The sequence below is a fragment of the Micromys minutus genome, assembly GCF_963924665.1.
Source record: "Micromys minutus genome assembly, chromosome: 3".
NCBI lineage: Eukaryota > Metazoa > Chordata > Mammalia > Rodentia > Muridae > Micromys > Micromys minutus.
The window spans coordinates 91120482-92273914 of NC_137972.1; the positions used below are offsets into that span (position 1 = coordinate 91120482).

Consider the following 1153433-nt stretch of genomic DNA (forward strand, 5'->3'; position numbering starts at 1 on the left):
TTTGGCAGTCTTCTCTGGAGCAGAGTCAGAGATGCAGAAGGACACTTACAGAACCCTCAGTGCACACAAATGTACCAGTGCACACATGTGTACACATACACATTTGAACTTTTGGGCAGGAAGGGAAGTAGAGAACCTCTTGAATTAGACACACCTTCTGAGCCACCTGAATTTTGTTGCTTCAGGAAATGTAACAATTAGCCACTGATTTTTTTTTCTTTCTAATTTTAATGCTTGATTCCAAGAGTGGCCTTGAGTCTGTTTCTCTGCCCCTCCTCTCTCACTTGGGTTCTGTGTTAAATTCATGAAGATGCTAGATTAGTTAATTCACAAGAAAATGCTCAACTTTAAATTTTATTTCCTACCTCATCCCTGACCCCATACTAGGTTTTGAGCCTAGGTTCCCACACTTTAAACAAGTGCTCTGCCGCGGACTGCATTTCCTTCTCCCTCCCTCTCCCTCTCTGTCTCCTTCCCTCTCTCCCTCTTTTTTCTTTCTCTCTTCTTCCTGCCTCCCTCCCTCTTCCTTCTTTCCTTCCTTCCTTCCTCTCTCTCTCTCTCTCTCTCTCTCTCTCTCTCTCTCTCTCTCTCTCTCTCTCTCTCTTTCTCTCTTGTGAGACCCATGCTAGCCATGAAACTCACTATTGTAGCCCAGAGAAGTCTTGGACTTGTGATCCTCCTGCCTCAACTTCCTGGTTATATGGGAGTAAATCATGGAATGAAGACTCAGATGAGCTGCAAGGTCTGATTCTTTCAAACACCTTTGGTCGGTTCTCCACCACTGTAACAGACAGCAGGTGAAGCCGGTTCTCCACCACTGTAACAGACAACAGGTGAAGCCGGTTCTCCACCGCTGAAATAGACAGCAGGTGAAGCCGGTCCCTTACCAGAGACAAGGTTTGATCGGCTCACAACTTCAGCGCTCCAGTCCACAGTCAGGTGGACCTATGGCTTTGAGGCCCCTGGGGAAGGCGCCGGAAGGTGACTTAGGGATGGCAGAACTAAACTGCACATGGGAGGGGACAGAAGAGGAAGAGAAGGTCAGAGTCCCTCCATTCTCCTTAAAGACATGCCTCCAATTATCAAAGACCTCCCATTAGGCTCCATCTTCAAAGTTCTACCATGTCCTGGCACCAAGCCTTTGTAGGACCTCAACACCCGGCAAGCACACACACGCCCTCTGCGGTCTAGAGGGACACCTTTGTAGCAAGGACCAGAGTGGCCATCCTCAGCAGGGGGCTTTTTATTTCCTGGAAGCTTTCACTGCATTTCAGGCCCCAGCCACAGTACAGAGACTTGTGGTAGCTAGTGGCCCCCTCACTCACTGATGTTTCTAATATTTTTTGAGTTTTGTTTCTTGTGTGTGTGTATGGTACTGGGAATTATACCAAGGGTTTTTGCACATGCTGGAGAAGACGGTGAGCCTCAGCCCAGCCTCCAACCACTTCAATTACCTTTTAAAAGATGCTGTTTATGTTATTTGTGTCTGTATTAGTGTGTGCACATACATATGTGGTCTGCACTCCTGTGAGCACCCTCGGAGGCCAGAAGAAGGCTCCGGGCATCCTCCTCTACCTATTGCTTTGAGTCAGTGTCTTTCCCTGAACTTGAAAGCTCCTGTTTATGTATAATACTATATTATATTATATTAATTATATTATATTATATTAATTATATTGTATTGTATCGTATCATATCATATCATATCATATCATATCATATCATTTGTGTGTGTTGGTTTGGAAGTGGACAAGCCCCAGTCATCCTCCTGCCTGAGCCCATTACTGAAGCTGGGTCTATGAGTATGTACAGAATGACTGACTTGTTACATGGGTGCAGGGATCCAAACACCAGTCTTCATGATTGTGTGAGTGCTTTTATCCAGCACTGGCTCACATTTAAGGAGAATAGCAAACATGGAAACATAGAAAGCCCGAATCTAGGGAGACACCACTCAAGGGGCAAGAGGTCTAAGGCAGTGTTCTAGAAAATGAACTCAAGACTAGCAGTTTCCTGTGTGGCCACAGGCCAGGCGAGGTGCTGAGCTGCCTGCCTTTGTTAGGTATTTGATAGAAACTTTTGGTTTCCCACAAGCTGAGCTCTGGAAGGCAGGGCTCCTCCATCCTTCCAGAGGGGATTATCCATCACAGTCTCTTGGAGATGGCTCTGGCTCAGCCAACAGGGAATCTGAGGCCCAGCGGCCACAGGCTAGCTGTGGAGCCCCTGAGCTCAAGGGTGCCTTTCTCACCCCATTCCTTTGTCATCTACAGTAAGCTGCTCCACTTAGCAAGTAAAATGACAGGGCATTCAGTACAAGCTGAGTTTCAGAGAAGTACTAAAAACCGCTCAGTAAAGGTAGAACCTCGCATTATTTAAGACATAACTATGGTTTAAAATTCATTAATTGGTTTACTTAAAGGTCGGCTTACCTGGAAATTCTCTATGCCCTTCCCCTCATATCTGGGATGTCTAACTTATAAGATTCTGGACAATTCTTTATTTCACTAAAATTGTTCACAAGAGAGAAAAACATGGTTGAAAATCACTTATTTCACTGAGTCCTGTTTATCTCATTTCCTTCCTACCATCTCTGTTTATTTATGAGACCAGATGAGAGAGACCGAGATAACCCAATGGAAGTTGATGTTAAATGTGAAATATTGACTCAAATATTTTATGCATTTCATGAATCTCTTGACTTCGACTTGAGTAGTTCTGTGACTCCATGATTACATTTATCTATTATTTTTTGAAACAGACTCTCACGTATTCTAGGCTGGTTTTGAACCTAAGATGTAACCAAGGACAACCTCAAACTTCTTATCCTCTTGTCTCAAACTCTTGAACACTAGGACTATGTTACTCACCTTCATGTTCAGCTTTATTAGGGGTTTTGTACACATTGGACAAACATTCTACCAACTGAGCAACAGCCTCAGCTGTTGTCTTTTTAATTAATATTTTTCATGTGCTAGGATTAAATCTAGACCTTTATGTATGCTAATTTCTCTGAGACGTAGATATATTCCCCATCCCATAATTGTTTAATTCCAGTGTATCAGCTAAATAATATTTATAAAACTAAAACAAAAGCTTTTAAGAGGAAATTTACAACTGCAATTGGTTTAAATGTAAAGCTGCATTAATACAGTGATGAGACTAATTATAAGATGTATGTGATTGTGGGCATACTGTTCAGATGTGTGAGCAGGTTTTGGACTGAGTACCAGCTCCTACTGGCAGTGGGGTAAAAGCTTACTCTGAGTCGGGCCTCCAGACTCTGGTCTTGAACCAGCATTTACACACCTTAGCTTCCAGCACCCAGTCTCAACCCTAGCCTCCAGCCTTGAGCTCCAGCTTTAGTCCTGAGATCACCAAACAGATTCTCACTTAAATGAAAAAAAAATAAAACCCTGTCCCCATCCCTAGTATCTAGCCTTTAGCCTCCAATTCCACCCTCTAACCTAAACTCTAGCTACCAGCTACAGCCCCTACCTCTTGTCCTTAACCTCCACCTCCAGTGTTAAGGTCTAGCCTTAGCCCTAGCCTCATAGTTAGCTCCTAACCCTTAGCCCACCCCAGCTCTGACCTCAGCCCCTTTGTGTGGTGTATACAGGGCCATGTCTGTTCTTCCCAGAAGGGTTAAGGCAGGGCATGCACATCTGACACCAGTGATCTTACTTTGTTTCTAGATAACAAAGAGAGCTCATCTTCAGTGCTGAGAGCAGACACCTCTCAAATTGCACTTAGAGGTGCAGACAGATCACAGGTAGTTGCTGATGCTGACAAGGCATAGGGTGACCACCGGCCTTGATTCCTCCTTTTTCTTGGCTCTTCTTCGTGTGTCCATAGATGACAGGAAGCCCTTCACAGGGGACCCAGGAGACTTCTCACGGCTGGCTACTAGTCGTGGCTACATTTTTTTATTTTAAAGAAAGAATCTTATGTAGTCCAGGCTTGTTTCAAATGTGCCATGTAGTCAGTGATGGCCATAAACTCCTTACTCTTCTATCAGCTGGGATTGCAAGCACGAGCCACTTAGAACCATCCTTACTCCATTTATGTATGGTGGTGGTGGCGGTGGTGTGTGTGTGCGTGGTTATGTGCATGGGTATATATGGAGGCTCATGCCATAGCACATGAGTGGGAGTCAGGAGACTACCTTAGATGTCAGTCACAGGGGCCCTTGCTTTCTTTCCCTTCTGCCTTTGCCTGACTAGCTATCCCCTGAGCTTCCGTCTCTGCCCCCCTCATCACTATGGGAGTGTTGGGATTACGGGTGAGCACTACTGCATCGGGTGTTATGTGGGTTCTGGAAATCTCACCACACTTGTGTGCTGAGCCTTTGACTCATTAGCAACCTCCTCACCTTCCACTGACTCCCGTCACTGAAAAAAAAATTTCGTGTGGATTTGCGATGATTTGAAACCAACGCTCAATAACTCCCTGGCCATGCTCATTGAGTGACATCTCTGTTTCTTTCAGTCATGAATGCGAACCAGGCAAAGTGACAATCAAATGCGTTAGAGCAGCCGATGATGGTATGATGTCAGACTTGGGTCAGAAGAGGCTGCCCAGCTGGTCCCCGTTCTTCTATGAGAATCACTCACCTGTAGAGTCTTGAGTCACCACGAGAAGTTTGATGACCCTAAACTGTCATCCTGTGAGGAAGCCCAACCAACACCACATGTAGGTCACTGGCTAACAGACCCAGAAGTCAGTTGACGCCAACACCAGCCACTAGATGACTCTGTCCTCCAGAAAGGGCCTCAGGTATCGCTCAGCAAAGTCAGAATGTAATGTCCTCACAGGGCTGTTGGGAGGAAGAAATAAAATGCACAAAGAAGCCCTTTGACAAGGTTGCATAAAGGTAGTTATTCTTTTTGTAGGTCTGTTTTTCAACCGTTGTGTTCGCTCACATATACATGTAAGGGAAACGTAAAACACAGGAAAAAGGAATGTCTCCAATTTTATTCTAGTTGACAGAAGAGAAGGTCAAGTAGAAAATATTTCTGACGGATTCTAAGAGGGATACTACAGATACAGTTCAAAGACAAGGGAGATTAATGGCTGAGGGTGTTTATTAGAGGAAGACACCACAAAGCATCAAGAAAGGCTTCTTGGAAGACACTGAAGGAGGGAGAGATTTAGGGTGTTGGAGGGGAGATGGGGAGGGGGTGGGGGTGGGGAAATGAACTGAGCAAAGGCATAGGACAGGTAGGTCTCTCAAAGAGGAGAAAGGACTGCGCCAAGGAAATCTGTCTATTAACTGGACCAGCCCATGAGCCTAGGTATCAATAAGGTTAAGCAAGAATTCAACATGATTTTTGAATTTCAATAAGGAGGAAGGTTCCATGGCCTCTGGGTAGGAGGTGGTGTTTCTCATAGGACTGCCAGTCTTCTCCAAGGCTGGAGCAGCTTCTATCTGGCTCACGGTGTCCTAATTCCCAGGGAACACCTGAGCTGTTCTTGGCACGCTGTGCCTGAGCTTGCCCCTGCTGGTCCAGGATGAGTATAGGGCTAGCCTGGACTAACTTGACCTGTGGTTATTTTCCAGGTTGTGGTAGTGTACCTAGGAGTTCTGTGCCACTGAGTCATTGAAGATGAAAGTCGGCACCAAGTCCCTTGGCCAGAGAGGTGGTCCACAAACCTTCCTACCCAGGCACCTCAGGCTCTGATGTCTTCCTGCTTTGAAGCAGCCTTCCCCTGGATTCTGCTGGGTCTTCTAGAATTTCTCCTAAACAGTAACCCCTATCCCCAGGCTGGGAGTTCTTTCTTGCTTCTTTAGTGTGTTACTGCCTATACTGTAAGGATAGTACAAGCAGCAGCAGCTACGGGAAAGAGCGGCTCAAGTGTGCCGAAGAAGCCAAGCTTGCATTCGAACCCATGTCACAGTCGCATGTTCTGTGACTTTGGGCAGGCCATTTATTTGCTCTGGGTCTCAATTTCTTTGTTAAAATAGGAAAATAAGACCAAATGCATAGAGCAATTATCTTGATTTTGTGAGATAATCTATGCTTGGGAGATTGCACTTTGGAAAAAGAATGGTTATTTTTATTATTATTATGTTTTGAATCTTTAAATTCCAATATAGCTAGAAGCAGGCTGCCAGAAACTACAAACTGCCATTTCCTATTGCTGGGCGGCTTGGTGGGGCACAGATAACAAACAGAAATGACACAGGAGGTCATTCTGATCATGAAGTGGCCTTTTGACATTTAATGGGAAGCACTTGACCCCTGACCGCAAGCTGATTTCTACTAGATTCCATTCAACTCTTTACACCACAAAGGGGAGTCCTGTGTGCTGGTGAGCAGTTGATTGGAGGAGGCATGCCTCTCAGTGATGGAGTTAGGATGTGATCACAGGCCTTAGAGGAATCATTTCTTAGGTCGCCAGCGGTTACCTTACTCAGTGGGGAAGTGCAGAAGGAACTCCAGTGTCCGGGGAGATGGAGTGGGTGGCTCTATACAGCCCACCTTCAGTGCTGGAGATGGTCCAGAGTGTCTGGTTCTAGTGGAGTGGGAGGTAGGGGCTGGCACACTGGAATGTAGGTTGTAGGATGTTTGGGAAACTGAGTCTTGGAAAGAGAGAAATGACTGGGATCCAGTGGTCCTTACACACTGGGGTGAGTCATCCTGTGGACTTCCTCCTTTGATGTCCATTCCCTGGCTGGTTTGCATAACCAGCTGCTCTTTTAATGACCTCTCCCAGTAGAACACAAAATGCTATTCAGTTCATCCATGACAATTGTAGCTTCTCTAAAGTCTTCAGGAAACTTTAAGAATAGTCCAGAAAAGGAAAAAAAATAAAAATAAAACAAACAAACAAACAAAAAACCCAATATACCTTCTACCCCTAAAACCCAAGGCTGATTTTGAAGGCAAGGATCTAAGCCCAATCTCATCCCGGGAGGGATCTAAGAAGGTATTTGTTTCCTAGTTTCCATCTAGAGTCCCTTGCTGAAGAGAGAACTGTTTGTCTACAGGGCAGCATCAGGACCCTCCTAAACAGTGTAGCCTTCAGTGCTACTAACTGGAACTCCTCAGGTTCCTCCGTTATCTGAAAGACCCCAGCTTTTCAGAGGACTGTGGAGAGTGGATAATATCTTGACTGAATGCATCTTGTTGATATGAGCGTGGCAGGGCCAATGACCAGTCTCAGACCAGTGACAGTGGCAAGGCCTTCCTCTGGTCTGCGGATGGACTTGATGACTTTGCCAGAGGCTGCTCCCCAGCAGAGCTTAGTTAAACCCACTGTACCAAAGAAGTACCATACTGAGTTTCTGGACTGCTGCTCCCGACACAGCTCCTTCCGAACACAAAGTCCATCTGAGCTCAGCTTTCCTACTGTGTGTCTACCATTTCTTCATTCAGTGTCTCCACAGGTCGATTAGTCCCAAAGCCGCGCTTGCAGGTCTCAGCAGAGAAGGTTCCATCCCCAGTAACCAGGGAGAAGCTCCAGTCCTTAGCAAGCCAACCACAGTGGCAACTGCTCTGCAAGCCACAGCTGCTAAAGTGGTGGTTCTCAGCCCTTAGAGGGTGGAGTGACCCTTTCCTGGTGGTCGCCTAAGACTGTTGGGAAACACAGATATTACATTATGATTCTTAACAGTAGTAAAATCACAGCTATGACGTAGCAATGAAAACTTTGTGCTTGATGGCCAGCACAACATGAGGGACTGTGTTAAAGGGTCCCAGCATTAGGAAGGCTGAGAACCGCTTCTCTAAGGTGTCCAGTTAGATGTTTTTTGCTCAAGGTGTCTTGGTACACGCTTATTCCATGGATGAAAAAAAATTCCAGGAAGTGCAATGTTTCTACAGGTCCCTGATGAATGTTAAAGTCAGGATGTAACTCATGGCCTGTACCCTGATAGTCCGCTGTTTCATGCCCTCCTTCCTGACTACTATCCTCTCCTATCCCAGAATGCACCGAGGCATAACCAGAGTCACCGAGGCTGCTCACTTTGATTTAGAGATGGAACAGATGTTGACAGAAAGTCACTGGGCACTCAGTAAGATTGAATTGCACTGACCAAGAAAACTGAATACGACCACAGTGGTAAGAATGTAATAAAATGACCTACTTTAGAGGACTGTTTTTCCTGAAAAGAAATAAACAGACACCAATAAATTAAACCTCAACAAATCTGCAGGTTCACAGATATTTTTTTCAGGAACTTTGCTGTGGCGTTTCCGTGAGCTTTGAGAAATTCAAGGGAGTGGAGACAGAAGGAGTAGGGTACACCTACGTTGCCAGAGAGAGGGATAGCAGGACAATTAATAGAAAGTATTTTCCTCATAAAGCTTTGCAGTCAAATAACTCAAAACAGTGAGGACTTGCTACAAGAAGCTGGGAAAAACGGCCTTAGAAATACCGTTCATCTCTAATTGGTTTAAGGGACAGCCTCAGATACAATGCGAATAAAGAAAAAAAAATCCACCCCACACATGTGGTGGGGTTTAGAGCATCTGGGACTGTTTAAATTGCTCTTGTTTTTAAGATCAAGGGTATTATTGATAAAAACAAAAATCTCTGTAATCACTAAATTTAATCCAACTAGTGCTGATGAGAAGAACGTTGTAAACATGAAACACGACTTGGGAACTCCGTCTCACATGTTTCCCTCATCCGCAAAGGCAGGTTTTCAGGCTCTTGTACTGGAGAACGATGCAGGACCAGGAGGCAGGGCTCAGCGGCTATGCAGCTGCCTGAGAGCCCCCGCTGAGCTGTGGGCGCAGCCTCGGCCTCCTGCAGCCCCGGAGATGGGGGAGAAGCCAGCGTGCCTGGGTGAGGACAAAAGTGAGAATCAGTGGAAAATAAACAAAAACCCCATCCTCTGAGCAGAAATCTCACTCAACAGTGAAAACACTCCTGTTTGTTCGGAGCCACCGATGCTCGATGCTCGCTCTAGTTTTAGATCTTGGTTTAAATCGGCGCATGCGAAGGAGCCTATACCACCGATACTCACAATGTAGGGAGAACTTGTTAATGTTAACCGACCTATGCTTGGGGAGAACTTGTTAATGTTAACCGACCTATGCACCACCACCTCTGAGCGCATTATACAGTGCTCCTGGGGACAGAGGCTTGGGAGGAGAGAGAGAGAGAGCTCATCAGGAAACTGTCTTGAGACATTTGCACTGGCATCAGAGCTGGTCCTGGAGGGCAGACCCGGCACCCGTACTTCCGATGGAGACCCCCAAGGTCAGAGGTCTGAGCAGAACTGATGTACGACAGTCCGTTAGAAAATAAAAGGAAACAGAGAAACAAACCCCCACTGACCAGATTGTTACTGAATGCCGGGCACCGTGGACAGCAGAACTGGGTCCTCCTTTGCCTCTTGGAAGAAACAGTGAGTATCAGACAGTGGCAGCAAATGTTGCCTGTCACCCCCACGCCTACCTCGCCTTCCAGCCTGTCCGCTTCCTAGTTCACACACCTACTTTTAAAAATCTTTTTATTGATTCTGTGTCGGACCCCAACCTCTCATTTCCCAACCCTTTGTGTCTGTCCCTCGCCTTTCCAACCTCTTCCCAGAAAAGAAAAAAAATAAAAACAAACAAATAAATAAATGAAACATTCAAAAAAAAATCTCGTGGGGCTGGAGAGATGGCTCAGCGGTTAAGAGCACTGACTGCTCTTCCAGGGATCATGAGTTCAATTCCCAGCACCCACATGGTGACTCACAACCATCTGTAATGGGATCCATTGCTTTCCTCTGGTGTGTCTGAAGACAGCAACAGTGTACTCATACATAAAATAAACAAATAAAAACAATCTCATCATGGAAACTGCAGTGTGTCCCACAGTATACCCCTTTGTCCACACATCTTTACGCGCAAATGTTCATCGCAATGAGTCCTTGGTCTGGTGCAGAGCCTCTGTCTTCTGTTACAGCATCAAGACTGGAATCTCACGGGGACTCCTCTCAGAGATCCTGTTGTTGCCCTGTGTCATGGAGATCCTGCAGGTTTGGATTAGCAGGATTTTCAAATATTCCCTCAGTTCCGAGATGGGGTAGATGTTGGATCTGGGCCTGGGTGGTTGGTTACTGAGCTGGTCAGCCCACAGCTCTCTGCATCCACACCCAGAGCAAACTCTCTGACCGGCCCTGGCCAGCTCACCCAGTGCTGCCGCCGGAAAGGGGCGGGGCCATCTCTCCAGCTCTCCTGCCCGGAGGGCCGCTAATCTGCACCACTCTCTGGGGCACTGCAGCCAGAGACAGGCGGGGCCAGCTTTTCTGTCCCTAGCCCATACTACTCCATGGCAGACTGGCGGTGGGCACCAGCTCCCGCACTCATACCCTGGGAGCCAGGGCAGGTGAGAGACAAGGCTCGCTTTTCAGAGTGCTCCAGCCTGAAATTAGGTCCAGCTCTACCAAATGCCGCAGTCAGTGATGGGCGGGGCTACACAGCCCCTGGACTTCAACATGGTCCCAGGGGGCAGCCCAGCCCAGGGAGGTCTGCATGGCATATGAGCCATGGATATTGACACAGAGCGCTGCTGCTGCTGCATGGCCTGGGACCTATGGCCCTCAGAGGCAGCTTGGGCTGGGACTTTACCAAGGACTCAGGTATTTGCATATTATAGTGGCTCCCTCTGTGGGTGGGGCTCTGGGGTGGCAGTCCTCTGGGTCTCTTCCTCCACCCATATTGCATGGTGGGCTGGCCTTTCCACATCCCTACTTTTGCTCCAGGTACCCAATAAAACATGAGGATTATTTTTTTGTGATTTTTTTTTTTTTTTTTTTTTGAGTAGGGATCTCACTGTATATCCCTGGTCGGCCTGACACTCCTTCCGTAGACCAGGCTGATCATGTACTCGTAGAGATCTGCCTGTTTCTGTCTTCTGAGTGCTAAGATCAAAGGTGTGCAACAGCCCCTGATTTACATTTTTTGAGATTTTTATAAGGACAACAAAGGGTTGAAAAAACCCACACTGACCCAACAGGAGAAGCAAGTACATAGTCCAGTAAACTGCTAACTTAGGAATGTCAGTAGAGAATTTTATTGTATTTATTCCCAACAGCTGTCTTCTTTAAAAACTTTTACAACTATTAGTACTTTTATTATTTGTGTGTGGCTGTCTGTGTGGCTGTCTGTGTGGCTGTCTGTGTGGCTGTCTGCAGGCATGCGTATGGAGGTCAGAACTTGCAAGAACCGGTTCTCTCCGTCCACCATACGGAGGCAACGGCCTCTACCAGCTGAGCCATCACGCCAGCCAATTACTGATATTTTAATAAGAAAAAAAATCAACTCATTAAAAATGGAAGAAACCATTTACACAGATCCACAGAAGATATAATAGGAAGCAAGTAAAAAAAAAATTAAAAAAAGGAAGCAAACAAGGGGTTAAACAAATGAAGGGGTGCTTAATCCTGCTAATGATAAATAAGGAAGATTGAAACAATGTCTGTATTCTAATTTGCCTAGTAGGTTAAGAAACACAAAACATAACGCTAGCAACCCAGTTTGGCAAAGATGTGGGCAAAAGGCATTGCTACCCGGAAGTGCAAGGATAAACCGGCATAATAGTTCCGGAGAACAATTTGGCATTGCTTATAAAACTTCGACTGTTCTATCACGTGGACAAAAATTTATGCATATGGAATTATATTGCATGGAAACACACAACTGTGGGAGAAACGATATACTCACTGCATTATTTACGTACTTATTTTCTGAGGCACAGTTTCCCTATGTAGTCCTGGCTGTCCATGAACTTGGAGAGATCCCCCTGCCTCTGCCTCCTGAGTGCTAGGGTTGAAGGTGCGCACCCCCACGCCCAGCCCTCATTACATTATTCATAACAGTGAAAAGTCAGCTCTCCACCGAGAGAGAAGGAAGCTTCAGGAACCTGACTGCAGTGTACAGAACGGAATCCCACGTGATCAATGAGAGACGCAACATGGATCTGTTACCTGTGGGGAAAGGCACATGATGCTCCAAATTAAAACGATATCAGCAACAACAGATTGCATCACTACACACGCTTTCTCTCTAGGATGCTGGGGGTGGTACCCGGCACCTTACATATGCTGCATATCACTTTACTATTGAGCTGTGTGCCTAGCATTCTCTCTGTATCTGCGTGCGATCCACCTAATCTGTCTACCTATCCCATCGATCTATCTATAGCTATGCATATTGACTTAAAAGTTCTCAAGAAAGAACAACCGTGTTTTCACATGCATATTCTGGAAATAGTTCTTTAGGGCTGAAATACTTACGTGACATTCTTTTATACTTCATAGATTCATGCACTATTCTAATCCTGTTTTCTCTTAAAGACAGCTTGTTTGTTCCTTACATTAGAAAACCCACAAATAATAGTAAAGTTTTAATTTTTATTACTTTTTTTTAGTTGTCTGTGTGTCTGTGTACATGAGTTCAGGTACCTGAATAGGCTGCAGGTGACAGACCCCCTGAGACTGGGCTACAGGGGGTTGTAAGCCACCTGATGTGAGTGCTGTAGGTGCTGGGAATTTAACTTAGGTCTTCTGGAAGAGCAGCACATGCTCTTAACCCCTGAACAAACCCTTCAGCACAATATTAATAATTTAGAAATAAGAGTCCATAAGACTTTAAACACTGATGAGCCACAGTAACTTTCAGAAAATTACCCATTGTATTTATCGTTTATGGATCGGAGTGACCAAGTTACTTAAGAGAATAAATTAAGGGGAGGAAAGATTTATTTTGCCCAATGATTTCATCGGTGTCAATTCATCATGGCCAGGAGGATTTAACCAGAGCAGGGTAGCTCACAAGATGGTAGACAGGAAGTAGAGGGCTCAAATTTATTATTCTAGCCTACATAATAAGAAGCTGGATAAGCTGGCAATGGTTGCTCGTATGCTGCAAAGGCCGAGAACCCAGGAGTTGATCAACCAACAGGCTGAAAGCCTCAGATCAGGAGCAACTGTCTTAATTAGGGTTCCAGTGCTATAAGCAGACACCGGGACCGTGGCAATCCTTATAAAGGAAAATATTTAGTTGGAGTTGGCTTACAGCTCAGAGATTTAGTCCATTATCATTATCATGGATGAGGGGGAGCATGGTGGCTGCAGGCAGATGTGATGCTGGAGAGGCAGCTGAGAGTTCTACATCTTGATCCTCAGACAGCAGACAGTGAATACCACATGGGCATGGCTTAAGCACCTGAGATCTCAAAGCCCACCCCCTAGTGACACACCTCCTCTGACAAAGCCCCACCCACTCCAAGAAGGTCACACCTCCCAAAATGCCACTCCCCATGGACCGTCTTCAGAGGACTAACAGGGACGAACGGTATAGTTTCAGTTGAGGTTAGAGGCTTGGAAGGTCTTTGCGGGATTGCTGATTGGAATCCACGTTTAAAAGTTCAGGGAGCTGGAGCCCGATGTTCACGCATTAGGTCATCAACTACAGATACTGTTCAGGAAGGAAGTAGCTGCCAGGGCTGGGGAGGCGTCTCAGCAGAGTCTCCGCTACTCTTCCAGACAACCTGCATTCGGTTCCCCACTTTCCTGTTAGATGCTCACTTGGCCTATAAATCTAGCTCCAGGGGATCTGATGCCCTCTTCTGGTTTCCACAGGACTGAAAATCAGGGACAATATTGGTAACAATGTAAGCAACCTTTGATGAATAGGTTTTCCTTAGAGAAGCCAGGCTGCTGGGGGCCAAGCCTGTCAGACCCTTTGATGACAGCTCTCAATCCCTTTCCTTCTCACTTGTCTTCAGTGCTGAGCTGGCAGCAAAACTGCTCCTCTTTTGGTGACCAGCCTGTCACAGCAACGTGGCTGCTTCATACCGTTCACGGATGCCCTGAGAATGATCCACTCCGGCTGCAAAGAACCCTGCACCCTGATTTCTGCTTTGGGAAACTTTGCTCCCCTCAGGACTTCTCCAGACAATGTACTTACTTTAGAAGATTTCCCTTCAGCTTAGCTATTCTTGGTGAACTCTGTATGATGTTGACAGATTGAGGGGGCAGAAGGACCTTCCCCCACTTCTCCTGTGACTATGCAGAAGGCATGTTATTATGACAATAAAAGGCCATAGTTGGTCTTTACCTACAGGCTCTGATCTCAGGGATATTGGAATGATGCTGTCAATCAGCAACTTACATTCACATGCCACACCCTCTCTGGCTAGGAAATCAAGCTACACCTGATTTGATTTTTTTTTTTTTTAGTCAGTTGAAACATTATGTCAAACAAATGTGGAGGCTTTGCTTTTGCTTCCTGTCTGTTTCACTAGAAGAATGGGCTGAGCTGCTCACCCGAAGAGAAAACAAACACAGTATGGCAGCAGCAATAACCACAGTGATTGCACCAGTGGGGTGCTGTTAATTTGACATAAGCTAGAGTCATCTGAGAGGAGGGAGCCTCCATTAAGAAAATGCCTCAGTAATTTTGGGCAAGCCTGTAGGGCATGTTCTTAAATTAGTGATTGATGAGGGAAGGGTTCAGGCCATCCCTGGACTGGTGCTCTTGGGCTTTATAAGAAAGCAGGCTGGGCAAACCATGGGGAGCAAGCCAGTAAGAAGCACCCTTCTATGGTCTCTGTGTTAGCTCCTATCTCTAAGTTCCTGCCTTGTTTGAGTTCTTGTCCTGACTTCCTTTAATGATGGACTATGATCTGGAAGTGTGAGCCAAATAAACCCTGCCCTCCCCAAGCTGTTTTTGGTCATGATGCTTTATCAAACCTTAACTAAGACAGGTGGTCATGGCAACAGTAGCAACAGCGCCATAGCAACATCATAGCTTTAAGAAAGCAGCTGAAGAGTTCTAGAGAGTACATGGGCAGAAATCACAGGAAGTAGGGGGAGGGAGCAGAAAGAAGGTAAGGTCAAGACTGCAGCAGGTAGAAGCATGCAGAGCCAAGGACATGTTCGAGAGAGCTGTCAATCCTTAAGGACCAAGGGCTGCAACATCCAAAGCCTGAGAGCTGCAACACTAGCCCTTGTTGGGGAGTGAGGGTCTTAGCATGAGTGATCTGAAGATACAGCATCAGGGGAAGCGAACTGTTGCTAGGACTAGCTGCTGCTGAGAATCAAGATTGTAAAGTATCCATCCAGTCACTGGGAATCAAGGCTTAGGGAAGTAAGTCTATCTAGGTAAGTCTGTGGTCTTTAAATCCAGTCATAAGCCTCTAATTCAGAGCTGGGGAGCACACAGCTCTGTATGCTAAATTCATAGTCTTTGGCACTCAGAGAGCCCAGGACTGCCAGCTTTCAAAGAGCTACTGCTTGTCTGGATGACTTCAATCCGAGTCGAGGAAAATAACTCCATCCAGCTGATTGGAAACACTTTGCAACAGAATACGTGCTCTAGAACCCAGAAATCTGGCCCATGATGCTCTCCCAAGGGTAGCCATGACGCTTTCCCACGGCTAGCCTGTCTCTCTGCATCACCGTGTGTCCCGTTCTTTCTCTGCGTTTTCCATTCTCCTCCTGATATTTCTGGCTACTGTTTACTTCTAATTCCCGTTCCCATGTAATTTTGGCTTCCATAGGCGTATCATGGCTTCTTTGGTTTTTATACTTACTGTACAGCGGGATTCTTATGGCTTGGAAACAGTAGAAACAAGAGCAAACCACATATTACAGACATGACTGGCACGCATTCTGTCTCGGGACAGCAACCCAGGCTGGCCGACTTGTATCAAACGCGGCCAGTGCTGACAAGCTACTTATAAGCAAAGTAGGCACTGGGTTCGTGTTGTTCTGTGGGTTTGATGATTGTCTCTTAGTCATGGGCACAGCTCTTTTTCTTATTTGCAGGCACATCAGCCTTGTGCTTCATGAGCTCTCAGACTGTGACTTAATCCAGGAACCGCCAAAAGCCTCCTTGGGATGAACTTATCATCTTGTTCAAGGATTCCCAATGCGACCAGTCAGGTGTTGCTCAGTCCACTGAGTCCTGTTGCTGGTGTCACTGTGCATAAATGTCCTGGCCTTGTGACAGACCTGAAACACTCACAACACTCACGTTGCTGAGGAAGCACAAGGATGGAGTAGGAGTAAGTATGTGTATAAGTATATGCGTGTAAGTATGTATATGTGTATCAGTGAGTATCTGTATGTGTGAGTTCATGTGTGTGTGTGAATGAGTTCACATGAGTATGCGTGTATGAGTGAGTGTGTGTGTGTGAGTGTGTGTATGCACACAAGTTGGTGCATGTGTGCCATGACTTGTGTTTAGAGGTCACAGGACAACTTAACTGTGGGAGTTTCTTTTGCGCCCCCCTTACGGATTCAACTCTTGAATGATTGTGTTATGTTCTCCAGCATAGCTGGCTTGAGCTTCTAGGAAATTCTATTTTCTCTGCCTCCCAGATTACTGTAGGAGTGCTGAGCCTGGCTTTTTATGCAGGTTATGGGAATCAGGCTTGGGTTAGCAAGCTTGCTCAGAGTTAACAGTTATTTTTGTTGCTGTGACAAACTAAACTGTGCTGGCTAATCTTAATGGTCAACCCGAGGCATCTGGAATCAACTAAAATCCAAGCAACTGGACGAGCCGACCAGGGATTTTCTCAGTTGGATCATTTGAAGCAGGAAGGTCTGCCCTAAATCTGGGCTACACCTTCTTCCGATGGCAGTCCACTTCAGAGCTTTTGCCTTTTGCCTGCTTCCCTTTACTCTTGCTGGCATGTTCATCTCTTCTGCTGTTGAGGTATTTCTTCACTGTTATTAGAACCCATTTCTTTGGGATTCTAGCGTAGACTCTAGGATATAGGAATTCCCTAGACTCCAGATTGGGACTGCAGAGACATCTAGTCTCATGGATTGAACCACTACCAGATAGCTAGTCTTTCTGTTGGGAGGCAGCCATTGTTGGACTACCTGGACCACAGTTAACACATACACACACAAACACACACACACACACACACACACACACACACACACACACTTATCCTATCAGCTCTGTTCCTTTAGAGGACTGATTAATACAGCAGATTATGAAAGAAACAGTTTATTTTGGTTTATAGTTCCAGTGGAAGAGTTTATAGTGGCAGAAAGACATGGGGCAGGAAGCTGAGAGGCCACAGCCACTATCAGCAGCATGCAGCGGGGGAGGGGTGGGGAGAAAACTGGAAGCCTGAGGCTTGAACTCTGAAAGCTCTACCCAAGTTCCAGCAAGGTCTCCACCTCCTCTTAAAGAACCAACCAATCAAGAGGCCAAATACCTGACGGGAGGGGGGGGGTGGTGGTGTGGGGAGTGTGGGGCTGGGGTGGGGAGTGTGGGGTGGGGTGGGGTGGGGATTGTGGTGTGGGGTGGGGTAGGGAGTGTGGAGTGGGGTGGGGTGGGGAGTGTGGAGTGGGGTGGGGTGGGGATTGTGGTGTGGGGTGGGGATTGTGGTGTGGGGTGGGGTGGGGAGTGTGGGGTGGTGTGGGGAGTGTGGAGTGGGGTGGGGTGGGGAGTGTGGAGTGGGGTGGGGTGGGGTGGGGAGTGTGGGGTGGTGTGGGGAGTGTGGAGTGGGGTGGTGTGGGGAGTGTGGAGTGGGGTGGTGTGGGGAGTGTGGAGTGGGGTGGGGTGGGGAGTGTGGAGTGGGGTGGTGTGGGGAGTGTGGAGTGGGGTGGTGTGGGGAGTGTGGAGTGGGGTGGGGTGGGGAGTGTGGAGTGGGGTGGGGATGGGTTTCTCATGCAAATCACCCTGCTTGGCCAATATTTTTATCTTCTGAACCATCCATCGTCCTAGGCCAAGAGTCAGTGTTTCTAGCAAAAATGAGCTTCACATTTCTGCAAAGTCTCCTATGCTACTGTCAAGGAAACTCGCCCATCAGAAACGTTACCTCATAATAAATAAAACTAGTGGGGTTGGGACGCTGCTCCGCCAGGTCTCCTGGGTCCGCATGGATACCAAGGGATTTCTAAAAACACTGCTTTCGTAAAGCCTTTCCTTGGCTTCATTTCCCTTTGTCCTTGTGTTTGATTTCGGCAATCATCTCAGATCTTCCTACTTTTAGCCCCGTCTGGTCACACGGGAATCCTTGTCTGTAAAGTCTAGCCCTGCAGCTAAATCTAGTGCCTTGTGACAAACATGGTTGTGACATATAAAGATGGTGGCAGAAGAAAACACACACGTGCTTTTAATGGCGGTGGGCTAAGGGCCCGGACCGCAGCCCTCTTTGTCAGCACGCGTCTGTCTCTGTCTCGGTTTGATGTCACCTCACAGGCCTTCTGACCTCGCCTGTTTGCTGGCGACATCCTTCATGGGAGATTTTGTGATTCAAATGCTTCGACAAGAAAATCTGCTGCATACATCCTTTCTCTTGAAGAAAACCCATTTCTCTGGAACATCTTCGTCTGGCCCAATCTGGCTTCTGGGGAGGTCCATGCAGTCCTTGCCCCTGTTTTGGGAACCAAATGTAGAAAGGGTTAAGAGAAAGCACCCCCTAGCTGGGACCCCAGACCTCTACTATACCTTTGTTTCCCCACTGGCACCCTCGCCCTAAAGCTCATCCTCCAGGGGCACATGCGGGTGGAGAAGTTGCAGGGAAGTGAGCAGATAAAGAAGGCTCCGCTCTCAGGTGAGGAAATGCTGTGATGTTTACAAGGGGAAGATGGAACCAGCAGAGAATTTGATGTCCAGCCAATTCAGAGGGTGAGAGGAGCCAGGCTCTCGGGATGCTGAAATGAGAACCCAATAAGACAGCAGTTGATGCAATTAGGAAGGCAGGGTACTGACTCTCCAGGGCTGACGCACAGTGGGCCCTATTCTTTCTGTTTGCAAATTCAAGTGAATTGCACGGTTTGCCAACAAATGATACTTTCTGCACTGTTGGACCTTTCTCTTGTTGCACATAAAGGATAATTTAAAGGACACTCATTTATTTAGGGTATGGGGAGGGCTGCACATGCCAGAGCATACATGTGAAGGTCAAAGGGCAACTTGTGGAAGTCAGTTCTTTTCTTCCATCCTGTGGGTCACAAGATCAAATTCAAGTCATGGGGTTGGTGACGAGGTAACCCGTCAGCCCCAAGGAAAGAAGAAAACTTAACTATACATTAATCTTTATTCTGTCTTTAGAAGATGTTGTAAAACACTTTATTTGTTCTGATCTTTCTTTTACTTTTTTCTTTCTTTAAAAATCTATCTATCGTCTATCATTTATCTTATGTGTATAGGTCTTTTGCTTGTGTGTGTGTCTGTGTACCACGTGCATGTGTGACTGGTGCCCGAGAAAGTCAGAGAGGGTGTCAGATCTCCTGGAGTTCCAGACGGTTATGAGCTGCCACCTAGGAGCTGGAAAATGAACCCAAGTTCTCTGGAAGAGCAGCCAGTGCTCTGCAGCGCTGAGTCACCTCTCCAGCCTCTGCTTTCTCCGTTCCTGTCACCAGGCCGTGGTAAGATAGTGCTAACCATCTCCGTTCTGGCCACCAGTAGTCAGGAACCCAGAGCTTTTCAATCTCTCAAAAGAGGATGATGTCAGAAAGTCCTCAGACAACAAAGCACGGTCAGGACCAAAGCTCCCAGATGCGGCCTCCATGTGTCCCGCAACACAAGGACAGCAGGACACACGGCTCTGAAAAACAACACACTGAACAAATAAGGAGGAGGTGGCAGAATTGGACAGATGTTTGGCCAAGAGCGTGAGTGAATTGCTAAGAGACGGAGTCTATTCTTGTGGAGAGCATCTATTCTAAGTCTGAACACAGTCAAAAATGGACTTAAAGAGCAAGGAGTGAATGACTGCATCTTTACAAATGGCTTTCTGTGTTTTCTGAGATTGTTTGAGAACTCAAGTGTCTTACACTATAAATTAAGACACACACACACACACACACAACTTTATGTGCTTTCTTTAAACCATCTTAATTTTTTCTTTATGCCTCCATTTTATAGAGCCTGGGAAATTCAGCTCTTACTGCTTCTGGTCCAAGGTGGCCACAGGCACCAGCAGGGGTTAGGAGGTTTATGTGGTACCCAAAGAACACCCAGTGTCACCAACTCAAGTGGGTCAAACTCCAGGTTCTGAATAGGATTCCTCTGTGAGGCAGGGACTCGGTTTCCTCTGATGAAGTTTCAGCCTTTCCACACAGAGTGCTCTCTGTTTAGCAGGGACTAGTGATGCTGTGAGATATAACTTAGCTGTTGTGTTCAGAAGTGGGGAATTCTGGGAGCTATTTGAGGGCACCTAAGAATGGCTGGTGATTGGAAGAAATATCTTAGGCTCCACAATTTAACCCGTTATTCGCCAAGGTAGAAATATGGAAACGTTTGTGTTCACAAAAGGTGATATTGTGATCTTTACTTATTGTCAATATCCTCAAACACTCGACCCTATGAGAAAACAATTCATCGTTTTATCTCACTTTGCCAAGAATTACTGAGTGTAAGAGTGTTCACTATGAAGTTACTCTTGGCCAGAAAACCAAAAATAAAAATAAACAGCCCTTAAGGTCAGCCTCGGAACAACCTCGAGTGACATTCACACTAGGCCAAGTCTCTCTCTCTCAAGTACGTTATCTTTATTAATTATTTGGTAATAATTGATACCAAACAATCACACTCACTTCCCAGTTCTCTAAAGTCTACCTCCCAACCCTTGGGACTTCCTTCCCTGAAAAAACACCAGTTTGTGTAGCCCATGTGCTCTCTGGAGCATGGTCAAACTTCCAGTGTCCAACCCCCTTGTACCCCTTCCTCGCTGTAAACCATCAGTTATGGAGAGCTACACTTCTGCATCCTTGTCATAGCACGTGAGAGTTCTTATTGGTGGTTTCCTGTCTAGGATGTTACTGCTGAGGGAGGGAGAGGTTGTCTCAGAATCCTTCTCTGTCTATTCCTCAGTTATGAGCCCGCAGCCTTCCATACAACTGCAAAACCATCCTCCTTGTCCTTACAGTCAATGGGAGCACGGGTCATGGACTTCCACATGGTTTCTGTAGACCGAGTTTCTCAGAGCAACACTTTTTAAATACTGCTGAGAGTCATCGGGACGTCTATGCTGACTTGGTGAGTTTCAGGTAAGGCTGCCCCAGTGTCTCACAGATCCAAGCTCATGAAACCAAGCTTTAAAAGATTGTTCTCTTTTTATTAAAAAAAAAAAATCCAGAACCTTTGGTTAATTTCAGTGTGAAGTCCACGGTCCTCCCACCCTACCCAATATTGACAGTTAGATATTGATCCCTCCTTCCTGCTGGTGCCTGGTGACCTGCTGTGACCAGGCCATTCTTATTGTAGCTCTCAGGCCTTTACTGGGAGTGTTGCTGACTGTATTCTCTGGAATCCATGACAAGCAAGATGCCAAGTTCCCTGTGGCATCCAGCTCCACCCCTGCCCTAAGAGAGCTGCCAAACTTGCCGGCCAGTGTTGGTTCCCGTCTCTCCCGAATCCAGCTCTTGAGACTGTGCATGGCACCTCATACCCTTTGCTCTCTGTAAGGGATCTTGTCTTGTTTCTCTAAGCTCCAAGTCCTGGCAGACTGTGTTAACATTTTCTGTGATTTCTGCAGTCTAGACTTGGCATTGCCATGAATTAGCTACATGATCTAAAAACAACAACAACAACAACAACAGCAACACTACTCTGGATCATGGGCTTTCTCATTTGTAAAGCGAGGAGTTGAACTAATCTAGGATTGCCTAAGGCCTGGCAACCTCTAACATTCCTTGGTTCCATATGGTTCTGACTCCCTATGTTGCTTAGGACATGGTTGACATCCAAGAACACACCTAGTGGATTTAATTAAGTTGAAATTTTAAGAAGGAAAGGCTATATGTCCCCAGAGAGGTCCTGGATGAATGGCCTGAGGCACAGGAACAAATCATGGTGTTGGAGAGGTTTCTTCTTTGGTGCCTCCCCCCACCCCTCTCTCCCAGACCTGCCCTCTCTGGCTGCATTTTATCAGCTCCTCTCGGGGCTAGGAGTTTCCCTCCCGCCATTCTCTTCTGAGAAAAACACAGGTCCAAGGGTGTGGGGGGGAAAGAAAGAAAAAGAAAATGAAAGAAAGACAGGTCTACCAAAGAGGACGGGAATCTAAAGGGAAAGGGGATGGGTGGGGGTGAGCATAATTTGAGGTTATAATCTGGAGGGATCAGACTCTTGAGAAATATCTGTCCCGGCAGCCCCACCACCAGAACATGTAAATCGATAGAGATGGTTATTCTGTCTCAGATCTGTGGTGCTGTGAACAGCCATTCTGAGCACAGCTCACATGATGGGCGTGTGATGTCCCTCACAGGCCTTGACAGAAGTAGAGCCCTGATTTGTTGATGGCTGGGGATATGTCGTTTTTCATACCACTGCCTTCATTTTCTAGGCTGCCTGAAGCAACTTAATCTGGCTGGACCCGCAGAGGATGTATAGCAACAGGCGTGCAGCAAGAGTGAGCCAGTTAGGGACAGGGATCCCATTTCTTGTTAGGAACTCCTCCAGGTGACCAGGGCCATGGAAGTCTGACCACAGATGGGGTGTTTATATTCTCAGGGACATCTTCCTCAAACAGCCTAGCCTCTTCCACATGGTCGTGACTTCAAGCCGTCTTGAAAACAAGTCTCAGAAAGAAAACCCTAGAAGGTCAAAGAATCTATGACTTCAAGGTGACTACAGGATTTTGTTCAAATTACTGGCACTATACATGGGGTGACTTTATGCATCAAATGGTGTGGCATTGTGTAACAGTTTGGAGTCCCAAGCCCCTAGTGCAAGTCCCATCTCTGGAACTTGTCTATGTTGTCTGGAGCACCCCTACTGTAGTGAGGTGGTCTGACGGCATCTAGGGGGTACTATCTGTAGTGTAGAGGGGTTCTTCTGTAGTAGTCTCTCTTGAACTTCAGAGGAAACTAAATCTAGAGACAGTGATGACGTCCTCTGCTAACGTTCCTCACGTCTCTACCCCTGATAAGGGACCATCACGGATACTATTCTGCGCTTGCTGAAGTACCCGAGCTATAGACTTCTCTGGGTTGCAGTGTCAGAGGCTTTGCATTCTGAGTGGGCCTGGAAATCTTCTCTACAGTCTTCTCTACCTCCTTCTGTAGAAGAATCACACAGGCTTTGTTCATTCCATGGGCTTGCACCTTGACTGGTCTTTCTTCTCTTCTTTGTGTGTATGAAGCGTATGTGATCATGAACATGTGTGTGCCACACAGTACTTGTGTGTGGTAGTAAGTAAATAACTTTGGGGGTCAGAGTTCACCTTCTACCTTTGAGGCAGGCTCATTTAAAAACTGTTAACTCTCATGTATGCCAGACAAGCTCGCCCTGAAGTTCAGGGTACTCCCCTTTCTCTGACTGCTGTCCTTCTATAGAAACACTGGGATTACAGATGTGTGCAGTTGTGCCTAGCTGGACTTGTGTCTGGGGATTTGAACCCAGGTCCTCACACTTATAATGGCAAGTGTTTTACCAACCGAACCATCATCAAGTGCATAGCAATACTGACTGTATTCTGTGACATGTTTCTTTTTAAAGGCCCAGGTTTCTAGAATGCTCTTTTTGAAGAAGTAAGGAAGTATACTGTTAAGAATTGTTGCAGTTTGGATTTTGGAATGCTGCCCTAAGTCCTGTATGTTAATGGTTTGGTACCTAATAGAATTTCTGTCGGAGTTAGTGGAACCGGAAGAGATGGGGCTGTCAGAGGTCTGTGGACCACTGAGGTATGCTGGGATGAGAGCCTACCCCTTACTCTTTTCTCCTTCCAGGATGAGGTGAGCAGGTAGTTTTTCTCCACCACATCCTGTCACATGAGTTTCTGCCTCACCAAGGTGAAAGCAAGGCCAATTGGTCATAGATTGAAACATCCAGGACCCTTTCTCTTTATAAAATGATTGCCTTAGAGATTTCGATCTCACTGGAAAACCAACTAGCAAGAATTCTATAACTCCCTACGTTCTAGCCCTATGGAGAAAGCTGTGAGTGCTTTCAAAAGAATAAAATGAAGTCAAGCATGCTGGACCTCAGCCGAAATCCCAGAGCTTGGGAAGGTGATATAGGCTTGCCGAGAATCCTGGAATCAGCTGCAGAGACTGCGTTTAACAACAACAACAACAACAACAACAACAACAACAACAACAACCGTCTCCATAGCAACAAGAATAACACCCCAAATTCAAGCTCTCACGCCTGTATACCTTAGTATACATTACTGTTTCTGCATTAACATGTGACATATGAGTTTGACTCTGTGACTCTGAGAGTCACAGGTAGTTAGTGATAGTCATTAGCACTACAGTTTATCCCACCATTGGCCAATGCATTATATGGGGTGAGCATTAGTAGCAGACATAATTAACTAACCACAGCACCACTGACATTTAAATAGTCCGTCCCCAAACCACGTGACCACAGGAGCTAGTGCCCATCTGCTGCCTGATGCACTCAATTACAAAATTTTGTTTGCTAGCCTTCATTTTTCTTTCGAATTTAGAAAAACATGTTTTCTACCTCCCTAACTTTCTTAGCTCCCATGGCAACCATTTCCAGAAGTTCTATGAGGAAGCTGGACAATGCAATGAATAGAAGGATTTTCCAGGTGGTGACCCAATAGGCACCAGTGGCAGAGGCGGCTCTCCCAGACCTGCACGTGCTGGGCAGTCTGTCTTCATTCCACCAATAGTAGCTGTGCCTTGAGAACCTGGGGCTCAGGGGGTCACATCACCTGCTCCATGTCACATGACACTGGAGTGGCAGAGGGTGTGTTCCAGTGTGAAATCCATGGTAGATTTTCTGAGGTGGAAATAGAGGGAGGAGAACAGAAGAGGCTCCAGGAAATTGAAATTAGATCACTGGTAAAATATCTTGCGATTACTAGGCACATGCCCAGAGTGTAAGGGTGTATGGGATGAGCAGCCAGGTATGTTAATGAAATATCAAAAAGCCCTCTCTGGCCTCTGAGAGCTAGCCTGGGTCAGAATTAAAAGACAACGAACCTTCTAGAAAACTTCTGCACAGTGAGTCTGAGCTGCAAACCCTATCGAGCTGCTGTAGAAGCAGAAAGCCTCTATGCTAAGTCTAGGGTCTGCGCCAAGAGAGCCCTCAGGACTGTAGGACCATGAACAGCAGACTGGTTCCCAGTTGAACTAAGGCTAGAAACCCTAGTGACCCTGAAGGGACTGTAGATTCTTCGCCTGATTCCCCCGGCACCAGGCATTTGTCACTAGCCACATCCCCCATAGATGTGTGGCCATCAAGCCCCTCCACATGTAGAGGATGTGACCTGTGGTCACAAAGGCTAAAGACACATCTCCCTTTTAATGAGGTACCTAAAGGTCTGGAGGCTTAGCCAATTAGTTTTCCTTCCCAGACACTCCTCCCTGAAAAAGGTATTGAATCTCAGGTCCACCCTGAGAACTAGGGTATGGTTCTACACATCCACTTTCGGCCTTGATAATAAATGCCTTAAAACCATGGACTGCCTTTTTTCTTCGGAATCCACTGTGAGGAGCCATGGAGAAGGCCTTTGCCTATAGAGCCGCCAACTAATCTCCCAGAAAAGGCCTCTCTGCTTCCCCTCATGGCTACCACCAAGTCAAACTCAAGCCTAAGGCCACAGTCAAGCTAAGAACTTCCCCCTCCCCACGGGACCAGCTGGAACTTCCGTTTGGTAGTGTTCTGGTGAATCGGGACCCTTCCAGCTCCCTCTGTACTTGGTAGGTTGGGAACCAAGGGGGGGGGTGTTTCCTTCATTGGCCCCTGTGAGGTTTAGATGACCAGAAAAGCCAGGGAAAGACAGGGAGCTCAGGGCAGGCTGTCAGGTAAGCAGTAGGAGCAGCGTCCTGAGGTACAGCTCCCTGAGAGACCTAGAGACACTGGCTGGACAGGGTGGCGGAGGTAAGTGGCAAGCGGAGACTCCAAATAAGGAATAGATTGGAGCAAACCTATAAAGTTCTCTTCCAAGGTGCGTGGGGTGCAGGAGACGGCACGAAGGACAGATCCGAGGATGAAGAGTCTTCTGGGTGGCTGAGCCGCCTGGAAAGGTTGTTTGAAGCTGTGGCTGGGCCTTTTCTGGAGAGGATGTTGATACACAAACTTCTGTTTCAATGGAAGGGATTTGAGGCACTCTGCATGTGGGAATCCTCACTCGACAGGGGTTCCTTAGCCCAGCCTGAGGTCCCGAGGTGGTGTGGGCACCTTGAGAAGGAATGCTGGGAGAGACCCCAGCCCGAAGTCCCACTTGATTTAGAAACAAGGCAGACATGGGTACATGCCTGTGCCCCACACATTTGCTCTTAGGATCCCTGTGTGCAGGCTTGTCCGTGCCTGGTCATCTGAGAGCATCTGTGTTGGACTCTGGTTCTTAGTGTTGCCTTTGCTGTTTGTGGAGTGTCAGGTTGTGTGCCTGCGGGAGGAACAGCCAGTGGCGTTGTTTTAAAGCCCAAGTCAGGTAAGCTCATTCTTAGCTTTTAAACTTGGGGCGGCTTCCCATCATGCTCAGAACAAAGCCTGCAACCCTTAATACACCCTACATCTCTGCACCCTCTAACGACCTCCCTTGACCTCTGCTCAGGCCTCTCTGACCACTGCAACTTTCCAGACACTCTCCTGCCTGGGGCATTGTGCACCCACAATTCTAGTCTGCACAAAGCTGCCTCACTCACCCCGAATCCCAGACGCATGCTGCCTGCTCACCATCTTTCTAGACGCCTTCCCAGCCATGGTCTCTAGAAGACCCCCAGTTGTCCTGTCTTGCCAACCCTCCTTCCCGACTGGGTTTTTCTCCTCAGCCTTTCTCAACCTGTGATATTCTTTATATTTTATTTATTTGTCGATTTTCTGCCTCATGTCACTTGATGAGAGCCACACACAGGGCTTTGACCTCTGCTCGAAGTTCCTAGTGCTTACCTGTTATCTGTTGAGCCGGGAGACCAGGTCTGGTGCTGAGAAAGGCGTTAGCCAACAGGTTGGTGCCGGCCAGTTATTTCTCATCTTTGGTCGTCAGTTTCTTTGTTCTGACGTGGATGTTGGAAGCCAGGAGTGGTGGCACATGTCTACAGTTCGAGTTTCTGGAAGGTTGAAACATGAAGGTCAGGAGGTCAAGGTCATCTTTGATGGCCTAATTAGGGAAAAGAAGAAGAAGAAGAAGAAGAAGAAGAAGAAGAAGAAGAAGAAGAAGAAGAAGAAGAAGAAGAAGAAGAAGAAGAAGAAGAAGAAGAAGAAGAAGAAGTAGAAGAAGAAGAAGAAGAAGAAGAAGAAGAAGAAGAAGAAGAAGTAGAAGAAGAAGAAGAAGAAGAAGAAGAAGAAGAAGAAGAAGAAGAAGAAGAAGAAGAAGAAGAAAACCTAACTACCTAAATAATTAGTTTAAAAAGTCAAGTAGGCACATGAATAGGTGATTTCTCTGTGTTGCTTCCTACTTGAAAACATACAGAGTCCTTGTCTTCAAGGGACTCAGAGTCTAAATACAGAGTCTCAAGAGGAACGGAACGGTGTGGAGCTGTGTGGCCCTCACAGAGACCCTGAGGAGGAGGAAGGCTTGCGCAGACAGGTCTGCTGTGGTTTCTAGAAGTCTGCACTGGGTTGTAAGCCTTAGCGGAAGGACCCGGGTCTGACTATGTGCTGAGTGCTTTCCAGGCCTTAGGCACTGCAGCCTCGCCGAGATGGGGGAGGGTCTGTGGACCCAGAGGCCCCGCATCTCATAAGAAGGAGCCACGGTCACAAACCTGCAGGCCCACATCTTGAACTCATTTGCCAGCACGAGGGAGTCTGGTTTTCTGTCACAGTCCAAGTCCCGTGTTTACTCAGCTTCTCCTCTCCCCGGCCCAGGGAAAGATAACCGAACTTGATGGATGACCACTAATTGGATCATTACCTTCATTTCGAAATGATTGCCCCTGGCCACTGGGGGCATTTGTTCTGTGCTGGGGCCCCTTCAGTCCTGTAGGTCCCCACCAGCTCAGCCCCCAGTAGGACTATGACCCCACAAGGGCTCACAGCTGTGCTCTTCCTAGCCCCTCCCCCGGCCTTCTCCTCCCACCCAGCTTCCGTCTAGCACGGTGCACCTTGCTCCTCGCAGGGGCACCATCTTGGCCTTTCTTCTTAGTGGCCCCTGGGAACACCCGCTCCAGTTGTCCCTTCCTGCCCTTCCTGAGTTCCACTTCCCAAATTCTCTGCTCATCTGATGAGTACAAAGCCTCTTCTCTGGAAGAGAAGCCAGTTCTTTTTATTATTATTTTTTCTTAAAGAGTAATTAAATAATTTATTTTTAACATGTATGCGCATGTGTGTGAGCCTGTGGGAGTTTATGGGCATCATACTTATACAGAAAACCCCAGAAGCCAGAGAAGGGTAGTTGTGGGTGCCCTGAGACTGGAGTAACAGGCACTTGTGAGCTGTCACGTAGGTGCTGGTAACAAAGCCCAGGTCCTCTGAAAGAAGAGCCATCTCTCTAGCTCCTAGAAGAGGCAGTTCTGAAGGCAAGGCGACATCTCTCTCGGGCACCTGCCGTTGTCTGGCACAGGAGTGGGCACACAGGGACGGCTGTCGGCTGACATGTTATGGGGCTGCAGGAAAGCTCAGGAGCGGAGGACACTTCATTCCAGCTGAAGATGGCGGGAGGTCTGCATAGGACGGGGTGGGATAGAGGGTGTGGTGGCTCCCAAGAGGCATCCAATTCAGTGCTCTGCCTTGTGGTTCTGCCCTGGGAGTGTGGGTCTAAGAAAATAGTTCATGAAATTAATCCCTCGGAGACTGCTTAAATAAATGACCAGAACTCCTGAGTCGAAACAGTGCACCCACAAAAGATGCTCCGAAGAACATTGAATGGTACAGGGAGATGTTCCCAGTGAGTAAGTGAATAAAAAGTTATAAAAGAGGGTATGCTATGTCATCTCCAGCACTGTGTAAGCATACCTTCTGTGTAATGAGTAGGCATTCATTGAGCACTTACTGAATGCCTGCCTTGTGCTGTGAGCTGTCTGACAGTTGTCCCACACACTCTCCATATGGGTCCTAGGAGTTGGGTACTTCCACTTTCATTTTCCGTTTGAAAGACTGAGGAACGAGAAGATGTAAATCTCCCAAGACCATGCTCTGTAACATTCTTAGAACTGTAAGTGGACAGGTTAATAACTAACGGGGTTGAAACCCCGTATGTCTCTCACTGCCTGGGGGAGGCTCTCATGGGGAGCAGGTTAAAAATAGGGCAGAGTTAGAGGCCTGCAGTGAGGAAGACAGATCGACCATGCATGGTTCCTGTTCAGAGGAGAATCAAGATGGTTGAGTGGACAGTGATACAGATTTCTAAAGAGCACTGAGCAGGGCAGAGCACGTATCATAGAAAGCCAACGAGACCGAGACAGCCACTATTTGAGCATTTGTTCCGAATGGGTGGAGGCCCTGGGTTCAAGTCCAAGCCTCACAAAAGGTTTTCATTTGTTTTCTTTTTAAGAGGAAGAAGATTTTTGGCACTATTAAAAATAAAAGATTGTAGGGGCTGGGGAGATGACTCAGACATCAAGAGCATTGGGTGCTCTTCCAGAGGGCTGGGGTTCGATTCCCAGCACCCACATGGCAGCTCACAACTGCCTGAAATTCCAGTTCTAGGAGATTAGACACCCTCATACATATCTCTCTTAAAGGAATTTTAAAAGTGCATGCATCTATTTGCCTAAACATTCCACATCTTTGTAATAGTAAACGTCTTCACTTTATGGCGAGAGTATTCTTATTAAGCATATACTTTATTTTAGAGTTTTGGGGGGTTGTCTAAAAACCAATTGTGAATTCAATTTTTGGTATATCTTTTATTAAACTGCAATATTTTACTGAGTCAAGGCAAATAAATACATACTTGGGTAACCTGGATACCCTACATGTGGTGGTAAGAATGAAAATGGCCTCTGTAGGCTCATAGGAAAGGGCACTATTTGAAAGGATTACAAGGTATAACCTTGTTGAAATAGGTGTGGCATGATTGAAGGAAATATGTCACTGGGGAGGGGCAAGCTTTAGGGTTTCAAATACTCAAGCCAGGCCCAGTGTCTCTCTCTTCCTGCAGCCTGTGGTTGCAGACTGTAGAAGTCTCAATTTCTCCAGCACCATATCTGCCTGTGCGTGAACATGTTTCTTGTCTTGGTGACAATGGACTAAACCTCTGGGACTCTAAGCCAGCTCCAATTAAGTGCTTTCCTTTATAAGGGTTATCTTGGTCACAGCATCGTTTCATAGCAGTAGAACACTTGACTAAGACACTGAAGGTTTCGGTAAGGGCATTGCAGTCTTGTTACATCAATTGAAGTACAAATAAAAATTTGTATTTATTAAGAAGAAAAAAAAGAGAAAGAGGAGGAGGAAGAGGAAGAAGGAGAAGAAGAACAGAAGGAGGAGGAGGAGAAGAAGGAGGAGGAGGAGAAGGAGGAGGAGGAGGAGGAAGGGGAGGAGGAGGAGGAGGAGGAGGAGGAAGGGGAGGAGGAGGAGGAGGAGGAAGGGGAGGAGGAGGAGGAGGAGGAGGAGGAGGAGGAGGAGGAGAAGGAGAAGGAGAAGGAGAAGAAGAAGAAGAAGAAGAAGAAGAAGAAGAAGAAGAAGAAGAAGAAGAAGAAGAAGAAGAAGAAGAAGAAGAAGAATGGGCTGGTGACCAGTTCATACCAGGATGGCCTCTGAGGGCTTCCCATTCTCACAACTTGTGAGCAAAGCCAGCCGGCTCCGCTTACCTCTGTGCTCTTTCATCTTCTGTCAGGCGAGTGCTCAGTTTGTCAGACTCCATCTTACAATCAAAACCACCAAACCTATTTTACCTTGATACTGGACCTCCCAGCTTGCAGAACCATAAACTAATAAATTTATGTTTTTTTAAATTACAGCTATCAAGCATTTTATTATAAGCCCAGTGACAGCTTTGGTCCGTATATACAGACCAAGGCCTGCACCCTTAGACATGTAAGGACTGATATGAAAACTCAATGTAGCATTCATCTCTGGGCAAATGGCCAGCTCCTCCAGCAAGCCCCTTCTTTCCTACCCCATCTCTCCACTTCACCCCTTTCTTTCACTGCCCTCTGTTTAAGCCAATGAGTGAAATACTGTGCCAAGTAATTCTTCTCTGTCTTTTGGAGAAGTTAGGGATAAGTGACAATGGGGGAGGGTGGCATTTAATCATACTAGGTTTATAGTATGGGCAGACCTTAGTGTGAATGCTGTCTGGAGTGCAGAGAGGCAGAAGGTCGGTACGACATTGTTCCTGTCTTTGTGGAGCTCATGAACGCTGACCCAGTGGAGCCCAGGCTACGGACCGCAGGCTTTGGTAGAGGCGCTCAGAGGAGGCAGTGCAGCCCAACCCAAGTGGCAAAGGCATACATGCTGTAAACAGGGATTTGCAGGATGAGGCTCAAGGATGCAAGATGATTTGGGAGAATATAGGTCAGGGGTTTCCCAGGCTGACTTTTGAGGCTGAACCAACACCATTCATTCAAACACAGCAGGATAGTCATGAAAATATCTATCTACACACCCAGAGAGTTGGACTTGCTCATGGGATTTTGCACAACCCTATACTGGCCCTGTCCTGCCCAGGCATCTGACCACTGGGAGGGGGCTGTGGGGAGGCACTTCCGACTCAGTCAGGAACTTGCCTGTCCAAATGCTAAAGGTCCTTGTCCCCAGTTGGCTTTTGATTGATTAATAAAGATGCCAAAGACCAATCAATGGTTGGACACAGGGAAGGACTCTTAGAGTTGTGTGGGCTAGAATGCAGAGGGGAAACACAGACTGGCCATGACTTGGGGGAAGAAGAATGGAATGCAGGAATGGCAGGAGAGAAGGTCAACCTTCCATGTAAGATTTCGGGTATGTGGTCACTGGCCACTTCCCTGATTGGGCCTGATGTAGCAGGGGAAGGTTTAGGGGTGCCCAGCCTTTGAGGTAGTCAAGGCTTTTAAAATATAGTCAAAGGATTCAAATGTAGCTTCTGGGTGGGTGCGTGGGTGCTATCTGCTGGGAGCACAAAGCGGTGTAGCAAAAACTCACCATTACAGCCATCTTCTTGGACAGTGCCCTCAGTCAATGGTTTCAAGGATGGCTTTCAGAAGCAGAACGGCACTGAAAACAGAGGGACACTCTGAAGGCATTGTCCTTCTCTCCCATCTCCCCTGGGAGTCCTAACCAGGTCTGGTTCTGAGGCATCTCAGCCCCATCTGACGAGGCCCAGCTGGGCAACACCAGTTTCTCCATTTCCCCTGACACAGCCTGTCTTTTTCAGATGGTTTAATATCTCCTCAGGCCCAGGAGAAGATATTAATTTTAGTGAAGACTTTATGGGCTGTAGGCATGGGATTTGTGTTGCTGCCTTTGCTCTGGCAGCTTGTTTTAGCCACAGAGAACCAGCAAGTTCTAGAACCCACTTCCTCTCAGTCTCCCTGTACATCAGTCTGTTGGGTGATTCAAATCTTTTGGCATGACTCTCACCTTACTGACTAAGACAATAGCTTTCATCCTGTCTTCTTTTCATCACAGAGCATGTGCCCTTCTCCCTCCCACCAGACAAAATGGATCATTCCTCTCAGATGTTGCTTTTGTGTCAGACATTTGATAGAAACAATAGAAAAAGTAACTAATAGACTAGTTAACTTGGTCTGAGTGAACCGTCAGACATACATGCTGTGGTACAAGGGTGGGACCCAGTCTCTGCCCTCAGGGGTCCAGGATGATAACTAACTCTGCTGCTTTCTCTTTTGGTGGACTTGAGGCAAGCCATTGTATCTCTACAAACCCCACTACATCATCTGATAAATGCCTCTTACAATGTGTACATGCATGTGTGTGTGTGTGTGTGTGTGTGTGTGTGTGTGTTGAGGGGGGAGGACACTTTCTGGAAGTTATGTATGTTAGATTTTGATGACTCACATTATGCATGGCACCCAATCACATGGACAGACCTGTTTTCTGGAGAATCTAGAAGGGTTTTGTTCTAAGGAATCATGTGACAAGCTAAAAATTAGATTTCTACTAGGGTTAGAAAAGAGTCAATAATAAAATTAGCACCTCTATATGTCCTGATTTGGGCATCCATTTTATTCTTTAAGGGCAGGTTAAATTTGGCTGTAAAGTAAGCAGTTTGTGGTAGACAAAGATAGTCAGTCTGTGGAACTCCTAATTCACATCGGGTAACAAGCTGTATGGGTTACTGGATGGGTAGGATTGATCCCATTAAACTCACACCACAACCCCACGGCTAAACACTCTCACTGTGTAAGTGTCCCAGGTGAGTTGTGCCCCAGACACAGGGGAGCTCAGTGCTGATGCTAACTGGGGAAGGAGCTCTGAATGGGCAGGATGTGTGTCTGAGGGAAAGAGGAGGATCCGTGCCTAGTCAAAGGATGAGATGGTAGAAAAGTGGGAAGAGAAAACATTGAGCTGGGATAAAATTTTAGGATTTGGTAGCTCCCTAGTGAACTCTGTAGTTAGGAGAACCTTGCTGGGTTACTCTGAGTTGGTCCTCAAGGCATTCCTTTGCTTGACACCCAGAGCCTATGGGCAGCCCAGGAAAAGCCTGACCTTTGACGAAATCATTCTCATTGGCTGAGGTAATTTCTGAAAGAGAGGAATTCCTGAAAATTTTTCCCTCCCAGGGGCTGCAAGTGAATCCTGAAGAGATCAGAGAGCTTCCTACATAAAGTTACCTTACTAAGCTTATATCAAGATATCAGAGACAGAACCAGTACCAGGCCATCTGGCTCCAGTAGTTAGGACGTTCTTTGCTTATGATGGTTAAACGGCTTATTCAAAGTTACAACTCACAAGTGAGGTCCCCAGATGAGGCTATTTTATCTCCACCCTAAACTATGACTTAAGCTGTGGATCATGACCTCACATGGGGTTCCAAAACTGAATGTGGGGGTTTGAAAACATTAGCAACAGCAAAAGGTTTCTGAATGAGCAAATTAATTCAAAATCAAATGTGTAATGTTTTCAAGGAATCTGTGGTGGTTTGAATATGTTTGGCCGCAGGAGTATTAGGAAGTGTTGCCTCATTGAAATAGTTGTAGACTTGTTGAAGGAAGTGTGTTCCTGTGGGGGTGGGCTTTGAGATCCTCCTTCTAGCTGCTTGGGAGACAGTCAGACTCTCCTGTCATCAGATGAAGACGTAGGAACTCTCAGCTCCTTCTCCAACATCACGTCTGCCTGGACACTGCCATACTTCCTACCATGATGATAATGAACTAAACCTCTGAATCTATAAGCCAGCAACAATTAAATGCTGTCCTTTATAAGAGTTGTCTTGGTCATGGTGTCTGTTCACATCAATGGAAACCCTAATGAAGACAGAGTCTGACAGCTCTTTCTGACACTGTAGCATGACTACATTGTAGTCTTGATTGTGAACATACAATGTGTGCCCTTTGCCTTGTGCATACTGTCATGCCACAAATGGCACCAAATCCTTCTAGAAACATCTTGGCTCAGGTTCTAGCCTGATGCACATCATACATCATGGTATTTCTTTCTTTCTTTCTTTCTTTCTTACGGTATATTCAGTTTTCTGTTCTTGTAGAAACACAGTAGTTTAGTTAAGAAACAACTTTTAATATTTCCCCTCATCTCTCCTCAACATGTAAATGTCAAATTAGACTATCTTTTGATTTTAAGGCTAAAATGTTGTATTTAAAATTATTGGGCTTCATAAGAACATGTCAGAAATATTTTAACTTAGGACAGAATTTCTGAAATAGCCCTGTACTGAAATATCCATTTCTCCCTGCTAGGAGAAATTACTGGATGAAACAAGTTAGGGAAGGAGGAGCTGATCGGACTCAGGGTCCGAGGAAGCAAGCAGTCCACCTCGGCCCTGAGCACACGTGAGGTGACCGCTCATACTCATCACATGGATGAATTCCAGCTCTCAGGACACTTTGTCTTCTTTTTGGTCTGGACTCCCAGCCCAAGGGAAGATGCTGTCCACACTCAGGGTGAGTCTTCCCTTTCAGTTAGGCCTTTCATAGACACATCTAGAGGTGTGGTTCCTAGGTGAGTCCGGTTCCATCATGACTAAGCATTACAAGTTCTGAATCAATGCCTGCCATCTTTACTATATATTTATGAGAATGGCTCATGAATAGGCTCAAGGTACCTATTAAGTCTGAAAAATGTTGAAGATTCTTTATGACCTATACTATCATATACTCAGACAAGATTTAATTCTTTATGTTAAACAAACACTTCTCACTAATTAGGTTTCATTTCAATAAATGGTAAAGTTGCTTGTTTATCAAAAATAAAATGCATTTCCTTATCATTTATTATCAACAAATGCTTGATTTATATACCCATTTTACAGAGTGACATGCCTGGGTTCTCAAAAAAGCTTCTTGGATGAAAGAGGGTCATGAATGGATAATAAGTTTAATAAGTTTGATCAGTTCTAGACCAGCCAGCCAAGCTATTTTCCTGGTCTCACCTACTGTTGGGAAATCTTCTTCCATATTTCCTATGTTTCACATCCATTCTCTAAACATTTTCTGGCAGCTCCTATTACTCTAGTCTGTTAGGCTCTCAGCCTTCCCCAGGCAGAATGGGATTCTAAAGGCCCAGGATGGCTACGGGCCCCTGGGGAATGAAACTGATGACCAGCTACGGTGGTGTTGGAGGAGGCTGTGTCTGCTGCAGCAGGCCACCTCTTAGCACTGTACAGTTAAGAAGAAGAGAAGAATGAAGGCTGACAATGGCTGGATCAGAATCTATTCGAGTCCCTTCTACCTACCTGCTACTGGCTCCTGGGGTTTAGGCTACAGTTTCTCCTCCTTGAGGGCCAATCAAGTGATTAGAAATGGGGAGTAACCGAAGAGTGTTACAACTAGAGAAAGTTGGTGAGATTTCTTGAAGGGAGAAAATAGAGACCCAAAAAGCACCCTGAAACAGCTCCCACCCCAGGTCAAACAGCCAGCTAGCAGTAGCACAGCTGGTTTGAGACTATCCCCAGGCCTTGGCTTGTCTTGATCCCTTAAGTCTTCTGAATATGGGGTGTTCAGACAGGCTGGCTGCAGACTCCAGGATGCTTGTTTCCTGGCTCTCCCAGAAGAGAACTCACAACCACCAGCATCTCAACAGAGACCGTCATGGAGCATTGCTCTAGGTCTAATGGGCCCATGGAGGTACCCCCAAAGGACTGTGTAATTGACCGTTTTTTGGCCAATCTGCTTTCTTAATAGCTGCCCCCACAAAAGAGGGGTCAGGGTAAGAGGATGCAAAAGTTTTGTCTGCTTGGAGGGGGACTTCGGATAATGCCAAGTAGGCTGAGAAGATTTGGGAATGATTCCATAGGAAGTGCGCTGGTAATGGTCTTTACATCAACGATTTAATATGCAGAAAGTTTCTGCCCACCACCCACATGAAGCTAACACACGGCAACCTGGGATCTTCCCCAGAAACATCTTAGCTCCATGAAGTAGTAAAAGAGTCTGGCCTAAGTTACAGAACTTCTTTGAAGTCCCAGAGAGGCCCATAAATAAGGCTGGGGCTTTGGAAAGGCTGGGGGTGCTCATTTTGAGGGATCCCTACACAGCTCTTTCAGAACCACAGTGATTTGTAGCTGCCTCTAAGTCAATTTCCTGGGGCTCATAAATCTTGGTTCAAGCAAAACTAAAGTGTCGTCAATATTTATTTAAGGTATTTCTTACCACTCCATAGGAAAGGAAGAAAACAAATGTCAACTTTCTCATCCGCCACCCTGGAGATGACAGGGACCACGGTATCCCTGGGCTCCTCCCAGACCACTTCGTTGTGAACCATAAACCCCTGGGTAACAAATGTACCATTTCATGGTCAGTAAGAGTGGTAACTGTCACTGGAGAAATAAAACTGAGTTATTGTTTCCAGTTTTAAAAGAACAGCAACAAGTATAAAAAAACAACAACAAAAAAAAACCTGTATGCGATTCCCTTCCTCCTGCCCTCAGACACCTGCAGCCAGCTAACGTTTCACCGAATCCTGCCACATAAATGCATAGCTTCACTCACTAATCCATATGGCTCCAGAGACCCCTGTCACATGAGAACTTAAACTGATGGGGCCAGGCAGCCCAGGGCAGCTTAATCTTTTTTAATTCAAATCGACTGAGTCCCATGTGGCCAGGAGATGATACATTATATGCTGCAATCAGACTGACCTAGACTTCTCGGGCTCTAAATGATTAATGAAACTGCCTCCAGTTTGTTTCTATGGTGATTGGAAACCCGACCCGGACAGAGGAATCTGCCATTCACGGGGAGCAGAATGGAAAGGGGGGCACAGGGGGACTCTGGCAGCTGGTGGCAAGGCAAAGGTGCCCACAGGCTGTGAGTACCTCCCCTGGGCCTGCCTCAGAAATCAGAGTTAGGGGAGAGAAAGGAAATGGACGCTCAATCTGACGCAGACTTATTTTGCTCCTCAGGGGATTCAAGTAACTTTGAGAAGAGTGGGGGTGGGGTGGAGGGGCGAATGACCATGGCACGTTGAGACCACACTTGGCTCCCCAAAGCAAACACAACAGAGCTATGGAGCTTTTGTTCTTTGTTTCCCTTAGAATGAACGGTTTTGCCTGTTATGGTGGGTCTCATTTCTACCTGGTTACTCTCCGGTCCTTTAAAAAAGAATCCATTTCTTTTTTCTCTTCTTCACCTAGAATAGATTAATTCTGTGTGTTGTATAGCAAATGGTGTTGTCAGAACAGAGGCTGAATGAATGAACGGGACTTAAGGGGAGCTTGACTTGAGCCTCTGAAACAGACCCATGTCCCCTGCTGTGAATTCCTGAGCCTGGAGTCTCTCCTTACCCAAGAACAAAGCAAGACATCCTTGTCATCTTAAAACCTGGTCACTCATCCTCTATGGCCCCTGAGAGGAAGGAACAACTCTGAGAACTGGTGGAAATAACACCCTTCTTTGTAATTATCCAGTTACTAATGTTCTATGTTCTTATCTCAGAGGCCCTCTGAGGTTTCTGCCCATTCCCACTCAACCCTTTGCCAACTGAAACATTCATCCCTTGTCTTTTCTCCATGTTCCCTGTCTTCTGCTATAACCTCTTTTCACCTTCTGAGAGATTCCTCTCATCCCCAGGCACAAGGCCTTTTTCTCACAGCCTCGTTTCCATAGGGTTCTGTCTTTGATAGTGAGGAGTTTGTCTGAAGTGCATGATGGGAAATCTCCTTCTCCATCAGAGTTCAAGAGACAGTGTTGGTGAAGTTGGGCTCCCTCACGTCTTACTTCTAGGTGGCTGTCACATCTCTTTTCCCTTTCAAACCTACTTGTGGTTACCAGTGATGGATCAGAAGCAAAGACCCAGGCAAGCTTCTGGAAAATCAAGTAACTGCTCCAGTTTAGCTTTCAGCCGCTCTTAACTTGGAGGTTCTCAATCTTTCTAATGCTGAGATCCTTTAATACAGCTCCTCATGTTGTGGTGACCCCCCAACCACAAAATGATTCTCACTGCTACTGTATTTTTGCAGCTATTATGAATTGTGATGTAAGTCTGTGTTTTCTGATGGCGGTAGGGGACCTATGTGAAAGCGTCATTAGACCCCAAAGTGGTTGTAACCTACAAGTTTAGAAAATGTTGTCTTAACGGATTGGGAGATTATGTGACCAAGTTTTCCCAGAAGTCTCTAAGTTTGAAATCTTTTCAGTTGTAGGTGGGGGGGGGGGAGAGCATCTCAACCAGGCAGAGTGCTGCCTGGAGGGTGAGTTGGAGCCCAGTTACCTACTCTGGTCCCTTTGCAGTGATCTCCTGTAGACTGTAGTTGCCTAGGCTATGCCTGTGAAGCAGGCTTCTCCTTTTGCTCTTGGCTCTGAAGAAGAGCCTAAGTAACAACAGGCCTCAGCTAGCCTCTTACCTGTGCGGTCAGACTGCCTCACACATCACTGCTCGAGAGGACTCCTGTGTTCTTATCTAACACCTTCACAGAGTGGTGTCATGTGTACCTATTTTGTTTCCTGAAGACAGAGGTGGTGGAACTTGGCTGTGTGTCTCTGGAAGGGAGGGAAACTTTCCAGGGACCCAAGAGCAGATATAACTGGGCGAGGTAAGAGAATGTCCTGGTGAGTTGAGTTTGAGTAAGTCATGTCTCCTGCACACCCCCTGTGTCCTTCTTTTCCAGAGTCCCTGCCTGCTGCTCAGAGCAGACCTCATAGAATTATATTTATATATTAATATTCTTCTCACTGTGGTCTCTCTGTTGCGCTTGCGTCAGGGGCAGGCTGAGGGCCCCCTCCTGTCAGGCTTGTGAGTGGGATGTCATTTTACCTGCTCTGCTTTGTCATCTATTCCCTTTCCATTCGAATGGCATTTACCATGGCTGTGCGGTTTTCAAATAACATTTTACTTTCATGCACTCAGACTCACTGCTTCTTTTTAGAAGGTTCTCTCCTGGATGTCTGAGGCCCCGAGTTTGGCAACTAGGGATGACAAGTCAGGCAGGGAGGACTTGAGGAAAGAGCCAGACACTAAGGTGAGGAATGTGAGACCTGGAGAGGACACCGGGAGAGGCAACCAGAGCCGTGAATATTTAGACAGTGAGAGTGGAATTCAATCTGATGCAGATGCACAGGAGATTGGATTGACAGCCATGGCCTAAAATTAGAAGCAGTCTAGTGTGTGTGTGTGTGTGTGTATGTGTGTGTGTGTGTGTGTGTGTGTGTATGTGTGTGTGTGTGTGTGTATGTGTGTGTGTGTGTGTGTGTGTGTGTGTGTGTGCATGCGCTAGAGCTCAGACTCGAGTCTGATTGGGTTAAAAAGTCAGAACTGGCCACTTCTCAGCCAAGTGATCTTCAGGCAAGGACACTGTATGTAGGTAGCTTCTCTGCTGTAAAATAGATATAATGTGCTTCTGGACTGACTGTTGCAAGTTTATGATTAATACATGGCTACTTGAGATTGGCTGTGGTTGAACAGAGATCCCTTGTTAGATCCATTGGGATCTTTCTTTCACCTAGAGGCCCTTCACTATTCCTGGAGGATCAAATAAACTGGAAGTTGGCACTGTCTCCAAATTCCTGTTGAAATTACAACCCTGATGTGATAATGCATAGAGGCAGGGCAGGAACCCATCCACGGGGATGGAACTCTTACTAATAGGATTTCTGCCCTTTGGAAAGGGACCCCAAAAGTTCTCCATCTCTCTCTGTCATGTGAAGACAATGGAAGAAGTCAGCTAGTTGTCTGTCACCTGAAACATCATCAGATGTCACCATGCCAGCATCCTGACCAGGAAATATTTCGGGTGACGGTCTAGACAAATGTCTCCCAGCAGCCAGAGGGGACAAAGCAAGGATGCTAAGGATGCTTCATACTGTCTGAGTCCTTCAGCCAAGCTCTGGATGGCTCAGCTGAGGCCCAAGGACAAATGACGGCACAGAGCCACAGGACAAAGGCAAAGGAGCCAAGGCCCAGCTCTGTAGATGCAAAAAAAAAAAAAAAAAAAAAAAAAAAAATGACAGCTGAGAACTCAGGGAAATGAAGACTTCTCAGAGTAGAGAGACAGCAAAGTATCAAGTGGATGTGATACACACACACTACATACTTCACACACACATACAAACATACACGCACACATACACACCAAAAAATACACACATGTGGCACATACAAGCAAATATGCCTACATACATGCACATGTGCACACCTACATATATATACATACATACTCACACTCATACATACATATACACACACATACAAGCATTCATACACATATATGCACACTCATACACACATATACATAGGTGCACCCACACATACAATGCACACATGCAGACACACACAAGTACTCACACATACACATGCCTGCACACATGCACATATACACAACACACACACACAGCCTTCTACTAGCATTGGTTATGAAGACATCCATATCAATGAATACTTCTTAATTGCTCACTGTAGAACAGTACAGTGAGAAATGTAACTGATTTACAAAGCAGCCTCTAGAGCATCAGATTCTTGGGTAACCAGAACTTGAAAGCTTGGGCACCTCCAATTCTCGCATCTCTGAATAAACAGTCTTTCCTTCCCACTGTCTTCTTTTGAGTCTTATTGGCTTTCATCCAACTCCTCTGGGGCTCTCTCCACAACTCTTCAGTCCTGTGCCTGCTTCCCACACCACAAAGACTTCCCTCCTCCTCCTCCCCCTCCCATAAGCATCTGCCTGTGCGCACTGCAGCTCAGCTCTACACCTAGGGCCATGCTGACTGAGGAGAGGGCCTGTTGTGCTTCGGATTGCCAGAAAACGACGTTGGCTTAAGTTAGAGGCTTGCTAGCTCATCAGCACATCATCAGAGATCCGAGCCAAATTTTGTTAAATCTAAAAGACAGAACTCCAGCTGGATTGTCAACAGTAAATGGCCAGATTAGATTAACACATTGAATGGGTAATTTCATCAAGCAGTTCAAAAGCTAGACACAGATAAAGACACACAGTGTGGCCCGCACCCTCCACGGAGCCCCTCCATTTAACAACAGCCAGAATGTGGCTGTGAGATTTCTGTGTTAATCAGTCTTTCATCCCTGTGATAACACCTGAGGGAAACAACTTAAACGCAGAAAGATTTATTTTGGCTTACAGTGCTTGGTGTTTCTGTTCCATGCTGGGCTGCCTTCAGTGCTTTTAGGCCTATGGTAAGGCAGAAACATCATTGCAGAAGGCCATAGTGGAGGAAATTTCATCATTTCATGGTAGCCAGGACACACACACACACACACACACACACACACAGAGAGAGAGAGAGAGAGAGAGAGAGAGAGAGAGAGAGAGAGAGAGAGAGAGAACACAGGGACAAGATGTTCCTTCCAAGGCTGTATCCTAAGTGACATGCTGCCTTCTACTTGGCTCCACATTCCCAAAGCTCGATCAGCTATAACTGGATTAATTCATCGATGAAATTCAAGCTCTCACAGTCCAATTGCCTCTCAAAAGTGACACCATCTAGGGACCAGGTTTCAGCACATGAGCCTCTGGGGGTGCTTTATCTCTAGCAACACCGGCCAAGTAAGAGGTTTTGTTTTTTTGTTTTTTATATTTGTTCCCCTCCCCCTATGTTTTGTTAGCTGTGTACTGCATGTGTTCCTGGTACACACAGACATCTGAAGAAGGTCTCAGATGCCCTAGAACTGGAGTTACAGATAAATGTGGTCAATCCTGTGGGTTCTCTGCAAACAGTAGCTGTGCTTTTAGCTACTGAGTCATCTCTGTACCTTACCCGTGTGCCCCACCCTCAGCCAAGTACATTATTAAACCTACAAGCTGTATTCTTCTACATACATCTGGCCATTCTGAGTTTTTTTCTTCCACCTAATATTGTAGCCTTAAAATCTTATCATATCATTACAAAACAAGAACTTCTTCATTCTCTTTTAAAGTGACATAGCATTCTAATTAGCATGCACACACACACACATACACATACATGTACATATACATATATAGGAAGGATTTCTTTCCCAGCATCCTAGTAAGGACATTTCAGTTGTTTCCAATCTTTTCTTTTGTAAGCATTGAAACCATGAGCTGTCTGATTTGTGGTCAGTACTTCATACACTCTAAGAATTGTTGATTTAGTGATAATATTTCACACACGGGTACACAAGCGTGCACACAGACACTTTTTCAACTTAAAAAGTGCTGATCATTTTGTTTTATTTTCAATTAAATGTTTAAGTTTAATGGTAATTATAGACTTGCATGCAGCTGTAAAAAATAGCAGTCTTCCCCCAAATTATGCTAATTGGATGTAAAACTGTGTATAGTGTTTCTACAGAACCAGGAAATTAATGTGATACAATCCATTAATTGTGTTGGTTGAGATTTGGCCAATTTTACAGGTGTGCATGCAGGTTCTGGCTTTATACAGTTTTGCTTAGCCTCTTGTACCTACCGTTGTCACCAACACACAGATAGTGTGCTGACTGAACCTCTGGCAACCTGGCAATTTCATAGTCAAAAACCTTAAGTGGAACCAGATACAGTATGTGGTACCTTTAGGACTTGCTTCTGTGACATCAGTATAATGCCTCGAGGGTCCTCAGGCTATTCCATACATTAACAGTCGGTTCCATTGGCATACTACAGTGTGTTCAGCCCTCCAGGTATTGGAGGATATCTGGATTTTTCCACTTGCTGGCCACTCTTTTAAGTCCCAAGGCTCTGTCTGAATAAAAAATGACTTTGGTGTCCATATGTGTCAGGGTCCTAGTCACCTGCCTAGAGACTCCTTCCGGCAAATGGAGTTCTAGATCATTCCTAGACCAAGAGCCAATATGAGGCCCTGGCCTCAGAGCAACATGGAAAAAAACTGATCCCATAGAATCTTAGGAGAATGGAGAGAAGCTATTCGCTACTTTTCTGCTTTGGGTAGATTGTACTAATTGATCAATAAGACAACCAATGTCATCGGACAAAAGTTCTAGTACCTTCTGTGTAAAACCTTTATATTTCTATCTCCACTTCTCTCTGTCTCTCTCACGGGGAGTCACTCTGGGGCTCAGGCTAGCCTACAGTCTCAAGTGTCCTATATTTCTCTCACCATAGTCTCTGTTTTCTTCATTTTATCAAGCTAACATCAACCTTTTTTAAATTTTATTTTTAATGTTTGCATGAGGAAAGTGAGCCTCAGAGGGCTTAAGGGGTTTCCAGTGTTCCCTGATTTAACAGTAAGGCCATGAGGGTTTCAAAAAAGTCAGCTTGCTCCCCATCGTATTGCAGTTGCAGGCCAGTGGAGGTGTAGCCTGGACTCTGCCAGTGGTTCGACAGGTGTCCGTAGACAAGTCCCCTGTGCTCCCAAACATTCCGTTTCTTTATTTACTAAGTGATGTAAATGAAAGTGGTCCCTATTTTCCCTTTTGTCTCTCACGTGATGCAGGGTGGCCCAGTTAAAGAAGACAGTACTTGTCAGTTGTCAACTGAGAGCAGCGTGTGACACACTGGAAGGGCAGCAGTGATAGAGTATCTAGAATGTGCCCATATCTGGAAAGCCTTCTCAGTTACGTGGCACAGGAAATGTCAGAGAGGGCTCTCTGGGGCATCTGTGCTGTGACAGTCCAGTTGAAATATACCGTGTTGCGTCAGAGTTAGAAACTCCCGCTCTGAACCCCTAGAAGAAAATCTCGGTCTCACTGGAGTTTGCCCATGCGGGTTTCCTCAGTTTCCTCACACAAACTCCTTGAGTTACTATTGAAGAACATCAGTGTATTACCCATGTTCAGGGTGAATCCTCCCTTCTCGTTAAACATCTTGGAAATATATATATATATATATATATATATATATATATATATATATATATATATATATATATATATATAATTTTCTGTGATCCATAATCAATCCTATTGTATTTTATGTTTAATGAGCTTTGCAAACTTGAATGGTACTACCTAGCATCTTTTGTAATATTCATCAATTTGGAATCAGATAAGAAAAAAAAACATATAATTATTTTTCAAAAATACATATTTTAGGGGTTGGAGAGATGGCTCAATAGATTAAAGCACTGACCAGCTCTTCCAGAGGACCCGGGTTCAATCCCTAGCACTGGATAGTATCTCACATCTGACTCTAAGCCCCTCTTCCAGGGATCCAGCACCCTCATGCAGACACAATGCAGGCAAACCACTGATGTACATAAAGTAAAAATAAATAATTAAAAGTAATATATATCTACATTATAGGAAAAAATACATAGTGAGTGAAGAAATTTATGGAGTGAAATCAACGATTATAGAGGGTACTTAGGAACAGAAATGGGAAAATTTTCAGTACCCGAAGCCATCCTACAGATGCCATTACAACAGATACAGAGACGCTGGGCACTGGAGGGTGGTGAGTGGGCTTAGAGGCTGCGGCATGAATTGTTCAGCTGAAGTAGAATGAGAAAAAAAGACATCCTAAAAATAAAGCCATCCCTAGTGACGTCCGGAATAACAGCAGGAGTACAACTTGTGTGTAACTGGAGTCCCAAAGAGGGAAGACAAGGACAGAAACAATTAAAGGGAGGGAGCCAAGCATTTTCAAACTTAATCCAAGGACCTGAACAAATTCTACATGGGATAAATATTGACAGTTAGATACATTATGGCCGAATTGCTCAGAGAGGCCTGGAGGGACCTGGGAATGTGGCTTGTTGCTAAGCACTTGCCTACCATGCATAAAGCCCCGAGTTAAGTCTCTAGCACAATGCACACGGCACAGGCCATTATCCCAGAATTTGGGAACCAGACGAATGAGGATCACATTTTCTGTGTCATCCTTGGCTACAGGACAAGTTTGAGGCCAGCCTAGGCTACATCAGAGCCTGTCTCAAATAAAAACAAAAGCAAAATCATAGAAAAAAAAAACCATTATATGTAAGGAAAAAGGAGAGAAATATGGTTGGTTTTTCAAGTTAGACATGACACAAAGCCAAAAATGATGAGACAATATCCTCTAGGTACTGAAAGAAAACAGCAGCCACAGCAACAGCAGCAACAACTACAACAATAGCACCAACAATAACAACAACTGCAGGAGCAGCAGCAACAAGAGCAGAGCAACAGCAGCAGCAACATCAACAGCACAACCACTAACAGCAGCAACAACAGCAGCAGCAGCAGGATCAGCAGCAGCAACAACAACAGCAACAGCAGCAGGAGCACCAACAACTACAACAATAGCAACAACTGCAGGAGCAGCAGGAATAAGAGCAGAGCAACAGCAACATCAACAGTACAACCACTAACAGCAGCAGCAGCAACAGCAGCAGCAGTAACAACAGCAGCAACAACAACAGCAGCAGCAGCAACAGCAGCAGCAGTAACAACAGCAGCAACAACAACAGCAGCAACAACAACAGCAGCAGCAGCAACAGCAGCAGCAGTAACAACAACAACAGCAGCAACAACAACAGCAGCAGCAGCAACAGCAGCAGCAGTAACAACAACAACAGCAGCAACAACAACAGCAGCAGCAGCAACAGCAGCAGCAGTAACAACAGCAGCAACAACAACAGCAGCAACAGCAACAACAGCAGCAGCAACAGCAACAATAACAACAGCAGCAACAACAACAGCAGCAACAGCAACAACAGCAGCAGCAACAACAACAACAGCAGCAACAACAGCAGCAACAACAACAGCAGCAGCAACAGCAACAACAATAACAGCAGCAGCAGCAACAACAGCAGCAACAACAGCAGCAACAACAGCAGCAGCAGCAGCAGCAGCAAATCTTCAGTCTTGAATTGAAGCCAGTGAAATGAAATATTCTTCAAAGATTTCAAGATTTTTTACCATAAAAGACATTTTGTTCAACCAGCACCGATTGAGAGGAAAAGTATAGCCTATACACACTTAAATGTAGTTAAAAAGAAGTCCTTCAAGTGGAAGGGGACAATACCAGATAGGAACACAGATAAGGATTGGTGAGCTGGCTCAGTGGGTAAAAGTGTTTGCGGTGTAAGCCAGAGCTTTATAAGTTCAAGACTAGCTCGGGCTAAAGAGTTTAAGGCCAGCCTGGGAAATTTAGAGAGGCCCTGTCTCTAAAATTAGGAGTAGAAAAGAGAGCTGGAAGCATAGGGCAGAGGAAGTGTGGCTTCTCATGTGCAGGGCTGAAGGTTCAGTGCCAAGTACTGAAAGGGATAAAGGGAACAGTTCCAGATACAACAAGCACATGGGAAAATAGAAAGGACTCTTCCCCTTCCTCTAACAAATGGAAAGTGTAAGTGACGGCTTAAAGCAAAGCGAATAAAATAATCATGGGGTTCATAACTGCACAGGTAAAATATACGGCCGTCACAGTGTAAAGCACAGGGGAGCTCGGTGGGGCTCTCCTGTTTCACAGGTTTTCATTACATGCGAAGGACTGTAATGTTAGAAAATTGCAGTCTGTAAAAAGCAAAAGTCGGATATTGCAATCCTTAAAGAACCAGAAATAAAACAAAAAGGTTTAACTAGAAATCCAAGGAGGGCAATAAAACGGAATTTGAAAAAATAACCCAGAAACAGGAAAGGGGGAGAGACAAGCAAACAGCCAAGTGGGAGGGTAACAGGAAAATTACCAGCCAACAATTGGTGCACCTCAGCAAAGACATTCCTGCCCTGATCATTGTCTGGCTCTAATACCATAAACCACGGGCTGGAGACAAGGCCGTGGGTGAAGCACTTGCTGCTCTAGCAGAGGACCAAGGGCTGATTCTCAGCACCCAGGCCTCCAACTCCCATTCCTACACTGTGTGGCCCTTGTACCCACATCTGTGTGAGTGAACTCACAAGTACAGAGAGACAGACAGGTGGGCAGGGGCACAACACACTGAAGTGTTCCTCTTGACTGATTTTTATAAATTTGGCCAAACATTGAATATTTTCAGTATCTGAAAGAAACTCCCTATGCTTCTCCTCTATCCATGCTAATGCTAAGGTTATATGTTACACACACACACGACTTATGGAATACCTATACTGAGTTATCTCCCAGCTCCTTGATATTTATATTCCTATCAATGAAGAATTACTTAGCCTGCTTTTCAATTTAATATAAATCAAATCATGCAATCTGCATTTTAATACCTGGATTATTTCACTTACTATATCTTGAGGTTTATCCATGTCACATATATATGTTCCATGTACTTTTGCTTTATGACATTCCATTTTCTTTGTGTGTGCATGTGTGTATGTATATATTGTGTGTGCATAAACACACTTGTATACATATTTAAATATTTGCATGTGAATGCCTACTATCTCTGTGTATTAATTTATGTATCCATTCTCCCACTGATGAGATTTTGCTTGCTTTTTCTTACTTTTAGCCATTAAAAGTAAAGCTACTATAAACTTTTTAAAAATGTCTTTTTATGTGTATATGTGTGGCTTTCTTTTGTCTTTGCAACTCTCTCTGGCTTTCTGGGTCATACAATGTGCATTTAATTGCTTTAATATGTCCAGGATGCTACTTCCATTTTAAAGCCCCACCATCTATGATGGAGAGGTCCTATTGTCTTTATGGTTTGGTCTGGTCTGTCTTTTTAACCTTGGTCTCTCTGCAGCTCTTTGCTTCTATCTGCATGTGAATGACAAGTAGCAGCCCAGAACACACTTTCCTGTGCTTTCTGACTTACCCTCAGACGGCTGTTCAAAAGTGTCTGTTCAAGGTTTTGCATCTTTCGGCAGTTGGATTATTTGACTTCTCTCTTTGGTTCATAAGTTCTCAACGCACTTCAGAGATGAGCCTTTTATCAGATTATGCCCAGATGCGGGTACAGGCACTTTTACTTATCATCATGATTTGTGCTGGAGGACACAAGTCTTCCATTTTAGTATAAAAATTTCATAACTCAAGAGCTAAGAAGATAGTCTTGTGGCAATTTTTGGTAGTTAAAAATCATTATGTTTAATCTTTACACACCAAGAAAACTTTGACTATTTCCATGTTACATTTTGTTTTACATATCCTTTATGATTTTTGTAAATAGTAAGATTTCAATGCATACTATCAAACCTTAAAAAAAATCAAGTACTGACAAAAATATATCCATATATATTTATGCTAAAATGCTTTTAATAATCTGTACATGTATCTCTGTTTTATTAAAATAAAGTTATAAGGAAAAAATAAAGTCATGGAAGAAAAACATTTTTCAATGTTGTTTTTAAGACTACTATCATTATTTTGGGGTATTAAATTTAGAGCCTGTTGAATTTCGTGCATGTTTGACGAATGGTCTAACATTTAGCTACATCCACAGCCATTGTAAAATGTTTTACTTTCAGATGGGCTCACACTGAATTTCAACCCATGATCTTCCTGCCTGGGTAACCCCAGGCACTTGGGATTGCTAGCTTATGCCATGACACAGCTATGACTTGTTTGTTTTAGCTCTTCTGAGTACTTTAAAATTTTTTATACAATTTAAATTCTACTAGTCAATTTCAGCAGTCAAACTTTGAGATTTTGATTGAGACTTCATTGAACTTATTGATTAATTAATATTATTAACCAATTAATTAATCAATTTATTAAATTATTAATTCAGGAAGTATTGAGTCACCTTGTCCCTGATCTTGTGTCTCATGCATTAAGCTTTTTTTTTTTTTATAATTTTGTCTGTTGTGTTTTCAGCACACAAGTTTTGTGTGCACACTTTGTTAACTTTATTGCCAGGTATTTATTTTGATTCTATATTAAAACCATGATACTTTTGAAAGTTTACTTTTCCAATTCTTTGTGGGTACTTTATAGAATTGCACATTTATGATCATTTATTGGTAACTGAGATCTTAGTTCTAATATTTTGTTTCAGTTCTTTCAGAACTTGGCACACCTGTTGGTACCTGTGAATAAAGACCACTTTACTACTTCTTCCCAAATTTTCATAACTACTATTTGCTTTTTTCTTTTGAAAGAATTTCAAAATTTTCTGCCAATGGACAGACTGTCCTAATTGAAGTTGTATGTAAAATGAGCCATAAAAAGCAGACAGAGAAGGCTTCTTAGGGAAAAATATTGGATAATTTAATTTGAGAAATGATTTGAATATGATTTCTTCCCAAATGCTTCCATTAATAGAAAATGTTTACCTGCACAGAAGTGTACACACACACACACACACACACACAAAACAGACACATCAGCAGGTGTATAATAAATCACCTTCACCACAAAGACAAAAACATTCTTGCCTGAAGATTTTTTTGTCAAGTTTTTACAAAATATTCATGAGCTTGGATGATATAATCTTGTTTATGTCAAACTTTACCTCTTAATGTCTCGGGATGTTTTTGAAAAGCAACCTTCTCTTGTGTTTATTTACATAAGCACTTCTGAGATAAGGGTAGGGTCTGTTCCTGAGCTGTGCTTTCCTGATACAGTGCTCACTGTCCTGATACAGTGTTCACTGTCCTGATACAGTGTTCACTGTCCTGATACAGTGCTCACTGTCCTGATACAGTGCTCACTGTCCTGATACTGTGTTCACTGTCCTGATACAGTGCTCACTGTCCTGATACAGTGCTCACTGTCCTGATACTGTGTTCACTGTCCTGATACAGTATTCACTGTCCTGATACAGTGCTCACTGTCCTGATACAGTGCTCACTGTCCTGATACAGTGTTCACTGTCCTGATACAGTGCTCACTGTCCTGATACTGTGTTCACTGTCCTGATACAGTGTTCGCTGTCCTGATACAGTGCTCACTGTCCTGATACTGTGTTCACTGTCCTGATACAGTGCTCACTGTCCTGATACAGTATTCACTGTCCTGATACAGTGCTCACTGTCCTGATACAGTGCTCACTGTCCTGATACAGTGCTCACTGTCCTGATACAGTGCTCACTGTCCTGATACAGTGCTCACTGTCCTGATACAGTGTTCGCTGTCCTAATACAGTGTTCACTGTCCTGATACAGTGTTCAATTTCCTGATACAATGTCCTCCCTCAGGAAATCACTGCTGTTAACAGCAGAGGTGGGGGGGTGGTGGGGGCGGATATCAATTGAGAGGGTTCAGCCCCAGTCTTCAGTTGTATTGGACAACTCTACATACTAACCTTGAAATCATTCATCATTTTTTTCCAATAGTCAGATAACCTAGTTTCCCATTTACCTCCTTGTTCCATAGCTCAGCTTGTAACGAACTATTTCCAAATATGGCTGCATCAGTCCCCCCCCATCTGAGCCTCACTGATCTGATTGGAGGGCGTCACAGCCAACAGCTGGACAGTGGAGGAGGAGGAGGAGGAGGAGGAGGAGGAGGGGTGTGAGGCAGGATTTGAATGAGGAAAACCTGAGTTTGGTTGTGTCACTATCTGTGCATACCTGTGTAGCCATGGAGATATGTCGTGAGCGTTGTGCAGTCTCAGTGGCTCTCCCTTGTCACCTGTCAGCTCTAGCCCCTCCTCGCTGTCCTTTCCTCTATCTTGAGACAGATCCTTCTGGTCTGTTCACACTAGACATCCCTGCACTGCCAGCTGTCCATCCTCGTTCAAAGGATGGATATATATATATATATATATATATATATATATATGTGTGTGTGTGTGTGTGTGTGTGTGTGTGTGTGTGTCTACCTCCACTTATAATTTCCCCAGATCCCGGTGTATCCAGCACATTAATTTACCAAAACTAGGACCATGGAGGAAATTTTGCTTGATACACAAAATAGGAGGGAGAATGAAAAGACAGGAATCACAGACTGGGTGCAACTAAGCAGACACACTGGTTGCTGCAGTCTGAAGGGACCCTGTCTCAGCATTGTATCACACTGATTACTTTTTAGACATTACAGCTCTGGGTTTATAATGTTTTACAAGAAAGCATTAGAAATCTCAACTGCAGTTAACCACAGGGTTTAGTTTCCTCCTGGAATGGACCTTATTTACTTCCACAGTATGAAAATTGTTTCATTCTGCAGTGTTCAATAAACAGAAAAAAAAAACTCCTAACATCTATATTAAATTGTTGCTAAGAAAGTAAACATTTCTCCCCCTGTTTCTCCAAGTTGATTAAGCACCAGTCCATTCAGAGATGTTTCCCAAGTCTGAGAAGTCTCCCTCTGTTCTTACAACCACTCAGTGTGGGCTGTTTTCCTACCGCTTGATTACAATTTGGCAGTAGTTTTTGAATAATTTACAAATTTTAAATTTCTGTGCCCAAAAGACATGTGTTTGCAGCTAAACAGACTTGAAAGAATATGCAAATTGTACTTTAATGTCAAGAATGAGCCAGTGCAGCTTCATGCTGGAAAGAGTAAATTGTCACCCTCATGTTTGTGTTTAGACTAAGCCATGTGTCATTGCCCTGCGTCAGGCAGCGTACAACATTTTCCCTGGGATAGTAGACGTAAATGTTTATGACTTGCAGGCAGACTGGGAGGGATTGGCACTTATTAAAAATGACCCTAGAGTATTTTCTCTGGCTTCCACAGAAATATCCCAGAGTAGTAGTCAATCGAACCAGATGGTGTGGCACAGGGGTGTGAGCATCACACAGGACACTCCTGGGTCCTGCCACGTGACAGTGGCCTCCAGGAATGTGATCAGGATTTTGAGTCCAGAGCACTGGTAAGAGCCAGTCCCCTCTGAGTCTGGGTGTGAGGCTGATGGTAAGAAGTGTCTCCTATAGTTAAGAATCTCCATCTCCTCCACTTCCTCCCCCAGATCCTCACATTCTAAAAGGATTATTTGCACTTACATACTTGCATGAAAGTGACCTTATGTAAACCAGTACATTTTATTAAAAGATTAGCAAGCATATGAGAATTTTATCCAATTCTCCACCACTGGGTCCAAGTTCTGGTGCTTTATCCAAATGGAATTTCTTCAAACATCATACTCAGCATTTTCTGTAGACCGAGTTAGGTCTTCACAGAGGAGGAGAATTGGTTCTCGACGTGGAGAATAAGATTCTAGCATCTTAACATTAAAGAGATTGTTCTTGCCTTCCACGCTTAAACCAAACTGCATCTAAAACCACAGTGACCCACTAAGTTACCCTGACACTAGCCACACCAGTTAAATGACCACTCGTCATTTTTATCCTCAGTGTCTGGAAACCCAGGCACCAGGCACCTTGTCACACTGCCAGGCTATTTCACAGACTCCCGTCACCCACAGCCCCTCTCTCTCTGAGCCACACACATCCTCTATGGTGTACAGCACCTTTCTCACCTCTGCACAGGCTGGATGCTTCGCCCATGCTTCTGTGCCAGGCCCTCTGTGTTCACTGGCTTCAATAATACTGTGTTCATGTGGCTTCTCTTGCAAGGCTACTCTGTCCTTCTGTTAGGTCGTCTTCATGTGTCGACTGTCAAATCCTACATGATAAGATCAGAAGAGGTAGAAATGGGGTGTGTGTCATGTTTGTGTCTCTGTGTGTATGTCTGTCTGTGTATGAGTATCTCTGTGTGTCTATGTGTGTCTATGTGTGTACATATGTATATATGTGTCTCTATATGTATGTATATGTGTCTATGTGTTTCTCTGTGTGTGTCTGTGTACATGTGGATAGGTGTCTCTCTGTACATGTATGTGCGTATGTGTTTGTGTATGTGTGCACATGGTGTACACATTTGTTCATGTACTCTGACTATGGCCATGCATGTTATATAGCATGTGTCAAGTTCAGAGGATGACCTTTTCTGACCTCCTCCCTCTCGAGTTCACAACAGGGTGTCTTGTCCACTGCTGTGCTCACTCACAAATGCTGCTGTGAGCATCTCACTGCAGGAGCATTGGCATCATAGACAAGCGTCACCATCGGTGGCTTCTCCTGTGTTCTAGGGATTCAAACTCTGCTCCTCTGCATGAGTTCTACCCACTGTACCATTGCTCTCTACTGACCAAAGCTAACAGCATTTTTATTAAGAACACTCATCCAGGGGTAGTAAGGATCTCCCAGGGCTTGACAAATGGAAGGAAATGGTCTCCCCGCTAGAGTCTCCATACCCCATCTTGTCCAAACATTGATTTAGCATAGTGAGGCCAATAGAAGCTGGCTTCTGATGTATGGATAGGACATCAACTTGAAAGTCAGCACATTTGTTACATTCATTGCAACAGCAATGGTAACAAGCTGTAGCACTTTCTCTGTAAGATCAGGAACAAGTCCAGGATGTCCATGGCCCTCAGCACGGGTACCAAGCTCTCTAGTCGCAGTAATTAGGCAAGGAAAAAAAAAAGCCATCCAAATTTGAATGGAAAAAACAAAATTTGCTTTGTTTTCACATGACCTCACTTTGCATGTAGTAAATTCTAAAGAATCCGTAAAAATTATTAGAACTAATTATAAATATGTTTAGCATGGTTGCAGGACACAGAACCAAGTTCTAAAAAAACCAACCAGACTTCTATTACACTGGCAAAAGTAATAATTAAGACAATGGCTCCACTTATGATAGCATTTAAAAAATAATTTTAATAAATTGAAAAGTAAATCTAAGGGATGTGCGTTGTCTTAACAGGTTGATACACTTGCTGCCAAGTCTGCGGCCCTGAGTTTGATCCCAGGGACCTACTGATAGTGAAAGAACTGGTTTCCACAGTTTGCCCTCTAATCTCCATATATGTGCCAGTGTGCACATGCTCATGTGTGTGTGTGTGTGTGTGTACATATATATGACTATGGGCATGCCATTGTACATATGTATGTATATGTCTATATACATATATATGCATATGTCTATTTATTAAATTTATTAAAATTATTTTTTAAATGCGCGTGCACACACACACACACACACACACATACACACACACACACACACACACTGTGTTGGTTTGAATAGATCTTGCCCCCATAGATACATGTGTTAAATGGTTGGCCATAGGAAGTGGCACTATTAGAAGCTGTGGACTTATTGGAGTAGGTGTGGCCTTGTTGAGGAAGTGCGTCACTGTATAGGTGGGGTTTGATGTTTCCTTGTGGGCTCAGACTCCACCCAGTGGGGAAGATAGTCTCCTCCAAACTGCCTTCAGACCAAGACATAGGACTCTCAGCTTCTCCAGCACCATGCCTCCCTGGATGCTGCCTTCTTCCCACCATGACAACAATGGACTGAATCTCTGAAAACTGTAAGCCAGTTGTCCTTTATAAGAGTTGTTTTGGCTACGATGTCTCTTCACAGCAATGGGAACTGTAACTAATCATGTACTTAGGTGATGTAAAATGTAACTGAAAAATAAACAAATATAAAGTTGTGTACAGTAAAACTCAAAAAAGTCATTGAAAAAAATGAGGAAGATCTAAATAAGCAGAAAAGCATCTCATATTTATGGACTGGAAAGGCTGACATGTCAGTATCTCCCAAGTTCATCCACAGAAACAATACCATTCTTGTTAAAGTCTCAGACAGCTTATCTGCAGATACCACTGTCTTGGTTTCTCTCTTTGCTTTCATGATAAAATAGCTTAACAAAGGCAGCTGTAAAGAGAACGGGTTGATTTTAGCTCACAGTTAAAGACTATAACCCATCATGTCAGGAAGACAAGGCAGAGAGGCCTGGAGGCAGCTGCCACATCAAATCCACAGTCAGGAAGCCTGTGTGCAGCTCACTTTGTCCTTAGAGTAGAGTCCAAGATCCCAGCCAGGGGATGTTCTCACCTCTGGTGGGCAGGTCTTCCCATATCAATCAATTTTAACCGACAGACTCTCCCTCAAGCGTGCCTTGAGATCTGTCTTCTACTTCTTACTAAGGCGACAACTGAGACTAGGAAGCACAGTAAGACTAGCTTAACCTTCTTGTGGAAATCTGAAGGATGCAGGAAAGCTAAATCAATCTTCAAACTCGGAAGGCTTGATCTTCCAAATTCAAAACCACACCATAGAGCTTCAGTAATCAAGGACAGAAAATCGTACCTGTAGATCACTGGGACACAGCTGAGGGTCTGGAAATCAGCCCTTTGACAGTCTGGGTTCTTGGTTTTGTTTTCACACGGGTGCCAAGACAGTTCAGTACAATAAATACCACCTTATAGCCAACGCTGCCAAGACCACTGATCTACAACACACAAAACAACTTCAGCTCATTTCATGCTTCAAGTGTCACTGAGGAAGCCGAGAACCTCACTGATCCCTTAGCTGTAGATCTCTCCTCTGAGTTCCTCTGCTTTTCTTGCTTGAAGGTTTCAAAAGTACCAGTATCTCAGCACAACCCACGAAGGGCCTCCCCCTGCAAGACTTATAGCCATGAGAAGCTGAAAAATGACTTATATTTCAACAGACAAAAACTCAGCGGAGGATTGTGGGTTAGAAGGACGAAAGAGAGTTTCCAGGGTGCTGAACAACAGTTCAGACATAGAAGTCGCTGATGGAGAATCAAGCGTAGCTGAACTTGGAGCCTGAACTTCAGAGAGCTTCCCTTTCAAGAGCCTCTGTGGTGGTTATCCCGTCGTGGCAGCTGACCTTCCTGGAAGAATTTGAGAACCCACACCGGCAAAGGGGAAAGCCATTTTGTGCCTCTTGAGTGTTTGGTGAGTGCCACTGAGTACTTGACAGTGGGGGAGGTCTAGACTCTCCTTTATAAAGATTTTATGGTGGTGTCGATGGAAGGAGAGAGTCCCTCAAGAAGCAGAGTGTCTCATGCCGCTCTCTCATTCTGCCAGCAGTTAGCCTCTGCCATGCTCTGCTCTGCCGTGCTCCACACAACCATCTTCTCCTAACCAGGACACCTCAGCGTCATTCTGAAGAAGAGACACCGCAACCATCTCACACCTACCTGTGTGTTCGTAAGCTAAAGACCTCCAGCTGTTTGTAGCTTTCTCTTCCGCTTGCCCGCTTGTGAAGGCTAGACTGCTGTTGGGTGACTCGAGCTGTCCTTGAAGAGCGTGCTGGGCTCCTACACGGCCCGTGCCTTCATCCCTATGCTCTGTATTGGGTGCCGATAAGAATTTGCACTTAGCCACCCTCAAGAGCCGCTGGCTCTTTCTGAGCCTCTGCCCGTTACCAGGATGTAACTCAATGGCTGTGGAAGCTGGGCTCTGTGTCTGCTGGAAAGCAGAGTCCACTGAGCGGTGTTCATGGTTTATCCTTCTTTCCCGGCTTTGGTTAAAGATGACCTCAACCAGAGTTAGAGGAGATGGAAATGGAGGACGTTTGGGAAGAATAATGTTCTCTTCTTTTCCTCTAATAAGGCTGAATAGGGGTCTGGTTGAGCACATTCCATTCTGTACATCCCAACTTTGCCCTTTCACCTTTCCTCATCTTCTAGTAGTTTCTATTATCTCCCATTAACTACCTGAACACTACCTAAGTCCATGCTCTTGGTGGCCAATGAAACAACCCTAGCAGGTGTCCTAGAGTTTTGTTACTATGAAGAGGCACCATCACCAAAGCAACTCTTACAAAGGACAGCATTTAACTGGGGTTAGTTTACAGTGTCAGAGGTTCAGACCATTATCATGGTTGGGATCATGGCAGTCTGCAGGAGGACATGACGCTGGAGGAGCCCAGAGTTATAAATCTTGATTCAAAGGCAGCAGAAGGAGACTGTGTGCCACATCGAGTGTAGCATAAGCATATATGGCCTTAAAGTCTGCGTCCACAGTGACACACTTCCTCCAATGGGGCCACACCTCCTAGTAGTGTCATTCACTATAGTCAAACATTCAAACATGAGTCTGTGGGGTCCATTGTTATCAAACCACCACATCTTATCCCCTGTTCCCATAGGCTTGTAGCTATAACATAATGCAGAAATGCATTCGGTCCAACTTCAAGTCCCCATGGTCTAAATGCCCAAAGGTCAATGTCGTTTCTGAGATTCATAGCAATCTCTTAGCTCTAATCCTTTAAAATAAAAGTCAGATTATATACTTCTAGCACATAACAGCACAGGATGTACATTATCATTCCAAAATGAAGAAAAGGGAGTACGGTGAGAAAATACTGGACCAACCCAAGACTGCAAACCAACTGAGCAAACTCTCCTCTGCACCTCCGTGTCTGCTATCAAAATGCTCTTTGAGTCATTTTGGTGACTGCAATACACTTTTTTTCTCTTGGGCTGGCTCCACATATTGCTAGCAGCTTTGGCTCTGGCACCCCTAATGTCTTGGGGGGTCTCCAAGGAAATTAAGACTTCACCTTACAGTTTACAGAAGCAAAGCAGGGCTATTGTGAGGATGAAACATTGGGGAGGGAGGGGGCATCCAATGAAAGATGCTGAACTGTCAGAGTGACCCAACCCCAAGGTAAAGTGACTGTGGCCAGCTTGGATTTCCAGTACCCCAAAGCAGACAGCCCTGGCTTTGTTTTGTTTTGTTTTCTAAGCAATTGGCTATCACGGCCTCAAATCTCCACTGAGACCCTGACCTTGGGCTAGTTGGTTTCTTGGTTTATTTCTTCATCCATAAAAGATGCAATTCCACTTGGGAGGGTTGCTAAGGATCTTTGAATCTGCAAGTTCCTATTTGCTTTCTGATGTGGAGGAGAGACCCTGTGGTGTAGTGAGTTGTCAAGTGTGACACCTGTACTTGTGTCTCCCTTGTGTACCGGTAGGGCTAGTCCCTCTGGCAGCTAGGTAACTTCTGGTGCTCTGTGGCCTCCTGTGGGGAGTGGGTGGTACTTCTCTTCAAAAGCTGTGCCCAGTCATGTTGTGTGCCAGACCCAGAGGTGAAGACTGCAGAAATATTAACCTCTCTACCCTGCTCCCAGGCCTTACACAGCATCTTCCTGACCAAGATATGAAGGAAGACATCAAGTTCGTGACCAAGTGTCTTCAGGAGATATGCAGTCCCAGGACCTCTGGCTCACAGACTGTCTCAGGTGTGGGCACTGGGAGGGGTTGGGGGGTTTTAGGGGGGATTATGTTTTCCATTACTCAAACATCTCCAATTTCAGCTTCCAATTTGGGGAAGCAAAATAATTTTGGCCCCCCACGCAGTATCTGTCTCTGGAATGGATTATCTGCTTTGTTAAGTTCAGAGGCGTTCTGATAAGAGTAATTGAATTAGCTTCTCAGGACTGCACCAGCAGGCTAGCTGCCTCAGTAGGGGGTCAGCTGGCCAGGCCCGCGGGTGTGCAGGCTCTCCCACCACTGTCTGCAGGTCACAACGCCTTGGGCTTGACCTTTGAAGATTGCAGAATTGTAGGGAAACTCTTTACTCTCTTAAGGTCCCCAATGCTTCCCTGGAGTCTGTTCCCAGCCCTTTGGAGAACCCTGGGGGTGGGGGTGGGGCTCTCTAGTGAGGAGCATAGCAGTGTTTCCCTGAGCCAGAGGAATTTCTGGAGGTCGAGGGAATGTCTGCCTGGGGACTAAGGAGCAGGAGGTCAAAGTGTGAACTATGTTGACCTAAGTTTTCCCCAGTTCCTGGGCTTTCCACAGGGAATCTCTGCACCCGGCTCACACTGTTGCCAAGACTCAACAACTCAAAGCACAGCAGTCTGGACAGGCAAAAAGTATTCTATAGCAGCCAATCGAGTGTTTTGGTTTTGGTTTTTTTTTTTAAATCATTGAGGTGAAATGAATTATTTCACTCCAGTAATTTCTCTTGTCTTGACTGTGGTCTCTGTACCCCATCTTCTTCTCTCTTGTGTCCAGCACCGTCTGTTTGCTACACAGCTCTTTAGGGTTTACTATTGTTTCTCTCTCTCATCAGACCAGGGGTTCACAGAGGTAGAAAAGAGCAGAGCTGTGCACTCAGTAAAGCACCCCCAGGGTTCACGATAACTTTTCTTAATTCCTTGAAACCATCTGGTCTTACCCAACATCTTCTGCCTACACCACCCATTATCTAAGTAGGACCCTGAACGCCATCATTACAATAAACAATACCGATCCTATTTTTATAATCTCTCTCTCTCTCTCTCTCTCTCTCTCTCTCTCTCTCTCCCTCCCTCCCTCCCTCCCTCCCTCCCTCCCTCCCTCTCTCTCTCTCTCTCTTTCTCTCTCTCTCTCTCTCTCTCTGTCTGTGTGTGTGTGTGTGTGTGCATGCTTATGAGTTTGAAGGGTAGGCATTTACTACAGCATTGTGGGAGTCAGAGGGGAACTTTGGGTGTTGGCCTTCCCCTTCTACCATATTTGACACAGGGTCTCTTAATGCCAGCCTAGCTGGTCCACAGGCGCCTGTCTCTAACCCCCATCTCACTATAAGAAGGCTGCAAGTAAAGATGTTCACAATCATAACTGGCTTTCTGTGGGTTATCAGGATCTGAACTCAGGCTCCCATAGTTGCTCGGCAAACTCTACCTACTGAACCGTCTCTCCAACCAAACTGATGTCATTTGAATAGACTGCGGTTAGAACCTACCTCAAGAATTTATCTACTATGTGATCTTTGCAAGTTAATAACCCCGGGGAAAATGCCAGTTACCCAAAGATGCCCACACTTTCTTGGTTCATCATGTTCTTGGCATCTCAATAGGTTTGGTTTGGTTTTGACATCTTCTCTAGGCTTAAAGAATCATTCATAGGTTCAAAAGATACATTTGAGGATATTTAGTAACAACTAAAAACTTGTATTAGAAACAAAAAGTTAGGTTTGGGGAGATGGTTCAGTGTGTAAAGAGTTCCCCAGGTTTTCAGAAGGAGCATGGTTTGAATCCCTAGAGCTCGTAAATGCTGGGTAGCCATGGTGTCCTGACTGTAATCCCATTACTTGGGAAACAGAATCAAGGGATCCCAGAGGAATCTAAACTAGCTGAATTTGTGAGCTCTGGGTTTAAGTGAGGGACCACTCCTCAATAAATAACATGGCTATGGAATATCAAGAACGACATTCAGTGCCAACTCCTGGCCAACTCGTGCCCGAATATAAGAGTACCCACACATATATGCAGCCACACATAACTCATGTACAAAGCAAGAAGTAAGGAGCCCTTGGCTTAATGAGAGCTTATGTGCTGACACAGCAAATACACATACATTGAAAGAAGAAACACACTTTTGTTTTCATTCTTCAGTAGCAAAGATAGAGTCACCAGGCAGCTCGTGGAGCTTAGAATCTGACTGGATGCTTGTTTACATCATCCCCCGCTCTCTGGTGACTCTCATATGTTTCTTATTTACTTATTAAGGTCGCCTCTGAAGACCTAGTTCTGCAAAGACATGACATCACCAGGAGGAATGTGGTGAGATCTAATATTAAAACTGTGAACTACCTTGAGCCAGCTGAGTCTAACAGATGTTAGGTCTCCTCTGTATGCTGGCCTCAAACATTGAAAATAACCCACAGTCCCCTTCTGAGTTTGCTTTGGCACCCAGAGTGGGAGCTGCAGCCATAATGTTGATGTTTAGAGGCTCACGGCGATTGTTACTCCTCTTCGAGCTTTAATGTCGTCACTGGTTGCCTAATGACTGAGCTTCTCTACTGCCAAACTTGGCCGTAGTCTGATTGGTGACTATCTTATCCAAGTAGCCGCCATGACTGGTAAATGTCAGGAAGATGTGTGTATTTTGGATAGATGGATGCCTTTGGAACACCCACCTTCTGGTTCGTCCACATTCTCATGCAGGCCTATCTTGACCCTTCTGTGTATTCATAGATTTATCTATGTATCCCATGAAACCACAGAACGTTGGCCTCTCCGTCTCTCCCTCATAAATGGTACAGACTCCCCTTGTGTTGTGTGTCAGTTTGATGAACCATCATAGTTTGATGGCTGCCCTAAGATCTTTCATATGGATAGTTTGTTTTCTCAATCCATCCAAATTCCTCCAGGACAGAAACAGACCCGATTTACCCATAATGCCCTTTATTTCCCTGCCACAGGATCCCCAGAGCTAGGTAGGCACATAGGAAATACTCACAAAGTGAATTACCTGTTGGACGCCCCAGTCCTAAGTCCAGTGGGTGCTAACAGTTTGATCAGCTTGTTCAATTAGCAGCTCATAACCAGTCAGGAGAGTGGCTCGGTGAAGGAGAGGGGTACAGGGGCAACTCGGTCAGTTTCTGGCCTTCATCCACAGAGGCTTCAGCAGGTACTAAATGAGAAGCCAATGGAAGCAGGCTGTCAGGCATGTCAGGAAAGTAGCTGGGAGGAAGAAAAGGGCTCAGCTCATGAGGACCTAGGGAAGCGAGGGCTCAGCTGGAAAGAGGAGGCCATGAAACCTTGGGAAATGATGTTAGCACTCAAATTTAGATGTTGTATGCTTCCAAAAATGTATATGTGTAAAGATCAGATCTCAAGCTGGTGCTACTGGGAAAGAGTGGAATCTTTTGGAGGCAGGGAGTAGTCGGACATCCTACACCACTGATGGTGAGCTCTTGATGAGGACTGGCAGGCTCTTCCTCTTGCTAGTTCCCCTGCCTGTGATGGAAGAGGCTTTGCCATGTGCCCTCATTATCGTGGTCTGTGCCACTGCAGGACCCTATGGTTCATGGACTGGAACCTCCAACCCCGAGAGTCACAATAAACCTCTTTCCTCTGCTGCTTTATTGTCGTGTCTGAAATTTATTGTAGTGGCCAATACAGCTGGGTCAGAAAGTTCCTAGATCTTGAACGTTAGAAAGAACATTAGAAAAATGTGAGCATTCTCAGTTCAATGAAAGCTATACCATGAGAGTTGGTGGTGTAAAGCTGGTGATAGCGTTGAATCACTTCATCTGAGAGAACAGAACAGAGGGCAGAAGGGAATTCAAAGGATCTGCTTTGTCACTGGAGAGGTCCAAGTGAAAGTATCGTGTGTGCGTATAGCTGGTCATAGGTCCAGTGGTTTCTATCTACCACACAAGTAAATGGCTCAAGGGCAGGCTGACCGCCAGCACAAACCTTCTGTGCATAATACTGTCAGTGTGGCCGTGGAAAATGTCCTCTCACTGGGCGTGATTGCACAGTGTGTGCAAACAAAGGCTGAAAGAGAACACTTTGCAAAGGCCTTCTTTCTCTCCCTGTCCTGATGCTGACAGAGCATAAACAAAATTCACAGGTGATTTTTTTCGTCTCTCAGTTGAAGTGTCGTTGCACACCTGGGCCGGAGGAGGGGTTAGTTAGACAGTCCTGATACTGAAAACTAGCATCATTAAAAAAACTGTTATTGTACATTATTTCTTCTTCTTCTTCTTCTTCTTCTTCTTCTTCTTCTTCTTCTTCTTCTTCTTTTTCTTCTTCTTCTTCTTCTTCTTCTTCTCCTTATTATTATTATTATTATTATTATTATTATTATTATTATTATTATTACTACATACTCATGTGCATGCGTATGTAGGCACACACATGTCACTGCCCTTACTTGACGGTTTTGAAAGTCTTCTCTTCCCACTTTGTTGAGCCAGTGTCTTTCTTGTCTCCACTGCCTTGAGTACTCTACTTCCGAGTGATTCTTCTGCCTCCGCTTTCCATCTTCTACAGGAGCGTTGGACACACAGACGCAGACACACATTGCCACATCTGGGGGTGTTAGGCTTGATTGGCAAGAGCTATTCTGAGCCACCTCACTGGCCCCAACCCGGAAACATGCACTTCTGTGCCTTTTAGTCCTGAGATGGCTTCAGGAGGCAGAGGTAGTTAAGGAGGTCACAGAAGCCACTGCCCTATGTAGCTCTAGCCATCCACAAGTGTTTGGTTTTATTCAAGCAAAGAGGAGATGTTGGACTCTAAAACATGAGCCTCACTGCTTCAGATTAACTTCAGTGGAGGACGCTCCTCTTATCTTCCAGCTTTCCCTGGGAGTCCCATCAGAGACAAACTGAGAAGAACCCAGAGCAAAACAGTGCATCCCAGAGAGCCAAGAAAGGCTATTGGGGTCCTTCAAGTCTGCAGCTGCCCCACCACAGAGTTGTCCTTTGGCCTTTTTCAGAATAAGTGTACCATGCTGAGGTAAAGAGTCAGTATTTGCCAGCCTGGTGGTGACACATGTATGAATGACACCATCAGTCTGAGCCTCAAAGAATAAAGACACAAAGGCTGCAGAGTTGCGTTGGCTCGCCTTCATGCATGGCTGGCTCTTGAGCAGTTGTGTGCTTATAATTCAGACACATGCACAATGGAGCTGGAAATGGATCTGGAGATAGAAAAGCAGAAGGAACCACGGAGGCCCTGGGGACTGTCCCTCTTTCCCATGTCTGTTGGCCTGTCTGTTCCCTTCTCCTCTCTGCTTAGTCATGGTTTCTTTTCTTCCTCTTGCACAAGGCTCATCAGAGCTGTTAAGGTTTTGGGCAGCTCTGTACAGCTTCCAGTCTCTGTCCCCAGTGGAAAGTGGCTGCCTTGGTTTAAGAGGAATAGAACTGACCTGGTTTGTCGCGATCATTTTGGAGAAGTAGATAGAGCATGATCTCCAGCGAGGGCAGCAGATGGGGGAGTGAGTGATTGCAGGCAGGGCTCAGAAGGATTGTGAGCCACACTGCGGACAAAGAAATCAACGTTGCCCCTGATAATGCAAAAGATATTCTAAACCGCGTGGGTAGGAAGGCTGTGTTCGGAACAACACATAGTTTTTAAATATATAAAAAAAACTTTTATGGGAAGGAAAATATTGAGCATGTATGCAGAATGATCATGAGTTGATTTAAGACATGCCAGTGTAGAACTGAATGGCATTCAGATAGTGTTAAAGATCGTAAACACCCACTTTATGATGTCACCTCGGGGATAACAAACATATCTTGTCAAAACCCAAAGGGAACATATTCAAACAGGTATTTGAATTCTTCAGTTATTTTTGAAATGTATTTTGATCTTTCTAAAGGAGATGAGAGGCTTTGTAAAGCTAGGTTATACTATGATTGGAATATTGAACATCCCTCAAAGCTTCCTGTGGTAAAGGATTAGTCCTCAGAGTACTGCTGGGATGTGGAAGTGGAGCCTTACAGGGGGTCTTAGGTCATTGGGAGCATACTCTTCAAAGCATGTCAGGATTTAGATCCCTCATTTTCTCCTTAGGTCCTGATGTCAGTGATTTTTGCCAAGTTACACATGCTCCCAACATGATGTCCTGACTCACCGCAGGCTCTGAGGAAAAGATTCGTGGGTTCATGGATTAGAGCTTCAAGCACACCTCTCCCCTTCATAAGCTGATTACTTCAGTTATTTCATTACAGTGAAGGAAAGATGATGAATGTAAACTACAATCCCCATTTCTTTAAATGCTTAATTTTGTGAGAAGATAGCCCTATGTCTTTGTTACTGTTCTATCCCTGTGAACAGACACCATGACCAAGACAACTCTTATAAGAGAAAGCATTTAATTGGGGGCTTGCTTACTGTTTCAGCAAGCAGCAGACCAGCAGGATTCTGGAGCAGTAGTTGAGGGCTTTGCATCCTGATTGGCAGGCCGCAGACAGAGAAGCAGATGGAGTGGCTGGTGCAGGCTTTTGAAACCTCAAAGCTAACCAGAATCCTCAAACCAATGTCTACTTCCTTCAACAAGGCCACGCCTCTTAATCCTTTTCTAACAGTTCCACTCCCTGGTGACCAAGCACTCAAATATAAGTGGGGGCCATTCCCATTTAAGCCACCACACCTACTTTGTCCTAACCCTTGGGATATACAACATCAACAATGACTCTGTGATCCCTACTATAGTGCAGATTTTATCCAGACACAGCAGAGGGACACAGAGAAGACTGACTCTATCATTTAGGATCAGAGTTGGCTATTGTAACAAATAGTTCAAACAGCAAACACGTTTGTTTCTTTTCCAAGTAAAAATTCAAGACATCCAAAGGCTTTGCCGTGTTTAGTTCCAGCTTTGAGCTCTTCAAGGACTCAGGTGTCTCTCCATCCAGGGCCCAGGGCACATCTGCTTCAAACCCCTGGAATGCAATGAGGAAGAGAAGCAGCAAAGGCCTGTAGCATCTGGAGCTCATGAGAGACCCCGGAACCGGCCAACGATCTTCTGCTTACATCTCGTTGGTTCCTCTTTAGCTATGCGTCACACACAGCTACAAGAGGTTTTGGGCAGGTGTTCTTCATTGAAGACAGCCATCTGCAGGCTAAAAATGCTCTCACTGTATGTAACAAGCATGGTTCTTCAGAGAAATGGAGTCTGAGACTTAATGTATGAAATGGGCCCAGTATGGCCGTAAGAACTAACCAACAGTCACAGAACAGGCTGGTACTTTGGTAAGTCCACGCTTTTCAGGAGGGGGTGATCTGTCCATCTGTCCAGCCTTCTGACTGGATGAGGTCCACACACACTATGGAAGGCCTGGTTTTGCTCAGAGTCTATCCATTTAAATATTAATTGACTGGGAAATACACTTACAGAAACTCCCAGAATAATGTTTGGTCGAATGTCTGGGGCAACTCATGGCTCAGACGAAATGAGCCATAATATTATGGAGGAAGTGGGGCCAGATGCCGGGGGAGAACAGTAGTCTCTCTCACAGCAGGGTCAGTGACTTCAGTTCAAAACAAGAACACGAGTCTGTGAGGGCGGTGACTGTCGCCGTGGGCTGTCTCCCTCAGCCCAGCATTTTCCCTCTTTGTACTGACAACAGATTTAGTGGAAATGAGGACCCTCTAGTCTCTCTCTGGCCCCCGATTGCTTCATATGTCAATCTATCTTCCTTCCTTTCTTTGGGAGGAATTGGTAGAAAAGCTGTAGCTGCCTTGGGTTGGGTATACACTAAAGAGAAAGATTTGGCACACAGTGAGTTTGAGCAACGTACTTCCCCTCACTGGGCTTTGGTTTTCCCCATAAAGTGACAGAACCCTTCCTTGCTCCCTCTCGGGGCTACTTTAACATTGAGAATTAGTATCTAAGGGAAATAAAAGTACACGTATAACAGTAAATAATTTGCGTACACAAAACGGAATAATCCTGCTCCTTGCACACATCTTTCCCTCTACTTGCACAGCGAACGTTGTGAGAAGAGCTGCACTGACCTTCATGTGGAGCACAGGAAGGCTTCCTAACCTGGTCTCGCTCTGACCCTCCCTGCTTGCGTGTCCTCCTTCTCTAAATGGCTCACCCCTCATCACCCATAACCACCTCTGGTTTGCAAACACAGGCTCGGGGCCAACAGTAGTTTATCCAATTTCATCTTCATCGTGAACCCCCTGCATGAAGCCTTGAGCAAGAAATCAGCTCGCACACTGTGTTTCAGGCCCGCCATTATCCTGGAGCGATGAAATGTACACAGAGACCCTCAAAATTGGTGTTAAAAGCACATAAACCTCTTGAGTTGTTGAGATTCTAGCCCATGCAGGGTGTGTGTGTAATATCACTAAAAGCAGGTATGATGGATAAAAATGAATGATGGCCCCTTCCAAACGTAAACCGAGCTGCTCATCCCTCAGGCTTGTTTATAAATAGAGGGGGGTCCATTTGCTCAGGATCCCCGGGACAGGCCGGCACTCCATTTAGATAACAACCACAGTTCTAGCCCAGCCGTCACTCTCCAGCCTGCAAGGGGGCGATTAATCAAACGGTGTTTTGGTTTCTCCCGATACACATCTAGTCCTTCCGGTGCAGAATGAGCTGAAGATGGCTTCCAGAGTTTACAGAACAGTTTGGGCCAGTACATTAGAAGGAGGCAGGCCAAAGAGCGTCCGCAGCCTATGGGATGTGCGCTCGATGGAATGTTCAGCGGGAGTGACTGAAGCTCACTGCGACATAGGCCTGGCCTTTGGGGCATCATCGGGTCGTTCTGCTCACTCAAAGAGGTTGAGTGACTCTGGTTGTCAAGACATCAAAGCCAGAGGAACTGGGAGCACCGAGCTGGCCTCCTCGTCTCCACTTAGGAAAGAGGGGTCACAGATTTTTGTGTGCTCCTACGAGGCACTGCCACCCCACACTTCTAGCATCATGGCCAAAGTCAATCTCACAGGCCACCAGGTTCTTCATTCTAGTTGTGAACCAACTGCCCAAGAAGCCCAGGGCTCCCACATCTTCCCTAAGTCCCCCTACAGAATTCTCCAGGAAGCTCCTGAACTTAGCCTTCTCCCAATCTCCCTGCTTCTCAAGCATCTCTGGATCTTACAGCCCATTATAAGTAAGATTTCATCCACCTCTGGCCCCCTCAATGCCCTCTTCATGTTTGTTCCAACGCATGCTGGCTTTCCACCAGGAACCAAGCATCCTACACAACGCTCTGGAGAGAGAAGTTCCCTGTCCTCCGTCCCTCTTGCCTCCGGATCCGAGGCAGTGCCGCATGGGGACCAATGTTCTTCACTCTCCTTTAAGTCCCTGCTTCAAAGCTTATGCCACCTTCCCGGTACTGCTGTGACAGGCTCTGGTGTGGTCACTGCCTGACCCCTGCACCACACTACACCCACCACTCTGTTGTTGGATTTCTTGGTAACTTTCCTACATACAATGATGACTCTTGCAACAGCCAGACTTTACAGTCCTTTGACCCCTTCTCCTCCAGTGACCTTGTCCTCTGACCTACTCTAGACATTCAGACCATACAACCCTCCTGTGACAAATGGCTGCTTTCCTCTCTCAATCTCAATTCCTTCTCCTCATTGTGAAATAATCCGGCTGGAACTCACAGTACCTGGGCTTCTTCATCCAGTTATGCACTGTATAAAAGTCCTTAGTCAAAAACAGAGTAGGATTCAAAGTTCGTGACTGACCCATGGCTCTGCCTGTGGAAGGGGAGCTATTGCTTTTTGTTTACACAGATGAGAAGTATCAGCTCAGTTGAGGTATTGTATGGACTAGACGAGTTCTGGATTGACCCACTGGAACCAACAACCAATTGCTCTTGTTGCCCATCTAACCGATGTCACCCTCTTACGTCCTCTGCTCTTCTCCCACCTTAGTGTGTTCTGTGTTTATAAATGTTATGTGCACATGAATTCTTTTTACCTTCCCAGTCCCCTTCTTTCCTCATTATATCAGCTGGCAAAAGCCTAATCCTTTTTAATATTTAATCTTCCTCTACTTCATGCCTCTACTCATAGTAGCCAGCAGGGATTGATACAAAGCAAAAGTATTTCATATTGATGTCTGTGACTGACACCCTCAGTTGGATTCATCCCTCTCTGATAACTCCCTCAAGATGCTGTGCCCCTAACACCTCTCAGGTGTGTAGTTCTGGGGCAAGCTGGCTTTCTCTAAGCAACCTACAAAGCAGTCCCCCCTGTTCCACTGTCTCCATCCTGTATCTGTATATGTGTTTCCCTATCTGCTGTTCCCTGGTTGCTATGGAGAATACAGTCTTGTTGCCATGCTGAAACAGCTCTTCAACTTGTACACTGGCTCTCACCCCTTCTGCCCATACAAGTTCTTTGCTATGATTTCTCTGTTGTTTTGAGTATGAAAGGTCTTTCTCATGGGCTCACTAACCGAGTACCTGGTCTCCAACTGGTGGTGATGTTTTAGAAGGTTATGGAAGTTTTAAAAGTTCCTACCTACAGGAAGTAGCTCATGACAACAATTCTTGGAGATTGCGCCCCGCTGACACCTTTTCTATTTTCCTTTCTCTGTGTTCCAGCTCTGCACATAGACATAGCTCTGGGCAGTCCTTGGACTTCTCTGATCATACTCCTTTGGACATCTGGTCTACTTCTTGTTTCCATTCTCCAGTATGTGCTGATGACCCTCAGTTTTCTGTCTCTAGTCCCTGAACTCCAGATTCCCATAGCCGGCTGCAGACACAAAATCTCCAGGTCTAAATTTAGCAGGTGTGAATGTGAGGCCCTGGTCCCACCAGCATCCGAAATTCTCTCTCAGTAGATAAACGCCTATTCTTCCCATCAGAGCTTCCAAGGCATTCATATCCATCCTCCCCTCTCCCTCTCTCAGACAATATTGAGGCTACATAGAAATGACTATGTGGGGGACAAAGGCTTGTGGGCTGCTGGGAACTGTACACACCCCAGTGAAGAGGTTAAAAGGGTGGTAACAGTTAACCAAGATGGGCGACTCAGACAGGACAGATCTAGATCTTCCTTCCTGTGCCCTTACTAGTAATGCTTGCAAAAGTTGTTGTTGTTTTTCTTACCAAATGAGAGTTGCTTTCTGACATGAAGAAATGACTATGGTGTGTGACTCTTAATAGACATCACTAAATGAACTATTTAAAGAGTTGTAGTAACTGAGGGCCAGTGAGATGGTTCATCAGGTAGAGGTGCTTGCCACCAAAACCGAAGACCTGACTTTTATTCCTGAGACCCCCATGGTGCAAGGAGCAGACTAATTGCTACAAGTTGTTCTGGACCTCCGAGTGGATGCTGAGGCATGCACCCGTGTATATGTGTGTGTGTGTGTGTGTGTGTGTGTGTGTGTGTGTGTGTGTACAAATAAATAAATGTAAAAGAAGCATTAATAAATTTAGCTGAGAAAATTTACCCAAGGTAGGTTTGGGGAAGCGTTTTCCTTCACCAGCGCTGTTCCAACAGATCTACATAATCTCCAGGATTTTAATCTAAGAAGTAAAAGTTTCCCTTATCCTTAAATCAAAGCTTCCTGCTTGGAGTTGTAGATGGCTCAGCTGTTAAAAGCAGGTAATGGTCTTGTAGAGGATTTGTAGGTAGAGCTATGAATACAGTTGCAAGGGATCTGGTGCCCTTGACCTCTCTGGGTACTCTGCCCTGGCACCAATATGCAGTCAGTGGGCACACACATGCACAAAATTGAAAATGGTCTTTGGAAAGGGACTGTATTTCTTGTTCCTCTCCTCTTATTCGGGTAGCTGGGACTACAGTTGTATCTTGAGAGCTCACCTTTATTCACAGTGTAGAGGTCCTTACAGCAGCAAAGTGTTAGATTCTGGAAACTGACCAGGGAATGTTATTCCACACAGCCAACTGCTGAATGAGATGTTTCAGTCATGTGACCTGTGGGGAGTCTAGAGAGCAGAAACGGGAACGAAGAGCTACTTTCCAATTGTACCCTGTTCAGGATAACATAAATGTTAACTCACCCCTAGACCCAGGCAGGTGGAATCAGAGGACTTAATCAAATGTTTTAAATATTTACGGGAAGGGAAGGTACTGGGTTAGGGAGACTGGAGCCAGGACTGTCCCCGTAGGCTGGTACAGTGATCTAAGAGCCCCAGTCTGTCCAGCACTGCTGAGGCAGATGGCTGGCCTTTCTACCACAGGCTCCTTTCAGCCTTTCCTTCCAGGACTGCAACTTTCTGGGGATGGGGGGAAAGCGCCAGCTAGCCCCATCAAAAGGCCTGCTTCACATGCTTTGAGGATTAGTGTCGGTCTTATTTAACAATCTAATTAATGTTTTGATAATTTAACAATTTTGTATGCTCTCAGAGGGCTTTCAGGGGGGACCAAAAGCCTTCAATCACAGAGATTTTTTTTTCTGATCCTATTAATGAGAAACACCCGTCCTGTGTGTGCTGAGCTGAGCCACGTGCGTGGGGACAGCTTTACTGATGTTGGAGGTGAATGGTCCTCAGCGGGAGGGCCGGTGGGGAGATAGGGGGCCAGGGTGAAGGCTGAGAAAATCGGGACATGGCTCTTGCCTTTGTCCCAAGTCTCCTTGTGAAGCCTTTACACTAGGGAACTCTGGGATAGATGCTCTGGATAGCTGGTGCCATGCTCACTGGTTAAGTTGCCTCTGGACGAACCCCTTCCTTCTCTGATACGCAATAGCTCCCATTTCAAATTGATACCAAAATCTCTTTTCCTATTTGCCTCGGTGATGGGTAAGGCAATCTCCACCCATCGGTGTAGCAGGGACCCCTGCAGTGCTGAGAATGGGAGAAGGGAGGTAGAGTCGATGGCCTTAGAACCCTCCTAGCAACAGGTAAGGACGGGGATGGAGTGCAGGCCCGGGGCAGGTGGTCCACAATGGGCACTAATAGCGTTGCCTCTATCTTTCGTAAAGTTATTGTGCGGGGTGAATGACGTAATGAACAGATAGTCCTTTCTTTGCATGGTTCCAAATGTATGCATTTTGGTTATCACCATTTCGTTGTCCCCAGCAGCAGGGCTCCAAGTGCAGCCCCCCATGAACACTACCTGAATGGAGGCATAGAACGCAAGGTGCCCTGCCAGCCCTTCAATCCTCAGGTGTCCATGTACAGCTCTAGGCAGAGCACATCCTGGTGAGGGACCAAGTCTACTTCTTTTCCACCCATCCGATGCTCAGCTTACACTCTGACTACAAAGGGTGAGGTCTTGCTCTCTCCCATGGCAAACACACAGGGAATTTTGCTAAAACCCCCAGGTATACAAAAGAGGCAAGAGCCAAGAAATACAAAGTCAGCACTTTGGGATGCTTGGGATTTAGTAGACTCTCTGGAATCTCACATTTCACTTAAAGAGACAGAAAGGTACAAGACTGAGTTACCTGCTCTCCAAAACTAGCCATCAGGAGAAAGTGTCTGCAGATGGTCACCACAGGCCCAGAGCACAGGACATTTCTAAAATTGCAGGTGTCTTCCATTTCTCTAGTGGGCCCACCAATGTAAGGCATGGATTTAATCTCAGCTCCTGGAACAAAGTAGAGTTAGGTGGCAAACGGGGCAGGACTTTCCAGTAATGTAGATCACAAGCTCTGGGCCAAACTGCCTTGTAGCTAATGCACGTCGGCTGAGTCATATCCCCTTTCCATGCCTTGGTCATTGCATTTGTAAACTGAAGATAACAGTATCTACCTCCGTGCCGCGAGGTCCACAGTGCTAATCTATCTAAGCCCTTCAAGAAGTGTCTGGCGTACAGTGACTGCTCTGCGAATAACAGGACCCAATTGGATTTAGGAGGAAGCATTTAATCAAGCAGAAAATTTCAGCACACCAGATTCTCACCAATGTCAAAGTAATAAACGCATCAAATCCAGAGCATGTGGCACAGTATCCATATTGCTGTTGTGGAGAAGTAAAGACCAGGCAGGGCTCTGCCCAGCAGACGGCCCAGACTACATACTTTATCTTCAGTCCCTCCTCAGAACATGCCAGCCCCTCCTCTGCACGAGGCACCACTGAGCACCTAAGAAAGAACTTGCACTGGGGATGTAGTTGAGCTTACAAGTATGACAGCTTAAAGCCCCCCCCCGTTGTGAGCCTCAGCAGCGCACACACCCATGCACGCATGCGCATACGCACACTCCCCTCTGTTTCCCTCACTGGGCTTAGAAGCCAGGGTGATGGAAGAACTCAGGCTCTTCCCTCCTAAACCACACCAAGGAAGGATAAAGACCTGAGGGATGGCTGTAGGATCAGTTTGCTGTGCCTACCGCAGTGACCCTGGAGACCCAGGAAGGGGAATATGAGACACAGAGGTGATGTCCTTGCCGCCTCATAGCAATGGAGCAGGACTGAGGCTGCACCTCTCCACCCGGTTGCTTAAGAAGAAGCAGGTCTCTGTGCTGGCGTCTGCATTGCCGCTGGGCGCTTTCCAGTCACAGCAACCTGTTCTAACCTCAACCCTTACCAGCAGTTTCTTTGCCCCATAGGGCTCTGGCTTGGTAAGGCTCAGGTCATCTAGGAGTGAAATTCAGAACTACCAGGGTCATTAGATTCTTACTGCGCCGAAGGACAGAAAGACAAAAACCGGGACATACCGTGTCCTCTGCTCCAGCGGTTTGTGTCCTGCGGGTTTTTGGCTTCTTCCGCAAGTTCTCTCCTTCACCCTTCATCTCTGCCCCTTCTTAACAGGGTTCGAAGAAGGTGTTCAGTTTGCAGAACCCTGGGAGGTGGGCGGGTCCCATAGAGGTGGGCGGAGTCTCCTGGAGGTGGGTGGGGTCTTCTCTGCAGGAGGCTCTTGCCCCAGGTGCTGAGGAATGGCGTCTGCACCTTCGAAAGCCACCCATCCTTCTATGCAAAGGCAGGCAGGAGGCCTGCTGGAATTCGGGTGTTGACTTTTTGCCAAATACTTTAAGAGGAGTGAACACTTAGCAGCTTTGTAAAGTTCCTCACGGAGGCACCGAGGTTTTCCTAAGGATTTACCCTGTCTCCAGCATGTAACACCTATGAAAACTCTGCTTTTGAGAGTTATATACCAGAAAAGCCAGATAATACAGAGGCGAGCCTCCTGTCTGGAGAAACCTAATAACACAACACAGCTCGTTTCTCATAGATACCTCTGAAGTCTATATTGGTTACAATGCATGTCTACAGCAGTGACTTCTTTTTTAAAATTTATTCTCTCTTACTTTGTATCCCCATCACAGTCTTCCCTCCCCAGCTTCTCCCATTCCCTCTCCACACCTCCCCTCTTCCCCAGATCTATTCTTTTTCTGTTTCCCTTCAGAAAAGAGCGGGGATCCCAGTGCTATCAACTGAACACAGCATAAACAGGATGCAATAAAACTAGGTACAAATCCTCCAGTCAAGACTGGACTAGGTAACTCAGTCGGAGGAAAAGGGTCCCAAGAGCAGGCAAGAGAGTCAGAACCCCCGCTCCCATGGTTAGGAACCCCACAGCATGTATGGAGACTATCCTGCTCAGACCCATGTAGGTTCTGTGGTTGCTGCCTCAGTCTTTGTGATACGTGCATCCACTGAACAAGAGGGGTTGCTTTTCAGCTGGTAGCTCCATCAGAGCACCAGCCGTTTGGTCCCTTTTAAATGCAGCCTAATGACACCCCAGCACATATCAACACAGTGCCATTTCTTCTCTAGCTCTACAAAGAGCAAACTGCCAGCCAATTCACTCATAAGCAAGCCCACCGCAGACAAGGTCATGTCTTTAGGGATCAGATGCCTAAGAGAAACCATTCAAGAATGTCTGTTTCTTTAATAGTAAAGTGAACTTATTACAGAACCAACAACCAACTCTGCAGCACTTTCTGTGGAGACTTTAGTAGACATTTCCAGGCTTGGGGGTTTTTGCTCTTTTCTGTTGTTGTTTGTTTTGGGTTTTTGTTTTGTTTTGTTTTTATTTGTTTTTAACTTGGCACTTGTTCTCTCCAAACACCCAACCTGTTATGCCCACCCCACAACTTCTAGAATGCATTTTTTACATCTTTGCTACTCATCTCACTTTGGAGACTTCCAAGCGCAGAAAGAGCTGCAGGCTTTGGTAGGCTCTCCTCTATCAACTTCCTTCATTAGAAGTTCAAAATGGCGGCTTAGGCTTGGCCATGTGACTCAGCGTTGGCCAATGGGACTCAAGTAAAAGAAGGCTTAGGCTTCTGGGAAAGGAGTACTGCACCAAAAGTTGGTTAAGCATGAGGCATGGGGATGTATGCCAGTAACCCCAGCCCTTGAGAGGCAGAGGCAGGGGCATGAACTATGTGGACTCCACATGTCATCATTGACTTTGCTCGGTCATTCTTGTTTCTACCTCACCTCCCAACCTCTTGCTGCGTGAGTTAACAGGTAAATGGCTTGTGTCTGAGACCCACTTCAGAGGCTCATGTGTTAGGAAGTCGTTTGTCTACATGTGGTCTTTAGGATGCTGTGGGATTCTAGAGGCTCTGATTTAATATATGGATTATGCCTGTTACAGATTTTTGTAATGTGATGGCGGTATTGGGATGAGAGGTCTGATGTCAAGCTGATCCTCCAGATGGATCCTGGAAACATATTGTAATCCCCTCACCTTTCCCTCTGCCCTCTCTCCCTCTACCCCTTCCTCTCCCCACCTCACCCCACCCCTTCCTTCCTCCACCCCTCCCTTTCCCCAGCCCTTCATCTAACTGTTCCCAGTCTTCTGCCTGCTCCATCTTGTCTATCAGAGTCTCCTGCTTAGAGAGAGAACTTTAGCATTCATTCCTCTGAGTGTCAAGTTCTCCCAAGTCAAAGTCACAGTGGGTGTAGGCTGTGGAAATCAGAGTCCACGCTGGTGAGGTGGCTCCTTTACTCTCCAAACACTGTTCCATTTATCCCCATCTGGTCCCCACCTACAGAGGGTCAGGCAACATTGCAACCCAAGGACTGTGATGAGAGGACCTCTTGGCAAACGAGGCTCAGATTGTCTTTTTAAGATTTATGGACTGAAGGCTGCATTTCACTCAGAATGAAATGTGTCTGTAGTCCCAGAACTTGGGAGCCATGAGCATCAAAATGCAGTTCAGAGCCAGGCTTGGCTACAAGGCCAAACACTAAATCAGTCAAGTAAATCAACCTAATAGAACAAGGATGGAGAGGCGTATCAGAAGACACTAGCAACTTCTGTCACTGTTCTCAGGTTCTAATGCTAGGCACCTCTCGACACAGGAGAAAGGCCCCATGGGACCTTACTCCTTACAAACATGGGCCAGATGTCCTTGGAGGTGTTCTGCCATGGCACACATACTCTGAAGGGCTTCATTGTGTCCTGCTCTTATCATGGTGAAGGTGGATTCTCTTCACTGCTGCAGAGGCATGGCTGAGAAAAAGCATAACCAAGAAAAGTTGTGAAGAATTTAAAATCAACACAGTATACTCTAATGTGGTAGGAAGATCATTTCCCATGCCTTGGCCCCACCTCTTTGGAAACAGTAGGCCTTATAAGTCATGCCAAAGAGCCATAAACTCTTTCCTACCCCACCTGGTTTCACTCTCTCATCGATACCTAAGAGGAATGGCACCAACTCCTCAATCCACTTTATCAAATCTCAAGAAACAAAGGGATAATAGTGATGGCAATGATGGTGATGGTGGTAATGAGGGTGATGGTGGTGATGATGGTGGTGATGGTGGTGATGGTGATGGTGGTGATGATGGTGGTGATGGTGATGGTGGTGATGGTGGTGATGGTGGTGGTGGTGGTGGTGGTGATGGTGGTGATGATGGTGGTGATGATGGTGGTGATGGTGATGGTGGTGATGGTGATGGTGGTAATGAGGGTGATGGTGGTGATGGTGGTGATGATGGTGGTGATGGTGATGGTGGTAATGATGGTGGTGGTGGTGATGGTGATGGTGGTGATGATGGTGATGGTGGTGATGGAGGTGATGGTGATGATGGTGGTGATGATAATGGTGGTAATGATGGTGGTAATGATGGTGGTGGTGGTAATGAGGGTGATGGTGGTGATGGTGGTGATGGTGATGGTGATGGTGGTGATGACGGTGATGATGGTGATGGTGGTGATGGAGGTGATGGTGGTGATGGTGGTGATGGAGGTGATGGTGGTGATGGTGGTGATGATGGTGATGCTGGTGATGGTGGTGAGGGGGGTAGTGATAAGAGTATACTCACCTGAGATTTCCTGAGCATCAAGTTCTCCCCTATGATTTACCTGGATTATGTCATATACCTCCTATAACCCTTTGAGGTCAGCAGTTCTCTTCAACCTCTGGATGAGAAAACAGAAACGTAAGAAAACAGTTATGTGCCTTGATCACAGAGTATCAAGTCCCCCCATTGAGATCCAGAATCTCATGGGTAATTTTGTTTTGTTGTTAACAGTTATTAAGAATTTTCCTACTGATCAATTTCTACTGCAGAACAAAGCTACTGTTCATTCCATTTCCACAATGACGGGCCCTACAGACACACTTCCTGCTTCCCTATACACCTTTGCCTCTGTCCGTGAGTCCCTATATTTATCCTAGGTTTTCTTTACTGCCTTGCCACTTGGATCTCCTCAGATCTGCAGCCTCCAGATTTAGGCACACTATGTTCACCCCACTTTTAACAGTCATCAAAAACTTCAGCCTTGGTTTGACCCTCCAAAATCAACCAAATTGGGAGTAACTCTGCAGCATGAGGGCCCCACACTGTAATAGTCACCCAGGGACATGTCTGAGGAAGTTTTCAAGGCAACGGCAGTACTGTTTGGATGTTTTTTGGATGTCATTTAACTCTCGAATAGTAACTCAAGTCCTCCCTTGCGACTGCAGCTTGAACTTCAGAGCTGCAGGGGAGACAGAACATATGGCTTTGGTCTCCATCTGAAGGGTCCAGCTATCAACAAAAGTCCCCTTAGAGGCAGGCCTGGGCTTTCTAAGACAAGAGCCAAGAAATTGAATCACATGATGACATTCGATAATTTTTAAAGGATGAAACACACACACAAGGATAAAGTCCTCAGGCTGCACATCAGCGGGTGGCAGGCACCCCTTGCTCTGCAGGCTGTGAGGACTTGCAACGGGGGGGGGGGGGATGCAGCTATTCTCTGAGACTAGTCTCCTCCAGGGATGCATGCTCCCTCTGCTTGGGTGTGTACTCGGACAGCATCCTCAGCTGGTCTCATTAGGGTCCACTAGGTTAGGTTAGACTTGGGGTTTTGTTTTGTTTGTTATCATTGATTGGTTGGTTTTTAAAGACAGGATTTCTCTGTGTAGCCCTAGGTCTCCTGGAACTCTGTAGATCAGGATGGCCTTAAACACACAGAAATCTGTCTGCCTCTGCCTCCCCAGTGCTGGGATTAAAGATCTGCACCACCCACCTACCAGGTCAAAATTTTGAAAACATTTTCCAAGATGTCAGAGAAATAAGGTGGGGGCATTTCCCAGTTCTTTTTTTTTTTTTTTTCCTGAGGCACCCCACCTCCTGTCATTTATCACCAACTCCTTTTTGGCTCTGAGTTATTCTCAACAGGTATTGGCTTTTAACAAACTATCCCTTGGCATGTTAGTCACCTTTGAGGATGTTGGTGGCTGGCCCTCAGCGCTCAGGGGTCTACAGTAACCCTAGCACCACCACCACTATTTATTGGGCACCCACAGAGCACTGGGTGCTCTAGAACACACAGAAAACATTGCCCTGCTCTTGAGCTGACACACTGTAAGGAGAAAAAAGTTCCTCTTTTAACAATGGCAGTTTTGAGTGTTTTCTATAGAGTACCGAGAAAATATGAGGTATGTGTGAGCGTTGGGTAGTAACCACATCACTAGTTGAGGAGAGGAAGATGAGGTTTTAAAGAGATAAAGCTCAGGATAAGGTTTTCAGGAGAGAAACAGTCTGGAGTCAAGTGAGCTGAAGAAAAGAGGGTGCCAGGAATATGTGCGGTCAAGCATAGGAAGTGGGCTCCAGATGGACCTGGAACAGTCATTCAGCTTTTCCCAAGCACAGGGTCACCAAGTAGGAATGATTGGAGACAAGACAGAGCATGAAAAGAAAGGTAGTTTTGGTGTACTGGCTGGTTTTGTGTCTACTTGACACAAGCTGGAGTTATCACAGAGAAAGGAGCCTCAGTTGAGGAAATGTCTCCATGAGATCCAGCTGTCAGGCATTTTCTCAACTAGTGATAACGGGAAAGGAGGGTCCAGCCCATGGTGGGTGGTGCCATCCCTGGGCTGGTAGACCTGGGTTCTATAAGAAAGGAAGATGAGAAAGCCAGGGGAAGCCAGCCAGTAAGTGACATCCCTCCATGGCCTCTGCATCAGCTCCTGCTTCCTGACCTGCTTGGGTTCCAGTCCTGACTTCCTCTGGTGATGAACAGCGATATCGAAGTGTAAGCTGAATAAACCCTTTCCTCCCCAACTTACTTCTTGGTCATGATGTTTGTGCAGGAATAGAAACCCTGACTAAGACAGTGGGTAACTGACAAATAAAAATTAAGGAGCAGAGGCAGGCTGTGAGAGCACCGAGAACTGCTCAAAACCCCGGAGCAACCTGGAACCACTGAACTTAACAGTTAATGCTACCCAATAGTACGATGGGTCAAGAAAATTTGGCTTCCTGGGCTAGAAAATATGGAAGCCTCACAGCCAAGCACAACGACTGCTCAATAAGTTTTCCATTTGTTCCCCGGCTAGCGGAAGAGGAAGTGGATCTGATCGCGGATATTCAAGACCGGCTTCCGTGTGTGACCTTTAAATCCCGCCGTTAGTCAGCCAGGCCTCACAATTCATTGTGTTCCGGGAGCACCCTTTACCAAGGAAGGAGCTGAGAAGTAAAGCTGTTTCACAATTCTCAGAAGCTAGTGGCGAAACCAGGGCCGGAAGTGCAGTTGTCTACCCTCAAATGTACGCCTACCTTGATGTGACCACTGTCCCCCGACCCCTCTATGCTGCAATCATCTACTGGGCTGTGACAAAACCGTAGGATGTGGGCACGGGCAGGAATGTCTGGGGGCTTCTGTGTCCGTGGTCTCAGGCACTGGGTCACTGTTCTGAGTCCAGATGGGCCCCATCCTGTGCGGTGTGGTAGCCTCCGGCTCTGTGTTTTTCTATTGAGAGTCTTTCATTCCTTTCTCCCTGCCCCCTCACCTCTACCAAATGCAGAACGGACCCCAGGAATAAAACACAAGCGCTCGACCAGCAGAAAGCAAAGGTTAGAAACGGAACGCCAGCCCTCCCGAAGCCAGGAAATTCCAGAGCCGTGGTTCTCATGGCAAGGGACTTCAAGTTACATATTTTGCAGTCTGCCTAACTGGTTGTACTTTTCAGTGTGAGGCTTAAGACAGGGTCTGCCTATGCCACGAGGGTGCCTCTGGGCTCTGAGACCCATATTGGGTTGCACACAGCCTGTACTGTGGATTAGATGTGAGATTTGCAAATGTATGGTTTACAATGTGGTAAGAGCCTCGAGGCCTGCGCGGGCAGCTCTGCCGTCCTGGGGCCTAGCTCCCTGTGCGGGGCAGGGGGAGGCCGCCCCTCTCTCCTCTAAGCCACATTAACAACAGCTGGGGCCCGTGGGGCTCTGCCGCTCCAGGAATCAGGCTACAGGGCACTTAGTGTGATTGTCAGCCGTCCTCCTCCTCCTCCCTGGCTGAGTAAGCTTCCCTGAGTAAAGCCTTCCATGGGTCACAAGTCCAGGCAGACAGACGCCCAAGGCTTTGGGTTCTGAAAACTGGACACAAGAGGTGGTTTATTAATCAGTTTCAGAACCCTAAGCGCCCTGATGCCCATTCCCATCCTTTGATTTCCAGTGAGGGGGCAAGACTGAGCGCCAACTGCCCACTGCGTGGCTTGTTCATGCAGACCTCAGAGCACCCTTGGGCCCGCAGTCAGGAACAAGGCACAGCCTAACCAGAGCCTCAGAAACAGCAATGAGGGACCTAAAAGTTTCTCCCAAAGTTGATTCAAACAAGGCATAGGAGAGGCCATGTTTCCCCACTCCGAACTCTTATCTGTCTCTGGCTCAACGCATCCTGCTCTGTGGACCATAAATGCTGCGTGTTTCAGCCATGGAAGCTGAGGGGATTCTTAGACAACTCACCTGGAAGTTCTACTTCAGATCTTTCTCATTTCTCTTCAGCACCTACTTCTCTCCTCAAGACATGACCACATCTCCCTGTGATGCAGGTACCTTACACTCATTCCCACCATATTCCTGGTGTAGCAGTCTCCTCTTTCTCTCTGTCCCTTACACACAGGCCTCTTGGTAAACTCCCTCCCTGCAAGCTGTTGCTGTCCATAACAAAAGTTAACCTAAGCAGTGTTCTAGAGCAAAGAAACATCCGTAGTAAATGCTTCTCTTACTCCACCTCGGCCCCATGCGAATCTCGTTTCATCAGCTAGAAAGGAAATAAATATCCATGACTCCATGTGGTGAAGTGGCCTGCCTTAGATCATGTGTTCAAGGAATGTTGGGACATGAATTCAAGCCTTCTGGTCCCAATGATGGGTACTCTTTGCTTTTCCTGCCTCTGTCCCGCTGGGGGCTAATGGATGCTTAGGACTGAATCTGTTCCTTGTCTCTGATGTTTATATCTTAGTACCAGGGCTTATAACCTGAAGAGTAAATCATCCTCAGAGAGAGCTCAGAAGGGCCTGACTGGCTCTCTTCTGTTCCCCTTTCATGCCTTGGAACAGATGGCTCTCTCTTGACCTGATTCAGAGAGAAATGAGTTGCACTCATTAAAAAAAGGAAGCCAATGTCAGGGAGAACAGACATGGCTCTGTCCTGAGTGGCAGGTGGACATAGAGGAGCCTGTGGGTGCTTATCCTTTATTATTGCTTCTTCTCCTTCTCCTTCTCCTTCTCCTTCTCCTTCTCCTTCTCCTTCTTCTTCTCCTTCTCCTTCTCCTTCTCCTTCTCCTTCTCCTTCTCCTTCTCCTTCTTCTTCTCCTTCTCCTTCTCCTTCTCCTCCTTCTCCTTCTCCTCCTCCTCCTCCTCCTCCTCCTACTCCTCCTCCTCCTCCTCCTACTCCTCCTCCTCCTCCTCCTCCTCCTTCTTCTTCTTCTTCTTCTCTCTCTCTCTCTCTCTCTCTCTCTCTCTCTCTCTCTCTCTCTCTCTCTCCCTCTTTCCCTTTCTCCCTCCCTCACACTCTTTACTGTGAGGTGGTCCTCTCTGACAGATTTTGGTTGTAGTTCCAAAGGATGCCCTGTGATACCCTCCTCACATTCCCCTGCAAAGCCTTCAGTTCTTTGCTAGTCACAGGATGAATGACCTGATTCGCATTGCTCTGTTCAGCTGTTCACGAAACCAGGCCTTACCCAGGCAGATTATTTTTGAGGACGAGGTTTTAGGAGCTGAGAGATTATGGTTTTCAGAAAAAGGTTAAAATTTTAAGTTTCTATAGCTCTTTGTTGGAGAAGATAAATGGAGGGCAAATGTTTTGTTTTGTTTTAAATTTGCACACAAACCCTTTGTGCAGATGAACATGGAAACAAACTCCATTCTATGTCACTAGGCTAGATGGGCTTCCTTCTGGTGTAACTGGAAAATTGGTCCTTTACTTTGAACATCCCTCAACACAAGTGCCCAAGGTTCTGTTATCTGAGACTCAGTGCTTCACAGTCTTAGAGATCTTTCAAATGGGCCTTATCAACATCTCGACGTGTAACTGGCATGACAGTCTTCACACATTCTCTGTCATCAGGGTTGTGTAACCATAGCATCGCCACACTAATAAAATCAGAGAAAATTGTCCCAAGATGAGACTCACATGCTTCTTGTTTTCCGAGACTAGAGCCACCCTTTCCCCTGCCCTCTTGTCCTCAACACTGGACTCCACTCAGGAGCACTTCCCATGGGTCTCCGGCAGAACCAAATCATGTCCATAGATTCCAGGTGCAAAGCCAAAGAAAGGAAGACAGTGTGACGAAATGGGCCCGAGGAGAACGGGGAGTAGGTCCAAGCAAAGAGAGAGAAAAACGACAACAGTGGTGTGGGCAGGAAGGAGAACTCGGGTCCCTCTCCCTAAGAGCAGTCACGGGGCTTCCTGTCCTTCCATTCAAATCTTTATACCCTGGATTCTCACCGTACTTCAGTTTCCCAGGGCCAGAAATTCCACCTCGGTGACCCGTGGACTTGACCTGTGAGTATTTAACCTGGGGCTGGAACCTTCCACTCCACAAATCGTAAGCGAGATGGTCAGACTGTGCTGTGCATCTCAGGCCGAACAAGTTGCTACCGTGTTCACTTCTTCACAGCCGCGGAGAAGAAAGTTTAGGAAGTAGTAAAGGTGTCACTTAGCCCAAGCAAGTTTTTCAAAAAGATTGTCTGACTCTAACTCTGGGACTGGAGTCCAAGGCACAAACTTTAGCATTCACAAGGCAATAACCTTCCTCACGGTTTACAAGCCTCTCCCCGGCTCTTAGGCACACACCTGGGCCAGGCTGAGGGTTAGCCACTCAGATACCAGACGGACGGGTAGATGGAGTTTTCTGTCTTCTTTCCTGGACCAAACTGATGTGTAGATCTTTGAATATCTGGAGAGCAGCCCTGACCCAATATCATACATCAGAGCGCGCAGACCTATGCAGGCAGTTTCCTAACATGGTGGCTGTCTAGTGCATGTGAATCTGGGCCTCTGGAGCAAGGGTAATTGCTGTGACCTTGAACAATGTGCACCTCAGCCTTTGACAGCCATCCATTTGGGACCACAAGACAGAGAAGATAAAGAGATTCAGGACGCTGTCCGACTTGTACATCCATTGTCTTTCCTCCAGGAACTGTACGAAATTTCCATTAGACCTTTCAAACCTCTGGACTCAGGAAAAGCCCAACATCGGCAGCTTCCAACTGTTTGCTTCCTACACACACGGAAGCAGCTACCATAAAATCTGCTGGGAAGCCTGGTGTTGCTCTTCACTAAAAATATATTCCAGGGCTGGAGAGATGGCTCGGTGGTTAAGAGCACTGACTGCTCCTCCAGAGAACCTGGTGGTTTTGATACATGGCAGCTCCTACTCTTCCATAATTCCAGCACACGGGGTCTGATGCTCTATTCTGGCTTCCAGGGGAACAAGGTACGTATGTGCCTGTACAGACATATGTCCAGGTAAAACATACATGCATGTAAAATAATAAAATATGGAAAATTTCAGTGTACTATCAGCTTCCTTTTCTTTCTTTTTTAAAAAAATATTTATTTTATATGAGTACACTGTTACTGTCTTCAGACACAGCAGAAGAGGGCATCGAATCCCATTACAGATGGTTGTGAGCCACCCTGTGGTTGCTGGGAATTGAACTCAGGACCTCTGGAAGAGCAGCCAGTGCTCTTAACTACTGAGCCATCTCTGCAGCCCACACAATCTCTTTAAAGCTTGATCGTGTTTGTTTATAATGGGAACGATAGTAAACTGTTGTCTGTAGACAGTATGGGAGGATCTGCAATGTAATGTGTGCAGAGACAGGTACGGTATCTAGTAGAGAAAGGATGGGTACTCCAAACATGGTAGATACAGCTGGTGTTATTAAAATGTCACTGTTGTTATTACCCAATAATAACGTGAGCTGCTTGGGTGTAGGGACATTCCTTTCTCTAAGACCAGACCCTTAGCCAGTGCGCAAAACATTCTATTTGTACAGATGCACCTTCTTTCAGAATCAATTAGCCTGATTTGGAGGACATTCAAGCACCGGAGAGAACAGGAAGCCCCAGTTCCTCAGAGCCTTTGCCCTAATGAGTCTGAGCATGTTAACAGTATTTGAGAAGAAGTAGTAGGGGGGAAACAGCACATGCGTGGTAAATGGTTACGTTCACAGAGCTGCCAGCCTCTGCCCATGGATGGGAAGCTTTAACATGCCGCATGAGACTCCGTGTTGCTTCAATGACAATTTGTCTGATTTTGTTTAAATCTTTCCAGAAATGTTCGTGCACAACTACATAGCTGTGGGAAGGTGAAGTAGACAATTCTCATAAGCAACAACAACATCAACAAATACAACAACAACAGGAGCCTCTTCTATGTTTCTCCTCCCAGAAAATTTGTTTTATCTGGGCTGTCTTTTTTTTTTTTAAGATTTATTTATTTTATAAATAAGTACACTGTAGCTGTCTTCAAACATACCAAAAGAAGGCATCAGATTTCATTACAGATGGTTGTGAGCCACCATGTGGTTGCTGGGATTTGAACTCAGGACCTCTGGAAGAGCAGTCAGTGCTTTTAACCACTGAGCCATCTCTCCAGCCCCTGGGCTGTCTTTTTTACTCACTTTGCTTGTTAGAGTTCTAGAAATTGGAAAATGATTTGCTTTCAAATTTTAAAAACTACTTTTTAAATTTTGTTTTTATTTTATGTGCATTGACATTTGGCACATTTGTCTGTGCGAGGGTGTCAGAGACACTGGAACTAGAGTTACAGACAGCTGTGAGGTGCCATCTGTATCCTGGGACTCAAACCTGAGTCCTCGGGAAGAGCAGCCAGTGCTCTTAACCTCTAAGCCATCATCCCAGCCCCAGGAAACAGTTTCTTAAGGGTCCTTCTACCTCTAGATTTTGGAAATCAGAAACCAGAGAAATCTGACTGCCCTAAAGCCACACGTAGGGAGAGAATCCAGCAAGAGGAAGGGCCATGTGCAAAAGCACTAAAGCCTTCCTTGACCTTCCAGCAGGACAACCTGGCCACATAGAAGCTACGAAAAGCCAATGGATGACCCTCTTGGTACTTACATGGAGCTGCAGAATCATAAGAGATTTTTCATAAGTCATTATGTATTAGGGACATTGTGCATCAACCAGAGCACAAACAGGAGGGCAGGAGCCAGGCTGGAAAAGGAGAAGGAGGCAGGGCTGCTGCACACGTTGTCCTCTGTATCTGGCAGGCAGACGCCTTCCCCTCCAGCCTCTGGTACAGAAACAGTACAGGAGGGGTCGGCACTTTGCTAAGCAGTATCTGGATTTGAACTTACACAGGAGAAACACGTCAGCGGTTGTCAAGAAGGAAACACGTTTAAGCAACAGAGAACAGAGTTCTAACAAAGGTGGCCATCCATAACCGCGAGGTCATGCCCGATCTAATTCCACTACTCTAACTGCTTGTGAAATTTTACCTTGTATTCCGCCTTCACTTGAACACACTCCTGCTGGGCTTTGTTCCTCTCTCTAGACTATCTCTCCTTTAGTCTAATCTCCCTCTGCCATTCTTTAAGACTTTACATGGTCCGGGACTCCACCGAAAGATTTTCCTAACTCCTGTTTGCTCTGGTCACATCCTCCACAGAAGAGTCACACCCCTCGTTTTTCTGTAGCATAGAGAAATTGGCACAGTTCAGGCAATTAGGACCAAGTGAAGCCCAGGAAAGGAGATGGGCCCGAGATCCTAGAGTGTGAGTGGGCTATCAATACCACACTTCTATAGCTCTCTTGATTGTGTCTTTATCTTGTTTTATTTTGACTCTGAAGCAGTATCTTTTTATATTGCCCAGGCTGGGCTTGAACTTGAGATTCTCCAGCCTCAGCCTCCCCAGCGGCATACAAGAGCAACTGCAAAATATACTTCTACCTACAGTGAAACTAATACCAGACACTCAGAGGATGCATTGACTTCCAAGGGGCTAGGGAATAGCCCAGTGGGAAGCAATTGTTTCAGACCTGAGATCAATTTCCAGTCTCATGCTCAAGGTATGTGTGTGCACGCATGAGCCCCCTCCCATCATCTTCTGTCAGACTAATGGTCAAGATGGCAACACGCTTAAAACAAGCCTCATTTGGGGGGAAACTTAAGACCAAACTCACAGTGGTTGACCTCATCATAGCTTATGCTTTGGACAGACAATTCCGCTGTAACAATCGGTTTCCATGTGTCAAAGTTCCTAATGAGCCATAAACTGCCTTTGAGTAGCCATCTTGGAAAGTATGCTTCCGTGGTTGGACTTCTATCTCCAGTCAAGGCCACCCACTTGAACTGCAAACATTTAACTTGGCTAAAATGTCACTTCTGACTTATTAGGGTAGCTGGTTAAAAATCATACCTTCTATGAAAATGAAGAACCTAGAAATGACCAAATAAGACTAAAGGGAAAAAAAGAGTCACATTTCAAGTGATGGGTGTTCTTTGTACCTTTTGAGTTGAGTCGCATAAATAAACTGATGGGTCTTGTGATTGTAAAATTCTTACCAATTGGTTTGTCAAGGCACTTAAGCAATTAGGAAAAAGATGTATTGAAATATAGAGACTTTAATTGCCTAAGTGTGCCAGAAGTATTTATCTACTGGAGGAATCTAATTAGTCGACATTTTCAAGCTATGGTTGTTCAGGAGTGTGTGAATATTTTCAAGATTTTAATTGCTTAGAAGTTAGAGAACTGAGAGCTCATTGTGACTCATTTTTCATCACTAGAACCTCTGAGAAACCACAAGCTTGAGTCCTCCCCAGGGAGTGCCTACTGCTGAGGGTCTCACATGTGTGCTTGTGCACTACATGTGTGCTTGTGCACTACACAGACGTTGCTGCCTCTTCCCTATTCCGTGCTTTGCCAGCAAACGGGCAAAAATCTATTCATTGTCCTTCAAGCTCAGAGCAACACCAAATTGTCCTTATATTTTACCAGGCTGTTAGCAGGATGGAGCGAGACTTTTAACCCAAGGGCAGGACCGGCCTTCTTGTTATTATTTCGATATAGGGTTTCTCTGTGTGGTCCTGGCTATCCTGGAACTCACTATATATCATAATAGCAGATTAGTGCAAGGAGAAAGACATCAGAGTGCCTAGCAACCACGGCTCCATTCTCCTGATCTCTGCCTCCCACAATCCCTTGCTCCTCATATGGAATGGCCGGGTCTCAGAAATGAGGAAGGGAGGCGGGACAAAGGTAGGGGACAAAGGGCAAAAAGCAAAGGGCAAAACTTGGGAGAGCTAGTGTTGGAAAGATGAGCTGAGGGTGTCTGGAATGTTGTTGAACACCCAGTTGAAACCAAGGTAATGAGGAGAATGGTCGGTAAGGCCGAGATGGTGGGTTACATGGAGAAGAGGGATTCGGGGTGATTGAGGAGGCATCAGAGTGATGGCGGAGGCTGAAGCACAAGAGAAGCCCAAAGGACAGGAAAGGCAAAAGTGTCCTAGGAGGGGCCTCCCTCAGTGGAAAGCAGGATGTGACGGGGAAAGCTGGGGCTCTCCAGAGATCTGGCAATACAGGATAACTCAAACTGTCTCACGAGGACTTGCCTGAGATGAGAAAGGCACTGGGCTCCTTTGCAGAGAGCAGTGGAAATGGAAAGTCGGGTTTCCTGTAATATGGAACCAGACATTGTCGAGGAGGGTCTCTACAGTCAATAAGGGCATTTAAGACCTAGTCTTTTCGCGGTGGAAGAAGTAATGCCTCTATTTGAACAGCCTGGTACTTTGCACAAAGTGTGTGGGGGCGACATGAGTTGCCCTGTGACCACCCGCCTGGTGGTAAATAGGCTGGGGCTTGGGAAACCTAGGAGCCTCCTCATCTGTGAGTATTTAAACAAACTAAACTTATTTTACCGAACAAGTTCATTTTCACCCAGAGGGATTCAGCATCTATTGACCACAGAACTGGCTGTTGTCAGAGATGTGGCCCCGGCAGTGCTGAACGCCAAGCGAACATGGCCCTAAGTACTTGGACTACATTGAGTTCTTCCCTCTCCTGACAATGTCTTGTGAGATAGCATTTTTAAAATTCATAGTTCCAACCATGTTAGGGTCCAAGTTCCTTCTGAGCCTAGCACATGGTCAATGATCTACAGTGGGTCCAGCAACAGCACTGAGACCTAAGGGACCAGAGACAGAGGCTCAACCTGTAGCCATGACACTTCTGTCCTCAAGGTGTGCCCAATACCAGGAAGGTGGGGACGTGGTGTCATGTGACTGACTCTCTTACTGGCTGAGACTGCTTCCTTTCTCTGCAACTTAGAGGTATTTGTTTCTTCTCTTGGCCACACCCACAGCTCCTGACGGTACAGAATACATTTCCCCATCTCTTACCTCCAGGTTGGTACCTAGGGGAGATTTTCAGTAAAAATGTAACCAATGTATTGGGTTGGTTTTGTTTTGATTTGATTTTTCGGCCCCTTTCTTTATCCTCTTTCTGGATGGAAGGCAGTAAGACTCCAACATTTTAAAATGTGGAAAACAAGTGTTATGAACATCTCCTAAACATTCTACCAGACGGATTTAAAGATGTCACAAGTTTTAACAAGACGTTTGTCACACTGAGTTAAGCTCTAATTTTTAATTATGTTTAATTAAACGATTATAGTGCAGCTTTGCCGACTTTCTTTTACGTTTCAATTATGTTTCTGTAGAGTTAATGAAAACACATTTTATGTCCATGAAATTCCCTCTCTGGCTAGCTAACTATCCTAAAAGTTGTTATTATCACTTTGCATTAGTTGAGAAAGAGAAGTGTCCTTCAGATTTACTGTTGAAAAGATACGTCAACGATATTATGTGGCTAATGTGACCAAGAGAAGAGAAACAGAGGAAAGACAAACAGGTTTCCACTGTTTCTCCTTTCTCTGAACTCTAAGGTGTAGAGAGCAAACAAAAGGTCTAGCTTTGGTCTTTTCCTATGGATGGAAACTCTTTCCAAAGTATGATACCAGCTAGGATACTGGGACTGCAAACGCCCTGGGCTCAGCAGAGCAGGAATTAGTGTAGGTATTAAATAGTTTCAGAGGGATTTCTATTTCTCCTGAGGGAGAAGTGGACAGTCTGCAGCTGATTCTAGGAAAGTCCAGCATTAGGAAGGCCGTGTTTTGTGCAAAATGATTAAATGCAGATGTTTCCCGGAGTTGACCTGATCAACTGAGACGTCGGTAGAGATGGCATAGCCTTCAGTCAGCTGTACCAGGGGGACGGTGTGTTTTGGCAGGAGAGAGTAAATGTATGTTTAAGGAGAGAATGTGACTGACACTTGACGAACATCCGTTTTATTGACAAATACATGTTTACTTACAAAATGTTTTCTACCATAAAAATGCAGTTAAAAAAAGATTTTTTTTGCAGGCTCTGATGGTGTAACAGGCATGTGTAAAATTCTGAAAAAGATGAAGAGCAGAAAGGTATTTTAAAAATGGCTTCAACCTTCTGTTCTCCTGAAATATCAGATTTCATATAAAACTCATCAGTTCAACTAAGTATTAGGCTTGATCAATGGCAGGAAACGAGAGGCTCAAATGCTAATAAATCAGAAACAGATACTCAGCTCCTGAGCAAAAAATAGATCACAAACCTGAAAATCGGAAAACCCTGTGCATCTATGGAAAGAAAATAAAGCGAGGTGACAGTCAACGCTAAGCAGTGACAAAGGGTGAGGAGTCTCAAGCACTTCACTCACACTTCAACTCCAAATCACACCGAAGAAGTGAGAAGCACCCAGATACTCGGGAAAGACTGGATGCGAGGTGTGAGCTGTAAGGACCTGTAGACATGTGAAGTTAAAATGGCCAAGTGGACTCCTTCAGCCCCTACAAATTCTACACTGTCTTTTTAAGCCTCTCCCCAGGCCTCTGCCCTAACTCCATCATCTGAAATATACACTGTCTGCTCTCCAGCCTCGCACTTTTCAGAATTAAAAAAAAAAAAAAAACAAAAAAAAAAACAAACTTTTTTTCGGCTGCAACTGTTTTGTTGAAGTAAAACATAAAAATCCAGGAGCGCACACAAATCCATAAGTTCAGTGAATTTTCAAAAGACACAAGCATGGTGGGTGGCCAGAATCTTGCTGCCGAGTGCCGTCTGTCCATCTCTACGGTTCTGCAGATTTTTTTCTGTAGCCTCACATAACTGGAGCCACTGGCCGTGTGTTCTTGCTTTTCCTCAGCTTCACAGCCTCCCTGCGGCTCACCCGTGATGAGCGTTATGTACTAAGTGATATTTACGCTGTATTGTTCTAACTAACATGCGTCCATTTCCCATCACAGCCCTGTAGGTACATCTCTGTTCCACATAGAACGAGTCTGGGCACCAAGAGTTTAAAAAAGTAACCTTCCGAGAGAAATCAGCAAGTGCTAAAATCCCCCAGCTGACGAATGAATGAGCACACAATCACAAACATCTCAGAAACATCATATTTGTTGTCATTTAATTTTTTTTAAAGGCGCTGTATGCACCATGCTCCTTTTCTTTCTTTTAGCCACCTTCAACAAGAGTCCAGGGAGTGTGGTCCTGCTCTCAGAACGGAAACTGTGAAAACAGACGGCTAAATTCAATTAGAAAATCCTGGTATTCGGCAGGACCAAATTTCCCTTCCTTCCTATTTTCCCATCCCACAATCTATCACCTGGAGTAATTAAGACCAGGGACGTATCATCTTCACTGGATTAACCTTAACTAAATCGTGTTCATTCAACATGTGCCCTTTTGATTAGTCCGAGCAGGGCCTGCTGTCTGGGATACACCCACCTTGTAATTCTACACAGTTAATTAATTTCAGATGAATAGTGAGAGGGCTAAGCTAAACTCTCCTATTAATAAACTATACATCCTTATGTGTGGCAGAGTAGCCTGAGCATCCCCCTTTATTTCCCTGCCTTGAAAGGCTAAGTTGAGATTAAGGGTGGGGGTGACCCCCCCACACAACCCATACACACAGCTGTGATTGTGCACGGTTGGAGAGAGTGGACCCTAAACTGCTTCATTATCGTAAAGAACAGACCTTAAGAACTGTTGGCAACATACTCTTTTTCTGCCAAGCATAATTTAGAGTGTCCTTCTCCACCTGGACCTTGACATTTAATTTTTATTGGCACATATTTCCGGTTCTATGTATAGATTATTGGTTATGAAAGTGCAATGTTAACATGACTATTTTTTTCTGTTCTCAAATGTACTCCTCAGAAGCAAAACATCATTAATGGTCTGAAAGCTTCTCTGATAAATGGTTTGAAGTTATTTGTTTAATCTTCAAATTTACCAGCTCTCAAAAATATAATAAAAAGTTGCCCTCATGGGCATTCCTGACAGCAAAGAAAATTATTATTTTCCTTAGAATAAAACAAATCTCAATAAGCTATAATTTATCTCCCATTAGAAAGTCATAGAAATAGATTTACAGCTTCTCCTTCAAGCCAGAAAATTTATGCATCTAGTTTCTAGTGACTTAAAAACTACTAGTGATCTGCATAATTGCACATAAAGTAGCTTTTACAGACTATGAGACAGCTCCACAAGGTCAGCTACATTCAGGGAGTTTCAGACACTGAATAAAACCAATATGGCTGTTAGCTTCGTGTGTTGGCTTAGAAGGAGTAACAGTTGCATAGAACTAAATGCCTGTCTTGACACAGTCTAAATTTACATCTTTTAACAGGGTTTAAAAATATCTCTGAATTTTTGTGTAGAAAATCATTTAAGAAACCATATAGACAACTCACCAGTATCTTCAGAGATTAAGACCAGGATATTCTTATTTTATTTCTTAGAGTTTGTTCCAAAATGACTTTGTAAGAAGTACTTTCGGGACTGTCAGAATCCTGCAAGAATTCTAAATATCGGAATATTTAACAGCGAGATGTGTGCGCTCTATTTTTCAACAGCCATGAACTTCCTAGCTATTGAATAGTCCTACGAGTTTAACAGGGAGAATAATCCTTAATAAGTCACTGTAAAATCAACAGAGGGTAGACTTTACGTATTGCTTTACTAATTGCTTATTTGTGAAGTTTCTCAAAATGGCGAAGGCGTTTGACGAATTGAGTGCAAATATCGGATAATTAGGACAGATGACATGGTGACAGACACATGGTTTTCCTGAACCGTTGGGGGATGCCTGGTCAGGGCTGCATTTATGTCCTCCGTGAGGCTGGGCTCACAGGCGGTTTCACTCAGGAACCTATTCCTGTCCTCTTCCCTAAAACCAGATCCTTCATCTGACCCTTTAGAAGAACACAAACCCAAGTAATTTGAATCAGCCCACACCTGCACCAGCTTCCAAAATATCCTAATATATACAGCACATCTCACTCCGGAGTACTCCACGGCAGCCCAAAAGGACAATTTATTTCCCGAAGGAACAAAATACTGACAACGTTGTTTGTTTTCTTTGGGGTTCCAGGAAAGCTGAGATAGTTTCCAAAAGGGAAGCTCTGCTTGACCCTTTGTGATTCAGATTTATTATGCAAATCAGTACCTATTTTCCCTGTTGACTGAATGAAGTATTCATTCAGTGGGGCTTAACCTTCCTTTAACTTGGTTCTGTTTGCAGGTTTTGTACCACAAGCACAAACCTTAGAGTGTTGTTTAAGCCATCAGCAAGAGTTTCCTCAGAGGGAAAGTCACCGTACACCCCTGGCTGCTGTCTGTAAGGAAATCTTTTAGCTTAATTTTAAACTTGGAACAAAAGAAAGAAAGGTCCGGAGACAATCCGTGCAGTGCCCGGCCGTGTCCAGCGGTCTCATCACCGGCGTTTAATTGCCTGTGTCTCTTACTCATGTTGACCTTTTAAAATGAGACTTACGCCAATAAATTCAAGTTCTTGCTCTTGCTTACGACCAGCTTCCGGGTCCTGCCAGGTCTGCAGAAAGGAATGGTTTGAACTGCCCTTCGCTATACTGTGAGGCTGTTCATCACTTGGGGTTAGCCTCGCTCTTTGGGCTGTCCCCTCTCCAGGCCAGGCAAATGGGTCTCTGTTCTAACGCGGCTCGCCTGGGGCCAGTTCGTTCTCCAGCGATCGAAATGTCCTATCCCCCCTCTACTGCTGGGAGCCCGTCTGAAACTGTCTGAAGCCAGTGGCATTTCCGCGCAGAAGGAAAGGCGAGCAGGCGAGGTGGGTGCAGGTGCGGGGGAGCGGCTCAGCCGGAGCCCCGGGCAGCGCGGCCCCCGCAGGGAGTGGAGCCCGCCTGGCGCACGCGGCTCCCGGGTCGGCTGCGGGAGAGAGCGGAGGCCGGGGATCTGCCGCTGTGGGTGCCTCCGGTCCGACTCCCGCTCCTAGCGCCGCGAGGGCTGGGCGGGAAGAGGGGACGCCCGGGCTCGGCGGGGGTTCGGGGAACTCTGGCCTGGCGGCTGCGGGAAGCGAAAAAGAACCTAGAAGCGCCGGCGGACGAAGTCGGTGAAACCGGTGCCGGAGGCAGTCACCGACTCCAGGGTCTGGCCGGGCCGCTGAGCGCTTCCCCGAAGGCAGAGAGGGGACCCCCGGCCCTGGAGCGGGGGTGGTGCAAGGTCTTGCGGCGGACGCGGGCTGTCCCCAATGTTTGTGCAGCTGGGATCTCGGCCACCCCCCTGGGTGACCCGAGTGGCACGGGCGGGGGAGGGCAAAGGGAGGGCGACAGAGAAGGGTAGGGCGACCAAGAAGTGGTGAGTGGCGCGGTCCAGGCTGGGGGGTGGGGGGTACGGATCTTTGAGCTCACTGGGAGTCGCCCTCGGGGCAGACCTAAGAGGGAAAACGCGCTTGGCTCCCTTCTCCCAGCTTTTCTGCAAGCCCTCCGGCTGCGGACCCGAGGGTGCCGGGGGTTCCCATGGTTTCTGGCCGCCGGGCAGTTTCCTTGCGCCCAGCCGCCGCCCGGGGCTCCACCTCTTGGTAGCCTGGGACTCACAAAGTTCAGGACACCGTCATTGTTTCTGCAGTCTTGGTGTCGACAGGGCTTCACGCTGTGGCGCCCAAGCTCCCGGCCCTGAGCTGGGCGAGCCAAGCCTCCAAACAGTCCCTGTCTGAGCAAGCTAGGTTTGTGACTTCCCCAGCCAGGCCTGACAGTGTACCCAGTGGCCGCCAGGCCAGGTCAGCCACAGCCTCTTTGAGGAAGAAGACACGAGGCTCACAGGGTGCTGGGCGGCCGCAATCATCCCAAACTGTTTTCTAACCTAGAGCCTCTCAACTCGTTGTCCATCCCATCCCCTGGCACGTTACCGCCGGTGGGCACACTCGCCCGTGCAGGGAAGGACCTGTAAGTGGAGAGGCTGCCTTCCTTGGGGTCTCCTCTGCCTGCCACATCTGCATTTATTTAAAGCTCAGCTGGTGGTCCTCGGCTTCAGGAATGCCAATTGTGGGCCTAGCCCACCACTACGTGAGATTTGTGTTGATTAGGGAGCTAGTCCTAAAGGCTGTGCTGTGGAAATTTCCCCCATCCTTCCTGCTAACCTAGGCCCCCAGAGATTCCCAGGACACCAGACTGCTGAATGTTTCAAACAGAGAACCTAACTTCGAGAACATTCTGTGTGTATGGGCAATGACCACTGCCCTCACGTTTATAAGTAACACAGACGCCAGATCTCCGGAGATCTCTCTGAGTCAGAGAAGGTGAACTGTACGGTTTAGTTTTGGGTAATGTGCCTTTCTCTGTGTGAAACTAAGAAATATTTATTGGCAGAGGTCTATAACAGGGAGATCTTGGCCTACCTTGCTCAAAATAGTACACACAGCATAAAAAACCGCATGAGCTACCTGCAGTGGAGAGCCAACCCCAGCAGAAAAAGCTAAGTGCAAGTTCATCAGTGAAAGGCAAGCCGAGTTCCAAATACTGAAACTCTTGGGGTGGCAGGGAAGACTGGAAATTTTTTTTTTATTATTCTATAAAGTTCAAAACATTTTGTCTGCTTTTTGCCTTTGGACTTGGTATAATTAAGGGAGAAATAAGGCCCTCTGTGTTTCTCTTGCTTATGGAGAAAAGTTGTTTTAGTAATCTGGGAAAGAGGAACCACGAGCTGAATCAGCAAAAATTCGGCACTGGGCCAGCTCAGCTCAATAATACTGGTATGTGTAATGTACACACTCTATATACCTTTGTGGAAATAATCAAAAATATATTGGAATTTTCATGGTATAAGAAAGACATGCCTGCAAAGCCCCTAGGCAGCTGAGACGCCAGAGTGAATGAGGGTTGTGTCTTTTGATGCACGGAAATGTGCTTTGAACACACAAGGGTTAGATCCCACAACTGCATTTAATGTGGGGACAAACGAGAAACACAATTCTCAACACACAAAAAAAACTTGTTGGTTTGTTTTCAAATGGTCGTGTTGCACACCGCTTAACACAGTCTCTGCCGGTCAGTGTTTGTGTGACAAGAGCTCCCGGTGGCTAGTGGATGGAACCTTTATCTTTGTAATTGTTGCATCTATAAGACTGTTTCTCCCAAATGTCTCCTTAAAGGTAGACGCCACCGGAACTCTGCCGACCTGCCGAGTACCAGCTCGAGCTTGCTTAGAGAAATGCGTGCATTTTCACATTGCTTGGGGAAGTAATGTGTTTGGAACAATTGCTTTTAGCTGTTCAAGTGTCAACCTGAATTTGAAAACTGAGAGCGTTTCCGCTTCGAAGAGAAAGTTTACACAGTGTCCTCAGGAACAGCTTCGCAGTATTTCTGGGTCTGGAAATCCTCTCCACGGTTCTAGTCCGGGCAGTAGACCTGCAATGGGTGTGATTTTTAACCCAGCATATTGCATAAAGAAGCTTCCTAAAGATGCTGCTTCCTTTGTCTCTTCGATCACTTCAGAACTTCTATTAGTCACCAAGCATGAGTTTGGGGCTTAAATCGTTTGGGATGTAGCTGATTTTAAGTTATTTCAGCATGATGAAAACTCAGTTGTCAGGATAGGAACTGAAAGATTTAGTCTGCCACCCAGCTTCCAGATGTTTGGTGCCATATAGACAAAACATCAGAATGACTGAATATTTTCTCTCTCTCCAGAATCCAGATGGTTTAGTGCCTGGCACTTCCATAAGGAAAATTAGTTTCCTTTCTCTGGGCACCACATCCTACCATGGGTCTCCCACATAGGGCACAGTTTACAGATTTTCAACTTCGGAAGGCCAGGCCTTTGGATTGCATCAGAGTGGTCGGTAGAGCTAAGGGAAGAACGGAATGGCATCGTGAAAGGAAAGGACTTTGTTTAGTGGGAGGATGTTGTGGCTAACAGGACACCGTTTTCTACCACTTCGTCTGTGCCATTCCATAATCTTAAATGGATAAAGCACAGCATCAGGCAGCCGTTTGTGAGGTTTTCATTTGCCTGGAATGCAGCTGTCCTCCCTCTTCCCTCCAGCATCCTTTGTGAACCGTCCTCAAGCAGGGACGTGATGCAGCATTAAAACCATACATGGACTTTATGTGGACAGAGCAGGTGTAATACGTATTACAGAGTGTGCAAGTGTGTGTGTGTGTGTGAGAGAGAGAGAGAAAGAGAGAGAGAGAGAGAGAGGGAGGGAGGGAGGGAAAGAGAGAGACAGAGAGAAAGACAGAGAGACAGAGAATAATCAAAGAAAAAGAGGCCATAAGTTTGAAAGATAACGAAGGGGTGTACATGGGAGGGGTTGCCGAGAGGAAAGGGCTGGGAGAGTGATGTAATTATATTTTAATTTCAAAGACGAAAAGCAAAAGCCCATTCAAAAGCTAAGGCTGCTGAGAACTGGAGCCCTGGGTGGGAGCAGGGTTTCTGTCTGAAAAGGCAGCAGTTTGGCGAATACCACTTCAAGTCCGGCCTGGAGAGGCAGACTTCACACAGCAAGTTCTCCAGAGCTGTTAAGCTTCAGCATGATGGCAGAACTGTCCCAAGTCTCTCCGCTGCTTGAGAGACACGGGTCTTGATGGAGGGGCCTTCCATAGCATCGGGCAGATGAAAGCAAAGAAGGGTGGATTCCAGGCTGTGTACTGGCCTCACTCTCTCTAAGACACTGTTTAGATAAAGAAGGCTAGGGCGTCATAAAACCCAGCCCTTGACAGTTGCTGAGAGAAGAGCATGCCTTGCACACGGCCATCTTACAGCTATGATTCTGAGCCTTGGATAGTGAGAGGCGACATTTTATACTGGCCCCAGCCAAGTTTTCAAAAATAGTTCACAGGAAACTAGAAGAATTTCATGGGTACACGTACTGAGCAGTTAAGAGACTGGACAGTCAAATAGGAATCTTTAGTACCATATAAATCAGAACCCCTTTTATTTTTTTCTGGATTGCTATAGTTGGATATTTTTATAGCTCCTCCCCTTTGTGTGTGTGTGTGTGTGTGTGTGTGTGTGTGTGTGTGTGTGTGTGATTCAAGTGCTTGTTGCCAAGCCTGACACCAAGTTAGATCCCAGAGTTCCACAGGTGAAAGGAGAGGGTTAGCCTCAGACCTCCAGATGCTACAGTGTCCCCTGCCCACACAATGTAACAAAAATTAAAATAAATAAATCGAACAACAGAACTGTTGCAGACCAGGAGAGTATCTGGGTCTCTTTTGCTCTTTTATGGATAAGTAAATCAGGGAGCCAAAATACGAACTTATCTCTGTTACTTAGGGGAAAGGTCACAGATGAACATGCTTCGTTCCAGTTGTGACTCAGTCCAGGGCAGCCTGTCCTCAGACTGCGCACTGCTCCGAGCCAGGCTTCCTGCAGCATCCGGGAATCCTGCAGCCGTCCCTATGGTTAGAAACTGCGTTGGTTACTTAGTTGGAACAATGAAACAAAGCCAGCTTGGAGCAGCCATTCCCCCTCTTTGCCTCTGGAGCAAGACAGACCGTTGCAAAACCAGTGCTAATAAAACGGCCTCTTCTTCACCCATTTGGACAGTGGTCCTGATAGTGGCAAAAGATGACTTAGCTTTTATAGGGAACGCACAGTGCTTGGAAGAGTGGCATGTGCAGAATTCACTTTTTTCTGAATGTAAGAAAACAAGTGACTTTAGTGGGGGAGGGGGAGGGGAGAGTTACAACCACCGAGGAAGACGTAGGTGTTTCACTGACACTGGGTATCATAATGACAGGATGCATAAGGAATAGGAGGATGAAGGACAGAGGTGGACAAGTCAGGGAGATACTCTGTGTGACAAAAACGTATTACAGCAATAGGACCAGTGCCCCCTGAGTTTGAGGACAGAGCATCTTTCTAATCCTTCATGGTGGGACCAGGGAATAGACTCACATAGTGTTACCATTCATATGTAATTTTATATTTTATTCAATATGCTTTTTACATTTGTCTGTTTGCTTGAGCTAAGGCTTTTACTATGTAGCCCCAGGTGACCTAGAACCTGCAATCTAGACCACGTTGGCTTCAAACTCTTAGAGATCTGCCTGAGTCTGTTCCCCGAGGGCTGGGATTTAAGCTGTGAACCACCGTGCTTGGCATGTTCAATGTGGGGGAGAACATAGGGACGTCACCGTTAGGGTAGCTGTTTTCCATGAGCCTTGGGCTCAAGCAATGCAAAGTAATTAGAAGAGATGAGGGTGAAATCAAGACCCAGTCCTTGGAGTGGAGACAAAAGAACAGTTACGTTTTGATTGGCTTGGAGGAAGGTGGTCCTGGCAAGGGTTTTCCTTCAAGCTAATTCCAGGTCAGTGCCCTCGAAGAAGCAGTATCCGGTCAGAATCTGGGGAGGAGGATGCTGGCCAAAGAGGTCTGTCAAACTGTATTCTTCTTCTGAGATGCTCAGGAGAGTGACCAGAGAAGCAGAAGTTAAATCAAACAAAACCCATGTGCCTACTTACCTCTTTAATTTACTCTCCCAAACAGATGATCATTCGGGCTGTTCCCCTGAAGTCAAGCATGAAATCTATTTAGCTGGATAGCTACCCATTTCCTCTGACCTGAGAGAGATGCCCTTTTCTTTTAGAATCTCCGGAATGCCAGGGAAAACTGAAGCCACATGCTCCGGCCCACAGAGTCCCCCCACCCTCACCCCTGGATGCCAAAGGCACGAGGCAGGAGACGGAGTGGACCTTCAGCAGCATCCGTCTCAGTCACGTGTCGGCTAGTCAGTGTGCGCCGCCCACTCATTTGAAATGACTGTGGGTTCTTCAAACCTCTCTGACAGTTTTACCCAGGGCCCTTTTCCAATTTAAAAAAAACAATATGGACTGTTCCTCAGAAGAAAATGTATGGCAGGACACATTATAGTAAAATAGGCTAACCGACGTAACTTTTTACATTATTTATATGTATTATAATTGCCTCTTTATTAGTACACTAAGTACAGAAATCTAGCAGTGCGTCTAACATCTGTAACATCGAAATAGTGATAACAATTTGAACTAACGATAACGTGCTACCAAGACGGTACCGGGCTCCGTTGCTGACCCAGTAGCAGGCCATTGCTTTGCTCCCGGGGGCTTGTTGCTCACATTCAGCTCAAAGAAATGTTAATTTTTTCAACAAGGTTTGCAGAAAGGAGGATGCACATTTTCCACAACAAACTTTTGGACTTCGACTGTGCCTTGATCATTAGAAAAAAAAAAAAAAAAAAAAACCCTCAGGATAAAAAATCACTGGGCCTTAGAGGTAGGCAATGCAATGGCATAGAATTTTGGCTGGATGACACTGGACCCCAAGCTTGGAGCGTAAATATTGCATCTGCGCTATGAGATCTTGTCACTGGGGTGGAAGTAACTCTATATTGTCACTGGATTGTTGAGAGCTCTGAAGCATGCTCACACATGGAAGACACTCTAGGGGGTGTCAGGGTCACCTGTCCCATGGGTGGAAACCAGAGCTGTAAGGGACCTGATAAGGATGCTTGAGCGTACTGAAAGAGCCCAGAGTGGACTCAGGCCGAAGTGAGCGCCGAAGAGAGGGAAGGAGACTGGGCCCACTACCCCACAGGCAGAGCTCCATCCTTCAAGTCCTGTTTGTCTAGGTACGAGTCAGCTCTCCTCCAGGGAAGAGCCTTAGCCTCTGCCGCCTCACCGGGATCCCAAGTGGAAGAGTGGGTCTCTGAGGAGAACAGCACTGCCAGAAGGGAGAAGAAGGCACAGACAAGCCAGAACAGATGCATCCTGGGAGCACAGACATGAAGATGACCTTGCAGGACTGTCTTTCTGGAGGACCGACTGCCCCGCAGGACTGAGGGTAGGTAAGGCCATAGCTGATGACCTTGTCTCTGATAGAAAACTTCCATCCTTCAACACAAATCATTGAGAAAATGAAAAGCAAGCCATGAACCAAAATTTTGTATAAGATACACACACACACACACATACACACACACACACACACACAATATATATATATATATATGACAGAAGATTCTTCCCCAGAATATGTAAAGAGCTCTTGTAAATAAATTAAAAAAACAAGAATAAAATAGATTTTTAAAATGTAGCCTAAAGTTTATTGGTAACCACAACACTCAGTAGAAGTTTCCAGTAGAAAAGAGCGTTAAAGGCCATCAAGCATTTAAAGGTGATAGTGGGTAAAGCAATCACGGGTGTATACGTCACAGAGAAGCTAAAATTAAGAAAGATCATCTCTAAGGGTTGGGAAGTACAGACAGACAAACACCCACAAAGTGTGTGGGTGGAAGTGTAACTAGACACTAGCATAAAATATAAATATACTTCTATTTATCGCATTTTCAGTATATCACCAATCTGGAAACAATCCCAACACAGTGTATTTATGCCATGAAGTATCATACAGCCCCTGAACCAGGTAAACTGTCACTGCCCAGAAAGTGCATGAACCTCAGGACCTGGGTTGGCCTCATAGACATATGGCCCAGCAAAAGGAGCCAGAGGCTGGAGTGCACACCGTCTGCTTCCTTCCAGATGTGCTAAGGACAAGAACACGCAGGAAGGACGTGTGGTGATGGAGGTGGGAACGGAACTCACCTTGGCAGGGCTGGGTATCGATTGGGAGGCGGTGCAAGGGCACCTTCTGCGGCGTGAACTGTAAACATTATTGACTTGGGAAAGCGATTTGCAAGCACAGCCCTGTGAAAGTGGCCTGTGGTACAATAGATTGTCTCCTGCCCACTGAGGTTTTATGTTACAAAGATTACACTCAGGCCATATGCATTAGGAGGGCACAGGGGAAGCTGCAGACACGCAGATTTCGTTAACGGATAGGCCAGAGATACTGCTTGTTAAAATTATACAAAGGGCTGGAGATGTAATTTGCAAAAGAGAACAGACACATGGACAGGAAGCACGGGGAAAGGAGTCACTTTCCTAGTCCCTCACCACTAGATTGTGGGAAATGTGAATTAAAGTAAGTCCATGATGCTAATACACCCCCGTGGAAGGGACTGCCAGGGAGCCAGCATTCTGGCCATCTCTTATGCTGCGACTGGGACCACAAAGTAGTTTAGTCAAATTGGAGTCTTGCTGTGTTCACTGAAGCTGTTAGGCTGGGCGCTTCTCCACTGGTTTAGGAACCAAATGAAATAAGAACAGGGAGATTGTCTCGTGGGGCTGTCCAGCTCAGAAAACTCTGTTGCAATGCTTGGGGGTCTCCTTCCTTGGGTTTCTATATAGTTCTTTATGCAAAGCCCTAGTGTTAGCATGGTTTCATTAAAGAGAAAGAGGGAGACCGAGGGGCGGGGAGAGACTGAGCACTAGGACACACTGTGATGACAGTATCAACAGCAAACTGTGTACTTGAAAATTCAAAGATAGTAGATTTTGGGTTTTTAATCACATCACACACACACACACACACACACACACACACACACACACACAAATGATGAGTTTATGAGGCAATGTGCTTTTTAAATAACTTAAGGTTTGGCCTTTCTATAATCAATATATTTACCAAAAGTGTGTGTGTGTGTGTGTGTGTGTGTGTGTGTGTGTGTGTGTGTTTACAATATTTGCCAATTAGGACACTTAAAAGTCTTTATTCTTTGAAAATTTTACACGTCTATACAATATATTGATGTATTTTTCTTTTTATTGGAAACAGATTATCCGTATTACGGTTTCTCCTCCCTCCGCTCCCCCCAGCTTTCCCCATCTCCCCTCCATCCTGCCCCCTTCCCTCTCTTCCCATTAGAAAGGAATAGGATTCCAGGCGGCAATAATAAACTATATAGTAAGAGAGCAAAAACTACCCTATGGAAATTGGACAAGACAAACAAACAGAAGGGTAAGAGGCCAAGAAAGGGCACAGGAACCAGAGACCTGCTCACTCACGTGCATGCTCAGGAGGCTCATAGAAGCTACACTGGAAACCATTTATGCACAGAGGTGCAGACCCGTGCAGACCTGGGCGTGCTGCCGAGTCTCTGCGGGTGAGCTTTGGTCACGATTTAAGGGTCTTGTTTCCTTGTGTCCTCCGTCCCCTCCCTCCTCCACTCTGCCTCCTCTTCCACGGGGTTTCCTGATCCTTGAAGGGAGGGCTTTGATGATGACATCCTGTTTAGGGCTCAGTGCTCCAGGGTCTCTCACTCTGCATAATGCCTGGCTGTGTCTGTGTTTGTTCCCAGCTGCTGCAGGAGGAAGCTTCTCTGATGACGGCCGGGCAAGTCACCGATCTATGAGCACAACAGTGTCGTTGGAAGTCATTCTATCACTGCAGTGTATTAGTCAGGGTTCTCTAGAGTCACAGAACCTATGGGTAGTCTCTATAAAGCAAGGAATTTGTTGGTGACTTACAGTCTGTAGTCCAACTTCCTAACAAGGGTTGGCAGCAGCTGTGAATGAAAGTCCAAGGATCTAGCAGATGCTCAGTCCCACAAGGCAAGCAGGTGAAGAGACAGCCTTCCTTCTTCCAATGTCCTTATGGAGGTCTCCAAGTGAAGGTGTGTCCCAGATTAAAGGTGTGTATCACCACACCTGGATCTGAGACTTGCCTTGTCCCAGATGACCTTGAGCTCAGTGATCTCCTTGCCTTAGTTTCCTAAGATTCATTGCCTCTGTGCCTCAAGATCAGGATCACAGGTGAACCTCCCAGTTCTGGATTGTGGTTCATTCCAGATAGAGTCAAGTTGACAACCAGAAATAGCCACTACAACAGGTTTTGTTTTTTTGTTGTTGTTGGGTGGCTTTCATTTGTTTGTTTGTTTTTCAGTAGTATTTGGTTTTACCCTAGGCTCCTGAGCTATCTAGTCTGTGGTTCTGGGCCACCCGAGCAGTGTTGTGGATGGGTTCCATCTCATAGAGTGGGCCTTGGGTTAAAACAGATACTCGTTGGTTCACTGCTATAAACTTTGGTCTCCATTGCCGTAGCATATTTTGCTGGGAGGACACTGTTGCCAGTCAAAAGCTTGTGGTTGGGTTGTGTTTCTGCTTCTCTTTTGAGAGTGTGCAGGTTCTTCCTGTAACAAAGATGCTAGAAGGAAAGGATGGAGGCTCTCTGTAGGCACCAGACATCTTCCCACTCAGTGAGACGTACAGGGGTTGTTTTTGGCAATGGGGTCTCGCTATCAATTTGCGGAGAGCAAACTGTTGCCTTGGCAACAGCATGGATTGCTTGTGGGTTCCCATGACCCTCCTCTGGCCAACAACTCAATTAGATGTAACCCAACCCCTGGTGTTGGAAGCTTCATTCAGTGACAAGAGATGTCCAGTTGGGGCTTGCTCTTCCTTTGGTCAGGCTACTTCAGTTAGATCTTCACACATGCATATATTTTAGGAAGCTTCTACTGTATTAGGATTTCATACCGCCCCTCAAAAGGCCCTTCATTTTAGCTTCTCTTCCCATATTTCCCCTCTCATTCCCTCTCCTCCCCCTTACCACTAGATTCTTCCATTCCAGCACACACCCCCCATCCATCTTTAATTCTGTTCCCTTTTCCTAAGGAGACCTGTCTGTTGCCTCTAGTCCCTAACGGTACCTACTCTCCATGGTTCCATGATTGTAGCTTGGTCAGCATCGACTGAGCAGCTAACACTCACATGTAAGTCAGTGGGCACCGTAATTCTCTTTCTGGGTTTCAGCTTACTCAGGATGATCTGTTCACTTCTGAACTGAATTCTTTTACCTAGACATTTCGTGTCATGACTTTTTCTTAAACAGCTGAGTAATACTTCACCGTGTAAATGTACCACATTTTCTTACTCCATTCTTCCATTGATGGACATCTATGTTGTTTCTGATTTCTGGCCATTATGATAGGACAGCAATGGACGTAGTTGAGCTAGTGTTTCTGTGGTAGGATTCCTGAGGAATCACCACACTGATTTCAGTAGTGGCTGTACATGATTGTACAGCAATGCAGGAGTGACCCACTTCTTCACATCCTTCCCAGCATGAGCTGTCCCTTGTGTTGTTGATCTTAGCCATTCTGATGGGTGGAAGACAAAACCCTAAAATGGTTTTGATTTACATTTCCCTGGTGGCTAAGGATGTTGAATACTTTTCAAAGTGTTTCTCAGCTATTTGAGTTTCCTCTATTGAGAATTCTTTATTTTGATCTGTACCCCATTTTTACATTGGATTGTTTGTTTTCTTACAATGGCCCTCTATTGGAAGTGTAGTTGGGAAAAAAGTGTTTTCCATTCTTTAACCTGCAGTCTTGTTGGCTAAGCATGGGGTCCCAGTTACTAACTGCTGATCTCAGTGCCTGCCCTATGGATGCTCTGCTCAGGAAGTTGTCTCCTGTACCAATGAGTTCAGGGTTACCTCCCACTTTTTCTTCTATCAAGTTCAGTGTATCTGGTTCTTTGCTGAGGTCTTTGTTCCATTTGGAGTTTTGTGCAGGGTCATCTGTTTGTATTCGCCTACATGCAGACAGTCCGTGTGTTGGGGATGTTTTATTTTGGCCTTGTCAGACAGTTGCTGCTGAACCCAGCCAGGCTGTGTCTGCTTCGTCATGCCAGGGCCCGTACTGATGTCTGTGGCCCACGTTACCACCAAGAGCATGTCTGTGGTCTGTGCTGTAGTCTGAGGCCATGTCTATGTCTGTGGACAGTGCTACCACGGGGTGGGACGGATACTCATCAGAGTGGCCTTCAGTGCCACTTGAGTCCATTGTGACGTCCAGGTTCCTGTTGCTGTTGAGGGCCACGTCTGGGTCCATGGTCCCAGCCAGGGTCTGTGTTAACGTCTGTGTCCCATGTTACTACCTAAGGTCATGTGTCCTGTGGTCTGTGTTGCTGCCAGCGGTGGCATGTTGATGTGGGACTGGCTGCCTCTGAGAGCCTTGACCAGGGCCTTGACAGCCGTGAGCTCTGTTCATGGTCTGTGCTGTCCCCAGAAGCCATCTGGAGGCCTGCGCTCCACACTCCTGCTGACTGTAAAGAACAAGGAGGCTGAGTTTGCTGTGGCGTTGATGATTGCAGGCGCACAGCTGAGATGGAGGGGCATGGAAGGCTCCAGCAGCAGTCTCCACCCTACTCCAGGCCCCAGACAGGCAGCCATTGAAGGAACTCCTTAACAGTATGGCAGGACGCTCTCCTCAGTTGACGGCTTCTGGACCAGGTGTGGGAGGGAAGGACTGATCTGTTTAAGGGGCATGCCACTCTCTTATGGCTTTTGTTCTTCAGTCTGTTTACACGATAGAAAGTGCTTGTCGGTTTACATATGTCCAACCATCCCAGCATCTCTGGGATGGAGCCTACTTGATCACAGTGGCTGACCTTTTTTAGATGTGTGGTATGTGTGCACATATTTTATTTAGGATGTTAACATCTATTTTCATCACAGTGTGTGCACATGTCAAGTGTGCGAGAGATTTGTGCTAGGACATTTTTTAACTTAAAATTGATTTTATATCTATGAATAGTTTGTCTGCATGTATATATGTGTACCACATGCAAGCTTGCTGACCTGGTAGGTTAGCAGAGAGCACAAGTTCCTCTGGAATTGGATTTACAAACAGTTATGATCTACCATGTGAATACCGAAAACTAAACCTAGGTCATCAGTGGGCGTTCTTCACTGCTGAGCCATCACTCCAGCCCCTAGAACCTTTTAAAGCCAAGAAGAAAGGCAGGCAGGAAGGAAGGAAGGAAGGAAGGAAGGAAATAAGGAAGGAAGGAACTGTGTCAATCCTAAGGTTGGGAGAAGAAAGATCACCCACCCAAATCTTCATGAGCAAATTTAAGCAATTAAAGCAAGCTTTTTAATTTGAATACACAGGCTGCTTTCCCCTAAGGTGGGGTTCTAGGGGTCAGCCTTAGATTTGAGGAAGACGAGGTTTGCATAACTCAGGAGTAGCAGGATTTGGTGGGCTAAAGAGGTGTGGTTACAGGAACAGAATGTAAAGGTAACAAATTAGTCCTTCCGAAACAGAGACATGGTTGAAAGGTGGGCAGAGCAAGGTAGTCCTCGGTAGTCATGGAAACTTTTTAAACAGAGGTAGGATTGCACAGTGGCACTTTGAGACAGGGACATGATTGCCATTCCCGGGACTGGCTGCTCAGAGCCATTTGTAGTTCAGGTTACAGGTGCTGCGTAGCCCAATCCTTGAGAAACAGAGGTTTTGTCACCAACAGGGATGAACCTCATTTGTCTTTTCTATAGGATGACTGCTAAGCCCAAGATGGAGGCAGGCTGGCTCTTCACTCCCCATGCCATTTGGAAAACCGGGACGGAAGACTGTAACCGATGCTGATGCGCGTGGGCGTCGCCAAGCACCAGCACAAAAATGTCTGTCTCCGTGTTCAGACCATAGAATTTTCTTTTGTTGTTTATATCAACCTCTGAAAAAATGTAAACATCATTCTTAGTTTGTGGATCATACAAAGCAGACGTTGAATGAGGCTGGCCCATAAGTAGTAGTTTGGTGGTCCCCAGTTCTAGAAGAACAAAGAGATCTCTCAGTCCTTCCTCCACACCTAGAGATTCTGGATACCTAGAATTTCTCTACACATAACTTTCCCCTTTGTGTTAAACATTACTTCCTAGTGTTTTAGGAGAGAGGCATTCTGGGAAGAGAAGCCTTCTAAGTTCCTAACACATCCATCTCGAAGTTGCTGAGTTCAAACTTAAACTCCCCAGGGAATTTTCATCAGCCCTGCTCACTGTCAAGTTCACTGCTGCTAGCCTGGCCGGCAAATGGGATTTTAGCAACACCCTGCAGATAGTACATGACCTTCCCTTCTGACCTGAAAGATTGAAGATGCTCACAGAGAGGCTGTGTTCAGGTCCCGAGGATGAGGAAGAACAGCCACAGAATGATGTGTCTTGGCCTCTAGACCAGGGTGGCACTGGAGTCCCCTAATGCCTTGGGGATCCGGTGAGCTTGGAACAGGAAGTATGTGGGGTGTACTAGTGTCCTTGGAAACCAGAAGTGACCCAAAAGCACGTACAACTGCACCTGGAGAGGCAGCATGGGGGCCAGTGGACGCTGCCGATCCGTTTCAGCAGAGTGCTTTAGTTCTTGCCAAGAAAAACATTAGTGATTGACAAGATCTGGCAGGTCCCCGAGACATGAGTTTGTGTAGCGTTAGAGGGCCTTTTGGAGGATGGGATGAATCTGTCCAGACAATGGGAACGTGTGCACGGGGTGACAAAAACCTTTCTCCCTGTACAGAACTACCAGGGATGGCTAAAAGAGGGCAGGAACTGAAGATTCTTTGCCTATTCCTCCTAAACTGGTACACATTTCCTAATCAGACACATCATAAAATGACATAGGACTCACTGGTGGGGTATGCATGACTAAATTAGTCAGAGTGTGTCTCTGTGACTGCAATGGAGGAGTCACCCTGAATGCTTACTGTGTGGGACAGTACCTGGAGATAACTAGCCCAACCAAGGAGCTAGTTATAGCTTCCTTTCTCGCCATGAGTTTTTCTGTGCAGAAAAAGATTAAAAACTAGCCTTTGATCCTCATTTCTTGCTTATGGACACTTATTTATTAGACTTTGGTGGTTCTCCCAAATTGCACATGGAGGTGCCAAATCGGCAAATTAATGTCTAGTTAGATAAATCAAGGTGGTGGTTCTGTGAGGTTTCCCTAATGATAACATGGGGTGAGGGTTCCTGCTGTTCTTTCCCCAGAAGCCTCAACATAAGAAGGAAGCTCAGAGACAGAGTTTCCGTTTCCACCAAGCTCAGCCCCTGCAGCAGCTTAGGATCACATTGGGACCACGAAGAATCATTTAGGAGGGTCTGAGAAGGATGGAGGTACAGGCTGTGTCTCTTTGAGATACTCTGAAGCTGGGCAGTGGTGGTGCACACCTTTAATCCCAGCAGTCAGAAGGCAGAGGCAGATCTCTGAGTTCCAGGACAGCTGGGTCTACACTGAAAAACCCTGTTCTGAAAATCCAGTATAGGAGCTCAGTATCAAATCCTAGGCCTTGGTCCTGTCTTTTTGAGTTCAGGAGGTTATTTTGTCTCATACAATTTGATTTCATCAACCATAAACCAGGAGACCTTATGGAATTCATGGGTTTGTGAGGGTTAAGTGGAATGTCCCCTGTGACACTGCAGTGATTAGTCGTTGGTGGTTGGGACTCACCATGTGCCAGAATCCTAAGGAGTGTTTCCCAACAGCCCATCATCCACTCCCCAAATTAATATGCTCAGGGGTATCCATGTGGGTGTGACCCAAAATGCCCTTCCATTTCATCAAATTGCCTTGAAGTCTCGGCTTTAACCATTCGGGGCAATTTCAAGTTGTATCCCATAAAATGTTTTCAAGCAGCCAGGCAGTGGTGGCCCTCACTTTTAATCCTAGCACATGGGACACAGAGGCAGGTAGATCTCTGAGTTTGAGGCTAGCCTGGTCGACAGAATGAGTTCCAGGTCAGCCAGGGCTACACAGGAGAAACTCTGTATCAAAAAAAAAAAAAAAAAAAAAAGAAAGAAAGAAAGAAAGAAAGAAAAAGAAAAAAAGTTTTCATGAGTGAGGTTTTTTCCCCACAAAATAGAAGATTTGTTTGTTTGTTTTATGAAACACTGATTTCAAATACACATCTCTATTGGATCCTAGACAAATAGGACTTCTTTTATGGAGAGTTGGTGGGGGTTGTTCACCTCAGGGATGGCTTCAGGAAGACAGTGGAGCCTGTGCTGGCCAATAAGGCTGTCAACATGCGGAGTGGGGGTGGGGGAGACAGGGGTGGGGCAAAAGAGAAAGTCTTGAGCAGAGAGGTCTGGAGATAGGACATACACACAAGGCGTTAACAACAGAACCTTGAAGGAACTCCAGTACAATCCTGATCCCCCCGAAGCCGGATTTACCGTACCAAGGCCATGCGGCTCGCTCAGCAGCCCCTAGTCTCTTCTCACCCTCCTGGCTCATTCCCTACACATTTTCCATCTGGACAGGAGTGCCTGCGCAAGCTCGCCTGGCGCCAGGCTTTGCTTACATGCGTCCCCCAGGAGCTATGGTCATTAAGACATTCTCATAACTAGCATGTTGGCTCCAAAGCACCCAGCCTCCCCTGCCTGCCTCAGCAGCTGGCTTCCAGGCTAAACCCTCTCATCTCAGACCAGGCACCTTCCTACTGTGGGAATTGCCTTGGCTTCCCTTTTTCTCCGCTTCCTTCCTCTGTGAGCCTTCCTTTCTGGAAGTCTAGAGAGGGCTCAAGGCCAAGAGGAAGATAAATTGTAACGCTCAGTGAGTTCTTCTACATAAAGTGTGAACTGCTCAGCATGCTGACTTAGCATGCTTCTTACCCCTGGGCCGTTTCTATTTTTCTTTTCTAATTTTAGCTTTCTCTTCCTTTAGGCTCAGGTAGTGACTGGCAGGCACTGGGTGGGGGACTCTGACTCCCCAGCTCTGCACTTTTGCTCACTACCACCACCACCACCACCACCACCACCACCACCACCACCTCCACCACCACCACCACCACCACCACCACCACCACCACCACCACCACCTCCACCACCACCACCACCACCACCACCACCACTACCATCCAAGAACTCTGACTCAGGACCCAAGGGTGCATTGCTGGTTTTGTAGTAAGGGGTCTTGTGAACTCACTGGGCACTTAAGTTATTACTTGAGGTTTGTTCTGCACAATCTCAGTGACAACCAGAGCTTCTGAGGCTTGGATGCTGAGAACACATGGCTCCTGGATGCTTTCCTGAGTATCCTAAAGCAGTAGCTAAGGAAAGATCTCTTTCCACATGAACTCCCCTCGGTGAAGGTCTCAGTAACGGTTGATGAGGAGGCTCAGCCAGCACGCTTAGATTGGGCCTTCTCACACACACCAACAGGGAACAGCAGGACAGAAGCACCACCTCTGCGCTTTAGAGACAGACGATGCTACAGGACCGTGCGCGGCAGTGCTATGGATTGGTAGTAGATGAACAAAGAACAGGCTTATGAAGTGGGAGTTTGTGGTTTGGTTGGAGACTCATGTGTTGTTTTTCTGGAAGCTGTGTGGTGACAGGGTATGTGATGATTTGCTGGAGGGGACGCTGGAGAGGGATATGGAAAGATACACGTGGACGGTGCGCTGGTATCGGTTCACCTTGTCAGTTCTTTGCTGGTCTTCACTGGGCTTTGCTGACACTGTCTCCACTGACCACACTCTGGCATTGGTTCGCCTTGCTTTCTCCACTGGCCTTCGCTTGTTCTGACTTCATAGACAAAAACACACTAAAGAACTTTTGATGGTGTTCCGGCTGCTCCTTGTCACTTTATTGGACTGATGCTGGTCAGCAGAGCCTCACGGTTTCTTCTGAATCTAGCTGCTGCTGACTTGTGTTTGACGTGTTGCTAGTGGACTCGACTGCTGACAACCAAGATTGGAATCATCCCAAAGAACGACTCCTAAATAGGTTCATGTCCCCTTGTCCTATTAGCAGCTTCCTCCCCTGCCTTTGGTCAGTGGGCTGTGAGAAAGGTTAAAGCATTTAAGAACTGTTATTAGAGCAGGTTCTGAATGAGGCTTTAATGCAATACTACCACTTGATTCTTTATCTGTAAAATGGGGCTGAAGCTACTTAAATAACAAGTACACTCCGAAACAATGTAGCCAAGGGTTTAAACTATCACAGGCTCTTTGACTGGTTATCATGTTCAAATGTGTTGTAAAAAAATTTAATCCCAATCTGGAGTTTCTACCCCACTTTGATCATTGAGTTGCTGGATAAAAGGCACACAACTTTTATTATTTACAATAAACAGTACTAGATCTGGGTATATATCTACTCTCTACACTATTAGAACCTTTCTTTTCCCACCGGTAACCCTGACTTATTACTACATTTTATCTGGACTGCTCTTAACTCCAATTGGCCAGGCCTTGGGGCCACATTTTCATGACTTACCTGACCCATGGTGGCCCCTCCTCCATTCCCCCTTACCCCCTCTGTCCTTTGGTTCTCCTCTGACCTCCCAAGCCCAGGAATCCTAACCCCTACCTATGTCTTTTCTTTCCCGTTATTGGCTGCCAGCATCTTTATTTACCATTCAGAAACAACTTGAGGACAAGGTCACATAGTGTTACTTGGGCCTACTCACCTCCTTGGCTGTTGCTATGGCATAGACATTCTCCCAGAGTCCCACAGTTCCCTTTATTGCTCCCTCTGCTTCTCCATAATTCTTTATGAAATTCAGTTAGAGCTTCTTCTGAGGAACCCTGAAGAGAAAGTGCTGGCTGGAGGTTCTCTCCCCATCACACTGACTGGCCACTCTCCGTGTTTGTGTCTGTCTCTGCCTTGCAGACCTCCTCCTTACAGACCAGAGTTTTCAACGGAGACCTTGGCCTACTTCCAGCCAATGGCATCTCTCCTTAGCTCCCCCTTGTTTATTTATCAAGGGTTAGTAATAAGTGCACGAGTCGATCAAGGTACCACTTCTCCACGATTCGTCCAATCCCATAGTTCTGCTGTCTTTAAACAGTGCCTGTGGTTTGTGAGGACCTTTGTAGCCTGCTGAGCAGATGTTCCCCACATTCAGTTATCTTACCACCCCCACCACAAACACCTTCCGACCATTTAAGACTACACATCATTCCCCTTTTGAAATTCCATTCAGCTTTTATAGCTCGCCCAGCACCTCCATGAAGCTTTCTCCTATCTCTCCAAACGCCGGTCACATTGACGTCCAAAGCCATGTTTACACATGCATCTCAGTACACGTTTCCTCAAGAAGCCAGTGTGCTCGTGTGATGTCATTACCTCCAAAGAGCCTCACATGCCTTGGTACAGGGAGAATCATTATCCAGTGGATGACTTACTCTGACAACAAGTATACTGTGGTAGGTGATTGCGTCCCTGCGTTTATGTATAGTCTCTTAGGATCCTAGCCCAGAAGCAGCCAGGTCCACAGGGCGGCCCTCTAACGTCTCTCCTCACTATATTCCTTCCTTCTGGGTATAGGCCTCTCAGCTCTTCCATAGACAAGCTTAATTCTTCACCTCTCTCATAAGTACTGGCTGTCATTCAATCAAGCAACTTTCCCTTCTACTATTCTGATACAAACTAATTCTTGTTTCCTTCTTCTCTATAAGGATGGGCAGGAACGCCCTTTTCCTTACATAAATAGTAATCTCATTTTTTCATGTATTTTTCCCTAAGCACTGTTGTATCCAAAGCCATGAAAGGGAACTTTGGAGTTTAGGAAACGGGCGGGACGGTCCTAAGGAGCCAATGAGCCTCCCTTACACTTTTGGAGTCCTAAGTCCTACCATCCTCTTCCAAGGCTGTAAATTCAGGGAGCAGGGACCCCAGGCCTTCCACCAAATCCAGAGTTGGGGACAGAAACAGCAAAGCAGGGCAGGCCACTTGAGTCTTGGCCTGCGGGGATAGTGAGTCAGCAGCCTGCGGTCAGCCCTCTGGCTCCTCTCAACACTAGGGAAACTGCTGAGTCGCACAGCTTGTAGGCAACCATGGAAGCAGATGCTCTGCCTCCACAGACCCCAGACGACCAGTTGGCCTTGAACCCGAGCCTAGCCTTTAATGAGAGGCCAGCACCCACCAGCCAACCACAGATGTCCCTTTAGAGCTCCCAGCTGACAGCCTTCCTGCTGTCAGAGTCTTGGAGGCTGGGGCTGGCGGTGGGGTGGGATGTCAAAGCTCATACCTGCGCAGGCGCACCGCCCACTTCCGGGCCGCTGATGGACATGGAATTCAGCATCCTCCCTTCCACCCATGCAGGCAGGAGCGTGAGAACTGTACCTTTTAGCCGGGGCTTGAATTGGCTTCCACAGAGCAAGTGAGGTGACATCAGAGCTAAGCTATTCTCGCTCATCTATATGAGAACTTTTATTCCAAGAGTTAGCTGAAGGAGAAAGTAAAGAAAACAAACCAACAACAACAACAACCTCAGAGACAGACTTTTTTTTCTTTTTATTTATTTTTTGTTCCCTGCCTGCCTGCCTGCCTGCCAGGGATGGAAGCCGTGAGGCAGCCAGTCCCCGCAGAGGAGAAAGACAGCAGCTGGGCTTCAGGTGAAGAGTCAGAATATTTCCACAGGCCTTGCTGCCAGAGACCACAAAAAGGTTTCAAACAACGACTCACTTCGTGCGTGCGTGCGTGTGTGCGCGCGCGTGGGAGGGTGGGCATAGCTGGAGTTGAAGTGTCCTCACACGGCCCCCAGAGCAGGCAGGGGCACACTTACTGCACAGATTAATGAAAACGTTTCTCTGGCAAGCAGCGGTTTGATTGCCCCACTGTAAAATTGCTTGCAGATTCGAAAACAGCATGTTTCATTTCAAACCCGTTCTCTTGCCATACATTAGCACTTGTCAATGTAACCATTAAGCCCAGGCAGTGGAGAAATTTAATTACAAAACCATTTATTTTATTGAAAGAAAAATAAACCCAAGCTACCTCAAATGCATTAGGTAGGTTCAAAACATGTTCAGCTGATAACACCCAAGGGTAAGGAGGCTGCTGCAGGAATAAATGCTTCTTTCATGTGCCCTGAAGACTCGATATTAGAAACAGCTGCCTATAGGTTGCTCTTTATTTATATTCAATTATGAATTAAGAAACAGCTGATTTAATGAAGGGACTTTTATATCTAAAGTCACTGGCCTGTGGTATCCTTGCCCACTGCAGTTTTGCCTCCCCTTTTAGTCACTGGAATTAAAAATGTTAATGAGGCGAGCCGAACGGTTTTTATTGAACGGGTTCCCCCTCCCTATGCACCTCCTCCCCCAGCTCAGACTTGTCTTTTGTTCCCCTAATCTAATGGTGGAAGAATGCAAGGGCTGTGGTATTAAAGGAAGTCACAAAAATGTGCTAAACACATCAAAAAGTCTCCAATCTGTATCTTATTTATGTCTCTTTCCAAACGCGTCTTCCCTGAATTTGGAGAGCCAGAGAGCAAAGCCCACCGGTGAAATGCTGGACTTGGGTCAAGCGGTGGGCTGATGTCACACTGCAAAGTGCCTGTCCTTAGCGCCAATGGGCTGCCAATAGAGAGTCTGTGCTACTATTCTGCCGGGGATGAGGGTTACAGCCTCAGTGGCTTGGACCGATCTGTCAATAAAAAGAAAAAACCCCAACCCCGCCTCTGTCTGAGATAGCTACCCACAATTTTGCAGACATCTGCCCATGCAATCCACTCAGAGGAAGAATCTGGAAAGAGAAATTCCTTTTATTTTAGTTTCCCCGGTGACAATATGAAGGTCTAAGGTTTCGAGAAGGTATCGTTTGTTCATATGCCTGGGGGCGGGGAGCTTCTACTGAGAAAAACGGTTTTAACTCTTGTAACTAAACCCAAGCAGGGTCCTTACCTCCTTGGAGGGCTTCCTGACCTATCTTAGAGAAAGCTCGGACCTCTGGAGCATCCTAGAGGAACTGCCCGTGTTCAGGGACGCCCACATCACAACGTTGTACTAAGATGCCTCTCTAGGAATAAAGTCTGAGCAGACATTGTCCAGGTGGTTCAGAGAGACACCACCTCTTTCCGGGACACATGGTGGCTTCAGGCCCAGCTGTTCTGTTTCTAACACATGTTCAGCCAGAGACCCTAGGAATCAGGGGTAGGAAAAACATATTCAGAAATAGAGCAACTCACTACTCTAGGCAGACAGACCTGAACCAGCAGATGAATGTTTATTTGGGGGAATGATAGAAGGGCCAACCAAACAATGGCTGACACATTGCTCTAGACATCCTGAGTACCGCACTGCACCTGAGAAAGTATAGACTAATACCATGTGGTTCTGCTGATGTCTCCTCCTGCCTTAGCTTCAAGCTGAAGGGTTTCTTCTGGGAGCCCAACTCTGTTACAAGTTCATTTTTTATTATGCAATGTTCCCAGGCCAGGCATTAAAATATATACATCATATATATCTATATATGATGTAACATTTAATATTTAACATCATATTATTAATTAATCATAACTATTAACCATAATTACCAATAATTTATTAATAATACCTATTAATTAACAACGAATAAAAAGACAGTTGTTGGTATTAAATATTGATATATTTTAAAAAATATTTAATTCACATAATCCTAACTTTAGAAATAGTAATATTAAAATAAAATTAAGCAATGCAACTGGTTATTAAATAATGACTCTTTTTTTCAAGACAGGGTTTCCCCTGTGTAAAAACTCACTCCATAGACCAGGCTGGTCTTGACCTCCCAAGTGCTGAAATCAAAGTTCTGCACCACCATGGCTCAGCAAGAATGGTCTTCTTTATAAGTAAGGAGTCAATTTCCAGGGAACAGAATACGTTTCTTCTCCCAGGGGTGTGATGACAAAGTGGAGGAAGCAGGCGAATTCTTCTGAACATCCTGTGGCCCAAAAGCAGGAGGAAGAGAAGATGGAGTGAGCCCGTATGTACAGGCTCTGCTGGGCAGTGAGAACAGGGGTCAGGGGAGGTAGATACTTTACCTAAACACTTGTCTTTCCATCAAAGACACTCTTTTCTGCTGGTAAAAGATGATGTCTGGGGTTTTTGGCACCAATGATAGGAAAAGGATGAAGAGAGTGGGGGGAGGTGTATGTCTCATGGAGGTGTGGTGAGGCCTGGGGGCAAGGGAGAGGGGGGTGGGCGTGTTGGGAATTGCTTCCCCTGAGGGACCGGCCACAATATAGTACATAATAGAGTTCATTTAGGTCTTGGGGAAGTTAAGAGGACATTAGAGAGAGAGAAGAGAGGAAGAGAGTAGAAGAGTAGAGGTTGGCCATGAGCACGTGGAGAGAGGGGGGAAGGGAAGGAGAAGAGGGCCAAGGGGGAGCAAGAGAGCAAGAGACAGAGCAAGAGAGAGAGGAGGGGGCAAGCAGCCCCTTTTATAGTGTCAGGTAACTGGGGAGAAGCATACCTGGCTATTGCCAGGTAACTGAGGGATGGGATATACATGGCTGTTGCTAGGTAACTGAGGGTTGGGATTTACAGAATCCCAACATTTTCCCTAAGGAGCTTTGGTACCCATAGCCAGATCATAAGAGTCCCCCAAGTCAGACAGAGTAGTGGCAACAGGGCTAACCTTTCAAATGGAGGTATCTCTGTCTCTCTGTCTTTGTCTCTGTCTCTCTCTCTCTCTTTCTCTTTCTCTCTCTCTCTCTCTCTCTCTCTCTCCTGATCTTTCATCCGGACTCATCTCTCTTCCTCTGTGATCTGTAGAGCTGAGCTGACATAATTTTAGCGTTTGATTATAACCATTGATTGACAACTTGGAAGAACAGTCAAGGTGAGGATAGAGTTTTAATCACACTATATTTGAAATCATGATATTGCATGGTTCATATTTACAATTTCATCCATATAGATGTCTTCTGCGCTTAGAACTAAAGTTGTAGCCTCAAGCTTGAGTGGAAGACGGAGTTAGTAGGACATAAGTACGTTCTTCTTTGAATGGCTGAGCTACTGAGCTGGAAGATTAATCAACAGAAATTATCCTGGCTAAAGACAAGAGTCAAAAAAAGATTAAAAAAAGAAGAAAAAAAAAAAAAGAACACGCTTCAGTAAAAGTGGAACAATGTCCAAAGTATGCAGTTAATTGCAGTTCCAGATGGAAAGGACAAAAATAATGAGGCAGAAATATATTAGAGAAAAATACTGGCTGAAAAGCCCCCATATTGAAAGATGTGAATTATACATCCCAAACCACAATGTACCCCAAACAGAAACAGCATGAATAAAACTTCAGTGTCATTTTTAAACCGTTGAAAACTAAAAACAAAGAGAAAACCTTGCAAGCAGCGAAAATAAAATGAAACGTGCACGGTAAAGACACTTCCTACGACTGTGAACTGACTGCAACGGGATAGCAAGTAGACCACACGGTCCCAGCTTCCTACGCCCTGTGCAATAAGGTATAACATTAACTATGTGCTCTGGGAAACCCAAGGATGTTCATTGTAATCACCTGCCTTATTGCAACCTGTTCTGTCCTGTTTGTCTGTCATCTTTTGGAGGCCTGCTTTTTTCTGAAGAGGAAACAAAGGGAAGACGGGAGGGGGCAGCTAAGAAAGGCGGGAGGGGAAACTGGTTTAGATGTATTGTATAAGAGAAGAATTTACATCCAATAAAAAATACTCAAATAGAAGGAAGAAATCACCAGAACAGATTTTTTAATGTATTGATGAAGGATATTAACTTAAAGAGTCAATTAGCACGAAAGTCATGAGAATTCTAAGTGCCTGTTTGCCTACGAATAGAGTTTCAAATTGGGCTCCGTGGTTCATGTTCAGATCTTAGCTAGTTGGGTAATTTAGTGAGATCTTTTCTCAAAATAAAAGTTAAAAGAGGATTTGGGACTTAGCTCTGTGGTAGAGGTCTTGGCCAACACATTCGCACTGCTAGGGCTTAGGGGATAGTGAGTCTTATAATGCATGAGATAAAAGTTGGCAGAATCAAAGGAGAAGATGAAGTCATCTCAAATCTAGTAGGGTGAATAATCTCTTTTTTTTGCGATTGATGTGACTCAGGATAAAAAATTACTAAAGTCATAGAGAATTTCAACAGCAACATCAGCACCTCATGCTAACTAGTCTTTAGAAAACAAATAACCCAACAGCTGACTAATATGTATTCTTTCCAATTGCACAAATTCATCAAGAGAGATACTGGTCTAGTGGAATCAAAGGATTGAAGTAATAGTTTTGTTTGTCTGTGATCATAATGTGCTTGGCACTATTCTAAGTGCTGGAACTTAGCAAAGAACAAGAAAGCAAGGTTCTTGCTAGTGGGATTTATATCCCACCAGGGACAGCAGACAAGAATCAAACACAAACAAAAGGCCACATACTCTTAGTGCTTTGAATGGAATCAATCGAATATTGTGACAGGCTTTAATAGAAAAGATTCTCAGGGTAAGGAGGGTTTGTCAGAATGAAAATAGGAACAGAAACCATTACAAGAATAGTAAAATATTTGAACATCCCCTTGTCTATAAGAAGCTATCTAAGGGAGGGAAAAACACAATATTAGCAAACAAAAAACACATTTATAAGCAGTGTATAGGCAAAAAATTAGATGTTATGAAGTGTTTAGAACTTAAGGCATAAATATACAAAAGTTGTGAGATGTAGCTAGAACTACTTCAAAAGATTTTTTATGTTAAGAAAAGAAAGACTTAAGACATAATTTCATCATAAATCTAGATTAAACCTAAGATGACAGATAAAACAACAGAGGTAAGAACAACAAAATCAATACACAGGCACACAACACAGAAAATTAACAAAATCTATTGTTTTTTCCCTAAAGAATTTTACCTCCTTCCTAAAATGATGAATTCTGTAACACTGCTCAAAAACAGAGAACAAAAGTTGGTAATATCAGAAACAAAGGGGAGTTATCACGATAGATTTTTATAGCTCTTAGGACAATAGAGAACTTAAGACTGTTATAAAGAACTTTATATCAATAACTTCTATGAAATGGAGACATTTATGTATGTATCGTAATACTAATTGTAGACTTAGATTTTTCAAACCCTACTTTAATAAGGGTTCTCAACTGTTTCGACCTCCCTTCTAGCCACTGCCCAAAGGTAGGGGAGAAAAGACGGTAAGTAGGACAAGTACCTGTGAACCTGTTTAGAATTAGTTCTTCGGGGTGATTCCAGTCATCGTTTATCGGAAACCAACAGTCCAGTTCAGTAATGTCAGGATACCAAGCAGCAGAAACAGCCAGGCCTCTGCCAATCCACGTGACCAGAGCCATCCAGCACACCAGAAGATGCTCTCTGCCATGCTCTCGAGGAAGCAAAGATGTGAGACCAGCAAAGCATTGCTAGGTTATCCATGCAAGCACCCAGTCACCGTCTGCCGAGTCTCTTCAAACGTCACATGAGTCTGGATCACATGACACAACCAGAAAGCTCCACTTCAACTAATACTTGTGCAAACTAAAACAGAAAACTTGAATTCTAGACTCTAGGTAATGTCATAAATTTTATCAACCATTCAAAAGAGAAATAATACCAAACTTATACAAACTTAAAAAAAAAGAGCCAAACAATATACTTTTGCAATGTAGTTTATGGTAACATCAGTACCCAAATATAACAGAAATTAATTTTTTAAAAGGGATATTACAAGATAACTTCTGTCATGAACACAGATACCAAACATTAACAGTGTAAGTAGATTAAATACAATAATATATTAAATATAATAATGCATCAATCACAATCTAAGAAGGATTTACCCAAGGAATACAAGAATAGATTAATATTCAAAAGATCAAACCAATGTGAATCAATGGACACTAACAGAAGAAGTGAAAACAACTGTGCAATCAGTTCAGTACCTCCATGAAATGAACATTTTGGGTTTTTTTTTTTGTTTGTTTTTGAGATTGGGTTGTGTCATGTGATGTTCTTTCTGAAAATTATCTTACAAAAGGATTTTTTGCCGATGCAAACGTGTGGCAAACATGTTCTGATGAGAACAGACATGTAGTGTTTATCCGGAAGCAGCCTAGGAAAAGGGCTGATATGATCATCCTTTTGGCTAGAGCTGACCCTTGAGAGAGCTCGTGGTGCTTGGGAAGGATATAAACACAACCCAACCAACAGGGACAGTGCTGTGTGGTGTTGGTTCACCTTGCCACTCTTTGCTGGTCATCGTTTATTATGACTTCATAGAGAAAAACACAACCCAAAACTTCTGGTGGTTCTTGCTGCTTCCAGAGACTTGAGCCAATTGACAAAGCCTCACAGTTTCTTCTGTTCTGGATCAAACTTGTTACTGGTCTATGAATGATGATTGCAAGTGGGCTGAGCTGCTGCTGATGATTTGTATAAATTGAACTGTTGATAACACAGATTAGATTCGCTTTAAAGAACTATTTCTAAACAGGTCCACATCTTCCTTTGCCCTATTAACCTCTTCCTTCCACTGCCTTTGGTAGAAGCTAGAAGGGAGGTTAAAGCATTTAAAATCTTTTGTTAAAATTAGGTTTTAAAAAATATAGGCCTACATCTACAGAAAAACCATTCGACAAAATTAAACATGCATTCAAGATTAAAAAAGAAAAAACTCTCAGAAACCTAGCAAAGAACTGTAATCAAATAAAACCATCTTAAGATATGTAACACTGAACACAGTTTTCCTTGCAGATTTGGGAAAAGAAAAGAAAGAAAGACCCTTATCCCATCTCTTCATCTGCTTACTGGTGTTCATGGTTACTGGAAATCACTGGTTCTTACCCTTCCTGATTCTGCGCCCTTTGATACAGTTCCGCATATTGTGGTGAGCCCCAACCATAAATTATTTTTTGCTATTTCATAATTGTGATTTTGCTGCTGTTATGAATCACAGTGTAAATATCTGGTATGGAACCCTAAGTGCTTGTGACCCACAGGTTCATAATCTCTACTCTAAAGTATGAAATAGGAAGATTTAAAAGTCCAGAATAAAAGAGGTGTCTTTATTTGTTGATATACTATTTCTTATAAATATACATCTAAAGATTCTATAAAATTACTCGGAGACCTAGTAAATGGTTTTATTAAGGTGCTAGGTTATAAGATTAACTGATAATTAATTTCATACTTTATAGATTCAGCAGTAAGCACGTAGAAAGTGAAATGTGATGTTTAGCTTGTAAGGGACAGAAATATCTGTAAATCTGAGAGAAGGAAGAAAAGATGCAACACACTCTACCATCGCTGTCTTTGTCACACACGCAAAACTGAGAATAGAGCCCAGATCTGAACATGAAGTCCTTCAAGTATACAGTCCGTAGAAGGAAACACAGGAGAAATGTTTTATGAACTTGGCAAAGACTTTGTTCAACAATGGCGCCCAAATCATAATCCATGAAAGACAAAGACAAACTGGGCTTCACCTAAATGAGGGAGAAAGGCAGCTCGGTGACATATTATTAATGGCCTTAAAATTTATGCTTACACAAGCCACACAGCCAGCGAGGGGCAGAGCCTAGAAGTTAACTCAGCGCAATCTGTCTCCAGAATCGACAGCTGCATTCACAATGTTCTAGAATGAATTATTTCCCAGTTGCAAGATGCCATGCATGGGGCAGACTTCGGCAGCATGGCTGTACCTCGGGACTAATCAGTCCTGGACGCCTTCAGCTACAGCCTCCTCCGGGATGGGGGCAGCAAGTGCTGGAGCTGCAGCTACGCTCAGCTTTCAACAGGACCAGCGATGCTTCATCACCAAAGAAAAATGTTATGACAGAGGTTAGGACGGCTGTCTCCCCCGAAGCCTGCTACCTCAGTCTTAATGACCCTTTACTGCTGGGGACGAGGACTGTCTGTGTGTCACCTCAGAGGCTATACCCAAGGGAATACAGTTAGGCAAGAGCCTGGCCCTTGGTCAGAGTAGTTCTTGGAGGGACCGGTGTGGTTTGGTTTGAACTCAGGAAGTGTGGGCCCCCATCAGATGGCTCTGCTTCTGATCCCTTCTTTCCTGCCAGTGTTAAACCGGGACAAAATATGCCGTAGGTTTCAGTTAAGAGTGTTTGATGTAGACACCATTTTCATACTTTAAGTTATCTGTTATTTCTGAACTGCAGACCTCAGATGGCCACAGTAGCGCCATTTTATAATACAGCACACACACAAATCTCTTCAAACTAAGGCTCCGCCTTAGTAGATGTGGTGCTAAGAGCTGGTACTCCATGCTTTCTGACCAGCTCCTAAGATCCGAGACTGCCCACGCATAGACCACATTGTGAGCCACAAGGCCAGAAGATGTAAGTTCCCAGGCACAGTGTCCTTCTTCCTTCCCACCGAGTCAGAACCAACAACAAGGCACTTCAGTCCTTTCCGTCCAGAGAAGGAAGGCTTGCCTGCTTCCTCTCAACTCTTGCATGTTCATTTGTTTTTGAAAACTTGAAAACAGCAAGAACACACTGTCTCAGTGGGAAGGCCACCAGGCCAGCCGGAGACCGGGGACTGCCACGGCCAAACTCATCACACGCTCCGTGCCATGGCCTGGGCAATGGCGTTCCCCACCCAGCCGGTTCATACATTGAAATATTTTCTCTTTTCATTTCCTGCCTTCCCCTCTCCTCCTCCTCTCCTCTTCACTGAGGTAGGCCAGACATGGAAGACAAAACCCTCATCCAAGGTGTTAGTGTTTCTACAGAACAGGCCCGAGAAAGATTCCTTCACCTCCTCTACCATGTGAGTCGCTTCGAGAAAGTGCGGTCTGTGAACCAGAAACAGCCCACCAGACACTACAATGTCTTCGTCATAGGCTTCGCAGCCTCCAGGATCATGAGAAATGGTCCTGCTGTTGACAGTCTACCTGGTTTGCAGCATTTACCACAGTAGCTTCCACTAGCTAAGAAAGGCTCTTAAAGAAATTGAGGCATGCACATTTAAAGCTGTGCCAAGCTTTGCCTGGGGAGGGTGAAATAGCCCAGGCTACCTTCTTCTGGCCAAACTATGACCCTCTAAAAAATACTGGAAGTGTCCGTTGACTGTCCTCTGGGCTCCACGTATGAGCAGTGTGCACCTAACTTGCTGTTATATTCTTCTCATGTTCTGGAAAAGAACCCAATAGATACAGGGCTTCCATCACGGTGTATGGCTCTAGCCCCCCCACCCCCCCGCCTCCCCTCAGGAAGGATTTTCCATCTACCGTTTACTCAGTGCAGTCTGATTCCATCAGCTGCCCTTCTCCTGAACCATGTGTCAGGAAGAGATGCCCTTTGCTTCCAGCAGCCATGTCACTTGCTCAGAGGCAGACAACCTGCAGCTAGGCTGTGGGACTGGGTAACTACCGTGTGACTAGGCTCAGGGCACTACAGCTGGGAGGAGGAGCCTCAGGGGAAGGGCTGGACCACACTGGACCGACAGAAACAGAAGGTGAAACCAGACGGGGTGAATCCAAAGCAAAGAAGAACGCACAAGGAGGCCTCCAGGAGGTCAGGGGACATCGCCTGGGTTTCAAAGCCTTTCTATCTGCATGTTTCTCTAATGGGTTTAACACTCCACACACATTTCCATCTCACTGTCAGGATGAGGCAGTTTATCCCACTACGGGGAAGAACCCCAGCGAACAAAATGGAGGCGGGAAGGAAGCAATGCTTGACATTTTCCTTCCGAACGAGGATACATCCATCAGTAACCTGGGCATTCAATAGGACAGCACCAGGAACTGGATAAGGTGACCTGTGACAAGTCATCTCCCACTGTTGCTGGGCCTGCCTGGAGGAGCTGATGTGAAGGCCAGGCTCCGACTCTCTGGCCCATGGAACCACAGCAACACTGCTTCCTGTGACTTCCTGCTGCTCTCCTGCCTCAACAAGCTCTGCCATATGTGTTAAAGTGTTTGTGAGATAAAACGCCTTAACCCAAGATGGAAGAAACCATGGAAACAGAGCAGCTGGAGCTCTCCTACCCGAGGGATGTTTTTGACAAGAACAGAGACCTAGACCTCCTTAGAGTCAGCCTCCACAGTGCCCAGAACCTCTTCCTGGTGGGAACACGTCCTAAGCATTGCAGCCGAGCTACGAGGAAGGCCGTGGAGGTTACAGGACGGTAGTCAGAGTCACAGCACAGGGAAGCTTCCACGGGGACAGCCAGGACCCAGCCTCACTGTCTGCAGCTTCTGCTAAGGATGGATGAAGGGCCTTCGGAACTAGGAAAAGCAATACGATGACAGGAACAGCAGTGAGGTCTCCTGACGTGGATGCTCAGGGTGTATGGGACATTTTACTAACCCTCGATGACCAAGAATTCAAGGTCTTTAAAATCTATCTGGCTGCCAACACCCGTCACTCCGTGTATAACACGCAACAGGTTTCTGCAAGACTGCTGTTGCCAGCTCCTCGGTTTCCCACCTGGGTACCTGCCTATCATCTTTGAAATGTGTCCCAGCTCTGAAGGCCCACAAGACACTCATCTTTCCCCAGTGCTGCGTTATCCAGACTGTCAACCCTGGCAGCTTCAACACATGTCCTGAGCAAGAATGCAAAAGGAAAATCCGCATTTCTTTCGTTTTATTTTATTGCTTGTGCTGCTGTGTTTTTTTGTTGTTTTGTTTTGTTTTTTTTGTTTTTGTTTTTGTTTTGCTTGCAGAACAAGAATGTTGTTTTTCGAGGTCTAAGTCTTCTAGATCTGCACCCAGCCTGCCGTCTCTCTCTGTTCATTTGCCCAGCGACACTCTGTCTCATACATAAGGGTTTCTAACCTTGCCACTCACCCCGTACTGACTCTCAATAGATTGGAATCTCCTTTAGAGCAGGCATGAGTCCTGGATGAAGGATACGATGTACAGTCAGGGTAGTGCCTAGAATGTAGTAATAGCTCAGCACATGTCAGATATTGTCATCATCATCACCATCATCACCATCATTATCACCATCATCACCATCATCACCATCACCATCATCATCACCATCATCATTATCACCATCATCATCATCACCATCATCACCATCATCACCATCATCACCATCACCATCATCATCATCACCATCACCATCACCATCATCATCACCATCATCATTATCACCATCATCATCACCATTATCACCATCATCACCATCATCACCATCACCATCATCATCACCATCACCATCACCATCCTTTGTACTTCACCAATGAGGAGATTTTAAGCTTTCTCAGGCAATGGATTAGGAGCTAAATAAGTACTAATTAGATTGGGTTGAAAAAATACAGTACCAAGTAAGCTGACTGGTGGGTTAGAAAGTGGCAGAACACAAAGATTAAAAACAGAATATTAGGGGGGCACATGCCTGTAATCCAAGCTACATGGAGGCTGAGACAGGAGGATCTCAAGTTCAAGGCTGCCTCCGACAGCTTAAAGAGACCCTGTCTCAAAATGAAAGGCCCTCTCTGTCCTCCCTCTCCCTTCCCTTCCCCTCTTTTCCCTCCCCTCCCCCTCTCCTTCCTCCCCTCCTCCTCTTCCTCCTCTCCCTTCCCCTCCCCCTCTCCTCCCCCTCCTATACCCCCTCCCCCTTTTCTCTCCCTTTCTCTCACTGTGTTTTAGGCTGGCCATAGTTGAAGTGTTTGAGTTCTTCAGTCCCCACTACTGAAAACACCAAAGTGACCAAGCAAATAAAACTCAGGGCCCGCAGACGCCATACCTGGGTGACGGCGCTGTTGGAACCGTCCGTCCTCCCTGACTAGTGCCTCACTCCTGACAGTCCCTCCAGCTGTCCCTCCAGCTGTCCCTCCAGCTGTGACTCCAGCTGTCCCTCCAGCTGTGACGCCAGCTGCGCCTGGACCCCAGCAAGTCTCTGGGAGGCAGAACTAGGTAGAAGCGCACTTCAAAGAAAAAGAAATTCCAACAATATCAAGAAGGTTGGCGCTCCGTTCTGATTTCAGAGACTTTGTTGCCTTTTCTCGGCTTCAGCTCTTTCCCCAAACAGATGGAGAAAGACTCGCTGCAAGGTTTGTATCTTTATAGATTACTTATTGGAGCAACCTTGTCCGTAGGGGAGGGGCTCGTGTGGTGCCTCCTTCATCTCTTTAGGACCAGAGAGAGCGCTACGGAGGTCAGCGTCATCTCAGCGTCGTCCCAGCTCTTCTGTCAGCCGTCCGGGGACAGCTGTGTCCAGAGGCGGTGGCTGTGGAGGTTCGAAGCCTGTGCTCTGTGGGTCACTTGTCTCCAGAGTGTCCGATGAGGTCGGCCATGGGTGAGAGTGTGGTGACCAGCAGCTCCCTCTGGGACCCCTCCGGCCCGTGGGACTGTCCGGGATGCTCCCTCCCTCATCAGGGTCCTGCACACTGACTTCCACCCCAGGGAGCTCGGCAAGCGATTCTAATGGGGGAATGAACTCATTTCTTCCTGTCCATGCTGATTGCACCTCTAACGCGCACTTTCCTGGATTCGGTCTGTTCCTAACCACAGTCTGGCTTTCCTGGAACATCCAATGCTTTAATTACCACATTATTTCATCGCACATAAGCAGTGCCTTTTGTTCCCAAAATATTCCCAGTTTGAACAATCAATGACACAGAACACCCTGGTGTCCCCAGGCCTCGTGGACATGAGGCAGACACGAGATCATGGTGACGGAACCTGAATTCCTGGAGTAGGTTTATCTATAAAAATACAAACCTTCCAGTGAGTCTGTCAGCTGTTTGGGGAAAGAGCTGTCCCGCTGGAATTCCCTTAAGCGTGTCCTTGGGGCCTCAGCATCCTCATAGGCTGCACGGACTGGCTTGACCTGGCTTCCTCCCCAGGACACCCGTGTGACCTCCTTTGAGCTGTTCCCCCTACTCCCGTGTCGATGGCCTCCCCAAGCCACCCCTCTTCAACTGCGCAGGCTTGCACACAGCTCCTGCATCAGACGGCCTCTAAGCACCTCACAACCACAAGGCCCACAGAGCTGGGGGGCACCTTGGATGCTCACGCAGGCTGGGATTTGCCTCTGTATTCACATGTTTCTTCAGATACACAGCTCATGGGATAGAGAAGCAGATTCTCCTCCTCCAGCGTCTTTCTGTGTGTGTGTGTGTGTGTGTGTGTGCGTGTAGTCTGCCTCTATTTACCTACAGAGCTCATTCCAAGAACTTCCGATTATATCAGAAACCTTTATTTAAACCAGTTATAGTGGCTCAATTTTTCCTTCCAGAAGTCACAGACGCATTGTATGGAGCCAATGTCTGTGCACAAGCAACCCCTGCTTGGCACACAATGTAGGAACCATAAAAGGTGAGTGTGTAACTGAAACCACATAAAGAGACCTTAATAATCAGGAAGGGAAATCATCATTGCCCTGTGGCCTTTAAAAGTTTGTAGCAAAAAAATGTTTAAAAAAATGAAATAAAATAATCCTTGCTGTTGGTTAGAAATGCAGAGGGAAATGAAAAATTAGTAAAGATGATGATGATTTTTATTAGCCTATAACTTAAAACACTAGAAACACTGATAGCAAAGTGTTTTATTCCTGTGCACAAGGCTCATCAGAAGTAGTGTGAACAGCCCTCCCTCCTCCCTCCTGGTCTATGACGCAGGAACGACAGCAGCTTCCTTACCCTGGGAACAGCCACACGGTTCTCAGTCTGGATCTGCCTCTGGGTTGTCGTTTTCTGCTCTTGTGATGCCATCAATCCCCCTCAAGGACTCTGAGCTGCAGTTCTCCGCTGGTTTCTTCAGTGTTCTGGGACCCGTGCTTGCCTATGTGTGACACCGTCCAGACATCACTCAGAACCCTGGTCCTCACCGTGTTTGACACGGTCCTTCCTCTGTCAACTTACAACCACCGTTTTCCTTCTACGAAGCGGCTGAGCCCCCTGGGCAAATTAACTAGTATTTTGAAATATCAGTTGCTGATCCAATGTAGAAGGTGCTCTATCTTGAACTCAGCTCTCTATGCCTACTGTGGTGTGAACTGGGGGCTGCAGAGGTGCCACACCCTCTCTGGTACCCTCTGGGCTCTCCCACTGTGGCTCGGAGCACACCTTCACACTGTCTGCTTCATCCTAACTTTGTTCTCATATCCCTCCCCCCAACCCCTCAGTTTCCTTTTGAGCGGCCGACACTTTGTTTCTTGGTTGCATTTCTGATTTTGGAGGTTCACCCTCTATTGCCCATTGTGTATGGAATTCAAACTTTTATCCGGCTTCTCAGCGGCAGACAAAGTACTGTGCCAGCCCACGTTTTGTTGTCTGTGTGTGACCTAACAGATGTGCAGCAACCAATCACAGACCGGCCCCGAAAGAGGTGACATGATTGGCCACGCCCTGGTACACTGACAGCCTTTGCCTCCTGGTTTGCACTCCGACGGTAGAGCAAACGGTTAACACTTACAACACACACTTGCTTGGAGAGATATGGACAGGTTTCAGATTAGTTAAAAACTGGTCCCTGACAACTAGGTTCAAATTGCAGTAGAGCTTGGACTCCGTGCAATTAGAGTTAACAAACCGCAGGGGCTGCAATCTGAGCAGCTTGTTGGGAGCAGTGTTAGTTGGCAAGACTGAAACTTATGCATATCAGTTCTGGTGAAACAAGAAGTGTTTTATTAATGTTATTTACCAAACATCTGTGAGTCCGTTTACAGCCCCAGTGCAGCCTCCTTGTAGCTGGGTGGGGCAGCCCTGCCGGATGGTGAACAGAAGTTACATATAGCAAGTCAGACTGTCTGACGAGGACAACCGTGTCTCTGAGCAACTCCAGGAGGAAACCCTCTGCCAGGCTAACTCAGGGTAGAAACCCTTCGTTCCGTGGCGTTGAGGCATTGGGGTTGTTTATTTCTATACCATAACATCCCATGGTTTGAATTGATAAAAAGTGATTTGGAGAAATCCTAGGGTAACAAAGGAGACCCTGACAGGAGTCAGAACCCACAAGTTGGCAGCCGAGAGGCTTCAAATGAGTGGGAGGAGCCTAGGTAAGAATTGCAGTCATATCATTAAAGCAAAAAAGCACACAAAAACGTTATATGTTAAAAATCAGGAAAAGGCTAATTGTTGAAAACAGGTGCGTAGTGAAAGTATCAAAGGGGAAATGCTGAGTCAAGAAATAAAGTTTAGCTATCTTGGAAACTCTAGGTTTGCCCTGTCCTTCCACAGCCCTCTTCTCTGTCTGCGAGTCACCCCTTCAGGACAATATTCCCCTTCCTCCCTTTCTAATGCCACCAGTTCCTTGCACATCCTTCAGCATCGTGGTTCAGTTTTATACTCTGGGCCCTGTGCGCATCATCGAGGGGTAGCACCAGCCGTCTCTTAGCAGTTTCTACTGACTCGCTGTTTCATGTGTACACGTGTTTTGTCTGTGTGTTTCACATGTGCCATGCCAACCTGCTGCCTTCAGGGGTCAAAAGAGGGGGTCGGGTCCCCTTGAACAAAACTTATGGATGATCTCAGCCATCACGTAGGCACTGGGAACTGATCTTTGGTCCTCTGCAAAGCCAGAGGTGATCTTAGCCTCTGAGCCATTCCTCCTGCTCACGTTAGCTCAGTTATGATTTTTGAGACCAGGGTCGTACAAACTTGCACAGACAGGCCTTGAACTTATGATCCTCCTGTGTCTTTGAGCATTGTATTTTCCTTCCACATAGCTGGGATTACAGTCTCCCTCCCCCTTTCCCTCCCTCTCTCTCTCTCTCTCTCTCTCTCTCTCTCTCTCTCTCTCTCTGTGTGTGTGTGTGTGTGTGTGTGTGTGTGTGAAGGTGTACACATGGAGCTCAAAAGGCAGCCACTTTACACCCCAGCCCTCCAAGACTTGTCTCTAAAACACATTTTAGGGCCCTGCTTATGGTACAGCCATGTCCCCCACCCCACTTTTCTCCGCTGTGTTTGTTATTTATGGGATCATCTGTAGAGCTTCCCACAATTAAGACCTCACGGCTCACATCTCAAGCTGCTATTGGTGTGTTTCCTTTTATGTCCTGTTTGCTCACTGGATCTACAAGTCCAGTTTAGATCTGGTTCTTTGGGTCAAGATGACCTCATGAAGGGTGAGATATATCCACAAAACACACCTACACACACGTGTATGTGTGCACATACATACATGCAAGCATGCACACACAAGTGTATGCATGTACACATACAGATACACACACACACTGTAATACCCATCAATCTTTAATTCTAAAATAGTGCCTAGATCCACTCATTTCTTGGGCTTACCAAATGGTGGATTCGGATTCAAAGCACGGTCTGTTCTATTTGATTCACTGCTACAGTTAGCCCAGAAAAACTAGGATGAATGTCTGGCTTTCTGGCCTTGCACGCCAAGCTCTGTCACAGACAGGTAGGTCTCTGAGGTCTGAATTTGGCAAAATAATTTAATCAAGGCCAAGATGTTTCCATTAGCCCAACCTTCTTTCTCTAAGTGCTCTCGCCTCTTAGAGGTTATGCCAGGCCCTGAGCACCTTCAAGCTTTTCCTACCCTGTCTTTACAGGACTCTGAAAACTGAGGCCCCTTTCTCAAACATTCCCTCACGCTATCCTTTTGGGTTGCGAACAAGTCGCCTCAAGTCCAAACCCACCCTGCAGGAATGTCTGGCTTGGGCCAGCACAGGGTGCTTTAGCTTGTTGGCTTGTTTTGTTTTTAAACTCAACAAGACTGGGATTAGGTAGGGGCCATATTCTCCAGAGGCAGCTCAGAGACCCCAACCGCCTTGCGCATCATGTCTGCCTGGTCTCCCCAGCCAGTGCTCCATAAACAGAAGGCCGTATTTCTTTTTCTTTTATTTAACGAGGACCACTCAAGGAAGTACGATAAAGTGAAGCCTAAGATAATATTTGGTTGTTGGGGGTTCTATTTTTTATGGTATGTATTCATTACATGTCAGGGAAAGAGATTAAAAAAAAAAAGATCCACATGGCAGGCAGGAGAAGCTAGAGTCTAATGCCAATAGCTGGAAATATAAGAGATTTCTGTCACATTTCCTTTTAGGGGAGCTTTCTTCTTTCCTTTATCTGAGGCACTCCAAGGAGGAGATACTGGTGGGAAGACACAGGGAAATCCAAAAGGTTACACAGGCCAGAGGGGGCTTAGCCATGAAACTTGCTTTTGCCACACCCAGAATGAAAACTCAGCTAGAAGGAAAGAGTTTGTGTCAGCTGACACTTCACGTAACAGTCCATCACTGGGGTAAGTCAGGACAGGAACTCAAACAGGGCAGGAACCTGGAGGCAGGAGCTGATGCGGAGGCCATGGAGGAGTGCTACTTATTAGCTTGCTCCTCCTGGCTTGCTCAGCCTGCCTTCTTATAGAACCCAAGACTACCAGCCTAGGGATGGCACTGCCCAGAATGGACTGGACCGTCTTCCATCAGTAACTATGAAAATGCTCTACGTGCTTGCCTGCAGCCTGACCTTGTAGAGACATTTTCTCAACTGAGTCTCCCTTCTTTCTGATGACTCTAGCCTGTGTCAAGTTGACATAAAAGTGGCCAGCATGTGTACTTTTATTTCACTGTGGGCACATACCACAACACTCACACAGAAGTCAGAGGGCAGTGTGGGAGAAGTTAATTCTTCCCTTCAAACATGGTTGCCAGGGTTCAAACTCAGGTCACCAGGCTTGGTGACAAGAACCTTTACCCACCAACCCTTCTCAACAGCCTTGGCTTGACTACTGCATGCTGTTCCCTTTCTCTCTCCTGCCACATAGACCCACAGTTAGCAGAGAACTCGCTGCCCATGAAGAAGTGGAAAGCTGAGAATGTGGGCTCCAGTCATGCACTCTGGGTTTTCAGGTTCCAACCCCAGCTCTGGCACTGACTGGGTTGGTTTGGGTTAATTCCTCATGCCTTGGTTTCCTCCCTTGTAAAACGGAGAAACAATAATCTCTTGTGGATCACTGGAAGGATCCAGTGGACGAAATGCTTAGGAAGCTGGGGTACACTACCAGCAAACACTTGCTAGTTCCAAATCTGGAGGTTTCTGACTTCATCCTTTGTTACATGCAGTGATCATCTGTGTTCGTCAAATAGACAAAATGAAAACACAGCCCTCTCCTGTGCACCGCACTGTGCACCACACTGCCCATCTCCTCTTCCACGTAGGTTCTGCACAGCTTCATAAAAAACCCGTCCTTCCTCTCACCAGCACACCCAGGTTGCCCGTTTTCTTCACCTGCATCGTCTCAGATCTAGTTCAAGGCCTACCTTGCAACAAGATGTTCTGTGTTTCAAGAGGACCAGCCCAAATTCTCATAAGAACAGATAAAATATATTGACTATATAGTTGAAAGAGTCCAAGGATAGACCTGGCTTTTGGCTTCATGTAGGGTCTCACTGGAAGTCGTGAGGACCTGACTTCATCTACTGGCCTAGCCTGGTCTCTTCTGGTCCCACTTTTAGAATCTCTCCCTTGTGGCAAGAGTTTTTCATGCAAAATGAACTAAAAGTGTGTGTGTGTGTGTGTGTGTGTGTGTGTGTGTGTGTGAATGAGAGAGAGAGAGAGAGAGAGAGAGAGAGAGAGAGAGAGAGAGAGAGAGCTTAACCCTTTCCTAGCTACCTCAGCAGGCAAGTGTGTGCTCCTTGCTGGTAAGTAGGTCACAAACTCATGCATGGGCCAATATTACAGTTTGAGATTTGGAGGAGAATTCAGTGTTCCTACCTACAATCCTGTATGTAGTCTATGGGCTAATGAGAGAGGGAGAGGTGAAGGGTACAATGCCCAGCCCATGCCCACAGTTCACACCTATTTCCATTGTCCACAGTTCACACCTGTTTCCATTGACCACAGTTCACACCTGTTTCCATTGCCCACAGTTCACACCTGTTTCCATTGCCCACAGTTCACACCTGTTTCCATTGTCCACAGTTCACACCTGTTTCCATTGCCCACAGTTCACACCTGTTTCCATTGTCCACAGTTCACACCTGTTTCCATTGCCCACAGTTCACACCTGTTTCCATTGACCACAGTTCACACCTGTTTCCATTGTCCACAGTTCACACCTGTTTCCATTGCCCACAGTTCACACCTGTTTCCGTTGTCCATTCCTAACTCTATCATCCAGTTTTCCTCCCGAGTCCCCCGATCTCTGTCTCTCTGCCCACCATTGGCCACTGGCAACTTTATTTAGCAGTCAAAACCAACTGGGGACAGGAATCCTCAACATCTTACATTAGGGTTCTCCTGTAATGTTGGGAACCCAATGAACATAATGGAAGTGTTAAACCAAATCCACAGCATTAGAACCTAAAGATGGCTTAGTGGTTAAGAGAGTCTATTGCTTGGCTCCCAAAAGGGCAGCTCACACATGCCTATGATTACAGGTTCAGGAAATCCCACAGGTCTTCATAGACAACTACCCTTATTACATAACTCATACACAGACACACATACATACATATAATTTAAAAATAAAAACAAATCTTTTAGAAAAACAAAAAGTGACCGAAAGCATCTAAATCAAAAAGAATGAAGTAAAACTATTTCTGTTCATAAATATATGATCCAACATGTAGAAAACAAACTGTTACACATAAAAAACCCAGCAGGCCCAAGTGTGTAATCCCAACGACATAAAGATGATAGGCACAAATGTGGAATCCTAACCCCGTGAGGGAAAGAAGAAGACCCCAAGGTTAGGGCTTACTTACTCCACAGAACAAAGTTCAAGGCCAGCCTTGGGGCTCTTTTTAAGATTTTTTTACGTGTGGTTGGACAGATGGTTCAGCAGTGAAATGTACTTACTGTTATCCCCAGAGGAACAAGCTTTGATTTTTAGAACCCATATGGTAGCTCACAACTGTCTGTAACTACAGCCTCAGTAACCTGACACCCCTACTTAGCCTCCACAGGGACTAGACACATATGTTGCATAGACATGTATGTAGACAAAACTCTCATACACATACAGTAAAAAGGAGAAAAACATTTTCTAAATAAGTTTAATGGTAAAAAAAAAATTACTGGGGATATATCTCAATGGAAGGGTACTTTGCCAAAGATATATGATTTAATCTGTCATACCAAAACCAACAACAACAAAGCAAGGTTGTAACATACAAGATCAGTAGTCAAAATTCAAAATTATGTTAACAGCAAATATCCAAATTCAACAAGCTATTCTATTTACTGTAGAATTAAAAAGAATATGATATTGAAGTATATGCCTGAAGACTGCTAAAGACTGGGAGGAGGGGAGGGAGGGGAAGCTATGGTCAGATGTAATGTAGGAGAGAAGACTATATATATATATATATATATATATATATATATATATATATATATACGTATGTACGTATGTACGTATGTATGTATGTATGTATGTATATGTATGTGTGTATATGTGTGTGTGTGTATATATATATATATATATATATCCATTGTGTGTATGCACACACTTGCAGAGACTAGAGGTAAACCTTCCGTGTCTTTTCTCAGGAGTTATCCACTTTGCTTTTGAGACAGGAGCTCTCTGATCAGGGTAGACTGGCTGGCCAGTGAGCCCCGGAGATCCCCCTGCTCCTGTCTCAATGCTGGGACTACAGATATGTGTCCCATACCTGGCTTTTTGTAATGTCAGCTCTGGGATTTAAACTCAGACCCTCATGTTTGCACAGCATGGCCCCTTTTTCTGGCAGCTACTTTACTGGCCCTTAACATGGTATTGTTTAAATCCCGATGGCATTTTTCCATAGTGAACAATCCTAAAATACACGCGGAACTAAAAAGGCCTCTGAATAGCAAACTTGAGACACTCTAAAACAGGAGACTGAAGCTGTATTTTCACACTTGACTTCAAAACGTATCTTAAAGCTACAGAAATCTAAAGTTCCTGGCACAGACACAGGGACATGCATAGCCTAACAAAACAGACAGAGAGCCCAGAGCGGAACTCAGGCCCTGACAGGTGACCTTCAATAATGACCCAGAAGGCTTCACTGTGACAAAAGTGACCATTTACAAGACAGTGTAGGGAAGGCTGGCTGCTTACCTACAAGAGTGAGACGTGAATTCTATGCTACACTGTACACAGAAAAAGCCAACCCAAAATGGTTTAAAGCCTTAAACATAGGACCCAATTCCAAGAATCTTCTAGAAGGAAACATAAACAGACAAAAATCACTTTATGACATTAGACACTGAGGCAATCTCTACAAGAGCAGAAAATATTCTCGAACTATATATCTAGTAAGGGGTTGATTAACCCAATATATGTAAGGAAGCCCTGCAATTCAACAGTAATAAGCTGGTTTTGCAAGGAATTTTACTCTATCTTTCTCAAAAAAAAAACCAAACCAAACCAAAACAAACAAACAAACAAAAAAACAAATAGCTACTGGTTCTAAGGTTAAAAGTCCTATAAGCATGAGTTATTGTGGAAATCAGAACCACACAAGATATCTTGTCATATCACCTGTTAAGATGGTGACTGTCTAAAATATACAATCACAAAACCAGAGAATAACAAGTATTGGTGAAAATGTGGAACAATTAAAGCCAATGTGTAGGAATAAGTGTAGCTGCTATAACAACAGGTACATTAGTTCCTCAAAAGAGTTAGACATAGGACTACTGTAAAGCCCAGCAACCCCCTTCCAGGTGTTTATCCAAAAGGAATCAGAACCTCAAAGAAATATCTTCATCCCCATGTTCACGGTAGCATTGTTCCCAGAAAAGAGGAGAGGTTAAAAATAACCCTGCGTCCACAGACAGAGGAATGGACAAGGAAGCTGGTATTTTCCTCTGGAATCTGCTCAGACTCCAGAAAGCAGGGAATCATGTCACATGTTACAGCAGGAATGAAGCTTCAAGGCGTGAAGGCATCATGCTAAGTGAAATAAGCCAGTCGCAGAGAGGTATCTGAGTTAATCAGGCATCCGGAAGTGGACAGTGATGATGAGAGCCTAGGAGGTGGTCGACCTAGGCACCTACTGTCCAGCAAGTGCAGAGTTCCAGGTATGCAAGAAGCAAGTGTTCTAACTTTGTACAGCAATGAGATCTGACTAGCTGTATCTGTGCTGGCTAGTTTTATGTCAACCTGACACAAGCTAAAGTCATCTGAGAGAGGGAGCTTCAAAACAAAAATACCTTCATAAAAAAGAAGGTAGTAGGCTAGGGCTAGAGAGATGTCTCAGTGGTTAGAGCCCTGACTACTCTTCCAAAGGTCCTGAGTAGTGCAATTCCCAGGAGCCACATGGTGGCTCACAACCATCTGTAATGAGATCTGATGCTCTCTTCTGGTGTGTCTGAAGACAGCTGTCACATACTCATATAAAATAAAAATAATAAAAAAAAGATTATAGGCAAGACTATAAGACATTTTCTTAACTCATGAATGATGTGGCAGACCCATCCCATTGTGGGCGGTGCCTTCCCTAGGCTGATGGTCCTTTGTTCTAGAAGAAAGCAGGCTGAACAAGCCATAGGATGAAAGCCAGTAGGCAGCACCCCTCTGTAGCCTCCACATTAGTTCCTGTCCTAACTTCCTTTGGTGATGAACTATATCTAAGCATACCTTCCCACCTTGTTTTTTGATCATGGTGTTTCACCGTAGCAATAGAAATTCTAACTAAGACAACACACTGAGTTTGTTTAGAATATAGATGTTTTATACATTTTACCACAAAAATGATTAATAAGAAAATGCTGAAGAAGGCATGCCCACCTGTGTCTTCTGTTCCACATAGGGTTCTTAGATATAGAGTGACACCTATTCTGGGTCAGAAATCATCCCAGACTTCTGTAATCACACATGGATGAAAATGTGGGTGGGCCTCCTACTCTAACAGCTAACATGTTCTTTCTTGGTCTAACCCAGTCTGGCAGTAGAGCTGATAAGCTATGAGCAGAAGGTAGCTTAGTTAGACCCAGTGAGGGGACAAGTTCAGTCTCTAAACCAACCAACCGATTGGCCTTCCATTTGTCAGAGATCAGAAGTTGGGCAGAGTAGCTCCTTAACAAGTAAATAATAGAAACTCCCAGAAAGAAGCCACAAATGATGTGACTTGATCTGGCCCCTTCCTACAGTCTCTTTCTGACTGAGTGCTTTCACTGGTAGGAAACCTGGCCAGATCCAGCTCTCCTCAAGGCATCCCTGCTGGGCATGTGGACCCACCCAACCCAAACTGTATTCCAGGTTAGACCAAAAGTGAGCCCTGCCTTAAAGCATCTCCAGACTGAAAGCTTCTTTAACCCTTAGCTCACGGAAGGCACAAGTTTCTCTAGCTGCCCTTGACCTTCTTTATCAGTTGAACAAATATCCAGGAGGCAAACCCAAGACACGGACTGGGGACCCAGTCAAGAGAGTCTTCTCTTTCACAGGAAAGCCCAAATAGGCAACATGTCACCCACTACCAGCACAAGCTGCCGTGGGAGCAAGGAGAAGTGTGGGCATAGCCATATTTTTCTAGAGGAAGAGAACAAAAATCACAAACCGTTTGAAAAGATTCTGTCAGGAGAACATAGACCACACTCCTGTCATATTCTTTTCCAACCGTGGATCTATGAATAATCTCTCCGGGTATCTATCACCCCATTAACCTTAGCTAGAGGGCTGTCAAGTCACTTCTGATGACCTGTGGTCACCTGCCCCGTGGAACCCTTACAAACCACATCTCTATCAAAGCACCATGATTCCCTCGGTGGACGATGTGGGTCAAATCCCTACCTGGGTTGGGGCTACAGAGAATAACAAAGTGTGTCAGAAATGAGGGGTGCCAGGCTTCTGTGCTTGCCTCATGGCTCTGCTCCCACTATGCCTCAGTTTCCCCCTCTGTGAGAAGCACAGCATCCCTGTCTTCAGATTCAATGAAGTGAGCTGGACACAGGCTCTCAGAACAGGGTCTGGTGCTCGCTAAGTACAGCCACCATTGGCTCTTGGTTCTGGCAACACTTAGGGGCCCGTAGAGCTCTCAAAGGCAATGTCTGAGTTAGAAGATGCACCTCTGGCCAACCTGGGACCAGGCAGAGGTGGACTCGGATGTTCTTGCCTTTGTCCTAGAAGGGGAGCAGTCCCTCCATGGTGGAGGTTGGACTCCTACTTCCTCTTCCAGTTCCAGGGGTTTGGAAACTGTGTTAGTCCTGAAGTGTCACAGCCCGCATTTCCCAGGTGTGTCCAGACAGGCAGGATGTGGCCTCGTTCTCCAGGGAGCTCCTGCCAGGCACAGCTCAATTCCGGTGGCTCTGTTACAGACCTTCTCAACATTATCAGCTTCTCGATTTCAGACGCCAGATGAAGCAGGAACCCTCCCTTCCTCCCTCATCCCCTCAATCTGGTGTTTGCTTTCAGGACAGCCTGATCAGTAGAGTTATCCATTTTCTCTCCTTTAGAAGGTCCTGCTCAGACACACCCAGACATCCACCCTTACCCCTCATTCCCAAATTTAGACTCCCTCCTCTCCCCATCGACGTGAGAATCAGCTGGTGGCTGAGGGAGGATCTGTCTGAGTCTTAACTGTCCAGCCCAGGCCACAACAGTTTAAGGCTCTAAAGAAAACCATTTTCCCCCCAGACTAATGCAACAGGAAAGGCAAAGGGACCTATAGACATAATAGAAACGTAAAAGGCAGGTTAGAGACATTAGAGTTAGCAGCTGGCCACCTTCCGCTCTGCTGTGGTGTGGTGTGGTCCCCTCTCATCTCTTCGGGTTCCCCTTAGCTGCTCCTTCCACCAGCCTCCCCAGATGCAGCCGCGAACCTATGTTCTCTCCCACCACTCCTAGATCAGAAAGACTCCCTTCTGCCAGATTAGTGTCTTAGAGCAGGCCCAGGGGAAACTTCATCTTTGAATAAACAAATTGTTCTTTCTGTCACTAAAGAACTTCAGGGAGGCCTTCCAGGGAGAGGTGACCTTTGGGGAGTTGACCTTTCCCCTCCCTTCATGACACTGCTCCTCTTTCTCCCTGCCACCAGACTTGTCTGTCTTTCTCTCCCGCCCACGTGTTGGCTGCACCCCTTGCTGTCCTCTTTAACAGGGGCCAGACAGGCTGGAATTCTCCAAAAATAACCTCAGAGAAAAACCAATGAAATGAACAAAGATACTATAAACAACAGACCTTTGGGATGCTTACCCAGCTTAGGTACCTAATCCTAAAACAACCAGAGTCGCGCCACCAGTGGGCTAGTTCTGGATCCCTCGTGCCCCTGCCAGAAAGAATGTCTATGTAGTAGTTTGTAAGGCTGTCCCGATCCTTAAGCAGTCACCAGTGGGTATAAGTGAGGTAGGGGGTATGCAGAGCTCAGCAAACAGCTGGCCAGATGCATGAGCGGAACGGTAGAGGGCCCTCTTCCCAGTTTGCTTTTTATTGCTGAGACCAAAGGCAACATGGAGGACGAAGGGTTTATTTCAGCTTACAGTTTCTAGGTCTCAGTCCATCTCACAAGAAAGTCGAAGTATGGACTCGAGGCAAAAACTGATGGAGAGGCCATAGAGAGGTGTCTACTAGCTTGCTCCTCATGGCTTGCTAAGTTTGCTTTCCTATAGACCCTAGGGCCACTTGCCTGGGGGTGGCACTGCCTACTGTGGGCTGAGTCCTTCAACATCAGAAAATGCCCCACAGACTTTGCCTGCAGGCCCATCTCATGGAGGAATTTTTCTCCATCAATAATCCCTGTCCCCAGATGACTCGACCTGTGTCAAGTTGACAAAATCCTGACCAGTGCAGGTCCCCAGATTGCCTAAAAGGAAAAGAAGGCAGGCGAGCGTGTGTGTAGTCTTTGGGAAGGAAGTGGAGGACAGTCCAGGCTTCAAGCTGAGGCCATTGGACATTTGGACACAGATGTTTGGCTACAGCTCTGCCTCTGTCATTCTGGTCTCTCTCCCTCGGGCCTCAGTTTCCCCACTTATAAAAAGCGTTTGAATGGTGGCCTCCAGGGACATTTCTACCCCTCCTGTTTCCTTTCTTTGCTCCATCTTCAGTCACGGGTTCCCAGGGGTTAGAAATTCCAGTCTCAGTGTTCATGGTGGGTCAGAGAGTCATAGGCAAGTTCCTAGCACAATGAGAAGGGTCTTCCTGAATGCTTGAGCAGGCACCGGAAACTTCTGGGTCTACCTCCAGCACACTGAGACATTTTCTTCTTGGAAACACCTAAAACCCGGTATTCCCATGTCACAGGTCAGAGGCAGAGTACACCTGGACGATGAGCTGAAAGGACAGGGCCTGAGGCAGTGTAGCTCCAGGAAGTGGGCTCTGACCTCCCGAATCTCAGACTAGGTTAGAGGGCAGTACACACTAGGGGACAGGGAGGAGATGCTGGGACAGCTGGTGTTTAGTAGCCACGGTGATTCTGTTTGGAATGATGAAAATGGTTCAGAAATGGATCATGGTGATAGCTATATGTTATAACTGCCACCGGGTTAATTAAGACTAGATGTAATCAAACGGCCAGAGACATAATTATTAAGCACCTAATTAGACACTGCTATATTGAGTGCTTTGTAGGTTAGTTTGTTTGACCTTCACTACAATCCCATTGTCACTGAGCCTACATTTTAGTCAAGGGGACAGAGGCTCAGGGAACCAAATCTCTAAGGGCTCACAAGCAGGGACTGTCAGAGCTGATACCTAAGCCCAGGTAACAAGGACAGTGAACCCTGAGGAGAGGGTGGGATGAAATCCGAGATCTGAGAAGACTCAGAACAGGCCGCCTACCCCCACCCCCACCCCTGCGAGCCTAGCACCCCCAATTCCACATCCGGCCCTTCTCACATTCCCTGCGTTTATGCCTTTGTCTTACAGCTAATCAACATCTTCCTGCCCCGTTCCTCCCTCACGTTATTCCCTGTGCCTCCAGACACAGGGGCACTCTGGCTGGAGAGAGGTGGAGGCTCATTCTGTGCTGACAGAGGGGGCTCATCTACAATGGGAGACTCAGGCCAAGCAGGCCCACCAAGGTCCTACAGGGATCTGGTGATTATTGATAATTCCCCATTATTCCATGGGGGCACCTTCACGGCCACAGTGGGTTCCTAGTCCAGTCCAGGATCAGCTCTCCATTCATGAAAGCAAATGGAGGCAGCAAGTTTCCCTGACCTGCTTAAGAGCTGAGGGGCGCTGGTTACCACTGAGACAGGACAAGAGAATCCACATCTAAGTTTGAATACAGCGCCTGTCAGAAGCGCCCTGTCCAGACTCTGGCCAGGATCTGAAGTCTTTAGAAACTCTTCCCATAGAACAGCACAGGTGAAATCACCAGAGGGATGCCACAATGTTTTTACCTGTGACTGACATGCTCTTCCTGGCCTTGCTTCCCTGGGCATTTTGATCCCCAGTACCTGAGCCCAGATGCTGCTTGTAAACCCCAGAAGATGCCCACTGACGAGCTGTGACATCTTTCCCAGGACACTGAGTAAGTGACACCAAGCCCCGAAATGAAGCCCACGGGGGCTGCAACCACAGGCATAGTGAAGGGGAGAGATTTTTAAGTGAACACCTCTTTAATCATGTCCAGGAAGCATGATCGCTACCAGATGGTGGGTTCAAAGCACAAGCCCCGTGCTCCAGGGAGTCACTCCTGCCTAACAGGGAGGACTCTGGTGTCTGATGCTGCTACTAGCTGACTGTGGCTGAGCTCCCTCGCTGAAACTGTAGATGACAATGACACCCACCTCCATGTCAACCACGGCTACATTTTTCTTAGCTTGGCATTTGATGCTCCCTCCCAAGCCGGGGCTCTGGACTTCTTGACTTCTGTACCTCATTCACTATGATGCTAACTGCACAGGAGATTCAGAACTGGCCCCTAATTTCCCCATGCATGATTTTAAACAGCTTTACTGGAATATGACTCTTTACTGCATAATTTACACCCATTGAAATGCATAGTTCAATGACATTTAACGTATTCAGAACCCACCATCCTCGTCAACTTTAGAAGAGCATTATCATAACCCTCCAAATCAAGACACCATTTTAGTCCTCTCTCTCATCACTGATTTCCCGTCCTCCACCCCTTCCCCATGTCCATATGCTTAATTCAAAAAGAGTCATACTGCATGTGGCCATGTGTGAATAGCTTCTTTCGCTTATAATGTGGGACACACACTATGTTTCAGTCTAACCTTGTCACACCTTGTGGCAGGACAGTTGTTTTACTGCTGAACAATATCTTACCATGCAAGCGTAGCATGTGATACCTATCAGTTCATCAGCTGATGGACCTTTGGGTTATGACAAAAATGTTACCCCCCCCCCTTTTTTTTTGCTTTTGGACAGTCTCTTACAGAATCCCATCTGGCCTTGCCATGTAACCTAGCCTGGCCTCAAACTCCGTGTTGTCTTGCCACAGCCTCCCAAGAGCCAGGATTACACATGTTCACCACCACACCCAGCACTATGCAGATTTATGTTCAAGGGTTCAGCTCAATGCAAGTTCTAATTTCTCTCAGGTAGGTACCTAGGGAATGTTGTCAAATGGGGTAACTCTTGTTTAGAACATTTGGGAGATGTCATAAGGGTTTCCAAACCAACAGTTCTATTTAAAACACTTCCAGCAGCATGTGAAAGTTTGATTTCTCTACATTTTGACATTGTTAACTACTTCCTGTGAGTTTTATTAGACAGGTAATGAAATAATGATATCTCATTGTGGTTTTGACTTGCTAAGGACACTGATATATGAATGTAAATGATCATCATAAGCCTCCTGGTCAGTTACATAGGCTCTGAAGAATACCATCTATTTGGATCTTGCGCTTAATCTTTCTTAATTTTCATTTTTTATTGAGTTAATAGCATTTTCATTCATTCTAGGTTCACATATCTAGATTAAACACAGGATTTTCAAATTTTCTCCTTTTCACCTTCAAATTAGTATGTTTAAAAACATTTAATTACCATGTGTGTCTTTGTCTATTCGAGCATGCATGTCTATGGGTGTTAACAACGGCCAGGAGATGACGACAGATTTCCTGGAGCGGTCGTGAGCCATCCGACCTGGGTGCTGGGAACCTAACTCTAGCCCAGCAGAGCGCTCTTAGCCACCGAACCATTTCCCTAACCTTCAAAATGTTTTAAACTTTGATGTCGTCGTGAGTAGCTTTTATATGTGACATAAGTGTCAGAGGTGCTGATGGGTTAAAAGTAGCATGACTTGAACTCAAGCGAACCTGCTAAAACCTGTTGTAACAAAGGTCAATAATGAAACTAGCCATAAGTAAATTTTGTAAACAGTGACCTTTATACACATATACAAATAAGGACATTAGAAGGCACAATAAAGCCCTTAGAATCAATGGCGACTAAAACATGAAATGGCAGATTATAGCCCTGATAACCTATAAAGGATGTATGAAGTAAACTTTAAAACACTCCCAGGCCAGAGGGGACTGGGGAAAAAAACAGAAAATTATATCATATTTCAGACATAAAGAGTCATCACCATGGAAACATCAATTCATATCTCACTGGAAAACCTATAGGACCCTTTCTTTATAACTAGAAGAGCTTCTTCTAAGGTTCATATAGCATCCAGATGTAGTAAGCAGATGTGATCCCAGGACTCAGGAGGCAGAGACAGAAGGACCATTGTGATTTCCAGTGAGCTGCGTCTACACAGCGAGCTCCAAGCCAGCCGGAGCTACATGGTAAGACTCTGTCTCAAATAACCAAAACACCCAATTAAACAATTTAAAGAAAGTTCACCCAAAACAAAAACAAACAAACAAACAAACAAGAAAGCAAGCAGTGGGCTGAGAATGTTCTGATTTCATCTGTTAGAAGACTCTTCTTTCAAATATTCTATCCTTAGTTGGTATCGATACTCTAAATAAGTCTAGGGCAGCCCAGTGTGACAAGGCTTCTAACATAGGGTTTGGGAACATAGGTGACTTTCTGGGGGATTTGGGGTGACTCTTTGCAACAACGTGGTTAGGTTAGTTTGTCTCTGCTCAGTATGGGGAAATAGCTGGAAAGAGCAACACAAAGAGTGCATCAGCTGCTTTTCTTATGGCTGTAAGCGACGCCTGAGACCACGCTACTTGTGGAATGAAGGACTTATTTGGCTCATGGTTAGAAGACATGCGGACCTTTATAGTGGGAAAGGTATGAGAGGGACATGAACACCGTGTCACTGGGTCACACTGGCTCTGTAGACAGGAAGAAAAGAAGACAGAAAATGGGGTGCAACTATAAAACCTCAAGGCCCACCCCACATCCTCCAGCAAGACTACAGCCTAAAGGTTCCATGGTCTACCAAAATTGTGCCACCACCTTGGGACCAAGTGTTTGAACGTGTGAAGCTTTGGGGACAGCTTACATTACAGAGGAAGGCTATGTTGGGTTTCACAGTGTCTGAGGTCTGGGTCCTGATGTCAGGGGGGATGTGGTAGAACAGAGACACTCAGGTTGGCACCTGGGGAGAAAGAGAATATTGCCTGACAGTAGAGGGGCTTTTTCATTGGTCCCCTTGTTCTGCCCAGACACTCAACTTGTGATGGAGAGTTGCCCAGGCCATGTCTTCACAGAAACCCCCAAGGGGTGTGTTACTATTCTCTTAGACACTTCTTAGTGCAATCAAGTTGACAATCAAGATTAATCATCACAGTGGTCCTGACTTCTCTCTCTATCACCTGCCTGTGGAGAAGGAATGATGTGTTTTATATTAGGAGATGGGAGAAGCCAGTGACCCAGAGATCCACAAAAAGGTGAGGTATGCAGGGCAAAGAAACGAGAAAACAGAGTCACACAGAAAACACTACAGGCCTCTTAGTGCTCAGCTCTGAGAGGCTCAACCTCATTTAACTAATAGAAAAAAGCATTTATGTAAGCAGAGAACCCAGAGGAAGATTCAAGACAACCCGACTGGCGTGGAGGTAAACGATCCAACAGTTCCATCAGCGGACGTAAGTGCATTAGAGCCCTGTGGACTGGATTTGTGTTTGGTCAGTTTTATAGGAGCAGAATCATTTGCACAAGTTGAAGGGGAGAGGGTACAGAGGGCTTGGTGGTTAAGAATGCGTTCTGCTCTTCAGGAGGATCTGAGTTCAGATCCCAGCACCTAAAGGCAGCTCATAAACACCTGCAATTCTGGTCCCAGAGAGACAGACACCCTCTCGGGCTTCTGCAGGCAGATACTTGTACACATATGCACACATGTATATATACATACAACACACTTACAAATAAAAATAAAAATTTAATCACAAAAAAAGAAGAAGAGGGAAAACCAACTTTGCTCTACCTAGTCAGGAAGGATTTTTCTGGAATGGCAAGATAAGAAAGAGCCCCTTGAAGAAAAAGGAAGGGGATGCTTGGCAAAAGCTGTTTAAATGTTTTGTTCCCCCAAACGCATCGAAGACACCGTTGGGAGAGAGGCAGGAGAAAGAGTTAGGAAATTAACCTCTGTGTAAAGGTAAGAAAGGATGGAAGATGAGGAAAAAATGCTGCCCCGGGATAGCCAAGCCTGGTGATGGTCCCAGCAGCACAGGGGACAGCCACCAACTTTTCTCAGAGTGAGTGGGACAGTTGATTGTTCAAGTACAAGCTTCTGTCTGAGAGTTTTGGAAGTAACAACTGGATGCTAGTATAATCCTCTATGATATGATACACTGGGTATCTGGAGGTGTCTTAACCTAACCACCCCCATTGTGTTTGACCTAACCTCAGAAATGAACATTTGGGGTTGGAATTGAGGGTTCAGTGGTTAGGAGCCAAGTCTGCTCTTCCTGAAGACCCGGGTTTGGTTCCCAGCATCGGTGTCAGATGGCTCGGCATCTCGTATAGCTCCAGTTTCAGCTGATCCAAAGCCTCTGACCACGGAGGGCATCTGCACTCAGTGCACAAACACTGACTATGGGTGGAGCAAGCTTAGGGGCAGGTCGACTCACACCTCACCAACATCTCTTCTGCTAACAGCAGCAGCGTACAGAAGACAAGTGTGGGGACCCTTGCTGCCAGGAAGTTTATATCTGGGAAAGAATTCCATATTGAAACTGTATGATTTATATCACTCACCCAAGTCTAGAATTAACCATAAACACATGGGAAGGAGTGAAGGAAACTGGAGTTTGGAGGGACAGGGAGGGTATCATGGGGCTTGGCCCCACTATCTACTTGTGGGCAAGAGCTCCCTCCCTCCCCCCCCCCCCCCCCCCCGTCCCAGGCACTGGACGGTGAACCTAGGACTTACAAAAGCTGTTGTCTACTAGAAGCTTCGAGGCAGGACCTTGACTGAGAGCTTCTCCAGTGCTTTTGTTTGGAAAGAGAATAGTTCGGGGTTTTTTTTTTTTTCTTCTTTTTTTCCTGTGATAACAGCCAAAAACCAGAAAATAAATCAAAAAAGGAGTGGTACGGATGTGCCTGGGAATGAAGTTAAAGCAGCATGGCTTGTTAAAGATGGCAGCGTGGCCCGCTTCTCTCCTTCCGCGGGCGGCTCAGCCTGGGGTGGGGATGGCAGGTCCCTGCAGTAGTGGGTTTGAGGGCTGATTCTTTGCCCTGACAAACCCATCCTTCCTTCTTCCCGCTGGCTCTCCAAAACCCTTCTGCAGATGGAGTACTTCAGTTCCCAGAACCCGTCTGGAGCAACGATTAAAAGACTAAAATTCCAAGAACCTTTTTCCCCCTTCGCTGCACTTTGGCAAACACACTACAGTGAGACCCAGTTAAACACTGAAGAGCAGCAAAGAAGAATTCTGCCGGGAAGGAGGCCAGTCCTCAGAAATGTGGTGGTTTGAGGGAGAAAGAGGATTCTGGAACATTCTCTTTGGGAACTTTTTATCCCTGTAGGTGTTCAGACTTCCCTCCTGCCTTACTATTCTCTCTTGTGTTCTTTACTTCTGAAGGCAGCAACCATTCCCATTTCCCACATAGTGCAGAGTTACAATGTCGAACAGAAAAATATGGAAGCTTCAGAACCATCTAGAGCCAGCAGACCCAATGAGTCTTCCCTACAACACATGCTGCCCCTCCAACAGAATGCTCTGGATCTTCTATTTCAGTTTTATGCTTTCTAAAATTTTGATTATTTTATGTGCATGTGTGTGCACATGAGTACATATATACATATACATATACATATACATATACATATACATATACATACACATACACATATACATCATATACATATACATATACACATACACATACACATATACATCATATACATATACATATACACATATACATATACATATACATATACATATACATATACATATACATATACATATGCATATGCATATACATATGCATATGCATATGCATATGCATATACATATATATATGCATATACATATATATACACACATATATATGCATATACATATATATATGCATATACATATACATACATATACACATACACATATACATATACATCATATACAAATACATATACATATACACATACACATACACATATACATATACATCATATACATATACCCATATACATAAACATATACACATACACATACACACATACACATACACATACACATACACATATACATACATATACATATACCCATATACATAAACATATACATATACATATACATATACATATACATATACATATACATATACATATACATATACATATACATATACATATACCCATACACATATATATATATACATATATACATATACATGCATCACATACATATAAATGCCCTCAGGAGCCAGAAGAGGGTGTTGGGCCTCCTGTAACTGAAGGGCCAAACCCAGGTCCACTGCAAGAGCAGCCAGTGCTCATAACTGTTGAGCCATGTCTCCAGCCCCTTGGTGTTCTGTTGTCTACTTGAGAGTCTCTCTCGGGATGTAAAGGGGAAGAAAAAGAGATGTACGATTAGAGAGACTATAAATTCATGAAAGAAAATAAGACAAGCCGATTTTGTTTTTCGAGACAGGGCTTTTCCTTGTAGCTCTGGCTGTCCTGGAACTCACTATGTAGATCAGGCTGACCTTGAACTCACAGAAATCTTCCTGTCTCTGCCTCCCTATGCTGGGATAAAAGGTGTGCGCCACATTGCTTAGCTGACATAATGCTTATTAATTGTATGTGATTTGAACAAGAACTTCAAACAACAGTCAAATAACTGACTCAGATGATGGTTAAGGATGAATATTTCTGCATCCTTCTCTTTCCTACAGATGCTGTGACAAAGGACCACACACAAGCAAGGGGGTGGAAACCAACAAAAAGTCTGGGTTTTTTTTTTTTTCACAGTTTTAGAGCCCAGAGAAATAAAGTCAACACATCCTCAGAGGAACAGTCAACCAGCAAGGCTGTGTTCCTCCACAGGCCCCGAGGAGGACGGCTTCCAGGCCTCCTCTAGTGGTCCCAGCCCTTGTCAGGTGGCAGGACAACCTGGTTCTGTCCCTGCTCTTTCCCCAGTCTCCCCTGGCCTTCCCTGCGTGTGTCTCCTCTGTTCCTCCCTCTCTCCTTATGAAGACACCAGACACTGGATTTTGAGCTCTCCCTAAGCAACTGTGATTTCAACTCAAGATCTCTTAGTTACAGCTTCAAACAACTTCCTTCTAAGGAAGGTCAGTCACATCACAAAGTGGCAAGTAGCCATACAATTGGAAGAGGCGACTTACTAGAGAAATGGAAATAGTTCTTGTCTATGAGAACGAAAGGCAGGAAAGCAAAGAACTGCGGAGGTAGGAGGGCGGTCTGAGGAGGAGATGCTTCCAAGACGGTGCTCCCAGAATCCTGCCCTCACCCTCCCAAGCACTTTTTTGAGGACGAGTCTCATGCCTAGTGGAATTCTTAAGCCTCAGAAGCTCACCATCCACCGGGGCAGGACTCATACACAGGAGTGTCTCAGTGGTGTGTACTCATGTGCGTAGAAACGGAACTCGGTGGCCAAGAGCACTTTCTCTTCCAGAGGTCCTGAGTTCAGATCCCAGAATCCAGGTCAGGTGGCTCACAACTGCTTATAACCCCAACCCCGGGGACTCTCGTACCCCACACATATGTTCCATTTGCTCACATAAACACATGCATGTCAATAAAATAAAAATAAGTTAATATTTTTTTAAAGCAGAATCTAATCTTTTCTGACTGAATATTGCTCTGTTTTTGGCCATCAACCTTGACAGTGGGTTTTGGATTGACTAAGTTAAATAAAAGGTAAGCAAAATTCCCAAGCAAAGTGTACTTAATTTACTCCAACAATATGTGTTTAAGTACACACACACACACACACACACACACACACACACACACACACACTTTTGTTAAAAGAATTTTGAGGGGTTGGAGAGATGGCTTAGTGGTTAAAAGCGCTGACTGCTCTTCCAGAGGTCCTGAGTTCAATTCTTAGCAACCACATGGTGGCTCACAACCATCTGTGATGGGATCCGATGCCCTCTTCTAGTGTGTCTGAAGACAGCTACAGTGTATTCATACATAAAATAAATAAATAAATCTCTAAAAATATAACCCTGATTCAATAAGACGACTCATTAATTAAAGGCACCGCTACCAGCCACTGTCTGGGTTTGATCCCCAGGATCCACGTGAGTGGGAAGAGAGAGAACCAGCCCTCTAAGGCACCCCTACAGCAACACACAAACACACACACCATGCCACACACAGCCACACAATGTAGACAAACAAGTGAGAAAAATGACTATTTAAACACCTCTGTATTCGCAAAGATACATTAACAATGTTTTGATCATTTTGAACTTTCTCAGAACACATTAGGTAAAAAAAAAAGGCACTTCTGCATGAGAAGAAAACGATCAGACATACTTAGGTTTCAGGCAAATCTTTCTTGGAACTTTCAAATATGAATGTGCAGTGACTACAGGTTAGTCTTCCCAGTCATCCATCCAGCTGATCTAACGTAATGGGCTCCGGGTCACCAGCAATAATGTCCTCAGTGATTTGTTACAGGGCTGGTTGAGCGGCACTGCTATAACAACCTTTACGCCTGCCTCGTATCTCACCAACAGCTTCTCAGTCTGTATGTTACTCAGGAGACGGCAGAACAGAGGTGTGACGCCGTCTCAGGCTGATGCGAGGTGACACTAGAATGTAGTCAGGCTGGCAAACTGGCAAAAGAAATCCCGCCCGTGTAAGGGCAAGTGTACCTCTAGCATCACTGTATTTTAATTATTTATTTAAATTTCTATCATAGTTACGGAATTTTGATCAGTTGCCAAAAAATTGTCCTATTTGATATTTGATAAACCGTTTAACCCGGAGAACTTTGGATCTCAACATGTTTGTCAAGTTAGCTTCACTAAATACATATTTCTATTACAACAACTATAACACTCACATACATGTTGCAGTGAACTTGCGGGTGGGAGTGGCTGCGCAGGTTTAGGGAGGATGGGAAACCGTGACATGAGAGTGAAAGGACCCGTCCCTGTTTAAAGAAGTCACGGCCGATTACTTCTCGGTCACTCTGCAGCCCATAGCTCACTGGTCACACTCAAAAGGAAATACTACAGTTTTAGTTCAGAATTAAATTTTCAATAAATCAAAAACTCCACTGCTTGCAACTACTGTTTTTGTTTGTGATAAACAAACAAACCCCAATTGAAGAACCCACGCAGCATCAGTGTCCCTGCATTGTGCTATGCTTAGCCCCTCCCCTTACTGACAGTATCATCCAGAGCGGCCCAGGGGCCCACTGCTGAGGTGACCCAGTGAGAACAGACCTTGTGAGCAATGTCAGAGGCTGAGAGACAAGTATCCCGGCGATGACACAGCTCCCATTCCAGTGTCGGCCAAGAACCAACTAGAGCAAGGACCCTCTCCTTCCCTCAGGATAGCAACAGGAAGCGTCCAAACACATGAAGGGCCACTGTAACTTTCAGGCACCAGGCCTGATTCTGGGATCTCTTAGAGAAGTATGCTGAACAGGGCTGGGCTAGATATAGGCACTGCATACCACACCCAACATCTACCCCACCATCCGTGTCCATCCGCCTGTTCCCTGCAGGACTCATTCACCTGCTCCGTCGGTGAGCACTGAATATGTGTTCTGAAGGGAAAGAGGCAAGACTGAAGCTCTCATGCTGCTGGAGGGGACTGTCCACTCCCAGAGCCTCGGAGGGGACAGTGGAGTGTACCGTCAGGCCTGTCAAACAGTAGAGCCCAGCTTCTGAGCTCTTCCCAATGCTCTGCAGGATCAGATACAACAGAACGGGGTACTCACACAAGCTGCAAGCCCATGCTAAAGCAGGCAGCATTTTAGGGAACAGCAACCCTGGAAGGCTGCCTGAAAGAACACATTCAACCTAGTTTTTAAAGAGGATCTGAGTCCCACAAGGTGTTGCTCAGTAATACTTCCAACGTGTACCATCTCTGAGGTGAGGACTTGGAACCTTGAAATATCGGGGGTCAGCTGGAAACAGAGGCTGAAGTTTGGGGAGAGGCGGCGAGAGGCAGGGGTCGGGGGAGGACGGGAAGAGAAGAGTACAAGTCCTGCTTCAGTTCATGAGGGAGAGCGGGGCTTATGAATGAAAGGTGATCCCCTGGGAACAGCGTATCAGCTGCCTCCGTAATTACAGACCCGCTTCCTGCCTGCCCTCAATGCCCATCTTTGTCAGCTGTGACCAGGCAACACCTTCCAGAGACCGACGGCATCTGGCTGAGAGAGGTATCAGGCTGCACAGCACTGGGCCCCATTTGGCAGCCCTGGCATGGGACCTCACCAGAGAAACAGTCCTTGGTTCCGCCGGAGCTCGGGAGCTCGGCAGGCAGAGGGAGGGAGCAAGGCCCACAGCTCACGCCTCTTTCCCTGGGTGAGCTGTTAGCTTCCACCAGCTCTTGGATGATTCGGCCTTTCCTGTCCTGGCACAGGACGCGAATGAAGCCTGACTCAGCTGCTCGCTCCAGCCCCATAGCTCCCTGCCCTACCCGGCCTGCTCCAGATGGCAGCAAGGGGCATATCTTTAGCAGAATCCGGGCCAGGAGTGAGTCACCATGTAGTCCAGCAAATGGCACTCGGTACTCAGTTCTGAACACAGGGAAAGGTGAGTTGTAGCCTGTATTTTATCTGTTTTCAGGCATGGGAGTTCCTCTGGAAGCCAAGATTCCTGGCGGCCCCAAAGGAACACACACACACACACACACACACACACACACACACACAAACACACAAAGATCTATTCACAAGCAACAGGTGGTTCTAAACTTTCTGAGAAGCCAATGAATGTTCTAGATGCTCTCTATAGCTCTCTATAGAAGTACACAAAGACACATGCAATGCAGTTCAGTTTTGGGAGGCCCTGTGGTCTCAGAAGACCATTGTGAAAACTGGACAGCAGTTTATCTAAGCAAAGGACCCTCCAGTGAGGCTGCTGGGGAAAATTCTAGAAAAGCAGCTCACTGAGTGTGTGTATATAATGAATGGTAGCCTTGAGTCTAAGCATGCCAATGTCCTACTGATGTTTAGTGACAGCTGCTTCTTCTGCTCTCTGACAGAGCCAACCTAGCGTTCATTACCCCTGCATAGTGGCCTCCTTTGGTTTCACTATGCCTGAAACTCTACAATGAACACAACCATCTCCAAAATGCTCCCCAGGGGTTAAGGATAAGCATGGAGGGAGGAGAAGGGGACAAGGATTGAAGTCACAGAAAGAATGGCAGAGAGACTTCCTCACTGGGCCTCGCCTCCCCAGAAGAGACATTTATACTCTGAAGCTACGCTAGGTCCTCAAGAATGATGTCAAGTTAGAAGTGGCTCCAGGACCACAGAGATACACAAAACATACTCTGAAAAATCTTCTGAGACATAATGAAAATCGACAAGATCCCTCGGCTCCAGGAACATCTTGATTTATCCAAACAGAAAGGAGGTTCCCGTAAGAGACATACAGGGACTGGGAGGGACATTTGTTGTGTTCCGTCTATGTATAGACAGTTCATTGAGTCCTCACGAGGCCTGGAAAAGAAGTGAAGAAACTTGTGGAAGATATGCTCAAAAATACAGTTGGTCACAGGCTCAATTTCTAGATTGTGAGGTCTCAGGCCCTGCACAGTGAGTAGAGGGTGTCCAGCTTTGCTTTATTCTAGGACATGGATCAGGCCCCAGTGGCTTCTGCTGGGCCTAAACTGTTCCGAATCCCAGATGACGCAGGACGAACGCCTGTAAGGATGCTACATCCGGGATGCCAAGAAGGAAGTCCAGCTGTTGAGACATCCAAGTGAATGAGACCGAGGACCCACTATCTATAGACTTTATGGTAAATATATATTATATATATATGTATGTGTATATATATATATATATATATATATATATATATATATATATATATATATATATATATACTGTCTTGGGAAAGTACTTGGTTGCCAACACATGTGTCATTTTAGTAATTTATGTTTTCTTTTTAGGAAGTACCAGTTGGCCACTCTAGTTTTCACGAAACAGGGGCGCTCCCATAAACATGCAAACTGCTCAGGACTTTTGCAGCCTAGAGATGGGCCACCGTCAAGGCCTACAAACCAATGCTGAGGAAACGATCGTTGTTTCTCAATAATAAACCATTTTAACATGTTTAGTACGCTTCATTCTTGGATCCTAGCCATCCTCTCTCATAAGTAAATGTATGCTTAACTAGATGTTTTTGAACCAATTCTTCTATTGACCCAATTAGACCAGGAAATTCGAACCAACCAGTGTATTTGATGCAGATGAATATTTTTGCACCCCAAGATGATAAATTTGAGGTCTACGTGGAAAGATTTCCCAGATAAAAGCCATTTGGATGAACTTAAAAACGAACAGCTCTTTTCTCGCTGAGTAGAAGGTTTTGCAGAAAACATTTTTGGCACCTCAAGTTGTCTCATTGCTAACGAGCTATTATACCAGGTCTCACCACAGTCTGTGCACTGACACCGCTTTGTCTCAGTTACATCAGCAGAACGGCATTTCAAAACCTCATTTTTAAAAGGCATTAGTCACCACTATAACAAAACACACTCTCTAAATCTATAAAATTTAATGTCAAATAAAAAATGCTTGTTTACATGCATTTAATTTGCCTTTCTATAAAAGAAACTGTGTTCTCCTAAGATGTTCTCCTAGATCACTGGGCGGTGTCCCCACTTCTCTGCTGAATGTGAAACCCATCCATGCCTCTGGCCCCTGGAGAGAAGGCTGGCTTGGGGAAGGGGGGGCAATGCAGACTCGGGACCGAAAACATTGCCACCTGAAGTTTAGCGTTAACGCTGATGACGTCAGTGAAGAAACGTTCTACACACAGGCTGCCAGAAGAATGTGATCTGCCCACGTGTGGATTCTCGAAGTCCACTGTGCAAGAGGGTCCACCCCTCCACAGCAGCTTTGAGACAATCACACAAGAACAGTAGCAAGGGGTTGAGACCCTCTACCATACCCCCACTCCAAGTACCCCCATCTCACTCCACTCCCACCCATCCTCACTCCACCCCCACCCCATCTCATCCCACCCCCACCTACTCACACTCTCCCCCCCACACCTCCACCTCACTGTGGTGGTTTGAATATGCTTGGCCCGTGGGAAATGACACTATTAGGAGGTGTGGCCTTGTTGGAGGAGGGGCAGCCTTGTTGCAGGAGGTGGGCCTTATTAGAGGAAGTGTGTCACTGTGCAGGTAGGCTATTTTTGGGAGGCTTCTTTGCTCAGGCTCTACGCAAAGTGGAAAAGATCCTCCTTCTGGCTACCAGCAGAAGACAGTCTTCTCTGGCTGCCTTCATATCAAAATGTAGGACTCTCAGCTCCTCCAACATCATGTCTGCCTGCCTGCATGCTGCCATGCTTCCTGCCATGATGATAATGGACTGAACCTCTGAAACTGTAAGCCAGCTCCAATTCAATGTTGTCTTGTAAAAAGAGTTGCTGTGGTCATGGTGTTTCTTCACAGCAGTAAAACCCTAACCAAGATGCCTACCCATCCCCAACTCCCACTGCATCCCATCCCTACCACACACCCTACCACCACCTCACTGCATCCCTACCCCCACCTTACCCTATCCCTCCTACAGTGCCCCCTAGATCCTTTCCACACACTCAACTCCATACCATCTCTCTCTCTTCAGAAAACAACCCTCCGACCCACCCAACTAGAATCAAACCAGGGTCTGACACTTTCCCCCCAAATTCCTTTTCTGATATCAAATCCAGAAGAACTCTCCACCAGAACAATCACTGTAAGGTCATGCCATTTAAAGTCTGCAGCAGGGACCAGCTAGGGAGCTATTATCAGCTAAGTGATGCCTGACAAAGAATCCCTTTTCTTTAGGAGTGTGGCCAGTGGTAGGTTCCTCGATCCCCCATACCCAGGCATACTGGACAGAGCCAATTGGCCTCATTGGTTAAATGAATAAATATGGAAGAGTACAGAGTTGAAAGGGAGATGGAAAGGGGTTCCTAGGGGAGGGGGAGGGGAGGAAGGGGGCGTGGCTATGATGGATGTGTGCCTTTTGTTATTTTGTTCTGTTCTGTTGTTGTTCTTTGTTTTCTGGAGAGAGAGAGAGAGAGAGAGAGAGAGAGAGAGAGAGAGAGACAGACAGACAGACAGACAGACAGACAGACAGACAGAGACAGACAGACAGACAGAGACAGAAAGACAGACAGACAGACAGACAGACAGAGGGAAATAGAAAGAGAGAGAGAAAGAGAATTGAATCCAATGGTTGTAGAAGTGAAGAGGCTGGAGGGGAAATTGTAATCAGAATATACTGTAAAAATTTTTCAATTAAAAAGAAACATTGTAAATATGTATAAAATTTTCAAAGAATAAATAAAAGTTCAAAAGAAAAAAGGGAAAACATTGCTTATTAAATTTAACTTTTTATTTTAATCCCAAGAATAATGAAATCCTTGGGGTAGAGCTGGTTCACTTTAAGACACAGTAGCTCTATCCAGGGTCTTCAGGGTCAACCCCCACCCCCTTCCATCTCATTTAACCTTCTTGCTGAGAGCAGTGGTCTAGCATTCTCAGATTCTCATCTGATACTGGGTTAGCCTTGTTGCTCACATGCTCACAACCTGATGCTGTAAACATAAAACCGGGTCACTCTCAGATCAATGTGTTCAACAACAGTTTCTTGTGGGTGGTATTTTTCTTCTGGGTACTATAAAAATGAGTAGGAGCTTAACATTTCACTTGATAGCAGTTTAAATAATTCATTAGGCTTATTAAGTATACACCAAAACCTTAAAAAAAATAAAGCAAATTAAGCTTCACAGTTAAAAAAAAAAAAACCTCCCTTTGTGGCCCAGACAAGTGTAGCTGCCACCAATTCTTCTTTGCTTCGCCTGGAAGCCTTGCAAGTTCTAGACAACCACCAACTTCTCTGTCAGGGTTCAAAAAGTGAGTGAAAAAATAAAACTAACCTGACACCATTTTTTGCCCATGATGTCATTTTCCGTCTCCCAAAGCCCGTGGGACTGATTTTGATGTCAGGGTGCGTAACTCTGCAGTGACAGCCCCAAACGTATTTGAAGAGGAAAATAACCTTTCAGCTCCTCTGTGCTCGTTTTTCCTCCGTGAAGACAAATATAGCTTGGGCTGAAATCACTTAGTGTCAGTCAAGGTAACCAGATCAGCTCGCGTTAATAATGAATTTGATCACGTGCCCCTCGGAGCGCTACGTGTGAGCTAGCCAAGCGCCGCTTCCATGTGACACCCACGGTCCTTCCAGCCCAGCTGGGAAGCAACAGGGTAATTTAATCTGCCACCCACTCTAATTGCTAAACTGAGAGAATTATCAGGGTTGCCAGGAAGGGGCCTTCAGAGCACAGGGTCCAGGCTTGGTAGCGAGCCCGCAAACTGAGCCAGAGTAAGGGGCACACCAGGGGTTTTTACAGTCTATGGCTTGTACAAATTGAAATTTCTCTTCAAGGAAAAAGATGGCAGAACAGAACACGAGAAGCAGGACCTTGAAGTGGCTCCATGCAAGGAGACACCCGCAAGCTCAAGCTCCTGAGCATCAGGGGAAGCCTCCTCTGGTTGTCATGGAAACCAAGAGATTGTTAGTCTCTTGCCTAAGTCCTGGATTCTGGATTGTCTGGTTCCACGGCAGCATATGCTCTCTGTTCTTGTGGAACTGGCTGCACTTTTCTACAATTTCTCAAGTATGGATGAATATGAATTATAGTATATTATATCATATCATATCATATCATATCATATCATATTATGTTTTCTTGGATCATAAGGCGGGCTATTGCCAATCGCTCCACCCATCTGACTTCAGACTGGTACCAATACCCCGTTAGTATGCTCCCGTTACCCCTCTAGGATACCAACTTTTAAAAGTTAAGGATACTTTCCAAATACCTTTATATTTTCCTATAACCTTCACAAACCTCTGAAGAGAATGACTGTGGAGCTTCCCACCAAAAGCCAAGTGAGCAGACAACAGGGTTAGTGAAGGCCAACAATGTACTTAGCCTTTAGGCAACGCAAATACTGCCTGTCCGATTTGGGATTTATAAGCAAACTAAAATCACTCTCAACACAAACGAGAAAAATCAAACAGAATGTGTTGCCTGGGCTGTCATATCGGTCCAACATTTCAAAACAGGGTTCAATTAACTAACCAAAAAGAGAGAGGAAAAAACAATGATCATCTGAACAGAAGCAGAAAAACCATTTCATGAAATGTAACACGCACAGCAAACCAACTCCTACAAGCTAGAAAAACGTCCCCCTCGAGACAGAATGTCAGCTAGAAACTTGAGTAAACGTCACCCTCAAACATGGGGGCTGCAGTGACTGCTTCTGGCGTTCACAACAAGAACGCACACCCATTGCAGTGACACCGTCCTGACCTGGATGGAGATCCTACACAAATTGAAGTGGGGCAAACGAAATAAAACCTGAAGACGTGAATCTAGACTGCGAGTGTTGGCGTGCAATACAATCATGTTCCTAGAAAGCTTGGGAGACGCATCTGGACTAGAGCAAGAGAGTGAGTTAGTTCAGTTAGCGGGACAGATGCAGAATTAGCATCCGAATGCTCCAGCCTGCTTCTGTTCTCCGACAACTGGTGCAAACCATCACAAAAGAAGGCCTGCTGTGAGAAGGGCGCAGCTGAGAAACATCTCAAGATGCTCAGGGTCCAACTGAGGAAAAACGATAAAAAGCTTTATCGAAAGATATTCAGGGAAAGCCCAAGTAGAGAAGGGAGTGTTTGTGGACCCTCTTTAAAAGATGCTCACTGTCAAGGTCAAGGTCAAGGTCAGCTCACAGCAGAACTTCTTAAAGGATGATAAACAGGGTCTGCTGGTCCTCTAGACAGGGTGGCACGTTTGGAAGGAGCTCTAACAGAGAACGCCTTGTTCCCCGTTTCTGAAACAGGCGTGGAGAAGCTGGCTCAGGGACGGGTGAGAAGGACACAGAGGACACACACCCCGTGACCTTAGATGGCATGGGGTACCACAAGGCACAGAAGCGTAGCTCTCTGGTTTTTCCTAACTCCACCAGGGGAACCGAGCTTGAGCCACAGTGCGCAGGCAGGGGAGCCTCCGGGACATAGAAAGTCCTGACAGGTTTTTTCCAGCATAGCCATCCCCAGCCACAACACTGCCAAATTCCAGGATGGCTTTACAAGCCACATTAGCCAGACCACGATCAAGTTCAATTTCTGCTGTGTTGCCATCACGACCCGGTGCTGCGCTAAACACAGACAATGACGATAAACAGGCACAACACGCCTGGCACTAAAACCACACAAACAGGCCATGTGGGATGCCTGGCCATCATCACAGACCATCCTCTCGGCCATCTCCTGCTGGACCGCTTGAGAAGAGGAGGAGAGCACGTTCTCTCCTTTTGAGTTCTGTGTTCAAAATGTCAGACACTTGGACCGACCCACTAAGAGGAGCTGAGCAGGACGAACCTCGACATTGTCTGCTACCCTATCAAAACAAGAACACATGAAACGGAACATCGCTGCTAAGGAGGCTACTCTTGGGATGCCCAGTGTGCGTGAGTCGATGGGACCTTGTACTTGAGTGACAACAAGCCCTCAGCCAGTCTCAGCCTGTGACTGTGGAGCAGACACAGTGATGTGTACGGCATGTGACAAAACAAAGCAAAACCCAAAACATCTTCAACTTCCCACTGCAACCGAACAGACAAGAGTCTTAGAAACGAAAAGGAAGAGGAAGAAGAGAGGCCTTTAGAGAATTCTTTTTCTGATCAAATAAACTCTTCAGACATCGCTGCCGCAGAGGCTGCGGAGGCTGCGGAGAAATTAGTTTTGGGAAGTCCGGTGTCTTCCACTGTCTGAAGCAGGCCTGTAAGACGGTCTTCTTGTTAAAACTTTTCTAACTACAGGGTCAAAACTCTAGCAAAGTTGGATGAGTGAGGTTTTCAACAAAAGTGTCTTTTAAACAGAGGCAGGTGGGGAGATCTGCAGGTGGGACTGTTTCCGCACTCTATGGGACTTAAATTACGGTAACAGTGTGACAATCCGCAACACCTTTCATGTGAAGTGATCAAAAGCCATTTTGCCACACTGCCGCTTTTATTTATATGAAGAAAATCTCTTCAGATTTCAGTGAAGAGGTGAGATTTATTACATATTTGCATCAAAGCTACCAACTCATATACCTGACAGCAAGTCATATTTTACCAAAAATGAAGCCTTAAAATTTTACTGTCACAGGCTCCTTATCCCCAGCTGTATTTTAACATTCCTGTCAGCCTTGCCAAGAGGGACGGCGCCTTGAACTTTCCTGACCCTATTGTGTCAAACGCATCTTCTGTGTGTTTCATTCCTTGCCTCTGTTCTTTTTGACAGTCGTGTCTGAAGTTTAAGAAATTCTCCACAGGAAAAAAATCCTCCCAATTTGGCACAAGCCCTCCACTCACATCTGGAGCCAGACACAGAAACTGACCTCCCAACTCGGCTGCCTTCTCCTGACTGAACGTCAGGGAATGTTCATCCCCTGACCTAAGAACTCTCTCTCATTCCTTCTTTCTTACTCTAATCCTTGTCTATCATTTAGGGGTCTCTCATCCCTTTTGAGGTTCAGAGTCCTTGAATATACTAGAGTTCCCCAGATATAGCAAGAACCCCGCAAATATTTTATCAACCAGAATAGTTTCCCAGCAGGGTCTGGGGGGGCAGGGAGAGCAGAGGGGGGAAAGTAAGCCTGGCCCCATGAGCACCTCCTGGGTGCTGCAACCTGTGGGTCATGACCCCTTTAGGGGACAAAGATCCTTTCACAGGGGTCACATATCACATATCCTGAATATCAGATATTTATATTACAAGTCATAACAGTAGCAAACTTACAGTTACACAATAACTCTGTGGTTGGAGGTCACCACAGCACGAACTGTGTTAAAGGGCTGCAGCGTTAGGAAGCGTGAGAATCACCGTGTTAGGGGTTTGCTCCCTTGTCCAAATCATTTGTACATAGGACGCCTTTTGGCTCCCATGACTTGGTTGGTGGGGAGGATTTCTTTTCTTGTTTTCCTCTTAAACAGACTTTCTCCAAAGAGAAGCCAGCCTACTCCCTGTTCTTGGACACACGGTGTCAACAGTGTGGCTGAGCCCTCAGCTCAGATGGAGATGTTCTCTGCCAGCTGAGCTCATGGATTGAGTGCTGCCGTGGTCACACGTACTGTCTTGCCCCAGTCCTCTCCGCCCACCGGCTCTTACTCTCTCCCTGCCTCCTCTCCCTCCACGTCCCTGTCTTCTGTGTGTGGATAACACGGACATTGCTCATCTGTGACTGAGCACCCCTCTGACACTCAGCGCGTTGCTCCGTTACAAGCTTCATGCTCGGGAGTAAATCAAACCCACGCTATCATTCTGTCTAGTGGAACCGTGCCAGACTGACCTCTAAATTCAGATCTCTACACCCACAGGGCTCGCAGCCCTCATCGGAGCGGTTTCTGTGTGCCGTGGATGGTGCTTCGTGAACAAACGCCTCTGTTTTTAAAACCACAAGACCATTCATGGGATGACCCCCAAGCCACAGTTAGCAGATTGCTCGTCACAAGCAATTTACTGAGGGAGGCAATAGAAATGACCTCACAGATACCACGTCACAGACTTGACTCTCCACAGGACACTGCCATTATTCCAGCACACGTGTATTGAGAACATATCATGTCCCTGACATGGTGACAATCACCGAGAAAGGGCCACAGTAGGACACAGCTCTGGCTCTGTAGAGCTGGGTAGGGAAGGCAGGTATAAAATCTCTTATACTGCATCCTCCCCAGTAAGTTCGAACACCTAGAATAATATTCATGTCACACTTACAAATAAGACATTGTCCCAAAGGTTCATCTTACACTAACTGCTCAGAATGACCGTACGACAGAATCTTTTATCATCTCTGCTTTGTCGACAAGGAAACTGAGGCACAGAGAAGCCAGATGACCAAAAAGCCTACAGGCTGGGATTGCCACTTTCCTGGTTTGGCTCTAGAGGTCATTTTAATACCTATCATATGGCAGAGAATGCAGCTTATTGGCATGGGGGGCTGAGGACATACCTAAGGATGCATTGTCAACGCTGCCGTCTGAAGGCTGGGGGTGGGAACTCTGGGGTCAGAGGGCACTGGGGCGGGGAGCCCTGTGTTCTTTGATGACACCCGTTAGGGACAGCCAGCATCCTCTGCTCATGGATCTCCCACCTAATTCAGATTGTGACCCCAAAGGTGACACAGACAGAATCTGGGAAAGTGGGATGGAAAATCACGGCCATAAAATCTCCATGTCGTCGCTCCCTGCACCCCCCTCACCTCAGTGTCCCCCATGACTTCCAATAGTCAGGACAGAGAGAGGGTCGCTGATGGGAGAGACGGATCACTCAAAAGAAAAAAACAAAAAAATGCTTGCTGCCAAAGCAGAAGAACCCGAGTTCGGATCTGCAGCACCCGCCCAGAAAGCTAGGAGTCTAGCAAGACAGAGGTAGCATGTCTGGAGCTCAGCTGACAGTCTTGTTTAACTGGTGAGATTCAGGTTCATTGGGAAATCGTCAAAAACTATAATGAAGAGCAACAGAGGAAGATGGCCAGCGGGATTATTGGTCTCCAGCGGGATTTTGGGCACAGGGGTATATAAACACATCTATATGCACATGTGCACCCACAAAAATGCACGTACCATAGAGAGAGAGGAAAGAGAAAGAGAGAGAGCGAGCGAGCCCAGTAAGTAAGCCTGTGGCCCACTGAATAGGAAGTCAAATCTCCTCATTGCTTCAAAGTCACCATTGGGCTTTGTTACCATCACCTATGGAAAAAAAAAGTCAAGATGTGTGCCAGGGGGTCTCTTCCAGCTGGGACACCCCCCACAGAGAGTGCACACAGGAGAGTATTCTAGTGGAGGGGGGGCAGAGGGCGAGCTGGCAGGACCTGCTGTCAGAGCTGGAAGCTGGGAATCTGGCACCCAGCTCAGACATGCTTGCCTGGAGCTTCTCTTTTCTGTTTAAGCATTTCCATGCCTCCCTGTAGGACCTGCTTTGTAGCCTGAAATAAGATACCTGTCTCCCTATTAATATCCTCACACCGTCTGAATGTGTTTTCAAAGCATACGGAGCTAGGCAACCTGTGGGTCTGGTTTTGTTATTGTTGGTTAAAGTCTTGCATTTTTGACTTAAAAATTAGCACCGAATGCGGACTTATCTCATCAGGAAAGCATGAAATAGAAGGAATGGGTAAATTTCCTTAGCAAAACAGACAACCTTGAATGTGTCTTTCAGGCTGGAGATTTGCATCAACCTGAATGAACAGCACCATAGTTCTCAGTTGGCAAAGTGAGTGGCAGTGAGGTCACAGGGAGGGCAGCATAGGAAGGAGCCTGGGGTGATAGCTACATCATGTGAGTTCCTGTCACCTCTCACCTCTGCAGACGCTTCAGCTTTTAGATCCCCTCAGTACCTATTTCATTCTATCGCCACAGCGCTGGGTAGACGAACATAGACAATTAGGTTTAATGTCAGGAAGCTGAAGATTTAGGAGGGCAGGGCTCTCCTACATCCACTCCCTCCTGTGTAAGCCCTTCCTCACAGCGTGAGCACCTCCCCCCTACGTGAGCACCTCCCTCTTGCGTGAGCCCCTCCTTCCTGCGTGAGCTCCTCCCCCCTGCGTGAGCCCCTCCCTCTTGCATGAGCCCCTCCCACCCGTGTGAGACCCCTCCCTCTTGCGTGAGCCCCTCCTTCCTGCGTGAGCTCCTCCCCCCTGCGTGAGCCCCTCCCTCTTGCATGAGCCCCTCCCACCCGTGTGAGACCCCTCCCTCTTGCGTGAGCCCCTCCTTCCTGCGTGAGCTCCTCCCCCCTGCGGGAGCCCCTCCCTCTTGCATGAGCCCACACCCCCCCCCCCCCCGGGTTAGACCCCTCCCTCTTGTGTGAGTCCCTCCCTCTTGCATGAGCCCCTCCCCCCTGTGTGAGACCCCTCCCTCTTGTGTGAGTCCCTTCCTCCTGCATGAGCCCCTCTCCCCTGCTGGAGCCCCTCCCTCCTGCCGGAGTCCCTCCTTCTGGCTGAAGCCCCTCCCTCCTGCTGACATCCATGCCAGTATTTAAGCATGAACTTACAAGGATAGGTTACTTTACTCATCCCTGTGGCCTCGGAGCTTGGCATAGAGATTCAAATAATGTGCTGAATTTCTTAAACTCTATCTTGACTTCTGAAAAAGACACTGACCTGGGCTAGCAAAGTGGCTCAGCGGTTAAGAGCACTGGCTGCTCTTCCAGAGGTCCTGAGTTCAAGTCCCAGTAACCACATGGTGGCTCACAACCATCTGTAATGAGATCTGATGCCCTCTGTGTCTGATGACAGCTGCAGTGTACTCATAAATAAAACAAATAAACCTTTTAAAAAATGTCTACAGCTTAAAAAAAAAAAAAGACGCTGACCTTTATTAATGTACTCAAGTAGGAACAACAAAACAAAAAGCCAAAATCCTCCCAGTCCCCAAGGGTCCCATATAGCTCATCTCCTGCTAGGCTTCAGCTCCATGCTCCGCTCTGGCCACTCTGACCTTCCTTCTATTCCGCCATATGCTACACGCACTCCTACCTCAGGACTGCTGATTTGGCTACTTTTCCCCCTAAGACAATCTTCCCTCGAGCATCCTGGGCTTAAGCCACTCCCTACCCCAGCATTTACAATCCTTACCTTCTCTGTTCTACACCGTGACATTTTGGCCTTCTGTACATACTTCTCGTGTTGTATTATTTATCGTGTGTTTCTACCTATGAGATGGTAAGTTCTGTGAAGGCATGTATTTTTTAATTCACTGATCTATTCTAAGGACTTAGCACAGTGCCTGACATAAACCAGACAGTACTAAATGTTACCGAGTGAACGAAAGAGTGGATGGATGGGTAGATTTTTCAAACCACAGCAAACTCCTATCTCATGGAGACTTCCCCCCCCCCCCCACCGGCCTATCCAATATATGTAAGGTAAGCTGAAATAGGACCACTTGGTGGTCCTGGGTCACTGAGGTCAGGGGTTGTCAGGGAGAAGGTGTGGTCACTGATACTGGGTTTTCCCACAATGGGCACCTGTGAGTCCAGATGTGGTTCTTAGAGACCAGAATGGAGGCAGAGGACAAAACAGAGAGACTAGTTTCCATGTAGTTTCAGAGGGTCTTCCTCCCTTCAGAGTCAGGGTGCTATATACAGCAATCTGAGGTGTCACGGAAGAGTCAGGCTGTTCCCTCACCCCAAAGCTGGTGAAGGACCGGCATTGGAACCAAATGGGGATACAGGAGTGGCAAGTGTAGCTTCTTCTGAACCCAAGTAAAGGAAGCGCTGAGCAGGAGACAGTGGGCAGGATAGGAGAAATTTCAACAAGTGTGGAATGTCATCGAGGATGCTGAGCCCAAACGCGCACTCAAGCTGTGGACATCTGCGTGGAGCCAGCCTTGGCTAATGGGACCTGCAGCCCTCAGGCTGGTCAGCCTGGCAGCATCTGTGAGAAAGCAGAGTCAGAGCCGAGAACCAGCATCTCCTACCTAGGCCTGTACTAAGAAGTAAGCACAGACTACACTGAATGATGGAGGTAGCCAGGTCCAGGTACTGCTGTGGAGAGAGGAGGGGCCATCTAAGATGGCCGAACCCAGCTCATCCTCATCTGGATCGGCATTGCAGAGCGCTTGACCACGGGATCTCGGAGCTGATACTTACAGCTGGGCAAGTCTCTACTGCATCAGTTTTGATGTCATTCCAGTATTTTCTCATGGAGTCCTGGAGAAACTCACAAGGCTGGGGGGAGGGGGCGGTGCTTCAGCTGGCGCATGCCCTGTGGAGATTGCAGCAGACAAGGCGCAGGGGCTGCATGTCCCTCCCGCCTGCCCCATGCCAGGTCACACTGGTTTGTTGAAAGTACGCTTCGATGAGAATGCAGCTCCTTCCATCGAGTTGGCCGGGGCCTGTGTCCACCCGTCAGCTGCAGCAAGAGCGCCCTGTGTACAGAGATCCTATCAGGCCCGAAGAAAGCAGAAATATTAGACGCAGCTAAATAAGAAAACACAGATTACCGCGGCAGACCCCTAAGGCCTACTTTGTCTGCGCAATGGTTTGTTTTACTTTTCACAGAATTTATTTTGGCTGCAGCCAGATTGATGGTGATTATATCTGAAATCCCTCCCACATATCTGTCACATAAACACTTCGTTTAATTCAGGTTTATAAAAATCTACAGGCCAACTGGGAGCCGGCTTTTGGATTAATTAGCAGACATTAATGCTGGGCATCTTGTCACTGGGGTCCGACCTGGTGACTTTCTCAGGGAGTTTTGGCCTGTGGCTGGAAAAAGCAAAGCGGGAATAGAAAGGGAGGGAAAAGCTACCCTCTGCCTGTCCTGACTAGGAAAACAAATTCCCACCTTCAGAGTGGATCCATCCTGGTCTGGCCAGAGCAGGGATCGCCATAGGAGTTTTGAAGTATCTAGAAATGAAATAAGCCCCTGTTTCTGCAAAGTTTCTGTTGATACCATCGCTAGATCCAACACCTTCCAGAGGGGCTTTAGGGGCCGGTGCTGGGGGCAGGGGACCCCTACTCCAGCGGCTGAAGGGAGTTAGGAAACCAGGAGCCCTAACAGCAGCCACTCTGAACACAGAACCCCAGAGCCCAGTCGCTCGCTCGCGGGTCTGCCAGCTATGGGCAGGGTTTCCTTCTGTCTGAAGGGAGCTTGCCTCTAACAGGCTGCATGTGCCTTCCAGCCGCTGCTTTCTTCCCCCAGTGCAGGCCAAGACAAGAAAAGCATTATTTCCTCCTGGCCTTCTAATCTGCAGGCCCCCTGACTCCACGGGCCTGCTCAGGGCACCGTAACTTCAGGCCTCTGGGGCTGAATTCCCCCTCTGCTTAGAAAGGGCTCCTTTCTTCTCCCCCATCCTATTTGCTTTCTATTTAGGGCGGTGCTCCTCCACCAAGGGGGCTGTGCTGAAAGCCTGTGGGACTTCCGCAGGGCTGTTTGGTTCTCAAAGGCTTCCCTGTATCCTCTCTGCTTTGGGAAGGTTGTACCCTCTGTGTTCATATTCACATGTTGTAGGTACACGTGCACATGTGTGCATTTGCGTGTTCAGTGGCCAATGCTGGGTTTGCTTTCCACTCTGGTTGTCTGAGACAGGTTCTTTCACCAAGCTCACCAACTGGCTTGGCTTGCTGGCCAGTGAACTCCAGGGATCTGCGTCTCTTGCCTCTCTCCAGCTCTGGGGTTACTTATGGATGTATGCTGCCAGGCCTACTTTCAAGCATGCTCTGGGGATTTGAACTCAAGTCCTCGCGCTTGTGCACAGGTTCTCAAGCAGCTCACCCAGCTGGACCCATCTCCTCAGCCGAGATCAAGAATCACCGAGTACTGAACCCTCTGCACTTTATGCGCAGTGTCTGAATCCCATATCTCAGCTATGGAGCTCTGTGTGGGCCCATTTCACAGAGGAGAGCTAATAATGGTGAGGTTAAATAATCTGTAGGTCCATTCTAGCCTAGAAGGATCCAAATCAGGAGGTGAACCCCACCATTGCTAGGACTGGCTTCTAAAGCCCAACCCTGCTTTCCAGAAAGGGCACGGGGGAGGGCACCCCTCCTGTCACTCACCCTTGTTTTTGCTGTGTCACTAGGACCATCTGACCAGAACGGGATCCCAACTTTCTCTCTGTGTGAAGGAGCGCACAGCATTTGCACTGGGCCCTGGCTCCCGGGCCGCTTGCCTCTCTTTCACCTTCAAACAACCACACAAAGTGGGCCATCTCCAAGCGCTCAACCTGCAGAGGGACCAGAGGCCAGAAACCCTCTCTAGCCCTATCCAGTTACTAACCAAACACTTGTCTTTCTTCCCGGCTGAAACTGAACGTGCCTGAAGCTTGCTTGGAGTTCTTGACTAAGAAAGCTAAATCTTAACCCTTTCCCAGAGGCATTGCTTTCCTTCCACAGAACACAAAACACAAGGTACCAATTTGTCTGGCTGACTCTGCTTAGAGCCCAGCTCCCCTTGCAGAGAGAGCTGCTTTCAGGAGCCCAAGCAGAACACACTGTGTTTTAGCTTAGCCTGGACTAATTTTTCACTTTTTTTTTTTTTTTTTTTTGTATATGTCGATTTGGATGTGAAATCATTTCACCCCCTTTTAAGACAAAGGGCGCCATTGTCTAGAGAGCAGGAAAGAAGCAGCTAGTTTGGAAGTAAGAGGAAGGTGAGACAGGAATCAGTGTCGGGGTCACCTTTGGAGCGAACATAAATATTCCCCAAGTGTATGGGTGCTCCCCTCTAAAACTTCCCTCCAGAGCGGTGTGACTGTTAAACTCTTCATCTCAGACTCCTGTCTAGGGAGGAGACTGGCTTATCATCTTGTTCTTCTGGCAAAAAAGATTTTCCAAAGCCATCACCACCACCCAAACCAAACCAAACAAAAAAAGCAACCTCAGAGAAACCATGGATACAGTGAGACCCTAGGACACGAGGGAAAACTTGGGCCTCTGACTCCAAGGCCCAGCTGCCCACCATGTTACCAGATGCAAGCTTTCTGTCCTCAGCACAGACTTTTTCTATAACAAACCTACTCTGGAGTCATCCATCAATATGTAAGTACACACCTGGGAGATGGGAAACACGTCCCCATTTCTGTCTTTGTAAATACGGAACTCATGTTTCTGCAATTGGTGTTTGCAGAGGAATGATCAATTAGAGCACCTTTCCTCCTGGGGCAGTTTCAAAAAACTGGCGCAGACTCCTGCACCCCATGCCCAAAACAAAGCACCAGGGCCTCCACAAGCATCAGAAAGCAAGAGTGGCTGAGACCAACTGCAGAAGGGACCACAGGCTCTGAGGGACCTCTGGATGCTGATTGAGGAGAAGACTGTTGGAATAGAAAGCACTGAGAGGGTCACTGACATCACTGCCTGGCCTGAAATACCAACTGCCCTACATCACAGACATGTTTCCGTGGCTTAACTTATACTCTTTTGAGTGAATGCACCCATCAAACACTTTCCACAGAGGACAAGAGGTGCTGGCAGACCACCCTTCACTTGCACCTTGAACAAACACGGCTTGTTGCTGCAGGCCGAGCATGATGCTAGATAGATTATCTATGAAAACAACACGAAGCTAAAGCAGACATGCTCCTGGATTTCATGAGTCTGTCTCCTAGAAAAGATGTTCACACAGTCACTTCCACTGTGACAGGACAGGGAGGCTCTTAGAGCCAGGGGCAAGGTCATGAGGTGCGCTGGCTATTTTTATGTCAGCTTGACACAAGCTAGACTTATCGAGAGAGTGGGAGCCTTAGTTGAGAAAATGCCTCTATAAGGTCCGGATATAAGGTGTTTTGTTAATTAGTGATTGATGGGAAGATCCAGCCTATTGTGGGTGGTGCCATCTCTGGGCTTGATGGTCCTGGGCTCTGTAAGAAAACAGGCTGAGCAAGCCATAAGGAGCAAGCCAATGAGCAGCATCCCTCCATGGCTTCAGAATCAGCCCTTGCCTCCAGGTTCCTGCCCTGAGTGAGTTCCTGCCCTCGATACTTTTTGTTGATGAACTGTTCTATAAAACTGTGAGTGAAATGAACCCTTTCTTCCTCAGGTTGCTTTTGGTCATGGAGTCTCATCACAGCAATAGTAACCCTGAGTAAGACAGAAGGGGAGATTCAGGCTGAGGGTACTCGTGGGAGAGAGCAACGTGGGTGAGCCTCCAATAAGCAGTGGCCAGTATTGGAGGAGCTGGGGCAGGGTTGGTGGATGGTCTGTGAACACCCAACCAGTGGAAAGTGAGAACTGTTGTGTCAGCCTCTCCTGTGGTCATGTGCACCCCTTCTAACCACACGGCCTCCACATCCAAGAGGCACGTGTAACAGTGACCTGTGGGTAACTGTGTAGAGTGGCCGAAACTACCTGGGTCCCATCAGGCTGAGCTTGGAGCAGATGGGACCAGCCCACCGGTGGCTCTGTTTGTTGGGCTGGTCCAGCAGCTGCCACCTTTACCTGAGGAAGCTCCTGGCTAGGTTCACTTGTGGCGGATAGAGAAGCGCATACCTGGAGTAGCCCTGCTGAGGCAGGCCTGACATCCACCCCCACTTCTGCTCACCCACCCAGCACCTCAGGCAAGCAGCACTCTTCCAGTGTGACAGGCGGTTACAGCCTCCCACTTAATTATATTGTCACACAAGCTCCCAGAGATTGCAAGAAGAGAGTTTTCTGAAAGAAACTTAATTCTCCTCTCAGACCATTCCTGGGCTGTCCTTGCCCTCCCCCTAACACCCACACTCTGAAAGCTCCCGAGAAAGTTTCTGGAGTCCAACTGCCTGCTTGGTGTTGAAAGAGGGTGACGCCCCATCCACAGTCGTCTCCCCCTCCCCCACCCCCTTGCTTTTCAGTCACTCAAGGCTCAAGTTTCTATTTTCTGGGTCTGTACAAATGACAGAGGTGGAGAAGCCGCCATCAGCAAAGTTCTGGAGAGAAGCAGTTTGGGAGAGGAGGTGTAAAGGGTGTCTGGGGCTCGGGTCACTTTTCTCCTATCCATTACTCATCAAGACCCCTCTTAATCTATATGACCCCCTGAGGTTTTGAGGGTCCCGTTGAATATGGTCTATTACATGACCTGACAAAGTCCACAGACCCTCCTCTCCCAATACTTCTGCCTGTCTCCGGAAAGTTTCCATTCTCTCACAAGTAATTCAACCCAAACTTGTTTTGGGGGAAAGGCTCCATTTATACTCAACCCTTCCTGACCCGCAGAGAGGAGCGGCTCTGTTGAAGGTGCCCGCTGGCCTCCCGCTTCAATCCCAGCATGCCTCCCGAGTCTGTTCCAGTTCCGCTGAACACCACCTTCTCCCACCTTCTCCCACCTTCTCATCCTCGGGCCCACGCCCTCCCAGCCTACCTAGGTCTCCACCACTCCCATCGCCTTCTCCTTCCCCGAGTTCACCTCCTACTCTGATTCACCTTTCCTGGACCATCACCCCGCAGCTGTGCAGGGCTCTAACCTTGATCCAGCCTTCATTTGCAAAGCACTGCGCAGTAGCTGTGGCGCCCCTTAAATAATTGTCTTTTACCATCGGCAACAGACACCAACTCACGTGTGTAGAGATAAATGTTAAGTGTGTTCTGGCTCCAAGTCATCCAAAGTAAAAATTACCACAACACAGCTTAGCTATGTAGACCTTTCTTTATTTCAATCAATATTGCCTCCAGCTAGCAAATGAGGAAGGAAATCACTGGGAAATGCATTATTCATGAGCTCACCAGCTCGCTGATGACTGGCAGCGATAACGGCCCCAGCGTGAGCTGAGCGCAGGCTGATAGCTCCCTATCAAGTCAATCTATCCAGCCTGCTTCCTGTTTTCTGAGCAGATCAGTTCCCATCACTTCTCTTCTCCTTCATTTGGGAGAGTGGGACGTGCACCTGTGGGAGCTGAACTTGTCTGCTGCCGGGGTCAGGACACGTGGGGGGAGGGAGGGAGGAGCAGCGGGGGCAGGATGGGGAAAGAGCCACCGATTTTCTTCAGGGGACAAGCTGGTAAGAGCTAATTAGAGTTCGGCCTCGCAGCTCGCAGTGTTTAACGCAAGCCTTTTTGTGAGCATGAGAGATTCCATCCCGCTCGGCTTCTGAGAAGTCCCACAAAGAGACAAGAAAAATCTCTGGGAGTCCATCAATATGAAAGAAGCCCTTCCCCCAGTAGAATTTTACGAAAGGACAACAGAAGCCTGCACACAGCAAAGTTTGGGGTGTTCTGTCCATCAGGCTCCAAACTCAGATACTGCCAGAGGAAAGAGAACAAAAAAGAGAACTGTGGGGCAGGGATGCCTGGGGTTACCCAAGATCCTCTGCTAGCTAGGTTCCCGGAGACAGGTGCTCTTCTACACCTTTCCCCCAGTCAGAAAGGCAGAGGCCACAAGAAAAGAGACCCGGGTTAGTTCTGAAGTGCCATATGCACTCCAGTGGAAAGGGGAAACTGAGGAATAAGAAAATGTGTTGGGTTCAAATTCAATTTCAGATCAGCCTCATGCATATACACCCAATAAATCTGCTATGTAAATGAGCCCAGTGGTTAACACCACTCGAGCACACACACACACACACACACACACACACACACACACACATATACACACACACACACATACGTACACACACACATACATACACATACACACAGTGGCACATGTGCCCCATCCTACCCCATATCATATACACAAATGATAATCATTTGGATAAGGACTCACTTGTCACTGTACAAAATACTCCACAGAAACAACTTAAGAGAGGAAGGTTTATTTTGATGCACAGTTCAGAGGGAACAGTCCCTATGGTGGCTGGGGTTCCATCTGTGGTGGCAAAGTCACGAAATGGCATATCTGGAAGTGTGGGAGGAGTTATAATCCCCAAGGCCTGCCTTTATAAACCTACACCCACCAGGTGAGCCCCTGGTGTTCCTCAACCTACCCCAAGAGCATCAATAACTAGGGACCAAGTATTGAAAGCCCGCGGGGGACTTGGCACATCTAAAGCGTACCGATAATGTCATTGTAAAATAGCATATAGTGGAGACATGTATCCAGGAGTCTCTGCTGTGATTGCTGAAGAGAGAACATAAGTAATACCTTTTTAAAAAACGGCAGCTCTCCAGTGACTAAAAGAAAAGTTTTGTTGCCTAAAGGGGGGGGGGGGAAGTTGTCTGAGAAATTTCATTTCTGAGGTGTGCCAAAGCCAGAAAGCTCAAATTTACCTACAGCCTCCAGAGAGCCAGCATGCAGGCCGGTCTTTCAAGGCTACAAGGGGTTCCCCTTGATGCCCCCACCCCAACCTAGTTCTTATTCCTGCTGCTGAAGGGTGTCAAGCGAGAGCCGCTGTCTGCCATCCTCAGCGCTGTGAGCTTACAGCCCCCTCGCAATCCTCCAGTGAAAACAGTAAGGTCCTGAAACAGCCTGGCCGAGCAGTCCTGAGGCGGCCACGCCCCCAAAGCGCCGCTCATACAGGAAGTCGTAGGGTCCTACAGCGGAAGTCCATTTCCAGTTATTACCACTAGACAAATGGCTTTTAAATTACACCCCAAAAGGCTAACAGGCCATTTGTCTTTGCAAGTAATGGCACAGAAATACAGTGCCACTGCTGTCCTCGCCTTGTGAAGGGAACGGGGGGGGGGGGGTCAGTGGGGGAGGCGTGCAGAAGGTGAAAACACTCCGGGGACTGCAGTGAAAAAACAAAACAAAACAAGCAAACAAATAAAAACCCCAAAACTTGGTAGCTTTTCTGGAGTTAGGCTGGGCGCGTTGGATAGGGGCTAAACCTCTGAGAAGGGGAAACTGAGAACTTTGGAGAACTGAACCCAAACCTTGGAATGGGCAAGAGAACTAGACTGTGCGGCATTGCAGTGTTGAAACACAGACCAGGAAAACACGAACGGTAACCAGGGCTGGCCCTCAAGCAGGTACACAGCCTGGACTGTAGCCTCAAAGATTCAGCCTTGAGGGCCAAGGACTTGCAAAGAAGTGGCCAGTTCCCTGGCCAGCAGAGGGAGCTGTTCGGATTCCCAGTTCAGCCTCTTTTTTTCAGGAGATACTAAAAGCTAGGAAGGGCTACCCTTGGTGAGAGCAGGCGTTAGCTCTGTGGCATGCTACGAATAGGGGAACATTAAAGAAGGAATTCTAGCACTCTTCCTCCAAACTCTAAAGCCTTTGTTTGCCTTCTTAGTTGAGGCCTGTCAGCTCCTTAAGAGCTGACAGGTCCAGAAGGTGAAGGGAGCTGTCACTACATGGTTTGCACGCTGACAGTCTGTCTCCATGCCATTTCAGCACACAGCAAGCATGGAGTCATGTTCCTTCTCTCAGGTCCTGGTCTCCCTGGGGCCCGGCAGGCCCAGAGCCCTCAGTCTGGAGCCCAGAGAGTCATATGGAGAGGGGCCTCTGAGCACAAAGGAACAAAGTCCTGCTTCATATTGCTGGCTTCACCTCCTTTCTTGGGGGGGGGGTAGGGAGGTGGGAGGGCCTGTGGAGCGTTGTCGCATAACCCCCCTCCCTCTTGCTTCTTCCTGGAAGGATCCCATAGGAGCCAGCTGTTCAAGACACTCCAATGTGCTAGCTTCAAGTTCCTCAAACCAGACTTCCACACTCATAGACATGTCTAGCATGCAATAGACAAGCTACTGTTAGGGAAGACACAGATACATTACAAAAACAAAAAATGGGTGCAAAGTTTCCATGCATTTGCCAAGGTAGTACACTGTTCTAGAAGAAGCCAAGTCCCTGGGTTCGTGAGGATCTGGCTCTACTTCTCTTGCTGTTGCAAACACCTCGGTCAAAATACAAGAAATACTTTACCAAAAAGACAAGTTGCTAACAGATTTTGGAAGTCTACAGAATAAGTCTCTCAAATCCTTTATGACAATAAAAAGGCAAAAACATGGCGTTGTACTTGAATTCATCCTAAGCCCTTCATTTGGGTTATCTCCTTCTGCATGACAACTAAAATGAAGAAAGACCATTATTACTGGCTATATCATAGGTGAAGAGATGTGCCCACAGTCACACAGCCTCAGAGTAGCTATGACGCTTGACCCTGCTTTTTAAACTGTTCATCTCTGCAGACAAATATGATCTCAGAGATCTCCGGCCACAAGCATACACAAGGCACAGAGAGAAATCATTTTAAGTAAAGATAAATCCAAGATGAGGCATCTTAGCTATTCAAATATGGTATTTTTATAGGCTGGAATTTTGAGCGGAGTTTCCTATGAGAATCTACTTAAGCACAGGGAGTCTGATAAAAGTTCTGGGAGGAAGCTCTTAGTGTAGCTTCAGAGGGCATGGATCTCATGGGCTTTGCCAAGGTAGCACAGCGCTGTGTCAGGCCCCACTTCTATAGGGGCGAGTGGCTTCTTGGTGGGTAGCAAATGAAAGAGATAACATCAAGTTATCAGGGTAACAAACATGTGATTTAGAACAAGGCACACAGTTGAAGAATGGACCTGAATGAAATCCTGGACCCCTAAGGGTCTCTGGATAAAGTATTCAATCTCACTTCCAAAAGCCATTTCCTAGTTCGTGTTAGCCTACCTGGGGACTGCTTTTTAGATGAAGCAAATAGAGGTTGATTTGATCCACAGGATCAAGGGGGAAGAAATATCCAGGCAGGAGGTATCAGAGAAAACAGTGGCAGGATCAAGGTGCAAGATCTTTGATGGAAAAATGTATGCATGTAGTGGGGAGACTCTATCTTGCCCATGGTCCATGCACAGCTGTGGACAGCAACAGGAATAATCAGAAGTCCCTATTTAGATCCCTGAGAACTTGGGGCTTTTTATTAGCATTGATCTGAGCTTTCTTTGCCCACCTGTGGCTGAATACTCATCATTTGTGATTTGAATATGTTTAGCCCATGGGAAGCAGCACTATTAGGAGGTGTGGCCTTGTTGGAATAGGTGTGGCCTTGTTGGAGGAAGTGTGTCATTGCATAGGCAGGCTTTGAGGGTTCCTAGTGTACAAGCTCTGCCTGCCTTTGGATCTGGATATAGAACTCTCAGCTCCTTCTCCAGCACCATGTCTTCCTGGATGCTGCCATGTTTTCTGCTGTGATAATAACGGACTGAACCTCTAACACTGAAAGCCAGCCCCAGTTAAATGTCATCCTTTATATGAGTTGCCTGGGTCATGGTGACTCTTCACAGCAATGGACCCTAACTAAGACCCCACCCCACCATCAGTCATGTCTTCTTTCTTCTCAAAATTCCCCAAAGTCCATAACTTAAAATGAGGGCCTGAAGTCCAGGGTACCACTTTGCCAAGAGTGTGGAGAAGGAAAGACTTTTAAACAATGTAAGCATTGCTATGACTTGGGTGCACCAACCAATCAGAGCAGGGCTTCATCACACCTAGTCATTTCAAGCTTTCATTTTAACCTTAAGCTTGTCCCCCCCCACCCTACCCCTGTGTTGAACAGAGTCATTCTCAAACATCTGCTAAGAAGGCAGCACCAGCCTTTTGTCCCTCAGCTCCTCCTCATAACTCATGTACTTTTCCCAATGCCTAGGTCTTCCAGAACAGGCCACCAAAGGACACAATAGGGGATCTAATTTTATCTTTTGTCCTGGAGTATGCCTCTCTTTTCTCCATCACTTGCCTCTTCTCTAAGCCAACTCCCACAATGCTTCTCTCTATCAATCAGTGTTTGTATCTCTCCTGGGATTCGCATTAATGTTATAAAGCTTAGCTCCTGTCTGCTCTTTGGTGACTACTTTAGCCATTAGCTCTACTTGACCATATCTCTGAGGCTGGGTGCTTATTAAAGGTAAGCTCTTTTTACAAGCAGGAAAGGTCTGAGCACTCTGTAGGCATTCAAACAAATCAACAGATGTTTGGTTTGGAGTTATGTCCCAACACTGGCTATCTCTTCTAAAGACAGGCCTCAGCTTCTTCATCTATATAATGAAAAACTGAACTACAGTCATCTGTCCACTAGAATCACCAGGAAATATAGTCTTCATCATTGAGGGGTGCTCCAGGGATTCTAATTGGATAGCCATTGAGTCAGACTCCACACTGATTTTCATCTATTGTTTAGTTGTTGTTGTCTTCTCTTATTATCTTAAGCATTCTAAGTGATTTCAATGTGCAGACGAGGCTTTGAACCCTCTGGGTTAGGTCATCAAAACAGTCTTGTGGAATCCTGTAGCAGAAATGAGTCTTCTTCTAAGGAAAGTCTAGTTCAGGGCCCTGGTGACACACAGGCATGCAAAGGCCACAGTGGACACTGTGTCTGTCAACACTCAGTCCTGGTTGTCACCAGTGTTAGTAGCAGGTCCTCCCTGGGCTCTGTTATAAAGCAAGGTCTCTCTGCAAAGGAGTCTTAGAACTAAGTGAAAGGGTTAAGACTTCCCACCAAACCAGTCCTTCCCCACACCTCACGACACATTACGTGTGCCTTAAAGTGTCACGGAAAGTTCAGGACCGCTCTTGGCAGGTTGTGCCAAGATTCTTGCCTGAACATATTGGATTATAAAATATGTGGGCATGACAAGCGTATCTGACAGATCAAATGCCTAACACCAAGATGATGTGTAAAGGCAAGACACGGGTTTTCACTGTTGTGGTTTAGCGTTTGGGTTGTTTCGTGTGTTTCCTGAGTGTTTTCATTCTTCGCTCCTTCTTAAAATACACTCCTGATTTTGAGTCGTGACATCAATTAAAAACTAAGCTAATAAAAACCCTAAGCCCACAGGAACACATTAAAGGCCACTTAAGGAAACTGGTTCCGGCTCCTTTTCAAAGGCAGATCTCAGACACCAGACCATGCAGAGATACAGGCCTGCTTGTATTATTCCCTGGGTCTAGAGGCTTTTTTTTTTTTTGTTCTTGTTGTTAACCCTCACTCATTGTGGGGTTCATAAATGGGGTAAATTCACATTCTCTCTCTTTTTCTTTCTCCCCTCTTGCCCTCTCCCCAACGTGTTGAAACAAGCTCAGTAATTGCATTACCAGATTTCCAGGGTTAACTTGGGGTTCAAGGGAAAGAGCTGGGTTTGAGCTCAGATCTGTAATTAGTGTGGGGCAGTAATCAGCGGTGCACAGCAAGCAAAGCCGCTGTCTACAAAGGGCTCAGAAGACACGTCTATTTGTTCTGTTTTATCAAACACAGTGCTTTGCTCAGAGGCTTCGCAAAACAAGTATTTGCTGACTGATTGAGTCATCAAACAACTGGTCAATTCAGTTAAACCAGCTCTTTGCTGTCCAGAGAGCCAAGGAAAGAAAAAGGCTTGAGGTAGGTTTCTACATTTCAGATGACTGCCTTACTGCAGAGAGGCTCCTGGGAAGGTGCTGGAACACCCTATTCTTTCCTCTTAGTGACTTTCCAAAGTAAATAACATTTAACAAACAACGGCTCACAAAATGAGCCCAGGAGACAGATCCACAAGGGACATCCATCTCTCGAATTGCACAAAGGCACACATCCTGAGCTATGTGTTCTCTGGGGTCTCCCTCATGAGAGGTCTGAAGACCGAGTGTCCTGTAGTGGAGCAGCCGCGGGCCGGGAGGCCAAGGCAAAGAAGCCGTGGACTCCCAGGTACGGACAGGACCCCAACAAGTGTCCAAGCAAGTCTAGGCTGTCTCTGCTGTCTTTGCCACAGTTAGCAAAGAGCCGGTGCCTGGCCAAGTCCCTGCTCTACCCACAGTGGAGCTGCCCAGTGGGGAGCAAAGTGATTGAACACACTTACTTTTCATTCTGCAGCCGCTGACCAAGAATGTTTTTGTCTGGGGGGACCGGAGGAAAGCAGCTTGGCCCCAGAGCAAAGCAGGGCCGCAGCTGAACTCAGAACACCTGCCTGGAGGCTCTCCACCCTGGCTGAGGACGCTCCTTAAAGTGACATGATGTCAAAGTTTAGGAGTCCAAGGAACAGCAAACAGCCCGGCACCTGTGAGCGTTCCCCTCAGCAGGCACATTGTTGAGAAATCCACCTCACAAACTGCTTAGTGTTTGACTTGAAGCCCACTTGTTCACTTGGTAAATACGGACATGATGCTAACAATTCTCCCTTAATCCGGCAGGAAGGAAGTATCCAGTGTCAGGCAACTCCAGGGCCTCTCCTCTCCCCCTTACCTGAGGGCTGGCTGGGGTGCACCTGGGGTGACTGGGAGGAGAGCCTCAGCTTAGACCGAGAAAAGAGCATGGATCGTACAGGGCTGCTGGGCTCTCTGTGTGCTGGCATTCTTGCCTGAAGGTACAGGGACAGCCCACAGAGTTCCTCCTTGTGGGAGAGAAGCTTTCAGAACATAGAGGACTTCTCTTATTTCTTGACTAATTAAATCTCCAAGCCTGCCCACTGGGACCAGCTGTGATGATTAATTTTATATGTCAACTTGGCTGAGTTGAGTGCTTAGCTATTTGTTCGAACATTCAGGATGTCAGATGACATTAAAATGTATACCAGTCGACAGAGTGGAGCAGGATACATCCCAGGACTGGGGTTAGCCTCATCTAATCAGCTGAGAGCCTCACAAGAGCAAAGACACATCCTGCAAGAGCAAGGAACTCAGCAAGAAGCCTGCTTTTAGACCAGCAAAAACTCTTCTCTGAGTCTTCTGCCTCCTGGTCTACTTTGCACACACACACACACACACACACACACACACACACACACACGTAAAACTAATCATTAAAAAAAGAGGCCATGAATTTGATTGAGAACAAAGGGAGGCTACATGGGATGTGCTCAAGGGAGAAAAGGGGAAGCTATGAATGATGTCACGTATTGTAAGTTTAAAAAATTATAAATAAATACATAAAAGTCTCTTAGTTCAGGTTTTACTGCTGTGAACAGACATCATGACCAAGGCAACTCTTATAAGGAACAACATTTAATAGGAGCTGGCTTACAGGTTCAGAGGTTCAGGCCATTATCATCAAGGTGGGAATATGGCAGCATCCAGACAGGTATAGTACAGGAGCTGAGAGTTCTACTTCTTCATCTGAAGGCTGCTTGGAGGTGAGTGGCTCCCATGTGGTTAGGAGGAGGGTCTCTTTGCCCATGCCCAGAGTGACACACTCCAACAAGGCCACACCTACTCTGATAAGGCCACACCTCCTAATAGTGCCACTCTCTGCACTAAGCATATTCAAATAATCAAAAAAAAGTTTTAAAAGATAAAAAAAGAAAGGCGAAAAGAAAAAGAGAAAAGCCTGGCTGTGAAGCTTCTGCTAGTGGCTTTCTGTGGATTGAATGACCATTTTTAAATGGCCCATAGCACAATGCTCTCCAACAAGAAATGAAGAAAAAAGCTAATTCACCCATTCAACCAGGTTCTCCCCATGTGACCTGGGATCTGTGAACTGCCAAACACTCCGCAGTGGTAAAACCTCACGCTCACACTCTCAACCCTGTTGCTTGGGTTGTGTGGCTGAGTGAAGCTGAAGGAACAGTGTGGTGGGCGTGAGAAGATCCAAGTCCAACAATGAGGCTGTCCCATGCTGACAAAGAGCATGGGTGTGGTGATGAGACCGAACACCCCAAATGTAAGAAAACAATGCCGATTGTTTCCCAAAGGCTCCTGCTCTGACAGCTGGGTCCCCAGTGTCGCCAGTAGTGACATCCACTCACTGGTGTTTTCCAGTTTTGATGGCATTTCTGAAAAGTGGTACAGTCTTTAGAGTGTGAGCCTTATTGGACGAAGTGCGTCCTTCAGGGGGACCCCTTAAAGCATTCCCTTAAGGCTATATGACGAGCCAGGTGGTGGTGGCACATGTCTGGGTTCAAGGCCAGCCTGGTCTACAGGGCGACAGCCAGGGCTACACAGAGAAGAAAAAAAGAAAGAAAGACAGACAGACAGACAGACAACCAAAGAGCTATGGACTGTCCACAGCTCCTCATTCTTCCCTCCTTCCCCCCAATCTCCTGGCTGCTGAAAACTAGGCAGTGTTGCTCCACCAGGCACTCGCTTCCGTGGTGTTCTGCCACCCCACACCTACAGCGAGGGCCAGAAGACAAACCACGACCCAAAGTAACCCTCAGCTCCTTTGACTGGTTGACTATTTTACTGTACATTCTTTAAATTGCACCCTTAAGATTTTCTTTTAATTTTTTTTTTAGTTTTGAAAAATGTGTGTATGTGTGTGTGTGTGTGTGTGTGTGTGTGTGTGTGTGTGTGTTCAGTTCCTGTGAGACTCACACTTCCATGGTTAACCTATCTTGAATTTGTTTCTGATTTCTTACAACCAAAACAGTCCTTACTTGAGAAGAGGAAATGACGTATTTACGATGAAAATTTGAGGTTAGAAGATGGCTCAGCCGGTAAAACTGCCTGATTCACAAGCTTGGTGTTGGTCAAGTTCATAAAACCATAGTGAAAAGAGAGCTGACTCCTGAAAGCTGTCCTGTGAGCTCCACATGTGTGTGTGTGTGTGTGTGTGTGTGTGTGTGTTTGTGTGTGTTTGTATGTGTGTGTGTGTATGTGTGTGTGTGTGTTTGTATGTGTGTGTGTTTGTGTGTATTTGTGTGTGTTTGTATGTGTGCGTGTGTTTGTGTGTGTGTGTTTGTGTGTGTGTTTGTGTGTGTGTGTGTTTGTTTGTGTGTGTGTGTGCACGCACGCACGCATGCGCATGTGCGTGTAGATTTTTATAGTAAATACATAATTTTATCTTCTCTGTTGAGAAGGATTATTTTGGTTGTGAGAAATCAGAAACAAATTCAAGGTAGGTGTCATGGTTTGAATATGCTTGGTCCAGGGAGTGGCATTATTTGTAAGTGTGACATTGTTGGAGTAAGTGTAGCCTTGTTGGAGTAGGTGTGTCACTGTGGGTGTTGGCTCTAAGACCCTCATCCTAGCTGCCTGGAAGTGAGCATTCTCCTAGCAGCCTTCAGATGAAGATGTGGAACTCTCAGCCCCTCCTGCACCATGCCTGCCTGGACGCTGCCATGTTCCCACCTCATGATAATGGACTGAATCTCTGAAACTGTAAGCCAGCCCCAGTTAAATGTCCTTTATAAGACTTACTTTGGTCATGGTGTCTGTTCACAGCAGTAAAACCCTAAGACAGCAGCAAGTGAAGCATGGAAGTTCCGGTCGCATACGAACTGAAGATAAGAGTTGTTGAATGTCGAGAAAAGACAAGACAATGGAGGCTGTTACAAAGGCAGGGAACAGCTTTTTTTTTTTTTCTCTCTCCAATGAATTTATTTTTGTCTCTTTGTTGACTCACTGCACACAGTGGACTAAAGTCTTCTCATTCAGACCTTCCTTTGTTCAAGACTCCAGCCAAAAACAAGGTTGCTAGGCTCTTTTAATGTTTTTTCCAAGACAGGGTTTCTCTTGTACCTCTGGCTGTCCTAGAACTTTCTCTGTCAGCTAGACTGGCTTCAAACTCAGAGATTCATCTCCCTGAGAGCTGGGACTGAAGGTGTGTGCTGCCACCACTACCACTACCACATGGAACTACATTTTCATTACAAACTTGAAAGCAAACAATTCTGATGGTGGGCATTTAATCCAAGTGACAACATTTCATTCAGTCACGGGATGGAGATGTCAATCATAGGATGGAGGTGTCAATTACCGGGTGGAGGTGGCATCGGTCTAATAACATGATGACAGGTACAGCCTACTCTTGTCGCCAGCGGCTGTAGGATAGAAGAAATGTTGATCACACATTGACAGAAACACCTCTGTTTCTCAAATCTCTGCTACAGTGATCACACAAAAGCCTCAGGAAATATACAAACTCCCTCCAAGGCCCTAGACCAGGAGCCTCATCTGTCTCTTCTCCCTGGAATGACCTAGGAACACAACTAGACAATCCATGCACTTGGCAATAACCCTCCCCGACTCTTCCACACTACCCCTCCCTTCTTTGTGCTCTGCAATTACTGACAAACCCTTTCTTATGAAATTAGTCATCGTGATCTGGACATGCAGTGTCCCCCAAATGATCTGTGAACTGGAAAGTTAGCTCTCAAATGGTGGGTCCAGTCCCTGAGAGAATCCAGAAGGCTTTGATCTAAGAAATGAATTCATTCATCGATGGACTGAAAAGTCTAACGGCAGACCCGGAAGGTGAGATCTTAGGAGAGGTAGGTGGGAGCATGCCTTTGGGGTTGTCCTGTTCTGCCGTCCTCTTTGTCTGTCTTGCTCTCTGTCTCCTGGCTGTCACACCGTGAGCAGCCCTGCTCTACTGTGTCTTCCCTGCTAAGATGCTCTGCCTCACAACGGGTCCACAGCAAGGGGCACAAGTGGCCATAGGCTAAACCTCCTAAGACTATTAGCCAACACAAATCCTATCTTCTTTTCTTGTAGCTTTTTTTGGGTGGGCAGGTACTCAGGGTTGGGTCAGGGCTCACACTTGCTAGGAGAATACTTTCCCTCCAAGCTCTTTTCCCAACCGCTTTCTTTTGTTTTGAGATGGGTTCTTACCAAGTTTTCCAGCGAGCCCTAAACCTATTCTTTATTTTAGGTAAGGCAGGTTTGCTTTAACTGATGCTCTTCCCACAGCTCCCCCAATTTCTGGGAATTACTAGCCTGCATTACATCAGGTTCTCCTTTATTTATGTCAGGAACATACAGCATTGAGAAATGTATTGTTAGTAGCAGCAACCAATGCACGTAGGAAACGAGGAATAGCAACCTAATGACCCCGTGTGACCCTTCCAGTACACAGCACATGCCTTCCTGTTTGCATCCTTACTACTAGCTGTCCACTGTGCTGACTGAGTCACCTCATTCCACCCTATACAAGATGGGGACAGTGAGGTCAGGGGTGTTACATGGCTTACTTTGACTTGCCTGACACCACAGTACTTGAGTGTCTCTCCTTTAGTTCCCCTTGGTCAGAGATAACAAGTACCAGCTTGTGCTCATCCCAGCATGAAGGGGGTGGCCCAGAAGTCTACACAGTGAATGTTACGTAGATGAGTACCAAGCTGGTGGTCTCCAGGTTAGACTTACCATATACGTCTGGATTTCTACCTAGGCAGCCCTGAATATCTTTGCAGGCCTGATGGGTCATAGGTGGATTATATAACATCATCCTCTCAGCCTCGGAAGCAGCCAAGACCCTGAACCAATAGCTTCCTCTGCTTTTCTTTCAGAGAAGATGTGGTCCCCTTTCCCTAGGATGGATGCCAAGCAATTAACATTACAGAGCAAAGATTCTTCCTGTTAATCAAAACCTCAGAAGGTAGGCTGTACCCTTACCATAAGTCACGTTGTTTATCCAAACCCCGTCTTTGATATTTGTAAAAGTGCTCCACGCCCTCTGTCTCTGGAGAATAATTACATGAGTCCTCACGAGCCAGAGTTTCTCCCTCTTCAGCTAGAGAAAAAGCCTGCTTCCTCCTTGTCCTGATTTCAGCTCAGGTTGGAGGATGGGGAGGTGAATGTTTTCTCTGGTGCTAACCAAGGAGAAGGCTGAGGCCAATGGCATCTGGCATTCCTCACATGAAACCCAGAGGCTCTACGCCTGGTGCCAGGACTTTGCAATGGCTTTCCTGCCAGGGGATTATGTTCATTTGCACAGGATCTGAAACAGAAATTCCAAAGAGATGATACTGGAAACCAAAGGCCTATAGCATATTAATAATACAGACAGGAAGGCTCCCTCGGCAGCTGGTAGCAAACTTATATTAAATAAAGAAAGGAACCTGGCTCTAGCCCAAGATCCAGCAATCCAGCCAGGTCCTTTTCGATTACAAAGTGAAACAATTAAACCTTATTTGGTTTATTATAGACGTTGTCTCTGGTTAGCTATTAGGTTTCTGCACTTACATGCTAATTCCTGAGTGAAGGAATCAGAAATCTCCCCAGATTAGGTATCTACCACAACTCAGCAGGCTGCACAAATCAAGTGGTATTTACACTTTCCTGAATGCTCCCCCTGCCCATGTGGGGTGCAGCACTGAGCGGAAGCCAGTCAAATGGGGGCCAGGTTACAAGCACAGAGGAGAAACCTCATGCTGGCTTCACAGGGGGCTGCAGCTGGGATACAGGAGAGACAGAATCTGCATCTGACCAGTTCTAATGGCAGTCTGCCTGAATACCTCAGCATTCACCTTCCCTAACTTTAAATCCTTTCTATTCCCACCCCTGCTCAGCCAGCACACAGCCCACTATGCTAAAGTCAAAAGCAATCACGTGGTTCAGTCACGTGGGCTCCGACAAGGACAAGCAGAACTTGAGGTGTTTCATCTGTAAACTAAGATCAGCCACGACCCTGCCTGTGCGCTGACCCATCTGCGTTCCTCTTCCAGCTCAGATCTCGAGTTGTGTTATTTTAGTCACTTAGCCTGGGGCTGCCTCGTCTGTGAAATGGGAACTTCCTTCTGAACAGATGTAATGAGATGGTCTGATGATCTCTCCCGGACACCGCTCACTATTGCCCTATGTCCACTTTAATTTGGGGACATTTATTTTTCACTCAGATGTAGAAAGAGAGTGCCGTCTGAAGATCTTACAGAACAATAGCACATTTACTTTATTCTCTTGCCTGGTCCTCAGAGCAGCCCTCACATGGGTCCAGGACAGGCATCTCTAGGTAATTTACATAAAGAGAAATGGAGGTGCTAATGTTTTGTTTTCTTAAAAAAAAAAAAAAAAAAAAAAAAAAAAAAAAAAAAAAAACTAGACAAGTTAGACATGGTGGCACATGCCTTTGATCCTAGTTCTAGGGAGTCAGAGGAAGGCAGATCTTTGTGAGTTTGAGGCCAGCTTGGTCTACATAGTGACTTCTAGGCCATCCAGGGACACAGAGTGAGACCCTATCTCAAAACAATACAAAGAAAACACCAGACAAAAACCAGGGCATGGATCTGGGCTCCTGATTCCTAATTTACCAATTATGTACTGAGGTCCACCTCACGCTGGGCCATTGGCTATGAATCTGTTCTATCCACAGTTCCAGGTGCTCTTGGGGTTCCTCCCCCCTTCATTTGCCCAGTAGACCCTGAAATTTCCGAAACTAGAGTCTCAAGCCAAAAGGACCATAGCCTCAGTGGCACCTCTTGAGGTTTTGAAAATATCCCTGTATCCTATGTCTAAGAAAACAGAGCACTGGTCTGTGGGCACTTGAGCCAAATAGTTGGCTACAACAGCTCCCCGGGAAGCCTCAGCTTCTAGGCCACGGAGAATCCTCAGTTCATTTGATAGCTTAAGGGGCTAGCTCGTCTACAAAATACCTTTGGTTTCACTGCCCCTGTTGTACATTTTAGCTCCTGCTAACTCAGCAAGACAAACATAGTTTGGGTTAGCCCAGGCAGAGAGGAAGATACTCAAGTCCTTAAATCCAGTTCACTGGCAGCCAAAGCTGGTGTGCTCTATCTATCCATCTATCATCCACTTACCCGTCTATCTATCTGTCTGTCTGTCTATCTCCATTCTTCCCCAAAGCTCCTTGCTCCACACACCTTTATCCACTCACACCCATTTGTACAAGCAGCTACCCCACTACAGGGACTGTTGAGCAGTCAGTGCAGTGGTGAGGCCACAGCAACATAAGACATAACGAAGGCCAGCAGCTGCTTGGAGCCCTACGCTCTGGGCCCCTCCGTCTACACGGGCGTCATTGCCTCAGGAACTCCTTTATGGCGCTCCTAATCACTGTCTCTGTAGTCACTGAGCTCAGACACTGGATCAGATGTCTGGAGGTCCCCACAGTAAACCGTAGGTCACGTAATTCATCACGATCCCTCACTCCAGCCTACACTTTATGTGCTTCAGGGGACACCCAGCTGATGGTGAGAGAGATAAGTCCCTGCAGGAGCGTGGGAGGTGAAGGGTTTCTCTAAAATGGAAAAAGTTACTCTGGTCCAAAGAGAAGCAGCTGGTTCAAAACCTCGTAGAGGAGAGGGAACAACTCTAAGCAGACACCACTCTAAGTCTCCATTTCTCTCCTTGGTCCCCTACTAGAAAGACACATTCGGCGTTTGTCCTTATTTCAGTCAGGCTCCTCAGAACACTGTTTGAGGGTCTTGACTCTGAGTTCTCATCTGTGACACAAGAGCCACTCTCAACTGAGGAATAAGACACAGAATCAGTGTGTACCCTTCCCTGGAAAGAATGACCCATGAAGGACTGAGAAGGTAATTGCTTTTTTTTTTTTTAATCCAACTGACTGGACCTTCGGAGAATACACCATTCTATACCCAGGTAGTGCCATCTACTTGAGAGAGATGGTGGCACAGAGGATTTAAACCAAAACAAAACAAAAACCAAAAGTTCCTAGTAGCTCTTTAAGAAGGTAGACCCCTGCACGGAGCTAGCTATTCAGAGAGGGGCTGAACCCTAGCTCCTAGTTTGAACAGGAATTCAAGACTTCTGACCTAAAAACTAAGATGCAAGCCCCCCATACCCAGCTGACTCTCCTTACTGACAACCTCAGGGCCTGGGACTCCACCAGGAGGTTCATCCTTATTTCTGTGTCCTTAGGCCTCAGGGTCATTTGTCCCAGGGGCACCATTCAGTCACCATGAGACCCTGCCCACAGGCACAGACAGACAAGCCAGTGGTAGAGGGTCACTGCACAGCAACATCGAGACACATCACTAACTGTTTCCAGCTGTCCCAAGGACCCTGTAGTATATGAGGTGAGACCCTGCAAGGTTTCACTGCGGAGGCGAGGACAGCCAAAGGGCATTCCCTAAGCTTTTTTCTATTGTCCCCCACTTGATGAAAGACTTGTGGTTAAACCTTTATCTTCTGTAAACATTGAAAATGTGGTTACCTTGATTTCCATGTCTCATTTTCATTTTATTAAAAAAATGGCTTCCTCGCAGTAAAACATCTGATACTCTGGATGTTCTGCTGAAAACAGATGTTTCTCCATGTAATAGACGTCGGCAGGCCTCTGTGTGCCCACCCGCCTCACACTCACACTCAGACACACACGCACACACGTGTGTCTCATGAAGAGCCAGGGCAGAGTTGGCCCCCCAAAGGGCAATATTATCTGAAAAGCCATAAAGTCTCAGGGCTGGATCCCCTACAGCCAGACACCTATGAGTCAAGAGGCCAGGAAAAAACAGAAAAACACCAACCAAAGCAGTCCAGGGGCCTGAAACAGCGGCAAGAGCTCATGGCTTCTAAGTACCTGCTCTAAATATGTCTCCTACAGCTTGGTGCCCTGCTGAATCCTGTCAGACCACAAGGGAAGATGGGGCTCATCTGAGCACTCTGCTCTTTGTGTTTCTGTGGGAGAAAGGATAAGGTTTAAAACCAGGCAGGCACAGTAAAACCCCATAAAACCCCCACAACTATTTCGCCAAAGCTTCAAACACATCTTTGTCCATCTTTCCCCCTTCCCTTTCACATCACAGTCTTAAGCTGAAAAGAGGCTTCCAGAGGCCCAGGGTCTTTGGAAAAGTCCTGCTCTCTTTCCCTCACACTGGATACATCACATCTACCAGCTTTGTACGTAGACTTTGTTCAGTCTTTCCTGGTTCCCCGTTCCTTCTGAAGGTTTTCAATAACCTTCCAAATCACCCAAAGCCTGCTTCCTCCCTGTCAATATATGAACTTTCAACAAGACTCTGAAAAATGAAGAATTACAAACACACCAATTGCCTTGGGTGTTATGAGAGTTGCTTTGGGCAGGGACTCTTCCACCTACACTGTGCGCCATTGGAGATGCCTGGTTTCTCCTCAGCCTGCATTTCTCTAGAACCTATCCTCTCTGCCTCTCAGTCTCACTTAGCATGCCGCTCATTGCTCCTTCTGAGCCATGTTGCCTACAGGCTGATGCCCCATGCAAGGGCTTTCCTGAAATAACCTTTGCTTGTGTCCATATAACCTCATTCTCAATATGTTTTGTGTAAGTTTCTGGGTGGGGGTGGGGCACAGCACGGAGAGGAGTATAAGATCAAGTATGAATCCTTGCTAAGAAGAACTATAAATTAAGACTCCAAGCTCCCAGATGTCCCAGCAAAGCAATAGTTCTAACAGCTATGAGACTCACTGCAAAGCTAGGGTAAAACACAAACCATGTTTCAGAAGAATCACAGCTATTCCAGGGGTTGACGGGGACGAGAGACTACAAAGTTTTCACATAGATTTGCAAAGGGAACCCCAAGGGTTGTGGTATGCCAGTGGTTTTCATCTCAAAAACCAAAACCAAAGGGCTCTCAACTAGCTAAGTCTCCAGACTACCTTCATTTTAGAATGTAGAGAAATGTACTAGACAAAACAAGGTTTCCTGGTTAAAGGGCTTCATACTGTGCCCTGGATGCCATCCAGACCCTCGGTTCCTCAAATGGCAGAACCGCTAGGCACTGCATGAGTCACTGTTTTACAATCTTTACAGAGGCTTGAGTCTCCAGAGGGCTGGTGATGTCAGGGATCCCACAGCCTGAAGCAAATAGACTCCCACAGAATCCTCAGGACAGAGCGGGAGTCTGGTGGGTGGCCCTAGATGATGTCATGCCCAGGCAAACTTTGGAAACCAGGCCACACACCAGCAACTCACTCACTTGGCTGAGTTGTGTAGTCAAATCTCATCCTGGATATATGACCGTCTTTAAAAGTGGGAGCCCCTGTGAATGGTTCTGACCGAAGAAACAGTTGGGGAACAAGAAATCCTGCTAAAATTTGGGGCTGGGGCAGAGAATTCCTCTGCCTCTGTTCCAGCAACCTGCCTTCTACCTCCACACAGGCTGTCCCAGCTCATTTTGTCCTCTCTGCCTTAGGGGAAGTGAGTCTTCTCCTTGAAAAAAGGCAGAGATCAGCAGCAACCCCGCTAGGGGGCAGAAGGAGAATCACAGCCAACTGGTCTACCACAGAGTATAGTCTCCTAGTCCAGTCCTCCCCTCACTTGTAGGCCAGCACAGATTCCCACAGACCCTGCTTTCAGCATATTACCTCCACTCTGCAAAGTGCTTGAAGGATCTCCCAGGGGTCCAGCTGCTCGTCAGACATCTCATGTGTAAGAGCTTGCAAGCCAGATCCTGATTCTGAGCCTGTCACTCCCACTTACAACCTGTGTATCCTTGGGAAGTTCTTGACTTAGTCAGGGGCCTGTTTTCTCCATTTGTAAAATGAGGTGAAACTCCTGTCAAGAGTTCTGCCATGCAACATGTGCTTCACCGCACTGCAATAATGAGAATCCCAAGTGTCAGAAAAGTAAAACAAAGCATTATTGTTTTTATCCAGGCAAAGTCAGATCCTGATCCAGAGACTTCCCCAGGACAATTGTCCTCTGAAGGAAACCTCCACTGCATAAGCTGTTTTAGGCATTTGTCTGTCACCCTGTCAACTGCTTGCTTCCCAGAGGCTGTTCAATGCATCAGCCCAGACACATCACTTCCACTCGTCAGTCGTTGGCTAAAACTAACCGCAGGGTCTTACCACCAACAAGGGTGTATCCAAAGACAATCATAGAAAAGACCCAGCTGTAAGGAAGCATTAAATATGATGATGTTGAATGAGGTACTAAGGATAAGAAAAAATAATAAGGTAGTAAATATTTTAATAAAAAACAATAATAAAAATAATAAAATAATACAAATTAATTTTAAAAGATAATAAAAATAAAATAATAAAAATGAAGGTAAAAAAAACGGTGAAGAGAATGAAGAAAACAGAATGTAAATCTGTAGTCTGGTTTTTGCCGGGAGTGGAGTGAATGTTCATCTCTTGCCTTTTCTTCTGTTCTTTCTGTTCTGTAGTTTTCTAAGCAAGACCCATTTAGCCCATGGCTTCTTTCACTTGCTAGGCTTAGGCTTGACATTTCTCCTTTCAGGGTATTTATTCTAGTACTCATCATGAGACACACACCAGCCTCTGCAAGAACTCTGGATGCTACAATGGTAAGAAGCTAAGTATGTGTCCTCACCTATTACATAATCACACACACACACACACACACACACACACACACACACATACATCACATGTACGCTTGTCAGAGGTTGTCTGTTTCTGTTTTAGCAACACCACCACCATTGACCAAGATGCAGGTGGGAACACTAAACACAAAGAACATTCTTCAGGGAATGAAGTGATGGATCTTGATCCAAAACTTCACTATCTTACATATGTGAAGTAGTACTGATGTTCCTGCCGAGCTCACTGGGCTCCGGATGGGCCCTTGAAGAGGGGCAGGATCCTGGCCCTCTGTGCTGTGACATCCTAAATGCAGTGTTTTAGGCTTTGGCTAAACATTGGCAGGTGCCAGATCCTTTGGTATGTGTCTCTAGGAAAACTCATCAGCAGATTCCTTTGAAGATCTCAAATGTTTCTCTCTATCCCTCAGGGTTTCTCTCTTCAGAGGTCTGTCTGTCTTCCACCCCCTAATTCTCATTACAAGGATAATGGACATACCAGCAGAGTACACAAGCCAATATCCTCCAGCTTCCAGCTCACTGGAAAGAAGCTGTCAGATGCATTTGGGGTGTGTACAGCTTCCCTGGCCGTTCCCACTGAAGCCAGAGCTCTGGGGGACTGCTCATGGCTGCACTAATCATAACAAGGATCCTTCCACCATTACTCCACTTTAATGCCAGCTTTTATGCGGGCATCTGGGGATGTGTGTGCTTACGAGCAATTTGTAATGAAAAAAGACTAGACCTGCAGTGGAGCTGGGAGGAGAGGGACCCAGAACACCAGGAAAGAGAGGCCCCTTCACAGAGGCCGCCCCAGGCTCTGGGGACAGGGCAGCTGCCCTGAGATGTTTAAGATACCATTTGATCTCTTGTTAAGTCCCACATGGCTTCAATTTCCATGTGCTCTGAGAGAGAATGGAATTAAGAATCAACAGATCCATTGTGTCTTTCATTAAAGATGGGTCCTTAATCTAAAAAAAGAAGAAAAGGGAATTCCACTCATATAAAGCCTACTATGTGGCAGGGCCATGCTGAGAATCATACTATCTCATACAAACTTCATGGTAACTCACAGAACGGGGCTATGTTATTAGCTACTATGGTAGATTACAAAACATAAATAAAAGTTTGAAAGAGCCAATGTTTTATGTCCCATTAAAAATTTGAGTCAGTTTCTCTATCCTTTGGATCAGGTTTGGTCATTTTTCTCTGGCTAATGGGGCAGTCACCAACGTCATGCTAGGGTAACAGGCATCTTAGACCACCAACACCCACAGAAAAATATCCCATGCCTAAAGCATTGCCTTCTCAAACTACAGAATCATGGGAAATACTCAGTGTTTATCGTCGTAGGCTACTGTGTTTGGGAGAGTTGATTGTTCATCAAATGCTACTTGATATAGCCCTGTGGTTCAAATACCGTGAGTCACTTCTCCTAACTCCCTCAGTTAGGAAAGCATCGGAATGAGGACTTGAACAAAGGTTTTAGTCCATGCACTGGCCGGTTTGTCTCCTCCCTAGATCAGAGGTTGGTTTTCAACCTTCCTGATGACATGACTCTCGTATAGTTCTTCATGCTGTGGTGATTCCCAACCGTAAAATTACTTCATTGCTACTTCATAACTGTATGTTCGTTATTGTTATGAATTATAATATAAATATCTGTGTTTTCCAGTGGTTTCAGACGATCCCTGTGAAAGAGTCATTTGACCCTCAAAGGGGCATGACCCACAGGTTGAGAACCACTGCCATAGAACATGCTAGCAATGAAAGGAATTCCTAAGAGAAATTTTCCCTGAAAAAAAAAGGGGGGGGGGTAACTTCTCAATAACATGGTGACCATTCCATACTGGGGAACACTGGGTCTCTCACACTCTGAGGTTTTCTGCCTGAGTGGACGTCCCTTCCTACACAGAGCACAGCACAGATCTACAAACTTTTCCAGGTAGAATTTTCATAATTAGCAACATCTTCTCCACTTCTCCTTTAAAAATTCTCTGTCCTCATTCTTCAAAGGGATGTGGCAACCCTGCTGGGGTCTCTAGTCCTCAGAGACCCACCTCTGGTCAGGTCTAAGCAGTCCAGTTAACCTTCAAATAAGTCTGGGACCCTACTTGCTTAAGTTATTTTGAGGGGCATCATTTTGGATCTATGCATTTACCTCCTGAGAAAACCATTTCCTAGCCTGACATCTTGTCCTAAGAAAAGTTAGTTGGAGTGTAGATTTGCCAGACTCTAGGACCTCGGTGGCAAGTTGACTGTGTTCCCACAGTAAGCTCATGGGCACAGATGCCCACGGAAAAGTCCTGTTACTCTTGCTGGCATGACCTCAAGCAGCAACACACCCTAATACATACTCCAGACATAGGGCCAGCATGGCCTTTATTCTGAAGTGAGGGTGATTTTAAGCAGAACTGAAAAGAATCGCTGTTCTGTGTCAGCCGGTCTGGGCTCCCTTTCAAGCTCCTGATGTCCCCATTCTTGACTGGGCTCTAGTTCCTCTCTCATGCCCAGTTGCACGCTGTCACCTTCTGTCTTCTGTGCCCCTCATTCACTATATGGAAAAGACCTCCATGTAGCTTCCCTTAGCTGCCCTCGTTTTGGGGGTTGGTGAGACAGGGTCTCACTGTAGCCCAGACTGACCCCAAATTTACAGAGCCTCCTATCTCCACCACCTGAGCGCTGGGATTACAGATGTAAGCCAGCACACCCTGGTTTGTTCTGTTTTAATTCTTTCTCATCCTCCGTTAGACTAGTCTAGGCACAGTGTTAAACTGGACTCTAATCACATCTGGATATTTTGGATATAAACTCTATCTGCAGAGAGGAGGGAGATTGTACATTAGTCTATTTCATTGCTTAAATGCTAAAGTCTGAACCTGATTTTAAATGCATAGGAGAAAGAAATCTTTTGATATGATTAATGGGATACATGTGGAGCCTGGGATTTATGCTTGAAAGCAATTGTGTGAAAAGAAATTAGCAGATACTAATTGCTTTCGGGAGAAAATTGCATCTTATTACAAACTATTGGATTTTTTAAAATGAGCTTCTTCCCAGCAGTGTGAACATCTGGAGTCCCAGGAGCCAGAGCCACTATCAGAGCCTCTTTCCAGCCCAAAGATGGCTTCTGCAGGTTGTTGATAAGCTTTGTGTAAGAGGCACTACAGATGGAGACCTGTCTAATGTTCAGTTTTGCATCACAGAGTAGATTCCACAAAAAGCCTGGGGAACAGGAAGTACTAGTCTGAACTCAGCATGGTGCTCCAACCCTCTAAAGCCTGGGTCTTAGAGTCTTTTTCCCCTGCTTTCTACCAGACCCCATCATTCTATCTGACCCGATCTTTCTATCTGACCCCATCATTCTGTCTGACCCCCATCATTCTGTCTGACCCCTATCTTTCTATCTGGCCCCCATCTTTCTATAGGATTTCTCCATTATACCTGCACCTAATTCCCAATGAAGTCCTCCACCATCAATTTCCTCCCCATTTTCTCAGATCTAATCCCTCAGCCTTTGAAAGCCCTACCCACAAAGTGATTTCTTCCCTGCTCCCTGAATCTCTCAATCCGTGGGGCATGGGCCCCTCCCCAGTGCCCCAGCACCATCATGGGAGACCTGGAATCTCCTAGGGTCTGCCTCCTGCTTACCCTAAGGAAGGAGAAAATGAAGCTAGAAAAGTCCTCAAAAGCTCAGACACCTTCACAGACAGAACCAACAGGCACTCTTCACCTCATTCTGAAGACTGGTGTGTCCGGTTGAGAACAGTAGGGTTTCTGGAACTTGCCGTGGGCTCTGCAGCACTGCACGGAGCCACAGGGCAGGAACCTTGCATGGTCTCTGCCATAACACTGAATGGTTTGTAACAAGGAAAGGTCTCTGAACTGTATGTGAGGGTCCAGCTAGCTCTGCAGCCTTGCTCTGAGTGCCAGAGAAGTGTGAACTGCAGCCAGGTAGAGCTAATCTCTCAAGCAGAGGAGAAGCTGAAGTTGTGATGGAGGGGCGTTCTGTGCCACAGAGCCCCACCTTTCCTCCAAATGAAAAGGAGCAGACACTGGTGTTATCAGCAGATGGGGTACCTACCTTCTAACGTGGGTGCTGTTGACACAAAAGTGGAACCTTTCCTCCCCAGCCCTGAAAAAAAGAGTGAGGATCTCTAGCCTCTCTCTTCTGCTCACAGAAAAAGCATAGGTTGTCCATACTCAAGAGCTCTGCCCTAAAGTACACACCTCACCAGAAAAGCAGTTACTTGGGTCATTACAGGCCTAATTCAGGCCGTGACTGAGTTTTCAATCACTACCGGTCACATTCTGTCTTGTGTCTGGAAGTTTATTAGGCCTAAGTCACAAATTTGGGAACCCAAGCACCAGTCTCATCCTGGACAGCTCTGGGTTACCTGGGAGATCCTGCAGAGGAAGATGGGCTGGACCTCCACCTCACCTGAGTCCTCTCTGAGGCACACGTGACTCTCGGTCAGTCACTGAGGAAATGTAGAGATTGAGTGGAGGTCCCTTTACCTTCCTGACTCACTCTTAAGAATAATTGAGTTCCCTAAGGAATATGGACTGTTAATAGTGAAACTGGAAGGCCTACTGGTCTTCTACTCCATGGTATATTGTCTGTGCCTCGTTCCCTACCTGCAAGCCTGGACCCCACAGAGAATGAGCCATAATCTGGACCCATTTTCCAAGAGCCCACCACACTCAACTAGAAGCAGCTTACTTTCCACATGATCCAACACCAATGCTCCCCTAAATGCCACTAGCCCCCTGCACCACAGTGGCCTCTGTTGTGGGCTTCACGCTCATGTCTTATTCTTATCAGCAAGGCCAGACTCCTAACAGTATTTTCCAATTAATGTCTATAATTTTTAAAAAGTTAGTTTCTTAAATATTAGCAAAGGTTAAAAAATTCTGTATATCACACATATGTGATATACTCACATATATGTAGACAAACATTCATTCACATAAATTATAAATAATAAATACTTAGAAAAATTCTGTTTATCAAAAGACAAAAAAAGTGGTAACCCCAGAATAGGAGATATATTTGTAAATCACAGATTTGATAACTGAATGATATTCAGGATGAATAAATAATTCAACTACAAGAAAACAATTTTTAAAATAAACAAAGGACCCGAAAGACTCTTCTGAATAAGAAAGTACAGAAATGACCGCAAGCACATACAAAAATGGCCAATGTCACTGAAAGATGCCACCTTACAACCATTCAGATAGATGCTACTGAAAGTAAGGCTTCCCACTTGGATCCGTTTAATTTCAGATAAAGGATGAGGACTTTTTAGTCTAATCATGTCCCCAGTATTGCACAGGACAGCACTAACTCTGAGACACCCATGAACTTGAGGATGTCATAGAATACCAACCGAGCCCTTTAGTGGACGTTGGGTTCAGGAGGGAGAACTGCTGCCTTCTAAGACACGTCTTTCAAGGATGCTCCGATTTCTTACCCACAAACGCACCAAGGAGGACACAGAACACAAGTCAGCTGTAGACCCGACCTCAGCTCCTGATTCATCTCCTACTCCCGAGCCCTGGCCTACTATGACCCAACTGTGGAATTGTCTACTTCTGCTCTAAAGCCTCAAGTCTTGACCTTGCTTCCCCCTCAACACTGCCTCCTAGCTGGGCATTTCCAATGTGGCCACCAGCTCTGGATACTCCTATCACGAGCTCTCAAGGGTGGGGTCCCATCCCTAGGATCCAGAGGCATCATGCATCCAAGGCTGTGCCAGGACTTCAGGCTTCCCTCGGAGCAGTACAGACCCACCTTGACTTGCAGCAACAAAGCCTCAGGCTCCCCCAAACCAGGATGTCTGCCTGTAGAGGGAGAAAGGGAACTGTAATCAAGGGGCTATGATCAGTTCAGAAAGTGAGACCCAGTAGACATAGCCTGGCAAGTACCTCCAGACTCTGAGATACAGACCATGGAGCTGGGCCAGAGACCCTCAGAGTTGGGGTATGAGGGAAGAAAGGAAATAGTGTGAATGTTCTCTAGGTCTGGGTGACAGAATTTGCTGAAGCAGAAATGCAGATAGAAAGACAAACACAAGCTCGTCTTACTCTGAAAGAGAAGAAAAAGAAAAGAAATGGAAACATGTTACATAATCCTCTCCACTCTGGCTTCTCCTCCTCTTACGGCAGAGGAGGGGACGCCTCATTAGCACCCAGTGCACAGCATCCACTCTGTTAATAACACACATTTGTGTGTAAAAGAACAAATGTAGAGGTGGCTGACTTACTAGAACGCCCTCTTCACTTGGAGCCAAAACAATGGCTCAAGTCCTAGTCCTGCTCTGATTTGTGATCTCGCCTTGATCAGGTGTTTGCTCTCCCTAAAACCTCAGTCTCCACTGTTCATAACTACCAGCCGTACCAAGCAAGAGACACCGAGTGGCATGGAAGAAGATACAGCTCGTAAACCAAAGCCACTGTCAGCCACTAAATGGCAGAAACGCAAGTCTTCCCTTCAAACAGCTTACTGCCCATTGAAGCAGCGACCGGCTACCCATGAGCACCGAGTGTCGGAATATTGCCGATATGAAAGATATCTGTGGTGAGTATAAAATACACACTGGGGTCCTGGGGAAAAGGCTCATTTGGTAAAGTTCTTGACGGAAGCATGAGAACCTGAGTCTGGATCCCTAGAGCCCTAGCCAGGCGCAGTGGCATATTCCTGTAAACTGAGTAGGCGGAGCCAATCAGATCAGAGGAGCTTGTTGGACAGCAAGTCTAGCCAATGAGCAAGTCCTGGGCTCAATGAGAGACCCTCTCATCTCAAAAAGTAAGGTGGATGGGTAATAGAGGCACGTACCTTTAATCCTAGCACTCAGGAGGCAGAGGCAGATGGATCTCCAGGTTCACACACACACACACACACACTAGGCATGTGGGTTTTGTTTTGTTTTGTTTTTTTAATAAAACCACAAAAGACATTTTGTTACTGTGTTTTAAAATAGTATGAAAATTGTGTTGGATATTACATTACTGCATTGTTAAAATGTCTCGTTATGTTTTTTGTCTCTTAGTGTGTCTAGTGGGACATTTTAAATTGCATACCATGTATGGTTTTGTACGGAGTCACTGTTGGTCTCAATGGACCACAAGACACAGGAAATCAGTAACAAACAATAAAGTGTCACAAAACACAAAGTCAGGAGCAGCTTCCGGCCCTTCATGGCCACTTGCCGAGAGGGATTCATTGGCACAAGCCTTGACTGCAAACTACCTACGGTCCCCGAGCCTCTTCTCATCAGAAGAGCCAACAAGCACTCAGAATTGTGCACGGCTCAAAGGAAGAATTTAAGGATCAGAGAGGGTTGGGACTCAGCAAAGATCACACAGCATGTCATACATTATCCGGTTTTTCCCATTGCTTTATAGACCCTGTCAAAGCTTTTTATAAAGATTCACAAATCAACTTCCGTAACATTTCTGGCTTAGACAGATGAGAAACGGAGGCCCTAACATGAAAAAAAAGACTGATGTATGGCAACTTTAGGGCAGTCATAACCCTGTCCTTTTGTCTCCTGCTTTACTCCCAGCCCAGGTCTTCGCCCAAGATTGGAAGCCCTGCCCTGCTTGTGTGTCCGCCCAGCCTCGCTGGGGAAGAACTTCCCACGGGCATTCTAATTAAATAATGGAACCACACCGATCCTTTCTTCCAGGTCCAGGGTCACTACTTCCTCTTTGCCCCAGATTTGCCTGGAAATGTTGATTTTGGAAAGTGGGATGAAAACACTTTGGCAGCAATTTTCAAATCAGAAACAACCTCCAAATCCTCACTTAGTGCAGAGGAAGAGGCCTTGGGAGGATCGGGAGAGCCCCGGGAGCCCCGGGAGAGCCCCCGGAGAGCCCCGGGAGAGCCCCGGGAGAGCCCCCGGAGAGCCCCGGGAGAGCCCCGGGAGAGCCCCGGGAGAGCCTCGGGAGAGCCCCGGAAGAGCCTCGGGAGAGTCTCGGGCCGCTCTTCCCTTGAAAAGCAGAGCTTAGAAAGAGAGATTATCAATCTAGTCAGTCTGTAATGGGCGTCAGCCGGGGGGGTCCCAGGATTCAGATGAATGAGGTCCAGCCTTCCTTCTCTGTCATTCCTTCTCCCATGGGAGCTGTGAGTGTCTGGGCTGCCAAGCAGGAGAGCACGGGTACCACTTGAGGGTCTCAGGGTAGAAAATCACAATCTAAGCAGGCTTCCTAGAGAGGAGGCCTGACTGAGGTCTCAGAAAATGGCTATTCCTGGCAGGAAAGTGAGATCATACCAACCTCTGCAGACATGAGACCTGGTTTGGACGCTCCTTCCTGGGGCTCTCCCAGGATCTCCTTGATCCCAGCTGTCTTAGCAGCCTTGGTAACTCCCTACCTCTTGTGAATTCTTCGACCTATAAGACAAGCACCCCAGGGGATAGGCCAGGCAAGCATCACCACATTTCCTCTGCTGGTCAGGAATGCCAGCCTTGAGCAAGTTAGCTTCCTGATTGGTGTCACCTGCCAATATCAGGAACACTATCCAAGCTGAACAGAGGGCTTTGTGTTCTGCAACTCAGCTCTGCCTGGTCCACACAGCCCAGCAGCCCAGCATGTGAGGCCATGATTTTCTGTACCACCCTCATCGAGTATCAGGTACTACTCATGGGCACTTTACATATGTGACTGTGCCCTGTGACTCTGAACTTCACAGAGTTTATCTTCCCTCTCACAATACGATCCATGGTGCAGCACACACAGTAGGTGCCAAGTAGATGAACAGGTAGACCAAGGTCAGGAGAGACTGTATTAGATTGAAACAGACTTCAAATGACACTGTCACCATGTTAATCCACAGATACTTTCTTTGGCCATCTTTCCCCAGTAGGGCTAGCCTACTTAGGTTGTCCCCATGAGTTTTTGAAGCAGGGTTTCTCTGTGTAGCCCTGGCTATCCTTGAACTATCACTGTAGACCAGACTGGCCTCAAACTCACAGAGCTCTGCCTGCCTCTGCCTCCCAAGTGCTGGGATAAAGATGTGTACCACCACATCTAACTCCACTAAGCTATACTTAACGGAGATACGCAAGTACAATGTATTACCAGACTTCAAAGGCTTAGTCCAAAACAAAAAAGTTTGTGAATACCGAATGTATGTTGAAATGATAATGTTAGACATATTGGGTTAAAGAAGTATTATTGCTAAATTCATCTCATCTTTTACTTTTATTAATATGGCTACTAGAAATATTTTAAGGAACAAAGATGGCTCAGGTGATTTTGTGTCACCTTGACCTGTAGAAAGGTTTCATCTGGAAGGGAAAGAATGTAAAGAAACTACCCAAGTGAGCCCAAATACACAGGGGGCTGGGTCCCTTCTAAACTTCCATCTTGTGTGCCTTCATTTTTTTCTGCACAGTGTCCGTATTTTATCCTTTAGTCTGTCCAATATGATTATGATTTTTTAAAATATCTCCCACCTCCAACTAATCCAAGTACAACATTTTCAGAACACAACTCAGAAACAGCCTTTGCCCATGTCCTCTTTCTTCTGCATAGATGTTAGCAGATCCTTACTTCACCCAGCTGCTGCCTTACAAGACATGGCACTAACCATGCTGGTTACAGGTGGTCCCTAACAGTTACAGGGTGGTCCCTAACAGTTACAGGGTGGTCCCCAACAGTTACAGGGTGGTCCCCAACAGTTATAAGGTGGTACATAGCTCTGAATTTTTTTTTTGAGACAGGGTCTCTCTGTGTAGCTCTGGCTGTCTAGAACTCACTGTGTAGACCAGGATGGCTTTGAACTCAAGAATTCACAGAGTTCTGTGAACCTCTGCTTCTGAGTGCTGGGACTGAAGGTGTGTGCCATCATGCTTCACAGATTTGGAATTTCTGACCAAGAATTCTGTGTTTCATCTTCCCTTGGGACTAAGCTAAGATGTAAACACCAAGAACCCAGACTTATAGGCATCATCCACTGCGTTAAAAGCTGAAGCTGGACTTAACTGCATTCGATGTTTTGAGAACAGGAGTGTGCTTACATGTCTTGTATCTACTGTCCTTCTCCAGCCTGGTAAGCTGGAAAAGTTCCGTGAAGACTGCTGAACACTTCCATCAGCTCTTACACAGGTCTATTAGTGAATGGCTTGCCTGATACACGGCACCCACAAATAGAAATCTGTTGGCCGTGGACCACATTTGTGCCCAAGGAGCCCAGAACAGAAGTCAAGCCTGTAGCAAAGTGGCCAACAATGCCTTGTGAGAGGTGCATGCATATGTGCGTGTGTGCATGTGTGTGTGTTAGATCTAGAAAGGAAGATGTCAGAGGTCCAAACCCAGATATCCTCCATGGCCTGAAGGATATCTGTGCTGAGGAATAGATCCAACTGTGGATCCAGTACCTGGGAGGCCTCTCAACCAAGACAGACCCAGAGATACTACCGGAGTCTCAGGAGGGACTTAAATGGATGCTCACAGTGAGACTGCAGCGCCTAGTAAATTGGATCCCAGGCAAGGGAAATGAAGCAGACTACAGCTCTTGAAACCCGGGAGACAGTCCAGGTCCCCATCCTGAGAAGAACACTCCCCAGAGATGATGTGACTGTCCAGAACCTTCGGTTGCAGCAGATGAATCTGGGTATTCAGGCAGGACTAAGTTCAAGGCTCAGACCCTCCCTCCGTCCATGTGTCAACAGGAGATGGTGTGACCGTAGAACCAGAATATCCTTTCCACAGCTGACTAGAAGTCTTAACTATGACTGTCCCTGAGACATTGATGTGACTTCATCCCAAATTCTGTGGATGCCAGGTTCATGCCACCATCCTGCTAACAGGACGTGCAGAATTTCTACACTCCTACAGCCTGGACTCAATGAAATACTTTATTTCAAGAAGGTTGGAATTGCTTCAGTAGCGTGAGTTTGCTGATTTGTGTGGCACACACCTCTCTGAAGCATTAGAAGGACGGGTGTGTTTATGGTTTTTACTGTCCTCACAGGCCTTTCTACTGAGCTTACATTTTTCTAACATTTTATTGGAAGTGAAAGAAATGCATGAATGTGCATTCACTGACACGTTCGGGAGGTATGGGGGACATTAAAGGCACTGTTAGGATTTGATGACAGCTGCCAAGAATCTTTTTAAGAGTCACAAATGAGATAAAGACAAAGTAATGAAGACAACATAAATGAAAACCAAAACAAAAACCTGGCACAGAACAGAGACAGGTGTTTCCCCTATTGGAGCTAATGACCTACCAGAGTCTGCTGCTAGAAACCCTTCGGATTTCCAGAAGCCTGGGGCTCAAGAGCTAGGGAGCCAAGAGTACCCCTCTACCTACACATAATTTCCCAGGATCATATCCTGGCTTCGAAAGCCTTCTCTCCCATGTTTCCCGCTGTTAAGAGTCCCTGCCAATCTTCCAAGCCTAAGCTGGAGCCCCCTTCATCCCCAGAAGACTGCGTTACTCTACCCTCCTCCCCATCCCCCCCCGGCTCACCCCGTCTCCTACTCTGTGACTTCAGTTTGTGGGTCCTAGATTGCTTGGCGAGCAATGGAGCATCTCTGGCTCCACAGCCAGGAACGCTTGTTAGTTCAGGGAAATGTTCATTGTACACATTGGCGCTCAGCACTACGGTTTGAATATCTCCACCAAGACTCATGCTAGAACTTAATCCCCACTGTGATGAGCTAGGAGGTAGGGTGTTTAAGTTAGTAAGTCATAGGGGCTCTCCCCTTCTAAATGGATGTTCCCATTTATAGATTAATAGACTGTTGGACTGGTCATCTTGAGACCACAGAGAACCAAAACCTAGATCCATGGGATGGCCTCTGACCAAGTCTATACAGAGACTCTCCACTTGCATGAATGTAGTCTCTCAGCTTTGGATCTCCCAACCTCTGCCTCTCTGATATGAGTAAGCCTCTATTCTCTGTAAATTGACAGTCTCTGCTGCTCGAGCAACAAAAATATACCTAGACTCCCACTGGGCCAACAGTCCAGGCCTTGCAGGCACTGCAGCCTCTACTGATGTTTATTCTCCAGCTGCCCTGTCTTGCAGAAGTGTTTCATTCTGAAACTTTGAGTCAAATTGTTGTTCATGACCATTCAGACTGTTATCTTAATGGAGGCACCCAAGGGAACAGACTCACAAGAGCTCTGCTGTCCACAGAGAGGAACACCCATCTCTGTCTTCCTCTTCACCCTCTCAGCCTCTTCCTACCATGCCTGATGTCATTCTCCAAGGGAGTAGTGGGTCTGGATGGGGGTAGAATAGCAAGGGAGAAGGGTTAGTGCTAGTTAGCTAGTCAGTCAGCCTGAAGCCCAGGTTCCATGCAGCAGAACTAGATGCCCCAGAAAACAAACCACAGGGCCATAACTCCTCCTCAGTACCCTTGCCCTGCCCTTGGCTGAGGCAGAATTGGAAGGCAATGAATATGATCAGGGGAACCAAACTAGATCCCCTTCTTTAGTATCAAAATCTAGCCACACAGAAAGGGAGAGGCTCTGCCGTCTGGTGAAGGATTGAGTATCTGGTGGTCCGAACCAGAGGGCAGATACAGGGGCATTAACCTGTTTGTACCTAATTCCTTATCTCCTGCTAGACCTGCTCCCCTGAGACCCTAGCCTCACAGCCCCCAAAGGCATGCAGACTGAGCCCACAGTGGGGGTATTTGACACTGGAGTTCTGAAAGCCCCCCTGGAAGCTTGGATTCACGAGCTGGGACATTCCTCCAAGTTCTCAAGCGCAGCTGGAGAGCCCACTGGTGCCAGTGTTTGGGAGGAAGACATTCATTAAATGGTGGCAGCAATGTTTAATACGCAGGGCCGTTCTGCACAGAAGACACCGGAACGTTCCTCAACTTTTCTCTCACTACAGGTACTTGTGTCTGCCCCAGGGCTGGCCTCCGCCCAATGGTCCCCATCAACCCTTGTCACTGTCCACACAACTACTCCTCCCCTGCTTACAGCTTACACCACTCAATGTAAAGCCCCTCAGACCTGCAGCCTCCTCAGGCTTCTCTCCTCTGTGACGGCAGGATGACTTATCGGCCTGTGAATTTAGCTGGCAGAGTTGGCCCTTGGGAAGCACGTGGGTATTGGCGGACTTGCAAAATCCTATCTGGATTTTTTATTAACAATTCACTTTTAGGTACTCACTTTTTGAGGGCTCTGAGAGGCCTGGAGTCAGCATCGCAGTGGAGAGGGCGGGGACACAGCCTTCCTTGCTGCTGCTGGAATCCTGGGCCCCATCTCCTATGCCCGGAGGACACTCCAGGTAGCGGTGTCTGCTAGTTAAGCACCCAAAAATCTCCTTCTATCTAAGCATGGAACAAGGGCATACCCTCGGCCTCTGTGCATTTCTCTTGAGTACCCAGGTACCATGCTGTCCCAGGACCCCACTGTGAACAAGGAAGGAAGGGACCCTTCTGCATTGTCTCGGGATGTCCCTACAACCCAGCACAATGCCCTGGTCCGAGATAGGAATGAGGCAGAACGTAGGTGGAGAAGGCAGGGCAGCATAGTCCAGAGACGCTGCCTCCGACTTCCATAGCCCACCAAACCTTCCATCTTCTTGCTGTTGCTCCTGTTGCCTCCCCGCCCCGCATCCTCTCTGCCTTCTTCTGAAATATCTTGAACCAAGACAAAGTACCCTCCCAAGTGCAGAGCTTTAGTGGTGCCTCTGTTTGAGAACAAGGCTCTGCAGACCCAGGAGGGTGACTCCTCCCAATGTGTGGCCTCGAATGCACCCACCAAGATTTACAAAGAGCTCTCCCATCCCAAGGCTTCCTTTAATTTGGCTCATGATGCATCCAAAACATTAGACCCCTGCAGACTTCTATCTTGTGCACCCCAGGGGTTTCTTTTTTTAAGCATACAGAAAGCTCTTTCCAGGAGCAACTATAGTACTCTCTGTGTGGGGGTGAGTTATTGGGAGAAAATACTAAGACAGCAGAATAGAATTAGATTAATTTATTGTTTCCTTAGATCAAAAAAAGTAGAACAAGAAAAGGAAGTCTAGATTTATGCAAATTTATTTTGCAAATTAATTATGGAGCTAGAACTGTCTTCAGACAATTCTGAAGGCTCGCATCCTTGTTAGGGTGGTGCTCTTCTCCAGATAAATAACATGCTGTGGCTAATACTCAACAGTGTACCCCAACTCAGGCACTGAAGGTTTGGTCCCCAGAGGACAGAGTGATAAAAGGTGCTTAGATCCTTAGGGGCCTTGTGAGAACCAAAGTTATGTGCCAGACACACCTCAGCTCAGACTTGACAATCTCACATGCTCAGTTGTAGGGCTTTAATTGTTCATACAAAGTTTTCTGCTCCTACAGAAACACATGTTTAATTACAGAAAACAATGACTCTTAATAGTTTTCAACTGTCTTTCCTTAGTCTGTAAACTTCATATTAACATATCTTAGGTTATGTTAAAATGTTTGATCTTAAAATTTTCTCTTTAAGTTTCTGACTTGAGGTGCATTTTTTAAACATCACTTAAAAAAGAAACCACTAAATAAATTTTTGGCTTGAGATCAAGACAGAATTTCCAACAATTTCTTAAAGACACTCTTGTGCTATTTTCTATTACCTATGTGAAAGAGCATTCTGAACATTAACAATTACAAAATCAAAACATTGATTATAAATATATATTATAAAACCAACTCTGAAAACTGTTAAAGAGTCTCTACATCCAGCAGTATCAAATATTCAGCCAAGACATGACTTTTACATAAAAATAAACAAGTACATCATCTAATTAGTATGAAATTTTTATTTTTAATTGCTTTAGAATAAACTTCTTTATGATTGTGGTGGCTTAAATGAGAACAGCTCCCATAGGCTCATATGTTTGAAAACTTGGGCCTCAGTTAATGGAACTGTTTGGAAAGGATCAGGGGGTGTGGCCTTGTTGGAGGAGGCATGTCACTGAGGGTGGACTTTGAGATTACAAAAGCCTCATGTGATTCCAAGTTCTCTTTCTCTCTCTGCCTTGTGGATGTGGATCTCAGCTGTCCCTCCATTCCACTATCATGAACTATAACCCTTTAAATCTATAAGGCAAATTTAATGCTTTCTTTTATAAGTTGCCTTGGTCTTGGTGTTTTATTGAAGCAGTAGAACAGTAACTAAGACAATGACTTATTATTAGTAAATGACTTATCTGCATACTCACTTTATTTCTTATATACACAGGGCCTCATACAATATTCTTAGGTGAAAGGGGTTTATAAGTGGAGAAAGTTAAGGAAGACCTGACTAGACGGCAGGATGGATAGAAGCAAACCACAAAGTCAAGAAACTCTGCTCTGTGGTTGGCAGGTCTAGAGGACTTCCCTTCCAGCCTCTGGAATAGCTACATAGTATAAAGGTGTCCACTCAGAGTGCTGAATGGAAAGGTCAAGGCCTGGGATGAGCTACTCCTTACTCCAAAGGCCTCCCACATAAAACTGTCCTGTCCAGCAGCCCTAGGCCAGCCCTAGTACATGCCCACTGAGTGCCCATCATGGAGGAGAGGTAGGGAGATATTTGACATGCTTCTTCCTGAAGCTCCTCTGTCCATCCTTCCCAGAGACATAACAGCACACCCAGATGTGATATGATGTGTCAACACCTTCCACCCCCTAAACCTCCACGGGATGACAAAACAAAGAGATGCAGCAGGGTCTGTGTCTCAGGCCCTGCTCTGCTCTTTAGGAGGCCCGGTTTATTTGTTTTGCTGGGCTGGCCAGCTGCAAGTTGTTTGGTTTGGGGTTGGGGGATTAGTACTGTTTTTCTTTCAGTATTTGATGGAGTCAGGTGAAAGGAAGGCTCCCTGGTTGAGGACGCCCAGGATGTGGATTGCTACTTCCCATCTCTTTCTACTGCTGCTTAGAATTCCTCTCACTCCAACAAAGGTGGGGGATACTTTCCAAGGGAGGGTGATTCCTGGACACCGACAGCTAGAAGTCCGGTGTGCACCTCTGTGAAAAGACCTCATGCCTGGGGCTGTTCCCCCACCGGCACCCCAACCTCTCCGAGCCCAGAGCTTTCCAGGGCTGTCAAAGGCAGATCCTTAGCAGTGCCAAGACATGCAATGAGTGGGGGTGTTGGTCCTCAAAGCCTCTTTGTTCTTAAGTTTGTGAACCACGACTCCCCCGATACCGGTTCTCCACTGTGATAAGGGCCACAGTTTCAGCTCTACCTTAGATGAGCAACAGTTAAGTTCTGCTTAATGATTCGTCTGTGTTGGCTTTTCCTCTTAATTTGATCAAAAGTTTTTTTAGTGTGGACACATTTCTCCACAGCCCAAAGAACTGGTTGAAAGGTAATCGAATCATACTTGCTGAATGCCGAAGCCCGGTCATGGACAGCCAGGGGATAAATGGAGAACTGAATGGTCAGCCAGTTCCTGAAACAGAGTCATCTTGACCTTAAGGCCATACATTCTTTATGGTCAGCCAGTTCCTGAAACAGTCACTGAACCTGCTGTCCTACATTTTTGGCTCTACTCTACCTGCTAGGGGTCTTCTACTCTACCTGTTAGGGGGCCAGGATTTATCCTGGTCTTTCAAAAGCAGGGATAGCACAGTAGAGGCAGACACTGAGCAAAGGCTTAAGAGTGAGAGGGAAGGAGGGAGGAAGGGAGGGAGGGAGGGAGGGGGGAAGGGAGAGAGGGGGAGGAAGGGAGGGAGGAAGGGAGGGAGGGAGGGAGGGAGGAAGGAGGGAGGAAAGGAGAAAGAGAGGGAGGAAGGGAGGGAGGAAGAAAGGGAAGGAGGGAGGAAAGGAGAAAGAGAGGGAGGAAGGGAGGGAGGGAGGAAGGGAAGGAGGGAGGAAGGGAGGGAGGAAAGGAGGGAGGAAGGGAGGGAGGAAGGAGGGAGGAAAGGAGAAAGAGAGGGAGGAAGGGAGGGAGGAAAAGAGGGAAGGAGGGAGGAAAGGATAAAGAGAGGGAGGAAGGGAGGAAGGGAGAGAGGGAGGGAGAGAGGGAAGGAGGGAGGAAAGGAGGGAGGAAGGGAGGGAAGGTGGAAGGGAGGAAAGGAGAAAGAGAGGGAGGAAGGGAGGGAGGAAGGGAAGGAGGGAGAGAGGGAGAGAGGGAAGGAGGGAGGAAGGGAGGGAGGGAAGGAGGGAGGAAGGGAGGGAGAGAGGGAAGGAGGGATGAAAGAGGAAGGGAGGAAAAGAGTGAGGGCAGGAGGAAGGGAGGGAAGGAGGGAGGAAAGGAGAAAGAGAGGGAGGAAGGGAGAGAGGGAAAGAGGGAAGGAGGGATGAAAGAGGAAGGGAGGAAAAGAGTGAGGGCAGGAGGAAGGGAGGGAAGGAGGGAGGAAAGGAGAAAGAGAGGGAGGAAGGGAGAGAGGGAAAGAGGGAAGGAGGGAGGGAGGAAGAGAGGGAAGGAGGGATAAAAAGAGGGAGGGAGAAGGGGAAGGAGGGATGAAAAGAGGGAGGGAGAAAGGGAACGAGGGAGGGAGGGAGAAAAAAGGGGAAGGAGAAAAGGAGGGAGGAAGGGAGAGAGGGAGAGATAGAAGGAGGGAGGAAAAAAGGGAGGGAGTGAATCATGGGAATGTCTGGGGACCATTCCAAGAGAGACCACTCCAATGTCAGCTGGAGCATCCCTAGGGTATTGAGGAGCTTCAGGCAGATCTGTGGTTGAGGTGGAGTTGACCAGGGGAGGGGAGGAGAGGCGTTAGGAGGCGGAGTTGGATGGCCCAGTTAGATGTTCCCATAAGACCTCAGGGAAATGAAGAGCAACTAGAAGATGTAAAGAAGAACAAAGAATGCCATGATCTGTTGTGTGTTCTCTCTGTGTCTGTCTGTCTCTCTCTCTGTCTCTCTCTCTCTGTCTCTCTGTCTCTCTGTCTCTCTGTGACTCTGTCTCTCTGTCTCTCTCTGTCTGTCTCTGTCTTTGTCTCTGTCTCTTGCTCACTCTCTAACAGTAACAGTCATGGGTCCAGATGAGCAGTGATACAGTCCCAGCCAGGATGGTAACTGTCGGGGTGAGGAACCTGGGTGACTAGAAGACTGGAACTGTACCAATAGAGGCAGAGATGGCTGTGGATGAAGGCTCAGTCTTAAAGGACCAAGGAAATGAAGAGGGCCAGCAAAGAGGCCTGAGAAGCAGCAGTTCTGGAGACTGAAAACAAAGAGACCATTGTCCTGAAGGCAAGGGAGGAAACAGTACCAGAGTGAAGGGCGAGGAGTGTGAACCACAGCCGATAGTACCTAGGCACCACCAGTGGGCACAGAAACACACAGTGACAGAGGTATGATGGGAACAGAGACGAAAGGCTGAAAGAGTCTGCTTAAGGGAGATGGGAGGAGACCAGGGGTAAAAGCGATACACAGAGAACTTTCTAGAACAGTTTTGTGGCATTCGGAGCACACAAAGTTTGAGGTAAAGCAGAGCCTAAAGAAGGTATTTTCACAACTAGAAGTCACAATTCTGTGTTTGTATGCTGGTAAGGATGACAGAGGAAGAAGATGAAGGAGAAAATGGGCAATGTGGCTGCAGTGATGTCCTTGGCCAGCAGAGACAGGATGGGTGAGGCACAGCTGGAGAGGTTGGCTTTGCACAGCACTTGTCAAGTTCATCCTTGATGTTGTTAAGGAGACAGAGGACACAAGGGCAGGTGGTGGTGGGAGGGGGGATGTGGTCTGACCGTGAAGACAGGAAAGGAAGCAGGGACGCCCATCGGGATGAAGAATGAAGAGGAAGGTGTTAGGAGCCTGGGGGGAGAGGTGAAGGCATAGTCACTCATTTGGTGAGGGGGAGGGTGATGTGTTCAGGCCGTAGTGTGTGATAGCAGTAGTGTGTGATAGCCCACTGGCATGAATGAAGATGAGAGCATTCAACATCAGTGTGGTATCACCCTTCCCCCAAACAAGCATGAATTAAAAGAAAAAGTGGACTTGACCATGGGTGTGGTTTTACAGGGAGTGGAGGAACCCAGAAGGGAGTGGTCATAATGACAGACCACCAAAGGTAGGTTTCACTCTAGAAAGAAGGGTTTCCAGCTCAGTAAGTGGGAACGTGTGAGGCCTTTTGCTTTGCCAAGACTGAGCTGCGGATGGAAAAACTCTGAGCCCCATTGCCCGGAGCCATCATTAACTCAGTGGTACCATGATGACTTCATGGGGGTGACCTGCCTCCTGAACCTGCTCTCCTAATCAGCTTGCCAAGACACGGGACACAGCACATGGGTTGGCAGAGGAACAGAGGTGAGGGGCTGTCATGTTTTATTTAACTTACCATTAGGCCACGGTGGACGACCCCACTCATTAGAAAAAAAAGCTTTCCTGCCTCATCAGCCAGTCTGCCTCGGCAGCTGCCTGGACCGCGGCCAGGCCTCTCTCTCCACTGAACTGAAGGAGAACCACCACGCGGCCGTCTGTCCCGCCTTCCTGTAATGGTTGACCTCCCAGCCAGTCTGACAGCTCCACCTCAGTTCAGTCCTCTGAGTTCTTAGAGGTGACAGAAAGTCGGGGACAGAGGTCCCTGACTTCTAGGCCATGTCCTTGGCTGCTCTGCCTCAGCCAGTCTCCACTCTTCCTTACCTAGCTGGTCCTCATCGGAAATGTGGATGGACCTTGGCTGCAGGCCTCATTCTTCCACATGCAGACCCAGCATGTGCTGGTTCAGCCTCATTTACCCACTGGCCCACAAGCTCTAGAACCATGATGGTGATAATGGCCGTAAATACTCCAGGGGACACAGTGAAGGTAAGATCCTCTTCTCCTCAGCTCACGGTTATTCTCAGAGCCTGACACACAGCTGCTGATCAGTCTTCTTTGTCCTTTTTTCACATGTGTGTGTGTGTGTGTGTGTGTGTGTGTGTGTGTAATATAGACACATGCATGTGAACGCACATGTGAGGGTCAGAAGTTGATTTTAGGTGTCACTCTTCATAGCTGTCCACCATCCTGCTCACTGAACCCAGGAGGCCCTGCTCTGTGGACTGGCTGGCCAGCATGCTCTGGGTATCCTGTTTCCCTGTGTCCCCCTATCCTCACCCACTCCCACCTGTTCCAGGATTACCAGTGGGCTGCCATGCCTACCCAGCATTTATGTTAACCCTGGAGATCTGAACTCCAATGCTTAAGCCTGCACAGCAAGTGCCTTCTTTACCTATTTATTGATCCATTCGCCAGTCCCTTGGGCGTTTAAGTCTGAAGAGTGAACAAAAGGCTCTCTTTCGTATTAGCTCATTTAATTCTCCCAACAACCCTTAGTAAAAGCAGATGTTGCCCCAGGTGTACTGATTCGGAAAAGTATGATAACATGATAAAGGATCACATGGCTAACACGCTAACACGGGATCAAAATAGGGGCCAGCGCTGTCTGCCTCTGAAACCCACGACTGGACCGAGGAGAGACGGAAACAGAAGTTACAAAGCAAAGCTGCTCACTAGTCAAAACCGTGTTTGCATTCAGTATTCCCACAGCACTGGGCTCCAGAAAATGTCTTTATCTCTCCCAGCACTGGGAAGCAAACCCAGTGGTTGCTGAACCAGCTCCTCAGATAGCTTTGCCCCAGGGATGCCAACTGACAGGCTAAACCTTGAGACAGGTTCAGAAATTCCTCCCAATAGCAGCCATGCTGAGGTCTTCCTCACAGCAAGAGGAGGGTACCAGACTAGCATGTGCTCTCCTACATCAACTTAATTGCATGTGAGTTTGCTTTGCAGAGCATTTGACAATGCCTAGAGACATTTCTCCCCACCACTTCCGGAAGATGTGACTCCTGTTATCTAGAAGGTAGATTCTAGAGACGTGACGCATACTACACCTTACAAAACAGCCAGCCCATTACATGAAAGAGTTGCGTGACAGAAAATGTCATCAGCGTCTAAGTTGCAAAAGGCCATTCTAGGCCACGCCCTGAGGAGGAATGCTCGGCACCTCCTCTGGTCCGTTCTCTTCTCAATGCTGTGTGGCAAGATTAGAGCACTCTGCTAGGGTTTATTGATTAGCAGAAAGTATAGGCTTGGCGGCATGGCCCACACATACAGCATCTCTGAAATGGGTGTTGGAGTTCAGTCATAAGCTCTCGGATCCAGTCACTGATTAGATTAGACTTGGAGAACTCTGATGTGATTGGCAGATGGTAAGTGGAGACATCTTAGGCCAGGTCTAACTAGGAAGCAGGTCACTGGGGATATGCCTCTGTCTCTGGTGCCCTGTCTTTCCACTGCTCTGGCATATGCCTGTCACTATAATGTTCTACCCAACCTCGGGTAAAACCCAATGGGGCCAGATGGTCTCGGACTGAAATGTCTAAAACTGTGAGCCAGAATAAATCCTTCATTACATGGTATCATCTATCCTGTCACAGCAATGGCAGGTTAAGACACACACCTGGGCATGCCAGTGTCACCACAGCAGCCCTGCCTGCTGGCCTCTGTGATGGCCAGGAAGGAAAGATTACCTCCTTTGTACGTAGTGGTTCTTAGTTACAGCAGCTGAGGTTTCTCTGTTTTGCAAAGGCCTGTCTGCAATGACAAGTTCTGAGAACTGCAAACATCCCTCTGTTTCCCAGGATCTTAGCTGAAGTGGTGGGATTTAGGACAGAGGCAATTCAGAAGCCTCTAAATGGCTTCTAGAGTCACCAAGCAGTCCCTGCCTTTGGCTCATGTTCCCAGACCATCCAGTAATTGTCTGAAGTCTTTTATCTTAGGCGCAATCGGGCTTCAGATGAGAGTCACTTGGTATAATTTATTTTCCCCTATTCCTTTTCTTTTCTTTTTCTCTGCAAGAGCTCATGGCATGCAGAATGATGCCTCCCACCAATATCTACACCCAAGTCTCTAAATCTTAGCACTCCCTAGCACTTGAAAGCAGGCCTCAGGATTGAGGAGCTAGACCCCCTCAAATATCTCTTACTCAGGGGTGCCAGCTGTCCACTAGAGTAGTGCTTCTCAATCTGTGCTTTACAGGGGTCACCTGAGACCATCAGAAAACACAGACATTTACATTATAATTTATAATAGTAGTAAAATTACAGTTATGAAGTAGCAACAAAAATTTTATGGTTGGGGGTCAGCACAGCATGAGGAAATATATTAAAGGTAACCATATTAAGAAGGTTGAAAACTGGGGGCAGGAGAAATGGCTCAGCAGTTAAGAGCATCTGGCTGCTCTTCCAGAGGACCTGGGTTCAAATCCCAGCAGCCACATGGCAGTCCACAACTGTCTGTAACTTCCAAGATCTGAAACCTTCACACAGACATACATGCAGGCAAAACACCAATGCATGTTAAGAAGGAGGAGGAGAAATAATAATAATAATAATAATAATAATAATAAGAAGAAGAAGAAGAAGAAGAAGAAGAAGAAGACAAGGAAGAGGAGGAGGAAGAAGAGTAGAAGGAAGAGGAGGAGGAAGGTTGAGAACCATTGATCTATGTAGATTGTCCTGAAGCTGTTTGTATTTTAATGTCAATTCTACTTCCCCCTCCCCAGAAGGGCTGCCTAGTCACATGACTCCAACTGAACCTTCCCGTTTTAGTTAGTAAAATAAAGGAAAGCCAGTGACTGGGAGGGGCAAGGGAGGTGGAAAGGGATGAGAGGTCTGAGGAGGTCAGAGGAGGTCAGAAGACAGAGAGTGAAGGTTGTGGAACATGGAAACTCCCAAGGACCAGCTGGACCCAGGTGAGATTGATTGGTGTTAAATAGCTATGAACACCAAGGACTTTATAGGCCTAATATCTCATGTAGTAGGGCAGTTTGTATCTTTGTCTATTTGATGTAATCTTGTTGTGTAGAGGGTTTGTGGATTGAGAGTTGAACAGATAAACCTGTATGAAAAGCTATCGGGCTGTAGAGTTGTATTTATGTGGGATTTTGGGGTAGAGAAACATCCCCGGACAGAGGCAGAGAACAGGAGGTAGAAAACCACCAGGGAAGGGAATTGCATGGACAAGTTGGGTCTAGGGGTTGGCTTGAACTGGGTAACTCGAGCCAAGCAACAGAGGTGCGTGTGGCTCCGTATCAGGGACAGCCTGAGGAGTGAGACCTCAGGGTCGATAAAGAGATGAACTGATTCTATTATTTAACATTTACTACAACAGATCTAGAGCTTCGGAGCTTTGGAGAGGGATTCAGCAGTGCCTGCTGTCGGTGGCCATGCTGAGACTCCCTCACAGCACAACCACGGTGTGCTCTTGGCATCCGAGCACAACTCATGTTTCGTCAGTCCAACTGCCGGCACACACACCACCTAAAAGTCGTGACTAGGTTATGTTGCCCAGCAAAAGTATCTGCAGATTGTCCGGGTTAGCCCGAAGTCATCACAGGTGTGCTCGTAAGTGAAGGCGGAAGCAAGAGAAAGGGGCAAAAGGACTTGACGTCAAAAGCATGAGAAAGACTGGACCAGTCACTGCTGATAAGGAAAAGCAAAGGGGCTGCAAGCTAAGGGTTGCAGATAGCTTCTGGGAACTGGGGAGCAGAGATACTATTTCCAGAGCTTCTAGGAGGAATCAGCCCTAGTGAGGCACCAAATATAACTTGTTATAGCAACTGTAGGAGAGAAGATTCACTGGACACCCCAATCCCTACACACACACACACACACACACACACACACACACACACACACACACACGGGAGTGCACTTGCTTTATACATCTTTCCTATAGTTTCTGGGGTTCTGTTTCTTTGTGCAGGTCTGAGCTGGCGTGGAGTGGATGCCAACGCTGAGCTGGCTTCTTAGATGTGCTTTCTAAAACACACCGCATGGTCCCTGGAGCTCTGCAGTAAGCCTTATCTGCTCCCGTGGAAGGCCGCTCATCACGGGGATGGCCCACTCCTCAAAGGTGCTCAGCCCAAAGCCAAGAGGACCAGTCGGTATGAGCTAAATGGAGGTGGAATTAGCCAACCTTCTAATTCCAAAGTGTTTAGCTTTGGAGCACAAAAAGTTAAACACCTTCTTGCAACACATTGTAAACATGTCAGTGTGTTTAACATGTTAACTGTGCTCTGTTCTCCTGCCCATGTGTTTAGAAAAGAAACAGGTTATGATGTTTAACTAGTAAATGGATGTATGTGCTCATAGCAGCTAACACTTTTTAAACACTTGTGGATGCTTAAAATTATGATGTGTTTAAGATTCGAACACGTTTGCTTTTCTACGCTCTTAATCCAATGAGGGCTGGCTGCTCTCCTCGCTGCTCACAGCGCTCGTCCACCTTGCTAGGGCCGGTCTGCAACAACTCTCTCCAGCTGCTGACTGGCCTTCTTCTTTCTCATAGGATTTTCATGCACAAATGGACCTCTTCTTAGGCCACAACATCAAGGAGGAGAAGACAAAAAATAGTCCTTCTTCAGGGGATGTCTAGAACCCTGTTTAAAAGGGTTTTCCTGGAACCCTTTATGGGGCCGCACCAACTCCACTATATGAGTCAGGAAATGAGAAAAAAAATGAAAAGGCCTCACGTCCCTGACAGGACACACAGTGTGTGCAGAAACAGGGTAGGGTGAGGCCAGGCCTCCAGGTGCTATGCAGGCTTTTCGAGCACACTTCTCTTCTTGACCTAGTCTTTCCAAAAGGGTGTGGTGACACTTGCCTTTGACCTTCCTGGCGTGAGCTTGCCGTGCACAGTGCCCTCCTTTAAGAGGGCAGGAGTGGGTACCTACTCTTTCCTCTGCCCTCCATCCTCTTACTTCAGGGTTCTCTCTTCTCTTCCAGACTCTAGGCATCTCCCCACTTGGCCCCCTGTCTTTTCTTGTTTGTCACTTCTTCACATGGTAATCCTCCAGGTCTGCCATTACACATGACTCTAGGCACCCTTGTTTCTTGTTAGAGTCTACAGCGCCTTGGCCTCCTTTCCATCCCGTATTTCCTGCTCTGGGGCATTTAAATTGCTGTTTCCAGGGCCTGAAAACGTTTCTTTCTTGCTCCTCTCCTGCAGGCACTTTTGAATAGCAGCACCTCAGGAAAGCTTTTAGCGCAGGTCAGATGGCCTTTTTCTACTATCCTAGCCCAACACCCCTGTAGTCTCTCTTAGCTGCACCTAATTACCATTTATTTAGATTTGTTTTCCACTGCTGAGCTCCATTTCCAAGGAGAGCTGCTCTGTGGCTGCCTTGTTCACCACTGCATCCCGGTACCCAATGCCTGACACATAGTTAGCACCTAATGAACGAGTGTCCGATGGCCAGCGAGACTTCCAGCTATCCCGCTAATCCTGAAGGAATGGAAAGAAAGCTCGCATTATGTGTTGGGGGCTGTGAGGGTCGTTTCCCACCTGGTGCAAGCTGTTTAATTTCTCCAGCTTTCAGTCTGGCAGTGGGCCAGGTGGGAGCTAGCTCAACTCGGCAATTGTTTATGGAGCTGGCCAAGTGGATGAGAGAACTCTACTGCACACTCGGGGTGACTCAAACAAGGACAGACCTGAGGCATTTGGAGCAGCTTAGAGTCACTGGGATAGGCATGAGACAGGGATGGTACTGAGTGGGTTGGCTGGAGCCCCTCGGGGAGATGTACTCCAAACCCAGTGCAGTCCTACCTGGTGGCAGACTTTGATCGGGGAGGAGGGATGGGTGAGCGCCAGGCGTTATTGTGAATTCATTACTTCCACACTGACAGAGAATAGCTTGGTTGGATCCAGGCTGTTACACAGTCAAGAAAGGGATGGATCCTGATTCTCAATCCCAGGCCGTTGGCTGCTGCTGCCCACGTGTAGGGTGGATCTTCGTTACAAGGCTGGAATTAACTGACAACACCATAGATGCGCTGAGACACTTACCTCCTAAGTGATTCTATCGAGTCAAGTTGGTGATGAAGACCAGGGAGGTTGATTCAGCAGGGAGGGGTAGCCGGCTGAGTAACAGTGATTATTCCAGTGGCATGGCAGATAAAAAGGCAAGAGAAAAGCTGTGCATAATATCATGTGTCTATAATTCTAGCACTCCTACTGGGACATGTGGGGACAGAGACAGAAGAGTTCTCAAAGCTAGCTAGCCTGACGGAAGCAGTGAAAAACAAGATGGAAGACAAGGCCCTACACAAGGTTGACCTCTGACCTCACAAATGCTCTGGCATGTCTGCAGCTACACTCACACACAAAAACATGTATACAGGCATGCACACAGGCATGGGCACACCCAAGCACACAGGAACACATGTACACAAGAGGTCTAAAAACAGGAAGGCACAGAAAGGGGTGGAGAGTGAGATCAGGAAATGGTTAAAGACACAGCAACTGATTAGCCATAAAGGTAGGAGGTGAGGGACAGAGAGAAGCCCACCAAGAATGTCGAGGCTGCGAGCCTGAACCGTTGGGATATGATGCTATAGTACAGTAAAGCAGGAGGGTCAGGAGCAGTGCTGCAGTACAGTCAGGCTCACCGCGACACTGACGGGCAACAGGAAATGTGGGTCTTGAAACTGGAACCTGGGTTGATGCCTCCGCACCGACAACAAACAGAAGGTGGTTACAAAGAAGCAGACCCTCTGGAACACATCAGCCACCGTGTGCAGGAAAGGCGCGGCAGCGCACGTGTATATTCCCGGAACAGATACGCACTTTAAAGTCTAAGTTCTCGTTAAGGAAGGTGTGTCTAATTGTTTCTTCTCTCTGCTTAGATTAGAGTCCCCACAAGAAGAGGTAGCCTGCTTTCCTGAGGGTGAAAGCGACCCATGAGCAAGCCCAGTGAGGTTCTAAGACTGAAGTGCCTTAGGGCCTGGAAGGAGTGACAAAGGGGTCAATCTCACTCAGGAAGGATGACATGGGGGAGGCATGGCTGACCTCACCTACCCGTATAGTGTCCAGGGACAATGACACAAAAGCATTCTAATCTCAATAGTGATGACTCCTCTCACAGCATAGGTCCTCACACCTAAGCAAGGTGCACACACACACACACACACACACACACACACACACACTCACTCCTACACTCTGTTGTCTGGATCCTACCTGTAGAGATGCAGCCTGGACTTCTAGTCTCACAGCAGTCTGTGAGGTTGGCTAAGGGGCTGATGCATGTAGAGGTTACACTCATGAGTGGTTACACCAGTGAGAGTGAGCCCCAGACCTACTACTAGTGAATCTGCCCAGTGAACACTATCGGGTAAGTCCCAGGTAAGAGACAGGGATGGGCTCCGGAAGAGAACACTGTAGTAGTGAGTGAAATCAGCCTTCCCAAGCCAAACTTTGAGAACTCACCAAGGCACTTACTTTCCAATAGTCAGATGTTTGTATGACATATGATTCTGACTGAAACAGTCTCGGACAGAGTGTGCCACCAACACTTTAGCATACCTGAAATGGACTTTCGTTTCCTCATCCTTAGGAAGTGTTCGGCATCTGTCCTTCACCCTCACCAGCATCTGGGGTAACCTCTGTGGACAGCAGCAAAGCTATACCCGAGTATAATTTAGATGCCATTTTCCTTACCTTTTGTTTTCTGTCATTCCTTTGGGAAATGGGAGGCTGGCTCCCAGAGGCAGTTGGCTCTTGAACACTGTTGATTCTCTGCACTTTCCTGAACCAGGTAACGTCTTGGGAGGTACATTATAGTGTTTAGACTTTAGATTGAAAATAAATAAATCATTCATTTCCTGAGAACATACTCTGCGTATGGCGTGGGTTCAGATTTCAGCTGACAATGCTCAACAGTGTGGGGCAGCTGTCAGCTGGTAAATCCTTACCCAAGGGCCTGGTAAGGACCTCTGTCAGTGCACACGGGCTAACTCGTGACTGTGAGTTACCACAGGACTCGGAAGGACAGTCAAGGGCCAATGCAGGGGAAACGTTACCACAATTCTCAAAGGGACCGTGTCTGAGAGAGCACTGTAGATACCTGAAGTGTGTTTATTACATTTTATTTCATGGGGAAAATTAGAGAAGAATTAGAGGACCATATGAAACTTTTGAAGGCTGATGTACTCTTTAGCTGTGCCCCTTTCTTCATCTTCAAAGTCAGTCGTGTTTACTTCTCCACTGTTGCTTCTGCAGCCACACTACCCTCTGAAACTCTGGCCTTCACGTCTCCCTTTTAGAAGGACATTAGGGACTGCACAGGGCTCAGGTGAGGAACCTCAGGTGCTCCCTTGGCTCTAAATCCTTACCTGAAACCTACCTGCAATGCTCCCTTACTATGTGAAGTAACAATTTACAGGATCAGAGAATTCAGTCACAGATATTTTTGTGGTATTCAGATTTCCCAGAGACCCATCTATTTGCTTATTTAACTGGTCTCTAGCCCCACTCTGTGGGAATTGGCCAGCGGCAGATGACCTCCAAGTAATCGTCTTCCATACTGCCTACAGCGATACATCTTTTTTTCTGGTCCACTTTGAAAGAAAGTTCTAGAACATCCCATGGATAAATAACATTCAGTCACTGTGAATACTTGAGACATAAATGAGTAGCTAAACTTTATGATCATTTTTAACGCCAGCTGCACATTTAAAAAGACCTCAACCCTGAGGCAAACACATCAAAGGGAAGTGGACATGCTTATTCCAAATATCCACGTGGGCTCCTTACTCTTTCTTGGAGGCTATATGACATTATTATTATTATTGTTGTTGTTGTTGATGCTCTTTTTAAATATCTGCAAAAAAACAAGGATGACTCTGACACCAGAAAGTTCACCTGGTGAAAACAGAGTGTCTCTGGGGTCAGAGCGACCGTGAGGTCCCAGAGGGTGTCTGTTCCTTGGAGAAGGGACTATGTCATTTGTCTGTGAGCTCCTGTAGCTGTCAAGTCCTGCTGTCCTGTGTGCTCAGGTCCTAGTTTCCTGCTCTTTCTGTGTACCGTCCCCGACAGACAAGTTGGAACTTCTGAGAGAGGTAGATGGGCCCATTGGGCCATCTTGGACAGGGAGGCTCAAGCTCCAAGAGAGCCACGTGACAGTTGCTTACCCATGGGCTCCTGTTGAACAAGATGGCTAAGCAGAATCTGAACAGGAAATGACACTCTGTCTTCTCCAGTGACAACGAGGACATGTGAGAAACCAAAGTTTGAGGAACACTATGAAATGAAGCAAGGCAGGTCTGAGCCCACCCATCCTGGGATGAAAATGAGGGGCAGCTGGGAGTGGGAAAATGGGTCCATTCACAGATGGTAGGCCCGTCAGAACCTCGGGAAGAGCAGGAGGGAACCTATCACACCACAGAAATCTCTGACTAGCCAACTATCTCCACTGGAAGAAATGTATCTCGATATAAGATAAAGAGCCACGGAGCAAGAAAAGAGCCATGGGTGGCGCTGCTTCAGGGAAGGCCAGGAGAATACGTGCGAATGAGAGAGGAGTGACAGAATACTGGAGCTGGAAAGGCTTAAACAGGGATGGGGGTATCAACCAACACTAAAGATGCAGGAAAAAAAATAGAAACATACTGAATTATGCGGCAATGATGAGATTTAATTAATTTTTACAAACCTCTCAACATAAGTATGAATGGACAATGTTGCTCTCAGAGTCAGGTGTTGTAAACAAAAATCCCTGTGCGAAGGGTGGGATAGCTCCCGTGAGTTACTGGCCAGAGAGCACCCCGGCACACACCCAGAGGTTTTCAAAACAATGGAGGCTATTATCATGCTCTTGGGTTGTCCAGCAGAACTGGATGGTAAGACCTATTGCTGATGACACACACTCGGAATGAACAAGCCTTCTCCCTGCTGGCTAGCATTCATGGAGCCATGGCTGCCAGGAGAGAGAAGGTGTCAGCCATCTTGTCCAGTTGTGGACGCCGAGTACCGGAAGCAATCAACCACTCTCTCACTAAATTAGAGACCCTCTCTGTAGGAAGACACATGCATCTGGCTCAATAACTAAGAACAGACCTATGGCTGAGGATGTTATAAGCCCTTGGACAGAACCACTGGCTTTAAGATAAATACATAATCACCAATCTGCCTTGTGAATATTTGTGTTTTTAGACAAGCGCAGCTGTCCACTCTGGCCATCGAAGCTTCTTTTCGCAACGGACGACGGTTGTTAATACAGAGTCCTAACTGGTCAAATGCAGAGGATATACTACTGCTGAGAGTCCAGCCTAAACTGGACCCAGGCAACATCACGGAAAAGGGGCCAGAGTATGGCAAGGCCGGGAAACGGGATAAATCCTTTTAAACATCTTCCAGCTATATGGCATGTCTGTTTTAAGGAGGGACACACAAGATACTTCACATAAAGCACATAAAAATAAGACATGGAATTAAAATGGGAACAGCGAAGAAGGGGGTCTGTAGGGCTGTGAGGTAGATAGGAAAGGTTACCCTGGGGGATATGGTTATTACACATTATAATACATATATATTTGTGTGTGTGTATACACATGTATGAAATTGTCGAAAACTTATTTTTTTAAAAAAAAGGAGGGAAAATAGTCCCAATGTCCAGATTTATGAGCTCCATTTGGTGAACTACCATCCATCCTCTCTGTTTTTGAGGGAATTTTCAAGCAAGAGAGGCTCCTACGCCGACCTGGTCAGTGGAAAGCACTACCCAGCTTCTCAGGGTCCTTCTCCTGACGCAACATGAATTGAAGACTTAACGTGATTATTTTAAGGTCAGGCTTACGGTTTCTTTTGTTAATGATTTTTAAAAATACATTTGAAAAGTTTCACCTTCGGGCCACTCGGCGTATAAAAAAATAAATCAAAAACTACCACTAAAGTTCATATTGAGCTGGGGTGTGGCTCAGTGGTAAAGCACTTGCCCAGCCTACACAAGGGCATTTGTGTTTGATTCCCAGTTCTACAATCAAAGAACCCCCATACACAAAGTTCTCACATATTCATCAGCCTCAAACCCACAGACCGTTCCTGAAGGTGCCGGCCTCTGGCCTCTGCCAATGCTTTCGGATTAGCAGCAATTGCCTTGCAGCCATGTGAATCCAGCTGTAGGTGGGCAGGAAGCCCTCAAAGCCCTCCTCCTCTGTGGGCTCGCCACCACTGTGGCAGAACACAGTCCAAGCCTTTGCTAAATCAACAGCTACTTAAATACCACCAACCCTGCGCTTCAGTTTTGGGAACAGGAGTGGTTGGGTTTTTTTGCAATCCAGCCAGGGTCCAAGGCGAATGAACTTTCACCCCCATTTATTGCAGGCTTCAGGAAAGAGATCAGTGTAACACCCCAGGCTTTCTCAGGCCAGGAACTTAATGCAAGATTCACCTTCCTTTGTGATTCAGTAAATACAATGAAATGACTCACACACATTGACCATCTCTGGAGGTGTCCTAACCTCAAGCAGCATACCATCTCACCTCTAAAATCAGAGTTCCATTAAGGGTTCTTTACGGTCAAGAGAGCAGCAATGGGGGCTTTACTGACCAGGACACTAGGCTTATTTTGGAACAAGGAAGAGCTTTGGGTAAAGCTCGAAAGTCCCAGGAATGCTGACTTGGCAAAGTAACGACTTTAAAGGAAATGAGTTTCCCCTAGTCATGTATGTTTTGTAAACTTAGATTTAAAGATGTCTACCATCCAATTAGACATACTTAACACGTGACTACCCCCTCCCCATTTAGGACCTTTCTCGTGTCAGCTGTTACACGGGTCTTTCAGTCAGACCCAGAACTTGGCAACATGGCAGGTTTTCCTGACTAGCATGCTCTGGGAATCCTTTGTCTCTGCTTTCCAATGAAGGACTTATGGGGGGGGGACACCATGTCGCTTGGCATTTATGTGGGTGTCTGAGGATCTGAACTCGGATCTTTGCACTTGTGTGCTAAGGGCTTTTTAACTACTGAACCACCTCCCCAGCCTCCCTTATCCTTTTCAGATAAGGTCTTACTATGTATCCCAGGCTGCCTCAAACTCTGTCCCCTGTGTAGCCAGCATTACAGGCATGCACCACCACACCGAGTTGGCCACATATGTATGAGCCACACCCTTGCCCACTATGTCCCCCTTTCCTGGTCTCATTGCCTAGCAGCCCTTCACAGCCCACCCTGGCCTTGCCTTCAGCCCTTACCATGGCTGTACCCTGCATGTGAATCTGTCTTAGGTCTAGAGCTCCATTGCAAGCTGTTCTTCTCACCTTCCTTTGGTGACTAATGGTATTTGACTGTAGCCTTGATTGATTGGGTGACAGAGTAGCCAGGGTCCGAAGCACCCTGGTGACTCTCTGCATAAGAAAGGGGAGTCCAGGACACATTCCAACCCTGTCAGCATTGGCTTAGCCCCTTGCGGTGTAAAATCTCACGCCTGGAGCCCTGTGAGCTCCTGGTACCAGCTGCAATTTTATTGGTGGTCTGTGACTTCAAAGGCCTCTCCTTTTGCATGGCTGGGCCAGGCAGTCTGTGGAGCAGAAGGCCCATCTGTGCCAGGGCACTGGGGGTCCTCAGGGAGCTGGTCCTAGCTTACCCTTACCTCTTTCTTTCATATGCAAAAAAATATGTCTTTCACAATTCACTGTGGCCAAGGCACACAGAAGGCACACAGTCTGCCTGCCTAGGAGACTTTTCATAGACCAGTGTGCCCTGAGTTTACAGGTAAGATTCTTCTGGTCAAAGATCTGTTTGCTATTGTGACTAGCTAGGGCTCTTCTCCTTTCATATTAGAGAAAGCCCTTGTGAGGGGGTGGTCTGGGTAACTCTGGATTCTCACTTGTTCTCTCTCTTTCTCATCTACCATAGGGGGCAACACTAGTCTGGACATGGCCTCTCAGCTCTTTGGAGGTTAAAGATGAGGAGACAGGTGGTAGAGCTCCTGGCGGAGGCATCAGCAATCCATAATGCTGGTTCCCTTCTCTGGCAGATCTGAAACGCAACCAAGCACTGTAAGATAGACCCACTGTCTGAATCTCCAACCTGACACCTTCAGCCATGTTCCTTTGGGAGAGTAATCCAAGCCCTCTGTGCTTGGATTTTGCCAAGGAGATTAGTTAAACGCTGGTGAAACACTTCCGTCGTCTGTGGTAGCACCGATGTTAAGAAAGTTTGTCAGATCCACAGGCTTGTCTCGTCTTGCTTACTTAATCTACATGGATGGACATGGATGACCTGTCATGAAGATGGCCATCTTCAGCATCTTTTTCTTCTCCCCTCGTCTCTATAATACAAACAGGCACACAGAATCCCAGGCTGGCATGGGAAATGAGGTTCAGCCCAGCCGCTGTCTGTCTTTACTTGATCAATGAATTCGGACAAGTTAGTAAGCCCCACAATCCAGCTTCTTCCTGTGGAAATGGGGCTAAAAACAATTGGTTTTTCCAAGCCACATAGAACTTACATGGAGTTTCAGGAAAGCTACCGTGAAATATGAGCTGAACAGAGCAACTGGCCCAAAGTGGGCATCTATAAGTATTCATTCTCCGTGAGGCATGGAACATGATAGCTCAGAAGGCACTTGGTGGGTTGAGGTCCCTTTTGAATGGTATGTGCTCACTGGGGAAGTGGTCTCAGGCTCCGCCTCCATCATTACCACGCATCACCAATGGCCTTGCTCAGAATCCACTAGATGGGTTGATCAGTGTGAATTCTTTGAGAGCAGGCACTACATCTTGTCCTTCACACCTAGCAGCATCTGGTGCAGCTCCGTGCGCAACCCCTAAGACACAAGTCCACAGAAGCAGCCCTTGGCCATCTGTAATCCTGTCCAAGGGGAAAAGTGAGAGAAGCCAAAGAAGACAGAAGCTTGCTGGAGATGGAGACTAAGGGGAATGGAAACACGACAGCAGGGAGAAATAGACACCATTTTGAAGTCTGCCCACCTGGGAGTCAAGCCACATTGAAAATCAATAAGGCATTCAAGGCTGGGAGCTGACTGGGTACCTGTTTGAGCCTCCTTTAAAGTAGGGAAGCCTTTGAAGTTGCACATGACCAATAAAAATACAGCTGGCATTTACAACTTCAACCCTTCTGTCTTTGCTTTCCCCTGTGTTGCTAACACTTCACACAAGGCTACCCCAGGCAAGAATTTTAGCCCGGGACCACAGCGCCCCTGCACATTCTGCCCACAAGATCGGGCTGTCTCCTCCACTGGTTAAGAATGGATGGTTGACAACACACCTTCCTGGAGCAAACCTGTCAAGTTTGAGACATTAGAGGCAAGGCCTAGTATCCCCAGAGCATACAGGACAATGTCAGGTAGAAGCCCCTCGGGAACGTTCTTGTCCTGGAGACCTTTCCTCGAGTACGCATTCTCACCCAGTCCTCCTTCTGCGCATGTGCAAGACATGGACCAATAGAGACCAACAGGAAGTGAGAGGCATCTACAGAACAGAGAGAAGTTCCGGGACCTTACTCTTCATTCAGAAAGCACAACAGTTTCTTGGAAGCAAGGCCTCGTGGCCCAGCCAAGAGCAGGAGACTTGGAGACGTAAAACATGCAGAGAAATGTGCAAGGCAGCCACAGGATGAATAGATGCTAAACTGCGTGGGATACAGGCGATGTCAGAGCTAATGACCAAGCTAAGCTAATGTCAATAAACAGAGAACTATTAGGAAATTCATTTATCAAGATCTTGTTTATGTTCCTATTTGTCAACCAAATTATTTGTTTGACTTGTGGCCTCCTCGGTTTCCTGCGGTCACTTCTGTCATCAGTAGAGCGGAGCTGCTAGGATTTCTCACATTGCCTCATGGAGCTGTGTGGGCAGCACAGGGGTTCGCAGAGCTCTGGTCAGCCTTCTCAGGGGTCTCGCTTCAGTTGTCAGTCACTCTGTAGAACCCGACCACCACCTCGACCTAAAGTGATCTGCTAATCGCTGCTTCCTGCTTTCTGAAATCAGCTGGGGACACTGACCTCCGAACACCCTCCTGCTTTGGGGGGCTTGTAAACAACTGCAGGCTGAAAACACAGCAGTCCAGCTAACGGGACCAGCAACTTTCTGAGAATGCCAGGGTCCAACTTCACCCCACTGTGACCTCCATAATGTGACCTCCCATGGTCCTCATGTCCTTGTCTTGTGTCTTGCCTTTCCCTCTGTCTCCCCACTCGCCCTCAAACCCCACCTCCCTAGGATCCAGGAAGGATTTGCCTCCCCTCAGCCTTCTTGGATCTTAATGCTCTACTAACACCTGTCAGCCATGGCTTTATGCGCTATTCTGGTCAAGAGGGCAATGGCGGGGGAGATCCTGGAGGACTACCAGTCTTCCAATCTTCCCTTGGAGTTCTGCATTCTAATCCTCAGCCCCGTTCTTCCACCAACACACATACATCTGTATGTTCACCTGTAATGCTGATCCAACAGTATGCCAGTCAGTGCAAATGTAACTGTCCTTAGGAGGCTGGACCCCGAGGCATCCCTTTTGAAGGTCCTGCCCGTAAAAAACAGGTAGGCAATGATAATCACCTTGGTACTAAGTAGGTCTTTCTTTCCCTCTTTCATCTCCTCTGTCGCACTGACTTCTGGGGTTTCCACCTCTCTGAGCCCGTGCTTCCTGTTCGTGAAATGATTTCTCCATTCCTAGTGACAGATCACAGTAGGTTTCTGAGTAGCAGGCAGGGAGCCCACCTCATAAAAAGTCAACATCCTTTATTACTTTGAAGGGAAAAGGGTGAAGGGCCTTGTACGGGGTGAGAGACCGAGGATCTGCTTTCTCTAGAATCACTCGCGGTAATATCTTTCTTCGGCAGCCATGCAATGGAGGCTGACACATCTCAAAAGGAGAGTCTGGAAAAAAGCAACAAGAATATTTTACCTTCTGCGAAGGGCTACTGTGTAGTGTGTCCCTTTGTAGTTAGCCGAGGGGGTGGGGGGGCATCAAGCCATCTTGGAAAAATCAGAAAGCAGATGCGCCCGTAATTGAACTTGGCAGGGGCAATAGAAACCTCGTTAGGGTGTTACAGGCACTCACACCTCAATTAACCTGGGGGGCTGAGAGGCTGTTCGCTGCTTTGTACAGATGTCTGGGGTATAAGATTGAGGTGCCAGAGACTCCACAATCTAAAGACCTAGGACTCATGCCCAGCCTGCGTGCAGAATCCCTTCTCCGGGGCTTCAGAGGCTTCGGCCTAAGAGAGTGTCTGCTCCCGGCTGCCTCTCAGGTGAACCCCCAGTTACCTGGGCCACCGGGCCCACCCCAGAGCAGACCCAGCGCAGCCCCGAGGCTGGCTCTGCTCCCACAGCCGCGACCTGTGCCGAGTTTTACTGTCCGTCATTTACCATTCTGACGGGGCAAACAAATTTAAAACACCTGGAAATTTATGTCTCTGATGGGTCGAGTTGCACTGTTCCATTATATTAAATAATCCAGGCTGTGCGCTTCAAAGGAGGCCGGCCTCCCAGAGGCCGCCTGGGAGCACCGCCTTTGTTAGCTGAGCAGGAGCGGGAGGCCTCACCTGCGCCTGCGCAGAGCCTGGATCCTCCGGCCCAGGACTTCCTCAACTGCGCCTGCGCCCTGGCTGCTGCAAACTTGGGCCCAGAAGGCCAGGGCGAGAGCCAGGCTGACCTTTGGGAACTTTTCCTCCTCCCTGACCCTTAGCTGTGCTCCCCCCCCCCTCACCTGAGCACACTCAGGACTTGAGCAGGTAAGACCTGCTATTGACCTGCTTGAGTTCAAAGTGTGAGGCCCCACTTCTCTGGAAGGCGTCTGCTGGCTCTGATGTTTCCTCTGGGGAGTTAACAGGGTGGGCACAGAGGGCAGCTTTTGCGTGGCCTGCTCCACTCTCCAGACACATCCCATGGCCTGCTCAGCAGCCCTCCGCCTTACCTAGGAATCAAAGCCCACTGTGAGCTTCTGTGCGCTTTGGTTTGCTTTTGTTTGTTAGGCTATGTAGCTCTGGCTGTCCTGGAACTCACCAGGCTGGCCTTGAACTCACCTGCTTCTGCCTCCTCCCAGGGGCTGAGATTAAAGGTGGGCACCACTTGCCGAGTACCCAGCTTGCTCCTCCTGGGGGCAGGTTTGTTTGTTTTTATCTTCCCCTTCTCCGTAAGAATCCTACGAACTTAGATTGTCCTAGAAGTGACATGTGGCTTCAGATTCTGGCACTGTGGTTAGGTCACCGGTAGGTGTAGACATGTCATATGTGAACCAGAACCGGCTCACATATTGACTGGGCTCACTGGTCACAGGAAGCTCGGGAGGAGTCAGCAGCTAGAGGTTACCTCACCCCTACACTCAAGTCTGCAAGTTGGAAGGGCCGTTTTAATTTCATACGACCCAGGAAAGTATCCCTGGCAGGAACTCTCCGCCTCTGTGTGTCCAAAACAGTCTCTCCATGACCCGAGAAATCCTTGGAGTTTGGAATTGGTTTGTTCTGGTGTCAGACATGTGAGAAAATCTCCCCAAAGTCAGTGTATAGACAACGTGGGAAGGGTTGTGAGTAGCACCCTAGATATTCTCTGCCAAAGTGTTTAGAAGAGACCCATTGCCAACCCATTCAAAGGCACCAAATGATGATAGTTAGCACTGAACTGACTACTAGAGTAACTAGTAGAGTAACTAGTAGAGTAACTATAGAACTACCCTCTAACCCAGTGAAGGGAAAGCATCTCTCATTAACCAGACTGTGCAGATGTGTGCAGCTGACAATTAGGGTGTTTTCCAAGTTAAGTAATGATAGTACGTCGTCACATGATTGTCCCCGATGCTTTCACGCAGTGTGACTGACTGCATTACCTATGGAACAGGTGGGCAGGTATTTGTACCCGTCTTATCGATAAGATGTCTGGCTTCCTATAATGCCAGTGACAATGTTTGGCGTGCCAGGTCTCCATTTATTGTCCACGGACTTCATCGCACCCAGGGTGTCCTTACGAAATTCTTGCCGGAATACAAACAAGGCTTTATCATTTGCTTTGTTGGCAATTTTATTTTTATTTAAGGTACTGGTTACATTCCCAGTAATAAAGCTAAAACTCGAAATATAAGACCATGTTTGAAGTATCATTTCCAACTTTGAAAACATTCAAGTTACACGCACATAGGATAAAATAACCAAAGAAGAACACAGCAAATGTTCGAGCCGTGGCTACCCTTGCACTATGAAAATGTGGCTGACTTTCACAATCATCCTTCACCTTTCTGTGTATTTTAAGGCCTGTAAAATTGCATGTGTTGATTTTTGAGTTTTAAAATAAGGTATTTTGAAAATTGGATTTTGGCTCAGCAAAGCATGCAGGAGTTAAGGCTCAGTCTGGCCCATCTGCATCGTTTTGAGTTCAGCATGGCACCAATCCAGTTGGGGATGGCAATTACCAAGGGAGAGCTTGTATGTTAGCACCCCAAGGAAAGCCCCAAATTAATGGCCGTTAGCCATCACCATGGCCGATTTCTCAGGGATCACTCCAATTAGGATCTTCTCCACGGCTTACAACGCCAGCCCTCCAACTTCAGACAAGGAGCATCTGTGGCACAGCTGGAGCAGCTGGGCTGGAAAGTCAATCACTGCTTAACAACTGTGTGACTGATGGTCCATCAATCAGAAACAGAAGGCGTCCGCTCCGTTTATAAAGCACACATTTGCTTGCAAATCTGCAAATGCGCTCGGCAGCCCCGGCACCTCCAGCTCTGGAGAAAAGGCAGCACCAGTCACTTCTGTCTATAAAGAGTCGCAGCCTGGCACCCCACCTCAGGAGCCTGCCTGGCAAGTCTCCTTGGTCCTTTCTCTCCCACAAGCCTCCAGACATTCTCTTAGGCCTCCTGATACACTTGCGGTTGGCTTGAGAGTTTTGCATACCCTGAAAGCTGCCCACTGCCACTCTGTGAGAAGCTCTCCATGCATGCAGAATTTAAGGCCTTGTAAAATGGCTCTCCTGCCTGCCTGTGTCCGTTGCTCCTCTTTCCTTTTAAAACCACCGCACACCTGTGCTCCCACACTTGGAAGCTCAAGGAAGGAAGATGGTGATTTTGAGAGTAGCCTAGGCTAACCAGTGACCTGTCAAGGAAATGAGAAAGACAGAGCTGGAGGGGGTCAAATATCTTTTGTCAAGGTCATGGTTGGGGAAAGAACCGATTTATATGTCCTAAACGCCCATCCATGAGCTGACTTCTCGGGCCCACAGAGCACCGCTTTACACATTTCAGAACCTCATGTCCACTTGAGAACATCCCAGCCACCTCTGCTCTTTCTGTCCCCTCACTGGCCTCTGGAGGAGGTGGGCAGGCGTGAGGCGTTGGCTCCACTGGCCTTGAAAAGTAGCCCAGCTAATATCAGCCCAAAACATTTCATATGTGTCTCCCCTAATAGAGACGATGACAATTACTGTTTGTGATTTCTAAGTGATTGCATTTGATTTTAAAAGGCCAGGAACTAAGCTTGTCATTCCTGAAAAGAAAAAAGGAAAGTGGGCTGGAGAGATGGCTCAGTGGTTAGAGCACTGACTGCTCTTCCAGAGGTCCTGAGTTTAATTCCCCAGCAACCACATGGTGGCTCACAACCATCTGTAATGGGATCTGATGCATCTTCCAGTGTGTCTGAGGACAGTGACAGTGTACTCATATATAATAAATAAAGGAAAAAGTGAAGAGGAGTAAGGGAAGAGAATATTAAATAAATGTTTATTATTGATGTGTTTGACAGTATATCAAGCACTTTTCAAATGTGAAATAATTTGCCCTTTGAAGCAGACTTGAAAAAGTCACACACACACACACACACACACACACACATTCATGCACACACAGACACATACATATATACAAACAGGATTTGATCTATTTTACACAAAAGGAATTAAGACTCATACTCAGAAAGGAAAAAGAATCAGAGAAACTGCAGACAACATCATAAGTTAACAGTATGTGGTAGACGAACAGAACTTTGTGTTTCCTGTCACGCACCCTGACCACACCCATTTCCCTGCCCTTCCATGTTTGCTTCCCACCCTTGTACCATCTCAAAAAAATTAAATAAAAAAGTCCAGTCTCTGCTCTCCATACACTCACTGCTGCATGGTCGAACTCTCAGTGGTCTCAGTTTCTCAAATCAAACTGAGCCCTTCCCCTCGAGTGCCCCCTGCCTCATGCTATCAGTGGTAGGGAGCTAACATCAGCGTCCTCACCACTAGGAGTGGCAATAAACGCTAGTAATAAAGCAGGGATTGGGAGGGTAGGGCTTGCCACAGACACCCTCCATGTTCCTCTCTCCAGTGTGCATCTGCGGTCAATGGTACCACTTCGAAGGGAGAGTGCTCATCACAGTCAGCAGGAGCGCGGAGCCTGGGTTTCCTCATGGCTTCTGGTGACAGCACAGACCATGGCCTCTGGCTTCAGTTAATACACAGACAGGGCTCTTGGAAGCAGTCCAGACCACAGATGTCACCTCAGGTGGCAGAACAGGCTACCCAGACCGATATGGCCCCTGGCAGCAGCGTGGCCCTCAGATATCCACGTGAACTTTGGTGGTAACACAAAACACGAACGTCAACACTGACTCCAACTACCGTAGAACCATGGGCCCAGACAGGGCCCTCAGTGGCAGCAAGGGCCAGACAGCACCATGGCCTCAGCATGGCCTCAGGTAACAGTGTAGGCCACTCAGAAAGTGTGGTTCAGGCCACAGCACAACTCACAGGCAATAATAACATGGCTTCAGGCAGCAGGGAAGATCATGGACAGCCACATGGCCTTTGACTGTAACACAGGCCACGAACACCAACGAAGACCACGGTTGCAGCAGGACCTCAGACCCGGACATGGCTGTCTGCCGAGGCTCTGATCTACACCAGGAGTCGCGTGGCTGCAGGGAGCAGCACAGACCTCAGACATCTGCAGGGCCTCTGATGGGAACATGAGCCACGGACATCAGTACAGAGTATCTCAGACCCAGTCATGGCCTGAGGTGACAGTGTAAACCATTTACATCACCCTGGTCCTCACTACTGTCCGGCCATGTCTCCAGTTCCATCTGTCTCCACAGCACACACACTGCTCCATGTTTCTGTCCTTCCTATCTCTCCATCACACACTTGCTCGTTGTAGTGGTGCCCTGCCACCCTCTCCATGAAGGCAGGGGTGGCCTGGGTGTCTACTGCCACCTGAGCCTAGATGGCAAAGTAGCCTGGGTCTGGTTTTGTTTTTAATTGATGTGTAATACCTATAGATATTTATGGGGCTTACATGACATCTCAATACACGTTCACAGTGCACACTGGTCAAATCAGTGTGATGCTGACTGCAGTTTTGTGAGTCAGAGAGACTTACCTAGGGGAGGAGTGGCAAGATGGCCTAGTGGGTAAAAACATTCACCATGCAATCCTGACTACTGCAGTTTGATCCCTGGAACCTATGGTGGAAGGAGAGAGCCAATTCCCAACAGTTGCCCTCTGACCTCTGCAGGTGCCCCTGGTCTCGTTGCACACATACAGCTTCTTTTAAAGGTAAGTTAGTAGAATAGTAGCCACCATCGTGTCCTGGAACCCAGTATGCCTTTTAGGTAGTGGAATATTGGACTAAGAATAGCCCAGTACAGCCAAAGTTCATACTGACTTCTTACAATGTTCCCTGTGCCCCAAGCTAGTGCAACTCATCCCCAAGGCTAAGTAGAACTTCAGGATTCTGGTGGTGGCACGCCACACATTCCAAACACAAAGCCAGGCCACCGTTCAGTCCTTGCCCACTCTGCCTGGAACTGAAGCTGGTTTTGCTCTAGAGGGGATGCTTCTGAACCCCAGGATTCCCCAGCTGCACTGGTTTCAAGGAGGGAAAGTTGAATCATCTCCGCTATTGGTTTTAGTGGCTCTTCCCTCGGTGGGCAGAAGAGAGACCTGCAGAGGCTCCCGTTCCCATTCTGAGAGACATCCAGAAAACTCCAGGGAAGAGAAACAGACAAGTCGTACTGCTTCTGGGGAAGAGCAGTGAAGGCACGGGATGAGCTATGCTTAGAGAGTTACCAAGGGCGCTCAGGAAGAATGGCAGAGAGCAAGGGTTGAGCTTTTACATGTGCCGAGTGGAATATTGACTGAACTGTGTGGGACTGCGGGACCTCGGGGAGACAGACTTCAGGCTGTTAAGGGAAGAACAGAGCTGCAGAAATGCAGAAGGCTGTGTGTGTAGGACCCTTCCCCTAAGGAGCACTTCCAAGTGTGGGCAAGCCTTGTCCCTGATATTGTGAGGAAACACGGGGCAGAGGAGCCAAGGGAGAGATCTGAAGATCTTTCCTGATCCTCCAGTGAAGTTTCCAGAATGCCGTTTCTGTTTTAGCCACATGCCCTTTCTCTTCTGTCCTTCAAACCGAGTACTCACTGACATTTTCCAGCAACCCTGGCCAACCCTTGTTCCCAGAACCTCCTGAAGAGGTGGGACACGAGAACTCTTTTTCCTGTGTCTTCTTTACACAGAGATTTAAAGCTGCTATTCAGAACTTTTCATCAGCACGCCGTTATTCAGACCTGGTCCTCGGTGCTGTAAAAGACAGTAACTTTAGACAAAATAGGAGAACATCACAAAGGTAGAGCCCAATAGCTCAAAAACCAGGTAAATACCACTAAGAACATACACCACATAGAAAGATAAACCAGCAAACAGACAGCAGATTAGCTCTTGCAGGTTAGCAGCCCCTACAAGTGGCCCACAGAGGCAAAAGCAAACCCCTGATCTAAAATGCCAGGAGTTAGTTTGGGGCTTCTCCACTCAAGAAAGAGTCAGAAACAGCACTGAAGAGGGTAGCTCCAGGCTCTGCTTTACCTGGAAAGGTCGGGGAAATCAAGTATTCTTGAAACCAGGACCGGGGCCCAGCTCCCACGGGATAGGAGACCCCACGCCATGAACACCAGGCCCACAGGAGACACCTGAACCACAGGACTCCTACAAAACTGCTTAGTGGAGGAAAATGCAAGGTTGGAGAGGGAAGGAGGAAGGGAGGGAATAAATGGGTGGGGAGAGAAATTGCATGTAAAGAAAAATCATTTATAGAAGTAGCTTAAGAGACCTAAGGAATAGATTGGATAATGCAAATACATTTAGAGATGCTTCGTGTTATTCAAAGGAAAGAGAGGGAAAGAAAGATGGTAAAAAATGGAAGGGAGGGGGTATGGAGGGAAGGGGAAGGAGGAAGGGTGAAGGAGGTTGGGAGGACAGAGAAGCTTTATTGTGAGAGAGGAAGAGCTAGGAATTTTCTGGTAGGCAGGCAGTACATCTCATAAGATTGAGTAGTGACCAAGTACAGATGGGCTTAAACCTGGACATCCCCGTGGAAATGCAGGCCACTGGACAAACAGGATCATAAAGATGTCTTAGACCTGCTTCCAACAGAGCCCAGGAAAGGACAATTCAAGGGACCTTGTGCCTCGAAGCCAGAACCTCTGGTTCTTTGTATTTGTTTATTTTTAGCCTTTACCGTGTATTTTGTGTGTGCCTGGGAGAGGTCCATGTGTGTGGTTTCATGTCGTGGGAGGGCAACTCAGCAGTCACCCTCCACCACATGGGTCCCGGGGATTTAACCCAGGCTGCCAGGCTTGAGCAACCCTTGTCCATTGCGTCATCTCATGGGCCTTAGAATTTCTTTCATTTGTTCCTAGGTGAGGAGTAAGATCAGACCCCAAACCAGGAAGGAACAGGGCCAACAAGGGGCTGCCCCCATGCTGGGGTTGGCTGGTGGTCCAGGTGCACAGGGAAGTACACCATCATGACCTGGGCCACATCCGTCAGACAGGTCGACTCTACCTGTACACCCACATGCTCTTCACAGAAATGCTCAGATTCCTGGTAGCTCTTAGCCCCATTTGCAATGAATGGATTCCAGAACTTTCTCTTGTAAAATAAATCCTGATTTCTAAAGAAACAGGTCTTGGGAAGGCATCCGGTTTCTTTTCTCGCCAGTTGGTGTTTTTCTTAACTGTAACTTTTAGTTTTTCCCACAGTTGGTCAGGCTGGAAAGAATGTGGAAAGAGGGGGTTTTACATGTTTGAGAAAGAGAACAAACTCCTGTTGGAAAAATGAAATCTCCAACTTGGACCTGAGCATGAGTCAGACTTTCCACAGTATCAAAATCTCTACTTGCAACTTGAGAAGCAAAATTAAGTTGTAATATTCCAGAAAATGGCTAGGGCCATTCAGAATTCTACTCCTGGCTTCTTGGCTGGATCGCAAACCAATGTAGAGGCAAAATTTAATTACCTGTCAGGAACTAAATAAAAAGTCTGCTTCATCGAATACTCCCAGTGTGCGGGACAGCTATGAAAACAGTTCTGACACTCAATCGATTGGCTGTTTACAGAGGCCTAAAGAGGCATCAAGACACACCAGGGCGGGGGGCACCTGGGACTAGAAGCTTTCACTGTTGTTTAAATGCAATTGGCAACAGCTCTGCCTTGCTGACCTATACTCAACGCCACTGCCTACTCACAAGAGACCTTGCATTGAAAATATCCCATAATCTTCCTTTTCAGAGGTAAACAACAGGCCTCTAAGGTGAGGCTCAGGGCACTAGGTTATATATACAAGAGAACACGGGTCTCTCCAGAGACAATTCTGCTTTGTGAGGTCTGACATTTAGCATCACACCCCCAGGCTGCTCTTAATCTCTGCAGTAGCTGCTCTAGTGAGTCACAGTAGAAAGACTATGTTGGCACCAGTTTGGGAAACAAAGTTAGTTCATATCCAGTGCCATCGAATTCCCTTTCCCCGGTGCCTCCAGGAGACATCTACTCTGCCCACTCACACTAATGAGCCCCAGCAGGAGCCAATGAATATAATTATAAAAATGTTCTCATAGGACTCACGTGTTGAATGCTTAGTCTCCTGCTAGCGCACTGTTTTGGGAGATTGTGAAACTTTAGGAGGCATGGCCTATCTGGAGGAATTAGGTCTCAGGCAGTGTCCTGTCTCTGCTTCCTGATCTTTTGAGGTAAAGACTAACCACTGTGATGTTCTCTGCCCAAGCACATGGCGTTGAGCAACCATAGTTTGAACCTTCTGAAACGGAGAACGAAAGGAAACCCTTCCACCCTTAAGCCATAGTCTTCGGACTGCAGGGCGGCGCTACTATCCTGATCAGGGCGACTTTATTGTCTGTTGTTGAGGGTCAGAGGTCAGGAACAGGGTCAGAGGTCAGGAACTACTTACCATTTCAGGAAGGCGGTGTCACAGTTGAGAACAGAAACAACCATTTGGCCTGTGGGGTGGGGCCGGCAGGAGGCAGCAGCTCCCAGTAGAGCCTGCACTGGGCCTGACTCACCAGGGCTTGACACAGCTTACTCCAGCTTCAGGAGACCCAGAGGAGGTGTCAAGGCAGTCGTTGGTCGGAAAGAAAGCTTACTCTTAAGACTAAGGGAGACACTTTTCTAAAAAGTCATTTTTGCCCAACCTAAGGCACTGACTTTTCAGAGCTTGGAGGCTGTTGTTTCACTGGACGCGCCTCTTAAGCTTCTCTGGGCCTGAGTTTCCTGTGAATCAGATTCTGAAAAGCCACCATGTAAATATCTGAATCATCATAGTTTTAACTTTCTACTCAAGAACCCGAAGGACTTCCGACCCTCGTTAGTCTCTCAGTGCAGGCTCCCTGACCCAAGTGAGCATGCGCACCCACTTAAAGACCCCAGCCTCTCGGCAGGTAAGGTAAAGGTTTTCCTCATCCTCTTCCTGATGTCTGGGCACCCACCACCCAGAGCAGGGCTCCCAATGTACCCATCCACACATCGTGACAGGCCCTGCCGGCAGACACAGGACACACCTGAGACTGCTGTACCTTTGCTGTCCCCGCACCGTGCAGCGGCTCTCCCCATGCTCCCCGAGTCCCCACGCCAGGTGGCCTTCATAGACCGACTCCACGATTTTTTCCTCTAACCACCAAAGTATCCTATTGTCCAGTTACTTTCTACCTGTGAGCGTACAGGCTAAGAATGGAAGGAGTCACTACACAGAGCCCCTGCCTGCTTGTTCCCGGAGCAGAGCAAAGGAAGATGCTTCCCACGCGTCTTTAAGGACCCGATGATCAAGAAGATACAGAATTTCTAAATTGCTCTCCTTGGTGTTTTTTCTAAACAGTGCTAATAAAATCTTGAACCCACGCGGCAGCCAACTGCTCATCAACCATCCACTGCCCTCGGGGTGTACCAGTCTGTAGATTATGAAGAAAGACTAAAATATGCAGTTCACTCCTCGAGGGTTCCTTGGGGGCCGTGGAAGGAGAACCAGCCTCCTTCCTGCTGCCTGCTGCCCCCAGTTGGGGGAAACTTGTCCCTACAGAGTTGTTGCCTGAAGGAAGCTCCCTTGGACTTTAACAAACCACTACAAGAACCTGCTGTCCGTCCCTGGAATCCTGGTTTAATTATTAAGGAGGAAGAGAGAGTTTGCTTCCCCCAAGCTCTGCAGGCCCCCAGAGCCCAGAAACCATTGTTCAATGCTTATTACGGAAGCAGGCCCCCGGGCGCAGTGTCTCGGAGACCTCATTTCAATATTTACCACTTAGATCACTTAAGGGCTGTCAGCTTTAATAACATTTTATCAATTGGATACTTATATTATTCACGGCTTCATAAAAACAGCAAGACCTGCCTTGGTATTTCAATCATACCCCCGCTAATTTCGGTGACTGCTCAGGGATTTCATTTTTATTAACATTTAGATCCAAAGTGGCTGGTTCCCTTCCGTGACGCAGTGTCTGGAGCGGGCGGGCTGTGGGGAGCTTCTGCAGAGCTCTTTCAGTGAGCTAGGATCAACCAGGACTTCCGACTCGGGCCCAGTGCTGAGGACAGCTTCTGTGTGTGTGTGTGTGTGTGTGAGAGTGTGTGTATGAGTGAATGTGTGTGTGTATATGTGTGTGAAGATCTTATTTCAGCTTCTCTCTCCTTCCCATTTTTTTTCTGTAGAATTTGCTGCAGGATGCGGTCTACATGGTCTGCTTCAACCCTAATGACAAGTCACCGCTGCCATGAAGTCCTCTCCCCTGCTCCCTGAGATGCTCAGTGTGTATCTGTGTGATTCCTGTTCCCTGCTCATCCTCGGGCACCAGAGTGCTGGCCTCCCGAAGCTCCTCTTCCTCCATGACTCAGACTGCACTTGACTTCTGCACTTCGCTTTTAGAACAGCCTGGCATCCTGACTTTTGACTGAGGCCTTTGCTGTTGATGGTGAACTGCATGAAAGTTTCGTTGTGTTTGAACCTTGAGCATCTTGGTGACTGCTCCAGAGATGTCCTTGCAGACGACACACCTCTTCCTGCAGCAGCTACTCCATCTCCAGTGGCTCTCGGTGGCCCTCACTAACTCATTCTCTGCCCCCAGTCTTAAGCGCCTCCTCTACTCACACAGTGTTCTTTGGCTCCACTGAGGAAACCACTTTTCTATACTGTGCTCCCTTCTGACCCTCAAATCCATTCGCCCCACTGAGGCCACGGTTTTGCAGCCTGTCCTAAACTCTGAGGTATTCAGTCTCTCTAGGAGCCAGTTCTGAGTTTTGCGTAGAACAGGCCCAATGTTTGTAATCAGGACTTAAGGGAAGCCAGTTTCCCCCAACTGCCCCTAATAAAGGGCAGCAGCATCACAACAGCCTCATAGCACAGCCAGTGCCCTGCAGAGAGAGGAGGGCTCTCTGCTTCCCCTGGGAAGGTGAGCACCTGGCTTGTGGCCCTCTTTGGCCAGAGTCCTCTGATCACAGATGGACACTCCCTGACTCAGCTTATCTCTCTGAGTGGCACTGTCAGCAAGTGTGTCTGTTGCTCTGATTTCGATTACAGAGATGTCAGGTGCCTCCTAGACCACTGGGCTGTGAGCCTTCGGGGTGTGTGCACTCCGTGATAGACACGTGATAGATTCCTCTGACAACCAGGTTGCCTATTTGTGTCCTCCAGAGGTTACCTGTTGCAGGAGCAATCACAGGACAGACCCTCCCACCCACAGACCTGTCTTTTGTTACCAACAGAGGTGTTGATCCTTCCTCAGTCAACAGCTTAATTAAGTCCTTGGAGATGAAAGAGGCGTTTTGACTTTGGGAGCTGATATTTATAGACGAACCTCTCCCCTGCCCCTGCACCGAAGGTGTTAACAACTTGAGGACTAAATCAAATAAAAATTATAAAACTCATTTCTTCACTCTACAAAAATTACCAGCAAACACAAAACTCTCTGGACTCTGAGCTGCCCCAGGAAGCAGTTTTACTAAAGCCATGGCATTCAGCACAGGTTTAGGCGTACGGTAGCTACTTAGGAAGCATTTGCTGAATTAAAAAAGAGTACATTTTATTTCTTTATTATCTGGAAAGGGGAGATGTTCATGCCACCGTCTATGTGAGCTCAGAAAATATCTATGGGAATTAGTTATTTCCCTCCACTATGTGAGTTCTGAAGATTAAATGTAGGTCATTGGGCTTGGTGGCAATCACCCTTCCCTGCTTAGCCATCTTGTCAGCCCCATTTGTTGAAGTTGTCATGGTTTGTTTCTTGGTCAGATGTCACTGCAGCGTCATGGTTAAGAGCCTGGTTTCGGGATAGACTTGTAGTTACCTTGTTATTCAGAGCCATGGCCTTGGATAGACTGTCGAACATCTCTAAGCCTCAGCTTCCACGGCTGTCAAAAGGGACAGTAGCACTACCCTCCCTCCCCAGGTCTGCAGCACTGCCTTTGGAACATAGAAACATATTTAATATTGGCTGCTTTGAGGGTAGTCCCTAGATGGCTCAGTTCTGTTAAGATTAAATACTCAAGGCCCTGGGTTCGATCCCCAGATGGCACGCAAAAAGAATATATTGATTTTGAATAGGCGTGGCAGCTCACAGCTATAATCCTTGCACTTAATAGGCTGACTGGAGGGTCAGGATTGTTCAAGGCCACTCTGGGCTACATGGTGAGAGTTTGTTTTAAGGAAGAAAAAAAGGAAGGAAGGAAGGAAAGAAGGAAGGAAGGAAAGAAGAAAAGAAGGAAGGTAAAGGAAGGAATGAGGGAAGGAGGGAGGGAGAAGGAGGGAAGGAAAGTAAAGGAAATATTTGATTCCCTCATTAGAGAAATGAAAATCAAAACTATAATTAGAATCCACATCTACTAGGCCAACTGTAACAAAGAAACCTGGAAAATGGCAGTGTTGGCATGCCCGTTGGGGAATTGGAGGCTTCAGGCATTGAATAGGTAGGGTAGTACCCATTCAGTAGAGCTGGAGTGTGTGCTGAATGCCACAGCCACTGTGAGAAAGCCTAGTGAGTCCTTGAAAAGTTAAATGTGGAACGGGGCAGGAGAAGAAGACGGAGGATACCTGGTTGTCCAGCAAGTTTCTGTCTCAAAAAGGAAACTGTTAACCATCTCAGCATTTCCACATCCAGCAACTCCTCCATGTGTGTCTTAACCTATTCTGACCAGAATAGCAAAAATATCCTAAGACTGGTGACCCACATACTGCAGTTTGTGGTTCATTGATGTGAACTGTTCAGAAGAGACACATTCATAGAGAAAAAAATAGCGTTGCGGTTGCTAGCATCCTTCCCTACAGTTTTGTATTACACCAATGGGCACAAGGTTTCTTTTTTATCTTTCTTTTCTTCCGAGACAGGGTCTAAGCTTAGTTTAGACCACGTAGCTGAGGATGGCCCTGAATTTCGGATCCTCTTCCATCCATGCCTGTGCTGAGACAGTAGGCATGAACCACCATGTACAGCACCACCGAGTACAGCTTCTGTGCTGGGGACTGAGCCCAGGCCTAGAGCATGCTGGGAAGGCACTGTCAGCTGAGCATGCTGGGAAGGCACTGTCAGCTGAGCATGCTGGGAAGGCACTCTGTCAGCCGATCTCCCCAACTTTTACTTGGGAAGTCAAAACTGTTCTGGAATCAACACCAAGTTTCAAAGTAATGACACTCAAAGTTGGTGAAATCCATTCTCTAAAGCAGTGAGTTTTACATTCAGTTTCAAAGAGAATGCGTTGTCCTCCCAGTGACCCGAATCCGGCCTTCATTCCTGCTATACCCAAGTGAGCTCCTGGCTGTAATGAGTTGAAGCTCCATTGGTCAGACTGAGTGGGATTAGAGGAAAACTAAAGGATGCCAGGAGCCATTTCCAGAGTCCTCTGACTCCAGCCCTTAGCTTCACCCACATGCACAGCTTTCCTGACTCTGTGGGCCTCCAACGTCGTGTCTCATAGGTCAGAGACACAGAGATTCTGAGAAATTGGTCTTCTCATTTTATTTCACCCAACCACGGAGTTCACCTGCCGCTGGCCTTGAGAGTAACCACAGCAAACACTCTGGGGTGGGAAGTCCCTGCTTGTTTACATCTGTCTCCTGCCTTTGACCTATATATCTGCCCTACTTAGAAGAAGGCTTCCCATGAAGGTGTGCAGCTTTTACACGTGAAGGTGAAGGGCAAGATGCTGGGGCATCCAGCCTGCTGAGCTGAGAACAAATTTAGGGCAAATGTAAAGCTGAGCGATGTGAAGGAGGCTCTCTGTTCTGGGTGTTGGTATGTGGGCTGAGAGAAAAGGGGGGAGGGGGAGCCAAAGGGAGGGTACCTGAAGGGGCCATGAGTGTATAGGCTGCTTGGGACAGAGATATGTCAGCGGCCATAGAATCACCAGGTCATAGGCAGCATGAGAACGGGCCACCATGTGTCACCACATGGGCAGTGGCACATCATCCAGAATCCCGAGTAGAGCTGTGATTGGAGAAAATCAAAGGTGCAGTTGTCCACAAGGAGAACCAAAACAAAACCCACTTGCTCGTGGATCTGAGATACAGTTAGTAGGAGTGGTCAGGAGGCAGGGAGGTTGCTGTCTGAGGAATGGAGCCAACAGCATACACAGAGGAATCTATACTAACACTTCTAACCGGGAAACATGGTATAGGACAATTAAAATCTAGTTCATTATCCAGATAGAAGGCGACCTCCTTCTGAGCTCGACAGACTGAAAAGGCACAAAAGTAATGTCTTCCTCATTTGCTTCTGCAATGACATCAAGTCATTTCTGGCCAAGGCTGAGAGTGATGTTAAAGTCACCAATGCTCTGCTGCAGCCACCAGGATGCCATGACAATTTCTTTGATGAGTTATTCTCTACGAAGTCACAACAAGCAAGCAAGGTGAACCAATGCCTTCACCCACTGTCTGTGGGGTCATTTTTATGTTCTTTCTAAACATCACACACCCTCTCATGTGTCTGTTTCAACATCATCTCACCTGTGTCTTCCCAGCAAAACATATGACATAACTGAGTTTCCAAAAAAAAAAAAAAAATCGGAAATTTCCACTTCATTCCTGTGGGACCGTGAAAGGCAGCCTGGCTCCCAATTGAGCTGAGGCTTGAAACCCCAGTGACTCTGAAGGGACAGTATAGGTGCTTCACCTGATTCTTGGACACCAAGTCCCTGTCTCGAGCTGAAGCCCTCCATAGGTTTGTGGCCATTAGTCAAGAAAGGGCAATGCCCCAAGCCCCTGTACAGGTAGAGGATGTGATCTGTGGCTCAAGACAGACTTTATTTTAATGAGGTACCTAAAGGCCTGGAGAACTTATCCAATAAGATTTCCTTCCCAGACACTCCTCCATGAAAAAAGTATTTAACATCAGGTCCACTCTTTCTACTCATCTACTTTCTGCCATGACAATAAATGCCTCTTTTCACGGGGATCTGCCATGGGGAGCCATAGAGAAGGCCTTCACCTACAGAGCCACCATCTAATCTTCTGTAGAAGGCCTCTCTATGCCCCCAGCCACATGTACCACCAAGCCAAGACCGAACCTCAAGCCTTCAACCCAAGGACTCTCTCCCTGAGGGACCAGTCCCCTCCCCCATGGCCCTGAGTTAGATCTAGCCCGCAGGTCACTACTTCATTCTCAGCTCTTTCATGGCTCCCAGTGGCTCCTACATGTTCAAGAGCCTGAGAACCAGACGACCCTGGCCTTCTTGCAGGCATGGGGACCCCCGAACCAGCTCCAACTATCCCCTGCCTTAGACTGCGCTTCCCCACCCCCAAGAGCAGTGTCCTGTGGCTTCCCTGTGGCCCGACACCTGTCCAGTAACAGTGTTGGGTAAGCGAGGTCAAAACCCCTGCACCCTGTCTTCCTGAGCAGCCAATCCCTGTGGCGGAGCAGATGTGGGACCCATAATCCCTTCCTCAGCATAGAACCAGAGTAAAGGCATGGTTTCAAGTCCTCCTCTCCTTGCAACTTATCCATCTCTGTGCTTGCTCGTGAGGACAAGAGAACAGGGTAGAACCTGGGAGCAGATGCATCAGCTGTGACACAGAGGCTTCTGGGAGAGAACCAAGCGTAATAGCAGGATGTGACTGCTACACCTAATGGGCCTGGGAACAAGGAAAGAGATCAACAGTGAAGACTGCTGTTATGGCTGAGACGAAACACTCTTGGCCAAACAACTCTGAGCATCAGGGGAACGATTTTCAGGGGTGGAGCTCTGAGAGGTGGATGGATCATGAAGTCTCCCATCTCGTGAGTGGATTCATCTATCCATCTGGATAGTACATGGCCTACTCAGTGCTGGTGATGCTGGGGGGGTGGGGTGGGCAAGGCTGGAAAAACTGTCTGCTCGAGAGCATGCCCTTAAAGGGTACAGTTCGTGTCTAATTTCTTCCTTGTCTCTTGCTACTTTCTAAAGGAAGCAGCCTTCTCTACGTAGGTCCAGGACACCCAACCAGACACTGAAACTTCTACAACCAGGAGTCAAACTAAACCTCTTCTCAAGCCGTCCCTCTGTACAGCAAGAGAGCTGACACAGCACTCTCCAGAGCTACATTAGGCCTTCCAGAAACAACCCAAGACAGGCAGCGGCCATGAGAGGGGCTCTGCAGCACCTGACCAACGAGCCTCAGGGCTGGGGTCTTTGTCTTGAGATTGGCGTTCCGTGGAAGCCATCAAAAATAGGATCAAAGGCACAGAGATTCGAGACTAGCATCTGCATTTGGATAAGGGACTTGGTCTTGGCCAGGATGTGTGCCACTGTGACTGTTGGTAGAGAGTTCGGGGATGCATGTTCCACAGGTGGAATATCCTTCCAATAACTCTAGTTACCTTTCTCTATGAGTGCTGGCTCCTCATGCAATCAGCACAGTTCCCCCTCTTCCATTCACCTCTTCCCTCTCTCTTACTCTCCACTCCAACATCTGTAATAGAAACCTCTTCACTGCCACAACATCTGTACATCTCCTCCTTTTCCTTGACCATTTGGTCTTCCTAACACTGTATCCAACTAGCCCTGGTATTCTGAGCTGCTGGGACCGCTGAGACTTCTAGAGAGGAGTTTTATGGTTGATTCCCAAAGTCACTCCAGGTTAGGAGGTAGAAGGACCACCATGACTGCTCCGTGTTTTCAGACCAGCAGCCAAGGCTGACATCAGAAGAGGCAGAGTATCCAATGGGACTCGAAGCTGTTAAATTCAAAGTTGGACCAGAGCTGCCTCAATCCCTCCCGCCAACGCCTGGGATGGAGGCAGACTTCAACGCGCCAGGGAAGCTTTGCCACGCTGGGAACAAAGGCAGGGCTCAGGCACAGTCTCCATGCTAGTGCAAGGCCCTGGCATCTACCTCCACCCTGCACTGTCCCTTCTGTTCCTCAGTTAGGTGGGAGAGTGACAGATTCAGGAACTGTCCCATGGAAAGGCTCTTTTGTTAGTGTCAGAAGGGGAGTGCCACCTGTCTTGAGTCTGCCCAAACTGAACAAATACAGAGGCAGGAGATGGCACAAGGGTAGATGTTGTTAGCCAAGAGACTGACTTCATAATATGCAACTGGAAAAAAAATGTAAAATTTCGCTGTGTTTAAAGAGCTCCTAACACAACTTGGACATTATCCTGCATATGAAACCTTGTAATAGAAACTGGCTGGGCTAGCTCTGTGTGTTCTTATTGTAAAAACTACCACACCCTAATTGAGCACTGGAAAGTCCAAGGAAGCCACCCAGATGGACCACGGCCAAGAGGAGGCAGAGTATCTGGAAAGGATTGGAGCCTATCAAGGCATTTGAGCAGGATTTTATGCAAATACAATCAGCTCCAAAATCAAATCACAATTATTTAACCCATTATCTCTGGCCCTCAGTAATATCAGCGTGTTACCCTCCCCAACCTCTTGCCCTGTCAAGAAGAGGATAAAATCGGAATGTTTACTTTTGTTATTGCACATCCTGTTTCAAACCCCACTGTTGCTAAGTATGTACAGAACCTTTAACTAAGGAACTAATTGCAAGCCACTTTCAATATCTCTTGTTTTTAATTTAATGCCCTCGGAGAGACGTAATTGGGCTGGAGGGAAGAATTTTCACTGAAGTCATGAATTTGCTATATAAATACAAACAAGAAAGAAAGCTAATACAGTAAGGGAATATGGGATTAATTTTGAAATTGTCTGATTAGTGGATTGCTGCCCATCAATAATTGCCTTATATTTTCCCAAGGCCCTCTCTTTATTGGAGTTTGGCACCGCATCTGCCCACAGCCTGTCAATCAGCCTGTGCAGCTGGGAGGGTCTGGAGACGCCACAATTGGAAGCCTGCTGGGGCGCCTTGTTAGACAAAGCAATATATCCCAGACGTGCAAACACGCCCATCTCAGCCCTCAGCTGCTAATGTCTTTACGCTCAGTCCTCCTACGCTGGAGTCTGGCCTCTGTGGGACAAGGTCTGACTTTTTTTTTAAGGAAAGGGAAAAAAAGTAACAGTGGCCCATTTACATGTGTTTTATGGGCCTGGACTCTGGTGGTGTCTGAGGTCAGAAACACTTCTTCCTCCCAGCGAGCAGGTTGTTGAGCACCATCTTTAAGATGAGCTGGACAACAGCTGGAGTTCCCAACGTCCCTGCAGCTTTGTGGGGGATGGGTAAATGTGCTTCTTGCATCTAAAAAGTCAGAAAGATGGTCAGAGGACAGGAGCAGGTGTGTAACTGGAGAGTTTCTAACCTCATTAATGCTGAAACTCCAGAATGTTCTTCCAGCCCCTGAAATGCTTCCTGACTCTCATCCCCAGGCCTGAAGCTCCAATCACTGAAGACTTGATCAGAGAACAGAGAGGCGGGTTTGTTGACTGAAGGAACCGTAAACATCTCTTCAAACCACACTTCGCTATCACACACACACACACACACACACACACACACACACAGAGTTGCAGCCTGGCTAATGACATGTTTATACCACGGCCATTTCCAGAAATATTTACGTCTCTCTGTCTTGCCAGCAATCAGTCAAAATATACAGAAAGGACTGGCATGCAGGGGTGCTTTCTATGGAAGACAAAGATGGCTCCGATCCTGCTTGCTTGTGTTTAGTTTCTCAATATCTGCTGTTTGCCTTCCCTGTTTGGTAAACCAAACATTTGTTTCCAGCAGAGTTTGTTCTTGATAAGTAGGAAACGCTAAGGCCTGCAGCAGGGTACCCGCGGCCACTCAAAGACAATGTCCTCTCAAAGTCTAGGTCCCCGTTCTGTTGGGCGGCCAGGACCACTTTTGGGGGAAGCATCCTTCATGCTGTACTGTGGACACCTGTGATGGGGGCAGCCTGTTGGTTACAGGGTCAGATTCGGAATGTCCTGCAGCTCTGCCCTGTCTGTTGCTTTGAAGGAAATGGTGTCTTCCAACTGTATTCTCTCTGCTGTCCCAACATCAGCCCCACCACCTCTCTCTCTCTCTCTCTCTGTCTCTCTCTGTCTCTCTCTGTCTCTCTGTCTCTCTGTCTCTCTCTCTCTCTCTCTCTCTCTCACACACACACACACACACACATACACACACACACACACACACACATCTGTAACATTTGTGGCTGGTAGGTATCATTGTCCACTGAAGTTGTTCCTTTCACATGTGTTGAGAATCTCCTAGTGTTGTGTACAGTGTTATACAGATCCACATGAGGAATACATGTATGTGTCATTGTTGTGTACAGTGTTGTACAGATCCACATGAGGAATACATGCATGTGTCACTGTACAGTGTTATACAGATCCACATGAGGAATACATGCATGTGTCACTGTACAGTGTTGTGCAGATCCACATGAGGAATACATGTATGTGTCATTGTTGTGTACAGTGCTGTACAGATCCACATGAGGAATACATGCATGTGTCACTGTACAGTGTTATACAGATCCACATGAGGAATACATGCATGTGTCACTGTACAGTGTTGTGCAGATCCACATGAGGAATACATGTATGTGTCATTGTTGTGTACAGTGCTGTACAGATCCACATGAGGAATACATGTATGTGTCACTGTACAGTGTTGTGCAGATCCACATGAGGATTGCACGGATGTGTCATTGATCCACATGAGGAACACACGCATGTGTCATTGGCTCTTATGTCACTGCCTGGTACCTGGAAGATGCTCCACCAATGCTTTCTTTAGGTCAGGCTGGAGGCACGTGGAGCTTATAGCAATCACCTTCCCAGGTAACAGGTTCATGGCTCCGACACGGCAGAGCGTCTTTTCAGCATTTTTTTTCAGTCTATTATCCCTCCCGGATCCTTCAGGCTTTGGGCTGGTTTCCATTCCAACTTAAAGAAAGTTGGTTTCTTCTCTGACCTAGATCCTCTCTGGGAAGTCATGAGTGGCTCAGTCCCTCCCTCCAGGTCCTCATCCACAGGGACTTTGCAGTGCGCAGTCTTCCTCTAAGCTGGTCTAGTGGCTCCTGGAAGAGGAAGGTTCCCACTGATCTTGCCCTATGTTGCTTCTCTTCTTCCTTCACGAGTGACAACCTGCCTGTCTGTAAAGCCTGGCAAACCCAGCTTAAATCTGATGGCTTCCAATTGCACTCCTGCTGTTCCCAACACCGTCCCTTGTCACCTTCTTCTCTCCCAGCCTCGCATCCCTGGTGCTTGGTAGGTGTCACTGCTTTCATAGGGTACACCTTTCATATGCATCGACAAGTTCTTGGTGTGTGTACCGTGCTTGCCCAGATCCACACGTGTCGTTGGCTTTTATGTCCTCAGGTCTGCATCCCCTGAAACACACTCAAGGGATTCTTTCTCCGGGTTCTTTCATTTTGCTTTTGAGATATGATCTTGCGATAGGATCCTAGATGACCTAGAACTTGCCAAGTAGACCAAGCAAGCTGGCCTTGAGTGTTTGGTGAGCCTCCTACCTCTACCTCTCAGATCCTGGGATGATGGGCTTCTGTCACCAGGCTTCAAGGAACCCCTGAAGAATGAGTAAATTAGTGTGCAGATGAATAAGTGAAAACGTTGGAAGGAAATACAATATTGTCCTCATTATCACAGACACAATAACTTCCATGGAGGCAATTTTTTTAAAAGTGCGTCTGTGAGTGTGTGTGAAACAGTGGTTTGCCAAAAGAGATTTATAACCTATTCCATAAAGAGACCTTCTAGCTCCCACAACAGAGCAAAACTCAAGTCTAGCAGAACTAGGAGAATGTGCGGTGGAGAAAGGACGCTAGGTCTGACTTTCTGCTTCTCCTTATCCAAGTCCTGAGGGGGTTTGAATGTGAGTGACCTTCAGAGGCCCATGTATTTGAAAGCTTAGTCACTAGAGAGTGGAACTACTTGGGAAAGGTTAGAAAGATTAGGAGGTGTGGTCTTCTTGGGAGAAGTGTAGTTTTTGGAGGAAGTGTGAAACTAGAGGTCTCACAATCCCCTGCCAGGTCCAGTCTCTGTCTCTCTGTCTCTCTGTCTCTCTGTCTCTCTGTCTCTCCGTCTCTCCCTCCCCTCCCACCCTCTCCTGCAGAGCCACACCTTTCTACTTCCTGCTATAGTGACAATGAACTAGACCTCTAAAACTGTAAGCAGGGCCCCAGTTAAATGCTTTCCTTTGTCAGAAATGCTGTGGTCGTGTGGTCATGGTGTCTTTTGACCAAGACAGTCCCATCCCTCTCTGGGAGCTCTGATCCAGCACTGGTTTTGCCTCAGCTCCAGTTTCTTGCAGCAAGGCTGAGACAGGACTGAACATCTAAACAGGACTTCACCAACAGCCCTGGACCCTGAACGAACTTAATCTACATATGAAGTCCCAGAAATTGTGTGAAGGGTACTAAAAGCACAGGAAAAATCTTTGGGTGTGGCCTTTCTTGGTGATCAGTCTTGTTCCCAAAGCTAGGTCACTTTGGGAGAGGTTAGGTTGGGAAAACTCTGAAGTAGAGTGTTTGCCTGTGTTGGTCTTGTATTGACTCAGACTGGGCACAAACACCAAAAGTAAACATCGCACATGGAGGGAGGAATCGAAGTCAGGCCTTACAGACTGAAAGCTGAGGGGCTGGAAACACGCTGTACTTCTGTTCCCACACATCCCATTGCCCTGACGTCTTCCAGCGGCTGCCTAAAGAAGATGGTGTGAATCCACTTCCATTGCAAACACGTGTTGTGGCTTGTCGAAGAACACATGGTACCACCTTTGAGTCCCCTGTGATTATCAATCCAAAATGAGATCGAGGAGAAAGTTCTGAGGCAAAGCTGTTCCCTGACCGTCAGGCCCAAACCCTCAAGTGACTGATGGAGTGATGGGAGGTGTGGACCGTAACAAGGCCCAGGGTATCCCAGGGATCCAGCTGCGCTGACAGAGTAGTGTGCTGTCTGCAGACTGTAACAGTTTGCACGTATCCGAGTGGAACAGAGCCATCCGCAGCATGAAAGGGGAGTAACATTTGGCAGGCTCGCCTCGAGCCAGTGAAGAGGCAGGAGAGGAGAAAATTCCTGAAAGAGACCCTAACTTAATCAATCACTCGAAGCAGGAGGCCGAAATAGATCAAAAGGGCTGTATTGATCGAGGCATGCACACACCGTATCAATCTCTGGCTCAAGCGTATGCCCAGAGCAGCCTGGTTTTATTTGTAAATGCATGGGGCGGGCTTGGGGCCGATGGGCAGAAGACAGAACCAAGTGGAAATTCCCTTGGATTTATAGTCCTGCTGATTCCATTCCTGTGGTGTACATACGAAATCCATCCCCAAACTGACAAATTAGTGAGGCTCCCTCAAAGTCTTCGATTCCAGGAGGTTAAAAGGGGCCCAAGGCAAATACATAAATAAATGAATAAAGGCCACGGCTAGCAAAGGCAGAGGCCCATATCTCCATGAACTCAGCTCTCAGTGACAGAGGCCTTTCTTGTCTCTTAGATCATCATTTGGAGTGCTGGCCCAACAGTTTGCCTGACTCCCTGCACATATAAGCAGTGCCCGCCCACAGCTTTTTAGCTTGAACAGGGGTTGGGGGTGGGGGATTAATGTTATATCCTCCCTATCTTTTCTCATTGTATAGCATATACTTTTAAATTTAATGTTTTCATACACACTCTGCAGGCTTTGACATCAGTGTCTTTCTGTCCTCTGCATTTGGAATGTGACACAGTACTTACATCCTCGGGAGAAAAGGACCATTTCATCGGCCTAAGGCTTGGCGAGAATGAACCCCGCACGACAGTCACGAGTTAACGTCCCCTCTTTCCAACATGGCGGGATGATCTCAGGTTCCCTTTTCTCTTCCCTTTGCTCCCTGGAGTAGAGTGGCCCTGATGCTCAAGATTTGGCTTGTACTGGCAATGTGACCTCATCCCAGCTGTCCCCTCGAATAGATGGCTGACGGCATTTTTAGGATCTGGTAAAGCAACGATGAGTTGGGGTTTGGTGAGATTCATAACTCAAGTCACCTCTATGGGACTAAGTTATGGCTAAGCTGCACTCACGAGAAACCAAAATAAAGGCAAACTTTTGATTCCACTAAAATAATATCAAACAAATTAAATAGGGGGTCCTGGGGAAAAGCTGGATGATCCTAAGAGACATACACCCAAAGGCAGTCCACCTCATCTTTCTGAGCTAATTCACTTTCAGTTGTTTTGACGTCTCCTCTAACAGCCTGTTGACCTTTATCTCCATGTGTTCAAATAAAAGTCTAAATCTTCATTTTTTAAATGGAAAAGAAGAAAACCAAAACTGTGGATATATAAAACTACCCTTACATAAGTAATCTAGTTTCTGAATAGGAAAATATCTCGATTTGGTTTTGAGTACTATAAAATTTAAAAACTAAGGTAAGCATTGTCACGTGAATATTTTATTCTGAGTTCCTCGATTTGTAGATGTTAGATATTATCTACTAACCTCAGCCCGTCTACTTCTCTCCCATTGTCTCTTTGCATTTTTGCTGGGTTGTTGTTAAATCAATGAACTTATATTTTATATTACAGGGCTAATATTTTTAAATGTTAAATTGATACATCATAACTTCCTCTTGCATAATGTCTTGCAACTAAAAAGCTGGTGTATTTCCACCAAGAAGTTAAATGTAAGAATGTCGATAGGAAAATCTCTCATAGCATAGCACCTTTTCCCGAAACCTACCTGTGACTGTCCACAGTAGAGTGGGTAAGTTCTGATATGCAGTTGTGTGCTGTGTATGTTTGGCACTGCATACAGCAACACGAATGGACGAGATAAAGCACATTGTAACATACGGGTTTTACATAAACACACATTTGCTTGAAAATTAGTTCTAAGGGATATGCAATGACTAGAAAGAGGCTTGGGCTAGGAAGGCCTCCTGGGGCCAGAGATAGCTTATTTCTGGGGACCTTCTTATATAAGTCTATTCATATATGTTACCCTGTGGAATTCAAAGGCATGGATATGTGCACTTGCTGTATTTTTCTATGGATATTTTACTTCCACAAAACCTTAAATATCATTATAGAAGGATGTTTACATCCTAGACCTCACAGCTTTTAAAGACTTTTATTCTATATAAAACATCTTTTTATCCCTTTTCCCAACCTCTGTCATTTCATTCCATTTTCAAAGCATCTTGGTTTATATTTACATTCTCTGTAATCAAAAACTCCAAGTTTGGTTTGACTTGATTTGAAATAGGTCATCGTGCTGGGATTGACCAGTTTTTCTTCTTAGGTGACTAAAATGTCTCTTGCTCATCAGTAAGGCTCAATGACACAGTTATCCTCAAGTGTGTCTGGCATGTTGGAAACTGCGTTGGCTGAGTTTTACTCTAGGACCATGTTGACAGCAATCGATGTCTGGGGCATACTTTCTGCAGAAGCACTACCTATTTTATCTTCTTTTATTCACTGTGAGGCTTGTCTGATGAGCCCCATGATTCGCCTGCCCCACAAGTCACTCCCGTTTACTTCCTACTTCTCCAAGGAAGGATTTGAAGTTCAGCAGTCTTACGAGCACCTATCTCCAAGGTGGCCGTTCTGACTCAGTATTTCCAAGTGTTCTTTCTCATGAAGCTTTCTACTTTTAGGAAATTTCTCTTGAATTCCACCCTTAAATGCTTGTTCTGTCCGTTTTTCCTGACTCCTTCTTTGAACATTCTAGTTAATTTGTCTCTTAATTGTCATTTCTCCCTCAAAGTGTTGCTACTTGGCGATTTGCTGCTGTTTCATTTTGATCTTTCTCTCACACTCCGCTCTGTCCGAAGTCTTAACTGAGTTTGCATAGGCTCGGGCCTAGGCTTTCTGAGGGACGTGCAAGCGAGGACAGGTTTAAGAGCATTGATTTTTATGCTCGCTGTTTTCATGTGTTCTTTCCAAAAATTGACTGGCTTGAAACACGTCTGATATTGAGAAGGTCTGTGGGTTATTTTCCCATCTCTGGTCTTATAGCTGCTCCCTGTCTCTGGTGTTGGCAAAGCCTCCTTTAAGGAAGGACCACAGCCCACAACACCTTTGTGCCTTGTCTAGTACATGCTCACGGTAAGATTGGCTCTCTTCACCTGTGGCCAAGGTGCTCGGGTCTTTGTGGGAAGCTAAGGCCTCTCTGAGAGCGGCTCTTGCTTCATCCGGCGAGCAGCTTGGCATTGGGCCGTGCCAACCTTGCTGCCAAGGCCTTGGGCTCTGGACACTGCGTCTGCTCCTCCCCCGTTCTGCACAGCTCAGCAGGAAGGATGAGATCTCCGCTCTCCTCAAGGCAGCTGGTATAAACAGTGAACCTCTCAGGCCTGCCTCGTTTCCAAAGACTCTGGTCACTCAAATTTGGGGGCTTTTCTGCTACTCAGGTGGACCCGCCCCAGGATCTGGTGCTGAGCCGGCGGCAAGTCCCACCCACACTTTGATCATTACAGTTCCGGCAGAGGAGAAAGCTAAGGCGGAGAAGGACCGTGAGGCGTCTGTGATAACTGGGCTTTGGTTTTCGTTTTTGTTGTTGTTGTTTGTTTCTTTTTGTCTGATGTTGTTGTCTTTTTACCACTTCTCTCCTGTAACATGTTCGTTAAAGGGCCGAACTCTGAAAAACAACAGAAAGATGAGGAGGCATTGAAGTTGAGAATTCTCTCTGAGTTGCCATATTCTGAACTCACTGTAGAGGGGAGGCAAGTATGACAGTAGATTTCATCTGTGACCCTCCTTCTCCTCCTTCTCTTCTTCTTCTTCTCCTCCTCCTCCTCCTCCTCTTCTTCCTCCTCTCCCTCCTCCTCCTCCTCTTCCTTCTCCTCCTCCTCTTCTTCTTTTGCAAGATTTATTTATTTATTTTATGTATGTAAGTACACTGTCACTGTCTTCAGATGCACCAGAAGAGGGCATCAGATCCCATTACAGATGGTTGTGAGCCACCATGTGGTTGCTGGGAGTTGAACTTAGGACCTCTGGAAGTCAGTGCTCTAACCACTGAGCCATCCCTTCAGTCCCCAACTCTCTTCTCTTCTAACCCTTAATTGTTGTCAAAGACACATCGTCTCTAAAAAAAAGTCTTGAGAAATCATCTAGGGAAAAAGTTCAGAACATGATCTATCCTGTCTTCATTAGCCTGAGAATTTTGAGTGTCAGCATGATGCATTGGTCTTCAAGTTGATGTCTCTCCGTCTGCACAAATCTTCACGATGGAACTTGGAGACCCTACCACCCACCCATTCTTTGATCCTTACAGGTGCATATCATATGTTCTTGGAGAGAAAATGAAAAAAAAAATCTCACTAATTTCCCAATGCTTGTAGCCTGTTATATTATATATTAATATATTATATAATAATAATAATATATAATTATATAATATAATGAATATATATTAGCATTTAATGTTTTCTAAAACATTTAATCAAAATGGTAGAATATTTCCATGATCTTTGCCAATAGATTATGAAACACAATAAGCTCATTTTTTTATTTTATATGTATACAAATATATAAATTACACAGCGCTCAATTTTCCTTTTCACTACATTTAGGAGCTATGGATGTTAACAGTAAAAATATGCTCTAAACTCCACTGTAGATAATGCACACAGAAATGATTAATCATACGTCATGAGTCCTCTATTTCTTGATGGTCCCAGGCCTTCCACAAAGGAGTTAAAATGCATTCTGAAGACAGAACAGCTTTTCTGTATAACCCTAGAACAAAATGTCCTCCAAACATACTACATGATAGCCCAGGCTCACCATAGTCAGTTTTCCTTGATCATGGATAGCTCCTCCATTTCCACATAGACATACTTTTCTAATACTACCAGAGCATGATTATAAACACTCTTCTTTCAAACCATTAAGTGAATTACCAACTGATCTTGTCAAGGTTCAGATTCTCCCTGCCTCTCTATGTGCCTTCCCGAGACGTTGTAGGCTCTTCTAGCAAATTCAGCTTGATTCTACTTCATTCGTAACATTAGGTCATTCCTTCCTGAACTCTGTAAGTAGTAAGAATGGGATTCTGCTGACAAGAACAACAACAAGTCTTGAAAAGTTTCGAAGAAGAGCAGCCACCAGAAACTAAAATGACCAGTTGGCGCTAAGGCTTGGGAAACAATCTTTTTACCAGTCGGGTGGGTCGCACTTCTGGAGTTTTGGCAAAGTGCAGGGAGAAGTCAATCCAGTCATTAGTCATAGAGCCATAATTTTGCAGACAACTTTTCCTTTTATATAAAATCATTACCGAAAATTGTAACATTTACTTGGCTTAATTATGCATTGTTAATAATTGTAATAGATGGTTCAAAAGAAAAATACACAGGAAGGTTATAGATACTGGGGATGATAAGCAACTACATTTTAATTTATGTGTGGGTTTTGTTGCAGAGAAATATGATAGGATGAACAACAGTTTCTCTTAAATGTAAAAAATATTGCACTGGGAGAAAATATTACAGAAAAAGAAAGAAAACAGGGCTGGAGAGAAATAGAAATATTGTGGCCACCTCCTATAATAAAGCACTCTTACGTTTATTTTGACATATATCAAAGCATTGTGATATTTAATTTTATTTTTAAGATGTGCTGTTCCTATATGCCCTGGATAATCTGGAACTCACAATATGCTGGCCTGAAACTCGCAGATATATATCTACCTCTGCCTCCAGAATGCTGGGGTCAAAGATGTGTGCACCATGTTTGGCACATTGTGATGTTTAGACTCAAACGGAGTTAAAATTTCTGCAGTTCAAGGAGGCTCTTGGATTGTAGTTGGGTGATCTGTCATCTAGATCCAAAGAAAAGGTAAAAAAAAAATATTAATAGTACAATTGGAACTTAAATTGTGTTGTGCCTATGGACTGTAAAGAAGAAAGAGAAAGACACAGAAAAAGGAAGTGAATATGAACTAGTTTCCTTCCAGTAACCAAACCACACTCAGCAAAGGAGTCACCGTGCTACAGTGAAGCCATGTTCTCCATCAGCGTTCTCGCTTCTTACTGACGGCCACAGAACTGACAAGCTCGTGGGAGAAACGTGGCCGCCAGTTCTTGCACACTCCTAGCAGCACACAGGAGTGCACTCAAGCGTGTGACCCTTCTTTAACCCATTTACTTTCACAGCTTCCAATGAGAGGAACGCTCTGCCCTCAGCCTATGCCTTTCTCTTGCTTGTCTCCCACAGCCCTGAGCCTGTGAGGATGGGTTCTCTGATCCCTGCCTCCTGCTGGCTCTGTTTGTCTGTTTAGTTCAATGTGAATAATCTCTGCCTTCTAATCAAAGAACACTTAAAGTAATTGTTGATATTTTAGGGCTTCTCTTTGTCCCATCCAAAGAGTGCTTTCCAACTCCTTTCTTTCATTTTATAAGGAAATTAACTGAACACATCTATCCTTGCATTTTCCTTTTGATTAGTTTAACTCTACTTCATTTACTGGTCTTTTCATGGTTACTCTGAGATTTTAAAATGCATCTTGATTTGCTAGAACCTGATAGAAATTCCTGTTTTTATCAATGCAAAGATTAGATAGAATTTTCAGTACTCTTCATATTTTTTTTTACTTTTTTGATAGCCTTAATTTTATTTCTACATATCTTAAATGCCTCTGAGATAACAGTTAAAGAGTTTTAATTTATTTGCTATTTCAAGGTTTTTGAGGATTTTATGAGTTCTCTGTGTAGGTCAGGCTGGTCTAGAACTCACAGTTCACCTCCTGCGGCCTCCCAAGAACTTAGATTGCAGGAGTGAGCTACCATTCCCAACAAAGATTACAAGAGCTTTCAACAGCCAGTGCCGATGTATTGATTTAAATGTTTTTCTGGCCATTTTATCAAGGTGATGCTGTCTCCATGGAGTGATGTGGGAGATGTTTTCCTTGTTGCTATGATGAAAGTTATCCTGAGAAATTAGCAGTTTTTCTTCCATGCCTGCTGGACTTCATCAGTGGGACATAAACTTTCTCTGCACGAGAAATCTTAAGCTGTAAGTCCAATCTCTTTAGCAGATACAACACAGTTCGTGTTGCCCGTCTTATCTAGAATGGGTAAAGATGAAGTTTATGCATCTAAGAAATTGGAACCGAGCTAATGGTCACAATGTTCCCACCCAGTGTAGAGAGCAGAGTTTATTACAGTATAGATAGGGCTTATTGCAACCTGAAGGGAAACACTGTAACGGGGTGACAATGGCCATTGTGGCAACCCACATTTTAACTGTATTCCTTGATAATTTCACAATGCACCTTGATCATATCCAGTCCTCAGTACCCTCTAGCATCTCTCCCATTTTCTCTGGACTTCTTCCCAACAACTTCCCATCCTTCCTTTATGTGTCTTTTAAACAATAATTAATGATTCACTGAGTTTAATTAGAATTGTTTGGGTGAACATGGGTGTGAGGTTATTTACCAGAGCATGAATTTACCAGCAGCTAATCACTGAAGAAAAATAATAGTTAACTACCAATAACTCTTCAACAAGGAGTGGGGTCTGCCTCCTCCATGCTGAAGGTTGGTGGTCTTGTATAGTAACTGTGCAGGTTGCTCTAAGTTTGTGTGCTTGCTCGAGAGTCATATCATGTCTAAAAGACAGTGTTTCATGGCCGCCTTCCCCACTTTCTGGTTCTTATTCTTCCATCCCCTCTTCTATAGGTCCCTTAGCCTTGGGTTGAGTTGACATTGATGTCCCATCAGGGACAGCACTGTACTGTCACTATGGTCAGCCTTCTCACCAGCGACGAGTCTCTGTATTAATTGCTGGGCACTGCAAAAAGAAGCTTCTCTGACCAAGGGCGAGAGGAGCACAGGTCTTGACCTTTTCTGATCCTGCAGGTATGGGAGGAGCAGCCCCCCCATACGTTTGTTTCTAGATATTCTCTGGTGGGTAAATAGCTTAGCGGTATTATCTTGGTTATTTTTTCATGGCCTTTCAGTGATGAGGTTAGTAGCCTGCCATCTTATCCAGAAAGCCAAGTCTTGATCTTTTAGTCTTTTAAGAGGGAATGTGGATGGGTGGTAGCTGTGCTATCCTGCTCGTCCCTGGTGCTGAGCCATCCTGCCTTTGTTTTGCTTGTCTGGATGGGGTGCCTATGTGCTGACCCCACACGCCAAATGCTTTACTTCCGCTGAGTCTCTGTTGTTTTCCTGGTGCTTTTGTACGTCATTTCCCTCCTTCCTCTAACTTTGGTTTCATTTGCTTTTCCTTTTATAGATCTTTAAGTTGGGAGTTGAAGCCATTGGCTTGAGGAAGAAGACTGCCAAAGACGATATGACTTTTCCCATCTAATAAACCTGCTAGTCCGAAATGATTTAGATAAAGAGCTGAGCATGCAAAGCAAAGAGGGGTGACTTGGATCTTGAGAATCCAGTGGAATCTTCTAGGCTTGGGTCTCGAATCAGCAGCTATGAAGAAGGAAAGGCTTTGATACCCAGGCCAGCCTAGTAGATATGGCTCTGCAGGGAAGCATCATAGGCACGTGGGAAACAGAATGGCTGCACTGGAGTGACACTTTGTGTGAACTCTTCCCCTGCTGGCCTCAAGTGATCTATCCCAGCTCCAGCTCCATGGTAAATAGCAGTAAGTAGTCTCTGGAAAATGACAGCCCTCGCCAGTCTCTAACTGTATCTATGGTTTTCATGTATTAGTGTCTAAATCAAGAAATTACTGGACATGCAAAGAGATGGGACCAGATGACAAACCGAGAAACACAGAAAACTACAGAACAGACTCACGGACAACACAGATCTTACAATTATCAGAAAAAACAATCAAGTAACAAAGCACTAAAATCAACAATGACAAAAAAATCAGAGGTAAGCTCTTGGGCTAAAAAACAAAGGTGACATTAAAAAGTCATTAGAATTAAAAATTGAAAAGACATAGGAAAAAAAGATTCACTAACAGACCATTGAAAGGTGTCCAAAGTAAAACAAATTGGGGAAAAAGATGTATTCATGTGTGGATACAACATTAGGCTTACCAAATTGCACTAAAATCACCAAATTGCTCCCTCTGAAGATGCTGTTTCTCATGAACTGATTAGTCTACAACCAGGGCACATGAAACACCACAGAACAACAGCCACAGTATTATGTTATGTCCACGATGAACTGTGCTCTACACATCATGAGAAGAGTAAAGCTTTCAGAGTTCTCGGGAACGTGTCCATGTATTCCAAAATTCTATGTTCAGCTAAGCAGTCAAGAGAGAAGGTAAGCAGTCATAGCTTCAGATTAAATATTAAAGTATCCACAGCCAATGTACCTATCTCAAGAAATCTTTAGGAATGTGTTCTGATTAACCACCACCAACAGAATGTAAGAATGAAACCCTTCCGTTTCAAGGAACAGTTGTCCTTTCCTATGAGTAGGACTTAAAGACACTCACAGGAAAGCAGATATGCAGTAGGCTCTGAGGATAACTCACTCCAACCAGCCCACAAATGTGTCTTCCAGAGAAGAGTAGATTTTGTCAAGAGTTACCATGATATCGGGGATGGATGTTTGATAGTGTGGTGAATATGTGTGCAATATGCTAGAAAAAATGTATAAAGTATAAGCACCAAGAGGAAAAGGTAATTAAAAGCCTGACACAGAGGATGGAGCAAAGGAAAGATGACCAACTCAGATATATTAGCTTTCTCGGAGCATAGGGAGGATACAGTGGTGTCTGGCAAGTTATACTTCAAAAGTAAGTGACATAGGACTTTATTTATTTCATCCATTTGCATTAAGTTTCCAGTAACAGTGTTTGAAGCCACAGTTCATAATATTTTCACAGTCTACAATAATTTAACCAAATGCTATTTTTCCAGTTTTTAAAACTGAAGGGAGAAAAACCCACAGAGGACATCGTTGCCACAAATGTCAATATTGTAGGAATGACAGAACAGTACCAGATGGTGCAAGGCAACTCTGGAGCAGGCAGGCAAAAGAACTGTGGATAACTTCATTTGCTGACTACGAAAAACGATACTTCTTTGTGCATTTAAATGTTGGAGTGAGTAATTTCAACTTGATAGGCAAGAACTACAGGCTTTAATAAATCAGACATGAGAAATGGTGAAGAGAACTCATTTTAACTAGCCTTAACTAAACTAAAGATAGCAGGCCTTCATTTGACAATGTAGCTAAGGCTAGCTCTCACCTCTGTGTCTTGTAAAGTCCACCAAAAGCAAGATGAATACACACTTCATCTGAAGGAAGAGATGTCTGTAACCCTGTGCCATACTGCACCCTAGACTGGAGGCTCATGTCTAGGGGTCTCACTCATATCAGCAGTGGACAATTTTCTGAGTTAGTGACTTACTCTGAGAAGCAAAAGTTCATTATCTGAAAAGCAGGAGCAAGTATAATCTCCATTCTGGCTAAATTAATCCTTTCTCCCTCGTAAAATCACAGATAGAAGGCTCTTACAAAGAGAACCTTAAAGGAGAAAGGGAAAGTAAGGATATTGAGTATCCCTGGAGAACTACTAATTCTTGTAAATAAAATGTAAAGTCGAATTTATACTTAAGATACATCAGTCAACTTACAAACAAGGCTTCTCCGTGAGTTCGAACTTCCTGTTGGCCTAGAGAATGTTTAGGGTCTGACTTCCTTTGTATACATCTTTCCACAAGAAACATACTTCTTCAGAATCTTAGTTAAAAACAGATACACAAAACCCAACCTACCAACTAAGCAGCCAAGGAACCAGCCAACCAACACCTGAAAAGAAAAGCGGGAACACTTTCCCAACTCCATGAATGCCATTGAGCAACATCAAGCCATGAGGCTGGGCGATGGCTGAGCTGGGAACACGCTTGCTACTCAAGCAGGACAACCTGAGTTCAGATCCGCAGCCCCCATACCAAAGCTGCACGCAGATGCTGAAAGATGTGTCTGCAAACCCGGAAGCAGGGGGCAAAGACAAACGAATTCCTAGTTCAGATCAGCTAGAGTGGCTTCCTCAGAAACCAAGGTAGAAAGGGACTGAGACATGCCCACACAGGCTAGCATATGCACACACGAACACACAAGCACACTTACACCATGCACACGTATTTTGAAATTGTACACTTTAACTGGGTAAATTCTATTGCATGCAAAATGTGTTTGAATAAAACTTTTTAAAAAAATGAATTGGGAAAGAAAATAATTAGAGGAAACATGCAGAGCGGGAGAGAAAACAAATCCAGCAAACGTCAAGAAAAAGCATTGTGGAAGAGCGGTTGGAAATAGTGACCAGATAGCTTTACATAGGTTCAGACGACCCAGCGAAAAGGCAGTGCTGCGGGTCACAAGTACAACACACAGACACGCAGACAAAAGAAAAGAATGAGAAGAGACATCGTGAGGACAAAGCTGGACTGAGTGAACCCAAGAAGATGTAGGAAATTGATGACTTCACAAAACCGGAAATTACACAGGCAACATGCAAGGTTAAAGGAAGCTAAAGAAATGGAGAAACTGGGCAAGTGAAGGGAAACAGAGTTTTGGAGAATGAAAGAAAAACATTCATCCGTGTGAGAGACTGATAAGGATGAGTCACGGTGGAATTACATTTTTTTAAGACAGCAGAAAAATCAAGCACACACACACACACACACACACACTTCAAAGTATAATCCAAGAAAGTCTTCTGAAATATGTCACTTGAATCTATAAATTTCAAAAGTATCTCATCTTCCAGGAAGAACTAACAAAAGTTAATCAGCACTAGAACCTTTGCTGATAAAGTCGTTGAACTTCAAAGATAAGATCATTCAGATGGAAAACCCCACCGCTTTGAGGAAAGGGCGAGGAATGAGGTTAGCTTTAAGTCTCACTAAGGCAACATTCAGCATTGTAGAAACTTGCGATCTTCAAAAACTTGAGGAAAACTATGACTAAAGGATTTTTATTTCCAGCCAAAGTCTAGTTCAAGCATAAAGACATCACATGGATGGTCTTAAAAATACAAATCCTCAAGGAATAAGTATGGAAATTCTATCTTTAACCCTTCTTTTAGCAGGCTTGGAAGATGGCTGAGCAGTTAGAGCACTTGATGCTCCTGAAGATGACTTGGTTCAGTACCCAGTACCTATATGGTGGCTCACAACTGTCTGTTACTCCTACACCATAATCTGGCCTCTAATATACACTGGTACACTGATACATATATGCTAGCAAATTACTCATATACATAAAATAAAAAATAAATCTTAAGAAAGACAACAAAACAACTATGTTAGGTAGCTCTATTCATTGAAAAATAAGTAAAGAATGAAAATATTAAGAGTTCAATAAGCCAGGAAAATAATAGCACACTGACCTTATGGACAAGGGGAGAAAGAAGACTTGGAAAGATATAAAGTAGCAATGGAAGTTAGAGAAGAGGGAAGAGGGAAGCTGTCGAACACAGGGTGCTCTGAAGGAGAACTCAAAGGCACACATTTAGGCAAGCTAATCAAATGCCTAAAAAGAGAAAACACACCACTGCATTAACTATGAATGTGGAGGGAAAACAGTGTAACTCCGAGCACCTCACTTTGTGAGGGGATGTCTTGCTCAGCTTTAGGATAGAACTGACCCTCTGTGTCTGTGAGGGATTTCTTCCAGGACCCCTGTGGGTACCAACATGAGTAGATGCTTAAGTCTCTTATACAAATGGCATACCATTTGCATCTAACTTACACATATCCTCTCCTATACTAGAAGGTAATCTTTGGGTTTACCTTGTGTCATAGTCAGGGTTTCTATTCCTGCATAAAACATCATGACCAAGAAGCAAGTCAGAGAAAAAAGGGTTTAATTCAGCTTACACTTCCATATAGCTGTTCATAACCAAAGGAAGTCAGGACTGGAACTCAAGCAGGTCAGGAAGCAGGAGCTGATGCAGAGGCCATGGAGGGATGTTACTTACTGGCTTGCTCCCATGGCTTGCTCAGCCTGCTTTCTTATAGAACCCAGGTCTACCAGCCCAGGGATGGCTCCACCCACAATGGGCTGGACCCTCCCCCCTTGATCACTAGTTGAGAAAATGCCTCATAGTTGGATCTCATGGAGGCATTTTCTCAACTGAGGCTCCATTCTCTGTGATAACCCCAGCTTGTGTCAAGTTGACATAAAACCAGCCAGTATCCCATGTAAAGACCATGCCCATAGTTGTTAACAATGTGTTGTTTAGAAATAGTAACAACAAAAACTCACAACATATTTAACACAAATATTTTTTAAAAATTTTGAGTCTGTGGTTGATTAAATTCATAAATGAAAACACCATAGGAACAAAGGTTGAGTGTGTGCACAATAGATAGATATCTGTGGAAATATAGCTGACCACAACTCACTTAAAAAAAACCACAACACAGATTAACTTACAGGAAAATGAACAAGAAGATCCTATTGAGAACATAGATTTTAGAGAACATAGGATTGTAATTTTATTTAAATGGTTTCATAGGATATAAAGAAAAGTATCAAAAATCTCAACTCAACAGTGGAAGTTTAATCCCCAAACCTAGGAAATAAAACATCAGCCAGTAGATTCCAGTAGCACCTTACTAACCTTACTAAATATGCATCACAGGAAAGCAACAACTCCTAAGTGTCTCAGAGACTCTGTTGTGTCCTATTGTCAAAGTATGTCTTATATACACACATAAGGAGAAACTTCACATGACTGAACATTACTGACTACCATGGCTACAAGAGGGTCTAACATTTCCTAATACATCCCTTCAGTTTAAAAAGAGTTAAAGAAAGTAAAATACTCATAGTCGCATATCTATAATCACAAAAAAATACATATTTTATATAAAAAGCCAGAAACTATACAGTGAAGTGTTGAGTCCCATGAAAGTCACAAATCAAAGGGGCACATGCTACCAGGGTTATTTATTTTGTGTAGACAAATACAAGCCAATATCATTAGAGTAGAAAGAAAGAAGAAGATGAATGCGCTCAAAGATGAGATGAAACTGTGTGAGATTCTTTAGGAAGTCAACAGAAAATACCCATCACCAAAAAAGCAAGATAATTTAACAAATGGTAGAGAATGAAATTGGAACATAAGAGTAATAGTTATGTTTATAAAATAGTTATCTTTATAAATATCTTCATATATCTATATAAAGTATATATCTTTATATTTTTATAAATCTTTATTTTTATCTAGAAATATACTAGAAGAAAATCGTGCAAATTATATAGAATTCTTAGGAGTTAACTTAAGAAGTGTAGGTCATTATGTTTATTTATTTATTTGTTTACTTGTTTAAGAAACAGTGATAATAAGATCAGAATCCTCGAACTTGGCTGAGTGGATTCTTACAGACTGCCTTCATTTCAGCAGCTGTCAAGAACACAGTTACTTCAATCTATATTCTCGGTTTGAGAAATCTGGGCTCACTTGCATTGTATGAAACCAGCAGCACGAAAGGGCGTTTTTGATAGAATATATTTTTCTCCTCCTCCCCCTTCTTTTTTCCCCTCCTTCTCCTCCTCCTTTTTTCCCTCCCCCTCCCCTTCTCCTTCTTCTTCTCCTCCTTTTTCCCTCCCCCTCCTCTTCTCCCTCTCCTACTCCTTCTTTTCTCCCCCTCCACCTTACCCTCTCCCTCCTTCTCCTTCTCCCCTTCCCCTTCCTCCTCCTCCTTTTTAAAGTTGTATTTTTAAGTTTAACAATTTAAAGCATTACATGCTACTTGTTGTTGTTGTTGTTGTTTGCAGTCCTGCATCACGTCTCTGAGCTTCGTGCAGGCAAGCGTCAACCATTAAGCTTTGTTCAGTCCTTGGCTCTCTTCCTTGTACAGAATAACCACTGTGTGCTGTCTCCACACTGTGTGCTGTCTCCACACTGTGTGCTGTCTCCACACTGTGTGCTGTCTCCACACTGTGTGCTGTCTCCAGGACCACTGTTTTCGCTTACGGTGGATACTCTTTGTCCTTTTGCTTTGTTTTTGTTTTTGTTACTCACAGTGGCAGGTCTGATCCAGATCTCACAAAATTACTCCAGAGGAAAATTCAGACCAAACGTCCTGGGAAGGACATCAGTGATGCACTCACCTCCAACAATAGAGTCCTCTGAAGCAGCCAGGCAGCCACACCTGCTTCCTCTGAGGACAGGGTCCGTTTGTTTAATTTCTGAAAGGTCATCTGCCCTGGGAAGGGAAAGGGCATCCTGCATCCCCGGTCTGTAACCTCATCCTTGACAGCTGCAGGGACATGCTCAGGGAGACCCGGCTTCTTTGCTATTCACACAGAACAGCGTAGCAATGTGCTCTCAGCACCGCGGTCTAGGATGGGCTTTACCTGCTCAGCACCAAGCTTGGCACAAAAGGAAACTGCTTCTGGGCTTCTCAAATTGCCAAACAAGGCACCATTCTCTTCCAGGTCCTCTGTAGAACTGAGCTCAGTTAATCAGCAAGTCCAGGTGAGTGTCCCTCTCCATTCGAGGCTTCAAATCAGTGTTGGATCATTCTGATTTTAACGTCAAAATGTTCTGTTCCCTGATCACCAAAGCTATTAACCGAGAGTACCAAGTATATTGAAATGCCTCCCATTTCTTTGGATCTTCCAAAAAACTTCAGTAGACCCTCTTTTTTTATGGTACAAAGAAAAGAATTGCAGAGGATCAATATAAAAGTCAATATAACAAATCCTACAGACAAGAACTTAAATTCCTGCCTTAGTTTCCCTGATGGACACTGAATAGCAACCACACCCACGTACCATTGTAGTATATAGTTGTAGCCGTCACAGAAAGGAACAACACAATAAGACAAAACAGTACAAAGGGGACTCAGAGAGGGCAGAGTTTCACAGGAGTAACGAGGCTCCTGTATCTCCGTGGGGTCGCGTCAATGTGAATCCGAAGTTGATTATACCACGTTAAGATGTAGATGGCAGGTAGGGAGGGACAGCAAGAGTATAAAATTCAAAGATATCCCATGCAAAGAAAACCCCAAGTCAACATCTGTTACAAATACAGCTTTAAAATCCCCAGCAAGCTACGAGCCAGCCAAAAGCAACAATATATTAAAAGGATCATATATCATATAAGTTTCCCGGCATTGTAATAACGACATATCAGAAACGGGTATCAGTTCTGGAAGCTAAATGTCTGCAATGAATATGTTACAGATCTACTTTAGAACTGTCTTGTACCGTGGTTCCATGCTATAAGCCCACTGAACATCAATATTTGTACAGCTTTCTCCCTGGTCTGTCTTTGGAAAAAAAACCCTCTTTTATAGTAATGCAAGTGATGCTAGATTCAATCACTTTAATCTAATAGGACCATATTTTAAATAATTATATGGGCACTGACTGTATTTTCAACTGAGGTCATCATATTCTGAGGTACTGGGAAACAGAGCTGCAAGACGCAGACTTTTAGGGGCACAGTTCAACAAGTAACATATGCCATGACCAGTGAAGTTAAGGTTGAGCTAGCATTTGAAAATTAATCAATGTAAATTCCATATTAGAAAGCTAGAGATCAGAACCTGTGTTATCAATCTCAAAATAAAATAATAAAAAAAAAGAATTTCCAGAATTTAACATCCTTTATAAAAGATTAGAAATAGAAAGACCTTAAATCTCATAAATGGTATACACATACACACACAAGTGGCGGTAAATAGTAACTAATGTAAAAAGGCTCCATGCCATGCTACCTCTGGCTACTCGCTGGCTCCAGCGGTGATCTAGACACCATGTCTAGCCCCAGCAGTGGCCATCCGTCTGGTTCCCATGGTGGGTCACATGCAACAACCGCCCATCTTGAAGTTAGCTGTCACAAATCACTGTTACCTGGCAAAATCAAAACTTAGAAGCTTGTAGTTTATCAGTCAGATTTATATCAGTAAGTTCTCACCCTACAAAATGTGCACAAAAAACTCAGAGTCAACTGATAAAAACTGCCCACCTAGATAAGACAAACTGTCCTGTAATAATCCATCTCTTATAAGATATGCATAGCTACCTGTGGCTATTTAAAGCCACACAGGTCTGGGCCATTCTTCTCCTCCTCCACCTTCTCTTCCTCTTTTCTCTTCCCTCTCTCTCCCCTCTCAAAAACTCTGCCCACACCTTTCTTTTTCACTGCCCAATCACAAACGTTACCTTATCTTGTGTCTCACCTGCATATAGACCCACATCAACCCACATGTGCACACACACAAACACACACACACACAAAACCTCTACAGCTAATATCACACATGATATTGAAGAAAAAAGTAATATTCCCTAAGATTATAAGCAGGGCAAGAATAGCCACTGTCAACTTTTTCTCAAGTGTACTAAAGCTCTAATGAGAGCAACTGGCCCCTCTTAAAATCACCCGGAAGGAAGAACTATTTCTATTCGTTAAAGGAATCATCTCATACATCAACACCAGGGAAGCCATTGAAAATAAATGAGTTTGATAATGTTGTAATATATAAAATCAAGACTACAATAAAATAATAAAAAGTCAACTATATTTTACACACTGGCAGTGAGTGTTCAGAAATAAACATAAGGAAGTGAACCCATTTATAACTGCATCAAAATGAATAAAATAGGAATAAGTAATGGAAATTGAAAACTTATCTTCTACAAACAACAAAACAGGTGTAAAAGAAAGCTAAAAATGAGCAAATGGAAAGACATTGGATGTTTGTGATTGGAAATCTTAAAATTGTTACCATGACAACACCCCATAGATGGTCAACACTAAAAACAGAATTCTACCAAGTCCTCAGAAGATTTTGATAAAGAAATTTACAAGTTCATTATGTAGCTTATAAGAAAATGCAAGGGTCCCAGAATAACCAAGATATTATTGAGAATTAGGAACAAAGAGGACTCACACCTCCAAAATTCAGAATTTGATCTAATACTACAGCACTCAGGAGTGTGAGCTATTGAGTGTCCCTTTCCTACAGCACTCGGGAGTGTGAGCTACTGAGTGTCTCTTTTCTACAGCACTCGAGAGTGTGCACCACTGAGTGTCCCTTTCCTACAGCACTCGGGAGTGTGCACCACTGAGTGTCCCTTTCCTATAGCACTCGGGAGTGTGAGCTACTGAGTATCCCTTTCCTACAGCACTCGGGAGTGTGAGCTACTGAGTGTCCCTTTCCTACAGCACTTGGGAGTGTGAGCTACTGAGTGTCCCTTTCCTACAGCACTTGGGAGTGTGAGCTACTGAGTATCCCTTTCCTACAGCACTTGGGAGTGTGAGCTACTGAGTGTCCCTTTCCTACAGCACTTGGGAGTGTGAGCTACTGAGTGTCCCTTTCCTACAGCACTCGGGAGTGTGCACCACTGAGCATCTCTTTCTCAGCTGGAGTTACTGGGTCATGGATCACAGTCCAGCACAGACCCCAGGCCCAGGAACAGTGGGCCAACAGAAAATGAACTCTACAAGATTTTACGGACTTTTTTTTTTTTGGCATTACTTTGCCTTATTGGTCTTTTGTCTGTTTGTTTAGATTTTTATTTCTTTGATTTTTGTGGAGTTTTTTTGTTTCTTGTTTTTGTTTTGAGAGCAAGAGGAAGAACGTGAGGCTGGGTGGGGAAGGACCTAGAGGAGTTGGGGGCGAGAGGGAAAAAGTATATTAAAATACATTGTATAGAAAGTGTTGATTAAAGGAGTGGTGGTAGTATCAGGAAGATGTGTGGATTAGAACTGTCTACAGGATAGATAGATCTCCACACACCATGGCTAACTGATCATTGACTGTGTCAAAAAACAGGTATGAAAGAAATGTCTTTTTTCCCCAACAGGTAGCTAGGATAACCGGACAACTGGATACTGACATTCCAAAGGAGCAGTGTAGGCCTCTGTCTCGTTCCGAAAATAGACGCTGTTTGTGAACTAGCTGGGGACCTGGGGAGCTAAAGATATTGAACATTTACTTGACACAGAGTTTGCTCTGTAGCTTGAACTTTCTTTTAATTTGGTAATCCTCTGTTTCAGTCTCCTGAGCATGGATTTGGTAATCCTCCTGCCTCAGCCTGGATATTACAGTTATAGCATCATCACAGCTGGATTAAAATAATTAAAATCCAGAAAAGAATAATAAGGTCATAAATCTTTGGGATCTTGGACTTGGCACTAGTTCATTAAACACCAAAAGCCCAAAATGCCGAGGGGAGTAGGACCTGTGTGAATTACAGAGAAAACTAAAGACATGCTTCTGAAGACATCCTCACAAACCGGTAAGGGCAAGGACCATGGGACAGTTAGAAAAACCTGTGTGTCTGAGAACAAACCTCTCAGAAATACAAAGAGGCCTACAGTGTAGACGGCTATCCTAAGACAATGTGGCCACTGTCTAGACATTTTCAAAGCAGATAAATGTTCAGTCAGAAAGCACACAAGAACATGAACGACATTATCTGTGAAACAAATGTAAGTTAAAATCCCAATGTCAAGACACTGGTGTGGCTCCGTGTATGTGTGATAATGAATTCTGAGGAAAGTGTGGAAAATGTAACCTGTACAAGCTGCTGGGCTGTTTGCTGCGCTGGCTGGGTAGCACAGACCTTAACTCCCAGCACCCGGAGAGCAGAGGCTGACATCTCTGGCATTCAAGGCCAACCTGGTCTATCATGTAATGAGTTCCAGGCTATCCAGGATAACATAGTGAAACCCTTTTTAATTACAATTAATAAAATAAAATATGCACTAATTATATGTATTGGTGTATACCGGGAGACACACCTGGAAGAGAAGCTACATGAAAAATACACTGTTTCAGTAAATATTAAAAAATAATAATTGATTTATCTCTTTAGCAGCCCTGAGGTCTTACTCCTCAGGCCCGACCCTGATACGGAGCCATGCACACCTCTGGCGCCCAGTCTGAGCCACTACCACGGCCCAACTCTTCCATGAAACTCCCTTCCCTAGTAGTTTACCGACTGTTCTCCACCTCTAACCGGGGTGTTTCTGTACCCCAAAGTTCCACAAACACAACTATACAATCCAATAGCTTTTCATACAGGTTTATATGTTCAACTCTCAATCCACAAACCCTCTACACAACAAGACTGCATCAAATAGACAAAGATACAAACTGTCCTTCTATATGAAATGTTAGACCTATAGAATCCTTAATGTCCATAGATTTTTAACACCAATAAATATCACCTGGGTCCAGCTGGTCCTTGGGAAGCTCCATGTCGCCATAACTTTTCCCTCTGTCCTCTGACCTCCTCAGACCCCTCAGCCCTCTCTACCACCCTCGTCCCACCCAGTCACTGGCTTTCCTTTATTTTACTAATTAAAATGGGAAGGTTCAGTTGGAGTCACGTGACTGGGCAGCCCTTCTTTGGGAAGTAGAGTTAACATTAAAATACAAACAGCTTCAGGACAATCTACAGTACAACTATAGGCTTATGAAAGAATAGTTACTAATAGCCCCAAAGTAGAACAATGAGATGCTCACGGACAGAGGATCTGCGTGATATACATAAGTAGCGTAAATTATTGAGCAGTAAAACACATATCCTCACAGATAACCTCAACAACATGCCAAACCAATCCCAAAAGGCCATACCTCCTGTTATTCCTTTTATATGATGTGTCCAGAACAGGCAAAGCCATAGAGGTGGCAAATGGATTAGTCACTGCTGACACCTGAGGCTGGGAATGAGACGTAGAGTACCTGCTAAGGGCGGCTAATGGTTGGGTGATGAAAATTCTACAGAGACTTTAATGTAGCCGCAGCTGCAGAGGACTGTGGTGCACCAAAGCCTGTCACTTGTACCTTCTATGATGATCTTGTTGCATTGCCTTTTCAGGCAGGGTCTTGCTGTATAATTCAGGCTGGCTTTGAACTCAGACTTCCCGAGTGCTGAGAGTTAAGGGCGTGAGCCGCCACACCCACACTGGCTTGTTTGGACCTTTTAAATGGGTGGATGGTCTATTGTGTTGGATCTCAGTAAGCTTGATTAACTGAGAGTGAAAGCCCAGGGTAGTTCCTGGAGGTGAAGGATGGCTGGCTGCAGACTGTTTTCTTTGGTTCTGGCCCTATTTGCTGGGCCCAGCAGACTGCAGTAATGAAGGGTTGGCCAAAGCCCAAAAAGGACCTCTCCTGCTCTGTGCTTTGCTTCGAGCAATTTATTTTTAAATAACCCTTTGTCAAATTAGACATACACAGTCTAGTTTTGCATATCCTCTCCTAGGGGGTTGGATGTTTTTATCTCAGGGATGGACTAGGACATGGAGTGTTTTCCTCTTTGAGAGGTGTGGGTTAAGGGCCATTTGTCAGCTTTAGTTTTCTTGGCCCTTGACTCACAGCCATTTTCAGCTACAACAGCTTCCAGTATCAATCACACAGGAGCCAAACTCTCCTTGAGCCAAAGCGATCTCCCTACCACTCAGAGTTTCTCATTTCCCCTCAGAGATGTGCAGCAGCTGCTTGGAGCTCTCAGAGGGTGAGGTGGGAGCAAAGGAACTGAGGGGTCCATGAAGATGGACAGGTTCTGGGGCTGGACAACCTAGGGCCAGTCAAATGGGTTGCAGTTGAGGGCCTCAAGTTCAGAAGGGGGACCAGGAAGGATGGGGGACTGCTCTTCCCATATATATGAGAAGAGGAATCAGAGCCTATCACAGATGGTTGTGAGCCACCATGTGGGTGCTCTTAACCTCTGAGCCATCTCTCCAGCTGTTTGTACTGGTGGGTTATGGGGCTTCCCAGATATGTGTGGATCCTTCATCACCTCCAGCATCATCCTCTCCAGTTGCTTCACGAGAAGACTGAGTGGAACTGTGATCACTTAGTAGGGCATGGAGATAGAGAACAAGAACGAGGACCAAGCATGGCCTCCGTCACAATCACTGTCATAGGGATTCAAAGTGTTTCTGGTACAGTGATCTAGCCCCATCTCCTCACTTGCTGACAACAGAGACCAAGAAGTAAAGCCTGGAGATATATGGGAAGCCAGCGTGTAACCAGGCGAACACTAAAGACCAGGTCGGGTTTTCCTACATGGCTGACAGCTCTTTGGGTTTGGTTTCTCCCTTTCCCGAGCTCTTCAATCTTCATATCCTTTTCCTGCCTTAAGATTGTAGCCCTCAACACATCCTGAGCACATTCGATTCTCTGTGCTCCATTTCCTGCAGAAAGTGAGCTAAGAGAAAGCCCAAGGAGAACACACCTGGGAGAACTGAAGTGAGGGGGTAGAGACACAGGTCAAAGCCGGAGGAGGAACGGCTAAGAGGATCAGGGTGTCTGCATTAGCATCAATAGCGGCAGGCATCCAAGGTCACCACTCCCAAGGAGAAGGCAGAGGGAGTCATTAAGTAAATGAATGAACAGGAAGTAGAGGCTGTGTACCACACGGAGGGCCTATAATGACAAGCTTGATTTATGCAGCCCAGGAGGTCAGTGAAACTTTTCGGAGAGCATCCCATCTAGGGTGAGGTGGTTCCTGGAATCTGATGTCCAAGGCTCCAGGAGAGACTCTAAGGAGGCCCTGTAACTGGAAGAATGATAGGTGACCCTTCTTGTCGTTGGGACTAGACTTGGATCACCTCAGAGACACGCTCCTGCCTGCTTCTGTGTCTTCAGAGCGATGTGACTGAACAGGGGACACCCAGCCTGGGCATAGGCAGTACTATCTCATGGACAGAGGGAAAGGAGGCTGGGCACCAGCTGACATTGCCCTCGGACTCACGAACATGACTAGCTGCCTCATATTCCTGCCTCGCCACAGCGAAGGACTGAATTACCTTTAAAGTATGACTCTGAAATAAATCCTTGCCCACTTTAGCTTTTTGTCAGGGATTTGGTCACAGTAACGAGACTAGTGAGTCACAGGAGCACTTTTGCTCCTGAAGGAGTTCTTCCAGGTGTGACTCCCTTTTTAAATGTCACAACCCCAAATAAACAACACATCCTATTTCACATCTTAACCCTTCATCAGCACACAGTGGTGGATCTACAAAGCCGAGTCACAACACCGTCCCTACCCTTAGCCCTGGACATCCGAATCTGCTCATGCTCGGCAGAAGGATGCCTTCGGGACTCTTTGCATAGACAGTCCTTTTCTTGCCACTGTCAGAACAGTTAGGGGAGAGAAGAGGGAGTATATTTTTGCTTGTTTGTTTTTCATCTTGGCTAAGGATTCAGGTTCCAATCCATCACCTTAAGGACAACATTAAGCAACCAGGAAGTAGACAGCACAAGACTGGAACCAGGGTCAGGTATAACCTTCAAAAGTCTTTTTCTAAAGGACCTGTTCTGCCACATAGGTCCCACCTCTTAAGTCCCTACAGCCTTCTAAAACAGTGCCACTATTTAGGACAAGTGCTCAAACAACTGTTCTTTGTGCTTTTGCTTTGTTTATTTATTTTATTAAATACTCTCTGTATTTACATTTAAAATGTTATCCCCTTTCCCCACCACACTCCCCTCCCCCTCCCCCTCTACTTATCTCCACGAAGGCACACTAGCTCCTAATCACCCTCTCTGCCTCAGTGCCTTGGCTTCCCCTACACTGGGAAAACACGCCATCACTAGACCAAAGGCCTCTTCTCACATTGATGCCAGACACTGCTATCTTCAGCTACATGTGTAACTGGAGCCATGGGTCTCTCAATGTGTGCTCAGTGGTTGGTATCAAACAACTATTCTACCAGGGACTTCTTAGACTCCAGCCAGGACCCACGATAAGACAGATTTGTAGGTGCTGATACAAAAGCATCATCCATACTCTACATTTTACAGAGAAAAAGAAGACCAGTATAGAAATAACCCCAGTTTAATAAACAGTAGTTAGGACCCTAATTTATTAAAAGTCTTTATAGGAATACACACAATTGGAAAGTCTATGAACTATAAAAGTAGTGACCTTTTTTACACCGTGGGTGCTTTAATCTTATGATTTGTATATTTTATAGTACTGTGTGTGTGTGTGTGTGTGTGTGTGTTTAGTAAAAAAAAAAGTCATAAAATTATGATAAAACAACCCCCAGGAACTTCAGGTATGTGCCAGATAAAATGACAGTCTACCTAAGAATCCAGTTGTTTGGGTTATTAAAGGACCAAATTACACAAACGTGGCCAGATGGGCATTTTGTGTTCTGTTTCATGAATCCCTTGGCAACTTGAAGCAAAGTGTCTGAGAAGACTTTGTCCTCTGGTGCCTCCTTCCTCAGTCCTGAGGGAACTGAACTGGGACATATGTGTCATGTGATCCAAAGAGACAGCCACCGGCTCACAGACTGCTTTGTAGTCATTTTCCTTCCTTGTTGTAAGGATGGAAAGCTTTGTCCACATGACAGCATTTAGTAGGCGTTGGACTCACACATTTTACTTGGATGCTTTGTGAGATACCGCAATAATCACAGAATTATTCTTTGCCTAACTATTTGGGGAAAGCAGGCATGTTTGGTTCTCCTACAACACAAAGCCATCACATATGCATCCTACGCTGTCTTAGCTACCATTGTCTCTTCAGCTTTAGACTGGCTTGCACGCCGTCCCAGGCCTGCCAGGTGACCATTCAGTTGTGAGAAGCTTGCTGGTACAGCTCTGCATCATTTAGATTCATAGTTTCCTTACTTCAGTGTGAGAAATTTCCTAAGATATTTGAGGGGTGGCTATCATGGTTTTCAGGGCAAGAGAAGCATATCTTTTCTGGGAGTGATTTTTAACTTCTTTTTTTTTTTAATTGGGTAATTTCTTTACTTACACTTTTAAAAAGATTTATTTATTTATTTATTTATTTATTTATTTATTTATTTATTTATTATATATAAGTACACTGTAGCTGTCTTCAGACACACCAGAAGAGGGCATCAGATCCTATTACAGATGGTTGGGAGCCACCATGTGGTTGTTGGGATCTGAACGCATGACTTCTGGAGAACAGTCAGTGCTCTTCACCACTGAGTCATCTCTCCAGCCCCTTTACTTACATTTCAAATGTTATCCCCCTTCCCAGTTTCCCCTCTTGAATCCCCATATCCCATCCCACCCCACCCCTGTTCCCCTGCCTCTATGAGAGCACTCCCCCACCTACCCACTCCCTCCCATCTCCCCTCCCTGGCATTCCCCTACATTGGGGTATTGAGTCTTCACAGAGCCAAGGGCCTGTCCCCTTGTTGATACCCTATAAGGCCATCCTTTGCTACATATGTTGCTGGAGCCATAGATCCCTCCATGTGTACACTTTGGTTGGTGGTTTAGTCTCTGGAAACTCTGGGAAGTCTGGTTGTTTGATATTGTTGTTCTATCTGTGGGGTTAAAAACCCCTTCAGGTCCTTCAGTTCCTTTTCTAACTCTTCCATTGAGGATCCCATTCTCAATCCAATGGTTGGTTGAGAGTATCTGACTCTGTATTTCTCAGGCTCTGGCAGAGCCTCTCAGGAGAAAGTACACCAGGCACCTATCAGCACGCACTTCTTGGCATCCACAATATTGTCTGTGTTTGGGGATTGTATATGGGATGGATCCCCAGGTGGGGCAGTCTCTGGATAGCCTTTCCTTCAGTCTCTGAACCAAGCTTTGTCTCTGTATTTCCTCCTGTGAATATTTTGTTCCCCCTTTTAAGAAAGATTGAAGCATCCACTTTTGGTCTTCCAATTTTTTGAGCTTGATGTAATTTAGGTAATCTGAACTTTTGGACTAATATTCACTTATTAGTGCGTGTATACCATATGTATTCTTTTGTGATTGGGTTACCTCACTCAGGATATTTTCTAGTTCCATCATCCATTTGCCTAAGAATTTCATAAAGTCATTGTTTCTAATACCTGAATAGTACTCCATTGTTTAATGTACCACATTTTCTGTATCCATTCCTCTGTTGAAGGACATCGGGGTTCTTTCTAGCTTCTGGCTATTACAAACAAAACTGCTATGAAATAGTTGGTTAGAGTCACACCAAGGTATTTTATATTGTTTGTGACTATTGTGAAGTATGTTATTTCCCTAATTTCTTTCTCAGTCTGTTTATCCTTTGAGTCTAGAAAGGCTACTGATTTGTTTGAGTTAATTTTATAACTAGCCACTTTGCTGAAGTTGTTTATCAGGAGTTTCCTGGTGGAATTTTTGGGATCACATAAGTATATTGTCATATCATCTGCAAATAGTGATATTTTGACGTCTTTCTTTCCAATTTGTATCCCTTTGACCTCTTTTTGTTGTCTAATTGCTCTGGCTAAGACTTCAAGTGCTATATTGAATAGGTAGGGGGAGAGTAGGCAGCCTTGTCTAGTTTCTGATTTTAGTGGGATTGTTTCAAGTTTCTCTCTATTTAGTTTGATGTTGGCTACTGGTTTGCTGTATATTGCTTTTACTATGTTTAGGTATGAACCTTGAATTCCTGATCTTTCCAAGACTTTTAACATGAAGGGGTGCTGGATTTTGTCAAATGCTTTCTCAGCATCTAATGAGATAGTCATGTTTTTTTTTTCCTTTGAGTTTGTTCATATAGTATCAGATTATGTTGATAGATTTCCATATATTGAACTATCACTGCATCCCTGGGATGAAGCCTACTTAATCATGATGAATGATTGATTGTTTTGATGTGTTCTTGAAATCAGTTTGTGAGAATTTTATTTAGTATTTTTGCATCAATGTTTATAAGGAAGATTAGTCTGAAGTTCTCTTTCTCTGTGGGTCGTTATGTGGTTTTGGTATAAGCATAATTGTGGCTTCATAGAACGAATTGGGTAGTGTTCCTTCTGTTTCTATTTTGTGAAATACTTTGAAAAGTATTGGTATTAGGTCTTCTTTGAAGGTCTGATAGAATTCTGAACTAATTCCATCTGGTCTTGGGTGTTTTCTGCTTGGGAAACTTTTGATGACTGTTTCTATTTCTTTAGGGATTATGAAGCTGTTTAGATGGTTTATCTGATCTTGTTCTAACTTTAGTACCTGGCATTTGTCTAGAAAATTGTCCATTTCATTCAAATTTTTCAGTTTTGTTGAGAATAGGCTTTTGTAGTAGGGTCTGATTTTTTTAATTTTTTTGTGTTTGTTATGTCTGTTTGTGTTGTTATGTCTCCATTTTCATTTGTGATTTTGTTAATTTGGATACTGTCCCTATGCCCTCTAGTTAGTCTGGCTGAGTTTATCTATCTTGTTGATCTTTGTTCTTTAAAGAACCAGCTCCTGGTCTTGTTGATTCTTTGTATAGTTCTTTTTGTTTCTACTTGGTTGATTCCAGCCCTGAGTTTGATTATTTCCTGCAATCTACTCCTCTTGGGTGCATTTGACTCTTTTTGCTCTAGAGTTTTCAGGTGTGCTGTCAAGCTGCTAGTGTATGCTCTCTTCAGTTTATCTTAGAGGTACTCAGAACTATGGGTTTTCCTCTTAGCACTGCTTTCATTGTGTCCCATAAGTTTGTGTATGTTGTGCCTTCATTTCCATTAAATTCTAAAAGGTCTTTAATTTATTATTATTATTTTTGACCGAGTTATCATTGAGTAGAGTGTTGTTCAGCTTTTATATCTATGTGGCCTTCCTGTTGTTTTTGTTGTTATTGAAGACCAGCCTTAGTCCATGGTGATCTGATAGGATTCATGGAGTTATTTCAATCTTATTGTATCTGTTGAGGCCTGTTTTGTGACCAATTATATGATCAATTTTGGAGAAGGTACCACGAGGTGCTGAGAAGAAGGTATATCCTTTTGTTTTAGGATGAAATGTTATATAGATGTCTGTCAAATCCATTTGGTTCATAACTTCTGTTAGTTTCACTGTGTCTCTGTTCAGATTCTGTTTTTATGATCTGTCCATTGAAGAGAGTGGGGTGAAGTCTCCCACTATTAGTGTGTGTGGTGGAATATATGCTGTGAGCTTTAGTAAAGTTTCTTTTATGAATGTGGGTGCCCTTGTGTTTGGAGCATAGATGTTCAGAACTGAGAGTTCATCTTGGCTGATTTCTCCTTTGATGAGTATGAAGTGTTCATCTTTATTTTTTTGATAACTTTTGGTTGAAAGTCAATTTTATTCCATATTAGAATGGCTTGTTTCTTGGGACCATTTGTTTGGAAAATTGCTTTCCAGTCTTTTATTCTGAAATAGTCTCTTTCTTTGTCACTGAGGTGTGTTTCCTGTGTGCAGCAAAATGCTGGGTCCTATTTATGTATCCAGTCTGTTAGCCTATGTTTTTTAATTTGGGAATTGAATCCATTGATGTTAAGAGTTAGTAAGGAAAAGTGATGTTTCCTGTTATTTCTATTGTTAGAGGTGGAATTATATTTGTGTGGGTATCTTCTTTTGGGTTTGTTGCAAGAAGATTATTTTCTTGCTTTTCCTAGAGTGTAGTTTCTCTCCTTGCGATAGAGATTTCCATCTATTATTCTTTGTAGGGCTGGATTTGTGAAAAAATATTCTGTGAATTTATTTTTGTCCTGAAATATCTTGGTTTCTTCATCTATGGTAATTGACAGTTTTGCTAGGTATAGTAGCGTTGGCTGGCATTTGTGCTCTCTTAAGGTCTGAATGACATCTGTCCAGGATCTTCTAGCTTTCTTGGTCTCTGTTGAAAAGTCTGCTGTAATTCTGATAGGTCTGACTTTTTATGTTACTTGACCTTTTTCTCTTACTACTTTTAATATTTTCTTTGTTTTGTGCATTTGGTGTTTTGACTATTGTGTGACAGGAAGAATTTCTTTTCTGGTTCAGTCTATTTGGAGTTCTGTAGGCTTCTTGTATGCTCATGGTCATTTCTTTAGGTTAGGGAAGTTTTCCTCTGTAAGTTTATTGACAATATTTACTGGTCCTTTAAGTTGGGAATCTTTGCTGTCTTCTATGCCTATTATTCTTAGGGCTGATCTTCTTATTGTGTCCTGGATTTTCTGGGTGTTTTGGGTTAGGAGCTTTTTTTGCATTTTGCATTTTCTTTGACTGTTGTATCAATGTTTTCTATGGTATCTTCTGTCCCTGAGGTTCTCTCTTCTATCTCTTGTATTCTGTTGGTGATGCTTGTATCTATGACTCCTGATATCTCTCCTATCTCCAGGGTTGTCTCCCTTTGTGATTTCTTTTTTGTTTCTATTTCCATTTTTAGATCCAGGATGATTTTGTTCAATTTCTTCTCTTGTTTGGCAGTGTTCTCCTGCCTTTCTTTTTTCCTTTTTCTTTCTTTCTTTCTTTCTTTCTTTCTTTCTTTCTTTCTTCTAAAGATTTATTTATTTATTTATTTATTTATTTATTTATTTATTTATTTATTTATTTATTTATTCATTCATTCTGATACTCCAGAAGAGGGCATCAGATCTTATTATCTCATTACAGATGGTTGTGAGCCACCATGTGGTTGCTGGGATTTGAACTCAGGACCTCTGGAAGAGCAGTCAGTGCTCTTAACTGCTGAGTCATCTCTCCAGCTCTCTCCTGTATTTCTTTAAGAGAGTTAGTTATTCATGTCCTTCCTCAAGTCCTCTATCATCATCATGAGATATAATTTTAAATCCAAATCTTGCTTTTCAGGTGTGATAGAATATTTAGGACTAGCTGTAGTGGGAGAACTAGGTCCTGATGATGCCGAGTAGCCTTGGTGTTTGTGGCTTATGTTCTTGCGCTTGCCTCTAGACATCTGGTTATCTCTACTGCTACCTGCCATAGCTGTCTCTGATTGGAACCTGTCCTTCTTGAGATTCTAATTGTGTCATAACTCCTCAGAGCCCAGATGTCTCTGTGATCCTATGATCCTGAGTGTGTCAGAGTTCCTAGGAGTCAAGCTGCCTCTGAGATACTGAAGTCCTAGTGTGACCAAGCTCCTGATGTTCTTGAGTGTGTCAGAGCTCCAGTGCTCTTTGGTATGTTCAATCATCTGGGAGTTGAGCTTTCTCTGTGATCCTGGGCATTATAGGGCTCCTGGGTGATGGGTTTCCTCTGTGTGTTGTGGAGATGGGTGTGGAACCAGTGTCCAAGGCATGCTCAGGGATCAAGTTCAGACTGGAAGAGGTGATCTTTAACTTCTAAGTGCTATTAGGAGCAGAACCTGCTTGTCCTCTCATCTAAATAGGAAGCCCAGCTTGTGTGAACCATCCTCACTGTGTAAAATGAGTGAGAAGAAATCCCATCTTTCTTCCTGTGCAACAGACAGTGCTGGCAAGAAGCCTAGTCATCCAGGAGTTCTCCGATCTGTTAATAAAACCCAACTCATAATTATGACTGACTTTAGGCAGGAGGCCAAAGTGAAGACACTAAATTTACTACTGGTTTTCCCATCCTGTCCCTTCTTGCTACTTCCAGTATTCATACAAGTGTTAGCTCTGGGGTCGGTGTTAGAAATACAGACCTTCCTGCCCCAACCTGAGTACTCTATTAATCCAGAGGTAAGCTTTCTAAAGTCTTGTGGCTTCTAGCATGATGAGATGATACCAATATTCTTCAGGAATGTTCATGACATTGAATCTGACGCATCTTTAAATGATGTTTAAGTTTCAGGCCCACAGTGCTGCAGACAAACTTCAATTGTTCCTTCTTCATCCATGGCTCCTGGCATCTGGCATTGGGCCCTATCACAACTGCCTGGGGGAATGACCTTGGATTTTTACACCTGTAGATCCATGCTTTCTCATGTTTTTATTTTGTATTTCACATGGCTATTCAAAAAAGTTCTTCAAGCCCTTTTCTATTTGCTTGTAACCTTTAAAAGTAATTTTACCCATGCATATCCATTTGGAATTTATGTGTTATATGACAATATAATTTTATCCCAATTCAAAATACCACTTGTTAACACACACACATTTCATTAGTATTATGTTGATCTCTTTTGTTCGGTCTGTTCAGCCCCACACACTGTTTAAATGGAAGTAGTTTTACAATATACTTTAATATTAGAGATTTCCCTCCAGGCTTCCAGCTCTGTTATTCCTTTAAAGAACTATTTTGCTTTTCATATAATATTCAAAATAACTTTAGACAAATAACAAACAGGAAAAAGCTATTTGGAATTTTGCCAAATGTGTCTAATAGTCTGCTTTTTTACAGGTGTTATTTTTTGAAGCACTGGCGTTTCTAATTTTAAAAGTATTTCTTTGTGTGTGTGGGTGCCTTGTCTGTATGTATACTTGTGTACTGTGTGCCAATTACCTAGAGGCTAGAAGAAAACATCAGACCTGTGGAGCTAGAGTTACTAAAGGTTGTATGTTACTATTTGGGTCCAGGAATTAGACCCCTGGTCATCTGACAGAACAGCTAGTGTTCTGAATTGCCAAGCTGTCTCTTTAGCCCAGAGCTGGTCTTTTTACAATGCAGTGCTTACCTCTCAGGAACCTAATAAACCTTAAAGCAGCTGCTCTTTTTTTATATTCAGTAGTAAAGTTTTATAATTTTTCATCTTTTATATTGTTTGTTGAATATTTAACATTTTACAGTGTATTATAATAAATGGGAATCAATTGCCTGATTGAGTTTATAGTTTTATTAGGTGATTTATTCATTGACTTTTACTGAACACCAACTATATGTGGGGCAATTTTCTTCATGAAAAGGGCACATCTGGGTACAGTGACAAGCAGTAGGAATGCACTTTATCCCCAGTTTAAATACATGACTTGTTTTTTCCTACATGGTGTACAATCCAGGGCTACTTTGGATTATCCACAACACCAGGATAAACTCAGCACTTCCCACGGAGCTCTCACCAATGCCCCACAGCCAGCACAGCTCCCACTCCAAGGAGAGAGCAAGGACACGATAGTGTAAGTGGTGGCGCTCGTGCCCGACCTATTCTCCCCTCTGCCTTTCCTAGAAGCTGCCCAGATACAGCCTATACAGCCTTCCTTCGTTAGCTGCTCTCTTGTTCCCTTAAGTTAGCTTTCTCTTAGCAAGAAATAACTTCTAATCTAATGGAGAGATTAGGATTGTCTGCCATTGGTTCCCCGGAGCTTTGCTGTTTTTGTTTTATGCTCACCCATTTCACTAGTGGTCTTTCATGTTTCATGACTGTAACTAGCTACAGGCTTCTCCAGAGGTCTCCCTTTGTCTTTCGTTTAAAATAGCTGCCTGTGACACTTGAACCGATCTAGAATTAGCTGGGAATAGAGTTTCTGAGAGATAATCTAGCTTGTTCTTCACTATGTTAAAGGATGTGGGGTCTTGCCCTTCACTGGGCTCTGAGACAATGAATGAAAGAGTTGAGTTAGCCTGCGTGCACTGGTTACTCTCTCCTGACTGTGGATACTGTGTGACCAGTTCTCTGTGACCCCTCGGCCATGCCATGATGGATGACAACCTGGATGTGAGCCCAATAAGCCTTTTCTACCTCAAGTTGCTTGAGTATTTTTATCACAGCAACAAAGAAAGAAACTAAGGCATTACCTAACCCAGCATGTCCTCTTGGATATACTCTACTGAACATCTGGAATTCCTGTTCTAAATCAACTCCGTACTGTACCTTTCACGGTTGTCCATTTCAGTAGACGCCAATTTTATGCGCCCAGTTACTTATGGCTGAAGCCTTGGAAGCATCGTTGCTTATTTCCAAATACAGGCAGAATAATGATTTTTTGCGCCCCCTCTACCATGCTTTTTCTCAGAATTTTAATTTGTTTGTGTGTATCTATGTGTGGGTGAAAGGCCAGAAGAGGGTGCTGGAACCTTTGGCACTGGATTTACAGGGTGCTGGAAACTGAACTTGGGTCCTGTGGAGGATCAACAATTCCTAACCACTAGACAACCTCTTCAGCCACCAATGGTCTAAGTCACCATATTTGATACCAGTATATCCATTGCAAACACAAAGACAAGCTCCACAGACAAAGCTTTCAAAGACTCAGTTCCTGACGCCCAGTGGTCACCTTTTCATCTACTATCTGTATTTGCCATGTCACTGTCTTTTTTACCCCATCATTACCAAAATTGACGAGTTCCAGGCTTTGAAGGTTATGGGCCCCAGTTGACGGCTGCTCTTATCTCTTACCCTTCTGTCCTTTATCCACACCCAAGTGTTCCTGCTCTACCTGCAACCCTTAAGCCTGTGGTTCCTTCTGCCCTCCATTTCCCTTGGGCTCCACCTTTCTTTTTACCAAGTCTGAATTTCAGTTAGTAGTTTCTTTATCCACAGCTTTTAAGTTCCTGCCCTTCTCTCTGGTGTGTACTTGTTTGATATACTTCCAAATCCAAGCAGATCCTTCTCCTCCTGCTCTGACCCTGAACCCCTATTGCTGATCTGGCTGCTGAATCTGACTGACTGTGAAGCTGACCGTCCCCCACCTCATGTCTGAGCACAGGCTGACCGTCCCCCACCTCATGTCTGAGCACAGGCTGACCGTCCCCCACCTCATGTCTGAGCACAGGCTGACCATCCCCCACCTCATGTCTGAGCACAGGCTGACCGTCCCCCACCTCATGTCTGAGCACAGGCTGACCGTCCCCCACCTCATGTCTGAGCACAGGCTGAGCTTCCACTTTTCTTCTATTTCACCCTTTTGTCTTTTTCTTCTCAATCCCCTGATCCTTTCTTCCTTACTTCAAGAAAACCAGAAGACATCTAGAGACCTGCTCTAGGTTCTCAAAGGAGCTCCTGCCTCTGTGCTCACACACCCTGTTACCCTGTCTCCTCTCTAATATGGATGAGCTTTTGTATTCTTATTCTTACAAATTATCTTTATGTTATATTTAAAACAATTTTACAATTTAAATATATTTGATGCTATTCTTTTCCTCCTCATCCCCACTTTCAGTTTTCTCAAAAATCAAATAGAAACTGTCCCAGCATGGTTGATACACCCAGTGTCACTCTGCTGGAGAAAGCGGAGTTTCTCTTCCAGTGGGTACAAGTGACAATCCAGTTGTCACGGCATCCCTACCTTAAACTCCCCACTGTGAACTGGACTCCAACCAAGTCCATTCAACCGAGGATATCCTTAGCTTTCCTGTCCTCTGTATCGAATTTCTTTTCGTCTTCACACGTCATCTCTTCCCTAGAAATACACAGAAACGCACGGCTCCATTTCACCTTCTAGCCATTGTGCTACTTCCCCATCTCCGCTACAGCCAAACTCTACAAAGTCACTGCCTCCTACCCACATCAGTAAGAGGTGCAGTGATGACAGAGATGGGGCCCTTCTTTTCCCAGTTGGGCTATGCAGAGTTCCTATCATGTTAGATAAAAAGGGCAAAGGACACACTGACCTAGTCCCCCTCCTGCTCACAAAAGCTTAGCTGTCAAGAGCACGGAGTTGATCAGGCTCCTTTGTGCAAAGAGCCCAGGACGAGGAGCAGTCCTGGACACCACTTAGCATTCATCTGCATAAGATGAATCCGAGAGCCTTGGCAAGAAGGAGTAAGAAAGACCAACTGAAAAACATTAGCGTTCACTGTCAGGTAAAGACCAGGAAAAAGGAGAAAAAGCTCACAGGAATGACACAGGCAACCCGGCCTTCAAAGGCACCTATGTACACTAGTTAGATGGGCCAAGTGTTGAGAATAGGAAGCACCAGGTGGAACCGGTGAGTACACTACTTCCTGACAACTCCCAATGAGTGACTGATTATATGATCCCAAATCTGCCATCCTGAGGACAAGCAGCAGCAGCAGCACTGCAAAGCCTTCAAGGGTAATGGTTGCTTACTTACAAATTAAGGAATTGCCCAAGAAACAGGGCAGGCCACACTTTAGAATCATCTCCACACATCACCCATGGAGACTGTCAGGTCCGTGTTCACCCACACAGCACTTTACTGAGTCACCATAGCAACAGTGATCGGTGTGGACCATGCTCACCTCATCTGACCCTGAACCGCCATGCGGCACTCACCTTCTCCACCAAACAAGAATAGAGTCAGGGTCGCTTCCTTTGCTGCTCTTGGCTCTTCTTAGCTGATGACTAAGAAAAAATATGGCCCCTGTGATAAATTATGTCTAGAATCTTCCCTCTTCCCTAAGGTACAGTTTCACAAATCACGTCTTTTAATTCAGTGTGGCTTCTAGCATTCACTCAATGAACACAGCACACCAAAGTCACCAGTCAGTCATTTATTGTAGAGGTCAATACATATGTTCTGAAGAACACACTGAAATGATTCAGTTGACGGTCATAAACACATGATAATCTTTTACTAGTATATTTCTACTTGGTTTGCTAAGGGAAAATAAAGATTATTACAAAATTATGAATTATGAGTAAAAGTGCTAATAACACTTCAATAAAATGGCAGGATGAAAGACTGCTAGTCTTAATGTGTTAAACAACACCACACATTTCAAATAAGCAAGACAACCCACCCAGGTCTAAGGCAGCAGATGGTAGCAGGAGGCTGTGAAGCCACCTGCAGTGGAGAGTGGTCGAGAGGAATTATACAGACGGAAAACGGCTGCTGAAGGCACCACGTGAGGATGCCCACCAGCTCTGAGGGAAGTCGGGATAGTACCAGGGGCCCCTCACCCGCTTTCTGGGTTCCATGAGATCTGGCTGTAGAAATGAGGGAACACGTTGGTGTCTGGCCTTCAGTGGGGCACTCACAACACCCGGAGGAGGTCGAGGGAAATCCTAGATCGGGGAATGTCAACGTTGAGGACTTTCACCTCCACTTTTTCTCCAGGGCCCAGGCCCAGGCTCCGCCTCTTCTTTGTTTTGGATAGCTTTGCTTCTGTTATGAATCGGATGGGAATCAGCCCCGCCTTCCCCACGCCTATGTCCACAAATACCCCAAACAGAGTGGCATTCTCCACTTTGCCTGTAAGAACTGTCCCAACCTGCAGATCTTCTAGACACACTATGCTTCTCTTGAAGTCAGGCTTATCGAAATCTGTGAGGAAAGAGGATAAGCATTAGTATAACCAAGAGGCACCATACCTAGAGGGCTGGCAGTCACTGTGTATTGATGGATATGGATGCCCAGATTAATAAAGCTCTTTCAGGGAAGACATAAAGAAGTCTTGAGAAAAAAAAATAGATCTTGAGAGAAACAGTTCACACAGACAATTTTAAAAAGTTTCTTAAATCTTTTCTTTTCTCTAAACCCAGTCTCACTAATGGGCTCGTCAGCACTGCCTGGGAGGATCTGGACGGCTGGCTCACTTTCTTCCCTGTGCAGGACAGTCCGTCTATCTATCTTTGCTCAGTGACTACACCAGACTAAGTCACAAATGCTCAGAATGCGAGTGCCCTGGAGACACGAGGAGTGGCTTTCAGTGCCTGGATTCTTAAATTGTTTCAAGGTGGTCAACACTCCACTAGCTTTTGGACCAATGTGGCCGAAGCCAAATGTTCTCTCTTTACTTAGTGGGAATTCAAGAATCAATTCTTTCTATTTCAAACACATTTATTTAACCGGAATGTATAGGTTCTCAATTACCTATGGCTCAGAACTGTACACCAGCCATAGTCAGTCAGAGTTAGCCTCTCTCTTCTCTAGCTCAGCTGACTGACTGTTTACTGTCATTACCTTGTGGCCTACTCTGCTGCATGCTACATACACAAAGAGGAAGACACTAGGTTTCTGTCTCCGGCTCTTTACAGCCCTCTCCTGGTCCCCTGTCTTCACTGACACTAGCCCTGAAGAGTGAGGGCACAAAGCAGGCTGAGGGCCACTGTGGCTCCAGATAACATAAAACAACAAGGTCTGCGATATGAGACAAGAAGCTTAAGTGGGGCGCTGACTCTAATAACGAACGATTCTTCCTAGCTTGCCTCTACTTAGACCTCATCCGGCCTAACCCCCAGCCTAACCCATGTCCTTTTCCCCCACAGCTGTCGGCTTTACCCTGGTTATTTTTTGGTGCTATCCTTTACGTTTGGATTAACAGCTGTTCATCTCTTTCTTTCCCTCCCAGTCAAACCACCTGAAGACTTGGGTCTTCTTCCTGTAAACCAAGACAAACCCAAGCTCACTCACTGTCCTTCCTGAACAACACTAACGTGAGGACCGACTCTGGGATCTCACCTGATGCTAAATTCCAAAGCAGGAACTTCTGGTAATTTGAACCACACAGGCTGAGACCATGTCAACAGGAAGTGAAACTAAGGCGCCCAGGGCAGAGGCAGGCTGGTCCCCAGGCTGTTAAGGCGGTTTCAAGCTTGGAAATCTCTCCCTCTCCTTTCCTTGCAGAACTCTAGTGCTGCCAATCCCCATGGAGTTCTGATCAGCCGCTCAGTTTAGTTTTGCAAGAAAACCAGAGTCAGGAACCACTCAGCATGTCCCGCAAGACAGACAGAACACTGAACACGGAGAAACCAGAAACCCTCTATGAACTATGTAAATTTTAATACATCAAGAGCCGAGGTAAACAGGCTGCTGCACCGGAAACTCACTTACAAGGAGAGTTTTAACAAAAGGAGCAGTGTCAGCAAAGACCGGAAGCCAGATGAGTGTGAGGAAAGAAGACAGGGAACATTTGAGAAAAGGAGAAAAGAGATGTAACACAAATGCTATAACATGGAAATACTCAAAATGCGTCTACTGCCCCCACCTCCAAATTCACCCCCCCAAATGTGTTGTGACTTAGCTAGGGCAAAGACCGTTGACAGTTTGCCTAGAGAGAGGCCTGTTTGAAGTTGACACTGGAAAGCTCAGGCCTAGCCACACTCTGCTCATCACGGAGGGCCTCTGCTTAGCCGGGTGAACTGAGTGCCTTTGAGTCCCTCAGGTGACCAACACCTTGATAGAGAAATAGAGATGGACAGGAAAGTACAGCCCAGGTCACTTTGTGAACCAGCCGGTGAGTGCGTATTACCAATCCTACCCCTCAGAGACACTCTGATCTTTGTATGCCTGCAGTCCGCAGGCAGAGAAGCAAGCCTCTGCAGTCTCATCTGTAGGGACAGCCACTTTACACGAGGACAGCGGGGAGGCTCTGATGCCCACGTCTGGGGCACTGGTCTTCCTCAGTGCTCTCTCCTCCAGTTGCAGCTGTCTCAGTGGGTCAGTGGGTCATTGCTCTCAACAACTATGGCTATCGCACTTCCTGTGCCCTCCCCCTGAACAGAAAGCTGAGAACACTCTGAATCACAAAGACAATCAACACATAGACATCATCTTAACTGTTCAGTGTGCTCAGCGAAATGGAATCTATAGACCTGGAAGGCTGTAACTCAGGAAGAGGATTCACTTTTTGGTGTGAATGGAAAACCTTATCTTCTGGCTCTTCAGACATAAAGACAGTTTACAGGAGACTCGGGGAGAGCATGCCTCCATGATCATCGTAGCATACACATGAGACGTGTCCACGTGGTGCAGCAGCAAAGCGACACGGACAACAACTCACCTGTTCGGATGTCGAAGGTTTTGGGTTGGCTCAGACCGTCTATGATGACCTGCAGGGTGTGCGCAGGCGTCTGTAACCTGTCAGCGGTTTTCTCTATGCCTTCTTTTCCAAGAAATACATTTATTTTCTGTTGCATTTCAGGCTTTCCAATTTCACACAGTGTCCCCCCAATGAACGACAAAAACCTTCAGTGGGAAGAAAAGCCCAGCATTTATCAGTGATATTACCGTCTACATTTCCTTCCATAGGAAACCGTCAAATTCCCTGGCCCAGGGCACTGCATCAGTCAGTTTTTACTGAGAGGCTGTGGTACGCTCAGTGCTGTGCTATGATTTAGCTAAAGAGCATGTGGGCCAGGGAGAAGGTGGGTTTAGGCTCTTGTGCTATTTCCCAAGTGTGGCACCTGCTCCAAGTTGCCCAGGAACATTTTACCGTGTGCTGTTCACAACAGTTCAGTGTCACATTATCTCACATTTCCTGCAATTTCCAGCAGGAAACCATTTGAATGGTCTGTTGACGATACCAGAGTTCAATGGCATGTGTCAGTCACTGCTGGCCTTGGACACTGCTCAGGCTCCATAACCTCGCTGTGCATGTTCTTCTATGTCTATGGCCCGCCAGTTCCAATGACACAAATACCACCGAGCCACACAGTGAAATTACCCCAAAATCTCGGAGCATTCAACAGGAAAGTAAATCCCCAAGGGTGGTGAGGGGTGGGGCACGCTCGCACTTCCCACAGCAACACAACGGTAATAAAAGGGAGGGTCTGAAAGAAAAAGTGATCCCCCCCCAAAGAATACAAGTAAAACCTCAAAGCTGTAACTGAAGCTGAGCACTGGATCCGTGTACTCTATACCGCATAGCTGCAATGCTGCCCTGGCCTCTCCGTTCCCTGCTTGCTATCCCCCTGGCCTGCACAGAGCCTGCCCACTTAATGAGCTGAGGTAAGATCACGACAATACAAAGCAACAAATTATGGTTAAGACGAAGTTCGCTCTAGTTTCATGTGAGTTCCGGGCCATGCCTCCCTTTCTTGACATTCTTTGGCTGGGTACTTTTCTACACCATTAAGTTCCATTTCCTATGATTAATGGCACTTTAAAAATGTCAACACAGTAATCAAACAGATAGTGATACTAAAGCCCTCACAGTCTCTCCTCTGAGAATACCTCTTTAACACAGGAAGGAAAAGGGAACGGCTGGAGGTCTGTCTCTGGCTATGGCCCCCGTGGCAGACACTGTCCTGGCAGGACGGACTGCTGGCCACTGCCATTCTTTCTGGGCACCATGCTCAGGCAGAGTGGGCCTCTTCAGTGACATCCGAGGCTGAGAATCTCAAGCCTGGTGGGAAAAGGCCTCTCACTTCACATTTAACTAGGATATCTCTCGGGTTCAAATATGTAAGCCTTCTGCATTTCCAGAGCCTTTTTTAAAAAAAGTTATCTAGCATCCAACAAGTTCTCTTGAGGATACGTTTTGGCTAACAGTCTAAGAAAGACAAGAGTGATGCTCATGTCCTTTGGAAATGTGCATAATGGAAATGGGAGGCCAGGGAGACTAAGGCTTCTCCTGCAGGGGAGAGACAGCATGTATGTGCTTGCGTGCTTGATGGACAGGTGGCAGAATGGGCTAGTGACAGGACATAGCTGCTGGAGCGCTGACAGACAGGGCAGATGACACAGGGCAGGGTCTGCCTATAGCTAACTTCCTCAATAATTCCTCCTCTAGACAGACGTTTCTGGTGCTCACGGACTTGGCTTTACTGGTGTACAACTGGTTACTGTGCAGAACACATTCCATATCCTCTACACACCCATTTGCTAATTAGTGGATTTGTACACTAGTCGGCATACGTTAATTAGCATGAAATTAGTAGGCTTTTGAGGTATAGGACCTTGAATAGTACCTATCACTTAGTAAAGCTATGGCAGAAAACTTTCCAGAGCAGCAGTCAGCAGGCTACTTAGAGCTGCAAGATTGCACTGTATGTTCGTCTGTAAATGCAACTCGCTGAGAGGGACTAGATCCGGCAGAATATCTTCTGCATACAAAGGAAGTCCTCTAGCACCCAGCTGTTTATCCTGAGAGTGCAGTTCAATATCATTCCACTCTCACAGAAGCCTGAGGGCAGCAGCCTTGAGATCAATAGTGTCATGTTTGCCTCCAGCTAATGCTTTGTATCAATGGTATTTTTAAATAGCAATGGAACAAAGTAGTTTTTACATTTTGAAAACTTTCTTAAAGTTGACCAGGTCACAGGAAAAGCCTACAGAAGGGGGAGAGGCTGGGAAGAAGAGGAGCCAGCCCTGGGGTGGGTCTGGCCTGGTGGGTCTCAGACACATTTGGCAGCCCAGGATCAGAGGAGACGCTTCATGCTGGAGCTATTCATCAGACCTGGCTTTTGTGGCAGCACAAGAAAGAAGTCTCCTCTACAGTCTAACGTCCCTCCTAGCAGTGAGAAGTATGCCCAACACAAAGAACTCCCTAGCTCCAGAGTGCAAAAGAAAAGTAAGAAGCTTAGAGCCTAGAATGAACACATAATGACAAATGCACACCGAACTGTGCTAGCTGCACATCATCAGGTAATTACAGCAGCAATGTTAACATGCAGGAATGGCTGCCCAAGGCCATGCAGCTACCTCTGTTCAGTGGCGTTTCGTATCGCACAGGTATCCATGCCACTGAGTGCATGTAAAAATTACTGTTATATTTTGCCAAGACAGAATCCATGATGTGTTGGTAATATCATGCCAACACAATTTAATGGCAGATCACTTCTGAGCATTAGACAGTTAGCACCAAGTAAATCCCACAAAGAAGTTATTATGCACATGCTTTTAAATAGACAGTTCTCTCGAGTCAATGAGTTATTAAAGCCATCGTCTCGATCTCTACTGTCTCTGCAAGGCTTTTTCCATTTGCTAAGGGCTGCTGTTGGAGCTGCTGTTTTTATTTAATATGTAATTTCATCCATCTTACTTAAAGTAAGAAAGTAGCATAAATGCAACAAATGAGCACATCATGTTCTCTTAGCACACATCTGCATGGAGTTAGAGCACAGCGCAGCACACACCATGCTTTCTTTTCAAACACAAAGCTACACAAGCTAACACTGCCCATGTTTTCAGCAGAAGCTGCTGCAAAGGCCAGGGCCTTCTTCACAAAGAAAACGTCTTTGTAAAACTCTTCCCCCAAAGAGTAAGGAGTTCTCCAGATTCGTAAGACTCTGCAAATAGCCATTCAGATTTATGTAATCATTTCCAGCACAGGGATTTAGAAGCTGAGGGGTTTGTTACACAGAGCAACATGATACCCTGTAGAGCTCAGAACCTCAGTGATATAACCCCATCACTTACAAGGAGCACACACGGTTTACAGCTGAGAGTGAGAGAGAGAGAGAGAGAGAGAGAGAGAGAGAGAGAGAGAGAGAACAAGCAATGCTACCAGAGCAAAGCCCGTTGTCCTCAGACTGCCACAACCGTCATATCTCATCCACTTACTCTATAGGAGGCTCATCGACAAGTACAAAATTAAACACAAGAGCACAGCCATTTTGTAAATAAGAGGAAACAGAGAATAGGTCACAACTATTAATGTATGGAGAAATTCAATGACATAGGGAAATTTGGCTTTTAAACTGGAGTTGTGTATAAAACGGTGGGGTGCTGACTCGAAATCTTGCAACAGTTTGCTACTCTAAAAACTCCAGAAACTGTACATAGCTTAAAATCTATCATAGTAAAAAGGGGAGAAGAAACTTGAACTCAATGTGACAAAAGATAGACCCCACTGTCCTCTGCCCAGGCTGGTATATACAAGTGCACTGCACACAAGGAGTTCAGTCTGGTTTGATGGACAGGGTGACAACGTGACCATCTCAGCTGTTTTGTGATCACATCAGATGAGAGCCATGGGAAATGCACTGTCATCATGACTAAACATCTGTCAAATTTCTCCTGGGTAAACCAAGACATAAAGCTGGGCCAGAATCTTAAAAAATCTGGGCTGATATGAACACAAGCAAGTATAAATCCAAGTAACATGCATTTATTGAAGGCCCCAGTGCTACGGATCACCCCACAGATCCACAGAAGCTAACAGAGCAATAATGAAAATGGTATTTAAGTGGCTTTTCTTAGCATTTAATCAACACCAGAAAGTACAGAGATTATTCTATAAGAATATACAGCTGACTAGGTTTTAAAAACATAGTCCGAACAAATATTCTGAAAATGTAATGGGGCTTTCTCTAAGGCTCACCCACTCAGCCCCCAGAGTCGAGTTTTAAGTGGTATGAACTATCTTATCTGGGCCAGGTGGGGACTTTAGAGTCCTTTTGTGGCACCATCTGGAATGTCTTCAGAAAGTCTTCTGCATCAGTGAGTAGCAGAAACTCAGCAAGAACAAGGAAAAGCTGCCATGACTGAGGAATACAGGCATCTGTTGAGCACCAAGCTGCCATTGCTTTCAACTTGGCAGACTGCGTCCACACTTCCTTCTATTTAAGGGCTGGTTAGACAATGCTCAAAAGCAGACCTGCTGCCTGTCAAAGTAACTGCAGTAGGCCTGGCCTCAGGCGCCTGTTTCAGAAAATCTTGACATTCCTTAGCACTGAAGTATAGGGAATTAACTTTTTTACCTAAAAGGAAGTACCAGTTAAATGTCTTTACATGCCTTCCAAATGGTCACGAATTAGGGTGATCACACAGTTGGAGACAGTTGAAGATGGCGCTCACAGTTTAACCAAAGCATGGAAGACCTGGTGCAGCAATAACAAACGTCACATGCAGCATTGGTAACCAATTCCACAACAACTTGCTATGACTCTCACACTGTGTAAGTATCAGAGTTTAACTTATACATTATAAATTAAAAGCAACGTATGCATGCGTGTGCACACCTACGCGCACACCCACACCGCCATGTTGCTATTGATGTGAAGATGTGTAGACTCCTCTTGTCTTACTTAGGAACTGCCTCAATAATGACTGGTGCCACAAGGAGTTCCAGACCCCACTCTGCCATGGTAGGAGCAGGGTGACACCGTCCCATTTGGTCACCTCCTTCCTAGTGAGCTCAGGTGTTTCTAACTACACCGGAAGAGCATGCTTAGCTTTATTTGAAAAACATTTATATATGTGACTGGATGGAGACCAGGCCAGTTGGGATTGTTTCAGTTCTGCTTGTCCTCTCAGAGGCAGGGTTTATGTGCAGATGCACACATACCTTCAACGTGCTCCATAAATGGTGCATTTCAGTCTCTCAAGAATCTCGCACATGTAGCTTTGCTCACAAGAGACTCAAACTGAGGGAGTGAGTCACACAGCTGAAGCCACACAGTCGGACTGAAGGAAGAGTCACAGTCCTCCATATCTCACCCATGCCTCGCCCCCGACTTGAGAGGAGCTTCAGTGTAGACCCAAGATTGAGACTGCAGATAAAATTTGGCACCCAGAACTACTGTCTGGGAGCAATTTATTATTATTTTTTAAACCAAATTTGAAAGAAAGAAACTTTGGCTCTTTTTGAGTTACTGAGTAAGGGTTGGACAAAATTAAGTTAGTGGTTTCAAAGGCTGCAGCCTCTATATAGTTCAAAAACACTGTGTTTAGAATTAATATAATTCAATTTACTGCCTGTAAAGCTATAATGTGGATTAGTGCCTGTGACTATTTGAAAGAGGAGGGTAAATAAAGGAATAGCATTCAGAAGCACACAGGCAGCTGACAGAAGGAAAGGCTGAAGCAAGCCACTCCAGTGCTACTTGGAACAAACCCAAGTGACAGGAAAAATTCCTAAGAGACAGATTTTATACCACAGGGCCAATTGTCAACGATGTTCCTTTCCAAAAACTAACAGAGGCTTATTAACATCCACCATTCCACCATTAACACCCACCACTTCTGGCTGCCCAATGAATGGGCCAGGGACACTGTCAGAATGGGGAAGGAGGCTGTAGCAGCTACTGATGATGACACAGAATAAGAAGACAGAGATTCAAACCCTCAGCTAGACTGGGAGCAGGAAGGAGAATTAACAGGAGCTGGAATCTATGCCTCCCTGAGTGCTGGGCTCCAGACTGAGGGCCTAAGATTGAGCAAGAGTGGACAAGGACACCTGATGCATACGACAGAAAATTCCAAAGCCACACAATTCCATGGCTGCCAGGCAGCTCCCCCTTTGTTCTCTTCCACTGGGAGTAGCAGGCAGAGTAGTTCTATAGTAGAAGACAGAGAAAGCGGCCTTATCCTCAGTCCCAGGAGCTGGTATTAATATGAATTAATAATGCTAACTGTGAAAATCACATCCAGATTACAGAGAAGAACAGGACCCCACTGCCACCACTACTGTGACTTCCCATGCTTTTTCTGTCTACAGCTTAGCTGAAAGCACCTTCTTGATGACAGTACAAGTACGTGGTCTTTACAGTCACTACTGTGACTCCAACTGTGTATAAGACATGCATTAAATTCCCAGGCCCATTAGGTCACTGCTGACATTCTAGTCATTTAACAGACAAAACCAAGGCCAGAAATATCAAAACCATTCCCAGGTCCAACAGCCAGGATCAGAGCCCAGGAAGTCCGAGGGCCCTTAAACTTTCTAGGGCTCTCCACTGGTTTCATTAAGAGTCTGAAGTGGGCTGTGTTAGAACAATGTGTATGCCGTCCAGTTCTTCAGCAGGCAGGTTCTCTTTCTCTTTTGATATGCTGAGTATAATTTCCTGAAAACTACAGCAAGAACATTTAGATCATTATTTTCATTGGCCAATCTTCCCAGCATGCTTTTTCTGGGGACCCACTGTTTCCATCTTTCCAAGGCTGGGATTACAGGCTGGCCACTATGGGCATCCAGCATTTACTTGGTTCTGGATATCCAAACTGTGCCCCCCACACCTGCATGGCAAGCACTTTACCACCTGCTTGCTTTTTCCACAGAGAGTAACTGAAACTCCCCGTACCACAGTTCTTTGTCAGAAGCTTCGTCCCTGGCTGGGCACATCTCAGCTTCTACTGATGGCTCTAAAAGAGAGGTTCAGGCAGCACAGAGGCCCTCACAGGCCTTCAGTACTAGGGCTTGCCATCCGCCCTCATATAAGGCAGGGCCATCGAAGAATTTCTCCAGCTGTCCTACTGCTAGCCCAGGGGTGCCAATCAGGGTCTTCCACCCACTGTATGCATCAGATGGATTTGTTCCATTTGGGGTCTTAAAAACCCCAACATAGTTTCTCAATATATCAACTCAACATTGCCCTTTCTTCTCTCTCTCTCCCTCTCTTTCCCTCCCTCTCCCTCTCTCCCTCCCTCCCTCCCCCTCTCCCTCTCCCTCTCTCCTCCCCCTCCTCCCTCCCTCCCTCCCTCCCCCTCTCCCTCTCTCTCTCTCCTCTCCCTCCTCCCTCCCTCCCTCCTCTCTCTCCTTCCCTCCCTCCCTCCCTCCCTCCCTCCCTCTCCCTCCCTCTCCCTCTCTCTCTCTCCTCCCCCTCCTCCCTCCCTCCCTCCTCTCTCTCCTTCCCTCCCTCCCTCCCTCCTCCCTCTCTTAACAAACATTCCTCCCCACCTCTAGAAGCTTCATGCCAAGTTTATGTGATTATTCTTGTCCTAGACCTGACTTTAAATCCACAGTTGTTGATGCTTTCAAAATACACTTTGCTGCATTGTTGTGAGAGTCAGAGGCAGGAAAATCTGCTGTAACAAGGTAAGTTCCATAGCTCTGAAATTTTAGCATTGAGCTGATAGGGACTACTCTTTGAGCTCTGCTCACTTGGCACATGATTATGACACCACATACCTTACTCCTACTCTGCTGGGATTTCTGGAAACCAGTCTTAAAAAAATTCTGCCCAACAGCCCAAATGGAAATAGCATATACTTTATCAAAACAAGTGCTGAGTGAGTCTTGACATGAAGTTTCCTGGCATTTTTCAACTAGTGCTGAGAACACAGCGGTGTTGGAGTTTGACTATCAGCAGTGCATTGAATTCTTAACACTGCAGTCTGTGGCTGAGTGCCAGGCTCATGTGATGCAGAGGGCTTGGCGGGACCTGCAGCCCAGAGCTCCCTCCTCCCCTAACTAAAGCAGGAGAAATCAGATATGTGGCCGGCTGTTGGACCAACCAAAATGGTAGAAGAATGAGAGAGGAGTGCTACACACTCTTGCTGGGCTCACTTCTGCTCATAATCCAGCTGCAATTTTATTTATGGCTACAGTATCATACACAACGAAACCACTCACACGTGGATATGAATTTCTCCACAACAACAACAACAACAACAACAACATCAAATGCAGGCAGAAATGCCCATGGCCTTCCTCTGCTTGTCTATTCTGTAATGTCTGAGAAGGTAGATGGGATTTTCAAGAATGGACTTAGTCGGTATGTGGCTAAGGCAAGAAATCCAGGAAAGACCCAATGTGTTCACAGTGACTACGCTTGCACACGGACTGCGGCCATTTTAGACAGCAGAGGAGAGCTGGAAGCAGAGCTAAGCGTTCCCCTTATCCTGTCAGTTCACGTCTTCTGCACCATTCCCTCCCAGTCTCTATGTTTGTCATTTATCCCTTCAAATGGCTGGGTCGGTCTTTGTTGGATGCTGTGGATACAGTGGTAAGTTAGATTCTCAGTCTCATGGCCTACAATAACTAACTTTTAATTTAATTGCTACCAGCCTAACAAATCTGATATCACCTTTTCAGATGCATTATTTATAGTATGGGTTCAACAACAATTGCGGAGGCTCACAACTTTAACTATACTATTACATTCTCAAGAAGCCTCACCAAAGCAGGAGTAGGAAACAGTTTCAGATCCTGGACTGGAGGGCAATATTTAGTAAGAGGCCATGGTGAAGCTCAAGGGTATCTCTAACAGTACATGACAGGAGCCATTTCACTAGACCAAGTCCCAAGCTTCTGTACTGAGGAACTGAATGGATGAACTGAAGAAGATGGCTGTGGTTGGAGCGAGATTTCAGGGAAGGTCTGGCATTCGATTTTAATCACGCCAGGCTTGAGGTGCTGAGGTGCGTATGGACACCGTCTGAACTTTGGAAGAGTGGTTTAACAAAGAGTACATTTAGGAGCCGTGCGCAGTGATGGAGTGACGCAGGATGAGTCTAGCTTTTCAGTCTCACTTCCACGTCGCTCTTCTAACAGTGACTCTTCTCTTTTAAACTCTGTTCTCCACAAGAGTCCCTGGGGTTCATATTGTTTTTGCCACCCGTAACTTACTGTCATGTCATCTGTCAGTGAAGATTATGGCTCTATTCTGCTATATTTGACACCATTATTGGGGCTATCAAAAGGAACCGGTCTTAATATTTAGTGAGACTCTAAGCTGGGTTTGGAGCTGCAGAGTGAAAAGGCTGTTGTCTGCTTGTTAGAAACAGAGTGTAAGGGGCAGGGAAGAAGCAGGGAGATTAGTCAGATGGACTGCAGTAGCTCAGTCAAGAAATGATGGAGACACTCAGCAGCGACGCTCCTGAGCGGGTGCACATACTCTGTGCACCTGAAGTTCTTCAGGATGCAGACTCTCAGGGAAACTGCTAAGAGGTTGGACCATCTGGTCCTTTTGTTCTGGAAACAGAAACTTTCAAAGGCAATAGACATTTCTGCATTAGCACATGTATAGAGTGCTCAATGCCTACAGAACAGCTAAGGAGGATCCTCTGCTCTTTCTTTAAGCGGGTAAGGCATCTGTCCATTTTTGTAAGTTAGCCTGGACTGTATAACCAACTGTAACACACATTTCTATCTATGCCATTTGAAAGGATGGCATGATAAATCCTCAGAACTCTGTAGCTAATAAGATTTATTGGCATTGCTTAGCTCAAGTCCTGGCTGAAGACATTTTCATATGTCAGCCAGTCTCAGAGCTGCTCCATGTAGCGGGATCAGCATTCATGTTACCTGCTTTGTTGTTCTTTTCTCCCCTTCCTGTCTGCAGCCAAGACTTTCAGTTTTTTCCTGGTCAAATCTAATCTCTATGAATTTTGTTGGAATCTATAGGTTTTTTTCTTTTTTCTCCAGTTGAAACAGAGGCAAAACTTCTTCCCCAGCTTAAGACATCTCCTTCCTTCCATTCTGAATATAAGACATCCTTAAAATAGATGAACTGTTCTGATTCAGCAGTTTTCCCCCATAATCCAATGTCTCTCAATAGCTGTTGTAAATTTTTGTTCATTAGCATTTAAAGATGTAAAGGCAATAAGGCATTATATAACCTATCCCTGGAGGGTGCTTGTTACCCCGTTCTGTTTATTAAGCATCTCTTTTAAAGTATAGTGAAATCTCTCTACAGCTGCTTATCCTATAGGATTATGCAGTACACCCGCAATATGCTTGATGTTGTAATGTGCAAGAAACTGCTTTATCTTACTAGAGACATATGCTGGAACACTGTTGGTCTTACTTTGTACACGTAAGCCCGTAATAGCCACAACTTCTAATAAACGTGTAATTAGAGAGTCAGGTTTTTTTTAGAATTGAAATCAGTTAGTCTCCCATTGAAATTCTGAATACTTATGCAGGGTGTACCTATGGTACAGTGCACATACTTTTATTTCTGAAACTCTGCAAAATGAAACACATCCATTTGACAAATTTCATTTCTTTGGGTACTGGTTGGGTTACTCCCTGCAAATAATGGAGTTTGGTTATATAAAGAAGAAGTAAGGCATTTTCTTATAATGTCCTTGGCTTGTTGCCAAGTGAAAGAAAAAAAAAACTTTCCTTAAACCTTTGCTGTAAACATGATGTTTTTATGAAATTCTGAAGATTCTAGGACATTTCCTATTAAGAGTTGATCAATTTCATCATTACCTAGTGCTAGAGGGCCTAACAGACCTGTATGGGATCTGATATGTGCTATATTTAATGGATGATTTCTATTTCTGATTACTTGTTGTAGTTGAATAATCGGTGTTCTGAACCACCTTGGATAAGTTCAGTCATCTCTATATGCAAAACAGTGAGAGTCAGTGACTATGTTAAGATATTCACAAAAATCTAACTAAAGAATGGTATACAGCTCTAATTTTTTAACTGAAACCAAAGGTCTCTGAACCACTTTATTTCTCCCTGATTTATAGCCTGCCTTTCCTGACTTATGTATACAAGTTTAGAGTGAAGAGGCTATAGAAATTGGTATCCCTTTTACTATATGAGAGAGAATCCAATTAGTTCTTTTACAAATTGAAGTCACTTGTTTTTGGGGTATTTGCTGCTAATTTCTTCCCCCTAATTACTGCAAGTCCTTTGCCAATGTTCATTTTCTGCTCATGAGAAAATGTCAGCATTAGTCAGAGGTACTACAATTTCTGTTGGGTCTATTCCTGCTAATTGATTAAGTATCATTTTTCCTTTCAGAATCAATTTAGAATCAAATTTCACATAGGCCTTTGATTTTTTTACTCTGTATGCTAAAATTATCCATCTAAGATATAATCTTCTTTCTGTATTAGAATTCCTGTGGAAGAGTGAGTAGAAGGCAAAATAACTAAAATACATGTCATCATTGGGTTCAAACTATCTACATGTGCATCTTGTAATTTCTTTTTTACCAGAGCCAGTTCTCTCTCAGCCTCAGCTTATAATTTTCTTGGATAAGTTAAGCCCTTACCATCTTATAAGGTTTAAAATAAATGTCTTAGGTTTTGAGTAGTTAATCAAATTGTGGGCCTTGGCCAATTAATATCCCCAATAGTTTTTGAAAACCATTAAGAGCTTTAAACTGGTCTCTCCTTATTTGTACCTTCTGTGGCTAGATGTTTTGCAATCCTATCTTATATCCTAATAATTAATAGAAACTTCGCTTGGTATTTTTTCAGGAGTGATTTGTAATCCCCAACAAAGCAAAGTTCTCTTCAAAGAGTTTTCCCTAAGGAATCTTCATCTGAATCAACCAGTAATAGATCATCTATATAATAGTCAATTATGGATTGAAGAAATAATGTTTACACATTATTTCTAAATAGCTGTTGTACAAAATATTGACCATTTAACATTAAGGTAGGACTATTTAACATTCCTCGTGGAAGCACTTTTAAATGACACCATTTTATTGGACAACTATTATTATAAGTAGGTACTGAAAAAGCAAACCTTTCTTTATCATGCTTTTGCAAAAAGGATTGTGAAAAAGTAATCTTTTAAACCAATCACTATGATAGGTTATGCCTTAGATAACAACGAAGAGCCCATTGGCTGAATGATTTTATTGATTGCTCTTAGATCTGTTAATATCCTTCAGATTTTTAAAAATAGCAAATAAAGGAGAATTCCAAAGGCTGGTGGACTTTTCTATTTATTGAGCCTTTAGTTGCTCTTGGACTAGTGTTCTAGTGCCTATAATTTTTCTTGTCATAGGCCACTGCTCCATTCAAAAAAGGCTTGCTAGTTAACTACTGGTGTCCTGTTAGCAGTGGTTCCTCCACAGAAAGTTGGAGAGTCAGCTTCTGCTGGGTCCTGCTTATGGGCAACTTGGACTGTCTGTAACTATTCTTGATAACAGTTTTTGATACCTTCACCAGGAACATCCTCTATTTTACACTTTGTCTCTGGTAATGGAGGAATAATTCCAGCTGTTTCAATAGATCTCTTTCCCATCAATTCATGGCTATATTAGCTGCATATGGCCTTAAGTTTCCTCTTTGACTTTCTGGCCCTATACAGTTAAGCCACTTTACGCTTTGTTTTATCTGGGATAAAGTTTCAAGTCCTAGAAATTGTATATCTACACCCTGAAGAGGCCAATCTTGAAGCCAAGATTTTGAAGAGATTTTGATTACGTCTGCTCCAGTGTCTACTATGTCTTCAATGTCAATATTATTTATAAATGCCTTTAGTTTTGGCTTCTGATCATCTATAGAAGTTTGCCAAAATAGTGTTTTTGTCTCTTTTGGGTTTGTTTGTTTGTCTACCTGCTCTGAGTTTGATATCTGGGTTATTAATGTCTATCTTCAGAGTGGAGTTGTTTAATTGTTTTGCAGATTAGTTCTCCACTGCTACCTAAGATGGCTGATATTAATAATTTGATATCAGTGCCTACAAGAGGACCCATTGGGAAATTCCCAATAAGGGGTTACCCTATCTGTCACTTACTGATCTACATTCACTAGTCATGCCGACCTTTGCTTTTGCAGATTCCTGATGGCTCAGGCCTTCTTTTGGAAATAGCTTGATTCTTCTTACAATTCTTTTTAAAATGACCTTGCTACCAAAATTAAGACATGTGACAGTTTGAAGTTTCTCAAAACTTTTAGATATCATTTCTCCTATTAAAGTTATGTCATGTGAGTGGAAATCTGTCTCAGCTGTATTACTAATCTATCCTTTGGGGCCTGATTACCATTTTGGATTTAGCCATTCATATTTCTGAAAGACAAAGATGTAGTCAGTGATAGGAAGGTTGCTATCAGTCAAAGATGTTAGAGAATATCCAAGGCATATACTCCAGACACACATTCTTCTTTATGGGAAACCTTACTTTTCTTTCAATGCCACACACCATTTTTAAGAGAATAACACTCTTGAACAACCACTACCATTGTGATAACATTCAAGTCTGGCTCCAGTATGATCTGGTAAAGAACTCAGGCTTAGAGCGACAGTTGACCTGGTTCAAATCTTGGCTCTGCTAAGCTTAGTTGTCTCAGGTGACTTACTTTCTTCCTCTGAGACTTAGCCAGGCCTGGGAGTATTTGCCCCAGACATGAAGAAGGAGAGAGGTATGAGAAGTGAACAGAGATGACCAGCCACATTAACTTATGAGCTAGTCGAAGAAGAGCCAAAGCTTATGGCCTAGGTATTTATAAATATATTTGAGTTCTCAGAGTCATTATTTCTGGGAACAGGGTCATGGGAGGGAGAGACTTTGGGCATTTGGACAGGGTTGAGACTGATGGACTAGAGGGGACTTGAAGTTGGACCGAATGCATTTTGCAGTATACTGTTGCTTGGTATGATCCGTCATGTGTTTTAGCAATTTATTAGCACCAGTCACAGTGGGGCTAAATCTCTGAGTACTTCACTAGAAACAGAAAGACACCTGTGAGCACACCTAAATGGTGACATTTTTAAGAAGTTCTAAGAGCAATGAGCTACATTTTGCCAATATTATGGGGTAGTTTCAGCAGGTCTGGTTTCAAATGAAGGGACTGTCTAGGGATGAAAGCAAGAGTTTATTTTGTTCTTTAATTTTGAAAGAATTTTAGATTTCATTGATATTGGTATTTTCTAAAAGTCAACTTTAACTTTATTTATATTTTACAAGAGAGAGAAAATAAACTAAAGAATTATTAAACTATGCCTGAAGAGTTTAATGAAAAGTACACTGATGTCTTCAGTGCTCTTCCCAAATAAGTTGGTGGATAAACAGATGGACAGACACAGACAAATGTGTGGAAAGGTAGGTGCATGCATGCTAACATCCAAATGCATGAGTAAAGGAATTCCCTGCATCTGTCAATGACTGTCATCATCATCATCATCAAACTCTGAAGAAGGCAGACTACTGTGGTGTCTATGGAGAACTTTACAAATCCTTTTCTGAGTTACTCCTCAACTGCAAACAGTTTTTAAAAAAGCAAGGTCTCTTGGGGTTCTATTTCTATGCAGAGACACCAGGACCAAAGCAACTGTTATAAAGGCAAACATTTAATCAGGGATGGTTTAGTTTCAGAGGTTTAGTTTGCTATTGTGGTGGTGGGAAGCATAGTGTACAGGCAGACAAGGTGTTGGAGAAGAAGCTGAAGGCTCTGTGTGGCTATGCAGACAGCAGGGAGAGACTGTGCCCCACTGGGTCTAGCTTCAGCAGAGAAAGCATCAAAGCTTGCCCTCCCAGTGACACACTTCCTGCAACAAGGCCATACCTTTACATAACGCCCCTCCCTATGGGTCAAGCATTCAAACGCTTGAATCTGTGGGGCTATTCCTATTTAACCTACCACAAGTCACTGACGTTTACCAAGGCGAGCAAATACAAATGATTTCAAAGCAATCTCCAGATCCCATATTTAAGATCAAAGTAAAAACAAACTGGTTTTAAAGCCACTACTGTATTTCTAGTCAGAACCTTAGGAATTTTTGGTTATGTAGCAAGTCATAGCTTTTGAACTAATGGAAAATTTTAAAGATAACTAAACATGCAACTAAAACGTTGTTTTTGGGTCCATGAGTGAGTCTTGCTGCCAAACCTGAGGAGCCATGTGGTCAAAGGAGACAGAGCTGATTCTTCTTGCCAGTTGTTCTCTGACCCCACTCTCCACATGTACACAAAAGCAAATAAATACAATGTGTGTTTTAAAAGTTGGTTTTTTTTTTGAGCACCTTATATTAAGCTTCTCTTGTATAAAAATCATCTGTTAATGTGTTCTCACTAGAAGAATATTAGACTCTATAACCCAACAGGACAGAATTTCTTGGGAATGTTGGCTGTTTATATTTTCAAACAGGAGTTTGTCTTTCAAAGAGTCCAAGTAACACCAGGTGCTAGTCAAATGAGTCATGCTAATTTCCAAAACAGACAGAGTGCCACACAATTTCCACTCCACACATCTCTCCCCTAGAACCAGCAGGCTCGACAACTCCAGGAATCTTGGCTTCCCTCCTCACTGCCAACTCAGCAATGTGAACTAAAAACAGTTGTCATGTTACGTACAGCCTTGTTTCTCAGCTCTCCTTATACCCATACAAACCATGTGCTATCCCAAACTCACCGAGCACATGGAGAGTTCAGGACCTGGCTCTGACTCACCTGACGGCTATGTCATAGGATTCTGGATGGATGCAAGTCTGGTCCAGTGGGTTTGGGATGAGGGTGACATCGGCTCTGTTCTTCTTTTTGCCCAGCTTCTCATTTGTGACCATGGCAGCTTCCTGGCTCTGGCCTGAAGAGTCAGTGTTCTGACTACTGCAGTCAATAAAAACATGATAAACACATTCAAAGACAGGAAGTAGGGTAGAAAAGCAAAGAAACTTTCATTAATTAAGTGCTTAGTCCTCTGCTATGCAACACACACACACAAACCATTCACTTCACAAAAAACTACCACATTAAAACACTATTAATCCAATTTCTGTTACTCAGAGCCAAAAACATTCATACACGATTCAGTCCATGCAACTGTCATTCTAGAGGAAATGAAGGAATAAATACAATATCTCCATCATAGTAAGATAACAAAGATGGTTTCTCAGAGCTGAGGAAAGTCAAGTTTGCAAAAGAACCTGAATGCAGAATGAGAACGTAAAGATGCCCATAGCTCTCACTCTGCATAGCTACGGGACACTTCAGGATATTAAAAAGGGAGAGAATGGCTTCCAAAAGAATTTGAAAACAGTATTTAAAGATAAGGCAATCCAAACCAGACTGGCCTCAAATTTCACAATGCAAACAGGAGACATCAGAACAGAGACTTGCAACCTTGCAGGTATAAAGAAAAAGTCCTGAATGTTAAGCCAAACCATCACTGAATAGGAGGACAAGCTGACAATATGGAGACATGTAGGAGCTTCAGCAAAATCCGTACAGTGTCTCAGGAGCTCTTTACAAAGGAACCCGAGAGAAGCACTGATTAGAGACAGGAACATGCACTATAGTGACAATGGGAAGTAGAAACCAAAAGGCAACTGCACGCTTACAAATGTTATTAAAGTGTATGCATAAAATTAAAATAGCGCTACTTATGTATGTATGTGTGTGTGTGTGTGTGTGTATGTGTGTGTGTATGTGTGTGTGTGTATGTGTGTGTGTACGCACATGCGCAGACACCATGAAGGGAAACAGATCTAAAGAGAAGGAGGCTGGGAAACTGAGGGAAGTCCTAAGTTTCAAGCCTTTTACAAATGGATAGAGCTGCTGACTAACTCCAGAGGTCATGACGTTCAACAAAGTTGAGGATAATCACCGGGAGAAAACAAACAGAGGATGTGCAACTTTACCAAGGAAAGACAAAGACAGAAAAACAAGGAGAGGCATGAGTGGGAAAGTCTGTTCACTAAGAATTCAAGAGAGAACGTCAGAAAGCAAGATGGGGAAATGTGGAAGACAGAAGATTTGGTGCAATTAACTAATACAATACATACGAGAGTGTCAGGGTCGGACAGAGAAGTTAGCATCAGTTAAATGCACAGCAAGAACAAAATAACAGCAAATGCATTCTTGTAGGAACAGGGAGAGCAGCAATGCTAGCAATTAGGAAATTAAAAACAACAAAACCTACCGAGGTAGCAATTCACACGATATTCTTATTAAAGGCACAAACTGTCTAGATGATGTAACAGTCACAAAAAATTTCAAGCACTGACCTCAGTTGAAAAATATTAAGCTTTGAAACAACTCAAATGTTTATCAATAAGTCAATGAAAACATGAAATTATAGCCCTTCTGTAATTTAATTAAAATATTACACAGGCCTTGTAGGAAAAAGAAGAATAAAAATTTGTAGGTGATACTTGGGAAGGTGTACAAGTAAAGCAGTGTTTCAAATAGTTACACAGCACAGGCCTTCTGCCCATACCCAATAGCAAACACACAGCGGTGATGTGGAAACACACTTACGGTGTGGAACTAAGCACAAGATGAAGTGAAACAGCAAGGCACAGCACGCTTCTCATTTCTCTGAAATGCTATGCCAATTTTCTGACCAAGCTTTCAAAAACATAGAATAATAAAGGATTATTTAATCTTCAACAGTTTTCATTTGTGGCTTCTGAGTTTTGTGTATATGGTGTATCTGTGTGCAGGGTACATGCGTGTACATGTATGGCTTGCGTCTTCCTCCATTAAACTCTCTTACTTGTTTTTCAGAGACAAGTCTTTCACTGTATATGAGACTCGCTGGTTCGGAAGGGCTGGCTGGACTGCCGCAAGCCCCCGTGGCTGTCCTGTCTTCGCTCCCTACCTCCAGCATAGGACTACAGGTGAGTGCGACCCCAGCTTCTGGGTTCTGTAATCTGGGTGGAAGACGTCCTACCAACTGCTCTTTTGCAAGAGTTTTCCATGTCTTGTGCTATATGTTCAGTTTCCCTCTTCACCTTTAACTAGATTTAACTAGGTAGATGCCATCTACCTAGATTACTGAAAATAAGAAGTGAGTTAGGGCACATCCTCTGCATACGCCCCTTCTGAGTTACATTTTTTGGTAAGTAATTTTCTGTAAGCATATGAAATGTCACTTTATCACAGCAACCATGTCACAGTGCATTTGAGATGTTATTCTGCTCCACTTATCAAAACCCATGTTTCATTTTTACTCTCATTGAGCTTTGCAATGTATTGTACTGTCATATGTGGTTGACTGTCCCTTCAGCTGTTCCAGAATGGACCTGTTTTTTTGCATGACCTTTACTATAATTTTGTGAAGAGAAAAAGTATGCACTAATACACACAAAGGCTATTCTTCTATGGTTATAAAATGCTACTGATTTTATCGGATTTCTTTGCGTTTGGGTAGCTTGGACATACCCAGGGGAAGGCTTCAGTTCTGTCACTAACGAATGGTGGTCATTGTGAAGGCAGTGGAGCATGTGGGAACATCAACTCTCTGCTGCCCCTCCCCCCCACGCTGCTACCGCGCTGCCGCACCTCTCCTGTTCTGTGCAGGACACGGTGGACATGCAGCTGCACTTCTACCACACAACCAAAATGCAGTCACACCTTGTTCCCGAACACATCAAAGATGGCCCTGCCACAAGGCTTCTCACACTTGACACTTGCTCTAATTCCTGTGCCGCTGGCCTCTGCAGTTCACTCAAAACTTTGCTCAAATAACACCCAATACATCTAAAGCAACTTCATGGCTCCTTAGAACAGCACCAACTCTCTTAATTTTGACAGCAAGTATTTATCGTTTGAAACCACTTATTTTTTTCCTGTTGGTTTATTGTCCTATCCAAAGCATTACAACATGAATCTTGCTGACTGACTGCTATATTCCTTGCCTAGTGTAGAACATACTCAACCATGTGGTGGGTTTGGCCTAAGGCTGTTTGTATTCTTATGTTAATTTGGGTCTCCAAAACTGTATGAGAGTGTCCAAGCCCTCATGTAAGACACTGAGGGATCCTGCCCCCAGTTGGTTGTGATTGGTAAATAAAGATGCCAACAGCCAATGGCTAGGCAGGGCAGACAGAGGTGGGACTTTCAGGATTCCCAAGAGAAGGACAGAAAGGAAGGGAGGAGAAGACGGTTCACCATGACCAGAGGAGGAGAGGAGAGATGCCCACATGATAAGGTGCAGGACAGAGAGGACAGCTATCATGTGAAGGAGCCAGGAGAGTTCAGCCCAAGAGGGCTGCCCAACTGGTCCAGGGCAGCCAAGGTAGAATGTAGGATTGAGTAATAACACAGGATTATTGGTGGGAGGTGGGTTATTATGGAGGTTAGACAGTAGCCCAGCAATTGAGCTGTATTAGACATATCAAGGTAGAAAGGTTGTGTGTGTGTCTTTCCTTCATTTGGAAACACAGAACATTGGAACGGGCAGCGTGTGACAGCTGCCGCTAAGATTTATATAATTCTTTCAGTACTACACAACTCCTGTGGGTGAAGAAATGAACGATGGCGTCTAGAACTTAGACTGTCAGCAGGAGGGGATCAAGAGCAGGGAAAGAGTCTGGCAATACCACCAGAGGTGTGAGCTTTTACAATCACCTGCAGAATGTCCGGATGTAATCCTGGTTGATTCTGACGAAGCCAGCACACTGCTGGAAGGACTTTGGACCAAGCCCTTTTACCTTCTTCAACTGTTCTCTGTTGATAAAAGGCCCATTTTTCTCTCGCCACTCAATAATATTTTTGGCTCTATTGGCATTGAGTCCTGCAATATGCCTAGAAATTAAAAAGGTAAATTAAAAACATAGAAGTAAAAGTAGAAAGAAACAAAAGCTTGTACCTAAAAAGATAATGGCATAAATCACTTGGATCTTAAAATCAACTATATTTACACTTTATAATATGTCCAAATTAATATTAACAATAGAAAGGACAAGAAAGAGGCACAGTGCGAAGCAGTGATGAGCCAGCTGCTGCCTGTGGTTCTGGAGAAACCGTAGCAGCAGCAGGGCATCTCTCTGCTTCCCTATGGCTCACAAACTGCGTCTCCCCACTCAGGGAAAGTGGCACCCTTCTCTGTGTGGCTCGGAAAAGGGCTTTGTGTAGTACGTAGGTTGTCCTGAAGCTGTTCATATTTTAATGTTAATTCCACATTCCATATTACTTACTCCTGAAGTGATTTCATCTGAACCTTCCCATTTTCATTAGTAAAATAAAGGAAAGCCAGTGACTGGGTGGGGCGAGGGAGGTGAGAAGGGCGGAGAGGTCTGAGGTCAGAGAGGAGAGAGGACTGGGGTGGAGGTCGTGGTAACATGGAGCTTCCCAAGGACCAGCTGGACCCAGGTGGGACTGATTGGTGCTAAAAAGCTATAAACATTAAGGATTTTATAGGTCTAATATCTCATATAGAAGGGCAGTTTGTATCTTTGTCTATTTGATGTAATCTTGTTGTGTAGAGGGTTTGTAGATTGAGAGTTGAATATATAAACCTGTATGAAAGCTTTTGGGCTGTAGAGTTGTGTTTGTGTTGAGTTTCAGGGTAAACAAAGACCCAGGATGGAGGTGGAAGGCAGGCAGAGGAAGACCGCCAAGGGAATCAGGGTCGGGCCTGAGGAGTGAGACCTCAGGGCCAATAGAGATAAAGAGATAAACCGATTTTTTATTTTTAAATATTTACTGCAACACAACACAGTAGCACACACAATTATTAGAATTGTCTGCTAGGTCCACTGATACACATAAGTGAATACAAAAGGGGCTTCTGTAACGTTGATAGTTCTTTATTGCTTTAACCTCCCTTTTAGCCCAGCACCTACCAGAGGTAGTGGGAAAGAAAGGCAACGGGGGAAGTGGACCCGTTTAGAAAGGTTCTTTGGAGCAACAACTCCCGTCTGTACTGTCTGGAGATTGGCAGTTCAGTTCAGTGGTGAGCAGCAGCAGCTCAGTCCACTCACAAACACCGCACAGATACACCAGCCGTCCAGGTCAGTGGAGTCGGGATAGCCAACGGGAATCAGCAGTGGTGGCACTACCCAGCAGTCAGCCAGCCTGGGCCAGGGCACAAGTCAGCAGCAGAAGCCCTCAGTTGTGCCTCAAGACCAACAACTGCTGCGCAGCGGCTGTGTAAGCAAGCCCAGCTCAGCCCCTCCTACCATCACTTGTCCTCCACATGTCTTGCCTCAGCACGCGTGTCTCAGCTGACAGAACTGCCAATGAGCCCAAGTCCGTAGAAGCTGAAAGTGGCAAAAACCTGTAGCACACCACCAGAAATTTTTTCGGTGTGTTTCTTTCTATGGAGTCCCAACAAATGGAGTTCAGTTATTCAATGTAAGGTGGACCAATGCGTGTCCTTAGTGGAGAATCCTTCATCACATGCACGTGTCCTTAGTGGAGAATCCTTCATCACATGCATGTGTCCTTTCACGTGTCTGCTTTAGCAGAACATCCTCTCTCCTGTGTCTGCATCAGGTAAACACTCCTTCATGTGTTTGCTCCAGCAAAACACCTTACAACACAACGGACTTTCCAAAGCACCCTAAGTTTCCACTTCAGACTTCTGTGTAAATGGCAGGGTTGGCACAAAGGCATGAAAACTTTATCATTTTTTTTTGCTTGCTTTCAATTAAAAAATTACTAGTACAGAGAATTCTATTTCCACTGTGTAGTTTCAAGCATGGAATTATGACTTTCATGGCTCGGTAGGAAAGTGCTATTTTAGAATACAGAGGGTATTTTTCCATTATCATAGTTTTGGTGAGAAGAGTCTAAATATGAGAAGGGTCAGGAACTTAATATGACACACCAGCAAACCTGCATATCCAGAGTACAAGGTGAACCACAGCAAAGAAAAGAAAGAGGAATTCTTCTATAATTGGCAGAACAGCCAGTCTGTATTGAGAGGTGACTTGTGGATCTTGGAAAATCCAACAACAGACCTTGAACCCTCCCCTCTCTGGGTTACCTTCAGCTTTGACAAATGTGTGCAAGAGACTGGGCTAGTGAAGGGCATCTACTCCCCAGCTGGGGGCAACAGCGCTGTCCCACGCTGGCCTTATTTAATTCTATCAGCAGCACTAGTTCTTCACTAGTGCACCACAGAAAATAACAGTGTGAACTCTGCCATTCTTTCCTTAAATGACACCTTCTTCTCTGGAAATTCTACAGGAACACATAAGCCTACAGACTGTCTATGCTTGACAACGTCATACACATGTCCCCTTCTCTTAGTTCAAAAGTTAAACTCTTTTAATAAAAAGTCTCACCTTAATAAAACCTCAGAACAGATGTTAATATCCACTCCGACAAAGCTGACACATTCTTCTACAACACTGTCCAGCGTTGCCTTGAGTAATGTTTGGGATACATCATGCTGAAAAGACAAAGATGAAGTAGCAATCAAAATGAAGGAGGTGCCATTTGTAGACTTTATTTCTGCCCATATTTATTGGTAGCTGATTAACATACACCATAGGAAAACTTTATTCCTCTTAAGCACGCTATTAATAGATGTAACTGATATGAAATGAAGGGACCTGCTTCCACATTCTAAACCATGCATACACATGAATATACCACACACACAAGGAAACAGGGTAAAAAAAAACCCTAAAAGACTGAAGGTGTATTTTAGGTAATGGTGTTCTTGTGGATGACAGCTTTAAATCTTCAAATTTAAAAGCAAATAAAAACACTTGGAACAATCCAACCCGAAAGGCTGAAGTGACACTGGTGGCACATATCAAACGGTGATAAGATGTGACCCCAGAGTGCTCAAAGCACCCAAAGTGCATTTGTGATCAAACATAAAGAACAACACAGTTTTTTATGGAGGGTTTATTCTGTGTGGGTTAAATATAACTACAGAAAACTTAATCAGATACTTATACAATAGACAACATGCATTGTTAGTCAATATAAGTTAAACTACCAGGAATAAAAAAAGTTAACAGAATCCTTAGGAACTGACCCAAGAAGAAAACCTGAGAAGATCTATTAAGAGATTCAAACTCTAGACCTCAGAATAAAAGAGACCTTGGGTCCAGATGCTTCACTGGTGAACATGACTAAACATTTCCAAAATTAATTACTGTCGATCCTTCTCAAAAGTTCCAGTTACAGGAGTGACTGCTGTTTACCTTATCCTGGAAGCCATTATTAACATAACACCAATGCCAGACAGAGACACAGCAGGAGAGTGGCACCTTTATGAACATACATGTAGCACAATACTGGCAACCCAAACCCAACAAGAGGTACAGAAACTCAACCAGAAACCCTTCTTGTTCCTAGCAGTGAGAGCCAGTTTGCAGAAGGTGCAGCTATTGATTAATGCAATGTAGTGTCAATTAGATGTACATTTCTGAGTCTTTTTCTGTGATAGCTCTGCCTTTTTTAATACCCCATAACTGTGGTAGTGACACTAGGAATAAAAAAATTAACATGTTTAACTTAAAAAAAACATTATATACATATATATGTTGTAAAATATACATATATGTTATAGGTTGACAAACATATAATGCACTTAGTATGAATGAACTCAAGAACCAGATACACATATTTTTAAATTGAAAACAACCTTTGACACTTTTAAACTTTTAATTTTGAATTCAGAAAAAAAATATTGTAGAATGGTATCTCCAGAGCGAATGTCAATCAGCATGTTAGCCAGTGCACCCATGGCTGCAGCCACTTCTTCCTGGGCTTCCCTCCAGCTGACGTAATCATCCTCTGAGATCCCAGTGGTCTTTGTAGATAATGGAAAAGATATATGAATAAACGTGGGAGTTTATTGGTAGTTCCTTGTATGCAGCTACAAGGAAGCTGTCTTTGTTTAGGTGAGAACTTTCGGGATGCAGACGTTTGGGTAATGAGTGAAGTTCCTGTGAGTGAGCCTAAGCAAGCAAATTCACGGGTTCAGTGCACCCAAGTGGGGTGTTAGCATTACTTCAGTCAGTTATTGGTGCTCTGTCTAGAATGAATGAGTGTTCACATCTCCAGGAAATGCTCATAGAAGTAAAAGGAAGTCCTTTACAATCTTCCATCAGATACTTCAACATGATTTTCAGATAGCAAGAACATTGCCACACACATGCATAATACAACTATTAAAAGCAAGAACTTTATTGATACAAACAAAATTATCTAATGCACAGGCCATACTGAAGTCTTTTGAAGTATCCTAATTATTTTGTACAGAATTATCTTACCAAACCGGAATTCAACTTGGGATCCTAAACTAAACTTATTTGCCTCATCTTTACATACATTTGCTAGGAAGCTACCAAGATGGTTTGGAATGATCCCCAATCCAACTATTCTATATGATTCCACCAAGAATGGGATACATTAATGACTCTTCTGCAGACAAATTATTGTTACTGTTACTATAGCAGATCCAATAAGTGTGAATGGTATTTCTGGCCTTGACTCAAAAATACAATAAGCAGTGCTGGAGACATGTCTCAGCGCTAAGAGGCCTGGCTGTTAATCCAAAGGACTCAGGTCAGATTGAGAGCACCCAGATGGCAGCTCACCGCTGTCTGTAACTGCAGTTCTAGAGGATCTGACGCCTCATACAGACATACATGCAGGCAAAACACTGATGAAAACTAAAAACACCAATTTACAACTGTAAGAAGCAAAGGAAGACGCGTGACCATATCATATAGCCTGACCTCACTGTCGTCACCTCCTACATTAAATCTACTGTATCTGTGTGTTTGGTTCCCAGCATACACGGAGCCATGCTCAATCAATATTGGTGTGCTGGTCACCCCCATCACCACGCTGTTAACCAGCAGACACAACAGCTCACACAAGGGGTAGTTTCAGCTCACGGTCTCCAGTGTGCTGGAGGAGCACCGTAGAGAGAAGCGCTGACAGCAGCCAGGAAGCAAACAGACATGGGAGGGGCCCAGGACAAGACACATGCCTGTGTTCACAACCCACCTCAGCTCGCTAAGTCCTATGTCATTTACAGAACCTCCCCTGATAGAGAAGGAAGCCTTCAGCACAGGAACTTTTTGCTGTGTGCTTCCTACACAAACCACAATACAAGTGAAAGTTAGTACACTGTTTTCAGGAGAACCTAAAGAAATGAGACTCTACTGCACAGAGTGACATGTGCTCTGCTCTACTCTGTGTGGTGGGTAAGGTGACCCTCTTCCTGCGCAGTCATCACTCAGTAATACTAACGTCAGGGTTAGAATGAGACCTCAAGGAGCTTTGCTCCAGGAGACAGGACAACCCTACGAGCAGCCGACTCATTGAGGAACGGAGTATACAAGGAAAGATGGAAGCTCCAGGATGAACCAGCTTCTTACTCCTCTGAGCTGCTGGTGATGAGGTCTCCTCACTGCTTCATGAAGAGTAGATTTTCTTACTGTTCAAACAACGCTGACCGGAGACCACTAAGGTTTTCCAACCAAATGCCTTATCCAGGGGCTCCAAGTCTAATAGAGAAGACAGAGGCAACGAAAAGAAGCACACTACCAAATACCTTGGAACGTTTTGCCAGTCAGGCATTATTTAAGTCTTTAGGGAACAGCAATGCAAACGTAAGGGTGAGTGTTATTGATATGTCCATCCACAGGGGACTCAGACAGACACATGATAACAGCTACACGGTGAAGCATTCTGAAACTAAAATAATCAGCCAGCCAATCGCATGAAAACCAGAGCAGAGCAGCTATTCCACTAGGATCGCCTATTTAAAAACATCCACGGCAACCCTGAGCGGTTGTGTTCCCTCAGTAGCTCCTTCCTTGTCACGTGAGCACTGCCGTCCACTACCATCACAGCCTTTGCTCACGACGCCCTCTATCGCTCTGCTCAAGAGGGAGTTAACGGTCTCTTGTCTATCTGGGGAGGATGCTAAAAGTCCTAGACCGTGCCACTGGCCGAGGTGTCCACCCCTACTCTCTCCCAGACACTGCACATGGAGCTAGGTGCTGACAGGGCTGGGAAGTGGAGTGCGTGCAATGCCTCAGAGCTTCGCTGAGACTTGCTGAAAGCCAAGACATGACACATGGCACTACCTGAAGTCACTGGTCCAAGAAGCGAGGCTCCCAGTGCTGACTACTAATCATCCCCAGGGACTTGTGCCAGAAAAAGATGAGCCATTCTATTTTTAAAAAGGACTTCCCCAACTCTGCATTTAGGGTAGGAGGGGGGGTTATATGAATTGTATAAACAGACTCCTTCAAATTCAAGGACATACTCTTGGGCCATTATATTTTTACATAAAATTTATGAGATTTTAAAAAGGATTATAAATAGTCATTTGTGCTAGTCAGCTTTTATGAGGTCAAATCCACATTTTTATTATTTACCACAAACTTTAGGAGATTGCTCATCGAACTGCTTATTTTATTCTGTCCTGAAGCACCAAAATCATCTCACAATTATTTTTTTTAAAAGCCCTTCCAGATGCAACAACGCTCCACTTCACATGTTCCACTCTAAACTTCAAGTGCGGTTCTCTGGCCAACTATTGTTTTGGAGTCTTTTTTATTATCTCTCAGGTCCTTCCTGGCCTTAAAGACACCCAAACACGACGAACAGTGAGAAAGCAGCATGCAAAACAAAGCAGCAGAACGACGGCACTGCGCAGGACGGACCGCCTAACGGACCAGGCCACTTCCTCTGCTGTCCTCACCTGCATGCTTTGATTGACACGGGGCAGCGTGAGTCCTCCAGTGAGTGTGGGAATGAGCCACGGGTGAAGGAAGTGACAGGAGCCTGGGAAGCACTTGAGAAAACAGAACAGGACACAAAGGTCCTTATGAAGCCCCAGGAAAGACAGGATAGAGAGCCGTTAGCCAGCTGGTTCTAGCTCTGCCCAGTCACAGATAACGCTCACATGTAACAAGACAAATAATTGTGGAAAAAAAAGAAACAAGAGTTCTTCGTAAGCATATGCCTTAGACACATGACTGAAGAGCACAGAGGAGGTCTGCTCTTGAAATGAGCAGACTGCAGAGACGGCACATTGTGCCGATGGGGCCCTGGGATTAAGATGGCAAAGGGCACTAGTCTTTCAGCACCAGAGGGATTTTCAGGATCTGGAAACAGACTGAAATATGGCCAGTGGTTAGGAGAGGAAAAACAACACAGGAAGAAGTCTCTACAAATCCTCCAAATGAAGCAGACGAAGGGATGCTGGTGACTGCTAACGTGGCAGCAAGAATCCAGTTTGCATGGGTTTTTACTATTTACCGGGAATCAATTATTCAAGCCAATTTGACAGAAAAAAATCCTCGGACTACAACTTATTTGCTCTGCACAAGACAAATTGACTAATTTTAAATGCCTAACCTTTCAGGGCATCAAGTGAGTATCCACAGATGTTCGGTGAGATTCCTTTGCTCTGCATGACTAGACTCCTGTTTCTAGGACACAGTGCACCTTTGGGAATCTCCATGCAGCTCACAAATCTCCAGCAACTCTTCTGTCTGGCTTCAAGGATTCTTGTCATATATATATATACACATTAATATTTGACAACTGATACTAGATAACAGGCAATGCAGAACTATTATCTGAGACAAGGGGTCTGAGGAGGAAAACCCACATAGAATAAAGCCCTGACTTTCTGTGTAACGACAGTTTCTAGATTTGGGGCAGCACAGCAGTCTTCCAGAGCTTACAAGGCACACCCCAGAGTTAAAGAGTGCTGACACACCGGAGATTTTAAGAGCATACTACTTGAAGAACACAGCTCCAGAAGTTTAAGAGATAGTGTACTCAGGATAAGCACAACCCCAGGACGAGCGTCTTCAAAAGTCTGTAAGAACACAGAGGAAACAGCCATTGTGTATATGGGGGCCACAGAGACTCCTGACATGGCACAGGAGCCTAGAAACCCCACCCACACCAGATATTTTGTTGAGATCCCAGCAAAGACAGAGTAGGTTAACTTCAAAAACAATCTTTTCTCCCATGGAACCACTGGTTAGTTACTTCTAAGAAACTTGAAGAGTAAATTATGACAATTCTCTAAAATCTCTTCCAGAAAAGAGAAGCAGATATAGGAATTTGTAACTTATTCTAGCCAAAACTAGGTAGAGACATTTCAAACAAACTATGAACCTATACCTCTTATAAACAGATTCAAAAATCCTTAACATGAACAAACAAAACTTAAACTTTACTAAAAAAATTATATGCCATATCTAACTGTGATTATTTGAGATAGATAAGCTTAGCTCTACACTCAACAATTAATCAATGGGTTCTACCTACCACATGAACAAGCAAAATTCACACAATTCTATAAATGGACGCATAGAACATCTGAAATCCGAACTCTTACCCATGGTAAAACCAGCATTCTATATAAAGGGAACACACTGAACAAGCTGACTGACTCAACTTGATTAAAAACATGTATTTTTAAAAAATCCTACACCTAACATCATTAGGTTAAGAAACTAGGTTTAATACTAACATAAGAAAAAATCCAGGATGTTTCTTCTCAGACCCGGAAAGACAGGGAAAAAGAGGTGGTGCACACATTGGAAAGAAAAACAATAAATTGCCCTTGTTGAAATCACAGGAAAGAAGCAAGATACACAAAGATATATTAATATAAAGTTCAATCACATTTCTATAACCAATGAATGAATGGCACTTGGAATTAAAAAGACACTGTCATTACTTTAGCAGTCCAGAAATAAAGAATTTAGGTTGGAACTATAAAGTCTCTCTCCCCCTCTCATTTTCTCTTCCTCTTTGTGTGTGTGTATGTGTGTGTGTGTATGTGTGTGTGTGCGTGTGAAAAGCACAAAACTTTGGGAAAATATACAGAAGACTTTAATAAGTGGAAGCTATTCCACACTTATGGATTAAATAACCCAACATTGAGAAGATGTCAGTTCTTCTCATCTTTATCTATAAATTCAAACCAATACAAGTCAAATTGTAGAACATTATTTTCATGATACTAAAATTTACACAGAGAAGGAAAAACTCAGAAGAGCCAATGGAATACTGATGACAACAAGAGGACAGGTATACAAAACAGGGAGCCAATGTGGTCTACAACAGTAACTTACACCAGGATGGACACCAGAGAACAGGTAAGGACTTAAGAAAGCTTTGAGCTACTAAGAGGCAAATACAATAATAAACAAGTAAACAAACAAGCAAATAGAAAAGGAGAATTAGAGACTACAACAATATGATTATAAAAGTGTATCTGAAGTAAAACAAAATTAATGGACACAAAGTTATTAAGTTTAATGGTGGACTGCAGGAGAAATGTATCAGTGAACACAGAGACTCAAGGACATCATCCAACATGAGACACAGGACTAAGAGAAGAGATAGGGTGGGGCCAGCACAGCCTCAGTGATGGAAGTGACTGCAGGGCAGAAACCAAGGGTAAATGTGGAGACTTCAGAGCAGAGAGCAGAGAGAGTAAAAACGCCCCAGTTCTTTTGAAAACCATGGTAAAGATTCAAGCAGCACACTGAATACACGGGAATGCTGCGAAGTCCTTCAGAGCTGAGCGAGGGGGAACTATGAACACGGGACACTGAGAAAGGGAAGGGCCAAGGGCAGCACGAGTGCTGGCTGAGTTATCAAAAACAAAAGGGACGACATCTTCAAAGTTCAGTGTAAGAAAAAAGAAACACAAAAACCCTGTCAACTTCAATCTACCACTCAAAGATAAAGGAGAGTAAAGGCAGTTTCAGACAGATGAGAACCGGTGCCAGCAGATCTGCCCTACAGAAATATTTTAACAGAAATTTCTGACTAGAGAAAATTGACAATAGATGGGAAATGAGTGGACATGTATACAATTATGCAGCAACATAAACATGCCAACTATATTTCAGTGACATAAACACCTCAATTAAAAGACAAATTTACCTTTTATCACTTAAAAGTCTTTGTATTTTTGATAATAGATTATAATCTTAAGCTAACAGCAGATAGCTGAAGAGATTGCTCAGCCAGTAACTGCCTGTTGGGCAAGTAGAAGGACCTGAACTCTGACTCCAGCACTGTGCAGGCAGAGCAGACGGGTCCCAGCCAGATGATGAGCTCTGGTAGAATGAAATGCTGTCCCAATGAATAAGATCCCTGCTGCTGACCTGTGGCCTACATGCTCATGCGCAGAGCACACAGAACCATATGAAATAAAACTCCAATCTAAGGTTCCAAACTTAGCTGAGATGTCTGACTACCTCAGCTCACAGTGTAGAAGGGAACAGATACTCAACTGTGCTCTATCATGGGCTTCTTGGTTCTAGAGTAGGCGACTGGGTATAAAATACAGCACTCTGGGGTATGTCCATTAGACTGACAGTAGATGACCTCTGGACACTTGGTACCCTTGACTGTAAGTTGAAAAGAGAATTTCTTCTATATAAAGTTATTATCTTCAAAGCTGGAAGCATTCTCATCCCCGCCTTCCCGGAAAAGGAGCACAGGTCAATAGCAAAGCTTGCTAGTAGCTGCTTGGTTGGTCCCATTCCTAAGATACTGATCTCACCTTTATAAATTCCCTGTGATACCAGAGACTTACACAGAATGTATAGCTGCTTTATGAATCATGGAAACAAGAACCGAGTCTTTCATAGCATCCTGACTGTTCAGTGTTTACATTTTCACTGGCCCAGACTTTCTCTGTCCTGCAGCAGGTACTCTTATGTCCCCTAGTGGATACAGGGTGATACAGTAGAGAGAAGATGGGCAGTTCTGGCTCAGTAAAGACCTGCCTTGCCCACAGACTTCTCTAAACCAAGATCCACTTGATCATAACAAGGAGAACATTAACATGTCTGAGTTGGGCCACACCTCATGTGTGGCCACACAGCTAAAACATAATGTTGGCACATGGCATAGGCATGAACAAATCCACACCAATTAGCGACATAGTTTGATCTGACACAATATAAAGGAGTTGACATTTCCACTATAAATCTTTATTTTTAGCGATTTATGGCTTAGTCATAAAAGCAGACCTCAGAAAAAGAGAAAAAAAAAGAAAAAGAAAAAGATTTAGCCACAACAGAGAAAATTCCCCTCTAATAAACTAGAAATAAAAGAATGTAGAAAGTGTGATCTGAGACTATGGGAAGGGAGAGGACCTCTGAGGGCCCAGACACTCCTGTCAGCCTGATGTGTAACTGTCTCCCTAAGGTGGCAATGGCTGGAGAGCAAAGAACCAATGCCTTTTGAAAAGAGAAAGAAGGTTCTCTGATGACACTTCTAAGTTCTAAAGATGCACATTTTCTCCCCAAATGCATATTCCTCACACATGTGGCCACACCCATCACTGGCTAACAATTGGCTCCTGCAGATCACTATTAGAGATGGCTCAGTTTCCCCATAGCACCTAAGGCTGCCATGGCCAGCACTGGACCCACAGCAGCACACTTCCAGAGCTGCAGAGTAACCAATGACAAGGCTCCTTTGCCTGTGCACCACTGCTTTTCAAGCCATCATGGCAGCAAAGGGCTCAGGGACTTCATGTGGTCTGCAGTGATTCTGTACCCCTAGCTTCCTGCATTACCCGAGTGAACATAACGCCGTCCTCTCATTTCCTGTTTTCATCTGTGAAATGAATATGCCACGCACACACCTATGAAAAGTGAATAACTTCATTTCATTTTCTGGTGTATCTGGCACCCACTGAGTGCTGAATTCTGCCATATTCATATGCACTTCACTGAGCGCTAGATTAGCCAAGGGTGTTTTTCTATGTATGAGCCACCCAGACTATTCTCTGTATCTCTACTTCCCAATGCCTTACTGCCCAGAACATGGCAGGTACTCAATACATTGGAGAAGGAGGGTTAACCGGGGCCAAATTTCTTGTAGTTCAGCCTTTGGATTCTTCTTGCAGAAGCTGAGAATTAAATTAAGGAAAAAAGAGTTGCCCTCAAGTAAGAAGAGTCACTGGTACACAAACAACCTGATGATGTGTGGAGATTCCGTCCCAAATGCGTATTAGAAAGAAAGCCCTTTCTAGCAGGTATAATTAGCAGCAAACTCACAGTGAAATTTACAATAAAACAAGCTGTTCTAATATACTCTATTAAGACTGACCACAGGCCCATGAATAGCACAGTCTCCGAGTCTGCAGAAGAATGGTTTCTGGGTGCGGCTCTAGGATAAAGAGTTCCTGTTAACTCAGGACACTCTCTGATCCTCTACACTGCAAATGTACTACACTACTCTACACTCTTTCCTCCGCACCTGGCATCTTGAACTCCACTCATTTCATACAACTCAAGACACAGAAAAAAACCAAAGTACAAAGAAATACTACCAAAACAAAACAAAAATAAAACCATCCTACTGGCCAGCTCTCAGGTCAGCCTTTAGAATGCATTCCCAGAAGCACTTGCCACAACCAGATGACATCATAACCAGCGCTAAAATGGACTGAGTGTCGCCGCTAGAACACAAAACTGACAGGTGGAGGCTGTCTGGTTTCTGGAACGAAAAGTGCTTGTTTAGATCCATTCTTTGGGTGGACACAGTGGGCTTGTTAGTTCAACGCTCAGGAGGCCAAGGTAGGAGAGTCTCTGCAACTTCACACCCAATATTACAGCAAGTGCCAGCCCAGGGAGAGCTGTGTAAGACCGTGTTGAGTCTTTCTCTCTCTCTCTCCTCGTCTTTTTTTTTTTCTTTTCTTTTTTAAGATAGTCTTTGACAGTTCGATGTATGACAATAAACCTTTCTCCAGAAGCATTTCCATGGGTCATGACAGGATTAAGCAGAAGAATACCCACTTGTTTATCCCAGAGTAATGACTTTACTAGTATTAGAAACATTCTAGAATCTGGAAAAGGAAAAGATGCTACTAACTCCCCAGAAAGGAGAACTGAGCTGTCTTTGAAGATCAGCCATACAGGGCTAGGACTCAGATACTTACTGCATTAACCCTTGAACCACTGTGGAAACTATTATATTAGTATTAGGTTTGGCTTAGAGAAGATTGTTTTGAACAAGTTTGGTTTCTAAGATGAATTTGCACTTTGAGAGTTTTGTTTGTTTTCTTCACACTGAGAAGAAAACACAAAGGGAACCACAGAGAATTGTAATAATGGAGGCACTACTGTTTGCTTCACAAAAACAGAACTGTCCGGAATATGTGCTATTCTGAGTGGAAAATCCAAGAGATGGCCACAGTCCATTCTGCTGGGAAGCAGCAGTGAGTTTCATCCTGTCTAAAAACCACACAGTGGGCTGGGGCTGGCCCTCAGAGAGAGGGAGAGCTCACCTTGCTCTCACGAACCCGAATCCCAGCTCTGCAGAAAGGAAAACAAACCAACAAACCCCACGTAGTCCCAGGTCACCACTAAGGAAACTGAAGCTCCTAAGGTGACCTTGAGTGATACCCACAGCTTGTAACCCTGCCCTCCTGGCCTGTGGTTTGTGGAGTAGCATGTGGCTGTCATTCCCAGGAGGTAGTTACATTATGGAGTAAAGACAATCATATAATATGGATGAAGTAAGTAGTCACCCAGGTGACAAGGAGCTGTGGGTGGCCTCCAGTAAAAGCTGACGCTAGTCTCCAGTTTTTAATACAAGAAGCTTTAATGAGGTTTGCAGCTTTACAAACTGGGTGAATGTGTTCAACTGGAGGGGGGAGAAGGAGGCTGAGACCACGTTTTTATACCTAAGTCTGGGATGCCGATTAGGTTTCAAACTTATAAACTATAGGTAGTAGGTATGGAGGTTAGCTCAGAGATCTATAGAATTTAAAGGATGGACCACTTACACTTCAGATGGGAGGAACACACTAAGCAGAAAAGTCTTGGGGGGAAGACGCAGTACAGCAGGATAAGGGTCCATAAGAACTGAAGGACAAAACCGGAAACGTACATTCTTTAAGCAAGAAAGTCACCAGAAACCTCAGTACCGTGTTTTCTACAGTTCTATATACAAATGATGCTAAAAAGTCCATCTGTGAAAGACAGGAGGTAGTGCTCTACTACTTTGTGAAAAACAGCCTCCAGAGTCTTTATACAAACCCAGAGGCATCCACAGGACCAGGGGCTTAAGCCATACCAACAGGTACTCTGTATGTGGCTGTGACACGGTTAGATTGCCATAGATCCATCAGTTTGCTTAGTAGTTTTTCACACAAGGAGCAGAAGGCAAAAAGTGCTTCGGGGAACCCATATAGGCTGCCAGAGTCCACCCAAGTCTTTAGAGAAGAGCCATTTCAAGTAACAATCTAGAAAACATTTGGATACTAGGAGATGCATACAATCTTAGAATGTTGTCTGAACCCATCCCCACAATTGGTAGAAGAAGCATTATTTTTCCATGATATAGGAGAAGCAATAGCCTAAGATCCTATCAGCAATGTAGCAGAACACAAGGCTCTCTCTGTCTTTAGAGCCCAAGCATTTAAATATGATATTCCTACTAAAGAGATAGAAACCCCAGCTTTTGTTGCTGAGTTATTAAAAAAAAAAACTTTACCAAGCTCTTGTTTTTTGTTATTTATTTATTATTTATTTATTTATTTATTGCATATGAGTACACTGTAGCTGTCCTTAGACACACCAGAAAAGGGCATCGAATCCCATTACAGGTGGTTGTGAGCCACCATGTGGTTGCTGGGAATTGAACTCAGGATCTCTGGAAGAGCAGCCAGTGCTCTTAACCACTGAGCCACCTCTCCAGCCATAGCCCTTGTTTTTTAAGGGCACATTTTAAAAATAATTGTCAACATACCTTTTCTTGTTTATAATATGGTTCCCACTCATTTGTAAGACTTGCTATGACTAAAACTATTCTAAGAGAATAGATGAAACTTTAAAATTCTGTATTACAAATTTAGCTGTGTGCAATTTTAGGAGAAAAAGAAAGAGGAGTGATTTCTCAGGAAAGGAATGGCATGGTGACTTGCCATGACAGGGTGTGAGTCTGAACTACCATAAAACTGTAATTTCCTTTCTCCTGTTTCCTTCCCTCTAATTTTTCTATCTTTCTGTCACTAAGAAGAATCAACTGCACCATTTTATCTGACACACAGAAAATAATTATAATTATCCATCTAAGCAGCTCAGCTATGAGTGACAGACAGTTCTTCATCCGCAGAAATGACTACTTTAGGATGTGTCCGTCACTGGTAGGTTCCTTCACACAACAGTGCATATGGAGGTGAGCACGCGCGCATGCCCGCAGCAGACCAGGGAGAAAGGAGGAGTGCATCTCACCAACTGTTCTTGTTTGTCTTTTTTTTTCTAATTACATGTTTTGATGAGATTTCCAAATCTGATTTTAAACAACTACATTTTAAAAACTGGAAAGGGGAAATGTTGGTGAATGCCTTTAATCCCAGCACTCAGAAGGAAGAAACAGGCAGATCTCTGAGTTTAAAGCCAGCATGGTCTACAAATCAAGTTTAGGACAGTCAGGGCCAAACAGTGAGACTGTTTCAAAAACAAGACAACAAAACCAAATATGGAGCTGCGTCTTCTGCCACAGAAAGAGAAATATTGCCATGCTACTTGGATTTCTTGATTTAGTGCTTCTTGAACCACAATTCAAAAGACAACATCTTCTTCCCTTTATCTAGAACATAACTGAGTAGGAAGCGGGCAAAGTTGGAAGTCATCGACTGAGGCTCAGCAGGAAGAGAATGCCAGCTGACGACAACGTTTTCAGTGCTCCATAGCAAAGCAGAAAAAGGAGCAGTGTGACAATTTTCTCAACACGATAATCCCCTTTAAGTATTGTCAGTTACTATGCAATCATGACATTCCTGCTATTTTGATGCTACCACAGTCCTTTTGCTTTTTCTCAGCTCAAACAAGGGAACACTAGAAATGAATCAGGTCTCCACAACCCAATTACCGTAGTTATCCACTGCTGTGTAACAAATTACCCCAAAGCCTGGCCACGCACAAGCACGCACTTTCTCAGCTTCTGAACAGCTTAGGAGAGCCTCTCGGAAGGGTCTGTGTCCTATGAGCTTTCTGTCAAGAGGCAGGCTGGAGCTGCAGTCGGGTCAAAGGTTCCCTGCGAGGCGGCTCGTGTAACTGCCCAGTTTCTCGGTGTCTGCCGCCGCCAGAGGCTCCAGGCCAGTGCATGCGGCTGCACACCGCACGGGAGGTTCTTCCCAGCGAGTGGGCCATGAGGAAGGACAAAGGCAGTGTCTACTCAGTTGAGATGACCTGGGATAACTGGGTCTCAGAGACACAGCAGCACTTCCCCTCTCAAGTAGTGGGTAGAAAGACTGGCACAATGGGGGAAGAGATAAGATCCGGGTGCAAATACAAGGAATCAGGAATCACTGACAAATATCCTGAAGCTAGTGGCCACTGTACACTTTCAGAAGATGTTACTAGCCCATGAAATAAAAGATCTAAAAAAAACTGTTGCTATACACCAGACAGAGAGGACAGAGGGGTGGAAACAGTGTTCTGGTAATGACTGAAGTACTAACTAGCTACTGAGATCTGAACTTCTTTAGATAAAGAGGATAGGCTAAGCAGGCCTTAGATGTCTTTCTCAATGCTGACATCTTACCGTCTATAATTTTATAGAAGGAATGGAGTCAACATCTTAACCCAAGCGGCTGGGATGCTGAGTTGTGTTACTTTGTTCTGCCTCCAGCACAGTCATGGAGCTATAGCCCCAATCTTCACCCTTTCCAGTCTGTGGTCTAGGCTTGCCTCCAGCTAGTGGGCTTCTTGTCTTAGCCTCTGAACAGTTCCCACCTCCTACTGTGAGATGAATTACAATGAAGGCTGGTAGAAATGGTTAGTGAGATCAGTTGTACCATTCAGAGAACAGTCCTCTCTCATCCCCTTAAGGTCTTCTTAAGAACTAACTTTTCTTTTTTTTACCCTTCATTGTAGTGGGTTAAGTGGTTTTGTTGTTGTACACTTAAGACATGTGCCGTTTTATTAAAGTAACAATGCTTTTTACATAATGTGAAGTTTCCCCAATGAAATCACCATACCTTTACTGCTCAGGCAGCCCCTTCCCACAGCGTTGGGAAGAGATGCTTGTTCACATGGACAATGTGGACACCTTGTTCAACTTGCAATGGCGTGAGGAGGCACTCAGTTCCTCTCTTTTCCTTCTTTTCATTTCTCAGAGACACTTTGTGATGGCTTAGTTTTTAATTAGGTTTTGTTTGCTAGTAGTTTTCAAAAGAAACACCAAGGACTATGCCAATTCAAGGCAAAAAAAATATGATAATTTTGAAAAGCTCTTTATCCTCTAAGCTAAAAACAACAACATAAACATGCTCCTGGTACCATATTCAGGGTAATTTCCTATATGTTTTCTCAAATTTTCTCTGAACAGACCTCTCAGTCTCCCAAACACTAATGGTTTTCCACTGGAAACCAGAAGTGAGTCTTAGGACCAGTGAGAAACAGAGCAAGGCTGCTCTGTGGCTGCTCAGTGTGCAGGAAACACAAACTTCTGACATAGAAAGCAAGGCCGAAGTCAATCAGAAAGAATGGTGCAAATGCTCTCAAAAACCTTGCCAGAGGGCCTGGGAGGATGGCTTACCTCGCAGAGGCACATGTCACAAACCCACTGGCTACGGGTTTGTGTCTCTGGGACCCACATAGTGGAAAGAGAAAACCCCCTCCTGCAATTGTGCTCTGACCTTCATGTGTGTGTGTCTGTGTCTACACACATGTACATATGGACACACCCACAAAATACATATGTAATAAACTAAAGAAAATATTTCCAGAGGAAAAAGAAAAATAAAAGCAAAATGACACAAGTAAATTGACTCTTTATCTGAAGAACTCGAGGCAGAGAAAAGTCTGCTTGGGCACAACAGACATTGCTTCCTTTGGTGTTAACAATATGTTGCTGTCACTGTTTCAGGCTCTGAAGAATGACAACTGCCTTTCAATAATTGCAAAGAACTTGACAAACATTTGCTGGAGTAAATGGAATGTCTTAGCTTCTGTGGTCAAAATTTCTGGTCCTCAGCTGAACATGATTCTGGCATAAGACCTGCACGGTTTTCAACACTCCATAAATGTTAGCATTATTGATGCAGATCTGCCACTTGAACTATTCTATCCATATCCTCTCCAGCAAGGAATTCTCTTTTTACCCATTAGTCTCTAGTGACACATTTGTGGCCCTTACAAATTTAAAAGGCTGTCAGAGTCTAATAATGGAGTCTTGAGGAGAGTCACATGGGCACAGATCAGAAAGAACTAGAATTAATTTCAGATGATTTATTGCAAGGGTTAGGGGTCACAGTGTGGCAAGGTTCTCTCTACAATGTCAGATTACAGAGGCAATACCTTGAAAGGGTAAAGAGAAACCAGAGGAGTTAGTACTAGTTAAGCCATGAAACCCAAGTTAGAAACAAATGAAAGAAACCACGCATGGACGCCATGAAAAAAGCCACATGCTATCAGTGACCATGCCTGAGCCATACTGGCTTTTAATGATGCCTGTTACTAGGCATCAGACCAAATTCTCAACCACTGAGAAAACTCACCCATGAAACCTTTCCATTTCAACAAGGACTAAACTGAAAGATGGAAGTTCTAAACCATCCCCCCAGTGAAGTCTAAGAAAGAATGGAGGAGAACAGTAAAAAGGATCATGCCAACTCCTCCATGGTGCATCTGCCCCCAGGTGCCAGCAGCATGGGACATGTCTGCTTCAGTGCCTCAGCACTAGACCCCTTGAGGAGCACATTGCAGGCTTGCACATCACAGAGCGAATACAACTGAGGAGGGAATCAGGTGACTTGGGATCAGAGACCATGATGGGTAAGTCAGGGCATTCATTCAAAGTCAGGCTATACAACAGTTTACTCCAAGACAGTAAAAATCAACAGGCCAACAGCATGTGTGCCATGTGCAAACAGTAGCCTGAGGAACATGATGATCCTCACAGGAACCATTCCAGCCTCTGTCTTCTACACAAGATTCTAGTCCCTGTCTCCTGCACATGGTAGTTTCTATGTGTCCGGAGGTCTCTGTTCTCAGAAAGACACTGGTCACTGGATCTATCATGGCCTTCCTTATTTTAGCATGCTGTATCTAAAAGATCTCCTTTCCAACTAAGGCATTAACTTGTCAGGGACACAGCTCAGCCATGACATCCACAAGAGGCATGCAAAATATTTATTCCATCTCTCCTCATCTAAGAGAAATGTACAAACACACCCTTGTTTCTCCACTCAGGAGGACCCATGTATAAAGCCACCAGAAGAAGTCTCCTCAGTGTGGCAGATAGGCGCTTTCCCCTCAAGAGACCCTGGCAAACTAGAACCTACTAATGAAGTGCACACTGCGACACAGTTCTTGTCTGCTTTGGACCCTGAAAAAAATGTTGTTAATTCTTTGGGAATTTTATAAAATGTATTTTGATCATATTCATCTCCCTTTCCCCAACTCTTCCTAGATTCACCCTTACCACTATAATAATTTGAGTTTTCATTTACACACACACACACACACACACACACACACACACACACAAGTCCAATTTGTGTTGCCAAACTACTTATGGAAATAGGGCCTACTATTGAGTGGGGCTGCCCTACCAGTATGTCTTTAAAGAAACCCAGTTCTCCGTTTCCCCAGAGCCATCAAATGCCAGTAGCCCCTCAGCTAGTAGGACCTCTGTTGATGCTCTTTAGGAACAGATAATTCTTTAGCTCATTTCTTTTCATACACTGAGGGATTAGCTGGAAAGGGTCTTACAGTAAGATCACACTTCCTTTTCCTGGCATTTGGACTTCATTCTTTTCTTCCTCTTTAATGGGGGAGGTATGAACACAAACATTAGCTCTAACAGTAGATTCCATATGTTCTTTTTCTCCTCACACCACACATTTTGCATCTTTTGGCCCCACCTGCTCAATCTTATTGTGGACATAAGAGTATTCACCAATAACCAAGCAATATTGTCAATTCTAGGCTATCCTGAAATCTCCTCTGTCAACAAAATTAGTCCAAAACTTCAATTTGGGTTCAGGCAGATCCTTATAACAAGGGCAAAAAGCCATCTACAGTCTTTGCCAAAATACCAAGAATGGTCTCCTGGCCAGTTCCTAACACCGTTCCCTTCAGAAGCCACCGGAGCCAGGCTTCAGTAGTCTACAGTGCTCTCAGTACTACTGTTGTCCAAGTTCCTACCGAAAGCGTTCAACAGCTTTCCTAGTGCAAAGTCCCAAAGTCTTCCACATTACTCCAAAACCCCAGCACGGTCAGGGCTGTCACACACCCTGGTACCCATAGCCTGGCACCAGAGCTTTGGTCTTAGTCACCGTTTTACTGTGAAAAGACACCAATATCAAGGCAACTTAAAGTTCCATAGGATGAGTCTATGACCGCATGGCAGCAGGCATGGCACCGGAGCAGGAGCTGAGAGCCAACTTCTCTATCCAGAAGTACATGGGGAGGCAGTGGGCACACTAACTGGGAATGACACAGGCTTTGAACCCTCAAAGTCCCTGCCCCTCAACACACACAACAAAGCCACACATCCTAGTCATTTCCAAACAGTTCTACCAACTGTGGACCAAGGATCCAAACATTTAAGCTTTGTGGGGTCATTCCTGTTCAAACTACCAGAAGTTCAAAAATACAGATTACTCTTCAAGAGAAATGAAAATCAAATCACCATGGTAGATAATAGAATGCACACAGGCAAACCTCTAAGGAAACATATTCAACCTGAATGCCTGTTAGTGAAATGATCCTTCAAGCATAAAAATAAAATATATTTCAACATGCCAAACATTTATACACCTCTCAAAACTCTTCACCAGTGTAGATGGGTGTGTTTTCCCTCAGCTAATTTTCTATGTACTGTGAGTGGCATACAAGCGTGTATTAAAGTCTCTATCCAGGCTATAGCAGAGATTACTTCAGTGGCTTTTCCCACCTTTCCCTCATGATTTGTAAACAATTAATTTAAAAATGGTGTGTCACATTTCTGAAATGGGGCTTGGAAGAGAGGTGACTTAGCTTTCATAAGCCTGTTACAAATTTTGGAACATACTTTTGCTCCACAGAGAAGCTTCTTTTGTCAAAAGAAAACCAAAAGGAATACTAAATATGCATTTGTGATAATGTGGTGACACTGGGCACACAGAGCTGTGGTGGCAGCCCATCGAAGGGCTGAGGCTATGACTAAGTGCATAGAACAGCAGACCTGAGCACACCCGACACATAAGGAGAAAGAGCCCTGCTCCCAGGGTAGAGATAACATACTTATCAGGTCTATGGTAAACACTGTTTCTTTTCTATATCTGGTAATGGTTAATGAAGCTATAAAGAGCAACACTAGGAACCTTGGCTATCATTTTGTTTGCAGTATATAAAGAAGAGCAGTAACTGTTGTTTGTCTGTTTTTGGCTTTTTGAGACAGGGTTCTCTGTGTAGCCCTGAGACATCCACTTGGCCCCCAACTCCTAAATGCCGGTGAGGAGCAAGCGCTTTGTTCTAGGGGTACTAGTTTATAGTCATTACACTATATGAGTGTAAGTTAGTACACGGAGTTTGAATCCAAGCACATGTACCTTCAACTCTTGGTCCTACTAGTAAAAGGCACTGAGTTTGTTGAACTTCAGTTATTCTGTCAGTAATTAGGGGAAATATAGTAACTACCGCTCTGGAATTAGAAACGGCAGAGAGACTGTAACTTCAAAGCTGCATTACTTTTATTAATAAGTCTCTGCTGTTCTGAAATCCTCTATATTAATACAACTGGAAATTGATAATTTTATTTCAACTACATAAATTGTTGGGGAGCAAAACTTGGGTAGAATTCTAAAAATCTAAGGATATTAGAATTGTCATTTTTGTCATTCCTTATCTGTGGTTTTTCTTTCCACAGCTTTGGTTCTGGTGGTTAACCATGGCTCTAAATTTAAATAGTAAATTTCGAAAATTAAAAACAAAACAAACAAAAACCAAAAAACTTCAGTTTCAAGTTCTGCTCTAATCTGCCTGTTCCTGGACAGGGGTCCCTTTGTCCAGTGCGTCTGCACGGTACTCGCTGCCTGTCTGACGAGTCAGATCACTTGTCTCAGCACCCCAGTGCCGGCACCTGATGAACCCACATTCTACTTAGCAATGGCTCCAATGTATAGGAGAATTGATGCTAGAAACTTACACATGCCAAAGAGAGGATATAAAGTATTTCCTTTAGGTGTAAAAACAAATGTGAAAGACAGGATTTAGAGAGAGACCATACTCACATACTTTTCATTGTATAATTGTATCACCATTATTGCTAATCCTTCTCAATTTAGTATCTAAGTGTCTCAAAATTAGTATCTAATCTATACTCAATTTAAATCTTAACTTTAAAAACATATTGTGTACAGTATAGAAGAAAACATAAGGGACACATACATAAACATATACATATACATGCTGCCATGCATGATCTAAAGAATCATGTAGGGCTTTTCTAAACTGTCCCTGTGGATAAAAGAGGTAAGAACCCCTGTACTCTCAGTGAACTTCAGCCCTGAAATAACTATAAGGAAAAGCACTGGAGCGCTGTCTCTGAGAACAGCTCTTTGACGGGCTGTGCAGCCCTTGCTCACATTCTTGCAGGCATGTAAGCTCTTTTCCTAAAGTAAGCCACTTACAGTAAAATCAACTAAGACTTCTGAAGCTAGCTATTTTAATGAAATAAATTCAAGCTTCCAAAGGCAATTTGAAGCCAGACATTGAAGGTATGTGCCTACAGTCAACACTTGAAAGCCCAGACAGAAAGGGTGTTTCAAGTTTAGGGCTAGCATGGGCAAAAATGAAAAATTCTATTTAAAACAACAACAAAACAGACTAAAAGATATCAGGATTGACAGTGATAACCTTTCCTAGAACTGTCTTGATAGGAAAATCAAACCTATCATAGACACATTTAAAATAAGAGCACCCTAGTAATTGGAAGGGAAACATGTCTTTACTTACATTTTCCAAAAGATAGCAGAGGACCCAAGAAAGCACAACAGGTACATTTTCATATTAAAGTTATGAGAATGATGCTACATACAGATCAAAGATGAAAACACTGAGGTGCATGAACAAGGAGAATCCCTTAGCAGTTAACAGCTTTATAGACCAGCAGTTATGTAAAATAAGACACTGAATGAAAAAGAACACAGTACATGCAGGTGACTACCTAGTACACTGTCCTTGAAACTGTGCACTGGTTGAATAAGTAGATGAATGATAGTGCCTATATTTATGTAGTATCATCTGCCAAACGGGTCTGTAAAACCATATGTAAAACACTTTCTCGTTAGGAACAGTAGAAGTGCATTTCCAAATATTTTAGATCCTCTATACTGGGCGAAAAAGAAAAAAATAAGCTATTTTAATTTTTTGTGCTCTGTAACATTAGTTTCAAATTAAGAAGTTCTTCTCAGTTATTATTCTATTTAAAAACGAAGGCCTGCCTTGGTCCACTAGATGTTTAAGAGGGGGAAGAAGATGACTATGTATGTCAATTAAAGCAACTACAGAACAGAAGGATGTTAGGATGAATATCCATCAAATTCATTTTTGAACATATAAGAAGCATCAGTCTTAGAGGAAAAATAAAAGGCAAAGTGCCCTATCTTGGCCGAGTAGCACTATTAAATTCAGATGCAGGGTTCTATTTAGTTTGGACAGGTCCCAGCCGCAGAACAAAGTCAGTCTGTCTTGGTACCATAACTGAATTCTACAAGTTAACAGCTTTTCATGAAAACCTGCCATTTCAAAACGTCAATCAAATCTGAGCATAAGTGGGAACTCCTGCAGAAATAACCAGTTGCAGGTTTGAAAAACATTTTTCACTGAAAGTGGAAACACAAAAGATGTTTGAATGGGATCTCTTTTCATTCCTGTAACAGTACACGGCCATTTTCACAACATCAAGGACAGAAAGCAAAGGACAAAATTGCAACTAATGTCTTGAAAGGGTTATTTGCAGGGGTGATGACTGATTCAAGTTACAAATGACAGAATTATTGGCAAATGGGTTCTCATTAATATGGAATTGTTTGTTTCTCATTACGTGATCACAGTCTCAGACTGTGTTTTAAATTACACTTGAATGATTGTGCTGCATAGGATGGATTGTAGGCTTAAGTTCTGACATTTCTACTTGTTTACAAAAATTGATAATGGTATTCCCTGGATTTCTGGGAGAAAAACCTACTAACTGAGGCTTATGAAAATAATACAATATTTTACTGCTCAGAATATCAAAGACAATAAAAACATTACAAAGCAATGTCTTCAAGAAAGACCCTCTTGAAGGGAAGCACAAACTACAGTGAAACTAAAAGACAGGTTCTAAATGTACCTCAGTTAGGTGGAAGAGCTGCCAGCCATGCTTTTCCAGAGGCATCCAGGAAAGGCAGCCGCTGGTAGGGTCTCTGCCTTGTTAGTGCAAGACCTTCGTTTGATCTACAGTGTGTACATGCTTGTACATACACACACACATATACACAAAGATAGATAGATAGATAGATAGATAGATAGAGAGAGAGAGAGAGAGAGAGAGAGAGAGAGAGAGAGAGAGAGAGAGATGCGGTACACACAAGGAGGGGAAAGAGAAGGGAGAAAGATCTTTTTGTTTTAAATAAATTGACATATTACAGCTTTTCCAGACAAAATCTCTTTGTATCATACTTCAATATTTTTTTCTCACTTGCTGGCAGCAATTAGGGCAGTCAGTTCACAGGGATGGTGACCCCTCCCAACACCAACTGAATAGCCAGTCTGTGCAGCAGAGCAGGCATCAGTGCTAATTTTCTTTTATAGACATGAAACAAAACCGGTAGTTAAAAAGCACTGCCCCCTGTATGCATCCTATTAGTCCTATTAGAACTGGGTGAGTCCTGCAGTTAACTGCTTTTATTTATTTCCAAGACTTACAGAACCTTTTTGCACTGTATTTATATATTTAGTACACCTTATACTTGGTGTCACTTAAAAACAACAACAAAATTACAATCCCACAAATCGTCAAATAAATACTATAAACTGTTGGGACCAAAGTGCTTTGGTATGGAATGGCATAATTCAGAGACATTAGAACTTGTCTTTAATTTTTTAAGCTTAATTTTCTTTTCCACAAATACGATCTTCTACTCTATTGTCAACACACACACACACACACACACACACACACACACACACACACACAAACTGGCCACGTTTGCAACAACAGCAGATTTAATTTTAGTAGGTCCAGTCTAATTAACAAACATCAATTGGCCAAATCGGGATTCTTAGATTTTATACATTGCAGATACTTCAGAATTAATTACTCTTGGGCTCATACAACAGAGTCCCTAAACCATAATACTTACGGCATTAAATATACACTATTGGTAAGCATCGCTGAGCTTCCTTCTTTCCCAAAGAGTATCAATTATACCCACCATTTCAAAGAAATCTGAGCAAATGCATGTGATATCATCGACAGACGTGTTTCTGAACATGGACACTTGCATCCTGACACGATGGAGTCACCTGAGAAACTTTTCACTTTCTATCGACACATCCACAGACCTTCCTGTGTGTTCAAACAGCTGTATGAAATTGTGAAACTTGTTTTTTTTTTTTTTTTTTTTAAAGAAAACTGGTCCTGGCAGAGAGCGTGGGTTTGTCAGCGGTGTCATCTAAACCTAAGAACTGCATTCACTGGGATAGTACAACTGAAAATGGCCACTGTGGCATAAAGTGTACACTAGGTTTCAGTAGAGTGTCTAAAGCTATCACAGTAGGCATCCATCTGCAGCCCCTGTTTATGGGAGTGAAATATGTAGTCATTTGAAGTTCACAATATATATACTGTGTTTGTAATAACTGCAGATTTTACAAGCACATTATTCTTTCCATTAGGATTAAAACCTCACCGAATAGCAATTTGTGAAAGAATTCTAGCAGGGCCCAGAGCCCAGAACTCTGACCTCTGATGAGATACTTGGCAGCAACAAACTCTAGGTCTAGGCAAAACATCTGGTTTGAGTTAGACTTCCTGAAAAAAATAGCCCTGTACTGGGGAAACTGGTATTCGCTCAGCTTTGTATATATACTTTGACTGACTTCAACATTGCTACGGGTAAAAAAGGAAGAAAAAGAAAAGACTCCACTAGATGCTTGTCAATCATGACCAAACTCCTTGGTGGCCCCAGAGAGTTAAGCACTCTTACTAGACAGGATAATCTACTCCAGTCCATATTACTCTTTATTTTCTGTATTACAGCACACAGGGTCTACAACAGCGCTAGAGTAAACCCAATGTCATTAGTAACAAGCAATGCATTTCTCAAATTACCACAGGAGATGAATCAGTGCATACACTCACCTTTATTATGCTTACCGTACAAGAGTGTGAAAGGCAAAGCCATCACACTCGGGAGCTCTACAGATTTTGCAAGGATCAAGTTTTTATTTTTAAAATAGTTTCTTAACTAGTGTTTCTTTATCCTAGAATTTACAAACTTCGTGGTAAAGTTTGGGAAGAAGTTCTACTTTGAAAATTTGATTTTTGAAAAAAAAAATTACAACTCAAAAACGTGTTCCTCTGATATTACAGGTGCTCAGGAAAATGTTCGGCATTAATCAGAAATATAAAACAACCTAAAAGACAGGGCATAATCTGAGGGGTCTAGTCCTCTCTTCTGATACACAGGTTTAGGGGAGCAAATGTGACAATTCACCCACTGCAATGAGCAAATTTCTACTTTACTTCAGAGTCATCATAGGGCAGTTTTCAAACTGTTCCCCCTTCTCACACAAATATGCACTTTCTTGGAGATGCTGTTATACACTGGGTGGAAGACGGTACCCAGCGCAAACGATGCTGTATAGGCAGCAAAGCAGACCTTGATGAGCTGGATTCTACACCCATTGCTGGGCAACCTTATCAGTCACAAGACAGCGGGCATTTCAGTGCTGAACTGTCTGCAGTGTTTGTGATTTGATTTGAGCATCTTAGTAAAACTCAGCATGTAACACAATTTATCCCATTGTAACTGTGTAGAAGCCAGGTCACACGGGATACCATGGGAGCATGATTCCATCTGCAGGACCTGGAGAGTTCTGTTAATCTTAGGTGGTAGCAAATTGCCATTTTACTTTCCTATGTATCACCTTAATTTAATTATTATTTTTGTGAGAAGTAAAAATGTATTCAAATTCAGTCTTTGAATAGAAACAGCAAGGGACAGAAGCAAATGAATAGTTGTGCAGTTTCTGTAAGTACAAATTAACTTTCCACTCAATGCTATTTGGAAGGAGCCAGTGAATAGCTATAAGTTATAAAACATATAAAATATTCTTCTCTGACAAGTATTAAGAGTTTGCAAATCTCACTTTTACCATACTTCAGGGAGCAATCTAAGAGTGAGTAGAATTATTTACCCTGCTTCTGGACGAGAAAAAAAAAAAAAAGGCATCACTGACTGAAGCCAGATTCTGCACAAAGGTCCTGGGTAATCTGCATGGTAGTCATTTGTCTGTCGAGTGTCACAATCTTTACAAGTACTATTTACCAAGTCACAAAATTTGCATCATCTTAATGTTATTTTAATAAATTATATTTCTACTACAAAGTCTTAGCTCTTCTATTCTAACCTAAGAAGAAATAGGGAAACTTGCTTCTCTGAATTTTGTTTCTTGAATGCATAATCTTTTATTTGCCAGCTTTAGGTGAACATCTGCAGCTCCAACTCAGTGCCTCTTACTTCCACACTGGAGACTGTTTACACATGAACCCCGCAGGTGCCTTACTTTACAATAAAATTAATATGTCTCTAAAATATAGTCATTTCATCCAAAAAAGTAGAGAGAGGCCAACAAGTCAAACACCTGTCATTTGAATTTAATTTTTTGAGGCTTATTAATACTTTCCCACTTCAAATTAAGATAAAGCAAGCTTGTTTGGTTCAATTTAGAATAAAAGGTATTGTAGAAACAGCATAAAAAAGTGCATGACATATTACAAAACACACACACAGCCATGCTGGAGGGAGATGCTGGGAGCAAGAGAAGAAGTTTAGAATCATCATTACCCAAAATGCCCACTTTAGTTATATGTGAAAGATGGTTTTCCCTCAACAATATGGCCATGTAGCCATTTGTACCTAGGTCAGAGCACAAACATACCTATGACTTGACACGTGGCTCACATTACATGAGTTTTCATCTTGTCTGTGGATGTAAGGAAGAAAGCTATACTCCTAATTATGAAGACAGAAACCGAGTCACAGGGATGGGGACGTCTCTGTTGCTTCCCTACAGTGAGAAGAGCCAGCAAAGCATCTCCCTGGACAGTCTGCAAGGCACAGGGCAAAGAGCTGGACGGAACACCGGACAGAAAGAACAACCAACAGCAGTGGTCTGGGCTCTCACAGTATTTCTATGTTGGAACTAAACAGTGAATTTTCTTTCCAAAAGACATAAAGAGCACATCACTGCTACCCACGCCTTTCTAAAGCTCCAGCTACAAAGGCACGTTTATAAAACAAGCCCCACTTGTTAAACTGTAACCCTGCCTCCATCACTGAAGCTCACCTTAGTGACTTAAATAAATATAAACAGTTATAAACACTATATGTTTTATAGAGTTCTGTGAACCAGGAAAACAAGTCCCTTACCAAATAACCTTCTGGCAAGTGCAAAAGGAAGCTAAATTTGGTTTGCTCATATTTCCCTGAGTTCCCAGAATCTAAGCAGCAGTGTGTAGAACTTAACTCCTTCAGCTGGAACTTACTCACTTCAGTTTCCACACTGGCCTTTCGAGAAGAGGAGAAAAGGGATTAAGCAGAAAGGCTGAGAGAACAGGAGGAGCACAAGGAATATGGAACTACGACGGGTGCTCCCGAGGCATCACACGGTTAAGAGGAGCTTGCCGTCTGGACGTAGCTCAGTGGTTGAGAGCCCTGGCTGCTCTTCCAGAGAATCAGGGTTCAATTCCCAGCACCCACATGGCAGCTCACAACTGCCTGTAACTCCTGCTCCAGGGGAGCCGATGCCCTCACACAGACACAACACTGTATATAAAGTACAAATGAATTAGTTTTTAAAAAGTCCCTTTATAAAGAAAGGAGAGCTTGCCAGAGATTCTTGTACTAGGTGAAGCTGGAGGCAGAGGTCTTGAAGACAACCAGTGTGATACACAGGTGTGACATCCAGCTAAGTGCTCAGCATAAGGTCTCTAGATCTGTCTGCTCAGCACATGGTGCTAAAGCATCCCAAATACCGCACTGGCTAATGCTGTCCCAGGAAAAGTTCATTCAGAGCATACTAGTGATTACTGTCATGCAAACAGTTTTTCAAAGACATATTGTTTCAGATGTGTTAATACACTCGTGGAGATTGGAAAATTTGAATATAATTTTCAAATCATCACCTGAATGACATCAACAACAACACTTATTTTAAATAAGCCCAAATTATATTCACTTGATTAAATTTTAATTTGTTTTCATTTAAGGTTTTCTAAAATTGAGGCCAACATGCTGAAGAAAAATATTAAACTACCTAGAACCCTGTGTCAACACATGATGCTACTGGGAATGGTAAGTGAATTAATTTTCCAAGGAAAATTAATTACTTATGACTTACAGTTGTAAAAGCAAACAACGTAACTCTGGATTAGGGCACATTCAATTTCTGTTTGTAGTAGTGATTAAATTAATTTTATATAATTCGTGGTATGTAATGGAAAGCAGGGCAAAACTGAAATTCTAGACAATGACTGACAGAGAAAATGTATATATTTATGACTCTGATTCAAAAATAAAGGCCATGAATGTTAATCACTGGATAATAACCCAGTATTTCTTAATAGCCTGATAACAATGAATTTTTAGCACAGGTTTTGAGAAAGCATTACCAAGCAATACAGAAAATGAAATAAAAGGTATAATAATACTGTGGTGTCTCCTAGTGCCTACTATGCCCCGCACAGGTCATAAGAGTCGGGATTTGCACATTTTTTATATATACCTGATTGATTTTTATCCACATAAACTTGGAACAGCTGAAATGAAATGCAGCATTAAATGATTTAGGGATGAAGTTCTCAAAACTACAACTGTTTCTCCCCTGACATTCCAGCAGTGAAGTACTTTAAATGGCTCATCTGTGATTCATTTGGCAGAACTGCACCTGAGCGTTAGCTCCTAACGCAGCAGGTCCAGGCTGACAGTCCTGCCCCCGGCGCAGCTGCAGGCAGAAACGGCCACCCCACACTCCATGGGCCGACCGCTGCCACCGTGGTACCGTCATCGCTTGGTTTGGATCCCAATACAGTGGTTCACAGCCAGTGTTTGTAGATAGGGACTAACTGCCCACGGTAACTATAACGAGCTAGTTTAAGAGCAGCTTAAGGAATATGCCACTTCCGTGGTAAGACCAGCACGGGTCAGATTCTGGTCATGACCCCATGACCCCCAGGTATTAACCGTCTGCAGACCCAGGGGCATCACTGATGGTCTAGTTTCTGTTAACAGCTGGGATCATCTGTCCTGACAAGAGGAAGGGTCTTTTTTTTTTTTTTTTTTTTTTTTTAACTACTTAGACTTAGAAAAGACAGATGAAAGATACAGTATAAACATAATGAAAATATATACTATAGAATACAAATACTTATTTCAAAATCTGATTTTTCATACATTTTAAATACATTCTTTTTCCTTGTCAGTCTCTCACAAGAAATTTACTATTTACTGTCTCTTTTTAAAATACACTTTTATATTGAGAATACTTTTTAATTTATATAATATACCTTTATGACCAGAGGAAGAATACTATGGCAAGTATTTTTAACTCCGTTGTAATTTCAAATTTCAAAGCCAGCAACAGAACAACAAAACACACATTTAGAATGCACTGACGGGCATTGCCTAAGGTAGTCTGAGAACCACGTCTAGTCTAGAGATGTGACTTAAACGTGACTAGGAAAGATTTGTTCTATTCTTCGGTAAGCCCACCTTTCCCGCTCCTCTTCCCTCAGCAGTGCAGAGTGTGGTGTCTACACAACGGCCTGGAAGCATCCACAGCAAGAGGCACACCCAGGCCTTCTCCAGCTGGCAGAGCTACCCTGGAGGCTGCACCATCATGGCAGAAGCAGAGCTCTGACTTGGCTGCATTTCCTTTCCTTCCTGCCTCAGCATCAGTGGAGTGAACTCCAACAGTGCTCTAGGGAAATGTCAAAAGGACAGCTGGCAAGCAAGGGTGGCCTTTGGGATCAGAACAAGCTTTTCTACCATCTGCAAATGTGCAGACCACGTTTGGGTAAGCAAGCAGAAAACAGAATGCCCTTCAGTGACGGGTCCCCAAGAAGGTAAGCATCGCACTGAGGAGAAAACATGCATGAAAAGCCACTGCTACACACCCTTCAGTTCAAAATGTACTTCAGAAGATTCTTCAGGCATCTCTTACTACAATCCACATTCATATTTCAGGAGGATGACAACAGGAGAATCACTAATTTTATCTAAATGATCACATTTGGCAAACATTATGCTACCGACTGTAAATCTCCAACAAGTTTCAAACACAGAATGGCTGGTAATTCCATGATTAGAAACAGCTTGATCGTGAGAGAGGAAAGGTAGCTGTCAACAAACAAACAGCTGCTTTTTGCTGCCACTGAACAACCGGATCATGAGGCCGAGAGCTTCGGAGCTTGTTTCTGCTGTAGCTGCTGTGTTTGTCTTTAAGCACTCTACCCTCTTCTACTCCCACCCCCAGAACAGTGAGTCAACTCAAACACTGGACAGGAACCACAACAGAAGAATCAGGTGTACAGTGAGTCAGATAACAAGTGGAGCACGGTAGACTGGATAAAAGTCGGGAGCTAATCACTAACAGGAGTCTCACGTGCCTGCTCTGATTCAGCCCCAAACGCCTAGCTCTCCCTGGGCAAGTGAGAGGCAGCTCAGGTCTCATTTCCTCATTCCTGGACTACGGCCATAGCGAGGCTGCCACTCTGATTCTTTGTTCTGAAATTTTGTCCACAGCTTCTTCTGTCTTCCTCCTCTTTAGCAGACAGGAATGAATATGTTTATGTGTGCCAGGGTGACCCAAGTGAGCTTAACATTGAATGAGTCTATGAATACTTTATAAGTTTAACACAGGAATAAGTATTTGGAGAAAAACAGACTTTAACAACAACAAAAAGGCCAAAGAATTCTAAAGTACACGGAATGTATTTGACGTCTCCTAAGTAACAAAAGCACGTTCATACCTGAACCTTGAGGCATACTCATGTCTATTTTTCTTTCTCTTTTTAACAGTCTTCTAGAAAGCATGTGGGTATTCTGATTTTCCAACAAAGCATGAATAAGTAAAATTATTTCCCCAAGGAGCCACGGTAGAGGTGAAGCCACAGTTCCCCAGGCTACGTTCGCTCCACGGAAGCACACAGAAACGAGGATGGTGCCGTGAGAATGTTTATGCAATGTAAGTTTAAGAGAGGTTCTGTCTACGTAGACTCTTAGCTCTCAGGAAGACTGTGACTAAACACACCCTGAAGTACAGCTATTCAGCTGCAGAGATTGACATAGGTCAAGAACATAGTTTTGTACCCTGGATACAATAACTAATCAAGAATCGCTTATGAGCTTAATGCTAAATACAACATTTCCCATAAAATATTTTATTCTTTGTGTTCCACTGTTGATTGTAAGTTTACATTTACTTTAGGCTGTGCTCAGACAGCAGACTCAGTGGGACTCCCTGTGTGAATGCTGCCGTCAATGGTCCTGGGTACAGGTAATGCTGCTACCTTCTGTAACAGATCCATACATTTGCATATTGAGAAACTCAAAAAGCCATCTGAATTTGTTAACACGCATCTTAGTAAACTTCATGTTACAAATGATGGTTGGATCACGTCTTTAAAAATATCTGGCTGTATTTCAAATCATATAAAGGAAGGGTAAGGAAGCCTGGAATGAGGGATTGGTGGACAAACACCTCAGGAGCTACTTGGAGCCTTCCCCAGGACCCAGGCTTGGAAGCAGCTGTGATGGGCTTCACTGAGTTGTGGTGTACTGAGAGAATTTAAACTATCAGACTTTTAAAAACAACTCCACAAACTAAATATCCAATCTCAATCTTCAAAACTGTAGCGAAAACCATTCAGAAGAGAAGCCACTTTGACTAGGTCACATATTGTTCAAAAGTGTCTTCTCCAAAGCCCACTTGTCCAAAATGATTGGCTGTCTTCTCCTACTGAGAAGACACGGGAGCTAGAGAGACCCTATCGTTATGGCTACCCAGCTTCTTCCAGGATTAAATTTCTGCCATGACCAGGCACACTCTCCCAGGGCAGCACCCATCCAGATGCCAGCACCCTTGCCATCCACACTCTCTAAGCTCTACAAATTGAGGAGTAAATTTAGGGCTTGGAGGAGAAATGCAGTCTGCTAGCCCCAAGACAAGACAAAATGGAAAAAGACTCATCCTTACTTCACGGAGACTGTTGCTGCCTCAGATATTAAATGCCTTCATTATCTTAATACAATGCCTGGCTAATTTCTGGCTTTTTCTTTCCTTTTGGTCTATAAATGAGTGGTATTGGGCGAATCTGGAAAATGAAAGAGTCTTTCAAAAATCACCCTGGGAAGATGACCGATTTTCACTCACCTTTTAGGCAGGTTCACATCACAGATGATGCTGGTCGTGGCTCAGTTCCAACGGAAACAACCTTTCTCGGCCATTCAATGGCTGTTTATGAGTATACAACAGGAGCTTTATATGCGCTGTGAGCTTGTTAGACTCCCAGGTCCTCTCCCACCTCACTGTAGTGCACACAGCTCTGTGTGGTGCGGTGCTCGCAACTCCTCCCACAACCACCCTCCAGCCACAAATAAACACCTGGGGGCTGGGGTGGGGGATGTGGGAGCCTCTTGCAGGAGACTTTTCCACAGTAGCATTTGTGTGAGGACGCAGAACAGGAAGACCTCAGACGCAGGACTTTCCCCTAACTCCTGTCTGATTCTACACAGTTCTCTTATTGAAGCCTGGAGGTGCCAATCTATTTCATGAAGGTCTTCTGAAGTACACCCAGAGGCTTGGGAACTGTCAAGATATGCTACTCACTTTCCTAATGGCCCCACACATAGATTCTCAGCCCTACTTTCCCCCTTGAGGTTATTGGCAAGGACTCTTCCGTTTAGACTCAGTTAAGTGCCCACAATAAAATAAAGGAAATTTTCAAGTTTAAATTTAGACAAAAAAAAAAAAAAAAAAAAAAAAAGTTTGAGAAAAAAAAAAGGAGAGAATTGTTTTGTAGATAAACTTCACGCTCTGGTGTTGAAAGTTAAGGTCCACAAATCAAACAGCAGACGTGTCTGCAGAGCTAGGCTTTTCTCCCCACTCTCAGTGAATCATGCTGCGGTTAGTTGAAAGTACTGTTCACATAATAAATTAACCACCTCATTTCCTTCATCACCAAAATATACACGGCACCGCCATACAGATTTGTTTTGATAACGGTAATAAAGCAGGCCCAGAGGTGTGCTGCTGTGGTATAACCAGGCCTCTGAGACTTGGAAACAGTCACTTGCACATCATGCCTCACAGTCTTTGCCCCTCCAACAAAATCTAACTTACTCATACCTCTGGGCCCATTTGCTCCAAATAAATAATGAAACAAAAGACTTGGACACATCAAGAAAGCCTCCTCTTTCATTTATACATTTGAAAGCACACACTTTTTAAAAGTAAAACTGTACAACAAACAACTTGGATACCTGATCTTAATTATTAAAAAAACATATCTCATCCTGGTTAACAGTGCCCTTAGATGTCAACCATGTAGCAGTCTCACCCCCAAATAAAGATGTTTTCTAAAATCAGTAGTTTAAAATGTCAGCCACAGATGCTTTTCCTCCTATGGAGCTAGTGACAATTTTATACAGTTCCTAGCTAGGTAATGGTATTAAATACTGAAAATAGTAGAGAGGAAAGAAAATCTTCAAAAACTCGAACAGTCTTTTGGGCTTGATTTATTTATGTTTTCTTCTCATTGGGATGCCTCTCTATGACTCCACAGCTAAGGATGGATGTGGAGGTGATGCTACTGCCTGTGAGGGGCACGGCCAGCTCTCCTGCACCACATCCGATCAGGCTCACCGGCCCCCACCGGAGTCCTTCCCACAGGCGTGTGGATCTAACACGAGCTGCCGCTATGCTGCTGCTCCTTCCTCTCTGTGGATGTAAAATACAGTTTTAAATGCCCAGGACAAAATGGCCCTTTAATGTTTACACATTTTCCGTCTTTTCTCAGTCACTAGTTAACTAGCACAGATTTATAATCTTACAGTAGGGTTTTCAACTGCCCTTCATGGTGCTGGGACCTGAGTTTAGCATATCCCACATGTGAGGCTTGTATGCCACCACACCAATAGCCTCGCAGCTCCTTTCCCCTAATGCGAATATTATTATATTGCAGATTGTTTTTTTTTTTTTTTGCCGAAGTTAAAAATTGCATCCAAAATTCTCCAATAATTCAGATAATTATATCTCCAAACTCAGCAAAACAGAACATCTATGTAAATACTCAAACTGAACATTTTTAGAGTAATCTTAAAGCACCTTAGTCAACATACTATTTGTTCATATCCAACCAATACAAGGTCTAACATATTGAAAGCTTTCTTAGGGTTTATATCAAAGATCACTTAGGAGAGCCAACAAACATCTTTTGTTAGTTTTGCTATAAAGGAAAGAACCTATTCTGATGAATGTCACTAGAATGAAGGAATTTCTGATAAAAATATATTAGGTAAAAGTTCATAGATATGGGTTAATGTTAAGGTGATACATGATTGGACAGTGGAGAGACAGGCAGGGAAAAGGCGAGCAAAACGGAAGAGGAAGAAAGAAAGGAGATTCCAGGAGGAATCCAGATGGAGCTGGAGAAGAAGGATCTAGATCCAGGTGGTCTTAATTGGCGATAGGTAGATAGGAATGTTTTTAAGGGATTCTGTAGGTCTTTTTATCTCATATAGAAGGTTTGTATCTTTGTCCATTGGATGTAAGCTTATTGTGTAGAGGGTTTGTGGATTGAGAATTTAATATATAAACCTGCTTGATAAACTACCTGACTTTGTTCTGGGCAGTAGAGAAATGGAGCTTGCCAGGGCGATTGTATCCACCCAGGACAGAAGCAACAGGGTGGGCGGAGCGAACAGCCTGGGAAGGGAACTGTGTGGAGAAGGCGGCTTGTGGACCGAGTGACAGAGTCCATGTGTGTGCTCAGCTCCACACTAGAGTCCGAGGAGTGAGACCGAGGGGCCAATAAAAGGATAAGCCCCCCATTTAACATTTACTGCAACACATAGAAATAGATTTGCTAATTTCTGACACTACATCAGCATTCCTCCTCTCTGTCCTGGTAAAATTCTTTGCCATGGAGACAAATACACAGTTTAGAGGAGCGAGAGATGAAGAAAGGTGTGTGGACTGTAGTTCTGCCGACAGCAGCGACCCTTTCTTCCTCAGTCATTCTTCAAGACAAAAGAACACAGAGGAGTCAGGCGGTGCACACCAGCTCTTCCCTGTCTCAGGCTAACTAACAACAGGGAAAAATCACACCTACTATAACTTTTCCATAGATTCCTTACTGGGCCTCCAGGGATTTGTCCCAATTGGGAGTAATGGGGAAAATGAAGAAAAGACAGAGAGAAAAACAGACAGACACAGAGAAACAAAAGATGGGAATAGGTGGTCTGTGCTCTCAGATGGAGAAGCCTCAGAATCTCGAAGCTTAGCATGTTTATTATATAGACATGTATATATAGAGAGATGAAATTACTGAGTATAGCTGTACAATGGCTGTTACAGACAAACAGGGAGGCAGGTTATGCTGCATCGCTGGATCAAGGAGACAGGTGTGTCAAGTCTTGCTGGGAGCAGTCTTGTTAGGATGAAGTCCTCAATCTGTGAACATCTGGTAGGGGTGGGAAGCTATGGTGGACATTTCTTGCACACACAAGCAACATCCGTACATGGACCAGAAGGGGATATTTTGCCATTTCCCTCTGTGCCTCCCTCTATCTTCTCAAGGGTCTGAGGCGAGGGACCTTGATACGGCTCATGGCAACGGTACGGGTTCACTCAGGACTTCACACACTCAGGCCTCCTTTGTGCCCACAATCTTTAACTGCTCATTTTAACTAAAATTCACTCTAGGAAAACAAGTGTTATAGAGAATCTTCTGAAGAAGTCTATGACCTCAGATTACTGGGTAAACAGCAGATTTAGTAAAGAATGACTTTCTAAAAGGGTTAATAGTATTGCCTCCATGCTAGACATAAAGCATTGTTATGCCAAGGAGCCATAGAATGTGACTGAACTCAAGAGGTCAATACCTCGGCTTGGGACAATTCACATTTAGAGCATGTAGACAAACTTTCACAGGGCCAGACCCCTACCTAAACCCAAAGGTGTGCAGTCTCCAGTAGGGAAAAACAATAAAATCAAAATCAGAAACTGCACCCGTGTTCCAGAGTGTGCAGACATAAACGAGACGAAATACGTAAAAGACACAAAACAAGACTCTGAAAACAAAAGTATGCGCCCAATACAAGTTCCTAAAATGGGACATGAGGACCAAGGTGGAGAGGCTGTTTCTGAAATACCAAATATGTCACCTTAGGAGTTTACTACAAGTAGTCAACGGAGCGAGTGTCAGTACTCAGGATGGAAGTGCCACAGCAGAGGGACCCCAACTCCCACACCCGCATCTACCCCCAACAGTCCTGTGGCAGTAAACATTCTGATGAAGAAATGATGTAAGCACCTCTCAAAGAGCTGAACTAATTTGTAAACCGAATATAAAAAAAATAAAAAATTCTAAGAATCAAAATGTAAGACTAGAGGAATACAAGAAAAAATTTCAAGATCTTCTTATGAATGAAGTTTCATAAAGTGGGGTGTGTGTGTGTGTGTGTGTGTAAATGGCTGTGTACATTTCCTGGCTTATGCTATTCCTCCATGACTGTGTCCCCTCACATGCTGAGCTTGCTGTCTCTCCAACCTCCAACTTAGCCCTTCTCCAATTCACACTTTAAAATATTCTAGTTCTGAGCTTCTTTAAGATCTGTGACTCTGTGTCTCCCACATTCCTTTCTCCTTCAGTGATTCCCTGATCCACTGCTGACTTCCTTCTGTCGGCCTAGTCAAGTCATTCTTGTTACTGTCACAAGTGACTTTTCCTCTATGTTAGTCTTATATTTTGAAAATGTATTTGCCAATACATAAACTGTACATATTAATGAGGAGCACTCACATTGTATAATTTTTAATCAGGTTAACAATATTCTCCCTTCAAATATCAGTCCATTATGGTGAAAACCATCAAAGACCCTTGCTTCTGTACAACTGCTATCTATGGTCTCCCTCTCGATAACAGTACACCAGAATTTTTTCTTGTTATGTGAATGTAATATTCATCAGTAAACACTTCCCCATTTCTTCCTCCTTCCATTTTCAACATGAAATATGAAAAGTATATCCTAAGTTATTGTCCCACGTTCTCTCTGAGCACCACAGATCAAATGAAGTAGAATGTTTACTTTAACAACCTCCGCGGGGTGTACAGCGTATTTCAGATGAGAAGCCTTAGAGAGCAGGGCTATTGAACCTGAGCTGGAGAACAGGCTGGAAGGCTCCTCCCCGAATTTCTTATGCTATAGGCCTTGAAAGGACACAAGAATGTGCCCTTTAAACCAGTTCTATGACACTAGTCACAGAGCTCTGGTGCCATGTGAGGCCCAACCCAGACCAAGCAAAATAAAATCTCTGAGGACTGTGGTCTAAACTGGGTTATTTTTCTTTTTTAAACTTTTCTGCTTAACCTTAAATTTCTAATTCAGACCACTGTGGGGTAAGAAAGGCGGACACTGCAGGACTCAGATGCCAGCCAGTCTGAAGACGCCATCAGCAGTCCTGTGGGGAACATCAGAATCCAACATCTGTCAAGGCACAATCTCTACAGTTACTAAGGAAGCAAAAGAAATGATATTTAATTATAAAATGTACAGAAGATCGTGTTTATGAGGTAAACGTTTTCTCAAGGCAGTATCAAAGCAAGCACTAAAGACTACTGAACTGTACAAGATTAGGTCTCAAAGAAAAATACCTGAATTAGCATTATGAAAACAAGCATAACCTAAAATAGTAATTTTTTTTATTTTTACTTTTTCCGATTTTATAAAAAAATCCTCAACTCTCACACATTTAGACACAGATATATGAGAAATTAAAACCAACTGAAAGACAACGTTCCCAAGGTAGGGCATGTTTAGGATTTGACTCGACTTTAACAAGCGTTTTGGAGTGCGGCACAGCAGAAGAGGCAGCTGTTCACACTCTGGCTCCCATGTACGCAGCCACTGTCTTAGGCGCCTGTTGCTTTCACGTCTGTATTCGTCACAGCCGGAAATGGCGGTGCTTCGGTCACGTGCCTGCTGCACACTCCACCTCTCTCCCCTGTCCCTATTATGTCCCATAGGCAGCTCTCAGAGCATTTACATTAGGGAACAGTGGAAGTGTATCACCCAGTTTTTCTTCCTTCTGTGCATCTTTACTGCTAAGAACAGTGTCTCCTGAACCTTCCTGTCCCTGACTCCTTACATCAACATGATTTTTCTAGGCAACAGAACTGCTGGGTTGGTGTCTCCACCTCCAGCACAGATGTGTTTTAAAAGACCTGAGCAAATGACACAAGAAGACAGCAGCCTGTACCCTAGTAGGTTGCGGAAGGGATCATTAGGAAGAGGTGCCTTTGTCTGGGTCCGAATGACTTGACTGTTTTACGCAGGACTCATTCCATGGAGGAGGGGAGGAGAAAATGCAGACTGCTACCTGCCAGGTTGTGGCAAGGTGACTTTCCCTTTCCAGTGACTCCTGCTGGCCCAGGGTGAGAAGTGAGGGTGGTCTGGGTACAGTCCACTAGGGTTCCAGCACTTACCCCGCTCTGCAAGGTCAGCAGTGATCTAACAGAGGCACCAAGTGAGGAAAGAGGGTGTCTACGTCTCTGCTGCATGACTGAACAGACTCTTGACCATGTGCAGGTGCTAAAGTGCAGGAACACAGTCCCAAGAAGACATAAGAAGCAGAAAGCCCACCGCCTAAACACAAGGCACCACAAGGCCAACTGAAGCCTTCAGTCTCACATCGCATGGCGCCCAAGCCAGGCAGCCCTGTGTCATCCTGCTTGTTTCAACCCAGAGTGTTTCCTTGGGAGCAACACCAAGCCACTCTGCGGTAACGTCTTTAGGGGTCGATCAGGGATATGCTGTCAGTCGACCACACTGGCTGCCCTGCTCTCCAGAAATAACGACAGGCATGTGTTTTTAAAATCCGCTCTCGTTTTCTCAGACAAGAACTGGAGCACTGCTGAAAGGATTTTAGCTGCTATTAAACCAAAAGCATTTGAGTTCCCATTGAAGTTATACTGTAGTTTCTACTGTTTCATCAAATTCTACTTTAAACACCATTTATTTCTCAGTCAATAATGTTTATCTGGCTTTTCTTGTGTTTTAAGTCAGGATGAAACTTATATCAAAGTCACAGAGCGGACCCAACTAAAAAGAAAGTCCCACTATGGTTGTACAGTATGAAGACTTAATATTAAATGGTCCATAGTCTGGGATACAAATAAAAGAATATGTAATTTATAATAAAATCTCAGAATATATATTCATTATAGAGAATTTGAAGATCAAACAAAACTAAAAATTTCTCATCACGTTCAGCCTGCCAGATGCTGTCTTCTTTAACAAAAATTCACAGCTACATTTTGAAATTCAGTTTACTTCTGTATTAAGAACTTTGTGCAATTTAAATAGATCATTTCAAAAATAATTTCTCATGTTAACAGATCTAACTTAAAAACCTGATTTTGTTTGTTGGATTGGTTGTTTTTGAGATAGGGTTTGCTATAGTGCCCAAGGAAGCACTGAACTCTTATTCAATCACCCCAGTGCCTGGAATAATGAATGGGCACTTGCAAATGCATGTGGCTAAAACCCTGCATTATTAATGGTGCCATGCGATGTAAACATATACAAGCCAACAAGGAAAAACATCTAAATTCCTAATAGTAAAATACATAATTGTCATACAATACATAAGAATGTATGGCAAATGATTTCCCTAACCCATCACCTGACTTCACACTTTTGTGTTAACTAATTACTTGTATGTAAAGCTATAGCTACATGGTCTTTTTCTATGATGCTTCTGCTCTTGCTTCGTATCTTTCATCTTGTTTAATCAGATCTTTATCACTGTGACAAGACACCTGAGAAAAAGGGAAGAAAATTTCGTTTGGCCCACGGTTTCAGAAATGTCATTACTTGACAGGGAGAGCATGGTGGAGCAGTGTGGCCACCTCATGGTGGCCAGGAAGTGGGGAGAAGCATGCCTTTCCCTGTACTCCAGTCTCTTAGATGATGTCACCCACAAAACAAGCTAAAAATACCTCGCACCTTTTCTCCTTATTAACCTTCTCTGGAAATGTATGTACAGACATGTAGCGGTGTATATTAACTATTTCAAAGATATCTCTAAGCCCCATCAACACTAACCATCACAAGACTATAGCTAGTTCTACCACCAGCTAGCATACAATGCTAATTGTCTCAACTGAGCCCCAGTTCATGTCATATATCAATCCAAATTCGGCCACTATGTGCTTGTAGGGCACAGCATTTTTGGTTTTGCTTCACTGTCAAATGATAGAGTAGAGCTGAGTGATTTCTGGAGTTTCTCCCATGTCTGGTAACGGAGATACCATGACTTCATACTTTAGAAAAAAAGCATAATGCAGCACCACTCAACCCCATAGAAACAGAGTGGAAAAGGCTGTACTTCAGGTCTAAAGAGCACTTTCCTGCCAGGGTTGTCTATATTTCCAGCACTAAGAGACTGAGACAGGAGGATTTCCATGATTTTGAGACCATCCTGGCCTCCATAATGATTTCCGGGGAGCCTAAACTACAGTGAGACTTTCTATCGAAACCAAACTACACAATGCCGCCGCCACCGATTTAGAGAGGAACAAAGTCTGGCACATTGGCCAGGCTGGGTTCAAACTTAGGAACTCAAAAAATCATCTTGTTTCAGCCTCACGAGTAGCTAGGAGTCCAAGTGAATATCACCTGCACAGTTTAGGAAAGAATTTCTACAAAAAGGAGAAGTCTGTTGACAGAGCCTTCTGGACGCCATAGCCCACGTTATGCCCCACTCTCTGCCGAGGTTCACGGCTGTCTTCATTCAGTGCATGTGCACAACCTCAAGATTGAAAATACGGTATCAACAAAACCACAACGAGAATGACAATGCATCAGCGACGACAAGACTTTAGACGGCTCTGGGTAAATCTAAAACTAACAATCACCAAACAGAAATGAGTGCACAAAGGTCAAAGGAAAATACCAGAGGTTCCTGGGAGACCAGCAACAATTGAGTTCATTTTGGTTTAAACCAAGAGTCACAGGGTCCAGTGGTCCACACTCCCTCCATGTTTTATAATAAAGTGGAAAAGACCAGGTATCCAAATCAAGTACCTAGTCGAACCTAATGTTTATGCACCATTATGCCTGGATTAATGTTTTCAAAGTCTTCAAATCTGACAACAGCCAATTTAAACACTTAAAATAATTAAGACAAAAAGAAAAACAAGAAGGAATCTCTCTTCCCCTGACAGCCTGGAACTTGTAACTACATCCTATCAGCTGTACAGGCTTTGGAAATGGAAACCTATCTCTAGTAATGGCTAAGTACAATGTCAGGGTTAAAATACTCTTTGTATTGATGGGTCTCAAAATCAAACCATCCACATTGCTTTACCTGATACATTCCAACTCCAATGTGCTTCGGGTCAAATTTCACTAGCTCAGCTAATGGATCTTGAACACGCCTTGCTATGGAAACTGAAAAAAGCAGAATCAGAAAACAAGCATGATTGGATGTGAAAAGCAGTACTCAGACAATTACCTAGGTTAGTTCCTCGTGATAAAACACAATCCTAGTCCTCTAGTGCCTACCTCCAAAGACACAATAATTAAAGTTTCAAAGCTCTTCTTTCTCATGCAAAAAATAATGAATACAAGGTTTCAGACTTAATTATGTACACACACACACACACACACACACACCAGGCATCATTTATTGCTTTTGAGACAAGGTTTCCTTTTGTGGCCTCAGCTGGCCTGGAACTTACTATGTGGCCATGATAATCCTCCTGCTTCAGACTCCTGAGTGCTGTAAGTACAGACTTGAGACCATATCTGTCTAAGATTTGCAGGCATTATTAAAACATACATGAAAAGGACTACAGATTCAGAGAAATAAATAAAAATTCTTGCCCCTAAACTCACACATCATCTGTTCATTCTTTAAATAAGGTATAAGTGGAATGCCTCAAGCTTTAAAGACTATAGAGATTTGTTTCAAATAATCCTTCATTTTTATCAATATGACACATCTAATACTCTTAATAAAACTAGAACATGGTAATCATGAGTATTACATAAAGGCAACCAGGTTATGCTGGCAAGTAAATACACTTGGAAGGTTTAAATGTGACCACTGAGTAGACAGAGTAGGCTGTCTACCAAATGGCTCTGATCACGACCTTTCCTCACCATTACAATTTGGGATCAAGAAACCTGGAAGTATGGAAACCTACTACTGTAGAAGCTTCTTAAAATATGTACGTATAAGAAAGGAGCCTAAATGGAGTAGCCAAATAATAGGAGGGACAGTGCCTCACAAGACATGCCACCAAGTATAACATCTAGTGCCAGAAATGGAGTATACCTTGTTGAAATACCAAAGGGGCCCCATGAAAACTCCAAATGTCACAGGCGATTGCCAAGGCTACTGGTTACCCTCCTCAACTTGATGGTAAAGTTCTATTGCTGTAAACTACACCTTCGTATGTCAGCTAATATGCAGACATTCTAGATACGCCTCTCTAGAAGTTTGCCCCTACTGACTAGTGCTCATGGTACTGGAAGGTACTCTGCATGCTACTAGACAAGAAAGGTAATCATTAATCTCCCTCAGCTACAAGCCCTGGGACCTAAAATACTGACCTGACTGCAAGATATACTAATGTCATGGCACCATCCTGTAATGGTACGTAAGTGTGATGTGCCATGTCATGGTGCCATAAGTGTGGTGGTGACATCATGTCATGGTGGCATGAGTGTAATGATGACATTGTGTAATGGTGGTATTAGTGTGATGGCACCATCATGTCACTTAAGTGTGATGGTGACATCATGTTGTGAGGACATAACTGTAATGACAGTATCATGTCATGGAAGCATAAGTGTGATAGTGACACTGTGTAACGGTGATATTAATGTGACAGTGACATCGTGAAATGGTGGCGTAAGTGAGATGAGAGTAACCAACCACTTTCCCTCTGAATTTAAAGCCCACTCCATGATATTGATCCCATACTCGAAATTGCTGAAATGACTAAGAATTTGTGACTACATAGGTCATTGGCCCCAGGGGAAACCCCAGTATTGTTATCCTGCTAAAAGAACACAGCGATAAAATGTCTCCGAATGGCATCCTCCTATACCACAGACCAGAGAAGCTCCCTTCTGCAGTAAGTGGGCACTAACACGGAGAACCACAATAGGACAACGTGCAGACGAGAGACAATGGAACACTCGGTTCTAAAATGATGTCTTCTTCAAAACCCTCAGCAGCCTTGAGAGAAACATTTCTTTGCCCTTCATAATGGTCTTGTGTCCTAAGGATAAAACAGGTTCTAGGCTTTGGGACTTTCATTTCTAAGAAATATTTAGAATCCTAAAATTTATAGAACAAGCCAAATTATTGCCTCCAAAACTCCAGTAAGCTGTAGTCTTTAAACTTTGTCTTGTTTAACAATACTGCACAGAAGTGCTGTGATGGTTTGAATGAAAACCATCTCCATACGTTCAGAGAGAGTGGCACTATTGGGAGGTGTGATCTTGTTGGAGGAAGTGTGTCACTAGGGGTGAGCTTTGGGGTTTCAAAAGCCCAAGCTAGGCCCAGAGTGTCTCTGTCTTCCTGCTGCCTGCTGATCTGGATGTAGAGCTTTGAGCTCCCTCTCCAGCATCATGCTTCCAGCCATGATGACAATGGACTATGCCCTTGAACCATAAGCCCCAGATAAATGATTCCTTCTGTAAGACTGCAGTGGTCATGATGTCCCTTCACAGCAGCAAACCATCACCTAAGACAAGTATTTCTTTGTAAATCTAAAACTCATCTCGTCATCACTTTCCCTCTGACCAGAAAGTGTCCTAGCCAGGTTTTTGTGAATACAGTATCTCCACTAGAGTGGACTGTAAGCAGATCTTTAAGGCATTTCTGGATGTGAGAAAGTCCAGCTCACTGGCAATGGTGCCCAGTTGGGTGGCTGCTTTCTGTAAGAAGGCAGACTGAGGAAGCCATGGGGAACAAGCAGTACAGCTCTATGGCCTCTGCATCAGCTCCTGCCGCTAGGTTCCTGCCTTGGCTTCCCCTGAGCCCTAGGGACCACAAAGGGAGGCCAGGCTTCTTTGACTACCTGCCTTAAGGACAGACTTTGAAGACTTGAGTGGCTTGGTAAGACGCTTTGAGCGTGAGCTGAAGGAAGGTGTACTTGTAGTGAGTCACAGACTGAAGATACTGCCAATTAACATTCTGAAATCAAAGCAAGAGAACCGAGCAGCGGCTCGTCTTTTCCTAACACTACCTTCATAGGGCAGTGATGGACACTGTAATCTGTTTTCACCTATGACTCTGTGAAACTGTTCATCTTCATGGGCCAGTAGTTAGAAAGCAACGGCAGTTTCACCAGGAGCCAGGAAATACAAGGGATTGTTGCCTCCCCAATAATGGCAAAAGTATTCTTCCCAACACTCTATCAGAAGAGAAAGCCAAATTGGGCAATTCTTTTACTTTTCTTTTGATAAATAAAACTATCATTTATTCAGACAGTCTAGACACAAACATTACAAGCACGCTCAGAAAATATATGGCCTCTTTAAGCCTCAGTTTCTTCATTTGTAATGTGGTGAGAATGATTATGCTCCTGGGGCAACTGTGCAGTGTTTCCTGCACTCTGGGTAGGAAAGACTGGGTCTCAGGTTCCCACTCCCGCCATGGTCAGTGCTAGCGCCGTCCCAAGGCGAGCACTAGGAGATGGGAAGGAGGCTGAGCTATGTGACAGGGACACCAGAGCAGAAGCAGCAAGGTTTGAGTTTTAGAAGGTAATTTAGCCAAGGAAGTATCTCATTTCAGCAACCAACTGAAAAGACACAACAGGGCCTTTTGTATTAAAATTTTTAAAGCTTTAAGATCAATGCAAAAACTTTTCAAAAATTATATTCTCAGGCATAAAGCTAAAATTCAGTGAAAACACTGAAACTTCAATTTCTAAGAAAGTGGCATAAATAGTCCCCAATGTCTAAAAAATATATCCAGATGTAAAAATTTATTTATTCCAATTACTATCCCTAGATTTCTCAAAGTATCTTAATTTTCTATTATAAATTTTAGCTATTCCACATCCCAGACATCAAAGCAACCAAGTACAAATAAAGAAAGGCATGCTTTTGAAAGCAGTACATTCCCATGAAGCCTCAACCGGAGGCCAAGAGACAAAGTCCAGTTGGCAAGATTTCACGACAAGCCAAACGCCCTGCTGGTTCACACACTGGCACTGCATTATGTTTATGTTACTTACTGCTGGGAATGCTACAACAATTATTTCATAGGCACTTCATTCTCCTTATATTGAGCTCTGGCATTTAATAAGACTTTTTTGCACTGAATTGTCAGTATTTCTAGAGTACTGCAAGGTATTTAAAAACAAAGAGTACTGTTGCTCTTATTCTTCATTAATTCCTAGCATTAGTTTAGTCTATAACCTACAAATGCACCAAGTCTTGCACATGTAGCAAAGCTTTTACATTTTCATGGATATGTAAGGTATTGAGTTTGTCACACTTACAGATCTAAAACATCTCAACTCCACGATGTGTGATGGTCACAGTTTCTCACCTGCACTTCTCAAGTTAGGGTCTAGCCCTGGCATCTCCTTGTTAGCTTCAGGGCTGACGCTGTAGATGGAGGCCCCTGCTTCACTGACGATGCTGAGAACATAGAAAGTGGGAACATTATTTTCTACACTGTCCACCTGGTCAAAGAGAACACATAAATAAACTAGGCACTACAAGAAGAGCCGGATGACAGCCACAGCACGGACTGCACACCACAGACAGTAGCACTGAGTTGTGCTTACCTGGATAAGTTGTGCTTTTCTGGATAACGCAAAGGCTCACATCCAGGATGCTCACATTCACCAACAAGAGCATTTCTAAATGAACACACTGAATACTTTCCCCTAATGTCAACTTCAAAGTTGCCAAAATATATCCAGCTTCTCTTGTATTTAATGAGCATTCCTGACTGACATTTATGATTTCCATCTGAATCAATCATTGGTGTGGTAGTTAAGTGCATGAGTGGACATGCAGCGAGAACATTACCATAAACACTACTCTATTATTACCTGGTTGTGTGTATGTCACATTCATAATAACATACATGGAAAGGAACAGTTACACAGAATGCCCACCCACCAATCTCATCAGGAGGGTCAGTACTGGAAGTTCTTCCTTCAGGCAGGCGCTAACGAGTTGCTCGCTCATCATTTACGTAATCAAAGCACCACATAAATCCCCCTCTTCATTTCCTCTGTGGCTCTAGTGCTTTATAAACCACAGTGAAGACATTTTTGCAGATACTGTTTGTACAGTGCTTGGCAAGCATATGCCTAACCAAACATTTCAAAGTATGACATAAAAGCAAAGGCACACTATACATATTTTAAGCAACCACGAGACTTTCAGCTCTGCCACATGACCATTCAGGTGTGAAGACTCAAAGAGAATCATGTCACTTTTTAATTTTTTATTCCTCCTTTAGCAACCTCTCTCATTCTGGGCTCCTCCAACTCCTCTTCAACCTTTTAAGACATGCTTAGATAACCTTTAACATACTGCCCTTTGCTAATAATCAAACACTAAGTAATCAAATGGAAAACTCTTTACTGAAATGTGACACCTGCAAATCACTAATGCTTGAGATTACTCTAAAGAAATGGTTCTTACCCTGTCGGTCACAACCCCTTTGGAGGTCAAATGACCCTTTCACGGGGGCTGTGTATCAGATATCCTACATCGCCCACATTTATACTACGATTTATAAAAGTAGCAAAACAACAGTTACGAACTAGTGATGAAAATGATTTCACGCTGGGGTCAGCACTAAGTGAGGACCTAGCTGTATTAAAGGACCCAGCACTAGAAGGTTGAGACCACTGCTCTAGGGTCTGAAGACAAGAAGCAGGAACACAGTGTCAAAAAGCATGGCTGCTCTTTGTTCCTCTACTAAAGCACAAAAACAGGCACTCCACAGAAATATGCTCATTAGCAGGTTAGGTCCTATTGATAGGTAGAGAGTGTGTTCAGAACAACTGGGCTGGGTTGTATCCTAACCTGCCTGGTCCCCAAGCATGAGCTCTGGACAACCACAGTTGAGTAGCTGCTACTGAACTGCATGGCTTTCGGTAACATAACTCAGTTTTGTGTAGTGCCTCTCCAAAGATCCACTTTCCTAACAGCAGCTCCCTAGGAACTCATACCTCTCTCCCTGTGTCTTCACCTAGGACCCAAAGAGAAAATGAGTTTGCTTTCTTTAGAACCTAAAGCATGGTCAAGATCAAATGAAACTCCTTAATTTGAAACCAAGTTTAAACTAGAAGAAATTGTGCTTTTTCTTCCAACATAAGATCCAGATTATCCTTATCTTCTACTACATAGTGATCAAAGATAAAAAATGTAACATTAAATAAAACAAAGTGTAGAAAACACAGGCTGATGAAATGGGTCAACACATTAAAGCATTTGCCACCAAACTCGACAACCAACCTGAGTTCAACTCACAGAGGATACAGAAGAGAGTACTGGCTTCTGAAAAATGTCCTCTGACCTTACTAGTGTGCAAATGCCACATGTCCGGATGGTCTCACAATAATAATCAATAAAATAAATAATGTAAAAACTACGTATTGAAGAATCTTAGTGTGGCACAGCAAGATGGAGCTGATGTCACAGACTAGGAGGGACGTCAGTTACCATATAGCAGTTTTCTAACTGGCTTCTGAATGACTGGGTATTGAGATGCAGGTTTACTTGAAGCTACACGTGAAATGCTGTGTTTATGCATACTTATCCCTAGGGATGTGGGTTGGAGCTTTCATTGGCTAGTTAAGAAAATTCATAATCTCCAAAAAGAGGATGAAATTACCATAGGAGAAGACTATTCAGTGACCACCCATGGAAAGAACCACTTCAACACAAACTAACACTCAGGCTAACAAAGTTAACTCTCGACGAAATGTAGCCTGGACCCATTATTAAAAGAAAAGAATATTTTTAAAAAACTTCCCACAAGCGTACTTTATATCATTTCCAGAAATTTCCAATATTACAACTATTTAAGTAAAGGGAACTTAAATGGTAAGCTAAAATTTTATTTAACTGGGCGTTAGTAGTTGGGTACCTGAGGATTTGCCAAGTGTTTCACTTTCTCTTGGAGGTTATAATTCTCAACAAACTGAGGGGAAACTTTTGCAAAGAAAAATACTCAGATAATAAATATTCCTCCAAATTCCATACTGCCACTTCCTTTAAACAGAGGAATACAAAACAGATGTGACACATTGCACCCAAAGATTTTAGATTAACAATAATATTAAATCAATACAAAATACAGTAAATTTTATATGCCATATTTACTGAACCCAATAAACAGTCAAGTACTAATCATGGGTCTGAAAGCTAAATGACCTAAAGGAAGATTACTCAGATATGAAACACATATGGCCTGAAATATGTATGTATCTAAAATCAAAACAAATCAGAGGGCGACAATTTTTGCCACGGGAGCTCACTGAGGACAAAGCTATCCTGTCCCTCTGCAGCTTTCCACTCCTGTCCCAGGTTCAAGGACAGACACTGAGCGGAACCCATGTCAGACTGATCAGCACTTTCTGCTTAGTGGAAGTTTCCCAGTCAACAACAGGGAACTCTGCTGATGGCCTGGAAAATTCAGAGACATGAAGAAAACCACATTGAGCTTTGTGACAGCCTCATCTGCGAAGATATATGAGCATTCATTTTATTTAAAAAGCAAGTTTCTCTCCAGTATTCTAGTCTTAACATCTGATTACTTCTTTTATTTGAACATAAAGTTAATGGGAGTAATCAGAACTTATTATTTGGGACAATTTTAATGAGAAAGTTGAAAATGAACTAATGTTTTAAGACTCTCAGAGTATAAGATTGCTCCTTCTAAATTCTACAGCTAAGACAAAGAGCTAAGTGGACTCGGGACATCCTGCATTTGTGCTGTAAAAAGGTGCATTTCAGAGACTGACATGGAGTTCCATTTCCTAAGACTCACATGCTAGCATACTGAGTCTCAAGAAGTAAATAGTCAATTTTAGAAACACTTTACCTAAACACTATTTTGGGGGTTGTCTGTGTCTGTTTATGTTAAAAAAATATCAAGCTATACCCTCATTAAAAAAAAAAAAAGTCAAATATCTACAATATAGAAACAATTATTTTCAATTCACTCAAAATTTCAACAAAACTCTGTAAATAAAAATGCTACATTTTTAATCCTCAAATAAAATCCAATAATGCTGCTTATATAAAATACACCATAAATCAATAATTGATTCTTTTTTTAAAAAAAGAGATATTTCGATTACAAAACTGAAATTTCTCAGCTCTCCCAGGACAAAGCCTTTCCATCCAGGTCTGTTTGTGAGTACTTGTCTTAGCCCCTAGGAAACAGGGTGCCTTCTGCTTTCTTGTTTACAAGAGGAAGATGAAAGAGTGAGATCCCCTGTGTAAGAGAAGGCTGGCTTGCAGTTATTCTGGAAAGCACTAACAGGTCTCACACTCACTTGTAAGGCTGTGAAGCTTTTGCATGGACAGCTTCCTCTCTCCCATTCTCCAGATATGAAAATAGCTTTGCTCTTTCCTCTGACTTTAAAATAAATTGCTTCCTTCCTTGAGTTAATGGAAGAATTTAATTAAGAAATAATTTGCTTAAATAAAAATGTAGTGATTAAGATTTAAAAACAAAAACAAGACTCAAAAACCAACTGCAAGGCAGAATTCTTCTGTCAATACAGACTGGTGTGCTTCTAGTTCTTCCTAAGAATCTAGTCTCTCCTTTGGCCTTCCTAAAATATATGTAGTATTTGCTTAAATACCTCTGCGGCACGGAAAAGCTGACATTCCACTAAAGTCTTCAAAACAACTCCTTTAAACATAGTTCTTCCAGTTTTTCAGGCTGGAAACATTCATCAGAAACCGTGTCCTCTAATCTCATGAGGTACTAGGAGGCACGGAGTCGGTTCCTGTGCCTTCTCTTGGACTCTTTTCCTGCTGTTTGTTTGTATGGTCTACCTCAACTGTGTCAGTTTTTATTCCATCCTATTCTCTTCTGTTCACTCTATTATTACCCCTTAAAAGAAACTAACAACACACCCAGTGACTCCCTGCTCAGTCCACGAGTTAGTCTGTTATGAAGCATGAGTGGATATTGACTTCTATCTTAAGAACAGGTAATAAACCTAAAACTCAAGCTCCACAAGCAGAGGGGGCTCCGAGGACTGAATGTTAAGGGAGACTGCGAGCTCTCTTACCTCTTCAGTAGAGCTTACCATTTCAGAGCATTTTCAGTCATTTTGAACAGGAAGGTGACCAAGCTGGGCATGGTAATATACACCAGTACCTCCAGCGTCGGGGAGGCTGAGGTAGCAAGATCACCAGTGAGTCTTGGCTACATGGGGAGACCCTGTCTCAAGCCCCAAACAATCAGCCAACCAACAACAGAAGCAGAGCTAATCTGTTGATGATCAGGAAGATGATAGAAAGAAAAAATCAAATATTGGTAGGGATGGATATTTAACTGCACAACTTGTTGATAAAATAAAAAATTGAGCAAAGGTTACAAAAACTAACCTTTCTTCCTGATCCAGAAATAAATATTTTAGATTTAACATGAAATAAATGCAAAAGAACACAAAAAATAAATTTTGGTTCAGAAGGGACAAAAAGTAAATGAAAATCCAAATGCCTATCATTAAAGATTCAATGGATGGAAAACCAGCTTGTCAATCAAAATTATCACCCTAAGAAATTTCAATTTCATGTAAAATATTCATGATAAATTAAGTGAAAAAACCAACAATAAAACAAAACAAACAAAAACCCAATAATATAAGACCATAATAAGTCTGTCTTTAAAATATATATGCAAACAAAGAAAATGATTTCATGTAATATGTAGGTAATTATTACAAAAATCATTCCTTTTATTTTCCACAATACCCAAGTCATATTTGTTTGTAATTAAAAAGAGAAAACTTCAAATTTAAGTACAGTTGCTACTGATAAGGAAATCTGTTATTAAACAATAGTTAATGTATTTCAAAATATACCCAATTCCAAATTATCCTATTTTGACTTCAATCTTGACAGACATTTTTTTGTTGGTAATGACCTCTGAACATTGCCCTTTGATTACTGTAAAGATGGTGTTTTTGTGGCTACTTAAAAGGAAGCAGAAACCTCAAGTTGTGAGTTTTACACACAGGCCAGACGAGAAGCAAATGCATCAAGACAACCTTTAGAGGCAGGACAAGCTGCAAGGCCCTGTGCTCCCACCGCTAACTGGTTCAACTGGCTCACTGCTCACTAAGTTAACTGCGGACCCATTCCAAAGCACGCCAGGAAGGCCAGCAAAGAAAGCACCCAGAAAGAACAGAGGAAGAAAGCACACTTTACCTCTGCATTGCAGCTTCATTTGCCTTTAGGTGTGTAACTCTAGCACCATCTGGTGGCAGGCACCAACTGGGAAAGTATTCCAGATAATGAGCATTTATTTTCCTGAGAACAACACGGCAATGGCCCAGTTACCGTGCAGAGGACCCACAAGCCGGGTACGGTTAGAGCTCTCCATGCACTCAGCTAGATGTCCTATCAGTTGTCTGCAGAGCAATTTCAACAGAACCAAGTTCCTTGGCTAATTTTCCTGCAGTCTCACAGTACTGTGGATAAAAAGAACATTTTATAGGAACAAAAGAATCCTTAAAGGGGCAGATCCAAATTAACAACTATCAAGGAGAACTTGAACTTGGAGCCTGGGGTTCCTAACAGCACTAGCAACAAATCTTATGATATTCACAAACAAAATATATTAAGAACAACAACAACAAAAACAAAAAACAAAAATCAAAGCAAACAAGAAAACAGGCACTCTGCTAGTGCCTGTCATTCCAATACGTGAGCAGTGGGAGCAAAAGGTACAGGAGTTCGAAGTTGGCCTTGTCAGTATTATAAACTGGAGCCAAGTCTAAGCTACATGAGACTCCATCTTAAAGGACTGGAGACGGTGCGACAAGGAGAGCACCTGCTACTCATCCAGAGAATGGAGGTCAGTTCCCAACACCCAACGGCTCCCAGGGACCTGGGACTAGACATGACACCAACACACATGAATAAAATTAAAATCTATACTTTGAAAAGAATCAAACAAAAAAAAAAAAAAAAAAGCCTACATTTAAGCAAAGAACCTGACTACGAGCACCACAGGCTTCTGTTCACCCACTGAGCTACACGGTGTCAATGTGTTAAAACAGCATACGGACATCTACTGCTATCTGTGGGTCAAAGATAGACACTGTGAGAAGGTCCTCTGAGGTATAGGCAATTGCAATGGGAGGGGCAGGGACAGAAAGCCCTGCTCTTTCTCCTATGTGCCTTCTACAAGGAGTATAGCAATTCTTCCCCCTTATTATACTCATTCATTTTGAAAACTCCTTCATCCCCACTCCACCTTTGTATGAGGCCAACTTAAAATTGTTATAACAAGCACATGACACCACTAAGCCAGCCATAAGGCAAGGCAAAGGCCCTGCTAAATGCAGGACAGGAAAAGCAGCTCAGCTCCAGAGTAAGCAAAGGCCTGATACAGAAACACAGAGGGCAGGACACCCTGAGAGCTTGGGCTCTATCATTTGAACATTTGTCACAAGTACTCTGAAATGTGTGGAGCTAAAAATGTGTCATCCTACCTGCATCCTCCCCATACCCAAAATATAATGATCCCCCTGATTGGCAGTTAATTCTAAAACAGAAAATTCATATGTACACAATGTGTGCCTGCTCATGATAAAAGATTAACTGCATTTTCTTACTCCAATTTGATATTAATTTACAGAGACATGGATCTGAATGTTCATTGAGAAAAGTCTGCTTCATTCATTTTACTTGTTTAAACCTCAAATATATTCTGGTTAATTTGCTTGTTGCTATGATAAAACACTCAGTGAAAAGCAGCTAGAGAGCTTGTTGTGGTTCTCATTTGGGGTTACTGCCCCTCAGGAAAGGGGAAGTTCTGGCAGCAGGCACTGGAAGCAACAGAAGCTGTCTGCGGAGGCAGACAAGGGTGACAGAAGTGCTCTGCGAGCTTCCATGTAGTCCAGGATACTGCCCACTGTTAGGTGTGGTCTTCCCACCTCAACTAACCTAATCAAGGCAACATCTCACAGAGGTCCTCAGTGGCTCATCTCCTAGGTAACTCTAGGCCCTATCAACCTGACAGTCAGTTTACCATCACTGCATGAAGGAAAATCTGTCTAATAAGCATGCTGAAATTAGGTTGATAGTCATTCTCAATGAAACTTATTCCAAATGTTCTTTATTGTATAGCCAGACTTCAAAAACTCAGAATTAGACAGAGAACATAATTTTCCAACACTCCAATAGGAGCTCAATAACCTACTGCTCAGTAGTAAGAGCTCGAGCTAAAACAATAAACAAATGATAGAGACACAGTCAGAGCAGGGATGGGGGTTGTTTAATTTAGAAAGAAGAAGAGTACAGTGGTGAGTCCAGCCGTCTCAGCACCGGGGAAGCTGGGGCCAGCCTGGGCTACAGCTGACCATGTCTGAAAAACAAAGAACACACCAAGTAGGGGGCACACTGTAAGAAAGAGAAGGCGAGATACAGAAGAAGAGAGAGTTTGCAGCAAAAGCCTAGATCTTTCATCTATAGCAATAAGTTTGCACTCTAGTTAATACTTCCTTAACTTTACCTGTTCACAACCCTGACTCCACAGACAGGTGACTGGAGTTATTATTTCCACGCTCTGGTTCCCACTCCTTTTTCTTGCCTGCTTTTACAATTGCTTTATCCCACCCAACATTTCTATTTCCCCACAAAAGAAACTGAAGCCTCCTTGCAGAGTGATCACACCTCACCTTCCTCAAACCCACAAATAGGAAAGACCCCAGGAACAAATCAACCTACCACTTACCCAGAGCATCCAGGCTGGATCGCCAGGCCCCCGTGGAGCAGCCCCCAGAACTCCTTCTAGCTACCCAGCCAAAGCTGAAAAGCATCCCAAAAGCACACACTGTGTCTATGCTGTTCCCCAGGGCAAGCCTCTTGGTAAGTGTGGCTTAGAAGCACAGCCTGTGCAGTGCAGCTGGGAGAGGATGCTCAGGCCAGCCAGCTGCTCCACTTCTTCTTTATCAACAGCCACATCTTCACTGCTGCAGGATCCCTGCACACTTCTGGCTCTGCTACATTACACTGTATAAATATTTAGGAGAAATAATTCCTTTCAAGGATCTAAACTTCCACTGTTGTTATGGTGAATAAAGCTGTTTATGCTATGTTTGTTAGTGAAGGCAAGCCTAAAAGAGCACAGGAATTTACTAACATGTGGTACACAAACATTACAAACATAAAGCTTCTTAGGGGAACACATCAAGAACATGAAAGAAGTTTATTTTACTCACACTGCCCTGTAATTTCCTTTAACTCTACTAGAACAACCCTTAATTTAAACCTTTCTTGCAATTACAAAACAGCATAGATTGAATGTACAAAAACTAGATAATACTCGGCTCACATCTCCAATGACCTTCTCTTGATTCTGTAGTAGTGATTCTCACAATCCGGCCTCCATCAGACTCAGCATGAAGGCATGGTTAGGTACAAATGGCTGAAACTCACCCTTAGAGTTTCTACTATACTGAAGCTGAGAGTTTGCACTGTGAACAAGTTCCTTGGCGATGCTGGTGCTGCTGGTCTTGGGAGCACAGCTTTAGTTTTAAGGTTGTAGTAGGCATACTAGTTTCCTATTGTTCTGACAAAAATACAACAACCAAGACAACTTTTACAAGAAAATGGTTACTTGGGTTTATGTTTTCAGAAGGTTATAGTTCATTGTGGCCAAATGAAGACACGTTGGTAGGAAGAGGATGTTGAGGATTCACATCTTAAGCCACAACAGAAAGGAGAGAGAGTTCACCTGGAATGGTGCTTAAGCTTGACTCCTCAAATATCACCCTTACTAACATACTTCCTCCAGGAAAGCCACGCCTAAGCCACCAACTGGGGACCAAGTGTTCAAATGCCAGAGATTATTAGAGGTATCTATCATTTTAAACCATCACATTGAACTGTAACTTACATTTCATAAATGTACGTATTTTAAGTGTATAATTCAGTAACCTTTGGTAAATGTACAATCATTGTAAACCCAATTTTAGAATGTCTCAGTCTCAGACAGGGGCTCTGTAAGTACGCGTGGGTTCAGCTCCCCACCTGTCAGCCCTGGTCCCCTAGTGCACCTTTCCGAGATGCTTACATTGTTTTTGTACACTTCATATTAATGTGAGCACGCAATGCTTGGCCTCTGTGCCCATCTTATTCACTGTGCGTGTCCTAGTGTCTCCTAAACATTTCACAGTTAGAAATATACCACATTTTAAAAACTCTGGGGTCAGCTAGTTCTGTTTTGGGTTTATAAATACTACCACATAAGCCACCTCAGCACCTTCATACTCCTGCGCACACAAACCATACACTTCTCATCTTGAAAGTATTTCTCAGGAGTAGAAATGCTAGGCTATAATTCTTAAATCACTTTTTAGGAAATCATCTAGGTACAATGTATGATTGATTCACACCCTTAGGTAACACTTGTTTTTTACCAGAACCACTCTGTTGGCTTCAGCATCAGCAACAGCAACAACAACTACTGCTGCTGTTGTGCCTTCTTCCTCTTCCTCCTCCTCCTCTTCCTTCTTCAGTAAAATGAAATCCTTAGCACAACTTGGCAGTTAGTGCAAACCTGTAATCCCAATTACTTGCAAGGGTGAGGCAAGAGGACCACAAGTGAAAGGCTAGGTTAACGGTGTTCAAGACAAGCCTGGGTCTCAACATAAAATGTGAAAACAGAGCTGGGCTACAGCTCAGTGGCAGAGGACTTCTATGAGGACAGGGACATAGGTTCATTCCCAAGACCAGTGGGAAAATTCACTATGCATTTTGAATTGGCTTGCATCCTAATTAACCAGTTTTAAATGTTCTTTATTCTAAATACAAAGCCTTTAACAGATACATAGTTTTTAGTTTGCCTTTCCATTCTCTTTAGAGTCTTGAATACAAAAGTTTTTAAGTGCGATGAAGTCTGGGACTACACTTTGAGAAACACTGTTCTTAAGTCTCAAAAATTCAAAAACAAAACAAACCACCAACCACTTGAAAAAATGTGAAATCTCACACTGCTGTAGGCACATAACATTCACACACCATGTGGGCATATTACTCACAGCATCCTGCCTAGTTTGTTTTAGCAACGCCTATTCATCCTAGTTTGCTTTCTGTTGCTGTGATAAACATAACCAAAAGCAAGTTAGGGAGGAAAGGGTTTATGTTAGCTTACATCATTGAGGGAAGCCAAGGGACGAACTTGGAGACAGGAGCTTCAGAAAACCAAGGAAAAACCCTGCTTACATGCTTCCTGCCCCTGCTTACATGCTTCCTGCCCCTGCTTACATGCTTCCTGCCCCTGCTTACATGCTTCCTGCCCCTGCTTACATGCTTCCTGCCCCTGCTTACATGCTTCCTGCCCCTGCTTACATGCTTCCTGCCCTGGCTTGTTCAGTGATCTTTCTTACACAGTGCAAGCCCATCTGCTTAGGGATGAAACTGCCCACGATGCACTGATCCAGCCTACATCAATTAGCAATTAAGAAAATGCCTCTGAGACATGTACACAGGCCAAGGAGATAAAGACAATTTTTTAGTTGAATTCCCTCCTTTGGATGTGTCCTGTTTACGAGTGATATTATTGTAGTTGTCATGCTAACAGAACCTTTGCAGGGAAAAGAAAGGATAAAACCTGCAACTAGTTTTAACTTATTACATAATGAACTCACTTTCAGCTAGAACTTCAAATTTTGGAGAGAGTGTTGACAACGAAAAATATGGATTTCTAACCCAATTACTGGTCAGCCATAGGACTGACGGTATGCTTGTTTAAGGTGTACATCTATCAGCTCTATAGATTAACAGGAAGAAAGACAACACACCACATAAAGATTACAAGGACTATTATTTGAAGGATACATTTGGTTAATAGTGTGTGTATGTATGTGTGTATGTTGTTGTTATTTAATTAAACTGGCCTTCTTCACTTTGGGGTCTTTTCAAAATAATCTGCATGCCAAAACAACCCCTTACTCAAAGTCTGTAGGGCCTTAAGCTAAAGGGAAACAAGAACCACAACTCAGGCTCCAGCTCATCTAGACCCCAACTTCAAATGTAGAAAATGTCCCAAGATGCATTTGATTCAGATAGGAGTCCGAGGTAAAACCCAAAATAATGTTTACTCTCTGATGATTTATTTATAATCAAAAATGTAAATCCCAAAGTGAAGACTGGATTCTGGATTTTGTACAAGCTTTTACACTAGGAAGGAATTAAGAAATTAAGAAAGGCAGGTTTAAAAATAAGATTTCTTTGTATAACTTTAGCTAGGAAAAAAGCAAGGTTTTTATTACTAAAGGTTTTATTACAAGGCTTCCACTGTGAAGTAATTTCAAATATGTACATTCTATTTGATGACTCTTGTTAACATATAAGTTGTCTGTCTTCCTCGCTTTCTAGCTGCTGATGACTATTTCCCCTCATCTTTGTAAGTTACCCCACAATGAACACGCCCGTTGACCCACACTCACTCTCCCTTTCCCGCAGGCTAATAGTTCCCATGCACTGCAGTCTCAGCCTCTGGGTCTGGACGATCCAGTGCTTGCAGTGCCGTCTCATCAGCTCTTATCATTTTCCCAACTGACAGACTAAAGTCATGGAAGCATCTTTCCCAAATCACTGAGTTAGATGACAGTTAAGTTAGACTTGAGATTCAAGGTGAATGCCACTTAGGCAATAGGTTGCTAAATTGCATATAGCCAATTACAATCCAGTCCTTAGTTTGCAAGGTAAGAATAAACAAAGTAAGAGCAGCAGCAACCGTCTTCTAAATTTTCACTTATACGCCAGAGTTCAATTCCTTTCTTCAATCCATTAAACATTAGTAACTGAGTGTTGCTGTAAATATTAAAGAAAAAAAATCGGTTTATCTCTTTACCGGCCCAGAGGTCTCACTCCTCAGGCCTGACTCTGATACGGAGCCACGCACAGCTCTGGAGCCTGGTCCAAGCCACCACGGCCCAACTCGTCCACACAACTCCCTTCCCTTGGCGGTTTACTACCACATGTTTTCTGCCTCTATCCCAGGGTGTTTCTGTACCCCAAATCCCACATAAATAAAACTCTACAGCCTGAGAGCTTTTCATACAGGTTTATATATTCAACTCTCAATCCTCAAACCCTCTACACAACAAGAATTCATCAAATAGACAAAGACACAAACTGCCCTTCATATAAGATGCTAGACCTATAAAATCCTTAATGTTCATAGCTATTTAATGCCAATTAATATCACCTGGATCTAGCTGTTGCCATGATGACCTTCAACCTCCGTCCTCTGACCTCCTCAGACCTCCTCTGCTCTCTCTACTTCCCTCGCCCCACCCAGTCACTGGCTTTCTGTTACTTTACTAATTAAAATGGGAAGGTTCAGTTGGAGTCACATGACTAGGCAGCCCTTCTTGGGGAAGTGGAGTTAACATTAAAATACAAAGAGCTTCAGGGTAATCTACAACTGAAGAACAAACTTAACTAAGTTATCAATTTTTCTGACTTAACAACCAACTCCTGGGTCTTAAATGGTGGAGGGGAAACAACAGAGAAAGAGCAAGAACCTGGAACAGGAGCTCTGACAGCATCTTTACTGTCATACTAAGGAGGTGTGGAAAGAATAAGCACACTTAAACACAACAAGGCTTTCTGTGCCCACTCTGTCAGAACTAAGGGAAGTATGCCCCTCATCATTTACCCACAATACCCTTGTCCTCCTTGTGGAATGAGGAAGATAATCAGCTAGATCTATTTCCATCCTATCTGAAGTCCTGACATTTTCCAGCAAGTATAGGTTCCAAATGGCAAGTGCCAGAATGCCTTAATGTCACATGTGGACCTGGAGAGCAGAAAAAGCAGCAGCAGCATGTGGTCATTGCTGAGCCACAGACGCTAACTGGAAAGAGAAATCTCAGACTCAGTTAAACCAGCCCAGTGCCAGATGCCACTCTCAGAACAAGACTGTGGTACCAAGGTTTAGCTGCCAAGAGCGACATTCAACTCAAGACCCTTACAGATGGGGAAGGGTGAACACAACAGCAACAGCATATGTATAGTCTGTCTGTGTAACAAAGGGCCTGATGGGAGATGGGAAAGGAGCCCTTGAAGAATTCTTTAGTCTACAAGTGGGTACTGCTTTTCCAAGGTGATCTGCTAATTCTAATTCGAGTAATACAAATCCCTTTCATTTACATAATGCAACTAGTATCCCTTGACAAAAGGGACAGGTGAGAAGTGTGTTGGTGAGTAACTGTCATTTCCCGAGGGCCAAAGCATACCTATGCCAACTATGAGGCTGCAGCATCTCTGGACAATGACCACTGTTGCATCCTTGACCAAAAGGACTTAAGTAAGCCCCTGACTACATACAATTTTCTGAGAATACAGCAAGACCTACTGACTCAAACTAATACTCTTTTAGATTCATAGTCTTCAATTAAGTCTGTGGCATAAATAACCTCATTTTTGAAACAGAATGACGCCAAAAAGGAATCAAACCAATATCATCGGAAACCAAATGGTAAAACAAAAATTAAAAAAAAAAAAAAAAAAAAAGTCCCACCTCTGGACTAGCACAACCACCCAGGTCTGCCCTCCCCCTTCCTCCACAATTTTCCTGAAACAAATCTGGCAAGATGCTCCCTCTGTTCGTTTCTCCTCTGATGGGATCTCAGACACTGGTGGTGCCAGGAGATTATCAAAAGCTGAAGGCACTGGGAACAAATACATCATTTGCTCAGGAAGGAGCATGCACCACCAACTTACCAGGTCAAACTCATAAAAAACTAAACAGATGAGAATCCACTCAACTCAGCAGAACACTGCTAATGACACAAGCCATTCAAGGAAAAAGAAAACTCAGTGCAACTTAGTGTTCTATACCCAACCAGGATCTACAAAGACCAATACCCCAAATCCACCTGATGCACCTTACAAGACAAAGCACACATACTTGGGGCTCTACTTGGATTGAGGTAAAGGATACTATTCACATATGTAGCCCCATGAAATGGCCTCTCAAAGCATCGTGGTAGATACAGTGCTCTAATTCTCTCATGAATTGTTTCTTTCTTCCCTGCTTTCACTTCTATGACTGTATCTCTGTTCTTCGTGCATTTGCCATACATTTGTACCCATCTGCCCACGGACACCATTCAGTAAAGCTTCCACTGTCTAGTCTTGCTGGGAAACATGGCTCTTCAATACTGAGCAATTACCCAAGTATCTCTATCTTCATACTTTCAGATCTTTTTCTAAGTTAATTAAAATAAATGGCACAGGAGCTGGAGAACAGGCTCTATGGTTACAAGCATTTGCTGTACAAACAATAAAGTTCAAATCCCCAGCATCCACATGTTAAAATGCCAGACATGGCCACATGTGCCTGCAATGGTGGCACTGAATAGGATAAAAGAGGAGGATTACAGCAGGAAAGAGAAAGAGGGATCCAAGTTCAGTGGGACCTTGTCTCAGGAAATAAGGTAGTCAGACACAAGAGAGAATAGTTTATATTTTCCTCTGTCTTCCACACACGCATGCAAAGGCATATAGCTCTGCAAGTATACAAAGCATAAACATTCACACATGACTAAAATACCACGAAACAAATAAAAACACCAGTTATTTATATATATTAAAGATACTCACATATTCTATAGTTCAAAAATCAAATTATTAAATAAAACTGAACCTAAATAAACAAAAAATAATTTAATTTCAGCACATATTTTGCAGGTTTATATTACCATGTCTACTGTCTTTTTATCCTATACCCTTTGCTGACTTAATTGATTCCAGACTTTCCAGAATTATATTTTTCTATTTTACACATTAAAATGTAAGGCTATTCTTTTCATACTTCCCCATGAACCTGGAGAAGAACCAGTTTGTGCTCATTACTGGAAAGATGAGTGAGTGTGGAAAGCAAGGGAGATGCTGTTTGCAGAAATGTTCACTGCTCAAACTGCACAAATGACAAACACTAGAGGGGACAACTGCTTACATATCAACTGAAACACAAGCAGGACAAAGATGAGCCAGACTCAATAAAATCCGCAGTGCTGATGCAGGGTCGTAGTGACAGCCATCGGAGGGTACCGCAGCATCACTAGGCTAAAAGCACTAGAGCAAACGCCTGGTCAAACCAAACAGAATGCTATGTTTATTAAAGTCACTAAACATTCTCAGAAACAGAAATGACACACAGTGACTCTCCTTCCAAGCTATCAGCATTCCCCAATGTTTTCTTGCACTTCCTAGCAACCTTAAAACTTTATTTACTTGAACCTAATTTTCAGCAAATAAATTTTATCTATAATTTTCAATGGTAAGATAAAATCATAACGTGGCAAGACAGAAATGTGAGAGGGGCCATGACCGACAACAGAGGTAGACATGTTGGTGTCCGATAATATATTTACCTGTTCTTTCTGAGTTTCCAGCTACCAATGGTTAAAATACAGCCAACAGAGAGTCACAGAGCCTTTGCTCATATATATATGTATATGTATATGTAATGTATATGTATACACACGCACACACATGTATATGTATATATGCATATGTGTGTATATATAGCATTAATAGGTATATATTTTTGAAATTAAGAACAAAAATTAAAATAATACAAATTTCTGAAGTTAAGATAAGATTCCAAAGGTAAGAGAGGAAAAGTTAGGGCTGTCACTAACATACGCTCACCATGATGTGCAAAGAAAACCTGCAATTAATCTGATGCTTAAGACTCTAAACTGACTTCCTGCACCCCAGAACTGAAGAGCACTCCAGCAACACAGTGACTAGAAGAACTTGTCAGATTATTTCATTTCCCCTGAATCTGTTTTATTCATGAGTCTCCATTCCAAAATAAATTTTATACAACTTGATGTCTCAAAAACATGATGTTTTATAACCACGGGCTTCCATGAATTTTTTTTTCTGCTAAGTTCAAGTTTTCTAACTCAAAGTTTTAGAAATTTAAGTAACACTACAATCTTTTAAGATAATATTAAAACACTTATAGTCATATCCCAACATTTAAAAGATTTATTTATTTATTATCTGTAACTACACTGTAGTTGTCATCAGACACACCAGAAGAGGGCATTGGATCCCATTACAGATGGTTGTGAGCCACCATGTGGTTGCTGGGAATTGAACTCAGGACCTCGGGAAGAACAGTCAGTGTTCTTAACCACTGAGCCATCTCTCCAGCCCCTCCAACAGTTTTCATTTGTAAATTTTAAAAAGAAGACAATAAACCCAAGCCCATGATACCCCATGTTAATGTTGACTTTCCCTACAGAAGGTTTGAAGAGTGGCATTTTTATCAATAATTTTAAACAGTGGACTGAAGAATGTAATTAAAAAGTAACTCTTTTAAGTTATTTATGTCCCAAGTCTTTATGAAAAAGTAGGGCAATCAATAGTCATAGACACTGCACAAAGTCAACCAAATATATTAGCCCCTCCCCCAGGGAGAAAGAAAAGGAAAGCAGATAGTAAGGAAGAAAGGAGGAAGGGAGGGAAAGAGGAACTAAGAATCCACTAAATATTTTTAACTTTGGCTAGAGAAATGGCTCAGGGGTTAAAAGCACGAGCTGCTCTTCTAGAAGTCTCTCTCAGGTTCAATTTCAAGCAACCTCTGTAACTCTAGTTCCAGGGGATCCAGGCTCCTGTGGGCTCTGAATGTATGTGGTGCACAGACAGACATGCAAGCAACCATCCATATATATAAAATAAAAATGAATAAATCTTAAGAAATTAACCATGATATATTAAAATAAAAAACAAATAATGTTTTCTAACGAAAACCAGGGTTGGTCAAAGCTGGACAATCTATTCATAATCTGCCATTCTCACTCCTGCACACAGAATAAATCACAGTCATCATTGGTGGGTTTGAGAGTATTTATTTCTAATCATGTCTATTAGATAAGAAACAAGATGTCACATATTAGAAATATGCAGAGACAGAAAAATATGTCTAATGTGGATATTCTATAGTTGCTTCAAGGTTTAAGATCATTGTTTTCCATATTAAGCCACAGAAACACACACAAATAATCTGCTGTTAAAATTTTCAAGTGGAGGGATGTTAAAAGCACTATTCTAAGAAGACCACTGGCCAACCTACCTCCTGGGCAGAGTACCTGCTGAGCTCATGTGGGGCATGAAAAACAGGACATAAATTTTATATGCTGTATACATCAACTTACTGTCCTTCTACAAAACCTTTATCACAAAGAATTAATTGCCTTGTCTGTTCCACCCATAGTCTAGTATCAATAGAAAAATGTCTAGCAATGTAAACCTTTGAGCCCAGCACCTACACAAAAGCTGGCCAAGCAGCTGGGACTCGCCTATGGAGCAAATCGCAGGGACTTTCAAGAGGCGGTTCCCACACCTCGTTCACAGCCATGACTAGAGAAGCCTCCATTTCAGGCACGTGTCTAAATTCATTCCCTGAATTGTTTCTTGTCAAATTAAAATGTCAAAAATTATTCTATCAAATGTTGTCCCTAAGGAATCTAAGCTCAATCCAAAGAGCAGCTACCAATTAGCAAAGATGGGCTTCTGAAGGGAGGGGGTGTGCATTTCTCTTAGGAAAGTTTCATCTCAGCAGTTAGTTTAAGTGCTACTGATAGCTATAATCACACGCAGGCTACAATTCCCACTGAAAGGCTTTTCAAATGAACAAACACAAAAAGAAAGGAGAAACACAAAAAGAAAGGAGAAACACAAGTGTTTTCCTGGTGAATGGCTGCCTAGGATTGCAGCACTGTCAGAAGCCAAGGCTGGAGATCCGAATTTGCCTGAGGACTGTGAACTAGCAAATCCAAGTCAAATGAAGGCTCATTCACTCTTCTGACAAGGTCAGTGCCCTTCCCTTAGCACAATAACCATTTAAACTTCAAGTTAGGGAAGGGGCTCCGAGAAAATAAAATCCCCCACAAGTCACTTAAAGTTCTCTGCTGCCTTGGATGAACACATAAATTCCTCTAAGAAAAACATTTCCACCTCGCCTTGTTTTACATAAGCTGCTCAGCACTCAGACTACAGAGTTGAAGTGTCCACTTGTTTGCAGGAAGGATATTGTGCTGACTAGATACACACTCCCTAGACGTCAACTCACTCACAAATCCAAACAAATACTGGAAAAAAGTCTATGATTATTCACAATCTTTCCAAAAAAGTTCTAAAAACATGATTTCTAAGGCTAGAAAGACAAGTATTAGACAAAACATAAGACTCTTTTAAGGTCTCTTTCCCCGTTGTGTGGCTCAAGCAATGACAAAGGGACCATTCCCCAGTCAATCTCCTTACCTCATCAAGACTTTGAGAACTCAGTTATGCACAGAATTATTTTCAACAGCCACCTTCAATTACAGCCTTAGCTGTGATCACAGACTTCAATGCCAATGTCCTTTCATGTTTAAATACCCACACAAGGGCTCTTTGAGACGCACAGCATGGCTGTTTCCTGTTTTCCCTCACCCAGCAAAGAGCCTGAGGTACACCGCCATGTGCATCTCTAGCAGGGCAGCCTGCAGTCCCATAGCCTTGACAAAGAGGTTCTTGGTTAAGACATGGCTTTCCTGAGTCATTTTCTAACCTGCCGACTATTCAAAGAAAACAACACTTTAATGGGATTTACCCCATTTTTCCCAGTTTTCTACCTACAAAACATTTTTTGTTTGTTTACCTTCATTTGCATGACCTGCATGCTCTCAGTCTTCCCTCTAAGCCAGTTCTCACTGTGGAAGCCTTCAGTACAGTGTGAATCTATAAAGAGAATTTCATCAACATGGAAGTTTTACTTATTCCATAACAAGCAATATTTTAAAAATTTAAAGAACAACTTGTTTCTGACACACTAAATTCAAGAATTTTAAGGTCAACATGTGCTGAGTTCTTTGTTATTTCTGTAGGACAACTGAGACTTTGGACTCAAAGACGAAGCTTCCCTTCTATGTATGAGTAGATTCAGGAAAATCTATTTTTCCTAACTATTTTCATAACCCAAATTTCCTTCTCAATGAATTTTATATGCAGCATGGGAGCTTACCAGCTATCTGAATACAAAGCAAAATCTTTACAAAGCCAGGGAATCATTGGTAAAGCAAATGCCTGCCTCTCCTTTTACAATCTTTTAACTTCGGTATATTTATTCAGAATTTATGTAAGCGAACAATACCTTTCCTTATTCCTATATCATATTTATGCTAATCACGGAAACACAGCCCTTCATGTTCTGTTGGGGAAAGCAAGAGAGCTTACACCTTAAGCTAAATGTAGCTTCTGTTGAGAGCAATGAGAAGCAAGCCCCATGCTGAGGGCCAGCCAAGCTCACAGGCAGGCTCACATGCTACCCCACAGCACTGCCAGTCTCAGGAAGAACACCTGAAGGTCACCGGAATGTCAGCAGTCAAGATCCCCTTCAGATGCTGTCCCTGCAGATCACACAAGCTGCTGGTAACACTCAGCCTCTGTCCCAGCAGAGCCACAGGACAGCACACCAGACATGCCGGACAGACTTCCCCTGCTTTCTTTGTCATATAATGGAGTGTCAGTCCACAGGTAATTCACAATGACAGGTATTTCATGAAGTTGACTAAGATCACAAGCTCAAAAATTGTCAGAAAATAATGACATGACACATAAAGCTGTCATATACTAAACGACAATTACTCTGGAAGATTCGCTCACTCAGACTGTACCTTAAAAAACAAACAAAAACCTGACCAGTTAATGAAAAAAATCAGTTTCAAATAGCACAGAAACAAATTAGATTCATTTTGAATTCCAAAATGTTGGAGATGAAAGATTCAGAAGAGGCATTACATTTTACAGTTACAAGTTTTAAAACTATTTGAAGGGTATCAGGACACAGGTCCCAGATCCCTTCCAAAGAAGAAGCTGAACTAGATCTGAAGGCATTCTTGCTCCACTCTCACTCTATAAATAAGTTAAGAAAATGTCTTAATGCTGAGAACATACAAATCCACCTGTTCTCATTCAGAAGATTATTTTCTTGTTTGTTTCTTTCTTTTTGAGCAGAAGTTTCTTTTTGTGGCGAAAGGAAAACAGGCTTATTTACTCTCCTCAAATTCTCTGACCACTGCCCCCACACCTGAATGTGAAGGGGCGTGGCCAAAGGGTGTACAGAAACAGACTGGACTTAGGGTCTGGCCTCCAGTCTCCCTTCCTCTGACTCCTTAATCCATCTTGATCTATACTGCCGTTTCCTAGATACAGTCAGGGGCCACTGAGAACTGAGTGTGAAGAGGTACAGAGGGGCTCCATATGCAGCACTACATATGGCTACCACACTAAAGTCTGAGTTAAACACTTACTAAAGTCAGCCTTTAGTCACCTCTAAGCACATCATGGTATAAGATATATATATCTCACATGACTTACTATTCAGTAAAAATGCTCAAGTATAAACTATAATATCAACTAAGGACAAGCTTTCTGATTTTTTAAACCTCAAAAGCCTGTATTTATAACCAAAGAAGCAAACTGTCTGAGACTCTCAGTAGATTACCAGACATGGAACACATGCTTGTAATAACAGCACTTAAGAAAATCACCAGTGTGAGGCCAGCGTGGGCCATTTGGAAATGCTGTCTCAATACACCCAGTTAAGAGAGAGACCACACCCTGCACGGAGTGGAGTGGTGAGAACAAGAGAGGAAGAGTGAGCTGTGTGAAGGGTGTGCCGTGTAGAAAGCAGCGGCCAGCACAACGCTCAAGTCAATCCAGACAGAAAGTCACAAACAAGAGACGGATGTGAGAAAAGAATTCTCTCACTTCATCTGGGAAAAGGAGGAAAGATGGGTTTGGCAATACACTTACCACGTCATACGTGAACAACAAAAGTCACACACCAATCCACCACAGAAACTATGTCAGCACAGATACTTCAGCTGACGGTAAAATGAGGCAGGAAAATCATTTCCTTCCATGCCTACAATAACCCGTGAAGAAAACAAATAGGTCACTCTCCTAGACTGTCGTTGGAGAAAGCAAATGACCTGGGAGAGGCTGGCACTGTCCTCCCTGCTGGCTCTGTCATTATGGAAAGCAGTGACCTGTCAAAGTCGGACTTTCCAAAGGAAATACATTTTCATCTCAGTGTCTTTAAATACTTCCCAAAATGCCCCACATTGTATTTAAACCACTTTAAAAAGTTACTGACAGCTTCTTACTCCTTTCGAATGTTATAGCACTGGCAATTTCCAGAGCATTTCACCAAACACTCCAAGTCTTAGACGAACAGCTAAGAAAATAGACTACATTCTCCACCACACACCCTTAGTCCAACCTTTAGCCTCCTAAGGCCAAAGAAAACTGTTTTCCTTATAAGGAAACATGGCACCAGGCAACATGATGGCACTTGCTGCAAAGTGCTGGCAATTCCTCGACTCTATAACTACACAGCTAAATGACACGCTGGCTAATAAGAATACACATGAGCAATTTTTAAAATCTTCACAATAATCCACTATTAACCTGTGTGATGAAGGAAGTGCAGCCGTTCAGAGGTCAGGAGCTCTAAAGGCTCCACAGTTACTGACAGAGATAGAATCTGCAAGTGTCAGTCTGGCCTCTACTTTGAGCTATTTGTTACATTGGCCGCTATAAAGCTCTTACGTGATGCACACACACGTGAGAAACGGGTTATTATTCCATTACACTAACTAGACAGATAATAAGAGATAATAGATAGATGGAGCCTAGGAAAACTAGGAGGCCAGTTAGACAGTAGCAACGCACAGAGGAGCGAGCACAGCTTAGGGCTGTATTGTTGACAGTCTGCGCTTAGACTAAACATGATGCCATCTCCTAAGTCAGTGACTTTGCACCACAAAAGCCTCTCATTAATAGAGAGGCCTTTTCCTCCAGTATCTCTTCACTAATAGAATAGGTAAGTGTGGAACCAAAGTAAACTCTGAAGAAAACAAAGATATGAAAGCTCATGTAAATACTGTGATATTTCTAAGTTATCTCTACACAGAAAAGTCACTGCTGACCATAAAGAAGAAACACCCTCTCCACCACCACCAACCTCTACCACCACCTCCCACCACAAAGAGGCAGGTCAAAAACTGACCTCACAATCACCACTGCTACGTGGCTATGGCATGGCTATTCCTAACGACAAACTCTAAAGGGAGTCCTTGGGAATACCTGTGATCTTCTTCAGCGACCCTGGACCTGTTTTTGAAGTCAGTCTTCTTTTCTCCTCAAGAAAGACTCCTAGCCAAGCACTCAGTCTTGACTTTGAACCCAGTGAAAACATCTCCAATGAGATCATTTCAAAGTACTGAGAGCCTATTAGGTTCACTTCAAAAACAGGATTTGAGGATAAATTATTAAATATAAAAAATGGACAAAGAATTAAATGGAGAATCATTCATTCTTAAAAAGGGGACAAAAATGGGCTGGAGAGATGGCTCAGTGGTTAAGAACTGGCTGCTCTTTCAGAGGTCCTGAGTTCAGTTCCCCACAAATACATGGTGGCTCACAACCATCTATAGTGAGATCTGATGCCCTCTTTTGGCCTGTAGGCACACATGCAGACAGAACATTGTGTACCCTTTTAAAAGGGGAACAAAAATGAACATTCCAAATATATAAATAAGAACACAAAATAGTACACTATTATTTTTCAAAAAAAAAAAAAAAGGATAACCAGCAATTGGTTTTCTTCTGATTGGCAAAATCATGTGCTTAACTCTTTGACTGAGTCCATATTAGAAAAATTAACCATAAAATAAACATAATAAAATGCTGCTCATAAGTCCTTAAAATGTTATGTATAACATAATGGTGAAGGAAAAGATGGTTACTGCTTAGCATTAAGTTATAGAACAAACACACCTGCAGAACAGAGGTGAACCTAGAATCCTGACCACCAATGTAATAATATTTATTACTCCCGAATGTGAGATACATATTATTAAATTTCTGTAGTGTTTGCTGGACTATTACCTATTTTTCAAACTACCTGCAGGGGCCCATATTTCCTCAAAAGCAACAATCATATCCTTATTTTCTTAGTATACAAAGCACATAGGCATAACATTCTAATTTCACCAAAACAAGCATTGTTTTTAAGATGATAAATACCACACACACACACACACACACACACACACACACACCCTGACAGTAATTACAAAATGGTTATAAAGGAAAAGCCATTTTGTAAATATAAATGAAAAAGAAAGCATGCTAGCCCACAAGCCCTGGTTATGTAGAATATGTTTAGTTATTAAATACTCAAGGGCGTTACCATGTGCTAGACAACTGCTGTACCCCGGGAGACAGGTCAGTGAACACACGGAGCACTCCGTGTTAGCATTTAGCCGTCCTCACGTCTAAAGCAGGACAAGCAGCAGTCAGAGCTGCGTACGGCCTGCCGGTGAGCGCTCTGTGCCGCAGCGAAGCTCAACAAGTCACGAGTGTCTCTAGCCCACCAACACTCAACAAGAGTGAATATTATTTAGCTCTGTTTTGACTTGTATTTTATTTACCAACTGTTATTTCTGTGAGTGTTCATCTTGCTTTGTGATACGCTTGCTTAATTTCAATTTTTCTAAAATTCAAATTTTTCTTTAGTGAGAATTTTCACTGAGAAATGCTGGGTGAGAGGCCAGTCTAAGTAAGTTACAGCAGGGTAACTCCGAGCAAGAAAGGTGCTCAACCCCTCAGAAGAGATGAAAGCTACTCCAGAGCAAAGAGGGGCTGCTGTGACAGGCTTTGAGCAAGTCTACAGCCCGGCCTCCCTGCATTAATTTGTCAGAAATCGCCTGCTGACTCAAAGGCAAACTTCACTCGCAACTGAGTCTTTGAATACATATAGAATTTCAGAAATAATTTGGCTGATCTTATTTTAACATTTTTATTATAAGAGTAATCTATGATAAAAATTTATGTCTAGACGATACTGAAAGCTCTTGGTGGTAGAAAGTACAATGGCACTTTAATAGGCAGGGTGTTAATAGTTGTATAAATATGGCGTGTCTTGAATGAAGTGTTCAGACTCACTGAAATGGATTAATTCATTTAGCCTCCAGAATAATCTTATTAGTACTGTTATCACCCCTGTTCTCACAGCTCAGAAACTGACAGCCTACTTGCCCAGGGACACAAGCTAACAGGCTATCAGAGCTGGCTGGGAACGCAGACCTCACTTGTCTCTATTGTACCTCTCTGCTAATTAGCTCAGCCCAAAGTCTCTTCAGAGTTCCCTGAATATCTAAGCAATTATCACCCCTCAATTTACTTGAACATTGCTGTTTGAGATAATCTTAAGAAAAACGATTCGACGAACATGATAAAGCACACGTAGCCTGTTGCAGCAACACTGGTTAAGAGGGGAGAGGCAATAGAGGACCAGGAACTCAAGTAGAGCCTCAGCTACATAGCAAACTAGAGGCCAGCATGAGACCCTACCTCAAAAAAACAAACAGGCAAAGCGGTTTTATCCAGCAATGTAGAGCTACAAAGGTAGCTGCTGCAGTCAGTTGCTCGCTTTGGGAAAGAGAATAAAAGAGAGGTTGGCAGAGGTTCAAGGCCTCAGGCCACGCCTTTCATTTCCGTAATCCACAGCACCTTGCGGGGAAGCATAAAGTAGTAATCTTCCACTTTACACTTCTACAACATGCCCAGGCTTTCTTAGAAATCACACAAGGACACAGCCTCTTTGTGTAGAGGATGAACTGTAAAGAGATAGCTTGGAAAGGCATGGGCCATAAGAAATGCCCTGATGGTTTTCTATATAAAGAAGTTGGCTATCGTCAAAGAACTGAGTCTAAACGCAAATGTCTATGTGACTTCTTTCATTTACATTAATAAGCCAACAAGTTCCAAACAGTAAAAGTGAGCTTTGAAGAACTCTGTAGTTGCCATTTTATAATTTTCTCCAGAAGAAAGAGCAGATTTGGCTTTATCTACCTAAGGTTTGAAGGAAGCAGAGGTGGCAGCAGCCATGGGAAGCATGGAGAGAGACAAGCGTTGATCTCACTTGTGATGCTTGCAAGGCCCCGGCACTGGCATTTTAGGGTTACAAAAGGTCTATTTGATTATAATTTCACTGTCCCTACCCCTCAAGATTAATTTATTCATACGCATTTCTTTACACATATTGAACATATTTTTCTTAGATTCTTTATCTTATAAGTCTAGTGTTTGATGAGTCAAAGGAAATTGGGGCTCTGGAGAGATGGCCAGGCACTTCACAGAATACAGGGCTCTCACAAAGAGCCCAAGCTCACGTCCCAGCACCACGTTTTAGGCTGCTGACCACCTGGAACTCCAGCTCCAGAGGATCTTACTCTTCTGGCCTTCTTGAGACTTGCATTCATTCACACATATATTCCCAACCTATAACACACACACACACACACACACACACACACACACACACACACACACACACACACCTGCTTCTTAATTTTTTCTCAAATTTTAACTTTAGATTCAATATTTCTCCTCAAAAGGACAGGATTTTCTCTGCTGCATGGGGTAGACCCTCTCCTAACTGTTAACTCAAGGTTAAGTATAAAGAAAATGCAAAGAGACGGCCTGATCAAATCCAAAGAGATGAATTAATGACAGATTAGGTTTCAGACTTAGGTAGACTAGATGCAAAAGGGACATCCTTAAGTACAAAAAGACATTCATTTTGAAACGTAAAATTATCTCCAAGAAGAAAAATGGAAGTCCTATTAATATTACATGCAGCAGGGTTCTATTTGAAAAAGAAGCCATTAAACCCCACTGTGCCCATTATTTCGGTGATCTGGTACACATAAGCAGGTATTGGGGGGTACAGGACTAAAGTCCTTAGGACCAGCAGAAAGAATTGAAACAGGCAACCTTGGAAGGTAGGAAGTAGGGGGACGGACCCTCTAGACTAAACCAGAGACCTGGGAAGTGAGAGACTCTCAGGACTCAAAGGGAGGGACCTTAGATGAAATGTCCTACAATAAGAAGAGGGAACTTGTAGAGCCTACCTCCAGCAGAAAGACAGGGCATCAAATGGAGGGATGAGGTTGCCATCCCATAGTCAAAACTCTGACCCAAAACTGTTACTGTCTGAAAGAACTGCAGGGATGGAAATGGATAAAAGCCTGAGGAAAAGAAGGTCCAGGGACAGGCCCAAAGTGGGATCCAAGGGGAGGCCCCAAGGACTGACCCTGTTACTGATGCTATGCTATGGTGTGATTACAAATAGGGGCCTATCATGACTGCCCTCTGAAAGGCCCAACAAGCAGCAAGAGTCAGATGCAGGTATTCACACCCAACCAATAGACAGAAGCTGCTGACCCCTGTGGTTGAATTAGGGAAAAGCTGGAAGAAGCTGAGGAGGAGGGCAACCCTACAAAAAGACCAGAAGTCTCAACTAACCTGGACCCCAGGATCTCTCAGACACGGAGTCACCAACCAGGCAGCATATATCAGATGATATGAGGCCCCCACACACACACAGTAGAGGACTGCTGGGTCTGGACTCAGAGAAGATGCACCGAACCCCAGGAAGTAGGGAGGTCTGGTGGGGTGGGGGTGGGGGCATCCTCTTGGAGTGGGGGTTGGGGGAGGTCTGGGATGTGGAACAGTCAGAGGGTAGATTGGGAGGGGGATAAAGTCTGAACTGTTAAAAAAAAGATTAAGGAATTAAAAAGAAAGAGAAAAAGATAGGGTAGAGAGTACCTTAGGCTGACATCAGCTCTGTAGCTAAAGATGACTATGAACTTCCGGCCTTCCTGTTTCTATGTCCTCGGTGATGAACCTCAGGCACATGCCAGCACACCCAGTTTACATGGTACTGGGGAGTCAGACCCATTCCCCAGATCCTCTATGAGATTTTCAAAAACATTTTAAAATTCATAAATAACACTAGGTTTTAACCTAGAAGGCATAACATTAGGGGTTTTCTTTATTATTTATTTGTCAAAGACCTTGGAAAATGTCTTTACTAAAAGTTTGTGTGTATGTGTATTTTGTGTGTGTGTGTACAATATACACAGGAAACAGAGGGAAGTAGGTAGCTTAAATGAATTCAAATCTAAGACTGTCAAGTTGGACAAAGCAGTTACTATTCTGAAGAAATGATTAATAAAGACCCACTGGCTATAAACAATTCTCCAAGCTAACACCACCTATCAGGTGCAGTGTAAATGAAGCGTCTCAGCAAAGCATATACAAAATTTGGGGGGATTTCAAGGAGTAAATTTAACCAACCTGAACTCTGGCAGAGGCTCTGAGGGAATAAAGAAAGGGCATCCCCAGAAATGTTGGAACAATGATCTACACAATACATTTGGTTAAAAACCAATAGCTACTCATAGTTGTTGACCACACTACGTACCAAAAATCAGTCTCAGTATTTTTAACACCTTACTCATTTTAATCTTCAAAACTGAAAATCCTACAAAACAGGCCATCTTCTTCCAAACAAGGTTTACTTCTTCATGCCCTCTGAGCCTAGCACAGATTGAGGTTCTCAATAAGTGTTTGCTTAATTGAGGAGGAGATGGATCCTCAGTAAGGTAGAATACACAAAACCCCAGAATCTTAAACAGCAGCAAAGAGAAAAAAGCGCTTTCTAAGGTGCACTGCTCTGATCTGAACACCCTCAGCTCTCCAGACAACGCACCATGAGACCAGGAGAAGCACAGCTGGAAGAGCCTTAGCCCTTCATGTCCTCTCTCTCAGACTCCTGTCCCATCACTGCACTACCACCACCCCTACCACCCCACCCCTACCACCCCACCCCTACCACCCCACCCCTACCACCCCACCCCTACCACCCCATGAACGCTTGAAACAACTGCTTTAAATTTCTTAGTGCAGCAAGCAATAGCTTGTAAAAGGATGCAAACCAGCTGAAACATTTGACAGACAATGTTAAATACCAGGGAATTCCTATCAACCATTTTACTTTAAAAGGAGCTTTGATGTTGGCTATCTTTCATGTACCTCTTTCATGGCACATTAATAAAGAAAACGGAGCCGAAGTAAATCAAGATCCAAGGTCATGTCTAGAATTACAGCACTGTAGGTACCTGATGAAATGCGAATTAATGCTGCATGAGTAGTGAATAAATAAAAGCACCTCAACCCGCCAATCAGGCAAGCTTTACAAGTGCTTCTGAACTTTCTTCTGCAACTAGACCTGCGACACCTCTAATCCCCCATGTCCTGGAAACCTCATTATCATAATGTGAACCCAAACGTTAGGGTTCCTTCAATATGCAAGTGCTATGAAGCAGAAAGGCAATGGGAATTAAGTTGGGTGTAACCTTAGAAATGTGCGGATGTGGGGTAACTTAAAAGTGGTATTTTGCTAAGTTAGGACTACCTAATACAAAGATTTAGCCACATAAAACACATTAGAATAAAAAGCCCGCCATACCACGCCAAAAAAACAAATAAGATGGATTTAAGGGGTCTTGTTTCCAACTCTGAGTTTCTGGTCTCTGAATCTACAGGTCTCACAGATCCAAATGAAAAGGATCACAGCAAAGAATTCCTGCAATTCTGAATTCTTCTAACACAAATTGCAAAGCAAAGAACTTAGTGATTGTATGTGACCCAGACAGGAGCTGTAAGAAATAATTTACATGTTCCTGAATAACCAACAGAACACTTCTTTTTCAAAGTGCTGACCAAAACTTACGGAAAACTGAAACCACAGGGGAACAACAACAAAACATGAAGGAGAAGAAGCTCTGAGCTCATCTCAAAGTACAGATGGTCCCATTATTCATCACCCACCCTCATGAATTCACCTGACATCTATGAGCAAACACTGCTAAAGTGTGTGTCCAGGTGCTCTGCCTGCCTGTGTTCCCTCAACACAGAATCCAGCAGACTGCACTATAGAAAGGGTACTAAAAGTCCCGAAAGGTGGGCTGGAGAGGTGGCTCAGTGGTTAAGAACACTGACTGCTCTTCCAGAGTTCAATTCCCAGCAACCACATGGTGGCTCACAACCATCTGTAATGGGATCTGATGCCCTCTTCTGGTGTGTCTGAAGACAGCTGCAGTGTACTCATATAACTAAAATAAATCTTAAAAATAAAAGTCCTGAAAGGCAGGTTCTCCATCTTCTCTAGTATGGTTCCCAGCACTACCAAGAATATTATTGGAAAGATAATAATTCCACTCATATATTACAAGCACTAGAGTCTTTAAAACTATTGCTTTATACTAACATCTCCAGGTCAGAACATAGTTCTAATCTGAGACAGATGAATTCTTTACTATTTTTAAAATCACAGTAAACTGTCAGTTTACAAAAATATAAAATTGTGGATGCCCAAATTGAAACTTCAGAGAAAAATATATTAGTAACTGTTCAAAATAGGCACTTCTTCTTCCATAACCTAAAGGTTATCAGAAACAAAACTCCAAAGTTCACCTTACTAAGGTGACCTTCAACAGTTTGCTGTTTAATTGACATCTACATTCTGTTACAGCATGTGCACTTGTCTAATAGAACATCTGTTTTGGTTACACTACACTGTATCTTTGGCAAGATCTTAACAATAAAACTAACAAAAACAATCAAGAATCTGTATTGGAACTGGCAACAAAAGTAGATTTGTAACCAAAAACCTTAAGATGCAAAGTGACCATCTCTGGGCTCCAAGCCAGTTCTAATCTAAGTCAATAAACAAAGATCTACAAGAAGGGATGCAACTAAGTGTGGGCTGGGGCAACTCCTGCACATATTTAAATTGGACTTGGAGACTCAAAAGCACATGGATTACAAAATCGGTAAAACACATTTTATTTTGATCAAAAACTGTCAAACTGAATTCAAATCTAAGCATTATTTTGGAAAAAAAAAAAAAAACAAAAAAAACAAACAAAGCCTCTCCCCTCATTATGTATTCCTTATGCCCCCTTCTACTCTATTTAGCAGAAACAGTCTATTTAACTACATACGCTTAAAAGCATCCTGGCCTTTCAACAAAAGGAACATAAATTTACTTTCTTTTTAAGAAATACAAAACTATTTACACATTTGGTAATATAAATTTATTTTTAAATTGACTGAATAGCACAAATGTTTCAACAAGCCATATTAAGATTCCAGTGCTTTGTGGCCAAATGTGGGAAAGGCTAGACTATCACAGGAAACAAGGCTCTGCAGTGTCTTACATCTTCCCAGGCTGCCACTACAGAAACTGCAGGGTGGACACCTCATCTCTTACCTTGTCATGACTTACAATGACCACGCTGAGACCCAGAGAACAACTGAGGTCATCCCAAGTTCCAAGTGTAATTCATGCCAGGCATGGTACCACGTGCCTGTGGTCTCGATGATAGGAAGGCTAAGGCAGGAGGATCACAAGTTTGAGCCCAACCAAGGATACAAAATGGCATCATGGGATATCCTTCGTAATTACAGAGAAAGCTCCTGGTGTAAGAAGGGAAGGAGATACAGTAATGAGAAAGATGTAAGAGCAACCACATTCCCTCACATAAAACAGTACTGACTTCAGAGCATTGTGGGTTCTACACAGCTAAATACATCTGAGCTGTACATGAAGTTTGGTAATTTGTAAGAAAATAAATTTCTTTTAACTAAAGAAAAAGGTTCAGATGGCTTGTGTTATTTAAAAGAATTACTCACAATCAGAAATCAAGGAAACCTCAGAAATCATCCCTTCAAAATCTAACAAAATACTCTCTAACACTGCAGGAGCCATTTGTCCAAATGGCAGCTCATGTGACAAGACTGTAGCTAAAACCCAAGGCCTTCAAATGTTCTCAGGTATTGATTCTAGCAGATTCTAGTATCTACAGATTTGAAAAGCACAGATCCGACCGTAATAACCAGTCCCGTGTGTGTGGAAGGCTCTGAGGCCCTCACACCAGACATTAATTAACATTCCTTGGGGAGTCACATAGACACACCTCTGGTTCCCTCACAGGGTGGAGAAAGATGGTGCAAAGAGTGCAGCTGAGATCGAGGGTTCGATAGTCTAGTGTTAATTTCTAGGGGCACACTGACTTCCAGAGGTTACTGCCATTTTGCCTGACAAGAACATACCCAACAGCCAGTTTTAGAACTTTATTTCGTCTTTGGAACAGCAAAATAGCACTTCTAGTTCCCACAACAGCTCAGCGAGCACACTGTGCTTTCCTAATGCTATTCATAAATGCACCCACAGCACCAGGAATGCTTCATTTGCACAAGACATAAACACTAAAACCTTTTACCTTACAGAGGTCCTGCTTCAATTACATTCCTGTCTTCTGTGATACCCATCCCCATCTTCAGCTCCCAAATCATTTTACCTCCCGGACCTGAATGATAAGCAATTCTTTGGCCATTGCTGAGGCTCATGGCGATGAGAACTATCTGCCAGCAGTAGGACCCACTTCTCACCCTTTCCTCTAAGGTAACTAAGAGCCTCCTACATTACGCTCAGCACTAAGAGAATGAAAGGCAATGCATTTAACCTCGAGCTTTAGTCTCGGAGAACTCACTCTGATATGCCTCTTAGGCATGTCTTTGGTTACACTTCTTCAGCTTCTTTATGTTGTAGTAAAAGTCACACACAGGAGGCCTGAGTCAGTACATGTAAATTGGTTTTCACTTTTAGTTTCAACTCTTTTCCCTACTGGCACAGCCCAGGAAGCCAGTGTACTCTATTCAGAACGTGATGGAATATTTGCATATAAAACAGCATGATTACATACGTAAGAGCTAAATCAAGTACTAAACACCAGCAGATGTCAAAAAATCTTTGAGTGTTAAAGAAAATTTATTCCAATCTTAGTTTAAGCAGAGGAAATTCAAACTCTCCCTCTCTCCCTCTCTCTCTCAATCTCTCTCTCTCTCTCTCTCTCTCTCTCTCTCTCTCTCTCTCTCTCACACACACACACACACACACACAATTACAGCATTCTTAATACACTCCTTAACACAATTACCTGATACATGGTAATGGATGTAAGACTTGTTCGAAGAGCCAATCACCCGAACAGTTTTGGTTTTCTACAACAGTATTTTTATATTCTCTTTTGAATAAAAGTCTACTCTCAGGAGTTCTCTCAGTTGGCCTACTAGAAGCCTTTTCTCTTACAGTAAAATTTCCATAAAAACCCTGACATGAGTTAATAACTAAAGTGTTTAGAAAGTTTTCTTGTCAAAGAAATGTTACTTGTCAAGGAATGTTACTGAGAAAATTCTATCTTAATTTTAAAATTTTATAAAACTTTGAAAAGGATTGTGGCTTTGGCTGTACAGGTACAGCCTTGGTGTCTGGGTCACATATATGGTGCTAGGTGAATTACTGTCCTATTTTCTTTCAGAATAGGGCTCTTTTGTCATTTCATAAAGTAGCCCAAATTCTATTTCTAGAAACCTCCCACCTGCCCAGTCAATTTTCTCCCTTAGCAGTTTTCAAGGTTTATAAGCCTGTAAGAGGTTGCTAGAATTCACATAGCAATGATCCTCACACCTGACTGACTCTGCCACTGAAAAGAGCAAATACACTGCATATTAAAGCCCATCACATATATAATCCAACAGTCATGAGATAATGTCTGGCCTACATTATCTTATTAGTTCTTTTCAACTAAAATGTTTTTAAACCTTCATCAATGGACTGAAATCTATGTTATGAAAAATACACCACTAGAGAACTCATATGAAAACAGAAATCTAAAAGCCACAGATAAATTCACATGCACACCTTCCTTCAGCTTGAGTGGCTTAAGATCACAAAGAGGGCATCTCTGTGTACCTGGAGTCTGTACTTCTTGCCCCTCTGTTCAATATTCCTTTGCCTTACTTCTCCATGTGTAATGTATCACTAACTCACATGCCATATATAAATCCATGCATATTTATCTGTAAGTTTTCCCTACTGGAATAAAAGCTGTGCATCTCTCAGAGAAGCGAAGATCAGTAAAAACACAAGATCCACAAGCTTGATCTATCAGCAAGCCAAGCTCAGCCCGGCACTGTCCATCGAGTGCTTTTTATACTCTCTCCAAGCACCACATTCCCCTGTGGGTCTTGCCTCAGAACGTGTCTGTTTCAGCTGACATCACTCTGCCAATCAGTCTGAGTCCAAGGAAGCACAAGAAACCGCAACACAGCACCAGAAGGTATTTGGTGTTTCTTCTCTCTATGGAGTTCCAACAAATGCAGCTCAAGTATGCAATGCAAGGTGGACCAATGCATGCACGCTGTTAGCAAAGAATCCTTCATCACGTGTCCTTTCACATGCTAGCTTTAGCAGATCATCTTTTCACCTGTGTCTGCTTCATGTAAACATTCCTTCACATGTCTGCCCCAGCAAAACACCATCCAGCAAACTTTCCAAAGAACCCTTAAGTTTCCACTTTAGTAACATGAACTTTCTTTTTTTTTTTTTTTTTTTTTTTAAGCTGACTTCTTTGTCTTAAAGTAAAAGTCTCTTTACTCCACAAGGGAGTAGACCTTTCAAGGTCCATCCACTTCCCTATAATTGTTATTCTCTGGAGGGTACATAAACATACCTCAAGCAAAAAAAGCTTATCATTTCTTAAATTATGTTTTCCCCCTATTAAGAGCTGCTGACACACTGGAATGAAAGAATGAGCATCGTTGTGTGTTTTCTAGATGTCCACCACCAAGGCTTTACTCCTAGCATGATCTGTCACTGCTGACCCTCAGTCACCAGGCCAAGGCTACACAAATGTCCAAACCACACGCCCAGACACACCTTCCCCCAGCACCTTCCTTCCCTCCCTTTCATCACACACTGCACTTCTCCACCCATTCCCATTCCTCCTAATAAATGTGCTCATGGAAAAGTTTTCTATTCCTTCCTTTGGAGATTCACCTGCTAGCATCCATTTGTACAGTGAAGCTTTCAGCTTAGAAGCATAAACAAGTCAAGCAACAGCACAAACTGCTCTGCATTTCTAGACACTGGACTTGGAGCAGCCTCGTGTATCTGTGATTAGAGCAACCTTTACCCTAAAGCTTGCCAAGAGTAGATTAAAATATAAGACACCAAATATTAAACATCTCATATGAAATATCTCTATAAAAACATAAGTGCTCAAAGGATAAAAATTTTTAATGATAATATGTTACAAGTAAAAAGTTCCATATATGGCTATATGTGATAGGTCCTGGTCAAAGTATAAGCACATTATAAATATTGTATAATTACCTTTGGGCTTTGTGTATAAGGGTTTTGTAGAACATTAAAAAGGCTCTTGTTTGAGTTCAAGTCTTGCCACACAGTATGTTATTTTATATAAGGAAATATCACAAAAATTTTTTTAAAATTCAAAAAAATTAAACATGTCTGGTCCCAAGCATTTTATAAAAAGAGATATTTCAACCTAGTATAAGCCTAGCCAATAGTCTTGAAAAGATTTATCTGATCAAAACCAGTTTAATGCTTATAAATATTGATAAGCTTATTAATAAATATGAATGAATTTTTGGCAGGCTACAGTAGATATAGTACTTGTAGCTTGAGCATGGGGACCTGAGTGCACCTTCTTAACATTCATGTGGAAGCCATGCAACCCTGTGGAAGATTGGTAGAGACACCAAAATCCCAGTGATTTGCTACCTACAATCTATCCCAATGTCCAGCTCCAAGTTTAGGTGAGACTTGGACTCGAAAGACAGAGTGGAGAGGTTGAACAGATGGCTTAGCAGTTAAGAGCACATGTAACTCTTGCAGAGGACCCAGGTTCAACTCCTAGAACCCACAAGGCAATTCAGAACCATCTCTAACTCTATCTTTAGAAAAACACAATGCCCTCTTGTGGTTTCTGTGGGCACTGCATGTGTGCAATGAAAGGGAGCATAAGGAGGAGGAGCTACTGCAGTGAGGTGTGTCTGGGTGTGGTTTGGGAGTTAGGTGGAACCTCTGCCTGGCTATCCTGCTACATAGAAAGCCCTGGTGGTGGTCATCTGGGAAACACACACTCATTCTCTCTTCCAGTGTGTTTGCAACTTTTAACAGGAAGAAAACATCATTTCAGGAATCATAATGCATATGTGCAAGGAAAGAAGAGAAAAAAGAACAGGTGAAAAACAAGACCCTTAACATGGGCTTCTGACTTCCACATGTGTGTGCACAAATGTACACATGTTATACATCACACACACACACACACACACACACACACACACCCCTCAGGTTTATCTGATGAGCTCATGGAGCATGATCATGAACATTAGAACATGAGCTTTTGATTTGAGGACATGTCAGTGAAACAGACATTTGCTGCATATATGTGAACACACTGTCTCCATTTGTAGTTTACCACTATTATAAAGAGGAAAATGGTATCTTTTGCCAAAAAACACAGCAGTATAAGATTAGAAGATAATTCTGTGGCAATATAACATGAAAGGAAACAAATATTGAGATATTAAAAAACAAGTGTCTACTATTCACCAGAAGACTGAAAATACATCATTCCATCATAAACTACAATGAACTCTACAATGTAGTTCATGCATTTTCAGTAACACTTTCGACTTTAAATGTAAGTGGTTGACTACATCCCAGTTAAACTCTGCCACTTGGATCCAATTTAAAATTTTCTCTCCTGTGTAGTTATGGTTTGAAGTCTGGATGGTATTTTCTCACAGGTATGGAGAAGTTCCAAGGATTACAGTGTTTCAAGGGTAGGAAGAGAGACTAAAGAGAAGGTAATGGCTGTGACATAAGCCACAAGGTGTGATGTAAGTCACAGAGCATCCTAACTTAACAGCAGCAAATCAAGATAAAAAGCACTCCAGAGTGGGTGAGACGTGTACTAGAGGCTTCATTATGATGGTCTGAAAAGATTTAAAAGCAGATTGACAAGATTATGGAAATACACGAGAGAAAGCATGGAGACAAATGGAAGGTCACACAAGGTGAAGAAGTGGTGTCTTCACACACTTTAAACCAATGGTAACAAATGTAATCAAATCCTGATTTTTCTAATGCATTCACTGTAGGTTCTGAGTAGATCTTGACACTTAAAGCCTTCCCAAGTCCATGGTGAAGTGCTAACAAACAGACAGGTACATTAGGGCAGATGCTCTGTGACAAGGAGCATTAGAACGAGAGCCAGAATGATGGCCCAGCTACAGGAAGAGAGACAAGCACACATTTAAAACCTGTAAGACAGGTTCCCGAGACTCTGAAGAGGGAATGGAGAAACGAGCCGTGAGGCACACTACTGTGAGTCAGGTACAGCCATTCTACACTAGAATGCAACCGTACATTTCTACAGTGTCTCACTTCTAGTAACTCACAGCTTAACTACTACAAACACCAAACGGCTTGTACACAGGACTTATCTTTAAGTATGACTGTTTAAAGATCAGTCATTTTTATTCCATCGAGCTTAATAAATCTGTATTTCTATGGCATCATGGTTCATTTTTCCTAAAATTACATAATAACTAAAGCTCACTGAAGACATTGAGCTCCGTGCACTACTCCATGAGCACATTTAGATCAAACTCAAAATGTTTTCACTACTTTTAGTTTGATATTTTTTGGGGCAGGGTCTTACTGTGTAATCTCAGGCTACCCTCACCTTCAGATATTCTCCTACATCAGCCTCCTGAGCTAGGACTACTGGTATAAACCATCACTTCCAACAGCATTTTCTAAATGATTCCTAGGTTGTGTACACATAATCATCACAACTATTCCTGAGATATTCACATCAAATTAAGAAAGATGAACAAATAAGAATGAAATGAGCTGTAGTAAACATAATCAGCCACGACCAAGGGTTCAAATAGCTTCTCAAAAGTCCTGGTGCCCATGTGTAGTTCTGAGAGTAGGGAACACGTACGGTTATCTTGACTCTCAGTCCCAGAGTACAATGGCTCATTGGCTTAAAATTCTGGCAGAAGAAGGGTAAGTTCTTCACAGTCAGTTGTTGTTAATTTGGTATTCCACCATCCAGATCAGTTAATGCTTAGAGTCCTCACATCAAGTACAGCCTCGAAGACTCCCTGAAGTAAAATGAACTCTTGATTGGCTGTCATTGTGAGAGCCTCTCCCTGCTCTACTTACTCCTGCAACATTCTTGTTAACAGCCAAAAGCAGTTAGGGAGGCAAACAAGACATCAATCTTCAAAAAGGAAAGGAAAACTCATCACAAAAGGAGCCTGAGAAGCTCCTATACACTCCAAGAAACCAAGTCTTCCTACTGTCCTTACCAGTAAACAACATCCAGTGGTGCAAAGTAATTTTTCATTATCAGGTCGGCAAAGTAAGCTTCAGTTTCCCGGCAGGCAGTTCCATTTCCAATCACCACTGTGCTGCAGCTTCAAGGGAAAACAGAAGGAGAACCTGGATGAGTCCCAGGCACACTCTGAGATCAACCAGAGAAAGCACATGGAATACACAAGTGCTAGACACAACTCTTCCTCTCGCCTTTATCCGTGCAACCTCCCCTCTGCTGTAGACTACACAGCGCCCTGCATTTGGCATGGAGGGGCTTGGGAGGGAATGGAGAAACAGTTTATTGTCATCTTAAGAATATTCAGGCAGCTTTCTTCTCATCTACAAAGAGCCAAAATAAGTAACTCAGGCTCATTCTAAACCATAATAAAGATATACAACTAAATTACACAATGTTAATTTCTGAAGTTCTTAACTACTATAATACCCCTTCTTTGGGGGAGAATGGAAGGGAGGGAAGAGGGAGTGGGGAGGGTCTCTCAGGTACTACATCATCACCTTTATTTGAAAGAAGGCAGACATGGGAAAAAGTATTCCACCAGTCTCTATGTGCGTTTTCCAACAATTCTCCCCAGCATTGTGCACAAGGGACCTTCTTTCTCCCCAGGTGTTTCCCTTAATCCCGTACCCCAAATTAGGAGCATCAAAAGTGCCTACGATCAGGTGAGTTACTAAACTTACTCAACAGGCTATTTATCTCCTTACTTGAAATGCAGCAAAAGCCTCTTGATCTTCTCTGCCTCTCGGAAGCCTTGTCCACAGTGCAAATAAACCACATCAGTATGAAGTATCTGACCTTAAAAGGGGTTGGAGGTGTAAAAAGATATTTGCAAACTATAACTCACTGCTGTTTCTATTAAAGAAGCTACAATAGAAAATGAAACTGGTTTCTCTTTTAAAATGTAACCCACGGGTCTGTGAGCTGCCTCACAAAGTCGTATGCCCCTCACCCGACATCCTTAGTTGGGTCCTGACCCACACAGTAGAATACAAATGGCCACACCTCAAGCTCTCCTCTGACCTCCATGAATGAGTGTACATGTACACATCCACAAAAGCTAAAATAAAGTCTGATTTATTCATATCCACTAGATCAGGTTCTTCCTAAGGATTCAGAAATGCTGTTTCTTTCAAAGTAAAAGAACCCACTTTTCAACACAGACCATTACTAAGTGGATGGCACTGCAGGAGAAAGGTTCAGACCTAGGCAGCAGCTACAGCTCACACTGCCTGGCTCCTGCATGTATAAATCATGCATGGTTATGCTATTCCGTTTTTCAGTTGCTGATATATTAGTTTGTTTATTCTGTTTCTTTGAGCTGTATATTTAAGAACTTCAGGCTTTTTCAATTTTACATTATATTATACATAATTTTATTTTTAAGTAAAATTTTTTGACAAATAAAAAGTTTCAGGGTGATCACTCAATGAAGAGAAATAAATGAGCTACGTAAAGACGACAGGAAATTAGTAAGAGACAGGATAACCTCAAGAAAGAAAAGGGTAAGAAATAAATGATGTGATCCAGGACTGAGCAGGCTGCACTGGAGAGACTGCTTCAAGTTCTAGACCAGCTACCCTACAAAAATGACTAAGGAAAAGAGGAGAAGGGAAAAACAACACAAAGTATCGATTAAGTTTCAAGTAAAGCACATGTAAGGAAAAGTGCTGCAGCAGTGTCAATTGGGAAGATGAAGATAGGAATACAGGAGAACTGAAAAAGCTGTATCACCAGGGTAGACATTATAAACAGAATGGGACTTAAATACGATGAAGCACAATTCTGAGCAAAACTACACCACAGGCTGCGAACACGTTTCAAGTCTAACAAGGACACTCTAACTACAATACTGAAAACTAAGCTACCAGCATGTCTAGAAGAAGGGACCAAGGTGAGATTGAAGTTACCTTTAAGACCTAAGTAATCTGACATTCTCAAAATAAAACTCCTAGCAGGGCCCAGAATCCCAACACTCAAAAAGCTAAGGTAGGAAGACCTCAGTTGGAGCTACATAGCTTAAGGCTAGCCTGGGCTACAGTGTAAAGTCTTATTTAAAAATAAAACAGTAAGGAAAACTCAAATACTGAAATTTATCACAGCGGTACAGTAAGGGACACGTGCATTGCTGACCCTTCCCATGAGGGAAACAGTAACAGCACAAAGGACAACCAGGAAAACAAAGACGCGAAGCTGTGGCTGTACCCGGACAACAAAGAGCCTCCAGAAGCAGACACAAGGGGCCGGGAAGGGCACAGCACCTCTGTAAGAGGCGTCTGAGGGAGAAGAGCCCCACACTGAGGAGCTGACACTGGCGCCCACCAGGACACAGGCTGCCCAGCGACCTTCTGAAGACTGAAAAACTGATCCTCATGGACTTCTGAAGCAAAAGAAGACAAATTATAAGGGTGGAAACAAAGAGCCAGAATTCCATCTAAACTGCGCAAGGCAAGGACAGAATGAGCAAAGGAAACAGACCCAGATTAAACAGGAGAAAGCAATAGACAGCCCAATCCAGAAACCATCAGCCAGCTACGGCTGAAGTCTCTAATAACCAGCAAACACAAGACAAAGTGAGTTTTACACAGTAAGACGCCTGTCCTGACCCAACTCACCTTCTCACGTACTGGAAACAACCTAAGCAAAACAAAGGGATGACGAACAGACTGTACACAGAACGATTTTCTTAGGGTAGAAAATAAAAGTCCGCCATAATATGCCCACAAAACAGAACAAGATTCATAAAAATGAGTTTTTTTAAAAGAGTATATAAACAATGAGGCTAGTATACATCAGAATCATAAAACCACATGAATGAAATAGCAAGAATTAATCTCATGTGGATGCGGCAGCACAGGTCCCAGCTCCGGGACGACACAGAGAGGGCAGCAGAGGCCTGCAGAGGACCGTGAGAAGACACAGCACTCCAGAGATGAAACCAGCCGAGGGCAGAGCGAGGAGATAGCAAAGAGGACAAAATTAAGTGAAGACACTCACCAGAGAATTATCGGGTACAACTATATACCAAAGAGAAATTCTAAAACCATGAAAAAGTTACATACAGAGACTCAGATGGATTTAATAACAGCTTAGGAAAGATGGGAGGATTCGTAATCAGTAGAAAATAAAACATTGAAAACAGAAGGAGAGAAGAGAAGGAGAGATAACAACATGATGGCATTCCGAAATGGAGCTCATGCCGACACACTCACACTGCTAAGTACATCACATAAAAACTTTGAAACAAAGAGAAGATTTTGGCTCCAGAAGGAAGAGAACATTGCTTTCCAAAGGAACACCAATAATTTCTAGACTAATTACAGAAAAAGAAAAAAAATATCAGCTAAAAAATAAAACTAATAACAATGGGACAACATATTTAAGTAACTACCAACTAACCAATCTCCCCATATAAATAATCTTCAGAAATGAAAATAAAAGCAGCTTTTTCAGACAAAAACTGAGACAACTTTTCATCAACTAATTCCCAGCTGCTTGGGAGGCAGAGGCGGCAGATCTGAGTCGGGCCAGCCTGGTCTACACAGTGAGTTCGCGGACAACTGAGGCTACACAGAGAGACCCTGAGTCAAAGAAGAGAAAAGTAGTAGCATGGAACTTTCCAGACATGAAGATTTCTCCAATGAGAACACAGAAATGTGGAAAGGAGGCACAGAAAGGTTCACTACAGCGGACAGGGGACTACACTAACTGAATATTCACAGCTACAAAACATACTTAAAATGTATATAAAGTCAGAATACACCACAGAGTTGAAATTGATAAGAGCCACGGTTCAAGTCTCAGCAGCTGGGGTTCTATAGAGCTCAGTTGGAGAATGCTTGCCTGGGCTTGAAGGCCGGTGCCACACACACAGACGTGGTAGCACATGCCTGCAGTGCCAGCCTCCAGGAGGAGAGGGAAAGGTCATGAGTTCAGTGTTAGCCATCAACAGAACTCAAAGGTAGCCTGGGCTATATGAAACTATGTCAAGAAAGAAGGGAAGAGAGGGGCAAGGGGAGGGGGAGAGGAAGGGAGAGGAGAGAGAAGTAAAAAAAAAGAAGGAAAGAAGAGACAAGGAGTTTAAGCCTGACCCTAGTAAATGGAGAGAAGGGACAGATACATGATGGTCTTCCTGCGAGAATTCTGATCAGAAATACAGGAAATCCTGTGATGCCCACAGCCCCATAAAAATACAATTTCTAAACCACAAAAACAAGCATTATTTCTAGATCTTCATGATATCTGTGAAGATCTATGATCTTAGGATCAACCAAAAAGCTCTGGTATGAAAAGCTGAAAAACTTACTAGTAGGAGAAATGATGGCTAGTTTGCATCCATGTTTGTAGCCAGGATCTACTCCCATCAGGGTGCGGCCTGGAACAGGACTTGTTAAAAGGAGCTGGCGGAGATTCTGTCCAAACATCATTACTGATTGCTTCTCTGCATCCGATGTCAGTTTGGCTCTTTAGAAATGCAGGAGAGGGGAATGACACAAAAAGTACTTCAGATTTTCATTCATCCAAATCTTTTCACATAGAGAGCAGAATTTACTTTGTAGAGTCAATCCTCAGAGATAAAACATCCTGTCCCTGAGTTAACTTGGGTCTAACAGAAATATGACACCACAAACAATTCCAAAGCAAACTGTCTAAGTCTTCACACCCATCTCCTGTAACTGCCATAGACACAGTCCTTGGCAGATAAGTACACACATGAGAAGGAGCATGGCAGGAATGACAAGTGCAGGCCACAGCGAGAAGGAACGGCACTGGGCACAGGAGCCTCCCACAAGGCTATTACTTCAGAGCTCCTGATACCTGTCTGCGCTCCTCTTCAGGCCTCCGCCTCCCTGTCATTCCCAGGCACTGGGCAATGCCACAGTCCCTAAGAGCTGGTACAGAACCAGGCCTATGTAACCACGACTCTGCTTTATCCAGACACTGTTAGGAGTGTACTTTTAAAGCCTTATAGAAAAAAATATAAGCCAACGATGAGCTTAAACGTAGCTGGAACCTTGAAGCCCTCAATGTATCATCTCCTGAAATTCATAAGAATTATGTCATAAGAAGCATTTCTTCTCTTTTAGACAAAATAAAAAACAAATGCTATTGGCCACAAGAAGACTTAACACAAAGCAATTCAAACTGCGTTTGAGGTCTGTGTGGTGAGGGTTAACTAGATATGTGTGAAGAGGCACATGCTACTGTCTGTTCTTCTGGCTAATTTGGTTTACAAGAATTTTCTCTCATCTTCTCTAACATTTCATTATAATTCTCTGACTTCTGCAAAACAGAGTATCATTAAAATATCATTACAAGTATTTCTAACTCTTTATTTTGAACTTCATTTATTGTAACGTCATTAGTTGGTAGTCTTTTCAAGGAACCATGATTGGTTTAAGAAACACAAAGTGTAAAGACCACACTCTTCCCAGAAGACCATCGTGATGAAGAAACAGTGCAGAACGAACAGACTAGAGCAATGAAGAGTGCTAACTCAGGAGGAACCTATGCCAGGAGCAGCTCAGGGGAAGGAGATGGGCACTGTAAGGGGTGCCCATCTACAACAGAGGTGGGACAGTGGGCACATAACCTGGAGGGACACTACACACAAGGAGAGTGGCATAGAGGGCTCACAGTCTCCAGAGAAAAGGGTGATTTCATAGGCTAAGAGAAAAAGAAATAAGAAGGTCACTCAGGAGACAGATGAAGCCCATCAACCCGGTCATCAGACTCTTCTAAATAGCTTCAAGACCACAGGGACGGACGGGTTCAGTAGACTGCTGTGAAACAATGGGATGGGATTTTCAAAGATCACATGGGGCAGCGAGATGACTCTTTGGGTAAAGGAGCTGCTGAGCCCACAGGAGGGTCTGAGCTCTGGTCCTCAGCACCCATGGAAAAAGCCCAGCATGTTGGCATGCACTTTTGACCATAGCCGAACCCAGAAGCAACATATCAGTAAAAAAGAAAGAAAGAAAGAAAGAAAGAAAGAAAGAAAGAAAGAAAGAAAACAAACAAAAGGCCTAGAAATCAAATTTTCTATCCTTCAGAATTAAAATAAATTCCTTCAGAATTAAAGAAACAAAATATTTTTCTTCAAAACACTGGTAAAGCCATCTTTAACTGCCCTCTTCAGCTGCTGCTCAGATAAGCATTTCTAAGGAGCCCCATCTCTGGGCAATGCCTGCAGACTAACAATGAACAGAAATGAGCTATGTTGTTATAACTCAGACAGTTTAAAAGAACATGTTCTTGCTTATCCACAATGCAAATCAAAAAAGGACTGTGTCCTACAAAATTCCATAGTACATGGCTTAGTAGCAATGAGATCATTCCACATGCTACAAAACCAAACATCAAAATACACTGGATACTGAACATAACACACACACACACACACACACACAGGAAAGAAAAAGAAGTACCACATTGAAATTTTACATAAGATTATTTTCCCCTTCAAGACAGAATGAGTGGGCCCCAACAGTTCACTTGCTACATAACCATGGAAACTAAAGTTTGGATCAGCACCCATATAACAAGATGGGCATCCTGACAATGTCTGTCACCCCTGCTCCATGCAGGGTGTAGACAAGTATAAGACTTGCTGGACCTCCATCTCAAAGGAGTAGATAGGATGACAGAGAGGACACCGCCACCCTCTTCTTGCCTCTCACACAAGCACCTGCACCACATATGTACACGTACACACACTCACACAGAGACACAAACTCCTGAACACATACAAATAAATGAGTAAGTAAAGGAACAAAGCCCTCAAGTTCACGCCACAGCATGGAAAGCAAGAGACAGTAGATCACACAGAAGACACAGAATTCCAAACACAGCAGTATCTGTAGGGGCCATCTAGACCACAAAGGATGAATCCAGAGAGTGTGGCATGGAACAACAGAAATGGAGAAATGAAGCACCTCATCTTTATAATGTTCATTCCTACTCTGAACTCAAAGGCCAAATGTACAAAGGAGAAATAGAGAAGTTCCAGTCGGCCAGACTCCCAGTGAGCTGACCAGGCACGTGCCGTCCCACCACTCAGGGGCAGCCTGGAGAAGCGCTCATCCACGGTACACATGGAGGATTAAACCATGCTGGTTGCTAGAACTTAAGACAACAGCTAGAGAAAATCAAGAGAAAAGGCCGGTTCTGCTGCTGTGAGACTCTCATTTCTCTGCTAAAGCATGTCTGCCCCTCACAGAACTCCGAGCCTGCTGGTGTGGCTCTTTCAATCACCTCATCTGCTGCTCATCTAGAAATCCCCACTGGGAGAAGAACACACGGAATTGCTTTCTCTCCTCAGAGCAGGAAGATCGTCTCCTTCCTCACCAAGTTCATTATGCTTTCTTTGGCTCTATTACCTCCAGAAAATGCTTCCAAGTAACCTCTCCATTAACTTCTCAGTTTGTTTTTCCAAGTCAAATCTCTAATCAATAAAGTCATGTTTGGCTTGACTGTCAAACTGAAATATCAGCAATGCAGACCTGGAAGGGGTATAAACACTAAGTATTCAGGACTAAAGTGGGTCACAATTAGGAAGAATATCGTAAGATTAATCTACAGATTAAAACCAAGGCTCACACTGAAGACCTGGTTTGAAGACTAAGTTCTTTGGCTTGGTTCAAATGAACAAACATTTACTCCGTACTCCTTGAAGACCATACATAATGTTAATAAACAAGACACATACCTGAGCTCTCTACAGAGGAGAGGAACAATGAGGCGTTTAAAGGAGTCATCCAGTGAATTATGCAGGATTTTCATTAACTCCGGCCGTGCGAAGCCATGTGGTCTCCACCTACAAGAAGGAAAAACTCAGGACAAAACTGATGTGATAGAGACCAGGAAAGGTCATCTGGAAGAGGGGAGCTGAGGAGCAGGGAGAGCCTTTATGGAAGCCACTGTAACATAATCTGGAAGGAGGGGCTGTCCTGAGGCTGTGGTGTCTGAAAGGGATTATGTGACATGTGGAAGGGAGATTTTGAGGGGAAGATTGTCATTTTGTTTAGGGTTTTTTGTTTTGGTTTTTGAAACAGGGTCTCTCTCTCTCTCTCTCTCTCTCTCTCTCTCTCTCTCTCTCTCTCTCTCTCTCTCTCTCTCTATCTATCTATCTATTTCTCCCTCTCTCCCACCCCCACCCCCCAAGACTCAGAATTTACTATACAAACTATATTGTCTGTGACTGTCCTCTCCATAGTATTAAGAGTAAAGGCTAAACTCATAAGACATCTCAAAGACACCAAAATATCCTTAACAGCACCACCTTCCCCAAATCCACGTGTGGTAGCCCTAGCCTCTAGTGTGAGGCATCTACAGAAGAGAGCAGTACGGTACAAGCTAAAAGCAAGATCTGAGCATGTGGCTATAACCATACACAGCTTCATAATGCTAGGGCATCCAAGTGGCAGCATCAATTCAGAAAGATAAGACTACAAATATGGCAGTGCTCAGCTCATGAAGGGCCTTATATGTCACACAATGGAGGTTGGCTAGTCGGGAAAACATAGTTCTGGGTCATGAGATGACATGCCAGGAAAACAGTACTTAGACACTAGAGGTTTAATAGAGTGGTATCTTTTTTAATGTACACATCCAATGTCTGATGTCTACTGGGGTGGTTTCCCTTTAAGCTCCAAAGTTTCACCACTGTTTTTAAAAAAGCTAGAAATTATGATCTGTCCTCCTAAAGCTGCACCTCATGGGGTAACTTTTAAGCCATAAGATGCTCCCCTAGCTTAGAGCACTCTGCTCTTATCCCTGTGAAGAAGTAGGTGTGTTTATATTGTGTAGACACATCACACTGTTTACAGCTGCTCAGCCCTCCAGGCTCAGTCCTGCAGAGAGCAGTTACCCATATTCCAAGCGCTGTATAAGTTCCTTTTAATTCCTTCTACAACAATTCTGTCCCTTTACTGTCTTCCTGGGATCTAGTTACAGCACTTAGCAAACTAAGGTCCTGAAATAGCACAGGGAACTCACAGTCATCACTTATGAGATCCTTAGACAATGTAATATGTCTTATTATAGGATGACATTTCAACGGAACCTCTTGTAACGCAACGGGTACATACCTGTGAAAAACCTTTGTGTGACTTCCCTAACCTCAAGTTTCACATGAAATACTCCCTATAAGAGATGCATGCAATAAAGTCTATAATGAAAGCAGGAATCATAGAATGTCAAAGCCTGTAAGGTCCAGGCAGGAAGGCCCCAAACTGCATGCTTCTGACAAGGAGATCGTTTGCTCAGCCATTGTATAGAGAAATAGCCTCCACTCTGGCAAAGAAATTTGTTTTCCTTCCTTCTCCTAGGTAAGACAATGGCGAGCTCTCTTCAGCTACCCTTCATGGCTCTACACATATAAAACTGGCTACAGGAGACAGTTTCCCTTATACCTATTTCTCTGCCAAAACAAACAAAAACAAAAACAAAAAAAAACCCTGCAGTACAGTTCAGACAATAGAAATCAATTCCACAAGGCAGACACATAACTTTGCAAACTTAAAAAGGAACTGCTGCTATACAATCCAAATCATAGGTGGGACGTACTAAGAGCATTCCTTCACACAAGTTTTTATTTAAAGAACACAGAAACTTGGATTACTGAACTCTTACAGCATCTGACAAGCTCAGGGTCCTCTTCATCTCTATCTTGTGAACAAGGAACACATGTTCAAATGAGAAACTGTTCCACTGCTGGGCCTAGACCTACATATCATTTTTAATATACATCCAATCCTTACTATTGTAATTAACTCAATGACAAGATTTCAGTTAACCCACTCAAGCCAGAATTATACAGCACGCAGCACTTCTATCTTGTGATGGTAGCGAGTGTCCTCACTTAGCTTGTTCAAGCCACACGAGCGTGTCAGCTCTGCCCAGCCAATCCATCACCATTTAATCAGGCACTGTCTACTCTGCCTCCTGCAGAGTGCACAAAGAATCTAAGCTCTCCCACCATTAGCACCTGAGTCTAAACTACCATCACCTCTTCCTCCACACCTGATCTTTTTAAATAACTACTGCAGCAAATGTGATCTCCAAAGTGGCCCTGTTACATAGCACAAAAACGATTCTCTAATACAGGAAAACTGAAAAAACTATACTCCATTTGTCCACAATCAAAAGTTACCTATCAACAGTAATAAAAACTACAAAAGGATACAGACTCCTAAAAATTAAACAACACACTACTGAATAGTTAAAATCAAAATACAAGAAATCAGAAAGGAAATAAAAAGATTCCTAGCACTAAATGAAAATGAAAACACAACACAGCAAAATCACGTCTGGATCAGAACTGACTGTGGACTGCTGTGGCTGATGCCCAACAACTCCCCTGACTGTGGTCACTGCACAAAATCAAGTCAGCCATAATTCCAGCATAAAAGGACGATGGGCCCCAACCTTGGAGGAGGAGCTGGAGATGGGTGGTTGTAAGGGAGAGGTAGTCATCCTCCTCTGAGGATGTTCACACACCAGTGTATGGTCCCATACCTATGTTCATACTAGAAGCAAAATTTGGCTCAGAGAGTTACTAATAGCAATAACAAAAAAAAAGAGAGAGAAGGCAATGAAAATGGGAGGGAAAAGGAGTAGGGGAGACTAGGGGGAGCTGAAGGAAGATAATGATGGGTGGGTACGATCAAAATAAATTATATAAATATATAAAATTTTCATCAAATAAAATACATTATTTAAAAAATAAAAATGATAATTATACAGAAAGTATAAAACAAATAAGAAATCTCACACCACAGCTAACAACTCGACTGTTACCTTCTTAAATATTTCCTTCTACACACATAAGTAAAGGACTCATCACCAATGAAGGCCTATTATAAACAGCTACTAGAAATCATCTTTGGGTTTTGTGGGAATTTGAACAGGTGTGGCCCCCATAGACTCATGTGTTTGAATGCTTGGTCATGTTTGGAGTAGGTGTGGTCTTGTTGGAAGAATTAGTCACTATGAAGGAGGGCTTTCATGTTTCCTATGCTCAAGCTCCACCCAGTGTGAAATCAGAGCCCCCTGGCTGCTTGCAGAAGACAGCCTTCTGGCTGCCTACAGATCAAGATGCTGCTCGGCTCCTCCAGCACCATGTCTGCCTGGACGCTGCCATGCTTCCTGCCATGATGATGATGGACTGAGTCTCTGAAACTGTGAGCCAGCCCCAGTTAGATATTGTCCTTGTAAGAGTTGTCTTGGTCATGGTGTCTCTACATAGCCCAGGCTGGCCACGAACTCATAATCCTCAATCTCATCCTCCCGAGTACTAACAAACTGTGTTTTAAGCCTTATCTCAGCTTTTAGTTCCTTCTCTGTGTCCTGAAAACGGTTGCAGGGGATGTTATTGTATGAGTACAGCGTAAGTGCTCAAGCAACTTACCTACTGACTAATGTAGAACCTATCTTACGTGGTGCTGCCTTCTCAGCCATACTTGAAGAGTCAGCAGCTAATCCTTGGTAGAATTGGCTAAAGCAAACTAGCTTCCAGTGGACTTGTATAAGTAATGTTGGAGAAGAGTGCTAATTCCTAAAGTACATCATCTAACTTTTCGAGTAAATTTCCCAGCAAGCTCTCCCAATGGGGGCTAGTAATTAGGCATATACAAAATCCACAGCAACAGCAATGTGAGTCATTTTATGTCCTTGTATTGATTCACTTTCTCAACCAAATGGTAGCTACAAAATCTTTTGTAGCAACTAAATTGACTGTTGTAAGGCTCAGACACATCCAGCAAAATTTAAACTACAAGTAAAAGAACTGTACAAACATATGTTGGTATCTTCAAAGGTTCTATTAACAGATGAGAACTTTAATATTAAAACTTGCTTAAAACTTACTTAATGCACCTGTTAACTTTAATTGTCATATCAATAGCTTTAATGTGCAAAGTATTTTAAATAGATCACATACAGTTAGTTCAGTTATACTGTAATATAATATAAATTACATTAGTGCTTCAATTTTTAGCAGCTAAAACATCAGACATGGTAATGTGACATTTTTTGTTAATTCTTTTTTTCACAAGAAAAACATGTTTTATAAAATACGGCATAGGAAGGTACTTCACATATCAGTTGATAGTAAACATATGTTCTATAAAATAATGTGTGATGATCTTATTGTGCACACCGCAGAGTGTGCCTATGTAAGCCTGTACGGATAGGCTATTGCTTCCAGCCTGTGAATCTATAGTGTGTCACTACACTAAATACGGCATTTACAGACCTAAGCACACTTAAACACAGGCACACAACAGACGTGTGGTCTAGAGATAAGTGTTTGTGCAGGGTTCTCACTCACATGGAGCTAGAGCTCGTAGGTGTCTGTCAATCAGCGAGCACCCCGCACTGGCGAAGGTTCCCGTGTTGCTCAAGATCGAATAGTGTGCACTGAAGCTCCACCAGATGCATAGAGTTTTCCCGTTTAGTTCTTGTTAAAAGCCCACACATTAGCCCAGGGCGCCAGTGTCAGGACGTCAGCTTTGCTGCCTCTGCACCTGTCAGAAGGGTCTTCAGGCTCTAAGATATGAGCGACCGCCACCTGTTACCCCATAATAACAGGCCCTCTCCAAATAATTTCCCAAGACCCTACACAGGGCTCTCCTTGAGGGACTGATTCCCTTTACTGAACTATGTCCGGATCTTTGCTTGGTTTGTTCCCTTTTACATAACAGCTTTCCTTGGAAGCAGACAGGCATGGACACTCCACTCCGTTACATAAAACCCACTGGAGCTGGGGTTCATACTTTCAGACTTCCTGAGAAGCCCACTAAGGTCTGCCTACCCAAGCTCCTGCCGCACCATTCGCTGTGAGTTCTCTCGGGAGTTCTTTTTTCTTTTCTTGCAGTTACCTTGTTCTCTTCCGGCTCCTTTAGCTTTGTGCTCAATAGGCAATAGGATTTTTCAAATCCACAAGTATAAACCAATCATATGCATGCTTTGTTAATCACCAGTTTTTAAAGCACATGACTACACTGAAGTAAATGTCCTCTCCTCACAGACAGTCATCACTTATAATCTCTATCCCCTTCATAGACATTTTCTATTTAGGTATATATCTCAAGCATACTTATTTTTTAAATATTAACTTATTAGACAGCAGAATATAGCACCTGGGAGTTGGTAATCTCCTACTAAGGATCAAACTCAAACAAGTGTCATCGCTGGCTTTTTAACATAATATGTGTTTCATATACCAGCTGATATTTTAGAAAGCAAATCCGTGACTAGCCCATAAACAAACCTGTTTTGTATACACCACCGACAGAATTCATTCTTCACTCCATCAGAAATGTTGACCTTGACTGTCAGTATCTTCAAATTCTCTCCTCGGTTAATGGCCAGAATCTGACAGAAACATATGACAAAGACTGATAGTCAATGAAGCAATGATAAACTCAAGGAATTCACATTTATGAAACAAATCCAGGCACCTCTCTAGCCAAGAACAGGGTTGTTTTTACTATTTACAAAGGAATGTATTAAAAACAATTTGTTTATACTTTCTTCAAGCTACAAGTCTTTCTCACAAAGAAAATCCTAATTGAGGCTGGGGAAAATTGTTTGGCACATAAGCATGAGAACCTATGTTATGACCCCTAACACCTACATGGAGCAGGGAACAGAGGCTTGTGCCTATAATGACAGCACCAGGGGGCAGAGGCAGGCAGCATCTTGGAGCTCACTGGTCAGCCAGTCTAGCCAAATACATAAGCTCCATGTTCAGTGAGAGACCTTATTCCAAAAACTAAGATCAGAAGGTAGAGAGATGGGGCAAGGGTTAAGAGCATTAGCTACTCTTTCTGGACTTGAGTTGGGTTCCCAGCACTATGTGAGGCAGCTCACAGCTGCCTCTGACTCTAGCTCCAAGAGATGCTACTGCCACCATGAAGCAAACACATGAGAATGCATGCACGCACTCCCTAAAGCCCATTGATGCAACTAGTTATGTCGATTGACTAAAAGAGCTCATGATCACCTCAATAAATTATGAAACATCTGATAAAATCCAGTTCTTCCTGAAAAAAATAACAAACCGAAAGTTGAAAGTACTTTTTTTTTAAACATGAAAAATCAGAGCTTGGGGCAAAAACTGAAGCTAGAACTATGTAGTCAAATACAACAGAATTACCACAGAAAGTAACTACTACAGAAAGTAACAGTAAGGAAGGAAGACTGAAAACAGCACAAGAAGTGGGTTAGTGGGTCAGCAGACAAGAACAAGGGTGCAGAGGCTGAGGAGTAAAGTCAGAACCTCACCAAGGACTAATCTGCAGAAGAATAAAGCCAGGGTGAGGTGGATCAGTGAACTTGGCAGATAGCAGTGACTCAGTGGTGCTTCCCCAGGGCCTCTCGCCACGTCATCCATATATCTCCCAAGATTCATATGCTCACACAGTTACACAGAGGATGAAAAGCAGAGTTCACTACCACCTAGGCTAGAAAGAGATCTGCTACCCAGCTGCAACCCTCTGGCACACATAAACCTAAAAAGCTCTTAAAACACAGGAATACTTTTTTTTTAAGTAGTCAGTCCTTTTTTTTTTTTAAGATTTAATTATTTATTTTATGTATATGAGTACACTGTAGCTGTCTTTAGACACACCAGAAGAGGGCATCAGATCCTATTACAGATGGTTGTGAGCATTGAACTCAGGACCTCTGGAAGAGCAGTCAGTGCTCTTAACCACTGAGCCATCTCTCCAGCCCCCACCAGAGTACTTTTCAAAGGAACATTCCAGGAACATTCTTATTTTGTCAGGCTTGAGTATTCTCATCTCCAGAAACTTGTATCAATCATAAATTTAAATCCAATCACTCAGTTTTTTTTAATTCAAGTAATCAGATATGACATGTGTGAAATAAAATACTGTTTAAATTTTCTCTCCTCTCTCTCTCTCATATAAACATACACAGATAAGTATAAAATCAAACAACAAGATTGTTTCTGAAAAATGAATTTTAGTAAATTTATATAGTCACTGGTATATATATATATATATATATATATATATATATATATATATATATATATATATAGTGTGTGTGTGTGTGTGTGTGTGTTACTGAGAACTGAAGGCCAGGGCCTGCCATACTCTCTACAATCACTTTACCAGAACTCTACCCTCAGCCCTCACTGCGGACAGTATTAAAGTCACTGTTTTACTATCTTATATTTTAGTATATAACTAGTTAAGCACAGCTCCATTGTGCCTTCAGTTCTAAAATTACTGAAATTATGTTTCATCACCTATGACAAAGACAGCACACAAAGAGGTAACATAAGCAACTTTAGGCATAATAAGGAAATGTGGTGGGGGAGGGGCTGGAGAGTAGTTAAAATCACTTGCAGCTCTTACAGAGGGCCAGAGTTTAGGTCTCAGCACCTACATGGAGGCTCATAACTATCAAACTCTAGTTCCAAAGACTCTCGTGCCTTCTCCTGGCCTCTGTGGATACCTGGCATGTCAAGTGGTGCATATACATATATGCAGTCTGTCTTAGTTAGGGTTTTGCTGCTGTGATCAGACACCATGACAAAGGCAACTCTTACAAGGGACAACATTTCACTGGGGCAGGCTGACAGGTTCAGAGGTTCAGTCCATTATCTTCAAGATGGAAGCATGGCAGCGTCCAGGCAGACATGGTGCAGGAGGAGCTGAGAGTTCTACATCTTCACCTGAAGGCTGCTAGGAGAATACTTGCCTCCAGGCAGCTAGGGCAAGGGCACTGAAGCCCATGCCCACAAGGCCACAACTACTCAAACAGTGCCACTCCCTGGGCCAAGCATTTACAAACCATCACACAGACAAAACATTTATACACATAAAAATAAAATTAAAGTCTTTAAAAAAATAGTGAACTATTTCAAATCTTCAAGAGCGGTGGCCATGCCATCTCTACACATCAAAGTCACCACATGGTAAATACTCAAGAGGCATCTGTGGGAAGAATGAAGGCTCCTCATGTCATAGTTCAGTGAGAAAAGGTAATATTGTGTTTATGTGACCATATTCTTTTAAGTTGCACTTTAGTAATCAAATAACTATCACACAAAAGGTAAAGAATTCTAACAAGTTTTATTAGGCTCTCTTCACAACTGTAAAATGTAGATACAGAAAATACATTTTAAAATGATTAGTGAGGACTTTCATGTTGAGAGAACACTTGCAGTCTCCTAAATCAAATCACCCCCTTGCCAAACCACCCCCAAAAAACATAAAACCAATGAAAAGAATAAATGAACAATACAGGACATCTTTGGTATTCATAGGACACAGAATTAGACTGGCATCAAATTTCAAAAAAATAAAAAAAAAAAAAATAAAGAAAGGAAGGAAGGAAGGAAAGAAAGAAAGAAAGAAAGAAAGAAAGAAAGAACGGAGAACCCAAAAATGAAAGAAAGAAAGAAAGAAAGAAAGAAAGAAAGAAAGAAAGAAAGAACGGAGAACCCAAAAATCAAAACAACAAGCAAACAAACAAAAAGGAAAAAGAAAAAACAGTATTCATATTTTGGAACACTTTGAGATAGTTGGTGCTCAACACTGTGAATCACTGCACGTCCTACATGTGCTGAAGGATGTACATTTTGTACTATGAACATTTTACTACAAAAGAATTTTTAAAAAGAAAATGAATTATGACTCTGAAGCACAATAAAATAAATCTATGGAAGTCTGTTTCTATCAGACCTGCTTCCCATGAAATGTCAGTGTTGTGAAGGCTGAAATGAAAAGACACTAACCCATGGCTCACAGCCATGTAAAGAAATAATGAAAACTGGTTATGACAACTACTTTGTAAATGGAAAGCCAGAGCTTTATTGCCATGATTTGTAACACCTCTCCTGCTGCTGTGCCTACTAAATCACATGATGACAATACAAAGCCTATGAAAACATTTAGTAAAAGAAATATATATGTAGGTAGATAACCTGAAAGATGAAATTTGAAGGCTGAGATAAAATGGCTACGGTCTGCGCTCACACCTGAGCACACTGGAAGCGGGTCTAATGGATGTCAGCAGTCAAAAGCAAGTCGTGTGGGTTATCACACTGTCAGGTCTGTTAAATTTTTCAGTGTCAGTAACTCTTCTGGGCCTTCAGTTCTCCATTTGGAAAATCAGGAAACTATGACAGCATTTTACAAATTTTATACAAACTAGTAAACAAAATAATTGGCATAAGTTCTTAATAAAGTATTATTATTATTGTTAGTATAAGCATGCAGATCCTTATTTACCTGGTGATGGTGGATGTTTTTTATGTTGCAGGAAAAATTCTGATAAAGCTGAAACTTATCAACTTCTTTCTCATTTACTTTTTTTGAGGATACTTTTGCAAGAGATGACTGGATACAAATGTATCTATGTTTACACCTGGTCAGATACACAAATATTAAAAAAGAAGCAAGCATTTATTTATGTGTGCTTTACTTTTTACAAAGTTACATAAAAAGGACAGAAAAAAGTTAAATTATTAGCAAATAAGATTTGGTTAATGATGGCCAAGTAAGAAATTGGCATTACTAATCCATCAAAAGGACTCTGCCAGCCCATCACCTTTCATCTCAGCACAGGGAGACTTTTGTGAGTTTGAGGACAGCATGATCTACATTGTACGCTGAAGGGCTGCTAGGGCTACATAGAGAAATCCTGTCTCAAAACAAGCAATCATACTAAGCATATACTCCGAAGATCAATTTATATACCAACATAAACCATCTCAAATGCCTGACTTCAGAGAGTCTCTACCTACACAGAAGGCTGCAATGATTGATGGTAATCAGACCAATCATCTGGTCATCCTTCTCTAAGCAGGTCAAGAAGGCAGAGCTCCAGGCACTCTTATTAGAATACAATTAAAACAACTTTAACTATTTTAAATATTAGGGTTCTGTTGTTTAATCAAATTATACTACAAAAAAAGCCTAGAATTTTAAACAAACACGGGGTTAGCACTAACAATACTTAACAGCGTAAGTCCCACAAAGCAGAAAGCTAAAAAAATTACTTACAAGTCCCGAATAAAGTCGAGCGTATCTTTGTCTTTTGCAATCATGTCTGCTAAAATATGCTGTACTCCTGTTTCAATATCCTTGAGCTCAGAAAGGCCTTTAGAAGGATAGAGGGGGACCAGAAGCAGATATAAGATTGGATGTAAGGTCTATAATTAAACATAATAAACTAAATTCCAGGTCATAAATTCTTGCATTAATAAACTTAGGAAAGAAAGGCAATGTGAGAGTGACTTGCTTCCATACCCAAAGGAGTGAGTCTCCAGAAGCAACGCTGCAGGCGGGCCCTTTCCTAACAGATCACACACTGGTGAAAATGCAGCTTTGGACTCTTGGCTCCACTATTTAACAATCCTGGCACCTAGAACATCCATCTGCCTTCCCTGCCTCAGTTTCCCATAAATAAGGAATAATTATTATCTCCCTCATGTGGTTACAAAGATAAAATGTTGTAAGAACCAAGCCTGAATGAATCAATTATATCCCAAGATATGTCATTTTATGGGTTTCAAAATTTTACCCTTTCGAGTAATTTCATTAATATTGCTATTTGAACACGAGGCATTACCACGTTGTAAGTGACCCATTTGGATTTCCTAACTCTCACAAAGACAATCTTGGGTATCATTCATCTTGACAAGACTGACTACAGGCAGCACATGGAAGAGCAAGTGCTCTCCACTGGCCGTCTACAGCCCTGATTCTGACCAGCATGGCCCCTGTGCGCTCACCTTTTCCCTGCGCTCTGTCTTCAGTGTTCTATTTGCATTTTGCTTTTACTGATTTACATCAAGGCTTTAACTACAGAAACACTGAGTGTCATATATAAACAGTTTCCATGAGTAAAAGGTACAAAAAAACCCCAAAGAGAACAGCACAACAGACTTATTTGAACATAATAAATAAAGATAAAAATACTTGGTGTGTTATAACTTGTGGTAATTACTAAAACAGTACTTACTTTAAAGAAAGAGAAATTGAAATTAATAGAAACTATTTACAATTTTAAAAATTTTCTGAGAAAAGTTTCAGTGTCAAACTACTTTTACAAATAAAAGCCCGTATTTGCTAAGGATTTAGAATGCCTACAGTATGTACGCATGTGCTACTCGATGGGTCATGAGCTAAGGAAACTATTCATTATGCACTAACACCTGGAGCCCCAAGAGCCTCAGAGCATCATTACACAGAAACTACAGAGGCTGAGAACTCAGCAGGAGACGTGGCTTACAATGAAAACCATTACTGAGAGCAGCAAACAGAAAGTACAAGTTTGCTACAACAAAGGGACTGGAAACCCTCATCACTGGAGAACACCGTTTGAAAGTCTTATACACTCAGTAAGTGTTCATAATTAAAATTACACTCGTCTAAGGACTGTTCTTGGTCAAAAATGAAGATTCTCTGATGACAAGAGCACTGCAGATGCTTCTGACAAAAGCTTTTTAAACCACTGCTGCTGAGTCGCCTCTCTTCGTGGGAGTGGGGCTCGGTGGGAGGGAGAAAGTACCAGAGTCACTTGGGCAGCCTTTTCTCATATTGCATGCCTGCATGCCCAAGGCACAACGACCAGGAGATGTTGGCATGTTTGAAAAAGCCCCACTTCCAGTTGCTCTTTCAGGCTTACTGCAGCCTGCAAGGTGAGCATATTGATAAAATCAAGAGAGAAGAAAAACCAAAGCAGAGAAGCAGATAACAAGATCTCCACAGTGAAAGCACTGGACAAGCTTGGAAATAACAGCTGTGACTGTAAAAGGACGATGAAGAGCCAGTGTTCCTTTACATTCTCTCTGTGCATAGGTGTTCTTACAGCACAGGCCTTCAGGCCCTCCTCAGCACAGGGATGCCTGGACCCTGGGGCAACACCCATCTCTGCTACAGTCTAGGTTTTCATTCTGACCAAATTCCTAGTCTGTAAAACGTAAATGTCTTCTACTGAAGAAAAAATATATATCTGGTTTCTAAAATTATCTGTAGGAAGAATGAAGGGAATGATTAAAATACTTCTTTAGAAAAATCCCACGGTGATAGAATTGAAAGTGATCGAGTGTATGTGCAGAGCATAAAAAGTGAGTTTTAAAAGTAGCACGTGGAAGTTGGAAAGAGAAATGTCCCCATAGAATCAGGCATTTTGAATGCTAGGTGCCCAGTTAGTGCTCTTGCTGCAAAGCACCGAGAGTTCAAAGCCTCACCCTACACTCAGTGTGCTCTCTGCTTCTCACGTATGCAGTGACACCTGCTGTGGCACCACACCTCCTGTCAGGATGGGCTCCTATCCTTCTAGAACTGTAAGCTAAAATAAACACTCCTAGAAGCTGCTTTTGGTCAAAAAAGTCTGGACACACGCTACATAGTTATCTGTAATTAACCATAATTCTCTGTGTTTGTGATTAGAATCAACGAGTGAGTGAAGCTCTCAGTCCTGCTGTGTCTGTAGGAACCATAGGAACCTGCAGGGTCTGAGCTAGTCACATGACCTGGCATGTCAAAACCTGCTGTCAACCATCTTGTAGTCTGTTAGAAGGGCCATGGTCAGGATTTATGTTTACCCCGTAGAGCAGTGCTGCTTTCGGCACAGTGAGTGGGTACACATCTACCCACAGTGAGTGGGTACACATCTACCCACAGTGAGTGGCTACACATCTACCCACAGTGAGTAGCTACACATCTACCCACAGTGAGTGGCTACACATCTACCCACAGACCCAGAGAACAGAGAATGGGGTGGAAAGAGCATAGAGGGAAAACAGGAGTGCTGTGAAATGCTGTGTAGGGGACAAGACACAGCCACTGTGCCATGAATTCCCTGAAGCTGTGGTTACCCACACAAGCTCACACCAAGAAGACCAGTCAGTATTCCAGCAGGAAGTTGGAATGAACACACTGAGCCACACAGCAAAACAAAAATAATAACAAAAAACAAAACCCCAAGGAGGACACATGGGGAATGAAGATAGGAGGAGGCCATGTCGAGAGGTTTCCAGAGGTTAAGGGGGATGTTGGTATGGACAGAATCAAAGTATAAACAGATGAACCTGTCAAAGAAAAGAATTTTTTAGGAGACACAGCATAAAGACCTGTTTAGTAGGAATGCAGTACACCTGGGAACCAAGAAGACCAATGTACCAGAGAAGACAAGAAATGGAAGACAAAGGATCAGCCATAAGGAACAAGCAGCAAGTCTCCCTGCAGCACTCTCTACAGCAGACACAACAGTCCCCAGCCCCAGCAGTGAGTCTCAGGGCCACTAAGACTCCACAATCATTAAAATATCAAATGCTATCTGCAAAAGCAATACCGATCTGCTGAAGGAAATGCATGCACAGGACTCTGGGTCTAGTCCCTGGAACCCTGCCCAGAAAGAAGATGAATTGACTTAGTATACTATAGTATAGTATATCAAAAATAAAAACTTAAACACTGTAAATTACTGAAAATATAACTATAAATGAGTGTTAAAAACTTAACAAATTTGGATTGTATTCATTTCAATCCATCTCTAACTTCAAATAACCCTTTACATAACTGTCCTTTTTCAAACATATTAAAATGTATGTTTCTGTGAACAGATAGTTTGTAGATTACAGCAAATACTCATTTTTTTTTCAAAACACAAATTCTTCTGGCTAAATATGGCTGATACAGCCTATTTCTCTAGAGTGAAATACACAGCATGGTTTTGCTATCACATACTGCCCCCTGTTGACAAGTCAAAGGGAACTGCAGCCGGGGTGGAGAAGCAGGGGTGAAGTGCATGGCAGGAGGGTTGCAGCTCATTGCACAGCATACTGGGGTTGGCTGAGGGTGAACTGCAGGGGCTCTTACCGCCAAAGGAGAAGGCAGGTGTGAAACGACAGGTGAGGGCTGGAGAGGTGGCTCAGTGGTTATGAGCACCGACTTCCAGAGGTCCTGAGTTCAATTCCCAGCAACCACATGGTGGCTCACAACCATCTGTAATGGGATCTGATGCCCTCTTCCATGTGTCTGAAGACAGCTACAGTGTATTTAGACTTAATAAATAAATAAATAAATCTTGAAAAAGGAAGAAAGAAAGAAAGAAAGAAAGAAAGAAAAGAAAAGAAAGAAAGAAAGAAAGAAAGAAAGAAAGAAAGAAAGAAAGAAAGAAACGACAGGCGTATTCATTTGATTTCAGGTCAGTGTTGTCTGACTATAAGTTCATTTAACATGCATATACAATACATGCAATTATTAAAACATAAAAGAATCTATTTTTTTTTGAGAAATCTGTCATTTCAGCTTGAGGATGAGGCAAGAAAACTGCAAGCTCAAATCCAGACTGAAGAGTAAGGTTCCAAAAAATAATAATCTTTCAAACCTTTCTCGCGTGCCGTCTCATTCTCTCTCACACAAAGGCCAGAACAGATTTGGAAGAAAGCCCCCTTATCACTTAGGAAAATCCATTCAGAGCAGAAGTCAATTTTTTCTTTGTGTATGCCAGAAGTATTAAGATTCTTTTTGAAGAGGAAATCTGAGTGATATGGTTTTTAAAAGGCAGAAATAAAATAAAAGCTTTGAAAGATAATATAAGAATCTTTATAACCTTGGAATATAGAGGGATTTCATTTATAAGTGAAAACATCAATTATCTTAAAAGATTAATAAGTTAATAAAAAAAACAAAACCCTGAGAACTTGTGTTTACTGAAGATGGCATTAAGAAAGACCAAGTAGGACCTGGGAAGGACATGTTGTGACACAGATCTTAGACGTGTAAATGAAGAGAAGCAGGCGGAGGAGGTCACCCACCCGAAGCAGGCACTGGCTAGAACCTGTTTGCTGGAATCATTTGCTCTTTATCTGCTGTCAGCAGACATGTGTACCACGCTGGGGAAAACATGTGTAGTGTAAGTATTTGCATTCTAAAAGCAGAGCAGCAGCAGGCTGCCATCTTCTGGACACTAGTACCTTCAACACCAGGCCTGATGTAAGACAGCAGGTTGAGCTGCCCCGGGTTCTCCAGCAGTGTCCACGCTGCTCCTTCTAGCCCCAACTGTTTTGCTCTCTGGGCTTTGGTGCCCTTGCTCCCCATTTTATATGGAGCACACTAAGGGAAAAAAGCGGAGAATATATCATTTGAGTCTTTTTTACAAAGCCAAAATCAAAACAGGGATGCAGGACTAGAGGATATACTGAAAATACCACAGACATCCTTCTCTGGTCTGTCCTGTCCTTTCAGAGATGAACTCTACTAAACTAGCCAAAACTGTACAGGTGCTGTGTGTCAAAACTGTATCTTCATAGTTTTCTATATGCTTAGTTCATTCTCTGCTTGGATTTACTCACCTTTAAAACTCAGCATCTGGACTGCAAGGTCTTCAAACAAGCAAGCCCCTATTAAAGTTGTTTCATATAATACTTCAACACCACCCTGCGGGTGTGTGTGTGTGTGTGTGTGTGTGTGTGTGTGTGTGTGTGTGTCTGTCTGTCTGTCTGTCTGTCTCTCTCTCTCTCTCTCTCTCTCTTCTCCTCCTCCTCCTCCTCCTCCTCACTCCTTCCCCCTTCTCTCCTCAGCCCACCACCTGCTGGTCTGCAGGCTTCTCTTCCCACACAGCTTGCTGAAGTAGTAGACTGAAGATCCAAAACACTTCCCTAATGATAATGATTTTCAGTCCGGATCTTGCCCAAACCCCCTGCTACAATTACTACTTGTCACCTCGCTCACAGACTTCCTTCCTCTTGATCCACTTACATCACCTCCAGATTCTCATTAGAGTTCTCTGATGGTTTTTTTTGAACATGTCCTCTAGATTCTAACTCTTCACATATATTTCAAAAGTTGCTGTTTCCCAGTGGTCATACTGACCTGCTCGTCCACAATCCCCTCCTACAATGAGGTCTTTCAGTCTCACAGCTTCTAACATAAGCCTACCAAAGAGTCCATGAGGAGCTGCTGGCTTCTGTGAGTACCAAGTCCCTTATAGAAATGGCCTGGTGCTTCCATACAGCCCATGAACTGCTTCTTATAAAACTCTATCTCTAGATTACTTATAATTAAGACAATGTAGGTGGCACACCTACACTTCTTAGGTTATATTATTTAGGGAAGGGTAATTTTTAAAAGTATGTTCAATACAATGTTTTCTACCTATGGTTGGTGGAGCACTCAGATGCCGAACCAACAAGTAACCAGAGTGCCAACTGTCTTAACTTCAGGCTGAAGACATTCCCGAGCAGGTCTCCAGTTCTGCCATCCCCTGCACGCCACACTGACACAATCTACGCTCCTCCCTCCTTGACTGGAAATTCCTTGAGGGTAAGGACTATTTACTACATTGCCCATACGTGTAAACCCACGTTCCCGGCACATACAAAAAGGCATCCAGTAAATACATATTGACTAAAAAATAAAATCCTAGTGAATGAAATAACAGTGGTTGGTGGCTTTACCTTTTTATGTCTTAGTCTTCCTTAGTGAGAAAAAGATCCCAAATCATAAATATTAAGGCATTACATTAAAAGACCAATTTCTTACCACATGTTCTAGTTCTTCAAATGTTTTACAGTTCAACAAGGCCTGCAGCAAGCACTCAGACATCTTCCCCTCCTTCTTAATTTTCTGGATTCTACTATGAACCTTCTTTGCAACATCCCTGAAATTAAAGACTTACATAGTATGCGTAATCTCTGCGTCCAGTCTTTCTTCTCAATGCTAGCTCACATTTACAGACAAGTTACAGGGAAAGGGAAAAGGAACTCTGAACTGCTTTATCTTTGACCCATTTGACAGTGACTTCACCCCCAAACACATCAGCAAGTATTTCTGAGAAAGAATAATCTACTAACCACAATAAAACCATCAGGATCAGGTAGTTAACGCTGACCCAATCACTGCTTCTCTACTTCAAGTCTCTGCTGCTTTGATTTCCCTACGATGATGGGCTATAACCTGGAACTGGGAGCAAAATAAATCCCTTCTCCCTTAAGTTGCTTTTGTTGAAGCATTTATCACAGCAATAGGAGAAACCAAGATAAAATCACTGGCAGTACAGTATCATTTCCTTCATGAGCACATGGTTGACTGGGAGCAATATCCTAAGAGTCATATAGCATCCTGCTTGCCCAGAATAAAAAATAATAAAACTCAAAATATTCAAAGAAGGATTGTGGAGAGCTTTTGGGTTCACTTGGCAAGTGTCTGACAGGGGGCCAGGACAAGGAAGTATGGCTACTCCAGGCAGGAATTTGACATTTTCTAGGACAGGGAAGTGGGCTCGGAGAATCCTGTCATCCTCACAAGCCCTTGGAAACAGTGATCACGGACATTGTTTGTGGCCTTGATTGTTCCCATCTATTTGTGTTCACTGTCTTGTTCCTTAACCTAGAGCTGACATCATTATTACTGCAGTGTAATTAAAATGGAATAAAAGGAGAGGGAAGAATTGAACCCGCCTTTCAGCCTCGGAACTGGCTGGGGTCATGCTGCAGTTTTGTCTAATTGCCTCTTTCTTTTGTAATCTCTACCGCTGGAGAACCCCGTTGACTGACTGAGCTGGCCTGGTCAGAGGGTTTCTACTGAAAGCTTATGGTTTTGACTATCATGAAGCTACAAAACTAAGTCACACCACTGTATGTTGAAGACCGTCTATACTGGCAAGAACTCTCCATTTGGGGACTGTGGAGTGCTAAGAAGACAGTGTTATGCAAACTTATGCAAGCTGTTGAAGATTTAGACCAACATTTTTAGTTTCCTGTTAGCAGCCCTAATTCTGCCATTATACCTAATCATTTCAATTAAAAAAAAAAAAAAAGTCAAGACTTATAGATACATGGTAAAGTTAAGCGTGAGGCAGAGGGAGGCCATGTCCTAACACAGCAGACAGACCTGACTCTCTGTCAGAAGAGGACATCCAGATGTCAGCAATGAAGACACAAAGCACCAGAACTGTGCAAAGAGCCGCTCGTTTGTCCTTGTTTCCCTCGCGAGCTCAGCGCCTCTGCTCCTACAAGACATCCATCCCCGCTCACGTTTCTTACCTTAGCTCATCTAGGGTTTGACGAACTTCTCTTAAGAAATCAGCATCAAGGTTATTAATGAGCTCTTTTCGATAGCGTACAATGAAGGGGATTGTGTTGTCATCATTAAAGAGGCGTATGATGTTGGCACAAACCCAAGGTTCAATATTAGTTCTCTCAGATAAAACCTGCAGAGAAAGATAAACAACTCAAATACTGATGCTTGTTACCCAACACTCTGAAGGCTGAAACAGGAGGACTACCACAAATCTGAGGCCACCCTGGGCTATAAAATAAGATCCTATCCAAAATTATCATCAACTGGTTGAGAAAATCAGGCCAAAATATCAGATAGAATTGTTTGAAAACAACAGACACAGCAAATGGCTGAACTGTCTCTAGGCTCTGCCCCTCTCCACATTACCACCAGGCACATGGACAGCTATTTAGGACAGTCTCCCAGAAAACTAGTGCTTCTCTCATCCCTGCATTTGTAAATGAGGTTCCTGTCAGACCTAATCATCCTCCACTCTCCTCATGTGCCACCTCTTCAGACAGTAAGTCAAACTGGAAAGGCCATCCACCTCCACCTCCTAAGTCTGGTCAACTCCAATTACAAAACATGTCTTTCCTCTCTTCCATTCTCCCATCCCCACAGCACAGCCTGGTTCTAGCCTACAGCACTTGAGGCAGCCTTTGGCTGTTCTCCCTGCTGGAGCTCCAGTCTCATCTATTCCTACTTCCATAAGGAGCACTGTGGATATTCTTTTCAAAATGTATACTAGATCACGTAATTTAATTGGTCAAAACCATCACTAATGTGCCATGGGCACCTGGAATCCAAACTCTGTTAGGCAGCTAAATAAAAGTTAGCAGCATTGGAAGCTACTGGGGAAAACCCTTGCCTCATGGTTGGCACTGAAGCCACCTCCATTTACCTGGCACACAACGTCCCTGGTTAGGCCTCCTGGTTGAAAGAACAGCATACCCTGGCCCTGGGAATATGATCCTCTCATCTGCTCCAAAGATTAGAGCATTGCATACTGTTATCTCTTCCGTGGGAAGCTAATTCAGCTGGCCCTGTCAATCATCTGGCAGGAATCCCCCCCATCCCCCATCCCCAGAAAAGCTGATTTTCCTGAAAACAGGGAACAAGATAGAGGAATAATTATCTCCTTAATAAGACAACATAGTTATCCTTCTTGAAAGCTCCCACCCTGATGCATTAACTTGCAGACCTTCCCTGCTAAGCAGTTTTTTAATTATAAAAACATAACTTTTTTCAATGTCTTTTTCCAAAACCCTAGGCATACTGCCCCAGTGTAAGCATCTTTCCTTGATAATCTGTGTTCTCTCACGTATTCTCTGAAGCTCACCACGCCTTTCAGCCATGAGCTGCCTGCCAGTCTTCATGGTTGAACATGATGGTTTTCTTAGACCTAACGCAAAAGACATCTTAGGCTAAGCTAATCCAGTGGTAATCAAGACTTTAAAAAAAAAAAAAAAAAAAAAAAAGTCCCAGGAATGAGAAACCTTTCAGTGGTAAAGTGGTAAAATGTCTGTTTAGTATACATTAGGCCCTGGGTGTAATTCTCAGCAGCAAAAACAAATATACCCTCTTTCCAAAGAGCAACCTGGGAAAGAAGCCAGTCAAAACCTGATCTCCCATTGCTCCAGTTCTGCTGCTGAGTCAAGCTGTGTGCTACACTTTGAGAGTCCATGAGCTCTGTGGACTCTGTCAGCCTATGGTCCTCAGAGCAACAGCATAAGCATCAGCTATGGCCTTGATGAAAATGCACATTGTTAAGACCCAGCTAACAAACACTGACCCAGAACCTCTATGTAAGGCCTGAGCAGCCTATCTTAGGAAGACGAAGCTAACAGATCCAAACAGCAGAGAGTGACACGGAAGGACGTGGGAGAGCAGATCGGAGCGCTGAAGCCTTACTTTTACAGTATTCACATTAACTACTGACGTATTTATACATTTACTCATTCATTTACTTAAGTAAAGCAGATATATATTTACTAAGAGAAAGTAAGAAAGAAATGCAGAGGGAGGGACCCCAGGGAGAAATACTGTAACAATTTTAATGTTGACTTTTACTTTGTAAAAGCTGCTTTCTGAAAACATCTGTAAAAGGCACTGGCTCATTTAAATTATTTGAGATAAAGTCTAATATTATTCTAATTTTTATACACATTAAAAACTTGAGCCCAAGAAGTAGACTGCCCCAAGTCCCACTAGCCATATTACCGCTTCAAAAATTCAATTTCTAAGAAAAGCAAAAGATAGATCAGGCAAAGGTACAAAGTACTTAAACTGTCTCCTCTCTCCTGAGCACAGGCAGGCAGAGTGCCTTCACACTGTTCTCTAGCTGTTGCAAACATCTAAAAAGATGCCTTGTCCCCAGTGTCCCAATATCTCTTACAGAGGAAACTCCCCCCTGCTCAGTGAGAAAGAAAACATCTGGGCATCAGCAGATCTACTGCAGCTTTAATCACCCAGCAACATCTGCACTTTTAAAAGAACTAACCTCAAATTCAATGACTCGCTAATGAATAAAAGTAAGAGAATTTTCTATTCACTGAGACTCATTCCCAAGTCAGCCACTTGAACAGCTCCCTTTGAAAAGTTGCTGATTCTGACTGTTTACCACCTGACTCAAAGAGTTGACTGTGTCACTATGTCACATAAAACACTTATGTAAAGACAGGAGTGGGGACAATTAAGAAAGAAGTTGCAAAAGAGGAAAGGGAGAACTGAAAGGGATATGAAGGGGATGCTGTTGCTCACAGCCCGGAAGTTGTTTGGTTACACTTTTGAACATCCTGGGAAACTGCACATACGTATATAATACATCAAAGTTTGCTGACTGCTTAAACCCTCTAACAAACCCTACCAATTAGGTAATAATAAAAATAAAATAAAATGTTTTAATCTAGTTAATGTTTCCCAGAGCAAACAGGCTGCATCTAATAAACTTAGTGCAGACGGCTGTGAGGCCACCAGCTCAGACACTGGCTCTCTTTCCAGTTTGTTGCCGACCTCTGCCTTCCCGGGCACAGCTATTTCACCTACACCATCTCTTACTGTCTCTCAAAACAAAGGGGGAAAGCTACGAAAGGATCTGCTTGCTTTTCTCCTGATGTAGGAAAGGTTACTAAGACTCAGAGCCACTGTGCCTGCCCAGGCTCACCCTTAAAATAAAATATAAAAATAAAAATGATATATCACAGCAATCACAACTTCAGCTGACTGTGCGCTCACTTTCCAGTGTTTACTAACACACTTCCATACTGGGACAACAGGGGCTTTAACAAAGACAAACTCCCATAGCAACCACACATCCAGTTTGGGAACAGAGGAAAATGGGTACATTGCTTCGGTTCAAGACAGCGGTCCTCAGTCACTGCTAAGGAATTACACACAAGCTATGTTGGTAGGTAAAGTCTAAACACTAATCAAGCATAGGCTACGCAGTTTTCCCCCCCTCACACAGATGGTAAGATCCCTGAAAAGCCACCCTCAACAGAAGAACGGAAGACCAGAGCAGGGTGGTTAGCAGGGCCATGGGAAGGATCCAGCCTATAGGATCCTATACTGAATTACCTGTCAGAAATGTGTAACTTTTAGATGGATTTTCTTTAGCTCCTACTATGAAAACAAGTCTACTCTCCTAACTGTAACTGATTTTTTAGATTACCCATTTATTTCTTCAAATGTGCCATAATAAATATAGATACTAATGTGTGTGCTCTGGAGCCTAGTTCATAGTCAACTGTAAATTAAGGGAGAAAAAAATATAGGTTGGGCTATATTCCTCTCTTCTCCCATGACAAAGAGTGGGGGACAGAACATACAGCAAGGTGCCTGGAGAAGGCAGCCCTTCACTAGGAAAGACTGAGCATCAGGTCTGGACACTCAGAGGCTTCAAACTGTGAAACCCCTTCTTCCTCCTATATACTGCCAACAGCCAGAGGTAAAGCTACCTTGGCAAATGAAATAAGCTTAGCAGCACTAATAAAGGGCAAGACAAGTGGGGCATGTCCACCGTCCCATAGCTCTGGACCAAGGATGAAGGTTAGAGTCTTAGGAGAGAACTCCATGTGGGTGGCCTATGACTGCCTGTTCTGTGAAAGCATTGCCTTCAGATCTGAATGAATGAAGCAAAGAAAGACTGAGAAAGCTGTTTACTGTGGCAGGTCTTTGTACTTTGTGGGTTCTTTTGATAGTATAGCCAAGAAAAGAAAGAGTTGCTGAAGCTTGATTCAAGAAATCACAGGCAAACAGAACGTTCAACATTGCCAGCACATCCCCTGGTAAGCGCAGTGTGCGGGCCAGTCGAGGACTCAGAGCTCACAGGTGACACGGGGCTGTACTTACCTGCACTATGTCCCAGTTCATTTCCACCTGCTCTTTAAAGTCACTGGCACTGTGGGGAACACTGGCAGGCCTCCCCTGAGGACATGACTGAGTCTTGATTCTCTTTACTGGGGACTGCTCAAATGTGAAGTCGCTCTCGCTCTCCTCCTTCTTGCACACATCTCCAAAAGCGCTGGTTGAAGGGGTCTCCACATTACTGTCTCCGCCCTCAAAGGGGCTGGCTTGGCTGGTTTCCTCATCAACTTTCAACCTTTTTTTGGCCCTGTGAACTGGGTTCTTTTGCTTTTTTGCTGCAGTTTTCAGAGTCTTTGTCGTATGCAACTTGTGATTTTCTTCTTCCAAATCAGCATCAACAATAGCCACCGGGCTGTTCTATGAAGTCACAAAAAGAAAGCATGAGAATTACAAAAGTAGAAACCAACTGCCCTGGTATGCTGCTCAGAAGGGAAAAAGAACAGTTATCAATGCATGCTACAACTTAAATGAATCTCAAAGGAACTATGATAGATTGAGACAGCCCCATCCCACAGTTACACACTATATGAGCACATTTACATAACTATCCTAAGCAACAGAAGTCAGAGATGCATGGGTGGAAGGAGCATGGTGCTACGGACAGAGAAGGACAATGTAAGAGATCCTATGGTGGTTACACAAACCCACAGGTGTAATCACACACACACACACACACACACACACACACACACACACACACACACACACACACACGGAAAGCCAGAGCACTCTAAATTAACAGAGATTTTTACCGATGTTAATATGCTGGTCATTATATTTTACTACACTTACACGAGACACTACAACCACACCATTGGAGAAAGCTAAATAAAGGGAACCTGGAATCTCTGATGTTTCTTATAATTCTATGTGGGTGGCTTATAAACAGTTTAATTTCACAAAATGAAGTAAATGATGCATCGACATGTGCCAGAAAAACAAGATGAAGTTACACCACGGCTGGAGCTGCAGCACAATTAAGAGAGTGCTTACCCAGCACATGTGCTTAGCAGATGCAAAGCTCTGATCTGATCCCCGAGTGTCTTAGTCAGGGTTTCTATTCCTGCACAAACATCATGACCAAGAAGCAAGTTGGGGAGGAAAGGGTTTATTCAGCTCACACTTCCACATTGCTGTTCATCACCAGAGGAAGTCAGGGTCAGGACTGGAACTCAAGCAGGTCAGGAAGCAGGAGCTGGTGCAGAGGCCATGGAAGGATGTCACTTACTGGCTTGCTCAGCCTGCTTTCTTATAGAACCCAGGTCTACCACCCACAATGGGCTGGGCCCTTCCCGCTTTATCACTAGTTGAGAAAATGCCTTACAGCTGGATCTCATGGAGGCATTTCCTCAACTGAGGCTCCTGTCTCTGTGATAAAACTCCAGCCTGTGTCAAGTTGACACAAAACCAGCCAGAAAAACTGAGCCTCAGAAAAACTAGGCATGGTAACCCACATCTGTAATCCCAGAACCTAGAAGGTGAAAGCGGAAGGCTGGAAAGTCAAGATCACCCTAAGTTACACAGCCAGCCTGTGCTACATGAGGCCAACTTAAAATATAAATAAATTGACTTGTTTAAATAAATTCAGAAATTGACAAATATAATACAAACCAAAGCCAACCAATTAGAGGAAAAAGGAAAGCATCCACATGCTTGAGAAACTCAGAAGACTACACCACCACCTGCTGACACAGGAGGCAGGGGATTAGAAATGTAGCAACAGCATCCAAAGGCAAGAAGTTTTCTTTTGTTTTGCTTTTTGAGACAGAGTTTCATGCTATAGCCCTGTCTGCCTAGAACTCATTATGAAGCCCAGACTAACTCTGAACTCAGAGCAGTTCTTCTGCCTTGGCTTCTCAAGTGCTAGGATAGCAAGTGTGCAGCACCAGGGCTAGCATCCGTTTCTTTAAGAGGAGGCTGCCCAGGAGCCTACACAGGTTCCCAGGAAGCAATCTCTGCTCCTTACCAATGTCGCTTCACCTGACGGTCACCTCAGCACTCAGGATAGTGGCAATAATGCAATGAGCTGCCCTTGAGAAGTTTGCAGTCATGGGCTGGTTCGCCCATGTGACACACTCGGCACAAACACAGCTCCCAACCATGTTTTAGTCAAAGTTAAACTTCTGCCAGGGCGTTTTCCAGAATGACTGAGGATGAGCACTGAGACCACAGGAAGGACTTTCCCCTCACCAACTATGTGTACCTGCAATGCACAGTGACAGCCTCTGAGCACTACACGTACTCAAAACATAACGGATCCAAACAGAGACAAGAAGGTACGATGGCTGAGCCTACCCATTGTAATTCACAACCTAATCAAATGAACCGGCATCAGTAAAGGATGTGTCTATCATGAAGGAAGCTGTCTAGGAGACAGAAAAAGAATCCACAAAGGACCAAGTATGACCAGCATCCTTCTACCCATAATAAGACAAAGAAATATCAACAAATAGACTCTGAGTGTTCCAGCCCCAGTGACAAAAGAGCCTGCTGGGAGATGGCTTCTTCAGACTACCTAACTGCACACAATCACAACCTGCAACTGTCACTGTGATGACCATAGCCAAGAGCACAGGAGGCAATCAATAAACCCAAATTGATTTGTCTAATTCCCATTCTCAGCCCATGCTCATCAAGCAAGTTTCTAACTATTTAATTTTCTACTTCAGCCTCCAAGAAGCAAAGTGCTGTCTGTAAAGCTTCAAGAGCTCATGATGGTTATTTCTAAGTAGTAATTATTAAACCAGTGTTCTGTGTATACTCATCACTCTTGTAAGCACAGTTTGGTATAAAAGTACCCCTGAGAGGTATATCGGCTTTCAAACTGCTCACTTAGAAGCCCAGTTCCATCACTCACTTCCTGCCTCAGCTTTCTCTGTAAAATCAGGATGGTAACTACAGCACCCCCAGTGACTGTACCCACCCCACAAGATCTTTAGGAGAAATGCTGAGTGTGCTGCCTGGCTAACAACACCACCATTCAAACCACCACTTCCACAGCTAACCCACCTCCTTGGAGAAGAGAGCAGAAGTAGCTGGAGAAACAGTTGCTGCAGTATTTAAGTATTCCTGAGACTGTGACCAGGGATACCAGTGCCCGGAAGTCTATGTCATTTACATGTTCTGACCTGCTCAGTGTAAGGAGAAAGGAACAGTCCCTCCCGTGTGAAAAACACTGGGCCTTCCCCACATCTAGCAACACCACCTACCAACTCCTCCTTAACAGCCACTTCTTTTGATACGTCATCCACCTGCTGGGAGTTCTTCTTCACCCTAGGTCCCTGCTTCTGTCTGGATCCCTTGGAAGCAGGTTGTCTACGATTTCTGGGGACTTTCTTCTGAGGTTCCCAAATGCTATCTTCCTTGTTATCTTCTTCAGAGGCAGATGACCTAGGAGTGAATTGAAAAGAGAAATTTCCAGGAAAAATGAAACAGATGACAAAGGTAAAAAAAAAAAGACATATGCTTCATAAATGCTAATTGGAAATGTGTAATATAAAATGGAGTGGGTGATATGACCACAGGCTGTAGACAATTAGTGCTAAGAACTGAACAGGTGATCGGGGACCCAGAGAAGCGTTTTCTCCCTACCACACATACTATTCACAGGTCTACTCTCCTTCCCTGACCTGAAGAGAATAATACACCCTGTCACAACATAGAAAATCAATTACTACCTAAAGTAACTTACTGGGTCATGTCACACCTCTGTAAGTGAGCCCTTCAATTTTAACAGTAAAAAGCACTTAAGTTCCTAAATGCCAATCAAATCTATTTTAAATGTACTAAGTTATTCAGACAAATGAAAGGACCAAGAAAGAGCTTTTTAAACACTGCATTAAAAACAGCCAGCACCAAGAACCTCAACTATTTTATTGACCTCCTTTTTCTTTCACATAAATCTGTGCCCTGAATAGACTGAAAAGCTACACTGCTTTTCTAAACAAGAATCAAACTCACTTCAAGAACAGAGAAAGCATAGCCCTCCAGCCCATCTGGTTCACTCGATCTCTCTCCCCTAAGGAGGTCAGCACATGAGAAAAAGGACCAGAGTTTAATCAATGAGGCTGTCTGCGCTTCTGAATGGTCTCAGTTCTGCTGAGAGGCAAGAACCAGACCGGATGGCTTCTTAGCTAAAGTATGTTCCAAGATGGTGGGACAAACCACTGATATCATCAAAGAGTTCTTTCCAAAGGTTGGTAAGCAGCCTGAGACTAAGCAAAACAAAATCAAATCAAAATCACTAAAATAGTGGATTCAAAGAGAACTATAATCTAGAAATCCGTGTTCTACCAGATATTCCTTGGAGTATTTGGGAGTCTGAGGGCAGGAGGATCACAAGTTCTGACCCCTACCCTACAGACACATGCACACAGAACACATGCACACATGTGTATGCACAGAGCAGGAAGGGGAAGGAAAGAGAAAAAAGGAAAGGGGAGAAGAGGGGGAAAGAAGGGGGGAGAAGGAACAAAGAACAGGAAGAGAGGAAAAGAAAAAGGCAAGGGGAAGACAGAGGAACTTAGGGTCCCCTCCTACTGTCAACCCTACCATCTAATCACCCAGCAAGCAGGACAGCTAACAAACTGTATTTTACATGGGTGTGCTGCTAAAAGTACAGTTTTTTTTTTTTCTATTAGTATGAAGAAGTCACACAGGAAGTGGCTCAAGGCAGCTATCAGTGCTCATTCCCCCACCGCAGGACAGCATCGGGAGTGCCTGGCACTCGTCCTACAAAGCACATTTTCCATTTGCCTCTCTTTAGTCCTCCTGACCCTCTCCTTCTCTCCCCAAGTTCGAAATGTTGACACCTCCAGAGGCGCAGTCCTCAGAACTCCCTCTAGTTTACGTCTTATCCTGTGAGTCTCAATTCTACATCTGCAGATGTCCTTTCCGTTGTAGATCTATGTTCAGCTACACATTTAGCAATTACTACCAACTTGCCAATGACAAAATAGACCTCCTGGTTCTAACGCTCCTGTCTATACCTCTGCTCTACAGAAAGTCCTTTCTACTCTACCTTCAGGAATCTAGCCAAACTGGTTCTCACCGGTCTCACTCCTACACCAACCTCCCTGCTTCACCCTCACACTTAGCATCTGTTACACACCAAGAAACCATAAAGATATTTTACAAACATAAGCCAAATCAGGTCAGATCACTGTCAGTAGCACTTCCGTGGCTGCCCAACTTACTTCTACTAAAGTCCCAGCGCTTCCTCAGAGTCTTAGATCCAACCAATCCCAATCTTATTTCCCGTCTCTCTCTGACATGATGGCTCCAATCCAGCCACATTGCTCTTGCTGCTCCAAATACAACTCACCGCTGCCTCAGGATCTATGTATTTGCTGCTTTCTTTATTTGTAATATAATCTAAGTCTTTACTTGTGACCTTTGGGTTACTACACTAACATATACCGACATAACTTAATAAATGGCTTATTTTTCTTAGAGGTTCAGTTCCTAATTCAGGTGGCCCCATTGGCTTGAGCCTCTGATGAAGAATTTGTACTGAAACACATATACATCTTGAGGCAGGAACAAAGAGAAGACAAGCCAGAGTGCTATAGTTCTCTTGGAGGACTTGACAGCTGTGATCTAAGAGCCTTAGCCTAGCCCCCAACTCTTAAACACTTACCACCTCCAAATAGCACTGCTCTGGTAACGATCTTTTTGGGAAAATTATCCAAACTACAGCAACTAGCAAATCTCAAATTGATCTTTTGGCATATCTTTCAAAGAATACCATGACAGCTCTATCCAAAATCCCCTCGACCACAATCATACAGCATGCTTCCTAATCCCTGACCTGCTTTGATTTCACTTTGTATTACTATTATGACCTAACATTAATCACTTGCTCTTTAAATAAATGTCTGAGTCATATGTAATATAGTACTCTATAGCAAAGATTTTCAACAGAGGGTGACTTTGAGCCCCTGGGACATCTGGCATTGTCTAAAGACATTTTTTGATTGTCACATCAAGAACTATTGCCACATTTAGTAGACACCACAGATGCCAATAAATGTCCTATAAAGCATCAGGCATACCCCAAAACAAAAGGTTACCCTATACACAGTGGCAATGCTGTATGAGCGAAAGGCTACTCTAGAGGCCGGAGAGATGGCTCAGCAGTTAAAAACACTGGCTGCTCTTCCGGAGGACCTGGTTCAATTCCCAGCACCCTTATGGCAGCTCACAACCATCTGTAACTCAAGTTCCTCAAGTACCAACACACTCACACAAACATTCAAACAAAACACCAATGCACACGAAAAAACACTCATTAAAAAGAAAGAGCTTGGCTCTAAAGCAGTGTAAACAACAGTTTGCCCTCTTTTACCTGTACGGGGTAAGCATTACATAATCTATTCAGTTAGCTGCTTTCTCTCTTGGATCACGGCGCAAGTATAACAGCGAGTTGGTATTTAGAGAAAAGACAAGGACACACATTTCTTTGTCCCAAATGACTTAAGTTTCTAAGGGACAGACCACATTACTCTTAAAAATCAACACCCCAAAACATTCCCCAAACAACATATTACACTAATATGCTTACAGCTCAGAGAGGAAAGAACATTCATCTTTGGGTTCTGCATTCTCAGTCTGTATTTTTGCTCTTTTTCGCAATAAGGGCATCTGAAAGAAATGGAACACAAAGCAAAGTCAGCACATGAATAGTTTTATCACTTCATCCAGGTACAAAATGATTCTCCATCCAGAACTAACACACCAAAGCTTTGCTGTCAGATACAGCATAGAAGGGAGAAAAATATATAGCTTATTAACAAGCCAAAACACTGGCTCCCCACAAGATCAGTCAGAAAAGGACCTAACAGCCTTCCATTATCACAAACACCTTATGATGCTGGGACCATACAAGACCCTCCAGGGTGATAAGTTTGCTTTAGAATTAAAGGTTGGAGTATTCTGCAAATATTATTTTATAGTGCTCCAGCCAGTCAACAAATTATAGTCATTTACTGTACTATTTCTCAAATATAAGAAATATTTTTTCTCTCTCATATCTTCTCATTGCATTAAAGTAGAAGTGTCTTCACAAAGTTAGGAGTCAATCAAATGCCACTCAACTTAGTAAGTAGTTATTTAGGAATAATCTATATTCCTAAAGCAAATCAAACATCTTCTTGCAATATAAATGATGAGCCACTATGCTACTAAAGCTATTTACCATATTCAAAGCTCAGCACTTAAAAAAATAAGACAAATGACAAGAGGAATCGCACAATACAAGTAAATAAATTTACCTAAAGAATGTTTGTCAAACCAATAAAAAAATGCATTAGACTGGCATGTTCAGAACAAGACTCTGGACTAGAGGAATACTGTAAAGCTTGGTTCTAACACACTTAATAAGAGGAGGTAATACCTCACAGAAATACTAAAGCAGTTGTCACAAAGGACAACTTTTAAGGACCTCTAAGAGTTCCAGCGAAAGCTGATCTATGTAGTAAGATCCTATGTATAGATGAATCAGTAAATAAGAAGTTGGTTTGACACAGTGCCCATTCAAACCAGGTCAGGGAAGAACCTGCCTTCACTCTGTGGATGGGGGAGACAGCTAGCTGCTCCTCTGAAGGAAAATGAGTGACATAACCCCCAGGCCTTCCTCCGGAGCAAACCCATGTTCTAAGTAAGATTTAAATTACACAAAACAAACATTAGACGTTCTACAGAAAGCAAAGGTGTATTGTCTTCAGAGCGTTGAACAGAACAGCGGTCCCTACACAGGACTCAAAACTCACAGTAAAAAATTAACACATGTTATTAGGTAAAAATTAAAGTCCCAAGCCAGGAACTGGGGCATTTGAAAACCAAGTCAATGTTTCCTTCAGTCTCCATTACTTTTTAAATTAGGAAGGAAGGGAGAAAAAAGGACAGACAGATGAACAAAATGTATGAAAAGGAAGAATGGGTGGACAACAAAAGTGAGTACTAAATCTTTAGGACCAAGGTTGAGGGATCTAGGGTTGGGTATACTGTCACAAAAGGATCTTTCTAGGTGCCCTGGCCCACATGTTACTAGGCAGCTGACCCACAAAGTGTCTAGAAGTTTATTTCCCAGAGCAGAGTCAGTAGACAATGAATGCAACTGTACACAGAAGAACCCATCCAAACTGAATGCTAAAACCCTAGTGACACCAGTCAGGAACAGAGGTAGAGGTCGGCTGGGAGAGTGCTTTCCTGGCATGCATGAAGTCCTGAGTATGAGCCCTAGCACCTTATAAACCAGAAGTGGTATGGGAGATGGAGGCAGAAGGATCAAGAGTTTAAGTTTGTTCTCAGCTACACAGTGAGTTCAAGGCAACCCTGGTATACCAAACAGACCTTGTCTCAAAAATAAACAAACAAGCTGGGTGTGGTGGCACACATCTTTAATCCCAGAGCACAAGAGGCTTGTGCTACCTGAAGCCCTGCCTCGAAAAAAAATCTAAAGGAGCCAAGCTCCCCAACAAACAACCTTCCCATGCTCACCTTCCAGCCAATCTACCCATCCCAATCTACAACACACAGTAGTATCAAACCACCTCCACCCAACATTTGGCTTTGTACAATTTGAGGTATCTCAGTCAACTCAAGTCCATAATCATTAAACAGAAAACACCAAAAATAAGCAATCAATAGTTTTTAGAGGTTGCTATGATGTCACTGAGTAGGCACTATAAACTAGAAAAGTGAAACTTGGAAGAAAGGAACATTCACACACACACACACACACACACACACACACACACACACACACACAAAATAGACACACAATATTTAAAGAGGAGAAACAGCATTTAAACTTCTAGGGCAGTTCTCAACCTTCCTGGTGCTGAGTCTCTTTAAAATAATTCCTCACATTGTGATGACCCCAACCATATAAATATTCTCGCTGCTGCTTCATAACTGTGATTTTGCTACTGTTATGAATCATAAATGTCTGATATGCAGGATATCTGATATTTGACCCCAGTGAAAGGTTTGTTCAACCCACAGTTGAAAACCACTTTTCTCCTAGAACAACTCAAGAGACTAAAAGTTTCTCTGGGGAAATTTGAAAAGGTGCTTCAAATGTCAGACCATCAAGAGATAAACTAAACAAACAAAGAAAAAAACAACAACAAACCATCTAGCATGAGAGTAGCAGCTAGCCTTCGCTATGACAAAGCCCTGCTGTATTTTTATGAATGAGAATATTGAGACTCAATGGGTAAGAATGGTTTACTCAAACGGCAGAGATAGAAGGCAAAGTCCTAGAACTAGGAGCCACAAGGACCAAGACTATCCCTGTTTCTCACTGCGCATATATTAACGATAAGCTGCCTTGTGGGAAAATTGGGAAAAGTTGCTTAGAGTTCTCATTCATCCTTTCCTCCACTGCTCGAGCGCCTCCTCTGTGCCCGGGGCACTTCTGAAGGCGCGTGATTCCTCCCTTAAATCCGACTCCTTGGGGTAATAAAAAGTTCCCCTGGTTTTCTCACGCCTAGCATGCGCTAACATCTGGTTCAATCAAAGGACGCGCTAGGTGTCAGTTATGAGATTGTCCAGGTGTAGACTGTGATAGACTTCTGATACTAAAAGGTAGAGAACTTCATTTTAAAAATTGTTCTTTCCCAAACGAGCACTCATAAATAAATACTGGGGCCGAGACGCGAAAACAGCTGGCCCTAAGCATTGCCACTGGGGCAGACACAAAGCTCACCTTCCGGCTTGGCGAACCTGTAGACTGGAGCTCTGTTAAGAAATCTTCCGGTTCCCGCCGGAAGTTTTTCAAACGCCGGAAGTCCCGCCTTACTTTACGGGAGGCGGGCTACCGGGGCGGGGCGGAACGGGGGAGGTGCCAAGGCGAGGCGGGGCGTGAGCCGGGCTAGGCAGTGGGCGGGTCGTGGGCGGGGCGCGGGTGGGTCGTGGGCGGGGCGCGGGCGGGCGAGCTGCGAGAAGGCGGCTCTGGTCTACACGGAATTTGAGTAACAAAGATTTGGCAGATGTGCGTCTGCCTCTGTATTTCCGTGTTTCTGACCTACCTCTTGGACTACTTTACACCTTTTCACCCATCCTTTCATTTCGGGTTTTGGGTTGGTTTTTGTTTTGTTTTTTGAGACAGGCTTACTCTGTAGCCCAGCTCAGTCTGAGTTCGCCACTTTGCCCCTGCTACATCGTATTGTTTAGGCCACAAAGCCCAGCTCATCTTTTTTCTTTTTCTTCCTTCCTCCACCCGTGACGCTATGAAAGTGTCTGATTTTTTTCCGCCTTGGGTAAGTAAGTCCTTATTCACCCCATGGGAACCTTACTTAGTGAGAGGCGTAAGCTGGAGGGTCAACAGCATCTTCCTCAGGTCTCGGGCAGTTTGGTACACTGCCAAGTACATCATTTGGAAACCGAGGCCTCTTAAGATACTTTCTAGAAGATTTGTGTAAATTGCTTTTTGCCTTTGAACCTATTTTCCTGGGTCCCACCTCCAGCGAAGATGTTAAGATATCCAGCAGACGGGAAACAATAGCAAATACAGGTCTTTACCAGAGAAAGAAACCCTGCCCCATTTCATATTCAGAGCCGTGAAATGTGCAGTGACCACAATCCTGGTAAACTAGCCTAGGCACGTTTTCCTTTACATCCAGTGTCCCTGTTTTCCTTGTTCAGAGCTGGTGACATAAAGCACTCATACTTGTCAAGTAAGATAATAAACAAGGTTGGACCCCCGGAGCCCATGAAAAGAGAGAACCAACTCCACAAAGTTGTCCTCTGACACAAAAATAGCCTCTGCCTTTTAATTAAATTAGGGTTAAATAACCCTTGTCCACAAAGAGGCAGTTTTTCCTTTTGTTTTGTTTTGTCTGTTCTGGCCACATCAAATGCCTAAGCTATTGCATAATCAGTTCATAGTGAATAGAAAAGCAAATTCTATACCCCAAACCACAGAACACTCCCATGCTGCTCTCTGGGTTTGGAAGAGGTCAAATTTTTAACCTACTGTGATAACCTGAATCCCATCCCCCCTCCCCCAATCATTCCAGTTTTTGAAACTATAAATCATTCTCCAGAAATTCTTTCCATTTACATCTCAAAATTAGTTCCCAGAGGAAATTAAAAATTACTTATCTCTTTCCTTGCTATAATTTTTATCAGCCCCACCAAATTCACAAAAACAACATAAGAATAAGGTTTTAAACTAGAGAAACAAGACTCTTAGTCTAGATTAGAATTTCATCTATCAAGCAGAACATGGTCTATAATCCCGGTTTGGAAGATAGAGGTACATCCTTATCTACATAGTGAATTGGAGGCCAGCCTGGGCTGCGTAAGATTACTTCTCAATAATTTCACAAACGAGAATTCATGGACTGGTTGACAAGACAGCTCAGTGTGGAAAGGTGCCTGCCGCTAAGTCTAAACTTCAGACCCCACATGGTGGAAGAGAAAACCAACTTCTTCAAGTTGTCCTGTGACCTACACATATGTCCACCCACACATACACAAAAATATCTGTGCTAATCAGGTTTCTCTAGAGGACAGAACTTATAAAATATCTCTAGAATGAAGGGAACTTATTGTGCTGATTTACAGTCTGTAGCCCAACTAACCCAACAACGGGCATCTGTGAATGACAAGTTCAAGAATCTAGTAGCTGCTCAGTCCCACAAGACTAGTTGTTTAAGCTGGTTCTCTGTAGAAGCAGGTTGCAACAGATGTGCTGGCAAGCAAGCAGACAGACAGAGTCAGTTTTCTTCCAGTGTCCTTCCTCACCTCCAGAAGAAGGTGTGGCCCAAATTAAGTTGTGTACCAGGCTTGGATCTGGGACTTGCTTTGTCCCAGACTGACCTGGAACTCAGAGATCTCCTAGCCTTGGTCTCCTGGGATTAAAAATGCAAACTACCTTGCCTGGGCCTAAGCTTGCTTTTCATGGCCACTATGCCTCAAGAGCTCCATGCCAAGATCCAGGTCAGACACTTGTGTCTTCCAGCCTCAAGATCTGGATCACAGATGTGTCCTCCAATTCTGGATTGTGGTCCATTCCCTAGCTGAAGCCTCTGACACACAGAAATTAGGGCCTCATTTAAAGCATACTGTACTTTTGAAAATGTAAACAAACAACTTTTGTCAATCACTTAGAGTGATGATTGGTTTTAGATAGCAACTTGACTGCATTAACAGACACCCACTCGATGGACAAGCTTTATTTCCGTGTGCCTGTCAGATGTTTCCCAAGGACCCTGACATTTGAACTTCCTAGCTGAAGGACGATCTCCATTTAATGAGTGCTGTCCAGTTGTTTGGAGGCCTGAATAGAACAAAGGGTAAAGGAAAGGGAATACTCTGTGCTCTGTAGCTGGAACTGCCCTCGGACGCTATACTCCAGAGTCTCTACCCTTGAAATTCTGGGACTTCCATCTTTTTGCTCTCCAGTTTCTCAGGGTAGGTTCTGGGGCCTTTATATTTAGACTGAGCCATGTTTCTAGCTTCCCCACTTGTCTGGTTTGTAGATGGACTATTGCAGGCCAGCCTCCATAACTGCGTGAACCAATTCCTGTGATAAATGCCGTCTGCCTATCTACCTGCCTGTCTAGATAGCTTGTCTGTGTGTCAATCATCTTGGCTCTGTTACTCTGGAGAGACCAGACAACTATAAATAGTAATAGTGGAAGTGCAGTTTCAAGTGATACAATGTATACATTGAAATGAAAGAGCAATATAGTTCCCAAATAAAAGACACAAAACCCTTTGTATTTACAATAAGCCTTAAAGCATTAGAGCTGGGCAGATATCAACCCTCTGTGCTATTTTGTCTACTTCCCTGTCAGTAATCCCATGAGATTTCACTGGCCATGTTCTGTATGGGCCACTCCTGCGCTGACAGGCCAGCCCTTATGACCATGCATTCATGATCCACCTACCCTGTGGCAACTTCTTCCTTCTCCTCCTCTCCTCTTCATTTCATGGAACCTTCCCTCTCTTCTGCCCATCCCAGGCTGTAGGATTGGATGCCTGTGTAGTCAGTCAAAGTCAAAGAGAGGGCGTGAGGGCTGGGATAGGATGCCTTCTGGTAAAGACAGTAGAAGAAATGCACGTTGGGGTAAAAGCACAGTAATCTTTAGTTTTCTATCAGCAAGATGGACCCAAGTTTAACAGAAAAAAAAAAAAAGATCAAAATAATAGCTACACAATGTAGAGTGGTTCTGAGCGTCTAAACAGATACTAAAGCTCTAAAGCCAATATCTGGTGTGATAAAGATCACAGTTGGAAATTTTGTTCATGAGATAAGGAAGAAACAAAGAGGGAACTGAAACTATGGTAAGATATTTTAATCCATGTAGCTTATAGAAAACACAGACAAAATTTCCCGTCTCCAGCAAGGTTTAGAGCAGTTCTCAACCTGTGGGTCATGACCCCTTTGGGGTCAAACAACCCTTTCACAGGGTTAAGACCACTGGAAAACACAGATATTTGCATTAAAATTCATAATAGTAAAATTACAGTTATGAAGTAGCAATGAAAATGATGTTATGGTCGGGGGTCAACAACTTACGAAAGGGTCACGCAGCATTAGGAAGGCTAAGGACCGTGGATGTCACTACTCCTTTTTTTTTTTAAATTTAAAGGAAAATGGAGACTAGAAGACGCAGAACAGGGACTAAAGAGGTCTTTCAGCACTTAAGAGCACTTGCTGCTCCTCTAGAGAACCCAGGTTGGATTCCCATGACAGCTCACAACCATCTGTACCTCCCAATTTCAAGGAATCTGACACCCTCTTCTGGCTTCTTTGAGTACCAGGCATGCATGTGACACATGCAAAACACTCAAACGCATCGAACAAAAATAAATTTCAAAAAGGATCAGAACAGGTGTGCCAGAAAATGGTGTCACGACTAGGTCGGGGCAGGTGGCAGAGGGCTGCAGGTGTGAATGCTTTGTGTCCACACCCTTCACCATCTCTTAGTGACATATGACATAGCTATGACAAGGTGCTGGACAGAAGATTTAAGCTCCCTCTTTCCCCCTCCCCCTGTCTTTCTCTCCTTTAAAATGAGGAGCTTGCATCAGACAGTGATGGTGCATGACTTTAGTTCCAGCCCTTGGGAGGCAGATATAGGTATATCTTTCTGAGTTCTAGGCTAGCCTGGTCTACAGAGTAAGTTCCAAGACAGCCAGAGCTACACAGTGAAACCCTGTCTTAAAAATAAATTAATTAAATTTAATTAAAATAAGGAACATTTATTGTTTTGTTGGTTGGTTTATTGCTTTGTTTTGAGTTGCAACTTCATTCTGTAGCTCAGGCTAACTAGGAACTTACTATGTAGCCCTAGGTAGCCTCAAACTCATGGTAACTCTCCCATCAGATTTCTGAGCATTGGAGTTTATGGATATGGGCTACCATACTCACCTTTATATTGGTTCTTAAGTAATTTTCTACCAATTACATTTTGACTCTAATCTGACAAGTCAAGTTGAATCTGGGAGGTTTTGGGCTTATTGGTGTTGGCAATGATATTTTGGTGGAAGTGATGAATTGGGGTTAGGTTCCATCCAATGACATTTGGGACCTCACCACTGAGGCAGAGCAGAGCCACCCAGGTAAGCCCTTTCTGGATTTCTGAGTCTGAAAACCATATGATATATGCTGACAGCTTTAAGACATGAGGGTTTGGAGTAATCTATTTCACAGCAACAGAAGACTAACACACAAACACTTGAAGGGACCTTGACAAACCTCAGTTGTGTCCCAAAGACCATCAGGTGGGCACTGGAATTGAAAGTTCTGTTGTTTGCATGTGCTGGTTTGAATGGGAATGGTCCTTGCAGGCCACGTTTGAATGCTTGGTCCCCAGGTGGCAGAATTGTTTGGGAAGGATTGAGAGGCGTGGTCTTGTTGAAGGAAGCCCGGCTTAGAGGTTTCAAAGACTCTCATCATTCCCAGTTGGCTCTCTGCCTAGTGCTTGTGAAAAAAGTTCTCAGCTGCTGTTCCAGGATCATGATGTCTTATCACAGCAATAGAAAGGTCATTAAGATGGTGGGGTGTGCACACCCTTGAGGTGTCTTGCCTGGGATGAGGGTCCCAGCTTGTGTACATGAGACTTGAAGACTATGAAGAGCAGCCCTGCTGTGTGACTTAGCAGGCAAAATGCTAGTGGAAGAATGTTCAGAGCCTCATTTTAGGGTCCTTGTCCAACAATCATAACTGACCCACATGAGAAGGGAATCCTTAGGGAGAGTTCACAGATGAGTTCTGAAGGAAACTTCAAGGTAGTGTTGTTCCTGAGAAGCCTGTCTGGCTCCTTTAGGACACATGAAGGAATTTTTTTTTGTCACCTGGTTGGAACAAAGCTATATGACACATAGCTTGCATTTTGGAGTAGATCATAGATGAGCGTTCACTTGAAATATAACACAATGTTCTCTCTACCTTAAACTAAAAATTGCTGACATTTAGGATCTCTGCCCAGTATTGGGTTTGGAACAATGGGATGGCAGCTGTCATCTTGGAGGGATGACATTTTCCACAAAGCTGTTATTTACATCGGCACTGATCTCTGGGGTTTTCAGTGCCTTCAGCGGCCTCCGTGGCTGAGTGGTGGTGTGAGTAGGTGGCAGTAAAGGCTTGCTCTTCGGTTGGATGAAAACACTGGTACTCGGAGACCTTCAGTGGTTCACTCCAGTTCACACAGCTGGTAACTGATTGGACGGGGACTTGAAACTTGGCTCCTATCCCTGTTCTAAGAGAAATAGCAAAATGAAATTGAGCTGTAGGTGAGCGTGAGGGTGGGAGGCAACCAGAGGAGCCTTTGATTGATTTCAAAGCTCATCAGAGCAAGTGAAGTCCTCAAGAGGAAGGCAGCCTTCACAGGCACCCTCAGAACCCTTTCCCAAACTAAGCCTCTTCGCTTCCTTTTCTCAACCTCGTTCCTTGTCTCAAGGAACAAGTACCGGTTTGCTTGATCTGAAAATTGGATAGTTGGACAGTTTCCTTTCTAGGTGAAGAGCAATGACTGCCTAAAGAAGATAGGAAACGGAAGGAAGCATTAATTTCTCCAAACTGTGGCATACAAGAGAAATGAATGATGATTCTCAGGACGCTCTGGGATTTAAACACCATGTTCCTGTGATGTTCTGTCTGCATAGCTGTTTTGCTTAAAAGTTTATCTGCTGCTCATTGAAAGGTTTTTTGGAAGGGCTGGTGGGAAGGGGAACTCTGGCTTTCTTCCCAGCTAGTCTACACCTGAAACTTTCAGGCCCAGTATAAACAGGATGAAGATGTCTTTTCCAGGATACTCTGTTTTGTCGACCAGAGAGGGTAGGCTGGGGCCTAGGGGATGTGGGCTAGACGGAGTCAAAAGCATGAGTTTTGCCAGGGTAACTTTTGCTCAAACCTGTACCAGCCACCAAACCTGAGCAGTAACAAGCCCCACACTTTAGAAAGGTTTGTTCTCTCTTTCTTAGGAGTGACCAATAGTCCCGGGGGGGGGGGGGTCAAGCAGTGAGAGCTGTCAGTGAACCCCATGAAAGCTGTGGCTCTGACCCCCTCAGAGGAGCATTGCTACCTAAACTGTCCCAATCCATCATGAGACCGGGTTGTTGCAATCCAGGGGTGCTGATGTTCATCTACTATCCACAGGCAAAGAACAACCAAAACTTAAACAGATATTTCTCATCTATTCTTAGACTGTGTTCTAGAGACTGCTCTGGATTCCAATAGAAGGTAGCAATTCCTAACATAGAAAACAGGAACCTTGTCTCTGCTTCCATTTCTCCCTGACTGTGTGATTATAGGTGGAATGTCCCCACTGAGCCTTTGTTTACATGTGTACCATTAGTACTTGTTCTAGGACAGAGGTCCTTAACCCTCCTAATGCTGCGACCCTTTAATACAGTTCCTCATGTTGTGCTGACCTCCAACCATAGCATTGTTTTGTTGCTACTTCTTAACTATAATTTTTCTGTTGTTATTAATTGTAGTGAAAATATCTGTTATGCAGACTATCTGATATAGAAGCCTGTGAAAAGATCATTTGACCCCAAGGTTGAGAACCACTGTTTTAGGGAGGCCTTTATGGGGCTCAAGTGAGGTTTTTCTTTTCTATTTAACATGGGCTCTAGCTCATACTTGTGCAACGGGCATTAATTCTTTGTCCCCAGATTCCTGTCCCATCTCTTGCAGACTTTCCAGCTACATGTGTTGCCTGGACAGATTCATCAGAGCATATAAATCTTCCAAATGTGGCCTTCTTCTAATGGAGGCCCAAAAGCTCACAGAGAGGTTCCCCGCATTGTATCCACAAGCTTCCTGTCTCTCTGACAGAATACCTGAGATAATTTACAACTGTGGCAGTAAGTCCTCCCCTTCACCATGTGGGGGTCAGTCCTCCCTCCCACCATGTGGGGTCAGTCCTCCCTCCACCATGTGAGGTCAGTCCTCCCTCCCACCATGTGGGGTCAGTCCTCCCTCCCACCATGTGGGGTCAGTCCTCCCTCCCACCATGTGGGGTCAGTCCTCCCTCCCATCATGTGGGGTCAGTCCTCCCTCCCACCATGTGGGGTCAGTCCTCCCTCCCACCATGTGAGGTCAGTCCTCCCTCCCACCATGTGGGGTCAGTCCTCCCTCCCACCATGTGGGGTCAGTCCTCCCTCCCACCATGTGGGGTCAGTCCTCCCTCCCACCATGTGGGGGTCAGTCCTCCCCCCACCATGTGAGGTCAGTCCTCCCTCCCACCATGTGGGGTCCCAGGATCAAATTCTGGCCATCAGGTCTGGCAGCAAGCGCCCTCAGTCTACAATGCTTTCAAGTGCCCTTAGGACCATTACCAAATCAAACTCTATCCTGAATTATAAAGTAAGCCTCAATTTATATTTAAAATATATAAAATATACTATATGACCATGCTGCTCAGTTACTGAAAGATATCTTAGACTCTCTCCTTCCAAACTTGAATCTCTCTCTCTCTCTCTCTCTCTCTCTCTCTCTCTCTCTCTCTCTCTATCTATCTATCTATCTATCTATCTATCTATTTATCTATCTATCTCATTGGTAAATAACCCATGGATCAGAGAAAATATGTCAAGGGATATTTAAATATATTAGAACCAAATGAAAATTATAACTAACGCAGCAGCCAGAGGGACCTTCCAACCCCTAAATGCTTAAGTTTGAAAATAAGAACAGGTAAAATATCAACAAACAAAACTAGATCCATATCATTCAAGAACATTGATGGAAAAATATTGATGCAAAAAAAACAACAAAATATTGGTAAATTAGATACAGAAATATGTAAAGGTCAATCATTTCTTATTGCCAAGTAGAGTTGCGGAGTTTATTCTGTGAAGACAAAGCTTGTCCAATGTTTTAGAACCAAACAATGTGATATGTGATTTTAATCACACCTTTCACTCTTTTGTTTCTTGTGTGTGGGTGTTTAGCCTCAGCTGCACAGGACAGCCAGAACTCCATGTTAGTTCTCCTGTTTTAATTTTCACTGTCATGCAGGTTCCTTGACTCCCCTGCAACCTAGAGTGTTATTGCAGGGACAAGCAGGGTGTGGGATAACCCAGACCTGGTCCAGGGAAAATCCCTTTGTGCTCCCTGAGTCATCCCAGGGGAAGAAGTGGCTGTCAGCTGGTGACAAAGGGATTAAGAACAAAATGTCCCCTAGCGAGGGCATTTCCTGAGGATTCCTTGTGCTGTGTACGGTTTCTACCCATAATTCCACAGCCTTATCATTTTGTGCAGTCTACACTTGACTATGCTGAAGCCCATGAAGAGACAGGTGGTTTTACACAGGATCCCAGAGCAAAGTCCCTGAGCATCCAAACTGGATCCGTCTTGCACACTGGGCTGTGCTGGAGGGACAGACACCCGGGTGACGGCGCTGAGGAGTCCCCGTGGGAGGCATGGGCTAAGCCGCACTAAGGACACTTTCTTCTCGTTCTTTTATGGATCTAGTGTTTATGGGAGCCTACTGTGTACTGAAGACAGCAGTGGTATAACAGGGAGCGTGGCACACAGCCCCTGATTCAGGGAGCTTGCTGGCCAGTGGAACAGCAAAACAGAGCCTCGCAGGCTGGAAAAGCATCAAGCACAGAGGCGTATTCGATCTCAGCGTCTGCTCCGGCACCAGGATTGGCTTCTTGTTGGCTGAGTGAAGAGTTGAGGTGACACTGGACTTCGAGTGTGCGTGTGTCCGTCCTCTGGTGTCTTCTAAAGACAACCGCATTGACGTGGTAACTCGGTGGGTCAGAACTTGGCTCTGAAAGCACAAGAGCTTGGGTTCAGACCCTAGCACCCACAGAAAGCCTGGTGTGGCCGGGGAGCTCCAGGGCTCCTGGGAGAAAATAAATGAAATGGACAGTGGTAGAAAAAAGTGCCAGATGATAACCTTAACTTCTGCCTTCCTGTGTGCATGCACCTACACGCATGCACACACATACACACTCGAGAGAAAAAGAAAATAAACATTTTAACACACCACCATTCAATAGGGGGATCCATGCTGATGCTTTATTTAATTCTGGACACCCCTCCCCCCAGGTACCACTTCTAAATAGCGGTGCTAAATCAAGTTTCTCTCACCTGCCTAATCTCTTACGAGTCGGGAGCCAACTTTATATTAGCTACTTGCTGGGACAAAATGTCTGGGAAAAGCAGGTCTCGGAGGAAAGTGGTTATCTCATGATTCTGTCCATCATGGTGGCGGGCCCATAAGGCAGCTGCTCACACCATGTCCACATTCCAGAGGCAGGGGGATTCAGATGCACACGCAGGCCACGGCACAGTGGAAAGTGAAAAGCCACGGTAGCATGGGTTCTCATCAGTAAGCCTCTCGGAGGCTCACATCCAGGTAGTTACTCATGACATCTGCTGAGGTTGCTTAGGTAACTCAGATGAACATGGTCAGAGAGACGCCTCAGGGGTCTAGAGGTCCAGAGGACCATCCATCGAGACACAGGTGCTGCCACCTCTGCACAAAGACATGAGGGACTCTCCACAGCTGCACTATCTTTCTGCGTCATTCGACCGGTGATAACTCTTAGGGCTACTCTTCCTTGATTGTTCTAACTTGTGTCAGAAAACTAGTTGCTCATTGGATTACCCATCCCTGCCCCCTTTAAATTAACTTTTCAGGATGAGCAAGGTAGATGCTTGCTCCTGACCATAACCAACAATTACATCCTTCAGATGCACATGACAGAAGGAAAGAACTGTCCTCTGACGCCAACATATACACTAAATAAGTGTAACCAAAAAATTTAAAAGAAAAAATTAACTTTTTTTCAGTTAAAATGCTCAGTAATAGGTTTGTCACTGCACCTTCACACGTGGTGCTTATTACAGTCTGCTTGCGTCTCTGTTGCCTTCCTAATTCCCTTTCTCCCTCTAGTTACACACACTGGCTTTCCTGTTTCATGCCACCCTATACCCTGTTTCTTACCTCTCATAAGATCCCTCCCTCCCCTCTCATAAACACACACACACACACACACACACACACACACACACACACACTCACTCACTCATTTTCAAGCCTCAGGTCTCCTGCAGTTAGTGGGAAATCTGTCCACCAGAAATGCCTCCATCCTCTTGTCCAAATCCAATTTCCACCTCTACTTTTCCAGAGCCTTTCCTGTGACCGGAGGCCAAGAGGCACTGTTTCCTCTTCCTTCAAATGCAAGCACCTTATGGTCTTGTACTTCAGCATCTCAGCGTTCAGCCTATGTCTACCAAATAATTATGCGTTTGAGAGAAAGGCCAAAGGAGAAAACAAAAGAAACAGAAGAGAGAAGTCACAGGGAGCTGGAGAAAGGAAAAGCCAGAGCGAGCTCATGTGTCATGGAAACCAGGGACAGAGTTCCGGGGAGGGAGAGGACCAAGCGTGCTCCACTGCAGAGCACGGTTTGGTCAGGTAAAACTACAAACCAGTGCTGAGGATGGTGAGAATGGAAGGGTGGGCGGGCTGAGAGAGGCGTGGAGGGGGAAGGAGGAGGGCTGAGCGGTGGCAGCAAAGGGACCTGAAGTAAGGAAGGGTTTAAAATATTGTATCTACAGTAGGTGGAAGCTGGACATAATGGGGCATATAAAATCTGCAGTTCCACAGCACAATAAGATAAGAAGTTCGAGGCCAGCATGGAGACTTCGGTAAATGCCAGGGCAGCCTCCTTACACACAGTGAGACTACATCAAAGGAGGGTGCATCTTGAGATGGGGTCTAATTGAGGTGTCTTAGTGAGGGTTTCTATTCCTGCTCAAAGATCATGACTAAGAAGCAAGTTGGGGAGGAAAGGGTTTATTCAGCTTACACTTCCATATTGCTGTTCATCACCAAAGGAAGTCAGGACTGGAACTCAAGCAGGTCAGGAAGCAGGAGCTGATGCAGAGGCCATGGAGGGATGTCACTTACTGGCTTGCTTCCCCTGGCTTGGTCAGCCTGCTTTCTTATAGAACCCAGGTCTACCAGCCCAGGGATGGCACCACCCACAATGGGCTGGGCCAGGGATGGCTCCACCCACAATGGGCTGGGCCCTCCCCCTTGATCACTAGTTGAGAAAATGCCTGACAGCTGGATTTCATGGAGGCATTTCCTCAGCTGAGGCTCCTGTCTCTGTGATAACTCCATCCTGTGTCAAGTTGACACAAAACCAGCCAGTACTGTGAATAGCTTTTGGTGCCACTTATAGAAATTTTGGCAAGTACTTGTCACTGGACTTGGAGGAGGACATAGGATCAGATAAGAATATTCTCATTTGGACTAAAGCAAGGATCAAGGTAGATACAGCCAAGGAATGTGTGAGTGACACACAAAACCAGCCAGTACAACTGACCCCTTGTCAACTTGACACACAAACATCACTGTTAACCCCCAACCCTTAAGTTCTTATTTGTTCTCAAGATCTTAAAAGTCCAACAGTCTTTACAAATTTTTACATATTAAAATTTCAAACCCTTTAAAATATTCAATTTTTTTTGAAATTCAGTCTCTTTGAAATTCAAATTCTCTTAATTATGGGATCCACTAAAATACTTTCTTACTTCAAGAGGGGAAAATATTAGGGCACAGTCACAATCAAAGGCAAAATCAAACTAACCATCCAATAGTCACAATCAAAGGCAAAATCAAACTCTAACCGTCCAATGTCTGGGATCCACTCATGAACTTCTGGGCTCCTCCAAAGGCTTGCCATCACTTCTCCAGATCTGCCCTCCATAGCACTAAGCTTAGGTCAATCCACTCCACTGCTGCTGTTCTTGGTGATCATCCCATGGTACTGGCATCTCCAATACACTGGGATCTTCTGCTGCAACTAGGCTTCACCAACAGCCTCTCATAGGCTCTCTTCATGGTGCCAAGCCTCCAATCCTTTAAATAACCCCTTCAGTCCTGGACTGTCAACAGGAACTGATGAACCTTTAACCAATGGCCTTCCATGGCCTCTCATAGTGCCAGGCATCAGCTACTACCCCTGCATGTTTCTGAAAACTAGTACCACCTAGGTGATTCTTATACATTACTAAGTATGGCTGCCAACACGAGGTACAATCATGCCTGCCTCTAGAACACAGCTTCTCTGTACCCTCAAGAGACACTTCCCAGAAGATTTCACCTCAGTGATGCTGGTCTCTTCTTCATCACTGCTGATTTCTTAGCTCCAGCTGACCAGCATCAATTGTCCCAGTAACACAAAGGTTTTGTTTTAGTAATTCTGGTAACTTGTTAACCACTGCTAATTCTTCAGCTCCAGCTAACTAAAACCACAGAATCTTTACAATCAAAAAATCAGTGGCTCAGATACAAGCCTTTAATCTTCCCTCTGAAATTTCACAAGCCAGGACTCCATTTTCTGCACTGTTCTCAACATTATCTTCCAAGCTCCTACAGAACATCTCACAGAGCTCTTAATGTCTCTTCTAGCCTAAAGTTCCAAAGGTTCTTCCACAGTCCTCCCCAAAACATGGTCAGATTGCCACAGAAGTACCCCACTCCTGGTACCCATTTGTCTTAAATGGGGCTTTTATTCCTGAACAAAACATCATGACCAAGAAATAAATTGAGAAGGAAAGAGTTATTCAGCTTACACTTCCATGTTGCTGTTCATCACCAAAGGAAGTCAGGACTGAGACTCAGACAGGTAGAAACCTGGAAGCAGGAGCTGATGCAGAGGCCATGGAGGGATGCTGCTTACTGGACTGCTTCCCTGCCTTGCCCAGCTTGCTTTCTTGTAGAACCCAGGACCACCAGTCCAGGGATGGCACTACCCACAGGGGGCTGGGTCCTCCCCCCTTGATCACTAGTTGAGAAAATGCCTTAAGTTGGATCTCATAGAGGCATTTCATCAAGAGAAGCTCCCTTCTCTGTGATAACTCCAGCTTGTGTCAAGTTGACACGAAACCAGCCAGTAGGACAGGGTGGGGGGGTAGTTATTGGAGTGTATGAGACATTAGCTCAGAAAGGAAGGGACCAGAAAGCAGGCGCAGAGGTGAGGGGAAAGAAAGGAGTAGGAAAAACGGGGTGCATATAAGAGCATAACAGGTGAAGGAAGTATGAAGGCATAGCTAGAAAATGCTTTGGTGAACTCCGTCATATTATATGTTCACTTAAAATTATTTAAAAAATATAGAAAGGATAGACGGTGGGACTTACTGATAGGAAAGGGCTACTGGAGGGCATCCAGATGCTACAGAAAATGGTGACCACAGAGCAGAGTCACAGCAAAGCTGGGTAGCTCACGTGCAGGTGGAGGCCAGAGCTGGAGGGACTTGCTCTTGTGACAATTGGTGAGACAGGGCTGGGCTGCTTGCCCCTCCTTCCTTTGTGGCTTGTTGGTGAGGGGTCCGTGTGTTTTATAAAGGACCACCTCTGAGCATTCCTGACACTGACCATTCCTCACACTGTCCACGTCTCATGAATCCCTCTTTGTGTCGGGAGCTGAGCTCCGGTCCCCAGAAATGTGCAGTGTGAGTCTCTGGGATCCCCTTACCTTCTAGATTTAGCTTGTTAAACACAAGGACTGCAACCTCATGTGTCTGTTTTTCTTGAACCAAACATGGATTCACCTGTCACTTAGATTGTCAAAGCTCCTCATTTTGAGAAGTCACATATACATATACATGTGTGTGTCTGTGGTGTGCCGTGTGTGTGTGTGTGTGTGTGTGTGTGTGTGTGTGTGTGAGTGTGACTAAAAGCTGGGCATGATGGTGCATATCCAATCACACTCACACACACACAGCACACCACACACACACACACACACACACACGTACCTGGTAGCAGCATCTTGTAATTGTCTCTCACTTGTGATGGCATGTGCCTCCATACACAGTGGTCCTCCCTTTGACCCATCCCTGTAAAACAATAGTCTATACAGTATTATGTCTAGGTAAGAGGAAAGGAAGCTTCCACAGAGTGGGTAAGTCACACAGCTTTAATTGAGCTATAAAATGAAGCCCCCACCTACCACACTACCCTCTGATCCTTCATGTCAAACCACTGTTGTCTCTATACCAGTTATTTGTGCCCCTGACCCATGTGTCTGTGGATGTGTGCGTAGGGGGTGAGAGGGTCTGCTGCATTCTTGTATCGGATGTGTGGGTGAGCATCAGGCTTTGGAATTCTCTTAGGACAATGGCCCCTAGCATCCTCATCCTTTCTAAGCTCCTGGCTTAGCTGCCTCTTCCAACAATCCCCTCAGAGATAAGCAAAACCCTGTCCCTTGTCTACCCTGCTGGCCTGTCCTGAGACACTTTGCAGATGCTCAGCACAAGGTAACAGAGCCTCTGGAACCCTTTAGACTCTATTCTCCAATCCGTTCAGCATTGGCTGGAACTGTGGTGAACTGTGGGACTCAGCAGCAACTAAAAAGATGCCAGAGCAAATCTGGGCAAGTGAGAAGTGGGCTTCATTAGCTTGGCTCACGGGAAGCAGAAACCATTAGATACCAGTAGCGTCTGTGCCGATGTCCACCAGAGGGCGCCATGGGCTCACGGAGCCCGGCATGGCACAAAGGTGCTGACCAGAGAGGCGCTGCCCAGCCTTCCACTGATCTACTGACTGGATCACTCATTTGGACAAACAATGGAGAACCCACAAGATTTAGAACACCCCCTTTTCTTTTAAATGTTTCTGGAGCAAACGTTATCTAAAAATGCCCTTTTGTCTGACTCTTGTTATCCAAACTACTTAAAGAACCACATCAGTACCACTGTCTCACAAGAGTCATTGAATTCTTACAGTGCTCTCAAGACACCCGCCAGTTCCAGTCTCCAAAATGAGTCACGCTTGAGCCTCTGAACTTTTAAACTTTTTTGGGGGTGTGTGTTTAGCAGATTAAGGCAGAGGAGGTATGCGGAAGAAGGTGGTAGAGAGTTCTGGAAAGGGGATAGAGCTTCACAGAAACAGGACAGTGATGCTCGGCCCACGGAGGACCATGGCCTTGACCAAGGGAAGGTCTACTAGCAGTCCAGCTGCTGCAACAGAATGGGTGGGTTTAACCAGTTCTGGCAATGTTTTATGGTGCCTGATTCTTGTCAGTGATAAAGAGCAATATTCCCTGCCTTCGAGCCCTTGTAGATCCTTGAAAAGGCAGGTGAGACGGTAGCAATGGGTCAGCTAAACGTCCAGAGTGTGCCAGGGGCACGGAGCCAGCAGAAGCATCTGTTACACTGGTGCAGTGTCAAAAGCCACATGCCACATCGATGTAGCTAGAATTAGTCTGAGTGGAGATGCAGAAATACAGAGGTTAGGCCAGGCGTGGTAGTGCATGCCTTTGCTCAAAGTGTTTAGGATTTGGAGAACCTCTGTGAGTTCCAGGCCAGTCTGGTGTGCACAGAGTGCCGGGTACAGCATGGTGGAGCACAGGAAGATCCTGTCTTAAAACACACACACACAGACACACACACACACACACACACACACACACACTGGAAAGAGAGAGAGACAGACAGAGACAGAAAGAAATTTTTGGGTTTTAGCATTTTAATCACCAAAACAACACAAGAATTCCATCAATACCATTAATACCCTTTTGGAGTAAGTATATCATTATTATAATATGTTGCATATTTTATTAAAAGAATTATATCATACTAGTCTAAAGTCAGTTTAATTTAGAATAGACTAAGACAAGTCCGGATCTTGGATATGCAGAAATGTCACCACTAAGGAATTAAATGTAATTCACATTGTCATCATTAAAAGGTGTTGTATTGCTCCAGCATGACAATGCTCATTTTTTAAAATTTATTTTGCAGTAAATTGAACTAGATGGTTGGGACTAGGCCTATAGTTAGCATATTTTTTCCTTTCTGGCAAGTCAGTCAGCTTCTCTATGTCTCAGATGCCTCCTTTAATAACAATAAAGATAGCAAAGTACCTCACAAGGGTTCTCAGTTCTGTGCTGTGTGGATGCCTCCTGAGTTTGTCTTGGTTCCAGTGCAGTGTTGAGGGTTTTTGGTTCGTAGAATGTGATATGAAGGAAAGAGTAAATGAATGTGGAGTTCTTGTGAGGAGTAAGAGAGCATTGGTTCTAATAGGAGGTAGGATTCCCCATGTCACCCATGTTTTCTCTATGTCTCCTGGGGACCACCCAGTCTCAGACTTCCTGTGATCATTATGAGAACCACATCCCACCTCTTTATGACACTTGTCAGCTGGGCTATTTGCCCACCAAGGTGGATACTGTTCTGTAGCGATTGTCTGAGTGCAATGCCTGTCACACTCTCCAGGGCCACCCACTCCAGGGCACTGCCTGTGCAGATGGGGGAACTTCCCCGCACCCCTGCAGTCGGGTGAGAGGTGCCATGTTACTGGTTCTGGCTATAAACTAGTGAGCAACAGATAATTAGTTCTTTCCTAGCTATAACCAATTGCCTGCAGAAGACCACCCACACAGCCCTTGCTCTGGGCAGGCCTAGGTATGTCCAGTCAGCTCAGACACAGGAACAAGGGTGGTGCCCATGGTGCAGAGCTCCCACCAACATGCCATGTGCATTTTGTGGAGGTCTTGCCATCTGGGGAGTGCTGATCACATCAGAGCAGCCAGCATCTAAGTTAATCCCAACTAATGAAGGCTCTGTCCTGACTAATCAACAACTAACTGAACTAACTGGTCTAGCCATCTCCTTGGCTGAGTAGAAACTACCTAACAATTATTTTCCCCAGAGCACTCATCTTAGAAGAGTGTGTGTTGTCTCTATGTGGCATCCTATCGAGTGGGCTGTCATTCCGGGGAAGTGTAGAAAAGACACCGGGCCGTCACGGGGTGATCGTTGATCTACCCATCTCCTTGCAAGCGTGAGTGAATGTTGGCCTGAGTCACTGCAGCAGAGTTCAGAGCAGAGTCAGGGCCAAAGTAAGAAGCCATGGCAGGCCAGGTAAAAGCCAGTTCACAGAAAGGTGAGCCTGGGGCAGAGCTGGGAGTGCGCTGGGGGTGGATGGGAGCCGGTGGGGCTGGGTTACCGGGGCTGCGGATGACTTTCACCACTGTGCTGCTGGGTAGTTTATTCCCAGACCCAGGTAACTCAGTTCTTTTCAGCAGAGCCTGTGAGGGAGAGATGACAGACCCTCACCTGGGTGACCTTTTCAAGGCCCATTAAGTGACTATAAATGGCAACACTGGCACAACAGTGGGTGGGGACAGGCATTAACACGCCCCTTTAAGGTTCTGGCCCCTCCTTTCTCACTGCCACTAGCAACACCCACAGAAGGTTTCATTCTGGAATAGAGGGCAAACCATCCTCAGCACTGTACCCCCGTGGCACCCTGTTTTAAGGGGAGTCTGCTTGGGAGAAGTTACAGAAAAGAAAAAGACCCATTTGCTACCCTCCCCAGATCTCCCACTGCAGTTGGGCATTTAACCCAGGTCACCCTGAAACACTAGGTCACCCTGAAGTTATACCCCTGACAGCAAGCTGTTTTGAAAACAATTAATTCTCATAACTACTTCTCAACTACGGAGCGTTTAGTGTCTCTCTAGGAAGCAGTTCAAACACATCAGCACGGACCAAGTGTCTTTAACTCTTAGGTTCCCGCCCACCTCCTCTCCTGTTCCTACCTGCATAAACTAGGCTGAATAGCTCTTCCCATGTACCTCATGGTCTGTTCTCTTTGCTTCTATGTCTTTCCCTTTCTGCTGAAGTTCTGACTCAAAAGGCCTCCTAGTGATGCTTCCCTAAGGTCCCCCAGGCAACGGATGCTGCTCCTATTCTGGGAACTGTTGCCACACGGGTTGTAACCGCCGCCAGCAGCCTCTCTGCACTGGACCATTAGCCCATTCTTCATGGGCTCAAGCTCCATCATCTGTTACATTGTTACATCATTTTCTTCTTTCTCTCCTCTGCCCTTTCTCAAAGATTATGAAATAACCAGACTATTGTTACAATCCAAAGGGGATTTAACTCAATGTATACAGAGTTGCCTTCCTGTCCTTTATATTGTATACAAGGGCCAAGAGGAGGGCTAAGCACGCAGTAATTGTGATCAGAAGTGCATGTTCTAAGCCCTAGCTGGTAAAGACCTGTTTTCCTTCCCCCTGGAGTCTGAAGCAGGTTATTTTAGATCCACTTCTCCAGGTAAATTTAAGAGGGCTCCCTTATATGGAGCATAGATACTCATGCCGTTGAAGCCCAGCACTTGGGAGTCAGAGGCAAGAAGATCTCCGTGAGTTCAAGGTCAGGGTAGTCTACATAGTGAGTTCCAGGACAGCCAGAACTACATAGTGAGACCGGCTTGAAATCAGTGTGTGTGGGGAGAGGGCAGGGATTTTGACAAGCTGGTGGTCCACATATTCATGCAGCCTCTGGGGTGCTCGAATGTGGCTAAGGGAGGAAGCTGAGAGATTTAGGAACTAGGGTGTGATGAGCACAGTGTTTGCTTAGAGAACACCGGCTTCTCCCTTTTAATATGAACAATATCCAATACAATGCTGGCATTTTGTTTGGCCAAGTGTTTTGTATTCCCAGTGCAAAAGACCTGTAATTGAAAGACTAATACTGTTCACCGTGGAGAGTGGCCCCCTCATTGTGCACCTGCAGAGTCTCTTAAGAGGCAGGTGCTCACCTTCGCTCTCCCTGCCCCCTCTCCTTTTGAATTTCACCTTAACCAGGATGCCCAGTGATGTATTGGGAACTTGTGGCTTCTGTTTTAATGTAGCCACAGACCCTTATATTTTAAGTCTTTAATGCTTGCCTGGTGGAAGCAGGGTGTGGGAGGAGAGGGAGGGAGACAAACTAACTCAAAAGTTTAAATTTAACGTTTAATTCTAAATTTATTTTTTGTTTAGTATGCCAAAAGAAGGGATTTATGTCTATGATTTTCTATTCCAACTCTATTTGCACATCAGATAGGGCCCATCAGACAAAATTTGAGAGATGCTGAGGAATATCAACTAGTTAAGTTAGGATCTCTAACCTCAAGAAATCCCGGAACTTCCGGACAGGGTAGAGCAAGTGGAGCATTCCATTATGTGTAAAGCTTAATTCGAACCAATAGACCGGGCAAAGAAAAGTGTACTCTGTGAACTATTTAAAATAATCTAAAAGTGGCATGTTCTGTTCATCCTGGAAATTCATATTACCTTTTATTTTTAAAAGTATGACTTACATAACATTTTGTTTAATGAACTGTTTGGCGTTCTTTAAACTTAGAGTGTATCCCTACCGATTTTTAGTACTGGGCCTGCTTCCTGTCATTACCTTTACTGTATGTTCTTTGTTTTTTTGTATAGCTTATTTTTATTACTTATTTTTTTTTATTTTAAAGGTTTGATAGTGTGCATTAAGATCTTGCTAGTTACAATGAGCATAAAGCACATGTAAAACAGGATGTAACCTGGAATTAATCAGTTTTCTTGGTGTGTAAGGATTAAGCATAATGTTTTTCTTTCTTTCTTTCTTTTTTCTTGTTTTTCTTTTCTTGAACTTCATATAGTCTGTGAGTTGTTTCTGGGTGTTCAGAGCTTTTCGAGGTTAGTATCCAATGATCAGTGACTACATATTATGTCTGTTCTTTTGTGACTGGGTTATCTCACTACTACTGTATGTTCTTAAATGAAGTTTTAAAATTATTTTTTAAGTGCCAATGATCTTAAAACCACATCGTTCCCAAAGGTGCATTTTTATAAGCATTGGTATACCAAGTTATCCCATGCAACAAGACTGGCTCTGAGGAATATTAGTAAACTCCAGGGAGGGGGCGTGATTGCACGCTTAAACTTTGGGAGGAGACCTGCCTAAACTCAAACCTCTGAACCTCTTTTCTTGAAAGGGGTGGGGGTGGGCTGTGTCGTTCCTGGAGACTGCCTCCTCATCTTTAAACTACAAGGAATGATAACCCTTTTCCACAGAGGAAACAGTGAACAGGATGCGATTTGTACATTTTGGTCTACACTTATCAGTCACTCAGCTTTTCACCATCCCTTGGAACAGCTGGACTTGCCTTGGCACTCGGGTGAGGGCGGAGGTTTTCTTTTTCCATTCACACAGCGGGGGCAGCGGGACCAGCCCCTTCCCGGGCGAAGGCTGGAAGATCCCGCTGCGCGGCGCCCCGGGCCTGGCGCGCTCACCCCGGCCCTCCCAGGTTCCCAGTCCCCTGCCGCCCGCCTTCCCTGTCCCAGTCCCCGGCCGGGGAAATTCTTCCCCAGCAGCACCGGGCTTGCCTCACGTGACCAGCCGCAGTCGCTTCCAGAGAGTTTAAAGGTTACCGAGAAAATTAGCATGGATACAGCCACTGCCCCCCAGGAGGGCGCACCGGGCTTTCCCGCAGCCGGAACGCCCGTCGTCAGCGCGCGGACCGAGTCTTGTCCCCTTAAAGGGCACACGCGAGGTCCCGCACAAGCAGGAGGAGTCACTTTGAGAAATAAACAGACATTCGAACCAGGCCGGGCCGGGGTTCTCTTCCAGTTGTCAACAAGTTCCCGCAACCGGAGCAGGTCCGGGACAAACCCCCAGAGGGGAGAGTCTCCCCAAGGGGGGGAAAAAGAGGAAAATTAGGTTTCAAGACTCACACCCAGCAGAAGGGCTCAGCAGTCCGGGTGTCCCCTCCCCCATCGCGGCAATCCCGGGCAGAGGGATAAACAGGCCAGCTCTCCGCGGGCGGCTGGTGGCGGCCGCCGTCCCGGCGGAGTGGGGGAAGGTGTTTCGTCCTCTCAGACACTGCGGCCCCCTCCATGCCTCCGACCCCAGCTCTAAGTGCTAGTGCCGACCACCGCAGGGGGCGAGAGAGAAGCGCGGCCCGCCGCTCTCCGGGTCCAGACCCGACTCTCCCGGTGCAGATCCGAGGAGCACAGACTCGGCCTGCGACAGCCGCCCCCGCACTCCCCGCGCCGCCACACTCCGGAGTCCCGCGCGGCGTCCTCCCTCAGCTCCCCCGCTCGCCGCAGCCAACGGACCGGGCCGGCCCGCTCGCCGCTGTTTTCTGCCGGGCTCACTTTTCCCGTATTGCTCCCCCAACCGGCAAAACTTTCTATTTCCCCAAACAGTGTCTCGCGCGCGCGCGCGCGCGCGTGCACACACACACACACACACACACACACACACACACACACACACACACACACACTGACGTCTTTTGCGCATTTCCTGCATTAGAGGGAGGGAGAGTCGCTCGCACGGCGATCGAGGGAAGCAGCTCGCGGGCTGAGCGCTCTGGCGGACGGCGAGCCGGCGGCAGCCGAGAGCGCGGACGCGGGGAGCGCGGCGGGCCGGCGCCGGCGGGCGGGAGGAGGGGCCGCGCCGAGTCGCAGTCCCTGCCCGGCCGCCGCGCTGCGCACCGCCGGGTGCCGGCCTGCGCCCCGAACCCGAGTGGCGGCCACCTCTACCTCCCAAGCCCGCGCGGATGTGAGATCCGGGGCACCGGGCGCCTTGCGATCGCCGGCTGCGGCGCGGCTTTTTTGGCCCAGGAGGTGGCGGCCGGGCTGGCTGTGAGGCTTGTGGATTTTTAAAAAATTTGGCTCCGGGGAGGACCATTTCCTCTCGACATGCATCCCTCCGGATAGACTGCACATCCCTCAGTCCACCCTCCGCCCCGCGCCGTCCGAGGCTTTGGCGCTGGGTGGGCGAAGAGGATCCGGGTTGAAATCTGTGCCCCCGGTTCTCGTCCCCGCCCCGTCCCGCCGCCCCCTCCCCCTCCGGGAGTCGAAATTGCCCGGGGATTATGTTTCGGAAAGGTAGGTGAGCGCCGGGCGCGGCGCCTGCTTCTCCGCACACGGACCCGAAGAACCAGCGAGGCGGCGAGGCAGCCCCCGCGGCTTGCAGCGGAGGCGACAGCTCGTCTCCTCCCGTGGAGGTGCCGCCGGTGGTGGCGGGGGAGAGACTTGCTCCAAAAACGGACGTCTCCAGCTCTCCCCCCTCCCTGTTTTCCGTTAGGAATCCGGCGAGGAAATACATGCACTCGCTGCGAATCGCCGGCGCCAGGACGCAGCGCCACAAGGTGTAGTGAGTGAGTGGGGTGGGGCAAGAGGGGACCCAGGAGTCCCCCAGGCTCCAGGCGCGCCTGCTCCTGCTCTTCAATCCTGCCCTCGGGGCGGACGGAGTGACCCCCGCCCCGACCATGGTAGTGTTCAATGGCCTTCTTAAGATCAAAATCTGCGAGGCCGTGAGCTTGAAGCCCACAGCCTGGTCGCTGCGCCATGCGGTGGGACCCCGGCCACAGACGTTCCTTCTGGACCCCTACATTGCCCTTAACGTGGACGACTCGCGTATCGGCCAAACAGCCACCAAGCAGAAGACCAACAGTCCGGCCTGGAACGATGAGTTCGTCACTGATGTGTGTAATGGGCGCAAGATCGAGCTGGCCGTCTTTCACGATGCTCCTATCGGCTACGACGACTTCGTGGCCAACTGCACCATCCAGTTCGAGGAGCTGCTGCAGAATGGGAGCCGGCACTTCGAGGACTGGGTGAGTCCAGCTCCTTCACGTCCGGGAGGGAGTTCGGGGTCCCAGGGAAAGACTTGCTGCCTGAGCATTGGTCCTGGGGCCCTGGGCTGTTTTGTTTGTGTGTGCATAGACGTCTCAATTTTCTTGAAGAGACGCGTTTTATTTCGTAGGTGAAGAGACATATACATTAGGATAAGAAAGATGCAATTTGACAGATGGGCACTATCCCTTGTCCCCTCTGCGCCCTCCAACAGTGGGCAGTCCAGGGGCCTTGCAAATTGGGGGAGAACCCCAGGATGCAGGTGCATAGGTAGTGGAGGGAATCTGCAAGTGCGTCGAGTGACTGTGTGTGGGTGGGTCTCTCTGTCCTTGGAGAGACACGTGGAGCTCAGACTGGAGGGGTTTTGTGCCTCCTTGCTTTATTCTGGGTAGCCCATTGAGTGGCTTTATAAATCCTTCTGGTAGGAAGCCTCCTCATTCCTAAATCACTGTTTAGCTCATTTGCTGGTATACCAGAAGGTTCTCATCCTTCAGGTATCCCCTCTATAAGGTCCCAGAAACGTAACTCCAGCTTGCTTTGCCCATCTATTTAGAAGGCTGTATTTTCAAAAGGGTTCTTTTTGTGGTGATAGGAAGTCAAGACTTCGAGCCTTAAGATTCTATGCTTCCGGGCTTAGATTGTCACGATGTTTTAGGATCAAACACTATTTCTGAAATCGAGCTGTTAGCTGATTCCACTGTCACATATGAGGGAGTTTGAAGTAGGCCTGGCCAGTATACCTTAAACCATATGCATTCAACCTTGGCACCTGAGCAATCAGAGAAACCACCCCGCCCCCTCTCTTCTTGTGGGAACAGCGGTTAAATTAGGAAGTGAATATCTCCATCTTCAGGTTTGATACATGTTTCTATCTGGAGCAAGTGTTGCTATGGGTGAATATATTTTCAAGGTTCTTTGGTCTGCACGGAGAGCTGTCTGTGGTGCCTCAGGGAGAGTTGTGGGAGAATCTGCTGGAAGCACAGATAACTTCATGAATATCTTAGGGGTCAGAGGGTATGCATGCCCTTGATATATCACTTCGCCTCATGTTTTTCAACGTATATTTCAAGGACTTGGAGTTTTTTGGGGGGGAAATGGATGGGGGACATGCTCTATTTATGCTCCCGGCTATGGTAGAACCTTCTGGAAACCATGGTTACTAAAGAGGCTTTTAGGGCAGCCCTTGTAAGCCGCAGCTCAGCTCTAGGTGACCCATAGCTTCCACTTTTGACAGCAGGCGAACTTTAGGATCCTGACCTCAGCCTCCCTTTCCTTCCCCCCACTATCCTTTTACTGACGTTCACAGTGATGTTCAAAGGGACACAGAGGATTAACCAGCTTTACTGATAGAGTTCAGTGCTAAACATCTGTGTTTTTGCATAAAAGGGGGAAGAAAACTTTGACTAGAGTACAGAAAGGTGGGGCCTGTTGCAGGAAGGTCTAAGAGGGGAAAAGCAGTGGGCGGAGAGCAGAGAAGATGAACAGCAGGTCCCTGTTTTCCACAGCCATACACCAGTTGGAAGGATGCATCTGAGTCTGACAACACTGAACTGGGGGCTCCTCCAAACTCAGAGCAGAACAGGATGCTACTCTCCCTCCTCAGTTCTCCTAAGGAAGTGTGCAGCCAGAGCTCGTTGCTTGACAGCCATTCTCCAAGGTTCTCACATTTATGCTGGATTTGGCTCTGGACCAGATCTTCTAGTGCACAGGCAACATTTCCAGACAAGGACATTGAGTTCCAGAGAAGCTAAGTGGGTCCCCAAGGTCGCATGGCAAGCGCAGGTGGGTTGGAGGGTGAGCCCTCACCTCCCATGGCTCACAGTTTGCCCAGGAGGGACCAGTTTGTCTGGGCTCCCAGCTATTTATTAGCCCTGCAGATTCATATGCTGTGGCCCTGACATTTTTATTGTGTGTGATAACGTAAAATGCTTTCAAAATCATTATCTCTCCTGCCTTATAGCAAGTGTGAATTGGATGTGACAGGCATTGGGCAGATTAAAAACAAGACCGGGAGAAGCCCAAAGAATGACTCAAATGGTGGCGCTGATTCTGACTGAGGGACACTGTGTCTGTTCTCTGAAATGAACATGGGGACCCCAGCAACACAGCTGGCCAACCCGGAAAGGAGACAAGTCACAAAAGGGCCACCTTCCCCATGTCTCTCACCCAAGGACACGCACGCCATCATAGCTTTAGGTAGAATTTCCTGGGCTCAAACCCTAGTCCTCTCTTCCTGGAAGAAATGAGGAGGTATGACTCTGAAGCCCAGCCTGAAGTGAGGGATGTGGAGAGCGTGAAGCAGCGGCTCCTGTCTTTACTGTGGAACACTTCAGCCAGCTCTGTGCTCATCTGTCCACCGAGTTCCCCTTATGTGGTCAAATTCTACCAAGATTACCACTTTAACTAGCCCAGGGATAAAAAAAGAGGCAACAGGTTACTCTAAAGGGGCTTGCGTTTCTCTAGGGAAAGGAGAGCAGCCCATATATTCATATAGACATATGCATATACACATATATTAATACATATATACATGTACTTACATACACACATATATACATATATACATGTACTTACACACACACACACACACACACACACACACACACACACACAAGGTGATTTAGTTCCAAATGAGTGGTACTATACGTAGATTGGAAGTTCAAAGCCACAGTGTTCTAGAAGAGCCAGGAGAATCCAGGAAGTCTGCGTGGAAAGGACACGCACATGAGTGTAAACATGTAGGTAATGTCCAGAGATATCTGGCTGGACACAGCGTGCCAAGCTTGGACAACCCTGAAGAGAGTCACGGGATGGGTAAGCATGGCTGAGCTGAGGAGAAGGCTGAGCAAAGTTTCTTCAACTTAAGGCTTTTCATTTGAGTACTACCTGAGCTATCATTTAATAGTAAAGATAAACAAAACTGTTTCTTTTACTTTTTACTGGTCTGTTCTCAAGCCTCGCTTTTCTTTATGAGAATCGTAGGGTTGGAATAGATGGTTTTAGTTTTTCTTTGCTCACATTCAACGAAATATGGATGTAAAATATAAAGAAAGGGAGCTCATCCCAGCGCCGTTTAACATCATTTGGGATGTGCTGCTGAATCCTGACCGAGGTGGATTTTAGACTGTGCAAAGCTCAGGCTGAGGGAACTGTTTTCCTGACAATGAAAAGAAAGACATTTCGGGTTTTGACGTCAAAGGGAACTGTAGACAAAGCTCCAGGCAAACAGAAGGAAGGGTTTGAACTCTGTTTTTGGGTGTACGTAGGCATCACGTAGCGGAAGGTGCTAGGACTGTAGGACCTTGGCCTCCTGGCCCTGCCCCCTCGGAGCTGTGGATTCTGGGGTTTGGAATAATTGAGAGCGATCTGCATTTTTAATGGTCTGTCCTTGGGATTTGGGCCCCATTAACCTTGCTCTGAGAAATATAGCGAGAGTAGGAATTGTGACCAGAGGAAGGACTCTGGATTCTGTGAGGGCGAGGGGTTGATGTCAGAATGTCACTCTTTTTTGGTAGCCATCTTACCTTTTCTTTACTTCTTTATTTTTATTTACTTAGCATACATATTTATGTGCACTCTTGTGTGCGTGTGAGCACACTCAAGTGTGCATGTATTTATGGATAGATGTACGGAGGTCAGAGGACAACTTGCAGGAGTTATTTTTCTTTCACTCTGGTTGAACTTAGAGCTGGTTTAACAGCAGGTACCTTTACCAGCTGAGCCATCTCCTTGGCTCTCCACTTTATTTTTGGAGAATGTCTCCTCACTAGACTGGAAGCTTGTTTCCAGTGGTTTGACTAGCCAGCAAAACTATCTTGGAAAACAAGTATACTATGTTGGAAGACATCTTTAGTTTGTGCCACTTACTTGACTTATCTTGTCACTATGTATGTATGTATGCATGTTTGTATGCATGTATGCATGTATGTATGTATGCATATATGTATGTATGTATGCATGTATGCATGTATGCATGCATGTTTGCATGCATGTATGTATGCATGTATGCATGTATGCATGTATGTATATATGCGTGCATGCATGTATGTATGCATGCATGTATGTATGCATGTATGTATGCATGTATGCATGCATGTTTGTATGCATGTATGTATATATGTATGTATGCACGCATGTATGCATGTATGCATGTATGTATGTATGCATGTTTGTATGCATGTATGTATGCATGTATGTATGCATGTATGCATACATGTATGTATGCATGCATGCATGTATGTATATATGTATGCATGTATGTGTGTATGCATGTATGTATGCATGTATGTATGCGTGTATGCATGCATGTATGTGTGCATGCATGCATGTATGTATATATGTATGCATGTATGTGTGTATGCATGTATGTATGCATGCATGTATGTATGTATGCATGTATGTACTGATGTATTTAATTTGTTTATTTTGGTTTTCCATGACAGTTTATGTGTAGCCCTGGCTGTCTGGAACTCACTTTGTAGACCAGGCTGACTGTGAACTCAGATCTGCCTGCCTCTGTCTCCAGAGTGTTGGTGTTAAAGGTGTGCACTATCACAGGCAGCACAGGTGTATTTGTAATGATCTGCCTATGGCCGAGAGTCACCATCCTTTGAGAAGCCATTTTCCGGAGCTTCTGTCCTGATCTGCTTTCAGTGGCTGTGATAAGCCACTCTGACCAAAACCAAGTTGTAGTCCATCAACCAGGGAAGCCAAGGTAGGAACTCCAGGTGGGAGCTGAAGCAGGGACCATGGAGGAGCACTGCTTGCTGCCTTGTTTCCTCTAGTTCAGATTCAGCTGACTTCCTTCCTCCCTTTCTTTCTTTCTTTCTTTCCTTAATTGGATATATTTTTATTTACATTTCAAGTGTTATCCCCTTTCCCGGTTTCCCTTCTATTAAACCCCTACCCATCCCCTCCCCTGCTTCTATGAGGTGCTTCCCCACCCACCCTCTCCCACCCCCATGCCCTGACATTCCCCTACATTGGGACATCGAGCCTTGACAGGACCAAGGGCTTCTCCTCCCACTGATGCCCAACAAAGGCCATCCTCTGCTATACATGGAGCTGGAACCATGGTTCTGTCCATGTGTACCCTTTGGAGAATGGTTTAGTCCCTGGGCACTCTGGTTGGTTGGTATTGTTGTTTTTATGGGGTTGCAAACCTCTTCAGCAGCTGAGTTTCTTATATAACTCAGGACCACCTATCCAGGAGTGGCGCCACTCATGAGCTGTGCGTTCCTGTTTCAGTTGGCAATCATGAAAATATAGCACAGATATGCCACAGGCAAATCTGATGAAGAGGAGGCTCCTTCTTCCCAGGTCTGCCAAAACGACAACATCTGAACTATGACAGCTGCTGAGGGCCCATGCTGGGACCAGACAGCTTGGGTTTGACCTTTGGTGGACCATTTAACCTTTCTGAAATTTCATTTCTTTCTCTGTAAAAGGATGGTGGTAAAGTTATCTGTCTGAAATGGTTGTTGTGGGGAATTGAGTTTATACACGAAGTGCACTTGGACCAATGCCTGGCCCTTAATGTCGGTTCAAAGAATGTTTAATAGTTGCCCTGTTATATCCCCCAGCCCTGGAAAGGGTAGGCCACTGGATTGGCTCTGTCTTGGTCAACAAAAATCACTTAGGGGATGTAACCCTTAGCACATTGTCCTGGGTGGATCCTGGGGACATTGCCCTGTTAAACAGGCCTCCTCCTGAGCCTCCACCCTCCTGATGGGGTCCTTGTGCAGGACATATCTCTATCTTCTTAAGGCATTTCTGAAAATTTCAGCATTTAAAATTTTTTTTGACAGAATAAAGTAGAAAGGCTCTACAAAGCAGACATGGGTAGGCTGGGAATTGTTCATCCAAGATTCCTTCCCCGGTCCTACAGTCCTTACCTTCGAATCCAGCATTGCTCCCCTTGGGATATAATTGAGAAGAGAGCTGTCTGGTTATCTTATAAATTCTCCTTGGTCTAGGGCTAGCACATCCAAACTTCTGCTTCATGGCAGGTCAAGAATTATCTGTGTTCTTTCCAACCACCTCCCTCTTACACACACACACACACACACACACACACACACACACACACACACATGTACAACACCTAGCCAATGAGGTGAATAGTTGAGACTCAGTCCTTGGAACCCCAAAGTTCTGTGTGTCCCAGACACTCACCGGTTAGAACTTTAGACATGTGACTTAAGCCCCAGATACCTGTTTCTTGGTATGTAAAATGGAAAAATGATCATTCTTACCTCTCAAGGTTGTGTGAATAAGTAAGGGAGCCGTATGAAGCTCTTGGCAAAGGATTTGGCCACATTACATTTCAGCAATTTTGTTAATATCTTAAGAGCCCTGTGTAGATGTTCATAGATTTAGCATCTTAAGAACAGATGGCCCAGGGAAAGATATTTTTCTCCTTGTTTTATGAATATGTTTTTTTGTGAAAAGCCTTTGATAGTCTAAAAATAAATTTAATTTACTTATGCTTAACAGATTTCTTTTATTAATTCTTTGAGAATTATAGAATTACAGATACACAATATATTTCAATTATATTCCTCTTCATAACATCTCCCAGATGTAATGCCCCTTTCTTTACCCACCCAACTTTGTGCCCTCATTTTTCAAGAATCATCAACTATAATCTCTACTGCCCATATGCTCTTAAACGTGTGAGCATTCACTGCAGGGTGGTCACCAAGTCAGTGGCCACAACCCTAAAACACCCGACTCTCCAACCCCAGCATCTGTCAATCACCAACTGCTCCTCAGCATCTGAAAGCGATTCAGTTATGTGTTATCAGATTGCTTTGGAAGCCTGAGGAATTATGGCCATTTTATACAAGGTGTTATTACTTATGGAAGCCAATTGTGATTAGAAATAGGAGTATTTAGAAGCTGGTGTTTGGTTTGACTGTATCAGCTTTATTTGGTTTGGTGGATTTAAACACATTTTCAACACTGTTAACTTTACATTCTTGACTCCAAGCCATACCAAACTTGCAACTCCAGAATGTATGTATGCCTTTCTTATCTTCAGTGACACTTGATAGTGTGTGGTGCATCTAAAAAAATCAATACATATGGTGCTGTATGTCCAGCGCCCACACCAGTCTAAGCTAGTTTTCCTCAGCTCATGTCATGTCAGCTCTACCTTTTGAGATTGAGGCCAGCAACCAGGCCACGCCTCCTTGACGCCTTCTACTATGTGCAGTCCTTAGCCGCCACTGCCATGTCTGCCGTAAGAAGAGATCCCAAGTGTCACCATTTCCATGTCCCTCTGGGGCCCAAGTCACTTAGGCAGTGTCTGGATTATCTCAACAGCCCACTAATTGGTTCCCCCTTGCCTGAACTTTGTCAAAAAATCCCTCAGGGAAAAAAGATTAAAAAAAAAAAAAATTCCTTCCCGTACGACAGCACAGGCAGCAGTCTGGACCTTCCTGCCCTGTTACCTACTGCTCTTCACCTTGATTACGAGTCTGCGGTCGTAAGGGCCCACGGTCCACCTTAGACAGACTCTCTCTGCCTTCATCTTTGGAGAATAAGAAAGAGCCTTGAGATGCAAACATTTATTCATGTGTTATATTCCCAGGAAAGCTATCATTGGTGGGGCTATCCAAAATGTCATTGTCTCTCAAGACTGATGCTTTTGTTTTATCATGTAATTACTGCTTTGCATCTGAGCTTTACTATGTAGCTTGGGCTGATCAGAAGCCCTCAGTCCCCTGGCTTCAACCTTCCAGGTACCAGGATGGCAGTCACCACACCTGCTTTTCCAGGATGTTTTATTTATGTAGCTTTAAATGTTTGTCCATTTTTATGTACACACAAAATAATGGGCTTTATTGTGACAATTTTTAAATGCATATGTCATGCTGCTATGGTTGTAGTCTTCTTCCTATGTGCATTGTATACACTTTTGACATGGTTTCCTTTTTCCTTAACAGCCACCCGTGTCTCCTACACTCTGTTTTCTTATTCATCCTGTCTAACATTAAGACAGAGGTTCTGTAACTACAGCTTTCATTCATCTCTGTCTTCTCAGCAAGCTAAGCAGAGCCGAGCGTACTGTTGAGTGTGTGAGTGAGCGTCAGCAGAGAGAAGCGTCTTGTCCTCTACCGGCCACGGCACAGCACAGTGGGAGAAGCTGTGGTCAGTCAGCCGGTGTGTGTGGCACTGTGCCGCTCCTAGGCAATGTGGAGGTGCGATACAGGTTTCGGAAGACTAGAACGGCAAGCATTTGTGTTGATTTCTTTTTTCATATCCTGTTTTATTATTTGAGAATTTCACACACACCTACCATGTCTCTCTTGTTCCCCACCCGCCCCCCCCCTTATCAAGTTTATCTCCTATTCCCTCTCCTCCAAGTATCCTCCCACCGAAGCCACTCCTCTTCCAATTTCTTGTTTCTGTTTATAAACTCTCTGAGTCCACTTAGGCTGCCGATGTGTGCAAGGCTAGAGACGAGTCTAAGAAGATAGGTAACTGGCTGGCTGCATCATGCGGGGAACCGACTCTCCCCCTCCAGCAGATGTCAATCATCTCAGCTAGGGGTGGGACTTCACAAGCCCCTCCCCACCAATTCCAGGCTCTTGTCTGGCTTGATCACTGGTCCCATCTGTATAGTCATAGCCAGTGTAAGTTCACGGCTGCTCCACCCTGGCGTGTCTGGCAAGCACGGCTTTGCTGTAGGTATCTACTCCGTACTCCATTTGCTTCATAATAGTCCTCGAGGCTTGCTGGAAGACGGTGTGATACAGATACCCATTTAGAGCCGAGTGCTCCTCAGGCTGGAGTTGTCTGTCCTGTTGGAGCTCTCTTCATTCTCCCATCTCTATCTCCTGCAAACGGAAGGGTCTCTGATGAGGGTTCAGAGATGCACCCATTTGTGGGTTTGTACAGTTGAAATCGGGGAGGAAGGAAAGACTATTTTATGGAAGATTCTGACAGGAGACTGCTCTGTTATTTCCACAGGTCAATATGCACTCTACCAAAGACTTTCTATGAAGTCTGAAGTTACTAGAAAGTGGGAGTTGTGCACCCTCTGGGTCCCCGGGGCCCATGCAAGGGTCTGTGGTGAAAGGAAACACAGAAATGTCACTTGTCCCTGTTTACAGAATTTAAAATCAACTTTCAATTCTTTACTGGGGTGTTAGCTACAAACAAAATAAAACAAAAATCCCTTATAATTGGCAGCAACAAGACATGAAATCTGCAGCACCAGCCCCTGAACTCATGGAGCCGGTTGAAGCAAGTACCCGCGCCGCTTCCGGGGGGCTTCACAGCGGCTAAGACTCCAGAACAGAACCGCTCTGTTTTACATAAATAAAAGCTTCACTTGGCAAAACACATTTCTCCCTGAGTTCCTCTGGGTATAGATGGGCTTGTTAAGTAATTACAGTCTATTATAATGTTAATCAGCCAGGCTGCACCTGGTTGAAATGTAGTTTTCTGACAGAAAGCATGTCAAGTGGCCCAAAGTCTCTTGCGGGTTGAGAGGCCTAAGAGGACAGGAATGGGCTGTGTCTTTGTAACTCATCCACACCCAAACAAAGTAGAAAGTCCAGAGGGAACAGGCTGGACTCAGACCTGCCCTGAAGAGAAATTCAAGCCTGTCACCAAGCCCCAGCAATGCTCTGCCCTGCAGCCTCCAGCCCTCCCCATCCTCACCTCCCCATCCTTCACCTTGAAGTTCTGGAGGTCAGTTGTAAGCCAGCTGTGGTGCTCCTGCCTGTAACCCTAGCCAATTTGGAAGTGGAGAAGGGAGGGGGCATCTTTATTTGGTAGCATAGGAGTACAATCTCTGAGCTCGTATCTGGCCAGTGTTTAAGACCAAAGATGAAACCAACTTAAGAAGGAATTGGAAAAAATACAGTGGGCAAATCTAGAATTTATTGTTGGGGTGCAGGGAGTATGCTTGGCTTTTACCCACATCCACCTTGTATAGAGCTGTCGGGTTGTTTTTCGGACAGTAGTCTCCCGTCTTGCCAGCCCTCTTCCGGGGCAGATGGAAATGTCTTGTGAATGGGATGTGTCTTTTCTCACCCATCTGATGGCTCTCCAGAGTGTGAGCTGCTCAGGAAGTCTGGGAAGCCCACTCACCAGTTAGTAGAGAGATGGAGAGGCTCCTGTTCCAGGTCTGTCTTGTAGGAGCTCCATCTGCCCATTCTCCAATCCGCCGGGCTCAGGTTGTGTGCTCGGAGATGCTCACCCACCCAGCAGAGAGGAGGCTGGTGTGCCGCACAGAAGTTGCTGAGTAGTGGCCCGGGTGGAGTCGTCATTTATTATGCTGGCCTTCCTTTCATCCATTCAGCGGATGTTTATTGAATGCCTTCTGTGCCTGGCACCATGTCCGGTGAGCAAATAGCCTAGTAGGCGACACTATGTTTATCAAGGAGGATCAGAACTACATTGGTGTGTAAGCTCACGATGGAGAGGCCAAGCTTGGCACAATCTTTGAGAGTGTGGCTGGTAAGACACCTGCGGCACAGCCACTCCACTCCATACCTAAGACAATAGTGCGCATAGCCTGATGCTCTTTGGAGTCCTGCTGACAACTGCCTTGACTGGCATTTTGGGCTTTGGCTATGCTCAACTTACCCCTCCATGATATCCTGTCTCGTTTGTTTCCCCAAAGTTGCTTACTCTGGGAAATTGTCCGGTTTTCTTTTTCCTTTTTCTTTTGCCTCAATCTTTTCCCATTGTTGAAAGACTTTTCATAGCTTGCTTCTCTCCCTAAAGTTCAGGGACCACATAAAGGAAGTTTAGTTTTAAAATGATCTCTTTTTGTGTGTTACTGAGTCATAGAAGTGTTAGGTGTATTCTTAAACAACAACAACAAAACAGACAAGCAAACAAAAACCAGGAAGCAAGAAGTTCTAGATCGTAAGATCTAGGACTCTGTGCCTTTGCTGTTTGTATTGACGGTTGATTCAGTCATTTTAGTTGGCTTAGAGACTCATCCATTATGGCCCATACCAGCAACCAGTGTCTGTTGGACTGTCTTTTAAAGGATAGGAGCCATATGATGTTTTCAGACCTTTGGGATCAAGGAGGCTGAGAAATGTTACAAAGTCAAATGCACCTTAGTGTAGCAGAAATGGAAGCATTCCAGGGCTGGGACATGAGATCGCTCAGTTAAGTGCTTGCCGTGAGAGCATCAGAATCTATTTGCTCCACTAGGTCCAGTGTAAAATGCTGGGCTTGGCAGTGCATGCCTATAGTCTCAGGGCTGGGGAGGTGGAGACAGGAAGTCCCTAAAACTTGAAATCCTGCAAGTCTAACGAGTGAGTTCCAGTTCAGTGACAGACCCTGTCTGGAAATAGAAAGTCTAGAGCACTTGAGGAAGACTCAGCATCAACCTCTGACCTACATACATTCACACACTCACAAACACACACATACACACACACACGCACACACATGCACTTACACACACATACATATACACAGATGATGACCCCCAAAGCAAAGAGACTTATTCACCTCTGCATAGCGAGACATTTCCCAGATGAATTTTATCATAAATACTAGTATTTTTGAAACATCAAGAACTAGTGTTTGGTGGCTCTCTCTCTCTCTCTCCCTCTCTCTCCCTCCCTTCCTCCCTCCCTCTCTCTCTCTCTCTCTCTCTCTCTCTCTCTCTCTCTCTCTCTCTCTCTCTGTGTGTGTGTGTGTATTATATTAGATACAAGGAAAAGTGAATCATTCTCAAGTGAACCACTTGGAAAATCAAAATTAACATTCTTCTGTGAAATAGTGAGTTTGAACAAGTAAGGGGGACTCATGGGGAAGGAGATGATGTGGGAGCTGCTAATTGGCAGAGGCTTGTGAGAAACCTTTAAAGGATCTAGCCACAGGCAGTGGGGGGTGGAAGACGCGTAGGTTTCTAAGCAACCATGATTCCCAGGCCAGAGCTGCGCAGATTGGCCATTGGCTCAAATGCTTTGCCTAGTGTTACTCAATCAAAACTTATGCTAGAACTCACATCCAGGACCAGGGTTAGGAGCTTAGCTCAGTGGTAGAGTGCTTGCCTAGCATGGGAGAGGCCCTGGGTTTAATCATCAACACCACACATCTAGGACTAACTGACTCCACAGCTCATACATATTCCAGTCTTCAGATTCATGAACTTGAACCAGCCAATGCTCAGTTTCATAAAGAATGTCTAATTGATAGAGGACCGTGTTGTATCCCAATTAGGTCTTCAAAAAGCTAAGAAAAATAAATAAATAATAAATAAATAAACAAATAAATAAATAATGAATAAATAAAAGAGCCGAGACTACACGTGGGGGACTGAGGTCAGCCGTCACACTAGATTTCTTAATAGCTAAGAGTTTGATGTAGAGTAGGGGACTTGATTCAACCTCTGACCTCTGGAAAAGTTTCCAGATCACTCGAAGTAGGCAGTGCATACTTACTGAGTAGCTGCCTGGCTAGATGTCCAAACAAACAGATGACTACACTCATTCTGTCCCGTTTCTACCTCAGTGTTGTCCGTGAATGCGTGTTTTATATTTAATGTGTGTTTCCACTGCAATCTTACTTTAATCTCAACCGAACCCCCTCCCAAAGCTCAAAATGTTAATATTTACTTGTCTTCTGACAGAGAAGAGGCAGAACACACCTAAATATTTCTCTTACACTGCTGTGTCTTCACCTGAGCATCACCGCCTTAGCTGCTGTGCCTAGGGTGGTCACTGAGGTTTGAAGCTCCCCCCTCACCCCCGTTGTAGTTTAGGTGTTTATCTCATTTCTCAAGTTTGAAACACCTGGGTCTCTTATACAAACCCAAACTCTGTTACAATACACAGTGATTCTTCAGTTATTCTGGCCTAAATTTGGGCAGTGCACAAAGATGCTTCATTTGGAAAGTAAGACTTTGCTTTAGACCACAGTGTTGGAGTTTCTAAGGAGTAAATAGTTGAACAGAGGGGTGGTCAGTCATGTTTCTAAGCCCTGCACATGGGAAGCTGAGGTAGGAATTTTGCTGCAAGTTTTAAGCCAGTCTGGGCTATAGGGCAAATTATCTCAATAAAGAAACAAGCAAATAAAATAAAATACCATGGTGAAATCTGTTGCTTATGTGCTAAGCTAAATAGTTAAAAATACAAAACTAAGTAAAAAAAAAAAAAAAAAAAAACAAGAACAAACAAGTCAATAAACAGCAGCCAAGCACTCGCCTACAAAACAGACATTTGACTTTTAGTTAGCTGTTAAGATAATCTCTAAGACTTGGCCTTCACTCCAGATAATTGCCTGTGAAGAAGGGACATGCATGTGACAAATTGCTCTTCTGACAGCCATTGATGATTCTTCTCAGACATTAGCTTTTTTCTCCTTGTTAACCATTTGAAGTCCTTTCCTTACTTCCAGGTATTCAGCGTTTACCAGGACTAGGAGGCTGGAACAGGGGTGCTGAAGTAGGGCTTCTGGAATAGAGGGTCTGGAGCAGGGGTTCTGGAGCAGGGGTTCTGGAGTAGGGAGGTCTGGAATAAGAACCCTGTACTGTTTTTGCTGAGTGGAGGAAGTTCATTTAATGTCTTGAAACTTTTATTTGTTAATTCATAGAAAGTGCTAATAATTGTCCTCTTAGTCATCACTATTGTAGTGAGAATTAAAGCAGATAAAATTGCATTAAAGAACCTGGACATGTAAGAAATGCTCCTGTGCCTGCCCTACTGATGAGCAGCTGGGTTTAACCTATCTTTTTGCCTCATAAATATTAAGCAAGCACTCCGTCACCAAGCTACAACTGCGACGCCTGTATTCTGAAGAAGTTAAGAACAATTTGTGGTAGTTAGCATTGTCAAACTTCTGGACATACCTGTAAGGGAGTTTCTAGATTAGCCTAATTGGAATGGGAAGATCTACACATAGGCAGCACTGTCTCAGGAGCTGCAGTCCCAGACAGAATAAAACAGGACAGAATGAACTAAGGACCAGCATTCCTTTCTCTGCTTCCTCACTGCAAATGCAATGTGACCAGTTGCCTAGGTTCCAGCCAGCATGGCGTCTCTACCTTGATGACTGTTTTCAAACGGTGGGCCAAAATAAACCCTTCCCTTCTTAAGCTGTTTTTGTCAGGTATTTTCTGGTAGCCATAAGCTCCTTCGTCTCCTTTGCTCCCCTAAAATATGCATCTTTTTTCTTGGGGCTATGCAGAGCCCAGATTCCGGATGAAATACAGGATGCCCAGATAATTTGAGTTTCAGATAAACAGCAAATACTATTTTTAAAAACCAAAAAAAAAAAAAAAAAAAAAATTATCCAAAATATTACATGTGACATACTTATATCAAAAAAGTATCTGTTGTTTGCCTGTAAATAAACTATACCGGGGGGGGGGGCTTCTAATTTTACAGTAGGTCTATCTGTGCTCCCTACATCTCTGATTATTATGCATGACCTTGAGCAGGAATGGCTTGTCATGCTTGCCATCTTGTCTCTCTGAGGAAAAAGAAGAGACATTTTGTTAAGACAATTGTAGCAGTAATCAGAATTAAGAGATGCTTTTGATAGGCAGCTTCTTTCCACAGCCCATAAAATTGCAGTGGTCACCTCTGTCTAAAAGATGCATATCGGTTACTTTTCTTGTGGTTATGAAAAAACATCTGACCAAAGCAACTGTCTTGGTTACATTTTCTATTGCTGTGTTAAAGTGCCCTGACAAGAGTTACTTAAAGGAGGAAGGGTTTATTTGGTTCATAGTTACAGTTACAGTCCATCAGTGCAAGAGGTGAGGATGTCAAGACCGCATGGATGGCTAGCTGGAGAGTGTCCACAGTCAAGATCAGAGAGCTCTGAATTGATGCCTGTGCTCAGCTCTCTTTCTGCTTGTCTTCAAGTTCAGGCCCCCATATTCAGGGTCTTCCTACCTCAAGGGACGTAAGATAATCACCATAGACCCACAAGCAGGCTAACCTGACCCAGACAATCCTAAGTCAAGACTGTTTTCCCAGGTGATTGTAGACTGTGTCAAGTTGGTAATGGAAACTAACCATCACAGCAGCTTGAGGAAGAAAGGTTTAAGCTGGCTCATCCTTTGAGGGTCAAATCCAACATGGTGGCTAGAGCATGCTGCAGCTGGTCACATTGTGTCTGAGGTCAGGAGGTAGAGAGATGAATGTTCAAGGCCACTTCACCTTTTGTTTTTATGTACTCTGGGATCCTATGGTACCTCCACAGTCAGTGTGTCTTCAGAAACTCCCTCACAGGTGTGCTTAGGTTTGTCCTGGATGAGTCTAGATCCTGTCAAATTGATAACAGATACAGCCATCCCAAGGTGGAAGGTTGGGTTCATGCAACATCCTGTCGTCTGCGACAGGACCCCACACCTCTCCTCCTCCCAGTGACTGCCAGGACTCTGCTGCACAAAGGTACACAATGCCTGCTCATGCTGACCTGACTGTTAGTTTAGAAAGATCTTATTTGGGCTCAGGAGACCTGGAGAAGCTTTGGAGTTACTGTATATTTGTCAGTTTACTTCTAAGGGATTTGTGTGAGGTCCGTAGGGCAGGGGGTAGCCTCCTCCCAGCCTGGATAACAGGCCCCATTATCTTCACCTAGTTAGCCCTCCAGGGCCTGTGGGGATACACCCACCTTTCTTTCCTTCTCTGCCCTGTGGCTCCCTTGACTTCGCAGGCAGGAACCTTCCTGATGAAGCCATGGCTTTGCTCTCTACAACCCTAGTCCTTGCACACCCACCTCAACCTTCCTCTCTCTGGGCAGCTCCTGGCTCCAGGACTTTGCAGCTATGGTAGTGTCTCCACTGCCTGCCTCTGTTTGGAGCCCTTGGTGTCAGGCGGGTTATGGTGGGTGTTTCCTGTCTGTCGTCCAGCAGAGGCAGGAAGGAGTTCTAACAGGAAGAGTCCTGCTTGTGGTACCACAGCTTGAAGACTGCCTTGTGCACAGTATTGGGTTGGTTAGATAGAAATTTAACATAAGCTACTTAAGCAGTGCGCGCTCTTCAGTTATTTGTGCTGGAGTAGCTTCCTTCCTTCCAGAAGAAATTAGAATGTGATACTGAAATCACATCTTCAAAGCTTGTGCGCACACACACTCTTTAAAATGTGAAGAGGCAAGGAAAAGTATTTTTACTTTGAGGTGGTTTTCAACCATTGATTCACAATCTAGCATCACCTTTAAAGTTGCAACTATAATAATAACATTACTGTCTTCTGTGCCGAGGACAGCACCCAGGGATTCATGTACGCTAGCAAATGCCTTACAAATGGCCTACACCCAGCCCTGCCGTTACTTATTAAGGCTGTATTTGGTTGATAAGCAATGCAAAAAAAAAAAAAAAAAATCAAGCAGAAGGCACACAGCATCACAATTTTCTCTGTTGTTGTTATTAATGGGTATGTGTTTTAAGACTTAAATGTTTGAAGGGTGCAGAGGGGCCGGATGTTGAAGCAGGTAATACCATAGTTAGCACAGTGCCGGGACTTGTGTTAGAGCGACGTGGGCTCAGTCTGCTCCCCTCCCTGTCCGCGAACGCAGCTCGGTCTATGACTGATGGACCGATTGCATAACCTCTTTTATTTCTTCATCTGTAGCACAGAGCCTGCAATATCTAAGTGCGCTGTTTGGAATAAATAGCATAGTGTATACACAGTGCTTAAGCACGCTTGTCGGATGATAAGCACACAGAAACGTTGGTTATTAGATCTCCGTTGTGACATGCGAATCACGACGGCTGTGGTTTGGGACCGATTATGCTGTTAAGGAGGCGGCTTGATTGAATTCTGTGTGTCTGACCATTGTGTGATTTGAGGGGTTGCTTCCCTCTAAGGGCTACTTCTTAGACAGATGGTCGTCCTCATTGTAAAGACTTACGTAGGAAGTGGCTGTGGTTTGCCGAGTTTGTGTTTGCTGCCTGCTTCCAAGCATTTCTCGGCCGGTGTATAATCACAGTTCACAGCTAGCTTCTTTATTTTTCATCAGCCTAACGCTGCTGCTGAGCTCTGTGACCTTAGGGAAGAAACTTAACCTCTCTGGGCTTAGAGGTCTTTGAATTTGAAGTGAGACAGTCATATTGGGTCTAGACAGGGTTGGAGACCCTTAAAAAAGAAAATGTGTCACACACGTCTAATTTCTAAGGAGGATCACTTTGGGGATTGGGGAAGGAATGTTTCTTTATCTGCGGCATGTCAGTGAGGTGGAGGTGAGATGCTGTCTCTTGGCAGGCACCAGACTCAGTCTCACCTCCCATGTTCTTCAGTATTGACGTTTCTTAGCCAAACTGTCTGCATCACTCTTAACATGACTGGGGTGAAGGTTGAAGATTTGCTTCTAGCACACTGGCGCTGTAGAGGCGCCACCCCGCCTGCAGGGGAGCACGGGTCTCGGCCTCCTTATCCCTACGTGGTTCTTTAAGAGTTTCTCTTTATCATTGCTTATCATGACTGTGTGCAGACGCCTCACAGCGACTATTTCAGGGGAAAGGGGGAGGAAGACTGATTAAGGCAAGGTTCTGAAACCAGCAGGGAGGAGGGAGCGGAGTCACGTGGATGTCCCCTACGGAGGGGAATCTGCAGCCCTGGCTTGGGCTGAGGAAGCCTCTAGTGCATAGAGGGCAAGTTAGGCCCCCCATGAAGGGGATTTACAGCTCAGCCCTTGGCCCTGCCTGGGTGTGGGCCAGCCTCATCTTTGTGCTGGGTCCTGCTCTGTCCTGCCAGAGGACTGGCACAATGGGGACCCCCCCATAATGGGTTGTTGTGTCCCCCAATTGAAAAGACTGGTACATCATCAGTCACAGGGAAAGCAAGATGTGGGTAGAAGTACCCCTCGGCAAGCAGAATCTTCAACACTTTAGGTGCTTGTAACAGAGACTACCAATTCCATTTTTAGTATCGGGACACGTGGGTGGGTGCGTGCGTGTGTACGTGTGCGTGTGATACTAACGAAAGTAAATATTCAGATGCATTTTGTCTTTGCTGGCCAGAGAGGTAGCCTTCCTCACAGTAAGGTTGACATGGTTTTCTTTGATGGGATCTGGATTTTAGGGAAGGCAGCGTTTGTTTGCTCCTTTTCAAATTTCATCTTTCTTTCCTCTCTCTCCTTCTTTTCGTGCTATCACTCTTCCCCGGGGCTTGAACTCAGTCACTCAGAGACATTCCAGCTCTAGTGAAAATGAATCTGACATGGCATCTTTAAGTCTGCAGGGAGAACGCTTCTAAGATACTCACAAGCACTGAAGGACTGACCTAATCCTGATGCCTTGTATGCAGAGAAATATTAGTTTCTAAAACCTGGGGGTGGCTTTGTTTTGTTTTGTTTTTTGGTTTTGCATGTATATGCTTGTATGTGTTCCCATGTGTGAGGGTGTATGTGTATGACGGGTTACTGTGTGTATGTGTGTAATGTATGTGGAGATGAGAGATGCCTGCCAGGTGTCTTTCTTGGCCTTTCCCCACCGTCTGTGCTGAAGAACAGTCTCTCACTTGAGCGGAGTTTACCTACTTAGAGAGTCCCACCTTGTTGTGGGAATCCTTTGTGTCTGCCTCATAGATGCTGGAATTACAGATGACCACCATAAGTCCTGGGTATTCACATGGACTCTGGGGACCCGAACTCTGGTTCTTACCGTTACTCATGTGTTTTACCCAGCAAGGCATCTCCTCAGCCTCTGTTTTAGACTTTGTTTAACTAGTTATAATATCGCCTTGGTCCCTATTGTAAATTCCAGTTTAGGGGGAAAAAGACAGATAGTGGCCTGGAAGGCCTTCTCACCCAGACGGCTTTAGCTGTGTGAGGTGGAGGTGAGCAGATAAAAAAGAGGGGTTCCCTGCTCTGTGCACCTCACACTTGCCCGTCTCAAACAGTTCCGTAAAGGCCAAAATGTTAGGACTGTCCAGGGAGAGACCAGGAAAGGTTTCCCAGAGAGGTTGACATTGGCCTTGGTCCTAAAGATCAGGAAAGATGGGTCAAATTTACATGCATGTAACATGCTTCTTTGCCTGTTCTTCAGTCCTGGCTCTGTAACAGCCAAGGATGCAGACAGGCCCCTATGGACTGAAACCTGTTTTCCAAGAGCCCTCATCTCTTAAAGTCCTTGGAAGTGGCATTCAACATCAGATAGTGGTGTCTCTGGGTTCCCAATGGAACCATTGGCATTCAGGGTTAGAGGTCAGTGTTCCCTCCCTGTAGTATATGGTGGGTTCCTCAGGCACTGGCTGTATTCCATCCAGCCCAGGATAGCTTTGCTTCTTCTGATTTTTATACATAGACTTTGGAGGATGTGGTGTTTTGGCTTCATCTACCATGGGACTACATAATGTTCATGCATTTGGAAAATTATATGCATTTTCTCTTATTTTCCCCTTCAAACTCGAATGTCTTAGTCACTCTTCTATTGCTGTGAAGAGACACCACGACCATGGCAGATATTATAAGAGAGAGTGTGTAACTGGGGTCTTGCTTATATCTTCAGAGACTTGGTCCACTGTCATGGCAGAGAGCTTGGAAGCAGGCAGGCATGGTGCTGGAGAAGGAGCTGAGAGCTACATTGATTTACATAAGCTGAGAAAAAGAGAGAAACACTGGCCTGAGTGTTGGCCAGTGACATACTTCCTGCCATGAGGCCACACCCACTAATCCTTCTAATCCTGTCAAAAAGTTCCACTCCCTGGTGACTAAGCATTTAAATATATGGGGCATTTCTACTCATACTACTACAGTAGTAAATATACTTCCCTGTATTGAGAGCAAGATCCAGGGAAGGTATGTAATGACTTGTTGGCTAAGGCCAGCACCCAGATGTTTTGGGTTTTAGGATACTAATATTTAGTTGACAAGAACTATTAATTGCACATGCTCAGGACCTAGCTCAAAAGCTGTTAATGTCAGAACTATTGTGTATGGATTATCATTGTTTAATTACATATCAAAGCTCTATTCAAAAGGCAATCCAGTGGTGAGAAAGCCATCTTTTTCTTGTTTCTCCCTTATTTCTCTTATGCATAATCAGGTATGAAAAATGCCCATGCATCATTTACCTTCCAACTGAAAGAATAAAAAAAAAATTCACTGTCTAATATCAGATATTTATTAACTGTTCATTTATAAATCAAATAGCTAGCTCAGAAGTTAACTTATTTAATCAAAGCAAAAACCAAACAAACAAACCTGTAGATGTAGTGCTAATATTTAATAATAAATCCTGCTGCCGGGTTGCTTCCAGGCTCAGTGGTTTCTGCTCCTGAATCGAAGACACACACACACAGCCTTTATAGTTCAATATTCCTTAAACAGCACAAAACCTGGCCTGGCCACTGCCTGGCCTCCATGCTGCTAGAATCTACCTCCCACCAATAATTCCAAGTTACTACTTACTAATTTCTATGTTCCATCTTGGCTCTAGACCCAATTGAGCAGCCCTTCGGGCCATGTCCTCTCAGCCCCCTTACTCTGGTAGCTCTGTTTCTTCTGTCCACACCTCATGATGTCTTTCCTCTTTCCTCTCAGTCTCAAGCCCAGAAAACCTCAACTTTACCTCCCTCCCCATCTTTCTTTCCTCCCTTTTATCTACTGTCTGTTGGCATCTTTATTTCCCAATCAGAATTAACTGTGGGCAGGTTCTCAGAAGCTATGTGCACAGAAGCTACGTGAAAAGTTTTGGGAGACTCAGTTAGCATTAGAATACAAACAGCTACATGTCAACATAGAAGATGTGGAAGACTAGGATTCCTGATTTCCAACTGTAGTGCTACAATCTAATGCATCTATCACCCATCCATCATCCATCCATCTATCGTTCATCCTTATCATCCACTATCCATCCATCTATCATTCATCCATCCTTATCATCCATCATTCATCCTTATTATCTATCATCCATCCATCATTCATCCATCCATCCATCCATCATCCATCCATCCATCATCCATCATCCATCCATCATCCATCCATCCATCATCCATTCATCCATCCATCATCCATTATCCATCCATCATCCATCCATCCATCATCCATCCATCCATCATCCATCCATCCATCATCCATCATCCATCCATCATCCATCCATCATCCATCCATCCATCATCCATCCATCCGTCCATTAACTATCCATCATTTATCCATCATCCATCCTTATCCATCATCCACTGCTGACATTCTTCCATTCACCATCCATCATCATCATCCAACCATCCATTCATATCCATCTCCTATCCACCCATCATCTATTCTTGCCATCCACTCATCATCCATCCTTATCCATCATCTGTTTTTCCATCCACCCAGTCAGTTTATTGGTCATATAGTTAATGCCACATTTGTCAGAATGTTTAGTACAATAGGAATTTTACTTACTCTTTCAGTTTGTTGCTCAACCTTGACTGAGGCTTGGGTGGGTGCAATGCCCTCTGCACTGACAAAACTTTAAACTCATCTTTTTAGTTGCAATAAGCTCTTGCCGGCCCACAAGTGGTTGGTCTCTGTATTTGATGAGGGTGATTAAAACTAGCAAAGGGAGGATCTTTGGTTTGGTTTTACTTTCTGGATCTGCTTTCCTTTCATTGTCTTTTTTGTCTTCCCAGCTTTTACAACTCCATAAAGTATCAGCCTAAGTTTGTTTTTGTGACTCCATCAGCCCATGGAATGATTTGATTCTTTGTTGTTGGTTGATAGTTTGTTTTGTGAGACAGAGTTCCTGGCTATTCTGGAACTCACTGTGTAGACCAGGCTGGTCTTGAACTTAAAGAAATCCACTTACCCTTGCCTCCTAAGTGCTGAGATTAAAAGCATACATCATCATGCCTAGTCTTGGCTTGATTCCTTTGTCTGAGTTAGAAACAGTTTTCCCGGAGCAGGGATCCCCAGATTGCACCCCACATAGTCAGAAGGGTTAACAGGGCATACACAGTTAATGCTCAGGGCTACCATAAAGTAAGATAGGAAAGTGGTGGGCTTCAAGCAGCCTCTGTCCGATTTCCACTTTCCTGAGATGTCTAGAATGTGAGCAGTATTTATAAATCCTGCAGCACCATTTGGTAGGACCGGACTGAGAGCTCTGGATGTCGTTTGGGAAAGATGTTCTTACAATCTTTCTCCTGTCACAGCACACAGTAGAGATCTAGGGTTGAGAATGAGGCCACTGTGCTGAGCAGGAAAGAGTCATGCTCCGTCTGTCAGTCTGTCTTTCTGTCTGTCTATCTATCCATCTATCTTTGGCTAGGTTTTATTGTTGTTATTGTTTTTCCCTTTTCTGTTTGTTTTTATTGTTGGTTTTTGGGTTGTTTGTTTTTCACGACAGGGTTTCTCTGTGTAGCCCTGATTGTCCTGCAGACCACGCTGTAGACCAGGTTGACCTCAAACTCAGAGATGCACCTGCCTCTGCTGGGATCAAAGGTGTGTACCACCACTACCTGGCCTGTCTTCTTTCTTAAAGAGGACTCCCAGCTAGGTGTAGTGATGTTTGAATTTAGTTTCAGTACTGAAAGGGCAGAGGCAGGCAGATCTCTGTGAGTTCAAAGCCAACCTGATCTACCGAACAAGCTCCAAGCCAGCCAAGTCTACATACATAGTGAGACCTTGCCCCATAAGAAAACAAAAAAAAAAAAAAATCACCCCAAAACCAAAACAAAACAAAAAGCAGACTTCCATGTGCTGGTACACACTCCTGAGTCTAAGAGTAACAGAGAGAAGCTTGAGTTGTACAGTTGTTCATATAGGATAGTAGTGCAGGCAGAGTCCTGATTAGTGGTCTTTGTGATGATATTCCAGGACTTTGACAATGACATTTTTAAAGCAAAGCCAGCTCTGCCCTTCTTGAGACTGTTCATATAGAATGACACGGGCCAAGGCCAGGCATGTTACAAACTCTGCTGTGAACGTGGATCTCAGCATTTGGTTGCAGATATATGAGCATAGTCCTTGGGGCTAACTTGCAGACTGACTTCGGGATTTGATCCTTTGTCCTCTGGCTTCCCAGCCTTTCCTAGCTCAGAGCTCATTTGAAAGTCCCCACTTAGGTCTGGGAAAGTCATTCATGGTGGGGTACGTGGATGCAAGGTTCTTTCTGATGCTGATCTTTACATTTTTAAAATGATTTTATTATTTTATGTGTATGTTTGTGCATTGCAGGAATGCCTGGTGCTCATGAAGGCGTCATAGCCCCTGCAACTAGAGTTACAGATGCTTGGAACCACTGTGTAGGTGTTGGGAACAGAGCAGGGAGAGCAGCCAGTGCTCTGGACTGCTGAACTGTCTCTCCAGGCCCCGCCCCCAACAGTGTGGAGGGTGGTGTGGAGGGCACATTCCTTCTCCTAGAGAGCAGCATTTCAGCCTTTGGTGCTGTCACCTTCCAGTGGCAGGCAGAAATTGTTAGAGGACTTTTGAACCAGGTCCTCCTTGCTGTCACAGGGCTCTGACTGAGACCAGTCTCAGCCAAGTGCTCCAGGGTCTTCACTTGAAATGGTGGGTCAGGATGCAGCTAGCTCTGCTTTAGAAATGTGTTTCTTGATTACATCACATGTAAGGGCTGAAGGATTAGTGCTTTTCCGTTGTAAAGAAAGAAGAGGCCATAAATGACTGAGGAAGTTTATGGCTCTGCCCAAAGCTCAGATTAGAAGCCAAGGAAAAAAGAAAACTTAAGCTTCTTGGTGGAAAGTCAGTGGAAAGTCAAATGGAAAAGAGAAGGCATTCGTGGGAGTTGGAGAAGGAGAGAGTCCACAACAGCTACCACTTCAGGGTCCTCAACAGTTCAAGGTCCTCCCTGCCTCCCTCCCTCCTTCCCTCCCTCCCTTCTTCCCTCCCTCCCTCCCTCCCTCCTTCACTCTCTTTTTCTATTTTTTTGACCTTCAGCTTTATTTCAAACCTCTTCCTTCCTTCCTTCCTTTCCTTCCTTCCTTCCTTCCTTCCTTTCTTCCTTTCTTCCTTCCTTCCTTCCTTCCTTCCTTCCTTTCTACCTATTTCTTTCTTTCTTCCTTCCCTCTTTCCTTTTTGTTTTGAAATTTTCTTATATGATACAGTGTTTGCACCATTTCTATGCCCCTTCTCTATCCCCTCCCACGCCCCTCCTCCCACACCCCTCCTCCCACGCCCCTCCTCCCATGCTCCTCCTCAAGCCTGCTGATCACATTTAATGTTGTTTTTATGTGTTTTGGGGTTTTGGTCTCTTGGGATTGGATGACCTATCAGGGGACTCATCCCTAGAGAAGACTGATTCTCTCTCAACAAACATTTATTGTCTGTAGATCTTCATTTAGAGATGGGTCCTTGTGAGATTTCATCCTGTGCATAATGAAATATCATCATCTGGTGTTGCCATGGTGCAAGTGATGTTTAGGTGACCATATTGTTGAGATTTCATGGGTGCAGCTTTCATGTCGTACATAGAAGACACTATGTTATACCAGATGTCTTGATCCCCTAACTCTTAAACTCTTTCCGTCCCTCTTCAACGTTGTCGATGGAGCTGTAGATGTAGGAATTGTGTTGTTTATGTGCCTTGGAGTTGGACACCGCATGGTCAGTTGTTTTCTGCAGTTGTGGCTTTCTGTTATGATCTCTCAAGGACAGTAAGTACATCTGTGGGCATAGGGTATTCAGAAATTAAATTGATTTAGAAAACGAGCAGAAAGTTTGGACCTAGAGTTCTAGACCTCATAAAACATGGGAGGTTGGCTAGGTCATTCTTATGACCTTGCAGGCAAGGTTAAGCAGCCACTGGACTTGTAGTCTGGCAGATGGTGGATGAGAGAAGTAATCGTCTTTGGTGATAAGATATTTTTGTATGTGTGTTTAGATTAAGGCTTTTATCAATCCCATCTCCCCTCGCCCCCGACCCTACCCATGCATGTATGTATGCACATGCACCTGTGAAAATGTGTCTGGAGGTCAGAGGTCACCTTCAGGAACCTCTATTATTTTCTACCTTATTATTTGAGAAGAGCTCTGTCACTGAACCTGGAGCTCAGCCAGTGAATGCCCAGGACCCACTTGTACTGTTCAGTGGAGGCTACAAGCATGCACTGCCATACCCGGAGCCTTCTTAATGGGGAGAAGACCTAAACTCAGGTGTTCTTGCTTGCACCAAACTCCATCCATGCTCTGCCTGTCTAGCATCCAGATTCCACTTGCCTTCAGTCATCTGCATACCTAATTTTTAATGTGGTACTTTATGTCAGAGGAGAAAGGAAGGGGTGGATGGAGGTTCACAAGGTTGGCCAACCCCAGAGAAAGCAGGCAGATCCTGGGGACTGAAACCCACCACGATCATTCCACACTGCAAGCTGCAAACTAAGGCAGGGCTGGGGTGAGCATCCATTAAACAGTCTTCTTGCTAGCGGAGGTTTCCTTGGGCCAGGAAACTCAGAAAGTCCCTAAGCATCTTAGCCTATGCCTTTGGTTCTTCTCAGCCCTCTTCCTGGCCCTGGATAATAAACTGGTTTTCAACCTTCACTTGCTTTCTTTATCCCACCTTTCACTTAAGAGCAGCGAGAGCATGTGTGTCCCTGCTCATAGAGACATGTATGTCCCTGTTCATAGAGGTAAATATAGTCATTTTCACTGCCGTTCATCATTTCAGAACTGGAGTGGTGCTAAATGAATCATCCAAGACGCATTTCATAAATGATTCTCCTGAGCATTAGCTAATTTCAAACCGGTCTGTCAAGTTTCAAAGTTCGTTTTGGGGAAAACTCAGTGGTGCATAGCAGGGTTGAGCTGCTACTTAATTGCCACCTAAGGTTGCTCCTTTCCAGCATGCTGGTCCACTGGGCATGGTTATCGACAGTCACTGAAGGTGTGGCACAGAGGAGGATGGCATCTGGCTGGACTGGAGGTTGTGTAAGCACCAAGAGTTCAGGCCCGTGCTTTTCACCGGACTCGGAATTCTCAGAGGTCTTTAGAGTTGACCTGTAGCTCACAGATGAGTCTGGAATGGTTAGGGTGTAAAAGGCTTCCCCCACCAGGACAGTCACTCATGCTGAGTTGCTGCTGGTCCATGGGCAGCACTTAATGGTTGATTTGCTTCCTGCTTTGGAGAAGTTGAGCACCACATTAGAAGGATCACGTTGGACCTGAGAAGCTCGGAGAGCCCCGAGATGGCTTCAGTGACTGTGTGGGTGCCTAACCATGCAGTGGAGACCCTTAGCTGTTTCTCTAGAGGACACATGACTCTATGAACCTTTAGTGAATCACCTCTACCAATCCATAGCAATCTGTTGCTTACCCACAAAAAATCAGTAGATCAATAAATCAAGACAATTACAGCAGAACAACCCGAGACATTTTAATAATGTCCTCAGAGCTTGTGAGCCTGGTCCCCTCTGATCACATGCAGTTCTGAATTCCACCATGTGAAGGGTTAACCTGAATCTAAGACTAGAACATGGGCAGAGCGTATGGGACTAAGAAGCAATTTGAGAGTCATGACTAGGGCAAAAGCCAGAAGCCGGCCAGAGGTCAACTTTAAGTGTTTTCTTTCTTTTTTTTTTCCCAAGTGTTCTCTACCTCACATCTTTTAAAAGGTAGATTCTCACTCTGAACCTGGGGCATGCAGATTCAGCTAGATTGGTTGACTAGCAAGCCGTAAGCCCCTTCTGTTTCTTCCAATTCAGTTGTGGATTGAAGGCAGCACCACCACGTCTGCCTTGTTAATACTTTTACATAGGTACTGAGGATCGAACTCAGGTCCTTGTGCTTACGTGGCAACACGCACCTTACCATCTCCCCAGCTTTTTTGCGTTTCTATAAACATGTATTGTTTATGCAAATTAGCGAGTTTCATTGTGATATTTTAATATGTGTATATAATATGCTTGGTCAGATTCCTTTCCTTTTCCTTTTGATGTCTGTTAATGGGACAAGTATTATTATAAACAATGCTTATTGCTATGTTACGATGAGAGATTATCATAATGCAAAGGTCAGTGGACAGCTGAGCCTATGTAGCACATCTGTGGCAATCGAGGCAGCACAGCCCGATGGGGTCAGTCACCTCGATAGAGGGAAGGAATCAAGCATGCCCATCTCTTCCTCTTCCTACTTTCTAGATCATTCCTTCATTGATTGCACCATTTATGGAGTTCCCACCCTAGGCTATCATCCTGCTAAGCCTTGGGGACATGACTATGAACAGGTTACTTATGGCTTTTGAGTGTGTTTGCATTAAAGAACAGATACACAAAGGGGCACTTAGCATATAGCATGAAAGGCACTGTGGTAGATGCCACCCGAGCCCTTTCCGGAGTGCCGACCCAGTCCTGTGGAGGATGCAGAGCAGCGCAGTGGCTGTGGTGGGCGGGAGGGGGTTGGAGGCATGAGGACAAGTCAGGTTTGTCACCTAGGATCTGTCCTCCTCCCCCTCTTCTTTCTGACTTAACTGGAATCATGAGGGGCCGCTTCAGGTGAACAGCAGTTTGGGAGTTTGGACTGTATACTGAGGATAAAAGAGGAATGGGGGAAGAAAGGATTTTAAGGCAAAGAAATAGCCAGACTAGATCCAGATTTTATTTATCTCCTTGGAGACTGGACTAGTGGTAGGATTTTTTCGTTAAAGCGGTAAGTGTTTAGTTAGTTACTGATAACGTGGCCTAGCTGGGATGCTGGAACATACCTATTACCCCAGATTTTGGATGGTGGAAGCAGACTTAAGATTCCAGGGTCATCCTAGGCCACGCAGTCGCGTGAATCCAGCCTGGGTTCCACGAAGCCCTGTCTGCAAACGTACACAGTCACGTTCTGTGTCTGTGTCTGCCCCCTCTGCTATACTGTGAGCTGCCTTTCTGGCCAACTGCCTCTTGGCTTTAGCTGTGGTTGAGACAGCCTGTGTCAGAGATATGACTGTTGAGGTAGCCAAGGAGGCAACAGGACTGGGAGTGAAGGAAAGAAAAACTGAGGCCTGGGACCTGGTACAGGTCCTGCAGGTTTTTTTTTTTTTTCTTCTCTTCTTTGCTTCTGCAAGGTCAGTCCTGCTTTACATTGTGTGCAGCCCAGGGTCCTTGCTCAAGCTCAACAGCACGTTACTGTAGAGCTACATCCCCTGATCCCCAGACGTTCACTGTAAACTAATTGCGGAGATGAGATGGCGGATTTTATTTTGGCAGCTGTCATTGTTGTGATGTGGGCTTCTGGGAGCATCACTAAGGAAGCAGGTCTTTTTAAAAAAGAATTATTTATTCAGTTTCTTTTTTATCGGATATATTTTATTTACATTTCAAATGTTACCCCTTTCCTGCTTTCCCCTCCATAAACCCTCTATCCCTTCCCCCCCTGCTTCTATAAGGGTGCTCCCTCCTGCCTCCCCACCCTGACATTCTCCTAGACTGGGGCATCAAACCTTAGCAGGGCCAAGGGCTTCTCCTCCCATTGATGCCCAGCAAGGCCATCTTCTGCTACATATGCAGCTGGAGCCATGGGTCTGTCTGCTTGTACTCTTTGGATAGTGGTTTAGTCCCTGGGAGCTCTGGCTGTTTGGTATTGTTGTTCTTATGGGGTTGTAAACCCCTTTTGCTTCTTCAGTCCTTTCTCTAACTCCTCCATTGGGGATTCCATTCTCAGTTCAATGGTTGGCTGTGAGCACCCGCCTCTGTATCTGTCATGATCTGGCAAAGCCTCTCAGGAGACAGCTATATCAGGCTCCTGTCAGCGTGTTCTTCTTGGCATCAGCAATATTGTCTGGGTTTGGTGGCTCATATGAGATGGATCTCCAGGTGGGACAGTCTCTGGGTGGCCGTTTTCTTTTCTTTTCTTTCTTTCTTTTTCTTTTTCTTTTTTTTTTTTTTTTTTTTTTTTGGTCTCTGCTTCAAACTTTGTCTCTGTATTTCCTCATATGAATATTTTTGCTCCTCTTTCTAAGAAGGACTGAAGCATCTGCACATTGATCTTCCTTCTTCTTCATGTGGCCTGTGAATTGTATCTTCCGTAATCTGAGCTTTTGGGCTAATATCCACTTATCAGTCAGTGCATACCATGTGTGTTTGTTTTGTTTTGTTTTGGTTTGGTTTTTTTTTTTTTTTTCTGTGATTGGGTTACCTCATTCAGAATGATATTTTCTAGTTTCATTCATTTGCCCAGGAATTTCATGAAGTCATCGTTTTTAGTAGCTGAGTAGTACTCCATTATGTAAATAAAACATATTTTCTGTACCCATTCCTTTGTTGGAGGATATCTGGGTTCTTTCCAGCTTATGGCTATTATAAATAAGGCTGCTATGAATATGGTAGAACATGTGTCCTTGTTATATGTTGGAGCATCTTTTGGGTACATGCCCAGGAGTGGTATAGCTGGGTCCTCAGGTAGTACTATGTCCAATTTTATGAGGAAACTCCAGACTGATTTCCAGAGTGGTCGTACTAGCTTGCAATCCCACCAAGAATGGAGGAATGTCCCTTTTTCTCCACATCCTCACCAGCATCTGCTGTCACCTGAGTTTTTGATCTTAGCCATTCTGACTGGCATGAAGTGGAATCTCAGGGTTGTTTTGATTTGCATTTCCCTGATGACTAAGGTTGTTGAGCATTCTTTTAGGTTCTTCTCAGCCATTTGATAATCTTCAGTTGAGAAACCTTTGTTTAGCTTTGTCTCCCATTTTTAGTAGGACTATTTGATTCTCTGGAGTCTAACTTCTTGAGTTCTTTGTATATAATGGATATTAGCCCTCTACCGGATGTAGGATTGGCAAAGATCTTTTCCCGTTCTGTTGGTAGAAAGCAGGTCTTAAAAGTTTCCCCAAGATCACCATGCGCTGCAGACTGCATGTGTTTTGTAACTGATATTGCCAAATGAAAAATTCGTTTGCAAGCTAAGGTGATCAGGCTGCCTCAAACTTTTTTGTTGTTGTTGTTGCTTTTATGGGCATCAGAACACACATGCATGAGTCAGGGTCTTAAAACAAATATGCCAGGACACTTTATAGATGATTGTAAGAGTCCATAGTAAGAGACCTGGAGAGAAGCTTCCTTTCAGGATAACTGGGAAAGCTTCCAGAAGTTTGCTGGTTTATCTCGCGCTCCCCACCCCCACCTCCCTGAGTTTTGCTTGGTCTCAGTGAACCCTGTGAGTTCTGCCCATGCAGCACATTTTTAAATTCTAGCAGATAGGGGAAGAGGAGCACAGCTTTGGGAATGTGTGAAACTTGAGGCCCACACAAGGAAGAAGCACGTGTGCCTTTTGTTTGTGATCTGTCCTCATCCTGTTATCAGCACCCTTGCCGAGGCCCAGACAAGTGCAAAGTCTCTTTCTCTAAGCTGACTGTAAAAGAAAGGCTTACCTAGATTTTGAAGGACAAAACATGTCATTGTGTTTTTTATTTTCCCTTTTCTTTTCCTAATGCCTGACATCTACATAGCTTACTTGATATTGTTTAAATTGTTCAAATTTTCAAAGAGAGTTAGAGAGGGAGCAGGGGGAGAGGGAGCAGGGAGAGAGAGAGAGAGAGAGAGAGAGAGAGAGAGAGAGAGAGAGAGAGAGAGAGAGAGATCTCATGAACTAATTTTATTTTGGATCGGAATCAGTTGTGGAAATTTTTATCCTAAAAGAATAATTTTTCATAGATTTGAGAGCAGAAAATGGTAGTGTGGCAGTGATAAAGTCTGTCCATAGCTTCCCGACACCACACGGCCAAGGCCAAACTTCACTCACACCTGCCATTTTCAAAAGAAAAAAAAACAAGGATTTGGAAGCCTATTGATTTCCACTGGGTTGAGGTTTTTCTCCTTCGAGAACTAGCATCAATACTCTACCTCCTTTGCACATGAACTCACCAACTACAGGTTATAGCAAGCAAGACACTGGGGAAACAGTACACGCATGTTCAAACTGAGCCTGTTTCAGGGCCAAGTCGGTGACGCAGGTAGGAAGCTGTGCAGATCTAAGGAGGTCATATGTGGATGCTCATAGTTTAGGAAGTTGTCCTCTTGAGGTTGAACTGGGGTCATGGAATTGGCTTAGTCTATGGAAGAGCCGTAGGTATAATGCTTACCTGAAAGGCTGTTGCTAAGAGCACAGAGCCTTGGGCTGAAGACACACGTTAGGCCCTCCTCTGGGTTTTTTGGCTTGACCTCTGTAGGCACTTTGTTTTTTCTTTATCTAGCTCCCCTCTGGCTGGGACAGAGAGGACAGGCTCAGCTCAGCACTTCCAAGTGTGACCAAAGGACTCTGCAGTGTGACGGTGAAGTCCTAGTAGAGCAAAGGACATGAAGAGTTTCTTCCCCCAATCCAGGCTTGGCCTGTTTCCGGCTCTTGGGCCATACTTTTTAGACCTGGAAGGCATCTATCTCCCGTATACGTGGGAGATTTTGAAAGATTGGTAAACACTGAGAGTGGCCAAATGAAGGACTGAGATAAACAGGGGCTTGCTTGAGTGAAAAGTTAGAGCATGGGTCTGGGCTATCACAGACAAACACTCACTGCTCTGAACAATAAAAGTGGTCAGGCCAGGCATGGGGGTGCTTTCGTCTTGATGCTGTACAACTTTGTGGGGTTTGGGGACTTAGCTCAGCTGTTGGTGGAGTCACCAAGGACTGGAGTTCTTCCCGAGTTAGGAGATCTAGTGTGTCAGGGTGACAGAATGCTGCTCCATGTGTTCCTCTGGCCTCCACTGGGATTTTGGGTGGAAAATTAGGGACTCATTCCTGGTCTGTCCAAGAGGAGGTCAACTCTCATCCTTCAGGCTCTAGTCTGTGCCTCTGACTGATATTTTTATGGTACTCGGAGTTAAACATTAAAGTTGGACTGTTTACATGCTCAGAACATGGCAAGCCAAGCTCAGACAGAGAGATAAAGACAGTTTGATACAGAACAGCTGACTGCCCATTGCACGCTTGTAGGCACACACACACACACACACACACACACACACGACCTCGCCGCAGGGTTAAGGCATCTTGCTGGTGAATCCTCTTTGGGAGAAAGCTGGTAACAGAGTGGATAATGTCATCATTTTCCAGCAAGATCTATAGTTCAGCCTATGCATATATGGAAGATATGGCTTGCCTCAAGGTACTTCAGATGAAAAACAGGCTATCAACCCAGCACTAGAGTGGACATAGATTCTCCCAAGTTCTTCTGCAACACACCAGCTCCTCGTTCAGTAGACATTTACTGACTGTGTTCTAGGTCTCGTGCTACTGTTAAAGCTTTGATAACTTAGGCAATGCAGTCAGAAACATTTCTTCAGCTAATCACTTGGGTCTTCATCTGTCCCTCGATGGGGAAGTCGCTGTGATGGTGTCCAAGGCAGTGTGTTACCTGCGGCTTACACCAGATGCCTTTGAAATGGCCCTTTGGAAAGTGATCTTACTAAACCTGTCTATAAATAGTTCTGACGTCTTCAGAACACACAAGCAGGCATTCATGATGTTCGTAAACAGAGGTATATCGTATCTATTTTGGTTTTCGTGTTTATACAGATGAGACAGGCCCCACCAGATTGCTAGAGCAATCACATCTGGGAAAACACTCCAGAGCGTGTCTGGCTTTGCTGCTTTTCCCTTCCTTAGCCTGAGGTGAGACCAAAGGGCTCAGGGCAAAGGTTATTTCTTGGTGTCATACTGGCCAGGACCACGTGACTGGACACAAATGGAGACTGAGAAGAGACCCATGCTCATAAACCTGTGCTGGTTGTACCCTAAAATGGTTGGTGTCCCTCTGTGCATAGTTAGCGATCTCTGCTCTAGTGAGACACAGTGTCTGCGTCATTCATTTAACCCTGACGACATCCTGTCTTAGGTTATTAGTGGCCTTTGCATACATTGGTTTCTCCTCTTAGCTGCCCTACCCTAACAGGTGTGAACCCAGAGTTTTCTTCCCAGAAATTCTTTGTGGGGAGCAAACTTGGGTTTCTTTTGTGTTTACAAAATGAGGATGGTGGCCTTATTAACAGAGAGTAGTGTTTTTTTTTTTAATTCAAAAATTATGAATCAACGTGTTGAATTTAAAATGGTTCTATGAAGTCATCACTGACACACAAAAAAACCACATATTTAAAGTCACAATTTTTAAGTTTGAACTTGATAAACTGATTTCTCATTCACTCCACCCCACCCTGCCACAAGCCAAATAGGGTTACTGGTTGTATGGACTGTGTGTCTCACAGTGTAGGTAAGAGATTTTGATATTTGGGTTAGAGGTGGACATAATGTGGCTTTTATATGGAAACCCAGTTTTTCCCCCCTGTGGTGTTCCTAGCTGTTCCTAGCTAGCATGCAATCATGCAATAAAGATTGTGCACTGGTAAACACACGTGCAAAACCATTAAGTCTCCACATCTGTCCGCCTATCATCCGTCCACTCATTCACCCTCCCATCCATTCACCCACCCACCCATCCATCCATCTATCCATCCATCCACCCATCCATCCATCCATCCATCCATCCATCCACCCATCCATCCATCCATCCATCCATCATCCATCTATCCATCCATTCACCCATCCATCCATCCATCCATCCATCCATCCATACATCCATCCGTCCATCCATCCACCCATTCATCCACCCACTCACCTATACATCCATCTATTCCTCCCTCTCTCCACCTACCCACTGATCCATTCATTTATTTATCTACCTATCCATACATTTATCTATCTATCTTACAGTGCTGGGTCTTGAATCCTGTGCTTCATTCATACTTGTTTAGTAATTTACCCATGAGCTGTATCCCAGCCCTCGTTATCTCTTTAATTTTTCTGTTCAAATGGGTAAGAGTTTATCGTGATACAGCAACCAGAAGTCCTTGATCCTCTTGACAGACACAGCCAAGATTTGACTTCTTAAGGGTGTTGGCTGGCTTGGGTGGGGTTGAAAGATTTCTCAGGGTAAGTAAGTTCATAGGGCAATCACTGCAGACTCTCTTTCTATCACTACAGGGTCTCTTTCTCTTTTGGACGTTCTCTTTGATTTTCACCAGGACTGAGCAAGTCCTGCAAGGCAGCTCAGTGCCAAGGCAGCCCATCTGAGTTTTAATTGGTTCTAATTAGCACCCCTGTGGACTAGAAACATTTTTTTCCCCAAGCCATCCACCAAGTGGCTTTAGGAAATGTGAGATGTCTTTCTTTGGACTCACCAAAAGGGTGAAACTATTTTTAGATCTTGTCTCTACAGGTCTTGCTTTCCTCAGAAATGGAGAAATTGGGAGATAAGAAAGGACGGAAGAAAGGAAGGAAGAAAGAAAGGAAGGAAGAAAGGAAGGAAGGAAGGGGAGGAAGGAAGGAAGGTATGAAGGGCCAATAAACCTGGGAGGAAGGTGCCAGGCAGCTAGCACTGTAGATTCTACAGTGGTAAGGCCAATAAAGAAAGGTTACTCATCGTTGGTTTCATAGACCTTAGTCTCTGAGAAATGAGAGTGGGCTGTAACTAGGCCTGTGTGTTTCTTTTCTTTTTTTCCATCTTGAGACAGGATTCCACGTTTTGAAGACTGGCCATGAATTTCCTATATAACCAAGAACAACCTTGAACTGACCCTCCCTGTGTCTGCCTCCGAAAGGCTGGGACTTGCCAACCTGGTTCATTCAATGTTGAGAATTGAGCCCAAGGACTTCTTATTTGTTAGGCAAATGCTCTACCCACTGAACTACATCCCCAGCCCGTAATTTTATTTGGTTGTTGGGTGTTGAGATAGGGTCTTCTGCTAGGCTGGAACTCACCAGGTTTGGTTGACTTGGAGTTGCTATCCTTTCCCTCCAGTCTTTAGTGAAGGGATCATGGGCATATGCCAACATTCCTGGCTAGCACTCTGTTTCTCGGACGCAATATTTATGGCTATCTTAGAAAGCACCCTTTTAATCTTGCATGAGTTACTAGACCTGATGCCATGTGAATATTGTCTAAATGAGCAGTCAGTCCCCTGGCAGTCAGGAGTGTCCCCTCAGTCACCCTCACCAGTGTCTGCCTTTACTGGGGCGTTCCTGAGTTCCCATTCCTTGTCTAGACACACATTTTCCAGGAATAGCTGGTCCTTGGTTTTTTTGTGGTAGAGACTGAAAGAGTTTGGGATGCTAAAACCACAATCAATTAGAGCATCATTAGCCTGCAGCCGGAGAGCAGCCGCTCGGGGCTCGGAGTGGGGTGGACGAAGAGGCTGCATCAGAGAGGAACAGAGGGTGACCGTAATGAATGGATGAGCTCTGTGTTCCCTGTTAGCTGTTTAGTGACGGTGGTGTCCACCTGCCTAAGGCACATGCTCTCAGGAACATCCACAGGGACCACGTAGCATATGAGCATCAGTCAGCCTTGTCCCCTTTTTAGAACTTTTGTCTTTTTGAGTATAGTGAACATGAAGGTCTTGGCCCCTGATGAAGGAAACAAAAGCTGTGGGGAAAAGGCAGCAAGATTGTGAAACTGTGCCTGGGGCAGGCTGGAGGCCCTGCTTTCAGAAGCTGGCCTAGACCCCTGGCTGCTACTCTACCTGTGAAGCCTCTGATCTGTGTTAATAGCCCATTATTTTATTAAGGTGTTGTTTGTCCTACTCAATGGATTTCACCATCTAGTAGTGGCATGAGATAGATGGGCCCAGCCAAGCTAAAGCTTTGGATTTTCCACACCTGACTGCAGGCAGGGTGTGTGTGTGTGTGTGTGTGTGTGTGTGTGTGTGTGTGTGTACAGACATGTGAGCCTGAACCTTGGCACTCTTCTCTTTTCAACTGGACACTCCATTCAGATAATACTTTTGATACTGCACACAGGGTGGCCTGTGTGTCCCAGGTGAGGAGGCACTTGTGTGCCCTGCAAGCCTTTTGTCATTTCAATAGGATGTGTGAGGCTGGCAGTGTGCCTTCGGGACAGCATGCAGAAGAACAGGAGGTGGCGTGTCACAGGTGAGAGGAGGCCAGGAGGACAGCTGCCCACATGGCTCTGACATTCCTTGTAGAAGTTATTCCTGCCTTTCCTTCAGTCCCTTTACTCGCTGCCGTTTGTGGTCTGAAAGTTGGCCAACCAAAGGGAGGCTGCCGAGCTGAGAAGCAGAGACTCTTGGGTAACTCACATTTGGCCAAATGGAAGAGCTGGGTTTCTCTCTGTGTAAAAGATAAAGGGGAGTAGTTCTGTGTTGGAAATGGAAATTATTGTTATGAAGCTGACTGGCAACTATCTATACCTGGGACCAGGGCAAATCTCGTGTTGTTTAAGTGCATTTACTTATTGTGACATGCAGTGGTTTCTAATCTGAAGTGGGAGGGAGATGATAGCCTCATGAGGTGGCACATACTAGTCAGTCCAGCACTTGGGAAACTGAGGCAGGAGGATTACCATGGGTTCCATGCTAATTTAGGCTATACAATGCAACCCTCTCACACAAACACGAACAACAACAAAAAGAAAAGGAATGCAGGTAGGAAATGTGGTTTGGTAGTAGAGTACTTGCTAGCATGCACAAGGCCCTGGGTGTCCACCCCTCGCTCTAAAGTTGCTCATGCGCGTGGTACTCTTGCTAGGATTCTCGGACATTTCTTCCAGCTCATTACTCAGCAGATATCTCCTGAAAGTTGAGAAGACACAACTGTTCTGATTCAAATAATGGCCATTGTGCCAGGAGGGAGTGCCAGGGAGTTAATTAAAGCAAACACTACATCTGGCAGCTTTCCTAGGGCAAGAAAAATCGTTTTCTTTTCCCTTCATGCTCTTGATAACACCCCGAAGAGCATGGCCACTTCTTTCGTGTCTGGCCAAGTTTGTCATTTAGCAAGTACCTGTTGAATTTCCATCCTGTCCCAGGATTCTGATTAGGCACCAGAGATGGAGCAGGATGGACAAGCCCTGGGGCAGGGCCGGGGTTGGGAAAGTAAGCTGCTGTATAAACAGAAGAGAGGGCCCCAGACTTGTTTCTATGGTGACCACGGTGGATGCCTCTTAATATATACCAGCTAGAGGTTAGAGAGCCTGCCTAAAAGAGAAAAATCCAAATGAGCAGAAAGTTAATGGTGGCATTTGCCCTTTGCTCACAGGCTTTCAAAGTACAAGAGCAGGGAAGGGAACCAAGGGGAGGCAGGACTCATGCAGGCAGCCTCCTCCTGGCCTCTGTCACCCATGACACTGTCCCTCCAGCCAGCATGCTGCCAGCCCCTCACGTTCCTCACTGATAGCAAGTAGGTAGGATTTATATGATGCCCCATGAACCCATTAGGCATTTGGCTCTATATAGGTTTCCAATCCACCATCTCTAAGGTACGGCATAACTCCAGCTGTTACATATTCTTTCTAAGAGAAAGGCAAGAAAGGCATTCCTGTTTAAGTATGTGCACGTGCTTGCACACATGGGAATGGCAGCCGGAGGATGATGTCAGCATCTCTCACAGTTTCCAAGTCTGGGTCTCTTACATGGTCTCCAGAGCAGACTCAGCACCCTGATTGTCTCCTTCCTCTACGCTCCTCAGGGTTTGTAGAACACAACGTCAACGACACGATATGAGGCTTACAGGACAGTGCTCTGACAGACGAGACTGTCTGTCTGTCCCGTGCTTCCAGCCACAGTTGTTGTTGAGGATGGGGGTATAGCTTAGTTGGCGGAGGGCTGTTGTGGGGTAACGGACCCTAGGCTGTCTGACCGCCGGTAACGCAGAAACTGGGTGTGCTGGTGGCGCTACCTGTAGACTGGAGGTAGAGGCAGGAAGATTGGGAGTTTTATGACTAAGGCTTTTGGCAGCGATGTAGGAAGCTTGAGGCCAGCCAGGATAACATGATACACTGCATCAAAAAACAAAAGCAAAAAACAAAAACAGCAGCAGCAATGACAAATCAAGCAAACAGGAGAGGCTATGAGGTGGCCTCGCGTATGGAGGCGCCTTCTGTGTAAACCCCAAGTTCAGTCTGTGGAGCCCAGGGTCTAGGCCGCTCTAACCACAAGCCCTACCACTAAGCTTCCTACTAGCAGTGATTTGGCGTGAAACCCACATATACCCCTTCGCGTGTGATCCCACTTCTAATATGCGTGTGCAAACACACGAAGAGGATGTTGGGTGTACTGTCTGAATGGCCCCTGTTGATCTGGGTCACATGGCTCACCCAGGAGCTGGGAAAGGGACTTCTGGTTTCCAGACACTTGGGCAGCAGCCAGACTACCTGAAACAAAGAGTGCACTGCAGTTTTGGACATTGTCTTCACATTTCAGAAAAGGAAGAATCGTCCCTCTTGGGCAGTCACCCTGTGCCTTGCCTTGCCAGGACAAGAAGCCTGGAGTTTCACTTCAGTGGAAGAGTGCTGGCCTAGCATCTGTTGAGTCCTGGGTTAGTTCCCCGTATCACAAAAAAGAGAGAAAAGAAGGGTCATTATGGGGCAGTCCAACCATGAGAGTTCTGTCTGTCTTTGTCCTGTTGTCCAGGGCTCTGCTTGAAGGAGGTTGCTGGCAGCCATTTTGGCCCCACCCCTTGAACATGGAATGCTAACACTCAGATGATACTACCCCCTAATTGTGGGGACTCCTGTTCTCCCCTTATGGGAATGCCTTCCAGGCAAAACCTCCTCTGTCATCTGGGTCACAGCAGGGGAGAAGCCCTCCCATTGGACATTCACACCCACATCAGTTTGACTTGGATAATAACACAACCTGTTACTCAGCCCATCGACATAATTGTAGGTAAGGAAATTACTAGGGGAGGTCCCTGAGCAGTTAGAGGCCAGAAGGAAATCTTTTCAATTAATTAATGAGTGGGTAGGTTAAAAAGTTTTAATATACATTTTAAAAAAAAGTCTCCAGTGAAATGTCAGAGTTGTTACCTCCTTAGAAAAGAAGAGAGAAAAGGAAGTTTGATGTTCAAACTTTTGCCTTTAAGCTCTTCTCTCCTTTGAATTATTATTTTAAAGTGTGTTTAGCTTTACTTCTGCTTCTCCGCACAACCCCAAGATAAGGTCAAATAAGATAACTGGCTTATAAACAGCCAAGGACAGAATTTAGCAAAATGAAGAGAATTCTGGATATCTTACACATAACAAATAGAGCATCATTCTGGGCTTTGTTGATGGCCAGTGCCTAAAACACCCTATGGTTGTGTTGATTTTGTGGGTTTCTTGAAAGAGACCAAGAATGCAGATGCTCCCTGACTTATGTGACAGGGCAGCTCTTGCGTTGCTAAGCTGGGAAAAGCAAGGAGCAGAGAACAGGCAGAAAGAAAGCTTCTGGGGGAGGTCGGAAGAACTCACTTTCGTACTGCTGTGGTACGTTCATAACGTTACCTGTGCCCATTGCTCCTTTATCCCTGAGTATATGTGTCCTAGCTAAAGGGACTGTTGTGTCAGAAGGTGTCCGAATGACATGTGCGGGCATGATTCATGAGAGTCATTGCCTTTGGAAGCTCACATTTCAAAGCAGATGGAATGGTGTGGCCAAAACAGAAGAACACAAGGGGGAAAAGAACAAGGCATCATTGTAGGCACAAATGAGCCATGGGGCCTTCTTTGTCTGTGGAAACCTCATGAAAGAGAGGGGTTAGAGAAACCGTGGAAGCTGGGGGCCCCTTTCTTGCTTTATAAGGAGCAAACGATGGAGGCACACTGGGGGCAGAGATTAATTCACAGAGAGATCTCATAGACTTCAAGCTAAAACGTGTCATATAAATGAAGTAAAGACCAGCCAGGCCCCACTTGACCAGGGGAGCCAGAAGCCAGGAACTTTGTGGAAAAGGAGAGGCCAGTGGGTCAGGCCCTTTATCCCTCTGCTTTCCTTAGGGTGGCGTGCCAACACTGCAGAGTCTTTGCTCTTTCTCCTCGTTTTTCAGGTCTTGGTGGGTAGTGCTGTACCGAGCAGGTTGCTCAGGTTAAATCCAGTGGGTCACAAAGCAAAATCAAAAGGACTCGAGGTGGGATGGGGACTTGGTGGGAGGGAGGAGGCGTTGGAAGCACAGGAGAATAAAAGAGGGCAGAGGGACGAGTTCCACTAGAATATGTCACACACACGGATGAAGTAATCAAGGGATAACTTGACTTAAAATTGATATGTTTTGCTCTCTTTTTATCTTCTGAGGCAGAGATATACATACATACATACATGTTTATACACACATACATAGATATGTGTGTGTTTATATTCAATATATATATTGACTATATTGGAGCCAGTATATATTGAAATATATATTGAGTACCCAAAGAAACCATTGGTTTCCACTTCATACGCCCCCCTTTCCTGTTTGCCTCCTGGTCGCACACAGGTAATGTACTGCACACTGTCTTATTTGTGGTCATTTACCAATTCCTATAAATAGTGTGTAAACCTTCTAAAGTGACCAATCTGGATCCCAAGATTTTTGGGAAATTTCCAATTTAATAAAAAATGTATATATATGTATATGTATATACATATACACACAGACATGCACACAGATATATAGACACACACATATATTCCAGACTCTCTCTCCTCCCCCACACAGAGAGAAAGAGAGAGAGACACACAGACAGACACACACACACCCCCCAGAGTGACTCCAGTTTCACTCTGTAGTTGAGGGTGACCTTGAGATTTTGATCCTCATGACTCCAATTCTCAAATGCTGGGGTTACACATATAAATTACCATACCTGGCTACTGTAATAGATTTTAAGTAAGGATTCATACTGTTAAATACAATAAACGTGCAATTTCTTAATTATATTTATATTTTTAATATTTAACAATTTAATAGATGAACGTGGTAAAGAATTCCATAGAGAAAAGGAAGTGGTCGGCAGTTTGCCCTGTTCTTATCGCTGATTCCCTTCCTTCCCAAGAGGTTGGCGCCTGTGTATCGTTCCAGAAATACTTCAGGCAGATTTCATGTGTGTCTTTGCTTCTCCTCTTATCTATAGATTTAAAAACGTGTTGTTACTTTCGTCTTGGTTAACTTTCTTCACTGTAGTGATTCTGCACAGGGTAGCCACCATGGTTCGGATCAGGAGGAACTTCAACCTGTGTTTGTTTGTTAGCGTGAATCTTCTCTTTACTTCCCTGCAGCTCCTGGTCTCTGTGACTTTAGAGAGATGCTGGAGGTGACTGAGCAAGAAGGGATGGTTGTCACAAAGCAGATATGTCACCATCTTGGGAAACACAGATCTAGATGTTATCCGTTTCTGACGGCTCTTAGGTGTGGAGCAAGGCTGATACAAGTGTCCTCTGCATTAGAACAGCAGCTGGAGGAAGGACACATGCTCCCTGGCGGTGGGGACAGCAGAGCAGAGCTTTCACTTTGCTAATTTCCCAAAGGGGAAGCCTGTTCCTGAGATTGATAGGTCGCTGCTTAAAGGCTACGTCAAAATGTAGATGAAAAACACCATGGTTTTTCAAATGGTGTGCAACAGAGTTTTCTTTTTGAATGTATTTTTTTTAACCCCCTGGGTCAGAGATGAGCCCTTAAAGAAAGGATCAAGTGGGGCTGGAAGCATGGCTCAGCTCTTAAGAGCACTGGCTGTGTACTTCCAGAGGTCCTGAGTTCCATTTCCAGCACTCAAATGGTGGCTCACCCCTGTCTGTAACTGCAGTTTGAAGGGATCCAACACAGTCACACAGACGTACATGCAGACACATCACCAGTGCACAGAAACTGAAGGATGGAGTCAGGAGAGACAAGGAAGAGGTGATAGAATTTCAATGGCAGGAATTCTTGTGATGGCTCCTCCAAGCTCAGTGGACTCCAGTCTAGAGATGGGATGGGTGCTCTGGGGACGGGAACGGAGAGGCAGTGAAAAGCCTCCAGAACACGCTGCCATTCCCTGGGTTTAGGACCAGCTTGGCACAGGCCACACTGAGTTTACCCCGAGGGTACCAGTAAGGACACTGCAAACTTATTTTTGAAAGTACTTCATGTTTAATAATTACAAAAAAATCTCCGAGACAGTCATCATTGGAAAAGCCTGAGCCGTGAGAAACTTCCTTCTCTGTGGCCTAGCATTCATTTTATTTAAAATTACCTGCATGAAGAGACCATGCTTATAGTCCGTTAAGATTAACTGCATGGGTGGTGTTGTCTTTCCGGGATAAGAGAAAAAAGATGCGCTGAGGCCATGCAGGGACATTGGGAAATCAAGGACTCTGTCCGTTGCTAGCCCATGGAGAAATATACACATCTGTATTTTCAGGCTATGGACGGTCTTTTGTCACAATCCAGCTCTGACTTCCTCACAGGAGCAGACTAGGTGCACCTGTTGCTACCTGGCTGTGTCCCCAGAGAGACTATGGATTTTTGCTATGACTCGGACATATTATTTATGGCCACTTCACTGGTGGAGAGCAACAGTCAGACTGACCCAGGCTTAGAAGTGTTTCCTCCCTTCCCATCACAGGGCTTTTGGGAATGTTCACCACATGGTTTTCAGGAGAGAAGTAGGCATGATCTTCCCAGCCTTCACTCCAGCTGCCCTTCATACACAGGCTTTCCATTCAGATGGCCTCTTGGTTGACCTGAAATCAGTTCGGCCTCGGTGCATCTTAGTGTGACATCTCTGTGACTCTCTTTTGGCATGCAGAGAGAGCCAGCAACGGCTGTCCATCTCCCTGCCCCTTCCATGGAATCTAACTTCTGGCCAGTGCTTGAGGTCAGTAAGCTGTGTGGCCGAGTCTTGTGCTAATGGGGACAAGGCCACTGTTTGGCAAAGGCAGAGGGTTTCTTTCTGGCAATGGACACTTCCCGGCCAGCCACCTGCTGTGACAATGTTTTGGGAACCATATGGAGGCTAGGAGAGAGAGCTGAGGTACAGGTGATTTGGAAGTGGTTTACTTCTGGATACACAGACTAGCTCTGAGGTTTTGTTAACTGTGTATCAATAGTTACACCTTTTAAAAGATATTTTAGAGCCAGAAAGATGGTTCAGTAGGTAAGGACACCGGTTGCTAAGCCTGATGACCTGAGTTTAGTCTTCAGAACTAAGATGGTAGAATAAGAAAACTCACCCTCAAAACCTCCTTGTTCCTGACTTCAACATACACACCGTGGCAGGAGTGTACTTGAGCATGACCACATGAACATGTACACACACACACACACACACACACACACACACATGCACAAACACATGTGATACTTTTCTGTTAAAAAGATGGTTTAACTGAGTCTTTTGTAACTATAACTGTCTGGGAGCTTGGCCCTGGACTGGGTTTAAGGCCAACCTGGACAGCTGAGACACAGAATAAAATGTAAAATGACTCAGTGCTAGAGTACCTACCATGTCTGTGTGAAGCCCTGGGGCCAATGATCCCCAATATCCACCCCTGAGACAATCACATCACAGAGAAGTTTAGTTCACTAAGCTTTTCAAGGACTCTGTTGGCATCGAGGCGTCACAAAAAAAAAAAAAAAAAAAAAAAAAACAAGCAAATTGCTACCTGTTTCTGTTTTCCAGGGCTGCCATAGCAAGGTGTCACCAACTATTCTGCTCACCACGAGAACAGAAGTGTGTTCTTAGGAGCTGCGAGGTATTTGGAGTGAAGGTGTGGGTAGGTCTGTGTCCCTCTGAAACCCGAGACTCTGGCTCTCCACTGCATAAGGCACAGCCCCACCCGCCTTTGTCTCTGCCCCTGCTGAGAAACCTCCAGAAAACTGACCAAGGCAGGACCCAAAATGTGAGAGGTCACAGGGATGTGGGATGCAGGGACTCGAGAAATATCATGGGGACGAGCGAGGAGTAGAAGCAGGGAAAGAGAGAGCTCCTTCACAGGTAGACAGGAAAGAGAAAGAGTCGACGAGGAAGGTCTAGAAAAGGATATGTGTGGGGTGCATGTCAGGGAGAGAAATCTAATGGCGTGTTTCAAGGAGCGTGACGGGCAGACAGAGAGGTCATCTCCCTTCCTTGTCTGTCTTCTCTTGTAAGGACAGCCAGTCATTGGATATGAGGCTCACTCTAATGGCCTCCTCTTCACCTGATTATATCTGCGAAGGCCTTATTTCTGAACTGGGTCACAAGCGCTGGGACTGTGGTTAGGTTTTCTGCAAAGCCTATTTATTTATTTATTTGTTTGTTTGTTTGTTTACTTATTTACTTACTTACTTATTATTGAGGAGGGTGGAATGCACAGCTTATCTCAGAATACTTCCAAGTTAGTGAGGAAACTGATATAAATATACACAGGACATGCACTGTGCTGCTGCCAGACTCCAAGGGAGTGTTTATGTGTATGTATGTACATGCTAGGACACATGTATGTTAACATGTATACACTGACACCATGCGTGTACCTGCAGTATGATGCAAAGCTGTTACATTACAGAGTCTTTGCTGAGGCTGGCCTTGAAGGACGGGTAGAATTTCGGTGGTAGAAAGGTCAACGGAGGGTTGTTAAAACTGATCATAGGCAAAGTTGCAAATGCGCCGTGGTTAGGCCTAAAAATCAAGATGCTTCTAGAAGAAACAGAGAGGAAGCAATGGAGACCTGTGTAATTCTTCCTTAGGTCAGGGTAGTAGGGTCATCCTGGATAGCCTGGATTCAAGAATAGGATGGTCTGAGAAGCTGGAGATGGGGAGAGAGAAAGAGACAGACAGACAGACACACAGACAGAGACACACAGAGAGACTGAGAAACACACAAACACACATGCTCTCTCTCTCGCTCTCTCTCTCTCTCTCTCTCTCTCTCTCTCTCTCTCTCTCTCTGTGTGTGTGTGTGTGTGTGTGTGTGTGTGTGTGTGTGTGTTTGGAGTGTTAAAGTTGATGTAAGAGCAATGCACCAGTACGAGAGAGTTGCTCAGAGGACATGTCATTGTCATTTCTGGCAGGGCTGCTTGGAAGGGTGGGGGGGGGCTTCAAGTAGGCTAAAGGACTCAGAAGGAGGGAGAGTTTGAAAGGGAAGGTAGTGTACTTGCAAATGTGCTGAACTTGAGCTCATTGTAGCTCCAGATAGAGGTGCCTAGCCTCAAGTTAGAAAGAAACATGAGCTTGGTGATCTAGAAGAGAGACCAAGGCTTGCGGAACAGCTGCCGGCGTGACAGTTGAGACCACAGAAGTGGCTGAGGTGACAGTGGGCAGAGCAGAAGAGAGGCTAGACAAGCCAAACCCTGGGGGAGTGTGGCAGGTGGACATGGGTAGGAGATGGTGGAGGCTGGGCAGGTAGAGGGGATGAGGATGAGAGGGGCAGGTGACCTACCTCACTCTTGCTGAGAAGTATGCGGAGGCTGTCAGATCTCAGAGGCCCCTGCTGAGAAACCTCCAGAAAACCGACCAAGGCAGGACCCAAACTGAGAGAGGTCACAGGGATGTGGGATGCAGGGACTCGAGAAATATCATGGGGACAAGCGAGGAGTAGAAGCAGGGAAAGAGAGAGCTCCTTCACAGGTAGACAGGAAAGAGAAAGAGTCGATGAGGAAGGTCTAGAAAAGAGGACGGATGTTGGGTGTACGGCAGGGGGAGAAATCTAATGGAGGTTTCCAAGGGAATTTTAGGGATGTTAGAGATGGGTCGTTGTGTGACAGACATCTTAACTGTGGAGATTTTATTCCAAAAGGATCACTCTGGCAGGTGGCTCTCTGCTGTTCCAGAACACTGAGGAATGACTGGGTTTGTTGTCCCATGGAGCAGACCTGGGGACTGAGGCTCACTCCGAATCTTTAGACGTCTGCTTCCCAGATAGGATTTCTGTAGCCTCAGAGTCTCATGGAACGTGTCATCTAAAGACAAACAACCTGGAGGCTGACCTGGAAGTAACTAGTCTCTTCTCTCATGGTTCAGGGCAGCAGACACGCTTTCTCCCTCGCCTTCTCCGTACATCTCAGGATCCGTTCGAAAGCATGGGGCAGGAGCCTGAATATGGGCTCGGGAGTGTTGGTGTGGAGCACCCCAACCTCACAGAGCATCAAGTCCATTGTGTCTCTGGTAGATGCGGAGAGGAATGGGTTTTCTGCTTTTGTGGGGTTGGCAGGATCCACAGGTTTCTCTGGCTCAGCAGAGGAGACAAGCATTCCCTGTAACATGCATACGTACAGTTGTCTACTTCTTAAAAGAGCTCTAGTCAGTGTTGGCAATACTGGTATCGAAGGAGTCCCAGATGCTGTGAGTAGGTTTCAAAGAGCTGTTAGTTCATACGATTAAGAAATAGCATTGGAAAACATCTGTATTATATATACCCCTTTATCCCAAGGCTCAGGGATCATTGAAGAAGAGGGGGCAGGAAGATTCTAAAAGCCAGAGGTGGTGGATGACTACAAAAACTACCACCTTCCAGTCACGGTATGGCAGTTACCCGGTGGCTATAACAGAAGGCATAGAACCCATACAGGCTTAATCCAGACAAAAGCTCAGCATGGACTGGGAGGTGGGTACACAGTCCCCCCTGCAGCTCAAGAGCTATTGGTAATGGATACCTGTTAGGATAAGGAGAGTTGGTTTTCTATAAAGGGATAGCCCCTGCTAGACTGACCATGTTCAAGTGTAAGGCCCCAATCTAAGAATATACCAAAACAAATTAGATTTGATAAATTTTAAAAAAATCATGAGGACATAAAGTCGGATGGGTAGAGAAAGGGGCTTGTGGATCTGGGAAGAGTGAATCGTGTGTGTGTGTGTGTGTGTGTGTGTGTGTGTGTGTGTGCACGTGTATGTATGTGAGTGTACTCTAAACACATTGTATAATGTTTGTCAAGAACTAATTAAAAATGAGGAAAACCAAACCAGATGGTATATGGTTGGGGGATGGAGGATGTGCAAGCACTGTGCTGTGGTCTCAAGGCGACCAGAATGGCCAGGAAAGCGGGGATCCAGCCAGGCAAGCGGGGATCTGGCCAGGCCAGTCAGGATAGGGGGGATACAACCAGGCAGGTCAGGATAGGGGGTTACAACCGGGCAGGCCAGGATAGGGGGTTACAACCAGGCAGGCCAGGATACTGGGATACAACCAGGCAGGCCAGGATACTGGGATACAACCGGGCAGGCCAGGATAGTGGGATACAACCAGGCAGGCCAGGATAGGGGGTTACTACCAGGCAGGCCAGGATAGGGGGTTACAACCGGGCAGGCCAGGATAGGGGGTTACTACCAGGCAGGCCAGGATAGGGGGTTACAACCAGGTAGGCCAGGATAGGGGGTTACAACCGGGCAGGCCAGGATAGGGGGTTACTACCAGGCAGGCCAGGATAGGGGGTTACAACCAGGTAGGCCAGGATAGGGGGTTACAACCGGGCAGGCCAGGTTAGCAGAGATGGTTGTGGTAGTGGTGGGGGTTGAGGAAACTGTGGTCAGGCTAGGTATGTGAATTGTTCAGAGACTTGCCTATCAGGCTGGATTGTGACTCGCGGGTTTTGTTTCTCTAGATAGTGAATGGGGGCTACTGGAAGTGACAGGCTCAGGTTTTTAGGAAAAGCCTTTCCAGGCCACCAGGGTGCCTGTGAAGTGCTTAAGCAAGATACTTTGGCCATGTTCCCTGCCCTTTCAGAACTCATGGAAGAGACGAGGAGCCCTTTCCTAGTTTGTCCATCTTGGAAAGTCAGGGAACTTCCCCCATAAGCTGCATTCTTCAAGCCTTGTCATATTCAGATTCCCAGGAAGCCTAAAGATTTCCCAGCCTTCTTTTCTCTCCCCCTTTCTCAGCAACTGTGTTCTCCTGCTGTTCTCCCCAAAGGATCTCAGGAATGTTCCCCTTTGCATTTCTCTGTTGCTACAATGGCTGTACCACAGCCCTCACCGCCCCCAGAAGAGACCCAGTCTTGTATATAGCAGCTTGAGTGCTGCCTACGGTTAGTCTTCCCTCCCATCCCTGCAGGGAGATGCTGTCCTTCTTGAAGCAAACATACCACAGCTTCACGGAACAACTGCCCACCAAGGAGCTCCAAGAAGAAGCCGTGAAATAACAATAGAACACGCGCCATGTCTGTGGGATGCAAGGGCTCACAGGGAAGAGGTGGGGAGCAAAGAAAAGAAACAGATTTTAATGTCAGGCTGACAAGAGCTTATTATACACATCAGCGGTTAAAATAATTACCTTTTAAAAATGATAAAAAAAAAAGGCTTTCTGGGGCCCTGTTTAATACCAGTCACAGCTCCTTTACACTGAGTTTGCTGGGTACCTCACAGAGATACCCCGTTTTTCCCAAATCCCTGTGAAGGTTTTGGCAGGAAGCTGTGGCGGCACACGCGTCTCTCCTTGCCCTTTTACGGAGTTTTTGTCTAGGCTCTCTATGCCTTTGCTCAGATTTCTCCATTTCGTGTCTTCATTTTGGTATTCTCCTCCCCCAGGGCTGCAGGGGTGGGCGAGGAAGCTTGTCTGCAGGCCTCATCTTTTCATTTGCTCTGAAACATTTAGGCCTTTCCGAATAAGCAGAAGATATGACAGGAGTCTGTGGGGGCGAGTAGGGCCCTGAGAACCTGACTCTCAATTTTTCATCTAGCGAGGAAGTTCTCATGGGAAGCAGAGGAGGTTGCTTTCCAGATTTTCCTGCACAGTGAAGTCTGGCCACCATGTGGCTTCTTACAGTATTAGGATAATAATGGAAAATATGCTTCCAGACTATTCAAATGATATTTGGAATAATTAGAATCATATTCTAACAGAATATTCTAACAGAATCAATAATAATCAGAATAATAGAATATAACCTTCTAATATTAGAAGTTTGGATTCATGTAGGCACTCCAGTCTAATGGCCTAATCTGGCAGTTGAGGACCAGGAGGTAAACACTTGGGGAGCTAGAGCATGTGTCTGGTTATATGATTCTGGGCTCCCAACATAGAGCTCTTGTTTTTTTCCTGGGTGTAACACACACACTCTCTCTCTCTCTCTCTCTCTCTCTCTCTCTCTCTCTCTCTCTCTCTCTCTCCCACTCCTTCCCTCCCTCCCCTTCCTCCCTCTTCAGGGCACAGGTCAACTAACCGTGGTGTCATTCCTCAGTCACCATCCACCATTCTTGGTTTCATTGACAAGGTGTTTCTCTGGGACCTGGAGCTCTAAACTTGAGTAGAATCACGAGCATAGGCTACCTACCCACCTTTCCCATGGGATTGAAGTTAGGCCCTTATACTTACAAGGCAAACATTTTACCAGACAGCAATTTTTCTAGCTCCCCCCCACTTCCTTTCTGTTGCCAGCTTCCTGTCTTGGGTTTATTTTGTACCTGTCAACAAGGCCTGTCTGTGTGACCACTCTTCCTTTAATGGGTGCAGTGATAATGGAGATTATCTACCCCTGAGATTGAATTTATTTCAATATCATGAGTGGATGTTACTGAGCAAGAAGCTGCAAATAAAATGGACCACCCTGATGTACATGGAAGTGATTGATTACACTCCTCTTTTTTCAAGAGCTGGTGCCCTACCTGTGTGCACCTGCCACGGTAAAGAGGAGAGCGCCCCCTGCTGGCCTTACCCTGCCCTCCTCGTCCTTCAGGCCTTTTTGCTCTTGTTGGGGGCGGGGTGGGGGGAACTAAAGAGCTCTGGCCCTCTCAGACAACACTGCATTATCAGCCTCTTGAAATGATATTTTGACTCTGTAGGATTCTTGGCTAAAATGTGGGTTGAAAACTATCTCACTCACCAAAATTATTATTAATTATTATTAATCAAAACCAGATGTCGACCAGAACCTCCCCCAGCAAGAACAAAGAAGTGGGGGTACAGTCAGCTGGTGCTCTTCGCTCTGTGTGGACTGATCGGTACCACGGAGGCTGTCTCGCTGCTTGTTTCTTTAGCACACCGGTTCTCAGAATGTGGGACTCGACCCCCTAAAGACCACTGGAAAAGCAGATGTTTACATTACAGTTCTTAACAGTAGCAAAGTCGTTACAGTTATGAGGAAGCAACAAAAATAATTTCGTGGCTGGGGAGGTCACTACAGCATGAAGAACTGTATTAAAGAGATGAGGTCTTAGGAAAGCTGAGAGCCACTGCTCTAACGAAACGATTGCCTTGCTCTTAGGATGGGGTTTCCTCTTACGCACCATTTTACCTGGATGTCCTAGGACCCCCTCCCACTTCATTCTCAGAGCTGACTAGTGGGGATCCTGTTTCCTATCCCTTCCCTGGAGCTTCCTTGTTCCTGAGTGAATGATCTGACCACTTCTATCCACCCACCCCAGTTCCTAGCACGTTTTTACTGCTGAATCAGCACAGATGTCCCTATCAGGACCTGGAATTTGTCCCCTGGATCCTTCAGCTGTTTACAGGTTGAGTATTTCTCATCCAACATCTTTGGCACCCAGAAATGATTCAGATGTTGGAGCTTATTCGATTGGGATCTTTTTGAGGACCCTCTACAAGGTTAAATATCCCTAATTAAAAATCCCAGACCCTAAGTTATGCAAACTGACAAAATAGCCCTCAGAGCATTTTGGATATTCAGCATAGGGATTCTCGACCCAAATGCATTTCCTTTTACTTTTCTTTTTTATTAGATCAAGAGAAAGTGAATGTCTTAAACTCACAGGCACATCATTTCCAGGCAGAGTGAACGGAAGGGAGCCATCTGACGGGAGAGACAGGAGAGGGGACAGTTCCCATTGATCTCCTGCTCCCATGGCATCTCCCTGTAGGTTTCTTTTCAATTCCCAGGCTGCTGCAGCAGGAGTGGACAACATCTGCTGCTGGCTTTCTTCTTTCTTCGCCACTAACGCTCCATTAGGTGGCTCATGTAATGCCTGGCTGCACCTCACACAACCCATGTTCATTTTGTGGGCAAGCTTCTGGAAAAGTGGCTAAACCAGGGCTTTGTGTGTGACTTACAGGTATAGATTTACACGAAAGTACACAGATCAGGAGACGGATATGTGTGTCAGCTTGGAGGGACGGAAGAGGCAGGAGAAATGTAATCAAAATACAACCTCAAAAATGAAAAAGAACCCACATTAGGTGACTTTGGTGGTATTGTTTGCTTATAGAATCTGGTCATAGTTGGGAGTTTTATTTCGGCAAAATCAACAGTCTGACTTGGTATAAAACATAAATCTCCAGTTGGGTGAGTGTGTTGGGTGGAGGGTGGCATGCCTGCACCCAGAGGGGGATGGGGTTGGGTGGCAGGCTTGAGTTTGCCCAGCAGCTCCCCTAATGATGCCAGTAAACAGTGATCAAGTGGACTGAGATGTGTGAGATTCAGCAGCTGCTGCAAACAGCAGTGGTGGAGGGGGTAGAGAGAAAGGTAGAGGAGGGAGAGGCGCGTGGGAGAACAGCAGTTACCGAGCAAGAAGCTACAGGGATGAGACTCATGTTTTGAATCCAGAGTCTCAGCTCTAGGTATGACTGCAAATACGTTATAGGCCATCTGGCCACACAGCCAGTTGGAGACCACTCTGGGGGTGGCCAAGCAGCAGGTGTGGAACAAGGAGTCCGGTTTTCTCCGCGTCTGGCGGTGTATCTAGATGTGAGTATATCAGGCAGAGGCAGAGACTCATTTGGGAGCTCAGAGAGGTGCGTCTAACAGAAGGCTCAATTCCTGTGTTAAGGGAGCGAGGGCAACAAGTCACACCTCGCCAGCTCACCACACTCCACACGCTGTGTCTGCAGCTTTGCCTCTCCTGATTTGTCATAGACAGCCCACACCTCAGACGACTGCCATGGTTTGCTGTTCCCACAACGCTGTCTCCCCTCTCCTTAGAAGCTCTGACTCACACCATTCAACTTCCTTCCTCCTCCCAGCCTTCCCGGCTCCTCCTTACTTACGAGTTCTACCTCCCAGGAAAGGCCTCTGCAGGTCACAGCGGCTGTTACTTTTGCCTTTTCCGGGGGTATCAAATACCGCCTCTCACTTTAAAAAGGATCTCACTTGTGTAGCCCAGGCTGGCCTGGGATTTTCTAGCCTAGATTGGCCTTAAACCCTTTTGGCTTCCCAGATGCTGAGGTCACAGTTGGGAGCCATCATGCCAGGCACCCTCCCTCTGTTCTCTCTTGATTCCTTGCCTGTCTTCTTCTGAGGGTTAAGATGCTGGCAACTTTCTCTGGGTCAAAATGGGCCTCTTTCTCTGTCATCCCCAGCGTCCCTATTTGTTGTGATGACACTATTAGAGCTGAGCAAACAGCCCGATAAGAAGGGTGAAAGACTCACAGCAAGTTTCTGAGCAAAGGCGGGAGGAACAGCCAGGTGGCCCGCCTCTGCAGCACACAGCGTCCCCGTTCGTGTCCGAGTCCAAGGGGCTATCATGAGGGTGAAGGGCTGCTGAGTTTTCCCAGCAGACGTGGCCAAGCCTGCTTTAAAAGCTGACTCAGAGGCAGCCTAGTATGTGATTTATGGTCCTGAAGGATTTATTTAAAAGGGCATTAGGTACATTCGAGTTTGTGTATAGAGTGGTGTTGTGTGACAAAACCTTCCCTGGGGAGACAAAACACATGTCTACTCAACACTGATAGGGAAGCCACAGTAGACCAAAGCACAGATACCACCAAAGTGCAACTTGGTGAGACAGTGAGTTTTACTGGGGATGCTTAGAGAAATATGGGTGAGGAGTTTCTTATAGGAACCCAAAGGACTCAAAGACAACTACATGACCGAGGCCCACCCCAACACGGGTGACAGTGCACACACCTGCGAACCCGGAGCTCACTCCACAGCCCCTCGGGCAGCTCAACAGGCTGGGGAGTGTGCTAACCCCTTCAGGCGGCCTGTCTGGTCGCTGTTTCTTCCCGGTAGCTGCTCTGCCCTGAGTCTTCTCTGCTGCTTGGTTTTGCAGGTCTGGGAGGGACTCTTAGCTTTTATTGTTTTCTCTGGTAGGGGAGGATAGAGAGAATATGGTCGGTTTCAGGGACTTCCTGAGGGTACTTTTATTTGTTTACCTTCCTGTTTAAGGAGCTTCCTGTAGGGAGGAATGTTTCAATCTTTGAGGAATGGTTATAAAACATTGACAACTTAAGGCATTATGGGTCTGATGTGAAACTCTCAGGAAGCAAGAGGTCGTTGGGCCTCCTCTTGAGCTGCTGTTTGATGTGGATGGTGGGAAGAAAGATTGCCTCCTCAGCATCACAGAAGTACTACTGTGGATACCTGTCCTTGGGACTGAAGTAGGGGTGAAGATTAACACCCTGATGAAGGATTGGGGCAGTACAGGGAGCTGAAGAGTGCAGGAGGTGGCAGGAGGTGGCAGGAGGTGGCAAGAGTTGGCAGGAGGTGGCAGGAGATCCCCTCTGGGCAGGTTTAACCTAACGAAGTTGTTAGGCGCAGACCTGCAGTAGGGCTGGAGAAATGGCTCAGTAGTTAATGCAGCACTTGCTGTTTTACGGAGGAGCTGGGGTTCAATTCCCAGCACCTACATGGCAGCTCTTAGCTGTCTGTTACCCCAGCAGTCCTAGAGGGTTTGACATTGTCTTCTGTCCTCCACAGACACCAGGCGTGTGTACACTATACTGACATACATACACTCAAACATATACATTAAATACTTTCTTAAAAGTGGATACCTGCAGCTGACTAGTCAGTCAGCTTGAGGCTGGGAGAATAGGTGCTGGGATTTTCAGGCATCAGAGGAGTGACCTCTGTGTCCTTCCTGAGAGCCAGGATGTAAAGGACCTTGCAATGTCTGTTTCTAATGGTGACAGGACATATATCTAATAATCTGTAAGCAGCCACCTGCAATGACATGCACCTGTAAATCTTGGCATTTGGGAAGTTGAGGCAGGAGAATCTAAGATTTGAGACTAGCATGGCTACACAGTGAGACCCTGTGGTAAAGCAACGACCACCACAACGAAACCAAGACAAAGAAAGAAACAAGCTGGAGCCAGACCAGCCAAACAGAAGAGAATTCCTAAGGAATGGAAAATGCAGTAATGGTGATGTGAGGATCCCAGAGGAGAGAGTCTGTGTGAGGAGATCCTACAGGAGAGAGGCTGTGTGCGGAGATCCTACAGGAGAGAGGCTGTGTGCGGAGATCCTATAGGAGAGAGGCTGTGTGTGGAGATCCTACAGGAGAGAGGCTGTGTGCGGAGATCCTATAGGAGAGAGGCTGTGTGCGGAGATCCTATAGGAGAGAGGCTGTATACAGAGATCTTATAGGAGAGAGGCTGTGTGCGGAGATCCTACAGGAGAGAGAGCTGTGTGTGGAGATCCTACAGGAGAGAGGCTGTGTGTGGAGATCCTATAGGAGAGAGACTGTATACAGAGATCCTATAGGAGAGAGACTTATACAGAGATCCTATAGGACAGAGGCTGTGTGCGGAGATCCTATAGGAGAGAGACTGTGTGTGGAGATCCTATAAGAGAGAGACTGTGTGTGGAGATCCTATAGGAGAAAGACTGTATACAGAGATCCTATAGGAGAGAGACTGTATACAGAGATCCTATAGGAGAGAGGCTGTGTGCGGAGATCCTATAGGAGAGAGGCTGTGTGCGGAGATCCTACAGGAGAGAGGCTGTGTGTGGAGATCCTATAGGAGAAAGACTGTATACAGAGATCCTATAGGAGGGAGACTGTATACAAAGATCCTATAGGAGAGAGGCTGTGTGCAGAGATCCTATAGGAGAGAGGCTGTGTGTGGAGATCCTATAGGAGAGAGGCTGTGTGCAGAGATCCTATAGGAGAGAGGCTGTGTGCAGAGATCCTATAGGAGAGAGGCTGTGTGCAGAGATCATATAGGAGAGAGGCTGTGTGTGGAGATTCTACAGGAGAGAGGCGGTGTGGAAATTCTACAGGAGAGAGGCTATGTGTGGAGATCCTATAGAAGAGAGGCTGTGTGCGGAGATCCTATAGGAGAGAGACTGTGTGCGGAGATCCTATAGGAGAGAGGCTGTGTGTAGAGATCCTATAGGAGAGAGGCTGTGTGCAGAGATCCTATAGGAGAGAGACTGTGTGCAGAGATCCTATAGGAGAGAGGCTGTGTGCAGAGATCCTATAGGAGAGAGGCTGTGTGCGGAGATCCTACAGGAGAGAGGCTGTGTGCGGAGATCCTATAGGAGAGAGGCTGTGTGCGGAGATCCTGTAGGAGAGAGGCTGTGTGTGGAGATCCTATAGGAGAGAGGCTGTGTGTGGAGATCCTACAGGAGAGAGTCTGTGTGTGGAGATCCTACAGGAGAGAGGCTGTGTGCGGAGATCCTATAGGAGAGAGGCTGTATACGGAGATCTTATAGGAGAGAGGCTGTGTGCGGAGATCCTACAGGAGAGAGCTGTGTGTGGAGATCCTACAGGAGAGAGGCTGTGTGTGGAGATTCTACAGGAGAGAGGCGGTGTGGAAATTCTACAGGAGAGAGGCTATGTGTGGAGATCCTATAGAAGAGAGGCTGTGTGCGGAGATCCTATAGGAGAGAGACTGTGTGCGGAGATCCTATAGGAGAGAGGCTGTGTGTGGAGATCCTATAGGAGAGAGGCTGTGTGCGGAGATCCTATAGGAGAGAGACTGTGTGCAGAGATCCTATAGGAGAGAGGCTGTGTGCAGAGATCCTATAGGAGAGAGGCTGTGTGTGGAGATCCTACAGGAGAGAGGCTGTGTGCGGAGATCCTATAGGAGAGAGGCTGTGTGCGGAGATCCTGTAGGAGAGAGGCTGTGTGTGGAGATCCTACAGGAGAGAGTCTGTGTGTGGAGATCCTACAGGAGAGAGGCTGTGTGCGGAGATCCTATAGGAGAGAGGCTGTATACGGAGATCTTATAGGAGAGAGGCTGTGTGCGGAGATCCTACAGGAGAGAGCTGTGTGTGGAGATCCTACAGGAGAGAGGCTGTGTGTGGAGATCCTATAGGAGAGAGACTGTATACAGAGATCCTATAGGAGAGAGACTTATACAGAGATCCTATAGGACAGAGGCTGTGTGCGGAGATCCTATAGGAGAGAGGCTGTGTGTGGAGATCCTACAGGAGAGAGTCTGTGTGTGGAGATCCTACAGGAGAGAGGCTGTGTGCGGAGATCCTATAGGAGAGAGGCTGTATACGGAGATCTTATAGGAGAGAGGCTGTGTGCGGAGATCCTACAGGAGAGAGCTGTGTGTGGAGATCCTACAGGAGAGAGGCTGTGTGTGGAGATTCTACAGGAGAGAGGCGGTGTGGAAATTCTACAGGAGAGAGGCTATGTGTGGAGATCCTATAGAAGAGAGGCTGTGTGCGGAGATCCTATAGGAGAGAGACTGTGTGCGGAGATCCTATAGGAGAGAGGCTGTGTGTAGAGATCCTATAGGAGAGAGGCTGTGTGCAGAGATCCTATAGGAGAGAGACTGTGTGCAGAGATCCTATAGGAGAGAGGCTGTGTGCAGAGATCCTATAGGAGAGAGGCTGTGTGTGGAGATCCTACAGGAGAGAGGCTGTGTGCGGAGATCCTATAGGAGAGAGGCTGTGTGCGGAGATCCTGTAGGAGAGAGGCTGTGTGTGGAGATCCTATAGGAGAGAGGCTGTGTGTGGAGATCCTACAGGAGAGAGTCTGTGTGTGGAGATCCTACAGGAGAGAGGCTGTGTGCGGAGATCTTATAGGAGAGAGGCTGTATACGGAGATCTTATAGGAGAGAGGCTGTGTGCGGAGATCCTATAGGAGAGAGGCTGTGTGCAGAGATCCTATAGGAGAGAGGCTGTGTGTGGAGATCCTATAGGAGAGAGGCTGTGTGCAGAGATCCTATAGGAGAGAGGCTGTGTACAGAGATCCTATAGGATAGAGGCTTTGTGCAGAGATCCTATAGGAGAGAGACTGTGTGCAGAGATCCTACAGGACAGAGGCTGTGTGCGGAGATCCTATAGGACAGAGGCTGTGTGTGGAGATCCTACAGGACAGAGGCTTTGTGTGGAGATCCTACAGGACAGAGGCTGTGTGTGGAGATCCTATAGGACAGAGGCTGTGTGCGGAGATCCTACAGGAGGGGCTCTTACCCAGGCTGGGAGGTCTAGGAGAGTTTTGTCCCGAATGCTTCCTGAGGTATAAAGGAGTCGTGGGAGTTGAGTGAAGAAGAGATGTCTGAGGCAGAGGGGACAGCAGGTAGAGTGACACCACTCCTCTCTCATGCGGCCATGTCTTCCAGTGCTGAGGATCATGCAGGAGGCAAAGCTGACATTTTTCCTGACTATGATATGTCGTTTTTTAACGTCAGGGTCTCATATGTTGACAGGGCTGGCTTGGGACTTACTATATAGAGCAGGCTGGCCTCCTGATTTCAGATGGTCATCCAGTTTCAGATGACCCACCCGCCCTAGTCTAGTTACTGTTGGTATCCAGTAGGATCAGTGTTTTTGCCAAGAAGTTAAAAGTGAGGTGTAGGTGTGGAGAAAGACGTGAGGAGAGGATGCTTCGTGGCTTGGAGGCAGGACTGGAGCAGTGCTAATGCCTAGGTGTTTCCAAAGCAAGGACTGTAAGAACTCCTTTAGAGGTTCCAGAGGGAGTACAGCTCCTTGTCTTCCGGCTTCCTGCCTCTACAACTTCCAGGGGGCACTTTCCTATTGTTCCGAGCCACCCAGTTAGCAGTTCTTTCCTATGGAGGCCCTAGGATGCTCAGACACTGTTGAAGAGAGAAGGGAAGGTTGTATTGAAGACCAAATGAAGATATTTATACCCAGGACAAGGCCTGGATCATAATGGTCACTCTATGAATAGTAACTATTTTCTCATGGGAAAACAAAACAGGGCAGGTTCTGTTTTTGTGTAGGTTTGGGGTTGTTTTTGTGTTTATTTTTGGAAAACCTGGAAGAACACAAAGGTTAAGTTGAGCACACAGACAGACAGACAGACAGACAGACACACACACACACACACACACACACACACACACACGACAGTGGTTGCCATCACAGAGAATCCTTTATTAAACCGTGCTTGAAACAGTGCTGTGTAAAGCTACATCTTCATCAGAAGTCACAGCTTTATAAAGCAGGTGTGGAGCTGTGGAGTCGGCTCAGTAGGTAAGTCCCCTATGCAAGCATGAGGACTCGAGTTAGAATCACCGGCATGCATGCAAAAAGCCGATAATGGCCCTGTGTGCCTGTAACCACGGAGCTATGGGGGGTGGGGGCACAGACCGGAGGCTCTCTGGAGCTTACTGGTTTCCAACCTTGCTCCATGTTCAGTGAGAGATCCTGTCCTAAGGGAGTGCAGAGTCATAGAACACACTATTCAGTGCCCTCCTGTGGTGGGTACACGCACTTGCATGCACACATGTGCATATACCACACACACATACACACATGTGCATAAACCACACACACATGTGCATATACCACACGCACACACACCCCGCTATCTGGTAGGTGACTGATCCCAGATCCTTCTTCAGGGGCAGTCTTAATGTCGGGATGGTTAGCAGGGGCCCTTGCTGGATAGTATGGCCCGATTACACAGGGGTGTTTGAGAGGCAGCACAGCAGAGATAGCAAGTTTTATTTAGATCCATGAGGCATAGATCCAGATGAAAGCAGAGTTTTCCTTATGGTACACTTAAATGTTAGACTGGTAAGGGTCCTCTTTCACCCAAATTTGCAGAGCCATTAGTGAGTTGAGTGTGTTTTCTCTCTTCTTCTCTCTGTTAAATTTCAGACTCAGCATCACCAGACAAATGTAGACATGAAGGATACAGTTGGAATGGGTATCATCTGCTGAGGATGTGGGGATGTGCCAGCCATTGAGGGATGGATGTAGGATTGTGGTGACTAGTCTGGTCTCAGGAGCTAGCTAGCCTTGGCTACTGGTATGGTCACTTGTCCTTTTCCCAGCACTAAGTGCCTGTCACCTGCTCAGTTGGTTGGATATATGGCCCACAGTAGAAGGTTAGGCCAGAAGAACAGGCTTCACACTTGCTGAAGGCTGAAGTATCTGGGTTTGCACCTGCGCCCATCTAGGTTTCTTTAATAGCAGTTGGACAAGATTTAGCTGTGTTGGTATCCAAATTACAATTATTTCTTGTAGTAGAATCCCTTATTTTTACATAAAATTCTTTGGAGGAGCAGCATCTTGTGTGAATCAAAGATGAGCTTCTGGTGTGGGAAGAATGACGGGGACCACTTGTCTCTGTCCCACCTCCTGCCTTTCCCTCAGATGTCCCAGAAGGAACCATTTGAGTACCTCATGTTTGGTGCAGAAAGACCAAACACTGCTGGAAATGGACATTTAAGAAAAAGAGATTGTTTGATAGGAGAACTTTCGAGCTTCAGGGTTGCTCGGATACCCTTAGGGGACAGTTAGACAGTCGGGGAGGGGGATAGGGGCCTCTGCTGTGATCCAGTCCTATGAGGAAGCCTGAATTTTTGTGTTTGTTTGTTTCTGATAACGGTTATCCTATCTCTTCTACTTAAGTCGGGGGCGCAGTGATTTCTCCTGCATTTGAATGTCCAAGTGGCTGAGAAGCTTCCCGAAGGCAGGGGTCTTATGTGGAACCTCAGAAAATCTTTTATATTCTGGAAGGACATACGTTGCCTGCTGTCGCAGGGGACAGCTTCTCTTTCAACTTTCTGTTATTATCCTACATAGAAGTCTCTACTTTTCATGAAAATCCTTTCCTGGAACATTTATTTTGTGCCTCACTTAAAAGCAGTAATTGGGCTTCTGGTGCATTCCTTCGGAAACTATCTGAGCTATGCGGCCTCTTCATTCCTCACAAACAAAAAAATTCATTTTTTATCCACATGCTTACAGAAGGTAAAAATCAGAATAACTTGTTGTCTATTACTGGTATTAAAAAATATGTCTTTGGATATCAAATAGAGATACAAATATCAAATAGAGTATACAATTATCAAATATGAATATCATATAGAGTACAGATTTAAATTTCACTTGGAGTAGGGGAAATTATTTTGGAGAACATTATAGCACCCATCCATTCATCCACCCACCCACCCACCCATCCATTTATCTATCCACCCACCCACCCATCCATTTATCTATCCACCCACCCACCCATCCATTTATCTATCCACCCACCCATGCACCCACCCACCCATCCATTCCTTCATTGACCCATTGATTAATTTATCCAAGTTTATCTATCCACCCACCCACACATCCATCCACCCATCCATTCATTCATTGACCCATTCATTAATTTATCCACCCACTCACCCACCCACCCTCCCACCCTCCCACCCACCCACCCACCCACCCACCCATCCACCCACCCACCCATCCATTCATCCATCCACCCATCCATCCATCCATCCATCCATCCATCCATCCATCCACCCATCCATCCATCCATCCATCCATCCATCCATCCATCCATCCATCCATGATTTACTGATCAAATTTCTTCGGAAGCCTTCGGTCTTGATATTTCAAGAAGACTCTTATCAGCTTGAGCTCACCACATAGGTTGGGCTGGTTGACCAGTAAGTACCAGGGGTTTGCCTGTCTCTACCTCTTCAGTACTGACACACACACACACACACACACACTGGACACTGTGATCAGGTTTTCTTACTGTCTGTTTCAGGGGACTGCACTTGGGTCCTGAGAGCTGTAAGGCATGCACCCCACTGACTCATCTGCCACAATACCTTCTCTCTTTTCTTTTGCTCTGGTTGAGCTGAACTTTTTAACCCTCCTGCTTCCCAGATGCTTGGATTGCAGAGCAACCCCAGTCATACCTAGCACTTTTCATTGTTTTAATGACTAAATATAGAAGAAAATATATTTGTACCTCTTAATGTATTGCATCTCAAGAAGTTGGACCTTTTGGATTGTAGATTATCTAATTTTTGTATTTTCTTCTCTTCCCTTTTCTTTCCCTTCCCTCCTTCCTTCTATTCTTTTTCCCCCCCTTGAGACAAAGCCATGTATCATCCAGCCTGGCTTTGAATTTTTTGTGTAGTCAAATGTGGCCTTGAACTGCTGACCCTCCTACCTCCACTTTCTGTGGTCCACCCTCCTCCGTCAGCAGTGCTTGTGCATTGGAGGAGGACGGGTGAGACTGTGTTTGCTTTTCTTATCATCTGTTCTGGTTAAGCTTAGCTCAGAGCTCACATCCTAAATGGTACTTCTGGATAAAATGTGATACGGCAGTCTGGAGAACTACATGACCTAGTATAATGGGGCGATGTGCCTGTATTAGCAAGTTCAATTTATTCCTGATGTTAACTCTGCCAGCTGCTGTCTGGGTCTCTTGTCTCCTATATGAGAAGTGAAGTGAATGTGAAATGTCAGTCTTCTAGAGCTTTTATAAGGAAGAAATGCTTGGTACGGCGCTGCCTGATGCATGGGTGCCTTATAAATGTCAGATCTTCCCCTGAATGCTATACCCAGACCAGTTGAGTGCAGGCTGTGGATTGGGTGTGTGGCCCCGTGTGTAAGGAGTGTCCATGTCTCAGTCAGGGTGTATACTCCTGCACAAAGCCTCATGACCAAGAAGCAAGTTGGGGAGGAAAGGGTTTATTCCACTTACACTTCCACATTGCTGTTCCTTATCAAAGGAAGTCAGGACTGGAACCTAAGCAGGTCAGGAAGCAGGAGCTGATGCTGAGGCCATGGAGGGATGTTACTAGCTTACTTCCCTTGGCTTGCTCAGCCTGTTTTCTTGTAGAACCCAGGTCTACCAGCCCAGGGATGGCACCACCCACAATGGGCTGGGCCAGGGATGGCTCCACCCACAATGGGCTGGGCCCTCCCCCCTTGATCACTAGTTGAGAAAATGCCTTACAGCTGGATCTCATGGAGGCATTTTCTCAACTGAGGCTCCTTTCTCTTTGATAACTCCAGCTTGTGTCAAGTTGACACAAAACCAGTCAGTACACTCCAAGATGGCTACTTGAGAGGCACACATACCGGGAAGTGTTCAGGTGTGTTGTCCTTTGAAGGGATTAATGCTGTGGTCTTGGAGTTAGTTCTTCTAAGCGTGGGTTCTTATGAATGAAGTCACCCCATGGACTTGGTCCCTTTGACATATGGGTGTTCTCCTTGTCTGCTGTGTTCTGCTATCAGTAGGCACTCTCAGGAGAGGCTGAAGAAACCAGCCCCACCCCCACCCTGGCTCCCAACACTGCAAGCTTGGTACAATAGCCAGTCTCATATATTTTGTTTGGTAACAAATGAACTGTTTTAAGACTCCGCTCAGTGCTTGCGCCTATTAGATGGCTCTCATGTGTGGCTGTGCCAGTGAACTAGCGGCCTACCTTATGTAACTCTCAGAATCCTTAGCCTGTCTTTCCCTCCTCATTTCCCATCTGTCAAACTGAAGCCTGGTTGGTCACTTCTGCCCCCCAACCCCCAACCCTAGGCAGCTGTGGAGGCATGTGGAGGTAAGAGGAATGAAGTATTCTGAGATGTCTAAATCTTAAAATTGCCAGGGACTTACTAGTACCCCATTTGGAAATGTCAAACATGAAATTTCAGTTTCTCACTCAGGATTTTGTAGGCGTAGCTTTAATACAGCATGTTTAATACATCTTTGCCCCTGGATCTGTGGAGCTGGCCTCCAGGTGACTCTGGGGCCCTGATCTATTACTGTGCTCCCAGGACAGAATTTTAGAAAGAGAAGCAATAGCCTTTATTTTACCTGCTTAAGACACTGGTTGCAGAAGAATCTGGTCGAAACTTTCCAAAATAAATTTACCTCTGGGCTGAATCCAGGAGTGAATAATTTTAGCTGAAAATGATAGTTTATCAGTAAAGACAGGAATGACTGGGTATGGCCCTAGGTGCCCATCAGAGAAGGCTTGGTGCAACCCCACTGGGCCACCCCAGCCTTTTTAGTTCATAGGCAAAAGCCTGGTAGGTAGGAGGCACGAAAAATCTTGAGGTTTAGCTGTTTCGTTTCCACTATCAGACAAACCTCAAGGCTTTGGCTTCTGATGTGGTGGGTGGGTTTGCTTTAGTTTTGTGGTTAGATGGCATTTGGCTATGTAATTTTTCCCTCAGCCAAATATTCCTGAACACCGTGACATGATGCTGGGATAGGTAGCATTTTTCCAGGCATAATTCCCATAGTCCATAGACTGTCAAGAAGGTACCTATTTTCAGATCAAAAGCCACTGACCTGATTAAGCCTTCTGTCTTGCTTTGGCGCTCAGAGGAATGGAGTGTGTCCACTGCAGTGGCTGCTGGGAACCAGGGCTTTTTGAAGATGGTTCTGAGCCAGGGTGCTGAGCAGGGCTTTTATGCCAACTGTCAGATGCTCCAGGTGAGATGCCTGTGTCTGTCCTGTTCACTCCAGTCCAGAGGCCATTGTAGGAGATGAAAAGATCTTAGGGCTTGGAAGTTAGTCCTTGAACTTGACAGGCTTTAAGGACAATAAAGCATCTCTGTTAGGATTTCACTTGCAGAAACATGTCTAGGTGAAAGGTAGGGGTTAGATAAGATGGGAAGGTATGGAAACTGTAGTGGAAAGGCTGCAGCCTGTTCCAGAGATAGTGGGTCCAAGCTGCTATTGTAGCCAACAAGGAAAGATGTTTCATAGATTGCCTTAGACCAGTGATTCTCAACCTGTGGCTCTCAACCCCTTGGAGATCAGACGACCCTTTCATAGGGGTTGCCTATCAGATAGTTACATTTTGATTTGTAACAATAGTAAAATTGCAGCTATGACGTAGCCATAAAATAATTTAATGTTTGGGAGTCAGTACAGCATGTGGAAATTTTATATTAAAGGGTTGAGGCATTAGGAGGGTTGAGTACCACTCATTTGGTCTCTCTGTGGAAAACCTCCTCCCTTCCAACAGAGGAAATAAAAGTACACAGATAGTGACGAGAAAATGCCGCTCTAAGGGGCAGTCCTGTCCTTTGCCTCTCAGGTCCAGGGTGTGTCCAGCAGCCCGGAGTGAGGGAGGTCTGGATATATAGGCTCTGCCCTTGCAGGACTCCGATAGATCCAGAATGATCTTTAGATTGTTCTGCTTGACACTAATTGAAAATGTGTATTGGTCACAACCTCCCATGTCGCATCCCTGCAGCCGCATTTCCCTTTTTGGTTCTCAAGAGGAAATTGATGTTACCTACCTGACCCAGTAATTGAAATCCCGGCAGAAGGAAATGGGACACTGCCTTCTATATGGAAGACCATTTGAAACCGCCGCAGGATTTGATCAGCGGCGGGAACTAGGTTTTGTTGGAGCCGTGTGTCGTCTAATCATCAAGTCGCTTTCTTGTTCCTTACGCCTACGAGGAAGAACTTGGGGCAGAGAGTAGTTAAGGGTTTGGTTCGTGATTCTGAGCTGTGTAAGTCATGATGCACGTTTGCCTTGTCCTTCCCCGGGCTGACAGGAAATGGACTCCATTTCCTGCTTATACTTGACAACTAGAAACCCCTTCTAGGGATGGAGTTCAGCAGCAGAAGCTAGTCAGCAGAATACTGTGATGTTGGGACTGCGTTCCTTGTAGTCCAGCACACCACATACCCACGGCTGAGTGTTTCTCTGTCTTCCGATGAGCACACTGGAAGCCCCTGTGGATCATGGCTCATTATTTCCGCAGCCCACAGAGCCAGCCCGGACCATGTGACCCCGCACTTGCCAGGCTTGTGTCCAGGTACCCACTTGTTAGGTGTGACTGCAAATCCCTGAGACCATTGCTGTGCAAAGAGGAGGTGGGGTTATTTGAGTTTACACTTGTAAAGTTCACACTTGTAAAGGCTTGAGCTGTGACCAGTTGGCGCTGTTGCTGAGTTAGGACACCAAGGCTGGAGTCCAAGGAGAGAAAATAGACTCGTTTAAAGTCTGGGAAATAAAAGAGGAGAGGAGCCCAGGGCCCCACAACCCTCACCAGGCACCTGCCCTTAGTGACCTGGCCACTTCCCACCAGGTCCCGCATCTTAAAGACTCCATCACTTGCCAACAGCATCTCTTGAGGGCTGTTGAGCTCAGGCTGTGGAGTTATCTCTGGGGTAGGACAGCTTGTGTGTGCCTCCCATCAAGACAGAGTCCCAGGGTAACTGTTAGCAAACATCTGAACTCACTGGAGAGGCAGGCAGGGTGAGTGGGTAGCACCTTATATCCCCACACCAAGCCCCATGCTTCCCAGCACCATCTAAGCATTAATTAACCCACTGTAACTTCAGAGCTGCTTTTAGTATCTCCATTTGACAGATGGGGGAGGGGTAGATGGTGGCCCGCAGAGTGTGTCACTGACCCAAGGCCACTCAGTGAGTAGATAGCAAGGACTTGGCTTTTGCTCTTTCTTCACTGCTGGTCTCTTTTTAGGGAGGCTGTGTCTGCTCACAGATGTTAGAGGTGCTCCCTTCACCCCCAGTTCTGCACACAGATGTCAGAGGTGCTCGCTCCCCCCACTCCCAGTTCTGCTCACAGATGTCAGAGGTGCTCCCTTCACCCCCCAGTTCTGCACACAGATGTCAGAGGTGCTCCCCCCACCCCAGCTCTGCTCACAGATGTCAGAGGTGCTCCCCCCACCCCAGCTCTGCTCACAGATGTTAAAGATGCTCCTCCCACTCCCAGCTCTGCTCACAGATGTTAGGGGTGCTCCCCCCACTCCCAGCTCTGCTCACAGATGTTAGAGGTGCTACCCCCACTCTCAGCTCTGCTCACAGATGTCAGAGGTGCTCCCCCCACCCCAGCTCTGCTCACAGATATTAGACATGCTCCCCCCACCCCAGCTCTGCTCACAGATGTTAAAGATGCTCCCCCCACTCCCAGCTCTGCTCACAGATGTCAGAGGTGCTCCCCCCACTCCCAGCTCTGCTCACAGATGTTAAAGATGCTCCCCCCCACTCCCAGCTCTGCTCACAGATGTTAGAGGTGCTCCCCCCACTCCCAGCTCTGCTCACAGATGTCAGAGGTGCTCCCCCCACTCCCAGCTCTGCTCACAGATGTTAAAGATGCTCCCCCCCACTCCCAGCTCTGCTCACAGATGTTAGAGGTGCTCCCCCCACTCCCAGCTCTGCTCACAGATGTCAGAGGTGCTCCCTTAACCCCCCAAGCTCTGCACACAGATGTCAGAGGTGCTCATTCCACCCGTCAGCCTCCTGTTAGCCTGTTTTCCAGGGTCTTTGGAGGGTGAGGATGGACATTGTTTCTGTGACTCCTGTCTGTGGGCCACAGTTTGTGACAAATATGAAAGAGAATGGAAACATCCTGCTTGCTTCCCACACAGGCGAGCTGAGAGTCTGTCTCTGACGTAGAGACGGTAGGGATGGGAAGGTGGCCCTGAGTCTCTCCCTTTCCCTTGGTTTCTGGCAGCCAAGCTGCAAGACAGACCTAGAGTCCCAGCGTTTCTCCAGTGACCCCAGCTTCAGCTCCCCATGGCCATGGTCAGGCCTGTCGGCCTACAGCTTACATGTGAGTCCTCTCTCCAGTTCAGCAAACACAGCATGGGCCTCATATGTAAGGGACAGACACCGCAGAGGCCTGTGTCCAGTTCAAAGTGTGCTCCACCCTTCCTGCGTACCATGTACTGGACATGAAGGGCTGAGACTCCCTTTGATATTTTCCTGGACAGAGCTAGTTAATGACTTATCTGGAGGCTCCAGTCAGGACCATCAAATGTCCTGGAGCAAAGTCGGTGTCAATGGCAACCAAGGAGGCACAGGTGTCAACTGAAGCCATCTCAGACAAAGAGAATACACCACATCCCTCCTCTCCTCTCTTTACCTCTCCTTCCTTCCCCTCCCTTTTCTTTCTTCTTTCCCTCTCCTTTCCTCTTCTCCTCTTTCCCTCCCCTCTACTCCCTTCCCCTCCTCTGCATTCTCTTCCCCTCCTCTCTTCTTCTGTCCTCTCACCTCCCCTCTCCTCTCCTTTTTCTCTCCCCTTCCCTCTCATTTCCTTTTTCTTTCTCCTCTTCTCCCCTTCTCTCTCCTCATTCACCCTCTTCTTCCCTCCCCTTCCTTTACTTCTCCCCTCCTCTCCCCTCCTCTCCTCTTTTCCCTTCCCTCCCCCACTCTTCTCCTCTCTCCTCCCCTCCCCTCATCTCCTCTCCTCTTTCTCTTCCCTTTCCTCTTCCCCTCTCCTTCTCTCTTCTCCCCTCCCCATCTCTCCTCTTTCTCTTCCCTTCCCTCTCCCCCTCTCCTCCCCTCCCCTCCCCTCATCTCCTCTCCTCTTTCTCTTCCCTTCCCTCTCCCCCTCTCCTCCTCTCTTCTCCCCTTCCCTCCCTCCACAAGCCCAGGTTGTCCTCAAACTCAGCATCCTCCTCCTGCCCAGATTCCTTAGTGCTGGCGTTATAGTCATGTGACCCAGCTTAGACAATACCTCACTGTGCTTTATGCCCGATGTCTGGCCACATGGCTAGCTTTTGACTAGTGGACTATGGGTGAAAGGACCCTCTTAGCCAGTCCACAGACTCCTCCTAGCATACTGGGCAAGCATTCACTTTTGGTTGGCGTGCATCAGCCATCAGAGCAGTCTTGGCCATGGGATGAATGTGGCAAGCTTGGAGCAGGGATGAGTCTGGATCTCCAAGTCCCTGCTTGGAAGGAGCATATTCTGTTACCTCGGCATGGCAGTCTCCGGAAAGGAGCATGCAATCAGGCTGCAGCTTGGGGACCTTCTGGAGCTGCATCTTCTGGCTCTGTGCTCTTGCCTGGGGTCCTTTCTGGGTGTGAAAAATATGAGGGATGAGGCAAGGCCTTGGGTCCCCCAGTTCTGAAAGTGGAAACTGGGCCTCTAGGTTCTTCCAGGATTGGGTGACTATGGACTGGTCTGAAGATACTCGGTTGTCCTCACCAGGTCAGGGTAGCAGCTGTTCTAACCAGGCCGATGCTCACACACTGGACTTTCCGTCTTCTAAGGTTAAAGCCAGGAAGCTGATGTGTTGGACAGAAATCTCTGGCGATCTTGGTTCTTGCTCTCGCTGCATTAACCGTTCCCACCAGCTATTGATCCTGGACAAGGTCCCTCCTGGCCCTCAGGATGGTTCCTTTCCCTAGCTGGGTGTGGTGGACTAGGTAATTTTGATACTAGTGAGTGTGAACTTGGAAAGCATTAATTAATACAGACCAGCACACTGTGCATGCCCTGACAACTTCTGCTGTTCCTGGGCCACCCACTCTGCCCCAGGTCCCCAGGCTGGCCCTCTGCTGAGGATGACTGCCCTGCCATGTGGCTGTTGAGCCTCCCACTTCCCTGAGACCTCAAGCCATTGACATTCAAACCTAAATTCTCTTAAGGAAACAGTGTCTTGGAAGTTGGAAGGTGCTTCTGTTAGTAAAGTACTTGCCACACAGGCATGAGGACCTGGATTTAATCTCCACACCCACACGAAGCGCCACATACACTTGTAATCCCAACCCTGAGAGGGTGTGGGAGGAAGATTTCTGAACTTGGCTGAATTGGCAAACTCCGGTTCAGTGAGAGACGCTGTCTCAGAAAGTAAGACGAGGGCTGGAGAGGTGACTCGGTGCTTTGGATTCCCTGCACCTACAGAGACGCTCTGGGCTTGATTCTCAGCACCCCTGGTGTGGCTCACAACCACCTGTAACTCCAGTTTCTGAGGATCTGACACACGTCTCTGGTCTCTATGGAAACAATGCATACACACACACAGGCAAAACATTCATACACACGAAATAAAATGAATAAATCTGAAAAATAAGGTAGAGAGTGATTGATGATACCCAACATCAGCCTCTGACATCCTCACTCAAGTTCATGCCTACCCACAGATGAGCGCACACACACGAACACATACACACATGTACACACGTGTACATGAGCATCATTACATGTCTACCCACATATGTGTACAAATACACACATATGTACAAACATGAGTATCTTTCCATAACTACCCACATATGTACACATGAACACAACATATGAGCACACACATATGTGTATATATACACACATTTGTACATCCACAAACATAGTAAACATCTCACAAGTAATTTCTGGACTTATTAATTGGGATATTTTGACTTCCTCCAATGAGAAGATATGGTACATGTGTCCGCTGAGCCCATGCACATTAATTAACACACTCAGGGAACTGCCGAGATTTTGGGCATTCCATCCGAATACTGACCTGACATTTTCTATACCAACTTGATGGTGTACCTGCTGTCTGTGTTATCATATGCAAATGTGAACAAGCCCAAAGTCTTCCAAGCAGGAGGCCAAGCTGGGATTTGAACCTGGGAAGCCTGGCTGCATCATCCATGCCTTGGGCCACAGGAATATGGAGCCGCTCGGCTGGGTCCCCTCCCAAGCTCCTCATCCTAAGCACCTAGTGTATAGGGACGCTTCTTGCTGTTACAGCTCAAGATGGTTTGTGTCAGCTGAGCCCCAGCGATTCCTTTAAAAGCTGTTGCGCATGTTTTCCTTTGTAAGCCTGCCCGTAGATTAATGGCCCCTCTGCCAGGCTCTGTGCCAACACTCCCAGGCGCAAGAAGTGGCAGCAGAGGCTCTGGACAGCGTGGCTCCAGCACGGCCCAGAGTCTGCCCAAGCCTGCAGAGCAGCTGTCAAGAGGATTTACAGCTGCGCTGACTGGTACCTCACCCTTGCCAGGACCTATGGGAAGATCGGGGCCTGGCTGAGGTGGCCCCGCCTCCCCTCCTGTCGCAAGGTCTGCAGGACCTCACCTGTCAGCGGTCAGGGGTCGCACAGCCTACAGGACACACGCCTGGGGCTGGCTTGGGAGAATGGTTGGTTCCCATCTGCTTCACATCCGGTGGGAAAGTGTGATTTTGAAGACCGTCCTGCCCCTTTACCAAGCTCCGTCTATGCTCTCTGCCCTGCTCATGGTGTTCAGGAATGAAGAGTGGGGACGGCAGGTGGGAGCACAGTGCCACAGCCGCAGACGCCACCCACTTATTAGCGATGCAGCTTTGGACAAGATCCCCATCTGCGATGTCCGCTTCCTCATCTAGAAAACAGATTTAAAATGAAAAGAGGATCTGCCTCGAGGAAATACTGTAAAGATCAAAGTCACAGACAGCTGTAGGGAAGTTTCCATGGTGCTGGTCACACGGCAAGCAAGGAGCCATGGGCTTAGTGTCCAAGAACAGGGACTTGGGCCAGACTAACTGTGAAGCACAGCTGTGCTACTTAGTCCTGTGTGACCTGGGGTAAGTGTCTTAACATCTCTGTGTCTCAGTTTCCTTCTACATAACATGAATATTCTCAACGCCTTTTTATTATAGACTCACGGTGAGATTGAAATGAATCAGTATTTGTGAAGCCCTTGGAGCATTGGATCCCACCACCCAGTGTCCTGGCCATTCTTGCCAGTTTGCATTTGTTCATGACCTGTCACACCTCCAAGGCTTGGACATGTTCCTTTGCTTGGACATGCTTTCTATGTTGTATAGTTCAAAGTCAGCTCTGCTCTCACACAGCACTGGGTGCCCTCTCTCTGTTCCCAGCTCTCTGCTTCTGTATTTGTGGTAGGGTCCTCAATTTGGGGGAACATCTCTTTGATGGGCAGGGGTCCTGCCCCATTTATCTTGGCACCACTCCATGTGCCTCCCTCCCTGAGCCCGGAAGTACATTTGGCGTGTGGTTGACGATCAAAGGCTTTGAATGGATGGCTCATGCTGATGACATCACTACCGCTTTGCCTGCCATTGCCTGTCATGATTTCAAAGCCCTCCCGCTTTTGCTATGCATCCTGGGTCTGGCTTAGTGGCTGGCTCATAGCATTCTCTCTCGTTCACAGTCCCATCGCCTCCTGCCTCAGCTTCCCCATTTGTGGGTGACCGAAGGTTGAGAAGAACATCGATGAAAGAATGCGTTTGGAATAGATCTCCAGATGCGCGGAGGGTACCATTGTTTTTACACGACTTGTCCTTAGATGCATAAAGAGAGCAGAAGCCCAAGGGAGGCCAAGAGCATGCATTTCCCAAGGCTGGCATAGGTATGAAATGCCTGGGTGGCGATGGTGGTACAGACTCCCGTGTCTTCTTAGCTCAGAGCGGTGTGTTCTGCGTTCCTGATTGGGCTTCAGACTCACTGAGTGCCAGCAGTGCAAACAGGTGATCCCGCTGTAGGAAACTGCGCCCAAGAGCAGGCCCGCCCAGCAGCGCAGGCTCCTTCCTGAAAGCTGTTTCCATTTTTTTTTTTTAAAAAAAGGAACTCATGAATATTTATAGATCAAAAGATTGAAACTTCCACGAGGAAGAGCTTGGCAGGCCAGCGAAGGGGAAGACAGGCGAACCCAAGGCTCGGAGTCTCTGACGAATGAGAGGAAGTTGGGACTAGGTTTGCCGACACCAGTCACCAACATCTGTCTCAGAAGCAGGTCTGTGGTCTTAACAGAGGAATCCGTGTTTACACCAAAGGACTTTAATTCTGTATAGCATGGTTTGTAAACTTGGATCTTACAAAATATAAAATGTCTCTTGCTGTCCCTGCACTCCCAGGTGGAGAAAAGGGGTGAGGGTTCACCCCTGAATTCTTCTTATATTGCCAAGGAAGAAGTAAAGGAATACATTTACCGCCATAATTATTTCATGAGCAAATGGGACATTTACTTCAATAATTGAATATTCCTCTACTAAAAGCCAGCGTGCCTAAACACTATGCTAAGTGGCCGGGTAATGGCAGGCAAGGCAGCCATGGTCCCTGTACAAAGAGCTCTGAAGGGAACTGAGGAGCACAAATCCAAGTGCAAACAGGAGGCGTCACTTCTGGCAACTTGGTTGGGGAGGGGCTTCTGAAGGCACAGTGAACTGAGGAAGCCGGAAACTTGGAGGTAGACAGTGTTCAAGCGGAATGGCACGTGCAAAGGTCCTGAGGTAGGAAAGAACCTACACCTTCAGTTATGGAAACGTACACTAATGTCCTCATCTCTCTCTCCCCTACTTGGTTGTAGCCCAGTAGAAGGCTTTCTTGGCTCCAGAAGCCCTGTCCCATATTTGGAAAGGGCCTGAATTGTGTGAGAGTACTAGATTCTAGCTTGCTTCCAATGAATACCTTTCAGGCTTAGGGACAATGGGCCAAGAGCCTGTCAGGCCAGTCATGGAGCTTCTCTGGTATTCTTGGAGTCCATTTTCTGTGTGAACAGCACCAAGGTGTGTCTGAGGCACTAGTCCCTGACCCGAGTGTCAGCAGCTTTGCCGTGTGAACCGGGCAGTGGACTGCTGGCTGGCGGTGTGGGCATTTGGGTCCACAGAAAAGCACTACCCTCCCGTCTCTCAGATTCTGGACTCCAGGACCCGCAGCTCAGGTCCCTCCAGCCTTTGCTCCTTTCCCTAAGAATCTGAACTGTTTTTTTTTTTTTTTTTTTTTTTTGCTTCAAAATGAGGCTGGGCCCCAAAGAACTTGGCAACATGTGACAGCTGCAAGGGCAGGCTGAGCAATAGCCCCCTTAGAATACGCATTGTTACTGTGTTGCTGCTGCTAATCACTTAGGATGTGCATTGTTACTGTGGATACTTTGTTATTATCTTTTGCTGTCCTGGGACTGGAACTCAGAGCCCCACAATGCTCCATTGGCCTTAGTATCCTTGCACTGTTGCTCTCCTGTGGGCTTGGGTGTCTTTTGCACTCGGTGACCGCCTCTTGTTTGGCTTGTCACTTTGGGCTATCTTCACATGGTTGGTCTTGTCACCATGCCAGACATAGACTCTAGTTGGGAGAGCACCTCTCTTTTCCTCCCCTTCTGATGTCCTGATGGTAGGTACTAATGGACCCGAGTCACATCATTCACTGACTTTAAGAGTCTCAGGGGACTTGGTCTTCAATGACATGCTGCTTTCTTTCCAGTGAATCTTGGCTCCTCCTCTCCAATGAAATCCCTCCAGTCTCCCTCTTATGTATCCCTATACTTCCTTGTCTTCTGAGAAGCTCCTGCTTGCCCCCCCCCCAAACTTGGCTTCTGTTCTAGGGTTTTTCTACAAGTACAGTTTCCATAGAAACAGTCTACTACGTCTGAAGAGTTGACTCTTGTCAGCAAACCTGAGTGGTTAGGGGACAAAGAGGAGGTGAGTTGGGAAAGGAAGACTGGCGTATGGGAGGATGCTGGGACCACAGTCTCTAAGGCTTGCTATTAATGTCTTCTATACTACGGTGCTTCTCATCTCAAAGCACCCTGGGCATTTCCTCCCAGATGGATACTCAGAGGTCTGGGGTTTTGAATTTTTGTTCCCAGTGCTGGGCCTGAGCTGAGCCCTAAGCCACAGTGCCAGTTTTGCACATCTGAGGTGACCCTGAGATTCTCCAGTTCTTCCTCAACGTGCTGTGCCTCTCTCTCTTACCTTCTGGGGAAAGGCAGCCAGCCACCCTGGAGTCCTTGGCAAGGACTGTCTCTCCCTTTCAAAGGCTGAGGCTGGTGCCCTGGGGACAGCCCTGCTGTAATGGACCAGTCCAGAGTGACTGTGTTTGTCTTGGGGCAGGCTGGCCCACCCCAGTGTCCCGTGACTGCCGGGAAGGAGGAGGGTAATCCCTCATAGGTCTGTCTCACACTGAGTGGCAAGGAGAGCTGAGCTTGGAGCGAGGGAGCAGCTCTGAGATGGTGATGCTTTATCCTCTCCCTCTCACCCACAGGGCAGTTGCTAATCTCTGTCTCATCCATCTCCCCTGCCCCCTTTAGGCTTGCCCACACCTGGGCACAGATGCACCGGCGTTTTGGGGAGTTTTGTTTGCATTAAGAAAGCTGCCGTTAAGTTCTTCCTGAACTGTATTTCCAGACTCAGTGCACATCCGTGAAGCCCCTGGGACATGTATCCCCTATGATGGGATTCCTTGTCTTTTAAAGGAAATCCCGAGGCTTGTATCTTCGATGGGGACGGTGACACCGGAGTCAGGGAAGGTGCCTTTTGAGATGACCACACCCTGGCTTCTGCTGCTGTGCTTGGGGACTCTCGTGTCAAGGGGGCAGCTGAGGTTTTCACTTCCCACTGACCTGGCCACTTCCTCAAGTTCATTGCCTCTCAGTAAAAGAAATGAGAGGCGAGCATCAGGAACATCATTATGTGGTTGCTAACTGCGTAGAGGCTGGACAGAATTCCAGGCCCTACTCCTTCTCTGGGGGATGCATTTATGCCCCAGACTCAGGGACCGTCTCTTTATTTTAAGAAAGAAAGAGATATAGACTTATTTCCTTCACCCTAGTCCAGGAAACCACTGTCTGCTTTTTCAGAATCCCCTGAAGACAACATTCATTGTCTTTTGTCTGTCTTCAAAGACTGCCAACCTATCGGTTGACTTGATGGGCTGGTCAGGTTTACAGACTCAGCAGAGCTGATGTCTGGGACAGATGATTACTGTAGGACTGCTCTGTGCTGGGAAGCATGTTGAGTAACAGCTACGCTCCTCTACCCATGAGATGCCGGGAGACCGCTCCCCTAGCTCTAAGTACCAGTAGCATCTCCAGATAACCGAATCATCGATTCTAGTCCTGAATAATCAATCCTAACCCTGATGAAACTTCTGCACTGAGGACCAGTTGGCTAGCACATGAGAGAGGCTCTAGTCATTTGAGAGGGGCGTGGTAATGGCCACCAAGTGCTTGCCTGTCATTTTATGAAGTCAGCATATCAGTTCAAGTTAGACCATCTGGATTGTAGATTCTGTTCACTAATCCTTGGAAACAGGCTGTACAGAAAGCCCAACTCAAATGCCAGGATTGGACTTAGGAAGATAAGTTCACTGATTCCACAGAGTTTTAAGAAAGCTAAGTCCCAGGGACTATTCGTGGTTGTTATGTAATGAAAGGCTTATGCTCCAGTGAGTTTACAAACATGAGGTTTAAAGACAAACCAATTTCTTTATTTTGAAACTTACTAGGTAGGACCTTTAGTGTGCTCATGTGACTTACAAGGCTTCTACCGAATTGATATTTAGTGTGGGTAACTAAAACTTGTGGAACTCCCCTTAATACCATTTAACAACTGTTTTAGTAGCAACGGGCAAAGAAAGCCTGGGGAATCCTCATAATAGGTACCCTGGCCTGGAGGTAGTGTTAGAGCAATGCCGTTGGATGATGGGAATTTCTTCCTTGACTTGACTGTCTTGCCCTCTCTTCTCCAAACCCATCCCAGCCCCAAGCTTCAACTGATTATATTAAAGTCTTTAATCTGATTGGATTCTAGTGTAAATGGCTGATTCTGATCATGTGGCCACTAATTCACTATGCTCACCCTAGAGATTTATTCCTGGAAGGCAAACTATGGGTCTTATTCTGAAGTTTCATAAGGATATCAGTGGAGAGGCCTGACTGGGGATATCCCCTGACAGATATCCCCAAGGTGCCTCAAGGACCGTGAAGAGGGCTGCTTTGGGCTTATTTATTTTCATGGGAGGCGATGGTGAGCAGTGGACTCTTGGTAAGTCTGAACCCAGTCACAGATGTGTGTGTGTGTGTGTGTGTGTGTGTGTGTGTGATAAGCCACACTTGAAATGTGGGGCTGAGGTTCTAGTGAATAACTCAAGAGTATGGTTCTTTGGAGCCACATGTGTGTGCTGCAGATTGCAGATGTTAAATGTACATGGTATGTAGACCAAGCTTGCAAAAATTTCCTCTATCTTTTTACAAACTAGATTAAATGAAACCATGATCTCCCTGTACCCCAAAGACAGTTCAGTTGTCCAGATTGCCTCAAGGGAACTCGCACAGGGCTTGTTGGCTCCAGTCTTTTCCTCAGGATCATGGAATCCACACAGGAACTGCATTCTTTACCTCCTTCCAACCTCCACTGATGGCTTCATGGGCTGCTCGTCATAGACAGACAGACAGACAAAGACAAAGTGGAGAAGTGTAAAGCAATGTATCAAGGTGATCCAGGGGAAAGAGTACATCCTGAAGTCTGGGAGTGGCCATTTTTGAATCCCTGTGAGAGTTGTGTCAAATGCAGTAGGCCATTATTGATTTGGCCTGATTTGATAAAAGAGCCACACGGGGGCTTAGAGAACCTGGCACTACCCTAACTAATGGTGTGGGAAAGAGCATTGGAAACCTTTTTTTCTTTTCTATGAATAAGAAAAGAAAGAGGACCCAGATACTGAGATCATAAAGATGATTAAACATCTGAGACAGACACCTGTGGTATTTGGCCGTGTGGTCTCTTGGTTGTGTTCCTACACACTGAATCTCAGTCTTTTTTCTCGCCCCCATGAAGGTAGAGCTGAAATAGAACTCAGGTGTCCGACGTTGAAATACACCTTTAGTTCATAAATGCCAATGGTCGCTGTTCATTCAAAGCCAGGACTCACATTGCCCGTGTATTTCTAACTCTCCATAGGAGAGCAGCGCTTCATTTGTTGAGACAGTTTACTGGTCGATGAATCATTCATTCATGCCCCTCATCATTCCTGGGGTGAGTTATGGTCCTTCCTGATGGGGGTGGCTGTGCCACTGGGAGGAAAAATTGGTTATCTTTGCCCCAGATTTACTGCTCAAGATTGTCATCACAATTAGTTCCCAGGAAAACCATGAGCTGAGTAGTATGGGAAGAAAAGGTAGTTGCCCGGGTTTCTCAGGAAGTCAGCCTGGGCTGCCTTTATAAACACAGGGAAACTGAGGCTTTGTCACTCGCCCAAGGTCAGCCCGTTATTCAGAGGCAGAACCATTTTCCAAGACCTGGGTTGCCCTGGGGAAGCAAGAGACACCCTCAGGGAAAAGTTCAGTAACCGAGAGGTCATGCAATCCGGGCTAACATCGTGGAGAATGTCACAGACATCGAAGGCCTTGTGCGGTGACCTGCAAACCAGGATAGAAAAACAGGTACGAGCGAGTTCAGAAGGTACAGTGCTCAGCAGCTGGAGCGAGGCCTTCAGGAAATCACGGTGGACTCGGAGCGGGCCTGAGGTGGCGGACACACACCGTGGGTGATTCAGATTTAACTTCTTAAGAAGCACAGATGGCGTGTGACCATCTAACTGATGAATCTCAAATTTTTGGGTCTTATGACCAAATTCTAAATTATTTAAATGTCAACATTTCAAAGTTATTGGAGACTCCGGAGTTGAAGGCTCCAGAGAGTCTATTTTGTTGGTGATGGCTGCCACTATTTACTTACAAAATGAAAAGGGATACATTTTTTAATTAATTAAAACCCACCCCATGGAATTTTAACATGTACAGTGTATTGTCAGGAAACATAAATAAAAATTTCAAGCAAAGTTCATAGAAGCATTGAACTGTTTTGTATTTTTGAAAACTCCTCTAGCATCTAGCTTAATAGGAGTCAGATAGATGTATAAGTTACCTTCTGCGTTTAGAATATTGCGATCTGTCACCCATCTTGGGGCCTGTGGTGTCTCTAGAAAGTAAAGGAGATGAAAAGGAGTCTATTGTGATGATTAGGATAATGATTTTAACCTCACAGACCTTTGAAAAGGTTTTCGAGATCTCTCAACTCACACAGGATGCTTAACTTTTAACCAAGGCAGAAAGAGGGTGCTGAACGTGGACGGAAAGTTGGAGCTTGATGAATCTCCATTGGGATAAGGAAGAAGGGGAAAGCAGATGTCTGTCTGGTCCATCTTGGAGTGACAGACTTGACCACTTCCAGTTAGAGTTCTGATCCTGGCTTACGTATGTAACAAGGACTGTCTTCTTCAAGACCCAGCATGCATTGCTGTGCTCGGTGAAAAGCAGTTACTGTTTCCTGAGGGTAGGAAACATCTGAGAGGCAGTGTCTCACCTCTCCGAGCTCAGTCCACATGGCTTCCATGTGTGGTTTCTCTGGCTCTGGAGATCCTCAGCAGAAGATGCCATGAATCCTCCCTGTTAAAAAATGCAATGAGGGAATGGGCCCCTGTGGGTGCCTGGATCCCATCCTCATATGTTTCCAGGGCAGTAATTAGAGGTGGCCTGTAATGAGCCACAGGAATCTTCTAGGGCCTGAGGCTGAAGTGATTTGGGGCTTCAGGGTACTTGGGCAAACGCTCGGCGCTGTCCTTGGGGAGTACCGTCCACTTTCCTAACCAGTTTGCCCTGTCAGTGGCCATCAGTCACTGCCCGTTCTGCATACTGTGATGTTGCTGTTTCTCAGGACAGCTCACTGGTTTTCGGTTTAACGTTCCAACACATGAACTTTAATTTCTTTTTTCTTGTTATGATGACACGGCCCATTCCTCTAGGGGCCCCAGCTTATAGTTCTTGTTTTTTTAGATGCTTAAGTGTTCTGGAACCTTCTGTTGCCTGCCACCGTGTGGCTTCAGATGCTGAGCAGTGCTGGTGTGGCAGCTGTACAGGCCCAATCAGTGATGCATTTCTCTAATACATTTCTCTATGGCCGATCTAGGGGGTCAGATGTAACCTGGGTGCCTCTGGCCTCTGACACGGGTGTCCTATTTGTCTAGGTCTTATAGACAGCGCTCTTGGCTCTCACGGGGGACACAAAGGGAACCAGAACTGATTCTAGATCCAACTCTGCTGCTTGCTAACTGGGTGACTTTATGCAAATCACTTAACCTTTCTGGTCCTCCCTTTCCTCTGGGAAATAGATTCAGAACGCCCATTAAGACTAGGCCAGGTTCTACTTGGTTACAGATTTGGCCTCAGTGTTCTTATAGCTATAAGAAGGTTACAAACCAGGATGAGTATCTACGTACGTGAGTACACAAACGGTTGTGTGTCTGTTTAGGCTACATCTACTTATTCATCCTGAGTGCACGGTGGTCTGAGAGATGTGCTCAGACACCTGGGAGGTGTCAAGAGAATGAACTATGAGTTGAGGGTTGGAGGCAACCATGGCAACCAGGGCCCGTGACGGGGATACCTCACCTCAGTCTGAGGCTAGACCATCGGTGGATGCTGCATGGAGGATAGTAGTCTGAATTCTGCCTGGAAACGTAAGAGGACTGGACGAGATCAGAGGGCCTTCTAGGTGGTATAGTCAGAGGACCAGACCCAGCTCCATATAACATCCGTCACCGCATCCAGATGTACTGGCTGGCCGATATAACATCTGTCACTGCATCCAGATGTACTGGCTGGCCAATATAACATCCGTCACTGCATCCAGATGTGCTGGCCAGGCCCTGTCGACACTGGTTTCTTGGCTCTGCTTTGGTCTCTGCTTCCTGGCTGCACATTTGGGCATACATTTCCATAGGGCACAGGAAGTCTGGGAGAGCAGAAAGGAAGGAAGTCGCAGACCCCACTGCTTTAGACGTGGCTGGAGAAAGTGGTGTATTGTCTAGGCACCATGCTTGTTCTCTGTGTGGACGTGTTTGGGGAGAAATTGATTTAATGCTGTTTTAGAAAGACTTATGAAAAAGCTACTTCAAACAGATTAAAGGTACTATCAGTTTAACTTCAAGAACAAGATCACGCTTAAGATGAGTTAGGGTGTGAGGAGCTCTTTTAATTTAATTTAATTAATTAATTTATTTTTTAATGAGACCCAACTGTATGCCCAATACCTAGACAGCCAGAAACTTCCCCAGAGGCTGGTGCAGCAAAGCAAAGCATTGTGGGCAGTGGCATCTGTGGCTAACCACCCCCTTCCCAGCAGCAGCCCCAACACTCCCACACCAAAACCTCACATGCTTCCCCGAGTCCTCGTGCCTGGGGCTTCCATTTGAGAATGTTCTGCGGGCTGATATTTCACATTGTGCTTGCAGTGGCCACATTGCCCTTTTTGCTTCTCACTCACAGGCTTCTAGAAGGTTTGACCTGGGTGGAGATCCTCATGATGAATATTGCATTTACAAATAGGGAACTGAGAACTGAGGTTGTAAGCCTTGCTTTTCTTTAGCAGTTAGCTTGCCGGGGCCTGAATTGGCATCCTCAGCTACCTCTTCTTGAGGCTTTGTGCTGGATGTATCTCCTGTGTCTTGACATTTAGTTTTCTAATGACTGTGTGAGGCGACCATCAGCTCTTCCTTGCAGTTGGTGAGGCTGAGCAGTGTTTAGTTGCCCACAGGCAATTGTGTGGGGGTTTGGCCTCTGCAGAGGCTGCAGAGCAGGACTCAGAAGCAGCTGTGTTCTTCCTGTTTCTCCCTCAGCGTCTGCCTGGATCTCTTTTCTTCATCCCTTCATCCCTTCTTCATCAGGTCCTTGCAAATGGAGGATCTTGGCTGTGGCTTCACATAAAGTGTGGGACAGTCTTGCTCTGTGGTTTAGGATCCTTATCTGGGGACTTACGAAGCTGATGCCACACCACTCAGCCCATGGCTGGTTAATTCAGCGTCAGAGCAGCTGGTTGGCTTGTCTGCAAATTGGCTTGTGAGAGACTGGGTAATAGAGTGAAGAGAAAAGAGAAGGAAGGAAGCCACAAAACGCAGCTTCAACTCAGGACCTCTTAGAGAGCTCAGCGATTGAAGAGTGGACTCCTACCTGACAGGACAGCTGCTGTAGGCGGGTTGCCATGCTACGGGTCTCTGACTGGCCCTTTCTGACATGTGTGTCTCCCTTCCAGATGTTTTCCTTTCTGTTTTCATTCTTCCTTTTTTGATGCAGTGTCTTGAAGAATCCCACCCAGATCTCGTGATGTTGTGCTCACTGGCAGTCTTATGTGGTACTAAGTCGTCTGGATACCAGGGGATGCATCTGCTTCTGATTCCCAGCTTTGCTGCAGGCTTCGCCCTTCATAGGAGCTAACTTTTCTAGTCTCCACAGGACATATCCTAAAGCTCCTGCACCACCTCCCTGACAGGACGGCATGCAGACTCCGTACAGACCTGGTGGGGTGAGCATTACTGTTGCTACCCGATACAAGAGGAGAGCATTCCCTGCACCACACCCCAGAGCTCAGTTTAGCAAGGGTAGAAAATCCATACAAGGTCCAAGTCCTAGGCTCATTTGGGGTCTTGGAGAAAGCATAGATAAATATGGAGCAGATCTGTTGGTGACAGATAAATGGTTCATTTTTGAAAATATTATTAAGTCACAATCTTATTGTTCACAAATGCTGACAAAAATGGCTGCTGTTGAGTCCATTGGTTAACCCTGAGGTAGGACAGAGGAGGGCAGATGGGGACAGTCCCGATGCTGAGGGTCCCAGGGCTGAGGAGCTGCCTGGGGCTTGAGAACACAGGTGGTTTTAGCTGTCAAAGGCTACCACTATGATTTTTCTTGACATGTTCCTTGTGCTCAAGTGCCCATTTTGTCATGTGTAGAGGCCAGAGATTGATATCAGTATGTCTTCATTAGTCATTTATCCTACCTATCTATCTGTCTGTCTGTCTGTCTGTCTATCCATCCATCCGTCCTTCTATGTATATATGCATGCATGTATGTATGTGTATATATATGTATATATGTATTCATCAATCCATTCATCTGTCTGTCTACCTGAGACACAATCTCACCGTTATAGCTAGACTGGCCAGTGAGTATGCCCCCTGGATACACCCATTTCTCAGTGCTGAGGCTACAAACACATGCTGCCAGGAGGCATTTCACATGGGTGCTGGGGATTTGAACCCAGGCCCTTATGCTTGTGCAGCAAGCGTTCTGCCGATTGAGTCGTCTCTCCAAGGCTATAAAGTGGGAATGATGTTTGCAGTCATGAAACAGAAAGTTTGAAAACCAAATTGTATGGGTTTTTAAAGATCATGGGGATGGCGATGAATGGAAAAAGATTGAGATGGAATAAGTATGTCCATGGAAGGACAAAAGATGTCACCACTGATCAGGTGTTTCCAGATTCTTGACATCTTATTCAAGAATGAAAAAAAATATAAAAGAATGGAAAAATAAATGAAAATAAAAGTAGTGAACTGTGTTTTAAGCAAAGCAGTAGTAAGGGCTAGAGTAGAGAGGAAGGCACTGTCAGGAATGACAGCAGCCTTGTAAGGGGACACACTTAAGGGCCCCAGATTACCAGCTGGGGTCTCTTTTTAGGAATGTAAAGGTGGTTCAGGTGAGTCTCTACTTGAATCAGTGTAGACATGTCAGGTTAGACAAGCACATCTCTACTTGGATAATGCATCTGAGTTTGATCATAGGCGCTCCCGGTTATGAACATGGTAAGAATGTAAGAGTGAGTAAGAGGGTAACAGTGGGAATTCTCCTCCTGTGCCTGAAGACACAGCTTCCCCTTACCACGCATGTGTTCTCAATGAGGATTTCCTTTACTGATATTGTGCCCGACACAAGGAAAGTATGACGGAAGAGAATTTGCCTGGGATTATTATTGTTAGGGGAAAAGTAAAGGACATGTATTCCAGTGTTTGGAGTGGTGTTTATGTATACTCTAATAAAATGCAGGTGAGATCCTATAGGTTCATTGTTTGGAGAAGCTTATATGCATAGCCCAAGCCAAGTGGAGTCCAAGTTGCTAAATTAAGCTCTATGTTTGCCTGCCTCGGAATCCTGGGTGCTTTCTAGCCAGGGGACACTCCGAAAACTGCTGTGAGCACCGAGGAAACTGGTAAGGAAGTGGGGTTTCCGGGTTGATTGATTTCTGAGTATTGAGCACTTACGTTTATTTTTGGAGAGGAAGATGTTGGTAACAAGAGACTAAGGTGTGGCCTGTTTGACATGTTGCTTTTCCATCGTGTAAGGGTGGCAACTGTGTGTTAAAGAGATTGTCTACCTCTGGAAGTTCACTTCGTGGACCAAGAGAATTCAGTTCAACAAGAAAGCAGCCTGGTCCCTGTGGCTTTCCCATCATGCTTCTGGACCATGATCTATGCAGGCTTGATGCACAAATGTGGGGCCTGGGAGAGATGCCCAACGGTATGAGGAGCTAGAATAATATGAGTAACAAACATTTGTCTGGAAAGGTTCTGTTTACTCCAGCTCTTTTGGTTCTCACATATTTTAAGGATTGCAGAAGAATCTAGAGACTTACATGGCTTATTCATGAATACAGCATTACTATGCAGGTGTCCTAAGTCTAACGATCAGGGATCTTTGAACTATATAATTTTTCCTTTAACTACTACTAGGGGTGTGATCTATTATGCAAATGAGGTATTGTTTATGACCTTCTACTCAACATGGATGTCCCCCCCCCCCCCCCCCGCGCTGTTTGTTACAGTCTTTGGCATTCCACCCTTAAGAAGCCTTTCCTGGAATTCAGACCTTGTTATAACAAGGCTTAGTTACCGTTGTCTCAGGGAAGAGCCACAGATCTTACCAGCTATTTGAAGAGCATTGGACATGAACCTGACGTTAGTTAGCTTTGCCTGGGACAGACTTTTATGGGTGGGGAGGAGAGAGCGTAGGGACTCCAGTGTACCCCAGTGAAGGCGCAGGGCCTCACGTGGGAATGCTGAGGACAGGTGTATCCCAAAGTTGTCTATCATGGGTCTCAAATGCTTTTGTAAATACATCTAGCCAAGCAGATAGGCAGGTGTTTGGATGTGTTGGGGCTCATTGCGTATTGGTAGTAACTTCCAAGCCCGTTCATGCTCTGGTGTTCTTGTCTGACAACCAGGGGTATACAGTGCTATTGGCCATGTCTCAGACAAGACATTCTCTCCACCAAAGTGGCTGGGAGGAATTGCCTTTGCCTGGACATCTTGGGTTTCTTTCTGTTCCTCTGAGTCACAAGGTCACCAGGACTTGCTGACTTTTCCTTCTCAGAATATTGATTTCCCCAGAGAGTCCACCGCATGGCATTTGGGATGCAGAGGTTTCACGGGGTGAGGGTACTCTGTTTTGTGGGTATACTTCCACGGTCTCTGTGCGTGCTGCTTAGGTGGCTTGGTGTGGGACGATGGCTTCAGCCAAGTGACTATGGAGTGGTTAAAAAGTGTATCCCTCAGGCTGTTCAGCTTGGATGTCTAGGAAATGTGCAGCCAATAGAAAGCGTCTGGCTCTTAAATTTCACATCTCTAGTTTAAGCTTCATCTAAGTACTCATTGCTGTCTGGAAAGGCAGGGTGTTTCTGCATGTCAAGTGGCTTGAGTGATGGCAGGCAGGGAGTGACAAAAGAGAAGAGAGAGCTTTGTGGTGCAGATTGGGCTCCAGATAAGCCTATGGGGAGAGGTGGTGCTCAGGGCTGGGCGCCCTGCCTGCCTTCGTGGAGCGGGAAGCCTTTATGCCCAGACCAACATGTATCAAGATGACCCTGAAGCCTATGCATCAGAGTCTGACTGCATTCACACCAAAAACCTTGCCACAGGGCTTCCCTTTGGCTTGGCTGAGACCAATTACTGATGCCTCTGGAGCCTGCCCATCCCTCTGACTTTGTTGCCCTGTATTGCAATGATTCTAAGCTCCTCCCATTTTCTCCCAGGTGGTGTGGTTGCTTGGGGTGGGGGTGGCATCTTCATTCCTACCACACTGTCCAGCTCCTGGAGAACACAGAAGGCCAAACCCCTTTGTTCTCACTGCCCTGGACACTGCCCTCCACTGATATGAAAGTGAATGAGCCAGTGGGAACATTAGACACTGGGAAGACCAGAACCTGCTACCTTGGGTACTGCCGAGATCCCTTGGAGACAGAGAGGATCAATTGGGTGATAAAAAGGTGCCACACTGGAGAGGTGGGACCCACAGTTGGATCTTGGAGAATGGGAACAACTGAGGTGGGACAGTAGCTCAAAGAAGAAGAGTATGGACAGTCGTCATTCATGTAATGCTTCTGTGTGCTGTCAGAGACCTGAAGAGAGTCTCTACCAACACTCTGTGGGGGCATGGACAGTTCCCCAAGGGAGCATGGTTCCGCCAGCGCTGCCAACTTAAGACCAAACGTTCCTCCTACACAGCTGTCTTCCACATGAAATCCTGCCGGGGAGGTGGGTGAGCCAGCGAGTGAGCGAGAATGAATTACCCGTGGCCCACGTCTTGGCTGGTGTACAGGCTGCCTGCGTTTCCTTCATCTCTTGGATAAATCAGGAACTCAGAACACTCCTCATGGAGTCATCCTGCCCTCCCCACCTGGTCTGTGCCTGGCAGAAGGAATGCTCGCTGCCAGGCCCAGAACACTCTGTGCTTCATCGGGGCTCACATGAACATCACCTGTCCAAGTTCCACGTGGGCAGCCTGGGGGACAGTGGTAGCAGCGATCTCCTCCACCGACAGGAGACCCGGAGCAGGGGTGGATTTATCCAGGAGTCTGGGGTTCTCCTGCTAGTTGCCTAGCCGAGGCCTCTCAGCTCTGCTGTCTTTCCTGGACATCTCCCCGTTTTGCTCTGACATGGAGATGTCTCCTGGGTTCTGTCCCCACTGGGGCCTCCCCCAGCCTGCCCAAGAATGCTCCGTGCTTCCTTTCTAACTACCTTTTTGACTCCCAGAGCAGCCTACCTCTGCTCTGGGCACCAACAGTCTCACCATCTGTCTTTCCAAATGCTCTGTGGACACTATCCAGCATCCAAAAATTCAGCAAATCAAAGGACGAACTTTTAGCCCACTGCTAACTTGAGTTTCCCCTCCTGTCTCCAGCTGCACTTCTGTTTGTCCAGCCTCTACTGCTTGGATTCCTGCAGCATCCCTTGGCCCCTTGCTCTGTCCCTTGATGTCTGTTTGTTGGTTCCCAGAAGCCTCAGCGTCACCTGTTCATAGTCTTTCTGCAAACTCTTGGAACTTTTTTCTTAGTGTTTAAAGAATTTCCTCTTACCTGGCCTTAGGACCACCCATCTACCCTGTCTCCAGCTTCATTCGACATAGTCTTAATTGTGTGAGTGAAAAATCATTAGTCAATACAGATGTACTGGTGGGATTTCCTTGCTCAAATCTCTAAGGTTGTTCCATATAGAGTTTGCTCAGCTTTGCTGATTCAGCGTCTCTAAACTAACAGACAAAGCGAACCTTGGCCAAAATTACTTATTTGGTGTTTCCCCATGTAAGCTCTGAGGTTCTGCTGAGGAAGGCTTGGCCTTCCCTGAGTGCTCCCTCCCCTCCATAAGTGCTCCCTCTCCTCCCTGAGTGCTCCTCTCTCTCCCCCTTCTCCAAACAGTCCTTAGAGGCATGCCTTCAAAAGACCCTTTCCTCCTTTATTTTTGATCACCTGTATAAGTGAGACAGTATTTTAATCTTTTATAACTATAGTTCTGCTTTATTGAAATTATACTGAATGTTGGAACTTCTTGTTGAAATTATACTGACTGTTGGAACAAGTCAAGGTTTTAAGAAAGCCTAATCTACCACTAACACATCTTAGATGTTTGGTTATTGCATAGGGCCTGTGTGCTCGCCCTGGCCTTAAGAGTTATATTGTAGCAAGGATATAGCATCTCTTGTCTGCCTGCCATTGACTAGGCTCTGGGTCTCATCCCTCGCATATCGGAAGAATGCATGTAGGGAGGTTGGGGGTGATGGTGCATGCCTGCTTTCCCAACTGCTTGAGAGGGGATGGGGCGGGGGAGAGCATGTTCTAGATTAGGGCACACAAGTTCTAGATTAGTCTGGAAAACAGAGCAAGACCCTGTGTCAACAGCAATAACAGCAGAAGAAGAAGCAGCATCTGTGTGGCAGTCCTAAAGCTACGAGGCTTCGAGTCGTGTTTCTAGAGACTTGAGGAGGTGGATGTTGACGTCCTGACTGTCCATCACTTACATGGCTCCGGTTCAGTTGTTATTTTATGACCCTTCCAGGATCTTACAACTTCCTTCTGACTTTGTTGCCCGTGTATTGTTTTTATAAAGTGAAGTAAGGGACTTGATTGGTCATGAAATGGCCCGGGGACAGATGGAGGCACAGTTGAATCAGTGTTCTCATGTGGCATCCTGTTGCTGCCTTTGTCTAGACTGCTGAGTTATGGTTGGTTATAGCTTCAGGTGAGATTGTCCCAGATGGAAACAGAAGTGACTGTCACCAGCCCCACCTTTACATTTAACTATTAATATCTAGGATGATAAGGGAGAGCATCTTTCTTGACAGCCAGTAGAGGTCAATCGGGAGAGCTGTGGTACCCAGGTTGTGTGTGGAGCTGAGTGTGACCCTCATTTAACAAAGGAGAGGAACATAAACTCAAAACCGAGTAGATCATCTAAGATCATCAGCAGAATGAAGTCCATGCCTTTTGAATTCCTTACGCTGCTTTGCACCGTCAGTGTCTTTTTGTAAGTAAGTTATAAACCGGTGTTACAGTGTAGGGACAGCTCTTGGTCTGTTGCAAAGGCTGCAAAAACCACTGCTGTGTTGTCAGTTTCCTCTTCTTGATCTCTCTAGTGGCCTGAAAACTCGATGCCCAACCCTGTAAATTCTGTTGCTTTCCATCTTCTTAAAAAACTTGATATGGATCTGAAAACCGTCTTGAAGCGAAGGAAGGTACGATTAGAGGCACAAACTGCCAGATCCCGTGCTTAGAAAAAGACAGTGCTGAGGACTTGAGTGTCTGTGAGGAGGGGCTGGGCCTGAGGTCAAAGGAACATGGGGGAACCCTTTACGGTGGCATTTTCTTTCCTATCTTGATTGTGGTGGTTATGACAAGACAGCATACTAATCAAAGTATTTAGAACTGTACTCTACAGTGGGCCCATTTTATAGTGTGCAAATTATACCTAATGTTAACAGTCCACATGCTTGGCTGCCGGAGGGACAGTAGGGTTGACAAGTTAATGAGCATCTCAACTGTAGGCTGAGATGGACTAAAGTTTGGAGAAGCTGCTGTGATCTAATTTCCAAGAAACCACAGAGTATCAGAGCTGTTGGAGAATAGATTGCTTTTCCTTGGAATTGATTATGAATGCATCAGCAGCCCTTCTTTGGCTACCCGATGTGGCTACCCCCATGCTGCTGGACCACAACCCTCTTCCCTTGGGCTAGGTCAGAGGTAGGAGCTATCTGGGAAATGTAGCATCTGGACTTGAAGCAGAGGGCTTAGGCACAGCCTGGTTTGGAGGAGCTCAGAGGACTAAAAGATTCAGGAGGAAGCTACCCAGCCTCCACGCCTGCAGGGCTGTGTGATTAATGCCTCCCTGCCAGCTGAGGGGATGGGAGGAGCTTGGAGGAATCTGGCAAAGGAGGAGCTCAACTCTCCGCTTTGTCATGCCCACCCCTGCCCACTCTTCCACCAGGCCATCTTCTACATATTAGGATAAACTTAGGTGCTCCCTTTTTTCTACACACTGCCACTCCTGAGGAAGTCTCTGGGGGCTCCTTCCAGTCTTTCTTGTGCTGGTCTTTGTATTCTTCGCCCTTTCCAACTCCCAGTCCCTTCCGGCTCATCGCAGTCTGGGAATTGTGCTTTAGCATGTAGTTAGCATGTAGATCTGGTCATACACTTCTGAGCGCTCAAATGCTACAATTTCTTTCTGCCCAGTTCTCCTCTGCCTGGCGTCGTTTCTGACACAGCTGCCTGACAGTAACGCAGAACAGCCGCAGCATGAGAAGGTACTGGGCACTGTACAGCTTAGATGGTTTCTGAAATGCCATTCACTTCTGCTAGATTCGAGTCTTCACCGGCAGAAAAGCTAGTAGATGCTTTTGGCTGCGCATGTGGCATTTTCTGATTTGGCAGCTGATTAAAAATACATGAATCCCAAACAATTGTATTCTTTCTGAAATGGGCTGCAAGAAAAGAGACATTGCTTCCCAATTATTCCAAGGAAACGGGGAAAGCTTTGGGGTGGAATCGAGGTGCTGGGAAACCTGTCTCAAGGATGCAGACATGATGATTTCCATGTAGCCTGTAGAGAATCCTTGATGGCTCCTGATGAGTAGCAGGTGAGACGGAGAGACTGGAAAGGCTCCTACTTAGGCAGCAAGGACAGGCAGTGTGCCTTGAGCTGGGTAACTCAGATGGAGCAGCAGATTCTGGCGGAGGGCCGACACCCTAGCTTCATACAGCTCCTGAGAAACACTTCCTCACTGCTGTTTATAGTCGGCTTTCAGCATATGCAGACCTGACACTTCTAGGCTTTAAAGTTGTACACAACACCTCTTCAGCTGTAGGAAGTGACACGGGGCCTCAAACCACCTGAGGACAAATGTCAGGTTCTTTCTCCAGCTGAGCGTTGAAAGTCCAGGTCCTGGCTAAGATGCACGGCAAAGGAGAAGGCCTGGGTAAAGCCAACAAGGCGATGCTTGAGCACAGCCGTTCTCCAGCTTTCACTGGGTCCCCAGCCAGACCCCATTGATTGGCTGGAGTGCCAGCACAGCCCGCAGATGCAGATGGCATGTGCACACTTTGGGTTTGTGCCCAGGCTTGGCCAGTGCTGCTGACAGGCTGTGGTCTCACAAGAGCAGGTTTAGGAGGTGTCTCAATGCTAATGTAGCATGTGCTGGATTCCTGCGTTGGTGGCCATGACCAAGAAACTGCACAGGGCTTTGCTGCCCCAGCAACCGACCTCCCTGTGGGCCTGCAGAGGGTCCCCTCTTTGGAGAGTATTGATTGAGCTTTGAGCTCCCTGAGAACACTTGCTGTCTTCTCAAAACCCTGCACACTCGAATGTCTGTCTTGTGCTCTGAGGGATGAGAGAAAGATTATAGAGGTGAGATTGTTTAGGGCTTTCTTCTGTCCTGATGCCAGGAAACTCCACAAGGAGTTTTTGGATGGGATACCGAAAGCTCAGACAAGAAGAGCAACAGCGTACAAAGAGAAGCACATCAAACCAAATGCTCTCCAACAGGCTGAAGGGCAACTCAGGAGGAGAGAAAATATCTGCAAACTGGATACGCGATAAGAAATGAATATAAATACAGCCCACCAACAAGAATGAAAACAAGCACAACTGATTTTAAAACGGGAAAATCCATGGGTTGGAGACACAGCTCAGCAGTTAAGAGCACTAGCTGTTCTTCCAGGGGACCGGGGTTTGATTCCTAGCACCCACACAGAGGCTCTCAATGGTTTGTAACTCCAGTTCCAGGGGATCCACTGCCCTCTTCTGGCCTTCACAGATCCTGCATGTAGGTAGTGCACTCATGCAAACAAAACACCCATGCACATAACATAAATATAAATAAATCTTTAAAAAAGAAAATAAAAGGGCAAATCTTAGAGCTACATGACCCCTGACCCCTAGAAGAAGACTGTGTTCACCAAATTTTCCTATAAGGGTTCACTGACTGTGTTGTGAAAACCAACACCAGAGTCTCCAGAGGCTTCATGCTCTAGCTGTGCCCACTATGTATAGAAACAGAATGAATTAAATCTGTCAAACAAATAAACACATCAATAAATAAAAGGGCAAAGAGCCTGAAAGGACATTTCCTAAAGAAGATAAAGAAATACTTAACAGATCTCTGAAGAGATTTTTCTTTTGTAGTCTCACTGATCATCAGGAAAATGCAAACTGAAATTGTGGTGGGTTACCGCCTCACCCTGTCGGGATGCTGCTGGCAAGAGGATCACATGTGCTGGTGAGGATGTGGAGATGTGAAAGCCTGTCCGTGGTGTTGATGGGAACGGACTTGGCCCATTATGGAAAGTAGAGGAAATTATGGAATTTCCTTCAAAAGCTTAAATAGGACTTGAACATGACCCACTAATCACACTTCTAGGTTTGCGGCCATGAGATAAAAATCACTGCTTCAAGGGGTATCTGTACTGTCATGTAGAAACACCCCCAAGTGTTGGTGGATAAAAACTGAGGTACATACAGACCATGGATTAAAATTCAGCGGTAGTAAGGAAATCCTGCCACTTATGACACTAGGAACAAACCCAGAGGTCACTATGCTAGGTAAGATGTTCCACTTACTGAAAAATACATTCTACATAGTCATTCATGTGGAACAGAGAAATAACAAACTGTAGACTCCGAGTAGAACAGGAGGTTTCATGGCTTTGGGAATCGGAGATGAAAGATGTCGGTCAAAGGTGACAAGCCTGGGACTAGAAGATAAGTTCTGAGGACCTAGTATACACACAGCAGTTTTAACTACACATGGTGTGTGGTGTGTTTGAAACTCGCTGGGGACTACATCATAGGAATTCTGACTGTGGAAATGCAACATGGTCCTGTAGCTGGTTTATTGGAGGCAACTGTGTTTTAGGTGTGTGTGTGTGTGTGTTTGTGTGTGTGAGCGCGCGCGCTCCTGAGACAAAGTTAGAACTCACTCTGTAGATCAGGCTGGCCTCGACCTCAGAGATCCTCCTGCCTATGCCTCCTGAGTGCTGAGATTAAGGGCACGTGCCTCCACTGCCTGGTGTATGTACTTATCTTCCCAGAATAATATAGCATGCTTCACATTATCGGTTATGCCTCAGTGAGGCCAAAAGGGATAACTTGGTGGAAGTCATTCCTGATGCCTGTTCCATTCTTCAGACACAGAGGTCTGGGAGGCTCTGAGGTCACTCTGGGCTCTGCTGCCTTTGAAGTTGCTAAGGAGAAGGGAACCAGGAGGAGCTGATGTAGGAAGTTAGCTCATCCCTTCCCACCAAGCCAACTCTGCTTTATCTTTCATCTCTTACCCTGCCTGGCCACATCTGTATACATTTATTTATCCCCGACATCCGTATTGTGGGCGTGGGCACCTCCTCCCCATCCAACTGCTTCTTGAAAATCTTTGGCCCCAAGCGGGAGGCTTTTCAGACTGTGTTTAGTCCAAATAGTTTGAGCCAACACATCCATAGAGCCTCATTCCGGCTCTGGTCCTCACACGTGTTTTGTCAGCTTGTGAGCCACAGGCGTAGAAAACTGGCTTGGCTAGAATGACCTCATCCCCGGCCTGGTAAAGGGCGCAGAGACCTGAATGTACAGGAAGAGGCCTGACCTTGGGAGCTGAGTGGATTGTGGATTTGGCTGTTACTGCTTTTAGATAGCGAGTGCAAAAAAAAAAAAAAAAAAAAAAAAAAAAAAAAAAAAAAGAAAAAGACATGGAAATGAAGCAGATGGCTCTGGGTTCGAGTCCTGAAACATGCGTAAGAGCTCCTCTCTATGCAGCCTCAAGGAAATCCTTGATGCTTCTAAGATGAGATTCTCTGTCTGTGAATGGGAATGATGACATCATTGCACATTGAGGAATCCCAGACACTATGTACATCAAATCAAGTTCAAGCTCAGGACCAGGACCCTAGGTGGTCCTCAGTTGGCATTAGAGATTGTTATGAGGACTCCCACATCAGCAGCTTTTTAAAATCTTTCCTGGAGAAGGCACCACTGTCCTTCAATTCTGGCTACACATCAGAGTCGAGTGATGGATTTAAAAACCGTCTGGCTTGGTTCTTTAGCTCTCACATTTCTCCTTGGAGAGTCTTAGGCCGTGCCTTAGAATCTGTTTCTCTAAGTGTCCAGAAGATTGCCCTCTGGTTTAAACCAGAACGATATGTCATATTAAGCTGAGTTTTGGGTAACCGTGTGGGGCTCTGTGCTGGGGTGGACCATGTAGGGATCTGTGCAGGGCTGAGGGACCATGTGGGGTTCTTTGCAGGGGTGAAGGATCATGTGGGGTTCTGTGCAGGGGTGACGGACCATGTAGGGTTCTATAAAGGGGTGGGGGACAATGTGGGATGCTGTGAAGGGGTGCGGGACCATGTGGGGTTCTTTGCAGGGGTGAGGGACCATGTGGGGTTCTGTGCAGGGGTGGGGGACCATGTATGGTTCTATAAAGGGGTGGGGGACAATGTGGGGTGCTGTGAAGGGGTGAGGGACCGTATAGGATGCTGTACATGGGTGAGAGACAGTGAGGGGTTCTGTATAGATGTGAGGGACCATGTATAGAGTTCTGTGCAGGGGGTGGGGGACAATGTGGGATGCTGTACAGGGGTGAGGGACATGTAGGGTGCTGCGTGTGCAGGGGTGAGAGACCATGCGGGGCATTGTGCAGGGGTGAAGGAGGCGAGGCTTGCTGAGCAGGAGGTTCATTTTCTGGAAACTTGAGCTCGGTAGTATCTTACTGTGGCCCCTGTCACAGTGATCTTAGAAAGCGCTGTGCCCTGGGCGCCCTCTTCCCTGCAGCAATGTAGGCAGAGGGAGAAGGACCTGGGAAGGAGGCCCCCAAGATGAATGCCCTGCCCCTCTGCTCCAACACTCCTGTTGCTCTCCGGCCCCACTTTCCCAGAGCAGTGTTTCTCTTCTTGTTCCTGTTCTAACTGGTCTTTCCTCTCTTGTACCCTACAGGCATCATGGTTGGCACTGTAGAGATCTGATTTAGGATGCTTTCTTGCTGAGTTGGAAGGATGAGAAGTGAGCCCACCGCTGCCCTTAGATGGAACCGGGCGTGATGTCACAAATGTCCTCCTGTTGCTTAAGTCATCCCATGTGCTTCTGCCACTGATGGGAGACCCGAGAGGCAGACAGTTGTGCGCTGACCCTCCTGTGTGTAGGTCTCCTATGGGCACTGATAGCACCTGTGATCTCCTCTCATCCATCTTCCTCAGCATCCGAACAGTGGTGTGATGGAGAAACCAGAGCCCCGTCAGGGCCCCGAATGAGCGTCAGAGTTTCGACGGATGTAGTTTAGTTTGTGTGGCAGCCACTCCCTTCTTTACCACCGTAGTTTCATCCTTTCTAGCCCCAGGCCACAGCACTAAGGCAGACGGACAGCCTAGGTGCTCATTACAGACTTTGACTCAGCTAAGGGGGCTTTTCTGATTCATAAGTGAACCTGTGCCCACAGGTGATAACCAGGAGAAGCCAGACGATGGAATATGCATTCATTCAGTGCCCATGGAAGGGCATTAAGAAGTAGGCAGTGGTCCTGTGTGCTTCTGTCTCTGTTCTGTACCCCACCCCCCCGCACATCCTTCATTCTCCTGCCTTTTTCTTTCTTGTGGTTTTTACTTGTGTTTACAATGAAAACTCTCAGCTGTCTCCAGTTCTCTGGCTCCAAATATCTCCTGTGTGAGAGAATTGTATGGTTTACCTCACTCTCAACACACACACACACACACACACACACACACACACACACACACCCCTCCTCTAAGCGAAGACTTGGATGGTCAGCTGTTTGTGTGCTTTTCACACTTCAGCTTCCCAAATCTGCTCCCTCAGAAATCCTGCCTTCTTCGGTGTCTAGCAGGCACATAATGGGGTTCAGTGAACATTCGTAGAACAAGAAACAAGAAAGCAGAAGACTCCTCTCCATGTTTGCCATCCACTCTACGGCAGATGACAGATGCTTGCTCTCAGTGTCCACTTCCCAGAAACGTGGGTAGCGTGTGCCTGTGCATGCCTTCACGTCACGTTGATGGATTGTACCTGGGCAGAGAGGACTGTCTGTTCATAACAGGAATCACACACCTTCGCCATTGCGTTTAGTACCTCCTTTCTTGAAGTCCTACAGAGACAGTTTGCCCATTTCTTACAAGAATACATGTCATATCTCTTTCTTGCCTTCTCTGGCGATTTATTTTCCAATTTTTAGATTTTATTTTTATTTTATATGTCTGGGTGTTTTACCTGCTTATATGTGCAACATGCGTGTGTGTCTGGTGCCCGTGGAGGCCAGAAGAGGGTGCAGGATCCCTGGAACTGGAGTTAAAAACTTGTGATTTGCCATGAGGGAGCTGGGAAGAGAACCTTGGCCCTCTGGCAGAGCACATGGGGCTTTTAACCAGGTCTCTCCAGCCCCTCCAGTGATCGCTTCACATGCCTCTCCTAGGAGAAAGACTTCCTCATTGTCTTAGGAACATGTCATCAAATTCCTTCCCTTAAGCTCCCTCTCCTGGTCCAAGGCCTGGAATGCTTCTCTCTGTCCCTGTCCAAACTTTCCCAGTCCTCCTGCCTGTGGTCTCCTGCCCCACAGTTCACTGACTGCATGTTTCTATGATTTCTCTGGTACTGACTTTTACTGGGTCTAAGTATAAGACCCATTTGGCATGTACTTGTCTCCTTTCCTCTGAGAATGGAACCTCTTGAGGCCAGAACACTTGTTTCTCAGTCTCTTACATCTTGAATGCACAAAGCATGAAACAGCTGGGGAGCTAGTTTATCTCTCTTTCCAGTCTTATAACAACCAAGATAAGACACAGAGTGAAAATAGCGCCATTGTGCTGAGAGAGGTAGACAGAGGGGGTGGGGTGGGGATGAATATGTGCGCAGTTCCTAGGGAGTATTTTGTCTCTTTTGAGACAGGATTCTGATTGTACCTGGAGTTCACTGACTGACCTGTCTGACCAGCAAACCCCACAGACCCTCCAGTCTCTCTTCCTCCCTAGCACAGGAACCCATATGTGTGCTAAGGTACCAGACTGCTCCATGTGGGGGGTTGGAAGACATTACACACTGAGCCATTTCTCCACCCCCTTTCTTAATAGTACTTCTTGTTTACATTTTCTTTCTGTGTGTGTGTGTGTGTGTGTGTGTGTGTGTGTCATGGGCATCTGTTCATGTGCCTACTAGCCATGTGCATTTCTTCTTTGGAGAAATGTCTGTTCATTTCTCTTTGAAACTCTTTGTTTGTGGTCTGGGAGATGGTACAGCAGAGAAAATGTTCTTGCTGCCAACTCTTGAGACTTATATAGTGGAAGGAGAAAACCAATTCTACAAACTGTCCTTTGAGCTCCATGCCTGCTAGGGGACACCACACACACACACACACACACACACACACACACAAAATAAATAAATAAATAAATAAATAAATAAATAAATAAATAAATAAATAATAGACATTTAAAAATATTTTTTGCTTTTTAAATAGGCCCTGTTGTGTTGTGGAGTTGTAGATATTCTCTATGTAGTCAAGATAGTGACAATTTATCCGAAAAATGTTTTGCAACAACTTGTGGTGTGGAACTCATTAATGACTATTGACCGAGCGCTGCATGTGCAGCTAATGATGGAGACGGCATCTGGCAGGCAATCTGAGGAGATTTCATTTTGATCTATAGATAGGCGTCAGGTTATTTTCCATACCTAATATTCTACAAAATTCACAACTCCGTAAGGTGTGTGGAATCATTCCTGTTTTAAGGATGATCAAGGCTCCGAGAAAGCAGGTGATTTACCAAGGTCCCTGCTGCCTCGCAAGTGGCAGAGCTAGGGTGTGTGAGACAAATGTCTGCCTCTTCACACTGCCTGCTGGCCCTGCAGGCTGCATGAGAGTCTTGGTTAGGGTACCGTTGCTGTGAACAGACACCATGACCAAGGCAACTCTTACAAAGGACAACATTTAACTGGGGCTGGCTGACAGGTTCAGAGGTTCAGTCCATTATCATCAAGGTGGGAACATGGCAGCGTCCAGGCAGGCATGGGCTTTGGGGATCTGAGAGTTCTAGCTCTTGTTCTGAAGGCCAGCCTAGGAGAAGACAGGCCTCTAGGAAGCTAGGAGGAAGGTCTCAAAGCCCACCCCCACAGTGACACACTTTCTCCAACCAGGCCACACCTGCTCCAATAAGGCCACACCGCCTAATAGTGCCACTTCCCATGGGCCCGTTATTTTCAAACTACCACAAAGAGAGTACAGGGTAACTTCATTCTTGTTCTTATCCTGTGCCGGTCTAACAGCTGCAGGAACATCCTCAACTATAAAATTCCCTTTTCCAAGGGAGGAACCTTTGTTCAACCCTCTCGTGTCTTTATTCCTATAATCTGTCCTCTCCTCTCGCTGGCTCAGGTCTTCTCAGCACGCCCACGTTCATCAACCTGATTCAACAGAAGTCCGGGCCGGGCAGGCAAGCCCACTGGCTAGGAGGAGGGGAGACAGTCCTTGAGGAGCAAAGTATATTTATGAAAGGAATGGGCTGTAAATCTTACAGTGATCTCTGGGCCAGGAGTTGTTGTAGCCCCCATGTCTCCGTTTACTTGGGAATTGAATGATCATCCGCAGCATGCAGCTTGGCGGCCCATGGATGCATTCTGATACAAGACATGGCCCAGCTACTTGGATGGATGCCCAGTATGAACTGAGAGGCTATTATTCGCTTTGAGAGAGATTCCACTAGGCATGGAACGACATTCGAACGCGGTGAATTGCCCGTTTTAAAAACCGTACCACATACAGTGAGCAGCACATAATGAGTAGCTTCCGAACACTTTACTTTTTAAGATCTTTCTGGGAAAATGCCACAAGGTGGGGGTGTCATTTGTGGTGAAGTAAGGCAGGTCTTCCTGAGTCTCAGCTCCAGGGCGATGGTACCCAGACTCCATGTGATGCCATGTTGACCCACTTTGCTCCCATGATGCTCTGAGCCTCCTCGTCGGTAGATAAAGAGGGACACAGGTTCATCACAGAAGGCAGGAGAAATGCTTTGGACAGCATCCTCCAAGCATTCATCCTCTCCTTAGACATTCACGGAGGTCAGGACTCATGGGAAAGGATGGGCCCTTTCTGGGAAGAAGACATCTTTCACATCACAGGGAACTCTACTTGACTAGAGCCCGAGTCCTTCTAGAGTGGCTGACTTTTCTAGACTCTTGAGCTATATGGGGGCTAATATATTATCTTCATCGACGCCTTGGCCCTATGCCTAAGGATCATTAGGCATATGCTAGAAATATTTTATAAATATTCCATCTCACTGTCGTCTGGCCTCAGAATTCTTATCACCCCAAAAGGAAGCTCTACACTTATCAAGGCGACTGTTGCTTCCATTTCTCCCTTCCCCAGCTCTTAGGAAACTTAGTCTGCTTTCTGTGTATGGAGTCTCAGTTTTCATGTAAATGGACTCATAAAATCTACCGCCCCATGAGCTGTTAGCAGGAAAGAGGTGCTGCAGTTCCCAGAGCCCAGTCCCAAGAGGAATCCGGCTTTTGGGGTCAGAGACAGTGAGCCCAGCAGTTACCTGGGCAATTAAGTGCCACCTTTGAGCTTTCAGGGTTCTGGGGAGATGGGTTATTCCTTGTTTGGAGCCTCAGGCAAATTATCTCTTTGCCTTGGTTCAAATGCTCTGTAGGATAGAGATACATGTGTCTACACCACGGGTGGTTCTGAGGATCAAGGAGGAAAATGACGGAAGTATTTAGAGCAGTGCCTAACTATAGAGTTACCCAGTGTGGATTAAAGCCTTGCCCTTGCTGAGTATTTGATGTCGATACGTAGCCTGAGCCCACAGCATTCACAGGGCGATCACGGAGACCCTTGAGTTGTCTTTCTCCTTCCCATTTTCCACCAGAGTAGGCCTGAATGTCGCCACCACATCAGCGCTGACAAAAATCACTCCTTCCTTCTAGAAACCTCTGCAACTCCTCATGCCCAGGGTAGAGAGTTCTGACTCTGCACGTCTCTTGCCTTCCTCTCTGGTTTGCCTTCTAGCATCATCCTGCTCCTCATGTGTGAATTCCTGTCCTCCTCGGTGGCGCATGCATTCCCCTGTGCCGCCCCCACTCCAGCCTCTCTGTCTTTGCTCACATGCTTCTCAGTTGGGAATGGACTCCCACTCCACAGTGCCAGGCCAAGCTCTGCTTCCTCTTCCCATCCCCTGAGTTTTCCACCTGTCATAACAGTATGAAAATCATAAGGTCTTTGTGAAAGTTATGAGAAACATGCTGGGGATATACCTCCTCCATGGTAACATTAACTGAGCTGATGTATGTGGGTCATGTCTGGTAATTGTTCAGTGTGTGACTAGCCTCAAATCGCATCAGGACCATTTATACACGTCTGCTCTTCTCACCAGGCTGCAAATTTCTTGAGAGCATTCTATGCCTTTTTGACCAGCGTAACACCCTCCCTGAGAAAAGTTTTCCTGTTATTTATGAAATCGAAACCAAATGCTATCCGCCATTAACCCAGAGTGCTAAGCACGTGGCTACACGGTATCATATATGTAGTGTTAGATACATAATGCGTTTCTATCTCACCTATGTATGTTGATGCCGTGTAGAAAATCTCACTTGCCATCCGGTACTAATTGGATTTCTAAACAGTTACTGTGTGTAACTCGGGCTCCTCTAATCAAATCAAAGAAGACAGTTCTCCGAAGGAGGCTCTTCCACAGCACTTAACACTAGGTTGGGGAGACAGAATTTGATTAATTCCTCTCTGATGAATCTAATTGACTTGAAAATTCACCAAAACAACATTTTTTGACAATACAAAAGAGTGAAAAATCTCCTTTTATTAACCTCTGGATGTTCTCCTACCACTCCTTCCAGACTAACTACCGTGAGCACTAAAACGTGCCTCTCCCGACGCAGTGACTAGCGTTTTTGAGGGATTGCGGCGTGCTGTCTCTCCGTCCAGTTTCACTCAGGTTCTACCCCACTCCTATTGTGAGGCAGGTGGTATTGCCCCCATGTTATAAAACAGGAAAAGTTAATTTATCCAAAGCCACGAGGCTTGTAATGAGAGACCTACTAGCCGGAGGGTAGTAACTCTTTTAGAGGTTTTCCTCTTCATCTTCTTTCTCATTTGTGCATAGATAGCCCACTGTACCTCTCACCGTATTTCATGGTCTGTCCCCATCATGGGGACCCAAGGGAGCTGGGATTTTTTTGCGCCCATAGATAGTGTGCCGTTAGAACAGTCGCTTCACCTCTTTGAGATGGTTTGGTTTGGTTTGGTTTTTCAATCTGTAAATCCAAGAGCTAGTTTCAGTGATATCCATTACTCATCCAGAACATTCTGTGATTTTTTTTTTTTTTAGGAATTAAACACCAAAGCGAGGACTGGCTTTTCTGCAGGCCCCTCTCTCCTCCCGCACCTGCAGGCATATTATCTTTCATAGCACACGCAGGCAGGCGGTCAAGTCACCCTGACCCAGGTACCTCCCTGCACCTCTGTTTGCTGTGGAAGCTGCCAGGCAGCCGAGAGAGGGGGGGAGTCGTGGTGGGGTGTACTGAAGAGCAGGGACGTAGTGGGTTATGTAAGCCATCTATGATCCCAGCTGTTTTAACTGTGCTTAAATCCTTTGAACAGCAGGTGAGGACCCTGTTGTTTGCAGGGATTCCTGGAACAAAGGTTTAAGAAGAAGGTTTATATGTTAAAGCATGGCTGTGTCTCTTCCCTCTTTTTCCACCAACGGCTTTCCTGACTAAGGCAAAGACTGTAGGGCTAAGTTTATCTGAGCTCCATATGGGATGTATATGCCTCTGCCATTTGTATGTCAGGCACTGCGTCATGTCTGGGTCACCTGGCACCACAGGGCGATGAGCCCAGCATCACACGAAAGCTAATTAAGACAGGCATCTGGGTCCCACGCACCCCAGAGTTTCTGACTCGGCTCTGGGTCAGAGCCTGATATTTATATCCCTAGAGATGTGTGTCCAGGAATGATCGATCACACTTGGACAGCCAGTGTACTAGAGAGGCTCTGCAGGGTTGCGCACATCCTTTCTACATCACCAAACTAAGACTAGACGTGGAGACATTTTTTGGCCATGTTAGATGGAAGCTATTTACTGAAATCCTAATAAACAGAAGGAATAACTGTGTCTTCTCCACATGCAGTTGTGATCGTAGTTGGCTGTGACTCGGGGTGCCCTGAGACCACCATGAGGTGACAGGTTGCTAGGACTCTTCCCAACCTAGAGCTTCAATTAAAACCTTTGCTTTTGTTTGTCTGGCTGTTTGGGCCACGTGTATGTCTGTGTGCCGCGGTCACGCAGGGTTCTCAGAAGCTAGATGAGGGCATTTGATCCCTTAGGACCGGAGTGGTAGCCGGTCCTAGAGCGCACTCACACACGGATGGATCTTCTTGAAAGCAGCCAGTGCTCTTAAGTGCAGATCCACCCCACTTTCCTAATTCAAATGTCTGTACCTATAAAAGTTAGAAGAACTGGACGAAAAGCTCAGAATTCCCATCAACTGGATTTTTCACATTGCTGTCTCCTTATCTCTTCACGAGTGTTCTACAGCCAGCTTCAGTCCAGACATCCCCACCCTCCCCTCCCAAGTATTTCCCACAGCATGGGACACTTTTTTTTTTAATTTTTGCATAACCACAAAACCATGACCACAACTAACAAATCCAACAATAGTGTCTAAGTATTATTTGAATATTTAATATTCAATCCATACTAACATCTCCCAAGTTTTTTTAAAAGCCATCCTAGTTGAATTGGGAACAAGGCATATATGCATATTTCTTTCATTGCTAAGTACTTTATTTTTGAAACGTAGCCTTCAGGGGTAGGAGTCTACAATATTCAGAATAGACCCTGCTAGATCCCCAGAGCTAATGAAACGTCTATGAAGTAGTTACAGCAGCTGTGGGAGTGGGTAATTCCGGGGCAGCGGTCACGAACTCTTTCTATTGCTTGCTCGGTGAATTTTGTTTCACTCCATTTCTCTGACTGGGAAGGCAGAGAGGCTGGGAATATGACTTTTAGGTCCATGAGATCTCTTGTGTATAAGCGCAGATATGTTGGAATGTTATTTGTAGAGTGCTGTATTGCCTGGGGGAGGAGAAATCTCAGCTCCTAAACCCTTGATCATAGCTATCTGAGAGATCTTGGGACCTGTGCTTTCTTTCTTCCCCGCTGGTTTCTTTTCTCCTCCCATTAAACACTCTATCTTCTGTGGTGGGAAGCATTGTCTTGAGCTCCAGGCTCTGAAAGCACACATTCACCTTGTCCACTTGGGTGGTCTGGTTTCTACCCAGAAGGATGATTGACAGATAGTGATGCTTGTGCCCGCCCCCAGGCCCTGGCCTCCTGCTCATCCTTCATGTAGGTGTTTTGAACATGTTACAGACTCCCTTTTAGCCTCCCCCTCCAAATCAAAGGTCCCTTGCTGCAGTCTAAATGCCACAGTGTACCCGTGGCTGGGGCTGACGTGGATTGGCAAGAGAAACTGTCCCACGTCACCCAGCGTCAGCTGTCCCACCATATGGCCTCTGGCATGGCACGGTGTGATGCTGCCAAGGGTAAGCCTGGCTGAAGAAGGAAACGGTACGCTGCCAGGACTTTTTCTGAACAGGGACCTGGTTGCTAGGGAGTTCAGGAGGGCTTTCTAAACACAGCTTCACAGTGGAGACACTGTGACTCCCAGGGCAGGGGGGAGGCAGTGAGTGGTCTGGGGGCTCAGGGAGTATGGCGGGATGATGGTGTCATTTCTGTCCCGTGAAGTTCTCTTGTGCTGTCTTCCAAGGACTGGCCAGACAGACCCTCACACTGTCATTTGTGGTCCTCGGTGTCGTGTCCGGAGAGCACCGGCCCCTTAGTGTTCTATTGCTTTGTCATACCTACTTTGGATTGGAAGGTCTTCAGAGATGGTAATGTTTCTCATCTTATCAATTTGGTATACATGGGCACTCAATAAATGCAAATAAATTCCTGAAGCCTATAAAAGTGAGGGCTAGCAAGTATGTTAACAGCAAATCAGGTTACATACATGATGAAATGATAAATCCGAGGCAACCCTAAGAGGCACAGTAGTATATCCAACCCACAACATTCCCGTGTGGGAAATACTTGGGAGGGGAGGGGAAAGGGAATGTCTGGAATTGGCTGTAGAGCACTCGTGTAGAGGTAGAGATAGCAATGTTGGTAATCAAGTTCACAAGGTGTTTCATCCCACATTCTCACTGATGGCTGCTGCTCTGTTGAGAAACAGTGGCTCATGGGCCTCATACTCCTCGGACCATTAGCATTAGCTCAAATGTCTTACGGTCATTATTAGGTTACTTCGTGACATTTCTGTGTTACCACGTCTTACCCTTGATCCAGACCTTCGGTCATAGAAGCGCAGAACATGCTGATACTATCTTTCTATCCTCCTGACCCGGGGGTTTATACATAGTAATGGGTGCTCAAAACCGGTCACCCTGAGCTTGGGGATTCTCAGCAAAGGCTTAGAATGGTTCTCTTTAAGTCCATCTGAGGGAGAGCTTGGGTGCAGCTTCCTCAGGACAACCTTCCAAAGGCGATTGGAATGGCCGGTTGGACCCACCAGCACTAGGAAGAATGAAGGATGGATGGAGAACGGGGATTCAAACCAGAGTTCCTGTAGAGGTCAGAGGGGACTGTGAGCCCTCACTGCTGAGAACCACTGACTTCCATCTGTGGATAGACACAGTCTGAGTACTCTGAGAGCCAACCACAGAAGGACACTGGGGCTTGGTGAGTGGACATGATGGGAGTGGAAGGGAGTCTTATCCTGCACTTGGACTTCAAAAACTCAAGTCTGCTGGCAGCAGGTGACAGAGCAGAGAGGAAGAAGGGGATCCGGGGACTTCTGCAGAACAGGAAGTACTGGAGTGATCTAAAAAGACCGGGCAGCTCCAAAGTTTTAGACTGGGAAAAAAATGGCCTTAAAGGCCGTTTAGGAAAGATTTTATTAGTTTCCTAAAAAGCTGACATCAACTTCCCATCTGATCTGCACTCCACTCCTTAGGTATTTACCCAAGATAAATCAAAGGAGGGAACGAGCTATTCTCAAAATCCCATCCCCCATCCCTCCCGAATGCCTCCAGACTGGCCCAACTCAGAAAACCATCTCACGTGCGAAGCTCCTCCTGTGTGTGTGGACTCAGTTTCTCCTTTCAGCCTTCCCAATCTCATACTGGACTGTTTGTAGCAGCTTCACTTGTATTGGCCCCCAAACTGGAACAACCCACACATTCCTCGGGACAGAGTGGATAAACAGGCCAGCCTATCTATACGAGGAAACGAGTTAGCAATACAAAGAAAAATAATGTATCACACCGAGTGAGAAAAGGCCAGATGCCTTTAAAAAGGAACATACTATAACTCCATTAATAGAACATTCTAGAAAAATGCTAACAAGTAAACTGACAATGGCTGTGACCTGGAGGTAGAATGCTGGGGCAGGGGAGGTGACACAGGCCTGTGAGGACCTGTGGGGCCGAAGGCAGTTTACAGCTTTGAGTAGATGGGATATGAGGGCAGGCTAAAACTTACCTGTGCTTTCTGTTTAAATGCATCCAATTCATCATATCTTCAGGGCATTTCATGAAAGCTGCTAAAAATAGTAGAGAGAACCAATAGGGAGAACCAATTCAGTTTGATTATAAAAAGCCGTTTGTGAGATCCTTGAAGTTGCCCTTTGACATCCTCTGGGGACTAGTTCCGTGACCTCTGAGGGTAACAGCATCCAAGACTACACAGGCCTCTTACATAAAATGGAGCCTTACCACAGCGATGAAAACCTAGCTGACACAGTGCGGGTGAGCGGTGTTTTAAAACTCACTTTGAACTGTGCCTGACTGCAGTTGCCAGTGTGGAGCTCAAGAGATACAGAGAGCAGAGGACTTCACATTCCCATTCCTAACCTGGGATGAACTTATTTCAGTGGAAACGAGAAGAAGGGGGTGAGGGAGTCAAATATCCTCATGGAAGTGACTCCATTAGAGCTAGGCACCTGGAAGGAGGCTGCATCAAGGCCAAGCTAACAAGAACAAGGGCGGTGCCTGGGGGACTGTTTAGAGGAGCACCAGGCGTAGAGATGGGGGCTGGGCTTCGCTGAGCAGAAGGAAGACTGAAAGGCAAATCCACCAACGAACAGAGAGGAGGCCAGTGTGGAGAAGGATCGCGTCTGCAAGTGGGCCAGGATGAAGGACTGGAGGGTGGACAGGCTGTGGGGGGGGGGGGGACGACATACATGACACTGCCTATGTCATGGCTACAAAATGTAGGCATCAGGCAACTTTGAGATATGTTACCTAACTTTTCAGTGACTAGTGTTTCACCTGTAAAATGGGAATTATAAGTATGCCCTCACAGTGATCAGGTTCCTCTCTTGGCCCTACATGTGAATTTGTCAGCACAACACCTAGAGCAGTCTTTCTTCAGATGTTTATTGGCTCCTTCCCCCACACATTTCAGGTCTCCGTTCAAATGATACCCCATGAGTTCTCTTGGGTCAGCCTTTGCTGACCTCCAAAGTGAGAATGGAAATCTACTCACCTGGTACTGTATAGTAACAGAATTCGTCCCTTTATTTGTATGGGGTTCCCCAACTTCTTGCTGCTAAGATGAAATTAGCTTTATATTTTCATGATGGCAGGGGTTTGTTTAGTCTAGGGCACTTTGCAGAATTTCTGATCTAGGCCAGTGTTTTAGGCTGTTTTCTGTTTCGGTAACAAAATATCTGAGATCAAATAATGCACAAGGGATGCAAGTTCATCTAGCTCAAAGTGTGGGGACTGGAAAGTCTCAGAGCATGGCACCACCATCTGCTTAGCTGCTGGTAAGGGCCTGCTTGCTGCCTGCAAACATGGCAGGGGCCTTGTGTAGTGAGGCAGCAAATGGGTTTCTCCTTCTCCCCTCTTTTAAGGCCATTAATACCAACATTGGAATCATCTCTCGGGACATCGTCTGGCCCTAATTACACCCTGAAGATCCCATGCCAGGAAACCATGAGCACCCTTGGGGAGGCCACGGTTAATGCATCGGTGAGGTTACATTTACACCTACCTGCACAGCCACCTTTGCTCAACTTGTACCCTCCCAGTTCTTGACAACAGAGCACAGTGGCCTTACTGAGGTACAAGTCACTTAGCACAGACTTTCCCCCATTTGAAGTGTGCAGTTCAACGGCTTCAAATGCAGCTACGTTTAGGTGATCGTTACCCGAGTGACCGGGACATGCTTATCAGTCAAGGGGGACCCCACCCCCAATAGCACCCCTCACTCTCTCCCACCCCTCCTCAACTGCTAGCCCAGCTTTCTGCCTGCCCCTTAATGCTCTACAGGAATGAAATCATATGTGGTGATGTTGTCTGGCGTCTTCTGCTCAGAATGTTGTCCTTACGTGTCATGACATCTTCATGTGTGTCAGGAGAGAGAACGTCCTTTTTTCAGCTGTGCCATATTTTGCTCCAATGAACATAGTGCACTCAGTTCATTAGCCTCTGGATAATGATTTTCTTGGGCCATTTTGAATAAGTCTGCTATGAATGTCCGCATGTAGATTTTTGTCCTTCCAAGCTCGTGATTTTTCAGACTTAACACTGCCGGGCCTACTGCTGAGATGAGAAACCAGTTATGTTCTCCTTAGTTGAGGGTATGCTTGAATAGGACTTTCCCAAGCGCTCCTCTCTGCAACCGGCACTGTACTTTCTCTGTGCCCCGTTCCACATTTTAAATCCCTGCTCTACACACATGTGGGAAGAGAACATACCTCTGCAAGGCGGTGCTGATCTGTGGCAAAGGAGTTGGGTGTGAGGTCATCATTTAATATGCCAAAGCAGCTCCACTGTGGAAGGCAGCCAGCTCCAGGTTCTCTGCAGAGGGAGCACATTAGGTTGAGGGGACACATGTGACAGAGGAGACAGCCACATGGCTATGATTTACCCATGGCCTTGAGGCTGCCGTACTGACTAGCCTTGGGGAGACTTGATGGGCCTCTCCTTGACCTACTGAGGAAACAGCAATAGCACCCTCCCTGAAAGAGATGGTGGTCCCCAGTTTAGCCAGCAGCACCGCCTCGCCTCTTCGGGGCTCTTTCTTTTCATCTAAAATGTCTGCTTTGATCCTAGCACAGAGGTGCCTTATTTATCATCTCAAGAGTCAGAGAGAAATAGCTAGTTGGGTTGGTGAGTAATCTGTGGAGGGCCAAAGTGAGAAGCATCCTTGCAAGTCAGCTATCTCTGCCCCCGTGTCACTTCTAAGAGGGAAGGAAGGATTTTTTGGGGGAAATCCTGGGTTAGTTCTAGTACCAGCCATCTAGTAAGTACCTGCTACTCTTTGGGTCTCTACAGGATGACTGTTTAGATCTTTTGGAGGTGCTGAAAGCCTGGAAGCAGCCCTGTATCCAATTAGGCAGAGAAATCCCTGTGTATGGGATAAGCTGCAGCCACTGGCATCAGAGAAGGGAGGAGTCTTTGGGGACCTGGGGTGACCCAGGAAGGTGTCCTGGAGGAAGCCGCATGTGAAATTGAATGTTTTCCTTTTATGTGGACCTTGGCTTCTTCTGGCTAAGGCTGGTGGCAGCTTGCTGCCAGCCACTGTGTACATTAAAGACAGTAACACGTACATGGGACATTGAGCTACAGAAAGAACAGAAAGGAAGAACGAGAAAAGGCAGCTGATGGCACTGGTCCCATTCGACTGGAGACTGTCTGCACGTGTTGGCAGTGGGGGAAAATGAAATCCAAGTTTATTTCACAGATCACCTTCTAAGGGAAAGTCCCCTCCTGAGGAGAGCCAGAGTGATCTTCTCCTGCCGCCATTTTTGTGTGTCGACTTAAAGGACTCACTGCCATAGAACACACTTCAGCAATGGAAGCCACGAGAGGCCAAGAGGGTCTGACGTGGAGGGTGGCACACCAAAACTAATTCGAGGGTTTCCAGGCCAGTGAGGTCTGGAACCTGGGGGTTCTGGCTTGGTGGAGCATGAACCAGGGCCATTTTCTAGAAGAGAAGACAGGGGACACATGGCCGTAATGACATTATATCTAGCACGTGGTCCCTGTCCTGTGCCCTATCATTCCCGTGTCTGGATATCGGGTGTGATGCCAAACATCTTGATTTTCAAGGGCAAAAACCAAGCAACCAAACCAACCAACACACGTCCAAAGCCAGAGTCCAAGAGCTGGTTCTGTCTCTGTCACTCATTCTGTGTAGAGCATGAATCTTTGTGTCCCCCACATTAATTGAGACATCAAAGCACCCACTCTTGTCCCTGAGGACTTTGAAAGCTACTTGAAGTCTTAAGTTTTCAAAAAGTAATCAAAATACAGAGAGGATTTTTATGCCAGCAGGTTGTTTTACATAATTCCTTATACTGGTAATTGTCACTTACAGAATCAACAGCATTTACTCTGTTCCCAAGTGTCTTATCAACTTGATAGCTACGTCATTTCTCACGACTTCTGGAAGCATGTGCTGTTTTCTGAACTTTGTCAGAGGGCCTAAGGTGATGTCAGTATATTCTGAAGCCCAGTATATTATAGAAGTCTGCGGAAGAGTCTAGCTGAGTCTCTCCTCTTGCTATGTCTGGTTCTTCTTTTCTCGCATCCCTCCATGGTGGTTGGGATGTTGTGCCAAACTCCTTTTGGCTTCCAGCAAACCCCTGGCTGTCTATGTAAGATAAGTACCTCCTTGTCTGATTTCAAACCTTCCCCACTGGGCTTCAGGCTGCTGCATTCTGTTCCCAGGGTGGTGGCTTTTGTAACCTTTCTCCTTCAGCTAGTGTTGCCTATAATCCACTAGTCCTTTCCAAGAATCATAAAAGCCGAGTCCAGGTCTCCCTGTTTGTAAAGCCTGCCCCCAGGACCACCCAGCAAGTTCCTGGTTCCCATCTGGGTGATCTGCACTTAGGCACCTGGGAGGGTCAAGGCTTGCTGGGCTTCTACCGTGCCAGCTGACCTCTCAACCTGGGTCCTTGGGTTGGCATGCTCACCGTAGCTACACTCCTGGGGCGTAGCTTCCAGATACCATTGTGTTTTGCCATATCAAAAATACTGTGGAAATATATTAAGTCTCATCAAGGAGGGGAGGGGGAGAAGGAGGGAGATGAAGAAAAGGAGGGGGGAGGTTTGTGATTCCTGTTACCTCTAGCCACTTGGATCAGTCTACGTTTACCTCCATTGGAAGAGACTGTGTAACCTGGGGGCACTGCCAAGTTGGTCCCACTGTGTTGGAAACGATGGTGACTAACTGAATGAGGTTCAGATTTACACCCAGATTCCAGCCTTTGTTCTGCTTCAGTCTAACTGTTTTTGCTTCCAGCTGACCTTTGTCACTTGGGAATAGGGTTTGTTGATCTGGGTGGCTTCAAAGTTACATTCCCATGGGCTTGGAGGGAATTCCACTCTTATACACGAGGGCTCCCTTTTCTTTCCTCTGGTGCTTTTGAAGGCCCGTACTCATGTCTGGCTGTGCCTTGGACCTGCAAAGGGAAGGAGGGAGCTGTCTGGGTGGTTCACTGTGTGTGGCTGTGCCCTGGGCCAGCATCCCCTAAGCTGCACAGATAGTTCCGTTTCTTCTGTCTCATAAATGCCACCCATAGAACCATCATTTGATGCCAGACCCTGTATACCAATTGTTAAGCATATTTGCCTATCTACTCTACCCAGCAATCTAACACACACACACACACACACACACACACACACACACACACACACACACACCCTACTAGTCTACTTTACACACGAGAAAGTGGCAAGACAAGAAAGGGAATCCTGTGCTGTCCAGGCTCCCAGACTATAATGTCCAGAGTGGTCGGTCTCTTTGACACTCCTTGCCAGTGTAGCTCTTAAATGCTTTGCCTTGGGCCTTTCAGCAAAATCCTTGCAGGGACCTCTCACTGGATAACCAAGGCCAAGCTTATCCTGAAGGGAAAGGACTGAAATGACTTCATCCTATTCCTTACGGTCACCAGTCCAAACCCAGACCTGCTGCTGTCCAGCAGAGCTTGGGAAGCACATCAGTGGCCTCTGAGACGTCTCTCCAGAGGGCTTCGGCCCTTGCTGATTGGATGCTGTAGTCAGAGTGTGAGGGCTGGCATTCTGACTGCTCTGCCTGCCCCTGCTAGCACACCTCCCCTAGTCTTCTGGTGTCAAGGCTTCTCCCATCTTCCTTTTCCCTTCATCCCAGAATCAGCAAGTCTTGGAGTCAGAAAGGACCTGGGGAAGCATGTAGGTAAATTCAGCTGTGGAGAGAGGAGCTGGTCTTGGATCTCGTTCGTGTTAGAGAGAAAGCCTTACATACCTGTTCCAAGGATCTCAAGCTGGGCTGGTCTGATAGCTTCATCAGTGAAGTGCTTCCCTTATAAGTCATGAGGGTCTGAGTGTGATGCCCAGAAACACAGGTTTAAAAAAGAAACCCAAATAGTGATAATTGGAACACTTGGGAGGTAGTGACAGGAGGAGCCTCTGCTCACTGGCTCGCCAGCCTACTCGGCTGCTGAGTTCTAGCAGTAAGAGACCTCATTTAAAAAAATGGCACCTGAGGAACAACACCCAAGGTTGTCTTCATACATGCACACAAACACACACACACACACACACACACACACACACAGGGATCTCAGCAGATAAAGGATGTTCGTTTATTGTTTGTCTTGGTGGACTCTTTTCCACACCCATGGATTTCTCCAATGGGATTTGAAGTCCATCTAGTTAATTAGAACCCCGTACTTTGCTTGTTTTCAGCTGCTTCTGAATATTTGTGTGTTGAGCCCCAGCGTTTTAAAACTAAGAGTCTTGGATATCCATGAGCACAGTCTCCTCAGCACCAAGTCCTTGGAGATTGCTTGAATCATTGTCATTTTTTATCTCAAGAGGTGTTTGGACCTTCACGTGAGGCTAAAGCCAGGAGCACCCAGAGTTATCCTTATCTGCTTTTCTTCTTTAGAACAGCAGATCTGGTCTAGATCAGGATCAGTAGGTAGGTGAGTTTGTTGGGCAGCTTTGTAACAAAATGCCGGAGACAGTGAATTCACACAACAAAAAGGCTTATTTGGGTCGTAGCTGTCTAGCCCATGATCAGTTGGCCGGAAAGCCTGTGGTGAGCAAGCACTTAAGTGCTGGAAGGCATCTGTAACGTTGTGGAACTGTCCTACGACCCTGTTCAAGAGAACACTCCCGGTGACCTAAGAAGCACCAGGAGTCCCCACATCAAGGTTTTCTATCCCTAAAAGTAATCTGCAGAGGTCTGGGCCTTAGCATCCGGGCCAGGAGGGTACTTTGAGAATCTGGCTCCAGTTAATTTGCATTGCTTGATACAAGGTGGGCGAAATGCTAGCTTATCTGAAGAAATTCAAACACGTGTTTTCCTAAAAAGCCTCTAATTGAGGGCAGAAGGTTTTAGTTCAAAGAAGTGCTTATGGCAGACAATTAAAGCCAAGGTAGGGCCATAATTAAGGATTAATTGATTAAGCAATTACCTAATTAATCTTCTAGCTGGTTTCTGCTCTGACTAGAGTTCAGTCTTCAAGCACGGCCCATGCGTATACAATCGCATGAAGCCAATATCTGCATCTCAGCTGTATGGAGGGGGCGGGCCTGACCTCCATCCAGCAGGGGAACTCAGACCGAGCAGTGAAAGTGACCACACATCTCCAGTCCACTGGTTCCTCTGCTGTCTTTTCTCTCCACCACAAAGCTGAGGAAAACTCGTCTGTGAGCACTCCAGGAGGAACGTGAAACAAGTACTTCTATTCCAGAAACGTAGTGTGAGGTTCAGTGCTGTCTTAGGACTGAAAATTACTATCCAGTGTATTGGAACAAATTAGACTATGGTTGGTTTTTGTTTGTTTGTTTGTTGTTGTAAAAAATCAATGTTGTATTGAATATTTAATCTCAATCAGGAGTTTCTACCCCACCTTTGATCCCGATAAAAGGCAACTTTTATATTTACAATAAGCCTCTCAAAGCACTAATGTTGGGCAAATATTCACTCTCTGTGGTATTGTGTCTACTTCCCTGCCAATAACCCCGCATTATGACTTGCCACTTTCTGTCTAGGCCTCTTCTATTCTGATTGGCCAGGTCTCATTGTTTTCAAGATTCCTACCCCACCTCCATCTTTTTCTCTCCCTTGTGACCTCCCCCCTTAGACCCTAAGCCTGGGGGCCAAAACTCCATCTCTCTTCTGCCCAGCTATAGGCTGTAGGTATCTTTCCTCACATATCAGGGATAACTTGGGGGCAAGGTTCCATTGTGTCACTTGGTTCTGTGTGAGAACCTAGTTCCTGGGAACAACCGGATACATAACAATAGACCAAACTTCACAGGTCAACAATGTATCTATCTAAAACTTACTTTCTCCCTCTAGCTTTTGTGTGAGTCGCTTATTCTTGCCTGATGCTCTTACTAGAACGCCTTGGAGATGAAAAGGCTTCTCGCCTCTTTCAGATCCCCGTAGCCATGAGAAGCAGACATGCTGAGGACCCCACAGGAGCCACACCCTTCTTCCCTGTGGCTCTGCCAGTCCTTGAAACCCATCACTCAGTGCTTGCTTGCTTCAAGCCTGGGTTTGGGTAAATGCCTTATTCTTCATCTACTCTGGAGCACTGGGAGATGTGAAGAGAAATTTACCCGTGTGTTTCTAATTAGTTCCTACTTAATTCTTCACGGTTTGCTTTCTGTTTTATTTTTAAGGGGGGGGGGAGTGCCGAATGGTGAATAAGTCTAGAATGCAGGCTTTCTATAGAGATTTTCTTGGCCAAAACCAAAACCAAAACAGAAAAATTGCAATGCTTCTTGAGAGATGGAATGGATGACCCGAGAGTATGTATGTTGGCTTGTAAGACATGAGGCATGGTGGGCCTCTGGGGGTGCTGCGTTTAAAACTCCTGATGCAGCAGAGCTGAGGGTCACTACCTCTGAGCCAGCCTTTCTCTCTTCTCCCCAGGAGGCTGGCATGAAGTGCAGTGCCTCTCCTGGTCCGCTGTCTGCTTCCAAAGGTCTTCATTCAATAACCAGAGCTCTGGGCAAGATACTGCCTTTCCCACTCGCATCTTTCTTCCTTGTTCCTTTCCCTTTTGCTTTGGGGAAAGGGTTCGTAAAAAAAAAAAAAAAAAAAAAAAAAGGTCAAGTATCTTGGCTGAAGTTCTGATGATGCTGTAAATGCAGCTTTGGACCATTGACCCCCAGGCTCAAAGATGAGGCCACCCAGTAGGATCCTGGGCCTTCTTACAGCTCCTTCCCAGAACCCGACTCTTGGCAGAGTTTGCCTTTTAAAACATTAATGCACAGAAGGGGATTTTCCCCTCTTCTGGACACTTTCCCATCTCCCACTCCTTCCAGAAGACTCTGCTCAAGTTTGGGAAATTGAATGCCATTGGGTAGTAGAAGTTGCAGAAAGAACCTAAGAACCTTATTGTAATGAACGGACAGTTCCAGGAGTTGGTTCCAAACCGAGACCCTGCCCCTACCTCTGGGCACCAACTGGGAAAGTTAAGTACAGGAGATGAAGGAGCTACTCTGGTAAGCTCGGCAGTTTCCTTGTGGTGCTGGTGACTGAATCTCTGATATATGGATTTGAAGCCATGAGCTGCAATGAATAGAAGCAAGGTCTGTGGATACCACTGTCAGTTAAGACTTCTGTTCACCCAAACTCCAGGCCAGGATAACCAAAAAGCTGGAAGAAGGAAAAGAGCAGGTTGTTTGCTAGCTGAAGAACACGCATACTGATACTTCATTCTGAAGCGGGGACAGACCGCCATCAACTCTGAATGAGGACTTGAGCGGTAAGGCAACCTGGGGACTTTATCACGATTGCAGGTTGGTCCTACTCTTCCTCTAGCCTCCACTCCTACTGCTTTACTTTGTGTATGGTTGTGGAGAATTAACAGAGATACAGAGAGAGCCAGTGAGGAATTGTGGTAAGTCATAGTAAGATGTAGGAAAAGCCAGTGGCAACATGGCACAACCCCAGTAATAAACCTCGGATGGACTCTCGGACCCTTAGGCCGCCTAATGGGCCAGGGCACTTTGGGGCTGGAGTGCATAATTTCTCTCTGGCTTCTGGTATCATATGTCATTGGTGTCTCTCCCATTTCTTCTTAAGTCATGACAGTGGCACCTTGTGGAAGTCTCGGCCTGTGGGAGGCATGCTACCCCGTCTACTTTGGTCTTTGGATTTACTTTCCCATGCACGTAGACTTTTCAACTTAAAGGGATCTGGGTGAATAATTCTGCAAATAAGATAGAGAAAGATAATAGTTTTCTCAAGTAGTTGTCTCTTCCTGGGATGGAGGCAGTGAGGACAGACCCAGATTCCTGATTATTTTACAAAAGTAAATTCTTCACAGCAATGTCTCCCTCTGGGCAACCTCTTTCTGAGCAATTTCAAGCACTTTCAGAATTGAGAAGAGTGTGTATTTTAGCAAAGTGCATTGTCTCAGCATTTTTATTTTGCTTATCCAAAACTCTAGATATTTCTTCTCATTTATCCTCAGGCTGTTTATGTAGGAAAGAAGCACGCTGTCAACTCAGCTCACGCCGCAGAGAGGGCTTAAATACTGCTGTAGCTTTTATAGTATTGAACGCTATGTTATACAGAATTGGTAACGGGAAATAACCTACGGGGGCACCTTTTCCTTCTATCTGTTACATCCATATTTTAGTGAGGGTCGGAGAAATGGCACTGGGGCATCTGTGACTTTGTTGTTGCCATGGTATATGGTGACCTCGGGAAGGGTCCAGGTATGGGATCCTTAGAGGGCTGGTTTTACTGGCAGATGGTCTTTCTGTGTTACACTCCCTTTGCATTTGGTTGATTGTTTTGAAATAAGTTTCACTATCTGTCCCAGGATAGTCTGGAACTTGCAACAGTCCCCCTGCCTCTGCCTCCCACGTGCTGAGATTCCGAGCACGTGCCACCACGCCCAGCTAAGGACCTTTATTTCTCGTCCTCTTCAAACAACCGTCTCAAGTAGCTCCAGATCACGTGGAACTACACCACCATGTGACAGGAAACTTTTCTGGGAAGAAGAGATTCAAAGAGTCTGATTCAAAGCCGAAAAGTTAGCGCTCCAAGGGCTGAGTCTCAGGAAGGGCCTGCTGAGGAGCCGTTTGTTGGCAGTACCACCCGTGCCCTGATGAAAAGTAGACTTGTTGGCCAGGCCTTATGGACAGTTACCCAAACGCAGATGCCCAAGATCACGGACAAGGACCTTGGAGGAGGCCCAGCTTTCCACACCTTTCTCAGCCAGATGTTTCCCAGTGGGTGGACGTGACCTCACAGTCAGTTTAACAATTTCTGGTAGTGGAAGGAAGTCAAAACAACAAAAGAGCCTCGGCAAGCGGCTGCATCACTAACCACACACTTGGGGAATGCTTTCTTCCTGTGCCCTGTCCTGGTCTGACTCTAATTATCTCCAGTGACATCTGATTGACTCCAAATGACACGGTCTGTGTGCGCCCCATGGGGGATGGGCTGTGAAGGATCAGCCCATAACCATGTCACATTTCATGAGTGGGACTTTCATGGCACTGTCCAATTCAGTTCAGAAATACAAATGTGCTCCCCTCCCTCCCTTCCCCCTCCCTCTTCGACCCCCCTCCTGTCTGTCCTCTTTTTCTCAAACCTCTTTTCTTTCACAAAAGCCTAAGATAGTTAACTATGGGTTAAAGAGGGTAAGCAGGGATAGTTATCCTGGAAAGTGGCGTGAAACAGATCTTTGTTGCTGGTGATGCTGATGGTGACTGTTATTTTCCTCACCCAGAGCCCCATCTGGATAATGGGCCAAACAGATGGGAAAGGGAATGGCTGTTCAGTAATTATGCGCTTCTTTTCTCTGTGTTTATCCAAGTCTTGTTTCCTTCGAATGCCGATGAAGGAAGCCCCATCTCTACCTCTAGCAATCCCCACTTCCTCTGCCTCCACCAATGACAGTGATCGTCCGGTGGCGCAGTACAAACCTCACTCCTGTATCCCTTGCTGTTGCACACATCTAATTCTGTGTCTTCTCCGAGGCTGTTTGACACCCAGAACGGATCAGCCGTCTTTCTGTTCCCTTGTCTTCCGGGCAGGTCTTAGCTACAGGTATTTATCGATCCTCTGAGCATTTCTCTCATCAAAGCCAAATTTCAGTGCTCGGCAGATGATGGGCCACTTTGGCAGGAGAGCTTCAAGGGCACGATTGAAGGGTTTCTTGTTGTTATGTTTTGTTTTATCATGTATCGGTGGTGAAGTGGGCAGTGAATCTAAATTAAAAATTCTCTAATCAGATCAGCCCATTTTTAACCAGTAGGAGTCTGGTTGGATTTTGTCTGTGTGGGAGCCAGCAACGCCCAGCAACTGGTTACATTGACTTCCTGACTTCCTTTGAGTACGGCTGAAGGTCTTTTTCTCTGCCCTTCAAAGGGTCAGTCAGCTGCATCTTAGGGAGCCCTTCCTCCTCCTTCCCCTGGGGGACTTTCCAGTCACTATTGTCTCTCTCAACTTTTTCCTTCAAAGTAACAACTTCCCGGCCAGACTCTATGCCCTGTGTCATGTTGGGAGGAGTGTATTTGAGCATGTGTGCCTCTGCTTAGATGTCTAATGTGTACACACATATTCATATGCACAGACTCTGGGTGTATATGTGTGTGTTTATGTGTATATATGTGTGTTTATGTGTATGTGTGTATATGTGTGTGTTTATGTGTATTTGTGTGTATAAGCATATGTTTGTATATGTGTCTGTGTGTGTTTATGGGTATTTGTATGTATATGTATGTGTGTATATGTGTATGAGTGTGTTTATGTGTCTGTGTGTGTTTATGTGTATTTGTATGTATATGTATGTGTGTATATGTGTATGTGTATGTTTATGTGTCTGTGTGTGTTTATGTGTATTTGAATGTATATGTATGTGTGTATGTGTGTATATGTGTGTGTGTCTATGTGCATGACTGGATGTGTGTGTTTATACCTTCGCTCAGTTGCCAGCGAGCAGTCTGTGAGAGATGACTCCACATCTGACTGGGGTTCAGCAAAGTCATTTTCAATCCAGCAGTTTGCTTCTCATTGACATTGAGTTCGTTTGACCCGTGACACAGTAATTTTCTTTTTAAAAGGTGTATTTGTCAGCTTGCTGTCACTATAACAAATCACTCAAGATGATTAACCTCCGAGTGAAAGGTTCGTTTTACCTGGTGGGTCGGGGTTCCAGTTGATGATTAGGCAGATTCCCCCGTTGCGTCTCAGGTGTAGAAGCCAGATAGTGAAGGTAGAAGCGGGTGACAAGGCAAACTGTGTATCTCATGTGCATGACTGGATGTGCGTGTCCAGAGAGGGTGAAGAAGGGGCTGGGTCCCATAGTCTACCTCGGTGGCACACCTTCAATGGCTGAAGAAGCACGTGGCACTAGGCCCTCTATTCCAAAGATTTTACCATCTCCCAGTGGCTCCACCACATTGAGGACCATTGGACTTCCAATAGTTTTTCTCAGCATGAGATTTGGGGAGCGTGCGTGCGTGTGTGCGTGTGTGCATTTTGCTATTTGCTCTGCTTTGCATCTTAGGATTATAGCTAAGAGTCCAGGCCCAGATACAGACTGACCTGAGGACTTTTAGGACTTGCTAAGCAAGTCCTCCAGTGCCAGCATCCTGGTTAGGAGGGTGGTGGCGTGGGACAGTGGCTTTGGAGACCTTATGTTCATGTTGTCAGTCATTCACACCTACCCTCCTGGGTGCCCTGGAGATGCCCATGCGGTGCACAGGAGGCCCAGCAGAGAAGCACCTCCTAATACTGTGCCCACAGGTATGAGCTCCCCTGCTCTTCTGTGTCTCTTTATTCAGGGCAGTGCTTCTCAACCTTCCTAACCCTGTGATCCTTTGATACAGTTCCTCATGCTGTGCTGACCCCAACCATGAAATTACTTCATTGCTACTTTATAACTATAGTTTGTTACTGTTATGAATCAGAATGTAAATATCTGATATCCAGGTTGAGAACTTAGGGATCTCTGGAGGAGTGGATACAATCACATCAGTGTATCCTAGTCCTCTCTCAGGAGCTGCACTTGGGTGAGTGTCCTTTTGTCCCTCTTTCCTGCACTTGGCAGAGCAGCGAGGGACAGTCTAGAAGGACTCTCTAGATCCGTCGGGCAAGTGGGAGCCAGGCTTCCTGTGTCTGAAACCCAGCATTGGATGTGGCTTTTTCTATTTTAGGGGTGTGAGGTTGCTATTTTGTTTTAGAAAGACAAATTTTTGACTGCATTTTTATACTCAAATAGATTATAGTTTTAGGGCTCAGTTCTGAAGTCAGATGTGTGCTGTGTCTTTACTGTGTGGATGGGGCTTTTGAGAGACCCCTTGTTTTCTTGGCAGCAGGAAGATCACTGGAGTGTGTACCTTCCTAGCAGAACCAGGCAAGGCACAGGGCAGTGCCACCCCCCAAAACCACATAAACACCCTGTGATTTAGGCAGGCAGCAATTAAGGTTATCTCTCCATCTTAGGTGGATAACAAAATCAAGACAGGGCCATGACTGCTCTTGACCCACAAGTCCCCATGAGCCCCATCCACAGTGGGTTACCCTTCTTCCCTAAGGTACAGGCTACTCCTTGCCACTTGGAGACAATGAGGTCCTTAACCCAGGTTGGAAAGGACCAGCTGAGTCAGAACAGGCACCGGCTTTCTTTTTACACATGTCTTAGGAAGTCATTAAGGAATTATTGGGCTGATTAATGTGGGTGGAAAATCTTTAAGTTTGGTCATTGTTTAGTCTGGCTAGCATGATTACATTGGGAAATGCCTTGAAGAAACTGCAGTAGTGCTCTTTCCAAGTGTCCTTTGAGCTCTGGGGTGCTCAGGTCAGGTGACCTGGGGTGTGTGTTTGGGGTATGCACTGGTGAGGGACAAACACTGGAGGAGGGGTTGATCAGGCCACATTTCCTTACCATGCTGTCTTCCTTTCCTGTGTTGTCCCAGATGGTGATGACCTAGGTGGATTAGAAACTACAAGAAAACAAAACAAGGCTCCAGGAGGAAGGCAGGGCGGGAAGGAGCGGGCAGGAAGTGTTTACTTGGGCTTCCAGGGGTTGGCTTAGGTACATCCGTATTCTGGCAGGGGCTACAGGCTGGGAGAGAGCCTCTCAGACAGCTAATGAGAGGTTCCTCTGACTTGGCACTGCCATTTCTCTCCCCAGTGGGTGGGGACAGGGAACCTGTTGGCCACAGGTTGACCTCTCACCATAATCCCGTGCATGTAACTGTGAGACTCAAGCACAACACTTAGTCTGCGCTGCTGCCCACAAAGCCTTCTTCTGAGGGCCGCCCGCCGTGATGTGGACTGAATCCTGGCCATCTTGTTCTTCTTTCTCCTGTGTCTTTTCTTAGAACTTTTCTTCCGGCTTCTCACTTGCCTTCGACACAAGGGAGGTTGAAGGACTTGTATGACATACTCTGTGTGGTGTGTGTGAGTGTGTGTGTGTGTGTGGTGAGTGTGGTGTGTATGTGTGCATGTGTAATATGTATGTTTGTGTGGATGGTGGGTGGGTATGTGTGTGTTTGTGTGCACATGCATGTGTAGTAGGTATGTGTATACATGTGTGGGTGGGTGTGCATGGTCTGTTTGTATGTTCATGTGTGGGGTGTGGATATTTTGGGTGTGTGTGTGTGTGTGTGTGTGGGTGGGTGGGTGGGTGTGTGCTTCCTTGTGTGCTCGAGTGGATGTGTGAGGATGGAATACCTACCACAGCATGGCTGATGCCGGTGTTTCTTCCTTTCCAGAGTCTCTAGCTAGAAATATTTCCTAAGGTCCCAAGAAATGCACAAAGTGCTTAGGCCATTGAAGATAGACCTGCAGCCATGTCTGTGGCTGCTCTAACTTCCTGGGTGATTTGTTTGGTCACTGCCATGAGGCTCAAACTGTTGTTCTCAATTCTGAATGCACACCATGGCCAATGGGTGGGGTGAAGGAAGGGCATCTCCTCCTCAGCATTTCAATCTCCCCAGAGCTTCTGGTGGTGTGATGGCACAGTTAGACAGCAGGGGACTGGGAGCAGGAGGAGCTGTTTGTTTATACCAGCAGAAGCGGTTATTGGATGGCAGAATTGGGCTAGCATCCAGAGACATGGTACCTAAGTCAGTGTTTCTTCTTCAGAAAGCCAGAGATGACAGTAAAAGTACCAAAGGGGATGGGGGGGGGGGCTGGGAGTGGGGGAGGGAAAGCTGGGAGTGTTGGAGCAAGAAAGAAGTAATGGAGCCTGGGAGGGATTTCTGAAAGTATGGGGGATGGTCAAGGGTCCCTGTGAGAAAGAAATTCAGGGATGGCATTTCCTAGCAATTGCAGATTTTATTACCCCACCCTTATCTCTCTCAATTGCCTTCCGAGTAGGTTGACCTTATTCTGGGCTTAGTGCTTGAGCCTGGCTCTTCCTCAGCAAGTTTGCAGCCACTACCTAATGACTGTGCTTGGAACAGTTAAGTGGCAGCTGACAGCTTATTGGTGGGTGATTTGAGTATTTTCCATGTGCTCACATGACACAGGACAAATCTGTGGCTCTGCAGAGCAGGCTTTGTGGGGAGAAGGACATTGTGGGGCTGTGGTGGCAGCAGTCTTCGGAATAAGAATCGAAGCTGAAGAAAACAAGTGTCTCAACACCCCCAGCCCTCACCCTGACTCCCCCTATCCCCTATCCCCTACTCCTATCCCCCTATTTCCTCCCATGCCCACCCTGCCTCAAACTGGAGCAGTATAGTGAGCAAAGCCACACCAAGGCCTGGAATGGTCTCTGCACTGTGACAGTCTGTTGAGCTCTTCCTTGTTAGGTGTTCAGAGTTTGTCTCTTTTGCTTGGAGTGGTGACAGTGAGGTGGCTGTGGTGGTGTCTTAGGCTAAGCCAGAAAGGCCTTCTGGGATAAGATGCGGTGCTCTTTCCTGGAAGGTGGGAGCCTCACAGCAGAGCTCTGCTCTAGGTTCGTGCTCCCTGTGCTCAGGAGTGCTCTTTGTAGGGCCGCTGGAGGCTGCATGACCCCCAATCTCTCAGGCAGACTTTCGAAGGCCATGATCCCAAGTGGATCTGTCCTTTCCCCTAAGACCTGCAGCTCTCGGACTGTGCTCTCTGACAGATGGGGCCAGCCAGAGGCTGTGCCACTGTCCCCAGGAGGACTGTTCTGGTTGCTAGGATGAAGCTTCTTGGAAGTGGGAGTTGAGATGCCATCCATGTTTGTTCCTCTTGATCATGTGATTTTGAGGGAAGATCTCGACAAAGGCAGCAAGATTTGCTGCTCCTTATGCTTGACCTTGTGTGCAGCACCTCTGAAGCACCCCTGTTCCTTACAGGAGATAGCCGAGGAGGAAAACTCTCTCCTCCCTTAGTAGACAAACAGCCAGCATTGACGGTCACCAAGGGCCAGGAATGGATAGCGGCTACTCTCCCTTACTGCCAAAGCCTTACAACAAATGGAGAGGGCTCTAGTGTCTGCCCTGGAACGGCCTCTCTGTCCTAGTTTGCCTCCCTAAAATACTGACCAAAAGAAACATGGGAGAGAAAGGGTTTATTTGGCTTAGAGCTTATAAATCCATCAAGGGAAGCCAAGGTGAGAAATGAGGCAGGCACTGAAGCAGAGAATGTGGAGGAATGCTGAATACTGGCTCACGTCCCCTTTCTTATACAGCTCAGGTCTACCTGCCTAGGGATGACCACACCCACAGTGGACTGGGCCCTCCCTCATTAATTAACAATCAAGAACTTCCACAGACATGCTCAGGGGCTAATCTGATAGGGGCAATTCCTCTACTGAGATCCCCTCTTCCTAGGTATGGCTAGGTTTGTGTCAAATTGGTAAAATCCAACTATTGCACCCCAATTTCTCTCTCTCCTCTCCTCTCCTCTCCTCTAAGATCAAGACTTATTGACTGCTTGGGTGCTTCTTGACATCCTGGAGAAGAGCTAGGCCCAAGTGGGCTTTGGCCTTGGGAACTGTGATGTTTCAGAACGATGTAAAGAAGATTTAGACGGCCACACTCCTGTGCCCTCAGTATCTACCTCAGGAGGCTGTGCAGACCAGGCACTCTCCTTACCTTTTATGACCTTGCGCAAATGTCACAGCTATCTGTCATTACACAGCTCTTTACTGTGTGATGTTCTGATACTGCTCATCTAGGGGGCCTGTGTACACTGCCTTAGAGGGTGTAGCCCTCTTAGAAAGACATGGGGCTAGAAGAAGCCTGAGACGCTCAGGGGCGTGCCCTTACATTGGTTGGAGTTTTAAATGACTTGTATGCTTCCTAAACTCATGAAGATGAATTGGACTTGGCCTGGTCACAGTGAGGGTGGCCTTATCATGCCTTTGAGCTTCTAGCCTGCCCCTTTGGAGGTGTTTCTTAAAGACACATGTTAAGCTATGAACACAAGACAGTGCAAATCCCATGGGAGAAGGGGAGTGGACTATGCAGGCAGGCCTGGCCTGGCCTCAGTGATTGCATTACTAGCTTTTCTGTTTTCCAATCTCTCTCTCTTCTATCTCGTAACAAATCGCCCTTCTCCCTTCCACTTGGCTTTCTCTGATCAGGGGTGAGCTGAATGTTAGGAGGCAGGCATGACCCTGTGTGTGACCTTAGAGAACAGCCAGTATGAGAAGTGGCGTCCAGCCAAGGCTGTTTCCAAGTTACAGGCCCAGGAAGACAGTCAGGCCTTGGCTTCTGAAACCATCTGAACTCTAGCTCTGCCTCCTGATCAATGAATCCAGCCAGGATTCCTGGTCACCCTGACTCTGACTCCCTCCCAGAGGGGTCCACCCAGGTTGCATAGAGCCAGCAAGCCCTTTCCCATGGGCTTTGGGGCCATGCTCCTCCCATTCCTGAGGCGGTCTCCAAATCCAGGGTATCACACTGACCAGAGGAAGCGCAGTGACACAGCCCCAGCAGGGTGTGGTAAAGGAAGTTGTTTTTCCTAATGGTAAACAGGATAGTAAAGCAACAATAGAAAAGGGGACACTTCACGGTTTTCCACAAGTGGGTCCCTCTGAAGTCTGAATGGTCTGGTGGCACTGGGTCCCCGGAGCTCAGCACTGGGAAGAAAAGGAGGGTGTTTTGAAACTACCTTCTGGGGCAGTCAGTGTGCTCACTCTTACTTCATACAGTGGGGCTTTGATGCTCGAAGTCTGTGTTGTAACCCTTAGTTACGAGGAACAAAGGCTTATGGACTTGAAGTTGCTCATGGTTATGTGGTAAAGAAGTATGCTAACCAGGCTGCTGGGGGTATGTCTTGTTACAGAGGTTACCCTGTGGGTGTATATATGTCTGTACATCTGCCTCGGTCCCCCTGTCTCTCTGTCTCTGTCTAGGGCGGGCAAGGGAGGGAGGGGAGGAGAGAGAGAGTCCCCCACGAAGGACAGATGTGTAGACATGGATTCCATGCAGATGTTCACAGCAGTGCTAACAGTGTTCGAAGCTAATGAAATTCCCCGACCATCAAGAATTTATTCATGCTTCCCTGAGTGTGTGGGAGCATTCTCTGTTTGTTTCTGTGTTTCGGTGTTTTTGTTTTCTGAGAGTCTCATTGTAGCCCAGGCTGACTTAATAAGACTGTGGAGCTTGAGCTGGCCCAGACTCCAAACTTCTTGTGTCCTCCTAAGTGCTGGGGTTACAGACGTAGGCCTGGCTCGCCTTTGGTGACATTTGAAATTGAAGTGACTTCCCCAGACATTTCCGTGGGACTGTTACAGCCACCTGTCCTTGGAGGATAGATTGAAGCATCTCTAGATTGGGATGCAGAGCACAGACTATATAAACCCAGGATCTGAGCGCTCCTTCCCATCCCACAGTCTGTCACCTTCAGTGACAATGCAGCGGCCTCCCGGTTGGTCTGTGTGTCTAGCTGCCATCTTCTCTGGTGAGTTGTCATCTGCTTGCAATCTCATGGTGTGCCTTCACGGAGAGGGACAAACAAAACCTTTGTAATAACCTCTAAGGCTGGGCCAGGCTTCTGAGCCCCATATCCCAACCCGACAGTCATGTTTTGTAGTTTTGTTTTCCAAAACAAAACTGTTGTACTGGATTCTTGTGCTGGGCCGTCTCCTGATTTCATGGTTCTTTCCTCATCCGGGATCACCCCTAATCTGACTCCTCCCTTCAAGGCTTTGAGCCAAAGACCCCGCTGTTGGCCATGTCCCGAAAACTCTCCTTGAAACCACGGTGCTCTTCCCCATTGTGGCCCTCCTTCTCCTGTGCTTCTCACAGTCTGACATGGCATGTGATTTGTTTACTTACTGTTGGCATGGTAACCTCTCTCTCAGTGTAGCCTGAGTACATAGGAGGACATGGCACACAGCAGACATTTCAACCAGTCAGTATTCGATGAATGAGTGAAATCATATAATAAGTTCGGGGTGGGGGTGGGGCTCAACTCAAGCCCCAGGGTTTCAGCTCCATCCTCAGAGTGAAATCAAAGTCAGCACTCATTCCTTGGAAGGGCTCACACGCTGGTGTGACAGCAGGTCTGCCCATCCTTCCCTGGAGAAAAGGCAGACTCAGAGAAGACAAATGACAGTGGCCCTAGCCACCCCATGACAGAGATGGGTTTACTCTCAAACTTTGTGTCAGAGCCACTAACTACAGCTCTCTGGGACCAAGAAGTGCCTCTAATCCAGGTGTCTGCCCCGTGCCACCCCGAGACCTGTGTGGAGTCCCAGTGTTGATGCTCAACTCAAGTTCTGGGCTTTGTTCCTCTGCCAGGGCGTCATGTGAGCTGCCCCCTAATCTGTTCTCTCTCTTCTGGGAGGCCTTGGCAGCTATGGCGGCACCTGTAGAGAAAGTCTCTTCCCATCATGTTCTTGCCTTCGCCTGAGCCACAACTTAAGCAATGGCGGAGTTTAACTAGCCACCGGGGAAGGGGGCACAGTCGCTGTTGAGTTCTGGAGCCTGATTCTGTTGCAGTTTCCTTGTCTCCAGCCAGCATCAGCCGGCGGCTCCATGAGGGTAGCTTACAGAGGAGTGTGGTCCAGGCCAACCGGCTGTACTTAGCCAGTCTCCCTCCTGAATGAGCACCCACCTGCTCGTTTTAGAGAGCATTGTTCAGATCCCCGAGGGTGGGGGACAAAGGAGATGCAGTGGCGTGTGACTTCATTCCTTTAACGTGAGGATTTTCTGTTCTACTCACAGAGATTCGCTACACCGTAGAAAATTATTATCCTGGCCCAGGCTGCTGGTATAACCACGACGAGGCCGTAAGATTGCACTATCTAGTCATGCCGTTACTGTTACTACAGAATGCGAGTACATTATACAACACTCATAACAAAGATGGGGCTGCCACACACGCATCTCTCAGAGCATAGTGTTAAGTGCTGCCATGTGATCTCATTATGAATTGGCCAATCGGGAACGTAAGTATGGCCTACGTGCTGTACCTCTGTATTCATGGGTGTCCTCTTTAACGAAGAAAAGTGAGGACAGCGCAGCAAACAGATCAGTCCGTGTGGGGTGAGGGGCACACACATGACCGAAGCAGGCCATGACAGGAGGACTGTCAGGTGTGAATGCAGATGGGCCCGGGCTGGGATAGCTCGCATCCTGGAAACAGACGTTCATTTTGCCATGTAAACGAAGGTGAGCTCCTTCCAGGATAATTAGTTAGAGAGTAAGTTCCATATATAACAGGTGCCTATAAAGAGAAGGTTCTGAGAAAAGACAGTCTGCCAGAGGCCAACTCAAAAGCGCCATTTTTAATTTTTTGAGCTATTCTGGCATTTTCCACAAGGTCAGGGGTCAGGCATTGTCTGAAGCCTTCTGAGCTTCAGCATGGGTACTTCATGAATTTGGCATGCTTTTTGACTCAGAAGGGGCTGAAATTGTCATTTCCCACTGCACAGAGTGGCTGATCAGGAACATGTACATTAAGGGGTGAAAAAAGAATTTTTTAATTAGAAAAATTTTAATTCTATACATGGATACTGTATTCACATCTTTTCTATCCCTTAACCCTCACTAACTTTTTCTGTGTTCTTCTGAATTACCTCTCAAATTTTATATATATATATATATATATATATATATATATGTATATATATCATATTATATATATGATTTATATATACACATCTGAATATATCTGATTTGAGATATATATGTATATGATGTATATATCCATGCACAGAACATACATTTGAACACATACACATATGAACATACACTTAAGCTACTGAGTCTGTTTGGTGGTGTTGCTGGTATGTTGGTGTGTTTAGGGCTGACTAGTTATGTATGTAGACATGTTTGGAGCTGACCACTTGGGAAAGGATCGTCATCAGGGAGCCTGTTGTCTCTGTAGAAAAGCGATCCCTCCTCTCTCAGCAGCTGTTGCCTGTAGCTCTTCATAAGGGCAGAGACGTGTGAAATTCCCACACCCGTGCTGATATATCGCCTGGTGTTGCCATAATGAAGGTCTTGCTTTGGGAACCTTACTGTTGAGATTTCATTGGTGCAGCCTCCCTGTCACATCTGGAGGACACGATCTAGCACGTAAGGGGCCTGGTCCCTGGCTCTCACATTCTGTCTCCTGCATTTCCCCTGAGCCTTCTGTGGTAGGGGTGGCATTGTGGATTGTGGCTGGGCACCCCACAGTCATTACTCTGTCCTGGATCTCTGTAATAGTGTCCCCGCCGCCTGGTGCAAAAAGCAGCTCTTTTGATGACAGGCGGGAACTATACTTGTTCGTGGGTTTGGATAATTATTAAGAATGAGGTTAGGAAATTGACTAGTTTTTGAGAAAGACAGTAGTAGTTTCCACGGACTTCCAGGTTCATGGGTAGTTGGCTATATTTGTAGCACCAGGTATGAATTCCCTCCTATTGCACTTGCCTTAAGTCCCTTGGGCTTATCCTCCAAGATAAAATAGGGGATTACCCCCAAGATAAAAAATGTCACTGGGACACTTCTGACAGTATCTTACTGGCCTAGTCATTGTGGGTGGCATCTTACTGTCCTGGTCACTGTTGTGGTGTGTAGGTTTCCCAGCTCGGGGGGGACTGCTCCTTGCTTTCCTCGTTGTCGGATGTCACCATGCCTCCCAATCCTACAAGAGCTACCTCGTTAGGGTGTCTTCACAGACAGACAGACAGACAGACAGGGTAGGCTCTCACTCCCGTCGTCAAATAAGCCTCTTCTCAGAGGGCTTGAGTCTCCAGCTCAGGATTTGCTGTAGGTGGTCTCCTTTGCGAACTCTTTCGCTCTTTGATCAAGACCTGCCTGTTATAAATATTAGCTCTCGTGCTTTAATGAAGCCACACACAAGGCTTTAATGATGGCATCCGGCTGCTCGGTCCTCCCCTCCCCTCGATTCTTCTCCGTCACATGCAGATTCTATTTAAAGAAGCCCATGTGTGATCACAGAGCTCCTTAGAAACTTCCAGAGGAGGCCAACCTGAGAGTCTTTTGTGACAGATTGCTTTTGAAACCGAAATTCTCCATGAAAACTCATAGTCCTCAGTGCCAACTTTCCTTCTGATTTGAACGTCCTCTGCATTAGTGTGAAAATCCTCCATGTATTAGATAGAATGAAAGAGCCGTCAGAACAGCATGACCCAGTGTAGGGAGAATCCAGGCTCTAAGAACAGAATGGGCACCGGGAACTTCTGGGGGCCGTGGGTTCAGCTTCCTCTTTATAGAACTAAGCACACTGGTGTCTTTTGCTGCCAGAGACAAACCTCTGAGAAAATGAAAAGTGCAGAGTCAGGGAACTGCTTGCCCAGAGTGGGACAGACAGAAGGACAGCAGCAGAGAGGAACATGGTGGGGGCTCTAATGCTGCCTTCTTGGGTTTTTGGTTGGGTGCCCAGATCCTTGACTCTCACATATGGTTTACAAGTTCCTTTTGTATGCATTGACTGATATTAAGCCAAATGAAGGCAGAGATGGTAGATCCCAAAGGATCCAACAGTGACTCTTGCTTACCCGTTTTACAAGTGTCAAGGATCCTGGGTGAATATCAGAAGCTCTCAGAACCTTATCTCCCTGTCTACTTGAAAAATAGAATTGCCACACATGGTAATTGAGCTGATACCTGGATAACTGAGCTGAGATCTGGATAACTGAGATGAGATCTGGATAACTGAGCTGAGATCTGGACAACTGAGCTGAGATCTGGATAACTGAGCTGAGATCTGGATAACTGAGCTGAGATCTGGATAACTGAGCTGAGATCTGGATAACTGAGCTGAGATCTGGATAACTGAGCTGAGATCTGGATAATTGAGCTGAGATCTGGATAACTTAGCTGAGATCTGGACAACTGAGCTGAGATCTGGATAACTGAGCTGAGATCTGGATAACTGAGCTGAGATCTGGATAACTGAGCTGAGATCTGGAATATGCATTACAGAGTGTAGTGTCGTGAGCACACCAACAGAGCGGTACTCAACTGTCTTGAGAGTGGGCGGAACAGGAGCGAAGGCATTGGGCAAACCTCTCAGACGATTGCCAGGTGGGAGGTGGGTGTAGTCAGTACCGAGATGTCTCCCTGCTCACAATGAACTGAGCCCAGGAAGAAATATTTGAAAAATGTTCCAAGGAACTATGCGATTTCTCAGTTTCAGGGAAACCCAGAGAAACTGGATAGCTCTTTTGCTTACCTCAGTCTTCCTCTGTGCTGTCGCTGACAACAAATCCCAAGAGATGAACTTGATCTGCACAAGGACCCATTCGACAAGGGACAGAACTGAGGCTAGAATGCATGCCAGACTCATCCTGGTCCCCTCCATGTAGTAAGCACCTCATTTTCAGATGGAAAGTCCGGCTCCTGGAGATGTTAGGTAACCCCATGAAGCACATGCAGACTCAAGACTCGAACCCAGACTCCTGCAGTGCCCAGCGTGCCTCGCCACCCCACCGTCAGTGGTTCCACTTTGCCCTTTCCTCATAGAGCTGTGGGGCGTTTAAGGAGAAAAGATGACAGCCACAGGCCAACAGGTGTATCGAAGTAAAGGTGCTGGAGATGTGACTGATTCAAACCCTCGTGCCTTAAGGTAGGCAAGCAAGTGTGTTCAGTGTATTGCTCGGATTGGATAAAGTTCTGGAAGGCGGTCTGGACCATGAACAGCAAGTCAGGGTAGCCTTTAGGCTTCATCCTCTTCGCCCGCGACACTGGAGAAGCCCTCCAGAATGGGCCTGTGTCCACTGGGCACATGAATACTGCTTTTCAGATGTGGAACGTTGAGCCATGGTCCGTGCTTCTAGAGAGTTCTCACTTCTAGCTGTTCCTTCTTTGAGACAGAACCTCCACATGCATTCCATGGAGAGACCAAGGCGCTCCATGGGATTTCATCTTTAGTGCTGGTGACGACCGGTTGGTACAGCTTCAGGCTGACCTCTGTTGCACTCTTAGGGGTAAGTAGTGCAGAAATGTCCTCTCCCTGCCATCTGTTTCAGATGCTTGTCTCCCCTCTCAGTGGCCTGCCCCTCTATTTGCATAATGGCAAGAAAACAATACTGCCACCTAGTGGGAGCTCAAAATGTGACCTTTGATGGTCCACCTTTCTGACCTCAGTGCATAGACAGTGCTGGACACAGTGTTCTTCTTACAGCATCCCTCCTGATGAGCTGCGTCATGTGCACCTGACTGCATCTTAGAAACAAGTTCACAGTCCGCTGCCTTCTCCTTAATGGCGCCTCATGGCAGTCTAGTGTGGGAGGAACTTACTAAGTTAGTAATGATATAGCTTACAATGTAAGTTAACAATATGATCAATAACGTGATTTTTTGAGTAGGATTGTTTTTAACTCTCTTTACTATCATAAAAACTCAAATCGCAGTCCTCGATTAGCTTACCATGGCCGTTTTTCTTCTTGAACTCAAACCCTGGGCCGTGTACCAGCCAGGCAACGACTCTACCTCTGAACTGCACAGCTCTAGCCCTTGGTTTTTGTGAGATGGTTTTTGGCATGTAACCCAAGCTGGCTCCGCAGCGGGTCTTCCTGCCACCAGCTTCTGAATGCTGGGCTCACAGACATGCAGCACCATGCCTGACTGACTTACTGTGGAGAGTTTGAAGCATATACAAACGGAACAGTGCAAAACCTACATTCTCTCAGGCATTAGCATTTACCAATACATGCTTCCTGTCGCTGCTTCTCCCAAGTGGATAATTCTTAATGAAGTTCCAAACAGCCCACATTGTTTCTGTAAATATATCTGGGCCTATCTCAAAAGATAAGGGCATGTCCAAAAATTGCATACACCACAAAGGCATCTTCGCACTTTAAAAAGCACAGATTCCATTGTATCGTCGATCTTTAATCGTGTTCAGACTTCCCGTTGTCTGATAACTGTCACTGTCTAATGCTGTTTGATGTTGACAATGACTCTTTGTTCTGGATTTGTCTGGTGCTCTCCGTGTCTCGTTTTGTCCCTACGTTTCTTCTTACTGTTCTGTTTGTTTCTCCCTTGTTTTTAATTCTGTCGATGAAGCCGGTCATTTGTAAGATTTCCCACACCTTTAATGATGCTGGTTTCATTCTTGCAGTGTCTTCGAACCTGTCTCTCTGTCCCTGTATAACTTACAGAGCCGTGGTAACTGCCAGGACTTGTGCCAGTCAGACTTGATATCTGGACCAAAAGGCTGGGGCTCCTTGAATCAGGGCAAGTAGTGACTCAGGGCAGGGAGGCCACTGGCTCTCGGACAGAAAGCGATAACTCACGTTTCCAATTTGATTTGCTCTTTCTAGGCACAGGTAGAAAACAAGAGTCACGCTCAAACCCAAGATGGTTGATGGCAGGGCTGACATCTGACCCCTGTAGGATGCTCAGTTTCCCCATAGGTCATGTCTTCTTCTCTTAGAGTAGTGTGTCCTTGCTTCCTTCCTTGAAGTAGCATGTCTCCGTTTTAGGAAATGGACCACCAGAAAGTTTTTTCCCCCTACGTGTAAGCCCATTCATCTGTAGACACTGCTGGGCCACTGAGGAGCTTGGCGGTCGCAGTTTAGTTTATAGGATGCCAGTACATGTGGTGACCTTGTATTACCACACCAGCCTCCCACCCACCGGGGTCCAGCTCAGCCACGTTTTCTGGAGCGATCATACTGAGTTTTACTATGTCTCTGAATAACCTTCTTTCACCTTAAAATGGGAAGCATGTGTTCCCTGTATTCTATTGGTCAAACATGTGCCTGGGGCTGCTCATCACTAGCCCATATGTAACTTCTGCACCAACTAATAAATCAGCGAAGACTTGCTCATCTCGTTAAGTCTCAGCTCAAGTGAACTCGTGGACTTTCTTGGTCTTGCAGGAATATTAAACATGGCTCCTCCCCACCACCTTCCTGAGGTCATTGGAGGCTGGGGTGCCACAAAATCGGGACTTATTATTATTATTATTATAAATGTTAACTCATTGTTGGAAAGGATCACAGATGATGACCTGGAACAGGACTTAGCCATCTCTTCCCTACAATCCGTTTGCTTAGAAACAGTGTTCTAAACCCTAGGTAAGTGATGCTTGTCCTCTGAGTCAATAGTGAGTAGGAATGAGGCTGGAGGGGACCTTTGGTTACATCTGTCCTCACATTCTAAATGAGGAACCCACGGCAAGGATGCTGTGAAGACAACATGTCTTCATATAGGCAGCCAGCAAGGCGGGCGGTATTTCTCTCCTTAAATTCGCCTTCTATGGTCTCTTGAGCTGAAGTATAGGAGGGCTACTTTCTTGACTTGGCTACTAAAGGTTCACCAAGCCTCCTCTTGTCCTCTTCTCTAAATCCTCTGACACTAGCCCACTGAGAAGTCACAGGCTTAGCTGGCCACTTTCTGGCATGATTTTGGGGACCATATGTAGGGGCCTTCTCAGAGTCAATGAAATATAATGAGACAGACTGTAGATAGACTTGGGGTCAGATCCTGAGTCCCAACCTGGTAACAACTTGGCCACATTGGGGATTGTGACCCTCTGCTTCTTTATCTTGTAAATGGGCTGACAGTCGCTATCCCAGTACCCGCTCAGTTCTTCTCAACGGTGCAACTCTAGCCTGTGGCATGCATGGCATGTTTAATCAATGGTGACCATTGTGGGTGTGGAAAGACTGAGTTGAATCTAGTCTCCATGGAAGAGGGGATGAGTGAGAGTTGGGATAGAGGGCCAGTGTTTGCAGGATAATGCATGCTTTTGTTTGACCCTTGGAGTTGGGAGAGATGGTTGTTTTCCATGAACTATTGGTTTTTCTTTTCCAGAAGCTGTAAATAGCATTGATATAATCAACTCTCAGTCCTACAGTTTTGTGAGTGTGTTTATGGTTGATTGTGTTATACACATACATTTATGTACATATGTGTGTGCATGCGTGCACACACACACTTGTGAAATTAGCAAAGGGGAAGAAACTCTGCAGATCTCTACCTACCAGCTGGAATTTGGTTTCTGGCAAACCTTCACCTAACCACAGTTTCCTCCTCGGTCCAGAAGGCAAGGTGGGTTCCCAACAGTTCATGAGAAGCACCCCTCAGGTGACCTGCGCAGGTCCTTCCTCTTCATGAGAAGCACCCCTCAGGTGACCTGCGCAGGTCCTTCCTCTTCATGAGAAGCACCCCTCAGGTGACCTGCGCAGGTCCTTCCTCTTCATGAGAAGCACCCCTCAGGTGACCTGCGCAGGTCCTTCCTCTTCATTATCTCATTACTTTTTGTCTTGGTGAATTTTGCTCTATGGTTTCAAGCTAATCAATTTATTCTTGTGCGCCTTCTCCATCCAAATCAGATTACAAAGATAAATAGCGTGTTGCTGGCCCATTGGGCACCCTGCTCGCAGGCCAGTGTTTGGCTGTCCTGCTCTCCCCCACCCCACCCCACCCCAGCCAGGCTGGGGCTGTTTGTTTGTTTTCAGTGGAAGCTCTGAGTGCTGGACTGACTTCCACCTCCTTTACACACAGCCGTGTCAAAACACTCTTTGTTTTCTGGTGGCGAAGGGCAAATGCTGGAGGTTTCTTTAGTTGTGGTAAGAATGCCAGTTCCCTTGGAGCATAGTCCAGAGTTGCTGCCCCATAGCTAGTCTTTTAATGTAAAAGAATAACCACATTGTGACATTATACACACACATTCACATACACACTCACACACACACACACACACACACACACACACACGCAGATTCACATACACTCACATACACACTCATATATACATACTTACACACATACAATCACAATACTCATATATACACACCCATACCCATACACGTGCATTCATACTCACACACTTACATACACACACATACGCATGCATGCACACACACATTCATACACATAGACACACTCTCACATGCACATATAATCATACACACTCACGGACAAGTGCACGCCCTCACATAACCCTCCCTCCCAAGGCTTTATTATTGATTCTGCTTCTAGGAACAGACAAAGCACAGTTGGGCAGTGCTATTTGGGAAACAGAGCCAGGCCCTAGGCCAGTAACTGGGGCTTTTGCCTTGACTGTGACCTTGTGTAGAATTGACATCTCTCTACATTTTGGACTACATTAGTCACCTCTGACTGGAAGGGTTTTCTGTTTATTTATTTGTTTGTTTTTTTAATGCCACCTCCTGAAAGTACAATAAACCAGAATTCGACTTAGGCTTCATGCTAGGTAGGGTCACGGTTTTCTTAGTTGTCTAGATGTGGGGTTGCTCATTATCTAACTCCCCTACCCCCCAGTCATGCATTTCTCCTGGTGTGGCTGCTGAGCTGCCAGCAGTAGTGTTTGTCAGAAGTGGAGTCATGCAGACTTTTACGTCCTGCTCCAGACTCCCATGGGCTCAGCCAGCTGGGCCCAGGAATCTGAGAACGACGCTGTGGCAACAGCTTGGACCTGCAAAGGCAACACCCTCTGTAGCGGGGCACATGAAGGCTCAGCACAGGAGGCAAAGGCAGGACAATGGCTATGAGGCTGACATCAGTTTGGGCTACAGAATGAGGCTCTGTATTAAAAACACCAGGCCAAAGAAGAAGGAAAAAAACATGAAAGTCACTACTGATGCTGTACTCATTTCTGTCTGAGCTTCAGCCTGTGACTCTGAACTGTGTTGGCATCTAATCGGGAAGCAGGTTTCATTTTTTTTTTTTTTTTTTTTTTTTTTGGTCAAATATATATTGACAACTTTTGTCCTGCTGTCAATTACCTTGGCATCCGTGTCAGGACAACGTTTGCCTGCCCTCAAAGACCCAAGGATCGGCTTGAGAGGGAGATGGCTGAAGAGAAACATCACGAAGTGAGGGTTTCCATGTGCAAACACGAAGCTTAAATGTGGATTAGAGGCAGGGTTCCGGCACTGAGGGTCCAGAAGAGGAAAGTGTCAGGCCTCAAAGAAGACCATGGTCTAGCCAGACTAAGCAAAGAAAAGGGAAGGGTTGGGCAGGTTCCAAAGGACTATTACTCCAGATTTTCTTTATAGAAGATTAAATGATAATCAGATTTATTAGGATTTAGTGGGAGGAAATTTGGGAAATCAGCATTCCATTGAATTTTTTTTATCCAAACCCAGCTTCCCAAAGTGAAAGACTGTCTGATGGATTGAACGAATGGGAATGCCCCAGGTTCCCTCCCCCTCCCCCGCAGGCTCATATGCTCCCATCTTTGGTTCCCAGTTGGTAGAAGTGTTTGGGGAGGATTAGTAGGTGTGATCCTGTTGGAGAGGGTGTGTCACTGCGGATATCTTAGCATTTCCAGTCTGTCTCTGACAGGCTGCTGACAAATGAACGCTCAGCGTGTGCTGCCGCAGTGCCTTTGCTCAGCCGTCATAGACTCTAAGCCTCTGAAACCATAAGCCCAGTTAAATACTTTCTCTTATGAGTTGCCTTGGTCATGGTGTTTTATCCCAGCAATAGAACAGTCGCTGAGACAGAGAGGGTCTCTGTATGATGTTGTCCTAGCAGGCCTAAAACTTGATTTGTAGGCCCAGCCGGCCTCAAACTCACAGAGATCCACTTGTCCCTGCCTCGTGCTGAGATGGAAAGCATGTGCCACCGTGCCTGGCTATTTAGAAATAATACCTTCCCAGTGTAAAATTTCAAATACCAAAGTATTACATGATCAGAACTTTGATTTAGCAATGAAAAGAAAAACCTTCTGTGAGCCAAATATGAAGTTCAAGAGCAGACGAAGCCTAATAGATGTGGCTAGAAATCAAAGCAGTCAAAGAAATCATTGCTCTTCCCTGGGAGACAGTGTGTATATACATACACAGGACCTTGGAGACTATCTGAGATAATATTGCTTCTTGTGTTTACTGTTTACAGGGGTGTGGCTTAAATAGGTGTAAGCATTTGCCACACTCAAAGAACTGCGTGTTTAGAGGTTTGGGGTATTGTACTACATAGAGTTGTTCCTCAAAAATGGGGTTCTCACTCCTTCCATTTCTCCTGTTTTCTCTCATTCTTCTGATAACACGAGGGAGAAATACTCAGCTTCTGCCTCCAGTGCCATTAACCTTTTAACACTCACCTATCTCCCTTTTTAAACAAAAGCAGACAGCCCCACAAGAATAGTATTTTGATTTTATTGTAGTAAAAATATTTATGGCTAATAGTAGTAGTTTGCCCAAGTAGTGATATGTTTTCTTTAAAATTAACACTATGTAGCCAAACACAGTGGTACACATCTTTAATCCCAACACTCCAGAGGCAGAGGCAGGGAGAGAGGCAGAGAGAGGTAGAAAGAGAGAGACGTAGAGAGAGAGAGAGACAGGGAGGCAGAGGCAGAGGCAGTTGGATCTCTATGAGTTCGAAGTTAGCCTGGTCTGTATAGTGAGTTTTAGGGCTAACTGAGGCTTATCGTCAAAAAACATAGAACAACAACAAAAATTAGCACCAGGAAAGCAGAAATGTCAAGCTGTGAGAAAAAGTGATACAGGGTGGGAAACACTGTGGGGTATGACTGACTGGGGTGCGCTTTACAGGGAAACTAAAGACAAAACCGATATTGTCACTCGAAATTGTTTGAACATTATGTGTAGTTCTTAGTTTTACCTCCCAAACTGATGAGAATGACTGTTCTCAGAATCCGTGCATTAAGTGATAGGCTCAGGGCCAGGGTGTCTGTGGTGGGGAGATGGAGAGGCCCATGGCGGCCCGAGGGTAATCATTCCGTCCCCGGAAGTGGGGCAGAAGTGTGGTTCCACCAGGAAGCCAAGCTCTGGCCTCTGCCTTCCGTGTAGCAGCGAACAGCTGGAAGGCTGTGGGTGGTGTCTAGAGTGAGGTAGAGACAAAGCTGGTAGCAGGAAACAACCAAACCTCCTTGTGTCTCTTGAGGAACAAGCATCTTACAGCCCTGCTAGTCACTGAGGGATGGCTAGCTATATCTCTGGGTATCCAGGCTCCTGTGCCTTTCACAGACATATTCTGAAATCTTTGCATGGAGTTAGCAATGTCATGGGGATCTAGACTGTAGTCTTCTGGTGATTTCTATGTCCTGTGTCCTGTGTCCCCCCTGACCCCCTTGCCCTCTGGGTTCCTGTTAGCTGTGCTGTGTCCTCCAGCATTTCCTGTTATCCCTAACCCGGTCACCCAGGAGAATGTGTCCCAAGACTCCAGGAGGAGTTACAGTAATGTGTCAGTTTAAGTGGCAGATGCTATTTGGCAGCCTCATCCACAGGGTTCCAAGAAAACTGTGGCATCAGTGAAGTTTATAGTCCTTACCCCAACTTCCGTTTCTGTGCCTGCCCACCCCTTTTCGGTGTCTGCTTTCAGCTATTTTTATCTTTAGGTTCCATCTGCACACTGCCTAACATGCTGCAACCAGACAAGCAGACCTGGCACAGCCGGGTTCCATTTCTGAGGTGTGGGGACAGGCGTCAGCCCTGAGGTTCTGTTGGGAGAAGGACTATTCTGTGTGTACACAGGTAGAAGGGTGTGACAGGTGTCCGAGTGTGTTACAGCATCAGCAAACCTTCCTGGGGGTTCACTGTAGAATGTGTCCTGTAGACACTGGTTCTCTAAGCAACCTATATAGGAGCCACTATTTTTAATCAATCGTGATTTAGGTAGTGAGCTAGTTAGCTAGTGAGTTTGCAGAACTGAGTGTTGACGATCGGAGCTTGAGCATGCTTGGCAAATACGTTGTCCCTGAACTACAGTTGCAACCCAAGGTAGCCACTGTCATTAGTCCTGTTTTACAGCTGGGGACACTGTTTACACAGTATAGCTTGTGTAAAATCACACAGAACGTGTACAGCCTGGTTCCGAAGTCTACTGTGTGCTATGAAGCTAGTACTTCCCAAACCTGCCCAGCGCATCACCAGAGGCCTTGGTTAAAATCCAGGTTTCCAACTAAGTGGAGTAGCTCACGCTGTAATCCCAGACTGGGGAGACTGAGTTAGGAGGAGCAAGGGGAATTGCTAACCCCTCCCCTCCCCCAAAGTCCGGATTCCACAGGTAAATGACTGACCGGATGACCGGTTTGGAAACCGCATGTAGAATAGAGACCCGGGGGATGTTTTTCTGCTGGCAGCTGTCGGAACAGCTATGCTAGGTCATACAAAAGTGAAGAACTGTGCTCCAAGCTGGGAGAAGCCAGACTTCTATTACGGCCCCACTGGGGAACACTGAGCCTCTGCCATGACCACAGCCCGGGCTTCAGAACTCAGCCTAATGCAGTTCTGGGCACACTTGGTCATTGCACCTAGACTGGGGCTGGGCTGGACTTAGAGAGCAAACGGAGTGATCAGTAGAATAAAACTGTAATGAGAAATGGAGAGCGTAAGAGAACATCAGCCAGGAACTCTAGGCCAGGCAGAAGCACTGTGCAAGGTTGGCCAAATCGTGGGACAGGGTCTATCGGGCCTGAGAGGAAGCTGAGCAGGAGCTGTAGGGCCAAGTGGTGTCCTACTCAGGGGTCTCATGGGATTTACAGGACGGCAGGTAACAAGATACATACACGTAAGCACGTTCTTCAACCTTAGACGAGCTATGCAGCTGAATGGGGGTTATGGGGGGAGTAGCCAGAGTGTCTCAGTGTGGCAGTGGTGAGACCCGGTCAGGGGACGAGAATGTGAGAGGTTAAGGCAAGCTCCAGGATGTGCAGGAAACGCACACACGTGGTCCTGCCTCTGAATTGGAATCTCAAATCCACTGCTAGGGCCTGTGGTATTTTTAGCTTTGTTATCAGGGCACAGAGGAGGTTTTCTGTTGTAGGATGTATCTATTCAAGTATTCTATGGGACCCAATGGCTGCTCACCGTAACATCTTTTGTTCCACCAAAATACAATGAGAGGAAGCGGGGCTGCCGGAAATGGCCACTCTATCAGGGCTCTGTCGTGGCCCTGGGCCCCCCCAGGATAACCCGGGTCCTGGCTGTTGTGTGGCTGCTTGCAGACTTGCTGGGGGACTGTCCAGAGACACATGCAACTTTTGGAAGTTGCTTGTCACTGTGCCCCAGTGTCTTCCAGGGACATTTTCATGGATGCTACCTCTCTGGCCGAGCAGCCGGCAGCATGATCTCATGGTCTTGAGGGTTGGAATGATGAATGTGGTGCCATAGCTCTCAAGAGACCTGAGACCTGTACCTCGAGGAAAGGCCCGAGGCCAGTACCCCCTTTGCAAAGGAAACAGAGCAAGCGCTCATCCAAGTCCCTCGGAGCCCCACACACAGCTTCTCAGCTAACTTTGGTGACAGAGGAAAGGCCTGGAGTGACTGTTTCTGAAAAGGCTTGTATACACACCTCTGACAGGTTGTGAGGCCTAAGAGCACCACTTGCCTGTTGTTTCTTCCGATATAACTTCAGCTCCGTGTGTCCTTTTTATATCCCAGGCTGTCTAGAAAGTGTAAAGAAGGTCCTCCTGCCAGAGTGTAACCTAGTCGCAAAGCCCTGGCTTGCAGCGGGGTTGGCAGGCTACAGCCCTGCCACAGTGGGACATGCTTCATCCTAGCTTTGGGCAGCAGGACCAGAATTGCTCATTTCTCCCGCCCTCTGCCTGTCTTCTTTCCTTGGGGCATGGGGTCGTTTGATTGATCTGGCATACGGAACTCAGTGAGCCTGGCATGATACTTGCAGAATTGGATCACAGGAGTTGACCTGACCCCAGATGCATAAAGGAGGGCACTCCCCTTACAAGTGGCAGTTTTCAGACATGGGCTTAGTGAGCTCAGTCTGCGGTGCTGCTGACTGTCGCTCCCAGAGCTTGAGACCTGGCACTGGGTGAGAGTTCTGCTCCAACAGCCTACGAGACCTACTTCATCTATCAGGCTCAGAGGCTGGGTCCATGGGGGTTGGGGATTTGGGGTTGGGGGTCTGTAGGTGCTTTGCTGGAACACAGTACTCAATAAATATTAAGTTATTACCACAGTCACTAGCCACGTCTGCTCCCCTGCCATTTTATACCTTCTCCTGGGCCAACACACAAGGGACTACAAGGACTTGCATCGCTTTGGCCACTTACCAACCGTGCAACTTTATGTGAGTCACTCAACCTCTCTGAGCTTGGGTTTCTTTCTTTGTAAAATGAGGAATAAGAATTGGTTGTTGTTATTGTTTAATTCACACTTATTTTTAGGATTAAATGAGAGATTGCTTTTATAAACACACATGTCCTCCCATCATCACTGATAAAAGGCAGGGAGTATAATTTCTCTCCTTCTTGTACTTTTGGATAGATTTAAGCAGGACACTGAAGAGGTAGCCACATGCCCTCGGAAGCTTTGCCTAGGAGGAGAAGGCTGCGAGCAGCCCTTCCCTTTTGCTGAATTTGGGTGGCTGGTACAAATTCATGGCTCTAAATCCCCAGGGTTCTAGGTCTGCTGGAGCCAAGACCCTTTCTTGCTGTGTTGCCTTCTTTTCTCCTGTGCTCTGCATCTGGTTAGATAGTCCAGGGAGAGAAAAACAAACTGAGTAAGGAGGAGGAGGAAGAAGAAAAAAAAGAAAAGAAGAGGAAGAAGAGGAGGAGAAAGAAGAGGAGGAGGAGGGAGAAGAGGAAGAGGAGAAAGAAGAGGAAGAAGAGGAGGAGGAGGAGAAGGAGGAGAAGAGGAGAAGGAGGAGGAGGAGGAGAAGAGGAAGAGGGAGAAGGAGGAGAAGAGGAAGACCAACTCCATCCTTGGGAAACCCGAGAGCTGACCTGGGGTCTAGGTGATCTTGTTTTCTTGTTGTAAGAATTCCTAAGCAGCAGAAGCTTTGGTCCGGTTCCCACAACACTGGTGTCACAAAGCAACCCCACTCCCTCATTTCTCACTTTCACCGCCATGTAAGCTGATGGAGGCAGTTAGCCAGCTACAGGTTTCACCTGCACGGTCAAAGCCCACGCCAAGCACTCTGCTTTAACTGATAACACCAGCAGCCATCAGCAACAGCAGTGACTGTTTACATTTCCTCCATGACGTATTTGGAACCAGGTCCAGTCGTCAAGGACAAGGGCAGGAGCTTGTGCTAACTGGCTAGTGATCTGGCTAGAACACCAAACAAGGAGGATTGAAAGTCATGAGTGTTGAGGTTGGTTTTATGGTCTGTTTCAGATATTGGTTCTGGACTATTGAGGCACCCGCAGAAATGAATGTAGATCAAATCCACGGCAAGCCACCTCCCCACGCCTGGATTCTGGTCGTCCCGAGAGCTCATCCCTTATTGCTATGCTGGGCAGCTGAGACACAGAGAGACACAGCTGTTTCAGCTTGCTGCAAATGGAATCGGTGAACAGTAAATGTAGAGCAAGCGCTTCCTCAAGAGTGTGGCATCATTGATTTATGAATCATGACCCTTTTAAACTCTCTGCTTGCTTTCTTGGATATCGATGTTTTAAAAAGCAATTTCTCATGTGGGTCCCTTTCAAATACACACACACACACACACACACACAGAGAGAGAGAGAGAGAGAGAGAGAGAGAGAGAGAGAGAGAGAGAGAGAGAGAGAGAGTACAATATTAACTCTTCTGCCAGAACAAATGGTCTGGAGCACTCTGGGCTGGCATTTCCTCTGAATAATGAATTATTCAGGGAGTGATTTCTGTGTTTGGAAGTGGCAAGTGTGTTGCCAAGACCTAGTGGAAGGAATCGCATTCTGGGCTGGGTTTCTTGTCTTCTGGGGAGGGGCTCGAATGAAGTGAGGCCTTCACATTCATGCTTCATTCTAGGGCAATCCCAAGGTATACCTTCTGTGAGACTCAAGGCACCTAGAGAAGAAACTGCACATTGCAATTCCTGGGAATCTCGGGAAAAGCATGATGCTCGCCTGACAGCCTACTCCCTGAAGGGAGGCCGGGAGATGCTCTCTGATCATTCACTGTCTTCTCCTTTCCCCTCTGAAGGTCTGGCTTCCCCGTTCACTCTCACTGTCAAACTGTGACAGTATTAACCCCCCTCCACGTTTATAACTTTAGCCACCACTTATTGATCATCTATGTTATGCTGTGGAGGAAAGAGTTATTATTACCCTTTTCTGTTCCCTTCCTCTCGGACACACACACTCTCTCTCTTTCTCTCTCTCTCTCACTTTTCCCCTTCATCCTTCTCTTCTATTTTCCCAAAGAGATAGAATTCTTAAGACCACAGAACCCATGAGATTCAGACTCAGCTGTTGATTTGTTGTATCTAAGCTCTCTTCTTTAATCTCTGCCTACTTGGCCTTGTACCATCTTGGTTCCTCAGTTAAAGAGACCATGTGTGTCTTCCTGAGGAGGCCAACACCTCGTCCTGTGTCCTGTCCTCAGGATCCTCCTCTGTGAATTCCTGACATCTCGTCTGATGAACTGATCTGGTCTCGTCTCCTGGGCTCTGTTCCTTAGTTACAGTGTGTCTGCTGCCAGGGAGCACACCCTTTCTGCTAGGGAACATGTCCTTCCTGACAGGGAGCACGTCCTTCCAGGGAGCACATCCTTCCAGAGAGCACATCCTTCCTGCCAAGGAGCACACCCTTCCTTCCAGGGAGCACATCCGTCCAGGGAGCACACCCTTCCTTCCAGGGAGCACATTTTTTCTGCCAGGGAGCACACCCTTCCTTCCAGGGAGCACATCCTTCCAGGGAGCACATCCTTCCAGGGAGCATGTCCTTCCTGCCAGGGAGCACACCCTTCCAGGGAGCACATTTTTCATGCCAGGGAGCACACCCTTCCTGCCAGGGAGCACATCCTTTCTGCCAGGGAGCACATCCTTCCTGCCAGAGAGCACATCCTTCCTGCCAGGGAGCACGTCCTTCCTGCCAAGGAGCACACCCGTCCTGCCAGGGAGCACATTCTTCCTGCCAGGGAGCACAGCCTCCCTTCCAGGGAGCACACCCTTCCTGCCAGGGAGCACATCCTTCCTGCCAGGGAGCACATTTTTCCTGCCAGGGAGCACATCCTTCCTGTGGAGTTTCTGCTCTCTAGGCATCTTGGCCCATGTTCCAGGCTGGACCACTCTTCCCACCCACCTTTCTCTTGCTGTCTTCCTCCACATTCACATGCTGCTCACCCTTAAGTCTTTGACTTGTCAACAATTTGCCCTACCTGTTGCTTGCTGCAGGATCTTGTTGGCTTCTCTCCCTGGCCCAGACATCATATAGTCAGCCATTTTATGATCACAGCCTCTAACACCCACCCTGGCTCTCCAGGCTCTTTGTTCTTCCTTAAGGGCCTCTGTTCCTTTCCTTCTCACTCTCTGCTTGTCCTTTCCCAGGTGTCCAGGAACAGAGTGGTCTGCACAGGTCTCGGGTGCTTGTGTGGCATGGCAATGCTTTTGCAACCTCAAGCATATGGACTGACTGAGAACAGAGGGGCAGACGCTGCTCACCCTCCCTCCGCCCACACCCGCAGCCTGCTCAGTCCAGTCGACAGCATCGACTGTTTCGTCCTAGCCTGTGCTGTGCCTACAATACACTGTCCCCCCGTCCTGCTTGCTGAACCCCAGTTACTTTTCTGATGTTTGCTTTGGGTCCCCAGCCAGTGTCACCTCCTGGCTTCTTGTCCTCCTCTGTGCTGATAAAATGTCACTAGTCATCTCTAGAAGTGGGCTCAGAGTCTCTTGTCTTACAGAAGGTAAAGCCGAGGCCAGAGAGGCTAAGCCAGTTTGCCTGGAATTGCATTGTCCTCATCAAGAGAGGACAGTGCTTCTTCTTGAAGTTTCAGAAACTTCAAGCTTGATGATAGTGATAAAATGAGAGGCGTCTTGATAGCACCCAGTGATCACACTTACCACAGGCTAAAGCTTCCTGGCACAACAGGGACCATCAACTCAGTTGGTATTCATTACATCTCATAAAAGTAGAAACAACCCTCATCCTCTGGCCAGCCACAGGACTCTGAGGCATAGGGAGATGCATGGTCTACTAACTTATCCCCTCTAGAAGTGACACCTGACATCTTGTTAGCATAGAGAAGAAGTCAGGAGATGAAGGCTTGCACTGATCTGTATTTTACCTCACACTCCTGGGAGACCTTCACAGGACACTTAAGGTGATGGATTCAAGGTACTTGGTGTCCTGGGTAGGGAGGGCAGACCTAATGGGCGTGCTTTTTCTAGTCACTCCTGCGTGTGAGGCACACACTGGAGTCCGGCGAGGTTACTTGTACACATGCAGTATACAGTGGAAAACACTATTCCCCCGGCCAATGAAAAGTTACTGTAGAATCTTTTCTTAAAAGGGGGCGGGACTTACACACAGAGATCCTATAATATGAGCTAGATTTACGGTGTCCTTTCGTAAGCTGCAAAGCTATCATTTGAACCGAGAAACCAAACTCTTACCACTGAAACTCAGCTTCCTGCCATACCTCCTCCCATGTCCTCTGCACTTGAGGCATCCTTGGAGAACCTACACTGGACAGTCATAAGGGAAAGAGATGGAGTGTTAAAGTATGTCTGAATCTGTGCCTGACAAACACACCTTTAGGAAGATACAATCCAAAGTGTTATGCTAGGATGATTTGGATTATCTTACAAAGACCGAATTCAGTGCTTCTAGGGAGATTAGGTGTGAACAGGATCTTCTCAGATAGGGTTTGAAAAAGCCAGAGAAAGGGAAGCAGTTAGATAGTTGCTCTGGACGGGTGGACAGTGCTTCGCAGGTTTCCTGCTGGGGTGAGGTTCCAGGGGAGAGCACTGGGGCACGGGAGAAGATGAACATGCAGCTTCAAAGCTGGGCAGAGAGGCTCTGCAGCCTGAGAGGCACAAGACAGGTGCTAGGTTCCCTTGGAAGGGAAGCATAGTCCCGGGGTGAACATCTCTCTGTCCTAGGTGCCACTAGTTGTCACCAGTTGGTGAAATGCTTAGCCAGATGAGTAGGTGAGGTCTAGGGGTGATGCCAAGAGCTAGCCCAGAACCTCAGGTCCCAAGCTTTGCTGTTTATGTTGGCCTTGGGTTTGGGACTCCTCTGCCTCTCTCCTTCTTCTTCTGGAGCAATAGGGTTAATTACGTCTCATTCAGGCTGATCCAAAAGCAAACATCCTCTAAGTTTAAGCCATGTTTTATTGTTAGCCTCTAAGAATTCCAGATACATCTTACAAAGGGAGCCTGCTGTAATTGGCAGTTTTTCTTTCTTAATAATACATAAAATAGTAAGTAGTCCTCCTTACAGTGTGGGGGCCCTGGAGCAGATGAACCACTGTAATTAATGGAATAAGCTTTGCAAATCTCAACAAAGTGAACCATTACAAGGCCTGTGATGGCTTGTCCCCCACGGAAGGCCAGGCTCTGACTCCTGGCTTAATCTTCAGGACAAACAAATTAAAATGTATTATGGCACAATTCTAAAAGCAAATGGCCCAAACCCTCCAGGGAAGCAGAATTACTTCAGAGCGCTTCACTCAGCACCCCCTCCCTTCACAGCCAGGGACTTGACAGATAAGGGCAGAAAGGTTTCAATACACAAGGGGGGTGCAGCTAGGGGGGCTCCCTTTGTTTCCTTCATGGCTCTGAACTTCACAGTTCTGTGAGAATTAGGATGTGTACGGGGAGCTCTAAGCATATACCCCAGAGATACTAGAGCATAGGATGAAAAAATGTTTTCTAGGCTTGGGTTGGTGTGGAACTGGTCCTCAGCTGTAAAGACATTCCCCCCTCCCCCAGGGTAATCTTGCCTATTACTCAACAGTCTTAATCACAGGTGGGCAAGAAGGTCTCTCTGGATAGACGGTGACGCTGTTGTGCCCCAGCTGTAGGCTGATGAGAGGGTGACCATCACCCTTGAGGAACTGAGGTTGGAATGAGGTGGGTGATTGTTCAGGTAATTAGAAGATACTGTGTATCTTCTAATGTTCTCGCTTTGGACATCTACGTACAATACAATACGTCTGAGAGATGGTGCTGAAATTCCAAAGTGTCCCAAAATGATATAAAAGCAAATTCACTACTCAGTGGGTAAAGCTGCCTGACGACACACCTAAATTCAATCCCTCAGACACACATGGTCTAAGGAGAGAGCTAACTACCAGAGGAGGCTGTGCCCTGACCTCCCCACATATGTCAAGGAGCACATATACTCATGTACACAACGAACAACTTAAGTCATTTTCAAATTCAGAATAAAATAAAGAAATATAGGCCATTACTGTGAGGGGGAAAAAAGAAAAAGAAATTTAAAACTTAAAATAATCCAGCCAGTGGTCTTAGAGGAACTGTTTTGATGAAAGTTGAGGCCGAGAATAAATGTGCAGGCGCAATAATCTTTGGTCTCTGCCCAGGCTTTGAATCAAACAAGATGATCTGCACGTGTAGCCGGGGCCATCTTGCATTGCAAAAATCATACATGGAAATTAAGTCCTGGGATACAAATGTTGGATGAGTGTTTTGGTTTCTGCTTAGCATTACAAAATCTGGTACTGTCCCTAAACACAGTTGAGTTTCCTGTGCCCATTTCCTACCGGAGCTTTGCCATGTGCGCAGTTTGAGCTCCTTCTAGACATGGGTCACCATTAGAAGGTGGCCTGTGACATGATTTTCCCACCGGCGTTATCACAGATGGTGGGAAGGAGCTGCTGGAATCCCTTTGACCCTGCTCATTACGTATGACTTAAGAAAGTAGTCATAGCATGCTTTGAATTTAACCTCTCTGGTCCCCAGCTGTAGTTGGCTGCTGATATTTATTGATGGCTGAAAATGACCAGCAAGTGTCCTTAGCCATATGGCGTGCTGGCTCCATTAGGTCGGTGGAACACATGGTTAGTAAACCATTCCTGGATTGTTTTATTAACAAAATACTTCCTCCCAAAGTATTTTGCTCATTGTAAATTTAGTTAACTTTATAAAATATACTTTTAGATGGAGAGTCTAATAAAGTAGTCTGTTTAAACCTGCCAGGATTCTATAGAGACTTATTTTATGAGCAAAGCTGGGACTTAGGATTCCCGCATCTTGTTTTTGGCCAGCGTTAGACCAAGCTTCAGATGCCCTAACTTGTATACTCTGTTTCTCCCCTTACTGTATAGGATGTCCAGCAGCCTCGCCTCTCAGTGGCCGATCCATTTGTGTTCCCAGCTTTGCAGAACCTAGGCCAGTGTCTTGTCTGTGCCTGACTCAATGGAGTGCTTGGTGCAGACGCTGCAGCTATCAATGGAACAATTTAGGCAATGCCATGAGCTATCTCAATCCTGACCAGATATTCCCTACTGGGAAGGGCTTTAAAATACCATTAGCCACACTGCTGTCTTGAGAAGAAAACCTGAGTGTGCCACCTAAACGTGGCTGCTGGTTATTCTAAAGACCCTCCAGTGTGAGGGCCCAAGGCATCATGTAGCAAGGCAAGCCAGGAAAGGCTTGCCGTGTTCAGCAGCAACTCTTCCTGATTGTGGTATTGTATGAAGTGTCTAGAAAGAGAACTGTGCCTGGTGTGTGTGTGTGTGTGTGTGTGTGTGTGTGTAACCTCTGCAGACTGCTCTAGAAACCCACCATAGCTGTTAGAGTAGATCCTTGTGGGAGGGAACCTGGCTCTCCAGGTATTCTGTAATCAGACAGAGAGACTGAGAGATCTCCTACATACCCGGGAACATAGAGACTGAGGGGCTCAAATCTGTGGACTTGGGCTTGACAACACTTGTATGGAAATTAGAGGCACAGGAGTGCCAACTAGGAGCCGAACTGGGTTATTTCCAAGGCATTATCTGTTCCTTTTCTTCAGACGACCAAAATGGAAGCCCTTTAAAGATGTTTTAAGTTATGTGTATCAGTTGTCTTTTAACATTTACTGTGTGTTCTGCTTTCCTGATAAGGAAGTGGTGGTTCTAGAAACTCTTTTTAGAATGAGGCTGTATATATGGAAAGAAAGGAGACTGAACACACACACACACAAACACACACTTGTGCATTCACACACACAGGGCACACAAACCCAAGTCAAAGGCCTAGTACTTGAAATAGCTGAGCCAAAAATATCTTGTTCTTGTTCTTTTTAGATACTGTTCTGAACACTAATTTCTCTGATCTTCACAAAACTCTGTGCATTAAACATTATTATGATCGTTAATTTTTTAGACAGAAGACAGCGGTGCACAGAGGGTAAGTGACTTGTCAAATGTCACACAGTTGGATTCTAAGCCATTATGTGCTCCAGTACATGAGGCCTGCTAAGCAAACATAAATCTGGTGAGAGCTAATCTCACGATTAGAGATGCATTTACCCTTCTTGGGCAGGATTCCTATCACTTCTTGATGTTCAAAATGCAGCTATGTTATTTATTTGGGCCAGCTCTTGACTTTACTACTTCCTTGGACCATGATTTCTGTAGACTAGGAAAAAGACCTAGAACACAGAAGATGCTTAAAGGGAGCTGGTGGGAGGCAGGTATGTCTATCATCTTACGGATCCTGTCCTCCCCCTGCAGTAGTACACAGAAAGAAAGCACCATTGCAGAACACAATCAAGGTTTCACAGCCCTCTGTGGGACTGTCCATGCACCTGAACTCTGCTCTAAGTCTGTAGATGATTGTTGAATTGAACTTCAGGGACAGTTTAGGAGGCAAGCATTTTGGGATTCACAAAGGTGAGACTGGGATACTTATGCCAGCCTGCAAAGCCATGTATACATCCTTGGGATAGGAGATGATAGAAGAGTTTTGCTCTATGGCTCCTGCTTCAGCCCAGGGAGGCAGTGAACTGCCACGTTCTCGTGCAGCCGACCACCTACCCTTCTGTCTCCTGACTCCAGCATCCTGACAACTCTGAGAACCTCAACTAGTGGGATCACATGGAATCTCTCCTTTTGTGACTGGTTAGTTCAGGCAGCTTGTTCCATCCTCTTCCCTTGGCTGTCTTCAGTGTGAGCATGGTTGAGGCTAGACTTGAGGGAACGGGAGGGACTGGTCAGGTTAGGGACTAAGGCATAGGAAGAGAACCAAGTTCCCAGGTGCCTGTGAGGGAATGGCCAAGGCTTGCTATTCATGGCCTCCAATGAAGCTAGCTTAGTGTCTGCATCCTGGGGGCATTGAGACTAGGAAGCTGCTGTAGGTGGTATGGGAGAAGCAGCAATCAGGAGCTTTCTGTGGGCTTGGGGAGTTGATACAGAGTGGACGGAACATGCATGCAGACTTGCTTTTAGAGATGGGACATGAGCAAGCCGTGTAAATGGTCTCAGCCTTAGGTTTCTCATGTGTAAAACCCGTGCTATTATATGGTCATAAAGATGGAATATATATGACAGCATTCACGGTGCTTAGCACGAAGTAGTTCCAAAGCAGTAACAGCGGGGTGATTTATAAATGGTCTCTCTTCATCTCGGGTTCTCAGAGGAGGCCAAGTGCACAACAGGACAGTGTGCTTTCTACGCATGGTAGTGGTTGATGTCTACTAATGTTGACAGCCAAGAGCCAGAACAGTAAATGGGACTAAAGAGCTATTTTGAAATGGAAAGGAACAGGTGTCACTAAACAAATCCTGACTTCATATCCACCCGCTTAAGGAAAGACCTTCAGCCTGGGACCCTGGGGCTCTGTACTCCAGCCCAGAGCTGACTCAGGGCTATGGCTGTGACTGACTGTGGCTTTAGATCAAGTATATAGACTAGAGATACAAATGTGGAGGCACCCACTGCACATCCCAAGTTAGGGCTCTAGTGATGGAGTCCAAAACCTGCTCCTCAGTGAGCCCAGTAGGTGAGTCGGATAGATCAAGTTTGAAAGATCTAGCTGCATCCTCCAATACCTTGCTGTCTCTCCCGCCCCTTCCCCACAGCTCCAGCCAAACTCATTTTCCTTTCCAAATGCCTTGCTGTGCTGCCCAGGACTTGTGGTTGTTCCTAGAAGCCCACACATCCTTCAAGGCAGAGCTCAGGTCTCATTGCTCCACGTCAGGCCGGCCTGTGCCGGTCGCTCCCTCTCTGGTCTTAAGATGGACTCTCACAGCTGGCCTGGCACCCCAAAGTGAACATTAAAGATACCTTGCAAGTGAAAAGTGGGTTTCCGGTTCTTTCTCTCCTATGACACTCAATGTGCCGGGGAAAGGCGCATGGCAGGCATAGCTTATATACCTGGCTGACTGACGTCTGTAAACTCTGAGGCTGGAGACGCAGAGCAATTGTGAGTCATTAGGGGATTTCTGTTCCTGCAGTCTCTGAAGCAACATCCCGATCAACGCTAACAACCATAAGAAACTGCTATTCCCTGGGTGGCCGACTTTTCACATCATTAGAGTAAACTCAACAGGTGCAGCCGGAGTGTCAATTTAACAATTATCACTCCTCCTCAGCTTCCTGTTTGCTTACTGTCTGGAGAAGGTGAAGTTTCCAAGTGTAAGTGCAGCCGGCTGTCCCTCCCTCCTTCCCTTTTGCTGCTGAGCCAGTGGCTGCCTGGGAGCTGCTGGATGAGAACCATCAGAGTGTGTGTGCGTGTGCTTGTGCTTGTGTGTGTGTGCGAGTGCGTGTGCATGTGCGCACACACACTCACACACACACTCACACACACACTCACACTCACACACACTCACACATACACTCACACACACTCACACACACATACACTCACACACACACACACTCACACTCACACACACACACACACACACACACACAAACATTCTCAGTTGGGGGTGGGGACATAGTGAGGGTTGTCGACACACCTGGCCTGCCCAGAGACCCTCAAGGCTGCCGAGGTTACTTGTTCTAGATAGAAAAATGTAATTTTAGGGCTGGAAGCTTTGGAGCTCACTTTGGGATGAGCCTTCTGAGGCCCAGTGAGGGAGCTAAAGCATCTTTAGTCCATCACCAACTGCAAACAAGACTGGATCGAATCCGGGTTCCCCTCTGTTCTTAGCTTCATGCTCATCCCTAAGCATGCCTGAGTTAGCATGAACTGCATTTAGATGTCTGTTGAGCATATCCCCTCCCATGCCAGACCAGTCTCCCCACCGGCTAGTACCTGACGGTCCTTAATCCTCATTTGGTAGCATGTTCTCTCTGTGGCATCTGTGGACTTGGGGCGGGGCTGAATAAGCTTCTGGAAGGAAAAGGACGTGGGCTAGGTGCATCCTGGACTGAAGGGAAGAACAGCAGGAATCCTGTCCTAGTCTGGACACACTAGAGTTTGCTATAAGCATTTACTTAAGCCTCCTGGGATCCAGACAGATATACATTCATAAGTTTATGTCAGAGCCTGGCCAGTTGAGAGGCCTGGCCTCCTTTGTTATCCTGTAGCAGGGCGACTGGTAATTAGGTGTCATAGTTGGTTTTGACCTTAATGGCCACCTGGAATATGACCTGGAGAAGGGGTAGGAGGCAGCAGGACTGACTGATCATGTCTACCAGGAGCAGCAGATCACGGCCCTGCACAAATGAATCACCATGAAATCTATTAGCAACAATTTCTTTCTGAACCTGTTCCACTGTTGGGGCTGGGGAGGTGGTTGTGGTGGAAAACTCCCAAAGGACAGCATCTTATCTGGATGTGAGCTCAAGAAAGACAAGGCGCTCCTGCCAGCGGTGCCCGGGAGTCTTATCCAAGATAGGGGCTTCTCTGTCCCAGGAAGCAGGGTACAAAAAAAGATTAGTGTTTTCCAAAATGTGTACTTTATGGGTCTATGTGTGTGCCTAAGTGTACATGTGTACACATGTATGCAGACGGTAGAGGGCAGAAGGTGACGCTGATTCCCTGGCACTGGAGATAAAAGGGTTGTGATCTACCGTGCGGGTGCTGGGAACTGAACGCTGGTCCTCTAAAGGGGCAGTAAGCACCCTTAACTACTGAGCCATCTCTCATCCCCTAGAAAAGAATGACTGTATTTGTGCGCGCGTGAGTACGTGTGTTTGAGGTGTGCCCATGTAGAGGTCTAAGTAACTTTCGGGAGTCAGTTCTGGCCGTCCACTGTAGATCCTGGGGATCAAACTTACAGCCTTGTGCTTACCCAGCAAAGCTTACGCACTTTTACCTACTGGGCCATATTTCCAGGGTAAGAAAAGGATTTTTAAAAATATATTTTATTTACTGTTTTGAAATGCATTCATACATACATGTATGTATGTTTGGATCAAATTTACCTTCTCTTCCATTGCCCCTGCCCCTCCTATCACTCCATCACTTCCCCTCCTAGCTTTTTATGCTCTCCTCCTTTTTTAAAAACTACCTTGAGTTCATTTGGTGAGGATGTGGGACCAAACACTAGAGCATGGCTGGTCTCCCAAGGCCTAAGTCCCTGAGGAAAATCAACTCCCCCTTCCCAACTAGCCATCCATTACGATAGCTTCTCAAACAGGCGTGGGGTGTCATGAGCCCCCCCTTCATCAATGCTGGGATTTGGGCTGGCTTGCTCTTGTCCAAATCTTATACGTGCAGTCTCAGCCCCATGAGTTTATGCGTGCAACTGTAATGTCACATCTGACAAATACTGCTTCACTGTAGACACCTCCTCCCTCTGGGTCTTACAATCTTCTTATCCCCTTCTTCTTCAATGACCCCTGAGTGGTGAGGGGAAGGCATATGATACAGATGTCTCATTTAAACTACCTACATCACAGATTCATACTCTCCACAGGTGACCTGCTGTGAATCTGGGTATCAATTGCTGGTTTTTGCTAAAAACAAAAAAAAAAAAAAAAAAAAAAAAAAAAAAAGAAAAGAAAAGAAAAGAAAGAAAGAAAGTTAGTTCTCTGATGATGGTTGAGAGATAAATGCACTAATCTATGGCTTAAAGATAATAAGGTGGGGTAGTTTATTATTCTCCCCTAGGGCCTGTGATTGCCAGCTAGGAGTTCGTCTTTTGACGCAGGCTTTAAATCTAACCACAAAGTGTTTGGTTACTTAAATAACATTTGTACCACTCTTACAGCATGGGGCATATCTTGCCAGAGATGATGATGTCTCACAGACTTCACAGCTTGGCAAGAGTGCTGATCAATTTTCTCCCTGTAGCGTGCATAGAACTTTCAGAACAACTGGAGCTAGCTTGTGGGGAGGAGACTTCCAGGTCAGTTCTAGCTTGATTTCCCCATGGCCTATGGTTTGGTGCGTGGTATCTTCTGCAGTAGGTTCTTACTGCCAACTTCTGAGGGTATCCAAGAGCAATGACAGTAGCCTAGAATGTCGTGAAGGGAGAGTCGGAGGGACCACATTAACCAACAACTTGAAAAGAGGTGATTCTGCGCACACACACACACACACACACAAACACACACACAATTTAGGAAGCTTCTATGGTAGTTGGTTTTTATATGTCATGCTCTGAGGACTCTAGGATTGGTTATCCCCCCATACTCGTCCCCACCCTTCCATTCATTATTCCCCCCCCCATACCGTTTGCATCCTTCCCTTTTTCCTTTGAACCCCTTACTAGTTTCCTGCCTTCTGTGGACACTCCAGTTTGAAGACGTGTATCTAAAGCTTCAGAGCTGCCATCTCATACGAGACAGAGCATGCAGCAGTCCTCTTTCTAGATCTGGGTTACCTCACCCAGGCCAGCATTTCCACTCTCTCTACCTGGAAATTTCTTACGTTCAACTTTTGTTTTAACAACTGAATAACATTCCATTGTGTATACAAGCCATGTTTTTATCACCCATTCATATGTGGATGGACATCCAGGTTGTTTCCCTTCCACGGCTATTATGAAGAGCGCGACAATGAATATGGATGAGCAAGGATCTCTGTAGTAGGATCCAGAGTCCTTTGAATCCATGCCCAGGAGTGGTATGACTGTATCATATGGTAAACCTATTTCTAGCTTTTTGAGGAACCTCCACACTGATTCCTTAGTAGCTGTACCAGTTGGCAACTCCCACTAACAGTGACTTAAGTGTTCCCCTTTCCCCGTATCCACGCCAGGATTTGTCCTTTGTTTTCATGATCCTAGCCACTCTGACTGGAGTGGGATGAAATCTCAAAGTAGTTTTAATTTGCATTTCCCCCATGGCTAAAGATGGTGAACATTAAAAAAAAAAAAAAAAAAAAAAAAAAAAAAAAAAAAAAAACCTTGGCTATTTGCATTTAATCTTCTGAGAACTTCTGTTTATGTTTCATGCCCCAATTTTTGAATTGTTTGTTTTCTTAGTGTTAGTTAGTCTAGAGTATTTGAATATGTAGCTGGTAGGGGTTTTCCCTCCATTCTGTAGGCTGCCTCTTCACTCAGATCATGTTCTGGGCTGTACAGAAGCTTTTTAATTTCAAGTCCATTGTTGATCTTTATGCTACAGAGTCCTGTTCAACATGGCGTTTCCTATGCCTATAAGTTGAATCATGTCCCCTACTTTATCTTATAACAGTCAGTCATCAGGTCTTATACTGAGATCAGTGGTCCACTGGGAGTTACGTTCAAGGTAAGAGACAATAACCAAGTCTCCATCTTCTGCCTGCAACTGTCCAGTCTGACCAGCACCATCTGTGGAAGATACTCTCTGAGAAAATGACTTTTTAAGGGTATTTTAAAGGTAATACAGTGACTGGCAAACACATGCATAATACACAGTTCAATTTTTATTTGGCTCCTGAATGGGGAAGCCAGAGGGATGACATAGCTGGCTCCAGGGAGAATTGAATGCATGCAGGGGCGTCAGGACTGTAGAAACGGGTCTGCAGTCAGATGCAACCAGATCAATACCCTCCAGCTTCTTCTCCACTGGAAGCAGCCTGTGCTTCTCGGGTCTGCACTTAGCTGTGTTTACAGCACTCCTTCCCTCATGGAGTTGTAAAGTGACCCAAAGAAACCAAGTGTAGGATAACACAGAGTTTGCCTCGGATGGAATTCCGTTAGCATGCTTGTCCATTTCCAAGTCTCGTAATTATTTTGTGTGTGTGTGACAAGACGCAGTTGAAGAACACAGGGAGAATACAGTTGCTTGCTCTTAAGGACAGCTCTTAAAAATCATTCTGTATGCATTTGTTTTCATGGCTATACTAGGTTGTATGGGAGGTTAGGAAATATGTCTACATGTGTTCTGTTGCATAGGGGAAGGGGACCATTGGCAACGAGTGCATGGAGTAGCCTTTCCTCAGAGGTCATCTGTGTTTGTTGCAGCCATGTTCTTGGTTGAAGGCAATGAGCAATGACTAGAGTGAGTCACATGACCCGTGTCACATGACCTGTGTTTCATCTGTACAATGGAATAGAGAACCCTCAAATGGAGGCAAGGACATGTATACTGACATAAAGATGTCCAAGATCAACACACACCAAAACTCGCACACAAAGGAGTGTGTGCGGCAGACTATGTTTGAAAAAGAGATGAATATACTTACTAATATGTAGATTGCCACTGAAAATTAAAAAACAAACAAAGCAAAGAATAGTCTTGGGGTAACTGAGGCCCAGGAAGGGAGGAGATTGTCTGGTCCGACATCAGAACTGTTCTGTGTTCCCTTTGAGTTGTGATCTTGCTCAGCTGCTGATAAAATAAAATGAAATGAGAGTCACCGTCTATGTGCGACTAAGGAACTGGCCTGAGTCTGGAGAAGAAGGTACAGTTTCTAAATTGTTAACAACAGATTGTCCAGTTATGGGGAGGAGGAGTGTGGATTCTCAGATTAACAACCTATGGGAGGGAGTTATTCTCCTGAATTTCTCAAACCCTTCTGTGATTCCTGAATTTCAAACCACATGTATCTACCCTGAACAATATCCTTTCAAATTTCTTTCTCTCTCTCTCTCTCTCTCTCTCTCTCTCTCTCTCTCTCTCTCTCTCTCTCTCTCTCTCTCTGTGTGTGTGTGTGTGTGTGTGTGTGTTTGCAAGGAGCACACTACCAACTCTACCATTTCTCCAAACTCCTTAATAATATCTTTAAATGTTAAATACAATTCAACACTTTATGGAGATTATTACAGACAAGCTCACACCCCTTACACATGCAGCCTCTCCCCATTTATTCATTTGTTTTTTTTTTTTTATCTGCTCACTCATTCCTTCTTCCATCCATTTATTCAGAGTGTGGTGACTCAGCCACGGGGACACTTTTAATAAGAGTTGTAGTCACTTCCCATTAGGAAAAAAGGGGACAAGAGAGAGTGGTGACTGAATTGTGCGTGGCCTCAGCCCCCACCCTGGGCAGCTTTGTGATTGAGTCCAGCCAGCACAAGGACAGAATCTGCATTTGTAAATGAGGCTCACAGCACTTGTTCTGCTTGTGCTATAAGAATATCTGCAGGGCAGGGAGGTAATCTGTCAGGGCTTCTGAAAGATGTAGAGCCTTATTCACAAAGGGCTGTTTTCACTCTCGACAAATGAGGCCCTCCTGAGGGGAAACTTTATCCTGGCCAGCAGAAGGGAGGTTTGAAAGGAAAGTAGAAATTAGAATTGTTGCTTTGGCTTTTGAAGGTGATTTAGGGAGCACCCAGTATGGTAGACCACACAGGAGGCCAGACAATATGCTGGTGAAGAGCTAAAGCAGATGAATGTCACTGTCTTGCCACCTCCAGGGGGGCCTGGGGCATGACCCCTCCCTCCACTGTGGGCCTCAAGCCCTCTCCCATGACACTGGACAGTGTTAGCACCACCTCACTGTTGTGAGGATTAAATAAATTAGTGGCTGTAAAACACTCATGAGACCAGTGCCTGGCACACAGGAGATGTCGGCAAGCAATAGAACAGCGTCTAGCGGGTAGGTTGTGTGAGTTAAATGTGCCTCGGGGCTTTAGAGTGCACAGTGTGCTAACTGCCACCCAGCTAGGCTGTGTCCCAGGAGGATGTACAGAGTCGACAATACCATTCTTCTCTGTTCTTGTCTAACTTGCCGTTCAGTGGTGAAACCACATGCTCTAGTGATCAATAGAACCCTGAGCAAATACTTCAACACTGAGTGGGCACACACACACACACACACACACACACACACACACACACACACACACAGCAACATTGGAAGAAAATGGCTGCTGATGAAGTTCCACTTCGAGGGTTTCCTGGCTCTGCTACCAGCCTAGACATGGGCTCTGTTCAAGCTGGGGGTTGATATGCATTTATAATTGAGTTCCGGGATCCAGAGCTCCAGGGAATTCTGCATGACCTCACCACTGTTCTAACCACCAGCCAGGAAGCCACACACCTTATCTAGCAGAACTCTGAGGCTCAACTGTCTCGGGAGGGGGGTACTGGGGGGCTGGGCTCATTTTGCCAGGGCCTTCCTGGCTATGTTTTTTTTTGGGGGGGGATACCTTAAAGTGAGTGCATTAGCAGGGAAGGGCAGACCAGGGTTAATGGCTGCAGGCAGATGGCTCTTCCATTGCAACCCTCTGGGAAGAAGCAGATGCAGGCGCTAATGAAGGGCCATAGCTCTGAGCAGTGATGACTAGAGGTTTGTTCTGCTCCCCCTCCTAACCCTGTGCCCTTTGCTGCACACTGTGGCCCCCTGAGACCATACAGCTGAAAAATAACCTTAGGACCAGCTCTCCCCCTTCACATAAGAGAAAGTAGGAGACCAGAGAGGGTCAGAGAGGCTACCCTAAGACTCACACTCCAGTCCTAAATGTCACATGACAGCTGGAGGAGGAACGGGCATAATGGGCACTTTGTCACGGCCTATCCTAGTCCTGCTCTTCATAATATAAATAACTTATGGGACATTTATCAGGACCCACTCAGAGAACATGAAAGCGCCCAACAGCACCGTCTTCCAAAATGCCTGCGTGGGTTTACCGAGTAAATGCAGCCACCGCTGAGATTAGCTGTGTGTTCGTAAAATCTAAACCTTCGAGAACGTGTACAATAAATTAAAGCCCGAGCAGAGCCTGCATGTGTTCAACATGAGTCAAGGAGAAACGTTTACCAGGAAACAGAGCTTGGGGCAGGGTGATCAGAGCAGGACCTGTAGTGGGAATGAGGAAATCAAAGCAGGGTGGCTGGGTGGACTCCCAGTTAGTGGCCTAGATGACCACCGACTCCAGTGGTCACGTGACGTGTGCTTCAGCTGGTACCCTAACAAGACTATGTTTCCTGGGAAAGGAGCTCTCTTCCCACAACACACACACACACACACACACACACACACACACACAAGCCCAAGGAGCCATTTTCCCAGAGTTCTGTGGACTGAAGTCTTGGTATGATTGACATTCACTGCTCAACGAGGGCTTTTGGGGGACACCAAGGAAGCACTTTTCCACCACAAGTCAGTCTGCGGTTTCCTACCATGACCCCAGAGGTCAGAGTTCTGGGTCAGTCTAGATCTGCTTTGTTCCCAGCTGCACTGCTTTGGGGGCTGACGGCTCTGCTCTTCCAGGGGTTTGGGGAATCTCCTGTGCTGAAATGGAGGAGGTCGGCAGAAGTCGCAGACAGTGTATGTGGTTCTCTGTGGGAAGATGAGAATGACTATTGTTACCTTAGCTCATCGCCACCAATTTGGAAGAAAATGTTTAGTTCTGGGCAGAGTTGCTCGCAGGTTTGAGCAAACCAGACTGATTTCTTCAGACCCTGGGTACATTTTGGAGGTGGCTTAGGAGGCGAGAATGGTTGGTGCAGTGGTTTTCTGATGAGCACTTTCTTCTGTCGGGATGAAGGTTAAGGAAGGGGAACCTCTGTGACATTTTATTACAGGCCCCGAGATCCCAATGGGCTTTTAAGAGACCCAGGAAGGTATCTTGGGATGGTGTACCTCCCCAGGTTCGTGAGGCTGGGGTGATGGCATGACTCCCCCACACAAACCAACAGACTGTTACTTTGTTACTCTGCGTGTTCTCTTGGGTGTTTTAGGCTATAAATTCCATATGCTCTTGAAGTGACCAGGCTCTAGCTACACTGGCTCTCAGCAGTTCCGAGGATCCTGCGCCCAGCCTGTCTCCTACACCCTCTCACAGGAGAATTACCCTCTGGGATTATTTGGTTCAGTAGCCATAAATTCATTACCATTTAAGAAGGTACTAATTTTATAAGAGGGTTATGTAGGAAATTTGATATCCCCTTTTGGTTTCTCCTCGGTGGTTCAGGGTCAACAGCATGATTTTTACAGTGTTTACCAATGAACACATTTGGGAAAGTGCTGGTCCTAGAAAGCAGTGTGCCCTTTGAGCACAGCTGAGCCTGGCTTTCTATGTGGTGGGTGTCTGAACCAGTCCTTATGGCTGGTATGGCCAGCAGCTTACCAAATGAGCCATCTCTGTAACTGTAACTGTCATTGCTGCTCCCTCCCCATCCCCCTCTCCCCTCCTTCCCTCCCCCCTCCTCTCCCCTTTCCCCCTCCTTCCTTTCCCCTCCCCTCTCTGCATCTCCCTCTCCCTCTGCCTCCTCCTCCTCTTCACCCTCTCCCTCCCCTCCCCCTCTGCTTCCCTCTCTCCTCCTGCCTCCTCCTCCTCCTCTTCCCCCTCTCCCTCACCCCCTCCTCTTCCCCCTCTCCCTCCCCTCTCCCCTCTGCTTCCCCCTCTCCCTTGCCCCTTCCTCTTCTTTCTCTCCCTCCTTCCCCTCTCCTCTTCCCCCTCTCTCTCCCCTCCCCCCTCTGCTTCCCCCTCTCTCTGCCTCCTCTTCCTCTTCCCCCACTCCCTCCCCTCCCCCCTCTGCTTCCCCCCTCCCTTGCCCCCCCTTCTCCCTCTTCCTCCCTTCCCCTCTCCTCTTCCCCCTCTCCCTCCCCTCCCCCCTCTGCTTCCCCCTCTCTCTGCCTCCTCTTCCTCTTCCCTCACTCCCTCTCCTCCCCTCTCTGCTTCCCCCTCTCCCTTGCCCCCTCCTCTTCTCCCTCTCCCTCCCTTCCCCTCTCCTCTTCCCCCTCTCCCTTGCCTCCTCCTCTTCTCCCTCTCCCTCCCTTCCCCTCTCCTCTTCCCCCACTCCCTCCCCTCCCCCTCTGCTTCCCCCTCTCCCTCACCCCCTCCTCTTCCCCCTCTCCCTCCCTTCCCCCCTCTGCTTCCCCCTCTCCCTCAGCCTCCTCCTCCTCTTTTTCCTCATTCATGTTTAAGCCCCAGTCACTTTGTGTTCTTTTCTGAGTCCTGGCCATCAGATCTCACTGCAGGTCCTGCCAGCATCCCCTGCTCACCCCCTGTAGCTCCATGGATGACACTTTGTGTATTCAGAAGTTCTCAGGCAGAAAGAGCCTCTACCAACTCTTCTGCCCCTGCCCCCTGCCTGACAGAGGTCTGCTACAGACAGACCCTTTCTAACCACTTACAGTGTTGTAGCTCTTCCTCAGAAGACAAGCCAAGGGTTGATGAGGGATGGCAGGTCCTGAGAAAACATGTACCGCTTCTTGCAACTCCCACTCACGGAACCAGCTATGTCCAGTTTTGCTCTGCCGCTGCTTCCTTCCCTCTCCAAAGGTGGGCTCTGGTCATTGGGTCTCCGTTTCTAGTGGCCACCTCTCGGACACATCGCAATGCCGGGGGTTATCCGACAACGGAAGTAAGGTTCACCTCAGTGTTTCTCACTTGCCGTACTACGTGATGTGGGGAGAGGGGAGCAGTGCCGTGTCACATGGGAGACGGGAGCAGTGGCGTGTCACACGGGAGACGGGAGCAACACTGTGCTAACTCCAGGCTCCGGCTCATTTTGTTTCAACTATTCTTTCATATCTTTGCATCCCTGCCATTCTTGAACTGTAATCACTTGCCTTGTCTTTGGACCACTTGCTTTCTCTGCTGGTCCCCAATATCCCTTCTCCTTGTCCCCATGAGCACCCATCTGGAATGTCAGACAGATGGCCCCTTCTGGTCTTTCCAATGGGTCCCTCCTCCCTGCATAATAGTTCCTTCAACCCCCTTTTCCCTAATCCAAGGAGACAGGGCCAGCCCCAGGGATGAATGAAGGAGAGGGTTGATTCCGTCCAGAGGTGCTTTCTAAAAGGATACCTGCTTATGGTGGGGTGTTGTGGGGTTCCATGGGAGGGAACAGTTCTCAGAATCTCCTCTCTGATCTTCTATCAAGACAGTATCTCTGAAAATCTATAGACATCTAGGGCTTTTTTCTCTGTAAAGAAATGATTCGATCCCGGGTGCTTGGGAGGCTGGAACAAGAGAACTAACTGCAAGATGAAGACCTGTGTAATTCATGGAATGAGTTCAAAGCCACCCTGGTGGGCAACAGTCTGTCTCAGAATCTCAAAAAAGTGAGGAAGGAAGGAAGGAAGAGAGGGAGGGAGGGAGGGAGGGAGGAAGGAAGGGAGGAAGGAAGGAATGTAAGGAAGAAAGGAGAGAACTTTACATGTCACAAAAACCCAAAGCAAAGACTCAAATGGTGGCTCAGTCAATAAAGTATTTGTGTGTAAACCAGACGAGTTGAGATCCTCAACACTCATGTGAAAGCTGGGCCCAGTGCCTGGTGCCGAGGAGGCGGAGGCAGGTGGATGGCTGACAGTCACTGACCAGCCAGTCTGGCTAGTGGGAGAGCTCTGGGTTCAGCCAAAACCCCTGTCTCAAAAGTAAGATAGATCCAGCCCGTGAGTACTCCGGTTGATCGGTCAGTCTTTGAGAGCCTCAAAGGCCCAGGCTAGTTGACACTGTTGGTCTTCCTGTGGTGTCCCTGTCCCCTTCAGGGCCTCAGTTCTTCTCCCGTCTCTCTAAGACTCCCTGGGTCCAGTGTTTGGCTGTGGGTTTCTGCATCTGTTTCAGTCAGCTGCTGGGTGCAGCCTCTCAGGGGACAGTTATGTGAGGCTGCTGTCTGCAGGCTTAACAGAGTGTCATTAATAGTTTCGAGGGCTGGTGCTTGCCCTTGGGATGGCTGTGGGTCCCATTCCCCTACCTGGGCTGTGTTGTCTGGCCTCAGTGGGAGAGGATATGCCTAGCCCTGCAGACTTGATGTGCTGGGGTTAGGGGAAACCCAGTGGGGCCTCCCCCCATCAGAGGAGAAGGGGGAGGGGGACCTATGAGGGGATCAAGATGAGGGGGGAGCAGTAATAAGGAGGTAAAGTTAATAAATAAATGGAAAAATAAGGTAAAAGATGATTAAGGACGAAACTAAACATCAACTTCCGCCCCCATATATGTTGCATGTGAGCATATACACACATGACTCACACATATATGTGCAACGTACATACAAGACTCAGTGATAAGAAGTATGCAGAGATGCATGTGTGTGTGTGTGTGTGCGTGTGTGTATGTGTGTGTGTGTGCGTGTGTATGTGTGTATGTGTGTGTGTGTATGTGTGTGTATGTGTGTGTGTGTATGTGTGTGTATGTGTGTGTGTGTATGTGTGTGTGTATGTGTGTGTATGTGTGTGTGTATGTGTGTGTGTATGTGTATGTGTGTGTATGTGTGTGTGTATGTGTGTGTGTATGTGTGTGTTTGTGTGTGTTTGTGTGTGTGTGTGTGTGTGTTTGGGTTGGGGGTGTGCCCCTATGAGAGAGACTGGCACCCTCTCACTGTTCGGCTGGCAGCTCTATAGGTAACAGTAACAGTGACCCTCTCTGTGGTTTATGCGTATGTAAAAGAACTTTACCGTTCGTTGACTGCCAACTTTCAAGTCCTCAGATAACTTTCAAACTTTGCCAACATGGAGGCTCACCCAGTTTTTACGGCCAGTCTGATGTCACTGTGAACAAAGGAGAGGCTTGGAATATAACCCTGCCTTTTAAGGCAGGCCTGGTGTTCCTGCCACCTGCCGCGCAGAGCAGAGAAGCAGGCTTGCCTTCTCTTTGGGGTCTGGACTTGTTAGAGGCAGGGCTCCACCCATCCTAGGCCTGCAGAGATTAAGTGGTCTGGTCCTTAGAATATTACACGATGGTCCGTTCGGGCATCTCTGACTTAATTCCTTTCCTGCAGGAAGAGTTTCGGGACCACTCTGCTTCCTCCACCGTTCTGGGGGGTAAAATGCATTGTGTACCACAGAAAAATTTAAATTCTGCTTTTTGGGGGTGGGGTTGGGGGAGGGCATTCACAGGACCTGTTCTGTTACATCAAAATGGTGCTTCCAAATATTTGTGATTGGAGCTTAAATGAAAAATCAGTCTTGCCCCCTGGAGATGTCTCTCATTCTCACTTCAGAGGATGAATGGACTGTCTGCACACACCACCCAATTTCCTCTGGATCTGAAAGTCAATGTTCATCTGAGCCATCAGGATAACACATATGATGTTAATACCCCACCGGAAGATTTTGAAAAGAGAGTAAATAATTTCAGGTCTCAGTCAGACCAGACGCTTAGGGAGGGTCAGGCTGCCACTGAGTTTCTCCAGAGCTGTCCTCAAATAAGAACATCTGGAAAGCTCCTCTGACCCTGGAGGACTGAGCCCTGTAGCTTTCCTTCTTCCCATTGGCCTAATCTCAGTTTGAATTCAGAGCAGTAAAGCCTCCGATGAAGCTGTTGGTTCCAGTGGAGAGCAGCCACCATAATTTTAATGCGAGGAGGTGGAGACCTGTTTTTGATCTTTCTAATTCGTTGTTTTCTCCTTTGCTCAGCCTCAGCGCTCACCACACATGTTTCCAAAACATGTCTAATGATAAAAACCTGTGTCAACATCCTTGCCTTGGCTACCAAGGGTTTCCAGTAGCTTGGGAGAAGCCGGGCCGACGGCTGAGAAAGAACTTCGCTTGGTGTGATGGCTTGAATACTGGAGCAGGCACTGACTGATGGAAATGTGGAAGGCACGGGGCAGAGTGACGTCAAGGAGGCCTGCGGGCCATCGAAGCAAAGGGGGAGGAGTCTGAATAATAACCTGAGTGACCATCCCTTCCAGGATGCATAATTCTATACACCTTACGTAAGCAGAGTCCACAGAGCCTGGCAACCATGTCCTGGAGGTACAGATAAAGAGATAGAGATAAAGGCAGGACTAGAACAATCAGCTTCTTTAAGGTCACCCAGCGTGGCAGACCCCAGGGTAGCCCTGCTAGCTCCCAAGTCCACACCGTTATGTTCTGGACATGTCTGTTTCCCTTGCTTTGACAATTCACCTGGCTCAGAGAGCCGCCTCCCCACCCTCCCCACCCCATCCCCTGATGGGTTCTAGTGGGTACCAGCTTCCATGATTCAGGTCTGTAGCGTGGATCCAAGAGGACACGTTGTTCTCAGTGACTTTAGCCGCAAAGCTGAGTGGCCAGTGTGTTCCTCCAAGCCTGTGGTTTCAGGGATGTCCTCCCACCTTTGCCTTTGCCCTTTCTCTCTCTCTCTCTCTCTCTCTCTCTCTCTCTCTCTCTCTCTCTCTCTCTCTCTCTCTCTCTCTCTGAGGGTATCACAGCCACAGCACAGGTGGGATGTGGGAGATGAAGGACTGAGGCGGGTTCTGCATGACACGCCATGGCAAGCTGGGCTGGGAGACAGTTTGACTCTGCCTCGAGAGCCACCGGCTAAGGCTTTGAAAGCCACAGGGATGTGGGGTGGAAGGCGGCAAGTCATAATTCATTTTCCCTATAAAGCTTCAGAGTAGCTTTCTGGATTAAATAAAGAATGCCAGCAAGGCACCAGGGAGGCAGGAATGGGAGGAAACAATGGCATCTGGATGAGGTTGGGCCGTGGTCCTGCACAGCCTACTGACGGCCATATGGACCTGGAGGATGGGGTGCTTCTGCGTAAAGTTCTAGTGAGAGTAACAGGGGGTTGGAAGTGATACCCAGTTTAGGGGTACAGAGGGAGCCTTGAATGCAGCACATTCACGGGCTGAGGTGAGCTTCGCCGTGGAATAAAGAGGGGGCGTCAGCCAAGGGAAAGGGTGACTCTTTATAAGCGCCCCAACTGACTATAATAGAACTGGATTTTTTTGCGATTACATTAATGAAAGGAAGTTCACTGAGAACCCTGTAAGTATCTGGCAGGTTCTACACGCTCCTAGAAGGAAGAGGAGGTTCTCCGGGGCCCAGCCGCCAAAAAGAAAAAAATGGGAGGGGGCTTTAGCTGAGGCTCTTGCTTATGAAGGGCTCTAATATTGGGAGGGAAACAGGTTCCTGAGGGAGGTGGGCCAGGAAGTTTTATGTGGACTTTTTCGAGTGGAGAGTTTGAGAGGAACAAACTGTTCAGAAAGAGCTGGATGAGAAAGGCCTGGCGTGGTCGGATGGCAATCTGGTCAGAGCATAAGGGGGTGGGAGAGCCGGATTTCATCTGGGGCTGCTCTGTGGAAGGACAGCAAATGCCAGTGAGGCACTAGGAGAGGTGGAGCTGAAGACGTTAGTTTTAATGCTGGGCGTGAGGCCCGAGTCTGTCAGGACACAGACCTCACTGCTTCCTCACGCTGGAAGTTTGTCCATTTCTCTCACGTGCCGATTGTCCTGAGCATTCTGTTTGATACAGGATTGTCATAGGTCTTCTTACTGTCCCTGCAAGGGGTCACATCGGAAGTAATACAAGTACTGAGAGATTGCACCGGACTTTAGTGGCTGACCTGGCTTTCGGAGTCTTTCTCTGTAGCAGGAGGCTCAAGTCGGCGAAAATTCTTCACCCCTGCAAAGTTTTTCAGGCCTGGTAATGGATCATCTGATACAAGTGGTCACAGAGAAAACAACGGGGGGGGGTGGCTCAGCCAGTGCAGGCTGTGCCTTGTTCTCCGCATCCGCATGCAAGTCTGTGACCATGACATAGCAGGCACAGGAGGCTGGCAAATCTCCAAAGCTCGCAGCTAGACAGTCTAGCCAATCAGCAAGCACCAGCTTCAATAAGAGACCCCTAAAAATAAGATGGACAGTGGTAAAGACACTCTGTGTCAATCTTTGACCTACATAAGCAGGTTCCTTGGTTACCACATGCATATGTGTATATACATACACTACATACAAAAGTATAAATACATACAATACATAAATACATACAATACATATAAAAGTATGGCACACATAAAAGCCATTACAGGGCCAGAATATTTAAATGTTTAGAGTTGAGTGTAGCATGCTGAGATGCGGCAGGGGAGGTGGTATCTAAGGAGAGAGTGTGTAACTCACCCTGCAAACCTCCCTTTGTCCATGGTCCTCTCATCAGTTTGTCGTAGTTCGAAACGGTTGTGGGAAGGAGGCACACCACGTGAAACCTTACTTACGTCAGATCTAACATTACTTAGCGTGGAACACTTAGAAGCTGCCGTGGTGATCTCCCAGAGTCCCGGGAGGCTACAGAGCACAGCTGCTGTGTTGAAGTCAGTGAGGGATGTTTAAAGGGCTGGGATGCTTTATCCTTTGTGGGCCTCAGGGACTGTGGAGGGGCTTGAAAGCAAGTGTTGCTTAGTTCCCCTCCCCCAAAGCTGTCTTCGGAGCCTACCTTTGGGTCATGAATACAAGTGATCTGGAAGTCCCTGACAACCTAGGTCACACAGTTGAGAATGGCATGGGAGGCGGGCATTGTCAGGATGGGTCTCAGGAAGGAACATATTTGGAACCCAAGTAGAAGGCTGACTCAGACACTGGTATGAGTAGATGGGTAAGCTTGACCCAGCACTGCACATTCGGTAGGCACAGGGCACAGTGCAGAGGAAGTGGGCTAACATTTTATCAAGTAACTGAATGTTACCCAATAGGTTTTTTGAGGGAAGTTATGTGGTTAGAGGCCTTGTGATGGTGTGTGTGCTGTAGACGGGTTGGGTGTGTTTCTATACCCTGGGTGGATTGGTAACGAGAGAATAAGAGGTCATCTAGGAACTCTCAGACCAAGGCTGTGAGCAACAACACTGGGGTGCTGGAGTGAATAGAACCAAAGCGGGTATGATGTCCTGTGAAGAGGCACTTCGGGGTCTAGTGACTGGGCAGATATGAGAGATACTGTGTGTGGGATACTGTAGATGACTTGAAATGAAGGACATGAAGGATGGGCTATAGAATGTTCTGGAATTTGTCCATTGCTCTTTCCAAGGTCCATGTTTGTCTCATCAGAGAAACATGGTTGTATATATCAAACTTGTATGTAAGCAAATTTCTGGGGACACTGACTTTTCCTGTCATCTCCAGAAGGGATGAATGTGATCTCGTAGTCTGGGTAAGGCCATGGAGTGTTAAGAGAAGCTGGTTTCCAGAGAGTGAAATGTGACCTAAGTTTGGAGAGACATGATATAGGCTTATGGATAAAATTAGGAAGTAGCCCCAACCGCCTACCTGCAGAGAGCCAAAGCAGGTAAGGACCAGGGCCTGGAGGTACAAGCCCTTCGCAGGGTCAGAGCTGTTGTGGATGTGAGCAAACATCCAGGATCTCCAACACAACATGGCCACTTTATTCCCTTTACCTAGATTTGCTAGCCCTGGGATGACTCTGGATGGTAATGAGCTTTGTGCTGTGGGATCTGCAACCTGATTAACTGAGATGACTTGTCAGTGTGGGTGGTGGTAGGGGTGCACTTGGGAATGCTGTGGGGCAAGAGGTATGAGTTTCTGTCACTTCCTGAGCGTGTGCTAGAATCAGGGGCCTTTTCTGTCTTCGTTAGAAGTGTTTGCCTCTTAACCTTCTTTCATTAAGAGGGTTGTCTCTTAACTCTTTATTTTCACAGTAACTCCCATATGCAAAATTTAAACTGACATTAATAAGCACCTTTATGTTTTACTAAAAGACCTGTGATTGATAGGTCGTGGCCAAAATAAAACATAGTTATAGTTGTGTAACTATCTCCTTGAGTTCTGCAACTCAGTTCTCTGTGACTAACACCTGTTACCCCATCCTTGATTGTAGGCACCATGCTTGAAGCTAGGATAGATTAAGATTAGTGGGAACCAGTCCCTGGGGAGCCTGGGCTCCTTCTGAACTTATTCTTTGAAGCCAGTGCTGTGCCCCAAGCAACTTAGAAAAGAAAGATGTGGGCTCAGCTATGGCTCTGAGTGTTTGGGTAGAATCCAGGGTTTTGGTTCTTAAGGTTAGAGAAGGTTGCCCTTGGCAAACACATTCTTCTCAAGACTTCAAACAGTACATGGGGACCTATGAAGCCTATTTATTGTCAGATCCTCAGATCCTCTGCTCTTTCTGAATAAATAACAGCAAGCTGGAATTGGACAGAAAACATTTCACTCCGAGTGGCCAAGCTACTTTCTCAGAAGAGTCCTTCAAACTGTTGGATGTCCTCAAGCCAGGAAACCTGCCATTCATTGGTAGGCTAATGAACTAAACAAAGAGGTAGTATGGGGAAGATGTCTCAATTGGTAAACTGCTTGTCATCATGAGGACCTGCATCTGGGTTCTCAACATGGGTGCAAAAAAAAGCTGAACAGAGAGGGGAGGAGGAAAGAAAGCCCGTGGCTTTTGCTAACCATTTGTAGCCAACCATTTGTTCTATCTGACCCAAGCACGTGTGCTCAGACCTTCATACCAATATGTATAGACACACAAATGTGTGTACATGTGTGCATGACACCTGCATAGGTTGCACACACAGAACTCTCTGTGTCAGAGAACTAGGTGATCTAGAAAGTAGGGTGGAAGACTTTCTCAAATTTGATCAGTTGGATACCAGAGTATATGTTACACTCTGAAGAAAACCATGCGATTGTAGTGGTAAATATTAAACTAGGCGAATGGTTCCATGCACCATGCATGCTACCTCTTGCTACTCTCTGTCCCTGGTGGTCTCTCTGCCTCCATGGCTCTCTGCTGAGGACTCTGCTCCCATTTCCAGCATCTGCTCCCTGTGGTTATTTTAACAATTCCCAGTAATCTGACAAAATCAAAACTCTTGAGGCTTGTAATTTATCAATCAGATTTATATCAGTACATTCTCACTCCACAAAACGTCCACACAATAAACTCAAAACCAATTGATGTTGATACAAACTGCCCACATAGATAAGACTATAATGTCCTGTAATAATCCTTTCCTTATAAGATATTCATAGCTACCTGTAGCTATTTAAAGCCACATGGGGGTGGGTCATCCTTCTCCTCCTCCATCTTCTTTTTATCTCTATCTCTCAGGTCTCTCACAAACTCTGTGTGTGCCTTACTTTTTCACTGTCCAATCACAGGCCTTGCCTTATCTTGTGTCTGTTCTCTCCTGCACATAGACAGCAACCACATTCGATGGTAATAAATGGGAAAGGGGGCAGAAAGACCATTTGGATGTTACATCGGGAGGTAGCCTTGTCAGTGTGGCTTAAATGGCACCTCAAGTCTTCTTAGGAGAGCAACTTTCACCTGCTCATAATGGACATCTCTCCTCCTGCATTTTCTTGTTTCCCAGATGTTCCCAGGCTCGGTTCCCTGTTTGAAGGGAGCATGCTCAGCTCTGCAGCTGCCAGTCAAGGAGGCATGAAGCTTTGGACGTTGCCTTCAGTCCTGCCCGGTAGAAATTTTACTCAGCAACTGCCATGGCCAGGTCACAGTCACGGGAGTGGAGTGTGCTTTGACCGTGCAGGTCAGGCTCATTGTATCACTGGGTTTACCTTGGCACTGTGCCCACTGGGTGGCTCACTTAGTGACTCAGAAGCTGTCAGACCTCCATCCAGCACCTTGCTGAGTCTGCATGCCTGGCTCTCTACTGGGCCAGTAGCAAGCCTAGTGGGCCACATGGAGATGGTGAGGTTCTCTTGAAACTACCGAAGAGGATCTGAGATCACTTTCAGCTTCAACAGGATAGTTTTGCTAACAGCCTGACTTCCCTCAGTCCTTTCCTACTGAATAAGATGAACAGCTCTCGAAGTTGAGGGAGCATCAAGTGAAGGGCAATTGTTTTCTCCAAAGCACTCACCAACCATGAACCTGCAAGGACATTAGACCACCCACTGCCTGCCTGAGAGGACCAGCAGAGCTGGGGGAGGGGTACCGAGGTCACTCATCTCCTTGGAGGGCATTGGGATTTCAGAATGAACAGCTGTGCCTAGGGGTTGTTTGTCCCTCTGTCTGTCCATGAACAGACTGTGTTGGATTTGTTGGAAAGAACTCATCTCTCCAACTGAGGTCTAAAAACACAAACAAACAAACCTGTGGTAAACTTTTAGAGCGCAGACCAGAGGGAATATTTAAATTGATAATTTCCTCTCTCCTATACCCCTTTCTACTGTCTCTCCATCTTCTACTTTCTCTTAATAGTTAATGGAAGATTCCAAGGATATAGAGAATAACCAGCTTCCCACTGGCGTCTAATGATCACCATGTCTTCCCCCCTTTTTGTGGTCTTGTTTGTTCTAATTTTTTCTTTAAACTTTATTTGTATGCATGTATGTCATGGTGCATGTGTGGAGGTCAGAGGACAGCTTGGGGGAGTTTGTTCTCTCCTCCTAGCATGTGGGTCCTGGGGATTGAACCCAGGACCTCAGGCTCATCAGCTAGGACCTTACCAGCTTCACTGCTGCATGGACAGCCGCATCTGTTTATAAATAGGGAGCTCTTGGAATTTTGGGTAGTAAGTTCTCTGTCTTTTCCTCTTTTTCTTTAGTTGAGTGGTTCGGTACTGGGTCACAGGGACATTGTGGGAACCCAGGAAGCATCTGTCACACAGAAATGGCTGAGGGAGGGTGCATCCTGCATGCCCCTTCGGTAGGGCGGACTGAGTGGAGTGCTGTTACCTTTTCATGGTCAGTTTTCACTGTTGACACACCTTTTCTCATGGCTAGGACAACAAATACTTGAGAAATACAAAGTAAAGAGGGCTTTATCTGGTTCCCTAGTTAGGAGGATGACAGAGAGGCAACAGTGGTGAGAGGCAGTTTGTAACATTGTATCACAGGTGACCAGAAAGTAGAGAACTGTGAATTCTAATGTTCAGCTGTGATCCACTAGGGTTCCATCGGTCTGCAATCCTAGCCTGGGGTTGTGTCACGTCTACTGAGTGTGAGCCTTTTCCTCCTCCACTCAACCTAGAGATCCCCTCTCAGACATGTTCACAGAGCCTTGCCTCTCAGGTGATTTTAGATTCTCTCAAGTTGATAGTCTTAACTATCACACTGCCCTGATGGGTAAATATGCCAATGACTGGAAACATTTTTACCCACATGGGTGAGCTGGGGTCCTCAGTCCTCTGTCACTGCAGCCTTTCTTGGCATTAGTCCCCGTTCTCTTAGCCCAGCCTCTGTCTTGTATCATAAGACATGCGCACATACACCTCTGCTGTCTCGGGGGCACCGGGGAAGGGTGCAGTGTTTCCTTGTAACAGGCCTGGGATGTGGAACCCCAACAGCCTTCTGTTTCCTCCCAGCAGAAGTTGGGGGTTGGAGTGGAGGGGGATGGGACCTGCAAATGTTTGGAGCAAGAGCAGTAGCTGACAGGCACTCCTTAGCAGGAAGTATCTGTATGCTAGCCTCAAAGCTTGGTTTAGTTTCCACATTTAATTTCTCACTGCACTGACTCTGCCTTGCAAAGAGGGTCTAGAGGGAAGTCAGTGTTGTGTGAGCTCAGGGTTGAGACTGGACCAATACCGGTTCTCTCTGTGTGTATGTGGTGTGTGTGTGTGTGTGTGTGTGTGTGTGTGTGTGTGTGGTGTGTGTGTGTGTGTTATGTCCAGATTTTTTAAAGCCCATCTCTTTGAAAGTCAAAGGAAGCGAAAAACAAGAAAGTTTTTAGATGGAGTATATCTGACTGTGTGCATTTTGGGTGGTGGCCCCTAGGGAGGAAGGAGGGAAGTTGGTGCCTCCACCCAGGGCGACAGAGGTCAGGCCTGTAGACAGAGGGAAATGTATTCTTGCCTTTCTAGTCTGTGGGTCTGTGGTCCCAGTGTCAGCCCTCAGTATTCCAGACCTGTGGCTCAAACCTCAGATGCACATACTTCATGTAACCTGTAGAGCCAGCCTTTATTGGACTTTTAGGTTAATTTGCTATGCGTTTTATATGTTACATAAAAGGCTCAGTAGGTCAGGGCATGCATTCGTGATCATGCAAATTAGCATTTGCCTCATAGCACACATACGTAAGTGTTTACATTCAGTGGAGTGGAGCAGGGGAAGCCCAGTGTGCTGCTCTGTGGCAAACAGTGACTTCGGTTTCACTCCCTCATAGTGGAGAGAGAGCTGACTCCTGGAAGTTGTTCCATTAGCTTCAGACATGATGATGTATGGGAGCATGAATATTCTCCCGCCCCCCCCCCCCACATACACAAACACAGCAATCCACATACTACCTAAAAGCAAATTGAAAAACAATAAAAGTAAACAGCCTTATGTCATTTGGATCAGGTTTTGTTGCCAAACTAGTTCGATTCAAATAAAAGACACACACACACACACACACACACACACACACCCCGAAACAACTTTCAGCCTTTGGGCCTCCAGGAGACCTTATGCTCCAGCCTCTGGCTTGACCTTCATAGTTGTGTGTGCGGCTGTGCTCGGCGCTGTGGCCTTGTGTGTGAGGAATGCTGGCCCCGGTGCCCATTCTGCTGCTCGCAGCCCTGTGCACGGCAGAGGACTCCTCCACGTCTCGCTCAGACTGGGAAGCTCCGCACTGTGCTTTGTTCGCTTCCTCCCGTCCTCACGAAACCCTTCAGCCAATCGTTTAATGTGTGTGTGCTCCGGCCACCTCTTGTCCCTTCCCCTCCTCCAATCCATCCCTGCTATAAGAACACGGAAGCAAAGTGGCCTCTTGGCTGCCCAGAACCTACTCTCCTTCTCACCATGCTGCATAAGGACAAGTTAGTTAACGTGGGAGTCCCAACATGCTGCTGTCCTACAAAAACTCAGCTCTGGCTCCCCAGTGCTAAAGGACGCACCACGCACCTCCCTGACCTCAGTTCTGGCTGTCTCCCATACATCAGCATCTTACTGAGACCAGGGCTCACCCACCCAGGCTTTACGGGTGCTCTCTTATCTCCCCCAAGGTATACCCAGGCTAACTTTTCAGTAATTAGAAGGCTCTCCTCTGTGATAACTTTTCACTTGCCTCTTTGCATGTAGAGCATAGCTTACTAGAAGCAAGAGCCAACTAAAGGGTCACCACGTACAACGGGCATTGGCTAGAAGGAGGGTAGACAGTTTTCAACTGTGTTTTCCTTGGATGTCTTTGAAAGGCTGAGCATCTCCTTTCTGCTTTAGAAGCGGTCCTCCTTTCCCTTAAGTAAAGTAACAATTGTCCTTGGCCCTAAGCTGTCCTCGAAAGCCTGGATGTGATCTTCTTCAGCTCCTCTTGTGCTCTCTGAGCAGTCTTAGCCGTGCTGGCCAGGAGAGCCTGCGGAAATCTAAGATCCTGCATAGAAACACCGTCTCTGACCCGGAGGAAGCTTTCTGACAAGGAGAACTGGTACATGCAAATTTCAGAACCAGTTTTGGTTGTGTACACTTAAGGAAGTATTTCCTGTTCTAGCTGACTTGTTGGTGTGAGCTTCCAGGAAAGATGAACATGCCGTGTGTCATTTGTAAAGGCCTAGTCTTCGTGACTGTGGAACACACACGAGAAGTGGCGGAATAATGAGCGTTCGTTTGCAGGAGACAGACGGTCCCCGCTCTCATATGCAATTTGTACCTGAAATTGTATGTGTTCACTCAGACATAGGGAAAGCCTGGTGAATATTCAAACATGTCCTTACGAGTAAAGATGAGCTCTGTCTTACAAAGCAGAAAGCTATACCACACTTCCTATTTCTATCATTCCACGGCTTTCACACGAACGTAAACATGGTTTAAAAATTGGCTACTAGCATATCACAGAGCTGAGTGATAGATATCTGACTGGGGGTAATGGCGTTGACTTTGACTTGCCTAATAAATATTCCTTTACTTTATCCTGGGCAAGTCTGAAGCTTATACTTAGTCTTCTTAGAGCATTTTTCCTGACACCCAAGAGAGATTACGAAACTGTGTTCCAATGTATGTTTGTGGAGATGAAATGGTGGCCTTGATTGCCGGGTGAGGGGACAGTATGGACAATCCCATAACAGAGATGTGTCTCCATCATCTGACCAATGAGATCTGGAGTATCTAAGCCATGTCCAGCCTCGGAGGACGCCACGCTTCTTCCCACTGGTTAGCAGCACATAGCACTGTTACCATTGACCTGAAAATTAAACTTCTGTGAACATGAGCAGTTTTAAAATCATGCCTCATTTTTTAACTTGTCTCCCCAAAGTAAGGAAATTCAGAAAACAAGGTTCTATTTTCTGGTTGTTGGCTTTGAGAAGTTTGCTTACATGCCTGAATAGATTGTTTAACTCTCTGTGCCATAGTTTCATTGCTTGTGAATAAGAAACTAGGTTTACATAAAATTCTTAAACGAATAGCATTTTTTAACCAAAGTGTGTGGTAGAAAATAGAAGAAAGTTAGAAAGTTAAAAACTATTCATGAAAACACACACACACAGACAACACACACACACACACACACACACATACACACACAAATCATATCAATACATCTATTTAAAATTGTTCATTTAACTACATCTAATACACACTAGTCTTCAACAGGATTGGATCACAGGACACATACTCTTTTTAAGCCAGTTTTAACATTTAATATCACATTGTGTATAGTTTTCCATTTTATTAAATATAATCTTAAATGTTTTTGCATGGTACATGATTTAAATAGGCTACCATTTATCTACATAGTTGACTATTAACTAAACCACATTGCTTTCTAATTTTAAATTCTTAACAATATTGTAATCATCATTGTTGTAGTTATTATTTTTTTTTGCAAATGTGTGATTAAAATAAATTCACAAAAGCAAAATTGCTAGGCCGAGAGTTGTGTGGCTTTTGTTTGTTTTGCTGTTGTTATATAATGCTTAACTAATCCTTACAAACTTTGCTGCAGTTTACAGCCCATGAACATGGTCTTACACCAGTGTCTGTCTCCCTCACTCTTAGTGGCGCTGCAAGATATCACTGCAGGTGACATGTTTTGGAAATTTCCATTTCAGGTTTTCTTGAAACAAATGTGTTTGTTCCTTTGCCTGCTCAAGATTCCTTGTCCACAACAGAAAAAGGAAAAGGGTGGGGGAACTCCATGAGCAGAAGGAGTCCACCCCTTATCTGAAGTCTTGGAGAGGCGAGGAGACAGCAGGGTGCTGCCCAGTAGAGCAGATAAGAGGGACCAGGGAGCCCCAGTTCTAAACAGTGCAGAGCAGCGGTTCTCAACCTGGGGGCTACGTCACATATCAGACATTTACAACCCAGTTCATAATGGCTGCAACATTACAGTTATGCGGTAGCCATGAAGTCATTTTATGTTTGGGGTCACACAACATGAGAAAGTGGATTCAAGGGTCGAAGCATTAGGAAGGTTGGGAGCCACTGGTATAAAAAGATTCTGCAGCCTAGTGTGGAGCTGGTTTCTATGCAGAGCTCTGGAGGACTCTGGGCTGGGAGAATGTTTACCCCAAGAGCAGGAGTGAAAGAAAGCTTGTGCCTGGATGTATAGCTGTACATCCCTCGATCTCACTGCAAAAGGATTTGGAGCCAGGCTGACTCCTGGGGTGAGAAGTTGGAAGGCCTTTTGCGAAAGAGATGGTAGAATGTTTGAGGAAAGTTAGACTAATGGGGTGTAGGTTATCTTCTTTTTCTTTTAAGGGCTCACTCCTGTAAGGGAAAGCTCCCCTGTCTAACCCTGAGGGCAGACAGAAATACTGTGTTTCAAAGTGTGCTATATGTATATACCAGAAGAAAAGACAGTCATGGAGACATAGGAAGGCATATGCAGAAACTCAATGTATTAGTAGAAATAATAAGTTCAGTGGAAAGATTATAAGATAAACTCAAGGAAATCCAGACTATAAAATAAAACATATTTACATGGTCAGACACCTAGAGATCAGTTCTACTGGCTCAACATCTGATAATAAGTGTTTCTTTATTTAAAGAACAAAAATGAAAAAGAGCCCACAACAAAGAATCACAAAATAAATAGACGAGCGGCCTTCACAAGTTCAGTGTCAGCACAGTGATCAAAAGCCTCCCTGAGGCACATCGCTGTGAAATCTCACAAGAGCAGGGATGAAAAGAAGCCAGACTCACAGAGTGGAAACAAAACAAGGAACCAGTGCCTCATGCGAAGCCACGCTGGCAGACCAGTCTGTTGACCATATTGATGTTAAAGGAAAGTTTGGATAGATTACAGTTTTTTCAGCCTGGATTCTTCATCTAGTCAAACCATCGTTCACTTGTGAAGACAGGCATGTGAAGTCTTGGAACAATGGCTGCGGCTTTGTACCCTTCGATAATCAGTCAGAATACACCTTCCTAGCAAAACCCCAAAACCAGACAATGTATTCTGATGACAGTGACTTCACCCAGCAGTGACTTGATGTGCAGCACCACAGCTGAGCACCAACCTAGAAAGCCACTGGGCCAAATGAGAGAAGGAAGTCATGATGGATTTCCAACTAGACACATCGTAGAGAAAAGGATCCTGATCATAGAAAAGCAATTGCTAGAGTAGAACATGGAGACTCCTTTTTAGTTTGATGACAGGTATATTGTTCACTGAGTGGCATGTGAATTGTTGCTTTTGTACATGGCTAAGAATGTGAATATAGACAAACATATAAGAATATAGATAGGTTATTTACAAAGACACCATACATAAGTAAAATATTATTTCCAGATTTTAGAACTACTGTATAGCAAAGCACGGAACTTAACTGTAGCTAGAGACCAGGATGTTTGCATTGACAGCCTCAAGTGTCCAACAGTTAAGGTATGAACTACAAAGGTGTAGGGACAGGGGAGGCCAAGGATGGGGAGCCTTGTGATTTTTGGTTACAGAAATGTACAGGGTCAAGAGATAGTCCTTGTGGTGAGGAATTGACACTTTCCATAGTCTTTTTCCAGCTGTAAAGAAAAATAAGGGAATGAGGTGTATACATGCATGTGTGCATGTATGTGTTAGCATGTGCATGTTCATGTGTATGTGCATGTATGTGTGCATGCATGTTTGTGTGTGTGCACAGTGCCTGTGCTAGTGTGTGTGCAGTGTTTGTGCACATGCAATCGTGTGTGTGTATGTGTGTGTGTGTGTGTGTGTGTGTGTGTGTGTGTGTGTGTCTGTCTGTGTCTGTGTGTGATGCTGATAAAACTCAGGACCCCATATATGCAAGGTGAGCTTGTGCTGCTGACCTTGATCGGGTGCCTAAGAACCAGAGTCAGGATTCAGACTGCGTTGAGGAAAAGGAATGAGGAAGAAGCATCCGCTGAGCTAAGTCCTCATCTATTGCAGCAGCAAAGAGAAGACCTAGAGCAATAAAGCAGGATGTGGAAGCCTGAGCTGTTTCGAGGTCACAAGAAAAACTCCAACAGGGCTTAATAAAAACCAGTCCCTCCTGGAAGTGAGGGGACAAAAGGCTCACTTCTCATCTCAAGCAGACAAGTAGGTTTTGGTTTCTGAAAAACAAACACGTCATTACAGTCAGCTTGGGTTATATTTTAGCTCTAAATAACAGAACTACATAGCCCAAGAGAAAAATTGGTCAATTTGGCAAACAAAAGGGAAAAGATTCTACCCTTGTTTTTAATTTATGTTCTTGAACCGAGTTATTTCTAAGTGTTTCTTACTCTTCCATTTCATGCTTCCACAATCTTTACAGTGCTGCTCCTTTTCTCAGAGGACCCAGTGGTAACTGCATGAGCAAAGCAGTAAGAAATCAGACAATACTCAGAATATCATCCTCCAGGAATGTGCTGGAGGGCGGCAGTTGCCTACTATCGGCAGCCTGAGCCTGGTGTGTGCTCACTGTCTGAGCTGTCCCACTCCCTGGGGTAGGTTGCGTGTGCTTTAAACTCAGGGTCGAGGAGGAATAGCTCACAAGGAGGTGAAGAAATCAAAGCAAGTGCCACGCAGCTTGTGACAGTCAGTGCTGGGATTTGAACCCAGGCAGTCTATTGTCAATGTCTGTATACTCAGTCACTGAGCCATTCTGGTATAAGGTGAGAAGCAGAAAAATAAACTAAGCATACATCTAAATGCACAGAGAGATGGGGGAGGGGGAGGGGGAGGGAGAGCAAGAGGGAGAGGATATTCCCGAACAAAATGCAGATTGCAAAATACAGGCTTAGAGCCAGGAGCTTTTCACGTCTGACCGACCAGGGTAAAGGATTACACTTCCTGCTTCTTGTTCCATCTGTGCTCACCACCTCCTGGCGGGTCTCGTAGCTGTGTGTTTTCTCCCGAGACAGACATTATCCCATGGCCAGGCAATGCTCCCTCCCACAGGCTTTCCACTAGACTCTGCACCTTTGGGCGTTTGCTGGGCATAGACAGTACATGGATGTACTTGCTTTGAGCCACCTCAGTTCCCTGAAGGAGCTGGTAGCTCCTCAGGACCATCCCCGAGGCCCTGGAGAGAGGAAGAGGGTGTTGGCTTGTGTTTACTGCCTGTGTGGCCCCTCGAGAGTTAAGATGGGTAATGCAGGTTTCTAGTGGGGACAGCGTGGCATACACGGTTGAGGACGGTGTGGCGTTCACAGGGCTGCTTTGCCATTGGTTCCCAGTCAGATTTGAGAGACACTTCTTAAGGTGTTTCTGTGACCGAAGCCTGCTGGTTACTCTCCGGGGGTAGAAGGTTAGAACAGCCAATGCATTTAAAAGGAAATTCTATTTTCTAAACAGGGACTAACTTAAAACTTTATCATGAGTTATCTTGGATGGAATTTTGAAAACAGAAGGATTAGGAACAGAGAAGACTTGGTTCCTGTCTTCATAACCTGTGGTGTCCATCTCATGGGGGAGGATGGATCCGTGGGTAGAGCCCCTGCCTCATAAGTGTGAGATTCTGAGATCAGATCCTCGGAATCCACATAAAGTCGGGCAAGGTGGCGTGTTCTGTAAGTTCCTGTAAGTTCCTAAGGTGAGACGGAAAGCAGAGACAAGGCACTCTGAGGAAGCTTATGGGCCAGTTTGCCTGCGGTCTGTGGCAGCAAATGCCAAGAGATCCTGTCCTGAACAAGGGGAAGGCAAGGGCAACACCTGAGAGTGTCCTCTTCCCTCCACATGTGCAGAAACATGTCTACCCATGTGCAGAAACATGTCTGTCTACCCATGTGCAGACACACTCATAGATGGGGGAGAGGCAAGGGAATTAAGAACATTAAAAAAAATTTAAAAAAACATTGTAAACAAGAGTCCCCCTAGAAAGAGTCTCTCTCTGGAGTATGTGTGTAAACCCACTAATGAACCTTTGTTTTGCACAACAGTTTAACATAGAAACACATCGAGTTACTGTTCCAACCTCTGAGTTCCAGAGATTATATTACATATGACCCACCACATTTAGATCTTTTTCCTTCTTTCTTATAGTTGTGCAGTGGCATGTCAAATAATGGTATTTATTTGTTTGTTTAGCCTTTTCATAGATATTTAGGTCATTCTGGTCATCAAAACTCACCACAGTGCATTTGGCAAAATCTTATTTAAGTGTGAAGAAGTGGAGGTTTGCACACCGAGGAGGCTTAAATAATTCTGTAGACTCTGGAATCCTCACGTTGGATGTGTTTTTCTTGCTATTATTGTATTTTGATCACAGACGACGGGAGAGGGTGGCTCAGCTGCGTGCCTGTGAATGTGTTCGCACGTGTGGGTGGTGTGTGAATGTGTGCACCCACGCGGGTAGGTGTACATTATGTTGTGTGACAGATGTGCTCGTGAAAAACTCTGAATGAGTCTTTTTATTTTTAAAAATGGAGCATGAAATTTTAAATGCTCCGAGGGTGAAAAGATGATTTATTATTTAGAGGAAGCTTGTGGAGGAATCCTTATGTGAAGACTTTCTTTTCCTCCTTCTTTATAAAGAGCAACTTCATTGAGAACCAACTCTCCTGCAGCTAAGGGCCGCCATTTTGAGTGCATAGCCTGCCGTACTTCCTCAAATGTATGCATTCACGGCATCGCCACAACATTTAAGATGGCGGAAATTTCCATCTTCCCAAAGGTTCTTCTACGTCTCTTGGCAGTCAGCGGTCACCTCTACCCCCGGGAGGTAGTCACCCTTGTGGTTCTTGTCACTGCAAATTAGCGTTGCTTGTTTCGGAACCTTATATAAATGAAACCATATGGTGTTTGGTGTCTTTGGCATAGCATTCATCTGAGTATTGGTAATTTATTCATTTCTCTTGCTAAGCAAAATTCCATTACGTGAATGTAGCAGGGGTTGCTTATCCTCACACCTGCTGTAGGACATAGTGTTGATTCCAGTTGGGGGCTTTTACGAGTGGTGCTGGTTTGGACATCTGTGTAGAGATTGATGTCTTTAAAAACACATCCCCTCAGTCACCCACCTGTGCAGATCCAGCCTTTGCATATGTTGAAGCAACTTCACAGGACATGCTTTTGTTGAGGCAACATTTGCAAACATCTGTTAGTTCTCAGGGAGTAGCTCAGCTGAAGACCGTTTACCTAGCATCATGGGGCCCTGAATTCCATCCCGAGCACCACACGAACAAATGCGGGTTAAATCCCTACTGTGTGCTGAATAGATAGACCCTGCCCTGCACACAGAAGCCTATATAACATCTGTGCGTGGCAGTAGGGCAGAGTAAGCATCCTCATGTGCACTTACAGAAGTTAGAGGAGGGTGTCTTTTATCATCCCTCCTCCTAATGTCTGACCCTGGGTCTCTCACTGAACTTGACGCTCATGGTTTGGCTAGCTGGCCAGCCTCTGGGATGTGCCTCTCTGTCCTCACAGGCTGCAGGTATAGGCACGCATGGCCGTGTTTCCCATGAGTGCTAGGGATTTGAACTCAGATTCACTTGCTGTCATAACAAACACTCTTACCCATGAAGCCAACTCCTGTCTCCTGTGTAATATCTTTACACTGCAGTGAGAAACAATCTCCCCCCATTATTTTATAGGTGCAGTTGCTATGGCAACCTGCTTTCAGAGTGAAACCTTGAAACACACTTTATTACATGTGTCCCATGGCCTCTTGACCATTCAGTGCATTCTGTTAATAGAATGAATAGCAGATTCCTCCCCAGGTGAAGAGCCACAAAATTAGCTGCTAGATTCCAAGTCGGCACTTAGAAGTGGCTTCAACATTCCCCATCGCAATGCTTTGGTGTCTTTAATTTTTATGTTTGAAATTTTTTCCAATATCTTACTGTTTGTAGACAATGCACTGTGGTCAAATCCACCCCCACATCCCATTCCCCTTGTCTCTCCTGCCATATCTTGGTGCTATTAACTTTCTACAGCTCTAACTAGAAGGATGCTGGCTACCATAATGACCCTGCTCCGCCTGGCTTTCTTCATGCCAGGAAGACCTGGGACTGTGCTATATGTACTAAGTGTGGGAGAATGGCCCGAACTGAAGGGTACAGATTTGGGTCTTGGGTATTTGTTTCATATTCTCTCCCTCCTTCCCTCCCTCCCTCCCTCCACTCCCCCCCTTCTCTCTCACTCTCTCCCCTCTCTCTCTGGTACTGGGATTGAATCTAGGCCTCCATGAACGTTAAACAAGCATTTTATTACCGAGTTCTATCTCCGTTTTTGCTTTGGAACAAGCATGTTGTATTCATGCGTTCATGTGTGCGTACAGGCATGTTGTATGCATACACGGGGGGGGGGGTGTAAGAGGCCGAGGCCATGTGTCTTGCTTCTCCAAGCATTTTCATGTCAACTTTTTGAGATCTCTGCACCTCCCCAAACCTAGAGAGCTCCTATTGGTTGACTAGTCAATGGGCTCCAGATGTTCTCCTGTCTCTGCATTCCCTAGTGCCGGAGTTACAGATGTGTGGCTGGCTTTTACAGGGATGCTAAGGATTGGAACTCAGGCCCCCTTGCTTATGCAGCAGGCTCCTAAGTGACTGAGCTGTTGCTGAATTTTTTCTTTTGATTTGGAGTCAGGGTCCCACTAAGTTGCTGGGGTAGGCTCTCAAGTAGTTAAGATTACAAACCTGAACCACTATGTCTAGCTTTCTTTCTGGATGGTTCTTCTACTTTCTACATTTTCCCCAACCTCTCCCAAAGTCAGGAAGAAAGAGAAATAAACATTTAATTATACGAGACCTAGTATGTGGAACCAGGCCGGTCTGAGCCTCTCTCCCCATCTCTGCTTCTCTCCAACTTCTGACCTGGGAACGGTCAGAAAAGGAAGCAGAACTCAGGTGAGCTGAGCCAGGCCTGGGGGAGTTTTCCCAGAGTTCTCGGCTGAGAGCTGGCCTGTAGTTAGGAGGGAATTTAAGTGTAAGTTTTAGACTGCCTGGCTCTTAAAGCCTTGGCCCTCCAGACACGGGCATAGATTTATGTGGGTCACTGAAGCCTGATGTGTACTTGTAGGTGAGGAGGGTGTCAGCCTCTTATCAGTGGGTTCTGATTACTCAAAACAACTTGGCTCAGAGTTTCCTAATAAATGGGCGTGGGGTGCAGGCCCTGAGGTGCAGGCCCTCCTGCTTCAGACCACGTAGCTGATCAGTTTCTCTCTTTTCCACACATTTGAGTATTTTCTGAGTGCCAAATGCTTTGCATTTCTGTCTCACAGAATTTCCATGACAACCCATTTCACAGATGAAGCCAAGGCTTATGGAGAGGAAATTATTGTCTGAGGTCACTCAGCGGGTAAGAGACAAAACTTGGATTTGGGCCTGTTATGAAGCCAGTGGCTGTGGTCATCTCCCCCACTGTGTTCTTGGCTTCTGTTCCTGGCTAGAGGGGAAGCCAATGTGGATTTAGCTTGAGGGGGGATCATAGTCTAAGAGAAAGAAAAGTACTTAGGAAGTCTGTCAAGGAGAGCTAAAAAGCCTACTCAGAGGTTCTGAATAGGGCTCCATCCGGAACAAGTGGAGTAATTCCTTGTTGCAGGAGGGCCTCAGAACTGCTCTGGGGATGGCTGCAGGGAGGTGTGGGGTCTGTTCTTAAGTCCTGCCAGCGGCCTGGTGCCCTCTAATAGATTTCAGAGTTGCACAGGCCTGGGAACTCACATTGCTTCATTATCTCGGGCATGCATCCATGGGCAGAATCTGGGATGAAGTGCGTTTGGCTGTGAAGTCAGACCACCTCTACGTAGCACCCTTTGTACCCGGCCACCCCTGCAGTCACCGGCACTGGAGCGCAGCCACGGTGATGGAAAGCCTTCCTCACTGGGGCTTGGCCAGTGCTCTGAAGCCATCTGCTCCGCCTGCATAGCTCTTTGTTGCTTTTGGCATGTTTAATGGCTTAATTTCTATTTTTCTGTTGGGAAATGCAGTTCGCCAGCATTGAGGGAGCAGTGGGTGCTAAAATGGCTTCTGATTTCTATCTTGAATGTTAATATCCTAATACATTTTACCGTCAATGACCTGCCCTCCCCGCTCCAAGTCCTCTCTCGCCCTCTGCAGAGATAGGCTCGGTGCCCGCCTTGGATCGGCCTCGCTGCCCATCTCATTCCTCCGCTGTTCTCCTCCCTGCCTCTCACAGATAGCATTGTACTTCGCCAACACAGTCTGCAGCCGTGGGAAATCTCTGACTTTGAGGATATGAAAAAGTGTTTCATTTTGTTTGGAGTTAACAGAGATGATCTAATCTCCAAAAGGCATACATTATTTGAATTCCATGCTCTGGGGGAAAAGGGCTCCTGATTATTTTGAACTTTGACAGAGATGGAATTCTGGTTTAGCGTTGCTCGGCAGAGCCAACAGCTGGTTTTCTGTCTGTAACTCCTTGCTGGGGCTAGGAAGTGTTTATGGTGGGGCTGAACTAGTGTTTGAGAGCTCTAGGGAAACATGGCTTTACCCACACATTTCAAATCATGAACTCTTTGGGAATGAAGAGAGACGTCACTCTGTGGGATCTCAGGTGGGTATTTGGTTCTTGTCTGGATCCTGAGCTCATGTGAGTGGATCCTGTGGAGTCCCTGAGGATGTCCCAGCTCTGCTCCACTCCCTGGCCAGACAGTGCCTGAACTTACACCACTTACCATGTCCATAGGAGGTCCCTTAGTACAAATGAAAATTTGAAGCTGACAGCAAATACTCTCGGCCATGAAGGGCTAAGTCCAGCCATGCACCAGGGCTCTGGGGTGACTTAGAGAGAACTTCATCTCAGCTTGTCATATGCAAATGCCACTTCCATACAAATCACAAGTCTGTTTTCCTCCCTGGGGATGGAGCCTTACAGGAGTGAAGGACCCCGAATAAACTTTATAGTCTTCAGATCTAGGTCTTTCTCCTACCTCCACAAATGGGTATTGGGCAGCGTATGATGGAGAGAGGTGAGCAGAGGTTGGGAATGTGGATCTCACACTTTCTGCCTAGTGGGGGAGGTAACTTCATGGACACTGTGCTGTGATTTAATAAAAACGATGATTAGGAGAGTGTGCTTGGGAACCCAGAAGAGGAGTGAATGCATCCTAGTGGGAGTGTCTAGAAAGGCCTCAGAGAGGACACACATTGCCCTCAACCTTGAAGGAGCAGGAGACATTGGCCACATTCCTTCTTCTGAAAAATTACTTGTGTGCACTTGCCTTCTGCTGGGGACAGTGGAAAAATGACAGGAAGGGATGGTGGTTCCTGTCCTTAAGAAATGCACAGCTTGTTGGGGAGAGAGCCTGGCACTGCTGAGCCCCTTGGAATTCTGTGTCTACAGATGGCTGGTGGGGGTGGAAGTATTTCATAGCGTGGACTTGGAGATCTGAGCCTTCCAGAGTTACTACTCTCCCGTGTGGAAATCATACATCCTGCAGAGGAGTTCCTACCTTGCTAAGATATCTGACTTAAAACAGAGGTCCGGGCCTCCATTTTCCTCTCCACTGCCCAGTTTCATCAATCTGGTTTTGTATCGCAGGTTAGCTATAGTTCGCGTAGGGGAAAGAGCAAATTTGGGGTGAAAGGAGTTCACCGGTGAGCAGTTGAAAGTCTAACTCTTTATAATCCATCCGGAATCTGTGGGTCACAAAATACCTATGTAGCCAACATATGACCTGAGCGTTGGGGGTCAGGGGAAGGTGCACTTTGGTGTGGCCAACCCGTGAGCCAAGTGTGGGGCATGAGGGGAAGGTGTGCTTTCGTAGCCTTGATCTGGGCTGCTTCTTCTCACACTGCTCTCTTGGTTGCTTTCAGGATCCGTCTGGGCCGTTGCGTGTGGTTTATTTTCTCCCTCTTACTAGCTGCATCCCATGTTGTTCTGTTCCTTAACTTCCCAATGAGATTCTAATCCCCGAGAACAGCAGCGACACCTTAATTCATCTCCCTCGCTTTCCGAGACGCAAACTTGAGTTTCTTTGGATGATCTTGGCATTGGATCTCAGCACTGCCACTTAGCCTGACACTTGGACCCCAATCACCTGTAAAGGGATTAGCATAAAACCTTCCAAGCCTCAGGCAGTTGACTGGATGGCTGGATGATCCTGTCTTATACCCTGTGGCTTCCCTAGAATCTCCACCCTTTAGATACCAGTTATGATGTCCTCTCTGTCAATCACAACAATCGGTCTCTAGACAGTTATGTCTTTAGGAGTTCTTCAGGTATTCGTTGTGGAGGAACATCCATCCTGGGTTAAAAGCACTGGCTGATGCTCCCTTTTGGGTGTACTTCAGACCATCAGTACTGCGGTACAGTAGGTGTTCGGTGAACATTGATTGATGTTCTTTCATTCCTGACTCACCTAACACTTGACACAAGTGTGATGCGTGTCATGACTCTGGGTTACGGCAGCTCAGGGATGGAGCGTGAATCTCTCAAGCTGCCCACACACGCACTAACAGCCGCTCTGTCCTTCTCTTACTTGCAGATTGATCTGGAGCCAGAAGGGAAAGTGTACGTGATCATTGATCTCTCAGGATCATCGGGTGAAGGTAGGGTGTGACCTCTTGTCTCGCTTTGTTCTGTTGAGCCTTTGTCTGCTGGGTCTCTCCTGTCCCCTGCCGGGACATTATCACGGTGACATTTAATTAGTTGGCACGCTTCAACAGGAGGAAGGTTATTCTGAAGATGGTATAGCTGTGCACCAAATAGGACCCAGCCATCTGTTACTGGTGGATCAGGAGATTTCGGACTTGCTGAGAGGCCAGTAACAGGGGCATTTTCAAATGCCTCTTGCAGGACAGGTGTCAGTGAAGCGTCTCCTTTCCCAGGAGGCGTCTGTGAGGTTTGCGCCGTTCATGGTGAGAAGGAAGTAAAACCAGTTGTCCTAACGGCATTCGGAAAGGAAACCAACAGGGTGTCAGACTTTAAAATCTTTTTATTGCATCATTCACAGACTCTTTACTGGTTAAAGGGTAAATGCAGCTGACGGGATGAGACAGCATATAGATTCTTTCCTCTGATGTTTACATGGTTCTTCTTTCTGTATCCCCTTCTTTGCTCACTTACTGTGTTTTACGTGCAGAGGTGTAAGTGGTGAAGACCAGATGATGGGGGGAAAGGCAAGGCAGGAACATGCAGCCCTGTCCAGACACATGCATGGCAGTTCTGACAGACTTCAGCAGGAGACTGAAATGTGTTTGCTGGCCCCATCGTCCCTCTCTCTGGGCAGGAGGCAGAGCAGTTGGTGTTAGTGGCATGGCAAGACTGGCACAGTCTCCCTTATTGTTGAGGGAAAGAGATAGTGTTTGGGGTCTGTGTCCTTAAGTGAGAGGTGGAGGGTCCTGTCCTTCAGCTGTCCTGCCTGAAGACTTTGGTCCTTTCACAGACTCATACCATACCATGCTATAAGCACAGAGTCACAAATGTGCACACGTGCACACACACACACACACACACACACACACACACACACACACACAGAGTCTCTAGGTAAAGGCTCTGTTGGGAGCAAACCTATAAATAAGGTCAAAGCCTCTAAGCCAGTGGGTCTCAACCACTATGGGTGGAGGTCTTAATATAAAACTCCTGCATATAAAATATTCACATTATGATTCATAACAGTAGCAAAATTCCAGTTATGAAGCACCAGTGAAACAGCTCTATGATTGGGGGTCACCACAATATGAGGGACTGTATTATAGGGGCACAGCATTCGGTGAGAACGCTGCTCTAAGCAAATGACCTGATCGATTGTGGTAACTTTATTCATACTCCGTCTCGCCAGGTGTCAGAATAACTCAACGGTCGTGTGCGCATGGAGACCCCACCGGACTTGGTCCTCTTTTGATCCAGTTTGGTGGTTTGGTGTAGGCTGAAAGCTTTAAGCATCCTTTCGGAATTGGTTTCTCACATACCCTGCTCTTCACTGCAGTGATGCTTGGCATCATTTTCCCTCTCAGTCGTCAGCACTGAGCAGCCAAATATAGAACATGCTGCTGGAGAGAGAATTTAACAATATATAGTGGGAGACACTTAAGACCTACAAAAAATAAAGAAAAATCAACCAGCCATGGGAAGAAAAGGCAGCCTGTCCCAGCTTTCACAGGTGGTAAATGCCCAAGCTGTCACCTGCTGTGAAGGCCAAGACAGGGCCATGCCTCCAATACAAGAGATTAGGGCCAGCCCGAAATTTAAGAAAAACAAATAAATCAAACAAGATTGAAGGCTTGTAGTTGCCTTAAAATTGTTTAGCATAGTATGAGAGCCTGGCTTATCAGACTTGAGAGTTTACAACAGCATCCTGATTGTAGATGTTGGGAAAATGTTTGATAAACAAAAATCAATTTCTTTTTTCCTGTTCTTTCCATAACCTTAATTAAACATGCATTTCCTGTGCCAAGATTCTGGGCAAACCAATAGCAGGTTTGAATTATTTTCTTTCCCCTCAAAAAGATTAACGACTCACAAAATTATAAACAACTTTTTTTTTTACGTTAGAGAGAAAGGAGTTGGACAATGAATGAATAAATAAATCAGAAGCGATTGATTCTCTTTCTTGCTTCTTTGCTGTATCGCATGTGAGTAACTGAAGAATTTTCATTGGGCTAAATTCTGAGTGGTTTTTTTTCCCAGTCTCTTTCATCTGAAGAAAATAGAGTTTACTTTAGAAACCCCAAGCCATGCCAGGATCTGTAAAGCACTAGCATGTGTTGCTTCAAAGACTAGAGGGCTCCAGTTTTCCTTCACTGATCCTGGACCTGGGACTCCCTTCTGGGAGTGGCGGGTGGGCGCGCTACAATTCTCTGTCCTGCTCCATCTGTATCATAGTCATCTGCTCTGACAGTCCTTGCCCTGGACTGAGAGGGCTCTCCGTCCGGAGGTGGTTTTGGTTGCATAAGGGTTGTGAGGGTGGAAGAGAGACTTGGCAGGAAGAAAGCAGCTGAGCACCCGCCCGAGAGGCGTCCCGGAGAAGCTCAATTGTCCAGCCACCCTACTGCGCTGCAGACTGAACTCCACACCCTTGCTTGGGTGCAAATGCTAATAGCCTTCTGTGAATGGGCGAGGGGAGAGTTGAAATGAGGCCTGACTGAGGTGGTACTGCCTCGCTGTGTTCATTTTTCCACCGGCAACATCTCAGCCCCCCTGTCTCCCTGCTCCAGCCTCGCCAATGGGGAAAACATAGTCATGGAAATCGCACACATTTTACAGCACAGGCAGACTCCAAAGAGTGCATAGAAAGGTTTGGAGGTGACAATGTGAGTGCACCCCCTTCTTCTGGGGTGTTCCAGAGGGCTCTTTCTCTTGCTAACATGCCGTTAGGAAGTTTGTGTGCTTACGTCCGCTGGAGCAGAATATAATGTGATTTCTGACTGTCTAATGAAATTCCGCCACTTGGACATCCTGTGCAGGTCACCATAATGGGATTTGACGAGTGCGTGCTTCGGCTAAACCAGGGAACCTGACCCCAGACATGAAGGGTTGGGCCTGATGACACTGAAGACTATTTCCAGTCCCATGATGCTGTTCTTCGGTGTGATTTGAATAGGCGTATGCTGGAGCTCATGGCCAAGGAATGGGGTGATACTGCGGGAGACAGAAGGAGCCGAAAGAAATGGAGCTTTTTTTGCATGTGTTGGCACAGATACCTTTGTGTGAGCCCCAGTCTGGGGCATTCCTTAGTTTGGCTTTCAGCATGAATAACCATTTGGCTCCCTGGTAAGCCTAGCATCATTGGCTCACCAGATAATTAGGTCAAAGCTCGGGCAACAGAAGTATAAATAGCAAGTTAATTCTCAAATGGTAAATGTGTTTCTTTCTGTGTAATAAGTTATCGTTTCTGCCCTCCCTGTCATTTGTGACTCACACTCACTATAATGACACAGCCACCCAACCAGCATCATTTACAGGCCCCCTGCATGGGAGCCGGTTAGGGCCTGACCTGAGCGGTCTTCTCCTTCTGCTTCGTGCCCAGGGTCGGTGGTCATTCCAGTCTGCTCTCAGAGTCTAGACTGCTGTAGAAATGGCACGAAGTTAGCCTCATTGGCCTTACAGCATATAACATACATGATCCACAGCAGAAAGTACAGTTAAATCTTGTCCTGGTGGGATTGGTCCTCGTGGAAGTGGAAAAAGCAGTGCCCACATAGCCTCCTTTCTGCAGTCACATGATGTGAAGCGTCTGGTGTCTTCTCTGGGAACCTGGGTTGAACTGATGGCTCTCATGCTTGCCAGCTTAGCTTCAGATTCCTCACCCAGAAGATGAGGAACTATGACATTTTGTTTGGATTTTGTTTGGGAGACTCCATTCTTGTCTCTCGTGAGCCTGATTCAGACTGAAATAACCATGCCAAAGAGACTAGAAGGGGGTCACTGTAAGAACAAGGTCTTGGGACAGTGTTCGTGCATGCAATGATGTTCAGGAGATATTCAGACCTAGAGATCCAAGAGCGGAGTTGAGTTCATCAGAGTCACCTTGAGAGCAGCTAGCAGGCTCTTCAGGGAAATGGTAGGAGCAGGGGGGGCGGGGGGGCTTCTCACTCTGGCTGTGAGTGCTTAGGAGCAGAGCAAGGGAGGAACGTGCTAGTTACAGAACAAGTGGGTGTGTGCCAGGCCTGGGAGGTTACTTCCTGTGGCGTTGTAACCCAGCTGTTCACTTTGCTTCTTCATCTTTCTTCCTACCCTCCCCCCACGCATGGCAGTTCCCAGCCAGACACCCGGGAGCTTCCCAGAGCCCCTGGTTTGTGTCCTGAGCATGTTAATGTTAACAGTGGCTCTAGCTGGAGCCTGGCTTCTCCCGTTGTCATTCTGGGCAGACCGAGAGCACATGGTCTCCAGCTCTCACTGGCCCTGGGTAAAGCCCGTCATCTGTTTGAGCACAGTTCTTAAATCTCTCTTCTTCAGGCAGAATCCATCAAATTCTTTAGCCTTTCTGCCAGTATGTTTTGAAAATCTTGCTCCGCTTTGCAGCGTTCTGCTGTTTTTTTCCCCACCCCCCACCCCCAGAAGACAGATTTGATAAAAAACAACTCCGCTTGGCTCTGGAAAGACATGTGTGTAGAGATTTTCAAGTACTAAGTGCTTGGCCCCATCGCCTGCACATGGAGGTGCAGTGCTGGGAGAGTAAGGGATATACCTCAGAGCACAATGCGAGCTCCTTCCGGGGTTTCTGCTCTATCAGGACCCTGATAATAAAGTTGTTAACATGGAAATGACCTCCTGTTGCTAGTGTTACTATTAATTTTTTCCTCAGAATGCTTTTAATAGGAACATAAAGCCAAAGTTCTTAGCTTTTAATACAAAAGTAACCCCAGAGCCCCTTTCATGAATAGAATGGTTAGTTTTCTTATCCTCTTGGAAAGAAAAGCCCCGGTCCCTGTTTCATTCGGCTTCGTCCTCTCCAAATGTCTGTAACTTGGACCCATAAGTAGGTTCTGGTTTGAAACCGGACGTAAATCTAGCAGGATGCTGATCTTTCTCACTGCCCTGCTCTTTGTTAGAGACATCAGGGTCTTATGTTCTTGGCAGGCATTCAAACTGCCCTCGACTCTGCCAGAGGGCAGGACACATCTCAAAAGCATCTCCAGCTTTGAGGACCCTCCTGAAGAATTTGGCTCTTTCTAAATCACATGCTGTTTGATCAAGTAGCTTCTGGCTGTCGGATAGTTTTTAACTCTTATTCATTTGGGCCGCTTACTCAAATGAAGGACACTTACCAGTTCATCTCATGATTAGGGCAGCAGGAAGCAGAGCAAGATTGGGAAATGGAAGACGATGTTCACAAGAATGAGAACATTGTTTTCAACCAGGTGTGGACTTCTTGTAGGAGGAAGGCATCAAAGACTAGCACATTCACACTGAGTTCAGACTGGTGTCAGTCACCAGGGAAGAATCAGGAACTGTAGAAACCCAGCAGTACTTCCAGGGAGCGGTGGGGCTTATTCTGAAAAGGATGGGTAGACCTGACCTCAGAGAGCGCAAAGAGGCTTTGTGAGCTGGGAGAGTCCTGTTATTGTTATCCAAGATGGCTTAGAGACTGCTCATATTCAGGAGTGGCAGGATAAATAAGGTAGACAGAGTGTGTACTCTGGGAGCATCCAAACAAAGAGAATTATCAGCAGTGCAAAGCAGAAATTGTCATGCTATACAAGCCAGGGAAATGGGATGCCAGAAATGACTCACTCATGTTTTAAAGTTAACAGCAGCTGTTCTGCTAAACCTTTGTGGCCGAGGCCTCTGTCTCACTAAGATTCCCAAGGAGGAAGGAAGTGTTGCAGGTCAGATATAATCACATCTAGAACATCGAGTAGAGGCCTGATGTAACCATGGCCCTCTGGGTATTTAGAAGTTTGTTCAAAGAAAGACATCTCTCTGTGGCTTTTTGGGATTCTCTCTTTTCCCCAGGTAGACACCTGATAAAGTCCTATGGTAGTCACACTAACAGCCTCACAGCCTCCTCCTCTTCTTCCTTTTTTAACGGGACTGGTAAAATAAACTTCTGGTCTCAAGCCTGCTAGAAAAGTGTGTGTGTGTGTGTGTGTGTGTGTGTGTGTGTGTGTGTGTGCATGCCAAATTAAGTGCCACCACTGAGTGCCCCAAATTAAGCCCTGACATCCCTACATTTTCCCTTTCAGTTTCTGTTCCGTCTTTAGTATGAAACATTACTTAGGACGTTCATGGGTGTTTCCGAATCCCCATCTTTCCTAAGCCATGTCCAGCTGCAAGGTGCTGGCCCAGCTCCTCTGTGGGTTGTTCCGTTATCAGTAGGATTCTGTGTTTATCTCACGTGTTCCCTAGACATCTGTGGACGTGTCTGATTTTCCAGAAGTGGGCTGGGTCCAGAAAGTAAAGATTACAACATTTAGGTGTTCGAAAACATTGATCTTTTAATATGCACTCTTTACTGGCAACTCTCACCCTGGTTGGTATAACTGCTTGCCACCTCTGACACCCAGGCCCAGGGAGCACATCTTTCGCTGTCTGGATATGAAGGGCTGACTTTGCCTTGATGGAATCAGTGTTTATTTCTAGAGGCGATTGTCTGAAGGGATGGCGTGGAAGACTCAGTGAGCACCCACCCTGCCAATGAGAAATAAGCCAAGAAGCCCCCGTTTCTTTCAAATTGGTCTCTAGTAGCACAGTGGTGCCCTACGGTTAAACACACCAAACGCCACCCACTAGCAGGCAAGACCAGGGTTGAACCCAGAGAGACTAGGGAGCCTCTCTCTGCAAGCCTCCTTCCTGCCTGCTGTCCTGTGGGTGTGGATGTGTGTTTTCTGTTGACTAGGTGCTTGTTTTACTCCTGACTTAGCTGCAGAAGGGATAGCATATGGAATAGAAAGGGTCCTTAGTGAAGACATGGCTCCTCCATCTCCTCCCGAGTCCTCTCCGGCAATCTCTGATGTTATGTTTCATTTCTGTATCTCATAAAAGAGAGTTTGGGGGAAATCATGTTTGCAGCTTGGATCATATTTGGTTGAAATGGCCCATAATTGAATCATTTACTGTTGTTAATGTCCTCGTGACTTGGCTTAAAAGAAAAGGGTATTTGCATCTGTCTAACCAGATTTAGAGAGTTGTCTTTCTGTGCCAATTACGCTATTCCTTTATCTACTTGAAACTGGTCAGTGCTGACAGTTTTATTGATGTTCCTTATTACCTAGCCTTGTTGAAACCCTCACATTTTCACAATCAAACGCATTTGCCATCATTAATCTAGGGGTAACGACAAGGCTTTTATCTTCCTCTTTTATTGTAAACCTTCAGTTGAGTTTGTGTAGACTGAGGACACACACACACACACAGAGGCACACATACATATATAATATCTCTCTTACTCACTCTTCTTCACCATTTCAAAGGAATTCAATAGTGGAAGCCACGGGTGCCCAGAGCAGAGAGGACACCACCGTTGTTGCAAGTGTCAGGAGCGAGACAAACTGGAAGGCCAGGGGAAGGAGGTCACAGGCAGCTGGGGAGAAGATAAAGAAGCCAGTGAAGCCAGCAGTCTATGTGTATATGACCAAGCATGAGCAAGAAGTCACAGCGCCTACATCTTAGTTGCCACCAGAAACACACACTAGGAATGCAATAAGAAGAGATGGAAAAGCAGTGGTTCTGTGGAATCAAACTGCTGAGGGTCCTTCAGTACCTGCTCCATGATAAGTGGTACGAGGCCCAGCCACTTCTCCATATCAACAGTGTGGAGTCCTCATTAAAGGCCCTGTGCAAGAAAACCTCTAATTTTAATGTATCACACCATACGTTACAGGGGTCTCTTGAACATATAAGTAAATGTGTAGACAGCGTTAATCATTACAGCTCCCTTTCCTTACATCTGTGCGTATTCAGCGGATCATTTCCCTCCGTCAGGGATTTCTGGAGCCTGTTGTAGTCCCTAGCGAGAGACAAGTCATTGTCCCTCTGTATAAGGGAACAGTCACATTCCCACACAATTCCTTCTTTATTATTTCTAAGTAATTTTAAATAGCTCATACACATAAATTATAAAGTAGACAAGGAAACTTTCTTCCTTCTCAAATTGCCTTATCCCTTCCCCAGAGATGAGCACTGTTCCCAGTGTATGGTGTTATTACCCAGACATTGTTTATACACACACAGACCAGGCTGGAGAGCTGGGAAAGACTCAAACGTAGTCTTCGAGGGATTTGTTTTAGTGCTCACTTCTGTGCCTCATGACTGAATAGAGTGCCTGGTATACATTGGCCACATGACATCTACGTGTCTCTATAAATCTGATAGATTCCTGATATGGAAAAAAAATGATGAATCAGGTCCTAGTGTGCATCACCTGTAGGCAGTAGCTCTGTTCCCTCAACCAAGGAAGGAGAATATAGTATTTATTATTATTACATTTTAGGCTAGCATGAGGCTTTAATAGCATTCCAGAGCAATGCTAGTGGCTACCATTTATTGACTCTCTGCTCAGGGGAGAGACCTCAGTGGGCAGAGCCTTGCTGCTGGCCCCACTATACCCATTCCCACCAACAGCTGCAGCACACTGTGGTGCTTCTTGGTCTATTACTTGCCTCCCTCTGTCAGAAGAACTTGAGCTCCTGAGAGTGGGGACGTGCATGTCTGGGACCTTAGATACCAAGAGAAGAAGATAAACAGTGCTTCTGGTGAGGGAAACAGAAAGGAGTAGAATAGAAGAGAGATGTTGGTTCTCGTCTGTGTGTGTGGGCTACACAAAATCAACAGAGAGCAAGTGGCTGCCAGGGGGTCAGGCTTTCTTCCCTGGCCTTCACTCACTCTGTCTCTCACACCGACAATATGGTGATGCGCAGTGCAAACAGATGTCCTGTCTGCTAGAGAAGCCCATGGCCACCACTAGTGAGTTCCTTTGAAACTGTGAGAAAGACTGAGTTTGAGGGAAATGGCCTTCACTTTTAGGGTTTGCTAGTGTGTGTGTGTGTGTGTGTGTGTGTGTATGTATGATTGGAATCTTTATTTTTAGTTCCTGCTGTACAACATGGTTTACCAATGCACATAACAAGTACATATTGAACTGAGCATGCCACCTCACACCTTTAATCCCAGTTCTGGGGAGGCAAAGGCAGGCAGATGTTTATGAGTTCAAGGTCAGCCTGGTCTACATAACAAGACTAGGTCATCCATGTCTATATGCTGAAACCCTGTCTCCAACAAAACAATTGTATACGCCGAGTCCAACATCTGCTGGACACCAGTGAAAAAGGCAGAGGTCTGGAGAATGTCTGGCAACAAGTCACATAGTCTAGTTGGGCTTCTCTGTGCACTGGGTGAGGATGTACTGTGTAGCTGTTTCCTATATGTTTAAGAGAAGAAGATTCATATGACTCCGGAAGTAAAGTAAACATACAAAATCCAGGAAGTAAACAAAACTTATCAGGCTCAGGGGGATTTCAAAATTTACAAAAGTGACAAAAGTTCTCCCAAATTTGATATTAACAACAGTAATTTCTGGACAGAGGAAACTCTGCTCCTGCAGGGGCTGCCTGCACTTCATGTGGGAGGTCCACAGACACAGCCTCTGTTAGCCTTTGGTGAGAAAAGTGGGATTGCGAGAGGAAGGGAATTTCAAGACAGAGCACTATACAGAGATTATTATTTATATCCAAATTGATCTGTTGTGTGGGTTTTCTCATCTCTTCTTTACATCTAGAGAAAACAAGCCTTAAGGAGATTAAGGTGGAATCAGTCAGAGATGACATGAAAATGCAGTGGGCCTGGTGGTTCCATGCGGTTGATTAGTTCCAGGAGATGCCATGCTGCATGTCACCAGACCACGCTTTTCAATAGCAAGAGACGGTAGTCCCTAGGGTCCCTTCCAAAGCCTGCTCAGCAGAGAGCAGTTTGAAGTGGAAATTCCCTAGTTCCTTTCCTCCCTACCTCCCGATCTCACCTCGAAGCCCAGCCTGTGCCCCCTTTTCTAGTCTCAGTTTTTCCTTTTGGGGCAGAGGCTCCAAGGTGCTCAGTCAAGATCCAGCAGCAAGCCTGTTGAGGAGCTGAGTGAGCAGGCAGGTATCTCTGTTCTCCAGAGCAAGGACAGAACCAGTTCACAGCAAGAAAACAGAGCCCCGCACAGCCTTCTGGGACCTACTCATCAGGATATTGGATTTTTTTCTTTTTGGTTTTGTGTTTGGTTTTCTATAAATACCCTAAAGTATTGAGTGCTGCCTGAATTTGATCCCACTGTGCAAATTTTCTCCTGGTACCTGCAGCTTTAATTAAAGAAACTCACCCAGGGACCTTGCTAGAACTTTTTATGTGACCCTTCTCTGATACGCAGGTTGTACTGCTTGTCATGGAATGGGTGTTTGGGATCAGGGCAGAGCACACAGTAGGGGCATAATTTTTACTTGTTCATTAAATGGATGAAAGTAACCAGCAAGAGTGTCCCTTTCAAAGGAAACTGTTGGGATAAGTAAGGCGTTTGACTGGCTTTGCTTCGGATAATAGTTGTTTCGTGTTCCAGTGTACAATCAGTCTCATGGGTGGTGTGGACAGAGTGTTTAAGCTTGATTTCCATGCCAGGGACTTATTAGTGGGACTTAAGTCTACCTTACTGCCTCCTCATACGCCAAGTCCCCAATTATAATCCCCTGGCCCTCCCTGCTCATTTAGTTCCTTCTCTGGTCTTTTAAACCTCAGTGAGTTTGTAAGTTTGCCTCCTCCTGGGAGCCTTCCCACACTGGCCCAGCCCACCCCTGCCTGGTGGTCCCCAGGCGTCCTGTACTCCCGCATTCTTACCTGTGTTGATTGTGGAATAAATGAGTGGGTAAAATCATGGAGAAGAAGAAAAGCAATTCGTCTTAGCATTTGTTTCCAGGGTAGCTATGTTCCCTGAAAACTTACGTAAAAGAGGAATTGTTAAAACGTAGTTTTGAAGCCAGGCGTGGAGACATGTGCTTGTAATCGTGGTTGCTGAAGACCATTCAAGGCCAGCCTGGGCTATCTAGGGAAATGCAATCTCAAAACAACAGCAAAGGCTGGAGTGTTATTCATAAAGGCCCGAGTTTGAATGCCTCAAGTTGTGTGAAGCCCCTCCTGTGAAGACTCCTGTGAGTGAGATAAAGGTCTTCTAGAGCCTCGCTGTGTGCCAAGAAGCCAGGCTCTTCACACACATTAAAATCCTAAACTCCCAAAGCAACTAATTGTAGAACCTTGTCCCTCCTGTCCTTGAGGCATAACAGCCACTATCATCTTTCCATTGTCATCTTCCTCAGAAATAGCTGTGACCTCTCAGGGATGACCCTTGGGACTTTGTCTGTTGACATTCCCTCAGGGAAGGAGGGCAAGGGAAGGGCCATTAGACCTTCACCTGATAGCTAAGGATGTCCTCTCGAATCCCGTCTACAAGTAATTCTTTGCTAATGGCAGCAGCCTTGTGCCCTGGGAATGCCAGAGTGTAGATGCCGACAGGGGACACCGTCTGTACAGCCTGCAGGGGTGACAGTGTTCAGTGCTGTGGCTACTACGTGGGTACCACACTCCTGTAAGCAACTCCTCACTCCTGTTCTCTAAGTAAGCCAATGAACTTGATTCACCAGATTGGACCCTCATGGAACCGTACTGAGATCTGTCATGGACACCCTGCGCAGGGTGAGTAGTCACTTGTTTGAACCTCCCCAGGAAGAGTTCACACAACCCCAGCCAACAAGCCACGCCTGGCAGGCAGCTGGCCTCAGCCTCCTCATGCATGAGGAGCCCACAGCAGCTTTGCAGGAGGCAGCACTCCGAGTCTGCACATGATGCTTCTAAAAATACAACTGAAAGCCAGAGGAATAGGAGTTGAATAATTGAGTTAAATCTTGTGATGCAGGATTTCATTACCAGAGAGCTAAAAACGCATTAAAATCCGCTCATTATGCCTCGTTGTTTGGACACACGCTTTGGTAATATTTCCAATATTTTGTGCTTTTAAAAATGCATATATATATATTTTTTTACTTAATCCTGTTCGGGAGCATGTCAACCTTCCTAGATGCTGGGAGGGTCTAACTGAGACTACAGGTTTTCTGGTTTATTCCTATTGGCCTTGATTTTTCGAAGTAAACAGTATTTTAACTTTTCATTGGTGAGGATAACAGTCACTCTTTTCTTCCTTTTTTATTTTTAATTTTTAGAAAAAAAGATGTGAGGCAATGCAGTATTTCTTCTGTAGGTGCACATATAGTCTAAATCATGCTAAATTTGCCTCAGTTTACCCTGCCTGACCTGCACGGTCTCAGGCTGTGTAGCATCCAGGCATACTTAGGATATATTTGCATCAAAAGGATGGCTATTGTCCATGTGAGGCAGCTAGACTGAGGAGGGCTTAGAGATGCTTGGAAGCTAAACGCTGGTCACGGAATATCTCTGCCTGCTCACGACTGTGTGCACATTGGGTCCGTGAGCTGTTTGAAGGTTAAAACGGATGAAAGTCAAGAACTGCCTGTCATCGGTGGGTTTGGGGTCACTGGGGTTGCTGTCACAGCCTCCGGGACTTGGGAGACAGACTTGGTCTGCTTAATTACAGATGTCCTTGCAGCTCCTTGACCTCTTCCTGCCTGTAATTACAGCTGGGGAAGCCACTCCAGGGCCAGGTTAACCAGAGGTACCTAGGTCTGCCTGCAGAGAAGTCTTATTACTACTTTCTCTTTATAAACATTTTCAACCTTTAGAAATTCAAATCAAACCAGGGCACTATAAATCATAAATTCCCTTCCTGCAGCCCATAGTCCCCTTTGCTTTAGAAAACAATAACCAAACAAAGACTTTTCTCTTTTAATTACTGTTGTCCCTAACTCGAGTGCCTTGCCCACCCCTCCGTGTACGATCTCAGTTCTGGGGACAATACCGGACCGTTCAGGCACCTCTCGTTAAGATCCAGTTAAGGAACAGCTGCCCGCTGTTTTACATCCCCTGTGCTGATCTTGTTTGGACCTTTCCACCCAGTTATGACCAGTTAAAGCTTATCTTGTATGGTTTACCTGACTATGCACATATAGTCTTAAACAGTGAGTTGCTTGTTTGGAACTTTATTTAAATACTTTGTATCAGTATTGTGATTCATTTACTATAACACCTTTCTTTGTCCTCATTGGAGTGTGTTATTATTGTTGATTAGTTTTTGTTTCTGTGCATTACTACATTATACAATTATGTCAAATGCATTCATCCATTCTTCCCTTTGTGGGCATCTTAGGATTTTCCTGTTAAGGACTACACTGCATTTGGGCACACTTGAACACAACTGCAGTTTCTTTAGGTTATTTATCAGGGGGCTGATTTGATGATTCAGTAGATGTATGTGTACTGTGGTAAAATGTTTTTTTTTTTTTTTACCAGTTGATCCTACTGATAGATTTAAAGTATCTATTTGCTTTATATCTTCTTAATAGTTAATTATACAATTAAAATAGTATTTATTTTGTTTATGTGAGCATTTTATCTGTGTATATGTCTGTGTATCATGTGTATACCTACCTAATGGCAGTAGAGGCCCGAAGAAGGCACTGTGTCTCCTAGACTTATTGTGAGCCACCATGTGGGGCCTGGGAATTGAACCCATGTCTTCTGGAAGAGCAGCCAGTGCTCTTAATCACTGAGTCATTTTTATTATCAGATTTCGGGACTATTAGCCCTGTCTTATCAGATTTTTAAATTCCCACTATAGTTTTAACTTTTTATTATTTTTATACAGGAGTGAATTTTATTTTGGTCAAACTCACCCTTCTCTTCTGTTCCAACTTCTTCCATGTCTTCTCACTATCTATTCCCAACTTCTCTCTCTCTCTCTCTCTCTCTCTCTCTCTCTCTCTCTCTCTCTCTCTCTCTCTCTCTCTCACACACACACACACACACACACACACACACACACACACGCACGACAATATAAGACTATAAGGCCACAGCGTGGGGCTCCACCACTGAAAAAAGCTAACTTTATCTTGTCTGGCAGCTGTCAAGTGTGTGCAGGTTTTCAACTAGGGCTGGAACCTGGACTGAACCTGTGCAGGCCGAGTGTAGACACCACTGCTGTTAAGAGTGGATGGGTATCATCCTGTCATGTCCAGAAGAAGCTCTGTTATACCTGTCACCCATGACATTTCCTCAGTAAATGGCTGGGGGATGTCATATAGGTGACGCTTTGGGGATGGACACTCTAAGGTCAGTTATAATCTCCGCTTTGATCATTTGTGTTCCTCTGTGTAAACCTCCATCCACAGGCTTCTCTGCTCAAGGGTGGAACCGGACTAATTTATGAGTATGAGGTTAAATATCTAGATGGCATTTGGATACGATATCAGTTGAGCAAAATGATAAGAGTCCATGACCTGTCTTGTCATGGATTCTCAGTTTACCATACCAGGCATGAGTTTCCTCCTTCAATCTTGTGAGACAGCCATTGGATGCCCTCTACCACCCCGAGACATCTGCACTACAAAGGCCATAGTTTGCCAGGTGAGTTGTTAACGTAGTTCAGAGGCTTCATAGTGGGGCAAGGCTGCTGCTGGCACCTTACCCAGTGATCCCAGCCACCCACGTAGACCTTAGCAGTGTCCCAGATGATGACATCATGATTGCTCCAAGCCCTGTGACCAAAGTGTAAATACCGTGTCTTCAGCAATAGGCACTTACCTCAAGTTCTGGTGGACAACCAAGTTTGGTGGGAATCATAATCTGCATTGTGAGGGGGAATCTCTTGGACCCCTCTGACCAATGGCTTGAAGAGAGGTATCCTATGTCTGAGTCTGAGCTTTCTGTTTGATAGTCAGTGGTTCCTTAAGAAGAGCTTTATACGTCTATAAAGAAGAAATTCTGTTCTCCATGTAGTTTTAGCAGGCCACGTGTGGTGATCAGGGATACTGAGAGCCCGAAGCCTGCAGGGTTTGGTTCTTGCCTCACAAGTTCCTGTTCAATCTTCTTGTGTATTTTTTGTCTTTGTCGGCTTCTCGGTGCTCTGGACATAGTTCTAGGAGCCACCGATACCTTGCTCCGGCTTGTGGCTAATGGGTTCATTCTCACTGTGGTCATCTGATCTTAAACAAAATATTCCACATCCCCTTCCCCCCCAGCTTTCTTCCCGTATCACCACACTGCCTCCATTTTTATACCCAACACACTCCAGGAATAGTAGCCATTAGAGTTTCTGACGTGTGTTTTATTTAGGGCTGGCTCAGTGAAACCATTTGCCCACTGCAATATAAGCTCTCAAAGATATTTTTTTTACCATTGTTTCCTAGAAACATGATACATAGTAGGTGCTCAACAAATGCTTGTTCGGTGAGTACTGGGATCAGTTGTGTGTCAGCAGAGGCTATGACATCATAGCTGTGACATCATGCAGATCCCTGTAGCTGTTGTCGTCCATTTAATTTGGAAACTCATATAGAATGTCAGTCAGTGCGTCTCTGGCCCTTCCTCTTCCAGAGTGGAGGAGAATTGCGCCCTTGGGAGCAGAGAGCTCAGTGTTTAGACTTGTAGCTAGGGCCCCCTGACGGGCTGGCACTCCTCTAAGCACAGATTTCCAGAGTGAGACCAACATTTCTCAGGCTATTTTCTTTACCCTTCTCTATGGTAGCTGTCAAGACTGCTGCTTTTATAAACCCTGTTGGCTTTCGCTTTGTTGCTATAGAAACCAGAGCTGGTAGTTAGAGGAAAAATGTGTATGTTTTTGAGTCCTAAGGAAGGAGAGTGAGGTGTGGGTGGGGACAGCCAAAGATGGTCACCCCCGGAAGTGCTTCTGGAGGCCTGGCCCTCTTGAGGGGCTCCTCTCCAGAGAGCTGTGATCTGCCATGGTGCAGACTTGGGGAGACAGCTTCGATTGTGGAGCTGTGGGGCTCCCTGGCTAGCACCCAGCCCTTCAGTGGAACATCTGGAAAGCTTTGTCCCCTCCCTGTGCCAAAGCCACTGGGCCTGAGAGATGGGATCAATGACCTCCTCTTGGCCTGCTCCTTAACCTGTGTCCCAGACAAGTACTTTTCTGGGAACTAGGAAGGCTGATCCTTGATGCCAAACTCTCCCTTCTGATTAAAGGGTGGGGACAGAAACAGGCTTGGGCTTGGAGCATGCATGATGAGAATTTGGCTTTTCAGGAAACCAGAAATGAAATGGGGAGTCTCACTTTTCCTCCTCCCTGGGCCAGCAAAGAACCAGCTGGGCTGCTGATGCTACTGGAAGCCGACTTGTCCTGGGAGGCCGGGGTTCACCCGAGTCTAAAGATAAATTAGGTTTGGTCCACCACAAGCAACCTTGGCAACCTCTAAAGGTTATCCTGAGAAGGTGCTTGGTGGCCTTTTAATGCACAGAATTTATAGCGCACACATGCAAGAGCTCGTGCGTGCATGCACACACACACACACACACACACACACACACACACACACAGAGGGAGGGGGGCCCTACAGCCTATCTTTCAATAATTAATGACCTCTTTGTACTTGAGGTCAGATCCCTAAGAACAACATTTTTCAGTGTCATGAAAATAACCTTTTAGTTATACCTACTTCTTGTATACTGTATGACATGTGACCTGGTGACAAGAATGAAATTATAGTTTCCCTGTTTTCTAGACATTATCTTTTGTGTTGGCCCCATGGTGAACCTACCCAGCTGGTGCAAAGGAAACAGCCAGGATCAGAACAAATACTAGAAACTACTTAGGGGACATTTCATACCAGAAGAGATCACTATAAAGTTTTAGACTTATTTTTATATATTAATGAGGATAGGTGTTAAATGGTTACATAAACAAAGAATAAAACATATGCACGGCTCATTTGCATGCAAAGAAATGTGTGTATGTGAATGTTTATGAACGCAAACACATACCTCTGACCTTTTCACTGGCCCCTTTAGACTGGCCTCTCATTTTTCCAAATATCATAGTGTTCTGTGAGAGAGTTAAATCTTCCTCCTATAACCTGCAGCTTCAATCAACGAGTCTCAGAATAAATGGACATCCAAATGGGGCAAGGTGCGTACACTTGTGAGTCTGGGCGTCAGATAAACCTAGTACACAGTAAAAGGTTTGAGGGATAGATGAAGGTGCCCCAACAAAGGCAGGTGACTACATGCCTGTTAGAGCCTGGTGTCACCTCCAGCCTCCTATGAGTTCCCCCACCTGCCTTGGTGGGGGAGACTCCTGAAGACAGAGATGTAACAATTGAGCTTCTTTTGGAGTTGCTGTCCTTCACCTGAAACACATGTAGAGCTCTAGAGATATGTAAATGCTGTTCCTCAAATATCCTTGATCTGAAATCCAAGGTGATCTGTTTCGAGGTGGTGTTTCCTGGACTCTGTTAGTAAGAGTCATGGAAACCAGTTTTAAGTAGAAGAGGGATCCAAGGCTCCGATGCAGCTAGTCAGAAGGAGAGCCATGACACCTGGTAGACTCCATTCTTCCCCTGACAGGGCTCCATTCTTCTCTCTGTACCTGCTTCCCAAAGCATTAGAATGGGGGCCCTTCTATGCCACACTGTGGACCTAATGTACTGAACCCTCTGACATTGTTTGCAAGCCATTCTGTATCTCATGCTAACACTTTAATCAAATAAAGTTCACAGCCTTGCTGTGGTCTCTAGAAATGTTCAAGACCCCCAGAGCCCACACCTGGGGTAACCTTTCCTCTTGTTCTCTTTGCCCATCCCCCAACGGTTTTTGGAATGAAGTGTTTGTCATAATAGGCAATTATTTTCCACTTGAAAGAAATGTAAAACGTTGCAGGAGAAATATTTCCAAAATATAAACTTAGTTGCCTTTTTAAAAGAGTGTGCTGAAATTAGGCGTTGAATGTGTTGGACATTTTTTATGATTATCTGTTACTGGCTTGTAAATTGAGGGGTGCATGGAGTCTGTCTCTGCAACACAGGACCCCAGGTTATTTCCTTCCTTTCTCCCCATGACCCTTAGGACTTGCTCTCCAATTGTATGGCAACATAAGGACGGCTGGAGGGTCTCTTTTGGAAGAAATTATTTGTTTTCGTAATCATTGCTTGCTACTCTTGCATGGGGAACTGTGTTCTAGGCTCCAGAGCAGTGGGTCTCAAACTCTAGCATGCAGTATCACCTGGAAAGTTGTTACCAAGCAGCCTGCTGGGACGGACCAGAACTGACTGTGATTCTGGGGTGCTGAGGGAAGGCCAGACTTCACTTGAAACTTTTCTTTCTTAAGGAGCTCAGATATTGTGAGGCCTCAGGTCAGGGGAACCAGCTTTGAGGACCACTCGTAAAGAGGAGTATTTCTGAAACTGACATGCATATGTGTGCCAGCCATTCACACATACACACTCGCATGCAAACACATGTGCACAGACGTGCTGACACACAGATCACACACATGCACTCACATACCCATGCACAGACAGATACAGGTTAACATGGGGGGATTTTTAAAGTCATGTGACTCCAGCTTGAACATGTACTAACATCACTGAGTGTGTTTGGGTCTTAGAGGGTTCAGTTCATGGTTGGCTAGCCCTCAGTACATGGATAAAATATCATACTGGCGAGAACATGGTTTAGAGAAATGATTTCTCTTCATAGCCAACCAGGAAGTCAATTCTGGGGCACTTGTTAAAATGTAGGTCTTGAATCAGTGCCTAGGAGGGACCCTGAGATTCATCTGGTCTAACCAGCTCCTAGGGGATTCTAATTCCACAGGGCACTGGAAAGGGCTTCCTGTAGAAAGACACCAAAGCAGTGCTTCAAACCCTGACAGCATATCAGAATCCAGATCTCAGTGGAGAAATGAAGAGAAGGAAGAGAAATGGACCCTCATCACAAAGTAAATACATGGACCCTCTCTGGCACCTCTTTTATAAATAGTAATTGCTATGAATGAGCGAGGACCCTCAAAGTCTTTTGAAGGATCAAAGGATCCTCTTTTGGGACTCTCGATTGGTAGCACCTGAGTGTCGGAGGGGCCATTTCAGCCAGAGAGTGTTGGGTCAGCTTGCCTTTTCTGCTCTGCTCTGTAATACGCCACCATGGTCTCCCCTCTGAAGCAGAAAGCGCTTCTCAGCTGACAACCAAACCCCAAGGGTCCTTGGTCTTGGACTTTCCAGCCTGTAGAATTGTAAGGAAATACCTCTTTAAAAACTCACTAAATCTTGGCAGTTTTGTTATAGCAGCAGAGGGCTGAGACAGCTAATCATTAGTTTCCAACCGTGGCTTTGCATTTGAACCATCTGGAAAGCTCTAGAAAGTAATCTAGTATTCCTGCAAAATAATTGTCTGTGGGCCGTGGGCGTGTCTTCCTAGCAGAGCCCTTACCCGTCATGCTCAAGGTCCATAGGTCTGACCCTAGGACACCCAAACAGAACCTATATCTGCACTCCCATATTCCTAGTCGGGTAACTGAAGGTGCCGGTGTTGGCTTCTGCTGTTCAATGTGCGTGCCACTAGCCACCTGTGGCTATCTAATTTTGACTATGAAAGGCTTTTAGTAGAAATCAAATTCCTCCATGATACCGGCTACATTGTTAAGTGCTCACAGTGTGGATAGAGAGCATTTCTATAGCACTTGATGGAAACTATTGGACCTGGGAGTCTGAAGCCAGACTAGCCACGGGGAGATGGATATTGGATTCTTCCTTCACTTCTAGTTTTCATATATTTCTTAAAGTTTCCATCATTTGAAAAGAAGATACCCAGGTATCCAACCAAAACAGAATCCGTCAGGGTGGGATGGAGGCCTGAGTGCTGTTTGGGCAATGCTGTGGGTGTTGAGCTTTTGCAGCCAGCTCCGTGCTCTGTGTGTGCCTCTGCCCCCTGTGTCTGTCACTCTGTGGCCCGGGCTTGGGCTTCTCTGACGTGATTGATGAGGATGAAGGTACCTGCAGAGTTCTGCTCAGGCATCAGGTAAAACCCAGAGGGGAGACAGTCGATAGATGTCTAAAAGACGCCCAGCACTCTACACACGCAAGGGAGTTAGTTGTTGCTTTTTTCTCCTTCTAAGGTCTGGCTTCCATGAAGCCTTGGAACACAGTTGCCAAATACAGCTAATAGAAATCCAAGAGGCCCCATTAAATTGGAATTTTCAGCAAAAGATGGGTAATTTTTCACGTAAGTATGTTCCAAGCAATATTTGAGACGTATAGTAAGAATTATTTGTGTTTTCTCTGTTAGCCAGTGCTGTGAAGGACATCACATTCGCAGGGAGGACAGGACTGGAGTGAGCCTTTCAAACTGCACAGAGGCCCATCTCATCTTTCACTTGGACCTGACTTCTGTACCTCGGGGCTGTGGTTTTCTTCATGTACCTTGTCCATTAGATTTACAACTGAAGGTTTTGTGGGCACATGCGCGTGTGCTGGGTGGATCATGGCTGGTATTTTGTTTCTTAAACAAGCAGTGGACACCCTTGACAGGGAGGGTATGTGACAATTAGGAATCCTATAGGAGTGTTAGTGTGGGGTAGATGGGCATCCAGGCTGCTGAAATAGCAACAGGGAAGCACTGGGTGGGGAGAAGGGAAGTGAACCCCAGGACAGGGTCTGTCTGTTTTTTCATTCAGAGTCCTGTGGCATCTCTGTCAGCCATGAGTGTCACACACTGGTGTATCTGGGTGCCCTGAGATGCTGATGTCTTAAAAACATAACGGAATAAAACCACCTCCACTTCTCTTCCTTGCACATTGCAGCAGCAGCTATTGGATTCAGGCAGTTAAATGTCTCTTTAATGAGGGAATGTTCACATCCCATCCTGAGGTGGGGTCTTCATTTCCCTTCTCAGACATGCAGATCAGAGTTTCTTCCTGCCCTCCCCCCACGTTTAGGATCATGGAAGAAGTTCTGACATATGTCAGGCATGCATGTGCCTGGTGTGCAACTTCTAGACCCACCCAACCTTTGCTCATGCGTGTCCAGCATCATCGGCTTTGGTTGGCCCTGTCACTTTGGGAAGCTTCTTTAGCTGTTCTAAACCTGAGGTGATGTGCTTTTCCCTCCTTGGCCTGCTGTGATTCAGTGAGGTGAGAAAAGTTTGGGTACCCAGTCCTCGGTGTGAGGTGGACCACGGGTTTTCAAAGAGAACGGGACCAGCAACTCTTAGGAGTAACCCTTTGTGCACACTGCACTGTGTGGTTCTCTAGGCTCGCAAAAGAACCTTACCATCAATATCTGGCCCTGTCCTATGGGTTTCTAAGAAAGAACAAAACAAGCAGTGAGATGACCCTGTGGGAAGCCTCCTGACTAGGCAGCCTGGGCCTAGCCTACAGTCTTCCTCCAGGAGCCGCTCATTTGTGTGTGGCCATAGCTTAAGGAACATTTCCCGGCCTTCCTGCTGGGGACGAATCACAGGGCATGAGAGTCACAGAAGCTAGTGCAGCTGTGGCCCAGGCTGCTCCTCTGAAATAGCATTTGAATAGATAAAGCCTTTTACCTGTTGGAGATTAAATGCTCTCAGAAGCCTGTGGTTAGATAATCTAGCACTGAGAGAAGGAAAAAAAAAAAAAACCCCACTATAAATAATTGCTCTGTTGTTCCATGCTGCCTATGGGAATGGAAGCCTGCTTCTCCGAAGCAGCGGAAAGCACTAGAAAACGTCTTAGAGAAGGAGCCAGGTCTGTGTGCCTCCCCCAGAGCCCAGGACTTAGAGGCATCTCTCCATGGGAGATTAAATAGGATGCAGGTAAACAGCTGAAGGGTTTACATGGTATTAAGCTTTAAAAACACAGTCCTGGGGGGCATGCTCCTATTGCAGCTCCCTCTCTCCAAGCAGGTCAGTGGGAGGATTTAAGGGATTAGAAGGCAGCTTCCCAGCAGCAGCCCATCCGGAGAGGGAGGTTGGAGGTAGAGACCTGCCTCTTTCCCACTGTCTGCATCTTTTCCAGGAAACCTAAGGGTCTTGGACCACCAGGAGCAGGCCTTCCTCCCCTCTGTGGTTTATCTGCTTTGTAGACAGCAAGGATATGCTCGGAGAAATCTCTGCCCCTGAGAAAGACCAAAACTCGATCATATTTGGTAGGAAAATATGACGTCTGAGGAGGAAAAATGAAGGAAAAAAAATGTGGGGCAGACCATGAGTGAAGTGGGTAGTGGGGGAGGGGGCTGGGAGTCAGGAAAATCGGGAGGTGGTGAAGTTAATCCCGTGGGCATGAAAGACAGCCAAGACAGAGAAGACAGGAGTGCACTTCAAGGCAAGCTGGGAGCCACAGTAGGGCTCTGGGCAGAGGCGTGGTCTGATCTGAGGTCTGGTGTGGTCTTTCTGGAGTAGAATGGGAGCAGGAGACAGTGGCAGGACCAAGGGAGGCATGAGAGGTGAGCCACCGTTATGATATAGTCCTGCCATGACAGCAGCCAATCAGGGCGTCAGAAGAAGTAGACTTTGGATATTTTTGAGTCACATACAGTTAGAGTGTGTTGACATGCCGGGAGTGGATTGGGAGACTCGGGGAGTAGTGGGTGATGACTCAAGGGGGCTTCTAAGCAACTGGAAGAACAGAATCTCAACTGATGCAAGGCAGAGGCTTCAAGAGTGTAGGGTCTAGTTTTTAGGTCCATTTTGAACTTGTCTAACTGGAAGTCTAGACACTGTGGAGCACATTCTCAGACTGAGCTGGTGGTTCATGGTAGAAACGTTGAGAACTCATAAGAACAAAGGTAGCCTGTGGGGCTGTGGGTGTGGAGAGGAGGCAGTGCTTGGGATCTGGGGTTATTTTTAGGGACTGGATCCTTCTAGCCTAGAGTCTTCCAAAGGGAAAACTTAGGTTATGGGAGTGAGGATCAGACTCTTCAGTGTAATGGATTAGAGCCCAGCTCTGCCAGTGCTCACCCTGACCCCAATTTTTTTGTTGTTGTTGTGACAAAACAAAGTCTTTCATGTAGCTCAGGCTAGCCCTGAGACTGCCCAACACTCTTCATTATAGTTTTACAATAGCTGTAAAATGGGAAGAGTTCTCTGAGACTCACACGTTCATTCATCTTCCTTAACGCGCTGCTTCTGCTCCAACTCCATTCATAAATGCCGCCCAAGAATGCTATAGACGGGCCGGAGAGATGGTTCAGTGGTTAGAGCACTGACTGCTCTTCCAAGGTCCTGAGTTCAAATCCCAGCACCCACATGGTGGCTCACAGCGATCTGTAATGAGATGCTGTGGACTTTGGGCAGTCTGCTACTTGTTAGTAATAGATGGGAAATTGAGGAAAAGCATTTAGAAATGCTTATGGCCGTCCGCCACAGCCACAGTGCCCAGGGACAACATCTTGATGGGCAATGTAAAGAGAAACAGAGATGATGCCTGTCTCATTGGTATGAGACAGGCATGAAATGTGCATGGAAGGTGCCGTAGGACCATGTAGTAGGATGATGTAAACACAGGTCCTTTACAGCAGATAGCTTAAGGGCACTGCCTGGTGTGGAGCCTTGTCTCTGCCTAAGACTTTCTCGTTGCTAAATGGTATCGTCAGTTATTCCTCAGCTCTGTGGGTCAGCTTTCCATCTTTTTCCATCTCTTTCCACCTGGAGACTGAGGCTCCCCTCCTATGAGAAATGTCTTCCATTTCCTCTCTGAGAATTATTCTCCCAATCACTCCACACTTTAAAGTATAGGTCTATCTGCGGGGCTGTAGCTCAGTGATAGAGCCTTTGACTAGGCTGCATGAGGTTCTAGAATCAATTCCTGGTAGCATGCCCTCCCCCAAAGTAGAAATAAATTAAAAATTAAGAGTGTGGACTAGAACTGTTTAACAGGTGATCAAGAACTCCAAAATGTAAGTTTCGCATCTTGGTCTTGTGTGTAGTCAAGAAGCTTCAGGGAGAAGATTCATTTTGTTTCAGGTGGACGCAAAGCTGAGTTTTAGAGGGCAGAGATACTGAACAAATACTACAGTCAATCTTCCATGGCTGTGAAACGGGCCAGTGTTCCCCAGTTCATGGTATGGTTGGGTAAAGTTTGGTGGGCTGGTGACATGCACCCAGTAGAGGATTTCGTGTGGAAGCCTGTTCAGCACAACTCTGTAAAGCCACACCATGCAAGCGACTTCCACTTTTGCATCCAGACTTGCTCCAAACCTACAGCTCCTTCAGAGACTTGTGACAGTCTCTTTCTCTTCCCCCATCTTGTAGTCAACATGCGGTGCGGGCTCTCAAGTGGCTGGGCCTCTTCCACCGTTTCCACTGACCGACCTCCTGCAAGGTTCCGTTCTTGCTCTTGGTAGGAGGCAGCGGCCCCAGGGTTTTCTGTAATTATCCCCAAATATGCCTGTCTCCTAACCTCCCTCTCTGCCAGCCACCGGCACGGCTGAAGATGGAAGCTGTGCAGTTGGAAAGAGCTAAGATGTACATCCTCCTAAGATGGCGGCCATGCTTCCTAAGGCTGTTCGCCTAGCTCCTCACTTTCCTCTTAACAGGTTGCCTGTCAGTTGCCTCCCCCCAGGCTCCCTGCTTCCTTCCTGTTCTTCTTCTCCCCTCCCTCAACCTCCCTCCCCCTCTCTGGCTTGGGTCACAGGAAAAAGAATATGGCAATGGTGAAGAGAACTGTAGCCACAGGGTGAGTCAAATATTTAACTCAATTTTATTTTTAATTTAAAATACCATCTTAACTCCCTCCCTTTCAGGATCTAAATTCCTGCTGATTAACTACAGCTGGTGGTTTGCAACTCCAGCAAGATGCATACCACTGTTTACAGGGAGGATTCTTGCTTTCTGCTTGCTTCTAGCATTAGGTCTCAGATTTCAAAATATGTCACTAAACAGACAGTGGGGGAGAGATATTTGGGAGTGAAATGCCTCATTCTCTTTGGTTCTGGCTTATCTTTTTTTGTGGGTATAGCTTATGTCCGTGGGGCCCACATTTTTGCCAGGTAAGAATCTCCTATCTCATTTTAGAACACCATTTCAATTATGAAAGGAGTATATATGCCTGTATAAAATGGCCACATGGCGTATACATTCAGACAGAACTTCACAAGTGTACCTGTCTCCATGGTCCCCTCAACTGCTACAGGAGTGACAGTAAAGATGATGTGGTCTCCTGGGACTTCTGGGCACTTTAGGTGGCTCTTGCAGCTGAGCCTCGGTGCAGAAATAGTAAGGCAGTGCCAAAAAAAAAAAAAAAAAGAGGATCAAATGCAAACCTCTTTTCAGTAGAAGAGGTGATTGATTCTGTTGAGTCTAAGATTCAACTATCAACATAATAGAACTTTGTGGCTTCTCTCTCTTAGCATTTAATGTATTGAATGCAGTTTTTATGATGTAAAGCCTGCTGGTTTGACATCTAGAGCCATTCTGTGTCCTGGTTGGCGACCAGTTCTGATGCTGCCTATTGAGGATGACCTTAGAACCCAGGGACTGGGAGGGGAGTCTGGAGCCTCCAGTAGAGGAGAGTTCATGGCAGACAACTTGTATTATATTTCCAGTCTTCCCGACAGCGATTTGCATTTCCAGGAAGAATAGTTAGGTAGAAAAAGGGTCAACTCATGGCCAGAGATATGTCTGGAGGGTGGGAGCACATGCTGAGCACGTGTGAGTTATCAGGGTTTGGATCCATGACACCTGCATAAATTCAGACAAGCTGGGGCCTGCCAGTAATCACCACGCTCAGGAGGCAGAGAAAAGTGATCTCCCGAGCAAGCTGGCTAGCTAGACTAGCCAAATCGATGAGTTCCAGATCCATGTGAGAGACAGTTTCCAATATATAAGGAGAAAATGGAAGAAGGTACCTGCCATCAGTCCACATTTGCACACATGTCCACGTAGATCCCGGCACATGCAAACATGCATGCATACCCGAATGCTCACCACACAAAGAAAAACAGGGTTGATTTTATTCTTCCTCAGCCAGAACAGTGTAGGCCAGTCAGAGAAGATGGAAGCTTACAATTGAGCATCCCCAGCTAAACTGCTGCTTTGCAGGGGTCTGAGCTTCATGTCCGGAACTCTTCCTACACCTGACCTTTGGCCTACATGAGGCTCTGGAAGTGTCATGGCGGTCAGAGAAAATGAATATGCAAACTCATATTTCAGACAAAGAGTGGAGTATCTTCCGGCATAAAGTGCTGAGTCTTTGTGTTCTCCGTAGTGCTGGGCAGATGTGAATTATGTTAACAAACGTTTGTTAGTGTAACAGGCAGATTTTTATAATTCTAAACGAAGCAGCTTCTGGCGTTTGATAATGGCCCTGGAAATCACTTTCCATGGATGCTGAAACTCCATTTATTGCCCAGGTCATGACCGTGAGGGGACTTAGGAATCCTCACTCCTTCCATCATCCTAAGTACATGTATGCAGAAGAAGAAGCTTCAGCAGCTCCGAGGCCGGCTGTCTGATACCCATCCTATACTGTGGCTTTCCTTTTATTTGAACCACCTTTCCCTGTGTGGTTGTAAGTGCGTGTCTCAGCAAATTTCTCCCCGGTTCTAAGTCTTTCAGCGTTTCCTCATCCGCAAAGCATCCATCTAAATTACCCGATCAGATACAAAACTGTCATCTGACCCACACAGTGTTTTTTTCCAGGATGTCTCTAATATATCCTTAACCTCAGAGTTGACATTGTAGTCAGTCACATCACTGCCCAAATGGGTCACGCTGTTCCTTATCTGTGTTTGGAAGGACTCACGTCAGCCCATGGCCCTATTGTACCTTGTAGAACGTGATGATATCTTCTTTGTTTCTGAAGTACCCTTTGAGATAGACTCTGTATGCCAGTCCTGGTCAATTCCTGGATGGGCTCCCTCAGGCTGGACTTGGGCTGCATAGGCTGCTCCAGGCTGGACTTGGGCTGTCCTTCACTCTTCTTTTCCTCCCCCCACACTTACATCACCCCAGCTTTTTCAATGCTACACCAAGCAGAAGCTGTGTATTCTGCCTGGACAGTTAATTTTGGATGACTCAACAGCATCTCATTCTTTACATCTTGTCTTCTCTCACAAGCAACATATCATTGGATGCAAGAAAACCAGTTTTGACCACGTGTGTGTGTGTGTGTGTGTGTGTGTGTGTGTGTGAAAGTCAACATTGGGTATCTTCCCTGATAGCTGTCCTTCTTATCTTGAGACAGTGTCTCTTACTGGACCTGATGATCATGGTTGGCTAGACTGGCTTGTAGACTCCAGGGATCTACATGCTCCCTATCTTGAACCCCACACTATGGTGACAGACGTAAAAATCAGCTTCTTTGAGTGTGGTGCAACAGGCACTTCAGCACCAGAATGGTTTCCCCTCCTCTAGTCTTTGTCCTTTAACTAGACTTTCTAGATTTTTTTTCATGTAATTACTAATTATATTTGGGGTTAAATTTAGCATTTGGAGGCCTTTCTTCCTTTCTGTATATTTGTCCTTCTGTCCTTCTATCTTTCTTAATTTGGGGGGCTAAAATGAAACTATTTTTTTCTCCATTTACTAGTTTTAGAAAATAAGAATTTTATTCTTCTAGTAACAGCCTTGGAATTTTCCACTTAAGTATGTTTATTTCTACTTGGCAAGTTTTAAAGTTACTCGAACCTCCGGCCCTCTTTCTGGAAAACACAAGGACCTCAGAAACTTCCCACTTGTTTCCATCATGTTCATCTTGTTGATCACATTTTCTATTGTATTAAAGAAAGACTACCAAATAATCATTTTCTGTGATAATATCTAGGTGACTATATTTATACATGTAACAATTTATTTCTCTTCAGTCTAATTTATACCTCAGACCATTCACTTACAACATTTCCTTCTTAAAAGTTCACCTGTTAGAAATTCCTACTGAAAGGGCTGGTGGACAATGCTTAAATTATTGGGAAATATTTTTTGACATCTCAGATACTTTTCCTTCCCTGTTACTGATGTTTTGTTTTGTCTTGTCTTGTTTTTGTAAGCAAACATCGCCATGGGGCAACACAGCCTCTGTGCTCCGGACCATGCAGTGGCCCAAGGCCATGACTTTGGTGGCAGCTTCACTTCAGAATTGCTGGCTCCTCTTTCACCACCCCAGGGGTTCAGAATTAATCTAGTGACATCACAGAGTCAACTCTGGGAGAAAATGACCATTGGAAGATTATCATTGCAAAACTCTTGGGACATCTTTCGTTCCTGAATTCCCTAGCAAACTGGCTTAATTTTCGTTGACTCCCAGTCCCAGTTTACTTTCTGTTGGTATGACAAATGCTTGACCCAAGGCAGCTGGGGGAGGCAAGCAGCTTCCAGATTGCAGAGCATTGCTGAGTGAAGTTAGGGTTAGGGTCAGGCAGGGGAGAAACTTGAAGGAGAAATCGATGGAGGAACACTGTTTACTCGTTTGGCTGTAGGCTTACCATCTTATAGAGCCTAGACCCACCTCCTAGGGATAGTATCACCCACAGTGAGCTGTATACTCAGCAGTCAAGAAAATGCCTCACAGATATGCCCAGAGGCCAATCCAACCACAGGTAGCACTGGATTAGGATTCAAACCCCACCTTTCCAGTTAGAATTCATGACTTACTCACTGCTCTTGGGCAGAACTGAAGTGTTTTGCTTTAACAGTTTGCCATGGCACTTCTCCAGCAGCTGATTCCAGGCCATCTCTGACATCACCTCTGTCAGGAGGTGCTTCTGTGGGAGCAAGCAAGTTCCATTCACAAGGACTGATAGAGCTAACCATCTGTCAGGAGGCATCGAGTGTTTAGAGGGCAAAGCCAGACTAACTACACACTCCACAGCAATGTAAGTTGTCATGGCTCAAATATGTGGTTCCTTGGGCTTAGATGAGTTGATAAAAGGAACAAAACTCCTTTGTATATTGAATTCATATTTGAATTCATGTTGCAAGTTGCCTCCTCCACTCAGTGTCTTGGGTGCACATGTGTGCGTTTGCTTCGTTCCAACCCTACCATTTAGGGACGTCCCTAAACAGATTGCTCATGAATAGAGCCAAGTGTGGATTTGGATTTTATTGAGATTAACTGGTCACTGCATTTGCACTGATTGAAAGCTGGCATGCTGCAAAGCAATTGGGAGAGGATTGGGAGAGTCCTGGAGGATGCTGTAGGGTTGACTCTTGGCTGGCCCCTGGATGGGGGTGAATATTCCCCGAAGGTCATTGTAGCCTCCGCTGGTAGCTCAGCTGAAGCCAGTGCTTCTGCCGGAGCCAGCTGAGAAGTCTAGAGCGCCTATCCTGCGAGAGCCAAGCCATCATGTTTGACTTCCTCTCAGTTATTTGTGTGGAGTTTTGACCTGGCGAGGTTAGAGGAGATAAATGTAGTTTTAGCCCATCCCTGCCAGTCTCCTTTGTGGCTGACACTGCACACCCAAGACTGCAAGGCACCTCTGTCTCTACAACGTGGTAACAGCTCTCCAGGAAGGATTTCCTTCCATTCCTGTCATTCCTGTCATGTCATGCTTGAAGGGTAATCTGGGCTGGCCTGTCCATCTGTCAACAAGGCCACTGTGAGAGCAGTATGTGGAGTCAGGGCCCAAAAAAGAAGAGTGAGCAGACAACTCTCAGCATATATACATATACATATACATATACATATACATATACATATACATATACATATATATATATATATATATATATATATATATATATATATATATATCTGCTATATTTGGGGTCTGGGAATCTTTCCCTGCTGAAATGGTGAGTGATAGATGATAGATAGATAGATAGATAGATAGATAGATAGATAGATAGATAGTAGAGAGATGATAGTGGGTAGATGATAGTAGGTAGATCATAGATAGATAGATCATTGATAGATATAGATAATAGATAGATGATAGATTAAATAGATCATAGATAGATGATAAATAGATCAGATAGGTGATAAATAGATCATAGGTAGATGATAGATATAGATAGATGATAGATAAATGATAGATTATAGATAGTAAATAGATGACAGATAGGTGATATATAAATAGATAATAGATAGATAATAGAAATATAGATAGAAAGATAAATAGATAAATGATAGATAGATAGATAGATAGATAGATAGATAGACAGACAGACAGATACCACATGTGCTCTGTTTTGGAAAGGCAGCACAGGGTCTACAAAGCTGCTCTTGGTCTTCTAAGACTTGACACTATTGTTCTAGCAGTCATTTCCAGAGTGAGTGGCCTTATGCCCTGCTACTGGACTGTTCTCCTTCTATGAGACTCTAGAACATGTATTTTTGCACATTGTCATAAACCCAGAACTGCTATGAACATCAGGGACCCCAGTGCAGTATCAGGTGGAATGGATTCCTGGAGAGCAATGTGGCAGGCTAGTAGCCAGAACACAGCTATGTGGCTCTGAGGTCAAGTTCCATCTCTGGTACCTGGCCTACCGCTGTGGAATAGAGATGTTCCTTCTAGTGGCCTCACTTTCTTAGAGGATAATTTTAGTCATAGCATCCTTATTCTTCTGGATATGTTAACAGCAGTGGTGACCCTCCTAAGACCCACTGTGTAAAGGCAGGGATGGCTACCAGAAAGGAACCCTCCGTTCAGGTTTGACTCCTGATTCCTTGTCCTGTGGCCCCAGGAAGAACTGGCTTATTTGCCCTCTGGTACCTCTGTGTTTGTTCGGGTAAAATAGGGACAGTAACTGTAGCAGGAAGGATTATGCCTAAGTGCCTGTGACAGTGAACAAGATGACATTAAATGTTATAGCTATGAAACATCTTTCCCTTCCCAGCCTGTTGGGGATTGGGCCAGGCTGTCAGTGTGACCTTCGGCGATATAGGCCCGTGTGCTCTTGCAGTGATTTTAAATAAAAAGCAATCATGGCTAAGTTTTTCGGTATGTTAGGAAGGCATATTGTAAGAGTTGAAAGGGTAGCAGGTAAGGCACACTGCCCAGAGGTGAATTGTTCACCTCTAGAAACATCCATGTGCCTGGGTTCATTTCCATGGCTACACAGAATGTGCACAGCTAATTATATAAGCTGCATTTAACCATTATATACAGGCAATAATTTTATTTTATTTTTTACCAAGAGCCGCAGTGATGAAGACCTAGGGTAGCTTACAAATGTTGAGCAACAATGAGCAGGAAGATTCTTTCTTCCGTCCTGGGACTCCAGCACATAAATCTAATGTTGAGAGCTATGCCTACTGGTCCAAAGCTTTTAGGATTATCTCTTGCATTTGGCAGAATGAACCTCTCCTCAGAATTATGTTGTTAATACTGTGGTTTTCCACTGGTCCATCCAGTTAAATTTAATCATGTCATGTGACTTCTGCACAATATGATTTGTGTGTCTGCAGGAAAGAAACCCGACAGAGTTCCCTTTATATTTTTCACATCGTCAGAATACAGTGATGCTGTTCTGGAAGACCATGTTTTTTGAGCCCCCCCGCCTGTGATTTTTATGTTTGTAGCTCATTCTCCAGTGTCCTTGGGGGAAGCTGCAGCCGTTTATCGGGTTGCAGAGGGTGGCTCTGTAGATTATAAAGCATGTCTTTCTATTAACACATCAAGCTGAGCCGACTTCATCTTTTAAGAGAAATCAGAATTTGTGGCTCTGGTAGCTTGCATTCTGCCTGGCTGGCTGTTGAAACACTGTATTTCCATTTTCTGCCCAGATTTCTTTACCTGTTGTTGATGACAGATGGGGTTTTGTTCTCTAGAGAAAGAAAATGCTTCAAACATCTTAAATGAATATTTTTAGGTCAGGAAAACTCATTGTTTTCTGCTTCAGAGTGAAAGTGTTTTGCTAATGGTTTGTTTGTTTGTTTTTTATCTACACAGCTATGTAACTTATTTTGTTGTTATTGTTGTTTCTTTCTTTGTTTTTTATGTCTTTTAAAAAGATCTACATTTAAAAATTATTTAAAAAATATTTTACTAAGGTGTCATGGATAAGACAATTTGAAGAGCTAAGTATGCGCTAGGGGTCCAGAGAAGAAACCCATGGAGTCTGTGTGCCTCTTGTTGTGTTGTGGATTCTTTGTGTGTACACTAACCTAACTCTTCTGGCAGGTGTAGTCTCAACCCACCTTGCCTGGGCTCTGGGGTCCTCACGATGGACCCTGAGGTGATTCTTCTGATCCCCCAAACTCCTACTGACAGAGGCCGTTCTTTTCTCGTCCAAGCCCCCAGCTTCCCTCTCTGTGGGGGCGGGGCTCTCTGTGTGCCTCAGCTACCATCTGCCTGAGTTGTCCGAAGATCCACTAGCCCCACAGCTGTCTGTTGTCTCAGAGAGGCACCCATAAAGGACAAGTGGGGTGTGAAGTTTAAAGAAGACCGGGGGTCTCATCTCTGCATATCAAAATCAAAACAAAACTAGAGGGTTGCTGGCTTTGTTTTGAAGAGGAACGCTTCAAAATGAGAACAGAATCAAAACTGCTATCCTCCGTAACTGGAGTTCAGGCCAGTCTTCAAGGGTGCACACAGAGCTTTGGAGGTGAAACAATCCTGAAGTGAATCTCATCAGCACTAGTGAAGAAAGACTTTGCTTCTTCAAACCTCTCATTGCATGGCTGTAATCTAAACGAGGCACTGCACTTTGAGCATCCTGGCTTTTAAGGAAGCTTATAAAACATTGCCTCTCAATGCCAATACACAGACATTATGAATGTTAGAGATTTACTAGGTATCTTTAAGTGGGTGGGAAAGGGATTCTTTCTCCTCATGATTCTGGGTCCCAGTAAAAATGATAGTAGTGATAAATGTTTCCTTCGATGGGATCTTTTCTTTGAAAAGCTCTCCCTGCCTATTCTCCTCCAGTCTTCTACTGAGGCGATGTTACATTCTCCTTAAAGCAGGGCCAGGAGACAAAGCCCAGCCTTTTACATGGGTGGGACTAGAACTTGGGTGTGTTGCTCTTTCTTGATGAAGTGGCTGGTGTTGATAGGGGTTCACACTGTGGTGGGGCATAAAGTCCTTTCTCCCCAAGGAGACGCAAGACCATACCACTCCCTTCCAGCTGCTCTGCCCTGACCCCTCATGCGCATACTTGAGCACTTTGGCCTCGGCCAGCCACACAGATGGCTTCTCATCTGAACGGGACGGAGATGGTGGTTTGCGTTTGGAATCTGCAGCCAGAAAGGTCAGTCTGGAAAGTATGATCCTCCTTTCTAGAGCATAACTTGAGTTGAGTTCAAGGGTTAGTTGGAAAAGAAGAGTCTAATATAGAAAGGTAGAGAAGACAGGGGCTTATTGTAGGGGACAGGGTGGCTTGAGAAATGATAAAGTGTTCTGAAGACATCTTTCTCTGGATGGAGGTCTCTCTGGCTCTCAGGAGCAGTCACTCTCAAACTATGTTAAAGAACTGTACCACAGAGGAACCAGCTTCCAAAAGGAAGCTGCTCTCTCTGAAGCTGCTTTTCCAGAACCATTTTGCAACTATGGTGATTGAGATGGTCCCAGAGCCAAGACTGGCCTAGATCATGCCACATCTACCAGAGCCAGCCCTGCAAACCAATGTCTGAGTCTTACCTCCCAGCACCCGTGAAAGTTCCCTGAAGCTGTAAGAATGGCTAAGAAAGCCACCGTACACAAGCCAGATGCTCTGGGCTTTGCTCATGGAGCAAACAGCAGCTGATACTGATGCACAAACTCCCCTTTGTTTTTCTGAATTTTGCAAACACGAGTCTTATTAGCAAGACCAAAATCATCTCCAGAAGGTTACAAGGCCCCTGAGGGATGGGGAATATGATAAGGTAGTAGAGGATAGGAAAAGCCATGGGCATCCCTTGTGTGTCAGATCCGTAGAAGTAAGTGGACCCTTGTTTCCAAGGTTGGTAGAGAAGGCCAGAATTGAAGTAAGCTAGATTATAGAATAATTGTGAACTCTTTTGTGTCTTGTGTGAACAGTGCCGTCACTGGGCTGCCAAAGACCACAGGTCGGTTCTTTGACTTCCTCTTAGCCTTTCTGCAAGTGCTAGCATGAGTTACTATATTGAAAGGAAAGTTCTGAAGAACCCCAGTCTCACTGGTTGTTATGAAGGGAAATATACATTCAAGCCTTGTCTTATTACAAGAATGTTGGTGTTAGTTCTCACCTTTTAGGTGGGAAGGTCAAACTTGCGTGGCTACAGAAAGCACTACTTCTGAAAAATGAAGTAGGGTTTCCCAGCTACTGGAAATGTTTACTCTGAAGAGCAGGTCCTATGGCGAAGAGGTTTTCTTCACTTGTAAGGAACTGCCCTGTGACACCACCTCTGTCAGGAGTCTCAGCCCAGTGACAGGCTTTCCTGAAGTGCACGAGGCACCTGCCCCTTACAGAGAGCCCAAAGCATGGCGACCCTGACCTTGTGGGCAAGAGGAGTCTCCCAGGAATCCAACTGGGCAATGAGCCATCTCAGGGGCTCCCTAGAGGGCCCCGTGACCATGATTGGAAATTAGAGCAATTATAAAGCGTTCATTGTAGATCACATCTCATTTGTATCGATCTCTTGCAGGAACAGATGATATTCAGGGAAAATGTAGAGTAGAGAGCTTGTGGTCTCCGGTGAGTGCCTTGAAGAAAGCATTTCAGACGTGAGCGGGGCATGATGGGAATGGGATGAGAAAAGGCTTGCTGCACCTCCTCAGGACAGCAGGACCAGGTCTGGTGAGAACCGGACCAAGAATGAAGGCTGGTGCTAGACAGCCTGTGGGAGTCAGATCATGCAAAGAAGAATAAGAAAGCACCCCAGACATAAAGTTGGCTCCATGCTTTAAATTCCAGCCTTAATTACCAAAGTTTGTGACATGTATGATTCTGGAGTGTTTTGCTGGGTCTCAGTTTAAGCATGAGGCAGGGGCATCAGGTATGGGTAAAGCTCTGAGCTCACAGGCGTGCTCCCTTATCCTGGGAAAACTCAACTCTATCATTCATGGACTCACACTCTCAGTAATAAGTTGCAGAACCAAGCATGCTCTCTGGAAGGTGGGCACGCCATCTGCATAGCTCTCAGAATCTTTCTGGCTCTTAACGTGTTTATGTGTTTTGACTGAACTTGAAGTCAGGGTATGAAGTGTAGCTTCCTGGATATACACAGGCCTAGCTAGCACTCGGCCTCCACCCCTTCCCATGGAAATCAGATATGCACAAGGCGGTCTGAGCTGGGCAGTGGATAGGCCTTTCTCCCTGCTGTTGGGCTCTTGGAGATCAAATGCCCCAGTACAGATCCCTTATTAGAGGCCTTTTGTTCTCTGTAAGCACTTTAGTAAGTAGAGGGCTAGTGTTATTACTAAATCCCAGCTTTTCCTAATAACATGAAGCCAATGCTTGCTTATCTGCCCTGGAGCGATTACTTATCAGAATCACACTTAATGTGAATCCACCTCACATTTGTGCTAGAACTCTGAGAGATAATCATTTAATTTCGATAGTGAGGGTTTAAGATTATGTTTTTAATAGAGAAATTCTGTGTCAATAGTAGAAAAAATTATAAAATCCCATCTGTCCACACCTAGAGTTATCTACTGTCTCAGATACTTCTTTGACTGTAACAAATACCAGAGGTAAATCAACTTAAGAAGAGGAAAGGTTAATCTGGCTCACAATCTTGGAACATTTGGTCCATGGCTGGTTGACCACATTGCTTTGGGGCCTGTTCTGAGGCAGAGCATCATAGCAGGAGTATATGACTAAAAACAAAAAAGCATGAAGAGGAGGGCCTGTTCCAATCCTCAACTGTTCTTCAAGGAACTGACTGACCCAAAACCTAATATTCTCCCTCTAAAGGCTTCTAAAGGCTCTGCACCTATTGTGTGTACTAAAGAATGTAGGTGACATTTGCCGTGGAATGTGCCAGTGGAGGTTAGAGGACAGTGTTGGGGACTTGAGTCTCTCCTTACACTTGAAGGCTCTAGGGACCAAATTCAGGTCATTAGGTTTGCACAGTCAGCATTTTTACCAGCTGACCCATCCTTCTAGACCCTCCTCCCTTTTCTTGCAAGGGTTTTGATTTACGATAGTTTGAATTTGGATACCAGAACCCAAAGACACGGAAGTCCTTGTTATTTTCCTGTCTCATGGGTTACTCTGAGGCAAAAGTTACCAGGATATAGTTGCGTGTGTTCTAGCTCTTCTTTGTCTTTATTTCTCGGTAGTTTTACTAAGTTTTCAAGGCACTGAAGAGATGATGGCTTTCAAGGGGGGTACACTTTAGATTCTTGTGGAACAAACACATTCCGATCAGCGTTTACACGTGCAGGGTACCTACCTAGCACACTTTACCAGTTCTGTGTTGGGGGCAGGGCTTGTAGGAGGCAGGGGACAGCAGAAGAAGGTTTTGAAGATGTCGGCTCCTGTCTGGAGCTCGTTTACAGACCCTTTGGTCCTTGGAAATGTTGCCTACACATTGTAAGTCCAGGCTGAGTTCTGCATGAATGTGTCCATTCGGGTTCCAGTTGCTCAGCAGAGCACAAGGCTCCGTTGTCTGGGGACTTGGGGAAGGGGGCTGGAGAGGAGCATAAAGAATGGGTTGGGTTTGACATTGGTAGCAGCCGTCTGCCCTTGGGTAATGGAAGGTGATTTTGATTAGAGGAATATACTAGAAACTCACTGCCAAACTAAGGAATTGTCAGTCAGGAACTCTGGCTCTGCCAGGCCACAGGAAGATGAGTCCGAGTCATACTTCTTTACCACAAGCTGTCTTGTACCTACAGGCAGGCTTCTCAAACCATCCCCGTGGGACTGTAGGAGGTCACTCATCTAGGTGAGGACTGCCAAGTGGGAGGGATATATTAACTTCCCCAGTTTCTGCAGCAAACCTGGCCCTCGGGAGACCTGTAGCAGGAGTTCTCCTGGAGAGAAAGAGGGTTTTGACACAGAGCAGCTGAAAAAGTGGGTGTCCACTCTGAAGCCATCTTCTTGGGCTGCCTCCGAGGCCTTTATAGTCACAGGGCCTCTGCTTTCCGTGACAATGCATTTGCTTGTATTGCTCTGATTGTCTATCGCTATGGCAACTGCGAGAGCTCAGGTGCTCCTCAGTGTCAGGTGCCTCAGAATCCTCTGTACGGGATTCCTGCTTCTAGTGGCTCCAATTCTAGTCTTTTTTATACAGGGCTGCTGCTGCCGCCGTTGCTGCCTTAACCTGAACCAAAGCATTTGGTGGCAAACATCTTTGTTGTTCCCCCCAGATAATCACCAATGGCGTATGGGGAAGCTGGATCTATGGGGAAGCTGGGACGGATGGGGAGGGAATGGGTTTTTGTTTTCCCTGTGTTAATGATACAAACTAAATGAAGGCTTTGGTTGTCTGTTTAGCAGTAGAAGATCGAAAGGCTGGTGGCTTAACTGATGTCCTAGAGTAGCCTGGTACTGAGGACCTCAGCTTTCTAAGCACATGTCTATACAATCAGTAGGTGCAGCATGAACTTAAGAAGCATCTGCCCTTTGATGGAGTGTGGACTTGCCCAGCACTCTCGGATTGCACTGGGATCAGCCTCACGACTTGCACCAGTATGGGACTTAGCTATGTCTCATTGCATTCTTTGGATGAAGGCTGCAAAACCTGCAGCAGCCGGCAGTGTGATCTTAATGGCGGTTGATGGATAACTTCTCAAGGGCAGCGGCTCAGCCAGTTCACTGTGAAAGTCGGCCTGGGTCTCCTGCCCTGTCTGCTCATGCTGCACTGAGGGAAGTGTTGAAAGACAGTCGGATTGGGATCTTCGTGGTCCTCACAGAGAACAGTAAAGTTCAAGTATGAGGCAAAGAGAAGGGAAGTCACATGACAAACAAGGCATTCGACGGAGCTGTAGGGAGTAAACTAACCAAAAGATGTGTTCCTTCAGAGCGCATGGAGACTCGGCTAGGAGATGGCAGCTGTCCTATGGGGTTGTATGATGGGATCTCACAGGCACAGGTGGTCTTTCATAGTCATCCTCTGTCTTTCTTGTCACAGCAGGACACGTGTCCCACTTCAGGCCTCCCCCAGCACCTTCTCACCACACAGGAGCCTCTGATTGAGATGTTCATCCATTGTCTATTCTCACCCTCTCATCGTGGACTCTATTTCCGGTGTCTGGTTGGACATATCACTAGGCTGGGGCTGGTCTGTTCTTTGTGCGTCTAGGAACTCAGCACAAGGGAACATAAGCTGAAAGTAGCTCTGGGATGTCATGCGAGCTTCTCTGGGATGTAATCTAGTCATCCAAGGGACTTCTAACCCCTGCAAGTCTCACTTTACTCACTGGGAAAATGGACTTAGACCTAGAGCTAATTCATGCCCATGTGCATTGGCCCGGACCTAGCAAGTGTTCAATAAATGCTGTCTCTCTAACACTGTAGCCCATGGACATCATCACACAGGATAGCTCTGAACGCATGGCAAATGCATGCCTAGCAGTTAATGGAGACGAGCTGTGGTGTTCGTTCCTGTAGGTCTCCTTCAGAATTCTCACTGTGGCCAACGAGCTCTTGGTACCAGGACCGATGAAAGAGCTTAGAATCCTCCCCATCCCTAGGGAAGAAAGAAAGTCATTGGCTAAAGCAAGATTCAGGAAATGCCTTGCCTTGCTGAGTAGTGAATGCTAGGGAGAAGAAATTAAAAGTCCAATGAAATTAGTGGGCTAGAATTGAGCTGGAGGTAAAAACAGAGACTGAAATTCTCTGGGAATTCTTACTGCACCAACAGTGAAAAACATGCCACCCACACAGCACCAATTCCAGGCAGTGGTTTTTAGTAATTCCATCTACTCATTGGAGCAGAAGCTGCCTTAAGTGTGGGTTATATAGGTAGTGAAGACATGGTGTGGTGTCCCTGTAAGCAAAGGGGCTCAACTGTCTACATCAAGCTCAACTTTGTCTAGTGCAGAGTACTTCCTCCCCATTTCCCTTGGAAGCAGTAACAGATATTTTCCTGAAAACCGAGCTCATCAGAGGCTGGAGAGGAAACATTCTTTGTGAAGTGTCTGCCCCACATAAGTATGGGGACCTGAGTTCAAATCCCCAGCACTCACATAAAAAGCTAGATGATGTGTGCACTTGTAACCCCAGAAGTGGAGTAGTGACCAGTAGATCCATGAAGCCCACTGGCAGGCCAGCTAGCCAAGTCCTTGAGTCTCAGCTTCGGTGAGACCGTAGGTCTCCAACAGCTAAAGGCAGAAAACAGTTAAGTCAGCCAGTGTCAACCACGTCACCTACATGTGTGTGCACATCCACAGTAGCAGTACACAACTGTGCCCAATATGCAACACACCACACACCTATAAAATAAAAATGAACCCATCTTCATCAAAGCATCTGGCTGTACCTGGTTAACCTTTGGAACATCCTACGAAAGTTGCTTGTTGAGAATATATGCCTTAGGGTGTATGTTGGACTGTACCCTAAAGGGAAGGAAAAGGCATATAGGTGTCATTCAGAAACACAGTGGTGAAAGCATGTGTTTGCAGGGGTGTTTCTGGTTTGCTTGCCTCTGACCATTTGTACTGATCGCTATAACTTTGGGTTACTGACAGGTATAGGAAGGGTGTTGAGCCAGATGCTGGTAATATTGACTGGGGAATTTCAGAGACCAAAATCTAATGAGATTTTACCTTCAACAAAGTCTGTGCTGTACAGTAGGAAGGCCTAGCTGTCTCTGTGCATCCTGATATCATCTGGCTAGTCCTGGGATGATAGGAATAAGTGGTCCAGGTGACCAAGGAGAGATGGCCACATGGTAATTTAAAAGGGAATCTAAGATTACATTCTGAGTGTCAACCCTTTTTCTACTCTAAGCCTAATTCACCAATAGGCCTAATCAAGTCTTTACTACTACAGTCTGGTTGGGGAAAAGCAATGAACTCCGAGCTTCTGCAAAACAATCATGTTTTATTCATCAATCATGTTCTATTCACCCTTTCGTAGAAGTGGTCCCTATGGCATGTGAGGTGAATGACGTCAGCTTTTCCGTGTCAGCCGGAGCAGTTGTTACTCAGCTCTCATGCTCTGCTTAGTGCTGGGAAACCTCCCAGCCCAGGGCACTGGAAAACAAGAGTCTTCTTAGACGGTAACACACGGATATGGAGGGAATGCTATGGTGTCCATGCGGCTGAAGCTATCATGTTGAAGGTAAAGAATTCAGACAAAGGCACTAAAGGGCTGGCATTTGAACACTAGCTTGAGTTCAGTGTGTGGCTCTGCCTCTGTAAGGAAGAATGCTCCAGTAGCGAGGCAGCTCTTTGTGATGGCTGCCCAATGTGCAGAACCTGGGAAAGGTACCATGAAGGGACCCTTGATGACCACGGTGCTGCGCTGTTGCAGAGTGGAGAGACGGTGAACAGAGCTCTGGTTCCCACATTGAACCTGGCCGTGTGGACACATCCAAGCCACTTAGCCTTGGTTTAGGTGGATGGTGGTCAGGTTGGTTGGTTATCCTTACTGTGCCTAGAGATGGCCTATAATATCTAAGAAAAGACCTTTGGAAGTCATAAAGTGGCTGTGGCCAGGAAGGGATTTGCGAACCTTTAATTCCACCCTGTCTCCATGACAACATTGTCTCTGAGTTTAAAGGGTTGTCTTGACCACCTCCGTGAGTACTTTCTTCTTCCAAATCCATTTGAACTTTCCTTGAAGGGTTTTGTCTGTTTGTTTTTCCAGACACGGTTTCTCTCTGTAGCTATCCTGAAACTCTTTCTATATACCAGGCTGTTCTTGAACTCAGATCTGCTTGATTCTGCTCCCCAAGTGCTGGGACTAAAGGCACATGCCACCACCACCCAGCTCCTCTTTAAGGATTTTAATAAATCATAGTTTCATATTAGAATCTAGTAATTGGCTCTTTGGGGACAAACAGCATATTTGGGGACTGGGCATAGTTCCCTTGTGAAAATGGGAAATTTGAAATCATTCTACCCACATCTTAAGAACATGAATACTCAGATGTGTGCAAATCATAGAGAAAAAAAATCTGCAGTTGGCAAAGACATTGAAAATGTGGGGGGAAATGAGGGTTCATAAGTAATCAGAGGAACCGTACATGTGTCTGGGCCTTGATCAGCATCCATAGGAGGGGCATATGAAGGGAGACAATTATTAAAACCTTGTTGCTATATTGAGGCAGTGGGTAAAGTGTCTGCTGTACCAGCCTGAGTGTGGGGCAGTACCTTATGTATGTAATCTGTAATCTCAACACATTTACTGAAACTTGGGATGCAGGGACAGGACAGTCACCCAGAGGTTTACAAGCCGGCTAGCCTGAAGTGCACACCACAGTGGCAGAAATAACAAACAAGATAATGCCTCAAGCAAGGAAGACGCTGAGCTAACTCCCCAAAGTTGACCTCTGACCTTCAGTCACACACTGTGGCAGAAGTGGCCCTACACTAAAACATGCACACTCAAATTCTCACACACATCACACCATACACGTGCACACAAAACAATCAAAGAAGAAATATCTAATGTTATTTATAACATATATCCTAATCTAGAAATTTGTCCCCTAAGGGAGAAGTATAGAAACTTGCAGCAGTTTTACTGGTCTATTGTCCATTGACCTGGGTGATCTTGTCCAGCAGTGTCCTGTCTGATACTTAAGGACGGTGAACAGCTCTTTCAGACTTCAGAGGAACATACCTGGGAACTGGTCCCCTGTCTGATCAGGTTGCCCAATATGCTTGGTGCAAAGAAGTTTGTATAGGTCAAATGGGTGAATGAATAGCTAAGGTTGCAGAATGACATATAGTGGGGATATTTCTGGGAACCTGGCACATTGCTCATGATACTTCCTACATGTGTGGAAGCTCATGAGAGGTTTTGCCACACTTCCCAATGCTGCATTCCACTGTGAAGACTCTGCCTTAAGACACAGTCACTGGTTGCATGATGTCTTAGTGAGGGTATTATTGCTGTGAACAGACACCATGACCAAGGCAAGTCTTATAAAGACAACATTTAATTGGGGCTGGCTTACAGGTTCAGAGGTTCACTCCGTTATCATCAAGGCAGGAACATGGCAGCATTCAGGCAGACATGGTGCAGGAAGAACTGAGAGTTCTACGTCTTCATCTAAAGGAAGCCAGGAACAGACTGAGCATCCACAGGCAGCTAGGAGGAGTGTCTCCAAGTCCACCCCCAGAGTGACACACTTCCTCCAACAAGGCCACACCTTCTGATAGTGCCACTCCCTGGGCCAAGCATATACAAACCATCATACATGAGCTAAGACTGAACTGGAAGAAATATTGAAACAAAGTATATGATTTCAGAGGAATTCTTCCTTGGCCACCAAAATGCGTTCTCCTTGGTCACTTGGAAACTCCATCCTGAGGTTCAGTTTTGTAGCTGAGGACTGGTTTGTTTCCACCAGTAATCACTGGTGGGCATGGTCTGATGAAAGAGAGAGATGAAATTGAACTATTCACATATTAACCCAATCTCTGTCATCCTTCAATAAGTATGACAGTCACTTCTTACCTAGCATTTACCAATCTCTGCTTCTCTGGCATAAAACGCTTAGTGATTTATGCAAAGGACATAGTTGGGCAGGGCTGCAGAAGATGTGTGGAGTTTTTTTACTGTAGCTCAGAAAAGAGAAAGGTGATAGCAGCTTAGATCCTTTTTAATAAAAAGGAGTTTGGCTAAGTATATTTAGGGACACTTAAGTAATAAAATATTCCATAGCTATCCTAGACAGTATTAGGGATGTGCATTTAGTGACTTGAAGATTTGAATATGTATGAAAGAGAGAAAGCAGACAGACATAATGTGGTGTGTGTGTGTGTGTGTGTGTGTGTGTGTGTGTGTGTGTGTGTGTGTGTGTGTGTGTGTAAGTCCAAATTACAGCATTTTATCCCCTAGAGTCACAGAGAGTTACAAGGTGGTGACTGGTGTGGATCCTGAGAACCAAACTTGGGTCCTCTGCAGGACAAGCACCATGACCTTTGACCTTAATGGAGGAGACCTTTCCTCCAGCCTCCATGCCTGGTGACTTGAGACAGCATTCAAGAAAGGCACCCTGAACTTCAAAAGAGCATGGAGCATCGTTTAATGACAGGAAACAGATTTCAGTATGAACTTTAAAGTAAGCACAAAACCAGAAAATAATGTTAAAATATTTATTTCTGATGAGAGTACAAATATGAAAAAGTTTGCCTTTTTATCATGTATAGCTATAACAAAAAAAGCCTGCATTGACAGTCTCAGGAAAATTAATACATTTTCAAAGGTAATCTCATCTCTTCCTCCCTTCCTCCCTCCCTCCCTTCCTCTTTCCCTTCTTCCCTCTCTCTTTGTCCTCCCCTGTCCTTCTTTCCTTTCTTCCTTCCAGACATGGGCTTTCTGTGTAACCTTGTCTAGCATAGAACTCACTATGTAATGTAGACCAGGCTAGCTTAAGGCTCACAGAGATCCACCTGCTTCTGCCTCCCAAATGCTGGTGGCAAAGGCACGTACTACCACACCTGGCAGAAGTCAGCTTTCCTTCCAGTATAAATGTTTTCTAGTGACGGAAAACAGGATTAGACACTTATTGGTGCATGGCAAGGTACCTTCAAAATGAGTCGCTTTCAACAAGAAGCCTCCCTTCTCTCACATTTGGGAGTTTAGGAGCTCCTTAGCTTTGCTGGCTCAAGCTGGGGGGACTCTCTGAGGGTGCATCCAGTCTTCTGGCTGGTAAAATGTGGCTGGTTTTAGGGAATTGGAGATCCCCAGAGTCTTGCAGGGCTGCCTGCAGGAGGTCTCAGTTGGTGTTCTGTGAGGTCTGCTTGACTTCTCTTGTGCTGATCCTGGCCTCCACAGGGCCTGAATGGAGTCATAAGGCTAGCTCCTGAAGTCAGACATACTTCCTCATCGTGGGCCAATGATCAGCTTCAGCCTCCACAAGGAGAGAAGTAGACTAGTCTTCTGTTAAAGCAGAAAGGATCAAAGCATTGTTGGGACATATTTTATAGGGCCCATAACCAGGTGAAAGCCATTTTCAGTCCCAGCCCATATGGTGAAGATCTAGCTCTGGGATCCATGTTTCCTCTAGGTGGGGAATTGGGAGCAGTCGTTTAGAATAGTTCTGACCTGGACACAAGCATGTACGTGGGTGATGTTGGAGGAATGGGAAGCCACCAGTAGCATGAAGACAGGGTTTTGAATCACTGGGGCTCGGATTTGCTATCTTTCTCCCATGTAGATCAGATGCCTCCGGTGCCTTTTGGGTTTGTTGACCTAGTGTAGAGGATGAAATGAATGCGTTGGACAATGCAGTATAATTGTACAGAAGTAAAGGAGGTTGTTTGCTGGTCACAGCTGCCATGAGGCTCAGGAGTGTAGACCGGAGGAGTGGGCCACAGACAGAAAGACGGAATTTCAACCCATGATCGGCAGACTGCTGTTGCTCACATCTGGCTCTGGCACTGGAGTGGAGAATCCAGTCTTTACCATAAACTGATAGGGATCCATGACAATAGCAGAGATTTCTGTGAAGAGCGAATGTGTGCCCTGCATCATCCTCAGAACATTAAAACCCAGCCCAGGAGCAAAACAAGTCAGGGTAACAAGGAATGGGAAAGGCAGCTTCATCCACGCACTTCAGCTTGCTGTGCACCTTTTATTGCTTCAGAGGAGAGCTGTCCACTCCGGCTCTGTGCAGGCTTCGTGCTTGGCCCGGGGAGACACACTTAAGTGGGCTAGGCTCCTCCCAAGCATCTGGCTCCATCCAGTAGGCTGGCGTGCAAATGTTCTGGTGGCCTCGTTCTCTGGGCCTGGATTTGGGCTTCAGGAAATCGTTTTCTCAGCTGGCCTTATTCTCTCGGGTCACAAAGCTCTGAAAGTTTTATATCTTTGGAAAATAATCCTTTTCCCTCCAGTGATATTTACGGGCTCCTAGAGTGTTGGCCAAAGACGAAGCCAGGCAGTTGCCTTCAGATGGCTGTAATTTCCACTCCTCCCTCCTTCCAAGTCTTAACGGCCCTTGTCACACAGTTTCCACAGCACGTCCATGCACTTCCACAAGCTGCAGAGCCTGAAGTTTTAGGCACATGGAACAGCAGTCTCTTCTGGGCGTGTGACTTTCTGGCCACCTGGCTGGTTTCGTAAAGGCTAATGCTGTCATTGCAAGGGTGCACTCTTCTTGGTTTGTTTGTATGTATGTTTGTTTGTTTGTTTGTGACAGTGTTTCTTTGTGTAGCTCTGGTTGTCCTGGAAATTACTCTGTGGACCAGGCTGGCCCTGGACTTACAGAGATCCCCCTGCCTCTGCCTCTCAAGTGCTGGGATTAAAGGTGTGTGCCACCACCAGCTGGCTTTGCTTGAATCTTTTAAACTTTCCTCCATGTTGTTTGTCATGTGCCTCAACTGCAAGTGTCCCGAGACAGCCTTTGTGGCACTTAGCCAGAGTGGACTCTAAGAGCCAAATGAGTTACATGTAGGTGACCTCTCTCTGTGTATTATGTGCAGAGTAAATGCGTTCACTTTCTTACCGGAACCATTGGCTTAAATAGGAGCTGTGTTACAACACACAAAATGTGCGCACTGCTCTGAACCTAAAACAAAACCCACCAGGAAATAGCAAGTGTTTGCAAGGATGTAGAGAAAGCAGAGCCCTTGTGCATGGCCAGCCCGGAGAGAGAATGGCACAGATGCTGATGTTTTCTTGATATATGACTTTTGTTTTAAAAAAGGAATTAAAATGTGTGTCAGCAAGTCAGCTACTTGGTGTGTTCCTCCAAGAACTGGGAGCAGGCATTCAAGCAGATACCCTATTCTTGGTAATATTCCAAAAAAAAAAAAAAAAAACACAAGATAAAATAACTCATGTGGTCATTAAGCGAATGGATAAACGGGAAGGGATCCTATCCTATGCCTTAAAATGGCCGAACCTTAAAAGACTTGCATCTCTAGCCTCAGAGACTTGGTGTGGCAGGATGGGGGTATACCGAGGGGGATGTGAAAAGTCAGAGGAACTAGGAAAGAGGCTGTAGAGCCCAAGGGTGCTCGGCTTTGGACGACGTCATGCTTGGATTTGGACGATGTCATGCTTGAATCTGCTCTAGCACCTGCTCTAACAGGATGACCCACAACTGAACAGGTCTGCGTCTGAGTGAGGAAGACTTTCGGGGAGTTCGCCTGACTTAGGTGGAGATGACAGAAAGAAGTAGAAGCTAGGGTCAGCGTCCCGTGAGAAGTGCTCACTGCCCCCTGTGTTGTCAGTAGGCTGATGGCTGTGAAACAGAGAAAGGGGGGCCCATGGAACTAAGTTGTCTGAGCTGGAACCAGCAGCCCAGGGCTTTCATATCACCGGTCTCCCCAGGCCCTGCATATGGTGAATATTTACCAGATGGGCATACGCAGCTCATAGTTTCCTATGTATTCCATCCAAACAGCAGGCTGTGTTCCAGGAGGATCCAGAAGGGCTAGAGTTTCAGACAACTGAGTTGAAAAGGATGCTAGCCAAAAATCATTTTGGTTTTGGTGCAAGTTACTATTGATAGACATATTCTCAGTGTCTGAGTCCCCAAAGGACTTAACTGAAAGGAACCGAGAGGAACTCCCTTTGGAGAAGCCAGTGAGCGATTGGCCCTCTGGGGAAGCCCAACCTGAAATAAAAAACATTGGGGCCACTTTGGTTCACAAGTTACTCTTGATATATTAGTAGACAAAAAACCTTGGCTTTAAAAATGGAAAGAAAACTCCTTTTTGTTGCTCCATTTTTTTCTCTTGAGATATGACCTTGCCACTCCACTGAGACAGCCCTGGGTGATAACACCCAAGTTTGAGGTGACTGTCAAGCTCAGAAGACCTGGGAGGAAGAGGTTGCCAGATACAGAATCAGCTAGATGTGTACTACGACCCAACTCCTCGTGGTGTAAGATGGTGTAGCAATGTCTCCAATACTACACGGGAGCCGTTGACACAAAAGATCTACTCACTGTTTTTGCTTTTGTTTTCTGGAGTTAAAATTTACTTAGGCATCTTTTATTTTCCGTTACTCACTTTGGCCATCCCTTGCAAGTTGGTTAGGGGGGCCTAGACATAGAGAAAAGGACTTAGCATGAGCAAGGTGAAACAGAGAATCCAGACCTTTTTCTTTTGAGGGATGGATTAAATATTTTCATGTTCCTTCTCCACCACAACTCACCTACTCAGTGGGTTAGTGGCTACCTACGTTGCAGCCTGGCTAGTGTTTAGTGGGATTCATATAAAATAAGGCAGATGTGAGAGTCAATGTTTTACCCCCCCCAAAAAAAAGCTTTTCATTTTTAATAGATCCCTTGAAAATGTGAAGTTAATTTCATAGGAAGGGGTCAGTCCTGTGTAAGCCTAGAAGTCTGGCTACCCAGAATTCCTCCCTGCCTATGCTGACCACCATGAGGATGAGTCTGTGTCCGCCAGGGCATAGATTAGTGGGAAGAAGATAAGATGTGATTATTTAACCGGAGGACTTATAAGTAAAACTGATAGAGAACCCCATGTGTCTCTGTGCTAACTCTGGTTGAGATAAGCATTTTAAGGGGCCACTGGAGACTTCTGAGCATGCCTTTTCCTGTCAAGAGGTGAAATGTCTTAGTGTTGCATGTGCTGTCTGATGAGGATTTCCCGGCAGCCAGAGCTTTGCCGTGCGTTCTTTGGAGCTTTTATGAATCAGGGGAACTTTCTAGAAAGGTAGCTTGCTGGATGGCTGCATAGCTGACTGGCTGCGTCTCATGAGTCCTCTATTCTAATCAGAAGCCCTCCTTCCTTGAAGCTCTGTTCAGGGCATGCTCCTTACAGCAAGGACCTCTGAGGGTGGCACTGGATTATCAATACCTGTTGGCAAGCCTTGGGGGACAGTCAGAACCGGAGAGATGGGTTTTGGGGGGCTGTGTATGAGGCCCAGAGAGTGCACAAAGAGACTGGACAGCTTTTTGGTTCTTTTAAACTGTTACGCAGATACTGGCAGTGAAGTGCTTGCTGCTTCAGGAAGCCTGGGGCCAATGTTAACCACACCATTGGTGCTTCCCTACTGTTTCCCATGGCAACAGCAACTCCTAATTAATCCAGAATGGTGCTGGGGGTGATCACGTTAGCTGGGATAAATTCTGGTTGTGTGTGCACCTGACTTTATGCCCAAGATCCCCTCTGCTTCTCTCTAGCATGCTCGACGCCAACCCAGTCATGGAGTCTGGTGCTGAGTGGGAGGGAGGAAAGCTAACAGAGGCTTTTCCAGAGGTCAAGCTGAACCCTGAATGAGGAGTCCATTAGGTTCCACGATCGATACCCAGCTTCTAAACATTATGTTTATTGATGAGCTGATGGCTTGGAGACTCAGGCTGAGGGAATTGGAATCTATTTTACTAGGCCAAATTAGTTGTTGATGGGCCATAGTAGAGTGCAGCTTTAATAATCAGCTACAAACATCCCGCCGTTTAGTGAGGCACAGCTTAAGCACGGGAGATTTCGTGTGCTCGCCTTCTTTCCCGACAGCATAGCAGAAGGGGGTTCTCGCTGAATCCTAAGGTGCTTCCAAGTTGGTGGTTCTCAACTCCTTGAGGCAACCCTCTAAAACCGTTCCTCGTGTTACGGTGACCCTTAACCATAAAATTACCTTGTTGCTACTTTATAACTATAATTTAACTAGTGTTATGAGTCAAAATCTAAGTATCTAATGTACAGGGTATCTGATGTGCCCCTGTGGAAAGGGTGTTTGACCCCCAGAGGAGCCGTGACCCACAGGTTGAGAACCACTGTCCTAAGGGGTAGGAGGGCCACTGGTTAAGGCCCTGTGGGAATCCTCTATTGCTGCTGGGATGAGTGGAGGGAGACAGCGGGGAAGGAATGTAATAAAGTCCTTTGTCCTAGCTAAGGACAGAAGGCCTCTTGAAGGGCAGGAGGAAGGTGAAGCTTGCTTCCGGTGATCTAGGAACACCCGTGTTTACTTGAACTGTTTACCCAGATCTGTTTTCAGGACATATAAATTGGATAAGCTGTGGCTTCTAGTGTGGGACATAATTACACTGGTGAACTCTAGTCTAGGAGGCTGGCTGTGGGGAGGCTTAGGATCATATAGGGCGTTGTGTGTACACAACAGGGACACGAATAGAGACCTGTTTTCAAAGGTGCACTTTGACCTTTCGCCACCTGCATATCCCAGGTAGGGAGCTTGGGTTGGAGCCTGATTGCCTGTCTAAGCCTAGTGTGAATCTAACTTAGCCCAGCCCTCTTCTGATTGCTCTCCATACTATTGCTTCTCACTTGGCTGGAGCTGGGGAGGAATCCTCTGGGGCAGCAGGTCTCAGTCTGCATGACTCGACCCCCACAGGGGTCACATATCAGATATTTACAACTCATAGCAGTGGCAGAATTGCAGTTATGAATACGCAATGAAAATAATCCTATGTTGTGGGTCACCACAGCATGTGGAAGTTTGTTAAAGGGTCACAGCTTTAGGGAGGCTCTCAATGACGGCTAAGGCCGTGTAGAATTGTGGTGAGTGGCTGGACTGAAGGACATCTTGTCTGGGTCAGTAATAGGCTTGGGGACACCAAGTATGGGAAGCCCTCCTCACAAATCTGGTAACGGGGGAAAGACACTGCCACACGGAGAGAACAGGTTCCTAGAGACCGAGAGTTAGAGGCAGGTGGGCTAATTAAGCAGCTACAGATTTCTGGGTACGTAATTGCTCTAAGAGACTCTGAAGATTTAAAACTGCACGTTTGCTAAATAAAACCAAGGCTTTCACAGTTAAAGCCAGGGGAGCCCCATTTCCCCGGGTGGTGCTATGCTGAGCTCAATAGGATTTAGGGCACATAGATTGTGAGGAGTTCCGGTATTGCTTCTGAAAGTCGCTCCTCTGAGCATGGGTCTTACCTTCTGCTAGGCTGACTTGGTTGGGGAAGGAGAGTGTGGAATCTGGAGCAAAGGTCTTGAACAGGAGCTGCCACCCGTTTCTGTCCTGTACCAGAACTGAGCATTAATATCCCAGGAAATTCTTGGCTATCTGGCTATGTATGACAGTCCCCTTGCCCCTTGCATAAGCCTGGGGCCAACACTGACTGGAACATACTTTATTCCCAGAAACTCTCTGAAGGACGGTCACATCCTCCATGTGGCTGGGAGAGTATTTTGCAGGGCCTCTGCCTACCATCTTTCCCTAAGAGGCTTCCACTTTCTAGTCTCAGTCCAGAGAGAGTGGTGGGTTGCACTGAGTGTGGGTCAGGGTCTAGGCAGTGTCTTCCCATGGTACTGTGCAGGAGCTAGGCTAGACGGCAGAACTGGGGAAGTGATGGAGGAGCCATCCTGGAAAAGGAAAAAAGCAAGCCTGAGATGTCGCAGACATCCAACCGAGAGTAAAGGGGTTGGAAGTGGACCGGCTGCTGGCAGAGGGGGAGACAAATTAGCTCTCTATTGGTGACTCTCAGGGAATCTGTGGCCGGCAAACTGGATATTGGAGGAGCATGTGAATGGACCCAATTGTGTTTGGAAGCCAAGTTCAACCCTGAGCCCTTCACTGTGTTCTCTGAAAACTTTCTGGTGGTATGTCTCCATGGGGTTGGGAGTAAATTGGGCTGACTGTCTCTGAGAAAGAAGCTGAATGGAGCACATTTCTCTGAGGCTTTGTATGACACCCCTCTATGTCTGCATGGAAGGTGCCCCAAGACTCGGCTGAGACTGTCTTTGCTGTCGTCTACCTGGGGTTCCCACAAAGCTCTTCGCCGCTGTTCTTCCATTCTTTCAGACATAAATGGAAGGATGTGGTCCTGACGTGCAGGGTGCTCCTTCTAAGACCCAAGACAGTTGTTGCCTTCTGATCAAACAACCTTGAACTTTAAACTCTTCAAACTCTGGGTCTTGCTTGTCACTAGGAAGAAATGGCAACCTAGGGCTTTACTGCACAGCTCTGAGCCAGCTCAGCGGGCTCACATTCGTTAAGTACTGAGCAGTAGTGTCTAGCTCATGCATATATATATATGGCGTTTTCTCTGCGGTGATCTTTCCTGTGTGCCCATTTTTCTCTCTCTACAATTCTGTCTCAGTTGACCCTTTCCAGGCACAAAGCGGTGAAGACAATCACTCTACTTTGAGGCAGGAAATCTTGTTCAGATGAAGGATGGTCAGAAGTAGGAACCAAGGTGCTAGAGCACTTGACCGTGCCATGTGCAGAAGGGAAGAAATTTGTTGTTTCCATTTCTGGTCCGTCTCCCCGAGTTTCCTAGCCTTACACTAATTGGTCTACTTTCTGGACACTGGATGGAGGGAAATACATGAATCAAATAACCCTTCAGCGCTGAGAAGAAATAATGCCAAAGAGAGGCAGCCAGGCCCAGGGCTATGTGGAGGAAGAGCATTCTGGGAGCCAGGCATTGCTTAGCCCCTCGTAAGAACGTAGGATAAAGTGACCGGTTCTTCCTCTTACTCCAGTGTACCTGGAATGGCATTTTTCTCCGTGATCCAGGAGCAGGGGTTGCCGTGGCGCACCAGAGCCAAGGCAGGTGGAGAGTCATCCTTGCTCCAATCCCTCTCTCTAGCTCTCGGCTTCCACAGCACTGTTGCTTTCTCAAATGCAGATGTTTATCCACGTGACCATCAAGGGCAGAAGAGCAGACTGGCTGTGCGTGTGAGCGCTTGGCTACAGGTCCCACTGTTCTGCCAGCTTCTATTGCTGCCAAGGCTGCTCTTCATGAACCTCTCCTAATTCTCCAAGGTCTGGGGGACAAACTGGGATGGGCAATCCGTCTTTCCCACTAAGGGCGCTCACCATTCCTATAGAATGTCTCTGCCTTTCTTCACAAATTCTCAGCGTTTTTTTTTTTTTTTTTTTTTTTTTTGGCACAAGACAGGCTGGAAGTAAGGTATCACTGGGGTAACTGGAAGGGCCTCTCCGTGACAACATTGCTTCATTTGTCTAGATGTAGAAGGAATTAGCCCCTGGGGTGGGCAGAAACGCTGCAAGAGGAGAGCAGGCGGCTAAGTGGCAGGGAGATTCTTTCCAGATCCCTGCTCATCTGCTTGGGCAGCTTCTACTTAGACTCTGATTTCTGTGTCCAATCGATTGGCCACTCTTTGTGTCATGTAAACATGCATGGCTGAGTCTTGACCTTGAAGCCAGCCAGCCATGGAAACTTCTGTCTTCTACTGTCTTTTTGAACTTGGGAAGAAAGGTTGGTGGATGGAAAGCAGCTTAAATAATGTTGTCATTAGAGACCTACTTCCTTGAATTAAATTCCGCCCTTATTAATAATAAAATGGTACCCTTCCCATCACCCGTGGATTATTTGATGTTTTGCAAAGCACTCCCATAGCCATTGCCTTATGCAAGATTCAAAATACAATTGTGGAGATAAAAGATTAGTGTTCCCAGGAAACTAAGGCTCGGGATGGCTTATTCACTATCCAAAGATCACAAGGTGGCGGACCAGAGACCTGGGGTGAGTGCTCTTTTTTCTTACTAGAGTTAATATTGACAGCTCAGTAGGCTTGTCCACTGCAGCAAATATTTGTCTGGTTCTAGATATTGTGATTTAATATTAAGATTCTTAAGGTGTGGCCAGTCTGTGTATAGCTGGGTGTTGTGATCAAGACATTTTTGAGGATAGCTCCATTGCTCTTAAATGCATGGCTGAGAATGCTCCAAAGTTTCAAAGAGGTTAAAATAGCAAAGTAAAGAAAATCAGCAAGAACAAATCTAGGAAAATGAACTAGAAAGCATGCTTTATTTAGTTTCTGCCCCTTCTGCCCTCCCCCCTCTCTACACACACACACACACACACACACACACACACACACACACAGAGAGAGAGAGAGAGAGAGAGAGAGAGAGAGAGAGACAGAGAGAGAGAGAAACAGAGAGATAGAGATAGAGAGGTTCACGTCCCGTCCTGAGACAGGCCATCCAGGGAGGAGTTCATAGGACAGTGTTTGTTGGACTTGCTCTGTGTCATCTCTACCCACCTCCCACCTTCAGACAATTTTTTCAAGCCACTACCTGTGACAAGGTAAGACAGACAATATAACCAACCACAACTTAATTTTCCTCAAACCTGATTTAGCCTCTAATTCTACATGCTGCTTGGGGTTGCCATGGAGACAGTCTTCTGTGCTTTTCCTTAAATAGAATCAGAATCACACTTCTGCCTATGTGCAAGGTAGAGGTGACAGGATGGGACTTCTGTATGAGGCCCTTTCCAGTAAACTTGGCTCTGGCCGAGTGGCCAGGAAAGTGAACAGGGCACCAAAACCCTCACTCCACGGCTAGAACCAAAGCAAAGCAAAAGAAGTGTGTCTTTTGTGTTAATGATTCTGAGGATATAACTGCTAAATTGTTTTTAAAGGATTGCCAGGCACAGCTAGAAGTTCACTGCAAAAATGTCTCTGAAGTCATTGCCCTGGCTTCATGCAGAATCCTACACTGGAAGTAATCAGGACGGGGCGGCATACAGTGATATGGTAGTTAGAGTTCCAACACAGGACCCCCATAACCTCCAAAAGATTTGCTATCCAGTGGGGTGACACACATGTTCAAACGTTCTTCCTTTGTCTTAGTGGTACATTGGGGTACAATCTGGGTAACAGTAAAAAGAGAAAACCTTCCACAGGTAGGCCGGGGTGCAAATCCTGGTCCATCTGGCTATATATGCTAATAAGGTTCTTTAAGTAGGTTCCCAAGATGTCGAATCCAGGATGCATCCCCACACTAAGTCTGTCATACAGTGGGAAAGTCCTGAGAGAAAGGGGGTGAAGGGGTGTTGGAGGCATGTAGAGAGGAGATGGGGCAACCGTGGAGTGGACTGCTGTACCTTCTCAGGTAGATGGGCTACACTGACTGCCGGGACTCACTTCTCTGTGGACCCATGTGCTCAGCCCTGGGAAGGTAACATGCTTTCACCCGAGAGAGTCACTTCCTGTCAGCTTTGACACCCTCAACAGCCTTTTCTTGCAAAAGGTTTTATAGTCTGGAATTCAGGGAAGGCGCTACCCAGGAACATTAGAAAGAAATCAGTAATTTCTCTTAAAATAAAAAAGTGTGGGGTGGAGACCTTCCTTGTCTTGTAAGCACCTCGTCCAGCCCCACCACCGCGTGAAGCCTTGCCACCGTTACACTAGGAACAGGGAGATCCTTCGAGAGCCCAAGTCACGGAGCAGAGCGTGAGGGTGACGCTCTGTGAGCATTTGACCTGCTCAGAAGCACTGTGTGATGCTTACAGAACCACGAGGAGCCTCTTGAGAAAGTGGGCCATCAGATCTCAAGTGGTTTGAAGCACTCCCCGGAGGCCATGATGCTGGACTGTATGTGGTGGCTGCTGCCTCCAAACCACGTGTGACCAGCAGACTTTGTTAGTCTTGCCTGCCATGTTTAATTAACCTACTTTGGGCTCATTCTCTGGGGCTCTAGATCCCTCTAGAACAGTGATTTTTCAACCCTCCTAATGCTTTAGCCTTTTAATATAGTTTCTCATCTGTGGTGACCCCAAGCCATAAAATTATTTTACTGCAACTTCATACTGTAATTTTGCTAGTTACGAATCATAATGTAAATATCAGATATGTGACCCCATAGTGGCCTTGAGGCTCAAGGCCCATCGGTAACTGGCTTGCTGGTATTAGTTGACCTCGAGGAAGATAGAACTATCCTGGTGGGGGCAGGGCAGCCGAATGGTTAGGAAGGTGGTAATAAATGTACTCTGGTAAATCTTCACAGAACACATGCTCCTCTGGCAGCTGCTTTTGTCATTACCACTTGCTAATGATGATGGCTTAACTCTAAAGTGACCCAGAAACTATAAGATTTGGGTGGAGAATAGCCCACTTGCCTAGCATATATGCAAGGTCTTATATTCAGTTCCCACAGTTACAGAACAAACAATAACCCCTGGTCGAGAAACTAAAGGATTTCCAGTTTGCCGCAGGCCTGGGGGAATGTTTTCCAGCCATGATGACTGGGCTTCATTTAAGGCAGTGGATGCGTCTTGGGGTGATCCATTTTCCTCTATAGACCCCAGAGTCAGGATAATGCCAGTGATAGCACTTTGATGGAGTTTTCCTAATCTTGCTGGGTCATTAAACCCTGGGAAACCTGAGCAGAGAGAGTGACCATCGAGGCAAGGGTTGGGTGCTCTGGTTGGGCCTATGTAGCTGATCGGCAGTAATAGAGTGTGACTACCCTCCTCCGGGGAACGTGCCCCTGTGAGGAATGCACTGCAGGTGCAGGCTGGGTAAGAGAGCGGAAGGGAGAACACAATCGCACGTGGCCACCCCTGAGCCTGCTCTGCTTACAGTTGAGTGTAGAGGAGGGAATTTCCTGCCAAGGGATGGGAAGCTGGGGTCCTGCCAGATGCTGAAGAGCCCTGATGGTGGTGGGTTGACACTTTTGACCCAACCTTTGTCAGAGAAGATGGCTTCTGACAGCTCCTGGCAGTAGAGATAATTCAGGAGGCTGGCAGGAGCCTCTCTGGAGACAGTGAGAGACAGGCTTTGCAGGTGGCGTGAAGTGGCAGGAAATGAGCATACGCATCCCCCAAGTGTCACTGCAGCAAGGGGGTTTGTTCTTGACATCTGGCTCCAGCTGAGTACAAGAGGAGGAGCTTCTGACAGCGGTTTCTGAAACACGGGGGTGGGGGTGGGGGTGGGGGGGTGGGGGAGTGGAGGGATGGGGGGGAGAAGGAAAGGCTTGGAGTCAGGAGGCTTGGACAAGATGGGGGAACTCAGCTCCGCTGCCTCCCATTTGCTGCCTGTCAGTCTCTTAGGGGGTGGGGATGGGAATGGAGGGTCACTTAAGCCCAAACCAGAGCCCAGAAGGAATAGCCAGGAAAAGTTCAGGTCCACATTTTACTGGGCTACCCAGGAGACAAGGACAGTGTATAAAAAATTGGAACTGGTGCTGAGGGGCTACTTACAGAGAGAGATTGACAAATCCCACTGTCGGGTGAGCCTCCTCTTCCAGAGCTACAGGGAAACGTGGCATTACCTTGACAGCTACCTGGAAGGGGTTTCTGTCAGGTGACAAGGACCTGCTTCTGAGAAACTCTTCATGCAGCTGAACAGGAATTTTTGCCCTGTGCGAACTATTTTGGAATTCTGGGATTCCTTCAGTTAGATGTCTCTCACTTACCTGTTTATGGTTCAGCCTGATTTTCGAAGCCCAATTATGAGCTCCAACTGGAGACCTATTTCTGCCAGAGCAGACCAGTCTTGCTGTCTGGCTGTCCATGTACTCATTAACTCGACTTCAACAAGGGCCGTACTGAACATGATCCAACTGTTGGGAATATAGCCTGCAGACACTGCCCCTGTCACCTAGGTGTTTATATTTGCTAGAGGAAAGGAGCCAGGTGTATAAATAAACATATCATTGCACAAAACCGTGTTGACCTTTCTTGCATGAGGATCTAAACCACATATGATATAGCCAACGAAAATATTAATATTTGTTTCTTTGGAGCAAGAAAGACAAAGCCCCTCCCCCTTTTCCTTCTTTCTTCTTGTAAAATGTATTGAGATTTAATTTGTGGTCTACTTATTTAATGGAGCCCAATACTTTTCTTCCTGGGTGGGCACCATTGACAAAGCTAGAAGCTGTTAGTGGATATGTTTTTTCTTGTATATTTAGCTAGATATATGTCAACTTCAAACTCTACTCCTAAAATTATTTCTTGATTATTTAAATTATACACACACACACACACACACACACACACACACACATTATGTTAGGTGCTGTGAGGGCATAAATAACTTTTGTGTGACTAGAGAGATAATAAATTCATATGTGAATTTTAAAAAATTCCACCAGCCAGCTTGGAGGTAAATGCAAGCAAGTGTGGTTAGAATGGCCGATGGGTGAATGGGGAAACAGCAGAAGACGTGGCAGAGTCTGTTCTCATTCGGAGCTGAATATGTCTTGGGAATGCATTGTCTGGAGGTCTAGTGCTCCCTGGATCTGGCTTTTGAAGGGTTGTCTTGTGCTCTCTGCTTTGGTTGGGAGTTGTATCAGTTCCAAATACAGATACTTTGGAAGTCAGAGCTTGAGATGGTTCATCTTCGCCATCGGCTTGACTGGATTTTGAATCACCTAGGAGACACACTCCCTAGTGTCCTGTGAAGGCATCTCTAGAGAGGTTGAACTCTTATGGTGAGTGACACAGTCTCATGGTCCGGGCTCCTAGACTGGACGCAGAGGAAATAAGGTGAAAAATGACCCGACACCACCCCTACGCTGTGAGCAATGGGTTCATGGTCCTGCTGCCAGAATTCCGCCACCATGTGGGGCCATATTCCTTCAGATCATGAGCCACAACATGCCCTTTCTCATGTTGCTTTTGCTGGGAATTTTACCATAGCAATGAAGAAGATTAACTAAAGACAAAGTGTATGGACAGAGAATCTTCCAGAAAGCCCAGCCCAGGACAAAACCCGAGGGAGCCCCGGTATATGGGACAAACTGGGACAAAGCCCACAAGGTGAAGGAAGAGGATTAACAGGAGAAACGGGAAGGCAAACCTAAAGGTGGGGACTGGCCTCCAGACCAGAAAGCATTGTCAGGGCGGAGGAATGGCCGAGCAGAGTGTGAAAGGAAATTGTGGGGTCTTGTGCCCTGGGTGCGGTCAGGGAGAGGTCACATGGCTACGCTGCCTGGAAAAAGGGATAGTAGAGGGGTGGGAGAAGTGTGGGGAGAGAGGTGCTGTCCCATGGAAAGTGAGGAAGAGGAGCTGGTCCAGCTCTGGGATGCTGAGGTTTGTGTTGATTTTCTCCATCACAATGTGGTTTTCGTTTAAAGTTTACAATAGTGTTCTTATTATAACAGAAAAGAGGGTTGTCATATGTACACTGATAAATTCATTACTGGGCAATCAATGTATGCATACAGTGTTTGTCTGGAAATTTCCATGTACCCCCAAGCGAGAATTCTTCCACGAGATTGAGAGCCCCAATCTTTCCAGATGTTGTTTCCAAAAGACAATGTTGTCTAAACACAGTAAAGTCCCCAGATGGAGACACTCAGTATTATAGGTGGAATACTGCATAACCCTGACGGATAGGAGACTCTTCCTCCCTAACACTTCATGGACTCAGTTCTCCATGGAGTCTGCAATAGCTTTAAGCCTTCCCCATAGCACAGCTCAGTTCTATCTTGTTAAACTCTGATGATTGCGCAGAACGGTGTTACTATACCAACAGTTTACTTGAGATTTAGCCCATATGAGTCAACTCCCACTTGCAAGGGCCGTAGCGGACAGCACAGAGGGAGTGAGGAAACACCAGGAGGTGTTAGAGAGCCAGGGTGGAGAAAGCTGCTGCCCCTGTGTTCTCGAGGCCAGCATGTGCAAACACGCATGTTCAGATGACAAGCATGACAGATTGTGTAGAATTAAAGTCCAGAAAAAATGGCTCAGACAATAAATGAAATTGGAGGACAAAAATCACCATATAAATCATTTTTAGGTTTCTGTAGTCGCTTTAAAGCCAGATGATTCAAATTCAACCCAATTCGGGGAAGCTTTCATGGTTCGTGTGTAGTAAAGGAATCTGTCCCCTGGCTCAGCACCAAAGACACTGCAAGAATTGGAGGTGGGTGTCCTCTGCCATGGTCCAGGAAGGTGGCAAGGAGCCTAGGAGGGGCCAAGCATAGCAGGAGAGCTAGTGCACAGTGGGCAGCGTGGTTCTTCACTGCCTCTCTGGGTGCTGTAGATGCTCACAGGAGGGGTGGTGGTTCCAGGCTGAGGGCCTGAAGGAATGCGTAAGAACAGCTCTAATCTAAGGGCGTAGAGTCTCAGAAGTCTTCGTGGGCTCCATTCTTGGGGAGCCATCCTTTTTGAAAACAAACAGCAGAGATGAAAATCTGGACCAGGCAGTACCTGTGTTATGAACACACAGACAATCATACAATTATACAAAGACACACCCACATACAGAGATATACACAGACACAAAATACACACACATACAGACACACTGAGAGAAATACACACACACACACAGAGAGAGAGAGAGAGAGACAGACAGACACACAGATGCACACACAGATATAAGCAAACACACACACACAGACCCTGAGAAGAAAGAGCTCAAACCCAAACAGTGTTTAGGTGGTAAAATTTTGATTTTTTTTTCTACCCTCTGTTTAACTTGCCAAGTTTTCTTTATGTGCTTGTGTGGCGCTGCTGCTACCAGTAACGTCAAATGGTATATAACATCAAGAGCCTGTAATGACAGGGCTCAGGCAGATGAAGACCGAGGAGAGAGGTGGTACCGACTGTGAGTGGGATGGAATCGTGGTGAGCCACAGCACAGGGACAGCTTCTGCCTAGTGACTCAGTCTGGGTTGCAGGGAGAGCTGGGACAGCTAGAGATGACAGAGGAGGAAGGCACACATTGCTTCAGAGGCAACAGGGTACTCAGAGATGACAGTGGTCATGGGGGCCCAATAGGATGGCTAGCCCCCTGAGGAGATGTCCAGCAGCCAGACCAGGGGCTACCCCACATGAGCTTGATGAAGATTATGCAAATCAAAGTTGTGGAGACAGCTAAATTGAAAACAAGGCATCAGGGTAGAGAGAAGGGTTTATAGTGGACAGAGGCAAAAGGGGTAGCTCAGGCTCCTGCTGATGAAGGGGTAGCTCAGGCTCCTGCTGATGAAGGGGTAGCTCAGGCTCCTGCTGATGAAGGGGTAGCTCAGGCTCCTGCTGATGAAGGGGTAGCTCAGGCTCCTGCTGATGAAGGGGTAGCTCAGGCTCCTGCTGATGAAGGGGTAGCTCAGGCTCCTGCTCATGAAGGGGTAGCTCAGGCTCCTGCTGATGAAGGGGTAGCTCAGGCTCCTGCTCATGAAGGGGTAGCTCAGGCTCCTGCTCATGAAGGGGTAGCTCAGGCTCCTGCTGATGAACAGCCAGCCAGTCAGGCAACAGGTGAGCTGTGAGCATGTGCTTCAAACTCAGAAAACGTGGGGTGGGCATGCTGGAGGGACCCCAGTGACTGGCCAAGCTTCAGAGGTCACTCCCATCTCAGTGCTGGTTGTCACCCAAATCCAGCAAGAAAGCCAGTGTGGCTAAACTGTAAGCCTCCAATCCATAGTTTTCTTTGGCTCCACGGCATTTATACCTGATCTGGCCAGAGCTTGGAGACCACCTGATGTCCTGGGTGTACAGCGCTGTTGTCTCGTGTGCTGCGGGGTACCAAAAATGTATGATAAGGTCAGTTGCCAGGAGACAGAGCCCATAGAGAAGCAAGGGGAGTGGCTATGACGTCACATGTTATAGGGTAGGGACCTTTCTAAAGCTTTAGGTTTCTCGGATGGTAGGACAAAGGCTGAGGGAAAGCAGAGACAACACCTTGGGAAACCTGCCATCTTTATGGACAGGATCCACCTGACCCTTCCTGATAAAGAAGACAGTAGGGTGGTGCCTCTGCAGAGGAGGCATGCATCCTCGTGGGTACATGTTTTCCAGCCTTCCTTCTCCATGGGAAAGGAGAGGGAAAGATGGCTGCAGAGGAAGTGAGGGGCTTGGTTTCTCCGGGCTCACACTTGAAGGTACAGTTCACCATAGCAGAGACTGGCGAACAGGAGGGGGAGGTGGCAGTCACATGATATCTGCAGGGGTAGGTGAATGCTGGTGCCTAGCTCATTGGTTTGTTGTTGAAGTTTTGTCTTTTAGTTAGTACTAGATCCCAGCCCTGCAGGGCGGTGCTGCTCATATTTAGGTCTCTCACTTAAAACCACTCATGTAGAAATTCACTCAAAGAACTGACTAGAAGTTTGTCTCTTAGGTGCTTCTAAATCTTTTCAAGTTGACAGTACTAAGCATTCCAAGACCTGACAATTGGCTTCTCACCTTTGGTTTCTGCCAGTTTCTGGCTGATCTGGCTAAGATCCTGCGGTCCTGTTCTACTTTCACATGTGACCCTGGCCTGATACGACAGAGCTTCTAATAGCTCAGAGCTCACAGCTTTACCCCAAGTGAGGACCCAGGTTTCATTTGCAGTGTGTAGGCAAAAGCCGAGCAGCCTCACCATCAAAGTACTTCTTGGGAAAAATGTATCTGAAGGTCTCATGGAGAGAAACAGGCATCTGCCTGTGGGAAGAGATTGGAAAAATGGTGCCGTGCACCCTTAGGCCTCTTAGCCTCCTGCTCAGTGGTTTTCTGAACATCGGAATAGAAATGGTTCAGCTGCTTTGGAAACCAGTCTGACAATTCTTCAAACAATTAAACACAGTCATCAGATGATCCACACCCACACAGAAGCTGTCCACGGCACCAGTACTCAGAACTCATTTTAGCCAAAAGGCAGAGGCAGCCAAACAAAGTTGGCCTCCTTTTAATTGGGTGAATAAAATGTAGAAAGTTAATACAAGGGTTATAGTAGAGTCATAAAAAGAATGAAATGCTGGCACCGATGAACCTTGAAAATGTTAAATAAATGATGTCAGAGACAGAACTCTAAAGTGCACAGTCCTTCTCACCCAACCAAGTCCATAGTCACACAGTGCATACAGTTCTGGGACACATGGGACACAAACATTTAATATTTTTATGTAATATAAGATATAACATAGAGTTGAGTATAATTTATATGTAAATATAAATAATATAAATATATATAATATGAACATAAAGACATTGAATTGTACATTTTATGTGGGTCAATTTATGGTATATGATTCACTTTTCAAAACTCTATAACAAAAAATTCTTTATATAATCATCCCTGCTTCTGTACCACTCCCACACTCCATAGCTTTGGCCCCGAGAACCAACATGACCTTCTGAGTTTTCCCCTCGGTGACAGGACACATGGGACACATGAGTGTGTCATTCTTCAAACCCTGAGGAAGTCTGGAGCTTGCCTTTGCAAAAGGTTCACCTCCAAAGTGTTCTCACAAAGTAGAAATGACCAACCAGGTGGCAATCTTGTGAACCAAAGACAGAAGGATATGGGCCACACAGGTGCGAGGGGGCGGGGTTATCTTCTCTAGAGCAAGGCTCTGGTAGAACTCTTGACTTCCTCATAAAGAAGGACTGGCCCAGGGATCAAAGTTGGAAAAGTAGGAGCTGAACTCCTGTGACTTCTTAGAGGCAATGGGCAAGGCTTGCCAGAAATTAAACAGGAGGCATGAGTGAGTGGTTCCTGGAGGTGCACACCTTTAATCACAGTGCCAAGGAAGCAGAAGCAAGCTTGGGTCTGGGGAACTCAAGGCCTGTCCAGGCTACATAGAGTCCAAGGAATCCAGAGATACACAGTGAGACCTTCTGTTAGAAAACAGTTATGGGGCTGAAGAGATGACTCTGTAAGTAAGAGCTGTTCCTCCTTAGGATGGGGGCTCCATTCCCAGCTCCCACATGACAGCTCACAACCATCTGTAACTCCAGCAGCGGGAGATCAAACATCCTCTTCTGGCTCCCTGGGCACCAGGCATGCAAGTGGTTCACAGACATACATCCTGATACATCAAGACTTTTCTACATGTATCATCTGAAGCACAGGTGGGAAAGGCTGGGTTGTCACTCTCCTGTGACAAGGGAGAGAAACATATTGTTGGCTTCCTGTTGCTATTTCTTTCTGGTGTGGTGCCTATTAACTTACAAAAGGGACTCAAAATGTTTTTTTTTCTGGCTGAATTAACTTGAATGTATAAAATATGTTATATGCATAAAATTATACACAATATTAATGTATAATTTACATATAAAAGTTTCTAAATTGCTTTGAGAATTGGTTTACTGTAAGGAATTGAATCATGATTATAAGTAACATGTACCTAGATGCTCCCTTTCCTGAGACAAACAACAGATTCAATAATTTTCAGGTGGACAGGGCTCTTTGATCTCAAGAACAGGCTTTTTCTCCAGGAGAGTTTCTCCTTCATGGGACTGTAGATTCTTAAGGATACTTCATGGTGTGGCTGTGACTTCTAATGAGCTGAGGTTACCCTGGGAGGTTAAGTTGGAAGATTTTGGTGGGGATGGCATGGGCGGTGACATCTCTGTTGACATCAATTGATGTCATCCAATGATGACATCATCATGATGCCACGAATGATGACCGGAATGAGGACATCATCTGTTGATGCTAACTCTGACTCCAGAGAATTTCTGTAGCCTGGGTATTTAAAACCTATAGAAAGTGGATGGAGAGAGAGGCTAGAATTGTACGTGCTGTTCTTACAGAGAGAGCTGAGTTTAGGTCTAAGCGCCAGTGTTGGGTGGTTCACAAATATTTGTAACTTCAGGTCCGGGGGATGCTATGGTCTCTTCTGGCCTCCATAGATACAAGCAACAAACACACAGATAATTAAAAATAAAAATAATAAAATTGGCTCAAGACAGAGAGCCATTGGGGTCTGTTATGAGGTGCTAAGTGGTCCCTGTCAGCCCCTTGACTTGCTGAAAATTGCTTTCTTTATCCACCCTTCCCTCTACCCAGATCTCAGGTTGGTTACCTGGCAGAGAGAAGAGACAGCACAGTTTCTGGGCCGCTCCACGTGACCTCGCTTCAGTGGTGTCCTTAGTGGGCGGACTGTCATTTACCACAGTAGCGGGCAACAGCGACAGAGACAAAACTTACTCCAGACACACATTTTCCTATCTGACCCACACAAGAACCTGGAAGGGACAGTGAACTCTTTCTTTTAGACAGAAGCTGCTCTTCAGAGGCTCTGGAACTGGGGGATTCCTCATCTAAGCCGACCCACATCCCTGCTGATGGAGTGCCGAGAACGTCTGCTTAATAGTACTTTCAAAATCCCTGTTAACGTTTTCATTATCCTATTACCCAAATGCACAGATGCATCAGTCTGTGTGGAAGGCTGTTATACTGTTACCCATCCACATATCCTCTCAGTGATTTACACAACCCTTAGAACACCTAACAGGTCTAAAAGGCAGTGTAAGCAGTTGTGATATTCAAATGGTTTAAGAAGTGGCCAGAAAAATATGCATATTAGTACAGAGAGAGGATTCCAAAGCCGTATTTTACTGTAGTCGGTTGACTTTGGCTGAGGATGGAGTTAGAGAGCCACCTCTATTGACTGAGCACCCGACGGCACACTATCTAAACCAAAACTGCCTCACGGTAAGGGCAAGGCTTCCAAAGTAGTGGAAAGAGGGGTAAGAAGCAAGGCCTCAGGTCCCCATTTTTATTCTGGGATAGCCTGCTGTCTCCCATCCCACTGGCCCTTGTTCTCAAATCCTGCTGCCTCCGTTGCTCCAGGAGACAGTCTAGTTTCTACCCGATCATGGTTCCCTGGGTTCCTGGCTCCTGGGTACCCACCGGAAGGCAGGAGCAGATCTCTAATAGAAACATCCATGGTGATCCTGTGTCTGGTGTTGCTAAGCAGCTGGCTCTCCGTTGCCTGGAGATTATCATGGAGTTGAGACCGCATACTGGCTACTGTGTGTGTGTGTGTGTGTGTGTGTGTGTGTGTGTGTGTGTGTGTGTGTGAGCAGTGCGGGGATGTGCTTGAAGGCCTAAGTATCTCCAGAGTTTCCTCTGGAGTTTCCAATACCCTGTTAACCTCTAAATCGAATGGATATCCTTTATATAGTAGTAATCAGAAATAACGAAGGCACCAAGGACCGTCCCCCAGTGACCCCTGGATTGTGGGGGTGCACGATTGTTTGGAATTTATAAGAAGGGAAAAATACCACAGCCCTTCAGTAAAGCAAAGGGATAAAAGTAGCCCTGTGCTTAGACGGAATAAAGAAATGTTGGTTTTCAGTTCCCCCAGACCGGCTGTTTGTCTGGGAGTGGGCATCCCTGGTTGCAGAAAATGACAGCGACCTTGTGTGGACAGACCGTGGCACCGCCAGGGTTGTAGAAAGTGAAGATTCTGTGAGTCTATGACACTGGCACCTTTACCCCTTCTTGAGGTTGGACAACTCCCAGAGCTGGTCATAGGCTTTCAGGACAACTTGGAGAATCGAACCAACTACATTGCCCACAACCATGTTGCTGTGCCTCAATCCGTGCCCCATGGAGAAGCCATTAATTGAGTTCTCTGAGGCTCACAGGGTGAGGTCTGATGGAGAGAGGGGTCTTTTCACACCAACTATGGGAGAGAAGACATGTGACTCCGCCTGCAGTTGTCATGTCCATGATGGGAGAGCAGTAGCTAGTGAGGGATATTTGTGCTAATCTAGCACATGAGTCTGTCCTCAAGCCTCTCTGGTTGTGCTGCAGCAGACACAGAACTATGGAATGCATCAAGGCGGCACTGGTAAAGCCATGTGTGGGAGTGTATGATTAAATCCTGCCTGTATGACACTGATGTTGAGATTGGGAGTGGGGGCAGAATCAGAAACCCAGCCTGGAGACTCATGGCTGGGGTGGGGCAGACCAGGGAGCCACCCCAGAGACTCAGAGGCTGTCAGAGGGCAGACGAGGAGCAACCCTGGAGGTCCAGGGCTGGGGAGATTATGTGAGGAACGGTTGGACCTTGCCCTTGAGGGTGGTCGGCTATGAGCTGAAGAGATGCAGGGAAGATCTCGCCCAGGACAGCCTAGAAAGCAAAGGTGGCATGGGAGGAGGAGTTTGGAATATAACAGGCACCAGGGGAACAAAGCTAGGCAGGTGCTGTTTGCCCTCGGGTGCAACAGCAGAAGAGAAAAGGCCGTCATTGGAAGTTCAAGATATAAACTTGACTTTGCTTAGGTTCTAGGTTCCTTAGAGATGCTGAAAGAGTCAGAGGCAGTTTCCAGAACCTATGGACCCAATTCATGGAATTGCATCTATTCCTTCTTTCAACCCCACCCCCATGACTTAAATTTTATCAAGAACTTTTTTACACAGCACTCTGGAGGCAGAGGCAGGCAGATATCTGACAACTTTAGACCAGCCTGGTCTACACAGCAAGCTCTAAGCAAGCCAGAGCAACACGTAAGGCCTTCTCTCAACACATACAAACAAACAAACAAACAAACAAAAGCCAACACGAGAGAAAAACAAACACTAGAACCAGAAAGCTAGCGAACAAACAAGAACAACAAAGCACCTTTTGTAGGTGGCGGATGTGTAGTGGAATTGGCCGCTTATATCCAGCCTGGCCACTTGCTTACTAAATAATTTGTTTCTTGTTCTTTTTTTTTAAAGGGGGAGTTACATATTTTTATTTGGAGAGAGAAAACTAGGGTAGTTGTGGTTACAAAAAGACCTCCTTGTACGGATTTTACAGCTTACTTACCAGGCCAGCTATGTGCTGTGGGTACGAAAAGGTATAAGGCAGAGGGTTTCCCTGACCCACTGGTCCATCCCAAATGCCATGTTGTGTTCTGTGGAAGTAGGGTATTGGAAATGTAGACTTTATGACAGATGATCCAGGCTTGACAACTTTCCTACACTGGGATTGTCCAATACTTACTCACTCACCCAAGAGAATATCATGACCCTCCTTGCTATCCCACCAGCTCGTTGGGAAGTATCACTAAGTAGACGTACGTGTACAAGGTGTGTGAAAAGTTGTGTAGTACAATGGATGTTCTCAATAAATGCTGGAGCTGCTGCTCTTGCTCCCCACGCTCTATGTCACTGAGTGCTTCGATCTGCACCAGTGTTAGCAGGGGGGTCTACAGGGATGATTTCATGGGAGACTCGAGGCTGTGCGTGGAACTTGGATGAAACATGCCGGGTGGGGGCATGTCTGGGCTCCCAAAGGCAGGCTGGACTGTGCAGAAACTGTGGGATCTCAGGGGACTCAGGCTTATCAAGCCACAGGGACCAGGGTGTCAAGCTGAGGTTCATGGAAGCTATGGCTGAATAGCCAAGGTGATTAGATAAGCGACATATAAAAGCTAAGGATGCTGTAAAGTCAGGCCACTGTTGACAAAAGGGGCTACAGGGTTAGTGGTACCCAGGTTGCTTCCAGAGTAAGTTACTAAGCCCTTGAAGTAGAGAGAAATATCTGGAACATGATTTGGGGCAGCCAGGCAGAAGACTGTTTTAAGATGTCAAGTTTTTTATTTATGGGCTTTGGCGGTTTCCTTTCTAAGGGGCTCTGTAAGTAAACAATCTCCCTGACGCCTCACCTGCTCCTTTCGCGCACCTGGCATAAATATCACAAATCATTACCAGCTAGCGTATGCCGTATACTGAGGTCTGCCCAGCTAAACGGTGAGTCCAAGGGACAGTGTGTATAGCTGGAACCTCTTCCTGGTGATAAAAATGCCCTGACAGCTTAAAGGAGAAGCACTATTCTGGCTAACAGTTCAAGGGTCACAGTTCAAAGGGTGGCAGTTCAGGGTGGGGAAGCCCAGACAGCAGGAGCCTGAGGCAGCTGCTCACCTTGTACCCACAGACAGGAAGCAGAGACTGATTGTTGGTGCACAGCTCACGGTTTCCCTTTCATGAGTCCAGGACCCAAACCCACCTGGGGATGGCTCTTCCCTCCACAGTTGACATAGTCATGACAGTCCCTGGTAGGCATGCTCTGAGGATCGTCTCCTAGGTGACTATTGAGCCTGTCAAGTTGATAACTGATATTAACCAGCACAGGGAGCTCTCTGTCTTGGCAAGGACGGTTTAAACTGAGCTCACCTGGAATCAGCTTTCTCTCTCCTCAAGGCCTTCACAAGCTGTCAGTCCTGAGCAGGTTCCCCTGCTGTGGGTGGGACTAGACTAGGAGGTTAAGGTTTTGCCATAACAGCAGGAGGCTGAGATAGCCTCTGCTGGACCCAGGTTAGGGATTCTGTAAGGGTAGAGCTTCAGTGGTGGGAGGGAGGACAGAACTAACTTTTGTGGAGACAGTCAGGACGAGTATTAGTACCGTTCACTTTGGGATGGTTTTGGTTGTTGTTGTTGTTTGATTGGTTGCTTTGGTTTTCTTGATTTTTGTTTGTTCGGTTTTAATATTTTTTTTTCTTTTTAAGACAAAGTTTTTCTGTGTGGCTGTGTAGACCATGCTGGTCTTGAACTCAGAGTTCTGCCTGCCTCTGCCTCCCAAGTGCTAGGATTGAAGGCGTGCACCATCCCTGCCCAATTTGGGTTAGGAGTTTCTAAAGAAGTATTGTGCCAGATTCTTTTATATACAAGGAAACTGGGGACTTTCTATTTCACAAGCTTGTGTGATATAAATAACTCGAAAATTCTGAAAAATGACAAGGTTGGCAGGCATGAGTTTTCTGTCTGCTGCTCAGCAGCTGACTGCTGGGGCTTGTAATGATATGCATGGAAACTTGGCTAGCTAATTTTGAATTTTCCTTCCTCTAGGGCCCAAGCCAGGATGATAGGGTCAGGGAGGCAAGGAGGAATCTGCAGCATTTCAGGGCTGCCACTGCACATAACTACCCAATTCAATCAAGACCACGATGAACTTTAATTACACACAGAGAGAAGTAGGCAAACCTTCGAGACACGTGCACACTCGTCTTGTAAGAGTCCTTTGTTCTAATGATAGTGGTGCCTCTGCAAGGACCTCACATGGTGGCCGTCTGTGTGATGACAGTAGTGGTGGAGGTAGTGTTGTAGATGTGGTGGTGGTGACAGTGGCAATCATTGGAGTGAAGACCGTGGTCGTGGTGGGTACTGTAATTATAATGAATTCGGTTGTTGCAGTAAATATTAACTGGGGGTCTCTACTCCTTAGATCATTCAGCAGAAGACAGAAAACCTTTATATTTATAATAAGCCTTGAAGCAGTAGAGCTGGGCAGATATCAGCCCTCTCTGCTGTTTTGTCTACTTCCCTGCCAATAGCCCTGAGGTGTCACTTGCCATGTTCTTCCGGGGGGTACCCCACTTCATCAGGTAGGAACTCACGGCCGTGTGCTCATCCCCACCTGCCCCGTGGGGGCTCCTTCCTTTCTCTCCTTTCTCCTTCCTCGTCTCTGCCTGAGACCCCAAGCCTGGGAACCTTCAGCTCTGCCTCTCTTCCGCCTTGCTATAGGCTGTAGGCATCTTTATTGTCCAATCATGGATAACTTGAAGGACAAGGTTTATAGCACAAAACCTGGTATACATGGGGATCTGCTTGTCTTGGAGGAACCAGATCTTGAGGTTCAGAATTTAGCATTTGAATGCATGCAGCGGCAGACCAACCTCCTACAGTGGGTAGTAATGGGGGTCTTTGTAGTGATGGGGGTCTTTGTAATGTTGGAGGTAGTAGTAAAAACAAGAAGAGATTTATGCTTACACAGTGCTGACAATGTAATACCTTTTTCATAGATAATCATATTTGATCTTGTCTCTAGTTGAAAGATAGGCTAAGATCTAGAAAGACTTGTACATCAGAGCCTTTTCCCCTTTATACCCCTGTCCGTGTCTCTTGTCACTGTCTTACATGAGCGGTGCTGGACGTGTTCAGGTTGAGAAGGGTTTCTGTGGGCCCAGGGGATTCCGTAAGGAGAGTCTGAGTGTGGAGGCTTGGGCTGAGATGTAGAACACAGGACAGAGATGAGTGCGGAAAGCATCTATACTGCAGGACAAGCATGCTGGACAAAAGGAAGGTGACTATACTACAGGGCAAGCATGCTGGACAAAAGGAAGGTGTTTATACTGTAGGGCGAGCATGCTGGACAAAAGGAAGCTAAAAGACCATTTGTGAGCTAGTGAGCTTGCGTGGTTCTTTGCTGTTGGAGTTCAGAAAATGGGAGGACTGTCAGTTACCCCTTTCACTCTTCTAACAAGACACTGGACGAGCACCTGAAGAGTCAGGTCATCTTGGCAGGGCTGGCATGGCATGACAGAAGCCTGTGGGGGACCTTCTCCTGTGGTAACCAACACAGGGAGTAAAGAGTTGGGACCAGGAGCAGGGCCTAGCTATGATCCTCAAAGGCCAGAGCTCAGTGACCCACCTCCACTAGCCAGGTCGGCCTCCTTGAGGTTCTGCAATCTCCCAAAATAGTAAATAACTGGGAATCATATTTGAAAAAACACAAATTTGTAGAGGAACATTTCACATTGAAATATTAACAAGGCCGATAGTCATTCACATACACACGCACATTCACACACACATACACACCACATTCACATACACACACACACATACCATACACCACACATACACACACAGCCCACACATACACACACAGCCCACACATTCACACCTCCCACATATTCATATACACACACACCATACATTCACACACACACCATACATTTACACACACAGCAGAAACACCACACACACATACCACATTCACTCCCCCCCACATTCATATACACACATACACATACACTACACATTCACACAGCACAAACATCACACACACACACCACATTTATACACACACACAGCACAAACAACACACATACACACACATGCAAATGCACACACACACACACACACACACACACACACACACACACACACACATATTCTTATACATTGCCTTTTGGGCCAGACGGTGCTAATTACTTCCATGGACATCACCAGGTTGAATCCTCACTGCCCCCCTGGGAAGCAGGCGTTAGTGCCCCTGCTCTAAAAACTACCGCATACGTGGAAGAACACCTTCCCTCAAGGTTTGCACAGCAGAGATGAAAGTCCCCGTGTGTCTGACGAGAACAGCTGGGACGGTTTCTAGCACCTGAGGCAGAACCTGGACCTCAAGCTCACAGGCAGCGCCCAAGGGTGGGCCACCTGCCATTCTCTTCAGATCCGGGGAAAGGGTGCTGGAGAAGGTATGTCAGCAGGGAGGCAGTCTCTTGGAGAGAGCTAGTCCTTCCTGCAATAGATGAGAACGGCCGTCATCTCATTAAGTAGGGAAGCCCGTAATTACCACCTCCTGATGGATGTGGGACACAGGTGCCATTTAGCTTTCCCATTAGATATAGAATGACTTCACATGATCTTACACAGGTGCATGCCTTCTGAGCTAGCTGCTGGCCACTGTGTCACCTTCACTAGCAGGACAGAGAGGTGTGGCCTGCCTGGGCTGTGCGGATTGATGAGCCCCAGGGTACTCCGGCTTGCTTTTGATGTGCCTAGAACTCAGGGAAGGCTGTGTGGCTTCAGAATGTCATTTGCAGGGCTGTATGGTAGCACCCTAGCCATTAATTCCTTGACTTCGAAGGCCCTCTCCTCCATCCGGAAAAGCCTTTCTAGGCTCTGTTCTCTCAGTAACAGGCTGTAGAGCAGTGGTCCTCACCCTTCCTAAGACAGCAGCCCTTTAGTGCAGCTCCTCATGGTGTGGCGACCCCAACCATAAAGTTATTACATTGCTACTTCACAACTGTAATCTTTCTGCTGTTATGATTCATAGTGTAAACACTTTAGAAGACAGAGGTTGTCCAGGTGGGTCGTGGCCCACAGGTTGAGAACCCCAGTTCTAGAAAGACCTGGCCAAATTATGATAGCTCTGCAAATGGAATGCAGGGTGAGTGGTCTGGTCCTGGACATGATGTTGGTGCTTCACACTGAAACAGAATGCTAAGTTTGTCTGGGGTTCACCGCCCATGCTCCCCTGTTCAGCCTTTCCAGCATCCAGGATATGGAAGTGAAGACAGAACTTTCTACAGAATGGCTGCTGTATCAGTGTTAAACTCTCTTCAGCTGACAGAGTCCCTGGCCACCACGGAAGCCACCTGGGGGCTCCTCCAGCAGCGCTGAGCTGAGCAGCACTGGTCTCCGGTTGGCCTCCGGTTGGTCTCCGTACTGAGCTTCCCGGTGCTCTCTGTAGACAGAGCAGCTTTTCCTAACACTCTACGGCTCAGTTTGGAATTGTACGTTCTCTTTGCTTTCCCCTTTTAGAAGGGATAGATTTAGCCCTGGCACACCAAACACAAGCCCTTCCTTCATCTCCAGGGCTCTTTCCATCCACCCCTCCCCAGGCAGGCTATTTACAGACTTGCCATGATCCGCTTGTCAGCCCACCACGCAGGTCAGTCCACCAGTGAAATGAGAAGGAAGAAAAGGCCCCAAGCCAGTGAATTTGGGCACATGAGCCTTATATAACACGTGCTAAAAATATACAGTTAATTGGACTAGAGAAGCGGAAAAATGAGTTGTGCCTTAGTCTGAGTCTACGACACTAAGACACGGTAGAGGAACACATCCCCCCAGTAAAGATGCCCACATATAAATAATTTTACTCTGTGTGTACTCTCCATTTTTTTTTTTTTTTTTTTTTTTTTTTTTTTTTGGCTTTGTGACCAGGTTCAGTTTCTACTTAGTCCCTCCCCGGGGGACCAAGTTTGGGCATCAGAGAGCAAGATTAGGAATGGATACTGGGGGCTGCTGCACCTTCTCAGAAGACAGGAGAGTGTTTAGGTGGGTGGGCGGCTTTGTGGTAAGATGCTAAATAAAGGCCCCGCTCTGACTGCTTCGAAAGCCTGACGCTAAGAACACTCATATTCTTGGGGGCTCCTGTTTACTCTGGAGGTCGACAACCCCGGTTTTCTGAGAATTGCGTGGGGCACTGTCTTCTAGACCGTGTCTCTGTGCCTCTTCCCTGTGCCTCCCACATGCGCGGGTCTTCCTGGTAGAATTTTATCATATATCACTTGCATTTAACTATGCGTTTTCATGGAACACGCACGCCCCGAGGCTGTGGCCTGGCTTTAGTGCATTGTGTTCTTAGATGACCAGCCGAGTATCTAGGCCAGGATGGTTCCAGACACTTTGCTGTTGCATTTCTGAGCCGTTCAGTAAGCCGGTGGACAAATGAAACATGCTGTCATTCCTGGAAAACACACCACGAGCAAAGTCTGTCAGTACCCTTTGACAGACAGGTGACACTCCCAATTCAGCGTATCCGTCACCCGATTATTATGCTGTATGATAGCCCAGAAGAAAAAGCGAGGACCCATGGAAACTAAAGGCAGCAGGATACGATGTCAAGTGTGTACGTGTGTGTATGTGTGTGTATGTATGTGTGTATATGTTTGTATGTGTGTGTATCTGTGTGTGTGTAGGTATGTGTATGTATGTGTATGTGTTTGTGTGTATGTGTATGTATGTGTTTATGTATATGTGTGTGTATGTGTGTGTAGGTATGTGTGTATATGTGTGTGTATGTGTGTGTATGTGTGTGTATATGTGTGTATGTGTGTGTAGGTATGTGTGTAGATGTGTGTAGATGTGTGTAGATGTGTGTATGTATGTGTATGTGTTTGTGTGTATGTGTGTGTATGTGTATATATGTGTTTGTATGTGTGTGTAGGTATGTGTGTATATGTGTGTGTAGGTGTGTATATGTGTGTGTATATGTATGTGTATGTGTGTGTAGGTATGTGTGTATATGTGTGTATGTGTGTGTAGGTATGTGTGTGTATGTGTGTGTGTGTGGCCAGAAGCAGGAGTTGGATTTCCAAAGCTAGGGTTACAAGTAGTTATGAGTGACCTAACATAGATGCTGGGAGCCAAACTTGTCTTGTGAAAAAGCAACATGAACCCTACACCAAGCCATCCCTCCAGCTTGAGATCTATGCTCAGGTGCATCCACATGGCCCCCGTTCTGATTGCTTGGCCCTTATTTCCTTTAGATGGGCTCTAAGATGTTGTCCAGGCTGGCCTCTAACTCCTGGGCTCAAGTAATGCATTTTCTCACAGGCACACACCACCGCACGTGCTAGTTTGGGTTTCTATTGTTTTGTAATCCCCTCAACTGTTCTTACCGTCACATGGCTTTAGCATCATGATGTACTTTAATCAAGCAAATGGCTTTGATATTTATGACACACCTGGCTCTGCGCTGTGATCTGCACTAAATCACAGCGGAACACCTGAGTGCACGGAGCTTGGAGAGCAGTGAACATTCGGAAACGTTCTCATGTGATTAGATGCCAGGGTGGATTCGATGAGGCAGATGCGCTGAAACACCTTCCGGTAGCATCCGCTGGCTACCCTACACGTGGCCCCTGTACAAAGCTTCCTGTTGGTGCCTTGCAGTCTGCTCGGAACTGCACGCTCTGTTCTGCACCAGTGTTCCATTGGCATGTGAGTCCCCCACACTCTGGGTCTGGAAGGTTCTATAGTGAATGTTTCATTGTATGGAGTGCTGCATTGGACAACTCTGTTAAGTGTTTAGTCCAGTAGCATAGAGGGGGAAATGCCCCTAAGTGTGCAGCTCGCCAAGTCCTCACAGAGTGAAGATGCTCACAATTCAGTTGGAGAAACAATACATGACTTTTCCAGCGGATGCTCTCTCCCAGCCCGCCACCCTCCCGCCTGCCTGACTTCCTTACTTTCCTGCGGGACACCCTCTTTCACATCCTCCTTCTCTAACTGAACACGATGCCTCTGATACTGGCTGGGCTGCGTAGGCTTTGCTCATTTTTCATTTCAGTCAAGTAGCCTGTGGTTAGACGGAATCCATCCATTCCTACCGTCAGCGGGGACATGGTGGTTTTCAGTTCCAGTGAGCATCGTAGCTTGTGGTGCTGGTGTGCAAATGTGTATGCTGCTGTTGAGTGTGTGCCTCCTGAGTCTCGAAGCCCACAGCTGCACAGCCTTGGTAAATACCGTGTTCCAAAATCGCTCCCACCGCCTGTTGTCTGAGACAAGCAGTTGCCACACACCCTTGTCAGACTGGGCGTTGCCCATTTCTTTCCCGTTTTTAGCTGCTCTGATGTGTGTACTTTACTTTTTTAAACAAATAATTTTGTAAAATATATGTAACATTGAATTTGCCACTTAAACCATTTGAGACTAATGTTGAAATAATCCCCTTTGGGAACAGTTTTCCCTACCATCCATCCTGAGTGCTTCCTCTTCCCAAACAGAAGCACCACAGCCTCCAGACACTCCACTCACCCCTTTTCCCATCCTCCACCCCAGAAGCCGACATCTACACTGCTCACGTGGATTTGATCAGGACAGGTGCAGCCCTGGTGCTTTTTTGGTTGTAATTTGGTCGGTCCCTTTGTGTGGCATTCATAGGTCTCTTCTGTGTTGTAACATGTTTTGCCATTTCCTATTTTTTAAGGCTGAGTAATATTCCACCGTGTACGGACCACATCTTGTGTATCCATTGATGGACATTTGTGTTGTCTTCTTCCTTTCGATTACTGAGATTAATGCTGTTTTGAGTATTGTGGTATACAGTATCTGAGTCCCTCTTTTCAGATCTTTCAGTGTGTGTGTGTGTGTGTGTGTGTGTGTGTGTGTGTGTGTAGCATGCTGGGTTTTGATTGTTTGAATATTTTCTACTATGATTTTTATTATTCTTTTAAAATTTTGAGTCTCCATTGGCCTAAAGTTTATTATGTAGCCCAGGCTAGCTAAAGTTTATTATGTAGCCCAGGCTAGCTAGTAGTTGTCATTCTCCTGCCGTAGCTTCCTAAGTACTGAGAGAGTATGTTTACCAACACTATTGGATCTGCAAGACTCATCCAGGACTCCACCAGGCCTTAGTCTCTGCCTCCCTGGCAGCTTTGCATTCCTCTTGTGTAGCTCTTATGCATGGTGGATTTTCATCTGGATGGCGCCTGCTCGGATGTCTCAGCCATTGTTCCGTGCGATTGTCTGTCTTTTTCCTATTGATTCACAAGAAACCTCCACAGATTCCGGGTCTGAACTGACTTACCTTTTCACTTCTAGAGAATGCATTTTTTAATGTTTTATTTATTTGTTGTATATAAGTTCACTGTACTGTCTTCAGACACACCAGAAGAGGGCCTCAGGTCCCATGACAGATGGTTGTGAGTCACCATGTGGTTACTGGTATTTGAACTCAGGACCTCTGGAAGAGCAGTCAGTGCTCCTAACCACTGAGCCATATCTCCAGCCTGAGGATGTATTTTTTTGATGAGCAAAAGTTCCCAACCAATGTAGTGGAATTGCTCGTTTCCCTTTGTGGCTTTTACCTGTTGTGTTAAAATCGCATTGCCTGCTGCCGGAAGGTCAGAAGGATACACACCCATGCTTCCTTCTAACTTCTTTCTCTCAAATGATGTCACTCTCCTTTCCTCGTTACTTGGAGTAGATTTTTGGCCCCAGGTTAACTTGGCTGCTTGGAACACAAGCACAGTGCTTGGGCCGCCTTACAGAGACTTCATGCTGACTTTGGTCAAGAGATCGGAGGAAGCCCTTCCTTCCTCCTTGTATCACCTCACCTCACCTCACCTCTCCTCTCCCATCTCCTCCTGTCCCCTGTCCTGCCCTCCCACCCCCTCCCTTTACCCTCCCCACCAGCCCTCTGTTCTCCTCCCTTTTCCCCTTTCCCTCTGCTCCATTTCCTTTTCACTTCCCTCCCCTCTGTTCCCCCTTCCCTGCCCCTCCATCTCCTCTCTTCCCTTCTCTATTCCTCTGTTCTTGTCTTGACACATGGTCTCAAGTAGCACAGGCAGCCCCCCCTACTCAGTAGATAACTGAAGCAGGCCTTGAACTCCCAACCCCCCATCCCCCATCTCACCTCTGTCTCTCAACTGCTAGCCTTACAGGCAGGCGCCACCATTCCAGCGCATGCTTATTTTGTTTTTCCCTAACAGGTGCATCTAAATTGTAGTTAGTAGGTTTGAGTTTTGCTGTTTTACAAATGCTGAGTATGCATCTTTGGGGGCCTTTCCACCACAGGGGAGCCGCTACTGTCTTGAGCTGCCAGCTGCTGCTGTATACTCACTGTGCACCCCAGTCCTCCTGAAGCACTTGAGGGCTCCTCACAAGCCTGCAGGGTCCCACCCATCGTTCTGGTTGGGTGTTTGACCGAAGTCCCCCGTGTTTACTGCTCTTGCTAAAATCCCATCACTGTGACTTAACCGTACATAAGAAAACGAGTGTGAGAAATGTTCCTACGAAAACCAAGATGAATGTGAAGATGGAGTCAGAAAAAAAAATTGCTAACAAAACTGTTGAGTTCTGAGCAAGAAAACAATGTGGTGTGGGGCAAGAAATGGCAGTGACAAGAAAGGCCAGCAACTGTGAATCCGAGTCATTTTATCAGTGTCACTAAGGTTTGCTCTGCCACAAAGATACTAACATTGATGATCACACGTGGTCTTTTGTCTAGGAGACAGTGCGGAGCTCAAAAGCAGAGAGGCCTTGAAGCCCTTGGCCACAGGTTACTGCCAAATGAGTGTTCACACAGGTGTTTGTTTTCAGATAAATGTTACAAGTTTGAATGTATGTTGTCAGTTCAAATGTTTAAAGTGTTTATTTTCCATTGTTTTTGAATGAATGCACTGCATCGGCCCAACCCAGTTCCATGTACTACAGATGAGAGAGGCAGAGGGAAGGATCCTCCTAGAGGGGCCGTGAGCTGTGAACATCTTTGAAGTAGTGTCTCATCCAAAAGTTGAACAGAAATAGTAAGACTTTGAAATTCATATACCACTCCAAGTTCATAAATTAAATAATAATTTTCTCCAAACATCTTTCGACAAAGTCGGGACGTAACTGAACTTGAAATACCAACCTGATTCTCCTGCTGGGTCAGGGGACAGTTGGAAATCTATTGTGATTTAAGATGAGCCTGCCTTACCTCTGCCATGGTACCTAGAGATCTGAGTCCTGGTGTGGTCTCGGGGGTTTCTACTATGTGGTCTCATGAGCTGCTGATAGGAAGGCTCTCTGCTGGTGAGCTGTACACCAGTCCACAAGCCAGCCCGCAGCCCTGTTTCTGAGGCTTGGCTCTCACCTGAGAGGGTAGAGGTGGAGAGCCAGCAACGCCCACCATTCATGCCAAGGGCACCCCCTGAAGAAGGACATGCACTCCGTTCCTACCACAGACTTCTTCAGGGTTCGCTCTGCTAGTGTCAGCTTAAGATGTTAATTTATTGAAAACGGTGTTTGTTCCCCCCCTCCCCCTGTGTAATAATTCAGTAACTGTGCCCTAGGCAGAGCCGGAATGTGCTTAGAAAGCGAGGGAAACCTTTGGGCCGGCTCTCGGTTTTGAAACACCCAAGGATGAACTGCATGAGTCACTGCTTTGGTGGCCGTGAGCCACAAGAACTCATCCAGTAGTGCCTCTGCCCTCTGGCTCCCCCCCCCCATGTTTGTTGTTGGAGAGAATGGGGGTGGGGGTGGGGGTGGGGGTGGGAGAAGCCAAGATGATGGCTCTCATGCCCCCTTGTGGCCAGTCTTGGTGGACAATTTTGTTTCAGGAAGTGTCAGGTTTGTGAGCTCACAACACCGTGGGGAATGCAGCCGGCTGGACTCACTTCCTTTTGTATCTTCTCTGACCTTTGTGTCCTCTCCCTTCTCTTCCCCCTCCCCCCATCCCTTTCCCCCAACTTTTCCCCCCTTCTTTCTTTCTGAAATTGTTTACTACATACTATGTGGCCCAGGCTGACCTCAAAGACTCAGCCTTCCGAAGGGCTGGGACTGGGGGCATGTGGCCCCTTAGCAGCTGATTGCCTCACAGCCACATTAGCTTTGGGAGATTTCCCCCTGAGGTTGGGAATGTCATCTCCTAGTTCTGACAGATTTCCTCCAAACCACAGCCTGTTCTTATTAAACAGGGCAGGGACCAAACCCGCAAGTTCTGCTGAGCTCACATGTTCCTGCTGCAACAGGCATCCACCAACACCTGCAAATCGTAACGTGGAATCTCCCGAGTCAGACCTGGGCATTACAGGTTCCAGAGAATCGGGCCTGCTTATATGGACTTAGTTGGCAATGACTCTTAAAAACAAACAAAAATTGTCTACACAGAAGAAAAGATTCAACTCCCTTCAAACGTTTTCCTTTAATTTATTCATCAGTTTTATTTTTGGTTTTGATTTGTTTTTGTGTTTTATTTATTTGTTTGGCTTTGCTTTTTAGATAGTCTCATTCTGGAGCATTGGCTGGCCTGAAACTCACAGTGTAACGCAGTAGACTTGAAGGCAAAGAAATCCTCCTGCCTCAGCCTCCCAAGTACTAGGATTACAGACATGTATCACCAACCCGACTTTGCATACAGTTCTATAACTGGTATATGCTCAGGTGTCATGGCGAACCTGTGGCTGTCCCAGCCTATGCTGTATCTATTGGCCTACATGGCCCACTTACCGCTTCCTGTTTCTTGAAGTTTAATTCAAGCTGCGTGCTGTGGGTATTGGCTAAAACATGACAGTCTCCACATTTTCAGTGGGGTTGCTTTTATTCTTCTGGGGTGCGCGTCACTGTTGTAGTGACAGTTCCCATCTCCGAGTCCCCACGGTGTGCTTTTAATGACAGCAGCGCACTGACACTGCGGGGTGGATACCCACCTTTTCCTAGAAACCGAAGCTGAGCGACTAGAGGAATCTATCTGGGAGCAGCGCAGATTCTGTTGGACACATTCCTCCTGCCACAGGGCACCTGGGTGACTCACTGCTAATGCCACTCAGAGGGTCCAGGCTCAGTCTCCCCCTGCTCTTAGCCATCTTAGGGATAAGGGATGGTTGTCTGTTTACACCTGGCCCTAGGGCAGAGCTGCTGGGAGACAGTTAGCCCCTGGGAAAGGTTGTGTAAATGCAGCCTGGCTGGAGCAGTTCTGCCTCTCAGTTCCCTCTATTTTGTGGGATTTTTGAGAGCAAGGATGACTGTATAGTTTATCCTCAAAGAAAGGACAATGTGAAAGGGACATGTCCCTAAGGACTGAAGAAACATACAAAAAGCCAAGTATGTCCGGGGTGAGTTGGAATTTATTTCTTTTATTTGCTTCATACTGTCTCTGGGGGTTTCCCCCCTTGTTTCTGTGACTTGACTTCTTGGACACTTTTGAATATGTCACTTGTCACCCACCAATCGTAGCAGCAGCTGTTGATACAGTTAGTAAACTTTGTGACTCCGATTTACATTCCTTCCTAATGTGGGGATTCCCTCTTCTCTCCTTGTCTCCCAGGCCGTCCTTTCCTGGCTGATGGGAACCGCAAGCGCACTACCATGTCTTACTCGGCAGATTTCAGGACAAAATACACATGTGCCCCCCTCCCCCCACGGTGAAGAAACTTGCTCTCTGCCGTCTCCTGCTGCTTTGCAAATCCCCAGAATACTGGGCTGGAACACAAGTTCCTGAACCCCTGAGGGTACAGGCCGGTCTTCTCACCCAGTTGGGTCTGGCTGGATGCTCTCTGGTCACTCACTGAGCTCTCTGCCCTCAGCGTGTATGGTTGAAGCCAGTTTCTGGAACCTGGCACCGTAGGTTCCTTGTACACAAGCTCTGACCTCATCTGACCTCATCCGACCTCAGCACCCTGGTGGGATCTAATGTCGGGGCAGAAAGAGGAAGTACCAGGCTGAAACTCTTCCCTGTGGTTTCTTCTAGAAAATAAAGTAAAAACAAATGCTACGGGCTTGGGGATCCAGACCTCATGCATTAAGCCATCTGAATCTGTTCGTCTGGTCCCTTGGGGTGCCCTCGGGTGACAGGCAGAGAGGGTGTGAGCGTGGACAGTTGATGTGAGTGTGAAATGTCTTGAGGTCCTTCAGGGTTTGATGTGGTGACTCTAGTAGTTGCAGACAAGAGATAGGTGTGTCTTCCTCTGGTTTCACTGCATCCGCAGCTGTATGATGTGCGACTGCGCAGTGGCGCTGATGTGCGGCTGCGCAGTGGCGCTGATGTGCAGCTGCGCAGTGGCGCTGACCTTAGGCGACCTGCTTTGCTTTCCCTCGTCTCATACGGTGTCCTTGAAAAGACAATCTGGATAACTATTTTGACCAGGTTTCTAGGACTTTCAGAGCCATTTTCAAGTTTGCGTCATTAGGAGAGAATGTAGTGAGCCTAAGTAAGCAGAGTTAGAAAGTGCATGTTTACAGGTGGCTTTGCTCTCTACCGCTGTAGGCATCTGCTGCCATTTCTGAGGCGTGGCTATAGTCTAGCCCTTCTCTGAGCTGCCCTGCCAATGAACGGCAAGCACTGGCTGCTCCTCCAGAGGTCCTGCGTTCAGTTCCCAGCACCCACATGGTGGCTCACAACCATTTGTGTACTCCAGCAGCAGAAGATCTTCTGACCTCAGTTGGCAACTGTCTTCACGTGGCATACACAGGGACAGACAGACAAAGAAATAAAAACAAAACCAAAAGGCATGTTCTCTTCTGTCCCAAGTCTGACCTCCCGAAGTCGTCTGACTCTGGTGGCATTAATAGTTTGGAGCTCACCTCAGTATCTACCGATTCCATCATTTCCTCCAGAACTTTCTGCCTCCTAGAAATTGGCAACAACAGCACACAGTATGGGCAAAAGAACACACACCTCACACTCACTTCATTGCTTGACATTTGCTTCAAGTAACCCAACCCTAACCCCTCAGCAGAGTGTGTTTCTAGGAGTCAAAAGAAAGAGCAGAGTAGAGAAAGCTAGGCTTAAGGAAAGCAGTCTACCAGGCAGAGTTTGTGTGTACACCCGTACACAAGACAGGCTCCTGAGATTTGAGGATTAAATGATAGGTCTTCTGCCTGGGCTAAGAAACACACACACGCACACTCACACATGCACACACACACACACACACACACACACGCACACTCATACACACACACATACACGCACATACCACGAACATACACGCATGCGCACACACACAAACTGACTTGTTTTTAATATTTAATGCTCAGGTTGCTAAGAATAGAAACTTATAATTTATAAAAAAAAAAATATGCCAAGCAGTAGTGGTTCAAGCTTTTATTCCAGCCCTTGGGAGGCAGAGCCAGGTGGATTTCTAAGTTCAAGGCCACCCTGGTCTACAGAGGGAGTTCCAGGACAGCCAAGACTACATAATAGAGAACCTTGTCACCAAAACCCAAAAAATGAAAAAAAGAAAAGGAGGAGGAGAAAAAGAAAGGGAGAGAGGGAGGGAGGGAAAGAGGAAGGGAAAGAAAGAAAGAAAAATATAATTTTGTTTCTGGTATTTGAAATGCTCAGAGATCTCTGGCTAAGTTCAGGTAGCATGTAAACACCGGAGAGCAGGCTGGTTAGAATGAAAACAAAGGTGGGGCTTTATGTCCAGGAGCAAGATCCACGAACACAGAGCCATGTGCCCACACACGCTCCATCCAACACATATCCGCATACTCGCAAATACTCATAAAGCCTTGAGTTGGTGCGATATCCATCCTCACCACAGACACATCACAAAAACAATTGTGGACACAGCCTTCATATGTCTGCCATACACTTCAACACCCACCCCTTCCCGGAATGAACTACGGTGACTGGAAACTTAATAGACAACAAATCCTAAGTGAATAAATGACTTACAAATTCACCCCAAGCAGGGCCATGAGCTCCTTTTAGGAGGAAAGAGACAGTTGCATAGTTAATCGATATTTTAGTGTATGATACAAGGTGCTCTGAGAGCAGATGGCAGGAAAGGGCCAGCCTTGGGAGTCTGATGATTGGGTTGAGAGATGACAAAGACCCACATGAAATGTGTGCCAAGCACTGGGCAGGCAGCTGAGGGGGGGGGAGCTGTGAGAGATGGGCTAGCTGTGGAGATTGGGGAAGCATCCGGGACTTTAGCTGAGCTCCAGTCACTCGGCCTGTGTGAGAACAGAGAGGGGGCTCTACAGAGGGACTCCGAGGGACAGAAGGTTATCGCCTAGCCGACTTTGAAGGTCCACTTGAGCCCCAGGATTTGAAGCTGGCCTGACATCCGGCTCTGCTCGGTGTTTTCTGAGACGAAATAAATTCATAGCTCGCTCGACAGGCTGAAAGGCTTTTGCCGCTGGAGAGCAGGCAAGAGGCTACTATAGGCAGCTCAAGTTGATGCCGTCCTTCCAAAGAGCTGTCAAAGCAAAGTCCTGGAAGACAGGCCCAGGTGCTCTTGGTGGAGTCCGAGAGCGTGAACACTCTTGCTTAGAGAAAGATCTGTAGAAATAAGGGATTTTTTTTATTTTTCCTATCCATCCAAGGCAGTCCATATAAGACATCGATTCTTTCAAGTGTTATAAAAGTGAATCATTACACTACATAAGTTAAAGAAAAAAAAAAAAACTGAAGCATTGGTTTTGGCTAAAGACAGTACTTAGCTGTCTGGGCGTTCCTGAGATGCCACAGAAAACATAAGGTGGAATAAAATTTTAGCGTCACACTGTCATCCGGTTTGATTTTTAACCAGTGCAAATGGGAGAAAGATGCTAAGTATAAGAAACCAGTTTCTCCCCTACAGCCCGTTGAGGTGAATGGAAATTAGGAGGACGCCTGCACATTTCATACTGATCAGTATTGATGCACCTCACGGAGCGTGTCATGTATGAAGAACATGCAGCCCTTGTGATGTGAACAGTCTCACGGTAGGACCTGGGCTGGTCCAGGCCATGCACTTAATGCGTCACTGGCAGATTCATGATGAGGAAGGAGAATCAGACTTGATCACAGCCCCGCTCTCTCTCCTTCACTGTTGCATAATGCCCTCTTTTCTGACGTGGCAATCACTTCTTGAGAAGGTCACTTAATCTTGAAGTTACATTGGCGTTACAGTGCACAATTAAATAAGTGAGCTTGCATTTTAACCTGAAAGCCCACTTTCAAACATTACTTAAGTGATAAAAGTCACATATGCTTTGGAAAAGATATTTTACAATATATGAGAGTGCTTTACGTTATAAGATAAGTGTGGTCTGAACCCCCAAACTCCTACCCTCTCCCCAGAACTCATTTGCTGCTCACCTTTTGGTTTTGCATTTAAACCTAAACAAGTATATGTAGTTTGGCTTATCTTTTTTTTTAATCTTTTTCAACATTTGCAGCATGTTCTAAATTGGTAAATCATTTTAGCCAAAGAGACCAATTGCATCTTGGAATGTAGAATCTGCAGTGTAGACCTGGCTTGGCTGACTCGCAGAAACTGTTGTAGGGATCTTACTGCTTTTAAATGTTGCGGGAGGGAAATTTCATGCAATGAAATTCACCCTAAACCATGCCAGCCTAGCGTGCACAGGACCCTGGTTTCAGCCCCGCAACTGCCATAAACACACACTAAGGCAAAGTAACATTCATTCATCTATTCTTTTATTTAAAAAATGTTTTACTTCCCATGTATGAGGCATGAGTCACCCAGCAAGAGAGCAACATCCTGTAACAGGAGCTGTATGTAGATACACTTGTGGAGTATGCGTGCCAAAAGGGCCATAGGCATTCTCAGTACACATGGCTAGTGGAGGTAAGGAAGGACTCCAAGAGGGTTACTGCCTGAACTTCAGCCCTGAACATTAGTTAGAATTTGCACACACAGGATAAAACCAGGCTTCCTACAGAGACCCAGAATTGTTGACATTACACAGACCAGGATTACTTCTTTCCAGAAACTTCTTTTCCCCGTAAATGTTTCCACTATCCTGGATAACTCTGAAGAGAACCAAGGAGCCTAGACTTCTCTGTAGACATCAGGATCTGAGAATCTGCCATCGAGCTGCACTTAGAGTCTTTGCTATCTTGTGTCTTCTTGGTTAGCAGAGCCCTTGGGCAGCTACGAGGAAGCTGTGCGTGTACAATAAATACAAGGAATTCTGGAGCCACTCTGCAGTGAATCTGTCCTGGATGGAAAGTCAGCACACAGGGTAGAACTGTCACAGACAGCCGGCAAAAGCAGCACCCTTCAATCTCAGGTTTAGTAACTCGGATCCCAAACGGTGATATGGCTTAGCCAAATGTAAAGACGCAGATGTAGGCTGAGTTTGAAACGGAAAGGATCCAGGCAGTCTTGGAGCCCTGGACATCCCTGGACACGATCACATGCTTCTGTGTGCCTGGGCTCATTAGCTGTGAAGCTTTATGGGGGTGAGTCATGTAGTTGAGGAAGAGATTCATTATAATGTAGTCCAGGCTGGCCTCGAACTCAAAAGCATCTTGGCCTCTGCCTCCCAAATGCTATGACTATAGACATGCAGTACTATTCCTGGATACCATAATTCTTTAAGATTTATTTTCTTGTGTGTGTGTGTGCTCGCACTCACGTGTGCACGTGCCTGTATGCATTCATGTTTACCACAAGTATGCAAATGCCCAGACAGGCCAGAAGAGGGCATTAGATCCTCAGAAACTGGAGATATAGTAGTGAATTGTATGTAGGTGCTAAGACTTGAACCTGGGTCCTTGGCAAGAGCAGGAAGTACTCTTAATTGTTGAGTCATCTTTCTAGACCACGCCATGGTGACAGAGGTGTCCAACAGCATGTTGGTAATACTTGTTTTTATGCCCCCAGACTGCTTCAGAGCCCTCTCTCTTTCTACAGACAGAGGATTTCCTGCTCCTCACATCCTCCTGGAATTGAAGGACAAAATTAAACTTATCCTAACCCTGCCTGCTGGCATGTATGGCGCCTTGGGTTTGATCCCCAACTCAGCTACAAAGAAACCCTAAGCCAAACTAACACTCATTCATTCCATTAAAATAAAGACTTTGTACTTCTTTGTATAGAACATCTATGAGCCAGGGAGAGAGCAGGACACCTAGGAAGAACTGCGTGCAGATGCTCCTACAGATACATAGGCCACTGGATCCTCCCTTTCGGCAAGAAAGTGACTCCTCCCCCATTAGTGCACTAGATTAGGGTGTGCCTGGGAGGCTCTCAATCTTCCAGGGGGACCCAGGAAGAATAGTGCTACACAATGACCACAGCCACAGCAGTCACTGGGCATTGTGTACGTTGCAGACACTAGAGTAGATGCTTCCTACGCCTGCGCCCAGGCCTTGTGTCACCTGTGAGAGGCTCTGCCTTGTGCGTGTCTCTCAGCTGGAAAGAACCGTCTTGCATGGTGGCCCTGGCTGAGGAAAACTATTTGGCAAAGAACTTCTTTATGCCCTAAACGGATCGCAAACAGATTGCCACTTGGACATGTTCTGTGCGCACAGGTTACTTTGGCTCCTTGATGCCACCACCAGTTTCCCAGCTTTGAGGACAGGAGTGATTGTCAGCCCATCAGAATTCCTTTCAGGGCATAGAATGTTGGCTAAGTCACAGCCATGGTGACCAGGATTTGTAAACCCACTCTAGAGAAAACAGGATCCCATATACTTAAATGTCTCTGTGTATAGGACTTAGGGGACTACCTGTCACTATGATCTGGAACCACTCACTTCTGGATCCTAAGGTCCTTGTTAAGATCACTGTGGTTATAAGTCACACTCAGTCAACTATAACTATCCATGCCAAATGGCTGGCTGGCTTTCCTACTTGTTTTCTGGCTCACCCTCTTGAATCTAAATAACCATAGGGGAATAATTCGAATCACAAGTGATCCGAGTCAGAACATTGGAATGTGCTGGCTCAGCAGTTTCTGGCTCTGGTAAGGAATGCTGGGAATTGCTGAAATATCTCTCCCCATGTGAAAGGAAAGGAGGGAGGGTCAGGAGACAGTGCTAACCAACTCCAAGGACATAGGTCCTCTAGCTCTTCAAAGAAGGTTAGAGATGGCGAGTCGTCCCACCAGCCAGCGCTGTTATGATGGAGCCCTGGGAGGAAGCCATTTTTGTTGCGTTGCCATGGAGAAGGTAATGACAAAGATACCAGCATGATTTGCTGGTCTAATACTTCCCAGTCTGCTTCATGGGGCTTCTGTGGAAAGAGCGTGAATAAACGTGAGTGTGCTCTTCCCCAGAACAATGCAGCTGTTGCCTTGGGAGTTGCTGACCGTCAGAGGAGGCTCAGCCCCTGGATGGCGGCGGTACCTGGTGTGGCCTGCAGGTACTTACAGCAGCGAGGAGCAGCAAGAAGCTCTCTGTCTGATATGATGCTCACTTTGTGGGTTCTTTGAGATGGCCTGCTTCTGATGGGTCTCCCACCCGCCAAACCATCCCCTGTGAAGATAGAGTAGACAGAGAACTCCGAAACACTCCCCTATCACTCAGTGTATATATTTGTCCTGTAAAAAGTCACCGTAAATGATGTGGTCTGAACGTGTAAGGAATGGTATTTGGCAAGAAGAGATACTATATGCTGCCAACTGACACTATGCCAGGGGACAAAGGTCAGTTCTCATAGGTACACACACACACACACACACACACACACACACACACACATCCAAAGAGACAGTAACTTAGAGACTGCCCTGGGGCAAGGGGAAGGTGCCAGATAGTGGTACACCACCACCACAAAATGACAACACGTTGTGAAATTGCTGATCAAGACGGTTGCACAACTCTGCCAACAGTACACTTCCAGTGCTGCGTCCTACCTACCTCCTGAACACGGCACTTAAGAAATGCAGCAAACTTAACGGGTCAAAATGTTCACGAGCCAAGGAGGGCGTTCATAATATCACGCTCCCACAAGCCTTCTGGACTTCACACATCTGATCTCCGCCTGCCTTTGGAGGTAAACATTGCACTGCATACTTCAGAAAGGGGTTTTGGGTGGGGGGATAGAAAAACCGAATCTGTTGTGTCTCAGGGTCTCTACCTTCATCTCTATTGTACCCGGTTGCTTTTACACCTACTTCCTTTCCGAAGGAGGTATTAAGATTTCCAGACCCGTCCTGATGGTATTTCTCTAGACGGTTTCTACAGGCTGAAAAATGAGGGTTTCTTGGGAGTGAGGCTATCCTGTTTGAGTTAAAATTCCTTGCTGTGAAACGTGTGTTCCTTCTCTAACTGGCTCCTTTGGTACAGCTTGGTGGCGGGGAGCTGGGGGGGGCGGGGAGACAAATGTGATCCATGAAAGAACGGAGAAGCGTCTATGCTATCCCTTCTTTCTGCAGCCAAAAATGTCCCTCTGGTATCTCAGCATGCACACCTATGTAGACACCTCCCATGTAAGTGCCAAACACTGCCTGTTAGCCGCAGCTCAGAGCAACCACAGGTAAGCTCGTTTACTATGCCGAGCGATCACATATTAGCGTGGGTGGTTCATCTTTAGCACATGGATACGGCATTTGGACACACAGAACGTTTATGAATGTTGGAAATTGTCTAAACACAGGCAAGGAGGCAAGGATGACTTCGCCACAAGCTAATTACCCATGATTCATAGTTAACGCATTGGAAGCAGTATTTGCTTTGGACCTCTTTAATTTGCTTTGTTGGGATGAAATATTGGGCAGAGCTGAGGTGTCCGTCCCAGTGCCTATGGAGGTGGCTCTGCTCTTTGCCCTAGTGGTGGCAACTAAGCTGAAGTAGGTGTTCTCGTAGCCAGGTGACCCGTAAAGCAATCTTTGTATGTGCACCTGGAAGCCCGTGGGAACAGCACGCTCCATTACCCATCTGAATGAAGCTTGCTTTTTTGTTTTGTTTTCTTTGTCATTTTTTTTTTTGGGGGGGGGGGCGTTGTTTTTGTTTTTGAGACAGGGTTTCTCTGTATAGCCTTGGCTTCCTGGAGCTATCTCTGTAGACCAGGCTGGCCTCAAACTCACAGAGATCTTCCTGCTTCTGCCTCCCAAGTTAAAGGCATGAGACGGGGTGTGATACCACAACCAGGCCTGAAGCTTACTTTGGAAAAGCAACTTTGTGTTTAAAGACTTCTCTACACGGACACAAAACAAGTCCATCGTGTCTCTGTAACTGCTGCTGCGCCCCCTTCAGGACACTTACCATGTGTTTTCAATCTATTCACTTGCTGGTGAACATTTCAGTTGTTTTAAGCTTTTAGCTGCCACAGAGTTTACGCGCATAGGACCTCCAGGTGTGTGCTTAGGACCTGTTTATTGGTGGGAAGAGAATGAAGGCTTAGCCAATCACTGTCAGATTGCCCTTCTATGAGGCCATGACAGTCCTCACTCCCAACATCAGATTATAAGACTCTGTTTATGTCTTTAGCCCCACTCAGTAAAGCCAGGGTCCAGTCTTGCCCCTTCCTCACTCGTGTAATAGGGCATCTCATTGTTTGAATTTGTATTTTCCTGATTGCCTGTAATGTGGAAGTTCGTGTTAGGATCACGAGTAACTATGTTCTCCAGGAAGAAGCTGTTCACATTCTCTGTTTTATTTTGTTCTTCTGTCTTCAGTCTGTATCCTGTCGAAAGCTGAGAGTATCGGCTATATGCTTGACTAGGGAGTGTTATACTGTTTAAAGTCTCTTTTTCACTTTAAAATAAAAGTCTTGCGCTTCTCTCCTGATACTCGAGTCTAGTTTTCCAACAGCGTGGCAGCTGGTGGCGCTGGGCTTGTGTTGTGATCAGTCCAGGTTTTTCCCACTGAGTCTGCGCTTTCAGGCCTGGAATTCTTTTTGTCTGTTAAGGTCCCTGAGCCAATTCATGCTTCCGTGATTACATTCAGTATGAAATGAATCCTCTCCCTGGAGCAAGTGTCTGTTCTTCTTCTTACCAACAGTTTCTAATATTGTTTTCTTTGGGGGGGGAGGTGTACTCACTTTTTTGGGTTTTAAGATTAGCTCTTCTCACTCCACATGAAATCTATTGAATATTGGATAGAAAATCAGTGATTTTTTTAAAATGACTTTTCTTTCAAATGGTGGTAGATGTATTCAAGTTTTTAGTCTGTTTGTTTTATTTCTTCCAGAGTTTTATAAAATAAACGTTACCTAAAGAAATCCTTAGGGAATAGACCTCTGGCTGAATGCTGGGACACAGTCAGGTAGTTGTCCATGGTACTAACATTTCTCTGTTGTGTTTGACACTGAGTCTCCCTTTATACTCCAAGGTGACCTTGAACTCTCAACTCTCCTGGCTGAGGCCCAGGTGCTTGCTGGCAGGTGTGCTGCGTGTGTACCGTGGCTGACTTGTAAAATGATTTGACCAGAGACCGAAACTCTCTATAGCTTCGTTCCCCACCCCTTAGTGGAATTAGTATATCAACCAAAAATTAATGCTCAATTTTGAAATAAGAAATAAAAGGGGGGCTGTTCCATGCCAGACAGTGGATTTATTGTCCCACGGTGGATGCCAGCCAGTGTCTGGTCCCTAGGCCAGCACATTTGCTGTCTGTCCTCCTTTGAGGCTGAAGAGCTGATCTTGAAACTGCTGTCAGACTGAGTTACACTTGCTGGGAGCTCATTTATTCCTGCTTCTCCCATTCTAATTTTGAAGATTGTTGATAAAGATGTCACATTTGCATGAGGCACTCAGGCTGGCCGAGGAGAAAACAGCTGTCAAGGTCATTGCCAGGATCTATTCTTGACTCTGCTCCAGTTTCCCCAGGAATCACCAGCTCCCTGGTTTGATGACAGCCCAGGCCATGTGTCTAATAAGCCATTTCCAGCACGTGGAGGCGGAGCATGGTTAGGGCTCGCTGGAGGCCTGTAGGATGCAGCTCAGCCTTGGGTCTCTCTAAGGTCTTCTGTTTAAGCTTCTCTTGGCTTGGGGGAAGACGTGTTGGGGACTGACTGATGGGTAAGCCCGAGGATCAGCATCCCTCAAGAACTTCTGAGAGCCCAGTCTTCTCAGTAAAAGTCCTTGGTGCTTGAACTACCAGGCTAATTTATCCAGCCTTCCTTTGTTTGACGTGGTTGGGGTTTTCTGCCTGGGGTCATTCAGTTGGCCACTGTTGCAGTTTGGGTGTGAAAACAGTCTGCAGGGCTCCCATGTTTAAACACTTGGTACCCAGCTGGTGGAACTGTCGTGGAAGTTGGACAAATGTTTGAAGGTAGAGGTCTGACGGGAAGGAATGGGTTGCTAATGGACAAGCACTGAGGATGATAGCTGGGCCCTGTTCTAGTTCAAGCTCTTGGCTCTCTCATCTCCTGAGATGTGAGGAGCCCCAGGCACGATTCTAACATGTTGGACAGTTACTCCCTCAAACTGTGAGCCAAAGGAAAAGGTCTGTGCTAAGATGAGTTGGCATGTCCTGGTTGGACATGTTAGCCAGTGTAGCCAAGTAATGAGTTTTGATATCTGGGCCTTGGTGTTTTGTCTCAGGAATGAGTTAGGCATAAGCAAGTGGCCAAATTAGGGAATAGACCTTGGAGGTGGCTTTAAGAATGCCATCTAATGGTTTCCAAGGGAGAGGAATGTAGGAAGGGCAAGACCTGCCAGCACCATGTTTGCATGCCCAGGCCTGCTCCAGCCTTTCAACTCAGGGCCTGGGACCTCTTTAGTTGGTCTCACCCTGCTGACTTTGGCTCTCCTCGCCATGTACTGCCTCCTCAACATCCTTACTGTTTCTCTCACTGGCTCCACATGAGGGAACCCCTTGAAGATTAAAGCAAAAATGCATCCCCCCACTTCTTGGCTGAAAACAAGAACTCCGAAGGAGCTTGAACTCTTTTTGAGATGTATAATGAAGGCCCCAGACTCCCTTGGTAAGGGTTCAAATTAAAGCAACCAAAAGAACCCCTTATTTTACCCTGAAATTTCTAGGTTAAAGCCTAGGTTTACCAAATAGCTGAGCTAAGGTATAATTATTAACACTACCAAACTGGTTAGTCACTCCTCGAAAGCACACACCACAGGGTACCCTCCCGTAGCACCGAATGTACATCAGAGGAAGGTTTGATTGGCAGAAAGTCCATTGACACTCTGAAAACACAACTGTTGTAGAGAAGGAAAACAAACATTGCTTTGTCTAAGTGATGCTGTGCCACAACACATCGAGATCCTATGAGACAACATTTGCAAGGAGCTCAGAAAATACCTAGGTGAAACACAGCAAGCAAAATAAAACCGTAGGAGTATCTTCTATGTGGCGGGTAGTTTTCTTTCACTCGTGTCAAGGACAGAAGAGCTGACCTTGTTGCCCTTTTTGACTTCACTGAGCAGTGCTTGAGGTAAGATTCCCAGATGGCTCTACATTAAGCTATACCAGCTAGTCTCCCCTGTCCGCATCTGTGTTGTATTTTTAAGGGATTCTCAACTCTGAGGCCCCTTCTTCATTGTTATATAGAGACCTGAAGGTCTATGCAAATGAACATTTACTATTCTGGTGGTAGTGGTGGTGAGAGATAGTTGTGGTGGCGGTGTGTGTTGCTTAACTGTAGGTGGGCATATATATTTACATGTGACATTCAGAAGTTGACTTGTGTATCTTCCTACTGCTTTCATTTTTAATATGGTATCTCATTAAACCTAGAGCTCCTATTCTGATTAAGCTTGCTGGCCAACAAACTCTGAGGCCACTTGTCTCTAGGTCCCCTAGTTCTGGGGTTATAGGTTTGTACCACTATGTCCAGCTTAACATGCTGAGCCATCTCTCTAGCTTCACATTGGTGATTATTGAGGTACATACCAGGCACATCTCAGAACCAACCAGGACTTGGAAGCACCATCCCATAGCATCTTATATGAGGCCAAGGGAAGAGTAGAGAACTCCCACACATACCTGACCATTGCCACAGTCAGGTGCAGACCCATTATCGAAGCTGACTAGATTCCACTCTTCTTTCTTCCCTTATTCTCCCCTCCCCATTTCTATCAGTCTCCCCGACCTGAATGCCTCCCAGACATGCCTAACCCATGGCCTGCCAGCCCCAGAAGAGCTTACAAATGAGGTCGAACACAGAACTTTAGGTTTACTTAATACACTATTGTTCGATTTTTGAGTGTGAGCTCTGTCAAGGGTTGGGTGTGCCTAACTCCCACATTGTACTTACCACCTAGAATCTCCTCTGAGCCATGCCCTGTCCCCCAATAAGGAAACACAAAAGACATTAAACCAGAATATTTGCTCTGTGTGATAGGCAGATACTGGATCAGGAGCTATTGGCTTGGTTGTCACCTCTGTCCCTAAATATCTCTCCTGATCTTTGCTGATAGGAATGCTCCTTGGACTGTACATTGGGTAGTTGTAACCCAATCCAAATGGCTCGATCCACCCCAGCAAGCATGACTCCATTGGCTGGACAGCACCAGGCACAGGTTCATTCTCCAAGTGGGCTGTATTGTTGCCAGAGTTGGGCACCAGGGTCCTAGAGTCATGGAGCATGAATTCTCAGTATTTTTATGTGTCTGCTGAACATCATCTGGTAGTTGATATAGGCAAGGCTCGGTGTGGGGTCACGTCTTCCACGGGTAAATGAACTCTTCCGCATGGCCGCTCACCACGTCCCCTCCTGTTATCCCGCCTACTATCTCCACTGATTACATTTAAGGAAACATAGACAAACATCATCTTTCTATATCCCCTTTGGCTCTTAGAATACTTCCTTGTCCTAGGTGAAGGGTAAGGAATATAAGAATGACAACATAGATTTCTGTGAGTCCTAGAAGCCCAGAAATCTAACTGAGTCCCAATTTGGTTTTTGAGTTAAGTCACGTGAAAAGCATTAAGATGTTGGGTGAGGACCAAAGACTTTTCCAGAAAATGGAAATCTCTGACAATAGACTCAAGATAGGAAAGGCTCACAGAGTGTCACTGTTTTATGGTGGAATAGGCTCCCAAGTTATCACGGTAGCGAGACGGAGGAAGAGGCTGACTACAAACAAGGGCTTTGCCTCAATGTCCAAGGTTGGGAAGGCACACATTGTTACTGATCAGATGGTATTGACAGGAAGTGATCTTTACACTTGTACTTTACACCCAACCATCTTCTGCTCCAGTGACACATATTTCTGTCCTTCATTTTGTTCCTTCATGGCTTAAACAGGACACTTATGATTGCACCCCAAACTTTCCCAGTGAGCCTGTAGTGCATCTCTTTCTCTTTTCTCTAGTTTTTTTTTTTTGAAAATGGCCAGCACTGGCTTGTCAGGATTCTCTGAGGCCATCACTTCCTGTTAGGGCCCTACTAGAGCTGGGTGTACACATCTGGAATCCCAGTATTCCTACAGCACATCTGGAATCCTAGTACCCCTACTGCACATCTGGAACACCAGTACTCCTACAGCAGGCTGGGAGGAGATAGGTGAGTCCCCAGAATGTTGTAGATCCAGCTAACTTGGCAGATACAGTAATGAGCAAGAGAGACCATCTCAAACAGGGTAGAGGCGATGACCATACCCCAGATTGTCCTCTGCCCAGCCTCCTCACACACAAACATAAAACGAAGTGTACACAGTTAAGCAGTGTTTCTCAAGCTGGGCTCTTTGATGGTTATCTCAAGTCAGGTTTATGAGGTCCTGCCAGCTACTGAAAAATAACCATCGCTAGAGGTGGTGCTCTGGTGGCTTCCACCACAAGGTGACTGCTTCTGCTGAAAGAGGTTGCTCAGCTATTGCCTTGGAGCAGTTCTTCCATTTGGTGGATGTGAGGACGGCAGCCTCATTTCTGTTCTGGGAAGCTTAGTTATTCTTATTTTGATCTTTGAAAGCCAGGTTAGGTGTACTTAGGGCCCTGCAGCCTGGTATTATCAGTCTTTAGACCGTCCTTGAATGATTAACCTGTCTACAGGCATAGTGTGACCCAAAGCTTCAGCCAGGAAAGGAAACAGATACCAAATGCTAGCAGAGAGGCCAGGCCTCAGCTTCATTTAGTTACCCCCAGGCCATCTGCAAGCCCAAGGGAGGAGTCAGCGGTTGGCAGCCTCTCTGGTGCACAGCAGGAGCTCCACAGGCAGGCGGATGTCAAATCTGCTCCCTGGGACTGTTTTCCGTTTTTTGTGTGTCAGCCATTTGTTGTGTTCTGTCTGTCCCCTTCTCACACTGTAACTCAGCTCCTTAGCAGATGCAAGAAGCTAATCTCAGGGGTGCCCTCTGACACCGAGAGACATCTTACCGGAAATCCTCAGGCAGCTGTCTCCCTGGAGATGCCCTTAGCTACGTGTGAGGCTTCCGAATGATTTCTTATCACTTCACAAAGATATTTAGTGAACCCGGTGACTCAGGAGAGCGTGGCCTACCTCTATGGCAGAGGCTCTGTTCTGGGCCTGTCCACATATTCTAAGGACTTGCTGGGGTTATGGATTCTCAGGTTCTTAAACCAAACGTGCTGGACAGAAACTCTGAGATGCAGCACCCACCTGCTTTGATGGGATTGCAATACTCAAGGGTCCAGAAGCATAGACCCTTGTGTGTGTGTGTGTGTGTGTGTGTGTGTGTGTGTGTGTGTGATTTCTTCAGTCATATTTGGGTGTCTCTCACATTTCCTCTACCTACTGAGACACACATTTAATTCTAACAGGAGCAGACGGGTCTTGAGTGTACATATCCGTCTGGACAATGGTTTCAGCTCTCCACCCCTTGTCATTGTCCCACAGGCTGTCCACTGTATGTCTCCAGTAATTCTGGACTAAGAAACAAACAATTCGACTCACAGACTGTCCCTGTACCTCCATGATGGTACCAAAAGGGGCTGTGTGTGTGTACAGTCAATCCTGAGGCAAAAGGCTGTTATGTGCTGTTAGGAGATTCTGAAGAAAAGATGATTCCCTTGGAACCAAGTAATGCTTTGTCAATATTGAATTGTCCACTTAAGTCTTTACTGTGACAACAACCAAAGCCTCTGTAATAAGATGTAACATGAGCCTGTATCCACAGTGGCATCAGGGCTGGTGACTTCCCTGTATACAGCTCTGCTCTGCAGGATTAAAGGACTAATTCGGTCGGCCTATCCAGAGGAAATATAAGCATTCGTGGAAATAAAAACTACCCATAAAGGGTAAATAGTAGCTCGAGATAAATGGCCAAGACTTGTAGATGAGAAAAGAAATGCATATAATTTGTTTGAGTAGGATTAAGAAATAACAGGGAGTGGTCACATCTCAGTGTGCTGTAACACGAAAGAAAGCTTACACTTGGAAACAATTGCATGTCGGGAAGCATATGCACTTACTGTGCTATTGTGGGTTCTTTGTGGATTATTAAGTTCTTTAGAACCACGGATGGCTTTTATTTTGTGAAAAGACATTTCAGTCGAGTTGAGTGGAAGGCAAAACTACATAGTATTTTTGAGCCCTAAGTAGATGGATTACAATGTTCTTTACCTATTATCATCAATGCTTGGGTGTTTTATTCAATTAACAAAGATTAGAACTACTAATATGAATGAGGGCGTTAGGGTGGGGATGGGAAGAGTGTGCAAAAGAAATCTTAAGAGTTCTTTTCTTCATGCCTCTCCGAGCAGAGAGCAGCAAACACTTGATGTAGAGCAAGTGTTGGGTAGATCGCATCCGTTGGGTGAATGTCAAATGAACAGTAAAGATTAGCGCTCTGGAAGTTCAAAGAACAGAGGGTGTCCGCAGTCCGCACAGTGAGAAAATGTTCCGTGCAAGAGAGATAGGTTGAAGGGTGGGACCAGTTTCAAGCAGGGAGGATCCCGCTGTGGAGAGAGGCTCGGAGGGAGCATAGAGCACCGTGACTTCCAAGCTGGTGCCTGAGGGAACACACAGAAGTGGGGGGTGAGCAGGAGCCAGGCAGGGAGGGAATCAGCCAGTCTGGGTGCTCAGTGGCAGCTGTTCCATGCTTTGGCAGTTCAGATGTCCTCGCAGAGCTCCCCATCAGTAGCAGCTCCGGACACAGGCAGACCAAGGTGGAAGCAGGTCCTCCTCCTCCTCCTCTTCCTCCTCCTCCTCCTCCTCCTCCTCCTCCTCCTTCTCCTCCTCTTCTACTTCCTTTTAAATGGAACATTCATTTACATACAGTAAATTCACCCTTTCCAGCAAATTAGTTCTGTGTTTTGCAAACATGTGCTGTGCAGTCAGGGAAGCTACCATGGGACACTCTGAGCAACCCCAAATTTTTCCTTTTGTCATTCCCTTTTCATGGAAAAGGTGGTCAAACCCTCCACCCACCCTCAGTGCCTGGTGAGCTCTCCAGTACTTTACTTCCTCCAGACTCTGACTTGCATGGAACTGTAAGTCTGTGTGTGGCCTTTGGACTCCCCCACTTTAGCATGTGAGAGTCGTTTACGTTCTCGTTTCTGTTCCTTGTCCCTTCTGTTGTCCCAGTGCTGGAGTGGACACCAGTCCTTCAATGAGGGTTAGTCGGTCTCTCAGTTCATGCTGATTTGAGATAGAGATGCTATAAATGTCTGCACACAGAGTTTGGGGTGACGTAGCTTTTCCTACTATTCAAATAAGTGTGCAGAAGTAAGACCGCTTATTCAATTTTATAAGAAACTTTCTAAAGTGAAAAAAAGCATTTTATTCCACCGAACAGCAAAGAAGTGGCTGAGAGCCAGCCCCCAAGAACTTCTGGTCAATGACATGTCGAGTTTCACTAGCTCTCATGCAGAAATTAACCAGAGTCCTCCTCAGTCACAGATAAGGGGAAAGGATTTGGGGCTTTTAAAGGCACCAAATGCCTTGGTCCAAGAGGAACAGGGTCACCCTGCCCTCCTAGGAGACCACTGAGGGACAGAATGAAGGAGGGGAAAGATGCCTGAGGCAGGAGATATTTGCTCCTGTGACTTTAACCCCTCACTCACCACAGGACCAGGATTTGTTCTGCACTTCCCTAGCCATGGGCTTGTGGCATGTGGGGCAGAAATTAAAACTTCAGTCCTTGGAGCCTCAGGACTGAGAGAGCTGGGAAGGGCAGGCTGTGGTTACAGGGTCCCTGTCCCCCGTTAGTCTGACAGGCTGCCATGGTTCTATCCCTGAGCTGAGTTTGCTGGGTGCTGAGAGGCCGGGGGCTCATCTGCTCAGCAACAAGGAGGCTCAGTCCTCTCTACCCTTGGCTTCTCTTCCTCCAACCCTTTGTCTGACTGTTTTTTCTGCTGCCTTTAATTTCTTCCTTTACTCTTCCTTTGTTCTTCCTTGGTAGGTCAAACAATAAATCCCACCCTGTCCACCTCCTGCGAGCCCTGCCCTGCCCCCACAACAGTTTCGAGGAGGCCATGCTGTTTTTACTTATTCTATTTCGATTGGGGATGGGATGGGGGTGAGAAAGACAGTTCTACTGTTTTCTCTCAGGCTAACCTGGAGTTCACACTGATCCCCCTGTCTCAGACCATGTGCCATTACACCCAACAATGACTTTTTAACTTTAAAATTAGAGTTCAAATTTGCCTTAGCAAAGAAGTAACCCAAGGAAAACCAAAAAGTTAGTTTCTTGTGGTTTGGGGAGTTGGGTCAGGCACTTAAATTTAAAAGGCTCTGTGAATCCACAGGGAGGCAGGAAGGGGCTAACCTGGATGAGAGAGGGAGTAAGCTTTAGCTCTACTTCAGCCTTCTCTGAGCTCTGCCTGTTGCAGCAGGAACCTTGGAATACCTGGGTTCACAGCGTGGGGTGTGAGGCTTGTAACAAGGTCGGTAGCCCTTAAGCCACTTGGGCTGTTGTGCCTATGGCTCTGAAAAGCTTGGCTTGTGGCTCACCCTGGATCACTGGCACGCTGGGGGTTGGATCCTTTCCCTTGGCAGGTGTCCAACTTGGTCAGTTTCCCAGGCTAGGAGCCTGGGGATGTTTTATTCTGTGTGTTCGTCCTGGGGCTAATGACCTTTCCTGGATACCAGGAATTCCACTGTGACTCTGGCATGGAACTGGGCAGGTGAAGGGAGGTGTACAGATGGAAGGCGAGTCACCGTCCTTTTGAGACTTAGCGCTATTCGCTGTGCACTTGGGCCTAGCAACCTTAGTTACCTGGTGGGGCTGGGGCGTGTCTGCCTCATTTCCCCACAGTCTAGCAGTCACTTGCTTTGCCTCAGTTTACACCAGTGCCCTAACCCTCTGCTCCTTCTGTGCCTGGTGTCTTCATGCACTGGGGATGAACACCATTTGGACCCACAAGGTCTCCAGTGAGCACAGCAGAGCTCATTCAGAAAGGAAGATGAAAAGGGTTTGTATCAAACTCTCGATGCTAATCTGGAAATGCCACCAGCGCTCTTCCGATTCCATTACACACTGAGCGAAACACGCGGACCCTCCCAACCTCCTCGCAGACCTTCTGATTAATGCTAGGACTCTGGGAAGATACACACTGAACTATCCTCCCGAGAAACTAGTCGCTGCTTCCTCTTTCCTGTTTTGAACATGAAGATTTTTTTTTTTTTAAATGTATTGTGTGAGTACAATATTCAGGGCATAGTCTTTGGCACCACATAAATATTTACCTAATATTTCAAACTCACTGTCATGAAGTATTTGTTCACTGGAAAACAGTGACACCCACTTTTCTCATGGAAAATAAGAGGTACCTCTGCTTTCATATCCTTTGGGATTTCATTGGGTGGTTGCCTTTTTCCTTCCCATTGGCATTGCCAGTAAGTCCATAGGCCCAGACCAGGGACCTCTGGAAAGGGGCACGCACACTCCAGGATTAATGTAGAGGATGCTCATGGCCTCACACAAGGCTCAGTGTCCACTTCTGGCTGCTTTTGTGTGGAGAGGCCAGTGAAGATGCTGAAGATGTGAATTCTTCAGTGACCCACCGCCAGCAAGAAGAGCACAGTGTTTGTGGCAGGCCTGCCTCTTCCTGAGTTTCCACGTATCCCTAAAGTCTATAAAAGGGGAGGGGCATCTCTTCCACCGTGGAAAGGGGGCTGCACGATCCTTTTTGTTCCTTTGTATCAACCTGTTTGTAGCCTCCCATAGATGGTTCTCCACATGGATGGAGGCTGCCTAACATTTACTGGAGTAAAAGGCTCCAGGGGTCTGAAGTTTATGAAGCAGTTGGAATAATCAGAAGGCATGCCTGGGATGTTGGGGTTTGGGTTACTGATGATATTGTCACCGCTCAGCTTGTGCCTTTGTGGATTCTTGTTCTGTCAGACCCGTCAGGGCCTCTATTTCTACAGAAAGTTTCCCCAAGTGATCATACTGAGTGGCAGCCGCTTCCTACCTTCTGGGAACCCTCTATGCAGTCTGGCAGACAAAGTCGTAAGTGAGACATCTGAGAACTGCTGCTTGGGTCCTCTAGGCAATGGAGTGGTCACACCAGAGACAGCAGGAAGCATCTTCCAGCCGGCCAGAAGTGTTAAGGGACGCCTTGGGTAACTAGTCAGTTTCCCAGGCTAGGAACCTGGGGATGTTTTTAATCTGTGTGTTCCTCCTGAGCTTAAAGACTTTTCCTGGATGCCAGGAATTCCACTGTGACTCTGGCATTTAACTGAACAGGTAAAAGGAGAGAGCTGAGTTCCTGCTTGGGTTTGCCCTCTTGTGGCCAGGTGTAGTAGTTCACACCTGTGGTCTTAGCACTGTGGACTTGAAGGATTGTGTAGTCCAGGCCAGTCTGGAGCACAGAGCAAATTCTAGAATGGCCGTAGCAAGGCCCACCTATGAAGTGGTGAGTGGGCGGAGCAAAGGATGGGTGGATATGAAATGTGATCTCTCTCCTCTCCAGGGAGCCAGTTCATTACTCGACGATTTAAGCATATTAAAAAAAAATTTTTTTTGAAAAAATCTTGGAGTAAAAAAATACTATCCAGTTACTCTAGCATGCTATAAGTCTTTGCAGTTACCCTGAGCCATTGATTGATACAAGGTCATTCTATATTCTCTATACATCTCCCACGTTGCTCTGGGGTATGCGCATGGTTTTGACTTGCTGTAGATGTAATACATCTCTAGACCACTGTATTAATCCTGAGCTAGACCACTGTATTAATCATAAGCTAGACCACTGTATTAATCCTGAGCTAGACCACTGTATTAATCATGAGCTAGACCACTGTATTAATCTTGAGCTAGACCACTGTATTAATCTTACGCAAGTTCTTTTTCTTGAACTTGATGAAATGAGAGACATCTGTAGCTCACGATTGCATAGCTTTTGTCTGTATTTAGTCATTGACCTAGAGCTAATTCCCACGGAATTCCAAGCCGGACCTCCATGAATGTTTGTGTTTGCTATGTATTATAATATTGCTTTCTGAAGATGTATGTCATGTGCTGTTTTCTCTAGCAGTGAGTGAATCAGTTTCCTCAAAGCATGTGGATAACTAGCAATGTCATTTAAAGCAAAGCTGTGGCTTTAGTAGGTAGGAAATGGCATGTCCATGCTATATTAATAATGTTGTTTCACATTCTCAAAATTCCTAAGAGTGCATAGTTTATATTTTTACATCCACAGTTTTGAGAATTTTATACATGAGGACTGTCTTACATCATTACATCATCTCTTCCCTCCTCTCCATTCCAGTTCCTCTCATGTCTCCTCCCTACTGCCTCTCAAGTTTGTGACCTCTTCTTTTTTTATTATTAAAACTACACACACAGAGAGATAACACACAACCATAATTTCTTCTCTTCTTTTCATCACTGCCTCTTTTCAATCTCCCCCTCTCTATAGATAGATAGATAGATAGATGATAGATAGATAGATAGATAGATGATAGATGGATGGATGGATGGATAGATAGATGATGGATGGATGGATGTATATAGAGATAGATAGATAGGTAGATAGATGATAGATGGATGGATGGATAGATAGATAGATAGACAGATAGATAGATAATAGATGGATGAATGGATGGATAGATAGATAGATAGATAGATAGATAGATAGATGGATGGATGAATGGATGGATAGATAGATGGATGGATGGATGGATGGATGGATGGACGGACGGACGGACGGACAGACAGACAGACAGAAAGATAGATAGATAGATAGATAGATAGATAGATAGATAGATAGATGTCCACTCGGCCTTTCTCGTGCATCCTTCTTTCTGCTTAACTCCTCACCCCTGTTCCCTTACCCATCGTCACACTTAGCTCTTGGATAAAACGCTCCCCTCAGTGACCACTCTCCTTCAATACTACCGTGCTCTGCCATCCCCATTCCCAGAGGGCACCCGTGTCTGCAGTGACCTCTTTCTAGTTTCCTGGTTTCTCCAGGTACTCTTAGTTGACCACACAGAATGAGCATAGCCTGACCTTGAGTCTCCAGCCATCCCCTTGCCTCAGCCTCTGTGACCTGTTACTTCCCTATACATTTGACATAAAATATAACTTAAAAAGGCAAGGCAGATATGCTCCGCAGCTGAAGTAGTAGAAATCTCCCAGCATGTTCCATTCAGACAGACTCCGTGTGCAGGACTGACCCTTGGCCGTATTCCTGACTTGCACAGACACCTCCTGTTTACCTATCTTCATAGCCTTATACAACTTCCCACCAGTATCCACCACCCCTCCCAGAAGTATCTGAAAATAAGTGCAGTTGACTTCATTGGTGCTGTATTGCCCCTCTAAGTCAGAGTGAACTCAGCTTGGAACATTTGATTGAACTAGCAGGCATCCCTGCAGAAAGCTAAGCAGTGAGCTCCCAGGAAAGGCTATGCCCCAATTATGGCAGAGTTCCTCTGAGAAAATTAGATTGGGCTTCTTGCCGTTTGAACTGCAAACAGTTTTCCAGGATTCAGACAACCAGAAAACTTGTAAATCTAATTGTCTCTGAAACACATTCAGAGTGGATCTACTACTGCTCTGTGGTTTTACGAAAGAAGTAAAGGTTTTTTTGTTTTACTTTCCTTTTTTTTTTTTTTCCAAAAAGAAGACACAAGGCCATGCTTGGGGTTGGAGTTTTGTAGACTGAGTTCATAACAAGGAATTCCTCCTTATTGGGTTGTATTTTCAGTTATTTATTTTCTTCTTGTGAGAGCTAGGGAATGCTCAGGGCTAGTGAGATGCCACCAGGAGTGCAGAAGCCACGGAGTTCTAGCCTCACGATTCGTGTGATGGTCAGAGAAGACCAACTCCTGAATGGTCCTCTCCACATGTACCCTGTGACTGTGCTTGCACACGAGTGCATGCTCATACGTGCACACTCGAGGGAAGAGATCCCTGGCTCCACTCACCAGAGGTGTCCCTGTGACACCTTGCATGTGGCAGGGTAGGAAATGATGGGTTATCTATACTAAGAAAGGAGCCAGCATTACCAGAGACACTTTGAAGCAACAGCCACACTTTAAAAAGAAACCCCAGGCAAACCGAAAACCAGGAAATAAAACTCCGACAGGCAGATCCCCTTCTTCACCATCTGGGGCTGTGTGTGTGTGTGTGTGTGTGTGTGTGTGTGTGTGTGTGTGCGTGCGTGCACACACAAGCATTCTGCAGCTACCAGGCCACCCAGGTGCTGTTGTGCCTGAGATTATCTCTGTTCTGCCTTCAATGTCATCCCTGCCTTCTCTTCCTCTTGACCTTTGAGAAAGGTCACTTGCTCTAATCTGAGTATGAGAGAGGAGGAAGATGTTAGATTTATGAGATTCTACCCGAAACCCGTCAGCAAGTGAATTCTGGTGCACCCTGTGTGGGCGACAGTGTAGCTCTCCTTATTGAGAGAGACTCGTGGTGAAGGGGTCTGACTTGATTGCCCAAGCTCACACCACTTAAAAGTTTGCTAAGATGGAATGTTAGACATTATGACCCCCTAGACCCTCAGACTGTGTAGGCTGAGCAAAGAGGGTGTGAGGGAATGGGAACAGCGTGGTTTAGAATGGACTGTAAGGATGTAGGTAGACATCACACGATGTACGTGAATTCTGGTTCAACCCACCCAGGAGGCTCACTTCCTTCGTCTGATCACTGAGACTCCTCAGACCATCATCATCCCCCCTCCCCCGCTTAACCCACCTATACCCAAAGGTCAGTGTTGGGGTGCACTAACACTGTTCTCCTCTCTGCTTATGTCTTCAGCAGCCCCTAAAGACAATGAAGAGCGAGTGTTCAGGGAGCGTATGCGGCCAAGGAAGAGGCAAGGGGCCGTCAGGCGCAGGGTCCACCAGGTCAATGGCCACAAGTTCATGGCCACATACTTGCGGCAACCCACCTACTGCTCCCACTGCAGAGATTTCATCTGGTAAGTCCCAAGAGAAGGGAGGGTGAGGCTTGGGATGGGAGATAAAGAACTTCAGTCAAAAGTGCTGATGCGGAGGAAAGAGGCTTTCTTCTGGGCACGGTGGCACATGCCTTTGATCCTAGGATTTCTCACAGAGGCAGAAGCAGGCCGAACTCTGAGTTCAAAGCCAGCCTGGCATACATAGCAGGTCCAGAGCTACATAGGAAGTCCAGAGAGGGGGGCAGAGTGGGGAAAGAGAGAGAGGGGCTAGAGAGAGGGAAGGAGGGAGAGAGAGAGAAAAAGAGAGGGATGGAGAGGGAGAGAGAGATAGAGAGGAAGAGAGGGGAGAAAGAGAAAGAGAGAGGGGGAGAGAGAGGGATAGAGAGAGAGACAGAGAGGGAGAGAGAAATTGAAACTTTTCCCATGAAACCAAATAATGAATGAAATAATGTTCTTCCAGACAGAAGCATCACATTTTAATTTGAAAACAAGGGAGAGATTTCTCTAATAAAGTCCAAGTATGCTGTATATTAACTTTAGGAGCTCGATCTATAGTAATTTCATCATCTTACTTTAGAACTCTGATTTTAAGGTTTAAAAGGCAGACCTCAATAAGGAAGAAGTATCACTTTGCTTGAATCACATCACAGTATGAACCTGTCAAGAGCCTTCAAATTTCTGATGATAACAATAATGGTTTTCCTTAATAAAGCGGCTGGGATGAGGGTATGAAATTGAAAGCTTTCACAGGAGTTAGATTCTTTTTTTTTTTTTTTTTTAACAGACTTAGTTCATTTATTTTGTCTTTTATAAAAACCCTTATGTGGTAGCCACAGCTGGAGCCTGGGTCCTCTGAACAGAGACTCTGGTGTGGGTTTTCACAAGATGATCAGTGAATTCCTGATAAGGAAACTTGGTGAACACAGTTTCTTTCCAGAGGTCAGGGGTCAAGTAGCTGTACGTTTTTGAGATGGCATCAAAGGTGGCCTTGGCAAAGTTGCCCAGGGTGGCAGTGCAGCCTCTGGCTGAAGTGTAGCAGTCATCTATGCCAGCCATCATCAGAAGCTTCTTGGGCACAGGAGCAGAGACAATGCCAGTGCCTCTGGGGGCAGGAATGAGACGCACCAGCACAGAGCCACAGCGGCCTGTCACCTTGCATGGGACAGTGTGGGGCTTGCCAATCTTGTTCCCCCAGTAGCCTCTCCTCACAGGGACGATGGAAAGCTTGGCCAGGTTGATGGCCCCTTGGATGGCAGTGGCAACCTCCTTGGAGCACTTAACACCAAGACCAACGTGACCATTGTAGTCCCCAATATCGACGAAAGCCTTGACCTTGGTCTGCTGGCCAGCCCGGGTCTGCTTCTGCACTGGCATAATTTTCAGACCCTCGTCCTTTAGAGATGCACCCAGGAAAAAGTCGATAATCTCAGACTCCTTAATGGGCGGGGAGAACAGGTAGATCTCCCCCAAAGACTTGATCTTCATGTCCTTAACCAGGCGGCCCAGCTTGGTGACGGGGATCCACTCCTTGTCTTCAGCTTTACCTCCACAAGCCCCGCAGCCTCGACCAAGACTGCGGGCCCCTAAGACTGCTGCCAAATCCTCCGCGGAAGCCGCCGCAGCCTCCTAAGCCTCGGCCCCCCGGGTCCTCCGGGCCCTCCCGCTGTACCGGCGTCATCCGCCATTTGGTGTTTTCCCGAAGAAGAAGAAGCTGGAGTTAGATTCTGATTTTTAAAAATGAGTTTTACTTATGTATATTAAAGACTAAACTGAAGCAGACTTTCTGGCATATTCTCTGAGTTCTTTGATCAGCACACGTGGATCCACTGAGGCGAGCGAATGGGGGCCAAGTTTCAGTATCAGCATCTGAACTGGGCTTCTGAAGAACCCTGGAGTTCTAGAAGACACCAGTTTTAATCTTTGTCATAAAGCAAGTCACTGAGCTTGGCATGGCCACTTGAAGTGACATCGCTTAGACACACCCACCCGAACACACACACACACACACACACACACACACACATACACACACACTCAGACTTCTGCCATTCCTGTTTGGGTTACGAGGTTTGGGAACACCCCGAGTTCCTGGGAATGTCCCAAATGACTTATTGTTCCTTCTTCTGGGGTGAGGACTCTAGGAAGCTTTCTAACACGCTCTCTTCACGTATCCAAAACAAAGGAGTGCAGGCGTGAACCTAGCCAGCAGACATGTGAGTTTCAGGTACCGGGAGGCAGGGATTTGGCCGAGTAGGTGGGCCTGTGCTGTTTCCAGGCTAACTAACCTTGCCAGGGGAACCCTACTGTGACTGTGGAAGGAACCTTTCTAACGGTTGACCAGGCCCTTAATCCTAACTATAGACTGCCCATGATTCTTGACAGGCTTTGGTATGCCCATGGCATTTGCCAGCTGATGGCAGGCCTTCTCTACCATCACAGATCCCTCTCTAGGATTGGGGGAGTCACCTTCTCTCCATGAAGAGGAGACTGTTTTAGTTGACTGGCTTCCGTCCCAAGCAAGGAGGATTACTTGTGGCTTTCTAGAACATTGCTACCACAACTGCTGTGAATGTTTGCACAGAAAAGCAAATCTTGATTCAGGCAAGCCCTGAGCCTGCTCCACAGTGAGGCTGTCCCTGCGGCCTTCTGGAAGGCGTGCTTAACCCTCCACACAGTGGTGAAACGACACTGCTCAGCAGAGTCCACGGTACTCAGCACAGCATGCATGGTGGCCAGAGTTGGGTATTTCTGTGTGTTTCTCTTTTGACCTAGTAAAATTCTGTCTTCTTCCTTTCAGGGGTGTCATAGGAAAACAGGGATACCAATGCCAAGGTAAGAGGCATTTTATGAACTTAAGCCCATGGTTGGATTAAGACTATAATCCCTTCTGGAAGGTGCTGGATTAGAAACATTTAGTCGTTGTGCAGTTCCACTGTCCATCCTCCCCGAGGAGTATGGCCTCTCTCCTTTGTCACTGCCTGGCTGTTACTCTTATGCATGTAGGATACATGCCACCAAAGTACTGCCTATCCCCCATGACATCGTAGCCACAGTGGTAGGGGGCAGCAGTACTTTGATCCCCCCGCCCCCGCCATAGGTGTGGCACTTGAATGGAGCCACACACTCTCTTGTTTGGGTTTCTCCTGTTCTCACGCCCCCTTCCCAGGCTCTCTGGGGGTGCTCTCTCACCTCAGTGGGAGCCCTGGATGGCTCTTGCTGAATGTCTCCATGATTTCCACTGTGAAATCGTTATTAAACACTTGCAGTTTCCTTGACCGGTTGAGGATTGCATTTCTCTAGCTAACTGGCTGCAATAGACAAGGTCACGTGGCACAGGAAGATAGAAATGAGATGAGGTCACGTCCAGATTTCTCTCTAGTGAGGATCGGGAGGCCAGGCCATTCCTTCAGGGTCGAACTTAAGTCTTACTTCAAGCAGAACTTGGGGTGGTTCTGCTATGGTTGGTGAGCGTGTAAATGCGTGCAGCTACCTCCTTAACCACTGAGGAGCCACACTGCCCCGTGACCCTGCAGAGCTCTAGGCCACACTTTGTGGACTTACTAAATTCAGTGGAAATTTTATAGCTCGGCACATGAAAGTGAACATAAGGCAGATTTTTTTTTTAAAGTCCAAGAACTTGTGTATCATATGATCTATCCCCAACACCCTAAATAGTCCTGTGTCATGGCCCTGAGTGGGAAACGGAACCTTTAATAGAGAGCAGGGCAAAGGGTGGTCCCTGACCTCGGCTATGGCAGCAGGAAGGCTGAGTAGCTTTCTCAAAGCCTTTGAGCATCGATTTCTTCCTTCTGCACCCAGGCAGCCCCTTGGTCCTTGGTGGCAGAGTACTTTTGAAACGTTACATTAAAAGCTTGTGGAGGGCATGCTGCTAGGTTAGGAGGTTGTCAGAAGGGGCGCAGCTCTGGTCGTGTCTCCTGATGAAATTTTGGGGTGGGATCTTGGTGGCCCCGCTCATCACTCAAACGTCTTCTGTTTTTCACCGTTGACAGTTTGCACTTGCGTGGTCCACAAGCGATGTCATGAGCTCATTATTACGAAGTGCGCTGGGCTAAAGAAACAGGAAACCCCTGACGAGGTAAATATTTACAAGGCTGGAATTCTGTGCTTTCTTCCTTACCAGCCTCTCCCTCCTCTGTCCCTGATGTGATCCCCAAGCGAGTCTTATCTCTCTGAGCGCCTGCCGTTGTCTTCATTGTGTTGAGCAAAAATGAAGGGGGTTGGCCACAGTCTGTTGGCTTGGAGCACCATCAATTCGATTGCATGAGCACAGCACTTAGATTTACCCAAGTCAAGCGAAGCGGGAGCCTAGAGCTGAAAATCATGAGGGGAATGTGGAGATTCTATTCCTGTCTGTCTGTCTGTCTGTCTGTCTGTCTATGTATCTATGCATCTATGCACCTAATATGTATGTATGTATGTATGTATGTATGTATGTGTGTATGTGTGTATGTATGTGTGTATGTATGTATGTATGTGTGTGTATATATGTATGTATGTATGTATGTATGTATTATCTATCTATCTATCTATCTATCTATCTATCTATCTATCTATCTATCTATCTATCTATCTTTAAGACAGGCTCTTTATGGAGCTCCGGTTGTCCTGGAACTCATGTAGACCAGGCTAGCCTCTCTTAAGAATCTACTCACCTCTGCCTCCCGAGTTCTAGGGTTGAAGGCATGCACCTCTATGCTTGGCTTTGAAATGGAGACTCTTGTTTCGTTCCCTCATAGGAACTCTGAAATGGCCCAGTGATAAGTTCATGTGCAGGCACTGATCAACACACAGCAGGAGCCAAATGTTAATGAGGTGGTTGGAACCAGAGTGGAACGAAAAACCCAAGAGTACTTAGGAGACAGAGGTTAGAATAATGTTGAGCACTTCCTGTGCCTGGCTCAGAAACACTTTAACACATATTTTTACTGATAGAGCAGGTATTATTGTTCTCATCTTAGCACAGAGAGCCTAAGACAGAGCTACAAGGAGAAAGAGCTGGCCGTATTCAGACCCGGGCGGTCTGCTCTGTCCCAGAGAGTGAGTCCAGACCCCCGTCTCTTAGAAACTGGGTTAGACTGGCTGTCAGGAAGTGTCTATGGCTCTGAGAATGTGCACTTCCACCTGGGAGCCGGGCTTCGCCTAAGACCCAGACTCTCTGGTTCTCAACCGTCCTGAGGCTGTGACTGTTTAGTGTGGGTCCTCATATGTAGTGACTGACCCCCCAACTATAAAATTATGTTTGTTGCTACTTTATAACTGTAATTTGGCCACTGCTGCTAATTGTAGTGGAAATATCTGTGTTTTCCAGTGGTCTCAGGTGACCTGTATAAAAAATAGTTAGAACCCCTCACCCCCCTCCCCCCGCCCCATACCCCTGGAGGTCACGACCCACAGGTTGAGAAGCGCTAAATCAGCTAGCAGTCCCATCGGTGGGCTAGAAGGCCTTCCTGGGGGAGGTGGCAGTTAGTGAAGAACACAGAGGTCATCTGTGCCCAGAACGTGAATGTCAACGGTGTGCTTCCAACAAGTCCCAGTGTACTAAGCACCGCACATCAGTCACTAGACTCAGGTCAGAGGAACCCGGAGGACCAGACTCCTGGCTATAGAGTGAATGTGTAATCAGGGTCCCCAAGTGACTTATAGGGTCCTTCTACCTACGTCCTAATAAGTGTGAGCTGAGCAGGAATGTCGCATCCAGGACCTTTTTCGTCCTTGAGTCTCTCTTGCTCCTGTGTTTCCTCCAAAAGCAGCAACGAGCAAGGCTGTAACTCAATCTTCTGTGCTCCTGAGGATACGCTGAGACCCCCACAGCTGTGTACAGGGGGTCTGGTTAAATGTGAAACCCAGAGACTGCAATATAGCTTAGGTGGCACCATGTCTATATCCCCGGTTCCACATAACCCAAGCACAGGGGTGTACACCTTAAATCCCGACACTAGGAAGACAGAGACAGGAAGAAGGAAGCTCATGGTCGTTTTTGGCTCATGGTGAGGTCAAGGCCAGCCTGAGATATTTGAGACTCAGTCCCAAGGAAGGAAAAATACAGTACAACCCGGCAGCTCTTTCACCTGACCCTTGACCTCGGAGCATAACCTGCAGCCCATGGTTACCGTCACTGCTTTCACATAAGGATGGAGAGGGAGACGACATGCTTTAGTGCCTGACTTCCTTCCCGTGGACATTCAGTTGACTATTTACTAGGCACTTCCTGCATGGCAGACATTATGCACTGTCCAGTGGTAGCAAAGAGCACATAAACTCCGACTGTGCGGTTCTCACCGGTCTTGCCTGGGAACCTCAGGTCTCTGATGTTTACTTTGTGGAAGGGGCATATCCCATAATACTCTGGGTTTTGAATAGTTAGAAACCAAGATTAGAAGCACACAGATACCACTCAACCTGGCACGGATGCTTCCTTCTGTCTTTCCTAACAGACTGAGCAGTGATGTCTCCAGTGAGGCTCCTGAGTGTGGCCTATACCCAGAGACAAATGGTCAGCATCTCAAGAATGGGGTTTCTTAGAATGGTAGGGTTGATAGCCATCCTGGCGTGCCTGTGCCTCTGGAGGCCGGCATGTTTCTGTTATCAATGAGTGCCTCTCATTGGGTAACTAGTCTTTAATTTATTCCCACATCCATTTTACACACACACACACACACACACACACACACACAGCACATGCTTCATTTCCAACATCCTCTGTTCAGAAAGTACTCAACTTTAGTAATGAGTTTGAAGCCAGCTTGGGCTCCGTAGAAAGACTCCATCTCAAACACAAACAAACCGAAGTGTTCTGACAAGGACGGACACCTTGGGTGTTTTCTATCCCACTGTGAGCACTTGGCCAGCTGCGTGTCTGTGTCAGTCTGTGGGCTCCTTGTTGGTGCAGTAAACAGAAATGCTCTGTTTTCCTGTGACCTTGGCTTTCGTCTGTTTTTAAATCTTTCAAGTTTCTCTGTATGCACACACAAACCCCCACGGACATGTTTACTTGTGTGTGTGTGTTGTCTTGGTGTTTGCTTCTCCATATGACTCTGTCGTGTTCTTGTGTATGTTTCTCATTATCTCACTCTCTTTTCACTGTTCTAATACCTCAGAATCTTTGTTGATCCCAACTGAGATTCGTACAGCGGTCTCCAACCCCATAATGGCCTCCTGAGCTGCGGACAACTTTCCTACCTTTCACTTTAGTGCCATTCATACCCTTATTGAGTTATTCCTGGTAGGCTACCTTCTCTTCTCATATGTGTCTACTGTATCTTCAGGACTGCAGGAATTGAGTGGACGGTGACCTCATCAGTCTTAGGTATCAGAAAGGGACATGTCTGTTTGACACACATGACACATGTATGCCATAAACCTAAGGTGGGTGGGAACAGTTATCCTCAGTAATCCTGGAAAATGTATACTCTGACAGGACCCTAATGGATGGCCCACAGATAAGAGAGGATTCTGGCTCCATGGGAGGACCAACCATTTCTGGGAGCTAGCTAACAAAAGACACCATAGGCAGGGCTTCACGGCCGCACCCTGATAAGTGTGTGTATCCAGCCCTCACTGTTCCTCTCCAAGGGCGCCTTCCCACGCCGCATTCATCTGATGATCCAAGGCGCCCTACACATCCTCCCTGGTTCCTAGGGTCAGAAGTGCATCTTTCTTCCCAGGCTTTCCAGCCCTGTCTGAGAAGGGCTGGTTCATGCGGCTGCCTCACCAGGTGGACAAGGAGTAGCTCTAGGGAGGTTCTGAGAAGACTCAGGAAGGTGACCTGTGCTGACTAGTGACTCTCAGGTAGAAACCTTTATGTCCCCTTCATTTCTCCTCCCTTAGTTTGCTGGCCTCACCCTCCTAGGACATCAGGTGGTGCAGAGAGACTATCCTTACATCCCCGATGAGAAATCTCAAGGTCCTGAGGAACCAGGAAACCCAGAGCCGAACCCCTGCCCAGACACCCATAGCTGAGCCCCTGCCTATACCTGAGGATATTTTGGCCAATATCCTTTCTGTTTATTCTGTCTCCTTTTCACTAATGAGCAAGTAGTGGATTAGAACCTTGAGCCCTAGAATTGGACATGTGGGGGACGTGGGCTTGAGACACGGCCTGCTTTTGCATCTCTTTCCATGTTTCAGAATCCCACAGTGCTTTGCTTCCTTGTCAGCAAAGTTGAGGAACCAGTAGCCCCACCGTCTGACAGTGGTTTAAGGCAATAGTGCCGTAACTCAGTGTCCTGTGGCATCGCTGCAGCACCCATTGGCATCTTCCAGCTGTGCTGTGAACACGGGCTACTTCCTGGGATCTTGGGTTTCATCTTTAAGTTGTCAGAAGCTTCTCTTTCCTGGACTAGACCTCTGTGCACAAAGCAGTGATAATAGTACCCAGTGACGTCTTGTGACTGACTTGAGCGTGAAGTGCTCATTGCTAATTGTCTGTTGTGGTCATGTAGAGGCCTGACATCTTGGAGCACGCATGGGAAGCAGTCTCATCTTGCCCGTGCATAGGTCATGGGATGACTTCGGAGGTGAAAGCAGGCAGGGAAGAGGTTCCCTTCAGGGTCCTGAGATGGTTTGTGTCCCCAGAGAATGGGACTCTCTAAGAATCCATCCAGGAACCTAGGGAGCAATGAGCTCCCTAAAGAAGCTGATGGTGTGTCTTCCTGTTCCTGCAGGTGGGCTCCCAACGGTTCAGCGTCAACATGCCCCACAAGTTCGGGATTCACAACTACAAGGTCCCTACGTTCTGTGACCACTGTGGGTCCCTGCTCTGGGGCCTCTTGCGGCAGGGCTTACAGTGTAAAGGTGAGTCTCTTCCTGAGCCCTCAGCCAATATTCATGTGCCCTTCCCTTTACTTCTCCCTTTTGCAAAAAAACATTCTGTCCTTGTAGCATTTCTTCCTAAGTGGGTTCCAGATTTGGCTGGAACCCTTGATAAGGCATCATATCCTGACCGTTTGCCTCTTAAGACCTCTCTTGGAAGAAAGTGGCCAGGAGTGTAGAGGGAATGTGACAAGGAAGACATGGTTGTGCCTCATAAAGTGGCTACAACCTGGGGAAAACAATGGAAGATTTAAAGAAAAGAGTCACTGGGCTGGAAGGGGAGGGGTATGGTTTTTGAAGAGTAATGAAGAAATAGGTATAAATTGGTGGTTTTCCCTCTCCAGCCTTGCTCAGAGCTGACTTGTGGAGAAAGTCACACTAGGGCATTGACACTTGCGGTATCTTACTGGTCCTCTATGGGCTGTACATGGAAGGCCACATCCCCATGACAGAAACTGAGGCTAAGAAATAGAGTAATGTGTACATGTCTCACAGCATAGTAACAGAAATGGAAACCCCATCTCAGGTTTCCCCCTCTGCCCCTGCTATGCCACCTCCTAACTGTCTGTTCCAATGAGTGTCATGGTAGCCTCAGTGATAGCACACCAACGTCACACATGGGAACATATTCAAGGAGCCTGAATAAAGGGCCTGGTTGTGTATATGATCCAGTGTGCCCGCAGTGTTAGACAACCATGAACAAAGATGTTTGAATGGGGAGTATTTTTAAATTAGGTCTTATTTTCTGTCCTGGTTATATGAATAAATATTAACTATCTTCTAATAAATGTAGCTTAAGGAAATAAGCAGAACACAGACACACAGAGACAGACAGAGAGAGAGAGAGAGAGAGAGAGAGAGAGAGAGACAGAGAGAGACAGAGACAGAGAGACACAGAGACAGAGACAGAGAAAGAGAGAAAGACAGACAGAGAAAGACAGACAGAAAAAGAATTTTATCTAAGCACGAGTTCCTACAGAGAAAACACTTGGCTACCACAGGAGGCACATGGCAATGGCACCTCAAGTGCAACAGTCCAGAGTGAGACTGTGTGTAGGTAATGTTTCAGAGTGTTTTGGACAGCCAGGAGGAAGATGATAATGAAGGAGAAACTGAGACAAAAGAAAGGGGAGACTTGGTGTAGCCACTGACCTATGTGGGGTCGCCATGGAGCTCTGCCCTGCTCTCCTGCTTGACCAGCTTTTACCGTTGTGATCATGCTGGTGAGCCGTCCTGGCTAGAGCTCAGCTCCTCTGTACAGCCCATGGGAAGCTCCATGAGCTCATCTCTGATGCCCTCCTACTGGGAATAGGTTCTAGTGTTTAGGAAAACAGTTTTCTCAAGAACTTGAGCCTAAAGAGATGGACCTGTGACACTGTGCTGGCCACGGTCATGCTGCACCATTAGCTTGAAATGATCTGAACCACATGGATACAAGCACTGGACATTTGCTCTGTCAGGATCTGCCCCTTTGTCAGTCGGGGGTTGTGGGAGGGGAGGACTTTGGCTAAGCGATGTGGTTAAGAGATTATGTTGCTATTGTGCAAACCGCACTGAACATACTCTACTGACAGACTGCAGTGGCCATGATGCTCTGAGTGGCATCATCTTTTAGGACCATCGTTGTCTACATTGTTTGTGGCCAGACAGTGAGGGGAATGCTTTTGTGTGCTACGGAACTTTACTTCTGTTGAAGGACAGGGAAGAAAAATATTGATAGAATGGGCATACAGCCAGAAACCTGTCTGGGGCTGGCCTCTGGCCTTTGGGCTGGTCCTTCCCTACCCTTCCTACAGAAGGGCCAGGCTGACACAATCACTGTGCAGTAGAGCGCCTCGGGCAAGGCCAGAAAAATACTGGCACTGAGCAGACAGACAGACAGACTCAGACAGACTCATTCTTCTTTTGCCTGCAAGTCTAGGCTAAGCACAGTATGAGGCACTTGGTACAGGCTCTTGCTCTGTAGAGCCTGACAGCCATTATCCACAGCCTTGCAAAGGGCTTTTGAAGTTCAGGTTACCACTGATGTGTAACCTGACAAGGGCCATTTATCCACACGCCAGTTAAGTCCTCCCATTACCTACTGCCTACGCTCCCCCACTTAGTTATCAGCCCAGCCACCCCAGGGTCAGAAGACACCAAGAGACAGTTTACTGAAGAAGCCACAGCCCCCTCACAGGCTGCAGAGCCTTCATCATGCCTGGCAAAGGTCCTCTGACTGCATCGCTGGTACACCGAGGCAGAGGCATGTCTGCTTTGGGAATGGGGGCTTCCCGCCCGGACTCTCTGACATCCATCTCAGTAACTCCTGTGGTCCCAGGCCCATGATGCTTGAGGGAGGTGGTAAACATTAGCATAAGTGCTGAGACTCTGTGGTCTGTAGACTGCAGGCTATGTCCTGGTTTGGTTACTGCCTGGTAGGGGGACTGCATGCAGGTCACTTCTGCCTTCTGTGTGTAATAGAAAGAGTTAATGCAGCCACACAAGTCAGGGGGCAGCTACGCAGAGCCACACAGAGAGACTGGTCACCCTTCTTCCTTTCCCTCCTCTCCTCCCTCTTCCTCCTCCTCTTTCTGAAACAGATTGTAACTCGAGATCCTCCTGCCTCAGCCCCTGAGGATCAGGATTATAGGCAAGTGCCGCCACACCCGCTTCTGCTTCCCTTTTATACAAAAGTTCTTTGGATGTTTTTAGAAACAAAAGAACTTTCACTCTCATCGGTTCCAAAGTTCAGACTTTTGCTACTTTTAAACCACTAGGCCCCATGTCATAGCTTTTTAAAAGTTTTGTTTTTAGAATTAAATGTGTGTGACTAATATAAAGATGCATCCTCCCTGTGAACGAGTGGGGCAAGACCTAAGAGAAAATGTGAATATATAAAGGGGTGCCCTTTATGTCTTTATACTTCCACCAGAAACTTAACTGCTGCTTAAGCTTTTGCTTTAGGTCTGCCCAAGCCTCTCTGTGCGCATTGTGCATGCCTGTAAGAGCCGTGCAAGAGCCGGCTCACCGGACACAAAGCGTGCAAGAGCCGGCTCACCCGACACAAAGTGTCTTACGGCCTACACAAGTCACCTCCTCAGCCATTGCTCTGTTGCCACCGTCAGAAGGTCGGCTTGATCTAAAATGATATCTTCAAGCCTTTTCCTTCTTATTGTGAGCCTAGCTTTAATATCAGCTTTGGAAAGGTGAGCATAGAAATACCCCCACCACACACACACACACACACACACACACACACCAGTTGTTAGAGCATAATGAAGAAGATGCAGGTCCCTGTGCCCAAATCCCAGGCTGCTCTGGCATGGCCCCACCTGTACATAGTGCGTGCTCAGCTCACCAGGAATACAAGCTACGTGGAAAAACAATAGTGGCTCTTTAAAACAAATAAGTGTCCCACCAACGCAAAGGGACTTGTTTCTTTGGGACATATCTTCATCTCTAAGAACCAATGCAAATGAATTGTTGTCTGGCAGTCAGGGCTGTGACTGGAATACCGTTTGGGGCTGACAACCGTATTTGTAATCCTTCATAGTCATGTGTGTGTGTGTGTGTGTGTGTGTGTGTGTGTGTGAGTGTGTGTGTGTGTGTTGTTCTGTTCTGTTTTATTTTAAAGAAAGGCAAAGTCCTCTTTAAAACCACTAGTTCACTAACCTCCCAACCCAAACCCATCCTGGGGAAGGACAGGTCTGACAGTTCAACACCAGAGGGCGCCAGTGGATAAGCCGAACAAACACGTTTGTTGCTCTTGGGCAAGGTAGCGCTGTCCTGTGTTGGTAGGCAGGACTGGAGAGGCGAGGGTTGCTGATTTTCGGATGGGGAGGGGTGGAAAGCCAAGCAGGGGCGAGGTGTTCTGGACTATGTGTTCTGCCTGATCACGCTCAGACCTTCCTAGTGACATCTGGTCCAGACCCAGAGGGCTAAGGTAGAGTTTTCTTGTTTTTGTAACTGAGAAAACTTCCCTTCCACACATCACACTGTCTTCATCCTGGGACATCCCTTCAGCTGGAGCCTCTATTCTGTGCCCACTCCAGGCCACTGTGTGTGTGTGTGTGTGTGTGTGTGTGTGTGTGTGTGTGTGTGTTGCACACACATGATTACATGGGTGTGCATGTGCATACATAAATATGTGAACATGAAAACAGGCCTTCAGGCATCTTATTTTATCACTTGTTGCCCAGATTTTTACTAGGTTGCTAGGGACATGAACTCAGGTCTCCATGGTTATAGAGAAAGTGCTGAGCTACCTCCCCATCCCCCCTGTGCTGGATAGTTTTATGTCAACTTGATACAGGCCAGAGTCATCAGAAGAAAGGGAGCCTCCAATCAGAAAATGCCTCCATAAGGTCATGCAAGCCTGTAGGGTATTATCTTAATTAGTGATTAATGTGGAAGGGCCCAGATCATTGTAGACGAGGCCACCACTGGGCTGGCGGTCCTGGGTTCTATACCAAAGCAGGTTGAGCAAGCCATGATGAGCAAGCCAGCAAGCAGCACTCCTCCATGGCCTCTGCATCAGCTCCTGCCTCCAGGTTCCTGCTGTACTTGAGGTCTTGCCTTAACTTCCCTCTGCAGTGAACCATGATGTGGATGTGTGAGCTAAATAAGCCCTTTCCTCCCCAAGTTGCTTTGGCCATGGTGGTTTATCACAGTAATAGAAACCCTAACTAGAAAGCAATTGAGTTAATCTAATTGAATTAAACCCTAATGCTGTATAACATATACAATATCCTCATATACTTGCCATCTGAGTATCTTTGGTGAGGTTTTTGCCTACATCTTTTGGCTATCTTTAATTGAGCTGTTGAGCTAATTTGTGTGCTCTAATTTGGATACTAGGCTGTAATAAGGGATATAGTTTGCAAATATATTTCTCTAATCTGTGGCCTGTTGTCTCCTTTGCTTTATGCTGTCTTTTGCTGAGCAGAGGTCTTCCTTTTATTGAAGTCTTGCTCACCATTAGTTATTATTATTGTCTGTCTGTCTGTCTGTCTGTCTGCTAGATCGGGTCTTTGATGACATATCTAAAATGATAAGTCCACACCCAAGATCCCAAATCTCCCCTGTCATTTTCAGGGAGCCACACAGTTTTGCATGTGGTCTATGATTCGTTCTGAGCTCACTTTTATGTCTGAGCTGAGGGTCTTGTTTGCTGGTTTTATTGTTGTTGTATGTGGATGTCAGCTGTTCCAGCACCACTTGCTGAAAGAATTAGGTTTACTTCTTCATATTAGCTTTGCTCCCTGGAAAACTACGGAATAACTATGATTTTGTGGGCTCCATTTCTGGACTCTATGTTCTGCTTTAATGACTTTCTTCTTTAACCAAGTCTGCATTGTCCTGGTTGCTTTAGCATTATAGTAAGCCTTAGGATTCAAGTCTAAACCTCTGACTTCATTCTTCCCCTTTACTAGGCTGACTACTCTGGGCTTCTTGCCCTTCTGGAGTCAGTCTGTTGGAACTGCCTCAAGTTTGTAATTCAAGTTTGGATAAGCTCAAATTCTGACAGCGTTGAGCTTTTATCTTAGTTACTTTTCTATTGCTATGATAAGACATTGTGACCGGGCAACTGATAAAAGAAAACCTTTAGTTAGACCGTCGGAGTGACAGCACAGTAAGAGGAAGGGCTGATAGATCACATTTTTATCTTCAAACAGGAAGCAGGGAGAATATGGGAGTGTCTTTTGAAACCACGAAGCCCACCCACAATGACACACCATTCATTTATCCTTCCTCAAGTAGGGACCAAGTATTCAAACACATGCCCATACGGCCCTTTTCATTCACACCACCGGAAATTCAATTCTTTAGGAATTTGAAATCGTAATTGTGTATTTTTTCTCATATGAACCTTTTATGTATTTTGGTAGAGTTTTATCTATGTGACTTAGGAGTGATAGTTTAAGTGGCAATGGTTTAGTTTTAAAATCCCTTTATTCATGGCAGGTATAAAAGGAATCGATTGATTTTTTTTTTTCTATTGACCCTATATTCTGAACCTTATTATAACCAAGTATTGGCTCTAGGGGGTTTTTCTCTGTGACCCTCCTCTTCCTGAACCCTCACTCCTCTTTCCTGTGCCTTCTTCCTCCTCTCCTCCCCTCCCCTCTTCTCTCTCCATTGATCTCTGTTCTTTAACATTTTCTACAGACAAGTTTGCATCTGCAGACAGGACCCTTCAGCTTCCTCTCTGTGTGGTACCCTTTGGTTCTTGTGTTTTTCCTGCTCTCTAGGTTCCCATCTCCAGAATAACACTGGCAAGGTTAGTAAGAATGAGTCTTGTTCCAAATGTTGAATCTGCATTCTACACCTACGGTAATACCACAAGATTATAGCATTTAACGCCCTATTAGGTTTAAATTACTGTTTGATTGATTTTGCGATTGTTTTGTTAAGGGTTATTGTCAATTTAAAAAAAAATTTTGGAGTATTTACATCTAACATGCAAGATCCTACCTTATAGCTTTCCCATGCCTTTCCTTGTTTGGGTGGCAGGGATTGAGATAAGTTAGGAAGCATTTCCTCTGCCTCTTTTTTCCTAAAAGAGACCTCAGAAAATTGGTTTTCCTTCCTTAAATGTTTGGGAACCTTGACCAGTGAATCTACTCGGACCCCGTACTTTTTTAGAAAGTGATTGTTGACTGGACATTACCAAGAGAAGAGCTTTTCTCGTTGGCTTTTTCTTTCTGTATGTGCTTTGCAGGTGTTTGATTCTGATATTATCATTTCAGATATATTAGGGATCTGTAGAGGCTTGGAGATGTCGCTCAGTGACAGATCACTTGTCTGTGATTCAGAAGGTCCAACAATTGTGTCTCCCCGACCCTCTCCCCCCCACTTCCTGGTGAATGGCTCATTGATCTTTTGAAACAAAACAGCCTTTTCCTCACTTGACTTTGCATTTACAATCCAGTTAATTTTGATGTAATTTTTATCTTATCCTGTATTTAATTTGTACATTTTCTAGTTTCTTAGATGCTTAGTAGCTTGGTGACGCTCCCAACTTCCACAGCCCCAACAGTCTGGAGCTTTGCCACAGTGTCAACACCAGCTTCAGACCTAGGCATGGCCCCACTCTGGCTCTTTTTCTTTCTTTAGATTGTATCTTTTTAATTAGATACTCTCTGTATTTGCATTTGAAATGTTATCCCCTTCTCCCACCCTGCTCCCATTCCCCCTCCCCCTCCACTTCACTAAGGTGCACCAGCTCCCAATCACCCCCTCCACTTCAGTGCCTTGTCTTTCCCTGGGAAAACATGCCCTCACTGGATCAAAGGCCTCTCCTCACACTGACGCCAGACAATGATATCCTGTGCTACATATGCTACTGGAGCCATAGTTCTCTTTGTGTGTGCTCAATGGTTAGTCTAACTCTAGTTCTAAAGCCTGCTGACCATGAAAGAGCTGGACCATTCCTGACTTCACTGGCCTAGCACCCAACATGATTACAGCCCCAGAGCTGGAGTACAGCAATGGATGTCTCCATGGCAACAGCTTCCCATGAACAGCTTAATCCCTCATACTGTAGCTTCAGGACCCAATTGCAATCACGAGCACCTCTTCTGATGGTCTGTTGCAGGCTAGGGTGTAAAGTCAGAACAGTTCCAAAACAATTTGATTTAAGAAATTTCATGGTCCAGTATGCGGTGTATAAAAAGCAGCATTTCTGTGTGCTTGAAGACTGTGTGTGTGTTTCTGTTGGGTGAAAGTCAGTTCTACCCAGGTGATTGATAGAGTAGCAGCATTTAACCTTGGCCTTGAGGATTTTCTGTCTTCAAGTCTCTTCCTGTCTGGTAGAGGATTATTGAGGTCTTTGGATCTTATAGTGAGACCATCTTTTTGTTGTTTTTTGTTTTTGTTTTTGTTTTTTTTTTAACCAGATACATTTTGTCGTTCTCCTGTTGGTGCATACACACCAGGGATTTCATCTGCTGTTTATCAGTATATACTGCTGTCTCTTTTAATACAGTGCCTTTCCTTGGTCTAAAACTATCCATATCCAGCTCATAAACTGTGGTACAAAGCAGCAGATTTGCTCTAAAAGCCCTCATGGAAGTGGCAGGAGATATGGTCAAGAGCTCCCATGGGCACTGGAAACCGTGAATAGTACTAAACTCTATATATTCTGTGTTCCTTCCTGTCTTACACCTGTGTTGGGGGTGCAGTTATAAATTAATCACAATAAGAGATTAGTAACTATCAATAGAACAGGACACTTGTAACGGTTGAGCTGTCATGTGACAGCATCACTTCCTCTGCAGTTTGGGGACGTCGTTAAGTAAAACAATCACTGTCATCACACCCAAGTGACAGTTTGGATTTTAAACATTGTCCAATGGCCCATGTGTCAGGGGCTTGGGCCACAGTTTGGTTTGGAAAGTAGTGGAAACCTTGAGGTGATGGGTCTTTTTAAACTGTGCCCCCAACCCCGCCATCCAAGATTGAACCTCGGGCTCTATGCATGAGTAGGCAGGCCAGTATTCTACCATTGAACTGTACCCTCAGAATCTCTTAAAGCTTAGGTTCTATAGTTTTATGGTTTGATGGTCCCAACACTCTTGCTATGTCAGAGTCTAGAGCCGTTGCTCCACCTCATCAAACTATTTTATATGTTTTGTATTTTTTCTTGCTAACCAGATATGATGTCCTAGGCTAAAGGACTGGCAGTGAATGTTCTATGGTGTGGTGACTCATAGGTCACATGTGCCTGTGGAGCATAAACTCCCCAGTGCTCCCAGTTCAGGCCTTGGGTGAAATGGGGTGATTGGAGTGGTCTGGACTTGATGTTTCTCCAGGTTTTGTTAGGATCTGATAAAACCCAGGATAAAGCTCAAACAAGATGTTTCTTCTCAGGACAGGCCTGTGCAGGACAAGCAGAAATACTCTAACCTATTCTAGGCCTGTTTGTTTTCCTCTGGCCCTGTTGGAAGCTGGCTGAGTGTCCTCTGTGATTACCACAGAGCTCCCTGTGCCGTGTGACCCACAGTACATATGTGTCATCCATCCATTTGGGCCTAGAATCAAGCACAGGTCAGTGAAGAGAATCTGGTTCTTACAGAGGCAGAATCCTCTGGCCCTAAAGGTGATGTAAATGTGCTATCTGCTTACCCTTCGTGTACGCAGAAAATGTGTCAGGAAGAAACAACCACAAACATCTTCTGGACATTCTCTGCGAGGTGGCTGAGGGGCCATTGTAGCTCTGTAACAGAATATGTGGTGGTTTTACCTATTTTTATTTTTCTTCACTTTCCAACCTCTTTCAAAGGAGCGCTTGCTGCTTCTGTAATCTGTAAAAAGGTCATGTTTTGGGCATGAGTATTAGGTGTCTGTCCCCCATGTTTCCTTGCAGTCTGCAAAATGAATGTTCACCGTCGATGTGAGACCAACGTGGCTCCCAACTGCGGGGTGGATGCCAGAGGAATTGCCAAAGTGCTGGCTGACCTTGGTGTTACTCCAGACAAAATTACCAACAGTGGTCAGAGGAGGAAAAAGGTAAGGACCACAGGGTAGTTTTCCTGGAGCTCTCTCCGGGCCTGCTTCTGGTGTTCTTACGTGAGGGTGTCGGGTTCCTGGGTTTAGGCATTTGAGTAATTGATATTACTCAAAATATCCTGTGTTTGTAGAAAGAACCCCAGATAACACGAAAGGCTCATTATACCTCAAAATTGGAGGAAGCAGATGGCAAAGCGAGTTTTAAGAGTCATGTGTGGGTTGCGGGTCTTAGCACTAGAGTGTTTCCTATGTGTTCGTGAAACCTTAAGTTCAATTTTCAGGAACACAACAGAATAAAAAGGTCACCAGAGAAAACAAGCCTTAAGTTGAGGACCTTGAGGTGCCTTCTAGAAGAAAACATAGCACTCTAGAGCACAGATTCTCAACCTTCCCAGTTGCTGCAGCCCCGTAGTACGGTTTCTCGTGTTGTGCTGACCCCCAGCCATAAACCTGTCCATTGCTACTTCATAACTGTAATGTGCTATGGCTATGCATTATAACATAAATGGACACGTTTCCCGATGCCCTTAGGGTCATTTGACTCCCACCAACTCCCTTGATCTCTGCTGCTCTAGATGCTGAATCAGACTAACCAACCTGCTGCCAGACCTGCCATGAAGTAGTTAGTGTCTGAGTCTGGGCCCCGGTGTTGAGGATAACTGGGTGCACAGATGAGCCGGCTGCTTCAGCTAGCCCTGAGTTGATCGTGAAATACTTAAGAATGCATGGTCTTTCTTTAGAGACCAACGCCCTATTTATCCATATGACATTCTAAGTGTGGTGAGGAAGAGCTGTGTTTTCTAATGTGTTCTTTCGGCAAATAAAGGCCTACAAGTGTCAACAGAGCTAAGGACATCTCTAGTGGGCTCTGCCTCAGTCATAGTACTTGCTCCAGAGCACTTTGGAAAAGAGGGGATGAGGAGTGCACTGCTGAGACGTCTGGGCTGCTGTGTGGTGGGGTGTTTGCCTCATCTGCCCGGTGCCAAACTTCTCCAAGTGCTCTTTTTAGGAGAGCAAGCGTCTCTCTACATGCCTCATGGCCGTTGCTCCCTGAGCTCCCTCCATCCTTGGCCTGAAGTTCCTTCCAAGGAGCATTCCTTCCCCACTCTTCTTGGTCTTGAACCTGTCCATGCCTTTGCCCTCCTGCCCCCAGAGAAGCTTGATTCCCACTGATGAGGAGGGTCAGATAGCTTTCTTCTTTTTAACTCTCTCTTCTGTCTTCCCAACAAACAAAGCTGCTATGTAAGCCCTGAAGAAACTACCCTCTCTCCCTGTCACTGTGAGGCCCTAAACATTGGGTGGCTTCTCTAGGTTCTGTGAATCCTGCTGGGGGAAAGAAGCCAATTTTGTTTGGTGCCCCAAGGCCGTGGAGTTACAAAACCACTTGACACTAGCCAGCAATATTAGGCCCCAAATAGGCTGAGCCAGGGCTCTGGTGCCTCCCACCAGTGAGGAGAGATCCTGCTCAGAAGAATGGCTTTTCTCTGCTGGAAGTGACACAGGCCATTTGTCACAAGAGGCTTAAAGGGGATGCCCTGCCCTCTTCTGTCCTGCTTTCTCACATACTGAGGTTCTGGTGACAGGGTGCTCTCCCCTGCCTGACATTTGCAGACCTACATTTGTGAACTCAGGATGGGAAAGGGCCATCTGGGAAATGTAGGGATGGGTAGAGAAAGGGCCAAGGAGCTCTGTCATCCAGCGATCCTCACTGAGTGACAGTCCCAGTAGAAAGCCTCAGCTGCATGACAAGCAGACAGGGAAAGGCGGATCCTTAGTCAGAAGCTAAATGGTCTTGGCAGGAGTCTCAGACGATTTTTTGGGAAGACGGAGAACAGAAGGAGCTGAAATTCTTGTGATCTCTAGATCCACACTGACACTTCAATTGGGCCTGCCAGCCCCGGTCCAGGAAACACATGTGACTGAGCATCTTCCAATGGGAGGCGCTAACGGGATTAAAGGACATCTGAAAGATCAATGACCATCTGTCCTGTGTATTGCTTTGTGCCAGCCACTAGAGGCAGGGAAAGTGCTGGAAAGTCTAAGAGCCCCACATGATAGGCACCTGCAGATGCTGTTATTGGTATAAAGGTGGATAAGATCATGAATAAATACAAAACGGAGTAGAACCAGTCCCGGTTGCGTTGATGTGGGAGAAGTTGCATTATGTAGATATTGTGGGTTTGGGGGTGAGGGATGATGAGTGTGGGGGGGGGGGTGTTACAGAAAGACCGGAGCAGAGCTTTGCTTTAGAGGCCATCTGTCTTTGGAGAGGTTGAATATTGAGGCAGTGGAGATCTTTCATGTTTTGTTTTGTTTTTCCACTAAGTTGGCACATGAACCCTTAAGCCCCTGCTCTCCGACTGACGGACATTGCTGTGCTTCTGGGCTTCCGTACAGTGTCTTGATGCTTTTGACGGCACAAGCCTCCCTTCTGATGACTCTCCCATCCTCTGTCCTCTTTAGCTCGTTGCTGGTGCTGAGTCCCCACAGCCGGCTTCTGGAAACTCCCCCTCTGAAGATGACCGATCCAAGTCAGCGCCCACGTCCCCTTGTGACCAGGGTGAGACTCTGAGACTTGCCTCTTACCTCTGCCCCATGTCTCCAGTTACTCGGTACAGCCAGCAGCCAGCAGCAGGTCCACACACACTTCTTCCTTGTTAATATGGCCGCTGTTCTTGTGTGCCACAAGGCTTTCTCAAGGGAGTGCTCGCCTCCGATTCTCTCTAGCTAGGATCAGGGGGCCCCCACATGTGGAGTTCCCCCCATTATTGCCTCACTCCTTACCCTGGTTTCAAGTGTCTGGACCTATACATATCCATACATTTACTTTACAGCCCCCCCCCCTTTAATCATGGCACCCCAAGATTTGATCAGGGTGACTTAAGGAAGATGCCTTCTTTCCTGTTCTTTGAATGAACAGATGGAAATAGAAAGGTAAAAGGTGAGAAACAGGGCAGCCTGACTTTCCTCTGCCTGCACTGGGGATGTCCCTGTCCTTCTGACTAAGTATGCTTAAGATGGTAAGTTTTGCGGGCATAGCGTGAATAGGTTTATGCAAACTGAGAAGCTAGGGCTAAAACAAGGACTTCTGTCTGAAGCCTCCCTTCTGGTGACAAATGGGTCCCAAACATCCCCGGAAAGAGATGCATGTGCTTACAAGGTGGAATGGCCTCCCTGAATGGTGGCACCCTTCTGTATGGTCTTTCCTGTGATGTTGCCACTAATATTTTACTCATACCAGGTAGCATGCTGAGAAATTGGAGGTCAGAGTTGAAAATGCTTGTCTTGAGGCCACTCCTTTGTAGGGTGACGTACCCCTGGTTTCCAGGCCTGGCTCTTGCCTGGTGTGCTATCTGCTGCGCCTCTTGGGGCTTTGTTCAGACAGACGTACCAGCCAGGCTTCCAGAACAAATGAATGTGGGACCCTCTTATATCACAAAACAGAGACAAGCGAGACACTGTCTTTCCTCTGTCGTAAGAACTCAGAAAGCCATTTTCCTCCAGCTTTGGGGTCTTCAGACATCTGGGTTCTACCCTACTTCCAAGATGCTCTTAACAACCGAGTCCTTCCCAACGGGACCAAAGTCGTACTTTGGAGTGAGTGAGCTATGCAAGTGTTGAGTCTGTCACCACAGGGCTGTCTGCAGGCTTGGCTGTTGTCCTTTCACCCCTTTATGAGTTCACTCCAGACCCCCTGCATGGGCCCTTGTGACTAAAGTTCTTCTGGACAGGAGGCAGAGATCTTCCAAGGTATCCCTGTGACTTATGAGAACCTTTTACAGCAAGGTCATGTCAGGACACCCAGACCATACAGATGAGTGCTCATGTCAGTGAATGGATGTCTAACCACAATAGACCTTCTTCAACTAGGAAAGGCCAAAGGGCCACTCAGAACTATCATCCAGGTAATTTGGGTCACATACTCCAGAAGGCCACAAGGCCATCTCGCAGTTGTAAAATTAGATTTCAGAATTCCTGGCCGAGCAGAGATAAGTTTGTGACTTGCCATTGTGGGAAGCTAGTCTTTTGTTAATGATAAGCCCGTGGCTCATTCTCTTAGGTGGCTTTGTGTGGGACAGGTACTCAGTAAAGCCAGTACCAAGGCTAAGTAAAGACATTTGGGAAAGCGAAGGCCTCCTGATGTTTTCAACTTCACAGCCCTGGGAGTGAGAGTGAACGGGTCTCTCAGCAGTGATGCCTGTGATGCTGGCTTCTGCGCGCTTTCATCTTCAAAGGGAAGTTGAAGGGAAGGGTACCTGTTGCCCCATCCGAAGAGACCCAGGGAAGAGATGTAGTCTAACCACTCCTAAATAGTGGACAAGGTTGCGAGGAGTTCTTCAGAGGCAGATCAGGAACTACGCCCTCGTCTTTCCAGGCCGATACCTTGTTGCACATTAGGTACCAGAAATGCTTTAGGCAGGGAAAGGAACCTACAAGGATGCCCTGGATCTGCTGCAGGGAAGAACTGAGGGATGATCTAGAGCTCGTGGGTTCTGAATACTGAGTCTTAATGTAAATGGCTAGTGAAGTGTGTTCTAATCTAGTTCCCTTTTCCCTTTGCTCCTAGAACTCAAAGAACTTGAAAACAACATCCGGAAGGCCCTGTCATTTGACAACCGAGGAGAGGAGCACCGGGCCTCGTCATCTACTGATGGCCAACTGGCAAGCCCTGGTGAGAACGGCGAAGTCCGGCAAGGCCAGGCCAAGCGCTTGGGCCTGGATGAGTTCAACTTCATCAAGGTGTTGGGCAAAGGCAGCTTTGGCAAGGTCTGTGGGCATATCTGAAGGATTCGGTTGTTCCCATTTATCAAAAGGGAGGGAGGAAGGAGGAGAGGGAGGGGAGGGAGGGAGCTAGCACACTGAGAGGTTTCATGTGTTTAGCATGTGCCTGTTTCTCCCTTTGGGCAGAGAGCTTTCTCAGTAGGCTTTAAGCATGAACTCTAAGCCCCTGTCCTTGGTGGACTCCAGTTTCAGAGCAAACCTTTCTGTGTAGGACTTGGGAAGCCGAATGTCCTCTAAGTGACCTTTGTGGTGCTTACTGAACCTTCAGCTCCTCCTCTCCCTGTGAGAGGGGAACTGGATAACCCTGTTGTGGATTCCGGGCCTCTGTGTCTGAGGACACCCCAGCTCCCCTCCCGCTGATCTCTGTCGCATCATATGCCTGGTGGGGGCTGTGCCCCTAAGAGACAAAATACAAAGATCTGATTCTTAGAAAGGCAAGGAGCCCGGGAAGCTGAGGAAGCATCTCAGACATCTGACTACCGCCTTGTCTGTCTGTCCTGATGTCTGCCTGGTGGGCAGCTCTTCTGTGAGGTGCCCTCAGTTGCCCTGGGCTCTGGGAAGCAGCCGGGAGCTGAAGGCCTACCCCACCACTCCAGGGCCATTCTGAAGGCTCTTCGAAGCCCTCAGCACTCTCCTGTCCTATCTGTCCTGAGATCACCTGGTAAGGAGGTTACCAGAATGTCCTCTGGTGGCAATTGCTGAAGCAATCACATTCTTTACAAACTAGCCGAATAAGAAACAGACCCCAGGCCTTTGGTTTAAATGAGACTCTGGCTTAGGCAGTGAGCAAAATTTTAGGGAAATGAGCATGCTCTGAGCTTCCATGCTTGTACATAATGTAGACAGGAGTTTCTGATGACTCCGGGCACTTAACTAGTTTTTTTTAGGCAAAATCAGGGCCATCACAATAAGGTTTGAGCCAGTTTTATAGGCTGTATTTTGTAGGTGACAGAATCTTCAGCCTCTCGTGTTCCTTGGGTTTTGTCCCTTCAATTTGACAGCAACCTTGGAATAGCATTCCTCAGAGTCCCTTGGAAGGAGAATGACCTGTGGCTATTTGGAGATAAATGAAAACACCAACTGATAGGCAAATGCCAAGACAACAGACTACCCATAAGCCACCAGGCCACCGGGGGAAGGAATTGTGTCTGCCTGCAGCACTGTGGCTAAAACTGTAATGACACAGGGTAGCATTAAGCACACAGAGACAAAGAGCCATGTTCAATGAGAGGCACGTGAGAGGCTTGACTTATAGGTGTACCGACTTAGGGGAAATAATATAGCCCCACACATTACTAGACAGAGGAGAGGCTGCGAGTTGGAAACAGAATCAAGGTAATATCACCCACTTGTTAAGGACGGAGAAGCAACAGATAATAAAATAAATAAATAAACAAACAAATGATTTATTAAAAATCAGGAAATGTGAAAAATGTTTAACCCTTTAGTTCTGAAATTTTCTCTTCTTTAAAAAAGATATATTTATTTATTTTACGTATGTGAGTTCACTGTAGCTGTCTTCAGACACACCAGAAGAGGGCATCAGATCCCATTACAGATGGTTGTGAGCCACCATGTGGGTGCTGGGAATTGAACTCAGGGCCTCTGGAAGAGCAGTCAGTGCTCTTAACCACTGAGCCATCTCTCCAGCTGAAACTTTCTATTTCAAGGAGATGATGCCAAAAAAAAAAAAAAAAAAAAAAAAAAACCTTTACATTGTGTCCAAAAGCACTCAGCACAACTTACAGAGAACTTAATTGGGTTTCACTTTAGTTTCTAATGCGAAGGACATAGCAGAATTAATTACAGTGATTTACTTTGAACTGAGTACCAGCAACCACGATAAAGATGTAGACCGGTAGGAAAATACACCTAACATATTGCTTCCTCTGAAAGTCCTGTATTTGCGTGTGTGGAATGGTGGGGCACACCTAATATTTCAGTACTTGGGTGAAACAGAAGTTTTGTGAGTTCAAGACCAGCCTGGGCTACATAGTGTGGACTGTCAAAAGAAAGGAAGAAAGAGTGAAAAAAGCAAGAAGAGAAGGATAAAAGAGGTGGGGGGGGGAGCATGCTACATTTGATCTTTGATAATTATGGTTCCACTAATGGAGATGAATAATTACTTAACCCCGGTGTAGGAAACTTCTCTTACCTGAATGCTGTGCCAGAGATCTTTCTAAAACGTTAGGCAGTTCTTAAACGTTTAAAATGTTAATTTCCTAAACACCGTCATTAAAAATGACAGGAAAAGAGCAGTTAGCATTAAGGTGTCTGACATCACTTGATTCCGTGTGTGCGCAGACTGACCGGACGGTTAAAACTGGTTGCAGGTTATGCTGGCGGAGCTCAAGGGCAAAGACGAAGTCTATGCTGTGAAGGTCTTAAAGAAGGACGTCATCCTGCAGGACGATGACGTAGATTGTACGATGACAGAGAAGAGGATTCTGGCTCTGGCCCGGAAACACCCATATCTAACCCAACTCTATTGCTGCTTCCAGACCAAGGTATGCTCAGGAAGGGGCGGGATCGCGGCATCCGACGCACGGACCGCAGCATCCGACGCACGGATCGCAGCTGTTAGGCACCAGTTTTGACCATCCGCATGCCTCTCTGCAAAACTTGGCATAGCGGAGTGGATTTTACCCTTGCAGAGATAGGTGTTGGCTTGAGCACAGTCTTCTTTCGGGGTCATGGGACTTTTCCATGTGTGCACTTGTGCAGGGATGAAAGATCGATAGTGCACTTTCAGACTGTAGCAACACAAAGGCAAATGGCCAACCCCAGTGTTGACTCATTGGAAAAACCAACAGACACGGTGTATTCCCTGCGCCAGCTCCTCTCTATCAGCAGTAAGATCGCTTCTAGGCTGCTTGCAGCACAAAAGGGGGGAAAAAGCAAAAGCAAAAGCTACCCTAATCCTTCTCACTTGAGTGATGTCATTGGAGATTCTGAATCTAAACAAATGCCTGGAGTTCCACAGTGAAATCCAACCATTATAAAAGTTACTGCACATGCGTCCGGCTGCCAGCAGGTGGCAGTAAAGGATGAATGTTTGTCTGTAAGGACATTGTAGAGTTCATCTGGTTTGCTTAGGGGAAAAAACACATGTTCTTTATAAAATTCTCATTTTATTTTTTTTTGGGGGGGGGACTTGTGTGGGAGAAAGTGTGGGGTGCATTATGAATTTGTAGTGCTTGGGTTCTTGAGAAGGCAATCCAGACTCCTACCGATTCTTGCCCGGATCCTAGACGGGGAAGGATTGCATGAGTGTGCGCGTGCGTGCCTGTGTGTGTGTGTGTGTGTGTGTGTGTGTGTGTGTGTGTGTGTGTGTGTGCTTTTGTGTGCTTTTGTGTGCATGTGTGTGAGCGTGTGCCTGTGTGTGCTTCAAATGCTAGGTGCTGGTGAACAAGACCCTTTACAGCCTTTCTGCTCCCCCCCACTCCCTTACCCCCCCCCCCCAGGCTGTTTCTGCTTCCTCTGGGGAGCTTTAAAAAGGAAAGGCTCTGTGGCCCCAACTTCTCTCTAGTAGTCTCAGGACAGTGTTTACTGAAGTCTGGGAAGAGCCCCGCAGCACACAGAGAAAGATGACCTTAGTTTAATCCACCATTGCCCAACTTACTAGGTCCCGTCAACCCTCGCCTGACACCTAGTCCACATTAAGCAACGTTGATCTAGGAAAGGTTTCCTATCCTTCTGACCTCTTCAGAGACGGGAACCACCTGAGCATGCTCAGCCGTTCTACGGCCTATTGCTTCAGGGACACCAGGGTTCCCTGAATCTGTTCCTTAAGAATCTGTTTCTTTTCTGAGTGAGCCTCGGACTGGCTGCTAAGTCTCATTTCTCTTTTAAGTTTGTGTTGTATAATGCCACACAGATTAGTGTGGGTTCGTGTGTGTACAGAGTCCAGCATGGCAAATCCAGAGATGGACTCGGCTTCCTATTCTCCCACTACAGCTTGGCTGCTGTGGTTTGAGCTTTGAGATGGGACTGAGTTCTGAAGTTCAGTTCATACTAGCCTGAAACTCGAGACAATCCTGTCTCCGCCTCTTAAGTCCTGCATCATAGGTGTGAGCCACCATATCTTTTAGGACTTAATTTAAGCTTAAAGAGAAACGTATCAGGTCCTATGTGTCTTTGGCTCTTTTCACATGGGCTTAAAATCCAGTAGTTTTGAGTTTTGTCTTAAAAACAATAACAACAACAAACAAGTTTTTGTTGTACCACTGAGAAAAATTTGTTTCAGAGAACCAATAGTCATGTGTGCACGTGTGTGTTTGTGTGTGTGTGTGTGTGTGTGTGTGTACGTGTGTGCGTGTGTATTGTGGGTATTAGGAATTGGATTTAGAGTCCCAGACCTGCTAGGCAGCAGTTTTGTCTCTGGCCTATGAATTCGAGGTTTTGTTGTCCACGGGCAGTACACATTAGAAGTCAAACCTGGCACCAGTGGCTTCTGGGATTTGCTACCCCTGTGAAGCCATGATCTGGTGTGGCTGTCTGCTGTGGCCAAGCCAGCTAGAACCCCGATTGTCTCTCAAGACCATCTCTGTCTCCTGACTGATGTGGCTGTGTAGAGAGGGAGCTACATTAAGTTTTCTTTGAACTTGTGGTCAGAAGGCCTGGGAACCTGAAAAAGTCGGTCTGGTCATGAAGGCGGTGTGGGGTGTGGGGTTCCTACATAGAGTGGATCCTGGGGAGCCACAGTTGAAGGTCTGCTCGATGACAAAGGAGAAAGGACAGCGCCATCATTTTTTTACAGAAATCATGCACTGAAGAATTCGAAGTCAAGGTCTCCCATTGGCACACAAAGGGGCACTGAAGAATGCCTTGGAATGACCTGGTGTGGTTTTGAGGGTCTGGGTGGAGGAGAGAGGAGAAACTTTCTCTGCAGTTCAGAGACCAACCGATCCTTCCCTTAGACCGGAGTCAGGTACCCAGAGTCACAGGAGCAAATTTGGCACCTGCTTTATAGAGCATGTATATACTTGATTTTTCTCAATACACTATAATTTAATCTTACTACAGGGCACTGAGTTACTAATAAAAGGAACCTTTGAGAAATCATCTTAAAGACCCCCAAATTTAATTTTTAAAAACGGATTTGTCCTTTACTGGCCCATAGTCAGGGCTTTATAGGCTGTCTTTTATCCTCCTGACTGAAGTGTGGGGTTATCAGCAGAACACAGATTTGCATGAGGAAGGATGGCTACTGTGTGTCAGGGTACAGAACTGGGGGCTCATACCAACTTCTGCAGTGAATTAGCACTAAGTAATCTGTGGTGTTCCAGTGACATGCAAACCAGGAGGACCCGGGAGCTGCTGTTCCTCGGGGTCTAGCGAATCAGTGGTGCTTTCGAAGGGGGAGATTTGGGCAGGATTGGAAACAGAAGGGCAGCCACAACCCATTGTCAATTTCCCAAGCTTGCTTGGATGCTGTTTTTCCTGAAAAAGTACCATTTCCCTTCCACCCATACCGTTGTGGTTTGGACTAAGATTATCACATATGATTCAAAACCACAAAGATCTGTTTCAATCTTAAGATATTGGTCTCATCTTTGATTAGAATGGGCAGAGCAACATTGATGTTAAGTCAGGTTTGGGCTGAGCCTCAGTGTGGTGTTTTAAATGAGAAGGACCCCCCCCCCCCCGCACCCCAGGCAAGGAGGCCTAGGGGGTGTGGCTTTGCTGGGGGAAGGGCTGTGTCACTGGGAGTGGGCTTTGGACTTTAGATGCCTCCCACTATTCCCAATGTGCTCTCTCTGCTTCCAAATGATGCTCAAGGTCTGAGCCCTCAGCTTGCTGCTTCTGCCACTTCGTCCATACGCCATCATGGACTCAACCCCTCTGAAACCATAAGCACCAAGAAACTCTTTGCTCTTAGGTTGCCTTGGTCATGATGTCTTGTTACAGCAATAGAAAGGTCACTAATAGACTCAGGTTTTGGTATATAGGGAGACATTGCTCTTCTGGAGGCTGCCCGGACAGCACCCTGGCAGATTATGCAACGCTTTAAGCTGGGTGCCCTGTACAGACAGCTGGCCGAGCTGGCAGAGTGAGGCCCTGTGTCTTTTCTGGCATCCAGCAATGTCGACTGTGCAGAGCCATTCACCTTAACCATAATGGCTCAGTAGAGTCTGGAGGTGGCAGCGGCCTGTTGAGGGACCAAGCTAAATTCAAATAGTGACTTGAGATTTCTCTCTACTAAGCTGTTCTGTCAGAAGACTATACTGTAGTCTTCTTCCACAGACTCCGGAAGAGAGGAAGCAAAAGGATTCCAGCACCCAGCACTAGTGAGCACAGTCAGAAAGGCCAGTGAATAAAATCACAAATATGTACCCATCAGATTCAGGCTTGGTGCTGGGCTTCAGATCCTGCTGCATTTTTGAGTTTCTAGAGAACCCGAGTCAGGCCAGGGAAGTCATAGAAGTGGCCTTTGAAATAGGGTAAGTGTTGGGAAGAAGGTGGGCACCAAGAGATGGCTCCAAAGTCCCTTCTAGACTTCATTTTGACATTTTTACCCACACTAGACTTCACAGCTCCGTTCTGCTGCTTTGTGGACAAATGACACAGAAAAAGAGGTGACGTTGGGGCGGGGGCTGCATACCAAGAAAATAAGGAAAACAAATTCTTGCAAAGTCACAGGCTGAGGGAAAGGGACATGACAGTGCTGGGGACCCTCTTTAGGGGGCTGAGGTGTCCTGCTAGGCACTAAAGGACATGGCCCTCCTGCTCCAGGTTAGAGGCTGGTGCAGAAGCTACTTTTCCAAAAGTTGCCTGTTCCGTTGGCTGCTAGAGCTCAGAGAGCTCCCAAGAGGTAGATTTATTTTGATTTTGTGGTTAACAGAAAATTGAAATTCCCAGGCCCTTTTAGATTTTTGCCTGTCTGTGTTTTATCATCCCCATTACAGAACCATCCTTTCCAACTTGATCCCACAATGGCCAGTTTCACCCATGGTGTTGCCTCTTTAAAACTTGCAGCGCTGCACGCTGTGTACCCGTCCCCCACCCTCTGGCATTTCCTGCCAGGCCTGGGAAGCCAAATCCTAGAGGACTTTGCTGTGAAGGAAATGGGGGAACGGGGCTGAGCTCCTACAGGATCTCCGCTGGCCTCCCTCCCTCCAGCCCTGGGGAACAGTGGCATGGAAAATCCTTAAAAAGCAACCGAAGATGTTTTTCAAATGTGATTTAGTCATCTCTGTGGGCACGGGGAGAGCTGCCCAGAGCAAGTGTTGGCAACATAGGAGATAGTTTGTAGTTTCAAAGAATTCTAATTTTTTTTTTTTTAACTTTTAACAGAACAGCAAACCCTAAGAGAAAAAAGGGGGTGGTGGGAGTGCAGGTTGAACGGCAGAGAGAACAATCTAATAAATAAATAAATAATCTGGCAATGTAAGAGAACGGAGAAAGCAACTTGAAGGGTTGGCCATAGTCCTGCTAGACCAGGTAGGTAATGTTGGAGGTGGCGGGGCCTGGGAGGAGTTGGAGGGCTTCTGGCCCCTCTGCTGGCTGTTTCCGGAAAACAAAAGCCTGAGATGTTTAATACTCATAGCTGGCTTGGATTGCCAGCCCTCAGGGACTCTGTTCCACATGCTTGCCAGTAGGGGATTCGAAGTGGTAATGCTGGGATTGGTAATGTTCTCTGGTGTTAGGTGAAATGAGTCTACACGCAGATACTTTGGGCTTTGTGTGGTGCCGTGTCTTATCCAGCGATTAAGACGCTGAGAAGCATGCCTTCTTGGTGCCAAAGAGCATCTTAGGTGAGGCTGCTGAGCTAGCCAGTTTACCTTCAGGGGCCCTGTGGCCTGCAAGCGACCTAGGGCTTACGGAGACTCTGCTAGGAGGGTCAGTGTTTAAAGTCATTGAGTGGTAGCTCTGCTGCCTGAGGACTGCGGGACATGTTTATGGAGGGGTGGGAAGAGAATGCAAGTAGAGGGGTCACATAGTTCCATACCAACCAGGCTGAGTGAAGAGAATGGTCACTCAGGTCTTGAAGCAAGGACCCATTCCAGAAAGAAATGCAAGATAATAGAGTTCACTTTGCTCAGGTGTCCCCACCTCAGGGCAGAGTGCTGCCTCTTAGTCTAGAGGCTGCCACATACGGGAGCTTCTTTTCATGTAAGGAAACCATGTGCCTGAACACAGGCTCAACTATCCTCTTCACATGTTATATGTAGTAAGGTAAGCTTGATTATTTTCTTGATTATTTCCACATTTTATTATGGTAACATTAACATAAAATTTATCACCTTTCAACACTTGGAGGCTGAGGCAGGAGGATAGAAAGTTTGAGGCAATGCTCTGCTGTATGAGAGGATTGACTCAAAGAAAGACCTAACAAACAAAATGCCCAAACCAACCAAGCAGCAAATGCTCTAAGCTTGGGGACAGGTGATAGGGCACATCTATACACTCGTAAGTGAGCGTGCACACCTGTATCTGAGCGTGTGAAGCCCAAGGTGAACTTGGAGCATGCTGCATTAAGTTCCATTTTTGAAACAAGTCACTGAACCCGGAGTTCGTCGTTTTGGCTTGGCTAGTTGTTCCCCCTGGCTTTGCACGTCTTCCCGAATCCAGAATGGGCTAGGGAGGGGCCTCACGTTCTTCTATTTAGTGTGTTGACCTCCTACTATGTGCCAGATCACGAGGCATCACATTCTCTGTCACAGGATGTAGTGGTGACCAGTCTTCTGACCTTGTGGGAGACGCTCGTGCCACTGTGGAAAGTGCTGGTGTCATTCTAGTTCCCAAACACGGGGCTTCGTCTTTCTAGGATCTTACTGTGTAGTCCTGGCTAGCCTAGAACTCACCACGCTGACCAGACTGGATTCAGGATCATGAAGAGCCATTTATCTCAGCCTCCTGAGTGCCAGGGTAAAAGGTGTGCCCCACCATACTAAAACCAAGAATATTTATTCTTTGAAAAATTCTAAAAAGACAAAATAAGAAGAATTCAAATGACTATTATGAGAATTACTATGCATGTTTCCCGAGCTTTAACAATAACACGTACGTGATATGTATATTCCTATAGTGGCATCTGTCATGTAGAATTCCTGCTCTCCTGCTCTTAGTGATCTTCGCCTGATGGTTTTAGGCTTCTAGACTACATGAGGGCCCTGGTACAGAAATCTTGCATTGGAGGTGGAAGGTGGCCCCAAATGCTTGGTTTTGAATCTGAAAGATTCGACTTTCTCTACAGTCCTTGTTCATCTCTGCCTGAGGGCTGGCCGTGGCTTCTCGGAGACACAAACACCAGGTCTGTAATTCTCACACTCTACCATACAGACCTGACTGTAACTTATAAATAACCCATTGATGCTGACATAACACAGACCAAGTGCTAAATGCCTTTAATGTGTGTGTGCATGCACACATGTATGTGTGTGTTCGTGCATGTGTGTGTGAATGCATGTGTGTGTATGCATGCGTGTGTGAGTATGAGTGTGTGTGTGAGTGCATGTATGTGTGAGTGCATGTGTGTGTGTGTGTGTGTGTGTGTGTGTGTGTACGCCCGCTCGTGTGTGCGCACATGCATGCAGTGGGTATATTTGGCACAGTTTCCAACATGAAGGAACATATTTATTCTGCTAAGCTATTTGTTTATTCTTTTTTAATTATTAATTTAATTTTTATGTGAGTACACTGTAGCTGTCTTCAGACACACCAGAAGAGGGCATCGTATCTCATTACAGATGGTTGTGAGCCACCATGTGGTTGCTGCGAATTGAACTCAGAACCTTTGGAAGAGCAGACAGAGCTCTTAATCGCTGAGCCATCTCTCCAGACCCTATTTGTTTATTCTAATGCTGCCAAATTTTGTATTTGTACATAGGGTGCCTTGGCTGAGGTAGTGTGTTTGTGTGAGTGTGCGTGCACGTGTGCACACTCATGCAGACTCACGTGTGGTACAGCAGAACGGCCTTCATAGGCCGCCTTACCCGTCTGACAGCACAGCCTCATTTGTTCCTGCTAACATTCCTAAAGACAGAGCTGGGGTTCAGACCACAGCACCCACTTTTGCCTCTGGGGTAGAAGAGGGCCACTGTTGGGAGGGATAAGGAAGGAATGAGATCTGCCCGGGTACTGCTGAGGGAGTGAGAGTTTTAAAGAGCAAGGGGTTTCATAGAATACATCCTGAACAGCAGAATGTACTGGAACAGCGGGTTCATACAGGGATGCTGTGAGAGACAACTTCATTTGAGAGGTTCTGGCCAAGTGCTAGAACTATTAACAAAGCCAGACAAGAGTCCAGACTCACTCTGGAAGAGACCCTCTTAAAGATGCTCTAGAGAACAATGACTTAGGAACGACAGCCCATGCCACGCTGTATGGCATGAATTGAAGAGAAGAAAGACAAGCGGGGACATCTGAGGAGGACACTTGAATGGCCCAGAAGTCCAGAGGCCAAGAGAGATTCTGAAGGGGACACTGGCATCAGCCATTCCTTTTATCTGGAATCGAGTCCATCCCTCTGTATCTAGAAGGGCAGCCAGCCTGTGAAGGAGGCAGAGGCTTCTCCTGACTGGTGTGGAACTATCAACCAGGGAGTTCTGGACTCAGGAGAGGGAGACGTAGGTTGCTGCCGCCATCGTAAGTGACAGGCACACTTCCATATCAAATGCTCCTTTCCTAATCCGAATGAAAAGTTTCATGTAGAAATCTAAAACTAGAGGCCAAAGTTACCTAACCTTCTGACCAAACAAAGCCAGTTTCCTCATGGCTGACGTCAGCCCTCTTGATCTCTCCCTAGCACCTTCGTCTATTGGGTTTCAGGATTTACCCCCTTTTTTTAGAGTTTCTATTTTTAGATTGGTGTTGAATTTTGATAGTGGTGTGATGTTTTCCACAGAGAGAGTCACATGGGCCATTCCAGGGAGAAGTTTCTGCCTTTTCTATTGAAATTTCTCTCCCAAATCCATGGCCTTTTCTCATAGAACCTGGACTTTTTGTTCCTGTGGGGCTCTGATACTCTGGATAACCCCACCACTGTAGCTTTGAAGGCCTTGCCAGCTGGTGGGTACAGCCCACTAGGCCATCTGAGAGCACAATATCCTATTGACCATGGTCAATCAGAGGAAGAACACAAATCTGACAGTGTCTGTGGGTGTGAGCTTCACCAGGAACCCACAAGCAGACCATTCTCATCTTAATCTGCTGCAAAGGCAGAGCAGATGGGGACACTGCTTACTGCTTCTTTCCCAAAGCTCAACTCAGTAAAGCTTCCCACCCCAGCCCAGGCCTGCCTACAAGATCTTTGGGGGGGGGGTAGGGTTCAGTAGCCCTGACTATCCTGGAACTCATTCTGTAGATCAGGCTGCCCTTGAACTCAGAGAGATCTGTCTGCCTCTGTCTTATACCCAGGGAAGGTTACATTTTGGGACCATTTCATCAATACAGAAGTAGATAATATTGTTATTTAGATCTGAAAATTTCCCCAGAAACCCCTATATTAAATAATTAGTCTTCCGTGAAGTAAATTCAGAGGGGGGAAGAAGACTGGATCTTGAGGGCTCCAGACTCAATTTGAAAGTCCAGAATTGGAACTTCATAGAAGGGAGAGAGTCCTCGTAAGGCATATCTTACCCCAGCCCTTTACCCATCCTCCATATGCCTTCGTCCACTCACCAGCAGCTCTTAGCATGGTGTTGCAAACCACAGGCCCAAAGCCATGGAGCTAGGTAAACATGGGCTGAAACCATGAACCCAAACAAATCTTGTCCCGTTTAGTCGGTGTTCTTGGGCATTCTGTCGTAGGTGGTTACTGGCTCTAGTTAAGAACACTTGGGCAGAGAGGTGCCTTCTAGGTGGGCTGGTGTTCCTCTTCCACTTCAGGACCAGTCTTGGCTCAGCGGTGACAGAGCATTAACCTACACCTCATGGAGTCCTCCGCAATGCCAGGGTCAACTTCAGGCAATTTAAATCCTGCTTTAGATACCAGTCTTCACACCACCCCAAGACATATGAGTATCATCCTGGGAGGCCACCCAGCAGAAAGTGACTGAGTCGAAATCCAAACCCAGTTAGTTGGCCTCCAGAAGCTTCATTTTGTCTGACTGCTCAGAGGAAGCTAGCGTCTGAGGATCGACAAAGAGAAGCTAGAATCCCTAGAGGACAATATGTAACCGAAATGTCAGCTAGCTTGTTTATAGTGAGGTAGCCAGACTCTGTAGGCATGTAGCCCAGAGATCTCTGGGATGGCTGTTTAGGGCTGGTATCTGGGACACAAGAGCATCCGCAGGCCCCTCTTCCTGGAATAAGGATGGATGTCATTGGCAGTAGGAAGTTGCGTTCCCCACCCACACTGGAACATTTCGTTTTCACCACGATGTTCTAAGGAGAACACCAGGATGGATCCCAGGCAAGAAAAATTTTCTCCATTAGCCCCCTTAGTTTGGGTGAATATAAAAATAAATGTCTCTGCTGGCTCGTCACTACACCAGCAGAGTATAAGCCACTTTATCAGGACCATCTGTGTGCAGGTTGCTAGGGAGCTAAGCTTCTTACCTGGATCTGCCTGCGAGCGCTGGACCTGTTCACTTCCCTTCGGGCCTGGATTTGACCTTCATAGGCTCTTCACCCCTCTTCTCTGGAAGGGCTGAGTAAGGCATGGGGTAGCAAGAGTCTGAGGATTAAACAAGTCCGAGAAGTCAGTCTCTGATCTTCCTGAGCTGCTACCACTTGAACAGCCCAAGCTAATTCTGTTTTGTTTTGGGGGCAACAGCTTGAAAAAAGAATCCAACGTCTTTTTTTCTGGCTGTAACTTGTGGACATTTTCCAGGTTAACCAGTGTTATTACTAAAAACACATTATCACCACCAAACCCAGTGCTAGGGCATTGCTGAAACACCTCTGTAGGCATGGCTTTCCAGTTTTATCATTTGGAGGAAGTTTCTTAGTGATCGTGGAAGCCACATGAGTCTGCGGGGAGGTAACCTGGATAACATAAAAAAGCCTGTGCTCTAGGGACCAGGTAAGCGCAAGATGCTGGAAGCTGGTAATCACAATAGACAGAAACAGAGTTGGCGCCCCAAGTTGTTCTTGCCTGGGGGAGAGGGTGTTCGTGTTCATTTTCTTTCTTTTTTCTCTGTTGTTTTGTTTGGAGAAAGTTTTAGTTATTGATTGTTTTTTAATAGACACTTGTTAAGTAGCTTAGGCTAGCCACAGACTTGCTATTTAGTCCTAAGTGGACCTGAAATCATGATCCACCTGCCTTAGCTGTCCAACTTTGGGGATTAAACATTACACTTGGCAAAAAAGCCAAAAAAAATAAAAAAATAAAAAAAACAAAAACAAAAAAAAATCTTGAAAATAAAATCTGACCTTAAAACAAACAAACTGATAGTGCTGGAGATAGGGCTCGGCAGTTAAGAGCACTGACTGTTCTTCCAGAGGTCCTGAGTTCAAATCCCAGCAACCACATGGTGGCTCACAACCATCTGTAATGAGATCTGATGCCCTCTTCTGATGTGTCTAAAGACAGCTACAGTGTACTTATATATAATAAATAAATAAATAAATAAATAAATAAATAAATAAATAAATAAATAAATAATACTTTAAAAAATTTATAAATTGAGGTTTGAATTGTTCATCTTTCCAAAGAAATTCAACTCCCATTATTAAAAAAAAAAATATGTATGCGGTGTAGAGGTTTTCAGTGGAGTGTCTGAGACCTGAAGTGTTAGACACCTGTATCATGAGCCAGCCGCTAGGGAGGAAGTGTTCTGCTTTAATATATATATCAGCTGATTTTTTTCCAGTACCCGATGCATCTTTGGTTCAGTATCACTGGACTATTTTTCCAAGATTAATGTGGCTTCCAAGATCACTAACTGGGGATAGAAAAGGGTGTAATTTTTGTCTAAGGAGCCTCTGACCTACCTGGGAAAGAAAAATTAATCGGGATGTTTCAGTGTGAAAATGACCACACAGAAGTCATCCTAGAGGATCCACGTAAGAGATGAGCAAGCCACAGAAGTATGTGCACTTCTACAGGTCCGAGAAAACCCATTTCTCAGGGGAGGGGCATGCTTCCTTCAGCTGGAGGACTTTTATCACTGGACGGAGAACCTTGGACTCTGATAGGTTATTTCTTCACTGGTGAAATGAGCCAATTTAAGCCTAATTAGAATATATTAAAGGTGGCTTTATTGGGAAACTGCTCTCGGACCGGCCAGTTCACTGGCTCCGAGGAAGGAGGCCAGGGGAGTTGCTACGGGAAGAGAGAAAGAGAACGGGTGCAGAGATAAGAGAGTGGGGACAGGGGCCTCTAGATTATATAGGGAAGGGCCTCTAGGGGAAGGACATCTCAGCCCCTGGGTTAGAAAGTTCAGGGTTGGGGGAAGAGTATGCCAAGTAGGGACAGAGGGATGCTGGGAGAACCTGGAGGGCAGGTCTGCTCTGAAGTATAAAGTATGTACCTGAGTTCTTTGTCCGAGGGTCTGAAACCGAGCAGTCCCCATCACCATCCCTCAAGGGCTTCGTGGTGAGAGCTCATGGCATTGGTATAGAGTAGGTGTCTGTGTATCATAGTGTGAAAAGAATAGAACAGAGCACAGATCTGGCTGTCTACTGGTAGGTCAGACCCTACCAGCAGATGCTTGATCAGAACTCATCTACACAGATTTAAAATCATGTTAGTCTGAAGGGGGAAGACTGAGGCAGTGCCCTGGGAAACAGAGAGCGCCTGCGCCCAGCACTGGGTAAGCACCCAGACAGACACCCTGGGGAAGCCATAGACAAAAGCAGAGTTGGCCTTCCAAATGTGCAAGAGGACAAGTAGATGCCGCCACTTAAAAAACTGATAGGTGTACATCGTCCAGCTCCCGTGGGAAAGTGTTAATCCTGGAGGGTCGGGGACACTAAGGGTGGTATAAAAGCCAGATGAGGGTGTGCAAGCATCATGGAGTCAGACACCCATTGCCTCCCATGGCGTTTGTACAGAGAAAGCATAAGGCTGAAGAGGAAGTGTTCAAAGATGTTCAATCTTCGTGGACAAAGGAGGCCTGTGCAGAGCTGGGCATGAGGGTGTGGACCTGTTATCCTAGCACTTAGAAACAGAGGCAGGAGGATGACACTTCCATGGCCTGCTTAGGCTACGTAGATCCCAGCTCAAACAAAAACAACTATCCAAAAATATTAGTAATATGGTGTTATTATTAACCCGCTTGGCAGGTTGACTATAGCTCTTTTATTCATGTTTAAAGATACACAAAAGACGCATTGATGTTAAGATAATATTTAGGTTGAAAAAGTGGGGAATTGGTCACAGCCCTTTAAATGTGGTGGACAGTTTTTGTTTCTAAGGAGGTATAATGCATTGTCTTCAGAGTTGAGACTTTTAGGAAAATCATGGTTGTTTTATAACTCTACTGAAGAGAGAGAGAGAGAGAGAAAGAGAGACAGAGAGACAGAAACAGACACAGAGAGAGAGACAGGGAGAGAGAGACAGAGACATAGAGACAGAGACACACAGAAACAGAGACAGGGAGAGAGATTGCAAGGAAGTGTTTCTATAAAGACTTCTTTCCTCGCGTTGCTGAAGCCATGTGTTGTAACCAGGAAGATATAGTCAAGCATACCACCTACAGATTGTATCATGAGGACCATAGGCATCGTTGCATTTCCATCTATAAATGAAATCATAAATTATTAAGTAGATTTTAAAGCTCCAATTGTCTGGCATCTCTTTCAAGTTCTGGCCTATGTTGGACATGCCCCGAGTCACCCCTTCATCTCCATTCCAGCTTCTAGTTGACAATATCTCCTTTCCCTGGTGTCTCCCAAGTAGCTGGTATAAATGTGTGTGTGTGTGTGTGTGTGTGTGTGTGAGAGAGAGAGAGAGAGAGAGAGAGAGAGAGAGAGAGAGAGAGGGAAGGAGGGAGAGAGGGAAAGAGGGAGGGAGAGAGAGAGAGAGGGAGGGAGACAGACAGATGGACAGATGGACAGAGGGAGAGAGAGATGGAGGTAGAGAGGGAGGGAGGGAGAGAGAGAGAGAGAGAGAGAGAGAGAGAGAGAGAGAGAGAGAGAGAGAAGGAGGGAGTCTCTTCGAGGAGCTGATTTTTTTAGTATCTACCATGTGTCTGTCTTTTTCCAAAGCTCATGGTAGCGACTGAAAATCCTTGCAGTGGGACTCCGGTGTCCTAAGGTATGACAGACCAGCACACCTTCTCGTACATCACACAGCTAACTCACCAGAGCTCTTATTGGAGCTGAGGTGGCCTCGTCTCCCTTTCCCAGATGTCCCCAGTGCACTGTGTCAGATGCCATCCTCTTGGCTTTAGGGCTTGATGTCATCTCTTCTTACCAGTCAGCTCTGTCACCCCTCCTTTTGTGGGTAACGACACTGAGGCAGGGGTGGGTCTTTCAACATGACTCTGTAGCCAAGGGAACCACTAAAATGCCCTGGAGACGTCCAATGAATGTGTTCACCGGCCTTGTCCCTTCCTCCTCCTGCATGCCTCCTTCATCCCCCAGTGCCAGGATGCCAAGGTAAAGGTGACTTGGTCCCAAAACAGGAGGCAGGAGCAGAGCTGAAACTGCCCCGGAGCAAACCTGTCCCTGTGCACTCATTGCAAAAACATGGAAAGAGTGGCTGAAGCTTTGTGTGAAAAAGCTTTTTTTTTCTTTTTTCTTTTTTTCTTTTCACCATAACTGGCTAACTCCTGAGCCTTAAAGTAAACAGCTACATCATTCTGTACAGAGCCAGGAAAAGGAAACTTCGAGAAAGTACCAAACTCCTGCAGCATTAAAAATAAAGTGGAGGAAATGATGATTGGGGGACTTTTGGGGTCCTTATGACAGAAAACTTTGCAACTAATGACCCCCTTCCGGAGCCATATGTCCGAGTAAATGTTTCCCGTGCTGCGGCTATCCTAAATATCCTCCCTGTGACACAAAGAGGGAAAGACACCCCCAAAGCAAGACTAGAAGACCGTGTAACCCTATTAAGCTACTTCTACTTAGGGAGCTGTAACAATGATTTCATGCTCCAAACTGTTGAGGTGAGCTATTGTCAAATGCCTCCACCTCCTGAGAGCCTTGCTTCGTGGAGGGACAGTGATCTTGCCTGTGGCTTCCTCGTCCAAGAAGATGGATGGAGTTACAGGTGTCCCTCAGCACATGGATAGCACATCAGTAGAGATGCTTCTGGACCCACAAACCCAGGCTTGGAGCAGACGGGAAACCCAGCTCTCTCCCAGCAGTCTGTCAGCTGACCTACTTGTCTAATGGCCGTCCCACAAGCCCACAGCAGGAGTCTCTAGAGAGTTTTCTGGCTTGCTAGCTGGGCTTAAGCATTTCCTGTCATCCCAGAATACCTCTGGGCAGTGGCGTTTGATGGTGGGGTAGGGGTGTAGAATGTACAATTTTCAAAATGACTTGTGTATTCCAGCCACAGACCCTCTGTGGGAATTCCCCAGGTCTGCCCCATCTTCTGTCGCTGGTATTTCCGACAAGCTCTTGCGTCCTCCCGGTGTGATGCACTAGATGGGGAACGGCTATCCGCAATTAACCTCCCCTGGGTCATTGCCAGGGACTGTCTCAGGGCAAATTATAGTTATGCCCAACCAATAGGAATGAATTTCCCATCTGGACAGAGAGGCTCTTTCCTCTTCTGACTTCATTCTGCTCTTCCTTGTCCTGTCTTATGCGGGGTACTTTTCCCCTTGCTACCCTTCTGGGGTCCCTGTTGGTTTTGTGATTTATATGATCAGCACGGTTTTCTTTCTGAAAATTGTCTTTATTTTGCATCCCCTCTGCTGATTGGTGGGAACTTATCTGAGGGTTTGGCTCGAACAGTCTAGAATACACTGAGTGACCCAGAGAACATATGCTAATTTCAGGCACCCTCCATGTGGTGAGGTAGCACACACCATGAAAATGGAAATCACCTTTAAGTGGGCTTTCCTCAAACACTATTTTGGATAGTAACAGAAACAGCAGATGGGGGGGGGGGTGAGTAGCAATTATTTGAAATCAGACATTCATTGAAAATTTTAAAACAGGTTAAAATAGCTTGCCTACTTTTGCTGCCAAGTTCTACACAATGGACCACTACTCGTAACCTATAAAGTAAGATGTCAGTGTCTCTTGGATCTCAACCTGCTGGCTGCAGTTTTAGTCCTTGTTTCCTGGACATTCCAGCCCATAAACCCATGCCTGTTTCAGTTGGTATGAATGGTTCAGTTCCTGTCTATGTAGTTATCCTGACGCCACCCACCCTTCAGTCCTGGCTCCCACACAGAGCCTTTCATCCATCCCTCTGCCATCTGTCTACCCCTCTCACCAGCATGTGCCACACACCTGGCTCTTGGATTCCCATGTCTTCAACCCTAGCACTTGGGAGACAAAGGGAAGCAGGTCTCTGTGAGCTCAAGGTAAACCTCACCTACATTGTGAGTCCAAGAACAGCAAGGGCTACGTAGTGAGACCCTGATCTAAAACAACAATAATAAAATAGATTTGTCTATACAATCATCTTTCTCCAACTCAGTCCCTAGCATCCCCAGACACACCGTGTTCTATGTGTATAGGATGCTACTTACCCACCATAACCCCTCAGTGTACACAGCTTACGTCAGTGATGTGAGCGAGGGCCACAGCACTCAGAAATCCTCCCTGGAATTAAAATTAGCTGAAGAGTGGCTCCTTTCTCAGCACATGTAAAGCCCTAGCATCATTCATCCCTAATGAACCGGGATGAACATGGAAGGGAGTCCCATCACAGTTTTTTGTTCGTCTGTTTGTTTTGACATCTCTTCATAGGTCCTTAGGAGTAGACTAACTCGCCGTGGGGGAACATTTAGTTTTCAAGTCTCTGTCTGGTCTGATTTTTGCTCTCTTTTAAAGTTTCCAGCAGATATTAAGAATACCACAAACTTTGGTTTCTTCTTCTACTGAGCAGACATAATAGCAACACAGTCTTGTGCCGTCTTTAACACAGAACTCCGCATATTGCATACATGTAGCACACATGTAGCACACATGTAGTATGCATGCAGCTTTCAGTGTGTTTCTTAGTCCTTTGAAGGTTACCACCTCACTTTATCTCCATGTTTCCTGTGAGATGGGCAGTACACCTGTCTTTCCTCTCCCTGGGACTGTTAATTGTGGGAAGGGGAGAAAGGGGCAGCTTTCACATCTGGAATTAACTCTCCAGCTTCCTGTCCCTTCCTGGGAAAACCTGCATCCCTCTCTGAAAATGGCCACGACTTTGCTGGAGTCCTTAACTGTTATTCTTAACTGTTGCCAAGCCACCTCTTTACTCCAGCCTTCCAGAACTTTCCCCTGCTTGCCTTTCATTTTGTTAAAAGATCACCATCTTTTTTCTTGCCTCTCAGTCACCTCAGAAAGTTACCAGATGACTTGGGAGTTTTTATTGGCTAAACTGAAAATTTCCCAGATTTCCCAGGCAAAGTGTGTGTGTGTGTGTGTGTGTGTGTGTGTGTGTGTGTGTGTGTGTGTGTGTGCTGATGCGTGGAGTCAGATTGGCTGGAGTAAGAGATGATTTATGAAAGGACCTGTCATGCTAGAAGTTCCTCATCAGGAAGCTGAGAAGGGAATGAACCACTTTAATCCTCTTCACAGTCTCCTCATTAAGAATGACTCTAATTAGTCATGGATAAAGTTTCTCTTCCAAGGCGTGTGCTTTTAGAGATTATAAAATTTCATATTTCCCAACCAAGCATCCACATGTGCAGCCTGTCGGTGTTTGGAAGCTGTGAAGAAGGAGCTCTTTGCCAAATGATCCATCATACATGGGAGAAGAGAGAACAGCTTGAAGTAGCTGTCCCTGGTGCTACATTAGAGGTTGAGACTTCCTTCCTAGGGCTGGGGCCACCTTAGAAGGGACAGAGCTGTCTTTGATCCTCCGTGTTGACAGTGTAGGAGCAGAGATGCAGTGGCCTCCCGTCAAGGAGCACTGACAAGAGTCACAAGGGAGATTTACAAAGATTGGTGTTTGTGGAAGGAGATAAGAAGAGTGGGGGATGGGGAGGGTGGGGAATGGGGAGGATGGGGAGGGTGAACCACACACTTCATTTGAACTTAGGCCCAAAATTTCATAAGTAACAGTGAGAACACATCAGAGCATGGTTCCTTTGCAGAACAGCCATCTTCTCCACCTTCCTCACTAGGTTTGGTGGTGGGAAGATGACCAATATGGGGGATTCCTACACCAGAGCCCCACACTCTGTTCTGACAGCCCTCTACCATAACTTTTGCTAACTATAAAAGTCGTGCTGTCCCTTACAGATGTGTTTTCAGAAGGAAGTTTTCCAAGAAGACGAGTTAAATGAAAATGTAGACATTGCATTTCTGGAGATAATGATTTATTGGGGCTGGAGAACTTTTAGTGTTCACCAGGGCTTGAGAAATATTGTATGATAAGCAGTCACCTTCTTATTGGAGAGAGTTAGCTGTGCCAGAGGCTGGTGTGTATGTGGTGAACAGAGGTCAATCTCAGATGTCATTTTTCAGAAGCCATCTGCCTTGTTTTCTAAGTCAGCCTCTTACTATGACCCAGGGACTCACTGTTTGGGTTGTTCAGACATCAATCAATCCCTAGGGTCCATCTGTCTTCCCAGCACTGAGATTACAAAGGCCACGAAACCTAGCATTTAGCATGGGTGCCGGGGCTCAAACTCAGGATCCAAAGCTTCCTTGAAAAGTTCTTAACTGACTGGGCCATTTCCCCTACCCCAAGAGAATTAGCTATAAGACGGGCCAGCAAGTGACAGCTGAGTCTAGGGAAGCATTCCTCTGTTGAGATTTACATCAGGGCAACAGGCAGAACAGGATGTGAGGAGGGCCTGTTGCAGAGCCATTGGAGCTCCAAGAACTCTGAGTGCCTGGGCTACTTGCACATAGGAGGTGGCATTTCAGCTGACCTGGAGTCCAGAGGGCCACAGAATTGCTACTTATGACTCAGAAGGGAAGGGCCCTACTGAAAGAACAACTAAGGAGCCACCATTGAAGGGAGGATCTTGAGCTTGGTGACCCCTCAAAATGGCTATGTTTTAATTTAGAGAAGGCTATAGCCTCAGAGAGCATTGTTTAGGGCTCCCTAAAATTTCTTATTAATGAGCCAAGAATGGCCACCAAGTCTCATTAGATGGTGTGACTTATTCACCAGCAGGTAAAGACTTGGTTAAAAATCATTCTGGAGGACTGGAGAGATGGCTCAGTGGTTAAGAGCACTGACTGCTATTCCAGAGGTCTTCAGTTCAAATCCCAGCAACCACATGGTGGCTCTCAAACATCTGTGATGAGATCTGGTGCCCTCTTCTGGTGTGTCTGAAGACAGCTATAGTGCACTTATATGTAATAAATAAATAAATCTTAAAAAAAATAAAGCATTCTGAAGATGGCAGTCAACTCTTTGCCCTTTAAAAATTTTGCTTTGAAATAAAAATTAATGTCTTAAGTATCCTAAGATAAAAATGGCTCTAAAAGACTCCAGACTCTGGGTACATACTCTCTAGTGCTGCCTATAAGTGTATTGTGGGATTTCGAAGCTGTGTAATCCTTAGATGGGGGTTTCTGCCTACTCTCTAGGGTAGATATAAAGATCAGATGGCGCAGCACCAGGCCCATCGTAAATAGCCTGTGGGTGATAGCCCATGTGGGCCCTTTCCCTTTGCTCTTTAGTAGAGGGGCAGCACGCTCTGGGTCTTGCTCATCATATATTGTCTTCTCCCTTGGTCTTCTCATTTGGACTCTATTTTGAGACTGATAGAGATTTCTGGTCACGTAGCCACTAAAACGCAAGCAATGCTGCCATTGCTTTTGTGTTTCTCATAGCCTACATTTGGGTCTCAGCAGAAACCTAGCACCCTGGACAGAACCCAGGTGAAGATTCTAGGCTGGACTCTAGACTCAACACATAGTAAATATACACACAGGCATACATATGTGAGCATTCATGCTTGCACACCACATGCATATACACATGCATAAGTATGTAAGTATGTGTTCATTCTAACACTATGTGGTTTGCCACAAGGAGCTATAACAAATATTCATTTCACATACATGCTTCCTATGTGTCTACTACACACAAACACTGTTTTGTTAGGAATCCAGTCGTGAACAAATAGTGGGAAAACTGCCCAATTAGAGCATGCAACCTCAGAACAGCAATCAATAGATTTCTAACATCATGGTGACCAGTGTGATTACAAATGAGACCAATGACCCACAAAGCATGACAAAGCAGATGTGTAGGAAAGTTAGGTCCTGTGTGTGTGTGTGTGTGTATGTGTGTGAGTGTGTGTGTATGTGTGTGTGTGAGTGTATGTGAGTGTGTGTGTATGTGAGTGTATGTGAGTGTGTGTGTGTGAGTGTGTGTGTGTTTGCATGTATGTATGTGTATGTGTGTATGTGTATGTGTATGTAAGTGTGTGTGTATGCATGTGTGTATGTGTGAGTGTGTGTGTGTGTGTGTGTGTGTGTGTGTGTGTGTGTGTGTGTTTGGTAACCTAAAGAAAGCACAGAAATCTCAGAGCTGGCATTAACACATAAGCAGAGGCATGAAGGAAGTGAAAGAGTGACTTGTTCAGAAGAGTTCCAGGCAGATGACACAGCCAGGACAAAGGTCCTATGGCAGAAACGTGCCTGACTGTAAAGTCCAGTGATGAGGCCATTGTGGCTAGGATAATGAGCTGAGTCACCTCAGCTAGTGACTTTGAAAAATAACACAATTGAATTAAAACTGGGTGACCATGAGGACAGGTATGTGCCATGGAAAGCACCTGGATGGCTGGTTTAAGATACAGATAGAATTCTCTCTGGGACAGTGCGGTCAGGGAAAACTTCCTACAAGAGGCCATGTGGGTGCCTTAGGATTTCTCTAGCAGAAAACATGGCAACAAAGCCTGGAGGAGAGTTTGCACTGCTATCTAGAAAAAAGAAAGAGAGAAAGAAAGGAAGGAAGGAAGGAAGGAAGGAAGGAAGGAAGGAAGAAAGGAAGGAAGAAAGAGAAAGAAAGAAAGGAGGGAGGGAGGGAAGGAGGGAGGAAGGGAGGGAAGAAGGAAGGAAGGAAGGAGGGAGGGAGGAAAGAAAGAAAGACAGAGGCCAGGGCAGGGTTTAGACCATCTCAATGGCAGACAGAGAAGGTTCTCCAAAGCCAAGTAAAGTCTGGCTGCCTCACCCTAGGGAATCCTAGTCCTATCTGGCAGAACCGCCTGCACTCGGCTTCTCAAAAGCTTCCAAGAGCCAAGCCCTTTGTCACCATAGCTGCTGTCCATGCATTGGACTCCATGTTCCCACCAGCGGACTAAGACTTTCCCATGCCCCTTGATAAGCATCACCCTTCAGTGGGCACAAGTGAGGTTCCTTCCAAGCCGCAGACACATCCGAGATCTGCAGGAGAACTCTCATCTCTTTTGGACTTGCTGGGACACCATCAGCTGGGAGTGACAGAGAGGGAAGGAAAAAGGGGGGCACCTTTTCTTAATGGAAAACACTCCTGGCTTTCTGAGCCAGGAAGGCAGTTAGGACTTGAAGATAAGGAGCCCAGGCTTCAAGCCAGACTCCTGTGTGAGCCGCCCCAAGTCTTTTTCTCTCCTTACATCACTCATAAACCTGTGTGAGAAAATCTGGGAGGTATTTTTACCCAGTGACAGGGCATCAAGGGATTAGCAGCTAATGTACTTTGGCTTATGGAGGCATTGTTACATAAACTACTCAGGAAGGGTCGGATAGCCCTTGGGCTAGTGCTCCTGTTCCTGGGCTGGTAACTCTAGAGCTAGTGTTGTTTTACTCACTTGCCAATTTTTTTTTTTCAAAAGAGGTGGAAAAACAGCCCAGCCATTAGTGAGCCAGAAACCACACATTAGAAAGAGATAGCTACAGCTCCCGAGCTTCTGGGAGTGGGATTCCGTGTGGCTGTTCTTCCTTCTTAGGCCACAGTTCAGCCTACAAATACTGCCATATTCCTGGAGCTCAGAGGAGGCCTTTGGGAGCCAAAGAAGGTATCTTAAAGATGGTGGCCCCTGCACCAAAAAGGGACGTGGCCACTGTCTGTGAAGTGATATATGTGCATGTCCCCATTCCCACCCCCACCAAAAACTAGGGGCCTGTCTCCGCTGGTAAAGAAACCAACTCCCAAACACTGGGGCCTGAGTTCAATCCCCAGAACCAACACAAAAATGCTGCCTCAGGTGAATGAGAATCTGAAGGTAATAATCAAAATTGTCCTCTGATTTCCAGGTAGGTGCTCTCTCTGTCTCTCTGTGTATGTCTCTCTCTCATGCGCATGCGTGCGCACGAGCAAACACACACACACACACACACACACACACACACACTTTTTAAAGTTGAAGGGGGATCTGGAGAGATGGCTCAGCAGTTAAAACCTCCTGCGGCTCATGCAGAGGACCTACCTTCAGTTCCTAGTCCCCATAGCACCACAAACTGTCTGAGAGCGATTCAGGGGCATCTGACTCCCTCTTCTGGCATCTGTGGTGAGCAAATGCACTAGGTGCACAGGCATACACGCAGGCCAAACGCCCATACACATAAAGTAAAAATAAATCAGTGTTAAAGGCTGAAGTGGAGGGAGGGTCGGGTGCATGACCTTTTTATTAAAGAGCCATTTCAAAGTCGGATGCAGCAGCGCACTCAGGCCCTGAATAGAAAAGAGCCACAAATGCCCGCCTCACCTCAGCGGGGCGTGAGAGGGAGAGCTGTGAACACGGCAGAGGCAGCCCGGGCACTCTATTTATCTTCTCCATCAGCCTGCGTGCTCTTGGTATAATCTTGATGGCGAACAAAACCAAATGGTTGCAGAGCATTTGAACTTCTCTTTAGAGAAAGATGAAGTTGGTTGCCAAACTGTTGACGTTCCCAGACAACAGAGCCAATGTCCGTCTTGGCACAGTGGGGTGGGGAATTTTCTGAGTGTGATATTTGAATAAAGACATCTAAACTAGGGGGGAAATGTTTCTCCAGATCTTATCGTTGTACAATGAAGGCTTGTATAAAAACTGTCTGTCCCGGCCGCGTGTTTACTCACCAATGGGAAGGACATCTCCAGGGCCAAAAGTTCAAGCTGCTGTGCACTCCCAAGTGGCGTGTGAACTTAAAGTGAACTGACTTCTAAAGAGGCTCCAAAAATAAGTTGGCAAAGGGTCTTGTCTCTGAAATAGTGCCCTGGACTTGCTAAGGTCTGTCATGAAGAGATTTGAAATGTCTAGAGAGATGAAATGAAAGATAGTGATGCTTTCACCAGCACACACACAGACACACCAGTACACAAATGCACACCAGCACACACATATGCACATCAGAGCACACACACAGTGCATACCAGCGCACACATGCAGACCAGCATACACATATGCACATCAGCACACACAGATATACACATACACATACCAACACACACACACATAGCACACACACATACTCACTCACACACACCAGCACACACACACCAGCACAACACACACACACACCAGCACACACACATACCAGCACACACATCCACACACCAGCATACTCACACATACCAGTACACACACACACACACACCAGTACACACATACACACACACACACACCGGCACCCACATTCACACCCACACTCACACACACACTCACACACACATCTATATACTTCCTCTGACATCCTTTGTGTATCATCAAGCTTGCAGACTTAGATCTTTCATTCTTTATAAGAAGGCAGATTTCCCCAGCAGTGTCAAAGGGGAATGTCAGAAAAAATGATTTAGTTGTTTTTGTTGTTTGTGTTAAAAGTTAAATCCAGGGCCTCATGCAAAACTAGGCAAACCCCACTACCCACGGTGATATCTGCCCAGCCCTTTGTCTAGCCTGACGTCACTTAGACTGCTTAGCTAGTTTAAAGATCTAATTCCTCCATCCTATGTCCAGTCTCAGGCAAAGCAGAATCCCAGAACATGGGGTAGCAAGAGCCCCTCTTCTGACTCCTGGGACATTTAGCAGAGAGCCCACCCTGAAGTCCTCTTTGACTACAAGTTACTGACACTCCTAAGGCGATGATGCCTCAGTCTTAAGTTCAGAATTTGCAGAAATTGGGTAAAATTCATGGAAAGAGATCTGTTTAATGCCAAAAAATGAGTAAAGACCCATGTAGCCAGTGTAAAGTACTTACTCCAACTTCCCTGCCCCCACATATCCTAACCACATCGTCTACACTCACAGACCGCTTACTTCCCAGAAGTTTGCAAACTGACTAATTCTAATAACAGTTCCCTACTTCTATCTAGTCACAGCCCAAACCACCGTATGTGCCCGGAACGGGACATTTGGGAGTTCCTTGGTGTGTTTGTTTCTAGTAGTCAAAACCAAGTCATTCCATTTAGATGACGCATTCTGACTTGTTGAAAATCACTTCTGACTGTCACTGAAAAGTCAGTATGAAGGATTCATTTCCTGAGTCGCTCGTGTCCCGCGGTTCAAGTTCGCAGCGGGAACATGGTCTCAGTTCTTGATGTCACTTGTCAGGCCAGGGGACCCAGGCTCACCAAAACTTCACCCTTGGCGTTGGAGCTCCGCATCTCCTCTTCCTCCACAAAGAGTGGCAAAGCAGTATTAAGACAAGTTATCTTCATGGAGATGGGTGGATCTTTCCACCCATGATGCTTTGCTTTCCTAATCCACTTGAGCCCCTTAGGAGCTACCTTGGGATTTAAAGAAAAACGCACATGTGTTTTTCCATCCTTACCTTATATCCACGCTAGATCCTGGAAGGATCATGGGAAACTTTACAGCACAGGAAGGAAGTTTTAGTATCTTGCTGGAGCCACGGGAACCTCTGCCCATAGTCCTGCAGAAGCTTCTCATGGTTGGCATAACCATGAGGGCATTGGCATTGGCTTTGACTCTCACAGGAACTACTAAGTTACAAAAAAAAAAAAAAAATGGCTTTTAAAAAATTCTGTCATAAGCAAATGTAGCATTGAAGTGTTTTTTTTTTCCTAGATACTCTTCCATAGGCATCCTGATACAATGTAGACTGATTTACTGGGCATGTGCACTGTGGATCTACACTGCACTAATACTAGATACTCTTCCATAGGCATCCTGATACAATGTAGACTGATTTACTGGGCATGTGCACTGTGGATCTACACGTCACTAATACTTTGATGTTGAAAACAGCCAGCCTGTGCTTCGATATCTCCAACGAACCATCTGCTCTTTCTGTTCACAGGCCATAGCCTGAGGTTTCCTCCTCTGTGGCTTCACTCGTGCTTATCCAAATTTGCTGTGGCGGCCTCCCTTGTGGAACTCCTCTGTTTAGTTTATTTAGTTTTCTAATTTAAGCATAGTGGATTGGAACTAGGGCCTTGGTCAGCATGGGTGCCACCACAAAGCTGTGTCAGTAAAAAGCCCTGTGTTTACACTGTACTCTTGACACAGAACGAGTAAGGTGAGCTGACCTGGAACTTTCCATCCTCCCCTTCACCTTCCTCAGCGGCTGGAGTGAAGGTCCTCACCACTAGGCCTAGCTTATCACTATTATTATTACTGTTACTATTACTGCTACTACTACTAACTACTACCAGTACCACATAAAATACGTGATTATATACTGACATCATAGCTCATTCCTGTGTTCCCAGCACTTAAGAACCCGAGACAGCAGCATTACCCTGAGTTCGAGGCCAGCTAGGCTCCACAGTGAGTTCTAAGGTAGCCTAGGCTACAGAGTGAAACGCAGTTCTGGAAAGTCAAAACTGAAAGATCAAAATAAATATAAGACTGTGGTTAAACTCTAAAAGTTGACTGCCGAGAAAAAGAGTTTGTGCTGTTATCACAGGCATTAGTAGGTTAATAAAATTCGAAAATAGAGTGCATTTGCAATTTCACTCAAGACCAAATACTTGCTGGTCTCACTCTTATTTTTGAGGGGTCTTATATGTTGCCAGACCTGACGTTCAACTCATCAGTTCAAGTGATCCATCCACCTCAAGTCTCCCACATGCTGGGCACACACCACAGTGCAAGATGGTACTGCTTTTCCGCAGCACATAGATTCCCAGATCTCCCTCCTAATAAACAATAGAAACCTCTGTGACTGACCCATATAGTCTCTGAGCGTTCTCCCTTCTTGCCCCATTTCCTCAGTGTCCTAGTCCCAAAAAAGGTTAGGTTGTCATCTTTTATTCTAACCAAGGTCTTCTGCTTCCTGTACAATCCGTTGGAGTCGTCCATACAGAAACATCAGTTGGATGGGAAGACACAAAGAGCAGGTCAACAGTACAGGATTTGAAATGGTCCAGGGAGCGACTGGCCTGGACCTAAGAGGAGTGTAGACAGCCAGAGTCCTCTCCCTTTGTCTCTGGCCGAGCCCCTGTTTAAAGTTTGTCTGTTCTGCTCTTAGAATTAGCTTCGTTTCCATGGAAGGCACGACTCCGAGCAATCTGTCAGTAGCAAGAGAGGGAGAGGAGAAGGGAAGAGCTGAAAGCAGTGCCTGGGGATCCGTGCGCTAACCAGGGCCGGGCCTAGGGTAAGACATCCATGAGGGAGCCCACAGTCAGGCTGAGGCATGTTGCTAGCCTTGGGGAGAGGAAGCTCTGTTGTAGAAATGTGCTCCCACCATTTCTGGCAGGATTTAGTGCCCTAGGTGTAACCCTTACACAGAGAAGGCCCAGGTGCCATGTACTTTAAAGACTTTTGAGACATGGAACTCACTAAGTGGACTATGCTGTCTGACTCACTCACTGAGCCCCAAGGTTCTGCCTGTCTCCCCAGTGCTGGGATTACAAGCATGCTACCTCGTTCCTCCTTTTAACCTGGGTCCTGGACGTTGATCTCAGGTCTTAATGCACTACAAGAGCCTTCCTGACTAAGCCATCTCTCCTGCTGACTGTCATCCTTTTAACTAGAACAGCATGGTTGCTGAAGCCACAAGGTTTCTCCCCATTGCAAGGCTTTTCAAGCCTTTGTGAACTGGGCAGGTTCCAGAGAGTTAGCCCCTGTCTTCTAACCTTATTTAAAACTTGCAAGGCAATGGTCACATCCAAATTCAACACTTGTGCAGTGAAGACTCCGCAGGATGTCAGGTGATCTGCCCTGCAGAGCTACCGGCGTGCACACAGGTTCATTACTGATGCTTTGCCAGAGTCAGGCTCAGTCAGCGTTGGATCTGCACTTTCAGTGACCCAGAGCCCTCTGTCATCAGAATTACGTCCTTAATCTGTTCTAGGATCATTGCCACAATCTTATCACTCTAATTATAGCCCCCAAAAATGTGAAGTGTGTTATATAACTCAAAGCTTGTTTGGACTTCTTATAGACATGCTTATATGGCAAGAAAAACAACTTTCAGGCCAACCAAAGAGGGTAAGAGTCACATGCAGTAACGATTCCAAGGGTTTGTTTTTTAATGTTAGAAATGCCCTGTTGATGTTTTTAAAAGAATGTATTGCATTACTTTAGAAAAAAACACTTAAAGGGCAGTTATACAGTGTGCCTTAGGCATAAATCTGTCAAAAGGCAGCTGTTGCCTATAAAGCATTATGGAAAATAATGAAGCTGAGGTTCTTCATTATTGGTTAAAACAAAGGTGCAGGATTGTGTGTCTCTGGGGTAGGGATGTGGTAGAGATTGGGGTAACTCAGATGTCATCAAGAAAAGTACAGTGTGAGGGGTCTGTTGTTTCTGGTTGTGCCCCTCGGTCTCCAATATGGAAATCCAGATGCAATGAATCAGAAATGAATTTTTCTGTGTCCATAAATCATCAGAACTCGGGGCTGGAGAGATGGTTTGGCAGCTAAGATCACATTCTGTTTCTGTAGAGGATGCAGTTTGGGGTCCCAGCCTCCATATGATGTCTTCCAACCCCCTGTAATTCCAGTTCCTGCAGACCTTACACCATTCTTAACCCGCTACGTTCCTGAACACATAAGGTGTGCGTACGTGCACTTGGGCACATACATACATAGGATAAATATTTTCTGTAAATCTTAAAGAGTACCTTAGAGGAAAGACTAGGAATATAGACACACTCTGGATCCGTGTGAGCACGGTGTTGAGTGAATAGTGGAGAGATTCTGAACTTGACTTTATCTTCTTATTTAATGGAGAGGATTTAGGTGCGTGGCGTGATTAAAGGGTACTGGAAGTCTCGGTTACATATCATGATTTATAGTGAAAGTTGCCATCAGTGTAGAGTAGTCGAGGAATAATTAGAAGTTCTGGAATCCACTGTGAGACAAGGCTGCTTCATCCGTGAGCATAGCGATGTATTGGATCCTCCTGATGCCTGTGCCCTGTGAACAGGCACACTCCGGTCAGCAGCAGCAGAATTCCTGTCTCAGGTGGCCAATGGCTCTACAGCCCTGCCCTCTGGACTGCGTCACAACACCTAGTTGTTGGCTTGTAACTGCAGTGCTTCGAGGACCGTCCCCTGCAGAGCGGTCAGCCAGTGGCTCTGTTGGTTTTTCTGCTCAGCTTTTACTGTTTCTTGAACCTGCTGAGCGTTCTCAGGAAAGACGAGTAATGGCCTTAAGTGACCTTGTTCGGGGCCTTAGGACTTTGCTTTCAGAATGATCACTTTTTTTTTTTTTTTTTTTTTTTGTCTCTACAAGAGACATTTGTGTAAGGACTTTTGTTGTATTCGGTGGTAGTATGGTCCCATATTTTCACCACGCTCAGAGTTTCCATACTCTGGATTTTGACAGGAGGGGGTTGCTTATTTAGCTTCTGTGTCACGAATGCACACACACTCGCATGCACGCGCGCACACACACACACCATGCACACACACCGGGGCACACTTTGAAAAAAACAAAGATGTTAACTGGTTGATTTGAGTCCCACTCCGCCTTAGTCAGTGAAAGCTTTGATAGGTCAGGTCAGTCAAGTGAATGGTTTAGCTGCATTAGCAGTACTGAGGTCCTTCTCTCAGGGGTGACACTGTGAACAGGTCCCCTTTAGGAACCTTCTTAAGAGCAGCATTTGGGGCACTTGGATGACCAGCCTTCCTAGGATGGGATTTAAGAGAGGGATCTGTTCTATTTCCAGCCACCGGGCTGGACTAGTGTGCTCCCACTTCACGGACAGACAGTTCACTGCAGCTCCTGTGAGCACACCAGATGCTGCTCTCCTCAGTCTCAGTGCAGAAGGGCTCTGGGCTGCCTTACCTGCACTCCCCTGTGGCAAATTCCTTGTAGACCAGGAAAGATGGACTCCCTGCTCTCTGTTCCTTTAGGGATCTATCCTTCCCAGCCATCTTTATCCCAAGTTAGAGGTCAAGGCTCAGGGTTTGAGGCAGGCTGGGCTAGGTCCATGGACTGGTAACAGTGTTTACTGAAGTGGGCGGCTTTGTTCTATAACCTCCTCACTAAGCACTGAGATGCGTTCTAAGTAGTTGTTGGGAAGAGCATAGACTTCTCTACTCTGTTTGGCCTCGGAAACGCTGGGGTACTTGAACCTCTTGTTAAGGGTTGATAAGGGAAGCTGATAGCTGCCAATGCAGCAGCTCAAGCTAGAAGTGGAGAAAGGGAAGACGCTTGCCCTGGAAGGCATTATCTGGAAATCCTGCTCACACGAGGCTGCCAGACTTGTGGTACTGTGTGGTCCACAAGTGTGGTATAGGTCAGCACATCTGGTGTAACTCGCCAAATAAGAGTTCATGTGAAAATTCAGAGTGGTGTGTCACATGCTAGATGGTAAATGTTTGAAAAGCTGTGTATTTCACAACACTGAATTTGACCAGGGCAGAATCTGGGAAGTGTTGACTGTTCTAATCCAAATGGTTCCTTATCTCCCTCCCCCGTTTTCTGACCTAACTAATTTATTTTTGAGTTTTCTTTCCAGTGGAGGGCATGGCTTGGCCTGAAATAAATTCCACTGAAGTAACCCCATTAGTGGCACTTGTGTACATGTTTGTGAATGTACCTGTGTGTACAGATGTGTGGAGGTCAGAGTTCAATGCTGGATATCTTTCTCAACAGTCATTCATCTTACTGTTTTAAACACAGTCTCTCACTGAACCTGGAGCTTGTTGGTTCAGTAAGCAATGGGATGCTCTTCCCTGTCTCCCTGGTGCTAATACTGTAAGCATGTACCACCCCGCTTGTTTTCTTTATGGGTGCTGGGGTCTAAATACAGGGAATCCCCCGGTTGGTCTCCAAATCCATGTCTTTAAAGACATCTACTTACACTGCCTCTCCTCAGCACAGAAACAGGGGCACCATGGTTGAGCTTCTGTTGTCCTTGATGCCTTTCTTGTCCGAACACTTGGGCCTTCTCCAAGGGAGTCAGACGGTGGATATATCATGGCAAAGAGTGAAAGGCCAGCATGGGGGTTCTGGTCACCGCTCACTCTGGCCAAGGAAAAGCACCAAACCAGAGGACCTGGTACCTGACACCACCTCTGTCTTTGGGAAATGCATTGAGCTTTGAGCTTTTAATGTAAACGGGCCCAATGTGCCTAGAAGTTTCTCTACCTGAGGAAGTTCATGCAAAGCCAACCACCTGTCTTTCTCTGTATGTATCTCTGTCTCATCTCCAATTTCCCCATCCTTCTCTCTTTCCCCCTTCCACTTCCCAAGATCTCTCGGGGTATCCCAGGCTGGCCTTCATCATGTGATCTTTCTGCCTCATCCTTCCCAGGACTAGGACTACAGACGTAGTCCTCATGGCTAGCTTGCTCTTTCTTTCTCCATCCTAGAGCTAATGGACCCTTTGTCACCTTCCGTTCCTGTGGCACAAACCGTAGGGAGTGGTCAGACCTGGGTTGAAGTGACTGATGTGCTTTTTACATAACAGGTGCTCCATGAAGGGCTTACTGGAACTGGGTTTTCTGCTCTCTGGAGTCAGAGTTGAAGGGCAGAGGATGAGACAAGGCTTCTTTTTCTCATTTGGACAGTTTGAGGCAAGTTTGTCCAGACTCAGCCTTCTAGGTTCTCCCAGCCTGTATCTCTTCTCCTGCTGGGCATTCTCAGTGACCTTGGCCCTTCTACCGAGACACCACTTAACACTACCTAGCACTGGTTGCAAAAAAGGCTTTCATCCCTCTGGGTGACTCTGACTGGGCTCTCTCCAGTCCCACAGGACACACAGCCTGGTGTCTCTCTGGCCTACAAATCCTTGAGGCCTCTATTGATTTAAGTGTCTTGGGAGAGGCCATCATATGTCGGATTGGAGCCAAACCTGACATACCTGTGAGCCTAGCTACCTAGCTGTGACCTGCCAGGACCAGCCAGCTTTTAGGCAGCCAACTGACTTGTGCCTGGTTTGTTCCTACAAGGTCCTCGGTTCATGTGAGAGGGACTTTCGATGATTCCTGTGGAAAGGATCTTCTGTTGTGGAGCCGTAGCTCCAGCCCCTGTTCCAGGGGTGCAGGAATTTTCCCTGTGTTCCCACCATAAAACGATCTAATCCTACCTGTTTCTGAACGTTGACCTTGATGTACTGGCGTGAGAGTCATCCTAGTATATGACATTTAGTTGTTAGCCTGTCATGAAATTCTACATTAAGATGTAAGACAGAGTTCTGTTTTGTTTTGAGAAAGGATTTCTTAGTCCAACCTGGCCCTGAACCTCCGATCCTCCTGTCTTATCTTCCCATATTCTAGGATTAGAGGAGGCATGTATCACCACACCCAGCAAAGTCTATAATAGATGTCATGTGATTTCTGTTTTTCCCGAAGAAACCAGTAACCAGTACAAAGTGATAGGTAGGTTCTCTGAGCTATGCCTGAAGCATCTTCATGGCCCCGCCGAAGGGTGGAGGAAAAATCCAGTGGTTGCTGCCTGGTGGGAGACTTGCTTGCCCTTGCAGCACTCTGGCTGTGGCCTCAGTTGGCCTCCTACCCTTCTCTCATGGCCATGGTGTGACCGAGGCCATGCCCCTCCCCACATCTGTAAAGTCATTTCCCTTAAATCGTGTTTGCCTTTCACAAGAAAAGAACCGACGTAAGAAAGTTTGGCAAAGGCACCGCCACGAAGACTGAAGCTCCGGTAATTTCTTCTGGGCTCTCTGTGATTGTAGAGTTTATGAAATTTAAGTCAACACCCTTCTCTAATCCCCAAGCCGTGAGAAGCCTTCGGAGGGTTTATTTGCCGAGCCGTCTCTGCATGCCTGCGCCATGGCACACCTTGGCTCTGGTGTTCTGCTCATTAGTAGGTGTCCAATTTCGGCAATCATCTTGGGGTTGAGTGAGTTTAAACCGTGTGGTTTGAAGTGGAGGGAAAACATTATTTCTAGCCTTCTGGTTTTCTTACTTCCCTTCCCTTCTTCTCTCTTTCTCCTTGCCCCACCCCTGGGATCTGGATGAATTATGTAATTGTTAGGTATGACCCTGGGGAGGGGGAGAAAGGTTCTGTTTCTTTCTCTTTCTCCAGCACTGCCCTTGTAGTTCCAAGGGTGGCCGGGGATACTGCTACCTATGCACTAGAAAGAACATGGTTTATTAAATTAACTTTCTTCTTCCTGCCTTCCCTTCTTTCTTCCTCCCTTTCTTCCCTTCTTCCTTCCTTTCTTTCTTCCTTTCATCCTTCCTCCCTTTCTTTCTGCTTTTTATCCTTCCTTCCTCCCTTTCTTCTTTCCTTCCTTCTTTCTTTCTTTACTTCCTTCCTTCCTTCCTTTCTTCCTTCCTCACTGTCTTCCTTCCTTTCTTCTTCCTTCCTTCATTCCTTCATTCCTTCCTTCCTTCTTTCCTTTCTTCTTTCTTCCTTCATCCCTTCTTTCCTTCCTTCCTTTTTTCCTTTCTTCTTCCTTCCTTCATTCCTTCCCTTTTTCCTTCCTTCCTCCCTGTCTTCCTTCCTTCTTTCCTTCTTTCCTTTCTTCTTCCTTCCTTCCTTCCTTCCTTCCTTCTTTCCTTCCTTCCTCCCTGTCTTCCTTCCTTCTTTCTTTCCTTCCTTCCTTTGCCATGTTCTTCCATACACATTTTGATACATCTCCAAATCCTTTCTTTGTATCTAAGCCTCACACTTTCATAAAAGCAAATCTAAGCATGGTTTTTCTCAAAGCCTAATGAGTAAAGGTGTCCATGCCCCCATCTGGAATCTAAGAAATCTGGAGCCACAGCCCATTCCCACTTAGCTCCACCTTGTGCCCAGCAGAGAAACGCTGGGAATAGAGAGGTTGATCTATGTATCATTTGAGGATGTGGAATCTCATTTTCTCCATGGGTACCCAGCTTCATTAGGCAAGCTCCGTGTTAATACTGAAAGGGTTCTAGATTCTCCCATAGGAGAATTAATCAGCCCTAAGAATAATACCGCTTATAAGAGAACAATATCACCCTAAGCTGATACTAATAAATATCCCCTACAACTATAATTGCCACCCATCTGTGACTTTCCCCCACGCCATTTAATACTTAAGATTGGCCTTTCCAGAAGAGTAATAATACATGTGTCATACAGGTAGGTGGTAGTGTGGCTCCTCCCCTCAGCTCCAGGGATGCCCCTGGGGTAACCTGAGGCAGGGAAATTCTGAGCTGGTTTTGGTAGGGAAGGAGCTGCTCTTATACCTCAGTGTACCAGCCACTTTGAGTCACGACTGGGGCTGTAGAAACTGAGGAGCACAGGGGATCTGAGCACAGAGACAGAGAGGGCCATGGGTGTGAAGCAGTACCCCCCATGTTCCACCCGGGTGCAAGGCAAGTCTGGTCTTTTTGGAGGAAGCTGGCACATGGCACTGCATTTTCTTAACTTCCATGGGACCCTCTCACCCAGCACACTGGTTTCTCTTTTCTACCTCCACTTCACTAACACCAAGTGAGAGAAATAGTGGTGGGTTCCAGTGGGGACAAGGTGACACGCCTGTCATGTGTTGCTTTGGATGAAGTCCCCTCTCCTGCCGGTTCAGCCACCTGTTTAAACCATTTTCAAAAAGTTAACTTGTTCAAACTATCCTGAAAACACTCAGGTAATATCAAAATGCACAGGAATCTCCTAGACCTAAGAAACGAAGGGCAAGGCCACAGGAAACAAGAGAAATATACAGAAATTGATCCCCTTTGGATATACTAAAAATAAGCAATACAGAAGTGGAATTTTTAAAAACTTGCATGCACAATGGCCTCAGGAATCAGTTTAACAAAAGAAATGGGTAACAGGTATGCAAAATATTCAAAACATTCCTGAGGGAGATTAGGAAAGCACCAAAAAGAGAAATGGTCTACACTTTCGGAATTGATGGTTCAGTATTACTAACTTGGCAGTTCTCCCTATGCATTTCCCTGTAGAAGCTCACAGGCTGTGCTTAAAATTCTTATGGAAATAGAAAGGACTCTGAAGAGGCAAAACCATCTGGGAAGAGAACAAAGTATCATGTGTGCTGGTTTCAAAGGGTATATACTAAAAATCCACAGTGACAGTGTGGCAGTAGAGACAGGACTCGTTATGTAGGTTAGCGGGACAGAGGTTAACTTAAGTTTATGGTCCTCAGTTGCCTCGTGGTGCCACAGCCGTCTGCCAACAGTAAGACTATCACGCTACAACCCACAACGTACTTTGTGGGCAATGCACCGAGGGAGAAGAGCCTTACCTATGACTCTCCACTCAGGCAACCCGGCGAGAACACTGAAGGCTGTGAGCAATGCAGGTGTAAGACTGTCTCTCTGTGATGAGAGAACTAGACAGGAGAAGGAAACAAGGATACTCAGAAGGAGAATCCTCCAAGTCTGAGGGAGAAGCCACTTGAACGGACAGCGTCCTCAAACAGGGTTGGGGAGCTGACAAGGCCACCAACTCGCTCTTTGATTTCATGATGGCCTTCCCTCTGCCGCACTCTGACTAGATCCTATAGGTTTCCCCGTGGCGTGCTTTCCTTTTCATTCGACTCTAGAATTTGTTTTTATTTCCTTCCCAATCTCTTCAAGGACCAGATCCATATTCAGTCTGCATTGTTGTCCGATACGCACGAGTGTGTGAATGTTCTAGAATCTGTGCTGTTGGTGGTTGGGATCAGGTGGGATGCGGGCAATGACTTCATCCTTCCTGCGCTTTCGGGACATGAAGCGAGTGTCCTCACACACGGTCTGTTTTAGAGAAAACTTCATGGCTGCTGAGGGCATCTATCTGGAGGACTGCTCTGTGGGATCTGTTAAGTCCTTTCGATTTATGGTGCCATTCCAATGCTTCTAACTCTTGTGGGGATGATGTCAGTTAGTGAGACCGGTACATTGATGTCTCTCAGGGCTGCCGTGCTGAACTCCATCTCTGCTTGTACGCCCTTGTTTTATGAAATCGGCCGCATCTATGTTGAGGCTGTATGTGTTTAGAATTGTAAGTTTCCCCTTGGTGGCTTGCTCTCTCATCCATATCTGTTACTGGGCAGCTTTCTTCACTAGCTTGGCTTTGATAACCATTTTGTCAGATACTAGAGCAGCAAAACCTGCTATTCCCACAGCCTTTTGCTTAAAATACCTTCTCCAGATCTTCACCCCGAGGTGTCTTTTGTGGTGAGCTGAGTTTCTAGGGGAGAACAAATAGATGATTCCTGAGTTTTGTTTGCTTGTGTTTTAATCCAATCTGGTACTTTGTGTCTTCTTGTTGGGGGATGAGACCACTAATGATCAGAGCTATTATTGAAGCTGTTTATCGATGTCTGCCGTTCTGTTGGCTTTGCCGTGGTTGGCTTTTCCCCTCCTTCCTCCCTTGCTATTATTCTAGTGTGGTTTATTATTTCCTCTGGCCTCGTGGGTGGATTTGTTTTTCTCTCCAGTCTGAAGGATTCCTTCAAGTGTCTCCTATACAGCTGGCTTAGTTGTCCTAAATTCCTTTAGCCTATTTTTGTCATGGAAAGTTTTTTTTATTTTTCCTCCAATTATAACCAAGAGCTTTGCTGGGTAGAGTAGCGTGGCATGGCAGTTGTTGCCTTTCTGACCTGAAAATGCGTATGTCCAGGCCCTCTTGGCTTTTAAAGTTTCAGCTGAATAATCTACGGTTATTTTTATGGCCCTGCTCTTACATGTGACTTGCTGCTTTCGACTTGCTTCCTGCATTCTGTATAGTAATAATAATATGGGGAGGGAATGTTCTTTTCTGTTCTTGTGTGTCTGTCATCTCTTTGTCTAACTCTGAGAACTTTTCTGTTACAATTCTTATAGGAATAGATCTGTTTCTCTATCCTATTAGATATACATAGAGGGAGATCATTAGTCTCTTCTCTCCATAGGTTTAGTGGTGGTACATATGTCTGTAATTCCCACTGTGTCTTCTTACTGGTTCAGCCACCTCCCCTGACAGTCCCGGTCCCCCACCTTGTCTTCCAGCTCTGCCTGCTCCTTGGGACTCCCAGGAGCCTGCCAGCCTTTCCAGGTCCTTTTCTCAGACCTTGATCTCCACCTTGACCTCTTCTGGTCCTGAAGATGGCCAGGCATATGTGAGGAACACACTTTCCTTGGGGTTTTAGCTCTCCTCCAAAGCTTTTTTTGTTGTTTTCTTCAAGACATGGTCCCTTCATGTAGTTCTGGCTGGTCTGGGACTCACTATACAGAGCAGGCTGGCCTTGAGCTAACCAGAAACCTGCCTGCCTGGGCTTTCTGGGTCCTGGGATTAAAGGCCCGTGCCACCATGTCAGGCCGTGGGTGTTAGGCATGCTCTGTTAGGCAGGCAGGCTTACATGGACAGAGAACTTCCAGCCTGCCTATGGTTTTCAGCATCCTTGCCTGCTTCCTCGAAGGGCTCTGTCCAGGCTTACAAAGCATGTTACAGTCCTTGTCCCCTGAAGGTTAATTGCTTACTGAATTATTGTCACCGCTTGCACTCACTAAGTGTCATTGATGAGGCTGCTAGTCAGCCATCTTACACTGATGTCCAAAGACATGGCCTGCTCGTTCAAGGTTGCACCTCTCGAGTCTTCCTCTAGTGTTTGTCTCCTGACCTGTGCTGTCGTGTGGAGAACAGCTATAAGGTAGGAAACAAATCTTCAGTCCTTAGGGAAACCCATCACCGGTTTAAAATCCCTGTGATTTCAGAAGGGCACAGAACCCGAGGTTTGAGTGTGTCCCTTTGGAATCCGCCAGCTTCGTTTCAACCAGAGCTGAAACTCCAGGCTAGGGGCTTATTTAGCTCAGCGGTTATATTAACTTATTCCGCTCACTCTTGCCTTGTATGTGTGAGGCCTATGGTCGGTCTTTTCCCTGGTCCCAGCCAATTTCTGGAGCTGACATTTTTTTTTTGCACATTGCTAAATAGAAAGTTCCTTTTGAGCTTCCATCAGGATTGGCTTCACCATGACTTGCTCTGTCAGCCCAGGTATGTGCTTCAGAACAGTGCTCAGTACGTCTAACCGTGTGCCAGTCAGTCACAGTTCACAGTACCATGAGCCACGAGCTCATGGTGTCAGGAGCTCAGTTTCCCGGGCTTTACTCTGGACTCTGCAAGTGGGCCTCATATCTCGGGCCTTAGTTTGCTCATCTATAAAATGGGAATAAGCTATTTACAGGAGTGACTCAGGATGCCCAGGCTGCTGCTCAGTGGTACTGAACAAGGGCTCTTTCCCTGGGCCATCTTTGCTATTAATACCCCTGGTCCTGGCCTTTAACCTGTGCTGTCTTTTCCCACCACACCCCTTCCCTGTCAGACTTTTATGTGGGCTGTACGTCTTCCTTATAGAGACTTTCCGTTCCATTCGTGACTTCCCGTAAGTCATCTGCAGGGTTGGTGTGCTCCTTGCCCTAATTCCTTTTCTCCTCCCTTTCTCAAAAGGCACGGTGCTAAGACACACATGGCAGCAATGTCTGAGTTCTAAGTGTTTCTGGTTTTAGGTTTTCTTTCTTTCTTTCTTATCTGTTCATTGAAAGGTTTCTTCTGGACAGGTACAATAGCTCACACCTCTAATCTCAGCACTTGAGAGCCTAAGGCAGGAGGATTGCTATAAGTTCTATGCCATTCTAAACCACAGAGTGAGAGGAAATGGAGTGATGAAGAGAACTGGGGGGGGGGGGTAGGGGGAGAGAGAAGGAGGGGGGTCCCCGGGCAGGCACTGGGTACAGGCTTCAGAGCTCAGACATTGGAATCAGATCACCTAGTTCAAGGTCTCAGCTGGCCCCGCCTCTGAGCCCCCATTTCCCCACCCCTTAAGAAGAGATATTTATGTCTCTTTATTTTGAAGAATTATTATTTGTGTGTGACTGTGTGTGCATTTTTGTACAAGCGCCCACAGAAGCCAGAAGAGGGTGTCAGACCCCCAGAGCCGATGCCACAGGATGCCAGAAGTGGAACTCCTGGCTTTTGAAAGAACAAGTGATCTTTAGTTAACTCTTAGCTGTGGCTGCCTCCCCCATCCTGGGCACCATTTCTTTCCTGTGTTGCTTCCGAGGACCAAGACACAGAAGTCACAGTGACACTGATTCTTCCCCCAAACCCACTCCATTGTGACCATGTGATCCGGGAAACCCTGTTACACTTATCTGGGACAGACAGAGTTCTTCCACCAAGTCCCTGCCCCATCCCCGGGATTTAAGCTTCTTTTATTGTAGTTTAAAATTATTGTTATAGAGCATGACGAAAACAGCAGGAGTGAAATAAGGAAACAAAGACCTTTTAAAGCCTCTGTTTGCCGAGTGACCCTATGGGCTGGCATTTTGTCCCGCTTGGGTGCAAGCTTCCTACTCGAGTCCAAACCATCCAGAGTTTAGTTTGCTCTCCTCCAAAGTAAGAATCAGCACAGAGCTACCTACCTACCTCTCTTGCCAAGGTTCTGTGAGGGTCTGATAAACGGCCACCCGAAGAAAGATAAGCACCACGATTGGCCTTATCCACTGGCTGTTGCTGCACTGACTGAGCCCCCGACAGCAGTGTCAGGAAGTGGAACATGGAGATTCTCACCCAGCCCAAGACTCTTTTCTCAGTTTGAAGGAGGAAAAGATCTGACAAACGACTTTGCTCACTGATCTGGAGGGAGTCACAGAGCTGCAGTCAGGGGTGGTGGGAGCGTCTGGGTCGGCAGCTTCTGCTTCTTCTCTCCTGGGAGGACACAGTGTCCTGCATGTAGTAGCCATGACCAATAGACACCTGGGAAAGGACCCGGGCATGCACTGGGCAAGCGTGGAATGAGACGTTTCCAACAGATCCAGGTCATTGTTAAGGATGCTAGATTTTTTTCCCTCCTCAAACCAGAGTTCAACTGAAGCTGCCAGGCAGTGGGAATTTTGAATCCCAGAAATCCAACTTGGAGACAAGAGGCAGTAGGGGAGGGGGAGGGGAGAATGGTTACAGATGAAAAAATTTAGTAAAGATGTTCAGAAAGACTGCTCACTATAACAACAGAATCCATCTGCTTTTCTAGTTGTCCCTAATTCCATGGGCTAGTTCACAGGGAATAACCCTGCAGCCACTTAAAATGATAAATAAATGCAAATAGAAGTGTTTCCACTTGGTTTTTTGTTGGCCAGAGAATCTTCTGCCTCAGCAGGGGCCTCTTAAATCACTCAGGGATGAGCTGTCATGTATCTAGTTGAAGTACCAACATGACTAGCCAATACAGCACAGAGTGTCCCACTGCCAGGTTGAGAAAAATACATCTCTAAGGTCATCAGGATTGGAGGAGGTTTACGTTCACAGGCCCTTTGCAGAGATAAGCAAATCTGAGAGGCAGCTTCCCCTTGACTATTTCCCCTTAAGCCTATCCCTTGTGGCATTCCCAAGCACCTGTTTTTGCCCTGGGCCACCTGCTTGCCCCTCGTGACTGCCGGCTTAAGGCAGCATCTGGATTATTTTTGAGGCAAACAAGCCAGAGTTGTTGAATATTCAGAGGGCAGGTGCATTTGCTTCTGTTTGCTGTGGAGGTATCTAACACTTTCTGCCCAACGTCAGAGGCCTGCAACATTACCATATGAAGGAAGCAAACATTCAGAGAGTAAACTGAATGTTAATTACTCTGGGCTCTGTTTGTTTGTTTTTGTTTTGAGGTAGAGTCTCTCTCTATAGTCCTAGGTGGTCTGGAACTTGGTAGGTAGACCAGCTGGCTTTAACAAGAGCTTTGCCTGTTCTGCCTGCCTAGTGCTAGGACTAAATGCATGTGCCACCACCCACCAGCATATTCTGTATCTTATTAATGAACAAGAGCATTTCTTGGGCTCAGAATTACTCACTGTCAGAAGTTGAGAGAAGGGCTATTGGGTCCAATAATTATTTTCTCTGGCGAACATAGTGTTTTATTACAGAAGTGTATTTTCAGGCCCCTAGAACTGAAGTTAACAAAATGGTCAGATAACTGGTGGATTTTAGCCCAATCCCCTACAATTTTGACACATGAAGTCACACAGACTAGCCTGTCATGAGCTTAGGCAGCCCAGGAGCCTACTACACTGGAGCATCATAGCAGCCCACAGACACGTCATGACACCTGTAGGCGAGGCTGGGAGTGGGTCTCAGAGTCGCCATGACCCTGGTGACTCCACGCTCACTAAAACTGGGAGAGAGTTTAAAGGAGGTGGGCAATATCAGGATGGTGATTGGTGCCCACTTGTGCCAGGCATACAAAGAAGGCTTTGCCTCTCATGTCCCTTGAAGGCCACTGTGGCAGAGGATTTGGAGCCAGAGGAAGTCCTTGTGCTCACCAGGTTCCCTCCGCCCTCCTCACTGGCCATCCTGTGTTCATCCCGGGGACCCAAGGAATCTCGGATTGTAAGATTGATGATCTTACAGTCAGATTGACGTTTGTTTCTGTCACGATTTGTTCTTCGTTCTGTTTTGTTTTAAACCTTAGTTTATTTTATTGTCTCTGACTCCTCCCTGGCCAGTATTATTATGGTTAGCCCAGTGTCTTAGAGAGGCTCTTTCTGTCCGTTTATGGAAATTGAATCATTCCTTAAAGTGGTTCCTGCAGAGGGGCTGGAGCGGAGCTCGGTGGTGGAGCACAGCTCGGTGGTGGAGCACATGCTTAGTGTGGACAAGGTCCTGGGCTTCATCTCAAGGGGATTAGTTTTGAGGCTAAGGTATCGCTCAGTGGTAAGCACCTGTACAACATGCCTGAAGACCAGGGTTTGATTCCCAGAATGACAAAACAGCACGCTAGGGAGATTTTCAGTATCTGAAATTATAGACGGGAATGCTTCCTTGGCACCCATCAGGATCCATGAAGTGAGGCTTTAGATTCTCCCGTTTGGCTGTTGGGGAAAGTCAGGGCCGTCCCTTAGTTTCCTCTGCACGGCCCTGGCATTCCTAAGTGTCCTGGCAGCAGCTTGACTTCATCAATTCTCAGGTAAACACTCCCTGCTGTCCTGCTAGAAGTACAGCGCCTTGAGGGCTGGGGATGTGGGACGAACCAGCTGGGCTCTGGCTCCGGCTGAAGAAGAGGCGGAAGGCAGGGTATGAGAGCCAGAGTGTGTTGTGCTCTCCCTGTGGGCCCTTCCGGGCACATGGATGGACTTGCTCCATCCAGTCGGGCCTCTTCCTGGAAGCCACGAGAGGCCATGTGTCATGAATGTCCCACTGGATTTCTAAAACTGTGCCTGGGAATTAGAAAGAGGACACAAACTGAGGACTAAGCAGTAAGTGGGAAACCCGGACAGGATGATGTCTGGGATTCTCTGGGACACACAGTATGGTTCACCTTAGTGGTAGATTACCTTCCCCTCCCACCCCCAACTACGGTTCCTTTCATTTCCTGTACTTCTTTCACTAAATTGAAGGGTAAAGGTATAGCTTATTCATGTACATGTTAAACACCTAAACAAAAAACATAGATATTCAAGCAGCTTCTCCAGGCTCAGCAATCACATCTTAGGAATGCCCAGTGGAGAAAAGTGAACAGTTCTCCCTCTGTGGACCAACTGTTACCAAGTATCTTGCAGTTAACCATTTAAGCCACGAGGTGGCAACAGTAATTAACAAGGCAAGTGGGTTCCACGTGACTCATCCAGGCAGGAAGAGGAGACTGGAGACCTAAATAGTTTAACGGAGTGAGGTGCCCGGCTACAACAATTCCTTCTGGAGCTTCCGGGTTCCAGAACTGGCAAATACTTTCTTTCATATACAAAATTCTAACGTCAGAAAGGAAAGAAAACAGGAGCAGGGCTATCAGTGAAAAACTAGAGATGTGGAAATGTGCCCGTGTTTCTTCCTCTTTTGTCTGTTTAACATCTAAAATGAAGACATCGAAGTAATTTCTGAGCCCGTGAGCAGATAGCAGTCTCTCCGGCTGCTCTCTAAACCCTATGTGGTGGGGCAAATAGCTAATCATTGGAAAGAGGTGTTTGAAACTCTATGAAACAGGCCAACTTTGTTTGTTTTTATTTTAAATAGAAGTAGCCCATGCTACTGGGTCAGAGAGCCCAGCTACTGTTGCAATTGTAACCATCTGGAAAATGGACAAGAAAGAATGTGTCAAGTGTTTGGTCAGACAGAGGCCCCACTTGTTTTTCTTTTTGGGTGATTCCTGTTCTGTCAAAACAGGAGCAGCAGTCTCCTATCAAACTCAGGGTAGGACCCAATAAGGAACCTGGGAGGAGGGTGGGACAGGCATTTCTAATGACATCACAGAATCTCTCTTCCTCTCTGAACAACTGTCCCAAGCATGAGTCCTCAAACTCTCCGATGGCTAAGAACGTTTTATTGTCTATGAACGTCATTAACAGCCCTGAGATACAAAGCCTCGTTCCTGACAACCGAAGCGGCCTAAATCCTAGTCAGGCATTCCTTGGTACTCATTGGTAGTCACCAATTAATCAGGTTTCTTTGTCCTGATGCTTTCTTTAATAAGAGGTGTTTGGTGATGATGGAGGAGCAGTGTTAACAAGCAATGGCTTTAAGCCCAGCCCAGGGGACTCCGATTACCTTCGGCAGCCTACGCCCTGTGCAGAGCCTGATGGAATGCTACCACAAGCTACACCCTGGGCAGAGCCTGACAGAATGCTACCACTTTTCTAGATTAGATAGAAGAATAAGGAAGACTTTTTTTTTAAGGGTGCCTATGCTCTGGGTTTGGTGACAGTTCAAACAGCGGGAACTAGAAAATGCCACGTTGGCCTATCACTGATAACAGAAAGTATTTAGAAGGCAGCGAATAGGCTGTGGGGTTCCCTGGAAATGGAATAGCTCCAGATGCTTGTGAGTGACCTCATGGGTCCTGGGATCTGAGCCCAGGCCCCTGCAGTAGCTACAGGTGCTGCTAAGTCCTGGGCAATCCCTTCAGAGCCTCCTCTGTTTTTGTGGCTGTTGTGAGCCACCAATCCAGGTTCTCTCTGTGGGTTCCTTAATGCGACATGATTTTCTCCTTCATCCTCTCTGTCATGGCTCAGGCTGTAAACATTGCCATTACCCATGGGTGTGGGGGTAAGGGCTGTTGCTATGGAGACCTTCAGCTCTACACTTCATTTTCAACCAGAATATGAAGGGGGGGGGTGTGTGTGTGACCTCTCCAATCTTGCAAGAACCTGCTTGAATTTATGTGACCTTTAGACATTCTTGACCTTTCCAATTTTTTAAATCTCAATTCTGTCCAGCTTCAGAGCTGGGGTTGAATGTTTTATGATAACAATTCTTCAAACTGTTCCTATTCAAATAGTTTATTTTAATAGAGGTCAGTAGTGATAATCTAGATCTTGAACAATATACAGAGAAGCAATAACCAGTGAACTCGGTCTGTGGTGCCGGCGGGGAGATGTGCTTGGCTTGCACAAGCCTGGATTCTATCCACACTACCACACACTGCCCCACTCGGCTTTGAAGGTATCTGTCTATTAAGAAAGAAAAATGGGAGAGATGGTTGTTTGAACCCTGCACCCTGAAAGAATGCTGCCTGTCTAGTGTGCTTCAGTCATATGGTTTCTCTGTAAGTCCTCTGAAACTCTTAATACGAAACAGTAGTTTTGTCTGCTGAGTTTCCTCACATTCTTTTGAAGTTCCTTATTTCCCAACAAGGGGGAGGGGCAGGTGGACTCTCCTGACAGCATGAGGTCACCTTACCTGTCCTCTTAAGCTCCTGGGTTGGAAGGTGAGCATCCCCACACTAGCAAAAGCCTTCCCTAATCCTTGTCCATCAGAATGGGGGGAAGGCTGTTTGCATGTAAGGCGTGTGTACTGTAACTGTAACTACGTTTGGGAGAAATTGCTTTTCAGATGTCAGCAGAATTCCTTTTTCTTTCCCACTCCAGAATTAAACACTTCTGTTGAGCCTTTATCTTCAAGGTCAAGATCTTGTTTTGTGGAGTGTTTTTGAGACAAGAGTCTCAATATGTACCTGGCTGGCCAGGAACTCACCTCAATCTCTACTTCTGGTGGGATGCTGGGATTAAAGGTGTGTACCACCCCATCTTCCTTCTCCCATTTGTTAATGAGCACACAAAGACAAGCTAATGCTTCGTGGTGTGTGTGTGTGTGTGTGTGTGTGTGTGTGTGTGTGTGTGGTGTCAGTTTTCCTGGAGCTGGGGTTACACACAGCAGTGAGCTTTCTCATGTAGATGTAGATGCAGATAGCAAGGCTGGCAACTAAACTCAGGTCCTCTGAAAAAGCAACATGTGTTCTCAGTCCCTGAGCCATCTCTCCAGCCCTTGAAGTATCAGAAACATTTGTGAAGGCAAGCAAGAAAGAAAAGAGAAATTAAACTATTTTCCAACAGAAAAGTGACTATAACATCGCTGTATTGTATTTCTAGTCCATAAGTGAACATAGACATTCTAATCCCATTGCTGATTCCGAGAACATTCTGAATGGTTCATTAGCTGGTTCTACTGTCTTGTCTGGAAAGCTTACTTATGCAATTGGCGCTGGTTGGAGCTGCAGTTGGAATGTGCCATTTAAGACTGTCCTTCCTTCTTGCCTGCCCATCTGCAAAAGTCCAGGGCTCCTCCTAATTCTGCCTTTGTGTAGCATTCCCAAGGGCTAGATGATGGAGATCCAGCCTTCATGTGGACCTTGGCCTTTCTCTGTGAGAGAACAGGATAGCAAGTTGTGACCTAGAAGGGGTACATGAAAGAGGGGAGGGACTTCTGGGCTGTTGGATAATGAGATGAAATGTAACATTGGAGAATGGGAAGCATTTGTGACTTTACTTCCTTTGTCTTGGTGAATCTGTTTTCCTTTGCTAGCACACCCTTGGGAATGCTAGCTTAGCTACAGTCACCTCAGATAGAAAGCTGGGAGCTCTCCTCACAGTCACCTTCTTCCCCTCCCTCTCTCCTCAAGTAGATAAGGAAGGATAGACGTGTTCAAGGCATCTTGACATTCGCACCTTGAAGTTACCAGAAGCCAGGAAGCTTCAGTTGGGAACTCCAGAATATATTACCTGTTACATTGTGTTCAAATGAACTGTGAAAATAAGTTATTGCTACCGTGTGGGGTGCAGTTTGTGACTCTGTCTCCGAGTCTTATAAATTTCCACCCAGATGACCGCAGCACGGCAGGGGTGTCTGTCTGTGCTGGTAGGCTGCAGGCAACTGCTGTCACTGGCTGACTTTTGGTTATAAGTCCCTGGGAACCACATTGCACGAAGGATCCATTGATGGGGTGGAAGAGTTAGGTCTGAGCAAGGTCCGTCTCAGGCTTAGGGGGGAACGCTAGTGGACCTTTGTTTCAGTCTGTGCTCTTGCTATTTTGACCAAGTTGGCAGTGTTTTATCTCATCCAGACAGAGATACATGACAAGGGACAACTGCCGGTAGCTGACGGTAGCTGACTTGGGTTCTGTGTCTGCATTCAAAGAAGTGCTGTTGCTTCTACACATGGTCAGGACTTAGAACTACTATAAACTGCTTTCTGGTAGACGTGATTAAAAAAACAAAAAGATGAGTAATTCTTAATTACCTTGCTTGCAAAAAATAGGTGGATGTTACAGAATCGCTCAAGCACGCAGGCTCTGAAAGTACTTAAAATGTATGTATTTAAATTGGCTATCAATTGTCCAAGAGATGTATTTCTTTCAAAAGGTAAATTACTAGTTGGTCCTTAATACCACAATATTGGCAAGGCATGGAGCAGTGTGACCATATGTGTGTAGCATGTGTGAAGCCCTGGGTTCGTCCACCATCACACATGGCAGAAAGGGAGGGGTATATCATGTAACTGTACTTGAATCGGTACATTATAAATAACCACTGCACACTGTTTATCTCTGTTCCTCAGAACAATGTGGCTCTCATGGTTTGCTGTGATGGGAGAGGTGTGTGTGGTGATCAAAGCTGAGAAAAACAGCCCAAGGTGGCATCTGAGAGTCCTCCCTGCCAGGCTGGGGTAGACTGAGCCCAAGGCAACGAGTTTGGTTTGTTGGCCGTGCCCTTGGCGGCCTGGAGATCTTGTTCGTCCTTTCTCCCTGTTCTGTGTCTCCGGGTTAAGGCTGGACCTACATAGAAAGTCTGAAGGATAGATATGTCCGGGTGCTCTGAGGGAAAGCTAGCGAACAGGTAAGCTGTGCTTTGTGGAATGCTCCTGGCACCTAGCATATGCTCATATAATACCTACTGAAGGCTGGTATTTACAGGCCATAGTTAAAACTAGCCGTTAGCCCAAAGCAGATCTTGGCGGTTCAAGGTAAAGGAATTGCTCATCTCCAAGAAACCAGTTTACTTGATCACTACTTAGCCGGCCTCCCGGCATTAAATGCTCCCACGTCAGTATTGCACAAGAGCACGCCCTTCTTACATAAATTCTATGTTTGATGGAGAGTTTCCAGACTGGCTTAATGATCCTATCCTTAACTGAGGAAAAATACAGCCAACAACCAAAAAACCTTTAGTGGTTTGCCTCCCACTTTGTCCTATTGATGGATAGGTAGCATGTTGCTCTGCTAGAACACTGCCTGGAAGTAACATGAGGGGAAAGGGGTTTCTGTCAGCTGATAGGTCACAGCCCATCGCTCAGGGAAGCCAAGGCAGGAAGTTCAAATGATTGGACCATATAGGAAGAAACTGGAGCGAAGCCTGCAGATGAATGCCTCTTATTGTCTTTCTTCCCTTCAGTTGCCTCTCATATTTGGTCCAAGCTCACCTGCCTAGGGATGGCACTGCCCACAGTGGGCTGGGCCACTCTACACCAATTAGCAATCAAGAAAATGTCCTATAGAAGCACCACAGGTCAGTCTGATGGGGCAACTCCTCTATCAAGGTTCCCTCATCCTCCATGTAGTGAGTTGACAATAGGACATGTAGGATCAGCCACTAGGATTTACAAAAACAAAGGTTATACAAGAGTATAACTTAGTCCAAATAGAGAATGAAGAGAAGGCATTTGCCTGGGTGAATTCCTTGAGGAATCGGTCGTTTAGGCTGTATGCCTGCATGCTCATTCTGCTAGTGAAGGCTTCAGAAATACAAACCAAGGGCTCTTGGGAGTCAAGATCTTCATATGTTGCTGCATTGGGTATCTAGAAAATGCTGTTCACTCGCATTGGGACCTTAGTATCAGCTGTGTGAAAGTGAAGATACAGTAAACACATCAGTCAGCAACTCTAATTGGTAATTGTTTATAGGTTGATGGTTTCATGAAAGAATTTAAGAGCTGAGAAAAACCATTTGGAATACAGGCAAAATAAATAAATAAACCCCGGAAAACAACAACAAAAACACCACCATATTAAATAACAGTCTCTGATATCAGTATATAAGGTATAAGGTTGGCAGGTGCCAGGTGGGCTTGATAATCAGATTTGAAGTTAAATTAGTCCAGAATAGGGCTGCTTTCCTCAGAGACTAATAGCACCAAAAAGAAACTAGAAAGCATGTGCAAGGGTGGGCTTGGCTCACACACTCCCTGGAAAACTTGAGAAACACCGGTTGTAACCAGTATCGGTGGTGGTGAGGTTTGGGTGTCAGCTCCTGAAAGGAAGTTGGACAGGAGACTGAATTGTTTAAGTGAAAGTTTTAAGTTAACATACAAAGTAATAAATGCCTCTTCATATATCTCTGTCACCCTCTGGTCTCATTCACTCTCCTCCTCAGCTTCCCTCCTCGATACCCTCTTCCCTCAGACTGTCTCATTTACCAGAGGACTTGATGCTAAGGGTGTATGCTAACCCATGCCATTCAAAGTGTGAGCGCTACTTAAGAACATGGTTAGGGAGTTGGTTAGAGAGGCAGGATTTTAGGGTTCACTCTAGACATATAGACTGGGGATTAGGATGTAGCTTCCTGGAATCTGGTTTTGGAAAGTTTCCACTTGAGTTTTCTGAGTACTAGATTTAGAAAGCACTGTGACTGATTAACTGGGGTTTGCTCTCTCTCAGTGACAGTAGAGATGGGGGGGGTGCTTGCAGGGGAGTCTCACAGGGAGGTTGCCTTTGACTTGGCAACCTCTTGGGGGTTTTTGTATATACCTGCTACTTCCCACATGCATCATGAGGGCTGTCTACTCTGCCCATCCCGACAGCTGAGGGAGCCCTGTAACTCTTGCCAGAGGCAGTCTCTGAAAGATGACCGGAGGCCCTGATTGGGGCAGGACAAGCCATGTATTTTTGGTGTACTTCTACAAGGAGGGTGTTGGGTTTTGCTGTTGGTATTCTGTTCTGTTTTATGTTTACTGTGTGTTTTGCAGAGAAATATTTAAACCTAACAAAAACAGACACCTATAATTGTGCTTATAATTTAAAACATAAAATATATTTGTATTCTTAATGACCTCTTAAAATCAATTTTCACTGAGTGGAAGCATTCATTTTATGTAGCATCTATCATAAAATGTAGATTTCTTTAGACACCCATGATACAGCTATAAAAACAATGTGAGTGGAATAAAATAACTTAATGTTGAGCCCTAGACACTCACCCCTGACGCCTTCAGCCTTGCATTCGGATTTTGGATATTTAAATGTAATCTTTATTGGCGGTTCTGTTGAGTGGCATTGAGGGCGACTCCTAGTGTGCAGGAATAACTGAGGCAGTGACCCAGAGATCTGGCCTGCAGTCCTGGCTGACATGCTTACTTAGCGCCCCGGACCAACTCCTTTGTTTACTGAGGTAAAATGTTAAAATGTAGATTTTAAGGCCTATGGTTGGTAGATGTTAATCTTTGCACATTAACCATCTTCCCATTTGCCTTGGGTTAGAAAAACCCAAGATAGGAAAAAAATCAAAAAAAGACTTGCTTCCAAAGAAGGGCATCTCTCCTTTGTTGGCAAACTACAGGCCATGCAGGAGTGTCTGTGTCTTGGTGTTTTGCTGCAAATGGACTGTCGAGACCCTAATCATTCTAACTTCATTGTTCTCTTAAGCCACACCTTCCCCACTGGAGTTGTTCTAATAACTTATAAACTAGAACCTCTAGTGTGGACTCAAACACTGGAGCCTTTCATTCTTCCACGTAGACATTTGAAAGCCTTCCTTAAATACAAGTCAAGTGCTTTGAACGTTGTCTGTCCCTAAACCCTACGCAGCTACAGATTGACCCACTGGGAGTGGGAGTTTCAGAACGCTTGTTTTCCTCTTCCGTTTCTGATGAACCAGGCACCTACAATAAAGATAACTTAATCATCTCTTTCAGTACTTACAGCTGAGACTCTGTTTCACAGGTGGAGAAATGGGTACTGTAGTTCACCAAGTTCATGTGAGTACACTGTAGTTGTTTTCAGACAGACCACAAGAGGGCATCTGACCCCATTACAGATGGTTGTGATCCATCATGCGGTTGCTGGGAATCGAACTCAGGGCCTTCAGAAGAGCAGTCAGTGCTCTTAACTGCTGAGCCCTCTCTCCAGTTGGCCTTGAACCCAGTAGTCTGTAGACGGAAGAGGATTTGGATCACTGCACCATAGAGGTAGAGATGGGGGTGAAGAAAAGCTGTCAGGAAAACAAGTGGCAAACTCTGGTGGGGAGAAGACTGCCAACAGGTGTGGATTACAGTCAGATCATAGACTGTTCATTTAGGTTTTCACCCATCCATTCATCCACCACCACCACCACCACCCAGCCCTAACAGATCTGATAGAGAATGGAGTTCTACCCTGAGAGAGGCCAGACTCCTATCTGAATTATCCAAAGTTTCACCCCATCCTGAAACTCTCACCTGCTGTGTCTATATCTCCTCTCTCCAGGTATCTGGGAACAAAAGACCTGTGAATAAATTAAACACAGGCTGTTTTGGTTCTGTTTTTGCAAGCACTCATGCCTGCTTACTGCAGACACCTGATACTGGCTGGAGGCCGTTTGTGTCTATTTTAAATAAACACATATGGAAATCCCACACCGCCTTCCACTAGTGTAGGAACGGTTCTTCCTCTCACACCAAATATTTACAACTGTATCTTACTGCGCCGCTCACTGCATCAAGCGAGACTGGGTGGAAATACTGTGCTCGGCATATTCCATTGCCTAAAAACCCCGCTTTGTGCTCTGTCTGCCATGAAATGAACATATTGGCGAAGAGTCATGGAGAAGCTCTTCTGCACGCACACAGCCAACTCTCTTGCCCCTTGAACGCTAAAACAATGTTCCAAAGTATTCAGAAGCCGCAGGACCGAGTTGTCTGTGCACCTTCCTGTATTCGGTCCAAGTTGCCAATCCCCTGAATTAGTGCCTTTTGATTTCAGCTCTGTTCAAGCAGACACAAGATGAAAGGGGACCAAGCAGAGTGGAGATGTCAGGTTTACTCTCTCGCTTTCATGAAGTGGCTTCTTTGGTTTGAGGCAGCCAGGCAAATGAATCCAAAAACACTGTCTATGGCACTGAGGGCAGTCTGGAGGGTGAGGGACACGGTTAATGTCAAACCACAGTTAGCAAGCCTTGGGAGGAACTTCAGGCTTTTGATTTGACTTCTATGACCTTACAGTTATATAAACACTGCACATAATGGTATCAGTCACACAGCAAGTGCTTTATTGCAGGCACCACTGGAATGGATTGGGTGAGCCCAGCAGGGTGTTAAGCACTATGGAGGTGTTGCTGGAGCTTCAGGGCCAACACCCTGGCAGTGGTGTCTGGCCACCAGTCCCTGGTACACCAATTAAAGAGAGACATTGTAGTAAGACGACAGATCCAGGAGTTGTATTTGATGTGGTCCATGTGTCATGAGATGCAGGTTTAAAAAGAAGGCCATGGGTATGGCACCAGCAGTCCTGGTGGAGGTGTGGTTCTGGCTAATGGCTGACTGTCTTAGCTATGGTTTGTCGTGTAAGGTGGGCTTCTAAGTAGTCAGAATTGTATGAAATCTACTGTAGAGTTTCCTGTAGATTCGCATCATTTTCCAGCATGCGATTCTTGAGGTAATTTTACTGGTTTGAGGACTGTTGTTTTATTGTCTAATGGCATCTGTGCCTCTCTTTAAAATATCCTCTCTTACTGGTGTGGCTATAGGGATACAACCAGATGCAGGCAACACAGCTCTGGTAATTCTAGGAGACAACCCTTCCGTAGAAACTGTCCCATTTGAGGGCACTGCCATTACTAGTCAGGAGAGCTACCTGGGGGTGCTGGTCAATGCAGTGCTGGATTCTTCTGGAGAGGTCTGGTCTGTTAACCTGTATTCTTGAAAATGCTGCCAAGGCATTCCAACACTTAGGCAGGTCATCTAGTCCAGCCTCTCTCTATAGGAGAGAATAGCCCTGAAGTATGATTATCCAGCTGAGGTCAGACCCCTTCATGTTGGAAGGAACTCTGTGCAGAGTAATGGGGGAGGGAGACTCGCTGTTGACAGACTCTTGGCACTGTACAGAGACTTCGGTCTGCTCTAACAAAAGCGACCTTGATTACTCTCTGCTCTGCCCATTGGTCTCAGCATGGCTCTGTAGCACAGACAGAATCTCCTTGCAGCATGAAGTCTTACCACTTATTTAGGATGGTTCCTCTTCAGTAGGCTCTTTTGCCTAATGGTCCATGTGTTTATTCAGTTCAGATGGTCAACCCCTGACATAGAATCCACTGAAGCCTGCTGTTGCCACATTGTTCCTTGCAAGCCATGGCTTCTCTTCACCCTCCCTTCCGCTGTATGAACTCAAGTTTGTCAATGTCAAACATGGCACCCAGAATGGATGCTACACTGACCAGTGCTCTGACCAGGAGAGTCCAACAGGGACAATAAAAATAGTCTGCATTATTGTCTGTGACATGCTTCTCTTTGGACATCTGTGAGAGTACTCTAAAGCCAAATTGTTGAAGACAGAATGTTGTGTGGCAGGTCAGGAATTGAAAGGGTTTGCATAGCTAGACTGTTCAGATGTTAGCGAGTGTTTGGTGGGTGCATACTGTCAGAATGAAGAGCTATAAGCCTCACGGCATTCTAGGTCAAGAAACATTCTATAGACTATTCAGAGAAGAGACCACAGTGTGTGTGTGTGTGTGTGTGTGTGTGTGTGTGTGTGTGTGGCGGGGGGGGGGTCATTAAGATGAGTAGATAGTTGGTGTATTTATGGTTCCCATAGGTGCAGTCAGCCCTGGCTGTCACACTAAGCCAGGGAGGCATGAGGATGCTACCCTCCTCCTCTTTTTATTGTGATCAACACAACTACTACTATCTAAGCGGGTTACAGTTCCTTCCCACAACCGAAGGGAAAGATCGGTATGCCTTCTTTATTTGGGGTCAGCTTCTCAACCTTGCCTGTCTGTAAAAACAGCTGTGAGCTGTTAAACACTCAGCTCTAAACAGGGCAACCCGTGTAAGACTCAGGGAACATCACAGAAGATGGGGCAGAAACATTTCCATCCAAAGAGAGAGAGGAAGCAGGCAGCATTGTAGAATTTTGTCTTGTGGACATGATCTACCCATTGCATGCTCAAACCATGAGACGTTGATTACCTGCACAGCAATGGTCCCATCAACAACCTGTCATGGAGCAGGGGGTAGCTCAATGCCCTGCCCCATCCTGCCCTGCATGGGGCAGTTCATGGTTGGTGGGAAATAGACATTTTTTCCAGTGTCATATTCATTGGCAAATTTACCATATTCCTGTCAATAATCCCTCACCCAAGCAGTGGTAACCACCCCTAAAAGCAGTACAAGAGGCAACTACTTAGGAAAAACAAAGGATCAGTGGGAGTGGGGGAGGGGAGTGAGAAGTGAGTACGATCACCATACATTATGGGCTTTATGCATATGTCATAACCAAGCCAATCGCACATGGCTAACACATGCTAATCTAAACAATGGGTACGTCATAGAAGGGAAAATGGGCACAGGAACTTGCACATTCACATACCCAAGTGACTAGTCAGTAAGTCGTTCTGTACCAGGAGATGGTAGCAAGTAGGATTTTGTTTTGTTTTGTTTTTTGTTATTGTGGTTGCCTTTCTCTGAGCTGATAGGGCTCCTCTAATCCTCTGGGTTTGCTAGCAGGACTTCAATGTAGATAGAAATTAGCAAGCAAGCGGCGGGACATAGGATTAAGACAGAGAAAGCTGCAACACTAGGCAATAAAACGGTGCAGGACTGATCACCACCCAAGCTGAAGCCCTGTTGACAATGGCATTCACTGTGTAAGCCTCCTGGAACCCAGGACTCCAGCATGACTTCTCTGAGTGTTAACATCTGCTGTTGACAGAGATGATAAGACAGCTCTGGGTTTCTGGAATTCCAGGATCAGCCTTCTGACCAGCTCTAATAATATGTGGGGACCATCACTAGCATCGCTGACCTGGGGGCTGGGGACAATCACTCAGTACTACAGTATCATGCTGCCCAGCCTTAAGTCTCTACAGATATGGGTTCGTTAGAGGGGATGCCGTGAGTACCGGCTCTGACCACCTCTGGAACATAGGAAGGCACGTGAACAGATGAGTTGGATGTTGGATTGGTGGGAGATAGCCTAAGCTCATAGGCAGAGTGCTGATGAGAGACATGCTTGCTGGTGGAACTTGGCGGAGCTGAGGAAATAAAGTTAGGATAACCCTTCTCTTCTTATGTTCAGAAAGACTTTTTAAAAGCCTCCCATAATTGCCTCACATAGGCTTCAAACCTTGGTGACCCCAATGGCTTCCCGTGCAGCCACTCCCCCTTTTCTCCTTTTCTGCTTAAATTACTTCTTGGTGAAATCAAAGAAAGAGTTTATGTCGCCATCTTGTGCAGCACACATAGTCCAGATTCTAGGGCTCCGTTCTTAGTGCAAAGCTTGAAGCTTCTGCAAGAGGTGTGGGTCTCCTTGTTGAGGACGTGACTCGGGGAGCGTGTAGACAATTCACTGCTTTCCTGGAGCCCGAGTGAGTAGCTGGAGACAGAGGCCTCGTGGTGCCAATTAGTGGAGAAGACCTCCAGTGGGGTGGAACCAGGAAGAAGCCAGGATGCTGGGAGGAGGCAGCTCAGCTGGGGCATGATGCTAATCAAACAATAGAGGAAAAGAAAGTGCTTCCGTGAATCAGCCCTACAGTGTCCTTCACGGATGGACAGCCTCTCTGTCTGTCTAACCTCTCTCTATCTGCCATCCAAAGAGGAAGCTGGGAGCAAGGGCACTCCCTTCCTGCCCGACGGAAGGCAGCCTTGCTCTTGAAAGTTATCTCTCTGGTGCCCCGCACTGCTGAGGCGTTTAGGCCTAGTTCGCGTGGACCATCAGAGAGAGCCCCTGGGGAAGGGAAGTTTCTGTGGATACCGGTGGTCTCTGTGAATGGGAAGAGTCTAGTTGGGTGCCGGTGGCCTCTGGGAGCAGAAAGCATCCATTTCTGGATGGCACTGCCACCTTCTCCTCTTCCCACCTTCCACACCCAGACAGAAATATGGGTGGACAGGGGACAGAACTCGAGGTTGGTCTTGTGGTGCTGTCAGAAGGAGAAAAATGCTTATTTGAGTTTGATTAGGTGAGACAATTTGGTCCAACTGTAGGTCCCTTTGAACTTGTGTGGGACCGTGAAAGGCAGCTTGGTTCCAGGTGAGCTAAGGCTAGAAGCCCCGGGGACCCTGAAAGGACAGTAGGCGTTTCACCTATTCCTGGGCACCAGGCCCCTGTCACTAGCCATAGCGCTCCATAGATTTGTGGCCATCAGTCACATAAGGGTAACATCCCAAACCCCTCCACATGTAGAGGATGTGACCTGTGGTCACATAGGCTCAAGACAGATCTCCATTTTAATGAGGTTCCTAAAGGCCTTGAGGGCTTAACCAATAAGCTTCCCTTCCCAGACACTCCTCCCTGCAAAAGACATTTAATCTCAGGTCCACCCTGAGAAATGGGTATGGTTCTACACATCCACTTTCCGCCATGACAATAAATGCCTCTTCTCATTGGGATCTGCTGTGGGGAGCCACTGAGAAGGCCTTCGCCTACAGAGCCACCATAGAAGGCTTCTCTGTGCTCCCAGCTGTGGCTACCACCACGCTTAAGCCCGCTGCCATCAAGCTAAGAACTGTCCCTGCAGGACCAGAGAGACCTCCCCTCTTTTCCCCCTCGGACTCTGGCTAGATCCCCGCAGCCCACACTCTGTCCTCAGCTCTTCTGGGGTATCCAGCAGCGCCTGGGTGTCCAAGAGCATGAGAACCCCACTGTCCAGCCTTGTCATAGGCCCGGGGAACCCTGAGCCTCAGACTGTGCTTCCCCACCCCCAGAGCAGTGTCCGGGACTTCCCTACAGCCCAACACCTGTGTAAGTGGGGTCCACTTCTGCTCCAACCTCCCCAAGCTGTCATGCCCTCTGGCAAAGCCGATTCGGGACCCATAACCCTACAAACATGAACTTGGGCCACCATGTTTAGGCTGAGTAATCAGAGTTTTAATCAATTGTAAACAAACGTATTATTAAATCTTTCATGTCTGTACCTTCTCAACCAATAGTCTATAGTATGTGCTTTTTCCATTTAACCCATTTGGGTAAAATTTACTACAACAACAATAATTTCTACTCTCTTTGACACAGATAACTGTGGTGAGAAGCAGTCTTGTCTATGTATGGGGAAGCACTACTTGCTCCTAAAGAATTCTCTATACACAAAAACATGAATGAAATTCGGGGATGTTATGAGAAGTCTGATAAGGCAAACAAAGGAAGAAATACTAAGTGGTGCACCGGTATGATGAATCCAAATTACTCAGGCTGAGAAGAGAGGAGAGAAGGAAGGTAGTTGCCAGGGGAGACGGAATTCAGGGTTAGTTTCAGTAAGAGGATTGCGTCCTAGAGCTTTGCTGTATAGTGGAGTCCCTACAAATGCTGCCCCCCTTACACACACACGCACACATACACACACACGCGCCATAAAGAGAGACACATACCCAGATACTGACACAAACACACTTACATACACATATACAACATAAATCAGTCACATATAGGCACACACAGTAAAATTACTGCAACATTTAAGATAGTGGATGTAGGAGAAAGACAGAAAATGTCTTTTTAATTAATTAGTTGATTAATTAACTAATTTTAGAGACAGGACCTCATGTGGCTCACTCAGGGCTGACTTGAACTCCTGATGCCCCTGCCTCCACCTCCCAGTGCTGGGATTACAGGTGTGTACCGCTGTACTTTCCCAAAGGGAGAGCTACTCCAAGCTCCCTTCTCCTAATGTACTACTTCCAAGAAAGTGTTCCTTAAAGTCAGCTTTAATTACGTAGCTTTAATTCACAGCTCCAAAGCTTTTTAGAATTCCCAGTTTCCCACCTGAATTTCGGAACTCTCAGATCCCTCTGGGACCCCCACTGCAGCCTATCTCTACCTCTGTGTACTGGGTTCACGCAGTGTTTTGTAGGAGGCAGTGTTCCGGTGCTTGGGGTTGGTTTGGTTTTTATAGTTCAGGTGGTTGTCCCAGCCCCTTTGCTCCCTCATGCTCATTTCTACGCACCTCCGCACCTCCGCCCTCTGGGACACACTCGCTCTTGCCAAGGCTTTCATCCTCCTCAAGTCTGTCCTCCAAATCAGGTGAATTTTAACCAGATCTCGGAGCAATGACCAGTTCTGCCAGTACATTTGTATTCTGGGGAACAGGGAGACCATGGTCATGTGACTGTCACCCATGGTGAACAACTGGTCATGTGACTGTCACCCATGGTGAACAACTGGTCATGTGACTGTCATGCATAGTGATCTATATATGGTAAGGCCTAAATTACAAGTGTCCAGGAAAATTCAGGGCAGACCCCAGTTTTCATAGACTGCTCAGATCCTCGACAGTTCAGTACAGACTCACCAAGTGTCTAGAACTGCTCTCTCATGCTGTTGGTTTGTAAAAATTGTGTTTCCCTTTATTTTATGTGCGTCTATGTTTTGCCTGCATGCATGTTTATGTGAGAGTGTCAGATCTTTGAGTTACACACAGTAGTGTGAGCTACCATATGTGTGCTGGGATTTGAACCTGGGTCTGGAGAGCAGTCAGTGCCCTTAATAGCAGAGCCATTTCTCTAGTCTCTCTGTGGTTTCTTATGTTGCATTCCTAGCTCACCAGACACCTAACTACAGGGTGAGTACAAATGAAAGGCCTGTGTTGTGGTAAAAAGGGGAAACTTTTTATCCCGTGATAGTGCCTAGTGCCCGCACTAGTAGGGCCACATGGCACCATGGGGTGTCTTATCTCAGTGGCTCCATGCTGCCCCCAAGTACTCACAGACCCCGGCTTTCTTTGACCCAGGCCGTCTTCTCCTCCTGTTGCAACCGTCCCACTGTGTTGGTTTCACTCACTTTCCCTTGGTGGGTTGTTGCCAAGCCTTGCACACACACATCCCTACTCCGTGGTAGGCTTTGTGCGTCCCACCACAACACCCTTTTTTGAACTCAATTAAGTCACCACATCAAAGAACACACCAAAAAACTCTGTTGGCATCATATAATTTGTCCACCTAGATAAGTCAACTCATCCTGTACAATTCCATCCCTTATAAAATATTTATAGCAACCTGTATCTATATAGAGATGTGCTGAGAGAAATATCTACGTCTGCCACCATATTGCTCCTCTTGAATCTCCTCTCTCCCGCCTTACCAAAACTTTCTCCCCACCCCATTCTCTGCTGTCCGATCATGTATCACTTTGACATCAACCTACGCTTCTGTGTTGCTGGCTTCGAGCAGTGGTTCTCAACCTTCCTAATGTTGAGCCCTTTAAAACTGTCCCTCACGGTGTGGTGAGCGCCAACCATAACACTGTTTTTGTTGGCACTAGATAACTCTAATTTTGCTGATGTTGTGAATCATAGTGTAAATATCCATGTTCTCTGATGGTCTTAGGTGAAAAGGTCATTCGACCCCCAAACAGTTGGCGACCCACAGGTGGAGAGCCGCTCACTCAGATGATGTGGGCATGGAAGAAGGGTGGGAGGTGTCACTGAATAGTAGAACTCTGGTCTAGCAGGCATAAACCCGTGGGTTCCATCCCCAGCACTGGGCAAGGTGTCATGTGAGATGAAGACTAGTGACTCCCCTGCTACCCTGGAGAAGTCATTGGTACCCTCATGGCTGCAGCAAAGGCAGATGACCCCAAGTCCAGTCTTCTGCCTTTGTGTGAAACGGGAAAGCGATAGAATCTCTGTACACATAAACATCTAACAAATGATGGGGAGTGTATGTCCAAACAAATCCAGCTGGCAGGACACACGGTGCCGCCGGGAGGAAGCCTCTGTCTTATCTGTCCTACCTTGGAAGGTAAACGGAGCTGCAGCCCGGGGTTGCCTTCGAAGACTGGAGGGTGGGTATGCTGTATAAAGGAGGCTGCTGGGAATTCAGAGCCATGATGTGGCTCTTCCACACAGCATGGGTCATTCTCTCCGCATCTTACCCTAAATGGTCATGACACACAATCTCTTCACAATTCTTATTATTCTACTTGCTATCACAAGACCGTAACATTTTAGACAGTCAAGGGAGATTAAGGGAGGAGGTAGAATAGGCTTTTCAAACCTTTGATTACCTCAGAAAACATATTTGCTTACTTTACCAGGAAGTTGGTTTTTGGTTTTGTTTTCTCTGGGTGCCAAGAGGGGATTAATGAGTAGCCGCTGGCTTTGCCACCTTTCTTTTGATTTCAGTTTATATAATTAAGCAGTTCCCAGAATGACTTGAGGTTCCTCCTCTGCAGCAAAACACCCCTCTCAAATGTGTCAGAGGTCAGCAGCAATCCACACTGAATAGAGGGTGGGGAAGGAAAAGGCTTATCTTGCTTTCAAATATCCCTAATGTGTGAAAAGGGTCAGTAGCTAATGCTTTAGGAGAGGGGACATAGGGCTTTGTGGGGAAGAAAGCAGACTCTAAGAAAAGTTTCAAATGGACCTCGATTAGAATATATCAGAAATATTATGTGGGCATCTGGTTCCTTTGGACTTCCTAGCAATGGAGGCATGTAGTGGATATTCAAGAATGCAAGCACTCAACATGGATGTGTTAGGAACCTACTATGTGCCAGAATTGGCCCTAGTTGGTGGAGAAAGAAGGGAATAAAACTTGGTCCTCTTATGATGCTCAGAGGAACAAAGCCATCATTGCCAAGAGCCTCCTGTGCACAGCCTTAAGCTGAGGTCGGTTGGCTTTGTTTGCAAGGGTGTGGCCCTCAAAGAAATGGTCATATCACTTCAGGTAAGGAAATCTCTTGACAGGACAGTAGAACTGACTGTCACTATGTAGATGGTTGATACAGACAGGCACCACTGACTGAAATGGTCTTTCCTGATCACACAGGCAGGGGGCTCCCTGTAGCAGGCTTACTCACTTTTACCTCTTCACAAAGTGAGAATTTGTGGAGGCAAACATTAGGCCTGGCTTTGACTCCACATCTTACAGTCTCACCCTTCCCCAGACATTGTGGGCTTTCTGCCTCTGCAGTACTGATCTACTGATACTGATACAGGTTCCTCACGTAGCCCAGGCTGGCATCCACCTCAGTGTGTAAAATAGGGTGGCATTGAACTTTTGATCTTTTTTGTCTCCCCTTCCTAATCACTGCCCATGTAATACTAAGGATAGAGTCCAGAGTGTCCTACACAGTAAGCAAGCACTGCCTACCGAGACACATCCCCAGAGCTGTACCCCTTATTTTTAAAGAAAAAATTTTTAAATTCTTTCTGGTCCCTCAAATTTTCTTAAAAATAAAATAAAAATTAATCCAAAACCATAAACAGTGCCTGCTGTCCCGGAGCATACGAACTGCCTTAGTTAGGGTTTCTATCGCTGTGATAAAACACTGTGGTCAAAAGCAACTTGAGAGGAAAATGGCTTACTTCAGCTTATAATCCCATCACTGAGGGAAGCCAGAGCAGGAACTCAAGGCAGGAACCTGGAGGCAGGAACTGAGGCAGAGGCCATAGAGGATGCTGCTTACTGACTTGCTCCTCATGGTTTGCTTGGCCTGCTTTCTTACAGCACCCAGGACCACCAGCCCAGGGATGATATACCTCCCAGAGTGAGCTGGATCAGAGCCTACCTCCCCTAACTATCTTCAATGAAAAAGAATGTACCACAGGTTTGCCCACAGGCTAACCTGGTGGGGGCACTTTCTCAACTGATGACCCCCTTCTAAAATGAAATAGCTTGTGTCAAGGTGACATAATTCTCGTCAATACTTAGGTCCTGGAGAAATCATAGTCACACAGATACAAAGACACACCCCCTCCACCTCCCCAGCTGAATGCTACATAAGACAGATAGGACCTTGTCAGGAAAGTGAAGAACAGCTTCCTCAAAGAAAAGATGGCCTCACCGATGTCTTTGTAATAAGGAGACATGGAGAACTCATTGTAGGAGAGGGAGAGAGAGGAGGTCTAAGCAGTCAGAGCATGAATCAAGGTTCTAGGGCAGAAAAGATAGCCGGAAGGGAAATGACTCAGGATCATGAGTCCTACAGTATGGTGAGGTGATTTCTGCCTGTCCTAAGAGAAACACAGGCCTTTAAAAGAAGGTCTTGGCAGATGACGCAATGAGGAAAAGCCCTCGCTATGGAAGCATAGGGGCCTGAGTTTGAATTCTTAGCACCTATTCAAAAATCTGGATATGTCTGCACTTGCCTCTAGGATTGGCAACAGGAAGGGGCAGATTTTGAGAATGCTTTGATCAACTAGTCTAGCTCAAAGGGCAAGCTACTAGCTCAGCGAGAGCCTCAGAATCTAGGCAGTAAGACAGAGAATATACAAGGAGACTTAATATCTGGCACGGGGCGTCCATACATGTGGACATAGTTACACACACATACACACACACACACACACACACACACACACCAGTACAATAAGAAGAGGAAAGTCAGATAATATTATCAGGTTTCCATCTTAGCAGAGCATCTCTGGCTTCAGAAGAGCCAGGCTCAGGAACAGGAAGCTGAAAGACATGCAGAAGCATTCCTGACAAAGCAGAGATCTCAAGGAGAGAGAGAGAGGTGGGCACAGCAAGGGTAGAGACCAGGAGAAGTGGGCAGGTGTGAGAAATGAAAAGGTACAACAGCCAAGACCAACAGGGCTGGGAGGGTGTTGGGGAGGAGGGAGAGGGAGCACTAAAGAGGACTGCTGAGGTTCTGACTTGAAAACTAGTTGGAGGTGAAGCCCAGACCCCAGACAGGAAACTCCATATGGGAGCCAGCTTGCTGAGGAAGATGATGGGCTCTGTTTTGACATGTTGGGTTTGGGTGCCTGAGGGCATCTGGAGGGAGATCAAGAGCAGATCTGTGTGTCTGGAGCATACAGAAGTCTAGAAGGAGGACAAGCATGTGTCATCCACTCACAGAACTATGGGAGCTGTGGGCGTGCAGAAATAAGCTCATGCCAACGAGGGAGGCTTGGGATCCAACCAGGCTCAGCACTTCATGGGAGTAGAGAGGAGACATCTACAAAGAGACAGAGACATAGAATAGAGAAAACAGACTGAGGGAAGGGGATAGACCCAAGGGAGAAAAACAGCCTGAGAACCAAGGGAAAGAAGGTGATCGGGGGAAACAGATGGAGAGAGACCGGAAAAGAGAGATTGCAGTAAAACAGCCATTACTACCACCAGTGATAACAGTCTTGGCTAATCCTTATTGAGCACCGATTATAAACTGGACATTTTTTTAAACAATAAACAACATGCGAATTTTTAAAAATACGTTTATTTATGAGTATACTGTAGCTATCTTCAGACATTGGAATCCCATTACAGATGCTTTCGAGTCACCATGTGGTTGCTGGGATTTGAACTCAGGACCTCTGGAAGAGTGGTCAGTGCTCTCAACTGCTGAGCCATCTCTCTAGCCCCAAAATGAAGGTACAAGATCGCATCCTGCACCTTCACCTTGCTCAGTTCCCTTTGTGTTTCCACTACTCTGCCTGTTTCAAAACTCTACCCTTGACTGTAGACCACCAGACACCACAGCCTGTCTCTCCCCCCTTCCTCCAGTCCCTGAACAATATCCCACATTTGATCTGCTTAGGAAAGGGTGAAATGTGCCAAGTGGACTCAGGCCTCTTTTTCCTCAAGTCACCAGAGATGCAGATAAGGAGCTCTCCTCAGGGGAGAAAACCCTAGAGCAGTGGTGGTTCTCAACCTCAGTGTCTCGACCCCCTTGGCAAACCTCTGTCTCCCCAAATATTTACATTATGAGTCACAACAGTAGCAAAATTGCAGACATGCAGTAGCAACAAAAATAATGTATGGCTGGGGGTCACCACAGTAGGAAGAACTGTGTTAAAGACTCACAGCATTAGGAAGGTTGAGAACCACTGCTCAAGAGGGGACATTGTTCTGAGCCTCAGGGGAATCAGCCCTGACAACCATAACTCTTTGTTGCTGTTTGTTTTCATAAGATGCCTTACAGGTCATTTCGCATGAAAACATCTCAAGATTCCCAGAGCTATCCTAACAAATTGCCTCAAGTTGAGTAGCTTCAAATAGTGGGACATAATTTGGTCCCAGCTGTAAAGGCCAGACCTCTGAGATCTGAGACTAGGGTTAGCTGCCTGGACCAAATCAAGTAGACAGTGCCCCAGGCCATTGCCCTCACAGACGGTTCCTTCTTCCAGGATCCAGGGCAGTGGTTTTCAACTTGTGGGTGTAGACGCCTTTGTGGGTGACGAGACCATTTTACAAAGATTTCGTACCTGACATCCTGAATAGCAGATATTTACATTATGATTCGTAACAGTAGCGAACTGACAGCTAGGAAGTAACTATGAGAATGATTGATAGGGGTCACTACAGAGGAGCTGTATTAAAGGGTTGCAGGAAGGCGAGGAGCGCTGGCCTGGAGGGGGAGCTCTCTGTATCCTCTGGCTTGTGACTGAGCTGCTCTAACCTGTTTCTCTGAATGATTACTATCTCCTCCTCCCTGTTACGGTATCCCCCTGCCTCACGTCTCACCTCTCAAAATGACGTGCTTAGTCACATCTGCAAAACCCCTTTGGATCCAGAAAGCGCCAGCCCAACATTTCATGCATAGGGCCAGGCTTTCTTTGGGAGAATCTTTATTCATTATTCAGTCTGCCCAGCATGTCATCACACCTTGAGTTTTCAGAGTGGGGACCTGTCTGGGGCCACATCTCCCTGCATGGTTAAAATCAAAACCTCGTTCTCTTTTCTGTTAATCTCCAACTCATGTCATAGAAGAAAGATAGAAATGAGGTGTGTGTGTGTGTGTGTGTGTGTGTGTGTGTGTGTGTGTGTGTGTGTGTGTGTAAGAGAGAGGCAGAGAGAGACTGAGGGAGACAAAGAGACGGAGAAGGACAGAGAGACAGAGACAGAGAGAGACAGAGTTTTAGTAGCCCAGGATGGCTTTGAACTCATGTAGCAAAGAATGACCCCCAGCTTCTGATCTTACTGCCTCTACCCACCCTGCAAAGGTGGGACCGCAGGCTTGCATGATACACCCAGCTAATGTGGTGCTGGAAATCTAACCTGGGGCTTCTTGAATGCTAGGCAAACCCTGTTGCAACTGAGCTGTAGTCCCATCCTCAAAGACAGAATTTATATGGCACTTGATACCCTGCCTCAGGTACTCTCTCCTCTTGTCTCCCTCTGGACTACTCCATCAGCCTTCACCTGCCATGAGGCCACCTTTGACCCCATTTAGTCCCAGTGACCTGGATCACCAGAGGGTAGCTGGCTCCAACTAGGACCCGTACTGACGTGGGTTACGTAGCATTTTCTTTTTCTCCCCTCAGGACCGCCTCTTCTTCGTCATGGAATATGTGAATGGTGGAGACCTCATGTTCCAGATCCAGCGGTCCCGAAAATTCGACGAGCCTCGTTCTCGGTTCTACGCTGCAGAGGTCACATCTGCGCTCATGTTTCTCCACCAACATGGAGTGATCTACAGGTAGCCTCTCCTCTCTTCCCTTTGCTAGATGCAGAAGCAATGGCTTCTCCAGACACTTGAACAACTGCTGGCCTGTCCTCAGCTGGTCCCCAGCACCGGCCTGAGCTTTGCTGCATGTTTCAGTTTACATACAGAAGCCTCGGTGGCGGGGTGGGAGCAGGAGGGGTGTCCGTCACTGTGAATGTTAATGTTCAAAAGGCCCCAGGAGACTTGACCGGGTGTTGGCGCTCGTTTTGATTTAATGCTAACGTATGACATTTAAGCGCTTGGCTCTGTGTGATCTTAAGGCCACCCTCACTTCTCTGTCTCCTCCACCCTCTTCCTCGAACATCAGGGTATTCTCTTGACTTCTTCCTCCTGTGCCAGGAGCTTCCTCCACTTCCTGATCTCTTGCCCTTTCCTGGGTTTGTTTGGCTTAGTTGTCTCCAGTCAGTAGACTCTGGGAAGGACAAGTCCTGTAGAGTGCTAGAGGTTTACACACCAGGGGCGGGGGAAGGAACTAGACTTTATCCAACAGGAAGTGACTTTTTTTGGATTGTCCAGTCTTTTATTTATTGCTAGTAGCCCAGTCCCTTTCCAACACACACACACACACACACACACACACACACACACACACACACACGTTTTCCAGTAAAAGAACAAAACTCTTTACGCAGGCTTTTCTGTGAGGTCAGGAATTCTTGGAGGAAGGCGTAAATATTTATAATTAGCAACAAGGATACTAAAGTTCCTGAAGGTTTTTCCAATGACTGTCCATTTCTTTACTTGGTCTTTGCTTTTCCCTTTTCTAATAATTGCGTGGAGGAGGAACTAGCTTGGCTTAAGTCAAAGGTAGGCATGCACTTCAACATGTCTAACCTCAGAGAAGTACCACAGCCTCCCCTCAGGGACTACTGGGCCCACATGAGGTGAAACCTCTTCTGATGAGCACAAAGGTGAATTTGAGTCTATCGTTAAGAGCATTATGCTCATGGTGAACGGAATGGTACATACCTGTAATTCCACTTACTCAGGAGTCTGGGGCAGTTGGCTCACATGGGTTTAGGAGTTTAAGAACAGCCTATTAGAAACCCCATGCCTTTGCCACACAGTGTGTCGTCCTCTCGGTAGTGACATCATTGCGTTGTGTTGTTTGGTGGGCCGGGGAGGGAGCATACAGAATGGCTCCCTGGGGCCACATTCAGTTCTGTTGGCTGCAGGCTGATGGTGCTTTCTCTCCCTCCTTCCTCAGAGCACATTGTTCTGAACAGTCAAGGTTGGTAGCTGTCTCCACAGCATTCTACTTGACTAGCTCCTGTCTGCCTGCCCTGTCTCTCAAGGTTTCAGTCTAGAAACCTGACTGGGGAAAGCAAGGGAATGAGGAGAAGACAGGATTCGTGTACAGAGAAGCTGCTTTCGGGTGGGCTGTGTGTGTCTGACAGCCGCAGCAGCCACCCTAATGGGGTCGTCCAGAACCTGCTAGCTGGTCTCGGTAGGAAGTGTCTGCGAGTGAGCAGTCCTGAAGAAGAAAGCTACAGTGGCTAGTTTTGCACACATGTATCAGTTGTTTGTGAACAGTGATCATGGACCGGAGGAAGACTGCCCAATTCCAGTTTGTGTCAACAGTACGCACTCAGGACTTCTGTTCTTTAGATTCAGTCAGGGTACCCTTGGCTCCCCACACCTTCCTCAGTTTATTCCAGAGGCCTCTAGCCATGTCTCCTGTCTAGACGCATCAGCCAGGGTGTGTCTCTGCAGCTCTGTCCCTGTCACTGGTGAATTAGTTGTAATTTGAGACTTCCATTGCTGCCCCTACCATGAATCATGTATGCAAAGTGTAGACCAACCGTTCTCACCCTGTGGGTCGTGATCCCCACAGAGGCCACATGTCACATCTCTACAGCAGTTCATAGCTAGCAAATTACAGTTATAAAGTAGCAACAAAATAATTTTGTGGTCGGGGGTTACCACAACACAAGAAACTGCATTAAAGGGTCGCAGCATTAGGAAGGTTGAAAATATACCACTGATATATACCCCTGGCCCCCACCCCAGAACAATTTACAAGCTGGCTGAAATTATGGAAGTTAGGTGTGTGAAAGGTCTTCTCTACTTTAAGGCAGCATCCCATTCGATGTCAGTGACAAGAACTCTTAGTCCTTGGGACGTGTTCATTCTGCTTCATGGGGACAACCACCCACATCAGAGACTTACTTACCTGCAATAAGTAGCCTGAAGCCATACTTGATAACAACGGGGAGCAGAGTGGAATGGCCGACCACCTCGGCGGAACACTGTGGCCTTCACTACCCAGCCCTCAAGGTTGGGTCCCTCGGCCTGACCTTCCTTTGTAGTCCTCTGTGTCTGTACCAGCAACCACCAACTCCTCTGACTTCCAGGGCACAATACACTTTCAAAGCTTGGGCTGATGCAGATGACCCTATTGTTAGCATCCTTGGTCCTTGGAAGATGAAGCCCAAACCCCATTGTCTGACTCCCTGTCCCATCGGCTGTAGGACTGCTGTGCAAGGCTCAATGGTTTTGGAAGTGAAGAGTGAAAGATGCAGGCTGAGTGGAGACAACGTCCCCTTTTCTACCCCGTGCCTCTTGCTCTTTCGGAGCTGCCGTCAGAGAATACTTGATCCTGGGTGACTTATGATAGGGAGAAGTTCTGTGGCTCACACATGTAGAGACTGAAGGCTAATAATGAGATGCTGGTATTTGATGAGGGCTTCCATGCTCTGCCAGAGTGTAATGGGAAGTGTCATATGCCTAAGGGCAAGAAAATGGTGGCCAAAGTAAAGGGAGGACGTGACAAGCAATGGTAAATCTTCCCCTGGGGTAATGGCATCAGTGAAGATGGAGCCTATGTGGTTGAAATACCTGAAGAATCTAAGAGCCCACCTCTAACTCCCATCAGGGTGGCACTTAAGTCAAAGCATGCATTGCACATGGACAGATACTCAAATCATAGGGTCACGTTTCTCACAGCTACCACATGTACTCAGAGGGCCTTGGTGGCTCTGAACTTTCAACTTTATCATCATTTCCATTAATCATGTATGCTGCCTTTATGTCATCCATATTACACCCATTCTGTCCCCAGTGAGTTGGGGCTCCCAGTAAGAGTGAATGCTAGCCACTTTATGGTACCAGGTTAACTCGTATGCATAAGTGGGATAGTGTCGGGAAAGACAAGGATGCTATGAGTTGAGGTTCACTGAAAGTAGCATGTCTTAAAAACAAAATGCGAATTCTAGGTAGTACTCCAAGGGTTCCAGATGGATGGGGTTTAGGGGCTAACTTGGTATTTTCTTCTCTGTTGTATTTTTGTGAAGAGTGCCATGCCAGTGGAACTCTTAGAAAAGCGTTCAGTTGGGAGGGGAGTTGTCTTGCTGTAACAGAAGCTTAGCTCATCATCACCATGATTACAGAGCATGGTGGCACACATGGTGTTAGAGCCATAGCTTAGAGCTTTACATCCTGCACATCACAGGCGGGAAGAAAAGCAAAGGGAGTACTTGACTATGCCTGGAGTGGGCTTTTGAAATCTTAGAGCTTACCTACAGTGGTACACCTCCTCCAACAAAGGCACACCTACTCCAACAAGACCACATCTAATCCTTCAAAGCCCCCTAGCAACTGCTCATTGGGCTCATTCAAACTAATACATTGGGGAACCACAACTCTGGAGGAATTCCCTTCTGCCTTCAGGATCATAACCTGTACCCCAGCTCTGCACAACCTTCCCTTCCTGCCTGCCTGCTATGGCATTATGCTTCTCCTAAACAAGATAGGATCTCTCTCTAAGTCACATGTTTTACCAAACCCTTGGCTAACATGATCCCCCTTTTCTTAGATGCATCTTCTCTCAGTGAGAGCCGCTGACAAGAGTGCTTTGGGGGAGGGTGCATAGCCCAGAACTCCTCTCATTTACGATATTCAGTGCATGCTTGTTCTAGAATTTTCTGTTCTAGAACTGTCCATTCTGGAACTTGCTGCTTCGCAAGGCTGTACTTCTCCAACATCCCTGTTTGAACCATTTCTGGCATCTTTATATATATACTCTGAAGGCCACCTCATTCCTTTCGGTTTTAAATTGCAGATTCAGGAGAACCATGAGATCTCTATTGTCCCATGTCACCTTCATTCCAAGCTGCCATCAGAAGGGCTGTCAAGGATCTGAGTCTGAGGTTGACACAGAAACTATGAATGTGTGTTCTTGCCTTCCTCTTTCTGCCTGTTCTGATGCAAGGCAGCTATTCTGTCTGATCTAACAGAAGTGGTAGGGAGCAGGAGACCATGTGGCAGATAGGTAAGGACAGGTTGTGTGAACTGTTTTTTTTTTTTTTTATCTTTCTCACTGGAATTTTTACATACACTAATGAATAAGTTTTGAATTAATAAGGAAGGGAAGAGGTCACTTCTCCAGCCAGTGCTCATACTTAAATCCCAAGTTGAGAAGCCAGGCACATTTTCCTTTAGTACCTCCTAGTCTTGGGCTGTCTACCCAAGGAGGCACAGGGAGCTGTCTCTGTGTCCATGGATGGCTGGTTTAGGGCATTTTTTGGTGCTGTAGAGGATGAATTCATTCAAGCACTGTTTTCACTCCTACTGACTCTAGCTGTTAAATCTTATCCCATGGAACTAGGACTATAGCTCCTAGGCTAAAATACTACTGGGGCTGGAGAGATGGCTCAGCGATTAAGAGCACTGACTGCTCTCACAGAGGTTCTGGGTTCAATTCCCAGCAGCCACATGGTGGCTCACAACCATTTGTAAAAAACTGTCTATGCAAGTGTGAGGACAGAATCCAAACTCCCAGAAGCCCACATGAATGACACACTGGTATGGTGGCTCACCTCTAATTTTAATCTCCAGAAGATGGAGATAGAATCCCCAGAGAAACTGGCTAATGACACCAGCCATATCGGTGCATTTGGTTTGCTTGAGAAAGTTTGTCACAATGGATAAGGTAGAAGAACATTTGACAATGATTACTGACCTCACACTTAGGAACATGTACCCATACATGTGCTGGCAGAATGCAAAAACATGCATGCACACATGCCAAGGATGAAAGACAAAGTTCCTACTTCAAGCCTCTTGTCCATCCTGTGAGAAGGAGTTTTGAGAGCTGGGGCTTCTGTCACATGACCTGGGGAGCTTTCTCCTCTTCATCATACTCAGTGTATGGCAGCAACCACTCACTGTCAGAGATGGCAGACATGTAAGATATTGAGAGAGAAAAGAGAGTTCTGGTCTACCTGGGAAGATGGGAGAGAACTGTGAGGAGTCCTGCATAATCCAGGAGTGCACAGAGATAAATTTCTGACCAATGGCCTTCCTGCTTTAGGTCTCCAATTTCTCAGCTTTAGAATGCCACTCACTCTTGTAACTTTCCCAGCAGGCAACATGCATTCCATGACTAGAGGGCCAAATGTAAATCTGATCTTAAACTTCCAATTAGTTCTCACTAAGACAACAAAACAACGTTGGAAATCTTCCAGCTAGCTCAAGCTTCTAGAATCACATTACAAGCATGGAGTCCTCCTTATTCATTAGCCTTGCTTCTCATAAAGGTGAACCTTGAAGATGACAGATGTGATACTCAAATGTAAAAAGAAAGGTGTAGAGCCATTTTCCCCATTGTGAATCTCATGACTACCCAAAGGTCAATAAATACAACTCTTTTCAGAGGATCCTTTGGGCAGCATGAAGAAAATGCAAATCCTTTTAATGACTGGTTTCTATTTCAGGAGTTCAGAGAACACAGTTCCAGCTCCTCCATGAGGTACTTGAAGGTGGCTGTCAGACCAGAGTCTAGGATATGGAATCAAGGAAATTTGACAGCCACTATTTTTTTTTAACCTAACCATGCAGGATTAACATTTGATCGATAAAATTTGATCTTTAGCATCTAGGGATAGAAGTTGTGAGCATTCCCATTTCTTAAATTCTCTGAGACTTTCAGTCCTTGATGATATTTGATATAACTCCCAGACCAGTCCTTCTAAGTGTTCTTGAAGCTGTTCTTCTGGGAAACATTCTTTCTCAATTGTGATATAAGAACCTTCTGTAGTAGTCAGGGTTCTTTAAAGGAACAGAACTGATGGAAGGGATGTATATGATTTACTGGGAAACATGCTTGCTCAATTGTGATATAAGAACCTTCTGTAGTAGTCAGGAACAGAACTGATGGAAGGGATGTATATGATTTACTAGAATAGCTGACAAGCTGTGGCCCTGCTAGTCTAACAGTGGCCGTCTCCTAACACAAAGTCCTAGGGTCCAGAATCTGTTCAGTTAATGAGGCTGGATGTCTCCACTTGTCTGCAGTACACATTAGAACCATGAAGTAGGCTCTAATGCCAGGGAAGGAATGAACTTCCCAGTGAAAGCGAGTGTACCAGGCAAAGAGTAAGAGCTTCCTTCTTCAGTGTGGTCCAGATTTATGGTGGGTCTTCCCACTTCACATGATCCAATCATGAAAAATTCCTCAGGGATGTGCCCAGCTAGCTGCTTAGGTTTTAGTTAATTTCAGTTGTAGTCAGTCAACTTGACTTTCAAAAATGTCCATTACTTCTTCCCCCAGACCCTAAAGTTGGTGTTCATTGTTTTCGCAGTAAGAACATCCCACTCAAAGGTCTCTACTTAAGACTGTTGATAATTAGGTCTGGTGTTTGTTGACCCTCATCTTCCTTCAGTACATTATCAGTTTCTTCAGGACAAAGCAGGAGAGGATTAGTGGTGGGCATCCAGCTTCCCAGATCTGCCAGGCTTATGGAACCCACTCCCAGCAATCACTTTGACATCGTGTTGCTGATGAACACTTTTTAGCTGTCAGCTTTTCCTATCATCTATTGAAAGTGATGTCTCATCATAAAATTGCTCAAGATCCTGTAGCTGAGATTTTAATGGGCATATCAGATATAAAAACATTAAACTTCAGACAGCTCTGTAAGGTGTTTAGGCACACAAAGAGTTTCTTTCAGTCGTGGTGGCAGTGTAAGCCTAAAATACCTGCACTTGGAAGGCAGTGGTGGGCAGATTTCTGAGTTTAAGACTGGCCTGGTCTCCTGAGTGTGTTTCAGGACAGCCAGGGCTGTCTCAACAAAACAAAACAAAACAAACAGACAAAAAAGAATTTCATTATGCCCTCCTTCCCTTCTAAGTAGCTTCCCTAAGCTTTTACGATGGCCCCCTGTATTTCAGGGTGGGATTATTACAAAGTCCCTTTTCTATATTTTGGGTACTATCCAGTGACTTGACACTCGGTAATAAGACTCTAGTCCTCTTTGTTGACTGTCACCGGATCCCACAACACATACACGGTTCCCAGCCTGCCTCCTCTTACTGTAGATTACTGTGATTTTTATACCCTGCACAGCTCACCGGACTGAGTCATGTGCTTTACTATCATCATTTTCCTTTGCTTTACACATTTTGGTTTGCTTCCCCTGGAGTTTTATGAACGCAGTATTGCTTTTGCCACAAATTCCCTTATCATCCTTTAAGACCTCAATTTGCAGCCCGTGTTCTACCTGTTTCATATTCTTGGGTGACTTCCTCTTGTGACCTTCTAAACTGTTCCAGCGTGAAGAGTTGCCCACCATGCCAGCTGTGAGCGGCCAACCCAACTCTTCTCTGTTATCTGATGTGTCTTTTGTGGCTTCTCTTTCCCATATCCCACGTCTTCCTTCTTCCTTTTAAAGGATATCTTCTGTTTATTTTGAAACTATAAAACATGTATACAATATAGATTCCCACAGTGAAGCACCAGGCTGAGGAGTTTTCTAATGTTTTGTTGTTTTGCCTTCCTTTCTGCTGCTGGGTTAGAAATACTCTCACCAAAAGTAGCTCAGGGGAAGAAAGAGTTTATTTGTTTATCATCTCCAACTCATAGTCTCACTGAGAGAAGTCAGGGCATGAACTCAAGGCAGGAGGCATGGAGAACTGTCCCTCCTTACTGCCTAACTCTGTGGCTTGCTCATAGACTCAGTGCTTAGCCAGCTTTCTTGTGTAGGTGAGGACCACCCACCTAGGGATGGCACCACCACAATGGGATGGCCCAACCACATCAATTAGTAATCAATATACTCTCCCCCAAACACACCCAGAGACCAATCTAATCTAGGCAATTCCTCAGTTGAGGTTTCTCCTCTCAGATGACTATACAGTTTGTCAGACTGACAATCGAGGGTGATCGTAGAGACAGTGAGGTGTGAAGATCTTCACTTATACCAGAGATTATTCTGTCCTCACCCTCATATGATGAAGACCAGAAACTGTTTCCACTCGGAATTGAAAATACTGATGTTAGTGTCCGATTCAGGTTGCCCCTAATGTCATCTTGTTTCTTGATCCTCAGGTGTATCTACTTCTTTTTTTCCCCCAGAGTTTTGTTTTGACAGAGTTTTCTGTCACCAGTATTTCAGAATTATCATATAGTGATATGGTATAGGTCTATTTTGATTGATTATGTAAGACGCTGACAGATCTTTTCAGTTTGAAGAATCAAACCCTTCTGATCTGGAAGGTACAGTGAGTGATATTGCAAAGGAGTCTTTCCCTTACGTTACCTTTCTCTAAGATTAGTGTAGGACTAGTCAAGTTGGGTTCTCTCTAGACTAGTCTGGATGACTGCTTAGTTGGGAAAATTCTGTGAATATTTTAGGCCTTCCCTCCTAGAGTGACTCTGTTGTCCAGGACAGACTTGTCGTCACAGGAGAATGTGACTATACAGTACAGATCTTATTATGGCTACTCAAATGGCTTTGGAACTGAGAGAGCTAAGGTGGGGGGAGGAATGGACGGAAGACCACCCTCAAGTCTCTGTCTGCTCCTATCACCTTCGGGGTCATAGTACCCACCCTCCAGGTTTGCCAACACTCCGATTCCCTTCTCCCAAAAATAAGTCTCTGGTGCACATGAAGGGCTGGCACAAGGCCCTCCTGGTCACCTGGGTTTATAACTATGTCTCAATGAATGTCTCCATCTCTAAAAACAACTTACTGTTTATTCCTAAACTCTGGAGGAGGGATGAATGTTTCAGAATAAATTTAATTTTTCTTGACTTCACTCATTGCTGGTTCAGGACTCAACTTTCTTTGGACAGATACATCCATTCCCACATGTCCATGTTAACTCTTCCAAAATTATATGGCTGTTACCTCTTCTTTCATTTTCTCCATCTTTGTGTGCAGTTTTGGGAAAGAGAAAAATAGTGATAGTTATTTTACCTACCACTTTTATCCAGAGGTTACTAACTACAACGACAAAAACAATCACAGCACCACCATTGATGCGCTGAGGTTGCTATGGTTACTCACCACAATATTTATGATGTTTCCTAAGACAGTGGTCCTACCAGAGCCCATCACCTCCAGTGCCACTGTCAGGTCGCCCTGTCCCTGCTGCTGCTTGTCTCGGTTTCACGTGGGAAGCAGAGTTTTATTTTGGAAGCAACACAGAGTTTAGGGTCAAAGAGCTGGGCCCGAAGGCTGGGTCAGCCTCTTCTTTGTTGTGTCTCCCTAGCGAGAATAATCAGACTGTTGGATTTTTTTTTTCTGCCATGCCATGGGAATCAGAACATAAACCTCTTTGGGTTGTTTAGAAAATTACAAGGTGAAAACATCCGCAGAAGTGTGCAGCCCCTGGCACCTGGAAGGTTCTGTAAATGCTGCTTGGACAGATGGAGAATATTGGATTTGGGGGTGGTGTCAGAGAATGTATGGGACAAGCCCTCTGCCCATCCAAATTCATGTACTGGAATTTTTATCTCCAACGCATCAGGATATGACTGCTTGAAAATAGAGTTTTTTTGAAAGAGGTAATTACGGTTAGGTGAGTGGGCGCCAATGCAAAGACAAATGTTATCCTTAGAAGAAATGAAACATAGGACCGAGAAAAACACAGCAAAGGATCTTGAAAAGAAATTTGGAGAAGATGGTCCTCTTCAAGCCAAGGAGATTGTCCTTAGGACAAACTAATTTGCCAGCATCTTGACCTTGACTATCTAAATGTCACAACGGAGAGAAGTCAGTTCCTGTTGTTATCCAGTTTATGGCAGCTTTCACACAGTAACACAAAGAACCTGGGTTCAAGCACCTAAATCACCACTCATGTTTGGCCTGTCTCTGACCCACAGTCTCATACATCAGATGGTGCTAACGGCAGTGGTTTGCGTACAGTGGCGAGACCTGTAAGGTTGGCTTGGGTTGGTTACTAGGCTAATTGGCAGAAACATGCCTGTAAATGTGGGGGGTGGGGCTCAGCCAATGAACCATGTGATAAAGGAAATGTTACAAGCCCCTATTGGGGTAAATGGGTTGATAGGCATGTGGATTCTGTGGTTCAAGTTAAGGATCTGTCCAAGCAGAGCCAGTAACTCAGCACCAGATGGTACTCCAGAGAAATGAACTTTTTAAATTATTTTCTCTCTCTCTCTCTCTCTCTCTCTCTCTCTCTCTCTCATTGGACATTTTATGTATTTACATTTCAAATGTTATCCCCTTTCCCACCTCTCCCCTGTTATTATTATAATCCATTCCTGTTAGCCTACTGGTTCTCAACCTTCCTACATTTCCTTACATACAGTTCCTCATCATCTCTCCAACCATAATTTTTTTTTTGCTACTTGATAACTGTAATTTTGCTACTCTTAATTTACTGTAATGTAAACATCTGGTGTGCAGGATGTCTTATATGGGCTCCCTGTGGTAGGTTTATTTGACCCCTAGAGGTGTTGTGACCCACAAGTTGAGAACTGCTATGTTAGATGGACAAGGCAGGAAAACTACAGTCACTACTTAGTGTCCACAGTGGCAGACCTCCAGGATCGCTGCAGATGCTAACATCCAGAGATACTTGAGCATCTTCTGCAAAATGGAGTCTGTTGATAAATAACGCACGTAGTTAGTCTGTCAACTGCCCTCTCTTGATTCCTTACACTGCCTAAAACAGTGCAAGCTTTGTAAACGGTTGTCCTATTGCACTGCTTAGGGAACAGAAAGAATAAAGGTACACTTATCCTGTGAAACATATTTTGCCTTTGAGTCTGAGTAATTCCATAGACGTAGGTAGGACTTGTGGAAGGTGGCTGTGCTGACCCCTAGTCAGTGACATGGAACAGCCTAAAATGTCTGCTAGTTAGGAAAGCCTCAGAATCTATTGGCATCTCGGTTTCTCTGTTGGGTGATCTTTGCCACAACTGCACACCATCCCTGAGCCCCCTCAGTAATGTTCATTTTAGTCATGAAACTCTTCTGTCCCCTGCCATGCTGACAGCTGAGTAATCCTTCCCCTGGTAGAGCTATGCTGAATAGTATCCCATGATCTCAAGATAGAGAGCTGTTTGGGGGGGGGTGTCCAGATTTATTTTAGGATGAGGGTTTTTTTCCCCCCAAACTGATCTCCATTGGTGTTTTCTGCATGGGACAAAGTCACTGTGACATGGTGAGGAGGAATGGGGCGCGGAGAACACAGTTGGTTGGAAGCAAAGCTCTGTTTACATTCCTCTGAGATACTGCTGGCCGGGGCAAAAAAAGCAGGATTATGAATTCTGTTGACATCGGAGATGCAGAATAAACAGGAAGTTTAGAACCAGAGGGAAATTCCTGATGAAGCCTGAGCTAGTAATATGTGTTCAGAGACAATATAGCCAGGGACTCTGTGATCACCAAAGTTTATTTAAGATCTGGTACCTAACACAGAACCAAGAGCCCAGTGTCAGAGTTAAAAACACAACTCACATAGCACACACTGTATCTTTAACCTGTGGTTTCTCTGGTCTATGGAATTAGGGTGATAACTACCCCAGAGATGCTGTGAAGATTACATGAGTTAATGAGTGTGAAAAGTTACGGTCCCGCTTGGTACAGCGCATACACTCATGAGAGTGGCTGAGCATATACTTAGTGGTAGAGTTCTCTGTAGAAGTGGCCTGCCAGTTGACAGACTGATAAAAAAACATCTCATCTGGTTAAGGATCATCTGGTTAAAAGGCATCCTTGAGATGCTGAGGTTATCTTCCCTTTCCTTTGGAGGGGAACTGGATATCTGCATATTTCTTTATAAGCACCCAGTGCTGTGTACAAGCAGCTATCTTGGAAGGAGAATTACTACTGTAGTGGGTTGGAGCAGAGACTAGATTCCCAAAGCCTGAGTCATAGGGTTTTGTTTCTTTACAGCCCTTGGCTAATGATTGAGCTCCTAAAACTAAGAATTGTTTCAGCAAACAATCGGCAGCTTTGCCATGGTAGGTAAGTTCTGTGTGAAAGTCTGAGGCTGGCTCAGTGGCACTCCTGGATGGCTGTGTTTGTTTTTAGGTGACTTGGGTCACAGGAGGGGTGGAGAAGGAAACAGTAGAGACAGGACTCTGAAGGCCATACTTAGACGGCTTTGCTTCTCTTTATGATCCATGTGCTAACAGGTTAAGGACTAAAGCTGTTTGTGCCCTCTGTTTATCCCTTGCCTCCAAGACTCTTATACTGTCTCTGCCCAGTTGTTCTTTTCAAAGCAAAAAAACGGGGACATTTGGGTGCTGAGAAGCATATAAGGACGGTGCTGTCTCAAGATAATGTTTGGAGGTTCTTGGGCCTCATACACAGTAATACCCACAACCTTGGGCTCTTGTTGGCTTCTTCTCCGGAAAGTTGGGTCACTGGGACTTGCACACAGATCTGTTTCTGTCTCACAAGATGGCCCTCATACATCTCCCTAGCCGCTTCTCCCAATGACCTTCTCTCTGAGTCACCTCTTGAGCCTAACAAGTGTGGTCTTTGACTGACCTCTGACACGTCCAGGTGTCAGGCACTTAATCCATCTTGAACAGTAAATAGTCCCCACACAGCCTGTTTCCTCAGAGCTTCTGTTTAAGAACATCAACACTTTCCCTAGAATGTGGTGGGTTTTGTTTGGTTATCTTGCTCCTTCTCATCCTTTCATTGTTAACTCACTTCCCCTGGCCTTCTCTGGAAAACATGGTCATTTCTCCCTCCTTTCCTTCCCACTGCATCTGCCACACTATGTGAGCTGTTCTCCCCCTGTGTTGTGTTTATTTCTCAGTTGAATGATCCTGTAGGTTTTCTGTGAATTATAAACTGATGACTTACCCTAATGAATCACAATCCCTTAATACGTACATTTTGTTTACAAAAATAAAACAAAAAAAGCCTACCCTCAAGAAGATGGGAGGCTGGCAGAGAGGAGTTCACTGGGCACACGTGGCCATGAGGATAATGTCTGTGGCTTCTGGATGGACCAGCCTGGACTTTGTTTAGAGTACACTTCCCGGCTCACCTGTTTTTCTTCCCCTTACTGTGTCTTCTTAATGAACTGCCTCTGGGCCGAGGACACCAGGGCAGAAACCAGACCATAATACGAGTAAAGCTCTACCTCAGCTGAGCAGCCTTGAGCAAATTATTAATATTGCAGTAATAACGATATTATTTGCAGGGCCTCAGTTTTCCTACTCATACCATACGATGGCCGTACAAGATGAGCCAGCTTTGTGATTCTCAGACTGTTTGGTCTAAGAATGTCTTGAACATAACCCAAAGGCTAATTACACACTTAACTTCATTATCTCTGTGAGGTCCTGGCAAATAATGATTCTTCTTGGGGGCATTTAGTGTCCATGGCCCATGATTCCTATGGTTCAATAGAACATGTAACTTCATTATCAGGTGACTCTAGTGATAGGTCCCCTCCTGCCCACACACACCATCCAATTTGTTCACGATGCTCCCTTATTGACAAAATGAATAGTTTGCTGAGGCTCTGAGTTGCCAACTTTATTTACTCATGTGGAAAGTGAGCACACTACCTTGAGTGGACACAGCAGGCTTGTGTGTAGGTGACAGCTACCAAGGGCAGAGATGCATTCTGGGAAAGGGACTGAGACCCTCCCTCTTGGAAGCAGGGATGGCAGTTTCTCCTTTACTAGGAATATGCTCTCATCTGCCATCCCCTGAAGGAGAAGGTTGTGAGGAAGCCACCAAGAAAATGCCTGTGTTGTCCAGACAGCAGGTTAACAATGTTTATTAAGACACTTTGATGTACCAGGTGCGCTTCAGGATGTTCTCACAGGACAGGAGACGTCCAGTCTCTGCCCTCTTGGCACTTGGGTGGGAACAGCGGGCAACGAAGCTAGCAATAACAATAAAAACTGATAAGGATTACGATAGGGAAATACACGGCACTACCGGAGAAACACAGGGAGGTCACTGGGCTGGCCTAGAGCAAGCCAGGGAAGGCTTAGGGGAAGAAGTGGCCTCTCCTAGAGAGGCCTGAAGGGGTTGGCAAGAGGTAACCAGAGTAAAAGGATGTGGGTGGGGGTAGGAAGGAGGACAGGGTTGGAGGGGAAGGGAGGCCCCTGAACACACCCATGGGCCTAAGAAGCTGGAACTCACAGCACAACGGGCAGCTTGGTGAGGCGTGAGGTCAGAACTGGGAAGCGAGGGACTGCAGGTGGAGGGGCTTTGGCATGAAATAAGATCCTGGGGTGTGCTGTACGTAGAAACTAAATGATGGGCTTGGCATTTCTGGACGTTGAGAGACAGAAGAACTTTAGACATTCCCCAACATTTATCTAGAGGAATAAATTAAAACTCAGACTTGTCCAAGGCCTCTCTGTCTGTTAGCGACAAAGGCAGATGTTAGAGTCAGGACTCTGGGGGGGTTTTTGATCCTGTGCGCTGATAAAGCTAGCTCCCAACAAAACTAACCAGATTTGCAGCAGTTTTTCATTTCTGAGGTGTAAATGTTCTCCCTGGGGCCTGTGTCTAATTACCAGCATTTAAACAACCACCTCACTAAATTCCTGAAAATTTTGTAAGATGCTCTGGTGAACTGGTACATGCCATTCACAAGACCCAGTGGGAAAGTAGTCATGTAGACCTCTCTTCCCAGCTCAGAGTCAATTGTCACAGAGTAACTGCATCCTCAAAGTCTGCAAACATTGCTGATGAAGTTCCCTCACCTGACCCATCATTAGTCATTCACTAGTACGCTACGTGAGTACATTGTCCACTGGCCAGTAAGCAGAAATTTCTCCCAGAAGATGGACAGTGCTTTTCTATACTATCACCTCGAAGCTCTGGACTTTATTTTTCAAGGCTGTTGAATGCTAAGTACATTTAGAACAGCTTTGATGTTAAGAGTAACTTGTGGGGTTGTCTTAGGGTTTTACCACTGTGAACAGATACTGTGACCAAGGCAACTCTTATAAGGACAAGATTTAATTGGGCCTGGCTTACAGATTCAGAGGTTCAGTCCAGTATCATCAAGGTGAGAGCATGGCATCATCCAGGCAGGCATGGTACTAGAGAAGGACCACACCTTCTAATCCTTACACTCCTTGGCCCAAGCACACACAAACCATGACAGGGGTTTTTTGTTTTGTTTTTGTTTAATTTTCTTTTTCTTTGGCTGGAGAGGTAGTGCAGCAGTAGAGACGGCTTTGCAAGCCCAGGGCCCTGAGTTTGGTCCTCAGAACCCAAGTTGGAAGGGAGGGGGAGGAGAGAGAGGGAAAGGGAGGGGAGGGGAGAGAGGGAGGGGGAGGGGAGGGAGGGAGGGAGGAAGGGAGGAAAGGAGGGAGAAGGAAAGGGGGAGGGGAGGGGAGGGAGGGAGAAGAGGAAGGGAGGGAGGAGAGGAAGGGAGGGAAGGAGGGAGGAGGAAAGGGGGGAGGGGAGGGGAGGGAGGGAGCATACTGTGCAGAGCATGTACTCATAATTCCATTGCTAAAGAGACAAGCAGGAGCCCTGTCCATAGCTGGCCGGTCCAGCCTCTTGTTATGCTTCAGGTCAGTGAGACATCTTGTTTCAAGAAAAAGGCATCGGGAGGAGGAAAGGCCAGCACTTGAGGAAGAGCAACCAGGCATAGATCTCACATGCACTGAACTCCACAGCCTTTAAAATAGCACCATAGACTGAAGGCCAAGTACTCAGCACTTAAAGCTCTTGGGGCCGTCCCAGATTCAAACCATAGTGTGTATAATGATACAAGAACTGATCACCGAAATGGATACGGAAAATAGCGTTTTCTATTAGCAAGCTAAATTAATGCTACCATAACAGAATATCCCAAACTAGGTGGCTTAAGCCATGGGAATGAATATTTTCTAATATCAAGATACTGACAAGGTTGTTTTCCTATGAGGGCCAAAAATAAAAATTTGTTGCTCCCTAGATAACCAGTGTTCCTCCCTATCCCCAGTGCTCCTCTCTATCCCCAGTGCTCCTCCCTCTCCCCAATGCTCCTCCCTATCTCTAGTGCTCCTCCCTATCTCCAGTGCTCCTCCCTATCTCCAGTGCTCCTCCCTATCTCCAGTGCTCCTTCCTCTCCCCAATGCTCCTCCCTATCTCCAGTGCTCCTCCCTATCTCCAGTGCTCCTCCCTATCCCCAGTGCATCTTCCTATGGTTGACTGTCTATATGCCTTGGTGTGTTCTAGGGTCCTGTTTTGAGAAGTACAATAATCAGATTCGATTAAGGTCCCTTTTGATGGTCGTATTTTAGTTAAATGATTTCTTTAAAGGCCTTGTTTTCAAAGGCAGTCCCACTCTGATATACAAAGGGTTAGGGCTTCCATGAATGGATTTTAAGAACATCATTTAATCCATAACGCCTACAGAGCTTATGAATACTTGTTTCTTATGTTGTTTTACAGGCTAGTAATCGTCTGTCATTAGTTAATCTTCTCTCTCCCTCAAGTCCTTCGATAAATTGTCTGTATGCGTTTACGTAGGGATTGTTTTGTCAGAGTTTGTACTCCATCCTGGGGTTCCCCAGTCTTCGCTATGATTTAAACTTGTCTGCAGTGAGGCTCATTGTTGACACTGTGAGATTCTGTGCCTTTTGCCTTTGAATATAAATTTAGATATCAGAATATATCTGCTGATATCTTTAATTAGACTAATGCACAGTATTTCTGTTCAAACTGAATTGAGTCTTATAGATTGGATCAATGAGAACTGACCTTATAATATGGTGCTTTACAGCCACAAATTTGGAGTATCTGTCTACTAGATACTCCTTGATTTCTTTTATGTGGGGTCTTTAGTTTTTCATATAAAGCTGTGCATAATTTTTTAAGCTGGTAGCTGATATTTAATTCATTTGCACTTTTAGAATAACATCTTCTATATAGAAATATATAGAAAATCATTAACTTTTATATGTTAACCTTATATTGGCTTGTCAGACCTAGGAAATTTTGGTCACTTATTTTAGATTTTCTGAATTTCTGTCTTCTGTAAGAACTGTGGATTCCTTCCCACTCTTAAATTTTTAATTCATTTCTAGTCATCACAATAGCAAGGATTTTCAGGACAATGCTGAACAGTAATAGCAGAAGAGGAAATTCTCATGATTTAAGGGAAAGTATGCTAGCTTTTCACAGTAAGCACACGTCCAGCAGTTTATTTTGAAGTTGTTCTCTGTCAAGTTCAAGGTGTTCTTTGCCATTTCTAGTTACTGGGAGGTTTTTTTTGTATCATAACTAGGCATTCAGTTTTGATACCTTTACGTGATCGATGGATACACGGTGTTTCTCCTCTCTGGTGACTAGTACGTACAAGACGTTGGACCAGCCTTGCATGCCTGAACTAATTCCTCCTCAGCGATGGCGTTTGTCCCTTCTTACTTCACTTAATTGCTAACTCTTTCACTTTTGGCAATGTCTCTGTCAGGCTCTAAATTAGGATCGTGCTGGCATCCCATAATGAGTTAAGACGGTTATAAATTATCGGGTCTCTGAGTGCAGCAGTAGTGCATACAGAAGTAAGGGCTAAGGGAAGAGAATTCCCATCAGTTCAAGATTAGCCTGGGCTACAGAGTGAGCCGGCACTATATAGCAAGACAAAACCAAAATGAAAATAAATAATAAATAAATAAAAACTACAATTTTAAATACATAGAGGCCTAATCAGATTTTATTTTTTCCCACATAAGACTTAGTAGTTTGTTCTTTCAAGAAATTAGTCCATTTCATTTAATTATCAAACTTCTGAACACAGTTTTTCCTATGATCCTTTATTTTAGTGTTCATATGTTCAATAGTATACCTTAGAATTTTTCCCTAAAAGTTAGGTGTATATTATTATGCTTTAAAAAAATAATTAAATATAATAAGGAACCAAGAGCAGCTGAGAAACTGAACTTAATTACTCCAAGTAAATACGGATGCTGTTTCCAGTCTCAAAACAGTCTTCTGAGAGAGGATGCAAGACTTATTGTCCACAAATGTGCATTCTCCTCAGTCACCCCTAGAACAGTTTTCCACAGTCTTCCACGATGACTCCTGGTGTTCTGCATTAAGGGTAGGTATGGAGGCCCAGCCGTGGGGACCTTCACCTCAGGCTCTGGGATCAGCTTTCCCTTTCCCAATCTGTCCACAGGCTGCTCCTTTACCACTTGACAAACATCAGCCCTTATCAAAAGCATCTTCCATGATTTTACCTTTCTAAAGCCCTTTTTAAGAGGCTTGTATCATTAAGAAGTCCCTCCAGCTAGGCACGGTTGTGGCACATTTAATCCCAGCACTCAGGAGGCAGAGACAGGTGGATCTCTGAGTTCAAGGCCAGCCTGGTCTACAGACAGCAAAAGCTATACAGAGAGACCCTGTCTGGAGAAAACAAAGAGAAGAAAGAAGAGAGAGAGAGACAGAGAGAGACAGAGAGAGACAGAGAGAGACAGAGACAGAGAGAGACAGAGAAAGAGAGAGACAGAGAGAAACAGACTGAGACAGAGACAGTAACAAAGAGAGACAGGGAGACAGAGACAGAGACAGAAATAAAGAGAGACAGAAATAGAGAGAGACAGAGAGGCAGGGACAGACAGAGAAAGAGAGACAGAAATAGAGAGAGGCAGAGACAGAGAGAGACAGAGAGACAGAGACAGAGATACAGAAACAGAGAGAGAAAGACAGACATACAGACAGACAGAAAGAGGGAGGGAGGGGGGGAAGGAGAGAAAGAAGGTCTTTCACATTCTCACAACTGATGGCGAACCTTCCCCCCTTTTCCATGAACCTTCCCCCCTTTTCCATTCATCTTTCTCTTTCTTTACTCATTTCTCTGGAAGCGCATGACTTGCAGAGTGCATTTCTGGTTGATGGACAGGAAGTTGATGTCGGCTTCCTCAGTGCAGCAGCAAGCCCAGAGCGCTGTCTCATTGGCCAGTGTGCAGCTGCAGCAATGCATGGAGGTTCTAGAAAGACAGGGTGGGGCAGTGTCCCCTGGTGGCAGCAGATGATCAGAGCCAGGTCCCATAGCTCAGGGTCCACCAGGAAACCCCCAGTGAGCACAGCGGAACTGCAATACAAACTAACGGAGCTGCAGACAGGACAATGACAGAGGGACAGAAAGACGGACGATCTGTGGGCTCTCAGGACACCTGACTAAAGTTGGGCTTCCTCAGGCCACACAGCAGGATCAGAGAAGAATCAATGAAAGCACAAAGAAGAAAAAGTGCCCTGGGATGGCAGACATCAGTGAAAACCACAGAGGGGTCTGAATTTTCTGACTTTGCCATTTGAAAGTATGTGAGATGCACGTTGGGGAGATGCTCCAGCTTTCTTATGCACTTCTTCAGAAATTTCCATAAATGGACTTTTCCTTTTCATTCATTCATTCATTCATTCCTGCATTAGCACCCCCTTTTTTCCCTATTTTTTCTTCTTCCCCCACCCTGTTGGATTTTCTGTTTTGTTTTGTTTTGTTGGAAAAGGTTTCTCTGTGTAACAGCCCTGACTGTCCTAGAACTTGCTCTGTAGACCAGGATGGCCTCAGAGATCCACCTGCCTCGGCCCCTTGAGTACTGTGATTATAGGCATAAATACATCCAGCTCCCCTATTCCGCTTGTAGGCATCATGGCAACTCAGTAGACCAGGCTAACAAACTCATGATTACAATACTAAGCCCAGCTTCCCAGATATTGGGATTACAGGTCTGAGCCAGCACATCCCAACTCCTTGAAAGTGATGTATAGAAAACTCACTGTTATTAACAAATCAAAAGCTATTTGTCTTTTTGCCTACTTCTGTGATTTAATATGTTAGGGGCTGGAGGGGTACTTCAGTTGGTAGACTGCTTGCTTTTAAGCAGGCATGAAGCCCTGAGTTCAGTTCCCAGCATCGTTTAAACCAAGGGGGTGGTGCATGTCTGTCTCCTCTGCCCTCCAGAGGTAAAGGCAAGATCAAAGTTCAAGATGACCTTTGGCTACATGAGACTCTTGTCTCAAAAAAGATTAATGGCATTGCTCATCTTTCTGTGGATTCCGATTTTGCTCAGCTCAGTCCCTAGACAGAGAAACACTACCCGACACTGCTTGAAAGGTCGAAATGGAAACCTCAGTTTACTTTAGGAATATCAGTTCCCAAGGCCAGCATGTCAGCATACTCCACAGCTTTAGGAACTCCATGACTATTTTATTGTACCTCATCTTCCCTGGGATCCCAGGATCCTCATGGAGCCTCTGGGGCCTTTTAGTAGTGTGCCACACACACACAGGTGCACCACACACACAGGTGCACCACACACACACACACACACACACAGGTGCACCACATACACACACACACAGGTGCACCACATACACACAGGTGCACCACACACACACACACACACAGGTGCACCACACACACACACACACACACACACACACACACACAGGTGCTAGAGAAGGCCATGTGTCTCCTGCTTCAGATTCCAAAGGAAATGGACCCCCTGCCGGGCTCTCTCATCTGTCATATTCATCTCCGAGCTCAAACCTGGGGCCAAGTGCAGAGGCTGCTGCTTGAATGCAGGCTCAGCTCTCCAGAATGGAATGTTAGGAATGACTTGCTGGACCACCGTGGGACAACCAGGCAAGTGCCCCATGGTCTTTAGTAAACCTAACATTGTGGTTTAGAAGTTTATCCCTTGTGGCTCATGTCTGGAATCTCTGGCAGAGATGGAGGTAAGACAGGAAGACCCAACTTTCTGTTTCTAATACTCATAATTTATGTCCCCTCTCTCCCTCTTCTCTCTCTCCCTCCCTGTCTTCCCGTACCCCTTCCTTACCACTCCCCCCCCTTGGTTAGCCATCTAGAAATGTAGCAAAACGCAATTAATATTTGTATTAGTTTTTGAGAGTATCATACAACATAACTTGATCATATTCACTGCACACAACTCTCCTTACATCCTCTCCTCCTCCCTTCCTACCAAACTTTGCTTCTGTTTTGTTTCGTAATCCTTCAAGACCCATCTGTGCTGTCCCAATATTCTAGGACGTGTGGTCTTCCGCTGGGAAGAGGTCAGTTTGCCGGACACTACACTGGGTGGGATTGTGTGCCCACCTTTCTTCTTTGTGACCTGGGTTAGGCTTGTGCAGGTCTGGCACATGCTGTCATGAGTTCTGAGTTTATATGTGCAGCTGCCCTGACGTAACCACAAGCTATTTCTCCCCTGCCTCTGCCCTGACGCTCCTTCTGGCCCCCCTTCAGCAGTGATCCCTGAACCTGGACCGGGGGAGGAGGTACATTGTTCCCTTTAGGGATGAGCATCCCGTATCCTTAATTCTCTGAGAAGCAGGTTTTGATCTCATTGGTTTACTCTGTGAATTTTCTGTACATAATTTCATTGATTGATGTCCTAATTTTTGTTTGTTTCTGTTTAACTTTAAAATTCTTGTTCTCTTCCTGTTTCTGAAGACCTAGCTTAAAGATTTTTGGGTCTTATTTTATATAAGTCCAATTATATAATGTGTAAATTTCTCTTTACACAGTAAGCATGATGTTATATTTTTACTTTTTTTCAGTTAATTTTTTTAAAAAGAAATTTTCTTGAGACTTTGGCTCATGTATACTTTCATAAATTATTGTTTAGAACTTTTAAATCCATTTCTAATATCATTCCAAGATGATTTTATTCTTTGTCAATTTTAATGCTTTTAAAGAAAACATGGGTGCTTGTTGCCTAGATAATGACAAATCTTGATGATTTTTCGTGCAAGCTTAAGAGGTTGTCGTCTGTTGTTAAACAATATCAATTAGATCAAGTAGAAGTATCCAGCTCTTCTGGCCTGCCTTACACATTGATTTCCTGTATGCTTGAGTGATTATTGTAGGAGAGGTTTTAGCTTTTCTCTCTTTCAGCTCAGTCAGCTTTTGTTAGACATTCATGGGGTTGTCACTCACAAGCGTTATAGCCCATGCATTAAAAGCACACGTCTAATCAACCTTCAAATCATCATTCTTTATCCCTCCCAGGATCTTGGAAGCTACTTTTTTCTTTATAAATTGTTCTATTCTCAGCATCTCATATAAATGGAATCATACAATATTTGATATTCAGTGACTGGCTTCTTTTAATTAACATGTTTCAAATCCTATCTTGTACTGTGCATCAGCCCGTACGTGGTCATCATTTTATTATTTTTATTTATTCGTTAGTTCATGATCAATTGGGTCAGTTGTATTTCTGGGATAAACATTAATGTATAATTTTTGAGAAAACATGCATTTTTCTCTCTCTTGGATATGTACCTGTTAGTGACTTGTTAAATCAAATGTTGAGTTGTTTGGGAAATTGCCCACTGTTTTCCAAAATAGCTGTACCCTGCTAGATGTCTACCAACAACGAAGGAGGCTTCTAATTCCCTGGATTGTCACCCACAGTTGTCATCCTCCATTCTGCTATTTACAGGGACCTTACTATATATGTTCCACTGTAGCTTTAAGTTCTATGGGTCTTTTGTCTGTACCTGTTTAGACTATCTGTTGTTAGATGCACGCCTGCTTAGCATTTTCAGCTCATTTAAAAGAATCGACCTCTGTAGAAAGGATCTTTAGAGAAACAAAACTAATCTGTATTTATAGATGGGATTTATTAGAGATGCTTACAGACTGTGGTCTGTCGATTTCATAGGATGGCTGTCTCTAGTGGAAAGTCCAAGAATCCAATAACAGTTCAGTCCGAAAGGCTGGATGCCCCAAAGCTGGTCTTTAGTATACAACAGAATGCCCACCCCGTGCCACCCCAAAAGGGCTCTAATGCCATTGAAGGACTAGACTTGCCAGAGAGAACAAGAGCGAGCAAAGGCTTCCATTTTCTCTGTCCCTTATGTAGGCTGCCACCAGAAGGTTGGGCCCAGATTTACAATGGATCTTCCCACCCCAAAGGGTCTGGATTTAGGTTGGGTCTTTCCACCTTAAAGGATCTGGATTTAGGTTGGGTCTTTCCACCTTAAAGGATCTGGATTTAGGGCCTGTCTTTCTCTTCAAATGAAGAGCCATCGTGATTTCTCTATTAACTACAATGTTCTTCCTTATGCCTTGTTCTTCTTTATTAACATGTATTAATGTATAAATCCATGGGACTCACCATGGCATTTTATTGTATGCATATAGAATGTGTATCCTTCCTCAGCTTTACGACATCGACATCACTGTTTGACATTCAACCTTGTGGGGGGAGGGGCTTCACATGTGGAGGAGACCAAGCATCCTTAATTCTTTTTAACCCCTTTATATCTGACTTGCTTCCCTTGACATAATAGCCTTTGGTTACACCTTAATTCTCCTTTGTCTAAAACTAAGACAAGTATGCCTATCTTATTTCAGAAGAAAAAAAAAGATGCAGTGTCCACAAATTATATAGCTTCCTTTTTATTAGTTTTTTGCGTATTTTATTTTTTCTTCTATGAACCTTCATGTTAAAATTGGTTTCTCGTAGATAATACACACACACACACACACACACACACACACACACACACTTGGGATGGGGGAAGATGGAGAGAGGTTGCCATTTGTAATTGTAAGATATTTCAAATTTGTTAAAACATGAAAACAAAGTGTTTTCTAGAGTCTATGACATTATCAGATCCCTGTCCATTGCTTCCCCTCCCCCTCCCACCAGGAGGTTTGGAGGATTAAGTAAAACAAAGGTTTAAATACCGTGCATGTTATTTGGGTTGGCAGTAAGCACCACCTATTAACCACTATTCGGATTCCTGTCTAATTGCTTTATGGGGCTCATAACTGACTTACACATTGCAATCCCTTCTCTGTCAAGGTTGGGAGGGATCGCCCTAAATGTGTAGCAATCTAGTTGTAAACTGCTTTTTTGTAGTCACTGGGGAGACTCTCTTTTCTCATCGGTTCTACAGTTTACCACTAAGTACAAAACACTGAAGTTGAGCACCCTTGTGTTTAAATATCAGGCTGTCATTTACTGACCTCGTGAGTGTCTCTTTGTCTCTCTTAAGGACGTTGGAGTCTCCTTATCTGAAAAATGTTTACAGGGCATCCTTCTTATGAAATGGGCAGCAGGTGACCCAGCAGGTGCTAGCCATGGGTATTACTGCTATCAGTGTGCATCAAGTGTCCCCTCTAGGCCAATACTCCGTGTAACCAGTTCCCCTCTCTATGCTCCTCAGAGGAGCTGTGGGTCTCACACAGAGTCTATGTAAAGATGTAAGCATTGGCAGAAAACATGCCCTGCCACAGATCTCTATAGTTAAGTCTTCAGCCACACACGTGGGCATGAGAAAGGATGCCATTATGTTCTGGTATGTGTTATGTTGGAGGCTCCCCCTCAGCACAGGAAAGGGCGGTTCCCAGATCCCCCCGCCGCCCCAGAAAAGGTTCTTTGAGTGACAATGGTCACAGGAGAACATGAGAGTAATAATTCCTTTCTTACCCACTGTAAACCAGTGAACGCAGAAGCAGTATGACCTCCGTTCATCTCAGCCTGAGCAGCTCGGCTGTTGTGGATGCCCAGGCTGGGTGACCATGTTTGTTCGCCCTGTAGTTTTCACCCCAGAAATATTCTAGATACTATTTACTTTTTCATGTTTTGTTTACCTATTTATTTTCCTCCTCTATGTTCTGAATCTATAGCTTTGGCATAATGTGAGTAAATCATTGTCTTTCTTTGGCAAACACTTTTAATGTCAGAGTATTTGCCAGTCTGAGTCCTTAGACCCAGACAAGCAGGGGAAAGACACTGACAGACAAATCCTGAAGTATTTGGCACTGGTTCATAGGAATAGTGGGTGCACAGCTAGGTTTGCCCTGTGAGGAAACTTCGGAGTTTCCTGTGGTCAGGGGGCTTTGTTGTAAATTCTCTGAGTCAAGGCTGTGATTTTCCCAGAGACTGGACATTGTGCAGTCAACATGGTTAGAGACATGACCCGCCTTGAACCCAAGGCTTCTGGGAAAATCAAAATGTTTCCTTCTTTCCAGGAGCCACATTGTCATGCCTTAGGAGTCACTTGGAATTCTAGTATACTTTTATCAGCTCAGAATATGCATATGAATATAGATTATATGTGCTATTTCTCTCTCAAAGATTGGTGGCAAAGTGAAAATTTTATGTTCATAGATATATATATTTATATATAAAGAGAATTATAGCAATTTGCTACCTTACTTAAGCCAAGAAAGCAGAATTTGAAAAGAAATAATTGAAGCCTCAATTATACATGTGTATATGTGTGTATACATATATATTAGTATATGTTACATATACTATATAAAGTATATATAGTAGTGTATATTACATAACACAGCAATAGTAACATTATATACATATACCTATACATTTCAAGTCCCCATTTCCTACGGTCATGTATCACAAAAGACCCCTAGGGCCCCTACACTAACTAGATCGCAATCCCTCAAAGGCTTCCAGCCTGCTCTTAGTGGCCCTCCTTGGGGATCATGCCGCTGGACCATTGCTCCACTTGATATATGACCTCTACCTAACTGCCCCCAGAAGTGAGCTCAACCTCTGTGTCAGGCACTGGCAGCTTCTACATGGATAAAGCAGTGGAGATGTGGTCCAAGGCTGGTGAGCATTTGAAAGCCCAGTGAAGCTGTCTGAGCTCAGCTTGTGTACTGAGACTGTCTCCTGGCTTCGTGTGCTCCTGAAAAGTGTCACTGGTGCTGGTGCAAAGCCAACCCTTGATCTTCTACTTAGTCAGTGTTGACCACAACAGGACAAACTAAGGACAGCGAATCACCCAGCAGCCTGGGTTTTCCTGCAGGTTTCCAGGGATTCACCAGAAGGGAGGGAGCCTTTATCAGCACTGGTGTGTGTACAATCAGTGGAGAACCACTTGCCTTCATGGGATCAATGGGGGGAAATATCTTTGTGCATTATTGCTCAGTCCAAAGCTTCCATGTCTCTGTGTCAGTCTGAATAGTAAAACAGTGCTTTAGATCAGATTGGCTGGAGTCAGCTATAATTAGAACTATTTGGAACCAGACCCAGGCTGCTTTTCTTTCTGTAGCTAGCTAGCATCCTCATGAAGGCACTGGGAAGGGAGATGCCTTCACTTAGAGAGAGTGATTCCTTCGTTTCTTTTAACCCTGGTGTAGGATTCTTCATCTTTGTTTTCTTTTTAATAAAGAACAAAAAGAACTCCTCAAAATTCAGAACTTGTGACTCTTTCTAGTCAACCAAAGGCCAAAAGCTTTGGGGGATAGGGACTTTTAATCTTACACACTCAGGGCCTCTGACTGAAACTCCTAAAAAGGTCAACAAACCCATGCCCAGTAGCTTTTGGGGTTTCCCCGCTGTGGGCAGGGATACTGTGCTTGCTCCATGTCAAACTATTTCACCTCATATGCTGAGTTTCTGCCCTTGGAGATCGAGGAGCACGAATCATTTTCTCAGATGCCTGGGCTGTGTAGAGTAACTTAGCTGATCAGTGCATATTACCAACCTGACAAGCCTAGATGCTCTGAGGAACTTCTCTCTGGCTAGTGTGCAAGGTAGGTGCAAACCGTAGCAACTGTAATCCACTGAATTATACTCTGCAGTAGCACCATGACCAGCAGCCGTCTGGTAACCATGGCCTTGCTGTTTCCACTCCAATCCTGAGTAAAACGGATTGAGAAAGATGAAAAGGAGATTGGTGGGATGCAGAAGTGGCCTGGTACTGCTGGCCTCTTGGAACAGTTCGGAAGTGAGAAAGTAGTGTCCTGAGTAGATGTTCCCTGATCCTATCCCACAGAATTCCTACTGTGTCCTCAGCTCAGTGATGACGTCCTCGAGTGCCGGGACTTGGCTTAAGCCACCAACCTGCAGCCTGCCTGTGCTCACTAGGCAGGTGTATGGTCCACACACTTGCCCCTCCCCCAGGGCTTATCAGGGTGACCTCCCAAAGAGCATTGTTTCTGAGAAGGATGTCTATTTAAAGAGAAGCAATCCCTGAAAGGTTGACTGGAAAAATAGATGCTGACACATCCTGTGCTGAAGTCAGAGAAAGGGGGTAGCAAATGAGCTCTGCAGAGGCTTGGTTCAAAGAGAAAACATAGAAGCTAGCTAGCAGGAAGCCATTGCACTTGGGAAATCCAAAAAATTGCGTGGTCGCTCTTTTCTGTCATTGAAAGGGAAGCCAGGAGTCAAGAAATTTGTAAATGGGCTGGCAAGATGGTCCAGAGCATAAAAGGTGCTTGCCACAAAGTCGGATGACTTAGGTTCAATCCCTGGGACCCTCATGGTAAAAGGAAAGAACCAACTTCCAATAGCTGTCCTCTGATTTGTACATGGTACCATGGCATGTACATGCATGTGTACATGTACGCATGTTCACATTCACACACACATTCACACATGTGCCCACAAATACATATGTCTACACGTGTACACACACTCGCACTTATACACATGTGTGCACATGCATGTATATACATGTACAAAGATAAAAACATGTGCACACAAACATACACTTAAATAAATAAATACAAATTAAAACTATCAAAAAAATTTTAAGTGAGGTTTCACAAAAGAAAAAACATTAAACAAGCATCTTGACCTTAAAGCTAAGAACACAATTTGGTGTTTGAGTGAAACGGGAAATTATTGTTTAAAACAAAAAAGAAAAAGCCTGGGCTATCAAAAGAATTGTAAAACCTGCAAAATGAGCTCTTGCAGAAAATATTCGAGGGCTGGGAGCTGGGAGTGCTTCCGTTTTGCCGTAAGAAAACACAGGGTTTAGGCTTGGGTTTTGGTTGTTAAAGAAAACATGTCAGAGTTTACGAATCCTACCATTCTCTTCTCAGGACAAAAATACTGCTTTCATTTTGAGTAATTTTATATTCTTCTCTGGGTTTTTAGTACAGTCTTTATGCCTACAGTTTCTGAAGGCCATTTTATATGTTTAAATAAATTGATTAAAGTTGTGGATATAAAATGATGGATTCTGAAAGAAGTTTCACACGAAGCCTGGAAATCAGAACCCTTAGCTCTGTGGTGCCTTCTGGGAAGGCTGTGGGTGCACAGCTGTGAGGCAGGAACACCTATGGGGACACCTCAGCACACAGCTACTTCACATGGTCATCCTCCCTTGTGGCAGTCCAGTGTCTCACTTAAAAACTGGAGTACAGGCTGGAGAGATGCTTCCAAGATTAAGAGTACTCGCTGCTCTCTGAGGACCCAACATCAGTTCCCAACACTCTCGGGACAGTCCACAACCAACTATAATTCTCATTCCAGGGAATCTGATGCCCTCTTCTGTCTTTCACCAACACCAGGCATGCGCGTGATACACAGCCACACCTGCAGGCAAAACATTCACACACATAAAATAAATTACTGAAAATTAAAATAAAATGTAAAGCCTTGGTTAGCTGCAATGCCCAACTTGTGGTTATTGTGACTACAAAAGCAAGAATGCTTGGGAGAAACACCCAGAGCCAGGTAATTGTTATCCTTTTAAATACCTTGACACGGAGTCAGGTTACAGGTAGGCGTTTGTTGGCTGTAAGGGTGCCACTAACCAGGCCAGGTTTGGGCTTGAATGTCCATCTACAATCATTTGAAAAATAGCATCACCCAAAGCAACCACAGAAGGGCTAAAAAGCATCTCTAATTCTTGATCCTGTAAAACTATTCCCAGCTGGGGTCCACTCCCCTCTGCGGTCAATGCCAGCTCTGTGAAGCTGTGGTGCTGAGGAACACGGGACAAGGGGATCAATGTGAACACCCAGAAAAAAAATGTTAGGAAGTGGCACAGAGAATTGAAGAATGGTTGGTGGGAGCCAGGGACTCTCACAGGACTCATTGAGACGACAGCTTTCTGCAGTCGGCACATGTAGAGGCTCCTCCGTGGTCCTGTCCTCTAAGAAAATAAAGTACTTGTTCCCATGAAGCAGGCAAGCATGACTCAGAGGAATCTAGAAGAGTCCACCCACCAAGGAGAGTGCGTATGTGGGAGACAGTGAGTCAAAGTGGAGAAAGAAACTGCCTAAAGTTGGCCAAGTTGGTAAAGCAGGTTTTCACAGCTTCTTGGAAGGCCCAGAAAACAGACCAGCAGCTCCCTGCAGCTGTGGGAAAACAACATTGCCTACAAAAACTCAGTGTGATCTCAGACTATCAGCAAAGTATTGACGGTCCTATAAAAATGCAGAGACAGATCCCAGAGATACCCATCAAAGGTGGGTACCTTTCTGCGACCCTGACAAAGGGAGTTTGATCCCCAGAACACATGGTGGAGGAAGGAGACCGACTCCTGCAAGTTGTCCTCTGACGGTCACATGCATCCTGTGGTATACTAATGCACACATGCAAAAACACAGCACACACATGTGTGCTTGCATGCATGCACACACATGTGAATACAAACAATTTTAAAAGATTTAGTTGTGTGTAAGAGGGGTTGTGTATGTGAATGCCGTGCTCTATAAAGAGCAGGTCGCCCAGAACTAGAGTTACAGGAAGGTTTAAGTCATCTGAGCTGGGGTCCAAAAGCACAGTCTGAAAGATAACTACATACTTTTAGCTCTAGAACCATCTCTTCAGCTCCAAGCAATCCTCTCTCTCTCTCTCTCTCTCTCTCTCTCTCTCTCTCTCTCTCTCTCTCTCTCTCTCTGTCTCTCTCTCTCTCTCTCTCTCTGTCTCTCTCTCTCTCTATGTGTGTGTTTTTATGTATGTTTATGTGTATGTATGCATGTATGTTTGTGTACATAGATGTCTCCAGAGGTCAGAAGAAGGCATCAGACCTCTGAGAGCTGGAGTTATCTAAGTTTATGAAACAGCCTGTGCTGGTGTCTGAGCCCTGGTCCTCTGATAGAGTGGTACTTGCTTTTAACCACTGAGTCATATCTTCATCCCCCCAATATTTTTTTAAAAGAAGAAATCTAACCAGATTTCAAAACAAAACAAAACAAAAAACACCCAGATACAATAGATACTGATCTGGTATTCAAAGCTAAGGACAATGGGATCGTTCTCTAGGATTTTTACATTTGAAGCTGCCTTCAACACAGACTCCTAATGGAGGTTCTGAGGAAAAAGCAAGAAAGGTAGTATTAGCTAAGGCTGGACCTGGAAAGGAAGAACACCTTGCCCTCCCTATGGAGGTAGCAAGGCATGAAAACTCTGGTACCTGAGGGTTAGCAGTCAGCCTGGCCAAGGGCAAGCCTGGACACTAGCCCAGGAGCCTGGGAACCTCTTCTCCAGTGGGACTTGATCAGAGACCTTCTCACTTGAACCACCTGTCCTGGTGCTGGCGATGAGGAGGGGTAGGAATGGAGGAGGAAATGCCGGGATCCGTTCTCCTGAGGGAGCGCAGAGCACTCGGAGGTTTTCCTGTCTCTGACATGAAACCCTCCAGTCAACATGATAAAATTAGCAGAGCTAAGTAGGCAGATTTGTGGGTTTAGAGGCATAATTGGTCCTGTTTTTCTCCAGTCTTGACCTAACTGGAGTTCACTGGGTATGTAATGGAAAAAAAACAGCCAACTTAATATAAAAATTCAGGAAATGCCTTCAGTTGCTGCTGATTACAGTAGCAGCTTTTCTTCTGTTATTTTTGTGGAGGGGAAAAAAAAAAGAAAAACAAAGCCACCACTCCCCCAACACACACACACACACACACACACACACACACACACACACACACACATCCCTGTGGCCCCTTCCTAAACAGTAGAAACAAGCTGGATTGTTTTTTTCTGGTTAAATGATGTCACCTTTATCTTTGTAAATGAGAAAGGAGAGGAAGGCATTTAAAACCACATCAATAAAATTTCTGCAAGTGTAATACACAACCACTGGTTCAAAGTTTGGGTGATCAGCCCTGGGGGGTTGAGAATTCCAAAGTCTATCACCTTCTGATCTTTCTAGGATGGCTTCAGATTTTATCACAATACCTTTCTATATCATATGCTGGGGGAGAGGATGCTCTTCACAATTGCTTTCCTAGATTCTATCTCTGCTCAGCAAATGAAGCCACACCTGCAGAGAGACCCTTTCAGACCTGACTGAATCACACACTGACTGCTCTCACAGAGAAGAATGTTCAGTTCAGGCTGGGGAGTGTACCTCCGTGGCAGGTGCTCACCTAGCATGCGCAGAACCGTTTGGTCCCTAGAACTGCTTTGCATGACTCTGTGATCCCAACACTATGGGGTTAGAGGCAGGAAAAGCAGATGTTCTAGATCACCCCTGAACATATAAGGAGTCTGGGGGCAGCCTGGGCTCCATGACACCCAACCTGAGAGTGGGGGGTCAGGGAGAGAGAGAGGAAAGAAATGGGCTGGATTCTCACCAAGGGGAGCTATCAGGAGAGAGACGAACACGCCACCCAGTGTTTTAGTACCACTCAGTGCATTTCAATTTGGGCTTCAGGATTCACAGTTTCCTGTTGCTGTGATGCAAACAGAGTCGTCAATGTCATAACACCATGTCTTTAGAGTGTCATATTCGGACATGTTGGGTTCTCCAGGTTTTCACTTGGGTAGCCTGGGAACTGGTTCATGGCCACCCCACAGGAGATACTCTGGTTCATCTGTGAGGCCAGGAGTCCTCATTCATACAATTCTAGGAGGTACTGGCAGGACAGCAAAAGACTTAGGGAACTCGGTTCCCCTGCTCAGGTAGAAAGTGAAATTAACTGACATACCCGCCCTGTTCTGGAGAAAATATGCTGAACTCAACACTTCTTGATGAGAGCAGGCCGTTTTTATGGGTCCTCCAGCACAGAGGTACTCAAACACTAGGGACGACTTCGGCAATGCCTCTGCTTGGGTTGTTGGAACCTGGCAGAGCTGGGGGGGGGGGGGATGCGCAGTCAAACTGAGGAAGTGGAGGCCAGGAATGCTGCTGAGTACTCTGCTATGCATGGACGGCCACTGAAACAGGGAGCTACCAGCCCAACAAACCCCTGCTCTCAAGTTCCGTGACCACGTGATTCTCCAGGCTTTGGGAGCTAGTGTGTTTCAAAGACCTCTTCTTTGTTGCCATGAACCTTAGGTGGAACACAGCCAGATATTCAAGTTGGCACATCCTGTGGGGTCTGGCCAGGCTCCTGGAGGCTCTTTGAACCCTTAAGGGTCAGAGAAGGCAGAAGACAGAAACTTGTATCTGTCATCTCCCATTAGAAAGGTCTTAGAACTTCGTTTCCCAGACTGTATTGAACTTTTTTTCCCCAAAGGATACCACCATCTTTGAAAAACCAAGACTCCTTTCCCCCGCATACATACCAAGACAAGAAAAACAATGAATCTACATTGTAAAGAATGGCATGCTCTTGATCAAAGGTATTAAGACCACTGGTAGCCTGTGACAGTTCCAAACCTAGCTTAGCTGGTGGTAAAAAGCACGTCATCTAGGTCACCATACGTTCCTGTGACCCGCTTGTATCCACAACCCCTAAAGAAGACCATCTCTCCCACATAAAGTCTGCCACAAACAAAAGTGTTTTCAAGTCATTTTTAACATCAAAACTTAATTTAACCAAAGTATTTTTACTCCCCCACCCTGTCAGCTTCTTTTATGGGGTGTTCATGCCAGTAAATTGTTCCATGTTCCTGGGGTTTGAGGGATTAAGAATGCAGGTAGTTGGCTTCCCTTTTCACCTCACAGTGCTTGCTGTAGACACTATGCTTTATGGCTTGGTGGGGCCAGACCGCCTGGAAGGGTTATTGATATAGATCAGTCTGAGGAAAACTATCCCCAGGCTCTGAAACAGGCTTCACCCTGCTTACAGGAGTCTCTCATTCAGGTCTCTCTGACAGCAGGTCGTCCAGTACAGTTCCTCCCAATCTCTGATACCCACAGGCAGATTCCTGCAAACTCCTCCATGGTCCGTAGAGCCCCACACAGGAAGCCTGAAACATTATAGATGCCCACAGGGATATATCTAAGACCTGCGATAGTCTTGATTTACAAGAGAATGTTCCAAAACAGATTGGCCAAATGATTGATAAGACATCCTGGATTGATGATCAGGGTCAGCATTGTTGCATTGATGTGTTTTTGTTTGTTTGGAGACAGGTCTTGCTATGTAGCACTGGAACTGACTGGTCTGTAACGCTGAGCGGCGCGCTCACCCCTGCCACCCCAGCACTGGGGATATAGCTGTGCGCCACAACGCCTGGGAGCCATGTTCACAGTTTGTTTTTAATTTAAAAAGTTGAGATTTATTTATTTTTACTTTATGTGTATGGGTGTTTTGTCCACACATATTTCTGCACACCACATGCATACAGCACTAGAGGAGGCCAAAAAAGAAAACTGGATGCCCTCTAACTGGGGTTTCAGACAGTTGCTACCTAGTGGGTGCTGGGAATTGAACCTGGGTCCTCTGGATGAGCAAGCAGTTGGTGTTCTTAGCCACTGAGCCATCTTTCTAGCTCCAGCATTTTTTTTTTAAGAAAAAGAGCAAATAGCACCAGACATTCAGAATGTCAGAACACATATTCCTATACCAAAATATGTCTCCAGATGATGTGGCAGAGCCTGACTCTGTTTCCTTTTTTTAATACATAATTTATTTCTATTTGATGTTTAATGTGTTTTGCCTGTGTCTCTGTCAACATTCGGGTGTCAGAAACCCTGGATCTGAGGTTACAAATAGGTGTCAGCTGCTATGTGGGTGCTGGGAATTGAACCCAGGTCCTCTGGAAGAACAGCCAGTGTTTTTAACCTCTGAGCCACTGAGCCGCCTTTTCATCCCCCTGAATCTTCTCTTTTTCACTGCACACATGGGTACTGAACTCGATTACTAACTGGAAGCATTGTCAATTGTCGAAACAGTTGTTTTCCATAGTAAGTTTTGAGGACAGGTTCTGGAGCTGTTCACCAGACTGCCTTGCTGCCACTGTTGTAACTGCCCCGCTGCCCAAAAAACTACACAAAGAAACACACTGGAGGCTTCTGTTTTCTTTGTCTTAAGGAAACAAAGTAAAAAGAGAAGCGGCTGAATCTTCCATGTCTGAAGGCGTTGTCTCCAACTGTGAGGCAGCAGCTGGCATCTCTGAGGCCTACATGAGGATCCGTGAGATGGTGAGGGTGAAGGAGTGGGAGAAGGGTGTCCCAAGCAGAACCCCAAAGTGAGCAATGGCTCAGCCGGCCAAAGAATGCCTCAGTCTCTTTACAACTGCTGGATCTAAAGCAGATGGGATGGCTTGTAGGTTCTAACTTATTCACTCTCAAGAGTCTTAGGTTTCTAGTGGAAAGGGCTGGACCTTTCCAAACCCGAAGTTGCAGAGGTCATGGAAAAACTGGCTGTTTATAATATACATTACATGTTAAAGGGGAAACAAACCTGAATTGGGACCGAGTTCAAGCAACCCCACCCAACTGAGCTTGCTCAAAAGCGATGGCTGCGTTTTGCATTGCTTGTTTTGGTTCTGTTTTATTTGTGTTAGTGAGGGTCGAGCCCAGAGCCTTGTACACACTAGGTAACCACTCCACACTTAAGCCATACCCCATCCCTTAGAGGAAACATCAAACCATTTATCTGTCAATGAGGAGACACTGGTGTTGGATAAGCGCCACCACTGTCACTTAGACGTCCTGTCTTGAGACACCGTGACCACCATCAGAGGACTATCTGTAGGCACTTTCTTTTTAGAAAGCTCATTTTTCTTTTATATATATATTTTTTTTTTACTTATAGGCTTGTCCGTGCACCTTGGGTGCACAGTATCTGTTCAGCCCAGAAGATGGCATCAGGTCCCCTGCACTAGAGTTACGGGTGATGGTCAAACTCCATGTGGGTGCTGGGAACCAAGAGCAAGTGCTCTTAACCACTGAGCCACCTCTCCAGAGCCTCGAGGTCTCCCACTAAACAACAGTGCAATGTAGCCATTTGATAGCTAGATAAACACAGAGAGTCTTCTTGCTCTGGGAAATCTTACTTGATCAGCTCACCATAACTTTTTGCTTATTCTTTAATTAGAGACATCTATCTATGTTGAAAATGATGAATCCATGGCCTTTTGAGTTGGGGCTTCTTTTTTCCCAACACCTCATCCATAGATTGGACAGACTCTTAGAAGGTTCTCAGCCTTCCTAATTCTGTGATACTTTAATACATCTCCTCATGTTGTGCTGACCCCTAGCCACTAAAATTATCTCTTTTTTCTGCTTCATAACTGGAATTCTGCTGCTGTTATGAATGATAATAGAAATCTGGTACGCAAGGGGGTCGTGGCCCACAGGTTGAGAACCACTGCCTTAGCATCTGGAGCTGTGTTTCTGGGCATTTAGAGGTTGCACTCGGACTTGCAGAGACCCATGCAGAGTCAGCACAGGGAGTGGTATCGGATGACGCTAAGCATTAAAAGGTTTTCCCCATGAAGAGAAAGGCACATGAGACCCTCCCTGAGGATCTCTGGGCAATTAACAGTTATCCAGAGGAAGACCGACATTTTTCTCAGTGGTGTAGCCCCTGGTAAGATGTCAATGCTTTTGTAAATATGTCTTTATCCATCCTTCTATACATAGCCCCAAATAAATTCATTCTACACACACATACACACACACACATACACACTACACACACACTACACTTACACACACACTACACTTACACACACTACACTTACACACATACTACACACATACTACACACACACATACAACACATACTACACACACACTATACACACTACACACACACATACTACACACAACACACACTACACACACACACACTACACTCACACACACACACTACACACACACATACTACACTACACACAATACAAATATTTAAATAGGAAATATAAGATAACTACTGACTTCTTACATTGGTTTTTCCTGTCTGGAGAAACAGTTCGCTGTGGCACGCACACAAACTCTTTGAGCACTGTCTTGTTGCTGTGCATGTCTTGATGGCTTCGGCCTCTAACAGTCTAAGACTTGCTCCCTGCAGCAATTCCTCGGGTGGGTCTTCTCACCATGGGTAGTTTTGTGCCAGCATCTAGAACTTAAAATAATAAAAATTAGTGATGGAGAGATAGCGTAATGGTTCAGAGCCCTGGCTACTCTTCCAGAGGACACGGATTTGATTCCCAGCACCCACGTGATGGCTCACAAACCACTGTAGCTCCAGTCTCAGGAGATTCACTGCCTTCTTCTGACCCCCTTGGGTACATAGACATGCAGGCAAAATATCCGTATGTACCTAATAACATAATTTTTAAATTGAGAAAATAGGAATTTCACTGATTTGCCAGTGCATTTATCAAAGTATTCATAGAAAGTTCTTTGGGGAGAAAGTTAGGAAAATGCTCTGAGGACCCCTGTAACAGCTCACCCACTCTGTAGAACCCAGCAATCCACAACTGGAAAAATGCTTTACCTCCATTCTGTGGTTAACAAAGAGTTTGGCTCCTGACATATCATTCTCTAGAAGGTCCTTTCAAAGAAGCTGATGTTAGTGGCTACAGACCTTCTGCGTAGTAATGGGTAGATTTAAAAAAAGAGGATCAGCTTATCTGAGGAGGAAGAAATGTCTGAGATGTTCCTGTAGATTCAGAGTTCGGCTGCAATACGCAGACTGAGTAGGAGGTGAGTCACTTCATCAAGATGAACGCTACTGATTTAAGGACTATTTTCAGTGTCTTTGAATAGTTTATTTCCCCCAAATCCATTGCTGCTAATAAACACGAACGAACAAAAGCAAGCCTTTTTACAATGTTAGAGGCACTGCTGTATCGTGGAGGAGGGCTCTCCGGTCAGCATGGTGAGCCCTATGGTGCTCCCTTATCCCTTCTTTGAGGGCCTCGGTGCCCAGGAAGGACCTTCACGCTTGCTTGAGTTCCATGGCAGGGCGGGTACAGGTGACTTGCATCTAGAGGAGAGGCCTTGAACCTCACTGTATGAAGCCCACACCGGCTTCCTGAAGGAAGGGATGGGAGTCGATGGCTGAGGAGGAGGAAGAAAGCTCAAAGTGAATGCTAACCTTTGCATCTTAGGTACTTGAAATTCAAGCCCACGTTTCTCATTTAGTACCAGATTTCAAAAGTCTTCTCCTGAAGGTGGTTCTCTCTTACTCTGTTAACTTCTTGCGTCCTGCCTCCAAAGGGGCAGCACAAAAGTACCTGATCTCCCCTGTTCCCATGAGCATTCGTAAAGGAAGGTCAAGGCCTGGGAGAAGGAATGAGTGCTGGAAGACCAGAGACATGGAAGCAGGGAAGGGGTACCACAGAGTGCAGGCCAGGGTGACCAAAGAAGGGCTACCCCAGGAAGGAAGCTCTTGTTCTGGACGACATCCCCTAAAGCATGGGTGTTGCTGAACTCAAAACGTAGAGTCTGAGCAGCTATTTTTAAGTTCCTAGACCTTTAGCCTCAGAGCAAATAGGAAGAGAGGAACTCGGGGGTCAGCGGCCTGCGGCCCTGGACCTTTGTAGGTCTCCTGCTGCTTCACTTTCGATTCTTTATTTAGCTTTCAGGTTTATACGGCTCAGGGTCATTGCTCCTCACCCTTGAGCAATTCATCACTGGTATTTTGTCCACACATAACTGAAATCCTGGATTCTCAGAATCTTTTTTTAAGACAGCCCATGGCGTGGCGATTCAACTCAACGTTTCCTTTGATTTTGAAGTAGGAGTCAAAACAACTGTTTAGATTTTGTTTCTTAAAATAAATGTGAGAGAGCATCCTTGTGCATGCAGTGTTCCTAAGTTTGATCCTTTTCAGCTTCGAGGACAGTGGTTCTCAGCCTTCCTAATGCTGTGACCCTTTAATACAGTTCCTCCTGTGTGATGGCCCTCAACCCTAAAATGATTTCATTTCTACTTCATAACTGTAGTTTTACCATTATTATGAATCACAAGGTAAATATCTGATATTTCTGATGATCTTAGATGACCCCCGTGAAAGGGTTGTTCAACCCTTCCCCAACACGTCCCACCTCAAAGGGGTCACAACTCACAGGTTGAGAACCCTTGTTCTCAGTGCTTATGATATGTCGGATAGCTGACACTGTTCCCTGCCTCCTCTCAGTCTGAAGGCCGAATGCCTTGTCAGTGTTGATTATGTTGGTCTTGACTGTGCCAGGCTCAGCCTTTACACAGAGCCAGGCACACAGCAAGAGACTAAGTCACCCGTGCCGTGGGAATGTGGGAACCTCCATTCCATGATGCTGGTTCCTTCCACTGTCCCTACTTTATAGACTCAGGTAGTGAGATGGTACAGCCATGCCTTTCCATTTTGTCTCCCGTGGGTATCACAAGAAGCTTGTGAAATAAATCTTGTTATCCCCGTTTTATAGATCGGGAACACAAGGCTCAGTGAGATCAAGTTGTCACATGTCATTCAGGGCAGACTCTAAGCAATATTCAGGCTCAGCTTTGTAGTGTGTATCAGACTTGGGGAGCTTTGTGGGTCTGACCCTTCGATGGCATCCTAGGGGCATCTTCATTCTTACCAGTTTTCCAAATGTCCCAGGTCCTCATTGACAAGTAAGGACACAGCCAAAGCCCACCAAGCCTGATGACCTGAATTTGATACCTCAGCTCTACCAAGGAGAAAACCAACTCATGCACACACACATGTACAGGCACAAAATATGTAAATGTAACAAATCCAAAGCTGAAGAACTTGATGCTTCTGAGCTGAAGATTTTAAAGATGACCAGGGGAGCAATTGAGCAGTCAGTACCTCCTAGAACTTGCCATTGAGCACCTTGGGAGAAGATGGTGATTGTAGACCAGCAGCGCTAACTCTTTTGATCTCTTTCACCACCCAAATGGAGGATGAGATTTGCATTTTATTTTGTGGGGGTCCCTGCCTCTAGACTAGGCTGTGGAATTTTGGAGATCATGTCTAACTTCTAAAAGTCTGGAGAGTCACCTCAAAACTGCGAATGAAGATAGGACTACGTCAGAGTTTTGAGGGAAATTATATGAACCCACTAGAAAGTACTCAGCAAATATTGCCACCAAGCATCAAGGCCAGCGACTTGCTCCTCGTTGTGACCCTAGCTTGGACATTCAGGGTACTTCCACTCTTTGACACTCTGGTATGTGTTGTAGCCCCTGTCTTTTCCATGCTAACATGTATGCACTATGAGAACAGAGGCCTTGTTTCCAAAGGACCAAGAACAGGTATGTGTCATGCAATAGTGGCTCTGTAAATTCTTGACTGAATGACTCCTTCTGTAGGAGCAGAAACAGGCAAATTCACCATCCACAGATAGCCTGTGTCCTAAGCCTTCTGAGTCCTACTGGCTTTGTCCTATCTGGATTTCAGCCAACCTTGGCTTCCCAGTGGAGACCACCCGAGTCCCTGCCTGAGCCTGCCCCTTTCCCCAGCCTCACCAGGGCCCAGGGTAAACTCCACGGGTTGGCAGCCATTTAGTTAGATGTGGAAAGACTCACTGGAGTTCCTGCCATATGAATTTATTATTTTAATTGTTTTATAGTTTTATACTTGTGCCCTGCAGTCATTTTCCACTAAACCAGAACATTTAAGTCTCTAAAGAGGAGCAGGTATGGTTGTGGGTGTTTATCTTAACAGCTAATCTCTGGCAATACATCTTCTTTGCAGTCATCAACAGATTAGAAAATAATGTCTAACTAAGCTTCCCTGTGGACTGTTAGTGTGAGAAAACGGCGGTTCCATGTTAGCCCGGTGCAAAGGCAGCGTTTGGCTTGTCTAGTTTTAAGGTTTCCGGAGTAACTGCCACCACTGTTTCCATTTCAATTATCATAAACTATCAGATTAATAAAAAAATGCAAAATTGGGAAGTGTCCAACAGCAAGAACTGTAAGTCACTGAGAAGAACTTTAAGGAATGTGTATGCTGTGTATCCATGTCTTACATAGAATATAGATAAAAATATATAAATAATTATTTATAATTGCTATACATTATTATATATTATACATATAACACATGGTAATTTATAGCTTCTAATCTACTATGCATATATATGCAATCTGTCTTATTAAAAATATACTTTATGTACACCTTATTATACAAAGGATAAAGTGAACCCATATCCTATGCAACAAGGTTTCAGTGTCAGACTACACAGTGAGCAGTGACCCGTGGGAGTATGTCATCTATAAATGTAGCAATTCAAAGATATTTGAATAAAAATAAAACTGCCTAATGGCAACTTCTTCAAACATGTTGCATCAGTGAGCAGCACATAACTCATGATTAATAAATGAGACCAAGATTGAGTTATATACTGTCCAGGCTTATTCTTATATGACCTTCTCTCTCTCTCTCTCTCTCTCTCTCTCTCTCTCTCTCTCTCTCTCTCTCTTGTTTGCTCGTTCTCTCAAGTACGAATCTTTACATTAATCAGTCATACTGTATGTCACACATATACATCGTAATTATAATTATATATTTATAACATACTACATAAATAATTACTATTATTTATCTATGTGGCCAAAGTCTACATTGTAACATAATTCAGTTCTAACTGGCTGTTACTTAAGATTCATGAATCAGAGCCGCCTTCTTCTCCATCAAACAGCAAAAGTTTCCTCTGGGAGAGCTCCATTTCCAGAGGATCCAATGCCATTTCTTGTCTCTGTAGGCACCAGGCATATATGTGGTACCCAGACATACATGCAAGCAAAACACTCAAACATAAAAAAAAATTTTAATCAAAATAACGTACTTTATATACACAAAATCTGAACTCAACCCTCAATATTTCCCGAGAATGGTGAAACCATACATTCTCAATGTTGCAGTGCATAGTCACCAAGGTCACCACACCCTCATAACACCTCTAGGACATAAAGGCTGGGACACTGTCTGAAACCTGAGGTCAGCCTTCCCCAAAGCAGAGTACTGACTTTCTCCACAGAGCACAACTTGCTAACATCACTAATTTTTACTCGTACCAATGTGATCCTCGTTCAGCTGTGACTGTACAAAGCTCTCCTGAGTGTGTGCAGTACCTGGTGAAGGGTTCCAACAACGTTCAAGCACTGTTCTAAGAAGGCTGTACAGTTAAAAAGACCAAACAAACCAACAGCAGGAAATCCAAAACGAAATGTGGAAACCAAGCTTGCTCTGAGCAGGCTCCACCTCCAGCTCCCCCTCTGTCTTCTAATCCAGCTCCAGAGGGCACCTGGGGAAGTTACATTCAAGTGACACAGAACTGATTTGCAAGCCGTGTAGAAGGACCAGTGGTTGGAGAAGGATGGATTTTAATGGAAAGAGAATGGAAACAAAGTATCCATATGCCCCGTGGGCCAGTAGCCCGGGAGGCTCGGCGGGGTGGGGTGGGGCAGCCTGGAGGAGGAAGTTGTGAAGGAAAAACTACCAGGGCCTGGAGAGCGTGGAGCCATTCGGGTTTGTGTGAAGGGGGTGTCCGCCTGCAGGACTGCTCCTGCCAGCCTTGCGCAACTATCACTGGGGGCCACATAGGGCCACTTGAGATTATTGCCTTTTTTTTTTTTTTTTTTTTTTTCTTATTTCCCCAGGGGAATTCTGGAAATTCCCCACCTGGTTTCACACTTTGATATCCAGAACTCTCTTCTTTTCTAAGGCTGTTTGTTCCCCGGGCCAGCCTTGGCATGCAAAATCTCTCTTGGTCTGGAAAGACGCTCCAGAAATGCATAACGTGCTTTCCTGTGCTCTGGTTCCAGGTTTCTGCTTTGTGTGTAACCCAGGGCTTTGTGCATGCCATTCAATTCTTTCCACTACTGACATTTACCCCCAGTTTATTTACTATCTTTAATTTGGACACTCAACGTTTAGAAAGAAAATAAATAACTTTAACGTAATGGTTCTCAACCTGTGGGTCACAGCCCTTTTGGCAAACCTCTGTCTCCAAAAAATACTTAAGGTACAATTCATATCAGCAAAAAGAAATTTACAGTTATGAAGTAGCAAGGAAAATCATTTTATGGTGGGGGGGGTCACTGCAACATGAGGGACTATTTTCAAGGGAAGCAGCGTTAGGAAGATTGAGGGCCATTGCTTTGAGGACAAATGATTTTCTTGCTGGGCCACAGCTTGCTAAAGAAAATCTCTGACTAAGGACTTCTGTCACTGACTGGCCATGTCTTTTGGTGGCGCTTCTGCCTCAGGACTTCCTGGTGGCTCAGTCTCCCTTCCTTGCTGCTCAGTCACAAGTGGCTCAGTGTCTCTCTTGTCTGTTCCAGCCCCTCTCAAACTATTTGCTTTCCTCCCAAGTCTCCCACAATCTCATTTTTCCTGCAAACCTTCCTGCATGACCTGTAAGATGTCTCTGAGGTGCCTTTGCACGCAGGTCTCCTTGTGGAACTACTCAGGTGTGCCTGCAGGACTGCGGGTCTGCTCCTAACCCCACTGTCAGGCCTGCAGCTATCTCGCACACAGTAAGTGCCGAGTCAAGTCATCAAATGGAACAGCTTAGAGTTTTATTAAGTCCCTCAGATTTTATCCTCCTTGATGAAGATGAAAAATGTCTGCCCCATCCTCTCAAGATATGCCCTCCTCCCTTGGCCCCTGTGTAGGCATGATCACACACACACACACACACACACACACACACACACACACACACACACTTCTGATCAGCTGAAATGCAACTTGGAGTCTTTAGGCAAATACCTCCCAAAGCCAAATTAAACAAATACAAATGTGAACCTTATCTTTTTAATTAATAAAATCTGTTTTTTTGTCCCTTCAGAGGTCAGTCCATTTTCAGCTCCCTGGCCTTGAGGGAGGCCTCTGATATCCTCCAAATAGCCTGGCTGACCTCTTGTTTGCAAGAAGACGTGCCTTCCCAACATTCCTGTCAACTCGAACAGACTTACATTTGTGTTTTCTCAGCTCTTTATAGAGGTCAGGTGACCTACAAGGGCGGACCACTCTCCTAGCACGTGGGTCTCTATGTGGCTGGACATGGAAGATGGACACTAGCTAGTTCTGTCAGGTTGGCTTTTTCCTGACGTAGGAGCTGGAAGGGTCAGTCTCAGGCTTTCCTGTCTGGGAATGCTGACCCTTCACTGGAACTTCCCCCAGAATCTAAGCGTGGTCCTAGAAAGGTTACTCTCAGTGCTTTTGCTGGTGTAGGCCTTTCTGTGAGGACAGACTGTTGGCCAGTCTAAGAACTACACATCTCAGGGGCCTAAAAAGGTGACACTTGCCGCAGCTTCCTTCTGAGGGTTGTGGCAGTACCCTGCTTGTTCTCTGAGGTGGACTCACCCTTCTCGGTGTTCTGGTTTGTTCCAGATCACCCTCTACGTCCCAGGATCTACCTTGAGGCCAAGACTGTTTTCTCCCTTGGTTGCTTCAATGCCCATCACAAAATGGACTCTCGTAAAACTCAGTGAATATTGTAGAACTCGTTGAGGCCTGGTGAGTGAGGGCTGGCTTAGAGTCATACCGTTAACTGACTAGCTACTAACCTTGACTTAACAGAGGCCCTGGCTGTCACTTCATTCCAATATCCAATGAACATTAAGAATCAGGCACTTCGAAAGGCTCTAGGGTCTGAATTGTGACCACAAAGACATGGTCCTTGTCTCCACAGAGTTCATACAAGAAAAGCCATTATATAAACAAGCAGCAAATTGACAAACCGGGGAATAACCAAGGTGCTGTGGCCAACAGCTTCTGTACCGAGTCTCATCTCTGGAGAGAGGGGATGCTGGAATGACAAAGGTCCCCAGGTCAGAAAAGAATGGCCGAGCATGAGGAGCTGTCTTGAGACTCATGTGGTTAGACAGAGGGGAAGAATTGGCAACAAGGAACACGACGAGAGCCTGGCTTCAGAGCTAGAATTCCACGGTGCTCGGAGGCTACCAGTCACAGAGGAACCCTGGTTCCATCGAGCTTTCCCTGAGTGATGGGGAGAGCAGGGTAGAGGCTACGGGACAGCATCAGATGCGCTGCCCCTGCCGATGTAATAGTTCCCAATAATAATGTGTTGAAGTGGTTCTGTGTGTTGTTTGGAAACATGGCTTCCAGGGATGAGATCTGAAACATCACCTCTCTACTTACTTTTTACTGTATCCATATGCATTCAGCTGACCACTGTGGAGAGAACACATTGCACCAGGCACTGTGGCAACTCAGAGGCTCCTTCCCCATGGAGTGGTCCATTGTGCATGAAAGACATAGCGTGGGGCCAATGCTCGGACACCAGGGGCAGACACAGGAACCAGCCAGAGACATCAGTATCTCCTGTTTTGATTTTGAGGGGACCTGGTAACTTGTGAGGTCAGGGACCAGACTGATGAAGATGACAGAAGGTCCCCACAGCACCCCACCCTGGGTTCTTAGTATGCTATTGACTACAAGCAGAACACAGCTTTGTCTGATTTGAATTCGTTTTGTTTTGTTTAAATGTGCACCGACAAAGATCTGCTCCCAAGAGGAGATGGCAGCAGTTATGTTAGGTTTGAAGGTTCAAGCTTCATGGGCTCTGGCTGCCCGTGTATTCAAACATCATAGATGGGAGGGATTCAACTCCTCTGTCTCATCTCTCCTCGTATTTGGTCAGAGAAACACAGGGAAGCAACTTGTCTGACATCTCTGGCCTCGGATCTAGTCTGTACATTGGACACCAAGTAGTAGCCATTTTGATGACATGTACTTGGTTGGTGACATGGCAAAGGGTGGGACACTAGATACAAATGTCATGATGGGCCTTGGAGCCTCTTCCCACGCCAGGAAATGCAAATACTCATTCGCCATCAATGGGGTCATGAAATTACCCAACAAAAGCTACGAGTGTACTTTCCTTGCTGTGAACTTTAAATAAATTGCATTTGGGGTTCTCTCTACCCCCCCCTCTGTGTGTGTGTGTGTGTGTGTGTGTGTGTGCGTGTGTGTGTGTGATCACATATGAATACAAGTCCCCAAGCAGTTTAAAAGATGGAGTCAGAGCCTTTGGAACTAAAGTTACAGGCAGGTGGGAGCCACCTGCTGTAGAAATGGAGAACCCAACTTGGGTGCTCTCTAAAAGAAGTGTGGGCTCTCGCCCCCTGAGCCCTCTATTCAACCCCTTGCTATGGGTTTGTAAGAAGCAACAGGCTAGCCATGCAATCAGATAAGTTATTCAGCAGTGATTCCAAGTCTTGATTCCCAGGTACACACCTAGGCTATTTGTCTTGGCTACAAACCAGCGTGCGGTTTGACACCTTAACTTTTAGCTGTCGAAATAGTAGCTGAAGGTCTGCTTTCTCTAGATAAATCTATATAGTGAAAATACCCTTGCCTGGCTTATCAGTCCCATCTTATAAATGTGTTTCTATGAGTCAGAAGCAACCACCGGTTGTAGCAGCAACTCTCTCTGTTCCACACAAGGGCCAAGTGAGAACACACTGACTTCTCCTCAGACAACATAGCAAAGTGATTAAGCACATGGAAGTGGTTTCCTACCACCTGTGTGTTAGGGATCAGTTAAAAAAAAAAACTCCTCAGACCCCCCTTTTTTTTTCAACTAGAAAAATGCAGAAAATAGTCCTCCCTGGAGGGTGTGAGAATACTCACATCCAGTCCCAGTCAGGTTCAAAGGCTGAGGTAGGGAGAACTCAGGAGTCTGAGATCAGCTTGGGCAATACGTCAAAATAAGAACCACAAAAGCAATAACCTTCAAGTTCTCACGGTGGGGATTTAAAAGTAGATGTTAAGACTTAGCAGTGAGAACGACATAAAAACATTTGGAGAAAATCTCTCTAAAGGCTCTAAAGGGCAGTTATGGCCGGGTGGGCAGTGGTGGTGCGGGCCTTGGCTGATCGATCTCAGAGTTCAAGGCCAGCTTGGTTTACAGCGCGAGTTCCAGGACAGCCAGGGATATACAGAGAAACCCTGTCTAAAGGAAACAAACTGTAAACAGATAGATAGACAGACAGATGGCAGTTATTGGGGCCGGGAAATAGCTCAGTGGTTAACAGCACTTCTGCAGGCTTCTGAAGAAGACAGGAATTTGATTCCCAGCCCCCACATGGTAGCTCATTGCCAACTATAACTCTAGTTCCACAGGATCCAAAGCCGCTTCTGGGCTCTGTGGGCACCAGGTACACATTCAGTACATACATACATATAGACAAGACACTCCGACATATAAAATATGCATCTTATTTGTAAGAGACAGTGAGGGCTGGAGAGATGGCTCAGTTGGTAAAGTGACCCTGATTTAACCCCCTGATCCATGTAAAGTAATGGGTACGGGGTGCTGTAAACCTATAACCCTATAACTGCTAAGGCAACAGGATCTCTGAGGCCTGCTGACTCTGAATTCAGTGAGAGACCCTGCCTCAAAAACACCAGGAGGAGAGATACTGCAGAGCCTCCCAATGCTGACCTTTACACCCAAGGGCACACGCACGCGCACTGCCCCTGACACTTTTGTGCACGCTCTGCCCCTCCCTCCACACGGCAGCTCTTTCGATTTTAAATCACCCACCCAGCTAGGAAGCAGCAGAGTTAGGATTCAGGTCCAGAACTGTCTCACTTCATACTCAATGATCAGAAACAGAAGTCAGGGCTCACTCGGCATCTTGCCTCACAGCATGGAGAGCTGATAATTTCTGTCCATAAACTATCAGACAGGAACTAGATATTCATAGAGCCACTGGGGGTCAGGAGGGGGCAAGCCACAAAAGTCTTACTTCAAATCATCCTCAGTGTTACTAGTGCTCTCTACAATTGGTTCTTGTCATATGAAAATCGTCTCCCTGAAGCTTTCACTCATAGGCAGAGAACATACCTAGCCTGCCAGAGGTCCTAGGTCTCACTCCTAGCATAACAGAAGACAAGGAATCACAGAATATAAAACCGGGGGCTGGAGAGATGGCTCAGTGGTTAGAGCACCGACTACTCTTCCAGAGGCCCTGAGTTCAAATCCCAGCAACCACATGGTGGTTCACAACCATCTGTAATGAGATCTGATGCCCTCTTCTGGTGTGTCTGAGGACAGATACAGTGTAATTATAAATAGATAGATAGATAGATAGATAGATAGATAGATAGATAGATAGATAGATAGAGATAGATAACTGTAAAACCAGCATGTAAAGCTAGAGACAGAACCCAGTGACTAACAGCTCTCACAGAGGACCCGAGTTCAGTTCCTCAGTACTCAAGTCAAGTGGCTTACAGCCAATGGTGACTCCAACTCTAGGGGATCCAATGCCCTGTTTTGGCTCTGCAGACACTACACTCACATGGAGAAATCTACACACACACAAACACACACACACACACACACACACACACACACACACACACACCTCCCCCTGACCCCTTTCTCTGGTTTTTGTTTGTTTTTTGTTTTGTTTTGTTTTGTTTTTCTAGACAGGGTTTCTCTGTGTAGCCCTGACTGCCCTGGAATTCCCTCTGTAGACCAGGCTATCCTCAAACTCAGAGATCTGCCTGCCCTTACTTTGCAAGTTCTAGGATTAGAGGCATGTTTCTTTAAAGGCCACCATTGCCTGGCTAACAAAATCAAACATCTTTAAAACCATCACACTGCTGTATTTTCTGAGACCCGGCCTCACGATGAAGCTGCCATGCAATTTACTTCGTAGACCAGGCTACCCACAAACTCACAGAGATCTGCCTGCCTCCGGCTCCCCAGTGCCCGGATCCAAGGCGTGTGCCACCATGCCTGGCTGAGAAGTGAGTGCTTTTGTTAAAGCTACAATATTACCTTGTCTTGTCTCATCGTCAGACAGGTGCCTGATACTAAGAGATCCATATGCCCAGAGTATATAGCTACCTCACAGAACGCTTACGTTAGGGGCCCCTCCCCACCTCACTGAAGTAACAGTATACTTGTTTTAGAAGCCAGGCTCTACCCCTTCACCCCAAACTAACTGCTAGATTTTATTTTATTTTTCTCATCAGATGGGTTTGGGGGGGCGGGTAAGTACATGGTTTGGGAATTTCCTTTCTTGACATCCTTTGTTTTTTCTGGAAGAGGTCTGTGCTTCTGCCCCAGGGGAGCCTTGGATATACCATCCTGCCTCTAAAGAAGTTTGTCCCTGTCAGTGGCTCTGACCTCTCCTCTCACCACAGCCTTCTTTTCCCAGCCCAAGGGAGCTGCTTTGTATCACACAGGGAACCCAACTCTTCTTACGTTCTTTATAAAGGTGGCCACTGTTACCATCCATGAGGCCTCAGACCGTTACTGACCTTGCTTTCCCCACCTACTTTCAAAGATGGGTTTGATGGTGCCAGACATTACCAGGGTAAGTCGGCCAGGATTCCTGTCTCTCAATAATAAAACAGATATTCCATGTTTTGTTGTTTAGCTGAAGGATCTGAGTGGGGCCATCTCAGAGCCATGACGGGATCATGGCCACTATGACTTCCACTAGAATGATGGTTGTCAGCTCGAGGCCCTATAAGAGATATCTGGATGTCTGGGGACATCTTTGGCTATGCTAAGTAGAGAAAATCAGTCATAAAATCTAACACTAGGGCTGGGAATGATGCTAAACATTGGGCAGTTCCCAGGATAGCAAGCAAAATAGAGAAGTTCTTCCTCAAAGACTAAGGCTGAGAAATCCTGGACCAGATGGGAAGTGAGGATCTCTTCTTGTCCTATTGTTCACAGCCAATATCTGTGTGTCTCTCTGACCAGCCAGGGAAAGGAGTATGGCTCCTGAGAAGTCCTCACAGGTCCAGTCTAGTAGAGAGGAAAGTAAGGTATCTAGGAGGCCAACATTGTGTGTATGGATTCCACCCAAGGGCACTTCCTGGAATGACCCTCCTAGAATCAGAGGCTCTGAAGGTGCTGTCTGGTATGGGTACTGGGCTTTGAACTTGGGTTCTTCAGAAGGCCAAGCACTCCTAACTACTGAGCTATCCTTCCAGTCCCAGGATCACTCAGGTTATCTAGTGTTGCTCCTGAGATTCTAGGCTCTGTGGAGTCAGACAAACCCGGAACTAACACTGAAAAAAAAAGAAGGGCTGGGTGATTCTTAGCCATGGATGATCTGAAAAGTCCAGAAGAATCTATGGGAACACTTCTTAACAAAAGCTAAAAGAATTCAATACAACGGAAAGATGTAACAGGAAGAATTGCCTCATCTGTGGAGAGACTGAAAAGATGAGACAATTGCTTGTGTTCTTCGGCAGTGAGTTCAGGCACAGTTACAATAGCGAGGTGACACAGCAGGGCTCCAGTCAGACCCGCGGTTCTGTCTTTGTCATCTGTGAGTCATCCAAACATTCCTAGGGCTTGGTCCTTGTCGAGATGGTTAAAAGTGGCTGCTAGCACCATGCACGGCAGCCACATGCAGGACAGGAGAGAGGAGGAGGAGAAAAAAGGTCCCACACATGTGACTGGCTAAGCCCTTTGTCACACATCCATGCTCAGCTCCAAAGGAGGCTTTGATTTTAGTTTATAATTGTGCAGCTTAAAAAAAAAAAAAAAAAAAAAAAAAAGAAAACAGTGTTCACTTCCTAAGAGAGGAAGGGTATTTTGGGACAATCAGTAACCTGCCATAAAATGTAGCAAGAAAGGCTCGGGATTTGTACAAGAGAATCTTAAAGGGCACGAATAAGACTTAGAGACATGGAAAGACAAACATGGTTATTGGCCAAGAAGATTCAACATCATAAACTATCAATTCTCCCCAAGTTAATTTATAACTTTAAATGTGTTCCCAATAAAAACAGAGCCAGGATTTAAAAATATACATAAACAGATGATTCTAAAGTTCATATGGAAAATTAGACAAGGATCTGAGAGCTAAGAAATTTTGAAAATGGAGACCAGCTACACGGAGGATTAAACATATTGTAAATCTACAGTAACTAAAAGGCGTGCTATAGAAAAGTAATGAGGGCCTGGTTCTTAAGGGTACAGTAAAGACTCCACTTGCTTATGGGAATTTACCATGCGATGGGGAAAACTTAAACACTGGGTTGCTTCCAGATTTCTAGGAACAAGGAGAGCTGAAGGTGCATCTCAAACTTTTGTCAGAAGAAATAAGTACACCAAAGATTTATGTTTATAAAATGAAAGTAAAACAAGATTAAGGGACATTATCAGAATACATATATTACTTGAAAAGGAAAAAAATATTCAACCTAAGACATGGAATCCAAAACCATTAAAACTAAACATCCACCCGATTATGCAAAAACAAATGATATGAGTAAAAACTCCATGAGCCACAACCGAAGTCAAGTAATAAATAATCCTGCACCAGGTCTGGGTCCTAATGGAAAAGAGCTCCTGAGAATCAGCACCAGTTGCCACAGTGAAAAGAAGCATGTACACATGCTTGCACATAGGCACACATGCATGCACATAGGTACACATGCTTGCACATAGGCACACATGCATGCACATAGGTACACATGCTTGCACATAGGCACACATGCATGCACATAGGCACACATGCATGCACATAGGTACACATGATTGCACATAGACACACATGCATGCACATAGGTACACATGCTTGCACATAGGTACACATGCTTGCACATAGGCACACATGCATGCACATAGGTACACATGCTTGCACATAGGCACACATGCTTGCACATAGGTACACATGATTGCACATAGGTACACATGCATGCACATAGGCACACATGCATGCACATAAGCACACATGCATGTACATAGGTACACATGCTTGCACATAGGTACACATGCTTGCACATAGGTACACATGCATGCACATAGGCACACATGCATGCACATAGGTACACATGCTTGCACATAGGTACACATGCTTGCACATAGGCACACATGCTTGCACATAGGCACACATGCATGCACATAGGCACACATGCATGCGCTCACTCAAGCACACACCCTACTGCTCTTTCTTAAACAAATGAAAGCAAGTGCTGAAACTTCTACAGAAATTCGAGACTGTTCTAAGCTACTGTTTAAATTTGGCACACGCCGAAGCTTGGCAGCATAGCATGTCGGCAAAAATGCCATCTGTTGCCAATGGAAGATTAGAAGGTTAGCCTTTAAGGAGGACAGCTTGGTGATCCACTAAAAGGAAAACACGAATGACATTAGCAATAAATTGAGTTAGTAAAGGTTATCGCATTGGTTCATCTATATGGAAGGGGACAATACAGGTCTTGTTCCAAAACAATCCCCTTAGTCATTTAAACATAGAAAAGGTCCCAGACTATGGATGTGTGCTTGTGTTTGAAGACTGAGAAGATAAGGTCGGTACCTGGGTAGTTGTCTTTCTGCAAAACTATTGGTCACTTTATCTAAATACTTGTTGTGTGTTAAGCTGGGCACTGAGTACCTGGGCATTCTCCAGGAAGAAAGACTCATCCCTGTCTCTCCTCCCCTGCCCCAGAGCTGGACCTCTGAGAAGGCAGAGCTGGGCATCATCCCTCCCACGTTTCTCCCTCCCAGAGGCCTACAGACTCCTATTGGTTCATCTAAATATCACTAAAAGCAGCAGGTGAGAGACTCCTGGCAGGCCTGGGGAAGTGGAAAGCCAAGGACCTTGTCCTCCACTGCTTCCTTCCAGCATCCCTCTCCCCTCCTTCTTGTGAAGAAAGACATCCCCTCTTCCCTTAGCAGGTATGGCCTAGCTTCCTTGAGGATCCTATCTGCTAAGGCCCCACCCCTATCCCCAACACACACACACACACACACACACACACACACACACTCACAAAATTTCTTCTGACAACCTTGCACTAGACAAGCTTACCCCAGAGGGATGGACACTTTGTGATGAGACTGAAGGTCTCCAGAGAAATGGCATTCTAAACAGCAGCCAGGCAGGCTCCCAGGGATTGTCCCAAAAGAAGGAAGTCACTTACTCTTCCTGTGTTTGGTTTTGTGTGCAAAGTTAAGGGTTTTCGAAAACTCAGATATCAGAGTGGGAATGGGAGAAAATAGTCAGAGGTAGGACTCCACACATCAGTGGCTACAGGGTGGGAAGGAGTGTTTGGCTCAGGCCAACCCAGGTCATAGCCAAGGGTCCCCGTAGGACTTGCTCATATCCGACAGCAGCTGGGTCAATGTTTTCCCCAGGGAGAAGAGAGGGCGGGAAGCAAAGAGGCCAGGGAGAAGTGGACTAGAGAAAGAAGAAATGGAGGTGGGAAGAAATGAGGGGCTGTCCCTACCTATCCAGAAGCCTGTGAGGAGGAGGGGTGCGGTGGCACTTGGCTGCTGCCTAGACTGTTCTGCCTGGCAATCTGAGTTTTCATTTCAGTTTTCTTTCTCTGCGCTTTTTTGTCTTGTTTTGTTTTTTGGTTTGGTTTTCATGTCTTTGCTTTTAGACGGTAAATTTGGGTGGGTAGAGAGGTGGTGGAAGTGGATTATGGGAGGGAAAAGCATGATCAAGATGTATTGTATGAGAAAGAATTTAATGAAGGGAGTTCCAAGTCCCTTCTGTGGCACAACAAAGGTTTTGCAGGTGATTGGAGAGCAGGTACTTGGCGTTTTATCTAGTTAAGATGGCGGCTGGCCCCGGAGGGGCAGAAGGCAGAGGAGGACAGCACAGGCCTGAGAGCAGCTTCCTCTTCCCAGGCTTGCTCTCTTCTCTCTACAGGGTAACCTCAGCTGTACACGCTCTCAGGCTTGGTCACCTAGGTGGGCAGGTAAACTGAGCCTTGATCAGAAGCGTCACCTTTATTGCTTTTACAGTCCGCACTATTGCAACCTTTGTGACTGTCATCTCAACCTTGTAAAGGCAACTCTGGGTACCACAGCCTTGGCCAATCCCACATGCCCAAGTTCCCAGTAATGACCCTACTGCCAAGGGACAGTCAGGCCTCCTAGGTCCCTCCAACTTAAATCTCATGTGACAGATGTGAAAAGATGAGGCAGAAGACATTCACCCTCCACACACTTCATCCCGTCGGTCCTTCAAGCAAGTGCACGAACGAGCTGACAGACAGGACCAACCCAAGAAAGGTGACTTCAAGCAGGGCTATGCCACAGCCTGGTGGCAACCCTGGCAGCCTGGATCCCGGCCCAGCATTCAGCCCTACTTTCCCACCCCAGCCAGAGCCGAGCCTTGCCCTCTCACAGTGCCAGGGCTGGAGACGGGGCTAGCTCACTGTTCCTTCTGTAGCTCGGGAGCGTTTGCTTAGAGCAGCACTTTTTCTGTGTGATTTCTTCTTTCTCGAGGAATCCCAGCTGTAAGCAGAAATGGGGTCACAGATACAATGCAGGCAGGTCCAGAAGCACTTCCTGCCCCACCTCCCCTCCAGTCTGGGTCCCATGGGATGCCAGCAGGCACATAAGCATGGCTCTTTCTGACCTCTGCTTGTACAGGAAGAGGCCTTCTTTGCAAGGCTCACCTCAATAGCCCAGTGTAGCTGCTGAGGGAGGCACAGGGTGGATGGTTGATCCAAGCGGTTACTCCAACCGTATAGTCTAGATTCCTCTATAGAGATGGGCCTGGGGTTTGCAGGGGTGGCAGGAAACAAATTGTCTTCTAGAAGCCTGATTTCTAGAAATCTTAGAACCCATGTGTTTAAATGGGCCTCAAAGAAACCACCTCTATTGAGGCTGGCCCTGTCCTGTGACTATCACCTCTTCTATACGGAAACATCTGGATCTAGATTACTTTTCTCCCCTGTTACCCCCAGGAGGTTAACCTTACACGGTTACTATGCTCCTGCAGACAGGGCTTAGCCACCCTCAGCAGGGATTTTAAACCCCTCTTCCCGGCATCTCAGACTCTGACACATCTGTCTTGTCTCACAGTTGCCACCAACCCTGTTCTCTGGTCTCTTTCCCTCTGCCTCCACCTCCCATCTCCTTTGATTGCACTCTTCATGGTCTGTCCAAATTCTAGCTTCCATCCAATCCTGAGAGCCATTAATGTTGGTTCTACATCAGTTGATGCTGGCTACACCAGCCATCTGCCATTTCCTCTTCTCAAATCTTGCATCTCAAACTCTTGTGTGTGTGTTTTCTGATTCAGTGATGCTGTATATATATGTGAACCTGAATCCCCCTAGCTAGTTAACTTGTGAAGGATGGCGGTCAGGAGAAACCTGCCCCTGTATCACAGAAGGATCTAAATGATATGAGTTCTAACCTTCAGATGGCCCTGATGCTGCGGAGGAACCTATCTTTTGCTGAGGTATTGTAAGTACTGTCGAAGGTTGACCAGCTGGGAGATGGACCTAGGCTGAAGTCAATTGAGGCAGGTCATAACCTACTCTAAGATTCCTTTTACTAGAGGTCTCCCTAGGGTATGTGCATCTGTCTAAGATGTAAGAGGTCAAGAAAGACCCTGTTGTGTATACGAGGCTAACCCTGTGGCTTTGACCTGTGTTGCAGGGATTTGAAACTGGACAACATCCTTCTAGATGCAGAAGGTCACTGCAAGCTGGCTGACTTTGGGATGTGCAAGGAAGGAATTCTGAATGGTGTGACAACTACCACCTTCTGTGGGACTCCTGACTACATAGCTCCAGAGGTAAGGCCTGTGTCAAGTTAGCTTCTTAGCATCAGAACAGAGGCACCAACCCGATAGCATGCATTTGGAGGGTCATCCAAGGATGCCAGGAGAAGGCTCTGCAAAAGCAGGACAGATTCTAGGGGTAAGTATCAGGAAGGAATGTGGTTTAATCATTTTTCTGTAAGTGTGAAGTGGTAGCTGAGAGTGACCGGCTAGTCCCCATGCTCAAGTGAGTCCTTGCTAGGTGTCAATCACTCATCCCAGTCTAGAACATCCATCAGAGCTCAGACTAAGAGAAACCGGCTGACTTGCAGGAGAGTTTTTACTTTGACTGCTCAGAACAGTGAAAGTCTCCTGGAGAGGCAGCAAGTAGCCTCACTGGATGTCAAGTTCACAGCAAAACCAAGAGTGATTTGCCATTTCCACCGAGGCAGCAAGTCGACAGAGTAGCCACGCACATAGAACAAGAGGACAGTGCGAATGAAGGTCAAAGGTGTCCTGTGAGCTTTACCAGGAGACTGTCCTGTGTGAACTGTGTGAAAGTTGAGTCCCCATGATGTGTTCTTCCAGAGGAGTCTGATCAAACTGAGGTATCCTCAGCATGGACAATTCGGATTTAGCCAAGTAGTCACGCCGACACTTAATTAAAATGTCTCTGATGGTTTTGAGACACATAAAATGGGAAATAGGTACAAGACCCACTAAGCACTGCCCTTGTGGAGAAGCTCCTTCCACGGGACATTATTTGAACAAAGCTCCGTGAGGATGAAGAATTGACCGAGGCTCCAGCTGCTCTTCTAAAAGAGCTTTCGGTCTAGACAGAGTGACACAAATAAACAGAATTATGGTGCCTGAAACAGAGCCCCCAGGATATGGGAAGCTTCACGGAGCTACGGAGACTGGGAAACTAATGACAAAGAATGCATTTTAGGTTTGCTTTAACCCTAAGGATGGGGAAAGCTTTGTGGGAAACAGGAAGGATCAGAGTGGGTGCCATGCAGAGAAGGGAAGTCCATTTCTCTAGGCTGTGAATCTTCTCAAGGCAGGGTCTGGGTTTCTAATGTGGGTGCTACCAGGAGCCAACACACAGGCTCTAAAGAATGGTCTTTTGAATGAATGAGTGAGTGAATGAATGAATGAATGAATGAATGGAGACTTTTTTTTTAGTATAGAATAAAGTTTACTTAGGGCAGGGGGAGGGGAGTCAAGAGGGAAGTAGAGGCAGAGAAAGGCAGAGGAGGTGAGGGGGAAGGGAGGGAGGACAGTCATGAGCACATGGAGAGAGGGGGAGGGAAATGGAAGGCCAAAGCAGGGGCTGGAAGTCAAGAGCAAGAGCAAATGGAGACGTTTCAACATGAGCAAAAGCCAGGGGATGATAACATCTTGGTCACTTTCAGGAAATTGAAATGGCACAACTAGAGAGCTGGCAGGATGGCTCTGCAAGTAAAGCAAGTGTGTAATGGGCCTGACAGCCGGAGGTCGAGCCCTAGAACATATATATACAAAGGTGCATGAAACAGCCAATGGCCTCCACACGCATAACATGTACATGTGAGACACACACACACACACACACACACACATCAATAACACAAAACACATTTTAAAAATAGTATAGACAGAGCAAATGGTTTATTATTTCTTGTAACACTAATGAACAAAATGAAGACTCAGTCCTAAAGGATCTATGGACTGCTGAGAGCTTTGGTGGAGGAGAATCATCATGTCTATCCTGGGAAGAAGGCAGGCCAGAGTGCACGTCAGCAGGCTGAGCAGAGCCTTCACGGTGCACACCTAGAAACCACGTAAGCCAAGCCTGTAGTCTCAGCACTGAGAAGGTGGAGGCAGGAGACTGAGACGTTCAAGGTCACCCTCAGCTGCATAGCAAGCCTGAGGCTACCCTGAGGAGCCTGAGACCCTGTGTCACAAAATAGTTAAAATATTCTGATCTCAGTGAGCTTGGACTGGACAGCTGGAGCATGGAATTGTTTATATTGCATATTTTTCTCTTGGTCCTGGGAGTGATACTGTTAGATATCATTTCCCTGTATATGTCTCCTGGAGTTAGTGCTGTTTGTCCAGAACATTCCATATTACCCTGTTTGCTTGAGCCGATTGTGGATATAGAACACCTGTTGGGTTCGTTCATGCAGGTGTGCCACGGTAGCAGCTTTAATGGCCTCCGACTTAAATCTGAGCTGATTTGTCTTTGATCTAAAAATCCTATACTTCCTCTTAAGGATACTCAAAGAAAGATGTTTTAAGGGAAAAGAGACGGATTCACCCCGCTTTTTATGTAACCACTTAACCTTGGTTGTACTGTAATACATCCAGTAAATGTCTGGGGAGGTTTTCCTTTAAGGAAAAGGGACATTGCCTTTGTGTCCTTGTGCTGACTTGTAGCCTCTAGTTTTAGAATTCATTCTCAATGCTGAGTGAATTGATAAAGTTTCCACAAAAACAAAACAAAAGGCGGAGTAAAGAACAGGCCTTCTGCAATCTGTCCGCAGACCAGACAACGCAGGTGGGGCCGTGGAGAGTCCTGCAGTGGGCTTGTGGGCACTCAGTGCTCACCAGAGCTTCGATCTTCCGAACTAGACGATCTCAGCCTCTCTGTTAGTGTTCTGTGTTCCCTTAGCAAGAGTACCAGCCAATCAGCAGCAAAGAAATTAATGAAAGGAAGGTCACTCCCCTGGGACTCTTTACCAGGAGAATCTTCCATTCCCATCCTTCTGTGAGCCAAAGCCACAACAACCAAAGACCCGGCATCTGGGCAGTTAAAGACTGGGAGGGAGAAACATGCCTTTTACAGTGAAGGAGCCCAGTCAGCCTCCGTGTGAAGCGTCACGCTAGCGAGCAGGACATGGCTCCTGCCCATTCTGTCCTGTGTGCCCACTGGGCAGAACTGCTCTAGCCCCCAAAACAGCAAACAAATGCTGGCCTTGTGGTAGGAAGATGATACAGAAAGGTGTGACAGCCATGACAGGGCTGGCCGAGTGCAGCCCCCCGACCCCGTCTCTTCACTGCTGGGTTATATGCTGGGATATGAGGAGCAGTCCTCAGAGCTGAGTCCAGACCTGCCTAGAATGTCCTCATGTGCCCTTGATGAAGCCGAGGACTATACTGGAACCTTGAGTTCCTGTCTTTCCCATGGGAATCTTAATGCCTGCCCTGCCCAGCTCAGCAAGCTGCTTTAAAGCTCTAATGGGATTAGAGGTGGGAGTGCTTCAGAAGGCAAACAGAGGCTAGCCTTGAAACCGGAGCCATCACCTGAGAGATCAGCCAAGGTCTCTACCCACCTTGCACCCCTGGTTCACACTCCCCAGCACTTCCCCCTCTAATTTCTGGCCCCTGCTACATAAGAAATGGCTCTCAGTTCTGGGTCGCACCCGGTTCCATCAGGGCCTACACCTGCCCTTCTCTCTTACCCTAACCCTTGACCCTCTCAAGGGGCTGACTCCCATACCAGGTGCCCTCCGAGGGCATGCAAAGCCTTTACTTTCCCTCCAGCTCAGGAGCTGTCAAGTCGATGAGTCCAGGGACAATTAGGGCTGAGCCTAAAACCTGACTTTTACAAAAGATTCCACCAAAAACAAGGCTGGGTAAAGGCCACCTGGCCATCCAGTCTACACAGACAGACAAGCTCATAGCCAAACCACAGAGGTGTGGATGCCAGCCGTCCACCTAGAAACAGTTAAATGGTCAACTGATCAGCAGGGGCCCATGAGCTTCAGAGTTAATGGGGTACACTGAGTAAGACACCCATGGTGGAAGGTGTGGGGTTGTAGCTGTATTTTAGGGGTATGAATGAGGTGGGCACCACAACAGTCTCTGGGAAAATGATAGGCAATAACTCTCTGAACCCTTTCAGGTCCTCTAGGAGACTGTTGGGTCTCGGGAGGTTGAGGAAGACTTAGCTTTGCCTGGGGCCCCAGTCCAGCACAGCCTGTAGTTCTGAGACTATAGGTCCCCTGCACTAACCACTAGACTAGTCAGAGAGCCCCCAGATGCTAAGAAAACAGGGCATCAGTCAAAAATACTGTAGAGGCAGCTGCAGGTTCTCAGACTTCTTCATCCCAGAGAGAGATGGTTCTAAGCTGTGTTTGGGCTTTGCATCATTAGATACTGCTGCTGTTTCATCCCAAGGGTTGGTGACTACTGTAGAAAGTTGTTTAGCATGTTCTACATGGTTTTATCCTGAGTTAATGCAATCTGACCACAGATGCACAATGGCTGGGAGGAGGAGGCATTGCTAAGTGTGGTCCTGGTCAAAGACAAAATTCACAAGACAGTCATGGAACCCATTGAGTTTTGGCTTTACCTGTAAGGATAGCATACATTCACAAGGTTAACCCCCAAAGAAAGGGGACCTATAGGGTCTATTGCATGATAGGCTCATTGGTGAGATTGGAGAACCAGGAGGAACAGTAGAAATGAGTCTTTTACTGTCAGAGACATAGAGGTCTCTGCTGGGTGGAACATATTGGGTGGGGAGAGTACATTCCTCGTATTTCCTTCCATAGAGCATGGGGCTGAGGTAAGTGTTCACAGCTTGAGGAATATCTACTTCCTGTTTCAAGTCACACCTTTGATCCCAGGAATCAGGAGGCCAAAGCAGGCAGCTCTCTGGGAGTTCCAGGCCAATCTGGTTTATATAGTGAATTGTGGTCTAGCCAGGGCTATAAATTAAGATCTTAGCTCAAGTAGGGGGCAAAGGGAAAGAAGATTCTTCTCTCATTCACACATGGAAGCCAGGGTCCCCAGGCTGTGTGATGGGGACTGAGCTGGCTGCATAGCCCGTCCCTCTCAGCATCACCTTTTGAAGTTTACATCCCGCTCCCCTAACCGGGAGTTAATGTCAAACTGTTCTCATCTTTTCAGAGTGGCTCCAAATGCTGCTTGGAAGCTTTATCTGACATGCAGACAAAGAGACAGCCTTTTGTTCCCAGCAGAGGTTAGCAGGTCGATGCTCACTGTACTGAGAGGAGAGTTAGCTCCCACACTTAAGCCTCTGAAGAAGCTGGGGTAGCGCCCCCACCACCTGGGGTGGCACCACAGCCCCACAATGGCAGAACATGGTGGACAGGAAGGCCGAGACCTTCCCACCAGGGCCGGTGGGAAAGTTGTGCTCGTAAATAACCCCTGGCACTGTCTGCTTCCTGCACAGATCCTACAGGAACTGGAGTACGGCCCCTCAGTGGACTGGTGGGCCCTGGGCGTGCTGATGTACGAGATGATGGCCGGGCAGCCCCCCTTCGAAGCTGACAATGAGGACGACTTGTTTGAATCCATCCTTCATGACGATGTTCTCTATCCTGTCTGGCTCAGCAAGGAGGCTGTCAGCATCCTGAAAGCTGTGAGTCACTGTCCCTCACCTGAGGCTCTGCTCCCTGAGGGCCCTCTCCCCACCCACTCCGTGTGTGCGTGCATGTGTGTGTGTCTGGTTCATTGTGTATGTGACTTTGTCTTTCCATCTGTTTATCTGTCTGTGTGCTCATGTGTGTGTGTGTGTGCGTGCGCGCGCGCGCACGTGTGCTCACCCGTTGGTTTGTTCAAGATCACAGTGCTGGGCCAAGGCAGGGCCATGTGAGAGCCAGGAGTCGCGGCTTCCAGTCCTGCCTTCTGTTCCCCTTCGGAACTCCCCAGAGTTCAGTAGTTGACAAACTATATTCACACAACCAGCCCCGTTCAAGGGCTCTGGACTCACAGTTCCCCTTTATTTGATATATTTTCTGGACAAACGTGGCTGTCGGGGTGACAGCTGGGTGCTTGCAGTGTTTGCCATAGCTGGTAGAAGTCATGGCATTTTTAAGACATACAGAATTGTGCAGGAATCTGGACTCACACTCACCCTCCCCCACTGCTCCTGTGCCTCCCATGGCTCCATCTTCAAGGCCTCATGACTTAGCTGAGCCTCTGTTCACACCCTCTTTGTTATGTCTTGGTGGCATTTGCCCTGGGCAACCTCTTCTGTCCCCTTTGTTACCTCTTCTGCCTCTCACTGAACATGCGCCCTGCTGTGTGGGAGGCTTGCTCTACCCCAGCCTCACACCTTTAAAAGACAGAAGTTTCCTAGAAACTCCTTCATTCGCCCTCATATGGGGACTAGGAGTGCGGTTCAGGCGTAGGGTGCTTGTTGGCATTCATGAAGCCCCGGGATCAACCGCAAGTCAGGGATGGGATAGTCCTAGGTGCACATACCTGTCTGTCATACCTGTTCTGGGAGGGAGAATGAAGAGTTCAAGGCCGTTCTTCGGCTGCAGAGGGCTCCCTGAGACCTAGTGTTGGAGTCAATAGACAGCATCAGAGAATGGCTTAGCAGGCAGAGCGCTTGCTATCAAATTTGCTGCAACAATGTTGCCTCGTGGAAGATGACAGCTCTTCGGTCTTTGTGTTGTTCTCGTCATCCCAGTTTACAGGGAGGCAATGTGGCAGGTGACTTGAAACATGATGGGGGCAGAGTTTGCTTGAGAGCCACAGCCTCCCTCCCGTTCCCGGCCCTCCCCAGGCCCATGCTCACTTGTATGAATAACTGAGACACATAATCCATTAAAATGGTAGAAGTACAGCATGGGGTGCTGAAAAGAGCCTTCACCTGTCCCCATTTCCATTTGTCTGTCCCCCACACTCTGTTCTCAGTGTGGGGTTTTATATCCTGAGGTGATACCAAGACAGTACAAACATGGGTTCTCACTGCTGTATCTTTTGCCCTTGGTACAGAACTTAGAAGGCTTGCTGTGTGATTCATTCTCTCAGAAGGGGCTATAGATTCTTCCACCGAATGCCGTGTCTGCCTGTCTCTGCACTTTGAAAAGCCTTTGGGTCAGCGGTCACAAGGGTTCCCTCAGCAAGGACCATCCCCGTCCCCCATCCAGCCCCAGACAGCTGATCTCCAGAAGGAATTCCATAGTGAGAACTCTGTGCCTGGCAGACATCAGCTCACTCAGCCTCATTCTGAGTCCTCTGCCCACATAGCAGCCGTGTGTGTGTATGTGTGTGTGTGTGTGTGTGTGTGTGTGTGTGTGTCCCACCCATTTCTCCCCCTCTCTACCCCTCTCTTTGGATGGCCCAGACAGCACCGTGGTTTTGACACCCTTTCTTTAGACACATATCCAGCAATGTTTGGACATATTTGAGCTGGTGCAATCACAGGGAGCGTGGTAGGTGCAGATGTGTGGGGACAGACACTGATCTATCAGAGGTGCTGCTGTAGAGCCTATGGCACACAGGACAGACAGCCCTACAAGCAAAGGATGTCAGTAGCACTGGGTATGAAAATCACTGATACGTGGGGCTGGAGACGGGGCTCGGTGGTTAAGAGCAGGTACTGCTGTTACAAAGGACCCCAGTTTGATTCCTGGCACCCATGTTGAACAGTTAACATCCACTCGTGTTTCTGGCTCCCGGAAACTGCTGCTCTCTGCTGAGCTCGCTGGACACGGAATTCATAACCAGAGCATCCCCACCATAGGCACTTGCACATAATTTAAAAGTTAAAAAATAAATTTGAAAAGAGAGAAAGGGAGGGGGGAGAGAGAGAAAACGGTTGACTTACACAGACCAGACTCAGAGGTGAGGTCATGCTGTGGTAACTGGCTGAGAAGAGAGCCTCAGACCCGGGCATTACCGCAGGGGTTCATCCCTAGGCTTATCTTTTCTCTACTAGCTGAGGGAGGTAGGAAGGCCCATGGTGGGCAGAGGGGTCTGCTTTCGTTCTTTGGAAACCACCCACCAATTCCCCAAGCTTGTCACTTAATATTTGTAGCCCACATTTTCTAAGACTGTCCTTAGAGGTACATCACTGAAGGATGTTGCCCATGGGAAGGTGGTTCGGGACCTGGAGAAGGCCGTTTCTGTCATAAGTCAGTGAAGGGCACAGGCAACAGCAAGCCGCCATCTTGCTGCTGCTGAACCCAGCGCAATCCCCTGAGAGCCAGCCGCTGACCTCCACTGCAACCTTCACAGTTTACTGGGTAGGAGGCTATGCTGGGTGAACGAATCTCAGGGTTCAAGGAACAGTGACCTTTAGGCAGCCTATAACTCAGGTCGACAAGAAACATGGAGGTCAGATATCAGCAGAGGAATCAACATGACGCCAGAAGACTGCAAGTCATATACCATTCAGTGCCCCTGAGGTCTGGGCTTAAGGACACTAGGGGTAGATCACAGGACCAACTGTAGCCCTAATCCTTTCCCATGTAAGTTTTCTTCCGCTGGTGAGCCTTGAAATGCCACTGCAGTCACAAAGTGTCTTTGTCACTAGATACACTGACTTTTTACCCTATAAAACACTGCACTTGGTCTCTGATACACACAAGGACAACACGTACCCCCCCCCAACACTCCCCCCCCCCAACACTACATGAACACCTTTACTTTTGGTGCCTGTCAAAAACATTCTTTAGTTTATTCTGGTATTCAGCTATTTGGCTGAAGTTCTGTTTATTCTCAGAAATGGCTGAGCCTGTCACTATCCCCTTGTAATGACTTTATCTCTAATTTACATGGCATTTTAAATGTTATATTTATGTGTGCAGGTGTGCACCAAGCTGCATCTAAGGAGGTCAGAGAACAATTGTGAGGGTTTGCTTCTATCCCTGTACCCCAGGGGCCCCACATATCTGACTCAGCTGGTCAGGTTTGGTAAAAGCAAGCACCTTTATCCACTGCTCCATCTTGTTGGCCCCTACACTTTTGTGTGGCAATTACAAATTCAAACTAAAATCATGAGATGGGTTAGGAAAGGAAAGAGTTGGGAGGAACATTTGGTCATTTGCATACATTTGCATACATTTGCATGGCAGTTGGTCATTCACATTTCTAGATCTTTTCTCACTTCCTTGCTATGAGCAACTCAGGATCTCAGTCTCTGCTGAAAGGTCTGAATATTCAGGGTAATAAAGAGCAGGAGTCAGGTCCTAATATCTACTTGGGAACTTGCTAGCTGTGCATCTTTAGCCCAGTTAACTAACATGTCTGTGCTGAGAGTTAGGCACCTAGCATGTAGACGCACATGTAGGAAATGACGTGGAAGATATTCCCTCGTGAGTCACGCCTGAGACGCTTCATCAGTAACTCTTCCATGTCTTCCTCCCGCAGTTTATGACCAAGAACCCGCACAAGCGCCTGGGCTGCGTCGCAGCGCAGAACGGGGAAGATGCCATCAAACAACATCCGTTCTTCAAGGAGATTGACTGGGTCCTGCTGGAGCAGAAGAAAATCAAGCCCCCCTTCAAGCCGAGAATTGTAAGTGGGGCTCCCAAGCCCTTCCCCTCCATGGTCAGCTGGTACTTTTGCACTCATGTGTGTGGGCCACGAGCAGCCTGGGATATGAAAGACCGAGGAGGAGTCTCCCAGAGGAGTCTGAGGCCCTAGACATTAACCGTCAGAGCTATGATGCCTACAGCACCTCAGTCTTACCTCCTCAAGCTTCGTTTATTTATTTTGATTTGTCACCACGAGGCTAGTTTTTCACGACATAGAGATACATACAAAGGTTTATCTGGTTGTTTTTTGTTTTTGTTTTGTTTGTTGGTTTGGTTTTTGTTTTGAGAGATATATAGGGTTGTGACTTGAAAGTGTCCATGTCACGGTTCTTATGTGGCAGAGTGTAAGGGAAGAGGTTGCAGAAAGGCTGACCCACAGTCTCACAGGGAGGATAGCTTGTCTCCTAGCCTCCATCACTGTCCTGTCTCCAATACGTCCCTGTCCTCTGCATATGCTACTGTACTTGACGAGCCATGCCAGGCATAGGTGAGGGGTGGAGATCAGTGGCGTGTGACACTCAGAAGTAGAGCTCAACCTGGGGACGAAAGCCATGTCCCACAGGCTAACCTGCTATGGAAGTGTCGGAAGAGCAGGCGATCTTATCCCGGGAAGACAAGTCTTAATTCCCGCGGGGATAGCTAGCTTCAGGCACCTGGGAACTGAAGGGAAGAGTTTCTTAGACGGGCGCTCCAGACCTATGAGGTTGGATGTGAAAAATCATCAACCAGTTCTGTTGGGGGAGTCTTTACTCCCTCAGCCTCGAGGACAGAAAAGCCACAGCGCCAAGGCTTGCCACCATTGCTACACTGCTTTCTGCTTTGGTCCATGGGATTCTTGAGCGACATGCAGCTTAGAACAAGCTAAGTTGGGGTTCATTTCTCTATGCAATCCTCTCTTCCACTTTAGCCCATCTCACTACAGCTCTGCGCCCCCACCCCAGCCCTCACCCCATGTCAAGCCCATGCTGTGGGTTTTGTAGATAGGGAAGGCTTGAGGTTCTGGTGTTGGGGGCAGACAGAGCTTGCTGCATGTGACAGCCTGAGGGTTGGGGCCAGGACGCTGCAAGTCGTCTCAAAATGCAAGAGTCACTGAATACCAGACAGTGTCTAAACTAAAGGCCTAGCAGAGGAGAAGGAATGGAAAGACTGAGCCTGAGAGCTGAATTATAATTTCCATGTAGCTTGGTTTAATTAATCCCTAGAGACATGAGAAGCAGAAATAAAATAGTTCAGGCCCAAGTAACAAGAACCCAAATGAGACCAGGGATCAGCCAGATGCCAGTGCCATCTACAGAATGGCTTGTTGAGGCTCTAGGTCAATGAGCCACTTCCAGCCAGACTCGTGGGGAAGTCAGACCCAGAAAGGCTAGATGTGGACACAGGCTAGGCCTCTCAGGAGGTGCAGGGAGACAAGACCCAAGGACGTCCCCTGGAACCACGAAGAGAAGCAAACACTGGTGTGGATGAGGGAAGCTAAGGTTGTAGAGAAAGTCCTAGAAGGAAGGAGCTGGAGAACTTGAGCCACAATTCCCAAGGGATATTTGAATGGATGGAGTCATGGGGACAAGGCTCTCCCTGGGGTCTAATAGATGACGGGATATAAGAAGTGACCACGGGCTTTTCTAGGAATATTTACTCAAAGCCAAGGCAGGCTCTGGGATTTAATCAGCGGTGAACAGTTTCAGTTCCCAAAGCATCTTTTACAGTCCCATCAGTCCAGGACATCCTCGCTGGGTTTCCGATCTTTAGTCTGGAAGACGATCTCATCCTCTAACAAGGCATGTGAGAGGAACCACACCCTGGTCAGTGGCTTCCCACCCGCAGAGTACGAGCAGGATGAGAGGAGAGCCATGCAGAAGAGTGGGAGGTGACTGAGATGCTGGGACCTGGGACAGAATCCACACACCAAGGAAAGGGTGAAAGAATGGGGGACAAATGGGAACACACTACCACATGTCCCACCCCACAAGGAAGCAGTTTTCACCTGGCCCAGGCAGGCAGAGAGCCCCTTCAGGTTGTTCCTAGCCAGATGGGAAGATATTCTTGTAGGTAAAGGTATAAGAGGTCCCCAGAAGCCAGAAGGAGGAAGTATTCCACTGGGTCTGGGACCAGGTTTTGGAGCACATTTCCCTGAGCCCCAGTACACAAGAGACTGGACTTCCCTAACTTCAGCCTCTGGGAAACTTCCTTCTGGGACTAGAAGCAGGACCCTGCTCGTTCCTCTGCTAGGGACTCGCATGAGCTTCTGGTGGCTTTCTTTACCCGTGAGAGTATGTCCAAAAGAAAGAACTGGGCCACGCAGGGCTCCCGATATATAAGTCTCTCCTAAAGCTGTCTTTACCATTTCCATGGCAACTGTCCTATGTACACAACCCCACTGTGCCCCAGACTACCATGTTGGAAAGTACGATTTATTGGGCTGGTTTCTTTCGGCTGAAATGAGAAAAGTAGTTCATTAAGTATGAAGACAGTGGGAGGAAGTCAGAAGACTGTGCAGGAGGTATTTTTGGTCACACTTTAGCTGAGGATGTCTCAGAGCTGCCAGGCACGGGCCTTCAAGGTGTTTAAATATTAGATCACATTCCGAGGCACCTGCGTGCGACCTCTCTCATAAATATGAAATTTGTGAATAAAAAGAAAGGAGATGGAGGGAGAGAGATAAAGAGAAGGTTGTTATGACAAAGGTGTCCTAGCTCTGTCCCCAGTCTAAAGCTCCTTCCTGAGGCGTGGAAGTGCCGTTAGCCTGTGCGGCCTGCATGCTCAAGCCTGGCAGAAGACGCTGGATCAAATCACAGCCATCCTAGTTACCATCGAGGCAAACCTCAAAGGTCCACTGCAGAAAGAAAGTCGCATGGGTTTTCTATAAACCACTTTCCTCATGTAGCCCACCAGCATAGAGGTGTCTGCCAGCCCAGGCAGTAGCAGAGAGGCAGGACAACTCTGTGCTCCACTAGATACACAGAGCTTAGACAGTGCAGTCACCCACAGGTCACTGGGCAGAGAGCGACTGCGGCACATTGCCACAGAGATGTCCCTCTGCTCGTGGGTCAGAGGCTCCATTATAAGACCGGCTTCCCTTGACCCAAGGTATCTTATAACTTGAGGACATGCCGTGCTCCTGAGGGAGCTCAGGAAGGCAAGACTTTGACAGCCAGAGGACAGCCAGTTCAGCACTGGGAAGAGGTGAAAGGACAAGGGATCACGGATCAGCCAGGTCCACTGTGAGATTCTTGGATCCTGTCTTTCAGGATCAAATGAAAGAATAGATACTGTGTGAAGAAGAAAAGATAAAATCTATGAGCAAACAGCACCAGCCTCCTGGTTGTTGCTAACCACAAAGAGACATTGGCCACACATTTCAACAGGCAAACGAGGTGGGTTCAGAAAAGCCCCTACCTACTAATGCCAAACACCTTAGGAGAAGCGTGGCCAAGCACTGGGACTCATGAAAGAGCCTGTGTTTCTTCTCTCTGGATTTAGCTCAACTTGCTCTCCAGCTCCTCTGTTGACCAAAATGCCACTGTCCCTCAAAAACCTAGTCAGTAGCCATCACCTTACTTCCCACGCTGGCTACCGCAGCTGCGTCACCCAACAGGTGACATGCCTGTTGGATCCAAGGAAGACTCCGTTTTGTTGAGCCCAGGAGGGGCCATAACATTCAGCCTAGCATTTGAGAATAGCCACAATGTAGTATTTTGTGTTTCCAGAACTTTTAAAGTCTCCTCAAACCCATCATACAGCCAGACCTGCCTCTGCCATGCCTGGTTCACCCGGAGACCTGGCCCCTGCTCACACCCACATCAGAGCAGCTTCCGACCTGACTCCCAGCCCCTCCACAGGAAGCCTCCCTCATCTGAAGATCTCACCAGAGAGATTGTCCAGATTGGAGGCTGGAATTTGGCCTCTGGTCAGTTCCCATCACATACCTCCACTGGCTGCTTGTCCCTGCAGGCACTGTCTTCCTGACATTTTTGCTAAGCTGAGATTCCAGTGCCCCTGGCGCCTCAGCCTCCCTGTGTAACCCCTGTGCTGGTTCCCCAGATGTTAGGGGGTGCAGCCAGGTTTCCAGCATTTAGGTTGTCACCCCGTTATGCTGGCCTGTAATCAGCGGCCTCTACTTCAGGATGAACAGCTTCTTCTCACATAACCTCCGATATAGCAACTCCTCCTATACAGACTCCCTCCTTGTGGCCCCTGTGTATTCCTCCTGTCCCTGCTCTATGCAGCCACACCCTGAACTGATTTTATGCAAATGATGTGCCATCCACATCAAACCAGAAACTCTGTGGACATAAAATTTAGTTGACAGCAGCTAGCGGAGCCTCTGGTGCTACGGATAAGAGCCAAGCACGAACATTCTGTCTCACTGGAGATTTCCTTCCAAGATGGTGCTGTCTAATCATCAATAAGTATCTCACTTTGAGCTTTTGTGCTCCTGGCAGGCTTATCTTTGGGGGAAGGGGGACCCTATGGGAAAGAGATATATTTGGAATAGATACTATTTGGAATGGGCTAGTCAGCTCACTTCTGGCCCCGACTTGTTGCACCCCAAAGCATTAGACTCTGAGATCACAGGCTCCTAGGCTTTGCCGCTGGAACGGGAGCAAGCGAGTTAGGAGGAAGAGAGCTGACTCCCCAGAGACCTAGCTGTCCTCCGTGAACGCCAGAGGCCATGAGGGAAATGCCGGCCGAGTAAACTTGTCTTTGTGTACGTGTTCTCTCTTTTCAAGTTTGCTTCAGTGTGAATGTCCCTCTGTAAGGTAAGGCTTCCAGAGTGGGGAGTCTCTCCAGGTAGGTGAGCCCACAGCCGGGTGACTTAGAGGCCCCTTTCAACCTCATGACCCGTCTCCATTCAGCCATCCACGCTGCATGGCAGGACCCCGAGGGAGGCCCCTCCTGCATGCTCCTGCATGACTGGGCTGTGCTGAGAGAAAACCTGGGAAGTGGGCTCAAGAACTCACACCCTCACTTACTTAGCCCCAGGAGGAGCCCTGCTGGGCAGGCATTTCTAAAACTAGTCCACCTGCCCAGGGACCCCAATAGCATGGATGGTAATGCAGAAACCAGTGAGACACCTCATTATCCTCCATCCTGGTGGACCAGGATCAGGACTTCGCTGGGTCCTTCAGTGAAGACACTTTCAAGACAATGTCCTTGTCAGAGCGAGGTCCCTTGGCTCCTAGGAAGGCACTGATTCTCAAAAGGAGCCATGGAGACTCTGGCTCAGGTCTAGAGGCCATGGGGAAAATCCATATACCTGTTTTTACTGGCTTGCTGAAGTGATGAAGTATAGTGGACAGGGGACTGGCTTTCATCACAGATGCACAGGCAGACAGTGAGTGAGTGTGTGCTGTCACAGGATAGCCTTGTGGTCATGAGAAGTCACTGCACCCTGACTCTCTGACCTTATCTGTAGAATGGAATGAGAATAGGTTCTCATAGGATTGAAAACATGAGCAGGTAGCAAACTTTCCACACCTCTGGCTTCTTGAGGGAGTTTAGTTCTTCCTTCCTTTCCATAGGCTGAAGGCTCTTCTCCTCTCTCACAAGGCTCCAGGAAACAAGAGGCTAAGTATTACAGGGAGTCGCATGATGTTTGGAGGCTGGACTTGGAAATCAGACACAACCATGGCCTTCCACTCTGGTCTATGGGATCTTAGAATGATGAACACTGTGTCTGCCACCTAGCGAAAAGGTTAGACCGGAAGCCTAAGCCCGGCAAGGCTGGTCTGGATTCTCCCCCTGCCACACAGAGGGCGAGGAAGTTCAGGTTACTGGGTGGCAGCACCACTCAGGGCAGCAGGCAGCTAGAGACAGAAGACACACCTCTCAGGAGGTGTGTAGAGCCTGCTGGGCTGAATTCTGGTGCAGCCATTGGCTCACCAGATGGAGGATTCTCAGGTCTTTGTCCCTTGTGATAGTGCTAAAGGTTCCTTCACAGTATAATCACTTTACGTTCAGAATAGAGGGCTACATCATCTAGACTGGGCTGGAATTAGCTATGTATCCCAGGCTGCCTTAAACTCTTAATCCCCCTCACTCAACCTCCCAAGTGATGGGATTATAGGCGTGTACCACCACATCTGGTCCAAGTCACCTCTTTTGGCTGTATAATCAGCACATGTGTTCACTGCTTTCGATGTCAGTCACATTACGGATGAATGCAGCTGTATGGCTTTTGGTACCCAAGCCTTGATATGGCAGCTGTGACCAATAGACACCATTCCAGGGTACAGATGTCCAGGTGTCCCTTAGTCAGACAGTTATAGTGGTAAAACCCAGGGAAGCTGTTTTACCATCTGAGAATACAGGTTGCAGGAGTATTCCTGTGGGTTGTGATATTAGACTCCCCACCACCACCCCCATTTCATAAGACCCCGGGAAAGTGTCTAAGCCTGACTAGCTTGTTCTGGATTTGATTGGGCATTTCTTTAGGCTCATGGATTTTCTACTGTGGCTTACTGGCTGTTGAGTTGGGCTATGCCTTCATAGGTTTGTTGACAGAGTATTTATTGAACTTAATTTCCTCCTCACTCCATCAATATTGAACATATACATACACCCCCACACCTACTTGTTAGGAGCATGGGAGGATCTGTGAAGCAGGAGAAATCAGGACCAGCTTTCTGGAGAAGCCAAGTCTGGGCAGAGAAAGATGGTGACGGTTAGGGAGAAAGAAGTAACTGAGGGAAGGTGGTCTCAGACCAATTGTAATCAACGGGGTTTATAGAACCTGTGCCTGCTCCTTCCTCTATAGTCCTGGAGGGCTGACTTGTTGCCTGGAAACAGCAAAGCAACTCTTCCCACCAACATTCTACCAGTAGTACCCAGGCAAAGTTTTCGAGTGCAGGAAGAGATGAGTTGGAATAATAGTGATTACGGCATCCAGGACTTCATTGATAAGACCAAGGAGAGGAGTCATAAGCTTGGCCTTTCAAAGTCACAGAGCTGAGAGAAAGGGTGAAAAGAGGCTCTCTCCAGACAGGCCGGAAACCAGGCTCCCCATGCAGCATCCCGGGTACTGTTTTGTCATATCCTAGCATCCATCTTACAGGGACAATGTCCTCCTGTCTGCCTTTGTCTTGCTCTGAAGGGTTGTCCCACAGCCAGGAGCGCAGGGATAGTGCTCAGGGTCTGTCTTGGGTGTGGACAAGTAGAATCAGAAATGATCTTAGCCCTCCCCAAGGAGGGGCTCAGTCCTTTAAGGTCTCCTGCCTTCGTTTGCTTTTTGCAGAGTACAGGTGTATGGGCGCACTGTACATGCTCACAGGGTGCCCTGCCTGCATCATCCTCTCCACAGAGTCATCAGTCACGACAGAAAGAAGCCCCCAAAAGCTTTCTGGTGCTTATATTGGGAATATGCGAGGAGCAAGTAGCAGACGTGGGTGCAATCTAAAAGTAATGTTCAACTATGATTATAGAATTCTGGGATTTGACAAATGCACATCAGGTTTGTTGTCTATGATGACTTCATGTCAACACTTGTCTTTTCAAGTAAGGGGCTTGACCACAGGCATGCAAGCCATCTTCTTGCCCTGGTGGTTTCTGGAGTCTTGTTTCTGAGACATACTTCATCTTGAAGGGTTTCCGTGGAGCACAGAATGTTGTTTAGCATGTGAGTCCAGATGAGTCAGGGCCAGTGGAGCATGAAACCCTCTGCCTTGAGTAGAGGCAAACCCTACAGAGTACGCTTGTTGAGTTGAGATTACCTGCAGAGTGAATTACATCTTTGCTGGAGAGTGTAGCTGGTCCTCTCCTTCCCCTCCCAGCAGCCATCTCTCTCAGCATTTGGCAACGATAGAGCTTGAAGTCTTTCCAGAAAAGCATGGCAGACGTGGGACATAGGTACTGAGATGGACCCAAATAATCTAGAATACGGTCACCCCAAAATATGGGTCTCCAGAATTACACGCTCATTCTATGTCACTGGCTAAGGGGAAAAAACTAGACACCTGGGCGCTGGTCCCTGTTGCCCACACCACCCCACCTGAGTTAGTCTACTCCCTTCTGATGAAATACGGAGTTAAATAATCCTTAAGGTTCCTTCCAGCCCCACCACCACCACCACATGTCAGCAAGTTTCATGAGAAAAAGAATCTATCTGTAAGGTTCTAAAATCTCTCACAATAAAATGTACATGGGCTATAAAATATTTTTATGAGTTTTAAAAAATCTTATACCCACGTATCTGCCTGTACAAGGAGTACAAGGAACATCTCCATCTTCTCCAGAAATCCCCTGGTTCCCTTAGCGCCAAACAACCTCGATTCACTTTTTCTAAATGAGATTCTATCCTTTTCTTTTTGAATGTATGTTCATGTATGGTCGTGGAGGGAGTTGAGGGTTGTGTATGCACAGTGCACATGTTTGTGTGTGTGGAGCCTGAAATAACATCCAAGTTCATTTCTCAAGCACTGTCCACCTTGGCTTTTGATACAAGGGATCTTCGTTAACCTGGAGCTCTCTAGATTAGGCTAGTTGTTCAGTGATCTGATAGCATCTGCCCACCTCTACATTCCAGTGCTTAGATTGCAAGTGTGCCCATACATTGCATGGTCCTGGGAATGGAGCTCTGGTCCTCATGCTTGTCTGAGGAACACGAGAGACTGAGGCGTCTCCTTGGTGTTAAACCTTCCTCTTGCAGCTGCCATTTCCACTTGTTTTCTCGAGCACTGCATAAACAGAGCCACACAGTGTGTCTGTTGTTTTGTTTGTCTTGAGTCTGTCTTCCACTCAACATCATGCTTTTAAGGGGAGGGTTTCAGTTTTTTACATTTTTATTATAGAAAATCCCAATCATGCTGCCTTAGACCTGTGAGCCAAGGTCAGCCATTACTTCCACTGATGGAGTGCTATTGCTTTAATTAAAGGTATGCTACCTCCACCCTCACCCCAACCCCTTCCTGATATACAGTAGGTATTTGGTCAACGTGGGGATGAATGAATACACTCTGCAGACTTTATAGATCTCTACCGCGATTGCTCCACACTTAGGTTCATCTCTAAATTCTCTTCTTACCTTTTAGGGCCCAAGACCCATGCCAGTCTATACCTGGAAGCCTAGGGTAATTAGTTTCTATATTAGGAAACCTGACAGTGTTGTTGAATGGGGAGAGAACGTGGGTGACTTCACCCTGACGTGAGAGGCACATATTTGAATGTTTACCGTTCCTGTTTCAAGGCCAGCAGGCAGTACTAGAATAAATCCTAGGCCAAGAGAACTGATCTCTATCTGGCATTCATAATTAAGACAAGGGGGGAGGCTGGTGAGTAGAGAATCCTTGGCTGTGCCAGGACCAGACTGCAAAGTCTCCCTCTTGAAAGCTCTAGCTCTTAGCAATGATAGTGCATCACAGTGAGAGGCAAGGGTCGTCATAGCAACAGAGTGAGCTCATAAGAACCACAGTATGCTGCCTGCTTCCAGCTGGACACACAGGCACAGGTCACTTCTCCAGCCAGGACTTGCTCAGTGGACTTGGCTGCAGCAGGCATGGTGATACCCCCCCCCCCTGGAGATTTTCCTTCCCATCATTTCCATATGGGGCTCAGTCTCTTGGCCCCCCGCCCCAGGACCTTCTTGCTGCTCTTCATGATCCACCCACAAATAGGCTGGCAAATCAGTTCAGTGGGGAGAAGATCTGACAAGGCGCAGTTGCAATGGGGTAGAAAAGAGTGGGATAGATAGAACATCTGAATAGAATACAGAGCACATCACAGATAGTACCTGTAAAGTATGGTTTGCTGAATCTCAGCGTGGCAGCCTGAGGTGATATGTATTAAGGCATACATAAAGAAACCCTCCCAATTCCTAAGGGCGATGGTTTAGGTGCATGCTACACCGATAAAGTATAAAAAGTGATCCTGAGATATTTTTAAATGCTTTAGTTTATATGTGTGCACACAGCGGCCAGCAGAGGTGCCAGGCCCGAGGGAACTGGGGTTCCAGATGGTTGTGAACTGCCATGTGGGTGCCAAGAACCAAACTCACATGGTCCTCTGCAGGAGCGTTAACTTCTCTTAATCACTGACCTTACTTTCTAGTCCCAACACCTAGACCTTAACAGTCATGGTGGCTGACAAACTGAACAATGCGAGGTGAAGGCATTCTCTTGAGAATGCAGCCACACGCAGCTGGCAAAAATCGTGGAGCTGGAGGCTTTGGCTGGGCAGAGTCCTTGTAGCCAGTATATCAATCACCACATCTGTGCCTCCTGCCAGGGATCAACAGGCGGCAGGATGACACATGCCAGGGAACCCGGCCTCAGGCAGAACAAGCTGAACACAAGTCCCAACTTACTGCTAACTGATTGGCGGAGGGCACCGTGGGCATGTCTTTTACTGCTTACAAGCCAGGCTCCCATATTCACAGGAGGATACGGCAGGGTCTAGCTCCACACAGTGGGTGCAGACGTTGTGTTGGGCATCTAAAGCACTCCGTCCAGGGTCTATAGCTAGTCAGGACTGTAGCTCTGGGCTTTGTACCTTTTTCCAAGAAGAAACCGAGGTTCTCCCAAGTACCAGGGCAGAAATGAACACTGGGAACTTACCCACATGGAGCTCCAGGCTATGAACAGCAGCCACTGGCCAGCTGAGCTGTCAGTTCCAAGCGCCAAGAAAGAGGAGTTCTTTCCAGGTGTAGGGGGGAAGGAGGCAGAGGTGTAAGACAGGACCAGTGACATTGGGGAGGGTTCCCCAAGCAAGCACATCCTTTCCCCACACAGTAAAAGTCCCTGTCCTCTGCTGCGGTTTTCAGGGCTGGTGTGCCACACTGTGAAAGTGGGTTAACCCTCCCCTGCCCTCAGATCTGCTGTTAAAGAACCTCCAAGCAGGGAAAAAGAACACTGTGCTCTCTGCAGGGCCTTGCAGAGTTCACTCGAGCCAAGGGGAGTTTGTGTGGCAGGCCTGGGCTGGGCATGGCAGATGACAGAGGTACAGCAGGCCTCCTTGCCCTGGACCCAGCTGTGTCCATGTGCACTGGTCGATCAGCACGGAGGTGACTCTTCGGTGAGATTTCAGCTTTAGTCTCTCTTTCTAGGTCAAATGGTCCAAGCCAAAGAGCTCTCATATATGGAGCCAGACAGGCTGAGGCAGTTGGTCGTAAGCAATGCCCACAAAGCTTCTTTCCCAAGAACAGGGAGAAAAGTGTCCATGGAGCTATGCGTGGAACTAATGGTCTCAGACAGCTGGTCCTACTTGTCTTTCAAGGTCCATCTTGGAAAGAGCCTCTGGTATATGTTCCGTGAGCAGGAGGCGGTCCCTTGTTTACAGTGTCCTCTGGGGAGCGTACCTACCACACTCATTGAAGCCCGAGGTGTCCCTCTTGCTGGGGACTCCTGTGTTCTGAAGGCCTTAAGCAATGGGACATTTCCAGTTCTGGAAACTTTCTCAGGACCCGTCTCCTCTCAGGGCTTGTCCCCACACGTGTGCAATTCCCAGAGAGCCGCGGAACTGTGAAAGTCAGCTTTTCTGAGGGACTGCTTCTGTCAGTGAGTCACTGAAGTCCTGAGGATGAGCCCAGACTCTCACATGCTAGACAAGTGTTCTACCACTGAACTGCACCCCAGCTCTGAACCAGTGCACCAGCCCCTGGAGAACCTAGCATGGTACATTCTAACCAGGAAAAAAAAAAAAGAAAGAAATACGCCATTACACAGAGCACAGGCTCTGATGTCACACTATGAATAAAGTTATGTGGGTATGCTATCCAGGGTCCAGTCACACAGTGTCCGTGGAGCCTCCACGACAGAGACCACGTGGCTCTCGGAACCTCACTGTTTACTATCTGGCCTTTTAGAAAAATCCAACCATTGCTTTAGGGGGTGCCTTAGTTATCTAGTGTCTAAGTTCTTGAGAACTGTTGAGACAAAACACCTGAAAAAAAAAAGATAGCTGAGCTCACCAATGGAGAGGGGGTGGACTCAGAAGGCCAGGAAGTCAGCGTGGCAGGGTCAGTACGAGTATTGAACCCCCGCAGTCTAGGCACCCAGAGCTAGGAGTCTCACTTTATACCTTACACATTCACTTAAAATGTTCAAGCCACGGGATGGAGTCAGTGGATGAAGTACTTTGAAAATAGCTGTGGAAAATCTCCTCAGCAACTAGAAGCGAAAGATCTCTGGAAGCAGAAGCCACTGGGCAGTTGTGAGTTGGGGGACCCACCCCACCCTCTTCTTCCGAACAAACACTATAATTCTGGGGGGATTGTTTTGTTTTGTTTTGTTTCAATGAGTATGCCAACAAATGTCTGGGGTTTTGTGTCTACCTGTCCTGTCCTGTGATGGAGGTCTGTGCTTATCTATAAGGTCCAGCTAATAAAGAAATAGTTAACTGGCTGAACATACTTGCTTTTGTAAATAGTTGTTGACTATAAGGACAGAAGTGGGTAGTGATGGAATTCTAGAGTGGCTTGCCTTTTTCTTTTCTTGAAGTAACTCTGCAAATGAAATTTATTTTTAACAAGATATTTAATGTTTAATTTTTATTTATATGTTTTTTTTTAAAAAAAACAAATGTTTAAAAACAATAAACGGGAGGAGGGGAAGAGAAGTGAATCCCACCCAGCAGGTGGCCTGACAGACTTCACCTGAGGTTAGCTGTTAAAGCAGGGCCAGTGGTCTGACACCTCTTGGCTCACTTTTCAAAACAATCTGGTAACTAGGTATTGTGACTTACACTGGTCATCCTAACACTTGGGAGGTGGAGGCAGGAGGATCAGGATCTCCAGCTCAGCCTTGACCACCAAACACCTAGTATAAATAAATAAATAGCAGACGTGTCAGCATGTAAAAGTTTGAGTACCCAAGCATGATGCTCTGAGTTTGAGCCCCAGAACCCATGTGGAAAGCAGGTGCACGCACCTGGTGCACACACTTACAATCCCAGCTCTTCTAAAGTGAGATGAGGGACAGACAGGAGGAGCAGCCAGGAGCTCATGGGCCAACAGCCCAGACTACAGAGCAGCAGAAACAAGAGACTCAGCTGCAACAAGGTAGAAGGCGAGAACCAACTCCAGGAAGTTGTCATCAGATGTACATGCACATAGTTGCACACATGTGCACACTCATGCATGTAATAAAATATATATGTATATACACGTGTGTTAGGTACTTGCATATAAATATATGAATATCTCCAGGAATGGTGGGTAATGCCTTTAATCTAAGCACTAAAGAGACAGAGGATGATTCTGAGTTCTAGGCCAGCCATGCTAGGTAGGAAGACCCTGTCACAAGAAGGGAGAGAGAGAGAGACAGAGATGTTGTGTTACTCAGTGCCCCACAGAGTACACTATGGAGGAAAGTGTCAGATTGTGCTGGGGCATGTGGGGCCCCCATTTGTGGCTCCTGTAGTTCCTGTCTCTGGGTTCCAACCATCTGTGGCTCCTGTGGTTCCTGTTTCTCTGTTTTAAGAATCTGTGGCTCCTATGGTTCCTGTCTCTGGGTTCCAACCATCTCCTTCAATCCCCCTTTTCCCATTTAGACCAGGGAGTGGCCAAGGACTGAGGAGTTCTGACTTCAGCTGTTGTAAAGCGCATCACATTTGGTTTTTTTCTCCCATTAGAGGTGCAAGCAATTTCCTAAAATGGGGGTCACAACTCCTGTATTCAATTAGGAAAATGAATAGTAGCCAATGAATGAATTGGCAAATTCTGAATAGCCAATTAAACAGGAAAATGCACATGGGGTGCTTCTGGGAAATTCAGAAGACCTCAGGACCCGAGTCTATGCTCCCAATGGGTGGCATCAGCAGGAAAGGCCCATGTCTGCAGTCTGTCTGGCTCTGCTCCTCCCAGTGTTCCAGGCTCCTTGTCTTCTGTCCATGTGTGTTGTTCATAGGAAACAGGAACCGGGGTGGCAAAGCAAAAGCTGGCTTCGGACACGTTTCTTCCTGTTGCCTTGTTCCAAAAAGTATGAAGATGGCTCACCAGGATACACTGTGCAGTTCACAGTGTTCATAGCAGAGTGAAGAGTGAGCACCAAAAACAAACAAACAAGCAAACAAACAGGCCCCTTTCTCTCTCTCATCTCTATTTATTATTGAAATTGTAACGTAATTGCAACATTGCTCCCTCCCTTCTTCTTTCTCCAAATCCCTGGCCTCTTCATCAATTCTTATTGCATACATATGCACATCAGTACACACACATACATTCCTAAGTGAGACCTGTTAAGGGAGGGTCTTTTCAGTGGCCACACATTTGACCATTGGCAGGAAGTGCGACTGGACAGAACCCTGTTTGAGCATTTTGATCTATGCTAAAAATTTACCTCGTCGATGGCATTTAGGGTCCCAATTCCATGTATTCAGTGGATTGATCCTTGTAACAAATGTGTGGGGACCAATACCGATGTCCCCATTGTATGGATGAGCAAACGTGGATACAGAAGCCAGGAAGATTGGTAATTGGAGAATCCAGAATAAAATCTTGGGGACTAGAGAGATGGCTTGGCAGTTAAGAGCACTGACTGTTCTCCAAGAGGTTCAAGTCCCAGCACCTATACAGCAGCTCACAACCATCCAAATAGAATCTAGGACAATGGGCCTCAACCTTTGTAATGCTGTGACTGTTTAATACTCTTCTTCATGCTGTGGTGACCTCCAACAATACACTTGTTTCATTGCTACTTCATAACTGTAATTTTGCTATGGCTGTGAACTGTAATTAGGTATCTAATATTGAAGATATCTGATACCCAGCCCTGTGGGGTCACAACGCAACAGGCGGAGAACCACCCATGTAGGTGTTCTGGCAAAGGGTATGAGACTGAGCCACCAGGCTTCCTGCCTCTCAGAAAGCGTCTTGAAAAGAATCAAATGGGTGTGAACTTCAAGAAGCCAAATCCAGAACTGTAGGTACCAGAAGAAGCTTTTTCACATCAAAAAGGCCACTGGAAGCAGATAAGAAAGAGAAAGTAATCCACCCCTGCATTTATAGCCTCCATGAGGCTGTGCATCTAAATTACTCAGAGTTTGAAAAGTAGGGAGGCTGGGTCCCACCTCTGCAGAGTCGGGCAAGGCTTAGTTAGGTCCCTGTACATCTGTGTTTGTTTGCGATAGACCAAGAGCTCCTGTCAAACAGTGACCAGACTGGGACCGTAGCTCCATTGGAGGACACTTGCTAACAATATATGAAACTATTGATTCTGTCTCCAATACCCACCTACGCACGCACGCGTGCACACACATGCGCGCACACACACACTCAACAAAGGACAGAGCTCAATGAAGCAAGGCTATGATTGTGCCTGCAATGAATTTTTCCCAAAGAAAAACATATTCAAAAATGCAAAGATTAGGGCAAGAACTCTTCTGAGGGAGCTAAAAGCCAAGAGAGATTAATTACATTTCCTAAGTCTCACTTAGGCATCCATAATAGCTCTCAGGCCAGACCTCACATAAACTAAGCAGATGCCCCTCTGGAGACAGGCACCTGCCGCCTTGGTTAAAGTCCTCTCAGGCGATTCATGTGTGCATCCTGGGATTGAGTCGCTGCTCTAAGGCTCTGTTGCTGAAGGTTCTGCTGTGGCTTCTCCAGCTCATAGCAACTTGAACATAAAAAATAAAATAAAATAAAATAAAATAAAATAAAATAAAATAAAATAAAATAAAATAGACAGATGAGCCAGAGACAGGCACACAGGCTCCTAGCTGTCGGGAATAGTATTTAGGAAGATATGGGGGTTATTTTTAATATTTTTAGATTTTATTATTTATGTGTGTAGGGGCGAGCATGTGTATATGGAGTTTGCAGGAATTGGTTCTTTCTACCTTGTGGGTCCTGAGGCTCCAACTCAAGTCTTCATGCTTGTGAATAGGTGCCTTTCTTTATCCAATGAACCATCTTAGCATTCCTGAGCTAGTATCCTTAAAGCAAGAGTCTAAAAATTTCTTTAATGGTTTATCTATTTTATTGCATTGTTTTTTGTTTTTTTTTTTTTCAGCATGTATGTCTATGTGAGGGTGTTGGATTTCCCTGGAGCTGTTAGACAGCTGTGAGCTGTCATGTGGGTGCTGGGAATTGAACCTGGGTCCTCTGGTAAAAACAGCTGGTGCTCTTAACCACTGAGTCATCTCTCCAGCCTGAATCTCAAAGTTTTAACAGGAATTTATTTGTGGCAGTTCAGAGAGAGAATGGTAAATCACTAGGAGTCGATTAACCTTAGGCTCATGGAGAAATTCTCTAAGCATGTGTGCCTCTCACAGAGAGCCCACGGAACAGCCTCCAAAAGAGACTAGTTAAACTTGTCAGACAGAAAGTAGTCAGGACCCAGCTTGGTGCTGGCGTTTACCATGCTACCCAGGAGCCTCCCGGCCAGAAGGCCCCTGGAGACATTCCTCATAGGAAGATGGTGAGAAATGAATCCCAGTATTTCACATGCTTTCAGCATTTGGCCAGGGCCACCAGCCCATTATATAATGTCACCCACACTTAGAGAATCTCTTCTTAGCTCAGCTAAACCTTGTGACCTGCTCTTACAGACATGATTCGGACCCATCGAGTTGGCAATCAAGGGTCAGCATCACATCATTATAGACAACGCAGGTCTAATGTACAGGTTGCCACCAAGGACAGGTTAGCAGTACAGCACTTGGTGCTTCTCAGACAAAGGGCAGAAATTGAGCCGTCTGCTCCAGCAGCCACCCAGTAAGAGAGGTGGGTGGGAAAAGTGTACGACACCACCAGGGGCACTTGGCAGGTTGGGAGCATGACAAACCCTGCCAGAAGCCAGTACTGGCCTGATCCCTATAACTTTCACCCTGTTTTCTCTACAAAGGGAATCCAAAATTATAAAGTGAGAGGAGCACGTGTGAGTGGCACATGCCTTCAGTCCCAGGACTTGGGAGGCAGAGGCAGGCAGATCCTGAGTTAGAGCCTCGTCTCCGGAGTGAGTTCCAAGACAGCCAGGGAGATACAGAGAAATCCTGCCTCCAAACAACAACAAAGCAAAAACAAAACAAAAGCCTTACATACCAGCACGTGTGTAAGCATATTTACATATGCACTATTGATGGGAATATGTTTATAATGAACATATGTGTCAAAAGAGCCAGTTGATAGATGTTGAGAAAGCACTTTCCTAGTGGAAATTCTTGTTTTGTTCTTTTTTAAAGAATATTATATAAAAGAAAGAAATAGAACTTGGAATATCGACATTTCAAAGTCAAGTGGTTAGATAATAAAATAAAATGATTTCAAACTCATAAGCATGAAGTGTCTGTCCCCTATGACATCAAGGACTATCACCTGTCTGTAATATGTGAAAGGATGAGATACATTAGAAGAGCCTGCAAGCGGCAGTCCCAGGAAGACTTGGGAAGAGAGGGAGGTGGGAAAGGCTGGAGTTGAGAGATACTTAAGGGGGACCCAAAGGTACAGGCGTCATGTACCCCATCTTCAGTCATGGCTTCCTAGCTCTGTACTACTGCGCTGTGTTGTCACGATCCAGGCAGAGGAAGAACGTGAGAAACAGCCACAAGACAGATACTTGAGGGCCAGCCCCATGACACGGTCTGGAAGAGCACTGTCATCAGCTAATGGGGATAGCACATTAGGACAGAGGCAGATGTCACAGAGGCAAACAGCATGGCTTCTCCCAGAGCTGGCGTTAAGGGATGGCTGTGTGAGAGCTAAGAGAGAATCATCCTTGTCAGACAGAAGGTGGCCAGCACCCATCCTGGCCCTGGGGTCCACCATGCTACCCCCTCTCTGTAGGTGGCAGAAATGTGTGTCTTCCCTGAAGTCAGGTTTGGATCTCCTGAGCCGAGGCTTCCATTACTGAAGAAATGGCAGAGGACGTGGGAATTCTGTTTCCCTCTAAGATCGACCTGTAATATACATACCCACCAAGACCTAAACCCATTTGCCTTGATGGAATTTCCCCAAACCCCAGCTGGTTACACTGGCTACTGTTTCTCTCTTGTACTAGCAATTAGAGAACTCTGTGCCTCCAGCACTAGGACAAGAGACCATCAATTAGGCCTAACTCCCACTCATGTGCCTCTGGGGCTCAGGCCTTGTCTAGGCTGCCCAACTGCTGACTCCCCATGAGTCAGCCACACCTTAGCTTCCACCCCGTTCCCAAACCCCTGACAGAATGGCAGCCACGGGCCCTCAATCCAGGTCACTTTGCTGGCTTTAGATACAGTAGCAGCATAGAGACTTCCTTCAGCAGATGACTATGATGTCAATAAATAACAGGCATGGTACTAGGCTGATGGTGGAATGGTGACCTCAAGCTGTTCCCTGTGTGTGCAGGGCTCATAGGGAGGACTGTAGTGCATCAGGGAGGAGAGATGGTGGGCCAAGGCTCTTCTCAGACCACTCAGACGATGAGGGAGGCTTCCTGAAGAAAAGGCATTTCACACTGGCATGAAAAAGAGCAACCAATGGGGATCTCCAGGCAAGGAAGAGAAGGGGAGGTCCAAGCAGAAAGTGGTCTGTACAAAGGAGGGAGGCCTGTGAGCATGGAGCATCCTAGAGTTCAGCAGTATCCAGATGTGATGCCAGGCTGCACAGGAACAGGACCCTGAAGGCCTCAGACGTGACCAAGGCTATGGGAAAGGCTTTGTGGAGGAGAGAAGGTCTGCAGAGTCAGACAATGCTGAGTGTCCAATGCCACTTCTTGGGCTGCACAGGAAAAACATAGGGAAGGTAAATGGGCTGACCAAGGACCAGAGTGGAGTTGAGTCTTGGGTGTGCTCAGGAGAAAGCCGCAGTACTTCGAGGAACAAAATTACTGAAGGAGCCAACCTCAGCCCTTTCCGGTTTGGGGGATACTGTGCTTCCTACATGCCAGTGATAGGGATACACGGTGCTTTGATAAACTTCCCAAGCCTCCAGTCTCCAACGATCCATGGGACTTCTAATTATTTAAATTGAAAATGGGTAACTAACATGCGCCTAAGATGTCTCCAAGGAAACTGGGCCAGGAGCCAATTTACACAAAGAGCTGTGACCAATCACACAGAGGTCACCAAGAATGGCATCTTCTGGTATGGGGATGTGACTCAGTGGTAAAATGGCGGGTGCCTGTCATGGGCAAGACATGGGCTTGATGCCCAGTGGTATTTCTAGGTGACCTATAGGAAGGAGAAATGACACGCCCTAGTGACTGCCCTCAGATGACTCTGGGATTCCTCTGAAAAACCTAGAACTGAGCTAAATGACTCTCCCAGCGAGCTCACGGTAGACTCATCTCTAGATGTATTAGCAGAGCCCGGCTCTCAGAACACACAACCAATGAGTTGTGAAGTGTGGACACCCTGTGGCCTCCAGCTTCATTGCTGGGCCCCAGGTGACCTCAAAAAAGCAAACCAGTTTCTCTGACTAATGAGCATGGATCTGTCACTGCTGATGGATGAAATTGGAGCAACTAAGTAAACAAGGACAGTCAATGCCAACCAGCTTATGTATGGGTTTCTAAGGTTCTTTATGTGCACCCTGCCCTCCTTGATGATTAGCTGAAAGGGTGTTCCTGACCAAGAATTCCAGTTCATCCTTAGCTATGTTCCGACTGGACCTCCCTGTCCTATTCTGTGGCTCTATCTCCCTCCTCTGCAAACCTTTCACTCTCACCACCAGAGCATGTGCCCTTTGGGCAATACCTGGCACTTTACAAGTTGTTGTCACTATCCCACAGATCCCCCTGGCCAGCCTTTACCCAGGCTTTACTCCCACCTCTTTAGCCCTGTGACTCTTCCCTCCTTCCGCAGAGGTCCTCTGAAGAGCTGCTGCCACAGGCCTTCCTCAGCCACCACCCTCCCACAGCCAGCAGGCATCACCCTGGGGACCAGTTTTGTTGTTCATCTCTGAAGCAGCTCTGTACACAAGCCCTCCCTGTCCTCTGGCCCTGAAACCTCTAGAGGACAACAGCTAGCCTGTCCCGGGCCAGCTTTCCAGTTGGGGAAGAGCACACTATGTCTAAGTTCTCTTTCTAAAGGGAATACAGACATCCCCAGCCACAAATGCTGTTTCTGGAAATTTCTGGCATTCTCTTCGTTTTCTCTGTCCTCCGTCACAGTTCTTGTGAGCTGGACTCTGCTGCTCAAGCCGAGAGAGTCGGGACTGACCGCTAAGAGCAGGGGAGAGTAGCCTATCCCTGCTTCTTCCTGCCCATCATTGTGTTTAATCTGGGTCACTGGGCTGGCTTCCCTGCCAGCCTTCCTCACTCTATCCCTTCTCACTGTGGTGCCCAACTCTCTCCCCGTTTGCCTATGCCAGGCTCTTCTGGCTTTATCTCAAAAGCCTATTGGTTTCTTCTTAAAAAAAAAAAAGAAAGAAAAGAAAAAAGAAAAAAGAAATGTCTCTGGCTCAACTTGATCCTTGCCATCCCATTTCTATGGGATCCACATCTCTACAACTTCTACAGGGCCAGGAGGCATCATGCTGAGACCTGGATGTGAGTTTGGCTCTTTTCCAGTTGGGTAACACCAGCCAAGCCACCAAATTTCTCTGAGTCATAGTTTCCTCTCTTGTTAAACTGGAATCAAAATACTTGCCCATTCTGAAGTCCAAATGAGTGCGTGAACGCAAAGATGCTTTGAGAAACTCTGGAACCTCTCAGACTTACCATAGGGTTTTCCTCTCGGGAAAGGGGACAAATACAATACTCAGGAGGGCAGGAAGGAAAGTTAGAAAAAGTCTAGCCTAAGCAAAATGGAGCAGAATTCTTTCTTTTAGAATTTTTAAGAGATTTGAATTTTTTATATGAGTAGCAGCCATCCAAAAGCAGATACAACATACAGCTTTGTCTCAAAGGTATTTTTTACTGACACTTGCCATGGTTTTTAAGGTTACAGGTTTCTACTGAGAATAGCCTACTGCACTTTCATTCTTTCTATAAAAATGACTCTGGCCTTTTATAAGATGTACCACCTCATCTAGGTCACCAACCAGAAGCAGTCCCATGTGCCCAGTGTCAGTTAGGTTTCCATTGCTGTGAACAGACACCATGACCAAAGCAACTTTTATAAGGACAATATTTAATTGGGGCTGGCTTACAGGTTCAGAGGTTCAGCCTATTATCATCAGGGTAGAAGCATGGCAGCGTCCAGGCAGACATGGAGCTGAGAGTTCTGTCTTGTTCTGAAAGCAAACTGGAGAAGGCTGGCTTCCAGGGAGCTAGTATGAAGGTCTTAAAGCCCAGGCCCAGAATGACACACCTACTCCAACAAGGCCACACTTCCTAATAGTGCCATACCCTGGGCCAAGCATATTTAAACCATCACACCCAGTGTCCAAAGAGGTCTGCTGGAGAGCCTCCCAACTGCCCACTGTACCCCAAACTTTGCTCAGTTCTGAGGGCCTAGTACCCAAGGCCCCTGTGGTCATACTCCAGCCTTAGCTCCTCATCACCCCTCACTGGGCTCTGGTCCAGGGACTTGGCAGACCCATGGTTCTGGGCACGCATGCTCTATGTTCTTAACCTCTGCTTTATACCACCTCCCATCTACCCCAACACAATTATAAACCACCTTTAGATCATAGCCAAGCTCTGACTTCTCTATGGAACTTCTTTATAACAGCACACCCCAGACAAGCACACTGTCTTTCTTCCTCCTCTGTAAGCCCTTAAAGGTATTGTTGACAACATTCCTGTCTTCTCCAGACACAAGGATATGGGGGTTGGTTGGTTGCTGCCCTCTACTCAAGCCCTGAAAACCAGGAGCCTGGGGAACTTGAACATCTAGCTGGGTTGTACTTCTGAGCTGGAGAATAAGTCATAGGTGCTTACTTATTATGGCAGAACTCCAAGTAACCTAAAGTTAACTAAGAGAAGTAGCTTATGGTCTAGACCAGTGGTTCTCAACCTTCTGAATGCCATGATCCTTTAATACACCACATTGTGGTGACCCCAACCATAACATTATCTTTGTTGCTTCTCACAACTATACTTTAACTACTGTTATGAAATGTAATGTAAATATCTGTTTTCTGATGGTCTTAGGTGACCCCTGTGAAAGGGTCATTCAATCCCACACCTCCCCACCTCAATGGGACCACAACCCACAGGTTGAGGAGCACTGGTCTAGGAACAAGTATGAAAATGTCACGGCAAATGTTGAGTTTCCACCGGGATAGTGGCCAAGCCATGGGGCCATAGAGTGAGATGCTGGTGAGGGTGGAGGGAGGAAGGTAACCCTGGGTCCTGTCTGCAGCCCATCTTTACACAGAGAGAGATCACATGAATCAGATATGGCAGGACTATCAGGTCTGTCTCTATGGGAAGAAAAAACACTGGGGACTTTGAGCAGATGGATTTAATTAAGTTTGTTCCCTGGGCACAACACAGACTGTCTTCATGGAGTTTGATAGCTATGGTAGATGCTACCAAGGGGATATGAGATGGAAGCTATGCATCCCATTACACACACATATATATGCTCATACTCAAGCACATACACAAGCACACACACACACATATACATCTGCTCACACTCATGCACATACACGCACACACAGGCACACTCGCACGTGCACATTCGTGCACACACTCAGCCTGTGGGAACCCCACTTCCCTGCTTTTCCATCATACTCACACACCCTCTTCCTTCTCACCTTGACTCATTCTTGCTCTCCTCCTCTCCACATCTGGGTCCTGGGGCCATCCATTGTTACCTCATTGGAACAGCCCTGTATCTGTTCCCAGTAGCTAGAGGCTCAAGAGGCTGGTCACCCCGATGCCCAGTCTCCAAGCGGGAGGGGGTGGGGCTCAAGATGGACGTTAGGCCTCAGCTCAGCACCATCTCTTTTCTCTCCACAGAAAACCAAAAGAGATGTCAATAACTTTGACCAAGACTTCACCCGGGAAGAGCCAGTACTTACGCTTGTGGATGAAGCAATAGTGAAGCAGATCAACCAGGAAGAATTTAAAGGCTTCTCCTACTTTGGTGAAGACCTGATACCCTGAAAAGCTGCTTTGGCAGTTGGCTCCCCTGCAAGGAGGGTGTTGAGAAAATCCCGTGTTGCAGAGGCTCAGAATGTCTCGAACTATTCCTCCTCCCCAGAGCCCCAGTCCCGTGCCCACTCTCTTATTTATTGCATCCCCTCATCCCTGGCCATGTCCTTCCCCACCCCCCCCCCCATGACCAGAAGGCCCTCTTTGGTCTAGACTCACCAAGATCACAGGTTTGAATTGCTTCTGCTCTGTGGGTAGCTGTGTGCAGTCTTGGGTTTAGAGTATCCATCCATCTACAATCCTGAAGCAGCTTTTTCTTTTGTTACAAAGAAAACAAACAAACCATGAAGACTCTGGCTCTGCCACTGGACATAGACTCCTGACTTCCCCCTTCTCTCATTCCTCCTGGCCTGCCATTGCTGCCCAGCTGCCCAAGAGAAGAGACCAGAGTTTCTTCCACAGGGTGGGTGCCCCAAGGCATACCCTTGGTGGGAGGAACCTGGGGATGCTCAGGCTCGCCAACCTTGGCAGTTTGCTCTGGAACTGCACATTCCTGCTTGCTTTGGTTTTAGCTTTTTTGAGCATGCCAAAGTTGTGTGCGTTTGTATCTCATGGAAGAAATCGTTTTGATTTTGAACTCTTTAATATTTAGAAAAGAAATGAAGAGAAAGAAAGAAGGAAAGAAAGAAAGAAAGAAAGAAGAATACTGTTATTAAGTTCACTTTCTAACTGGCTAGAAGATACACATCCCAGGTGAACACGGGTAGATATTAAAGGGCTAATACACGGTGAGACTCCAGTCGTCCAAAGTTTATTATTGATACTTTAGTGACACATGAGGTCTATGCAAAGAGAGCAAAGGAAACTCTGGTTTCTCATCATGGGAATTCTCCCTGAGCACAAAGGCCACCAGAGCCACAGCCAAGACCCCAAGGTTCCAGAAAAACTTAACTCCCAAATTCTCTCTCCAGTTTTGTCCCACATTCCCAGCATAAACTCCAATTTTCTCTACGTCTCTACAAGATAATTGTACCACTGTGTTGTGGTTTAAAACATCGAGCGTGTAAAATAAACTCTGAAGTGTCTGCTTTGGGGATGCAAGAAACGAAACACAGCCTGGGTCAGGCAGGAGTCAGGAGACTGAGGAGCGACTGATCTGAGGACCAACAAGGTGCTGGGATGTGGCCGGAGTTTTGGTGACACGCAGTGGTAACTCACATGGACTCTATTTAATGGACTGATCTTACCTCCTGTGGCTATGTTGACAGTGTTCCATTGTTGATCCTCAAGGGTTCCCTGTGGCTTTGTGTATATGTTCCCCGAAAGCCATTTGATCACCCATCTTACTGAGCTGACTTAGCAGGGAATGGAATCCATTCCAACCGTTGCACGTGGACTTCCCACCCGCCCCTAAATATATATACTTGTGAGTGGCAAACGGGCACTAACGAAGCTTTTTTGCCTTTTGTACATTTGAGATTTTGTTTTTGTATATAGTGTTTGCTGCAAGGCCTGTGGAATTAATTCGTTGAATATAGAAGTATCAACTGCTGCATGTTCAGGCATATTATAAAACTTTAGTCTATGAAAGAATATAATAATGTCCAGGTGCAATCTTCTTTATCACCTATTGGTTTAAGTTACTGAGAGAGAGGTATGTTTCTTTTAGGGGGGGCTGGGGTCCTTTATATTGCTTATTTTCTCCTGGGTTGAAAGTGTAACCATAGATTGAGCTCTGTTAAAATCACTTTCGGTTCCCCTGTGCGATGCCATGCCCCGAGAGAGACGGCAGACAGAAAAGAATGTTCTCAATAGTGGTTTCCAAGCTTGGACAGTGACTATTTTGAGCCCATACTAAGTGTGTCCCTATTTGCATCTGGCTGGTTGCAGCCTTTGTCTCTAATGATGACCTTCAGTTCTCTTCTTTGCTTTTTTTTTTTTTTTAAAGAAAAACTCAGGTGTAACTGTGATATGTTCTTATGATGATTGCAAATATTAAATACTGTGCTGTATCAATCTGTATGTTTGGCATACCAGGGAAGTGATGATGAAGAACATTAGGTTAATTTAATTTATCTTCAGTGACTTGACATACTGGGGTGGGGGGAGACTATCCTTTGGAGTGGATAAGCACAGAAACATCTTCATGGTGGTATCATCTCAATGTTTCAAAAAACACGGTAATACGCCCACCATACTCAGATATAATCAACCTCTCTCTCTCTCTCTCTCTCTCTCTCTCTCTATCTATCTATCTATCTATCCATCTATCTATCTATCTATCTACCTACCTATCTATCTATCTCTCTATCTCCTCTGCTTCCTTTACCATTTTGAATATTGGACAGCCAAAGCCAATATCAAGTATTTCCCCCAGTGTTTGGTGACACTCATGTTACCGTGAGGGCTGGACTCTTCCTCACGGCCAACTGGCATTACTGCTGGTAAATCAGACAATTCATTCCACCAGCACCTCTAGGAAGTCAGCCCCCTGGCTCCCTCTGGGTGCCCATTGCCCTGCTGCTTAGGAGGCTTCTAGCCAATGCTTTGAGTCCAGTGGAAACCTCCACATGCCTGTGTTCCTTGGATATATACTGAGTCCTTTCCGAAAGAACTTAGCCACAGGGAATGCGGCTTGGTGGTAGAACTCTTGCCTGGCTGGTATGAAGCCCTGTACTCAGGGCCAGCATCACAAACACAGCAGTGGTGGGCGTGGCCATGCTAACACCAGGGTCTCTGCTGGGCCCATACTTTTCCAACGCTCACTCTCATTCTCTTAAAGAAAACAAAAAGTATGAAAAAAAAAAGAAAAAAGAAGCCAAAAAAACCTACATGAAGGATAGTAATTCCTCCCTGCCTCTCATTATGGACTTTGTGAAGTAGAGACATATTATTTTTCCTCCAAAGGTGAAAACATCATTCATTCTTGCTTTAAAAATAAAAGAAGGCTAAATAAAAATTACCTCTTTTTAAATTATGTGCAAAGTAATTCTGGCTGAATAGAAATGTATTCAATTTTAGGGGTTTTATTTTGTATTGTGAAGCTTTCTTTGTATACTTCTTTTCCTTTCTGGATGTGATCTTAATCCCTTGCCATCCATTAGTGTGATTTCATTGTAAGCATTATTGTGCCAAATGTACTGTACTCAAAAGGATGTGAATGTGTACTGTTCCAGAACGTAATAAATATGATGATGTTAAATCTTACTTCTCTATCCAAACAAAGATCTCCCTCTCTCTCTCCTTCTGCCTTCTGTACACTATAAATTAGAAACTTCTAGGATGGAGTTGTTAAAGTGCTTGCCCATCATAAACAAAGCTCTAGATTCAGTCCCCAGCACCCACAAAGCTCAGAGCAGTGACACACAGCTGTAATCTCAGCACTTGGGTATGACCATAGGTTCAAGGCCATCCTCAGCTACATAATGAGTTCAGGACCAGCCCAGGCTACACAAGATGTCTCAAAAGAACAAACAAACAAAACTTCTAAAACCGAATCCCAGTTTAGTGGGACACACTTGTATCCAGCACTTCGGAGGCAGAGGCAGGAGGATCCTGAGCTCAGGGTCAGCCTGAGCTACAGACTGAAACGTCAAACCTAGAACAAGTAAATAGGCCAGAAGGCGCGGTGGTTGTGGCCATGTTTCACACAAGCCTGGCAGTCTAACTGCAGTCTCTGAAACCCAGATTAACATGGAGGAAGATGGCTCTATGGGCTGTCTTCCAGCCCCTACACGCGTGTCTCGGTACACATGCCCTCCATACATATATACAAACCAGAGAATTGTTTGCTTTACTAGGTGTGTGTGTGTGAGTGTGTGTGTGTGTGTGTGTGTGTGTGTTTGGGGCAGAGCCCATGAGTGTAAAGTCGGTTTGATCTTTATGTTGGCTTTGGAGTTGAGCTCAACTCACCAGGCTTCCATTGCCTGAGTTTCCCTGAGGCATCTTACCATCCCTTAAATATTTTTAAGTTAAAAACAAAACAAAAACAAACAACAAACAAAAAAAAACCCTCAAGTCTAAAACCCACGTGGTTTTCCGCTTTTGCATTTCCTTTGTAGGCACATGAAGGTTGCAGAACATTATTGGCTTACTCTCCTGACACATTCCTGCTTGCTGACCAAAAATGAAGCCGTGCATAGATCAGATGTGCCCCTGGTCCTTGGGCATGGGGGCAGGCATCTTTCCCGTATTCAGGCATGGCAGTGATGAAGTGGGCACCTGCGTGTAGTTTCTGGTGCTGAGGGTGTACCTCAGTTGGTAGGGTGCCTTCCTAAGTACCATGAAGCCTTGAGTTCAGTCAGCAGGAACCCATAAACTGGGTGTGGTGGCACATACTTGAAATCTCAGCACTTTGAAAGTAGAGACAGAGGACCAGAAGCTCGAGGTCACCCTTGGCTACATAGCAGGTTAGAGGCCAGCTTGGACTATGTGAGTCTCTGTCTCAAAAACAAAAACTAAAGCAAAGCAAAACAACAAACAGCTGACAGTGACTAACCCTGACAAGCAGGGGACATGCGACCTCGGCGGAATGCTGCCTCTGGCTGCTGTGACTTCTAACTTCTAAACTGCGGGCCCCTCGGGCTCAGCGACTGGCAGATGGGTCAATGGGACTCTTGCTTGCCTGCCGCTACCTATGGCATAAGCCAGCAGATGTCTCTGGCCTTACTAAGTGGTGACTTTCTGGTGCTTCCTCTCCTCAAGCCTTTTTCCATCATCCCATTCCTGTAGTCCTCACCCTGTAAAGCAGGGCTTTGAGGTGATGTTAGAAGTTCTTAGCTTTGTTCCTAGTGTTGGTCTTAGAATCTAAGCGCTCACACATGCTAGGCAAGTGTTCTCCCTGCCTTGACCTACACCCCAGCCCAGAAGAACATTTGAAACTCTTGGGTACAAAGAAAGTTCAATTAATCCATACATTCGCTCATTAGAGGCATAGGTTGCACCTCATTCTTTGCCAGCCTGCCCCCCTCTCAGGCCACAAAACACTTAGATATGTTTTATTCTGTAGTATTGAAGAAAGGGCCCAGGACACTGAATGTTCTACAGTGAGACCCATCACCTTTCCAAAGCCTCGGGGGACCTTAGTGTGTAATCTTCAAAGGACTTTCATTTTGCTTATCTGAAGGAGTGAGCATGGCCTTCAGACCCACCTCAGGAGGATGGGTTATCTTTATTTAATTATCAAATATTTCCATAGAAGAAGCAAGCTTCCAATCAACATATCTATCTTATCAATGAATTTAGAGAGGGGGGGGGATTAAACTCTTACACCAGAGGTTGTCTCCAGACTGGGAGGAGAGAAGACCATGGGGAGACGTGAGTCCGGTTCAGGTAAGTTTAGTGGACTGGATCTATAATTTCAGTGCCAGGGAGGCTGAAGCAGGGGAATTACAAGAATTTGAAGCCAGCCTGAAGTGCAGATTAAGACTATCTCATCCAGATGTCAATGGCACACGAATTTAATCCCAGCAGGAGGGAGGCATTGGCAGGTGTCTGGGGTTCAAGTCCAGCACGGTCTACAGAGAAAGTTCTTGGAGGCCCAGGGCTAAACAGAGAAACCCTACCTCAAAAACAAAACAAAACAAAACAAAAAACAAAAACAAACTAAACAAAAAAAGATTTTCTTTCAACAAACAAACAAATGATAACATATCATACTCCTATAGATCTACAGATGGAACGGTTGCGGGCTTCTAGTCATCCTTAGCTTCTTAGCAAGTTAAAAACCAGCCTATAAAAGACTCGGTCTCAAACTGCAATAAGGTCGAGAGACTTGCATAGGGCATGGAATTTGTTTGATACATACTACACTGCCAGTGATTGGTAGAGATCATCTCCTGTGTCCAGCTAGGTGCTTGCTCCACCCTCCGAGAATGGAGAAGATAAACAGCATGGGGCATAAACAAGATGTAACTTTAGTGTAACTCAGAAGTGATGGCCTTAGACTGGGAGAAAACCATGTTAAACTGCCAGGTGTAAAGATTTAAATCAAGCAGGCTTGCAATCCTAAAGGTTAGGGAAGCAGGAACACCCAGTCCCTTGCAGAGAGGCTCTGGGTCTGAGATGTGTTTAGCAGGGAACTGAAAACAGTGGGTCCCCGTATTTGGAGGCTGGAAACTACATCAGAAACCAACTCCTATTTTCAGGCCCAGTGTGGAGTAGACTCAGAGGCTGAGTCAGAAAGAGCTTCCTTTACCTCCATTCTGGGTGAGCTTAAGGAAAATGGAGCCTAGGGTAAGACCTCGGACAAGGGAGAGGTTGGTCCTGGAATGTCCATAGCTCTGAGGTTTGAAATCAGTTTCTCTTCATCTTTCTTTGTTTCTACAGCATCCTGTGACCTGGAGCTTGAATTTACTGACTTCCAGTGCCACCAAAGGCAGATCTGAATGTGGCCGCCTGCGTGCTGCTCACATTTACCTCTGCCGGCGCTGAGGTCCAGCTAACAGCACAAAGCAGGGCTAGAAAACAGTTTTCTTGGGGGAAATGTTGGCTCATGAGTTAACATAACGGATGCAGGAAGGATGATACTGATGGTGTTGGAGGAAACTAGATTGACAGACACTTAAACAAGACTTTATGTTAAAGACAAGAGTAGTCTGTTTGGGCCTGGTGGCGCAGGTACCACAGAAGCTGGGGCAAGATGCTATCTCAAAATATAAAGTAAAGGGGACTGTGAACCTCTACCATGAGCCTCAACTCACATCTTTAAAGGTGTAACTGTTTCTTTTTTTTTTAAGTAAATTATTTTTTTAAGAATAATAAATAAATTATTTATTTATTGTATGTATGTACACTGTAGCTGTCTTCAGTCACACCAGAAGAGAACTGGATCCAATTACTGATGGTTGTAATGTGTTTACATTACATGCGGTTGTTGGGAATTGAACTCAGGACCTCTGGAAGACCAGTCAGTGCTCTAAAACACTGAGCCATCTCTCCAGCCTAGCATAAAGGTTGCTAATGGACTTCTCTGCTTGTTCTTCATGGGGGATATGACGTCCCTGCTTGGAGTTGAAAGGACGATCTTCAGACACAGCCCCAGGAGAAGGGTTGGGTCTTTTATGCTCTTCTCTCTGACTCAGCAAGAAACAAGGCCCTAGGTCTTACCTAGTAGAACAAGGACAAAATCCAGTAGATATGAAAACTGTGGTGCAGGAAAGCAGAAAGCTTTCAGCTTTCCAGTGAAGAACATGTTAATTCAGCCAGGAACATGACCAAACCAGAATGGGAAAGGGGAGTGTTGAACTGCCGCATTCAGCAGTGACTTCATATGTGAAACCAAGTGGGAAATTTAAGTGTTTATTCTCTGAGTATAAAATAATACAAGGAAGCCAGGCATGGTGACGCACGCCTTTGATCCCAGCACTTGGGAGGCAGGTGGATCTCTAAGTTTGAGTCCAGCCTGGTCTACAGAGGAAGTTCCAGAACGGCCCAGGATACACAAGTGAAATCTTCCCCACAAAGTCATTTATTTTGTGGAAGGGGACATACGTCAGATGTGTCAGTAGCACACACAGTAGCACACACATGGAGGTCAAAAGTCAGAAGGCAACTATTTCCTTCTATCATGTGCATCCCAGGGACTGAAGGTTTAGTCACAAGTACCTTTACCCACTGAGCCATCTCTTTGGCCCTCCATGTTGCCTTGACATGGAAGGACTAACCGAGCCTTCCCTTTGTACCATAGCAAGATCTCCCTGGTAAAAACAAACAAGCAATCCCAGAGTACAAAGATGGAATTAGGGAGTCGATGACGAACAAGATTTGGCCTCAGCTATTTCCCCTTGGGCAGAAGTGACAGTGGCCTCTTTGAGATGTACTACCTCAAGAAAAGCCTCCATCCCACAGGCTGTCTCCTATCTGTGGATTGTCCCTCTGCAGTGCCTTTTCCTTTGCTCATTCTTCCTGCTGTTTCCTGGGCTGCTGGAGCCTTATTCAGAAATTTGTGTATGCCTTTGTCTTGAAGTGTTTGGTTCACTATAGTGCTTTCAAAGTTTACGGTCTCACATAAAGGCCCTTGATGCAATTTAATTACGTTCTTATGCAGAACGAGAGACTTGGGATTTAGTTCCAGTTTCCACAGCACCATCTGTAAAATGTTCGTGAGCAAAAGCAGTGGCTGGGGCCTTTGTTAAGATTTCTCCTTGATAAGCATCCCTGACCCTTGATCAGCATATAGTGAAACACAGGGTCAGCTAGGCTGCCTAGGACAGCTTATCTTTACGCTCTGATTGGCTTCTCCCTTCTCTGCCCATCCATGCCTGCCATCACTGCCAGGGACACTGGGCAGCCCTCCATCTGTCCCAAAGCTCCTCTAAAGCAGGAAGGGAGAGAATCAAGAACAGGGCCTTTGGTCTTGTGGACTTAGTCCAGGAGAAAAGGCCTAGGCCTAATGCTTTAGGCCTAAGGCAGGCAAGCAAGACCAAGAAATCCCTGCAGGCTGTTAACACAGAGGAAGTGTGGAGAAAGGTAGGCTGCCTTATCAGGGTGGACTTCTGGAGGAAGCAGGATGAACACAGAGGCAGGGAAGGGTCTCACAAATGGGTATTTAGTATTCTATGGCCTAGGAGACTTGAGAGCTTGTGGGGACTGGGCTCCATGGCAGTCCTCTGCTCCCTGCCTTAGCCCTATCACTGTTTGCAGTGAGTGGGAGAATCTCTGAGGCCCAACCCACCTCCGTGTGTCTTGAGAGAGATCATTCACTGCTCTCTCTAGTAGATCAGAAGGATATCTTCAGATACACCCAGTTCAAGGGCCTAGCAGGGCAGTAAATAAATACACCCTGCTCTCCTCTCTCCTTATGGATTCAACTCACCCCTTCTAAGCCCATCACCATTCCTAAGTCTCAGCATCCAAGACCTAGAAACACATTTTACCTGGAAACCTCAGTGGCCAAGCCTATCAAGATCCCAAAAGAATTTCCTACCAGGCAACAGACAACCAGCTGCTACACTCTCCGAAGAATCAGAGATGGCAACAGGAACCAAGACACAAAACACCCACCCACCAAAGACAAGATCAGATAGCAGCACCCAGAATCACAGTCTCCCCAAACCCAGATCCCCAGAAGCCAGTGTGAAAACACAATCAACAGCAGGCAGGAGAAGATGACTCCAGTAGAGCAGCAGCCCTGTCACAGCAGCCCCTGAGTATCACAGCATAGCTAGAGCACAAGGCAAAGACCCTAAAATAGTCTTTATGAGTACGATAGAGGTCTTTAAAGAGGAAGTGACTAAACCCCTTAAAGAAACCTATAAAAACACCAACAAACACTGGAAAGAAATGAATAAAACAGTTCAAGACCTGAACGTAGAAATAGAATTGATAAAGAAAACCCAATCTGAGGGAAATGTGGAAATTACCAATTTAGGAACTCCTCAGAGGCAAACCTCACCAACGGAATACAAGAGGTGGGAGAGAGAATTTCAGGCAATGAAGGCACCATAGAAGAAATATATACATAAGTCAAAAGAGATGTTAAAAATCTAAACTCAGAACGTTAAGAAAATCTGGGACACTTTTAAAAAAGAACAATTCTATAAATAATGACAGAGAAAGGAGAAGAAACCCAGTTCAAGGGCCCAGAATATATTTTCAACAAAACCCTACAAGAAAACATCCCTAATCTAAAGAAGAAGATACATATCAATGCACAATAGGTACACAGAACACCAAACACATTGGGCCAGAAAAAAAAAGTCACCTTAGCAAATAACAATCAAAAGACTTAATGCACAAAGAAAGAATATTGAGAGCTGTCAGGGAAAAAGAACTAATAATGTATAAAGACAGGCCTACTAGAATTACATCAAATTTTTTTTTATTGCACATTGCTTCTTTATTATACTGATCTGGAAAAAGATTTAGTCATTATGCCCAAAGGAGTTCTGAACCCACACAGTAGGGTCAAGCAGCTAAAACATGATTCGGACAGCGAAAGACAAAAACTTGGACGTGATCAAGCTGGGCTCTTCACCTCTACAAAACAAGGCAAAGGGATCCCAACACAGCAGGAGTTACAAGGAGTTTATCCCTTTTGATATGAGGAATGGCTAATTTTCTGGTGACCACATAGGACTGTTTCAACTGCCACTAGCAACCTCAGAGTTGCTTTTGTGTGCTGATTATATATATATATATATATATATATACCCATTTTTTAATAAACTTAAATGTAATACATAGACTTGACAAGATTGATCCCAACGTTCTAGGGCCAGCAGCTCTTTTAGGGTGGGAGAGGAAGTAGGGTCTTTTAAAATCACCACGAGGTTACTTCCACTCTCCATTGGAATGACTACATTCACAGTTACCTAATTGTGGGAAGAATGCAGAACAGGTTCCAGGGACGAAACTGGATCGCAGCTTCTCATTGGTCATACCACAGTGCAGTTCCTCCCTGACGTCCTCCTAAGCAGACCCTTAGTAAGCAAAGAACTAAGAAAAACTATAATTATTATCTCCCAACTCTCCTGGTACAGGGAGCCGTCCCTGGATGTGGACCAAGAACCTGCACCCCCAGGGGTGTTCTTCTGACTAGATTCTATGAAGGGAGTGGGTGCAGGGGATAAAATACTAAAATGAACATGGGAGCCACAGGTCCTCATCTGCAGCTACAACTTAAACTTAAGGTCTTAAAGATGTAGTCAGTGTGGCAGGTGCTGGGGAGGGTGCAGGAGGCAGGAACAGGCAGGGAGGGTGTCGGGTAGGAGTCTGCCTCCTTGCCTTCACTTCTTCACTTTGCCCTGAGCATCCATAGCATCTATGGCTTTATGCATGGTCTCCTCATCTCCCAGGAACTGCATGGGCTTCTTGGGCTTCAAGTTGTTGTCCAATTCATAGACGATGGGAATGCCCGTTGGCAGGTTCAGCTCCATGATGGCCTCTTCTGAAAGACCCTCCAGATGCTTGATGATGCCCCGAAGGTTATTGCCACGGGCAGCTATCAAGAACCTTTTCCCCTCTTTGATCTGGGGGACAATTTCTTCATTCCAGAAGGGCAATGCTCTGGCAATAGTGTCCTTCAGGCTCTTACAGGAGGGCAGCTGGTCCTCAGTAAGGTCTGCGTACCTGCGATCCCTGCTGATGTTGCTGTAGAAGGGATGAACAAGCTCCCTTGGAGGTGGCAGGACATCGTAAGATTGTCTCCAGATCTTTACCTGTGCCTCACCGTGCTTAGCAGCAGTTTCTGCTTTATTGAGACCTATTAGACCCCCATAGTGTCGCTCATTGAGGCGCCACGTCCTGACCACCGGTAACCACATCTGGTCATTGTCATCCAAGACTGTCCAGAGGGTTCGGCTTGCTCTCTTTTGAACAGAGGTGAAGCAGATGTCAAACTCATAGGCAGCATCTCGCAATGCCTGCCCGCCATGCTTTGCCCTTTTGTGGCCCGCCAGGCTCAGGTCGGCGTTGTACCAGCCGCTGAAGCCGTTCTCCAGGTTCCAGGTGCTCTCGCCATGCCTGATCAGCACCGTCTGTAGGCAGCCATGACGACAGACAGGGGATGTGTCACATCGAACTTTTCAGAGGAGGGACTGGACAGATGTTCTGCAGACTCTAAGACAACAGATGCCAGTCCAGATTTCTTTACCCAGCAAAACTATCAATCACCAAGAAACAAACTGGTATGGCCATTTTAATATCTGACAAAATAGACTTTAAGTCAAAATTAATGCGAACGGCACATACTCATCAAAGGGAATAACCACCAACATGACATCTCATTTGTGTTCCAACAACAAGGACACCCAAGTTTGTAGAAGAAACACTACACTGAAGCTACATATTGACTCTCACACACTGGTAGTAGGACACATCAAAACCCCACTCTCACCAACAGGCAAGTTATCCAGATGAAACCTGAATTGATAATTGCTAGAGCTAGCAGGTGTTATAAACCAAACAGACCTAGCAGATATCTACGGAACATTTCCCCGCCAAAACAAAATAATGTACCCTCTTCTCAGACTTCATAGAACTTTTCTCTAAAGTCAACCACATTCTCAGGCACTGAGCAAATCTCAACACAAGAAAATTGAAAACATACCCTGCATCCTATCTGACCACCAGAGATTAAAAATTGGTATCAACAACAACAGGAAACTTACAAACTCATGGAAACTGAACAACCCACTGCTGAATAAAAAATGGTTCAAGACAGAAATTAAGAAAGAAATGAAAGACTTTCTAGAATTTAATGGAAATGCATACCCAAACTTATAGGACACAATGAAAGTAGTTCTGAGACGCATGTTCATAGTATTAAGAGCCTACCTATAAAACCATTGGAGAGATCTCATACTAGTAACTTAACAGCATGCCTGAAAGCTCCAGAACAAAGGGCACAAGTCACATCCAAAAGGGGCAAAGAAATAATCGAGCACAGGGCTGAAACCAACAAAACAGAAGCAAACAAACTAGTGCAAAGTCAATGAGACAAAGTTGGATTTTTGAGAAAATCGGCAGGATTGACAAACCTTCATGAAAATTAACTAACTACTATCTTTCATCTGTTGAGACTTGCTTTATATGTGTTTGGGAGAATGTTCCATGAAGTGCAAAGAAGGTATATTCTTTTGTATTTGGGTGAAATGTCCTGGAACTTGCTCTGTAAACCATGCTGGCCTCAAATTCAGATATCAGCTTGTCTCTGAATACAACCCCTAAGTGCTGGAGTTAAAGGTGAGAGTGAATTATACCTGGAAAATCCTGGATCACAAGGCATGAGGAGTCTAAGACATGCTTTCAGTATGAACGAAGTTTATTTATATTCTTGTTGGCAAGATGCCCCAGAACTGTAAGGTTAGTACCTGAAAGTGGAGTAAGGCTATCTAAGACACAGTTTATCTAAATCATTTCTTATGTGAAGGGAATATTGTCTTTATATAAACAACTATTGCAGAAAGCCTTGGTAATTGTGCCAGAATTCCTGACTACCTGCTGGCCCAGGTGAGGGGTGCTCCCCTTTTTCTGTTCCTTTCCCAATTTATTCATTCTCTTACAGACTTTCATAGATATCCTGCTTTTTGGCCAATCATCTCGGCCCATGGTTCTCAACCTGTAGGTTGAGACCGACCGTTGGGAGTGGAGCAACTCTTTCACAGGTGTCACCTAGGACCATCTGAAAAGACAGAGACTTACGTTATGATTCATAACAGTAGCAAAATTACAGTTGTAAAATAGCAACAAGAACAATTTTATGTTTGGGGGGTCAGCACAGCACAAGGAACTAAGTGTATTAAGGGGTTGCAGCATGAGAAAGTGGGTATTAGTGACAGCCTTGCCTTTACAGGCTTATATGGGGTGTAGACAGACTATATCGAGAAGTAAAAATCATCATTAAGTAAAATTATGTAAATTAAAAAAGTAAATGATGTACTATGTTAGAAAATCCAATCCAGTATGTCTGAATATTTAAGCAATAGTATCAATTGCCTGCTTAACGCTTTTAGGCTCTAAATCCAACTGCTTGTTAAAGGCAATGTGTCCTAGCTTTGTGCCTTGAAGAATACATATTCATAACAACCTAGAACACCAGACTTGAATTTAGAAGATGTACCTAGATGCCTACAGGTACCAGTTCCCAGGGATGCTGCTAACCTTGGCTGTAGGTCCCTCCTTTCCATCACCAGCTATGACTCACCCACTAGGATGCCACAATTACAATATCCAGGATCAGGGGTGTGTGGCTAGGGATTGGATTACACTGGGACAGACAAAATCTGTGCAGACTCTGGGGCCTGAAAACACACACACACACACACACACACACACACACAGGTCTAAACTCCTCCTCCTCACCTCCTCCCCCCATTTTCCTCTTCCTCCCTACCCCCTTCTCCTCCTCCTTCCTCCTCCTCCTCTGCCTCCTTGAGACAGGGTCCCTCTATGTAACTCTGGCTGTCCTGGAGGAACTCTCTGTGTAGAGCAGGCTACCCTTTCTTTTTTAGCAGTCACCACACTGATTCCCTTAAGAATTGACTTACATTCTCACCATAACAGATATGCCTCCTCCCCTACACCTTGCCAGCATTTGTTGTGTCCTTCCTGTGGCTGATTTTGTTTGGGGGTGGGGTGGGGACTGGATTTGCTATGTAGGTAGCTTCCTGCCTCAGCCTCCAGAGCTCTGCATCCTGCCTCCTTGTTTTCTTGTTGATAGTCATTCTTCTTAGGATGAGCGGGTGTCCTAGTGGAGTTTAATCTGCATTTCCTTTACAGTTAAGGAGATGCTTTTTCCTTATATTTACTGAGCATTTGCATCATTCCCATCGCTTATGTGTGTGTACCCATGCACACTATGTGTCTGGAAGTCAGAGGGCAACTTTCAGAAGCTGGTTCTCTCTCTGGCCACCATGCAAGTCCTGGGTGTTGAACTCAGGTCCTTCAGGCTTGACAGCAGACTCCTCTAATTGTGCAGCCAGATCACCATTCCCAAGTGTAATTCACTTACACATCTATTCATTAGATCGGTGTTTAAGTTTTAAAATTCTGTATAAACTATACATACTTACCCTTTGACGAATAGAGAGCCAGTAAGGCTTTCCTCTCTTGCCTTCCACGGATGGCTTCCTCACTGAGCTGCGTAGTCCTCGTGTCGAGTGCAATCTCCCTTTTCAATTCTTGCCGTCGCTCCTGAGCTATTTCTTCTCTCTTCCTTCTGTACCTACACCTTGGTGTGCTTTTCCTCCTGAGCAGTGGTTCTCCGACTCCTTAATGCCACAACCTTTTAATACAATTTCTCATGCTGTGGTGACTCCTCCTCCCCACACCATAATGTTATTTTTGGTGCTACTTTATAACTGTAATTCTGCTACAGTTGTGAATTGTAACATCTGCTCTGGTTGCTATCTGATAAACAACTCCACGGGTGTGTGTGTGTGTGTGTTTGTGTGTGTTTGTGTGTGTGTGTGTGTGTGTGTGTGTGTGTGTTCAGGTTGAAGACCACTCTTGGCAGTTTTAATAATTCAGGTTTAGAATAAGGTTTTTAAACCATTTTGAGTTGATGTTGTCTCAAGGGGCAGAGGGGGTGGCATCTGGGTCCACTCCTGTGTACACGGCTAGTTGATATTTTCAGGACCATTGGTTGAAGTAGATCACTCTCTAGCACGTGTACTTGGATAACCTTTGCCCACAATCAGGTGTGCAGCTGTGGTTCCCTTCTAGTTCTAGGTTATTGCTGTGATTCTGGAATTGTTATTAATTAAAAATTAATTATTGTAACACCTCCAGCATTCCTCTTTTATGCTTACAAATGAATTTTAGAATTGGCTTCTTCGAGATTTTCTTTTTCTATTTTTCTAAGTCACCTTGTTTTTCTTTATTTAGAGTTTTTTTTTTTTTTTTTTTTTTTTTTGTGATGTTGTTATGAGTGCCTGAATGTGTCTGTGTACCATATTCACATGGTGCCTGTGGAGGCCAAAAAGGGATTCTGGATCTCCTAGAACTGGGGTCACAGACATCAGTAAACTGCTGGGTGGTGCTGGGAATTAAGCCTGGGTCCACTGAGTAGACTCTCCAGTCTCTAGCCTGTTTTTTTCTGAAGGAGCTTCCTTGCAGGAATATGTTAAACCAGGGTCATAGGGCCTGGGCTGGGTCACTGTCCTTGTCTACACAGACACGAACAGATGTTCACGCTATTCCCACACTTATCCAGCACAGTTCTCTCTCATTTTATTGCTCTGTGGAGGAAAAGTAAAAGGGAGACAAGGGAGATGGTGAGAAGGAAGGACTTGAAAGGAGGAGAAACATAAAGAAAGCAGAGGCCATGGACAGAGGTAGGCTGCTCGGCTCAGGCGAGCTGAGGACCTCGGCCAAGTCGCTGACACAGTGCCTGCAGACACTAGGTTGCTCTGAGGAGGTTCCTCTTCCACTAGAGCCTTGTCACTGAGAAGCAAGGTCAGTCATACAAAAGACACCAAGTGCAGGTAGCAGCCCCAAACAGGCTCAACTGGATGCTTCCTACTTGGTTTCTTTCAGAGCCTTCCCTCTTGGCCAGGGTCAGTGCCTCTAAACTTCGGCTTATGCCCAGAGGATTAGGAGTAGACTCTTCTGGCCAACGGCCCCTAAAATCTAGGAAGTTTTCCACTCCCCCATTCATGTGCATTCCATGTGGAACTTGGGAAGAGGAATTGCCAGAAGCCTACACAGGTGGCTAAAGCCAGGTGGGTGTGGCCGACAGGAAACTCCACCCTTTGGCTCCACCCTCTCATCTGACTACCCCCAGGCAGGAGCTGAAAGGCAGCTGAGAGGAGGGCAGAGCTGGAGGCTTCCGTGAGGCTGTAGGGGAAGGAAAGTAGGCAAGAGCTTGTGAGGGGTCAATGGCCCCAGCTAAGGAGTGTGGTTTTTGGCGACTGGAAACCCCATCAGGTGCTTGAAAACGCTTCTTTCTGCATCTCTCCCATAGTTCTGGCTCTTGTTCCATTAGGGTAGAGATCATTAGAGCCCCATTTCTGCCTCCTGTTGTAGAAAAGCTCTCAGAAGGCAGAAACCTAAGCAACACAGCCAGTGTCATGGTGGGGCACAGATCTGCATACTTACACACTCGGGGGCTGAAAGCCCGGCCTTTTGCATATGTTCCCGCTGCGCATTCCTGCTGCAGAGACGTGTTACCTCCTTTGCACAGTTGAGACTTAGACAAGCGCTGTGCTCCCACACAAAAGCCAAGCCAGGAAATGAGGCAAAGGCGTCTGGTGGTCTCATCCCCTTCTTTCTCTGCCACCATGAAGCAGGGTCCTGAGAGCTGGTCTTCAAGTCCAACAAAGCCTGCATCCTCTACCCAGACACCACGCCCACCACTAACAAGGAAAAAAGAAAGAAAGAAACCATCCCTATGGAGTACTCCAAGCAGGAAGCCCTTTTCAGTTCACTGGGAAACAGGAAATGCCTCCAAAGGTCTGAAACCTTTCTTAGTGGCTGCACCCGCCCTTCTCAAAGGGTCTGTGTCCCCAGCCAGCTGCTGCACACAATCTGGAAGCAGAGCCAGCCCCGCCCCCAGTCCTGAGAGTGTGTGATCCTTGGTATCACTCATGAGTTCCCTGCCCTCTTGAATCGTCTCTGGCCATCACCCCTGTTCAGCATTATTGGACAGTCTGGAGAGAGGGAGGTTGCTTCGGGTTCTAGGAATGCTACACAAATCACCAGATAAGCCGGTTGGCTTCACAGGAATCGGTGTTAATGAAAACCTCATTAGGTCAGTGTGAGCTCTACACTGGCCCCGAGATGGGCTGACCTCTAGTAAAGAAAGACGGACTTCCTAGCACCGTCTATGACTGCCTTCTCCTCTCTGCAGAGTGACCCCTCTCACTTTGACCTTGTAGAAAACTAACCTTTAATTCTTGCAACCCAACACTGGCCAGAGGCCAAGCTCAGGCCCTGATGGCCTCTTCAGGCTTCAGTCCTTGACTGAGCTTCTGCAGAGCAAGGGTTGTGAGCCCAAAAGGATCCTCAGAGCCGCCCATGTCAGGGGAGGAGAACATAAGACCAGCCAGAGGCCCTGGCTAGTCTCTACTTCCCTGTCTTGGGTTAGTCTTCTCTTCCCTGGGCTATGGTTTCCATGGGTTCCTCTACTGAAGAATAATATGCTCCCCGGTCCCCAAGTCACCATCCTTAGTGGCACATGCCAAGAGGGGAAAGACAGAAGTAGCGTTGCTTATTCTGCATTTAGTGTTAGTTCTGGGAAGACTTAATAGATAGACACCAAATCTTCAGCATGGCAGATGAGGTTAAAGGAACACCTTCTAACACATACCGTGGGCCCTGAGTGGTAGGACTGATCCTTATAGGCAGACATACAGACCTCTGTGAATGTACATGCAGGCTGAAAAACAAGGTCACAGTTGTTCATGTGTTAACCCGAAAGTCATAAGGAATGAGATTTACAATCAAGGCCATCTAAGGCCAAGTCCAGATGCACTAAGTTTCCAGTTGAGTTCTCTGACTAACACACGGGGGTGGAGGTGGATTAGCTGAGGGAAGAGACCATGGCCTAGGGACCCATCCCACGAGGCACCCCATACTAACTACACAAGACCTGCAAGCCCTCTGTGAGAAAGCAGCAGGCATTGTCCCCCCTAGGTAATGACACTGTACACCTTTACCTGCTATGGTCACTGTCCTATGGTCACTGTCCCTCACTGGTCCCTTGCTGCATCTGTTGAAAGGAGGAACTGAGGAAAGAAGCCGTGCCTATTGGGTCAAACCTACTCGTGAAGGTACAGTCAGAGGAGGAACAGCCTTCCAAGTGAAGTCTCCTAGGGTCTCCCACATGCCGTCTAGGGTACTGTGAAAATCACCCTGAAATGTTCCATCCTCAAACGAGAATTATGAACCTGACAATATCCCAGTGACTCTGGCCTCTGTGGCTTAGCAGAGGTCACACGCCTCTTGCGGATTCTGTCATCTGAGCTTCAGGATCATTTGACAGCTCAGCCAGGGAAAGATCTGGAAGGACAACACAGATGACACGTGGTCCCCAAATGTCACTGTCCCTAGTGGACATGCCAAGCAGTGTGTGTGTGTGTGTGTGAGAGAGAGAGAGAGAGAGAGAGAGAGAGAGAGAGAGAGAGAGAGAGAGAGAGAGAGAGAAGACACTATTCATGCTGGGGTTAAAACTCAGCTCTCCTGTTGCTGAATTCGGCTGATGGGGGTGGCTTCCGTTCCTCCCTAGAACCTAGCAGAGGTACTTTTGGATTCTCCTCAGTGGAGTTACCTGTAGTGCAGACTAGAGCAGGTTACCCACTGTGAGCTAAAGGGAAGAAGGGGTGCTGTGAGACTAGAAGCCACATTCCTCTTGGGACTTAGTCCTCAAGCTGGCATTCCAGGAGGCAAGTCACTTGGGGAGAGAATTCTGGGAGGTAATTTAGAGGAATCTGGAAAGACCCCTCTTTCTCAACTCTGTCTCAAATCTCTATAACCCTGGATATTTTTTTTTAACATGTCAACCAAAGCATATCAAAGAAGCTCTACTGCAGAAGCAGATATGTGAACCTAAATCGTTCCCTAAAGAGAATTATAGAAGGAACTGGAGAGATGGTTCCGTGGTTAAAGGCTCTAACTGCTCTTCCAGAGGACCCAGGTTCAATTCCCAGGTCCCCCGTGATAACTAACAAAAGTCTGTATCTCTAGTTCCGGGGGATACAACACCCTCTTCTGACTTCTGCAGGCACCAAGCGTGTATGCGGTATAAAAACAATGCATAAGGCAAAACACCTACACACCGTGAAAAGAAATATCTAAACGTGACATACAGAACTCAAGAAACAATACTTCGTGGTTAGTAGTAATATTTTAGAATGTGGACAGGTTTTGTGGTCAAGGAGCTGGAAACAGCAGGTTTAGAAAGATGGAGTAACCTCTGAAGTAATCCAGCTGTTAGGAGCCTCTCAGCAGGCCGGTCTGACCAAAGGGCCTACACTCTAGCTAAGGCCGAATCAAGTATGCAAGCAAGAGAAGGCTGCAGACTCCAACTCTCACTGCTTTGACTGTTGTGCACAGACCTGTAAGGTGTGTATTTGTGTATTTGTCTGTATGTGTGGTTTGTGTGCTTATCTCCACGCACATCTGTTGGTACATCCAGGCACGTACACAGGCTTTCATGGGTGTATGTATGTAAGCATCTATGTGTGTGCCTCTTTAGGCGTAGGTATGTCTGGAGTCTCTGGGAGTGGGTAGGGCAAATCAGCAAGTCTGGAGGATCCTGGGAAAGAAACATGTCGGTGCAGACCACTAACACTAACCATGGAGACGGCTGTGTATCCCTAAGATCCCCTCAGCTTGTTGCTCTCAGCGTAAATATCAGATATTTTCATCTTCTATGGGAACTTCCTGTTCGGCTTCCTGTTGATCTTGAACTTTTTTTTAAGGATGTAATTCTTTATTTTGCTTTTGAGTTTGCCCAGCGAGGCACTGTGGTTCCCAAGTACCTCTGAGAAAAGGAGAAAAAAAGAATCTCGCCACACAGTCGATCCACTTGATGGCTAGAGTTAGAGGCCCCAGAAATGGAGGGCAGAGACATTCGTTATCATGAACGTGGCCAACTGTTGCTGTTTGCTTTGTACCAGTGGAAGGGTAGGGGAGGGAGGAGGGTGCCTTGGGACAGGCTTCTCTGGGGATTCTGGAGGGCCTGGTCTGAAGTGTGTGGGACAGCAGTATGTTATCACCTCCACACCTCAGTTTACCTCTAGCACCGCGGCTGCACACGGGAGAGCAGCTCCAAGTCCCAAAGCCCCACAGCTTCCATCATAGAGGGGAGAGTAGGCTCAACTCAGCTCTAAGAAACCTCAGCAGGCCCCAGGCTTCATCCCCCAAGGCAGTTCCTATCCTCTGAGCAGAAGTTTGTCTGGGGCCTGCTGCCTGCTGACACAGCTCTAATTATTACTGCTGTTGTTGTTTTTCTAGACAGGTTTCTTTTTGTAACAGAGTCCTGACTGTCCTGGCCTTGCTTTGTAGACCAAGCTGGCATTGAACTCACAGAGATGTGCCTGCCTCGCCTCCCGAGTGCTCTCATCCATTGTTCTTCCAAAGCTTCTGAAGAAGCTTTCTCATCACCTACCCTGCCCTGGCCTGCTTTCCCTCACAGTCTCTTTCTCTGCACTGTTCCCTTCCTCTGAGGGGATCTGGGCTTTGGTCAAAGCCTTCACTTTTTTTCCCCTTTGGATTTCCTTCCCCTCCAGGCTCTCTCATGCTGAGCAATGAAGATAAACCCTTCTTCTCCCCTCTGCTCTGGATGCCCCAAGAAGACACAGTCTGTGACTGCTCCCCTGGGTCACACCTGCAGGACTAGAACCAAGAATAGTTAGACTGGAGTAACTCTTGCCTAGTTCCAGCCTGGGCATCATGGGGAGCAAGCTGTCAGTAGCTGCCCATCCCCCTTCCCTTCAGGCTTTCCAGGTCCAGCATGGAGACCACTGCACTTGAATGGAGCACACACTTTCACCCACCCACCCCCAGAAGGTGGGTTTGAAGCATTCCAAGGGAGATGGAGTTTGGGGAACTCCAGTTCAGTCTTGCTTAAGGCAGAACTCTACCATAATAGCAAAGCTGAAAAGGAGAAGGGGCTCCCTCCAACTGCTGATGGCCTAAGAGGCTCCCCTTTCTAACCTTGTACAAATGAAAGCTAGCACTGTGGTTTCCAAATAAGGCCAGGTATAAAAGACTCGCTGACTCCGCCCCTTGCTGGAGAAGGTCAGGATCTGAGGAGCAATGCTTAATGGTTACTGGACCAAGAAATGTGACACTGTGTCTTCTTATGGACAAGATGTCGCTAGGCTCTAGCTGAGTTACTGACATGGTTTGGTGTCCAATAAATGTTTGAGAGACTAAGTGAGCCACACAGAGACTCTGTGCAAGGACACAGGACTGAGTCATCCCCTACAGGAGCCAGTGACTCCAGGCTGTATACAGGAATGAGGAGATATAACCCAAGGCAGCCATTCCTTCAACGACCCCCTTTCTCAGCACAAGCCAGAGGGACTCCTCGTGTGTGTGTGTGTGTGTGTGTGTGTGTGTGTGTGTGTGTGTGTGTGTGTGTGTGAGAGAGAGAGAGAGAGAGAGAGAGAGAGAGAGAGAGAGAGAGAGAGAGAGAGAGAGAGAGATTGGGATTGCTTCTCTGGGCCCAACCCAAACAAGCAACATTCCTGAAATTCGTTCAGTGGCAGCAGGTTCAAGAGGCCACCTTTCAGGGTTGAAGAAACCTTGGCTTTCACTTTATCTCTGCCTTATCCATGCACTTAGCCTGGGCACACACCTTTGCCCCCTCCTCAGACTGAGGTCTTCTGATCCTCCTCAACCTTGAGATTTTGGAATGTAAACCAATGGATTTGCGTTAACCTTGGGGTGGGAAGGGTGCTTTTTCTTCCTGCATACTGGCCTATGTCTGGAAACTTCCCTGCCTGGAATCTTGGATCCAGAATGAAGGCAGGAATCCTCTTGACCAAACTCTGTCAGCAGCCATTTTTTGTTGTTGTTTTGTTTTTTTTCCACGTTGCTACTTTCACTTACTTCACCCCTTGACTGCGAGTGCTGAGTGTTCCCGGAGCTGCCCACTATGATTTTTGCTGCAGAGAACACCTATTCCTCCTTCAAGCCTTCCCACTGGGTCTCTGGGACCCTCTGCCCACCATCAGCAGGCTCTCTATGTCTTCCTCCAGCCCTTCCATGAGACACAGGTTCACAGTAGGGTCGGTTCTTCACCTTCCAGTGCCCTTCACTTCCCAGTGTGTTTCCACATCTCAGCTCCTGTGAGTCTCAATGCAACTCGCCATATGGTTTGAAATTTCTCTTCCTGTATCCCTTTCAGCTCTTACCCTCTAGTCCTTAGCTCGACGCTCCCTCCAGCTTCCCTGAATTTATTCCATTGAGACTTTACTACCCACACAGCCACCTCATCTAACTGGCCCTCTAGTTTCCTGCCCACTATACCTCTGCCTTCTCCTATGACTCGGCTACCTTCACCCCCATGCTCTCCATGCCCCATTCCTACTTAATATTGGGTCTTCAAGCATGTGAGTTTTGTATACCCACATTCTCAGCCTCCATCGCATGGGTTCTGTCATTTCTTCAGCAAACCATTTTGCTCTTAACTTAGCTTAGAATTCACCATCACTATAAAACTTCTTGAAGTATGCTTAGCTTCCTTGGAACTTTGGAGTTACTCATCTAGCAAAACACTGAAGTTGGTAGAAACACAGTTTCACGGTGCTCATTAAGTTCTGGGTCATGGTTTCTCTTTTATGTTCATGAGAACGGAACACTGTAGACTCTGAACTTTTCCTGGTAGTCATGGGAGGGTCCACAGTGATTGTCCTGTCTTCCTGCAGAAGAGGATTCATCAGTCCCTTACCCTCTGGCCAAAAGTCTGACAACTTCTCACCCAGATCCCACACCTTATGGCTCACGACCTGGTCTCTTGTTTCTTGGGAAGAAGGAAAACTGAAGACTTGCTCATTTCTTTTGTTTCCAAAGCGTACTTCATAAGGATAGCCCGGGCAATTTTAACAGAAGCCGTATTAGTAGACATTTTAAATTTGCTCCTGGGCCTTCAAGGGGAGGGGCAGAGAGGCAAGGTCTTCTGTATCCCAGGCTAGCCTTCATCTCACTATGTAGCTGAGGATATCCTTGACTTTCACCTTTTCAGTGATGGGATTAAAGGCATGTGCTATTATGTTCGACTGCTTCTGGTTTTAATGGAAAATTTATAATTTCAATATTAAGGGTGATATATAGGTTTTTGAAAGATCTTTTTCAATATTAAGGGTGATATATAGGTTTTTTGCTTGTTTTTGGGTTTTGTTTGTTTGTTTGTTTGTTTTTTGAGACAGTTTCTTTGTGTAACAGAGCCTTGGCTGTCCTGGACTTGCTTTGTAGACCAGGCTGCTCTTGAATTCACAGAGATCCACATGCCTCTGCCTTCCTAGTGCTGTGATTAAAGGGATGTACCTCCATGTCTGTGTTTTGTTTGGTTTTTTAAATGCTCTTATTTTTGTTTATGTGTTTGTGTGTGGCTGTCTGCAGAAGTGAGAAGAGGACATTGAAACCCCTGGAGTTGGTGGCTATGAGCTGCCTGTTATGTACTGAACGCAAGTCATCTGAAAGAAGAGTGCATGCTCTTACCCACTGAGCAATCTCTCCAGCCCCTCCCACTACTTAGCAAGACAGCTCTCTCTCCCTGGTGTTTTGTTTCTGTCATCTTACATGCATTGAGTGTCAGATTAAGTACATTTTTTTTATGGATGGACTGACAAAATTGAATGGCAAATACACAGACCACTGGCTTTTGGAGACCTTATCTGTTTTTGTTTCAAAGCAAAATTTCGGTAAAATATTTTGTGTATTCAACTGGATTCTTCTTTTTAATTTTTTGGGGGTGGGTGGAGGAGGCGTGGTAATTTAACCCAAGGCCTTATCCTGATTACATTTACACATTTATACCCAGATTACAGTCCCTGCCCCCAACCCCAATTCTCCCTTGTCTGTCTCCTTCTCTGCCTGTTTCCTTAAACAAATAATTTATTTTTATATTCTCTAAACTAAAGCTAATAATCTTCCAGGTATCTTTTGCAAGATGGAGGCTTTGGGCTACCAGTTCACTTTCTCCTAGTCTCATTGGTTTGTTTCTGTTTTAAGTTTTTACTCATGAATCAGTTCCTTTTTTTTCTGTATTGTTCCAGGGGTGCTTTTTGGGACTTCAGGCTTGGCACTGTCTGTATTTTACAATCTTTGATGTAAGGATGGTACTGAACCAAAGAGCATGAGATTTTTCACAAAGCTAGACATGGTGGCACAGCTGTAACCCTAGTTCTTCAGGAGCCTGAGGCAGGAGGATGGCAAGTTCAAAGCCAGCCTATTCCACAAAAATAGTTCCAGGGTAGCATGAGTATCTATCTTGATGAGACCTGATCTGAGAAAGTCAAAAGAAGTTTTGTCATGGAGATAGTGCTTGCCCTTGGGAATTTATATGCCCTGGGGATTCTGACTCCCAGAACCATGCAGGAGGAGTTCATAAGGGATTGAACCCAGGGCCTTGTGCACATTAGCTAAGTGTTCAACCACTGAGCTGTATCTGAAGGCCATGGTAATTATCTTCCTTCTGATAATTGGGAAGTAGGTAAATCCAACCTATCCTCCCACTGTGAATAGGTCTAGAATCAGGCATACCCAGTAGGTTGGGACTGTAGTTGTTTACCATTGAGCCCAGATTAAAGGATTGTCATCTAAGACAAGTCTTCCCAAAAAACAAAGAAGTCTTCAACTCTCTTTTATGAGACTAACAAAATCTCAGTATTTTAATAAGATAGAAGGGGAGGGGTGAACATTACCGGTCCATTTCATTTAAGAGATACAATGCCAAACCTGGAAACAACTGGAGGCCTTGCCGAATGGCCTTTGGACAAGAAAAACTAAACTGCACTCTACAGTCAATCAATAGAACTCATCATGTCAATAATGGTACCCTAAGATCTAGACAATGGCCTGAAGACACAAATGAATGTTGATAACAGATGTCTTAGATCAGGTTTTTATTACAGTGAAGAGACACCATGACCACAGCAACTCTTACAAAGGGAAGCATTTTACTGGGGTTGACATACAGTATCATCATGGTGGAAAGCATGGAGGTGCTCAGGCAGACATGGTGCTGAAGACATATCTGAGAGTTTTATATGTAGATCAGCAGGTAGCAAGAAGAAAGAACAACACCAGCTTGAGCTTCTAGGACCTCTAAGCTCACCCCAAGTAACATACTTCTTCCAACAAGGCCACACCTATTCCAACAATACCACACCTCTTAGCAGTGCCAATCTAAGACCCTATGGGGCCATTTTTATTGAAGTCACCCCAACAGACATCCACCAACAAAAACAATATCAAGTGAGACAAACAGAGGTAGACTCTGCAAGGAGGCTCTTGCCACTACCTGAAGATTGCTCTCCTGTTTATGAAGAAGGCAGATGCCACAGTCCAAAATGAAAAAGGCATATAGCCTTGCTGACCAATGACCAATTTTCTTGTGAGAATAGAGTTCTTCTCTTCAACAGGTATTCACTAAAGCTCAACTTGTACCTGCCTTAATTTATTACACTAAACACTAAACTTTGTTTAGTGACTGTCTTAGCTAGGTCTTTACTGCTGCAAACAGACATCAAGACCAAGGCAAGTCTTATAAGGACAAAATATAATTGAGGCTGGCTTACAGGTTCAGTCTAGAATCATCATGGTGGGAACATGGCAGTGTCCAGGCAGGCATGGTGTAGGAGGAGCTGATAGTTCTATATCTTCATCTGAAAGCCCCTAGGAGGAGACTGGCTCCCACGTGGTTAGGATGAGGGTCTCATTGCCCACCCCTACAGTGGCAAATTTTCTTCAACAAAGCTACACCCACTTCAAGAAGGCCACACCTCCTAATTGCCCCTCCCTGGGCCAAGCATATTGAAACCACCACAGTGACCATATGTCTGAATGCCTGCCACCGGACTCACTGAGGAATTCACATTTCTATAGTAGAGGTCACTCATTTTCTGGACGATCTGTTGTTTTATTTCTTCATCCTCGTTCTCAGATCCTCATTCTATAAGAACAGCAGACATTCAGCTTTGATAGGTGGGCAGCCATTGACTGCTGATGCATGCTAAGCAGCCTTATAGAACACTGCCTTTCTTCTTGGCTGTTCTCATTCTCCTGTGCTGAAGCCACTATCAGCCATCATGTAGCCACTGTTTTTCTGCATTGTTTTGAATGAATCATGCTTACTTAGGGCTTCTCGTCTGCTAATTCCATTGTTTACATCTTCCCCCTATGTCTACCTACTGACCTCTTGATCAGTCTCCCCTGGCCTCCGCCCCCATTTTCTTGAATGGTCACTAGAACTTCAGTGAAGGCTGGACATCATGGCAAACACATTTTAGAGACTGGATAATGCTTTATGTAAAGAAGGGGGCAAGTCAGAATGACTGGCTGCTTTTAAACAAAGTTACACTGGAGTATAGCCATGTTGTTCATTTCCATATGCTGGTGGCCTTCGCTTGCCACCTTGGCAGGGTTTAATCATTTTTATAGAGCCACACAAAGTGAAAAATATGTACTGTCTCACTTGTTATAGAAATACTTATCAACTTCTTGGACAATGTATGTAGAGTCTTTGTTAGTTTTTTTTTTTTTTCCTATCCTTTTTATCTTTGTATCTTCAATACCACCAGACTTCCCAGTCTCTAACAAGCATTTTGTTAGATCAAATAAATAGAAGAAATCATCTGCACATCTGAGTTACCCTTTTCTGTGACAATCTGTTCCTGGTTAACCACGTGGATCTACATCTGGAATAGCAGTGCTGCATTAAAGATTCTGGTCCTGTAACAAGCCAGGAACAGTATGGTGTCAGCTAGAATTGACTTATAAATAGGACTTAGGGGAGTAAGTTCCACTTCCGCACAAAGAGGAACTCTATTAGGTAAGCTTAATGGATGATTCCAACTTCAGAGTTCTACGGGAAAGGAACGTTCCTCCTCCACATTGACAGTGTTAGCCATGACACAGGCCCTCCAGGTTCTGCTAAATCTGAGTATGGCAGCTGCCTCCCCGTTGCTCAGCTTGAAGTCAAGACCTAACACATTTCAATTATATGTGTGTTATCACCGCTTTGCTACCTTCCTCTAGCTATGGAACTACACCAGAACCCCAACTTTGCAATGATCTCTTCATGTTTGGATTCTCCAGTACTAGAAAGTCCTCTGGATTGAATTGATGTCTACCTAGAGAGTCAACTGTCTTAGTTAAGAGTTTTACTGCTGTGAACAGACACCATGACCAAGACAACTCTTATAAAAGACAACATTTAATTGGAGCTGGCTTACAGGTTCAGAGGTTCAGTCCATTATCATTAAGGTGGGAGCATGGCAGCATCCAGGTAGGCACAGTACAGGAGAAGTTAAGAGTTTTACATCTTCATCTGACGGCCACTAGGAAAAGACTGGCTTTCAGACAGCTAGGATGAGGGTCCACACCCATAGTAACACACCTATTCCAACAAGATCACACCTTGTAATAGTGCCGCTGCCTGGGCCAAGCATATTCAAACCACCACAAGACCCCAAATTTATAATCTTAGAGAAGATAATTTTAAAAAAGAATGATGAAACTTACAGGAAAGCAGAATGAAAAGTCATTGAGATAAAGAAGTATATAATGATTATAAAATTAAAAAACCAGGGCCAGATGATCCACCATGCAGTACTTGGAGGCTACAGAAAGAATATGTAGTAGTTACCAGATTATCAGCAAACTATTATGCTCACATCAGAATATTAATAGACTAGTAAACCTTCATATCTTTCTCTTTTTGTGGCCTGGAGTTCAGGACTGATTTAGCTGAGTAGTTCTAATTTGAGGTGTCTCATGAGGTTTAACTGAGTGTCAGGCAGGGATACAGTCTGTTTTTTTTAAACACTTGGCTATAATTAGAGAGCTTGTTTCCAGTAGCTCTCAGGACTAACAAACTTGTCTGTTGGTGGTAGAAGGCCTCAGCTTCTTACCTCATGGGCTATAGAACGGCTTAATTGTCTTCACCACACAGGTAACCCCTCCCCCATGGCGGCTAATTGAAGAGAACAAAGATGGCCAAAGCCTTTGATGCCCTTTATGGCCTTGGGTACCATCACTATCTCTCCCACATTATCCAAAGTACTTGAGCACATGGGCCATCCTTTTTAGTGCTGGAGACAACAAAAACCAGGGCCACTATAAAGGGCAAAAGTAGCCAAGAGAAGACAATTTGTTACATGAGACGCTGCAGGGTTCTTCAAGTTCAATCCTAGCACAGTGAATTAAATAGACTCTCACCCAGTGTATGTGACTAAATTTTAAGAACATTCAAAACAAAAAGAAGGAAATTTCAAAAGATTCTAGGAGGCAACATAAAAGATGCCACATGTAAACATGTAGAATCACCATGCTATTATGTTTCTCAACAGCAAGACTATATAACATACAATGGCATATATAATGAACCATGACAAGGTAGTTGAAAAGTCTAAGGTAAGAAATTATTTAAGTCTATAATTTTATCCCCAGGAAGAATCATTTAGTCAATGTTAATAAAGAATAAAAACAAAGTTGGAAAAATTCCTTTCTCAGAAATCCTGGGGAAACGGGGTCCAGGAAATAAGAAATTCAAGCCAAGGAAGAGAAAAAAGCCATACACATGAGGCAGAGAGGATTGCCCAAGAAAACAGCCATGTGCCAAGTACAGAGGTCAAAGGGAGTCAAGTTGACAAGGTCAGGAGAGTCAGAAGGCTGACCCATGCAGAGGCTCAGCAGAGAGAAAACCTGATGTACCCAAACACGTGGAGAAGAGACTTACAGAGCCCAGGCTGCGGTCTGAAGCTGAGTCAATTCTTCTGTAAGGCCGAGAGGAAATCTCTCTGAAGCAGAGTCACTGGAGCTATCGAAGAGATGAAGGTTAACTAGAAGGAGAGACATAAACAGTTATGTAATGCAAAAAGAGTGATGAGCTGCTGTTTAACACGGCTTTGGTGAGTGTTGCTCTTCCGTGGAGTGATCTTTAGGGGAGTGGATGGCTCTGCCATCTCTTTGGAATTTGATTGGGCATAAGGAATTCCACTTGGTTCCTCCAGATGTGGTTAGATCCCTTGTTCAGTTGTCTTCTCTGAGATAGAGCACAGCACTTCAGACTGACGGACAGCTGTGTCTGCTTTGCAGCCTGCTCTCGATAAAGAATGCTAAAGACACCCCTCTGTGTTTACGTCAAGTTTCTAAGCATGCCAGACTTCCCTAACACTCCTCCCCAATCCCTCATAAATTTTCAAAATCATTCTAAGAAATGAGACAATGGAAAAATAAAATAAGCACCAGTTCTAGAAAAAAACAAGACATGAGAGGAAGTAGAGAACAATGAAAGCTTGCTTTACACCTCCACGAGAACCAGTGTTTACAAAGTTACAAACATAAAACCCAGACTATTGATCTAACTACATTCTGGAAAGACTAGAAGACTGGGAACTCAGTGTGTGCCTACCTGATGACGTCAGTGATTAAAAGAGAGCTCTAATCTATACTTTCCATAGTGGGAAATCAATAGATATTCTGTACAACAGGAAAGTCCACCAATAGAGACATCATTATATCATGCTGACGTACAAAGGAAACACCTGAAGTGGGCAACTTGAAGTCTTTGCAATCAGCTTTATCAACTAGCAGTGGGGGAGGAGCAGAGAGAAGAGTTGCTAATTTTTGTAGTAAGTTTTAAGAAACTACACCATTCCACCTATATTCATGTAAATCTTCATGCCAATAAAGCTAAAACCTAACATGACAGGAGCCAAGCATAACTGTCAATCAGAGAGGCTTCACCCAGCAGCTGATGGAAACAGATGCAGAGAGCACAGCCAAACGTTAGTGGAGCTTGGGGCAATGCTGTACAAGAGCAGGAGGAAGGATTTGAAGATCCAGAGAGGTCAAAGACACCACAAGAAGACCTACAGAATTAACTAACGTGTGCCCATAGGGGTTCACAGAGACTGAACTGCCAACCAGAGGGCATGTGTGGGACAGACCTAGGCCCCCTGCACATGTGTAACAGTTGTGCATCTAGATCTTCATGTGAGATCCTAATGTGGAAGAGGGGCTAACTCTGACTGCATTGCCTGCCTTTGGATCCCTTTCCTCTAACTGGGCTGCCTAGTCCTCCCTCAATAGAAGAAGATGTGCCTAGTCTTCATCTGCCAAGGCTGGTTGATATCCATGGGAGGCCTCTCCTGTTCTGAGGAGAAGGGAAGGATGGGTGGATGGGGAAGAGGAGGAAAAAGGGAGAAGCTGGGAGGAGAGGAGGGAGGGGAAGCTGTGATGTAAATTAAATAAATAATTAAGTTTAAAAGAAAGAGGAACTCTTACCCTCTTGCTCTCCCACCCTTACCCCTCCTCTCCTCCTTCCCTTCCCCACTCTCTCTCCACGTGCTCATGGCCTCTACTCCTCTACTTCTCTACTCCTCTCTTCCCTCTCTCTGCCTCTACTACCCTCTAAACTCTCCCCATGACCTGAATAAACTCTATTCTGTACTATAAAAAAAGAAAAAGAAAGAAAGAAAGAGGAAGAAGAGGAAGAGGAGAAGAAAGGGGAAGAGGAGAAGGAGAAGGAAGAGGAGGAAGAAGAGAAAAAAGAGGAGGAGGAGAAGGAGGAAGAGGAGGGGGAAGAAGAGGAGGAGGAAGAGGAGGGGAAAGAAGAGGAGAAGGAGGAGGAAGAAGAGGACAAATTAGAAAGTAGTCAGCTGTATTAGAACAGAAAAGGAGTTGGAGACGTCTTACAATGGGAAGCATGTGGTTAGTATGTGAGACCCTGGGTTCCATCACATCTCTCTCTTTCTCTCTCTCTCTCTCTCTCTCTCTCTCTCTCTCTCTCTCTCTCTCTCTCAATCACTCTCTCTCACATACACACATACATACACACATACACACATGAGCAAAAATAATTTATAGGTCATTAAATTTGGCAACACACAAGTCATCAGTGACCATAATAATAATCACTTAATTAATAATAATCATTAATAGCTAAAAATTCAAATGAAAGAAATGATCACTTGTCTACATATTTGCCACTGAAAAGCAATAACAACACAAACAAACAAACTCCGGAGGCTATTGGTGGTCTCACTTCGTGGTGACCGTGTGGATGAGGCAGACACTGACAGCTAACTTAGACTGCGCATGCGCATGATGGCGTCTCACAGGAGGTATATCAGGCGCCTGCCTTTTGTCTAAGCCACTCCTTAGGATTATTTACCCTAATTGTTTATTCATGCAAGCGTGCTGTCCATGACAAGGGGACTCCTTGAAAATAACACTGATGTCTCAATACAAAACTAGCTAATTATCAATATTGGCTTTCACAAAGTTCTCGAGGTGTGTAGTGTGTGTGTGTGTGTGTGTGTGTGTGTGTGTGTGTGTTCATATTGGGAGGTGGTGAGCATGTGGAAGCCAGAAATCAACATCAATTGTCTTTTTAATCATTCTTCTTTGGGCATTACGGGGAAAGCAAAGGTATCGCTCACTGAACCTGGAGTTTGCTAATTAGGCTAAACTGCCTGTCTAGCAAGTCCCTGGGGTCCTCCTCTATTTCCCTCATACTGCACTAAGGTTAAAGGGGTGCACCATCCAGCCTGTTTGTTGATTATTTTTTACATGTACTCTGGGATCAGACTCATGACCTCATGCTTGTATGGTAAGCATTTTGCTCAAACTAATAGTATTTATAACATGATGCTGTTCATGCGGCCAATGAAGAAAAGTGATAGTTATAATGACCTATTCACTGGCCAGTATAAAGGCATGTCTAGAAAAGTGTGGTGGTACACATCTTTAATCCAGCACTCAGAAGGCAAAGACAGAAGCAGGCAGAACTCTGTGAGTTTGAGGCCAGCTAGTCTACAAACCGAGTTCCAGGACAGCCAGACTGTTTCAGACAAACTCTGTCTTATCAAACAAAAGACTTGGTTCATTCCCTATGGGGATAGAAGACCTAGTTTCAAATAAAATCAAATAAATAAATAAATAAATGAAATATACTGGACAAGGGGTTAGAGAAATGGCCCATCAGTTAAGGGCACTAACTGTTCTTCCAGAGGTCCTAAGTTCAATTCCCAGCAGCAACATGGTGTCTCACAACAATCTACAATGGGATCTGAAGCCATTTTTCCAGTTCAGGCCTACATATAAATAGAGCACTCATATAAACAAATAAATAAGTCTTAAAAACAGGAACACTGAACAGAGATGCCCAGTAGACTGTAGAAGTGATGTAAAAATCTGGATTTCATATTACTTTATTGTTTCCATTGATTAATTTAGTTATGATAACATATGATCATTTTTAATTTATAGAAGCTATAAATATGAGTTCACTTTATGTGTTTTGTAGGCTTTACATACAAAATACTTTTAAATACGTTTTCTTTAAAATGTATAAATTCTTGGCTTATAAAGAAATATAGACTATAACACCCCCCATTTCCTTCCCCAGATGACCTGTGAGAAGTCAGCAGATTCGGGTGCCGATTCTGGTTCTGCTCCTTACTAACAGGTGACCTTGAACACTGCTCTTAGACTCTGACAGGATCACCTTAGTCACCCCACTGGGCACAGAAACTTTCCTATCTATCCCACAGGGACCATCAAGGCCAAATGAGGTAACTGGGGTAGAAAGCCTCAGCCAATGAAAGTCCTCTAATTTTGCAAAAGAAGATCCTGCCAGAGTTTGTAGCACTCATGTCTCTGGTCTCCTCAGCTATCCCAACCCCTACTCCATAAGTTTCAAGACTCTTTTTAAATCAGGCATCGTACCAGGTTCTTATGGTTCATGCTGACTTAGTCTCTGCTGCAAAGACTCAGGAGAGAGACAGGCAAACATGAGAAGTACTACAGAATCTTTAGATAGATAGTGCTGAGACTCAGGAGTCATTGGAAAGGTAGTGTCTTAGTGAAGAGATACCATGACCATTACAATGTAGTCAGGTTTTCTCTGGGTAACCCTCGCTGTCCTGGAGCTCTCTCTACACCAGGCTGGCCTTGAACTCATGGAAACCACCCTGCCTCTGCCTCTTGAGTGCTAGGATTAAAGGCACAAGCCACCACTGTCCCACTGACCATGACAAATCTTACTGGGTCTGGTTTGCAATTTCAGAGGTTTAGTCGACTATGATCATGGTGGAAACATAGCAGCATACAGGCAGACATGGTCCTGGAGAAGGAGCTGAGAGTTCTACATCCACCTTCAGGAACACACTTCCTCTAGCAAGGCCGTGCCTCTCAATCCTTCTCAAGTAGTGCCAATCTCAGATGACTAAGCACTCAAACATTTGAGTCTATGGGGGGGGGGTGCATTCTTATTCAAACCACTGGAGCTGGCATTTGTGTTGTCTCACTGAAAATATTAGAACATGTTGGAATTTTCCAGGTAGAGAACTAGGAGATTTCTTGGTTGAGTTCAAATTGCCATTGATTCCTTATCTGCCTTTCCTTGTCAATCCTGCCTAGGTCACATTGTAGTGGAACATCAGAAACTTCCTCTCAGTCACCTGTCCTACTGGATTGTGGAAAGTTATTAACTCTGGATTCTTTCCCAGAGAAGTAATATAAAAACAAAGCTCAACATCATACTGATTTTGAAACAATATAAACAATTAAGATAATCATAAACCCTCGTTAGCTGGCATATGACGAGCCACATGGCATTAGCGGGATAATTCATAAAACAAACTAACTTATTATCACTTGAAAATCAATATGTAAGCAATTTGTAAAACCAGGACCTTACTCCAAAGTATTTCGATCTGTCCTTCTCTCAATCTGGAGCGTCAGATTTTCATTTATTAATAACTTCCCTAACATGTGTCTGTATTCACTCTGCCTGGTGTACAGACTTCTATCTTAGTTTTGAACTGCAGGTGAGAGTTCCCACGTCCTGCCTCCAGCTTCACTCTGCTTTGTGGCTTCCCCATTCTTTGACAGAATGACAGAACATGCTTTCTTAACAACTCAAAACACCTTCCAGTGCCCATGAACTAGAACTTCACCTTCCAGCATCTCCTTCCTGGTCCTTGTTTCTTAAAGCTGTTGATTGTAACAGTCTGGGTCCTCCTTATGAAAGCACAGGGGGACCGTAAGCAATGAAAACCTTCATCACATGACCAGACCGTCTGACAAGAGCCAAGGCAAGCTACTCAATGAGGTATGTGGCAGGCTTGGGCTACCCACTCTCCTATGACTTTGCTCCGCACTCTCAGGACACATGTTCCCTTTTTTGCGGGATAAAATTCCTGACAAAATAAACTAGAAGAAAGGATTTATTCTGGCTCAGAATTCAAGAGTACAGAGTTTGGTGTGGCAGGGAAACCACAGTGGCAGGAACAGGAGGCAGCTGGTCACTTTGTACTGCTGCCATCAAGAAAAGAAAGATGAATGCTGGAATTCAGGTTTCTGTTCTCCTTCACATTCATCCCAGACCCATGTCCCCAGCAAGGATAGACGCTGCCACTCTTCCAATCCAGAAACTGTCCTAGGCATGCCGTAAGGTTTGTCTCTTCTGGGATTCTAGTTCTTGTCAACAACCAGTATCATCATCATTGTGCATACTTTCTGCTCGCTATGTCTCTATCTAAGGACTGTCAGATACGCGCCAGAAGACAGTCTTCCTCCCTTGTCTCCCAGCACAGCTGGGAGGGTTGCTTGAAGCAAGTGTCCAGGCCAATCGATCAACAGCAAGCGGGAAGGAGGTGGTCAGGCTTTCTAGTTGGTTTCCTTGTCCCAGAGTAGACAGCACAGCCCATCCATCATCTGGCTCTAAGACAACATTTTTGGGTGCCAGTTGCTGCTTCACTTACATTGGTCCTTCCAGCAGGACACAGCTTCCAAGACTCAGGTAAGACTCACCCACACCCATGCCCATCCCACCCCAGGAAACCATTCCTGAATGCCCTGCTAAAGTGGCCCTCTTGCTCTTAACCTCTTCCTGGGTTGCTTATGACCTCTTGCTAGCACTGATGTCTTTCTTATTGTGAAATAACTCACTATTGGTCAGTCTCCTTAAGTAGCTTGCAAACAGCATGAAATAGAGACTTTAATCCATCCCTGCATATAGTCCAAGTGCTTAGCATACAATAAGTTTTAGTCAAACACTTGGCTGGATAAATGAGTATATGGTCTGGATGCGTCAGCATAACAGATGATCCTAAAATTCCCTTTTCTTTTAGATATGTTTAAAAATAATAAATAGTAAGAATGGCTTAAAATGCTAAGGGCTCAGAGAGACTTCTGTGGCTTATCCTGTACCTGTTCCTTCTCTGCCAAACCTGGCACCCTAACGTCTGTTCTACTGGGCCTGTCTAGAGCTCTGCAGAGTGACCTCCCCAATGTTTGCTGAGGTGCAGTGCTGCCAAGGCCTGTGTACTATAGGAGGCAGAGGTGACTCCAGTGTGCACTGGCTCACATCTTGAAGCTTTCCTGTCCTGAGTGAGATCCAGCATATTAGTACCCCTATGATGAATTCCCCTATCCTAGACAGGGGATGAACTCAGTCTTGTCTCCAGAGGATGGAGAGGGCTCCCAGGAGGTAGTGTGAAGGACACGGTATCAGGGACAGTGGGGTTGGGCTGATAGGTCAGCCAGCTGCAGCTAACACATTATCTTCATCTCACTTTGTCCCGGACCCGGTGTGTTATGGACCCCTTCAGAGTACCCAGCTCCACTAAAAAACGTGGCCTCAGTGGCCTCGGCCCCATTTGTCTCTTTTCCCTCTCTGGCTCTAAGTATGAACATGAGTGTATGCATGCACGCATTGTGATACATCAGCATTTGTCTGTTTGTCTAAGGATACATCACTCCTGGTAGAGGGTGAAATGTGCATCCAAGTCCTGGCATTTCTCAGCCATAAACTGCAGACTGGGCCAGCCTTTCACTCAGTTCAGACAATTCTCAAAGGCTCTATTTTATTTTTAAAACACCACTGAAAGTCATAACAAAACTTGGTATTACCTGAGAAACTCACATAATAAAATATATTTGATGATTTGATCATTATTTGAATGGAACTATCTTCCATATTATGGAATATCTCCATCTCTCCAAGTCTGCCTGCCATGTTCCTTTTTATTGGGCCCCACCCATCTGAACTGCTTTCTGATTGCTGTCACCTCAGGCCACAACCTTGTTATAGAAACTTCCAAGCAGCTCTTGATCCTCCAAGTCTTGGGCATCTCAGCCTTCCAACAGCTTCTTCTGGGCCCTACTGCAGGCCCACAGCATGTACTATATGACAAAGCAGTGACATCCATGACAGCGCCGGGAGAGAACTCAGGACTTGGATGTATTAATGAGGACCCTAGTGGTGAGGTTGGATCTGAGCACTGAATCTCTCCAAGGTGCCTCTGCTGATTTTAAGGAGGTGATGGTTGCTCATGGGAGGACCAAGGCTGAGTTTACAGCCGACATGAGCTCCTCGTTGTTAAAGGTACTAGTTAACGATTGAACATCAACAGTGATCCTACACCATTTCCTTCAGAGCCAGTGCTGTTGAATGCTGTCCTCCAAGCACTGTCCTCAAAAGGGCAGCTGGGACCATGTGAGAGAAACCCTCAAGATTCTGCCCGTTGACATTCCCTTATAGAGAAAAGGGGGAAGGACCATTAGCCGCTCACCTGAGCTTCCAGCTACTCCCACAACGCTTCTCTCCCAGCTATATTCAATTCTTCCCAAGCTATGTGTGGTCTAGTTGTCTCAGGATGTGTGCTACAGCCTACCCCCTATATATGGGCCCAGTAGACTCCTTCATTCAGAATGTAGGACTACAGGGGAATCATAGTTTGGTTTGACGGTGGTGACCTACCTGAGGGAAATAGGAACTTGTTTGAGATCCCTCACCTTTCTTCCCAAAAAGTTCATGCAACAATCAGGTGGTGGCTAACAACAGCCTTCAACTCCTGAGGAAGAGACGGACTATTCCTTATGCTGTCGTTCAAGTGAAGGAATGGGACTCACAAGAGTTATAGGACCTGCCTCAGGTCAGACTGTTAGGATACAGTGGAGCTGGTGTTTGATTGGGCAGCACAAAACCCATACTTCTTTCCAGATGAACACATTAACTGTTGAAACTGACCAGCGGGCAGCAGTCTGCAGCCAGTGATATCCTGACGAAACACTACTCGAATCTACTTCAGTCAACGAGTTTTGCAGGGGCTGGGCATGCTGCTCAGATGGTAGGGTGCTTGCCTAGTACACATGAAGCCCGGGGTTCAGTTTCCAGCGCCACATAGAACAGTCATGGTAGTGCTAGCCTGCGGATGCTGGCACTTAGTAAGGAAAGGCAGAAGGATTAGAAGTTCACGTCCATTCTTGATTACATGGTGAGTTTGATGCCAACTCAGGCTTCATGAGATCCTGCCTCAAAACAAAGCATAGTGGTTGGTTTTAAGAGCCAGAGAAAACTTAGATGACGTTCATAGGCCTATCCCCTGAACCTGTCTGACCTCACACCTTTCAGAATGAAGTCTGTCTCTCCTTGGATCCAAGACATTCAACTCGAAGTTTCAAAGACAGAAAATCTTGATATCTCAGGACAGTATCACCTAACTCACCAGCAGTCTTATATAAAGAATGATCTAGAATATGCATAAAAAGAGCTTCCTGCTTTTATGAGGTGCTAAGGTCAAAAGGAATGCGCTCATCTCTATAGTACCCAGCCCAAGCAAATAAGCCTAACACACGCTCTGGAGATGGGGTAGCCAGCAGTGAGGGCAAAGCAGCCATGAGGTGTAAGAAGATGTCAGTTTTTTTTTGGTCTTCCTCTCAGCTTCAGTATGGGCTCCTGTGTCTGGCTTATTTTTCCTTCGCCTATCATGGATTTGGTAAGTCCCTTAGTGGTACCTATGTAGGACTCAGGGAAGACAGTATATGGGGAGAAAGGACAGCAGAGTCCTGGAGAATTAGCCAGAGAAGGCTCTGGCCTTAGGGACACAAGGTCTACTACTCAGTGCTGCTGGACATTGGTTAAACCAGGCTTCCCCTCCCCCACCTATTCCATTCTGCCAACAGAGGGAGATAATAGTACCTGCTTCCCAGAGTGCTCCTTGGGGCTTGCAGCTCAGCTGCTCCCATAATGCCAAGAGGGGGAAAGGTCTTGGCAAGATGGAAGCTGAAACTCAGCCAGAAGAATGCTTGAGGGACACGTGGTACAGAGAAGCACAGTGACTCACTAAGGGAGCTCAGCACTCAAGACCGGGCTAGCTCACAACTGTCGTAGTCTTCTCATGGACAGCTGCTGGGACAAAGCGTGGGACAACCCAGTCCCCAGCTCTGAAACACGGGGCCTATGAGTAAACCTGGGGAGGGCCTCTGCATCTGCGCACTGGGTTGTCTTAGGGTTTCTATTGCTGAGGTAGAGACCATGATCCAAAGAAGCTGGAGAAACGGAGGACTGTTCTTTCATCCTCTCTCTCTCTCTCTCTCTCTCTCTCTCTCTCTCTCTCTCTCTCTCTTTCTTTCTCTTTCTTTCTCTTTCTTCTTTTTACTTACACTTTGATATCACAGTTCACCATTGAAGGAAGTTGGAACAGGAGCACAGAGCAGGAGCTGAAGCAGAAACCATGGAGGGATGCTGCTTACTGGCTTGGTCTCTGGGGATTGCTCAGTCTGCTTTCTTATAGCAACTGGGACCACCACCAGGGCAAGAATCACACCATTCATAACGGCCTGGGCCCTCTCACACCAATCACTAGTCAGGAAACAAGCATACATACAGGCCAATCTTATGGAGTACTTTCTCAAGTAAGGTTCCTCTTCCCAAATGACTCTAGCTTGTGTTGAGTTGACATAAAACCAGCCAGCGCACATGTGCTTGGAGAATGAAAGTGGGGGAGGTGCTCTGTGTGATTGGGGATGATTACTTCAATGCCATGGCTCTGTATGATTCATAACAGTAGCAAAATGACAGCTATGAAGTAGCAACAAAAATAATAAAAATAATTTTATGGTTGGCGGTTACCATAACACAAGGAGCTATATTAGAGAAGATTAGGAAGACTGGGAAGCTCTGTGTTACACGAAAAGAAGATGCTCTAACTTCCATGGGGCCGAAGGCACAGTGGCTATGCTAGGAGTGTGGATAGGGTGCCACAAGGGCACAAAACCAGTTCTCAGGGAATAAGCCAGGATCTTAGCCTGGCACTCAGACCAGCCACACTTAGCAGCATGGAGTCTCCCAAGTGCCTTCACCACTCTCACAGGACATATCTATGTGGCCATGTGACTTTAGGCTGGTTACTGCCCTTCTGTGTCTTATTCCATCAAATAGCAAATGAGCTATGACCACAGTTTGTAGGCAGTAGAGCAAGGCACACATATAAGGTTTGTTTCCTGCTGTCTCTTGGAGTTTCCACCTTCTGAGCCTTTCTTGCTGACCTTAGTGGGAAAGTTGCCTGCTTCAGTAGAAGAAAGCCCGGGCAGCCATTGCCTAACTGAACCAAGAGACATCCCTGTACTTGGGATGGCCACGGACTGAAAGCAGTAAAGATTTACCTTCCCTCTAGCTGACCCTCCTACTCTGCCCACAGAGCCGTGGGCTTAACCAGTCAGGGCTGAGAGGAAGTGGGAGAGGGGAGAGACAGTCCCATCCACTCATCCTCTCTCTGGGGCTGTCCACAGAACTATGTAGTCCTTCCAGTTGGGCCAGAAAGCCCATCACACTGAGACCTAGAGTAGGTGGGGCCAACCCCATAGGGAAACTGGGTCCCAGGTGTACAACCATAGCCCAGAGTCTGGCCTGTGACATCTCAGACAACCTGGCAATATCTGCCCTGCGGCCTGGCTTCTGAGAAACATGGCATTTGAGACCAATTGCTGTTGGGGAACATTATTTCCTCTGGGTCAGTAGATAGCCAAAGACACAGCGAACAGTAGGCACCAAGGAGGAAATCTTGATCCTACATTATCTACCCACAGATGAGACAAGGCCGAGTTTAGTCTGGAGAAGCAAGCAGGGTGGGAAGACAGCATAGAGCAGTCACCAGCAAAAGCTGGAGGACCTGGAAGGTGGTCCTCAAAGAGTTCCATGTACAGAAAGTGTTGATGCGTCCCTTGTCTGGGATCTCCCTCGATGGAGAAGGAGGAAGCCAGGTGCTGGGACTGACTGCCTGTGAGCACAGCAATGCCCTCCCTCGTCAGACAGATGTGATCTCCAGTAGTGATGATGCTCCCTAAATGTGGAATGCCGCGACACCTCTCAGAGGCTTCTTCCTCTCTCCTCAGTAAAGCAGGCAGGGGACTTCTCTCTTTTGAATGAGTCAGCACTCTGAAGAGAAGACACCCTTCCCCTCATCCCTTAACTTGAATGAGATAGAGGATGGTGTCATTTGAAATCTCTGACTTTCATTTATTAAAATGTACTTTGGGCCCAAAAGGTCCTTACCATATGACTCTGCTCATATGAGGACTTAGATTAGTCCAAACAAGAGACAGAAAGAGTAATGGCTGACAGGCTGGGGGAGGGGAGACTGAAAACACCAGGCATGAGTATAGCTTCCATTTTGACAAGGTAAAAAGCTTCGGAGGTGGCTTTGGGGGGTGGTTGACAAAAATATGAATGTGTTCTACCAAGCTGTAGACTTCAGATGGTTACAATGACACACTTTGTGTTTTGTGGTTTTTAAATGATTGTAACCTCATGGTTTTAGTGTCTTCATCATGAAATCAACTTAGGGCTGGTTTCCTGGCCCGTTCTCTCCTTGTCTTGTTCAGTTCAGAAGTGCCCATATCTCTGAACAGCCAGCTCTGTCTTAGATCTGCAGACGGACTTAAGGTCTCTGTGTCGCCTTCCCGGTAGGAACACAGGGTGCGTCACACAAACACGTGGCATCTTTGCACGGGAACCAGCTTCATCCTGGCTGTGAGGCATGTGCTGCAGACTAGAGTCGCTCTGTGTGCTACCACAGGGTGTTAGTCAGCCTTCCTTAGTCAGTCTTCCTTTGGCAGACATACGTGAGGACATCAGTCTAAGCGGGTAAAGTGTCTTTTCAGCCTGTACTCATTTGGGTCCCTTGGGGCCTGTGGTGGGGTGCAGCTCCACGCAGGGAGTGGTGCTCAGACAAGTGTGTCCTAGGGATTGAACTCAAATCCTCAGCCTACCCCACGGACCATCGTCTCTCTTGTATGATCTCTCTCTCTCTCTCTCTCTCTCTCTCTCTCTCTCTCTCTCTCTCTCTCTCTCTCTCTGTCTGTCTCCCTCCCCCTCCTCCTTTTTTGCTGGATTTTTTTCACGTTGCTTCCTTACTTTGAGATTCCTCAGAGTTGCACTTACCTGTTCTCGTGGCTAAGTGGTAGTCTCCTGGAGACACGTGTGACTGATTATCTATTATCCTGATAGACTGTGTTGCTGGCAGTTGGGGCTCTGACAGATACAGTCACATCTCTGTGTGCACACATGGTTTTGTTTCTCCTGGGTGAAGACGTAACAGTAGAGATGCTGAGTTATACAGCAGGGTAGTTTCAACCTTCTGGGACCTGCCAACTTGTTCTTAGAAGTACTTGTTCTATGTTACAGTTCTTCCAGGAGCCAAGAAAGCAGGTTTTCTCACCTCCATTTTTGATTTTAGCACACCAAATTTAGTCTGGCATTTTTTAGTGGGACTTTAATTTGCTTTTCACTAGTGAATGATGGTGACGACTTGACTTTCTTGGCACGTGTTTATTGGGTGTCCGATCACTGTCTCTGCGGGGTTGTTAGTGTGTCTGCTGGTACTGGTTTCCTCTTTTTCAATTATAGTTGTTTAAATTATTGTTTTTTATTTTGTTTGCTCTCTCTCTCTCTCTCTCTCTCTGTGTGTGTGTGTGAGTGAGTGAGAGAGAGAGAGAGAGACAGACAGACAGACAGACAGACAGAGAGAGACAGACAGAGAGACAGACAGACAGAGAGAGAGGATTTAAAAGGTAAGCATAGAAGTCCGAGGACAGTTGTGAGAAGCTAGTTCTCTCTTCCCCTGCTCTGGGTATTAAATTCTGGTCAACAGACTTGGCAGCAAACACAATTCCTGCTGACCCTGCTTGGTAGTGCCTTAATTTAGAAGTCACACTGGAAAGAATCGCTATCTTCACAATAGTCATATTCCCTGACTCTATTTATAATTTCCCAATCTCGTGCAGTGTTGTCCCCGTCCTTAGGGTCCTCTCTTGGCTGTGTTCTTTAGATGCACACAGCGAGCTCTCCACCTGTGTTTCCCAGGGACGTGCTGCTGGGCGGGGTGGTGCACACACACCTTTAATCCCATCGAAGCAGAGGCAGGGGATCTCTGTGAGTCCAGGGCCAGCCTGATCTACATCTCGAGTTTCAGGATAGCCCGAATTGTGTAAAACAGACCTTGTCTCAAACAAACAAGTGAAACAAACCTTTGCTTATTAATTTTATAACTAGGCTTCTTGATGATTTCTCCAGGCATCTAGAAATCTGTCTTTGATCATTTAAAATTTCCACATATCATAGGTGGATTTGATTTTTCTCCTCCTCTGTCTTCTGCTCGAGTCTGTTCTGTCTGAGGTTGCTCTTTCATTTAGTTCAGAAAATGTGTTGTTTCGGAAGTTTTCCTTTTATTATTATTTTTTTCAGTTTGACTTCTCTTCTGTTAACTCGAGGTGTCCGGATATTTAGCATTTCTAACATAAAATCCTATTCCCTATCTTTTCTCCCTTTTTCCACTTGGGTTTCTCTCAGTTCCCTCTTCCAATTTATTGTTTCTAGTTACTAACTGCTGTGGGAATGAGAGAAACAGTGCAAGCATATAACTAATATATTCTCTTGGTTCTTCTATGAGGTTCTCTGGTGGCTTCCCATTTAATCCAGGTCTCCTATTAATTAATTAATTAGTTAATTAATTAATTAATTTGATGGAGGGAAATGTTGGCCACTGTGTCAGGAAGTAACAATGGTGTAAGGAAGCCAGACCATAGACCTTGTAGGTTCCAAGACTCAACTATGGGAATGAATAAACCTTAAGTTGGGCAGAGAAAGCCTTGGGCACCTGACAATCACAATACAATTGTCCGCAGGACAATTTAGCCTTTAGTCACAGCATAAGTAATACCTAGACCCCCGAGTATTTATTTTTTATTATTTGTTTGCTTTTGTTTATTTAGACAGTGCTTAGGATAAAACCCAGAGCCTTGGGCATGGGAGAGCAGGTGCTCTAACTCTGAGCCATATCCTCAGCCTTTTTCACTTTTTATTTTGAGACAAATCTTACTGAATTGCCCAGGTTGGTTTTGAACTCACCCTGCAGCGTAGCACGAGCAGGTTTTGAATTCACCCTCCTCTGAGATGAAGGTCCCACCAAGCTGAGATTGTCCTGTTGTTTTTAAATTCTCATAAACAGAGTTTCATTTCTAATTTATCATGCTATCGGAAGGAAGAAATCAAAATAATAGTAATAAATATATAATATCAAGTTCAGTCTAGATGATGGTCATTTCTGTGACATAGCTGTCACCTTGAGTCTGATCTTTGTTCTGCCCTGGATGCCCCGGAGAGAGAAACTTTATTGGGACACCCAGCTGAGAAGGTAGCGCCTCAGCCTTCAAAGCTAGAAAGAGACGAGAATGAAAGGCTTCTCCCCATTTTACTTGCACTGGTTTGACCTCACCTCTGGTGCACTGTAAGTATGAGGCCAGCCCCATCTAATCCAAGAAAATGAAGTGGGGGCAGGCTGAAGCTGGAGTTGTGGACCGGTGGTCACCACTTCCCAGGAAAGTAAGCCACTCCTCTCGGCCTGGGACACCCTTGTGGCTGTGCCCATGGCCCCCTGGGTCAGTCTTGGGAGAAAAAGGACAGAAAAATACAAAGGACACCTTGTAACTCCCATGACTCACCAGCCTTCCACCTCCTCAGGAAGCTTCCAGGTTCCTTACCTGGCTCCGTTAGGGGAGCCTAGACATTGGTTAATGGCAGTGTCCCATCTGGCCTCCTGAGGAAGTGAGCAGGGGGGGGTGTGCTGTGACGTGCCACCTAGCTGCCCGGCAGGGGAGCCCATCCTACTCTGCTGACTTGCTTCTGTGGCCTTTTCTACCTGTCTGAGTTTCTTTAACACAGCTCCAGAAGCAGAGGATTGGTGCATTAACCTTGGAGTAGATGTAGGGACGGGTATGAAGCCTTTTTGTGCTTAGGCTACGTCATACTTCAGCTCACCTTTGGCCCAGACTTGCACTAGTGCAATTTTGATTTCCTGTGGAAAGAGGCTGAGCAGAAGACAGAAGCTGTCACGGGACAGGGACCCACTCACGCAGGACTTCTGAGCCATGTCATCCATTGTCAATTGCTCTCCTTACAAGAAATGTTTGTCCAGCCTCGTTCTCAGCTTGCTCCTACCCCGCCATTCCTTCCTGCTTTGTCCCTGTAGCCTGTGAAGATTCCATCACATTTAGCATAATACCTGGCCCTTGGCACATACATACATGTACACATGTATACACGCATGCAGACACATACATCTACGCATACATATACACACATGGAAAAGGTTAAATGTGTTTTGTCACCCCTTTCCTTGAATGGAATACTGAGGCATGAAAGTCATTTACCCAAAGTCGCATGGCTCATGCTAGGTCTGTGATGCCTGTCAGGCTGGCCTGAGTCCCAGGCCCTATTTCACTATACGGGCCAAGGCAGAGCGCCTTTCCTTGTCATGGCCCCAGTTACACACAGGAAAACTTCACTTAACCAGGAATCTCTGCTGGCGGCCTGTTCATCTCCCTCCAACCCCCTTAATCTGCTGCCTGTCCTTCTTACCGGTGGCTGGGCTAAATGAAGCATGAGATTGAATTATTTCTCTAAAGCCTATTACCTGTCCATTTCCCCAGGGCAGTTCTTTATTAAGTAATTTCTCACATTTTCCAAGTGCGTTAGTGATGAGTACTGAGCTAGGGAAGAGCGAGAGGAGGAAACGGCTACCAAAGGCGGACTTGGTCGCTGGAAGGCAGAGCTCAGCATTTGAGAGAGCAGGACAGAGAAAGTCTTCAGAGCTGAGCATGAAAACTCTGTTCTCCAGAGAGCTCTCGGAAACACCACAAATGCCCTCATAAGAAATGTGCCCTTCTGAGCTACTCCTTCGAGAGCCTTATCTCCCAACTGTTCTTTGCTGGAATGGAATCCTCAGGCGTCTGGTAGGAAGCTGGAAAGTTGAGAAAAGAGAGGAAGGTACAGGTAATGCCAGAGGCAGTGCTGAGTGTGTGTGGGCCCCTGAGAAGGAGAAAAGTTTCCTCAGGGGATTTGAATCTGAGAGGGCGGGCGGCGAGACCAACAGAGCTAAAAATGGCTTTGGTCCCATCACAATCAAGACTGGAGAAACCCAGAGTAAGCCACCAAGGAGAACATGTAAAGAAAAAGAAATCACAAGCCTGGCCCTGAGGCACTGGGCTGAGAGTTAACAGGCTCCCAGACCTTGACGGCCATCTATATAGTGCAATGACTCTCAGCCCCTTGAAGCCCAGAGTAGATTTCTCGCCTGATGATGTTCTCCAGAGAGATCCCTGGGAAGATCTGCCTGTGTCCACATGGAAAGCACATGTGATGATGTAATCTGAGCTCAGGATAGACAAAGTATCTTATGAGGATAACTCAGGGTTCAGAGCCTCCTGGCCACTCAGGTAGCCTGCCGCAATTGTGATTACAGGCATTGTGTCTGGGGAAAACTGTCTCCTCGCTTCAGCTTCCTTTGGTCAGGTCTCCAACATCTGTGGCCTCAACTCTAAAATAAGGACCATCCTGAAGAGCACATCTACCTCCTGTCCACTGCAGAGTTGAGATCTGAATGAATTTAGGCCGGGAAGAGTATGGACCGCCCCTGCCTAATAAGCATCAGGATTGAGGAAGAAGCTGCTCAGCCACCGTGAAGAGAAAGAAGGCTGTAAGATTCCAGACCACGCACAGGTTTTTAAAGAGGTACCTTTCTTGGATTTCGCTTACTTCTCATCTGAGAGGATAATGCAGGAGAATCACAATTCCAAGATCGGGCTGATCTACACATCGAGTGAGACCCTGACTTGAGGCAAAATTACTGTTTACTTAATAGAAAAAAAATCATCCTAGGTCAGCCATACAGCTTGTGGGTAGCCCAGGTGGCTACTGTGCTCAGACCCTGGGAAGTTCCTTGGGGCATCCCACTGGTACTCTGGGACACTTAATTTAGCCACAGACAACAAGGCAGTCCAGGCTAGCGAGGGAACAGGTGTGAGATCTCTGCCCTCAGGATGCTAATTGGGTGAAGTACAGAGTTTCTCACCTCCCTGTGCAGCTGTGGCCTTACTCCCCTGCTTTGTTTCAAAAACCTTTTGAAGTCGTTGCCTGCTCTCTGACTCCTGCATGGCGAGGACCTTCGTGTGCTGCCAGTGGTGGGTGTGGTCAGTTCTAGGTCCACCTGCTACTGCCTAGCAACACAGGGCCACTCGGTCTCCCAAGAAAGTTCTTCTGACCTTTGGGCCTCGCTCCTTGCTGCTGTTCCAGCTTCACTGGCTACTCCCTTGGCCTCCATCGAAGCTTTTTTCTTCACATTCCCAGTCTTTGATATTGGAGGATGCCGGGTCCAAGTGTCGGCTCTTTATCTTCTGTCTGAGCTCAGGGCGTCCAGTCCCAGGTTTAGCTGTGCAGAGGCTGATGATCCCAAATGCATGCATGAGCCCAGGCCTTTCTCCTGAGTGCCATCTGTAACTATATATATATGATATATATATATATCATATATATATATCATATATAATTGATATATATATATATCATATATAATTGATATATATATATCATATATAATTGATATATATATATATCAATTGTCTCTGTTTATTCCCTGCTCCATTCTCTCCATCTTAGCAACGTTTCCAATAACTCAAGGCAAAGTCTCTAGCCATTCTTAATTTCTCCTTTAGTCATCCTCAAGGCTTTTACTTCACCCCTCACCCACCCAGTAATCCATCAGCAACTGTCTCAACTCCTGCAGCCCACTCCCAAGTCACCTGGTTATACGCAGAGGCCAGCAGCAACCTCTCTACGTAATTCCCCACCCCCACCCATCACGCCAGCAGCCTGAGTCTTCCAGAAACAAAAGTAGATGGGTCAAGGCCTAAAGACCACTCGGCTCTAAACGCAAAGCCTAATGTATGAAGTGTATGTGTGAAAGCCTAATGAAGTATGGACTTCAGTTGAGGTGGGGTTTTGAGTGAGTTTCTCCCATAGGACTGAGTACTTGGTTCCAGTCGGTGGTACTGCTAAGGAGGTTACGAAACTTTTAGGATGTGGAAATTTGCTGGAGGAAGTATGCCACACGGCCTTCGAGAGTTTGTGGCCTGGCCCCATTTCCAGTGTGCTCTCTGTTGTCACTGCACCAGGGAGGTGTGAGCGACAAAAACTGTGTGGGTGGAAATGGTCAAGGTACATGATGTATTTGACAGAAGCTGTCTTTACCAAACCATCACTGTGCACACCTATAGCACATGCCAATAACAACAAAGGCCGCTTAGATCACCCCATCTGCTCCGGCAGCTCTGACCTCCCCAGACCTCACCTCCCAGCCTCTTCCTCCCCCTCCTCTATGTGCACTAGCTCCACGTCTTTACCTGCCACAAGCACCCTCCAAGCTTCCTCAGCCCAGCACGTTGTACTTCCTCTTCCTGTTGCTTGGAAACTTGCCCCTGGTGCGCCCTTGACTTGCTCTCTGGCAGGCTCAGGTTGTCTATCATTCGGGTGATACACGGTACCTCCTGTCACCATCTTTTCCTTTTGAAAGCTTTGCTCTTCTCTCCAGAAAGTTTGAAAAGCACCGAACTTCACATTCTTTTCCTATGAGTAATTTTCCCTATATTCGCCCTCCAACAAACAAAAACAACAAACCCAAAACCCTGAAGCTCAGAACTGGACCAGTGGCCTCTGTCTTTCTCTGCCCTTCCATTTCAGGGTTTTCCCGTCTTCTCGTGGTAGCATCCTTTCACATCAACAGGCTGACTAAACCACCACCACAACAACAACCCTCATGGTTCCGCATAGTCTTGGTGATTTGAGCATCTTCTAGAGAACTGGCTTTGTCTGCCCCTTTTAGCCACACTGGCCACGGTGTCTCTTTCCCTGGAAATATTCAGAATGTCTGCCTTTCTTGTACTGGGTCACCTGCTTGTCTGATTCCCTACAGGAAGCTCCAGGTTTGGGGAGACTGACCACATCTGCAATGTGGACATCTGCAGAGAACTGCCTTTCACCTCTCATCTGACCTAAAGTAGAAACACCCTAACTGCCTAATTAGTGGTTCTCATGCGCCCTACTGCTGTGGACCTCTGGTGCAGTTGTGGTGTTTCGGTGTTGTGTTTAATGTACATGTTGTGGTGACCCTCAGTCATAAAATAATTTTCGTTGCTACTTCATAACTGCAATTTTGCTACTGTTATGAGTCATAACGTAAGTATTTGTGTTTTCTGATGGCCTTGGGCGACCCCTGTGAAAGGGTCGTTCAATTCTCAGAGGGGTCTCGACCCACAGCAAACAACGAAAGGTCCAAAAAGCCACAGCAGGAGATACACCATGGCAGGAGGGTGAGCCAGGCTCCCTAACAGCTGAGAGAGAGACAGAAGAACCAAGGTTGTCTGTTGCTATGGGGATGCGTAAATACTTTGTCACTACAGGTATGGTATTCCTAAACAAAGAGTTTTCACTGGCAGCTCAGCCTCCCCAGATGTGGACTTTAGTGCATTTGAGGTTGTTTCCGGTTCTTCATGTCCCTGTATCATTAGAAAAAAAAAAAAAAAGCTTGTTCTGGAGTAAGCCCAAATAACTTCTCTTTGGTTTATAAACAGAAGGCACCAAACTCACACAAAGACTTACATCCTTGGGCCCAAGACTATAATTTTTTTTTTTGCCTACTTACTTTACCGACCAATCTCAACGTCTTCCAGGTTTCAGAGAATCAAAAACAACACATGAAAATGTTGTCTCCAAATCCTTGATGTTATAAATAACATCGGTGTTCACTTCCTCAGGCCTGTCCCTAGCTATGGCCTCTGCTTAGACACAAGTGTAAAGCGCATCTTTTTAATATTAAATGAATTCTCAGAATAAAAAAAATGCTTACTGTTAACTGTGTCTAAATGTTTTCATTAGTAGCGTTCTTTAAATTACATTTGAGATTGTTCAGTGGATAAAGTGTACCTGCCGCCAAGCCTAAGTACTTGAGTTCAATCCCAAGATGCAGAGAACTGACTCCTGCAAGCTGTCTTCTGATTTCCATATGCAGCATGGCACAAACACCACACACACACACACACACACACACACACACACACATACACACACACACACACACACACACACACACACACACACCTAATCATGTTTTTGTTGTTGTTTTGGTTTTAGTTTTTTGAGACAGGCATTCTCTCTGTGTCCCTGGCTGTCTTAGAACTCACTCTGTAGACCGGGCTGGTCTTGAACTCAGACATCTACTTGCCTCTGCCTCTGGAGTGCTGGGATTAAAGGCATGCACCACCATGGCCTGTCTTAGCTAATCAGTTAATTACTCTTAAAACAGCGGAGAGGTGACTGGAAGGCATAAATCCAACCCTGGCTGGAATCTTGGGAGTGACATATATACATGTTAAGAAAATATCTGTTTGAGGGTCAAACATAACTAAATTGGAGGACTTCTTGCCTAGTGTTTAGAAAGGCCTGAGTTTAATCCTCATCATGGAATAAACTGGGTATGGTGCACCCCTGTAACCCCAGCCCTTGGGAGGTAGAGGCAGGAGGCTCAGAAGCTCAGCATCCTTGGTTATATACAGTGTCTCAAAAATATTTTATAAGGTTCAACCCAAGGGTGGTATGGGGTATCAGTATATTTTGTTAAAGTTTCCCAACTCTTTTCAGTGTTTGGAGAGTCCGTGTCCCTAAAATCACTAAAATGATCTTTGCTAACTTTGTATACTATTAAAAGTCATTTCCCCAAGAGTCAGCATCCAAGCGTCCAAGGAATGATTGTCACTCTTGGGAATGTGACTGCCTCTCTCGCCTTATCAATTATTGTCTGCAAAGAGACACAGTAAGCTCACTAAAGTGTAAATTACTGATAACCCTTACAGGACACCCCAGGACTGAGCAGGAAGGACCTCAGGGCCTTCTGCATCCATGTCTCCCTCCCCCACAGCCCACATCTCATGGTGTCCAGCTGTTTCCTTTCGCTCCTGTCAGATTCCTACAAGGCCCTGGAGAGATCTAGGGCCACAAGATCGGGGATTCTGAGCAGGGCAGTGTCCCTTTAATTTGCTGCTGGGTTTGGGCAGCATCTGAGAGGGGGACCTTTGAAATATTTATCTGCTAGTTATTTATCTGGGCAGAGTGGGGGGGGGGAGCGGGGGGGGGGGGTAGAGAAGAGGTCCTGGGAACTATGCCCAGAGCCAGAGCCAGTACAGGGAAAACCAGGCTAAATTTGTTTGAGTAACTATTACTATACTCTTTTTTTTAAAAAAAAAATGATAAAAGTAGCAAATGTTTGCTAGAGAAAACTTGAACTACACAAGAAAAGCGTAAAACAGAAAACAAACTGTGTACTTCTGTCAGCTGTTAATGGGCCTCCACATTTCCATGTCAGGCTCCTGAGTGGGCACACGTGTCCTCTGTGAGTGCACACCATTCTACATCCTCTGCCTTTTCCATGAAGAGTGCACCCCATGGCACCGGAAGGCGACTGGTTCATGTGTTTCTTTTTCTTTTTAGTTTAAGAGACTACGCAGCCCTGGATGATTTGCGACTCACTGTATCTATCAGGCTGGCCGTGAACTCAGAGACTTGCCTGCCTCTGCTCCCTGAGTGCTACAATTATTGATATTTATTATTTTTGAGTGTGTGTGAGCACATGTGTGCATACTCACAAGCACTCACACACAAAAGTCGAGTGTCCACAGAACCTAGAAGAAGTTAGATTCCCCTGGCACTGGAGTTACAGCTGGTTAGAAGCATGTGCCATGGTCCTGGGAATTGAGCTGAGCTCCTCTACAGGAGCAATCTGTGCTCGGACTCTCAGCTCCATGTCTCCTGCCCCATCAAAGATCCTCTAAGACACAAGTTGAAACAGTTTCACGTCGCTCTCTCAGTTGTTAATTCCCAATTTAGCTGATTCATTTCTCTATTATTGGACGTTTAGGTCGTTTCCAAACTTTCATTTTACCCGTGGAGAATAAATAGAGCTAGCTTTTGTCCACCAGTCTCATATTTGCAATTAAAATTTAGTTCATCCAGAAAGTTGACATAGCACAAAGAAAGGTGGGCTCGGTTTCGTTTGTCTACTTGCTTGCTTTTGAGACTTTTAAACAGTAATGCAAAATTGATACAATGTAAAATTCATCATGTTAAAAAGTCGCTGTGTTTTTCAGAGATCACTGCCACTGAATTCTAGAAGGAGCCCTACTCACAAATCTGCCAGCCCCGCCCTCCCCTTGCACTGGGAATCCTTCTTCTTTCTGAAATACATTCCTTGGAGAAACAGTGGAAAGCTGTCCTGGGACTCAGAGATTTCTTGTTCTGAGCCTGAGAGAGAGAGAGGCACAGAGTGTGTGGTAGAACAAAGCTCACCTCACAGTGCAGGGAAAGCCGAGAGGCAGAGGAGCGCTCAGGACAGAGATCCCAGGGACACCGCTCCTGGAGCTTCCCTTTCTTCCTAAAAACACCAGCCAACCACAGGTTGTGCCTCCTGCTGCTCAGGCCACAGCCCTCAGTGTCTGAGTACTTCCTGGAAGTGATTTGGGAAGACAGTCACAGCAGAGCAGGCCTTCTTTCAGACCTTTAGCTATCCGCTCAGAAACATTTACCAAGCCAGCACTTGAGTGCCATGGTACCGTGGCCAACACCCAAGTCATTTTAGTTTTTTGCAACTTCATTGTGGTCAAAAATTTCAAACCTAAGAAGGCTGGAAAGAAAAAGAATCGGGTGAATACCCTTTTCTCCTTCACTTCACCCTCCTTCCGTGGTGTGACTGACACATCTACATATTCTTTTATATAATATATTCTCATATAATTTGCTCATATACGTGCTCTTTTCTCCTTCAGTGTATTCACACTTTTGTTGTTGCTGTTGTTAAATGGGTTGAAAACACCATTATCTTTCACTCACTCCTCAGAACAATAATATATTTTCCCAGGACCGTAATACTCTGATCTTGCTTAAAAACTAGATGTGATATTCAATATTTATGTGTTTTCAAAATGCATGCCAATATGTCAGGTAAGTTAGATGTAACCATATCAAAAACTAACCACCTGTGTTATTTTGCATGCCCACCGGAAGTGTACTGACGTAATCCATGGTGTTCAGCCTGTGTACCTACAATCCAACGCACTCCAGTTTATGCCTAATTAGTGTGTCTGCATGGTTTCAGATGGACGATCCTCTGTGTCTGTGGCAAATGCAGTCTTTGCTTCCATGGTCACAGATACTAGCCCCCTGGGTGCAGAGACCAGCAGCAGGCACAGGTGCCATGAACCGCAGTGCAGCTGGCCTTGGGAACCCAGCACCTGCTTGTTCTGATATCATTGTTCCTTTATATGTTCTCAGAACACCTGCAAGGATGCCAAATAAACCAGGTGAGGGCCTCAAACATCACTGCACAGATGACTTCTTAGTTTCAGAGGGAGCTGGGTTGACGATGGAGCTTGCCAGTGGAAACCTCCTTGGCTTGGCCTCACCGACCAGAGGGTAAACGGATTTGTCGCCTGTAGTTCTGCACCGAAGGACACATCTCTGCGGTGTTTGTGCCCAAAAACATCTGAAGAAGAATCCAGACTCCATCTTCAAACAGTCAGCTGAGACTCCTCTAAAATGCTCCAAAAGGCAAAGGAGGTAGATGACTTATGAGCAGGCTGGTCTCTGACTCAGAGATCCACCAGCTTCTGCCTCCCAAGTGCTGGGATTGAGGGTGGGTACACCACCACCTAGCATGGTGGTGATAGTTTCAATCCATTCAACTGACAAGAAAGTATGGGTGTTGAGGAATGTGGGAAAGGGTGTGTGTGAGTGTGTGTGAGTGTGTGAGAGTGTGTGTGTCTGTGTGTGTGATTATGAGTGTGTATGTGAGTGTGTGCATGTGTGAGAAAGAGTGTATATGAGAGTGTATGTAAGTGTATGAGAGAGTATGTGTGTATGAGTGTGTGTGAGTGTGTGTGTTGTGTAGAGACAAAGGTGTGGCAGCATAGGAATCGGGAATAGTCTATGTCATTCTATTTTTTTTCCAGCTTTCCGAAGTTTGAACTTTTTGGACACAGTAAAGTTGTAGAAATAAGAGTGAGATGCACATTGCCATACAGATGTGGCACTCACATTTTGCAGTGTTTAATTTGGGGGGTTGGTATTTAAATGCTGAAAAACTTTTGCTGAGACACGTAATTCTCAAGTTTCTGAAGAGAGCTACCAGACCCACACGTTTGGGGCATAGTGGCACTGGAGCTGCTGGGTAATTCTGACAACTTTAAAGGGTCCCTGTGCCTTCCTGCACAGCCCAGGGTGCATGCCTAGGTCCTCCTACCCATGGGTGTGAGAGCAACTCACCAGGAAAGCCTCGCCACAGTAGGGCTTCTTGTTCTTATGTCAAACTCCATGTGGGAACAGAAGGTTCTGGGTCAGAATCTCTCAGAAACTTAGAGAGTCGGCCAGGTAATTTGTGCAGCCAACTAGCCAGCATGTCCAAATCATATGAGCACATCGCTCCACTCACACAGGGGGCTCATAAGGATTGGGCTGCACCTCATCTTAGTCCTGCCTTCACCCCACAGGGTGGAAACTATACACACATCTTCACGATATTTCCAGTTTTTCCTAAGACACCTGTCATTGACAACAAGCATCCACATAACATTGTGGGAATCTTGACCACATCAATGTGTGATCAACCATAATAACTATGGATAAATAGATAAATAATATTTGCCTCAGAAGCCTATGAAATACTTGTGGCCAAGTCATGGTACTCCCATCTTGGCCAATCAATTACAACTATCTTTTCAGAGCAGGGCAAAAGAAATATTTTACATCCTTGCAGAGAGTTGTGACACTTAATTGACCAAAGCAAGTCTAATTTGGAGACACATACACACACACACACACACACACACACACACACACACACACACACCTCACATGACATCATTGTAAATAGGACAATGTCTTTGTCATTACTGGAGAAACAAAACCACAATTCCAGTCCTGGCTTTACAGTGTCTCAATTTCCAAGGCTGGGTGAGGCCCTGATTCCAGCTAAGCCTTTGGCTGTCTCTTCGATGCATTGTAGGTAGTTGTCCTCAGCTATGCCTACTTTATAAGGACACTGTGGTGACAAAGTATGTTACCAGTAGGGAGGCTTGGACATTACATTTTTTAATTAAAAAGGCACCAGCTTTAAAAACATTAAGAAGTCTTGACAGACTGCTAACTTGTTTATGTAATTTGTCACAGACATCTTGCCTTGCCCCAGACTTTGCCTTTCCCATCATTCAGTTCTTAGAGCTCCCAAAATGACTCCCTGAAAAGATTTCGTCCCCTACAGCCTACACTGCTGAGACCTGGAACTTGAGCTTCCACAAGAGCAAGAACGGATGTCTTGGTTCAGCTTCTACTGCTGTGATAAACATTATGATCTCAAGCAACTTGGGTAGGATTGGGTTTATTTCCACTTACAGTTTATACCCTCATGCAGAGAACTCCAGGCAGGAGCCTGGAGACCAAGACAATGGAGGAGGGCTGCTGACCAGCTTTCTCCCCAGACCTTGCTCTGCCGCGCTCTCACTCCACCCAGGATTGCCTGCCGAGGCCTGGCACTACCCTGAATGCCATGGGCCATCCCACACCACTTACTAACCAATAAAAGACCGTATAGACTTGCCTACAGGTATTTCCCAAGTAACTCTAGCTTCGGCCAAGTTAACAAGAAACTAGCCAGGACAATGGCCACTCCCTGTCTTCACAGCCCTGAAAGACACTAGGAGTCTCTTCCATGGGTCTGGTTTTGGTGGAGTAACTGGTGAAGGTCTTGGGGCTGCAGATGGGTCCCTGGTGAGAGATCCTGGTAGGAGGGAAGATGGCAGGGCCAGTGTGAGGCATGCGATTCTGAAGAGAAAGATGGCACCAGAAGTGAGCAGAAAGGGCTTGGGTTAGGGACAAAAGGGGACTCTTGCAGGAGTCCTGGCCTGGGTTGGTGTTATTCCCTCTCCAACTCCATCAGAGACCTAAGAGCAACTAAATCCTGAGGCCCACATCTCACTTGCAGCCAAGTAAAATGAAAAAAGTATGCTTGAACACAGCCTTTGTCCTCCTGGGGCTTCGCTTGCTTGTTTCTGTTGTTTCGTTTTGGGGTTTTAATGGGTTATTTTGTTGGTGGTGATGGTTTCTGTTTTGTTTTGTTTTGTTTTTTTTTCTTTAGTTTTTAGAGACAGGGTTTCTCTCTGTAGCCTTGTCCTGACACTCGCACTATAGACTGGGTTCAAATGCAGAGATCTGCCTGCCTCTGCCTCCTGAGTGCTGGGATTAAAAACTGCACCATCTCCTCAGGGCTTCTTTGGGCTTCATTTACCTTTCTTTGGTGTGAGAAAGATGTAGGTGGGAGGGGTTCGGTGTTCTGATTGGGACCAGGATTTTAGCTAACTAGCTTACCTGAATAAACATTCTTTGAGTGAGCTCATCATTGAAAGCTCGAAGCATTTCGATTAGGATCCCAGAGGCCATTTATGAAATGTTAACTGTTCTTAGCACAGACATGCTTGTGTCTGTGTGTCTTCACTCTGGAAACCCAGACGTTCAAGACACTGAGAAAAGGCCAGGGACCATGCTAGGCAATTGAGATAGAAATTAAAAGAAAGCAAAAAAAAAAAAACAAAAAAAAAAAAAAAAAAAAAAAAAACTGCACAAGCCTCCCGTACCCAAAACCTCTTCTAGTAACAAGCAAAGAGGCAAGAAATGGACAGATATCTGGGAAGTAGTGCTGGAATGGAGGCAGCCCTGGGTTTGAGGAAGTTAGGATGGGACAGCCATGACTGGAAAGACAGGGGAGAGGGAAGGACAACTGAAAAACTGGCCACTTTGTTCAAAACAAAACAAAAACAATGTTGATTTTTTTTTCACATGAGCATGTGTGTGCCAAGAACAGTCAGTTTGCATGTTGAGTCTATCTGTGTCAGCAGAACATCACTTTCATCTTTGAAGTCCCATGTAGCTCAGGAGTGGCTTGCTTACATGGGTGGAGACTCATTAACCTTTACAGAACATGTAGACATAGCTATAAAGATAAAGTTAGGCTTCGTTTTGTTGTGATGGTAATACTGTGCCTTCCTCTTCCCCCAGCATGCACACAAGAGTGCACACACACACACACACACACACACCACACATACACACACCACACATATATACACACACACACACATACACACCACACATACACACACACACACACACACATACACACCACACAGACACACACACACACACACACACACACACACGAGCGAACTCGATAAAGCACAGATCAGACCTGGATCAGAGTTCTAATTCTGTTGCTTATAACAGCTGGCTTCTACTGGGACATCTGAGGCGGGTTACTTAGCCTCTTCCAACCATGTCCCCATCTTTAAAATGGGAGTGATCTTAACAGTACAAAGTGTGATTTTAGAGCAGTATCCGATTGAGAATCACTGAAGATCGGAGCCTGCCTTGGGATGTACCTCTTTCATTCATAAGGAGGGCTTCCAGGCCACCGAAGAGCCCAGCATCGGGAATTAGGCAGTCCCGACTGACCAACCAGGCTGGCTTCTTCTGACCGGATCCTCCCACTACTAACCAGCTGGGGTCACTCGACCGTTCCCCTGAGCAAAGCTCTGGGCACTCTTCTGGACCCCTTCAGCCCTGACCAAGCCTCTTTCCTAGTCACCCTACAGCAACAGCCTCTGAAGTGACAGTGGTTGTATGGTTATGGAATTGATGCAGAAAGACTTAAGGATTTACTCATATTTTCTATGAATTTGAAACGTAGAAACGTCACTAGTCACTGGTAACACATGACCAGCGAGACACCACTGTACACTGGTTAGAATTAGCTCGAAGCAATGAAACATTTGGAGCAGCAGATAACCCTATAGTAGTGTCATGAGGAAGTGAGCTATTATAGTTTACACGGGCACAAATGGCACTACAGCTTTGAACAGCCAAGAGGCTCCCTGTTGTATGGGTTCGTCCTTCTGACATTCTGGAAGAGGGAAGACTCTAGGGGCAGGGAAGAGATCAGTGGGTGTCAGAAGCTGGGAAAAGCTGATGACCAAAAGGCAGCTAAGGGCATCTAGGAGTGATGTCTGTTGTCTGGGGACCCACACAAGCTCCATGCATTGGTTGAAACGGAAAGAAGTGAAAGGATGACTATTAAAAAATATCTTACAATGTAACTCAAAACAGGACAGAAAGTATAACAAATGAACTGGACTGTATTATAATTATGCATTTCCGCCACTGAAGGGAGAGGGGAGGAAAATAAACAAGATCCCTGAGCTAATAGCCTGAGGTTAAAGGGCGTTAAGCTGAGAACAAACACCCTTGCTCATGCCCTTGTGTCTCAGGTACAGGTGTTGGCCATCCTGAAAATGGATACTTAGGTGGAACGGTTGGTTAGTGTAGGTTAGGAGAGGTAGTCTCTCTCACTATCGGAAGTTACAATCAAAGTTACTAGGAGAGAGGAGGCCAGAATGTTAATTCATGCTTGTCTGTGGTAAAATGCACACAGTGTCAGACACGTCATTTCAATCTTTTCAGCAGTACAATTCAGCAACAGTCAGTGAATTTCTCATCATCCCAAACACTCTGGAACAAAGAAGCAGTAAGCCCTCTGCCTCTTGACTCTCACCTCTAGTCTGTCTTTGTGAATGTTTCTTTTTATGATAACATTTGTATTAAAAATTGGAATATAATTACATTATTTCCTACTTTCTTTATCCCAGTCAACCTTCCCATGTTCAAGTTCATGGCCGAGGGGGGGGGGAGGGAGGGAGGGAGGGAGGGAGGGAGGGAGAGAGAGACGGAGAGAGAGAGAGAGAGAGAGAGAGAGAGAGAGAGAGAGAGAGAGAGAGAGAGAGAGAGAGAGTTTCTAAATACATAGAGAGAATTGGTTTGGGCTGTCTGTGTGTACAATCTCAGTGCTGAGCACTTGGTTTTGGGTCTTTCCGGGGTTGCTGTCAGCCCTCCCTGGTTGGCCCTAGTTCCTGGTCTAGGGCTGAGGCTGGGAGCTTCCTCCTGTTAGTGTGGCTATTGGTGGTGTCACTGTTCAGGTCTTGTTTCGGCAGCGACGTAGATGAGACTTCAGTGTAGCTTCTCTGATGTAGTCGCTCAGCACACTTCCTGTTCCTCTCCCTCTTCTGACCCGATCCCGAGTCATGGGTGTAGGAAATGTGCTCTAGATCTATCAGTTGGGAGTGGGCACCATGAGATGTCTGCATTTTGATCTTCTGTGGTTTTCTGTAATGGTCTCCATCCAGCTAGAGCCCAGCAACGAGATCTGGCTGGACCACAGGGTTGGATGTGGCAAGCTGGATGAGTCCTCTCAAGTTACTTCAGGTAAACGGAATTGTGAGGTCACTTCACTTCGGGGCCTGACTTACTTTCTCTCTGGGTCCACGCCCATCATCACACAGTAAGAAAGGTCAGGGTGCTGGACAGGAAACCTGCATTTGTTCACTAGGAAAAACTAGTGGCTACATTTCATAGATGATTATCAATCTCACAGAGGCCACATAAGACTTCCTTCAGATCTTTAGAGCTTAGAAACTTGGGATTAGGAAGAAGCAAGGAGATGCACCATCCCTCCCTTTTCTCCATCTCTGCCTGCCTAAAAATCCAGCCTAAGAATGTATGCTCCTGGTTTCTGAGAGCTCTTTCTGCAGGGTTTTAAGTTTAACCCATATGCACAGACAGGATTACATGTGGCAGTATACAGGCCCTATATTTCAAAGGTGTAAAACCTCAGGGTAAACCATGTCACATGTCCGAGCATGACTTAAAATAGAGGAGCAACTACACTGGCCCTTTATATGGCTGGATCCATTTCCAGGGTTTCAATAAAATGTGGGATGGAAGTATTGTAATGATCTGTGGTAGGTGGTGGGTAGTGGGTGGTGGGTGGTAGGGTGGTAGGTGGTGGGTGGTAGGTGATGGGTGGTAGAGTAGTGGGTGGTAGGTGGTGGGTGGTACGTGATGGGTGGTAGAGTAGTGGGTGGTAGGTGGTTGGTGGCAGGGTGATAGGTGGTGGGTGGTAGGGTGATAGGTGGTAGGTAATAGGTGATAAGGTTGTAGGGTGGTAGGTGGTGGGTAGTGGATGGTGGGTGGTAGAGTAGTAGGTGGTGGATGGTAGAGTAGTAGGTGGTGGGTGGTAGAGTAGTGGGTGGTAGGTAGTGGGTGGTAGGGTGATAGGTGGTGGGTGGTAGAGTGTTGGGTGGTTGGGTGATAGGTGGTAGGTGATAGGTGGTAAGGTTGTAGGGTGGTAGGTGGTGGGTAGTAGGTGGTAGGTAGTAGGGTGGTAAGTGGTGGATGGTAGAGTGGTAGGTGGTAGGGTGATAGGTGGGAGGTGGTAAGTAGTAGGTGGTAAGGTTGTAGGATGGTAGGATGGTAGAGTGGTAAGTGGTTGGCGGTAGGGTGGTCTGTATCCATGTTAAGGTTTTGCAGATTTCCCACCACATGATAAATAGAGTCATAACCACTGACATAGTGTTACATTTTAAGAAATTTAGAGATGAGTAAGGAGAAGAAGTTATATATATATAACATGTGTGTGTGTGCTAGATATAAAGGGGAAGAGCATTATAGGGGAAAAAAGGAAACATAAATAATATGTAAATAATGAATGTTTTATATAAGGCACTGATTATTCCTTCAATAATCCAATAATGTATCAAAAATATGATAACCCTTGGATTTTGTACCCAAGGGCTTCCTGGAGCCAGCGCTCCGTGAATACCAAAGGATGACTCTCTGATCCTTCTGTAGGCAGAGTGCTTCTGTTACTGAAAAATCTGAGAGTCTGTTTCCTGTCTCTCCCAGCCCCTCAAAGGTGCCCCCACCCCTCACTCATTCCTCATGGACTCAGTTCCCAGAGGGCAGGTGAAGCTGGAGAGTGGATAATCCCAGACACGTTCTCCCAACACACACACACACACACACACACACACACACACACACACACACTGTCCCACTGGCAGAACCTCTGCTTCATGGAATTAAGACCTCAAAACCTAGGAGAATTTTTTTTGAACTTTTTTGGTTGCAGAAGTCTCCTAGGTATCTTGGAGTCTGTTTTTTTCCTGTCGGCTCTGTGCATTTCAGCCCACATTTGCTCAACTACATGAAAGACCCACCCTTCTCCTCCAACTGAGGAACCCATACAGGCTGCCTACTGGGGCCCTGTGACTCACTGGCTTCCCAGCAGCCAGCCGACAGACAGCTGGTGGTGAATGATTCCCTGGGCTGTTTCCCCCTCTGCCTCTACTGGGAACCAGCAGCTGCAATCCTGGAAGATGGAAAGACATTTATCAATAACAGGCATTTTAAAAATATGATTGGTTATTTGTCTTTTGTGGGGGTTGGGAGGAGGCTATTTGTTTGAGACATGGGTTCGTGTAGCCCAGGCTAGCCTTAATACATAACTGTGGCTGGTCTTGAATCATGATTTTTCTACCACCGCCAGAGTGCTGGGTTTGTAGTTATGTGCTACTTACTGTTCCTGGCTTTGTTTTATTGTGTTATATTGTTTAGATTTTTGTGAGACAGGGCCACAGTGATGTGGAAGTCTTGTGTAACCGGGCTGCCCTCAAATTTGCAGCAATCTTCCTACCTCAGCTCCAGAGTGTTGAGATTGCCCGGGAGGACCACCATGCCTAGATGGTTTGCGTATCTAAAAAGCAGCAGAGGCTGGGCAGGTGGCTTGGTTGATAAAGTCCCTGTGACACAATGTTGAAGACCTGAGTTCAGTTCCTCAGTACCCACGTGAGAAAGCCAGGCAGTGGCCGTGGCTACAATCCCAGTGCTAGGGAGACAAAGACGGGATGATTTCTTGCACTTCCCAGTCTAGACAAATTGATGGGCTCCAGGTTCAGTGAGAGACAACCCAGGCAAAGGCCCAGCATTAACCTTTACCTTCCGCATGTGCATCCACACGTACTCGCACATACACAGACCTAGAGAGAATGGTGCAGGCCTGTAATTCTAGCTAATGAGGCAGGGGGATTGGAGGTTCAAAGTGTGCCTGGGTAAATTAGGGAGACCTTGTCTCAGAAAGTAAAATAGTATGCATCCATGAAACCCTTGGATTAATTCCCCATCCTTGGGAGAAGCAACGACAATGGCAAGATTTACTTTTTAAAATAATGTATGGCAATCTTTATTTCAAGTCTGCTCCTTGGCAACCGACTGGTTCGGGAGAGGGCACTGAATCTGCATCCACGCGTGTGCATGGCAGTGAATCTGCATCCACACGTGTGCATGGCTTCTGAGATTGACTGTGTTTGGCTTTCTAAGTTCGCCAAGCCATTTTCTTTTTACACAAATTCACAGCATCCTTAAAATAACTCATTCTCATTGTGCATTTCAATTGCTAAACTGTTTGTATAAAAATCTGACTTACACCCAACTTTTCAGAAGCATTGTTCCTGCATAAAGCCAAGTCCTGCTGTGTGAAGGTTTCTCAGCAAACTCCTAGAACTGCAGGCAATGTGAAAATGGAAGGTCTTAGATATAACAATCGTAATGATTGTGACTCACCCCCAAAACTTGCTTCCCTTTGGGGATAGGGAGTTTCTGACTAGGAGGAAATAGATGAATTCATTCATTTGTTCGACAAATATTTATTTGGCCAAGTAATTCGTAAGCCCTAAGCACCCTTCTAAATACCATAGAAGACTCAAGGGAAGACAAACACTCAGTCGCCCTGCCCAAAGCGTCCTCCCTGGAGAGATGTCTCCCTGACCCTAGATCTGGTAAGAAACCAGACCCAGAGAAGAGAGACCTCAGGCCCTGGCTTTCAGTTTTTTAGGTCCTCTAGGTTAACTCAACTGGACATGTTCCTGGGCAGATGAAAGCGGCCAAGTTTGTCCTTGCCTTGTGAACAACTGCTCCCCTTGTCAAACCTACTTACCCTTGAAGTCACCCTCCAAGACAAGAGTCTTCACGGACTCATGACTTCCCAAGACCCAGCCTTGCCAAAGAACAGGCAGTGGCCCCGTATGAGACAAGTCAGGTCAGCTCACAGAATGTCCCAGCTCAGATTTCTCTGTTTGCAGAAGCGAATCCTTTGTTATTATTCAACATTACTATGTTATTAAACCAGGGCGGACCTTAACTTCCATGTGAGTGCTGGTTGGGATGATGGATTTTCAGGGTTGGCCATAATTGTGTTCTGGGGACAGAAGCCAACACCTTGGTTTGCCTGGGTGTGGTGGTAGCAGGAGTAGCCTGGGGTCATTTGTGAGGACCTGGGAGATCCGGTCAATCCCATAGTCAAGCAAGCAAGTGGGGGACTGTTTTGGCTAAGGACTTCTAGGAAAGGCTCATCCCTTCTTCAGGGTTCAAGGGCATGGTGGTCAGAAGAAAAACTGAGTCTAATGGTAATGGGAGACCACCAATCAAAAACTCCTTGAAGCCTGATTTGTTTGGTTTCACAGCCTTCTCTGAAGAGTGGTGTCACAAACATGCTGTGAGGACCCTAGCTCCTCCAAAAGCTGATCTGAGGCCCCTACAGCCCCAGTGAGAAAGCCAGCTGCATCCACCTATGGCCCCCGTGTAAAAGCACACACCGTAGGATAGCTGTGTCTCTCAAACCCTTCAGAGTCCCTGGACACATCGTAACAACGGATTCAGGGACCCGGGCTGAACTGTTGTTTTCCTTGGGGAAATTACTGCTAGAATCACAGACTCATTTACAGGTTGGGATTTGAAAATGTATTCCACCTGACACAGGACCCTGCTGCTGCCACACGGGATGCATGAAGGTAGGTTGGTCACTTTAGGTTTGTTTTCTTGCACACAATGTCTCTGGTCAGGGCTATATTCTAATACTCTCTGTCCAGCTGTCTCCTTGTAGAAATATTGCTTCCTCCCCACTGTGTGCACTGTGCATTCCTCTGTTCTAGGCAGCACAGAGTGAGCTTCTGCAGTGGAGAAGGTCAAAGGCAGGGATCTCTCAGTTCTTCTATTTCCCAAATTATCTTGGCACCTGCACCAAGCAGATCCTGAAAGAGTGTTGTGGAAATGAATTAAAAACGTCCTCCCTGCCTGTGAGAGACCCTTGACAGATGCTGGACTCCCTGCTTCCCAGCTGCCCTCAGCTAGTGCCTAACCTCAGTTCTCTAGCTCATAATTCAATCAAATGCTGTTTACCAATTGTAGAGATGGGGTGGTGCCTTCCCACCTTTGGTGGGATGAAGAGGAAATCGTCTGTGTGTACCTGGCTGGCTACCTCTTCCCCTGACATCCAGGTGAACTGAGAGGCTCCACTGATACAGTGGTTTATAGTACAGGGCAGGACCAAGCAGTGTAGACTCTTTCTGTTCCTGCCGAGCTCCGTGAAGGACCTGCCCCAGATGTGGGGCCTGCTGCTCAGTGTTTGCAGAGGTTGCTCCTCTCCAGGACCCCAGGATGTCTTCGTCTTCAGGGGCTCTCTGTCCACAGTACAGCTGATTTTCATCCTGTTTGCTGATTCTGCATTTAAAAACTAGGGTTGGGGGAAACATGAACTGTATATTGATTCAAGTTTCTGATAGATGTGGAAGAAACTAGAAAAACGATTTTAAGAACGATCTGGCAGCCAGAGGCACACGGTAGAAAGGGTTCTCAGAACACAGAGCCGGGTTTTACAGAGTAGCCATCCAGGATGTTACTCTCTCCCTGAGGCCTCTTGAACATGTAAGGCTCTGGAGTTGCAAAATATGGAACTGAGACAGTGAAAGGCCCAGTGTAACTACTGCCCAGGGCCAAAATGAGAGAGCAAGCTATCCAGAAGAAAACCTGCCAGTGGCAAAGCTTCTTTTCCTGTGCCCACAGCCTCTGAAGGAAGATTTAGGCGAGCAGGGGGTATGCAGGAACCCAGGACCTGGGTTAGCTCTGGATGAGTTACAGAGGACAAAGGGTTTCTCAGACGGAAGGTCTGGAGATCCTGCATGCTCATTCTTTGTCTGTGATTAAGAACCACAGCACAGCCAGAGACAGATGCTGTCCCGTGGCCACCCCCTGATGCTCTGCACAGTGAAGGGACAGCTGAAAGTCAAGATGTGTCTTAAGGAGTTCGAGTCAAGCTAAACTTTTAATATATACATTTCTTATTCATCTTGAGATAGGAGCTCATTTTATAACCCAGGATGCTGTGGGTCTTACGCTACAGCACAAGCTCAGACTCACAGCAATCCTTCTGCCTCGGTTTCCTGAGAGCATAGGCCTACACCACCAGGCTTAGCTTCTCGAGCCAACTGGGAAGGATTTTTAGCTCATCTCCCTCCCCTTTGGTGATGAGAGTATAAGAATTAAGCTTGGAGGTCTTGCACATGGTGGACAGACTAGGCAACTCTCTACCACTTAACTGTACCCCAGACTCTCAGCTTTCCAGCCCAGATGATAGCAAGGACAATTTTCATGGATTGCTATTCCTAGAAAGGAAGCTAAGATTTCTGATCCCATGACTAAGATATCTGGAAGGGCACTCTATCTTCAACAAACTCTATGGCCCGGTTGAACAGGAAGTACCTAGTTTAGGGCAATTTTATGGCTTAGATGGCCATAAGCAGTCTTTTCCTTAGACAGTAGTTTGATCATTTACCAATCTTTATAGAATAGTCCTTTAAGCAAAACAACCCCAACCAATTCTCAGTTCTTAGAGGTACCAGAAAGATTTATTTCAAGGTCTCTCTCTCCCCCCCTCTCTTACATGTATGCATTTACTCTCTCTCTCTCTCTCTCTCTCTCTCTCTCTCTCTCTCTCTCTCTCTCTTTCTCTCTCTCTCTCTCTCACACACACACACACACACACACACATACACACACACATACACACATGCATATCATATATACAGTTCTCGCTGTTCTCTAATATGTACAATTATTTCAGCTTTTTCCCTCCTCTCTCTCCATATACATATTTTTTCATATATTCTAAAGTAGCCTCAAATGCACTATGTAGTTAAGGATGGTCTTGTGCTCCTGGCCTTCACACCACTACCACTCGATGTGGGATCATGGGCATGCCCGACTATGCTATATCATGCCACAATGAGCACCAACCAGGTGCATGCTGAGAGGGACTCTGCCACCTGAGCTCCACCCTCCAAACCTATTCCAGATCTCTTAAGATATCAAAGTATGCTTAGAATCTTTATTCTCATTAGATGTATCTGTCCAGTAAGAGAGAGGGGTCTTACTGGAAGAGCCTAGGCATTTGGTCTGGAGAAAGTATGTGAGTGGACAGACATCTGGGCCCATCCCAGGCAACAGGGCTGTGTGAAGTAACTTGGGGAGAATGGGAGCCCAGTTAGCTCCTGCCATGGAAACTTTCAAAGAAAGACCGCATGTGTATGTAGTTGGGAGACATGGAAAACTTATCTGTGTCAGCCTGGAGAATGGGTTTTTAAGATATTTCCAACCTATGATGTTGGCCTGATGTCTCATGAGATCCTGAGATGCTCTGAGTACAATGGAAAGGAAAGACAAGGATGGGCATGATGGGGCCACGCCTTAATCCCAGCACTTGAGAGGTACAGACAGGAGGACAGGATTCAAAGCCAGTCTTGGCCACACAGAAAGCCTGAGACCAGCCCTGGCTAAGCGAAACACTAGCAAGAAAGAGAGGAAGGAAGACAGGGAAAGGGGGAGAAGGAAGGAGAGGGGGAAGTGGGACAGAGAGGAAGAAAGAAGGGGGAGTGAGGGGGGAGAGCAGAGGATAGGAAGGATAGTGAAGGGGAGGAGGGAGAGGAGTAGAGAAGAGAGGGGGGAGAGGGGGCTGCTCTCCTAAATTCTAAAAAGCAGAATATATGTGTGTACTTGTGTGTGTACATACATATGTGTATATATGGCATATGCACATGTATACACATATATATTTATATATACTATAGACACATACATATATCTGTATGTTTGTTTTTGTTGTTGTTGTTGGATATAGGGAAATGGGAATCTGACAAGTCTGAGACCTGAAAGGAACCATGAAGCCGGGGTGGGGGGATGCTGGGTTTTACGGGCTCTTCTGTGTTCACAAGAATGTTCTTAAGCCTCCCGCTAACAGAAGACTGCAGTAAGAGAGACTTGTGTAGCCCTGCAATGACACTGGCTGGCTCCTGGCTTCTCAAGTTTGTTCTTCACCGTGTCCTTCATGAGCTGGCATCACTGGTCTAGAAGATAGGGAGGAAATAAACTAACTGTACATGAAGCCAAGTAATCGAGGCTAGCCCTTTGCATGGGAAAGCAAGCTGTTCAGCTATGAGCGAGACTCCAGAGACACTAGAAAGTTCCTTCTTGAGGCTGGTGGGATGACTCAGGGGCTTATTGGCTAAGAGCACAGACTATTCTTGCAGAGAAGCCATATTCAGTTCCCAGCACTGAAGTCTGCAACTCGAGGTCCAGGGGATCAAATGCCTCTGACCTCTGGGGGTGCCTGTGCCTACACGTGTGCACATACCTCCACACAGACACACTCACATACACAGGCTTAAAAATAGCAGATTGATCTCGCTAGTGGTGGTAGTGAATGCCTTTAACCCTGCATTTAACCCAGCAGATACCGCGGCCCCTTGCTCTCCCACACAGCTGAAGACCACTGCCAAAGCTCAAATCCAGGCCGTTAGGTCAGCAAACCTCCAAGTGGTCGTCATGGAAAAGAGAACTCAAATCTGGCTACTCTCCATGTTTCTTTCACTTTTTAACAGATTGTTTTTAGTCATGCATGTGTGCCTGTGTGGCTCCTGTGTGAGTGTTGCTATCTACAGAGACCAGACACATCTGATCCCTGGGAGCTGGAGTTACCGGGGATTGGGAGCTGCCCAGTGGGAGCTGGGAACTGGACTCGGGATTTCTACAAGAGCAATCTATGTTCCTAACACCCGAGCTGTCTTCCCAGCCCTTTATTTCATTTTTACTTGGAAGTACTTTGTTGTTGTTGTTTGATTTGGTTTGGGTTTTCTTTTTTTCAAGACATGGATTCTTCATGTAGTCCTGGCTGTCCTAGAACTTTCTGTAGACCCAGGCTAGCCTTGACCTCACAGGTCTCCTCCTGTCTCTGCCTCTGCTGGGATTAAAAGGCGTGTTACTTAGCCTGGTGCTTAGAGTACTTTTAAGGTTACAGGAAATTGGGAAAAAAATAACAAACATCACTCCTACTTTTACCAGCTAAAATTTCAGCCAAGATGCTGCTTCGCCTCTGATCGTTTTATTTCACACAAAATCAGATGGGTTAGTAGGGCCTTTGTGATTGTGCCCCAGTAACAACCCCAAGGGAACGCCGTGGCTTTCTTTTGCACTTAAGTATAAATTAAATCTAAAGCTATGAATCGATCCAGCAACGCCAGGGTATTTTCAGTGTCACGGGCCCTGCTCAGAGGGTCTTCGTGTCTATAGAAACCGGTTTGGCAGGGAGGGTAGTAATTGGCACAAAGCAACCAAGGGCCCTGATGACCCCAAGCTGGGTCTCCTCCGGCGGGAAGAGAGGAGGCCTGCAAAGGTCGCTTCCTAGAAAGCCCCGCCCAGGCTTCCTCCTCTGCTTGGCCTTTCCTGCAAGCCATTGTCGCAATGGGAGGACCTAGCCAGCCGGCCTTGCAGGGAGGCATTTCCGGGAGGCACAGAGGAGGCAGCCTGGCAGGGCGGGGCCCACTGAGGGAGGAAGTGCTTGCCGAGGAATGGCACGTCGCCCTGGGCTATGCCAAGTGCCCTGCTGGGCATGGGGAGGGGACTGTGCCACCACACTGGGACCCAAAACAGACCTTGAAGGCTTAGAGCAGAATGGGAACATTTCTTTCTTGACTTGATTCTCACCAGTAAGGACAATCAATATTTCTTCCTTCTTATGCGTCTTCTTAGGGCTCTGTGTTGAGGGGAAAAAACTGCATTCATTCATTCATCCATCTGTTCACTCACTCCATTCACAAACAATTGCTGAGTGTCATTTGCCTGTTGGGGACAGAGCAGGATCAGAGAGCAGGAAGCAAGGACCACAAAGGTCCTTGCTCTGCCAAAGATCAGCAGATACAGTAAGTTCAGCACACACAGTAGGGATGAGCAGTACCTGGAGATGGGTAAGAGGAAAGGAGCACACAGCTCCCTAGGAAGAGCATTCTAGGTGGAGAAAGAAGGAGGGACAGCACCCAGCTTGGGAATCCTGGCTGGCAGAAGTGAGCTCCCTGCTGGTTTTTCTCTCTTAGCACTGTGCCCCCACCCCAGTCATTAGGGAGTAGTCATATCTAAGTTCCGGTGGCACCCATGATTGCCAGGATAGATTGTATCCACTTTGGGATGTCTAGTGACATCCACATCACTTGAACCGAATTTATCTCTCCAGTTGTGATCTCCTTCGGGATCTGAAGCTTAACCCAGGGCTTTGATAGCCCCAGGTGTTAGACCCAGGTTCCTCCCACTTGTGTCCACCCAACAATCTCCCTCTTCCTCCGAGAGTCTGGACCACAGCACATCCCCTGGAGCCATTATCCACTTACCCCTGACCTCTCTAACCTATCCACTGCTTTTATGGCACTTGGTACAGAAATCTACCGGCCAGCGTCCGGCCGTACTACAGTTCTAAGTTGATACATTCATTCCCAGGTCCCATTGGCCATGACTGGCTGTGACCTTCTGCTCAAGAGCCCTCAGTGGCCAGCCCCTGGTACAGAGTAGGTCTCAGTAATAAAATGAGGAATGACCAACAGTGCTAGCTTGACTTCTCTGGTGCCCAGAGAAGGCTTTGGAAACTTTCAAAGGGCAACCTCTCCCACGCTTCCAGCTATTTAACTGTATTCACAGCTGTGGACTCCTAGGATCCCGATTTCCTGTGGGCAAGGGGCTGGTATGGGGGAAAAAAAATCTCACTTTTATTATAGAAAATGGCTGGTTCAAGAGGCATTGTGTCTAAGAGAATAGGAGCAGCAACCCTTCTCCCTGACTCCACCCCTGCCCTGGGTGCCAGTCTGGGCTGGCCACACAACTCCTGGAAACCCTGGTCATCAATGGGCTTCCTCTTCCTCCCCTAGGGACCCGAGCACTCCTGGGGCTCTGGCGCCTCTGCAACAGAGACCAAGTTCATATAAACATGTGTAGTTCGGCTGGTTGGCCACCACTTGGCCCCATGGTCAGCACGGGGCTTGAAGGCCTTTACTGTGTCCTTATCGCTCGATTGCTGTCTGCACAGTCCGGATTCATGACTCTGTCACATCACCTGGATGGAGTGGAATGTCTCTGACTCATGGCTTGGGGTGAATTTCTGAAGCTTCTTTCTCGGGTCACCTTTTTACTCAGAAACCTGCAAAGGCTTGCTAGGATCTTAGGTTCTCTGCAGACCGACTCTAACTCTCCTGGATAAATATACTTCTCCCTCATCCCCTTCACCAGTCTCTTCCTAGCGACGGGCCAGTTCTGAGCTTTCCCTATCCTGTAGCTGTCTGGTCCTGACAATCCTTGGCTTGCTCAGAGAGTCCAGATTCAACCATCTCCCACATGTGTCTCAAGCTTGTTCACGGTAGTGGTGACGAATTACCACTTATGCTTGAAGGTTAGCAGGCCCGGCAGTTCTAGAAGGTAGCTTTGTTATTGCATTTACCTCAGTTTTTCATCTGCTAAGTGAGTGAGGCCCACCCTCACCCTGGATCTGGGCTTTGATACAGAAGTCCCGAGTACGAGAGGAGACGGAGGACGAGTTTTCTAGGGGGATGACCCCAGACCCTTGGCACTGTTTCAAATTTGGCTTCTGGTAAGTTCGTCCTGAGAACTCAGAGCCTCAGTGTGTTTGCTCTCAGGAAAGAGAACATTGTAAAGGTGCCCGGAAGGAAGCTCACCACCACCATTAAACCCTAACCGGAGGTTGTCAGTTATCAGTGGAGAAAGAATAGCTGGTACAGGAGCCATTTCCGGAGCCATCTCTGCTGCCTTCTTCTGGGTATTCCTGTCGACTCCAGAGTGGGGGAAAGACAGAAAAGAAAGAAACCTTTCAGCACTCACCCAAAACAAAACCTTAAACGCTACTCTTGCAGGTCAAGAAAAGCCGTACCCCCCTCAACTGTCAGCCTGAGCAGAAAACTTAGCTGTGAGTCATCGGATGTAGGGATGTGGTTGTCACTTGGGCCAGCAAGGCTTCCCAGAGCTTCTACTGACACCCTCGAGCAGGGAAGTAGCCTTCAGTCTGTGGGCCAGGATGCCTGCTGGGAGGTAAAGTGCCTCCAGGGAAGGACCATGAGATGGAGATACAGTGTCCTTGGATGTGGGGTGCTTTGTGTGGGCACCATGCTAGGCACATCTTCATCTATTACCTCATTTAATTGTCCCAGCCATCCTGGGAGACAATTCTACTAGCAACATTCCCTACATTCCATAACACGGAAGTTTGCCAGTTTTCCTCTCTCTCTCTCTCTCTCTGTCTACCTCTTACTTTATAGTTCTAGCTATAAAGTTATCAGTGTTCATTACAGACATGAAACATGAAAATCATAGGAAGCAAGTATGAGGAAATAAAGAGCATGTCTAATCCCCAAGGTCACAGCACAACATGGAGCCCTCAAGTGTGTTGTGTGTGCATGTGAGTGTGCATGTGCCTGTGTGTAGAATGTTTTGCTTGGTGACCTTTACAGCAAAAACATTTTCATGTGATTAACAACTCCGCAGAAGGCATCTTTTGTGCCTCTCCAGTGTCCCCTGTCAGCACAGCTAGTTTCTCTGCTGCTCTCTAGCATCTGGACATCTGTCTCTCTTCCTCTCCAAATGATAAATAATATTGTTCAATAGCATCATTGCACCAACAACTTTTGTTTTCTTAAGAATGGGATGTTTTTATGAAACTTTAGAAACAAAACCAAAGAAGGAGAGATTATTTTAAAATCTTCTGTTTCAAAGCTTCCTAGATCAAATGATTCTGGTTCTCAAAGGCAAGGAGATCTGGAGTTGGAAGGTCAGGGCAGAGGCACAGTCCTCCCCAAGTACTGTCAGGGCACAGGCACAGTCCTTCCCAAGTACTGTCAGGGCACAGGCACAGTCCTTCCCAAGTACTGTCAGGGCACAGGCACAGTCCTCCCCAAGTACTGTCAGGGCACCGGCGTGCTGTCCTCCCCAAGTACTGCCAGGGCACAGGCACAGTCCTCCCCAAGTGCTGTCAGGGCACAGGCACAGTCCTCCCAAGTACTGTCAGGGCACAGGCACAGTCCTCCTAAGTACTGTCAGGGCACAGGCACAGTCCTCCCAAGTACTGTCAGGGCACAGGTGCAATTTTCCCCAAGTACTATCAGGGCACAGGCGCAGTCCTCCCAAGTACTGTCAGGGCACTGGCGCTGTCCTCCCTAAGCCCGGCTGTCACATGTCCAGGCTCTATCCTGCCAGTAGGACACAACATATTTTCTCTTACTTATGCTGATTAAATGGGAACTTGAGGATTAATGGTTCTGAATGATTCCATCAAGGAGAAGTGATGAACGATTGTGGGATCAGACACGCCTCCCCAGATCTGAACATTGCACAACCTACGTAGGCTTAAAGTAACACGGGGCAGTCCATTCTAACTATGGGATCAAGTCAGTCTAAGTCTGATCTTTAAATAGTTTCCTTGCTAATTGTAAAGGTAATGCTTACTTATTGTGATAAACTTTAGAAAATATGAATAAGGTAAAACCCATAGCCTTTCTCAGATTATTATTATCATGTTTTGGGACTGGGAATATTTTTCAGCCCCTCCCCCCTCGCTTTCATCGTGTGTGTCTGTCTGGCTATCTGTGCGTCTGTGTGTCTGTGTGTCTGTGTGTCTGTGTGAGCATAGTATGTGTGCATGTGTGTGTCCATGCACACACGAGCAGAAGGCAGAGGAGAGTGTTGGATGCTTTGCCTTACCACTGTCCACATCACTCCCTTAAGAAAGGGTCACTCGTGAACCCACCTGGGGCTCGACTGGTCCCTCTCGTCACCACCATCCCTGACAGCCGGGTCTCAAACAAGGCTCCTTATGCACAGCAAACACTCTTGCGGACCCACCACTCCAACCCTTCAGTCATCTTTCTGTGTCTGGATATCCGTATAAAAATATAGCTGTATAAAACTTGGATTTGTGTCGTTTATAATGTCACATCTCATTTGTCTGCAGGTACTGTGCTATGATTACAGTCTTAATTTTCTCTAGACATCTAATAGCTGTGCCCCTTCAGATTAAGCATCACTAACCATTTTTTACTCATAACCAACAAGATTTTCATTTCTAAACATTTCCTATTAATAACTCCATGATGAGCATTTGAACATCTGTGAATATTAATCTTTGACCTCATCTCCGATTACATCCTTCAAACAGATCCTTAAAAGCAAAATTACTAGGTCAAAGGGCACGGGCATTGTTAGAGCGCTTGGTACATATTGCCAAACTTTGTTCTCGAAAACATTCCTAGGACAAAGGAAGATGGAGTCAGCCCCTGTCTGATGCAAATGATTAAAGACCAAAAACTAATCTAGCAGCCGGGGTGGGGAGAGAGGTGTACACCTTTAATCCTAGCATTCGGGGAGCAGGAGCAGACAGATCTTGGTGAGACTGAGGCCAGCCTGGTCTACAGAATGAGTTCTAGGAAACCCAGGGTTACACAGAGAATCCCTGTCTCCAAAAACAAAAAACAAAACAAAACAAAAAACCAAAAAACAAAAAAAAAAAAACCCAAAAAACCAAACAAACCAACCAACCAACCAAATCAACCAAATTAACCAAAGAAACAAACAGAAAAATCCTTCTCTAGCATCTCATTAGTGAAGGTGCTTGTTTGCCCTTGTTTCCTGATGCCACCAAATGTACAGCTGTACCAAGGGTTCCACGTGTGCCAAACACGCACCTAGCGCGAAGCCACACCCTCTAACCGTCACTTATACCTCAAGCTATTTTGTCTGTTTTTAATTTTCATACCTATTTTGCTAAACATATTTGAAATGTCATTGCTTATTTTTTAAAACATATCCATGTATGGATGGATATTTGCATGCATGTATATCTGTGAACCATTCACATGTGGGTTGCCCATGGAGGCAAGAAGAGGTCATTGTATCCCTGAAACTAGAGTTGCATATGGTTCTGACTCACCATGTAGGTGCTGAGAGTCAGACCCGGGTCCTCTAGCAGAGCATCTGGTGTTCTTAACTGTTGAGCCATCTCTCCAGCCCCCTAGTTACTTCTTCCTCATCTTTGAGAATTATCTATTACAGGCCCCCAAGTATTTGTTCTTATCTTAGAATATTTTTATTGTTTGAGATGACCTCTGTATGTATATTTTAAAGAATTTTCCAATAAAGATTTCTCAAAAGAGGAGGAGGAGGACATAGAGGGAAAAAGAATGAAAATGGGAAGGAGAACAAGAAGAACAAAAAGGAGAAGGAAGAAGAGGAGAGGAAAAATGTTCATTTTTAATGACAAAGAAGTAACAGGTCAATTCAGGAAGTGAATTATTTAAAGCTATTTAACTGACAAATGTCTAGCTAGGATTTTGTATGGCTTGTTCCAGAGCTCCTAATTATAAAAGCAAGAAGATGGGAAGACGGAGGTGGGGGAGAAGTAAGTAATAGTAGCTTTGGAAGTCTTAATAGTGGAAACTGAGTGTGTTTGGAAGGACCACTAAGAGTCAACTGTCAGAGGCCTTGGGTCAACTCATAAAGAAGGAGATGTTCCAGCACGCTGTGGACTGAAGAGCCAGGAAGCCATCTGCTGTGTGGCCAGATGTGAATCTTTCTGATCATTGCCTCAAGGTTCAGGACTGAGTTTCTCACACCCTTTCCCTCCTGTGACCCTTCAGAGGCTTCAGCTGCGTGCCTGAAACCTTTCCAAATCTGTGGTGCACTGGGTAGCGCAAGCCTTGGTTGGCCCTCTATGCAGATTCCCAATGCTCTGCATTAGAAATGGTCTCAGAGGCAGCCCATCTGTAGGCCGGTCTCTACAGATTTCTTTGGTCATCTTTTCTTACCCAATCACATTTATTCCTACCCAAAGTTCTACTCATCCCTGCTGACTGAGAGAGAAAGAGAGACAGAGACACAGACACAGAGACAGAGACACAGAGGCAGAGAGACAGAGATCAGACTGCTGGTCTCCTTTGACCGGGTACACAAAGTCTTCCTTCTGATGAGTCTTGAAGCCTCTTGACCTCTCTGAAGTCCCTTGTCCCTTACTTTCTAGGGTCAGAGAGGCTGGAGACACAGGAGCAGAAGGAGGAGGAAGAAGAAGAAGAGAGATTAGTTGTCTCCTGTCTTCTCTCTCATGGCTCTCTCTGGATCAGGCTCTAGGGAGTTTAAACCAGGTAGAAGGGACAGATTTATTGTAGGCAAGGATGACAACTTCAGGAGGCTGCAGAGGCCACAGAGATGAAGGGAAACTTGACCAAAAAGTCAATGGAAACTTGACTTACAGAAAAAAAAGGAATGGGCCAGCAAAATGGCTCAGTGAGGAAAAAAAAAGCTCACCATACAGGTCTAATCACCTGAGTTCGATTTCCAGGTCCCACGGTGTAAGGAAAAAACTGACTTCTGAAAGCTGACCTCTGACCTGTACACATGGTGAACACGTTTCTGCACACATACTCCTCATATAATGCCCCACAATAATAAGCAAATAAAAAATTAAATTTAAAATATATATGATATTTTTAAAGTGTTATATTTTAGACTAATAACTTTAAAAGACCATTTTCTAACAAAAATAATAGTGGGGTTTATACTCATCGAAGGCATGTCAGGCACATTGGTGCCAGTAGACTGAAGGACTGGAACAGTTAATGGGAATTATATCACTTAGGTTCATTTGTACGTGTGGCATTTGCACATGTATGCATGTACTCTTACCTGTGTGAGCATGGAGCCAGAGAAGGGCATTGTGTGTCCTGTTCTATCCTGCTCCTCCTTATCTTAGTGACATGGTCTCTCATGTAGCCAGGGCTAGTGTGATTGTCAGTAAGTCCCATACCATTTTCTGTCTCCACCACCCCCAACCTTGGGGTTACAGGCGTGTATGTACACACATGGTTTCACCCAGTGTTTTACATGGCTCTTCAAGTTTGTGTAGCAAACACTCCTGTCCACCCGACCACTTCTCTAATCCCTATTTTAGGCTCTTGTGTGGAAATTCAAGATAAATATTAAATTAAAAACACACACATATTGATTCAAGAGCAAACAGAGCTTTAATAATAAGTGAATACAGAAACTAAATATTAACTAATACTTAGTTGATCTAAACGATGGCAAGACAAGGGGTCAAAGAACCAACAAGCAGGAAATAAACTATACCATTTATTAGTTATAATTTTATCCCAAGAAGTGAGGTTATTTATAAAGCCTTTTTATAATCCCCAGTCTTGATTTTGACAGCAGTCCACGTCAGTTCCCACTGTAGGAACTGAGGCCCCCTGGTGAGGGCTAGATCGGGCAGATGTGCAATGAATTGGGTCTGATGACTCCTGGGCCGGTGATTGGTCCCCTGAGAAAAGGGAACTGTACTTAGGGGTTGGTCATTCAGATTCAAGTTAAGGAGATGGTTAAGTACAGTGTTCAAGTCAAAAAGGACAACCTAAGCTATGGTGATGCTGAGTTAGTGGCGAGCAGCTTTAGATTGGAAAGGGAGGGGTTGACACAGTAACACTGTGAAATCTCTCACGGAGCCCATCCAATTCACGTTAGGCAGAGCGCTTCCTGCTGCTGACAGCCCCTTTGTCCCAGATCTCTGCTTTAGGTTAGGCTGATTCCAGTACTTTGTCTCCTTTACTCTGATCAACACAGCGCAATATTCCATTTACTCAAAGAGCTACTTCTGGGTCCTTCTCTTTGCCGGTCCTATCCTAGACCCTGGGAATTCAGCATGAACAAAAAAAAACGATCTCCCTGACCACGAGGGGCTGTTGGTCAGAGACAGGCAGCTAACGTTCAGCAAATAAACGCTTTCAGAAAGAAAAACCGACAGCGGCAGAGACTGGCCTCAGGCTGGAGGAACCAGAAGAGGCTGAAGGAGTAGGGAAAGGGCAGCCTGGGCAAGGCAGGCCGAGGAGAGGATTGGTATGGAGAAGATAGGAGAGGAGCGGGTGGCTGGGCCAGGGAGCTCCGAGACCACGGCTATCTCCAGCGGGAAGCCACTGGGTGCAGTGAGCTAAGTGTCACACACTCATAGGAGGTCATGAGACTCTGACGACTCTGGCCACGCTGTGGAGAATGGCCTGTGGCACTGACAAGAGAGAAGCAAACAGAAGAAAACAATGCTCCTGGAGATACGCGTCCTGGATTCCTCAGTGTGCTTTGTGATCTGAGATGCTCAGATACGTCAGCCATTTAGTCTAATCTATCCGTGCGGTTATCTAGCTGTAAATGGCCATTGGAAATGTCTATACTGTTTATATCATAGAGGCTCGGTGGGGATCGAGAATAGATCGTGATAGAAGGTTTAAAAAGTTACTTTTGCAGAACAAAAGGCCATATAAGAGCAAAGGCGGTGTTTATCTGCCCCCCCTCCAGGAACTACACTCGCTGATCCAATTGGCTAACTGGTATCTGGAAGACAGTGTGAGTTAATTTCCACTGTGAACATTGCAGCTTCTAGGACATCACTTGTACTGTGGTTGTTTAGCTGATTTGGGTGATGAGGCCTAACTCAGCCATGGGACCCCAAGGCCAGCCAGGTTCTTCTCCTCTTGGGAAGGGTGTCATCGGTCATCAATGACCTCACTGAAGAAATGAAAATAATTTCCTCTCTTCCCTCACCATGGAGGCCACCCACCCCTAGAACAAGAAACAAGGGCCGTGTCTGACACCAGGGATTTGCTTCAAACTACCCCACTGCCTCTCATTTTGGGAACAATTAGTGGAGGACAGGATGGGGTGGTCTGGGTTATGGGGACATCAGAAACCCCTCAGGAAGTGCTTAAACATACTTGTGCTATTGTTTACACTGCAAGACAACTATTTCAGTTGTGGGGGGGATTGAGAAATAAAGCCTGTGGCATGTCAAGCAAGGTCACAGCACTTAGTGTTTCTCCAGCAACAACACCTGTGCCCAACCCCCGCAGGCCAGAGCGCAGTAAAGAGATTTTTGTTTAAACACATATACATATATCTACATATACAAGATGTTGGGCTCTGATAAAAACCTGCCCTGTGTGAGCGAGGCATTGCAATAAAGTAAAATTTAAAAAGCGAGACGCCAGAAGAGTATGCTTCAGGTAGGTTGCAGTTTACTTTTGAGCCAAGTCACTGCAGACTCTCAGAGTATCCTTGTGAGATGGGCAGTTGCATCTTCGTTTGGCAGACCAAGCAACTGGTATCAAGAGAAGTTGGTGGAGTCAGCCCAAATCGCTTTAATTCTAAGATGGTCCCCAGTCTTCGGGATTATCTTTCTAAAGTGTCTGGCACACCTCTGTAACTCTTTTTTATGAAGGCCAGTGTTCTCCTCATTCTGGGAACCTCTCAGGCCAGGGAAAATTGAAAACAAACTCCACTCTAGGGACTGATTTACCACTCTAACCATCAGGCGACAAAGCAGCAATCAGCCAGCAAATAATGAAGGCCCGTGTGTGTGTGTGTGTGTGTGTGTGTGTGTTTATGAGATCCTGTAGAATGAGGGAGGCATGCATCTATAAGAGATCTATAAGAGTAATTCTCGAGAGGGAGAGAGACCCCGTCATGTCTGCCCAAATGTAAAGCAATGATGGTCACAGAAGGAAGAGGTGGCGCCAAAGACTGAGGGGGTAGGTCCAAGGGCACAGGGGGCATATAGATGGTACCATTGGTTCAGCCACCACCCCATGGAAGCCACATGGCCTGACCTCTTCCTCTGCTGCCTCTTGATCCCACTGAAGCTTGGTAGAAGTGGAATCCAGGGTCACTGGATATGCTCAACACAGCTAGTATGAGGATCAGATCTGTCCAGGTGATTCAGGCTGAAGCCACAAATCCTCGTCCATTTCTTCTCTCAAGCTGATCTTGGAAAGTCACTGGGATCGGCTCGGGCCTGGGAGAAAACATTTGAGCCGGTAGAAGAGGTTTTTTTCCCCCAGGCAAGGAGAGGCCCTGGCAGCAAAGAGCAAAGCACAGGAGGGTGGGAGGGAGGAGAGTGGGGAACTGCACAGCGCCCTCTCATGGTGGGGTGGCTGTGACGCTTCAACTGGGGTAACAGAGTGATAGCAGAAAAACCTGTCATTCCTGTCAGGTAGGTCACCCTGCCTTAAAAATATAACCAGAGGCTTACCATGAAAGAGCAGGGAGAGAGGCCCTTCTCATTTTTTACAAAATCCTTAATAAAAACTGATAGTAAATTACCTTTTTAAAAAACTAAGTTTGGGGTTTATTTTTCTGAGTAATGGTTTCTTGTATCCCAGATTGGCCTTGAAACAGTCAAACAGCTTTATAGCTTTGCACTGTGGGTCCTCCTGCCTCCATGTCTCTGAGTTAAGGTCACTAGTGTGTCTCACCTCTCCAGGGGTCCAGCTGTGTTAGACACTGCACCAAAGGCCTCATGGATTGTAAGCCAGCGCTCTCCCAACTAAACCACACACGCCCGGGCCCCAGACTAAGATTTTGTTTTTGTTTATTTATTTGTTTTGGGTTTTGGTTTCTTTGTTTTCAGACAGGGTTTTATTATGTAGCCTTTGTGAGCCTGAAAATCACTATGTAGCCTTCGCTGGCCTGGAACTCAAACTAACCATCTACCTCTACCTCCCAAGTGGATTAAAGGTGTTCAAGGCCACGCCCAGCCCAGTAACTCAGTCTTTACATCTATTGAACTGTGTGACTTTGGAATAGGACACCAGCTTCCTCAGTTTCTTCTCAGAGTTCAGAGTTCTTGGTCTTCTTCAGACTCTGCCTTTGAAAACTTGTGGGTGTTTAATGTGTGATCCCACCTGGTGAAGAAAGAAAGAAGAACCAGGAGGATTGTCATGAATTTGAGACCAGGACAGGATAAAAGATTCTGTCTCAAAAAAGCAAGGTGGCATAAAACCAGCAGGACAGAGGGGTGTCATGGCACACTGGTGCTAGACTTTAACGTGCCTTTGGGCTGTTGCCTATGATGTTGTCTCTTAGTCTGTGAAATAGAATGTTTCCTCTAGGTGAGGAACTGAGACTTGAATATGGTTGTGAAAACTTGAATCCGAAGTGGAGGCAGAACTTGGGCTTCGGGCTTCTAGCTCCAAACTCCATGGACATTTGGTAAAGGAGGAAGATGGGAGTGTAAGGTGCTTGTGGCTCCCAGGCCAGCACAGCACTCAGCACCTTGACCTTCCCAGACCTGAATCTGCCCAGTTTAAGCTTTCATACTTTTCCTCTTTCCAGCCCTGGCCGTTTCTTCCTCCGCACTCTGCAAGTTGGACTGACTTCCTTCGGTTTAGCAGAAGCAGTGATTTGGGAACAATAGGGAGAGGGAACTTTCCCTCCCAGCTCCTTCTCTTGCACATTTCTCTAGCAGCCTCGACTCCATGTCTACCCTGGTGCCACCAGGAGTCATGTCATCTGTACCAACCTGAGGGACTTAAGACCACAAAAGCCGGCTGAGAACACAATATGTAGGTGTCTCTCCCACCCAGAAGCCTGCACAGAAGCCTGGTGAACTCTGCTGTCTCCCATGGGGGAAAGGCCCTGGACAATGCTTCCTTATCTATGTGATTAGCAAGGTTGTAAACCGTGTGTGCTTACTGACACCTTTAAACTCACTAGAAACTTCTGGAGATAAAACCGATATCCACTGGGAAGGCGGAAGAAGGAAAGAGAATAAAGAGGAAAAAGGAGTGGGGGAAAGAAATTCATAGAGAGGGCAGGTCAGGGTGTGTGTACCCCGGGTGAGACATTTAATAAAAACGTAGAGGGTTCCAGGACCCCCCACCCCATGTCTCCTCTCCCCACCCTTGAGCATCCCTTGCCATCCCTGCCCATAGTCTCTTGAGTGGGACTTTGGAGATACTTGGATTTGCCTTTGACCCACTTCACACCCTTACACAATATAGCCAAGTGCCTCAAGCCCCAGTGCATGTGTGCTTGCTCAGTGACAGAAGCTGGCGCTGTACTCAGAGCGCTTGGCCCTCAGAGGGTCTAGAACTCACTCGAACCTCCCACTGGTGTGAATGTCCGATGTGCAAAATGCGGGGCGGGGGAGGGAAGAACAGGAATGGGTTCGTGAAAGCTGCTGAACAAGAGAGACAGACTTTCCTCTCACAGGACATGGAGTTGAGTTCCTGGCTGACTGAGCAAGGAGCCGCAGGGCTCGGGGACAGCTGCACACTGCTCCCTGTCAAAGAAATGCTCCTACTCGGCTGCTCTTAGGTGTCATTGTGGTCACTAAATTATCAGGAGCAGACCCGGGTGAGAAAGCTAAAGTGTCAGATCTGAAAGGCGACAGTCACGTCCAAATCATAGTTAGCCTAAGTGTGACCAACACTTCACTATAGGCTCTGGTAGCCACCGGCCTGAACGTCCCGACCAGTAAAAGCCAGAGATCGGGAAGGACAATAATCATAACTCTGCCAAAGGTTTGGCTTGCTTCTGCTGCTTGGCTTTGAGTCTGAAAGAAAAGACTCAGGTGGCATCCTCTACCCAGGATGCTCTTCTTCTGCTTCCCTCACTAGGAAACTCCTGGTTACCTGTCACCTTTTCTAAAGGCTTCCCCTGGCTTCTCTGGCCCTCTCCTATGTCTAACCAGCATTTTCCATCCTGAGCTCTCAGAAAGCAGGCTTTTAAACTGTCTACACAACCATCTCCAATAGTGAACCGTGAGGTTCAAACGGTATGGCTAGATTAGTGTCAGCCACAGTGGTGAGCATGGGCTGAACACTTAGGGGCTGGGGTGCAAAAAAGAAAAAAAAAAACACATGAGAAAAATTAATTAAGCAAAGGTTCACACAAATGCAATCAGACATGATAATGCCTCAACAGAATTTGAAGGGAAAAGTAGGAATCCTGTGTCCAGTCGGCACCATCATCCGATTAGTTTTTAAACGAGCTGTGTATTCTTAGTAGGTAAAATTAGCTCTGATCGTCTATGAGCTTCCCCTGTACTTCTGTAGTTATGGCTGTCATTGTTCAGAGCATGAATATCTCTCTGTAATACATAGATACACAACAAACTCTGGGCTGTCTGTCCTGCAGTTGTGTGCTTAGAGTGTTGCCTCTAGCATGTTTTAGGCCAGAAAGCATCCTCCCTCCATTAATGACTGTCTGAGCAGGAGCCACTTCAATTCGACCGTATTAGAAGTAATAATGAAGCTGATCTGCTCTGCTGTAAAGTCAGCACTCACACAGAGCGCGCCTGTTACCTAAAGGCTCTGGAACATTCATGCCTCACTTTTCTCACCCTGGGACAGGACACTGGGCACATTGGGCTCAGCTGGCTTTGGACCCCCAGGGTTCCTGTACCAGAACCTCAACCCTCTGAGCAGACAAAGAAGAAACCCTCAGGGTTTAAAATCTCAAGTATGTACAGACACATTCTCGGCATTTTGTCCCTGGTTTTCGTCAAAGGACAAAGTCAGAGGTATGTACTCCGTTTGTGGGGGAGCCCATTTCCTGTGCGGCACCTGCAGAGGTGCATGTGTGTGGGTGAGCATGCATGTGCACGCGATTTTAGGAGTCTGTGGTGTGTGCTTCAGTGGCTGCCCTTGTCCTCAGACACCTAAGCCTCAGGAGACTCAGTTTCCATGCCCGTGGTGATGCAGACGCCCTGGCTCCTTGGTAAGTTTGTTATTTATCACATGCTCGTCTTATGACATGGAGGGTGCCAGCATAGATAACCATCCTTCATCTCCATCTTCAGTCTGCCCTGGCTTCTCTGAGGTCGGAGAGAGGAGGAGCCAGGAGGGCTTTCTTCCCCCAACCCGTCCCTTTGGAGCATAGGGACGATTTCTCTCTGGCTTTCTCTGGCCACAGCAGGTGCCTCTCTCTCTGATGACCATGAGCTACCCTTGAAGTCACCCAACTTTTCCCTTCCAGCTGGAATTCTCGTGGTTCCAGAGGAGCCTCTCCTTCAGCTGGCCCTAGTGATCGTCCCTCAGGTTCTTCACACCAGTGACACGTTTGCCCTTTCCTTCTGAGGACTTCTGGAGTGTATTCGTGTAGACAGCCACTCATTATATTCCAGCTGAAATTCATCTTGTGGATTCCATATCTGGTCCAGAAAGTCATGCTCCATCGATGCTCTGACATCTCCAGAACAAAAGACATCCCAACCCATCCACCCACTTACCCAGATGGTGTTCCCAAAGATCACACACTTCAGATCCATCACTAATGACGTCCCCTGCCATGGGACAACTCTGTTGGACCAACCCAGCTTCAGAGCAGCTTTCTAAAGCGGCAATCCTCCGCCTTTAGAGGGTTGAATGACCCTTTTCATAGGGGTCACATATCAGTTATTGACATTACAATTTATAACAGTTTTGAAGCAGCAGTGTAAATAACTTTATGGTTGGCATCACTGGGACATGACAAGGTATATTGAAGAGCCACAGTGTCAGGAAGGCTGAGAACCACTGCCCTAGGGAGTTGGATGAGGCCTTTACCGAGGCTGCCTAAAATTCCACTTCTCCCTCTGTCTGGCTTTATTTCCTCTGTTGTGTCACTGAAGTCTCACTTAAGAGCATGTATGAAGCAAGGCTCCCATGAAGTCACTTCCAGATATGGCTCTAGCCATTTCTTCTGCACTTTCTGCATCCCCTGCATTCGTGAGCTGTAGGAATATCCATGAGCTCTCTGTGGTCTCCCAGTGTCCCAGAAACTAGCCTTGGAGAGAACAGTGAGTTTTCTCCTTTGCTTGGACCATGATGCTGACAACTGCATCTGGTTGTGAGTTTTCCTGTGGGAAATCTCAGGCTCCTCAAGGTGGATGGTGGCTTGGGAAGACACACAAAACTATTCTCAAAAGCTTTCTTGTATTCCATATTTTGGAAATGGGGGCAGTGAGACCCATTGTTGTTTGGGACCTCCATTTCATCAGAGACCGAAAGAAGCCCATTTTAATATTTTGATATAGGTCAAGGCTACTCCTGCTGGCTGGGGTGCATTCTAATTCTACCCTGCACCATTCTTGGTAATCTAGGCTCCAGGGCTGGGATAGTTGGGCCCCAGCGTCATCATTCTTAGTGACAAGAACAGTTTCATTTCTGCTCATGCTTTTTCCAAGGTGGGGCTAGCACTTCTTTCCTAGTGGCCTGTCCTCTCACACAGCTGTTACTTTGTCACCTCCGATGTCACACCCACTAGCCTGCTGCCTGGACAGTCTGGGCTGTCCTTTCCTAGGTCCTAGGAGGCAACCCGGCTGGGATTCAGCTTTGTCTGCTTTTCACTCTCTCCCCACCCACTCTCCACCACCAAATTCTTACGTAGCTATTGTTCAGAGACTCAGAGAATGACTCTGTGCTCAACTTTCATATTTAAGAAAGTCTTAGAAGCACATTCATCAATGTCCTCCTTTGCTTTCTAATCCTGTGATAAACACCATGACCAAAAGCAACTTGGGAGGAAAGGGTTTATTTGGATTAGACATTAGCCAGCTCACAGACTTTCACTGTGGAAAATCAAGGCAAGAGTTCAATCAGGGCAGGAGGAACCTAGAGGCAGGAAATAGAGCAGAGACCAGTCTAGAATGCAGTTTACTGGCTTGCTTCCCATGGATTACCCATCTGTTTTATATAACCAAGGACCACCTGCTCAGGGATGACACCGCCCACAGGGGGCTGGGCCCTTCCATAATCTAATTAAGAAAATGCCCCTACAGACTTGCCAAAGGGGGACTCTGATGGGAACATTTTCTCAGTGGAGCTTCCCTCTTCTCAAGTGATTAGCCTGTAACAAGTTGATTAAAAAAAAAAAAGAAGAAGAACTAATGGATACAATATATACATTTACCAATTTTAAAACTATTAGGAGAATCATTATCGCTTAAAAGCTGTCGACTGATTTCAAGGTTTTGGTGCGCAAATGTGGGCTCATAATCTAACACAGGTAGTGTTGTGCAAATGGGCGGGGTCCTCCAGGAGGGAAGGGACCTCACTGACGCATTGTGTTTTTCATGGAGTAGCTCAGCAGAGTGGCTGTGGATCAATGACTTCTTCATAGGCTAAATGACACGGGGACAAATGTGTACAAACCTCACTGCTGCAACCTCATACCTAGATCCAGCAACAAAAGCCACTAGCTTCTAAATCATTGGCAATCCACATGTGAAGGATGAGTGGGATTGATTGTAACCAAATGGCTCTATCAGGAGTCCTATAGTCCAGTAGAAAAAAACTGTTTGACCCTTTCCTAAAAATCACAAACCCTCTTTAGAAATATAACAAATCTTAAATATATAAGCCAAAAGTTATGATGTTTAATAGCATCTATACAGCATGTGTCTATGAAATGACCTCAGGATATTATTGGCCAGGAGCCAAACACAGGAGTACGATTTTCTGGTACCAGAGTTCAGGGTTAGAGAGTAAAGGTTGTATAGTTACAGAATGGTTGGCTTCATTTGGAATGAAGGAGTGTGTGTGTGTGTGTGGGGGGGTGCCTTTTCTTGTTATTGTAACAAGTGGCCAAAACAACTTAAGACGAGATGGGTTTACTTGGACACAGTTTGAGGGCAGAGGCCATCATGCTGGGGATAGTGTGGTGGGAGTACCAAGTAACAGCTTATTACATTGTATCCACCTGATCTAGACAGGGCAATTGAACCAGGAAGTAGCTTGGGACATTGTATCCATCTGCAGTGAGGAAGCAGAGAGATGAACACAGGTGTTCGGCTCACTTCCTCCTTTTCATTTAATCTGGGATCCCTCAGGACAAGCCCAGTGTTTTATTTCCAAAGTGATTCTAAATCCAGTCAAGCTGATAATGCATATGAACTCTTGGGGGTGACTCAGAAAGGAGGAGCAATGTCTTCTCCCAGATAGCCTTTCCTCTCTGCTACTTCCCATGTTCCTGACAGTCCCAAACTAAGTAACTGGTCAGAGACCAGAGGGGTGTTACATGAGACGGAACATTCATAGACCAGTAGCAAGAGCATGCTTTTTAAATGACTTTTAGTGTCTCCTTCAGTTTCTGAGTTCTAGGAGTCCTCTCTTGCCTCTGCTTGATCCCATTATGACAAGAATAAAAAGTTTGCCAAACACCAAAGCATCAAACACTTCCATGCTCTCTGTGCTGAGTCCTACTCACTCCAACCTGATTACAAGTCATTGCCTGGGCCATGCTTGTTACCCCGGTGAGGACTGACTCACCACTCTCCGCCTTTCTGTTGCATCCCAAGTGCCAGCTTTCTGTAGGTCTAGAGGTTAACGCCTTACCAATAGTTCATCCTTCTAATGGGATGCACTACAAAGACGGGAGGGGGACTAAAGTCCCAAGCTCACCCCCTTTTTGTTTTGGTTTTTGAGACAGGGTATCACTGTGAAGTACTTGCTGGTCAAAAACCCACTCTGTAGATTAGGCTGGCCTGTCCCTCAGGTTCTGGGATTAAAGATGTGGGCCAGCACTGTCTGGCCAGTATCATCTCTTACTAAAATAACTAGCAAATACTGCTTTGATAACATAGCCCTGGACTCCAAGCAGTGCCCCAGGGAACCAAGACACTGGTGAGGAGACTTTCTAAAAGATAAGTGATCTGTGTCCCCATCCCCCACCCCCTAAGCATCTTGGGAGCTTTACTGCAGGATGCCATCTGCTGCTCTGTGGGCCTAAGGGTGATGCTTCTCGAGACACTCCTGTAAAGCTAGGCTCCAGGGCTTCCTCCCAGAACCCTACCATCTTTATTTAGAGCCTCACCCCCCCCCCCCGCTTTAGTTTTCCATGGATGCCAAAAACTTCAAAGAATCCTATGTCTGGCTTACACTCTCAGCTCCTTACAAAGACTGTTGACCGAACCCTGGAAGGCATCTTAAGAGGTCTTTAGACCACCTGGCTCTGCTCTATGCAAGGCTGTGCCTAGTCCTCCTGGGAATCTTATAGGCACACTTAATCTATAGGTTAGAAAGAGGGCAAGCAACTAGCATAGGGAAACTTGAAGTGTTCTTGAGTGGCCTTTTACACCTCCCTCCGTCCCAGACAGGGTTTCCCTGTATCACCCTGGAGGACTAGGAGCTGATTTTGTACCCCAGGCTGGCCAGTGCTGGGGGATGGTCTTGAATTCTGTACATTCAGATGCTGATTTCCGTGCCTGGACATCTGCTGCAGTCCGGACTTGGATCTGTTAAGCATCTCCAGTCTTGATGTTATGCAAAATTGTTTTCCCTCAGGCCTCAAACTCCGACATCTGCCTGCCTCAGCCTATGGAATGCTGGGATTAAGGGTGTGGGCCACTAAATCTGGCCAGAACCCTTACTTTAAAAGTGACTGGTAACTAGGGATAGAATCCAGGGCCCTTACCTTTCTCTCAAACGAATTTCATAACCTCAAGCCAATTGAAATGCTCCCTTCGGGTCAAAGGTAAAGCTCAGGATTCAGCAGCTCTGGTGGAAAAGTATTTGAAGCCTTGAAGCTGCCAAAATGCTTGAGGTTCTTTATGGTCTGGTCTTTTCCCCTCTCCCTCCATTCCAGTCTCAAGAGAGTATGTAAAATAAAGCAAATAAAATATGCTCTTACTTTATTATAACTATGTCTACCAATTTGAATTTCTCATTAAGACAAATGGGTCACCCAGCCCATTCCCTAAGATACTTTCCCAAGACTTTCAAAAAGTACCCACCTTCTTGGTGCCTAAACAAACTTAAGATCCACCCCCCACCCCAACACACACACACACACACACACACACACAGGCGTGCACACACACACCGTCTCTGGTTATAATCTTACTAGGACGTTTGGGAGCAGAAATAATGCGGGAAGCACAGACTGTGTGCTGTCCCAGGGCAGCCCAATTTGAGAAACCGTGCCTTCTCTACAATTCACAACTATGGAGCCCATTGGCTCTCTCCCTGGCCTTCAAAAATCAGTGGCTGTCTTCTTCTGTCTGGAGATTTTTCCTACGGGTCACCAAGGTAGAAAATGGGAAAGTGTCTAAGACCAGCGCAGGAATAGGCATCTCACAGGTAGAAAAGGCCAAAGAGCTCTCTGCCTGCCTGTGGGAGAGGAGACTTCATGGAACCCCAGAAGGGCAGATCCGGTGACTTGGGAATAAGCTATCAACACACCCCAAGATCACACTCCTGAACTGCTGGGGAGCCCACGGTGGTGCTGGGGTATTGGGAGCGGGCAGAGGCCTGCGGGGGCTCGAAGACACTCCTCTCAGGCATGCATTTAAACCGAACAGCCTACCACAAGCACCTCAAAACAACCCATAAATCGGTTGAGGAAGACACGGGCAGGAGCAGCCCTAGATCATTTTTGTCCCAGTTTCTCTCACATCTTTCTGCCTCTCCGGATTCGGAAGTCAAGGTTAGTTTCGCTAAAAAGGGCGCACCTCCAAGGCAGACAGGCATCCTTGTGGTCGGGGTCCTGGGAATTATCCCCGCCCGCAGAAGGGAGTCTCATGGCTGGTTTAGGGACGCCTAGTACACCCGGAAGCGGGGGTGGGTGGCTGGGTGCACGCCCTAGCTGCGCGCGCGACCTCCGACCCAGCGCTCCTGCCCTGGTTCTTAGGGGGAAAGTGAGGCTTAAAGGACGCTGGCGCCAAGGCATACTCCGAACTTGGGTAGCGGATCCCCGCCAAACTCAGCCCTGCGCTAACTGCGCCTCCATTCGGAGTCCCATATAGTTACTCGCCACCGGCGACCTCAAAAACAAGTCGCTGACCTGCGGAAGGAGGAGGAAGGGCAGGCGGGCGCCGGAGGAGCGCTGCCCGAGAGAAAGGGGCGGGACCGGGTTAGGGCAGAGGCTGTGGCCGCGCCTCCCTATTGGCCGGGACGCGGTGGGAAGCTGGGGCAGGCAGCCAGCGGACGGGGGCGGAGCTAGCCTAGCGCCCCGCCCAGGCCCCGCCCCCGGCCCGCTGTCCCACTCCCGCACTCCTCGCGCCCTCCCGCGGGTGGGCCGTCCGAGTTTTTAAAGTGGGCTGGTAGCCGAGGAGGCCGGACATTCGAGAGCGGCTGGTGCACAGCTCCGGAGTCCGCAGCGCTCCGCTCCAGCTCTCCTGAGGCGGCCGTACAATCCTCGGCAGTGTCCTGAGACTGTATGGTCATCTCAGCGGCCGCACTCGCCTTCCCCCGGATTTTCTTTTTCCAACTTGCTCTCTTCGAGCCACGGGCTTTTTGTTTGTTTGTTGGTTGGTTGGTTGGTTTTGTTTTGTCAGATCCCAGAAAAGTGACTCCTGTTCTGGGATAAACGGAACTTCAGGTCCCTTGTCGCTTCTCTCTCGGCGTCTTACAACCTCCTCCCACTCCTTTCCCCGGCCCCGCCTCCTCCTGCAGGTTCCTCCCCGTCACCCCTCTCCTCCCTCCTCCTCCGCACCTAGCCTGCCGTCCGCAAACTTCCACCTGATTGTGCGGGACTGTCGGACCTGTGAGCACTAACGACCTTTCACACCTGCCTGAGCGAAAGAGAGCTGCGGAGGGCCACAGCAGAGAGAGCGGCTGCAGCCCCTACGGGGTTAAGGAACCCAGGTGCTCCGGGTCTCGGAGGGCCACGGCGACAATGACAGCTGACAAGGAGAAGAAAAGGTAAGCGGGCGTCGGAGCTGGCGACCGACTTGGTCCCAGGCATTGGCCGAACTGCGCGTTGGCGGGCGCGACCCGGGTAGTTGCTAGAGTGGTGAGAAAGGTCTCGGAGGCGGGAGGACCGCTCTTGGGGGTTTTGAGTAGCCGAGAAGGTGCTGCCTTTAGGGACACGGAGCTGCGACTTCGCAGAAGAGCTGCAAACCAGATAGATCCGAGACCTTGAGACGCGGAGAGGTGGCCCTGGAGGTCAGGGGTGCTTCCGCGGCGTCTGCCAAAGTCGGTCGTCCCTAGAGCACCAAGCTTCCCCAGCCAGGGGTTTGGAGTGTTTCTGGGATGATGCCCTGGACTCTCAGGGTTTTCGCGCTGGAGCAGCAGACACGCCTTTCTTTTCCTAAGACCCTCCAGGTCTTTCCAAGCGCGCTCCTATGCGGCCTTTGCGCCCCAAACTAGCAAGGGATAGAGGGCAAAGCGCAACTACAACCCGGGGGCACGAGAACACGGCCAAGGGTCCTGTTCCAGTCGGCACCCAAATTTGTTCAACCCCCTTAACCTTACCCTCCACCTATACTTCGGCAGAGAGTGGGGAGCGAGTGACCTGAATTGCCCTGCGGGGGCAGGTGTCGTAGTGTTCAGAGGGAGGACGGTGACACCCGGCCGCTCCGAGATTCTTAAGTCAGAGAAGGGCAGCCGCTAAAACGAATCTTTCGCCACTGTGTGAGAGGCAACTCGGGACAGTTCGCGCTGCCCTCGAGCCTCCTCCAAACTGCCCCGGATCTGGTGACATGACACCCAGCTCTCTCGGAGCGAGGTGAGAGCGCACCATGCGTCCACACAGACTTGAGTACATCCTCGCCTCCTGCAAAAGTTTATAGCTGGTCGCCTGGCACTTTGCTCAGTTTTCAATCGGTGCTGCCGTGGGCTAGAGCTTCCAGCATCGCGATCCGCGGCGACTTAGCTGGCGTGTCCGGAATCGAACGCGTGACCGCTGAGTGGCGCGAGCTGCGGGAGATCCGCGGCCAGGCTGGAAAGGACAGGCGGTGAAGACTCAGCCTCGAGCAGACTGGCTTTTTTGTTTGGACTTCCACTTAGGGACATGAGCCAGGAACTGTGTATCCTACAGTCGAAAGCGGCTTCTCCCACCTCAGGGCACCGATAAGGAGTTGATAAACTCCAGCGAATAGCACCCGTCCTGGCCTGGCGCCCGCGCCCTGCGCTGGAGGATCCCTAGAGGGGGAAGGTATTGAGTCCAGGTCTACATTCCCCATTATCGCCCACCAAACAGCCCCGAGGTTCTGTGTCCTTTGAGGGTAGAGAAGAGAAGCAAGAGAAAAGACTTAACATTCCAGTTGAAGCTGTAAAACCAGAGTGTAATCGCAAACAATCAAAACAGCTGGACAGCAGAGAGCAGCCAGGGGAACTTACTGAACGTTTTCTTACTGCGGTGCCTATGGGTCACTGTCGCATTTGCCCGAGATGAGGCCTGACAGTAATCAGTGTGAAGAGTCATCTTGCTCTTAGGTCTATCAATCCTTGGGAAAACCAGGGGACAGTGGGGAAAGCTTTCTCATACAGGGCTTACAGCGTCTCTTTGCACAGGCTGTGGCAGAGAGTATAGTTGGAGCCGCGAAAAACGTTGTGTAATGACACTACAAATTATCAACAACAGCAGCCACTTTAAGAAAACCAGTGTAACACAGACTATGAACCTCCTAGGAATCTGCTGCCTGTAGTGCAGTGCTCCAGTGGTAGCGGGGCCTGAAGGGTGTGTGTGTGTGTGTGTGTGTGTGTGTGTGTGTGTGTGTGTGTGTGTTCACACGCGTGTGTTACCAAAAAACTGGGCAAACAGTGTGTACGTTGTCCAGAGTCCTATGAGTGTCAGCCGACCGATGCCTGTCAGGATAATGATTTTGAAACTCTGGTTGAGTTGGCTGGTTCTCTTGCAGCATCAACAAGTAGTTAAAAATTGTGAAGCAGGGCATTGAAAGTCGATGTCCCTTAAATGGTGGCCCAAAGCCTCCCAGAGCGCTTCAGGAAATCAATGTGAGCAGCAAGGGTTCCCAGATTGGTGATACCACCCACTAGTGTTTCAAGGGCTGTTTCTTCTCCAGAGCATAACTGAACATGTGTATTGTTCCTTCTGGACACAGCCCCTCGAGAAGCCAGAAGGCTTGTTTTAGTCCCAAACTACGCTGTGTGGGTGGATATATTCATTTATAATAGTTAGCAGCAGAACTTTTCATTGGTGGCTGGTTAGCAGACTGGGGAGCACCGTGAGCTGGCTTGAGTTTTGGTGAAGCTGAGTTCTCATCAACACAGCAGGATTCCAGATTCTAGGAAGAGCTAAATGTGGATGCTCTCAGCTGGGGATCTATAGAGCAGAGCAATTAAGATAAATGGAAGTGGGGTCTTTGGATGGCCAAAAATCCAAGTCCAGGCCCAAAGTCAGACTCTGGTCCAAACATCCTTCAGGAGTGCTTCTGGTACTTGGTGCCAGGGCAGAGAGGAACAAGGAATTGGAGATACCTGGACCTTCAAGTTTCCTAACTGTGGCTGGCTTCTCTGTGGCGGAGTGAATTGTTCCTCTGTTAAAATAAACCCTAAGTCTGTCAGTTTTGCAAGCAGAGGGAGACGAGGCTGGATAGGCTTCGAAGGAAGCTTATCTTCTAGTTGGTGTTTCTTCAGCACTTGACAACAGTTTCGTAGAATTACCCAAAATCTACCCCAGTGGAGAAGCAGGGTATGATACTATCAGCCCTGTGTCTAAACTGTCTTCAGATGGCTTTCTTAGTTTTGTTTGTTTTTTTTTTTTTAATGTGGTGACATCAGATTTTTTTTGGTTGTTTTTGGATTTTGTTTGTTTGTTTGTTTGTTTTCAGTTTTATTGTGGGGCTTTAAGACTATTTTATAAACAAGCATGGGAGCCAGAGACAGATTGCCTCTTTCTAGATAAGGCCCAAGGAAGGTAAAATGACTCCGAGTGCTAATGAGAATCAGAAAGTTGGCTCATTACAGTCAATTAGCATGTGGCCATCAGAGCCCCCCAGCCCTGACATGCCTGGCCTGTGAGAATTTCCAAAGAATTAGTGCAGATCACCACCACCACCACCACCACCATCAATCACTTCTACCACCACCTCCTCCACCTCCACCCTCACCACCTCCACCTCCTCCACCACCTCCACCATCATCACCCCCTCCACCTCCACCACCACCATCACCTCCACCACCATCACCCCCTCCAGCAGACCCCTGAACCTTTGAAACAGAGGTTTGTTTACTTTCCTAGAGAATTGCAAGAGCCTTGTTCCGAGGCAGGAATGATGTCCACCAGCCAGTGTCGCTGCTCTTGGGAGCTACAAACATTGGGGAATCTGAATCCATTGGTTGAGTACCTTTCCTTTATTTCAGTTAGAAAACAACAACAACAACAACAACAAAGCAACAAACCCTACTACTCTTGGTATGAAGCAAACCCAATGCAAGGACCTTCCTCAGTTCCTGGATGTAGCAAGATGCTCTGTGAAGTAGAGAACATTCCACAGCCACTAGGCTATTGCCTGGCATGATTAGGCGTTTTCACAGGGATGAAAGCCATGAGCTGAAAACAGTCTACTTTGTTTACATTGTAAATCTGCCTCTCTGCCACTGTTTCTCTGCCTCTGTGTATGTGTGTGTTTCCATGGGCATGCCCAGTGTTCTAGCAATGTTGTTAAACCTTTAGACACAGAAGGAACCAAGTAGGTAATTTTTAATGCTTAGGACTTTGGCCTGCTGTGTTTGGAATTACCTCCCTCAAGATTGAGGCTCTTCCATTTTTGAGGAAATATTTTCTATGCAGCATTTACTTGCTTTAAAATCAGCAACAGCAAAGCAAAAATGATTCTGTCCTATGTCACTATTGTAGCTTCCTCTTCCATTTTTATCTGGATGGATCTTTCCTTAGTTTTGGGTCCGAAGGAGAGTTTTGTGGCACAAGCTTTTCCCGTGTCACTCCCAGGGCCTTCCTATTCTTTACTGCTCACTCCAGAGCCGCAAGTCTCTTGATAATACTCAGCCGAGATACTAACCAGGACAGTAACCAGTACTCCTAGTCTGGAAAGACAACGCCCCAAACTAAGAAATGGGGAATCCGTTCAGTACTTTTCAATTGCTTGGTCTGACTGGGGGTGGGGGACCACACAAGAAGCCTCAGGTGCCAGCCACTCATGGGAGTTTTCTTTTGTAGGGTTCAAATATCTGAAGCTAAAGAAACTGTGAGCGGCATTTCACGTGGTAACTATACACCGTTATTGAAATGCACTGGTGTAAGTGAGGAGGCTGGCTCAGTGTCCCCGAGATGATAAAGGGTAGATGCTTGACACCAGCATAAACTGGATCCCAGAGACAGTTGGTGGTAGAAGTTAGGACTTCGGGATGGTGTACACAAAACCATGGAGGCTTCATGATGTTCCCCACCATGAACTTTGATACACGTGCGAAAAAGGACTATCAAGTTTAACTGCTTGATGTACACACTTGCTCTGGGTGAAGAATTTTTAGGGAGGTCACTTGCAGGCCTCCACAGTGACAACTGGAGGTTTCTGTTCCCACTGGGGTCAACAGTGGCCTTGACTGACTCCACGAAGGCCGAGAAGGAAGGGCGGCGGTGGAGGGTGGGCTCTTTTCCCTGAGCTTTGTAAATGGTCTTCCGGGGTAGTTAATATTCAATCTCTAAAATTCTGTGGAGTGTCTGTTTTGTTCTTTTGGGGTTTTGTTTTGTTTTAGCATAATCTCAATCTCTCCTCTTCGTGAAGAGCAAATCCAGAGCTTTGTACAGGCTGGGAAAGCATTCTCTTCCACTGAGTTCCACCTCCTAGCCTTTGTTCAGCCCCTGGTGGCTTCAAAGGTGGTGTGATCTCGAAGAAGCAATGCCTTCTTCCTGCTTCTCTGTCTAGCAGCCAAGAACTGTCCTCCCTGAGTTCAAGGCTACAGGCTCTCTGTTCCTACATTTCAATGTCTTGTCTTGTCTTAGGGAGTGCCTATAAAAAGAAATTTACACTCACATTTTCCATTTACCCCCTGCTATCTGGAAATTCTTTTGAACCCCAGAAATGGACGTTTTCTTAGGAGAATGAGCTATGTAGGCAGGAGAACAAGACAGAAAGCTGAGCACCCAGCTTTCCTGTGCCAGCCTGGTCCTCAGAACTTTAAGGATTAACGTTGTTAATCTTTGTAACAACCCTGTGAGATAAGCCCTGTTATTATCCCCAGTTCACCGATGGGAACTCGGGTGCAGCAAGGGTCTGCCCATCCTCACAGGCAGTAGGAAAGAGCTGAGAGTCAACCTGGGCATCCTGTCTCCAAAGTGTACACTCTCACCCACTGTTCCATGCTTCCTGGTCTTACCTAAGAGGCCTATAAAGCATTTAATACCATGTCTGAATGAGGTAAGCACTCTATAAATGATAACTTCTTTTGTTGCTGTGTTTATAATTATTATAATGACTTTTCTCGTGACTTGTCCCTTGTACCAAACCTCACACACAGGCAGGAACTGAAGACCCAAAGCCTTTCCTGAAACTCAAGGATATTTCCTCAGCTAGAACAGGAGATAGTTCTCTATGCCCCTAGAAGGTCAAAGCCTTCTTCCCACCCTTTGTTGATGGCAAGACTTCAAGCCCTGTTCAGTCTTCGGACTCCATTGTGCAGAGGGACCTGTTAGGAGCTCTTCTTCCGTGGCTTCTGAAGAACCGTCTACAAATCAAGATGTACAGGACTTCCTCTGGCTCCTTTGATCTTTTGAAATTGCAAGCACAGGAAGGATGGATGGGGGGATAAAAAGTAGTTATGATTGTCGTGGTCATATTTTCATAGAGCCCTTTCTCATGTGAGCACCCCAGGCCATGTACTAAGAACCTTGAGATCTTCTGGACTTTCCTTGCCACAAACCTTGATTGCCCTGAAACAGTTGTAAGGTGTGGGGAGGGAGGGAAACAGGGAGGGGCATGTCTGGATATACAAAGCTAGCAACACTTGCAGTTTTCAAGTAGAGTCTGTGTGTGATTTGCTAACATTTTTCTGGTCCCGTTACTGAAAGACAAAACTGATCTGCCAAGTCTTAGACTGAGAGAAATCTAGAGGTCCTTTGAGATCCCCAGAACCAGAGATTAAGCGTAGCCATGGTCAGAGAGTTATGTACTTCTGAGTGGCCCTTCTTTCCCCTAATAGCTCAAGAAATACTGGTTTGCTTATAGCCTCGGGCTGTTTCTGGAGGCCACCAGTCCATCCTCCAGGCTTCCGTGGTATAATGTTGCCTACCAGAAAGCACAGGTCCTTTAAAGTTATCAGTAGTTGGCATGACAGATCCTAGGAAGCAGATACTTTCTCATACAGATAGAGATTTCAGAATGAATGGCTTGTGATAAGTAAAACAAACACATGGAAGTGTGTGTGTGTGTGTGTGTGCGCGCGCGCGCGCGCGCGTGCCTGTATGATGACTCTGCACTGAAGAGCACTCATGGAAATAGTCCTTTAGGACTTTCCTATACTCCCCAGTGGCTCATTGCAGGCACCATGCTAGTGACAACTTCTGATTAAAAAAAAAAGAATTAAATGTCATAGGTAAGAATCAGATGATTCATGTTTTTCATCTGGTTAGACTATGAAACCAAACATGTAGATACACACACAGATATACTGTGCTGCCCTATTGACCATGATATTCTAGAGGTTGACCCACACTGCTATATTGGCTACTCCCAAATGCCAGGGCCACAGCCGCTGGCAATTTTAGATGCTAATGAGTAGTGTCAGTGGCCTCTCTTGGTCTCCCTTTGGTTGGAAGTGCACAGCTAGTCGGCCTCTAACTGGGAAGTCAGTATTTTGCTCAGAATAAGAGGATACATAGGTTCCATCTAAGAAAGTTAAGGATGGTTTATAAGCCCTTAAAAATACATCACCTATAGTATATGGTTTGGGACTGGTAATAATTTAAACCACTATACGTCTAGCCATGAAGGGGTCTGTGTCTTTTGACAGCATATCACCGTTAACAAACACACATACTTTACTCGTGACCGAAAACTCTCAGCCTCTCATCACTGCCTAAGGTTTGTCCTGACTGCCTACCTCCTGTGGGGGGATGGGAAAAGAAGGCAGTATGTTAGCATCTTCCATTTGGGAAATGGAGCTGCAGAAAGAACCGAACCAGTTTATCTGAGGTCAAACCTAGAAGTGAATCTGCGTGTTCCAGGCTGGGCCTGGAACACCACGTCGGGCTCCTGGTCTTGTGTTGTGTTGTTTTGTTGGGAGGGGTCATAGCCAAGGAACTCAAAGGAGCAACTCAAACTGTAGCACTAACTCCTCATTACTAATGAGTAATTACAGCAAATATTTACAGCTCTCCTTCCTACCTTTATGACTTCCTGTTTCTGGAGCACTTTGGAGTGTTAAGAAAGATTGTTCTGGAAAATACGTCATACGTGGTTGCAGGAAAAGAGTGCCTTTAAGCACACACACACACACACACACACACACACACACACACACACACAGAGTTACTTGGTTTTGCTTATGAATTCCATGTAGTAATAACAAATTACACCTACTTTTCAAAACAAAGTTTTAAAAATCAATTCTCAACTACCAGCTTTAGAGCAGTAATAAGGCCGCGCATGTTTATAAAGTAAAACTCGGGGTTGAAGCCTAGCCATTGCAAAGATACTTTTATGACCCTGTGACCACTATAATATTTTATGAAACTGTGACACCCGCACAGTGCCTTCTGAATGAAAACAGAAAAACTTAATAGAATAAATCAAGATATATAAAATAAGTCATGTGGGCGATTCTCTGAGTTCCAGAAGTCCTGATAATGCTTATTTTTTATGTATCTAGTTTTATTTTTTAATCAGCCCAATGAAGTGGCTTTCTTGGTTTGCTTCTGTGAGCCACTGCACCCTGTGTTTCTCTGGTGTGTCCGACAGTTCCCAGATGCTATTTTAGAATGGCAGCCTTTGCTCCAGCACTGGCTGAGGTCGATAGAGCTAATTTTGGTGTCTAGGGTAAAGGGATCGAGAAAGCCTGTACAGAGCCAAAAGGCTTTCTTGTCCCAGGCTTAGAGCAGCATGGTTTACCAAACACACTGCCTTTCACCTTTAGAACCTTTATTTGTACACTTGCACAACAAGTGTTTACCTAGATATTAAGATAAGGAAAATATGAAGGTCACATTTCACTGGTGACAAGAAAGTGTCTACAATTGTAACTATATCCCCGTGTAGCAGAAATCTTTTATTCTATACCCAGGACTTAAGGGAATTAATGGCGGGTGTGGCACAGAAGCCAAGGTCCTCTCAGTTTCTCTTTCTGGCTTTCTTACTGCTACTTACTTTCTTGGCTCGGTCACTATGCCTCACCCTTGGTGAAGGCCCTCGTGTGGTGGTCAAGGAGTCAGAGAGAATTCTAGTGCACTGTGGCCCCAAGCTGGAGTCATCTGCCGGTCTGTGGGAACCAGTTACCAGACCCTGGCACCAATATGGTTTTCCTCGGCTCTCAGGAGACATTTACATGCTGCCAGCACTGCCCTGTTTCAGGCCTTCAAGTTGTCCTGGGAGCACAGCAAAATTTTCCTTGTGGCCAGGGGTTTCTATGTGGACTCTGAAGATCCCCCAAGGATTAGCTGAATACTCAGTCTAGGTCCTTCCCAAAGGGAAGCTATGAGGCAGGTGGCTTTGCTGGAAATGAGGACCCCTCACCTTTAGCTCTCCCACCTGTTCCACTCACTGTCACTCCTGAGTCTTCACTAGCTGGTTCCTCTGCCTCACAGGTGGCACTCATCCCTGGTTCTTTGGGTTAGCCCATGCTTGGATGCTTTTTCCCTCTGTCTACACAAATGGCTCACACTTTTTCTACCACGAGCCTAAGCTTTTAACAGAATCACATCGTATTTCCACCCTGATACTTCCCCCTCCATTTGCTATTTTATATTTCCTTGTTGCCTAATGACATTTTATTTGTTCTTGACTTTCCAGAAGGTTGCACGTGGCTTGAGAACAGGGATGTCCGATTTTCTAATGTGGCCGGTAGAACGCTGATCCTTTTCATTTCTCTCTGAAATCACAGCCAATTAAAAAAATAAATACAGAGCAGGGTTGTTGATGTCCCACTTTCTTGGGCTCAGCTGTCTCCATCCACATAACTTCCCTTCGCCTGTTTCTGGTTTTTGTAGATTTATTTATTTCACGTATGAGTACACTGTAGCTGTCTTCAGACACACCAGAAGAGGGCATCAGATCTCATTACAGATGGTTGTGAGCCACCATGTGGTTGCTGGGAATTGAACTCAGGACCTCTGGAAGAACAGTCAGTGTTCTTAACCACTGAGCCATCTCTCCAGCCTCATTTCTTCTGTTTGGAAAGAACAAGAAAGGAAAATGGAGGGCAAGGCATGGACCAGGTGATCATTATTTGCTATCAAATGCAAGGGTCAGGCAGGTAGCATGCTGATACTTTACATCAAGAATGCATAGTGATCTAGGTAAATTTCCCAGTTAACTCCAGAGTTAACAAATTGCCAGGTGGGAAAGTTATGCTAATGTTCTCAGAGAGGGCCTTCCCTGGAGAGCCTCCTTCCATCAGCAGTGCATGGTGGAATCCTGTATTTATTAATCTGATCATGTCTGGATTTTTAACTTTGCATAATAAGTTTAAAGCTTGCTTTCTGTCTCCATCCTAGGTGTTCTGTTGTTAGTAGATGGAATTCAGGAATATGGAGACCTTAGTTGAGAGAGATGGAAACAGGCTGAGAAACCTTGCGTCAGATCAGCTCACCCCATCCTTATCTGATAACCACCGTGCGAGTTAGAAGAGGTTTGTGATGATGCTGGCCTTGAGTGTACACACTTAAAGGTTATCCTAATAACTAATGTGGAGACTGTGCTACACAGAAAGGTCACAACAAGGACTTTGATGACTCTGGTCTCTTCAGATGGCGTGTTTAAACCAGTGTGGTGGGCAGCGTGTGGCACTGATAAGTATCCTAGCTGCGTCTTTAGGATGTCGCCGTCTTGTGGAGTGAAACCCAGTGCAGATAAAGCATGGAGCCAGGAGAAGAGGATGGATGGGAGGAGGGCTCTGGGCGGTCTGAAGGACAGGGCTGCAGACGAGCTGTGAGAGAAGAGCAATGCGGAAGACTTCCGTCTTGAAGATTGGGATTTGGGTTTGTGCAGGCTGTAGTGGGGATGGACGAGGCAGGGTCGAGCCCAAGGCGGTAGAAAGCAGAGTGTGAAGCCCAGGACTGGTGAGTGCTCCTGGGCTGGGGAGTCTGGGGACAGGCCCTCTTCAAGTCGGTCTGATGGCATCTTTGGCCTACCTCTTGGGAAGATTGGTAGCTATTCAGAGCGTGCCCTGGTGGCCTCCGTAACAATGACCTCAAAGCGCTGTACCCATAGACCTTAGGAAAGCGGCTACCATTCAGTCAGGTGCACATTTCTTCGTTGCTTGTACACTTGGGGGTGATAGGTGCTAGAGTTCAGAATGGGAGCCTGAAGGGGGACAGCTTGCTGTTACCCTAGAATGGCCTTGTCCTTCCTTCCCATGTTCTCACTTAGAGGGCAAAGCCTCAGGCCATTTGTCATATCTATTCTAGCCATTTCTCCTTAGAGAAGGCTAAGACATCCTTTCAGCACCTGGGGTGTGGAGGGAGCCAGACAGCCAAGGCTGAGTCAAATCTTTAGTCTTTACTGGTAGCTCGTTATCCACACCCTGCTCAGCACACTCTGGCCAAGCTGTTCTGTGACCTTCTCCTTAAGACCCAGATCTGACATTCTGTGACTGACCATACCAAAAGACTGGGGCAAAAAAAGAATCATCCTTCGGAGTCACCTGGGTAGGACAGTCAGAGCCCTTTCCTCTCCACAAGCAGGTGTAACCCTTTCCCTGGGGGAGGGGATTTAAAAGTTCTAAGGTCACAGCTAAACATTGTGGGCCCTGAGTTGGTCAAAGATCCCAGCCAGGGACAGCGGAGGCCAGGAACGGGTCCTAGTTCATTAGTTTACCCTGCCCAGTAGTACTTCAATGGAGGTAACAGCTCCTAAATGGTTTACTGTTCAAATGGAACCGTCCAATGACAACTGTGACGACTCAACCGTTAGCTCTGCCCCCAGTGGCTGTAGAATGAAGAAACCACTTGGTCCTGGCAGGTCGGGTTGGTTAGATCAGTCTTTGGCTCAGGTTAACCCAGGGAAGAGCCTTCGGGAGCCAGAGGGCCTTTGTCACTCTGTCAGAACCAGATAGGGACAGGAGACAGTGGAGCTTTGTAGCACAATGCAGACTGGTCCTTATGCAGGGACTGAGACCTCAGGGGAGCTCTAAGAAAACTCAGATCTTTCCATGCTATAAATGTGAGTGTAGCATCTACATTTCCACAGCCTTAGCCAAGTTCACCTGTGACAACACCAGGCAGCCTGTGAGTGGATGACTCCCTGTCTGTGCGTCCGTTTTCTTTTATAAGTGTGGGTTTTTTTTTTTTAATGTTTAAAAAGATGTATGTGTATGCACATCAATGTGTGACCCATGTGTGCAGGTACCTGCAGAGGCCAGAAGAGGGGGCTGTATCTCCTGGAGCTAGAATTACAAGTGGCTGTGAGTCATTGGGCGTGGTTGCTTCAAACTGGGCCTGGACCCTCCGCAAGAGTAGTAACTGCTAAGCCATCCCACCAGCCTCTGTGTCCGTTTTCTTTTCCAAAGTCAAAAGTCCTTAAAACAACAACAACAATAAAAACAATACAAACAAACAAAAAAGCCCACCTTTGCTTCTCTTGAACTCATAGCAAGTTCTGCCGGGCCTTGGTCAGTGAGGGGCCTGGGCCTGGGCATAACTCAAGCTAGTGTGGTTTGTGATTTCTCGCCGCTCCAGGCTATGGGGGACTCTGAGTGACTGAACTCTCCACTCCAAGCCATCTCTTCTTTTATCAAAATCAATGGGTACCTTTTAATTTTCATATGGGTACAAAGATGGTGATGTCACCTTAATTCTCCTGGAGTTGGGTCTCTGGGACCCTTGTTTATTTTGGGGAGTGACAAGCTTTCACCCGTGAACAGCGCCAGAATGACCACAAGCTTTCTGTGTTTCTTCACTTTGGTTTTGTCAGATTCCAAATGCTGTCAGGGCCACCCGCTCTTGTTCTGTGTCCCTGACAAAGCAGTCCTTCCCATGAAGTTCAGCGCTGCTTTCAAGAGTTTGGCTCCCAGCACCCATCTGGAAGACTGCTCTCGTTTGCTCTCTGGTTTGTGTGACCCAGGATGGAGATTTTGCCTCTCTGTGTCTCCCTTGGGTGCTAGACGTATGTGCTGCTCTCTCTGAATACGACTCGGGGATTAAAGCCAGGCAATGTCTCAGCAAGACCACGTGTTTTAAATGTATATTTAAACGCTCACTTTGTGAGCTTTATCTTAATGGAAAGAACTTTGAAAAGTATAAAGTGCAAACCTCGAAGGCATTGTCATTAATGAGCAAAGCAATATACTCATTAGGCATGTTATTACCTCTTAAAGTGAACCTCCTGCAGACTGGCTCCTCCTACGGGTGGGTCCCTCTACCTGGGCTCTGGGACCTGTGGGTCCTTGCCAATCTTGGCATTGAGTCTATACCCCAAGACAGTAAATCTGAAGAAAGTCCTTATAAGTACCAGATCACACACCCTTCTCCTGCTCGGTTGTTTCCCCTCACCTGTGGAGAAGGAGAGGGCACAGACCAGCATTTATGTTAGGGATGACAATCCCTTCCTGTAGCACACCGAACCAAGGATGTGCGTGCCGTAACCGCTTTCCTCTACCTTGTTGCGTTATTTTATGCCAAAGAGAGTCAATGACAAACCTAGAAACAGGTGACACCTAAAAGAGACCTTGGTCTCCTGGAATGCAGAGGCCTGGCTGTGCTCTCCACTGACCACGACATTTGACAGGTCGCTCAGCTCTGGCCTCAGAACAGAACCGTCTGCAACTGTGACGAGTCTGAACTGCATACCTCTGAGCTTGCTCTTCCTTTAGCCACACCCGGGAGACTGGCCAGCAGACTTCAAGCCTTCGGTCTCAGCTTAAATATCACCTCCTCGGGGAAGCCTTTCTTGAAGGCCTTCCCTTGGCCTCTAACCCTGTTCTATTTCTCTTCGAAACATTCCCACATGTAATTTACATGTTTACTTTTGTCTGCCGAACCCTCCCCTACCAGGGCGAAACTGAAGGTGCCGGCTGCACAAGCACCTCGGGGCTCAGCCTTTAGGACAGAGCCTGCGCATCTCGGTGTTTTTTCATGCTCGCCCAGTGAACTAATTGCTCGGACATTGCTGGGGCTTTCACTGGCACAGTTTACCGTTGTCCTAAAGCTGATTTGTTTTTGTTTTCGGAGGTAGGGTCTTGCTGTGTAGCCCATGCTGTTTCCCACGGCCTGGGTGACATGAACGCTGGTATACTTGGTCTTGATGTAAACGCCAAGTTATTGTCATTTTTAGCACATGGATGCGGTAGTTGAGACGCTAGAGCGTAATGACTATGCCAGGGATTGGCAGCACCTACCTGAACGCGCACTATTTGCAAAGACCCATGCGCGTCTCTTGGCCCCGGAGTTCTCTGTTGTGGCGGAGTTATTGTTTGTCGTATTTGGCAATGTTTACCCCAGAGAAGTAAGGGCCATTGTGTGCTGGTATCGTCTGGGAATGAACAGCCGAGTCCCAGGGGATGGCCACTGCTGTTCTTACCACAATTAGAAACGTCAGGCCGGGAGCAGAAGCAGGGTGGGTACTGCCTTACTCTGCCGGTTCTGTCTCCATGTGGTTGGGGTGAGGGTCCTAGCTCCACAGCCCCGACTGTGTCCCACCCCGGTACTCCCACTCACGTTGAAGTGTGGACCTTCTGTAGCGTGTGCTGTGCTTAGTGAATTTTCTGAGAAGAGGTAAGCATTAGCTGGTTAGATGACCATCTCTGGCCTTACCACCTCCAAAACGAACCAGCTGATGGGGACCAGATGAGACACCCTCAAAGCTCTCGAGGTGCTAGCTCCACTCTGAAGGGGATTTCCAGTGGTCTGGCCTCCTGTTTGCAGATGCTGACTCGGGAAAGGGCAGTAGGAAGTTGGAGTTATTGTTGGGGGCTGGAGGATGTCTTTCCATCTCTGTGTGACCCTTCCTCTCCAGAAAGATTCCATTCCATCAGGGGTTGCTGTTGGGCCTGGTCCAGTCCACGGCTGCCAGTAGAGCAGGACTAACAGCTGCCCTCAAGTCAGCTGAGGTATGATCGGTGGTATGGTAGAAAGTTCCCGAAAGGAGGCCATGTCTACATCTCCCACGAGGCAGGCTTCTGGAGTGAGAGTGTCAAGATCAGGAAGCTGGTACTCTGACTCCATCACTGGACAGGGTCAGACACTGCCTCTGGACCTGCGTTTTCACGTCTTGGGCAACTGTTCTATGCCCTGCAGTTTGGACAAGGCTGCACAGATATAAACTGCCACAAAGGAGGGCACATCGGCACTGTGGTCCCGGCATACAAACACATGAAGCCTGAAAGTATGGCCCTTCAACCTGAGGCATCGAGGGAGAAGTCAGCTAGAAAGCCAATGAGGCCTTAAATTGTTGAATGAAGTCATGCTGCACGGGGTGTGGGGGTGGTGTGTGATCATGCTGTAGGACAGAGGTGAGTCACAGTGCAAGAGTGTTGGGGAGTCACCTTGAACTTGGGCCAAAAAAGCAGAAATATTGGGACTCGTTTATCTGCCTTCTATCAGGTACATCAAGTTCTGGATGGCCACCCACTGGCCAGAGACATGATGTGGACGGCTCTGCTCTGCCGCCTTGGGAAGGCTCTCTGCTGGCTTTAGCCCTGCTGAGCAAAGTCCGCTTGTTCGCTGGAGTTCACACAGACTCCTTGCCAGGCCTGCCCAGAATCCTGTCTCCTCTGACTTCCTGTGTTCTTGCATAATATTTCCTTGCCTCTTGAATGGCTGGCCCCAGTGCGGGGGCAGCTCACTGGCTCTGCTGGACGGACGGTAGGGTTCGAAGGGAGGATGGGTGATACTTGTGGGTGCTCGGGGTCCTGGTGGCAGAGCCCCTCAAACGGTTTGATGGAAGCTGTTAACAGGAAGGGAGTTGGGGAACATTGCAGACTAGATACGTACACTCGCTTACTCATACGCACACCACCTCTCTTCGTATATACATGAATCATCTCTTCTGAAAAATTGTTAAAGTAGTTAAATTGTTTTCTCCTGATCATAAAATATATGAATTATTCCCATAAAGTCATTGTAGAAGAAGCCTAAAGTAAAAAAAAAAAAAAAGTCTATCACTGCAGATAAGTTCTGTTAACACAGTGAATTTAGCTTCTACATCAGGAATGTGGGGGCACAACTATGGGCTATCAGCAATATTAGCTTTGTTAAGTTTCACCTGGTGATGCATCTTCATGAGACTGGCATTCATGTCCAGGCTCCAAAAGCCAGTGGTAGCCAGCCCAACAATAGTTTTTAAACCTGAAAAGCGATGCTTCCCGTGAAGTTCTGACCAGTGTTCTCTGGAGTCCCAGAAATACCTGCAAAATAAAAGGTTAGCTGCCTGCGTAAGCCTTTCTGTAGGCTTAGAATAATTCCCATGATTACACAGGAGGGAGCCGCTTCCATGGCAGCTCTGGGGCTAAGCCTGGTCTCACTCTGGGGAGTGAAAATGATCTCTCATCTCAGCAGGGCCTGTGCACGTTAAGCAAGGGACCCAAGAGCTGGTAGAACAAGTTTTACTTTGGTGGCTTCCCCATGCCCAAGATTTCAAAGAAGCTCCATTTAAATTCTACTTGGCTTCCACCCTCCTGGAAATGTGTAACACTGTCCGTATCTTTAAGGAAGTGACCTTTCCTTGCCCAGTGTTGTTAGCGTGGTATGAGAACTTGGAAACATCCATGGTGATATTTGGACCTGCTTCCAATTTGATTATTGAAAATAAAACCAAACCATGCTGTAGTTTCTGACTTACCTCCGAAAACTACTCTTTAAAGGGTGACCATGAGAGTTTGCAGGCCACATGCTGAAAGTTGACGAGTCTACAGTAGACAACGCACGGTGTGCTCCTGTGTTGGGTCTTAGTGTCTACAGCATTTGCCTGCTTTCTTTCATTTTCCTCTAAGTTGGATTAACCATTCTCCACATTGGTACTGGGGATAGCACCCAGGGTCTCACAGAGTACCAGGAAAGTGTTCTACCTACCAAGGAGCCATATCCTCTGCCTAGCATGTGTGTGAGTGTGTGTGTGTGTGTGTGTGTGTGTGTGTGTGTGTGTGTGTGTAAATATCAGATACTTGGTTAAATAAATATATAACATATGTCACACACACACACACACAAAAAGTTTCTCTTTGAGACTGGACTTAATATTGCCCATTGGGAATTGCTTATAAATGTTTTCTAAACTTTGGCTTCAACTTTTTACTTAAGTCAAAAAGCAAGAGAGTAACTCTCAGCTTGAACACTTTTGTTTTAAAGCTCAAGAATCTTTAAAAAAAAAAAAAAAAAAAAAAAAAAGACTTGCTACAGAATTTGGCACCAGTAGACAGCAAGGATTTAGCTTATTTTGATGATAGCTGCCTGCAAACAATCTATTGGAATAATTTGCATAATTACAGTCTCTCCTTCAGTGTATTCACCCTGCACTCCCTAGTCTAGATTTACTGGCCAGACTGTTATTACATCAAATTCCTTGATGCTGTATTCCTGAGGAATGATGGGACTAAGAATTAAAGAGAGGACTTAATGATCTTTGTCTTCTTTTCAAAGTCAGAAACTAAATCAGCAAAAAGCCTTTGAGATTGCTTTATTAGGTCAGTCAGTACCTGATTTTGCTGGGTTTCTGGCCACACGTGTGCCTTTGGGAAGCAGGAAGGGAAGAGAAGCCTGAATTGCAGTCAGAATTATGAAACAGGACTTTGTTAAAATTGATAGGTCTGTACAATGAACGCGCGGCAGCTGTTGGCATGGTAACTCCTACGTGGCAAAGTGCACGGAGCCTGCAGATGACTTTAGCAGCACTCCGTGTTAATTTGATAAATGGCTTTTTTAATAGTGGTTTGTGGGCTAATGGAAAGGTTGAAGCAAACCTTCATTAATGGAAGGGAGATGGAGATTTTGAAGCCACTGGGTGAAGCCAGAGAGTCCCAGCCAAGTCTCCAGTTTTGGCTCAGTGTCTCTTTTCACAGGAGATCTACCTGAAGCGTGGCAAACCAAAATACAGTAGGAACCTGCCTTAAGAGAAGGCATTGGTCCTGATTTCCAGGTTTAGGCAGGAGGAAGCTCAGGGTCTTTATTCAATACATTTACTTTGTATGAGAGGTTATCATAGGGCCACTGTAATACATTTACATTTTCTTCTCTTTCCTTAGTGGTAATGAGGCATGGGTTATGGTGTCTGAGAGGTCTGGCATTTTTAGCCCGTGTGGTTTGTTGTGTTTTGGTTATTTGGGTTCTGAGAGAGGTTGTTTGCTAATTTTTGTTTCTGGTTTGCTTGTTGACACAGGGTTTCAAGTAGCCCAGGCTGGCCTCATGCTCTATATATGGCTGAGGATGACCTTGAACCTCTGATCCTTGTGCTGCTAACTCCAGGGTGCTGGCGTCATAGACATGAGTCATCAGGCCTAGCTAATGTGGTGTGGGGATTAATGTAGAGCTTCTGCATCCTAGACAACACTCAATTAGCTGCTTCCTCTCCTGCCTTCAGCCATCTTTAATTGTGTGAGTGTACATAACCATAACATGCTATGTTGTCATGTGTGAGCATACATAACTATACCACGCTATGTTGCCATCACTACTGTCCACCTCAAGTAGCCTCTCCTCACCCCACATTGAAACTCTGCATTCCCTTAAACAGAAGTCCTACCCACACCTGCCCCTGGTAACCACATATGACAATTTGAAAGTACCCCATACAAATGAAGGTAGAAAATATCCTGTTGTGACTGATTTCTATAACCTAGCAATTTTACCTATATTATAGTAATGATATTAATTATTATTATTATTAATTATAGTTCATGTGCCTTAAAGCTTGATTCTATATGATGCTTAACCTACTGATTGTCAATGACATTTTGGTGGCTTCTTCCTTCTGCAGCTGTGAACAGTTCTCTATGTTAGCAATTCTTGGCCTTTCAGGTGTCACAAGGGTCACCTAAGACCATCATAAAGCATGATGTTTGTTAAAATTCACAGCAGTTGCAAAATTGCAGTTATGAAGTAGCAATGAAAATAATGTTATGGTTGAGGTCACCACAACACGAGGAACTGCATGAAAGGGTCACGGCATTAGGAAGGTTGAGGAGAGGGTTTACAAACATCTTCTTGAGCCCCCGTTTTAGCTCTTTAGGGTATGTTAGCTTCAAATGAAATGCTGGGTCAAATAATAATTGCCTATCTAATCTCTACTGCCCTCCATAGCAATTACACTGGTTCGCATTTTGAACGGTGCCCAAGGCTTCTGGTTTCTTCATAATTGTGAAGCAGATGAAATGGTCTTAAATGGAAGGCCTCGGAGACTTAAAAACCCTCAGAATGAGTTTTATCTAAAGCGAGCATGCTGTGGGCTGGCTTTAGATAAGCCGTCCTGGTTTAGCCTGGCGGGTAGGTCCTAGCACCCCCCCCCCCTTCCACACCTGAGGATGTTAAGTTGGCAGCCTATGTTTAGAACTTACAGTGTACCTGCTATGAACCTGAAACAACCTGTAGCCATTCATAGTGGATGGAACCAGCTCTGTCCTTATAAGGAAGTCACACTTACAAGTTCATATGGCTTCCTTCCAAAGACTTGCACAGTGGAATACATATTTAGTCATACAGGGGTCATCTAAATTCAAACGTTTAGATGGGGACAAGGCTTAGTGACTAAGACATGGTGTGAAAGCATGGCGGTGTATGCCTGTGACCCTAGGGTTGGAAGGTAGAGACAGGTAGACTCTGAGAATCCACTGCCAACTGGCCTAGCCAAAAGGCTAGCTGCAGATTTAGTGAGAAATACTGTCTCACAGAATAAAGGGAAGTGTTACAGAGAAAGATCAGAGCCCATGTGCATACTCACCCTCATCTGAGTGAGCATACGTGTATACACACACACACACACACACACACACACACACCAAAACATTTGGGTGCTGAATCTCCTCAGAGCTTGTTGTTGTTTGCCTTTCTAGCAAGTTCCCAGGAGACATTGCTGGTTCTCAGTCCACACGCTGAGAACTTTTAATGCTTTACACTAATGCTGAGAAAATGGGGAGCAATACATAAAGAGACCAAGTGACTTTCACCTTAGTCACTATGGGTGACAACTTGAACTTGAACATGGGTAGGTTTCCCAAAGCACCTGCTTTTTCTATCTCCTCTGAAACAGAAGAACAGTACTGGAGCATTCCTTTCTGCCATTCCAAGGGGAACGGGATTAACCTATCACAGTCAGCACAAAGGTGGCCGGGAAACCACTGCTCACAGCTTTCCCTACAACGGAGACGGTACCAACAAACCCCGCCATGAAGCTAAAGCAAAATGAGACTTGATCTAGGCTTTAGGCTGTCTGGGAGAGAAGTGGTTTGTAGCTTGGATTTGTAAGGGTTATGGCACTCCCAATTGTTCTAGGCCTAAAAAGATCTCAGCGGGAGTCTTTGTCCAGTTCTCAGCCAACCCTGGGTACTTAAAAAGTTTAAGACAGAAAACTTTACTAAAGAGGTTTGTTAGGTTGGTTTAATTGTACATTTTCATATTTTTTTCTTTTTAACTCGTTCCAAATATTCCATTACTTGGTACTAAGTATGATGACAGATATTAAAATGGTGCTCAATAAATACTCACTAAGAAAAGTAGGCATAGTACATGCCAAAGGCAGCTATGTCTAAATATGCAGAAACACTCAGCCCAAGGGCAGGAGGAATAATCAAGAGGGAAGGAGAGGTAACACCTGGGACTCACACAACACATTTGCTCTTGAAGTCATCTTTTCTGTGTCCTTAAAAACAAAATGCGCATTCACAGACATAATTAAAATAAATCTTAAAAAAATTGAAAATTTATAAATTGTAGTGGCTACTGTTCCTGTTCTGTTCCCAGGATGCTGACTACATGTCTTCCACAAGGAGGGAACTGAGGCCCAAGCAGGGTGTTTTGTGAATCAGGAGCCTCCTAACCTATAGCTGTGATTCTTCTGGCTTTAGAAACGACCCACCTTCATCTTTCAGATGTTTTTGCCAACCCACACGATGCCCATTCCTCGTTTCCACCAATGACAAATATTTAGTCTGTGACTGTTGTGTATACGGGGTGATTTCTCATCTCAATAACTGTTTATAACCAGTTTCAAAGCAAGGGCAGGATTAGGAGGTGTAGCCCAATAATGGTGTGCTCCTTTTAGCATACACAAGGCCCTGAGCTTGATCCTTAGCATGGGATCAGAATGAAAGGAGCAGGGCCAAGCAAGCAAGGTAAACCTTGGTGGTGGTAGTGATGGTAGTGGTGGTGGTGGAGGTGGTGAAGGTGGTGGTGAAGGAGGAGGTAGTGGTGGTGGTGATGGTGGTGGTGGTGGTGGAAGTGGTGGTGAAGGAGGAGGTGGTGGTGGTGGTGATGGTGGTGGTGGTGGTGAAGGAGGAGGTGGTGGTGATGGTGGTGATGGTGGTGGTGGTGATGGTGGTGATGGTGGTGGTGAAAGAGGTGGTGGTGGTGGTAGAGGTGGTGGTGAAGGAGGAGGTGGTGGTGGTAGAGGTGGTGGTGAAGGAGGAGGTGGTGGTGGTGATGGTGGTGGTGGTGATGGTGGTGATGGTGGTGGTGAAAGAGGTGGTGGTGGTGGTAGAGGTGGTGGTGAAGGAGGAGGTGGTGGTGGTGGTGGTGGTGGTGAAAGAGGTGGTGGTGGTGGTGGAGGTAGTGGTGGAGGTTTCTCTTTAATCACTTAGTAAGGCATGTGTAGAGTAAATATTACATGTAAATATTCACTATATTTATTAAATGTTATCTTAAATGCAAATTCAATTTAAGAAGACACGCTGCCATCAGCTGAGGAGGAGAGCTGGCTGCAGATAGATGCTGCAGACAAAGCAGACAGTCTGGAACACAGATACACCCTGTGCAGAGAAGGCTGGGCTTAGAATGAAAACTGGACATCCTTGGGCAGCTCCCCGATGCCATGGGTTTTCCGTATCACATTTGATTTTATAGGATAGGTAGTTTTAATGCTGGTGATCAGATGGAAGGCCTCACACAAGGTAAGCAAGGTTTCATTCATTGACCTACACCCATCTGTCCATGACAACAGCTTTTAAAGTCATGCACTAAAAGTTGCTATATAAATGGAAATCTGCAGTAGACTTCACAAGAGGGGCAGAATTTGATTTGTTAAATGTCATGAATACAGAAGCATAAAAGTGGTTAATGTTTCTGCAAATGGGTTGGGTGGGATCCAGGCTCGTGACCTTCTCTGGTATGACTCTGTCTCATGTAGCTTGGCTACAGGGCTTTGCTATAGTGTTGGATTGAGCAGAGAGGGTCCTTAGTAGGTATGTTCAGGAGCTCTGTTAAGAGAAGGAAATGGTATAGTTTGGGGTAGGCTGAACTTTCCTGATGGAGCAGGAAGATTTTCTATAGTCAGGCCTTTGTAAGAGCCCCCTTCTTCCTTAACATTAAAAGCCTGCCGCAGAAGGTGTCCTAAGACACCGTGGACTCAGTGTTCTCCACTGGTTCTAGATGCTTAGGTCAGAATCTTAGAGATGAAGGATGTGAAAACCATTCCCGAGTTACATCAGAATACTAATGTCCTTTGGAGGTTTTTAGGTCACTACCTTAGGAAGGGAAGCTGTTTTGCTATTCATTGGAGATGGGAGGAGGAACATAAACCAAAATTCTGCTTACGTGGGTGTTTGCTTGAGGCCAAGGGACTGGGAGAGGCACTGAGGGTGTGCTTCCTTTATGGTAAAAGCCCTACTAACCTCTGTTTAAGAATATCCTGTAGGTAGGTGCAGGAAGGCATGATTCATTTTGTGCTGCCTTCCTCTTGGTTCAGCAGAGCCCAGCGAGTCAGATTGGTAGAGGCAAGCTGTCTGGCCTAGCCACCCTTTCTGTCAGTCCACAGCAAAACCGTGGTCTGGGTACTGATGGCACCAGGCTGGTGCCCAAGAATGAGTTCTACCCGCCAGTTTCTCTGTATTTCCAAGGTGTACAGAACCCCATCCACTGGTCTATCCCATCCACTGGGCTATGCAGTCTCCTGCAAGTTAGCATTGCATCCACCCGTAGCTGTCCACACATGAACATTCCAGTGGAAACACCGGTGTATAAGGGTCCTGAAAGCTTCCCCCTGCACATCATTTAAATCCGATAAAGATAATCTCCCTGAAGAGAAACTGATTATTCCTTGCTAGGGGGCAACTTGCTTTAAAATGGCTGCTATCTGGGATGTCTGAGACCTGAGGCATGGTCAAGACAAGAAGTGATCCTGTTCTGGGATAGTTCCTCCAGGTACCAGGTACCGGGGCTCCCCCCCCCCCCCCCCCGCTAGAGAGAGCGGTCTCCTGCCTGGGGTGGATTTGGGTGAATCTTTGTCGTCCACCATTAGGGAACCAACTTCTTCCTATGGGGAGCAGCTGGGGAAGCAAGAGCCATCCATGCCTTTCCCTTCGGTTTCCAGTGCAGGTGCGTCCCGGCTTCCTGGAGTGTGAGGGCTGAGTGCAGAGTGATGAATGGGTTCAGGAAGGAGTGGCTGCATCACCTGCCTTGGGGATGAGCACCCATGTGACTTCGTGGTTGTGCAAGAATTGGGTAACATTTGGCCAGGGTGGAGAGGTCTTGGCAAAGGCGGTTTCACTCCTAACAGATTCCTATCTCGGGGGCGGGGGAGGGGGGCTCCTATTTGGGACTTAGACCAAATTTTGTAAGAAGAGTATAGACTGAAAGTATGATGTGGTCCAAACTGGTTTCCCATATATTCTTGACTGTTCCTTCTACCAGAACAATGTATCTAACACGTAGAATTCACTTTCCAATGGCTGGGAAACCTGGGGCTCTGCACTGCTCAGCCCCAACAGCAAGTGGTGTTCTCAGCCCTGCCTCTAGAGGGCAGCACACAGGTAATACCAATCACACAATACCCATGGCTAGGAGAAGAACTTTGAACTATGCTTCCCAAGCCAGATTTTTCTATGAATTCTTCCAGTGCCTAAACTTTGGGAGGGGAGTATAGACATTTCCTCCCTACATCTACATTTGGAGGACACTTAGCAACCCCTTCGAATTTGCTTCATAATAACCAAACCGTAGTTCCTCAGGACTCATGCAGATTGACTGATCCAGGCAACATGGGAATAATGCTAATGGCCAAAGTAGTGGAACAGATGGTAGGGAGTTCAAGTCATCTGTTAGAGAACTGGGGAGAGTGAGCAGGAGGCTTACACAGGTCTTGAAGAGTAAGAAAAGGCCATGATGGGAGATAAGATGGGGGAGGCTTCAGCTACTTACCAGCTTCCATGCTACCTCTCCAACACATGCACACACGTGCGCACTCGCGCACACACACACACACACACACACACACACACACACACGAGCACACACATACATGCACACACATGCATGCACACACACATGCACACACACATACATGCACACACATGCATGCACACACACATGCACACACACACACACATAAACACACACACACATGAGAGCGCACACACGCACACATGCATATTACAGCACCACCCCCAGCAAAACATCACAGGCAGCCAATGCATTTGGATATGGTACTTTTTTGTTCAGACCAGAAATGAGACATAAATGACAGAGGAAGTATGCAAGCTCTCTGGCCTCACCCAGACACTGATAATTCCTGCTCATCTCTCGAGAAGTCAGATGCCCTGGTTGGATAGGGTGGGTCATGACACCCTAGCTTCAGATCAGCAGATGGCAGCTTGTTGCTTTGACTCTTTCTGTTATAGACCACAGAAATCCTGGTGAGGACAGGGCCCACTTCACCTTCTGTAAAGGCACAAGGTCATGTCACACTTGACATGAGAGCAGCCCTTCACACAGGCACCACATAGCAGGCAGGACAGATGGAGTCACGGGGTTGAGAGAGGAACAGTGATTTGATGCTGAAGTCCTTTGCTGGGGACAGCTGTCTGCCCGCCTTCCAGGAAGCACTTCTTTCCCAAACCCTGTCTCATTCCTGTCCCCTCCCCTTTTGGTTCATAAAAAAAGTTGTTTTCTTCCAAGTAAGCAATTCCAAAATATATGAAATAAATGTTAGTCCTAATGAGCCTCTGGGAAAGTGCTCACCTTTGAACTCGGCCAAGGATTATGGAGGAAAGAAAAAGTCGTAGGAACTTGACAGAGTGTTAGAGCTTCCTGGGTTTTTAAGCTGGGTTATGTATTACGTTTCTTTTCCTTAATAAGGACCGTTCCAGAACTCTGTCCTGGATAATTGGGCCATGTCCGAAAGTACAGACCTAGGATTGGTTACTGACCCTAGTTTAGGGATTATTATCTGGGTGCTAGGCAACAATAGGGTAGGAGGTCCTGTTTCTAGAATGTTCTTTCTTTCCAAGGACTCAGAACTTTTTTTGATGGTCCCTGTGGGGAGTCTGAGACAGGGAGACCTAGGAAGGGACAAGAGGATGTTTATAGGAGGCAGACAGCTAAGAAGGAATAACACCACGGAACTGTCCCACTGAGACAAGCTTATTTTCACGGAGACACTGGCTCTTCAAATAACAAAACTTGTTTTCTGAAAGACAGGCTCTCCGACTGGGCTGCCTCTGCCTGCATTTCCCCAGCCACCTACCCTGGGTACTAAGTTTACTTCCAGCCATTGGCACAAAGCATCCCTGGGATGACTTGAAGTTGACTAAGGAGGTGTAACAACAGCTCTAGCAAATCCTGATTGAGGTCTGCAAATGTGTATGCCCTGTCGCGGTAATTGTCCTTTTCCTTCTCTATAAACTCTTCCTCCGTGCTTTTATCAATAAGCTCTGTGTCTCATCCCTACCATGCTAGAGGCCTGAGCATCTTCCGTGTGGGCCCCTCCTAGGGACCGAGATCTAGAAACACAGGGGGCATTTGCTGAGCTGAAGTTACCACTTCATGGTATGGGCTGTTTTTGTTTTTGTTTTTGTTTTTTTAATTTTTCTTTTTATAGTCCTTGCATGCCAGGTAAGGCCTGCACAGATTTCTTTTCTGGATGGCTAATCCCCGTGCATGCCAGCATGTCTCCTGCCCGGCACCTGGTCAGTATACTCCAGCCTGGAAATCGAGTCATCCCACTAAGGACAGTGTCTCTGGTGGTTTAAAAGTGGTGCTGGAGGGCTCTCTAGAATTGGCAGCGTAGCTGTGACCTCAGGAATCTCGGTGCTGGCAAGGCTAGGCCTTTGCACTAATGTGGGCTCAGTGCCCACGAGGATTATCTCCTCTTGTAATGGTCGCACAATCATCTCATTGTTGAAGCAATAGGACCGCAGAAGCAGAAGAAATCCCACAATAGGGCTGCCCGTGGCTCAGCGAGCTGCTCCCGGCTGAGGGCACCTTGGGACACCTCGGGTTCAATCCCAACCGGCACCCTAAAGGTCAGCTGACTCATAAGGTGTGGGCTTACGTAGGAGACCACACCTACAACTTGAGCCTTCCCAGGCCTGACAGTGCCCTGGGTGCTGGCTGACTCCTCCTGCTTATTGTTTGAAACTCAAACGACAAAACCCTCCAGCAAACCTCCTCCCTTTCCACTCTGAGTTATGTGCCCCTGTTTGTCCCCATTACTGCTGACTTCTGCAATAGCAGCTGTGTCTCCAACACTTGAATGTTTGGTAGGCATCAGACACAGCTCTGAGCAGGTTTCTTCCTCGCAAGTGCTCCATGGAGCAGAAGCCTGTAAAGAAAACTAAAGTAAGTTGTCCTAGGTCAGAGCAAGCAATGCCTAGACCCTCAGGCCCAGGATGCCCAGATGTCTGCTTGTCTGGCCCCTAGTAAGTGCGTAGGACTTGTAGACAGACATTCAGTAGATGAAAGCTTATGGCTCACAAATACCTAGTGGGATTTAAATTCCAAAGGGCCGTGCAGCTTACAAACTCACAGAAATGCACAGGAACACTGGTTTTTATTTTTAGCAAAGTAAGGATGATGCTTATCTGCTGTTAATTTTTTAATTCCCCTGAGAGAGAGAGAGTCCACCAAGTCCATTCTCGGAAGGCAGGACGACCTGCGGGAGCCAGTTTTCTCCTCCCATCCTTTGGGTCCCAGGGATCAAACTCCTCAGGGCTTCAGACTGGCAGCCGGTGCCTTCATCTGCTGAGTGATACTTTATAACTGCAGTTGCTTTCAAAGCTTCTTTCTAGGTAGCATAGTCAGAGCTGTAAGATTTGGCTGGCCACCCTGGGGCAAAGGGCAGTTTCTTTGTCAGGATAATGGTGGCCATTAGAAGCTGTTTCAATAAAGCTGAAGTTGCATCTGACAGTTTTAAAAATAATTAAAGAAAGAGAGCAGGGTACCTAAAGAGTATCCCTGGTGGTTCCAGAGAGTCCCTCGGCTTTCCACCCATCAACAGAGTTAGGAGTGTCCGAGACTTAGCTAAGTGACAGCTCAGGCAAGCCTCTAGGGTCACACAGCCCCCTTCACTCTCCCCATGCTGGTGGAAGCCTCTAAGGCTGCAGGGTCTAAGTGGGTCTTGGCAGCCTTTCTCTGTGGCTTTCCACACAGCAGAGTTAGGTTAGAGGTCCTGCCTGAAGGTTACACAAATGGCCAGCTGCTGGGTTGCCACCTTCTCTTCCTGGTGGTCAAGGAAGAGACGTTTACAGGCCTAGAAATCTGCCCTTGCTTTAGTATCTCTGGAAGGAGGTCCTGGGTGCCCCGGCTGTTTGGCCAGAGGACAGATGGAGCACTGAGCCTTTTCACCAGGATCTCATGGGACAAGTGCTCTGACACCTGTCACCTTAATAGATGCACAGAAAAAAAATACCGACTTGTTTTCTTTTTGACTGCTGGGCTGGGTAATAATGTAAAAACGTCATTATCCCTAATAAACGTGATTTGCAGACATCGTTGACAACCCCAGTAGCAGAGACGTGCATTAGCAGGTAAACAGATAAGAGAACAGCCGCTCCACCGACTCCAGGCGTCGCACGTGTGTCCAGGTCTGGAATGAATTGAAGACTGGGGGTGGAGTGTGGATTTTCAAAGGAGAATCTGGGTGATGGAGAGTCTGTCTTAAGAGTTGGCCATCCCATAAATCTACTGATTTTAAGCTTGTCATGTAGTGGTACACGTTTGGTGTTTTTTCTTAAGGGGTAGAGGGATCCTTGTGAGATGTGTGGCTTGTCCTAGTTTCTAACCTCCATGTCACCTCACCAAAAGCGGTGGGGACCCTGGCCAAGCCCTAGCATCTTACCTGCCAAAATGTCTGAAGAGACAGCTACATCTCTGACATAAAGGCTGTGGGACTGCGCTGAGTGGTAGATGGTTCTGTTATGTCAAGGAGTTGGGATCCAGGCAGAAACTTCCCCAGGATCTTACAAAGGGGATGGGAAGAGAGTGGCTTCTGTCTGGGCCTGTCCCCAAGATCCCCAAGATAGGGAGTAACTAAGAGGCCAGTACCTCTTAGCTAAGTAGCAGAATCAAGTCCCAGTGCTCAGGCTAGGGCTGGGGAGGAAGCATCCACATGGACTGGGTGGGGTAGCCAACAGAGCCTCTGCAGGGTGGCAGGTTACGCTGGACCCTAAAGCTTGCAAGGTCAGAAGGGAAACAGTGAAGGGGCTTGGGAGACAGGGCACTAGGCTCCTGAGATGCTCTCTGAGGTCTGATGGCAGGTACATTGTTCCATGATATAGAGGTGTGAGGGGCAAAGAGACGTGTGTGTAACATGTCTGACGTGCTCTTCAGCAAGAATGCCTTGCCACGGTCTCTGTGGACACAGCCTGAATCCAGCCCACAGTGGCCCGGCTACTACTGCCGTATTTGAAGCTTTTAACAAAGGCATTCATTTCTCTTGCCTTTAGCGTCAATGGAAAGATTCTCATATGTGCTGCACAGTGTGGCCACAGCATGGGTCAAGCCGGCTGTTTTGCTGCCTACCACCCAGTCTCTGATTGCTTACAGGGCAGTGTGCATACATAATCACCCAACTCTGCCTTGATGTGTGTGCACCCTGCTGACTCCTCTTCCCTTTCTGACTGTCTCTTCTTACACTCTGGTGACTGGGGAGCAAGCCAGCCCCGCCCCCCCCAAGAACTTCTCTGCAGGCTCCCTGATGTCAGAGATCTCCACTCGCCACTCTAGAGCTGAGAGGCCAAGCATCTAAGGAGGGGATCTCGTCTGTGGAATGAGCTCAGGGAGTTAGCTCTTGTAGGGACAGCCTGACTTCCCAGGTTGCTCAGGGTTACCATCTGAGGTGAAGCCTTCGGCATTTCCCGGGGCTTTGGATGACTTCTTTGCAGAGGAATGGACCAAAGCCTCCTAAATATGCGCAGATACTCAATTCTCACAGGATCATGAAGGGACAAATTTGGGAGAAAACAAGAGCCTGCACTGTGACCATGAATCAGACCCAGAAAGCCAGACACGTGACCATGTAAACAGGCCACACTTCAGAGTTCTTGACAACAGACTCAGTAAGATCCGTCAGCTCCTTCCTTTCCTTTTCCAATTTTCTCTCCTTAAAAGCAGGGTCTCTAGTTGCCCAGGTTAGCCTTGGATCTGCCAGATAATTGAGGACAGCCTTGGAATCCTGATCATCCTGCTGACGATGTCTGGGCCGTGCTGGGCATCCGCTTCAGGGCTTCTGTACTAGGCGAGCCCTCTACCAGCCCAGCTACCTCCTGGCTCCTCTGAAGGAGGCAGGAAAACAGATCCTTCGTGTTTCTAAACAGCACACACGGGCACATCTCAGGCACTGAATCAGATCAGAAGAGCAGATCCGGAGGTGTTTCACCTTAGCTTTCACCAATCACCAGTCCTGATGAAAGGACCAGTCACTTCATGTTTTGTTTTAAAATTAGAGTGTCTGAAGTAGAGAAAAGATTGACCCTTCTAATTATGATTTTTTTTTTTTTTTTTTGAGAAGTTGCCCTCACCCGCCATCCATCCATTTGGGACACCTTTCTCCTCCTCTCCTCTTCATTTCCTACATCCTAATGTGTAACCTTTTTAGGGACTTTCTGCCCCCTTCTTCCTGCATATACCCAGTGCTGGCCACAGAGGCAGCCGGCTCTGTTTTCTCATGACACAGTGATTATTTTTGGCACGGTGCATATTTTCTCTAATGTTATTATTGCCCTCCTCCACCCTTCTGGGTGCCTTTTGAGGAGCACTCAGGTTTTGGCAATGGCACATCAAATCAGAGGGTTAATTTTAGTTCAGTGGTGAAGACGAGGCAGGGAGGGGGTGTCTTCTCCCTTTGCCCTACTGCAGCACCCTACACCCACCCTAAAAGAGGTTCTCCATGCCTGCTCATGAAAGCTTGCTTCCTTTCACTGGCTCTGTGCTAGCCATTCATCCACTGCTAGGCCTGGGGTTGAGGGTACTGCTATCCAGAGGTGATGTTGGGGGCTGCACCTCAGGGCTGGCATCTTAATGACTTGACTTGGCGGGCTTAGAACAGCCTCATTCAGACTGAGTTCACTCCCTGTGCAGTTGGCCGGCTCAGCCTCTGCCCATAGAGTTCTCTTGTTCAAGCTGCGGGAGGAAATGGAGATTTCCAAGTGGGAAGCGGCCTTCCCCATGCTGTTAACTCTTCCCTGCAGGGAAGAGGAGTTAACAGAGTGCAAAAGAAAACCCAAGCCCCAGCTGCAGGTCCCTGGGAGAGGGGAGGGAGTGTGGCTGGGGGCTGAGGCTGGAGCCAGCACAGCTGGGATCACTTTCTCTTTCCTGGGGAGGTGGGGGGGGGGGAAGTAAAGGGCACATTTGAATGGCCCTACATCAATTAGCAGATATTTTCATAGTTTGTCCAGAGCCCAGGCCCTGTGAAGAACCGGCAGAAGTAGAAAGTGCTGTTTCTCCTCCACAGTCCTCAGAGCAGGAGGAACATAGCTCAGAAAAGCTGTTAAGATGGGACATTAGTAATGTGGGCAGAAGTGCTACAGGGAGCTGGGACCAGGGATGGCACTGGAGGAAAGGAGGCGTTGGTAGTCGGAAGGTGGTGACATCAAACACGCTTAGAGAAGTTTCATAAAGAAATGTACCAATGAATGTGATTCTTCCTGTCAGAGGCAAAGGTCTGATCCATTCATTACATTGTAAGTACCCTTGGCCAAACCCAGCATGGGATGGGCACATGCTCCCAAGGGTCCTGGAATTCTTTCTGTTGAAAGCTTGTGAGGTCACAGACCAGCAGCATCAACTAGAATGGTGCTAGAAATGTAGACTTTTATTTATGTCCTGGCCCAGACCTCCTAAACTTAAAGGTACACTGGAAAAGTCCCCTAGTGTTCTGTGGATGCAGTATAGGTGACGTCATAGGCTAATTCACAACCCAGTATTTATTCAAAGGGATGGATCGCATGCGTGTGTGCATGACACACTCGTGCACACTCGAGCATGCACACACACACACACACACACACACACACACACACACACCGTTAAGTGTCTCTGTACTAATAACTATTCCCGGGTAGAAACTTTATGCTCTAATCACGTGCTGGATTAGGATTCTTAGGGAGGATTTCAAACAGTGAGAACTTGGAGGAATTTATAGCACACAAGTCACTGAGGTGGTTTTTATGTCTTCCATTGGTACTGCTGGTACTTTAGTGGACTCTGAGGGAACCAAGGGCGGGGGCCTTCCCAGAAGAACATGTCTGCGTGGGGTGAAATGAAAGGAGAACACCATGGGGCTGACTGTGCAGTGTGGAATCTCTGCAGCAATGTGGAGAGGTCAGGACACGCAGGCCTTCCCAGAGGAAACGAACCCCTCTGGAGGTGAACAGGAGAGCGGTAGAGCAGAGATAGGCTAAGATGGTGAAGAAAGAACATTCTGGAAGGCAGCGGGGGAGTGAGTGACAGTGCCTAGAGCTAAATCTTTAGGGGCTGGTCAGCTGTTGTCCGCACCTCAGAGCCTTGCTTCATGGTCGGTATCCATTTCACACAGGGATCAGCCTTCTCTTCTTCTGCTGTGCAATCTTGTGGTTAGGTCTCTTCACTGAAAGAAATGCTGTAGGAACAGGCTGCCCATGTGCTGTGGTCTGAGCCAGACCACAGATTGTGTCGTTGGGCGCTTGTGGGATCCAAAAGAAGGTGGCTGAGAGGACACAGGAGCCCTAAGGAAAAGCCCTAGATCTTGTCTGGCAACGGAGCTTACACCCCGTCCAGGGAGAAAGAAATGCTCACCAGTGACGTCCAGTACACACGCCAACCACAGCACACAGTCCAGTACACACGCCAACCACAGCACACAGTCCCTGAGTTACTCTATCTCTGCTCAACCCCTTTGCTTCTTTCCTTCCTTCCTTCCTTCCTTCCTTCCTTCCTTCCTTCCTTCCTACCTTCCTCCCTCCCTCCTTTTTTCCCCTTTAAACTTCTTGTCTTTAGATGTTGATCTCCAAACAAAGGGAAACCTCCCCTTCCCTGGGGCAAGTTTACCCCTTGAAGCAATGGCCTAGAGTAAAAGGTGGCCAATCTTGTTGTCAGCCCCTCTCTGGCATTCTCTAGATCAAGACAATGTTTTCAGTGGATTCAGATTCAGTGTTCTTAAAGGGCTGTGCCCTCTCTGTGCCCCTTTCAGAGAAGTCTCCAGAGCTGCAAGAAGGGCCTGCTTATTGGAATTTGGGGAAGATTGCCCAATTTCAAACCAGTGTGGTACATGGGCTCCGTTGACATGGATGTGAGGCTGAGCATGCCACCCTCCATCTCTGGGGGCTGCTTAACATCTCTGGGGACCATGTGACTTAACACCATACTCCCTTCATGAGACCTGAGGATTAAGTCAGAGGCAGTGGGGACAAGTGATCCTTATTAAGTGGAAAGCACTTGCTAGTTACAGAAGCAACACTTGGGATTGCTGATACTCATCAACCCCTTAGCTAGAGTCTGAGTGGCAGGGTCAGGCAGTGAAGTACCTCGGAGGCCAGCAAAGAACAACACGTAGACAGATGCCCACTGCTGCTTGTTGGCTCTTCTTTACGGGTAAACTTCTCTAGACCTCGCTGTGTGAGGAGAGGGACGATGGAGAGAGAGAGAGCTCATAGGGAGGGAAGAGGGATTACTGACCTGCAAGATGGCCATCATCCCAGTACTGACTTAGAGCTGGAGGCAGCCTCTTCAGATGCTTCAAACTAGATCTAAGGAAAAGAGGATGCCTGAGAGAACGGATGCCTAGGGAGGGAAGCATGTGGAGCCTAGGCCCAGGGCAGAGCATCCGTGGTTGGTTTTCTTTCCTTCTGCCGACTCCCCTGCCTCAGGAGTGAGGCCACAGATACTGCTCACATCTGTTTACTCAGCTGTGAGGTGGCAGGGAGTTTGGATACCTGTCACTTTTGTTATGAGAAATAAACTACAGAGCAGTACACAGTATAAAGACATGCATGGTGACTTTGTTCACAATAGCTAAGCATTGGGAACCCTAACGCAGCGACAGGTATCGTCAAATGTATTGGGGTCTCTGTTCACACAGTACAGAGTCCTTGAAAATACCCCCGAGTAGTTCCATCCACTTTCCACAGATTCCTGTTTTCTAAGCCTCAGCTTTCCTCATCTCTAAAATGGAAATACTGCCAGCTGTTCCTTCTTGCCTGTGCTGTGAGATTTACTTACTTGTAAAGTGCCTTATAAGGTGCTGTGTGCGATTCAAGTGTATAGTAGTATTAATCACTGATACGTCAGTGTCTACCTATTGTCACGGGCCACTCAGACTGCTGAAACAATCACAGGCAGGGAAACTTTCAAACAGCAGACATCGATCCCTGTGTGTGCTTCAAGTCTAGGGCGCCAAGACCCAGGTTTGAGCCGGATGTTTCCTCAGGACCCACCTTTGGCTTCACACAGTGGGGCTGATGGAAGGTGCCTGGGCCTGTTTCATGAGGGTCCTCATCTTCCCCAGAGGGCTCCACCCTCGTGTTGGAGGCGAGGATTTTATCATTAACTTTGGAGACATAAAATTGAGACCAGAGCCTTCGCTAGAATGAGGCTAGCCCAAGGACAGTTTGCCATAGCTACCCCCAGTGCATGCTTAACTTTCCCAGCAGGACGGGGACTTTACATGTTCTCAGGTAATGGGAGGGTCTGGGTATCTGGGTCCCCAGATGGGCTGCTCTGTAATTGAATCTGTGGCTGTTGCCTGGGGCAGGAGGCCCTTCTGATAAGCATCTCCAGTCGGCCCCGTGCAGAATTGACCATTAAAGGGGCAAGTGGGGTGAGCCCCCCAGACATTACTGTCAGCTCTGAATGTAGTCCAGGCCTGCTGCTCAGGGGGCACTGACCCTCAGAGAGGGTCAGGCAGCTGGGAGCTAAACTCCCCATGAAGGGAGGCTGGGCTGAAAGACCATTGTCAGGACTTCTCCTTGAGATGGGGCACCAGAGCCTCGCCCCCACTTCAGCCAGTGCTACTCCTTTGATGGTTTTCCCTTCTGGAACAAAGCCCACCCTCCTTATAAAGTATGCTTGTCTAAGCACACTGCTGTCCCTTCCCCTCCGTCAGCTCTCGGTTCTTCCTGCGTTCTTAACTCAGTATCTTCCATCTCGACTGATAGCTTTTTCTTCCCTTTGCTATAGATGACCCTGACTGACCACCAGACTAACCACTACTGTCTCTGGACAAGTGTCAGAATGCGCCCAGAAAGTGGGCCATAGACCATGTTCCCCCTAGCCTTTAGGATCACCCTCTGAGACATTCTTGTCAGTTGTCTTGTTCTTTTCAGTATCTCTAGCTGTGGCAAAAAGACTTACCAGTTGAGAGCACATTTTATTCTTTCTAAGAACTATGAGCTGTCCACATCCCGGTCTGGTGACTCAAAGGACGGATAACTTAGGGAACATACACAGTCAGGGGGTTGGAATGACGTCGACACTGTTAAATGTTGTAACCGGTATTCTTTAGTGGTTCCAACATTAACTCCTAAATCGCCTTTCAAAACATCAGATCAGTGGTCACCTCAGCAGAATAAGCCCTGCTTTTCCTGAGGTGACTCTTGTAAAGACCATCACCTTCTTGTGATAATTTGCAAATCTTTATGCTGTTATTTTTGGTCCCTCCCTATAATTATAGCATCTGGTAGACATAGACCCCACCAGCCCAAATAAATCGTATCCATTTAGCCTATGATAGTGACTTCAGATCTTCTCACCATGATGACTATAAGGGAAAGGGGATGTGTATGTCAGGTCTCAGAAGGACGTGTGGGCTTCCTGCTTTTTGTGATTTATAGTAACAGACCCCGATGTCCGTATCAACAAGAATGCAAGTGATTTTGATACAAGCTAAAATTAAAAAATGGCTGTTTTGCTAAAATGACATCAACAGCAATAATGCCAATGTAAACACGGGCCAGTGGAGTGACTGAGGAAGAGCCCTCTGCTCCAGAACATGCCTTTTCCTCCTGAACCTTTGAGAAAAGGGATGATTGTATTTCCAACACATCCTCAATTCCAGATCACATACATAATGCACATAAAATCAACCAAAGGGGCCTTTAAAATATGACAGCTTTGTCCAGGTGTGGTGGCACACAGGCCTTCAATGTTAAATTCCAGCACAGGGCAAAGTCAGGCAGATCTCTGAGCTTGAGGCTAGCCTGGCCTACAAAGCAAGTTCCAGGATGGCCAGAGCTGTTATACAGAAAAGCTCTGTCTCAGAAAGAAAAGAAGCACAGCTGTGTAACAGTGGGCTTAGCCCCAGGTTCATGAGAACTGTGGGGCAGGAGTTGTGACGTCCAGATACATCAAATCTAAGCCAATCCGAGCCAGGACACCAGGACCCATTTTTAAAGCTCTTGTAGTGAACAGCCAAGATCAAGAACCAGGCTTGGTTTGGGTTCTGCTCTGATGTCATTTGTGAAGCAATTAATTGCTAAGCTTGGGGTCCAGCAGCTCTTGATTCTCTCTGGGACCTGGAGTATTTTTCTTTTTTAAAAAATACTTACGTTTTTTATGTTGGATTTTATTTTGGATTGGATGTTTTGCTCGCTTCTCTGACTTGTGTCCACACAGCACCCACCAAAGAAGATATCAGGTCCTTTAGGACTGGAGTTACAGATGGTTGTGAGCTATCATGTGGGTGCTGGGAACTGAACCCAGGTCCTTTAAGAGAACAGTCTGTACTCTTAACCACTGAGCCATCGCTCCAACCTGAACCTGGTATTTCTCTCACCAGGTGTGGTCTGGCAGCTTCACAGTCTCACTGAAGAGCCCACCTTTTCCCCATTCTCATTTGACTCGTATTTCTTGCCTTCAGAGTGCCCAATGGTTTAGCGTACGTTTAGAATTTGTCAGGAATCAACAGACTGACCCAAGCTGTTTCGCGAGCCTCACCTGACCTTATACGGTAGCAGACATATGACTGAGATAACCGATGACTGTAGTCATTAGACGCTGAGTCTGGAGACATCTAGACTCTCCTTCAGGCTTGGACACTTGGAGACCAGAAATAGAGATCTGGGCCAAGAGGAGGTCAATATCAGGGATTCACTGTCACACATCATATGCTCTGGCCAAAGCTAGTTTTGCCTGGATGAGTTGTAGCATCTAAGTTCAGCACCTCATATTCTAGGGTTCTGTGTCCTTTGATTCAACTAAGTTAGATCTAAAATATTTGGAAAGAAATTATGCATGTGTTGAATATGTACTGCCTTTTTTCTTATTAACATAATAATACAGTATAAGAACTACTTAGCGTGCTCACGTTCCAGGACACACTGTAAGTAACCGAATGACTAAAAGTATGCAGTGGATGTGGGCAGGTTTCATGCAAACACTACCCCTTAAGGACTTGAGCATCTGAGGACTTTGTCTGTGAGGGGTCCTAAGCCAGCCATAGCTGGTAGAGGAACAGTGGTCCTGGGATTGATACTTCTGAACAGTCAGTTTTGTTTTGCCTTTAGTATGCTTCTTAGAAGTGCTTGTTTGCTTTACCTGGGATTAGACCTTTCAGAGTTCCTGTAAATGGGTGTGGAAGTGGTAGAAAAACTCCAGCCAATCAGAAGCTGCTCCCGCTCCCCACATCCCAACCTCTAGTTGCAATGTGGTAGGGAGGAGTGTGCAGTGTGGTAGGGAGGAGTGTGCAGTGTGACAGGGAGGAGTGTGCAGTGTGGTTGGGAGGAATATATAGTGCAGTAGGGAGGACTAGAGTATGGCAGGGAGGAGTGTTCAGTGTGGTGGGGAGGACTAGAGTGTGGCAGGGAAGAGTGTGCAGTGTAGTAGGGAGGAGTGTGCAATGTGGTAGAGAGGACTAGGGTGTGACAGGGAGGAGTGTGCAGTGTGGTGGGGAGGACTAGAGTGTGGCAGGAAGGACTGTGTAGTGTGGCAGGGAGGAGTCCACAGTGTAGTAGGGAGGAGTGTGCAATGTGGTAGAGAGGACTAGGGTGTGACAGGGAGGAGTATGCTGTGTAGTAGGAAGGAGTGTAAGGCTGCTTGATGCTAGACTTATCGGTCGAGCAATACCTCACTGTAAGTCAGCTCTACAGCAACAGGGGCTGTGTGGGTCCTGCTTTCCTGCTCCTCCCAGTCTGAACCCCAGTGCTGGTCTTACTCCTTGGGTCCCAGGACGTTCCTAAAGTTATTGGGTGCTGATCCAAAGACAGAGCTGTCCGAGCTCCAAGGGTTCCTTTGCACTGTCTTTCTAAGTCTCACCCTCCTCCCCTGCGCATAGTGTGGATTTGTAGGAAGAAATGACACTGGGTATGTCAGAATGGTTCAGTAGTTTCCTTGCTGCCCGGGGGAAAATTGGTGTGTTGGGACCCAGGGAAGCTCGGATTGAGACAAGTGATTTAGTCTCTGTAGCTCCTGTCTTAAAGGGTTACTGTGGAACTGAATTGCGATAACATATGTTCCTTTTAGAAAATGTCCTCCAAACCCCTAAGCCATTATGAGGGCAAAATTGTTATCATTCGCAATTAGCTGAATTCCGCCTCCCTGATCGCTGCCTAGCAGGTCTGTCTCTGTTCCTCTAGATAATGACATGAAGTGCAGGTGTCCCCCTACTGACTGCTTTCTTCTGGAGAGGGGGCCTGTAGACCTCATTCACTGTCTAGTGACCACAGGGCCCAGCTTTGGTGTGTGTAAGGACAGGAAGCTGGAACTGCATTTAGGTGGTGTGTTTCGAACACCACATATGATACAGGCCACCTCTTGGGAACTGGAAAGTCACCAAGAATGGGAAGAGAAACACTTAGGAGAGAAAAGGAATGTGGAATAATGAACTACCAAGCTCTCTTGGTTAAATATTTAAGGTGTGATATCTTTTTAAGAGACGACAATGGATTTTAATATGTAAATTTTAGGAAAAATTCAATAAGGATAAGCAAAATGTGTAGGACTCATCGGGAAGAAAAGTATTTCAAGAAATCAAATATATTGTCGGCTTAGGAAGATGCCCAAGTACAATATGCATAGCCAGTCACGATCAGCCTGTGTGCCATAGCCTGGTCCCCTTGGACAGCTGCTTAGAGAGCAAAGACAGGTGTCATGCCAGAGTCCAGATGCAGCTGATGCCTGGCTCAGAGCAGCAATGCTCAGGGTGGCCAGACAATGGGTCTTCAATCTGCCATAATAGTTTTGATTGCCAGAGAACCTTCTAGAAATTCTGCACTTGTCCCATTTTATCCTGATTAGTCATGGAGTCCTCTTCCTACTTACAGGTGCAGGAACCAGGGCCCAGAGCGAGATGGGCCGATAGCACTGTTATCTGTGCCTTCATGTTAATTATCCTTGTTCTTCAGGGTTGCTAATTAAATGATTTCAGTGTTACAGATTTTTGTCTATTTTTCCAACAGTCAACATTAGACATCTCTGGACTATGTCAAGACTAACTAGGAAATCTAATTAAAACCGAGCTAGTTCTAGAGTGAAACTTGGGGGAAAAGGTAGGTAAAAGGAAGGGAGTGTATAACTTTTTAAACCAGGGACCTGCCTTTGGTTCTCAGCCTTTCTTCTAAATATTGAAATGTTGAAACTGCTTTTTTCTTGCTAAGGAAGGGTACTGCCTCTTATGGATAAACAAAAGAAGACTGCCTGGGGGTAGGAGTTGGGGAAGGGTAATGTGTTATCCCCAGCTCTGCTACTAATTAGATAATTACACAGAACTTAACCTAATTGGGTCTCAGTTTCCAAGTCTCTGAAATGGGGACATTGGTTGCAAACAAGCAGCCTATTTGCTCCCTGACTGGAAACCCTCCAAGGACCTGTGAAGCTCCTGGCTGTCAGACCTTGAGAAAAAGGCATTGTACGTTCTGATCCTCAGTTTTCCTATCTGTAAATTGCACAACGTCCACCGAGCTGTGTCAGTAAGAAAGTATAATGGGGTGATATGGATTAGTTGCCGGTGCAGTGGCTGGAAACACGTTCTGTACTAGTGTTTATGAGGCTGAAGGAACGTGGCCAAACCCAGACCTCGAATGCCAAACAGAACCCCAACTTTAGTTGTTCCCCACAGCTCAGCCTTGGGGCTTGGCTTCTCCCGGGTAGGAGTCTTGACAAGGTGAGGGAGAGGCTTTGTCCTTGAAGGTGTTGTTTAATATGGAGCCTGTGATAACTGAGTCAAAGAAGCCTGGCTGCTCTGGATGTTTCATGTGCTGACTCTGCTGCTGTCAGGAAGTGTGAGCGCTGGTGCTGAGGGGTGGAATTCAGGATCTTTTACCTGAATCTCCTGACCCAGAGCTGTGGTATTTCAGTACAGCCGGTCCTGCTGTGAGCCCTTCACACATTCCAACAAAATCCAGGCACCAATACCTGCCCTTAAAAGTCTGGTAGAAGAAAAAAAAAAAAATTCTGGAAGAAGATGCAGATTCTCCCAAAGGGCATGTTCTAGGGGGTGAGATGGGACAGGTAGATAGAGAGGTAGAGAGGTGTGGGATTCCTGAGAGCTGAAAGTCAGGGACGTGGGAGGAAGAGACAGACAAGGAAAACAGGGGAGAGGGGACAAGAAAACCCAATTCCCTCTTTCAGGATTCCTCACAAGGTTCTCTCTGACTATCCATGGGGGAGGGGGGACTGGCTGACCTGCAAACAAGGTGTAATGTAATGCCAAAATGGGGCCTCTGCCTCAAATCTACTTGGGGGGTGTGGGGGGGTGAGAGGCGTGATAACATTCCAGGAATCCCCAAGTAGCGATGTCCAGATAAGAGGCTTAGAGCCAGAGAGAGGAAAGCAAGCCTACAGTGTGGCAATCTCAGAGAGTAAGGCAGCGGTAGCCTAGGTGAGCCAGCCTGGAGCTGATTGGACGACGGCCTTGAGAGTCACAAAGCACACTGGACATCTACAGAAGCAAATGCCAAATTAATTTCTTTATTAAACAAGCAATCTGTGTTATTTATAGAAACACAAGGAAACATAGATAATCACTTGGTAGACGGGAGGGTGAGCTCCCTAACCCCATTACTCTGTAACTTAACAGTCACTAATGGCTAAGTGCCTAGATTCTAGGGTTGCCCTGCCCGGGGCAGAGTTCACCTCTCCACGTACCAAATGGCAGCCACCGGTGAATTATTGAGCCTCCGTGGGCCTGTTTTTCCATCTGTGTATATCTACTCTCATGGTAAATTGTGAAATTTAAAGATGCCAACACTGTCCTGTCTAAAACAGTAGCTGAACTATATCAAACGCTGTGGATTGTGACACCATTGTAAAAGCGTTTACTTTTAAACTGTATTTCTAGCTGTTTCCCTGTATAACGTACAGGAAGTGTTATGTGTGACATTTTTTTTTTTTTTTGAGGACATGATTGCCCTGTGCTGCTGATAGGTTGTCTTTTCTCAGACAGATTGTTACTATTAAGGTAATGTTTATTTATAGTAGAATGTGACCATTGCTAAAGGTTTCACATAAACGGTCACATCAAGTCCCCACAATAACTGTAAACTGGGTACCGACGCGGAGAAACTGAGGTGCCTTCCTGGTAGAATCTTAGCGGTTAGCCGGCAGATTTTCTGACTTTTAAACTTGCCCGTGTGATTTGGACTTTGTAAGAAGACTGGGTTTCTTTAGGGTCTCTGGAAAGAGGCAGGTCTGGGTGTGAGTGTGTGCCCTCTCTCCCATCCTTCATCCCAACAAAGAAGATTCAGTCTGGCTCCTCAGACCGGCAAGGATGGTACCCACTGCCAGTTACCCTTGATTGTAAACTGAGGTGTGTCTGCCTCATGCTTTCTCAGGCTTTACTGACGTTTTCAGCCTCTAACTTGACATCTCTCTCAGATCTGAAACAGGGTCTTAGGTCCAGGGTTGGTCTTCATTTTTACTGAGCCCACCTTTGACAGCACCCTGCGTGCCACTGACAGTAGCTTCTCCGCCTTTCTCTTTCCACTGGTGCCCTTTGACCTCTATCCTCAAACTTTGTTCATTAGTTTAATTAAGTCTTTGCTAACCCTACCTACATGAAGCCCAGTTCTGGCCCCTGCAGGAATCTAGAAGAAAGCTATTTAAAAAGATACCAACACACAAAAGCAGAGCCAATACCAAAAGGTGGTTCTCCTGTAGCTCCACGGGTCTGAAGCTGATGGATTCAATGGGAGAATGGGCTTTACCATGAACGGGGGAAGATCGGGGCTCTACCTCCAGTGTGGTGGGATGACGGCGACGGTCCAGGACTAACCCCTCGTTTCTTCATTTAGGAGCAGCTCAGAGCTGAGGAAGGAGAAATCCAGAGATGCCGCAAGGTGCCGGCGCAGCAAGGAGACAGAGGTCTTCTATGAACTGGCTCATGAGTTACCCCTGCCTCACAGTGTGAGTTCCCACCTGGACAAAGCCTCCATCATGCGTCTAGCCATCAGCTTCCTGCGGACACACAAGCTCCTGTCCTCAGGTAAGGCCTGACGGGCCCTGCCCCAAGCTGGCGTCTCCCTAGGCCTCACTTCCAGACACATCTACAGATGTCCACCCACAGAAAGGTTGGCATGTGGCCTTTAGTGTTACATTTCTTTATTTGTGTGTGAGTGTATGCCTGTGGGTCAAAGGGTAGGGCTTGAACTTTGGTTGTTAGGCCTTAGTGCCTCTACCCACTGGACCATCTTACTGGCCCTGTTCCTCTCTGGCGATAGTCTTCTCATGAGTACACCCAGAGAAGAGAGCTGTAGCTGCTTCTGCTGAAAGCCTAGTTCTTCTACCTCTGACTGAGAGCCCTGCTGCACACTGTGTTGACTCTGTGGGAGGCCTTTTATCTTGTCTTCCAGCCACATCTCTAGGACATCAGAAATTGTGATCTCCCAGAACCTTGGTTTCCTTGCCTGTAAACTGGAATTAGCACAAAGGGGTGTGTGTGTGGGGGAGGCGCTAGAGGGATGAGTGGAGACATCGGCTCAGCTGCATTCATTCCTGCTGGGTGGGCAGCCCCGTAATGGGATAGCCTCGGGTATCGCTCATTCTCCGCCAGCCCTCGCATCTCTTTACCAACAGTCCATAAAAAAATGTGTTCTTTCCTTTCTCATTTCCTGTTAGCCCTCACCAGGAAGAGGCAGCGTGGGATTTCCAGTTTCAGATCCTATGTGTAATTTTGTCAAATTTATCAGCTCTGTAAGGAAACTGCGCAGCATGTAGCAGCCAGCCTGGTACCACAGCCTGGCAATGTCTGAGGGCATGGGCAAGAGGAAAAGAGATTCTGTGGCTCATTTTCGATTTTCCTAAGTGACTGTGGTACTCTGGAGACACGCCTTCTGCCATCCTGTAACAACATGCCTATTCTGGGAAAGTGCCCCTGCACAGAGAGGGTCCAGAGTGAGACGGGGAAGCCAGACTGGCCGGTGCTATTCTGGGCCACAGGAAGGATATATGGGAAAGACCTTTGGAAGAGAGAATGACTGCTTACCACAACCCCTCCCCCACCCCCAACCCGGAGGCTGAGCCTGTGCTGCAAGGCTGAGGCTGTCACAGAAATGAGCAGAGAGGGCAGAGGCGCAGTACACACGTCAGGGCGACAGTAATTCCTCAGATATGGGTGAAAATGGTTGAGGGAGGCTCAGGCTAAGGCCTGTAAAGCCGGGGTTGCTAAACAAAAAGGCACATTCCTGAAGAGTCTGTACCAGGCCCCTCGCATGCCTTCCTTTTACAGAAGTTTGTCTTCTTGGAGAAATGGAGACGGCAGTTCAGTGATTTGTGGGATTCTGTAAAGCCTGTCAGGCCAAAAAAAAAAAAAAAAATGTTGATAAGAGGCAGGGAGCCAGTGTCCAAGTGGAGCAGCCGGAGCCTGGCCAGGACTGGCCAGGAGCAGTGGGTGGACAGGAGGCTCCGAGAGCTGTCTCTGTGTCTCGCTGTCGTAGCAGGAACACATAGTCTGTGCTCGCCCACACAGAAGCCTGTGTGTCTCCCTTGGCGGGTCGAGGTTGATTTGCAGAGTGCTTGGCCACGGTTGAATCTTCTGAGCTTATCTGCCCTCCTGTGTCCTGGTGCAACCCCTCCCACACTCCACGCACTACATAAAGCCACAGAGACAGGACCAGACATCACACGTCCCAGCTCGGGAGCTCTGAGTCTTGAGAACAAGGACTACCTACTCTCTAGACAGCCCAAGCACAGACAGACCAGAGCCCTCGGCACGTCAGCTCTGGGGCTCTTAGTCCTGAAGAAAGAAAAGCTAGAGAATGCTAAAACAGTTTTGGTCATCTGGTTCTGGCATCCTTGAAGAAGTGCTCATGAGTACAGCCATGGAAGGAGATGTACCTTAGTTCTCTTCTCCTCTGCCATTTCCTTAGGCGCCTACCAGCCACTCTGGACCAGTTGTAGAAACCATTTTCAGAAACGGAATGTAAAGTAACCCTCTTCCCACCACCCCACCCGCCCTTTGTTTTAGTGTGTGCGTGCGAGCTCTTGAGAGGTTAGGGAAGGGTGTCAGGGTCTTGCTCAATGACGTCTGCCTCACTTCTTTTAGACAAGACCTCTTGCCCAACCCAAAGCTCACCATTTTAGCTAGGTTGGCTAGCCAGCAAACTCGGAGGATCTACCTGCGTGTGCCGGTCAACACTGGGACATCCCAGTCAATGCTGAGGACGCAAACACACATCTTCATGCTCGGGCAGCGAGTGTTCTTACACACTTAGACACATTTCTTCTCATTTTATATAATCGTTTTAAACTTTTACCTATTATTTGTATGTGTTTGGTGGGGGACAAAGGACAACTTTGGGGAGTTGGTTCTCCTGCCATACTGTGGATGGGGGTCCAACTCAAGCTGCTGGGCCTGCATAGCAACGCTTTTTACCTGCTGAGCCATCTTCTCAACCCTAAACCATAGGCCTGTGTGTCTTTTGTTTTTTGCGCATGATGAAAAGTTTAGAGGATCTTGGAGCAGATTTCCTTCTCCACGCACTTGGCTTATCGGTGTGGCTGCCACGTCCCTCTGAAACGTTGCACACAGCTTTCTCCCACTGTGCCTCGTGCAACATTGTTGGATGATATGAAAGTCTAGCCTTCTGTAAAAGTTATAGCTTAGAAGGAATTCTAATGCAAAGAAACGTTGTAAGAGAAAAGCCAGGGCGAACCCTAATGTCCTTGGACCTACCTTTGGCAGTTCCAGTGTTACGACAAATAACTTTCCCAACTCAAAACAAACTACACTTAGGCAATTCGAGGTTGTATACTTCAGAGTTCAAACGCCTAAAAAAAATACCAGGCTTAGCATTGGGGGAGTTTCTTCTTTACTTAGCAACACACTTCCTTTGATTTTCACAGTAGGCTGTTGTGTGTGGGAATGTTGGGGAGGAAGCCTCCGCACTGAGAACGCCAGGCTGAGTCGGGGCCACAGTTGAGATTCATATCACAGGAAACAAACCGAAACAATAGCATTACGATACTCGCTTCCACACCGGCCCGAGAGGACAGAACACATTCTGGCGGGAACAGGAGTGGAAATATCACTTGATTGTCTTAAATCCTCTTTCAAGATGAGCCCTGCACTCTGGGGCTGGAGAAGAGTCGCTTCTGTGTTCGGAGAGCTTTTGGTTGCAGCAAATGTGCCGCCTGTGCGTTCACCCCAACTCTGATTTGAGGCTTCCCCAGACTCATACCTGCTTTAAAAAAAAAAAAAAATCAAATCCTGGTTACTGTAAAGTTGGAGATCAGCACAAAGCCAGGTTTCTAGACATAAATGTCAGGCTTATTTTTGATTATTTTGATTTAAACTTAGTTATTCAGTCTGCTCAGGATATGATTCTCTGATCACCGAGACGTGATTTTGAAGTTCTCATTATGACCTATCTATGAGGAAAAGTGGGACAAAGGGGACAGAATGAAGGCAGCAGATGTGATTTCTGTGCCCTCTTATGCCTCATGGTAAGACCTATTTTCCCTGGTTCTCATCCCAACTGTTTTACTGTCCCATCCCCGGCCCACCTATACTCAAAATCAAGGCCTTTTCTGTCTTGTTTGGAAGGAGGCCAGTAAGATGATTCATGCCAGGATGCTATGGGCTGAGAGCAGCCAGCAGTCCCTTCAAGAAAGTCTAACATTGTGTGTAACACCCCTTAAAGCTGAGTCTGGCCAGTCAGTAGATGGCAACTGACTATGGCCCCGCATAGCATTTTATGGATGCTAGTGATGGAGTAAGGATGGGGTGAGCTGCTGTGGGGAGAACAGAATAAAAACCTCAAAGGCATGGGCCCTGTGGTGCTGGGGGGCACTGCATAGGCAAAGCATTAAAAAGGAAAGTCCCTGCGGAGATAAGTACTAGGCACTCCTGGAGTGAAGTAGGAAGCCTGTGTCCCAGCTTGTTAGGAACAGTGTAGCAGTTTCTGAAGAGAGAAGAATAGAATTAAAAATGTAGCAGCCTCACCGGTGGCCTAGCCTGGTCTCAAAGACCCAGTCAGAAGGCGCCTGCTCTAGCACCTGCTAGTTCACCCGAGGCAAGCGGCTCTACCCTTCTGGTGTGCCACCCAACTTGGGCGGTGCTGACTGAAGGAAATGAACGGTGCTCCGGAAAAGGTGCTCCACAGCCTTCTCAGCTGCACATATCCTGGCTGTGGGAGCCATCAAAGCCTGTTTACTGGGGCTATTTTTAGCATTAAAGAATCTTGTACTCTTTCTCAGTGGAGACTGTTGGTCTATACCACAGTTCTTTGAGATTCGAACCCTGACAGGTCCTGGGAAGCAAATGGCCAGGATGTAGAACCTGAGCTACTAGACGACCTAGCCCAGTACCTTAGCAAGCACCTACTTTCTTTCGTACCAACGGTTTCCTCTCCGTTGTTATCAGCATCCCCAGAAGGGGCTTAGACTCTTCAGCAGATGTCTTCCCTGGTAGTTTGTTGCTTCCTGCAGGGTGGGACTGCATCCCTCCTTGCAATCTTCCCAGTTGTCCACAGGACAGGACTGAGCTTGTAGTGAGTGTGCCACCATTGAGCTGACCCCTTTCTCCAGCCCAGGGAAGACATGAAGGGAAAGCTTAGTAACCACCATGAGTGAGATTTCCTCAAGCCCAGTGCAGGGTCAGATATTTATAGGGGGAGGGATACACAGCCGAGAGATAGCAGTTTTTTGGCAGAGATGTTACACTGAGAGACTTGGGGCTCTAGGTGCAGCGGGTGGGGGGGGGGGTCTGCCTCCCTCTTCCAGGCTGGGAGTGACCTGGCCAAGTTCCTCCAGAGACTCCCAGGGGGCCAAGCAGGTGCTGCAAGAGCAAATAGTTCCACTGACGGAAGAGGCCACGGCCAAGCCCGACTGCTCCAGGGTCCCAGGGAAGGAGGGGGGCTGCTGACGTCCTTGATCCTGTGGCCATTGTGACTTCAGTCTCAAGATGTTCTGTGTCTGGCCCCAGAGCACTCTTCTTCCTCTGCAAAGGGCAGTCCACTGGCCACCGTAGCCAATTTCGCCACCTCCTGGAAGTAAGTGGGCTGGACGCTTCGGAAAGCCCGCTTGGCTGTTAAAAACAGGAAACTTTAAGCAGAACTATTTTTTGGGTCTAGTTAACCCAAATAGGTTGTCTTGGGATTACTCCAGATTTTGAAGTCAGTGTTGCCACTGAGATCAAAGAAACTGAAGAAAAATAAATAAATTCTCAGTAGGTCTCAGGGCCGGCCTCTGTTTGTCTGGAGAAAGTGGCCAGCTCGCTGGTATAGCTCAAAATCCCTCCTTGCCCGTTTCCTGGGTCAGGCACCCTTGCCCAGCCTGGCTGGTTTTCCCTACATGGAAGACAGTCTTCAGCGTGTGGCCCCTGGAGCTTTGACATCCTCTAAACATAGCTTTGTTTTTTTAAAGGAAGAAAAGGCACTTTCCCAGCTCCCCTGAATTAGGAAGGAAACATGGCGGGGGGTGGAACTTTCCAGCACTACCCTGGGTGGGGTGCAGCCTTCTTGTACTTGTGAGGTCTTGGGCTCTGGGCTCAGCTTAATTTTTCAGCAAGGGTTCAACTTTTTTTACTTTGCATAAAACCCCATAAGTTGCACAGAAGTCCTGAGCCAACCAGGAGGTCCTGGCATACCTCTCAGCCTGCCTTCCCTCCTACAACCCCTGTGTACCATGGTGCTCCCTGGGAGTGCTCACACTGTTTTACTTTGGTGCTCCCTGGGAGTGCTCACACTGGTATACTGTGATGCTCCCTGGGAGTGCTCACACTGGTGTACTGTGGTGCTCCCTGGGAGTGCTCACACTGGTGTGCTGTGGTGCTCCCTGGGAGTGCTCACACTGGTTTACTGTGGTGCTCCCTGGGAGTGCTCACACTGGTGTACTGTGGTGCTCCCTGGGAGTGCTCTCACTGGTGTACTGTGGTGCTCCCTGGGAGTGCTCACACTGGTTTACTGTGGTGCTCCCTGGGAGTGCTCACACTGGCAGCTGCTTCATTTGCTCCTCTATACTATCCTCATCCCTATCCATCCAGAAGATTGGTAAGCTACCAGAGAGCATCCGACAGTGACCCTAGGAGGGTATTGGGTGCGGCTCAGGCAGTAGAAGCTTTAGCTGCTGGAATTAGGTATGGAGAGAAGGCACTGTCCTCGCTGTGACCCCTCCCTTTGGAGAACTAAAGGAACATTACCAGGAGTGCAGTCCCACTCTGTTCCTCTGCAGAAATGGCAGGATCTGGGACTCGGGCATGTTCTCTGGTTCTGTGCCCTGAAAAGCAGCTGGTCCCCATCAGTGTTACCAAAGCACCTTTGTAGGAACATCTACACATTTGGGTCTGCTCTTCTCACACGTATTGGGTTCACAGGCAGTGAGATAGGAGGGTCAAACAAACCCATGGTCCTTGCTTTTTCAAGGGCCTGATGTTGACTACACAGCCTAAGTGATGTCTGTCCAGTTGTATCTTATACTCCCCAGAAGAGTCTCCATTTGAAAGGCTCTTATTGCATCCGTGAATATTAGCTCTCTTAAGTGGCAACCCCTAAGCCTCTTGTGTAAGCCAAGCCAAGCATTTGTGGACTGGTGCTTATGCTAGATGAATACAGGCCATGGTGGTGGTGGTGGTTCTATTTTTTTGAGACAAAGTCATATCATGTAGTCCTGGCTAGACTTGAACTTACTTATGTAGACCAGGATGACCTTGGATTCACAGAGATCCACCTGCCTCTGCCTCCTGATAGCTGGGATTAAAGACCTGCTCTAACATACATGATTTGATGCATACTTTTAAGGCACACACATATTTGATGTTAGCAGCCAAGAGCCGGGACAAGAGCTGAGCCTAAATTACTGAGTGTACTTAGTAGTGTAGGATATACAGAGTACACAGTTTGGGGTTCCTCCCATGTTACCCTCTAGTACCTGTCTCTTTAGTCTGCTTCTTGCTCCCTCATAGTTTTGTGCCTCTAATTTTCTTCCTCCTTAGACTACTCTGTGTGTACCATCCCCAGACTAACGTTCTCAGAGTACTGCTTGGAGCAGCATTCTCTCTGCCCCTGACCGGGAGAGAAGCTTCGGAACCCTGGGCGTCCTTGCTTGTCCGGTCTCTGATATTGGGACACGGATCTCCTGTAGGCAGATGGGCTCTGTCCTGGGAGGAAGCCTGCTCTGTGTGTTCAGCAGTGGTGACCCAGTCCCGGCCAGCTACCTGACAAACCTCTCTTTCCACACTGGTGTGAGCTCTGTTTCATGATCCTCAGCCCAGTTTATTTGAAAGTCATCTCTCTTCTGACCCCCAGAGCTTTTGCTCTCTGCACCCCTTCTTCAGTTCCCCATCATAACATGCGAGGGCACCTGTTTGGCTCTGTGAGGTTGCACGCTGCAAACTCTCCACCTTGGCTCTGAATGGTTTGAGACAGCAACGGTGTCCTTGAGGGAGCAGGTGGAGTGGAGCTTTTAGTTGCTGCTGCCATTTGAGTAGTTCACATACCTGATCCTTACAGTTCAAGAAGATGGAAATCACTCTCCTAGTTGGTTGATGAGGAAACAAGTGTTCAAATGGTTGTTACCCAAAATCATAACCAGGTGGGAGGCAGATCTAGAAATAGATACAACACTTGGCTCCGTGTAAGGTGTTGAACATAGCCACAGCCTTTAGCTCCTGGGGCTTGTTAACTTTCGAGACATCACAGCCTTTGGCAAAGTGGCTTAACTCAGAAGTCTGGTTCTACAGAATGGGATGACAGATGGTGCGGCCTACGTGGCGTGTTTAACGCGGTGTCTGTCGTCTCTCAACTTCTGCTGTGACGGCGAGCATTTTCTCTGTAGACTCCACCACCTCCCTTTCTCTTGGTACTGCAAACTCTGCTACCACTGACACCACACTACACCTGTCAGTGCGGCCTGGGTGTTTCATGTAGGGTCTTTTGTCAGGCATGTGGCAAGTGCTTCGACGGTTGTTAGCATGCCTTTCCCAAAAAGTCCACCCTGTGCCCCAGAGCCATGCCTGTGCCCCCAAGTCATGTCTCTTAATTCTCATGCACATTGTCCATCCCCTCTCTTTCCAGTCTGCTCTGAGAATGAATCTGAAGCTGAGGCTGACCAGCAGATGGATAACCTGTACCTGAAAGCCTTGGAGGGTTTCATTGCCGTGGTGACCCAAGATGGTGACATGATCTTTCTGTCGGAAAACATCAGCAAGTTCATGGGACTTACCCAGGTGACACCCTCTGCCTCTTTCAACAGGAAAAATTGTCTACATTTGGGGGATAGAAACTAACAGGAAGTCCTAGACATTGTCTCTCTTGACTTTTTTTTATGCATTCCCGTATGACAACGACAACCCTTAGGCCACAAAGCCCGAGAAACATGCTCCCAATGTCATGGGGTTTGACATTGTAGGTGTCTTCTAGCTAGATTCACCTTAAGGATCCCGTCTCTGTTGCCACTAATACTGTCGCATTACATCTCTAAGTCCATGGACCCAATACTGGCCGGAGACTATTGATGACCACCTGATTCGTCCCCCTGCCTGTCTCAGAATGCAGACATTATCCTAGCTTCCTCTTGGAGTCTGGCTTTACCGCTGGGAGTAACAGCATCTGGCCTTGGTTTTGAAACAGGTAGAACTAACAGGACACAGCATCTTTGACTTCACTCATCCTTGCGACCATGAGGAGATCCGTGAGAACCTGACTCTCAAAAATGGTAAAGCACACTTCTATGTCTACATTCTCGAGATCCCCTCCCCACAAGCCTAACCAAGTGGCCCGAATGGCTTGTGGTATGGTGCTGGGAAAAACCTGGCACCCATTGGCTCCAGCTGGAATAGCTCTTGGGTAGGTGTGCAGCCACTGAGATGGGACCCAGCACACAGACTAGCTCCTAATGGCCGTCCATGATGCCTGATGTCACACTACCAGGTCAGGGTGCCATCTCTAGGATGTTTCATCACCTGAGATCAATCATCTCTGCTGAGCGACACCACCCCAACCAATAGCTTCATCTATGCCAGGTTATTTATGGGAGCTGCTGCAGGTGCCTTTTGTTATATATCAAACCACCCAACACAGAGACTTAAGCAATCGTCCATGTTTCCATGGATTCTATGGGCAGGTCTCTAGCTCTATGTGACATCAGCTGGATTGCAGGCATCAGGGGCTGAACTAGGTTGAAGTGATTAGAACGGCTCATCTGGCTTGTAGCTGGGACAGTGACCACAGCTTTCAGTCTATGGAGCCCCCTAGTAGTCTTGGTCACATGGGGACTCTAGAGCCATGTATCTTTCTCCCTGTAAACGGCAGCTGTGGAAGCGATCAGACCTTCCTAGGCCTGGGTCCTGAAGTGAGCATGTCACCACTTCTAACCCTGTTCTGCTGACAAAGGCAAGGTTCAGGCCTGCCCCACGTGTCAGGTCTGTGTCAAGAGGCATGGCCCTAGGGTTACCACCGAAGAGTAGCTGTCACAGGAATGTGGAGATCTTCAGAAGAGCTGAAACTTTGGGGCTGGAGAGATGGCTCAGTGTTTAATAAGAGTATAGGCTATTCTTCCAGAGGACCTAAGTTTACCTCCCACGTCCTTTGACTGGTGGTAGGTTACAACTGCCTGTAACTCCAGCCTCAGGAGATCCAGGGTCCTCCTGACCTCTGCAGGTATCTGCACAAATGTGCTCCGAATTCCACAGGTGAAAAACACCTCAGTCTATCTCTCAAAAGTAAAGAAAAGGAGTGTAGCTGCGGGCAGCAGTGGCCCTCAATGTCCGCTGAGACCCTCTCTGAGCTTGAGAATCTATCAGTGGTCCGGACAGACTGCCCACATCAAAACATCGTTTACATCTCTCACCTGTCACTACCGTGGGGCGTGTGCTCATCCAACCTGAATAACAAAGGCAGTCTTACCACGCCTGCGAGGCGTGGACATTGCCTGGCATGCTGCAGAAGCTGAGGCTTTATTGGCTCACCTCTCCTGTTGGTACAGAGTACTGTAATCTACAGACTTCCAGAGCTTTGCAAAATTATAACCACCTCCCTTTCCACCTTTCCAATGCTGCCCCAACCTCTCATCTGGGTTGCTGCTTCCTATCCAAAGGCCTGGGTCAACTGACTCCCAGAGTCCTTAGGCTGGGGCCCACCATCAGTTTACTTGTCTTGCCTATGGTGCTGAGAAACCCTAGGCTACACAGAGTGATTGGTTCTTGATGGTGAAGGGGCTATTGATTACAGACATGTACTGCCATGCTTGGCTTTCAGAGCACTTCCTAGAGAGGAGTCTCTCATTGCTTCTCTTCCAGAGAACACCAGTCCCTGGGTTCTTGGTCTCAGCTCAGTCACTGACCAAAGTCTGTGAACTGAACTAAGTACCTCACTCTCATGCTGCTCAAAATCTTTCCTTTCGAATCGATGGCAAAAGATGAGGCCAAATGCAGGATCTTCTTGCTTTTGGGTTCTCTGGCTTACAGCTGAGTGCCCTCCACTTACCTGAGGAAAACTCGGGTCTTTAGATTCGCGGATGGGGATATGAGATCAAGCAAACTCAGACAATCAGTAAGTGCTCGCTGAAGGTTCAGACTGCATAGACTCACGGCCCAAAAGCAAGGGGTCAGTACGAGTTCCTGGAGGAAGGAAATGTTGAGAGACAGGCTGCAGAATGCTTTGATGGTGACGTGTAGAGCCTCAAACTTTGTCCTGCAAACAGTCAAGAGCTGTGGAAGATGATTAAGCTGAGGTGATACTATTAGACGCCAGAATGGGGAGACTCCAGAGACCAGCAAGCTAGGTGTCCACAATAACAACCAAGACTATTAGTCACAAGTCAGTCTCGAGCACCCTCTTTCCTAACTCTCAATACAGTTATAGCTTGGGGGCTGGAGAGATTGCTCAGTGGTTAGAGCACTGACTGTTCTTCCAGAGGTCCTAGGTTCAAATCCCAGCAACCACAGGGCGGCTCACAACCATCTATAATGGGATCTGATGCCCTCTTCTGGTGTGTCTGAGGACAGCTACAGTGTACTTATATATAATAAATAAATCTTTAAAAAATACAGTTAGAACTCATCATATACAAACCCCACCTAACAACTAAAATTATTAATAATTAATAAGAAGTGTAATTCTGGGAAAGATAGTTTATCAGAACGACATTCAAGCTGTCAGTTAATGGGTTCTGCAAAAGACCTTTCAGTTCAGTTCTTTTGATGCACAGCTTTTTTTAGACTGTCAGTCAAATCAAGGTTCCTTAGAGGTGGGGGTGCAGAGGTTGGCAGAGCTTCTCTTAGAAAGAGCAGTGTGACTACTTAGTGGAAAGTTCTAGATTGCTCTGTGACGCTGGGCCTTTGGAATGAAGATGGCGGTGTAGCCACAGTTTAGACACAGGTGGCCTCAAGTTTGCTATTTCTGCACAACAAGAAGCAGAAAAACTGGGCAGGCTTTGGAGACTTGTACTGAAGGGAAGAAGGTACGTTCTTTGTCTCGGTGATTTACTTAATCCTGAATGAAAGGTGATCTAATTGATCTTTGTCAAGAACACCTTTAAGATAGACTTGTCCACCCAGTTCCAGTAAAAAACAAGGGCCGAGTGCATGTGTGTTTGTCTGTGTTCATTCCTCTCCCCTCCTTGACATGCGTCACCTTTGGGAGAAAACTACCGAATGGCACATTATCCAGAACACAGTCATTCCAGGATGCACACAGGATACAGGTTGCTCACATTCCTGAGAGGTCTAGAAAGAGCAGAGAGGAATGTCCCGGGATAATACTAATGAGACAGACTTATGTCCTCAGAGCAACCATGGTAACTCTCAAGCTTCCCACTAGAGAACCCAGCCCTGGCTGGGGAGAGACATCTGAAACTGTAGCTGTGCCTCTCAGATGACAAACAGGTACAATGGGGGCAAACACTGAGGCAGCCCCTGCCTTCCGGGCCTCCATGCTCCTAGTAATGCCATCACTTAGGAGCTATACCTCAGCCTTTCTCAGGCCCTGCCCTCTTTCTCCAAGATGGCCACCTGGTTTTGCAGGAGAGCAGCTCTGTTTCCCAGGAGCCCATGAGTCTCCACAGACCTGGTGTTAGCTGCTAGCCCCTAGGTGGAACTGGCCATTACTAGAAGCTTTGTAAAAACCTTCCTTGACATACTTCTGTCCTCTAGTTCTGACCACAATTGAGCCAGGACTCACGGCTCAGCAGCTGAGGGACACCATTAATATTTAGTCCATGAGGGACTCTGCCCAGGGCAGGCTACAAGCACTCAACTACAAACCACTAGGAAATACAAATACAAGCTACCTGGAAACATTGTAATTGGATTAATTCAACTGGCTCCCACACCCTTTCCCACTCAGGCTCTGGTTTTGGGAAGAAGAACAAAGATATGTCTACCGAGCGTGACTTCTTCATGAGGATGAAGTGCACAGTCACCAACAGAGGCCGGACTGTCAACCTCAAGTCGGCCACCTGGAAGGTAGGCTATTAGTCGTGGGTTGGAGTCTCAAGTGTGAGCTGGGGCAGGGGGTGACTGAGGCCCTGTCCCTCTTCTCCAAAGTCTTGGCCTTGTCTTAATTCTGTGGTTTGTCCCCAGGTCTTGCATTGCACAGGGCAAGTGAAAGTCTACAACAACTGCCCCCCTCACAATAGCCTCTGTGGCTACAAGGAGCCCTTGCTCTCCTGCCTCATCCTCATGTGTGAACCAATCCAGCACCCGTCCTACATGGACATCCCTTTGGACAGCAAGACTTTCCTGAGCCGCCACAGCATGGACATGAAGTTCACCTACTGTGATGACAGGTGGGGTGTTGAGACTCTGTGGTCCTCTGTGGTCCCCGCAAGGACGGGTGGGTCTTATCTGCGAGCCTCTGTGTGGGTGTACCTACAGTGCAGGGACGGGACTAGGTCATAGTGGGGTATTGCTGGTTGCAAGTTTGTAGAAGGCAGCCTCCTTCCACTCGAAGACATCAAAGTGAGGTGAGCTAGGCTGGACTCTGATCTGCAATTCCAAAGCAATGGGTCGTTTTCTTGCTGGTGGGGATATGAAGCAATAAAGGACATGGACTTGAACTGGAGGGCCCAGCTTCTGACAGAGTCTTCTGTGGTCAGTGTAAGCTTTTGTTCTTACCTTCATCAAAGGTGAGACTCCAGAGGGTGCATGAGCTAGGCATGCCGTGGGATTACAGGCAGGGTGTGTGTAGGCTACACCACAGTTCCTACCCACTTCTTTCTCTGCTGCTGGGATCTAGATGTGGAGGAAGATGGAGAGAACAGGCTGTGATCTGCAGTGGCTTGCACCAGGGGTAGAGCAGCCAGGCGCTGGCTACACTGGTGTTGTATTCCTAGCCTGCGTGACTGGCACCGCCATGCCTACTCCGCCCAGCATCCACTTAACTCTGCAGTGTCTCACATCACCTCTGTACGACTTGATACTCTGAAATGGATGCTGTGTTTCTGGTGTGTTTCGTGGGGTCATTCTGAGAGGAGTTCACAGTTGGGAGCATGGTTGGCTGTCACTTATGACCCCATTTCAGAAGTTATATAAAAGATCCTTGACATATTCCTGTCTCCTAGTTCTGACCACAACAGAGTTAGGTCTCAGGGTGCTGGGCAGTAGTGAGTGTTTATACAAGTTTATGGGGAGAAAAACTTAAGCTTTATTTGACAGTACTAGTGGTCGTTCTAGGGTTACCACTGCTCTTATGGTGGGGACTGCTGGACCCCTGTTTGGGGAAACGTTGTTCAACACATCAAATCCTGTATCTGCACAAACATTCTGAGCAGAAGACAGCTCTGAGGTGTGTTTCTTCTGCAGTTTTCAGATACCCTAAAAGTCCTGATGCCAGATCCATGACTCCAGCTTTGAGGTGAAATGGCATTTGGGATGGTTATCGGGCCACCCAGGAGTGGCCAGAGCTTTCTTTGATAGGAGGGGCTTACTCTGACTGGATCTCAGCATCATAAGAGAGCTGCTTCGGTCCAATTCCTGTGCCTGCCATCTCTAGGTAACAGAAAAGAGATTTTAAGAAGGAACTGATTTTAGATGAGGGAACTATCCCCCAGAAATGTGTTCATTCATTTGTAGTTAATTTGTTTGTCCATTGTTTGAGTGGGTTTCAGGTAAAAGCACTGGCCTTGGGTTAAAGGCCAAGGGGCAGTCACAAGAAATGGGTACCCAAAGGGATGAAGATTCCATGTTCACAGAAACAGAGAGGTAGAGAGGTACCACATTGACTTCCTAGGTTTGGCTCAGGATGGCAGGCAGGGTTGATACTCACTAGAAGGATCCTGTGATTTAAGGCTTTGTGACTCAGCGTGTACAGGGAGATGCTGCTTTTGATGTTTTAGGACACGTTGTATTTTCAGCATAATCTTGCCTTTCAAGGAAGCTGATCGCATGGCCCGGCATGAATCCTGTTCTGCTAGGGAGATGACCGCAGAGGGATGCAGGCAGTACCACATGGGACGTTTAACCGATTAGCAGATTAGTTAACCAGGGTGCAGATAGGACAGTTGATGAAGGGGCTATTTTAAGTGTTTAATCCCTTGGTGTTATTTCTCCATTGCTTTGGGTTGGGGGAGGGGCTTGTTCTGTTTTGATGTATTGGGATGTGGAGCAGTATGTGTGTGTGTGTGTGTGTGTGTGTGTGTGTGTGCGTGTGTGTGTGTAAGAGAGGAGGAGAGAAAGTACATATAGACACACTAACATGACCTTCTGAGAGAGATGCTCTAAACCCAGCATCTACACGTGAAAGCCCGTGCAGAGCAGGGCTCCCCTGTTTTACCCAGTGAATTATTTGGTTTGGTGACATCTGACATAGAAGGAGGACATCTGACACAAAGGGGAAGGAAACTAAAGAAAGGCAGCTTGGAGCCACAGACACATCTCATGGTTTCATGCCTTCCTTTAGTTATGCATAGGGGCCAGCAGCTAGACAGAAAGGAAGAAGAAAGGCAAAGCGAAAGGGAGGTCTCTGATCACTGTTGAACTCAGGTTTCCACAATCAATAAGTTTAAAACAGTCGCCTTTATGTCCCCTGGGAGTGGCATGGTTTTGATTATTTGTTATTTGAGACAGTGAGTACTTTAACTCCTCCAATAGCCTCTGACATTCTCTTTTATGTGCAAGGCACAGTCGTGGCTTCCACGGTATTGCTTATCCGAAAAGCTCGGAGCTAAACTTGTCTCTTATTTGTGAGTTTGGGGTAATTCTCCATAAACTCTTCTAAGGGATCCAGAAATCCAAACTCCAAAATGTTCTAGAATCTGAAATGTGTCATGTTGGCACATTTTGGGCATCATATTTTCAGATGAAGGGTGCCCAGCCTATTTAGGGTGGAGTGTGGTGGCTCTGTCAACAGGAGTGAAGTTACTTAGCCAGATACAAGAAAAATCTTGTCTTCCTCTAGCCCCCATCCTCCCAAGGCTGGCCTATGATTTGCAACAATCTTCCTTTCCCAGCATCCAAGCACTAAGGATGTCTTTATTATCTGTGTAACTAATGTCCTTCCCTGCTATGTACTCAAACATAAAAGTTACAGTCTGTCTGTTCCTTAACACTCCAAGGAACCAATCCATGAGCTGTTACATGGGGAACATCTGCCATGTTTTGAAACTATTATGTCAAAGAGGAAAAAAACAAGTCCTGGTGGCTAAGGGTCTTGAGCTTGAGGTACAATCAGCTTTAATGAAACCACAAGGAATTTTTACTACAGAACAGAACAGAACACACCATTCTTCCAGGAGGAGGACTCAAGCTGGTCTCAAATCCTTTAAAAGGGGTGGATTTTTTAATTCATGTGAGATGCCATCTAGTGGCCAAGTAGAATAACTGTGAAGAAAGCCAACTCATCACAATGAGGTTTTCTTAGAAAAATTATGTGTAATCTCAGTGTGACTTCCTTAGTCTTCCCGTAACTTTGAAAGCTGTATGAAAGTTATAGTAAGCATTTAAAACTAAGGAACAAAACCATTGAGCCTTTACAGGCAAAGAATTTGAGAGCACCCCGTTTCATCAAAACAACAGTGGACATAGCCAGGAGTTAGGTTGGTAAATCAGGAAAACTTATGGGGCTGAAGAGATAGATGCCTCAGCAGTTAAGACTGAATACTGCTCTTGAGAGACCCCACCTCATACCCATAATTACAGCTACATGTAACTCTACTTACAGGGGAATTGAGCCTCTGGCCTCTAAGGACATCTGCACACATATACACACATGTGCTAGCACACATACTTAAGTCTTTTGGGAAAAAGACTTATGGTGGATTTATGAAAAGAACTTAGAAACAATAAGACAGCTGAAGTGGGAGGAGACCTGAGGGTCAGGAAAAGACCTGGGCTGGTGGGGCGGCTTGGAAGATAGAGGCACCTGCTGCCAAGTTCAAGAACCTGCCTTTGACTCCCAGCACTCATATGGTATGGACAGACTTTCACACACGTGCACACACACATGCATGCACACACACACACACACACACACACACACACACACACATACATGCACACACGCACACAAATAAATGCAATTCTAAAAAAGAAATGATGAAGAACCAGGAAGTGTGGGGCAGGCATGTGTGAAGACACCAATGACGTGTGTTGAGTCCAAGAATAAAACAGGCTTTAAGCAAATTCACTGTAAAATAATATGTTCTCTATTATTAATCATAGGAGATGATTAATAAACTTAACTGCTTTTTCTAATGAGTGGTATCATCTTAATTTCAGGGTAATCTTTATTTTGGAAGGGCAGTGCCTGTATTTTGGTTTTACGTATAATTAATTCTAAGTACTTTTGCAGGCCCGTTCATTGTTTTTCTCCAACTTCTCAGTCAGGGCTTGCCTAGGGCTTCCTTAGATCCTGGACCTAGATTCTAAAGCACTCTGTGTCCTTATATCTGCTCAGCTGACAGTGTTCTGGAATCAGCCCTAGCCATGTTAGAATGTGTAAAAAAAACACTCATGCGTTATCCTGAATTATCTAGTCTGTTGGAAATGCTCTACAAATTCTTGAGGGTTACTAGATGTCATGGTCAAACCATGGGTGAGTAACTTCTCACATTTCTTCTTACTGTCTAGGGTTTTGAGATAGAAAGTTGGCCGGCGGCGTGCAGGGTAAAACTGGTTCAGAATAAAAACCAGGATACCTTTCAGTGTGCATAACTTCACCCTACAGAAAACACGTCTCATCAAGACAATAGATCTCAGAGAGGTTTATTAACCACAGGGCTGGTTGTATATATAGACTTCATGTGACTGGGCAATATTAAGGGATGTGTAAGACTTAAGGGCTGTTGCTTAAAGCAAATGCAGTCTAGATAAATTAAAATATATTAAAATGATTAGGTCTTGAAATCTGAGTAGTGAATAATTTAGATATTATTAAAGAAATGCACTGACTGTGCTTATACAGAAAATAAAAACAAGTGTCTGGGGGTTGTTAAGGCAAAAGGAAACAGCTGGCTAAACTGTGCTCCAAACTAGTCACCATGTTTCCACTGCCTCTGAAGAGAGTGGTAGAAATGGCACAGGGGTGGGGGGACTACAGGCTGGGAAGGATGGAGTGTGACTGATTTCCCCTGCCTCTTGAGGGACAGCCCTCAGAAGATCATTCCCTTCCTGACTTTCATCTGGTAATCCATTCTTTTCTTTTCTTTTCTTTTCTTTCTTTCTTTCTTTCTTTCTTTCTTCCTTCCTTCCTTCCTTCCTTCCTTCCTTCCTTCCTTCCTTCCTTCCTTTCTTTCTTTCTTATATATGACTACACTGTAGCTGTCTTCAGACACACCAGAAGAGGGCATCAGATCTCAATGCAGATAGTTGTGAGTCACAATGTGGTTGCTAGGAATTGAACTCAGGACCTTTAGAAGAGCAGTCAGTGTTCTTCACCGCTGAGCCATCTCTCCAGCCACTCCCCCTACCCCCAGTAGTTCATTCCATATAACACACTACACGTGTTTTTACCATACCACGCCTCATTTTGTGTGTGTTTGCATATATATGTGTATGTGGGTTCACTTGTCTGCCTTCATGCTTCTGAAGGTCAGAGGTCAACATTGAGCATCTCTCTTTATCATTTTCTATCTTGGTTTTTGAGACAGGCTCTTACAGTGAGTCCAGAACATACTGTTTTGGCTGAAGTGGCTGGTGAGAAAGCTCCCAGGATGGATCAGTCTGTTACACCCCCGTCACTCACAGGCTCCAGCACTGACTTACAGACATGTTTACAGACATCTGCCATGTAGTACTTGTTTGCACAAGAGGCTGGGGGGTTCAAACTCAGATCTTCAAGCTTACACAGCGAGCACTTAAGCCACTAAGTCATGTCCCAGTCATGGTTTAGAATAGGAGCAACTGTGGACAGTGAACAGGTCACCTCACACTTGACCAGCGTGTCTCTCTCAGAAGGCCAAAGCTAGAGTCTGGTCTGACTCCATTCCAGAGAAATCCTTTTACTATGCGTTGTTCCCTCTTTCTTCCTCTCCTGCATCTTTGTGGCTTTTGCGAATCTCTGCTCCTTTCCTCTTTGGTTTACTTCTTTGTCTGCTTCTTATGAAAGACTACGCCCAGTCCTCAGCTTTGAAATCTGACAAATCTTTTTATGTTTCCCCTTCTCTTGGGCAGTCCTGAGTTGACTTTTAAGTTTACGGTGACCCTGAATGATTCTTCTTCCAGAGAGTCAAGGATCTCTAATTAGGAAGAACGAAGCCGTCCCTCCCCTGACGGAGCGCATAGATGGCACTCTTATCTGGTGCAGCCCGGGAAATGATCAGGGAAGGCCCCCGGGGCCATAACAGCAACTCTATAAACAAGTTCGGTTCCTTAACCTCCCTGTGGCGTCAGTGTGCCTGCTATTGGGGGCAAATGGCCATTAGCTTTAGGTTGGGTCTTCCTGGCTTTGTGAAGTCTGAGAACCAGCGTGTTCTGTGATTGTGTTTAGGCCATGTGCGTTTCCCAGTTTTTACAGTAGTCTGTTTAAAGGAATGAAGAAGGAAACATGAAATATTTATTTTGGCTGACAAGATAAATGAAAGCAGGAAAGATAACGGGCCAGCCTGAAACCTAGGTTTGTTTGTTTTCTACAGCATGCCCATTGTGTGCCTTTGAAAGGATGAGACAGTAATTAGATAAAAGCCTCTTATTGTGAGGTTGATTATAATATTTACTTGAAGGAATTTGATAGAAAGATCCTAGTCATGAAAGGAAACGGTATTTCTTCGGGAAAGACTATCACATCTTTCGAAGGACAGTGGGTTCAGTATGAAGAGTCTGATAAAACTGCATCTGCTCAGTCTGACTGGCAAACGAGTCGCCCTGTAAGTGGCCCTGCTGTCACTCTGGTTCCAGCTCCCAGGCAAAGTGTGAAATGCATTTGGCTCACCAGGACTGCTGTCCAGCTAGAGACAGACATGGCTCCACTCCTCAATCCCCCAGCTTCAAATCAGCAGAAGTGCCTTTGGGTACCAGCTCCAGAGTCCTGGCCAGTGAGCCCAGAGACCAAGTGGGGATGACCCTCTTGTGATGAGGATGGCAGGCTGGCCCGGGTACTCTGCCAGCCTCTCAGGAGGGGTCCTTCCACAGGGCTGAATCAGGAGACCTAACCTTCGCTTGACAAACATCTGGACACCCCCCCCCATTATTGCATCTGGTCAGAAACTTATCTCTGCTCACACAGTAGCAGGCACCATCCAGACTGGAAGGACAGATTGAAGATTATGATGAAATGCTCCTGTGGGCATATACATGTGCACACACATGTAAACATGTGTGTGCCTAGCTGGTTGATCACGCTCAAGGAAAATAGATGAGCAGTGATTGGATTCCTTAGTGGTGCTGGGTTGTCAGACCTCCTGTGCCTTAGATACAGACTTTAGGGACCCCCTTGTTGTGGGGTGGCAAGAGGAAAAGGCCCAGGCCTGGCCTTTAGGCCTCTGCCAGGGAAGAAGAAATTGGATGGGGGCTCTCTGAATAAAGAGAGACCTCAGGAGACCTTGAAAGAGATTGCAATGGTTGGTGGAGAGGAGGCCGGGACAGAGGTTACGTGGCATCCTGCAAGATAGCCGAAAATCTAATTGCTTGGAAACAAAGACTGAGTTCTAAGGAGATCTAGAACCTGGGCAATGTGCTCCAGCCCAGACAGTAGCTGGTCTAAGATGATCCCTGAGAAAGACTGTCTAGCAGTCACATGCATGTTACCATCGCACGGACTGAACACAGAAACAGTCGGGCAGCCGGAGCTTCTGATGTGCCTTGTCCTTAGCCTTTGTCCGGTGGACACAGAACACAAGTGTGTTTCCACGTGGGGTGGTCATACTGGGCTCCTCCCATCAGCTCTGGAGCTGAGTGCACTAGGAGAAAAGTGTGAAGCATCTAAGATGGAGGACTGATGACACACACGGGACTGACACGTGACACAGAAGGTTCCCATGCTTCTTCGTGGCTCTCCACACTGGTTTTTCCCAGTCCAGCTCCCACCAGACCATCCGGAAGGAGCACGCCCCTGCTTCGTGCAGTCACACCAGTCTTGTTTGCCTTTGAGGACTGATTTTATGGTTTTTGGTTTTTTGTTTTTGTTTTTGTTTTTTTTTGTTTGTTTGTTTTTCCTTAGCAGCCTATGTCCTTCTCCCCACTGGAGATGGAAAGGGACAAGCTACCAGAGACACACTTAGGGTCATAGATGGCACCTGAGCAGCATCCAGGGGTGACACTGTAGCGAAAGCTCCATCCCTGGCTTCTCCCCATCTGGGCTATAGGATTCCCACCTAAACATTTCTCAATTTCACTAGGATAAGCTTGAGCTGCCAGCCAGGAGGCCTCAGCCCTTCTTCCTGTCCTGAACTGGGCACTTGTGTGGACACCAAGCCAACTCTGCCCCCTCCCGGATCTCCACTCAAGTAGATGAACCGGGAGGTGGAGCTGTGTGACCCTTCCTGGCCCCAGGACCTCTTAGATAGTAGGCCACATGTAGAGGCCTCCATGGTGCAACTTCAGAAAGCAGAAGAGTGGGGTGGGGGTGGGGACAAAATCTGACGGGGTTTTCCTTGAAAAGAAATGGTGTCACCAGGGTGTATTTTTGATGCGTCCCACTGTTTCTGAAGCCACTGATTGCATGATATGCCAGGGCTTTCCTCTAACAGCTGCTGCTTCTTTTTAAACTCAGGATCTTGGAACTGGTTGGCTACCACCCTGAAGAGCTACTTGGCCGCTCTGCCTATGAGTTCTACCATGCCCTGGACTCGGAGAACATGACGAAAAGTCACCAGAACTGTGAGTTTTTAGAGTACCTACTAGATACCTCCTGTCCTCACAGTCTACCCTTGAGGATGTGATTAACAAGATACACCCTTGGTTACTTCCTCCCAAGGTTTTCTACCATCTTGGGTGGCAGATAAGGTAGATACCTACTAGATGGTCAGAGAGCCACCAGCCTATTAATGCTTTTATGAAGATGAAGAAAAAGACTCTTGAGTCCTCATAGGTGGTTAGTGTCCTATGCCACCCTCAGGGACAGCCTTGGAGAGCATCTGCGAGTCGGTGAGTAACCAGCTTGGGTCTGCACTAGGGCAGCAAGCACCCCATCATAGAAGAGGAGTCTGGGAAGGTTCAGACGAGGGTTGGCTTGGATCAGTTTCAGCAGTAGAGGAGGATGAGGCTAACCAAAGGAATGGGCTCTAAGAAAGCAGGCTGCCTGTGTAAGCCTGTGGGAAACCCTGCACAGCAAAGGAATTCTGGAAGGAGCTGTCCAGTAGAGCCTCCAACACGGAGACATTCTGTGTCCTCATAGGTCACACATTACCTATGCAGTACTTGTAATGTGTCTGGGGAGTTGAGAAATGTCTTTAAGTTTAAGTTTTAAATTACTTAAGTAGCTTGTCCTGGCACATGGCCAACTTATTGGACCGCGTGCTTCTGTAGTGTTCCCTTGGCCCATTTGGTCTTCCCACTTGTAGATGCTCCAGGGTCCTTTCTTTATACACAAAACCCATCAACAAGTAAGAACATGGAATTGGCCCTCTGAGGACAGGGATCGGTAGACTTGAGCTCTACCCTAAGGAGTCTTTGTTTCAGAAGAAAAAGGAGCCCAAGCTTCTGGAAGCTGGGTGACCTTTAACCTTAGCATTGATCATAATTTTGGGGTAAGGCAAGCAGCAGGTGAATGATAATCTCATAGACAGAACTATATTTGGGAGAGATTGTCCGGGCACGATACTGGTACAGTCAGAGTGGCTTGGGGGGGGGGGGTTCACATGGTGAACACTGGGATGCTGCCTTGCAGCCATGCTGGTAACGTGAGAGAGAGAGAGAGAGAGAGAGAGAGAGAGAGAGAGAGACAGAGAGAGAGAGAGAGAGAGAGAGAGAGAGAGAGAGAGAGAGAGAGAGAGAGAGAGAGACAGACAGAGAGAGAGAGAGAGAGAGAGAGAGAGAGAGTTCTCTTTCAAATTCACCCTTCTATTTCCTCCCTGGGGCCTTTGGGGATCATCTGATCTAATTGTACAACAGGGCCACTATGATATCTCAGACAAACCTCTTCCTTTGAGCTCTGGCACAAAACCAAAAATGTCCAAATACGACAGCCTAGATCCCAGCCCACTCAGTGGCCCGGGAGTGGCAGAGGGAGGCCAGAACACCCCCAGATGCAGTGACTGTGGTCCAGCCAAAGACTGCAGAGTGTGGTGTCACCCATCTCTCAGGGGAAGGGGGGCAATGCTTTTGTGCTGCCTAGGGGGTTCCCCACTCCCAAGGCTGGTTGGTAGAGACATACAGCTGCATTCCGCTCAGCTTTGGCGTAGCTCACCAGCTAGTGCCTCTGGGCCGGGCTTCCTTGTTTCCTTGGCCTTCTAGGCCAATGGTGTCTGTCAACACAGCGGGGCAAAGATCTTCTTTTCAAGTACCTGGGAAAGCTTGGAGGGCAGTATTGTGCTTTGTCTCCTGGGGGGTCGCTGAACAGAAGGAGTGCTGTTAGAGAGATCACTGGGCATGTGGAAAGGGCCTTTCCTCCCTGTTTAGAGCTTCCTCATCTATAAAGAGATAGCAAGAAAGCTGTCTGATGGTTTGAAGCTGACTCCTGGGGGACATACTCTGGAAAACCGCTTTGGTTGAATATTGTTTTTACTTAATATATATGTGTATATATACACACACACACACACACACACACACACACACACACACACACACACACACACACACATATATAGCCCCAGAACACTTAAGGATAACTCACAGCCCAAATAGAAAGTACAGACTCTGGTTTTCTGGATTTTGTTTGTTTTATTTTTGCTCTGTGGTTGGGTAAAGCTGCCCTGAGCACGGAGGCCTGTATTTAACCAGGAGGCCTGCATCAAGCAAAGCCAAGTCTGCATGGGCAGGAAACAAGGTCATCATCAGCTGTGACAAGAGTCCTTCCACCCTGTCTCCCCTACAAGTACAGTTCTAATGTAGATCCCCTGCCAAGGTATGGGGTGGGTCCCCAATCCACCCGTGTGTGTCGCAGACTGTGCGTGTTTCCCATCAAAATGCCTGGAGAAACTCAGCCCTCAACCAGATTCAGATAATTGAAAGTCATCATTCCCAAATGGACTAATAATTTATACACTGTTTCTCTTGAAGGGGAGCGGTTGGGCTGGTTTCTCTTTGTTGTGCTCTTAGGAAAACAAGATTAAAGGCCATAAAAAGCCTATCTCTCTGCGGAGTGGCAGGCCCCTCACTGGCGTTAATGAGATGAAAGGAACACAGGTGTGAGTTAGAGAGAGCAACCCTCACCTGCAGCTATAGAAGTGCGGTTAAAGCCACTGCTTAGGGAACTTTTGTATGAAAAGGGTAAGAACACTGAATGTGATTTGCACTAAGAACTGTCTAAATGAGTTAATTCCAGGCTGGAAGCCATGCGAGGATTGTTTCACTGTAGCCAGGTGACCTCCATGTCACCCAGAAAGGGACAGCGCAGAAGACAAAGGTTCCATGAAGGTTAACCGAGTGGTCTTGGCTGGTGTTTCTTCTCACTTGTTTCTGGCTCAACATAATGTAGTCGGAGAGGATCCATTGCCTCTAGAATCAAAAGACCGATTATCTAACCACTCACTGTCCTGCACAATGTGAGCCAATCCCAGCCTTCCTAGCCTGAGTTTCCTTGTGGTAAAGGTGCTGTCTCCCCTCCCCCATGCACAGGAATTCATTTAAAAGGTTATATGAAGATAACACAGTCAGTGTGGGAAGACAAATTGGCAACTTCCAATATAAGCACATGGTCTTTAGCATATAGTCTAGAAATTTCACTTAGACACCCCATTATACCCCCATGAAAAAGAAACCCATGTTCACACAAAGATCTGGACACAGATGCCTACTGCAGCTTTATTCACAACTCAGACATCCAGTGAAAAAATGAGCTAGCCACGGGATACCCATACAAGGAGAGGAAACACCCACAACCACAAGAACAAGTATAATCAAGTCAGACACATGGATAAATTCAGAGAAGTCTAGAAAAGACAGGAGATGGTGATGGGAAAAGATTGTCTGGAATGAGAAGTCAGAGCTCCGAGGAGTTAGGCACATGTGCCTTGGAGCTGGGCCGGATTAAGTGTTTGGTGCCTTTGCTGAGGTTGATAACTTCAGTGTTTACATCTGTCAAAGCTCATTGCATTGTATCTCAAAATGGTTACTTTTCCAAGGAAGGTAAATTGAAACCCAATAAAGCTTGTTTTGGAAAGGCAAATAAACTTGCAAATGGGAATGTAATCTAGACTCTTTAGTTTGAGACCATGCGAGTTGGCAAGAATGTTTTAGCCAAAGGACACCTTTGAGGGTGGCAGTCACCACAGATAAGAAACAGGAGTTTCACATATTAATGATAACCCACACCCTTGCTTGTCAAGCAAGGCAACCACGGCACTGATCTCCGGCGGTGCACTATGTAATGGGCCCTGAGCTAATTGGTCACACGGACTTGCATTCATCTTACACGGCAGTGGTGGCTCTGCGGAGCAATGCGTACATGTAATTCTCCATTATTCCTGCCCTTGCTGCTGCTTGTTAAGATTTCTTAAGAGGGTAAGATGTGACAAGGCTGTCCCTCTACCACACAGGACTGATGAATTTGGAGGTGGCCCATAAGCTGACTAGAAGATTAAGGAGACTGTCTACAGGGAGGGAGCATGGCTGTTCTTCATAGAACCCTAGGAGACATTGCCCTAACCAACTGCTAGTAACGTAACTGGCACAGTATCTAAGCACTGGGCATTGGTAGCTAGTGGGAGAGGGAATTTCTAAACAGCATTGTGTAGCTGGTGAGGCACAAACAGCAGTGTCACTGTGGACAGTTATTAATGACTATGGTGGACATACTATTATTCTCAATACTGTGCTTTGCAGAAGAGGAAACCACACCTGGATTGTTCCTTCCCCAAAGTCCCCAAGCTGGCAAGACTTCCTGTACCCCCCACTATCCCTCTCTCTTGTTCTCTATGAACTGGGCACTTCTGGGCTGGAGCTTCGAACAATGAATTCCTAGGGGTTGGAAGTCAGTGGACAGTTCAAGAAGCTAGCAGACATTTCTAAAGTCAACAGATGTTAGTGAAAAGGAGCTCTTGATATCCTTAACCAAAATGAAAAATGCATTCAGAAACGGGTAAGAAGACAAACTAGTGTGCAGGACGCCCCTCCGTGGTGTGTTTAGACTATGAAATTGACTACTTAGAACAATCTAGAAGAAGAAAGAAACTCTAAGCTAGCAGTCTCACTGGGCAGTTGGCAAGGTTAAAGACCTTTCGATGGCTGAGGAGGCTACCGGTCCTCAGTTAACAGTACAAGCCATTCCTTACCTCAGCTGAATAGTTGGGTAGTTTCTCTCAAACTGTCTCTGGCCCCTACGGCAGCAGACCTAACAGATGACCTTGAAAGTTCAAGGGACACAAAGTTTAAAAAACAAACCCCAGCTGGGTCTTGGGGTTGAGTTGAGTCCCAGATATTCAGAGGCTAAGGCAGAAGAAGTGTTGTCTAAGGCCCGCCTACTAGGCTTCAGAGTAAGTTCAAGGACAGCCTAATTACTGAGAGCTTGCATCAAAATGAAAACAAAAAGGGCTGGGGCTCCTTGGGAGAGCACTTGCCTACCTCTGTTCCGTCCTCCACACTCAGGGAATGACAGCCCTGAGGCCTACCTTCCTGAGGTGGTCTACCACCCGCAGGAGGTGAAGTCAGCAGGGGGCTGCTCCCTGGTTGCTTTCAACTGAGCTGACTGGGAGTCATCCAGCACAGGGCAGGCAGTATTTGCTTTCCTATTCCTCTTTCTGAAATGAAGAGTTAACTGACTCCCCCTCCCCCATCTCTCCACCCTGGCTCTGTCTTCCTGCCCTCTGTGACTATCAGCAGCTCTACGCATCCTCCTCCCCTGGCAGGTGACACTTCCTGTGGGATCAGAGTGTGTGCTGCACGGTGGTCCCTCACCTCTCTTACCTCTGGCTCCTTTCTTCCCTAGTGTGCACCAAGGGGCAGGTGGTGTCTGGCCAGTACCGGATGCTAGCCAAGCATGGAGGATATGTGTGGTTGGAGACCCAGGGGACGGTTGTCTACAACCCCCGCAACCTGCAGCCCCAGTGTATCATGTGTGTCAACTACGTCCTGAGGTGAGTCAGGGAGAGAGCATCTGGCTTCTCAGGACCCTGGGCAGTACCTCCATGTGCTGACTCTGGTGTAAATGGTACCTCCATGTGACGTCTGTGGTGTGACTCCTTCTAGCTGGGAGGGTTTTCTATTGAGATCTTAGGGATAGAGTTCTAGAGCTTCCTTTCCCGTTTGTCTGACTTGTGCCAAGTGGGAGAAGGTAGCATACGATAATGCTTGATGTTGTGTGAATGGGAGACAATGCTCTCCTGGATAAGGCTTTTGAAGGAGGTGTGGTTGTTATACTCTCCCCCCTCCACCCCTGCAAAGACTGAGAGAGGCACTGAGAAAACTAACACAGGAATCTAGGAGTCTTGTGTACCTACAGCTCAGGCTCAGGGTAGCCAACAGCCACAAGTTGAGGTTACTCTCGATTTCTCCGCTTCTGTAGCTCACAGAATTTGTTTGTGAGATTCTTTCAGAACCACCAACAGTGTTTCTGCCTATCTCTTCTCTGAGAGGGTTAGCTGTCGGGCCTCTGACATGTCTGAGGGAGCGAAGGCTTTTGTTAAAGGATGCAGATACTCTGAACAGCTCTCTCATCCTATCAGTGAGATTGAGAAGAACGATGTGGTGTTCTCCATGGATCAGACTGAATCCCTGTTCAAGCCGCACCTGGTAACCATGAACAGCATCTTTGACAGCAGCGACGATGTGGCCGTATCTGAGAAGAGCAACTACCTGTTCACCAAACTGAAGGAGGAACCTGAGGAGCTGGCCCAGCTGGCCCCCACCCCAGGAGATGCCATTATTTCTCTGGATTTCGGTGGGTACTTCCTAGCCCTCGTTGAACCCACAGAACCCTCTTGGCCTGGGGGATAGTTCATGTCATGACAAGCCTCCTCAGCCCAGCCATGACTTCCCTAAACTACAGATGCACTTGGATTTACCCATGTGCTGATTGCTTGTTCCTGGTCAGGCTTTGCTAGGCACAAGAGAAGCACAAACTCGTGGCCACTGAGTTATGTGTCTTCATGAAGGATAAAGGGGTAGGCAAGGAGAGGGCTCCTTCTTGAGAGGTCCATCCTCTACCTAGCTGTGAGAGTCTGAGTTAAATCACGTGTCTCTAACGTAGATGAAAGGCTAAGTCAGAATAACGCCACAAACAGCAGCAGCGAGAAGATGGGGCCAGCATGAAGCCTTCGGTGGCTGTTTGCATTAGGATGTCTGTTTATCTTCCTGGAAGAGAAGTCCTTGTGGTCCAGCAGGGTTGTGAGCTCTTTGCTGGCCCCTTGAACTATACAGGGCAAGGCCTCTTCCAGTTTGCAGCCTCTCCAACCCAACTGTGCCCGTTCCTCTTTGCACTCATGCAACACCCCCCTTAGATATGTGCATTTGAGAGGCCACAGGAAAGTTGAAACCTCAGAGAATCATAAAGGGCATGAGCCCTCTTGCATGAGATAACCTTGTAACCCCCAGCTCCATGATAATACCAAGGCAAACGGCCCAGTTCTCCCCTGATAACTTCCGCATCTCTGTTCTGGAATGCTCTGCAGGAAGCAACAGCTTCTGTCTAGTACGCTTAGTCTCTGAAGGCCAAATGCTATTGGAAACTGCTCTCTCTATAGGAAGTCCCCAGACTGAATCATAGCTCTGGTCCCAGCCAGGCTCCACAGTACTGAAGGTGTCAACCTCAGGCCCCCTGTTAGGACCTTTTGTGAAAGTTCTGGAGTTATTCCACCCTGGGGTGAGCCCAGACCTTCTGAATGTTCATCACGTATACCTTGTCTTTACAGGAACCCAGAACTTTGATGAATCCTCAGCCTATGGCAAGGCTGTCCTTCCCCCAGGCCAGCCATGGGCTGCAGAGCTGAGGAGCCACAGTGCCCAGAGTGAGTCCGGGAGCCTGCCTGCCTTCACTGTGCCCCAGGCAGGCACCCCAGGGGATACCACGCCCAGCGCCACAAGCAGCAGTAGCTGCTCCACGGTGAGACCCCCACCCTCCAGGAGAACACACAGGGTGGGTGATGGGTTCCTCATGCTCCACTGCCAGATAACTAGAGAGACACCCCAACAAGCATTGTCTCCCTCGGGTTATTACGGTGCTCCCTAAGTGCTCCCTAAGGATGGCTCAGACACTCCTGACAGACACTAGCTGACCACTGGCCCTTAGCATCTGCCTTCCACCCCTATCCATGCAGTGACACCTGAAATCAGAGCAAGAGCTTAGGCTGGTCTCTGCAGACAGAGGCTTCAACCACAGAGCCCTGTCGGCCTCTATCCAGTTTGCTCCTCAAGACACCTAGAACTGTGGTTCTCAACTCGTGCTACACAAGCCTTTGATGGGGAGGGAATTAAACAAGACTTTCACAGGGTCACCTAGATTGGCAGAAAACACAGATATTTCCATTATAATTCATAACAGCAAGATTAGAGTTATGAGTAGTGAGGAAAATAATTTTATGGTTGGGGTTACCACAACATGAGGAAGGGCCGCAGCATCGGGAGAGTTAAGGACCAGCTCTAGAAGTGACATAACCATCTCAGTAGGGGAGACTAAGGTTCAGAGAGGTTGGTGAACTGACCTACTTCACACAGCTTGTGACTAGTAGTTCCTGCAGAGAGGCTTGGTGGGATGAGTCAGGGCGAGTGCAGAGACATACTTGTCTGCTGTCCCTGGACTTTTGGTAAGACAAGCACTGTGTCCTTACTTGGTCTGCTCCTTCCTGGTTTCCAGCCCAGTAGCCCTGAGGACTACTACTCATCTCTGGAGAATCACTTGAAGATGGAAGTGATTGAGAAGCTCTTTGCCATGGACACAGAGGCAAAGGACCAGTGCAGCACCCAGGTGGGCCTGCATGGGGGTGAGAGGGCTCCTTTGCAGAGACCCCGAGGATGCTGAGACCCCAAGGGTGCTGAGACCCCAGGGGTGCTGGGACACTGGGGGTGCAGAGACCCAGGGGTGCTGAGACCCCAGGGGTGCAGAGACCCTGGGGGTGCTGAGACCCTGGGGGTGCTGAGACCCCAAGGGTGCTGAGACCCCAGGGGTGCAGAGACCTGGGGGTGCTGAGACCCCAGGGGTGCTGAGACCCCAGCGGTACTGAGATCCCAGGGGTGCTGAGATCCCAGGGGTGCTGAGACCCCAGGGGTGCTGAGATCCCAGGGGTGCTGAGACTCCAGGGGTGCTGAGACCTCAGGGGTGCTGAGACCCTAGGGGTTCTGAGACCCTAGGGGTGCTGAGACCCCAGGGGTGCTGAGACCCCGAGGGTGCAGAGACCCCGGGGGTGCTGAGACCCCAGGGGTGCTGAGATCCCTGGGGTGCTGCGCAAAGCAGAGCAGGAGACGTGTGAGCACCCCTCCTCCTTACTGGTGCACTGTCCAGTCCTGTGCTTCTGTTAAACTGTCGACCTCATTCCCCCCTTACTCAGACAACCATCTTCTTACTCCTGCCAAAGCCACAGTCACACCAGCAAACTTGTAAGGAGGCATCTCCACCTTTTCAGCCATGTTCTCGCACAGTGTGGGTGGAGGTGGTGGTGAGCAAACTCTCCAGGGGTGGTCCTTATACCGCCATTCGCCATTCGTCTCAGACTGAGTTCTCCATCCAACTTCCACATTGCTCTCCAGTGTGTGGCCTTATCTTGTCCTGCAAAGCCTCTTGTTTCCATGCGTGTATTTTTCCCGTGTGTGTGTCTGTGACACTTCTTAGTAGCACCCGCAGGCAGGCAGGACCAGTCTTGGGTACAGAGGACTGTCGGCAGTGAGGGGTTGTTTGCTGACCACAGCTGCAGCTTGTGTCTTTGCTTAGTGCTCTATTGTGACCATGGGGGTCTCTGGGTATCTACTGGTGAGAACAGCTGTCCCTTCAAGGGCCTGTGAGGGAGATGAAGATTAGCTGCTCTTCATCCCCGGAGCTCAGGTGTAGCAAGAATAAGATTAAGGGGCAGCCCATGCAACAAAAGCGTGCCTTGTGCCTGGCTGAGAAAGAGAGAGAGAGAGAGAGAGAGAGAGAGAGAGAGAGAGAGAGAGAGAGAGACAGACAGAGAGAGAGAGAGAGAGACAGAGAGACAGAGAAGGCATTGCAGGTCAGGGGTAGAAGCTCACTGTACAGACCAAAGGGATAGATGCAAGGAACAGGTTATATTCCAACGGAAGTGTTTGTGCCCTCCGTGGCAAATCGGAGCATTTCCGGCGGAGGTGTTTGAGTGGAGGGTAACAGTTGACAAGGCCTGAGCAGGGTGAGGCTGGGCCAGTCACTTCTCAGCTTTGCTCTGTGTTTCCTTAGACGGACTTCAATGAACTGGACTTGGAGACCCTGGCACCCTACATCCCTATGGATGGCGAGGACTTCCAGCTAAGCCCCATCTGCCCGGAGGAGCCGCTCATGCCAGAGAGCCCCCAGCCCAACCCCCAGCACTGTTTCAGTACCATGACAAGCATCTTCCAGCCACTAACCCCGGGGGCCACCCACAGCCCCTTCTTCCTGGATAAGTACCCACAGCCAGTGGAGAGCAGGAAGGCAGAGCCCGACCACTGGCCCATGTCTTCCATCTTCTTTGATGCTGGGAGCAAAGGGTCCCTGCCCCCATGCTGTGGCCAAGCCAGCACCCCTCTCTCTTCCATGGGGGGCAGGTCCAACACTCAGTGGCCCCCGGATCCACCATTACATTTTGGCCCTACCAAGTGGCCGGCGGGCAGTCAGAGCGCCGAGTCCCTGGGGCCTTTGCCATTGGGGCCGTCTCAGTTGGAGCCTCCCGGCACCCCACCTCATGTCTCCATGTTCAAGATGAGGTCAGTGACAAATGCCTGGCTGGAGGAGACATACGGGGAGGGAGGGTGCATGCACACACCCACTAGCTTTAGAGTCCCACTCGGGCTTCCTGCCCAACCACATTCCCTCCCTGTGTAGGAAGCTGGCACTTTTCCTAGCCCTCCTCTAATATGTAAGAGCCAGACCCCAGAAGAAAGGGTTTTTTTAGTGCCCCCAGCCTGATGTCTGTCTACCTTTGGATCAATGCAAGGGTACTTTCCTATCTGCGGTTCATCTTTGGGCACAGATAGGTATTACAGTATTTCCTCCATGGTCCAATGCTTTCCACCTCCCCGGGCTCCTACCAGAGCCTCTGTGAGATGTGCGCAGGCACCAGCATTTCCTGTCTTCCCAGTAGGCTGCAAACCTGGAAGCTGGTGTGTATTGTCTATAGTCTGCACCCTCTATGCAGCACCCCAGATCGTCCTCTGGAGGGGAAGCATAAATCCTTATAGAGACTGTTGTCACCTAGCTAGGCAGCCACCATGAGGGCAGGACTGAGGTGGGCGGTGTGTGGAGGGAGGGTCAGGTGACTGGATTCTTGAGCATCTCACAGAAGGCAAAGCCAAGCTGCAGCTGCTTGAGCCATCTGGGCCCATAACTCGTCTTAGTCACAAGCACTGAATGCTGGGGAAGAATGAATGAATGGCTCCTGGTATGCTGCGGGAGGCTGTAGACTCTTCACACCCGCTCTCTTCTCTTGGCCTTGTCAGGTCTGCAAAGGACTTTGGGGCTCGAGGCCCATACATGATGAGCCCAGCCATGATAGCCCTGTCCAACAAGCTGAAGTTAAAGCGCCATCTGGAGTATGATGAGCAAGCCTTCCAAGACACAAGCGGGGTAAGCCATGCCTTGCCAAGGAACGCCCTGGGCATCCCAACCTGCTGGGCGGGAGATAAGGCTAGGGCGGAGATGCAGACAGCTGATTCTGGTGGGTCTGTGTGGTACCCGACCTCATTCCTCCAACCTCCTATCACATCTGCAGGGGGCTCCTCCGGGCACGAGCAGTTCACATTTCATGTGGAAACGTGTGAAGAGTCTAATGGGTGGGACCTGTCCTTTGGTGCCTGACAAGACTGTCAGTGGAAACATGGCTCCTGGTAAGCAGGCCTGGCCCAGGATGGAAGGTGGAAGATTCCCTGAGCCTTGTTAGAATGGATTAGACCCATGCCATGAGCAGGCTCCAGGTTCTGAGGTCTCTCCGTGACTTCTAAAAAAGAAAGCAGGCTGAGAGCTACTGTCTGTCCTACTAACAGCACCACATTTCACTCTCTGGCTTGGATCCTCCAGATGAATTCACCCAAAAATGCACGAGAGGTCTGGGCCAGCCACTGAGACACCTGGCACCTCCCCAGCCGCCATCGACCAGGAGCCCAGGAGAGAACACCAAGAGTGGGGTTCTGCCACAGTGCTATGCCTCCCCGTTCCAGGACTACAGTCCTCCGGGAGCTCAAAAGGTGTCAGGTGAGAGCTTCGGAACTCATGCCCCACCCAGGGTCTGATGTGGGCAGGTGGCCTGACTGGCCAGGAAGCCGGGAGGCAGCAACTCGCACAAAGCAGCTCAGCATTTGGATGACAGGCTGCCTTCAGAGCCTCTGCTCAGGTTTGAGGTGACTTGTTACAGTCCATGGGCTCTTCCTCCAGCCAGGCCGCATGAGGATGGTTTAGCCAGAATCAAGTCTCCTTGATTCCAGAGCCTGCGTGCTATCCGACCCAGGAAGGATTTGACAATGACTTGTTTAAAGAACCCCTGGAAGGGTACAGGCCCCCTCATCCAGAGTCTGAGATGATAGAAAGGAGAGGCCTCTCTGGCTATTGTCCCTGAGAAAGGGCAGAGCAACAGTTACTTCTGCCCAAACAGGCTCTCCAGAGGGTGGGTCACCAACTCAGGCTAGGGAAGCTTCAGGATAAGGAAATGGCTAATGGGGGGGGGGGGGTGGGGAGGGGCAGGGCTGGGATGGAATTCCGAGCAAGAAAAGCTTGCTGCTCTGGAGAGGTGGACTGCCATGGCAGGCTGTGTCCATGGGGCTCCAGAAGGAATCCTCTGGAGATCTGTCAGGTCAGGCACCAAGAGCCTGTGTCTTTTCCTCAGCTCCCATTGCCTGAAGTATACACACATACCAGATCTTTCTGAACGCTTGCACAGGGGGCTCACTGTTGGGAGGGTACCCTGGTGATCCAGGGGGTTCAGCTATGACCACTGAAACACACAAGTGTTCCCACAGACACCTCTGCTTGGCAAAAACAATGTGTGGTTCGAGAAAGAAAATTCCAGAGCCTTGTCTACAGGAGCAGAGTTGGGGGAATTTATAATTGTGTTCTTAGAATTCTGGCTTTGGAACCCCAAAAGCCCCCTGGTTTGATATTCCTGTTCTTCAGTTTGCCAGCAGGCGGGTGGGCTGGCAAGCCAGAAGACTTAAAGAGAAAGTTTAAAGTTTAAAGAGCCACACATCACTCACCCGCTATACACATCTGGTCAGCCATAGCCAACAGATGACAGGCTTCCGCTTCCCCAGCTGTTGGAACCAAAGCAAAACTAATTTCAACTTAGGTCATTTCTGTCCATAGACTGAAAGCAGAGGGGAACTTAACAAGGGGCAGGGCATGTTTGTAGGGGTGCAGGCAGCAGGGGGAAGGGTGGAGCCCAGAAGGGAGAGGCCACTGGGATCAAGCCCTGTTGCTGCTCCAGCTATCCTCGGCGCTGCTGTGCTATTTGCTCCTCGGGCTCTGTCCTCTCAACAGGGACGGGAGCCCAGTCTAGCTGGAAGTTAGAGACACAGTTGTTGGCGTGCGTCCTTCTCCCTGGTCACCGACAAGAGGGGAAACCGTGCTGGACTTTTACAACACCCTTCTCTCCCCTCCTTTCAGGCGTGGCAAGTCGACTGCTGGGGCCGTCGTTCGAGCCTTACCTGTTGCCGGAACTGACCAGATATGACTGTGAGGTGAACGTCCCGGTGCCTGGAAGCTCCACACTCCTGCAGGGGCGAGACCTTCTCAGAGCTCTGGACCAGGCCACCTGAGCCAGGGCCTCTGGCCGGGCATGCCCCTGCCCCGCCATCTTGTCCTGCCAGCTTCACTTCCGTCTGTGTTGCAATTAGGTATCTCTAACACCAGCACACTTCTTACGAGATGTCCTCACCTGGCCCACAGGTCACCAGGCAGTGGCCTTTACCTGACACGCTCATTTCATTATCCATGTTTTAAAAAACACATAGTTGTTTTACCCGCTACGTTTTACTGTTGATGAAAGCGTTCTGAGATTTTGTAAGATTTCCCCCTTGAATTACTTGTAATTTATATTCCCCAGAGGTTTCTCTCTCACATTCATTCAGTATCCATTCTAACAACCATGGCGGCTGTTGCCTCTCCTCAGGAAAGCTTTGGCTCCATTTAACTGAAGTGTTCTTGTCCTTGTTGCCAAAGAGGAAAAGATTTTCTTTCCAGGCTCCGCTGTGGATTCTCTCTCCCTACCCCTGCCACACACACACACACACACGCACACACACACACACACACACACACACACACACCACCTAATCACCATATTGTAAAATTTAGTGTTTTACAGCCAACTTTGCTCCGATTTTCATACGACCTATGCATGGGGCAGAGAAGCAATGTGAAGAGTCAGCTCTAGGGTCACCTGTGAAGCCACGCATCGGCATTCCTAAGCCGGCTGGTGATGTCCCCATCTCACCCCGGGGTCAAGCGGATTTTTTTTTTTTTTTACTATTATTCAAAAGCAAAACTGAGTTTTGTTTCTTTTTTTTTTAAAGAAGAATTTATATCCGGGTTTAGTGTTTCTCATGTATGGGTACTTTGTAATATCTAAAAGCTTAGAAGTGGAATCCTGCTCACAAAAATCACTTTTAAGATCTTTTTAGAGCTCTTAATTTTATCTTTCTCAGTCTTCTGGACACTGTACTAACCGCCACGGATCTTCTCTCTCTCTCTCCCTACCCCCCCCCTCTCTGGTGACTTTTTGCTTTTGTGACATGCCATCGGTGTGACAAACAATCCCAGGAGTGAAGTCATAAAGGGGGAACATTGCCAGCTATCTTCTCTCCTTGTGTTCTCTGTGGATTGTGCACATATTGTGCTGTTGCCCCAGTGAGAACTCTGGTGGCACGTTGTGGGCGGGAAGGAAGCGCTTTTTTTTTCCAGGCGGTGTTGCTAGCCCTTCAAATGCACTGAGCTATGTGACTGCCAATCTCTCTCATGCGGCACATTTGGGTGTTAAAACAGCTACCATGAAATGGTTTTAATGGGAATTCACAAAGCAAGAAGGAATCACAAATGTAGTGACCCAGTCCTTGGAGCTAAACTGAAGAGGGTGCCAGGTGGAGGGCAGCAGGTCTGACCAGCCCTACTCCCTGCCACAAACCACAGCTTGCAGGACAAATGACCCTGCAAAGCCACGGTGCAGCGCCCCCACTGGCGAGCAATGGGCAGACCTCCGGGGCCAGCCTCTAGCTGAGGTCTCAGTCACACGAAGTGACATGAACAGGTAGAAAGCACTGAAAATGGTGTTTCAAGAGCACTTTGTAACTCACTGGGGGGAGCACCAATCAATGTAAGGCATTGTTGACCCGGGCACCATAAAACTTTCAGTGCACACAAAGCCCTCCAGGAAGGAGAGCAGTGAGTAAAGGGACTTACTGCTCAAACCAAAAATTAACTTTGAAAGTCAATCTACCTGAAATTACCTAGGCATGGTGTTGTCCAAGTCGCACATCGGTGCACAGTGTGACCGAACTTGAAGGGTTATTGACGTGCAAAAGCTGTTATTTGATTTCCTGAGTTGTTGCCTTGGCATTAAGGGCATTTCCCTTTGCAGTTTTACTAAAACACTCTGAGAAATATTCCAGGTTTCATATTAACCTTTCCTGTCCATGTAACAACTTCATGACCATTACTGCATTGTCAAATTCCTACTGACGACATCATAACTGTACGGGAGCTTAACTTTATAAGGTAATGTATTTTGACACTGATATCTTATTAAAGTGTTCTGATCCTACACTGCTTGTGCCTCTTGTATCCTGTGCATTTATCATGGGCTGCAGCAATGGGAAATAAGGTTCTTATTGAATAGCACACAGGCATGAACTTTGGAACTGAACTAGACCAGATTGAGACCACCCCACAGAAAGTCTAATGAAGGAAGGAAGGCATTTATACCTGACAGTTTCATGAGCCCAGAAGCTGTACGCCATCGTGTGTATTTCTGTAGCTACTGTGTGACCAGCTAAGGCCCTTTGCATGCTGGGAGAGAAGGCAAGAGGCCATGGTCTCTTCTTTCAGAAATCCACCCAAGGCACTGAGGTTTTGTGTATATCTAATGGAGGTTCCAAGGGGAAGGGCATCAGTGTGAAGAAAAGGTCTTCCTAGTAAGTAGGTAGAAAAGAAAGTCTTCAGCCAGAGACAAAACACAGAGGAAGCTCAATGCTAGGCATGGACCTGAGGGATCCCAATTCCAGATATGGCTTCTGAGAAAGCCATTCTTCTGGTGATGAAGGAAGAGGGAGATGGCTAGCAGCATCTCTGTTCAGCCCTGTGTATGATCAGCTGTCCCAGCATCCCCTTGTGCTCCTGATGTCTTGGGTTCACAGTCACCTCGTTAGCTCCCTTGGCCTAAGCAATGCTATGTGTATGATTTTGTAGATGAGACCAGGACCCACAGTGACTTCCAAATGCTCAAGCCTAGTCCTGTTCATCTCATGCCCAAGGCTGGCTATGAGATATAGCTTGTGCTAGGGCCCATTTGTATTTTCAAATAGAAAATTCCTGTCTAAGCTGCAGAGCTTGCTCAGGGATTAGGAGTACGTGCCCTTGTAGAAGACATTTCCAGTAGCCACATGATGACTCACCACTACCCATAATTCCAGTTCCGGTGTCTCTGGTGCCTCCATGAGCGCCAGCTATGCACATTGTACACATTCATACACTTGAGCAAAACACATACCACACAAAATAACAAATCTAAAAGGAAATGTGTAAAAAGATACTCCGGTCAGTCTTAGTTTATCTCTAGGCATTCTGGGTATCTTTTTCTAGTCTTATTCTCCTCCTGACTTGGTCTCTGGACCTTGAGGTGGAGTGTCTGAACCCAGCCTGGCTCCTCACCTTCGTCAGCCATCTTGGGCATCCTGAAAATATCAGCTGTCCTTTTCCTAAGCTCTTTTGAGAATGGCATTCTTCACCTTTGAGGAACAGATCAACCCAGAGCATGAGCAAATTCAGAACTCACTCACTCAGACCTAGAGGAGCACTCTCCTGGTCCCCCATGACTTCAGAGGAGCCTATGATGCTGTTATGTGGCCTTAACCATACCCAAAGCTGCGGTTGACCCTCCAAGCCCTGGTGGAGTGGGGACAGTATTCAGCGCCTCTGACTTCAGAGTTCAGCAAGCAAAGGGGAAGGTTAAGATGCCATTTTTCCTGGTGGGTTAATAGGAATTTGGCCTTCGGGATATGTGAGCACAAGACACAGAGCCGGTGCCAGTCATAGCTGCTTCACACATTGTATCAGGGTGTTCAGGAAAGGCTGGCTCGTTGTTCCCAATCTTATACGGTGGTTTAGGAGCAAGCATGCTGCTGTATGTGGTGCACACAGCAGCAGGATCAGGTCTGCATGGAAGTGACGGCTGCCAAGCCTCCTGAGTTCCTGACTGTAGGTGTGTCCTCTCTCAGTGGGGCGTGCCATCTCAGCCTCCTTCTAGAGGGTAACCTCCAGATCAGAACTCTGGGAGGGGAACTGGAGCACCAGGGGCTCCTCCTCACCCCACCGATCTTGGCCAACCCCATGCCTTCAACTGCTGAACGGCGCTTCAGCTGAAGACAAGCACATCGACTTCCTCTCTGACATCTAAGCTCCAACCATCTCCTGTCTTTTTCTCTTTGCCTGCCCATCCCGTACTTTTGTGAAAAAGAATGTATGAACACTGTAGAAGAGTGGTCCAGATTAACCTGTTCTTCTGAAGCTGTGGCATCCCCCGATCAGCAAGTAAACTCTGGATGCTGTGAGAGGGTTGAACTTCTAGATTTTATAGCGAAGGAGACTGAATCCCAGGGAAACAAAGCCTTTAAGTGACTTGCCTACTGTCACACAGAGATGGAGAAGCATGACTGGGAGCAGCCCAGGCTAGTGTCACAGTGACAGGAACTGATTCCTTGTCCAGTAGACAGAACCTCCCACACATTGACTATTCTCCAGCATGGCCTTATAGGTCTCCAGCCTCTTCCTGTTCCTTTACAAAGGGCACTTTCTAATTCTCAACCAACCCCCAAAACTCACCCCACCACAGTGCGGGGGGCAGTAAAGTTGAAAAGAGGCTTAAGAACATAGTCATGCTCAGTGGAATGATGTACTTTGGGTCGATTTTAAAAAGAAGCAATCAGTTCTATGGTCTATTGTCAGGATTAACGAGCTACTGTCAGTCCATTGCTTGAAGTGTGTACCGTAGGAGTAAGCATGAGATGGCTGAGTAGTTACAAGCACTGGCCACTCTTCTGGGGATTTAGGTTCGATTCCCAGCATCTACATGGGCTCATAACTCTGTAACTCAGTCAAAGATGATCTGATGCCCTCTTCTGACCTCCATGGGGGCCAGGCATGCATATGGTACATATACATTCCTGCAGGCAAAACACCATACTCATAAAGTAAGTAAATACAAATTTTAAAATATTGGCTGTAAAATTTGTACAGTTTTTAACTTGATTTTTTTCTTGCCCTTCACTTAAAAAGTCTGTCCAATCTATCCAAAGCAAATTCCATTGAGCAAGACTATCCTTAAGCCTCTCTTAAACTTTAGTGTTTGTGTGTGTGTGTGGTGTGTGTATGTATTAGTGTGTGTATTAGTGTGTGTGTGTGGTTGTATGTATTAGTGTGTGTATTAGTGTGTGTGTGTGGTGTGTGTATGTATTAGTGTGTGTATTAGTGTGTGTGTGGTGTGTGTATGTATTAGTGTGTGTATTAGTGTGTGTGTGTATTAGTGTGTGTATTTGTGTGTGTGTATGTGTATATGTGTGTGTGTATTTGTGTGTGTATTAGTGTGTGTATTTGTGTATGTGTATTAGTGTGTGTATTTGTGTGTGTGTGTATGTGTGTGTGTGTGTGTGTATTTGTGTGTGTATTAGTGTGTGTATTTGTGTATGTGTATTAGTGTGTGTATTTGTGTGTGTATGTGTGTATGTGTGTGTGTGTGTGTGCTCTCTCGTGTGGTGTTTGAGGGGGTGGAGTGGGGTTTTTTGATTGGTGGTTTTGCTTTTTTAAGTAAGGGTTTCTCTGTGTAGCTCTGGCTGTCCTGGAACTCACTCTGTACAACAGGCTGGCCTTGAACTCACAGAAATGCTTCAGACAGGGCCTGTGGGAGGCCTCCCAGGGTGAACGCTTTGCCAGGTCTAACAGCCTGAGTCCTACTCTAGAGATCCATGTAAGGGGAGAAAAGTGGGTCCTGTAAGTTGTCACCACAGTGTGCACGCCCCAACCTTCCCAGCACACATGGATTAAGTAAATAATCTTTAAAGTGAGTGTTCCAATGAGAAGGCCTGTTATACCAGGCAAAGCAGCACTTTTAATCCCAGCACTTGGGAGGCAGAGGCAGGTAGGTCTCTCTGAATTTAAGGCCAGCCTGGCCTATGGAGTGAGTTCTAGGACAGCCAGGGCTACACAGAGAAACTGTCTCAAAACCAAAACAAACCAAATGAACCAAAGGCCCCCAAACAAAACAAAAGGTGTCCATCACAACAGACTGTGAAATCTAAGTTGTGTGAAAAGCAAAGAAAAATAACTAAGAGGTGATAGCCATTGAAAACGAAGGGAGAGGGTGAAGAAAGTGATTCTTGGGTCACTTAATGATTAGAGAGAGGGAACTAAGCACAGAGAGAGAGAGAGAGAGAGAGAGAGAGAGAGAGAGAGAGAGAGAGCAAGCGAGCCATTGTCAAAGAAAGGAGACCTCACAGGGACAGTGATAACACAGCTAGGTATTCTAAAGAAGTGCAAACACCGAGTTCAGACGACCTCTGCACACAAGTGTCTAAGCACCACTTTTCACAGTCATGAAGAAACGAAAGCCGCCCAGCTTTAACGGAAGCGCCGTTGTGGCTGCCCAGTGGCTCAGACACTGAGCACTAAGAGGAGCTGGACTCAAGCAACAGAATGGGGATCCCAAAGGGGTTAGGCTCAGGGAAAGAAGATGCTCGGAAGAGCCCATCCCCCCTCCCTCTGTGTTTGTCTGGAAAGGCAAAGGAGTAAACATAGAACAGATCTTTGTCAGAGCAGTTTGAATATAAAGGGACACTCTGCGCTAGTTCTCTGATAAAGTGAAATCATTCTGTGTACTGTATGATGGTTGGGAGAATGTACGTGCATACACACATACACACACACACACACACACACACACAGGACAACAACACAATAGGAGGGGGGGGTTGCAATGAGTGAACTTTAAAGTAGAGCAGGATCCGAGGCTTCAGAGGTGGTTGAAACAAATGGAGAAGTTCTGAGGGTGGCTTGTTCTGGGACAGGGGGCAGTAGAGGTCAGGGGGAGAAGAGCCAGAGAAGATACAGATCTGGCTGCCAACTCTGGCCATCGGCAGGGAGGGGGAGAAACCTGATTATGAAGCAGAGGGTAGCTCCTGAGGATGCTGTGCAGAGGAGCTGCAGGGCTATTGTTATCTTAGTAAGATAACAATAGCGTTCCCTGCACTCCACCAATGACAAATGGTCTGAGTGAGAAGGAATTGGTAACCCTAAGTATTACTGATAGCTAGAGTGCCACCCTATATTCCCTCTCCGGACACCATACTTTAACAGGGATATAGAACAACAAAAATCGATTCAAAGAAAGATGATCAAAATGGCAAAGGGACTCTCAAGTATGTCACCAAACTTAATGCAGATGTGCAGACCGTGGGTACAAGGGCAGATTGGTGGCAGGCCTGGTCTGTCCTGACTTCTGAGGTAAAGAGACTTGAGGAGCATCACGAATTACTTCTGATAGTCACTCAGAGGCTCAAGTCTAGGACACACCTCTCCTGGAGCATGGGGGAGCTTCTGACGGTTCCTGAGCATCCACGAGACCCCCCATGCCTCCCTCCCACTCTACAGCATGTAGGACCCATCCCACGCGCGTGCTGAACACACGAGTTTGTGTGTGTTTAACCTGGCTTTCCAGAGGCAAGTAGAAGAGTTGCCAGAGCAGCTTCTTACTTCTTTGTCCGATCTGGGCTTTAACCCCTACGAGGGGGCCCAGTTCTTGGAGAAAGGGGAGACAGATGCAGCTGGGAGACCCAGTTGGTCCCAAACAAAGGATGCTTCCCAACCCTCATTAGCCTGGGCGAGGCGGGGGAAGCTGAGCGTGAACACAGACAACAGTTAGGGAGCCTCATGAAGGGCCAAGGCGTGGCTCCAACATTCAACTTTAGGTGGTACGGATGTCTCGGGGAACACAAAAAAATCTGTGTGTTCATCCCTGCCTAAGTCCCAGAGTACTGAGTGCACCGTCCAGGGAGGCTTCTGTCTGAGGGTCAGTCATTCTGAGGAAAGACTCTGGGCTGAGCCTGGGCACTGCAGCTAGTTATGGGTGCTTTCTAATGAGGGGGGGAGTATAAATCTGACAAGAGAGCGGGGCTCATTTGTTTAATAAGATAACAGTAGCGTGCCCTGCACACCACTAATGAAAAAATAATAGTGAAAAGGAATTGGTAACCCTACAGTATTATGGAATAGCTAGAGTGTCACCCCTACATAGTATGTCCCTCTCCAGACACCATACTTTAAGAGAAATATAGAACAACAAAAATTCAATTCAAAGAAAGATGACCAAATGGCAAAGGGACTCTCAACTATGTCACGAAATTTAATTAAAGTACAAGAGGAAGTGTTTCCAGAGAAATTAAGATTCAAGGAACCTCAAAAGTCCATTTTCAGATACTTTGAAGACACAGTAAATGGGGTTCGTCCAGGATGGACACAGACCTCCAGAGGAGGGGCCAGAGCTCTGTAAGGCCTACAGCGTCCGTCCCCTCACCCCTCAGCTTGCTGTTTGTGTTTTCTTAGTGTGACAAAGGAAGCAGAGGGGAGATGGAAGAGCATGGTGTCCTACTGGGATGTGGGGAGATTAAAAACTGCCCTTTCAAACCCATATGAAGCTCTCTGTGCAGGTCATGCTGATCCCCAGAGAAGGCTGGGCCTGGAGACCCTTATCACCCTCAGGGCATGAGGTCATTTCTATAGTCAGGGGTTGGTCTGGATCTTGAGAAGCCAGACAATAGCATATACCTCTGTGAAAAAAAAATGACAGTATGCCTCCGTGGCTTCTCTGTCAAAGATCTCTACTTAATCAGATTATGGGAGGGACTGCAATCAAATCCCAAAGGAGGGAAGATTTTCAAACTAAGCTCAGCCCTGCTTTTCAAAGTGTCAGTCTCTCCCAGAACAGATATGGTAAAAATGGTCTCTATTAAGGACAGCCAGAGAACAATTAAATATAGTATCACCTCTTAGGATGCAACACCAGAAACAAAGGTACTTAAAAGAACAAAAACAACAACCAACAAACAAACAAAAAACCAAGGAAATCTGAACAACGGATTTTCATTCCAAATAATGTGCCATTTCATTCCAGATAATTGGTTCATTTTTTCTAAGTGTTTCCTACTAACTAAATATGTTAAGGGAAACAGCTGGGAGCAAATATAACAATTCATCTTTAGAAAGAACTAGTCCAAAAATAAAAGTGTATTTAAAATTGATCCCTGGAAAACATATATACAGAAATATGCAAAAAAAACTATAAGAAAACATGCAATGCAAAAAAGTTTGCAAATGAGCAAATTCAAGTGAATTTGTTGTAACTGTTACAACAGCAATATTAATTCAAAGGAAGGGGATGCCTGGGAGCACAGAGACAGCTACAGAGAACTGTGAGGAGAGGCAGCTCCACAGTTAACAGCACCAGCTGCTCTTGCAAAGAACCAGGCTCAGGACCAGCCACCCACAGGGTGGAACTCCAGGTCCTGGGGATCTGATGCCTTTTGATTTTGCATACAGGTGGTACACATACATCCATGCAGGTACAACACACATGTTAGAATTAATAAAGAAATCTAAAAAGCAACAACTGTGTAGTTTAAAGTAAATGTAGGATTGAAATGCACCCAATAATAGCATGAAGATGAAAAATGGGATGGAATTAAGCAGGACATAGTCGTAGAGTTATCTAGAAAGTAGTGAATATAGTCACTGTACTAGGCCTTAGTAAGTGATGGGGGTAAATTGCAATCACATTGGTGATGTGGAAGAATTTTAAAATGACAAGACAAATAGTAACTTAAATTACATTTTTAAAAAAGTATGTGGGGTTTTTTTTTCCTGAAAAACAAAGAAAAACTAACTGAGAGTAAAAGAGCAAATAGAAGCCGCCCAGTGAGATGCCAGGTTAGATCTGTTAGCAGTCATATAAAATAGAGCAGGCTATTTCCATCAAGTGGTAAACATCACACCAAATTAAGAAAATAAAATAGATTACACCAAAGGCACACTTTATAAGTGAAGGTACAGATGAGAGAAAAGGGCCAAAAGGATACAGTACAGATGAGAACTAAAGTAAGGACTGGAGAACACACCAAGACCTAACACTGGAGCACACCTCAATACCTAACACTGGAGCACACCCCAACACCTAACACTGGAGCACACTTCAACACCTAACACTGGAGCACACCTCAATACCTAACACTGGAGCACACTTCAACACCTAACACTGGAGCACACTTCAATACCTAACATTGGAGAACACCCCAACACCTAACACTGGAGCACATCCCAACACCTAACACTGGAGCACACCCTAACACCTAGCACTGGAACACACCCCAACACCTAACACTGGAGCACACCCCAACACCTAACACTGGAGCACATCCCAACACCTAACAATGGAGCATACCCCAACACCTAACACTGGAGAACACCCTAACACCTAACACTGGAGCACACCCTAACACCTAACACTGTAGCACACCCCAACACCTAACACTGGAGCACACCCCAACACCTAACACTGGAGCACACCTCAATACCTAACACTGGAGCACACCCCAACACCTAACACTGGAGCACACCCCAACACCTAACACTGGAGCATACCCCAACACCTAACATTGGAGAACACCCCAATACCTAACACTGGAGCACACTTCAATACCTAACATTGGAGAACACCCCAACACCTAACACTGGAGCACATCCCAACACCTTACACTGGAGCACACCCTAACACCTAGCACTGGAACATACCCCAACACCTAACACTGGAGTACACCCCAACACCTAACACTGGAGCACATCCCAACACCTAACAATGGAGCATACCCCAACACCTAACACTGGAGAACACCCTAACACCTAACACTGGAGCACACCCTAACACCTAACACTGTAGCACACCCCAACACCTAACACTGTAGCACACCCCAACACCTAACACTGGAGCACATCCCAACACCTAACAATGGAGCACACCCCAACACCTAACACTGGAGCACACCTCAATAACTAACACTGGAGCACACCCTAACACCTAACACTGGAGCACACCCCAACACCTAACATTGGAGAACACCCCAATACCTAACACTGGAGCACACTTCAATACCTAACATTGGAGAACACCCCAACACCTAACACTGGAGCACACCCTAACACCTAACACTGTAGCACACCCCAACACCTAACACTGTAGCACACCCCAACACCTAACACTGGAGCACATCCCAACACCTAACAATGGAGCATACCCCAACACCTAACACTGGAGAACACCCTAACACCTAACACTGGAGAACACCCTAACACCTAACACTGTAGCACACCCCAACACCTAACACTGTAACATACCCCAACACCTAACACTGGAGCACACCCCAACACCTAACACTGGAGAACACCCTAACACCTAACACTGGAGCTTACCCCAATGCCTAACACTGGAGCACACCCCAAAGCCTAACAGCAAGGAGTGGAACCCACTGGACTGGAGGAACCCACACCAGTGCCCAACAGAAAGGCTGTAAATAAGAACCCAAAAACCAGGAGCCGAAGCAACTGTTCACAGCAATGACAAGCAACAATGTTCTCAATAGTTAAGAGCAATCAGACTGCGTCTCTGCCTGTCGGTTTTTCTTCTATTTGCGTTGGTGTGGAATCAAACTCAAGGTCTCACACACACAACACATGCCTTCTTTTAGTAATACTGTATTTACCAGTGCCTGATAAACCTACTAAGAAAAATAGAAAATCTATGATGTTAGTAGGAGATTTTATCACATGCCACTCCATAGTTGGTAGAGCATGTAAGAAAGGCAGGAGGGTGAAAATGCCCATGCAAGTGGAGATACTGTTTTCAAACCAGTAGCCAGCTAGGGACTTATCCAGAATATATCAAGGATGCCTATACACCATCAATAAGAAAGAAAAACGCAGTCAAAAGACTCAAATAAACATTTTCCTAAAGAAATTGGTAAACAACCAATCAGCTCAGTTACTGTACATTGTTGTTACCAGGAAGTGCAAAGCAAAACCACGATGAGGTCCCACTTCACAGACAGCTGGAGTAAGTGAATCCTAAGTGGATGACAACGTTGGTGGGCTACAACTCGCCCACGCACCAAGAACATTTGAGAAACTTTTCTAAGCAGAGCTACCCTACAATCCTGCAGCTCCGCTCCAAGGGATGAATCCAAGAGAATTGAAACACATTTGTACACAGAACCTTTGTGTTCAAATGTTTCTTTGCAGCTGTGTTATTCATAAGTCTACAAAGGGGAAATGGCCCAAACGGTCACCAGCCGGTGGGTAAAATGCTGCATTTGGTACACCCAGACTAGAGAATATTATCTACCATAGAAAAGCAGTGAGGTATCGAAGAGTCTCAAAAGATGCTGAGTGGAAGATACTGAGCAGAAAGCCACACACTGCATGACTGCACTTGCGTGGAATGTTCGGAATAGGTAAATCCAGAGACAGAACTAAATCTGTGGGTTCCAAGGCTGGGGAAAGGAGAAAGGGTCGTGGTTTCTCTTTGGGATTGGGAAAACATCAGGGAGTTATTACATGGTTAGACATAGTTCCATAATCCTGTTAATACACTGAAAACCACTGACCTGTGCACTTTAATGGGTCTTGACATGTAGATTTTTAATCCCTGTGAAAATGAGATAATGATATAAAAAGTTAAAGTTCCTAACCAAGAAACAAGAGCACATTGAAATAGTTTTTACCCAACAACTACCACCTAGGCGTTTTGAGAGGCATGGGGTAATTTCCTAAGGCTGCAATACCAGCACCAAGCAAAGCTGTGACGCATTTCAAAGGTTTAAAATGACTCAGAACATATTTCCTGGCCACAGAGACATGATGATACAAATCAATAACCACATGTAAGCTTACGAATCGCTAAGTCCGGAATTGAAATAGCCCATGGATTGTAAGAAAGAAGATGGTGGGGGGAGGAGAGGCAGGAGCTAGAGAGCCACTGAGAGGAGGACAAAGCTAAATGGTGGGGTGGTGGGGTACTTGCCCAACATGTCTAGGTTCAGTCCTCAGCACCACCAGAGAGTAACTAAGTAAGCAAACGAAGACACTCCTGGCCAGGCAGAGTGGATCCCAGCACTGAGGAGAAGATGGAGGAAGAGGTTGAGGAGTGGGAGGGGGAGGAAGAAGGGGAGGAGGAAGAGGCAGGAAGATTACCAGGAGTACCAGGCCAGCCTGAGCTGTGGATAAGTGTCTGGAGAAGGGCAAAAGAAAACAAAGAAAGCAGGAATGCATCTGCTCATGAGTGGGAACAATCACTCAAAGCTGCTGGAATCCAGTTCATAAAGAGGAACAGAGCCTTAGATGTGACTATTAGAGACAGGGGCACTCTGAAAAGCAGTGCTATACATATCGATAACAAGCAGTTGGAATGTTGAGCCTGGAAAGGTGCCACATTATCTGTAATCTCAGCATTTGGGAGGCTGAGGCTGGAGGTCCCCCCTCAAAATAAAACCAAAAGCTAAAAAGCAAACAGCTTTTAAACATAACAGAAAAAAAAAAAAAAAAACAAGAAAATCATCAAAGTTATAGTTAGCCCTTTAAAAACAGCAAGATTAGTAACCACTAGCAAGATTTATATTAAGAATCAGCACGAGTTAATAACAGAAATTAAAATTAAAGTTAATATAATCAATGTTGTGTTGTGCATTAGGTAGAATAGACTGAAAATAATCAAGAGTAAGAATGTACATGAATTGTTCTCTCTCTCTCTCTCTCTCTCTCTCTCTGTGTGTGTGTGTGTGTGTGTGTGTGTGTGTGTGTGTGTGTGTACGTGTGTCTGTGTAGAGAGAGAGTTTATATGTAGCACAGGTGAGCAGTACCCACTTCGGCCACAGAGAGTGTCAGGTCTCCCGAAACTGGACTTTCCAGACGGTTGAGTTACCCGATGTGGTACTGGGAACCGGCTTCTGACCCTCTGCAAGAACACCACCAGCTCTTAGCCACTGAGCCATCTCTCCAGTCCCAGCAAATGTGATTTAAATAAAAGTTTACCACTAGGAAAATTTCAGTCCCAGATATCTTTAATTCTTCCAAATACTTGAGAAATATCACCCAACCTCAGTCATGCTTAGAGAATAAAAAGGAAGAGATGCCCTGACAACATTTAAGAACCAAAGCTTGACACACAGAGCTCAGGAAAGACGGCTTATAGATGTCAGTCTCAAACCCATAGCTGTTCACACACCATCAATAAGCTACCATCAAACAGTAGTGCCTGAAGGACCAGGTGCTGTGAACAAGAGGGAGTTTTCAGAGATTCGAAGTTATCTTAACACAGACCCATGGCCCAGTGTGACTTGCTGAATTAAGAAGACAAAGAGAAAATCTATAGCAACAGACACAGGGAAAACTCTTAGAGAAACTGAGGCTGGTATTTTGTAATCAGAGATGAACTTGTTCAATGTCAAAACCCACATTCAACAGTGAAAAGCTTGCCCGAGAGAAACAAGACAAGGACACGAACCCACACTTCAGCTCTCAATGAGACAGAAAAACCAAAGTCATTTTCTACCCTGAGCTCACACTGAATGCCACAGTCCTGACACCTGCCATGAAGGGTTTTCCCCACAGACCAACCAAAGAGTTCTCCAGAAGGCACCATCTCAGTTCATCGCTGACGCTATCTGCTGGAGATAATATCATATCCCACCGCTGAGGACTCGGTCCCACAAGAATGCCTCAACTTCTGACTCCAGCGACAAGTCACAGATACTATATCTGTTTGGCTCACACAGTTTATAGAAATCAAAGAGGCTACAGGCAAGCTGCTGAAAGCTCAGGGGGGTCCTCCAGGGTCCTCCTTGTGTTCCTGTAATATGTTCAGCTGTCTGGAAGCTCCCTGAACCCTCCCCTTCTGGAGCTTTATTGAAGGGTCATCATCTGTCATTATTAGGGCACTGACAATGGGTGATCAACCTTCAGTGCCTCCCCTTCGATAGAGTTGAGGGGCTGAAGGTCTTTACAGTCTAATCTTGCCTTAGCCATTCTGATGATCAGTCCTGAAGCTAAGGTCCCCCAGGTGCCAACCATCTTAACTCTGGCCACTCGGGAAAATTCCAAGGATGTTAGAAGTTGTTAGAAAAGAGAATAAAGATGGAATAAGCACTTGATAGTGTTTTAGGCATTATATTAAATGATATAAGCAATATTATAAAATAAGAAAAATGTATGGGATTATAAGTGGAAAAATATCATCATATACAATGTATATGATTGTATACATACAAAATGCAAAAGGACTTGCAGATAGATCACTGTGGTTAATTAGTGAATTTAGCTAAATCAGTGATTCAAATATGTCATGCAAAATTACCTACATTTTATATATAGCAATGAATAACTGAAAAGTTCCATTTTAAATGAGTTTTAATACATTAAATCAATAAAAACAAGAAGACAATTAAAGGCTATAAAAGAAAACTAAATAAAGAGCTTCAAAAATATTTTAAAAATATTTAAAAATTTGTAAAAATATTAAGAAATATTAACAGAATACCGAAATAAGAGGCTACCCCATATTCATAGGTTATTATAACTTAAAATGTCAGTTATCCACTAAGTACAATTTTATATATTTGTGTGTGTATGTGTGTGTGTGTGCGCGCGCGCGCACGCACACATGGAAATACTCTGAGAAAAGTTGATCTGAAGTTTTTGAGGAAATCCAGCAGTGAGTATCCAAGAGAGCACTGAGGAGGAACAAAGTTGGATTTATGCTGCTGGTGTTAAAACTTATGTTAGGGCTAAGGAGGTGGTTCGGTGGGTAAACTGCTCAATGTGAAAGTTCCCCAAGTTCAAATTCCCAGAACCCAAGTAAACCCAGATACAATAGCACATAAAATATCTGCAAGACTGTTGCTTGTGCCATGGAAGAGTAAACAAAGATGCTCTGTCTCAAACAAGGTGGAAGGCAAGAGCTGACATCTGACCTCCTCACACACAGACACATACTTAGATATGCACACTCACTGGACACACATGTACACACACCTACTTAAAATTACAGTAGCTTGGACAGTATGGTGTTGTGTGAGGGAAAACGTGAGTCAACAGGACAGAACAGTCTAAACACTGACCTGTTCCTGGTAGGCCGCTACATGACCAGAGCAATGTGGCAGGGCTATGTGGAAAGGGGAGCTTCAATAAAGCTCAGAAGAATAGCTTTACAGGAAACCAGCCTTGACCCTCACTGTACACATAAAACGTTCACATCCACAGCGATGGAAATGGAATAGACACAGTCTCCAACAGATGGGCATGCTCTGCTCATGCAGAAGAAGCAGACAGCTCCTTGAGCTTGCAAACAGTGTCCATGGGGTAAGTGATGACATGCAGCAAAGGCTGTTCAAAGAATCCCTCAAATCATTCCATCAAAAATGCTATCTCTCTTATCCTGGTGAGTTTTAAAGTTCTATACCTAAATCTCTTTCTTATCATAACTTGCATTTATCCACCTTAAAACATCTTTTTTTTTTTTTAAATCCTAAGGCACTTTCTTACATTCTTTACAACTTAAGCTTTTATATCTTTGACCTTTAATAAGGAAAACTGTTAAGACTATAAGCGGCACTATGTGGAGGTGTGGCCTTGTTGGAATATGTGCGTCACTGTGGGCGTGGCTTTAAGACCCTCACCCCAGCTGCCTGGAAGTCAGTCTTCCACTCTCAGCCTTCAGATGAAGATGTAGAACTCTCAGCTCCTCCTGCCCCATGCCTGCTCGGATGCTGCCATATTCCTGCCATGATGTTAATAGACTGAACCTCTGAACCTGTAAGCCAGCCCCATTACTGTAAATATTTAAAAAGTGATAGCCTTTGTCCTGAGCTAGTGCCAGCACCAGTGTGACCATATGGCACTGCGGGCTCTCATTATCTTAGCAGCTCCTTGCTGCCTATAAATACTCATAGTCCCCGGCTTCTTTTGACCCAGGCTCGGTCTACTCCACCCACCCCAGCTGCTTCTGTCCCCGGTGGTCTATGACCGCCGCAGTGCGTTGTTTTCACTCACTTTCCCTTGGCGTGTTGTTGTGCCTACACCCTCAAAGAAAACACCAAAATAATCTGATCCAATTGGTATAATATAGTTTGCCCATCTAGATAAGTCAAATGATCCTGTACAATTCTACCCTTTATAAAATATTCATAACAACCCTATCTATATAGAGATGCGCCAAGAGAAATATCCACATCTGCTTCCATCTTGCCTTCTCTTGAATCTCCTACTTCTTCTCCTCCTCCCTCCTTCCTAGACTTTTCCCTGCCTGCCTTTCCTTCTTATCCAATGATAGGCTGGACCCACTGTGTTGTATAATGACATCACTCTACACAGCCCCATTTAAATGTTGTTATTCATAAGACTTGCCTTGGTCATGGTGTCTGTTCACAACAGTAAAACCCTAACTAATACAACTATTAGTCCTCAATGTCATCAGAGACCTGAGAAGGATAGATATTACCCATGTAAACAGGACATGTAGAACAAGCATCTCCTAAATTATAAGCATGACAGAGATGCCTGGCTGGCAGGTTAGTCACCCCTGGTTCTTCTGTATCATTGAGGCACATTTTTCTCTAAGAGCCCCATAATATCTGACAAACTTTTCTATGAGGCAGGAATTTTGAATACTGGACTACCTTACCTTTACAAGGTTTGAAGTTGACTCTCCAGTGTCCTTCTTGTCCACAGTTTGGAAAGAAAACCTGCTGTCTCTCTGTCAGAAAAGTCTTTTATTATTAAAATATACTAAATGCCATATCCTGTAGCTCTCTGAAGTGTTGAAGACCACTCACCTATCTCAGTCTATCTAAACAGACAAATGTTGCTTGTTTCTAGATACTCACTTTCTGCTTAGCTTTGAAAACAAGAGGCTAAGTAAAGCTTATTTCCATAATTAATTAGACTAGTACCTAACAAAACTACAAGATTGTTTATAGGTGACTAACTACTAACTTGCATTTCTAATTATCCTGAACAGTTTACACTATTGGCTTTCAAGGACTCTAACTTTATATTTAATCTTTAAATGAGTTGCATAGGAACAATACCTTAAACAAGAGTTGAAACATGTATTCCTTAGGCTGGGACAAAATAACCTTACATTTTTATCAATATACAATAAACCATACTAGTGTAAAACACTTGAGACTTGTTGTTTTTTTAGTCTAAAGAGAGATACAACAATTAACCTTTTATCCTATCATCTTATATCCCAACCCCTCTTTTTGTAATAACCTTGTGACTCTCAGGTGTTCTGGTCTAAAATGGCTCCTACCTCCAACTAGGGCTTTAAGGTCACTACCTGGTGGCAAGAGATTACTCTGAATGTCCCTCATGGGACTTCACTCAATTGTCTAATGACACCCCTTACCACAGCATCTGCAAACCCCAGGAAGCCTAGGCATTCTGACCAAGGATCCATGGCTTGTCAGTTCTGTGGTGCAAAAACATGTTGTTGGTGGATGTGTACGTTGTGAATACTTTCAAAAGACAATTTATTCACATCTGTACCAATTGAAATGACAGACAGACAACTGATAGATAGCTATAGCTGAAGAACTCAGGGATAGGTATGTCAGTAGAAAAGGATTATGGGACAAATGGCATGTAGAAAGATGACTTACAGTGACCCATAACCCATGCTTCTTAGCCTAAAAAGATAAAAAGCAATTTGTATAGGGTTGTCATGACATATCCATACCAGACATAGGTGTCTAAGAGAATACTCCAGAGTCTCTTCTGAGATTCATCTCCCACACAAATAGACAAAAGGCTGCAGAGAGCCTCTGAGAAGAAAACACATTACAGGTTTTGTTGATGGACCCAAGACACTCTGGATTTTCCATGGCTCCCCTGGCTCTTGTGATGAGAGGCACCAAAATGTCCTATAGAAGATGGGCAGATTTATTACAGCAGAACAAGGTCACTCTCACAATGGGCAAAGGGACCAGTACAGAGGAAAATACTCTCATAGTGGCCAGAGCAACCTCTGTTCAGCACACACCCAGAGAGTGAGAGGGACAATGGTCAAAGGGAGATTTGCACCAGATACATTCTTAGGCAAGCTTTATTCTATTTCTTAAAGTCCCTGAAAGAGTTTTCTGGAGGTATTTTCTCTCCAGCTGTTTGGAAGGAACAGTGATATGTCTTTGTTCTTCATCAGAAAGCCTCTTGCTATATAACAATCTCACACTCTCCCTGGCCACTTGGAAAACTACATCTCCACCCAGGACAAGAGATACAACTCAGAATCCATTCTTTTGACCAAATATCATGCAGCAGAACAGATATTACAAAGAAAAGAGAGAGTATAAAAATGAGTTGTGAGAACAGTCATGTTCTGCCAGTGGGAAGCAGCCTTCCCTTGTGATAACTATCCATTAGTGCAGGGACTTTACATTTTAAATGGGGACAAATGTTTCCCCCTTCTTCACATGGCATCTCAAATTCTAAGCAGAAGCAATGAGGTGATTTCTCTCTGCCACACCATTTGGCACTTGCAAAATCAGTGTGTTACAAGGAACACAGTGGATGGGGCTGGGATCTGGTTATAAGGAGGGGCCACCCTCAGAGACCTTCATTCCATTTCCTTCCAACTAACTTCCTCCAGGGAACTGGGAGACAGTGCTGAGGGCCACAGTAAAGTGAAGGGTTGCACTCCAGTCTTGGGGGGTTGTTATTAGAACCCCTGAACGTGGAGGACAAAGTAGTTCCTGGCTTATGTTCCTACTCTGCACTACTGATAGAGCAATCCAGCTCTGAGTTCAGGCACTGCTGGGAGCCTGGCCACACATCTGAAACAAAGAAGAGGCCAGTAAGTGGTAGCCCTCCTGTCCCATTGTCACTCCTAACACCACTCCAAAGCCCACCTGCCAGACCAACAGGTGCCTTCTCCATGCGTTGGGAACACCGTTGTTTTCAAAATGCTTGCCTGGGTATGCTTTCTTAATTGTATGTAGAGAATTCTTGATTATACTCCCAGTGGACAGAACAGCCATGTGCTCCAAGTTTGAATTCTCCATTATTCTTTATGTGGGTTTGGGCCCCTGGGGTGGGGGATAACAGAAGCTACATTTGATAGAGGTGAGAAGGAGGTAGACCCTGGGTATAAGATACCTTAGTTCCGGAAATGGGCTGTGCTACCAGCCCCCACCCAGCTTCCTCCGAATCCTTGGATAAAACACACACACCATCATTTCTTGTTGACTTGCCTTCTTGGCACAATTGCTTGGTGCTACTATCTCCCGCCTGGAAAAGCATGCCCTTATCAATACTCTTCGATTTGCACCTCCCACCTGCCCTAAACTTCAGTTGCTAAACTTCCCTGACAACCTTCCTGGAGGAGCAACCTGTGTGGTCACTCCATTTTGAGATCTCATATGACTGGTCAAATTTTCTCCATCAGATGCCTGGTGAACTCTCTCTTTCCTTCCTTGCATCTTCTCTTTTTCTACAGGGACCTGGAAGTCCCACCTATTACTTCCACCCAGCAACTGGCCCAGGCATCTTTACTGACAGATCAAGAACCAGTTCAGAAACAGGACCTTCGCATCAGAACCGCTCCTACAAAGACAGGTAAGGACAAGTGTGGTGGCTACCATGGAAGCTTGTCCTTTCTATTGCATGAACCAAGGACCAGGAACATACTGCGGTCAGAAACTGAACATTCCATCTGCTCCTGAAACAAACCACCCTGGGTTATAAGTTGTTGCCTTTCCCCCAACCTCCAGGTCTATAAACAATGATGGCCCACATCCTCAGTATCTTTCCCCACATCCACTGTACCATCAAAGAACAGAAAGATAAAGAAGAGTCATGAATCTAATTGAGAATTTTTCTCTGTCTGGAAAATTGGCTCCTAATTGGCATTCAACTTCTCATCTCATTTGCATATAAACAAACCAGTGAGATCCATTTTCTTATACCCTGAAAACTCCGAGACACGTTGTCTTCATTAGCAAGTTATCTCCAGGTCCCCTCTAGGTCGCCAACACCTTTGTTTGGCTTTATAAAAGTTGTGCCTTGCTCTCTCTTTGTTGTCTGTGTGTTTCATAACAACTTAACAATCCAGCAGAGAAAGAAAATTTACAACACATTCAAGGGAATGGGGTGCAGTTCAGTTGGGTGAGTGCTTGTCTAGCACACATGAAGCCCTGGGTTCAGTCCCTAACACCATATAACCCAGGCATAGCAGTACACACCTGTAATCTCTGCATTTTAAAGATGGAGGCAGGAGGATCAGAAGTTCATTGTCATTGTCAGCGACACAGCAAGTCTGAAACCATTTTAGGATATATGAGACTCTCCAAAGAGAAAAAATAATCCAGACATCTAAAAGAAAACCAGGAGATTCTGAAGAAGAGAGACTCAAGATTCATAGTCAACTTCAGTAAAAGCACTCAACCCTGACAAGTCTCAAATTCTTTTTCTGATTTTGATTCCTCTGGCAGGGAGTTAGCTAAAACATAGGTTTTCAATCTATGGGTCACAACCCCTTTGTCAATCCTGTCTCCAAAAAATGTTCATTATGATTCATAACAGTAGTAAATTACAGTTAGTAAGTAGCAATAAAAATAATTGTATGACTGGGGGTAATCAGAACATGAGGAACTGTATTAAAGGGTCACAGCATTAGGAAGGTTGAGATCCTGAAGCAAGGTAGCAAGAAACCTTGTTATGTTGCTCTGTGTGACTTGGAGGGCAGTGGCCAGTGACAGTGGATTTGTTATTTTAAACTGAACTATCCTGGGGACCTAAGAATATGACGCAATGACAAGTTAAGGAGTCTGGATTTAACTTGCCACAGCCTCAAGATAAAATGCAGCCTGAGAGGCAGTTATAGGGAGCAGAAGGGCTAACTGCCAGCAAACCAAAATGTGCTGGTGACAGAGACTCTGCTTAGATAGTGAAGTGTACAAGAAAGGTGTCTGTTTTTGGTGGCTGGGAGCTGACCTTGTTAGACAAAATAAACTGCAGTTTGACAGCCTCAAGTCTTACATGTTAGCAAGTGTCAGCATCTAACTGAGAAGACTGCAAACTCTTTGATAGCACAGAAGTTTGGTGTGGGTATACACCCCCATTGACAAGCACTTTGGTTCATCAGGGTAGGCATATTTTACCTCCTCATAGTATAAGTACTCTGGAAAACTTGTTAACATTCCAAGAGCACCTGTTTTGTGCCTAACTCCAGAGGGCTAAGAAACTTGAGCAGTGAATTTTTCCAAATTTATTTCTTTGCTAGGTACCAGGATGAGCAGCCCCAAGACACCAGAGGAAACAAATCCAGAGTTCTCGGATTCCCATTTTAAAACAAACAAATGAGAGAAATAAGTTCATGGTATAATTGACAAATACAGAGCCCTTACTCTCTAGCCAAATATTGGTTTTTCCTTTTAAGCTTGGGCTAAAATACTTATTCATGGTAAGAAAGACTTGTGGCTATTGTCCAAAGGCTATTCTTGGTCACATACAGCAATAACATTATGAATTTTCAAACAAAAGTCACAAATTTGGAAGGGTTTTCTGAGACCAAAATTACTTTGACATTTCATAAAATGAATTAATTGGATTAACACCTCATCCCACTGTTGTAGATGAGGGTTTTGTTGGTGTATATCATATTATTTCTATAGACATAACTATGCAATTATAATTAACAGAAATTATTTATGCTTAGGATTTATAAATAGCTAATATGAATAGACAAGACTGTGATAGAGTTAAATAAGCCCAGGTAATATGGATGACACATTCTCCTGGTCATGTGTAATCTATGGTTCTACTAAACATTGACTGGTTTCAGCTACACAGTTGGTAGTCTAAATTCAGGCACAGTTTTAAAGTTGTCAGCTAAATAATTTGGCTTTTGGTGTTTGTTTGTTTGTTTGTTTGTTTGTTTGTTTTAAACAGGATCTTACTGTATTGGTCTGAATGATCTGGAATTCAATTTTTAGACCATGCTGGCCTTGAATTCACAGAAATCTACCTGTGACTTCCAGTGCTGGGACTAAGGGTGTAACCCACCATGCCTAGACCTCAATTAAATAACTTACATAGCTTTAGTCACCTTTTGTGGCCAAACACTGATTCCTGCTCAGAACCCAGTGTTGAGGACCTGGTTTATAGTAACCCTGCTCTGGCTTCTCCTTAAATATACTTGAAGTCTGAGTTGGGAAAAGCTCTGTCCCAAGCCTGCCTAACTCTCCCATAAGAGGTTCAACCAGGAAGAGATGATTTGCATAAAAACTGAGTCCTATTTTAGACTTGACATTCAAAGGGCTAAATTTGTTGGTGGCACAAGAGAGTTTCAAAAGGGGACAAGGCCGGGAGGTTGGACCCTTCCTGTAAGAAGAGCCTAGAAGCCAGATGTATTGGTGAACACCTTTGGCCCCGTGCTTGGGAGGGAATGGCAAAAGGGTCTCTGTGAGTTTGAGGTCAGCATGCTCTGCAAAGAGAGTTTGAGGCAAGGCAGAGCTACACAGAGAAATCCTGACTTGAAAACCAGAAAGTATCCAGCACCTAAAAAGATAAAGATCATAATCATGTCTGGAGTTTGAAGTTTTTAAAAACTGCATGCAAAGAAAGAAGAAAGACTAAATTAGGAATAAACTAAGTAAGAACACACAAAGTGCCACAAATGATAAAGTTAGCAAGCAAAACTATTAGATCATCAACATAGCCATGTACAACCAAGAAGGTAAAAGAATGGCCAAGTATGTTAGGCAGAGATAGCAAAGTGTATGAAAGACTCGAGTCAAACTCTAAATAGAAAAAACTCAGTGCCCAAAGGGAAACATTAGACAGAATAAACAGGTGCTGTGTGACTTCTCATGGAGAGACTGCTTCCATTTATCCCAGACATCTCATTGACAGTCTAAACAAACAACTCCATCCGAACCCATGTTGCTTAATGTCCAGAGAGGGATTATTTGCAGGACAGTGGGTGAGGGGTTACTCGGATGAGGATGGTGACTCTTGGGTGCTGTATCACTGTGGATCCTGGGGCAGCTTGCAGAGAGCTGCACCATACAAGTCTCCATCACTTATCCCTGGTTATTGCTCACAGCCTCAAGGAAACATTTTACGAGTCTCTTGTGAGTTTTGTGACCCCAGTCACCCTCTCCCTCCCTTCAAGAGGAAAAGTGTCAATCCGAGGGAAAACAGCTTTACAAACAGAAATGATGACTTAGCAACAGAGTATCAGAAATGAACCGGAAAGGAGGGAAGTGGGAATAAAGGGTGCATGGTGACTGTGAGGTAGACTGAAGAAGCAGGTGTACTACAGCCTGGTGACAGCAGCTGTTGGTCATGTGTTGTGCGTCTCGGTTCTGTTAAAACTGATTTTTAATAATCTCACTGTACGTACATAAGACAAACTGTGTAGGTAATGAACATACTAATTAGCATGACTAATTTTTCTACAGTGCATACATAGGTCAGATCAAAACATGACACTGCAAATACACATATACAAAACAATTATCTGCGTTAGGCTGTCTTGTTAGGTTTATATGACTGTGATAAACACCACGAACAAAGGCAATTTTGGAAGAAAGAGGTGTATTTCATCTTAGAGCTTACTTACAGTTCACCAGAAAGAGAAGCTAGGGCACTGTGATGGCTCATATATGCTTGGCCCAGGGAGTGATATTATGAGGTGTGGCCTTCTTGGAGTGGGTGTGGCCTTGTTGGAGATAGTGTGTCACTGTGGCATGACCTTTAAGATCCTCATTTTAGGTGCCTGGGAGACAGTCTTCTTCTAGTAGCCTTTAGAGGAAAATGTAGAATTCTGAACTCCTCCTGCACCATGTCTGCCTGGATGCTGCCATGCTCCTACCTTGTGATAATGGACTGAACCTCTGAACCTGTCAGCCAGTTCCAATTAGATGTTGTCCTTATAAGAGTTGCCTTGGTCATTGTGCACTCACAACAATGAAACCCTAACTAAGACAGGAAGGAAATCAAGGCAGGAACCTAGAGACAGGAGCTAAAGCAGAGATCATAGAGGATACTAGGATTGCTTGCTCTCATGGTTTGCTTATGCAGATTTTCTTATACAGCCCGGGGCTAGCTCCATCAACAATATACTGAGCCCTCACATATTAATCATGAATCAAGAAAGTACTCTAGAGACTTATCTACAGGCAGTATGATAGACTTCTTTTCAGTTGGGGTTCTTCTTCCCAGATGACTCCAGTCTATGTTAGCTAGAAAAACAAAACAAAACAAAAAATAGGACATAAGCTTAAAAAGACGTTTAAGGCCATGGAGAGAAGAATGTCAGCAAAGAAAACAAACAAGGCAAATTTATTTGGAGAAAAAAGAACAAAAATACTGTTCGGAAAACATTCCCAAAATGATGCAAACTGTAGGTCTACAGACACCAAAGTTTCAACAAACCCCAATGCAAAATAAACACCATGAATACAAGGAAAGGAGGGGCTGACCAGATCCTGAGCATGGAGATCACTGTTCAGGTCCCCAGCTGTCACAGAAATGTCTGTGGGCATGGCAGCCTACCTGTGATCCAAGGGCTTGGGGAGGGGAGACAGAATCCCTGGGGTAAGCTGGCTGGACTAGCCAATGCAGTGAGCTCTGTGTTCAAGTGAAGGACCTTGTCTCAGCTTATCATATAGAAAGCCATGGAGGAAGACAGTTGACATCAGCTTCTGACAGTCAGACACACACACACACACACACACACACACACACACACCATACATACACACACATCACATATACATACACTATACACACCACATACACACACACAAAACACAATATAAACACACCACACACACCAAACACACATACCATACATACATACACACATGTACACCATATACACATGTGCTAGGCACATATAAACATGCACCATACACACACCAAATATACATACTATACACATACACACACATTATCTCTCTCTCTCTCTCTCTCTCATACACACACACACACACACACACACCACATAAAAATTTACTTGCTTTGTAATTTTTTATGTCTTTTTCATTTCCCTTCTGTTAAAAATCCTTTCTTATTCTTGAACTGATATTACTGAATCTTTGGACATTTTTCTAGATATTTTTGTTACTACAGTTTAGTATAACTCCATTATGGCCAGAGAACATATTTCATGGGACATAAAACCTCCACACAAGTTAGGTAACCAAATTCAACTACTTCTGTAAAATATTATTCATCAGAATCATGTCTAATTTACCCCTTCATAGATGTAGAAGTGGTACCAAATGCAAGGTGCTATATTAACGAAGTGAAAGCTAACAATGAACCATTATCTCGATGGGTGTAGAAGAAGACTTTGACAATATTCAACATCCTTTGAGGACCACGGTTCTCAACAAATCAGACACAGAAGCGATGCACCTCACTGCTACAAACCCCAGCCAGCCCACACTGAAGGGATAAGTTTTAAGTCAAAGCAAACTGTAGGGAGAGATGCAGGGGTGGCACCCCAGCACACCGCAACAGGGCTGAAACAAGGGTGCGAACACACCCGCATGATTCTGAAGGAATTCCCAGGCAACGAAACGAGAAAATAACTCATACAGGTTGTTTGTCACCTCGTGGCCTCGTCTTTTCACAGCGTCTAAGCACTGGAAAGACCTTAGCACTATGGTCGTGATCTAGAACCTGCCTTAAGCTACAAGGATGTTGTATGAAACCCTATGGTGCATTTCCTCAGAAGCAGTCCGTGTTATGTGATACTATCGGCCCACATATATGAAACTTATTACCAGCTCAAAGAAGTGTCTTACCGATTTCAACCGCAGTTACCTGAGCGGATGGTTATTTCAATAAAAACCTGAGAACCACAAAGACTTGAGAAAAGATTTCTAAATTGACATTACTATCAATCAAATTTAAGCCTTGTGCAAATCTTGAATTTTATAAACATAGTAACTTTATTTAAAAGACAAAAAGACTAAAGTTTTCTTTTTTTAGTTTATTTTTATTTTTATTTTATTCTTCTCTCATACATTACATCCTGACCACATTTTTTTCCTCCCTCTATTCCTCACAGCCTCCCTCCTCCCTCCCCTCTCCCTAAGATCCACTCTTCCTCCTCCTCCATTTTCTTTTTAAAAACAACAAAACAAAACAAAACAAAACAAAACAAAACAAAAAAAAAACAAAAAAAACAAAAAAAAAAAAAAAAAAACAGCTGGCCTCCCAGGACTATCAATCGAACACGGCATAACAAGTTACGATAGAACTAGGCACACTCCCTCTGATCAAGGCTGGTCAAGGCAACGCAGTAGAAGGAAAGGGTCAAAGGGCTGGCAAAAGAGCCAGAGACACCGCCACTCCCAGTAGACACCAAGCTACACCATCACACACATGCGAAGAACCTAGCCCAGACCCTAGTGATTGCTAGCCTAGTCGGTGACTGCTGGTTCAGTCTCTGTGAGCCCATATGAGCCCTGCTTAGTTGGTTCTGTGTGTTCTGCTCTCATTGTGTCCTTGACACCTCTGGCCTCTACAATCTTTCCTCCTTTGCTCCGAAGTTCCCAGAGCTCCGCATAGTGTTTGGCTGAGGATCTCTGCATCTGTTCCTATCAGTTACTGGATACACCTCTCTGGTGACACCTGGGGTAGGCACTGATCTTTGAATATAGCAGAATATGATTAGAAATCATTTTACTGACTTTTTTGCCAATTAGTTTCTATTCTGGGTCTCTGGGATGTCCAGACTCTGGTTCTTGGCCATCTAGGCCATGTCAAGCATGGGTCCCTTTTGTGGAGTGAGCCTCAGGTTAAGCCAGTCATTGATTGGCCACAAGTTCTGTGTCACTATTTCCCCAGCACATCTTTCATGCAAGACAGTGTAGGTTGAGGCTTTTGTGGCTCGGCTTATGTCCGACTCCCACGGCTAGAAGCCTTGCCTGGATATAGAAAATGTCTGCTGGCTACAGCTCTGTATCCTCCATTCCTAGGACCACCCTAGTAGATTCTAGGGAGTTTTCCCTCCACATTACCCTTCAAGTGTTCCCCAGTTCCAACTGTCTTACCTAGTGCTTTTCCCCATCCTTCCTGGGGCCCCACCCAATCTTTCCTGTTCCCAGCTCCACCCACCCCCAGTCCACTCACCGATTTATTCTATTTCTTCTTCCCTGGAAGACCCATGTCCCCTCTCCTTTCCTGCCTTGAACCATCCTGGTTGTTACTTAACCTCTCATGGTCTGTGTATTATCATAAGATCACTATCCTGTACTTAACAGCTAAAGTCCACTTGAAACTGAGTGCACACCATGTTCCATCTTTCTGGGTCTGGGTTACCTCACTCAGGATGATCATTTCTAGTTCCATCCATTGGCCTACAAATTTCATGATGTCATTGTTTTTAAATGCTAAGTGACTCCCCCCATTGTATAGATGTACCACATTTTTTTATCCATTCTTCAGTTGAGGAACATCTAGGTTGTTTCTAGTTCCTGGCTATTATGAATAAAGCAGCTATGAACATCGTTGAGCAAGTGTAGTGGTGGTATGATTCATTTTATGAGTTCATGATCACTCTGATGCCCAAACCACAAAGATTCAGCAAAGAGGATTACAGACCAATTCTCCTCATGAACATAGATGCAAAAATAGTCAACAAAATACTCACAGAGCAGAATAGTGTTTTCATTATAATACTATTGGTTGTTTTCAGCAGCCTACTCTTCTCTCAGGAGATTATTGATTCATATGTAGACACTCATATGGATATGGATACTCTTTATGGACATGCTCATAAAATAATTTATGACATTTTAACAATGTTAGCCATATAAAAATCACATGCTATGTATTTTCATTTTCTTGTTGTATATATTAATTGTGAAGATAAAATAGGTCATATTATCTAACAGTTTTTTCATTTGACAAATAACTGCATATACACATATGCAATCGATTTGACCTCTATAGATAGAATGAATATAGCAAAAATGTTTTTAAACAGAAATAAAATTAATAAATCATGGTTGAATTGGTCAAGTGAGTGAGAAGTTTCAACTATCCAATGTTATAAACGAAAATAGAGGCAACACTACAGATCCTACAGAGATAATGCGCTCAGTAATCTCTCAGAAGAAATATTTTAAATAGAATATTAGATCTTGAAAATGTAAAAGAAATGGAAAAAATGTGGTAGAGTATTAAAAGAACTTGCTATTCATGCTGGGCATAGTGGCACGTGCTTTTAATTCCAGCACTCAGGAGGTGGAGGCAGGAGCATCACTGTGAGTTAACCTGGTCTACAAAACAAGTCCAGAAAGCCTGTGTCAAAAAATCAAACACATACATGCACATGCACCATACACACACCATACATACACACACACACACACACACACACACACACATACATCACATGCACACCATACACCATACACACACACCACACACTGAACACACACACACACCACAGCATACACACACACCATACACCATACACACACACACACACACACACACACACATACACACACACACACACACACACACACACACCACTAAACACACACACACCACCATATATACACACCATACACTAAACACACACACACACACACACACTTGCTATTTTTACAAACAACCACAGTCTAATTCCCAGCGCTTACATCAGGATGTTTACAGTTGCTTGTAATGCCAGGGATCCAACCCTTTCTGGTCTCCAGGGGCTCCTACATATATGCACATACACACATGAAGATGTACACATAATATATAAATATTAAAATATGTTAAAGCTGATAGAAAAAATAGAAAGTTAAATGCTTTTCAAAAAATATAAAACTTTGAACAAAAATTTTTGGTTCAGATGCTTACAAATGAATTATATCTCATATTTGATTAAGATAATTTAGGAATCTCTCATACATTTTCATAATATCAAAAAAAAGACAAGCTTTGAAAGAATTTCTAAGATCCACAAGTCCTTAATATCAAACTGTAAACTAGAGTATTTTAAGAAAGGAAAATTACAAGCCTATGTTACTCATACATGTAGATAAAAATATCCTATATGAGTGAATGGGTTTATTCATGCACCTAGAAGTCTACTGACCTGCACAATAATGGTTTTCAGTGTTAGGACTGTTCTCGTGCATACTAGACAGAACTCTGCAACTGAGCCGTGTCTCCTGCCTCAAAATAAGGATTTTAATACCATGTGTCTCATATCCTCAGGAATCTTTTAGCTACTAAAATAATGTCTTCTGCTGACTAAGTCTGGAAAAAACAATATGCCTGTGGTCCCAGGTCACCTCAGGGCTTAAGAAAGTTCTAAAGTGGTTGCTGTCCCTGGAAGTCCCCATCTCTTAAATTCAAGTCCCCTTCCTATCATAAATACACTTTCAGCTCCAGCACAAGCCTCTAGTCCTCCCCTCAGATCCTGAACCATATGTGTTGGTTGTCACATTCTGCTGGCACTTTGCTACCTGCCTATACCACAGATGACTTGAGTATTTGGACTGAAACAAATGTTTCAAGTAGGAGTAAACAGGACAAGTGATTTCAGGACACTCCCTGAAATAGCATGCAGCTTAAGGTTTATGAATTGTTTGTTTCTGGAACTTTCCACTTAATATTTTCAGACCATGGTTACTATGAATAGCTGGAACCTAAGAAAGGAAAGTCTTGGACCATGAGGGGCTACTGCTGGGCAGCCATTGTTGAGGGAGAAGATGAGCTACTAATTGGTTTAGAACAAGAACTCAAGAAGAGAACAGGGAGAGAAGACTTGGGGGTGACTCAGGTGAAATGAATACAACCCCTCAGCCAAGCAACTCTGTGGTCAGCTGATATAGAAATAGGAAATCTGTAAAGTTACCAGTTTTCCTGGAGTGAAACTCAAAGTGTAGCCACTGTGCAAATGAAGAGGCTAAGGAGAAGCTCCCAGCAGAACACAGACAACAGAAGTTGAACGGTAGTCATGTGTGTGATTTTAAATTTTCTAGTAACCACATAACAAGATAGCAGGAAAAGAAATAGAGGCTGATCTTAATAACATGCTTTGGCTAACCCAATATGTAAAAAGATTATCACCTCAACACATAGTCTAACATCTAAACATTATTATTGATTTTTATGGGCATCATGACTGGGCTTCTCCTGAGGTGATTAAATCACAGGGGCTTCAGCATCATTAGTAGAGGACTTCATTAATGGATTCATGCTGTGACAACATTGTTGGAAGATAATGATGGCAGGAAATGACACCTACTGGAGGAAATTAGTGATTAGGGTGTGTCCCTGGGGATTATTCTTATCTTGGCCACTTTCCTCTACATTCTGGCCCACTATGACATCAGCTGACTTCTCCACCGTGTCTTCCCTGCTGTGATGGACACTTCTGAAACCATAAGCCAAGGAAAATCACTAAAACAGTGTATTTTACTGCCCAGTTAGTGGTAGCAACTTTAGATCAAATACTCAGACTCAGAAAGCAAAATGTAAGTGCCATCAAAAATCGAAAGGCATATCTCCGAGTTCCAGGCCAGCCTGGTCTACAGGGCAAGTTCCAGAAGAACGGGTCTGGATGAACTAGTTTGGGCCTGAGCAACTACAGCAGGTTTATGGGCACTAAAGGGACCAGTGCTAAGGGGACCTGAGAAGGGCAGGTGGCCTCCAGGCCATTGGGATAGCACTTGTCAGTGCTAAGGGCACCACAGAGTCAGAAGCACAGTCTCACTCAGCCTAGTCTCTGGTTTAGTTGATGTATGAAAAGCCAAGGCATCAGTGTTTCTGAAAAGCATTTTAGGTGCCTTTAAGACTGAGGTACTGGTAACCATCCGGGACCCCTGTGCCTTATCTCTACTGAGAGGCTCCAGTAAGTAATTAGCATTTGTTCTAATTACAACAGGAAGGTGCTGAAGGTTTCAGGAGAGCTGAGACCATTACCTCTGAAGCTCTGTAGAGAGGGGTAGTTAATCCAAGGCCTATTGGAGACTAAGGGGACGTGGTATCTGTGTTGAGCATAGAGTTAACAAGATTTACTAATGGAGGAGGTACTGGGAATGAAGAACAAGATAACTCCTCAGAGTCCTGGCATCCTCAGTAATTCCAAGCCTGCTTTGTCTAGTGATGGGCCTTCTGTGTACAAGGCTGACTCTCAGAACCCCATCAGCATTGGGCAGAACCCTCCCCTGTGGTAGAAGCTTGTGTTACACCTTGGGGGATGAGGAGACACAGGAGGTAGATGCTCCCCAAAGAGATTGCTTTTACTGTGTGTATTTTATAAGGCTTTCTGGAGAGAGTGACTTGCAGAGGCCCCCTTTATATTTCCTTAGAAATCAAATCCACAAGAGGCAGGCAGATCTCTGAGTTCAAGGCCAGGTTGCTCTACAGAGCAGGGTCCAGAACAGCCAAGGCTACGCAAAGAAACCCTGTGTCCAGCCCCTCCCCCAAGGGAAATCTAATCCACAGATGATTGAGGGGTGAGATAATACAGATACATTTACTGGAAACTGATGCAGGGCTGTGTGCTCACCCAGAAGCCGGAGGCTGCCCTGACTCTGTGAACTGTCATGGAGCGAGACGCAACAGGAGAAAAGCAGAAAGAATCAGCTGTCTCCATGACAACTTCAGACCCCTACTTCCGACTGTTTCTGAGAAAGCGCTGAGGTTGTATCCTGTCTCCCTCTGAGGTTGTGTCCCTGGATGCGGCAGAAGTCACACAACATAAAAACCAGCCACTTGAAAGCGCTGAACTTGACGGTGTATAGTACATTTACATGGTGTGTAAGTACCCCCTCTATTTAATTACAAAATCTTTCACTGCCCCCAACGAAACTGATATCTACTAAACAGACTCCTTCACTCTCTCTACTCCTGCCCTTGGCTTCTCCCTCAATGCCCCATCCCCCAGACCCCAGGCAGCAAACTATATCAGGTCCAGGCTTAGTGCTTGCTTTTGTTGTTGCTTTTGAGCTAACTCTCACTGAGTAGTCCAGCTGACCTTGAACTCATCTCCTGTACATCTGTCCCCAGCCCACATTTGGTTATCATTTCCTTTTCTCTTAAAAAAAAAAAGTTATCATCTGATGCAACCCTCTGGCTCTTGCCATCTTCTCCTGAGCTTCGAGTCCTTCCCAACGATCCTGTCTGTGTTTTTTCTATGCATACCTCTAGCAGTTTCAAAGTTTCAGGTCTTATGTTGAGGTCTCTGATCTAGTTTGAAATGAGTATTGAACAGGACAAAAGATGAAGTCTAGTTTCATTATTCTGGTGGATTTCCATGTTCCCCAGCTGCATTTGTTAACCAGGCTGTCCTTTCTCCAGTGTATATTTTTCCTATATATGTCAACTGTAAGGTGACTATTTGTGTTTGTGTGTGTGTGTGTGTGTGTTTCTGGACCTTCTGCTTTACTACATCGCTTTGCAAGTCTCTTTTCCTTCTAGAAACCCTGCTGACCATGCAGCATAGTTTGCACCAGGTTCTGTGCATTTTAAAAGCATCTACATTACAGTTCTGCATTTGCACTGCATATACACATACAAGCTCCTTGCTTGGTGGAACAACTTTGGACTTTCACACATGCAGTTCAACACTCTGCCTCTCTCGGGGCTGTTCCACTTCACCGAGAAAAATAGTCTCATGTCCCATTGAACTGACTTCAAGACAAAACTTAACCGTGATCTGCACATGTAAAGCCTTGGAAGGTGGAGTAAGAGTGTGTCCAGACCTCTCTTAGTCCCACCAGTGGGTGTCACTGTCATCAGATTCACCGTCAGAAATGAAGGCCACTCCAGTACTTCTGTCTTGGGGCGCTAGGAACAGAACGGGAAAGTCCTGCCCCAAGCCAGTGCCCAGTCCCTTTGCCATGTAAATACTGCAGTCAAGAGAAGATTTTCTAAGACCACTTATTCTATAGAATTGTGAAGAAAATAGAGCAGCGTTGTCTGGAAAGGAAGACAAAAAAAAATTAATGCAGGTTTTAGCAGGAGGCAGGAGGAGCTAAAATACATACATTTAGACACTGATGAATTATCTAAGCTGTAACTGAGATGGGTCTAGATTTCATAAGACTCCAGCGTCTGAACCTCAGTGTCCAATGTCTCATGCACCAGGCAGAGCAAGGCCCCTGGGTGCTTCAGTAAAATGTTCGCTCTTCCCAGCTCTCGGGTCTCTTCCTAAGTCCCACCCTTTGGATGAAATGTTCTTCTGCGGGTGTGGTACCCTCCCCGTGTCTGTCAGGTGCTGTGTGTGGATTGATGGAGAGGAAGTGGAAGAAACAGTGAGAAGGGTTTCAGAGACGAGGTAAGCTTGGTCCCCGTTGTCTGTACGTCCCCTTGGCTATGGCTCATCGCGACTCTTCCCCGTCCTGAGTCTCTATGAAGACGATGTATGGAGCAGGCCCACAGCCAGTGCAGAGCACTGACGAAGTAGAAGTGAGTCTGTGCTTTCCAATCTCCTCATGCTCGGGGCTTGACTTGTTACCCCCAACAAGAAGAGAAACTGAGTCCCACTTACAGCTAACGACAACACACCCGAGGTAGAAAAAGACAATGCAGAATAGGAAAGAGGAAGAGGGGGGTTAACTTTATGCCTTCCTTCTAAAGCATAGAATCAAGATCATGAGTACGAAAAGGACAAGGTGACAGCTGAGATGTGCATATCTTCCTCTAGAAGTTTCATATCTAGTTGGAGGCACAGTGCTGTGACCAGATAGATGGCCTGTTCACAGAGACATGACACAAGGCATGTTGTACACCATAGGCTGCAGCAACCCCATATGTGCAGAGAATTATGAAGCTCCTATGTGGGCCTGGAAGGATGAACACACTTGCTCCAAGAAGTGGAGGCATTGTACACAGAGAAAGAACAGTGCGTTTAGAGAGATCATAAGGAGAGAGGCCATGGCCAAGAGCACATTTCTCACCATGAACACTGGCATCTCATGATGCAACTGTCCTCACAGGAATGAAGGTATTCTAAAGAGACACAGCTCACAATCTGAATGTCAAACAACTAGGACATTGGACCCAAGTGGAAATTTCTCATGAATCTCATGCTTGGAGAAAGAAAGGTCTCCAGTTGAACGGAGACCTATTTCTCAAAGATTAGACACAGTTCTAACTAGTTGTAATACCTTACAGAATGAGACTAATCAGACAGAGGTGGACAAGACCATACATTGACCAGGACTGCTTACATATACATATCACGGGTTCTCTATTTAAACTCTAATTTCACCTCAGGACCCTGAAGACAGTTTTGGGGTTAGAGGGTTGTTAGATCTCTTTTCCCCTCTTTTCCGCATGGCTACATTGAGTAAGTCTCCATTTTCTGCTTTCCACTTGGCTGCTTTAATTGGCTTCTCAAGGACAGGTGGCCAAATTTGGCTTCTTGGGATACAGTCTGTAACAGGGAGTGTTCTCAGTGCCAAGTAACAGGGAGACACACCCCAAGAATACCTGGTTTCTTCCTTTGCCACACAACCAGGCTCACCCATTTCTCGGGTGGTGAAATAAAATGAACTTCTTAGCTACTGAGAGTGATAGCCAGGTGACAGACACTCCTGGCACTCCATAGACTGTGCCACTTGAAAAGAAGTTCTGCCAGAGCAGCTTCTGCTGCTTCCACATGTGAGGCCGACTGTGGTCACCAGGTCTTGAGACAGGGTGTGTTTGGTAGTTGACCCCAACCATTGCAAAGTCTGACCTGGTTCTTGGTGAAACCAGTCCCAGAGTTTCCCTTCTGGAACATTTCACCTCATAGGGTGGGGTGTTGTATGCAGCCTTAAGAAATCCAGTGGGGTTTTTCAGGAGAGGCAGGCAGGTGCTGTATTCTGTATTCTCTGCCGTTTTCCCATCGTTCTCTCCTCTGGAACGTCCACACACAGTACTGACCTTCCTTCCCTCTACAACAGTCAGCTCTTAACAAATGTATACTTGCTCCAACTTGCTCCCCAAGAAATCTGTGGCTGTTTTAGACATTCAGGCCACACAATTAAAGGTGTGTTTCTGAGAGAAACGCAGGTTGGAGAAAAAATAGGCAAAAGAGGTGAATGAAGAAATAAGGAGGATGTGAATGAGAGACCGCACATGATGCTGCACTTTCCTGTGGCGAGTCCGAAGAGGGGAGGCCGTCCGTCTCCAAGTTCGCAGAGGGGAGGCCGTCTGTCTCCAAGTTCACAGAGGGGAGGCTGTCTCCAAGTTCGCAGAGGGGAAGGTCGTCTCCAAGCCTTCCAGCTGCTAAAAATTAAACACATGCCTTCATGAAGCCCTGGATCTTGGAAGACTTTCCTCCTGCCCTAGTCCTATGGGTTGAAATGAGCTCCCATGAAGGCCCACAGTGAAGAGAACACCGTGTCGAGAACACCGTGTTTGATCCCTCGATGGTGAGTTTTGGTTCAAGTCAAAGGAAACGTGTCCAGGTTTTTGAAAACTTAGGCCGTTGCTTGCATCTGGTTGTCTATATGCCGAGTCAGAGACTCACACACTTTCTTTCTTTAAAACAGTCTTCTGATGTTGGCATAGGAACACTTACTGAACAAGGCTGGCGACTGAATTCGATCCTGGGAACCTACATACAAAAGCAGGATATGATGACAGACATCTGTAACCGTACAGGAAGATGGAAGTCAGGGACAGGAGAACTGCCCAGAAACCTGACGGCAAGGTAGTCTGGAATATGCAGCCCAGCAGAAACCATGAGATCCTGCCTCAATAAAGTAGAAGACAGAATCAATTCCTACAACTTCTCCTCTCATCTCAACAAAGGTACATGCCTGAACTCACCTCTCTCTCTCCTCTCTCTCTCTCTCTCTCTCTCTCTCTCTCTCTCTCTCTCTCTCTCTCTCTCTCTCTCACACACACACACACACACACACACACACACACACACACACACACACTTTTTTGTAGTTTTAATGATTTTTCTTTTTTTATTGGATATTATCTGTATTTACATTTCAGATATTATCCCCTTTCCCCAAATCCCATCCCACCCCCATTGCCTCCATGAAGGTACTCCATCTTCCAACCACCCTCTTCCTGCTCAGCACCTTGGCATTTCCCTACACTGGATAAATGAACCTTCGATGGACCAAAGGCCTCTCCTCCTCCTGATGCCAGAGAACGCTATCCTCTGCTGCGTATGCACCTAGGGCCATGGGTCTCTACATATGAACTCACTGGTTCGTAAACTCCCTGGGAGTTCTGGATGGTTTGAATGACTGACGTTGTTGTTCTTCCAATGGATTGCAGACTCTTTGAGCTCCTTCAGTTCTTTCTCTGGCTCCCTCACTGGGGTCCTGTGTTCAGTCTGATGGTTAGCTGCAAGCATCCTCCTCTGTATCAGTATGGCTCTGGCAGGGCCTCTGAGGAGGCATCCATATCAAATTCCTGCCAGTAAGCACTACTTGACATCAGCAATAGCACGTGGGTTTACACACACACACACACACACACACACACACACACACATTTTAAACTTAGATGTTTTAAAACGTTCTTCTGAAGATAATAGTAGCCCCGAGTTTTAAGCTATGCTGTGAGAGAGAAGTTTGATGTCTGTATAATCCATTGTTCAAGGAAAGGGGCCATGAATCGTCAGCCAAGAGCAGAGTGAGGCAGTGTTCTCAGTGCCATGTTAGAGAATCGAATCAGGCTTAGAGCCAGCACAAAACTCAGAAGGGAACTAACAAGAGCAGCACTTGCCAGAAGGAGCTAATCTACACCTCTTCCAACTTGTGGCAAAACTCTGAAAGTCGCATGCTCTAGAGATCAGATACTAGCGCAGCAGCTTAGAAAAACGTCCTAAGCAGTCGTTCCCAATTGTTCTCTAAGACCCTAACAGTTACCACAGTGCCCAGAACACTGGGATCCTAACACTAGTTCCTAGGTTTAAAAAAAAAATCACACTTCCTTATCCAAAAGAGCCAGATAGAACTATCTCCATACGTTACAAAATGTAAGTGCGGGCAGGGGCCAGGGGGAGTAGACCACAGTGATGTTTTACAGGGTTTGGTGAGCCACATTCTGCATTGCCTTTGATAATAGTTAGGTGTGCCCACACGTTGCTTGATGACATGAAAAGAAAGTTCCGAGGAATTGTCATGTTTTCCTTCCCACCTCACTGTCTAGACAGTTCACTCAGCTCACCCCATAAACCCTAAAAGTTAGCTTCCTGTTTCCAGCCTGTACAAGTACCACACTGAATTGGGCCATCCCGAACAATCACTAGGAAATGCAACTTAGGTGCCCATCGATCAGTTCATCTTAACGGGCCACAGCTGACCCCAAGACATTATAATATTATCCCAGTGGAAGCCATGATACATGCTTTTCAAGCTGGACTCATTCATGCATCTAGACCAATGAGCTTGGGGAGCGACTCAGAATAGTCTTCAGGGTGGTAAGAGGGCAGGAGGGGTCCATCCTCCCAAGGTGGAGAGGAGCATTATGAGGGGTGGAGCGGAGACAAGGAGGGGCTTAATCATTGTGACTGCCACTTACCCAACTCTTTATTCAAGGAGTCGCATCTGATGCTGCACACAAATTATCTCATGCATGCATTTGTCATTTATTCTAGTAATTCTCCTGGAACGGTGCCCTATCTAGCCCTGGAGGAAGCAGAAACTCTGGGAAATGCATACAGTCACCCAAATGGCAGAGCCTGTAGGTAGCCTTGATGCTGGTGCCCAAACTCTTTCACCCCCCCAACCCCAGGCTTCCTCACCATGTTTTTAAGAAAGCTGTAAGTTCCCCCACTGAATGCTTTACCAATGAGGAAAGACAGAGATGCAAACCTTGGCTCAGCATGTCACATAATCCATATAATGATTGCAAAGCCCAGTCTCAGAACCATGAGGCAATGAGTCTGTCTGAATCAGTATAGAGGAGCTACTTACTACTCTGGGCATCAAGTTAAATTAAATTATCTCAACACACAAAAATTTTAAAAATAGATGGAGTCTAAGAAATGAGATAAAGGTTGAATTAGAGAGTGGTTGGGAGAGAGAGCACCTTCATGGAAGCAAGTGGAAGGAGAGGGGAAATGGGAGTGGAAGGAAAGGTGATAACACTTGAAATGTAAATACAGAGAATATCTAATTTTTTTAATAAGCATATTTGTCATAGAAAGTAAGTTACCATCTTACAACTGAACATGTATGTGTGTTACTTAGATAAATGTAATCACTGTAAACATTAATAAAAGATTGAATATTAGTTTCTTTTTAAAAAACAGTACATGAAGTATCTTCTCTATGATACATGTTTCAGGAGAAACAGGAAAAGGGATAGAATCGGTTATGTGGAAGGATTGTCTATTTGAGTTCAGCATCAAAGGAAAGTCAGATGTCAGAAAATGGAGGAGAAAAGAGTCCATTGAGGCCTAGAGAGATGGCTCAGTGGTTAAGAGACCTGACTGCTCTTCCAGGGGTCATGAGTTCAACTCCCAGCAACCACATGTTTGCTCACAACCATCTGTAATGGGATTCAATGCCCTCTTCTGGTGTGTCTGAAAACGGCTACAGTGGACTCACATTAAATAAATTAATAAATCTCTTTTTAAAAAGAGTCCATTGTTTTGCCTTGTTAGAAATGAGGAAAACAGAATATCCAAAAGCTATAGAAGGTTTAGGGAGATCAGAGCACTCCCCTAATGTAGGAAGAGAGATCAGAGCACTCCCCTAATGTAGGAAGAGAGATCAGAGTGCTCCCTAATGTAGGAAGAGAGATCAGGGTGCTCCCCTAATGTAGGAAGAGAGATCAGAGCACTCCCCTAATGTAGGAAGAGAGATCAGAGTGCTCCCTAATGTAGGAAGAGAGATCAGAGTGCTCCCCTAATGTAGAAAGAGAGATCGGGGTGCTCCCCTAATGTAGGAAGAGAGATGGTGTGTTCCTTAACATAAGGGGAAAACTTGGAAGCATACACTGAGGCCAATTGTAAGGATTTGAACAGACACCTGAAGCAAGTGAGCTACAGATGAGATGTAAGCATCTCTGAGTTCTCTGACTCCTACACCCTGGCTCCCCTTGACCAGAATACAGTTGGGAGCAGCTCTGGGAGCTGGTACTTTAAGATGGAACCCTACCCAGACCTTGAGGCTAGAAAGATCATGCTACCAGACTCAAACTAAAGGAGGAGCAAGTTGAGGCTTGGTTCATCCAGCGATCCCTGGAGCAGGAGATGTGCCCTCCGTTGGCCGAGCTGCAGCAGTCTGCCAGGGATAACACCTGCTCTGACTCCCACAAAGCCCTCTGCTGCCAGCCACCAGGCCGGAAGTACAGACTCATTCCCATCGAGCTCCCCGAGTCCTCAGCCAGCTGTAAGCACAGTTGCTGATCCTCCTTCCCCATGGGACCACTCCAACATGTAGAACAAAAGCTGTCTCCCTCAACATCTCCTCCCTTTCAGACTCCTGGCTGCACCAAACTCACCAAATGGTGAATGCATTCCAGGAACCTCAGGGTCAATATTTGAATACCTGGGTGCACTGGATAGAAATGGTGTGGCAGATGTTGAGTCTCCAACTAGGGCCTCCAACAGAACCTGCAGGGCCATATCCCACAGGGTCCATCTCTGGCTGAAGCATGTGGTTCTGATGCTTTTAACACCCTCCCCTCGATGGTAAAAGGGTAGCCTACACTTCTGGCTACTTATCAACTCAGTATGTAGCACACAGTATGACACTGACTTCTTGCCTTCTTTTCCCATAGCATGATTACAGACTAATATATACCACCAGAACAACCCTCTTCCATGAGAACAACTCTTTAACATTGCTAGTTTTTGTTTTCTCTGTGACCTTGATCATTTATTCTGTGCCAATGAGTATTTTATGGGTTTGGTTTTGTTTAATTTATTTTGGGGGGATTTTTGGTCTATGGGAGCTTCTGAGGCACCTGCTTGGGGATTTGGATCTGGGAGCAGCACACTGATAAAATGAAATTGTTGATAAATAAAATTGTTTTTTTAAGAATTTGAACAACTAAGAGATTTGCATTTTAGTTTATTGTATTGGGAAACTATTGCATCTCTTATTTCTGTCTCTATACTAGACTGATCGGTCTGAATCCTAAATATTAACAAATAGAATCCAACTATGTATGAAACACCATAAGTAGGCGATATTTATCCAAGGCTCAACATTTGAAAAGGCAAATGATATAAATCAACAACACTTCACGAAGCTAATGAAGAGATAGAGACACAGTACTTACTGCTTCTCCAGAGGACTCAAGTTTGGTTCCCAGCATTCACACTGGGCAGCTCACATCCACTCATAAACTGCCCCTTACACACACACACACACACACACACACACACACACACACACACATATTTGAAAAGAAAGCTAAGAAGAAAAGTCTTAAGTTCACATTAATTGATACAGAAAAAATCAACTAACAAACCCACAACCAATTCAACCACAGCAACAAAACTAGGAAATCCAATACCAATGCACTGCAAAAACTCTTAATAAACTAACAATGGGAGGGAACTTTTCATCAACTTTATTGAGAACACCAGCAAAAATCCCCATCAATAATGTTAGATTTAATGATGCTACACAGAGGAACCATTAGGAACAACATTAAAATATTCAATTCGCTCTGAACAGTCCTTCTTACTATCATACTGGATGTACTTGCCACTGCAATAAGATAAGAAATGAAAAAAAAATGTAACAATTTTTCTCCTTAGGCCACACGACTATCTATGCAGCTAGATAAAACTGGCTCCCAGCGTTAGAGAGAGACTTTTGCTACAAACTTAATGTTATAATTCCAAATCAAGATGGTAAAAAATAATTTATTAGATTCATGGTACAGACCACCAGTGACCACATGATAAAAAATTTTAAAAATATGACCAGGATAGAAAGCTAAACTCCATAAAGAAAAAGTCTGAACCAGGTTGACATGGGTGTCACTTCAAAGAAAGGTGCAGGGCTCTACAAGATGTCCCCTACCCAGCTTACCTGTCTGCTGAGACCATTTGGATTATAGCCTCCTCTACCCAAGACTGGCCCAGATACTGACTTCTCTGTTGTGGGACTAGAGGGACACCATATGGCAGTTGAACTCCAATGAGTGACTTTAAGGTGACAATATGTCTATTCCATCTTATTTCTCATCTTCTTCTAGGCTCAGCCCAAACAATATGTGGTTTTTCAAATGTCCATAATTGAAGCCAGTGTGTTCATATCTTTTGATGGTTCCTAGATGTTGTTCTGGAGCTATGAACAAGTCAGTGGAAGAGGCTGTAATTACACGCCAGTAATGTGAGAATAAAAGGAATAGGCAGAAATAGTGTGGAGAAAGAGAAAAGGTAGGTGTAGAGGCAGACACACAAGCCTAAGCCCTACACTGTTGCACACTTACTGTTAACAAGCAGGCTTCTTAATCTCTGGGAGCCTAGGTTTCTCACCTTTGTAATGGATGTAGTTGACTGAAAATTAGTAGCCAAGTGTTTTGTTTGTTCACCCAGTGGGTAAGGTCAGTCGCCAATGCCTGCTGCCTAAGTGCCCAAAGTAGACAGGGGCAGAGGAGGCATCAAGAGCAGAATTCTACAGGGTGTAACAGACAGCAATGGCACCCCACACAGGACATAGATCTCAGGAGGCTCCTAAAGAATTTGGAGTAGGATTCAGAAAAGAAAGAAAACTTCTGAACACAAAGAGGGCACTCAGGGCTAAGTGTTTGAGTTTATGAATGAATGCATAAGATAAATGAATGAATGAATGAATGTATCAGTGAGCACATCAGAGCTTAAAATTAAAATTAGTTAGCCTTTGATTGCTGCAGAAATGCGTCCTTCAATGCATCATTCATCCTATAGGCACCCATGTGACGACTCAGGCATTTTCTAGAGATGGACATGTACATCCCTTAACCTTCAACAAACTATTTGTCTGCAGAAACCACACTGTGTCTGCTTTGACCCCTGATACTATGCTATCTCTGTGACCTATCTGTGACCTACACTTTTTCGTGAATACATTTCCTGTACCCTTAGTAGGACAAGACAATATTTGCACCTGCTGACATATTTAGACCCATGTGTTATCTTAACGGTCATTGTTCTCTGTTGATAACAACCACGTCACCTAGATTGCTAGTCAGCTTCCTCCACAAACCACAGGGCAGAAGATTCTCATGGGAAAAAAAAGTGCCAAGGATTGTTAAAATTTGATGCTTGTGTTCTAAAATGAAGCCCTCGGGTAAGAGTAATGCTCAGGGACAGGAAGGACTGGATCCACAGGCACAGGCTGAGACCAAAGAGGAAGAGGTAGGAGAGAGTCGTAAAACTCTGAGTTCTAGCTTAGGACATTAATTTCTCTTTGACCTTGGGCATATCATGTGACCTGTTTGGGTACCACATTTTCTAAAGGATGATAAAGCAACTTCTAAGAAATGTGTAGGTCCAACCTTCTGGACCTGCAGATAACAGGGGCTTATTTTCTATGCTTGGGAAAAGCAAGTCTAGCCCAACTTTCTCTTCTGGTCCCTTTATGAAGTCCCTGATTCTGTCTTCTAATAAACCAGACAAGTATGTATCTCTGTCATCAGAAAGTCAGTGGGTTACCATAGTTGTGTTAATTCGCTGTGTCGATTTCTTGGCTTTATTTATTCTTCCCTTTCATGAAGAAGAAGGGACACTAGGAAGAGGCCTCGTCTGCCCGCTGAGCCTGTAAATGGAATTTCTTGTCACAGTCTGAGCTTGGAAATGTCACCATGGGATATTAACAAATTGGAGAGCACACACCAGGATGGCAGGCCTGTCTGGTAAGGAATAAGAAAAAAAAAGTATTAGGGGGAAGGGTAAGATGGGCAAAGTCACCACAGCAGCAGCAGGAAGGACAGGGACATGGGTGTGCCTGATATTACTTTACAGGCCTCCCAGACTAAGCACCAAAAAGCAAGTGGATCATCAATCACATCAGAGCCTTCAAACATAGCTTAAGAGAACAGCTACCCCCCTGACACAGAAAGGGTTCTAGGCCACCAGACCCCATGCTCATCAACCAGGAGGCCCCAAAGAATGGGAGCAGCAAGACAGGGGGCCCACAGCCATTTTGTCATGTTGATGCTAAACTCAGCAAATGTTATTCACCATACCTTACCAAGGCTGTGAGTTTGTTGGCTGCCTAAATTGTAGAGAGCTGGATCCTGTGACATGTGACTTTTGCCTCCACTCGCCCATAGATCTTCAGGGGACAGAGAGGCCCAGGCCTTGGCCTAAAGCCCCCCTGCTATGTCATAAGTCTCCCCACTGTGATCAGTTTGGAAACACTTAGCAGATATAGTATCTATAGATATAGTAGAGATCACTTTATTTTCAAGTTGGAATAAGTCAATTGTGTCTCTGTGAAAAGAGCAAACAGCTATGTCTTTCTGGCTGGAGTGGGCTTGGCAAGAACTCTTTTCTCCTATGTATAATGAAGAATAGAATTTTCCTCAGAGCCTCTGGATAAACCTTACCAAAGCAGTGACAAGCTTCAAGGGATCCAGGAGTCCATCAACTCATCTCAAAGGCCATTGAAGGCCATAGGGAACAGCTCACAATGAAGCAGTGTACTAGAAGTTTTAAGTCCCCCCACCATGTTGGAAGTTTCAAGTCTCCCCCCACCGCCATGTTGAAGTCTGTTGCTTGGTTTTCATTCACCGTACTGCTCTCCAGTTTGTATTCACACTCTTCTTCTCACAGAAACACTGAATTTGAGATGGCAGTCCTGTTTCTAGTAGAAAATATGAATCAGATTCTTTTTATTAGGGAGGACTCCTGCTCCAAAGGGCTGATGCATTATGACACAGCCTCAAACAAGAAACCTATAAACCTATAAGGCATCTGTGTAGAAAGGCCAAGACAAAGTGAGGGAAATGGATGCACCAGGGTCACAACTCTCTAAAAGACACACTCAAATGCACATTGATGAAGGAAGGGAGGAAGGAAGGAAGGAAGGAAGGAAGGAAGGAAGGAAGGAAGGAAGGAAGGAAGAACAGAGTTGAAATGATGTTCATGAGAGGCTAATGGGCAGGTTCCTCTTCCTTCTCCCCCCCACAGACCTATATTTAAATTTTTCCACCAATGTCTTAAAATTGCTTGCATGGCAAGCCGTAATTTACACAAATATTTGATCATTTCAGTATTAACCTCGCAGAGGCCCGTTTCCTTCCCAGAAAAAAAGAGTCATATGTCAACAAGGGCTTGTGTGGCTGATGTGACTTCTACGTGAGGTGGCCACAAATAGTTCACTCTGAGGGTTCTATGGATGAGACCAGACCAGAGGAATGGTGGCCAAGAAAGATTCTTCCCTATAACGAGGAAGTCCAAGTTTCCAGAGCCAGACTGAGCTCATGCACCAAACACTGTCCAGCTGTCACTACTAAAGATTTGAATTATTACTTGCCACACAAACAACGTTCAGAAATTAATAGGATTTTTAAATATAGATGCCAGAAAAGACAGCTCTGGGTGCTGTGCCCATAATGCAAAGCTCAGTTCAGCCCCTGGAACACAGTCCTGCGTGTTTGGCCAAGTTCTCCAGGCTGGGGTCCAATTCCCCAGATCTCTCCTTGTCTTCCAGTGTCCATGACTCTTATAAGCAAGCACCCAACAGAGACCCTCCCCTCAGCATTCCTGAGGAATTGTCATCCTAATGTGCCCTGCAGTTTCAGGGATACCTGCTCCCTCCTTGAAGAGATAAAGAACTGTGCTCTGGAACAAGATTGCTGATCAAGACCCAGGTGCCTTGAGCACTCTCTGGAGTCAACTGTACCAAAGAATAAATGTGCAGGTTCTCTGCCCGCACCCTAACACCTAGTGGGACCTGTGTTTGGTGCTCCAAAGGCTATTTCCAGATAAAGCCACACAAGACTTTCTAGTGTCTTAATTACTAAGCCCTATATTGTTTCTTAGGCTCACAAGTCACGTCCACTTTATTGAAGTCAGTGAAGACTTTATGACAGAGAAGGTCACAGACATTTCCTCCTGATTCCATTCAGTTCAAGATAGATTTTTCCTCAAATTCCAAACCTCTTTGACTCTGCCTGGGCATTTGCCTGTGTGCTTCCTGCATGGGTCCCACAACAAGGACTCTGTCTCTCCTAATTCTTCTTAAAATAATCTTGATGAAATTGTTTATTGATTGAGGAGAGTCTGCATGCCATTGTGAACCAGGGCTGGTCAGAGTTGAGAGTTGGTTCTCATATGTCTACCTCTGTCTGGGCACTGGTAGGATTTGACTGGAGCAGAGAAATTACCAAACACCTTGAGAAGCCTTTAATAACCTAAGGAGAATATCGCCTCCAAGCTTACCTGTAGCACAGATTTCAAATGACCTGTTGTGATATCGTCCCAAGCAGTAGTACCTGGGCTGTGGCTCTGTCAGATCTATGTTTATCTAAAATACAGGCCACATGCTTTCTCCACAGAGGAATAGTTTAACTAACAGAAAAACCCTATGTTCTTTCCCCAGGACTCACATAGGTACAGCTGGTTCAGCCTCTGCCCTCCCTGGCATCTAGACCCGTACACTCTAAGACAACACTTCCTGGAGGCTAGTGGCATGCCTCCTTGTCTCAGGCTTTCCAGTTCTGTTTCTGTAGCAGCCTTCGGACAGCTTCCTCCAGGTACCTCCATGTTTTCCTGCTTACCCATTCCTGAACAACCAAAGGCAAGATTCCTTCACCACTATTGTAATTAAGTCTCATTGTCTTATTCTCCGATACCAAAATTCTAATAGTTTGAGATTCAGGGTGAAACTGCCCCACATATATTACACAAGTGCCTCAACTTTAGCCCTCAAACTCTTCTGGGAGAAGTCAAGACAGAACCAGGAAATGTGGGGTCTCCTGCTCACTGGGTAGACTTTGATTTAATCAGTCCCCTTTGTCTTGAGGACGGTCAGCTCACAGTGAGCAGAACAATGATCATACACACACACACACACACACACACACACACACACACACACACACACACACTGTCCTTGCAGATACCAGGAAAGCAGGCTATTTGCAGAACTGAATTCTGAGCAGTATACACTCCTAACTGCTAAATCATGTCACCAGCCCCCTAAGCATGTCATTTTGGATAAGAATCTTGTGGATCAGACTTTCTTATCTTATCAGGTACCCATCCCTGGAAGCCTCCTTCTGAAGGTCAGCTCAAAATAACAAAACTCTCCCCCTCAAGATTGGTGTTCATGACAGAGAACTGTGTTCAGAAAGTTGAAATTGTATAATCAGAAAAAAATGCAAAATTTTTTGTACCTAAATGCACACAAAGACATAAAAAATCACACTTTAATTGGAAAAAGGAAAAAAAAAAACAATAAAAATTTGCATGGTATGTAAAATGCAGTTTTCTTTTATTTTCTTTCTTTCTTTTTTTTTTAAAGATTTAGGTATTTATCTTATGTATATGAGTACACCGTAGCTGTATTCAGACACACCAGAAGAGAGCATTGGATCCCATTACATATGGTTGGGAGCCACCACGCGGTTGCTGAGATTTGAACTCAGGACCTCTGGAAGAGCAGTCAGTGATCTTAACCTCTGAGCCATCTCTTCAGCCCAAAATGCAGTTTTCTTTTGAAGAATATCTTTTAATGTGATTATAGGCATGTGTGGTCACCACATGTATGCACATGTGCACACATCTGTTGGGAGCTGGTTCCAATACTTTGTCTTAATTTGGTTCCCAAAAGTTGCACTCCAGATGCTGAGGATGGGGGGTGTATGCTAGCTGCTAGGAGGTTTAGAAGTCCCCAACCATTGAGGTAATCAAGGCATATCAAAATTAGCTGTTTTGTGTGTGTGTGTGTGTGTGTGTGTCTTTCATTCACAAATCTGGAGAACTCTTGGATGACCCCCTGGAAGCATCAAACAATTTAACTAATTCTCTGCAACAGATGGCAACTATTGTCTGGGAAGAACTCACTTTTAAAATTAATTGGAGATTCCCAAATGGAATACACGTGGACCAGGACCGTGATATAAGACTGGGAGGAGGGAGAATTGTTTTTTCAGGGAGCTGAATGAATCACATGGTTTCTCCTCAAACCCTGAAAGCTGCAAAACTAGCTGCTGGCAGGGATTTACCCCAGGCCCTTCTAAAGGTTTCTAGCTGCCTCCAAGAGCATAAGCTTGGAGGTGCTGGGAACTCCTGCTGTGCAGAGACAGGCAGGCTGCTCTGAGGCAGAGGGTCAGATGGTAGACAGTGTCTGCTTCCTACAAGCAAATAATCAAAGAACAGAAATCAATAAAATTTGATTTAATTGTGTTTAAGGATAAAAATTAGTATAATGGTAAAGACTGGGTAGTGCTCCTTCCTTTAGCCCTTTTTAAAGTTAGGAACACCTCTTCCCACTTCAACTTGGCCCCCTTTGAGATACTATATGGGACCCCCATTCCTCTCACCCTATTGGGGGATGTTCCTGAATTGACTTGCCATAATGATAATGATTTATACTTCAGACTTAAGGCTCTGCAGACAATTCAAAAAGAAGTCTGGGCTGCGTTGGCTGTGGCCTATGTTCCAGCTACCCCAGAGACTGCTCACCCTTTCCAAGTCAGAGGCTCGGTATATGTGAGATGTCATCAGACCCTGACCCTCAAACCACGCTAGAAGGGACCATACCTGGTTTTGCTGACTACGCCAACAGCGGTCGAGGTGGACTGGATCGCAGCCTGGATACATGCCTCCCATGTAAAATCTGCTCCAGACCTGAGCCGTCTGACATTTCCAGATGGAAAATCGGGAAATCGAAAAGACCAACAACCCCCTAAAACTCAAGATCTCCCGAACACTATGATCTGGCTACTGGTTTGCCTGTGGCTGATGGGAGACACCTCAGGAATTGTGAGCATCCCCCACACCCCTGCTAGACTTCCATGGCAGAGTCTATCAGCTACGGGAGATGTGGTGTGGTCTACGTCTAAAGAATCGCTCCCTTACACCTGGTGGCCCACTTTAACCCCTGATTTGTGTAAATTCGCTGCCGGGTTGGACGCGTGGGATATTCCCACTCAGGAACTGAGAGAGGGACTACCAGAATGCAAGGGGGAACCCACGTGTTCCCCAAGCCCTGTCCCAGGGGTGCTCTGGGAGGACGAGGATTAGGATGCAGGCACCTCAGATAAGGAGTGAGCTACGACTCGTACCAGTTTATGTGTGCCCCGAGATGGCCCGAGTAGGGCATGAGCCCATGAGTGCGGAGGAGCTGATGGCTAGCTGCATTGGGCCCCATAAGACAGAACAATACAGATGAAGGCTGCCGGTGGAGGTCCCGATAATCTCTCACCTTGCAACAGGTGCCAGGGCAAGGACTGTGCATAGGCACTGTCCTCCCAGAGAAAGTTTCTTTGTAACTGTACTCGTGACTATGGTAGACCGAATGGGTATTTGATTCCCTCTGAGGATACCTGGTGGGCTTGTTCTTCAAGATTGACCCTCTGTGTACATCTTCAGGTCCTGAATCAGACCAAGGGATTTTGTGTCTTAGCTCAGCTGATGCCTCGGCTCCTATATCATGAGGGCTCCGAGATCTTTGAAATACTAGAGAAGGAACTGGATCTGAGCCTGAGAAAGAGAAAACCAATTACAGCCTTAACCCTGAGTGAGCTTCTGGGAGCCAGCCTGGGAAGGGTAGGAATGGAAATTGCCTTCCTGGCAACCTGGTCCAGCCACTACTCCAGTTTGCATGCAGCCATAGACCTTGATATCCAGAGGATATCTTTCTCCCACCTCTCTGGCAGAGGTAGCCCTATAGATAGAACAGGAGAGGGCTAGACTTATTGCTTTTACAGCAAGGGGGTGGGGGTCACTTTAGTTTCAACTCTGATAGAACCTTTGATCATTCTATGTTTGCTCCTAAAGTTTGGTCCTTGCATTTCAAATCGCTTAGTTGCCTTCACCAAGGAAAGTCTTAACACTGAGCCAATAATGGTGCTCAAGCAACAGTATGAAGCTGTGGAGCAGGAGGACCTTTGATTCCAAGATTGAAATAGTGGTCTAGAAAAAGGGGGGTATGAAGAAGTAGAAGTGGGAAAATCTTTGCCCTTGACACTCCTGCCCTTCAGCACAATGAGAAATTCTCGACCCTGACACTCCTGCCCTCCACATTCCATAGATTCACCTTCTCCTCACCTGCCTGACAAACAGAGATGAAGAGACCCACCCTGCCTCTGCCTAAGGCCTTCCTTGAGTAAGTAATTCTTGGGGAAATCATAAAATGTGCTGACTGATAGCCATTTGACCCCCTGGAAAGTCCCAGTTAGGGTCATAGGCTCACTAACCAACAGGTTTAAATGTCAGTATGCTTATCCAGCGAATTTAAATTATAACCTTGATGATATAACCTGTACCCCTAAAAGTATAAAAACTGCTTATAACAACCTTTCAGGGTTGCCTCTCCTCTGGATGTAGGCCACCCCAGTGCACTGGACTAATAAATACCTGGCTTTTGCATCGATCCCCAATCTCTCGTCTCATTCATGGGAGCCTCAAATAGGTAAGACTCAATTAGGAGAAACTTACACCTTGATCTCGCTATTAAAAATTCATCATATAAGAAAAAAATACAGAAGATAATGGAGGAACACTTACCAATAGGTAAGATTTGTTCAGATTGCTTTAATTGCTTTGGGTTGTTTTAATTATCAAAATAAAGATGATTATAAGTTTGGTGGTATTTGTGATATTAAAAATTCTCTGGAAGAGAGGTCAAACTATTAATTTAATTCATTCTATGCCTTTAGTGATTTCTGGTTACTAGACTAAGAATATGCTATTGTGGGAGGGAGGCTCTGTATTTGTGTTGACAGGAAAGGAGAAAAGGCTTTGGACCCCTTCCAGAGTGTATAGATCAAATATGACAGGGGAAGAACCCCTGAAAATCTTGACTACAGAAAAAAAAAATTCAAGAAAATCAAACAGAACAGGCAACTTGATCTGCTGATTCCTCAACATGGGAACAGCCCATTAATTGGCTTAGATATAAAATGTCTCTAACCAAAACTTCAGTTAAACTTAGCCAGTAAATCTTGTTGGTTATAGAATTCTTAAGATTCTTCATGCCCTCCTTCATATGGCACAAATGAAGATTTATTGCAATTGGTTAATGATCAAATTAACTCATAAAAAAGCAGTTGTCTTTCATAAAGACAACTTTATGAAATAAACAAATTTCCATCCATTTTCATATATTGCAGAATGTACAGATCTGACATGATTTATCCTCAGGGACGCCGAGGTGACCTGCGCTCCAGCTCCCTACCTCCTCAAGCCGTTTCCAGAGAACTGCTTCCAAAACCGCTTCAGGAAGGGTTGCTGATGCCAGATGACCTCATTTCATTCAACCTTTCAGACAAATCCAGTCAGAGCTTCAGTCAAATCCTGAGCCCTCTAAACATACAGAGACTGGATAACAGATGATGAACCTTGCTTTCTTAAGTTTAACCAATTTTTCTTATTTTCTTGCCCCTACTCACTCCATTAAAAAAGTTTTCATCACCCCTATTTATCAGGGAGAAGTTACAAAAAGTCGTCATCCTAATCCCCTGGGTTTGGGTTTATGGTTATGGTTATTTTATAAATTATAGATAGGCTGTTATTTTAAGGGATAATTTAGAAATGGTCATAATTTTGAACAGGAAAGAGATAAATGAAGTGGATTACTAAATTTATTCTTAAGCAAGGCATTATATAACCACTAATTTTCATTGGTAGAAATCTTCAAGTTAAAGTTACATTGGTACAAAATTTATATATAAATGCAAATTTAAGGTTTTCATTGGTATAAGTTTCTTATCTTGATACAAAATTTGAAATTAATATTGCTACTCTTAGATAGGCATTGTGCCTATGCAACTTATTTAAGACTACACAGTTTAGACCAAGTCCTCCTCCTTCCCCTCCTCCTCCTTCTTCTTCTTTTGTACAGGATAGAGTTCATTAAGGTTATGGGGGAGTTAAGAGAGTAGTAGAGTTAGAGAGAGAGAAGAGAGGAGTAGAGAAGTAGAGGAGCAGAGGCAGGCCATGAGCACGTGGAGAGAGAAGGGGGAAAGGAATGGGGAGAGGAAGGGTAAAGGGGGAAGAGCAAGAGACCTAGAGGCCAAGATAGCAAGAGAGCAAGAACAGACCAAACTCTTCTAATAACTGCTATTACAAACTGTTTAGGATAATTAAGTAGTGCAAGCTAAGGGCCAGATAGAAAAATTATGGTTATATTAAATTATGATTTAATTATAGTAAGATTCTTTTTACAATATTCAAATAGAAATACCTAAGAGTAGTCAAGGTTCAACACTTCAGATATACTTTATATAGATGGTCTTCAAAAACATCAGATATAGATACAATTAAGCATGCTTGCAGCTAGCTAGCTAATCATCGATCTGACCTCGGGGATCCCAATGAGGTTGCTAAAGAAAGAACCTCAGGAGCTGAAAGGCATTGCAACCTCATGGGAAGATAACAACATTATCAACCAATAAAACCCCCCAAAACTCCCATGGAGTAAAACACTAACCTTTGTGTGCACTTTGAGATACCTATTGATCCAGTTGCATATGTAGCTGAAGATAGTGTCTGGCATCAATATGAGAGGGCATGTTTTCCCCATTGTAGGGGAATGACAAGGCAATGGGGTGGAGAGGGGGATCAGAAGGGAGTGCACCTTTGTGAAGGCAACTGGAGGGGGAGGGAGGATGGGAGTGGGGCAGGGTAAAGGACTAATATCTCAAATGTAAATGCAGAGTGTCTAATAAAAAAGAGAAAAACCACAGAAACACACAGAATATAGCATTTAATATGAATTCATTATTAAAGATCATTTAACTAGAGACATGTTTGCTCCCAAATGTACCCCCTTATTAGTTCAAAGGCAAAATTGAGCATCAAAACTTCTATATGGAGTTGCTCCAGTTATGGCAAGATAGTCACTGGACAAAAATTATCCTAGTCATCTACAGATAAAAGATATTGTCCAAGAAAGAACACACAGTTCAGGATAATCAACAGCTTATCTCTGCCAAGACAGAGTAAACAAGTCCTTTATAGTTTCTGCTTCATTTCAAGGTCTGTAATATGGATCTGGGACAGAACACTGAAGACAGATGCTCCAATGTTTTGAGTAATAGGGAACTGTCTAAGTCTTCAACTGTCTCTACAATTTGTTTAAGTTTTGGAAGCTATGTTTTTCTGCTTTCTAAATATTTAGATAATAATTCATTCTCGGATTTCTGATGGGGTTGAAGAATAGTTATAGTCTCGTAATCAAATTAAAGTTGTTTAACATTTAGGAGGATAATATAGAAAGGATGAGTTTTAGCTAGTAAATTCGGGTATAAAATTGTAAAGTCTTTAAGTCAGGATAAATAGAAGAGTACTTTATCTAACTGACAAATATAATGGATTGGATGTTAATTGTATATCATACTTTGCAATTTACTTAATTGTTATGGTTATGCTTAATTTATGTCTGAGAGAAGAGCCCTTTTTAAAACTTGTACAGAAAGGGTGAGATATTGGGAATTGGTTCTAATTCTTTGTCTTAATTTGTCTCCCAAAAGCTGTGCTTCCCGGTGCTGAGAGTCCACAACCCTAGCTGGATTCAAATGGTAATAAAGAATTGCCATACAGCCTGTGGCTGGGCAGGGAGAAGGACTTGGGACTTTTAGATTGCGTGGGCAAGGAACTAGGAAAAAAGAAGAGAAGAACAACAAACAGAATCACCATAACAAAAAAGAAAAGAGAACAGACTTAAAGACCAGCCACCATGTAATAATCTGGGAAAATGTCCCTAGGAGCCACTCCCATGATTGTGTCTGGGGTAGAAGAGATGAAATATAGATTTTTAAGGATGTTAATGCAGGAATACCAGAGAGTGTTATATGCTAGCCACGGGGAGATTTAGAAGTGCCCAACAATTGAACTAGGCAAAGCATATCAAAATTAGCTGGTGTGTGTGTGTGTGTGTGTGTGTGTGTGTGTGTGTGTGTGTGTGTGTGTGTATGTGTGTGTTTCATTTGCAATTACAAAGAGTTCTTTGGTGAGTGCAACACACTTGCAACCCACCAGAGTATCAAGCAATTTAACTAATTCTAAACAAAGGTATTGGACCACTGGAGCTGGAGTTCCAAACAGTTGTGCTATGTTAGATTTGCATACTGGGGACTGAATGGGGTCCTCTGGAAGAGCAGCAAGCACTGGAGATATCTCTCCAGTCTCTAAGAGTACAATTCTAACCTGCTTGGGTACATACAAATTCCTTTCTCTTCATTCATGCATTTGAGTAAAAAAAATGGTGGATTTGTTTATTAAGATATCTGTCCATTCTTTCTGCATTGCCAACCTTAGTGATGTAAGATTTATAATTTATATTTCCTTATTGCTGTACGAGTTTAGCTTATTACTCTTATGTTACCACTTCTCTCATACATGATATTAGCTATTTGTGCTTTCTTTACTTCTCTGTAAATTTGGTGAAGGATTTATCATTTTTCTTGACCTTTTCTCAGTACCAGCTGCTTTTTGGGGAGTCTCTGTATTGATTCTGTGGTGTGTGTGTGGGTGTGTGTGTGTGTGTGTGTGTGTGTGTTGAACATGCTTACACACAAGTGTAGGGGTGCTCCCCTGTGGAGAACAGATGTTGACATCCAGTGTCTTTCTCTAATGACTTCTTTAGCCTCTACCCTATTCATTGAGACAAGGTCTCTTAATGAACCTGGAGCAAATTCTTTCCATTAAGTAGCTGACAAGCAAGCCTCTGGGATCTGCCTCTATGTCTAGCACTGAGATTACAGATGTGCACCGCTATGTTCAGTTTCTCTGTGAGTGCTGCAGATTCAAACGCATGTCCTGGTTTTCACTTTACCCAGGGAATCTACAGGTCCTAGTTTTCACTTTATCCAGAGATTTGCCAGTCCCCACAGATGCCAGTCCCCACAGATGCCAGTCCCCACAGATGCCAGTTCCCACAGATACCAGTCCCCACAGATGCCAGTTCCTACGGACACCTTTCCTTTTTCACATCTTCCTTTCTTCTGCTTAATTTTTGTGGCTTTATTACTCTTACTCTTTATTACTCTTATTCTTCATCACCAGAGACTGGAACTCACAGTCTTATGCAAGCTAATTGAATAGTCTACTACTGAGTTGCACCCTACCCTTAATTTCTCTCTTGTGGTAAAAACTGAGCTCACAAATTGAAAATCTTTCCTAACATAAGCATTTTAGGTCTGTAAATTATCTCTTAGGTACTCCTTTAGCTATGTCCCACAACTTTTGAAGTCTTTGTAGCCATACAAATTAATTTAAAACACTTTAATATTCTTGGGGTTTCTTATTCATTTCTTGTGCTATTTATAAGGGTATTACATAGTTTTCAAATATTGAATATATTCCAGATATCTCTCATTTACTAGGCCCTAACTTAATTCTACCAGGATCAAAAAAATATAATCTATGTGTTTCCTTATCTAGAACATTATCATTGGGTAAGCAATTCTAAGTTGACTTTTTTAAAGGTTTCAGTGGTTAGGGATGAGGCCCACCCACTCTTCTCCCATGTTGAAGAACTGCTGTCATTCTTAGCTTTGCTTCTTTTTCTGTTAACTGTTTTGTCTTCAGTACAAATCTTATACAATTTTCCACGCCTTTGTAGCATCTTTTCCTATTTCTGGCACTTGAGGTTTACTGAGTTTCTCTTGACTGATGAGTCTTATCAACTTTGGGAAATCTTGGGCTAACAAAATCCACAAATTCCAAGCCCAGGAAATTATCTCAGTAAGCAAGGTGGCTAGCTCTTGAGGAATAATTCTCAGAGCTGACCTTTAGTCTTACGCTGGTTGGAGTTTTGCTTTATTGTTGGGTTTTGTTTTGTTTCTGTTTTTCTCAATTTGATTCAACTTAGAGTCATTGTAGGGAAAAAATAAAACCTCAATTGGAAAAAAAATAAAAAGGTCTCTGTAAGATTGACTATAGATAAATCCATGGGGCATTTTCTTGATTAATAATTGACGTGGGGTTGTCCACCTCACTATGGGCAGTCCGACTCCTGGGCAGGTAGTCCAGGGCTGTGTAAGAAATCAAGCTGAACTAACCATGCAGAGCAAGGCAGTAAGCCCCCACGGTCTCGGTTTAGTTCCTGCCTCAGTTTCCGGTAACGACGCAAACAGAAACGAACTTTCCCACCCTCTGCTGCTTTTCATCGCTGCTTTTGTCACAGGGCTCGGAGCTTAGCACAACTGACTCCATGTTGGAAGTGCCATTCGGGTTGTAGCACTCAGCACATAGACAGCATCACCTGCCAAAAGACTAAGGCTGATCCAACAAGGTCCTCACACTTCTGGGGAAGTCTGACTGCACTAACATTGCTTTCCCGCCTCTGTAGTTCCACGGCTGGCTAACTGCTCTTTTTAAATGAAGTGTGTCAACCCAGAACATGGTTTTTGTACTTAAAAGTTCACCCTTAAAAGACTTGAGGGTGGGCACTGGAGAGATGGCTCCATGGTTAGGAGCACTGACTGCTCTTCCAGAGGTCCTGAGTTCAACTCCCAACAGCTCACAATCATCTGTAATGAGATCTGATGCCCTCCTCTGGTGTGTCTGAAGACAGCTACAGTGTACTCACATTTATAAAATAAATAAATCTTTAAAAAAAGAAAAAGATAAAAAAATTTTAAAAGATAAAAAATAAAATAAAAAGGCTCGGGGTTACACTGGGATACCAAACACTCAGTGTGGTAGTCTGGTGGGCTAATATGACTTTCTATTGGCTTAACCTAGGTCCAAGCAGTTTTCTCTGCTGAATACCCTACAATAGTTTTTATCACAGTAACAGAAAGAAATCTAGGAGGGAGACAGACAGGCACACACACACACACACACACACACACACACACACACACACATTATTTAAATCTTAAGCCATAGTTTTCTCTCCTCTGTGATATTAACACATGTGATTGAATACTTCACTAACATTTACCTTTTCCATTTTTAAAAAATTTTATTTCAAATTGTTCGTTACATTTTGAGTTCACTGGTTTTTTGTTGCATTTTGTTTTTTCATCTCACATAATTTAATGTCTGGAAAGTCAGTTTAGGCTTTTAAAAACTACCTTTCAAGTCTTTATAATATATCTGATCTTTTCTTGGCTGACTTTGAACATACAGATGGATAGAGTCAAACTCTTTACTTCTGCCTCCAAATTCTATCATCTGTATCAGTTTTGATCAGTTTCAATTGGCTGATCCTTTTCCCCATTGAGATATATATGTGTGTGTGTGATATATTTTATATTATTTATATTATATATGTGAAATTTTTATTAGATGCTGAATGTTGTGGGGCTTGTCTTGTTGTGAACTAATTATTATCATCCATCTCTGCCTCTGATGCCCTCTCAGCTCCACTCTCCACACCCTGAATAAACTCTATTCTATACTATACCGTCACGGTATGGCTGGTCCCTCGGGGGAAGAGACACCTCAGCATAAGCCTGCAGAGACACCTCCTTCCTCCATACCTGACTACACATCTATAAACATATCCTTGTTCTCTGTATCTCTTTATAAATACCACAATAACTCATCTCTACAACCTTGTGAGTTCTAAGGGTTTACAGTCTGGTCATGAAAACTAAACATGTCTCTCTTCTCTATGTGATTTCTGAATACTGTTCCCTGGAGTCCTTTCTTTTCTTTTCTCCTCCTTCTCCTTTATAATAAAAATAATTTTTTTCTCACATAATCTATCCTGATTATGGTTTCCCTTCTTCTACCCCTCCAAGCCCCCCCTCCAGATCCACTTTTTTTAGATCTCTCATTAGAAAACAAACAAACTTCTAAGGGATAATAAAAATATATAATATAATAAAGTATAATAAGATAAAACAAAAGCTAATACATCAGAATTGGGCCAAACAAACCAATAGAAGGAAAAAGTCCAAGAATCAGTCAGAGTTCCACTTATTTGCACACTCAGGAATCCACAAAATCACTAGAGTATACATGCAGGGGACCTGGTGCAGACCTGGGCATGCTGCCGAATCTCTGCGGGTGAGCTTTGGTCACGATTTAAGGGTCTTGTTTCCTTGTGTCCTCCATCCCCTCCCTCCTCCACTCTGCCTCCTCTTCCACGGGGTTTCCTGATCCCTGAAGGGAGGGCTTTGATGATGACATCCTGTTTAGGGCTCAGTGCTCCAGGGTCTCTCACTCTGCATAACGCCTGGCTGTGTCTGTGTTTGTTCCCAGCTGCTGCAGGAGGAAGCTTCTCTGATGACGGCCGAGCAAGTCACCGATCTATGAGCACAACAGTGTCGTTAGAAGTCATTTTATTGCTATGGATTTTTATTAACAGTGGTACTTGGTTTTAACCTAGTACCCTGAGCTATCTAGTCTCAGGTTCTTGGTCACCCAAACATTGTCAGGTATGGGTTCCATCTTGTGGAGCGGGCCTCAAGTCAAATCGGATATTGATTGGTTATTCCCCAAGTTTTATGCCATTATTGCCTTAGTATGTCTTGTAGGTTGTGCACTGTTGTAAAAAAAAGGGGGGGGGGCTTGTGACTAGGCCGGTCTTTGCATTACACTTTTGGTAGAGTGCAGAGTACATTCCTATACTAAAATGCTAGAACATAGGAGTGAGGTCTCTATGCAGCCAACAGCTGGACATCTCCACATTCACTGAGTTATATAGGTGTTGTCTTCAACAACAGAGCCTTGCTGTCAGATTGTGGAGAGCAACCTGTAGTCTTGGTAACAGCATGGGTTGTTTGGGGATTCCCATGGAACGTCTTTGACCAACTCAATTGGATGTGTCTCAATTTCACTACTGGAAGCTTCATTTGGTGACAAGAGAGGATCTGTCTCCTCCATTATTTTGGCGATTTTATTTAGAATATGTGTGTGTGTGTGTGTGTGTGTGTGTGTGTGTATTCTAGTGTATTAGGTTTCTATACTACCCCTCAGATGGCCTTTATTTTGTGTTCTCTTCTCATAATTCCTTCCTCTTATTCCAGTACATAGTCCCCTCATACTATCCATGTGTATCTAGTCTATCCGTAACTATCTATCCTATCTCCCTTTAGTGGTAAGACCTCTGTTCCCAAGTCTATACATAACTTCTATGGTTCTACAAATTGCAGCTTAATTGTCACTGACTCAAGGGCTAATATCTATATGTAAGTGAATACCTACCATATTTGTCTTTCTGAGTCTGGGGTACCTAATTCAGGGTGATTTTTTTTCTAGTTCCACCCACTTACCCACAAATTTTATTTTTTAATGGATGAGTAATACCCCGTTGTGCAAATGTACCATATTTTCTTTATTCTTTGCCAATTTCTGCCTATTACAAATAGAGTCACAGTGAACATGGTTGAGCAAGTGCCTCTGTGTCTTTTGGAAATGTGCCTGAGACTGGTACAGCTGGATTTTGAGAGAGATCAATTCCCATCCTTCTGAAAGATCACCACACTGATTTCCATAGTGGCTGTACAAGTTTGGAGTCCTATCAGCAGTGAGTGAGTGTTTCCCAGCCTCCTCACCAGCTAAAGATGCCGAACATTTCTTTAACTGTTCCTGGGCCTTTTGAGTTCTCTTTTGTGAATTCTTTGTTTAGTTCAGTGCCCCATTTTAAATTGGGTCATTTGTTTTCATAATATCTCGCTTCCTGAGTTCTTTTTGTATTTTGAATATTAGTCCTCTATCAGATGCATAGTTTAGTAATATACATCTGATAGAGGACTAATATCCAAAATACATATACATACATACATACATACATACATACATACATACATATATATATATATGTATATATATATATATATATATATATATATATATCTTTCCTTTTATATATATATCTTTCCTTTCATATATATATCTTTCCTTTCTGTACACTATCACTTTGTCTGAATGATGGTGTCTTTTATTGTACAGAATCTTCTCAGCTTTATGAGGTCTCATTTATACATTGTAGATCTTAGAGCCTAAGCCAATGGTGTTCAGTTCAGAAAGTCTTTTCTTGTGCCAATGTGTTGAAAGCTGTTCTCGTCTATCTGCTTCTGTGTATCTGGTTTTATGTTGAGGTCTTTGATCCATCTGGAGTTGGGGTTTGTTCAGGGAGAAAATATGGATCCATTTGGATTCTACATGCAGCCATCAAGTTTGAACATAAAGTTAAACATGAGTCTTTTATTTTTATTTTTTAGTGTTTATGTCCAGCTTCTTTATAAATAATCAGGTGTTCAATGGTGTGTGAATTTCTGTCTGGGTATTCAGTTTGATACATTTGACAGACATATCTGTTTTTATAACTATAGCACAGTACTATGTTTGAAGTCAGGAATAGTGATACCTCCCATAGTTCTTTTATGACTAAGGATTGTTTTGGCTACTCTGGGTTATTTGTGTTTTCAAATGAAGCTGAAAATAGTCCTTTCAAGATCTGTGAAAAATTGTGTTGAAATTTTGATGGGGATTGCACTGAATCTGTAGATTGCTTTTGTTAAGATGAACATTTTTATGTTAATTCCACATATCCATGAGCATGGACGATCTTTCCATTTTCTGATACCTTCTTCAATTTCTTTCTTCAAAGACTTAAAGTTTTTATTCATGCAAGTCTTTCACTTGCTTGGTGAGAATTACCCCAGGATGGTCTACATTATTTAAGGCTATAGCGAAAGGTGTGGTTTCCCTGATTTCTTTTTCTCCATTTGTCATCTATATATAGAAGAGATACTGATTTTTGTGAGTTAATTCTATATTTATCTACTTTGATGGAAATGTTTATTAGCTGGAGGAGTTTCCTGGTGCTTACTATTATATCTGAAATTAAGAATAAAAATATGGATATATTTCTTTCTAAATAATTTATATTGAAGAAGATACAATTTGTATCTCCTTCAGTTGTCTTATTGCTTTAGCTAAGACTCCAAGTTCTGTACCTGAATAAGTATGGAGAGAGTGGACAAGCTTGTCTTATTCCTGATTTTAGTGGACTTGCTTTCAGTTTCTGTTGCAATAAAAATAAAAATGTTAATGACTTTTTAGCCTGCACTAGTGCCTGCACCATTGGGGCCACATGGCACTGCGGGATATCTTTATCTCAGCTGCTCCATGCTGCCTCCAACTACTCTCAGACCCAGGCAGACCATGAGCTAGCCCCTCCCAGCTGTCTCCCTGCCATCCATGACTTAGCTCACATTCCCCACAACCCGGTAAAATCATGACTCAATAATCAATAGTTTATCAATCAGATATCTATGTTAAATTCTCAATCCACAATACATCCATACAATAAGTTTACAACCATTTGACAAATATGTAAACCACCCACCTAGGTAAAATAAATTGACCCATAGAAACTCTTAGAGATAGTCATATCTACCTATTACCAATTAAGACCACCTGGATCTAGAACCTTCTCCTTTGGCTCCATCTTGAGTCTCTCTCCTCCTTCTCTCCCACCTTACCAAAACTTTGTCCCCACCTCACTCTCTACTTTCCCATCATGTATCACCTTGACCTAACTAGTGCTAGCCCTCAGCTGCACATAGACATCAACCTACAAGTTTCTCTCCATTTAATGATGTTTGCTATGGGCTTTCTGTAAACTGCCTTTACTATGTTCAGATGTGTTTCTTGCATCCTTAATCTCTCTTGAACTTTTATCAGTAGGGGTATTTAATTTTATCAAAGGCCTTTTCTGCATCTAATCAGATGGTCATGTGGTTTCTGTATTTTAGCTTGTTTATTTATTACTATATTGATTTACATATTTTCAACAATCTGAGTCTCCTGAATGAAGCCTACTAGATCATGGTGAATGATTTTTTCAAGGTGCTTTTAGATCTGATTTGCAAGTATTATACTAAAAGAAAAAGATAATTTTCTTGATACATACTACTTACCTGTTATATAGAGATCAGATAAGCAATTTGAATAGACCTATATCCCCTAGTAAAATAGAATCAGTCACTAATAGTTTCCCAACCAAATATTACCCAGGGCCAGGTTGTTTTAGCAAAAAACTACCATAATCTTTCAAAGAAGAGTTAATGGCAGTATTCCTCAAATTATTCCACAAAATAGAAACAGAAAGAACATTACCCAATTTATTTTATGGGTACTCTTGTATTTGGTGCATAGATGTTTAGAATTGAGATGTCCACTTGGTAGAAATGTTTCTTCGATGAGTATGTGGTGTCCTTCACTGTTTCTTCTCATTAGTTTTGACATCTGTTTTGTTAGATATTAAAATGACTACACCAGCTTGCTTCTTAGATCCTTTTGCTTGGAATATCTTTTTCTATCATTTTATCCCGAGGTGATGTCTATCCTTAATGTTAAGGTGTGTTTCTCAGATGCAGCAGAAGGATGCATTTTTTTCTATCCATCTGATAATCTCTGTCTTTTTATTAGGGGAATTAAGACCATTGATGTTGAGAGATATTAATGAGCAGGGTTTGTTGTTTCTTGTTATTTTGTCAGAGATGGTGATGGTGGTGGTCGATGAGAAAGAGGCAGAGAAGGAGGAGGAAGAGCTGTTGGTGGTAGTGTGTATATGCATGTGTGTTTCCCCTCTTTCAATTTGCTGCTCTGGGACACTACTTATTCCTTCTTTTTTTTTTTTTTCCCTTGGGTGTGGCTAATCTCTTTAGGGTTGAAATTTCCTTGTAGTACCTTCTGTAGTGGTGGATTTGTAAAGAGATATTGCTTTAATTTGGTTTTATCATGGAATGCCTTATTTTATCCGTCTAGAGCGATTAAAAGTTTTGCTGAGTATGGTAGTCTAATAGCACTGCCTTTATATGCTACTTAGTCTTTTCCCTTGCATCTTTGTTCTATATATTTAGTGTTTTGATTATTGCGTGCCAAGGGGAATTTTTTTTCTGGTCTGTTTGGTATTTCTGTCTGGTTCTTGGGACTTGATAAGCATCTATTTAGGGTATAAAATTTTTCTTCTATGATTTTGTTGAAAATATGTCCTGTACCTTTGATCTGGGTTTCTTCTCCTGCCTCTATTCTTAGATTTCATCTTTTCATAGTACCCCAGATTTTTTTTTGATGTTTTGTGACAGGATTCTTTTCATTTTAACACTGTCTTTCATCCAGGGATTCATTTCTTTTATGTTGTTTTCAATTCCTGAGATTCTCTCTTGCATCTTCTTGTATTCTGCTGGTGAAACTTGCTTCCAAGGCTCCTGTTCCAGTTACTAAATTTTTAATTTTCCCAATTCTCTTCAGTGGAACTTTCTCTGTTGGTTCTATGTCCACCCTCAGGTCTTGAGCTGTTTTATTCATTTCCTTCCAGTGTTTGTTGGTGTTTTCATAGGTTTCTTTAAGGGGTTTAGTCACTTCCTCTTTAAAGACCTCTATCGTACTCATAAAGACTATTTTAGGGTCTTTGCCTTGTGCTCCAGCTATGCTGTGATACTCAGGGGCTGCTGTGACAGGGCTGCTGCTCTACTAGAGTCATCTTCTCCTGCCTGCTGTTGATTGTGTTTTCACACTGGCTTCTGGGGATCTGGGTTTGGGGAGACTGTGATTCTGGGTGCTGCTATCTGATCATGTCATTGGTGGGTGGGTGTTTTCTTCTTTGGTTTTGTTGCCATTTCTGGTTCTTAGGAGAGTATGGTGGCTGTGTATTGCTGGTGGTAGGAAATTCATCTGGGATCCTGATAGGTGTGGCCAATGAGAGTTCCAGATAAAATGTATTTCTAGGTATTGGGAACTGAGACTTAGGAATGGGAATAGGAGAGTTAGAAAGGGGGCGAGGCTGAGAGAGTCTGCAGGAGGAAGGAAAGCAGAGCTGTTCCATCAGGATCTGCTTTGTCCCCTGGAAATAGGGAAGAGTGAAAGAGGCCACAATGGCAGGCCCGCTGCAGAGCTGCAGATGAAATCGGGAGGTGGATCTGAAGAGATGAGGGAAGAGGAAAGATCTGCCGTGAGCTTACTTGCATTTCTGGCTGGAGAGGTCCGAGGGTTCCCAGGAAATGTCTGCTGCGGTTGGGGGTTGGGATAAAGAAAGGAAGGTTAGTAGGCGAAGAGTGGAAGGTGACCCACTGAGATGGAGGAAAAGCAGGATGCAGGTGGTCTGCCGCAGCGCCGGGAGTGGACTCGGGTAGACTCAGGGGAGCTGAGGTGAAGATCTGCAGACAGCCTACCTGCTTCCCCAGCAAAAGTCCGTGGATTTCCTTCCTTCTCACTCTGACAGATGTCTAGAGCTTCCTCCTCAGCCAGCACTGATTGGTCCTCATCAGACACTGGAGAAAGACCCTGCACACACAGCCAGGAATTCGTGTGGGCCTCCCTTTCTGTCCTCTGCCCCATGAAGTCCCACTATCTTGACTGGTAGTTCCGTGATCTGAGGAGATGGATGTCCTAGTCGCCCTCCCTAAGCCACACACTGCTCCAGGTTTCTTCCAAGCATCAGCTATGAAAATAGAGGCCAGCTTGATCACTCTTTTTTCTTTCTTTTTGACTTTCTGCAATTACTGCCCTTTGCTGCCTAATAACCAAAGTCTTGAGAGCTAGTGTTTCATAGATGCTATCCGAATTAGTTGTCATTTGAGCCTAGAAAGTCAGTCCCTGTCAAACTGTATTAAGAAAAGTAGCAGTGTGGCCTGTGAATATCATTTTAGTAGCTGGGACAGTAGTGGCCATCCCCAAGTGAAAATTATGGGGGCCATGGGCCAGAGATGAGGCACGATCTACCATAAATTCAGGGACAAGGACCATAGAATGATGACATTGGAGGTGGGGTGTACAGAGATTGCTCCATGGTTAAGAGCATGTACTGCTCTAGTTTGGTTCCTAGCACCCGTGTAGGCTCACAATCACCTATACCTCCAATTCCAAGGATGGTTCACAACTGTTGTAACTTCAGTTCCAAGGGGACTGACACCGCTGACTTCTGTGGACATCCACCCTGACATGCAAACACCCACACACAGACACACTCACACAGAATTAATAAAGATAAACCTTGGGAAAGGAGACATGATTAAACTGTTCTGCAGGTATCAAATCAGAAACAGACACATGTGGATTCCTCAGTAACCTAAAGAAATGTGACTTTAGCAGAGGAGATAGAATGTCCTATGTTCTGAGCAAGTGCTACAGAGTCACCAAATTTGAGTGCCTGTGCCCCTTGCTACTGACTGTAGAGTAAGGGACCATGGTGACTACCTGGCTCTTGGAAACCAGAACCCTGCCCCTATGTCTTGGGCACGACTGTGCTCTGCCTGGGGTCTGTCTCCTTACTATGTAGCTGCCTTTCTAGCCCAAGGAAATTTAAAGTTAAGTATATAAATCACTAAGGCTTTCTACAAGTAAGATATTGAAATTTAAGAACACAATATATAAGGTTTAGTTATGTGTTATGTTTAAGAGAATTTTTATATTAGAATATCTAATCATTTAGAGTTGTGGTTCTGATCTAAAATATGTATTACGATTAGATCTATAAATTTAAGTAGAAAATTATTTTCTTAAATTTGTAAAGAACATTGACAAGTAACGTATTTAGGTATTTAGTGTAGTTTTAGAAAATATGATATATCTCAGAAGATGTTGGCTAGTCAAACAAATTGAAAAATTGAAATAGATTGTATAAAGTTTTAAGACAGTGGTTAGATGACTCTGTGGCTAAGAGTTCTTATTTCTCTTCAAAGGGCTTTCCAGCGCCAACACAGATCCACGAGCATCCATAGCTCCAGTTCCGGGGGATCTTGATGTCTTCTGGCCCCAAGGGCGCCAGGCACACATACACAGTATACAGACGGACAAACACCAACACACATGAAGTAAATAAGAAAATGTTATATGAAGGCTTAAGTACATTAGAGGAAAGTATATGGGCCCTTGTAATACAATTCTAAATATTTTCTTGTATTGTCAAATGGACTTCTCATAAACTTAAGATTTGAACTTGGGAATTAGTTTTCATTTTAAAATGTTAGTACAAATGCTGAGACACAAGTAGACTCTAAACTATGTCTGATTTGTTTTTCCTCAGAATATTCAACATGGGGGACATTGCAGATCACCCTGTAAGGTGGTCCTCTGTGAGCTACTGCTTTCTGATGGTTCTCACATCAGTGCTGACCCCCTGTTGGAGCATGCTCTGAAAAGCCACTCCCTAAAGTTTTCAAACCCTCTAGAGTAGAGATTACCTTTAGTTCTGTTTCACCAAAAAAATAACTGAGACTCTTGGCCAGGATGAGGTAGAGCCCAGTGTCCCTTCACACTCTAGCGGGCTCCCAATGGCTACTCCAAAAGAACCAGTCTTCCGTTTTGTTTTCAGACTTTGCCAACAACAGCACAGGAAACAGCTGGTAAAAGATAGAGGTGGGGAGGCCAACCAAAGACTGACTGTCCCCAGCCACAGTGTGAACAAGAAACTGTGAGCTATGACTGTGCCACAGTGGGGCAAAGGTGACAGGCTTAGAGGACGGGGGATGGGCCACTTGGGAAGCCGCCACGGAAGCTCAGAGAGGAATGCCATTCCTGGTCATTGTCCTTTCTATGGAGAACACTGGGGAGCCCAGTTTCAGAGAGGAGAAGAAATGAATGTGACTATGAAAGGTCAGTTAACTGCCAGTTCTGAGCGCTGAATCTTAGAACGACTGCAAACATCCTTCCTACAGCCACAGCGCTAATCCATTCCAGTTACAACTGGTTTTTGGCTTGCATCACCTAGGCTAAAAGAGCTTAATCCAGGCTTTGTTTGCAATGTTTTAGTGATCTAAGCCTCTAAGGTGAAGACCAAATCAATGAGTAGCTAGACCAGTCTCCCACCATCTCCACAGTGAGACCCTGACATAGGCAGGTTCTATGAATATACTAAGACTAGGAGCAAAACAGCACCTCCTTACCCAGCAAGCAAACTGTTGGCAGCACCTATGCCAAATGCAGAAGGATATCAAAATCACGCTTAGACTGGCATTGTGGGGCCTGCTGCCACCCTTCTGTCCCCTCCATTTGGATATCCATGACCCATCACCAAGCTAAGTGGGTCAGCCCAGTGTACGTTAATGAGTCTTAAAGTATCTTCCATAATTTAGGATCTGGTCTTACCTTGAAGTAAGCAGGTTCTAGAAACTTGTTTATTTTTTCTTTTGTTCACTTGAATCATCAAAGGTATTGACCTGATAATCTTTTCATTGCTAGAGCAGAACCCATTACAGTTGCTAAGAAGTTTTAATTGAGTTTATCAAATATAATTACCTTGCCCCCACCCGTCTTCTTAGTTTGCCTCCCTCAATCTGGAAGAACCAAGTCCAGTTTTCCCAAAGAACCCTTGTGTGTTCAAATGGCTTCCTGGGTAGTCTTTGAGAGGCAGCTAATGACATGTAATTCAATTTTTTGGTCATTAGTCCCAGAGGCTTGGAGGCTTTGATCCAAGCTTTCTGTTACCCTGACAGAAGGAAAATAAAACTCCACCTCAAATTAAATATTTGCCTTTGCCTACAGCTAGCTGTTTATTGTGCACGTAATTCTGCAAGTTTAAGTCCACAGAGTTGGCATCCTATCTGGTCCCTTGGTTTCGGCCTCAGCATGCAGAGCTCTAGGGACACAGGAACACAGGAACACTCAGGTTTCTAGATCTCAGGGTCTCCACAGGGACACACAAGAAAACTTAGCCTGGCTCTTATTCTTCATATGAGCTCAACAATCCTAAGACCTTGAACTTTGGGAGTGGGGTGCTCTTGTCAAAAACACAAACTGGCAAAAGCAAAACAAAGGGCGCATCCGTTGGTTTCAGGCAATGAGGCCAGTGTTTAACCACAAACTGGCCAAACCTCTCAATATCTTTGAAGCAGTGTTGGCTTCATTAAGAAAAAGCTTTAGCTTCTTGCCAAGTTGGCTTTACACACCTAGAGTGTGAAAGTGTGGTATAACTGCTCTTAAGGAACTAAGGATATTGTAGAAGAGGACTCAGCAGGTAGGCAAAAACACTTGTCTTGTGAGGCCCAGGACTTGAGTTCAGAGCACTAGAATTCACCTAGAAAGTGACTGTAACCCCAGAACTCCTGTGGAGAGATAGGAGGTAGGACAGGAAAATTGCCTAGAAGTCCAGTTAGTCCAAAACGCATGACAAAGTAGCAGAAACAAGAGAGATCTGGCCTCAACAAATAGAAGCCATGACCCAACTCTCTAAGTTGTCCTCTGACTACTATACATACATACACTGCAGCAAATGTGTTTCATACACACACACACACACACACACACACACAGAGAGAGAGAGAGAGAGAGAGAGAGATACATACATTTTAATCTGTGTGTGTGTGTGTGTGTGTGTGTGTGTGTGTGTGTGTGTGTGTAGTGCATCTAGCAGGATGGTTCAGCAGTTAAGAGAACTTAATTAAACTTTGACAATCTGCCGTTAATCCCTGGAGCACACATGGTGGAAGGAGAGAACTCCTCCCACATGGTCTGACTGTCACATGCACACCACGAATACACTTGCACACACACAATAAATAAAAATAGATGCAAACACTGAAATCTCACATAGATGTAAAAGAAAAGTCAATAAAAGTGAGAAGTAGAGACATAAATGTGTGCAGAATTTTGGGAAGGGGTGCAGGGTTTCCAGGCCACCCCTCTTTGGCTTTACGACAAATCCTCCCCACATCCCTCTTGACATCATAGTCAAGCCAAGCCTCCTACTCTCTACAAATCTCACTTCCATTAGCATCTGTTTAGGGGCAACAAAAGCTTTGCATGTCCTAGAGTGAGGAGTTTACAGTAATCCCCCCACTTCCCGCTCCATCTTGAAAGAACTTGGATGGGTACTGGAGAGGCGCATTCCAATTCAAGACAGTTTGTGTTCATTGCTTTCTTGTCAGTTATCTTTTTCTCTCCATCACATCTACCCTTAGGGGCAATCTAAATACTGTGCTCCTAAGCCAGTAAGTTAGGCTGCTGGGGTAAACAGCCCTACTGTGTGTATGGCACCAGCTCAGTTAACATCCCCTTAGGGTCCCTTCTGAACTTTTACGTTCTTCTGTAAGTTCCTAAAGACTCTTCTTTCTCTCATTTGGCAGACATTTGTTTTTTCCTGAAGCTGGGTCTTATGTAGCTCAGGCTGGCCTTGAACTTCTTCTATAGTCTAGGATGACCTTAAACCCATAACCCTCTTGTCTCTAGCAACCAAGGACTGAGAATACAGATGTGCACCACCATGCTATAATCAGTCACCACATTTCTTTTTTTTTTTTTTACAGAAATATAAGTTTAAAAAAAAAAACTCTCCATATCCCAACCCTGTCAGAATCCTGAGGCCTAGAAATCTACCTGCACCTGTCCTCAATCCCAGCCCTCCCCAGAGGGAGAGCGTTCGGACATCATCATTGTCACTGACACCTTGGGGACTGGCTCCCCCAGCAACAAACTCTCTGTCAGCTTCTGGGCTCCCACCAGGATCACTTCCTCTCTCTGTAAAATGAACTCACGCCTAGGTCTTGTTTGGTCCACTTTCCCCAGCTGCTGCTTCATCCTACAGCATCTTCACAGACACGGGGATGCAGTGTTCACACCGCCCACAACCTTAATCTTCACTGTCACACGTCCGATTGCTTCCCCAGCAAGGATAATCCAGTCTCTGACCCCAACCCCACATTGGCCTGTAGTGTCTAATGGACAGATAAACCAACCTGTCCAAAGCCAAGCTGGGTCTTTGAATACAAACTTTTGTGGGCTTTTGTTTGCTTAGTCGGTTGTGTTTGTTTGGAGATGGTTGTCTTATTATACAGCTCCAGCCAGAACCAGAATTTGCTCTGTAGACTGGGCTGGACTTCACTCACAGAGATCCATGTGCCTCTGCCTCCTGAGTTCTGGTATTAAAGGTGTGTGCCACCACATGCAGCAAACCCAAATTCCACCCACAGTCTTTGGTCCTCGTGCAAGGGCAATGCTGCCTCCCAGTTGCTCACACTAACAAGTCCAGGCTGATCCATTTCTCCTCTCACATCCCACCTGCCAACCCATGAGGAATTCTATGGTTTTATCTCGTCTGACAGTCATAACCCTGATCAAAGGCACCCACATCGTTAGCACCAGTCACCACAGCAGTAACTATTGCTGGTCTAGTGCTTGTTAGGAATGCAGTAGCCAGAGTGTTCAAAACATGTTATCCACTGGCTCAAAACATACTGGGGACTCCCCAGCTCAGCGGTTAAGAGCACTGACTGCTCTTCCAGAGGTCCTAAGTTCAATTCCCAGCAGCCACATGGTGGCTCACAACTATCTGTAGTGGGATTTGATGCCCTCTTCTGGTGTGTCTGAAGACAGATACTGTGTACTAAATAAATTGTTTTTTAAAAAGCCTTTATTTACATGGAACTTGATGGCCAACACGTTTAAAACTGTAACCTCCATCTGATGCGTTTTCGAGAGCTAATTTGTAACATAGATTCTTTGTTGGCTGTCTTTTGTCACTAGCATGAATTATTCTCTGGGGCCTGGGTCTAGAAACAGCACTTGGCTTATCATAGGTACTCAAGATTCTTAGGCAAAGTTAACTGACTCTTTACCAATAGCTTGTCAAATGCAGAAAGATTGTCCCAGGCCTCACCTTTCTGACACTGATGACTGTCGGAACTTCCCTGAACTTCTCCCTTTCCCCCTCCACCTCCACACCACACAGCCTCCCCACCAGAACCTCGCTTCCCTCTGCCACCCACACCCAGGGTGTTGACTACTGTTTAAAATCTAGAGCGGTCCTCAGGTATACATTCTCAATCAGACCACAGGTTCCAGACTAATTAACAGGCTGGTTGCTAGGTAACTTCATATTCAGTCTACTCCTTTTCTGGAATTGCCTTTTCCAGTGAGTACCACTGGACTATCTTACCCAGGTCCTAGGCCATTCCTTCCATGGTCCTCCACATCTGTTGGATGGACTGGCCCCTTGGGATCCCTCGGCCATTGTTATCCAATAATTAGCTGAAAGACCAGCAAGTTTTGTACAGTCTCAGGCTCTCTTTCATTTCATATAGCAGCTGTACATGTTTTGGAAGTAGAGTATAACATGTATATAACATGTGTTCAACATGTATAGAACATGTAATAGTCAGGCCAGAGGAGCTGAGAAGGCATATATACATATATATCGTATACATATGAGTGTATGTATAATTGTATGTAACATGTAATGGTCAGGTCAGGGCAACTGAGAAAGCACTATTATTTGGCATCAGGAGGATTCAGAATCATCCCAGTAGCTTTTTTCTCAGGTTTCTATCCTGCTGCACTGTGGGGCAGCTCTGCTTCTCATCCTCCTCTGCCCTGTCAAAGTGTGACCTTCAGAAAGAGAGGTCTCTATCTGTGGAGAGATGTGCACAATATCTGTGAAAAAATATAAAGCACCACAGCACACAAAGAAGTGAATATAGGCTCCCACTGCTGACCAAGAAGCTCTCTGCAATTGCCACCTGTTGTCAAAAGAAAATTGGTTTTCTCCAATGGAGTCGCACTAGGTGTATGAGCCATCTGCAGGGTGGGTCTCCTGCCCAGAAGTCAATGGCCAGCACTGTGTTGTTTTTATAGACTCAGTGCTGTTTTTATAGACTTTCATCTCAGATCTCTTTGTTTAGGCATTTTGGTCTTATTGGTCTCTTGCGTATGTATTATAGTTTCTTGTTTAGTCTTTGAATGTGGTGTGTGTGCATGTGTGTGTGAGAGAGACATGTGTGTGTGTGTGTGTGTGTGTGTATGTGAGAGAGAGAGAGAGAGAGAGGGGTATTTCTTGCATTTTTTTGTTCTTGTTTATTTCTTATTTGTTTTATGAAGGGAAAGAAAGGGTGTAGAGTTGGAAAGGTGATGAGAATATGTGAGAAACTGGGTAAGGGGAAATGAATGATCAGAATATATTGTATGAAAAAAGTATGTATTTTACATTTCAATTATATGTTAAATAAAATATATAATATATAATTATAGTACATATTATTTATAAGTTATGTATTATAATACAATATGTTTATAATATATGTATATATGCTATATGTTATAATATAACATACAAATATCATAAAATATAAATATATAATATACAAAAATATAATTAAATATAAATTATATTTTATATATAATTAAATATAATTAAAAATAAAAAACATAAATATTATACACATAATACTCCATATATATATCTTCTCCTTGAGCTGCAGTGGTAGGCCTTTGTGAGGCCTCATAAGGTGTCTTGGCCCTAGCTGCCACCCTTCCATATCCCACAACAGCAGTCTCAAGTCTATACAGTCTTCTTGATGCTACGTCCTTCTTCACACATGAAGCACCTCACCTGGGTACTCATCACATTTGCACGTGCCTCTCTACCCCCGCCATGACCCTAGTGACTTCCCGTGGCAACTGTGACAATACAGTGACTCAAGGACGATAAATTCCAAATCCTGAAGTGGATGTCAGTCATCAAGAGGGGCGGGAGCCAATGCAGGTGCTCAAGGACCCAAATGGTGATGGGACATCGAGGTTATTCCTGTCATTGGGATGGGAATGCAAGCTCAGACACTGAAGTCTCTTCTCTAAGGAACAAAGGACAAAACATCATACTTCCTGAGAATGCAAAGAACACAAATGTGTGTTGCCCTTCTACTGTCCTGTGGAGAGTTGGGTGTTTACAGGCCAGCGATGGCTGTGGTAGGCTGGGCCATCAGAAGTGACCATCAGACCCAAACTCACTTGCCACAGAACCTGCTGTCCTGGCTGTAAAGAGAATGATACCAAATGTCCAGTCCCAGAATCAAAGGGACACCAGAAACCATTGATAGACCATGTTACTCATAGAGCAAGGGGCCAGACACTGAGTCCCTCTTCTAGAAACATCCACACTGAGAACTGCATGTGCTCCTAACAGAGCCAGCACACAGAGGACTCCCGTCCACCCCACCTTCAGACTGCACCTTCAACCCAGCATCCTAGAAGCAGGGAGACGTGCAAAGAGCCTTGAACTAGATGGGAATTTTCAATCTGTGTAACTCTAAGTTCTGTGTAAGTAACTCTCAGTTCCTCTAGCCAAAGAAGAAAGTTCAGCCTTGATGTTTTAAAACATAGACTTGAGAAACATGTCACTTCCCTAGAATAAATGCAAGCTGTAGCTAATATCAACGGCTGAAAGAAATGTCTGGTGGTGTAGAGACGGTTTCCATAGCGGCCATGCTGTGATGTTTGATGAACACATTTGTTGTCTGGGATTAGAGTCTCGTAGTAGACCTAGGAGACTTCCTCGGCTCATCCTTGTAGAGACGACGTCACCTGTGAACGTCCCTTGCTTCTACATCTGGCCCCGAGGTGTGGACTACCCTGCTCAGCTTCTGTGGAGGAGCTGGGAGTTGGGCAGGCATCAAGTGTGCTGAGCATACGCTAAACCTTGTACCCAAACAGATGGGCTTTATCTGCCTTCCACAGAAAACGCCCTCTAGCTGAAGGATTGCATTGCTATGTATAATAGTTGAAAATTTGCCCTGGATACCTCTCTTCAAAGCCCTTTCTTAGGTTGATAAGAGACAGACAAGAACATGAGACTAGACCCTGGCCTAGAAGTTCAGAAGCCTACTCAGACTGATTCAAGTTTGTCAGCTCTGAGATTGACCTGTCCTGAGAGGACAGTCTTTATTGTCCCACCATCTGATTCCTGAACTCCACACCAGGCTGGAGTCACAGCATAAATCAGGGAAGGTCAACACACTAAAGGAGCTTGGAAAGGTTCCAGTGCAGCAACCTCACCACACAGCAGAGGAAAAAAGAGGTGCAAAGAAGGAGTCCTAGTGAGCATGAGGCTGGGGTGACTTTACCCCACCCCCAATTTCTCCGTGGCCCTTACACCTATCTCCTGCCAATTCAACTCATCGTCCCCCTGCCTCTGCGACTCACTTAGAATGAAAATGTTCCCTTCACAATGCCACCAGTGTTTCTCTGCAGAGCACCGGGCATCT

At 45.7% G+C, this 1153433-nt stretch overlaps 3 protein-coding genes and 1 pseudogene across 5 annotated transcripts; 2 read left to right on the forward strand and 2 right to left on the reverse strand.

Annotated features, from left to right (window-relative positions):
• Positions 1 to 282292: 282292 nt before the first annotated feature.
• SRBD1 (S1 RNA binding domain 1) lies at positions 282293 to 427523 on the reverse strand (the record flags this gene model as incomplete). The annotated part of the gene is made up of 20 exons (XM_080914190.1): positions 282293 to 283042; positions 285501 to 285685; positions 301255 to 301407; positions 305155 to 305331; positions 307818 to 307924; positions 348372 to 348454; positions 352578 to 352669; positions 390440 to 390547; positions 391170 to 391260; positions 394769 to 394926; positions 398171 to 398278; positions 403736 to 403839; positions 407733 to 407868; positions 408507 to 408603; positions 413432 to 413570; positions 414999 to 415116; positions 416501 to 416667; positions 420867 to 421238; positions 424091 to 424271; positions 427444 to 427523. The coding sequence occupies 20 exons, from the start codon at positions 427521 to 427523 to the stop codon at positions 282753 to 282755; spliced, it is 2946 nt and encodes a 981-aa protein (XP_080770316.1). The 3' UTR covers positions 282293 to 282752.
• Positions 427524 to 453391: 25868 nt separating this feature from the next.
• On the forward strand, positions 453392 to 918917 carry PRKCE (protein kinase C epsilon). 2 transcript variants are annotated; one of them, XM_080914608.1, is made up of 16 exons: positions 453392 to 453763; positions 636927 to 636990; positions 739753 to 739915; positions 742692 to 742726; positions 743905 to 743990; positions 748579 to 748708; positions 758076 to 758218; positions 760682 to 760778; positions 762786 to 762985; positions 765334 to 765507; positions 828842 to 828996; positions 883426 to 883564; positions 888714 to 888902; positions 892646 to 892792; positions 915576 to 915702; positions 916041 to 918917. In XM_080914608.1, exons 1-16 carry the CDS (start codon positions 453416 to 453418, stop codon positions 916091 to 916093), a joined length of 2250 nt encoding a protein of 749 aa, XP_080770734.1. In that variant the 5' UTR covers positions 453392 to 453415; the 3' UTR covers positions 916094 to 918917. The 2 variants fall into 2 exon arrangements, with proteins under 2 accessions (XP_080770734.1, XP_080770735.1); XM_080914609.1 differs by having other exon boundaries at positions 915576 to 918917.
• A 7520-nt stretch (positions 918918 to 926437) lies between these two features.
• LOC308418584 (phosphoglycerate mutase 1-like) lies at positions 926438 to 927201 on the reverse strand (annotated as a pseudogene). Its single transcript has one exon. The product of its transcript is annotated as a phosphoglycerate mutase 1-like (transcript).
• Positions 927202 to 1004013: 76812 nt separating this feature from the next.
• On the forward strand, positions 1004014 to 1081902 carry EPAS1 (endothelial PAS domain protein 1). Its single transcript, XM_080914563.1, has 16 exons — positions 1004014 to 1004579; positions 1045347 to 1045537; positions 1053564 to 1053715; positions 1054119 to 1054203; positions 1057833 to 1057951; positions 1058069 to 1058274; positions 1066632 to 1066738; positions 1071948 to 1072095; positions 1072684 to 1072898; positions 1073869 to 1074059; positions 1074810 to 1074920; positions 1076358 to 1076863; positions 1077596 to 1077722; positions 1077868 to 1077982; positions 1078173 to 1078346; positions 1079751 to 1081902. The coding sequence occupies exons 1-16, from the start codon at positions 1004554 to 1004556 to the stop codon at positions 1079900 to 1079902; spliced, it is 2625 nt and encodes an 874-aa protein (XP_080770689.1). The 5' UTR covers positions 1004014 to 1004553; the 3' UTR covers positions 1079903 to 1081902.
• Positions 1081903 to 1153433: the final 71531 nt, after the last annotated feature.

Excerpts from the sequence above, each read along its gene's own strand:
- PRKCE (XM_080914608.1), top strand. The coding sequence starts at position 453,416 with ATGGTAGTGTTCAATGGCCTTCTTAAGATCAAAATCTGCGAGGCCGTG. Across the intron at positions 739,916-742,691 it reads CACTGCAGAGATTTCATCTG|GGGTGTCATAGGAAAACAGG; the intron begins GTAAGTCCCAAG and ends TCTTCCTTTCAG. Across the intron at positions 883,565-888,713 it reads CTGACTACATAGCTCCAGAG|ATCCTACAGGAACTGGAGTA; the intron begins GTAAGGCCTGTG and ends CTTCCTGCACAG.
- EPAS1 (XM_080914563.1), top strand. The coding sequence starts at position 1,004,554 with ATGACAGCTGACAAGGAGAAGAAAAG. Across the intron at positions 1,004,580-1,045,346 it reads GCTGACAAGGAGAAGAAAAG|GAGCAGCTCAGAGCTGAGGA; the intron begins GTAAGCGGGCGT and ends TTCTTCATTTAG. Across the intron at positions 1,066,739-1,071,947 it reads GACGAAAAGTCACCAGAACT|TGTGCACCAAGGGGCAGGTG; the intron begins GTGAGTTTTTAG and ends TTTCTTCCCTAG.